At 38.3% G+C, this 1,153,433-nt stretch overlaps 8 protein-coding genes, 1 long non-coding RNA gene and 2 other non-coding genes across 12 annotated transcripts; 4 read left to right on the top strand and 7 right to left on the bottom strand.

Moving 5' to 3' along the window:
• Positions 1–57,085: 57,085 nt before the first annotated feature.
• On the bottom strand, positions 57,086–57,741 carry LOC131681843 (probable NADH dehydrogenase [ubiquinone] 1 beta subcomplex subunit 2, mitochondrial). The gene is made up of 3 exons (XM_058962897.1): positions 57,549–57,741; positions 57,344–57,467; positions 57,086–57,277 (listed from the first exon to the last, which is right to left on the bottom strand). The coding sequence occupies exons 1-3, from the start codon at positions 57,650–57,652 to the stop codon at positions 57,200–57,202; spliced, it is 306 nt and encodes a 101-aa protein (XP_058818880.1). The 5' UTR covers positions 57,653–57,741; the 3' UTR covers positions 57,086–57,199.
• A 25,226-nt stretch (positions 57,742–82,967) lies between these two features.
• Positions 82,968–83,516, bottom strand: LOC131685095 (uncharacterized). Its single transcript, XM_058968534.1, has 2 exons — positions 83,371–83,516; positions 82,968–83,302 (listed from the first exon to the last, which is right to left on the bottom strand). The coding sequence occupies exon 2, from the start codon at positions 83,300–83,302 to the stop codon at positions 83,123–83,125; it is 180 nt and encodes a 59-aa protein (XP_058824517.1). The 5' UTR covers positions 83,371–83,516; the 3' UTR covers positions 82,968–83,122.
• Positions 83,517–89,597: 6,081 nt separating this feature from the next.
• Positions 89,598–90,082, top strand: LOC131685096 (uncharacterized). Its single transcript, XM_058968535.1, has 2 exons — positions 89,598–89,731; positions 89,820–90,082. The coding sequence occupies exon 2, from the start codon at positions 89,820–89,822 to the stop codon at positions 89,997–89,999; it is 180 nt and encodes a 59-aa protein (XP_058824518.1). The 5' UTR covers positions 89,598–89,731; the 3' UTR covers positions 90,000–90,082.
• Positions 90,083–142,247: 52,165 nt separating this feature from the next.
• LOC131681842 (uncharacterized) lies at positions 142,248–143,296 on the bottom strand. The gene is made up of 3 exons (XM_058962896.1): positions 143,258–143,296; positions 142,749–142,822; positions 142,248–142,656 (listed from the first exon to the last, which is right to left on the bottom strand). Exons 2-3 carry the CDS (start codon positions 142,758–142,760, stop codon positions 142,345–142,347), a joined length of 324 nt encoding a protein of 107 aa, XP_058818879.1. The 5' UTR covers positions 142,761–142,822; positions 143,258–143,296; the 3' UTR covers positions 142,248–142,344.
• A 92,100-nt stretch (positions 143,297–235,396) lies between these two features.
• Positions 235,397–235,469, bottom strand: Trnas-gga (transfer RNA serine (anticodon GGA)). Its single transcript has one exon. It is a non-coding gene; the product is annotated as a tRNA-Ser (tRNA).
• A 220-nt stretch (positions 235,470–235,689) lies between these two features.
• Positions 235,690–235,762, top strand: Trnas-cga (transfer RNA serine (anticodon CGA)). Its single transcript has one exon. It is a non-coding gene; the product is annotated as a tRNA-Ser (tRNA).
• A 58,727-nt stretch (positions 235,763–294,489) lies between these two features.
• Positions 294,490–1,083,946, top strand: LOC131685092 (dipeptidase 1). Of its 2 annotated transcripts, XM_058968531.1 has the most exons (13): positions 294,490–295,593; positions 397,897–398,014; positions 552,202–552,750; positions 552,869–552,981; positions 839,754–839,935; positions 989,146–989,536; positions 989,606–989,762; positions 1,028,258–1,028,390; positions 1,028,466–1,028,863; positions 1,047,915–1,047,999; positions 1,065,245–1,065,320; positions 1,065,615–1,065,753; positions 1,083,110–1,083,946. In XM_058968531.1, the coding sequence occupies exons 6-13, from the start codon at positions 989,382–989,384 to the stop codon at positions 1,083,215–1,083,217; spliced, it is 1,251 nt and encodes a 416-aa protein (XP_058824514.1). In that variant the 5' UTR covers positions 294,490–295,593; positions 397,897–398,014; positions 552,202–552,750; positions 552,869–552,981; positions 839,754–839,935; positions 989,146–989,381; the 3' UTR covers positions 1,083,218–1,083,946. The 2 variants fall into 2 exon arrangements, with proteins under 2 accessions (XP_058824514.1, XP_058824513.1); XM_058968530.1 differs by having other exon boundaries at positions 552,202–552,981.
• LOC131685093 (uncharacterized) lies at positions 410,614–411,565 on the bottom strand. Its single transcript, XM_058968532.1, has one exon. It carries the CDS (start codon positions 411,503–411,505, stop codon positions 410,891–410,893), a length of 615 nt encoding a protein of 204 aa, XP_058824515.1. The 5' UTR covers positions 411,506–411,565; the 3' UTR covers positions 410,614–410,890.
• On the bottom strand, positions 463,075–476,032 carry LOC131685094 (putative gustatory receptor 2a). Its single transcript, XM_058968533.1, has 7 exons — positions 475,808–476,032; positions 474,902–475,082; positions 465,018–465,124; positions 464,226–464,311; positions 463,649–464,138; positions 463,498–463,587; positions 463,075–463,440 (listed from the first exon to the last, which is right to left on the bottom strand). The coding sequence occupies exons 1-7, from the start codon at positions 476,030–476,032 to the stop codon at positions 463,282–463,284; spliced, it is 1,338 nt and encodes a 445-aa protein (XP_058824516.1). The 3' UTR covers positions 463,075–463,281.
• On the bottom strand, positions 907,713–911,993 carry LOC131680900 (uncharacterized). Its single transcript, XM_058961616.1, has one exon. It carries the CDS (start codon positions 911,991–911,993, stop codon positions 907,713–907,715), a length of 4,281 nt encoding a protein of 1,426 aa, XP_058817599.1.
• Positions 1,083,947–1,111,455: 27,509 nt separating the features above from the next.
• Positions 1,111,456–1,112,196, top strand: LOC131682530 (uncharacterized). The gene is made up of 4 exons (XR_009304097.1): positions 1,111,456–1,111,586; positions 1,111,662–1,111,694; positions 1,111,771–1,111,929; positions 1,112,158–1,112,196. It is a non-coding gene; the product is annotated as an uncharacterized LOC131682530 (long non-coding RNA).
• The last annotated feature ends 41,237 nt before the right edge of the window (positions 1,112,197–1,153,433 follow it).

Below are 1,153,433 nucleotides of genomic sequence, written 5' to 3'. Positions count from 1 at the left end.
TTGGATCTATGTACTGCTTCACGTTTTTGAAATTGAAAATGTCTGTGGCTAGATATCATTCTAAAATTTAAAATATCATCTATGTAACGAAACTTTGTAAGGTTTGCATGCTTATAACTCCGCTATTTCCGGACGGATTTTAATCATTTATAACCCATCCGATTCTGAAACGCCAAGCTTAAATATTGGCAAAAATTAAATGTTTGTGCATTAAAAGTAGTCTATTGAAAATCGGTGAAATTGGAAAACTAGGTAGCTGTTTCAGACAGAGCCCTCAATAGGAAGCACCTAACTGGCTCAATCAAACCCAAAAAGTAAATAGAGGTACCGCGTGCCTTTTTCAATCAGTTTTTGCTCTTCTGCCAAACGAGTAACAAAGACTTTTCTGCGGCTCGTGTACGTACACGTCACATGAGACAAATACTTGTTTGTTGGTAAAAGTCGATTAGGGGGAAGGGTGGGTCAAAAAATCTCAAATTTCGGTCTACGTGGTTTATGAATGGTCCTTACAAAGGTGACAGAACGCCACCCTAAAGACAACCGCAAATACTCAACTTCCGTATCTCAACCTGTCGCAGTGACGAGAAAAGAATGCGGTTACTAAGCATTGCGTTTATCCAACCCGAGATACATGCAGGTTAGCCTGGCCCAAAATACCTTAAATCTCGAAATCAAAACCTTGCACCTGAATATGATAGTTTGGGTGGCTAAAAAGCTTCCCTGAAAATTTCAGCTCATTTGGTACACTGGAAGTGGTTCCGCAAATGGCTCAAAGTTTGTATGGGAAAAATTGACCAAATGTATGGAGAAACACATCAGTTTCACATTTTCAGATCAGGGTGGCGCAGTAATCGATTAATGTTTTTCGTGAGAAAAATTAAGAATCTTCTTGTAACAACAAATCGGCTCGTGAAGATTGCAAGGCAATCCAACAAAAACTGACAAAGTTATAAGCGCGCAAAGTTGAGGGTGTCATGTGCTGTAGTTGGGTGGCTCTGTCGAAAGTGAAAAAAGCGGCTTATGGTGAACGCACGATTTGCATAAGGGGGATAACTACATGAATTTCAACTTTTAATAACACGAAATGCTGACCATTTGGAAGGGTAATATCTTCGGCAAACTAGATCACAATGTCAAGGGCTTTCCGATGAAGAACAGGCTTATGCAGAATTATCCCACCAGGTGGCGCTAGGGAGCAGGGAAATGACCTATAGTTAACTTATATATTGGGTCATATCTAATGATCGGTAATACTTGGCGCGGTTGACATTTCGACAAAGTAAATCATAAGATCCAGGGCTTTTCGACGGAGCATATTTTAATTTAGCATTCTTCCACTGGGTGGCGCTAGAGTGCCTGAGAATTTGATTTTGTGTCATATCTCGTGAGTGAAAACACTTGACGGATTAAAGTCTTCGGCAAAGTAGACTATATAATCAACTTGCTTGCCAACGAAGAACAGGTTTATTCGAAATTCTTCCCCTGTGGCGCTGAATCATATAAAAATGTCCTATTCTATTTTCATTAGATTATGCTATGTAATGTTAGCGCATAGCTAAACATATCAGGTTTAAATGGGACACGAGCATTCGATTTGCGAAGAAAATAATGGTCCACTGTGTCAGAGATTCGCATAACATAGTAAGGACAAAACCCAAAATGCTTCGTGTGCAACTGGCTTATATTAGACCCTCCAGTCATCAAGTCTTCGGCACGGAACTGCACCTTGACTTAGGGACTCCTACTTTCGGTCGCCTCCTACGACATGGGAGCAGGAACCCAGTGGCTCAATTCTTGGCCGGATACTACACGGCCTCTGAGCAGGTTCGTTTGTACAAATCGAAATTTGATAGTCGAAACCCAGCAAAACTTCACCGAACTATTATCAGCTTAGAGTCTCAGCAAACCCACAACGAACCAAAAACTCGGCAAAATTAAGCGGATCATCGGCGAAAAAACTTCGGTGCGTAGAGTGAACGTTCTGCTATGTAATGCAGCATACTGGGGAGTTCGCCCAGCTCTTCCCAGTCTTCGTTCGCCATTGAGAATGTTTTAAACCCCCTCAACAATTTCACGCATAGCACGGGCCGCATGACACTATGGAATAGGGGTTCCCTATTTGGTGGATTTTTACCACCGGAAGAGATAGTCCGTACTGTAATTCTTAGCCGGTTCAAACAACTACTACCGACACTAGATGGCTTATCTAGGCTGTTCGGAGAAAGAAGCTGACATTGAACGACAGCTTCCATAGATGGCCGAACAGCTTACAACTGAACGTAAAAAATGTTATTCAATAATATTTAGCCGAAAATGACAAACACCGAATGTTGAGATTACCTTAGAAAATCAGACTGTAGTAAAATGTGAAAGAATTAGGGATTTGGGAGTTATATTAGATTCTAGATTAAATTTTATTGATCAGTACAGCACAATTATTTACAAAGCTAACAAGATGCACAGTTTTATAAGACACTTAAGCTATCATTTTCAAGATCCTTATACAAGAAAAATATTATATATTCACACATGAAGAACGAATAGAATCGGTACAAAAACAGTTTTTTTTATTAGCCCTTCGTAAACTAGGATGGATAGCATTTCCTCTGCCATCTTATGAAGCACGCTGCATGCTTATCAATATACACACATTAAAGGAGCGTCGCAAATTTGCAATGCTTTCGTTCATTAATAATATAGTTTCGCATGAAATTTTATGCACCCTCACGACAACTACGAAGTCGAAGTATATTTTCAATAACTCCTTTTCGCACAAACTATGCAAAATATAGCCCCATAAATCGAATGATGTCTATTTATAATCACTATTGCGACTCAATTGATTTTACAACGTTTAAACTGAAACTAAAACACTATACACAAAAGAAATTCTAACGCGTAAGAGGATGATTCCTTTAAAGCCGAAATTGCTTCATTTATATTAATGTGATGCTAACTGTGCTGACATTGTTTAAGACTGAGTAGATCAATTTTTATGTTTATTTGGTGCTTGTTTAATAAACTAGGGAATTAATCCACGGGACATTAGGTAAACGTGGGGATGGCGTCATGTATGAGGAATGAAAATTGACCATTCACGAGAGGGATCGAAGGCCAGTTGTCGATTATCCTCAGTCATATCAGCACGAAAAAATTGTTTCATATCCCTGTTGTTAAAACGGTAGATATTGCTTAGTTGTGGCTGCAGCTCGTTCACACTCTTGTTTTTTCAATTCGATTTTCTTGTTGCTTTCCTTTAACTGGTTTGTCTTCTGTATGAATAATGTCTAAACAAACTGTTTTCTGTATCTTTACAAAGAACTGTAATACTCTCAACGATCTCATCTTTCTATGTTTCATTAGTACTTACTTAGCATAACCACTAGTGATCATAACAATAAATAAATAATATTTAGCCAATCGTACTAATACAGCAATTGATAAATTTCCCAAATTCTTGGTAGCCGGCTGCTCAGAGCAATTATTACATGACTGACACACTAACTAACAACTTTTTCCTTTCCACGATGCATGTGGAGATGCAGAGAATCCTCCGTCTCTAGAAGCGACATATATCGAACTAACATTACTTCCTTTCCCAGAAGATCTGTCGCCCAGCCAGCCATTTTGATGGTATATCCAAGTTACATCTGAATAATACATGGTAATAATACATGTTAATAATACACTAAGAAAGTCGCACAAAATGCACCAAACTGGAGGCGTTATACGTACATAACTATTGAAATTGACGATTTCTGACAACAATATACACGTCAGGAGCGATAATGTTTAGCATGAAAGCGATTTCAAAGAATGTATTTACGATTATATGTATATGCGAAACAATCTTAGATTATATGCGATATCCATAACTTGTAAACGTTTCCGACACTATATACGATTAACTCTGATTCGTCAGTAAAGAAGATCAAATTATAAAAGCAGTATTGGACAAATCAATCATCTCCAGCGTAACAAAATACATAAAAAACCGTTGCCAAACACGCCAACCCAACCAGAGACATATCTTCATACTAAGGCTCAAGTTACCTTGAGCATGTGTTAGAATTGAGCGCTTGGTAGTATGCGTAAGAAAAAATGTGTTCAGCTTTGCCACCGGATTATCCACATAAAACCTTTTCAAAACTCTAAAAGAAGAAAATCAGTCGATTTATTAGATCATCACGATTCAAATCATGCTAAATAGCTGCTGGAAAAACTATCGGCTTTGCTGAATGGTGCTTTTGAAAAAGTGGCTGTGGTTTTTTCATTGCGCAGTTGTGTTGCTTACCCAAGCACGTTGTGGTAGTGTGGCAAAAAATCACAGCCACTTTCTCAACAGCACCATTCAACTAAACCGATAGTTTTTCCAGCAGCTATTTAACATGATTTGAATCGTGATGATCTAATAAATCGACTGATTTTCTTCTTTTAGGGTTTTGAAAAGGTTTTGCATGGATAATCCGGTGGCAAAGCTGAACACATTTTTTTCCAACAAGCGTTCAATTCTCATAGACACTCACTGAAAGTTCTTTGAACCTTAAGATGGGATTTTAATTATTATACGTGTAACAATATTTCGTAATCATATCTTATCTTGAAGTAGAGAAACATTACTCCGATAAATATTCGTCAGATATGCAGCAATCTCATTTTAAAGATATGAGATAAGTCGTAAGTAAATTCTCTAAATTAGTTATCTTATATTTTGTGATATATTAACTTTTTTGAAGTCATTGTGATGTATATCGAAGTCGTTCATATGTTTATGTTGCTTACTGACTATCCCCACACATGGGAGTGACCGTAATGACTTTATTATTCCGACATTGATCGAGGTAAAATTCGATGAAATGGGAACAAAAATTCGATTTTTAATAATTTAACTATTAATAGCTACATGAATATAGGTTGTCAGTACTCTACGGCCAGCTCCAATCAAACACGATTTAATTAATACATCAATGCGATTCTGTATCACATATCGTATTAAAATCGTGTTTCTAGTGATATATGATTACAAATCAATTTCTGGAGACTAAATTCGACTGTCCAAACGATTTTGACTCTTTGTAGACATCATTACGAGTCATTTTATATATTGTGATACGATGGACGGTTTGCTGGGAGGTATTGATCAGCATGCAAGGATCAATATAGATTGCACAATGTGCCTCATCATGTTAGTCCCAAGCTGTTCCAATGACCATTTTGCAATCTCGATTGGTTCTGGTCCATAACGGAGTAGCAACCACAGGCAATCTCTTATGCTTTTGCTCATTTGAAGTACGTTTGGAACTGTTTTGAATATATAAAGAGTAATCAGTACATAATTTCAGGCTCGACAGACTGGGGAAAATAATTTCGAATCAAGTAACGACCTAAGGGCACGTCCGGGAGTGGTACAGTTCTAGATTCATAATTTTGACAGTTCTATAATATGAAGTTGAAAATTTCAAAAATCGAACTTACTCTCTCAGTAGCAGTTTGAGCAGGTTTAGTTTAAAATTAATGCCAAACTGGAACCGGTTTGATAACACTGTATACATTATTAAATAATTTAATTTTTTCAGCCATTAATCGATTAAGAAATACTTAACCTAAAGATTTTTTACCTACAAGTATATCAAAGAGCATATTGTTGTACTTGGTTTTAGAATTTTGTTACTAACCTTCAATATTTTATGGTTCAATGGAAAGGCTATACAACAAATTTTAACATGTGAGAGCAGGAGAGTAAGTTAGAACTTGTGTAGTAATGGATTGAAATTCATTCACGAATTATACAGCACGCTCTTGAAAAAAACTTCATTTTTATTTCTCGTTTATTTTTTTTCGATATTTTCACCCAGCACCACATATAAACGTTTTCAAGGATAGTCAGTTTTTCCCCAAGTAATGCATTGATTGATAAACCTAGATATTTTATTTACAAAGTATTACTATCTAATAATTCGATTGCCAATCTTTCGAATCTAGAGTTTTCGAAACATCCTCTAAATTTTTTTTATTAATTACATTTTTACATTTCTTATAAAAGAAATGTATAGAATTCGCTCAAACTTTCAAGATTTTTTCCGAGGCCCGGAGGGCCGAGTCTTATATACCAATCGACTCAGCTCGACGATTTGGGACAATGTCTGTGTGTGTGTGTCTGTGTGTGTGTATGTAACGGACAAATTCTCATTCGTGTTTCTCAGCAATGGCTGAACCGATCTTATCCAAACCAATTTTAAATGAAAGAACTAAAAAACAGTATGAACGCTATTAATTTGTTTTTGATTCTGATGTTTAGTTTTCAAGATATGAATGTTTGAATGCGTAAAAATGGCGTTTTTTGCAGTTTTTTTGAATTATCTGCCGAAATTGACAATACAGATTAACAATTCATATGTTTTTAGACAGATTTAACGAATACCTTTCAAGCTATAGATTGTTGAAATCGGACTATTATCAAAAGAGACATTTATAATTAAATGCGGACGAAAGATTTTTATCATTTCCCATTGCCAGAAATATGACCAAAAACATGTAATCTATTATTAACGCCAAAACGGCTTATTTTAGGTCAATAGTATCTTCGGAGAATTTAATGGAGGTAATATGCCCTTTTTTTGGTATTGTGCTTTTGCTGATTAATCCCCCTATGAGTGAGATATTTTCACAAATTTTCTTGGAAGTGATTATATCGAAATGACGTCTTCATCAAATTTGTAGCTCTTACTTTTGCGAATAACTTTGCTGAAGACTTCAAATATCTATTTTGAATACTTTAAAAGTTATGGATTGTTGTTTGTGGATTACTCTTTGTCGCCTATTTATTGTTCAATATAGTAATAATCCGTTGAATTAAGCCAAACATTATTACGATAAAACGAATTTTGTATTTCATTTTTCTATCTACAACCGCTAGAAATAATCACCGAACACTTCCAAGTTGTCTGGAAGGAACTTGATAACTTATCAGTGCAAAAATGTTCATTTGTGCGAACCTTCTGACTGCAATTTTTCTAACTTATGACCATCGAATCGATCTGAAACATATCGGAAAATGAAAAGCGAAATAAATAACTACAAGCAACGGCGTAGCCAAGAGAAGGTTTTGGAGTTTAACACCATACAATCCCCCCCCCCCCCCACCACACCCAAAAAAAATATTGGATTGAAGTTGAAAATTTATTGATGCAGACTGATTTAATTCAATTTTACAATAACAATTATCTGATCCGTGGATTGATAACCTGTTGTTGTAAACATCATGAGGACTTTTGATAAATTGTCGGAATGTGATCCTGATATGTAACTGATCTATTGGTCTTGATTTCACAGTTGTCTAATTGCATCAATATCAAATTCCTGCCTGAAAACATTCCAATAGAAAATTCCAGAGTTCTGTAATCAATCATAATCCTCAGATTTATTTTCAAATTGAGCTCGTTTTTGTAGAGATGTACTGTAATAAAGGTCTTTATTTAATAGGAAGCGAAGTTAAAATTGATTTAACGTCTATGAAACATAGAACAGCTCACCAAAAAGATGCATAACTTTCAACATTTGCTAAAAATGTTTTTGCCTTTCTCATTCACTCTAAAATTCGTCAATCTAATCCCGACCCGGAGAGCCGAGTGTCATATGCCAATCGACTGAGTTCGTCGAGATCGGAAAATGTCTGTGTGTGTATGTATGTGTGTATGTGGAAAAAATGTGACCTCTGTTTCTCAGAGATGGCTGGACCGATTTGCACAAAGTTAGTCTCAAATGAAAGCTACAACCTTCCCATCGGCAGCTATTGATTTTTTAATTGATGGGACTTCCGGTTCCGGAGTTACGAGTTGAAGAGTGCAATCACAAAGCAAATTCCCATATAAACTGAAATGAAAAATTTTCAAAATCAAATTTGTATTTTTGATGCCAAATGACTTTAAAATGCATGAAACATTGAGCTGTTTGACAAAAATTGATTTTTTGGACTTTGGTACATTTTTGCCTTTCTCATATAGAAAGGTGATGCAATCACTCTAAAAATCGTCAATCATACCGGCCCGGAAGGAGTATGCAGTGAGGGGTTGCTACTTTAAAATTAAAACTAGTTTAAAATTTCTTAACAAGTTGAAAATTTTCGGCAGGACCTGGATCTCCCGGATCCTTCTCCTTGATCCGCCGCTGGTTTCAAGCGATGTTTCAGTATCACATAGTATCTCAAGATCGTGGCTGTCGATCCGTTGTATGTATGTGCAAATCGTACTGAACATGTAATATTCATTTCCACCATTGTATTGAACATAACCAGCCATGGAATCGTAGTCTGGACAAATGAGACAAGCACAATTGCACCATTAGGTGGATTAAAACAGGTTTTTATTTTGGGAATGCGTCGAGTTGAGACGAAAACGTAATATGATTAATAACGAGCATAACAATTTCCGAATGTAGAGAGAAATTTATGAAAAATGACGCTTTCCATTCGACTCTAGCAGGTTCTGATCGATTTTGATGAGCATTTGATTTTTGTTGTATGACCAATTATATGTATAGGAAAAATATTCAAAAACAGTAATTTAAGGTCAAGATAGCATCATTTTGAAACCGCCAATTTCGGAGGTTTAGTATCTTCGATGAGTTTTACAAACATTAAACAGCGCATCATTTGATAAAATAGTTTTGACGGTATATCGTCCAAGAAGTATTTATGGTGAATTTTCTCAGGTTAATATTCATGACTACAATAAAGTCTCAAAAAATTCGCTAAAGACACGAACTCTGTTACTATTGTCTGAAAAATTAATTCTGCATAATTTTAAAACTTCAAATATTACGGTTTCGGAATTATGCCGTTTGGACAGTAAGATCGATTTTTACCAAACCCCCACCAATTGTAAAATTGGTATTGTAAAAAAACGTAAGGGCGATACTTTAATGCTAATAGGTGGGACCGAAAAAGTAAACAATCGTCAAAGGGGCGATACTATCATTTTGTCAATTTCAATAGCAAACACAAATTTTAATTTAATAATTTTAAATACTTCATGAAGTTTTGGATTTCGATCACTGAATCATGCAATCTAGGATGTAAAAAACACAATAGTTCTTAAAAAGGAAATGAAACCAAGTCTGGAAATATTCACTGTTAATTTTCTTTGAATGGTGTCAATGCTAGTATCGCTTTTCTCAAGAAAAAGTGTTGATTTCTTAGTTCTCAGTCACGTTGGAAATTTGAGTAAAGTATAAACTTCAAGTCGATTAAAAAAAATCGATTTTTTTGGCTCAGTACAATATATAACCCCTCTAGGAAAATTCAGTTTTCCCACTACAATGCATTGATTGAAGAATTTATATATTTTATTAACAGAGCATTAGCAATAATTCGTTTGTATGTCTAGTTTATGGGTCATTTTTTCGCTTTCCCATTGATTTGGTTTGAGATCTATCCCATGTAGTATGTGTTATCAAAAACATCGCGAAGCATCAAGTTCTAAATGTTCTCAAACGATGTAATATTCGAAGAGAGTGATAGAGAGTTATAAGAAATGTCTCATCACACTGTTAGGTGGATTAGAAGCGTTTTTTTTAATTTCATAAGTTCGACTAATTCTACTTCCAAATTTCTAAAAAATAAATAATATTCCTGAATATGGAAAATTGTTACATATCTCTTACAATCATAGTATCCGGTTGTATCCATGCTCTACCTGGTAGATTTATTTCATACGTGGATTTATTTTAATTTAATTCGGCCAACAAAAGAGAGTTACATGAAATGTCTCATAAATCCGTGAGTAGAATTTAAAATATATTAATGTAATTTAGCCTTTCAACTATGTAACTTTGTATTAGCACTTAAAGCTGCCCGCAGACAAGACAACATTACACATTCCAAAAAAATATTCACTACGGATTTTGTTCTAACTATTCAAACGTGGGACAGCAGCAATAGCGTGTGAATGGCTAGAACAAAATCCAAACTGAATATTTATGTGCCGTTGCTTCGTTTGCGGATAGCTTAAGTGCATTTTTAATTTTTTCCAAAAATCACATCAAAATTCTGCACTCAAAAAACTCTAATAATCCTTAAATATACCATGTGGTCAAAAAAGCAAAGATGCTTTTTATGCGAGCTCCCGAAATTATAGTTGGCATACCACACTTCAAAAGTTACGATTGGCACCTCTTTTCAAGCGTTTATTTTTCACCATCCCTGACACGTTTTTACCGACTCTTTCTATGCATCGGTCATATAACACGAAATGTGCTCCGAAAGTACCGGATATTGCTGCTGAACTTGATTACTCAATCTTACTCCTCCCATCTGCCCTGTTTGTCCGTTGGCGAGTCGAGTAGCATACCAACTCCGTGTGGAATTTCATTTTTGACTTTTGTGAAATTTACCCTTTTCTGTCTGTAGCCGATGCTTTTTGTTGGTTTCAGTTACGAACATTTGCTTTTCAACTGTTGACCCTGGTAGCATCACTGTGTGGCGAACATGGTGAGAAGTCGATCGCCAACCATGTGGGCGTGTTCAACCTGTGAACGAAAAGGTAATAAGCAGACAAATTTTAAGTTAATAAAACTGCATAATTGAAATTTATAGGGCTGGGTCTATCAACAGAACCGTGATCACTTGTGTTTGCGCTTATTAAACGAAATCTAATTTTTAATCATAATCCTTTTTAATATTAGTCTTTGAAGGAATTTATTTAACTACTAAACCAACCTGTTAGAAGTCCACATCTATTTTTCTTCTCTTTAAAACACCCTTGCATCCTCCAGTAATTATACAATAAGAAACGTGAGTAATCTGTTTGAGTGATAACATGAAAAAAACCTCTTCAGTAACTTGAACTGGAAAATACAATTCAGATGCCTGTTGCCTATAATGTCCCCAGAGAGTGTTCAATCAAATTTAAAAGATACAGACGGCAGAAAGATAAGAATCACAACACAAAGTCACCCTAGTTAATAGCCATGGTGTTCTGACGGGGGAAGAAAAATCCACTTGACATGCAATCGAGTTAGCTCACCCCCTTCTGCCCAACCACTCAATCTGGCCTGGAACGGCTCCGGCGGCGGGCGCGCGTGCACATCCAGAGTCCGGAAAGGGAGTAGAAAAAAGGAGCGATTCTTAAAAGCTTCAGATTAATCTGATTTCTCTGATTCCTCCGTCCCTCGTCGTCAGTCGATTGAAGCGTAAAATGCTATCATGGGAAAATAAGTCGATACACACGTTTCGCAGCTTTTCGTTTCGATTGGGAAAAGGCGCTCGAAAGCAATTCATCTTCGTTTTCCCCTTGCCGCTGGCGCACGGAACTGCTAGGAGGTTTTGAACCCTCGCTGGCGGAGGTAGCGCGTGTGTAAAGCAGGAATTCAAATCCATGTTCAATCCATGTACCGCGTTTGGGCTGCTGAGGAGAAGTGGATACGAAAGGTGTACGAAAAGATTTATCACGCATCATGAATGAATGCATTTTCCGCCCTTTTCCAATATTAGCCTTATTATTCAAGCATACGGGAATACAATTATCACGATACGCCGGAGGCTTTGATGTTGAGATTCGATGTGGAACGGAGGCAGGCTGCATGGGGTGATAGGGAAAATGGATCAAAGTTTCCATTCCGAATGGTATAGCCATGCTTAGGAGTAATATTCCACTTCAAAGAAAACGAAATAGGTACTTGTAGTTATGAAATTTAATATGTTGTGGATCAGCTAACTTTGATGTTTGTGTTTAGATAGATTTCAGTTCGCTTCAGAAGATTAACACTACTTTTAGAATGTACTAGCTGTAACCCAGTGCGCTTTGCTACACCCATCGCAACGAACTAAAAGAAATAGTTTGTATTGTATTGTACTGCCCGTTGATAAACTATTGTTCAATACATAAGCTACTGATAATTATTTGTGCATCCCAAAATCATGGTCACACGTAGCGATCTCTTTGCGCGTAGCTTGTCAATGTAAGGGATGGAACCGAAAGAATTTAATAAACTAATTTTAAACTTTCGTCGGAAAGAGCCGTTATTTCTTTTCCTGCAGTGGGAAACGTGTGGATTAAAAATGCATGAATTTCAGGTGGTTTCGCCCTCTTAAAATCAGTAAAGTAGCAATTAATTTGAAAGATTGTAAGATTCAGCCATCTGTAAGCGAAGTTTTTGTTGTTTTTTGAAAAGAGAAAATGTTGATTTTGCCGAAGTGGGAGCCAGCCGTGCCCAGTCTCAATACATCAGGATCGTTGTACTGCTTGTACCCAAAAAGTAACAAATCAAATGTTTATCATTATTATAACGAGATGCTGTAGCTCACAGAAGTCGGCTTTTTTCCTTATAGGAGTGATGATGAGGTATGGTATGGTGCACAGTTGAGTCATCGCAACCAGCATACCACCGGCTTGGCCCGGTGTACTGGAGTAGTGAATGGGTCTTCTAAGCTACCACAAGTAGCAAGTATAATTCAACTATACATAATTCAAACGTGGACCGCTTTCAGTTATTCAACAAGTGGTCTAGCTACTTAGCCGCTACCAGAAAGTATGAGCACATTCTACAACTACTTATTAGCATGTTCAGATGAATACTACGACGTTGTTGCTCTCTCTCTCTCTCTCTCTCTCTCTCTCTCTCTCTCTCTCTCTCTCTCTCTCTCTCTCTCTCTCTCTGATAAGTGCCTTTGCGAAAATCTTGAGCGTTTTTTCAAAAAGACATATCTGCAATGAGTTACTCTCTTTGTTTACTTTCTCTTTCGATTTTTACGGCGTCACTATAATATTTTTCACTTGTTTTACAGTACAGATCGAAAGACGGTGGTTTTAACTAGCATATTATGCAAAGAGTTGAGGGATAAATGTTAAGGTGACATTATTAACATTAGAGTTGAGGGATAAATGTTAAGGTGATCATTATTAACAGAAGAGAAAGTAAACAAAGAGAGTAACTCATTGCAGATATGTCTTTTTGAAAAAAAAAAACTCTCAAGAAATACTCTATCTCTGTAAGCTTTCAAGGCCAAGTCTTCTAAATGGATTCAATTCACGTAAAAGTCAGAAGAAAACCGGCGGTGGAGCGCTCGTTGCAGTGTTCCACCATTTCACGGCGCATCCAATTGTGAGTGCTTTGGGGACCAGTATCATCGAACTGTTATAGTCCCAATCTATTACGCCAAATTAATCACGTCGCCAACAAGAACTGACGACTTCCCGATCTTTGCTTTTCAAGTAACTCCAACTATGCACCTAGCATTACTACAGAAGAGGAATTCCACGAAGGGTCGTCCGAATTATTAAAATTGTGACTGCATTTCAAGGTGGTAGCGATGTTATAGGTCAGATGAAGTTACAGATCAGCACTGCCACTGCCAACGGTAGAATGCACCACCCTGTGAAGTTTCGTTTCCAGTGTCTGAGAGAATAAGTAGAGTTCGAATAAAGCCACCAGTTGAGTTGGAAGCCATCATTCGGCAGTCCCCTTTGTAACCCGTCAGGGTAACAATTTAGCACTGAGGGCAAATATACCTATTTTTGACAATACACTCCGTAGAGTGTTTTTGTTTATATAAAATTATGCTGACCGCTGTTTTGTACCGTTCACGTTAAAGTTGTAAATTTTTATTCATTTTCGCGTTTGTGAACGGTTCTGTGCGTACAGATAGTGACGGACCACGGCATCGAACAGACGCCCAAATTAGTTTATCCTTTTTCGGGGCAGTATACCGCCACCATAACAGGTACAGTTTAGTGTGCGCGTGAGACAGTGAAAAGTCCTGTCGAAAAGTGCCGGCCCGTGGTCCGGGTGCTCTGTGATTTGTGATGTTAGGTCGCTGGATAACAGAAGCTAATTGCCAAGGAGCCGCTCGCTTCTCCGGTTAAATAAAAAGGACCCAAGTGACAACAGTAGCGTTCTCACCGTCAAGGAGAACGAAGCAGGGCGGACAAAGGTTTCCTCTGGGAAGTTGACTGCGGTGACTTCCGGGATCGTTTACGGCGAGTAGACAATCCGGCGATTCGTCGCCAACGTCGCTAGGAAGGTTCCAACAAATGAGCCTCGCTCACCTCCCTGGCTAAAGTTACGGCCCGTTTCCGGAGCAGCCAACGCAGATACGGAGCCGCGTTGTTGACCCGGCTGGTCGGAAGAAAACTTCCGCCTTCCCGCCATCGTCAGCACCAGCGGACCATAAAAAGCGCAGTGAAGAGGAGGTGAATAAAAGTCGGTAAATTTAGTAATTATTTTGTTTGTTTACCCTTTTTTGTTGTTGTATTACGAAAATCCGAAATTCAGGGCACCTAGGCCACCATCCGGAATTCAAGGGTCCGCCGGGCAAACAAGAACCTGAGTAGTTTAAGTGAAATAATTCATACAGGTGCAGAAACGGTTTTTTTTATTTCTGCAAGGCTGCGGTTAAGGGTTTGGTCACAACATATTTTTGAACCATCTATGATTCCGATGAATCTTTAAACGCTTCACCAGCATGGAAGACTAAAATTTTTCCCCGATCAATGAGATCATTTTTATTCGAGACCTTTTCTACAAGCGTGTAGAAATTTGTGCATGCAGCATTTTCCAAAAAAAAAATGTCCGAATACCGTATTTTATACAGTAAAATAATCTGAGAAAGAGTTATAGGAAGTAAAAAATTCTGGACTAAAAAATAGGCAATGCAATAAATGTGGCTTTATTTCACAAAAGCAAACATTTATGTTAAACAAATTAATTACAAAAAAAAACTTTTTTTAATTTCTTATCTTTTATCAATGAAAACCTAAGGAAAAGGGAAATTTCTTAAGTGCAATTGTGGAATGGAGAAACTATCAGTAAAAACCGATTTAATCTACATAGCAGTGTGATTAGACATTTATCACACATATCACAGTTAAATCATTCATTAATTTGCAGAACTCATGCTTAGTAGGCACCCAACTAGAGGTGAGATAAAAACAGTTTCTAACAAGTTCTTGCATGAATAAAACCATGAATAAATTATAGAAAATCAATAAAACGAACGAAAAAAAATAGAGTAAAAAATGAAATCAATGGTTTTTAAATTCATGAAATGAGTAGAATAATTAAACGAGGGAATAAGGGCTTCAGTGTAAAAAAACACACATTTTTGCGATTTTTTTTAGAAAATTGGGTCAAGCGAATCGAACAAAACTTTTGTACATTATAATGTATAATTTCAACAACGGTCTGTAATTTTTCCATGCAAAAAATCAAATAAACAAAACTAATAGTATTAATTCTGAATAAAAAGAAGAAAATGAACAGAGTGAAATAAATTGATTAAAATGAAAAACTTAACGATGTTAAAATGTTATAAATTAATAGAAAAAATACATTGCGTCAAATAAATAATTTGAATGAAATGAATAAAACTGAAAAAAATCAAATTATAAAAATGGAGAAACTGAATAACATGTATGAACCAGAAAAATGAATAGAATGCATAGAATGAAAACAGTGAATAAAATAAGTTAAATGAATAATAACGGTTAATGCATGAAAAGAGTAATCTGATCAGAGTGGATCCAAAGAATGAAATAGATAAAATGAACCCAAATGAACAAAATGAATTCTGAATGAAATAAATATTTAAAAAGCTATGATCATGTATTTAAAATTAGTCAAATATTCAAAATGAATAAAATAAACAGGACGAATATAATCCATTAAATGAAGAAACTGAAAAAATTGACTGTTTAGAATGAAATTAAAATAATACTTTAGAAAAAAGTAAATGAATAAACCGGATTGTACGAAATTGAGAACCATTGTATCAGAAAGCTATAAAATGTTTTTGAAAATCCCCTCATCTGAAAAAAGCCTAATTTATATACAATTGTCTTTTTAAGGATTCCATTCTTTTTTTGTTTTCAGCTTTTCTTTTTTTAGTTCTTCTTTACGACGCCGTTTAAGATTATCTGGTGTTTCTACTGTATTGATAGACCTCAATTAGTTTTCAGAAACATAGAATGTTCATTTGGTTTTGGAATTCAAAGTTATCTTTTCGTCGCATGTTCCCGAAAAAAAGATGTTTGTACAGAATATGTAAATACGCGCAATTCGAAATAGTGAAGTGAGACAAGGTGACATGTGCTTTTAAGCCCCTTAAACAGAGAGCGACAGAGAGTGAATGCGATTCGTAAATGAGAGAGGTAAATATTTCAATGTTTTCATTTGCATGGAAGTAAATAGTGTGAAGTGTCTAGGCTATGTCGATAGTACGAAAGCCGTGCATTCAGTTGATTATAATGCAGTCTCTTTCCAGTCATACTTAAGCTTTCATATTGTTTCGTTAGGAATTCTCGTTCAGGAAATATGATTCCTATACAAACCAATTCTATGAAAAAGAAATGATTCAAACTATCACGTTAAGTATTAAAATTGTTGGAAACTCAAGTGGCCATTGAAAGTGTCACTGGACATAAAAACTTCTTTTGATGGATGGACATGCTTGACATTAAAAGTCTTAATTTTCTGCGAATAAATATGTGTCTAGTTACATTAGTCATGAAAAGGGTGCTACACAGTAATGTGTACGGCAAAAATGTAGGCAGATCAACTATCTGTCCAATTCATAAATTCTGATTGTAATCCTCGCTAAATTACTTATACAACGCGGAGAACTCAAACGAAACGTGCACTGAATTACCCAACGCCTCTCTACTAATTGTGACTGCCATTGAAACATCAATTGAATTATACTCTGTATAGAGCAAAAATGGACAACGATAAGTTTCAAGAAACATTGTACTTGCATCCCCCATCGAGAGTGGGGTCTTTAGGAGACTTCTTTTCCCGTATCTAATTCGTGGATATTTTTGGACTTTGATCCGTTATTCTTCATAATAGTTCATACCAATACAATGAATATATATTTTCAATAATATCGTCACAAAAAAGATGTTCTTATTTTTAACATGACATATTTGAGCATGTTTCATTGAAAATTCAATAGAGATACGAAGAGTTTAAATAACGCACGTGGAATGTCTCTTTTTAAAAAAAATCATCTTCAAACATCCATATTACCCAGTTAAGTTAAATATTTTTCTGGGATAGCCGTAAATTTCCTTAATTATAATGTATATAAAAGCTTTGTATAGAACTGAATTAAATGGGAGTTGATGTAGTTTTCGATTTTTGGTCACCTGCCTACCCATAGTGCAACGTTTCGAAGGGATACTCCTTTTATCTTGAGGGTGTGAACATTTGAAAGTAGAAACAGAGAAACAGCAGGAATGTTAGCCGTGACAATTTCCACGAACACGATAGAAGAAAGAGACAAAGAGAGAGTGAGTGAGAGTGAGAGGGGGGGGGGGGTCGTGTGAAACTTCGTGTTCTACGCGACGTGATCAAAAAAGATGCAAACTTGAAATCGACACGGATTTGAACCAAATTTGGAGGAATTGTTCATCTAGGGCCAAGATATAAAAACCCAAATTTTTGTGTGTCAGTTGAACCACCGGATCATGGGAGCACCCTCCGTTTTGACAAATTTCCAAAACCCTTGATTTTCTTTTGATCATATCTCCGGTTCTATTTACTCTAGAATTAAACCGCTAGATGTCTTTTGAAGAAAATTATTCAAGGAGTCTAGAAAAAATATTATTTTTTGGCGGCAGTGCTGCCAACCATGCGTTTCCAGTTAAATATTAAAAGTGATTTTTTCTCTCAATACATATATTTTAATTTTGAAAATTCTAATGCCATCGTGTTCCTCAGACATTTTTACATAAGAAACACTTATAATCTCAATATAATTTGAGCGCATCCTGAGATACACCGTTTTGAAGGGAAAAACTCGCATTTTCTCATATAAAAATCCATTTTTATAGGCCAAAATTGAGAAAATCTTCAAACGGTCATAAAAATCGACCCTGTACTGCTAGAAGTAAACCAAAAACGTAGTTTTTCATCATTCCTCGTCTACTTCACGAAAAACCATGTTTGAAATCAGAATACTCAAATTGGTTTTTTAGTGTCGTGCGATTTCGATTGTATATGGGAAATTGCGATTTTTCCCTTATATTATATTATATTAAGATTATAAGTGTTTCTTATGTAAAAATGCCTGGAAAACTTTTTTTATGTTTTTAGCGACATTCAATTAGCAAGGGACTGGAAAATAAAGTATATTTTTAAATATTACCCAAGTAATCAAAAGTTCGTATAAGGGAGCTGAATAAGCTTCCCGTTTTAAGTAATTTTGCAATGTTTTATGTTCTAATAGAGGCTTAAGCAGCTTTGAAGTTCCATTAAAGCTTAAGCAGCTTGAAAGTTCGCTAAGAACTTTATGTGAACTTTAAAGTGTGCTTTTTAAGTATTATCCGAGCTTCTGGTTGCTTGGGTAATATTTAAAAATATACTTTATTTTCCAGTCCCTTGCTAATTGAATGTCGCTAAAAACATAAAAAAAGTTTTCCAGGCCATAGTACTCAAGGGAGAGCAAGGGCTTGAAGGAAGAAAGTTTTGGAGAACCGTGGAAAGGATCATATGGGCAAGCTTAGAGTTTGCCGGCGACTTAACCCTTTATCATCTACCGTAGGAGACAGGATCTTTTGGCATTAGAAATGTGAATCACCTGAGTCTACGGCATGCCCGGACGAGCGTAAAGTAACTTGTTACTTCATCCTGTCGGAACCACAACGATGGCATTATATTTTTCAAAATTAAAATATATGTATTGAGAGAAATTAAGTTTTAATATTAAACACTGCCGCCAAAAATTTATATTTTTTCTAGACTATTTTCTTCAAAGTTCATCTTGCGGTTTGATTATAAAGTAAATAGAACCAGAGATATGATCGAAAGAAAATCAAGGGTTTTGGCAATTTGTCAAAACGGGGTGTGCTCCCATGACCCGAGGGGTGGTTCAATTGACACAAAAATTGGGGTTTTATATATAGGCCCTGGATGAACAATTCCTCCAAATTTGGTTCAAATCTGTGAAGGTGGATTATTTGTGCCTTGATAACTTCGCGTGGAATGACCCATATAATGGTTAGGGCCGTGATTTTATATTTCGAGGTATATTATGCGATATATTTATTTCCTTACCACCCTTATTACACATTACATATAACTCTTGCAAAAGAAACCAAGTTTTCCCAATAATTTTGGAATTCAAAAATACAGTTACTCTCGGTGATGCTGCGAGTATAATAATATGAGAAATTTGTTATCTCACTACTAGAAGATCTATGAATTAATATATCCTCCTATATCTACCTCACGGTTGAATGCAACGCCTAATCTAAGAACTCTAAAAAAAATTCACTATGAAGTCAATTCACGTATTATTTTTTTTTAAGAAGAAAACCTTCATTTTAACTTTTGAGGAATAGTTTATTTATTATTGAGGTAATTCACAAGTTGTTTTCAGAATCGAATTCCTTGAATCACGTTGATGTGGTTCCATACCCCGATATTCAAAATTGTTCGAGGAATAAAAATACAAAATAATTAATATCTCCGCCGCTCATGAATGGATTTTGACAATCTATAGCTTGTTAGAAAGGAATTTTATAAGATTTCTATGGAGTTTGCGCAACATGATTGCGTTGTTCGAAAATTATTTACATAAAAAATGTTGTGTTTTGACAAAATCGCCCATGTCTCAGAAAGTAAACAACATATCGAAAAACAAAAATAATTGTCATGTTGGGCTTTTCATCTGAAAACAGTTTCATTGAGATCGGTTCATCCATTGTTAAGATAATTGTATGACATTATGGTACATACTTACATACCCAGTGGGTATGTATTACCCACAGACACAGACATACATACAGACATTGTTCCAATTTGTCGAGCTGAGTCGATTGGTATATGAGACTCGGCCCTCCGGGGCTAGGAAAAAGTTTTCAAAGTTTGAACGAATCTTATACACTTCTTTTGTAAGAAATGTAAAAAGCTTTACTAACGATAACTTTAAACATATTATTTAATTTCATACAAATTAACAGACAAAACTATAATTTTATTACGAAATGTGATTCTAAATGTCATTTTAAATCGAAATTTATTTAACGAAAATCTTCAGAAACACGATTGATTTCGAGATATTTGAATTTCTGTTTCAACCAAAACAATTAATTTGTGAAATTGTGCCATTTTTGTACGTTATTCGCATTTTTCCATCATGACCTATCAACAATCAAACGTTTATCACAGTGGTTTTCAACTGGGGGTGAATTCACCGCCAGGGGGGAATTAGACTGACGTAGGGCGTGAATTATGCGGGGTAAATTTCAACTTGTTATAACATTCCTGTAGGAAACCTGCACATATTGATTCAGTGAGTCAAGAATAAAATGCTGACTGAGAGAGTTCAGGAACAGAGCTCAAATTGAAATACTATGGCGTTCATTCAATTGAAAATTATTTTTTCTGACAGTATAGTTAGCAGTTTTCACCAAAGGGGTACATGATAAGGATCAATATTCGGAAAGGGGTACATAGAACGAAAAAGGTTGAAAACCACTGGTTTATCATGATATACACGAAAAAAAATCTGTTGTATCATGGAGAAGCTATTAGTAACAAAATTTTCTTAACAACAACTTTTAACATTGAAGTAGTTGTTAAGATATTGTAAACATTGTTCCAACAAGCACAATTCTTTCTGTTGATTACGACCCTTTCATAAACTATACGCGTTTCTCCATCAACAACTGCAAAGTTTTGTTCGAATCAGAGATGGTCCACCCATTCCCTAAAAAAAGTTCTATTGACTGCAATGATCGAATTAGCACTATAATTAGCTCTTCTAGTTGAAATTTGATTTTTTTTTTTTTTGAAACACCTGGATAATCGAATCATTTTTCCCGGATAATCGCGACTGACCTCTAGTGATTTCTATAATAAATTTGTAAACAGATTGTTTTTGATTTGATTTGATTTGATTGACGCATATATTTAAACATCCTGAGTATAATTCGTGCTATCTTTGTGAAACAGATTATGGAACATCATATTATCTGATACGTAGCGACACTGCAGTAATGCAATTGTGAATTTTAGACCTTAATTATTCCTAATCCAATATTGTAAAGAGCTAGTGGCTTCATTGGTGGAATAGGAATCCAGACTGTTAACTCTTTCGTTTTGTGCTGTGATTGTATGGTGTTGTCATTTCCCTATTATTTTCCAGTTCCTTTCTCCTTTCCCTCCGAGAAAATTATGAGACGATAAGATGGCAAGCTTGGCAAATCCTAATGAAAAGTGATCATATGAATCAAGATCTGGCAATTGTTGACCGAACAATGAGATTTTAGTCAGACCGACGAGACTCTATTCAATCCCAATAGCTCTTACTACCGATACTCCAGAACAGCCGCTTACAATACATTCGTCTATAGCCATTCTCGGTCCTGTAATGAGGCCGATATCTCCAATCTTCTAATTAAAAATAGACAGCCAGCCAACACAGCCTTTCAACCAGTTGTAACGAGCACCATCATCACCAGCATCCTCGGCACGTTACGAAACATTCATCCTGGGCTGTCCCCGAAAAAACCGATGAAAATGGAAAATAAATATAGCCTCAAGTGTCCCCGCCCGGAATCGAGTTCGAGCTGCAGTTGGCAAACATAACGAGATAATACCTTCTACCGCCCGCCCGCCTTCCCGCAGCTCCATTCCACGGTGCCATCCGAAAAAGCAAAACCATCAGAAGCACCGAATCAGGAAAGGGGAAAATAAAATAATGGATTTTATAGTTGACCAGCAGTTCCCCGAAAGCAGTGTCAGTTTTTCAATTTCACGTTTCGATTTCCCGTACCTGACCTGCTGGATAGTGGATGTGTAATAATAACGTTCTTTTCGGCAGTCCTACTCGATCTCGGATCTAGCGTAGAAAGGAAGTTCGGATACTTTGCTCCACAAGTGCGATATAAACTTGGCTGTGATATTGCAGTGTGTGGCAGGTGGTGACGGGGAGGCACAAAGCAGGTCAATTCCCTATTGGTAGAGAGAAAGAAAAACGTCATTCATTGGATGTGGACTATTCGGAAAAGCATTTTATTGTGCTGTCTGCCGTGTTCACAGACTCGCTTGCCAGCCTTGTCGGCTACTACAGGCCACGGATCCAGGCTGGATTTTCGGTTCACGTGGAAGATTATAGGATCATGCACGAACAAAAGATTAAATCAAGGATACGGATCAGGGACGAGCGTTGCGGTTTTGCAGAAAATTTTTCGCTCTTTCGCAGTGGCGATGCAACACAAAAGGGGTCATTTGGGATTCAATGAATTTATGGTTATGGGCGTCATTAGTGAAATTAGCTACGGTACACTTGGGGAAGCAATGGGTACGTGTGATTTTGATTTGGTTTTCGAAGTTGACTCTGTTATCACATTCAGTGTGATGAGCATGGAAATAAAATTAACTGGTTCGTGAACCTGTTGCTGATGTTTTTTTCATGGTAGGTTGCCATCTTATTGCTGGGTATGAGCCGCGGTAAAGTGTATGAGCAATTACAATCTCACTTGAATTTCCTCTTCTTCACACAGTCTATGAGTGCCCCGATGTTGATGCCTTCTGAACATCTTTTTAACTGGTATCCAAACGACATATCCATTCAATGTAAATTACCAAGTTTTTGATTATTTAATTATTTAAGGATCTTCGAAATTATAACAGAATCCTTATAAAGCCCAACATTCTATTTGCATTTGTGTTACAGTTGTAGAAAGAAGACGATAAACAGAAATTTTATCCCACAAATGTCACGCTGCAAACCCGACGTAGTTACTGCAGATTCTCAGACAAACGATTTTTCTGGCCACAGCATGAGGTGATGTCTTCATTAAATCCAAGTTTGTTTTCGCCGATAAATTCACCCAGAAACTGATGATCTGACAAGAAATTAGTAGCTGTGAACGTAAAACCAAGTTTTACGGAACTAACAACATGTTGAACTCGAATGTTTTCATTCTTTCGGCTCACAAAGGTCTAGATGACTGCACGACTAGGTACTGTTACTGGCCTCGATCGCATCTCGATTATCGTCAAGTTGCTGCTTGCATTCCCAAAGCTCAATCGAATTCATTTTCGAACATATCTCTGGCTTTCCTCAAGGTAGTACACTCGGATCACCGCCATTTTTACTGTTTGTTAACGATATTGCCGATATTTTAACCCTTAAATGCATACTGTTGCCATTTGGCAACATACCGAATTTTGTGATATAAAGCCTGAATGAGAGTTGTATATCGAAGACCCGTGTTAATCAGCCCCCGATTTTAACAGTTTTTTTTATCGCCATCATCCGCTGTGGGGATCAGGTAGAAATTACAAACGGGACAACCAAATACCCAAGGTCACGGAAGAATGCAACGTTATTTTACTTAACAACGGAAGCTCCTTTATCCGAGGCAATACACCTCAGTCCTGGATATATCTTTCTGCTCCGCGGACCTCACAGGAGCCTATGGTTGGTCCGTTCTCAGAGACCCCGGAAATAGCGACCAACTCAAATAACGTCATACACCACCAGCCACGACTCGCCGTCGGCACTGGCTATACAACCGGGTGAACTGGGTTTCGGATTCCCTTGCACCAGACCGTGAACACACCCGATCAACTAATGACTAAACTCGTCCAGGCCGCTAAGCGTAGCAGTCCTCATACAAGTGGCAAACCTCCACCTCAAACCACGCGATGAACTCGGAGGTCAGTTAAGCCATAAAAGTCCGCCGAAAGCACTCCGGATACTTAAGAAGACCATCCCATGAACAATCAAACGCCTAACGACATTCGCTGGTCACGAAACCTGGTCAGAAAGGCCATTGAATCTTCGAAGATCAAGAGCTGGAACGTGTTTCTTCAAAGGATGTTTCCTCCGCCAAGCTTAGGAGGAGAGTGAACGCTTTCAACAGGAAAAAGGCGGTACTCGCTACCGTCCACGACAAATCCACCGGATTGAATGACGTCGGCTACCCTATGCTACAGCACGTTCCACCAGAGGCTAGAAGCATGCTGTTGAACTGTTTGAACCGCACCTGGAATGGCCAACCCATTCCACTCTCTTTGAAAACAGCCCTTGTAATTCCCATACCAAAGAATGGTGACACTCTCCGTACAGCGAAAGGCTTTCGGCCGATTGGCCTGATAACCTTCAGCATAGGGAAAACTATGGAGCGTATGGCCAACAAACGGCTTATAAACTACCTCGAAGAAAACTACCATATTGACCAGCGCCAGTTCGCCTTTCGCTATGGGAGAGGGACCGGACCCCATTTTGGAACTTTTGGAGAAATTTTCCGGCAAGCTCTGGCAACGAGCTAGCTGGGGAGCCACCGGAAATCTTGGGAACTACATGCAGTTTGCAGTCTAAAACGAATGTAGAAGAAAACAGTATTCCACAGATATCCGTCTTCGCCGTCACACTATTTTTAGTCAGCATCAACTCCCTCTTTGCATCCTTGCCGGATGAGTTTATATTTCCGTCAATGTCGACGACGTCATAAACGTTGTGGTGGGCGGATCGATCGCTCGATCGTAAGGGTAAAGCTCCAAGCCGCAGTAAACACCATCGAAGGATGGGCTGAAGCAGTGAACTCAACAAAGCCGCAGCCAAATGCTAAGTATCTCACTGTTGCAAATCCCATCACCTAGCCACTAACAGACCGGTCAGACTCAAAGGGGCACTTATCCATTTCCACCGAGCACTAAAAATCCTCGGTATTCTTGTGCCCCTGTACAACGAAACGAATCAGCTAGCTTCTAACCTAAGGCCGAGCACTCCCATCGAAGTAGCCTGTGTCAATGTCGGTATCCTCTTCTTTCGGTGGGCGGCCGCTACCATCATACTTAGACGCGCCCTGGGATTCCTCGAAAGGATTTCTGGTAGCACTTGTGCCCTTCTCAAAACGGGTCAAGCTATACTCCTAGAATTCACCGGCACCCAGAAATAACTCACCTCCACAGGACCCGGGATCGACCTTGGTGCACGAGAAGCCCGAACACCAATTCCAACCTATTCAGGTCGCTACGACTAGATCCTCCCCCCAAGGTAGCCCAGGCAAAATTCCTAGAGCTGATGAATCAACCATTCCTGAGCTGCGTCCGGATCTACACTGACGCTTCCAAGGTGCAAGAAAGCTTCGGAGTGGGGGTCTGCGGAAAAACAACTGGTCTGGCTGGCCTACCGTCTCCCAACAAGCTGCTCCATATTCTCGGCAAACGTTGCCGTCCCAAGTCTCGCGATTGAAAGGAGATTAGATGGTATACCGACCGTCATCCTGTCTGCCTCCGTCTGTAATATCCGCCCTGGAAACGGGAACGTCACGTCACCCTTACATACAGGCTATAGAGAACACCTCCCAAGTGACAATTCAAGTTTTATAGCTCACTACAAGTGCAATCTAAGCTTTAAGAGAGACTTCCAGAGTACCATAAAACCTTAACCGTTGACCACAATATGCTTGGTGCCCAGTTACTGCGGGATCAGCGGGAATGAGGAAGCGGACTGATTGGCAGCTCACGGGAGACAGACCCAATGATTGCTGACCGAATTAGTCCCATCGATGGATATCATCTTCCATTTCAAATCAAAAACCTTGACTCACTTCATTAACCACTGGAGGGGTTAACTCGGTAACCTACAAAAAATCAAGGGAGAACCGGAACAATATACCGATTGGGGGTAACAAACAGCAGCCTACGCGTTGGACACACTAAAATAACCCACTCAGATGTGATCACTCGAACTGACCCCTCCTCACAACCAGGGTTACCATTATTTTTCAAAGAAAATCTGGCAGTTCAACTAAAAATGTCTGGTAAAAGCTCGCACTTGACAGTGACCCCAAAGTCATCGAAATTTGGCATACATTTTAGTTTTCATAGAATTTGCATCAATCGATTTTAGTAAAACTTGGGACCTCATAAATCTGGCATAATGGCATCCCTGCTCACAACCCATCTACCTGGTATGCCAAACTAGAATTAATACAAAATAGCATTCATGAAGGTAGTTTTAAGCCAAATGTAAAAAATAAAAATAAATAAATAAATATGTAAAATTCAGTACATAATGTTGTGGTGGTTATTTCTTTCTCTAATTCTTCCTCAGCACTAAACAAGAAAATAAAAAAGTAATAATAGAATATTTGTTTAACGACATAAACTCTTTTAAATGGGATTCTTGATTAAGGGGTTACACACCTTTTAGTGATAAAAATGTCAAGAAAGTTTGAATTCGAGTAAAGAAATAAAGGAATGATTTCATTACATCAAACTTATAATATTTTGGTAGTACATTTTTCAGTAAAATAAACAAGCATAAGTTTATAAAAATAAATTGATAATTGGCGGAGTTATGGCCTTTTCCCAGAAACCCTCTTTTATTTAAGAGGTTTGCGCTGATCACGATTGGAGACCAATAGATCATCTAAAAACCCAAAACTCAAAAAAAATTATTAGTGTATGAGTATTCCTCGTACCTTAATGATGAGTTGAATAAATAATATGTTCTTCCTGCATTCGAGAACGTTTTTAGTAAAAAATCTAAAAATTGTGTTGAAAAATTCTTATCTATGAAACAACAATTTTTGAATAAAAAAGGAATTAATTACGATCAATTGAAAAAATAAGAAAATTGATTGAGTAGTTTTTCGGTAATCGTGATCACGGAAAAACTATTTTTAGTAAAACAACAATTCGAGAAAATCGAGTTTAACATTTCAAATTACCACTGCTCTTGGTAAACGAAGCGCGCTTGGAAGCGCTGTAACTTTCGATCTATTTAATTTTTTGTAGGATTTGTCATTTTTGGACTATAGCCATTTGAAAAAAATTGGAAACAAAAGTTTGGCCCTTTTCAAAAGACAGTCTAGATCATTTTTGGAAAAACAAAATATGCAAAGTGGCTTTTTGTGACAAAGTCTTCGTGTACAGAAAGTTTCACTAGAATCTGAGAGGGTGTTGCCAACTCTGAATACGATTTGGCGCCTAATTCGTCTATAGAAGTATCGCAAACTAATCGTGAATTATCAAACAACCACTGAAAACGGTGAATAGTGAAAAAATTTGGTCAAAATTGTCAAAGTGACATTTTAGTTCGCCATATTGGCATCGCCATTTTTTATTTCGATACATATTAACTCAAATTCATGTTTATAAAACGAAAAACCTTTTTTTTCCTCGATTTTGGCTGAAATACCACTTTTTTTTTAGTTAGGGTTCGCCATATTGGATCGGCCATTTTAAATTTCGAAAAACTGATTTCAGATGCGATATTAGCGAATCCAAAATTCCATGTAATTGTTACAAAATATTGACATCCTACCACGAATAATTCATAGTGTTTTCAAAACTTGATTTATTAAAACTGCGTGCAATCTCATTTGAAAACGGTTCAATTTAAAGACTCCATCTTTTGACCTCTCAAAAGAACGCCATTTTATTGGAGGCAAGACGTATGAAATCTACAAATTCTTTGTATTCACTACTTTTAGTGAAGCCTTAAAGTGTAAAAAAGGGCTAAAAATCGATTTTTAAATACTAGATATACAAATTGTCCTTTTTAAAATTTTTATTTGAATAAAAATTGAAGTAAAGAGAAACACTAGTTGGGTGTTTATAAGAAAGACAAAAGACATACACATAAGAGGGATTAATTCCAACATCAGCCGCAAAGACCGTATCAGGGAAAGTGAAGAGAGAGTGCACAGGGAAAAAATAAATTAAATATTGTATTTCTCGTTAATCCGTCGACGAACCGGTGCCAATAACCGCGTTTTTCAGCTTCATCAAGTTTTTCATTTGCGTTTTTAACATCGCGTATATTCGTAAAAATTCGGGCGATCCGACATCCAGAAAGCTCCGTAAGGCTTTTTCGTTTACAATTCTACGCACTCTCTGTCCACCACGGAGTAGGAGACCGTCCACGGTTGTTCACGCCGAATATACTAGTTTCGTCTGACCTTGAATCGCATGTAGAGCATCAAGCCTGTCAAAACGTTGTGCGGTTCCACTGGAAGAATTTCTTGTTTTGATTCGATTGTTTCGGATGTAGTGGACACGTAGTATATCGTGAGAGTTGAAGACTAAGTTGAAAGTAACTTGAAAAGCGACAACTTTAGTGCCTGGTACCGAACAATGGCTAAACCGATTGAAATAATAGCACGTTTTGATCCACAGAACGCTCCTACATAGTGTATTCTCAACCCTGGCGAATCATGTTAAAACTGTGGAAGAACTACGTCGGAAGTTTACTAGGATTTACATAATGCAAACACATTGTGTAAAACCTAGGAAAATAATAGGACCGACGCACTTACGTCGGTTTTGCAACCGCACCCATCAAGGGACATTCTCAGGCCTTTACAAGGAAGCTTAGGAGAGGAAATGATTCTGCTCTTTCGAATATTAACAGACACATTAGAAGATATTCCCACAATGGGATTGTTAGAATCTTGCCGTGGCTGGTGGCGTAGCCTCTTTTGGCATTTCCTCTCGGAGCGTTCCTCAAATGAATGCTTCAGTTTTTCTCCGTATAATTTATATGTGGAATATGTCGACAGCTCATGAGGAGTCTCTTCACAGAAGAAATCCTTTTCAGAATTCTCTCCGCATTTTCCTTGTTTCTACAATGGGTAACTCTATGGCTCCATTGTTTGTAACGACGCGTGGTGCAAAAAAAGCGAACAGGTAGACCAGCTCCGTTAAAGAAAGGCTGAACGCAATTGCTTGCATACTGACTGACTAAAGCGACTGGAAGGAGCCAACCCCATATTTCGTAATTAAAGCCCCTTTCGGAGACTATCAATCTCTACATCCCGGGCAGGCACGTAGACAAAATACTTCTTCGGACACGCCCGAGTGTTTTTTAGTTAAATCATGCAATATATCTATGATGCTAAATGGCTTATTTTTGGTCCGGAAGTAGACCATCCAGGAGCCGGTTCGCATTGAAAAGGATTTTTTGCCATCAAAGCCGATTAAGCCTAGAAGGATATTGATCGACGGAGCTACCTTCCCATTAGTCCACGCCACGGCAGTGCATGTATCTAAGCCTTGCTACCGCTATTTCAAACCACGAAAAAACAAGTCTATCGTCCTTCTTTGTCGCTTTTCTTAGAAATGAAGTGTATATTTTGACACTTTTATTGATTTCCAAGAAAATAACATATTAAAACCTTCTCCGGTGAGAAGGAAAAAATTAGATAAATTTTATCGGGAAAATTATTCTTACGCAATTTGTGTAGACGGAGAATTTTGCGACTCATCTTCTCTCGGAAAAGTTGGACATCGGATAAGCTTCTTCTCGCGTAAGTGGGTGAGAATTTCAATGCCTGGTCCACACTATCATGCGGGCTTCAGTACCCATCAAAGAAGGTTCTATCGCAGGGAAGGGAAATTTAAAAGGAAGGAGTAATTGGGATTTAGCTGTACAAATGCTCCATGTAGTATCAGTAATCAACAAACATGTTTTCGCTGAGCCGTCGGTTATACAGACCGTTAACACAGGATGTTTTCGAATTGCCATCAGCTATTATCAGGAAATTTTCACTTACACACGCCATGCCTCAACTTTCGCCAGTACGGGTAGAAATGATTCCGAATCCTACTACCCACTCTGGAAAAAAGTGTTCCACCGGCCCTGGTCACTACGGGCGCCATCTTGTTTTTTCGTCTTGAAAAAAATTGTAAATGAAGACGAAAATATAAAATTTTTGTATCCTAAAATTCTTTCCTTCTATGTTTTTTCCTTGGACTACAAAAAATCCAAATTTTGCTAACTTACTGATCATTTTAATGATGACATCCTCTTAAGTTCATGAAATAACACACAAAGAAATTTGACTCGATTAACCGGGGTTTGAAAATCAATTAATTGTACGCTACCAAAGGCCCGAATACGTTGACTGATTTTCATAAAGATTATGTAAAGGGCAGTGATGAAAACTGTTTTTTTTGTTTTCAAACATTGCTCCTTTTCAAGGCATTCACAGTCGAACCTTAAGTTCACAAAAAAACAACAAATATTCAATGAAAAATAGGAACGGAAGAAAAATTGACCACGATTATAATGCGCATGATTTTAGTTCATAGTCCTGCTTTCGTTGCATAAAAAAATATCAAGAATATTTTTAGTTCTAAGCGAAATCCTTGGTAAGCAGATTATCAACAAAAGATCGCGGAAGTTTCACAATTCACCTTCAACAACATCGCTTTTTAATGCATCCACAAAATTTACCCTCTCATTCGCCATATTTAATTACACCGAAGCTGTAACATCTGTAACCCTAAACTTTCCATCCATCTTCTTCAAATTAGCACACCATTAAATACCTTTGCTGTGATCCACGCTGGCACGCACGCCAGCTAACAGCGCCCAGTGAGTGAAGTATTTTATCACACGGAATCAGTTCGTTTCAAACTTTTTTATTACTCCATCGGCGCCCCGGACTATGGTAGCATTAAAAGGACTAACTTTTTCATTCAAGCCCTACAGCATGGTCCACATCATATCGGGCGGCTGATTAAAGTTTATTTCCGGTGAGAAGGGAACCTCCGGCGTTCATGAGTTCTAATGAACATTTGCTGTGTTTATTTGTCACGGTGGAGTGTGCCTAACACGTGTTATCTTTGGTTTTATGGATAAATTTCTTTTGTGGTTGTTGTTTGTTTGACAATATGCTGATGGAAGTGATATTTTTATGTAAGAGGAGTTAGATTCACTATGCTATATTTTTCCTTAGTGGAGAAAATTTAGATAAAAAACTCTCCACTAAGGAGTGTTTTAAATCACATTTGCGCGTAAAGGGCACAAAACCCTTTAACTAAAGTATTTGTTGAAGAGGCGATTCGAGTTCCTCTCATCAGAATCCGACACTATTTGTGTTTTAATTTTTTTGGACCTGGGTTCAATCTGTTACTAAGTTAGTGTCGGATTCTGATGAGAGGAACTCGAAACACCTCTCCAATAACTAATTTGGAGTCAGATCGCTAATATATTTTTTTTCTATTTCTTTAAATCTCATAGTTTATTATCGAAAAACGAGATGCACCGATGCAACGAGACGGTAGAGCTAGAGCTTTAATTTTACTCAAACTAGACACTATACTTGCATGATAGACCATTTCTGCTTCAACACTTTTCCCTCCCACCACCGACGGTTCCACCATTAGTGCAACGAACCGTAACTCACGATTCAACCAAATTACCCATACCTGAGCTGTTGTGCCACGGAAAGAACACTATCATTTACCGACGGAACGTGCTTGTCAGCAGCATCTGATGGACCCGAGAGTGCACGCAAAAGGGCGTGGGGTTTTAGATGAGGGATGAAGATTGAATTTATACTACACACGAAATGTTGTCTTCACTTTTCCTTCAGACATTGAGAACATACTGTGCAAACATACTTAGGACTGCACCTTTCTGCTTTCATCTCTATTTTTGCTCGCTTATTCCCTTCTCACTAGATGGAAGGATGGAGCAGGTAGTGAGAAGGGGTTGTGTGCGAACGATCTCGCAAAAACCATCCTTTACACCCTCAATCTTGGAGTTATTTGGTACTGCTTCTCGTGGCGTGTGGGTTAAACTTGACTAAGGCTAGTAAACATCTTTATAGTGTCATACAAGTGTCACATCTTCCTCGTTTGTTCCGGATTTAAAAGATTGCCGGTTCTCTAACAGTTTCACTCACACCCCGTTTTCGCCTTCACTGTAGTAGGACGAGGGGGGAACGACTTGGGCAGTGACTCCAGACTTGCTGGTTTCATTCCATCCGGTTGAAGAACAGTTTGGAACTCGTACGATTGAAAAGCACGTACTTTTAAAGTTTCTTATGCTTGGAAAGTTGGAAAGTTTTTTCTTCTCTAAAAGTGCTACTTGAGAGATGAGCATCTTGACTCTGATAACCAAAACACATTTAACAGGCCAGCTGAGCACTTCAACAGGGAAATAACAATCACCCAACCGATGTCACGTGCGCTGTATTCAGCAGACAGCAAACTAGTCCAAGAGTGAACTATTATCGGTTGACCCGACTGATTGGGATACGTGATTGCAGTGCCATTGGTCTTCGGTCATTGATTTTCAGTTAACCTGTGGGCCGTTTGGTACATGAGTAATTCTAAGCCGAATGCATATTCGGTTGGCATTTCGGAAGTTGGCTGCTTTTTGTTGAGATTAGTTACACACGTGACGTCTTCTTTTCTTCTCATAGCTATTCTATTATTTTCACACACTGAAAGCATTATGAAATAGATCAATATTTATTAACATTCACACATTAAAATGATTCATTGATATCTTCGCTCGGAGTAAAATACTAATGTCAAAACATCGTTAATTTTATGTCAAATTCCTTAAGGGAATCAACAGCATGATTTTATGGATATGGCATATTTTGCGCCTTAGTCCTGCCTGGATATTTTATAAATAATTTACTCATAACCTTACGCTTACGTTAGCTCTTTACTCCTGGCGAAGATAATAATGAATTCTTTCAAAAAATTAAGGATGAGGGGAAGCCCTCTATTCTTGTTCAAACTTATCTGGTTCATCAAAACCTCCGACAGGAATGGAACATTCGGTTTGACTAAATGGTACATCCATACAGATCCAAAAATATTAAATGGGTAAAACCATGCCCATCGAATTAAAATTCATAAAATTGGTACGAATTGTTTACGCACCCGTATGCTGTTTACTATTTACTACATTGTTATTATGTTTTATTTCAACCTCATCGATTTTGTTGGATATGCTTCGCGAATATATGAATAAGAAGGATATGAATTAGTTATAAAGTTATAAATAATAAATGTTTAATAGAGAGGAGGAAAATGGAACCGAAGCTTATCCTGCACAGCTTACGGGAGTTCTCGGATTGAGCTAAATTTTTGCTTCTGGATTGAATGAACCTCTTATTGTTTTGATTGGCTATAATACAAATTTCTTTTGTTTTTCAATTTAAGTCCGAGCACACGATTTGAAGCGACGCACAGTGGGACGGAATCAAAAAAGCCGGCATTGATATTTGCCACTTTGACACTTTGATGTCTTCGGAAAGGTTTCTTTATTTTTTAAGTAGTTTAATATAATGTTGGAAAATTTTGATTTAAGGGGGTATATACGCGTTGCGTTGCGTTGCGTTGCGTTGTGACGATGATTTTGGCGGATTGCACACTGACTTCATCATGTTTGACTGCTGATTATCTAATAAGAGTTGCTTAGGAAGTGGTAAGTAGGAATTCATACCAATCCGACCCATATTAAAACCTCAACAGCATGATAGCCATCATTGCCGGCCGCCCCCATCTCCATCGTTCACGGGGAAGGATAAAGGATAAGGTAGACAGGAAGTGTTGATGCTCCACCTACTTAACGGAAGGACGACGATTCATCAGACTCTTCCATAGGTGTCGCGGAGTTGGTGGTTTGGAAGGGTATCAGGTCTAGGATTCGCTCCAAGCAAACGATGCGACCTGTAAAGCATATTTTATTAGGTAGTTGTTTAGTTAGTCTTCGAGTGCACGATCACTCGAAAAAGAGATGATCTTGTTTAGTTTTTGGTTATTTTTAAACTCTGGGCAGCCGGCTACCGAGAGTATACTATGTTCCCTAAACAAAAACAATTTGAACTCCACACAGCCGATCGTGGGAGTATTGCCTGGAAAAGCTAATCTTATCTGCGTAATGGGCCGGATCACTATTTATTGCAACAGTATTTGGACAGAACTCGCTACTTCTTCTCTACGATATATTTATTGGCTTGAAAACTACCAAGTGACAGCATATTATACTGGCAAAAATAGCGCGAGATGTTATAAATCAAGGAAAGTATTTCTTATTTTCCATATCGGATTGTTTGTGGAATACAAGTATACGAGCGATAATACCGAACACTGAAGGGAAATATAAAGGATTGTTAACCTGATGCACGGGCTTGTTAGCAATGACGGAGCTTTAAATTAGGTTCATAGAAACAGACGCGGCGAATTTTCAATACGTATTGAGCCGTGTTCATAGATACTAGTCAGATTAGTCGTATTGGGGCTAATTTCCGATCAACTATTCATTTTTACGGCAATGTTTTCTCGACTAGATCTGTTCGCACCCTCTCATTCTGTTCGCACCCTCTCATTCTGCGGTCTAAGGACCAAATGTCATCAATAGACTTAGAATCGCGTGGAGGCATGAGATAGGAAACTTGTAAGAATTTTGCTATCCCACCGTTTGACTACCAGAATGGATGGGAGAACAGTAATACTAGCAAATACCGACTACCATAAGAGCGGTGCAAATTTGAACGAGTGACGTAGAGTACTGCACTGAAAAAAGGACCAGGAGTGCGATTTTACGAAGTTTTAGCTTCCGATGGCCCTACATTTTCTGACAAAGTGAAGTTCTTGAATGTTGAGATTTTTATTACTGTTTAGAAAAGCAAAAGTATCATAAAGCTAGTGTCAGGCCTTCATGAGACCTCAAGAAGTCACTTTTGGAGGTATTCGTAAATGTAGATTTGTCGGTAGACGGTTCCAAATATAATAGAAAAATACCTAATTTAACACAACTACAGATCACTTGCAACATAAAAAGCTTTTTGTGAAATTCGACAGCTCCATCTTAGGTCAATTCAATAAATTTCCTGCATGAAAGTTTCCATTTTTTAAAAACGGTTTTTAAGCCAAAGCTTTGGAAGTTAAACCTTGGCGTGGAAGTGCCGGTATATTAATATATTCTGTTACTTAGTGTAGAATTAGATTTCGTCATTTACGGCTAATATACAACCGCCAGAAGAAACTTAAAACGTTGGTACACAATCAAGAAAGGCGAATCAGAAAAGGTATATGTCAGTGATTCACTAAATACAGACTGGAAAGAGGGTAATATGGAAAACCTTAAGGTCCGCCCAGATTAAGTCTTCGGTACGGAACAAAACCTCGGCCTAGGAACTCCTAGCATGTTGTTAGTCGCCTCTTACGACATGGGAGCAGTTCCCAGAGGTTCTATTCTTGGTTGAAATAGTGCAAAAAGATTTCAGCCCGCCGGACACCACACGGCTTTTGATTTAAGGGGGTATATACGCAGATAAAAAACAAATAACTTTGCAAGTTGTTGCCAAAATTGATAGTCATGTATGGAAGTTTGTAGACGAAATGATTTTATGAAACTTGCCGGAGTGTGGTTCACGATTACGCTTCGTTGCTGCATAGTGTGCGGATTTTTTCGTCAGAGTTGATCAGCTTATGCATGAATGATTAAATTGTAATAGAACAGATTATTTTGATTACAGACAGATTCTGTGTGCTTAATATCCTTCTGCCTAACGGCTTAATGGCCGGACATCGTAACCGACGCAATGTAAAAAATAAATTATTTTAACGCATAACGTGGCTACCACACGTCGCACTGTCGGGTCATATACTTCGCCAGAAACACACATATTTATTATTTACTTTCTGAATTTTATACTGCATGCAGCGAAGCCAGCATAACCGAGACCAAAGATCCGAAGCAGCGGAAAGCTGTTGAGGATACGCCGGACGAGGTAGCCGCTGACCCCCGCTTCGGAAGCGGCGGCCCCTCGCAAGTAAACTTGTTATCTTCTCATTTGCCTGGATTGTTCAAACATATGATCTATTAACTAGTTTAAGTCCGACGGAGCGGTAAAGATGTCGGATAGCACCCGGTTTGAAGCGATGTTACGTAGCCACATTAGGTGTCATTATTTTATTTCATGCAGTCAGTAAATATGCAACGAGAAATAAGGTGTAAATAAGCTAAACATTATTATTATAAGTTTTAAAAGTTCTAACAAAATCACCCGTCATTGAAAACTAGAATTGATAATTCTTTTCAGTTCCAACCACTTCATCTATCACTCTGTTTGATTTATTCGGCCTAATGGCCGAATAACTTATTGAACTAGTGTTCAGTTCATTGCTCTTCATTCACCGTCGCTTTTAAATGAGTCGCAGTTGATATTCATCCTCCTTCGTTTGATCCTGTCAAATGGAAAGATATTCTGCTTGCAGTTGAAAATCGAAATATTGAACTTGCGCCTTTCGCTTTTTTCCCTATTTGCAGAGTGGGCAACTAATGTGCATCTTGTGTACCGTGAACCGGGGTGACTTTGATCACTCGAAACTTTTTTCGTAGATTGCTTATTAAACCAAAATAGTCCACCGAATTATTTTAATTTGAAATGATTTTTACTCTAAACTCCAAAAATACTGATTTGTTATACTTTTTTAATATATTGTTCGGTTTTGGATACAAAAGCTTCAAAAACCGAAATTTGACTTTACCTTATTTTTACAAAGCTTCGTATAGTGTCTATTTTTTATAAAACAAGTAAATCTCACATTTGAGCAAGAGTAATAAATTACAAGCGAGTTTTTATTTTCCTTTAGAGTGGGATGTGCCAAATTTAGTTTTAAGAGCTTGATTATTTGAAATACATTTTTTGTGAAACTAGTTGGCAATTATTTCAAATTATTTTAAGCTAAAATTCGCAATATTTTTTTATTGTTCAATATTCCAACATGTTAAAATGGATGAAACTTTTTGTACATTGATAAAGCACTGAAATGAAACAATTTTAGCAGTTTAAAAGGTTTTCTTTTATCTTTTATTCTAGTTGGATACAAATTATATGAATTTTGGTTACTCGAATTTTGCAGTACATTTAAATACTTTGTATAATACCAATTAACATCTATTTAACAATGAGTATCTTTCCAGAATTAGTTTAAACAAACATTTGAATGAAAAACATTGACATCAATAATTTAATGTGGGTGAACATGCAGGTTATCAAAGTCACCCCGGAATACGAAAATGAACTTCAACTTGAAATCATTTTTGGAAAAATAGCTGTAAGCGGACAATTTTAGGTAAAACCATCCAATCTTGTTCTCCAAACGTCAGTACATGGTTTAAAAATATTAAATTTGAAAAAAAATGTGTTGCGTCTAAAAATATGTAATGATTACTTCGAAAAGTGATCAATGTCACCCCGGTTTACGGTACATGTTAGAGAATCAACTTGCGCATCATCTACACCAGTTGCGCTTTAGTTGCACAAGCTGAAAATAGGAGAAAAACCGAAAGGCTATTCACTATTTCGATTTTCAACTGCAACCAGAATACCACTTTCAATTGACTCGGTGAACACAAGTCAAATGAGATTCGTATAAACAGTTGAAATCGTCCAAGGTTCAAGGTGGTAGTTTCTGGTGCTACACGTCTAGAAAAAATCGCGTAAATTTGCATCTCCTGACTCTTACATATACGAGCATCCGAAAGGACATAGTTTTACGTTTGATTGTAATTTTACATTATGTTGAATCTCGTAAATCGCGTTATTTTACTCCACATATGGCGTTTGTCCTGAATGGTAGTAAGCGTACACAGTAAAAAAAATCTTGTAGCTTTACATCTTGGAAGATACACATAAAAGATCGTTCAAATTCACATAAACATACATTACATGTAAAATGAGAGTGGTTCGCATTTCCTTAGAACATTTTACATATCAAAACATGTAAAATCCTGCTATCGGATAGCAAAATACTTTTTTTTTCTAAGAGTATAATTTTATGCCACTGTACATGAAAAGTACAACTGTCATGTAAAATTAGACAGAACACGGCATATCTCGTCATTTTGTGAAGCACGGTTTGTTAAATTGTGTGAAATTTGGAATTACGTCAGCGATAAAATTCATAATTTTTTGGTGTGTACGTAACGGAAATTTAGGATTAAACCCATTTTGAAATCAAAGATGACGGCAATATGGAAATCATTTGAAAAGTCGTGTTGGTAAATGGTAGAAATTCTTGATCAAGGCCATTTTGAAATTCAAGATGGTGGTTTCCGGTAACCACAAAACTCGGACCAAATTCGGACCACTAAACCAGATGATGGCTGTGTATAACCTTACCATGCCCCGAACAAGTTTAAAACGGTTTTTCAACTCTTTGCGGCATCATAGTACATCGGAATAGTATACAGTATAGTATATACGTAATTAATATTTGTATAATGTAGTCTACAATTGATTGACGAATAAATAAATAAACCGCGAAGAACACCATCAACATGGGTATTCGCTTGAAAGGTTGTGGTCAGTAGATGACGAAAATTGACGATTAAGGCCATTTTGAAATCCAAGATTGCGGATTCTTGTTACCACAGAACAGCGAAAACTACCATCAATATGGGTATCAGTTGAAAGGGGCTGGTCAAGAGATGACGAAAATGAGGTTCTTTCGGAGATGATGAAAATGGGGAGAAGAAAGAGGATGAAAGAAATAGAAATAGAAATAGAAGACGGCTTCTGGGGTGGCATTAGGCATCTCGAAACGAAAGGTTTATTGTATGCAAACTTGTGAGAAAAAATTGATTCGAAATGGTTCCATAATGTCACCCCTGGTTATCATCCATGGTCGTATAGTTCTTGGCAATTAATTAGATGTAGGCGGCCCGATGAGAGAAAGGGGCAGTCGGGGCAATTGCCCTGGGCCTGGGTCTTATTTCAGGGCCCGCATTTTTACCTGAAAGTAGCGTTGCCAGATGGCTTCATATTATACCGGTATGATTCATTTTGCGTCGTCAACGTAAACTGTCCCTGACAACACTGCTCGATTGTAATCCAATCAGATTAACTGCAATAACTGATCCTTGTAACTCTTAGTACTTAAATGAAACGCAATAGTCACATTTATTAGCCTTACTTGTGTTTGTGAGCAAATCTTGCCTCAATCAAAAGTAATAGCTGTTTAAAAACGTTGTTGTCCACAAACAACATGGGCATGAATGGGTTAAAAAAGTTGTATACTTTTTGTACAAGGTAAAAAACCGAGTTTGCATTGCTTTAATCGACGGAATACCTTACAAAATATTGAGAAACCAATTCCAAGTATTTCGAAGAAGAGCAATAGAGCGTCAATGCGAGTGTATGGAATTATGGAATCCATTTCTCCGTATCTTGACCAACGTTGCCAGATGCACCGATTTAGCGGTATACGGATTTTTACACCCATTATCGTTATACCGATAACGTCTCGAAAAATATCGATTTTTTATTTCTTATACCAAAACATACCGATTTTGTATATAAGTAAACTTCTTAGTATGACATATAGTAAAAAAGTTGTTAGAATGTATCTTTTTGAAAAGTGTTCCATCATTTGCTTAGAATTCTGTTTATTTTCTGTCAAAATACTGGCTCAAGATATCTTGTGAGAATATTTCCTTGTATTGAATATTGGCGGTAGACCTCGACACTTACCGGTCGGCTCGTTGTGGAGGCTAGGTCTACCGCCGAGGACTACAACGAGAAGATCGCGGCGAAGCGGGGAGCTAAATGGCTCCTGGTATCGTGACAAAACTGGGAGCTAATTGTTTCACAAAACGGACATCGATACCGAGAGAAATTCCGCCACATTCTGTAGTCCTTCACTGACGGCCAACATGGACTGGAGTGTGCGAGAAGTATCCCCATAGAGCCCACTGGGCGATTCGCTACCGCATCGACCAACGGAGCCCTGCAAGGACGACCAGCAAGCGAAAGTGGAAGACGAAAACCTTCAACAAAGACCTCTTTGTTGCGTCACTTCGGCTGGACAGAATCAAGAACGTTGATGCGGCTGATCTAACAAGAAGAATTGTGACGGTTAGTGGCGTTACAATCCCGCGCAAACTAGAACCACGCAGTAGACGGCGTCCAGCTTACTGGTTAAATGAGCAACTCAGTACGTTACATGCTGCTTGTCTCAGAGCCAGAAGGCAGACCCAGAGAGCTTGATCGGCGAGTGAGAGAGGAGCGCAAGCGACGTTTCAGGAAGCTAAGACCGCTTTAAAACGGGATATCAAGCTTAGCAAGCCAGTTTTCTATAAGGAGCTGTGCTGACAAGTGTAGGGAATATGTATAGAAATAAAGTGAATATTCAAAAGTCTTCGATTCAAATAGTCTGTGAAATACCTGAAAAAAAATCAAAAATATAAATAGTAATAAAAATAATAATCATTACCATAATTTGAACAAATGGAGAATGATACTGAAAATTATATTGAAACTATCGACTAATATTAGCTGAACATTCGACAACAGAAAAAAAATGATCGAAGTGTGCTGCCATATGATGTTTATTTCGAACTTGAAGAAATTTTCATTCACTTGGCGACGTTTGCAATGGACAGTTGGAATTTTACAATCCGCAAAAGAACGACAGCAGCTCAAGAGGAAATCTAAAAAAATCGACTACTTACTGGTCACGACAATGCCGCAGGGAACACTCCAATGAGGTAAATTGAATAAAGTGAACATATTTTAATGCAATAAAAAGTGCTGTGCAAAAGGAAAGCAAATCTGAGGAATTTATTTAAAAAATACGGTTACCACGGTAACTAGAATTAAAAAGGACGATAAAAAAAATTCTGGATTACAAATTTAACGTGAATAATTTTAGGACTATTGTTAGAAGAAATTATTGCAAATCATCGACGGAAGGGCGATGAATGTATATTTTTAAAAATCCACGACGGAAGGGCGTTGGAAAAATAATGTCAAAAGAAATTGTTAAAATTTATCGTCGGAAGGGCGTTAAATGAACATTTAAAAAAAAGTTTACGAATAAATGGCATTACGCAAAAGTGATGTTTTGTGCATTAAAATTCCAAGGCGAAAGAAAAAAAATTATTTAAATTTCCGTGAAATTGCGGAATACAACCGATCAGATGTTTTCTGATGGAAGAGCGAATAAGTAATTCAGACCTTTGGGCATTGGCAATTATTTGAATATACTGGCTGTTAATTTTTTTTTTTTTTTTTTGAAAAATAAGTATATATAAATGGAGATCTCAAAAATAGGTTTGAGAGCAAATAATTTAGTTGGGAAAAACATGCTGACGATATGGAAATGTGTACCATTTTTCGTCAGAATACTCCCGAGAGATACAGTCGAACGCATCTAAGTCGAATAGATTCCAACACCTGTCTTTACACGTTAGGTTTCGGGTGTATGGAGATCTCATGGGATCAAATCGAGAAGACAACTGAGCAAGACAATGAGCATATGAATGTGAACGAAGAAATCGAAACGAACCATTGATTTATCACACTGTACATAAGAAAGAACTACACTATCTTGGATATCGTGTGTTTGGGGGTGAAAATGTGATCCTGTCCAAGGTACTACGTATCAAGGATTATGCGTAGTTTCTTCTGACCCGCGTTGTTATTAGATACAGATAAGTTTACGAAAAATTATGAAACGTATGAAGTCTTGGATCACAAAACTCTTCGTATTGAATGCAAAAGCTAGGAAATAGGATTGCAGCGCTATATAACCATAGTACATTTATCCTTCATTCGCGATTAAGCGTAACGCCTTCTAAGTCGTTAGTCGGTTCGAGCTATCGCGGAACATTCCCCAGTCTATGGAGTGAATCAGAATCCAGGATTTCGGATCGAACGGGCATAAAGTAGCAAGACTGTTAAGCCTAGCGCACGAGTAAGCATTACGCGGACGCGGCACTCGGAGCTAGAGAATGCGATATTGACATCAAATATACAGTAATTGTATGGAACGAACAATGAAGTGCAGTATGCCGGAAACGTTTATAACTTCAGGAGAGCTCCTTTCGATCATCAGAATCAGAATCCAATAGATGATATTCAGTATATAATTGAGGTAGAATCATATGTTTTACAAGAGAATAGTTAAAATACGGAACAAGGTTTTCCGAGTTCACAATCTGAGGAGAACTTTAAATTGAGAGTTTTACGAGAACGAGGCAACATTCAGAAAACATCTCGATACAACGATGATTTTGTATGTACCATTCACTGTTAAAGGTAGAGAAGGTAAGCAATGTAGGGAATATGTATAGAAATAAAGTTAATATTCAAAAGTCTTCGATTCAAATAGTCTGTGAAATACCTGAAAAAAAATCAAAAATATAAATAGTAATAAAAATAATAATCATTACCATAATTTTAACAAATGGAGAATGATACTGAAAATTATATTGAAACTATCGACTAATATTAGCTGAACATTCGACAACAGAAAAAAAAAATGATCGAAGTGTGCTGCCATATGATGTTTATTTCGAACTTGAAGAAATTTTCATTCACTTGGCGACGTTTGCAATGGACAGTTGGAATTTTACAATCCGCAAAAGAACGACAGCAGCTCAAGAGGAAATCTAAAAAAATCGACTACTTACTGGTCACGACAACAAGTAGACGCCAATCCGTACCGAGTCGTGATGGCGAAGTTGAGGGCCAGTCGATGCCAGCTGAAATGTGCCGGGGTAAGTTAAAAATAATCGTTGAGGATCTCTTTCCGACGCACGATCCATTTTCCTGGTCACCGACACCGTACGGCTAAGAAGAAGGAACAAACACAGACGAGTAGCAAGTGACTAACGACGAACTCAAAGAAGCTTCGATGCGAATAAAATCAAAGAAAACCCCCGGTTCGTATGGAATACCAAACGTGGCGCTGAAAACTGCGATCCTGGCATATCCGGACATGTTCAGAGTGATACTGCAGAAGTGTCTAGATGAAGGCAATTCTCCCGAAATGAGAAAGGTACAGAAGCTGCTGTTATTGTCAAAGCCAGGGAAGTCACCGAGCGATCCAGCCTCGCATTGGCCTATATGTTTGCTGGACACACTCGAAAAACTCCTGGAAACATCCTTAACAGGATGACGAAGCGCACTGAGGGTGAGTGCGGACTGTCCAAGATGCAGTTCGGATTCCACAAAGAAATATCGAGATTGGAACTAATTCGGACAATGGTCGAGAGTGCTGAGAAGTATACGTTCAAAAGCGCCAACTGGGAAGCTATCGCCGCAGCGCTGCACAGAATGACCATGCCAGATTCTGAAGAGCTACTTCCAGAGTAGAGTGCTGCTGTACGAGACGAACGAAGGGCAGTAGTCAATGCGAGTCACAGTGGACGTTCCTCGAGGTTCCCTTCTCGGTCCAACAGTATGGAGGAACAGGATGTACTGCGGCTGCCCAAGAAATCATGGACGACGTGTCACTGACGGTGATGGGACAGCCACTAGATGAAGAGAAGGTGTCGGAGACAGTAGACGCTATCGAGAAATGAATGAACGTGGTCAAGCTGCAGATAGCTCACCACAAGACGGATGTGGATGTGCTGACCAATAGCAACTGCAAAGCGGTTTAGCAGATGCAGATCACCGTCGGAGGGCACGTGACGGCATCGGAGTGTGCCCTGGACCAATGGGGAGTGGTAATCAACGACTGGTTGAGCTTCAACAACCACATCGACTATGGCTGCGAAAAGTCGGCGAAGGCAACGAACGCAATAGCGAGGATCGTGCCAAACCGTAGGCAACCCAATAAGCAGCAAGAGACGTCTGCTATCTAGTGTTGCGACATCGACACTGCAATATGGGGTTTCTGCCTGGGGTGCGGCGCTGAAAATCAAGCGGAACCGCGAAAAACTGAACAGGACGTTTCGTCTGGTGGCCGTACGAGTTACGCGCTCATTCAGAATAATACCGCCGAAGGTAGTATGCGTTATCGTCTGGATGATTTCTACAATCGAAGAAACACCAGAAATGTGACGAAGGCAGTGAGAATCAATTCGATGGCGACGTGGCAGCAGGAATAGGACAATACGGAGAAGGGAAGGTGGACTTACTGGAAAGGTGACCTTCCACAGGACACCAATCCTGTCGGGCCACAGCTGCTTCAGGAAGTATCTTCGTTGGTTCGAGCACGCAACGTCACCATTGTACCCGGAGTGTGCGAACGTCGAGAAGACACCGGAGCATGTGATCTTCGAATGTCCAAGGTTCGAACCGGCATGCAGGGAGCAAATTAAAAATAGGAGGACTGGGCATCAACCGGGATAATGTAGCCTACAGAATGACAAGCGACGTAAACACGTGGAACGTGGTCAACAGAGTGGTGATGCAAATCATGACCGCCTTACAGCGAAAATGGCGTAATAAACAGCGAGCAACGGTTTCGGAAGAGCAATCACCGCCAGGGAACTCTCCGCAGGAGTAGGCTAGATCCACCGCCGGGAACTGGTCGAGTAGACTGCGACAAAACACCGAGTATGAGTTGTCAGATCGAACCGATCGCCACGCTCCACCCGTAATCGCTGGATCAACCACGGCAGCCTACAAGTTGACCCAAGAGAAATATATCGAAAACCAAAGAAGAATCGTTATCGGGAGAACTTCTTTCGTCGGGGAACTCTCCGTCAGCGTAAGCTAAATTCATCGCCGGGACTAGACTGAGTCGACCAGGACGAGACACCACCAGTCGCGGATCGTCGGAGCACCAACGAACCGGATGCCCTACTCCACTAGAATCGCCGAACTGACCTCGGCACCTGGCTGGTTGGGTCGGTTTCGAGAGAACTTTTTTTACCGGGGAATTCTCCGTCGAAGTAGGCTAGGCCCATCGTCGGGGGCTAGAGCGAGTAGTTCGCGTTCAAGTTGTGTCCTCAACGAGGAAGTGGTGCTAAATGGTACAAGGCAGCCGAAGGGCTCAGTAAATTAGATAATCTGAAGTTTGCCGTCCAAATTGTTCTCGTAGGTGAAGAGCACTAATTCTCTGCCCAAAGCGAGCTTTCCTACTGCCATATAAAAATTGCAACGTTGTGTGGATAGTTGAAAACTGGTAGTGTGTCGAGGATGGGTGCTGTAACCCTACAGAATGAACTAGCTACTAAGTAGTTGGATTGGAGTCTGTGCTGTGTACATAAATAAACTGAAAAAGTGTTTGGTTGTGTGATGCACATACATATATAGTTACCGAAATTCGTCACTCCACCTTATACTACCTTTGCGGTAATATGGGTTTAATACCGCAATGCGCAATTGCGTGGTCTGTTACCAAAAAGACAATAGAATCTTTCCCTAAAGTAATAGAAACATACCCGTCGGAGTTTGGATGCCGTTATTTTCTATCCATTATTTGTTACATGAAATAAGTTTATATGTATAGTTTGACAGTTTGATATAACATTATCCAGTCAACTATATGTTTTGACAGAAGCTATGCAACTTTAAAACCTATACATTATACACTCAGGTTTTTTTTACGCGGGGGATAAGAGCCGCGTAAATGAAAACCGCGTAAATGAAAACCGCGTAAATTTCAAAATCCGCGTAAATGAAAACCGCGTAAATTTCAAAATCCGCGTAAATTTCAAAATCCGCGTAAATGAAAACCGCGTAAAAAAACTTGAGTGTACACTACTATTTAAAAAACATTGAAAAGCAATAATTCAAAATTTGTGCAGCGAAAATTCCAATCTAAACAACAATAAGCCATAATATATGTTCATTTCCAATTAAATCTGAACATCTGGTAATACATCAATGCCACGTTTTGTTCTCCCCCTGTATCTGGCATTACTGCAAAGGGGAAGCATTGAAAACGATCGGGTGTCGTCCTTGTTCAATCTCACCGAGCATACACCACACCCACAATCACCCCTTTTCCACCTTCCCAAAGCTGGTCCGAATTGAACTGTTGATGTCGGCAGAGGGAGACATAAAACTCATGAAATAAGGTTCATACCCCCTCTGTGTGGTGGTGGCGAATGTGATGATGGTTTCCAAAGCCGCACAAGACGGGGCCAGTCGACGGTCGCGTCGCACTGCAGCACGACAAAACACTTTTTGTAGGTACACTAAATGGGCAGGAAAATGAGTGGTTGGGGAGTAATCATATCTTTACCCATTCCTATAGGTATGCTGCCGGTGAACTTCTTTCTACTTAGTTACCGCCGTTCGTGAGGACGATGCGACGAGACGACGCACGGCGGGCCGCCACTGTTTACTTCTTTGCGTTCAGTCAAAGTGTCTGATTACCTTGGCTTGCAGACAGTGCAAACAAAGGAGATTTTTTCAATAGCCAGTATTGTCTGTTAGTAGCTAAATACTTTCTGTTCGTGGGAGTGTGGGTGTGGTTACGACACAGCAGACGGTATTGTGCAAACCTTGAAAACATAATTGTAATTGGAAATGTGCGACAGCATGTGCAGAAGCGTTGAAACAGGGTGTGGAGAGCAGGAGATTGCGTGGTTTCTAAGCGGGGTGTTTTTTTATTATGTCACAGAGATGAAGCAATTTTGACTGCTTTATCACCAGTTTTTCATTCACGTTTTGAGGATGGGATGTTTATTCGACAAACTGTAGACATGTGGGTAGATGCCATTATTAAAAAGTTTTCAATAAATCAATTTATTTATAGTAGGTAGCCGCGAAGAAAAACTGGTTAACAGAAATATGAATTGGTACACATCAGACAGACAAATGCTCAGGCAAAAGCGGTGAACTGTCTTTCTCATTTGTTAAAATCGGACGAAAACGATAAAATCACAATTCGATTTTTGCCAGCGGTGGAAAACGATAACATCATAGAGGACAAAGCATAAGTGTAAATTCAAATCAAAGTTTTGCTCCGCAGATTGAAAACGAAATTGGCATTTACGACATTGAAATGTTATGCTGTGGAATCTAAATTAAATTAGCAATAACATTTTTTATCTTGTCGCTATGTGGTTCAGTGAAATTACGATTTGGCTATGGTATTGGAAGGCTAAAGCCTAATAGGTGTGCCATATTTACTGCATTCTTATTGTATTTTATAATAACGTATGCGGAATGAAATTTGGACAACGCTTCCAGCATTAAAACAAAAATGCAATCGGTTGCAAGGCATCATACTAAACGTCATACTCTAGGCACACTTATTTTAAACATCCAGTGTTAATTTCGACCCGCTAGGAGATACCATGTGAACGAAATGGCAGCGAACGCCCAATCTGGCACCTAGCTATTATGCCAAAAAAAAGTTTTGGCGCATTGGAAGATTACGGCATACCTTTTGTACCAAAGGCTGATAAACCTCCAAATGTATCACAACTTCGCCCAAATGAGGATTTCTGGAATAATTTGAAGCAGAGAGTATATGCCAATAATTTTCGACCTAAAACAAACTAACGTGATAATCAAAATTAAGAAAGAAATTAAGAATATGCCAACATCAATGACTCCTTTGCAAAAAGTTCCTGTAAACTATCATAAAGCTTCTCGAATGGGCTCATTTTTTTCTACATTAAGTTAATAAGATGATAAATGTTTTCATACAGAGAGAACATTTAATAAACGGTTTTCTACAAATAAAATTGCCTTTTGAATTTTGTCCAAATTTTATTCCGCATACGTTACAAACTACCCTAATTTCATTTTATGAAAATTAAAATGAGTATCGAAAATGACTGGATGCTTACAAGAACAAGATTGAAGTTTCTGATTGACATCGAAAAACGCTTGTTATTATTTCTGCTACTCTTTTTCGTAGAAACGAACGAGAACGGAATCTTGACTTGTTTTGTTTTGTACGTCTTTAGTAGCGAAGGAAGCGGTGAAAAGACGGAAATAAATCCATTGAATTGTATCGTTGATTGAAAATATATGATAATTGCACGCCCCATTAGTTTGGAAAGCAGAGTTTCTCCGAACTAGTGCACTGAAACCTTCTTTTACGAACTCTTTTTTTGAGTAGTATTCGTAACTAATGTAACGTAACGTAACTCTTTTTTACGAACTAGATTCAAAATATCTCTTTGTTTACGAACCAAGTTCGTAAAAAGTTTGAATAAGTACAGTACAGTATGAACAGTACCACGTGGACAAAAACCTTCCTTTTTAACCCCTCCGTGGACAAACGTGGCCAATTCCTGTTCTCTACGATATTTACGCGGACTTTCCAAAACAAATTTCAGGTACCGTAAAACGGGGTATCGTTGATCACCGGGGTAAATTTGATCAAATGAGACATTTTTCAGTAAAATATGATAAGATCATTCCCTCTAACAAAATCATCGAAACAAAAAGCAATCCATATTCTAAACATATTTGGTATTTATCGGCAATCATTATTTCGTCGTTTAATGTATGCTTTATGAAAAAATTTAAATTGAAAATGATACAACTCTCCTGCATCGTTCTAATCTGCTCAAACAATCCCTCGTATACTAATGATTTCAATCAACTTCAACTGAACTAATCAGATTTTTGGAAATTGTAAATATTGTTGTCCAATAATCCATTTAAAAAATACGAGAGTTTTGTTGTTAATTATTTAATTTCGATTATTTTCCCAAAAAGTTCGATAAAATCGACCGTAATTTTGTTTTTCTTACAAGACTACACAATATCGGGTCATGAAATTGCCTACGGATATGCAATTTACACATAATTTCAAACGTTATTTCTCATTACGATACACATATTTTACTGATCAAAGATACCCCGAAAACAACGAATGAAAATTTACATCAATATTATTTATTTCTATAGTATCTTTGTGTGCCAGTACTTATTTTAAAAATGCAAATTGTTACATTTACTTGATTTTTGAAGAAAGTTATTCGAAAAACTTTAGAAAAAAGATCAATGTTCCCCCATTTTATGATAATTTAAAAAAGGTGGGTTTTCAAAAAAAATTCCTATGTGTTAGACTACTATGGCGAAGAAGGGCAATGAAAATCGTTCAGATTTCAACCACAGAATATCGTATACTTCTTGTCTTTTGTGCAATTTCCATGTAAATATCTCATTTCTGAACGACGTTATGATCTTTTATATTTACGTTTTAAATATTCATCTTAATAACACAAAATTGACGTAACCTATGGATTCTTGGATTGGCTCGTAATTTCAACCACAAACTTTCAAATAAAAAATAATGCTACTTGACCAAGTCACAGAAGATTGATACAAAAGATTCAGACAGAAATTTTTTCACTATGCTGTTATAGGCGCTTTGACTATTTCAAAATATTGAAAAAAATGGAAGGTAAGCGCTCTCACCAATGCCGATACAAATTTATTTCCTTTACTTAGAAAAGACAAAAATTTAATGAAAAGTTCACGTAAACATTTCCAATACCCCCACCCCCTCCTTTTGGACAAGCGTGGACTTTCTCGGGTCTTGAGCCATTTTGTAATCCAAGATGGCGACTTCCGACTTAGATAAATTCTCTATAATATTTTTTAATCCAAGATGGCGACTTCCAGTTTAGATAAATTTTCTATAATCTCAACAATATGGGTATGTTCTACTCGATGATGTCTCAAAGGCAGCAAATTGGGCTGCGAGATGCCGGATGGAAACGAACAGGCTGACGCGGTGTTCTACGAGGATTCATAGCGATAATGTTCCTAAAGAACGTGTCATTTGAAAAGCAGATTATAATTTTCCTTTGTGGAATACCGAGCTTGGTCGCCTACGCAACGTACTGTAGCAACAACGAGCGCGATACCCAGGTCACGGGACCGACGACAATACAACTTTTCTTTGTCCATACATCAGCCGAATTCCGAGCGTATAAGAAATCGTTCAAAAATGTCTTCAAGAAAAGAAATTCTTTAAGGTTGGACAGAGAAAGGGTAAAATTCGCAAACGAAAAGAGCAGTTTTTTTCCACACCGTATGTCAGATCTTCATAAAAATCAATCAGCAGTACTGTAACAACATTCTAAATACGCTGATTGATTTTTATGAAGATCTGACATACGGTGTGGAAAAACCAACCTTAAATGTCTTTCTCTTTAAAAGATTCTCTTCTCTTCCCACCGAATTCTGAAAATCAAAGAGAAAGAGAAAAGGAAAACTTCCAGCGAAGAGAAAAAGTAGCTCAACTATCCTCCGCCAGATGTCTTTTACAGTAATTTCAAACTGCCCCCATAAAAAATCCTCCCGATTTTCCCACCGATTCGGTTCGGCTTAAGTGAGTCGTAGCTTCCAACAAAAACTTAATTTTCTTCTCCAGTGCCAAAATATGAATGGAACGAGTAAGATATTTATTTTTTTTTTTTGCAATTATTCGGAAACTACAGCCATTTGAAACTATTTGGCTTATACATTTCTTCGAAATAATGTTAGAAACCACTATGTTTTGTTACTCATCATCTAATAAAATATTGGCTTTCCCTAATTTTCATGAACAATTATCAATAAATTGATTGGTGATTTAAAAGTTAAAAAAGTTTAAAAGTTATTTTTTTACCAATGTATACAGAAAATACTAAGACAAGACGAGACAACTGGCTTCTTATTTGTGGTTTTCTTGTTTTTTTGTGCCTGCTGAATAATTGATGACAGTTGACTGTATGCGGCTACCCGAATAGAAATGTACAGTAACAAAACCTTGATTTTCACTGTGACAGTACAGTATTTTTACAATAATTTACAGTAAGTTTTAGTGTTATGCTACAATACAAAAACAATAAACTTTCACGTTTTTATAGTAAATTTCAATGTAAAACAGACTTTTACAGTGAAAAAGGGGGGTGGTTATGTATCTTAACATTAAAAAAATCAGTTTTTCTCCATACATTTTTTTCTCGAAAACAGTAAAATTAAGTGTGAATGCACTGTATCATATTTTTGCTGAACAGTGAAATTTATTGTTGCATGAAATTTTATTGTAAATCTACTGTGAGAACTTGGCATCGAACAATGTTGAAACAGTAATAACTATAATATTTATTATTTTATGATTGTTTGTAGGGTAAATGCTATTGTAAAATTCTATCCGGGTAGCGATGTTGGCAGTACAGCCAATTTCTTTTTCATTTTTAGATATGTTGCTATAAAACACAATGTCCATTTCATTAACAAACATTTCGCCATATCAAACACTGCATATTTCTAGCAAATCTAGCCAGTATGTCATATCAGACCGCACGGACAAAACTAACATTCATAAATCTATTCGACTCACCCTTCCGCCATCTTGCCATGTGAACGACTCGTTACAGAATAGTCTGCAGACTACACACTTTTTATTTAAGAAGTTCAAAGGCAGAAGTTCGTATGTCTTCTAGTTTTTCCTCAAAATTTTTTCAAATGGTGCATTGCACTATTTCAGTCAAGAATAGAAGCTCTGGGAACTACTCCCATGTCGTAAGAGGCGACTAACAACATGCTAGGAGTTCCTAGGTCGAGGTATTGCTCCGTACCGAAGACTTAACCTGGACGGACCTTAAGGTTTTACATCATAACCTTTATCCATTCTGTATTTAGTGAATCACTGACATATAGTCATCTTTTCTGATTCGCTATTCTCGATTGTGTACCAACGTTTTAAGTTTCTTCTGGCGGTTGTATAATAGCCGTAAAGGACGAAATCTAATTCTACACTAAGTAACAGCATATATATACCGGCTTTTCCACGCCACGGTTTAACTATAAAAGCTTTTTTAAAAAAAAGTAAACTTTCATGTAGGAATTTTATTGAATTGGCCTAAGATGGAGCTGTCGAATTGCGCAAAAAGTTTTTTATGTTGCAAGCGATCTGTAGATGTGTTAAATTAGGTATTTTTATTGAATCTGGAACCGTCTACCAACAAATCAACATTTACGAATACCTCCAAAAGTGACTTCTTGAAGTCTCATGAAGGCCTGACTCTAGCTTTATGATACTTTTGCTTTCCTAAACAGTGATAAAAATCTTAACATTCCAGAACTTTGTGAGAAAATGTAGGGGCATCGAAAGCTAAAACTTCGTAGAATCGAACTCCTGGTCCTTTCTTCAAAATCATCCAGTGCAGTACTCTACGTCACTCGTTCGAATTTGCACCGCTCATATGGTAGTCGGTATTTGCTAGTATTGCTGTTCTCCCATCCATTCTTCTTCTGGATCACCGAGGGATCCCCTGTCGTAGTGTTTATTATATTAGTTACGCATAATAAACCTGTCGTTTGCAATTGGTATTTAACCCAATTATGGGAATGTGTCTGATAGGAAGAGTGGAAATGCCAACTTGTCATTAACATTTCGCAGGGAAATTTTTCACATTCATTTGGGATATCTTTTATACCGTTAACGGGGGTGACATTGATCACTTTTCGAAGTAATCATTGCATATTTTTAGACGCAACACATTTTTTTTCAAGTTTAATATTTTTAAACCATGTACTGATGTATGGAGAACAAGATTGGATAGTTTTACCTAAAATTGTCCGCCTACAGCTACTTTTCCAAAAACGATTTCAAGTTGAAGTCCGTTTTCGTATTCCGGGGTGACTTTGATAACCTGCATGTTCACCCACATTAAGTTTTTGATGTCAATGTTTTTCATTCAAATGTTTGTTTAAACTAATTCTGGAAAGATACTCATTATAAAATAGATGTTAATTGGTATTATACAAAGTATTTCAATGTACTGTAAAATTCGAGTAACCAAAATTTAAAATCGTATAATTTGCGTTCAATAAAATAAATAAAAGATTCTGAAATCCTTTAAAACTACTAAAATTGTTTTGTTTTTGAGTGCTTTATCAATGTACAAAAAGTTTCATCCATTTTAACACGTTGGAATATTGAACAATAAAAAAAAATGTTGCGAATTTTAGCTTAAAATAATTTGAAATAATTTCCAACTAGTTTCACAAAAAAAGTATTTAAAATAAACAAACTCTTAAAACTAAATTTGGCGCATCCCAATGTAAAGAAAAGTAAAAACTCACTTGTAATTTATTACTCTTGCTCAAATCTGAGATTTATTTGTTTTATGAAAAATGGACACTATACGAAGCTTTGTAAAAATAAGGTAAAGTCAAATTTCGGTTTTTTGTAGTTATTGTACCAAAAACCGAACAATATACTCAAAAAGTATAACAAATCAGTATTTTATAAGTTTAGAGTAAAAATCATTTCAAATTAAAATGATTCGGCAGACTATTCTGGTTTAATAAGCGATCTACGAAAAAAGTTTCGAGTTTACAGCACATTTGTACGCTTTCTTTGTACTGCAAACTTTGAAAATGATTATTGACGTGTTAATAAGAAGCATTACTCCCGATGGCCGGCTGTTCGGAGTTCAAATTGTTCGTTTCGAATTCTCGGAAATTGATCGCGAGCGACTTCGTACATATTTCTTAGACCATATTGTCTATAGATGAATAGACCTGTATCATATTCCACGCGGCTTTATCCTTTCATAACGCCCCACGGAAGAATAGTTTTTAAAATGCCTATTTGAATGGATTCATATTTCTACTGGAGGTCGCACACCTGAAAACTTTGATCTAAAATGAAAAGACAAAGCGCGTGAGTACTTAGCTAAATCACAATATCTACCAAGATATATCCTGATTCATCTCCCTACCTACTAACACCAATCCTATCCTGTGACACTTGTGGATGATGCAGAGAATTCCTCGGTCATAATAGTCACAAGTGTTGAACTAACATTCCTTCCCATCCCAAAATTGACCTGCATGGGCGTGGCCATCTACGTTATTGATCATACTATAATCTTAGTCTCACGTCTGCACGTTGAGTATGATGAACTACTCCCAAGTATCATACAATTGGTTCAATATGCAATTTCAACAGGCTTTGATCAATCACGGGAAACTCACGGGCGGTCAACTAAGCTAAGCTAAGCTAAGCTAAAAAATTTTCACATAGTGCTTGATTTTTCGCCGATTCCACGTGAAGGTCCCCGTAATAGATTTACATTAGAGATGGTAGGGTTTCAATTTTTTTGAACCCGAACCCGACCCGAACCCGAGAGCTTGAAAATTGAAAAACCCGAACCCGACCCGAGCCCGAAATTATAAAATTTGAAAAACCCGACCCGAGCCCAAAAATTTCAAAATTAGAAAACCCGGACCCGACCCGTACCCGAGAATGAAAATTTTGTAAAACCCGAACCCGAGAATTTTAAAATTTGAAAACCCGAACCCGAAAATTTTTAATTTGAGAAACCCGATCCGAACCCAACTTGCTAATATGGAGAATCCACCAAAGATCTCGAAGATTTTTAATTTTAGGCACCCTAGGGTCATCTTAGAATAGTAGAATCACTTGAATCTGAAGTAGCACCATACGTGTTGAGTTATATCTGCCTATTGCAAAACGAATCACTGGCGAGTAGAATCCCCAACTCACTAACTCATGGGGAAACAAAAAACTTAATGGTAACAGTTTCAAACAACCTTGCCCGCCGTACTTAACCAAAATTTCTAAGTTTGTATCAAAAACCATTCCTGAAAGGCAGTTTTGTATGATTTATCACATGTATTAAATTAGCTATGTTAATTGGCCACAGCAGTACCACCAAATTTGTGATTTCAGTATATGGGAATTGTGAAATCGTCCCCGGGCTACACCGCCCTTTTTAGTCAATGGTTACAGATTATTTTAACTGCAAGCAATCTTTATCATAAATCAATTTGATTATTATTAAACTTCCACTAAAGCAGGTACAACCTATTTGTTGCATTTGACCAACTTAACAGTATCCGCTTAAAGTTTCCTTGGGGCACAAATGTACCCCACAAAACCGTTTACGTTAATGTTTTGTCATAATTACATAATTCCGAAAACATTATTATATCTTTTTTTAAAGCAAAGCATCGATACAGAGTAAGCGAAAAACTTGTGTAAAATTGTATGTTTTAGAATAACACTGTCCAATTTAATTATAAAATATAATAAAAATTAGGCATATTAGAGCGATTTTAGTTCTGGGGTACGAATGTATCCCACAAAACTGTTTACTTACAGAAAAAGTCACGAAACCGTCGTAGGGTTAATGGCCAATTATTATTCAATATGTAGCAAAAAAGTACTACCATTAAGTGCACTCGCAATACCCACTGTTCGATTTCTCGCGACTGTCAGGAGCCGATCAATAGATTGGTGTTTATTGTTTCTACTTCCCGTAGATTACTACTCGTTTTGCTTTAGATACTATTTGCTGTACGCTTTAGCTGAGTTTTACGCGTTTACCCTGACCGCGGCCTACGTATCGGTTTTAAAGTACCTGTCGAAATTAATATTTTAAAACAGAAAGTTGAACCAATATTTTCCGATAAATTCCTGTTGACTTGATTTATTACTAATTATCATGAAAAATAAATCGCAAAGAGATTTTAGATGTGAAACACGTATTGTTGAATGCTCTCTCATGAATGTTCTTTTAAAACATAAAATAATTCAGTCAGTTTGCGAATCTGAAGAGGCAGAATTTTATACAAGAATGAAAAAATACTATATTTGAGCACCAGAAAATACGACGAATTCTAGCGATTTGAAGGTACTACCATTTGGTACGGTTATATGTGTCTTCCATTCGTATCACGAAGTATAAAAAGAGACTGGTTTTTGTTTATAGACAGCGTCAAGAAATGGTTGGGTTGTTTTGTTCAAAACCCGAACCCGACCCGACTCCGACAATTTCTAATTTGAAAAACCCGAACCCGACCCGAGCCCGAAAGTTCAAAATTTTAAAAACCCGGCTCCGACCCGAGCCCGAGAATTTCAAATTTGAAACCCCGGAACCCGACCCGAACCCGAGAAGCTTCAATTTATGGAACCCGAACCCAACCCGAAACCCGTCGGGTTCGGGTCGGGTCCGGGTTTCGGGTCTAAAAACCCGAACCCGACCATCTCTAATTTACATGTCGTTTTCGATTGAAAATTAGACACTAACGGCCAATTTCTGCAATGGATGAAAACCGGTTTTCGCTGAAAACCAGTTTTCAGGTTGCTGGTGACCAATTAGCCGAAAACCGGTTTTCAACGAAAACCAGTTTTCATCCAGATGAAGAAATTGGCCGTAACCCAGGTTAGTTGCTTCAAACAAACGTTTTTAATGGAACTGAGTTGGGTTCTTGCTAAACAGCGGTGGTGTGAGCGAAACCGAAATATATTTCAGGTTGGAACCCAACTCGGTTTTCAGTTCATTGGCACATAACCTAGGTTCGAAACTAGCTTCAAACGAACGGTTTGACAGCAGTTAGGTCCGAAACTGAGTTAAGTTTTCTGGATTGAAATTATAACAATTTAAGGAATAAGCAAAACAAAGGTTTGTTTACAAATCTTATTAGCCCTATTCAAAAGTTGATATGGAAATGATTGATATGTCGAGTCTTTATTCAAATATTCAGCGTTATTTAATATATTAAATATCTACGATACAGAATTGACGAATCCAAATTATTTTATTAGACAACTTGCATTGATCATGATGTCAACACTGCGAAATGGACCCTGTGGTAGCGAAAACGGTATCCCATTGGTCAAATTCGAAGACGTTATTTTGGGCTCCACGCTGGCTCCAGAAATCGCTTACTAGTTGTCTTGTTTTGTCTTACGGCCGATTTCTTCACTGGATGAAAACCGGTTTTCGATGAAAACCAGTTTTCGAGTTGCTGGTGACTAATTAGCCGAAAACCGGTTTTCAACAAAAATCGGTTTTCATCCAGGTGAAGAAATTGGCCGTTAGAGAAAATACATGCACTATGACAGAACAGAATGAAATCAGCAACACTTTGCTTCCAGTGCTATCTGTGAGCTGTTTCAACGTACAATCGCCAATCATTCCGTTATACCCGAAAAAGGGATTAGTAGAAATTAGCGTGTATCTTGGTGTTGCCACCTGGTGCACGATAACATCAAGTTGAATAGAACGTTCAATTTTCCATCTGGTGGTCGCTAGAAAAACAGCAACTTTCGCTTGTACGCTATTTATTATACTTGTATGTAAGAAAGGGGAAGATGGGTTATTTTTACTATATTTTTTCTTGTTTAAGATTTATTAAATTTTTTGATCTCAGCAAAAAATAATAAAATTTGAGTGGTCGAAAATAAAAGACGGAAGGTAGACCATGCTTCGCTAAACCCTTTAATTAAATTTTAATGTAAAACAGCCTATACATTTGCAGTGTAAATTTGGTCCTGGGTCTTAATTTAAGAGCCTAAACTTCGGTTCTAAACAAAACAGCCAAATTCTCAGTGATTTTAGCGAATGATTAGTCTTGAATATAATTTAATTATAGCTTTGGATATTTGGACATTCCTGTATACGAATTTTCTATTAACCAATCTTCAAGCATATGTGGCTGTCATTGCCTATTTTTTGAGAGAACTAGCGTTTATTTCGCTGAATTACCTCAGCCCGAATTTTACACATTTGATATTTTCATTCTTAGGATTTGCGCTGAACTTTTATTCCTGACCATTCATCCTGGTCTGACTTACGACTTAGAACTATACCCCACCCGCCTGTAAGTAAATTTAAACCGAACTATTTAAGCATCTTTCTTGCTGCTCCTTCACAGCTTTTATTTACAACCAACACTTGTTACAAGCAGATGAATTCATTAATTTGCTTTTGCCTAGAAAATAATAAAATTTAGACCACTTATTCCTCGTAATCATCAGGTGGGATTCCCAGCTCAGCATTGGTCCAAGCCGACGGGTCAGGATAATCAAACTCTCCCTGTAATCAAATAAAATCATAACTTCTCGGATCGACTGCATGACAAACTAAAACGGCGGAACAAACCGTAATGTGTTCGTATTCGTGGAACAGATGCCAAAGGACCCACCACCACATTAAACCTCCGGCAAATTGAGCTCCGGCGCGGGCCGCCAAAGACGGCGTTGGACCGTTCACCCGGTATGAAACACTGAAATTAGAAATTTAATTAATATAAAGGGAATGGAAACAACAAATTACATAATGTTCCGTGACAAAATGCGGCACTTACTCGTGACTTCGACGGATGATCTGTTTAGAAACGATTGCTGTACCGCGGGATGCAACGGCGCGCTGTAGCAAACGTCCCAGTAGCTGAGCGCGCGATGGAAGCATTCTTTTGCTTTATCCGGCAGAACCGACTCACTGCAAAATAGTTTTTTTACGCCGACGAACGCAGTAGCGAATGTGTTGTCTGAACTGGATTATTTACCTATTTCTGAAAATGTCAGACGTAAATGACAATTTGTCATTGACAAACGAAGCAGATAACGATTGCAGCGTCTCCTGTGGTGAGGGAGAAAATCATAGGAAAAGGTTTTGGTCTGTGCTACGACCAGAGTTGCCAAATAAGTTTTGACCTGTTATTCATTGTTCGGATATTTCTATACCATTTATTCAAAACGTAACATCTAACAAATGTAAACAAGCTGAGTTTATTATGCCAAATAAAAGCTAGGCATTGATCCTTTATCCTGCACAAATAATAGAGAAAGATAATAACTCTTTACATGTTAATTTAATCGTAAGTCAAAATGTCACATATAGTATACCAAAGTTTTGCTAATATTTTGTAGATGTGATGTTTTGCCTTGCGATGTTTTTCCAAGTCGACTGTAGTTAGCATCTTTTTCCAATGCCAAACCTCATATCTACACTCTCGGTTGCAATACAGCACATGAAATATATTGTTTGTGGCACTATAAACTGGATTCTAACCGCACTGCGCACTTGCTATTTTTCTATTAAATTCTTCTCATAGACTGTGTAGCTCGACTGGTCTGTCTATCAAAGTACCATCTCTATCACTTGAAATACATGTGTTTTGACAGCTCGCAGTTTTCAGTAGCAGTTTGATCACTCGCACTTTGAAAGTGCGGAGTCCAGGTTGGTGGGAAGTGCGCAATATCACAACTACAAGCCCGTCTCTCAAAACGTCACAGTAAAATCAAAGACGATGCTTTAAAAGACACGCGGAGAGAAAAACCGTAAATTTGGCTGAACGGTTTACCAAGTTATTTTATCTGCTAGTTTAGGCAATCAGGAATATTGTGTGAATTTAGTTTTAATAAATGCTTGACGAATTATTTTTTCGAAATATTTTGCAAAATACTCAATCATGCAATTCGAAAATGCATTGATTTACGTTGCGGAGTCTATCTACATGTTTTTCTTTGAACTAGAGAGGAAATATTCGAAAATGCAGTTGATGAGTAATAGCAATATTTTCGCACATTTGACTACTTTGGTGATGTAATTCAAAATTTATATTTATGACGAATGTCACGATATTAGGAGAAAACGAGTCGATAAGTTAATAATTTTCAGACTTTGCATCTATCAGCTATATGAAATGAGGGTCCAGACTGTCGATGAATGGATTTGTAGTTTTTAATGTGTTTTAATTTACTCGTATTTTATTTGCATCATAAATTTTTTTTAGTATGTATGAATATAAAGTTTACACACTCAATAGGGATCTTTAATTTGGAAAAATTGTGTCAGTTTTTCATATGTATTGATAGCGGGTGTCCTTACGAGTACACTCATATCATTCTTAAACCTTAATTATTCTTTTATGATTTTTAAATTTAAAAAAAACCAAATTAAATTCAACCAGCAAACTGACAGTTGTCCTACTAAATGACGTATCTGCAAATATCTCGTTCGCCTCATTGTTAACCGGGACAGCACCCCACACAGCATGATCTGGTACTTTTTCAATCCGCTAGCAGTCTGCCATCCCAAGTTTTATCTGCAAACTATGGTAGATCTGATAAGGCAACCTATAGTGTCGTGCAAGTCGCATGGGTTTGGATGTGTTATTGTCCTAAAACAAAACAAACTAAAAAATGTTTTTTTCAATAGCTTCGGGCCAAAAAATTTAAAAAGGACTGAGATATTAACTCACGGTACTAATCTGCATCAGAATATGCCTTAACCCGCACACTCCTAAAGATCTCTATTCGGCTCCGCAATTTCTCAACAGCTGTGTGGTCAGCAAATTTAAAAGCTGATGTCTCAGTAAAGTGAGATTTGTTTGCTGCTTTTCGGTCAAGAATTTTGCGAGACTCATCAATCAAACGTCACTTTTACTGAGATCTCAGCTAAAAAGTTATTTTCTGAGATTTCAGTTGTTGAGATTTCGGTAAAAGATGCGAAAAAAGCTGAGATTCGGCAGAAAAACATAAGTGTGTACACTCGTATATATGAACATATTTACAAGAATTTCTTTTTAGTTCAATCGCAATACTCCCCACGCTTTACTTCCTATAACCGCCATCTTTGTTAACATTGCTCGTTTGGAGCCGTTGGCTCGATTGGAACTTTTAGCTTCAGTCTTCACGCATCTCTATAAACATCCCAACAAACAATTTAGCTGGATAATGGCTTAAACAGTTCTTGTTCAGCCTATTCTCTCTGATAAAAGGCTTGTTCAGCTTTCGTTGTTTGTTGGGATCATCTCTGGTTTTAATTACAGACTATTTATCCAGTTTTTTACATGCCATACTAGCGGTCTAAATTGTTTAGTTCGTAATACGTTTAATTGTCCATTTTTGGCAATAATCGTTTAAGTCAGCCGCCCACCCGGATAGAATTTTACAATAGCATTTACCCTGCAAACAATCATAAAACAATAAATATTATAGTTATTACTGTTTCAACATTGTTGAACGCGGTGTTCTCGCAGTAGTTTTTCAATAAAATTTAATGTAACAATCAATTTTATTGTTCAGCAAAAAATTGATACAATAAATTCATATTAAATTTTACTGTTTTCGAGAAAAAAATCGATTTTTTTAGTGTTATTGAAATTAACTGTAGAAACGTTAAAGTTTATTGTTTTTGTATTATAGTCAAACACTAGAACTTACTGTAAATTATTGTAAAATTACTGTACTGTCACAGTGAAAATCATGGTTTTGTTACTGTACATTTCTATTCGGGCAGTAAGATTAAGTCATCCTACGTTAGTCCAGTACGTTTGATGTTTACTCAATGAATGCCCGACATCCTCAACTGGACAAGCCGGCGTAAACGATTATTGTCAAAAAGGGCACTTAAACGTATTACGAACTAAACAATTTAGACCGCCATTATGGCACATAAAAAGCTGGATACATGCAGAATTTTATTTATGCATCGATAGCATACTTTTCTATCTGCCTCTCGTTTCTTCTGCTGTAAATTTTACGCATTGCACATATTCGGTCTATCCACTCATTGAATGCTTACTAGAAGTAAATGCTAGAAAATGCATGAAAATCACAGCAGGAGAAACGAGAGGCAGATAGAAAGTATGCTAACTAAGCATGTTTTTTTGTGTACACAGACTATCGAATTGTAAAAAAGTGCAGCCAAACGAGCATGAGGGTTTTGAAAGGGGAAATGCAAGAGGAAGCCCATGCAAAGCTTATGGGAGCTAGAGCACTCTAGTTATAGTGTGGCCATGAGGAAGAAGAAGACACATGAAGTATCCAAACGGAGCACGAAATTTGACATAAACACAATATAAATACGTCAAATTTCATGTTCGTTTGGATACGCCGTGTGTCTTCTTCTTCTTCATGGCCACACTCTAAACAGATAGAATAGGGAGAGAGACGAAGAGTGAAAATCAGTCAAAACGGCAAAACTCCTTTTATGATGATTTCAACACTAGAATTTTGGCAACCGCTTCCACAGGCAGCACTTTAAATGACTTCTCTTATATTTTGAAAGCAAACCGTATATAGTACTTGACAATCTGTAACTGTATTAGTGTGTTCGACGATTTGTTTTCCTCCACCTGTCAGATGGAGAAAAACAAATCGAAAATAACTTATTAGATTATTTTCATGGTGGAACCTGTCCAACCGGCATTGAACCTCTTCGGAATGACTTTTACAGCGACAAAGAATGTTTCAGCACCATTATAAAGACTTTATGCGAGCTATTTCTAATGATTAAATTGGCTGACAGTTTTACATATGACAGCTGGAGGAAAACAAACCACTCAAGTGGTGTGTGTAGAATGATTTGCCTAGAACTCTATGGTGATCGTTGGATTTGTTTGTCAAATGATGTGCATTTCGAAACAAAGAAATGAAATAATTCTAAAGCTTGTTTTTACTAAAACACATACTCTAAATTGCACCTTACAATCACGATTGAACTAAATTCTGACATTTTTTTTTATTTTTTCGATGGATGTACAATACTTATCTTCTCCAACTCAGGCATGAGTAATATTTATTTACATTGCACAATTGGTCTGCTCAATAGGGTATTTTTGGCTTCACACTATTCATCTCTTTTCCTATTCTCTTTGACTCTAACTAGAGGGCTACACTAGAAAAACTCTAGAAAGAGAACTGCGGAGACTCCATTTTGGATCGATTGGATTCGCGTTTAGCTGTCAAAAAACGAATCCAAACGAACATAGGGCTCTTGCTACACACACAGTCAAAGCATCTGTTGGGCACACATTGCATGTTTACGTTCCATGCAGCAAGTTAAAAGTTCGAGAAAAATGATATTCTTCTCAACAATAAATCCACTCAGTTCCATAATAATAATCTGTGATTATATACCAGTAAACACAAAGGATTATTTGAAGATTTTTAATATAAACTCCCGTTTAGAACATGTGCAGTTGATGGTTGCAAAAAGGACAATCGTGATGAGGAAGTATGGTTTCGCTTTTCGCTGACGGATAATTGTCCAGAACTGCTCGGTTCAATCGTAGGGAAATGTACAATACTAAATGCACTGAAGTAGACCGACTTGGTATCAAACCAAATTTTCCAAACCCAAGTATGTAAACGTAAGAAACATTTGGTTTGCTCCTGTGGAATCTACTGACACTTCAGATATCATAATTGTTAACCTATAAAAATAAAACTTATATTTTTTACAAATTACATTTTACAAATATGCATTGAAATAGCATAAAATTTCACCCTACTATTTATGATAAGAAAGCCAAATTCAACATGTTTAAAGCTTGTATCAGGAGGTGAGAGTACGGGGAAAAGGTTTCAGTATGAAAAAACACCTTTTTGCGATTTTCCAGAAATTTAACTGAAGCGAATCGAGCAAAACTTTTCAAAAATTATCTCGAAAATTCAACGTAGGGGGTAGGTATTTTTTACATGGAATGTATATGCAAAAATTGAAATAAATCCGTCCAGTAGTCTTTGAAGAGACGTTCTACGAAAAGCTTCGCCTCCGATTCGCTTGTTAATATTTTTGCATAAAAAAATTACAGCATGTTAATGAAATGAAATATTGAAATGTACAAGTTTTGATTAATTCGCCTCACTCAAATTTCCAAAAAAAATCGCAAAAAGTGCCTTCTTTATACTGAAACCCTTACCCACTCCTTAATTCGTATAGGCCCTAAAACCTTTCAAGTCTAGAAGCTTTTTTGTATGCATAAACCCTCGATGCACAAGATACTTCACAAATTTGAAATAAAAAACATTTTTTTCTGCAAAAATCTTTTGGAATGCTCGTTGTTTCCAACGGTATGAAGCATAGCTTTGGCAATGCTTTTCTTATTTTGTCCGCGTATCCGGTTCAAACGATAGAAAACATTATGTTATGCAATGAATGTTTAATTGTGATTCCTAAAATACATTACATTTTCTCATATTTGCTCTTAATATTGTGAATTAATCATTTAAAATAAATTAATCTATCCGCTCCATATACATTATATGCAACTGTCATTTTTGCCTGCCCAACGGCTCACCAATACATACCCAGTAAAGTTCAGCCGGAAATGAACTGGAATTCTGACTGGCTCCAGTTCGTGCACCGGCTCCAGTGACACAACCGATTCTAGTTAGAATCGGTTGTGTCACTGGAGCCGGAATGCGAACTGGAACCAGCCAGAATTCCAGTTCATTTCCGGCTGAGCTTAACTGGGTATGCGCTCTGCAACCCAGTTAAGCTCAGTCGGAAATGAATTGGAAGTCTGGCTGGTTCCAGTTAGTATTCCGGCTCCAGTGACACAACCGATTCTAGTTAGAATCGGTTGTGTCACTGGAGCCGGAATACGAACTGGAACCAGCCAGAATTCTAGTTCATTTCCGGCTGAGCTTAACTGGGAAGCGCCCTATTGCCTATGCTTATAACATTGGACGTGTTGCCATACAATGCCGGGGCATACGTTGCCAAAAATGCTGTTTTTCTCTCCGCAGTTCTCTTACTAGAGTTTTTCTACTCTACACGCATATTTGAAGCCACCCCCCGGTTAAACTAGCCCAGTAAAGTTCAGCCGGAAATGAACTGAAATTCTGGCTGGTTCCAGTTCGCATTCCGGCTCTAGTGACACAACCGATTCTAACTAGAATCGGTTGTGTCACTGGAGCTGGAATACGAACTGGAACCAGTCAGAATTCCAGTTCGTTTCCGGCTGAGCTTAACTGGGAGCACTCTAGTTCGAGTCTGGCCAAGAGGCCATGACGTATCCAAACGAACATGAAATTTGACATATTTCTATTGTGTATACGTCAAATTCCATGTTCGTTTGGATACGTCATGGCCTCTTGGCCACACTCTAACCCGGTCAAACCATTCGGAATTTGATTCGGAATCCTGAATGGAGTCAGTATGGAATCCAAATCAAATGCAACAACCGATTCCCCGGTCAGCGTGGCAAGCAGAAAGTTAGCAAAAGTTGAGCAAAGCGAAATTGATGCTGGCAGAATTTCTGCGAGCATTTTGCGCGATTTGTGCGAGAAATCTGGCAACGAATTCTCTTAAATGCAACAACCGTTTCTGACAGAAGCGGTTAAACCAACCGATGCTGCTCACTTTTATCCAGAATCCAGCCGGAAATGTACTGCCAAGATCTCTGCACGCTTCCTGCCACATCTTTGTCAGATGTTTTGCTCGATTCGTGCTAAATTCTACCAGGTAGGAATTGCCAGGATCTTTGCATAGTTTATGTCCGAGTTATGCCAGGGTTTTGCTCGGTTCCTGTCAAAATTTGCCAGAAAACGCGAGCGAAACCGAGTTCGCCCTAGCTCAACTAACCCGACAGGATACGCGTAGAAATCTGACAGGGCTGCCAAACCAAGACTTACAGAAATCTAGCAGAGCGGTCTCTACCAGAAAATTTGCTCACTGGGTCTGAGTCGGAATCGGTTGTTGCATTTGATTTGGAATCCATAATGACTCCATTCAGGATTCCGAATCCAATTCCGAATGGTTTGACCGGGACGCTTACCAGCCGTTACCTAATTTTGGGTAGAAACCTACCCAAAATGGACTAAAGTGCATCTCCTCACTTTTGGGTAACACGCTTTGAACACAGAGAACAGACATCCATGATCGAACAATAATATTTAAAAAACGTGTGTAAACATTTGAATTAATATACGAAAAACACTAGCGCCGCCGCACCAACCTATCCCAACTATCCGTCAAATCGATTCCGGAACCGGTTCGAAATCCTGGATGGATTCAGCATGGAATCTAGCTCAAAGAAAACAACCGATTCCGACTCTATCGGTTGACGCATTTGAGCTGGAATTCATGCTGGAAGTCCGAATCGGTTCCGGACTAGTTTGACTGGGTAGAGGAATAACCGCTGTCAGTTCTGTCGCACTCAGCCACAAAAAAAACATGACAACAGTAGCGCACCTGGTTTAGATATCCAAACTACCTTCGAAACCGTTAGAGATTTTACACAAGTTGAATGCTGAAGATGGACGTCTGTTCTCTGTGCTTTGAACTTAAATTTTGGGTAGTGTGGGGCCTACCCAAAGTTTGGGTTACGGATAACCTAAGCGTTGGGTACCGAGCGGGTAACCCAAAATTTGAGTACCGAGCGGATAACCCAGAATTTGAGTAACGAGCGGATAACGCAACTTTTGAGTACTGAGCGGATAACCCAAAATTTATAAAGGGCAGATAACCCAATATTTGCGTAACGTTCGGATAATTCAAAATTTAGGTACCCAATATATATTATATTGATGACTGGCACTACCCACTGAGACGTCCAAAAAATTGTTTCAAAATCGTTCAACACGGGTCCACCCGCTTGGAAGAAAAACGGGCAGCCAGCAAAAATCCGTCAGGATTCTGGCAGCTGTTAAAATTATCAAAATGGCGCTGCCAGAATTTAGCTATACTCCTTCCAGTTATGGCAGGCAGATTCGCCTCACCGGTTCTGTTTTGTTTATCGTTGTTTCATTTTCGCCATATTGATATTTTTCCAAGAAGGATGGTTTTGACAGATGAAAAAATAGGAAGAAACAAAGATTTTGGTTTCAAATCAGGTAAGTAATATGGATTTCATGTCTCCAGACATGTTTTTATTATAAATTTACATAAAATTAAAAAAAAATTAAGAAAAAATACAAGCAAAACCTGAAGCGGTACAAAACCGGTCCTGCCGGTGCGAGCCTGGCAGAAATCCGGCAGAAAAAACCGTTAATAACCGTAAGGCGAAAAATTCTGCCAGAAACGGTTGTTGCATTTGAGCCGGCCGGCTGGGCAGCGCTCTGCCAGCCAGACCCCCAGAAATTCTGCCAGAGTTTTTATTTCGCTGCCTGCTATCTGGGGGGAATCCTGCCAGGCACGTCCGAGCGGGCAACGATGCCCGCTCGGACGTGCCTGGCAGAATTCTCCCAAGATAGCCGGCTGCGAAATAAAAAGTCTGGCAGCATTTCTGGGGTCTGGCTGGCAGAGCGCTGCCCAGCCGGCCGGCTCAAATGCAACAACCGTTTCTGGCAGAATTTTTCGCCTTACGGTTATTAACGGTTTTTTCTGCCAGGCACGCACCGGCAGGACCGGTTTTGTACCGCTTCAGGCTTTGCTTGTATTTTTTCTTAATTTTGTTAAATTTTATGTAAATTTATAATAAAAACATGTCTGGAAACATGAAATCCATATTACTTACCATGTTTGAAACCAAAATCTTTGCTTCTCCCTAATTTTTCATCTGCCAAAACTATCCTTCTTGGAAAAATGTAAATATGGCGAAAATGAAGCAACGATAAACAAAACAGAACCGGTGAGGCGAATCTGCCTGCCATAACTGGAAGGAGTATAGCTGAATTCTGGCAGCGCCATTTTGATAATTTTGACAGCTGCCGGAATCCTGACGGATTTTTGCTGGCTGACCGTTTTTCTTCCAAGCGGGTGGACGTTCGTTGAACGGTTATTTGGACGTTGTCCAAATTGGTCCAACGAACGTCCATCCTTGGACAATTTTGAAACCAACCGTTCTTAGTGGGTAAGAACCACCATCAATATGGGTGTCATATGAAAGGTAGCCATTAGTAGAAGCTGAAAATTGATGATTGGCGCCATTTTGAAATCCAAGATGGCGGCTTCTGGTTACCACAAAACACTGGAAACCACCATCAATATGGGTGTCATTTGAAAGGTAGTCATTAGTAGAAGCTAAAAATTAATGATTGGCGCCATTTTTAAATCCAAGATGGCGGCTTCCGGTTACCACAAAACACTGGAAACCACCATCAGTACGGGTGTCATATGAAAGGTAGCCGTTAGTAGAAGCTGAAAATAAATTATTGGTGCCATTTTGAAATCCAAGATGGCGCCTTCCGGTTATCACAAAACACTAAAAACCACCTTCAGTACGGGTGTCATATGAAAGGTAGCCGTTAGTAGAAGCTGAAAATTAATTATTGGTGCCATTTTGAAATCCAACATGGCGTTTTACGGTTACCACAAAACAGTGGAAACCACTATCAATATGGGTGACATTTGAAAGGTAGTAACACTAGTTTACAGCATTTCTGAACTAAGTAATCTGGTAGTCAATTTTAATGCAAAATCGTGTGCTGAATTCGAAAATGAAGTCCAAAAAATTCACAGTAGAACAGTTTTTGAGTTATATAAAAAAATAATTTCACCTTTGAAATAAAAAGTACGTATACGAAATATCATTATGTTAAATTAAAGGTGTATACTTTTAGATGTCTGAACTTTTTGTTTTAGTGTGACTAATGGTTCTGACGTTAGTTACGAGTTTGTAGGTCTTTTTTTCTTAATTTTTCCTCATTTTTAAAGAAATATAAATGTTTGGTCAAGATTTATGGCGAGATAAAGCAATTCTAAAAATCATATTTTAGTGGAACTTAAAGCCTGCTAATAGCCAATGGAAATAAGCCCTTATCAATTCAAATCTGATGAAAATTGTCAAAGTTATTCAATTTTTTGTGAAATGGAAATTTTTGAGTTTCTCGCGGTCAACTTATTAAACTGTCTCGATCTCAATTTTTTCTAGGGTTTGTTTCATAATGTATGAGGGATTCTCTGTTAGAATTCTTTAAAATAAATAAAATGAAGAATTTTGAGAGAATTTAATCTGGGGTAATATTCGACCTCGTTCATCCAAATGATACAAGTCTTCTGATAATAATAACACAGACTAACAGACATAACACTATGAGGGAATTCCCTCATAAAATATCGATCCGGCAATTTTCCCAGAACACTAGTTCCGGTTTTCATTCGCGTTCCCAAACACTCATTTGCTGGTAGGTTACCCCTCAGGTTTGGGAACAATTTTTCACTAGAGGTCTATCATCCATATGCTTGCTCATATGTCAGTAGCTCCATATTTGGTTGGTTTGGCAGCGCTAGTGTTTATCGTATATTAATTCATATGTTTACACACGTTTTTTAAATATTTTTGTTCGATCATGGATGTCTGTTCTCTGTGGTCTAGAAGTTTGTGTTTTGGAATTATATTGGATGCACATAGGCTTCTACAACGTACCAATTTTACTGTCCTGGCCCACAAAACTTCAATGTATTAGAATACATTGCGTAAGGCAATGTACTAGTGTACACAGTGTAATTGCAAAATATTCAACGTTCTTCAATTCACGTTTAGAGGACTTTGAGATTTTAAACGTAAAATAAGTGTAATTGGGTCATTAAATGAGAAAAAAAAATCTTTTTTTTATTACATACAACGATAAAGATGATTTTCGTGATTACAACAATGTTTTTTCCAACTCAGGAAACGTAAATATAAAATATAAATTTAATATAAAGAAATATGTTGACAGTCTTGATTTGATACTATCAGAAGCATTTGACATATCGAATTTCACGACAAATGATGCCCTGTCAGAAAAAAATGAATACATGTTTTCCCGGTTTTTCCCGCAGGGTTATTTTGATTTGACATAAACACCATGCAATGAATATAGTTTTTTTTTTCATTTTAGGTGTTGTCTTGATAGGCCAGACGTAAACAACCGCAGTTTTCCTATGTATAGTTGTCTATGTTTACATAAGATTTATTTTAAAAAACAAAAAAACGTTTTTACGTATTACAATGATTTTTTTTAAAGAATGTTATATTACACACAGAAAAAAATATTGGTAAAAGTAAGAGTGGTACCGCTCTTAGCAAAAAACAACCAACGCCAACTATTAGGTTGAAAGTAAAACTTTTAAATTAATCAAGAATAATAATCAAAGTAAAAGTTTACCTTTTAAGCAAATGAAGAATAGTAGTAATAGTTCGATATCCCGTGCGTGGCTGTTTCCTGGTGGTGCCGGGAGGGGCAAACTTATTCAGATTGCATATGTCAGAAGTCCACGGAATCAAGACAATTCCGCATGCGATCGGAACAGTTCCGATCGCATGCGGTGTGTGTAAAATTACATTCGCATATTTCAAAAATTTTTGGAGTCACATTAATCGAAGCCATAATGTATTGATTGAAAGTAATGAATCATCGCCATCGGTGTCTGTTTAATCACAGAGAACAGACATATAAGCTAGAACAAACTTTCTCTGAAAACATGTGTAAACATTTGAATGAAAATACGTTGAAAATCACCATCGCATACATGTTCGCATGCGTGAGTCACCATTGCATCCAAGTTTGCATGGAAGTCCCGTATAGTTATTGCTGGCCGATCGAAGCGCCGACCAGAGGCAAGTTGCTACTTGCTCTTGTCATTTCAAAGCGACAGTTTAATTGCTTACACAAGTTGAAAACTTGACTTGTATGTCAGTTCTCAGTGGTTTAATGTCCTCTCTCAGATCCGGATATGAATATGCAAGTAGATCAAAATGAATACGCAGAAAGTCCTCATAACCAATCCCAATTTCTATTCTGAGCCAATAAGTTTGAACGAGTTGAAGGCGCAAGTTGCGGATACTATAACATCGCTGCGGGTTGCTGGTTCTCTTCGGGAAAGCAGGATTCAATCGTTCCTCGAAGCTCGAAACTAGCTGTAAAGTTCTTAACAATTATCAGCGTTATGTTTTAGCTGAGCTACGACAATTTCTACGATGGATGACTGTATCGGAAGATAATAGATATGCGGTTGATTTCATCAACTCATTGGAGCTATCTGATCCCTTTTCGTATGTTAAAACATATCACGACAATATAACGAATCTGTCCATTAGAGCAAACGGTGACGTTCCAAAACCCAAAGAAATAGTCCTGTGGACGCCGCACAGTGACCTAAATTGTCCCTCATTCTTGCAATTCAGTAGCAAAAAATTCAGTACGCAAGGTGATAAAAGACGTTTTTCATTTCATTCCCATTCATGAAATGTTCGAACTCTTCATGCGAGAAGAATCTGCTCGCTTTAGTGTTCTTTCGGAGATGCCTGGAGGCGATGGTGTATTGCGTAGATTCAAAGACGGGTTAATTTATAAAAACGATTAGTATTTTCAAAAATATCCATTCGCTCTTCGGATAATTCTTCATGTGGTTGAGGTAGAGTATCTGAATCCTCTTCCTTCGCGAAAAGGTAAAAAGAAGCTTCAAAATACAAAATTTCGACCCGATTGTTAACTCTTCACTTAGTCTTGTGTATTTGTCTCTACGGTTACAAAAGAGTGGAAGATCTCCGTTTATTAGAAGCATGTTCCGAAATTAAAATAAGACTGAAATACAATTCAATGTACACATTACGTGCTGTTGTGGTAAACGTAGCAGAAGATACTGCAGTGCTTCATGAGCTTTTCGAGATCATTGGGCCACAGTCGAAACTATTTTGCCGAGTTTGTTATATCTCGCGGGATGACCTCAGGAACGGTTCATTTAGCAATGTCTTCCCGTACAGGACCCTATGATGGGAGCTTCCGTAATGCCAGTTTACGTTCATGGTTGCTAGTTTTACTGTTTTTCTCTCCGCAAGTCTGTGATATAAAGTGACTGTACTCTGTAGTTTAAATTTGTTCCTGCTACTGGGCAGTGCTGTTCTTCATTTTCGCATTGTCCAACTCTTTGATAATTTTACTTCTTTAACGACTAATTACTCGTAGCAAGCTGTGTTTGCGTTGCGATAAATCATTATTTGAAATTTGGACAAATCACTAGCATTTTTTTCCTTTGCGAGATTTTTAGATTCTCTTTTGTAACTTTTTTTCGACGTCTATTTGGGTTGATGTTTGATTTATTAAACAGTACATTAGGAGTTTTTGTAATAATCTTTGGATTAATGCAAAGAATACGCTTGTGCAACGAAATGGTTTTGGAATCCCATATCAACCTTTCAATAGGGCTAATAAGATTTGTAAACAAACTTTTGTTTTGCTGATTTCTCTTAATTTGTTATAATTTCAACATAGAAAACATATGACATTGATTCTACCAAGGGTAAAGATGTTGGTTCAAGTGTATCTTGCATGAAATTCAACTCGGCAGCGGAATAATGAGCGAAATAAGTTTGTTTACAAAAATCTCATTAGCCCTTTTGAAGAATTAATATTTCATTGTAGACATAACCAAGTAAATGAAACCACAGCCTAACAGACTAACACTATGAGCGAATTTCCTTAAAAAATATCGATTCGGCAATTTTCCCAGAACACTAGCTCCACCTTTTATTTATATTTAATATAACCGTTAAAGTGGGCAAAGCATTATTTTCGAGTGTTATGTTTATTAGTCTGTAACAAGTACTGGCTATATGCCGGTACATAAGACGCCGGTTGTACTGAGGAAAAAGTCTGTGATGAAAACCTCGAACTATAAATTTATTCATTACTTTGTAGCACTTATTCTAAATCAATACAACGATCTTCCTCACATGCCATATAGAAAAATGTTTCGGACAGCTTTTCACTGAAAACACTCACATCTCTAAGTATAGGGTTTGCGTAAAGACGCTATGGTTTCCTCTTAACCACGAAACCATTCTAGTTAAACTTTCTCGATCCAAACGGACGCACCGGAAGCACGAATCTACGCACATTTACTCCCCATCACCGTACAGATCCACCGTCAGTTGTTATAAACACAAACATTCCGTCCCTCGTGGAACTTAGACCGCGGAGGACACTCTCCGTTGGGCGGCCGTTTGACGATACATTTGTTGGCCTGCCGGGTGAATCCATGGGGACAGCTTAATCCCAGAGTACCACTAACGACGCCCAGCAGCAAGAAGGTCAGCAACCACAGGAACTTCATCTGCCGATAAGGGAGAGACATACATTCAGATTAACCGACACGGGTTGAACTTATATTGAACTCACGATAACGATTGTATTTTCAGAACCTCTGCTTTCCAACGCTCGAAACAAAAACAATACTGAGCCGAGATTTTCGACATGGCAAGACTTTTATAGATGTTTGGTAGGTTGAGCTTATTGATTGATGTATCTCTTTGCAGGCCATTGTCCAAAGTGTGCAATATCAGGCTTTTCCGTCAGGCATATTCACTAGGTTCAACATATTTTTATTTTGAGCACTGTAAACAGGAGCGGATCCAGAAAAAAATTTCGGGAGGGGTCCAAAATTTTGATTTTGGAATGAACATTGTACAATATGTTACGCGTCAAAAACTCATTTATAGAAAATCAGTTTTGGTGGTCTCGCTGTTTTTATAATATATTTTATGGATAAATTTATTTTTTGTTGATTTCCAATCATTTCATTTGGCAACCGTGAAAAAAGTGTGATAGCGAAGTGTATCAAAAATCCAACTTTCAAAGCAATAAACGATGAAACATTGCGATCGTGTAGGAACATTCTCAGAATGCATGTGGATTTCGAAAAAAAAGTAAACGAAAACAATAGTAAATGTTTATTGAGATTCATAATATTTTATAAAGGTGCTTCGAACTCAAGCAAACAACAATGGCTCTTCTTCAAAATGTTTTATTTGACTTTGAATTATTTTGTTCCTGTCCCTGAAAAGCCTGAGTAAAAAACCTACGCATCTCTTGGCAGTAACTGGTGAATTACTAACGAAATATCGCGAGTCGGCGATGAGATTCATTTGCCTAGACATTTATTCAAAAAATGTGAAATTCGTTCCCAACCGTTGCTTTTGTCATCTGATGCGTCCCTGGTATATACATATGTACCTAGCACTGAGCATTTGTTTGGACCCTAAAGGGTTATGTACTATGAAATTCGGTTTATTAAAAATCATTCGATGCCGATTTCGTCATTTTCTCATTCTGTTTTCGACTCTGTTGCTGATGGAAACAATCAGTAGACTTAAATAAGTCTTCTCGCAATACTATGAAAACCATTTTACGCACCGTTTGTTACGAATATACAGATAGACTTATATATTTCGTCCGCACGCAGTGGACACCAATTAGCAGAGTAATCAGTTGAAGTACCAGAATAACGATCACAATAGGTCAAGGTGACATGGAAGTTTTCGTTCGTTTGTCGTCGCGACGTGAACCATTTTTGTTTTCAGAAGGAGGGTATGAACAAGCCACCAACAATTAAATATCTCCGCAAACAATTATTCAACACAGTTGAGTTCACGTTGATAATAAGGCCTATGACTGATAGACAAATGTGTGTATTATAAGAGAAAGAACAACATTAAGATGTTTCCGGTGGAAATCAAAATCAGCAAACCTTACGATTGCTAATCCAACCTGTTTTTCGCCATTCTCTTATAGCAAAATATTGCAGCCACTTTAGCTTTCGACGGGCGATAAAGCAGAATCTTGTGGCCAGAACACGTGCTCAGTAGTTGCACGAGCGGGTTTTAACGAATGCCTTGACCCGAACGTAGAGCCTATACCTCGGGTTTGAGACAGGTTCCGTGAAGGAATGTTTTATCTGGTCACAACAGTATATTGAAGTTTGTGTTCGGCGATAAACTTACCCGGAAACTGATGATCTGGCAAGGAACTTGCAGCTGCGGACAGAAAAGCGAGCTTTGCATCACCAACAACACGATGAACTAGAAGCTGTACACTACCTTTTATTATGGCTCACAAAGGTCCAGTGAAATTATGGCCAGATTTGGCAAGCTGCCACTACAGCCAGGAGGTGCTACCGTGGAACCGCGATAATAAGGGAGATTTCGACTAATATGTCAATACACCCAATTCCGAATGATCGATATGTTTTGATAACATTTGATACTAAGTAATTTAACACTATCCGAGCATGCCGCAGACTCCAGTAAGTCACATATACATGATAAAAATTCCAAAACATCCTGCGGTAGAAGACAAAGGGTCTTCGAAAAACTCTGAACTTATTACCCTATTCCACGGTGCTTGACGGAATCAGCGTTGTTACCAGTCTAAAAAGGAAAATGTTGGTTAGTATGTGTTTGGGAAGGATCCCGATAAATTTGTCGATGGCGCGGTGATCATCTTTTGGCCGACCTTGGGACTTTGGCCACAGAGAACAGACGTCCATCTTCAGCATTCAACTTGTGTAAAATCTCTAACGGTTTCGATGGTAGTTTGGATATCCAAACCAGGTGCGCTACTACGCTAGAGGAATAACCGCTGTCAATTCTGTCGAACTCAGCCACAAAAAAACATGTCGACAGGAGCGCACCTGGTTTGGATATCCAAACTACCATCGAAGCCATTAGAGATTTTACACAAGTTGAATGCTGAAGATGGACGTCTGTTCTCTGTGCTATAAATGTAAACAAAAGTCGCACTCACACGTGTCATAGGTGTGTATAGATGACAAAATTTGTATGGCGTGTCATAATCGGGCATGGAAAATTTTCAATAGAAAAAACATCAAGTATTATCTTTTATTCATATTTTTGGCATTATTTGGTCTATACACAATCGGTGAGATGCAATTTAAAGGAAATTAGTCAGGGAATCTAGAAAAAATAGTTATTTTCGGTTACAGTGTTGCAAAATATGCTATATTTCCAGAGTAAAATTCCACTCCATTTTTCTCACGTATTTTTGTTTTGAAAATGATTATGCCATTGTGTTTCTCAGAAAGTTTTACACACAAAAACATCTTATGCATCACGATAATTTGAGCCAATCCTTAGACACAGTCATTCTGAAAACGCCGCTTTGTAGCTAAGACTAAAGACGCTGAATCCCTCTGGATAAAGACTCTACGGACATCTCTATCTTATTCTTATTATTTATCAGTAAGTGTCATTCCAATCGAGCACGAGACTTGTCAAAAACACTCACTCCGAAGAAAATCGCTTCGAATGCTTCTGGAACGAGGGCCGTTGACAGGTCTCGTGCTCGATTGGAATAACACTGACAGATAAATAGTAAACAAACGATTGACGTGTCGAGTCTTTATCCAGAGGGACAAGACAAGACAAGTCAACTAGTAAGCGATGTCTGGAGCCAGCGTGGAGCCCAAAGGACGTTTTCGAATTTGACTAATGGGATACTGTTTTCGTTACCACAGGGCTCATTTCGCAGTGTTAGCATCATGTTCAAAGCCAGTTGCCTAATAAAATAATTTGAATTTGTCAATTCGAATCTACGATACACGTAAATATTTAATATTTTATATAACGCTAAATATTTGAATAAAGACTCGACATATTAATCATTTGTTTACCATTCATATATTAGTATTCCGATCGAATACCCGTCAATAGAATTCATATGATTCTTTACGAATTGAGTAGTTTATGTCGTTTCTGCTTACGTTATATGATAGGGTGCGCTTTTCCATATTTTAAACATCTTGCGGCAATATACATGAAACTAGAGCTTCTTTATGACGACACATAGATGTCCGTACCATAAAATATTCTCATCCCAGTAAATTACATTCGGAATGAGATTTGGAATATGGGCTGATTTATGATGGAATTCCAACCGAAGGCAACAACCCATCCTAAATGAATCGGTTTTCGAATCGGTTGTTACATTTGCGCTAAAATTCTAAAAGAAAACATTCCGATTGCGATGAGCAGGGAATCTGCTGTCAAAACGAGTGAAACAGAGAGTTGTGAGAGAAAGAGTTTCAACTTTTCTTGGTGGAAACCAATGAGTAAAATGTATGGACGCAAACAGTTTTTTTAGATTTTATATGAAAATTTTCAAGTAAGTATCTAAATAAACTTCTACAAACTGTTCCCATATTTTTTCTGCATCAAATGTGTATTCATTTTACAACCACAATATTATAGTTTCTCCAAAATCCCAAGTTTTAATATCTTTCCCATACATTTAAATTCACCATAGCCACCACTGAAGCAGTGCCATCTCTTAAATATTTCCATGAAAGTATTACCTAATTCTTTATGAAGAACATTTGTATTTTTATGTGTATTTGTGACGTTAGCCTGTTATAGTATTTGCAATATTCAAATATGCTCGTGTATGATTAGAATATCACTGACCTATGCATAAAAAGAAAACAAAATATGTATAGAGATGTTGAGTCATTATCTAGTGATTCTGCGTTGTATTGTCGTTTTTGCTTGAGGCAGAAACTAACTCAGTTTCGGACCTAACTGCTGTCAAACCGTTTGTTTGAAGCCAGTTTCGAACCTAGGTTATGTACCACTGAACTGAAAATCGAGTTGGGTTCCAACCTGAAATATATTTTGGTTTCGCTCACACCACCGCTGTTTTGCATGAAGCCAACTCAGTTCCATTAAAATCGTTTGTTTGAAGCAACTAACCTGGGTTAGTGTCTAAGTTCTCAATCGAAAACGACAAATGTACATCTATTACGGGGACCTTCACCTGGAATCGGCGAAAAATTAAGCAATATTTGAAAAAAATTTGAGGAAAAACTAAAAGACATACGAACTTCTGCTTTCGAACTCCTTAAATTAAAAGTGTGTAGTCTGCAGACTGTTCTGTAACGAGTCGTTCACATGGCAAGATGGCGGAAGGGTTAGTTGAATAGATTTATGAATGTTAGTTTTGTTCTTGCGGTCTGATATGATATGCTGGCCAGATTTGCTAGAAATATGTAGTGTTTGATATGGCGAAATGTTTGTTAATGAAACGGATATTGTGTATTATAGCGACATATCTAAATATGAAAAAGAAATTGGCTGCACTACCAACATCGCTACCCGGTCAAACCATTTGGAATTTGATTCGGAATCCTGAATGGAGTCAGCATGGATTCCAAATCAAATGCAACAACCGATTCTGAGTCGGAATCGGTTGTTGCATTTGATTTGGAATCCATAATGACTCCATTCAGAAATTCGAACCAGTTCCGGAATGAGTTTAACTGGGTAGCTGCATACATTCAACTGTCATCAATTATTCAGCAGGGCACAAAAAAGCAAGAAAACCAAAAATAAGAAGCCAGTTGCAGAGGTACCAGATTTGAAGATTTGTCTTCATTTTGAAGACATTTCTAGAGCTTTTTTCATTACATCATATTTAACAGAAACGTCAAATGGAGAAAATCGCGTACCAAAATTTCCTTGCAACTTTTTAATTTATTTAACAATTAAAGCACACAGAAGGCTATTAATTCTACTATCACTTCTGCATTTACTCACTGCAGGATCGTATAAGCATATTACATGTTTTTCACGAAAATAGTCTAGGGAGATAATTGATAACTATTATTTTATTACATTTTTCCGATCACTTTTGCTATTATGCTCTTTTACATATGTGGTCTTGGCAACACCGTTTGTAGATTGCACATTTTACTGTGACGTTTTGAGCAGGAGGGTGTCACTCCTGTCATCCTCTATGGAGATATACAGACTTTGACAGTAGTCAACATATGTGGGCCTAGCCGCATCTAGGCCCATGTCGCCTGTGCAATAGCATTGGGTTGTTTTGATTTGAACAAAGGCAGATGTTGGCTAGGACAAAATGGCTGCCTAGCAGGAGGCTGGTTTTGAGAGACGGGCTTGTACCCAGTGAGCAAATTTTCTTGCAGAGATCGCTCTGCTAGATTTCTGTAAGTCTTGGTTTGGCAGCCCTGTCAGATTTCTGCGCGTATCCTGTCGGGTTAGTTAAGCTTGGGCGAACTCGGTTTCGCTCGCATTTTCTGGCAAATTTTGACAGGAACCGAGCAAAACCCTGGCATAACTCGGACATAAACTGTGCAAAGATCCTGGCAAATCCTACCTGGTAGAATTTAGCACGAATCGAGCAGAACATCTTACAAAGAGGAAGCGTGCAGAGATCTTGGCCGTACATTTCTGGCTGGATTCTGGATAAAAGTGATCAGCATCGGTTGGTTTAACCGCTTCTGTCAGAAACGGTTGTTGCATTTGAGCGAATTCGTTGCCAGAATTCTCGCACAAATCGCGCAAAATGCTCGCAGAAACTCTGCCAGCATCAATTTCGCTTTGCTCAATTTTTGATAACTTTTTGCTTGCCACGCTGACCGGGTAGTTGTGATATATTTCATGTGCTGTATTACAACCGAGAGTTTATGAGGTTTGGCATTGGAAAAACATGCTAACTACAGTCGACTTGGAGGAACATAACGCAAAACATCACATCTACAAAATATTAGCAAGTTTTGGTATACTATATGTGACATTTTGACTTAAGATTAAATTAACATATAAAGAGTTTCATTTTTCTTTATTATTTGTGGACGATAAAGAGTCAATGCTTAGCTTTTATTTGGCATAATAAACTCAGTTTGTTTACATTTGTTTAGGGTGACCATATAAGACGAGTAAAAAACCAGGACAGTCGAAAGGGTACTGCTTCCCCCCGTTACCTCTCAATCGACATTGCCTTTTCCGCATGTTTTCGGCAGTTAAAAGGTTCTGGGGTCTGGCAGGCAGAGCTTCGACAATAAAAAAGTTCTGAGATGGTCTGTGCAGGACCGGCGAGGATTTTTCAGTACTAAAACACCACATTGACATAAATCAGAAATATCAGTGATCCCAGGTAGCTTCCCTGCGCTATGCCTAGCAATCTCTAATGACAACCATTATCTCTCGATTTAAGAGCTGCAAAACCTACCGTTGTTACCAAAAATTTCTCCGTTTAATCGATTGTTATATGAAAGCTGGCGGATAACTCGGTGTAAATAATATCAGTTTGAGCCTGAACTTGAAAAAATTGACATCCCTGCGTGAACTTGAAAAAAATCAAAGCTCAATTAATGCCCGTCGCGATGAATGAAATGTTTGGTTCGTTTCCCTCGTCATTCGTTCTCCCGACACGGCGCATTCAGGTTCGGACATGTTCGGTTTCAGAAGCAAACTGAATTTTGTTTCCATTCTACCTATGAGAGAGATTATTGAGCAAAAGTGCGAACATGTAGAAGATGCCAGCTTCTGCCTTCAAACTGTTCACATAAAAACAAATGAATGCTTTGGTTGGTGAAGGAATTATATTTCCTCTGCACTCAAGCATTCCATTCTGCATGAAGTTTCAGTCAGTCTAGAAGTTAACGAATGAGGGAGGCGGTGAATCTGAATTTTGGTTTCGGTTAATACTAGCAGAAATAAGTAACTGATTTTGAAATTTCGCAGCACTGGTTTGAGCGCGACATTCCATACTCCCTGTTATGTAGGGTGCCAGACTCAGCGGTTAGTCGCTGTTCAGCGTCCAGGCGTGAAGGCATGCTAATCATCCATTAGCTATTTCATTCATATTGTATATCCATCGGATCTTGTGTATGCGATTTGTTACTTTGCGTAAAGATTTTATTTCTTGTTGAAGATTTATTTACTTTATTGCCTCTTGTTGCTTGTGGATCACTTTGTCCGTATGGGCTTGTATGGGCTTTCACGATTACCTGGTTTGAGGTTTGTTTGTGAGGCTTACTGGTTACGATCGCTTGTCCGTGTTCTTTGTTATTTGCTTTATTATCGGTGGTGCTGGCAGTTGATTGGGAAGTAGTAGGCGCATCACAATGATCGTTCACGTTGTGCGTAGGTTCTGTTGTTCCAGTATTCGTTGGTGCCTGAGCTGCTACTCCGGTGGTTTGTGATTTAGTTGATGTTGATGAAGGGCTGTGTGATGGGTATGCTTGCAGTTGATATTGATTCGTTAGAGGTTTGTGTACATGGTTTCTCGTAGCGTGTCTTCTTGTGTAACAACGTAGGGTACGTAGGGGTCTGTCCTTCATACGTGCACAACGTGATTTGAGATTTGGTCACACGTTTTGCTTTGAAAGTTCAGATAGGAAGGAATAGGTTCCGTCACTCGCATTCTCACGAAACAAACACCGTTGGAAATACCTAGAAAAATTTCCTCCAGGTTTCAAACTTAAAGGATGCCATCGTTACGTATTCCGACATGATGGTTGTAATAAACTTATTAATAGTACCCAGTTGTAGATTGTGCAGACGCATATCAATCTTATCATTGTCAATATAAACGGGTATCTTGGTCCTAACATTATCATGCTCAACGACGTATTGCATGTTGTCTTCCATAGCGTAGCCATGCAAGTTATGGCCAAAGTTTTCAGTAACGACGACTTCCATTAGTCTAAACTGAACTGCATTTGCAAATTTGCTGTTGAATTTTGCTGTTGAGTTTCAAACATCTTGTAATGAATGATCGATATCGCAACGATGAAAGTAACGATGCTTTATTGTTCTCACTGGCTTGGGGCGAATTTTATTATTCGACTGATTTGCTTGTTTATAGTACTGGCACGATACATATAGACAACAGACTTTAGGTAAAAACGTTCGTTTGATTCACTGCACTGTTAACAAGCAGTGGGACTGATTAGGTACTGGTATCGACCCTGTAGTAATTCCATGATCCGCAGCTCGAGAGAGCGCTCAATGAAATTATTCCACGATAGTTGCTAAATATTTTATGGAATGGATTTCCAGTAAGACGAAAAAAGCCACTAGCAAGCGAACTCAAGTAGAAGCAGAAGCACCAAAACGCCGATGTGTCTTTTCAGAGGTACCAAAGGGAATTTTTCGGGTCCCAGATTGAAAGACGATTTAAGCCGAGAAGAAGTGCTGGCAACCATTGTTTCATCAATATTGACGAGGCACTCTTGAGAGATTAAAAAAAACCATCGGAAGGTTTAATTGGGAGATTCAACTGCATTAAGTTTTGTTGCAGTTTTGATTGCGGTCGGTCGTAACTGTGATCTGGAGCATAGTGGAAAGCGAAGACTGAATAAATAGAAATATATTAGGCTTACAGGAGAAAAACCAGGACAAATCAAGCATTTTCCTCGATTTCCCAGGACACCAGGACAGTCAATGCAAAACCAGGACATGTCCTGGGAAACCAGGACGTATGGTCACCCTACATTTGTTAGATATTACGTTTTGAATAAACGGTATAGATTTGAAATGTTGTGAATACGTGTTTTTTTCATTTTGAAGACAAATTTGTTCGGATGTCTGACTGATTTCTGGCAGAATTCTGGCTCAAAATGAATAACCGATTCAGAATCTTTGCGTTGAAGAGATTTTTTATGAAACTTGAAGGCATTTGAAAAATATACCTGGTATCCCTGGCCAGTTATCTCGTCTTGTCTTAGCTTTGTAGATATTTTTTCGACAAGAAATGTGGCATATCTAACTCAGTTTTCCCAAAAATGGCGTTTGTCATAAGACAGCACAATAGCGACGGTATATTTAGCTCGTCGTGAGTGGACATGTCAAACTTTGCTCTTCCGAAGTAGGCCGTCAATGTAACGGAAAACGTAAGCTGATGCAATCTGGTTTATGATCTGAACCGAGAGACATTAGTGTATGCAGCGGAATGACTCGGATTGAAATGGATGGATCCAAGTTCTATGTAAGTTTCAGGAACTGATTGTTTTTAGCCCACTGGGTGCTAAGCTTTTGTAGAACATCTTGTACTCAAAGCCACGGATTGGTCATTAAATGCAGCCATGCAAGCTTTCATTTCGTTGCCCGATTTACCAGCTTCAGTTTCGACGAAACAATTTTTTTATTGACCCAAATTTTGTGCTTGGCACATTGTTTAGCTTTAAACTTGGAATTTTATATTACCGATTCTCCTCATCAGTAACCAGCGATGCCAACCTTCCAGTTTAAACTGGATTCTTCCAGTTTTTTTTACTCGATCCAGTCAAACAGACATATGTGTAAATCGTCCAGTTTTTTAAAATATTGTCCAGTTTTATCCAGTTTTTTCCCAAAGGTGTGTGCCAAAATTATTTCCTCACTATTTGCAATACAATAGTAGTTTACTATATAAACTAATAATAAATAATAAAGTAAAATAAATGAAATTGTTAAGAGTACAACCTCTCTAGGGAACAAGTTAATTGTTTTTCAGTAATCATATTTTGCTGCACTCTGTCATATTTCAATACACATTAGAAATTGATATGCTATGGAGTGCAAGATTAGCAGATATCGTTAATTAAAATGAAGATTGTTTTTTAGTCTGTTTATTACATATGGCACAGTGCGTTAGCTTGAAGGTACCAATTTTTTCGTTTATCATTTCAAATTTCTTAAAACTTGTAATGTGAAATTATCTAAAAGTTATATTTAAATAGTAGCGATCACTTTTATTCTATCTTAAACTAGAAATTCGCTGCTATATGAGAATTGCTTTCTTATTTTGTCTAATAGCTGAACGTTTTCATATTGAACGTTTGTCTTCATATTTGAGAATCCTGTTTTATTAAAAATAGATCCATTTTATTTTAAAATACTTTGCATCCCTAAACTACATTCCCTGTTGCAAGGATAAATTTGGTTATTCGGTCATCCAGTTTTTTCCAGTCTTTTTTAAAGAGAGGTTCCAGTTTTTTTGAAAATAAAGTTGGCAACGCTGTCAGTAACTGAGATCGTCTTGGTGTAAGTTGTACACTAGATCCAAAAACGCCCAAACAATTGGCTGGATCCGAGTGTGTCTCGAGTAGTAAGTACAGAAATTCTGTTTTGCTGATGAGAAACCGTGACTGACCAGGCATGACCTGCATAAACTCTTTTGCTGGACTACTTTCTTGTTGAACCGACGAAGTATTGGGTTTGTTCGTGATTAAGCTATTCAAGAAATCTTATCAGGAGCTTGAGGTGAATCAAAAAGCTTTTATAAGGCCAGGAAATTTCAATTGATTGAACAGATTGATGACTTAAGTTGTTTGAACTGCTGACCGATCTAGAAAGTACAACTACAACAACGACAATATCTGTTACGTTAAATTAGCGATAGTACCAGCGCCGTTTTCCGGAAACCTTTTCTTTCAGTTGGCTTGGATCGCGTGAAGTTTCGTTGAGATACGATAGTATAACCACATTTCGAGAGTTCGGGGAAATCTACCACAATCAGGTAACCAGTATCAAAATGAGATAATATTTAATAATCAGTTGATAAATCGATTTATTGGATTTGATCAATTTATTAGATCTACCACATTATTCTTCCATTATTTTCAACTCTTTCAATTTAACAACAGCTGAGGAATGCCACTAGACCTAATATTTTTTGCTCGCGATCAATCCAATGTCTTTCACTTAAGTACACATTTGTTCAGCGCCACACTGTAAGCAGTATTATCGGGGCAGTTACCGTGAACGGGACGGTCTACCGTGCACTTATTGTCCTTTCGATCGAATCCGGCTGGACAGTCTTGACCTAGAACAACGCCAACCAATGCGAGCAGGAAGGCGAGCAGCCACAGGAATTTCATCTGTCGATGATTATTTATTTTTTGATTAGGATGCCGATGCAGTCGTAGTGTAATTGATATGTACTTACGGTATCAAACTATATGTACTGCTTTTCGGATGAAAGATTGCACTACTGTAAAGCGATCGAGGCAAGACTGATTTGCGAATCGAGATCAAGCGTTGCATTTATAGAGCAATGAGGTGCTTTGATTAGTTCATTGCTTACATACATTGATCAGATTAAGCTGTTTTATTGATCTATTTATAATATGAAACAACACGAGATGTAATGGTTAACCTGGAAAATGTTGTGTACATATTGACATGCTCTACTTTGAAGTTCAAACTGATTAAACATTCTCATTCTACCTTTGCTTCGGGGGAAAGCATACTGCTCGACAACTCATGGAACAAGTTATCCCGCCGGATAACCCAAACAGAAAGAAACTATCTAAGGTTGTTTATACCATTCATCGACAGCAAAGTATAGGGTGTACGGAATCAAATTGAATCACAATAAAAGTCGTCAAAATTCACTTATTCAACCGATCGTTTCACAAACGTTCAGAGAATAAAATTAATATTATTGTTAAACTTTTGCATTGTTCATTTTTTTTTTTCAATTTCATAGTAGTATCCAAAAGCACGTACCTCTAAAAACTGCTCACTGGTCTTGTACGACGTTTGCACCAACTTGTTTTTGTGCGAAAATTCATTTTTTGTCTCATTTCTGCTTGTGATTTCACTTCCTTAGGATGTTTCCCGTGTGTACTGGTCCAGCATTTCTCAATCGACCGAAGTGCCCGTGCGCTCAGGGGAATAAGATACTTTGACATAAAACTGACTTCCTTAGCCTCGTACCATTCAAGAACATCTTTCTAGTAATGGCACGATGCTTAATCCGGCCAGAAAAGCGTAAGGCCATCGTGAGACTTAAAAAATGGCAGTAGATAATTTACGAGGCGTTCTTTCAAGTACACCTGCCCACTGACTGTTCTGGTTGAGTGCTCCACTTTCCACACGTGCGGATTGCCTGCCAAATCACGTATTTTATGGCAAACTTAGACATCTTTTACTCTTTAACACACTAAGGGACATCGAATTTATGACGAGCGGTGAGAAAAAGGAGTCCAGGATGCTGTCGGAAATCTACTTTCACATAAGTCTCGTCATCCATGAAGAGACAATATGAGTTCGTCAACAGCTAAGTGTACGACTTCCACACGTGTTTCTCCCACTGTATTCTGCATTAATTGCGAATCAGCGCCTTTTGGACTTTGTACGTGTAGTTTTTTTTCCCAAGTATCTCTTTGAAATATTGGGTTTTGTCTTGAAAGTTTAAACTATCAAATTGTGATCCTTCGCACTATACGGAGATTCGCTTTGACCATTTTTTGCCTTACTATCGACGATCAAATGGTCGTTGTACCGTTTCAAAACACGACTTGCCGTAGAATTTTATTAGTAACCTCTGTGCAATGTTTACCGTGATGTAGCGGCTGATCACAGAGTTGGTATGCAAGGATCTGCCCTGGGTGCGTAACCAATGTTCTGATTTCATGTAACCCTTTGGATTATTTGCATTTAATGGTCAAGTAGGTAGGTTTTGTCGAGCGCATTCTCAGCACACGAATACCGTTGCGAAGTTCATCTTTAACGGTATGCACTTTTGCGTACCTGTGTTGTCCGATAATACAAACATTAATACGCGTTGCCAGGCCAAGTTGCCTTGTTTGAATAGCATCATCATCTAAACACGCATGGATACCGCATTATAACATTTACCGACGTTTTTCGTATCCATGAGAAAGTCCAGTGAGTGACATTATCTGATTTGCTTGACCCCAGTACTGAGCCAGGTTCTATTCAAATTTATCATATAATAAAACGCTCCAGTGAACACTACGGCAAAAGAATCCGACCAGTGGCGTAGTTACGGGCTTTCAAACCTAATGTTTTAAATAGAATTCTCTAAATTCTTTTTGAAAAAGTTATCTTTTATGAATATTTTATAAATTGCTTGTAGTGAAAATTGGCGACAGACCTTGCCACCTACTGGTATGCCCGTTGAGTAGGCTTGGGGCTTACGAAACGAACATCGGTGCCGAGAGGAATCTCATCACCGCTCAGGGAATCGGGTTTCGGTATCGAGACAAATTCCTACGCCGGGGAACTCTCAGTCGGAGTAAGGTGAGTTCACCTCCAGGGATTATCCAAATGAATCACGAAAATCGGAATGGCTTATGGAATAAGAAGCTAAATGGTTAGCGATAATATACCGCTGTAGAATATCCGAGTGAAGTAGTTAATTGGCTCAAGTACGCAGAGGATTGAAACGATATAATAGATGGAGTGAATAGCGGAAAGCAAGAGAAAAGTCGGGAGATAAATATATTGATCAAGTTAGGCTCCGAAGTATCTGTGGAAAACTCGTGAGAAAAAAACAGAAATGATATGAAACACAACGAGCACCTCCCAAGTTACACTTCGATGTAGACGAGTAATGAGTGTTTTTAGTGATAGGGCACGTAAGTGAATCCCACACAGTGCTACGCCATTCCTCTACCCTAGTAAGGATGGGTGACACTTCCCCGAAACGGTGAGTGGGCTAATGGTAATGGCTGCCCCCCGTCCCAATAAAACTTTGGTAGATCTCGTACGTTCGAAACCCGGCACCTTAGCTGGTGAAAGTAGGCTCAGCTGAAGGCTTCTGACTAGCGCCGATCCGGCTCTGAACGCGGTACCCCAAGAAGGACCGCGTCAATTCTTGTATGCGACCTCACTGCTCGCAAAGGTAACCATGGGATCATGTGAGACGACTACTTATTACGGGTGTAGATAGCGGCTTGGAGTTGGGACCCAAAAAGGAATGCAAGAAGACTAATACAACAAAAATAGGAAAAAAGTTACTGTGGTGAACCCGTTCGCCAAAGATGGGCTAGCGAGATAGCCGACCCAGCATAACGAACAAGTGCAGCCGAAACAGCACCAGCTACGAGAGCAGCCTAAAGAGGCCATACCGAGCACGAGCGGCGACAAACCAACTGGACGCCAAGGAAAGCCAGGATTTCAGGTGCGCACGCCGAAACCAAGCATTACCCAAGAAGACCAGCAGTCTGGGTTACCTAAAGTGACGAAGTTGAGGCAAAAAATCGAAGAACTCTACGAATTCGTGAAAAGCAAGGGCAACGTGCACGGACAAATCCAGGATTTAGTGATTTGCATCAAGGAGAGGAGTAAAAAACAGAAAGAAAATGAGGAAAAGAAGAAAAGGAAGAAAGATGACCTTCGGCCACGCCATCAGAAGCATAGGGGAGACGTTCTAGTCGTCAAAGCAAACGGTGGTGTGACGTACGCTGTGATTGTCAAAAGGGTGAGAAAGGATCCCAAGTTGAAGGAGCTGGGGAAGAACGTTACAAGAACCAGGCGTACTCAAAAAGGCGAAATGCTGTTCGAGCTGAAGAAAGATTCATTGATTAAGAGCTCGGCCTATCGGGAACTCATGGCAGAAGTGGTGGAAGAAGAAGCGATTGTGAGAGCTTTAGTTCAGTCGCTGACGGATAACATGAATTGGCGAGATAGTGAGCAGTACACACATAGTGACCACCAAGCGATCCACTACGTCATTGGTAGGCGTATGGTAACACCGAGAGTGAGGACTGGCTTGGGGAAGTGAAAAATAAAGGACTTCGACACGGGCCTTCTTGTGTGAGTACTTCGTGCTGACAGCGTCACTCAAATTTTGAGTACCGATAAGCTGTCGGAAACAGTAACTAGGTTATCCGATGTAACAATACCTAGAAAAATGAAACCCAGGAACTATCAGCGTCTGGCGAGGTGAACTTTAATTTGACGTGGTTTTACCCAGGCACGGCTGCTTCCCGAAGTACCTGAATCGGTTTGGAACTGCTTCGTCACCTTTTTGCCTGGAGTGTGTGAACGTACAAGTGACACCGGAACACGCAGACTTCGAATGCCCTAGCTTCGGAGAAGTTCGAAGGAGTATGCCTGGTGTAACGGTTGACAATATCGTCTAAGAAATGTGCCACAACGAGCATATTTGGGACGCTGTCAACATTTCGAACTGCAAATAAAGTGGCGAAGGGACTAACAAAGTAGCGCCGTAATCCGGAAGTCAGGCTTCACTAGAATCGCCGTACCGACCTTAACCCTACCAGGTAGTACGTAAGAAGCTAGCAGTGGGTCGTCGGAGCACCAGTGAACTGGAAGCTGCGCTCCTCCCGGAATCGCTTATCAGACCCCAGTACGTATTGATTGGCCCGTTGAGTAGGCTATGTCGACCGCAGGAGTAGATCGGGATGAAGCGGGGATCTACCGCCAGGGAATTCACAGTAGGGTAGATTCACCGCCGTGGACTATCGTGACAAAAATGAGAGATGCTCAAGAAGCAGACATCGGTACCGAGGGAAATTCCGCTTCCAGAGAGCTCTCAGTCGGAGCTCACCGCCGGGAACTATCCGAGTAGATCGTGATAAGGCTGGGAGCTAAATGGCTCAAGGAAGCGGGTATCGTTGTTGGTAGCAATACCTTCGTCGGAGAACTATTGGAGTAGGGTGAGTTCAGCGTCAGGAACTATCCGCGTAGATCGTGATAAGGCTGTAAGCTGAATGACTCATGGAAACAGGGGCTAAATGGCTCATGCAAATCAACATCTATACAGCTCATGTGGACCAGCGTCACCATGTACGTAATAGATGGGAACAAGAAGCAAGAGAAGAGTCGAGAGTTGAACCAAAGCTCAAATGTCGAGCCATTTCATGCACCAACTGAGGCTCCGAAATAGAGCAGAAGAAAGAGGGGCGACAAAAGCGCAACGAGCCCCCCACGAAGTAATAACAGTGATGTAGTTCCGTGGGGAAGAAGGGCGAAAAAAGAGTAAGGAGTGTTTTTAGTGGTTAGGCACGAACGTGAGTCGTGAGTCCCACACAGTGCCAATTCACTACAGGCCATGCTTTCGAAGCTATTTAAACTTTACTGTACAAAAAACACACACATACATACACACAAATGCATTTTCCGATCTCGAAGAATTGATCGAATGTATATGACACTTGGGCCTCCGGGCCTCTGTTAAAAAGTTGGTTTTTGGAGTGATTGCATAGCCTGTCTTTATATGAGAAAGGTAAAACATACAGACATTGTCCCAAATTGTCGGGCTGAGTCGATTGTTATATAAGACTCGGCCCACCGGGCCACGGAAATAATATTAAAAGTTTGAGTAAATTCGATACAGTTCTTTTATAAGAAACTAGCTAATACCCATCGCGCGTTGCTGCGACTTTCAACGAAATAGGAGGAATACACAATTTGTTCCGAAGCGCCATCTGGCGGGCAGATAATCCTCGGCTAATAGCACACAAACACGCTCCATAACAAATGTCTACTACGTATAAATTTTTACGGCAATCGGTTTAGCCGTTTGGGAGTCCATAAATCATATACATACAAACATATAGCTATAGATATAGATAGATAGATAGATAGATGTAAACATGACTCAAATATTTGAAATTTCAACTTTCAATCACCATCATAGATTTTTATCTGTGCAGAAAATTCTTCTGAATACGAAAATATTTCAATTTTTTGTTTCAGATTAAAAATTACCAGCTTAATCTTGCACGGAGTTTCAGTTGTCCGCCACCATTTTTATAGCACACTGATGAGCAGACCCCCTGAAAAAGAACTGCCCTTTACATTAAATGACTATCGTCAACGGAACCATAACTCCGTCAATAAATGTTTTTATAAACCTTTAGCAAATCTAAACTTTTCTAAATGTTCCCGCATAAAAAGTATGGGGTAAAGTGCCTGTTTTCACCATATTAAGGAGTGTGCCTCACTAATTCATTAATTTCTCGGCCTACAATCAATGGAATGCATATAAATTGACATCAACAGCTTTGCTTCGTTGTTAAGAACCAAGGTAATAACACAAATGTGCAGAAAGCAATGAAATTCTCGTGTTTAAGCGCAACGAAAACTCGAATCGAGTGCCCTTATTCTTGCACTACCATTTGACTCTATGCGTTGAACAAAGATGGCAGACACTGCTCTAACCACCGGCTTCAAATGGATGGGGTGATAATAGAAACATGGCGAAATGAGCTCATCACCCTATAACTCTTCAGTAGCATTCTATCCGAATGATAGGCTTATCAATTGAGGTTGGCCTTCCGAATCTCAAAAATGTCAATCCTTTTCTTATATATGAAATGCAAAAATGTTTGAATTGTTTTAGGAACAGCGATTAGACTGGATTTCCAGGGGGTTAAAGATTATTTCACTGAACTGTCCCAAAGAAAGAATACCAAAGAAGACATTTATCAGCTTTATCACCATCCTATAAAAGCTGTGTATTGCAGCGAATTTCGGTTCAGTCCTGCATCTTTCGCGAGTCGTATAATTAAAGAAATTCAGCCGTAATCGTAAGTTAGCTATTAGTCCCACTTTTTCGCCTGTTTAAACTTTACATAATATTTTGTTTTTTTTTTCTTTTCAATCAACTACCCGCAGATGAAGTTACTGTGGCTGCTAGGCTTTCTGCTGGCCCTCGTGTCAGTTGCTTTCGGTCAGAGCTGTCCAACCGGATTCAACCGCCAGGATAACTTGTGTGTCGCTAAACGACCGGTGAAGGGAGAGTGCCCCAAAGGATCCACCTTCAACCTAGGCAAGAATTTGTGTGTGGTTAAATGAAGTTTTTGGAAGATATCGGCGGTTCAGGATGAGAAATAATTTGATTCTTGTAGAAATGGTAGTAAAAAAATTATGAAAATCTATAGCGTATAATTCATACTAAAAGAAAAATCCTATTCTTTGTTTTCGACTTTTCGGGAATCAACTATTTTGCTTCTTATTTGGCATTTAGCTTTTGGTATACTCGACAAACATATGATTACGGCCTAAAAGCCAACTGTCAAAATCCACTTTGAATGGAAATTTCAGACAAACCGTTACTAGTCTAACACAATTCACAACAGTTTAGGGAAGAGAAAACTTTTCTTTTTCGTTTACTACCAACATCTATGGTTGGCGTGTAACGGTTTGTCCGGAATTTCCATTCAAAGTGGATTTTGACAGTTGGCTTTTAGGCCGTAATCATATGTTTGTCGAGTAGTCTTGAATTATTTGGCACCATTCGTTTCGCATTACTGAATCTTGTGGGATAAACCGGCGGACACCCACCAAGTAGCGAAGTGGACAGGCCAACACCGATCGTAGACGGAATCAACTCGGGGAACTCACGGTATCTGTGAAAGAAGATACAACTCGTACCGACTGTTAGCAAACGTGTTTTATTATTCGGACTGTTTTACACGGAATGGATTTTGCTTTGTTTTGTTTGCACTCACTGCTGAACTGGTTGCAGCGTACTGGCGACGGGTAAATATATTGCCCCCACAAATCTTACATATTTTCGAAAAGCGCAATACGGCAGGTAGTTGGTTAGTTTTATTCCAACAGTTCTGAATCTATTAAACTATCGTTTTTCTTGAACAGTTCTGCTGTTTGCCATCATACAGTATAAATAATTTTGTTTCTTTAACCTTTCGAAAATATCCCGAATGAGGATATTGATGCGACTACAAGAATAATTGTTCTTGTTAAACCTTAAATGCGTACTATTGTTTTAAAAATTACATTGCAAAAATAGCCTGAAATTAACGGAGTAATGTAATAAAACTGGGAGATAATTTCCCCAAAATTCTAAAATAAATTATTCGAGTTTTTAAGCGTAAAATATTTGTTGAACAGCATAAAGGCAAACTATACATTATTCGCCATGATTAATGCATAGTTAATTGGCTAATTTTATTGAAATATCCAGCACCATCCATAAAGTACAAAGGTTTTCCGTTTATGATTGTTCGGGTACAAGAACAGATAACACGAAGAACAATGGCTGAAAAAGCACATCAACTTTATCTAACCATCACGGTGATCGTTATAAGAGAACGCTTTTAGTCATAAAGTTTAAACATTCACATCATCACTCGCGTGGGACCATGATTTTCGCACACTTGTAACCGAAAAAAGCGATGTTATGTGAGTTTTTAGAAATGGAGGGGGATACTCTTCCTAAGATACAAACAATAACATTTCAGCAAGACAACCGAAGCCCAAGCATCATACGTGCTTTTTTATGGAAATCTACAGTACGAAAGAAAGCAAACAAAAATCGCATTAAAAACTTCAATCTGCGCCAAAGTCGTTAGGACACGCGATGACGAACTTCTGAGCCTGAGGAACTGAGTGTTGCATCTTCTTGCATCATAAGCTCGTACATACATATACACGGAGCTTGTTGCTTCGAGGGCGGCGGGAGGTTTGCCAATTTCATCCACCCGTAGCAGAGAGAGTCCTCGTTTGTCACAGTCAGTCAATGGGGAAGGAGTAATTCTCCGCATTTTCGGGCTCTGTCACCCGCTGTTGAGTGGAAACAACTTTTATAATTCATGATCTGATTAAAATAAACGATAATGTTGTTAGAAAGTGCTGCTTATTGTGCATGTTTGTTTTCCTCCTTTCTCACAAAAGTTGGGTGTGCCCTTTAATGGCTACCAATTATTCGAGGGCTTATGAAGTTTCAAAAAAGCAATTTGTTCGAGTTATTATGAAAATTTAAGTGTATGTATCGACTGTTAAACTTTTCGTTTGCTTTGGGCTGATCAATTTATGAAATGCCTCAATCCGGAACGTCTTAATAGATGATCGAATTTTTTTAGCAAATACGTATTGTCGGGCCTTCGTTTGACTCCTTCCATCAAGTTTTGTACAGCCTCCTAGGTCACTCTCCTCGCCACGGAACGGTAGTTTATCTTGAACTGCATCACACTGATTCGCGTCTTCTTGAGGATCTGCTTGACGATAGTCGAATATTTTTCTCTATTGTGTGGAGCTCTGGTGTGTTGGAAGAGTTCATGTCCTTGGACACACCCTGTACGTTGTTCGCGGTGTTCCACACCATGGCCTTTTTCCGTAATGTTACAATATCAAATCTGGCCAAAACAAACGGAATAATTGTGTTACTTGAGGATAGGCAACAGACGCTGTTCCAGGCACTCTGATATATAAATTTCCTGGTTGATGATCCCGGTTGCGATGTAAATGTCGCTGTTTACGCCACAGAAACAGATTGCCTGCCACACGAGATATTTATTTGCAAACTTCGACAACTTGATGTACTTGAAAATCTGTCACATTTCCTCTTCCATTCGATGTATAATATTCTTGTCCAGGAAGCTGTTTCAAGTCTGCCTTGACGTAGCTTTCGTGATCCTGACAGAGCCGTAGCGTGGTCATCTGGCGCCCTTGGCGGAGTCTCAGTTTTACGCCTCTTTGATGTTTACCTTTGGCTTTCTTTTTCAGTACTTCGTCTCATCAGAATCCGACACTAACTTAGTGACAGGACTTAGCTAGCGCCGTATTGAAGCTAGGTCCAATTATTATGGACCAACAGGAAAACAATTTTGTGTGTAACCTGGGAGTTCAACCTTCAAAATATAATTTGTGTACAAGAACGTACTCCCCACATAATGTTTAACTGTCGTTCATGTCACGTAAATTCCAGCCACAAATGTTTTACTGTCAATTTATGAAATCCGTTGACGCAAGCTGTTTGAAGGCGACGGAGGGAGCATCTATTCAGAATACTGTATATCAGGGAGTCAATGGTATGTATGTGAAACAGATGACCATCAAATTTTAATAACTGGACGCAGCTCAATAGCATTAGCACAGCTCGAAAAAACTCTTTGCAACATTTTAGTTCAATCGGACACGATTGAAAGGTTGCGCAAAACAGCTAAAGCGCAAAAATTTGCACCCGCGAGAAAACACAAAAGGACCCTTAGAATATTTAGAAATAATTCGAATTTTTAATGCTAAATGGCTTAGGATGTAATGAGACGTCGAAATCTAAGGCCACCTTGAATTTTTTTTAAGAAAGCCTTTATGAAACTTGGAACATTCTGGATTTGAGTTGAAACTGGGGTTTGAAAAGGCTCGTTTTATCGGTCATAAGAATGCATGAAACAACTGATCTTGTATCTTCTCGCAAAAAATTGAGATTTTCAAATAAACATAAAAAAATGTTTTGTTTTCCAATTGACACCAGATTTCGACATTTCATGGATTTCTAAGATATTTGACAAACAAAAAAATGAAAGCGGCATTTTCAAACTCAAGTCCCATCTCAATTCAAAAAAATTCTTCATGACTTTTTTCAAGGTGCCAATACTTGAGGTGCATCTGGTTTAAAAATTCAGGATGGCCATACATATTGGCACTCTACTGTATAGCAAGTATGCTGAAGAGACAATTTTAGGAACTTTTATTGGTGGATTGTTGAATAAGGTGCATATCAATAGATTTGAATTACCAGTCCAAGGGCCGCCACGGTTTTCCGGTTTTGTTCCAGACAGCACCCACCCATTTTATTACATAAGCATGTGAAACAAAGATGCTTTTATTATCCCTTGCTGATTAAGTTTTTCACATATTCTTCTTTCTAATTCTAAGTTTCTAATAAAATAGGTTGCATCCGGCCCTGTATCGTGCGAAAACCACATTATTCCTTTACTATCAAATTCAGACTTTGCTTTCAGATTATACTCCCCACGGTTTCTGTCTCTTCCTTCATATTCTTCAGTTTCCACTTTGAGTCTGGCTCTAGACCCGTGCATAAATAAACTGTCCTGAAATAACCCAAATGATCCTAAAGTGGATGTTGAACAAAATTCGTCATGAACGACACCGAGTTTGCATTTAAAATTAAACACATTGAACTGGGTTCGACCATATCCTATGTTCCTTCGGATCAAAGGTAAGTATTCTAATATTCCACAAGACGAGGAAATATTCAGCTGTGTCAGATATCTCGAAAGTTCGCCTAGCTAAGCTCAGAATTGTGATATTTTGTCTAAAGCAAACAAATGGCGTTACTAGCGACAAGACTTTTCAGAAGAACTAACGCGTTCACATGTCTGCTCACAAAGTTGAGATTGATGGTGTAGTTATCAATTCGCACTTGGCGTGCGTGGATCTACTGAAGGACAGGATTGGCTGTTTCAAGGGCCCCTTGATCCAGTGAGCGAAGATTTTGAATGACAATCGCACCGGACGGGACAAAATGGTGTCAGTTTTGGTGAGACTGCATTGAGTATTCTTCGACAAGGATCGTTTGCATTAGTTATGGAATTTGCATTTCGACTTCGTCTCATCAGAATCCGACACTAACTTAGTAACAGGACTAAGCTAGCGCCGTATTGAAGTTAGGTCCAATTATTATGGACCAACAGGAAAACAATTTTGTGTGTACCTGTGAATGATACTCTTATCCTGGCTTATTTTATGACTTAACCTCACTTAATTTATAAAACAGATTTTAGCACCCCCCAAAGGTTGGCCAACCGCACGCTACGGCTCTGGATCCTGTGCCACGAAATCAAACTTCGTCAGTATCTTCATGCACAACACTTCTAACTCGATACACGGTGGTAGACGACATTCCCAACTTTCTTGAGACATCTCGGACGGAGATGTTGCGATTTTGTTTGAAATAGCTGACCATTGTTTTCGTCGTTTTTGCGGCATCTGGCTTTCGATATCGCTCCGATCCAGTCTTTCTGGCTGTCCACAAAGGATTACCGAGTCTGTTCTGATGGTGAACTTCAAAGCACATTGCAAGATGGTAGCAATGCATCAGAGCATCAGAGCCGTAGCGTGGTGTTCTGGTGCCCTTGGCGGAGACTCAGTTTTGCACGCTATATGTCATTTGTCTGCGCTAGCAGCATTTTCAGCAAATATGCCGCATTAAATATGAAGTTAAGTATCTCCAAGACAATCTAGCCGAGAAGTACCCTATATTTCAATGTACCTTAGAGACATAAGGTTTAAAGAATGAAATTTTTTCAGCACATTTCGGGCAAAGCCACCATTATGAAACACCAACAGAACACTATAGTTTTGTGAAATTTTAAATATAAGATCACTGAAAATTTGTCTCTAAAGGGCGAACACGAAATTATTGCGATACATTCAACAGGGCATAACTTTTTTACCATTGGGTAAAAATCAACCAAATTTTGCACACTTTCTCATTGATGTGTATTGTTTACATGCTGTCAAACTCGAAGTCGTGTTTTTCGATTCAACGAAAATAGAGGTGAACCAACGCGAGTCGAGAGAACAAATTCTTTCCAAACACCTGGAATTTCCTGACCTGTCGCACCGGCAGTTGGGAAAAATATTGAACATTCACCATTCAACCGTCTCCAGAGTGTTAAAGTGGTTCCAGGAGCGGTTGACGTTAGACCACGGCAAAGCGGATGATTAAAGCAAATCCCAACGTCTCAAGCCGTGATTTGGCTAAAAAGATCGGCATGTCGCCGAGCTACGTCCACAATGCAAAGAAAAGAGCTGGACTACATACATACAAGGTACATAACTTCCCAAACCGCGATGAGCGGCAACAATCGACGGCTAAAATTCGGGCACGAAAGCTCTACGAGAAGATGCTGACAAAATATGGCTGCTGTGTGATGGACGATGAAACGTATATAAAAGCCGATTTTAGGCAAATTCCGGGGTTGGAGTTTTTCACCGGCAAGAGCAAGTTCTATGTGGCGACAAATTTAAGAAGAAGAAAATGTCGAAGTTCGCCTCCAAATATCTCATTTGGTAGGCCATCTGCTCTTGCGGACTGAGCCTTTCGTGACAAAGGGCACAGTAAATGGCGAGATCTAGAAATCTGAGTGCTTCGAGAAGCGCCTTTTGCCGTTCTTGCAGCACGACGAAGCTCCGCTATTTTGGCCAGATTTGGCATCATGCCACTATTCTAAAAGTGTACTGGAGTGGTATGAGGCCAATTCTGTCCATTTTGTTCCAAAGGACATGAATCCGCCCAACTGTCCGGAACTGCGCCCGGTGGAACAGTACTGGGCAATGATGAAGCAGGAACTTCGGAAGAGCAAGAAGACAGTCAAAGACGAGAAGGACATGTTAAGAAAATGAAAAAAAACTGAGAAACTGGTACCGGATGACACTGTAGAGACATTGATGGAGGGCATCAAGCGAAAATGCGTTCAATTTTACACTCAAGGCTCCATCGATTAACTTTTCTTTTGATTTTTGAAGTAAATATATGTATAAAACTACCCTAAAATTTTGGTTTGATTTTAAATATTATAAGAAAATTGGCATGACATTTTCGGTGTCGCAATAATTTCGTGTTCGCCCTTTAATATCAATTGAAGCTGGATGTTTGAAGGCGACGGACGGATTATTTTTTTGAGTGAAATCAGTTGACCCTACGTATTTAAAGGTGACAGACGGAGGATTGCTACGGAAGACTGTAAGTGTATATCAGTTTACTAAGCTAACGATTTTTTTTTTGGGAATTCGACCCGCCTCTGCGGTTCAACCCATCAGCAACAGTTATATTCATTTCCGATGATTGGAAGCTTGTAAAAATACCGAAAGACTCGATTTCTAAAAAAATCGACCGAAGTTCCTTCGTGATGACTGCCGCGCATTTCATGAAAGCATCTATTCAGGAGACTCAGGCTGCCAATGGCGCCACGTACTGGAAAAAAGTAACCATTGAATTTTATAACCAGGCACCTCGAAAAAAGTTTCTATGCTAAAGTTCAGCTCAATCGGTCGAGGTTAGAGGTCAAAAGCGCGAAGATTTCCACCCGTGAAAAAACACCAAGAATTCTTTGGTTATTTAAAAATCGAATTCGTAGTTTTGATGCAAAATAGCTTAGATGGTCATAAAACGTCAAGAATTAGTGTCACCTCGAAAACTTTTTTTATGTATAGCCTTACGGGACTTGGAAAATATGAAAGTTTGGAAAGGCAGCTTTTAATATCTTTTTGATGCAAAAAGTCTTAGAAATGTATGAAACAACGGATCTTGTATCATCTCGCAAAATATTTTTTTTTTAATTATCACCAGATCTTGACGTTTCATGCATAACTAAGACATACAAAGCTGCATTTCCAAACTCAGGTCGCATCTCAATTAATTAAAATTTCATGTCCCAGAAATGCATTTTCGCCCTAGTGAGAAATTTTAGTGTTTACCCAATTTTTCTCCTTAGGGTGAAATATAGCATAGCATTTTTTCGAGATTACTCCAGATACTGATATTTCATGACATTATAAGACATTTTTTTCCGATTGGTAGAGACTTTTTTCGATAAGCCATATCTGTACATCAAGACCAATACATTGATGAGACTATTTTTAGGAGCTGGTTTGTGAATTGCTCATTACGGTGCATATCATTACATTCGAATCATCGGTCCAAGTACCATTAAGATATTCCGGTTATGTCCCAGACATTATTCACCCATCTTTTTGCACATGCAAGTAAAACAAAGCTACGACTTATTCAGCGGTGTCAGATATTTTGACCAGATAAGCACAGGGCTTTTATGAATGACGATCACGTCTACATGCCCGCTCACAAAGTTGAGAGCGACAGTGTAGTCACCGTGAATCTATTGAAGCACGGTGTTGGTTGTTTCAAGGACCCCTTGCTCCGGTGAGCAAATATTTTGAATGGCAATCGCACCCTGCGGGACAAAATGGTGTGTCCTCTCAAAATTCGTGTCAGGTGGACTTTGGCAGGAGAGTCAACATAACAGTAACATAATGCCCCGCGTACAAAAAGCATCCGACGAATGTGAAGCATTCCCTTAAAAAATGCTCTTAGCATTTTTTACAGAAATGTTAAAAAGAGCTACGCCACTCACGATCACAAAACATTATGCTCACTTGACTCTGGAGCGTGACTCTGATTATCTCCAGTGTGGGTACCTTTTACTACTACTACTACTACTACTACTACTTTATAACTTATAAAGATTTAACTTTTTCTCCTAAGAGGTCGTCAAATATACAAGCTCAAGGAAGCTCTGAAACAAAGTCTTAGTAATTAGCGATAAAACAAGGAACTTCAAACGCTTCTAGGAACTCCGAAAGTTTTGGGTCATTTTAACCAAAGATTCAACTTATTGCAAAACACGTTGTTCACTGGTAACTTTGTGATATTGTAGAACACTTACTGACATCGAGAAAACTGCAGCGTAGCGTAATCTTTTAGCGCCTTTGGTGGGGTATCAGCTACATTGGCTTTCTTTTTCAGTTCGATTTTTAAACAATAATTCAGTGTGTGCTTGGGAATGGCACTTCTGTCATGACTTATTTTATTATTTATCCTCACTTATTTTATAAAACGGATCACGATTTCAGCGCCCCCTAAGCTTGGCGCCTTTGGCGGTGGCCAACACGGCCAACCGCACGCTACGGCTCTGTACGGCATGTGCATTAAGACTTCGAGTCATGAGAGCGATTGGTGCCCAACTTCAGCGTGGGCAGCGGTCAACGCTATTGCAAATTGGCTCTGCAATTGTGACATCGAAGCTTCTGTTGTGCTTAAGGTGCGTTCGTTAATAGCCCCATACCGTCGATCATAGCCGAGCCGGGTATTCTACATGTCGAAATATTGGTGGCACAGTCTATCGCACGAGTGGCTATTCGAGTGTTAAACAACGATCGGAACCGTTCCCTGGTAACTAGCGCGTTTTCTCGTATCCAGGAACGAACTGATAACCATTAAGCATGGTAGCACAACTTGTTAGGCAAGCAAATCGAGGCACATATCAAGATCGTCGACTGGCTACACAAATCAAGTATTCTCATAAAATAATCAAGTCAATCCGTTGAATAGTTTTCAAGTTATCGTGTCGGCCAATTTGAAAAATGCAGTTTGCGTGAGCATAAGCATGAGCATTATGACCATACAATTCGTAGTTGCTACTCCGCGATCGACCAAACCAAACGAAATTCCACAGAGAATCATCGAATGGAGTAGCTATCCATCCTCAATGTGCACGTTTCGAGAGTTCTATACTTTGGAATGCCAATAACTGCGACGGTCACATCCTTACAGTCATCGGGGAAGGAAAGGAATATTAGTGTAACAAACGTTAGTGCGGAGATCGTGTATACCTCTGCATCTCCACGTTTGCCACGGAAAAGAGTTTTTGTTGGTAGAATGTGGTAAAGAGTTACACAAACCTGGATTCACCTTGATAAGTGATACAATCTATGTAACTTTCATAAGTGTTATCATGTGTTTATTGCTGCAGGCAGCCGGCTGCCGAGAATTTATGGTAGATTTGTTGAATTAATTTTGAAATGCTAACTTTGTAAAAAAATGCAACTTCAGCTCCGGATAGCCGACAGTCAAGAGTGTTGCTTATGTTTAATTGAATCAAGCGGCAGATGAACGATTTGATTATTACTTTCTTCAGAGCTTAAAAAAATTGACATCGTTGCCTGAACTTGAAAGAAAACAAAATTCAATTCACGCCCGCAGCGATGAATGAAATTTTTGGTTCGTTTCAATCGTCATTCGTTCGGTCGACGCAGCGCATTCAGGTACGGACATGTTCGGTTTCAGAAGCAAAGGGAATTTTATTTCTATTCTAGCTCTGAGAGGGATTATTGATCAAAAGTGCATTAAATATAGATTACGCAGTTCCCTTATGCTCGAAAATGTAGAAGATGCTAACTTTTGCCTTGAAACTGTCCACATAATAACAAATGAATGCTTTGATTGGTGAATGAATTTACATTTACTCTGCACTCAAGCATTCGATTCTGCATGAAATTTCAGTCAGCTGGAAAGTGAATGAATGAGGGAGGCGTTGAATCTGAATGTCGGTTTCGGTAAATGCAAGCAGAAATAGGTAACTGATTTTGAAATTTCGTAACACTGACTTTCTTCTTCATTCCGGCGAAACACGACATTCCCAAAGCTATTCAATGAAAAGTTATTACACACTTAAATTTTTCTGCCGAATTCCAGCTTTTTTTGTATCTTTTGCCGAAATCTCAACAGCTGGGACTCTGTTACTATTTTACTGTGGACTATTTTACTGAGATCTCAGTCAGAGTGACGTTTGAGTGCTGAGACTCGGAAAATATTTCATCGAAAATCAGCAAACTAAATTCACTTAACTGATCTATCAGTTTCTAAATTTGCTGACTACATGGCTGTTGAGAAATTATCGAGCCGAATTGAGTGTGCAGTGTTACGAAATATTTGTCGAAATACCTATGTAGTTGATGATTCCGTAATACAAACATTATTGTGTACAAACATTGGTATTATTATAAGAAATAAAATGACAATCATCTATTAGTTTCTTCTTTGCGGATGATTCATTCTTATGTTATGATTATTCGTGCGCGTTGCTGTACTATCTGAGGCACACGTTAAACGATATAAAGTAAGTAATACTGAAATTCCTGAAACTGTGTATTATGAATATTAGGGCATTGCAAAAAAAATTTTTTTTTGAATTCTCGAAGGCCCCCCCTCTCATATTGTGACAAATGTCAAAGTAAGCTCAGATGCCCAATTTCACATCATTTGGATAATTCTAGACCCCCGCCCACTTCGCTTGAAATTTTTGAAATTGGTGCTATCGGAAAATATGGAGGAAAAATATATTAAATGCTATATCTTTTGAAGTAGCAATCAGAAAATTACAATTTATACCTCTTTTTAAAGGAAATAACCATAGTGTTTGAATGGAGATACTCCTGTTTCTATTAAAATACGGGAAAGCGGGGTACTGGGTCATCTTGACCCCAAAATCCCCTATTTTTTGAATTTTTCTACTCCTTTGTGCAAACCATACATATTTTGCAGTTTTTCTAATATGAAAAAATCTCAGAAATCGAACGAAACCTTTTTGACCTTTGTCCAAATACGAGAAGTTATAGGGTTATAGGGCCTTTTGTTATTCATATTAAATTTTATCATTTTCTCGTGCATATATCTCTATTATTCTTCATTCAATTTTCATAAATTGTACCTTGTTGAACGTGGAAAATTAGGAAAAAAACAAAAATAGATTCGTTACCGGTAAAATTCAGAAACATCAAATTATCTGACATATAGTCTCGATTTCACATTTTTATCATAAAATCGCACATATTAACTCCATTTAACAACAAAATTCTTATTTAATTTACTATTTATAGTGAAAAATGCGCTTAGGAATCACTTAAGAAAAGTTTCATACCTGGAAAAATAGGTGAAGTTGAGGTATTAGGACATTTAATGGAAAAAATGTGGTTTATAGAGATAAAGTCAAAAAATTTGATGTTTTTGAATTTTGACGCAAACGAATCTATTTTTGTTGTATTTCTAAGAATTTTACACGTTCAACAAGGCACAATTTATGAAAATTGAATGAAAAATAATAAAGATATAAGCACGAGAAAATGATAAAATTTAATATAAATGACAAAAGGCCCTATAACCCCAACTTCTCGTATTCGAACAAAGGTCTAAAAGGTTCCGTTCGATTTCTGAGATTTTTTCACATTAGAAAAACTGCAAAATATGTATGACTTGCACCACGGAGCAGAAATTTTTTAAAAAATAGGGGATTTTGGGGCCAAAATGACCCAGTATCCCACTTTCCCGTATTTTTCTAGGAACAGGAATGTCTTCATTCCAATACTAAGGTTATTTCCTTTAAAAAGAGGTTTAAATTGTAATTTTCTGATTGCTACTTCAAAAGTTATAGCATTTAATATATTTTTCCTCCACATTTTCCCATAGCACCAATTTCAAAAATTTCAAGCGAAGTGGGCGGGGGTCTAGAATTGTCCAAATGATGTGAAATTTGGCATCTGAGCTTACTTTGACATTTGTCACAATATGAGAGGGGGGGCCTTTGAGAATTCAAAAAAAAATTTTTTTTGCAATGCCCTAATGAATATAAATTGTGATTGTTTGTGCGTGGTTTTACGTTAATTACTAGAATAAGGTTGGGGACAGTAGGAACATAAAAAAACTAACTTATCACCTTTTGTGTAAATAATCACACTATAATAGGGTTTATGCTCATGAATAAATATGGTACACAAGACAAAAATATAGTCCATGTACTACCTTAAAGCATATGAATGTACTCGATGCAATGAAAATAATTAATATAATTGATTGATGATTGAATTGACCAAAAGTAAACCAATGAATATGACAATAAAACATTTGTTTTTCGTGCTGCTATGACTGCAGCAAATTGGTAACTGGTTTAGGATCCTTTTCGTTTATTCGTTGATCTTGTTATTTCTCAACATTATTGAAAAGTCATTATTCCACTCAGAGAAGATCATACGTATTCCCTACACACAATAAATGCACAGTAGGTTAGTTCCCTAGCTGGTCAAGTTGACACTATAAACAAACAAAGAAATAAGTTTGCGTAGTACAAAGAAATTGTTAGCTCGATTGACTTCAACCGGCGGATACGAGTTCCCTTCCAATACCATCAAATCAGAGAATATTTAAAGTTACATACGACAAAATATGTGCAATTCTGTATATTATAAAATGAAGATACTTAATTAGTTGCATTAAAAATAGCACTGTTGATGAATCACCCAATAAAAATAAGTGATAAGGGACCCGGACTAAAATAGCTGACCGCCGCTATTTGAAAAATGCGGTTTCGAGAAAAAGTTGCCGATCGATTGAAATCTGCGTGTGTTGCAGCAAATTCGCATGAAGAACGCATGGCTGTTTAAAACCAAAAAAAATCAGGATGGCCACGGAGTTTGCGGGAGAGATTTAATTCTAACATTTAAGCGAATAAAAAAGTCGATTTTTTACCCAGTACAGCAGACGCCCCCTTTAAAAGACCTATTTTTATCACATTAAAATATCTTACTTCACTATCTGGGGTGGATGTCATTCTGAAATCTAAAATGCGTAACGAAACTATGTAAGGTACGCTTATAACTCCACTATTGCTAGATGGATTTTAATCATTTATACGCTAGCCGATTCACAAACGCCTTAGTTAAATCACAGAGAACAGACATTCATGATCGAAATATTTAAAAAACGTGTGTAAACATTTGAATTAATATACGATAAACACTAGCACCGCCATACCAACCGGGACCGGTTCAAAATCCTGAATGGATTCAGTATGGAATCTTGCTCAAAGAAAACAATCGATTCCGACTCTATCGGTTGATGCATTTGAGCTGGAATTCATGCTGGAAGTCCGAACCGGTTCCGGACTAGTTTGACTGGGTAGAGGAATAACCGCTGTCAATTCTGTCGAACTCAGCCACAAAAAATATGACGACTGTAGCGCACCTGGTTTGGATATCCCAACTACCTTCGAAACCGTTAGAGATTATACACAAGTGATTAATGAACTCGGGTGATTCGTAGTTATTCTGCCTAAGCTCGACCCTCATTAACAGAAGACAAAGATTAAGTCCGTACGATATTAAGCCTGTTCTAATGACCCTGCCACTTCTAGTTTTCCGATCTGTTTACTTCACATCATTGCTCTCACTTGAGTACTATGGCTCTAAGTTTCATAACTTTCCCTATCCAGTAATCTCTAGCTAATTGAATGTCGTTAAAATGTAAAAAAGAAAATGTGACTAACATAGTCGAAATAAAAAAGGAAAAAATTATACACAAGTTGAATTCTGAAGATGGACGTCTGTTCTCTGTGGTTAAATATTCATAATTCTTTAATATCTGTACAATAAATGTAGTCTATTTAAAATCAGTAAAATTTAGAAGTTCACGAAAACAAGAAAAAAATTCAATCAACGGGGTGCCTATTTCTAGCAGATCCGTCAACAGGAAGCACCTAAGTGACTCAATCACACACGAAAAATTATAAATAGAGTTGCCACGTGCCTGTTTGAATCAATTTTTGCTCTTATGCAAAACGAGTAACATCTATAACTTCTGGACGCTACAATAACCGGTAGACGCTATGAATTTTCGGCAGGGCAGGTGGGGTGGTTTTGGATTGAGTTCAATACTGCAGGGTTCGACGTTTGTGTGCTGCTTGAGAGTTTGCGTTTGAAAAAAGTATTATATTTTTATGCTTGTGTGTGCGTTGGATTGACGATGTTTTCGGCGGTTTTTAGGCACGTAGGGTAATCAGCCTATTGGCACACACGATTCATATTTTGGGTATATGTGATACGAGTTTTATCACTAAGGCATCTGACAACATGCTTCTGTAGTTTTTTTCTAATGCACGGGTGGACTCAACTGGCTTTGTGCCTACAGAATGGCAGGCGTTAATAGGAGATTTTACTGGGCGTTCAGACTGAGTTATGTTAGAGCAGTTTTACTTTTGATTTGTTTTCAAAAAGTTGCGACATAATTTATAGCGATTCTTAGTAGTCAACCCAAATATAATGCCATCTGACAAAGTGAAAGCACTGCTTGGTTTTTATCACAGGTTTTAACTATTAATTTATATCGATCAACCTTCATAGGGCATTTTATATGGGTGTTTCAAAATGGAATTGGAACGGAAACAATCACATTTCCAGCAGAGCTTTTGATTGACCGTTTCGAACAGTTTTTTTGAACTGTACAACTGGTATTCACTACCGTTCTCTTTATTGCTTCATTTGAAATACGTTTGGAACTGTTTTGAATATATAAAGAGTATTCAGCACATGCACTCAGATTAGATATATTGAGGAAAATAATTTCGGGTCAAGTAACGATCTAGAAACACGTTCGGGAGTGGTTCAGTCCTAGATTCGGGATTTTGACAGTACTATAATATAAAACTAAAACTTTTAAAATTGGAACTTATTCTCACTGCAGCAGTTTGAGCAGGTGTTCTTTTTTGTTTAAAATTCATGCATGTTTTAAATGTTCAGTGCACATTGATGATGCTGGAATCGACAATATCACAAATTTTAATTCACAATCGAGATGAAAAACAAATATTATTTCTTTGTATTGGTGTAAAAAAGGTATATAACAGTTTAAAGATTTAACATAAATAGATTTGGAACAGTGAATATAACGAAGAGTTGTGCAATTTTCTTAAATTTATTTCAATTGCGCGATTGGAATTGACTTGATTATAATAGAAACCACTTATAAGACAGAACTACCGAGAATCGCGAGATAAGAAAAACACACAGCACGACGATGATGATGTAATGGGTGATCTTTTGAGTTCCAGGTTGTGGTGTCATGGCGATAATAACAATATAAATAAATAATAATAATAATAAACACGAGACACCGTTTTTCGCGAGAAGTGATAGGACGTCCTATTTTGTTTATAAACAGAAGGCTACAGTTAATTAATCTGTTTGGATGTAGAATAAATCAATCCTTTCAATATGTACACGTATACGAAATTTCGGCTGAGAAGCGATGTTAATAATTTTTGTTATACATTTCCGTTCAATTTATTTTTATACAATTAAATTGGAAATGGCATTTAATTTTGCATTGTGTGCGATTAGCATAAATAGCTTTCGGTATATTTATTTCATTCAACTTCAATAATTTTTCGCCGAATCTCAGTTTTTTTCGGATCTTTTGCCGAAATCTCAACAGCTGAGATCTCAGTAAACAATTTTTTGGCTGAGATCTCAGTAAAAGTGATGTTTCGAAGCTGATACTCGAAAAATATTTCACCGAAAATCAGCTAACTAATCTCACTTTACTGAGATATCTGTTTCTAAATTTGCTGATTACACGGCTGTTGGGAAATTGCCGAGCCGAATTGAGTGTGCATAACCGTACGCTCGCACCTTACGCTTAACTCCACTGATTAGATTCTGTACAACATCTGGCTGCAGCTTTTTCTGTACGGAAACCCACTTTTTCTTCAAGTCTTCCTCAGATTTGACTTCCTTGAAATGCTTCCGTAGTGCCTGCTTCACAATTACCCAGTATTTTTCGATGGACCTTAGCTCCGGTGGGTTGGAGGCGGGAGGGGTCATGTGCTACGAAAGTGACCTCGTTGGCTTCGTACCACCCAAGGACAACATTTGAATAGTGGCACGAAGCTAGATCCGGTCAGGAGATCGTATGACTCTTGTGTTGCTTCAACAGAGGAAGCAGATGCTTCTGTAGACACTCCTTAATGTAGATCTCCCCGTTTACAGACTCGGTAGGCACGAGCGGCGCACTCCGTTTGCCACATGAGCAGATCGCTTTCTAAATCATGTATTATTGGCAAATTGGAGTTTCTGCACAAAGAACAGGTATCCATGATCGAACAAGCATAAACGTGTGCAAGCATGTGATTTAATATACGATAAAACACTAGCGTCACCACACCAACTTATCTCAACTATCCGACAAAACCATTCCGGAACCGGTTCGAAATCCTGAATGGATTCAGTATGGAATTTGGCTCAAAGAAAACAACCGATTCCGACTCAATCGGTTGATGCATTTGAGCTGGATTCCATACTGAATCCACTCAGAAGTCCGAACCGGTTCTGGAATGGTTTAACTGGGTAGAAGTCGAACTCAGCTACTAAAACACATGACGACAATAGCGCACCTGGTGCAGATATCCCAACTACTTTGGAAAACGTTAAGGATTTTTACACAAGTGGAATGCTGAAGATGAACGTCTGTTCTCTGTGGTTTCGGCTTCCTTACTTTACACTTGTGCTGGGCGATGGAGAACAGTAGCCCCGGAAGCTACCGGAAATCCGCCTTGACAGTAGTCTCATCATTCATGATTTGAGACAATGAGGCTTCGTCAGTGGTTTAGGGACAAAATGTCGAAAGACAAAAGGTCGAATTGACAAAAAGTCGAAAGATAAATGATCGAAAGACAAAAGGGCAAAAGGTCGAAAAGGACAATAGGTCGAAAAGACGAAAGGTCGAAAGAGACAAAAGGTCAAAATGGACAAATAGTCGAAAGGATACAATATTGAAAGGCATTAAATGTAAGGGACAATAAGACTTTTCACGCGGTTTCCTATTCCGTTTCATACGCAACTTATTCGAGTTATACTCTCCTCGGGTAGTGTTTCCTCAACTTTGAAACCTGCGCTGTTCTTGGAGTAGAACCAACTAAGGATCATCCATAAATGACGTAGCATTATCTGGGGGAGGGGGAGTTTTGTATTTTGCGATGATGTGTTACGACAGCGGGGTAGGTGGTCATGTCATGCTACGTAGCTTTTTTAAAGGGTAATAACTAACATAGTTTTTTATTATTTTTTTTTATTTTACCGAGACAAGGGGGGGGGGAGAATTACCGTCAAGCTACGTAATTACCAGGGGGGTATTTAGAAGTTTGTGACGAAATGCTACGATGGGGGAGGGGGGTGTTAAAAGTCACTAAAAAAATGCTACGTCATTTATGGGTCATCCCCTATGCGCAAAGGCAATATTTAAATTTAAAAATGATCTGAATAAAACTATGTTTTTGAAGTAACTGAAAAGCTGCGTCAAGAAAAATACAAAACAAACCGAAAGATAACAAACTGGTTCAAGTCACGAAAGCATTTGAAAGCGCTAGCCCCGAAGATTACATCATATCATTTGCTTAAATTCTTTACACTCCAGAAGTCACGCAAATGGCCCACTGAACGAGCTGGTGCGCTGAGACGATTTGGCTAGATTTTCAGAGCAGCATGCACTCAGTGCACTAGCGCAGCTTACGGAAGGTTAATTATTAAATATATTTATTTTATACTTCCACTTTGTTATACTAATTTTATCTTATATGTTCATGTGAAACAAACAATGCATTCTACCATGAATTGAATATCACAATAATTTTTGTAAAATTATAATATATATCAAATTAAATTTTTATTGGTGTTTTTTCTTCTTTATACCATGAGCTGTTCTTATATAATGATTGATCTGCTAATTATATTCCTTTCTCAGTGATGGTTTGCGTTTTGGAGTACAACACATCATATTGTTTTCAGCTTTGGTCACCGTTCGATTCTGCTTACTGGTTTCGGTTGATGTTGTTCGGTGAAAAATATAATAAAACTATTTCCGTTGTTTACGTTTCAGCCTACTCATTGTTCGGCCATCCTCAGAAATTTAAGCCCGTTCGCTTCTCGCTCGCGGGACTGTCCAAATAAAACTGAGTTTTATTTGGACAGTCCCGCGAGCGAGAAGCGAACGGGCTTAAATTTCTGAGGATGGCCGAAGAAACGTAAACAACGGAAATAGTTTTATTACATTTTTCACCGAACAACATCAACCGAAACCAGTAAGCAACACATCATATTTGGATCGCCAAGTAGAAAATAGTACTGAAATATCCAATTGTTTAATTTTTTTTCGAATGTGCCCGACACAAAAAATGTTCGAGAAAGCTAGGACGGAACTGCTTTAAAGCTTATTGCATATCCAGCGTAATGCGGTGTAACCGCATACCCGAGGCCAAGGATCCGCTGGACGAGGTAGCCGTCGACCCGCCGTCGGAAGCGGCGGCCCCTCGCAAGCAAACCAGTGATCCATTCGTTTGTCTGGCTTACTTAACCATAGGGGCCATAAATTAGTTTATGTCGGACTGAGCGAAGCTGTGTGGCGTAGCCACATTAGGCGGCAGTGATGATTTATTTATTTATTTTTATTTATTTATATATTCACTTATTTGTTTATTTCATTGTAACAAGTACTCTCCTGTTTGAAAATGATAAACTGTTTGAACATTGCCAATTCTTTAAAGTTTTATCTATGAATATATTGGCTACGATATTTGATTTCTCGTTCCTTGAAAGGTACTTTTATCAAAAAATAATGAAAGGTTTCAAATTTGGTTTCGACCCTAAATTTATCCGACCTTTCGACTTTTTCTCCTTTCGACCTTTTGTATTTTGAACCTTTTGTACTTTCGACCTTTTGTCCTTCGACCTTTTGTCTTTTCGACCATTCGTCTTTCAACTTTTCGTCTCTTCGACCTTTTGTCTTTCGACCTTCTGTCATACGATTTGGAGCCTTCTGCACTTTGTACGTATGTACACGCTCATCCATAACAACTCAAATTTGAGTAGCCAGTCACTCAATTTCATTAAAAGTGCACATAGTCAAAAATTGAGTTTTCCTCGTTTACTCAGTTTTGAGTTTGGGATAAAAATGTCAAATTTGAGTACATTTTACTCAAGAGGGAAATACAGAAAATAATCATTCCGCATTTTTAATAAAAGTACAAAGACATTCAGTGGCATTTCAAATATCATTTACCTGATCCTCCAGACCGTTGTCCAGGTGTTTGCGATGTTCGGGAACTTAATCCAAGGGTCGTTCTCTACATCTATTTCATGCCGATCGGCATCTTGTATAAATTGCCGAAACTACAAAAACACAACTGGAAGTAAGATTTGAAAGCAAGCAAAACTCAATGAAACTTACCTTCTAGTTTGATGAACGATCATCGGCTTTAACTTCAGGCTCTTTTTAAAATTTAAATCAACACCTAATTCCGCACACTTTTTTGAGAGTATTTTTTTCACTCAGAACTTTGAAGATTTTGTGATTACTCAAGAAATGAGTTAGTTCTACTCAAATTAAAAATCATTTTTGGACATATAGCTATTACTTTTGAAATTGAGTGCACCGAACTCAAATTTTGAGTAGTTATGAATGAGCGTGTAGTCTCTCCCAGTCTTTGGCGCTCTGAATGTAAGACTTTGCCGTTTTTGCTTGCAGCGAAACTGAGTCAGTTTTTAACCCCAACTGTTGTCAAAATGTATGAACTGTCAGCGGTTGGGGTTAGAACCTGACTCAGTTTCGAGTTCAAGCAAAAACGCTATTAGACATATTCAACCAAAAGCAAAAACGCTATTAGACAGAATCCCAAAGTTTTGGCCACATCCCTGACCAAAGCTTTGGGATTCCGTTTAAACGCTTTCACTACACGCTTGAGATCCTTCTCTAAGAGAACATTCATTCTGACCGCATTTCTTCTTCCGTTCGATGCTCAGAGTTTGTTAGTAACGTTTAATCACAGAGAACAGACGTCCATCTTCAGCATTCAATATGTGTAAAATCTCTAACGGTTTCGAAGGTAGTTGGGATTTCCAAACCAGGTGCGCTACTGTCGTCATGTTTTTTTGTGGCTGAGTTCGACAGAATTGACAGTCAAATTAGTCCGAAACCGGTTCGGACTGCCAGCATCAATTCCAGCTCAAATGCGTCAACCGATAGAGTCGGAGTCGGTTGTTTTCTTTGAGCAAGATTCCATACTGAATCCATTCAGGATTGCGAACCGGTTCCGGAATGGATTTGTCGGATAATTGAGATAGGTTGATGTGGCGGCGCCAGTGTTTATCGTATATTAATTCTAATGTTTACTCACGTTTTTTAAATATTTTTGTTCGATCATGGATGTCTGTTCTCTGTGGTTTAATCACACGACTTACAGTTGACTACACGATTCCGAGTTGTTTACCGATGTCCCGGTAAGAGAGTAACTTTGCTTTTCGGGTAACGCCATTTTTTGCAACTTTCAAAAACTGACAGTGATAAAAATACAGTGTAAACAATACATTCCAAACTACTTCTACCCAAATTTTCAAGAGAAAATACCCAATCCCGGTCAAAAAATGCGGACGTTTGACGTTTGACTCAACTCGCCTGTGCTAAATACCCCTAGGAACAAATTCAATTTGTGAATGCGATTTAAAGGCAATACTTTAAAGGCAATACTTAAACAAATTTTCTGACGGCTGCAATGGACTTGGTTTTTTTCGCGTTTTTTCCAACATGGCGGTTCATGTTTGGCTTAAGCTTAAAATTGTTTTTTAACAATTGGCATGTTCTCGCTTGAATTTTGTTTGTTTCGTGCACTTCATTAAGCCAACGTATGAGGGAAATTGTGTAATCGCGTATAAGTATAGTACAACAAGATCTCTGACCTAAAATCTTAATGAACGTCAGATTGTGGTAAGTTTTGGTGTGCAATATCAATTTCACCATTGATTCTTCGTATAGTTTGGTGGTGTTTATGTGAGTAGATAATGGATCCGAAAAGAAGTATTATTTGTAATTTTCATATTAGGCAACTAAGCACGATTAAATGGCACGTTCCGTGGGTGATTTAAAGGCGGGTAGGGCGGCAAAAAAATGACGGCGGCAAATCGCACAAATGTTGCATTTGAAATAGACCCCTAATTGCCAACAATTTGCTGGCAAATTGGATCGCAATTATCGCATCCGAGTTGGCAAATTGCCCCCCGTTAGCCAGCAACTTGCCCTTTTTGACTGGGATGGGTTAATTTTTACAGCGTTTTTTCCGTGATGCAATTTGATGTGCTCATGCACATCGTTGAAGAGTTTGAACCTTACCACAAAATGTTTGCAATAAAAAACATTTCCTTACCTTCAATACCGCCCATAACTTGCTCAAAACAAAATGATGGCTGTTTTTATGGTGCTGAACGATAGTTGAAGAGTTAGTCAAATTACATCAATTTTAGATAGTTTCACGGCAGCAAAAAAAATCAAATTATTAGAAATGAGAAACATTATCGCACTTAGATTATATCAAGCCTTACAACAAGGTTTTTGTGGTTCTCCAAAAACAAAGTGCCATCAGCATTCAGCAGAGTTCTGTAATGCAAATTGATTCCTAATCAGAATCAAATCTAACCAGCCCTTTCGTCCGTCCACAAATATACTTTGGTACTTAACGAGGTAGGTTTCCCCGGGGGTGTAGCATCCCGCAGATTCTTTGAATGACGATAATATCGACTGGAGCCACCGAAAAAAGGACTCGTGTGAAAAGAAATTCATTACAATGCAATCTGACAAAAAAGATCACCCTGGCGTTAAATGCTACCTCATACATTACCGAGGGGGTTATGGGTTCGAAACCAGTTCAAGCGACGAGCAGGCTATGATGTGAACAACACTACGTTACGATAAAAGTCAAGTTCTAGCTTGGATGGTAGTGGCAAGGTAAAGATGTAATAAAAAGGAGCTGTCTGACGATGAATTCAATAAAACCTTTGCTTCTGGCGGGCCACCTTCACCACCAATAAGGCGAAATATTTCGTTCTTCACCCGATCGCAGCTTGGTGATCCCACACAAACCCACCATCCAAACTCAAGCAAACGATTCGAAACGGGAAGAAGAAAAACGCCGGCTGTCGTAATCCGGGGCCGGAGAAAATTCTTCCCCGGGGGCAGCAGTTGACGAATTCAATCAAGTGTTTGCATAAGTTTTTTTGTTCGAACCGGAATTTTCTTTCACACCCGCCCAAAAGTATGCATTGTCGGTGCTGATTTGAGTCGATTCTGTTTTCATTGCCAAAAGCTGCGCTCCGAATGCCGGCACACGTGAGCCATCGCCATTATCGTTATCCGAGTGCGCGGCTGATGGAGAAAAGGTGCAACAAAAAAATCCGGTCCGGATAAATATTGGGTACTGGGAAATTATGAACAATGAACGGCGATATGATTTGAGTCCATTGGTATTTTAGTTGTAGAGAATAAAAACTTGTTTCAGGATTTTTACGCGAGCTAGTTGAAGTATATTTAGTGAAATCCGTTTGAGCCATGCAGGTGAGCTACAACTGTATGATTTTCACAGAAGTAGAAACAACGGAAAGTATAAGGAGCACTTATACAAGGCGTCGATAATGTCAATAATGCATTTATTACTGGTACGATTTATTCTCATGTAGGGACACTAGGAAATCGAGGGAAATCAGTTCTATAAAACTTTACTACTACCTCCACAGAAATCATATTTATACTGAAGTACCCAATCAACGAAGCGTGCTCCAACAGATCCAGAGGAAGAAGAAGGATGCAGCTAATCCGCTCTTCAGCTACAATGGCTCCTTAACGAATTGTCAACGTTTGGTTGATTTATGAGCTTACATAATTTGATTGCACACAGATTATCGAAATTGAACCGTTTTTCCACTCATTTGCCCAAGCTCAATATAGGCATTGAATCAAGTCGTCGTCGATAATCGTAGGTACAGCCAAAACGTCTACCTATAGTAAAAGCATTGCATCATGATGATGCTAAGGTAGAGTTCCATATCGAATTTCATTAAAAATTGTGAAACGAGCTATGGAAAATCTGGCAGAAGCAAAAGCCTGTGCATCTGTTGTAGCTCTGCTGATGCCATACGCTCCAACGCCGGTTGATGAAATTTTAATGGAAAGGAAACGATGCAATTTTTGTGTGTCGTTGTTGGAGAAGGGGCTGGCTGTAAATTCGGTTGGAAGGACCAAATTAAGCCCTTGGCAGTTCCAATAGTGGGTCATAATCTGCGTTATTCCTTTGCACTTGCTCTACGGGGCTCGGTTGGTAAGCGCCATACAAATGCATTAATATTGCAGGAAAATCAGAGCTCAGTAATACATTTCGGAACGAGTTGGGATCGATCGGTTTGTCTGAATGGACGACGATGTGATGTATTGGCAACCGAAACGAAAGATGCCAATGAAAAATTGAGCGAAATGCTATATATGTCGATGCGTTCAGTGTATAATTGGATGGAAAGATAATGAGTAGAAGCGGGTTTAAATTAGCCATTACATGCAATGTAACTCACTTACTAGTGAAATGTTAATCACTAAAATTATTCGGTGGTAGACGATGAAATCTGTGGGCTGTTTGTTACGTTTGGTGAACTTTGCAAACCGCGACCATTTCTCTGGTGATCCTCAGTTAGTTCTTTTCCGCCTTAAGGATGATTATAATTCAAATAACAAAGTTTTACACAAATCTTTATAGAAAAAAACTAACCAAATTATTATTCATGAAAAATGATCCAAAACGAATGGAAGGCTTCAATTCGATGGTATTCAATAAAGTACCTAGTCTTTTTGAGCACTGCTAATATATTTTTGTATTGACGTAGGGCTACGTCTTTGTTTTCTATATGAGGGTGCACTTTGAAAATTCAACAAAAATGGTATGTAAAGAAAACGCGCTAGACTTTAAATGCTTATAATTCAGCTATCTCTCGATAGATTTTCGAAATTTTTGTACATATCGCTCAGAATTATTTCTAAGAACAGATTTCAATAGATAAACCTATAGATTTTTTATATTATGGCAAGAAAAATTAAAATAATGTATTAAATAGTCAAAATATCACGAATATGGAAGGTAGCGCTTCCCAAGTCTAGCACGACAGATTTATGTACCTAGCGCGCATAACCGTATGAATGACATAATCGTCGACTATTTAACGAACAAAATCGGTCGGACAGGGGATGAAAGTCGTCGCTTATAATCATAACATTTCCGCTGTCCTGTAAATTAGCTTTATCCAATCAGAGAGTGCTGCGGAATGATTATATTAAATGCCTATTTTTCGATATTTCTGTAATAAATGACATTCAGATTTTTACTGTTGTCATCGATTACGGAAAATATTCAAACCTAATCTTTTCAGTACCATAAAACACTAAACGGTCCTTTTCAGGACCCCAAAGGTGTTGCAAAGAATTTATTTTGAATTTCCAGTAAATAATCATTCAAAAACAGTGAACAGTCATTCAAAAAGTACATAGTCTCAAACACTGGAGATTGGTTCAAATCTCGACAAACATACGATTACGGTCTAAAAGCCAACTGTCAAAATCCACATTGAATGGAAATTCCAGACAAACCGTTACTAGTCGAACACAGCTCACAACAGTTTATGAAAGAGAAAACTTTTTTCTTTCGTTTATTATCAACATCTGTGATTGGCGTGTAACGGTTTGTCCGGAATTTCCATTCAAAGTGGATTTTGACAGTTGGCTTTTAGGCCGTAATCATATGCTTGTCGAGAAATTATCCATGAATGTCATATGATATGCCAAAATTTCGTCCTACGTCATTACAACGGTTATGTCCTGGACATTACCCATTCCTAGTTTTTCTCATATAGAAAGGTTACGCAATCACTCTAAAAATCGACTACCTTATTCCGGCTCGAAGCTCGTCGAGATCCAAATAAGTCTGTATGGGTGTTTGTAGGTATATCTGCATGTGTCAAAAATATCACTCATTATTTGCTCACTCTCAGACTGGTCTATTTGCACAAACTTTAAATGTACAACCTGCTCACTGGTGTTGATGTTTTTCAGATCCGACTTGCAGCTCCGGAGTTACGGGTTTTAGTGCGCGGATACACAACAAATTTCCTTATAATCTAATACCATCACGATATCAAAATGACAGTCTCTACGCATCGCTCGATCGAGATAGAAGTGTTTTGTTTTCGGTCTGTTGGAAAAAGAACAGTGCAGTAATCCGCGTTCAAGGTTATTTTGCCATTCTCTGCCTCTTCGAGGTTTGGACTTTTATTTTCTTTTGTGCGTGTGTTAACCGTTAGGCCACATTCCTCAACCTTTTGTTCGTAAAGCGAGGATTGAACAATAACCAGCTATTTAAGCTGGACTGGTGTGTCGTGGGAAACGAGTATACAGATAAGTGAAATCTACCTTTTTGATACATTTACGGCTTTTTCCCGTCTGCGCGGGTGCTGACCCCGTGCGTTGACGGTGTCGATGGCTTCCTCCCCGGATGGCCAAATGGAGATCGAGTCGACTCCTAAGGCTCTCCCCCGACCCAAACAATATCCAGAGCTCTCGACCGGTCCCTTTGTGGTCTTCTTTCGGCCCAAAACAAAATCGCTGAATCTATTACAGATTTCAAAAGACCTGACGGAACGGTTCTCGGCTGTGATCGAAATAAAAAAGGTCCGCTCAGACAGGCTGAGGGTCGTGCTGACTAACTCAAAGCAGGCAAACGATATTGCTTGCTGCGAGCACTTTACGAAGGACTATCACGTGTATATTCCAGCTGTGAAAGTACAGTCTGAAGGCGTTGTCACCGATGATAGTTTGACATGCGAGGATCTGCTGCAGTACGGGGTTGGCCGTTTCAGAGACCGCTTACTTCAGCCAGTGAAAATACTCGAGTGCAAGCGTTTGCACTCAGTAGTAGTTGCGGGGGATGGTTCAAAAACGTACCCCCAATCAAACTCTTATCGGTTGACCTTCGCTGGTACCGCTTTGCCAAATTACGTCCTCTTGCACAAGGTTCGTCTGCCTGTGCGTCTGTTTGTGCCGCGGGTCATGAATTGCACAAAGTGTAAACAATTGGGTCACACAGCCACCCATTGTAGCAATAAGGCCCGCTGTGGAAAATGCGGGGAGAATCATCTAGATGATTCGTGCAGTAAGAATGCTGAGAAGTGTCCTTACTGTGCAGAGAATCTGCATGATATCTCGGCATGTCCCGCGTACAAACTACGCGGGGATAAACTAAAACGTTCCCTTGCTGGACGATCCGTACGTTCTTTTGCAGAAATGCTAAAGAAAGCTACACCACTAACCTCAACAAACATCTATGTTCACTTGCCTCCTAACGAGGGCGAGGCTGATGACCCACAAGAGGGAACATCTACTAGGGCGCCTAGAAGTTATAGGAAGAGGAGGAACATTTCCTCTCCTAAAGTTCGTTGTAAAGGCCAGAAGGTATCCCTTGACGGGACTCAGAAAGTCACATCTATTGGAAGTGTTGCAACCAAACCGAAGCAATTAGCTCCTGGTCTCGGAGGATTAAACTCAGAGAAGGAGTTCCCAGCACTTCCCGGAACATCAAAAATCCCAAGTGTTCCTCTGTTTCAGTTCGAGAATAATCGCGGCACTGGAATTATCAAACTCTCGGACATTGTGGACTGGATAATAAAAACTTTCAATATAACTGATCCTATTAAAAGTCTTATGTTAGCTTTTCTCCCTACAGTAAGAACATTTTTGAAGCAGTTGACTGCTAAATGGCCCCTCCTTTCAGCGATTGTATCCTTCGATGGCTAACTCATCGAACGAGGTCACGGATTTGATCACTGTTCTACAGTGGAATTGCAGAAGTATCATCCCGAAAATCGATTCCTTCAAAATTTTAATAAATAATTTGAGTTGCGATGCATTTGCATTATGTGAAACTTGGTTAACTTCCGACATAGATCTCAACTTCCACGACTTTAATATTATTCGCCTGGATCGAGACACCCCCTATGGAGGAGTGCTTTTGGGGATCAAAAAGCGCTATTCCTTCTACAGAATTAACCTTCCCTCGATAACAGGTATTGAAGTTGTCGCTTGTCAAGTAACAACCAAAGGCAAAGATCTTTGCATAGCTTCCATATATATTCCCCCCAATACCGCGATTGGGCATCGCCGGCTACATGACATCATAGAATCCCTGCCTGCACCGCGACTAGTTTTAGGCGACTTTAACTCTCACGGTACGGAATGGGGTTGCCTTTATGATGATAACCGTTCCTCTTTAATTCACAATATTTGCGACAACTTCAACATGACAATTCTAAACACGGGTGAAATGACACGGATTCCTCCCCCACCAGCGCGCCCAAGCGCATTAGATTTATCCCTTTGCTCGACCTCGCTAAAGTTAGAATGCGCGTGGAAGGTAATCCCTGATCCCCACAGTAGCGACCATCTGCCGATCGTAGTCTCAATCAATAACGGCTCAAGGCCATTGGAAACAATCAATATTTCGTATGACCTCACACGAAATATCGATTGGAAGAGCTATGCTGCCGCGATATCCGACAACATCGAATCTACTCAAGAACTTCCTCCGGAGGAAGAGTACAGCTTTTTGGCTGGCTTGATTCTCGACAGCGCGAATCAAGCTCAGACTAAGCCAGTACCCGGCGCGAACATACAAAAACGTTCTCCCAATCCCTGGTGGGATAAAGAGTGCTCAGACGTGTACGCAGAGAAGGCCGCCGCGTTTAAGACCTTCCGGAACGACGGGTTACCCGCTAGTTTTCGACAGTACGCGACGTTAGACAAGCGAATGAAGAGTTTGATGAAAGCCAAAAAACGCGGTTATTGGCGCCGGTTCGTCGACGGATTAACGAGAGAAACATCGATGAGCACTCTTTGGGGAACAGCCCGACGTATGCGAAATCGAAACAGTACTAATGAGAGCGTGGAATATTCAAACCGTTGGATATTCGATTTCGCCAAGAAGGTTTGTCCGGATTCCGCCCCGGCACAGAAGATCTACCGCGCCGCGTCCCGTCACGATAACGCGAACGAAACACCTTTTTCGATGGTGGAGTTCTCACTTGCTCTCTTGTCGTGTAACAATAAAGCTCCAGGGCCAGACAGAATCAAATTCAACTTGTTGAAGAATCTGCCAGACTCTGCCAAGAGACGCTTGTTGAACTTATTTAATAAGTTTCTTGAGGCTAACATTGTCCCACACGATTGGAGGCAAGTGAAGGTCATCGCCATCCAAAAACCAGGAAAACCAGCCTCCGACCACAATTCGTATCGACCGATCGCAATGCTATCTTGTATCCGGAAGTTGTTCGAGAAAATGATCCTATCCCGCCTCGACAATTGGGTCGAAGCAAATGGCTTACTGTCAGATACACAATTTGGCTTTCGCAAAGGCAAAGGGACGAACGATTGTCTTGCGTTGCTCTCAACCGAAATTCAAATGGCCTATGCTAGTAAAGAGCAGATGGCATCAGTGTTCCTAGATATAAAGGGGGCTTTTGATTCAGTTTCTATCAACATTCTTTCAGAGAAGCTGCACCAGCATGGTCTTTCAGCGACTTTAAACAACTTTTTACTAAACTTGTTGTCGGAAAAGCACATGCATTTTTCGCATGGTGACTTATCGACATCACGATTTAGCTACATGGGCCTTCCCCAGGGCTCATGTCTAAGCCCCCTGTTATACAATTTCTACGTCAACGACACTGATGAATGTCTTGACAATTCCTGCACGTTAAGACAACTTGCAGACGATGGCGTGGTGTCTGTTACGGGACCCAAAGCTGTCGATCTACAAGGACCATTACAGAATACCTTGGACAATTTGTCTGCATGGGCTATTAAGCTGGGTATCGAATTCTCCACGGAGAAAACTGAGCTAGTTGTATTTTCTAGGAAGCGTGAACCAGCACAACTACAGCTTCTATTAATGGGTCAAACTATAGCTCAGGTCTTCACAGTAAAATATCTAGGGGTCTGGTTCGACTCGAAAGGTACTTGGGGATGCCATATTCGGTATCTGAAACAGAAATGCCAGCAAAGGATCAACTTTCTTCGTACAATAACCGGAACGTGGTGGGGTGCCCACCCAGGAGACCTAATTAGGTTGTATCAAACAACGATACTGTCGGTACTGGAATACGGATGCTTCTGCTTTCGATCCGCCGCGAACATACATTTCATCAAACTCGAAAGAATTCAGTATCGTTGTTTGCGTATCGCCTTAGGGTGCATGCAGTCGACCCATACGATGAGTCTCGAAGTCCTGTCGGGCGTTCTCCCGCTGAAAAATCGATTTTGGGAACTCTCATATCGATTGCTCATTCGATGCGATATCTTGAACCCGTTGGTGATTGAAAATTTCGAAAGGCTTGTTGAGCTCAATTCTCAGACCCGTTTTATGTCCCTGTACTTTGACTACATGGCGCAAAATATTAATCCTTCTTCTTACAATCCCAACCGTGTGCATTTCATAAATACTTCTGAATCTACTGTTTTCTTCGACACATCCATGAATGATGAGATTATTGGAATTCCGGACCATATACGCCCACAAGTGGTTCCAAATATTTTTTATAATAAATTCCGAGAAGTCGACTGTTCTAAGATGTTTTATACTGACGGATCAAACCTCGAAGGGTCCACTGGCTTCGGTATTTTCAATCAAAAGTTCACCGCCTCCTACAAACTCAGTGACCCTGCTTCAGTTTACGCCGCAGAACTAGCTGCTATTCAGTATACCCTTGGAGTCATTGACACATTACCCGCAGACCATTACTTCATCGTCTCGGATAGTCTGAGTTCTATTGACGCTATTCGCTCGATGAAACATGGAAAGCATTCCTCGTATTTTTTGGGGAAAATACGGGAGCTACTGAGTGCTTTATCTGACAAATCTTTCCAGATTACCTTGGTGTGGGTCCCTTCTCATTGCTCCATTCCGGGCAATGAGAAAGCGGACTCCTTAGCTAAGGTGGGTGCTATTGAAGGTGACGTTTTTGAAAGACCAATTTGCTTCAACGAATTTTTCAGTATTACTCATCAGAGAACCCTCGAAAGTTGGCAAACCTCGTGGAGCAATGGGGAGCTAGGAAGGTGGCTACATTCGATAATCCCTAAGGTATCGACGAAACCTTGGTTCAAGGGGATGGATGTGGGTCGTGACTTCATTCGTGTGATGTCCCGACTCATGGCGAACCATTACACGCTGGATGCACATCTCCGACGTATTGGGCTCGTGGAGAGTGGTATCTGCGCTTGTGGCGACGGTTATCACGATATAGAGCACATAGTCTGGGCGTGCACCGAGTACAGTTCCGCCAGGTCTCGGCTTATGGATACCCTCCGGGCCCGAGGAAGACCACCCAACGTCCCGGTTCGAGATGTGTTGGCAAGCCGCGATGTCCTCTATATGTCCCTTATATACACCTTCATAAAAACCATCAATATCCAACTTTAACTGCCCCTTTTCCTTATCATTCTCAGAAGCGCTCTCTTCCACCTGTACCATACACCCACGATGGTTTGATGCGACTCCAAGGCGACACAAAACATCCCTGTCGAATGAGCCAACAAACACGGGACCTAAAGCACGAACATCACACGCACAACTCGAAATGTAGCCGATCAACATCTGAGCCGCACTACGAAATCGTCTGGAGAAACCCCTGCCATCTCGAGAACGACCACCCGGCGTCCCAGTACATGATTCTTCCTGATGAAGACCACCCTGATTCTGTAATCCATCCGTTGATCTCCCGAAGTCTGAAACTGAAATAATGTTCTCCCCCTGCCATGTTTGTCCACCCTACTTCCCCTGACTCTTATACACAGAAGTAACACCCCTTCCTCCCCCCCCCCAAATATCTTCATGAAGCATTTAGCTCTTCTTGCCTTTTCTAGTTTTAACTATTATATTATATGATCTCGTTGAAAATGCCCAACTCTACTACCACATAAAATAACTCTAATTAATGTCTCCGAATCTTTACAAAATTTAATCACGCCCTCTAATTATTTCTACTTTTAAGATAGTCGTAAAAATTTTCCCCCTTAGTTAAACATTATTTGCTCCAATAATCTCATTGCTAAAAATGTCACACCATATTGCCATAAAAACTAAATGACCCCTCTAATCTTACGAAAATTATACTACCCCCTTGTGTATATGTATAGCTATAAATTAGCCTTAGTTTAATTTCAAAAATCAATATGTAAGCCCCTAGTTTTAAGTAATTTAAAATGTGAAACAAAACAAAATTGGCACCGTTAAGCTAACGCAAACCTGCCTTATCAAATAAACGAATTGAAAAAAAAAAAAAATATCAAAATGACGCGAAACTTTTTAAGATGGGTACAACATTTCTCGGATTTGCCAATCTGGATCACTAATGACTAACCAAAGTCGCTTTTGATCACATTGCACAGGGCTTATCCATATGATTCCCCAGATATCAACAGAAGCTTTATCTTTTTCGATTCAGTGGCGTAGCCAGAAATTTGGTTTGGAGGGGGTTTTGACGAAAATCAAAGATTTTTCAAAAATGCTAGCGCGTCTATTGATGACATTTAATTTGTAGGCCGGTATCGACTGGGTACTATCGCGTTCTGCAGTAATATCAATATGGGGTGGTGTGAGCGAGCATGGACGCTATAAACCTAGCGTAGGCAGAACTAAATACCTGTCGCAAGTGTCAGCTATGTGGGGTGGTGGACTACGAGACAGGTTAGGTCAAGCCCAAAAAGTGGCCCAGAAAACACCAGGTTACTAACAATCAAGAAGAAAAGTACGAGCTAAAAACTCGCAACTTCGAAACTGTAGCATTGGCGGAGCTTTGCTAGGCGGAAGGTATGGAAAAGTGGGCATCGAGCGACGGCACAACAAAGGAGCTGAGTAAGTGGCAGACGATCAGCGAAAGGATGTGTGTGGTGTAGATGAAAGGCCATTTCTTCAACTACAGCATTATCAATGTGCGCTAACCTCACGAAGCGAGACTCGAGGACGAGAAAGAACACCACCTAGATAGACCGGCAGGCATTGTATAAACCGGTTATCGGACAGGATAGTCTGTACACCTTTATAAAGGACAACGGCCAACAATGTGTGAATTTCGCAGCCCACCAAGGGATTGTAGTCCGAAGCACCTTCATCTCTCACAAAGTTATCCACAAGGCTACCTGGAGATCACCTGATCAACCACGTTTTAATCAACGGAAATTTCTTCTCCGGCCTCACAAATGTTCGCACCCACCGCAGTTGCAAATATAGATTCAGATCACTATCGGGTAGCGACCTCCATGCGTTCAACACAGTAGACGTATACAATACTCGTCGAGCAAGGAGGTCGAGGCTCACCAGTGAGCAGTTATGAGACTATCGTGATACTGAGGAATATGCGCAGCAGCGAGAAACAGAAGAGCAAATCGGCGCGACTACTCTTGAGCATAGCTGGAACAACATACGAAGCGCCATAGGTACCATTATCTAGGCCGTACTAGGTAAGAGAGCTTCCAATAGAGGAAATGACTAATTTGACTGTGAGTGCCAACAGTTAGTTGAGAAGAAGATTGAAGCAAGGACGTGGATGCACCATTCGAGCGCGAATGAGCAACAATACAGATAAGCGCGGAATAGACAAAACTCGGCATTTCGACAGAATCATCAAGAAAGAAGATTGGGATAACGAGGCGATGGAACATCTGTACTGAGTTATGAAAATTCTTCAAGAAGGTAAATCGTTAGAGCAAAAAATATGTGCTACAAGCTGACATGTGCAGAAATTCTCACGACTCGCGAGAAGACAGAACGGTTGAAGAATGATAATAACGCTGGCAATGGTCAACTGCCATATGAGCTGGTGCTTTTGACGATCTGGAAGGAGGGGTTTTTGCCGGAGTATTGGATGAAAGGTATGTATGTCCCATCTATAAAAAGGGTGTTAAGCGGGAGTTCGTAGGGCAATATGGCCTATAATGCACAAATACCGGTTCAATTCATGTCTTCAACCAAATTATTTGAAATAACATTCTCGAAAACTTTGCTGAAGACACCAAGTCTCGAACTAAATTCGATTGAAATTAGTAATGCATTCAACTGGTAGGATTGATCAACAAAATTATTTTTACAGACGCTGAGCCATTTCACGTTGTCAAATGTTTCGAAGATGCTAAACCTACAAAGCTGATGGTTTCTAAATTATGAAATCATTGCAATACCTAAATGTACATCGTAAATAGTGACACACTTGACAAATTTTTAAATTTTCTTTATTACCAATCCTACTTAGTGGCTATTTATATAATTGATAACGCAAAAAAATCTAATGTTCATAAAAACCGCTTCTGACCTACTAGAGACAAACGAAAAACTCCATTTTTCATCAGTTATTATGTTGGCGCCTTCATTGATGTACTTTGTTTGATATTTATATAATTAACTAATATAACTCAACCAGGTGGAATTAATATAACTCAACCAGGTGTTTTCAGTCGCTGTGCAAAATAATGCTTTTTCCTGGGACCATTTGCTTAACTTTATCAGTACACAGGAAGCTCGTTATTTGGGATGTTTTAATCGCCTGTGCCTTTTGCATCAGTTTCGTGTGTTTCAAATAGTAGAAAATGTGGAGATGCAATGCACATAGATTCACTTTGGCGCATCCACTTTCTATAACTGTTGTTATGCACACCAGGGTAGGAAATGTTCGAACGCTTTCAAAGCACGAATCTTTGCGTTGCTGGTTCGCATACAGAAGCTTCACATCAAAAACGATTACAGTCGTAATTGCGGACATTTGGGATAGCGATCTGTACATCTTGGGTCGAGGTCGACAGGCGGATAGGCTTGGTTGCAGCTTGTAGGTTGCTGCACATCGGTTTATGGTAGTATAGTTTTTTGTTCATTGCATTAATGAAAGAGGTTATCGTGAACCGAGATAATAGCCACATCTTGTAATACGCAGATATCTGTAGATTTGTTGGTTGATTGGCTAATTGGGATCGGCTTATCGTTTTGATCGGTATAGGCTTTTTTGGATTTTCGCTCGAATGGATCTCTGTAATCTTTAGTGTTGTTGTTTTTTCTAGGTAAGTTACTGTACTTTTTTTTAATAATTATTAAATTTATTTAGGCCCAAATGCAGTAGCTCGACAAGGCCGATTGTTCGTTTTTTTACAATAAATAAAAAAACAACTAAGTCAAGTTTTTTGTCTCGTTCAGACGCAGCTTTCTGCTGTGTTGAGATCCTTTTTCTAGGGGGCAAAATATTGCCAGTGTTGTCCACTGCAATTTGAACTTCGATCCGTTTGTCTTCTTTCGCGTTGTCGTTCATGTCCATGTCCTCATCCGTAGTACTTTCCTGCTGCTCGCGGTCAGATGTTCCAGTTTGTGTCTTACTCTTATCGGTCGTTATTGTATGTTCGTATTTTTCGGCATTCGTTTCGTTGTTGTTGTTGCTGGTTGTTGGTGCTTGATCCGGAGATGTTGGTTTTGCAGCTGTTAGTGGTTTAGCGTAGGATGGTTCTGGGCTGATTTCAGTTGGATTGGTTAAGTTTTCCTTAACAGTTTTTACGCAAGGTTTTCCGAGATGCAGCTTCTTCGTGCAGAACTGGCACGTAGGAATTTGCCCTGGGTACGTGACTAGTGATGTCTGTTGAATGAGAGCATCGTCCCTTCCTAACACTGTGAAGCTTAAGTATGAGGGAATTGGCTCGGTCACACGCATTCTCACCACACGAACACCGTTAGGAATGCCCGGGAAAAAAATCCTCCATGTGTAACGGAGTCTACTTATCCGTATTTTTGCAAGCATTTTTTAATCGCGCCGTCAGGGGTACGCGTAGCCAAATCATGGACCCGAACTTCTACAGCGCCGTTCTCGATGTATACGGGAATGCTATATTTAACATTGCCGCATTCGGCGGTGTGCTGCATGTTGTTTCGCGAGGCGAATGACTCAGCTTGGTTAATGTTGTTGAACGAAATCAGCACGCAATGTTTGATATGATGCATTTGTAGGGTTTTCACTTCAGCCAGATTAAGTTCCAATTGCACTTTTAATAACTGTTCCACTTTCCGAATGGCTGGTCTTACAGGGCATTTTGAAAAATCAACAGCAACACAGTTCGGCCGCATCTGGGTTGCTTTTTGCTGGGCACCGTCACTCATCACTATATCGCACAGCTATTGTTATATGGACTGCTTGTGTGATAGGCACCGATTGATTTTTAGGTAGAATTGACTGTTTCACTTGCGCGGGACGATTTTTTGCTTCTGCTCAGGGCGAGATGACAAACTGAAGTTACTGTACTTGGTTTCAGCTAGTTTCTTTCTCGGGGGTTCTGTTTCGAAGGACTCTCATCGGCCGATTGAATCGGCTTCGAATTGGTTTTGTAGGCTTTGAGCATTTTGAATGAGTTCTAAAATTCACTGGTTTACATTGGAGAATTCTTGCATTAGGATCGATTACTGTTTCGTTTAGCTTTTGCGGCGTGTGGGTTTTTGGTTCTGCGGCTTTTAGACGTGCTAACTCTTCTCGTAACAAACGAATTTCTCGGTCCTTGTTGGAGTTTGGGTGCATGCGACTGTTTAAGGTTCCGGCGTACGGATTTTTCCCGTTTTGTTTTTTGAATTCGGTACGAGCTTCCCCGAAAGAAATCCCTTTCGATATCTTGATTTGGATAATAGCATCTTCTTCCAAGTAAACTGCTCATAAAAGCATGAGAGTCCCATATGGATTTTTGTCGAAAATGAGCTATCTGTGAAACTTTATACAATGTGGTTTGTTATGATTTTGGGTTAAATCATATTTTGATAGTGATATGATGTGATAAAGTACAGGATTATTCCAGTGAATGCGGGTAGAAGTCAAGCAAAGACTCTTAATCACATCCCACGGACAAAAAAAAATCCCTTCCAACAATAATGTCCAGTCAAAGGATAAAAAAATTCGCAATGCGGGCGTACACCGCCTGATTGTTTGCTTTGAGAGGGGTGTGTTGAAACCAATTAGGACCTTCTAGAGAAAACAGTCTGCTGTGAGTGACTTGGACGTTCTCTCGTCCATTCCATTCCTCAATTCGTATAACCTGGTGCTCCCGTCCCCTCCCAATTTTCAATTGTTACATAGTATATTTAGCATTCTATCCATTGCATATAATATAATATGGTATAAAACGCCATCCTATAGATAAATATCCATTAACGTGCAAGGGTATGTAACCTAAAAAATGTTATGTAACCATATCAACGTAATGGGTATAAGCAATGTAATAACTATCACATGGATAACAAGTAACCATTCACGGTTTATACTTATTTGTTGTCAAAAATTGTTGAGTTAATAGCTGGGATACTTTTCAGGATCCTATGTCGAAAAAAACTGTTGATTAGGAAAGGATAAGTGTATTGGATTTAATCAAAATAATGAAAATCATGAGCAAAACAAATGTAATAGATACACGATAGCTAGACTAGGATTGTCACTACACGTACATCTTGTCCAGCCCGGGGACAACTTGACAGTTCCCATATATACAACTCATAAGCAAAATTTGTGGTGATTTGGTGATGTCATGGCGGCTTAGTAGAGCGACATTTGAAAAAGGTCTATTTTATATACGAAGAGAAATACATTCTAGACTGAAAAATTACTGATTTATTAAGTGTTTTCATTCATATGTACCTAACTGCTATTATTGATTATGGCCTATAGTGAATCGTATAGTGTATCCATAATAAAATGGTTGAAGTTTTTTAGAATAAATAAACCATTTGTTGGGTATACAACGTCGCGATGGTGCTATTTGCTTTATTTGATTTGTTATCATTTGCATTCTGTCATAAATTCATGTATTTTTAAAACTGAATCTTAATCTCCTTTGAAAAGAATGATTTTTGTTAGCTTTTTTCTAACTGAAAGTCTAGATGTTTTGAAATTCTTGACATATTCATCAATGCGATATTTAAAATAGAAATCTGCACACAACTTAATTAATAAATTTCCATGATTTGAGACTGCATTTTGGCTTAAGATGTGTTTTGAGATGGCATTGAATACTGTTGAATGATCGCTTATTATCTTAAAGATGGTTCGATTCATCATTATATCGAAATATTTCTCGAAATTAATAGAATCTAATTTGTTCGTTAGAATCGTGAATTCCATTTCTGCCACTTTGCAAATCAGCAATAAATCTTTGTTTACCTCACCGTTACTCGTACCACGTAGTAATTCGTCCAAGCATGCATCGCACTTAATTTGGCGAATTAACTTTGCTTGGACTACAACCGCTATTTTGACCATTGCAATATGAATAAAGTTATCGTCCACAGTTGTGCATGATACATAAGATTCGGTATCATAACTGTCGTGCAATGATTTTTCCACATACGAATCGTCGCACCCTGTTCTACCATTTATCGATTTCAAATAGAATCCTCCTTTTTCTTCAGCGTGCAGCATTTTAATTTCATCGAAGTCAAAGCAATTGGCATTAGCAGTCAACGTCACGTTGTTGTTTTTAATTAATCGTTTGTATGCGGCTTTAAACTGTATGGTAGGAGGATTATTGTTATTGCCTCCCTTTGATCTTATAGCTGAAAAAAATGTTTCAATATGATCTTGACTATAACGGTAGCATGCTATTTGATCCAATTCAAATTTTTCTTCCACGTATAGTTTGTATATATCGGAGAAACTTTGCATGGCAGTCAGAAATCCAACAAATCCAGTCTTATTTGGTGATTGAACAATCGGCACCCAAAACTTTTTCCCTTGTCTTTCCTGTTCGATGCTGATGTTATTGATATATCTAAGACCCTCGTGAAAGAGAGAACGACAATTATCGATATTGTCTTTGTTCAAAGGTTGTTTAAAACCTTTGGATGAGCAATGTTTACTGTTCAGCACGTCGAATAGATCATTGAACAACCTTATGAATCTGATTGTTTCCTCGCAACCGTGGAAGTCAGAATTTGTCGTTCTAAGACATTCGAGAGCATCCGCTACACTTTGGCTGAGGGTCTGGGCAGCTAGATCAACTCGCATCTTTTCATTTTGGAAGCAAACATGTCGATTAGTCAGCTTGCTAGCAATTTTGAGTCCACGAACATTTTTTAGCTTGTTCAACTTGTCAATATACATCCACACCACGAATCCACTCTTGGTTTTTAAAATTTGTTTTGCAAAAAGAGTGTTTCTCACGAGTTTGAGCATATGACAGACATCAAGTAATATGAAAATTGGCTCGTTTGTGCACGGATGCGGGAAGTTTGTTTGAAAACTGTCTCCAACCTTTAGTGATGCACCTAAGGCATTTGCTGTGCTGATATTCGTATTTAATCCATCGAATGTGTGTGCTACAACCGTTACACCAATTTGATGTAAAGCGATTATAATATTTTCAACCAAGCTTGATTTTTGTTCTGTATCCAGAGAGTTTATGAAGAAATACGCTATAGGTATCTTAAAATTTGTTTTTACTCCAGTCACGATAAACACTAAAGCGTCTTTGGCTAGTGGTACATCATCAGAAACTTCAGGTAAAAATCCCGAAAACTGCACAGTTCCTTCCATTTTCTTGGAATACTGATTCCATTGCAGGTGCTTCCGGATAGACATCTCGTCCATCATTAAACACACTAATAATCGCTCTTGTTTCACTTTTAACTCATTAGCCATTGCCTCCAATGCAGCCATGGCTTCGGCCGTTACACCTGGCTCGCCATCGACTGACTGATACCACCGGGTGATAGAACGTGTGTGCGGTAGACGATTCCCGAAGGACTGCCGGACGTACTTATAAGCTCGTGGAGAGTAATAATGAAGTGTTACTGCAAAACACTTAAGTTCATCGGAATACTCCGTACCTTTTCCAGCTGGTGAATATAACTCTTTCAAGAGTGTGTTACCTCCACAATATGCCTACAAATGGTTGTATCAATCATCATTCATAAATTATAAACACAAGACGCTACCATTAAATGATCAGCCGCGCAATTAGTAATCAGGTCTTTGTCTCTTGCCTCTGTCAAGGCTTTCTCGAGAGTATCAACTTGTTTTTGGAGAGTACGGCATTTTTGATACAAACGGTTCATCTTCTTTTTCGCTGTTTCCAGGGACTTTCGCAATTTCAAGGGTTCACCAGACCTTGTGAATTCAAGATATCGAAGCAAACAAATTTAATCAACACCGTCAAAATAAATATTGCTATTATTTACCGTTCCTGAGGATAAAAAGTTTCGAAGCTATATGTGTCATCGTCCGAGCAAAGAAAATCTAAGTCTTGACTACAAATGATTTATGAGAAATTATAAATGTGGTTGTACTGCCAGTTTCCTGTAATTAATACATACGTTTCATCTGAATCAGTTTTTTTAAACTGCAATGGTAGCGCATGTTTCAATAAAACCTTTTTGCAATCAATATCCTTGTAGTCAGTCAACGAGAAATGCAAACTACAAACTCGTTCATTGTTTGCTGATTCAATATTGATTTTTTGTCCACAAAATATCAATATAGCTTTCAGCCATTTATTCCGCATCAAATTATTCCGGGGGAAACTATAATGGATCTCAAAATTGAATATTATCTATGAACTGTGAAACAACAATCCTACCGATGACTGCTGATTGCTTGCTTGGCTGTCGATAGGCCCAGATGGTTCTTACACTCTTTTATAATGCACCGCATTTCGAAAAAATCTTATATAATCCAAAATCCAATTTTTTTTTCAATCTTTTTAATCACACTTTTTAATCCGTCGATTCAGAGAAGATGACAGCTCTCACATTTGATATTATATGCCATTACCAAATGTTGCGCTAGATTTATAGACGGCGTGCTTAACAAACGTAACGAAAAAAAAATTTCCTTTGCAAACTTTTTGTTTCGTTATTCATGGAACTCAAAACGAATAGGTATGCTAGCGCCACTTTCGATTCAGTGGTACATATAGGAAACAGCCGGCTATCTGTCATGTTGCCCCCGGGCTGATCTTGTCATATCACTTTTGCTCTCGTAAACCACTGCTTGGATTCATTGTGGTTTAACAAGGATTTCATCCCGCGAAGACAGCGCCCATTCTATTCCAGTATTCTGTGTCTAAAGCACTCTTATGAGCAATCCAAACATTTATACAAATGTAATCCACACAGAAAAAATACTGATTTAAGTATGTAGAGCGAATCGGTACCGGTAGTGGCAAGTGCAGCGAAATGCGTCCCAGCTATTTCTGTAGAATGTCATAATGAAAAACGGAGCGATGTATAAGCGAACGCTGCAAAACACCATGCAATGCATAGTGCTCAATCGTGCTTGCAGACATCTTGCTCTCTATTCTCCGCTCTAGCCCCTGCTTCAAACCAAAAACAACTTACGCACACCTTTAGCCTGAAAGTAGAGCCCTCAACCTTATCTAGACTAACGTTTATAGCGTACTTTCTGATATTTTCACTAGAGGATAGTCAAAACATTTACGAGCGCAGTGAACATAAGAATTATCAGTATCTAATATAATTGCAACGACCAATAATAAATATGATATAATATAGTCAGTGAAATACGTATAGGACACCATAAACGATCACATTCATCACTTTTTGAATATAGTACCCCCGATCACGTCCTTACGATTGCTAAAATATATAAGGTATTATTGACAATGCATACAGTTCATTTAGTAGACTCCGGTAGCACGAAAACCAACATTCATCCAACCCTATTAATTATATAAAACTACACTGCCGCTACCCACACAACTGTCCTGTTATGGTATTCCCCATATACATGGGACAATTATGCATTGAGCGGCCGTACATATATTTACAAACACAATAAATATAGGTCGAAATACCCAAAATGCCTTCGAATAATCGCATGTATTCTTAACATAATCCATCGAATACACAGAACTCCATGAATCCGCTACATACTTATATGAATATATAGCTATCTCTTATGCTCATCCACCCGTAACTTTCACTGAGAAATCATATTATTGTACTATTCCGACTAATGGTTTAGGCCGCGTGAGCTGTGTTTGTGCGTTAAACGAGGTTAGACGCGATGAAACTATGAAAAGTCATAAATCTGGTGGAATAATGTCACGCACACTCGCTCATTTCATATAAGTATGTGTGCGGATTCAAAATTTAATTTGATCCGAAACTCGCAAAACACAAACCACCGTGAATCGTCGCACCCATACTGCCACACGGGAACGGGATTATTATCACACCCATCCCCCAACAATTGTGCGCGTCGAATTATAATGCTCCCCTGAAAACACATTAGTTCGCGACCTATATTTCTCATTTACAATCCCGATTATCTTCGGATATTTCGAGATCCGGAGAGAAAAGATTCATGAATATGCAATAAGAACAAAAGCACCTGAATTTTCCTTCGCTATCATCTCGTATACCACTCAGTTGCTGGCATCGTTGCCATTGCGCTAGGGATATCATCACGCGTCATATCACTACCACACTTATGTGCATTAATATGCATGGACTCTTTGTGTTGTCAATATCACAAGCTATTTATACACTTTACACTACGGAACACACCACCACACGTACGCTGTATTACCACTTCTAACGCGAACAAGAATCGTGTCGACAAACACTATTATATTTTAACCAGTTCCTTGTTTATCACCACGTTTATAAATTCTCCTAAATTAAAACAACTGGTCCGTAGATCCAACAACAACGGGTCCCCTTCCCCTTGAGAAAATCTAATACACCTGTACAATGTACCTTGCCACCAGAATCGAACACAAAACACCTCACATAACCGTGAAATGTTCCGGATGGGGCCCAAACTTTGCCTCCAGACTATACACTTTTTCTCCCAATTTGCCACCACACTCAGACCAAGCTATCAATATAGGGCTGAAACCATGCCTCTGCGAACGACTTTGAACGAACGCGCCCAAAGCGAGAAAGAGCAATCCGTCTCCGTCGGCTTCTACCAGCGAACTGCGCTTTCTCTTGCATCGCTTCTTCTCCACAAAATCCGAACGCTTTTATCACCTGAGTACCAGTTAAGCACATCAAAATGAAGTTTGTTTGCATTCGATAAGTTTCAGGTCGAGTTAACAACATTGGCTCGTAGCGATGTGAACGTTGCTTAAAGCGCGGTCGCTGTCATTTTTGACAACTAGTCGAGCCAGAAAACCAGCTTATGTTGGCTTCACTCATTTTTCAAAGAAACGTCAAAACATTCACCCACCCGGCGTTCTAGGTCTCGGGGCGAAGCTAATGAAATGCGGTTTTGTCGCATAACCGGTGGTCCCACTGTCGGAAGCGGCGGCCCCTCGCAAGCAAATCTGGGATCCACTCGTTTGCCCGGATTCATAGAACATTGGGGCTAAGCATTAGTTTAGGTCCGATGGAGCGGTTTCAAAGTCGGAAAGCATGCATGATATTTCATTACGTTGGTAATACATTGCGTTAGTAACTGAAAATCGAAAGAATAATAAAATAGTTTTAATTTGCGACAAGACATTATAAAAATATATTTTTGATAAACAAATTCTTTGTTGTATTTAAATATGATGCGGAAAAGATCACGCAAATATGTCTAACTTGGAGTTCGCATTAATTCACGTTTCCATAAAAACTGCACATTATTTTATATCTTGTGTTCAACTTCATCTACTCTATTTTGTTGTCCCTTTGTTTTATTCGGCCTTGTGTTCTTCGACCTAATGGTCATTTGACCTAATGGCCATTCGACCTAATGACAAAACGGCTAGTGATGATTGAGTCTACTAACCATTCGGTCTACTTACCATTCGGTCTTATGGCCATTTGGCCTAATGACCATTCGATCATTCGCCCTCGAATTGTCTTCGTCACAATGACCCAGAATCGTACTGTACTGTATGCATTTAAACTTTTTTAACGAACTTGGTTCGTAAAAAAGAATTCGTTATTTCGAATGTACTTCGTAAAAAAAATTACGTGAATCTAATATTATACAAAAAAGAATTCGTTAATGGAGGTTTACTGTGTGGTTGATAAGATGTTGATAGAAAAGTGACTTCCTTTAGCCTAGGCTTCAATTTCACCTTCTGTTCCACATCTCAAACAGTTGATCTGATATGAAAAGACCTAAAGTCAATGGCCATCTTCTTTCAAAATTTATTGAATTTGGTCGGAGCACCACTTTCTGATTGTACGAATCACTCATCTTGACAAACGACGAAATAAATACGTCATGTTGCATTGTGATTCGGACATTGCACAGAAGGTTCCAGTAACAATTCTCAGTCGTTCACTTCTCACAGCTTCGTCGGAGGTAGAAAGTAGACTGAAACTGAGTATAGTAACTGTTGTCCTGGATATTTGGAAGTATATACCACCTACGGCAATGACTATCATCAATTGAGCGACCGAAAATAAAAGTCGCAAGGACAGAACATGCTTCGTAAAACCCATTTCAAATATATTAGAATATAAAAACCGGATATAAACTTCAAACATAAAAATCGGACTGGGACATTTCTTTTTAACAGTCGGATAAAAAAACCTTCAGTAAAAGAACCGGAAAGAAATATATCCGATTCTTACAACGTAGCTTTTTTTAGCCGACTTTTAATCTTGAACATCAAGATATGCGGATGCTCCTACGAGCGAGTTATTTATTTTAAAACGATTTTTATACTGACGGTTCATCCTTGCCGAATTTTATGGGTGAAAACTTTTTAAGCGATTCTTATGCTGAAGAATTTCTGTCCGATTTTTATGCTTGAAGTTTATTTCCGATTTTTATATTTTACTATGTTTGAAACGGGTTTTGCGAAGCATGTTCTATCCTTGCGACTTTTATTTTCGGTCGCTCAATTGTGTGTAAAAAATAGTAACATTTTGTTTGATAACTGCTAATTGATCTCTTATGTAGTTTATCAAGTTATTTTTAGAATTATCGACGAAAATTGCAAAAAAATGATTCAAATCCATAAATATAAAATGCTGACAAGATAGTTGGATTCCGAGAAAAGGTGAAACTAGATAGAAAAAATCGCTCCTTATTCACAACGCAATGGAAGGCTTAATGATTAACGTTACTCAATAAAATAATGTACAAACATTCATTAGGTGCCCATTGAGATGAGAAAATAGTCAAGTGCATGAATACATGTTAGTACAAGCGATTTGTTGAAATAAAAAAAACAAACCGAAGTCGAAAATTATTTGCTGATGGCTTATCTACTGGTTATTTAAGGACCAAGCTATTTTTGTTCTATAATTTATTGGACGAATAGTCAAGCACAAATCCGTATTTTCCCATCCTCTTTAGGGCGAACGAGGGTACTCGTGCCCCATTACAAGCCAGATGAAATATATTGCTGATGATATGTAATGCACCCGTTCATCTTCCCATATTATTGAATGCTCGTCTTCCGACTGCAGTTTAATGGTGTTGCAACATCCTAACCAGGTTCGCGATGTTAATATGATTCCCGCGTGCACGTACCGAAGCAAGCGGAGCAGTTCAAATCGATGAACCACGCATACACACACAAACGCTCAGCCTGGTCCGGAATCATGGAATTTCCCATTACACGTAGAAGTGCAATGCATTGCTCGCAGCATAACTTCATGTTTCAAAGTAGGTAGGTAAAGTAAACCGTCTTGGAACATGCTTCTGCGTGATGACGATGGAGACGACGAGGACGACAAAGACGTCGAAAATGCTCCAGTACAAATCCCAAAACGCATCCCATCCATCCAACCCAGAGCGCATCCAACGGGGCTTCGAGCAAACGAACTGCCGGTAATCACCCCGAGAAACAATGGATCAGAGAGGAATGAAGGATGGGAAAACATTGCATTCCCTATTTTGGTGCGGAAAACAACACGACATTTCCCGACACAGTCTGTGCGTTATAGAGTTACCTCGCACCAACCAGCCAGCCAGGGAACATCATCAGCTTATTGTGGTAACGAGATGGTTGCGAGGGGAAAATGGTAGACAATATAGACATGTTTCATAAATTTATTACTTGTAATGATGTTGAAAAATATGCACACACATGCGGCAGCTGCTCCTTTCGGATGACTCGCCTTCCGGAAAATGGTTCCATCGAAACGAACGGTACCGGGAGTGGTTGTGGTGGTGGTAGCAATGGTGGTGATTGTCGTCTCCGCGATTTTTGATCCGGTATGAAAGGAAGCAAGGGCGGTTCAGATTGATGATTACTCTCTGGTGCTCTTGTTCCGTTTCGAAGCAGTTTCTCTGATAGAAATGGTTGAATTCTGTGGTCATATAACGCAATGACTGTTAAGAAATTTGAAGTTTACGGCATGTGGAAGAATGTATTCAGCTTTGTATAATGTCTCAGGACATATATTTCAGGCACGGCAGTCAAATGAGCAACCCTAGTATACCGGATACAGCACTTCCGACGCCGTAGACCGCACTCGCTCAGCAAGAGCTTTTGGTGAAACACTCGAGAATAATGCAGCTTCAACAGAGGCACTTTCTCCTAGGTATGTACCGTAACCGTACACCCACATAGGATATCAAGGGTGCGAGATAAGGATTTCTGTTTCCGTTTCTGTGAGACATTTCTCTACGATCCGGTATTTGCGCCTGTTCGGTTTTGGAGATAAAATTGATGCAGATGTGGTTCTGCAGCGTAGCGAAGCGCTCTTCCTCCTCTATCATGATAAGGTTCTCCAATCTATATCAATATTGTTGCAACGTGACGTCGCTGAATAAAAATACGATTCTTCTATATTGTTATATTGCCACCATCCTCTGCTCCGTATGTACGCTGACGGTTGCCGCATACGGTGTCCTTGATATGAACCAACAAATGTGGTGCAGTGCATTTTTGCAACTGCTTGTGTCGGAAACACGACGTTATGGCTTATTGATTGAGGACAAACAATAATCGATGAGTGCTTCTTGTGATGGAAATGGAAGGGCAAGGAAGACATATTCAACAGTTTGCAGATTTTGGAGTGAAAAATGAGGTAGGGGTAGGTAATGCCAGTGGCGTTTCCATGAAGTGACGTGATAGCTTGCAGGCATATAACTTTTCCTACTTTTCATCACTTAGTGGAACAAGGTCGCCAGACGCACACCATATTTGGTATGGGGTTTTCCCAAGTGAAGTAATATTTGAACTTGTGGAACAGTTAAAAATAGAACGATTTTTGAATAATCGGCAATGCTATATTTCAGAACAACGAAACCGAACAAAGTTTCGAATTCGCTGGTTCTCATCAGCTTAAATAGAACAGATTTTTCTGACAGGAAACCACGCTTGCCTAGGTGTTTGCTGTTGCGTTAGTCATTGCATTAAGTTAGTGTCGGATTTGATGTTAATTCGGTCTAATGCCCCTTCGGCCTAATGTCCATTCGGTCTAATATGCATTCAACCTAATGTTTCATTCGCCCTAATGTCCATGCGTCCTATTGCTCATTCGGTCGAATAACCTTCGGCCTAGTGAGCTACGACCGAACGGCCTTCGGCCTGATGGTCGGAAATCGTAGAAAACTCTGCAACACTGTTCACGATTATTTTTCGTCGCAGCAAGACTCATAGCGATATTCGGGTTTGAGAATAATTTTGCACTAGTGGTCTATCCCCCATATGCTTGTTCATATGTCAGTGGCGCCATAATTGCAAATGTGGCCACAGTCCCAACTACAAATATATTTAAAATGACCGCTAAAGCAGGCGAAGAATTGTTTTTGAGTGTTATGTGTGTTAGTCTGTGATAGTAAATCATGTCACAGACTAACAGACATAACACCACAGACTAACAGACATAACACTATGAGGGAGTTTCCACAACAAACATCGATCCGGCAATTTTCCCAGAACACTAGCTCCACCTTTTATTCACAGTCCCAAACACTCATTTGCTGATGGCTTACCCCTCAGGTTTGGGAACAATTTTTCACTAGTGGTCTATCCCCCATGTGCTTGTTCATATGTCAGTGGCACCATAATTTCCAATGTGGTCACAGTCCCAACTACAAATATATTTAAAATGACCGTTAAAGCGGGCGAAGCTACGTTTTTGAGTGTTATGTCTGTTAGTCTGTGGTCATGTCTAATTTTATTTCTTGTCAAATTGCGGGGAATATTCATACGGACCTGGGACGGGACATGCGGATAGGAAAAACGAGTGACAAATTAATCCAGCTATGAAACGTCACTTTGAACCAGTGTGAGCCAGAATGAGAAAGCATGGGAGCAATATGTGAACCAGAATGAGAGCGTATGTGAGCATAGATGGAAACAAAGAATGAAAAAGGGAAAAGAAAAGATCTATCCGCATGTCCCGTCCCAGATACGGACGATCCTTCCAAAGACACCCTGTAAATACCAAAGACAATCCTTTAAATATAAAGACGAAGTGAAAATCGTAAATTTGGCTGCACGGTTTACCAAGTTATTTTGTCTGCTAGTTTTGGCAACCAGGAATATTGTGTAAACAGCGAGTGACTTCTAGTTTTAATGAATGCTTGATGAATTCTTATTTCGAAATATTTTGCAAAATACTCAATCTTGCAACAGGGGTCTTTAATTTGGAAAAATTGTGCCAGTTTTTCATATGTATTGGTAGCGGGTGTCCTTACGAGTACACTCATATCATTCTTAAACCTTAATTATTCTTTTATGATTTTTAAATTTAAAAAAAACCAAATTAAACTCAACCAGCAAACTGACAGTTGTCCTACTAAATGACGTATCTGCAAATATCTCGTTCGCCTCATTGTTAACCGGGACAGCACCCCTCACAGCATGATCTGGTACTTTGTCAATCCGCTAGCAACCTGCCATCCCAAGTTTCATCTGCAAACTATGGTAGATCTGATAAGGCAACCTATAGGGTCGTGCAAGTCGCATGGGTTTGGATGTGTTATTGTCCTAAAAGGAAACAAACTAAAAAATGTTTTTTTCAATAGTTTCGGGCCAAAAAATTGAAAAAGGACTGAGATATTAACTCACGGTACTAATCTGCATCAGAATATGCCTTAACCCGCACACCCCTAAAGATCCCTATTCGAAAACGCATTGATTTACGTTACGTAGCTTGTCTACATGTTTTTCTTTGAACTGGAGAGGACATATCTAGCCAAACATGTCAAATGGTCCATAGTGCAAATGACAGTTTCTCTTTCGCTAATAACTTGGCAGTTTATATATTTGTTACTCAACTCTTAGCAGAATAAGCTAGTCGAAATCAAATATTTCGGTATATCCTGAAACAATATTGAAAAGTTTTAAGATGACGCCGTAATAATCGAAAGAGAAAGTAAACAAAGAGAGACTCTCCTTTGCACTTAGGACCATTTGTCGAGATATTCCAGAATGCAGTTAATGAGTAATAGGAATATTGCGACACAGTTGGTTACTTTGCTGATGCAAATCAAAATTTATATATGGCAAATGTCACGATATTAGGAGAAAACGAGTCGATAAGTTTATAATTTTCAGACTTTGCATCTACCAGCTATATAAAATGAGGGGCCAGACTGCCGATCAATGAATTTGTGATTGTTAATGTTTTAAAATTTAGTCCTATCACAGAGAACAGGCATCCATGATCGAACAAAAATATTTAAAAAACGTGTGTAAACATTTGAATTAATATACTAAAAACATTAGCGCCGCCACACCAACCTATCCCAACTATCCGTCAAATCGATTCCGGAACCGGTTCGAAATCCTGGATGGATTCTGCATGGAAATTAGCTCAAAGAAAACAACCGATTCTGACTCTATCGGTTGACGCATTTGAGCTGGAATTCATGCTGGAAGTCCGAATCGGTTCCAGACTAGTTTGACTGGGTAGAGGAATAACCGCTGTCAATTCTGTCGCACTCAGCCACAAAAAAACATGACGACAGTAGCGCACCTGGTTTAGATATCCAAACTACCTTCGAAACCGTTAGAGATTTTACACAAGTTGAATGCTGCAGATGGACGTCTGTTCTCTGTGGTCCTATTTTATTTGCATCATCAAAATTATTTAGTATGTATGTATATAAAGTTTACACTCTTAATACGTGAACATATTTACAAGAATTTATTTTTAGTTCAATTACAATACTCCTCACGCTTTACTTCCTGTGTCCGCCATATTTGTTTACTTTGCTCGTTTGGAGCCGTTGTTTTGGGTTAGATTGGAACTTTTGGCTTCAGTCTTCGCGCATCTCTATAAACATCATCTCTGGTAAATACATTCGATGGTTTGGCCCTGGGACGGGACATGCGAAGACGGTCTTCTTTTTCCCTCCCGATATTCCCAGTTAAGCTCAGCCGAAAATGAACTGGAATTCCGGTTGGTTCCAGTTCGCATTCCGGCTCCAGTGACACAACCGATTCTAGTTAGAATCGGTTGTGTCACTGGAGCCGGAATACGAACTGGAACCAGCCAGAATTCCAGTTCAGTTCCGGTTGAACTTTACTGGGTTGATGTTATTTTGCAGGGAAAAATCCGCTTGCAAAATAATTTCAAGCAAATGCCGATGATAGTGTTGTGCCGATTCGGCATAGATTTCTGCCGATGAGGTATTGATTTGTACCGAAAATAAAAGAGCTCGAACATGACATGAATTATGTTATCATTTGTCTGAACTGTGTAAAACAACATTAACCATAAATGTTGAGTAGAATAATTAAGTTGCACGTGCCTTCGGCGCATTTTGCATTTTGTTTTGGTCCCTTTTGAAACATCGAACTGGTTTTGTGCCCTCTCCCATAATCCCTTTTCGGCGAGACGTTAGCTTATAGTGCGTGCGGGTGAGCCCTTTTGTTTACAGCAAATGATTATGTGACGTTTATTTTGATCCCTTTCTTGGTGTTGCGATGTTTTTGTTCCCTTTTCAAGTATAGTCTTTTTCAATAAGAAAAGGGCCCATAAACAAATTTTTCCGTTTTGTTGTTTGGTGTTTATGAGCCGTTAATTTTTGAGGGGAAGTGAAAGGGAACATAAGCAAAACAAGTTATTTTGCTTATGTGCCTTTTCGATAATCCGTTATTTCCCCAACAGCCAGGCTTCAGAATCGGCTTATTTAAGGTATGTATAAAGCTTTGTTAGTGTCCATTTGAAGTAAGTATTAACCGGAATTGTTTACGTTTTGTTTATCGGCCCTTTTGAAATGTTCTCGTCGATTTGTTTGTGTGCATCTACATGCATCTAAGCAACATGTAAAATATGTTTTCTAAATACACCTTGTATACAGCCAGGATATTACGATACTACCCAGGCATTGTCCATTCCAAGAAAATGAAAATCGTCACGAAAGGTCCGGTTCGCAATGACAGGCCATTGCCGGTTCGCGGTGACAGTTACTTTTTTTTCACTTTGCATGTCCCGTCCCAGGTTTGGCCACAGCCGAACAGACATAACAGTATGAGAAAATTCCTCCTAGAAATATCGATCCGCCAATTTTCCTAGAACACTAGCTCCTGCTTTAATACACGGTTCCAAACACTTATTTACTGGTTGATTACCCCTCAAGCTATTTTTCACTAGTCAGTGGCGCCAACATTACAAATACGACCACAGTTCCAACTGCAAATATATTTGAAGTGACCGTTGAAGTAGGCGAAGCATTATTTACTAGTGTTATGTCCGTTAGTCTGTGGTTTGACCTCTAGTGAAATAACTTGACGTTTTTGCCTTTCTCCTGGAGAAAGGCTATGCAATAATTCTGAAAATCGACTTTCTATCCGAGGCCAGGAGAGCTGAGTCTCTTGTACCATTCGACTCAGTTCGTTGAGTTCAGCAAATGTCTGTGTGTCTTTGCGTATGTGATAAGTATGTGACACATAGGAGATGGCCGAACCGATTTTATTAAACTTAGTCTCAAATGAAAGGTACAACCACAGACTAACAGACATAACACTCGAAAAAAATTCTTCGCCCGCTTTAACGGTCATTATAAATATATTTTTAGTTGGGACTGTGGCCGTATTTGAGATTATTGCGCCACTGATATATGAGCAAGGACACGGGGGTACACCACTAGTGAAAAATTGTTCCCCCTTTTGGTCAGAAATGATTCGATTTTTTAAAGTTTAATATCAAATGAAAAATACACCTATTGACTGCTATTAACTTCCCTTGGAATCGGGGTTCTGGTTCCTATATTACGTGTTGAAGAACCGGGTTCCATGAGAAATTCTCATAAACTGACATATCATATCTGAATGATACAAATCTAATTGAAATAAGTTCTAAATTACTTGAAACTGATGGCCCAGATTACTAATTGCAAATCAAAGTCTGACCGCATTGAGAACCGCCGAGGATACCGGAAGATCCGAGAAAATGGCCATGTTCTGTAATTAGATTCACACCTGTTGCTCATATATTGCTGGTCCAATGCGATTCTCACAATATTAGTTTTTAAACGAAGGGTGTAGTAGTCTTAGTCTTAAATAAGAGGTGTTCTAAGAATGTAATAGACATTTTGGTAATTGTATTGAACATAATCAGCCATGGAATTATAGTTTGGAGAAATGAGAAAGGCACAATTGCACCGCTAGGTGGATTAAAACAGGTTTTGGCATTTTCGTCCACTGTGGAGTGTAATAATGAGTGTTTATAGGCTGTACTGGGTTGAATCAAAATTTAACTAAGTCCAAATAAACAAGCTCTCTAAACTGTCAGCAGAATAAGGTTTAACATTTTCATGCAATGTTCCATCGGAAAATCTAGACACATCTCACCACATTTGACCAAGAAACAAAACGCAGCTTACTAGCTGGCAGCTCACGGTGCCCAACGATCCAATACAGCAACCCAACCATCAAATGAAATTTCACACCTGAACCTCCATAACGAGTGAAACATATTGATTCAAACCGCAGAAGATACCCAAGGTCTCACCAATGCAAAATAATTCAGAAATCAACGTGTGTACATCTGGCGAGAAAAAAATCGCACATCAACCAAATATATTAAAACTCTACAATGAAATTTCCCTCTAGTCGCTAGGGGAAGCGCCTGTGAGAATAAAGCCCAAAATCAAAAGGCATAGTTGCATTATTAGCAGTTTTTATTTTTTCTTTCTTTAGTTCAGTTTAAACATTTTGCTTCAACTACAGTAGTTGCTACCGTGCACGTTGTCGCTGCCACCGCAACGGCTACAGATGACGTGCCTCCGGCGCAATTGGTGGCTACGAAGCTGCTTCCGACGCAGATACTTTCGGCGGAGCTGCTACCGATGCAACTACTTTCGGCGGAGCTGCTTCCGACGCAGCTACTTTCGGTGAAGCTGCTACCGATGCAACTACATTCGGCGGTACAGCTGCTCTCAGTGGCACTTGATTCATCCACAGCATCATTCCCGGATGTTGGGCTGCATTTGCTTCGATGGCTTGCGGCACTCTTGCCTGTCCTGGTCTACACCCAACACGTAGACCCCCACGACCACGCGGCGGGCCGTGGTGGATATACGGCCGGAACCGATACCCGCAACGGGGGCAAAACTGAAAAAAATTGTTTTACGTTTTTGAAGGCTGATCTCTTCAGTAAAGTTCAAAAATCAAAAGCAGGTGCAGCGTCGTACAAAACTACTTACATTTAATCCCATAACTGGAAAATATGCGAAAAAATAGGCTGGTTGATGGCAAACACGCGCGATATTATATGAAACAAAGAGAATAGTGAAAGAGACGAAGAGTGAAAATCAGTCAAAACGGCAACACTCCCTTTATGATGATTTCAACACTAGAATTTTGGCAACCGCTTCTACAGGCAGCACTTTAAATGACTCCTATTATATTTTGAAAACAAACCGTATGTCGATCGATGGATTTGTTTATCAAACGATGTGCATTTCGAAACAAAGAGATGAAATAATTCTAAAGCTTATTTTTAATCATACATATACTCTAGAATGCACCTCACAATCACGATTGAACTAAATTCTGACGAAAATTCAAATTTCTTTTTTGATAGAAGTACAATACTTATCTCCTCCAACTCAGGCATGAGTAATGTTTATTTACATTGCACGATTGGTCTGCTCAATAAGGTATTTTTGGCTTCACACTATTCGTCTCTTTCCCTATTCTCTTTGATATGAAATGCTGGATAACTTTTGCCGCGCGAAAAGGTTAACATATGTCCTACACGGTAGATTGAAAATAAAAATTTTTGGGTAATATCCAGGCTAGCCGTGGCCACCCACTTTCTGCTGAGGCATGATGGCTAATGAAACTTTGATTTCGTCCGTCATGGCTAGTAAACGGCGGGCGAACATCGTAATAGCGCAGCCCGCTTTTGGGACTTGTATTTTTTTCATCGACGGCTGACACTTAGCCGTTTTCGCGATTTTTTCGGGACTTGTGTTTTTTCGGGACATAGTTTCTTTTCGATTTTTTTGTTATGGGATTTGTGATCTAGTACCCGGAGGGTGGACTGTTCCACCGCGCTGCTTCGTACATCAGCAACCCTCGCTGGAGGTGCTGCACGATGTATTGTGGAAATTTCTCGTTTCACGCCTTTTTGTCCGGTGAGTAATATTGCGTAGAAAGTGTTAGGTTTATTCCAATGCCAAGAGAAACTTGAAGTACTCCGGAGGAAACAATGAGAAAATAGTTCCTGTAGTCTCTTCTTTCTCTTGATAATTATCTAGTTTAGAAAGTGAAAGATGTCCAATTTTAATGAGAGTTTTTGCCAAAAGAATGCATTTCAATCTAAATAAACCGAATCCGAGAGCGTAAATGTGAAATTTTCAACCGTAGTTAAATAAACTGAAGAAATAAGTTGTGCTTAATAACAGTCTTAACAATAGCAGTTCTTTAACAAATGAGCTTACACAGCGGAGCTAGTGTGATGCGGCCTGGCCGCATACCCGAGGCGAAGGATCCGAAGCGGCGCAAAGCCGCTGAGGATCCGCCGAACGAGAAATTGATTAACCCGTTGCTGGAATTTGCAAGCAAACCTGTGATTATCTCGTTTGTCCGGTTTACTTAAACATAAGGGTTATAGGTAGTTTAAAGCCGACTGAGCGGCAGCGAAGTCTGACAATACACCAGAATACGATGTGGGGTAGCCACATTAGTCAACCGAATACTGACTAATGTGGCTATGCCACATCACTTTCTGGTGTACGAGCTTTCAACTAACTATAGCCCCTATGTTTGAGTAAACCTGTCAAACGAGAGGATCACAGGTTTGCTTGCAATTCCAGCAACGGATTAATCAATTCCTCGTCCGGCGGATTCTCAGTGGCTTTGCGCCTCTTCGGATCCTTCGCCTCGGGTATGCGACCAAGCCACATCACACTAGCTCCACTATATAAGCTCACTTGTTTAAGCACTGTTATTGTTATGAGTGTTATTAATAACAACTTATTTTTTCAGTTTATTGAACATTGGTTAAAAATTTCACATTTCCGCTCTCGGATTCGGTTTATTCAAGCTAAAATACACCCTATTGGCAAAAAAAAACCTCATTGAAAATGGACCTCTATCACTATAATCACTAAACTAGACAATTACTTTTCTCTTTTTTCTTCCTCTGCTAGAAAACCGGAGTAAAAAGGAGTAAGTATGTTTTGTTCCGGAGCAACTTTCGTGTACTGCAACAAACCTAATATTTTCTTTGTCCTAGTCAAGGTGAAGGGTTTCATGTACAATTGTGAAATAGTTTATCAGAATTGTCAGGAGGAAAAACTTCCTAATATCTCCGCTTCAAGGCAAATCAAACGATAAGAAGATTTGTCACACATGTGATGAAGTATTTGTAAGTGTTAAGTAGCATCACATAATTAAGGAGAATCCAAACCTAATACATACTCATTGCCAGGTACTTATGCAAATGACTATCAGAACCAATCCCAATTATAGCGACTTCCTTAAATTCCATACTCACGTATTCTACTCAAATGCGTACATAGAAACTCGGCAAAAAAATTTATGAATCTAAAAATTTGGAAATTTTAAAATCAATAAATTTAAAAATTTGGAAATATTAAGTTTCATAAATTTAAAAATATGTGAATCTAAAAATTTACCGATTCAAAAATTTTGAGATTTGAAAATTTATTAATTTGAAAACCTAAAAATTTAGAGATGCGAAAATTTGAGGATTGAAAAAATTTACAGGTTTAGAAATTTAAAAACTTAGGAATTCAAAAATTTTAAAATCTTGGAATGTAAAAATTCAACTATTCAAACTTTTGAAATTAATTTTTTTTATTTAAAAGTTTAGAAATTTAAAGATTTTAATGTTTAAAATTTCGAAACTTAAATTTTTTGAAATTTTTGAATTTAAAGGTAATTTCAAAAACAAAGATTTAAAAGTTAGGAAAAATCAAAATTGACAAGAATTTGAGGATCGAAAAATAAAAAAATTATGAATTTAAAAATTTTGAAGTTTAAATATTAAAAAATTGAAAAGTAAAAAAATCCAAGAATACAAAAATTTGAATTTAAAAAGTTTAAGGATACTAAAAATTTAAAAATTCAAGGATCTAAAAATTTATATATTCGAAAATTTAAAAATTTTAAGATTTAAAGATTGAGAAACCTAAAAATTTTAAAAATTTAATAGTTTAAGCATCTAAAAATTTAAATATTTAATAATTAAAAGATTTCAATATTAAGGAATGCAAAAATGTAGATTTGAAAACAAAAATTTAAGAAATTTGAATATCAAAATATTTTGAAATTTAAAGATTTCAATATTAAAAAAATTTCAAATTAGAATTTAAAAATTTAAGAATTAAAAGTTTAAAACATTAAAAAATCATAAATTTCAATATTTAAAAATTTAATAATTTATAATTTATAATAATTTTTAAAAGCTTCAATTTCTTGTATTTCGAGCTGTTGAATTTTGGAAATTTTCAATTTATTTGCGTATTTTTGAATATTTGTATTCAGAGTTTTTAAATTTTTAAGCTCTTTGATCATAAATTTTTGAATTTTTGTTTTTTTTTTTGAAAATTTTGCTTTTTCTAAATTTTTATCTCTTGAATTTTTGTACTTTTTATCAATTTGTATTTTTGTATTTCTAATTTTTTTGTTTTCTTGGACTTTTGCATTTTCGTATCCTTTATATTTTTGTAATAAATAACACATAATTGTGTTTTTGTATTTGTGTACTTTACCATTTTGTATTATGGTATTCTCGCATTTTTGTAATTTTGTATTTTTGTATTTCTACATTTTTGTATGTTTGTGTTTTCGTATTTTTGCATTTTGGTATTTTTATATTTTTGTATATTAGTATATTTGTATTTTTGTATTCTTGCATTTTTATATTTTTGCATTTTTGTATTTTCAAATTTTCGTATTGTTGTATTTTTGTATTTAGAATTTTTGTATTTTTGCGTTCAAGTATTTTTGGATTTCTGTATTTTTGTATTTATGTATTTTTGTGTTTTAGTTTTCTGCGTTGTTGTATTTTTGAATTTTTACATTTTTGCATTTTGCATTTTTATTTCGAAGGGGGACCCCATGAAATTTCAGAAATTTAATTCGTATTTCCTTTAATGTCTTTAAAATTCATGAAACGTCGAGATTTTATGTTACACCGAAAAAAAAGTTTTTGAGAAAAATAGACTTTTTGGAACTTTGCTGATTTCGTACCTTTTTGCTTTTCCTATATAGAAAGGTTATGCAATCGGTCGGAATTTAGACCGATTAAACGAGGCCAGCAGGGCCGAGTCTCTTATACCATTCGATAGTTCGAGATAGCAAAACGTCTGCGTATGTGTATATATGTGTGTCAAATAATTTAACTCAATTTTCTCAGAGATGGCTAAACCGATTTACATAAACTTAGTTTCAAATAAACGGTATAATGCTCCCATAAGCTGCTATATAAATTTGAGTTGATCCAACTTCCGGTTCCGGAGTTACGAATTGAAGAGTACGGTCACACAGTAAATTCCCTTATAAACTGGTAACACCATGATGCCCGAGTGATATAATACATATTCAAATAGGTTCAACATTACTTGGATTTGCGGTTCTAAATCAATAACCAATCAAAGTAGTTTTGACCACATTGGCCACCTATGACGGTTATTGATACCCCGCCAAGTTCCTAAGCTAATATCCCCCTATTTTCCAGCGAACTCTTAATCGATTTTTGCAAACTTGATTTCAAATTAAAGACATAATACTTCCATTGACTGCTATTGAATTTCATTCAGCCTTGATTTTTGGTTCCGGAGTTACAGTTTGGTTATTGCGGTTACAAAGGAATTTCTCATATAAACCGGTACAATCGTAACACCTCATAGTTTAAAAATCTATTGAAATGAACATCAAAATACTTCGATTCGCTGGCCTAGATTCTTGGAATATATTGTCCACTATCGATAATTCCGGAATTCCCGGGTTCCGGACATATTTCAGAACTAAAGCCACTTCGGTGATGACTGAACCAATTTTCACTAACCTAGTCTCAAATGGAAGGCATAGTATGAAGTTGCACCCCCCATCTACCCCTCCTTCCTCTCACACCCCTTTCCAACTCTCTTACCTTCACCCCCCTCCCCCTCTCTTTGACAAACTTCACACCCGCATTCCCTTCACCCCAAATATGTTAGGTTTTTCCTAACGCATCCTCCCCTCCCACTAATTATGCCCCTACCCTTTCCCATCACTGCGAATTTCAAAATATGTTAAAGTGAAGACAACGTTGAACTCGCGCTGTTAAGCTAATTAAATATTATATTTTTGTTTGTCTCAAGTGTGTCAAAGTCGACATGTTGCTCATCAGGTTCGTAGCAGTCGTGCACACATATATACTTACCAAGTGTAAAAAGAATGTAATAGTCATTTCCTCAATGTTATACTGAACGTAACCAGCTTTGATAAATGAGAAAGACACAATTACACCACTAGGTGGATTAAAACAGGTTTTATTGTATTTTTGTGTTTTCCTATTTTTGTATTATTATATTTTTGTGTTTTCGTACTTTTGTATTTTTAAATTTTGTATTTCTGTATTTCTACCTTTCCGAATTATTGCATTTTTGTTATTATATTTTTGTAGTTTTGGATTTTTTGTCTGTATTATAGCATTTTTGTGTTTTTGTATTATTGTTTCTTCATATTTTTGTAGTTTTAATTTTTGCATTTCTGCATTTCTGAATCATTTCAAATTTGAATTTTTATTTTCATTGTATTGTATTGTATTGTATTATGGTGAATTTCTGAAATTTTTATTTTTGAATTTTGAAAGTTTTCTATATTTAATTTTTTAAATGATTGAATGTTAGAACTTTCGAATTATTGAATTTTTGAAATTTCTAAAATTCTAAAATTCATGATTTTTTGAAATATTGAATTTTTGAATCTAACTTTTTTAATTCCTAAACAATTTAATTTATGGATTTTTGAATATTTGATATTTTCATCTATTGATTTTTTATTTATTGATCCTTTGAACTTTTGCATTTATGAATTTTTGTGTTTTTGTATTTTTGTTTATTTGAATTTTTGTGTTTTATAGTTTTATAGTTTTGTGATTTTGTGGTTTTATATTCTTGTGTTTTTGTATCTTTGTGTTCTTGTGTTTTTGGGTTTCAGTATGTTGAATTTTTCTATTCTTGTATTTTTGTATTTTTTAAGTTTTGTATTTTCGTATTCGTAGTTTTGTATTTTAGTATATTCGTATTTTGGTATTTTGCTATTTTTGTATTATTAAATTGATGTATTGTTGGATTGTTGTATTTCTGTATTTGAGTATTTTTGCATTATTTTATTCTTGGATTTTTAGCATTTTTGTGTTGTTGTAATCTTGTATTTTTGCATTATTGAATTTTTGTATTTTCATATTTTCGTATTTTTGCATTTCGTTTTTTTGTGTTTCAGTATTTTTGTATTCTGGTATTTTTGCATTTTTAGTAATATCGTATTTTTGTATTTTCGTATATTTGTATTTTCGTTTTTTTACTCTTGTTTTTTGTATTTTGGTATTTTTGTGATTTAGAGTTTGTATATTTTTGTGATTTTGTATCTTTGTGTTTTTGTATGTGTTCTATTATTGCATTCTAGTATTTTTGCAATTTCTTATTTTTGTATTTTAAAATTTTTGTATTTGCCTATTTTAGCACTTTCGTATTTTTACATATTTGTATTTTTGTATTGTTGGATTGTTGTATTTCTGTATTTGAGTATTTTTGTATTCTTGTATTTTTAGTATTTTAGTTTTTTGTAGCATTGAATTTTTTGTATTTTTATATTTTTATGCTCTTGTATTTTTGGATTTTGGTATTTTTGTGTTCTCGTATTTTTACATTATTGTGTTTTTGTATTGTTGTGTTTTTGCATTTTTTGTATTCTAGTAGTCCTGTATTTTTGAATCTTTGTATTGTGCGTTTAATCTCTTTCTGAACACGGACGGTTAAAGTATTCGTTCGGTCGAGTAGTCGCGAGAATAGTCGCTGACACTTCATTGTCAACCAGTTTGTCAAAAATTAATCGAGTCATTCACTGTCTGTGAATTGCACACAGATATAATGCATAAAGGCGTGGAATGAGTATGTTATCCTTCAGCTAACTTAACCTCAACCCCCAAGGTCCAACAACATTTAACCTCAACTGTCGCACTAACACAACCACGCATGAATTAGACTATACGAAATGAATGAAACAGCCTCACTGGCGATGATTGTTTTGGTTTGACTTCTACCGCACGGGGGTGACAATACCGGCAATTATGAGAAGCATTATCAATAAATGCATTATTCTAGGAAACAAATTATGTTCACATTAAATTTCATTGTAAGCATTTTGAAAGTATTGCTTTTTCTACTGACATATATGTGAATTGTAATGATTCAATACCTCATACAGCGCGAAACAGCAGACACCTTTCACACATCCCCTGTATTCGAACGCTTACTTTCAGCCAAATACATATTTGCTTTCAGCTTTCGAGTAAATACACAATATTTTCGTACTTCCGAATTTTTGATTTTTTTTATATTGTAGTATTTATCTATCTGTTGTATTTCTACATTTTCGTATTTTTGTGCTTTTGTATTTTTGTGTTTCAGTATTTTTGTATTATGGTATTTTTGAGTTTTTCTATTTTTTTATTTATATTTTTGTATGGGTTTTTGTATTTCTGTATTGTTTGATTTTTGAATTTTAGTAATTTTGTATTGTTGGATTGTTGTATATCTGTATTTCAATAATTTTGTATTTTTAACATTTTTGTACTTTTGTATCCCTGTATTTTTATATTTTTTGTGTTTATGGATTCTTGTATTTTTGAAATTTTTATGTTTTTAGAATTTTAGTATTTCTGTATTTTAGTATGTTTGCATTATTGTGTTTTTGAATTTCTGGATTTATATATTTTGTTTTTTTTTCTGAAATTTGAATTTTTGAACTTAAGAATTTTTCAATATCGGATTTTTATAAATTTTCGAGGTTTTCAATTTTAATTATTAGAATTTTTGAATGGTTGAATTTTCGAAATATTGAATTTTTGGTTATTGAAATTTCTAAAATTTTCATCTTCTTGAATTTTTGAATCTTTGACTTTTTGAACTTTTAAATACTCGAATTTATGATTTTTTCAATTTCTGAATATTTAGTATTCTGTTATCTTGAATTTTTAATTTATTGATCCTTTGTATTTTTGCATTTGTATATTTTTGTATTTTGTTTTTGTTGTATTTTTGTGTTTTTTACAATTTTACAATAAAATTTTTGTGTTGTTGCGTTGAATTGCAGAAGTTTTTAAGAGTTAAGTTGAATTGCAGAAGTTTAGAATACACGAATTTTTTAATTGCTGAATTCTTGATATTTTTTAATATTTGAATGTTTGAATTTGAATTTCTGAATTACAGAATTTTTTAATTCTTTGCTCTTCGAATTTTGGACTTTTTAATAATTGAATATTGGAGTTTGAAACAAGAATTTTCAAATTTTTGCATGTTTTAATCATTAATTTTTTCGAGTTTTTGAATTTCTGAACCTTTGAATTACCGGATCTTTGAATTTTTATTTCTTTTTCAATTTTTGGTTTTTAAAAATCTTCGAATTCTTGAATTTTCGTATTTCTGAATTTTTGATGTCTTCAATTTTTGATCTTTTGAATTTGAGAATTTTGTGCTACGAGGGGTTTTCATTTTTTTTGTATATTTAGTGCTTTTGAATTTTAGTAATTCTGTATTTTTAATTTTTGCTTTTTGTATTTGTATTTTTATTGTGGTTGTATTAATTTGATTTGGAATTTTTGCATCTTTGTATTTTAGAACTATTGAATTTGTAATACTTGAATTGCATTACATGAATTTTTGTATCATTGTGTTCCTGAATTTTTGGGTCTTACTTTTTGAACATTTCGATTTTTGAAGTTTATAATTTTTAACATTTGAATTCTTCAACTTTCCTGAATTTTTGAAGATTTGATTTTTTAATTTTAGACTTTTTTAATTATAACATTGTTTAATTTTGGAATATTCATGTTTTTTAATTTTTGTGGATGTTTGTTGTTGTTATTGCAATTCTCTAATCTCAAAATTTTTAAATTTTTGATTACAGATATCTTGAATTTTAGATATTTTTAGCAAGCAATTTATATATTTTTGTTACTTCTGTCATTTATTTTCAAAAAACTATAAATTTTTCGCTCTCAACGTCTTGTATTTCTGATTTTTATAATGTACATAATTTATCCTGTTTTAGAATTTCGTTGAGTTTTTGAATTTACAAATTATTGAATTTATCATTCCTCAGTTGTGCTTAATAACACTAGTAACAGTGACGTAGTGCTCTGCCAGTGATGTTATGCAGCAAAGCTAGCGTTGTGTGGCTGGACCACATAGTCGCAGCGAAGGATACCAAGCTGCACAAAGCCGCTGACGGTCCACCTGAAGAGGTGTTATCAAACCCGCCGGCGGATGTGCAAACCAACCTGTGATTCACTTATTTGTCCGATTTACTCCACAGTTTACAGAGAACAATTTCGCAAAGAGTGAGGTCAAAAAAGTCTACCTATCGTGCACAATTGGAATCCGTCTTTGTAGCAATTTTGCTCGATAAGTAGACTTTTTTGGTTTCACTCTCTGCACACCCTTTGCGCCCCTTTATACCCACTAAGACGTCCAAAAAATTGTTGCAAAACCGTTCAACACGGGTCCAACGATGGACGTTTGTTGAACGGTTATTTGGACGTTGTACAAATTGGTCCAACGAACGTCCTTTATTGGACGATTTTGAAACCAACCGTTCTTAGAGGGTACTAACGCTTTCGGTTTAGGGCATGTTCAGGAGTGTTTCATTTCTAGATTCATAATTTTGACAGTTCTATAATATAAAACTGAAAATTTCAAAACTAGAACTTGCTGTCCTCAGCAGCAGTTTTCGCGGGTGTTCCATTCAGTTTGAAATTTATGTCTCGCGATGCCTTTAGCGTTGCTGCATTCAAATTTATTTTTCCCCGGTCTATCGGGTCTAAGTGTCTGTGCTGAGTACTCTCCATGTATTTAAAACACAGCTCTAAACGTGTTTTAAAATCAGCAACAAATAGAACGCCGTCGTATAACAGTTTTAAATTTTAAAACAAAACTGTTCCAAATAATAAAACAAAACGCTCTGCTGGGGATGTGAATGTTTCAGTTCCAGTTCTATTTAGAAATTCCTATACAAAATAAAACGCTCCTGAACATGTCCTTACTCAAATATACTCAGTCAAACCGATTCCGAAACCGGTTCGGTATCTTGAATGAATTCAATAAGGATTTCGACTTAGCTCAAATGCAATAACCTATTCTGACTCAGTAGGTTTCGGAATCGGTTGTTGCCTTTCAACTGAATTCCATATTGAATTCATTCAGGATTCCGAATCAAATTGCGAATGGTTTGACCAGGTACCGGGTAAGCCGACTGAGTGGTATCGATTTGATCTGCAGCAACTTGGTATCCAGGTATCCACAAAAACGCACTGTGATTGTGCCTAAGCATATCATTTATACAAAATATCAAAGTACTACATCCGTAGCAACGATACATTGCATTTATGTGCGTTATCCATCTTCACTGCCGCTTAGTCGGCTTTAAACTAGCCATAACCCATGTTTGAGTAAACCAGACGAACGAGTGGATCACAGATTTGATTGCACTTCCGACGGATGATTTACAAACACGTTCTCCAGTGGAAACTTGGCCTCAGCTGTGTGGCCAAGCTGCATCACACTAACTTTGCTGCATAACATCACTTGGCAGAGCATTGTATAACTGTTACTAATGTTAATAAGTACAACTGAAATATCAAACAATTAAACAACTAGAAAATTCAAATACTGCAGTCCAAAATTCCGAAACAAATTATGCAGAAATTATCCACACAAATCCAGAAATACGAAACTTTAAGAACTTTTTTTTCAGATTAACTAATATTAAATGTACTTTGTAAAACATTTTCAATTTTCCCTGAATAATATTTCTAAATCGATGAAAGGAGTATGAGCTGTCATTAAACGTCAAATTTTGACGTTTACAGACAGCTTATACACGTTTCATCGATTTAGAACAACTTTGAATTATTTGTTACTCTATGGGAGGCGGGATGCCCCACTCGAAGGTACCATCCGCCGGCAGGCATGCTGGCGACCGGATGGCGTGCGAACGGCAGGCAAAAGGCATGCGAATGGCGGGGTTAATATTCATAGCAAAGAACGCAGCCATCCGCCTGGTTGTTGCATCTGAGCCTGCATTTCGTTCGCCCGTCACTTGTCGGCATGTATTGAGGCGATCGGTGTTGGCAGGTGGGGCATCTCGCCTCCGGTTAGGTATCCATCTGCCGTGGTAATGTGGGCAGATAGAGATTCTTTCCAGTAAAGTTCAGCCGGAAATGAACTGGAATTCTGGCTGGTTCCAGTTCGTATTCCGGCTTCAGTGACACAACCGATTCTAACCGGAATGCGAACTGGAGCCAGCCAGAATTCCGGTTCATTTCCGGCTGAGCTTAACTCTATAACTCATTCCGGAACCGGTTCGGATTTCTGAATGGAGTTAGTATTACAGACACTTTATACACAGACTAGCGCACCCTCTAAGAACGGTTGGTTTCAAAATCGTCCAATGAAGGACATTCGTTGGACCAATTTTGACATCGTCCAAATAACCGTTCAACGAACGTCCATCGTTGGACCCGTGTTGAACGATTTTGAAACAATTTTTTGGACGTCTCAGTGGGCAGTGTCAAAAATAGCAGCAGGATGGCCAGATAGAATTCCTCAATATCGGTAGGGTCACTAAAAGTTTATCGGTACCCACTGAGACGTCCAAAGAAATCTCGACAAACATATGATTACGGCCTAAAAGCCAACTGTCAAAATCCACTTTGAATGGGAATTCCGGACAAACCATTACACGCCAATCACAGATGTTGGTAGTAAACGAAAGAGAAAAGTTTTTCTTTCATATACTGTTGTGAACTGTGTTCGGCTAGTAACGGTTTGTCCGGAATTTTCATTCAAAGTGGATTTTGACAGTTGGCTTTTAGGCCGTAATCATATGTTTGTCGAGAAATGTTTCAAAATCATTCAACACGGGTCCAACGATGGACGTTGTTAAACGGTTATTTGGACGTTGTCATTGGACGATTTTGAAACCAACCGTTCTTAGAGGGTAGTTATCAGTAGGCCGGGTTGTTGTCCCAAAAACGTAGTATTGACATAGAATTGTAAAATACTGACAACACAGATCTTAGACCAAATCCAACCCAAAAACTGAATGTTGAGTAGGATGTGTCCAAAATCAATAAAAATCGGTAGTTTTCGGTAGGAATAACAAAATATCGGTAGTTTTGCTTTGGTCGTCTGTGAATCGGTAGGGAAGACCAAAATCGGTAGGACTACCGATAAATCAGTAGGTCTGGCCACCCTGACTGCAAGGCACAATATGAAAGCACACTAATCCTGTTTATGCTATTAACCTGTGTATGTCGCAGCAGGTAATTAACCTTTGCAGCAAAATGCCAATAAAAATGTCTTCATTTGTCTTCATCGACCAGGATTCTGAACCGGTTTTTGGTTTTGAGCCAGCATTCTGCCAGAAATCAAGTAAACATCCGAAAAATTGTCTGGAAGATGAAAAACCTGTCTTCACAGTCTTTCAAATGTCTTCAAAATGAAGACATATCTTCACATTTGACATCACTGGTCTGAACAATTTTACCCAGTGAAGCTCAGCCGGAAATGAGCCGGAAGTCCGGCTGGTTCCAGTTAGCACACCGGCTCCAGTGACACAACCGATTCTAGTTAGAATCGGTTGCGTCACTGGAGCCGGGATTCCAGCTGGAACCAGCCGGCTGAACTTTACTGGGTAGGTGTAATTTAGCAACTGTAGCGACCACCCGGTCAAACCATTCGGAATTTGATTCGGAATCCAGAATGGAGTCAGTATGGATTCCAAATCAAATGCAACAACCGATTCTGAGTCGGAATCGGTTGTTGCATTTGATTTGGAATCCATAATGACTCCATTCAGAAATCAGAACCGGTTCCTGAATGAGTTTAACTGGGCAGGAGCCGATCCAGAAAAAAATTTCGGAGAGGGTCCGAAATTTCTATTTTGACATTTTCATTATACAATAAATAATATGTAATCCACTCATTTAATTAAAATCCGTTTTGGTGGACGAATGTGGTTTGGAAGTATAAGTAATTTGATGTAATTATTCAATTTTTTCCGTAAATACGCATCAATTATAGTAAATAATGGACTCAGAGGGGAAGAAAAACAATTTGGAAGTTAATGATAATAGTTTTTAGTAGATACACTCAAGTTAAACATAAGAAATCTTCGAAAATGTGTATACTGTACTTCTAGGTTACGGTTCACAACACCCCAAGCTAAGAATATTTAAACAACCAATCAAAGCATAACCAGTATAAATTCACTTTTGGCAAGGATTAACCCTCATTTCGAACATACACAACCTTGTACGAAGTGGTTTTACCGGTTGAAAAAGAAAAATTAAAAAATATGCTATATTACCCCTGTTTTGCATAATAAATCTATTACCATCTTGAAGGAAATTAGTTTTCTTCCACTTTACCACAGAGAACAGACATCGAACAAAAATATTTAAAAAACGTGTGTAAACATTTGAATTAATATACTAAAAACACTAGCGCCGCCACACCAACCTATCCCAACTATCCGTCAAATCGATTCCGGAACCGGTTCGAAATCCTGGATGGATTCTGCATGGAAATTAGATCAAAGAAAACAACCGATTCCGACTCTATCGGTTGACGCATTTGAGCTGGAATTCATGCTGGAAGTCCGAATCGGTTCCGGACTAGTTTGACTGGGTAGAGGAATAACCGCTGTCAATTCTGTCGCACTCAGCCACAAAAAAACATGACGACAGTAGCGCACCTGGTTTAGATATCCAAACTACCTTCGAAACCGTTAGAGATTTTACACAAGTTGAATGCTGCAGATGGACGTCTGTTCTCTGTGACTTTACTTTCATTTTTTCATACAACAAAGGCCAATTTTATCAAAAATGTATAAATAACGTAAACTTTTAAAGATTTGCTACTGATCTGACAGTTTATTCGCAAAACATCCACCCCAAGCATGTTGCATTCAGATTACTTGTGACGTGTTTTGAAAAATCAGCGAAACTAAATGCATTTCTTTAGTAGATCTATCTACTACACTATCTGTTCTGTATCTACTATTACTTTCCATCAAAAAAGAAATTCATCATGCATTTTGCGTTGCCTGTAAAACGCCAAAAACCTACAAGTGCAAAGTTGATGCAAAAATGGAAATTAAAGGCATTTTTTTCTAATTTGATGCAAATTTGTTATACATTCCAAGAGTGATCTGGCCCTAGAGGTGGAGGCTTTGTATTTTCGAAAAAGTTTAACAAAAGTATGCAGTACATCTTGTAATACAATAATTTTGATGAATGAGCCTCCTAGAAGTAATTATGGAGAATTGACTTTTCATAACATCATTAGAAAATTGCAAAGTTATCATTATTCTTATAATTGATAGTACAAAAAGTCATCTAATGCTCATTAAACTTGATCCTGATGTACTAAAGACAAACTGAAAACGCCATTTTTCATAATTTTCATTCTATTTTCCAATAAACAATATGTGGTCTAAGCACATTTGTATTGTTTTATTTTTTGGAATAGTATTAATTTTGAGGAATAGTTGCTAAAAATGTTAAAGGTTATATAACAAAAACTTAAATAACTCATCCTCTATTATTCTTCAACAACATGCCTTTGTTTTCGGCACAGCTTTTTGAAGTGAACTTTTCCTATACTTTTAAAATTTTGAAGACACCCAGTTTTGAAGAAAAACTATTGAAAAAGACCAAAAATTGCACTTTTTACTAAGTTTGAATGGCTCTGCCGCTCTTATAATTCAAAATTTGTACAAACTAACACGCCAAATTTCTCAATTAGGATCTCCAGAAAAATAAAAAAACTGCTGAAACAAATCTAAGACAGTTCAGGAGCACTTCAACAGGCATGAATTTGAAATTTTACAAAATTCAAAAAAAAATCAAACGTCGCCACCAGTAGCGAAGAAGAAAGTGGTCCTCATACCCAAACCTTTCATTTGAGGGGGGCTTCTGGTGTAAAGTGCTCAAACCGAAAGTTATTTTGATTTACGACAACAATGGATTTTTCGTGTAATGTTAAGATTTATTTTTACATGCATTGTGTACGATTATTTTCAGTCACTCAGAGCCACATATACGAGCATTCCATGCCGGGGCATATGTTGCCAAAAATGCTGGTTTTCTCTCCGCAGTTCTCTTTCTAGAGTTTTTCTACTAAAAATAAAAAAAATCAGCGTGGCCACCGAGATTGCGGGAGACTCAGCGGAAAAAAGAAGTCTACACCAGACTTCCCCGTTAAGAAGTGAGCCCGAAGACTTTTTCAACATGATGTTATTTTGAGACATCCTAGTGCTTACACCACTGCAGCATCCAACAAAGATAGTAACATGCATCGCTAGGGTTGCCACGAGCACCAGATTAAAAATGTATAACTACACTACTAAATTTATATCACTTTCGGAGGTAATTGTCGCGTTTCCTTGCACATCATGTTGTGTGTCGTATGTTGAGAACGACCGGCACAACAATGATGGTGACAACACAACGCCTCTGAGCTGCGAGGATGGGTTCTTAAGGAACTCTTCGTCGTCTATCGTCATTGTGCATCAACAGAGCAGCTCCCGAAAATGGGGAGAAAGTCTATTACTCTATTAGAAAAGAATCGCCTCCAATGGTGTCATACTGGTTCGCATAGTGCTGCCGACTGGAACGTAATAGTAACGGAAGAAAATTATTACCTACTTAAAATAATTTGCCCTCAGTGTGACTGAATTTATGGCCGATTAACGTCACTTTGGAAACGGGGAAAACTTTTCATCGCCATGGCCTCATGCGGCCTAGGATATTTCCCAAAAAAGTGTTACGATGAATTGTAGTCATGTTTTTTCGACTCTGAATGCTTTTGTAATCGACAGCAATTATTACGAGCGTGTTTTTTTCGTATAACTTTGTTATGATAAAATGTGTGATAAATTGTTAATAACACATGCGTGATGGATGAAACTATCCACCCAACCAGATGAGCTCTATTTCTACAAGAATTGCATGAATATAAAATTTAGTCGTTTTATGGCTCAAATATAGTAATATTATTTTCATTAATTCAACCATTACTTCTCCATGGTGTAAATACAATTAAATAACTTATAATAATCTAATCAGAACTCAATTCAAATTCAACTCCAGCTGACAAAAATGACTTTTAATTCTACTGCCTATCCGGGAACCAACCCGTATAACGAAGACCGTCGTGTTTAGTGCAATCACGCCGAGTTTGCCCGGTTGGTCTTATACTTGCCATCGCATCGTTTATCATCGAAGTTCGTTAATTAATCGTACTATTACTACTATCACGGTGATGCGAAAGCGCAATAAAGTGGACAGGTTAATTTTTTAACGTTAAAAGTTACTCGTCATTTGCAGCGTAGTGATTGCTTATTTCGAAAATTGCTACCCATTACTGTGACCATAGTTCCGGGAAGCAGCAATGCGCCTGAAGGTGACACTTTTCACTACAGCAGGCAATTTTCCGGCTCAGTTAATAGTATCGAACTCGCTTTTCCGGTCAACCCAGGCGGTCTGCTTCGTGGAGAGGGGTTTGAAAGGTGTTAGGTGGAAAATAGAGTCAATTTTTACTAGATTGCCGTAGGGTATTATATTGCCGTTTTACTCAACGAGACAGCATTCGGTTGTTGTATGATACACATCGCACTTTGCTGTAAACAGGCCGTAAAAATGTGTTCGATGAAACTGATTGCGTTTGCTTTTGTTCGATGGTAATTCGAATTTGGGGCCTTGCGCGGCATGAGTATGAGAGTGTTTCTCAGATGAAGCGAATTGAACATTCAATCGATGAAGTAATAATAGTTACTTGATCCCCAGTAAAGTTCAGCCGGAACTGAACTGGAATTCTGGCTGGTTCCAGTTCGTAATCCGGCTCCAGTGACACAACCGATTCTAACTAGAATCGGTTGTGTCACTGGAGCCGGAATGCGATCTGGAACCAGCCGGAACTCCAGTTCATTTCCGGCTGAGCTTAACTGGGTCAGTTAAGTACGATTCACACGATACATCAGGTTTCCGTCACCGGTAAGGAACGTCAACGGAAAGTCAAAATTAGTTACATGCAGTTAAATGGAAGCACAACATCCACGGCACGGAACGTTTTGACGTGCGGCACATGTGAACGGGCACAAGAGAACTTATCCTGACGGAACGGTGACGTTCCGTTGACGTTGACGGAAGCTGATGTATGGTCTGCATCGTCCTTTACTACTAATTCATTTAGTGTTGGTCAAAAGAGACTTTAAACAATTCTTGACTTGAATGTATTTTTGAATGATATTATGCAATGTATAGATTGATTCCATACGGAATTTCACGTGAAATTTCACACGAAATTTTATGTGTAATTTCACGCAATATTTCACGCGAGTTTTCATACGATATCTCATGCGAAAGTTCGCGCAAAATTTAAAATAAAATTTCACGCGGAACAAACCGCAAAAGTTCACGAGAAACTTCACACGATTTTCACGCGGAATTTTACATGAAATTTTGTATGGACTTTTACGTGAATTTTCACGTGGAATTTCAATGCAAAATTGCAAGCGAGTTTTGACGTGAAATTTCACGCGGAATTTTTCCTGAAATTTCATTCGGAATTTCACGCGGATTTCAAGCGAAATTTCACGCGAGATTTTACGCGAATATTTTGTGCATGTAATCGAAATACAAGGACATAAAGCGGGTTTGAGAATTGAACTCGACAAAAAAAATCCATAGTAATTTGCAATTACTAATGGTTTTAAGATATCGCCGGATAGCATTTCTAGGCCCATCGTATGCGTCGAGCGCAGTAATACGCAAACAACAATATTGGATTCGTTCCAGTTTGATGAAATGCATGTTCGCAGCGGAGCAAAAGCATAAGCATTCGTACTCCATCACTGATAATATTGTTGCTTGGTAAAGCTCGATCAGGTGCCCCACCATATTCCGGTTATTGTATGAAGAAAGTTGATCATTGTTGGCACTTCAGTTTCAGATACCGAATGTAACATCCCCAGGTACCTTTAGAGTCGAACCAGACCCCGAGATATTTGAAAGTTGAAACCTGAACAAAAGTTTGACCCATTAACTGTTCTGTGTCCAACAAAAAAACACCTTTAACAGGCCAACGTGGGTACCCGGCTACCCACAAATTGAAATGCTCATAACTATGGCTTCCTTCAACCGATTTGGACACTTAGATGTTTTGGATGCAGGAACTTGTACACTTTTTGATTCTGTAAAAGTGAACCGGGTGAATGGATCTGGTTCTTGGTAATCCGGATTTTCCGGGGCAATGTTCCAGTACTAGGAATTGAATTGTAAATTTTAATAATGTCCTAGCAATATAAGTATCAAAACTCTTTAAATTGTCTCGGGAGTATGTTATTTATTGTTACGGGACCCTATGGCAATTTGAAAAATGGAATTGGAATGAAATGGTCACTCACGGCCCCACGGGAACCTGCTCCGGAATGTCCGTTCCGGGGTCAAATAACCAAATGGTTCCAAAACCACGAGATACAGCCTACTGATGCAATTCCAAGAATTTTGATACCCATATTGCTAGTATTCCATTGAAGTTCACAAATAGTATCCAGTCTGCTTCCTCATCTCGTACAGATCAGAAGCCAAAAAGCGACCTGCTTGCGAACAGCACACAAACAAAAAATACTACCCGCGCCGCGCTGCTCTAACGTGTACGTGTAGCATATAGACACAGGAAAATTCCGTTGCAGCTAACTGCGAGTGAAATGAGTGAACAACAAAATAAATTTCGCCCATTACGGGAGAACACAATCGCGATTGATTTTTCGCAAACCCGTCTTAGACCTTCAGTGCGCGAGGTGGAACAATTGGTCAAGGTGAAAATGGAACTTGATCTTACAGAGATATCACACGTCCAGCTTCACCACACCAGGAATGTAGTACTAATAACGTTCAACTCCTTAGCCGAGGCAGAAAGCTTCGTAGCAAAGAACAACATGCAACATGACGTGGAATATGAAAACGTCAAAACCAAGATCCCCGTGTATATGGACCTTGATCTAACGGAAATTCGCCTCCATGATCTGGCACCTCGTACTAGCACGGATTATATTAAAAGATTCATGTCGAAGTATGTAGAAGTGGAATCCGTCTCTAACGACACTTGGAGAAACTTTTTCCCTGGCATTCTCAACGGTGTTCGGGTTGTGCGAATGCGGCTGTACCAACCTATACCATCTTACTTGACTTTCGAGGGCAGATCATCTCAAGGTGTTAACTACATACAAAGAACCCTATGCACATACCCTGGGCAGGCGCCCACGTGTCAGTTCTGTAATCAGACTGCACACTACGGTAAGCCATGCGCCAAAACAACTAAAGAAAACTCATCTTCAACCACCACTACCAAACAACCTTCAACATTTGCTGATACACAACAAACAGCCGGCCAACAAATGAATGCCGGACAAACAATATTCCACGGCATCCCAAAGCCAATACTCACCGTACGCAGGGATGTAATAAACAAGAAAGAAGACGGCTATATCAAAGTCACTCGAAAACACAAAAAGCACCAAAAATCTAACAGCGACAACCATTCTAGTGATGACGATATGGACACAAACACAAGCGAGGGGGAAGGCAGACAGATTGATCAGCAAGCAGCAGAAGGTACACCCGACCATCGCTCACCACCGAGAAAGAAAGTCAACACAAGAAACGGAAAGCAGTGCACCCAGGATAGTCGACAAAAATAATGTTCGATGGTTTATATATATTTCGATATCTATTTTGAATGAAATTTTGAATTTGTAATTTTTGAAATGTACATTATTTTCAAAAAGGCGAATGACCCTCGAGGTTAAAGCCTTAATAAATAAACAACAAACAACAAACAAATAGTATCCCAGTACTGGGACTTCCGGAAATCCGGATTCCCCGGAACCGAATGAAGTAACCCGATTCACCCCCAAGTCTAATAGTGGATGAGTTCCTGAATCCAAAACACCCAAAAATGTCGAAATCGGTTAGAAATTGCCTTAGTTATTGACATTTCAGTTTTGTAGGTACCCGGGTACCCACGTCGGCCTGTTACGTAGTAAAAACATTCAGGAGCCCCTCCTCACCCCCCCCCCCCCACTTACTATATCAACAATATTATTAACCCAAAAGCTTGACTTAGTGAAGTTCTAATATGTCACAAAGTTTCAATTTCCAGCTATGTATACAACATGGGAATTTCATTAATTGAAACTTAAAAAGGTACCCGGGTACCGCGTCAGACAAACAGGGCCGTCGAGAGCCGCGCCGGGCCCCGGGGTTTGAAGTACTGACGGGCCCTGCCATATATGACTTCTTATTTCAATATCGATTAGAGAAACTATACGGATGCAACCGTTTCAATTAAACTATTTTTTATGAATATTGTTTATTTGACACGATTCAATGCGTTAGCTTAACTGAGTCCTCAGTATTTTAAATAAGTAATAGATGGAAAAAATAAAAATAATAAAGGAATATTTGTGGCTGGCCATTAGAATTACTTGCGTCCGATTTGCCATTGCGATTGGAAACCTTTTTTACGGCATTGCCATACAGTCCATATCGACATCGTTCATGCTCCCTTGATGCACGTTAATGCTACCATCGTTAACCCGAGCAAACGTAAAGTCCATAATACCCCCATACTCATGGGGTTGTACATGGGTGTTTGAAATGGGTTCAACCCACGAAAACACCATCGTCATGATCCGGTAGATCCCATGAAAAAACCATACGTTGGTATATTTATGGGTTATTGAGACCATTTAATGGTGTTTTAATGGTTGTGAAAGTGGGCATGGACCATGCTCATGGTCTTTTCAAGGGGTTGTGTGGTGTTTGAACCCATGAATATTTGCTCGGGAATGCTGCCCAGAATCCGAGCGTAGAAAAATTGACATCCCTTTGTGAGCTTGAAAGAGAAACAAAATTCAATTCATGTCCGCCGCGATGAATCGAAGGTTTGTTTGTTTCCCTCGTCCTTCGCTTTTTCGGTACAACGCATATATTCGGTTTCAGGAGCAAACTGAATTTTGTTTCTATACTAGCTCTGAGATCATCAAGCAAAAGTGCACCAGATATAGATTATGCAGTTCAGTTATGCTCGAAAATGTAAAAGAACTGTCTTCAAACTGTCCACATAATAACAAATGAATGCTTTGGTCAGTTTGGCAGTGAATTAATGAGGGAAGCATTGAAACTGAATGTTGAATTCAGCAAATTATTCAGAAATAGGCAACTGAATGTGAAATTTTGCACCACTGATGCTACCTTGCTTCTTGTTGATTTTGAGGAACTGGATGCAGCTATTGCAGTTGTCACTATGACCTGAACGAATTTTCTTTATTGGTTTCTGAACAAAGTAAAATCGGTTTTGGAATCATGTTACATTTGCGCTGACATTCAGAGAGAAAACATTCCGAATGCGATGACTGTGATCCAACAGCGAAGTCTGCTGTTAGAAAGACTGAGACAGAGAGTTGTGAGAGAAAGAGTTTCGACTTTTGGTGGAAACTAATGGGTAAAATAAGTATCTAGTTAAATTCCCACATTTTTCTGCATCAAATGTGTACACTAGAACCTCCATTTACGAACCAAGCCAAAGGTTCGTAAATTGAATTAGTTCGTTTTTGCCTTTCTCAATAGAAAGGTATTGCAATTGCTCTGAAAACCGACTTTTTAACGGAGGCCCGGAGGGCCGAGTGACTTATACCATTCGATTCAGTTCGTCGAGTTCGGCAAATGTCTGTGTGTGTATGTATGTGTGTATGTATGTATGTGTGTGTGTATGTGTGTGTGTATGTGACCAAAAATGTCACTCATTTTTCTCAGAGATGGCTGAACCGATTTTGACAAACTTAGTCTCAAATGAAAGGTGCAACGTTCCCATAGGCTGCTATTGAATTTCTAATGGATCCGACTTCCGGTTCCGGAATTACAGGGTGATAAGTACGAACACGCAGAAAATGTCGATTTTAATAAATTCTGTAATGAATGTATAAAGGTGAAAAAATTTCCAAAATATGACCACAACTGCTTCGATTTGTAGTATTAGGTCACTAACATCCATTCAAAGTCTATTTGGCCACATTGGCCACCATCCTCGGTTTCGGAAGCCCCGGCGGAAGTATCTAAATTCAGAATAACAGTCACATCGGTTTCTCGGAGATGGCTAGACCGATTCGACTAAACTTGGCCTCAAATGAAAGGTATTGCGTCCCCGTAAATGGATATTTAATTTCATCCCGATCCGACTTCCGGTTCCGGAGTTACAGGTTGTGGCGTGCGATCACATAGCAAATTGTGATTCAAACCGATACTCCGATGAAAGCAAAAAAGGTAAAAATTTCGCTAAAATGTCTCTCAAACAACTTAAATTTGCTGTTCTAGGTCACCGACGGCCAACCAAACTTTCGTTGACTACATTAACCACCATAGACGGTTCCGGAAGTGCCCGGGAAAAGCGGCCATCTTTCAAAATTTACGAACTCACATCAGTTTCCCGGAAATGGTTGGGCCAATTTTCACAAACTTAGTCCCAAATGATAGCTATAATATCCCCATAGATGTCTATAAAATTTCGTACGGATCGCTTGTATGGTTCTGGAAATATAGACTAAACCGTCCGGTCACATATGAAATTCCCATATAAGCCGGAAGTCAAATTTTTTTTCAAAGGGGGAACCTCATGAAATTTCAGAAATCGAATTCGTATTTTTGATGCCAAACATCTTTAAAATGCATGAAGCGTCGAGATTTTATGTTATCTCGAAATTTTTTTTTATAAAAATCGACTTTTTGGGACTTTGCCGATTTCGCACCTTTTTGCCTTTCTCAATAGAAAGGTATTGCAATTGCTCTGAAAACCGACTTTTTAACGGAGGCCCGGAGGGCCGAGTGACATATACCATTCGATTCAGTTCGTCGAGTTCGGCAAATGTCTGTGTGTGTGTATGTATGTATGTGTGTATGTATGTGTGTGTGTATGTGTGTGTATGTGACCAAAAATGTCACTCATTTTTCTCAGAGATGGCTGAACCGATTTTGACAAACTTAGTCTCAAATGAAAGGTGCAACGTTCCCATAGGCTGCTATTGAATTTCTAATGGATCCGACTTCCGGTTCCGGAATTACAGGGTGATAAGTACGAACACGCAGAAAATGTCGATTTTTATAAATTCTGCAATGACTGTATAAAGGTGAATTTTTTTCCAAAATATGACTACAACTGCTTCGATTTGTAGTATTAGGTCACTAACATCCATTCAAAGTCTATTTGGCCACATTGGCCACCATCCTCGGTTCCGGAAGCCCCGGCGGAAGTATCTAAATTCAGAATAACATCGGTTTCTCGGAGATGGCTAGACCGATTCGACTAAACTTATCCTCAAATGAAAGGTATTGCGTCCCCGTAAATGGCTATTTAATTTCATCTCGATCCGACTTCCGGTTCCGGAGTTACAGGTTGTGGCGTGCGATCGCATAGCAAATTGTGATTCAAACCGATACTCCGATGAAAGCAAAAAAGGTAAAAATTTCGCTAAAATGTCTCTCAACCAACTTAAATTTGCTGTTCTAGGTCACCGACGGCCAACCAAACTTTCGTTGACTACATTGACCACCATAGACGGTTCCGGAAGTACCCGGGAAAAGCGGCCATCTTTCAAAATTTACGAACTCACATCAGTTTCCTGGAAATGGTTGGGCCGATTTTCACAAACTTAGTCCCAAATGATAGCTATATTATCCCCACAGATGTCTGTAAAATTTCGCACGGATCGCTTGTATGGTTCTGGAAATATAGACTAAATCGTCCGGTCACATATGAAATTCCCATATAAGCCGGAACTCAATTTTTTTTTCAAAGGGGGGACCCCATGAAATTTCAGAAATCGAATTCGTATTTTTGATGCCAAACATCTTTAAAATGCATGAAACGTCGAGATTTTATGTTATCTCGAAAATTTTTTTTTATAAAAATCGACTTTTTGGGACTTTGCCGATTTCGCACCTTTTTTCAGTTCAATATTACCGTGGCTGTTTTTTCTTTTTCAAAATTTTAGAACTCGAATAATGATTTATTTTCCTGTATATAGTTGTCATGTGATGTATAATAATAAAATGTAATATATGCATTTAAAAGTTTTTAATGAATATAAACAACGCACACATTCTCGTGATTCATGATTGAGAAAGGCACAATTGCACCGCTAGGTGGATTAAAATAGGTTTTTGGGATTTAGATCGTAGAAAAAGTTCACTTCACATTCTTATTAAAATTCGTTGGTTGAGTAACATTATCGATTACCCTAACAATATGGGTATTTCCGGAACGGGCTTGACAAGTACATGATGAAAATGGAAATTTAATACCTTTTGAAATCCAGGATGGAGACTTCCGATTGAACAATAATCTCGATAACCCCAACAATTTGGGAATTTTTGAAATGGGCTTGACGAGTAGATGATAGAAATGGTACTTTGGAGTTATTTCGAACAATATCTGTATAAACTATGACTGGTTTGACGAATAGATGAGCGATGCCCTTTTGAAGCCCAATATAGCGTCTTCTGGTTGAGAAAAGTTTTCTATAATCATATCATCCGCATCACAAATCAATATACCTATAACTATACTATTGTTATCTTTTTTCGAAAATGTAAATATTTTAGGTTAGGGACGATCCATAAATGACGTAGCATTTTTTGAGTGACTTTTAACACCCCCTCCCCCATCGTAGCATTTCGTCACAAACCTCTAAGTACCACCGCCTGGTAATTACGTAGCTTGACGGTAATTAGCCACCCCCCCCCTTGTCAACGTAAAATTTAAAAAAAATAAGAAACGATGTTAGTTATTCCCCTTTAAAAAAGCTACGTCGCATGACATGACCCACTACCTCCCTGTCGTCACACATCATCACAAAATACAATACTCCCCCTCCCCCATATAATGCTACGTCATTTATGGATGATCCCTTATAGATATGTCTTAACTGGAATTCGCCATCTTGGTTTTCAAAATCGCTTCATTCATAGATTTTCGTCATTTACTCGTCAACCCCATTCCGAAAATATCCAACTTTTATTAGTAACAGTTAGCTAAGAATATGATAAATTGTATACAACTTCATACTGTACACTTTGATAAACACTTGCGATAAATGAAACCAGAATGGTTCAATTGCACTGTTAAATGAATCTAATTGGGTTACGTTCACGTACTTCAGAAAACCATTGGAACGATTGGAACGTAGTTATATAATATATTTGCAGTGTCGACAGAAACAATAAACTTCAACAATTAAATTAAAATAAATTTTATTCAATTAAAAATGCGGGCCCCCAAAACAGACCCGGGCCCCAGGGTAGTTGCCCCCCCTGACCCCCCCTCTCGTCGGGCCTGCGGACAAACAACGGTTAATTGAAGCTGTAGTAACGCTGGTTCACACTTCCTTGAAAATACGACTAGCTCAGTTTTCTCCGTGCAGAATTCGATACCCAGCTTGAGGGCCTAAGCAGACAAATTGTCCAAGGTTTTTTGCAATGCTCCTTTCAAATCGACAGCTTTGGGATTTGTAATCGAGATCACACCGTCATCTGCAAGCTATCGTAGCGTGCAGGAATTGACAAGACATTCGAAGGGGGTTAAGACATGAGCCTTGTGCCATGTATCTAATTCTTGATGTCGATAGATCACAATGCAAAAAATTGAAGGGGTTTTTCAGGCAACAAGTGTAGCAAAAAGTTGGTGAAAGCCATGCTGGAGCAGATTCTCAGAAAGAATTTCGATGGAAACTGATTCAAACTACTTTCGGATACAGGACAGCATTGCAATCGGTCGATACGATTTGTGGTTGGAGGCTGGTTTTCCTGTTTTTGGGATGACGATGAGCTTCACTTTCCTCCAATCATGAGGGACAATGGTACTCTCAAGAAACTTATTAAATAAATTCAGCAAGCCACTCTTGGAAGAGTCTGGCAGATTCTTTAAAGAGTAAAGTTTATTCTGTCTGGCCCTGGGGCTTTATTGCTACATGAAAAGAGAGCAAGTGAGAACTCCACCATCGAAATCGGTGTTTCGTTCGCGTTATCGTGAGGGGACACGGGTCGGTAGATCTTTTGTACCGGGACTGGATCCGGACAAGCCTTCTCGGCGAAATCGAATATCCAAATAAATATATTTCACGCTCTCGTGAATATTTCACGCTCTTGTTAGTAGGGGAGACCAGGACTGATCGCCCATATATCAACGTATTTTCAGGTGTTTTGAGTTGACGTTTGTACCGCAGTACGTTTGTGCTATTTCCTAGGGCTGGTGAGTAAATATCTGTTTCTGTAAAGTAATATGAGTGGCGCGAATCAATTTACATCCGATTTCCAATAACGCGACGCGGTACCGCTGGAAAGGGTACTCAAAACCCAACAAAATGATAAAACGGTTATCAATGTAACATTACTTTTGTTTTTGAAAATCTTGATTGTTCTCGAGAATATGCTTTGCAGTAGGTTGGCCGAATGTGATGCGGGGCTTATTGGCCGAGTTGTAAATTACCACTAAGGTAGTAAACGCCGATCGACTCAAATTTTGATCAATTACCCAATAAAAGCGGCAGGAGGAGGAGAAAATTGAAAGCAAACGTAAGTGTACACTGGCGGAGGAAAAGAAAGCAGCGAGAGTTGTAAAAAAGTTCAATAAAGCTGCCGGAACTACGTTAAAAAGGTCAAAAAGGACTAAAAAGTGAAGAGTAGATTTTTTTGTACTTACATGTTGAAAAATGATGTTTTTAAATTAATATGCATTTTCCACTGATGCATATGATGTTTTTCACTTATTTTACCAATCTCGGTTAACCTACATCAGCCCTGGGGTTGGTCTACCAATGTTTCACATGAATGAAAAAATTCACATATGGGCTCAAGGGTTGTATCTTCATGACATCACAAACCGTTAATCAAAAGGTCTAACCAGAATGAGTACATAAATTCCGAAAGCAAAACTCAACCAAGCAGGCCCGGACTCCCCTACTGTTTCGGTTTTGTAAGCGCCGGACCGTGCCCCAAAGAGTGCTCATCAATGTTTCTCTCGTTAAGCCGTCAACAAACCGGCGCTAGTAGCTGCGTTTATTAGCTTTCATCAAACTCTTCATTCGCGTTTCTAGCATCGCGTACTATCGATATCTAGCGGGTAACCCATCGTTCATGGGTTCGGACACGCCTGCGAGAGTTCGCGTCAGGTAAGTTTTTTAGTCTGAGGTTGAATCGCGAAATCGAGAATCAAGCCAGCCAGGAACCTGCGTTCTTCCCCCAGAGAAAGCTCTTGTGTGGACTGGATTTTGCCGGATATCGCAGACGCGTGGCACTTCCAATTAATACTTCGTTGCAGGTTACACGAAACATTGATTCTAACAGCAGCGAAAACATGTAATCTAACAGCAGCGATCTCCAGTAGAGGGTGCTCGGAAGCCGCTGGAAGAGTAGGGATCCGTGTCATTTCAACCGTGTTCAAAGTGGTCATCCTGAAGTTGTCACAAAGCTTATGGAGTGAGATAGATCAATTATCGTTATCAAGACAATCCCATGCCATATCGTTGGAGTTAATATCACCTAAAACTAGCCTCGGTACGGTGGGGGGGGGGGGCGAGGGGAGTTTCGCAATATCCGTCGGTGGCCAACTGAGGTTCTAGGGCGGATGTAGGTGGAAGCATTGCAAAGATGCCTTTGCCTTTAATTGTGGTTTGGCAAGTGACAACTTCAATGCCTGGTGCCGAGTACAGGACAATTCATTTGAAAGAATAGCACTTTTTGATCGCAAAAAGTACTCCTTCGTGAGAGTCTTCTTGATCCAAGCGAATAATATTAAGATCGTGGAAGTTGAAGTGTATGTCTGGAGTTAGCCATGTTTCGCATAGTGTAAATGTATCGCACTTCAAATTATTAATCAATTAATCAATTTATTAAAATTTTAAAAGAATCGATTTTCGGAATAATGCTTCTGCAATTCCACTGTAGAACAGTGATCAGATCCAAGACCTCGTTCGATTAGGCATCGCAGGACACAATCGCTGAAAGGTGGGCCTATTTTGCAGTGAACTACATCGAAAATATTTTTACTCTGGGGAGAAAGCTTAGTAAGATGCTTTTAAGAGGATCAGAAATATTTAATGCTGTAAGCATACGGTCCACAATATCAGAGAAATTTATTAAGCCAGCGCTGGTTTCTTTCTCTGGCTGAGATCTGGGAATATTTGGGATTTTTGATGTTCCTGGAAGTGCTGGGAACTCCTTTTCTGAGGTCAGATTTCTGAGACCGAGAGCGACTTGCTTTGGTTTTGCACCAGTACTTCCTCGAGTAGTTATTTTTGGAGGACCCTAAAGAGACAGAAACCTTCTGGCCTTTACAACGAAGCTTATGGGTGGAGAAGTTCCTCCTATTTCAATTGCTTTTAGGCACAGCAGAAAATGTTCGCTTCTGTGGTTCATCACAGTAGTCTTCGTCAGTAGACAAGTTAGTGTAGATATTCGTAGAAATCGGTGGCATAGCCAGAAGTTCCCCTCATGCTGCTTACACGTGGGACATGTCGGAAGATCTTGTGGGTTTCCTCCACATGAGACATCCCTTCCACATGAATCATCCACATGATTCCCACCGCATTTCCCACAACGAACCTTATTATTACATTGGAAGGCTGCGTGTCCCAATTGTTTGCCATTAGTTCAGTTCATGACCCGCGGACCATAAAGGCGAACAGGTAGACGAATCTTGTCAATGAGGAGGTAGTTAGGTAGGGCAGACCTGGCGAAAGTCATCCGATAGGAGTCTAAGTTGGCATAAGCCCTCTTTTCGTTCACAGACTGAAGCATGGGGTCTACCACGGCCTAATATCGTTCCATCAGAACTCGAGAAATCTGCAATAGATTCAAACACTCTTTGTCTTTAGCCCGTAGGAGGATAACATAAGGCCCGATGGAGGAGCATGGATAAACCTTATGCCGGGGAACCGATTTTGTTTCGACATCCATTTCACCTTGAGATGAACCAATGCCAGGGGAAATTATTTTTGCGCGAGTCTATTGCTCAGTGCAGACTGGTATTGGAGACAAGAATGAGAATGTAATATATAAAAATGGTGTATACAACGGTATCCAGACGGCTTAATAGGAAAAACTCTGCTTCACTGCTCACTGGCCGGATAACGGTAAAGTCAGAAACAGAAACACAAAAGTAGCAATCGCATTGCTGTAGGTGTTCTCCCAAATTCTTTGTCGCCGCCAGTCACCGTGAGCAGGGAAGTTCGTTGAGAAAATTGACAAATAATTGTCAAATACGGATTTCCGAGCAAACGACAATAGATAGAGTGATGTGTGATGAGTATTAGCGATACTTTCGAGTCCTTTTGAAACTCGGAAAGGGCTACGGGAAGGAGTGATAATAAGAGTGAGGTCTGTTCACTAACTTGACAATATTTTTAATGTTCATCATTTCCAATCCTACTTAGTGGCTATTCAAATAATTGATAGTACAAAAGATAAAAACTGATCCTGACCTACTAAAGGCCAACGGAAAACGTCATTTTTCATCAATTTCTATGTGGATGTTTTCATGCAGGTATTTTATTTGATATTGACATGGTATTTTATTTGATATTAATTGATTTTGGTTTGGTGAGGGGGGGGGGGGGTTAACCCCCAAAACCCCCCTAGCGACGCCGCTATAACGTACGTATGCCAAACGTCGTGCACCCTTTGTACAAAAATGTAAAAATCATGTATGTTTAAGTATTATTTGTCTTTGGTATAAGTAGGGTGACCATATGAGGTGAGTAAAAAACCAGGACAGTCGAAAGGGGACTGCCTCCTCCCGTTACCTATCAATCGACTGTGCTTTCTCCACGGGTTTTCGGCAGTTACAAAGATCTTGGGTCGGGCAGGCAGAGCTTCGGCAGTAAAAAAGTTCTGTGGGTCGATCACCGTGCTTTTTAGGATTTACACACACGCAAAGTTCTTGCACACCACCACTAGCGAAAGTTTCATGCTGTTGTTGGAGAAATCGGAAATCCTGAATTGAGCAAATGAGACGAATTATTATGAGATTAGGAGTTTTCAGCACTAAATACACGTCATTGAAGCAAAGCAGAAACACCAACGGTCCCAAGTAGCTTCCCTGCGCTATATCTGGCAATCTCGAATGACAACCATTGGTAAGCAATCTAAGTTTTATGAGTGACTATAAAACTATCATAAAACCAGAATTGTTACTAGGGTAGTGTATCAGATTCGAAGTGTCCGCATAAATACATCTAACTGAATCGATCAATATGTTGAACAGGATCTTCTTATATCCCCTCATATAATTCGTTCTGTTAAATTGAGTCAAATATGGAGTCACGTGACCAATACGATTCATTTTTTTAGCACCTGGTTTTTTAGAAGCATATATTTTTCAGAAACATGCAAAAATTGTCTAAAATATGTCGTGTTAACGTATTTTACTCTTATATGTTTAAGATCTAAATAAACTTGACCTTTTATCATCATTCTAATACTCATTCACCCTTTTACTTGCCAATAGATAATGAATCGTATATAACATTGCACCGCGAAAACTAGCCAATAGCCCTATTACTATTTTTAATTAGGCAAAAACGACTTTAGATTACAGGCAAAACATATTCGAATCTATTTTTCCTGAACCGCAAAATAGTCCATCATTGCCAACGATCGCCTCAAAGTACCTATGTAGCACGCGTTGCTACCGCGGTCTGCCGTTTGCAACGAAAAAGTCCCGCTCAAAGTATGCTAGCTAGGTACACAAAATTCATGTTTGTTGATAATTCCAACGGTGACGGAATAAATTTTATCAAACTGTTGCAGGTTGTTGTTTACCGACTGCAGAGTGAACGAACGAAATCGCCTGGAGTGAGTAGGTACTAACTAAGTAGTTGTAGATGAGGTTTTTATGGAGCCAAACTGCAGTGGAAAGTGTACACAGAGAAGGTGAAACAAAAAAACTGACTTGACTTTACGTTACGCGATGACGAAGAAACGGGGGGCTCAACTCAATTTATGGTTGGTGTTTTATGAAGGTGCAGAGAACACTTGCGAAACAATTTGGTCCGCGAGGGTGATAGATAAGCACGGGGTGGTCTTAAATTTGAGCTTTTTTGTAACGAGTTCTTTTACGGCTGCCGACAGGCGGTGTCGTTGATATCGATCCCGCCTTTTTGCGCCAACTTTGTCGCGTTGCTCGATTGCTAGCAGACGTTTTTGGCGCCATCATCGGAAGCAGATTAAAATAGCCAGTCGAATTGTATAACGCTTCGCAAAAAGGAATTCTCTGCATTTTGTAACTGTCGTTTCGAATGAAGTCGAGTTCATACACAGCCCACAACATCCGATCAAGGAGTGATAAACTGCCGTCTGATTGTGTCGTGGTTCGGAATTCGCTTGCTGTACAGCAAAAATTTGTCCGACATGTCACATGGCTATGACAATAACGATAAATTGGTTCGGATGAATGAAAGAAGGAAGGAAAAAAATACTACCAAACTACTGCAAATTGCTTTTCGCGTTTTGTCAACACACATTTCACCTCGGAATCGGAAAATAATTTCACGGTTTCACTTACCGGCAGTGTACACAGTGTGTTATTCCGGTTGGTAGTACATGGTCCATCATCGGAGAACTCGTAAAAATACGACTGGTAATGGTTCGGATGTGTTTACGTAAGGTTGCATACACCATCAATTTAAATTTATTTTTGTTTTTATTAGATCTTTATATTTATTGTCATTTGTTTGTTTGTCACTCGTATGGATGACAGTGTGTGGATATGGGAGGTTATTGAGTAGCAGGCAGGTGGCTGAAATTAATGGTCGTACTCCCAATTGGCTACAGTGTGGTAGTTTTGTTTATACAACCAGTTTAGTTTGGTGGAAAAACAATGATGGCAGTGCATTTGTTATCATTATCGTACTCATCAATAGGTGATTAGTTTATTTCTAATGTGTTTTATTTTGTTTTTGAAGACGTTTATGTTTATGTTTCGGTAGAGTCGCACTGGGAATAAGGATCTCTAGTATTATGAAGGATATTGAAATTGGAGAATATTGAGGTCAATCCTATTTTTTCTTATAATAGTGAGCTTATAGATATTTTTGTTTATTTCTGTCATTTTAGTACAAGATAATATTCAACACATATTCACAACAAACATACACAAATTGGCGTATGAGACACGGCCCTGTGGGCTTCGGAGAACGTTTTCGAAGTTGTAAGGAATCCATTTCTTTTAAAAGAAATATAAAATAGTAAGCTGTTTTACTTTAAATGTTACAGAATATTTTAAGACATAGTTTGTTTTCATGCCTAATTTGAAATTTTCAGTGCTGGTAAATGTTATCCATTCAATCACTCCCTTTCGAGAACCAACCAAATCTCAATACTAATCGATTATAACAGCTTACTCAACATAAGCAAGCATGTTCCACATCATGAACAGATTCGGAATCCTATTTGAGGCATACATACGCATAACCCATTACAATCGATGCTGAAATCCACTCAATATCTGTAACTAATACCATCTGGGAATTGGTAAAAGCTGTTAGCAGGAAAATAAGCTGTTCCCTTTAGTCGTACATACAGTATTTTCCTGAAGCAGCAGCATAGAATTACGTTCATATACGCAGTTCGGACGTAGTATGGAATAGGAGAAAGGATTGAATCCGATCAATTGACCTTGCCAGAAGTACTCAGTTTGGCTGCCAACTGACCGACCGATTGACTGCAGATGATTAGAGTAGGACGGTCGGCAGGGAAATTCAATTTCAATTTCTGAATATTGACTCTGCTCTTAGCCCATTATTGACAAATATTAGGGTCTGAAAATGAAAGTTCATCCAGAGCTAGAGCTGTAAAATGCATTCAAGGTTGACAGAGAGACCAAAAGTTGAATCGTAATATATCCCAACGACCAACTGCTTTAAAATTACAACCTTATACCAGACTCAAATCTACCTCGTTACACTAAAGTTTGGCTGTTTATTCTGTAGAACAAAGGCGGACAGCCTTACGAAGAGCGCGGCGCGCCGTACCAATGCCTGACGTAAGGGCTAGGTTATCTCTGCTAGCAACTTTTTGTGGGCCGTATTCATAACACACAATTTACTAGCCATCTCGCAGTTGAATAAAACAGTATAATGAGTGTAAGCGAAAGTTTGCGTCGTAAATTATTAAGTTAAAGTAGATGTGGAATGGAGGAAAATATTATGGTCGAGGGCCTGCGCTGGAAATCAGCCACATTCTTATCATTTTTTCAGTACCTCCGGTGGTATCGACGACAATCCGTGATTGCAGCTTGGGTGAGGTGACGTATTAAGGGGTTACGGGCAGAGATGAGGATGTAATTTTTTTTGTTTTTTTTTATTTATTTGATTAGATATATTCATTTTATTCAAATTCGGTATAGCGCACATTTCTAATAACAAATGTATGTTCGTATCAAATACGTAATGTCTAAGCTGGTTAACTCGGATGGAAAAAATCGTACACTATGAGAACCTTGTGCTTTTGCGTGGTGTACGATTAGCTACGTTATATTGAAGCGAGTTTGGTATTTAATTTTATTGAACGTACATACTCTTTTATTTCTCAAAAATTTGAATTTTTTATCTGAAAATACAACTCCTTGAGAATGTTTTCCCAATATTTCATAAAGATCTGCAGACTCAATTCAGTTCGGTAATTTCCGAACAGCTGAGCAGGTAGTAAAGTTTTTCTCGATGTTTTTTATAATCTGGGGGTACTATATTCGTGGTTAAATAAAACAATGTACACACGTAGCAAATCAACTTAAATTTGAAGAGTATGAAAATTGAAGATTATTTAAAAATTAACAACACAAATAATAGATGCAATCTATTGACGTCATTCAGGTGATGAGGAAATGGCAAATGATGTGAAAAATCAAAAACACCGCGGAATGAAATGCCGAAAACATGTTTTTTCAGCAGCTGCGTTCGGTTTTGTACTTACAAATGACTTCTTCGGTGTCCTTGTCATCGCCAGAGTGTGGAATTGAAGTTGTGCATTCCGGCTCACGTGGTTGCTTAGCTGTGCGACGATCACGTTTTTTGGATTCCTTTTCCTTCTCTTTTTCGATTATTTTTTTACGATTACCTATTTCAGCAACACCTTAAATTATTATATTGTTAACTCACGTAAAATATCTGACGCGCTTTTATTGATGACTAGCACTTTCCTTTCACGCGAACATGTAATGTTTCGAACGGAATTGTTTAGAGACTGATCGAATACTGGCGCCATCTTGAACAGATGCAATTGCGTTCTTTATGTCATCTTCACTTCGTGTTAGCATTTTCCGTACGAAATTACGCAAAATTTTCCTGTCAATATAATTTAAATTTATATTATAGTAGAGACCTATAGTGTCCCCAAACGGCTGACCTATCGTGCCCTCAAGCGTATATTTCATGTTGATGTCCGTATTTTTTTCAAAAACAAAAATATCGAAAAACCATGGCAACAATTGTGTTCAGCATTAATTTTTACATAAGAAAAAACTCACTTCACTTTTTTACATTGATTAAATGTACTGTACCGAGGACGAAGAACAATGTGTTTTCGCAAAGGAACACGCGAAAGCATAAACGACGCCGTAACTAATACAGCTGATCCACGGTAATAGCCGAAATGACAGTCGTCAACGATGTTCTCTACAGTGTATCTAATTCACGCAACATGGCCACACGACCTCTGCAGTAACATAACAACCTATACCTATTGTATCCTTATACCTGTTTGACCCCATTCTACTCTAGTGTAATATATCAAACAAAACTTTCTGAGTCTCAATCTTTTGCTTATTATTCTTTTTCGTACGCAATTTATTAACAAAATAATAAACTTTCAACATACTCACCCTATTGGTTGGCTTGAAGCAAACTTTTGGATACTTTTAGCACGCAGTGTTGTAAAACAGTTTCAAGTTGAAGGTATGGTTATGAGTAAACATACTAACAGTATGAACGTATATAAGATTTTATGGTCACCGCAACATATTTATTTCATGGACTTGTTGACTTTTCTCGGTGAAAATGAAAACTTCAAATTTTCCCATTACTACACGTAACGTTTCGGCTTACTGCTCTTCAGCCATCGTCGGACGCCTACAAACATTTATTTAGCATTAACGTTAACATCAATTTGTTCACAAAAAATTACAAAGCTAGCATTCACAAATTAAACACAATTTACAATTAACTCACATAAACTTATATCACGCATCTCCATTCACTCTCGTTCACTCTCCACCGCTAGGCGGGCGATCACTCTTCGACTGTCTGCGTTCCTCGCTATTCAAACACTGTCGAAGCTTGGTGACCAGACCGTCGTATGTTGTGCAGAACGTTCCACATTCTCTTTGTAGGTTCACCGTTTTTTCCTCGCCGAGAATTTTGATGTGAAACATCTCTGCAGTTAGTCTGCTCTCCTGGTTTTCGATTCGTTCCAGTATCCGGGTGTTGTCGAAATCGAAGATGTGTCCTTCTTGCAATGTGTGTTGGGCTAAACCAGTTCTCGCATCTTTTTTCTTCGCGTCGTTCTTGTGTTCCGCTACTCTCGTTTCCAGCCTTCTCCCCGTTTGTCCTACATACGTTTTGCCATCGCCTGTTCCACACGGAATCGAATACACCACGTTCTTCTGTTTCCCTGGTGGGATCGGGTCTTTCAGTTTGGAGAAAATTCTGTTTTTTATTTTATCTTTTGGCTTGAAAGCAAGTTTTGTATCGTGTTTTCTCAGAATTTTCTCTAGTTTTTCACTGAGTCCCGGGACGTATGGCACAGCTACATATGCTATTTCAGCAGTCGCATCTTTATTCTGCTGTAGGCCATTATAGTGTTTATGGACCCGATCTTTCAGAATTTTGCGAACAAACCAGTAGGGGTAATGGTTTATTCGCAATATCTTTTTGGCTGTTTCGATTGCCGCTGGTCGGTTTTTACAGTCGGAGAGCTTAACTGCTCGATCTACGAGTGCAATTGCCGTGTTGCATTTATGCGAATAGGGACTCTCTGAATTGAAATCCAGATATCTACCATCCGCTTGTTTGGGTAGCCAAACTCTTTCGATGCGATCATGGTTTCTGGTTAGCATCATGTCAAGAAATCTCAATTTCCCGTTGTCCTCCTCTTCAATGGTGAACTGGAGTTTACTGTGGAAATTATTGAACGAGTCTAAGATTTCTTGAATGTGCTCCCTTTTGCCCACACAGAAGCAATCGTCTACGTACCGACGGTACATCATTAGAGGTATTTGTTTTCTCTCTAATGATGCTATGCACTTCTGTTCCAATCGCTCCATCACCACATTCGCAATGACTGGTGAGAGTGGAGAGCCCATAGGGACGCCGAAAGTTTGTGCATATATTACACCCCGATGTACGAAAAACGTCGATTCCAACACAAGCTTGACCGCCTCCATGAAACTGTGTTGATCGATGCTTGTGTGTTTCTCCACCTCTTCCCATCTCTCGTTCAAGCAGTCCAGGGCAAAATCAACAGGCACGTTCGTGTACAACGACGTCACATCCAGAGAGAAAAGAACTACATCTTCGGTGATCTGTGTTCCTGTTATTTGATCAGCGAACTCAAAACTATTTTTAATGTGGTACTCAGTTTTCCCTACTATATTTCCAATCACTCCAGATAGGAATTGGGCCACATTGTACGTTGCTGATCCAATCGTCGAAACCACCGGGCGGAGAGGTCTGTCCTGTTTGTGTATTTTTGGCAAACCATAGACTCTTGGTGGATTACAACTGGATATTTTTATCTTCCGGTGTGTGCGCGCGTCGATGTACTTGCTATCGCGCCACCCATCCACCAATACACCGATTTTCTTCAGAACTTTCGATGTGGGGTCCGATTTCAGTTGTTTGTACGTGCTTTCATCACTCAGAAGGTCCTCCATTTTCTGTTCGTACTCCTCAGATGCAATGATGACGGTTTTGTTTCCCTTGTCCGCTTTGGTGATAACCAGATTGGGGTTTTCTGCCAAGAATTTCTTACTCCTGCATATGTCCTTGCTTATCCATTCATTTTCGCAGTGTCTAGGTTGTTTTTTGAAATTCATGTAATTTATCATGGCAGTGGAAACCTCTGTTCTGATTTCGTCTGCGTTTTCTTTACGTTTCACCGTTTTTTCCAATTCCGAAATCATTTCAACGTAGGGGATGTGGTTGTTATTCTGAACATTGAAATTCGGACCCAGTTTCAACGTTCTCTCCAGAAAATCCGGGATTTGTGTATTGGTGGTGTTTTCTATCCACTGTCCACCGCGAGTGAGAGACGCAATTCTCCTGTTTTTCAGTGTCTCGATCTTACGTGTCTCTCTCGTTTTACAGGAGTTATGTACCACCACAGTCTTGTTCTCCACCATTTTCTTCACCCGCTGGACGTCGGCTTGTTGATAGATTAGTTCCATTCGGTTGGAATAGAACATTTTGGTTCTCTTCAACTCAGCTAGCGTTCGTTTGGTGTCGGCCACCATTATGCTGATAATGCGAATTCTGTGCTTGAATAATACCTTTTCAAACTCACGACGGGATCGATCATTATTCAGGTTGATTCCAACCCTGTAGTTCAGACACGTAGGGATGACTTTGCACTTTCTACAATTCAGCAAAAACTTCATGCGATTGCTAGCTTTCGCAATTTTAATTGATGCCTTTTGGTACTGTTGCATCAACTTTCTGCCATCGTAGCCATATTTAATGGCAATTTCTTTGGCGATTAACATACTTCTTCGTACTTGATCAACTGATGAATATAAGATTTTATGGTCACCGCAACATATTTATTTCATGGACTTGTTGACTTTTCTCGGTGAAAATGAAAACTTCAAATTTTCCCATTACTACACGTAACGTTTCGGCTTACTGCTCTTCAGCCATCGTCGGACGCCTACAAACATTTATTTAGCATTAACGTTAACATCAATTTGTTCACAAAAAATTACAAAGCTAGCATTCACAAATTAAACACAATTTACAATTAACTCACATAAACTTATATCACGCATCTCCATTCACTCTCGTTCACTCTCCACCGCTAGGCGGGCGATCACTCTTCGACTGTCTGCGTTCCTCGCTATTCAAACACTGTCGAAGCTTGGTGACCAGACCGTCGTATGTTGTGCAGAACGTTCCACATTCTCTTTGTAGGTTCACCGTTTTTTCCTCGCCGAGAATTTTGATGTGAAACATCTCTGCAGTTAGTCTGCTCTCCTGGTTTTCGATTCGTTCCAGTATCCGGGTGTTGTCGAAATCGAAGATGTGTCCTTCTTGCAATGTGTGTTGGGCTAAACCAGTTCTCGCATCTTTTTTCTTCGCGTCGTTCTTGTGTTCCGCTACTCTCGTTTCCAGCCTTCTCCCCGTTTGTCCTACATACGTTTTGCCATCGCCTGTTCCACACGGAATCGAATACACCACGTTCTTCTGTTTCCCTGGTGGGATCGGGTCTTTCAGTTTGGAGAAAATTCTGTTTTTTATTTTATCTTTTGGCTTGAAAGCAAGTTTTGTATCGTGTTTTCTCAGAATTTTCTCTAGTTTTTCACTGAGTCCCGGGACGTATGGCACAGCTACATATGCTATTTCAGCAGTCGCATCTTTATTCTGCTGTAGGCCATTATAGTGTTTATGGACCCGATCTTTCAGAATTTTGCGAACAAACCAGTAGGGGTAATGGTTTATTCGCAATATCTTTTTGGCTGTTTCGATTGCCGCTGGTCGGTTTTTACAGTCGGAGAGCTTAACTGCTCGATCTACGAGTGCAATTGCCGTGTTGCATTTATGCGAATAGGGACTCTCTGAATTGAAATCCAGATATCTACCATCCGCTTGTTTGGGTAGCCAAACTCTTTCGATGCGATCATGGTTTCTGGTTAGCATCATGTCAAGAAATCTCAATTTCCCGTTGTCCTCCTCTTCAATGGTGAACTGGAGTTTACTGTGGAAATTATTGAACGAGTCTAAGATTTCTTGAATGTGCTCCCTTTTGCCCACACAGAAGCAATCGTCTACGTACCGACGGTACATCATTAGAGGTATTTGTTTTCTCTCTAATGATGCTATGCACTTCTGTTCCAATCGCTCCATCACCACATTCGCAATGACTGGTGAGAGTGGAGAGCCCATAGGGACGCCGAAAGTTTGTGCATATATTACACCCCGATGTACGAAAAACGTCGATTCCAACACAAGCTTGACCGCCTCCATGAAACTGTGTTGATCGATGCTTGTGTGTTTCTCCACCTCTTCCCATCTCTCGTTCAAGCAGTCCAGGGCAAAATCAACAGGCACGTTCGTGTACAACGACGTCACATCCAGAGAGAAAAGAACTACATCTTCGGTGATCTGTGTTCCTGTTATTTGATCAGCGAACTCAAAACTATTTTTAATGTGGTACTCAGTTTTCCCTACTATATTTCCAATCACTCCAGATAGGAATTGGGCCACATTGTACGTTGCTGATCCAATCGTCGAAACCACCGGGCGGAGAGGTCTGTCCTGTTTGTGTATTTTTGGCAAACCATAGACTCTTGGTGGATTACAACTGGATATTTTTATCTTCCGGTGTGTGCGCGCGTCGATGTACTTGCTATCGCGCCACCCATCCACCAATACACCGATTTTCTTCAGAACTTTCGATGTGGGGTCCGATTTCAGTTGTTTGTACGTGCTTTCATCACTCAGAAGGTCCTCCATTTTCTGTTCGTACTCCTCAGATGCAATGATGACGGTTTTGTTTCCCTTGTCCGCTTTGGTGATAACCAGATTGGGGTTTTCTGCCAAGAATTTCTTACTCCTGCATATGTCCTTGCTTATCCATTCATTTTCGCAGTGTCTAGGTTGTTTTTTGAAATTCATGTAATTTATCATGGCAGTTGAAACCTCTGTTCTGATTTCGTCTGCGTTTTCTTTACGTTTCACCGTTTTTTCCAATTCCGAAATCATTTCAACGTAGGGGATGTGGTTGTTATTCTGAACATTGAACATTTAATTCCGGAAAAGTCATGTTTTTTCGTCACGAAAATAACAAAAATCATGTGCTTTAAAATTTTGTTTAATTTCCCTTCAGTAACGCTTTTATTAGCGCAGATGTTTGTATTTGTTTTGTGAGCTTTAGTCACGGTTTCCGTCATGTCATTATCAAATCGATTTTCTGTACGTGAACCAAGTCCCAACTTTATGAACATTATTCATAAAACCAAATGTTGAATCGTGATTTTATTCTTAGCTTTGGAATCATTATTCAGAGACCGACTGTAGGACGTGAACTGGTTAATGATCTTTCACATCTTGATCATGATCTGGTTTTCGTAGTTGTAAATTAGTTCACAAAATCTTGCTCTCGTTAATTATTTCAGTATTATTCCAGAATACTTTCAATCTTCGTAATATTTTTCAGGCATCCTTTGAATTCTTGTGAAATTATTCATGTTTTCTAATACAATAATCACGATTCTTTATTCACGCTCGTGAAATAGTGCACATAATCATACAAGATTATTCACGGGCACTTGAATTAATTCATGATTCCTAGTCATTAGTCACAACTCACCATGCGTGCCCATGAAATAGCACACAAAATCATAAAATATTACTCATGTGGTCGCGAACTGGTTCGTGAATCCTTGTATAATCGTCACGAATTACCACTCCTGCTCGTGAATGATTACTCAATTTCGATGTGCCCAATTTGAAGCGCCAAATTTTGATAAGCCCAATTGTGAAGTGTTCAGTTTTGCCGTGCCCTTATTTTGAAATGCCCAATTTTCAAGTGTCAAATTTCGAAGTGTCCATTTTTGCATTGTCCAGTTTTGAAGGCCCACTTTTATAACCCCCAAATTTGAAGTGCCTGAGGTGAAGTCCCAATTTTATAGTGTACAATTCTAAAGTGTCCTGTATAGAAGCATACAATTTAGAATACCTAATTTTGAAGTACATAATTTAGAAGTTCAAATTGAAGCTCCTAATGTGAAGTTTCAATATTGAAGTGTTTAATTTTAAGGAGCCAATTTTGAAGTGCCCGATTTGAAGTGTTTAGCTTTCAATTGCTCAAGTTGTAAGTGTCAATTTTAAATTACCTAATTTTGAAGTTTCTATTTTCGAAATGCCCGATTTTGATGCGCCCAATTTTTAAATGCCCAATTCAGAGGTGCCCAAATTTGACGTGCCCAACTTCGAGGTGCGAAATTTAGTAGTGCCCAATTTAAAAGTGCCCAATATGAAGTGCATGTGCCCAATTTTGAAGTGTCCAATTTTAAGTGCCCAATTTGAAGTACCTAATTTAATTGCCGAACTTTGAAGAGCCCAATTTTTGAGGTGGCCAAATTGAGCTATCCAATTAGAAGTGCCTTATTTAAATAGCCCAATTGGGATTGCCTTTGAATTACCCAATTGGAATTGCCAAATTTGTACCCCAGTTCCCAATTTGAAGTGCCCAACTTGAAGTGCCCAATTTGAAGGGCCCAATTTGAAGTGTCCAATTTGAAATGCCCAATTTGATGTGCCCAATTTTCAAGTGCCAGTTCAGATGAGCCAATACTGAAGTGCCCAATTAAACGTGTCAAATCTTGAAGTATCCAATTTTAAAGAGTCAAATTTTGAAGAGCACTATTTTGAAGAGTTCCATTTGGAAGTGTTAAGTTTGAAGTTCTCAATTTGAAGCTTCAAATTTTGAAGTTCCTAATTTTAAAGCGCTTCATTTTGAGCTACCCATTTTAAAGTGCCCAGAATTGAAATCCCATAATAAAGTGTCCAATTTAGAAGTGTCCAATTTAGAAGTGTCTCATTTGGAAGAGCCGCATTTGGAAGTGTCCCATTTGGAAGTGTCCCGTTAATAAGTGTCCCATTTGGAAGAGTCCCATTTGAAAGTGTCCCATTTGGAAGCGTCTCATTTGGAAGTGTCCCATTTGACAGTGTCTCATTTGGATGTGTCCGATTTGGAAGTATCGCATTTGGAAGTGTCCCATTTGGAAGTGTAAAATTTAGAAGCGTGCAATTTAAAAGTGTTCAATTTGAAAGTGTTCAATTTAGAAATGTCCAATTTGGAAGTGTTCAATTTTGAAGCGCTTCAACCCAGTTTTAAGGGAAAAATCTGGGAGGGCCAAGTTTTGAAGTGCCTAATTTTGAAGCGGCAGTTTTGCAGCGCGAGTTTTAATGTGCCCAATTTTGTAGTGCCAAATTTTAAAGTGCCCAATTGTAAAATGAGCATTTTTGTGAAGTGTCCAATTCAATGGTGCCCAATTTTTTAATTGCTCAATTTTGAGGAGCCCAACCTTAGAAAACACAGCTTTCAAATACTCAATTTTGAAGTGCAAATTTGTGTGATGAACCAACTTTTGAAGCGCCCGATTTTGAACTATTTAGTTCTGAAGGGCAAATTTTTCAAATGCCAAAGATTGAAGTGCTCAATTTGAAGTTTTCAATTTAAAGAGCGCAATTTGAAGTGCCCATTTTGAAGTGCTAAATTTTTAAGGCCCCAATTTTGAAATGGAATCTTTGCAATGCCAATTCAGAAGTGCACAATTTTGAAGTTTCAAATTGAAGGTGTTCGCCCACTACTCGGGTTCTGATTACCCGGCGAACCCTTCTTTTCAGGGCGGCCTAGGCGCTTGTAATAGAATTTCGATTTTTCGTAACAACAAAAAAAAATAAACTAAATTTATCAACTTTTATTCACCTACTCTCCCTTGTGGCTGTTCGTGGTCATAACTGATCCGATACTGCTGGCACTGGCAGGAAGGCGACGGTTTTATCCGACCGGCCGAGACTAGAACGGCCGAGTTCTCCCGTTTTCCGTTGGCTGCTCCGGCAGCGGTCCTTGGCGTTTAGCTAGGGAGGTGTGGTTGGCTCCTTTGTTGAAACCTCCCTAGCGACGTTGGCGATAAATCGCCGGACCGTCTACTTACCGTAATCGATCCCGGAAGTCACCACAGTGCACTTCCCAGGGGAACCTTTGTCCGCCCTGCTTCGTTCTCCTTGACGATTAGCTGTAGAAGAGAGGTTGGCTCGTTCGACTTATCCTCTACAGCGAGAACGGTCGATGTCACGATTGCTTGTTATTTAGGCGGGGAAGCGAATACACTCCTTAGCTGTTAGCTTACCCCTGTTGGCGAGCCAACACCATAACACGCGCACACTGAAACGTTTTTCTAATGACGGAAAACTCCCGAAAAACTTATAGACGGACGTCTGTCTATTGACGTGTTTCGTCACTTTCTTCCATGGCCGCCTTCCGCACTCGACCAAAACAGCGTCAAATTTTGAAATTCCAATTTTTTGAAACTCTAAAGTCTGCAGAGCCCAACTTTAAAGTACTAACTTTTGAAATGTCCAGTTTCAAAGTGCACACTTTTATAGCGCCCACGTTGAAGTGCCTGATGTGAAGACCCAATTTTATTTTTTTTTGTCCAATTTTAAAGTGTTCAATATAGAAGCACCCCATTTATAATTACTTAATTTTGAAATGCCCAATATTAAAGTTCCATTTGAAGTCCCAATATTAAAGTATTAAACTTTGAAGTGCCCAATTTTAAGGCGATTAATTTCGAAGTGTCCGATTTTGAAGTGTCAATGTTTCAAGACGTATACTCGTGTCAATGTTTCAAGACGTATGTACTCAATTTTAAAGTGCCCAATTTGAAGTGCCTTATTTTGAAGTACCGGAATTGAAGTGCCCAATTTGAAGTGCCCAATTTTAAATAAACAATTTGAAGAGCACCATTTGAAGTGCCCACTTTGATATGCTCAATTTGAAGTGCCCAAGTTGAAGTGCCCAATTTTAAGTACCCAATTTGAAGTGCCCAACTGGAAGTGCCTTATTTAAAGTGCCCATTTTGAAGTGCTAAATTTTGAAGGAGCCAATTTTGAATTGCAAACATTGAAGTGCAAATTCAAAAGTGCCCAATGTTAAGGTGGTCTTCCTGTATAATTGTGGCAACAAGTACCTAATGTTTAATAATTTTTTAAAGCAGCAAAATGACTTAGACATGTGCGCTATTCTGCAAAATGTTTATTAAGGTTTCATCTATAAAATAAAAATTTTCGATGCAAGGCGTCAAAAATGGCGTCCAAAATGGCGGCTTTCTCTGAAAAAGATTTTTCGAATCTGCGGGAATTCTCGTTTTTGAACCATTCAACCAATCAATGTCGGGTGTTGCCAGCCAAAAAGAACACAACATTCTCTGGTACTGTAACCTACAAAATCGCAATATTTTGATCATTAACGATTTTTACAGCCGGCCAAAGCAGAAAAATCATGCGAAAAAACGATACTTTATTTTCAAGTGGCCGTAATTTAGTTTCTATATCAATTTTTTTCATGTTTTTTAGATTGGGACGCCTCTACGGAATGTAATCTTCAAGATCAAGATTTGGTTTGCTGCTTGTAGACGACGAATTGCGAACTGTATCGTGCCCGCAGATGAGGTCGGTTTTTAAAACACCTTTTGCTAGAGCCGCCATTTTCTGCACCTTACACTCGAAAATTTTTATTTCATAGATTGAAATGTTTATTAAATTTTGCAGAATAGCGCGCATGTCTAAGTCATTTTACTTCTTAAAAAAATTATCAAACATTAGGTACTTTTTGCGCAATTATATAAGAGGACCCCCTTAACGCGTCTAATTTCGAAGTATCGAATTTTGAAGCGCCTATGTTTGATGTGCAACATTTTGCAGTGACTAATTTTGAAGTGCCCCATTTTAAGTGTCCCGTTTTCAATTACCAAGCATTGAAGTGTCAACTTTGAATTTCATAATTTTTAAATGCCAACTGTCGAAGCTTCAAATTTTGAAACTACCAATTGCTAAGTGCCCTATTTCGAAGCACTTAATTTTAAATTGGCTAGTTTTGAAATGCCATGTTTTGAAGTGCTCAATTTAATTATTGCTCAAGTTTGAAGTGTCAAATTGTGAAATGCCCAATTTTGAAGTGCCAATATTTATTATATCAATTTAAAGTATTCTTTTTGTACTTGTTTGTGAAGGTTATTAAAAAAAAGTTCACTATTTTCTACATATATTTCCAACGTGTCATAGGTGTGTATTGATGATAAAATTTGTATGGCGTGTCAGAATCGTGCATGGAAAATTTTCCATAAAAATAAAGCATCAATTATTAACTTTTATTCATATCTTCGGTTTAATTTGGTCTATAAACAGCGGTTAAATGCATTTTAAAGGAAATGAATCAGGGAATCTAGAGAAAATAATAACTTTCGGTTACAGTGTTGCCAAATACGCTATATTTCCAGTTTAAAACGTAATCTGTGTTTTTCTCACAAATCGTGTTTTTTTGAAAAATTTTATGCCATTGTGTTCGTCAGACATTTTCACATATAAAAACATAAAACTTCAATGTGACTTGAGCAAATCTTAAGATACAGTGATTTGAAGCAAAAAACTCATAATTTCTCATCATGTTTCTCGCTATATCTTAGTAACCAAGTAGAATTTCAAAATTTTGAAAAACCGAACAGTCCGAATTAGACAAGCTCCAGCCTAAGTATATATATACGATCGGGCAATAGTTCGAATGTAGAGTTCCTAAGTTGTTGCCATAGTACTTTGCATTCAATGTGCGATGCACATCACTGATTAAATTATTTCCGACGAACTTATGTTCAAGACTCTACAACGGCGTTCCAACATCCGGTAGTTCATACTTTTTTCCGTGTGTGTAATACCGAACTGACGACTTGTTGCACCAACCCACTTCCGGCTAGTGAACCGTCCGGATGTTCTCGGGTAAAAAGTGGGTGTAGTTCCTTTCACTATCATTCGCCGCTTCTAGCCAATTTTCACATTTTTTTTTCCTTCTACGGACTGAGAACTGCCGTTCCAACCCGGTGATATCAGCGATAATCAACTGGTTGGCTTTTTTCACGCCTAATTTACCGACCACGCTTGCCGGGCTTGAAGACGAGCAATAACGACCAGTACACCATTGTTTGCTTGTTATTGTAAAACCCTTCCCACAGTGCTTCAACATGTTGATTTTTGCATAAATTATAATCTCATTAGCATAGTTTCCCTTGCAACGATAGTAGGGGTGGTTGCTTTCATTAGAAGTTGAAGGAAAAGTCTGGGAAAAGTTGATTCACTTTTCGTCCACCTTCTGAAATGATGGAAAGCTGAAACGGTGCGCAAATATTTTATTCTAGATGAGGTCTGATGCTTGATAAAGTAAATCATACCGCTCTGCTAACGACATCTCCGACAGTAATGATGGCGATGTGAACAATAGCAATTTCGGAGGGCAAAAGACGCGCTTGCAATGTAAATTAAACCAAAACATGCAGTTTCGGAAAGAAGCTTAAGTTGCAACCCCTAATAGGATTACTGTTTGATGCTAGAGTTGTTTTGTGGCCGTTCAGCAGCAGTGCGGGTGACCGACCAGATTCGGTCGCACAGGGGAATGGCTTGCCAGGGGCAGGTTGTAATGAAGATTTTAATTATCTGCCCGGAACTGCTGACTGTTCTGAGAAAATAAACAGATCGGAAATGATTAGCATTAGTTCGAGAGATGTGCATTTCGATACAGGGAAAGTTTAATACGGAAGACTTGATGAGAACGGGCATACATCAGGGTTGTACTGAGGGATACTTGAATCAGTGTCGGAATGGTACTGAACGGTGTTTGCTGTTTGCTAGGAGACGCCTGAAGACGGTTGACGTGGTATCAACGTAGTATATTTGTTCTAGGAATCCAATACCAATACGAGTGAAAGGCTGTCAGTAAAATATGGTAAAATGAAGGTTGACTGTCATAGAAAATGATATTAGTTTGACAACTCAAATAGTCAACATTACCCACCGGTTTATGAACGAAATATGCGGTCACCCTGAAAACTATACCTCAGACAAATAATATTTTAATAAACTTCGTCGGTTGTAGCAAGGAAATTAATGTGAAACTGCAATTTCATAAACATACCTACACGTGGTCAACCACCGAATATCAGATCTAGACAGCTCTCTGCTAGTCGAAAGTGAATCGTTTTATGAGTTACAGTTCGTATGAGTTTAATGAGCTTCGACATTACCCGCAACCAGAGCAGATACTAACCGAGAAGAGTCCCATTGCATACCGCGGTTGGTAGCTAGTGATGAGGTTTGTTTTTGTTAACGAGCAAAGGGAAATAATTTTCACAAATGGTAATTAAACCACATTTCCTCTGGTTTCAATAGCTTCTGAGTGATATGTTTTCTGGTGCTCTTCTGAAATGTGCTATAGATTTACTACAAACGAATTCCTTTCCTCTTGTTAGACACGTTGACGTAGCATTCCTGTTCCGGAATTTGAAATATATCGACCATGATGCAGATCTCATCGGTGTCACAGAATAGTTTTGTTAGCCATTTTCTGCCTTCGAACTCTGTATGTTACTGTAGTTTTATGCCTTCAGAATATTGTGTATGTGTATTTGAAAACGTTTAATTATTTTTGGTGAAAAAGTAATTAAAACCTTTGCCTTTTTGACACATAGTGGATCCAAATATTGGATTGACGCTTGAATTGACCTGACCTTCTTCAAACTTGCTGGGCAGCGTTTCCTGCCACTAATGCACTTGCGCTTGATTGTCTAATGCTCTCATTCAAGTCTTATGTTTTTTTCTTCTAATTTATTGCTCAATATATTCGCATAACAGAGCTGTAAATCTTTCATGCTTTAAGTATTCTGTGTCGGAGAGAAATCCGGACAAACCAAACGAAATCGAATATCCAACGCGTTGAACGTTGCAACGGTATGAATATTTCACGTTTTAGTTAGTACTGATTCGGTTTCGGTTACGTCAGGCCGTGCTCCAAAGTTTCCTCATTGGTGTTTTTGTCGTTAATCCTTAAACAAACCGGCGCCAGTAGCTATGTTTTTTGGCTTTCAGCAAACTGTTCATTCGCATTTCTACCGTCACAATCTTTCGATAGCTACTCGAGCAACACCAGCTTTTGCTTATGCAACTTTCTCGTTGCAAGTGCTACTTGGATAGCGGATAACCCACGTCATTCTGGAAGGTCTTATACGCGGCGGTTTTCTTCACGTATACGTCTGGGCACTGTTTATCCCATCGAGGGTTGGGAGACTGTCCGCGAGAATTCGTGTCTGGTACGCGTTTAATCTGAGTTTGAATCGCGATGTCGAGAACCGTATTCCGTGTCATTTCACCTGTGCAATGCACAATTTAATGCCGTGTGTCGAGGGGAGGTGGATTCGATTGAAAGAATACCACTTTTTGGTGCCTAAAAATACTCCCCCATGATATTAAAATCGTGAATGTTGAGGTGTATTTTTGAAGTGCGCCATATTTTACATAATGCAAGTGTAACGCATTTCAATTATTTCGTAAAATTTTAAAGAAATCAATTTTCGGGATAACGCTTGTGCAAGTTCTTTGCAAGTCAGTGGTCAAATCCGTAACCTCGTTCGATAAATTATCCATCGAAAGATACACTTGCTAAAAGAAGGAGCCATTTCGCAGTTAACTACTGCAAGAAGGTTCTCACTGTGGGAAGAAAGCATTTAAGGTGGTCAGAAATATTTAAAGCTATGAAAATACGATCCACAATAGCAGATAATTTTGTCAGGCCTGCGCTGGTTTCTTTACCCGGCTGAGATATGAAAACACTTAGGGCTTTTGATGTCTTATGAAGTGCTGGAAACTCCTTTTCTGAGCTCAGGTTTCCGAGACCGGGAGTTACTTGCTTCGGTTTTGCCCGAATACTTCCTCGACTAGTTATTTTTAGGTGACCATCTGTTGGCCTTTATAACGAAGCTTAGGAGAGTAGATGTTCCTCATTGTTCTATCGCTTCTGGCCACAGCACAAGATGTTCTTTGCTGGGTTTCATCAGAGTCACTCGCGCTGTTTATAGGCAGGACAAGCCAGGAGAACATGAGGACTTTCCCACATTAGAAACGCTTTTCGACATCTTTTCCACAGGAATTCTCCGCATGATTCCTACCGCATTTCTCACAACGAACCTTATTGTTACAATGGGAGGCTGTATGTTCCAATTGTTTGCAATTAGTGTAGTTCATGACCCGCGGCACAAAGAGGCGAACGGGAAGATGAAACTTGTCAAAGAGGAGGTGGTTACTAGTTAGATAGAGAAAACTCGGCGAAAGTCACCCCATAAGAGTCTGAATTGACATATGTCCTCTTCCCGTCAGCTGCGACTAATGCTGACTGCAAACGTTTGCAGTCCAGTATATTCAATGGCTAAGGTATGGGATCTAACCCCGTGCATCAGCAGATCCGAGCAGTTCAATCTTGAATTGGAAACGACCCTATCTATTTCAACCTGGTTAGATGGTACATATACTCTGTATATCATTTGTCATTTACAATGTCATTTCTCTGCTTCAAACTATTTACCACCATCCGGAGCTTATAAGTGCGAATTTTCGATGTTTCTGTTACGGCCAAATATCGTTTCATCAGAACTCAAGAGATCTACAATACATTCAAACACTTTTTGTCTTTGACCCAGAAAAAAGATTACGAAGGGCCCGGTTGAGGGGCATGGATATAGTTTGAGTCGAGGAGTCGATTTTATTTCGACATGCATCTCGCCTTGAGACGAGCCATTGCCAGGGTAAGTCATTTTTGCACGGGACTATTCAATGGATTTTATTTATTTATTTATTCGTCAATCAGTTGTAGACTACATTATACAAATATTAATTGCTTATATACTATACTGTATACTATTTCTATGTACTATGATGCCGCAAAGAGTTGAAAAACTGTTTTTAACTTGTTCGGGGCATTGTAAGGTCAATACTTTCACAATGCTCGTTATACACAGCCATCATTTGGTTCAGTGGTCCGAATTTTGCATAATCTGTACGCACGGTGTTCCTAAAACCGTTATTAAGAAAAAAAAATGACCATAAATTTGTCATACGGCATTCGAAAGATACAGTATCCAAGCATCTTCTCAGTGAATTTCAAAATGATCCATCGAGAGATTCGAGAGAAATTGCGATTTGAAGTTTTGACACGTTTCATAAGGCTACCAGCAAACACCCACGGGTTTGGTCCTATATAAACAAAAAAATATTTGTCTACTTATTTAGTATATGGCATTCGAAAGATATAGTAATCAAGTATATCCCCTGCAATTTTGAAAATATTTCATTGACGGAATGGAAATTTATAACGGTTTGGATGTGGTATGCGGTCATAGATGGGTTTTCTACTAGACTTCAAGCGTGAATCCATGTTTGTCCATTGACTATTTAGATCGTTTATACGTGTCGCGGTTTTTAAAGGAAAACCTTACCATTTAATTTCATAAATATAATGTACAAAAGGTGTTATTTATATGGTGCACTGAAAAAATATGAAAATAGGGTTGTCTACCAAACGTTAAATATAATGTGTAAATTAAAAAAAAAAAAAAAGTTGGAATGTTTACTTCAAAAGGCCATATCTCAATGGTTTGTTGACCAATTCTAATTATTTTTTCATTATTGAGCAGGTAGACGTTTCATCGTTAATTTTCATTAAGAAGAATATAAAGTAGAGTCATCTACATCAATAAATAGACAATATAATTGGTCTCAACTATATGTATTATCATTATTTAGTGAATATTTTTGTATTAAAAATAGCGGCCTATCCATTGAAAAAAAAGTTATTATTTTGATTCTTATGCTAACGACTACCATTTCGAAGCGGTGAAAATTATCCACGACGCCATTACTTATCATTGGATTTAACTGAAACCGTCATAAGATCATATTAAAACTAATTATTCTTGCTCGAGAGTAATAGGAGTTTTTGAAGATTGTGATAAATTCATTTTTATTTGTAATACACTTGAAGAAGAGCTGTTGGACTTAAATAAAACTAATAGGAATTTTTCAAGACAGAAAGGTTAGATGGAAGATCGCCATAAATCCAGTCTATTTAATACTGAAAATGTCAATGTTGAAATAAAAATGCCTATGATTAATTATTATGGTAATCACAATTCCATCTAAAAGTTGTTGATTTATTCCAACAATGCATGTTAAATAGAGCTATACGAACAACTAACGACATCTCGCTATATGTGCAGCACCTACAGATTTGCAAAGTTAAATGATTAATTCATAATCATCGAGTTTGCTGTTTATAAATGATTGAGATACATGTCTCGTCTTCTCCGTTGGGATACGTCACATATCCCGTCAGTCGGTACAGTTTGTTTGTTTATTATAGAACGCTCTTATGCAAGAGTATTTTCATTTCGTTTAAAGCTTTAAGGAGGTTTTATGGTAGCATTCTTAAGATACGTTATGCTTCAACAAGAATGTCATGAAGCTATCTTGTGGTTTTAAGGAGGTTGGAAAGCGATATCTTAAGTAGGGGCTCAAGATTCTCTTAAAACTACTCATAAGACTAATTACTCTTATGAAAAATGTAGTTTTATGGATATTTATTCAAGAGTTCTTGCAGCACTCTTAAACCCCGTCAAGCATATAAAACTAAAAGCCCGTGTCATAAGCAATGTTAAAACCAGATTCACTATGTAATGCCTTGATAAAGCTACCATAAAACCTAAATAAAACCAATTAGCATTTGGATTGTTACTTGGGTTCTGTATAACGTTACACTGCAAGGACTGGGAAGATCGTCTTGTTGCTCCGAGAGTCACCTTACGAATGTTTTGTTTTGTATGCGTTTATGCCAATTTTATTTGAAAAGGCGAAAGACAATTGAGCGACCGAAAACAAAAGTCGTAAGGACGGAACATGCTTCGTATAACCCGTTTCAAATATATTAGAATATAAAAATCGGAAATAATCTTCAAGCGTGACAGAGATACTGCAACATAAGAATCGTTTAAACAATGTTTACCCGTAAAACTCGGCAAGGATGTTTCTACAGTATAAAAACCGGTTGAAAATAAATAAATTGTTCATATGAGCATTCGTATATCGTGATGCTCAAGATTAAAAGTCGGCTAAAATATCTGTTTTGTGAAAATCGGATATAGCATGTTATAGGTTTTTATACTGATGGTTTTTTATCCAAGCTTTAAAGAAGGAAAATCTCAGTTCGATTTTTATACTTGAAGTTTATATCCCGTTTTATATTCTAATATATTGGAAGCGGGTTTTACGAAACATGTTCTGTCCTTGCGACTTTTATTTTCGGCACTCAATTGCTTGAGCGTACTATTGAAGAATAAAAACCTGTTTTAATCCACCTAGAGGTGCAATTGTGCCTTTCTCATTTCTCTAAACTATGGCACGGAGGCTTTTTATGTTCAACATAATTGTGGAAATGTCCATTACATTCTTAGTACACTTTGCACCTTTACACAATGGCATGCCAGCCACGAACTTGATGAGCTACGTGTCGACGGTGAAACACTTGAAACAAAAAATATCATACTTCATTAGCCTAATCAGCATTAGATCAATGTTATCTGCTTGCTAACTCATTTTGTCATGCGGGGGTGGGTATGTGAGGAGGGCGAAAGTCCCATGAACGAACGACTTCCCAGCTTAAATTGGTATGCTTTGTGATATAGTGGTGGTTTAAAGATGATGGGGTTGAAAGGGAGGGGTATGAGGGCTGGATGGGGTGGTGGTCTGAGGGGTGATTTAAGGAGATTTTTAAAGGAGGGGCGCGAACAGTAGAGGGGGGTGTAACCCCTCTCCGTAAACCATCAACTACGCTCCTGTTAAAATCCAGAAACCCTAAACGAGTTGAAAAAAAAATTTGGGCCGGGATTAGGTTGACGTTTTTCAGAGTGATTGCATAACCTTTCTATATGAGAAAGGCAAAAATGTGCCAAAATCCAAAAAAGTGAATCGTAGTCAAATTTTTTTTTCGAGTTTACATCAAATCTCGACGTTTCATGCACCTTGAACACATTTAGCATCAAAAATAAAAATTCAGTTTTTAATTTTTCCTATAGTTTATATGAGAAATTTCTGTGTGGCCGCACTCTGAAACCCGTAATTCCGGAACCAGAATTCCGATCGATCCAAAATTCAATAGCAGCCGATGGGAAGGTTGCACCTTTCATTTGAGACTAAGTTTGGGCAAATCGGTCCAGCCATCTCTGAGAAAAATGAGTGACATTATTTGACACATACGCACATACATACACACACACACACACATACACACACACACATACATACATACACACACACATACAGACTTTTTCCGATCTCGACGAACTGAGTCGAATGGGATATGACACTCGGCCCTCCGGGCCGGGATTAGGTTGACGTTTTTCAGAGTGATTGCATAACCTTTCTATATGAGAAAGGCAAAAAAAATAAATGTTATTAGAAATTGTCGCAGATAGGGTCCCCCGAAGTGCTTTTTTGAAGAGATTTGCGGTGATTTGCATTCTACATGGCAAAGCGTTGAACTGAAATAAAAAAAGTAAAAAATGAAGAAAAATGTATTATGGTGTACATTCAACGGCTCGGTTTCCAAACAATAACTTTTTTCTAATGAAACCAAAAAAATGTAGATAAAAAGTCTATTACCGCTCAAGTACACGAGCTTGTAAATACAAAAAGTTAAAAATATATAAAAATCGGCTGATAAGTTGTTCTTGTTCCTCGCAACGATACTTTTCAAAAAAAAAAATCATTCCGAGATAATCAATTTTAATGTTTTGTATTAACTACTAAAGCCGTGGAATCCGCGCTGTGAAAATCTAATTCTTCGATTTGAATGAAATTTATTTCAGTGTTCCTGACTTTAAAAGGTAAATAATTCGAAAACGCGACCTTTTATGCAAAATTTTACGACGACATACAATTTAAAACTCAAATGTACACTAGAAGCAGGCACTTAATTCACTTTTTTAGTTTGCTTAAGTTTCATTTCCACTGGGTAACTTTTTTTACAAATATAGTTTCCTCCAATACATTTGTTTGTCACGGCTCAGAATGGTAGCCTAATGGAGCCATGGATCCTTGATATATTTAGAATATGTAAAAAATATAAGCAAATGTTATTGATTATCCGTTGGAACTCGTACACGCAATTTTCTATTGCTCGCGGAAATCTTCTTCCGCGGCGGGAAAGCCTTTGCCTGTTTTCCTACTGCACCGTGGCGGTCATTTCATTCTCTCGTGTCTATAAAAAGGTAAGAACATCTGATGACGGGTACCAGGACAACTTGAACGATGATAACAAGACATGCTGTTATCATCGTTCAAGTTGTCCTGGTACCCGTCATCAGATGTTCTTACCTTTTTATTACACTTACAGGTGACCAATGTAAACCCGTCGTCATTGTTATTAATCTATTATTATCTGTTTTGATTTGTCGTAGATGAGTTGGCGATTGATGAAGATGCATTACTTGCACATAGAAGTTTGCCATTCAAGGATGCTTAACGTAGTTTGTTTATTAGTAGCTCCGTGAGTTTTGAGTTTTATTGTCAGGTAGGAGGGAATAGTACGTTGGTAGGCAAAGCTGTATTATCGTGCAACATGAGGCCAATCGTTGTCGCCATTCACCTCTGATACAGAACTCTTATCCCTTACCTCTCCGCGGTGCCAACCGGGGTACAAGCCACCTTTTGCCGTTTTTGCTTAAACTCGGGACTGGGTCGGGTTCTATCCCCAACCGCTGTCAGTTCGTTCACTTCGACAGGTTGGCGGATTGGAGTCTGTCTCAGTTTCGTTTCGAGCGGGAGCAGCATTAATGAAGATCGGCTAGGATCTGTGGTCGTATGCTGGCAGGGAAGGGAGACAAACGACGTGCGCGTAAAACTGCTAGTGCATCCGTCTTGCAGAGTGAATCCTTCGGTTCGGTTTGTATAGAAGCCTCGATTAAATTTTTTACACAATAAATAGTTGTTCGGAAATTAGCCCCAATAAAACATTAATCTGACTAGTATCGATGATTACGGGTCAATACGTACTGAAAATTCGCCGCGTCTGTTTTTTGTAATTTCAATTTACGTTTCTGCTAACAAGCCCGTGCATCAGGTTAACGATCCTTTGTATTTCCCTTCAATGTTCGATATTATCGTTCGTATACGTGTATTTCCCAAAAAATCCGGTATGGAAAATAGGAAATACTTTCCTTGATTTATAACGTCTTGAGTTATCATAACTCTTTGTCTGTACAACGTATTATCACTCGATAGTATATCGTAGAGAAGGAATAGAGAAATTTGTCTGAATACTGTCGCAATAAATAGTGATCCAGATAAGATTAGCTTTACTAGGCAATACTCCCACGGTCGGCTGTGTGGAGTTCAAATTGCTTTTGTTTAGAAAAAATAGGATACTCTTGGTAGCCGGCTACCCAGAGTTTTAAAAGAACCAAAAACTAAACAATATCTTATCTTTTTCGAGTGATCGTGTACTCGAAATCCAACTAAACTTCTACCTAATAAACCATGCTAGGTCGCATCGATTGCTGGGAGCGAATCCTAGACCTCATACCCTTCCAAACCACCAACTCCGCGACACCTATGGAAGAGTCTGATGAGTCGTCTACCTACCGTTAAGTAGATGAAGCATCAACACTTCCCGTCTACCTTATCCTTTATCCTTCCCCGTGAATGATGGAGATGGGAGCGGCCGGCAATGATAGCTATCATGCTGTTGAGGTTTTAGTACAGGTCGGATTGGTATGAATTTCTACTTACCATTCCCGAAGCATCTCTCATTAAATAATCAGCAGTCAAACATGATGAAGTCAGTGTGCAATCCGCCAAAATCATCGTCACAACGCAACGCAGGTAGGAGGGAATAGTACGTTCGACCTGCATCCTCACCATAAGAACACCATTAGGAATAGTTTCTCAAAGTATCACGTTCTACTTCTCCGTATTGCGACATGCATTCTGCAATTAGCTCAAGAGGAGTCCGCTGTGACAAGTCATGTAGCATTACCTCTATATTGTTACATTCTATACATACGGGAATCTTGATTCCAACTTTGTCACTTTCAATCACATGTTTGAAGGTGTTACACCACTGTAGAAAAAATGTGCCAGCATTCAAGCATGCTGGTGGAATACAACGATTGCCAATCAACTTGTGAATTGTCTCTAGTTCTGAAGAAGAAAATCAAAGAGGAGTAATGTAATTGATAAATTAAGTGCGCTGTACGCAGCTTGCCTGGGTTCGATTCCCAACCACGCACATAGAGTTAGAGATTTTCCCAATGAGATTTTTCTCACCCGAAAGAAGAGGCGAGTGACCCTAGGGTTAAAGCCTCAATAATGAAGAAGCTCAAATGGTCATAAACCCTGACCCTGAGCAAAACAAAAACGCAGTTTTTCTTCATTTTCCGTCTACAATACGATGATTTCTGGGAACTCGGTATACTCGAATTGGATTCTATTATATTAAGTTGAGGTTATAAGTATTTTATGCGAGAACACGGTGGGATTAAAATTTTCAAAATTTGAAATATATGCATTGCTGGCAACACTGTTGCTAAAAGCTAGTGTTTCCCTTGAACATTTTCTTTCAAAAATTCTTGCGAATTGCTTCTAGAGTAAATAGTAACGGCGATATAATCAAAAGAAAATCGAGGCTTTGAACATTTTATCAAAACGCGAGGTTCTAACATGGACCGAAAGGTTCATAAATCAACACAAAATTATGGATTTTTATATATTGGCTCCATAACAGATTCAAATCCGTGAAGGTCGTTTACACGTACCTTGATCACTTCGCTCTTATATTTCTTAGCGTTGCAACGAGACACAATATTCAAGCATTCAAGATCAAATTCCGTAAAGTTAAGGGTATCTCCAATAAACGAAATATCTCGAATCCAGCCAGTAGCACTACTGCGTTGAACAATGCTAGCAGGCACCACTCTTTACCAGTGACACATAAGGTAGATGTCATTCCACCATAGCACCATTCAAGGTAGTCTTTCGCTTTTTCATTTAACAGTGCGGTTGCAATCGGTAAGCATCCGATAACGAGACAGAACCGTGTTCGCATGTCCCATTTTCAGCTGACTGAACTCAACAATCTTCGCGTGCTGCTCTCCCCCCCCATCACCCTCCACAGCGTTGCTTCCGCTGGCTGGCGCTGAAAACCGACAAAGGGGTTCATTATTGTAAGCTGTAACATTTCCCGTCCCGGGATGGATGCTCGAATTTTTCCAGAACGTTTGTTTGATACACAGTTTCGTGCCGTACGTTCATGAAAACTTTGTGTGTGTGTGTGCGAGAGTAAGTGGTGGCGGGGGGCAATGTAACGAAAACTCTTGTCCCCGGTGGCAAACAAACCAGAAGGAAACGCACCATCAAATCACTGAGAAAGCTTCCGGGTGGCAGATGGGGAGGAAATTTCTTGCATATTTTAAACAGATCTTTCAGTATAGTAATTCAGCGACTGGCATGTTCTGGATTAAAAACTTTTTCTTAAGTTGTCTCGCTTTAAGCGAATTCGAAAATCTGACATTCGAAAAATAAATTTTGAAAGATTTATTCTAACACTTTTGTCACTGGTATGCAAGTGGAATGCAATCAATTCGCAACTATCGAGTATCTACTTGAATTATTTTATTTAATATTTTCAACCTTAAACAATTTTCAACCCTTAAAATATTTCACTTAAACTACACTGGACCCTACATATACGAACCAAATCAGGGGCTCGTAAATTGAATTGGTTCGTAAAAAAGTGATCGTTATTTGGGATTAGTTATTTAGTTATTTAGTTCGTAAAAAAAGTTAGCTTCACATTATTATTAAAATTCGTTGGTTGAGCAATATTCTCGATAACTCTAACAATATGGGTATTTTGGAAAGGCTTAACAATCAATGCAGGCCCGTGCGCAAGGGGGGAGGGGTTAGGGGTTCAAGTCCCCCACGAGGGTTTTGAATTACTTTTAAAAATTTATTAATAACCTGTTCAGGAAAAAAATGTACTGCAAACCGTTTTGACACATAAAATGTTATTTGAGTTCGGTCACTCTAGAAACAAGTCAATGAAGAAACCAAGGACGAAATTTTGCGAAGGTGGCTGGAAAGGGATGTATGTCAAGTTGGATGGCTTCTCTGAAGGATCGGTTCACGTTTCGACAAGCTTCGGTATTAGCAACAGTAGTGAGTAGACAGCAGATGTCGGTCAACGGGCTAGTAACGGCAACTATAGAGGAAAAACACGTGAGAGAAAATCGGGATATCGTTGTCTAGAGAAATTTTACCGCCGATGATTATTTCGTTGGAGTGGCAGCGAAATGGATCACGAAAATCGGTATCGGTATAGGGTGAAATACTGCCGCCGAGAAGCGCAAGCTAGTAGATAATTAGGAACGACTAGCACCAAGAATGATAAGAAGCCCGGCGAAGATGATTGAAGACAGATGTAAATACTTATGGTCGACACCTCCGGATCGGTTCGTGTCTCAATTGGTGACGATATTTGCAGCAAACCTGAGCAGGTCAGATATATTGCGAAGGTTAGACAGCAAGTAAGGGAAAGTAGCTATGGATAAAAACATGACGATTAACACAAAAAAAAATAAGCAAGAACACAATCCCTACTAAAGCAGTACTTAACGGCCCGGATGGATGAGGATTGCGAGCTACAAGAGGTTTAGGTTTAGTCAGTTGGCTTAACAACTAACTAACAGCGGTCGGAATGCCAAAAGCGTGAACTTAATTCACTAGAGGCCAAACCATCGAAAATATTCACAGGGTGTCTTCGGAGGAATTGTTCATATGAATATTCCCCACAATCTGATAAAAATTAAATTGAGGCATGGCTTACTATGATTGAACCAGAAAAAATAACTTTTTGTACTGACGAGGTAGAAAGTTGGTATCTTCGACAAAGTTTTAGAAATACTCATAATGAAGAATTTTGTTGAACGACTTGAACTTGTAGCAACCCCCTTATATTGAGTTTTTCATATAACTTTTTCCACTGTGACTTTTCGTGCAAACGATGTTCCAGACAAATGTTGAGGTATTAAAACCACATAATATTGTTGAAGACTGCATGTAAAAAATTTACCTGAAATCGGTGGCGTGGAGCACACCTCTTTTAAAAATACTCATTCGTTTTAAAGTTATTGAAGAATTTTAAATTTTTTTACATTAAGTTCAACTGCGTATAAGAGAGAAAGGTGCAAACCAAAATGAACTAGCAAGCACTATTTTCAATGTCCAGACTACGCATAATAAAGGTAAAAAGGTTTGATGCGTGGCATTCTAGAACCCTATGGATAGGGTAAACTCATTTTGTAATGTTTTTTTTTGCTTTTTCCATATAAAAATAAACGAAAAAAAAAATCGGTTTTTTTTCGTAAAAATTTGGAATTATTGGAAAAAATGTTAAAATCTTCAATAACTTTGAAACGAATGAATATTTTTACTTAAAGTCTTCGACCATTTTATGTGGTCTTAATACTTCCATATTTGTTTGGAACATGGTTTACACGAAAAGTCACAATGGAAAAAGTTATATTAAAAAAACTAAATTTAAGGTTGCCAAAGAAAACGCTTTATAAATTAATAAGTCCTGCTAGTTCAAGTTGTTCAACAAAATTCTTCATTGCGAGCATGTCTAAAACTTTGTCGAAGACAACAACTTTGAACCTCGTCACCATAAAAAGCTTTTTTAGTTTGATCGTAATAAGCCATGCCTAAGTTTAATTTTTTTCAGGTTGTGGGGAATATTCTTACGAACAATTCGTCCAAAGATACCCTGTGAATATATTCAATGGTTTGGCCTCTAGTGAATTAAGCTCACGTTTTTGGGGTTTACGACCACTATGCAGCGGTGTCTTTTGATCACTCCTTCTCGATAACTTACATTTACACAATTTGTTGAGCTGAGTCGTTTGGTTTACAAGACTAGGTGCAGGCCTTTGAAAAAATATTCAAAGTTTGAGGGTTTCTTTACGTTTCTTTTAAAATAAACGTTAAAAAATCAACCCCCGCTTCCCCCTAGAGAATTTTCTGCACACGGGCCTGAATCAATGTATTCAGACATTTATGGGAATACGACTAATTCATTTTCGCGAAAATATTTGGCTCTAGGTCGTGTAGGCACGCCTTAATTTTATCGTCACCCATATATTCAGGATCTTGGTTTCAACAATGTCAAATTCGATTAGTGCGGCATGTTGTTCTTTGCAATGAAATTTTCTGCCTGCGCTAAACTTTCAAACGTTATCTATACACAGTTTCTCACGAGGTGTAACTATATAAATGTCGATTCCTTGAGATTAAGATCCGTTTTCACTTTTAATTAAAATTCAACAGTACATGGCTGTAGGTCAAAGAGATTTTTGACGTAGGACTACGTCTTTGTTTTCGATATGCACTTTTCAAATTCTACCAAAATGGTATGTAACGAAAAGTGGTCCAATTTTAAACGCATATAATTCAGCCATCTCACGACAACTTTTAAATTTTTTTGCGCATATCGCCCCGAAATACTTCTAAGAATAAATTCCAATAGAATTGAAAATTTAAATAATGTACAACCTAGTTAAAATATCGCGCATTTATACACAAAAGGTAGCGCTTCCCAAGTTTGGCACGACAGATTTGTGTACCTAGCGTACTACGCTTCTATGAATGACGTCATCATCGACTATTTAAAGAACGGATTTGGCCGGACAAGTTCAGTTGCCTGTAGAACGGCAGGCGGAGCAGATCACTGCGCTGTTTGTTTTCACAGCCAGTGTAACTGAATTTGAAATCCGTTATACTGGTTGTGGAGGTGTGCTACCTAGTACCGTCCAACACGCGACTAAGCTTATCCGTTCAAATACTTCAGCACACTTTTGTGTACATTCTTGAACACAATTATTCGTACAAAAAATCGCCCGTACATTCGAGCTCCACTTGAAAACACGGTAAACATAGTGTCGTGGTACTAGTTGTCTCTTTCGCTCTACCCATCATCATCAGCATTGACTTATGTTGCTTTGTGAGCTCAGGTTAAATGTTTGAGGCGAATGTGTAGGTAGCTATAGAGGGATTCCATGAGAAACTGGCCGACCGCAAAATATGACCATCGTCGATTCGAACGAAACTCTGCAGGTGTGGTCGCTTTTTCAAAAGGGCGTAAACGTTTCTACGTGTACGAATTTCAAATTTTTTTTGTTAGATTACTGTATTTTATACAGCAAAACTATCTGTCTGAACAAAATATACACTGAAAAAAATGTTGTGTCATTTTTCAAAAAACAAAAATTTATGATAAAACCCATTTTTTTAAATTTTTTATATTTTGTTACCGAAAACCTAAAGAGAAAAGAAACATTTTGATTGTGATTGCATGATGGAGAAAAAATCGGTAAAAAAGTTTTTCTAACAATAACTTCGTACATGTTTTTAAATTTCATACTAATCGACATACAAAATTGTAATTTTATTACAGAATATAATTCTAAGCACCATTTAAAATCAAAATGCATTTAACAAAAATCTTCCAAAATGCGATTGTTTTCGAGATATTTGAAATTTAGCTACTTCAAAAACAATTAATTCGTGTAATTATGCTCTTTTTTAAAGTTATTCGCGTTACCCCATCAAAAATGTCAAAAATTTAATGTTTATCGTTTTAAAGACGTAAAAGCAACCTTTTTAGTGTATTTGGATTATGGAGAAGCTTTCAATAAAAAAGTTTTCCTAACAACAACTTTTGACATTTTTTTTTATAATTCTTACTATTTGCAGTCAAAAATACAATTTTCTTTTTGAATATGATTCTAAACGCCATTTTAAATCGAAATGCTCTTAACAAAAATTTTCTAAAATGTAGTAGTTCTCGAGATATTTTAACTTTTGTTTTGACAACACAATTATTTTGTTTTATTACGACCTTTTCATAAGTTAGTCGCGTTTCTCCATCAACAATAATAGGTTTTTCAAAAGGCCCTTAAGCTTTTGTGCAACTTTCTCTTTGACATCAAGGCGATATTGTAAACCATTTGAAAGTTGATTGATCAGGACCAAAAATGAACGTCCTCCTATACTAGGGATGGCATAAGGGTTTGTGCATTGAGCCGGAGTCCCAAGGGTTGCAGGTTCGAATCCTGCCTCTGGAGGGCTGTTTTTTACATAATTTCTTTCATTTGACTATTCGAGAATTTCATTCCAACTGACTATCTGATTTGCCTAAAATAATGTATATGGGAATTTAGTTCAAAAGGTAATGAATAAAGGCGGATTTGATCCTCGATCGGATCTATTTCTCTCACTAGCCGAGTGCTAGTGATAAGGAAGTAGATCACAATCCAAAAGGGGACAGCGAGACCTCAATCTTTAGTACACCTATGAGAAAACCTACATATTTAAATTTTATAAACTTGTGTTAGTAACTGTAGCAATGTTTTGTGTTTCGGATGCTCCTCGTCAGTACCTAACAGCTGACTGGGCCGCGAAGTAGACAGTAAATCCAAAAAAATGACACGCACCTTGTTTTTTTGCTTTAGTGTCTACTTAGCGACCCAGTCAGCTATTAGGTACTGACGAGGAGAATCCGAAACACACAACATCAATCTTAACTTTAAGTTGGTTTATGCACCAATTGCATAAATTAGGGGGTTTACCCCAATTTAGCACCTTTAGGGAGTATGTATAAGCAACTGTAACAGCTCATAAAATTCAAAGCTCAGCTCTACATAAAAACAAATACGGTTATGCTACAAAGAAGTCCAAAATCCACTCCTGATCCAATAGTCATGGTGTCAACCGAACTAATATTGTGGCTTCAGCTGTAAAATGATTTCTTCCACTTATTCTTGCAGATTCCAGCCCAATAAAGAAAAATGTAAATCTTTCAGTTTTGGAAACATTATTGAATTATGTACCATACAATAAAAAGCACTAGTAAATCGCGAAGTGCATTATGTAGTTTAGATTTTGCACCTGAAGGTAGCAAAGCGGCCAAGCAAACTGGGTTCCATCTCAACCACCATCTGGAAGCATTTTCCAATCTAAATGTATCTGATTGTCATCAGACAACAGTAAAACAGTTCAACTCGCTTTACGAGAATTTTATTCGTGTTCATATTTAATTATGAACTAAGTTATAAGGGGGCTCCGTTAAAACTTTCACCGCGTAGTTCGTTGGCAACGGGACGTTTTGCCATTACCTGTGCAGCAATAACCAGGGAAGTACAACATCCAGCACGAGTTCTGGTACACTAGCCACCATTTTTCGGTAACCCTTGACCACTCTCCAGTCCTTTTCGGTTGGTGAAATCCCTCTTGAACACCTTAAACTCTGAAACTTGTTTTTTTTTGTTAGGTGAAATGTGTTACTATTTTATGCATGGCCATTTTGTTCGAGAGGAATTAGCTAAAAGCTGCCCCAAAACATGATCGGTAGGTGCAAAAAAAACTCCATATAAAGGCTTTGTCGATTCAAGCCCCAGCGGAACACGCAGTGGGATGAATTGGGTTGTTTTTTGATGCAGGCGAATAAATTACTGATAGGAGATAGGATGCTATATTTCTTTTAGGTGTTCAATATATTTATTTTACTAATTCATGGGCTGATTCTAATCAGACTATGGAAGGAATTGTGCAACCTACCGAACCTACAGTGTACAAAACGGTTAATAAATTAACTTTTTAACAGCTGAATTCGGTGATTGTCTTTCCGAATGGTGCAACTCCCAAACTCGTGCAGAACACAAGAATGAATCACAAAAGCAAATAATAACTTCCCATAGATTACAATAGATTGAAGAAACATTACTCAAAATTTGACTTACACCCCATTTTCCCATGATTCGAACCCACCGCTGTGAAGCATTGGGGATTGCATGCACATTCGTCGGAAATTCCACTCATTGTTGTACAACTGTACTACCTCTTGCTGGTGGTCTTCTTTTACAGGATAGTAGGGTGGTGCATTGGAATCCTACACTCTCGGCTGACGAGGCCCTCGCTGCTCAGTTGCCGCCCAGAGTTGCAGTGGGAAACCGGATTAGCTGAATCGGTTGGCAAATATTTTATTTTTCATTAGACAAAAAAGGATTGGCAGAGAAGCGAAACGCTGAGCTGCCAGCTAGCAATGCAAGAATTTATACCATTTCCTGGGTGGCCCAGTGAATGCTACGTTGCAACGGAATAGGAACAGGCAGCCCCAATGGATTAATTCGTTTTCAGCTGGTTAGTCAAACAAAAGGAAAACCGGTTTCGCGGGAATGCATCCACGAGGGCGCGGATCGGGGCAGCGTAAAAATCAAGACGGTTTTTGTTCATCGTTTTGCCCCAAGTTCTGAAACGGTTGCATGCCGTTCTTCCGTCAGGAAAACCGCGAAGCAGCCAAGCAACCGTGCGCGCCTTGGAACAGTGGAAATATTCCGAGATGACCACAAGGATCCGCTGTCGGAGCTGTGCACTTATTCTTATACCTAGTATCGCGGGAGAAAATTGTGACGGAAATCCCCGCTGGGATATATTTTACCTTCTTTGTTATCCGAGGGAATGCAATTTGATAATCATGATATAAACGGATTTGTATTTTTTATGGCAGCTCTTTTGATTCTGTAAAGAGCTTCGATGTGAAAGCTCAGAGCGGTTGGGCGGGTGCTAAGTTTTTGTTTCGAATGAATGCTTACTTGAAAATGGTTCATCCGTAGATAATAATATTTTAGAATTAAAGCACAGCGATGCTCGGTGATCCCTTAAGCGGAGGGGAAGGAGTTTCGAATGCGTCGCTTGGAGTAAATAATCCGTTCTCTTTTTTAAGTTAACCTAACAGCAAGAACCATGATATCACATGTTAAATGTTTTGTTTACACAGCAGCACGTGTACGCAGACAATAGATTTTTAGTGTACCTTTGGTGGTTCCAGTAAATTCGTATAGGAGAGGCACTAATTCAAATAAATTTTACGCTTGAAAAAAATGGAAAGAGCGTAAAAAAACGTAAAAATGTAAAAAATGTAAAAAATGTGAAAAATGTAAAAAATGTAAAAAATGTAAAAATATAAAAAATGTAAAAAAGTAAAAAATGTAAAAAATGTAAAAAATGTAAAAAATGTAAAAAATGTAAAAAATGTAAAAAATGTAAAAAATGTAAAAAATGTAAAAAATGTAAAAAATGTAAAAAATGTAAAAATGTAAAAAATGTAAAAAATGTAAAAGATGTAAAAAATGTAAAAAATGTAAAAAATGTAAAAAGTGTAAAAAATGTAAAAAATGTAAAAATATAAAAATGTAAAAAATGTAAAAATGTAAAAAATGTATAAAATGTAAAAAATGTAAAAAATGTAAAAAATGTAAAAAATGTAAAAAATGTAAAAAATGTAAAAAATGTAGAAAATGTAGAAAATGTAAAAAATGTAAAAAATGTAAAAAATGTAAAAAATGTAAAAAATGTAAAAAATGTAAAAAATGTAAAAAATGTAAAAAATGTAAAAAATGTAAAAAATGTAAAAAATGTAAAAAATGTAAAAAATGTAAAAAATGTAAAAAATGTAAAAAATGTAAAAAATGTAAAAAATGTAAAAAATGTAAAAAATGTAAAAAATGTAAAAAATGTAAAAAATGTAAAAAATGTAAAAAATGTAAAAAATGTAAAAAATGTAAAAAATGTAAAAAATGTAAAAAATGTAAAAAATGTAAAAAATGTAAAAAATGTAAAAAATGTAAAAAATGTAAAAAATGTAAAAAATGTAAAAAATGTAAAAAATGTAAAAAATGTAAAAAATGTAAAAAATGTAAAAAATGTAAAAATATAAAAAATGTAAAAAATGTAAAAAATGTAAAAAATGTAAAAAATGTAAAAAATGTAAAAAATGTAAAAAATGTAAAAAATGTAAAAAATGTAAAAAATGTAAAAAATGTAAAAGATGTAAAAAATGTAAAAAATGTAAAAAATGTAAAAAATGTAAAAAATGTAAAAAATGTAAAAAATGTATAAAATGTAAAAAATGTAAAAATATAAAAATGTAAAAAATGTAAAAATGTAAAAAATGTATAAAATGTAAAAAATGTAAAAAATGTAAAAAATGTAAAAAATGTAAAAAATGTAAAAAATGTAAAAAATGTAAAAAATGTAAAAAATGTAAAAAATGTAAAAAATGTAAAAAATGTAAAAAATGTAAAAAATGTAAAAAATGTAAAAAATGTAAAAAATGTAAAAAATGTAAAAAATGTAAAAAATGTAAAAAATGTAAAAAATGTAAAAAATGTAAAAAATGTAAAAAATGTAAAAAATGTAAAAAATGTAAAAAATGTACAAAATGTAAAAAAATGTAAAAAATGTAAAAAGTCTAAAAAATGTAAAAAATGTAAAAAAATGTAAAAAATGTAAAAAATGTAAAAAATGTAAAAAATGTAAAAAAAAAGTAAAAAATGTAGAAAATGTAAAAAATGCAAAAAATGTAAAAAATGTAAAAAATGCAAAAAATGTAAAAAATGTTAAAAATGCAAAAAATGTAAAAAATGTAAAAAATGTTAAAAATGGAAAAAATGTAAAAAATGTAAAAAATGTAAAAATATAAAAAATGTAAAAAATGTAAAAAATGTAAAAAATGTAAAAAATGTAAAAAATGTAAAAAATGTAAAAAATGTAAAAAATGTAAAAAATGTAAAAAATGTAAAAGATGTAAAAAATGTAAAAAATGTAAAAAATGTAAAAAATGTAAAAAATGTAATAAATGTAAAAAATGTAAAAAATGTAAAAAATGTAAAAAATGTAAAAAATGTAAAAAATGTAAAAAATGTAAAAAATGTAAAAAATGTAAAAAATGTAAAAAATGTAAAAAATGTAAAAATATAAAAATGTAAAAAATGTAAAAATGTAAAAAATGTATAAAATGTAAAAAATGTAAAAAATGTAAAAAATGTAAAAAATGTAAAAAATGTAAAAAATGTAAAAAATGTAAAAAATGTACAAAATGTAAAAAAATGTAAAAAAATGTAAAAAATGTAAAAAGTCTAAAAAATGTAAAAAATGTAAAAAAATGTAAAAAATGTAAAAAATGTAAAAAATGTAAAAGATGTAAAAAATGTAAAAAATGTAAAAAATGTAAAAAATGTAAAAAAAAGTAAAAAAATGTAGAAAATGTAAAAAATGTAAAAAATGTAAAAAATGCAAAAAATGTAAAAAATGTTAAAAATGCAAAAAATGTAAAAAATGTAAAAAATGTAAAAAATGTAAAAATGTAAAAAATGTAAAAAATGTAAAAAATGTAAAAAATGTAAAAAATGTAAAAAATGTAAAAAATGTAAAAAATGTAAAAAATGTAAAAAATGTATAAAATGTATAAAATGTAAAAAATGTAAAAAATGTAAAAAATGTAAAAAATGTAAAAAATGTAAAAAATGTAAAAAATGTAAAAAATGTAAAAAATGTAAAAAATGTAAAAAATGTAAAAAATGTAAAAAATGTAAAAAATGTAAAAAATGTAAAAAATGTAAAAAATGTAAAAAATGTAAAAAATGTAAAAAATGTAAAAAATGTAAAAAATGTAAAAAATGCAAAAAAATGTAAAAAATGTAAAAAGTTTTTACATTTTTTACATTTTTACATTTCTTACATTTTTGACATTTTTGACATTTTTTGCATTTTTTACATTTTTTACATTTTTTACATTTTTTTACATTTTTTACATTTTTACCATTTGAAAATAAAAAAATGTAAAAAAATGTAAGAAATGTAACAAATTTATGTAAAAATGTTAAAAATGTAGAAGTAAAAATGTAGAAAAATGGAAAAGTTGCAAAAAAAGTAAAAAATGTAAAAAATTAAAAATGCAAACATTTTACAACGCACCGGTTATATTTCAGACATTGTTCACCCATCCTTTGACGTCCCCGGTAGTGTTGCGTATGCTTTCTTGTTTGTAAGATTTCCAGGCTCCTTGCTTCGGTTTTAACATAGCACTTTCTTAAGTTATTATTTTTGGTAACCTGTCAAGGAACACCTTTAGCATTTACTTTTTTATGGAGACGAACCACCACGACCCGTAGTTAAATCTATTGTGGTATTAGCATTTACTTGGAAGCAAAGGAATGACAGAACAGTATTCTAAAATTGGGTCATCATTGTCTCCTTCAATGTTGAGCTTGGAGTCATATAAATTGAACGTGGTCGCTAGCACAACTCTCTTTAGCATTTCTGTAAGAGAGTGCTTGGAGTGTTGCTTAAGGGACCGTTTCAGGTTTTTCTCGCACAATTTATAAGTGGGAAATGTAAAAAAAAATCAATCGGAGTCTCCCCACAGAATTGACATTTTTCAGCAACCCTACCTAAATTCTCATGGTTACCTTATCGAAATAACTGGGAGCCGTATGATTGAATGGTTTGCAACGAAGGTGGTTATTGACCTGCGGCTCAAAGAGTCCACCAGGTAGACTAAACGCGGTTCAAACGAACGTTGTTTGACTAAGCATGCCCCGGCTAAGCTTCTCCTAAACGAGGCTGGTGGAGACATTCTCTGAATTTTTAGCTGAACGCAGTTGTCAGATTCGCTTCGGTGATTACTCCATCGATTTCAACTACCTTGGCGGGTACGTAGATACGATACTGCTGCATAACAAGCTTATGTATATCCATATGTCTGCTCAAGGTCACTTACCGTCACTCTCAATTTGTTTGGCCGAACATTAGTTATATCGGATACGTCCGAGTATCGTGCTGTCAATTCTCGCGATATCGTGATGGTACGATTTGTTGTCGGTCCGTAAGAGCCGGTCGAGTTGTAAGGATATTTTCTATATCGAATGGCATTGGGTTTGTCTATTTTACTTCCGCTAAAAGGTTGATAATTTGAGGAAGTGTTCCATTTGATCTTCATTGTATCGGAGGATCATATTTGGTAGGAGGGGGGATAGCCCCCTCCCCTACCAAATATTATTGTGTGAGTCAGTCATCCCGTGAAAGAAAGGTCTTCAAACAGGTTGTGGTAAACTATAAAAAACCATGAATTTACAGTACATTCTATATTAAAACATTTAAATTAATAAACAATTTCAATATTTTAGGATGGGGGAATGTTCTGTTCCTCAGCATCCCTTTGCCTGGATCTACCCCTAAACAAGCCAAAAAAGAAGTGAAATTTTGCGTTTTTATCATTAGTAGTCAGTAAACACACAAAGGGACAATCGCCAACTAGTATCCGAAGGTTTTGACTTTTTATGCAGGCGTAGAATGTAGCTTTGGTACTACAAGTAGAATCTACACCAAGAACAACGCACGAATCTAACTTTGATAGCAAAACACCACACCTGAGCAAAAACAAACCTGGATCTTCTCGATTGAGAGTTAACACAGTTCTGATGAGTTCTAAATTTTTTAAATCTTCCAATTCTGTGAAAACTTCTACATCTTCCATATCGACAAGCTTCTCTAAATTTTTTAAGCTCCTAGAACTTTTCCAAGATGACCTCTAGGTCTTTAAAATACTCTAGATCTACTAAACTTTATGATTCTCCGAGGGCTTCAAAATCCACTAAATTTTTCTGAATTTTGCACATCTTCCAAATATTCTATATCTGCTAAGTCTTCTAAATCTTTCAAATCTTGTAAATCTTCTAAATCTGCTAAATTTTATAGATTTTACTAAATTTCCTAAATCATCCAAATATTCTAAATCTTCAAAATCTTTAAAATCTTCAAAATCTTCAAAATCTTCAAAATCTTCAAAATCTTCTAAATCTTCTAAATCTTCTAAATCTTCTAAATCTTCTAAATCTTCTAAATCTTCTAAATCTTCTAAATCTTCTAAATCTTCTAAATCTTCTAAATCTTCTAAATCTTCTAAATCTTCTAAATCTTCTAAATCTTCTAAATCTTCTAAATCTTCTAAATCTTCTAAATCTTCTAAATCTTCTAAATCTTCTAAATCTTCTAAATCTTCTAAATCTTCTAAATCTTCTAAATCTTCTAAATCTTCTAAATCTTCTAAATCTTCTAAATCTTCTAAATCTTCTAAATCTTCTAAATCTTCTAAATCTTCTAAATCTTCTAAATCTTCTAAATCTTCTAAATCTTCTAAATCTTCTAAATCTTCTAAATCTTCTAAATCTTCTAAATCTTCTAAATCTTCTAAATCTTCTAAATCTTCTAAATCTTCTAAATCTTCTAAATCTTCTAAATCTTCTAAATCTTCTAAATCTTCTAAATCTTCTAAATCTTCTAAATCTTCTAAATCTTCTAAATCTTCTAAATCTTCTAAATCTTCTAAATCTTCTAAATCTTCTAAATCTTCTAAATCTTCTAAATCTTCTAAATCTTCTAAATCTTCTAAATCTTCTAAATCTTCTAAATCTTCTAAATCTTCTAAATCTTCTAAATCTTCTAAATCTTCTAAATCTTCTAAATCTTCTAAATCTTCTAAATCTTCTAAATCTTCTAAATCTTCTAAATCTTCTAAATCTTCTAAATCTTCTAAATCTTCTAAATCTTCTAAATCTTCTAAATCTTCTAAATCTTCTAAATCTTCTAAATCTTCTAAATCTTCTAAATCTTCTAAATCTTCTAAATCTTCTAAATCTTCTAAATCTTCTAAATCTTCTAAATCTTCTAAATCTTCTAAATCTTCTAAATCTTCTAAATCTTCTAAATCTTCTAAATCTTCTAAATCTTCTAAATCTTCTAAATCTTCTAAATCTTCTAAATCTTCTAAATCTTCTAAATCTTCTAAATCTTCTAAATCTTCTAAATCTTCTAAATCTTCTAAATCTTCTAAATCTTCTAAATCTTCTAAATCTTCTAAATCTTCTAAATCTTCTAAATCTTCTAAATCTTCTAAATCTTCTAAATCTTCTAAATCTTCTAAATCTTCTAAATCTTCTAAATCTTCTAAATCTTCTAAATCTTCTAAATCTTCTAAATCTTCTAAATCTTCTAAATCTTCTAAATCTTCTAAATCTTCTAAATCTTCTAAATCTTCTAAATCTTCTAAATCTTCTAAATCTTCTAAATCTTCTAAATCTTCTAAATCTTCTAAATCTTCTAAATCTTCTAAATCTTCTAAATCTTCTAAATCTTCTAAATCTTCTAAATCTTCTAAATCTTCTAAATCTTCTAAATCTTCTAAATCTTCTAAATCTTCTAAATCTTCTAAATCTTCTAAATCTTCTAAATCTTCTAAATCTTCTAAATCTTCTAAATCTTCTAAATCTTCTAAATCTTCTAAATCTTCTAAATCTTCTAAATCTTCTAAATCTTCTAAATCTTCTAAATCTTCTAAATCTTCTAAATCTTCTAAATCTTCTAAATCTTCTAAATCTTCTAAATCTTCTAAATCTTCTAAATCTTCTAAATCTTCTAAATCTTCTAAATCTTCTAAATCTTCTAAATCTTCTAAATCTTCTAAATCTTCTAAATCTTCTAAATCTTCTAAATCTTCTAAATCTTCTAAATCTTCTAAATCTTCTAAATCTTCTAAATCTTCTAAATCTTCTAAATCTTCTAAATCTTCTAAATCTTCTAAATCTTCTAAATCTTCTAAATCTTCTAAATCTTCTAAATCTTCTAAATCTTCTAAATCTTCTAAATCTTCTAAATCTTCTAAATCTTCTAAATCTTCTAAATCTTCTAAATCTTCTAAATCTTCTAAATCTTCTAAATCTTCTAAATCTTCTAAATCTTCTAAATCTTCTAAATCTTCTAAATCTTCTAAATCTTCTAAATCTTCTAAATCTTCTAAATCTTCTAAATCTTCTAAATCTTCTAAATCTTCTAAATCTTCTAAATCTTCTAAATCTTCTAAATCTTCTAAATCTTCTAAATCTTCTAAATCTTCTAAATCTTCTAAATCTTCTAAATCTTCTAAATCTTCTAAATCTTCTAAATCTTCTAAATCTTCTAAATCTTCTAAATCTTCTAAATCTTCTAAATCTTCTAAATCTTCTAAATCTTCTAAATCTTCTAAATCTTCTAAATCTTCTAAATCTTCTAAATCTTCTAAATCTTCTAAATCTTCTAAATCTTCTAAATCTTCTAAATCTTCTAAATCTTCTAAATCTTCTAAATCTTCTAAATCTTCTAAATCTTCTAAATCTTCTAAATCTTCTAAATCTTCTAAATCTTCTAAATCTTCTAAATCTTCTAAATCTTCTAAATCTTCTAAATCTTCTAAATCTTCTAAATCTTCTAAATCTTCTAAATCTTCTAAATCTTCTAAATCTTCTAAATCTTCTAAATCTTCTAAATCTTCTAAATCTTCTAAATCTTCTAAATCTTCTAAATCTTCTAAATCTTCTAAATCTTCTAAATCTTCTAAATCTTCTAAATCTTCTAAATCTTCTAAATCTTCTAAATCTTCTAAATCTTCTAAATCTTCTAAATCTTCTAAATCTTCTAAATCTTCTAAATCTTCTAAATCTTCTAAATCTTCTAAATCTTCTAAATCTTCTAAATCTTCTAAATCTTCTAAATCTTCTAAATCTTCTAAATCTTCTAAATCTTCTAAATCTTCTAAATCTTCTAAATCTTCTAAATCTTCTAAATCTTCTAAATCTTCTAAATCTTCTAAATCTTCTAAATCTTCTAAATCTTCTAAATCTTCTAAATCTTCTAAATCTTCTAAATCTTCTAAATCTTCTAAATCTTCTAAATCTTCTAAATCTTCTAAATCTTCTAAATCTTCTAAATCTTCTAAATCTTCTAAATCTTCTAAATCTTCTAAATCTTCTAAATCTTCTAAATCTTCTAAATCTTCTAAATCTTCTAAATCTTCTAAATCTTCTAAATCTTCTAAATCTTCTAAATCTTCTAAATCTTCTAAATCTTCTAAATCTTCTAAATCTTCTAAATCTTCTGAATCTTCTAAATCTTCTAAATCTTCTAAATCTTCTAAATCTTCTAAATCTTCTAAATCTTCTAAATCTTCTAAATCTTCTAATTCTTCTAAATCTTCTAAATCTTCCAAATCTTCTAAATCTTCTAGATCTTCTAAATCTTCTAAATCTTTTAAATCTTTTAAATCTTTTAAATCTTCTAAATCTTTGAAACTTAACTGCTATCCTCAAGTATTGACTGCTTGGCACATTTTTCTCGATAATGTAGGACCCTTATACGAGTCATTATAAAAGAATATTTCTCACGGCCAATAATTTGCTGCCACCGGATACTAAAGGGACAATGGAAACCAAAGACCAAAATATCGACTTGTGCCTTCCATTTATTACCATCGTCTTCATTGTATCACAACTTTTAATTAGATCCCTGAACAAGTTAATAATCCAGCCGGCAAATACCTATTCGAATAGACAGCAGTTCCCACGAAAAAAAAATGAGAAAATCGCTCGGATGTGAAGCAGCAGCCAAGTACCACAAACAAGAAAAAATAACAATTCCCACGCCTTAAACTTCTGGAGTGAGGGTGAGCGGGAAAACCCAACACTGCAGAAGGGAAAAGCGTCGATTGCTCTGGCGGGGCGGGGTGGACAGGTGTGTGTGCAATAAAAAGGGAGAAAACTGCAAACATTTGAGAAAAACATTGCCGGAGCTGAAAAGGTACACTCATCTTGATAATAATCTGTTGTTGTTTCATATTCATTTTTCCCAGTTCAACTTTGCAGCGTGGCAACCATCTCGTCGGATCATCGTGTTGTGGTCTGAACCGGGCCTCAGCGCGTCAGGATACCGAGCGCTGGACCGAACGAGCAGAGATGGAAATGTTTGTGCTTATCTTGTCCTCTTGAGAACCGGGAGTGGAATAACTTTCCGGATGCAAAATATGTAAACCGGAGAGAACATAGGCTGATGTTGCACTGGTAAGCAGAAATAATTGTTGTGTTGAGCAGACATGTTATAAGCGGAGGAGGATAATAAAAGTGAATTGCGGTAGGGAGAATTAATAGAAACATTGTGCTACACGGCAACTATTTCACATAATTCAGGGTAATAATGGTTCGTAGGCAGCTTTAAATGATCATCACGGCAGGTATTATATCAATAAGCATTAGCAGGTTGAAGAACTTGCCATAAAATTGGATTTATGCTACCGCTAAAGAGCTCCGTTTGCGGTGACATTTGACGTACCAAATAATTAATCCGTTGAAATTTACTCTCTACCACGAGAAGGGATTTGACAGGGGTGAGACGTTGTTGATAAGCTCCCCTAAAATTTACGACATCGGCAATATGTTTTGCCCGGATCAGAACCTTCGTTATTTGTACATGAGTGAGCAACGGTTTTCAACACGCCACCGGAATCAAAAGTCCTGAAGATGCCTACAACAGTAGTGGTCGATAGTTTATAACCACACGCGGAAGCTTCCAGGGTTGCACAGCAGGACAGGAGAATTACGAAACAGCTTTTACGTTGGTTGAATATTTCAAAATTTCATTCCCAAATTCCTGTTCGCGACTGCAGGACACCGTCTTCGGAATGACAAACGTTAGAATACACGGCTCAAGTTACCGTTTTTAAGCATGTGTTAGAATTGAACGCATGGTAGTATGCGTAGGAAAAATTGTATTCAGCTTTGCCACCGGATTATCCATTTAAACCTTTTTAAAACTCTAAAAGAAGAATATCAGTCGATTTATTAGATCATCACGATTCAATTCATGTAAAATACCTGCTGAAAAAACCATCGGCTTAGCTAAACGGTGCTTTTGAAAAAGTGGCTGTGGTTTTTTTTATTGCGCAGTTGTGTTGCGTATCCCAGCACGGTGTGGTAGTGTGACAAAAAATCACAGCCACTTTTTCAAAAGCACCGTTTAGCTAAGCCGATGGTTTTTCCAGCAGGTATTTAGCATGATTTGAATCGTGATGATCTAATAAATCGATTGATGTTCTTATTTTAGAGATTTGAAAAGGTTTTGTATGGATAATCCGGTGGCAAAACTGAACAATTTTTTTCCAACACATACTATCAAGCGTTCAATTCTCATAGACACTCACCGAAAGTTATTTGAACCTTAACCCCGCACCGAAGGGGACGCTGATATACCCCCATACACCCATCACAGCCGTCTCTTTGTCTTTCTCTCGGAAATGTAAGTTTGTTTATCATCCCAAGCGCTCAGCACAGCGTCACCGCCTTCAACATGCCTCTGTTCGAGCCGAAAAGCGACAGGATTAATGGTTTACGTTCGGCTTTTAATTTATCGTGGATTCCATGTACGGTGTACGCCTTCGCGATTTAACACTGAGGAAGGTGTGTTGGGTTGAAGCTCTCTGTGCTTCGTAGCGCTACTCGAAAGCAGCTCTTTAAGCTTTAAAGTGAACCATTTCAGCGTCGCCATTTTAATGCTGGCACGAGACGGAATCGTTCCTTCTCTTACAATTTATAAATACTCGACATACATTCACGATTGAAACATGTCAATGGACGTTGTGAATACTTCGAAAGTTTGGAAATACTTAGGCTAGTAAGAAACCATTGCCCCTTTTTGTTTAGAATCCAAATTGTTGGCTCTTACGAAGTGTGGCGGAGTAAGATACAAATGGGAAAATGAGTTGCATAAAAATAAATGGTTGGAGATAGGCAACAGAAAAGGCCTTCGAAACGGGAAAAGAGGTTCAATTAAATGAATATTGCATTTTTTTACTAATTTGTACTACTTCTTGAAAGTTTCAAAAAAACTGACGAAAGCCGATATTTTGTTGAATAAATACAACCTTCAGTCATGCAATCGTACCCAACGTAATAAAAAGGTTTAAGAATCACAATTGACTAAAAGGTGGTCAAGAGATGTACGGTACCGTAGCGTTAGTAATGTTTCGTTGCAGATCTCTCAAAGTAGGTCTCGATTGATTTCATAATATAGTTAGTGATCAGAACTGAAATTTCGAACAGATGTTTCAAACTACCGTCAACGCAAAGCTCCAAAGATTGCACTCGCCAGGAACACACAAATCGCAATCCTGTATACAAATCAGAATTGCACCGAACTTATTCCACTTACCTGTTTCCATTTGAATTTTGACACCCTCCATGACATCGATGAACACAACCAGCGCGGGAAAACAATTGCACCGAATTAGGACACTTGACTGAACATCGATAATAATCACGCCCAGCAGGCAAAGTGCAATCGACCACTATCTCTCCCATTTAACTACGTGAAATGTGTCCGTTCGGGACATGGAAGCTGTGGTACATTAAAACCGATTTGTGTAGGTAATCTGCAACAATGGCTGTGGGAGCTAGTTATACCCTCACAATGCCGTAGAATCAAGGCATTTTTCAGTACAGCGGGTGAAAGTTAAAGGAGAATAAAGACTTTTTGATGTCTTTTTAATAATTTAATATCAAAAGAATGCGTTAAGAAAAGTGGTTATTTCACAGAAATATTTCTAAGTACATTTCTTATAAAATTCAATTTTGACCAAATTTTCAATAATAAAGCTATGAAATATTGATTGATGTAGATCGTAATTTGAAATACTACCCTCATTAATATGAATGAAGAATTCGCATCTCAAGCTCTGGACGATAGAATTTTTGCATCGCTTTGCCACGAAATTTACACGGAAAAAAATCCGTTCATAAATTTATGAACGGAAGATCACCATTTCGTGACCTGAACGATTTACGAAAATCGTGACCAAGTTCTGAAATTGTGAATAATAAACCTCGTTTTCATGAAACTATCTGTGTTTCTAAAAAACTAGTTCATCCTGAATATATACATGGCGTTACATTCGAATGTTTGGTTGGGTTATTGTTGTTGTTCCCAGGACATGTTTAGTTTTTGTTATGATTATTATTCATAATTTTGGAATACACAGCCGATAGTCAAACGATAGTTATGATTTCAGGAGATTATTCACGATGTTTGTAATTTAGTTGCCGTGCTATTTTATTGATGAGCATACTATCGGATTTTTCTGTCAGACTGGCGGGATTTATTTTCATGATTTCAGGAACTTTCTCATGATTTTTCTAATTTCTATTCACGTTGTCACGAGTTGCAATTCTTATTTATTTATGTTCTTGATTTCAATATCTTATTCACGATTTTAGACATTTTTATCACGTGTTGTGTGATTTATCACGATTTTCGTAATTTCCGTTCGCGTTATCGTGATGTTTTATTCTAGAACTCACTTTCGAATTTGACACGTGGAGTAATGTGACTCATGTTCATGATATCAGTAGTTTTATTCTGCGAACTATATCACGAACACGATTTTTGAGCTTGAGCTTGTGCGACCACCCCTGGCTGCTACTTCGTTATCGATCTGGACTAGTTGAAGTCGCACAGGAAATCAGTAGATAATTATGCTTGGGAGTAGCAGAAACATCTTTCAATGTGCTACTCCTGGTAATCCTAAAGTGTTTATTGATCAATACCGGCGCTGGCCAGGCTCGAACGTAGATCGCGGAAGGAATTGTTAGTCGGATACTTTCTTTTGCTAGAGGCCATATATACTACTGCGCACTCCACAAGTATCACGGGATATTTATTAGTAAGTACACCCAGGTTTTTTTTACGCGGGGGATACGTACCGCGTAAAAAACCGCGTAAAAAAAACCGCGTTAATTGGAAAATTCGCGTAAAAAACCGCGTTAATTGGAAAATCCGCGTAAGTATAGAAGTTGGATTTTACTTCTTCTTTACCGACGCCAGAGAGGTGACTCCACTATCTGGACGAGATATCGATCTATCAACTCATGGACCGGGGACCAGCGGCTTTACTTCCTTTCCGAAGGAAGACGTGACCACAGATTTTTTCACCTCAGAAAAATCTCAACGACCTCGGCTGGAATTGAACCCAGGCCAACCGGAATGAGAGGCGGTCAAGCTTATCACTCAACCACCGGCGCCGTCTATATCACGACCACGATTTTTGGTGCTCAAAGCAGTTTTCATTTTCTGTCAAGACATCACCCTGAACTTTATCAAATGAATAACGAGCCTTTGAACCGATTAACACAGTGGTGTTCGGTGTGCTAATTTCAGTGAGTGAAGGTTAGCCTTTGTGCGTTGTTTGCAGCCGTTTTGCTGGTGCCGGTAGCAAATCCAGTACATTGTTCTCGCTGGAGCAGAACAATCGACGTTACTACAGATAAGTTTTGTTCGCTTTTTCATTCCCTTCGTGTGGTTTTTTTTCTTTCCCTTCCTCCTCTCAACTCTAATCTAATCCAATAAAAAAAACATCTATACATTCCCGCTTATACAACGCTTAAATGGCAGAGGGCGAAATACCATCTGAAGATATCATGGAAGTCCCTGATCCCCATAACCTTCGCATTGCTCCCCGTATAAAGCAGTACCCACAAAGTTCCTCTGGACCATGGGTAGTATGTTTTCGGACCGGTTAATATATTAAAACTTTCTCGGGATCTGATTGCTAACTACCCGGCCGTAGCTCAGATAACACGTGTTCGGGCGAACAAGATACGTGTTATAGTGAATAATCTCGGCCAGGCGAACGAGATTGCTTGCTGTGATCGATTTATGCGTAAATTTAAGGCGTACGTGTCTGCTATGGCCGTAGAAATCGATGGGGTTGTGTCCGAACTGGGCCTGAAATGCGAAGAACTGATGGAGCACGGGGTTGGCTGATTTAAGGACCCCTCACTTCAACAGATTAAGATCTTGGAATGCAAACAATTGTATACCGCAAATACCAAGGGAGGTAAGACAACCTACTCTCTTTCAGGGTCGGTTGACATTCTCCTGGTCTTCTCTTCCCAACTACATCCTCCTAGACAAGGTTCGCCGACCTGTTCGCCTGTTTGTAACGCGAGTCATGAGCTGCAGCAATCGCAAGCAGTTGGGCCATACAGCCACCTATTGTGAAAATAAGAAACGGTGCGGTAAGTGCGAGGGAGAGCATGAGGATGACTTTTGTAGCAAAGGAACTGAAAAGTTTATTTGCTGTGGGGGCCCTTCGCATATAAATCGAACGAGGTCACCGATTCGATCACAGCAGAAGTATCCTCCCGAAAATCGATTCCTTTAAATTTTTACTAGATAGTTTAAAATGTGATGCTTGGTTAACTTCCGTTATAAATCTCAACTTCCACGACATTAATATAATTCGTCTGAATCGAAAAAAACCACTATAGAGGAGTACTTTTGGGAATTAAAAGTGCTATTATTTCAACCGAATTAACCTCCCTTCGACATCAGGCATTGAAATTGTCGCTCGTAAATTCTAATCAAAGGCAAAGAACTTTGCATTGTTTCCATCTGCATTCCTCCTAGAGCTTCGGTAGGGCACCGAACGCTTTGTAACATCACGAAATCTTTACCGGCACCGCGGCTAGTTCTAGGAGACTTTAACTTGCACGGTGCGGTATGGGGTTGTCTTCGCGATGATAATAGATCAACATTAAGCCAAGATCTTTGCGACAATTTCAACATGACCATCCTCAATAAGAAAATTCCGCGGATTCCTACACCACCAGCACACGTAAGCGCTTTGGATTTATCGCTATGCTCGACATAGCTACAGTTAGATTGCATATGGAAGGTGATCCCTGATCCCCACGGTAGCGATCATTTGCCTATCGTGATTTCAATTGCTAACGGTTGAAGACTCTAATGAAAGCCAGAAAACGTAGTTATTGGCGCCGGTTCGTCGACGGGTTAACAAGAGAAACAGCGATGCTCTTTAAGGTACGGCTCGACGTATGCGTAACCGAAACAATACCAACGAGAACGTGGAATATTCAATCCGCTGGATATTCGCTTTCGCCAAGAAGATCTGTACTGACTCTGTCCCGGTACAGAAAAAGTACCGCGCCGCCAAAAAATTGAAATTTTAAATTTTTTCTCACGATACCGCGAACGAATCATCGTTTTCGATGGTGGAATTCTCCCTTGCTCTCTTGTCATGCAACAATAACGCCCTAGGGTGAGATAGAATCAAATTCAACTTGCTGAAGAATCTGCATGACACTGCAAAAAGGCGCTTGTTGAACTTATTTAACAAGTTTCTTGCGGGTAACATTGTCCGTCATGACTGGAGGCAAGTTAAGGTCATCGCCATTCAAAAACCAGAAAAACCAGCCTTCGACAACAACTAGTATCGAACGATTGCAATGGTGTCCTGTATTCGGAAGTTGTTCGAGAAAATGATCTTGTTTCGCCTCGACAATTGGGTTGAAGCAAATGGCTTACTGTCAGATACACAATTTGGCTTCCGCAAAGGCAAAGGGACGAATGATTGCCTTGCGTTGCTTTCTACAGAAATTCAAATGGTCTATGCTGGCAAAGAGCAGATGGCATCAGTCTTCTTGGATATTAAGGGGGCTTTTGACTCAGTTTCTATCAACATTCTGTCAGAGAGGTTACACCAGCATGGTCTTTCACCTATTTTAAATAACTTTTTGCTAAACCTTTTGTTTGAAAAGCACATGGGTCTTCCCCAGGGCTCATGTCTAAGTCCCCTACACTACAACTTTTATGTGAATGACATTGATGATTATCTTGTCAATTTGTGCACTCTAAGGCAACTTGCAGACGTCGGAGTGGTCTCTGTTACAAGGCCCAAAGCTACCGATTTGCAACGACCATTACAAGATACTTTGGACATTTTGTCTGCTTGGGATCTTCAGCTGGGTATCTGGAAAACTGAATTGGTTGTCTTTTCTAGGATGCGTGAGCCGGCGCAACTTCAGCTTCTATTAATGGGTATAACGATCAATCAGGTTTTCACATTTAAATATCTCGGGATCTGGTTCGACTCTAAAAGTACCTGGGGATGTCACATTAGGTATCTGAAACAGAAATGCCAACAAAGGATCAATTTTCTCCGGACAATAACTGGAACATTGTGAGGTGCCCACACAGGAGACCTGGCCAGATTATCCCAAACAACGATATTGTCGGTGATGGGAGTACGGGTGTTTCTGTTTCCGCTCCGCTGCGAACATACACTTCATCAAACTGGAGAGAATCCAGTATCGTTGCTTGCGCATTGCCTTGGGTTGCATGCATTCGACCCATACGATGAGTCTCGAAGTGCTGGCGGGCGTTCTTCCGCTAAAAAATCGATTTTGGGAACTCTCATATCGATTGCTCATCCGATGCGACATTCTGAACCCGTTGGTGATTGAAAACTTCGAGAGGCTCGTCGAGCTTAATCCTCAAACCCGATTTATGTCCTTGTACTTGGACTACATGGCACAGAGCATTAATCCTTCTTCGTATACTGTGTTCGTTTCCTAGATACTTCTGATTCTACTGTATTCTTCGACACATCCATGAAGGAAGAGATTCGTGGAATCCCGGACCATATACGCCCGCAAGTGATCCCCAATATATTTTATAATAAATTACGAGAATTCGACTGTGACAAAATGTTTTGCACTGACGGATCAAATCTCGATGGGTCCACTGGCTTCGGTATCTTCAACAATACTATCACCGCTTCATTGCAGCTCAATGATCCCGCTTCAGTTTACGTCGCAGAGTTAGCTGCAATTCAGTGCACCCTTGGGATCATCGACACTCTGCCCACAGATCACTACTTCATCATTTCGGACAGCCTCAGCTCTATCGAGGCTCTTCATGCGATGAAGCCCAAAAAGCAATTCCCAAATTTCCTGGGGAAGATACGGGAGTCTTTGTGTACGTTATCTGAAAAATCTAATCGGATTACTTTTGTTTGGGTCTCCTCTCATTGCTCTATCCCGGGCAATGAAAAGGCCGACTCATTAGCAAAGGTGGGCGCATTGGATGGTGACAAATACGAAAGATTGGTCTTGCTTCAACGAATTTTTTATTATTTGGCATCAGAGGACACTCAACAGTTGGCAAACCTCGTGAAGCAATGGTGAACTTGGACGATGGCTACATTCCATTATCCCAAAGGTATCAACGAAGCCTTGCTTCAGGGGGATGGATGTTGGTCGGGATTTTATTCGTGTAATGTCCCGACTTATGTCCAACCACCACACGCTGGATGCGCATTTGCAGCGTATTGGGCTTGCGAAAAGTATCTGTGCGCTTGTGACGAGGGCTATCACGACATCGAGCTCGTTGTCTGTGTCTCAGTTAAAGGACTCCCTTCGGGCCCGAGGTAGACCACCCAATGTCCCAGTTCGAGATATGCTGGCAAATCGCGATCTTACCTATATGTCCCTTATTGATACTTTCATAAAAACGATAAATATCCCAATTTAGCCCCTCTCCTTTATTTCTCGTTTTTAGAAATTTCCTCTTGCCTTGTGGAACCGATCAGCTCCAGAGTGCCACTATGTAACCGCCGTCGCCCTTACCACTACGCCTGCATGGAATGAAACTGAAGCGAGAGCGACTCGAGCTCCGATGAGATTTGAAGGATTTCCCGCGGGTGCGAAGGATACCGTCCGCCAATCCGGTACTCGACGACTTACTAGACTGAGGCGCTAATTTGTTTCGCTGAACTCCCTTTCTTTCCCTATCCTTAATACAACTGCTGTTACACTGATGTGGAAATAAGCCCCCCTCTGAATATCTTAACCAAGCATAAGTCTCCGATAAAAAATCAAGCTGTAATTTTTACTCTATTGAAACTATTGTTCTCCATCTTGTATCTAGAATTGTAACCCTAGTTTTGAGATATCTGTGAAATTTCTTATGAATATTTGTTCCCCCTTTTGTGTACCAAACTATATTGTTAGTTCTAAGATAACTGTAAAATATTTCGTAAAAAAACTATTACTCCCCCCTCAAACTGAATCCCTTGTTTTAAAATGTTTCATAAAAAAAATCTTTTGCCCCTCTCTTGTATATAGAATCTTATTTCTAGTCTTAAGATAGCTGTAAAATTTTTCTCTTTTATAAAACAAAATATTTCAACATTGTAACCTTCTAGTTTAAGATATCCAAAATGAAAAACAAAAGAATTTGGCACCGCCAAGCTAACGCATTTGTGCCTAGTAAATAAACGAAATGAACAAAAAAAAATATTGTAGCAGCGTATTAACAATCTAAAGTGTATTCTACTTCACTTCGGTTAGGTTTCTGACAATTTCCACACATTCTTTTATCACTTTTTCACTATAGACGTACGCAATAAGTAATGTTAGGATGGGAGGCAATGATTTAAAGTAGGTACATATGCTTGGAATACGATAGGAGCCGTCTTTTCATAAGTAAACAAACCAAAAGAATATCCGAATATATATTTCACCTCAAGTGCACTACATACTATATCAAACTTGTTTTTCCTACCAGATGATTGGGAGCTTAAAACAAACAAAACAACGCAATCATTCAACTTAGAGCATGGTATCGCCTATCCCCGAAACCCACATCAGAGACATCAAACATTTCCAACATCGAACACCAGAACGACTTGTTAGTATCTTTCCCAAAAGGAAACCTCACCCAGTTATCTTAGACCGATCCTTGTCTGATGTTCACTCTGAGCTAGCATCTCATTTGAAATTATAATTCAAACTACACATTCACATACGTACCTATTCACAAATAAATAAATTCAACAGCAATCAACAGCGGCGGCAGCCCAACTACGACAACAATAATAACAACAACAACAAAAACAATACCTACCGTCATTACCACCGTCATATAAAAGAGTACCCTTGTCAACGGTATTTTGCTTGTTTGCGGAAATGAGTTCTAGGGCTTCCACACTTGCCGACAGGACGAAACTTTACCCGCTGGCGGTGCGGTAAAAAGTGGTCCACCACAGCACAAATGCGCGGCACTGTGCTGTTAGCGGATCATACGAAAAGGACATTCGGAGATGGCGGCAACTCTGTGAGCGAGAGTCACATACGCACATACACACACACACATACGGCAAGTTCAGTTACACGATAGTAAATTAACTCCATCTACCGCACAGCGAAAACAACACCAATAGTGCTGGAACCAGTGGTATGGTTGTCGCTAACTGGCACATCAAAAAGTGACCACTCGGAGAGGTCACGTGGTCATATCCGCATCAAAAACATCAACTATTTTTCACCCGGTTATAGCAGCAGGGTCTGGGATACAACCATTCGGTGCCCATGGAGGAACACTATCAGCATCATCATCATCAGCACTTGGGCAAAGCCAGTCCGAAAACGACTGGGAATTAGTTCGTGGTCCGGGACGATCCAACGTCGACCGCAGGTCGTCGGTGGGTGGAGTGGTTTTGTGACCTACTGACTGTGGGGCCCTGTGCGGCTATAGCTGATTGTATGGGTTTTGTTTGTGGTTCTGGTATGATAGCAGAAATAGGTACTGTTGTAGGACCTAGCTTACCGTGAATGTGTTATTTGTTGGATGTAAAAAAAAGACATCCCCTGACAGAATATATGGAAAATTTCGATTACCAGAACTTGTTGGGATATTCGAAACGGCTTCAAAAAGCGCGGGCATGTTGCGTACGAAATTGCCAATAATACTGTAAGGGATGATGGATGAATATCCGATGAAACGGAGCGGCTGCAGCACTTTGATTCGCGTTGGAACTAATTCCAGGTAAATTTATCGGGAGCGCTGATTTTCACATTTTTTTCCTGGAAATTCACTTGCATGAATCGTGAAAATAGAATTAGAGGCTTCTCGTTAACCGGAGCAATTCACATTTTCACAAACAAGTACTTATTTCTAGATAATGACTGATAACTGGAAGCACTGATTGAATTTCGGAATTTACAATTTACCTACCCTTTCAATATTCTCAGGAAGTGCCTATTATCGTTTCCGTGGGAAGTACTGTACTAGGATGTCTCTATATAGAGGCATTGCTATTAAAAGTTCGATATATTGAAATGGATGACAACCATTTTTTCTGAGGAGGATGACAAACAGGGAAGTTATTTCGGTTTGAGATTTTAAGGTATTTAATATTTTCTCCGGCAACATCGTTGAGCACTTCTTGGACTATGTATCCATATAATTGATTGCAGGGCTGGGGGAGTGACTAATGGCTCTAGAAATAAAAATGCAAAATTTCGGTTGAGGGTCTTTTAGCTACTGTCAACAAATTCTGCACACCCACCTCGTCCACTTGATTGCCACAGTCAGTTTACTTAAACAATTTTGGGTTTTGGTCCAATATTCTCCAATTGAGCCGAGCTCTAGTGTGTTGGGAACGTTGTTGGCGTCATATCACTACATGTTCTTTTTCGGTAATTGCGGGATTCACAGTCCCGCCAAAATAGCATGGATCAATCGTGTTGTTTCATTAAAGGTAGCAGATGTTTTTTGTTCATTCTTTCGCGTAAATTTCCTGGTTGACGATCTCGGTTGCAATAAAAATGTCGCTTTTCAAACCACAGGTACAGAAAGCTTCCCAAGTCAGATATTTCTGTTTGAACTTCGACAGATTCATTTGCTTGAAAATATCGGCCACTTTCCTCTACAGTTGACATTACGTTGGAGCAAGTAGTTCGGATTCAAGCGATACACTAGCAAAATTTCATTGTGTTGCTCCTCTTGCTTGGACGACACTTTTATAACTGAGCAGCAAATGTCAAAATCAAAAAGAGGCATCTTCCTGCACGCAGGCCAATGAGGGTTTTTCAGATTTTTTTAAATAGAAAAGCAAAGAAATGAGTAAAATTTAAGTCGACCAAATTTTGGTCGAAAAACCGTTTAAATATTTCTACGCAACATTTAGTGGCTTTGGAAAGAGCCGATTTATCAATAATTCATATTCATCCTGGTGTCGGTACTGCATGGATTTATTCGAATCTTTGTCTGGTATCACCTGGAATTTGTTAAAGAAAGAACAGTTTCGGCCAAATCAGTGCAGTACAACATTGCCAGCCTCTGAAAATGCAGCATCTCATTTGTTCGATAGTGCCGCTGACTTTCTTCGGTTTCGAAGAGAACAGATTCAGGTGATTTTTGGGAGCCTAATACTATATTATTAATAAACTTACAATTAAAACTGTGTGCAAATTGCAAAAATAGTAGCAAAATGGTAATATAATAAGTAAAAAAAACAAAAGGAACATACAATGGAGGTAGAATTTAAAGAGAAAAAATAAGGTACAAAAGAGGAAAAAATAATAAATAGATAAAATGGAACAAAACTAGAAAGCTGAGGAATTGGCATTTAAAATAATGGAACAAGATTATTAATGTGCCAAATAGTCCTACAAATATCAAAAACAGGAAAAATCTAAAGCGGAGAAACAACAGAAAATTGACAAAATTAAGGTAATGGAAAAGTTAAAATTTGAAAGTATGTAAAAAATTAACGAAAGAGCCAAATAAAACAAGTGGAATAATTGAAATAATCAAATTAACGGAAACAAATTGTTGTACCGTACTGAAATGTTGGCAACCGTAATACGCAGCATTGTGTTTCACATGCTAATGGTGCTAACGGCCCTAGAGTTATGCCAGTTTCTATAGCCCTTCTGGCAACCCGGTTTGCGATCATCGCCTTCTTGCATCGATCGGTCGGGATCATCAGACAGTCCAGATCGTACCTGCATGCGTACAGGAATAAATAATTTATCTCTCCAAAAGTGATTGTGATCAATAAAATAATTACTTAAGTCAAAGTGATTGTGCTAAATAAATTTCTGTCCAAAGTGGATATTTGTGCAACTTAATTGTAATTTAAAAAGTGTGTATTCCACTGATCGGAAACAAGTACCTTGCCCGCTGTACTGCACTTTGGCTGCTGGTTTCACTGCGATCGCCTTTGTTCGGTGTGCCGGGTGAGTGCAGTTGGACTGATGCAACTAGGGTGACGATCCCAATAGCTGCCATCATCACGCCGGAACGATTCTGGTGAGGATTGAAAGTAACACAACGTAGGGTCCCGGTAAGCGCCATCACAAATGTTAAAGGATAGGCAAATACTGGAGAAATAGAAAAATATTGCAAAAAGGTTGAAATAATGATAAACGAAAAATAAAATATCATAAGCATGGAAAATAGGAAAATGGAAGAAAAATGAATGCCACAAAAAATATAAAAACAAAGCAACAAAAATAAAAAAAATAAACAAATATAGAAACGAACAAAATGAATCCATTGAGTTAAACGTAGAAATAACAATTATACAAAAATTTTGAAATATAAAAATTGGTAACAAAATAAACAAATTGAAAGATTGAATACAGAAAAATGGGAAAAAATGCTAAAAAGGTGTCATAATCGAAGAAATGGTAAAGTACAAGAATGGAATAAATAGATAAAAATAAAATAACTATGAAAAATGTTGAAATAGACGCATTATTTTTTTTAAATGAACTATTTTAAAACTCTTGCTCTTATTTAAGTACAATAGAATAAAAGAAATAGCAATAAATGGGAACGATAGGATGGAAAAGATTGCAGAAAAAGATAGAAAACAGGAATAAGTGGGAATAGCTTAGCTTAGCTTAAGTAGACTGCCCGTAATTGCGCTTTGTGATTGACCGAATGAGCGGAAATGCACAATGAACCAACAAAAAAAATGATGCTTGGGAGGAGCAAATCATTCTCACTGTGCATGAATCGCTGATCCCAAAAATTTCCATAAAATGGTCAATAACGATGCCGGCCACGTCCAATGCTGCTCTACCAGGGAAGGAAAGGAAAGCTAGTTCGACACTCGCTGTTGGTAGAGACCGAGACTGCCTCTGCAGTCGCTCGCGATCAATTTCCGAGAATTTTAAACGAGCAACTTGAACTCCGAAAACTCGGCTTTTTATTTTTTTTAGAATTCGTTAAGCTCGAGATTGAATTTCACGTTAAATAGCGAGCTAATGACTCATACTCAATGGATATTTTTTCATATATTTTCTACAGACCCAAAACTAGTAATAGAGAAAAAATGCAATAAACCCAAAAAAACCCCCAAATTGCGGGTAGTAAATAATAAAAGAAATAATTTTGAGTGGCCCAAAATGAGCATTAACTGTACTCAAAAGCTTTACTTTGTATGACTCATACATTAACAGTTCCACGCGCACGAGCCGTTTGTTCCCCTTCCCTGTCAGCATACGACCGGCAGATCTTTACTAATGCAGCTCCCGCCCGAAACGAAACTGAGTCAGGCTCGAAACCCAACCGCTGACAAAATGTATATGAAGTAACAACGGTTGGGGCCAGAACCCAACTCCGCTCCGGGTCTTAGTAAAAACGGCATAAATTGGCTCGTACTCCGGATGACGCCACGGGAAGGTAAGGGATAAAAGTTCTGTATCAGAGGTGAATGGCGACATAGTTTGGTCTCATGTTGCCCAATAATACAGCTTTGCCAACCGAAAACAGGAACAAGTGGAAATAGTCCAAAACAGACAAAAGTGATATGAAAGAAAGCTTGATTAATCGATTAAATGGGTGAAAATGAAAATGATAGAAGGTATGGAAAAAATTGGAATACTACAACAAAAAATATTAGGAGAAAATAAAAAATTAATGAAATAATAAATAAATCTATATAAATTCAAAGTGGAATTTCAAAGAAAATTGAAATTTGATGAAATGGAAATCAGAAAATATGCACAAAACGAAAACGAAAACAAAATAAGGTAAAGGGAAATGATAAAATGAGGAAAATAGGAAACAGGAATTTTAAAATTGTTTCAAATTAATGGAATTTCAAAGTTGTTTCAACGAAAAAAGAAAATACTTAAGGTAATGGAACTTAACAATAAAGAAAACTGGGCGAATATTGAAAAAAATACATACAAAATAAAAGTATAAGATTCAAAACTGATAAAGGGGTACAGAAAAATCCACAATGCGAATAAAATTAAAATGAAAAAAGATTGATTTTTATTTTAAGAAAATGAGAGGAACTTGAAAATTAAAAGTATGAAAAATGGGCTGAAAGAGAAAATACTAAAATAAGTTTAATGGAAAATATGGAAAACTACATCCAAATAATTTAAATTAAAAGTTGAGTGAATTAAATTAAATAGATTGAAGGAAATTAATCGAACCAAAGGATGATAAAGAAACAAATAAAACAATAGACAAAATGAAAAAAATAACCTGACAAGAAGAAAATAATTACAAAAATATATATATAATATAAAATATATAAGAAAAATGTAAAATAAGAAAAAAAGAAATTAGAAAGAATAAATTCATGGATGAAATAAAAAAAGAAACAATCATAAATGCAATAAATTGAAATATTAATCAATAGAAAAGATAGATAAATTGAAAACAATAGACACTCTAGATTATATGAAGAATACAGAAAAATATAAACATTTATTTAAATTAAGTTAGTTAATACTGAAAAAACTTTCGGGTTCTCGTATTTAACTTAAATATTTCAAAAAGACACTAAAAGTGGATCGTTTTTGCCTTTCTCATATAGAAAGGTTATGCAATCACTCTGAAAAACGTCAACCTAATCCCGGCCAAATTTTTTTTTCGACTCTCATAAGGTTTCTGGATTTTAACAGGGGCGTAGTTGATGGTTTACGGAGAGGGGTTACACCCCCCCCCCCCTCTACTGTTCACTCCCCTCCTTTAAAAATCTCCTTAAATCACCCCTCAGACCACCACCCCATCCAGCCCTCATACCCCTCCCTTTCAACCCCATCATCTTTAAACCAACACTATATCACAAAGCATACCAATTTAAGCTCGGGAGTCGTTCGTTCATGGGACTTTCGCCCTCCTCACATACCCACCCCCGCATGACAAAATGAGTTAGCAAGCAGATAACATTGATCTAATGCTGATTAGGCTAATGGAGTATGATATTTTTTTGTTTCAAGTGTTTCACCGTCGACACGTAGCTCATCAAGTTCGTGGCTGGCATGCCATTGTGTATAAGTGCAAAGTGTACTAAGAATGTAATGGACATTTCCACAATTATGTTGAACATAAAAAGCCTCCGTGCCATAGAGAAATGAGAAAGGCACAATTGCACCGCTAGGTGGATTAAAACAGGTTTTTTCTTTTTAGATCTGATGAATTTTTCTAATTAGTTTCTCGAGTCCTAAACCAATTGAGAACTTTGAAAGAAGGTTACTGAGTTTTCTTCTTCTTTCTAGTAGATACTGTTGTGATTGAATTAGCATTTATGAAGGATTAAATTAAATAGAAATGGAAGTTACATATCGTCCTAAAAAGATAAAAAAATCGCAATTGAACGAACTAATGATTCTATTTTAACCGTGTACCTCGATAAAAAAAACCTGTTTAAATCCACCTAGCGGTGTAATTGTGCCTTTCTCAATCAAGATTTCAGCTTTGTTTATACCTATTAATTGTAAACTTTTTAATGCATCAATTATATTTTTAATATACATGACAAGACAACTATACAAGAAAAGAAATCAATCGAATATTGATTCTAAAAGTTTGTATCTGGAAAAGGGCTGAATCGAAAACCTGAATCATCAGAACCAGTAATCGGCGGTTTTATACTTAGTTTGGTCGTCTTGTTCAGCTGCTGGGAGAGGAATGTTTGCACCATGTGTGGGAAAGATACTTTAGGCCCAAATGGTCTGATGCGAGTTTGTTAATTTTGACAGGTTGTCACTTTTCCAGGGCACTTCCGGAGCCGTGTATGGTGGAAATTTTTACCTTTTTTGCATCAATCGCCTTATTGGCTTGAATTGGAATTTGCTATGGGACCGCACGCCGCAACTCGTAACTACGGAACCGGAAGTCGAATCGAGATGAAATTTCGAATATAGTCGTATTTATGAAACTATTTGTGTCTCCAGAAAATTACTTCATTCCAAAAATATATATGGCGTTTAAACCTTTCTAGGGGTTGTGAGTGTAACCACCAAAACTTCAGGCCTACCTCTACTACACAATTTGTGTCAGTTTATACTTCTTATAGTAAAAGTGTTTCCATAAAAAAGCATACATATTATTGCCCATAAGCATTTGGCTTTGTTCTGCTTTCAGAATGTGGCTGTGACAGGAATGAATTTTCTCAATTAAACTGAATATTTCATACAAACTCATTAACGAGATTGAATATACCGACTGACACTCTACCAACCGTCATATCGTTGATTGATGTATGACGATTGTTGTTTAGGTGTTTTTGTAGCAATCTTGATTTACCCAAAGCAATCCAAACAGTGCTCCCGAATCTTGATCCACAGCAACGAATACCGCGAACATGCGAACCTACATACACTGATTTCCATCAGTAATTGTACAGTCTGCCTAGCAGTTGCATGGGAACCTGCTCGAGTAGAAACCTAAGAACAGCGTTACTAGATGGTTTGATCCTTGCTGTACTTGTACAGCTGTACAAATATTATATTCATTCACGGAATGGCGGTTTGATTGAATGAAATTGTCTGCTTTTTATGGCTTTCCGTCTGTGTATTTATTTCTTCTTTTCCTTGTACCTACCATTTCCAATGGTCCAATCAGACGAAACACTTTCTGCTTGCTCTATGTAAGTAGGAGTACAGAAAACTTGCTCGAGGCGAAGCTATGAATAGGAATCCTACAGACACGACTTTCTGTGGTACATTATATTACACTGTGAATTTGGGGTTTTCTGTTTGAGATACGCGGAGGTCGTTTATTTGATCGATAAGAGAACTGAAACTTCCAGCTCGCGTATCTAACGGCAAGGTCAATGCAAATAAGCATTAACATACATAAATATCTTTATCTGCATCTCTCGGTTTTTTCGACAGTCGATTCTGTTTCACATTCCCTGCAAAGCTTCCGATCCTTACTTGAATCATAAACGAGTTGAAATGATAATTTCCTAGATAAGTTACCTGGATAGACTATAATTCTTTCTCGCTCATATCACGTAGAATGGAAAACCAACATTGCTGTAAGTACTAACAAAGCAAACATTTCTCGGTCGCCTCTATCGCTCCACCTGTTTCGTACATATCAACGCGGTGCAATACCCCACCACGTGAATTCCATTTGCTTCATGATTCACGCTGTCCAATAATATCACCTGGATGCCAGCAGGCGGCCGCGTCGTGTTCACATTCCAATCTCGGTCTGGAAGGGGTAGGTGGTAAGTAAAATGGCATCATCAGCAATTCTTATGCGTCCTTTTATGTTATTTTCGTTGGGTATGCACTGAACAGGCTCGTAGCTAGGATTGTACTAACGATGGGACTTAGCTTTAGGTATAATTCAACTAGTTGATGACTTGAGATAATCGACCCGATTGTCATTGGGCAATGGATTGAGTTTTGAAAGGGACCTAATAGCAATAAATTCCAAACAACGACAATGAACACTTAAAATGCTTAAAATATGTCCCCATGTACATAAAGGCCATCTCATATCGTTAAAATAACGATTTAGAAGTTTGCTTTATTTACAGCGAGTATTACCACAAAAGGTATTCCAGAGTTCAAAGATATCAAGACACCATTCATAAATAACATAACGCAAAAATTGCCCAAGGTTTCCCTTACTACCATGTCACAAATTGTAACAAATTTCTTTATCCTCTTCTACCCTAGTACGCAAAGTATTAGTTAAAAAAATCTTCAGTAAAAACGTTACGCTACATTTTACATTTTTTTCCTTCGTATGTCACAAAATGTAACATGTACAAATAGGCCATCAAGTATTTGGATCGGCAATTCAATGTCACTTTTCCACAGCCCACCAAACTACGAGATGGTATAGGAACATACTCTTGAGCAACTTTCAGGTACTATACGAATACATTCATTGGCCAATACGAGTTGTGGTCGGAGGTGAGAATGAAGAATTGGTGTAAATTCACCTTTTTATTGGAAACACCGAGAAAAGATATGTCCTCAAGCAGGAATCGAACCTGCGATCTCCCAGTCTCCAGTGGGGTGCGTTAACCACTCCGCCATCGAGGAACTGTGATGATGTCATCACAAATTCCCAATAGTATCGTGATTACCGCGGCAGCCTCCAATTCCTCCCAATTGACCTATCGACCCCCAATGTCTCCTATAGGCAGATCGTACCCTTTCCCTCTCATCGATCGGGCCAAATCGCTCTCGTTATCTATTTTTTGGATCAGTGGACTGCGCTCATCACGATACTATTGGGACTTTGTGATGACATCATCACAATTCCTCGATGGCGGAGTGGTTAACGCACCCAATTCGAGACTGGGAGATCACAGGTTCGATTCCTGCTTGAGGACATATCTTTTCTCGGTGTTTCGAATAAAAAGGTGAATTTTCACCGTTTCTTCATTCTCGCCGTTCCGATCATTCTTTCTCTGTCTGTTTTCCAGTGGACAATTTCATAAAAATCATTAAGAAATGAAAAAAAAAACAAAGACTCACATCAAAACAAAGAAATGTAGATATTTTTATTTTTGCCCAGTTTGTATTTTGAGATAAGTATGAATATGCTCAAGAAAGGAATCGAATTTGACTTGGTTTGTCTGCTAGAGGTCATCAAACGGAACTTGACATAAAGCTGACAAAATCGGGAATAGACAAATTCGGAGGTAGATAAAATCGAGGGCTGATAAGTCGGGGTCTTCACTGTATATACTACATAATTATTCCATTCCGAAAATACCCGTGTTGTTGAGATTATAGAAAATTTATCTTAATAAGAAGTCGCCATCTTGAATTTCAAAATGGCTCCACAATTTCAGTTCAGGAAATTCCTACACTGTTGAGATTATAGGAAATTTATCTAAACCAGAAGCCGCTATCTTGGATTTAAAAATGACTTCAAACGCTAATTTCCGTCATTCCGAAAATATCCATATTACTGGGGTTATAGTGAATTTTTCTAAACCGGAAGTCGCCATCATGGATTTCAAAATGGCAAACAACGATTTCAGTCATATACTCGTTAACCTCTTTCCGAAAATTCTCAACTTTTATTACTAAAAATATATAAAATTGTACAACTTCATACTGCACTGTATGAACTCAAACTTTTATTCTATTAACGATACTCAAGTAACAATTAAAGTTTTATAATGGGCTACAAGTGAAATTTTAGTTTTATGAGTCCCTATAAAACTACCATATAACCTCAATTATTACTAGGGATATGCAGATGGTCGCTTCTGTGAAAATTAGGGATTATCTGCCACAAGCAATCTAGCCGCGGCAATGTTGAACAGATACGTGTAACGCACTAATTTCACCCGAATTAAAAAGGGCCGTATTAAAGCTGTCACAAAACTGTCGAGAGGAGGCCCAATTCTATAGGAGTCGTAAAACTTTTTTTTCGATCCAAAAAGTACACCTTCATAGTGGTCTGTGCGATGCAAGCGGGTCATATTAAGCTAGTGAAAGTTGTGGTTTGTTCCTGAAGTAAACCTTATTTTTAATGGTGCAATAGTATCACTATTAGAATTATTTATTAAAAATTTAAAGGAATCGATTTTTGGTATATCTGCGATTTTATCTTTAAACAGTGATCAAATCCCTCGAATAAGACGATCGCTACTAGGGTATTTGTAACAGCTGGGTATTTGTAAAAACTCGTGCTTCAGTGATTGCTCATAAACTACGCCATTGATCTCAACTTTGTGTGCGGGCACGTAGATACTTTTTAGCACGAATCTTATCTCTTGCAACGTCATTGGCTTATTTTAGACTGGAAACTTGGCCTTTTAGGCGATCCTTTGAAGTTTGAATACATGCTTTTTCTTATGGCCGGTAAAAGATCACCAGTCGTCTCACCGAGTTCAATGGTTTGGATTTCAAACGAAGAATCTTCAATATTGTTGGACTATCATTTAGCACTATCAGGTGAGTCTTTTTTAAAGGAGGCAAAACATGCATTTACCCATGGTCAGGGACAGAGTAAGAACGAAATAATACACGGGAGATATAAGACATTAAAATACGTATCAGAGGAAAATAAAGTAAAAAATGCGGTCACTTATCTGTACACTTTGTATTGATATCAATCGACTTGCCGGCGGAGCTTGTATTTGGATTCCTACTGGTCCAGTGACAAAGGTACGGTCGAATATGTAGCTTTCTCATAATACAAACACAGTTGAGAACTTCTGAAAAGAGGATGCCTCCTTCAATTAGAACGAAACGAATCTCTCCTCTCTTTACAGTGAGATTTTTGTCATTGTCCCGGGATTCGCTACCATACCCGATGATGTGACCGGGATGCACAAAATAAAGCTTTGTTTTTTGGACAAACTACTGAGTGATATCAGTGCTGCATTCCTTATACAGTGCGTTTCAAACATATAACGCCACTGCGTAAACAAAGAAGTCACCTATCTTGATAATTAGAATAGACATTCTGTAACACTTTGCGATACTTCGATATCCGAAGGTTTTTACCGTGTTTTCAATTAAAGTGTATGTTTGCTAGTATATGTGAGCAATGATGTTCAGAAAAATGTCATTGCATAATTATAACGCCACTTTCACACCACTACACTCAACAATCCTATTCAACTGCGCAAGCAGCTTTTCTGCTTACTATACGTTCGGTCATTTCAATTCACACCATAGCAAAGCTATGCCTCGTGGAAAAAAGCTTACAGACATTGAAAAAGGTCGAATTCTTGCTTTTCGTCAGGAAAATGTTGGAATTCGGGAGATTTCACGCAGACTCGGAAGAAGTCATCGAGTTATTCAAATTTTTTGAAAGATCCATCGAAATACGGTACAAAGCAACGATCTGGTAGGAAACGAATCATCAGCAAACGTGACCAATCAAGAATTTTGCGAGAAGAGAGTAATTCTACAAAGAGCTTGAATGATATAAAGAGCACTACCGGTGTAAAAGCATCAAAATCAACAATTTGGAGGGTCCTAAATCGTAGTGATAATATCAAATTTGCAAAAAAGAGGATGGCACCAAGACTACTTAAGCATCATATAGATGCACGAGTTGAGTTCGCTCGTGTGAATATGGACCGCAATTGGAAAATGGTAATACCAATTCCCAATACCACATAATAATCGTGTATTCACTGCAAAATTCTTCTAGGTAATATTTTCAGATGAGAAGAAGTGGAAGATAACAAGATAACGCCAGAATCCATGTTAGTCGTGAGACGATGGCTTGGTTTTCAAGTAATAAAATTGAGGTTATGGATTGGTAGGCATGCTCCCCCGACCTCAATCCAATTGAAAACCTCTGGGGAATCATGGTCCGACGTGTCTACAAAGATAATCGGCACTTCGAGACTGTTGACGAGCTTAAATCAGCAATTCTAGAGACTTGGAACTCTATTGACAAAAAAATGTTGCAAACGTTGGTAGAAAGTATGAAAAATCGCATCTTTGAAGTAATCCAAAAGGGAGGCAAGCAGCTGGACAAATGAAATTTTTGTTTGATGTGATAATCTCTTCACTTTGTTAGTGGCGTTATGTTTATGAAACAACTAAATAAATATGTTTTCTCGAAATTTCTTCTAAAAGGGATCGTATATTAATTTTTTACCCGCTGTACAATTAGACTCTTTGAATGTTAATAAACTACTTTAAGTAAATTAGCTTTCGCACTTTTTTAATGGATATACCATGAGATAGGTTTATGGCGTTATAAATATGAAACGCACTGTATGATTGAAATGGATGAAGCTCAATTTCGACCTTCAATGAACGAATGAGTCAAAAACCTTCAGAAATTACCAGGCATGATGCTTTGAGAAAGATCGTTGATGAATGGTGTAAAAAGTGCTGAGTGGATTCCATACATAAAAATAACGTATAGTTTCGGTAAGATTAAGGGTACACTTAAACCTCCATTTACGAACTCTTCTTTTACATAATATTCGATTTAGGTAACTATTTTTGCGAACTAAATTCGAAATAACGAACTCTATTTTCGAGAACCAAGTTCGTAAACAAAAGTTTGAGTACGAGCAATACCGTGTGAAGTTATGCACAATTTAAAATATTCTTGGCTAAATATTACTAATAAAAGTTGGGTATTTTCGAATTGGGATCGACGAATAGATATCGAAAATCAATATTTTGGGCCAATTTGATATCCAAGATGGCTACTTACGGCTCAGAAAGCTCTCTATAAACTCAACAATATGGGTATTTTCGGGGTGAGATTGTTGAGTAGATGACGGAAAACGATGTTTTAGACCATTTTAAAATCCAAGATGACGACATCCGTTTCAGAAAACTTTTTATAAACACTAAGAACTGACATGCAAGTAAAGTTTTCAATATGCGTAATAAATAAAACTGTCGTTTTGAATTGCCACCAATAAGTAGCAATTTTCCACGAGCACGGCGCTATGATCAATCAGCAAACGCTATGCGGACCTTGCGATCAAACTTGGATACAAAGGTGATTCACGCATGCGATCCTGTATACGATGGTAATTTTCAACGTATTTTCATTTAAATGTTTACACAGGTTTTTCGGGAAAGTTTGTTCTAGATTAAATGTTTGCTCTCTGTGTCAAAACCTGGACAATAAATCGAAATCGATTGTTGAGGTTATAAAGAGTTCCAAATTTGAAGTCGCCATCTTGGATGTCAAATTGGCCTAAAACAACGTTTCCGTGTTTGTTTTACTCAACATCTTATTCCGAAAATATCCATGCCGTTGAGTTTTTAAAGAGTTTTCTTAACCGGAAGTCGCCATCTTGGATTTCAAAATGGCCTAAAACATTTTAAAATCCAATATAGTGACTTCCGGTTTAGAAAACTATAAACTCAACAATATGTGTAATTTTGGAGTGCAATTAACGAGTAGTTGACGGTAATCAATGTTTAAGGTCAATTTGAAATCAAAGATGGCGAATTCCGGTTTAGAAGACTCTTTATAACCTCAACAATAAGATATTTTCGGGATGAGAGTGATGAGTAGATGACGGAAATTAGGCTATTTATAAATTCAAGATGGCGACTTCCGGTTTAAAAAAAACTCTTTATAAACTCAACAATATGAATATTTTCGGGATAAGATTGTTGAGTAGATGACGGAATTCGTTGTTTTTGGCCAATTTGAAATCCAAGGGGGTGAATTCCGGTTTGGAAAACTTTTTATAACCTCAATAATATAGGTATCCTCGGGATGGAATTGTTGAGTAGATGACGGAAATCGATGTTTTAGGCCATTTTGAAATCCAAGATGATGACTTCCGGTTTAAAAGATTCTCTGTAAACTCAAGAATATGAGTATTATCGGAATGTAATTGACGAGTAGATGACGGAAATCAATGTTTCAGGCCATTTTGAAATCCAGGATGGCGGCTTCCGGTTGAGAAAATTCTGTAAACACAACAATATGTTTATTTTCGGGATGGGATTGACGAGTAGATGACGGAAATCGATGTCTTAGACCATTTTGAAATCGAAGATGGCGATTTCCGGTTTAGAAAATATTCCATAATCTCAACAATATGAGTATTTTCGTAATAGAATTGGCGATTTGATGCCGGAAATCGATGTTTTTCGCCATTTAGAAATCAAAAATGGCGTCTTCCGTCTCGAATAGTCCCTAGACACAGCCTCATAACCCTTTTGATGATTAGTCATAAATTTCCAGTGCAAAATTGGAAAAAGCTGAGATTTTTATTTTTCAATCTTTAATGTAAGAAAAATATACCCAAGAGAGCCTTTATGTACTGGAATTTTACTTGGTTCGTTTGCCAGAGCTCGTCAGGGTAGACAAAATCTGGAGCTGATAAAATCGGGTATTTACTGCATGGCAACAATTTCTATGTTTTGTTTTATAGAAAACAATGAGATTTTCGAAAGAAAGTTAATGACAAAAATCAATGCATTCAATACATTTTCATATATGATGGCGCCTTCGATTGAGAAAAATAATTATGTGCCCAACATTTTAGTATGTTCGGAACAGGAGGCAAAAATTAATATCGGAAAGCAATTTTCGATGCCATCTTACAAGCTTAAATGGCGCCATCTTGCAGATCAAAATTCTGTATGGCCCTAACAAAATGGGAATTTTTAAACAAGCGCAGTAGATTCCGGAATCCGCAAGTCAATGAGCGATATAATCTAAAAATTTGAAATGGCGGCTTTCAATCGTTAGCTACTCGACGAACCCGTTCTAAAAATACCCATATTGATGGGATTTCAAGATTTACACAGCCGGAAGCTGCCATCTTGAGTTTCAAAATGACGTCACACATCAACTTCCGTCATCTACTTGCCATGCCCGTTCCAAAAATATCCAATATTCGTCATATACTCGTCAAGCCAGTTGGCTGTGGACAGCGAATGTAACAAGAGTGGAGAAAGACTCTAAACAGCTTTCGTTAGTTGTTCAAGCAGCTGGGGGAAGGAAGTATTCATTAGAGGAAGTGCAAACTGTGAAGGAGCTGTCCCTACCCATACAAACACTGTCATTCGGGCATCTAACTGAGCGGTATGCTTATCTGAAGGGACTTCCAGTTACGAGTTATACATATACAAATGCGGTCCCGAAGATACTGATAGGAGTCAACAATTTGAGTTTGATAGTTTCACTGAAGATAAAGGAAGGACTCAAACGTGAACCAGTAGCTGTGAAAACCAGACTGGGCTGGTGCATCTACGGAGGAGAGGGAGCCAATGGTCAGCAATCTTCAGTCAACTGCCATGCTTGCGGCTGCGCATCAGATCAAGCTCTTCATGAATTGGTCAAGGATTTTTTCACCAAGGAGGACGTCGGAATGCAGCTAATCACTCCGCTACTTTCGGACCAAGAAAAGTGCGCTTCTCGGATACTGGAAGAAACGACCGTTCGTGTCGGGGCCCGGTATGAAACTGGTCTTTTGTGGAAGCATGACCACATAGAGCTTCCCGATAGCTACAACATGGCTCTTCGACGACTTGAATGTTTGGAACGAAGAATGAACCGTAATCCAGAGTTGAAGCAAGCTTTACATAAACAAATAGAAGATTACCAACAGAAGGGTTATGCACATCGAGCAACCGTAGACGAGCTAGGCGGTGCAGATTTGCGACGTGTCTGGTATTTACCACTCGGAGTGGTAGTGAACCCACGGAAGCCAGGCAAGGTTCGGCTGATTTGGGACGCCAAAACTACTGTAAACGGAATATCTCTCAATTCAGCCTTACTGACAGGTCCAGATCAACTCACGTCTCTTCCAGGCGTTCTAGTCCGTTTTAGACAATTTAATGTGGCCGTTTCAGCCGACCTAAAGGAGATGTTTCACCAGATCTTCATACGTAAGGCAGATCGCCACTCACAGCGGTTCCTTTTCCGGGAGAATCCGAGAGATGCCCCGGATATTTATCTAATGAACGTTGCGATATTCGGCTCAACTTGCTCTCCAGCATCGGCTCAATATGTCAAAAACAAGAACGCTAACAAATTTAAGGAGCTGTACCCTCGAGCAGTGAACGGAATAGTTCAGAATTATTACGTATATGATTCTATAGAGAGTTACGAAAGTGTAGAAGAGGCGATAAAGGTGTCCGCTGAAATGCGTTCAATTCATAAGCATGGTGGATTTGAGTTACGGAATTGGCTGTCGAATAGTAACCAAGTCTTGATCGGTTTGGGAGAACCATTGCCCCAACGTAATAAGAAATTTACACCAGATAAGACGAGTGACTATGATCGTGTCCTTGGAATGCTGTGGTCAACTCATGAGGACGTCTTCAGTTTCTCAATTGAGATGAAGCCAGAAATTGAAGCGCTGATCCGTAGCAATGAGCGACCCACGAAAAGACAGATGTTAAGGTGCTTGATGTCTCTTTTCGATCCGTTAGGTCTATTAGGCCTTTTCTTAGTACATGGCAAGATCCTATTGCATGAAGTGTGGAGAGCAGGAATTCAATGGGATGAAAAAGTGAACGACGATCTACATAGAAGGTGGATAAATTGGACGAATCAGTTCGAAGACGTTCGCAATCTTAAAATCTCTCGCTGTTATTTCCCAAACGCAAGCAGTATGCGTTATAAGGATCTTCAACTCCATATTTTCGTCGACGCAAGTGAGTCTGCGTATTGTGCCACGGCATACTTTCGTACACTGAACTCTGCAGGTATGCCTGAAATTGTGTTGGTCGTGGCGAAGACTAAGGTAGCCCCCCTGAAGACGCAGTCTACGTCAGTCCACGCTTAGAGTTACAGGCCGCAGTTCTAGGGGCACGGCTGATGCAGTTTGTCGAAGAAAACCACACTGTGCCTATCACGAAAAGGGTGCTGTGGACTGATTCGGCTACGGTGCTTTCCTGGCTCCGAGCCGACCATCGTAGATATAAACAGTTCGTTGCTTGCAAAATAGGAGAATTGCTGACATTAACGGATGTGGAAAACTGGCGTTGGGTTCCCTCAAAGCAGAATCCGGCTGATATTGCGACCAAGTGGGGAAAAGGTCCCAACGTGGTTACAAATAGCGTTTGGTTCACGGGTCCTGTATTTCTACTGCTTACGGAAACGGAATGGCCGAAGCAAGTGACTCTCTCGTCACCCACAGAAGAAGAGCTGCGTCCTTGCTATTCTCACAAGTCAGTACAATTTCCAACACGAATCGTGGAGCTCTAACGCTTTTCGTAATTAAATAGAGCTATCCGAGCCGTCGCTAACGTTTATCGTTTCGTCGAAATCCTGAAGCAGCGTACCAGCGGTCAGAAACCATCGGCAGGCCCGCTGACGTCTGAGGAACTACAGAAGGCTGAGCGCCACCTTATTCGAGAGACACAGTGGCAAAGCTTTCCGGACGAGATAGTGGTGTTGTCCCGCTACAAGCTAAAGCCGGTGGATGAGCAGATTTCTATTGGAAAAAGCAGCAATATTTATCAGTTATGTCCAACCTTGGACGAAAACGGCATTCTTCGCGTTTATGGTAGGATCGGAGAAGCTCCAAACTTGAAGAATGAGGTGAAGTTCCCAGTCATCCTCCCGAACAAGCATCCGTTTACCGTTCTGTTAGTTGATAGCTACCACCGAAGGTACAGACACTGTAACCCGGAGACCATCGTGAACGAGATACGTCAACGGTATTACATTCCGAAACTTAGGATAGCGGTGAGAAGAGCAGCCAAAGCTTGTCAATGGTTTTGAATTTACAAGGCTTCGCCAAAGGTTCCCCGAATGGCGCCGCTACCACTTGCTAGGATGGTGTCGTTCGTGCGACCGTTCACATACGTCGGAATAGATTTATTTGAACCGTTGGCTGTGAAAGTGCGAAGAAGTAATGCAAAACGATGGGTAGCCGTGTTTACGTGCCTGACCGTGCGCGCAGTTCACGTTGAAGTTGCTCACAACCTTACTACGGAATCCTGCATCAAATGTATTCGCCGGCTCATCTGTCGTCGAGGTTCTCCGGCCGAAATATATTCCGACAACGGAACAAACTTCCAAGGGGCCGCAAGACTGCTGAAAGAACAGATCGAACAGCTAGCTGTTACGTTCACTGGTATCGATACGAAGTGGATATTCAACCCACCGGGAACTCCTCATATGGGCGGCGCATGGAAACGGATGGTCAAAACGGCTGTGGAGCTGGCATACAATAATAACCGTAGGCTGGATGACGAAGCGCTCGAAACATTCATGGTGGAGGCTGAAGCAATCGTGAATAGTCGTCCACTAACGTATCTACCGCTTGCATCTGAAGAACACGAAGCTCTCACACCAAACCATTTCCTTTTGGGGAATTCAAGTGGCGTTCGCCAGCCGGCGATGGAGACTACCGGTTCTTCGCTTGTAGATTTTTAGACCTTCACTTCAGAAAATTTGTGGAATACCTGGAACATGAGTAAATATAATCATTCACCTACTTACCTATTTGATTCATAATGGTTTTTAAGTTTAATAATCATGTAATTTTGTAAACTGCTTTTGCGAAAGGAAAATCTGTAAGAATCTGGAAAGAATTTTTTTACGAACTAAATCCCAACTAACGAACACTTTTTTTTAACCTATTTGATTTACGAACTCCCGGTTTGGTTCGTAAATGGAGGTTCCAGTGTATAGTAAAAATTCTGTTTTCAGCCTTATAAATTGGCATTGCAATAATTTCGCATCAACTCTTAGATACGGCAGTTTAGATTTCGTCTGTGGCAGGTTTAGGCTGACCTGAATCCCTAAATATTTTTGGATCGTTAAGAACTCGTTAACTACTTGCTATTTTCATGTAAATATTTTAACCAATATTTCGACGAAGTTGAATTAATATTAACTTGATCCATCATAGGATATCTCGATATAGATTGTCGAAAATCCCATACAAACTTCAAAGATGTCGAACCGTCAGCTAGACTTGATCGATTTGGGTCAAAATTAGACTCATGGTGAAGAGGAAGGATTCATTTTTTTAGGTCACTAGTACATAGTGCAGTAACCATCCCATTAAACAGAAAAATTCAGTCGAATTACCTTAACCGAATCAGCACCATAGCGATTGGCGGGTTTTTTATGTTGAATCCACCTCATGATTCAATAAACGGAAGTTACTAGTCTCGCTTTTCATTCGGACGTGAGAAAATAAACCAGAGAGAGCGGAAAATCGCCAAGCAAACAAACAGCTGCAGCATTTCTTCCCGGTCTGTACTTTATGCAAAAGCAGAATTCGCTACGGCGGCGAGGATGCTTCGCACTGGCAATTGTTTGAGTGTGGCTGTAGAAGTGGGTGCCGGCCTGAAGTGGCCATTCAAATCCCAGCCAGCTAGCCAGCCAGCCAGCCAACCAGTCAGAGAGGAGGAAGAGCTATCTACATTGCCTTCACCTTGTGCGGAACGGTGCTAGTCGGTGGAAGAAGCAGCACAAGCACCTTGCAAGAGTGCATATAAATCAGCAGCTCTTGTGTTTGCGAAACCAGGGCAGGATATTTGAGGGCGGCGGGTGATGGAGCGGCGCGGTGCAGAGGCTATAATCAAAATGCTACCGTCATCATTGGTTCTGTTTCATCTGGTATCCGATTACAGTTTTACGGCTGCCGGAGAAAATCAAACCATCAATTCAAAACATTGGCCAGTGAGTGTTCGGATGCCGGAAGCGTCAAGATGTCGGTTTAAGTTATATGGTTACAGTTTGGGGACTGGCTGAGTCCTTGATTGAGATTAACCTATTTTACTATAGGATTAGTGTATCAGAACACATACGTATTAGCAAAGGTTTACAACATACAAACTCATAAAAGTACTTCACATAGGTTTTTCTACCATTTTATTCCACTATGTTTGTTTATAGTTAAATGCACTTGCACTTCACTATTTAACAGATACCTGGTATTTCGATTACTACTTGTAATCTTTTTGAGAGTCTATCGGCTCATGAAAGTGTTATTACATTGAATCATATTTCATCCCATAAAACTAACACAGCTGGGAATAATTCACAAAACTAGTTTACAATATTCTCAATTAGCTAAACTCATCATTTTTATGACCTGTTTCGAACTAACCAAAACAATAATTTAAAAATTACTTCATCGGAAGCCCCGACGGCCTATTACGGGCACGTTCAATATTTTGTATTGATTTCCTACCCAATAAATATTTGTCAAACGCCAGCGGAGCTTATGTTTTCCCAATTCCCGTGCGTAATAAGGAAAGTAACATTATTAAATTGACAACGTGCACCGAAGCATGGCGAACGATCGGTCGAATACATTGGGGAGCAAGTGGCAGGGGAAGTGGGTAGGCAGAGCAAATTTCGCAATGAACGTTAAAAATAATATTTTTTACCATCTCCCTCTCTCCTCGTCGGGCTGGGGCCAGAGTGCATTTTTCATCTGGTTGTGTATGAACATAACTTGCTATCGGAGGGTTAAATTGTTTGATTCATGGGAAGCAGTTTTTTTGGTAATTTGCTTCACTTTTAAATAAATATTGCTTCGAGCATGCATGGGAAATCATGTTAAATAAATATGAACTGCAGGGTGATTAAGGCAAGCTGTGGCCGCCAAGCAGGACCGTTCGACGCAATGTTCCAACCGCGAAGATGAGATTGACAGGTTTTGAATTTATGCGGATTCGAAAAAAAATTGTCACACATGTAGAATCACTAAAAAATCTTTACTAAAATTCTCTTTAAACTTGGTTATGTTCTCAAATATTTCTGTTCACCATTTGCCGTTCTTATTAAAATCGTAGCTAGTTTTGTTTTGTTCACTCTACTTTTTTCATGTAGAGGATACGGCAAATGTCTTAGCTTTGATGTGTTTGTGTTTCAATTTCTTTGAAGCTATATATTTTGGATATCTTTATATTCTAATCCTACCCTTTTGAAACCGTTGGTTAGGGCAGCATCTGTCAATGCATTGGCTCGAATGGCACAATACGAAAATTTCTTTAAATTAGGGATATAATTTGATAATATTCATTTTACAAATCTTAATGGGTTATATCATTTCAAAATAAGGAGACAATAGATTTTATCAACAGGCACAACTACAGGAATATTTCAGCATCGGCATAGCATAATAGCTGGTACAAATATTAAAACAGAGTACGCTATCAAGGTACTAAAAGAGTCAAACTTATATGTTTTCAAAAAATGGTAGCTTGACAACATGTTTAGAAAGGTTTCGGTTTGCCAAAATGGCACATACTGGAACGTTTGGTGTTGTAATGAGCGGGTACGGGTATTTTTTACCCGACACCCGACCCGAACCCGTAGGAATCGAGGCGGGTTCGGGTTTTGTTATCAACGGGTACGGGTTGAGTCGGGTACATATCTCAACATTCGAACATAGGCAGCCAATTTGAACTGGACCCCTTCCCCCCTCCCATCGTACCCATCACGTCGCAATCAACGAATGGCGACGGTCGCTTCTTAAAGGCCAGATTTCGCGAACTAAAAATAATGAATATTGTACGCCTATACCTGGCATATATGAGGGACCAACAACCATCTATTTGCGTGGAAGGAATGACGCCAACCAGCATCAAAATGACGCTCGCATCCGAAGGACTACCGACCGTACACGACCATCTCCTGCGCATTTTTATCGAACTCTATCAGGAATATGGGCTGAACCCAGACGAAGCATCAGCAGACCTTGACTCTTATGGAAAATTTTTGTCAAGCGAAAGAACTCGCCGCCTTCAACAACTCCGCGAAGCTACCAATAAATTTGGGACGTCGAATTTTCAGAAGTAACGACGCCCTTTATAGAGGAAGAACATATAAATGTAAGTAATTTTAATATTTCAAAAACTTCTTTGCATCTCCAACAGAATTCGATTGAAATTCTAGTCTATTGCCAACATTTTAATCGAATGAAAAGCCCAGCAAAAATTAAAGAAATCCATCAAAAAATAATTTCATCTTCTTTCAATGTAATTCTTGGAACAGAAACTAGTTGGGAGGAAAGCGTAAGAAGCGAAGAAATTTTTGGAAATCAATTTGATGTATTCCGGCATGACCTAATTTGTCCCTTTGTCAGAAAAAGTCTGGAGGAGGTGTCCTCATAGCCATAAATGCAGACTTTCCTTCAGAAGCAATAGAAACCACGAAACACATAGAATTTGAACATATATGGGCAAAAGCAGTAATATCAGGAGAAGTACACATATTCTCCTCTGTGTATTTTCCACCTGAAAATGCTCACCAAAAATCATTTCAGCTATTTTTTCAAACTGTAGAATCTATTATGTCAAACATGGAACCTGAAGTAAAACTGCATATTTATGGCGACTTCAATCAACGTAACACCAACTTCATCGTAGACATTGAAAACGATTCTATCTTACTCCCAGTCGTAGGCGAAAATGAAACACTTTAATACTTATTTGACAAAATATCAGAATTTGGCCAGTACCAAATCAACCATGTAAAAAATAAACAAAATTCATATTTAGTCCTCTAATTCACGAGCTCCACTGAAGACTTCTGTGTTAAAGCATCTTTACCTGAAGTATATCACACAGCAATCGAATATTCAATTTTCATCAAAACTCTTCCCCGAACGACTTTGAGTATGAGGAAGTGCCGGTAAACCATAAAACCGAGTTCAAAGAAGTCAAACGTAGACTATGTATAATAAATTGGCGAACTGTATTGAGTATAGAAGGAAATGTAAAAGAAGCAGTGACTAAATTCTATTCAATTGTAACGAATTTAATCTCTGGAACAGTACCTGTAAAAAGAAGATGAAGAATTAATGGCGGTCAACAGCCTGTGTGGTTCAACCAACATCTGATAAACCTAAAAAATAGAAAACAAAAGGCACATAAAATTTACAAGAAAGAACATAGCATTACAAATCGGCAAAACTATCTGGATATTTGCTCCCAACTCGACATAGCCATTAACACTGAACATGAAGAATATAATCATAAAATCGAGAATGAAACCAAGACTTGTCCAAAAAAAATCTTCAATTACGTACTGTGTTGCGTTTCGGCTTCGCCTCATCAGAAACCAACACTAACTTATTGTCGGAATAGATTAGCGCCGGCTTGACGCAAATCCCTTAAAACTAAAACACACTTTGTGTTTCAATCGAACGACTGATCAAACGTGATGTCCCGTTCGAGGTTTTTACCAACAAATTTTCACCCTAGCGAGAAATTTTGGTTTTTACCAAATTTTCTTCCTTAGGGTGAAATATAGCATAGTTCAATTACGTGAAAACGAAATTGAAAAGTAGCAACTTTCCATCCCAAATGCATTTTGACGGACATGTAGGAAATAACAGTACTGAAATTTGCAATTTATTTGGAAAATTCTTACAAGAAGTGTATACTTCACATTGCGAAACAGACCGCGACCGCGACTACTTTTCATTTATACCTGAATTTTCAAATGACATTTCCGTCCACGAACTATCTGAACACGAAATTACCTCTGCAATAAAAAACCTAGACGCATCAAAAGGACCTGACGGAATTGCCCCGATATTTTAAAAAAATCTAGCAGAAGAACTTACTCTACCATTACACCGTATTTTCAATATGTTACTGAAAAATGGAACATTCCCAGAAATATGAAAATCATCCTTTTTAGTGCACATTTTCAAATCAGGCACTAAATCAGACATTCGAAACCATAGAGGTATGGGTATGTATGTGTGCATGTGTCAAACATTCTCACCGATTTTTCTCAGAGGTGGCTGGATCGATTTGCACAAACTTAGGCCCAAATGAAAGGTACAACTTTCCCATCGATCGATTTTGAATTGTTAATTGATCCGACTTCCGGTTCCGGAGTTGCAGGTTGAAGAGTACGATCACACAGCAAATTTCCATATAAACTGGTATCACCATGATGACCAAATGATGCAATAAGTATTAAAATGTGTGCAACATTACTTGGATTCGCGTATCTGGATCATTAATGACCCATCGAAGTCGCTTTGACCACATTGGCCACTTATGATGGCTCTTGATGCCCCCGGGGAACTCAATCAGTGATGTCTGGACCGATTTGACCAAACTTAGCTTAAAATTAACGGTGTTGCGTCCGGTGTCTTCCGGTAGCGGAGTTACGGGTTGTGGAGTGTGGTCACAGAGAAAACTCCTATTTAAACCGATACCACGATGAAAGCAATTTTTTTGCTTAAATAGGAGCATCTTGCATTTGCAGTTCTATGTTTTTGGCGGCCCATCTAAATCTTGTTGGCCACATTGACCACCGTAACCCGTTCTAAAAGTAACCGGAAAAATGTAAAATTCAAAATTAAAAAAAAACCCACATCAGTTTTTAGGAGATGGTTGGGCCGATTTTCAAAAACTTTCAGTCGTAAGGAATATTATTTCTATAGACTGCTATGAAATTTCGTACGGATCGATTGAATGATTCCGAAAATATAGAATGAATCGTTCGGCCACATAAGAAATTGTTGATGCCAAATGTCCCTAAAATGCATGAAACGTCGAGATTTTGTTATCCCAAAAAAGTGAGAAAAACAGATATCGTGCATTTTTGCTATTCTCATAGAGAAAGGTTAAGCAATCGGGCGAGAATTTCGACCGTTTAATCGAGTCCCGGAGGGTCGATTCAGTTCGTTGCTGTGTTTCAATGGCTGTAGCGTTCTTATATCCACATAATTAAACAAACTTACTTATCAAATTTCTCCATATGGATCTCCAGAAAAATAAAAAAAATGTTGAAAAAATTCTAAGGTAGTTTAGTGGTACTTCAAAAGCCGTAAATTTGAAATTAAGCATAAGCATAAGCATAAGAGATCGCCCGTAGTTGCTACTCCGTTATTGACCAGAACCAAATTAGGTTGCAAAATGTTCATTGGAAGAACATGCTTGGGAATAACATGATGAGCCACATTGTACAATCTATTCTGATCCCTGCATGCTGATCAATACCGACGCCGGCCACGTCCGAATGCAGATCTTCTGGGAAAGGAAGGAATGTTAGTCCGATACATGTTGCTACTAGAGACCGAGGAATCCTCTGCATCTCCACATGTATCACGGGATGGGGAGAGTTGTTAGTAAGTGTGCCAATAGCGTTATCATGTAATAATTGCTCTGGGCAGCCGGCTGCCGAGAATTTGGGAAATTTATCATTTGTTGTATTAATATGATTAGCAAAATAAGCATCTTGAACTCCGGATAGCCGGCTATAAGGAGCACTGCTTATATTTTTTAATAATATTCAATCACACAACGAATTTTTTCGTGGTTTCTATCGTGTCGGTGCTGATTTTACCCGGCGATCGTTTGAATAAAATGAGGAATCTTATACAGAAGGTTCATCAGAATCTTCCACAGGTATCGCGGAGTTGGTGGTTTGGAAGGGAATAGGGTCTAGGATTCGCTCCAAGCAAGCGATGCGACCTGTATAGCATAGTTTATTAGGTAGTAGTTCAGTTAGTTTTCGAGAACACGATCGCTCGAAAAATAAGATCTACCGAGAGTATCCTATGTTTTCTAAACAAAAGCAATTTCACATTCACACAGCCGATCGTGGGAGTATTGCCTAGAAAAGCTAATCTTGTCTGTGTAATGGGGCGGATCACTATTTATTGCGACATTATTTAGACTAATTTCGCTATTCCTTCTCTACGATATATTTTTTGGGTTACAAACTACCGAGTGATAAAACGTTATACAGACAGAGTTATGATAGCTCTAGATGTTATAAATCAACGAAAGGATTTCCTATTTCTAATATCGGATTGTTTGTGAAATACACGTATACGAACTATTATATCGAACATTGAAGGGAAATACAGAGGATCGTTAACCTGATACACGGGCTTGTTACCAATAACGGAACTTGAAATTAGATTCATTAAAACAGACGCGGCGAATTTTCAGTACGTATTGACCCGCGATCATCGACACTAGTCAAATTAAAGTCTTATTGGCGCTGATTTCCGAACAACTTTTACGGTATTGTTTTCTCGGCTATATCGCATACTCTCATTCTGCTACTATCGGCAGAAGGCTGATAGCTCCCAGTCGTCGCCGGTCTAAGGACCAAATGTCATCAATAGACTTAGACTCGCGTGGAGGCATGCGATAGAATAGAAAACTAAGCAATGAAAATGACAGCAAAACACTTATTCTTCGTGCTGACATTACTGAAGGTAATTGCCAACCGGTCCCCGATCCCTCTCGCGAATTGTCAATGCTCAAACCTTATACATGATTGAAGTCATCATTCCACTCAAATAAGGCCATGTGTTTTCCCAAAGCACATGGAATGCTCTGTGAATCAGTTCCTCCGTTGGTAAAACAAACCCTAAAGAAACATAAAAATTAGTTTGCTCAGTCCAAAGAAAAGTTTGCCGACCGGCAGATACGTGTTCCCTTACAGCGCCATCACATCAACGAACACCCAAAATGTACATGCGACAAAATATCTGCAATCCCGAATATAAAAGACTCAAAACCTCTACTCATTTGCAATAAAATAATACAGTAAAAAAACACAGTTGAATATCCAAGGCGGCTCATTTTTAAAGATAGCACCGCCGATGAAGCACTCAATAAAAAAGGTGACAAGGGACACGGACGAAATTAGCTGAGCACCGACCGGTTGGTTTGCCACCTATTTTTCGGGCGAAGAATTTTGGGCGACACCTGGTAGTCGCTAGTCGCTGGTGAAACGCAAATTATTTGAATGTCAATTTTTCTTATTGCCATATGTTTTCACTTTTCGGATCGAATTTTTTTCTCCGAAAAACCATTTTTCACCATTCCCACAATGTACACTGTGTTTCTAGATGTTTTCTGTACACTTTCATTGTCCTTGCATCGGGAATCGACGGCCCGTAATGCGAGGAAAAGATATTTTTTCATTTGCCGGAATTCAATTTTCACAAACTGTCACCACTCGCGTCTGTCGAAAATATGCCGAAAAATGCTTTTATAAACCACTTCACTCTGTATAATTGTTAAATTGCACCGTTATTAACACTTTTGACAACCGGGAGACAGTAAACTGTGCCAAAAATGATGAAAATTAACCGACTCGAAGGGAGCTCTACGAGAGTCAACCGCTCGCGACGAAGATACACACTCGAATCTCTCAAAAGCCGTAAATTTGAAATTTTACACTAAATCAGCTCTTTTTTCTCCGTAGAAGAAAGGGCTCCTGATACTTTAACTATTCATTTAAGAAGTGAGCCCGATGACTTTTTTGACATGATGTCATTTTGGGACACCCTAATATATACTTACCAAGCGTAATGAGTAAAGCCATGTCAAGTGATGCTTGAATTTTTCGCAAAATCACCGATCTTCATGAGGTATATTTTATTGTATAGGGATTATGGTGAATAGCTTTTGGTATAAATATTTCGTTAAAATTCCTTTTTTTGCCTTTCTCATATAGAAAGGTTATGCAATCACGCTGAAAAACGTCAACCTAATCCCGGCCCGGAGGGCCGAGTGTCATATCCCATTCGACTCAGTTCGTCGAGATCGGAAAAAGTCTGTATGTGTGTATGTATGTATGTGTATGTGTATGTGTGTGTGTATGTATGTGCGTATGTGTCAAATAATGTCACTCATTTTTCTCAGAGATGGCTGGACCGATTTGCCCAAACTTAGTTTCAAATGAAAGGTGCAACCAAGGTTGTAAAATTTTCATTCGATAGAGTGTGATATGCTCCCATCGGCCGAATGGCATGCAATGCGAGATACACAGCAAAGTAATAGATGAACAAACATTCACACAGAGAGAAAAGGAGAGCCGAAAATCACCTCATTGGAGCAGCAGTCTCTCAGAGAATGGATAAGTATGGTCACATCATAGGTTCATTCATATATCATTCTTTTTCACACCATTCCGAAAATGCTGTGAGTCCACACTCGCACGAATCTTTCGTTTGTAGAATCATGAAAATGATTTTCAGGAGAATGAAACCAATTCTTTTCATGCGAATGCCGTTCGTATGCTGTCGTTCGAGGGTACGCGTTAATGTGTGTTTGCTCAGAAGAGTTTGTCTAACAAGGAAGGTTGTCAGTCTATTCTCAACCATCAAAGGCATCAGTCACAATACCAGTGTGCTCTCTGCTGCTACCCAAGCCAGCGCAAGCAGTTGCTTTTTTCTTGTGTGCTTTGTCTGAAGAACAAAGGGAACCGTTACTATTATTCTATCAAGATGACTGAGTCTCGACAACAAAATGTGATTCTTCGGGCCAACACGGTGGCCATTGACTTCCGGTCTTTCCGCATAAGACCGAGTATTGGTGATGTGGAACATTTGCTGAAGGAGAAAATGCAGCTTCGGTTTTCAGACGTCAGTTTCATTCAGTTGGAGCACGTCAGACACGCGGTGCTGATAACGTTCAACAAATTCGCCCAGGCAAAAAGATTCATTTCGCAAAACAACTTGAAACACGTTCTGGATTGTGACACCGCAAAAATCAAGATCCCTGTGTATATGGATAACGGAAACGTGGAAGTTAAATTACATGATTTGGCACCACGTACTTGCAAAGTGGCCATTAAAAGATTCATGTCGTATTTCGGAGAAGTGGAATCAATCACGGAGGATACGTGGAGGAACTACTTTCCAGGTATTTCAAATGGTGTTTTTGTGGTGAGAATGCGGGTAGACCAACCCATTCCCTCCTACCTTACCCTGCAGTACACAACAGAAGGGGGTGATACCATTATACAGCGAACTCTATGTACTTATCAAGGACAAACTAACACGTGCCAGTTCTGTGAACAAACGGCACATTACGGACAACCCTGCCCAGAAACCGCTAAGAAAAGCTCATCTACAGAAACAAATACCAACACTCAGTCTTCAATATCATTCCCTGAGCCACAAACGGTTGCCAAATTTGTGGCTGCTGTTCAAGCAATAATGACAACTGCGAAAGCCGCGTCAAGTACCACAAACTCAACAGCTAATTCTAGCAACGAGGGAGCTACTAGCAATGACGGAGGATTCACGGTCGTGACCCGAAAGGGAAAGAAGTTAGGAACAACACCTGATCGCGAACATCAAGGCAGTAACCCCGATGATGACCCGGACATGTGCGAAGACGACAGAGATACAAATGACCCCCATGATATAGTTGACGTTAATGCAAGGATTTCCCCGACACGAAAACGGATCTCCGCGCGCAATGGCAAGTCGCGCGCACGGGATTTATCTTAGCATTGTTTATTATTTTTATTGTTTACATCATGTAAATATATAAAAGACCCACGGCTCCGTGAAGCTAACGCCTTGAGCCGTGCCAAATAAACGAATTAAAAAAAAGGAAGGTTGTATATTGACATTGCGTTCATTTTCGGATAATCTTATAATAAAACTGAAAAAGATTAAAAGTGATTTTGCTAGTTAGCAATTGGATAATTGGAACAATGGCCAAGCGGGTGTACCAAAAGGACTTGATTAAAGACGTAGTTGCTGAAGAACAGTTTGCTAGCGGTCCAAAGTTTGTGTGCAAAGCTGGGATAGGTGATGGAAAAAAGTGTGAATATGCACAAGTGAAGTACAATGTAGGCAATTTTAAAAGGCATATTTTGAATTTTCATCCGGATGTCGCTCAGCAATTGAGGTTGTGTATCGAAGTTGAAAATAAAAAACTAAATTTTTTAAGCTGTCCATAAACACATCTCGAAGCAAGATTATCCTCGGCACTCTGCAGATGGCTACTAGCCACAATATTCCGCTTCGTTTCCCGGAATGGGAAGGAACAGTCACTTTGATCGGACCGCTGTGGGATGCGGTGGGGATTAAAATGTCACGTGTAAAGTTAACCAATTTAGTGAATGAAGCTGCGAACATCGGTCGCGAAATATTACGCGAGAAGCTTAAATATTAAATTGTGTCGTTGAAGATAGATTCTGCGACGCGTAAGGGTCGCGTAGTGTTAGGGTAATAATAAAAATCAGCGAAAATGATAAAAACAGCTGTGGCTTGAGACGACCGCCGTAATATATGCTACGGTGCTAATGAAACATACTTTTCTGTTGTGCAGGCAGGTGCTGAATTATATATTGTTTGTATATCTCAAAAAACCTTATTCTGATTTCCAAAACCAAGCACTAGATTCATTTATTAAAAGCAATTCATCGAAAGTTTCCATTTATAAAAAAAATAGATGCGCACAAAAATGCGTGAACGTGAAACTTTCTAGTGTTTTGAAAGAAAACCCAGTTGGGTTAGTTGAAGTCCAAAAAGAAATTTAGGTTAACACGTTCACCGCTTAAATGGTTTAAGTGTGAAAATAATTTGCATCGACATTGTAGGCCCAAATGCTCGAATTGAATTAAGAAATAAACCTTCTATAGTGTTTAATATATTTGAAAAGCATAGCCCCTACATTACGTTATCTTCGAAGACGTCACAGTTTAAGGAGGAACAGAGAATGGTATGAAAATGAAAAACGCAAACTGCTTTTTCCCACATGTTTGATCTTTATGAAAATCATTCATCGTATGTAGAATATTTTAAAAGTGCAGCTTATTGATTCTCATAAAGGTTTAATTTGCGGTGTAGAAAAAACTGCTCTTTTCGTTTTTGATTTTAGAACCATTCTCAGTTCAACGCTTTAAATTAATTGCGCGACGTCATCTCTGTGCGCCTGCCCATATTCGTTCGCTTTGAATCTGCACAGCCAGCCTTTCTCCCTAGAATAACTTTATTATCTTCAATTTACCATCATACTGCCACACGCAGCACGGCAGCACATATACCACCACGCATAATATGACTCACCCGAATGGCGAAAATCTCATTCGTGTGAAAATGCTGTATACAGATTCAGTGAGAGCGGCATTCGGAGCAGTTTACTTCATCCATCGAAGAGAATGCTGTGCGAACCATTCTACGCTAGATAGTGCCAGCCTTTGCTCACCAATGCCAATCATCAAGCATTGTATTCATTGCATGAACGCATAGAGTCGGATGAACAAATCATTATGGGAATAGGCGTGTGCGTCATCACAGCAAAAAGCGAATGGCGAAAATATCAACGTTCACTCAGTAATCAGCAAGCTTGGGTGCAACCTTCCCATCGGCTGCTATTGAATTTTGGATCGATCGGAATTCTGGTTCCGAAATTACGGGTTTCAGAGTGCGGCCACACAGAAACTTCTCATATAAACTATAGGAAAAATTAAAAATAGAATTATTATTTTTGATGCTAAATGTCTTCAAGGTGCATGAAACGTCGAGATTTGATGCAAACTCGAAAAAAAAATTGACGACGATTCACTTTTTTGGATTTTGGCACATTTTTGCCTTTCTCATATTGAAAGGTTATGCAATCACTCTGAAAAACGTCATCCTAATCCCGGCCAAATTTTTTTTTCGACTCGCGTAAGGTTTCTGGATTTTAACAGGGGCGTAGTTGATGGTTTACGGAGAGGGGTCACACCCCCCCCCCTCTACTGTTCTCTCCCCTCCTTTAAAAATCTCCTTAAATCATCCCTCAGACCACCACCCCATCCAGCCCTCATACCCCTCCCTTTCAACCCCATCATCTTTAAACCACCACTATATCACAAAGCATACCAATTTAAGCTGGAGAGTCGTTCGTTCATGGGACTTTCGTCCTCCTCACATACCCACCCCCGCATGACAAAATGAGTTAGCAAGCAGATAACATTGATCTAATGCTGATTAGGCTAATGAAGTATGATATTTTTTTGTTTCAAGTGTTTCACCGTCGACACGTAGCTCATCAAGTTCGTGGCTGGCATGTCATTGTGTATAAGTGCAAAGTGTACTAAGAATGTAATCGACATTTCCACAAGTATGTTGAACATAATGAGCCTCCGTGCTATAGTTTAGAGAAATGAGAAAGGCACAATTGCACCGCTAGGTGGATTAAAACAGGTTTTCATTAAGATATTAACCCTTAAACTTTATTGCATGATAAAATTGAAAATTTTATATCTCAAAAACTACTGAAGATAATTCAATGAATTTTTGCACACTTATGGTATGATATTTGCACTATCTTATAAAAATATTTTTACTTTATAATTGCGTTAATAACGGTACATTGTATCTATTTAAAATTTTCAATTGTATTTTTTCTTGTGTTCTTCACGCTAAAAATTTTCAAAACGTATGTTAAGTTATGCGGCAATCTTTCACCTTCAATAATCTGTATTTATAATTTTTCATTTTTGTTCCTATCGAGAGTTATGGAGGATTTTGTAACAGTGCGCTGTTTCAACGCACGGCCCACTTTGATGCACCCCGCGAGAACGTTCACATTGGCAACGTCGCACGTCACTACGTCAGAAAGCGCATCGTGTGGGAAGTGCGCATCGCATGACTAAAAGAAACCATATCTCGCGATTAGCGCAAAAGAGCAAACTTTTCAATACGAATTATCGAAGGTGATTTTTTTCCGGATATTTTGAGATGCGTTAAATTTATTTGACTGAAGTACACAACAAAAATTATAGTTGTTTAATATATTTTTTATTATTATAATTTAACGCTACTAACAATTAACATCTTTAAAAACACTTTTGTTAGTCAAAATACATCTACGTTATATCCAAATTCTTTTTTAGTCTACAACATTACTATATGAAAGTGGAAAATCTTATGCCAACAGCATTTCATTTCACGTTTTTATTTTAACCGAGTGAACAACGATGTGTCTTTTGAAAAAAAGTTTACATAAAATCTGTTGTTCAATCGCATCGAAGTTGGGGTTTTTTATCACTATTGCTTCTGGTAATTCTGTTGATTGTTGGTTCTCCAAGTTCTGGTAAGATATTATTTATTTTTGTCGACTTTCAATTAATCATCAACGATCTTTATTTCAAAATCATCGTTACAGTTTTCCGAATGTACCTGTTGAGTCATCAAATATTCCAGTTCCATTACTTTGGCAAACACTATAAGAAGAAAAATTAAACGTGTAAATTTTCCTATATCTTAAACGCGTTATAGACTATAAACACGGGATGTAAAATTGAAAATTTAAGGAAAATTGTGTTTTGTTCATGTCCATATTTATTTTCGTTGTATTTTTTGCGCCCATTACGACATATGCTACACATGTGTTGACCAATATAGTTTATAAATTTATCACTCCACATGGATGCCTTAAAAACAAGATACGACGAACATATTTATGAATTTTTTTAACGGAATACATCATTCGTGTGATCGACCCATATTTATAACATAAATCAATCGAATGTTTTTTTGAGGAAATATTGTATATCTTGAGATAATATAGCATTTCGTCGAGTTCTCTCTATATGGGAAACACCCAAGTGCGATCGAAACAAAAACAAACGTCAAAACGTTTTCTCACTCGCACTGATGCAAATTAAATGAGCGCGTAATTTAACGCACGACCCGATGACGCATGGCTGCAAAGTTCACAATATACCGTGCTACCTCTTAGACAGAACCAACTGAAAATAAAACGTGGTACAGTATGTCAATTTGCGAAAAATATGCCAACGCAGATTAAAACATGCCCACTGCCCAACTTTGCTCATCGGCTGGCAACAACCGAGCGCACTTGTCCGAGGTATTGTGTGACAGAAAATTAAATAACTCTTGAACAATATAATAACGCTAAAGAGCATGCAAATTACTCACAAAACATCACTTTCAATTATCCATAAAGAAAAGCTTGTCTTTTTGCTTTAATCTCAGAGATGCCAATTTTGAACATGAGATACGCTCCTTCAAAGCGATGCGCATTAGGACGTTACGACGTGCGGCGTTGCCAATATGTATGTTCTCGCGGGTTGCATCAAAGTGGGCCGTGTGTTGAAACAGCGCACAGTTACAAAATCCTCTATAACTCTCGATAGGAACAAAAATGAAAAATTATCAATACAGATTATTGAAGGTGGAAGATTTTCGCGTAATTTGACATAAGTTTTGAAAATTTTTAGCGTGAAGAACACAAGAAAAAATTCAATTGAAAATTTTAAATAGATGCAAAGTACCGTTATTTACACAATTATAAAGCAAAAATATTTTTATAAGATAGTGCAAATATCATTACATAAATGTGCAAAAATTCATTGAATTATCTTCAGTAGTTTTTGACAAATAAAATTTTCAATTTTATCATGCAATAAAGTTCAAGGGTTAATATCCTAAAGAATGAAAGGAATTGTAACGAAATATTTATACCAAAAGCTACCCAAGTAGCACGCTTTGTTACTGTACAGTATCTGTAACTCTCTTGGTAACAAATATGTTATGGAAAAAGCGCACTTTGTTTGTATGTTGTGCAACATGTTCCTAATTGCAGCAAACTAATGAAAACAATAGCTGTGCCATTTGTCGAGCACTGGGTAGTTGGACAGTTCTGTTTTAGGGTGGAATGGCAAACAAAGAGGCATTTGCAACTTGTTAGACTGTTTGTGCAAGTTAGGGAAGTTTCTGATTAGTTTCACAACTGTAATTGATGTTTGCATACTTAACACTATTGGCCAGCTCTATAGTTACATAGTTGCACAATCAGTTTAAAAACCCGTGGAAATTCTTTCCAAATATATCCAACAATAAAAAATATTGTTTAGCAGTTGTGCAACATTTAAAACTTTCGACAAGTTGCAAGTGCTACTTGGGTAACCACCATAATCCCTATACAATAAATTATACCTCATGAAGATCGGTGATTTTGCGAAAAATTCGAGGATCACTTGACATGGCTTTACTCAATAAGAATGTAACAGATATTTCCACAATGTTATATTGAACGTAACCAACCAGCTATTAAACCATAGCTTTGATAAATGAGAAAGGCACAATTGCACCACTTAGATTAAAACAGGTTTTTTTTTTATCGGGATACTTTTCCGACCCTTTTTTATTCAAAATTATATCATTTTCGGATTTCTCAGACCATTTTACCTTTAAGGACCGTACACAAATGACGTAGTTTTTAGCATTGAAAATGCTTTACTCTACTATATGGGGCTGGGGCTAGGTGTAAAACTAAAATCTGATGTCGAACTGCGTTACAACAATGTGGCATAATTTTAAACAACTGTAGCGCTGTTAATTGTTAATGGATTTGCGTCATTTAAATACTAATAGATTCAGAGAAGTCCAACTTAAAAATTGGTTGCAACTATAAATTGGTCTTTCAACTGTACACTATTGAAAAATCCGCATTATTGCAAAAACATTATGAAAATGTAAGAAAACTGACAAAGTTTTCGTTTACGTTTTGTTAATTATTGATGGATTTTCATGATGCGAACACCAATCGATTCAGAAAATTGCAAGTAAAAAATTGTTATCAAATTTATCTGTGTACTTTATTAGCAAATATGTAATAAATAGGGAAAACATACACAATTTTCACAAATTTGCGCAAGACTTTCCCTAACACGGACCTCATCTCGACATACACAAGCGTCCTACACAATTCATCGCTTGATATAAAAGGAATGTTTTTGACTGAATTCCTTCGTTGCAATGCCTGCTCTGCTGGCAGAACCAGTTGGATTACTGCTATTGTTGCTAGTAGGATAGCTGTTAAATCTTTTATTTAATCACGAGCTACGGCAGGGGAACGTTAGTCTGTGCGCTGGAAGGATTTGGTTCGCAGCTTCAAATGACGATGGCGGAACAGAAGCGAGATGGCGAATTGCTGGTTTATACCGTGCGTATCAGCTGTGCAGGCAAGGCTCAAATCGTTCCATATGATTCTCGTCACGTATCCCAAAATATAGTTATTAGCAAACTGTCCTTATTAGGACGAATAGATAACGGAAAAAAATTATTTGCCCCTTTAAGGGTTAATTTCATTTCAATGGGATTGTGGTCGTGTCTTGTACACTACTCTTTAATTTTTTCTGCGATTTTCGACCCCTCCCTCCCCCTTGCAGCATTTGGTCACAACATTCCAACATCCCCCTTGTAAATAACGTAGCATTTACCAACAGTGGTCACATAGGAATCCAGAGCAAAAATATATTTCGAAGAAAAATAAATTGAAGGAAACGTTTTGTTTTTCTCATTTAAAAACACCCAATAACCAATGGCAAACTGGCTAAATGGTGTCTTTGAAGAATTTCATTAATGTTAAAAGTCCGTTGTATTGCTAGTGTGTGTGTGTGTGTGTGATTGAACCTCCTAAAAGGAAGATATCTGCTTTGAGCCATTCATTGAAAAATTACCTAAAAAATTGATCATCAAAATATGAAAAAAAAAACCCTAGACCCCCCGATAAAACATTTCAAAGTTATGCTCACATGAAAGAGGGGCATCTAAGCTTTCGATTGGTGGGTATTTTGGCGATACTGATTTTTTTGTCTAAATATTTTTTACCAGAGATACCGTGTGGAGATTTTGAATTTGGCTGTCTCAGTATTTAAAAAATCAAAACAAGAGATTCTTGATATGTGACGTTTCGGCCTTTGGTAGAGGCCTTATTCAACGAAAACTATTACTTGTATTAAAGAGGAAAACATTGACATAAAAACACAATCGTAAAAATGACACAGTATAGCATTGTGAATCTACTAAACTTGTTTTTCGACAAGAAATCGCTGTCCGTCCGCCCGGCGTATGATGTATGGATGGATGCATTAATCTATGTTAAGTACAAAAATAAGATCGAGTTTGCATTGGAATATTATTTCTGTAAATTACTGCAATGCTACTTAACGTCCGTGTTTTGAGATATATGGATTTGGTGTGTAAATCTCAAATTTGATTATAATCTAATATGATAATTATCTTGGCAAAAAACGCCTGAGAGGGAAGCTTTTCTGAGTGTAGTATTAGTATAACTGGAAGATCTTTTAGATTTATTCCTTCTAATACAAGCAATTCCCTCTCTTATAAAAACTATAGTTTCCCTTAAGAAAGGGTATCCCCAAAGGTCGAAACGTTAGATAGTACGAAACCCTTATTTTAATTTTTTAAAAACTGAGTCAGTCGATAAATTTTATCGTCAAAAATAGCTCACCAGTTTTCAGACTACGGAAGTTACCGTAGTACGTTTAAATTTGTTTAGAACTTCTTGATTGTGAGCAGTACATTATTCCTGATGTGATGAAACTGGACAGAGCCCACATGCAACGTCAGACATGTTCTCGTCCAATGAACATTATACTTCGCTGATATTGATTCTACGCGCGCAATGTTGATTTTAAGTGGCTCACATTTTGACTTCGCATTCATCTGATCATTTGAGGTTTTGAATTCTAATACACTACATTCTAAAATTAAATAACTTTTTTGCAGGATCACAAGATTGCTCCATGATAAAAAAATGTTCATAAAAATATTATTAGTGAGTGAAAAAATGGGGTCGTTACTTTTTTGCAGTTGTTACTGCCAACACTGCTCTTGGTGGTGTAACTGTTGCTGAACAGTACTGTCATTCGACTGACTGAAACTCATTTTTCAAAAAGTGCTGAGTAAGGCATCGTGCAGGAGGAGGAAAACTTAATTATATTAAATTCATTAAATCACAGTAAAATCATTGTTAGTACAGTTAAACCTTATATATACACAGTGAAACCTAAAATTATACCTAAGGAAATCACAGTCATCACAGTAAGGTACGGTTGAGCTTAAAACTAAATTTCTAAAATACTTAACCTAACCTAAAACTATATCACAGATAAAACGGGCAGAATCGCAGATTAACTGTACTAGCAAGCCATTGTATTCTGGTTCTAAACCGATAAATGTAAGTTTATCTAATTATATTACAAAACGGAAATGATGACCATAAAAATTTTTAGCTTTAAGCTGTCTCACACCAAAATACCGAGTTTGTGAACGGCTAAAAAGAATCGGCTAGGAGCCTCCTTTGTTCTCTGAACAGCAGTTTTCTGGTGTTCAAGTTTATTTTAAACAGTTTTGGGATTTTACGTAGGTTTGATTTCAAGACGGCTTAAATTTTGCCGATAGGGCAAAGTTCTGAACTATTGAACTTTTATTAGTTCAAAAACCATTATTGGTACCGTAACAGTCAAAGACGGTTCGGGCGCAGTGAAAGATGATAAATCGAGATATAACAGTTTCAGGCCTTCGCAAGTCCTTAAAAAAGAAGAATTTTTAGAGGTTCGTTTTTGTAGGTGTGTTTGAATGGGATGAAGAGCTGCATTAATTTGACACATTCGCAGATCGCTTGCCAGACACAGATTTGTTTGCCATCGTTTTCTGTTTGTCGCTACGGTTTGATCACTTCCGAACATTGTATACATGTAGTCTAAAATATATTTTTTTCTCGGACTACATTTGAATCGGTTGAAGCAACGCTTGAATCGGTTTAATGCTATTCTGGCCTTGCTGTGCGGTGTTTCCGTGGAAAAAAATATATCCGGTTATTACAAAGTAGTTTCCTGCACCGATTTTTGATCTTGTATGTAGAGACGATATACGGATTTTCACGCAAACGGATTATTTATTTTTAATCTGCTTTTACACTGGAATTTCATCCTAGACAACTTTTCGGGTGAAAACTTTTAAACGCTCCCTATGCTAAGGAATCTCAGTCCGATTTTCACGAGCTTTACGACGCTGGCCCTGTCCTTATGGCTTTTATTTTCGATCGCCCATATGATCGTAGATACTCCGTTTTACAGTACAAGAACAATGTTGCATTACGGATGCAAGTAAATATTACTGCTTGTTTGTTTGAACGTAAAACCCATACCCCCTTCACATACGATTGCACGGCACGTTGTGGCAGTACTATAAAACAGGCGGATATTAGCGTATAGTGTGCTCATCTCCGTATCAACAATATTGCTGCCATTTCGAGACCGTAAAAAATGTTACGTCAACGCATACAGCAGGACTATTGAAACGTTTTGATGTTAACAGGAAATCATTGGATACGTATTGATTTTTTCATCGTCGTTATTATGATGATAAATTTTTTATTTTGACCAATTTGCAACAGTTTCACTGTCATTCAGGAGGACGACACTATACTTACGCGTTCAACGCGACGTGCCATTTTGTGCCAATTTGATGGCACAACTTTTTCCATTTCGGAATGTAACGCACGTTCAGCATGAACCATAACAGCAGAAACAGATATATGAAGTAAATATATTGTGGCGTGATTGTTCGTTCAGTGATCTTTGAAATTTTTGTTGAATTGAAATCAGTAATCTGGTTTCGAAGAAATTTCTTTGCGAATGATAATTTTTAAGGCGTCAATTTACCCAGTACTTAATCATAAGCCAAGCTCCTCGTTTATTATTTTTATTATAGGTAACGAAGGAAAATTATCATTAAATATGCTCTTGACAGCTGTCGTTTAATTATTTTTCACATGTACAGCAAGTCACTATTTTAATCACATAATATATGTTCATTGCCATCAGGCAAATTTCCGTTCCACCGCAAAACTTGTCTTCCCACGTTCATTACGAATATCTTGGATGAGTTTTCTTTTTTCGTTCGCGCCATCACTACATCATTACGAAATAGTTGTACATACTTGATGATGCAGTGCTGGGCTAGTATACTGTATGTACGGTTGATGAATTTTTTATCGCCCATAACCACAACTTCCTTCTCTTATAGCTTATAACTGCGTCATTCGGTGTTTGTGGTGTCCTTTTTTTTTTAATATGACAAAGTGCAGTTTGAGGGGAAAAAACTTTTCTGCCCAATATATGTGTGCAATTTTATTCCACTCTTCCAGTGAGTAAGGGCAGCTTACTTACCAGAAGAAGAAGATGAAGTGATGTTCGATGCTAAATTACTATGGTTGCCGGAAGCAGGGAAAGTTTTCGAATAAACGTATTAAACAAATTATGACATGGCGGTCGTACAGTGGAGCGAGCATTGCACCATCGTAATGCATATATGCTGTTCTGAGGGAAAAAAAATCAAATCATCGAGGAAAAAGTTCACGTTTGCTTCATTGGCTGAGTTGCTCATGTTCCGGTACTGAAAGGGGTAGAGTTTTCTAGCTGTTCAAATGCATTCTAGAAAAAACCAATCTACATTGGAAAAATGTGGCAATTTGTATCTACTTTACTGAAGATTGGTGTAAATGTTTGAGACAGTGGACACGTTGAGAATATCAGATTTGAAAACCAGGCGAATGACCTAAAAAGGTTAAAGCCACAAATAAACAAAAAAAAAAAAAGATTTGAAAAAACGAAAAAAAAAAGACTTCCAATTGAATTGATCATCGGCTAAATCAGTGCAAGCCACCCAGAACCATGCATGACAGGAAATATTGCTTACCCAATTTTTTCCCTTATGGGGAAATATAGCATAGGAAAAATGTGATAAGCCGGTAAGTTATAAAACCTCAAACGCAATCATATTTCCCGAATTGAAACTAAAGAAGATTCCTCCGATAATTCCGAATTACACTTCTGCATCATTGTGCGCATCCTCGTCTCAGTGTACTTACCGGAAACACCACACTTTCCAGCACCTTTCGCTTCATTGCTTACTTTTCATTTATGCTCCACTCCGAAATGCTCGAAAAGCAAACATTGTTCGGGCGCCTCTAGCATTGTTCAAACATTTGCGATTTTCTTATCTTGACCCAGCCACAAACTTGCTTACACACTCACACCCTCGCTTGCCACCACAACGGGTGTCAAAATTTAATCCAAACAAATGCTGCCCGTTGGCTGTCGAAAGGACAACACCAGGACAGGAATCTTTTGTGGAAGCTGTTTCGACAAGTAGCGTGCTTAAAAATGGTTTACAGCTTAAGTTAATCTGTCGCTGTCTTACTCAAGAGGAAGCGACCCGTGTTGATGGTGAAAAAATATAGTACGCTAGGGAAAAGGTGACAAGTGCGGAGATCAGACCTTGTTCCCAAGTATTAAACACTCATTGCTTGTAGCTGATGTGACCTTCAAGATCTTATCTCAAATTGTCGTGCATTCTAAAACATTAAAGAATTTAATGTTTTGCAGACATTTTAATTCTCGTCATCAAACAGATTCGTTTTATCAAGATGAACAGGCTGTTTTCGTTGGATGTTATAACATTCGAGTTTTGATTAATTGCTGAGGTTTCACAGCTATGGCATTGTAATATCATATTACAGCTTCAGATATCGATTTTATCGGAATGTTTCCTAGTCGAGCGAATTATTGAACCCCGTTTCGCAATCACCACAATTCATCGCTAATTGCTCCCAACAATCTATTCAAATTACTCCGAACAATGCATCCAATCAATTTCAACGAACCGATCTGGAGGTGTTTCTTCCAACCGGGGTGTACAAAAATCGTGCTACCCCTTTGCACCGTAACAATCAAAACCGTCGTCGATGGGCATTGGGGGTTGCTCCAAATCCGGTTGGTGTTCCATTTCCCTTCGGAACAATTGGCTGTTTTCAGAATCGCAGATTGAGACCCTGCCTTAGTGATATCACATACATTTGCAGTCGACGATAGAACTAATTCCCCGATGGAGCAAGGCAACACAAGAACGACAGAAAGTAGCACCATCATTCTCCTAAACGGCAGTGTGCTAGACAGCGTCCGACACCTTCCAGGTCCTTGCCGTAATCAGTAGGCAGTCGGTGCTGCTGTTTATGTAATTCCCGTTGCCATCCACGGTTCTGGAAGAACAAAAGGTAGACTGATTAATGAAATATGATAAGATGATTAGTTTACACCTAGCATTGAGGACTGGCCGAGTACACAAAGGATACCGTTGAGTTGAGTCGCTAATTGCATACCTACTCGTGCTCTGGTGGAATAACTAGTGAGTGATGAATGGGTTGTTGCTTTTCCAATGATTTGGATCACCGATTGTGTGTCTGTTGGTAACATTAGTTCGATGGATAAGGATTAAAGCCGAAGCAATTGTTTGATCCAAACTTCACATCGGAAGCCTATCAAATATTAAAACAATATTCAATATTTTGTTATCGGCAGTTGCTTAGTCAGGAAGAGTTTTGAAGAGGAACATATTTTTAAATAGGTAATGAAAGTAACTCACTTTCAATGTTTTCAGTGAAATTCCTGGGCGTCACGCAGTTCCAAATTTCATGTATGGTAAAAGTGTAAATGGGTGGCTTCAGGAAATCTTCGCATTCTTTCTTTCAACCAAATCTCTCAATCTTTCAATATCTTTGCGCCTCTCTGTCGTTTTATGAGTAACGGTTCTTGCCCAAATAATCCAATCGACGGGTAGGAAAAAATGGTTTTGATCTGAGTTTCTCTGGTAGCTACAGGGAATTTTTTTCTTTTTTTCTTTTTTTTTCGAGAGTTGTCCTACTGGAGCTGTAGAGCTAGGTTCTTGGAAGAGCTCCCCATCAGAATAACATACCACAATTTGCAGACGAGGCAGGCGAATGGCGCATACTAAAACACTGCTTTGGGCCAATTATAGCGGGCCGTGATTCTGAATGTGATATTTATTGTACGGTTCAGGTATGTTCGGGCGTGGGGACTCGCGATCGCGTGTATCATCGCGAAGGTCTTGAACATTTGTACGTTAACGTGCTCGATCGCGTGTGCGTTTGTATGCCGCGTGTGCTAACGTGTATGTAACTTCGCGTGTACAAATTCTATTTTATAACCGTGTGCCTTTCGAATATTCGCGTGTGTTCTAGAATGATCGCGCGCGGACCGTGAATCTTATACTTAATTTTTCGTGTACGGTTCAGATTCCAGAAGAAAGTGGGTTCTTTCATATCACTAGAGTTCCCAGTCATGTCGCCGTAGAACGTGTGGTCTAGTGGTTATGAGCTTTATTTTTTTATTGGTCCAACTGAATGTATGGACCTAAGTTGCTAGAATGAATGCTAAAGATTTCCGGACGTGACCGATTCATGGCCACGCGCGTTTGCGGGTTTGCGTTTGAGACCGCGTTTGTAACTTCGGAAGTACTAAAACGTTCACATAATTACTGGGGTGTTATCAAGTTTGCGCGATCGCGGGCATAAGTGTGCGTAGATGATCGCGAAGGGCTTAAGCGTTCGTATGTTGACGTGTTTGTCGCGTATGCTTCGATTTTGAAATCCTGTTGCCGCTCATATATTCGCGGTCCGTCATTCTGATATTTAGTTTTCGGTGTACGGATCACATTCGGACAGGGAGTGAGTTGGTCCATATCACTAGAGTTCCAGGTCATGTCGCCATGGAACGTTTTGTCTAGTGGAGATGGGAGTTATTTTTTTCTTAATTTTTCAATTTTGTATTTTATTTTATTAATTAACATGGACCTAGACTGTTTGTACCGAGGATAGAGACTTCCGGACGATCCCGATTCATGATGGCGCGAGCGCGGAAGTTTGTAGGTTGACGCTTGAGATCGCATTGGTAAGTTTATGAGTGCTGAGACGTTCACCTTATCACCGGAGTGTAATCATGTTTGCGAGGTCGTAGGCGTAGGTTGCTTGGAAAATCGCGAGCGGCTCCAACGTTTGTACGTTGAAGTGATTTTGTAACATATTCGCGTATGTTTTTGAATGGTTGCGCGAACCGAACGAATTAAAATTAAACGAACCTGATATTAAATTTTCGGTGTGCGGTTTTAATTCTGGCAGAGAGTGGGATCCCTTATATCGATAGGGTTTCCGGTCATGTCGCCATGAGACGTGTTGTCTAATAGGTATGAGCGTATTTTCTTAATTGGTCCAGCTGAGGGCATGGACCCAGGCCCGTAGCCAGGAGTTTATTTCGGGAGGGGCTTAAAAATTATTGTATAAACCTTTTTTTATTTCGATTATAGAGGTTTTAACCTTATGGTTATTCGCCTCTATATGTGCGGGATTGATGAACGAACCGTGATGAGCTGCGTACAAGGCAATCGATTTACCAACTACGCTTTACCCGCCCCTGCATAAAGCTTTTAGTTCTAATTACTTCATATTGTCACTAGAAACTAAACGAAATTTTGAATAGTTCTTAATGAAAACAAAGCCAAATCTAAGACAATCCATGTTCTTTGTTACAAGAAAGGCTATAGTACATCAACGAATTACTGATGTTTAATTTGATTTTTATTATTTATTTTTATTTTCAAATTACAATTTACTCTCGTTGCAACAATGGATATTCTAGAGTTCTCAGTATTTATGCGCTAACCGAATATGACAATCCTTGACGGTGCTGGAAAACGCAAAGTGTTCTAAGCTACACGTTTAAAAGGTGTAGAAGACGCTAAATCGAAATGAGTAGAAAAATATCCATAAAATATTCGATCGAAGAGAATGTCGAAATTTGCACAAAATCTTCTGATTTAGCAAACGAATTGTAGATGGTTCAACTTCTATTTTCTTGATCTGGCGTCCTGTAAGTATTACCAGTTCTAATGCATCATGCTAACATAATTTTTTGGCATACCCCAGTTAGGAAGGAGGATCTTTGGTGATCAATAGGATCAAAATATATGGGTCATTCCACGTCTGATTTACAACCAAAAATTGAATTCCTTCCAATTTTTTTCTTGCATTCATTAGCTAAAAATAATTGACACGTATTTTTTATTTTGGCTGAATATGATTTTTTTTTCAAGTTATTAGTTTTTGAACTTTTGAAGTTTATAACATTGATCATTTTTCAATCACTTATAATTCGGAAGCGATTCGATATATGGAAAAAAAATTAAATAAATAAGTTGTGTACTCAATGAGCTTACTAAAAAAAATGCAATTTCTTTTTGTTATATAACTTATGAAATTTGTAATTGTTTGAAACAAATTGAATTTTTTAAAGTTGGACCAATTTTTATACTTATTATTTTCTTTAAATATTAGGAATCATATTAAAATAATTGTGTAAAAATTTGGGAGTGGATATCAAAATACTTGGCGAGATATAACAATTATAAACTTAAAACAAGGCAATTTTACACCGCCGCTTTTTCCAGAAATCTAATAGTTTCTCAGTTATCAGTGAATGAAAAATGTCCAATTCTATTAAATTTATAAAACTTTAAAAAATCACTATATTATTAAAAGTCGATATTTGTATGTACATGATTTATGGACTCCCAAACGGCTTAACCAATTGCCGTAAAAATTTATGCATAGTAGGAATTTGTTATGGAGCGTGTTTGTGTGCTATTGGTGGGGATTATCTGTCTACAAGATGGCGCTTCGGAACAAATTGTGTTTTCCTCCTATTTCGTTGAAAATCGCATCAACGCGCGATGGGTATTAGCTAGTATTTTATAATGTTCAAAAACTCATAACTTGAAAAAAAATATCAAATTCAGCCAAAGTAAAAAAATCGTGTCTATAATTTTCAGCTAAAGAATGCAAAAAAATTGGAGGGAACTAAAATCATAGTTTTTAATCGTGGAATGACTCGCATTCTGCAAATTTATTTTTTGGGGTATTCTAATGTTAAAAGAATATTTTTTTTAAAGTCCCCCGAAATCAAATTTATTTTGATTACATAACTATATTAAGAAGATTATGAGAAAATTTCAGAATGGAACTTGAAGTGTTTTACGAGATATTTCACTTATAACAGGCCTTTCACTGGGCGTTTAGTGTAAAATTGCCTTGCTTTATGTTTATAATTGTAAAATCTCGCAAAGAATTCCACTGCCAAATTTTTACATAATCTTTTTAACATGATTTTAATACTTAAAGAAAATAATAAATAAAAAATTTGGTCCAACCTTAAAAAAATTCAATTTGTTTCAAGTAATTGCAAATTTCATAAATTATATAACAAAAAAATTGTGATTTTTTTTTGATAAGCTTATTTGAAACGCAACTTTTTTATTTAATATTTTTTTCCATATATCGAGTCGATTCCGAGTTATCAGTGATTGAAAAATGTTCAATTTTATAGACTTGAAAAGTTCAAAAGCGAATAACTTGAAAAAAAAAATATAATATTTAGCCAAACCAAAAAAATACGTGTCAATTATTTTTAGCTAAAGAATGTAAGAAAACATTTTGGAAGGAATTGAAATTTTGGTTGTAAAACTGACGTGGAATGACTTATGTATTTCAATGATTTAATCAACTAAAGGTAACTTCCCGGAATTTAATCTATTCAAGAAAATTGTCCACAAATCGAATGAAAATCACTTAACACTGTTACTACTATCATCTAATTTACGTAAAATTTTGCTAAATGCTTCATTGCGGACAACATAACTAGAAACTATAAATGTGAACAAGCTCAATAATTTCAGCATCTCTTAATTTCGACACATATAAGGGAATACATCGCACTTACTTACCCTCGATTTCAATTTATTGATTCCTTTTTGCTTTTTTTCTCCGTGATGTCTTATCATCTTATTCCATAAAGACCAAAAATAAAATGAAAGACTGTAATATAATGAAAACATGAAATCGAAACAATAATCCCACCTTATTGACTTAAAGACTCAACTAGTTACAACATTTTAGTCGCTCTCCGTAATAACCTACTGATGTCTGATCAATCTATCGACACGTCGTTTTCAAACTTACATAGGCATTAATTAGAAACCATCGAAAGCGACTAAAATGCTGCTGGTGGTTGCAACATTTAGTTTATTATGGTTGATTGACTAATATGTGGTTTAGCATCAATTGATCAATTGACATCTGAAGGAAAGTAAGTGTAAAATCACGTCAGTTAGTCCTACCGCTACTGTGTACGTTTCTGTATATCAACAAAATTAGTAATATACGATTCGTGGGTTGATAAACACCTCAGGAAAACCGCTGGTTTACCACTTTTTGGCTTGTTTATTTTTTCACAGCATTCCCCACATAAAATGAAATTGAATGTCAATAGAAATACTATTGCATTAAAATGATACGAAAATAAAAAAAACCTGTCGTCTCGGCTACAACTATGTCATCAGCTAATTGAAATGTTTTTGTTTAGCACGCTTGAGTGAGATGCCTGACGTTTATATTAAGCGTACAGTGCTCTAATCTATTACAGAAATCCAATTTGCGTATGATTTAACTAACTTTCTTCATTCAGGCCAATATCAAGCATAAAATGAGTTTTGTTAGATGCCATCACTAGCGATAAATGTTAATTTTGGGACAGTTTTTGTACTCAGTTTTCTACGAAACTTCTAAATTTTTATTATATAATTCGTTTATTTGAGCTAAATGAAACCTTGAGTCTTTAATATATTTCCACAATGAAAACAATGAAAATGATAAAACGCTAATGGTTGTCCAACAGATCTCGTGCGATTGACCTGTTTACTGACTGAGAAATATTTTTCATAACCAACCGCGTCTTGGTGGTCGTTCATATCTATCTTGTACACTTTCGTATTATTATCGTGGTAACTGCCATGTCCATGTTCGCGAATATCTGATTTAATTTTTGTTTTGGCCCCTTACGGGCCACCAGTGTTGACTTCCTCAATGATGATGCTGACTGTTAATTTTGAGATACTAGACGCAGTTTTTGCCGTCAATATTATATGAACAGCAGCCACAAATTTGGCAATTGTTTGTTTTTCAGGTAATCGTATTGGAGACTATGGATGTGCAAAGATGTAACCCGTATAATGATACTATCGCATTGCGTTTTGTACGTACAGGGTCAGCTAGGACGAAATCCTAGCTAACCCTGCCCGTCTAATTCCTAGATGTGTCCTTTATAATAAATTCCATTTTTTCCAAATGTGACAGGAATCTTTTAATGGCCACGGTTCAAATAAGTTAAGTTTGTTTATTGGGGCTTTAACCTCCTGGTCGTTCGTCCGCGGTTCAAGTAAGTGGTATCAGATCTTGTAGCCGAACATTGATTTTCTCATCATCCATATATATGAGAATCAACCACGTGTTACAAGTTGCAAAATGACTGGTTTCGCCTGGGCTAATGTGTTGAATAAGATAAGTACTGAATACCTGACAAGGTAGAACTCGTTAAAGGCGAAGTTCGTAAGCATAACCTCTATTTTCACCTTCAGCAAATATTTCCCATCATGAAATTCGGTTATGCAAAAATTCCGGAAGTCAATAGCCTCCACGTTTGGCTGGAGCACCACTTCTTGCTTCTGCGATTCAATCATCCGACGGATCATCCCAGCAAGAATTAAAGTAACAGTTTCTTTTGTTCTTCCGACGAGTCACACAATATGAAAGGAAGTGTGTTATCAGACTCGGCATACTGACTAGATATCATGACCGATGTCTTCGGTGGCTCGAAATAGCAATCTTCCTCACCATTCTCCCATTAATTTGTTGAAACCAAACAAGATACAATTTTTTACAAGTTACCGAAAAACATGTTGCTTCTTGAATCTATTTTTGAAAAATTTCGGGGGGGGGGCTTTAGGTTCCCGCTTGAGACCGCGTTTGAGAATGTGTGAGTGTTAAGACGTTCACTATCACCATCCTTGCTGACCTAGCTGAAAACGGGTGTAGAATGGCAGTATAGGATTTGGAATGAAGAAATAAAAAACAATATATGAGAGACGTAATAGACAGGTACAAGATCCAGCTGAAGTTGTGATCATTACATGAAAGACATACATTAGTACTTCAAACTCTACTAATACTTGAATAACCAACCACCAGCACAGCAACAAATATCAAAGAAAACGGTTACACAGTACGGTGGTCGGAAATGTCTGAAACGTACACCTTATTCATTAGACGTCAAACCATCGTTTTTGTAGGAATTACTCACATGAATAATACCCTTATTCTGAAACGAAAAAACACCTCTTTCCCCTGAAATAATACAGAGTTGGTTTTTTTCAACAAAGTTTTAGAACAAGTCGAAATTTTTTTTTCCGATGAACTTGAACTCATAGGAGTAATCTTTAAAATTCATGATGCATTTTTCATGGTAACCCCCTTAAATTTAATTTATTTAATAATTATTTCATTGTGACCTTTCATGCAAACAAGGTTGTAAAATTACTAATTTTCATTGAATATAGTCTGAAAATATTATCATTCGGTTCAAAGTTATTGAATATTTTTATGTTTATTTTCTCCAGATTTAATTGCTTTAATTAAGGAAAGTTGCAAATCGACTTGTATGATTAGAAACATCGATTCATTTCATTTTGTTTACACATTATAATTAAAAAAGAACCCTTGCCCAATAAAGCCAACGCTGTGTCCAATAGACGAAATTTAAAACAAATACTGCAACGAGATACACCAAACGTTTTCTATTTTAAATGGTCCAGGTGTTTGCTCAAAATCAATGCTTAAGCTGATTGCACGAAATCAAAGCTTAAACTGTGTAATTTGGTAGATGCCAGCTCACATCTGCCACCTACCAGCAGTAACATAATTATCTCCGTTACATGTGTCAATATAAGTCCTGCCATGCGGTTAGTGCTGCTCTAGACACAGAGGGAGAACGATAATGATCAACCCACCAGCAGCTGGCGCCAAATGTAATCCTTTTCGCTGTTTCACCGATTGATATTCGAACTCTGCATTCAACCGAGTAAACCCGGGTATGTAGTATTTGTAGCACACAGAAAATTTCCCCGGACTTACTCAATAAATTTCAAAGGTCAACAACCTATTCTGAGAATTCCAATCGTGCGCTGGTTTATCAATTTGAATTCAATTTATGATATCGAATGGATTGTTCGTTCAGGATACTAGTAATTTAAATTAATTTTTCCTGTGTACAAACGTCCCTGTGATGACTGACTGGCGAATCCGCAAAAATCACTACAGCAGTCTAGCAGTCCGAATTTGCAGGACTATCAATTTCAGTCGTAAAATCAACTGCATTTCACAGCATTGAGCTTCGCCGCGAATCTGCTACACCACCGGTGCGTGATGGTACGGGATGGGACGGAACGGGTTGCGTCGTGTTGTGGTCGGTCCAACGATGATCACTGCCGGGTTATAATTTCGGATACTGCACCTCACAATAGGGCACCCGCGCGGCTGTCGAACGTGAACGAGCGACGGTGAAATGCTATCATCAGCTACAACTGGCTCGGTATAACCATATTGATTTCGAATTCGCCCGGCCCCGCACGCCGCCGGTATGGAGTTTTGTGCGGGAATGACAGTTATCTGTGTCTGGATGCTGGCGAACTGCAGATTGGTGGGAAATTACGCGCAATTGAAGCTTTCGCTTCGGTTCGGTTTTCGGCAATCGATTCCGAGATCCACGGATTCGGAGAATTGGAGCGTAAAATTGAGATGGGTTGTGGCAAGGCGTGGGCAGCATTGAAGACTGCGTAATAATTTTGGAGGCATTTATGGGGTGCTTTGTAATCGTAGTACTTAGCTGGTGCGTCTACCCGAAATGCGCTGATTGTGGAATCGAGTTTGATTTATGCTTCGCCGAGGACAGGAATAGTCCAATTTATACGCCGAAGCAATTTTGACCAGATATGTTTGTTGAAGATGTTCAGTTAAATTCACACGTACGGAGGTAAACGATCGCCATGTGTCTCCTTGGAAAACAAAAAAAAAATCAAATGGCTTACAGAGTGAATTGAGATCAGGAGGTTCAGAGGATTTGTGTGACTTTATTACATTCGAGAACAGAAAGTAGTATTTCTGTAAAATATTCATTATCTACTCGGCATTACCAAATAATCTGATAATTCAGTTCAATTTGAAGTTTTATGTTTATCTAGGAAAAATGCTAATATGCAATGCTTTGGTTCCCTGATGAAATTTGGTGATAATATCAATGTATTTCATCCACGATCACGAGCTATTGACTTGTACAGAAAAGTAGTGTTTCAGATAGATACTGATGAAACGAAGTCATAATGCAAATTAATCATTTATAAAAATATTCAATTTTAATTTGAGATTGTGTTTATTTTTAGTTGCGCGCTTGAGCGAGTAGATACAACAGAACTTCAGGCAAACACTTCTGTTACGTTTTATTAATAATATTAGAATTCCGCTGGAGAAATGTAGTGGTGTTTTTTCTAGGGTAAGATTCGGCGGCAATGCAGTCACAAACGAATTGCGTCGATTGTGTGCTATCTTCGCCAACGTTTCGACCCCCGGGTTGGGTCTTCTTCAGGGGTCGAAACGTTGGCGAAGATAACAAACAATTCTAGAGCGTTATTTTTTCAAAAAGGCATCTACAATGAGCGACTCATATTGTTTACTTTCTCTTCTGTTAATAATTTGGTCGCTTTAACATTTTCCCCTCAACTCTTTGCATAATATGCTAGTCAAAACCACCGTCGTTCGATCTGTACTGTAAAATAAGTGAAAATTGCTATAGTGACGCCGTAAAAATCGAAAAAAGAGAAAGTAAACAAAGAGAGTCACTCATTGTAGATATGTCGTTTTGAATAAAAGCTCTAGAATTGACGCAATTCGTTTGTGAGTGCATTGTCGAAACTTACCCTAGATTCCACAACGACCTGTCGAAGAATTCTCATCTACATGGTATTTATTTCAGCTTGTAGTTTGAAGACGATCTACCAGCTTTTTTGTTTCGCTGAACTGCTTGGAGATGCTAGTTCATTACCATTCCGAAGCCGTCCAAAAATTTGCACACTTTCAATAAGCAGGAACTGATTCGCGGTTTGCCCTGGTGCTGCGTTTCAGAGGGTGTGGCGCTGGCCTCATAAGGAAGTCGTCACAGTCGAGCCCCGACCAGCGAAGATTCTTAGTTTCAATATGCAAGTGTCTTATACACTAAGAATTGGCTGAGAAGTCTGTTGAAGCAGAAGGCGAAAATGCCGCATACGGAATCTAGCCCCATGGTCTTTGCTATGCTTAATTTGCCCATTCTTTATCCGGATACTAATTAGTCCACGGATTTCTGGAAGGCTTTGCAAAGAAAACAGTAAGGTCAAAGGGTATAATACGCTCCACCAGGGCAAAATGCCCCTCTTCAATTCCCAGGATTTATGAATTATCTAAAAAGTAAAAATGACTGATAACAGTATTGTTTCATGAAATCAACGTACTAAGTCAGTTTGTTACATTGTTTTTAATAAAAATGAAACGGGTACTAATTTTTAAGTAATATAACAATAAATTGGAGTAGTTGGTGCGGAGATCATTGCATCGAATGGTGAAATATAGCGATTTTTGCTTAAGGGGGGCGTATTAAACCTGTTTACCCTAATAAATCAAAAATCATGTCATCCTTAAACTCGTTTTTTGTGTGTTTTGTTTCGCGTGTAAACATATAATTTACTCGTGGTTCTTCAAGTCTAACATGAACATTTTACATAGCATCGAATAAAATCACCAGCGACCATTGGAGAACACCACCGCCGGTTGAATCCTGCCGAGGAATTAATCTCGTGACAGACCGCAGACTGGAACACAATTCGCGCGATCCATGCTCACAAGAGATAGTACGAGAATCGAGAGCATACGCAAGCTCGCACGCAGTTCGGCCATATGGTGAGCGCGGTATTTCGCTTTAAGAGAGAGTGAGTTCCATCGATGATTATTTACGGGGCGCATGTGCGGTTCTCGCCGTTAGTTTGGCACTCAATAGGTGGTCATCAGTATTCCATTAAAACAAAACAAGCTAAAGGGATTTTCGCATCAATGATGCAACTGAAAAGCTGAGTTACTGTGCAAATCGGTGTATTTCTTGCATTTTTGTCTGAAAAGGCGGGTGGGTAGAATGTCAGCGATATAATCGGAGTGAATGAGAATACATTTAGATGTGTTATTTTTTTTAATATTTTTGTATTCTTTCCCGTTGATATTCGGCAAACAGATTACATATTTTTTCAATATTAAACATAAATAATTAAATTCAATATAAAAGGCTCATACGGAAATAACTGACCTAAATTATCTTAATTAATTGAGGTGTGAACTGAGATATTGAGTGAAAGTTCGGCTGAGAGCATAATTTACCTCGCACATCGAAAAACGGTGACCAATCAAAGCGCCTCTTCTGAAAGATCATTTTGGGATCTCGGAGTGGGTAGAGCGCGATAAAAGAAAAACAAAACACTAACGATGCACAGTTGCACTGAAAGTTGTTCGATGATAAAAAATAACAAAATCAATTCTTGTTTTATCATTATGTAGTTAATTTGACAGAAAACTTTGAACCGATCTCAAGAACGTTTTGGAGCAATTTCTTATATAAATTCGCAAGCGCGCGACAAAAAACCAACTTGAGTACACTGAGTTTTTAATCGCGAAATAAACATGAAATGATAAAAAAACAGCATTTTTGGTTTATTTCTGGCCGGTCAGGGTAGTTTTTTATAATCATTTATGTATTTTTTTGGGCTAGATAAATGTAAATTTATTCGGGTACATGCAAACTTTTTCCCTCAAAGCATTGTATCTTGGGACACGATCTAATTATTTAGAGATTGTATGTTTTTTTACATTTCTTATAAAAGAAATGTATAGAATTCGCTCAAACTTTCAAGATTTTTTCCGAGGCCCGGAGGGCCGAGTCTTATATACCAATCGACTCAGCTCGACGATTTGGGACAATGTCTGTGTGTGTGTGTGTCTGTGTGTGTGTATGTAACGGACAAATTCTCATTCGTGTTTCTCAGCAATGGCTGAACCGATCTTATCCAAACCAATTTTAAATGAAAGAACTAAAAAACAGTATGAGCGCTATTAATTTGTTTTTGATTCTGATGTTTAGTTTCCAAGATATGAATGTTTGAATGCGTAAAAATGGCGTTTTTTGCAGTTTTTTTGAATTATCTGCCGAAATTGACAATATAGAATAGCAATTCATATGTTTTTAGATAGCTTTAACGAATACCTTTCGAACAAGCTACAGATTGTTGAAATCGGACTATTATCAAAAGAGATATTTAACATTAAATGCGGACGAAAGATTTTTATCATTTCCCATTGCCAGAAATATGACCAAAAACATGTAATCTATTTTTAACGCCAAAACGGCTTATTTTAGGTCAATAGTATCTTCGGTGAATTTAATGGAGGCAATATGCCCTTTCTTTTGGTATTGTGCTTTTGCTGATTAATCCCCCTATGAGTGAGATATTTTCACAAATTTTCTTGGAAGTGATTATATCGAAATGATGTCTTCAGCAAATTTGTAGCTCTTACTTTTGCGAATAACTTTACTAAAGACTTTAAATATCTATTTTGAATACTTTAAAAGTTATGGCTTGTTGTTTGTTGATTACTCTTTGTCGCCTATTTTTTGTTCAATATAGTAATAATCCATTGAAATAAGCTAAACATTATTTCGATAAAACGAATTTTGTATTTCATTTTACTATCTACAACCGCTAGAAATAATCACCGAACACTTCCAACTTGTCTGAAAGGAACTTGATAACTTATCAGTACAAAAATGTTCATTTGTGCGAACCTTCTGACTGCAATTTTTCTAACTTATAACCATCGGATCGATCTGAAACATACCGGAAAATGAAAAGCGAAATAAATAACTCCAAGCAACGGCGTAGCCAAGAGAAGGTTTTGGGGTTTAACACCATACAACCCCCCCCCCCCACACCACACCCAAAAAAATATTGGATTGAAGTTGAAAATTTATTGATGCAGACTGATTTAATTCAATATTACAATAACAATTATCTGATCCTTAGATTTATAACCTATTGTTGTAAACATCATGAGGACTTTTGATAAATTGTCGGAGGACTTTTGATAAATTGTCGGAATGAGGTCCTGATATGTAACTGATCTATTGGTCTTGATTTCACAGTTGTCTAATAGCATCAATATCAAATTTCTGCCTGAAAACATTCCTATAGAAAATTCCAGAGTTCTGTAATCAATCATAATCCTCAGATTTATTTTCAAATTGAGCTCGTTTTTGTAGAAATGTACTGTAATAAGGGTCTTTATTTAATAGGAAGCGAAGTTAAAATTGATTTAATGTCTATGAAACATACACACTTAGAAAAAATGAAAATTACATTTGACGTAAACAACATTGCGACGTATTTTGCTGTCTAATAATGAAATTTGACATGTTTCGAGATGTGAAATAAAATATTGTGTCTCTTTTGATGTAGAACTCGGCTGAATGGAGATGTAGACTTGTGAACAAAACGCATTTTTACATGTTCTTGAATGTAAATTGAAGTGAATTATGACGCTCCTTTTATGTGCATCTTGCGAGATGTAAATATTTTTAAGTGTGTAGAACTGCTCACCAAAAAAATGCATAACTTTCAACATTTGCTAAAAATGTTTTTGCCTTTCTCATTCACTCTAAAATTCGTCAATCTAATCCCGACCCGGAGGGCCGAGTGTCATATGCCAATCGACTGAGTTCGTCGAGATCGGAAAATGTCTGTGTGTGTATGTATGTGTGTGTATGTGTGTATGTGGAAAAAAATGTGACCTCTGTTTCTTAGAGATGGCTGAACCGATTTGCACAAAGTTAGTCTCAAATGAACGATACAACCTTCCCATCGGCTGCTATTGAATTTTTTATTGATTGGACTTCCGGTTCCGGTGTTACGAGTTGAAGAGTGCAATCACACAGCAAATTCCCATATAAACTGAAATGAAAAATTTTCAAAATCAAATTTGTATTTTTGATGCCAAATGACTTTAAAATGCATGAAACATTGAGATGTTTGACAAAAATTGGCTTCTTTGGACTTTGGTACATTTTTGCTTTTCTCATATAGAAAGGTAATGCAATCACTCCAAAAATCGTCAATCATACCGGCCTGGAGGAAGTATGCAGTGAGGGGTTGCTACTTTAAAATTAAAACTAGTTTAAAATTTCTTAACAAGTTGAAAATTTTTGGCAGGACCTGGACCTCCCGGATCCTTCTCCATGATCCGCCGCTGGTTTCAAGCGATGATTCAGTATCACATAGTATTTCAAGATCGTGGCTGTCGATCCATTGTATGTATGTGCAAATCGTACTGAACATTTAATATTCATTTCCACCATTGTATTGAACATAATCAGCCATGGAATCGTAGTCCTGACAAATGAGACAAGCACAATTGCACCACTAGGTGGATTAAAACAGGTTTTTATTTTAGGAATGCGTCGAGTTGAGACGAAAACGTAATATGATTATTAACTAGGATAACACTTTCCGAATGTAGAGAGAAATTTATGAAAAATGACGATTTCCATTCGATTCTAGCAGGTTCTGATCGATTTTGATGAGCATTTGATTTTTGTTGTATAGGTCAAATATTTAAAAACAGTAATTTAAGGTCAAGATAGCATCATTTTGAAACCGATAATTTCGGAGGTTTAGTATCTTCGATGAGTTTTACAAACGTTAAACAGCGCATCATTTGATAAAATAATTTTGACGGTATATCGTCCAAGAAGTATTTATGGTGAATTTTCTCAGGTTAATATTCATGACTACAATAAAGTCCCAACATATTCGCTAAAGACACGAGCTCTGATACTATTTTCTGAAAAATTAATTCTGCATAATTTTAAAACTTCAAAAATTACGGTTTCGGAATTATGCCGTTTGGACAGTAAGATCGATTTTCACCAAAACGAATTTCTGGCTACGCCGCTGATTTCAAGTAAGTAGAAACAAAGTCGTTCTACACTCGTTCAAAAGAAACTTCTTCGAATGCTGAGCTATTATAACACATTGAAACCCCGATTTTATCAGCCAAATATGAACATATGTTTGATAGGCTCTAGCAGACGAACAAGACTGAATTCGAGTAAATCCTTTCTTGAGCATGTTTTCCTTATCATGAAGATATGCGAAATATTCGAAAATAAAAAGTTCATCATAATCAGAAATAGTTATCAGACTACATCAAGGGACGAGAAGAATATTTTAACAGCTTCAGTTTATTATAAAGAAAAAAAATTGCCCGATTTAGTCAATGTCCCCATTTTGTCAGCCTAAAATACACCATGAGACTGATAAAAATGGGTCTTTATTGTATGTATTATTCGCTGTGTTTCACATTAATAGGTACATTTCTTTTTTGGAGATTTTTTTATTGCATCGAACTACAACAATTATTAGGTAATTTTCAAGGGTTTTTTTTTATAGACTTCTTCCAAAATTTGGCGAACCTATTCCAATTCGTATACCAATTAATTGGTATACTTAAGGGTTAATATGTTGCAGATAGAGAAAATACTGAAATTTTCAGCTTTTTTCCTAAACAATATTACGAAAACTTATTGAACATTTTTTCCTAATAAGTTTGCGAAAATTATAAACTATTTGAAAAAATTCGATTTTTTTGGCTCAGTACAATATATAACCCCTTTAGGAAAATTCAGTTTTCCCACCACAATATAGATAGTTTATAAACAGAGCATTAACAATAATTCGTTGGTATGTCTATGTTTTGGGCCATTTTTTCGCTTTCCCATTGATTTGGTTTGAGATTTCTAGCACTGATGTTGTCCTATGCTGATATGAGCGATTCTCTGAGTCCTGCCACTATCCCATGTAGTATGTGTTATCAAAAACATCGCGAAGCATCAAGTTCTAAATGTTCTTAAACGATATAATATCCGAAGAGTGATAAGAGTTATAAGAAATGTCTCATCACACTGTTAGGTGGATTAAACACGTTTTTCTATGTCAAAATGTGTGTTGTACAAGAACGCGCTACAATATAAAGGGATTTAAGGTCTTTCAAAATTTTCAATGGCTTGATTTTTTTTACATTTGTTGAAAGGTATAAGTGTCTACTACATTGTGTTAAACGGGTTTTTAGATCCGCGCACCAAACTTGTTCAATGATGGAAGCTCGTCATTGCTTAAGACTATGAACGCAGTGGGACCCCTGATAATCAACGTCTGCAAGCTGCGGAATGCAGGGCTACGCAAGGACGGCATCTCTGGCGAAGAAAACTCGAACCTTTTCTCTCCAGGAGCAATTCGAAGTAGAGGAAGTACTATTATACTGAGCTAGCATCACAGACTAATCGCGAGTTATCAAACAACTACAGCAAACGATGAAAAACGATTTTTTTTATTAAAATGGTTAAAATCACATTTTAGTCAACCATATTGCAATCGCCATTTTAATTTTCCTTTATTTTGATGCATATTATCTAATTATTTTTTTCTCGATATTTATTGTTTTTGTTGGAGACGAACCACTGCGACCAGTATTTAGATCTATTGTGGTTTCTCGATAATAGCTGAACTACCAATTATTATTTTGGCAGGGGTCCGCTATATTGGATCGACCGTTTTGAATTTCGAAAATGGGGGTGGGCGTAGCGTAGTTGGTAAATCAATTTCCTTGTATGCAGCGCACCTGGGTTCGTGTCCCGACCCCGCACATAGGGTTAGAGATTTTTCATAAGAGATTTTTCTAACCCGAAGAAGCGAATGACCTTAAGATTAAAACCTCAATAATCGAAACAAAAAAAAAATCGAAAAACCGGATTTTCAGTGACGGTTCCACGATAAATTTCAGAACCGACATAAATAATTTGAACGCAGCATACTCTGGTGTGTTGCATTCTCTCTCGCATTAAGCATAACCATTAATCGCTCTTTCTCTCATTGTTTCTCTCTCTCAGCGGATTCATCCCATCTGTCAAATTTTCGTTTCTACTACCATCTGTTCCGTACCAAGACGATAATTACACATACTTTTGCTCTATTGAAACATTTCATTGCTCAGTCTGCTAGTGATGTGCGCGGGGTTCCTTTATGTAAGCTTTCCGATAAATTAAATATTTCCGTTTAAAATTAATTTCAGCCAAACTTAATGATATTACAGTGTAGAGTAGCGTGTTGCGTTTTGAGGTTCCATGTTCAAAATCACTTGACTATGATATTATTGTAACCGTTGTAAGTAATTCTGTACTGATTGTAAATCTGTGATTGTTATAAGTCATCAAGTTGTTGATTGTAGTTTTGCCCTGAAGATGAAGGCGTAGTAGACCTTTGAAAATAAAATAATACTTGCTAAAACCGTGACCAAAAGCCATCTCCATCTGTTGAAAACAAAGTGGTCGTTCTTCCAGTTAGCGAAAAACCGATTTCGGATTTGTAATTAGCGGTGTCCAACAACCATAATTCCATGTAAGTGTTACAGGATATTGACATTCTACCCCGAATAATTCATCAAAACTGTTATCAAAACTTTAAGCACTTTTATCTCAAAACGTGATTTTTCAAAACTGCGTGCAATCTCATTTTAAAATGGTTCAATTTAAAAACTTCATCTTTAGACCTTTCGAAAGAAATCCGTTTTCATTGGAGGAATAACTTATAGAATCTATAAATTCTTTGTATTTACTATTTAAAGTCATGAAAAAAAGAACAAAAAGTCGATCTCAAAGCTTGAGATAGCACCATTACATCAAATTTTAAGTGTTTTACCCGTTCTTAGGTCATTCCTCCAATAAAATTACACACCAAAAAAGAATGAAATTTAAACGACATGCAAATCAATACGAATGTAAACATACAAAGCTTGGATCGGAAATATGATTGAAAATTCATTGATGATTGAATTCGATGCACTCAATGGGAGCATCAAAAAGCATACGATTTTACACTTTCGTTCGTGTAATATTACATTCCATTTATTTTACAGCAATATTGGGTTAAAAATACATCAAAGTGCTTTGGTACCCAGTTTAATGAAACTGTAATCTTCAATAAACGTGTAAAATTAAAACAAAATTCGATGAAGAAAGCACGACAAGTTATGTGTATTTGTGGTAGAACTTAATTTTACATTTATATTCATGCTCCAAATATGTCTATGAAAATAAATTTAAAATTACAAAATATTTTTTTCTGTGATAGTTTACTTCAGAGCTATATATAGTTTTGTGCTTTAGATCGAACCTGCAGCAGCAGGCTGTACACAGTTTTGGAATTCCACTCACATCTAACCTTAGACAGAACGCCACCACGGACGTCATTTTATTGTTTTCGACTTGAAAAAAATTGCAAATGAAGACGAAAATATAAGCTTTTTGAATTCTTATTTTCTTTGCAAGGAAGCAGTAGCTTTAATTTTTAACTGGGAACACTGCATTTTTAAATCGCTGCTGAAAACTAGTATTGTTTTGAATCCTTGATAAATTTCCTTTAAAACTGTTTCGCGGATTTATTATTGAGTAAACAGTACCGGAGATAAAATCAAAAGAAAATTATTGTTTTTGACAATTTGTCACAATAAACTACTGTGCGTCGAGATGAACAAAACCTCAAAATTTAGAATTTTTAAATAAATCGTACAAAAAATTAGAAATCATGAGCTGGAAAGTTGCACTTTCTTTTTGAAAGAGTTCGAAAAGATCGCCTCTTATGCTTGATACTTGAAATTGTGTGTATTTTCTTGAAATGAATGTCCTGTTCTGCCTCATTTTGGTTGCAGGTATGAGAAAGGTGGTTCATATTATGTCTGAAGAAGACGCATGGTAGGGTTTGATCACCCGTGATGGCTTAAACAGTTCTTGTTCAGCCTATTCTGTTGGATCAAAAGCTTGTTCAGCTTTCGTTGTTTGTTGGATATCTCAAAATTATTAGCACTTGAAAAATCGTGTGATCTGTTAAAATTTCACTTCACCTAATTTTGCGAAAATGATTTTTCAGATATTTTCGGAAACGTTGAATTTATGATTCACCATATATTGAACTGAAAAAATTTAAAGAAGCATCCCCGATCAGAATGAAATAATAAGTGTATAACAGAATGCAATTTTCGTAACAAATTGTGTTATAAATTCAGTCTCGTTAGTAGTCAAAATAACAGAAAATTGTAACAAGTAACAACGCGAGATGTGTTTTTGAAATATTTTTGTTATGTGTTTTTGATCGGGTCAAGTATGAATAAGGCGTCACAAAATTATCATAGACTGAAATTTAAATCATTTTCGAGCAACTTGTAAGGTTTTGTCCGACTTTTCCATGGATGGTAATCACAAGAATTTGGCCCTAGATAATTTCGTTTGAGTTATTTAGCTCCAGACTTTTGCTTTGTAATCCAGTGTTCTCTGCATATCTTACGATAATTAGCTCTTCTATATACTCAAGCTATCTAGTTCCCAACTCATACTCTGATAGTTACCGGCGGTGATGAGTCTACCGTACTCCGACTGGTGCTGGCCCATGAGCCGCTCTCATCTTATCTCGATTTCGCTTGGTCTTCAGTGCATCACCACAGACTAGGGCACCGTACCTTAGTGTCGAAAATACTACAGCAGCCAGAAGACGCCTCTTATTGCTTCGTAGGCCACCAGAGTTCGGAATAATGCGAGTCATTGCGTTGCATAATGGTGAGTCTACAAACAAAAGTCGGCCAAAACAGAAAATGTTGCTAAATCTGGCGTAAAATTTCGTGTTAAGCTTTTTGGAGTGCTGTGTTCATCGTTATCGAAGCTTTCTTTTTAGTGTAATGTCCTTCTATGATGGATCTTTTTTGTCGGATTATGTATATGAGCAGCAAACTACAAACTACTACTGATTTACATCTTATTTGGTGCTAAATACCACGTGCCTCCATATAAGCAAAAACAGACAAAAATCTGTTTGAATTTCTTTGGGAAAAATTGACAAAACGAAACCTAGAAATTCAAAAAGTAGAGATAATTTTTATAGGATGTATAATATGTGACCGTTCCAAACTATTTCACCTGATTGTTCAAAATACATTTGTGAATTAGTAATTTGTTATCAGGAAACTTAAAATATATAATATTTGTAAATATAAATCATAGTTCAAATCAAACTTGGTGAACATGTTAAATTGACAAACAAAGTTTATTAAATTTGCTTTAAAATGAAACTAGCTGTACTCAAATCGGATAGAAATTGAAAGAGTAACATGTGTTTGAACTGAACATAGATGCTATCATTTTAAAAATGGAAACTATTAGAATTTCCTGACACAGCTATTAAAAATCTAATCCTCATTCAATGTAGACAAAATTTAGAGAACATGTTATTAAAAATATGAGAAACCTAAAAACACAGAAAAATCTAAATATTTGAAATTTAAGTTTTTTAGTTTTTGTCCGACTTTTGCTGCCTTTTCCCTAATTTAGTAATAGGAATTTAACCGATCGTCTATCATTACTATTAGCTGCTTCAGTACACGTTTCGAGGTTATTGCTATTCCTCAGACGGTTTTCTGAGCTCGACGAACCGGTTTGCAGTTGGTGACTAGCACCACCTCTGTTGTGCGCGTTCCATGATCGCGTGGAAACGGGCGTTGATGTAATCACACTTGAAACCGCGTTTATGAATTTGTAATATTAACTTGATACCGGAGTGTTTTATGTATGCGAGATTGTGGGCGTAGATGTGCGCGGATGATCGCAATTGCATGTTCGAAGATGTTACCAGATTTGTTATATCGCGAAGGGCACAAGTGATTTTGGTTTTCCGTGTTTGATCTCGTGGGCGTTTTTATACCGCGGATGCTAGCCTGTGAGTTTCTTCGCGTATATGGTTTCGTTTATAAAACCGTACAGTCGTTTGTATATTCCTGTGGGGTTTCGAATGGACGCACGGGCCATCAATCTGACATTTAATGTTGAGTGTACGATTCATAGGAAGGGAGAAAGTGAGTTCCCCGTTCTCACTGGAGTCCCTAGCTGTGGCGCCCTGAAATTTGTTGTCTAGTGTATACATTCCATATTTTTGATTGGAAGCTCCCGGACGAATACGAAAGTTGTGAGAGCAGTTTGCATGTTGGCGCTTGAGACCGAGTTTATAAATTCGTAAGCACGTATGCGTGAATGATCGCGATTGCGAACGGATTTGTACTACCGTGAAATATTCGAACGATTGTATGTTATTGTGCGCATTCTTTTTATCGCATGGACATTTATGCAGGTTTATAATTTCGCGCCTACTAATGATATAACCATAGGGCTGCTTGCATATTCCCGTGTGCTTTTAAGTATCGCCAAAAAAGAAAGGAAGAACCACACCATAAATTAGCTTTTCATCCAGTAAAGGGTAGATAGACGTACAACTCGTTTACTACTATATATTGCGTATTGTAACCAACATTTTTATGCAACTTTCTGTTAGAGGTCAATATGAAAATCAACAACTTTGTCCAATGGTATCTGGATATCTATTTTCCTAGTTAATACTTTAAATGGAGATTTAGAAATAACTAGTATTAATTATTGATAATTGATGCAATTCGATAAATAAAATATTGTTTGAAGATGTCAGTCAAATCAGCCTATGGGAGAGGTGAAGTTTTAATCATTAATTGTAAATTAACAAAAATTTAAACAATAATTCAAAATTTTCTCAACGTCGTTTGTTGTTCCTTATCTAGATACGAGAGCCTCTTACTACTGTCATCAACAATGGATTGCGTTAGCAAAAGTACAGATAGCAGACGTTTAGGCTAGAACAAAGTTTCAAAAATTTGCTTCACTTGGGTGCATTCATTTCAACTTTATTGAAATTTAAGTTAAATTTCAAATTTTTCATTTTTCAATCTATATGTGTTTACATTCGTATTGATTCACAAGTTATGTAAATTTCATTACTTTTTTATGTATACGACGTGAATGTTAGCCACGAATGCTACAGTCAGTCTTCCCATGAACATCGTTAAGTTTGCACCTGCGTACAAAATTTCGTGCACGCGTTCAACCTCAAACTTACCTTGCCTTTGTGTACAGGTTCACCTCGAACATCAAACCCAAGCGAACGATGTGCAAACTTAGGTTTAAACGCCGTGTGCGTACACCGTGTGCGTACACAAGAACGGCACACACAAAACCAGAATGAGTCAACACTAGTGATGATGAGTGATAGAAAGAGAAAACTAGTGTCAAGAACCTGTGTGTACGAACACCGCGTACGTACATGGGGTTCGGTTGTGCAGACGAACATGTGTACGTGTTTTGGTACGCATTAGCGCGTTCGAGTTTACCCACGAAATGTGGGTTTAAGATGAGCACAGAACTAGAGCGAACATGGTGTTCGATGTTCATTTGGGAAGTCTTGTTACAGTATTATTAATCATTATTAAAAATACATATAAATATTCTAACACTCCACCCTACTTTTAACCCTAGAACGTTACACTTGCGTTATCCACTCTTGAACGTTGCACTGGGGTTCAAATGTACCCCACGCGATTGGTCGCAATTTTCGCAGATAAAAATGCAAACAAAAGAAATGTAAAATACATCATTTTCTTCGTTTTTTATTTGCGAAAACAGCTCTATAAGTGAAAGTACGGAATTCATTGAATGACGGGTACATTAATTGGTTTAAACAAAAAAAATGAAAAAATAGAGGCTTTGACTTTTTTTTACTATAACTTTCCGAATTTTCAACCGATTTGAAAAAAAACAAATGATTCTGAAAATTGAAAGATTGGTCTATGAAATGGAATTTTGATATTTTCGAAAAAAAGGAATTATTTGGCGGAGTGAAAGGTTAAAAATCCGGTTCTGAAAAATACCACGAAATGGGGTGAAAATTGAAATGAAAAAAATAATCTGAACAGTAATACATTAGTAACACGCAACGTTACTGCTACAGCTGTTACTGTGCGCAAATTATACTGGCTACTCAATGTTTTGAAAAACTATAAAAAATAAACAATATGTAGGGTAAGGTGGGGCAAACCCGACCGTTGGGTAAACCCGACCCCCCTCTGTTATCGAAAATCGGAAGCACTACGCGAACCAACATCAATGTTGTCGTGTAGAGCATCGAAAATAATCATAATGGTGGCATGACAGCATTTTATTAGTCTACATTGAGATGCTCAAACGATAATAAGTGTGTTTTTAGAACTTTTGAATTGATTTTTGTGCATGATTGACTTCAATATATTTCTGATTGTTAAAGTGATAGCATACAAAATGTAAGTGGATTTAAATTCTTTGATTTAAGTCCTACAAAGTGCACAGATGAATTTAGTTCAACTTTTTTCATATTTTTTTTTAATCGCGTCGTAATTAAAAATAACGCGGTGGGGCAAATCAGACCTGTAAATAGTGGGGTAAATCCGACCGCTTTTTTGCTAAGAAAATGTTTATTTATCAATTTGAAAAATATTTTTATTATCATTATTCATTATTCATCATTGGTTTTTTTCAAAGGGCGTTCTACAAGTACAAATCTACTCGAATTCATTAACTACACATTAACAGCAATGGATAACGGAAACCACGTTGAAGCTCTTTATACAGATTTTAGCAAAGCATTTGATCGCATCGACATACCCATGCTACTTTTTAAATTAGAAAAAATGGGGTTTGAGCCAGGACTTCTTACATGGGTACAATCATATCTTACAAATCGTGAACAAGCTGTTAGATTTAAAGGGATAAAATCAATCCCAATTCAAGTTACATCAGCAGTCCCTCAAGGGTCTCATTTGGGCCCGCTATTCTTTATTTTATTTGTTAACGACATTTCCTTCATTCTGAAAAATGTAAAAGTTCTTATATATGCTGATGATATGAAACTATTTCTAGAAATAAGAAATGGTGAAGACTTTCAGACATTTCAAAACGAAGTAAATATATTTTATACATGGTGTAATAAAAGCCTGCTGAAACTGAATGTAAAAAAATGTAATTCCATAACATTGAGTAGAAAGAATAATATACAGAACAATAGAATCTTATTGGGAAATCAACAAGTAGAAAAGTGTGACAGAATAAGAGATCTAGGAGTTATTATAGATTCCAAAATAACATTCATAGATCATTATAACACAATAATTAACAAAGCAAACAGCACACTAGGTTTTATTAAACGCTTCTGCTATAATTTCCAAGATCCCTACACAATAAAAACATTATATGTAGCCTATGTGCGTTCAACACTAGAATATTGTAGTATAGTTTGGTCGCCTTTTTCAGCAACACATGCAAACCGGATAGAATCAGTACAAAAGCAGTTTTTGATATTCGCTCTTCGTAAACTAGGTTGGACTGGACTACATTTGCCATCTTATGAAGCACGGTGCATGCTAATTGACATTCAAACCTTGAAAGATCGTCGTGAATTTTCTATGGTATCATTTGTAAACGACATTGTATCACATCGCATTGATTCAATCGAACTTTTATCGAAACTAAATTTTTATGCTCCTTCTCGACAACTACGTAACCGCAGCATCTTTTGTACAATTCGCCATCGCACCAATTATGCCAAGTTTGGCCCTTTAAACCAAATGATGAATATTTACAACAAACATTGCGAAAGCATTGACTTCACTATGTCGAAAACAAAACTTAAGCAGCAGTTTAAAGTAAACCAAAATTTTAACTAGTGTTAAGTTAGTTTAATAATTATTGTAAGAAACCGGTCTACATCTGATTGACGACTTGAAATAAATAAATAAATAAATAAATTTATTATTTTTTTGCACAATGGTTCATAATTACAAACGAAAAATATAAAAATGTAATGAATATAGAATTCATCGAGCAATTGCTCCGATGTGAATGGGAATATTTTTACGTGCTACTGCTCGTGATTTTGACAATTCAAGATTGACATTGAATTCCATTTTCTTCATGTTACAATTGAATAACGTAACATTCATCGATTTATCATTGAACAACCATAAAATTTGGGTAATATCTGTACTAAATCAACCAAAAACATAGGCGGTCGGCTTTACCCCACCATTTTTGAAAACAGCAAAAATGAACTTTTTCGTAAAACGCTTTTATCTCCAAATTTTCTAAAGGTACGAATACAATGTTATATATAGAAAGTTGCCCGAAAGTTTAACCTTTAATTTGGTATACAAAACGACTTGATCCGATGTAAAATGAGCATTTTACAGCCAAAACCATTTACTAGGTCGGATTTGCCCCACCTTACCCTACAACAATAAAAATCAGCTAAAACGAGCACGATTTTTTTTCTACTTCAAAATTAAATTTAATCAATTGAATAAATCTCGCGTGTTTTTTGTAAACGACCAATAAGCATACTGTCATAATTCACTTTGAGGGAAAAATCCAGACAAACCGTAATTCTCCGAGAATGGATGTTAACGTTTTATGAAAGAGAAAAGCTTTCTCATTAATGGTTTGTCTACAATTTCCTCTCAAAGTGGATTTTGGCAGCATGCTTATTGGCCCTTTTCAAAAAAAAACGTGAGAAATGATTAAAAACGATACTAATAATACTAATTGTTACTTACGTAGTAAAACAACCGGTATTTAAACTGGTATTGTCTCGTGTCACATTCCACTGAGAACACTAAACCTGACGAAACGCTAACGGCAACCGTACACTGGGGTACAAATGTACCCCACGCCAACTTTGACACCTGATTCCACGAAGGTTATAAGCAAACTGTCTATACCACCTTTTCCTACTCTTAATAGGAACTCTAAATTGAATTATGGTTAGGATCACAGGTAGATAAACGCCGAATTCTAGTCTTCACACGGCTCCAAAGAAGGTGTGGGGTACACTTGTACCCCAGTGCAACGTTCTAGGGTTAAGACTACTTTGCACGAATTTGGATGAAGATTATATTCTTACCACTAATCATCCAAGTAATTATTCCCAATGTCCTCAAACTTCCAAACCGCAATGTTGTCAGTGATCTCTAACGGAATAACAGCAACAGCACTCACAAACCAAAACAAACGGTAACTCTTCTCTCTCTCCGCACGCTCTCAACTTGAGAACCCACGATGCGAGTAAAGAGATTTTGCACAACCAATGCTCCCCTCGTGCTCCACGCGTTCCCGCAAGCGAAGCGAGAAAATCAACATTCGCAAATCCTTGTGTTTTTGTTATGTTCCCTCGGCCCAGTTCCTCCCACTGTTGGCATGTGTTGTGGCACCGCACGCTTTCGCTCGGCATCGTGTCCTTTGCTGCTGGCGGTACTCGGGATTCGCCTGGAAGTAGGCCAACTCAGTTACTCTCGAACGGTGTTCCTAGATAACCGTGTTTTTCGACCGCGGGACCGGCCACCGTACCAGCGAACAAACGTCGGGCTTGGTTGGACGGATTTTTTTTTGCTTCTTTCGATTGCTGACGGGGTCGGGATTTTTTTTTGCCTTCTCCAACTATAATAGTCATCTGAAGGGACACGAAATGTAAATCTTTTCACCGCCGAGTGTGGGTCAGTGGAGGAGTTTGAACGGTACGTTTTGCGGATTCGCGGTCATCGAAGTGGAAATCGATCCGGCCGCCTACGGGAGGGCAGGTTTTCGTATGTGCGAATTCGGGAGTGGTGGAAGAAATATTTTCGGTGCTTGCTCCAATTTTTTTTCGTGTGTGTGCTGGAAGTGTTTGAATACGGTTACGAGAGGAAGGGCAGTTCAGAGTTCATTTTCGTTTTAGGGCGAGTGAGCTTTAATTTGTGGTTTGGTCAACAAATACCAATTAGAAATAAGAAAATCCGTGAATAATACTGCGGCTGTTTAGCGGTGAAGTTATTTTTGTTGCAAGTCATGTCGTTTACGTAAATTACAGAGCTAACGAGTGAATCACATATATACATATATAGGTTTATGGCATTTCTCGTGAAAATATAACAACGAATGTATATAACTGCAAATGTGATTGGTTTGGTGGAAGCAAATAATCAAATACCGGGATAGTTCGAAATATCTATTCGCAAGTATAATTCAGTAGCCCGGAAGCCGTGGAAAATTTCCTGCTGATTTTGAAGTTCTTAGCTCTTGAATCGAAACTACACCTATATATGTGCTCGATGTTGATCTGAACCGGAAAGTAAATGGTGATTACTGCCGAAAGCAGTCCAATGTCTAGTGCAAAGCAACAGTGCTCATAGTGAAACTATTGTGCCCACTACAAAACATAATCGACAGACCGTCGTCGCCTTGACGGAAACAAATATTCTCGCTGACAGTTTGAATATCCTTCCCGACCGAGGGCGACGAAAGAGCGGGATTACCGCCGAGAGCCACCCGTGGCTTCCGGCAAGAGTCAACAACACTCCCGAGCAGGTTGGGTTGGGTCAACCAACTCCTCGACGACGCAAAGTGAGTCTCACTTCCGTTTTCATTCTGTGTTTTGTGCTCATTCAACAACCAAAACGACCTCCACTACCCAGCAGCCTTTCGCAAAACCGTTCCACCATTCGCCTGCTCGCTAGGCGAGTCCATTCCGTTGCGGAAATTACTGCCATCTCTGCTTTGCTGCTGTCGGCTGCTTCCGATATCATTTCTAGCCTGTAAAAACTGACCCCGCTTCCTGGCGGGTCAACAGCTTACAGCTGCTGTCTTCCAGGATCTATAAATACTAGCGTGAGGAGGATACGCATCCGATGTATATAATGTCTTCCTCTGTGTAGGCTGAAATAGGTTAAAATATGCGGGCGATGAATCCTATCGCTCATGATTGCCGGTTAGTTGAGGTGGTATTATTTACTTTATGTTGGGATTTAATCTCTAAACGAGCCGAGTCGGGTCATAATTCGACCAAATTTATCTTATGTCTTTCGGCTGTATGTCTTAATCGTCATCATCATCATCATCATCATCATCATCATCGTCGTCGTCCTAGTCGTATCTACGAAACGTCCGTGACACCTATTTATTCTTCTCCTACCCCCAACAATGAAGGATTTTGACATTAAGATGAATTGGTGGGAATGATAGGCATCTGTTGGAGTTCTGCAATGCTGGGAATGTCGTTTCTCAATGCTGTTTTGGGAATGGTCCATTAGACCTTTCATTTCGGACGAGTTGGTCATTATCGGGATCTTGTTTGTGTTGTGAAAACCAAAACAGAAAGTGTGAGCTAATGGAAAGAGGGACATGGGAAAAAGGTTTGGGTTTGGCTGGGATTATCAGTCGATGATTCCGCGTGTTAACAGTTTGGGAGGACAGTGTGGAAGTTTCGTAATAGGTTCGCTTGATGAAGGAATGTGCAGTACTCACGGATGTTTCGAGTAAGAATTCATGAACTTCGATATGAAAAAAAAATCAATGTGAGAAAACATATAGGCTTCTGGTTGAAAGTTTGAAACTAAGTAAGAAAAAATCACGTTATGTTGTAGAACAGTTTGCCATTTTGAAGTTGAAATAGGTTTACGTAATGTATTGTAGTGTAGTGTATCAATTAGACTATATTATCTCGATTAGTACATTCCCCTTGCTATCAGGAGATTTGTGCCTTACCATGTCGTCTGATCACTTTTCTGATGTGAAGGGAAAGGGAGGTGGAAGAAAAAGAAAAGAAAATGGAAAAAGACAACACAAAACACTAAACGGTCTGGATTATTCACTCCAAAAAGAATAATGAACCGTACTTATAGCTCCCTGAACCTAGGTACGGCTATGTATAGAGAACCAAAAAACCGGATATGCAATTGCATTTTTTTTTATTCATTTCGTTTATTTGATAGGCACAAATGCGTTAGCTTGGCGGTGCCGAATTCTTTTGTTTTTACATTTTGAATATCTTAAAACTAGGAGGTTACAATGTTGAAATATTTTTTTTTATAAAAGAGAAAAAATTTACAGCTATCTTAAGACTAGAGAAAAAAAATCTATATATAAGAGAGGGGGCAAAAGATTTTTTTTATGAAAAATTTTAAAACAAGGAATTCAATAGTAATAGTTTTTTAGGAAATATTTACAGTTATATTAAAACTAACAATATAGTTTGGTACACAAAAGGGGGAACAAATATTTATGAAAAATTTCACAGATGTTTTAAAACTAGGGATACAATTCTATTTACAAGGTGGGGGACACTAGTTTTAACAAAGAGTAGAAATTACAACTATCTTAAAACTAAGAATACGGAATACAAATTTGATTTTTTATCGGATACTTATGCTTGGTCATTTCCAAAATCTGTGTAGAAGTAGTTGTATCAAGGACAGGGGAGAGAAGGCGTAGATGGTGACCGGTAGAGAAGAGCAAAACTTGCAACTTTCGGGCAAACGGGAGATCAGCAAATCAAATTTGCGCCTCAGTCTAGTAGGTCGGATTGGCGGATGGTATTCTTCGGACCCGCGGAGAATCCTTCAAAGGGAATCCTTCGGACCTCGAGTCGCTCTCGCTCCAGATTCCGTAGTGATAAGGGCGACGGCGGTTACATAGTGGCAGTCTGGAGCTGATCGGTTCCACACAGCAAGAGGAAACTTCTAAAAACGAGAAATAAAAAGAGAGGGGCTAAATTGGGATATTTATCGTTTTTATGAAAGTATAAACAAGGGACATATAGGGGAAATCACGATTTGCCAGCATATCTCGGACTGGGACATTGGGTGGTCTACCTCGGGCCCGAAGGGAATCCTTTAACTGAGACCTGGCGTCCAAATACCCGGCGCATACCCAGACAACGTGCTCGATGTCATGATAGCCCTCGTCACAAGCGCACAGACTACTCTCCGCAAGCCCAATACGCCGCAAATGCGCATCCATGGTGTAGTGATTGGACATAAGTCGGGACATTACGCGAATAAAATCCCGACCCACATCCATCCCCCTGAACCAAGGTTTCGTTGATACCTTTGGGATAATCGAATGTAGCCATCGTCCAAGTTCACCATTGCTCCACGAGGTTTGCCAACTGTTGAGTGTCCTCTGACGACAAATACTAAAAAATTCGTTGAAGCAGATTGGTCTTTCGTATATGTCACCATTTAATGCGCCCACCTTTGCTAATGAGTCGGCCTTTTCATTACCCGGGATAGAACAATGAGAGGGGACCCAAACAAAGGTAATCTGATAAGATTTTTCAGATAACGTACACAAGGACTCCTGTATCTTCCCCAGAAAATACGGGAATTGCTTTTTAGGCTTCACCGCACGAAGAGCCTCGATAGAGCTGAGGCTGTCCGAAATGATGAAGTAGTGATCTGTGGGCAGAGTGTCGATGATCCCAAGGGTGTACTGAATTGCAGCTAACTCTGCGACGTAAACTGAAGCAGGATCATTGAGCTTGAATGAAGCGGTGATAGTATTGTTGAAGATACCGAAGCCAGTGGACCCATCGAGATTTGATCCGTCAGTGTAGAACATTTTGTCACAGTCGTCTTCTCGGAATTTATTATAAAATATATTGGGGATCACTTGAGGGCGTATATGGTCCGGGATTCCACGAATCTCTTCCTTCATGGATGTGTCGAAGAATACAGTAGAATCAGAAGTATCTAGGAAACGAACACGGTTGGGAGTATACGTAGAAGGATTAATGCTCTGTGCCATGTAGTCGAAGTACAAGGACATAAATCGGGTTTGAGAATTAAGCTCGACGAGCCTCTCGAAGTTTTCAATCACCAACGGGTTCAGAATGTCGCATCGGATGAGCAATCGATATGAGAGTTCCCAAAATCGATTTTTTAGCGGAAGAACGCCCGCCAGCACTTCGAGACTCATCGTATGGGTCGAATGCATGCAACCCAAGGCAATGCGCAAGCAACGATACTGGATTCTCTCCAGTTTGATGAAGTGTATGTTCGCAGCGGAGCGGAAACAGAAACACCCGTACTCCATCACTGACAATATCGTTGTTTTGTACAACCTGATCAGGTCTCCTGGGTGAGCACCCCACCATGTTCCACTTATTGTTCGGAGAAAATTGATCCTTTGTTGGCATTTCTGTTTCAGATACCTAATGTGACATCCCCAGGTACCTTTAGAGTCGAACCAGACCCCGAGATATTTAAATGTGAAAACCTGGTTGATCGTTGCACCCATTAATAGAAGCTGGAGTTGCGCCGGCTCACGCTTCCTAGGAAAAACAACCAACTCAGTTTTCTCCGTGGAGAACTCAATACCCAGCTGAAGAGCCCAAGCAGACAAATTGTCCAAGGTATTTTGTAATGGTCCTTGCAAGTCGGCAGCTTTGGGCCCTGTAACAGAGACCACCCCGTCGTCTGCAAGTTGCCTTAGCGTGCATGAATTGGCAAGACAATCGTCAATGTCATTCACGTAAAAATTGTAGAGCAGGGGACTTAGACATGAGCCCTGGGGAAGACCCATGTAGCTAAATCGCGATGTTGTTAAATCGCCATGCGAAAAGTGCATGTGCTTTTCAGACAACAGGTTTAGCAAAAAGTTATTTAAAATTGGTGAAAGACCATGCTGGTGCAGCTTCTCTGACAGAATGTTGATAGAAACTGAGTCAAAAGCCCCCTTAATATCCAAGAAGACTGATGCCATCTGCTCTTTGTTAGCATAGGCCATTTGGATTTCTGTAGAAACCAACGCAAGGCAATCGTTCGTCCCTTTGCCTTTGCGGAAGCCAAATTGTGTATCTGATAGTAAGCCATTTGCTTCAACCCAATTGTCGAGGCGAAACAAGATCATTTTCTCGAACAACTTCCGAATACAGGACAGCATTGCAATCGGCCGATACGAGTTGTGGTCGGAGGCTGGTTTTCCTGGTTTTTGAATGGCGATGACCTTCACTTGCCTCCATTCATAAGGGACAATGTTACCCTCAAGAAACTTGTTAAATAAATTCAACAGGCGCCTTTTTGCAGTGTCAGGCAGATTCTTCAGCAAGTTGAATTTGATTCTGTCTAACCCTGGGGCGTTATTGTTGCATGAGAGCAAGTGAAAACTCCACCATCGAAAACGGTGTTTCGTTCGCGGTATCGGGAGGAGACGCGGCGCAGCACGTTTTCTGTACCGGGACAGAGTCCGGACAGATCTTCTTGGAGAAAGCGAATATCCAACGGTTTGAATATTTCACGTTCTCGTTGGTACTATTACGGTTACGCATACGTCGAGCCGTACCCCAAAGAGTGCTCATCGCTGTTTCTCTCGTTAACCCGTCGACGAACCGGCGCCGATAACTGCCTTTTTTGGCTTTCATTAAACTCTTCATTCGCCTTTCTAGCGACGCGTACTGTTGGTAGCTAGCGGGTAACCCGTATTCCCGGAAGGCCTTATATGCAGTGGACTTCTCCGCGTACAGCTCTGAGCACTCTTTATCCCACCACAGTGTGGGAGACCGTCCATGGGTATTCGCGCTGGGTAATGGTTTAGTCTGAGCTTGATTCGCACTGTCGAGAATCAAGCCAGCCAAAAACCTGTACTCTTCCTCCGGAGGAAGTTCTTGAGTGGATTCGATTTTAACGGATATCGCGGTCGCGTAACTCTTCCAATCAATGTTCCGTGTGAGGTCATACGAGGCATTGATTGTTTTCGATGGTCTTGAACCGTTAGCAATTGAAATCATGATAGGCAAATGATCGCTACCGTGGGGATCAGGGATCACCTTCCACATGCAATCTAACTGTAGCGATTTCGAGCAAAGCGATAAATCCAACGCGCTTGCGCGTGCTGGTGGTGTAGGAATCCGCGTCATTTCTCCCGTGTTTAAGATGGTCATGTTGAAATTGTCGCAAAGATCTTGGATTAATGTTGATCTATTATCATCATGAAGACAACCCCATACCGTACCGTGCGAGTTAAAGTCTCCCAGAACTAGCCGCGGTGCCGGTAAGGATTCCGTGATATTACAAAGCGTTCGGTGCCCTACCGAGGCTCTAGGAGGAATGTAGATGGAAGCAATGCAAAGGTCTTTACCTTTGATTAGAACTTGACAAGCGACAATTTCAATGCCTGGTGTCGAAGGGAGGTTAATTCGGTTGAAAGAATAGCTCTTTTTGATCCCCAAAAGTACTCCTCCATAGGGGTTTTCTCGATCCAGACGAATTATATTAAAGTTGTGGAAGTTGAGATTTATATCGGAAGTTAACCAAGTTTCACATAATGCGAAAACATCACATTTTAAACTATTTAGTAAAAATTTAAAGGAATCGATTTTCGGGAGGATACTTCTGCTGTTCCACTGTAGAACAGTGATCGAATCGATGACCTCGTTCGATGACTTAGCCATCGAAGGATACGATCGCTGCAAGGAGGGGCCATTTAGTAGTCAACTGCTTCAAAAATGTTTGCACTATAGGGAGAAAACGTATCAGAAGGCTTTTAAGAGGATCAGTAACATTGAAAGCTGTGAAAATTAAGTCCACTATGTCAGAAAATTTCATTGGTCCGCTACTGGGCTGAGTATCTGTTTGAAAAAAGGGGACACTTGGGGTTTTTGGTGTCCCTGGAAGTGGTGGGTACTCCTTGTTAGAATTAATATTTCCAAGTCCTGGAGCAAATTGCTTCGGCTTTAGTGCATCACTTCCATTGGATTTATTGATTGTAGTTGGCGCACGCTGAGTGGACGACACCTTGGCACCCTTACGAGGCAATCTAGGGGAGGCTAGATTTTTCCTCTTCCTGGATTCCCCTGGGATAACCAATGATGTTCCCTCTTGTGGGTCGTCAGATTCTTGCTCAACGCCAGCCAAAAGAGCAAAGGAATTTTCGGAAGGGACAGATGGCGAAGCATTCTTTAGCATTTCTGCATAAGAGTGCCTCGAGCGATCCTTAAAGGAGCGCTTAATTTTATCCCCGCGCTGCTTGTACGCCGGGCATGACTTAAGAGCATGCGGAGGGCCCCCGCAGTAAATACACTTCTCAGTTTCTCCACCGCAAGCGTCATCCTCATGCTCTCCCTCGCATTTGCCGCACCGTTTTTTATTGCCACAATAAGTGGCTGTGTGGCCCAGCTGCTTGCAATTGCTGCAGTTCATTACCCGCGGTACAAACAGGCGAACGGGTAAGCGAACCCTATCCAGGAGGACATAGTTGGGAAGAGCAGACCCGGAGAAAGTCACCCGAATCGAGTCTGACGGAGAATAAGTTGTCTTATCATTTTCTGTTTTTGCGGAATACAATTGCTTGCATTCCAGAATCTTCACCTTTTGAAGTGAGGGGTCCTTAAAGCAGCCAACCCCGTACTTCAACAGGTCTTCGCACTTTAGACCCGGTTCGGCGACTATTCCATCGATCTCCACTGCCCTACAAGGCACATACACTCTGAATTGCTTTGTAAAACGTTCGCTGCGAGCAATCTGGTTTGCCTGGTCGAGGTCATTCACTAATATGCGTATCTTATTAGCTCGAACACGTGTTATCTGAGCTACGGCCGGGTAGTTAGCAGTCAGCTCCCGTGATATTTCTAGAATATTGGGCGATTTCGTGTTGGGCCGGAAATACACCACCCAGGGTCCATTTGAACTGGCTGGGTATGTTTTAATACGGGGAGGACTGGGGGAATCAGGGGAGGGAGTAATATCGGGTTTATCCGGTAGATCCATGGGAATATCATTCCCATCCAATGTTCCTTCGCCCTCGGCCATTTAGGCACGAGGATAGCACGTGGTGTAAACGAGAGATGAAACTTGTATTCAGGGGAAAGGGAAAAGTAGACCGATCGGGGAAACGAAAGAAAGGAAAATAATACTTAGCTTATATAGCGGCGTGTCCGGCAATTCTGGTATTCACTTCACCAGCCTGGGCACCGACGAACAAAGACTGCCTCAAACAATAGTTGACCTTCACTGACAATATATATTCTTGTTCACTTTATGCACAGCACCAGAAAACGAACTGCTTCGATCGAGAGCTCGGAGAGTTATGAGCAATTGCATTACTGTAGGACAGTTACATATAAAATGATTCAAAGCTCCGTAATCGGATTCACAAAGATCACACGAGTAATACTTAGTACGCTGAATAGTAGCCATGTGATAATTGAGTTTGCAATGTCCAGTCTGCGCTTGGACTAGAATAATGCAATTGTGGTTGGAAAACTGCAATAAATTCTTTGACGTTTTCGGACTCACATCCGATAGAAAAGTGTTTGAACGCAAGTTTGCAAATTACACCAATGGTTGTCATGTTCGGATGCAGCCCAAGGGCGAATCTTGTGCATTGTCCAACTAATCAATAGTAGTAAAACTGGTTCTTGACCAACTAAGTCAGTCGCAGCGCCCGCTCTAGCCAATTCGTCCACCCATCCAATTTCATTTTCTTTTTTATAAATTGTAACGACATATAATTAGCAAGGGACTGGAAGGTGAAGTATTTTTCAAATATTAAGAGCTATAGTACTCACGGAAGAGCAAGGATTTGAAGTAAGAAAGTTTAGAAAAGCGTGGAGTAGGGTCAATGAACAAGCTTAGAGTTTCCCGCCTACTTAACTCTTTGTCTTCTGTAACGCAGGAGTCAGGATCTTTTGGCATTAACATTGACAAGGAAAAAGATTGACTCACTATAACTCGTTAATACAAAAAAGCATCCAATTTCATCAATACCGGAATGACCGAATATTCATAAAAGGTAAATAGCATTCAAAAGACTAAGTTATTTGATTTGAATTCAACATGTGGTCTCTAATTTCGATCTGGAATCTGCCGAATTAATTTCTTTTAGGGCAACGTGATCGTAGGAGCAAAAATAAATTCTTTTACCACACATTCCCTGTTGAAGTACCGAATAGCGATTTCTGCTTAGAATATGATATAGTATCTACCTGGCGAATGGGATTGGTATAATCTCATTTCACGACAGTAGACAACAGCACCGGTTCGACTCTTCAACAACTTAGGGTAGCAAGCTACGTATTCTTCTAGTTGTCGCTGTAAACAGCCAGACAGCCATTCCTTGCGAGGAGGAATCCTCACATGGACAGTTTAAAAAGCAAAAGTAGTTTAGGGTCACTTGGTGTAAGTATAGACTCATTTCAAGTAATGATTTGGAGCCACAGTTTTGTGTGGCAAGTTGCACCATCTAGTGGGTTACAGTTCTAGATCATAGTAACCTTAAGAAGGCATGTACAAGAAAGATGTGGTAGTTTAATATTCCAGAGTGCCTGTAGCTGCCACGTAGCTGTAAAGGCACCAGTCATCACTCGTAGGACCATTATCTGCATATAGATTAACTTTGACTGGATTGTTGTAACTTTTTCTTTCTTACCACCACACAAGGCACTCGTATGCCAGTATTGGTCAGATGATTGTGTAGAACCACTGCATGTACTTGGGTTTGAGTCCCCATGGTTTGCCAAGAGCTCGTCTGCATTAGCCGAAAGCCAGACAAACTTAATTTTTTTAAGTCGATTTGAGTAGACCAATTGAGTTTTGAGTCAAGAATTGCTCCAACTTGATAACTTGATCTGCGACAATAATTTCAGCGCCAAAGAATGGCAACGGAGGAGCACCAGTTATAGTACTTCGTAGCATGCAAAGCACGGCTGGTGTTTTATTTGGATTATTCGCTAGCTCAACATGAAGACACAGAACAACATATAAGGCTTGCTCCATCATATCAAAATGGTGATCATTATATCATCGGCGAATCCACATATCGGAAATCCAAGCTCATAAATTTTCCTCACCAAGTTTTTTGCGACATTGTTCTTTAAAAGTGGTGACAGCACACCACCTTGAGAACACTGGCAGACATTTGTTTTTGACACTGGCAGACTTGTTTTAACGATAAGTACAAATCTCGGTTGCTCCAAGCGTGGTTTGAGAAGCCTCTGGCCTACTTCTATAGACTCCACCTGACTTCATTGTTAGTGGTGCTGAGCTGTAGCTACACAAAGGTGTGGCTGATTTGTTCCAATCCAACTGTCTAAGTCAACATCAAACGAATTCTTCAGGTGTTGTTACTATTCCTGCAGCGACTCTTAACTGTTAGCTAGGGAGGTGACTTTTGCCTTTTTGTTGGGACCTCTGGTGATAAATAACCGACACCGCATAGTGCTTCCCATGTGATGCCGCTGTCCTGCCTGCTTTGCTTTTCGTTTACTGTTAGTTGTGAGGAGACCAATCGTTCGACTCATTTTCCACAGCGAGAGTAGCTGGTGCTATGGTATTCTTGGCACTTAACCGAAGTGAAATTCTATACCTGATTAAACCGACAAAGCCGTTCTCAAACGTGAAAACTTTACAACTTTATTTTAACGCCATAAAAGAGTGGTACACACTAAGGTTGGAAAAAAATAACACTCTACGGTAATTGGGAGAAAATTTTGGTAATTTTCTAATAGACCAGTACTAAAATCCATGACGACTTACAGAAAGAATGTGTCTCTTTTCAGCTCAATAGGTAATAAAAAGCGATTAAAGTGCTCTAAAATGTCGAGCAATCGCTTTGATTTCAATTTCTGTCTAGTTTCACTCGAAGTCCACCACCTCCCAGGCCAGTGCAAATCTGCGGGTCAAAGCCTTTTCAGAGGTGGCAACCGTACTATTCTCTGCTATTCCAACCCTTATACATCCAGTATTTATAAATCATCCTGGAAAACACTGTCTTTAAGAAGATGTTATATTACTGCCTAAGGATATACCCAAAATTGAAAACATTACTTGAGAACACAGCAGCTTAACCAGGGGGGGGGGGGTTTGGGAGTGAAAATCCAAACCAAAATTAATTGGATCGAAAATAAAATAATTCATGTTGACTAATCCAATTAGATATGGTTCAAAATAATTTTGGAAGTATATTGTCTATATTGAGAATCTATTGTGAGGACTTTTGGAAAACTGTGGGCATGGGATCTTGTATCTGACCTCTTAGCCGAGATCCTCACATAGTTATGAATTTACATCAATATCAAATAAAATAACTGCTTAAATTATCATGATCTCTTTTTTGATGAGGTGTTCCGAAATATGAATTAGGGACAATTTTTCGAACGGGAAGCTATGTTTGAATATGTTTATTGTTTATAAAATTAACCTTGCTCACCAAAAAAATCCATGCGTTTCAAAATTTGCTGAAAATGTTTTTTTTGAGATTGCGTCGAGTTGAGATAAAAATTCAATACGATTAAAAACGAGAATAAAATTTCGGAAAGTGCACGGAAAATCATGAAAAAATAACATTTTCCATTCGTCTCTAGCAGGTCAGGATCGGTTTTTATGAGCATTTTATTTGTGTTGTGTTATCAATTATATGGATTGCCCCTAAGCAGGATTCAACAGAATAAAATTTCAAAACATTTCAAGTTGGCTTTTAGTGGTGTATGTTTGACTGCTGAATAGAATGCACTAAAAATTTCATATACTAGGTGTCGTTCTCAAGTTGTAGGCTCAAACAGTGAAGAAAAGTAAAATAAATTATCGAAAACGTGTTTACGGTCACGATCACATTCATTCGAAACAGTCAACTTTGAATGTTTAGTATCGTTGAATAATTTTCCAACGTAATACGGCCCATAGTCTGATAAAGTAATTTTGGTGGTTAATCTTCCTAGAAGTAATTGTAGAGAGTCCACTACTTCAAGCAAATTTAGTTCAAGACATAATGTCTTCAACAAAGTCTGAAAAAGTAATTTCAAACAACTTTGTAGAAACCGTCAATATTCCGTATGTTCATCGTATCGAAATATCGAAATATATTAGATCATATGTGAGAGAAAAACCTTTGAAACAAGTTATTCTGATATTACTGCTTTTTTTCTATCGTAGAAATTCACATCCTATTCAAAGCATGAGTCTCTCAAGTGTACAATAAAAATATGTCTTTTTGCCTTTCTCATATAGAAAGGTTATGCAATCACTCTGAAAAACGTCAACCTGATCGCGGCCCGGAGGGCCGAGTGCCATATCCCATTCGACTCAGTTCGTCGAGATCGGAAAAAGACTGTATGTGTGTGTATGTGTGTATGTGTGTGTGTATGTGTGTGTATGTGTGTGTATGTATGTGCTTCTGTGTCAAATAATGTCACTCGTTTTTCTCAGAAATAGCTGGACCGATTTGCCCAAACTTAGTCTCAAATGAAAGGTGCAACATTCCCATCGGCTGCTATTGAATTTTGGATCGATCGGAATTCTGGTTCAGGAATTACGGGTTTAAGAGTGTGGCCACACAGAAATTTCTCATATACACTATAGGAAAAATTAAAAATAGAATTTTTATTTTTGATGCTAAATGTCTTCAAGGAGCATGAAACGTCGAGATTTGATGCAAACTCGAAAAAAAATTTGACGACGATTCACTTTTTTGGATTTTGGCACTTTTTTGCCTTTCTCATATAGAAAGGTTATGCAATCACTCTGAAAAACGTCAACCTAATCACTCTGAAAAACGTCAAGCTAATTTTTTTTTGACTCGCATAAGGTTTCTGGATTTTAACAGGGGCGTAGTTGATGGTTTAAGCAGTGGGGTTACACTCCCCCTCTACTGTTCACTCCCCTCCCTTAAAAATCTTCTTAAATCACCCCTCAGACCACCACCCCATCCAGCCCTCATACCCCTCCCCTTCAACCCCATCATCTTAAAACCACCACTATATCACAAAGCATACCAATTTAAGCTGGGGAGTCGTTCGTTCATGGGACTTTCGCCCTCCTCACATACCCACCCCCGCATGACAAAATGAGTTAGCAAGCAGATAACATTGATCTAATGCTGATTAGGCTAATGAAGTGCGATATTTTTTTGTTTCAAGTGTTTCACCGTCGACGTGTAGCTCATCAAGTTCGTGGCTGGCAAGCCATTGTGTATAAGTGCAAAGTGTACTAAGAATGTAATGGACATTTCCACAATTATGTTGAACATAAAAAGCCTCCGTGCCATAGTTTAGAGAAATGAGAAAGGCACAATTGCACCGCTAGGTGGATTAAAACAGGTTTCATTAATGACTATAGGTAAATCAAACTTCTTTTTCTTTTTATGTTTTTAACTAATTTTTGGTTTTTATTTATCGGCTTTTCGGCCTTTTAATTCAAAACGGGTATTGTACATTGCCCATCGGTTCGGCCACTGCTTTTGGCCTTTTTCAAGGGAAATATGTTATCCTTTGAAAAAGGCCAAAGCCAGTTGCCGAAACGTCGGCCAGCTTATATTACCCGTTCTGATTTAAAGGACCGAAATGCTGAGAATTAAAAAAAAAACAAAAAATAATAAACATTTTTCAGTCCTATTTATATACTTTAAAAATATGTATGCAATTGACCAGGTACTGCATTTAATTGACAAAGTACTGGAAGACATGAAGTATTTTAATATTTAGAGCCATGCAAGCTTTTCTTTAAAACACACAAATAACACGATTTTTATATGTAAAATACCTATTTCGATTTACCAGTTTAACGATACGATCATCCCGTGAAAAAAACCATGCAAAAAATCTGTGTTATTCGAGAAACCGTGTAACAAAAATCGTGTTATTTCGATAAATCGTGTAAAAAAATCCGTGTTATTTCGAGAAATCATGTAAAATATTTGTTTTTAATAGGCGTTTAGTAACGACAGCTGAAAATAAACTGCATTGGATATTTTCAATGCAAATGGGGATGGTCTGCCGATGTGCAAAAAAAATCAATTTTAAGAAAAGAGTTCTTCATCAAAATTCAAGTTATGGTAGTTGAAAATCAATAATGTTGGGCAATATTTTTTATAGAACTTTGTGCTCATATAATATTCTGGTTCGGATATCAAATCGCATTGGCAATAGAACAACGGGTATATGGTCAAGTTCTCCCCGGGTAGCTCTACTGCACAAAGTATATTAATTTTGCTTGTTTAGTTTGATAAGCCAGAAACTAATAGCGGAGATTTTAATATGCAGGGTAAATACGTATTGTTTGGTTTGAGGTCGTCCCGAAATACTTCTAAGAATAGATTCCAATAAATAAACCCAAATATTTTTGATATCATAGCATTAAAAAATTAAATAATATACAACCTTGTCAAAATATCGCGCATTAACACACAGAAGATAGCGCTTCCCAAGCCCTGTACGACGGATTGGTGTACCTAGCGCGCAACGCTTCTAAGAATGACGTCATCATCGACTATTTAACGAACGGACTTGGCCAGACACGCTCAGTTCCCTGTTGAACGGCTGGTGAAGCAGATCACTGCGCTGTGTTTTTTACAGCCAGTGTAGCTGAGCTAGAAGTCCGTTACACTGGCTGTTGAGGGACGCTACCCTGTGCCGTCCAGCAGGCGACCGCCCCAACTGCTTCCTAAATGCCGCTGTAATGTTGCCAGTAAATTTTTGGTTTAACTAGCACATGTATTTGCTATTTGCGCTTGAAATTAAGTAATGTAGTGGTAGTAATAAGCTTCCCATTTTGGTTTAAACGCGAGGACAGTTTTTAAAACAGGATTTGATTAATTAGTTTAGCTCATCTAAGCAATTTTATCAATTCTGTAATTTAAAAGGAATTTCACGGAACTTGATGAATTTGGCCCCACTTGCAACTGGTATAATCAACCTGCACAAAGTCTTGCATAACGCAGGGCTGTTTTTGGAACAAAATGTGTTATCATTCAGCCCTTCGCTATGCAAAATCACGATATTATGACAGATGGGCTAAGCGCGGACGATCCTTTCAATCGGAAAAGGCCGCGTGGAATTTTCGTGAAATGCGCTAATAGTGTCGTGGTGGTACTAGTTGTCTCTTTCGCTCTACCCATCATCATCAGCGTTGACTCATTTTGCATTGTACGATTGGGTTCAATGTTTGGGGCGAATGTGTTGGTAGGTAGGGGAACTGTCGGTAAAATGAACACGTTAAGCAAAGTCATTATTTTCTAACTAATAAGTGAATGAGATATTACAATCACCTTATGTTTCTTGTTAGACATGTTTTGTACATATCTGGTAAAAATACTTCGTCATAAACACATTTTTTCAAACATGATTCTTGATTTCTAAACATGTCCAAAAATGAGACATGTTTATAGCGAGTGGGTAAAATGTACAGCTTCTGGTGGCCTGCAAAATGTCCTGTATGTATGCAATGCGCAGCGTTGGAAAGCATTTTCCGATCAATGCTAATATTCCAACAAATCATGAGCTTTGCATACACACAGGGCATTTTGCAGGCAAAAAAAATTGTCACGGAAGAATTGAGTTTTCATGACGTAATATTAACCATTTTACAATCCTGCGGCATCGAAACACATCTACAAACTTGGGGTTATCCATGGGTGTTTGAACTTTTAGAATCTGTTTGAGAGCAACTAGAAAGCTTGTTCTATACATGAGATGTGATTATATTGTCTAAAATTTGATTTTTCTTCACCGGTCCGAGTGTTTTTTCCCACACACTAAGTACTAAGAAAATAAATATTTTACATTAAGTAGTATAGTCCTACGTCTACAGTTCGTGCAACCCCATAGGGCTGCCCCTTGTAGTTTTTTACTGACATGGGACGAGTTGATGCTGGACCTGTGGCCTTCGTCTGGCAGGATCCATTCTCGTTGGTACGAATGTGTTCATGACTGGTTTGTGGATGAGTGGTACTACTAACAAGTGAATTGTTCACTTCGCTTGGGTGGAGATATATATCCTGCTAGTTGTTGAGTTTGGGTATGTTAGCTGGTTCCAGGAAGGAGTGCAGGACTGACAGAAAGTTGATTGTTTCACTCGACCAATTACTTTGGTTTTTAGGTTCGATTCCTTAAATCGGTGTGATATATTCGAGTTGAATGCTCAGTGGTTGAAATGCGCATTTGGTTCGAGCAGATTGAGTCCTTTGGAGGATTGGTGGTCTCCGAGAGCAGATGCAAATAATTCCGAAGTATTCAATAAAGGGAGATTGTTGCTGTGGAACTTAAAAATATTGTCAGTACTCTAGCATATTGTCCTAGTGTACTTCATAATAACTATCAATATCGACTAGAACAGAGATTTTCAAATTCTGTTATAAGATCGAGAAGAAATATAGCACAGTTATAGTGATTACAGTATTCGCGAGTAAGGGCCAATACTTCTGGCATCTTTTATCGTATTTATTAATAATCGATTGATCCGCTTCAGACCTAGGAGACGAATGAGAAGCATAGGAACAAAACGAAAGGCAGTTCCAATTCTAAATTTGTTTAGTATGGAGACAGACGACTCAAACGCGCTGGCAGGAGAACATTTTTTAGAAGTAGACAAATTAGAGGACATCGCACTTTTTGAAACACACATGCACAAAATGTTTTTTTTCCTCCTGAGGATCGGTATTTAATTCGGAGACAGTCGTCCCTTCGTCCGATTTATCAAAGTTTGTCTCGCGGGACGGACTGATATCCCTTAGGCTGAAATCGCTAAAAAAAAACAAGGTTCGCTAAGTGTAAAATAGCGAATTCTGTAACTTTTCAGGAAAGCACTTTTAATCAAAATGTACTTTTGATGAGAAGATAACCATGAAAAAATAGCAAAAAATTACGATTTTGGTAGTGTTGTCCCAGAATCGCACAATATCTCTTACAAAACTGTATGTGACAGCATACCGTTCGAAAGGTCTATTTTTCTTCATTCAAAAAATATTATAAAACCGAAAATCGGCCGAAAATGATAACGTAGCTAATTTCGTTGAGCCAAAGGTCCCTGTTAAAAATTTTTTTGCATAAAATTTTTGTGTGTGCAACATTATTTTGTATCGCATTTGCTATACTAGTTCATTTTAAAAGTTCAAAACCACTGTAGCACCGTGTAATTTACAAAAGGTCATAAAAATCAAAATAGTTTCAAAGATTTTACCATTTTGACTATTGCTTTTCAACGGACAATAATTTCTTTTAACGGACTGAATAAAAAAAAAACTTCTTTTCTAAAAAAACTCGAAAAATTAAAAAAAAACTTCTACTTGGCACATTGACAATCCCTTTGCTCATTGAAAATGTCCAACAGTATTCATTGTCAAATACCATAACCAAATATCTGTTAATGAAAACATCTTTTTCATATTTTTTTTGCACAGTTTCTCGAAATAGCACGGATTTTTTTACACGGTCTCTTAAAATAACATGGACTTTTTTTGCACGGTTGCTTGAAATAACACGGTTTGTTTTTGCACAGGGTGCATCCCCCGTGCAAAAAAAAGAATTTGGTATATACTCATAGAATAACAGTAGTAATTTGATCTCCTTGGTTACATTGCAATACTGTGTGTTGTTTGAGAATGGAAAGTTTCCAAGGCATAAAGGAGGAATAATGGAGTAGGGAAGATTTACCGTAAATTTACAAATAGTCCAGGCCAGTAAAGAATTCTTCGTACGTCATGATGCGTTTAAGGATGTTTTCGTACACAATGCCCTCGGCTATGTCTAGCTGCGTAAATATTACATCATCTATTATTTATATGCTATCATATTTCAAGGGATCTTCATCGATATTTGGCGGGCTCTTATGAGAAAAAAATAAGCCCTTACAAGGAATTGATATGATATTGGACGAGTCACGCTTCCTAGGCCAAGAGAGCTTAATGATTTGTCGTTGTGAGTGGCGAAGCTCTTTTTAGTATTTCTGCAAAAGAACTTTTTGAGCGTCGTTTAAAGAACCGATTCAGATTCGTCGAGCGCAGTTTGCATGCGTTGCATGGTAATAGATCACACGGACTCTCCCCATAATAGCCACACTTTTCAGCATTCTCAATGCAGGAGTCATCCTCATGATTCTCAGTGCGATTGTCTCACCGAACCTTATTACTAAAACTTCCTATTTGCTTGTATTTAGTGCATTGCTGCAATTAAAGACGCGCGGTACTAGCAGGCAGACGATTCTTGGCAAAGAAAGGCTAATAAAACACAAAGCAGTTCCGCCAAAGGTCACTCGACAGCAGCTTGTCCCGTCTAGTGCGATTGCCATTCAATATCTTCGCTTACTGGAGCATCAGGTTCTTGAGACAGCCAATCCCATGCTCCAGTATATTCATGCAGGACATTCTCAAATCGGTGACACACCGTCGATTTTTACTTTGGTAGCGGGTATGTAGATGCGGTAGGATTTCATAAAAGGCTTGTCGCTAGTAACATAATTCGATTGCTTTAGACGGTTTATCATGATTCTGAGCTTATCAGGGCCAATTTGCAAGATATCTGTCACGGCTGACTAGTTATTCCATGATCTTCAGAATGCTTTGCTAATATGCTTTAATCCTAAGATTTGATATGGCGCGTCCAAGTTTAATGTGTATGATATAAGGGGTTATATACAAAGTTGTGGCGAAAAAGTGAGCTAAGCTCGTGATTTTTGAAAGCGTTTTATGCAATTTTCTTTTGAAAAAGCAAAAGACAGCTCGAAGTTCGAAAAAACAAGTTGAATTTAAAAAAAATATTTAGGGTTGTCGGAGTTATTGCCCATCCCCGTAACGAGTTCTTAAGGTAAGATAAAACTTGAGTTTGTAAATTCAGCTTTTATTTTTATGTATGCCAAATGTCTTAGAAACGAGTGATACGTCGAGATCTGGTGTAAATTCGAAAAAAAATATTTCCTCCTGATTTTTTTTGAAAGACTCAGTTTATAAATTCCCAGTCCCAGAGGGGAACTTTCATGAAAAAATACGAAATATACAAGAACTCAACTCCAAAGTTTTCCAAGTCCTATAACAGCAATCTTCAAAAAAAATATTGACCTCTGGATATCGATCTTTCATGTCAAGACAAGACATTTGAATACAAAGATACAAATTCGATATTCGAAATTCCATAGAGTTTCTCCTTTGGTGTTGTTTAAACTTTGACTAAATTGTACCTAGGTTTGATCCTCCTATCCTGACTAATTTCATCAGTTAAACTCACTTATTGTAAAAAGCAGATCAAGATTTTAGTGCCACTCTAAGGTTAGCGTCCTTAGCCATCATAACCAATAATAGAATCTTGCGCTTGGTCAAGTCTCCCCGTGTTCCCCTATATATAAGTGCACGACTGCCGCGAGCCTGATAAGCACCATGTCGACGCTGACACACTTGAAACAAACAAAAATATAATATTCAATTGGCTTAATCAGCGTGAGCTCAATGTTCCTCATGTTAACATACAGTCGGAGACACGATTCTTACTACGTAAGATCGTACTGCGCGGTACCTGCGTTGTAAGGATCCCATTGCATATGGGATTTGCGCTAATTGGGACTGTGACTGTCATTGAATGGGTTTATCATGTAATATCTCGAAACACTGATTATTATGAAAAGATATGTCTCAGGAAGATTTGTCCAGAAAATAAAGAGCTTCTGAATGGTGAAAATAATAACTCGAAATTGTTTCACCACGCGACGCTAGTGGGATTGCCAATGCTCAACTAATGTTAAAATCATTCTTTATCTTAATAACGAGATTATTTAGAGGAGTACTGTTTTCAGTAAAGTTGTAGAAGACATCGAAGACTACCACATGGTTACAGATTAGTTTGGGATACTCACACTATGTGGTTCTAGTGAGCGTACTAGCTTGCAGCACATTATAGAATATGTTACATCTCAGAACTCTAATGGTGTTTTCAATAAAGTTCTAGAGGAGGTCAAGGGCTACGCGATTATGAGTAAATCAAATTGAAACAGATCCGCCAGAGGGCGCTAGTGAGCATGAACTATTTTTTTCAATTTCTATATCTATCTCGAGATCACGATAATTTAGAAGTGTGGTGTCTTCGTCAATATTCATCAGAGATGCTGCCCGACGGCGAATAGATAATGTGAAAATTAAGCCACCAGGCGGCGCTAGGGAGAAGTTATTAAATTTTAGGAAGATGATGCTTTCTGTAAAGGTTCTGACAAGGGCTGTTTAAAAATGTAATGATTAAATTGGATATCACACGCTAGGTTGCACCAGGCTGCGCTAGTCGGCATAAATTTGTATTAATTTTAGTAGGGGAACATGGGGAGAGTTGACCAAGCACAGAATTCCATTATTGGCTATAGCGTGTTCTAAAAGGTTCTTAAAAAAATTCCAAAAATATTTTTATACTTGTTTTGGTCCCTTAATGTAATTTTAAAAGTTTGGAATGAAAAATAATTTCCTTATAGAAAATATTCCGTAATTTGCGTTAAATGATGCAGTTTTTTATCAAACTTTGTATGGACATATCTACTCGACCAATAATTACTTTTAAAGCAATCATACAATATTTTATTCTTTATGAATTAGTGAAATGATTTCACATAAATCGGAACATTGCAATAGTCATTACTAAAATTTGCACGACATTGAATGCAATAGCTAATGTTCGGGACACTAGACCAAGTGGCAATAAGCTGAAGAAAGATAAAAAATTTCTGATATTTACTACGCTATGATACCTACTGTTAATGTTAATCATGCAATGTATATATTATATTTCCTGATTTTACATCATATTATCATAATTTAATCTGTTCCACAATATTCCGCCACGTCACTCGGTCAGTTACTGCTTGTTTACAACCTCTCAGGTGCTCGATACTCGCCAGGTTCTGCTCCACTTGGTCCAGCTACCGGGAACGCTGCGCTCCTCTCCGTCTTGTACCTGCCGGGTTGGAGGTGAAAACCAACTTGGTGGGGTTGTTGTCCGGCATCCTCACAACATGCTCCGCCCACCGTACCCTTCCAGCTTGAGCTACTTTCCGGATACTTGGCTCACCATAGTGTCGCGCAAGTTCATGGTTCATCCTTCTCCTCCACACGCCATCCTCCTGCACACCACCGAAGATTGTTCTCAGCACCCTTCTTTCGAAGACTTCGAGTGCTTGCAGATCCTCCTCGAGCATTGTCCGCGTTTTGTGCCCGTAGTGAACCACCGGTCTAATCAGTGTGTTGTACATGGCGCATTTCGTTCGGTGGTGAAGCATTCTGGATCTCAAAGATTTGTGGAGCCCATAGTAAGCACGACTTCCAGAGATAATACGCATTCTGATCTCCCGGCTGGTGTTATTGTCCGCAGTCACCAATGAGTCTACCAATGAGATAGATGAACTCGTCAACCACCTCGAACTCGTCGCCGTCGATCGTAATACTATTGCCCAAGCATTCAATATCGCGATCGGTTCAGCCAGCCATCATGTACTTCGTCTTAGACACATTTATTTTCAGTCCTACTCGTGCTGCTTCGCGCTTCAGTCGGGTATACAGATCTGCTACCGTCTCCTTGTTTCTGCCGATTATGTCCACGTCGTCAGCGAAGCACACGAACTGTCCGGGCCTCGTGGAAATCTTTCCCCGCATGTTGAACCCCGCTCTTCGCATTACACCTTCCAGCGCTATATTGAACAGCAGGCAGGACAACCCGTCGCCTTGTCTTAGTCCCCTGCGTGTTTCAAACGGATCCGAGAGGCCCGCAGGGTTTCAAACGGACCCGAAATTTTGACACAACACCAATCCATCGTAGCCTTAATCAGTCTTGTCAGCTTCCCAGGGAAGCCGTTCTCGTCCATCATTTTCCATAGCTCCACATGGTCCACCGTGTCATATGCGGCTTTAAAGTCGATGATCAGGTGATGTGTCGGGACCTGGTATTCACGGCATTTTTGGAGGATTTGCCGTATAGTAAAGATTTGGTCGTTTGTTGATCTGCCGTTGATGAAACCGGCCTGATAACTCCCGACAAATCCATTTACCAGCGGTGATAGGCGCCGGAACAGAATCTGGGATAGCACTTTGAAAGCGGCATTTGTCACTGTGTTCGCTCTGTAGTTTTCATAGTCCAATTTGACGCCTTTCTTGTATATCGGGGTGAAGACCTCTTTCTTCCACTCCTCCGGTAGCTGTTCACTGTCCCAGATTCTTTCGATTATTCGGTGCACGCTTTCCGTCAGTTTCTCCGGACCCAGCTTCAAGAGTTCCGCTTCTAGACCATCCTTACCAGCTGCCTTGTTGTTCTTGAGCTGTTGAATAGCCTCGTTAACCTCATTCATAGTGAGCGCCGGTACATCCCCGTCGGTTGCAACACTGACATACTCGTCCTCCTCGAACGCCCGATTGTCCGCCTGCGCACCATTCCACAGTGGGGCCGGGCCGGTCGAAACCTCCAAAATTTATTGTAGATTTTCACACCTTTTATATTTTATTCTAAATTTACATTACCCAAAGCTGTACTCGCCAAATTTTTGAGTTAATCGATTGAAAAATATAAGTGTTACATTTTTTTGAACCGTACAAGGTCTTCAAAATCTGCAAGAATTTGAGTGACAAAAAGTTTTTGTTCATTCTAATTCATCTCGCTTTAATAAGTACTACAATGATAATTTAACAACACATGTAGGCGTTTCTAATAGAAAATCATCTCAGGAATTCAATGGTGTATTTCGATTTGAGAAATAATGAGTATTTAAAAAGTTACCAATAAAATCAATATAACTATGTTGTTTAACACGGACTTATTTACATTCAGAGTGTCATCTCTTTATCGGTAAAAGCGCGTTGAAGGATCTCATCTAGTACAACTGACGTAGAATTTTATCTAGTTTTCAAAAATCATAGTGCCATCTTGCGCCGTTTTGCGCCGAAGGTTGATATTTGGACATTTGTAAAATTAGTTTTTTCGTGGAGACGCATGGTATTTTTTGATTTCATGAAGTTTTGCATTATTATTCACCGGTGGATTTCTTTTTCTGAACGCTGCTTGTAAATTCAGGGTTTTGGGCGATTTCCTTGATACAAATATAAGTACGCCTTAACCTTCTTGCAACTATGACTCGTGTTTATACATTTTCGCAGTTATCTGCAGTATAGAAAAATTCAAATAAATACAAGCCAACGAGGCAAACTAACTGCAACTATTATCATATCTTTCCATGAATACTATTTCTATAGTAGGTATTGGTTGGTAGTTTTAATGGTGACCGATGGAAGGTAAAGACATGAGTGTGGAATTGTTCTTTTTTACCAGATTTTTAGTTGTTGGCCAGTAATGCAACATTTATTTTCAAGTGCAAACTCCCTATTGAATCTATCATAATCAACAATCAAATTCAAAATCTCCCTCAATAATTCACTTCCAAATTGATGAGAGTTTCATGCAAAAACGCTCACGCCTCTATTTCAAAGCATACACATACAGTGCAAAGTATGCTCTGGATGTTTTCGTACAAAAAATCCAAGTCAGTACCCACAAGGATTCATATCATCATTGGAATTGAAAATCAATAGAAAAGTATTGAGCGGCTTAGCTGCAGTATGCATCGTATGAGAAACTGTGACTAGAGCATAGTAGGGTATGATTTGAGAACTTCATTAAAATCAAATAAACCTGTCATCTTTTAATAGCTTTGGTGATAATTATAAATAAATAAACCAATAAAACAAAAATTTAAGGCATTCTTTCAAACACCTTAAGATATGCTTTTATAACCATTCTAAATGCATACGTTCATAAATTAGTACATGAGGATTATCGCTTAAAGAGCTATGAAGGGATGATTTCTTCTACGATGGTATTCAGATTGGACTGAAGATCTACAAAGAAATGTATAAAATTACATCATTTTTTTTCACCAGATTTCGATAAATTGGAACCACCCTAACTAACTCGTTACTAAGGACTACCCTAGGAAATCAAAATGTGTCTGTTCACTTACGAAGTAATTGTTTTGAGAAGTTAATAAAATTCACTTTTGCGAAATTAAAAAAAAATTAGAACCACTCTAGGCTGTCGAGTATTCATTTTAGTGTCCTAATTTAATCAAAATCGAGTTCAGCGCACCAAAATTACCCTTAGATGATATTTTCAGACATTTTAAACTACTTTTGAGGTTTTGTCCAGCTTTTGTATGGAGTGGATCCACTGTGCATTCAGATGTTCATTGTAGTACTGCCTCCACCTTTCGACCACCTCACGTTCGTCCGTCAAGATGCCACCTTCGTTGTCTCTACACATTTCGGACCGCGGCACAAAACCGTTGCGAGAGTCATTCAGCTTCTTGAAGAACGCCCGCGTTTCCTGAGAGCAATACAGCAGCTCCATCTCCTCTCTATCAGACTCTTCCAGGCGGCGCTTTTTGTCCTGAAAAAGGCGAGTCTGCTGTTTTCGCTTCCGTCGATATGACTCCACGTTCTGACGAGTGGCTTGAAGCAACATCGCTGCGCGTACTGCATTCTTCTCGTTCAATATCTCTTGGCACTCGCCATCGAACCAATCGTTCCGTCGACTCCTCTGTACGTATCCCAGGACGCTCTCCGCAGTGCTGCTTATGGCTGCTTTAGTCCTGGTCCTGCAGTTCTCAAGGGGAGCTTCGATGAGCTCCTCCTCCGGTGGCAGCGCTGCTTCAAGATGCTGCGCGTACGTTGTCGCGACGTTGGTTTCCCTCAGTCGGTCCAGGTTATACCGCGGCGGCCGCCGGTATCTTACACTGTTCACCACGGATAGTTTTGGACGCAGTTTAACCATCACCAGATAGTGGTCCGAGTCGATGTTAGCGCCTCGATAGGCCCTTACGTCGGTAATGTCCATCAATCAGAACATGATCAATTTGCGTCTTTGTTTGTTGCGGTGATCTCCAGGTGTATCGGTGCATGAGTGTTCTTGGAGGTGGCGAAATCGATTAGTCTTAGGTCGTTCTCGTTCGTTTGCTGGTGGGCGCTGAACCTTCCAAATACCGGTCTGTATTCCACCTCCTGAGCATAAAGGTCGCCGATGACGATCTTGACATCATGTCTTGGGCAGCGATCGTATTGACGCTCCAGCTGAGCGTCGAATTCGTCCTTGTCGTCATCGCTACTTCCGAGGTGGGGACTATGCACGTTAATTATGCTGATGTTGAAGAACCGGCCCTTGATCCTCAACCTGCACATTCTGTCACTGACCGGCCACCATCCGATCGCACGCTTTTGCATCTCCTCCACCACCATAAAAACTGTTCCCAGCTCGTGTGTATTGCCTCAGCTCTGGTAGATGGTGTGGTTCCCGCGAAAGACCCGCACCGTAGACCCCTTCCAGCACACCTCCTGCAGCGCCACAATGTCGAACTTGCGGTCTTTCACTCTATCGGCAAGTATGCGAGGGTTCCCGATGAAGTAAAGCGACCTGCAGTTCCATGTCCCAAGTTTCCAGTCTATTGTCCGTTTCCGTTGCGTACGTCTGTGCCAATTTTGTCCATCCGAAATTTCTTGTTGAATTTCCTGAGCATGCTATTTTTATGGGCGGCTAGCTAGGCCTGCGCCAAACTTGCAGTAACGCTGAAGGGTCACGGGATGAGAGAGATTTGGGCTAAGCGCTTATTTAAAGGCGGCGCTGGCTCGCCTTGTAAGGGTTGCTTTAGGGCATGTGGTGTTTAGGGCTAGAACGTGTAGAGCCCACTACCTCGTCATACCACACCCGCAGTCAGCCTCCGCTACTGGTTCAGGTCGCGAATCACAACTAGTTGCTATCGCGACTAAGCATTATCCGCCACCTATGACCCGCCCGGTTGCTTGCAGCTCAGCTTCCCACATAGTGTTCCTCCATGGGGCCCGAGAACATGTAATGTAAACAGTACAAAGAATCCTTAAAAGGAAATGCATTAAACCAGTTAAAATTTATGAAAAGCAACCCTTTTATATTTTTTACTGCTACCTAAAGATCTCCACGACATGGGAAAAAGGATTACTATATTTTATGTTATTATTTTTTGTTCTAATTTTTCATAATTTTCTTGGTCTTGGGGAGACTTGACCAAAAAAGATCACAGAAAAACTTTTATAACTTTTGAAAATGTTAATTAAAAATTCTGAAAAAAAAATCAAAATCACACACAATACCTTTGCGCAATATATCTTAATGACATCGGAAGGATAGATAACTTTTTGAGAGATTTATGCAGGTTTAGCTGAAAACCTGGTCAAGTCCCCTATGTTCCCCTATCTCCAAATTATGGGAATTTAGAAGGGTGTTGTCTTCTGCAAAGCTGCTCGAGATATCGTGGACTACCCGATAGTGACAGATTAATTTAGTAGACTTATGAAGCGCTAGTGAGCATACAAGCTTTCGATATGTGATGGCTTGTAATACATCCCAAAACTTTCATAAATTAGGAAGATGTGAATAGCAAAATTCTTGAAGAAGTATAGGGCTACCAGGCGCTAGTGAGCTAGTAAAAATTTTGATATTAGAAATGAACAAAATTTCATCTTTCTGGAAATGAGTTTTATATTGAACGGTAAGTTGTTGGCAATTGAAAATCGATAGTTATGAACATTTTCAATGCACAAGGGGGTACGATGATGAATCAAAATGAAAGTTTTTCAATTAGATTTTTTCTTTAAATTGACAAGCAAGTTGTTGGCAGTTCAAGGTACGTCGTCATTTTGTAAAGACTAAATATGCCACCGTGCACTGCCCACACGAAGGGAGACCCGACGACGAGAAAGAAGCATTCTACATGCAGCTGGAGCAGACATACGACGGTTGCCCTCTGCGAGACGTGAAAATTGTCATCGGCGACATGGTAGGAAGGGAGGTAATGTACAGATCGGTGATCGGGCCTAACAGCCTGCATTCCGTATCAAATGACAACGGCCAACGATGTGTGAACTTCGCAGCCTCCCGTGGAATGGTAATCCGAAGCACCTTCTTCCCTCGCAAAGATATCCACAAAGTCACCTGGAGATCACCGGACCAAGTAACAAAAAATCAAATCGACCACGTTCTAATCGACGGTAGATTCTTCTCGGACATCACAAACGTCCGCATTTATCGCAGTGCGAATATAGATTCGGACCACCACCTGGTTGCAGTATGCTTGCGCTCAAAACTTTCGACAGTGCATAGCTCTCGTCGAAGCCGAACGCCGCGGCTAAACATCGAGCGGCTACAAGATGGCAGAGTGGCTCAAGAATACGCGCAGCAGTTGGAAGTGGCACTACCAACGGAAGAGCAGCTAGGCGCAGTTGCCCTTGAAGATGGCTGGAGGGATATCCGATCCGCCATAGGTAGCACCGCAGCCACTGCACTAGGTACGGTGGGCCCGGACCGAAGAAGCGACTGGTACGATGGCGAATGCGAGCAGTTAGTCGAAGAGAAGAATGCAGCATGGGCGAGAATGCTGCAACACCGCACGAGGGCGAACGAGGCGCGATATAAACAGGCACGGAACAGGCAGAACTCGGTTTTCCGGACCAAAAAGCGCCAGCAGGAAGACCGAGATCGCGAAGCGATGGAGCAGCTGTACAGCGCTAAAGACACACGGAAATTCTACGAGAAGTTGAACCGCTCGCGCAGGGGCCACGTACCACAGTCCGACATGTGCAGAGATACAAACGGGAATCTTCTCACGGATCAGTGTGAGGTGATCCAGAGGTGGCGGCAGCACAACGAAGAACACCTGAACGGCGATGCAGCAGATGACGAGGATGGCACGGTAACGCACCTGGGAGCACGCGCGGAAGACATTACACTACCGGCTCCGGATCTCCAAGAAATCCAGGAGGAGATTAGCCGGCTCAAAAATAATAAAGCCGCTGGGGTTGACCAAATACCAAGCGAGCTACTAAAACACGGTGGCGAGCCACTGGCTAAAGCGCTGCACTGGGTGATTACCAAGATTTGGGAGGAGGAGATTTTACCGGAGGAGTGGATGGAAGGTGTCGTGTGTCCTATCTACAAAAAGGGCGACAAGCTGGATTGCTGTAATTACCGAGCAATCACCCTGCTGAACGCCGCCTACAAGGTACTCTCCCAAATACTATGCCGTCGACTATCACCAATTGCAAGAGAGTTCGTGGGGCAGTACCAGGCGGGTTTCATGAGCGAACGATCTACCACGGACCAGGTGTTCGCTCTTCGTCAAGTACTGCAGAAATGCCGCGAGTACAATGTGCCCACACATCATTTGTTCATCGACTTCAAAGCCGCATACGACACTATCGATCGAGATCAGCTATGGCAGATTATGCACGAGTACGGATTCCCGGACAAACTGACGCGATTAGTGAAGGCGACGATGGATCGGGTGATGTGCGTAGTACGTGTCTCAGGGACGCTCTCGAGTCCCTTCGAATCACGCAGAGGGTTACGGCAAGGTGATGGTCTCTCGTGTCTGTTATTCAACATCGCGCTGGAAGGTGTAATAAGAAGAGCAGGGATCGACACGAGTGGTACGATTTTCACAAAGTCCGCTCAGCTACTTGGCTTCGCCGATGACGTTGATATTATTGCACGAAACTTTGAGAAGATGGAGGAAGCCTACATCAGACTGAAAAGAGAAGCCAAGCGCGTCGGACTTGCCATCAACACGTCGAAGACAAAGTACATGATAGGAAGAGGTTCACGAGAAGAGAATGAGAACCGCCCGCTTCGAGTTTGCATCGGTGGCGACGAAATCGAGGTGGTTGAAGAGTTCGTGTACTTGGGCTCACTGGTGACCGCCGACAATGATACCAGCAGAGAGATTCGTAGACGCATCGTGGCAGGAAATCGTGCTTACTTTGGCCTCCGCAAGACACTTCGGTCGAACAGAGTTCGCCGTCGTACGAAGTTGACCATCTACAAGACGCTGATTAGACCGGTAGTTCTCTACGGGCACGAGACCTGGACCATGCTCGTGGAGGTGTCTTCGAACGGAAAGTGCTGCGTACCATCTACGGTGGAGTGCAGATGGAAGACGGCACATGGAGACGGCTAATGAACCATGAGTTGCATCAGCTGTTGGGGGAGCCGCCCATCTGTCATACCGCGAAAATCGGACGACTACGGTGGGCCGGGCACGTAGCCAGAATGTCGGACAATAGCCCGGTGAAAACGGTTCTCAATTCCAATCCGACCGGTACAAGAAGACGTGGCGCGCAGCGAGCACGATGGATCGACCAGGTGGAAGACGATTTGCGGACCCTTCGCAGACTGCGTGGCTGGAGACGCGCGGCCATGGACCGAGTGGAATGGAGGAATATTTTGTATACGGCACAGGCCACTTCGGCCTTAATCTGTTAATAAATAAATAAATAAAATATGTCACCTGTTCGAGTTATTTAAATTAACACATTTTCAGAAACCAAACTATTTATAGGGAAACCCGGGGCTATTAAGACAGCAGGGGTAAATCGGACCTCCTCGATTTCTCAGAAAATCGTAAGACTTTCTGACTGTCGTACATATTCGTGGAACCGCTATTCTAAAACATTAATTTTGACAGCCGAATCTAATTATTTGTTTTTTTTTTACGATACAACGTGTTTCATTTTTTTGCCATCCTCAAAACAAAAATCACTGTAATGCAAAAACCGTAATTAAAGCAACAAATAACAATGAAAAAATGAAAGGTATGTATTTTAGAAAGCTTGAGGCTCTTATACTATGGAATGATTTTTGTTTGAGTGAAAACATAGATATTTTCAAGACGCTAACCACTTTTGTGCGAAATGAGCGTACGGGGCTATTCGGACCCCCTATTCTATCAAACACCGTTTAGCGGCTTGCGGTTTCGCAGGCGATTGCACATGGCAGAGCAAAGAAAATAAAATGACGCGCCAATCGACAGCTGTGACTAACCAAATTAAGTTTTTGCATCGGATGTTTTTGTTTCTTAAGGAGTTTCTCTAATAAATATTTCATAGGTAAATATAGTTGCATTCTAAAAAAACTAAAAAAAATGAAGGTCTGAATTGCCACGTAGGGAGGTCCGAATTACCCTTACATTGTAAAAGGATGGAAAAACGTAGAGTTTTGCAAATCGCCACCTAGCACTGCCATGGAGTGGTGCAAATGAACTTTTATGGCACCATGTAAATGTAGCTAAGATTCCAAACTAACAATTAGGACCTTTGACCGATTAATTTTTTCACATCTATCTACCTAAAAGGGCGATTTGCTTAGGTAGATCCGAATAGCCCCGGGTTCCTCTATAATCTTCCAACACGTTAGTTATAACAGCTGCCTTGTTATTAAAATTTCCATTCAATTCCGTAAAATCCAGGCTTCCTGAAACAAGTTGAGAAATGGCTTGTTTGGAACATTTTTTCCAGCACAAAATTTTTAATTTATCCTGGTAAGATTCATTTTCCAGTAAAATTGAATGAACCCCTTCAAAATTGGAATACACGTGATCTATCAATATTCTAATGTGCCTGAAAATTCTTGTAAACTCACTAACCTTTTACTTGAAATTGAAAAACTCAACCAACGGTGGGTGTACCCCATTAGACATAAATACGTTAGGCATACGGACGTTTGGCATACGTACGTTAGGAATAATGGCCGTTAGGCATAAAGACGATTGGCATAATGGACGTTAGGCATAAATTATCATATTGAAGCATCCTTTAAGCAAATGAATTTTTGGTGGTGACCCTCGGGTGGTAAGAGTGCAAATGTTTGAAATTTTTTTAATTAAACTGGAGGATGATAAAACTCGATCACCCTTTTATTCTATTGTATATACTTCAAGAAATATTTACTCAAATAAATGATGCAGAACGAATGAACATCAAATGAACAAATTGCACATCTCTAAAATAGGCTAAATACTCTTGTTTAAAATTAGTCTATTTTGTATTAAGGTATGAATAAAGGACATCAACCCCGTCATGCCCATGTTGTATTAAAGAACAACGTTTTTAAGCTGCTAAAACTTTTGATTTAGGCTGAATTTATTCACAAAAATAAGGAAGACCAGTAACTGGGACTATTAGAACATAGAACTTAAGTTATTGCTATTATTCTAATATAACTTTACTGGAGCAGTACCACCAGAGATATTGACAGTTGGCGTTGATAAATGACATTTTGATATATCTTCATTATTTTCCATTATTATTGAAAACTGCTAAAGCGTATCTTCGACTATCTTTTCCTAGCATATAGAATATTCACAATTTCTAGGAGAATTGTGTTGAGCACCGGAAGGTAAATATTGAGCAGCTTCCAGCACTACGAAAGAAGCATCGTTTAAAGCGAGTTTTTCGTGTTTCTTGAACCGTATGAACGCTAGAAATAGTTGGGCATGTAAGGATTAACTAAGATTAGTTCTTCGTGCATGCAAGGTGTAATTGTCCAAGAAAAAAATTTATAACCTAGAAGAACAGCACATGAAAGAAAGAATGATGCATTTTATTATTCATTTAACGAATATACGAATATTGCTGGTTCTATACTGATTATCTCCCATATTCTTAAACACAGTGACTGTATTCTCGAAGCCATCACAAATAGAACTAGGGAAATCCTTTGATGTGAGAGAGTTTATTCCTGTACTGTGATGAGTTACCGAAACGAAAAAGGTATCGTCATTGTTCATTTTTTGGCATTTTTTTGTTAACAACCTATTGAGTCAATTTGTTAAATGTTGTAATGGCATTTAATTAGCAAAGGACCAAAAGGTGGAGTATATTTTTCAATATTAAGAGCCATAGTACTCAAGAGAGAGCAAGGAGTTGAAGGAAGAAAGTTTAGAAAAGAGTGCAAAGGGTCATATGAGCAAGCCTAGAGTTTCCCGGCGACTTAACCCTTTGTCTACTACCGCAGGAGTCAGGATCTTTTGGCATTAGAAATGCGAATCACCTGAGTCTGCTGCATGTCTGGACGAGCGTACAGTAACTTTGTATTTCATGCTGTCGGAACCGATCTTCAACTCCTTGCTCTCACTTGAGTACTAGGGCACTTAATATTGACAAATATACTTCACCTTCCAGTCCCTTGCCAATTAAATGCCGTTACAACAGTCTGTTTATTATTTAGCTTTTTTTAAATATTTAGAAGCAACTGTATTGGTAATACATCTAAAAGACTAAAAATTTGCTTGTATCAAAACTGAAGGGATATTTTCTTCATCTCGTCTGCAGAAAAATAGCTCTACACTTGTAAGAGTTAATTACCTCGAATGGTATTTTTCATTTTGCAGTCTCTCGCTAGAGTTATGCGAAGGTATGGTATAGTAAAGCGTAATTTTTCCAAACTGAAAAAACAAGCGAAATCTCTAACGAAAGCCTTGCGATTATTTTTATATTTTTGTAAATTATGCCTATCGTCCATTATGACTAACGTACATTATGCCAATCGTCCATTATGCCTAACGTATATTACGCCAATCGTCCATTATGCCTAACGTATTTATGCCAAACGTCGCGCACTCGCCATCGGTCAATCGCTTGAACTAGGAGAATGGTATACTACCGCAAAATTCTCCATCTGCATGCCTGTTTTTACTGATATACCCATGAACCAATTTACATTAACCGCTTCGTTTAACCAAACGTTGAATTAAATCGATTCTTTGGTGTAAATAGCAACTCCACAAGTAAGTCTAAAATGGGATAGACTCAAAGCAACTCTATAACCTGATATACAATATTGCTTTAGAGGTCATGTGTATCGTGTGACTGTTTGGATATAGTGCCTAACTTGTGCTAATTTGGATACTAGTTTAGATATATCGTCTAAGTTGGCCCCTTAATGCACCCTTAGTTTAATCCAATTTTGCTTTTTGGAAAAAAAAAACTTCACACTTAAATGAACAAAAAATACAAGGGGCGTGAGAATCTGTGAGGTAGAATGATACAAATTAAAATAAAGCTATACAATTTTTAATCTTTCTTGGTTCATTTGAATTGAATAATTATTCCTAATACATTGTAATCCAATTACCAAATCGTGGGGTTTTGCATAATAATATGCTTTCAATTCGTAAGCAAAATACAGCTTGCTATTTCTGAACAACTGTACAATGAATAAACACTACGGGCATGCAATCTACTAAATGTATCTTCACTTGCACTAGGAGTATATACTTCAAAAGTCTCCGAATAGCCGACCCAGCGAAGGCACGTCAAAATGGCATAAATATATAATGAATGCATAGGTAGATTGCACGCAAGTCGTCAGTCCACTTTCACCACAGCGAACGCAGCGCAGAAATTCCCTTTGTTCGTCGAAGGGGAAATTTCCTGCCGAGAAGTTCGCGCGTGAAGCCGCACTGTTGCATGTGGCACGACCTAGTGCCCTATACTGCCACCGAACCAACCATGTCTGTCGAGTCGAGTCGGCGGAAAACCCCAACAGCAGCTTTCGGTTGGTAGTGTAGTGTGGAAGCGGTTTGCATCAAAAAATTCCTTCCCAACTATAACGCACACGGGAACGGTGATGGATTCTTACAAACGAGAATAGCGAACAGGCGGCTTTCGGGGTGATATTTTTTGTAGCGTTATAAGGTCTGGGACTGAGTTTCGCACGCCATTCACATGTACATACACGTGTTACATCTTTATTCAGTGTTGCGTAATGATAGAAGTAATGATAGATTCCAAAAAAAAAAATGGTTGAAGGTAGAATAATTTGTATACGTCACCGAGTGACACGGGTACTTTGACTTCGTTGGGTGCCGAAATCAATAACTTTATGGACACGAATTCCGTCGTGTCACTCATGTCAAAGAGTTTGTTGGTTGAGATAGAATGAATGTGGATGTTGAAATCAAGCGGGATTTAGCCGGGCAGGTCCTAGTACCGGGAGTATTGCTTACGTGAGGTGCATGATAGAGTGGTACCCATCGTCTGCGGAAACCGATGTCGTCGATCGGAATGTGAAACGGTGAGCCATGTGTCAATTTGCTATGCTTTAATTCAATTACTGTTCAGTATTCAGTGAGTGCTCAGAGCTGGTCTATGGATTCGAAACCATGTTGGCAGACTGATGGTTGAGTCTTGAACTCCAGTCTACAGTCTGATTGGGCTCACATTCGCATCGACCCTTACAACCGTTAGTGTCCCAAAAGTGGCAATATTTTTGCTACCACTGACAACGGCTGTCACGATGAAGATGAAATGATGAGTTCAGAATCTCTCCCTAGACCTTTCTCAAATTACACCCAAAAATGTCAACAGTATGATTGATGCCTTCAACGTATTTTAGCTGATTTATTTCTCCATTGCCTGATAATTTATTGATGATGGAACATAGCTCATTAAACGTTTACTAAATCAAAATAATATTCAACTCCCTACCATCGGCAAGCGAAAAACCTCTCCTGCAAGAAAAACTAGTTCTTAAAAAGAGTTATTTAGTGGATACAATAAACATCGGTCTGGTCCTTCTACAAACATAATCAGCATATGAAAGGTTGTCTGCCCCCTACCCACAACACGTTTTACACGTGTATTTGCAATTCTCAACCACATCGTACTTGATTGTGTTTCAAGTCAAGATAAAAGGCCCTGCGCCCGGGGTAGCCGAAAAAAGGTCAAAATAAATAAAATCTGACAAACAAGCCGCACGGGGGTAATTTAAAGTGAGGTTATGATGCGTGCTGTGGATCGTCCGGTGGTTTATGTGTGTTTGTGTGTGAGAGTGCGAGTGAGTGTGGTTCTCTTTTACAACCTTCTCGAGAAAGATTTTCCTTCTCGCATCCGACCCGGCACTTTTCCAATTTCCTCTTCTAGGCTATTATCCTAGCCGAAAAGCGACTTTGCTTTTATCGTTCTTTTCCCCCGTCCAAATGGTCGAATTTTATGATGCTCGTGAACATGTGAGAACTTCATAAAAACAGCTTGGTTTGATTTGTGTGTGGGTATTTGTTTGCTCCATCCAGAATCCCACAAAAGGTCAAGGTTGTCAATCAAACGGGGAGTGGATTTTTTTCTGACTTTCAGCTGATCGATCAAAATTATGGTCTCCAATTTGGAATATAACGAGCTTTCAACATTCTGTTTGTTAATGAACCAATAACCAAGCGTCAGCTCGGGTTTCATTTCGACGGAAACGCTTTGTACTTCGTCCTTAAAACGGAATCTCCGAACACAGCAGCTGATCATTTTAATTTGAACCGGAAGGTGCTGCTCGAGGACCATTTCTATTGCCCTTTTATTGTGCGACCTCACTCAAAACACGATAAGTCCGATAATTTCCTTTCCTTTATACTGCCCACATCGCCGCATGGCTGAGCTCTGGGATATGCCTCTGTTGCGACACGGAAACCCGCGCCACACCCATTTTTGAAGTCCAACTGCCAGTTATCCTATCTTGATGTTTCCATTCAGTAGTGGATCAGAGCGAAATCCATTTTTCTGCACGACTGACTTCTGCTGCTGCTTTTTTACTGAATCGCAAAAAAAGTGGACACAATCTTAAGTGGGTGAACAAGGAGAGGACCTGTTTATGTGGCGTAGATCCTACTTCCTTTTAGTGCCTTTTCTTTTGTCGTTTTAAAAACGCACTGGTTTGGTTTGCTGACAAAAGAAACAGCGGACGACGGCACGGCAGTGATTAGATTTGGTCGTTGATTTCAGTTGGGTCAAAAAATGGTCAAAACCAGGTACGGAATATTCCAACTAGTGGTGGGGATCGTCCTTCTTATACGCGCAATTTATTGCAATAATTGCAATTAATATCCTGTACCCTTGCTTTGGAATCGTGGTGCCTTTTAAATTTCGTTAAAAACACGGTGATGCAATGATTTTGTACTTTTGTAGATCTCATCAAATGCAACACAAAACAATGTATGAAAAATGTTGTATTCCCTCAAAATCTTGGTAAAAAAAACGATTTTTTTAAAACTTTCGGCACCAAAAATTTTTTCACGCTGTCATTTTTCAACCGATTTTAATTTTTTGAATGTTCTGGAAAGAAGAAGAACTTACCTTTCCAACGGTACGCTATGTTATGTTCTTTTGATAAAAGTACTATGCTGTTTTGAGACAATAATATAGAAGTTACCTTTTTTTGCTATTCTCTCATTGAAAATATAAAAATTGCTCAACATTTTTATTAGGAAACGTCTTTGTTTCAATAAAAATTAAGGGAGAACATTTAGTCCCGCATCCAATGACCTATTTCTGATCAAAATCGGTTGAAAAATGGCTGAGTTTTTAATTTTTTCCAAATTAGAAGCCTGATTTTTTTCCAAATTAGAAACCTGCTCGTATGTACTCTTAAGGGGTTGTAGAGCAGCACATTTTAGATAAATTTGCTGACGACATGCAAGCACTATAAGATGCTATAATTATATCTTCCGTTATTTTATTCAATTTCATGTTCAAAAATCACACACATACTTTTGAATGTACACGTAATCGAGCGAAAAATCGTTTTTTTTGAAAATTTTAAATGAGACCGTCCCCTTAAAAGTTCATGCGAGCAAGTTTCTAACTTGTAAAAAAAAATAACTCCATTTTGCCATTTTTCAACCGATCTTGATCATAAATAGATTGTTGGATTAAATATTCTTCTTACATTTTTATTAAAACAAAGACACTTTCTAATAAAAATGTTGAGCAATTTTCATATTTTTAATGAAAAAATAACAAAATAATGGTAATTTTATATTGTTGTCACATAACCGCATAGTACTTTTAACAAAAGAATACAACATGGCATATCGTTAGAAAGGTAATTTCTTCTTCTTTCCAAAACACTAAAAAAATTAACATCGACCGAAAATGACTGCGAAAACAACCTTCACTATATCACTTTAAATGTACATTCAATTATTTTTATTTTGTAGCGCCGTGAAATTATTAACATGTCACATTTTAACATGAAAATGTACATTCTTGGCTGACCGTTTGATTCTACGCTTTTGGACATCTTTTCTCTTGGTGTAAGTTCGTTTGTAACAACGCCTGTTAATGCTTGGGGGTCCGCTTTCGTCCATTCTGTTATCGCTGCACGGTGGTGCAGAATGTGAATCTAGCAGGAATTTTAAGTTTTTACTAAAATTAAATGACTTAGTCTTACAATATGTTTGGTAAAGTTGTACTTTGCAAGGGCCTTCTTTTTGTTTAAACAGATGTTAGGGTGGTTCTAATTTTACCAATATTTCAAATTGAACTTCTTAACGGTTTAAGATAGTGCTTTACTGTCTTCGATGAAGTTGTAGAGCAGCACATTTTAGATAAATTTGTTGACGATATGCAAGCTCTAGCTGGTATAATTTTCATTGCACGAGAAATCCAATTGTAAGCTTTAGAGTGTTTCTTAAAAAACGATTTTAGTTCTATAACTTTTGTAGTTTTTATTCTACACTAAAGTACTCTTTGGACAAATCGAAGATTATTTTAAGGCACATAATTTGCTTTGAAACACCAACTACTAAACTTTTTTCGTTTAAAGGTTATGAGAACTTTTATATAAAAAATAAAACTTTTTCAATTAGCATTATCTTCGATTTGGGCACTTAACATTAAATACAGTTGCTGTCAACTGAAATAGCATGCTATGTAGTATGGATCACCAATAAATGGCAAATTTCAATTTTTTTATTTCTTGTAATATTTATTCAAAAAATAGTTTATTTTTAGTAAAAAGTTTATATCACTTTTTAACGAAAGAAGCTAGAGGTTCGGTATATTGAGACAAATTGTTCTCCATCAAAATATCTGATAAAAGGCGAACACGAAATTATTGCGACACCGAAAATGTCATGCCAATTTTCTTATAATGTTTAAAATCAAACCAAAATTTTAGGGTAGTTTTATACATATATTTACTTCAAAAATCAAAAGAAAAGTTAATCGATGGAGCCTTGAGTGTAAAATTGAACGCATTTTCGCTTGATGCCCTCCATCAAAGTCTTTACAGTGTCATCCGGTACCAGTTTCTCAGTTTTTTTTTTTCATTTTCTTAACATGTCTTTCTCGTCTTTGACTGTCTTCTTGCTCTTCCGAAGTTCCCGCTTCATCATTGCCCAGTACTGCTCCACCGGGCGCAGCTCCGAACAGTTTGGCGGATTCATGTCCTTTGGAACAAAATGGACAGAATTGGACACATACCACTCCAGGACACTTTTAGAATAGTGGCATGATGCCAAATCTGGCCAAAATAGTGGAGCTTCGTCGTGCTGCTGCAAGAACGGCAAAAGGCGCTTCTCGAGGCACTCAGATTTGTAGATCTCGCCATTTACTGTGCCCTTTGTCACGAAAGGCTCACTCCTCAGTCCGCAAGCGCAGATGGCCTGCCAAATGAGATGTTTGGAGGCGAACTTCGACATTTTCTTCTTCTTAAATTTGTCGTCCACATAGAACATGCTCTTGCCGGTGAAAAACTCCAACTCCGGAATTTGCTTAAAATCGTCTTTTATATACGTTTCGTCATCCATCACACAGCAGCCATATTTTGTCAGCATCTTCTTGTAGAGCTTCCGTGCCCGAGTTTTAGCCGTCGATTGTTGCCGCTCATCGCGGTTTGGGAAGTTCTGTACCTTGTATGTATGTAGTCCAGCTCTCTTCTTTGCATTCTGGACGTAGCTCTGCGACATGCCGATCTTTTTAGCCAAATCACGGCTTGAGACGTTGGGATTTGCTTTAATCATCCGCTTCACCTTTCCCTCCGTCTTTTTGTTCTCCGGTCCCGGTTTTCTTCCAGCTCCTTTGCCGTGGTCCAACGTCAGCCAATCCTGGAACCGCTTCAACACTCTGGAGACGGTTGAATGGTGAATGTTTCCCAACTGCCGGTGCGACAGGTCAGGAAATTCCAGGTGTTTGGAAAGAATTTGTTCTCTCGACTGGCGTTGGTTCACCTCCATTTTCGTTGAATAGCAAAACACGACTTCGAGTTTGACAGCATGTTAACAATACACATCAATGAGAATTGAACATCAATGAGTGTGCAAAATTTGGTTGATTTTTACCTAATGGTAAAAACTTATGCCCTGTTGAATGTGTCGCAATAATTTCGTGTTCGCCCTTTACAAAGAAAACCATTTTTTATGAAACACCCTAATTTTTTGGGTAAATATCTTGTAAAATGAAAAGTACACGACATGGAGTTTCGCTGTCTTCGACAAAGTTTTTTGAAATATTATTTTCATCGATTTTTTGGAAGACAGCGAAACTCTATCTCGATCCATTAAAAAGTTAATTAAAGGTTTCAATGTGAAAAAAACACTTTTTTTGCGAATTTTTTTAAGAACTTTGCGTGAAGCAAATTTATCAAAACTTTTGTACATTCTAGTGTATTATTTCAATAACATGCTGTAATTTTTCTATGCAAAAATATCGACAAACGACTCAGTGACGAAGCTTTTTGAACAATGTCTTGGGAAAAAACATGATTTGCGGTGTTACCTGCCATTCAAAAACTACTTAACCGATTTCTTTTAAACTTTGCATACACATTCTATGTTAAAAATACTACGTTGAGTTTTTGAGATAATTTTTCATTTAACGGGGTGTTTACTTACAAAAAGGCACATTTTTTCGTGAAAAATAGTAATTCTTATTTAAAATGAGTAAAAACCCCGTTTAATTGAAAATTTATTTCAAAAGCTCAAAGTAGGGGTTAGGTATTTTTTACATAGAACGTGTATGCAAAGTTTAAAAGAAATCGGTTGAGTAGTTTTGGAATGGCAGGTAACACCGCAAATCATGTTTTTCCAGAGACATTGTACAAAAAGCTTCGTCACCGAGTCATTTGTCGATATTTTTGCATAGAAAAATTACAGAATGTTATTGAAATGATGCACTATAATGTACAAAAGCTCACTTCACGCAAAGGTCTAAAAAAATTCGCAAAAGAAAATTGTTTTTTCATGCTGAAACCCTTACCCCCTTTAAAATAATAGAGAACTATTCTAAATTGCAATCATGAAACGAAACTATATGTTTAACATTTTCTACCGTGAAAGTAATTTAAACATATTACAAACTGTCAATTCATGAAAAACCAAATTATCATATCATATCATATCATATAACTTCTTCGGAGTTTTTGAAGACGAACATTTTCTTCTAACGCACCAAAACTCTAGCTTCTATTATTTAAAAGATACAATCACTTAATATATCAAGAATAGATTTTTTGAGATCAATTTTATGAAATTTAAAAAAAATATCGTATTCGCCCTTTTTTGCTCAATTATAAATCTAATCGTGACATTTTTATGTTTGAAAAATAATTGTCTTTTACTTGTCCCAATGAGTGATATTGTGATACCAAAAACCTCATTTTTGGCGAAAAAGTGCTCATAAGTTTTCAACAAAAATAGTTTGATGTGTGGTGCCATGAAACAAATTACTAGTCTTGAAACAATCTTAAAGTTGACCGAAAACTCCTGTATTAAATCAATACCGCAAAACTTATTTAAATAAAACAGTTTTTCTAAGAAACACTAAGATACACCCTAAAATTCGATTTTAAATTATCTGTTAATTAAAAATATGACAGATAGAGCTTACATGTCTTCAGCAAACTTTTCCAAAATTTGTCGTTCTACAACTTCGCTGAAGGTCGTTTGGCTCTAGCTAGAATGATTAAAAAGTTAATTTTTTGATGTTGGTAAAACTAGAACCACACTAACTGTTGTTTTAACAAAAAGAAGGTACTCGCAAACTACGAAAACTTCTCCAAAGACATAATAAGGCCAAGTTATTTAGTTTTAGTTAAGTCTCAAAATTCCTGCTAAGTTTTCATTCTGGACCACTGTGCGCCCGTTGAATTGATATCACTTTCTCACAGTTGGTTGTCCTTTTTTGTTTAAATGACTTACGGGTAACGACAGTAGTTTGGGATCGTACAATCTTTAAAACCTACGGTTAAAAGGTTTTTGTGTGGTGCAAGATTTGAATTTTTAAAATGGAGCAGGTGGATTCTTCAAATATGCTTTTTTTTTCAAGTACCAGTACCTAGTTACGTAAGCACGGTATTCGTCGTAAATTGCAGACTGATGACTCGCAATCCTACACAAACTACTCGAGAAACAATTTTTGGGAATAGCAACTCCCAGTCCAACCGAGAACTTGGCCTGAGAGCCACCATTACGGGCCCCAACCATTTTTACCGTAAGTGGGTATTTAATCAGGATTCACTTCAATCAAGTGATGCGACTGAGAATAAAATTTGTGTTTTTTCATTTTTTTTATTTTGACTTATGGCATTAGTAACAGGTTTAAAATCTTGCGAACTAATCTTTCATTTTCTGCCGGTAGGAGTCGAGCTTAGGCAGTGGAACTACGAAGCACTCAAGTTTACCAGACTTGACAGACTTGTGCTTCCTTACCATGAGAACCGACATTTGTCCGACAAGTCTGTCTTTGCCGTAAGACATGTTGGTAGACTTGAGTGAATCGTAGTAACACTGCCTATGCTCGACTCCTGCCAGCTGAAGACAAAAGATTAGTCCGCAAAATTTTAACCCTTTCATGCCCAACTTTTTTCTAGTGCATTTAGGGTTTCAAAACTATTTTTCCTTGAAAACGGTGAGATCAAGAAACACGAAAAGTCTTTTTTCATAAAGATAGGCGCTTCCCTTGCAGTGCTAGAATCTGTTCAATTTTTACATTCCCATGCTAAATAGAATTCTCCTAGAATATTTACAATAGTCGAATTGCATGGAAAACGTAGCCAAAGACATACTAAATTAATGAATTTTATCAGTTTTCAAAAATATTGCACCATAACGAAGATATATGAAAAATTCATTAGCGATCGTCAACGTAAACTGTCCCTGGCAGAACTGCTCCAGCGGAATACAATCAGACTAATTACAATAACTTCAGTTCTAAAGCTGATCCTTGTAACTGTTAATGCTCAAATGAAAGGCAATAGTCACAATTATTAGACTTACTTGTTTTTGCGAGCAAATCTTGCCTCTCTCAAAAGTTATAGCTGTTTACAAGCGTTGTTGTCCACAAACAACATGGGCATGAATGGGTTAAACCTGTTTCAAATGACTCTGCCCCTTCTCGTTTTTCGATCTGTATCTTTTACATTCTTGCTCTCACATGAGTACCATGGCTCTAAAATTTTCATAACTTTCCTTACTCAGTAATCTCTAGCTAATTGAATACCGTTAAAAAGTATAAAATTTTGTGTTGTAGAGGTTTTGTATCTACTTGAGATTGATTAGAATAAATATATCCAGTTCTATGTAAACTATTCGAACTCTGGATGACCGATCATCAAGAGTAAATTCCGTTAGATTCAATTTGAGCTCTGGACAGCCGGTCATCGGAAGTGTTGTTACAAATTTAAATTTTATTGATTTAAGAAAGCGGTTAGAATTTAGATAGGATTTTTCATTGCTCGCGATGATAACATGTAATATAGACAAATAGTTATGGTAGCATCAAGCAGTCTTCCCATATGCACATCGCACACAATGTTCGCTCTGGTTCTGTGCTCATATTAAACCCACACTTCGTGTACGAACTCAAACACGCTATTTCGTACCTAAACAGGTGCACATGTTCGCCTGCACAACTGAACCCCAGGTGGTACGTACACGGTGTGCGTACACATCGGTTCGTGGCACCAGTTTTCTCTTTCTCATTCTCATCGTCCCTAGCGCTGACTCTTTTTGCCATGTGCGAATCGTTCTCGTGTACGCACCCGGTGTACGTACACGGATGTTTGAACTAGAGTTTGCACATCGTTCGCTTGAGTTCGATGTTCGAGGCGAACTTGTACATCGAGAAGAAGCATGTTGGAAGTTGAACGCGTGCACGAAATTTTGTACACAGGTACAAAATTGTCCATGTTCATGGGAAGTCTGGCATCAAGTATTGTATAAAAATATTGTTTATTGGTGATGTAGGATTGTTTGTAGAATACGCGAATACGAGTGATAGTATTTTCACGCCTAAATCCGTTCGCACCCTCTCATTCTGCAATTATCGGCAGAAGGCATCTTCCTCAATAATTTCCTCCAGATTTCCTGTTGGGCCCAACTTTAGCTGGTCTCTGGTTTCTCTTTCGACATTCGCGTAACATATCCAGATCACTGTTGTCTACCGCCTTTACATAGCATTTCGATGTCAGCATTTTGTAGATTTGGCACAGCTCGTGGTCGACGACATTCCATTACTCCGCCGAGTATTAAAAACACATCGAGCACTCGAATGTTTGCTTCCTTCAACCGCCATGCCTGATGTCCGTAAAGAGGAACAGGGAGTATCAGCGTTTTGTATAGAACAAGTGTTGTACGCTCCTGTAGAGCAGTTTTTTTGGTTATGATCACGCAAACCATAGATACTGCTATTTGCAGCCGAAACACGTCGTTTTACTACGCGGCTTACATCGTTATCACAAGTTCGAACAGCCTAGCTATCAACCGGCTACCATGTACATTGTCTTGTCAGAGTTTAGTCAGTTCGATAACCGTAGTCTCCCGATTGAAAGGTACGATTGCCACTTTTACTTCTCAGCGATTAATGCCAATGATGTCGATGTCGTCCGTGAAACACATCAAAACTTCATATCGTAGCTTCGAATGCTATGTTTGATTTTTATCTGGAGTAAATATTTTAACTCCATGTATACAAATGTATGTGTGTTTACCACAGTGTGTGCATCGCGCTTATTTATTTTTATGTGATACATGTCCACAGCTAATTCATTCCATTTGCTAGCATCTTTTTAGGATCATCGTACCTCATTAGTTTGGTGTAGCGCATTCATTCAGTTATTTTCGGTTTAAATTCAATTCCAGTTTCAAACTGTATTTTATTTCTGTGCTGGCTTTGAGTTCGATTATCGAGCAAAAATGCCTCAGACAAGGATCACACAGTTCACTTATCCCCCTAAAATTTAAAAGATGTCACATTCTGCCTTCACGTATAACTAAAAATACTTTTGTTTGTGAAATTTATATTTCCTCTGAGCTGAAGGCATTCTATTCCGCGTGAAACTTTAGTAAGCGTGGAAGTTGATAAATGAAGGAGGCTTTGAAACTGAATGCTGGCTTCGGTAAATGCAAACAGAAATGGGTTACTTTTACAAAAATTATTCAGTTCTAAATGTTGAAATTATATATTCCTCTAAGTCGCTTAACTTGTTTTCTAGAATCGATTCTTTTGATGGATTCGAGATTGACTCGCTCACTGAAAATCTTTTCTGAGTTTGTATCGCTAACGACTCATTTTTTCGTCAGATTGGACATGACCAGCTGGAACAACACACCACGCGGTGTTTTTTTTTTTGTAAAAAAGAATCAATGGTGAAAATGGACTCCCGGAAGATTAGCAGAGGAAAAACAATAGTGATTGATTGCAGTCAAGAATGGTGTAATTTGTTCAACTATTCGCAAATCTCTAAATACAAGTCGTGTAGAGGAATGAGTTTCCAAAATTTGACACTATTTTGTCAGGAAGGTGTGCTCCCCCTTTTCTAACCGGCTAGAGCCGCCTATGTGTGTAGATAGGATAAACTAATGTTACTAGTGGATGTTATGTAGAAAGTTGAGAATTACGATAATATTGCTATCATGTGATCAGCCAGTTTCAATTTAGAAATTCACCATCGAAGAAAAAAAACCATCCTTCAATTCAATTACTTTAATAATATTTTCACATAGTCCACAGCCTAAATCAGAGTTTTTCAACCGGAGTGAATGCAGGGCTAAATTACACAATTATAGGGGGTGAATTATGCGGGCTAAGTTTAAACTTTGATTCCAACATTCCCGTCGTATATTGGTCTTTATATCTTGTTGTTTATTGGGAGAGTTCAAGAACATTTTCTAAATTGGCAAACTATGGTTCTCACCCAATTGAAAATCAGTTTTCTTTGACAGGGTAATAATGGTGAGCAATTTTCAGAAAGTGGTGCATCATGGAGATCAATATTCAGAAAGGGGTACGTGGAACGAAGAAGGTTGAAAACCACTGTCCTAAATCGACATAAAACATCTACCCGGTTTTCTATTATACCCTGCATCTTTCTAGTTCCTTTTTTTTCTCAAGACAATTCTGAAATTAGTATGCCAAGGATGTTCGACCCACGACCACACACCCGGCCGCCCTCTCACAGACAAAGATGACTATTTTGGGGCACATATTTCACGATCCGAGTAAATTTCAATGTTCAGCCTGATGGCGCAGGCTTCTGGAGGCAATCCAAATCTTCGATGTGCCAATGTTTCCTGTGCCTGTCTGCCTGCCTATACATAGCCCAGTCTGCTGAACGAAGGAACAAACTGTCGGGTACGTGTCCTTTTTCAAGGTTGTTAAGAGTGATAAATGGGGGGTCATGTTCCGTAGCACTTTAAGTACACGGATCAACGACGGGAGCTGCAAAAGACTGAACAACGAACTGGTCCTACTATTTCGGATCATTAGAGCTTCGCTGCGGATTTTGGTGTTATTTATTGTTACTGTAGGCAGAAATAATGAACAGGGAAATTAATTGCCACGTTCCAGCAACGCTCTAATCCATTAGCCATTATTGCATCGGCAAATCACTGCAAACTCGTCGAATGAATTTTCCATCTATTTATGTAGTTTGAATAGCATTCGACCGCTAATTAGATTGAAAATCAGATCAAAAGCTATCCGGGATGCGTCGAACGCAGGTGCGTTCAGTTTCGACGTTTTCAGCGCGTGGCACACCATAACAATTGGATCGGATACGAGACTAGAACAGAGGGGGGCGGGGGGTGGAATTAATTTCTGACGTTGAAAATATTGAAATGGCGTGTAATACATTTTGTCATTATTAGTGCCAATCAATCAATTTGCTGCGCACCGGCTCCGACCGAGGACTAGCAAGCGCTCTTGACTGAGAGCTGGCTAGGTACCCCTATTCGCCAACATGCCGTACTGATCGAAGGGCGTTTCCCGGAGTACGACAGCAATGATGGTGTTCAGTATAAGTGGTGCTATCGAGGTGGATGCGTCAAAACCATTCAGTCTGGGTGGGAAGGGAAAGAGTTAAGTGTTTGAGTTGGTATTCTATATAAAACTGTTGTAGGTATACACTTAATTTAGTATTGGGATTTTTTCTTTTGTCGCTATCGACCTGTGACTTTTTAATTCTGAAAATATGTTTGATGAGTTTTAACGTGTTTGCGAGCGGGATGTTGGAGCCAATTGAAAAAAAACCGGCACCAAAACAGGAATGAATAGTTTATAGTACCGGACCATATTTTTTACTCCAGGAAGAGTCATTTTGATCTAAATTACAATATTCGTAAAACAATTTCTTAGATGGTGTTGTCAGATCTGGAAAAACATACAGTCACTAACATTTCACACTTTCAATATTCAGTATTCAATTTTAATGCCAAATCAGAAAAAATATTTTTTATTTTTTATGAGCCCTTCTCGTTTTAAAGGTGGCATGGTAGTGCGTTCAATTATTTTATGAAGATTTCATTCCAAAACGATCATCCAAATTTTTCATTATTCATTTTAAAATTTTAAGTAAATTCAGACACATCACAAATGTAGTAAAATGAAAACGATCTTGCTTTTTTTTATTTTCGTGATAATCAAGTTCTCAAAATATTTCCTCAATTAATAGAAAAACGAAATTAATCAATACTAGATATGTTCTTCGATGTGCATTATAAGTTTTACTAGTTGTCAACTCTAAATAAATACAATTGGTTTTAAATCGTTTTATTATTTTTACACTATTACCTAACATTACCCAAGTAACAATTGAATTTTTATAGCACGCTACAAGTGCAATCTAAGTTTTATCAGTGGTTATAAAACTACCATGAAACCTAAATTGTTACTAGGGTTACGCTTCAATTTCTGCGCAGGACACCTATATCATTTAAACAAATGGAAAAGTCCCAAATAACACGATCAATTACTAGAATACCCGAAAATATTTCTTGAAAAGCTTATGAGCATAGGAAAAAGTATTACCTCCACAATCCGAAAGAACATGGCGTGGTTTCTTCGATGAAACCTAAATGGTCGGCTACTCTATTTACATCGTCCACTGTCAACCAATTGACATTAGCTCCGTTTCTGAAACGAAAATTATACAGTGCGATTGGTGACCACTTGGCAGACATTTCAATTTCCGCAATTTCAAGTAGCCAGTCCATCTGACTAGCAGTGTTTGAACATGGACTTACTCTACCCAAAGCCTAATCCATGGTTCAGCACTTTAACAGGATATTTTCCCATCAGCCCAAGAAGCAGACAATTCATAATTTAATGCACAAATTATAGACCAATAAGTCACTGAACACTGAATGAAATTTTGAAAGGTTCTCAGTGTAAATAATTCCGAAACAAAGACAGTTTCTAAGAAAACATTCTAAAAATATTTTACTAAAGATTGTAAAAGCTATATATCATCTCAATAATCATTTTTAATGTTGTTTTATCATTTATGACCAACGATAATTACAACGATAAATATTAACACTCGGAATACCAAGGGGGTAAAAAGTTACGCGGACTACCAAGGGGGTCTAAAAAAATGGGAACGCTTACTTTGACCGGTCATATCTCAGCCGTTACATAATCGATTTCAAATCTGTCTTCACCAATAGAAAGATATGTCTTTTGTGAATACGTTAAATAAAAAAATAGAAGAATAGAGTTGTCTACCGTAAGTTACAGTAAAAAGAGTATAACAAAGTCAGTGAGAAAAAAAAGGGGAACGCTTCTTTGACTTGCCATATCTTAGCTGTTTGCTCACCAATTTTAATTCTTTCTTCACCATTGGATAGGTAATTTTTTTATAAAAACAGTGAACAAAGAATGATGGAAAACAAATTTGTATATCTGAAGTAATTGTAAAAACAGTAATTGAGATTCAGTACAGACGAAATGAGTTTTTCTGTTCAAACAATCGTATCACGACCATTTGTCAACCAATTTCAATTTTCCTTACACCAATGCAATCCTTAGAGCTTCTAGACTTGTAATATATGCAATAAATAGTATATTTTCAAAAATTACTATACTTTTTCGAGTTTTTAGGAGATAGGATTTTTACAATGTAGGTGGCATACGGCATTGAAATTCTTTGCGACTTATTAGTTTTACGGTTTGAAAATTACCTGGTTACTCAATAGTTCTACATAATATACATGGATATTATTATATCAAAATGTTTGCACAAATGTGGAGAAACACAATATTGTATGTAAGCTACTAAATAATAGAGTGTGTTAGGACGATTCAGTAAATACGAAGAAGTTCAGAATTTTAAAATATTCGTCATATAACTTTAAATTTGAAGCGATGACCTATACATTTTAATACACCAGTCGATTGTAATTGATGGCGGCTACAATTTCTGAAAAAACACATTTTTATATTTTCTCAAAAAATAGCCAAAAGTACGTAGAAGTACAGAAATTTCATTTAGTTCGCAAATAACGTCGAATTCAAAGTGATGGCCTATACCTTTTTATATACCAATCGATTATAATTGATTTTGGTTACAATTTCTGGAAGAACGATTTTTATATTTTCTCATAAATAGACAAAAGTACGTAGAACTACAGTAATTTCATTTAGTTGACAAATAACTTTAAGTATTCAAAGCTATTACCTATGCAATTTATACACCAATCGATTGTAATTGATTTTGGCTACAATTTCTGAAAGAACATATTTTTATATTTTCTAAAAAAAAAGCCAAAAATACGTATAAGCACAGAAATTTCATTTAGTGGGTAAATAACGTCGAATTCTAAGGGATGATTTATGCTTTTTTATACACCAATCGATTGTAATTGATTTCGGCTACAATTGTTGCAAGATAAACTTTTTATATTTTCTTTAAAAAGAACGACAAAAATACGTAGAAGTACAGAAATTTCGTTTGATTGGCAAATAACTGCAAATTAAAAGGGATGACCTACACTATTTATACACCAATCTATTGTAATTGATGGCGGCTACAATTTCTGAAAGAACAATTGTTTATATTTTCTCAAAAATTAGCCAAAAATACGTAGAAGTACGGAAATTCGCAGTTATGTGCCAATCAGACGAAATTTCTGTACTTCTACGTATTTTTGTCGTTTTTTGGGAAAATATGAAAAGTTTATCTTGCAACAATTGTAGCTGAAATCAATTACAATCGATTGGTATATATAAAAGTGTAGGCCATCATTTTGAATTTAACCTTATTTGCCAACTACATCAAATTTCCGTACTTCTACGTATTTTGTCTATTTTTTGAGAAAATATAAAAATGTGTTCTTTCAAAAATTGTAGCCGCCATCAATTACAATCGATTGGTATATAAAAAAGTATAAATCATCCCTTAGAATTCGACGTTATTTACCCACTAAATGAAATTTCTGTACTTGTAAGTATTTTTGGCTATTTTTTTGAGAAAATATAAAAATTTGTTCTTTCAGAAATTGTAGCCAAAATCAATTACAAACGATTGGTGTATAAATTGCAAAGGTGATAGATTGGAATACTTGAAGTTATTTGTCAACTAAATGAAATTACTGTAATTCTACGTACTTTTGTCTATTTTTGAGAAAATATAAAAATTATTCTTCCAGAAATTGTAACCAAAATCAATTATAATCGATTGGTATATAAAAAGGTATAGGCCATCGCTTTGAATTCGACGTTATTTGCGAACTAAATGAAATTTCTGTACTTCTACGTACTTTTGGCTATTTTTTGAGAAAAAATAAAAATGTCTTTTTTTCAGAAATTGTAGCCGCCATCAATTACAATCGATTGGTGTATTAAAATGTATAGGTCATCTCTTCAAATTTGAAGTTATATGACGAATATTTTAAAATTCTGAACTTCTTCGTATTTACTGAATCGTCCTAACACACTCTATTATTAAGTAACTTACATACAATATTGTGTTTCTCCACGTTTGTGCAAACATTTTGATATAATAATATCCATGTATAATATGTAGAACTATTGAGTAAACAGGTAATTTTCAAACCGTAAAACTAACAAGTCGCAAAGAATTTCAATGCCGTATGCCACCTACATTGTAAAAATCTTATCTCCTAAAAACTCGAAAAAGTATAGTAATTTTTGAAAATCTGCTATTTATTGCATATATTACAAGTCTAGAAGCTCTAAGGATTGCATTGGTGTAAGGAAAATTGAAATTGGCTGACAAATGGTCGTGATACGATTGTTTGAACAGAAAAACTCATTTCGTCTGCACTGACTCTCAATTACTTTTTTTACAATTACTTCAGATATACAAATTTGCTTTCCATCATTCTTTGTTCACTGTTTTTATAAAAGATTTACCTATCCAATGGTAAAGAAAGAATTAAAATTGGTGAGCAAACAGCTAAGATATGGCAAGTCAAAGAAGCGTTCCCATTTTTTTCTTACTGACTTTGTTATTCTCTTTTTACTGTAACTTACGGTAGACAACTCTATTCTTCTATTTTTTTAATTCAACGTGTTCACAAAAGATATACCTTTCTATTGGTGAAGACAGATTTAAAATCGATTATGTAACGGCTGAGATATAACCGGTCAAAGTAAGCGTTCCCATTTTTTTTACCCCCTTGGTATTCCGAGTGTCCAGTAATGCAAGCACCAACCAAACATGTAAATCCAAGATGTCGCCAGAAAATTTAGCGTAGAAAAAAACCAGCTTTCATGATTACATGCTTACAAAATGCAGTGGGCATCAAATGGGAGTGAGAAGTTTAAATGTTATATAGCGCCATCTACATACATAGGTTATGGAGTATGAGTGTCTTTGGTACACACGGGAAAAAGTCCGTTCATTAATTCATGAACAAAAGATTACGGTTTCGCGAACTGATCGATTTACGAAAGCCGTGGCCAAGTTCTTGAAATTATGAATAATAAACCTCGCATACATGAAGTTATTTGTGTTCTAGTTCACCCCGAATGTATATTAAAACCTGCGTTACATTCGAATGTTTGGTTGCGTTACTGTTGTTGTTCCTTGGACATGTTTAGTTTTTGTTATGATTCTTCTTCATGATTGGAGAATACACAACCGACAGTAAAACAATGTTCATGACTATTCGCGATTTTTGTGATTTTTCATCGCGTTACCGTGCTATTTTATTCATGAGTTTACTCAGCCTAGCGTGATTGATGTTGATGATTTCAGGATCTTAGTCGCGATTTTCATAACTTCCTTTCACGTTTTTGTGATATTTTAGTAATAAGTAGAGTAATTCATGTTCATGACTTCAGGATATTAGTCACGATTTGTGACATTTAAATCATGACTAATGTGTTTTATGTTTATGATTTTAGGAACTTTTTCATGATTTTCATAATTTTTATTCAAATTGTCGTGATATTTTAGTTTTGATTTATGTTTATTTGTGTTCATGATTTCGGGATATTAGTTTCTTAGTTCGATCTGAGTTCGTAATTCTTGTTCTTCTTATCGTGATATTTTATTCTTAAGCTTACTTTCGAATATGACTTTTGAAATAATGTGGCTCGAGTAATGATATCAGCAATTTTATCATGGTATTCGTAAATTCTCTTCGCATTATCGCGATCTGTTTTTTTTGCTTACTATCGTTTTTTTACTCGGGCTAACGTGACAATATGAGCTAGATCATAAAACTGTAACTGATTCGCGGTATCTTGCTCTGTGAACTATATCACGAACACAAATTGTGGTTCTCAAAGCAGTTTTCGTTTTCTGTCGTACCTATTACTAGCAGCTGGACATTTCATGAAGAAGTGCATGAACAAAAATGATTCAATGAATAATACTCAAAATTTTGAGAAATAGTTCACGTGAAAATTTCAATATTATGTTGCATGACATTGAAAATCGTTAGGGATATCTTCTAAACATCAGCAGCACGCAAAATAGATAGCAAATTATGTACTAGGAATCGAACCAGTTCACGAATACATGAATTATATGTCATGGTTTCGTGAATTATTTCACGAGCACGTATGGTAAGTAGTTAATAATATGCTAGGTATCATGAACCAGCTCACGAATTCATGATAATATTAGATGATTTTGTGATTTATTTAACGGTCACAAATTGTACGTCGTGAGTTTTCACTAAGAATCATGAACCAATTCACGAATACATGAATAATATTTAATGATTTTTTGAACTATTTCACGAGCACGGATATTGGATCGTGAATAATATATTAGGAATCATGAATTAGTTCACGAGGATTGAATGGATTCGTGAACCAAATTCCGAGTTTCGTGAAATAGTTCACGAGAAAGTATCCAGAATGTTTTGATTTTGTGAACTAATGTTCTTAAATCTATGAAAAACATCATAAGTAATATTTGGATTTATGATTAATGTTCTTAAAGTTGTGAATTACTTTATGTACACAAAATCGAAGGGGAAAGGGAAATTGAACATAATTATAAAACACATGATTTTTGTCCATGGTCCTGTTTTTAGTATCGTAAAAACGTGATTGTTCCAAAATTCATGACACTTTATTCACGATTTTGGGAACGATTTTTGCCGTGCACGGGTCAAAAATGTCAAAACAATTAACTTTAAAGAAGAAAGTGTTTTGATCGAACGTCTCTGTCAAAAGGTAGAACTGATCTAAATCAGTTGCTTTCACTAAATCAAACCCAAAGTTGTAAAATTAATGCCCGGTACATGTGGCTGGCCAGGTGTGCCATTTTCAAGTGAACTGAATACTGTAAAAAAGGAGAATGTAAACGCCAAAGGGTTGCAAAAGTTATGCCGTTTCTGCTCGAAGAGAAACTGAGTTAAGCTCTAACCCAAACGGCTGTTTTAACTGACTGATCCCCACAGCATATTGATTTGTCGTGGTATGTGGCGTAGCTCTTTTTAGTTTTTCTGCACGAGTGCTTAGATCGTCTTGAAAGGGAACGCTTTAGATTTCTAGGGCCCTAGATCACATGGACTCTCTCATAATAAGCATACCTATTTTTCAGCAATCTCAATGTAAGAGTCACCCTCACGATTGTCGCGGTACAAACAGCCGAACAGTCAGACGATTCTTGCCGCCGAATATATAATTAAACAGCAAAGTTCACCCGATACGAGTTTGAAGGGACACTTAATTTTCTTCCATACAGTGCGATTTCCATTCAAAAACTTTCGCTCAATAAAGCAAAGGGATCTTGAAACAGTCTACCCCGTGCTCTAGTAGATCCACGCACAATTTTTAATCGGTGATCCCACCGTCGATCTCAACTTTGTAAGTGGACATATAGACGCGGCAGTACTTCATACAAGCCTTGTCGCCACTAGCGTCATTTGCTTGACAGAATATCACAATTCTGAACTTATCTGGTCGAACTTTCGGGATATCTGTTACTGTTGAATATGTCTGCGTTAGTTCTTTCGAAAACTTTACAATACTTATTTGATCCGAAAGAAGCTCAAATATGGTCCAACCGAGTTCAATCAATGTTTCAAACGGGAAATCGGAATTTGGGTCTTTTCAGGGGAGCTTATTTATGCCCGGGTCTATAGCCCGGTGCAAAGTGAAAACGTAAAGAATACGAAGGCAGAGACAGTAATTACGGGAGATATAATAAATTGATAGACAAGCCAAATGATAGTAATAACACTTTTTTCACTTTGGAAACGGGAATAGCGTAGTTGGTAAAACGAGTGCCTTGTACACATCGCACATCGTTTCGATTCCTAACCCGGCACATAGTGTTAGAGATTTTTCCAAAAGAGATTTATTTAATCTGAAAAGAGCCAAATGACCCTAAGGTTAAAACTTCTATAATAAAAATAAAAAAATGTTTTTGCTTTGAGCCGGGATTTTGGGTCATGCGATCATGAGTTATCCTGAAAAGGACTCAGCTGATGGTGGAATGGAATAAGATTCGTCATCGAAGACTCCGTTCGAAATCATACACATAGAACTCGGTCAGACTATATCTAATCTTCTTTCGGATCAAAGGTAATCCGCTAAATATTCGAAAGAGCTCTAAACAGTTCTTGAAAGTTCGCCTTTGAAAGTTGTAATATCCTGTCTAGTGTAAGTAAATGATATTATTGGCGACAAGTATTTTATGAAGGATTACCGCGTCTACATGTCCGTTCGCATAGTTAAGATCGACGGAGTGGTCATCAACTCGAGTTGATCATGTGTAGGGTGAACGCGTTGGCTGTTTTAAGAATCCCTGCTCCAGTGAATGAAAATTTTGAATGACAATCACACAGTACCGGACAAAATTGTATATCTATTCAAAACCATAATGGGTGATACATAAAGTCATTCTAATATTTACGAGCATCTTTCGTAATATGAACGATTTTTTCCATAAATTCCTCATAATAATTATGCATAAAGAACTCATATAATTGCATGAATTTATTCTTAAATTTGCTACAAATAGATTCATCTACGAATACGAATATTTTTGTGCATAGTAAATAGTTGGGTTCGTGAGATGAATCACGACCTAAAACTTGATGAACGAAAAGTTTCGTAACTTTAAATATTTATTGTACATTGCACGACATTTATAGTCGAAGACGGAACTATTTTTCGTGATCGGAACGAAATGTTTGCTTATTTTACTAAATTTGTATCTATAGCACGAATATTTCGTCAGCCGCAGGTTTTAATTTCGTTCATCGAACAAAATGGTTGTGTACCTATAACGAATATTTCGTCAATCGCATGAATTCATTACGTTCATCGAACAAAATTTTCATATATCTGATCTTTTGGGATCGATGTTTGACAAAATCGATTTTTTACATTAAAGAGATCGATCTGATAAAATTTATGTTTTTTTTTTCAAAATGCTCATCACTACGAAAAATGTCGGCCCCTGAATGGTCTTCTTCCGGACTAAATATATTGCATTTATTATCATAGATATTCAACTAAACAAAACTCGGCCCTGTATGCAGAAGTATCTTGTCTACGTACCCGCCTGGGAAGTAAAGATTGATGGCGCAGTTTCCGATAGGGGACTTAATTGGGAAGTATGGGGTTGGCTCCTTGTTACGAACTCGTGCTAATACGCAAAGACGATTCGTAAGGGGGACTACGCAACCGTGCTATATAGGGTTCTTATTTCTGTTGCTACAAGGAGATCTTGAATATGTTTCGACGAGTGAACGAAGAAAGCGAGACTGAACTTATGTGTGCGGGACTCGCGAAGGCAAAGCGATAATGACTACTTAAACATACACTAATCGATCATGGTTTATACTTATATCTATTTCTCATACCACAATTGTTCTTCCTTATAAACATCTGTTTAGCGCTCTAATTATCTCGTTACCGGTGGGGGCCCCGCTGCAACAACTGCACTGCCTCCGCTGCCGTCGTTCCGATGCACCAGTTATGTTGCGCGATCTGCCTGCATGCCGTGTGTCGCACCGTTGCTCTCTCGCACCTTCGTAGTGTCACGTGTACTGCTCGCATGCACCGCCGTTGCACCTCGCCGTGCTCTATATCACACTCGTTGTGTGTCGCGCGACTTCTCACACACACTCGTAACTTTCTTTGAAGAACCAAATTTGCTTGCTGTGACGAAGTGGTTCTTTCCAAGATGGTGGCACCAGTACGATACCACTGATCCGCACATGTGCGCGATCGCCTTCACACGATCGGAGGATAATATCACAGCTGCAAATAAAAAGCCCTCTGGCGAGGCGATTTTCCTTTACCCACTGGCTCGTGAAACTGTCTGAAGAAGGCAAACATACCTGATCGAAGGCCTTTTGTGATTCCTTGCTCGATTGCCGTTTAGCACCGTGCGTATTGCTGACCAGGTTCCTTTTGGCCTCGGTAACTCGTACTGAGCAAAATAGGTATGATTAAAAGCCATTGCGTGATGATGTGCTGCATTTTTTACCTTATAGGCGGCTGTTGTATTCTCCGGAGTATGAACTGCGATTCAGCAAGCCACTTTTGTTTGTTCTAACATGCACGGTATCACGATCGACGCATGCAGTAGAACCACACACTTCAACTGTTCTCATCACTTTTTCTGGTCATCGCGGCTTGATCGATGATGATCCTCGTTGCAGTGCGAGAGCGAGACGAATATTGCTACTGGAGATTTCACATTAGAGGAAGATCGCTAGTGTTATTTTAGACTGGTTGCGTTCTGATGTGCCGTGTAGGGAGTACACTCTCAGAAATGTTGCGGAATTTTTGTTGGTCGAATCTCGAAGTGTAACATCCTTCAAGAATCCTTTGCTCTATTCAGTAAAAATACTGGTTTTCAATCAATTGCGTTCGGTAAACTTCGAAGAGTGTAACAAAACAACTAAATTGCAATAAGCCTCATTTTGAGTTTTTGGCAGGATCTGCTTTTCTAAATTTTGTTCTTTTCAGTGAGACTCGTCTATCTGTGCGTTTTTTTGTGCAGCAGGGTATGAACTGCTCTCGTTGCAAACAATTGGGCCTACAGCTACCTGTAGTAAAACCGCATGGTGTGGAAAATGTGGAGAGAACTATGAAAGGTTTTTCTACTGTGGATAGACTCCACATGTTCTCTCGACATATCCCGGGCATAATTTATTTGGAGAAATTGATACACTCTTTTAGGGAACGCTAAAGAGGGCTACCTTAGGCTCTCCGTTTGAAGGAGCATGGGCAGCACTCCTTTTATTTCCAGTGGAAAACATGGGGTTCCTGAGCGTTTTATCGGAAAAATCATACCAGATTGCCGTAGTTTGAGTTCTTTCGCGATTCGCCAATCCTGGTAATGATAAGGCGGACACTTAGATCAGAATAGCAATGAATCGACGGACACTTAGGCATTAGAAGGTGATATTTATGAAAGTTCGCTTAGCTTTAACGATTATTTCAGTATTTTTTGCAAGAGGACGCTCGAAAATTGGCATATTTCGTGGAACAATAGAAGTATCAACAAAGCTTGGTCCAAGTGTATGGATGAGGGTCGAAATTTCATTCGGGTGATATTTCGGGTCATGTCCAATCATTATACGTCGAAGGCGCATTGGGGTCGTGTAGAGCGGTCTCTGAACTTGTGGTGACGGGTATCGTGACATTAAACATGTTGTCTGGTCGTGCACTTAGTATTCTAGCGCCAAATCCGTTAAACGAGCCCCTCTAACCTCGTTGCAGTTCGAGATATGCTGGCTATCCTGGTATGTCTCTTATATGCATATTTTTAAACACGATAATTATGCAAATTTAGTTATCTCATCTCTTTTGGTTGGTATGCTAACACCTACATGAGAGTCTGGTCTCAAAGCAGTTTCCAGCGGATCCAAAGAGGCCAGTCGGCAATTCGGTTCATGATGTCCTGGCAGTGATTTTCCGTTTGCCAAAAAGCTGCAAGTTTAGTTTCTTTTTTTCTTTATCAGTGTTGCCCCTTCCCCCCTCTGTGCACTTTCCCTGATGCGGTCACTGCTACTTCGATGTTGAAATTAATCGCTCTTGTGTCTTTTTCCTTTCTTATTCAAAAGTCTAAAGGTGTTCGACCTTATCTTAACTGTTAATCAAATAATAGTTCTTGTTCAATTATAAATAGTATATCTAGTCTTTAAAATATTTTTAACTGCATCTTTTAATCTGAATGAAATGTCATTAATATTAATTTGTATATCAATCTGAATTCCTTGTAGATGTCGGTATGACAAAATGTGTTCCCCTTAGTATTAATATAAAAATTTTAAATTTCAAACTATTCCAAATTATTATCCCATATTTTCAAGAAATTTAAATTGTAAAGCTAAGAAATTTTCATCTGAATTGAAAAAATGGAATTATTATGCATCAAGCATTTCAGACGCAAACATTTTGTGCGCGAGAAACGTACGTGGTTAACTTCAGGTTTTGTTTCAACTACCCACACTACCCACGTGATCCGTCGGACCTGTTCGATGAACAAAATGAAATCGTGCGACTGACGAAATATTCATTTCTTTAAAAGTTTCGATTATAGAGGTTTTAACCTAAAGGTCATTCGCCTCTTCGGGTTAGAAAAATTTCTAACCCTATGTGCGAGGTCGGGACTCGAACCCAGGTGCGCTGCGTACAAGGCAATCAATTTACCAACTACGCTGTGCCCACCCCGAAAAATATTCATGATATACAGAAACATTTAGCCAAACAACAAATTATTTCGTTTCTTTCATGAAAAATAGTTTTTTCTTCGACAATAAATTTCGTTCACCAAGTCGATGGCGTTTTTGGGGCGTGAAATGAACGAAACCAACTATTTACAATGCACGAAAATGCTTCGTTTCAGAAAACGAGCACGAATTCGGGCATTGCATAATAATTTTCGTTCTATTTACGAATTGATTTCATCAGTGGACTCACCGTAATTTGCCGTTTACTGTAAAAATACCCTCGCGCGTTTGGTGGAATCTCAGTTTTGTGCCTCATCGATCTTAACATGTCCTTTCTTTTCCAGTTCGGTTTCCGAACAAAAATTTAGTGTGTAAAACTTATAAATTCACCCTTATTCCATTAAGCATATCAGGATATCTGGCGAGGGCCAACCTGGGGTGACATTGCGCATCTTGAAATGAAAGGATTATTGTATACAAGCTTGTATGAAAAAGTCGATTCGAAATGGTTGCATAATGTGGCACCTGGCCAATCGCACTCTACGGGCCTGACTATATTATTAAATCTGCTCTGTTTACCATTGTAACAGAAAACGCGCTGTCTCATTACTGATTTAAGCTTGAGCAGCTCTATCTTTCAATATAAAACAATAAATGCAGGACGACACTCAAACCACAGTCTAATCGTACCGTTAATACGCTGACATCGGGAATTAATTTTTTTCAGGCGAAATCTTTCTCGGCTTGTTCATCATTGCTCGTGCGGAAGGACAGTGACAAAAAGTGTGTTAGCAACCAACTTGAAAACACGCCCACCATCAGCAGCAGCATCGCCTCGACCCGGCTTAAAACGCCAAAAGTGTCATCTTCATCGCTTACCCCCAGTACAGCACAGCACAGCACAGCACCATCCGTCCGCATCAGATCCGCGAAAATACAAAAGAAGGACACGGTGATATATATTGTCGGTCGACTTGAGTGAAAGCTTGATCTTTCTTTTTTGACAGCTTTCACCCTCAAGTTCTAGCAAGCGTGCCAGTAACTTCGGGACGATGTGAGTGGGCGAAGTGGGAGAGAAAAATAAGCAATCGGGTACAGAGAGCAATCTTGTCTCGATTGGAAATTTTATCAAAGAAGATTATGGGTTGCTATTTTTGGATCGACGAAAAATTTGTTTGATTTTTTGTTGACGAAATATCAATAAAACGATTGGGTTTGCTAGTTTTTTTTTCCTGTGCTCGATAACGATTGGATACATCTCGGTAAGTGGAAAAGAGCCACAGCAATGTGGAATTTTTGTCTCAAAGTATATTATATTCGATCCAAATTCAAGCATTATGCTCGTTTAATAATGTATAAAATTGGTATCAAAAGTCGCACTGTTTCTCTATTGAGCACAACCTCGTACCAAATTTTTAAGCTCAATCTACCTACACCAAAACGGAGTCCTGTTTACCACAATACACCGCCGCGCGACATGCACTCCAGGAATAAGTTCCTCGCAGCGTTCCTCAAAATAAAATCCCGCAGCAGTTTTTCTGCGTCTGCCATTGCCACGGAACACGATGTCGTACCCAGGTTAAACCCGACATTGCATTGTTACGCGAAACTTGGAGCCCATCCGAAGCATCGACGGAAGGTGGGAAAAATGTTATGGTTTTGAAACGCCTTCCTCCGGCGGATTCTCAAACTAGCTCACTGCTTTGAGGCTCTATTTTCCATCGAGCAGAAACTGTCGAAAGAGTACCACTGTGGTTTTTACCGAACAAGAACAGGCGGCACAGCTCGCACCGGAAGCGAGTCTTTCAATTTCAGTTAACCCTAGATTGGCTGTTTACGGATTCTATTTCGTGGCAGGTCCAGACCAGATCACCTCCAGGAGTGGCTCAATTCCATGCGTTCAAATTGCTTCTGCCCCCCAAAAACGACACCAGCAGTGACGGTGCGATGGGCTCGTGGTCTCAGCAGAATTAATAACGGTGCCGGAAATTGGTTTCTTTGTACTTTAGGCAAAGCAAATCATTTTCGGTACTACTTCCCACTCCCGAACATGACCTTCTATTCTAGCGTACTGTGATCGTATGATTGGCGGATGGCGTACAGGACACTGGCAGGGTCCGCTCGATGATGCTAATAGCAGTGAAATACGTCCGGTTTTGGCTTCAGCTATAGAAGAAAGACTTGGCTTGATTCTATTGTAGACCGGATTATTTGTACGAGCTGTTCTTTTTTTCGTTCTAAAAGACGCCCCAAACTGTGTTTATTTTGCTGGCGAACTGCGTTCAAGGGGAAGGGCGTACAAGTGAATCTAATTAGCCCGTCATCGTCAGACGTTGGCACATCAATTTTGCCAGATTTTTAAGAATTTTCCCAATTACGTTGAATACAAAGTGGGAGGTTGTTGATTTTGGAAGGAGATTACACGAATGGAAAAGCGCGTTTCAAAATGTACACTTCCTGTGGCAGATCGACTCGGTATTAAATAAGCAAAGTTCAATCATAGTTGCAACAAATTAAAACAGCTTAAGATTTAGCAAATAACAATATTCTTGAATTATATGCGGAATCAACTCGGAGGGGGGCTTGCTTTGCTCTGAACTATTATCAGAATAAAGATCTTTCTACAGATGGTACAGTAATGGTTTTATTGTAGTATGTCAATTTTTCTTAAAAATTTCAGCACAGAGTTTTCTGAATTGTGTCATCTTTTTGCACAGCTGACAAATATTGACCGAAAAATTGCCTGATTATACATAATATTATCCAGTATGCTGGTCAGAAGTACTCCGTTGGAAATACCTACACAGATTAATTCTCCAATGATTTTTTGTAATGGATTCTATCCAACCGAATGATGATTTGGAGTTGCCAGATCATGCAGTCGAACTTCGACATATTCGAATAAAATGCTGCAAAACCTAAACATTCTGTCTCAGTGAGCGTATTGAAAATTATCAGAACTGCACTGCAAACATGGTAGCAACGCACAAATTTTAAGAATGAAATAACAATTATCGACTTCCGTGGGCTTTCAGTAATCGTACACCTCGAGAATTGTAGTTTACGCATTTCCATTTCAAAATCTGGGGCAACTGTGTTTGAGAAACAAGCCAGAAAATAGAATTGTTTTTTTATTGATAACTAATAATAGCGCAGTGATTTTTAGCTTTTGCTTAGGGTGAGATTAGAAGGTAGACTGACTGACTGTAGACGGACTCTAACGATGATAGCCGTTAAGTAAAAATAGCGCACTGAAAAGTGAACTTTCTAAGCTTTGCCACTACCTGGAGAAGGTAGAGTCCCATTGCATACTGATCCTTGTTCAGAATAATAAAATCTCTAGCGTTGACCTATCAACTATCAAACCTAATGTAAAATAAATTTTATAAAAAAATCTTGTTCATTAATCGTGGCTTCGGCAAAGTTTTAGAAAATAGCAAAAAGCTTTGGTAAAGACACTGGGTGTCTCTTTCGTATATGGAACGTTTTTCGTGGAAACTACTTGGAAGAAAAATTTTCTCCGTAACTATTTTCTAGATTGACGCATACTACAAAATCATTCGAAACAATATTTAACATGTATTTCAAGAGTATTCTAGCACAGAAGATTGAGAGGAAGCCCAGATAGAAATTAAAAATAGCATTTGTCCTACATAGAATCCTAGAATAACAGACATTATAGTTATTCCTGCCTCCTATTGGTGGACTCATAGCTCTCATAGTAGATAAACAATTAAACTTCAGCTAACAAACAATGTTACTGTCTAGTGAAAAAATGATACGGTATATTCACATTAAATGTTATTGTTTCTTAGCCAAAAATATATTTCGTTCTTACATTGAGTTTTACTGTAGAAATGTTAAAATTTACTGGTTTTGTATTGAAGCGGAAGATTAGAAGGTGTTTTAAATTATAGTAAAATATCTCTACTATCATAGTGAACATTGTGGTTTATTTTACTGTAAACTTCTATTCACGCAAGTACTTATTAAATTTGTCGGAAAATTATAATGTTTGGTCACTTAATTAGGATTAACTACAAAACCCTGCCTTATCCCACGGCAACGTGAATTACTATATATTTATTATACATAACTATTTCGTGACTTTTTCTTTATCTAAACGGTTTGGATACTCCAGTACTAAATAAGCCAAACGCGTCATTTTCTTTAAAACATTATGCCTATAAACCCGAAATGAATACATCCCAGCCAGCCTCTTTGATGGTATATCCAAGCTGCAACTGAATAATACGCGTTTATATACCACCAAAAAGTCACACTAAATGCACAAAATCGGCATATGCGTACCAAACTGGATGCGATATACGTACATAGCTATCGGAATTGACGATTTCTGACAACAATATACATGTTAAGCGCGATAATTTCTACTATGAAAGAGATTTTAGAGGATGTATTTGTGATTAGGTACGCGAGACGACCTCAGATTATATACGATATCCATAACTAGTATACGATTCCGCGAAACTATACACGATTAACTCTGATTCGTCGGTAAAGAAGATCAAATGTAAAAAAACAGTAAAATTTGGCACATCATTCATCTTCAGCATAACAAAAATACGTAAAAAAGCGGACTCTGGGAAGAAAAACCGAACCGATGCAAAAAAAAAACGACCACAGATACCTTGATATTAAGATCGGATTCGAACTTGCGACGTTTGTATTGTGGAGCAGGACTGACTACTCGGAGCTATTTTAATTATTATAAGTGTGACAATATTTCGTAATCATATGGCGTCTTTAAGTAGAGATACTCTATTCTAATAAACATTCGTCATATATGCAGTAATCTCATTTCAAAGATATGAGATAAGTCGTAAATAAATTCGCGAAATCGTTTGTCTTATATGTGGTGTTATATTAAGTCGTACCTAACTTTTTGAAGTCATTGTGATGTATATGTTTATGCTGCTTACTGACTGCTCCCACACATAGGAACGACAGCAACGACTTTATTAAGTTGTTAATTCGATATTGATCGTAGTAAAATACGATCAAATGTGAGCAATAATACGTTTTTAAAGGATTTAAATATTTGTAGCCATATGAACATAAGTTGTTAGTGCTCTAAAGCCAACTCCGATCGAACACGATTTAACTACAACATCAATTCGGTTTTGAATGAAAGGTCGTAGTCAAATCATGTTTTTAGTAATATGCGATTACAAATCAATTTCTGCAGACTAAATTCGACTGGAATAACGATTTTGACTCTTTGTAGATATCTTTACGAGTCTTTTTCTACATTGTTATACGATTGATGGTTTACTAGGATGTTGCCTATCAACACTTCTCTCTGTTTCTCTTTCTGAAAACTGAAGATCTCAACAAATATGAAAGAAAAGTTTAGAAAGAATAACTCATAACAAAAAGAAGGAAAATATTCACAAAATATCTGGACCAATAATAACAATTACTGTAAATAAAAGAATAAATAAACAGAAAAACAAATCACAGCCGTTACTAATTAGGTCTTACCTTTTTCGTTTATTCAGCCAAATAGCATGGGTATTTCTGTTGGCACTTTTCGGCAAAAAAACTCTAGAACCAGAACCAGTCAACCCAATGACAAAACTGCTTTCGACCAAATGGCACTCAGTTTAACTGTATTTGGCCAAATGGCATTCAGTCAAACGGCATTCAGTCAAACGGTATTCAACCAAACGTTATTCGATCAAACGGCATTCGATCAAACAGCATTCGGTCAATCGGCATTCGGTCAAATGGCATTCGGTCATACGGCATTCGGTCAAAGGGCATTCGGTCAAATGACGTTCTGTCAAACGACATTCGGTCAAACGGCATTCGGTCAAAAGGTGTTCAGTCAAACGGTATTCGGTCAAACGGCATTCGGCCAAACGGTTTTTGGTCAAACGGCATTCGGTCAAACGGCATTCGGCCAAACGGCTTTCGGCCAAACGGCATTCGGCCAAACGGCATTCGGCCAAACGAAATTCGGCCAAACGATATTCGGCCAAACGGCATTCGGCCAAACGGCGGCATTCGGCCAAACGGCGTTCGACCAAACTACCCAATCGGCCAAATGGTATTCAGCCTAACGGTATTCTGCTAAATGACCCATTCGGCCAAACGGCATTCAGCCAGATGGCTTTCGGCCAATTGAGTTAGGGCCCTTTAAAATTCGTCAATATTCCCTTTTTCCTGAATTTAACAATGAATCCGGTCATTTCAAACCGATTCTGACAATTATTAAAACAAAAATCTATTCCATTACTATGAAGGTCCTACTAATAATATAAATAAAAAAAGAAAATATTTTGAAATCAGTTTGTGAAATTTAAATAGATATCTATTGATATTTTTTGTTTAATTATACCTCGAATTATGACCCTATATATAGTTGAAAAAAAAAAAAATCTTTCGTTTGCCCTAATCAATGATATTGGTCCAAAAAAATCCATTTTCGGCGAAATTTTGCTCATAACTTTTGAACGGTAATAGTTCGATATTTGGGGCCATGGCGAACGTAAATACATGGGTATTACAAATTGAAATAAAAGAGAGACGAAATATAGAAAAAAATGGATATAATGTATTAAACAAAAGTATAATAAAAGAATCAAAGAGAAGATTGGATTGTATGAAATAGTGAAGAAAATTCGATATAGTATAGTTCGGAAAAATGAAAAGAATGAAATGGAAAAAAGGAAATAAGATTTTTTGGTGGTATTCAACGGAGATCACAAATCGAAATGGTGCGTTAAACGAAAGCAATTTCGCGAAAAAAAATTACTTCAGAGTCAGGATTCGAATTTACAATCCTTGGGACTCCGACCCAATGCACAAACATTTATGATATCCCTACTTCTAAACCGAGATTACACACAGAAAGTAAATGGAAAAAAATGGGAAAAAACTAAATAATTGAAAGAATATTGAAGTGGTTAGTAAAATAAGTTCATAGACGAAAAAATTAACAATACTAAAGAAAAAACAAGATTGAACAAAAAAATTGGAAAAATTTACTTAACCGAATATTTTTAAAGAATACGTCAAGAAATGAAAAAAAAACAAAAGTAGGATGGGCATAGCGTAGGTGATATATCGATCGCCTTGTACGCAGCTCAACTGGGCTCGATTCCCAGTCCCGCACAAAGGGTTAGAGATTTTTCCAAAGAAATTTTCCTATCCCGAAAAAGAGACGAATTTCTCTAAGGTTGAAACCTGCATAATCGAAATAAAATACAGAAATATATTGAAAAAGGCTAACAGAAAAATGAATGCCAAAGTGGGTTCAATGGAAGAAAGATAAAATAGAAATATGGAACATTTAAGATAATTTAAAGGAATGATTGCGATAATAAATAAATCGAATTGAAAATAAACAAACTAAATGAGGGAAAAACTAACAAGAACTAAAATTCAGAGGGAAATGATGGGACGAAAAATGAAACGAATTAAAGAAAATAAGAAAACTTGTATGCATGCTGAAATGAAAAATTTGAGAAAAATATAAAATATTAGCAGGTACAATTGTGGGGGGGGGGGGGTGCAGAGATAGCGTAGATGGTAATTCGATTGCTATATATGCAGCTCACCTGGGTTCAATTCCCACTCCCGCACATAGGGTTAGCGATTTTTCTAAACAGATTTTTCTAATCCGACAAAGAGGCGAATGACCCTAAGGTTAAAACCTCTATAATCAAAATAAAAACCCGTTTTAATCCACCTAGTGGTGCAATTGTGCCTTTCCATTTATCCAAATTACGATTCCATGGGTGGTTATGTTTAATATAATGGTGGAACTGTCTATTGGATATTCAGTGCGATTTAAACATACGTACAATGAATCGACAGCTACGAACTATACGAGAAAGGCAAAAATTGCTCCGGCTTATTTGGGAATTTCATACGAGACCGAACGTCAGTCTATATTTCTAGAACCATAAATCCGATTCTTACGAAATTTCATGGAAATCTATGGGGATAATATCCCTTTCATTTGAGACTAATTTCGTAAAAATCGGCCCGACCTTTTCCGAGAAACTAATGTGAGTTTGGTAATTTTGAACGATGGACATTTTTTCCGATACTGTCGGAACATTTTATGGTGGGAAATGTGGCCAACAAGACTAGAGTTTTCTAAAGAATGGTGGGGGAAGGGTTTATCGGAGGCGTAATCAACCGCATTGTATACCTTCCATTTGATTCTTGGTTTGTGAAAATCGGTTCAGTCATCACCGAATAGACGATATGATTTTAATTCTGGAATATACCCGAGACCCGGGACTTCCGGAACTGTCGATATTGGACAATAACTTCAAAGAATCTTTAATTGGCCATCAGTGTCTAGATCTACAAATCAGAGTTATTTTTTGTCCATTTCAGTAGATTTTGAACCTCTGAGATATTCCAATCGTAACGGTTTATATTCCTATGTGACGGCATTAATCAACCTATAACTCCGGAACCTATAATCAGATCGGAATAAAATTCAATAGCAGATAATGGCAGTGTTATTTCTTTCATTTGAAATCAAGTTTGTTCAAATCGATCAAGAATTCGTTGAGAAATAGACGGGATATTAACTTAGGAATTTGGCAAGTTCCCCGAGGGCATCAAGAACCGTCATAGGTGGCCAAAACTACTTCAATTGGCCATTATTAATCTAGACCCGCAAATACAAGTAATGTTGCATACATTTTAATATGTATTGCATCATTTGGATATCATGGTGGTACCAGTTTATATGGGAATTTGCTGTGTGACCGCAACCCGAAACTCAGGAACCGGAATTCCAATCAAAAAAATTCAAAAAAATCAATAGCAGCCGATGGGAAGTTTGTACCTTTCATTTGAGACTAATTTTGTGCAAATCGGTTCAGCCATCTCTGAGAAACAGAGGTGACATTTTTTTTTCCACATACACACATACATACACACACAGACATTTTCCGATCTCGACGAACTGAGTCGAATGGTATATGTAAATCGGCCCTCAGGGCCTCGGTTAAAAAGTCGATGTTTGGAGCGATTGCATAACCTTTCTATATGAGAAAGGCAAAATAGGACGATTTAAATAAATGGAACAAATAGGCATATGAAAAAAGTGCTAAATGAAAAATACTATATAATAGGATAGTGTGTTGAGACAACCAAAAGAAAATCCTAAAAAGGAAAGGAAATTTTAGTTAATAGCGAATAGCAGAATAAAATAAAAAATATTGTAACAAAAAAAAAGTGAAATAGAAAAATGGAAGATGCATTAAAATGTGAAAAAATGTAGAAAACAGACTAAAAGTTGGGTGATTTGAAAATAAAATAAAAAGAAGGAAGTAAAATAAATAAAAACTAGAGCCATTTCAAAAAGGTTTGTTTGGGTCATGCGAAATGCTTGTTTCCAAAATTGAAATTTTGTGTTGCTCGCGTTTTTTCTAAATATTACAAGAAGGTTAAATCTTTGGAAAAAGAAATCGTTACGTTCAGGAAGCAAAAATTATAATTAATTATGATTAATGACATAAATATTAAGGCTCAAAATGTAAAGCTCCTGCAGGCTTTGGAACAGGAAATCCACCTTGGATTTGAAAAGCCAGAGATTTTAACAAAATGAAAGAAGCTCGACGTTTATGGAACTCGAAGGTAAAAGAAGGGCGCACGTTTTATGAATGATGTGAGCATATTTTTTTATTCAGACTTCTATTCTGTTTATTGTTTATTTGATCGATACACTAATCGGACAATCGTTGTCTTAATGAAAAATAATCAATCTAACTGTTAACAGTACGAGGAAAATTGAGAACTTATAGACACAATCTGTACATAGGAACGTGTCTCTCTGCCTCAAAATTTAAATAACATTCTACTTGCTGCCAAACAGACTAATATTGAGGCCTGAATCTCCGTAATCTAATTTAAAACAGAAAAACGCTTTTAATCCACCTAACAGTGTGATGAGACATTTCTTATAACTCTTATCACTCTCTTCGGATATTATATCGTTTGAGAACATTTAGAACTTGATGCTTCGCGATGTTTTTGATAACACATACTACATGGGAAAGTGGCAGGACTCAGAGAATCGCTCAAATCAGCATAGGACAACATCAGTGCTAGAAATCTCAAATCAAATCAATGGGAAGCGAAAAAATGGCCCATAAAATAGACATTGCTACGAATTATTGTTAATGCTCTGTTAATAAAATATCTAAATTGTGGTGGGTAAACTGAATTTTCCTAAAGGGGTTATATATTGTACTGAGCCAAAAAAATCGCATTTTTTTAATCGATTTGAAGTTTATACTTTACTCAAATCACCAACGCGACTGAGAACTAAGAAATCAACGCTTTTTCTTGAAAAGGGCGAAACTAGCAGTGACACCATTCAAAGAAAATCAACAGTGAATATTTCCAGACTTTTAATTCCTATTTAAGAACTATTGTGTTTTTTACATCCTAGATTGCATGATTCAGTGATCGAAACCCAAAACTTCATAAAGTATTTGAAATTATTAAATTAAAATTTGTTTTTGCTATTGAAATTTACAAAATGATGGTATCGCCCCTTTGGCGATTGTTTACTTTTTCGGTCCCACCTATCAGCATTGAAGTATCGTTCTTACGTTTTTTTACAATAACTACCGTTCTACACCACCGATTTCGTCCGGGTTTTTTTCAATAGCGATCATTGTTACTATTTACAGCTGGTATCAGCTTGATAATCCTAAAAAAATACGAAAATGACAGTTTCGCTTATAAACTGCTAGCAAAAAAAGTATCGCCCTGTTTGTTTGCATGGAGCGTGGAGGGCGAAACTTTAAATTACAAAAATACAGTTTCGCCCGTTGTATTTTTTGCTGTAGTTTAAGAAAGCAATATCGTAGAATCAAAATTTTAGGTTAATTGGTTGCGTTTCAAAGCCCTCATTCGCATGTATGAAAAAAGCCTTATGTTTACATTTGTAATATCGCCCTTTTCACAAAAAAGCGTAAAATGAAATCGCAGCTCCTGATATCACACTATCTCTGAAGTGCATGCGTGCATAGTTTCAAATTTTACTTCGACATCGACTTTTTCTAAAGGTGACTTGACTAAAGGTGACTTGACTTATTATCGCTAACCCTAATGCCAAAGACCAAATAAAAACCTCACGAAAACGAACAGTTTGGTAAAATCATCATCATTACTGGAATTTTCATTTTCACGAATCTTTTCGATAACCTTCCGTCACTTGCGTTAATGCACTGTGTGCACAGTGCTCTGAAAATCTAGCGAAATCGTCTTAGGGCACCAGCGGGTCTAATTCAGAGCTATCTGCGCGGCGAGTAAAGTAAAGAATACCAAAAATTAATTTCTATTCCATAATTTTCAGTTCAGCAATTCGAGAGATCGTGCTCACCGCAAGCCATGAAAAATAGACTACGTTGTGAAGCGATGGTCACTATTTATTAAAAAATCACGGTTAAATAAAAAATAAAATTATTAAAAAAATTTCAAATAGTTTATAATTTTCACAAACTTATTAAGAAAAATTGTTTCATAATCTTTCGTAATATTGTGTAAGAAAAAAAGCTGAAAATTTCAGTATTTTCTCTATCTGCAACATATTAACCCTTAAGTATACCAATTAATTGGTATACGAATTGGAATAGGTTCGCCAAATTTTGGAAGAAGTTTTAAAAAAAACCCCTTGAAAATTACCTAAAAATTGTTGTAGTTCGATACAATAAAAAATCCCCAAAAATGAAATGTACCTATTAATGTGAAACACAGTGAATAATACATACAATAAAGACCCATTTTTATCAGTCTCATGGTGTATTTTAGGCTGACAAAATGGGGACATTGACTAAAGCGGGTATTTTTTTTTCTTTATAATAAACTAAAGCTGTTAAAATATTCTTCCCGTCCCTTGATGTAGTCTGATAACTATTCCTGATTATGATGAACTTTTTATTTTTGCATATTTCCATCTTCATGATAAGGAAAACATGCTCAAGAAAGGATTTACTCGAATTCAGTCTTGTTCGTCTGCTAGAGCCCATCAAACATATGTTCATATTTGGCTGATAAAATCAGGGTTTCAATGTATTATAATAGATATTCAGCATTCGAAGAAGTTTCTTGTGAACGAGTGTAGAACGACTTTGTTTCTACTTACTTGAAGTCAGCGGCGTAGCCAGAAATTCGGTTTGGTGGGGGTTTGGTGAAAATCGATCATACTGCCCAAACGGCATAATTCCGAAACCGTAATTTTTGAAGTTTTAAAATTATGCAGAAATAATTTTTCAGAAAATAGTAACAGAGTTCGTGTCTAGCGAATTTTTTGAGACTTTATTGTAGTCATGAATATTAACCTGAGAAAACCATAAATACTTCTTGGACGATATACCGTCAAAATTATTTTATCAAATGATGCGCTGTTTAACGTTTGTAAAACTCATCGAAGATACTAAACCTCCGAAGTTGGCGGTTTCAAAATGATGCTATCTTGACCTTAAATTACTGATTTTAAACATTTGACCTATACATATAATTGGTCATACAACAAAAATCAAATGCTCATCAAAATCGATCAGAACCTGCTAGAATCGAATGGACATCGTTATTTTTCATAAATTTCTCTCTACATTCGGAAAGTGTTATCTTCGTTATTAATCATATTACGTTTTCGTCTCAACTCGACGCATTCCCAAAAAAAACCTGTCTTAATCCACCTAGTGGTGCAATTGTGCTTGTCTCATTTGTCCAGACTACGATTCCATGGCTGGTTATGTTCAATACAATGGTGGAAATGAATATTACATGTTCAGTACGATTTGCACATACATACAATGGATCGACAGCCACGATCTTGAGATACTATGTGATACTGAAACATCGCTTGAAACCAGCGGCGGATCATGGAGAAAGGTCCGGGAGGTCCAGATCCGGCCGAAAATTTTCAACTTGTTAAGAAATTTTAAACTAGTTTTGATTTTAAAGTAGCAACCCCTCACTGCATACTCCCTCCGGGCCGGTATGATTGACGATTTTTAGAGTGATTGCATAACCTTTCTATATGAGAAAGACAAAAATGTACCAAAGTCCAAAAAAAGTCAATTTTTGTCAAACATCTCAATGTTTCATGCATTTAAAGTCATTTGGCATCAAAAATACAAATTTGATTTTGAAAATTTTTCATTTCAGTTTATATGGAAATTTGCTGTGTGATTGCACTCTTCAACTCGTAACTCCGGAACCGGAAGTCCAATCAATAAAAAATTCAATAGCAGCCGATGGGAAGGTTGTTCATTTGAGACTAACTTTGTGCAAATCGGTCCAGCCATCTCTGAGAAACAGAGGTCACATTTTTTCCACATACACACATACATACACACACAGACATTTTCCGATCTCGATTCTTGTTATTGTAATATTGAATTAAATCAGTCTGCATCAATAAATTTTCAACTTCAATCCAATATTTTTTTTGGGTGTGGTGGGGGGGAGGGGGGTGGTGAGCGTTGTATGGTGTTAAACCCCAAAACCTTCTCTGGGCTACGCCATTGCTTGGAGTTATTTATTTCGCTTTTCATTTTCCGATATGTTTCAGATCGATCCGATGGTCATTAGTTAGAAAAATTGCTGTCAGAAGGTTCGCACAAATGAACATTTTTGCACTGATAAGTTATCAAGTTCCTTCCAGACAACTTGGAAGTGTTCGGTGATTATTTCTAGCGGTTGTAGATAGAAAAATGAAATACAAAATTCGATTTGTCGAAATAATGTTTGGCCTATTTCAATGGATTATTTCTATATTGAACAATAAATAGGCGACAAAGCGTAATCCACAAACAACAAGCCATAACTTTTAAAGTATTCAAAATAGATATTTGAAGTCTTCAGTAAAGTTATTCGCAAAAGTAAGAGCTACAAATTTGTAGAAGGCATCATTTCGATATAATCACTTCCAAGAAAATTTGTGAAAATATCTCACTCATAGGGGGATCAATCAGCAAAAGCACAATACCAAAAGAAAGGGCATATTTCCTCCATTAAATTCTCCGAAGATACTATTGATCTAAAATAAGCCGTTTTGGCGTTAATAATAGATTACATGTTTTTGGTCATATTTCTGGCAATGGGAAATGATAAAAATCTTTCGTCCGCATTTAATGTTAAATATCTCTTTTGATAATAGTCCGATTTCAACAATCTATAGCTTGTTCGAAAGGTATTCGTTAAAGCTGTCTAGAAACATATAAATTGTTAATCTATATTATCAATTTCGGCAGATAATTCAAAAAAACTGCAAAAAACGCCATTTTTACGCATTCAAACATTCATATCTTGGAAACTAAACATCAGAATCAAAAACAAATTAATAGCGTTCATACTGTTTTTTAGTTCTTTCATTTAAAATTGGTTTGGATAAGATCGGTTCAGCCATTGCTGAGAAACACGAATGAGAATTTGTCCGTTACATACACACACACACAGACACACACACACACACACACACACACACACACACACACACACACACAGACATTGTCCCAAATCGTCGAGCTGAGTCGATTGGTATATAAGACTCGGCCCTCCGGGCCTCGGAAAAAATCTTGAAAGTTTGAGCGAATTCTATACATTTCTTTTATAAGAAATGTAACATGTTAATTATCATCTTGAGGTTAACCCCATTTCAGATAATCAATTAATTCGACAGTGCTGAGCTCTCTCATAAATATAACTTTTCCGTCTTCACCGCAACCACCAAGGCGTGCTAAATTTAACCGAGCAGCAACATTAAATTAACTCAGGTAATCCGATATCTACTGATTGACGCAGGCAGAGCGAATCGACTGTGAAACAGCAAAATTCCGCAAAGGAACGTCCAAGATATCTACTTAAATGGAGCTTGATTAGTGATTAATTATGAAAAGCTTTCAATCGTGAGTCAACAGGGGTCGGCTTCTTTATCTCAGGTTCAAGATTAAACGTGAACTAAAAAGCTCATCAGAGTGAAGCATTTTCTTTCTTTTTGTTCGACCCCGAGGTGCCAGAGGGTATCACCCTGGTTTGGATGATTGCAAAATTTTCCACTAATCATCGCAGTCTGGCAATGTGAAGATACAGAGCAGCTCTTGGTGATGGAACGGTCCATTCTACGGGGGGAAATAAGGATACTCCGAACAAAACGAATCGTTTCAATTAAGCTTGATAGATTTGACCACCCGCTTCCCCCTCAAGCAATATCATGTTTCAAAAAGTGCGGCTAATCTTGCCTATAGTGAGTGGAAAGCTTTCGCTGGCTTGTGAATTATTAAAGTGAGAAGTTTCTGATGTATATTTTATTCAATCCATCACCATGAATAAATTGGGTTTCCGGGAAATTCATTAAACGAAAGAAACCAGCTCAGATTAGACGACTAAACGAAACAGTTTTATTTCATACTTTTAATCCGATCACGAACAAGGCGTCAAAAGCTCCGATTTTAAATCTAAAATGATTAGAGTACTGGCGTAGTGTGGTTGACAATGCACTAGACGATCTGGGTTCGATTTCAAATTAGCGTCTATATTATTCTTTTTCAAAGAAACAATCCAGCCCACCGCAAAATAAGCTAATCGAACGACCAAAAGTTTGTTTCATTTCCCCTCCAGCATGTACATTTTAAATTATTCTGGTAATATTTGATTGGATTACTGCCAGACAACAACCGGTCCGATAACAATCCCTTGAGCTTATCATCTTGAAACAAACTTATCTGAACTTTTGACCACCCTTTTCTTTGCACCTTTTTGTGCTTTCGGATTTGTTCCTGAATGAAGCAAATATTGGCACCCTTCCTTTTCGGTGAAACTACTTTGGAAAGTTACATAGTTACCATACATCCATAGTCAGCCAAAAAAAAAAACAAAAACCAACTACGTTAGAGTCTCGGTGACCTTCCATGTGCAACCACCTTTCTTTTCGTTTGTTTCGCCTGTTGTGCAAAACTTTGAACTTTACGACGACCTTATTATTTTTTCATAGCAAGTGATTGCATAGAGATAGCAGACTGCTACTTTTTGTTGGAAACAAGTTGTTCAATTGAATTTTGTTGTTGCACTTATTATTAAAATTATCGAAATCATCATCATCATCATCATCAATCATTATCATCACTAGCGGCATCAAACACAATAACACCAACGCGTATCCGCTAATTAACTTGCGTGCAAGCCAGATTCTGCCTTCCTTGGTTGGGCATAGAAGAAACGGAAATGAAATGGGTTTAGTTGTCAGAAAGTCACTTTTGACGGGTCATCATATCCGGTAATTGAATGTATGACAGTATCGTCGTTCCAGTCGTCGAAAAAGGTATCAATAGAAAGTTGCATGTCGTTATCATGTTAGAGGTTAAATACTTTCCCAAAACTTATGGAAGTCCGACACTAATATTACATTCCGTGAAACTGATTGATATCATACTCTACGAAATACCTGTTTCGCCAACCATGTTTTGAATACAGCAACTTATTTATTGGGAAAATTATTCTACAGCATCAAATGACTCTACCTGTTGGTACACAACTTCAATAATCTTGCCAACGTTCTGTTCCCTACTCCCGCTAGGAGTCTCACGGTATTCCTCCGTAATTTGGCACATGTTGAAATGGCAGAGGAAAAACTTTGGCTTTTCACACAGAGAGAAGCGGCATTGGCACCGGCACAGACGGGTATTTGAGTTTGCTTGCTGTGTTATTTTCTTCCAAACGGAAGAAATACAATCAAAGTTTGTATTAAGTTCAAGCTAAATGAGATAGTTCAAACAATGTACTACAGTCTGTTGGCGCCGTTTGCTAGGAAAATTTACTAGACGATCGCACTGGAAACTAAAATATTCACGAAAATGAGTTTTCAACCTGTAACTTTTCAAATCTGTAAAGCAGTTCAGTTTGAGAATGTTTGGTGGTGCAGTATTGTTCTCTTTTTCCGTCTTCTGCTCTTTTGTTCTTCTGTTTTTCTGTTCTTCTGTTTTTCTGTTTTTCTGTTTTTCTTTTTTTCTGTTCTTCTGTTTTTCTGTTTTTCTGTTTTTCTGTTCTTCTGTTCTTCTGTTCTTCTATTCTTCTGTTCTTCTGTTCTTCTGTTCTTCTGTTCTTCTGTTCTTCTGTTCTTCTGTTCTTCTGTTCTTCTGTTCTTCTGTTCTTCTGTTCTTCTGTTCTTCTGTTCTTCTGTTCTTCTGTTCTTCTGTTCTTCTGTTCTTCTGTTCTTCTGTTCTTCTGTTCTTCTGTTCTTCTGTTCTTCTGTTCTTCTGTTCTTCTGTTCTTCTGTTCTTCTGTTCTTCTGTTCTTCTGTTCTTCTGTTCTTCTGTTCTTCTGTTCTTCTGTTCTTCTGTACTTCTGTTCTTCTGTTCTTCTGTTCTTCTGTTCTTCTGTTCTTCTGTTCTTCTGTTCTTCTGTTCTTCTGTTCTTCTGTTCTTCTGTTCTTCTGTTCTTCTGTTCTTCTGTTCTTCTGTTCTTCTGTTCTTCTGTTCTTCTGTTCTTCTGTTCTTCTGTTCTTCTGTACTTCTGTTCTTCTGTTCTTCTGTTCTTCTGTTCTTCTGTTCTTCTGTTCTTCTGTTCTTCTGTTCTTCTGTTCTTCTGTTCTTCTGTTCTTCTGTTCTTCTGTTCTTCTGTTCTTCTGTTCTTCTGTTCTTCTGTTCTTCTGTTCTTCTGTTCTTCTGTTCTTCTGTTCTTCTGTTCTTCTGTTCTTCTGTTCTTCTGTTCTTCTGTTCTTCTGTTCTTCTGTTCTTCTGTTCTTCTGTTCTTCTGTTCTTCTGTTCTTCTGTTCTTCTGTTCTTCTGTTCTTCTGTTCTTCTGTTCTTCTGTTCTTCTGTTCTTCTGTTCTTCTGTTCTTCTGTTCTTCTGTTCTTCTGTTCTTCTGTTCTTCTGTTCTTCTGTTCTTCTGTTCTTCTGTTCTTCTGTTCTTCTGTTCTTCTGTTCTTCTGTTCTTCTGTTCTTCTGTTCTTCTGTTCTTCTGTTCTTCTGTTCTTCTGTTCTTCTGTTCTTCTGTTCTTCTGTTCTTCTGTTCTTCTGTTCTTCTGTTCTTCTGTTCTTCTGTTCTTCTGTTCTTCTGTTCTTCTGTTCTTCTGTTCTTCTGTTCTTCTGTTCTTCTGTTCTTCTGTTCTTCTGTTCTTCTGTTCTTCTATTCTTCTATTCTTCTGTTCTTCTGTTCTTCTGTTCTTCTGTTCTTCTGTTCTTCTGTTCTTCTGTTCTTCTGTTCTTCTGTTCTTCTGTTCTTCTGTTCTTCTGTTCTTCTGTTCTTCTCTTCTTCTGTTCTTCCTTGCTGGCTTTTTGGATCCTTCAGTTCGCCTTTTTCAACGAATCGTTTCTACTTACATTCCTGATGCCATAGTGATTTCGATTGGTTGAATCTTGTTATGTCACTAACAATTTGACCAATTTACTTCATATTTGGTAATGTTGACTATTTATAAGTATAGGGTGCAGATTTTTTGTGGGATCCAACAGATCGCAATGGTAAACTAAACGAAAGCAATTATGTTAAAAAAAATTACTCCTGAGGCAGGATTCGAACCTGCAACCCTTGGGACTCCAGCTCAATGCACAAACCCGCATGCTATCCCTGGGCTATGATGACGTCCTAGGAAGAAGCTATTGAAGTCTGTCGATTTCTGGTCCCTTGACCAGTTCACAGAGGTTTGAAGGGAGCGAACCCACCATTCGAATAACCACCAAAAAAGTCTTTAAAAAACCCAAAAAATGAAACACTTGATCATAGTATTTTATTTTTTTATAGCTGTTTACATACAAATACGAATTGCACTCGCCAGTAATCAATTTTGTCATTGGCATTTGTGGTGCTACTTAAGGTTCCTGTGATTCTATCGTTTTAATGAGTTTAGCGTTTACCTCTGGTGCTTCCAATTTGCTTCCTCATCTCGTACAAATCAGAAGTCAAAAAACGCACCGCTTGTGAACAGAACGCATACGAAAAATATTAACCGTGTAAATTATAGATCAGCAAATTCTCACTGTTTCGAACTGCGAGTGAAATAAGTGAATCACAAAATAAATTTTGCCCACTACGAGAGAACACAATGGCGACTGACTTTTCGCAAAACCGTCTTCGACCTACAGTGCGCGAGGTGGATCATTGGAACTCGTGCTTACAGAAGTGTCCCACATACAATTACATCATACGAGACAAGTAGTTCTAATAAACTTCGACTCTTTAGCCGTGACAGCGAACTTCATAGTGAAGAACAACACGAAACACGACGTCGAATATGAAAACACCAAAACCAAGATCGCCGTATACATGGACCTTGATCGAACAGAAAATCGCCTATAGGAAGAAGTGGAATCCTTCACAAACGACACTTGGAGAAATTTTTTCCTTGGCCTTCGAGGACAGATCCTCTCAAGGTTTTAACTAAATGATCCCACGTAGACGCCGACGTGCTAGTTTTGTAACCAAAGGGCACATTGCGGTAAGCCATGTGCTTAAGCAACTAAAAAATCATATACTACAACCAACACTACCAAGCAGCCTGACACACCACAGACAACCGGCCAAAAATATTCCACAGTATCCCCAAGCAAATACCTAGGGAAGAAATAAATAAGAAAGTAGACGGCTATACCAGAGTCACTCGAAAACACAAAAACACAAAACATCTAATGGCGAAAATTAAAGCTCTAGCAACGACGACATGGACGCAACGACGGGCGAGGGAGAAGGTAGAAAGAATGATCAGCAAGCGGCAGAGGATAAACCTGGCCATTGCTCGCCACCAAGAAAGAAAATTAACACAAGAAGCGTAAAACATTTCGCCCAGGATTGACGACGGAAGTAATATTCGATTATTTATTTTTTGTATCTATTTTGAATTCTAAATTGTATTGTATTTTTGAAATGCATAATTTTATTTCAAAAAGGCGAATGACCCTCGAGGTTGAAGCTTTAAGGAAAAGAAAAAACTCTGGTGCTTAAAATTCAATGGGATTATTTGTTGGCTCTTCATATCAACACCTAAACGCTCGGGTTAGGATCACCGCATTTTTTTTTGGTAGAGTTGACCAATTAATAATATGTCAAAGGGACCCGATGGCCTTTTTTTGAATACCTTCAAACAACTTGTGAAGCTCAACAGATGTTTTTGATATGTTGTATGATGAAGATTTGCGATTTTATAAAAGTGACCCTCTGGGACAATATTCCGGGTTCACCGGTGAACCGTGTAACCCGTCAGGGTAACAATTAAGCACTGGGTGGAAATATACCTATTCTTGCGTACTCTCTCCGTAGAGTGTATTGTTTACGTAAAATTATGCTCACCGCTGTTTTGTAACGTTCGCGTTAAATTTGTAAATTTTTATATAGTTTCGCGTTTTTGAACGGTTTTGGGAGACTCTCCCATAGGTGTCACGGAGTTGGAGGTTTAGAAAGGTATAAGGTCTAGGATTCGCTGCAACCTGTAAAGCATAGTTTATAAGTAGTACACGATCACTCCAAAAAGATAAGATCTTGTTTAGTTTTTGGTTCTTTCTAAAGTTTCCTAAACAAAAGAATGTCTATGGAATAAAGAGCAGTATAGCTGGTTGGACCCCTCGTCGCGGATGGTGCAGATATGTGCTTTCAATTGAAAACAAAAATCAAGTTATGATGGTGTTTTTGTAGTTAAAAATAGTTGAAAAGTGAAAAAAAGTTGAGTTTGCATCGAGCACAAGAGAGGAATACGAGGTCGCGGATATCGACTGCATTTGGATAGAAAATAGTTCCTATTGTCTGATTTAATAACATAACCTCTATCCAGAGACTGTCCCACCGAAGGATCCATCAAACGGGGGAGTATAATTAAACACACTATAAATCACGTACAATTTCAGTCACTATATAAAACATCCAGGTTAAGTGGATTTATAATGCCCGAAAAAGCACTTCCACCAATATTCGTTTGAAGTCGGAAAACGGGTGGAATATTCCAGTGGGGCTCGGAAATGAGCCGGAGTTCTGGCTGGTTCTAGATCGTATTCCGGCTCCAGTGACGTAACTGATTCTAACTAGAATTGGTTGTCACTGGAGCTGGTGTGCGTGTTGGAGCCGGCCGGCATTCCGGTTGATTTTCCAGCTGATCCCCGGTCAAACCATTCGGAATTTGATTCGGAATCCTGAATGGAGTCAGTATGGATTCCAAATCAAATGCAACAACCGATTCTGAGTCGGAATCGGTTGTTGCATTTGATTTGGAATCCATAATGACTCCATTAATAAATCCGAACCGGTTCCGAAATGAGTTTAACTGGGTCTTAGCTGGGATAGTGCATTTCATGACAAAGTTTTTTGCATGGAAGATTGCATGCAAAAATTACGATTTGGTTTTATACTGTGGTCTCCGATTATTACCGATAGGCAAAAAAGCCGTTTGCACACCCCTCATTATGACAACTGAGGTCCACAGTAGCAACAGGGAGAAGTACGGACTGCTACCGATTATCAGAAAATCGAGCGGGACTGCCGAAGTTTTTTTTTGCTCCTGTCTGTGGTAAGTTGCAGATTATTGTTGCCATTGGGCGCCGCCGACACTACAACTAGTTTTCTTCTTCTGCTAGGCATAAAATCCTACAGGCCCAACAATATTAAAAACCTACCAAAACATTTAGTGAATCTAGTGAAATTAAAAAGGTAAATCTGGTCACTCTGTGCATATGTTTTGTTTATCTTTTGGCACAGTTATGGATTGGATTCTTGAATGAAGAACTTTTTACTTTAGTTTTCAGTCCGTTTCCGGAGTAGCTCAACATAAATGAAATATTTTTCTTGAAAGTGTAAGTGTGTGGTGATCGCTGACCGATAAATCCGTGTAAAAATGGCAAGAAAAAGTGCAAGTGGATTTGTTTGTCTAGGTTTAGTGGATTTGAGTTGTGTGGACTTGCTTTGTGTGAATGTGCACTAGCTCATCTTTTATAGTAATTATTGATGTTTATCGTAAATGTTCCGAAAAGTTATATGAAACCGTTCTCGGTCTTTAGATAGCGCTTTCCGTTCATCATAGGTGAGATCACCAGCGTTTGAGTTTTGAGTGATTGACATCTTGGAAATTAATTGCGAATATGTTAGGGCGTACTGCCCAGATCGTATTGTCTACCAAGATATATCCTGATCTTTTTCCTTGCCTACTAACACAATTCTTGTCCTATGATTCTCGAAGAGATGCAGAGGTAGTCTCCATCTCTGGCCAAAGCAAGTGTCGAACTAACATTCCTTCCCTTCCTCGGTGGAACAGTCTTGATCGTAGCCGGCGTCGTTATTGACCAGTTTATTAAAATATAAGTCAGTAAAAATGCACAGTGAGAGTGCTTTATTTCTCCCATGTAACATTCTGTTGGTTCATTGTGCATTTTTACTCATTCGGTCAATCACGAACTGCAACTACGGGTTAAGCTAAGTTCAGTTTAGCGTTTATGAACGGTTTGGGTTGTATAAATAGGCGTAGTAATTTTTGTTGAAGATTTGTGTATAAATAACATAGGGCTTAGATAGGCCACCGCTCTCCTCTTGCTACAATAAGTGTGTTGACTATGCTGCAGATTGGAATGACAGTTATGAGACGATTCCATTGAACGTTTTGTTGTGGTCGTGGAGGAAGGCGGTCATCGATTTTTGATGAGATAGTGACGAACCACGGCAATCGACAGACGTTCGTTACAAGTTTTTTTTTCCGGGACAGTTTTCCGCCACTCAAAAAGGTTTCAGCGCGCGCGTATGACGGCAAACGAAAAGTGCCGGCGTGTGATTCGGGCACCAGTGACAATAACGGTGTCGGTTCGTCAACAGGGGTTAGCTAAGTATGGAGGAGTGTACCCACTTCCTCGGATAAACGAAAATGAACCGTGACATCGACCGTTCTCGCTATAGATGATAAGTCAAACGAGCCAAGCTCTCCTCTATTGCTAATTGACAAGGAGAACGAAGCAGGTTGGATAAAGGTTCCCCCTGGGAAGCGCACTGCATTGACTTCCGGGATCGTTTACGGCGAGTAGACGATCGGGTGATTAGTCGCCAACGTCGCTAGGGAGGTTCCACCAAAGGAGCCAAGCTCACCTGCCTAGCTAAACGACAAGAACCGCTGCTGGAGCAGCCAACAGAGACAGACCAGGCCGTTGTTGTCTCGGCCGTACGGAGAAACTCGCCCGCCAGTCCGTCATCTGTAATCAACGACGCAGTGTATTGTGCTGTGAAGAGGGATCGGTGGAAAAAAAAACGGTAAAGTTAAATTTTTATTTGTTTATTTACCTTTTCTGTTGTGTTACGAAAATCCAAAATTCCGGTAGACACCTAAGTCGCCCTGAAAAGAAGGGTCCGCCGGACAAAGACGAACCCGAGTAGTGGCCAAACCACTATTTACAACCAGTCAAGTGTTTTCGTAGTTTGAAAATGGTTGGGGTTCTTGGTGTCAGTTTTTCAATGGATCCAATGAGCATTCATTACTGGCCTTTTATGATCAGGGGAAGATTAGTCAAATCTCAAATTACTTTATTATGATGTCATGTAATAAATACTACAAGTTTTAAAACAATTCACGGTTGGTCTCATAGAAATTTTCTATTTTATTATTAAGGAACCCCAAATGGCAAAACCGACTTACCCCAACGCAATCCGAATTAACTGCTATGTTTTTGGATCATGCTGGTCCAGTCTCCATTAGTAGAAACTAGAAGAATATCCGATTCTTTTGACGTATAAAGCATTCAAGATGGTCAACTCTATCAAGAGTTATAAAAAAAACAATTTCGGGTTCGGATCGGGTTTCTCCTCTTTTCTAACATTTTCAAATTCTGGTCGGGTTTTTAAATTAAAAATTCTCGGGCTAGCGTCGGTTGCGGCTTTCTCAATTTTTATAATCTCGAGTACGGTTCGGGTTCGGATTATTCAATTTTCAAGCTCTCGAGATCGAGTCAGGTTCGTGTTCGATAAAAAATGAAACCCGACCATCTTTAGTGTATAGATTGTTTACAGAGCTGACATGTACAGGAAGTCTAAAATGATATTTGGTATTTTGAGAAAAAGCGCGATAAGAGATTAACCATCTGATCATGATGATGGTTGCAAAAATTGTATGGCTGGATAGCTTCATGACTTATCGACTGTGATAATTACCGAGACATAACGCCCCTCCGTATTACTATTACGCTACTCTTCCGTGTTTTGTTTAGAAGACAACGCCTATTGACAGAATATGCTGTCAGTGCCAGCAGGATACGAGAAGACGAACAACTGGTCATTACTCTATGACAATACTATCTGTCGTCACGTTATCGACGTTCGCTGGTTGTTGCTTTGGAGGTACTGGGTGCAACCGTTTTTCCGCTCAGTTGGAACTGGCAATAGGTTTTGAAATACAAAATGCATCAATTATTGGGTGGCCTTTTGATTGTGTCTTGCAGCATATGTCAAGCATAGCATTTGTTGGTGTTGATTCTAGTAGGTTGATTTTTCTTCTCGGCTTCGGCGCTTGGTTTTCCATCTGGCTACAGAACTGGCAAGTAGGAATCTTACCAGAGTAGTGGCCCAGCATTATTTGCTTAAAGATAGGTTTGGTCAGCTACATACCAATCACACAAACGCCGTTGAGAATGCTAAGTTATTATCGCTCGTAACGGGTGTCACTTCTCCATTTTCCAATATGAATTTTTAATGAGGTCTGATTTGTTGCGCGGTATTAGATTGTGCGAACGTACTTCGATTCAACGGTATCGATGTAAACAGGGAGCTGGATTTTGACGCTGTCTTATCCGACTTGGTGTTACACGTTGTTCTTTGCAATGAAGTTTTCTGCCTGGTCTAATCTGCTCAACATGACCAGTATCAGATTACGGACGTGGTGTAGCTGTATGTGTGTTTGAGAATAAGCTCCAATTAATGCATCACCTCACTTTTAGTAACGGTTCCACCTCGTCAACTAGTCTAACATGAATAAAGCTAAGTAATTTATTTCTGTATGCCTAAAAATAATAGCTAGTCGAATTTCGCTAAAAGGATGGGCCAAAGACTTGTTAATATAACAAGCTTTTAAACAATGAATTAAAGGGAACTTGAACGGTTCTTGAAATAATAATAATTAGGTACCGAAGACGTGATTTCGAGAAAAACACATGTAGTTTTGTATACGATTGTAACGGCGTCGGTGGTTGAGTGGTGAGCGTGACCGCTACTCATTCCAGTTGGCCTGGGTTCAATTCCAGTCGAGGTCGTTGAGATTTTTCTGAGGTCACGCCTTCCTTACTAACGAATTCCTCCTCCCGTGATACTTGTGGATTGTGCAGCAGTATAAATGGCCTCTAACAAAAGCAAGTATCGGACTAACATCCCTCCCCTTTCCTTCCGCGATCTACGTTCGGGCCTGGCCGGCGCCGGTATTGATCAATACACACTTTAGGATTACCAGGAGTTGCACATTCAAAGGTGTTTCGCTACTCCCAGGCATAATTATCTACTGATTCCCTGTGCAACTTCAGCTAGTCCAGATCGATAACAGAGTAGCAGCCAGGGGTGGTCGCACAAGCTTAAGCTCATGCTGTAAAGTTTTGTATTCGATTGCTTGCAGGTATATTTTGATCTCCATGAATAATGATTTTCGACTGTGATCTTCGATACAGCAGTAGCGACGATAGTATGTACGAAAGCGACAACCAAGGAAGCACTTCGAATAATCTTCAGGCGTTGTTAGATACCGCTGGAAATGCTTCACCGCTACGTTAAAAATCTTTACACGCAATGGTAAATAACGTACGGAGGACTCAATGGTAACACATTGTATGTTTTTGACATTTATAAATGTTATAAATATATCAAAGGGCACACTTATCGAGCAGCCGCTGATGCTCTAAGACGATTTCGCTAGTTTTGATTTCATAATAATAATTAACTTTCCAAGTGGTTATTTGGGTTAAACTCGATTTTCTAAACACGAAGAAAATACTCCACATAACTATTATCGTAAAGAATAAAATAGGAGGCTCATAGTCCTCCTCTAGATTATATCGTGAAATTAGAAACGCTTCTCTCTTTCGGAAAACGGATACATTTCCTAATGTCGCCCAATTGGTATCAGCACCGTGCCATCTGTTTCATTGATTTCGATCCCGAAACGTGCATGGTTGAATAAATACCGAAAATCCCCACATTCAACCAACTCCCGATAGTATCGTTTTCCTAGCAAAGGAAAAAAACCTATCTCCGCTGAAATGGCATGCCGGCATGCTGGTTGAACCCAGCTGAACATAAAAGCGAAAGCACTTGTACGCCAAATAAACAAGGACAACATTCTTGCCGGCCTGCACCCTGCCTTGCCCGCCGCTATGGTTGCAGCAATAATACTCTTACCCACCATCATCAATTCACCACCATCTACGGAGCGAAACCGAGAACTAGTTGGTAGTCAGCACACTTGGTCTGAGCCGCAACCAAGACGCCGGCGATGCCGGCTATCACGACAGCAGCGGGCAACGACGACGGCGGCAGCCACGCAAATCGATAAAACAAATCTGATGGTGCTGGGTGAGCATAAATACCGGCTCAGTCTCGGTCCCTTCGGCCGCCTGCCTCCGTTGGAATGTGTTCGTTGGTATGGTTTCTGCGGGCTACAAGTACAAGTGTGCCTTTAAGCTTCCAATCACAAACCGCTCGATGTAGTGATGGGAGGATGCGACCTAGAAGTAGACGAGGAGGTGGCAGTGAAATTTTGGCATACCTACCTACATTTTTCTCTCCGATTGCTCCGTCCTACATTGGCCTGCCTTGGGCAGGGTCACGTTACCGTCATCGACGTCGGTCGTTGTCGGTGGAAAACCTGCGGGAGTTGAATCAATCAGCTTCTAAATGTGATACCATACTGTTTATGGCTTAACAACCACTGATGGGAATGAAAATGGCAGCCGAAGCAGTCGATCTGGTGTGGTTTTTTAAAAGGTTTCAGGATTTGCGGTGTGGATTCGGTTACTGAAGCTGCTTTTCTTTTTCGGTAAACGCAGTCTGAGCGAGGAACATTCATTCGAGGGCGTGTAACCCTAAAGCAATTTGTTCGCTTCTATTGAAAATTGAATACGCATCAGGAAATAAGCATGGGAATTGGAGTAATACTGATTCAGCAGGATAATCGTGCGATCAAACCGTCGGAGCACGAAACGGGCCTCGTAAAGAAAGAAAATTATTGACTAGTTGATTAATTTGTAATCCGTACAGTAGCATTATTTTTCCGTTATTGTCGTTCTATGGAAAAGTTTTATGGCACTTCCGTGTGCTTGTACTAATAGTGTAAATATAAGAGTAAAACACCTTGCGTCTCCACATTTTCTTACAATTGAAGAAAAGTTGGTAGATTGTAATGGAATGTGAAGTACCGGACATGCACAACGTGTGTGGATTGATCGGGTCTTAAGCAACCACGTAAAAAAAATCAATATGTCAACTTTTCGTAAGATACCGCAAACATCTTTAGACTATGCTACATTTCTCCTTAGTGGAGAAAAATTTAGACAAAAACTTTTTTTTCTCTCCACAAAGGAGAAAATAATTTTAAATTACATTTGCGCGTTATGGTCATAAAACCTATAAGTAATTTAGTTACGGAATTTGCGTTTTGTCTTTGTCTTATCAGAATCCGACACTAACTTAGAGATAGAACAAAACTAGCGCCGAATTGACGTTAGCTCCAAAAACGAAAACACTTTTTGTGTTTCTGAATAATACCCTAGTCTTGCGTGATGTCCAGCAAGAAAATAAAGAGGGCTGCTGAGCAGGGATGCCAACGGTACCGATAAACTACATTTTTTTCGGTATATTTACATTTGCACAAGCCGTATAGCCCGCTACAGCGACGCATCACTACAGCTCTTGCCAGAACGGTAACCTAACCGAGTACATTTTCCCGTACAGCAGTAGAATACATTTTTGTTTTGCTGCTGTACTCCGACTGCTCGGTGAGAGTGTGGCGTAGTAAAGTTTGTTCTCTCGCTTTGTACATTTTTCTCTGCATAGTCAAAGGGAGAGGCCCGCACACGAAAGCGTTAATGCCAGCCGTGGCGTAAGTGAGCCGCATTCATTGTAGTCATTTTTGAATAAAAATATTAAAAAGATTGAAAATATTAAAAAATGTAAAATAAGGAAAGAGAAGCTGTACCGCTCGCGTCTGATGGCTGTACTGGGGACAGTAGTTTCTTGTCATGTTACTGCTTTGCACACAGGCAGCCGTACAGCGCTGGACGTCCTGCACTAGCGGACGACAGCAGCATAAAGAGAGAAATGAGAATGTAGGCAGAAAAATTACAGCCGCAGAAAAGGTAGGCATTTTGCATCCTTGCTGCTGAGAAACAGATAGAGTTTTTCGATGTTGGAGCTAGTGGCAGTCAGGCGCTAGCTTAGTCCTGCCACTACGTGTCGAATTCTGATGAGACAAAGTCGAAATGCAAATTTATGTTTGGAAGATTCTACATCCAACATGGTTTGAAAATACCACTATTATGTTTGGAAGGTTGAAGGATAAAAAAAGACACTCTGGAAATTATCAGTCAATATTTAATGGTCCAATAAAGTGAATAATTCAATTTTTGGTATTTTGACTTAAGTGCCAATACCTTATTTAGGACTGGTGGTATCCTGGGTTCGCTCCCGTCATACCTCTGTTCACTGGACAAGGGACCAGAAATCGACAGTCTTCATTAGCTCTGTCACCCACCGAAGTACGATGTGTAATGAACTAAAAACTAGACATCAGACGATAATAAAAACCCGGGCCTTGGTATCTAGCGTGGAAATTAAATAGATAAAATGTGTTGGGGTGATCAGCGGCCGTTGTGTGTTGATTCTCGCTTTGCAGGCAGGGTACGATCACCGTCGCCAGTGGGATAACCATATGTTTTTGTGGGATGTCACCATACCCAGGGATAGCATAAGGGTTAATGCATTGGACCGGAGTCTCAAAGGTTGCGAGTTCGAATCTCGCCTTTGGGGGGAATTTTTTTCACATGATTGCTTAGCTTCACTCACCATTTCCGATCGGTTTTCCCCGTTGGATGCTTCTATCAATTCGTTACAGAAGGAGGGGAAAGAGAGCAACACACTTCTGGATCTTGTATCTGTGTACAATTAAACCTTGAAGTTTAAAAAAAAGAAACATATTGCGACAAGAATCTACTTTCTGGTACATTTTTGCATTGTTATATAGAAAGTATATACAACCATTCTTTAAATCAATAAACTAAACTCTAGACCCTAATTTTTTTCGACGGCAATCGGTTTTCTGGAACTTGAAATCGAACACAGTCGGGGATGGGAATCGGGAATGTCCATCTATTTATTAAGGTTTTAATCACAAGAGTCATTCGCCTTTTTTGGAACTAATATAAAATAAATTGAAAAGAAAATCAAAAATTATTGCTGCCGTCTATTCTGGGCGCACTGCTTTCCGCTTCTTGTACTAATTTTCTTTCTAGGTGGTAAGCAATGGTCAGTTTTACCCTCTGCCACTTTCTCATTATTCCGTCTAGCATCTTCTTCGCTCGTGTTTGCGTCCATGTCGTCGTTGTCGCTAGAGCTTTGATTTTCGCTGTTAGATATTTGGTACTTCTTGTGTTTTCGAGCAACTCTGGAATTGGCGTCTACTTTCTTATTTATTTATTCCCTAGGTGTGTTAACTATTGGCCTGGGGATCCCGTGGAATATTCTTTTTCCGGTATTTATTTTTTGACCGGCTGTCTGTGGTTTATCAGTAGATGTCGAAGGTGGTGTTGGTGCAGTCGATGAATTTTCTTTGGTAGGTGTGTATGCAGCAATTTCAGTTTTTTCGAACAATCAACTTATGAGAAATAAGTATATATATATATATATATATATATATATATATATATATATATATATATATATATATATATATATATATATATATATATATATATATATATATATATATATATATATATATATATATATATATATATATATATATATATATATATATATATATATATATATATATATATATATATATGAGAAATTGTGTAATTTCTTGCATCGCTGTTTCTCCATCATATCCTAACTAGTTTACCACTTAAGTATCAATTAAGCACATCAAAATTAACTTTGTTTGCATTCGACGAGTTTCAAGTCGATCCAACAACATTGACTGATAGCAATGTGAACGTTACTTAAAGCGCGCTTGCTGTCAATTTAGGCAACTAGTCGAGCCAGGTTATGTTGGCTTCACTTATTTTGCAAAGAAATGTCAAAACATTGCCTCTCTTGCAGAGAAGTAGTAGTATTGTAGTAGTATTTGATCTGTACAGCGAAATTAAGTAACAGATTGACGGTTCGCGTGATCATTTAAGAGTACACGCGAATATGCAAATGACCACACGGTTATACAATCGAATTTATAACGCCCACACGATCGAACATGTTAACATACAAATGCTCGAGTCCTTCGCGATGTTACACAAAGACGAACATGCAATTGCGATCATTCACGCACATCTACGTTCAAGTTTTCATAAATAGAAAAACGCCCCGATGATTTAGTGAACGCTATAGAACTTATAATCTGATTAACGCGGTCTTAAGAGCGAATAAATAAACGCGCCTTTCCATGCGATCATGACGGCTTTATGCCCGCACATCTGAACCGTATACTCAATATCACAATCAGAATCAGTGCCCACTGCAGTTGGCCTTAAATAGTGTTTTAGTGGGTGAAATTTTTCGTTTCGTCTGCAATTTTAGAAGGTGATTCTGATGGGGAGCTCTTCCGAGAACCAAGCGCTACAGCTCCAGTAGGTCAACGCTAAAAAAGGAACTTCTTTCGGGTATTTTCATTTTTCAAAGATATTGTTGTTATTATGTGATAATACGTAAAATACGACTTCGATTTCTGAAATTTCATGTGGTACCCCTTTGAAAAAGAATTTTTTGTTTTGGCTTATATGGGAATTTCATATGTGACCGGACGATCCAATCTGTAACTCTGGAACCATATAGCCGATACGTACTAGATTTTATAGCAGCCTTTAGGGATAATATCCGCTTAATTTGAGACTGAAAATCGGTCCAACCATCTTCGAGAAACTGGTGTGAGTTTGTTAATTTTGAAAAATGCGGGGCTGCCTGAACCTTTAATGGAGGTCAATGTGACCAATGCGACTTCGGAAGAGAAAGGGAAGGATGGATTGATGGAGAGTGCAACCAACCGCATGCTACGCCTTCCATTTGTTACTTGGTGTGCCAAAAATCGATTCAGTCAATACCGAATAATCGATGTGATTTTAATTCTGAAATATGCTCGAGTTCCGGAACTTCTGGAATTGTCGATACTGGATAATAACTTCAAACAATTTTTAATTGGCTATCAGTAACTTAGATCTTCGAAGCGAAGTAATTTGATGTCCATTTGAGTGGATTTTTAATTTCTGGGGTATCACGATTGTAACGGTTTATATGAGAAAATCCTATGTGACCGTACTAACCAACCTATAATTCTGGAACAAAACATCAGATCTGAATGAAATTCAATATGGAGTGTCATATACTTCATTTTAAATAAAGTTTGTAAAAATCGGAAAACAATTCGCTGAGAAATGGATAGAACATTAACTTAGGAGTTCGGCAAGTTATCCGGGGGCATCAAGAACTATCATAGACGGCACTAATTCGATTGGTCATTATTGATCTGCACCCTCAAACTCAAGTAATGTTGCATTCATTTTAAAAAGACTTGATTAGCCTTGATGATTTGGCTATTTATTTATTATTTTTTTTTTCAATTTGTTTATTTGATAAGGCACGTATGCGTTAGCTTAATATTATTTTGTTTTATATAATGAAACTAAAAAAAAAACTTTACAGCTAACTTATACATATAAAAGAGGGTATAATATAATATTCGTAAGATTTGGGGGACGGGTCATTTTGTGTGTTCTTTGTATAGTAATTCACTTTATGATTTTTAGAAGGGAGATTGTAGGAGAAATTAATTATTAACTAAGCGGAACATTTTACAAGCTTATTAACTAGAAATAACTAGAAAGAGTGGTTCAAGATTAAGGGGAATTAATTAGGGCTATTTTAAAGTAGTGGTACTGTTGGGCATTTCTTAACGAGATTAAATATTGATCAACTAAAACTAAGCACATAAGTTTTGGGAATATATTCAAGGGAAGAAGGGGGTAAAGTCATACATCTGTATATCAGAGACATGGGAGGGAGAGCGGACAAGGCTGAAGGGGGGGGGGGGGGGGTGAGATATAAACTTTCAGTTTCCGGCATCAGGAATTAACGGCCAGGATTACAGATTCGAACGGATTGATCAACTAACACTAGAAGATAGGGGGGCACATAAGTTTTGGGAAGATATTCAAGGGGAGAAGGGGTGAAGTCATACATCTGTGTATCAGAGACATGGGAGAGAGGGTGGACAAGGCTGAACGGGGGGGGATATAAATTTTCAGTTTCCGGCATCAGGAATCAACGACCAGGATTACAGATTCGAACGGATGTATCAAGTATTGGGACGCCGGGCGGTTTTCCTCGAGCCGGCAGGGGTTCCTCCAGACGATTTCGTAGTACGGCTCAGATACGGATCGGGAACACACCGCGCTGCGTGTGTGATGTTGTACTGTAGATCTCGTGTTGTTGGTTCATTCGACAGATGTTTTGTCTCGTCTTGGAGTCGTATCAAACCATCGTTGGGGTACGGTAGGCGGAAGAGGGCACTTCTGGGAATAATAAGAGAAAAGATAGGGGCATTTAAATTTGGATATTGATGGTTTTGAGGAACGTGTATATAAGGGACATGTAGAGAATATCGCGGCTTGCTAGTACATCTCGAACCGGGACATTGGGTGATCTTCCTCGGGCCCGAAGGGAATCGAATAGTTGAGATCTGGCAGAACAGTACTCGGCGCATGCCCAGACAACATGTTCGATTTCGTGATAACCGTTGCCACAAGCGCAGATACTGCTATCCACGAGCCCAATACGCCGGAGATGTGCGTCCAGCGTGTAGTGATTGGACATGAGCCGAGACATCACGCGAATGAAATCCCGACCCACATCCATCCCTCTGAACCAAGGTTTCGTCGATACCTTAGGGATTATCGAATGTAGCCACCTTCCCAGTTCACCATTGCTCCATGAAGTTTGCCAACTTTCGAGGGTTCTCTGATGAGTGATACTGAAAAATTCGCTGAAGCTAATTGGTCTTTCATATATGTCACCTTGTAAAGCGCCCGCCTTAGCTAAAGAGTCCGCTTCTTCATTACCTGAAATGGAGCAATGCGAGGGAACCCAAACTAAGGTAATCTTGTACGATCTTACAGACAAAGCACGCAGGCGCTCCCAGATTTTCCCCAGAAAATATGGAATGTGCTTTCTAGGTTTCATTGAACGGAGAGCCTCGATTGAGCTGAGGCTCTCCGAGACAATAAAGTAATGATCGGTGGGCAAAGTATCAATGATCCCAAGGGTATACTGGATAGCAGCAAGTTCTGCGACGTAAACTGAAGCAGGATCATTGAGTTTGAATGAGGCGGTGAGGTTTTGATTGAATATACCGAAGCCAGTGGAGCCGTCGAGGCTTGACCCGTCGGTGTAAAACATCTTGTTGCAGTCGACTTCTCGAAATTTACTATGAAAGATGCTTGGGATCACTTGCGGACGTATGTGATCCGGGATTCCACGAATCTCGTCTTTCATGGATGTGTCGAAGAATACAGTTGAATCAGAAGCATGAAAGAGATTGACACGGTTGGGATAGTATGAAGAAGGATTGATATTTTGTGCCATGTAATCGAAGTACAAGGACATAAATCGGGTTTGAGAATTGAGCTCGACAAGCCTTTCGAAATTTGCAATTACTAACGGGTTCAAGATATCGCATCGGATGAGCAATCGATATGAGAGTTCCCAAAATCGATTTTTCAGCGGAAGGACGCCCGCCAGCACTTCTAAACTCATCGTATGTGTCGAGCGCATGCAACCCAAAGCAATACGCAAACAACAATATTGGATTCGCTCTAGTTTGATGAAATGTATGTTCGCAGCGGAGCGGAAACAGAAACTCCCGTACTCCATCACCGACAATATTGTTGTTTGGTACAGCCTGATCAGGTCTCCTGGGTGGGCACCCCACCATGTTCCGGTTATTGTACGGAGAAAGTTGATCCTTTGCTGGCACTTCTGTTTCAGATACCTAATGTGACATCCCCAGGTTCCTTTAGAGTCGAACCAGACCCCGAGATATTTGAAAGTTGAAACCTGAGCAATAGTTTGACCCATTAATTGAAGCTGTAGTTGCGCTGGTTCACGCTTCCTTGAAAATACGACTAGCTCAGTTTTCTCCGTGGAGAACTCGATACCTAGCTGGAGGGCCCAAGCAGACAAATTGTCCAAGGTATCTTGCAATGGTCCTTGCAGATCGACGGCTTTGGGACCTGTAATAGAGACCACACCGTCATCTGCAAGCTGCCTTAGCGTGCAGGAATTGACAAGACATTCGTCAATGTCATTCACGTAAAAGTTATAGAGAAGGGGGCTTAGACATGAGCCCTGGAGAAGACCCATGTAGCTAATTCGTGATGTCGATAAATCACCATGCGAAAAACGCATATGTTTTTCTGACAGCAAGTTTAGCAAAAAGTTGTTTAGAGTCGGTGAAAGACCATGCTGGTGCAGCTTCTCAGAAAGAATTTTGATAGAAACTGAATCAAAAGCCCCCTTTATATCTAGGAAAACTGATGCCATCTGCTCTTTGCTAGCATAAGCTATTTGAATTTCTGTTGAGAGCAACGCAAGACAATCGTTCGTCCCTTTGCCTTTGCGGAAACCAAATTGTGTATCTGACAGTAAGCCATTTGCTTCAACCCAATTATCGAGGCGAAACAAGATCATTTTCTCGAACAACTTTCGGATACAGGACAGCATCGCAATCGGTCGATACGAGTTGTGGTCGGAGGCTGGTTTTCCTGGTTTTTGAATGGCGATGACCTTCACTTGCCTCCAGTCATGAGGGACAATATTATCCTCAAGAAACTTGTTAAATAAATTCAACAAGCGTCTCTTGGCAGAGTCTGGCAGATTCTTTAACAAGTTAAATTTGATTCTGTCTGGCCCTGGGGCTTTATTGTTACATGATAAGAGAGCAAGTGAGAACTCCACCATCGAAAACGGTGTTTCGTTCGCGTTATTGTGAGGGGACGCGGCATGGTAGATCTTCTGTGCCGGGGCGGAATCCGGACAAACCTTCTTGGCAAAATCGAATATCCAACGGTTTGAATATTCCACGCTCTCATTGGTACTGTTTCGGTTTCGTAAGCGCCGGGCCGTACTCCAAAGAGTGCTCATCGATGTTTCTCTCGTTAGTCCGTCGACGAACCGGCGCCAGTAGCTACATTTTTTGCCTTTTATCAAACTCTTCATGCGCGTTTCCGCCATCGCGTACTGTCGGTAGCTAGCTGGCAGCCCGTCGTCCCGGAAGGTCTTATACGCAGCGGCCTTCTCCGCGTACACGTCTGAGCACTCTTTGTCCCACCATGGATTGGGAGGACGCCCGCGTGAATTCGCGTCTGGTACGCGTTTAGTCTGAGCTTGAATCGCGGTATCGAGAATCAAGCCAGCCAGGAACCCGTACTCTTCCTCCGGAGGAAGCTCTTGTGTCGATTCTACTTTTTCGGATATCGCGGACGCGTAGCTCTTCCAATCAATATTTCGTGTGAGGTCATACGAAACATTGATTGTATTCGGTGGCCCTGAACCGTTAGCAATATTAATTACGATTGGCAGATGGTCGCTGCCGTGGGGATCAGAGACTACCTTCCACATGCAATCTAACCGCAGCGATGTCGAGCAGAGGGACAGATCTAAGGCGCTCGGTCGCGCTGGAGGGACAGGAATCCGTGTCATTTCACCCGTATTCAAAATAGTCATATTGAAGTTGTCGCAAAGCTCATGGAGTAGGGTAGATCGATTATCGTCATGAAGGCAACCCCATGCCGTGCCGTGGGAGTTGAAGTCACCTAAAACTAGCCTCGGTGCGGGGAGGAGTTCCGCAATATCGCAAAGCCGTCGGTGGCTAACTGAGGCTCTAGGGGGGATGTATGTGGAAGCAATGCAAAGGTCTTTGCCTTTTATTCTGGTTTGGCAAGCGACAACTTCAATGCCTGGTGTCGAGGGGAGGTCGATCCTATTGAAAGAATAGCACTTTTTGATCCCCAAAAGTACTCCTCCGTAAGAGTCTTCTCGATCCAAGCGAATAATATTAAAATCGTGGAAGTGTAGGGTTATTTCTGAAGTGAGCCATGTCTCGCATAGGGCAAATGCATCGCATTTCAAATTATTTAGTAAGATTTTAAACGAATCGATTTTCGGGATAATACTTCTGCAATTCCACTGTAGAACAGTGATTAAATCCTTGACCTCGTTCGATGAATTAGCCATCGAAGGATACAATCGCTGAAAGGAGGGGCCATTTCGCAGTGAACTGCATCAAAAATGTTTTTACTGCGGGGAGAAAGCTTATCAAGATACTTTTAAGGGGGTCAGAAATGTTCAACGCTGTAAGAATACGGTCCACAATGTCAGAGAAATTTATTAAGCCAGCACTGTTTTCTTTCTCTGGCTGAGATATGGGAACACTTGGGGTTTTTGATGTTCCTGGAAGTGCTGGGAACTCCTTTTCTGAGCTCAGGTTACTGAGACCGGGAGCGACTTGCTTCGGTTTTACAACAGTACTTCCTTGAGTAGTTATTTTAGGGGGACCATGAAGAGACACCTTCTGGCCTTTACGACGAAGCTTGGAAGAGGAAATGTTCTTCCTTTTTCTACTACTTCTAGGCACAGCAGAAGATGTTCCCTCCTGGGGTTCATCACAGTCGCCTTCGTCAGTAGACAAGTTGGTAAAGATGTTCGTAGAGACAGGTGGCGTAGCTATCTTAAGCATTTCTGCAAAAGATCGCTTAGAGCGTCCCTGAAGGGAACGCTTAAGATTTTCCTCGCGCTGTTTGTACGCGGGACATGAAGGGAGATCATGTGGGTTTCCCCACAGTAGAGACACTTTTCGACATCTCTACCACAGGAATCATCCGCATGATTCCCACCGCATTTCCCACAGCGGGCTTTATTGCTACAATGGGAGGCTGTGTGTCCCAATTGTTTGCAATTAGTACAGTTCATGACCCGCGGCACAAAGAGGCGAACAGGTAGACGAACCTTGTCAAAGAGGAGGTAATTGGGCAGGGCAGAGCCGGCGAAGGTCACCCGATAAGAGTCTGAGTTGACGTATGTTTTCTTGCCGTCAGCTGCGACTGATGCTGAATGCAAACGTTTGCATTCCAGTATCTTCACTGGCTTAAGCATGGGGTCTTTGAAACAGCCTGTCCCATATTTTAGCAGGTCCTCGCAATTCAGACTCGAATCGGAAACGACCCCACTGACTTCAACCCTGTTAGCTGGAATATACACCCTGTACTCCCTCGTAAAGGGCTCGTAGCCAGCAATATCATTTGCCTGAGTTGAACTGTTAACAACCACCCGAAGCTTATCAGGGCGAATTTTCGATATTTCTGTCACGGCCGAATACCGGTCTGTCAGAACGCGAGAAATCTGCAATAGATTCAAACACTTTTTTTCTTTGGTCCGAAAGAAGATCACAAATGGCCCGGTGGCCGAGCTCGGATATACTTTGAGCCGGGGAGCCGATTTTGTTTCGACGTCCATCTCACCTTGAGACGAACCGCCGTCAGGGGAAGTCATTTTTGCACGGGCCTATTGCCCAGTGCACGTTATTAAGACAACCAAGAAGGGGAAACCAAAACTAATACTTAGCTTGTGTAGGTATCGGTATCCAGACGGCTTACTAGAAGAACACTGCTTCACTTCACTGACCGGCTAACGGTACAGAAACAGAAACACAAAAGAAGGGAAAAAATACTGAAACCTCAACTAGGCGTAGAGTGTGCAAATAACCTTGAACGCGGATTAACACTATTTGTCGCTATAGAGTGTACGGACCGATGACAAAAGACTTCTATCTCGACTGAGTGCTCGATAACGAATGTATTTATTTATTTATTTATTTATCGCACACATCAACAGGCTGCACTCGGCCCCAATGATGGAAACTTAAATTACATCTAAAAAAACTGCAGGAATCGCTTTCTTAAAGATATCCGAGACAAATGAAAGTCGAACAGGTGCGACTCACGATTGAAGAGTCGTTGTAGGGGAACGCGGGGCAAGTCCGACACCTTAAGCGCAATAATTTTTCTAAAATTCCACAAAATTCCTAAAATTGTATATTTTGTGCATAATCCTTGTTTAGGTGGTTCTTAACAAAATATAATTTTTTCAGCGTTTCAAAAAATTTAATTCATTAAAAATTATTGGTTGCAAAAAAATGGAGAAAAATGTCATTTTAAAAACGCTGCGGGTAAGACCGACACCCCAAAGGGGCAAGAGCGACCCCCTTTTGAACTTTCTTTTTGTCCAATTTTTTCCATTAAAAATGTATTGTGTTATCACACATACACATTGCACAATACGTGCAATTATGTGTATATGAGTATGTGTGATGCAAACGCATACTTTCTGTAGTTTCATCGCGTAGCAAGAGGAAGAGCATTCGAATGCGTGGTGTTATGAATAAATAATGTTTAACGCATGGTTTATATTATGGTACAGGTTTTCTCAAGTAATTCTTTAGAGCTTTATTGCCACTTGTATAGCCATTCTAACGAGGAAGAGCTATTCTGCAAGCAGATTATATACGCTGTTACTAGGACTCATTCACTTAGAAGTGACGCACGCTTCGTATTAAGCTATCCGGTTCGTGTTGTGATTTTTCGGAACATTGTTGATCAACAATCCGACGGTCAATGAAATTTTTTCATCAATATCATTTCAAAATCTCATATTAGATTATACTTTTTGTTTCTTTTTGTAATATTATTATGAATCACGTTCAATTAATTTTTAATTTTTTTGGTCGGCTTGAGACAATACTGATAAATAAATGCAAAAAAACATAGTTTCCGTGTATTTCAATTATTAACATGACGTAATTATAGTATAATTGAACACAACAAATATACCCAGTCGTTTGTATCGAATCAAAAACGAACCCAATCATCTAAACACCGTGTCGGTCTTACCCCACCCAAAAACTGTCGGTCTTACTCCAACAGCGCCCATTTTTGTTAAATGCTCAATTAACAGTATTGAAATACTTAAACTTATCTTCAATACATACAAATAACGATATGGAGAGTACAATAGAATGTGTGACAAAAAAACTGTTCATTTTCAAAGCTTTTGTGTTATTAAAACCTTAAAATGTATCAACTAAAAATAACATCCAAAAGCGCATCAACTTTGCTTTCGCTTGTTTTGTTTATTTTGTTGACGTTTATGAACCCATATGGCATCGATATGTATCGAAATGCCAAAAATAATGGTACTAATAATATCCTGTCATTATTGTATGATTTAAAATTTGATATCTGGGAAAAGTCGTGGGGTGTCGGGCTAACCCAGGGTGTCGGGCTTCCCCCCAGTTCCCCTAGTCCCGTGATAGCGCCATTAGCTGTTAGAATAGTTCGTCAAAACGGCACTCTCAGAAGAACGTTTCCGCGTAACGTTCTGGACCTTGCTTGGTTGTTGAATCGCTCTAGTAAATCTGGGGAATCGATGCGTCCTGACAGAAGATCAGAGATGAATAAGGCACTGGCAGTTTCTCTACGACGCTGAAGGGTATCGAGCTGGATGAGTTGACACCGACTCTCGTAGCTTGGTAGACGAACAGGATCGCGCCAAGGCAGGCGTCGAAAAGCATACCTACAAATTTTTGTTGAACGCCTTCAATTCGATCGCTGCTGTTCATGTAATTCGGATTCCAGACTGCCGAACAATACTCCAGCGTGGAGCGCACTAAAGAGCAGTAGAGGCTTTTGAGACAATAAATGTCTGTGAAGGATTTAACCGTACGGAAAATGAAGCCCAGGCTTCGCGATGCTTTACCAACAACATACGAAATGTGATTCTTAAATGTAAGTTCGAATCTAACAGCACTCCAAGTTCCTTAACGCAGCTCACCCGGGAAACAAGAGCTCCAGACTAGAGATGGGCCATTCGTTCGCGAACGGTTCAAACGAACTAGTTCTTCGAAGAGAATGAGTGAACAGAAGTTCTTTTTAAAAGAACGGTAGTTCTCAATTCTCTTTAAAACGAATGAGCTGAACATCACCTAAAGCCGTTTGACATATTATACGGGCCGATTTTTAGGCGAACGTAGTCGCTTAGAACAATGTGCCATACATACTGTATCACCTATGATAACACGGTATAAAGATACGATTCACAGTAATACACGATCGTTTCACTCGTTACCACAATATGTGTCACAATGAGGCACACTTTTGACAACACAAAAACTGTCCAAAAACAACCATTGCTTATGTTTTACTGAACACTATGGCACATCGTGGCACATTGCGGCACAAGCTACCACGCTGTTTGTATGTAGGCACAATTCGATTTGTGCTAAGCGACTCGCCCCTTGAAATGAACTGACTTGTTGTCCCACAAACCGCTCTCGGTACTCTCTTATGGCGATTTCGCTTGAACCCGAAACTGAGTAATGTTCTAACCCCAACCGCTGTCAGTTCATACACTGAGAACCATTCACTAGATACCGGTAAAACATCAGCTGAACGAAAGAACGGTTCATGCGAACTAGTTCTTTTTACAGAACTGTTCGATCGGGAATGGTTCTTCGAAGTGAACTGTTTTGCCCATCTCTAGTGCCAACCATGGGGTGACGCCTACAGATTTTACAAAAACTAAACAGCTTTGCCTTACAAAATGTTTAGGAAAGTTGTACTTTATAAGGCCCTTCTTTAGCTTAGCCTAGCTTAGTTGACCGCCCATGAGTTTCCCGTGATTGATCAAAGCCTGTTGAAATTGCATTTTGAGCCAATTGTATGATACTTGGGAGTAGTTCATCATACTCAACGTGCAACCTAAAAAAACTGAGTTTATAGTATGATCAATAACGTAGAATTCCACGCCCATGCCGGTCAATTTTGGGATGGGAAGGAATGTTAGTTCAACACTTGTGACTATTATGACCGAGGAATTCTCTGCATCATCTACACGTATCACAGGATTGGTGTTAGTAGGTAAGGAGATGAATCAGGATATATCTTGGTAGATATTTGTGATTTAGCTAAGTACTCACGCGCTTTGTCTTTTCATTTTAGATTAAAATTTTCAGGTGTGCGACCTTCAGTAGAAATATGAATCCATTCAAATAGGCATTTTAAAAATTATTCTTCCGTGGGGCGTAATGAAAAGATAAAGCCGCGTGGAATATGATAGAGGTCTATTCATCTATAGACAATATGATCTTAGCCAAATGTACGAAGTCGCTCGCGATCAATTTCTGAGAATTCGAAACGAACAATTTAAACTTCGAACAGCCGGCCATCGGGAGTAATGCTTCTTATTAACACATCAATAATCATTTTCAAAGTTTGCAGTACAAAGAAAGCGTACAAATGTATAAAAGATATCCCAAATTACTGTGAAAAAATTCACTGCGAAATGTTAATGGCATCTCCACTCTCCCTATCAGACACGCTCCCATAATTGGGTTAAATACCAATTGCAAACGACAGGTTTATTATGCGTAACTAATATAATAAACACTACGACAGGGGATCCCTCGGTGATCCAAAAGAAGAATGGATGGGAGAACAGCAATACTAGCAAATACCGACTACCATATGAGCGGTGCAAATTCGAACGAGTGACGTAGAGTACTGCACTGGATGATTTTGAAGAAAGGACCAGGAGTGCGATTTGACGAAGTTTTAGCTTCCGATGCCCCTACATTTTCTGACAAAGTGAAGTTCTGGAATGTTGAGATTTTCATCACTGTTTTGGAAAGCAAAAGTGTCATAAAGCTAGTGTCAGCCATTCATGAGACTTCAAGAAGTCACTTTTGGAGGTATTCGTAAATGTAGATTTGTCGGTAGATGGTTCCAGATTTAATAAAAAATACCTTATTTAACACATCTACAGATCGCTTGCAACATAAAAAACTTTTTGTGCAATTCGACAGATCCAGCTTTTTTTTAAACGGTTTTAAACCAAAGCTTTGGAAGTTAAACCTTGGCGTGGAAGAGCCGGTATATTAATATATGCTGTTACTTAGTGTAGAATTAGATTTTGTCCTTTACGGCTATTATACAACCGCCAGAAGAAACCTAAAACGTTGGTACACAATCGAGAATAGCGAATCAGAAAAGGTGACTATATGTCAGTTATTCACAGAATGGATAAAGGTTATGATGCAAAACCTTAAGGTCCGTCCAGGTTAAGTCTTCGGTAGGGTCCAATACCTCGACCTAGGAACTCCTAGCATGTTGTTAGTCGCCTCTTACGACATGGGAGCAGTTCCCAGAGGTTCTATTCTTGGCTGAAATAGTGCCAAAAGATTTCATCCCGCCGGACACCACACGGCTTCTGGACACCACACGGCTTTGTACTTTATAAGGCCCTTCTTTTCGTATGAACAGAAGCTAGGGTGGTTCTTATTTTAGCAAGATTTATCGATGAACTCGTTAACGGTTCGTGATAGGGCTAGGCTGTCTTCAATGAAGTAGTAGAGCAACACATTTTAGACAAATTTACTGACGACACGCAAGCTTTATAGTGCCATTTAAGCCAATATATAATGATTCCTGAAGCTCTAGAGTGTTCCTTAAAAAACGGTTTTATTTCTATAACTTTGGTTGATTTTATTTTACACTAAAGTAACCTTAAAACAACTTTACATTTTAGGGCGCTTAATTTTTTTTCATACACCAACTACTAAACTTTTCCCGTTGCAAAGTTATGAGAACTTTTATATAAAAGTATAAGCCTTTTTTCAAATAACATTATCTTCGATTAGGGCACATGTAAAACCTTCGCTGTCATATGAAATATTATACTTTGTTGTATAGATCACTAAAAAATGGCAAATGCGCTGTTTTTCGATATCTTGCAATATTTACTCAAAAAATAAAAAAAGTACATATAACGTTCTAACGAAAGATGGCAGAAGTTCAATATATTGGGACAAACTGTTCTCCTTCAAAATATCTGAAATTATTTCTAAAGTCATTTGAATGAAAAATCAAAACTGTAAAAGTTATATAAACAAAACCATTTTTCAAAACAGACCCTAATTTTGTTTGTTTAAATTTTGTAAAATGAAAAATGCAAGAAATAGAATTCCAGTGTCCTCGGCAAAGCTTCTTAAAATTTGATTTTCTAAAATTTTCTGAGAGATTGTGAAACTCTATCTCGAACCATTGGAAAGTTAATTTTCAGAATTTTATAAATTTACAATAGAAAGTCTTGTAAAATGCAAAATTTTGTCATGAAAACTATAGTTTCGCATTTTATATTGTTAACTGTAGTTTCTATTATTCAAAAGAAATAAGAACTATTATAGGTACTTAATTCTTTTGAATAATAGAAGTTTTAATGGTTTAGAAGGAAATATTTGTCTTCAAGAACTCGGACAAACATCTAAAGAATTTGTTATCAAAAAATTAAAGTGCAAAAGTTATATTAAAAATTTGGGTTTCCATGAATTGACTGTTGGATTTTTTGAAATCAATTTGATTAAATATTAAAAAATATCGCATTCGCCTTTTTTGCTCAATTATACCTCAAATAATGACCTCATATGTGTTGAATAATAATTATCTTTTGTTTGCCCCCATGAGTGATATTGTTATACCGAAGAACCCTTTTACCGCAAGTTATTTGAATAAAACAGTTTTTTTGAGAAATACTAAGAAACACCCAAACCTTCGATTTTAAATTTGTTGTAAAATGAAAAGTGTGACAGATAGAACTTATATGTCTTCAGTAAACTTTTCTAAAACTTACCGTTCTATAACTTCATTGAAGATCGTATGGCTCTATCTAGAATGATTAAAAAGTAAATTTTTTGATCCTGATAAAATTAAAACCACCCTAACTGTTGTGTTAACAAAAAGAAGGGGCTCGCAAACTACGAAAGCGTTTTTAAAGACAATAAGGCTAAGTTGTTTAGTTCAAGTAAACCTCAAAATTTCTGCTAAATTTTCATTCTGGACATTTTTTTGACAACATCCACTGTCGCGATCCTTACTGCGGTAAAGAGTGTCTTGTCAGTCGTTAAAATCTTCAAAAAGCCCACGTTTAATGCAAAATTTAATTCTATTAACAGAATGAGTACAACAAGTGTTCCCGTCGTTGAACGTCGTGAGTTGTCTCGTAAGTTTCGCGCAATTAACGATCCAAGTAGCTTGATTAGCGTCAAACTTCTCCGCGGGGGAAAATGTCCAACTCTACGTTTCAAGTGTATTGCTCAACAGGAAATTTAATCACCGATGCATAACTCAAAAACAGACAGCTTCCATTAGATACTGAAAAATAGAGGGCGGGGGTGAAAAGTTTTCCCCGACGTTATTCCGCTTGTTCGGCCGTATGCCAGTGCTGACGGCGTTTGGGAAATGTTAAACGATATCACCTGTCAGTGGTTCGCCTGGTTGTTGTTGCTATTGTTCACACTTTCTGCAGGCGCCGATGGGAGAAAAGCAAAAAAAAAGTTTCAACTATTATCACCTCGACGAACTCGGGAAACGCTCCGAGAAGCGTCACCGGCTGTGACACACGTTACGCTCGATTAAATTTTACCTTCCCCGTAAGGTGAAAGTTGTTTTGACTTTTTTCACAGTCGTTGGCCTTCGTTGAAAATTTTGTTTATTTTTCGTTTGTACAGCCAGTTACTTACACCTGAAGTGTGCGAAATGTTTCCATTTTATAACCCCAGAGAATAATCTTGACGTTCGGGAAATTTACATAATTTTCCTTTGACATTCGATTATTACAAAACAAAACTTTACTGATGGTTTCTCTCCGGAGTCCTACTTCCTTCGAGGATGAACGAAAATTGTTGTTTGCAAATTTGTTAAAGACCGAGCACATTTACCGTAGTCCATCGTGCCATAAATCATCCATCAATGTTCACCTTCGCCCCAAACCGTTCCGCAGGAACCTCTTTCGAAACAAGAACCCAGAACATAAGCTTACCCCACCGATCACAGACGATTCATCATAATTTCATTCATTTTCTTCATTTCTTCTATTTCCTTCTTCCAGCCTCCAGCTTCTTCGCCGGCGGCAACGGTGACAGGTACCTGGGGGAAATCCACGGTTCAGCGCCAATCTCCGGTCAATGGCAGACGGTTGCTCAACAAAACAGTGGAAAATAGGCCCGGTAAGTGACGCCGACGCCCCACCACCGGGGACAATCGCCGGAAATGTGAGAAAATCGAAATAATACCATACATCACGTCAGTTTTCCCACGGCCTTCTACAAGTAGAATAAGAAAAAAATAAACTGAACTAATAAAGTCTTCATGGGATTAAAGTGGCTGTCGGAGGAAAATTGATTATTTCCCCGAGCTCCACGTGTTCTTGGTTGTTTTTGTCGAAAATATCCGTCGTCGGTTCGGGGCGCCGCCGACTAGCTCAACCAGGACGGGGAAAATCAAGTGTATGCGGTATAGAAACGACTCCCAGTTTAGCATATCGTGTCTGGTCGTTAAAATGATGGCAGTAAACAGAGTCAAGTCGTAAAAAAGAAGGTGAGCTTCGTTTGGCATGCTCCGATGGTCGGTTTCCGAAATGAACTGTGACTAACTAAAGAAACAACAAAAAGTGGGTGGCATCGTTCTTTCCGTGTTTCCTTCCTGCCGCCGGCTGGCCAACAAAAAAAAGAAGTCTGCCTAACACAATTTGTGGCCCGGTACGGCGGTAGGGCACGTGCGGGGTGAATATCCTGCTTACTCGGTTAATGGCGGGAACTTATGCCGTAGCGCAATGGTCTGGGGCGGAGAAATTATGTGGAATGATATTTTCGACGATAAATTTTGCTTTAGGTGGTGATTAGAGGAACCGAACCTGGCGAGCGGGACACGAGTTTTTCGTTGATTGTCGACCATTCCACGGCTGCTGGGTTTCTCTTATCGCGCGGAAAATGGGAACTTGATGCCGGTTTATTTATTGTAAAATTTGTCAAAGTGTGTGATTCACGGCGCGAATAAAATGGTAATTGCGGAAGTTGATTGTGGAAATTTTCAATGGCCAACTTCTTAAACAACTTGTTACCTAACATGGTTTTGCTGAATATACTTTCAGCGCATTTCTTTTACAATAACAAAAGCGTCAACTTCTTTAGCAAATTGTGGCATAAGCGCTAAACCAAAATGATTTAGGTTGGGGAAAATATTGAACTTGTGTTGGTTAAGCAATACTAATATTTTAAAAATTGTTTTTCAAAGCATACATCTTTAAAAACCTATTGTTTTGAGCATCATTAGGGTTTCTGAAACAATGCGGGAATATCGTCTATTTCCAACCACCAACGATACTGTTCACGTTCAAAGCAGCTCCCCTTCGCGTTCGGTTCGGTTCGGTGCACGCTAAGCTATTGAAACCCTATATAAATAAAGCACTGTTATTGTTGTAGTGAGTATTGTATGCATTTTGTCGGTCGAGATGTCTCAGCCTGAGCATGATGAGTTCACATTGAAGCGTTGTTTCACAGCGGTCATTGACTTCAAGACATGTGGTTTCTACGCGTAAGAATGCGACTAAAACGCCCCATACCTCTATGCCCAGTCCACCCTGTGCACATATGACCATCAAACTGCCACGTGTCAGTTTTGTGAACAATCTGCACATTATGGAAAACCGTGCGTGGAAACCCATAAGAAGAAAACATCACCTACAACCAATAAAATCATCCAGACTTCAACAGCCACAGCTTAAACACTATCAATTGTCCAACCAGTAGTGACGTTTAAACAACCAACAAATATTCAATACAAAACGACTACATCTAGTACTCCAGTAGCAACAAACATCACAGCCAGTCAAAATGCAGTCAACAAGGATGAAATCTTCACGACCGCAGCCAGCAAAACGAAGAAGCGTAACAATACTGTCGACCGAAACCTTCAAGACAGCAGCAAAAATGGTCATAGAATGCACGAATTTGCTGCTTGTTTACTGCAACGAAGAATTTTCGTACATTGTAAATAATTGGTTTTGTTCATTTCAAAAACTGAAAAAATGGCGAATAGATGAAGGAAATAAAATTAGTGTACATTTCACGAAAGTTATCGTCGACAACGAAAGTATTTTTCGTGAATGAAACGAAATGTTTGGTTCTTTTACTAAATGTTTGCATATAGTGCGGACAATTTGTGAAACATGATTCACAATGATTTTATTTTCGTTCATTGAACAACAGTCTTATTTTTTACATATTCTTTTTTCATTCGATCGTTTAAGGATCTTGATGTGTGACAAAACCGATATTTTTTATTAAAAAAATCGATCTGGCAAAATCGATTTTATTTAAATCTGCTCACCACTATTGGATACTAGAACGATTGTGGTATTTATGTTCGTTACATGTACGAAAAATGTTTACAAACTTTAGATGAACTCCCGTAGCAACTATTTTTTTGTGAATCAATTCGGGATTCTTCGGTAAAAACCTCGAATAGCTCAAAACAAATTTCTTCGGTTGATGACGAATATTTTTCATTATTATCAATAATTATTTGACAAAATACACGATAAACTTCGTAATAATTACAAACGTCTTTCGTAATGATAGGCATTTGGAAAAAAATCACTTTAGCCAGATCGATATTCAAATCAGCGGATAAAAAAATCGATTTTTCGATGCAAAAAGATCGGCACATAAAATGAATTCTGTGAGTTGAATACAAATCTCTTTCGTTAATGATGAACATTCGAACAAACTATTTGATATAATAAACGTATAATATTTTTGCGAATATTATTCGTATGTACTTATTATGAACCATTTTGGTGTATTTCATCAAACAACAACAAATTCGATAGTCGGGGAAAGGAAAGGGAAAAAGCGAAGACTACATATTAAGAAGACTGATATCTCTTTCCCTCCCCCATACAAACAAGAGGCGACAGAGGTTGCAGCACCTCTATCGTATGAAGGTAGGAAGCTTAATGTAAAAGTGTATATGTGTGTGTGCATTACTATGGGTAGTACCACCTTTACCCGCAAGTGGCGTTGCTGTTACTGTCTCCAGATTCTGGACAGAGTTGCCAGTCTTATTGATATGAAGTCTTCGGAAAAAGGCAAGCGTTTCTTGAACTACTATCCTTTCTTAAATTTCTTGTTTTTTAGTTTCTAAATCCCTTTTATTTTAACTATGTCATTTAAACTCATTCTCTGCTTCTCTTACTATCCAAATTTTCCTCTCTTACTCTTTTAATGTTTTCTTCACTTAATTTGTCACACTTACTCTCTTACTCTCTTACTCTTTTACTTTCTTACTCTCTTGCTCTCTTGCTCTCTTGCTCTCTTGCTCTCTTGCTCTCTTACTCCCTTACTCCCTTACTCTCTTACTCTCTTACTCTCTTACTCTCTTACTCTCTTACTCTCTTACTCTCTTACTCTCTTACTCTCTTACTCTCTTACTCTCTTACTCTCTTACTCTCTTACTCTCTTACTCTCTTACTCTCTTACTCTCTTACTCTCTTACTCTCTTACTCTCTTACTCTCTTACTCTCTTACTCTCTTACTCTCTTACTCTCTTACTCTCTTAAGAGCTCTTATTCTCATATCCTCTTAAGCGCTCTTACTCACTTCTCCTTTTAAGAGCTCTTACTCTCTTATTCTATTAAGAGCTCTTACCAGTGCAAAGTGGTTTAATATGCTACTCTGCCAGGAATTTTCTCTTTCAACTAAAACTAATCAACTCAGCCTTACTATGTCTTTGGAGTGTTCACATAGCCTATAAGCCCTTGTTTAGTTCAAACGACAGTTAGGGTAGTTCTAATTATATAAAAATCAAACAATTAACTTTCTAATCATTCTGAATGGAGCCATAAAACCTTCAGCTGAGTGGTGGAACGACTTATTTCAGAAAAGTTTGCTGAAATCATGTATACTTTTCATTTCAGAAGTAATTTATAATAAATGTTCAGTGTGTTTGATAGAATATCGGTTTTATTCATATAACATTTCAACGTATTTATGTAAAACTGAACCAATCTTCGGACTACTTCAACATCTTGCTTCAAGCTACCTCATATCTATCTATTATTGTTGGAAATGTTTTGAGCACTTCTTAAGTTAGAGCTTGTGCGATCACACTTGGCTGCTACTCCGTATCGATCTGGACTAGCTAAAGTTGCACAGGGAATCTTGGTAATCCTAAAATGTTTATTGATCAATACCGGCGCCGGTCAAGCCCGAACGTAGAGCGCGGAAGGAAAGGGAAGGAATGTTAGTCTGATACTTGCTTTTGCTAGAGGCCGTATATACGCACTCCACGTGTATCACGGGAGGAGGATATTTGTTAGTAAGTATAGGGGTGCGATTCTTCTTTATGTTCTTGTTATTTTCCATCAGCTTATTTCCGCTAGGACCGACTCCAGATAGGTGACTCCACTATCTGGACTAGAAATCGATCCATCAACTCATGGACCGAGGAACAACGGTTTCACTTCTCTTCCGAGGAAAGATGTGACCACAGATGTTTTCACCCAGACCAATTGGGATGGGTGGCAGTCACGCTTACCACTCAACAACCGGCGCCTTCCGTTGGAAAAGTTTTGAGCACATCTACGTCAAAACTGTTTTTTTAATTCTAACGTTACAGATTGGAAGAAATGGGAGATCACTCTGATTTAATTACATACAAGGTCATATTTAGAGGTATGGGGAAGTCCGACTCCAAGTTCTTTAAGTTTCTCAACATTGATTTAAAAAACTATGAAATTTAAAGTAGGGGAGACCGGGGCTAGCTGGGGTGTTTTTAGTTTTAATTTTTTACCGCTTTGATGTAGGTAGATCTTACAAAATAGAACACGTGGCATGAAAGGGCAGAGTGTTGGCAACATCCCTGAACTTTATTAAAATGTTTGATGCATTGTCTCCATTTATAGAAAAAAATATGTGACGCGGAAAATGCGCCAACTTGTGAAGTAGAATGAAAAGTTTTGTGAGAAGATAGGATTCCTGAAATCAGTTTGAAATTTTGAATCTCGTTTACATAGTATACCCAAGAGGAACTTTTGCTAAATGCCAGGTCTGTTTCATTTGTGTCATTATGACCCTTCTCATTATTATACCTAAGTGTCTCCAAAATGATGGAGTGGACCCGGAATCGAATAATCCGTTTCGAAAGCAGAAAATATGAATTTACGCAGCCTTTTCTCGGACAATTATCCGCAAATGATGATTCCAACTTGCACCTCACACTGTACGAGACTCTCATGAATAATTTGAAACACATGCTGATCTGAGATTGCTAATTCCATTAGCAGACATTTGCGAACCAGCATTCTAATTTGTTCGCCAATAAGAGCAAAGCCTACCGCTGCTGCTGCTGCCACCGTGTCGTTGAAATATTGTTCCGCCAAATGGCGTTCGCGTTTGGTTTTTCTTGCTCTCTGCCTCCGTCCGTCCATACTGGCAGTCACCGTAGGACTAATCGCACGCACTGATGGATCCCATGATTAACGTCAAACTTTTGTTGATCGGATAATTTATTCGAAGCCATTAGCCTCACACTCTTAGGTTCTGGGTCCTTCTGGCTTGGAATATGATTTTTATTGGGTACCCCCTTGTGTTGAGATATTTTCCAAGTCGAAGGGAAAAAGTGGAAGCTTATTTTTGCATGAATATTACCCTCGCGCGTATGCTAATGAGAGTGCTCCATTGTTGAACACTGTGCGGATGTTGTGTCCCCTTCTCCCACTCTGCCCATCCTAGGGACGGTAAAAAGGGTACACAGGGCCGACCGCGAAGGCCGAAGCGGAAGGGAGCCAGTTTTCACGCGAAACATCGATATTGCTTGCCGAACACACATTAAAATGGCGCTTTGTCGAGAAGAATAATGAAGATTAATAACGAAATAATGGATAAGCACAAAATAGAAGCAATTGGGTGGCACCGTTTTTTGCCTGGCACTATTCAATTCGCCTGCGGCGGCAGAATGGGAGCGCTGGAGCGTGGAACACCATTAATCTGTGTGGTTTTATCCTTCGAAGGATTCGAACGATGGCTGCCATCACGCCGCCGGTAGTTGGCCTTTGTTTGCCGCTTTGTACTGCTGTCGTTCAATGTTTGTGAAAATACGTCCAAAGATGTACGATAATTGTTGATGAATAGAATGAAATCAGTCTCCTCGCTTGCTGGCAAAAGTCATCGTCTGGAAAGCACTTGACGCCTGATCCGCCCTAGCTTTTTCCAGGCGAGAAGAATGAGAGGTTCGATTCGGTCGTTATGTTTAGAATTTTTGGTTTGCTGTTGTGCTGGAGGGGATGTTGTGCTGCAGACGACGGCGATGAATGAAAAGGATGCCATTTTTCTTCCTTGCTCAACGCGTGGCACTAATGACGGTAGCAGGCTGCACTATGGTGGCTTCGACCGAGAAAGGTTATAGTAACTGGGAGTTAATGATTCCAAACATATTATATTAATAGCAGAGTAATTTATCGCATTTTTTGTTGTACCAAAGCTGATCAAGCTGTCGCTGATTGTTTTCGTCGACAGTTTTCTGTGGGAAACAAATGTCGTAATTAAATATTGTGTGTACATTACAGACACTTTTACCGATAAATTACGAACTCTGCAGAAGATCAATATGATGTTGTTCTATTCAGACAAACAGAGCCGAGTACTTAAGCTAAATTGCCAGTGTTTTCCCTCTTTCCATAAACAATTTCATTATATTCAATAAATTCTAAATTCACGCTTTGCAATTCCTAATAATATAACTCTTGTTTATCGAATCTGTTGTCAGTTCTTGCAAAAACAGCAGTCGTTTGAAATCACTGAAGCCTAGCAACAAAAACGGGTCGTGACTAGAAAAAGGGACCATCCGCATAAATATTAATCATAAACAAGAAATAAACTATGGTAATTTCACTCAACTGAGCAGCAGCATCAGCCATGTGGGGTGGCAGCAATGGCTGGAGGCCTTAAAGCCGAAGCCCAAGCAGCTCCAGCGAAGCCGGCGAACTGAGCAACAGCGATGATAGCGGATGATAAAACAATAAAACATTGCCCGCCTGCTTTGCCAGATTTTCATCTTGTGCTGCCGGGTTTGCTGAGATACAACAAAGGCTTTGTGATACAATCCGTACCTACAACGATGATGACGATGATGAGGACGACGTCGACGACGACGACGACGATAGTGTGCAAGCTTGAGAGCGGAGATTTCTCCGTGGAGGCTTGATCCTTATTGTCGGTTGTGTTGAAATGGAAATCCTACGATTTTTCTCGGTTCTTAGGCACATTTCATGTTGCTTCTGCTTTGTTTTGGACTTTTGACGAATGCTTGGCGTTTTTGTTTCATTTTCTTTTTAGAGAAGAAAAAATAGATTGGATTTCCGGGTAGGAAATCTATGGAGGCTCGGAAAGTTGAATTGATATTCAGTCTTCAATGCGTTGGGGTGGAAAATTGTCAGCCAAACACATAAGAACTTCAACAGTGTTTGGAAAAATGTGTTATTATCCATATTAGAAAATAATTTTCTCGAGTAGCCCAAAAAAGAAATGTTTTGTGCAATATTCCCCCATCGCACAGTAGCGGATCTTCGAACAAAAGTAGGACAACACTTAAAATGTTGCCTAATTTGGCTGAAAACCACAAATTAAGCTAGTTTTGAGGTTCTGAGTTCAAAAGTAATAAAATAAAAGATTTATTTTTCCATACAGTGTCATCGAACCTTTCTTATGACCATGACACCACTTTTATAAAAAAAATTCCTTTACTGATCACCTATAGAGAAAATTAACATGAAAAATGCAGAACACTACTTAATATCCATTGTATAACGTGTTTGTTTACTTTTGATTTTCTAATTATCTTTCTCAAAACACCATGCGCCTCCATATCAGTCAGTAACACGAATTTAAATTCTTCCTAACCCGGTTAGCGCACCGAGGCGCAGGACGAGACCATGATATTCGAAAAATAAAGGTAATTTCCCATAGCACGTATAATATTGGACCATTCCGAACGGTTTCGCCTGATTGTACAGAAGACATTAGTGAAAAAAGTATTTTTGATCAGACCACCTCAGACATAAATAACCGAAAAAGTCATTGTTTCAAACAAACTTAGCGATTGTATTAAAATTGCTAAACAAGTTCTTATCTTTCCCTACAAAATGAAACTAATTGTGCTAAAATCTGACTGAAAACAAAAGAGCAACATGCATTTGAAGTAAACATAGAAATTGCGTTTTCGGAAATGAAAATCATTAAAAACTTCGAGCATAGCGGACGTTTCAAATGCTGTTAAGAATCATGTTCTTATCCAATGATCATAAAATTTTGAATATGTTTCATTCAATATATGAGAAGTCTTAGAAAAATATAAAATATCAATAATTAAAACAAAGATTTTGTCCAGCCACTGTGCGTTGGGATCAAAATTGAACCATCTGCAAAAAAGGCGCTCATGGCGTTGTCAGGTGCTTTTACCACAACTCCGACGCTGTCCTTAAGGCCCTTCTAAATATCAAACCATTACACATACACCTTCAACAAGAAACACTATCATATGCATACACATTACAGGTTACTGGGCTTTGGAACAGTAACCATGTTGATCTTTCTACCAGCGATATCGCAGTATCTCGAGAGGAGTGGTTGTCTGGCTAGATGGAAAGACAACAACAAACACAAATTGTTCTGTTACACTGACGGTTCTCTGATGGAGGGATGGGCTAATGCTGGTGTTTATTGTCCTGAAATTGGAACCGTCTCACTCGCTATATAGATACTGTATTGTATTCCAAACGGAAATCTTCGCGATTATGTGCGGGGTACAATCGGCCCTTCAACAGAGTGTGCCCGGAAAAGTTAAAAAAATCTACTCCGATGGTGAGGCTGCACTCAAGGAGCTTAGCTCAGATAAATCATGGTCCAATCTGGTGATCGTGTGCCGAATCCAAATCGAAGAACTAAGAATTGTCAACACCTTGTCTGGGTGTCCGGACATTACTGGAAATGAATGGGCTGACGAATTGGCCAGGGCAGGTGCAGCGACTGATTTCGTTGGTCCTGAATCCGCGCCGTCAATTTCAACAAGTTGGATAAGAGAAAAAATAAGATCCTAGGTTTCGTCCGAGCACCGCAGTTATTGGAGAAATCTACAAAAGGCGTTTCTAGAACTACCGTGCCCAGTGATTTCGAAAAATCTCCTACTTTTTTCGAAGCTCCACTACGGCATGCTGACCTCAATTATCACATGGCAACTATTCAGTACGCTGGTTCATTTTCATGTGATCTTTGTGAATCTGACTATGGAACCTCATATCATCTGTTATGCAATTACCCAGCAGTAGCGCAATTGCGGTTTCGAGTTTTCGGTTGTCCTTACATAAACGTGCACAGTGTCGTTTATGTAAGGACAACCGAAAACTCGAAACCGCAAGGACTCTGCCACACAAGTAAGAACTTAGCCAGTCAATACACTACCGTAATACATAAGCTGACCAACTGTGGGCTAGGAAATATTCGTACACATTTCATATCAAAATTTAAAACACAAAAATTGGTTTTTCTTGTGTACTATATTTTACTACAGGCAATGGGATTTATAACAATGATTTTAGGGGTTGGCATAGCGTAGTTGGTAAATCGATTGGTTCGATTCCCAACCCCGCACACAGAGTTAGTTTTTTTTCAAAAGAGATTTTTCTACCCCGAAAAAAGAGGCAAATGACCCTAATGACCTCTATAATCGAAATATTCTCTGGATTCAATGTGGTGTACAGAAATTATATGTCAGAGTTGCTGTATTAGTGTACTGATCGGTTTCCTTAATGTACATTTGTTACTTTATTAGTAGTGCGTATTTATGCGTTGCGTTGTGACGATGATTTTGGCGGATTGCACACTGACTTCATCATGTTTGACTGCTGATTATCTAATAAGAGTTGCTTAGGAAATGGTAAGTAGAAATTCATACCAATCCAACCCATATGAAAATCTCAACAGCATGATAGCCATCATTGCCGGCCGCCCCCATCCCCATCGTTCACGGGGAAGGATAAAGGATAAGGTAGACAGGAAGTGTTGATGCTCCACCTACTTAACGGAAGGACGACGATTCATCACACTCTTCCATAGGTGTCGCGGAGTTGGTAGTTTGGAAGGGTATCAGGTCTAGGATTCGCTCCAAGCAAGCGATGCGACCTGTAAAGCATATTTTATTAGGTAGTTGTTTAGTTAGTCTTCGAGTGCACGATCACTCGAAAAAGAGAAGATCTTGTTTAATTTTTGGTTCTTTTTAAACTCTGGGCAACCGGCTACCGAGAGTATACTATGTTCCCTAAACAAAAGCAATTTGAACTCCACACAGTCGACCGTGGGAGTATTGCCTAGAAAAGCTAATCTTATCTGCGTAATGGGCCGGATCACTATTCATTGCAACAGTATTTGGACAGAAATCGCTACTTCTTCTCTACGATATATTTATTGGCTTGAAAACTACCGTGTGATAATACATTATACAGGCAAAAATAGCGCGAGATGTTATAAATCAAGGAAAGTATTTCTTATTTTCCATATCGGATTGTTTGCGGAATACAAGTATACGAGCGATAATAACGAACACTGAAGGGAAATATAAAGGACTGTTAACATATTGCACGGGCTTGTTAGCAATAACGGAGCTTGAAATTGGGTTCATAAAAACAGACGCGGCGAATTTTCAATACGTATTGACCCGTGATCATAGATACTAGTCAGATTAATCGCATTGGGGCTAATTTCCGATCAACTATTCATTTTTACGGCAATGTTTTCTCGGCTAGATCTGTTCGCATCCTCTCATTCTGCTACTATCGGCAGAAGGCTGATAGAACCCAGTCGTCGCCGGTCTAAGGACCAACGCCGAAAGTCTGCATCCCTGTCACAAAAACGTGTATCTGTCTGTATTCAACGAAAAAAAAACTTTGACAATTGATGAGCATTCAAAAGTTTGATGCATTGTCCCTAACAAACCCAAGCACTAAAAGGAATCTAAAACTAATGCTCCAAAGTAATCGGTACATCTTCCGACTGTAAATGTAAATATGAAAAATTCCATGGCTCATTTTACAATAATCTACTGAAGAAAGGACCAACGAAAACAGCCGCAAAAAGAGTCCACCAAATGGCCGCCAATTTAAATTTTTATAAATCTGTACTGTGTACTGAAAATCTTCACTCTGCATCAGATAAACACAAATAAACTTCCTCGCAGTTATAGTATTTTTTTTTAAAAAAAAAGGCCAAACCACGATTTTCTCGCTTTTTTTGTTCAATCCAATTTATGTATCATTGATTCAATAAATTCCGTACTTTGACCTACACAGCTGTTTTCGCAATTAAAAAAAACGAAGAAAATAATGTATTATACATTTTTTTTGTTTGATTTTTACCTGCGAAAATCGCGATCAAACGCGTGGGTTACGTTTGTACCCCAGTGCAACGTTCTAACACACTAGTTAGCAAGATTAACTAACTAATGTAACAAGTTAAATTCGCATACAAAATCTTTTCGTTTCGTTGCGAGTTTGCAATTCCGTGAATCAAAAAACTCACCACGTGAAAAGTAGCTTGTGTGAATTTAAATTTATTTCTCTTAGGAATGGAGAAACATTAAATTTTCTCTAATCAATGGGTTTTGATGCTAGTCAAAAAATTAGCGCTAAACGAGGGTGAAGAAATCGGCCCTTAGGGTCTTATACCCTACCACAATCTCATAAAAGTATTTTTAAACTTTTTTGGGCTTTTACGAACGTTTGTCTTCATGACGGCCTTCAATTTTTTATGTGGAGTGTAATACAAAAATAGCATTATTGGTTATGTAGTGAATAGTGAGACATGCCAAATTCGACCGAAAAAGTATGGACCCTTCGTACGACCTCAAGACGTACAGAAGTCAGTTTTGGAGGTTTTCATGTAGATTTGTCCGTTGACGTTCTTAGATTTGATGAACAAACGAAAATTGTCACATAAGTCGCTTGCCAAATAATGATTTTGTAGCGAATTTTGAAATCTTCTTCCACTTTATGTACAGCTTTATTCTGCAAGTTTTGCCATCGTGTTCTGGTTGCCGCTCCTGTTTGATGCGTTTCGAATGTTGCATGCGTGTTGTACAAAAACTTTTCATTGTATTTGCTCGAAATAAATCGAAACTTGAATTGACTTTGACTTCAATATTATTCTTGTCATGCAGTGCCTTATTACCTATCGCTACCATAACTCCACTTGGTTGCCTGATGATCTTTGAACGTCTTGATCACTTGAGATATGATACAGTGTGCGATTCCAAACTGCTACTGATCCATTGTTACAGACATACTAATGAGTTATAAACAATTGGGAGCGACTATTTTATGGAAATTTTTAGACTGTTCTTTATTCATTCTATGTCCCTAAAATCCAAGGTCCCTGACCCAGTGTGCCTATACGTAAAGAAGGTACTGACGTTCAACACTTTCTGTTCGATTTGTTAAAAAAGATTGACTATTAGTTGAATAGGGAGAATTTTATTAAGGTTCAAAGTGTACATAAAGCATCCGTTTTGAAAGTATTGAAATGACACGCAGTATATGCAGTGAAGAAAGACGTAAGTCATACGTCAGAATAATCCCCTTTGCTAAACATCGTAAGGCAAGTTCAATTATCAAGCCTTTATACGAAAACGTTTTCAAAATTTGTATCAGACATAATACTCTGTCTTGTTTTGTCTTGAATTGTAAAAGAGAATTTCGCGGCTACGCAATAAAAGAGTACAGTAAGCAACAAGTTAAAAGAATTCTATTTGGTACATGTAATAAATATGTTTTATGCTAAGTAGTGATCTTATCAGATTTGAACTAATTTTGAGCGCCATATGGTCGCTCGATGCTATCTCCCCCTAATCGCTTTAGAACACATTTAATGTGGATCAGAAACACTCACTGGGCTATAGAATACACTACAGTATCTATTGTATCAGTATTTCGCTTTTCTTTGGTCATGATTATCTAGAACTTGTGTGGAATCATTGTTATCACTATAAATTTCGGTTTTCTACAAATCTTGCTTTAGGATATTACCAAAGCTATCAATAACAAATAATGTCAGTCCGTCCAATTGAATATCTTCTACGATTTGGAATCGATCTAAATCGGTATCTAGAAATGACCAGAAAGTTTTGAGCATCCCATCCTCTTTATCACGCAACTCTATGAGTTTTAAGAACGAATTCACGCTCGTTACAAATCGAGTAACAAAATTAAAGCTTGGCCTAGTATCACAATTATTATCGCTTGTGCTGGGGTTGAAGTTGAACCATTTGTGAAGATGTAAGGTAGTGGCACAATTGTCTGTGAAATATGTAGAATCACTCTCCTTCTGCTGTTGGTATTTCAGAAGAAATTCTCCGGGTCGCTTGATAGCGGTTAGTTTACTATTCATTGGCTTTCTCTTCGCAACCGTTCGACTAACGATCCGATCCGGCAGGTCCTCCGTGTTTGTGACCAGCGTAAATACAAGATTAATGTGATCTATTCCGGAACCCATAAGGCCAACCGTCGTATGGCCGAGATGAAATATATGACCCATCTCGTGGCATACCGAGCCGATGGTTGTAGCATAACATCCACCGTATCTGCAAATTTTACATATCATCAACGCGAATTTCATAAAAAATTGTCATATACACATAACTCAAAATTTCAATACAGAACTAGATTAGGAGATTGTGACTCGAAAATTAAGATTACTTTTAGCAATGTCATCACAATTGAATTATTCATAAAAACAAAAATTTAAACATTGAGTCGTGGGCACTTGTTTCGAGGTGTTTGTAAAAAAAACTGGGAATACCTATTATTTAAACGAAGTCATTGCCGAAGAATGTTTTTAGACGGAAGGTAAATTTTATTGTAGTGCGTATTTATGGTACTAAACTATATTTAGTTTACTATCAATGTAAAAAAGTGCACGGAACTTGCTATGGTGCATGGAAATCCTTTTTCGTAGCGGGACTGCATCTTGGGGGTGAAGACTATGCATTGGTATTGATTGTCGGAGATGAGTTATTCCTAACGACAGCTGTCTACGGTTTATAATAGTGAGCCGATTCATCATAGAATGGGGGAGGTAGGAATCGGCCATTGATTGTATTGTCGGAACAGGTAGGAAAAACGGATTCTTACCACGTAATCACCATCGAAATATCTCGAAATAATTACTTATTTTTCGTGTATCTTTTGTAACGATTCTATTTTTCTGTTCAGCGACACTTTTAAAGTCCGTTTCGCCAGTTCAAGGTGCCATATCGTGTAGTCCAATCTCGATTTTACCATTATCTATAAACACGAGGAAATTGAATTTGATTCTAATGCGTCACGATCAGCGACACGTTGTAGATTGTTCTGAAAAATGATTTTATTTGCCTGGCCCAATCCACTGAAAATTATCATCATTGAATGCCTGATATGATAGCATTGGATAGAGGTGCCTTTCGCAAGCCTAAGCTATGAAACCAGTATGTAAATATTACAAAAACTTACGGCTAATACGAAAAGACTCGAAGTCACGTTCTTTGACCAGAGTTCCACTTTTGTCCTTATATTCACACATCTCGACACAAAACGATCACTTCGGTAAGAATTGAAGTTTGCTATGTTCTTCACACAATGCAAGCCGGATGTAAGATAACTTTTTTCGTTCATTTCGTTGATTCGAACTGAAGTAGAAAATATACTGGACACAGAGACTGTTATTCAAATCGGTACTTTCCGACAGATAGTACAATACAGTAATTCCTTCAAGATTCACCCAAAAATCTTTAAAATCGCGAACGACATACATACAGATGAAACATTAGACGTTATTCCAGCATAGCAACGTGAAGCATTTTGATTCAAAAGCAATGCTTTAAAATGGTCTAAGTGTTAATCAAATTGGAAGTGCTATAGAGTTCACTAAACCATTGGGGCGTTATTGTGTTTGCGAAATATTGGGCGTAGTTGTGCGTGGATGATCGCGATTGTATGTTTATTTTTGTGTACCATCGCGAAGGACTCGGGAGTTCGTATGTTATCGTGTTCGATCGCGTGGGCGTTTGTTTGTCGCGTGGGCATTTGTATGTAGCGTGTGCTAGCGTGTCACTTCGTATGTATAAATTCGATTTTAAAACCGGGTATCCATTCGCATATTCACGTGTGTTCTTAGATGATCGCGCCGGACCGTGAATCTAATACTTAATTTTCAGTGTATGGCTCAGATGCTAGAAAAGAGTGAGTTCTCTATCACTATCAACTCTATCCTTAGAGTTCCCGGTATGTCGCCATGGAACGTGTTGTCTAATGGATATGAGCGTCATTTTTTTCTGATTGGTCCAACTGAAGGCATGGTCCTAAGCTGCTAGGGCCGAAAGAAAGAACTTCCGGACGTAACCAGTTCATGATCGCGCGAACACGAGCGCTTGTAGGGTCATTCTTGAGACCGCGTTTGTAAATTTATACGTGCTAAAACGTTCACTTAGTTACCTGTCTGTTATTCTGTTTGCAAGATCTTCAGCGTAGGTATGCGTGGATGATCGCGAAGGGCTCAAGCGTTTGTACGTTAACGTGTTTGTCGCGTGCGCTAGCGTGTGTATAACTTCGCGTGTATAAATTCGATTTTATAATCGTATGGCTATTCGCATATTTGCGTGTATTCTGGAATGATCGCGCGCGGACCGTGAATTTGATACTTAATTTGCAATGTACGGTTCAGATCCTAGCAGAGAGTGAGTTCTCCCAAACCACGAGAGTTCGCGGTTATGTCGCTATGGAACGTGTTGTACAGCTTACAGCAGTAAAAATCGACGGTTTCCTGATCAGAAGATTATCAAACCTATGTCTCCCGTTGATACAAACGAGCCTGATATGTAATACAATTTCTGAAAGCACAACATTATATTCAAAAAAGCTACTACTTCGCACAAAAAGAAATTGATTACTGAATATTAAAAATCGTGTCCACGCATTTTGCATTTATGCTTATCATGTTTCTTGTGTGTATCAAACTACCCGATCAGTTAATCTGGTTGAAAATATAACGTAAAATTAAATAGTCTATTGTACTTTACAGACTCCTTTCTGTATCTATTGATCTTCAAGTACGTTGAAATTTTCGGTTTAACCTTTCGAATGAAATTAAACGAAAAACCTATTAATCTACGTAAATAGAAAATTTTAAAGAGTTTGAGAATCCACTAAAGATTTTAATTGTATTATGTCTCAGAACTACAGAATACAGTCGAACTGCAGCGGTAATAATTTGGTTCCGAAAATTATTAAAAATAGTAAATATTTAATCCGGATCATTTTAAGATACTTTCATAGGAGAGGAATTCCACGAAGATCCGTCCAAAAATCTTTAAAATCGTGACCGACCATCTTAGATTCCAATGAAACTTAACACGTTTCACCGTCATGCAAGACTAAATATTTTCCACAGGTAATAAGATTATTTTGACTCAAGAGCAACTTTTCAAAATGGTGTAAACGTTTCTACGTGTACGAATTTCAAATTTTTTTTGTTCGATTACTGTATTTTATACAGCAAAACTATCTGAGAACGAGTTACAGGGAATGAATACACTAAAAAGGTTGCTTTTACGTCTTTAAAACGATAAACATTAAATTTTTGACATTTTTTGATGGGGTAACGCGAATAACTTTTAAAAAGAGCATAATTACACGAATTAATTGTTTTTGAAGTAGCGAAATTTCAAATATCTCGAAAACTATCGCATTTTGGAAGATTTTTGTTAAATGCATTTTGATTTTAAATGGTGCTTAGAATTATATTCTGTAATAAAATTACAATTTTGTATGTCAATTAGTATGAAATTTAAAAACATGTACGAAGTTATTGTTAGGAAAACTTTTTTACCGCTTTTTCTTTATCATGCAACCACAATCAAAATGTTTCTTTTCTCTTTAGGTTTTTGGTAACAAAATATAAAAAATTTAAAAAATGGGTTTTTTCGCAATTTAAATTTTTATCATAATTTTTTGTTTTTTTTTTAAAAATGACACAACATTTTTTTCAGCGTATATTTTTTTTCGGACAGAAGTATTCATTCCCTGTAACTTGTTCTCAGATAGTTTTGCTGTATAAAATACAGTAATCGAACAAAAAAAAATTGAAATTCATAGGCGTAGAAACTTTTACGCCCTTTTGAAAAATTACTCTTGTATCAAAATATTCCATCGTCCATTCGAACGAAACTTTGCAGGTGTGTTCGCTGTATGAATCTCCATGATATCATGGAGATTCATACAGCGAACACACCTGCAAAGTTTCGTTCGAATCGACGATGGTCATATTTTGCGGTTGGCCGGTTTTTCATGGAATCCTGAGGAAAATTGAGTTGAACCCAATGTGTACATCGAGCACTATATTTTTCATAACGGAAATTAATCGGGTAAACTGAGTTTCGACTTAGATAGAACGATTTGGCGGCTGCTAGATACTGAATTTAAAAATGCCACCCAACTTGGACGAACGGTTTAAACAACTGGTCGAGACTGATAGCTGGATGTTTAAAATTTTTCATTTATAATGGAAAATTTTTTTTTTCCCAAAGCTCATGAAAATTTACAAAAATCGACTTTTGGCACTTCCGTTCACTGGTTTCCTTCTGCTAACAAAAATGCAATTTTGGAATCTGCGAAAGTAGTTTGCCACGTTGTTTAGTCAGATTCCATTTGTGGGATATTTTTTGTTGTTTCGGGAGTATTTCACTGAGGTTGAAAATTCCGTACAAATTTCGGACAAATCCGTACAAGTAATTTTCCCGGACGCACGACCAAAAATCCGTACTGTCCTCCCAAATTCCATACGGTTGGTCAGCTTAGTAATACACCAAGCTGTGGAATTTTTCGGTGATCAAACCGGTCATAAGCAGCCTTCGAATCCATGCATCAATTTGTCCCTTTTCTGCCATCCGCGAAATGTAGGTTGACGTAAAATCGAGAAGATTTGTGTTTACAGATCGTCCGGATATAAATCCATGTTGATTGGTGGAAATGTAGTTTCTTGTGCGGAAAAGTGCGACAGTGCTAACAACTATTTCAAATAGTTTTGGATGCGGCGGGTGAACTAGTGATGCCATGGTAGTTTCTTGCGTTTCGACAATTACCACTTTTAAAAACTGGAAACATGTTAGAGTGTTTCCAAATCACCGGAAACATGCCCTGCTCCAACGACGATATTGCACAAACGCTCGGCTAAGACAGTAGCGCAACAACTGTAACCAGTAGTTGGTGTATACCAACGTGATGTAGTCCACGGAGGAAAAAAGACCGTTTCTTAAAGGCAAATTTGAGCTGATCTATTGTAATAAAATTTCACGAAACTGCACAGTAGAGTGCCCAGAAAAATAATAAATTTTTGAAAATTCAATCGGCCCACTCCTAAGTCGATTCCTAGTCCCACCAGGAGTACTTGCTCCAAATTTGAAGAAAATCGGACAAGTCTAGCTACCGAACCAACGTGCCTGAAGTTTGTATGGGATTTTTCGACAATTTGCATGGAGAAAACCCACTAATTCGCATTTTCGCTGCTTGGCGGCACTGTATGCATAGTATTATCACTGTAAGTAAAAATAAGAAAGACCATTTAATTGCCTACAACTTTATCGAAGACTGCTAGTGAATCCGACTTTGTTGAAAGAAGTTATTAAACTTTTAGCGAAGTGATGTCTGAGTCAGTTTTGCATGGGGCCTAGCAGTGCATGGTTGTGTATCGGTACTCGATTCCCACTAACTATACATTTTTGTGAGATAATCGTTTGATTTAGCTGAATAGTATGTTCAGAAGAATTGTAGTACATAATACGATTCCTAGTCCCACCAGGAGTACTTGCTCCAAATTTGAAGAAAATCGGACAAGTCTAGCTTCCGGACCAACGTGCCTGAAGTTCGTATGGGATTTTTTGACAATTTACATGGAGAAAAGTACATAGTAGTACATCCACTAGGAATCAGGCATGGGCCGATAGGGGTCATTTTTTCCTGTCATTCTACTGCACAGCCATATCAGCCAAATTCTGACAGAATCTTCCAATTAACGTTCAGCAAATAAAGCAGCGAAATAAATTCTCCGATAATTCAGCAGCCTAGTTCCATCCGGAATAATCATTCGGTGTGAAGTATTATTAGGTACTTTCAGAGGGTATATAGAAATAATCGACGGGCAACAGTAGAGCAGTACAACAATGAAATGCCGATTGGAGATCAAATGAACGAATTTCTAAGTCTAACACGGGTTTGAGATGGTTCGTGTGCTGGTTTGTTTGGCGAAAGCTCAAAAAGTCCATACCTGCTAAATACAAAAGCACATTCGTTATCGAGCACTCAGTCGAGATAGAAGTCTTTTGTCATCGGTCCGTACACTCTATAGCGACAAATAGTGTTAATCCGCGTTCAAGGTTATTGGCACACTTTACGCCTAGTTGAGGTTTCATTATTTTTCCCTTCTTTTGTGTTTCTGTTTCTGAGTACCGTTAGCCGGTCAGTGAAGTGAAGCAGTGTTCTTTTAGTAAGCCGTCTGGATACCGTTACATACACAAGCTAAGTATTAGTTTTCGTTTCCCCTTCTTGGTTGTCTTAATAACGTGCACTGGGCAATAGGCCCGTGCAAAAATGACTTCCCCTGACGGCGGTTCATCTCAAGGTGAGATGGACGTCGAAATAAAATCGGCTCCCCGGCTCAAGGTATATCCGAGCTCGGCCACCGGGCCATTTGTGATCTTCTTTCGGACCAAAGAAAAAAAGTGTTTGAATCTGTTGCAGATTTCTCGAGTTCTGACGGATCGGTATTCGGCCGTGACAGAAATATCGAAAATTCGCCCTGATAAGCTTCGGGTGGTGGTTAACAGTTCTGCTCAGGCAAACGATATTGCTGGCTACGAGCCCTTTACGAAGGAGTACCGGGTTTATATTCCAGCTAGCAGGGTTGAAGTCAGTGGGGTCGTTTCCGATTCGAGTCTGAATTGCGAGGACCTGCTAAAATATGGGACTGGCTGTTTCAAAGACCCCATGCTTAAGCCAGTGAAGATACTGGAATGCAAACGTTTGCATTCAGCATCAGTCGCAGCTGACGGCAAGAAAATATACGTCAACTCAGACTCTTATCGGGTGACCTTCGCCGGCTCTGCCCTGCCCAATTACCTCCTCTTTGATAAGGTTCGTCTACCTGTTCGCCTCTTTGTGCCGCGGGTCATGAACTGTACTAATTGCAAACAATTGGGACACACAGCCTCCCATTGTAGCAATAAAGCCCGCTGTGGGAAATGCGGTGGGAATCATGCGGATGATTCCTGTGGTAGAGATGTCGAAAAGTGTCTCTACTGTGGGGGAAACCCACATGATCTCCCTTCATGTCCCGCGTACAAACAGCGCGAGGAAAATCTTAAGCGTTCCCTTCAGGGACGCTCTAAGCGATCTTTTGCAGAAATGCTTAAGATAGCTACGCCACCTGTCTCTACGAACATCTTTACCAACTTGTCTACTGACGAAGGCGACTGTGATGAACCCCAGGAGGGAACATCTTCTGCTGTGCCTAGAAGTAGTAGAAAAAGGAAGAACATTTCTTCTTCCAAGCTTCGTCGTAAAGGCCAGAAGGTGTCTCTTCATGGTCCCCCTAAAATAACTACTCAAGGAAGTACTGGTGCAAAACCGAAGCAAGTCGCTCCCGGTCTCAGTAACCTGAGCTCAGAAAAGGAGTTCCCAGCACTTCCAGGAACATCAAAAACCCCAAGTGTTCCCATATCTCAGCCAGAGAAAGAAAACAGTGCTGGCTTAATAAATTTCTCTGACATTGTGGACCGTATTCTTACAGCGTTAAACATTTCTGACCCCCTTAAAAGTATCTTGATAAGCTTTCTCCCCGCAGTAAAAACATTTTTGATGCAGTTCACTGCGAAATGGCCCCTTCTTTCAGCGATTGTATCCTTCGATGGCTAATTCATCGAACGAGGTCAAGGATTTAATCACTGTTCTACAGTGGAATTGCAGAAGCATTATCCCGAAAATCGATTCGTTTAAAATCTTACTAAATAATTTGAAATGCGATGCACTTGCCCTATGCGAGACATGGCTCACTTCAGAAATAACCCTACACTTCCACGATTTTAATATTATTCGCTTGGATCGAGAAGACTCTTACGGAGGAGTACTTTTGGGGATCAAAAAGTGCTATTCTTTCAATCGGATCGACCTCCCCTCGACACCAGGCATTGAAGTTGTCGCTTGCCAAACCAGAATAAAAGGCAAAGACCTTTGCATTGCTTCCACCTACATCCCCCCTAGAGCCTCAGTTAGCCACCGACGGCTTTGCGATATTGCGGAACTCCTCCCCGCACCGAGGCTAGTTTTAGGTGACTTCAACTCCCACGGCACGGCATGGGGTTGCCTTCATGACGATAATCGATCTACCCTACTCCATGAGCTTTGCGACAACTTCAATATGACTATTTTGAATACGGGTGAAATGACACGGATTCCTGCCCCTCCAGCGCGTCCGAGCGCCTTAGACCTGTCCCTCTGCTCGACATCGCTGCGGTTAGATTGCATGTGGAAGGTAGTCTCTGATCCCCACGGCAGCGACCATCTGCCAATCGTAATTAATATTGCTAACGGTTCAGGGCCACCGAATACAATCAATGTTTCGTATGACCTCACACGAAATATTGATTGGAAGAGCTACGCGTCCGCGATATCCGAAAAAGTAGAATCGACACAAGAGCTTCCTCCGGAGGAAGAGTACGGGTTCCTGGCTGGCTTGATTCTCGATACCGCGATTCAAGCTCAGACTAAACGCGTACCAGACGCGAATTCACGCGGGCGTCCTCCCAATCCATGGTGGGACAAAGAGTGCTCAGACGTGTACGCGGAGAAGGCCGCTGCGTATAAGACCTTCCGGGACGACGGGCTGCCAGCTAGCTACCGACAGTACGCGATGGCGGAAACGCGCATGAAGAGTTTGATAAAAGCCAAAAAACGTAGCTACTGGCGCCGGTTCGTCGACGGACTAACGAGAGAAACATCGATGAGCACTCTTTGGAGTACGGCCCGACGCTTACGAAACCGAAACAGTACTAATGAGAGCGTGGAATATTCAAACCGTTGGATATTCGATTTTGCCAAGAAGGTTTGTCCGGATTCCGCCCCGGCACAGAAGATCTACCGCGCCGCGTCCCCTCACAATAACGCGAACGAAACACCGTTTTCGATGGTGGAGTTCTCACTTGCTCTCTTATCATGTAACAATAAAGCCCCAGGGCCAGACAGAATCAAATTTAACTTGTTAAAGAATCTGCCAGACTCTGCCAAGAGACGCTTGTTGAATTTATTTAATAAGTTTCTTGAGGGTAATATTGTCCCTCATGACTGGAGGCAAGTGAAGGTCATCGCCATCCAAAAACCAGGAAAACCAGCCTCCGACCACAACTCGTATCAACCGATTGCGATGCTGTCCTGTATCCGAAAGTTGTTCGAGAAAATGATCTTGTTTCGCCTCGATAATTGGGTTGAAGCAAATGGCTTACTGTCAGATACACAATTTGGTTTCCGCAAAGGCAAAGGGACGAACGATTGTCTTGCGTTGCTCTCAACAGAAATTCAAATGGCTTATGCTAGCAAAGAGCAGATGGCATCAGTTTTCCTAGATATAAAGGGGGCTTTTGATTCAGTTTCTATCAAAATTCTTTCTGAGAAGCTGCACCAGCATGGTCTTTCACCGACTCTAAACAACTTTTTGCTAAACTTGCTGTCTGAAAAACATATGCATTTTTCGCATGGTGATTTATCGACATCACGAATTAGCTACATGGGTCTTCCCCAGGGCTCATGTCTAAGCCCCCTTCTCTATAACTTTTACGTGAATGACATTGACAAATGTCTTGTCAATTCCTGCACGCTAAGGCAGCTTGCAGATGACGGTGTGGTCTCTATTACAGGTCCCAAAGCCGTCGATCTGCAAGGACCATTGCAAGATACCTTGGACAATTTGTCTGCTTGGGCCCTCCAGCTAGGTATCGAGTTCTCCACGGAGAAAACTGAGCTAGTCGTATTTTCAAGGAAGCGTGAACCAGCGCAACTACAGCTTCAATTAATGGGTCAAACTATTGCTCAGGTTTCAACTTTCAAATATCTCGGGGTCTGGTTCGACTCTAAAGGAACCTGGGGATGTCACATTAGGTATCTGAAACAGAAGTGCCAGCAAAGGATCAACTTTCTCCGTACAATAACCGGAACATGGTGGGGTGCCCACCCAGGAGACCTGATCAGGCTGTACCAAACAACAATATTGTCGGTGATGGAGTACGGGAGTTTCTGTTTCCGCTCCGCTGCGAACATACATTTCATCAAACTAGAGCGAATCCAATATTGTTGTTTGCGTATTGCTTTGGGTTGCATGCACTCGACCCATACGATGAGTCTCGAAGTGCTGGCGGGCGTCCTTCCGCTGAAAAATCGATTTTGGGAACTCTCATATCGATTGCTCATCCGATGCGATATCTTGAACCCGTTAGTAATTGCAAATTTCGAAAGGCTTGTCGAGCTCAATTCTCAAACCCGATTTATGTCCTTGTACTTCGATTACATGGCACAAAATATCAATCCTTCTTCATACTATCCCAACCGTGTCAATCTCTTTCATGCTTCTGATTCAACTGTATTCTTCGACACATCCTTGAAAGACGAGATTCGTGGAATCCCGGATCACATACGTCCGCAAGTGATCCCAAGCATCTTTCATAGTAAATTTCGAGAAGTCGACTGCAACAAGATGTTTTACACCGACGGGTCAAGCCTCGACGGCTCCACTGGCTTCGGTATATTCAATCAAAACCTCACCGCCTCATTCAAACTCAATGATCCTGCTTCAGTTTACGTCGCAGAACTTGCTGCTATTCAGTATACCCTTGGGATCATTGATACTTTGCCTACCGATCATTACTTTATTGTCTCGGATAGCCTCAGCTCAATCGAGGCTCTCCGTTCAATGAAACCTAGAAAGCACATTCCATATTTTCTGGGGAAAATCTGGGAGCGCCTGCGTGCTTTGTCTGTAAGATCGTACAAGATTACCTTAGTTTGGGTTCCCTCGCATTGCTCCATTCCAGGTAATGAAGAAGCGGACTCTTTAGCTAAGGCGGGCGCTTTACAAGGTGACATATATGAAAGACCAATTAGCTTCAGCGAATTTTTCAGTATCACTCATCAGAGAACCCTCGAAAGTTGGCAAACTTCATGGAGCAATGGTGAACTGGGAAGGTGGCTACATTCGATAATCCCTAAGGTATCGACGAAACCTTGGTTCAGAGGGATGGATGTGGGTCGGGATTTCATTCGCGTGATGTCTCGGCTCATGTCCAATCACTACACGCTGGACGCACATCTCCGGCGTATTGGGCTCGTGGATAGCGGTATCTGCGCTTGTGGCAACGGTTATCACGAAATCGAACATGTTGTCTGGGCATGCGCCGAGTACTGTTCTGCCAGATCTCAACTATTCGATTCCCTTCGGGCCTGAGGAAGATCACCCAATGTCCCGGTTCGAGATGTACTAGCAAGCCGCGATATTCTCTACATGTCCCTTATATACACGTTCCTCAAAACCATCAATATCCAAATTTAAATGCCCCTATCTTTTCTCTTATCATTCCCAGAAGTGCCCTCTTCCGCCTACCGTACCCCAACGATGGTTTGATACGACTCCAAGACGAGACAAAACATCTGTCGAATGAACCAACAACACGAGATCTACAGTACAACATCACACACGCAGCGCGGTGTGTTCCCGATCCGTATCTGAGCCGTACTACGAAATCGTCTGGAGGAACCCCTGCCGGCTCGAGGAAAACCGCCCGGCGTCCCAATACTTGATACATCCGTTCGAATCTGTAATCCTGGTCGTTGATTCCTGATGCCGGAAACTGAAAGTTTATATCCCCCCCCCCCCCCCCCCCTGTCCAGCCTTGTCCACCCTCTCTCCCATGTCTCTGATACACAGATGTATGACTTCACCCCTTCTCCCCTTGAATATCTTCCCAAAACTTATGTGCCCCCCTATCTTCTAGTGTTAGTTGATCAATCCGTTCGAATCTGTAATCCTGGCCGTTAATTCCTGATGCCGGAAACTGGAAGTTTATATCTCACCCCCCCCCCCCCTTCAGCCTTGTCCGCTCTCCCTCCCATGTCTCTGATACACAGATGTATGACTTCATCCCCTTCTCCCCTTGAATATATTCCCAAAACTTAAGTGCTTAGTTTTAGTTGATCAATATTTAATCTCGTTAAGAAATGCCCAACAGTACCACTACTTTAAAATAGCCCTAATTAATTCCCCTTAATCTTGAACCACTCTTTCTAGTTATTTCTAGTTAATAAGCTTGTAAAATGTTCCGCTTAGTTAATAATTAATTTCTCCTACAATCTCCCTTCTAAAAATCATAAAGTGAATTACTATACAAAGAACACACAAAATGACCCGTCCCCCAAATCTTACGAATATTATATTATACCCTCTTTTATATGTATAAGTTAGCTGTAAAGTTTTTTTTTAGTTTCATTATATAAAACAAAATAATATTGAAATGTGTAACCCCCTAGTTTTAAGAAATTCAAAATGTAAAACAATGAAAAAATGGCACCTTTAAGCTAACGCATACGTGCCTTATCAAATAAACAAATTGAAAAAAAAAAATACAAAAGCTACATGTAAATCCTAAAACTTTGTTATTTTTGATGCTCGTAAATTTACACGATATTTTCCTACTGTGTTTGTGTTAGTGATGCAATTTTCTTCGGAACTTTCAAGTCATTATAGAAACAAAACATTATTTTAATTCATACTTTAAACTGTTTTCAACTGGATTTTTTAATTGCACCTTTACCTCTTGGTAAACAATGCACTAAACTTTGTTTAGTAAGCTTTTTATTTTCTTTTGTTTTTCAACTGATTATTTTCGCGAGAATCAAAAACTTTTAACTACCCATGCCGACATTCAACTACTACTTGAAAAACCACAATTATAGTCAATATAATATGTTTTCGTGTTAACTGTACCGCCAGTAACTTCCCCTCAAGCTCGTAACGAACATTACGAAACTCAACCATAATCTCTTTCTTCTTCTGCAGATCATCGCCCCCACACAAGCTACCCATTACTTTGCTCCACTTCCTGCGGTAACAATTAGCGGGAACAGTTCCGGAACACTCGTAAATGTTGCTGATGAAACCGACTGGCGGCGGCGCCCAAAAGGCAAACTGTTTAGCACCCATTTGCTGTCGGCGAATGGTTCCGCGTGTGTGCGGGTGTGGGTTTTCTTTGCATTACTTTTCCGCTGAGTTAAGCGTTCTTGTCAAGTCACGGCTTGGATGGGAGCGAATATTCTGTTTCGTAATGGCGATAAGCGTCAAATTGGTTCACCTGAGTATTTGGGGGGTTGGCTCATGTAGGGTTTTACCATTGGAGCTTATTGCCGTGGATGTTGTTCCGGGAAAATTTTATTTGCGCAACTTTTTGTGTCGAATCTTCGCTCTTTGTGCAGCCAGGAAGAGAGCATTACTAAGCGAAAAAGATTCTTCAGAGTTTCACATGATGAAAACTTTGCTCAACGGCAGCCTTGGAAAACTTTCAGCCGACTGCATAAGTAGATGAAATTATTTCATCTCGTTTATTTAAATGCATACACTTGAATTGCAGGCCGTGAAGGGTGCGCTGCAGTTTGTATCTACACTCAGCAGAAAGGCAGGGTCCTCGTACCAACTTGACTACAAGTACTTGTTTGCATTGGTACTCTGATTCATGTTTTGGAGCACATCCCTGTAGAGCGGCGACGTTTTGAATGCTTCAAATGTTTACTGAATAACAACATGTATGGTACGTTTTTCGTGATTATAAACATTATACTCGATGGATAGGTATGGTGCACTTTGGAAACTGGGTTTAAGTTTATGCAATAATAATCCGATATATCATACAGACTTACTCCAGCTGAAACTGTGCCAGTCTTTAAGTCAGCACTTATTATAATCGGTATTAATTCCACGTAATAATAAACCCTGCTTTACTACCAGTTCCGTACTAATAACCACAAATTGTATAATTTATGCCTTCTGCCGATGGCTTACCAACCTGGTCGTTATTGCATGCAAAAGGTCTCGGTTGTATTCATAAATAATCCGGTCCAAGCTGCCATTCCATACAATGTTACGCGCAGCTTCGACGTAATTGAAGGAGGAACCCAACACGAAACAAACCAAGACGACTTACTGCGAAACGGGACGGGGGCCTTCAATTGCAGCAGACAGCGATTTGCCGACGAGAACTTCCGGAGAAGAGAAACGGAAAAGCAACTCTAACGGAAGTTGTCTGTACTGCCTTTCCGCACATTGTCACCCAAAGCATCCATCAGACTGTCACACCAACGAGCGCACGGTTGTGCGCCCGGTAAAGCTATATTGGACAGTGCTGGCGAGAGGAGCTTTTCTCGAAGTCAGTATGCCTGCCCCATTTCAGCCGGGCCATCTGCAAATGTATATGCAAATATGTAATGTGTATGCAAGTGTAGATACGTTACGCACCAGCCGTAGTCGTATCCGATGAAACGAAAGCTTTCCGGTTTCCGTTCGGCACCTTCGGGTTCCGGCCATACCGAGATACCGACGACAATTCAAAGCGTATTGAAACTCTGGTCGACGACGCAGTTCTGTTGGGTGGGTATTGAAGGATCGGTGGGCGATGATAGTGCTTAGTCAAGTTGCCCGTTGTCTTTCCGTGGAACAGAGGTGCTTAACCTGTATGAGAGAGTATATTTTCAGGACAATTTTAAACTATCGTCTGAATATAATCGCTCGCTATCTCGATTCGATCCTGATTGTTTATTATTTCATATTCACTGGAAACCAAACCTGACATTATCAAACCAAAAGGACATTAAATGACGAACAATATCTAGGCTGCATGTGATAGTTCGAGAGCGATATGGTGAGAGTGGTAGTTGCAATTGGAGAAATTATTCAGCGCGAACCATGAGATAAGCCCAATTGTTTCTACAGCCGCAAAGAGAACCACTGTATCTTTGGTAATTAATCGGTCAAAGGAATAACAAGACAGATTTTTTTTTTACTTTTGTATTATATACATGTTAAATGCGATTTAAACCCCCTAGCAGTACTCAAACCCTCATTATTTAGTTTGTAAAATACATACCAAACAAAACAACCAACTAGACATGGGGAAAACGCAGGTTCGAGTCTTGCTCGAAAAAAAACCTCGAATAAAAAGTAGAAAATAAAAAAAAATGAAATCAGAAAGAGAATTAAATCGAATTATTTAAATGAACGTCACATTAACAAACCAAATTTAGTATTTTCTTTGAATTGTCCTTTTTGAATTCTTTAGCGAAAAATAATCGACACATATTTTTTTTGAGCTTTAGAAATTTTTGAAATTGAACATTTTTCAATGTCGGATAACTCGAAAACTAGTTTTATTATGATTAGAAAAATGAATAATATATTACCGGTTTACAAAATTAGTGAATTTTACAGTTAAACCTTAAAACTGGTAAATCACTAAAATATGGCTAAAATATGGGGGATATTTCTTTGCTAATTTGTACTTGATGTTTTTCCCTCACAATGGTGGTCGTGAGAACAGGTCAAAGGTTGTCCTCAGATGAACTCAGTATCCGATACGCATTCATTACCAGGTCAATCTCATTGGAACGAGCAGATCCTAAGTTCATCTTATCTGGAATCTGAGAAAGGCAGATATGCTCGCATCAAAATGAAACGGTATCCAGCTAATTTTGTTGCCGGGAATACTCATCATCAACGATGGTCCGAAGTCATAATCTAAGGATAAGGGGAAGAAGCGATGCAGCACTCAACTGCATATTATGCCTTCCATTTAGGACTTGGTTTGTGATAATCGGCTCAGTCATCACCGAAGAACCGATGTGACTTTAATTGTGAAATATACTCGGAATCCGGGGCTTCCGGAAATGTCGATAGTGAACAATATATTTAAAGAATGTTTGATTGGCAATCAGTGAACAAGACCTGCAAATCGAAGTCATTTAGTGATTATTTCACTAGATTTTTAGCCCCTGAGGTATTTTTTTTCTTTTTTATTACCGACTAAGAGTGAGTCAATTTTCCTTTTTTATGTTTTTAACGATTTTTAATCAATTAGCAAGGGACTGGAAAGTGAATTATATTTTTCAATATTAAGAGCCATATTACGCAAGAAGTTGAAGGAAGAAAGTTTAGAAAAGCGTGGAAAGGGATTATATGAGCAAGCTTAGAGTTTACCGGCAACTTAACCCTTTGTCTGCTACCGCAGGAGTCAGGATATTTTGGTATTGGAAATGCGAATCACCTAAGTCTACGGCATGTCTGGACGAGCTATTACGATTGAAATGATTTGTATGAGAAATTCCAGTGAGACCTTACTAACCAACTTGTAACTCCGGAACCGAAAGTCAGAACCGAATGAAATTTAATAGCAACCAATACCAATACCTTTCATTTGAAATTAAGTTTCCGAAAATCGGTAAAAAATTCTCTGGGTTTAGATATTATATTAGTTTAGGAACTTGACGAGTTCCGCTGGGAATCAAGAATCGTCATAGGTGGTCAAAGCTACTTTGATTGATCATTAGTGATCTAGACCAGCAAATCAAAGTAATGTTGGACCCTTTTTGATATGTATTACGTCATTCGGACATGATAATGTTACCAGTTTATAAGGGAATTTGCTGTGTGACCGCACTCTTCAACTTGTAACTTCGGAACCGACTAAACTAAAAATTCAATAATAGCTTATGGGAGCGTTATACCTTTCAGTTGAAACTAAGTTTGTATAAATCAGTTCAGTCATCTCTGCGAAGATTGTGTGAGTTTTAATGACACACACACATGCATGTTTTGATATGATAATTTAAGTGATTAATTATCCTAGAAGTAATTATAGATAATTATTTCTTCAAAAATAGCAAGAGACTTGGTGTCTTCAGAAAAGTTATTGAAAATGTCACTTTAAAAAAATTTGCTGAAAATATGAAGGCTTCATAAATGCAGCATATTGAGATATTAGCAATATTCAGAAAATTTTCCTAATGTCAGTTCTCTTCAATATAACGTTTTATTGTAGCTTCAGATACGAGGCGACAGGACGTATGCCACAAAAATCTTCGCCATGAATTTTGTTCCAGCTATTCAAATGCGGCAAAAGCAACAGAGTTGAACTAGATAGAACAAAATCCATAGCGAATATTTTTGCGGCGTGTATCCTGTCACTTCGTGTGCAAATAGCTTTAGAAATTCATGCCTTCAACAAAGTTGTTTGAAATAACATTTTCGAAAACTTTACTAAAGTCGTTCAATCTCGAATTGAATTTGCTTGAAGAGTAAATTCGCTATAATTACTCCTAGGTGGATTAACCGCCAAAATGAAGATGTGCTGTTTTACGCTGTGAAATTCTTCAATGTGATCGCGAAGACAAATTTTTCAAAGATTTTTGTTTTACTACTCTTTACTATTAAAGTTCATAACTTGAGAACAAATTCTCGTATATGAAATTTTATTGTGCCATTCAATTCAGCATTCAAATACATACCACTAACTTGAAATATTTTGAATTTTTCTGAATTCAAATCCTGCCTAGAAGTTATTCATCTGATTGATAATACAACAATAATCAAATGCTCAATCCTGACCAGCAGACGCTGGCCTAACGGAGTGAAAATCAGGCTGCACTCGTTAAAACGCGGGTTTCGAAATTCTGTGACGGTCTACTGTGTGGGAAATCGGTGTGTACTGTCACGGACGATGAAACATATCAAATTTGACTATGTGACACTACCGGGATATCAATATTACTCCGTGCGTGAGGGCCAGAATTCAGTGAAAAGGCTATACATAGTTTGGCAAGCTATTTGCGAATGCGGAATATGGTCTGAGCCGTGAGTGACATCACAGATAATGAAGACTGTTACGTACGTCCGGGAATTCTCGAATCGGTGTTTGCTACCAATGATCAGGGAGCATGAGGGGCCAGTATTGTTTTATCCGGATTTGGCCTCAGTGCATTATACGAACTACTTAATAGCTAACCGTATGGTATCCGGCGGGCTGAAGTATTTCACCAAAAGAATGGACCCATTGGATTTTTGTTCCCATTTCGTCCACTAGGATGTTGGTAATATTCTATTATATTGATCCGGACAATCGGCAGCGATGCAAATGCCCACCAGATAATTTAAGGCAGTTCGATATCAATTTGAGAGGCACCGAATTGATAGAATACTTGATTAGTACATTTTTTACATTTTAACGACATTCAATTAGCTAGAGATTACTGGGTAGGGCAAGTTATGAAAATTAGAGCCATAGTACTCGAGTGAGGGCAAGAATGTGAATTAAATAGATCAGAAAACTAGAAGGTCATTAGAATTGGCTTAATATCGTACGGGCTTAATTTTTGTCTTTTGCTAATGAGAGTCGAGCTTAGGCAGCATAACTACGAATCACCCGAGTTCACTAGCATGTGTCCTGGTATCGACAGACAAGTCCATCTTTACTGTGACAACCGACCTGATTAGTATAAATCTACATATACTTAACGTAGTAAATCGTCCAACGTTTGCACGATCTGGCAGGGAAGAGATGTTAGATGTAACTCTCTGCTCTGACACTATTATGCATCTGAAGATATCCTAAGCAGAACTGATTACCTGATTTGACTACGTTTCGTCGTTGAGTCATGTCTCGGTGCGTGCGATTATGTCGTAGCAGTAGCGAGAGCAGGGTACACGGTAAGCATTAGTGCAGGAATTCTAACCACCAATATTCTGGTAGTAGATCTGCACCTGCAACGGTACCAGTGAATTGCGTTGTCTGGAAGATATGAGGAAATATGACTGACACTTCAATTGTTGAATGATTGCCAGGGTGTACAGGGTGGAAGATGTACTAATGCGTTCCCTTCGGGCCCGAAGAAGACAGCGTAACGTTCCGGTCCAGATTGTAATGACAAGCCGCGATCTACCCTATATGTTCCACAATATCTCTTGCCGAAAACAAACAATATCCATATCTAGCTCTCCTTTTTTCGCGATCTCAGAAGTCCCCAATACTAATTTTGTGCCTCTACTAACTTTGTGATCGTTTCCACACTGTGCTTGCATCAACCAAATTTGGATCTAAATATTTGTTTTTTTTAGTGTTTCGGATTCTCCTCGTCAGTAACTAACACCAACTTAATGCTAGTTACATAAGTCTAAACCAGCACCAGATTGGTGCCAGTTATCTAGTCTAGTCTAGTCTACACATACACAGCCAATACATGTAGGGATCCTGGAAAATTGCAGACGTTCGCCTTCAATTTTTCTTGCCAATATTAATGTTTGTGGTACATATGATATGTGACACAAACATTAAAGCGGCCAGGCCAACTGTGCAGCGTACAAAATGAAGATGATTTAAAATTATACGGCAATCAAACTGTTCATTTAATGAAGAATTTAATCAGTGAATTATTTTCAACCTTGAATAAGGTAGAAATGTGGACAACCGTACCGACCGTTTCAATTTAATGGGGTTTTGATAAATCGTTGGGCTAAAAGGGTTATTGTCATTCCTTCGGTCCTTTCCTGGGATGGGACAGAGGTATTTAACCCTGTCCTGGCTAATAAGCCTAGGTTATAGCGCCTTTACTCGCTCTCAGCACCAAATTGGCACCAGTTAGAAACTAAAATTCAAAAAGTCACACGTCTTGCACGAATGCTCAAACCAGTGGCTGGTACCGAGCGATGTCTCGATAGCAAGCGCAGAAGTTCATGTTTTATGGAATATTGAACCGAAAAAAAACTTTCCAAACGGGAATTTTTAATGTAGAATACATTTAAGGTTTCAATATAGGGGTCCCGTTTCAAAATATCGGCTGCGGCGCCGCGTCAGATTTTGAACGTTAATAACTTTTATCATACTTAACAGAATGATTTGATTTTTAGGCCAATTTGTTGCAAATATGTTCCTCTATGCTGTATTAAAATTTGAAGTATGTATAACATGTACTAATAACAAAAAAAATGTGTTTTGAAAAATCTTTCGAAAACGACTCGGAAAAGTAAAAATTTTCAGCCCATCCCGCACAGAGCCGTCGTTATGGTAGACCAACCGAACAATAAAATAATGAAAAGTTTATATATAGGTCCACTACATGTTTGTTCGTATGGTTATTCGCATTGGGTTGCTTGACGAGAGCACTTGGTGGGGGAAAGACGGCATATTCCTTTGGTTAGGCCATTAGAAGCCGGACGGAAAGGAAAGGCTCATGCACGGCACGAGAACGAGGGAGAAAGCGATAGTAGTGCATATTAGCGCGATTATATAAATATCTGTCGGTCGGTTTTTCTCATCATTCGTATTCGTTCAAGCACTAGCAAGCAGCCAGTCCACCGAAGAAAAGCAGTCGGCGATGACGACGGCGGAAAAAGTGCCCCAGCTACTGGTGACTCATCGCAACCCGATCAGGAACTGTCGCCCTGCAAGAATTTCGCCCCAACTAAAGGGCAACAGAGTAGGCTATCGTTCCAGCGTCTGGGTCGTGAGATTGTGCAGGACTGCAAAGTCGAGCTACGCTTACAAAGCTCAGTCGTAATGATGCCCCGAGAAGCCAACGATGCCTACTTGGTCGGTTTGTTCGAGAATGCAAAATAGTGCTTTCTAGCTCACCGTGTCCGCGGGGAGTGCGTCTGAATTATGCTCCCGCAATAAAACAATAAACGGTTCTTTACAGGACCAATAAATTGTGTTCTAATAAGAGTTAAACTGAAATTTACATTTTATGGTGTATAACAAATAATTTTCAGAAAGCAATATAAGAAATACGATGTGTGGAAAGAAAGAAAGAGAATTTAAATTATCTTCTCTCGCTCGTTTTCGTGCACTGCTTTTCCATTCCTTTCTGCTGCTACTACCATCATAACTAAAACGAATGTGAGTGTTCCCCCACCATCTCATGGCCAGTGTTGCCACAATTGCATGTCGCTATAACAATTTGAATTATTTTATTGATCCTCTCTAGTATTGATAAAATATAGAACATGCAAAGTACACTAGTCGCATGCTTTTATTCGAACTTTTTGGCAGCCTCCGTTGATTAACTGCATAAATCGATTTGTTTGTGCAGCTCCTTGCTAGTAGCAAACTAAATAGCCTTTATCAGCGCTAACAAATAAAACAAAAGAATTTAAATTTGTGAAAATCTTCTCCTTCCTTCTTTTCAAATCTGCAACATTCTTTGAAAATATTGTTGGAATGTTGTTATTGAAAAACTGAACATGCAAGTTTGCTAGGACTGGCCACTAGATTGAAGGCGATGGAAAGACAGAATATTCGTTTTGGTTATGCTAGTATTGGTAGCCGAACGGAAAGGAAAGGCACAGGAATGGCACGAAAACGAGCGGGAGAGCGATAGTAGTGCTTTCTCGTGTTTTCATATATGAATATTGGTCGGTCGGTTTTTCTCATCATTCGTATTCGTTCAAGCACTAGCAAGCAGCCAGTCCACCGGAGGAAAGCAGTTGGCGATGATGACGGTCCGCAAAAGTGCCCCAGCTACTGGTGGCCCATCGCAACCAACTACCGATCAGGAACTGTCGCCATGCTAGTATTTCGCCCCAACTAAAGGGCAACGGAGCAACTAATCCGCTGGCTAACATTCCAGCGTCTGGTTCGTAAGGTTGTGTATTACTTCAAAGTCGAGCTACGCTTACAAAACTCAGCCGTAATGAAGCCACTGATGCCTACTTGGTCGGTTTGTGGGAGTGGGCGTAAATTACAATAAAAGCAACGGTTCTTTTCAGGACCAATCAATTGTGTTCTAGTGAGAGTTAAACTGAAACTTTTATTTTAAGGTGTGTAGCAAATTTTCAACAAGCAACATAATACGTTGGGTGGAAAGAAGTAGCTTGCACACGGAACAAAAATTTAAATTATCCTCTCGCTCGTTTCGTGCACTGCTTTTCCATTCCTTTCTACTGTTATTATCAGTATTACCAAAACGAATGTGTTGTTGCATGTGTTTAAGAGAAACGTTGAAGTCGCATGCTTCTATTCAAGCTTTTTGGCAGCCCCCGTGAACTAACTGCATTAAATGATTTTTTGTGCAGCTCCGTGCTAGTAGCAAACAAAATGGCCCTACCAGTGTCTGATTCGTGAGATTGTGCAGGATTTCAACGTCGAGCTAAGCTTATAAAGTTCAGCCGTAATGGTACCCGAAGAAGCCAGTCTTGTCGTTTTGTTCGAGGCTACAAAACAGTTCGCCAGGCACGTAACTATCATGCCAAAAATATCCAACGATCCAGCGCATCACCATCAACACCAACGCCGATACCAAAGGTTCTTTTCAGAACCACCATTATTACCATAGAGAATTATTTGAAAATTTCCCATTCAAACGTGATTCTGTTGAATATTATTACCCAAGTAACCACTAAGCCGTAAAAATGTCATCAATTCGGTTCTATAGTCGCGTATAGAACAAGGGTAACTGAGCTTATAGGCATCATATTGTACATGAGTGCTGTTCAAAAGCCACTTTTGGCGAAATATTCGGCTGATATGCAGCCTACTCCCACTTTTCAACCGCGCCTATGGAGGAATGTCAAAACAATTTGTGTAATGGGTAGAACCCACTGGTTGGAAAAAAAAACAAAACGAAAATGGAGGAAAGACTGTTTTTCTCTCTTTCTATCTTTCATGGTCTATCTGCCACATGTGTTTGACTTTTTTCTATACAGCGTTTGATCCAGGCTCGAACTTCTGCTTCTGGAAGATATGGGGGATAAGTTGTTCCAGTGCGCTTGCTGTTTGATCCATTTGAGCATTTGGTCATGTAAATGATATTTGCCGTTCTTTAATCGAACGGTTTTTGGTTCGATTGGAAGTTGATTTCACTCACAGACGAACAGAAGCATGGTTTTGGGAATATTTTATTTTTGAAATTACTTCCCTTCCTACACTAAACTTAAAAGTAATTCATCGCAGTTTCGTATCATTTTATGGCTCAAAGATTTAGTTAACTTTAATTTGTTTGTGCCAAATCTCCGAAGCCGACAAGCTTTTTCTTGAGCTTACAAAGTGCACCATATCATATTTGTTTTGATTTGGACTTCATTGCTTTAGTTTAATAGAAATGTCAAGCATAAACGGCATTATAAAGGCATCACTGACTACCGCTTACGGCTTACAACTACAGGGTTTTTAGGCTCTAAAGTATAGCTTCATATACCCATATACGGTCTATTTTAATGCTTAATGCTTGTAATGCTTATAAACATTCGAAAAGCTTGTATAAAACTTATAAACATGTGTAAAGCTACTATGCAGCTTATAAACATTTGTAAAGCCCATATAAAGCTTATAAACATCGGACAGCTCTTATATAGTCAATATGCTGCTTACTTTAGTGCTTACTGGTTTGCTGGGTAGATTTAAATTAACGTCTCGAATTGAAATCACGACGCTCCGGATATGTGACAGACATTACCCACCCATCTTTTTTTATTGTGACCACGACACCCCATTTCAATATTTCTGAATGAACAGGTCGAAAGTTTGGAAAGTTTGTAACTTTCATTGTACTTAACCAAATTACACAATGTTCGCACTAATGATTCAGAAATATGATCAGGAATCTTCTGTTAGATTTGTAAGTATGTATAATTTACATGAATAAAGAAAAATTGATTTTCAGGAATCAATTATTATCTGTTCTTCCATTGGCCAGTACTACGCGACTTCCTCATGCTAACAATTAATTTCATCGTTAGCCATCTCCCTCACCAAGGCCAACAACGCCAACAAAACCGGTCCTTTTCAGGACCACCATCATTTTTGTAAAGAATAATTTGAAATATTCCTCGCCCAAATCAGCTTTTGTCCGAAAATCCTAATGAGTATCAACATATTTGAAGAACGTGTTCCTTATGTATTCTACATCTCTCCGGTTATGTCGCAGACATTACCCACCCATCTTTTTTTGGGCGAGACCAAACTCGTCATCAGCACACATGAACTTCTACGCTAGCTATCGAGACATCACTCGGTACAAGCCAGATGTTTAAGCGTTCACCCAAGACGTAACTTTTTGGATTTTAGTGTCTAACTGGCGCCACTTTGGTGCTGATTTAGACTTATCTAACTAGCATCAAGCTGGTGTTAGTTACTGACGAGGAGAATCCGAAACACTAAAAACCAAACTTTTATATTAGGTATTGTGTCCTTATGTACAAAAAAAGTTGGTTACCCCCAAAAAAAATTTCTCGGTTAGGAAATTTTGCCATAATTTGAATCTGTTGCACTTTTTTCTATCCATTATATTACATTCTCTTAAAACAAGAAAAAACTAAAGTCAAAGTTTATTTATAGAATTTATATAAAACGTGTCCCTCACCCTTAATCAAAATTGTTGAGGAATATAAAATTACGTTGCTTCGTGTTGCATGCAAGGATTTTTCTGTGGCATACAATGCCATCTAGTAATGAAAAGCAAGCTAGTAGACTTCACCATAAAAATATCGGAAAATTCCATAGCAGCGTCGAACACGCTGTTCGATTAATTATTTAATTTGAAGCAGACACACCTGGTAGGACCAAGAATCGACTCAGTGTTGGGCGAATTTGGGTCATTTTTTTCTCGCCACTTTAGTGGACGTACTATCGAGACTTACTAGCACTCCAAAATTCGTTCACTCGGGTACACTGGAACTTCCAATCACGAATCACATTGGGGAGAAAGAGTTCGTTATTTGGGATTTAGTTTGTAAAAAAGTTCGCTCTACATTCTTTTAAAAAATTTGTTTCGTCAAAGGAGTTTACATAATTCAATAATTATTATGTATGTATGAGTATTGTTGGAATGAGTTTGACGAGGAGATGGTGGAAATTGATGTTTGGTGCCATTTTGAAGTCCGATATAACGACTTCCGGTTGAGCGAAATTCTCTACAAGTCTAACCATAGGGGTACTTTTGACACAGGCCTGATGAATAGATGACGGAAATCGATGAGTGGCGACGTTTTGAGGGCCAAGATTGCAACTTCCGGTTGAGCAAAACTTTCTGCCAACTAAGTCATCACTATAACTATCCCTACACTCAGGCAAAAAATACAGCGAATTTCCTAGAAATATCGTATAATTTTTAGCCACAAGTAGCACGTATGTAAATCATAAGATTATCTTATGAAACAGCATTTATTTGGTCAAATCGGTTTTGCTATGATTTCATGTTCCATAAGGCATCTTAGAATTATCATAAGACAATATTATAGATTTATTTTATGTTTATGAGAATCATAAGATGCTCGCATGAAACTCGAATGACTGGCATATGCAATAACTAAGATGTTAAGGTAATAATACAAGTTGTATGTTTTTCATATTAATCTTATGAAAACATAGTTTTGTTACTTTTCTAGTCATCATAAGATGAATCTTATGAAATTCGCTATGCTTTTTGCCCTAGTATATATATAGTGAAGACACAGTTTTATAGGATATTTCGAAAATCTGGTCATATTTTTTCTACCTTTTTAATAAAACGAAGTTGTTAAGATATTTCTCTTTAGTTCCCTGATATGGTTTCAAAAGCGTTTTCTGAGTTTTTAGTATAGATTTCCCTTACGGAAGTCTTCTCGTGCAAAATTAAAAAAATAGATATTTTTATTTTTGAATATTTTGCATTTTTTAGATAAGTAAAAAAGGCTCAAGAAATGATTTACTCGCTACAGCCCATCGAACAGAATTTCATACAAGGCTGATAAAATCGGAGGTAGACAAAAGCGAAGGCAGATAAAATCGGCGGCTGATAATATCGGGTCTTCAAAATATCTACTCTATAAAAATTCCATTCCAGAAATACCCATAAAGGGTGTCCCACATCAAATTGCATCACAGAAAAAACGCTGTAGAAACGTACCTGAACCATGGACCGATCCTTTTCAAACTTTCAGACAATAAAATATAAACCATTAATAAGCTTTTGGCATATTCATTTCATTCAACTTTTAAAACCATAACCGTACTCTCGCACCTTACGCTTAACTCCACTCATTAGGTTCTGTAAAACATCTAGCTGCAGCTTCTTCTGTACGAAAACTGAAGTTTTCAACATGTCTTCCTCAGATTTGACCTCCGTTGGCTTCGTACCACTCCAGGACAACATTTGAATAGTGACACGAAGCTAGATCCGGCCAGTAGATCGTAGGGCCTTCGTGTTGCTTAAACAGACGAAGCAGACGATTCTGTAGACACTCCTATATATATTCCTGTTTACAGTCCCGGTAGTCACTAACGGCGCACTCCATTTGCAACATGAGCAGATTACCTACCAAATCATTTATTTATTGGGAAACCTTAAAAGTTTCTGCTTCCTTATTTATTCTGGAACATCAAACTTGTGCTGAAGAACAATAGTCTCGGAAGATGCTGGAAGTACGCCTTGGCGTAAGTCTCATGTATGGGGCAATAATGAGGCTTCATCAGCATCTGAGCCCGTGACTTTCCTTCCGTATTTTTCCATTCGTCACGATTTGGAACCTTCTGCACTTTGCACGTCTGTAGTTCCTCACATTCATTGGTTTTCTGAACGAAAGACTTGGACAGATTCAACTTTTTGTCCACATGCCTGACCGAGGCATTGGGATTGTGCTTAAACGAATTTACTGCACGCTTGTGATGCAGATCACTAATAGAGTATTCATTCTGACCGCATTTCTCCTTCCGTTCGGTGCTGAGCGTTTGGTAATAATGTTCAATCACACGACTCACTGTTGGCTACACGATTTCGAGTTGTTTTTCGATGTCCCGATGAGAGAGTTGAGGATTTTCCAGGTGCTTGCGCAAAATCAATTCGCTTTCCGGGTAGCGCAATGTTTTCCAATTTTCGAAAAACTAACAGCGATAAAAATACTGTGTAAACAGTACACTCTAAAATACTTCTACCCAAATTGTCAAGACAATATACCCAATGGGTTATTTTCTACAGCGTTTTTTTCGTGATACAATTCGATGGGGGACACACTTTATTCTTGAACTTATAGAGAATTTATCTACTCGTCAATTTCATGTTCAAAATACCCATATTGTGGAGGTTATAGAAAGATTATCCAAACCGGTTGTCACTATCTTAGATTTCCAAAACGCTTCAGACATGGTTTTCGTCATCTACTTGTCAATTTCATTTTGGAGATACACACATTCTTGAGTTTATTGAGAACTTTTATCAACCGGAAGTCGTCATCTTAGATTTCAAAATGGTTTCCGACACTGATTTTTGTCATGTACTCGCCAATTCTATTCCGAATATACTCACAAGATTGAGGTTATATCATTGGGGTTATACTAAATCTAACTAAACCGTAAGCCGTCATGTTGGATTTGCAAATGGTTTCAAGCATCGATTTTCGACATATACTATATAGGGTTCTATTCTGAAAATACCTTACTTTGATTAGTAATAATTAGCTAGGAATATCTTAAATTTTATACAACTTCTTACTGCACTGTGCGAACTCATCCTTTTTCTACGAACTTGATTCGTAAAAAAAGAGTTCATTTATTCGAATTTAGTTCTCAGAAAAGGTTACGTAAATCGAATATTACGTAAAAAGGGGTTCTAATAGCAGGTGTACATGATAAATTGTAAACTGACAATCTACAGCTACAATCTGTTTTCAAGTTTCACCTTTACACAAGTCAAAAGAGAGACGATCTGACGTCATCATAATTTTTCAGGGTCGTACATATGTGAAATACCCATTACATTCTTTTTGCAAGTAGCAGTGGTTCAAGCCAAGCTTCCCTTTGTAACGAACTCCATTCAAGTGGGTACAAAACGTAAAGCAAAGTTGAGCAAACTCTTCAAAACGCCAGTCCCATTCGGTCGCTAGTTCGGTGGAGGCGGCGCATTTTTTGTTCCAAGGGCAAATAAGACTTTGAAGTGTGCGTATGTCAATGGAAAAACGCTTACGACACAACTGATTTTTCTCAACTGACAGCGGAATGGGCCACGCACGACGGGCACGGAAATTCTAAATTGCCGAGGATTATTCGCGGTGATATCCGCTTTGTTTCATCGCAAAACACCGTGGGAACTGGAGCCGAAAAGATTTCCCACTCACGCATGGAACTCCCCGGCTCAGTTAATCGTATGGCTTTTGTTTCGACTGACAGCGGTAGTGAGAGAGAGAGAGAATGAATTGTAAATTTATTTACCTCTGTACGCATTATTATTCATGAGTTTGGTGACACAGCGGGAGCACATGGGCGGGAGTGGTTAATAATGAAGTGGAATTTCGAATCCAGATTATCCGATGAGAGTCTGTTGGTTGGTTGGTTGGCACATCTGCCGCGGTGGGAACAGAATTGCTGACGAGCGTGTTTAAACCGTGAAAGCTGCTGGATGATGCAAATGGAATCAGGTAACCGTAGGTTGATATCATTGTCATGCTGTTAAGGTAAGAACACGAAAGTAATTTTAAAAGTTCGTTTCATGATTTGTGTCTCTGTGAGGAACCGTGGGAAACTCATGGTGTTTTTTTCTTTGCAGAAATTCGAGACAATGCTACATGTCACGAAAAGTGTGAAATATGTAAAATTGGGTTTTCTTTTTAGAATTCAGTAATGTATCATGCGTCTCCACACGATAAAAAACATTCATAGATTCCTTTTTGTTATAGAAGAGTCGAATTCGAAGGGAAGTTTTACTTATTCCCAATTGTGGTTAGTTCGGTAAATTCATCTATTGTTGCTGAGGTCACGTTCTCAACTGCAGCGCTTCAACCATGGTACAATAGCTTGGAGGAATGGGTATCGCCACCGGTACCGACCGCACTGGATTTACTTGAGTGGAATTTAATTTAAATAAAGTAAGCTAAATTCGATTTTCGGGCGACCCGATGCGGGCGAAAGAGCACTCCTGGAAAGCGACGGTAAAAAAGGTCACTTGAGAGGGGGAAAAAAAGGAGAAACTGGAAAACGAACGGAAAGAACAAGTCATATGGTACGTGGCTTTTCCCAGTCACAGTCCACGATTTGGCGAAGTTTGGGGTATTTCAAATGTATGCGAATAACTGCCACTCACGTCCCGGAACCGGTCCGTTTCTTCTGGCAATGGCGTACAAAAAAAACGCAAGGCTACTCTTTCAGTAACCGCTTTGAACCACTTGATTGAATTTTCCGGTAAACGATTTCGAAACCTTGATAACAAAATTGCAAAAAAATGTCGGTTTTACAGCGTCGCACTAATTTGAATATTCAGCGGCTTAGGCCAATTAGAGGAACGTGGCACGGCCCTCGGCACAACTTTCGTGAGCGAAGAATCTGTTGCTTTGCGTTTGCTGACACGAGATAGAAATTGCCAAGCTGATTTGAATTCGTAATTTGTTCACGAATGGCTTGTGCTTGTTCGTGGAAACAGAATAGTCATTAATTATTGCCTCAAAGCGTATAAAATATTTAAAACTTTTGCAGTTAATATATATGTCGACTGAAATAGTACAAAACTTATTAATTATCGTACACTTAAGTTAATTACATACCGTTTATCACAACAATTATTTTGTGTGGGTGTTGTAAATTTTCCACAACAAGCTTCATATCACAAAGCAAGCATTTAATGTGCCCTTTCGTAATAATTATTTCCAATAACGATCAAATTTCAACCTACAACCAATTAAACTCCATAACTCTTGCTTTCAAAATATTGATTTCCCAAACAGCCTCCTCCACTTTTGAGCAGTAAATATTCCGAGGTTTCCACTCAATTTGCTATTGCGGGAGCATTTTTTTTCTGGTCTAACCACCCAGCTAGCGACCTACCCAGACGAAGTATACATTGTCAAATCACGATCCTTTTTGTGTCAATTTGAGTTTTCTCTTATCAACTGACAAACCGTCGGATTCGTTCCACTCGGTGGTGTTTCTTTGTTGCGGAAGGAGAGGGAGCTGTGTTGGCATAAAATCAAATAGCACAGTGGTTTTTATCTTTTATTTTTCGGTGCCGGCAAGGACGCCCACAATAAGCGGAGGGAACCATTATCAGATCGAATAGGACAGTGTGGGAGTAGAAGAAACTTTAAGATTATTTTCATGTTGATCTTGCTGTGGTTGTGGCTTGTCGGAGACATTCACGCTCGATGGAAGCGCATGATATATTTTCCCGATTTGGGTTTGTTATTCTGTTTACCTGTGCAGTTAAAAGAAAAATGAGGGGAAGAGTAAATTGGTATTTGTAGCGATTCTGAATGGAAAATAGAATCCCTGGTGGAATTCGGCATGATGGGTAATGCAAATCGAGAATGAACGTGTCGACGACGAGTGAGAATTTTTATCAAACAGGTCAAGTAGAAGTTCTATTGGTACAGATTGGAATGTGGTGGAAATGGAAATACGAAAGTTGCTGAGAATCGCAGATTTTTATTTGTTTATTTGTTGTATCTTCACCAACAGACCCCTTGTCTTCAAGTCCTCAATGGTGATTGCTTAAACTAATTACAATGCAGGGTAGAAAATATTTACGCTTTTATAAAATTCCTCGTCAGGTTGATGGCAAAAGCGGTCGCCACATTGTTAAAAATAAGCTGAAGCCCGGTAAGAGCGTAAGGGTTTCAGCATGAAAAAATATAACCCTGTTGGTGCGACCTCATTATTTCGTAAGCGATGACGAGGCTAATGTGAAAGTAGATTCCTAGCAGCTCTCTGGGCTCCTTATCTACACTGTCCGCCATCCCTGAGGAGGTTAGAAAGCAGAAGATGTCTAAGTGTGCGAAAAAATATAGTTACAAGTTGCTCCTGCGGAAAGCGGAGCACCTTGTTCGTGACAACCGGAACGGTCAATCGGTCAAAAACATCTGACATCTGAGGCCTTACGATGACCCTATGCTTTACTGGCCCCATGTTATTACTCGAAAGATGTTTTGGAGTGGTACAAGGCTAAGGAAGCTGATTTTGTGCCAAAGGATATCAATTCCTCGAACACAATCGTCTGAGCTCTCGATCGAAGCAGATCGTTTTCTTGTGCTGTGCATAGAGTAAATCAATATAAATACTTTGCGAAGGTCAACCATTGTTTGAGGCTGGCTTTGTTCGCCGGTGCCTAGGTTGGTGAAGTGAATAGTGGAATAACCGGACAAGCCGCTAAATAAGCTAAGTATCTTTTTTTTCATTTCTCTTTCCCCCGATCGATCGCTACTTCTTAGATCCCTTTCCCCTGAATATAAGTTTCATCTCTCGTTTACACCACGTGCTATCCTCGTGCCCAGGCATGGGAAAAATCATTTCACGAAACGATCAATTTGAAATCATCCATCAACATGCTCCTACTGTGAAATGCAATCTCTGCAACCCTTCTTGTGTAGAGTAACGCGTTCATGAGAAAGCGAGAAACAAAACACAAAACGGAAAAAAGTGACAGCGCACGGCAATGTTAGTGTTCACCAAATGATTAATTCTCCATCACATATATAGTGTTGTGAATGAAAGCATAGAGGATCGCAAATGAATGCATTCTTTCATTCACAAAGATTCGTTTCAAAATATTCACCAAGTCGTTGTAATAAAAAATAAGCTTGTTGTTCTTGCTTAAAGATCTGTGAAATTTTCATTTGGTTGGTGATCTCTAATTGTCAAGTAAGTAGTTTACAATGTGCTTCGATATAACCGGTGAAAAAAATATTTTTTAGAATGAAAGTAACGATGTAATCAGTAACGATGTGAGATACCTATTCTTAGAAATATTAATTTTAAAATTGTCGCATTGCCTTTAATCAGGTAAGCAAACACCTCCCGTAATTAAACATTACTGTTGTGATCGGTTAGTATGTTGAACTTATAGCTATTATTTTTGTATCTTAGAATAAATCCGCTTCATTGTATGGTTATACTTTTATTGATGATTTTAGCGATCAAAGAAACACTGTAAAGGCAAACGAAAGAGCACTTGAAATCGCTTATTGAAGATGTTCTGAGCGATTTTGGCGTTACTTTGAGTCAAGTGTACTCAGTTACGCACGATAACGGTGCAAACATGGTAGCCTCCGTCTCCGAAATGAAGAAGTCACTTGAAAGCTCTAACATCGAACTAAGCTCTCTTGTGGATGGATATATGGAGGGTGCCAACGACGAGCAAAACGATGTTGTAGATATTGATGTTGAACAAACTGATGAGCAAATCGAGACTGAAGATGTAGAGGAGACCGAAGATGAAAACGACGACTTCATTAATGGCAAAGACGGAGGCAACGACACTGTGGAAGCTTCGCAGGTAGTAGATCCGTTTGACATTTCAATGCAGCAAATTATCGACAGCGTGAGATGTTCTGCACATACCGCCCAATTGGCAGTTTTGGATGTGATCAAGCCTTACGAAAAGCGCATCGTAAAAATTCAAAAACTCGTTATAAAGTTGCGACAACGAGAATATTTGAAATTTGTCAAGCAACATGATGCAAACCTACCTCCTATCAGCAATAAAACCCGATGGAACAGCACTTATCTCATGTTGAAATGTTTGCAAAAGCAAAAAACATTCTTTAATATAGTCAGAAAGTCTTATCCTGAAATCGGTAATTATAAGATGATTTATAATAAGACATCTATAACTGAATTAATAAATATCAATATAGAGAAATATTGCTATGTAGCAACTTGATTAAAATATTTTATAATTTACAGACTTCACATCACATTGGAAATTTATCGACAAGTTTTGCGAGGCATTTGAAGCGCCATTTATTCTTACAATGCAACTCCAGAAGCGACATGTTATTTTGAGCAACTTCTACGCATACTGGCTAGTATGTCAGGCTAAACTAATGCGATGTGCAGACAATTGTTTAGCAAAAAGGCTATTGAAAGCATTTCAACGACGTTTGCAGAAGCTCACTGAATCTTTGCCTTTCAAGGCTTGTGTTTACCTGGATCCTCGGTTCAATTTTCTAGGATCGAAAAGAATTTCACCGAAAGATAAAGAGCTGGCACAGGTAAATTTGAATCATTCACTTTGAATAATTTTCTTTAAAAAATTCTGCTTTGTTGTGTTCAGGAATTTCTTCTTTTGCTCCATAATCGGGTAAGTGGAAAAAAAATTGGAAACGATGAAAATCCAGGTAGAAGCATGGAGGAGGAAGATGAGCTGGAGACTCTTTTGGCAGAATTTTTCGACGAGGATTCTGAAGGCAACACATCGTTGGCGAGCCAGAGTAATTCTTCTGTTGCGCAAAAACTTAAAGCACTCGAGATTAGGGAGAAGGTACCGACAGTTGGATACGCGCGCCCAGGCTCATCGAACAGTCTTGACAATCCGGATAATTTTGATCTTCTATCGTACTGGGAAGGTCAAAAATATACAAATCCGGACGTATACAAAGTGGCAATGATTGCCTTTTCTGCATCAGCTACGCAGGTTTCTGTCGAACGTAGTTTCAGTGCGCTGAAGCTGTTATTGAATGATCATAGAATGAATTTAACGGCTAGTGCAGTCGAAAACGCTCTATTGCTTAAACTGAACTCTGACCTTCTTCCTCAGATCGCAAAAATGGCATGCGAAGAAGATCACTAAAATTTGATCTAACTTTGAAGAGATAATAAATATTTTATAACGGATTTTCTCGTCTATCGTATTTTCCTCAGCATATCACATATCTACATACAAACGGACATTACACGTAAAGACAGAAATCAGTTTATTTGCTAATTCCTGTTTCTGAATTTAGATTAGTTGAAATTAACAAGAATTTCGGAAAAATAACTAAAAATTTAGTTAAAATTCAGCTCGCAGATTTCTAAATATATTCCTTGTTTTCAGGGAAAGCATTTAGTTGAATGATATCCTGGACACAATCCAGCAAACCAAAAACTAAAAACCTAATTTGGTTTTTTAACTACGTATGTGGTTGAAATCAGAATGTCAAAAATTGATTGTAACTACATGGGTTTTAGATTCAGCCTTGCTTTTTGCTGTGTTGAAAATATTTGCTGTCAGAATACAGCCCATCAAAAACAGCCGGTTTTTCAACCATAAAAGTGATTGGAAGGAACAGTAAGGTTATTCACTAATGTGAAATAGGCATGTTTTATTAGAACACTCAAGAGTGAACGTGTATTAATTTCAGAAGTTAAAAACAATGTATTTTATCGTATCGTCGAGTTGAAAAATATTGGTAATGCAATAAGTGTTGTGGAATACAATTGTAGTGCTGTGAGCAAACACAAGATTTGAAAATAATTGTTGTTCTGAGAAATATACATCAATTCCATATTAAATTTGCAAAAGGGCGAATAAGATTTGCAAACAAACTTTTATTTTGATGGTTTCTCTTAATTTACTATAATTTCAAAGTAGAAAACATTTGAAATTACTTCTACGAAAGGTAAAAATTTACATTACCGCATATTTTCCATGAAATTCCACTCTGCAGCGGACTAATGAGCGAAACAAGTTTGTTTACAAAAAACTTTCGCCCTTTTGACGAATTAATATTGAATTATAGAATTGAGTGTTGAATTAAGTGTAAGTAGCATGGACATAATTTATTTAAAAGTGACAGGTAGATGAAAAGATCGAAACTTAGTGTTAATAGAACAGTAGCGCTTGTCCTCAAATGTCTTACGCACTAATGAATCAGCAGCAATATTTGTTGAAGGAGCAGGTCAAGTTCCGCAATGAAAAATGATACCAAGGCTTAAAGTGGTACATTGCTTTGTTTACAGCTGGATTCAGCAGTAACGAGGCAAGTCTTTGGTTAGCTGCCTTGAGCAGTACACAGAACACTAATTCCTTTGCATTGTTAGAGTACTACATATTTCAAGGAGCACTGATCAGCAGAGCTTCTCATTGACAACGGAACTTAATGACATTTTAAAATCAATCATCAATCCGTACTTCACAGCAAAGCTGGTCTCCATACGACATCTGCGCACACCCAGAACAAAATTCATACGAATCTAGTTATAAAAATGTACTTTAGTGCTACACAGCCTATAATCGCAAGTCAGTCCCATGTTCTATGGGATTCCCTATCTACAAGAGACTAACTTGCGATTATAGGCATTCGTATAGCAAACCGATATCGGTTGCATTAATAGTTACAGTTATCAAAACGCATAATGTGAGGTTATTTTCAACTTTGTTAAAGCAGAGCACAGGAGCAACACACTACTCACTATATCGTGTATCTGCGAATATTCAACATGAATTTTGCTTTGTAATGTTGCCGCTTATGATTAGCTCGTAATCCATAGTGAATATTCAAGGACACACGATGAGGAGTATGTTCTGTTACCTTGTCTGTAGCTTATTCAAAATCGGAGCAATTTTGATCACATTTATGATCACGTACGCTACCCATTATCGCATATTTGTCCCATTTTCTATGGGAATTCCTATCTTTATGGGACTGATTTGCAATCATGGGCAGTACACCAATTGATAATTGGGCAACTTGTCCGCGATATGACATAGCCATGCCTATGCAGTTTTTTTTCATTCCGACCATCCAAAGCCAGTATCAGTGTTTGAGGGAATTTTCTTGTGTGGTCATATTATTTAACGGTAATATCGATTCATGCACTTATGAATACACAAGTAACACATACTAGATTGGTGTAACGATGTCCTAGTTCGAGAAAAAAAATCCAATAATATTCAAATCTTCATAAGTACAAGAAATCAGGTGAAATGTTAAATTCCTCTGAATTGTAATTTATTAATCAAACGGTAACCCACCTTAATAAATATCCCAACGATCCATAAGTTAGAAAACCGCCCGCCTTGTTTTAATCCAAGAGAATACATAGTTTTGTAGCCTGTAGGTATGACTGATCTATATCGAGTTCGAACTCAGGATACTTGCGTCTACCTTCACACTCACAGAAGTCGGAGATGGCCAATCTAACCCTCGATCGGCTAAACTGATTGCATGGTGAATTGCACCACGGTTTTAGCCGTATATTAACGTGCATCGCCAACAAAAAAGAAACCCGATTGGATATGTGCACAAAAACTAAACGTCCTGTAGTTTTGTGAAACGTTTCTGTTTTCACTAATTATCCACCGTTTCTTTCCTACAAAATTTAAAAAACCAACCTTTGAAATAATAAGTCCAGAGTAAAGGCTAACGACCTAAATGACTATTATGAACGAACGAATGAAAAACAAGAAAGAAAAAATGACAATACCAGCGAGAGCGCAAGGATATTGCGATATACAGGTTTTGACAGTAGTATATAACATATGGTGGGCCTAACTCATGCTTTTACATTGAGTTGTTTCAATTTTTACAAAGGTTTAACGTGTAGAAAATTCGCCTGGCAGAGACCTGGACGAAATCGACGAAACGAACAAGCATGATGCAATACGAAGAATAATGGAGTGTTCCTGTTGGTTCGACGTGAAACTCGTCGAAAGGCTGAATTTCCAAACACGAGTCCTACCATGGACGTCTGCCAAACAGTTATTTGGATGTCGTACAACGTTGGTCTTACATTGAACGATTTTGAAACAAACCGTTTATGTTTAGAGGTGCGCCCAGAGTGAAGCCAATCCAACATGTCAGATGTCTACCTATCGTGCAAAGTAAACAAATAGCTTGAAAAATCGATTTTTTGCATCCGATCTTTTAGGTTCCACCCGGTCAGCGTGGCAAGCAGAATGTTAGCAAAAGTTGAGCAAAGCGAAATTGATGCTGGCAGAGTTTCTGCGAGCATTTTGCGCGATTTGTGCGAAAATTCTGGCAACGCTCAAATGCAACAACCGTTTCTGACAGAAGCGGTTAAACCAACAGATGCTGCTCACTTTTATCCAAAATCGAGCTAGAAATGTACGGCCAAGATCTCTGCACGGAATTGCCAGGATCTTTGCACAGTGTATGTCCAAATTATGTCAGGGTTTTGCTCGATTCTTGTAAAAATTTGCCAGAAAACGCGAGCGAAACCGAGTTCGCCCTAGCTCAACTAACCCGACAGGATACGCGCAGAAATCGGACAGCGCTGCCAAACCAAGACTTACAGAAATCTAGCAGAGTGGTCTCTGCCAGAAAATTTGCCGGACAGATCTTCGTGGAATTCCTCTCTTGTGACCGTCTTTTTAGTAATTTTGGACCACTGTGTGATGTCCATCGTTGGACCCGTGTTGAACGATTTTGAAACAATTTTTTGGACGTCTCAGTGGGTACAAATAGTATTAAGAATGTACTTTGAACAAAACATCGCCCACCCTTTATCTATCAACCTACTGAGAAGCCTAAAAATTGTTTCAAAATCGTCCAACACAGATCCCACGATGGACATCACACAGTGGTCCAAAATTACTAAAAAAGACGGTCACAAGTGAGGAATTCCACGAAGATCCGTCCGAAAGTCTTCAAAATCGTGACCGACTATCTTAGAATCCGATGAAACTTCACAGGTTATACCGGCATGTAAGACTAAACATTTTCCACAGTTAATAAGATTATTTTGACTCAAGAGCAATTTTTAGAAGGGCGTGGACATTTCTACGTGCAATAATTTCAAAATTTTCTTGTTCGATTACTCTATTTTATACAGCAATGTTATTGGCATTTGTTGTTGATGGAGAAACGCGAATAACTTGTGAAAAGGTCGTAATAAAACTAAATAATTGTGTCGTTAAAACAAAATTTAAAATATCTCGAGAACTACTACATTTAAGATAATTTTTATTATGAGTATTTTGATTTAAAATGGCGTTTAAATCATATTTAAAAATAAAATTGTATTTTTGACTGCAAATAGTACGAATTATAAAAAATATGTCAAAAGTTTTTGATAAGAAAACTTTTTTATTGAAAGTTTCTCCATGATCCAAATACGCTGAAAAGGTTTCATTTACGTCTTTAAATTGATAAACGTTAGATTGTTGACACTTTATGATGAGGTAACGCGAATAACTTTTAAAAAGGGCATAATTACACGAATTTATTGTTTTTGTTGGAGCGAAATTCCAAATATTTCGAAAACTATCGCATTTTCGAAGATTTTTGTTACATGAATTTTTATTTAAAATGATACTTAGAATTATATTCTGTAATAAAATTACAGTTTTGTGTGTCAATTAGTATGAAATTTAAAAACATATATAAAGTTATTGTTTTTAGTTAAACTTTTTTACCGGTAAGTTCATGCAATCATATTCAAAATGTTTTTTTTCTCTTTAGGTTTTCGTTGACAAAATATAAAAAATTTAAAAAAAATGGATTTCCTTGCAATTTAAATTTTTGACATAAATTTTAGTTTTTGTGAAAATTTCATTTTTTTCAGTGCATATATTTTTCGTGAAGAAATATTCATCCCCTGTAACTCGTTCTCAGATAGTTTTGCTGTATAAAATAAAGGAATCGAATAAAAAATTTAGAAATTAATGCGCGTAGAAGTGTATACGCCCTTTTAAAGAATTGCTCTTGTATCTAAGTATTTATTTATTTATTTATTTGTTTATTTTTTTATTTATTTGCTTATTTATTTACTTATTTATTTATTTATTTATATATTTATTTATTTATTTATTTTATTTATTTATTTATTTATTTATTTATTTATTTATTTATTTATTTATTTATTTATTTATTTATTTATTTATTTATTTATTTATTTATTTATTTATTTATTTATTCATAACTTTTTTCGTCTGACCTTCGTGGTCAACATAAAACACTATTGCAATTGCCAGAGAAAATCATGGAGATTCATAAACCGAACACAACTGAAAATTTTGGTTCGAATCGACGATGGTCATATTTTGCGGTCAGCCAGTTTCTCATGGAATCCCTCAAGTGTTTCGTGGCTTCCAGTTACGATTTTTGCTTTGGTGTCTTCAGAAAAGTTTTGTAGAATGTGTTTACGTATCTTTTGATATATACACCTTAATCTCATTAAGGTGTTATTACCAGTTTTTAATCACTTTTTTATTACATAATCAAAAACAATTTCTTCTTTATAACCATAAATTTGTTGTAAGTTTCCCGTAGAGATCATGTATCTATATATTTTTATAGGCAAGATATAGTTGTGCGATTATAGCTAGCAGCACAGTGTAAATCCGACAGATGCCAGATTTTATATTAGCCAAGTTAGCAGAACAGGTTCAACAAAATATCTTGTAATAGACACACCTACGTGGTCCCACTTGCTTAACGCTATCTCGTCTACGAATGTAAATCATTATCTTAGATTACTTAGATGTAAAGATATGTTTTCTGTATCACGTAAAACCAAAATTAATATTTTAGCCATCGACAACTACCCCCTACAATAAAGATAATTTTCATCATCATCTTTCAGGAGAAATTTTAATGAAATCTGTATAAATCTGATTGGTGTGTTAAAAAGTTGTATAAAAGCTGTATTTTGTATCAGATCTGTATCTTGCCAGAACCTTTTCTAACTGCTAGAAGAGATAGAAGTGAATGTATCTTTCATGCGTATTGATTGAGCACAAACACAAATCAAACACAAAATTCTATAGAAAACCCGTTTTTTTACTGAAACATACTTTTATATCCAATATTTCACAACAAGCAGCATTAGTGTATTTATGAATGATATGCGTTTTACTGCTATCTAAAACTTTCTAGAACAGACCAAAATGATTAAATCTGATCTTGCAATGAAAACTTCAAACATTTGATTTTCGAACACAATCATAATCGCACAACTATATCCTGCCTAGAGATAAATCTCGACAAACATATGTTTACGGCGTAAAAACCTACTGCCAACATTCTCTTTGAAGGAAAATTCCAGACAAACCGTTACTGGTCGAACATAGTTCACAGCAGTTTATGAAAGAGAAAACGTTTTTTCTATTATTTATTGTAAACCTCTGTGATTGGCGAGTAATGGTTTGCCCGGAATTTCCCTTCAAAGTGAATTTTGACATTTGGCTTATACGGCCTAATCATATGTTTGTCGAGAAATGATCTCTTTAGCAAAGCTTCGCCAAATTAATGGTTATAAAACTGAACAGAAGAAACAATTTTTTTATTGTTTAATAAAAAACTGACAGAAAACTGGCTATAACAACTTAATGGGAATTAAGGTGTATATCTCAAAAGATACGTCAACAAATTAGACACAACTTTTATGAAGACACCAAAGCACAAAAACGTAACTGGAAGCCAGGAAATACTTACGACCGTCTTTTTCCATTTTGGACCACCGTGCGTCGTCCAACGACATCTTTCATTGGATGATTTTGAAACCAATCTGTCTTAGAGGATCAACTATGGTTTCTACCCTTTCTACCAGTTTTCAGTCGATCCGATGGGAAGATTCCCATTTTGTTCAAAACCAAGGCAGTAAAACAATACGTCAGATTACATGTTATGCAAGGTAAGATCGACACAGATCTTTCATTAGGGCCTAAGTCGCAATGTACTCAAATGGAGAAAAATCAGTTTCAATATTCGGCGAAGGTTTTCTAAATGTAGTTTTTATTGTAGGTATAAATTACTTTATGACCGTGTTTTTCCGGAAGCATTTTTCGTTAAACCTTATGACAATATAACAAAGAATTTAATTCCTATGTGCTTTTAGTGGGTAGAAACTAAAAAAATGCTTACGCCCAATTTGCATCCCAGTCGTGATTTCGCCCTTCAGCAACCACCATTTGCGGAAGGGCTAAACCATGTACATAATTTTCAGAAGGGCGCGGTAAATGGGCTAAACTGACTCTGTCTTGCTGGTTAGGGCTGGGTAAATGGGCGAGCTTGACAGTATACTTTTTAATAGGGCTCAGCAAATGGGCGCATAGAAACCCAATGTAATAGAAAGGGCGCGTGAATCTTTTCTTCAAATTTCATGAAAATATCTAAATATTCGAATGTTTATGTGCAACAACTATCGAGTAGACATGATCATAGTAGATATTACTTATCATTTATATAACAGAATCGCCGTTTATTCTTTTATTTGTGAATAATAACCGTACGCCCGCTTCTGTCTAAAAATGTAAGTTTGGCCTTTATATTCCATATGAGAAGAAGGGCCTAAGTCGAAATCTCGAAGAAAATGCATGTTTCGCCGTTTTGTTTTCTTTAATTATACATCGAACTAAAAACCATTTTAACTAATTTTCACCTCAATCTTGTAGTATTTTTGTTGCATAATGTCGTAATAGCGAAAACGCAGTTTGTGTACATTTGCGATTTAAGCCCTAATGAAAAATCTATGTCGAGATAACGAAAAATATATATTTTAGCAATCATTTAATCAATAATTTTAAATTCCAGGAGAGTTATTTCGAGATCAATTGTCAGATAAGTATATACATGCCTTTACAAAACGATTGATTTCTTTGTGCATTTTTTTTTATAGAAATGGTGTTTGCACTGGCCAAATTTTATTGGAATTTCTGCATCTATACTGCCCATATTCGCTAGTCAGTCCCATGTTCTATGGGATTCCCTGACTACGTGGGATTGATTTGCGGTTATATACACAGTGCGATATAGGCATAGTTGGCACATACTACTGCATCATCTGAATTACGGTGATTTCTGGCGGATCTAATACATTTTGAAGCTGTTTGCATGGTTTACACTTATAGCGTTTTCATTTTTACCTGATACTACACCGGTGTAAATAAAGAAATAATCTGATTACACCAAGGTTTGAATGAGTGTAGCACCGACTACACGGGTGTAGTACATTGTCAAAAACGAAAATGACATTACACGCAGAAAAAAGATTTGTAGGTTCAATAAAATTATGCATTAAATTCAATAAATTAAATTATTGGTCGGGAGACAATAAAATTATTTATTGAATTCAATAAAATTTATTTGCTTCAATAAAAAAAATTATCGTTCCGTTTTTCAATAATTATTTTATTGAAATCAAAAGAAAATTATTGATACTAAAAATGTATTTATTGAAAGCAAAAATTTGTTGTTGTTCTAATAAAAAAATATTTTCAAACCAATAAGTTTTTTTGTTAAAGTGATAAACAATAAACGATTGGATTCAATAACACATATTTTTGGTTTAAATATGCTAAATTTTTCTGCGTGTATACACATTGACTGGCGTATTTTAGCGTTATCTGTGGTAAGACGAATCAAAAGGGAAAAGTTACCGGTAAAGTCATCCATGTATTTTTAAAACAAGTGCTTGTATTTGTTATTATTCTCTTTCGTGTACAAATAAAAAGATGATGGTTTTGATTTACATATTATGCAGCGATAAGGAGATAATGTTGAAAAGGTAAAGAATCGCATTCATTCTCAATTTCATCATGGTTATTTGTAGCGCTGACATCAACAGTTTTCTATATAGTAATGAAATTGCAAATTATTGAATCATGCAAAATTAAGATTCAAAGGATAAGGAACCAACAATTAAACATTAAATTTTACGGAGAATTTATCATAGTATAGCATTTTGAAAATATTGGGAAATGTAATTGTCCTGTTTGTTATTTTTAGTAGTTAATTAGGATATTTTTAAATCTTTTCCCTCCTGCTTTAGAAATTTCATTACCAGTCAAGGAAAGTAGCGAATTTTCTTCCTCTAGAAATGACAGGACGCCACTCAAATAATAAGAAACGTAGTCATCAGCGATTCAAATAAGCAGTAAGTACTTCTGTAATAATTTAATATAGCCTGAATTTTTTCAATTGGTTGTATTTTTAGGATATACTCGACATGCCTTTTTAAATGCGTTTTTAATTTTGAAATATGTATTTGCTGGCAATAGTTTAGTACTATTGGTATTTAGCACCACAAAGCCATTTGAGAAATTTCAGCAACACTACAGGATTATCCAGAATCTTCCACGAATTCATCATCAAAAAAAGTGCACTATGAATTCCGTTTTGTGCTACAGAAAGCCTTTTTATATACTAAGTATTACTATCAGTAGAAATTTAAGTTGTTAGTTGTGTTTCTATCTAATGAATAGATAGGAAATATGAGGCAAAATCACAGAATATTTTTACTGAATTATCATATATTGAGATTTGTTTTTGAGTACAAGCAACGAATGGTCTAGATAGGAAATTTTAGTTATTGAAAATTTTTAATACAAGATGGTTTAAGCATCAAGAATTTTGACAAAATTCAACATAATAGTATAAGACAATAGACACAAACACTGTGATCATAGAGTATTTCAAAATATTCACCAAGCTGCTATATGTATTACAATGTTCAAACTTGAATCAGAACAGGATTTTGGAAAGAATGAAATTGAACATGTATTTTTTTTTTAATGAATTCAAAAAATAAAATATCTGATATCAAGAAAACAGTGTTTAATAATATCGAAAAACAAAGCTACATGCTCTTAAATTCAAACAGTACATAAGTTGAAACCAACGCGAAAAATATTATTTTTAACAGAAATTTTTCTTAAAATCAACTAAAATACAGCTGAATGCAAGATGCAACACTGTTGAAATTAAAACCCTACAATGGTTGAAAACAACAGAGATAAAACTGAATTCAACCAGAACTATGGTTGAAAAGATGGGGTGTGTGTCTACACTAAAGTGACAGCATATTTTTAGCAAAATGAACTAGAAAAAACAGTAATTTTAACCAATGTTTTAGACGTATTTAGGGGGAGCGAAAACAGGAAATTGAAATTAGCAAATTGAGAATTTTGTTAGTTGTCCTAAATTTTAACTAATATAATTCAGAAATTCAACTAAGGTTTTCGATTCTGAGCTGAATTTTGGTTCTCCGTGTAAGAGAAAATTCACCATTCCATAAGAAAACTCGACTTATCCTTCGGTGCAGTTTGTCAAGTTCGACTAATATGCTTGTGTGTGTAGTAGAGTTGCGAGAGCATGTGTAGATCTGAGAGCGTGTATGTGTAAGTGAGTGGGTGTGCTTGCGATGATTATTCAAGTTCTATGGAGATGAAATACGGAAGACTCGGAAATTTCGTAAGTGGCCAAAATATGTCTTTGACAACATATCACATCTCTGTTGGATATAGAAGCCTAGAGCGAAATAGCCAAACTGAAGGCAGTCATTGATATTTTTTGTTTATTACACATGATTTCAATATGTGAGCCAATTGGTAGTTCAAATATGCGTACGGATGTACGATTTGCTTTAATCAATCCCCAGGATTATATATTGGAAATTGCTTTTCGACGTATCAAATTTTTGATTAATATGATTGCGTATGCAATAAATAATCTCAAGAGCAGATGTTTCTCTAGATTATTGATTATGTTGTATCAAATATTGTGTATGTTATTCTAGTCTCTTATCCCTCTTTTATCCTTTATTACCGCGGAGTCGTAACATCGATTGTTTGAAAAATACGAAATTTTTAATTCAACACTTTTCATGTATGCCATGTACAAACATGCTATTGCGCAGAAATAATTTCATAAAACGATTCTGCGCAAATTTCAAGTGGATTCTAGTGTAATATACTTCCCAATATTGATTATAGTGTACATTTGCAGTATAAAGTTGACCTAACCCAACTGGAGAATACAATCTCACATTCATCTGTGAGCTAAAAGTTGATTTACTTGTGAATGTTTACAGTACAATCTTCCGATTCAATCAACACAAACAGAATGACAATCTTCTTCATTCATCATAGTATGTGTCATTCTTTTACCTGTCTCACTTGTTAGGAAGTTCATCTGTACCTACGCTCAGTTGCGTTCATTTGGAGAGTTTCAGTCGGACCGTGAATGAACGACTGGCTGCTGTCAATGCAATGAACAAATTCGCCAAGAGTTATGCGAATGAATGATAATTCCCATCCCTGCTCGTGCCTAAATGGCCGAGGGCGAAGTAACATTGGATGGGAATAATGTTCCCATGGATTTACCGGATAAACCCGAAATCACTCCCTCCTCTGATTCCCCCAGTTCTCCTCGTATTAAAACATACCCACCCAGTTCAATTGGGCCCTGGGTGGTCTATTTCCGGCCCATCACGAAATCGCTTAATATTTTAGAAATCTCACGGGAGCTGACTGCTAACTACCCGGCCGTAACTCAGATAACACGTGTTAGGCCGATGATAAGCTGAAGCGGAAAGCGAAGCGTTTGCGGACGCGTCATAGTGTTTTGCCGCGTTCGCCTCGCTTTTACTATGACAGTATTACGCGTTCTACATGCACACACCAAAGAGATAGGTCAAACGCATTCGCTTCGCTTACCGCTACCGCATCGCAAATCGCGTGAGCATGTCATCGGCCTTAGAGCTAATAAGATACGCATATTAGTGAATGACCTCGACCAGGCAAACCAGATTGCTCGCAGCGAGCGTTTTACAAAGCAATTTAAAGCGTATATACTTTGTTTAGCAGTGGAGATCGACGGGGTCGTCGCCGAGCCGGGTTTGAAGTGCGAAGACGTGTTGAAGTACGGAGTTGGTTGCTTTAAGGACCCCTCACTTGAACAATTGAAGATTCTGGAATGCAAGCAATTGTATTCCGCAAAAACTGAGAATAATAAGACAACTTATTCATTGTCAGACTCGCTTCGGGTGACTTTCTCCGGGTCTTCCCTCCCCAACTATCTCATCCTGGATAAGGTTCGTCTACCTGTTCTCCTGTTTGTACCGCGGGTAATGAACTGCAGCAATTGCAAGCAGCTGGGCCACACAGCCACCTATTGTGGCAATAAGAAAAGGTGCGGCAAATGCGAGGGAGAACATGAGGATGACTCTTGCAGTGGAGAAACGGAGAAGTGTATTTACTGCGGGGGCCTTCCGCATGATCTTAAATCATGCCCCGCGTACAAACAGCGCGGGGATAAAATTAAGCGCTCCCTTAAGGAACGCTCAAAGCGCTCTTATGCAGAAATTCTTAAGAATGCTTCGCCATCTGTCCCTTCCGAAAATTCCTTTGCTCTTTTCGCTGGCGTTGAGCAAGAATCTGACGACCCACAAGAGGGAACATCTTTGGTTAACTCAGGGGAGTCCAGGAAGAGGAAAAATCTAGCCTCCCCTAGATTGCCTCGTAAGGGTGCCAAGGTGTCGTCCACTCAGCGTGCGCCAACTACAATCAATAAATCCAATGGAAGTGATGGACTAAAGCCGAAGCAAGTTGCTCCAGGACTTGGAAATTTTAATTCTAACAAGGAGTATCCACCACTTCCAGGGACACCAAAAACCCCAAGTGTTCCCTTTTTTCAAACAGATACTCAGTCCAGTAGCGGACCAATGAAATTTTCTGACATAGTGGACTTAATTTTCACAGCTTTCAATGTTACTGATCCTCTTAAAAGCATTCTGATACATTTTCTCCCTATAGTGCAAACATTTTTGAAACAGTTGACTACACCCAAAACTCGGCCGTAATACCTTTACGGTAATAAGAAAAAAATGCTCTAATAGCAAGACATTTCATGCTAAAATGGTCCCAACAAAAAAATCCCCAAACAGCAATACCAACACATTCAAATCTTCTCTGCGTCGCACTCATGTTTCATCTATTCTTATTCAATAAATATTAACGCGTCGGATTGTCTGGAAGTGTGTAGCACTTCCCTTGTCATTGTATTGCGCCCTCAAGCGGAGTAAACACAATGGGGATAAAGACGAGGTTTGATATTTCTACACGACACATTCCGTATTTGAAGATCGGCTCACACTCGGCTAGTTTCAAAGCACAGTAAAAAAAACGACTCAGAATAGTGGTGGGGTACTTCGGCCGGTGTTAAATTGAAATTCTTTTCTATCACGGACGTTAACAGCAAGATAGCAACTGCACAAAACATGAACAGTCCTTCCCGTCATTTACGCGAAGCAAGACCTATGGTTTGGATCCATGTATCCGAACCCAGGGTCCGGATCCAGACACTTGTCTGGGTCTAAGCACCAAGTCTGGGCCTGGTTCAGGTCCGGACTTGGAAAGGGGATGGGTTAGATCCAGGTCCGGATCCGGTTACTGGTCCGGATCCGGGAGGTTCGGATTTGGAAACTGGTCTGGATCCGAGAACTGGTCCGGATCGGAAACTGTGTCGGATCTGGCAACTAGGCCGGTTCCGGAAACTGACTAAAATTTTTTTTTCGCTATCCAACCTACCCAGTAAAAAAATCCGTAATTCGGGCTGGTTTCTGCCAATATTGGGGTAGATTCCAGCCCGAATTTGGTTGGATACCCGCTAGGATTCCGGTTGGTTTGACTCGGTACTAATACTATCTTAGAAATCGATCGAATTATTCTACATGCGAACAGAGCCGAGGTTGACACATACTGAAAAAGTGTTTGATTGTGTGGTGCACATACATGAACAGCAACCGAAATTCTTCATTCCACCGTTCACTACCTTTGCGGGAATATGAGTTTAATACCTCAATGCGCAATTGCATGGTCTGTTACCGAAAAGACAATAGAATCTTACCCAAAAGTAATAGAAACATACTCGTCGGATTTTGGGTGTACTAAATGGCCCCTCCTTGCAGCGATCGTATCTTTCGATGGCTAAGTCATCAAACGAGGTCACTGATTCGATCACTGTCCTACAGTGGAATTGCAGAAGTATCCTCCCGAAAATCGATTCCTTCAAATTCTTACTAAACAGTTTAAAATGTGATGCTTTCGCATAATGTGAAACCTGGTTAACTTCCGATATAAATCTCAACTTCCATGACTTTAATATAATCCGTCTGAATCGAGAAAATCCTTATGGAGAAGTACTTTTGGGGATCAAAAAGTGCTATTCTTTCAACCGAATTAACCTCCCTTCGACACCAGGCATTGAAATTGTCGCTTGTCAAGTTTTAATCAAAGGTAAAGACCTTTGCATTGCTTCCATCTACATTCCTCCTAGAGCCTCGGTAGGGCACCGAACGCTTTGTAATATCACGGAATCCTTACCGGCACCGCGGCTAGTTCTGGGAGACTTTAACTCGCACGGTACGGTATGGGGTTGTCTTCATGATGATAATAGATCAACATTAATCCAAGATCTTTGCGACAATTTCAACATGACCATCTTAAACACGGGAGAAATGACGCGGATTCCTACACCACCAGCACGCGCAAGCGCGTTGGATTTATGGCTTTGCTCGACATCGCTACAGTTAGATTGCATGTGGAAGGTGATCCCTGATTCCCACGGTAGCAATCATTTGCCTATCGTGATTTCAATTGCTAACGGTTCAAGACCATCGGAAACAATCAATGTCTCATATGACCTCACACGGAACATTGATTGGAAGAGTTACGCGACCGCGATATCCGTTAAAATCGAATCCACTCAAGAACTTTCTCCGGAGGAAGAGTACCGGTTTTTGGCTGGATTGATTCTCGACAGTGCGAATCAAGCTCAGACTAAACCAGTACCCAGCGCGAATACCCATGGACGGTCTCCCACCCTGTGGTGGGATAAAGAGTGCTCAGAGCTGTACGCGGAAAAGTCCACTGCATATAAGGCCTTCCGGGAAGACGGGTTACCCGCTAGCTATCTACAGTACGCGTCGTTAGAAAGGCGAATGAAGAGTCTAATGAAAGCCAAAAAACGCAGTTATTGGCGCCGGTTCGTCGACGGGTTAACGAGAGAAACAGCGATGAGCATTCTTTGGGGTACGGCTCGACGTATGCATAACCGTAATAGTACCAACGAGAACATGGAATATTCAAACCGTTGGATATTTGCTTTCGCCAAGAAGATCTGTCCGGACTCTGTCCCGGTACAGAAAACGTGCCGCGCCGCGTCTCCTCACGATACCGCGAATGAAACACCGTTTTCGATGGTGGAGTTCTCACTTGCTCTCTTATCATGCAACAATAACGCCCCAGGGTTAGACAGAATCAAATTCAACTTGCTGAAGAATCTGCCCGACACTGCAAAAAGGCGCTTGCTGAATTTATTTAACAAGTTTCTTGAGGGTAACATTGTCCCTCATGACTGGAGGCAAGTGAAGGTCATCGCCATCCAAAAACCAGGAAAACCAGCCTCCGACCACAACTCGTATCGGCCGATTGCAATGCTGTCCTGTATTCGGAAGTTGTTCGAGAAAATGATTTTGTTTTGCCTCGACAATTGGGTTGAAGCAAATGGTTTACTGTCAGATACACAATTTGGCTTCCGCAAAGGCAAAGGGACGAACGATTGCCTTGCGTTGCTTTCTACAGAAATACAAATGGCCTATGCTAACAAAGAGCAGATGGCATCAGTCTTCTTGGATATTAAGGGGGCTTTTGACTCAGTTTCTATCAACATTCTGTCAGAGAAGCTGCACCAGCATGGTCTTTCGCCAATTTTAAATAACTTTTTGCTAAACCTGTTGTCTGAAAAGCACATGCACTTTTCGCATGGCGATTTAACAACATCGCGATTTAGCTACATGGGTCTTCCCCAGGGCTCATGTCTAAGTCCCCTGCTCTACAATTTCTACGTGAATGACATTGACGATTGTCTTGCCAATTCATGCACGCTAAGGCAACTTGCAGACGACGGCGTGGTTTCTGTTACAGGGCCCAAAGCTGCCGACTTGCAAGGACCATTACAAAATACCTTGGACAATTTGTCTGCTTGGGCTCTTCAGCTGGGTATTGAGTTCTCCACGGAGAAAACTGTGTTGGTTGTTTTTTATAGGAAGCGTGAGCCGGCGTAACTCCAGCTTCTATTAATGGGTGCAACGATCAACCAGGTTTTCACATTTAAATATCTCGGGGTCTGGTTCGACTCTAAAGGTACCTGGGGATGTCACATTAGGTATCTGAAACAGAAATGCCAACAAAGGATCAATTTTCTCCGAACAATAACTGGAACATGGTGGGGTGCTCACCCAGGAGACCTGATCAGGTTATACCAAACAACGATATTGTCGGTGATCTCAGGTGTTTCTGTTTCCACTCCGTTGCGAACATACACTTCATCAAACTGGAGAGAATCCAGTATCGTTGCTTGCGCATTGCTTTGGGTTGCATGCACTCGACCCATACGATGAGTCTCGAAGTGCTGGCGGGCGTTCTTCCGCTAAAAATCGATTTTGGAAACTCTCATATCGATTGCTCATCCGATGCGACATTCTGAACCCGTTGGTGATTGAAAACTTCGAGAGGCTCGTCGAGCTTAATTATCAAACCCAATTTATGGCCTTGTACTTCGACTACATGGCACAGAGCATTAATCCTTCTTCATATACTCCCAACCGTGTTCGTTTCCTAGATACTTCTGATTCTACTGTATTCTTCAATACATCCATGAAGGAAGAGATTCGTGGAATCCCGGACCATATACGCCCGCAAGTGATCCCCAATATATTTTATAATAAATTCCGAGAAGTCGACTGTGACAAAATGTTCTACACTGACGGATCAAATCTCGATGGGTCCACTGGCTTCGGTATCTTCAACAATACTATCACCGCTTCATTCAAGCTCAATGATCCCGCTTTAGTTTACGTCGCAGAGTTAGCTGCAATTCAGTACACCCTTGGGATCATCGACACTCTGCCCACAGATCACTACTTCATAATTTCGGACAGCCTCAGCTCTATCGAGGCTCTTCGTTCGATGAAGCCCAAAAAGCAATTCCCATATTTCCTGGGGAAGATACGGGAGTCCTTGTGTACGTTATCTGAAAAATCTTATCAAATTACCTTTGTTTGGGTCCCCTCTCATTGCTCTATCCCGGGCAATGAAAAGGCCGACTCATTAGCAAAGGTGGGCGCATTAAATGGTGACATATACGAAAGACCAATCTGCTTCAACGATTTTTTTAGTATTTGTCGTCAGAGGACACTCAACAGTTGGCAAACCTCGTGGAGCAATGGTGAACTTGGACGATGGCTACATTCCATTATCCCAAAGGTATCAACGAAGCCTTGGTTCAGGGGGATGGATGTGGGTCGGGATTTTATTCGTGTAATGTCCCGACTTATGTCCAACCACTACACCTTGGATGCACATTTGCGGCATATTGGGCTTGCGGAGAGTAGTCTGTGCGCTTGTGACGAGGGCTATCACGACATCGAGCACGTTGTCTGGTTATGCGCCGGGTACTTGGGCGCCAGGTCTCAGTTAAAGGATTCCCTTCGGGCCCGAGGTAGACCACCCAATGTCCCAGTCCGAGATATACTGGCAAATCGTGATTTCCCCTATATGTCCCTTATTTATACTTTCATAAAAACGACAAATATCCCAATTTAGCCCCTCTCTTTTTATTTCTCGTTTTAGAAGCTTTCTCCTGCCTTGTGGGACCGATCAGCCCCAGACTGCAACTATGTAACCGCCGTCGCACTTACCACTACGGAAACTGAAGCGAGAGCGACTCGAGGTCTGATGACTTTTGAAGGATTCCCCGCGTGTCCGAAAAATACCATCCGCCAATCCGACCTACTAGACTGAGGCGCTAATTTGTTTCGCTGATCTCCCGTTTGCCCGAAAGTTGCAAGTTTTGCTCTTCTCTCCCGGTCACCATCTACGCTTTCTCTCCCCTTGTCCTTGATACAACTGCTTCTACAGCCTGCCTCTGAATATCTTGACCAAGCATAAGTCTCCGCTAAAAAAGTTCAAATTTGTATTCTGTATTCCTAGTTTTAAGATAGTTGTAATTTTACCTCTTTGTTAAAACTCTTGTCCCCCATCTTGTAAATAGAATTGTATCCCTAGTTTTAAAACACCTGTGAATTTTCTCATAAATATTTGTTCTCCCTTTTGTGTACCAATCTATATTGTTAGTTGTTAAGATAATTGTAAATATTTCCTAAAAAACTATTACTATTGAATTCCTTGTTTTAAAATTTTTCATAAAAAAATCTTTTGCCCCCTCTCTTGTATATAGAATCTTATTTCTAGTCTAAAGATAGCTGTAACATTTTTCTTTTTTAAAAAAAAATATTTCAACATTGTATCCTCCTAGTTTTAAAATATCCAAAATGTAAAAACAAAAGGATGTGGCACCGCCAAGCTAACGCATTTGTGCCTATCAAATAAACGAAATGAATAAAAAAAATTCCTCGAACACACCAGAATTGCGGCAAAATGAGAAGTGCTGGGGCATGATGAAGCAGGCACTCCGGAAGCATCCTAAGGAAGTGAATTTGGTTTTCCACCTTAAAGGTGCGTGCATTTGGATATCTTTATGAAATGGAATGAAACAAACATGTAAAAAGTTAACAATATGTTTTATTGTATTCCCTAAAAGCTTGAATACGATTGCTTGAATGGGTGAATTTTGATAAACTTTTTCTTGAGCTGCAATTTGATTCAGTACACCCTTTACTAGCTTTCGTGTTATGAGAATCCAGTTTTCCAGTTTATTCGAAACAAACATGGTCAACTGTGCTTAGAACCATTTATTGACTTTAATAGTTTTTAAGAAACACAAAATGTCCATCTTTCCTACTTTGTCCATATTAGTAATCTCTTTCCCGTATATTTCTACTGTTTCTGACTAATTGGTTTTAAAAAGCCTTGATAGGGGGCAAACTGTGAGCTGCTACCTACCCGGTCGGTTTCCGTTCTCGGTTTGCCCGACTCTTCCTCAGCTATTTTGAACTGAATTAGAACAATCAGATATGTAGTAATAGCTGCGGTCATCTAGAAAAGAGAAGAACTCGATGACGATTTGAAGAGAATATTTCATTCCTAGCTTACCCCCGTTAGAATGGAAAAATCAATAGGAAAAAATCCATACGCATGAAACTCGGGCGGATTACAGGTCATGAACGAAACCAAATCGTCGATCTGCTTGATAAAAAGTGCTTTGAAAATTGACTCAATTATAATTATAATTCCGATAGATCACCTTGCCCCGAAAGCTGTCGTCGTTGGATGTGGCCTTGGTCAGAATCAGAAAATTAATCAACTTTCTCCACTTGTTCCGGGCCTGTTCGCCACTGGTTAGCAAAACCCAAAGCTCGACCCCGTGCAGCAGTAGCATACTACCGGCTGCCATTCCGTGAATCACTGCCCCCGGCTGGCTGAACCCGGCCCGGATTTGGTTCAGCAGGTAGTACAGCTGCACCGTGATGCAGATGAACGCCGACAGGAGCGAAAATATGGCCTGCTTCCCGAAGCAGTCGTTTATCTTGGTTGCCAGCTGCTGCAGGTACTCGGCCACTTGACGGAAGTTTTCGGTGGCATCCGAAGGAGGGTACAGCGGACGTACCTTGATGTTGCTGGCCCGGGTCGTAGCAGGGGTGGCCTTCCGATAGCTCACCGGGTCCTGGTTGCTGAAATTGATCAGAGCTAGCGAGTTCCACTGCCGTTGCTGGTCGATTTCATCTAGATAATTGCTGAAAAATGAAACCAAATGGAACAAAAAAAAAACAGCGTTCAGTTCTCGGTGCCAGCTAACAAGCAACAGAACTGCAGTTGCATACTTCATCCCTTTCAGCAGCAGCATCGTTCGGTTGGACAGAAGTATTATGCTGCCAGCGAACTGGAAGCTGAAAAGCAACTGAGCGACCTGGAAACAAGAACGGGGAAAACGGTCAGTCGGAAAATTTAGTGTTTTCATTCTGTTTTTTGTGTGTGTGTTTGTTCATTCGTTTCCGCTTGACATCATTGACAGGTTCGAACTAAATTCGCGTATCCGTACGGTTGCGTTCGCTGAGGGTGACATTGATTAAGTCATTCCCAATTATCGGATGCGAGTTAGCGAATCGTAGACTTTGGGCAATGACTCTACAAACTAGTCATTGCTTTGATTATTGCTATTGAGTGAGTTGGAATGCCAGGTGATTTCAACTGAATTAAAAGCTTTAGCAAATATTTAGTGGCATCCCGTATTTTCGATTCAATGTGAGCTCGTGACCTAAAAATATATATTGAAAAGATTTACTTTTGAAACCTGGCACTATTCCACTGAAAAACGTTATGAGTGCACTCTAAATTCTTTTACCTCCGAACCAACTGCGAACTAGTCCGTAACATACTGTTGCATCCAACTATGCCACCCGTTCTATGCTGGTAAAAATAAATGGACCACAAAATGCATTAATTTTGCAGCCCATTCACAGAAACTCCTAGCAAATACTCGACATCCGTTTCTGCACTGAATCCGCATACGAAAAATTGGCGACTAGCATCAAATGTTAGAACGCGCGTCATTTCGAAAAAAAATAAAATTCCCGATATCGCCGGCCAGAACGGAACATTCCGCACTCACTTACCTTCGGCATGCAGAATACGATCCAGTAGAAGAGCGTCCAAAATTCGAACCAATCAACGCCAATCATAAAATTCAAACCACTTAGTGCACCGCCACAGATGACAGTCGCTGGGATATGCAGCAGCCGATGTGCGATGAGTTCGAATCGTCGGCCGCCGGTCGGTCATTCAAAGCGAAATGAGTGTTCCGGATGCAGCGGAAATAAAAGAGAGGGAGAAAAATCGTTTTGAGAAAAAGCTACAATTGTCCCCCTGTCCGCATACAGGAATGTGGTATAGGGTGGATCTGAAAGTTCGAGGTTCGGTTAAATAAAAGTTTTAGCAAAATTGAAGACTGAATACAGGAAACATTCAAGCTTTGTAAATGTTATGTCTCAAACAACCCTTATACGAGCATTATGTACAGCCGGTGTTCTTGTTTGTTTGTTTTATCTTCGGGAGTACGCTTCGCCAACGGCTGCTTGATAAATAAAACCATAAATAGCTAACAAATCTCAGTCAGAACACAGCAGGCGGCATATCTGTGCGGGGAGGGGTGCACCAATAGGCTGCTAATTATATACATACTATTCAATAAATTTCTCGAAAATTATGATTTTTCGCCATTTTTCGCCTTCATTAACCCTAATTATATTTTTTTTATTATAATAGAATGGATTACCGACCTTTCGGGGAACGATTTTCCCCATTCGAATTCATTTTTTGCCCAGTAAATCACGACGCACCCAATAAGCTTTCTATACCGGTTGAAAACGGTACAACGGGAATCATTTTTATGTTAGAGTCGGCTCAATATTTTTTCGGTAGCTCAGATTTAATAATAAGGATGTTGTTAAATTCAGGTAACAAAGTCGTCACACTTCTACGCAACATGTTATTGAGTACTTAACTCTTAAAGGTGCAATCATTTTTTTTCAAACTTTGTGAAAATTGTCGCGTAGCTTCAATACGTTACTGTGATAATTTTCAGATGATTTTTGCAATCTTCAAGTGTCTCCAAATCCCGATAATTGTTCATTGCAAGAGCCAAGAGAGTAACAAGAGCCCTGAGAGTCCCGAGAGTGCAGCGAGTTTCAAGTATCATGAATCTCGAGTGTCTTGAGAGTATCAAGACCTATGAGACTCCTCAAGTCTTGACAGCGTCAAGAATCTTGGCAATAGCATCCCATGATACCCAAGAGTCCCGAGGTCACGAGAGGCCCGATAGTGCAAGGCGTTTTAAGTAACGAGAATCCAAATGCGTCCCAGATTCTCGAAAACCTTGACGGTCTAGAAAATATCCAGAGTTAAAGAAGAGTTCTGAGAAATTAACGAGTAAAGAGAATCCCGAGCATTCTCCACAGTTTTGATAGTTTCGGCACTCATAAATTTTCTTAAATTTCCGAGTATCGCAAGTGGTTTCGAGAGGCTTGAATGTCCCAAGAGTGTCGATAATTCGGAGAGTTTCGGAAGTATCGAGAGTACCAACATTCTTAAGAGCACCCAGAGTCACAAGAGACTCAAGAATCCTGCGAATTTCAAGATTCTAGAATGTCTCAAAAATACAGAGATTCTAGAATGTCTCAAAAATTCAGAAATTCAGAGAATACCCAGTGTTGGTGCCAAGCTCTAACATCTTCCGCTGTAGGAACGCAGTCACACGGTCATGCATATCAAAATAAACCAACCAGGTCACGCGGATCAGTACCGCGCTATCATTTCATAGATCAGTTCGTCAATTATGTTAGAATTAGCGTTTTGATTCGAGTTCGAAATTTTCCTCTTTTAGGCGAAAAGTTTTATTCCGTTCAAAAAGTTAGTTAAGCATGTAAATTGCTAACATTGCAAGGGATGGTTTCTGAGAATCTCGAGAGTATCAACATTCTTTTGAGCTGACTCTGGATGCTCAAAAGGGGCCTAAGAATACCATAAGTTTCAAGATTCCAGATGGTCACGAATGTACCGATATTCCAGAACGGCAGAAGCCATAGAGTTCCAAGCGTCTAACATCTAAGAATCCTACAAGTATCATGAGATGCGAGAGTTTTGCGATTCTCTCTACGCAGGTTTCAAAATTTCTGTTTCTTGTTTAGAGAGTACGATTCCACGTTCTTCAGTCAATCGAAAAACCCAGATTTTCTAAAATTCGAAATCAAGATTTTAACTCTCGGAGTTCCAAAAGCGCACTGTCCTTCGTTCAGAAATCTGGGGGTTTCAGGGTCCAGAGTCCAAAGTCCAGAGTCCAGAGTCCATAGTCCAGAGTCCAGAGTCCAGAGTCCAGAGTCCAGAGTCCAGAGTCCAGAGTCCATAGTCCAGAGTCCATAGCCCAGAGTCCAGAGTCCAGCAGAGTCCAGAGTCCAGCAGAGTCCAGAGTCCAGCAGAGTCCAGAGTCCAGGAGAGTCCAGAGTCCAGGAGAGTCCAGAGTCCAGCAGAGTCCAGAGTCCAGCAGAGTCCAGAGTCCAGCAGAGTCCAGAGTCCAGTGCCCACAGTCCAGAGTCCAGAGTTCAGAGTTCAGAGTCCAGAGTTCAGAGTTCAGAGTCCAGAGTGAGAGTGCAGAGTCCAGAGTCCAGAGTCCAGAGTCCAGAGTCCAGAGTCCAGAGTCCAGAGTCCAGAGTCCAGAGTTCAGAGTCCAGAGTTCAGAGTCCAGAGTCCAGAGTCCAGAGTCCAGAGTCCAGAGTCCAGAGTCCAGAGTCCAGAGTCCAGAGTCCAGAGTCCAGAGTCCAGAGTCCAGAGTCCAGAGTCCAGAGTCCAGAGTCCAGAGTCCAGAGTCCAGAGTCCAGAGTCCAGAGTCCAGAGTCCAGAGTCCAGAGTCCAGAGTCCAGAGTCCAGAGTCCAGAGTCCAGAGTCCAGAGTCCAGAGTCCAGAGTCCAGAGTCCAGAGTCCAGAGTCCAGAGTCCAGAGTCCAGAGTCCAGAGTCCAGAGTCCAGAGTCCAGAGTCCAGAGTCCAGAGTCCAGAGTCCAGAGTCCAGAGTCCAGAGTCCAGAGTCCAGAGTCCAGAGTCCAGAGTCCAGAGTCCAGAGTCCAGAGTCCAGAGTCCAGAGTCCAGAGTCCAGAGTCCAGAGTCCAGAGTCCAGAGTCCAGAGTCCAGAGTCCAGAGTCCAGAGTCCAGAGTCCAGAGTCCAGAGTCCAGAGTCCAGAGTCCAGAGTCCAGAGTCCAGAGTCCAGAGTCCAGAGTCCAGAGTCCAGAGTCCAGAGTCCAGAGTCCAGAGTCCAGAGTCCAGAGTCCAGAGTCCAGAGTCCAGAGTCCAGAGTCCAGAGTCCAGAGTCCAGAGTCCAGAGTCCAGAGTCCAGAGTCCAGAGTCCAGAGTCCAGAGTCCAGAGTCCAGAGTCCAGAGTCCAGAGTCCAGAGTCCAGAGTCCAGAGTCCAGAGTCCAGAGTCCAGAGTCCAGAGTCCAGAGTCCAGAGTCCAGAGTCCAGAGTCCAGAGTCCAGAGTCCAGAGTCCAGAGTCCAGAGTCCAGAGTCCAGAGTCCAGAGTCCAGAGTCCAGAGTCCAGAGTCCAGAGTCCAGAGTCCAGAGTCCAGAGTCCAGAGTCCAGAGTCCAGAGTCCAGAGTCCAGAGTCCAGAGTCCAGAGTCCAGAGTCCAGAGTCCAGAGTCCAGAGTCCAGAGTCCAGAGTCCAGAGTCCAGAGTCCAGAGTCCAGAGTCCAGAGTCCAGAGTCCAGAGTCCAGAGTCCAGAGTCCAGAGTCCAGAGTCCAGAGTCCAGAGTCCAGAGTCCAGAGTCCAGAGTCCAGAGTCCAGAGTCCAGAGTCCAGAGTCCAGAGTCCAGAGTCCAGAGTCCAGAGTCCAGAGTCCAGAGTCCAGAGTCCAGAGTCCAGAGTCCAGAGTCCAGAGTCCAGAGTCCAGAGTCCAGAGTCCAGAGTCCAGAGTCCAGAGTCCAGAGTCCAGAGTCCAGAGTCCAGAGTCCAGAGTCCAGAGTCCAGAGTCCAGAGTCCAGAGTCCAGAGTCCAGAGTCCAGAGTCCAGAGTCCAGAGTCCAGAGTCCAGAGTCCAGAGTCCAGAGTCCAGAGTCCAGAGTCCAGAGTCCAGAGTCCAGAGTCCAGAGTCCAGAGTCCAGAGTCCAGAGTCCAGAGTCCAGAGTCCAGAGTCCAGAGTCCAGAGTCCAGAGTCCAGAGTCCAGAGTCCAGAGTCCAGAGTCCAGAGTCCAGAGTCCAGAGTCCAGAGTCCAGAGTCCAGAGTCCAGAGTCCAGAGTCCAGAGTCCAGAGTCCAGAGTCCAGAGTCCAGAGTCCAGAGTCCAGAGTCCAGAGTCCAGAGTCCAGAGTCCAGAGTCCAGAGTCCAGAGTCCAGAGTCCAGAGTCCAGAGTCCAGAGTCCAGAGTCCAGAGTCCAGAGTCCAGAGTCCAGAGTCCAGAGTCCAGAGTCCAGAGTCCAGAGTCCAGAGTCCAGAGTCCAGAGTCCAGAGTCCAGAGTCCAGAGTCCAGAGTCCAGAGTCCAGAGTCCAGAGTCCAGAGTCCAGAGTCCAGAGTCCAGAGTCCAGAGTCCAGAGTCCAGAGTCCAGAGTCCAGAGTCCAGAGTCCAGAGTCCAGAGTCCAGAGTCCAGAGTCCAGAGTCCAGAGTCCAGAGTCCAGAGTCCAGAGTCCAGAGTCCAGAGTCCAGAGTCCAGAGTCCAGAGTCCAGAGTCCAGAGTCCAGAGTCCAGAGTCCAGAGTCCAGAGTCCAGAGTCCAGAGTCCAGAGTCCAGAGTCCAGAGTCCAGAGTCCAGAGTCCAGAGTCCAGAATCCAGAGTCTAGAGTTCAGAGTTTTAGGTCCCACAGTACTGAGAATGCGTACACTCAAAACGAATCGTTGGGAGCGTAAATATATCTATTTTTTGCACTCTCGATGTGAGCGAAAAGGTTCCAAATGATTCGTTAGTGTTCAACCAGCCTCATACTTGTGCAATACAATAACGAACGATTTGGTAATACGGCTCGGCAACACACCGTGTCACCTTGAAGTCGCATCAATTCATTGATGGTGTATGGTACAGGTGGAAGAGGGCACTTTGGAGAATGATAAGAAAAATTAAATCTGTATATTGATGGTTTGCAGGAGGGACAAATAAAGAAGATCGCTGCTGTGATCTTACTCGGGGCCGAAGGGAATCCAATAGTTGAGATCTGGATGAACAACGTCACAACGCTATTCGCGAGCCCAATACGTGGAAGATGATCGTCTAGTGTGTAGTGATTGCACATGAGCCGAGACTTCACATAAATGAAATCTCGACCCATATCCACTCCTCTAAACCAAGGCTTCGTTGATGAAGGAATGCATTCAGCGTCTGCAAGCTGCTTTAGGTTAACTGGTGCCCCGATGACCCGCGACTGGTGGTGTCCCCATCGGGGAATCTAGCTTACGCTGATGGAGAGTTCCTTGGTGAAAAAAGATCTCCTAATACCGATTCTTCTATGGTTTTCGCTATTTTTCTATCGGAACAACCAGTGGGGTGCCGTGGTCGGTCTGGCGATTTCGGATGGAGCGTAACGTCCAGCTCGCTGGCGTTTCGACGACTCATACTCGGTGCTCTGTTACAGTCTACTCGACTAGTACTCGGCGGTAGATCTAGCTTATTCCTGTAGAGAGTTCCCTGGCTCTCCCGAAACCGTTGCTCGATGTTCATCACGCCGTTTCCGCTATAAGATGGTCATGATCTACATCATAACTCTATTTAATGCTTCCACGTCTTTACGTCGTTTGTCGTTCTGTAGGCTACATTATCCGGGTCGATATCCGATCCTCCCGTTTTAAATTGCTCCCTGCACGTCACTTCAAACCTCGGACATTCAAAGACCACATGTTCCGATGTCTTCTCGACGTTCTTACACTCCGGGCACAGTAGTGACGTTGCGTACCCGAACCGATGAAGATACTTCTTGACGCAGCCGTCGCTCGGTAGGAGCTGTTTCAGGTGAGAGGTAATCTCTCCGTTCTTTCTATTGACCTACGTTTGGATGAGCCGGTAGGTCCACTTTCCTTTCTCCGTATTGTCCAATTCCTGCTGTCACGTCACCATCGAATCGATTCTCATAATCTTCCTCACGATTCTAACGTTTCATTGATTTTAGTATTTGATATCCTCCACCAGGGTGATGCAGATGGGGATCATCTCGGCGATATGCTGCCTCCGGTAAATGTTAAAGTTCAACCAGTCGTCGAACATCACTCCTAATTGCTTCAGTGCACGCTTCGATGCAATCACATGCCCTTCGACGGTGATTTGTATCCGTTGAACCGCTTTGCAGTTGCTGACCAACAGCACATTCGTCTTGTGCTGAGCTATTTGCAGCTTGACCCCGTTCATCCAGCTCTCGATCGCATCTATTGTCACCGACACCTCCATTTCTTCAAGCGTCTCACTCATCATTGTTAGTGACACGTCGTCCGCGAAACCCACGATTTTCACTGTACCGGGCAGCCGCAGTGTTAAGACCATCGTACATCCCGTTCCAAAGAGTTGGACAGAGAATGAAGCCCTGAAGAACGCCCGCTGCGACTCGAATTGCCTTCTGCCCTTTGTTCGTCTGGTACAGCAGTACTCAACTCTGGAAGCAGCTCTTCAGGATCTAGCTTATTCTTCTATGCAGTGCTGCGGCATTGGTCTATACGAGGCTGGATGACTCGGTGACTTCCTTGGCTTTGGCAGCAAAATCAGCTTCTGTACCTTCCTCATTTCGGGGAAATAGCCATCATCCATAGATTCCAGCAGCAGCAACCTGAACATGTCCGGATATGCCATGATCGCAGCTTTCAGCGCCACAGTTGGTATTCCATCAGGACCGGGGGTTTTCTTTGATTTTAGTCACTTCGACGCTTCTTTGAGCTCGTCGTTAGTTGCTTGCCACTCGGCTGTGTAACCTTCTTCTTCTTCGCCGTACGGTGTCGGTGACCAGGTAGTTGAATCGTGATTCGGGAAGAGACCCTCAGCGACTATCTTTAGCTTACCCGGACATATTTCAGCTGGTGTCGGAGGGGTCCTCATCTTCGTCCTAACGACTCAGTACGCGTCCCCCAGGGATTGACGTCACAGCTACTTATGGCAATTGGCTTGCTAAGCTTGATCTTCCGTTTTAAAGCCCTACCTTCTCGAAAAATCGCTTGCGCTCCTCTCTCACTCTTCGATCTTGCGCTCTGAGCCCGCCTTCTGGCTCTAAGACAAGTAGCCTGTAGCGTACTGAGCTACTCATTTAACCAGTAAGCTGCACGCCGCGCCGTCTACTGCATGGCTCCAGTTTTCGTGGTATTATAACGTCATAAGCCGTCACTATCCTTCTTTTGCAAATGAAACTTTGAGAATTCCATTAAAAATAATAGGCATATGTGTTCAACAAACATTCAATTTTTCCCCCCCTTACTACGCCACTGCTACAGTCAGTAAACTATTCAAATTTCTTATGTACAAAAATATATTCTAAGTGTCGCATCGCTTACTTCAGGCGAATCCTGACTAACAACCCACCTACTACCCAATCCGTGGTACTTATGGGAGCGTCACTGAGTCAGGGTCCTCTGTTAAGTAAGCACCACATCAACACTTCTTCTTCTTACGGTAAAGATGGTCGTGACCTGCAATGATGGTTCTCAGGCTAAATTCTTCCTTGGGCTGATCAATTGTTATTCCCAAACAATGCTCCTCAAGTACTCTGGAAATGAGAGTCATTAGTCTGCAATCTACGAAGCATACCGTGCTTACGCAACGCAATGCAACGCAACATATCAGTAGATCATTCCGATTTCTCCTACAATAGAGACACAACATTCCTTCCACAGGAGTCATCCAGATAGTTTCCACTGCATTCCCCACAACGAACCTTATTGCTACAATGAGTTGCTGTTTTTTTCAATTGTTTGTAATCAGTGCAGTTCATAAACCGTATCACAAAAAGGCGAGCAGGTATACAACAGAAACTTTGTCAAACAGGAGATAGTTAGGTAACGCCGACCCGCCGAAGGTCAGCCTATAAGAGTATGAGTTGATTTATATCCTCTATCCGTCAACTGCGATTGATGCTAAATGCAACCGTTTGCAATCCAGTATGTTCACTGGCTGAAGCATGGGGTATTTAAAACAGCCAACTCCATGTGGCAGCAGATCCGCCCAATTCAAACTCGAATCGGCGACGACTCCGATTATTTCAACCTCGTTTGCTGGTACATATATTCTGTACTTCTTCGTAAAAGACCTCTAGCTTATTGTGAAAAATATAAGACATTTCTGTCACGACCGAATGTCTTTCCGTCAGAACTCGACAAAGTTGTCATAAATTAAATCAATTTTTGTCTCTGGTCTAGAAAAAGATCACGAAAGCTCCGGTGGAGAAGGATGAATACAATTTAAGACGGGGAGGCGATTTTTTGACCTTGAGCCGAATCATTGTCAAGAAAAACTATTTTTGCACGGACCTTTTGTCCAGGGCAGGATGGTAAGTGATTCAATAATCGGGAATGTAATTTAATAGCTGTAGTTAACTTGTATAACGGTTACAGCTACTCTGCTGGTTGAATCATGATTAACGCGCACACACAAGACGCAAAATAAATGTCAAAGCATCGAAAAGGCAGAGAACGCAATAGATAACTTCGAAAGTGTATTAGCGGCCTTCGCACTATAACGTATATGAAATGAAATTTGGACGCTTCCAGCATTAAAACATTAAGGTTCAAGTTACCTTTTTTAAGCATGTGTTAGAATTGAACGCTTGGTAGTGTGCGTAGGAAAATTTGTGTTCAGCTTTCCCACCGGATTATCCATTTAAACCTTTTTAAAACTCTAAAAGAAGAATATCAGTCGATTTATTAGATCATCACGATTCAATTCATGCAAAATACCTGCTGGAAAAACCATCGGCTTAGCTAAATGGTGCTTTTGAAAAAGTGGCTGTGGTTTTTTCATTGCGCAGTTGTGTTGCGTACCCCAGCTCGGTGTGGTAGTGTGATAAAAAATCACAGCCACTTTTTCAAAAGCACCATCCAGCTAAGCCGATGGTTTTTCCAGCAAGTATTTTGCATGAATTGAATCGTGATGACCTAATAAATCGACTGATATTCTTCTTTTAGAGTTTTGAAAAGGTTTAAATGGATAATCTGGTGGCAAAGCTGAACACAATTTTTCTTACGCATACTACCAAGCCTTGAGGTAACTTGAGCCTTAAGGTAACCCTGCGCAAAGCACCATACTAAACGTCATATTCTAGGCACACTTATTTTAAACATCCAGTGTTAATTTCGACCTGCTAGGCGATACCATGTGAACAAAATGGCAGCGAACGCCCAATCTGGTACCTAACTATTATGCCAAAAAAAAGTTTTTGCGCATTGGTGGTTTATGGCATACCTTTTGTACAAAAGCCTAATAACCCTCCAAATGAACCACAACTGCGTCCAAATGAGGATTTCTGAGATAATTGTAAGCAAAGAGTATATGACAATAATGTTTGACCTAAAACTAACAAACATTTTTGACCTAAAATCAAAACTAAGAAAGAAATTAAGAATATGCAAACATCAATTTTTTCGATTTCTTTGCAAAAAAGTTCCTGAAAACTGTCACAAAGCTTTTCGAATGGGGTCAATTTTTGTGTGCATAAAGTTAATAAACTGACAAATGTTTTCATATAGATAATATAAATGTATTAAAGGGTTCCCTTTTGAATTTTGTCCAAATTTTATTCCACATACGTTACTTCTCAATGTCACACTGCACGTCTTATCGGTTTGAGAGTCACCGTATGAATGAATGTATCCGAATGTAGTCTACTATAAAATATTGCCCCGCAAATCTAAATAAAACATGATTTATTTGTACCCATTTCCATTGATTTTATGAATAATTACACTCTTTTTAATCGAAGCACTGAAGAATGACGCGAATTGAGCGCTATAAAATATAGTATTCTATGATTTTCTGCCCAAAATATAAAATCTTCACTTACCCAAACACGCTACGACGGAGGCGCGCCTTACTTTTTGGTTTGGTTCAACGAAGCAGATTCCAAATTTGTTGCATAGCTTCTCGTCGCACAGCGCGAAGGTGGCCAGAATATCCGAAGCAATCTTCCGATTACGAAAGGCGTAGATTAGGCCGGATAGGTACGCGAACGAGTTTGGGACAAGCTGGATGGAAAAAAATGGACGGGCCGAGAATTATAACCAGGATAGTAAATCATTTTTAACGACTACAAATAGTTTGATGATTTATGATTTGATTGATTAATTTAGAAAGTATGATTTTTGATTTTAAATGGATACAGAAAATCGTTTCTTATCATATTCGTAACTACTGGATTGAACGAAGAATCAAGGGAAACTAATAATAACACACTGAAGCAATCTCAAGTTAATGAATTCAATCTACGACATCAGGCTTCCTGAGCCTTACATTAATTAAGTTTTTGATAGGCACAACGATAAAAACTGATGTTTTAATATTAAAACTGTGTAGTCATTAAAGGTTATATATTTTCATCAACTAGTTTTAAATTCGGCAGCACCAATTCGTATAGTCCACATTAAATGACAGCTGTTAACAATATTTCGAGAGCACTCGAAGAAACGGAGCGCTTCGCTGAAACTAGCTAATTGCCTAACTAGAAATTTTCCGAACAGGTATAAAAATTCCGTTTAACTGTTGAAAACATATCTTACCAAGCACAGAGAATTACTGAACGACCAGTTAGCCTCGTAAAACTATCAGTATTAGAAGCCTTTCATGACTAAACCCACAACGGAAACGAATCATTCCTTGCACGCCTATTCCGCCCGGAAACCTCTAATTCTAGCCAGGAATATAACAAAAAAAAAACCAACCCAGTCTGACCCATCACGTCCCGCCCAATCACCTGAATCCAGTTGGCAGCGTTGGAGATATTCGATGCGTTTCCGCTCCGCCACATGATGCTCGCCATGGAAAAGTTGTAGAATAACAGCACCGTGAACGTGGGCAACAGATGCCCGATCTGGCTGAAGCGGGTTTTTCCCGGCTGGCTCTTCGTCACCCCATCCAGCGCATACGGGCAGAGGCCAAAAAGTTTCGAAAAGTAATAAAACGGTTTTATCGGCAGCATTGCGAATGTTCGTAGCGGCACTAGTTATGTGTCTCCAGGTGATTTCCAGCCAATTGCAATCAGTGGATGCAGCTTTCGGGTATTCTCGACGTAAAAAAAAATGAAACACGTTTCCCCGCGCGCTAAACTGTGGGCTGCAACGAAACAGGACCACTGCTTCCGTTGACTAGCAGAAAGAATTTTTTTCGCTGTTAAAAATGAATCGGTTGTTGCTCCGGGACACTCAACATGGGCCACTTGGTTTCGACACAAACGCGAACAGTATCACGGGGGCACTTGAATGGAAAACTGTGTTCGGAACACGGCTCGATAGTGTAGGTACGTTCCGGGCCAGCTGGACAGTTTCGATCGAAGGCTGCGATGAAATTGATTCCACAGTGTAACTTTTGTTATGCTTAAACCATCGCGCTGCAGCTACTGTTACTGTCCCTGACGTGGTCGGGAAATTTCCAAGCGAGGTCAATTACCAAAAAGTGGTAATAAACGACCATCAGTTGCATCAGCGGAGGTCGCGTTAAGTAACAGGCGTAGGTCAATTTTGTGTTATAGGAGTTTTTCACTAATCGTTTAGTTGCGTCAATTTTCGCTGTCACTGGATAGTGCTTTCAAAGGTTACTGACAATAACCGATAATTGGCTGGGGAAGGCAAGTTGGGAAATATCGAGCTCCGTGAATTGATCCATATTTCTGCTAAAAGCGCCACGGTTACATTAATGTTGTTTCTAACACTTCCAACGAGTATTACCATTATTCCATTTACGATTCGGCCCGACAAAATTCGAAATATATGATCGCTAAAACTTTTAGTTATGAGGTGATAAAAACTCATTGCATAAGCCTATCGATGCTCGCTGCACAAATCATCCCATTGAAAGCTGGTGGTTTAGTTGATAGTAATTTAATGGATCTGCTCAGCACTATGTATTTGCAGGAAAACATGCAAACATAACATAGCTCGGTTCTAGATTACAGCGAACCATTTGGATCATATGGTCAATCGCCCATTAGGCATTTATTTGCATTCTGCAGCACGGGAAAATACGATGCAAGGGAGGATTGGATTCAATTAACGTCAATCGAGCTATTCGATCGATTTGTAATGCTTCACCACATGCGATGGTAGGATCCGGGGCAAACCTGCGAAGGCAATTAATCTGGAGTATGATGAATTGAGATAGTCTGCTAGATAGGTATGTTAGTGGGTAGAACATAACATGGCCGTAATTTGGATGGATTATATGGAGAGTTCTGAATGCATGCTTCTTCGAAAAAACCAAAACTATAAAAACAAAAAAATCAAAACTATAAATAAATAGAAGGTCGTTTGGCCGAACACCATTAAGATGAATCATTCATTAGGCCGAACGTCATTGGGCTGAATGGGTCATTTGACCGAACAGGGTATTAGGCCGAATGGGTCATTAGGTCTAATGGGTCATTCGGCCGAATGAGGCTTTCAACCAAATGGGTCATCACGCTGAATGCGTATTAGACAAGGTACGCCACATGGCTTTAAGTCAAGTGTTGTCTGACATCGCTTCCACTCCGTCGGACTTAAACTAATTCGTAACCTTTATGTTTGAGTAACCCGGACAACGAGTGTAGCACAGGTTTGCTTGCGAGGGGCCGCCGTTTCCGACGGCGGGACAGCGGCTACCTCGTCTGGCGGATTCTCGACGGCTTTACGCCGCTTCGGATCCTTGGTCTAGGTTATGTGGTAATGCCGTATCACAATAGCTTCGTAGCATGTATAATACTAAAATCAGTGTAGAAGCCGATGTTTCATTACGTGGAAATACACCTAACAAATTGTAGTTTTTATTCCAGATCCAGATCCATATCGTCTAACTCGTGCTCGTGAAAGTTTTTCCGACATCATAAAACATTTATGTATTCGTGAACTGATTCATGATTACTAGTGCAATAGTCACAACGGACCATTCGCGCTCGTGAAATACTTCACAAAAGCATGATATGTTATTCATGTATTCGTGAACTGGTCACGAACCTAGTATAGTAGTCACGACTGACCATGCGTGCTCGTGAAATAAATTACAAAATTGTAAAATATTGTTCATGTGTTCGTGAACTGGTTAATGATACCTGGTATTATAGTCACGACTTACCATTCATGCTCGCGAAATAGTTCACGAAATTACAAAATATTATTCATGTATTCGTCAACTGGTTCATGATTGCTATTACACGATGTACGATCTACTTTGCGTGCTTGTGATATTTAGAAGAAATCCCTTATCCTTTTCAATTTCATGCAACATGGCAATAAAATTTGCACGTGAACTATTTAAAAAATTAGAGTATTATTCGTGGAATTATTTTTGTTCTATTCACTTTTTCATGATAGGATATGATAGGATAGTTTTATTTGTGGGTACTTTAACTTTGTGGCCATTCGTCCCTGATGCTTAGAGTAATTACATTAAATTTGAATAATCAAATTTTTTCATGAAATATTCAGCTAATAGTTAGCAGCAATAGGTACGAACAGTTGTATATAAGAAAACTATTAGGACCTCGAATATCGTTATTAATTTCATAAGGTTCAGTGTGATGTATGGACAGAAAACCGAAAACTTCGCTGAGAACTAAAAATGATGTTCGTGATATAAATCATAGAACAAGATACCGCGAATCAGTCACACTTTTATGATCAAATTTTTATTATCGCGTTACTCCCAGTAAAAAAAAGAGACAGAAACAAAAAAAAAATAACAGATCTCAACTAGGCGAAGAGAAATTACGAATACCATGATAAAACTGCTGATACCATGAATATGTTTTACATGTATCAAATTCGAAAGTAATCTCTAGAATAAAATATGACGATAACGTGAACAGCATTTACGAAAATTGTGACTGAGATCCTGAAACCATAAACATAAATCACACAACTCATGACAAAAATATCAAAAATCGTGAATAAGATCCTGACATCATGAACATAAATAAACAAATCTCTACTTGTGAATAAAACATCACAACAACGTGAATAAAAATTATAAAAATCATGACAAAGTTCCTGATATCATGAACATAAATCACATTACTCGTGGCTAAAATATCAAAAATCGTGACTAAGATCTTCAAGTTATGAATATGAGTCACTCTACTCATAACTAAAATATCACGAAACCGTGAATAGAAATGACGAAAATCGGGTTTAAGATCCTGATATCATGAACATAAATCCCGCTAGTCTGACAGAAAAATCCGATAGTAAACACATGAATAAAATAGCACGGTAACGAGATGAGAAATCAGAAAAATTACAAATAAGCTCCTGAAATCAAAAACATCGTTTGACTGTTGGCTGTGTATTCCCAAATTATGAACAAGAATCAAAACAACTACTAAACATGTCCAATGCGAACTGTAAAAAGGTGATTGACTCATATGCCGTATCGTGACATTTGATATATACAGCACCTTGGTGAATCTACAGCACCTTGGTGAAAGGGCTCAAGGAAACCGAATAAAAGCTTAAAGTCAACAAGTTTAAAAAAAGATTAAAGTCAATAAGTTTTCACCTCAAATACACATAACTTTGGCACTTCTACAAATAAGACTGTAGATAAAGGCAATTTGAAAATTTCCCATGTAGCGTAAATTCGAAAACAAATTTGAAAAAATTGAACTTTTCAGGAAATAAAACAATTCGAAATTTGTCCAATCGAGCAACGCAAATTTATCTCAAGCCGCAAAGCTCTGGAAGCTCTACAGGATAATTCTGAGCTTCTCTTTTCTTTTCTCTATTGAAAATTCTGGTCATTCGGTTTAATGTTCAGTCGATCTAACATCCATTAAAGCAAATGTCCATTCGGCCTAATATTCATTCGGTCGAATGACCATCGGCCTAATGGTTTTTGGCCTAATGTTCGAACACCTTCCCGATGTTTCTACCGCTTCTGAAAGCTCTAACTGTGAATAAGCCGGCCAAATGCAGTAAAATAGGCTTCGAAAAAAAAAATAAAGCAGCTCATGTTTTAAAGATGGAAAAATGCACCACCGATTTTTCAAACTCTCTTTAAACTCACGAACTATGCGTTACAGTACATCGTGGTACGAAATAGTTTCCATAATAGTTCACTGATGTTGCTGACTGCTGCGGGTCGCTATATCCGATTCCTTACGTTATGCCAAAAATGAAAGCTAAATATTACTACTCTCGGATTAAAACTAATGATGTTTTAAATCTCATAAAACTCAACGACTTATTCGGCTCATCACCCATTCGACTTAATGGCCCATTCGGCCTAATTATCCATTCCACCTAATGAACCATTCGGCCTTATGACCAATTCGGGCTAAATACCCATTCGGCCAAATGACCAATTCGGCCAAATGACCAATTCGGTCAAATGACCAATTAGTCCAAATGATCAATTCGTCCAAATGACCAATTCGTCTAAATGACCAATTCGGCCACATGACCAATTTGTCCACATGACCAATTCGTCCACATGACCAAATCGTCCAAATGACCAATTCGTCCAAAAGACCAATTCGTCCAAATGACCAATTCGTCCAAATGACCAATTTTGCCAAATGACCAAGTCGGCTAAATGACCAATTCGGCTAAATGACCAATTCGGCTAAATGACCAATTCGGCTAAATGACCAATTCGGCTAAATGACCAATTCGGCTAAATGACCAATTCGGCTAAATGACCAATTCGGCTAAATGACCAATTCGGCTAAATGACCAATTCGGCTAAATGACCAATTCGGCTAAATGACCAATTCGGCTAAATGACCAATTCGGCTAAATGACCAATTCGGCTAAATGACCAATTCGGCTAAATGACCAATTCGGCTAAATGACCAATTCGGCTAAATGACCAATTCGGCTAAATGACCAATTCGGCTAAATGACCAATTCGGCTAAATGACCAATTCGGCTAAATGACCAATTCGGCTAAATGACCAATTCGGCTAAATGACCAATTCGGCTAAATGACCAATTCGGCTAAATGACCTATTCGGCTAAATGACCAATTCGGCTAAATGACCAATTCGGCTAAATGACCAATTCGGCTAAATGACCAATTCGGCTAAATGACCAATTCGGCTAAATGACCAATTCGGCTAAATGACCAATTCGGCTAAATGACCAATTCGGCTAAATGACCAATTCGGCTAAATGACCAATTCGGCTAAATGACCAATTCGGCTAAATGACCAATTCGGCTAAATGACCAATTCGGCTAAATGACCAATTCGGCTAAATGACCAATTCGGCTAAATGACCAATTCGGCTAAATGACCAATTCGGCTAAATGACCAATTCGGCTAAATGACCAATTCGGCTAAATGACCAATTCGGCTAAACGACCAATTCGGCTAAATGACCAATTCGGCTAAATGACCAATTCGGCTAAATGACCAATTCGGCTAAATGACCAATTCGGCTAAATGACCAATTCGGCTAAATGACCAATTCGGCTAAATGACCAATTCGGCTAAATGACCAATTCGGCTAAATGACCAATTCGGCTAAATGACCAATTCGGCTAAATGACCAATTCGGCCAAATGACCAATTCGGCCAAATGACCAATTCGGCCAAATGACCAATTCGTCCAAATGACCAATTCGTCCAAATGACCAATTCGACCGAATGACCAATTCGTCCAAATGACCAATTCGTCCAAATGACCAATTCGTCCAAATGACCGATTCGTTCAAATGACCGATTCGTTCAAATGACCAATTCGGCCAAATGACCAATTCTGCCAAATGACCAATTCTGCCAAATGACCAATTCGACCAAATGACCAATTCGGCTAAATGACCAATTCGGCTAAACGACCAATTCGGCTAAATGACCAATTCGGCTAAACGACCAATTCGGCTAAACGACCAATTCGGCTAAATGACCAATTCGGCTAAATGATCAATTCGGCTAAATGACCAATTCGGCTAAATGACCAATTCGGCTAAATGACTAATTCGGCTAAATGACCAATTCTGCCAAATGACCAATTCGGCCAAAAGACCATTTCGGCCAAATGGCCAATTCGGTCAAATGGCCAATTCGGTCAAATGGCCAATTCGGCCAAATGACCAAATCGACCAAATGACCAAATCGGCTAAATGACCAATTCGGCCAAATGACCTATTCGGCTAAATGACCAATTCGGCTAAATGAGAAATTAGGCTAAATGAGAAATTCGGCTAAATGAGAAATTCGGCTAAATGACCAATTCGGTCAAATGACCAATTCGGCCAAATGACCAATTCGACCAAATGACCAAATCGGCTAAATGACTAATTCGGCCAAATGACCAATTACGTTAAATAACCAATCCGGCTAAATGACCAATTCGGCTAAATGACAAATTCGGCCAAATGACCAATTTGTCTAAATGACCAATTCGGCTAAATGACCAATTCGGCTCAATGACCAATTCGGCTAAATGACTAATTCGGCTAAATAACCAATTCTGCTAAATGACCAATTCGGCTAAATGACCAATTCGGCTAAATGACCAATTTGGCTAAATGACCAATTCGGCTAAATGACCAATTTGGCTAAATGAGCAATTCGGCTAAATGACCAATTCGGTTAAATGACCAATTCGTCCAAATGACCAATTCGTTCAAATGACCAATTCGCCTAAATGACCAATTCGCCTAAATGACCAATTCGTTCAAATGACCAATTCGTCCAAATGACCAATTCGTCCAAATGACCAATTCGTCCAAATGACCAATTCGTCCAAATGTCCAATTCGTCCAAATGACCAATTCGTCCAAATGACCAATTCGTCCAAATGACCAATTCGTCCAAATGACCAATTCGTCCAAATGACCAATTCGTCCAAATGACCAATTCGTCCAAATGACCAATTCGTCCAAATGACCAATTCGTCCAAATGACCAATTCGTCCAAATGACCAATTCGTCCAAATGACCAATTCGTCCAAATGACCAATTCGTCCAAATGACCAATTCGTTCAAATGACCAATTCGCCTAAATGACCAATTCGTCCAAATGACCAATTCGTCCAAATGACCAATTCGTCCAAATGACCAATTTGTCCAAATGACCAATTTGTCCAAATGACCAATTCGCCTAAATGACCAATTCGCCTAAATGACCAATTCGTTCAAATGACCAATTCGTCCAAATGACCAATTCGTCCAAATGACCAATTCGTCCAAATGACCAATTCGTCCAAATGACCAATTCGTCCAAATGACCAATTCGTCCAAATGACCAATTCGTCCAAATGACCAATTCGTCCAAATGACTAATTCGTCCAAATGACCAATTTGTCCAAATGACCAATTTGTCCAAATGACCAATTCGTCCAAATGACCAATTCGTCCAAATGACCAATTTGTCCAAATGACCAATTCGTCCAAATGACCAATTCGTCCAAATGACTAATTCGTCCAAATGACCAATTTGTCCAAATGACCAATTTGTCCAAATGACCAATTCGTCCAAATGACCAATTCGTCCAAATGACTAATTCGTCCAAATGACCAATTTGTCCAAATGACCAATTCGTCCAAATGACCAATTTGTCCAAATGACCAATTTGTCCAAATGACCAATTCGCCTAAATGACCAATTCGCCTAAATGACCAATTCGTTCAAATGACCAATTCGTCCAAATGACCAATTCGTCCAAATGACCAATTCGTCCAAATGACTAATTCGTCCAAATGACCAATTCGTCCAAATGACCAATTCGTCCAAATGACTAATTCGTCCAAATGACCAATTCGTCCAAATGACTAATTCGTCCAAATGACCAATTTGTCCAAATGACCAATTTGTCCAAATGACCAATTCGTCCAAATGACCAATTCGTCCAAATGACTAATTCGTCCAAATGACCAATTCGTCCAAATGACCAATTCGTCCAAATGACCAATTTGTCCAAATGACCAATTTGTCCAAATGACCAATTCGCCTAAATGACCAATTCGCCTAAATGACCAATTCGTTCAAATGACCAATTCGTCCAAATGACCAATTCGTCCAAATGACCAATTCGTCCAAATGACCAATTCGTCCAAATGACCAATTCGTCCAAATGACCAATTCGTCCAAATGACCAATTCGTCCAAATGACTAATTCGTCCAAATGACCAATTTGTCCAAATGACCAATTCGTCCAAATGACCAATTCGTCCAAATGACCAATTTGTCCAAATGACCAATTCGTCCAAATGACCAATTCGTCCAAATGACTAATTCGTCCAAATGACCAATTTGTCCAAATGACCAATTCGTCCAAATGACCAATTCGTCCAAATGGAGTCATTTGATGTACAATTCAATGGGTTTTTAACCTTTGAAGTATTACGAGTTTACCGGTTTAGATGAGAAATTCCTACGTGACCGCAGTAACCAACCTGTAACTCCGGAATTTAAAGAACCGTCATAGGTGGCCAATGTGGTCAAAGCTCAATTGAATGATCATGAGTGAACTAGACCCGCAATTTCAAGTAATGTTGCACCAATTTTAATATGTATTGTATTTTTTTTATCAGTTATTGTATGGGATTTTGTTGCGTGACTGCTCTCTTCAACCCGTGACTCCGGAACCGGAAGTTCGATCAACACCAAAATCAAAAGCAGCGGTTCACTTGAAATAACGTTTGTGCAACGTGGCTCAGCAACTTTTTAGAAAAGACATTTGTCGATCGCGACGAACAGAGTCGAATGGTATATGAGACTCGCCCTTCCGGGTCTTGGTTAAAGCGCTGATTTTAGGAGTGTTTGCATAAGCTTTTCATTGAGAAAGGCAAATAGGTCGCTTGGTGTTTTTGAGGCATAGAATTGTTTAGCGATTTTAATACTTTTCGCTCGAAACCCCATGATGGATTTGGTGATTGATTAACAAATATCAGTTAATCGGTTTACTAGATTTATCGGAAGTTTATAATCAATTATTGATTTTTCGATTATTTTAGGGGTTTATTTGATTATTTGTTTTAATAGTGTAAAAAACTACATTACCGTACCAGAGATCTAAACAAAATGAAGTTAAGGTTGAACAATTTTCCCAAAATTGGTTCGAAACCGTGAATGGTAATTGTAATTACCATTGCAATTGTAAGATTGCACATTTTCGTTTCGGTTTGATCGATTCTTTATTTAATATTCTTAAAAATGGAAACGCATCGTGAGCTACCATATATCTTATTAATCTAAATCGTATTCATATCAACTACTTAAACTGTCTCAACTCCGCTATGAGCTTTCATCCTTAAATCACATAAAAAAACTGAGTTTCTTCTCCAAATTAAGTAAAAAATCTTCCAGCAGAACGACTATTTGCAAGTAACAAAATAATAATCCGAGATTACAACATAAGCCAGCACTCGCCAATCCTTTTACATCGACTTTAACCTACATGAAGAAGCGAAAGGGTTTTATTTACTCACGTCCCTATTCTCGTTGCTTTACTCGACGAAGTTGAAAGTAGGGTAAAACAACGTCCATTTCATCACCGAAAAAAGTGCAAACATTATCCTAAGCTTCAAGTGTCCCAGTTTAGACGGTACACGAACAGCACACTTCAAAGCCGCCATGAATACCCGTTCTCGTGCATCCCCCCGCATACATACGTACATACCCATTCAATAGCTGCTCTAGAAGACGACAGTTCTCACTCACTTCCACTTATATCAGCTTGTGGAAAATTCACTGAACCCCCGAACCGAAGTAGAGCGTCCCAAAGCATCCGGCCAGCCGGCACTGGATGGGAACAGTCTAGCACTCTAGACTAGCGAGCGGGAAGTGCTCTCGAGGATAATGGAAAAACCTGAAGGCTCCGTATAGGCTCTCGTGTTTCTACCGACCGAACAAACCAATGATGAAGTATGTATATGGCAAGTACCGCTAGTTGAGTAAGAGATGATGCCTTACCGGAAACTAGCCGGGCTGCATGGTGACTAACTATTTTAGACGTACCTGGTATGCATTCCGCGAGCACTCCAGCTGCGATGGCGCTTCTCGGTATGTTATAATATAATAAAATGATGTCAATTTGAGCGGATGGACCTCGGTGCGGGTGTCAGTCGAGAACAAGGAAGAATATTGGATGGAAAATTATACTCGCGAACTTTCGGGTTTGTATCCCTGGGGCGGTTTTGAAGATGAGAGAAAAATATTAATCTTGTTTCTATGCTATTTTGACATCTGGGAAGTTTATGGGAATGTGGGCAATTATTGGATTTTCGTGCTTTTTAGCTTTCAGAGAAAAAAACATCCTACTTTTGTGTACATCTGTTGGATACTAGAGGGAAACGAAAAATAATTAGCGAACACAGCAGGAATACTATCGATTTCTCTAAAAGACCGAGAAGTGCTGAAATAGTTTTTTTTTTAATATAACTGATGATAATAATCAGAACCCACCATCAGTGCATGGAATACTCTAATGGCTTTTGATACTTTTAACGGCACAGGAAAATTACAATATCAAATGATGGTTGCATTAACACTGAGCAAAAGTCCGAAAGAAAGCGAAATTTACACGCATGAAGAAGAGGCAGAGAATCTAACAATTGGACCACTTTAAGCTCTTATCACTGCACTGCTCATGAACCATGATTTATGAATTATTTAAAATTTGGATCTTAAAATTTATCAACAATCCGATTACTGGATCTTTGAATCTGGGGATTTTGAAAATTTTCCATTAAATTATTATGTTTGGAATTTTGCAACACCGGATCACTAGATCTTCAAATTTTCAGGATTTTCAAATTTTTGAATCATAACATCGACTACGAAATCTATCAAAACAGAAAGTTAACATCCGCAGCGCAGTTGAACCGAGGTTATTATGGTTTGCAGATATTTTGATTTTTGTATTTTTGAACATCTAATTTGGGAGCTTTGAATCCTTGGACTCTTCGATCTTTGAATGTTTTGTTCTTTAAATCTTTTGGATTTTTGAACCTCTGTATTTTTGGATCTTTAGGTCTTAGGACATTAGAATCCTTCATTTAGTTTTCAAAATTCTGAAATTTCTAAATAAATTCCTTGAGTATTCGACTGGCTAATTTTATAATTAAGTTTGTTCGACATGTAGCATTAAAAATAATCTATACAGAGGAAATATAAATCTGTCCAGTTTACCCAAAGGATTAAATACAGAATAACTTTATACATCTCTAAACAAATTTTCAGGGTTTGGGATCTTTTCATATCTGGATCTTCAGTCAGTTTCGGTCGACTTTTAAATCTCTGTATTTTTCAATTTTTGAATCATGAATATTTGAGTATTTAAATCTTTAAGGTTTTGAATTTATCAGTGTACCAAAAATCACTCTATTCGGCATGATGTGTAGAAATGACTGATTGATCGATTCTTAATATAAACTAATTTTCCACTCATAATTTTTGGCACCAGATGAGAATGCCGAGGAATATTAATTATAATGTTACTAAGTTAAAACTTTGACAGGATTTCTGTCAAAATATTTGCACTATGACCACCCAACTATACAGGGTGTTTGGTTCATGGTTAAGAACCTCTCAGGGGATGATATACTGTCATATTGGGAGAAAAAAATTGTTCTACACATACCATCAAATCTCAACCGTTACAGAGTTATTGAACTTTTTGTGTAACAAACTTATTTGTCTTAAAATATCTCTAACTCAAAAAGCATACTTTGTATTTCAAATATTTTAGGTCCACTGAGAAGGTGAGAAAATTTCTTATTGAGTGTTGCCCTCACATGGTTCAGCTAATGAGTTTAAGTAGCCTTTTCAAAGTAATTTATTGAAAATTAAACTATTTTAATCGATTTTTTGTTCATTTCTTGAAAATCCTAATAGTTAACCTCATCATTTTAATAATCCAAATTGCTAGTCTTGAAGAGCTGCACAATTCGTTCTTTGACATGATTCACTTACCTTTTCTTATTTTCATGAGTTTGGGTTATTCAACTTGGATATTTTAATCTCATTTTCACTAATACCAGCTCTAATTGAAAAAGTATGGCACTTATTGTGATTTTTTTTTCTTTTTATTCGAAAGCCAGGAAAATTTTACAGAGAAAAATGCATTAAAACCTTTCAGTTAAGTGAATTTAGTATTCTTTTAGAAGTAAATTATTTCAAAGTTAGTGCTATTTTTAGCATTTTCGTTAATTTCCTTAAAATAGTAAATAATAAGTATCACCAGTATCATGGAAATAATGCATCTCAGCAAGTTCTACAGTTCTTTCTTTGACTCCATTCAATTATCTTTTTTGGTTTCGTTTTTATCACATCGTTTCATATGAAAAAATAACGATTTCGAACCCACTACATTTGTGGCGAGGTCATGCTGTGTTAACTATTAAATAGCAGCAAAATGAAAAGAGATATAGACAAAGTGTCAAATAAAAAGTTATAGAGAACATTAAGGGATATCAAACGAACAATAGTAACGATAAATTTTGTTGATTAATAATTAGAATAATTAAAAAACTCTCCAAAAACACAAATTTTGAGTTATTTCGTTAGTAAAAAGTCATTTAGTACACTTAACTAAAAGATATTTGTACATACACTGATAGGACATTTTCTCAGCTTTCCAATGAAATCTGGTAAATAACGATAGATAGCATATTTTTCAGATTAGAGTCTTTTAAGCACTTGCAATTCGGTTACAGGAAAAGTATAGTAATGAAATTACAAAGAAATGAGAAGAGATAGGAATATGACGTCCAAGAGCAAATTATGAATCGTCCTAAAACCCAGCTTTTGGATAATGGATATTGCTATAATCATACTTCATTATTTCAAGAAAATTAGCAAAAATCTCCTCAAAAAACTAACTTTTAATTACTTTACAGCTTAAAGGTAATTAAAACTAATTAAGTAAAAGATATGAGAACACCATTTATTAGCAAATTTTTTCACCTTTCGAATGGAATTAAATGATTTGAAATACAAAGTATAATTTTAAAGTTAGAGGTATTTTAAGACAAATAAGTTTTTACACAAAAAGTTCAATACTCTGTATCGGTTGAGATTTGATGGTATGTGGAGAACAATTTTTTTCTCCAAATATGACAATCTATCACCCCTCGAGAGGTTCTTAATTATGAACCAAACACCCTGTAGAATCGGATTAATGGACACTATCCGTCCTACCACAATGAAGCATATAATTTTTGAACTTTCCCACTTGGACACTCACTAGCTGATTTATTTATTTTTTTCAACGAAGATACCACAGAAATACAAGAAGTTATCTTTCCACAATAAACCAAATAATCAGAGATTTGAAAACTGCTGCACGATCGATTTTTAATGGGTATTTAAATTTGCAGGATTCCAGTTTCCAAGGCCTACTTATGTTACATACATTAAGGGCATTAGAAATGACAACGTATACCTACAACTCACTTGATTTTTTTTGGTGCTATGCCTTAAATGACTATGTGTCTGTTTTACTAACAGTTCCCCTACCTTGTTCCTTGAAATATCATTCGTAACCGATTTCATCTCTCCGTATCTCAACATAATAATTGCTATGGGCCTATTGGAAATACGCGGTACCAAACCGCGCAATCATACTTCGATATAGTCACTGTTCATATACTTGTTGATCTCTATCTGGTGGAACTGCATATAAAAAAATTTCCGTTTTGTTAAGTTCTATTTTCAAGTAACTGTTTCACTTGGCGACCTGTAGGTCTAATACAATTTTGTTCGTAGCAAATCATTATGGTATCTTCACAACAGAGGAGAAACGATACTGTACTGTTTGTACGGCGGGTAAGCAACAAAACGGTAGTTAGAATTGTCTGTTTGGTTTGCTTTTTATAACGGAACTAGTTTCAGCATTTTCTATTAGTAATATGAGAAAGTAGCCAGAAAATGTTTTGGATTAGCCTAGTCTAATCCACCATTATTCAAATATTAGACCTAAAACTGAAAGGAGTTCAAGACTTATAAACTGTTTTGGGACTACAATATATTATGGTTTTTAAAAATTTTATTTTGCCAAATTTAGTTTCACAATTAGAAAATCCAGAGGCAGCCGGAATTCTTCAATTTGTTTTCGTCCTCTACTCACATTAGTATTAAAAAGCACCTATCGCAGATTGTGAGACCAAAACAAAGTATAGCCGTTTCACTGAGCAACAAGCGCAACCAAAAAGAACCAACAACGGAGGATCGTTATTCTTGATTCTGCTGTGAGTAACAATTGGATTGAGAAGTGTGAAACTCACGGTTAGTATGTGTTTCGTCCGTTGTCATGAAATACAGTGGTACTTGATTTTTTGTGTAGCATCATTCGTCCCTCTGTCGGTAAAGAGGGGCATTAGGCTGCCCAGAAAAAAAACCAATTTTCAAAAACTCAATCAGCCTATCCTTGATTGGATTCGTTGTTACACCAGCAGTGTCTGTTTCAAATTTAAAGAAAATGGATAAGTCTAGATACCGGACCAACGTAGTTGAAGTTTTAGGGGTATTTGAGGTTTGTATGAGATTTTTCGACAACATCCCCACTAGTACGCATTTTCACCGCTAGGTGGTACTGCATACATCAGTTTATCAGTAGAAGTCAAAATAAGAAAGATAATTTTATAGTGTACAACTTTACCGAAGGCTGCTAATCAATCCAACTTCCTTTGGAAAAGTTTATTTCACAAAAAAGTAAAGTTTGTGAGAACCGATTACTGATTTACCACCATGTGCTGCTAATCCTCATACAACATTGACTCAGACATCACTTGATTAGAAGTTCAATAACATCTCTCAAAGAAGTTGGATTGATTTGCAGCCTTCAACAAAGTTGTATGCAATAAATTTTTCTTATTTCCACTTCTAGTGTTAGACTGACGTAGCAGTGCTGCTTAGCGGTCAAAATGTGAGCTAGTGGGGTGTCTCCGTGTAATTTGTCGAAAAATCCCATACAAACTTCAAACACTTTGGTCCGGTAGCTAGACTTGTCCGATTTGGTTTGGAGCAGACATTCCTGGTGGGATTAGGAATCGACACAGAGGTTATTTTTTGTCACACGATGGCGGAGGATGCGTAGCGTAAGAATGCCATTAAATGAACATTTGTGTCATATATAGGTTTTTAATAAGTCATACACACAAACTAAAACTCATTAGTCTATTTAACTATATATTTAAACGGGCTACATGTATCGAAGTATTGGTTACTTCTTTAAAGTTTCAGCACTAACTTTCGTGAATGCATGAATTTGTATTGATGTCAATTTTGTTATAAAATCGAAAATTTCAACGAATTAATGTTTTTCTTGTTTCAAAATGAAACTTTCATTAATAAACTATTTTAGATACTTGTCGTAATTTATGAAAATGATTTTATCAAATATTGTATAGTTGCTTTGATGCAGGATTGATGTTTAAAAATGTGCGGTATCTCTCCCCAAATTACCCTAACAGAAACTCCCGTTTGTCTATAGAGTGCCCCCAGCATGATAGAATATGCTCAACACTCTTGTATACAGATATGGATAACACACATCAATGTTACAATTGTTCAAGAAGAAAATATTAGCTTCGAAGAACAGCTCATGAAACAAAGAATGGAAAATTTACACTATTTCATTCAACGATTATGTAAATGTTTCTTCTAGAATGATATCTTCTTATATTAAGACTATGATTATATTCGAAATATCATAGATGAAACTACGCGAGCCTTTTCCATATACTGCAAGAAATTAGCGAAACAAACAATGGACGGTCGCAAGCAATACATCCGTTGTCCAATATGTTTACTGTTTAAAACACTTGTAAGTTGTCATATATTTCAAAAATAGCGCTCACTTAAATAAAAAGCAACCAGCCTTCCTTTTGCAATGACACTGAAAAATATGACATATTTCTATGCTTGTACGGGTTCAATAACTATTATTATATTTTTGATTTTACAGTCTCTCGTTAAAGCTATTCGACGGGATGGTATAACATGGCGTAGATTTTTCTTATCGGAAAAAACGACCCTACGGTTAAAATCTTTTTCTTCATTTACGTCAATCGTCCATTATACCTGACGTACTTATGCCTAACGTCGCGCTCCCGGTGAAGATATGTTGATGATATTTCAAATTGATGAATAAAATGCTATACAATATCTTACTATTCTACAGCCCCCCTCTGAATATCTTGACCAAGCATAAGTCTCCGCTAAAAAAGTTCAAATTTGTATTCTGTATTCCTAGTTTTAAGACAGTTGTAATTTTACCTCTTTGTTAAAACTATTGTCCCCCATCTTGTAAATAGAATTGTATCCCTAGTCTTAAAACACCTGCGAATTTTCTCATAAATATTTGTTCCCCCTTTTGTGTACCAAACTATATTGTTAGTTTTAAGATAACTGTAAATATTTCCTAAAAATTATTACTATTGAATTCCTTGTTTTAAAATTTTTTCATAAAAAAAATCTTTCGCCCCCTCTCTTGTATATAGAATCTTATTTCTAGTCTTAAGATAGCTGTAAAATTTTTCTTTTTAAAAAAAAATATTTCAACATTGTAACCTCCTAGTTTTAAAATATACAAAATGTAAAAACAAAAGAATTTGGCACCGCCAAGCTAACGCATTTGTGCCTATCAAATAAACGAAATGAATAAAAAAAAATATCTTACTATTGAATGTAAACACTTTGGAGTTGATCTTAGTAGCAAAAGCAACCAACTAAAATCTATACTACAATCCACAAAAGATCTAGGAACGTAGCCAGAGGAGGGGGCCAACGGAACTGAAGCCCCTCCGGAATTTTTGAAAATAAATTTTAAAAAACATGCAACTTTTGCAAATGTGTAGCTAGTTTGGTTTGAATTAATTATTGAAAAAACGTTGAAAAAGATTACTCTTTCCAAGCACCACGGTGACAGAACTTAGTGTGTTTTGTACTTTTACCCGTGTCGGTGGGAAGCGAATGGAGAAAATAACTACTTTTTTATTTCGATTATAGAGGTTTTAACCTTAAGGTCATTCGCCTCTTTGGGTTAGAAAAATCTCTTATGAAAAATTTTCAACCCTATGTACGTGGTCGGGACTCGAACCCAGGTGCGTTGCGTACAAGCCAATCGATTTACCAACTACGCTACGCCCACCCCCAATAATTACTTATATATTGTGTAACTTGCCTGACGAACAAAAAAAAACTGTTACTATAATTCTTGCCGTCGTTATATGTCCAGATGAGGGAGTCGCAGAAGCAAGAAATGATGCTCCGACCAAATGCGGTGATTATTGACGACGCGTATAAGAATAAGAACTCGTGATGTCGAACATTTCTGAAGGTTTCTGAAGGTGAAAATGAAGTTTAGACTTTCGAAGTCACCTTTATCGAGTTTTACAATGGCAGGCATTTAACGCTCATAGTGTTCAACAAATTGGCCTAGGCGAATTTATTTATTTTGAATAACCTCAAACACATGGCTGTGTATGAAAATTTTATAACGAAGATACATACGGACGATGAGAAAATCAATGTTCGACAATAAGATCGGACACCGCTTACTTGCAAGTTCCTGTCACATTTGGGAGAAATGGAATCCATTCCAAAGGACACATGTGAGAACTACTTTCCTATATTTCAAATAATGTTTTTGTGGGGACAATGTCGGTTGACCGATCTATTACCTCCTACCTGGCCCTGTGATGCAAAACATGATACGAGAGTTCCGTTACACAGCGAATTTTTTGCATATTGCAAGGACAAACTAACCGGCACATTACGATTTACCCTCCTCAGAAACCACTGAATACAAGCAATTTACAAATTTGTTTCAGCTGCTCAGATAATATGGACGGCTTAAGCTGCGTCAAGTACCTCTAAATCTCCAGCCAGCACCATCATTGAGGAAGCTCACACTCGTAAAGACAAAAAGTAAGGAAGACATCAGAATATATTCCAATCTTAATGATGCTTGTGGAACAAAATCAATAACTAATTACTTTTATTCAGAAAAAAACTTGATACTGAGCAGATTGATGTCAATCTAATTGTTTAACGAAATGTCGAATTAACTTAGAAAGTGTCAGCATCATATCAAAACCAACGGCTGGTTGGAACAATACAATAAGGACGTACATGCTGGCATTGGTGTTCTCTATCATGTGTCCAAAGTAATGGACGTTGAAATTATTCAGCTCACTTTTAATTACAGTTTCTAGATCATTTGACACCACATCAATGTTACATTTAACATATTTTACGTTAATTAGAAGATATCAGTAATCAGTACTAAGTGGTTTTCTTTAGACTAAAAATAAAAAATTGGACAGTTTCCGTTAGTAGATTAAACTCTGGGTAGTTTCCATTTGTAAACCCATGAATTCTGAAATAAAACCTATGTGCTTCATGTGCTCAAATATAATATTTGATTAATCTAGGTAATCTTATCAAGTTCCAAGTGTGTTGCAAGATTGTTGATGGTCAATAGAGCTGAAGTTCTTATTCTTGCTTTGTAGAGAAGTCAGTAGTTTTTTATACATTTTGACAATGGAAATTACTGGTCTGCCTTTTGCAATAGTTTTGGAGATCTAGGAATTCTTCAGAACTAGAAAAATCAGTCTGCGGAGTCTTTAACTCGTAAATCCAAAGATATAAAATGTAACAATTTCATAAAAAAGTTTGGATCTGTGAAAGAATATGAATACTTAAATAGATAAACAAATAGATGTTCTCACTTGGCTGATAATATTGCCGAAGACGGTCTTTGATGTAATATCAGTTTAATTGAAATTATCAGAAAATTAAGTTAACGGAAACTTCGGGTGAGATCACAGAGCTAGTAATAGTGGCAAGACGATTGATCAAAAAAATTTCTCCGTTTCTCCGCACCTCAAATTTCATCAAAATCGAAGATGGTTTTTTTTTGTAAATCGACTTTGAATTTTTAAAATAGATTTTTTTCAGTGTAGGAGTCGATGAAGAATTTTTGCAGTATTCCTATTTGAAAATTTTAACTAATTTTGTAATAATCACTCCATTTTTTGTAGGCTTTGTCATTTTTAGACCATATCCATTTGAAAAAAAAATGCAAACAAAAGTTTGACCCTTTTCAAAAGACAGTCTAGATTATTTTTGGAAAAATTAAGTATGCAAAGTGGCTTTTTGTGGCAAAGTCTTAATGTACAGAAAGTTTCATTAAAACTGAGAGAGTGCTGCCAACTCTAATAACGATTTGGCGCGACACTTGTCTATAGTTAGTTTTAAAATTGAACGTAAGAACTAATGTTGGAGAGACTTCACCAAGGTTTTATGGGGTGACTTGACCAAGTGGACCAAGAGGGATGCTTACAACGTAAAAATAATTCGTGCAAAAAACCGCGTTAATTGGAGAATCCACGTGAAATAAACCCTCAGCAAAAAACTTTTTTTGTTTCTTTTTTTTGCGCGGATTTCGCCATCTTGGATGGCGTCAAAAATCAATTTTCTGGCCAAAATCGTCAAGACCACTCCGAAAATATGCATATTGTTGAGGTTCGGGCCGTAAGCAGTTTTCCAGACCGGTCTCTACAAACTTTCCGAAAATCTTCTAAATCATTTGCATTCATATTTTGCGAAATCCGCACAAAAAAAACTTCCACAAATATTTTTTTTCTGAGGGTGTTTTTATGCGGATTTTCTAATTAACGCGGTTTTTGCGCGTCAAATAACCTCGCAAAAAACCGCGAAAAAAACCGCGTGAAAAAATCTGAGTGTAGTGTATAGTTTAGGTAGGGGAAACCGAGGAGAGTTGAAACAATGCTAACGAAATCATGCCGTTAGAAGTCTGGCCAAAGTACTTTTGTTTCACATCTACGTTTAACAAAAGCATTTTTATAAAATCCCTATCGGTATGGTTTTGCTAGAAATGGGCGTTGTTTGAACTCTCCTCTGTTTCAACTGTCCTCGGTTTCCCCTGTTAGTAATTTTTTAAGTTATATTATATTTAATCGTTGTAACGAAACGATTTATTCTTAATTGACGACAATAATTAAACAAATAAGCAATTCTTCCTACCGCTTTGATACTTATCCACTGCACAAACAGTATCAAATCGTTGTCTTCGGCTTTTCTGAGAAACATGATCCAAATTCCAACGATATTAAAATACAACGACAGATCTCCAAGCTATAGAAACATAGATTCATAAACCACATTCAAAATAACTACTGAAGCGGGATCAGAGGAACGGATACTCGTGGCTTTTCTAATTCAGGAATTCCAAGAATATTCGTCGAAAAAGCTTTAAAAATCGTGCTTTGAAAAAAAAAATGTTTGTGGAGACTTAGTATAAGCATTAAATTTTCGTATAATATTGGCACAATTGAAAATTGAATGAGTGATAGTGAACCTCCGGAACTGCCTCATCGTAAACGGTTAACACCATAGCTCAAAATCGACTGAACCGATTGTTTTGAAATTTGCTTGCTTAAATTTAGAATTTTTCGTAGCACTTTGGAACCAAACATTAGATTTTTGCTAAAAAATCGGTTGACATGTTATTGTGAAAATAATATTACCTATTTTTTTGCAAAAAGCACCCTCTGTTACCTGAGCAACGATGTGAAGAAAAACTGTGCAAAATTGGTTTAGGTAATTTTGAAGTATGGTGTGCACCGCAGCACTTTCTATACCCCAAAAAAATTTTGCGGCCAAGATTTTTTTGCCACCAAAAATATAACCGCCCTTAAAGAAATTGTTTAGTTCCATACTTAATATCAAATGGTTCTCAATTCAGTTAGTTTAATTATTTTTGATTTTAGCCCGTATTAGAATTATGTCAATGAGTTGTAACCACTATCTCAAGAATGCAAATTCGTCAAAAATGCATCGCGTTAACAATTATTTGGTAGAAAAATCCTTTTAAAGCCACATAAACTTCGACTTATACGCCTTAGATTTCGGTGTAAACTGTCGCTCAGACAGAAAATTGTCTTTGCTTTAAATGTTTTTAATTCAATCCAATCCAAATATTTTACATTTAGTAGTGTATCCTACGTCAACAGATCGTACCACCTCATAGGCGTGTCACGATCTGTTCACGTAGGATACACCAATAATAATTATTGTAGTTATTAGATTAGAAGTAGGGTTCGTCGCGGTGCGGATGTGGGCGGTAAATGGATAGTCCGCACCGCAACTGCAAAAAAAAAATAAAACCGTACCGCTTACCGCAACCGCAAAGCATTTACCGCACCACACCGCGCGGTAATGCGGTAAAACTCTTGTATTTTTAAAAAATTGTGTCGAAAAATTATTAATTTATTTTGTATAACCATATATAATAAAATGTTATTCTTATTTACACGAAAATTAACTTTCACGGACTCCTCTGAATGTAACATTTACGAAAAAATTCAACTTTGCAAGTTTTATTAATAAAAGCCGTACGTCTCAAGACAAATACTTTCGAAACAAGGTAAAACATTATCATTCCTCTAAATATTAGCAAGGCACTGAAGTCCTATGAAATGTAGCTGTATTGCATCATTATATATACACAGATAAAAATATTTTGTAATTTTAAGTTTATTTTCATGCACATATTTGGAGCAAATGTAAAATTAAGTTCCACCACAAATACACACGACTTGTCGTGCTTTCTTCAACGAATTTTATTATAATTTTACACGTGGATTGAAAATTACAGTTTCTTTAAACGGAAAACCAATGCACTTCAATGTATTTTTACTCGAACATTGTTGTAAAATGAATGACATGTAATATTACACGAATGAAAGTGTAAAATTGTATGCTGTTTGATGCTCCATTCGTATTGATTTACATGTCGTTTAAATTTCATTATTTTTTGGTGTGTACAAAAACGTTCTTCCGCAGCAATTAATATGGAAACTTTTCATTTATTTATCCTTCAGTTAATTGAAAAAATGGAATAATAAAGTTGTATATTTTTTCTTTCAATTTTCATATTTACAATGACTTTGACACATGAAAATGAAATGAACGTTTTTCGCATTTACGTAGCAAACATCACCTTTAATTCTTAAAGGAAGTTCACCAAAAAAAAAATAAAGGAAAAACATCAGTACTCCTATATATTATCCCAATACAGTGATATAAAACATGTTGAATTTTATTAATAAAAACGACATGTTGAATTTTATTAATAAAAACGACGTAATATTTGACGAAAAAATCGTTCTGAACATAATATCCAATCAGGAATCCATCCCATCTCAACCGGTACAGAGTTGTTGAACATTTGAAAAACTGCAAATGATGTATGATTTACAGCATACAGCAGAAATGTTATTACACATAGGAGATTTTAGAAATATAATACCCCAAAACCCTAAATCGGTATTTTTCAAAAAGCGGATGTATTCTTATTCAAATACTAAGATTACTCCCTTAAAAATGTACGAGCTGTAATTTTCTAAAAGCTAGTTCGAAGTTGTAGCATTTTATGTATTTTTGTCTAATATTTTTCTATTGCCAATGACAAAAACTTCAGCTGAAAAAATTGTTCAAACTATGCAAAATTTGGCATCTGGGCTAACTTTGATACTTATCAGAATATGAGTGGTCACCCATAAAACTAAGATTGCACTTATAGCGTGCTATAAAACTTCAAATGTTACTTTGGAATGGACGAAAGCGAAAAAAAAATTATGTAAAATACCTTTTAAGAAGGAGTCTTATAAAACGGACTGCAGAAAAATTCATTGCAAATTTACACAGAAATCAAAAGAGATAGAAATACGATGTTGAAAAACGAGTAATAAGGTAATCAGCCTAATTTGGACCCCTCCTTATTTTGAACGCTTTTAATACATTTGTCTCCTTTACTGCCAATTCCTCCAAATTCGTTTGTTTTGATGGTTATAATCAGAGTTAAAAATATTCAAATTCATTGAATGAAAATTGATCATTTTCAGCCGCATTCATTTTCAATATTCAGTGACGCAGCTGAAAACGTCAAACGAACAAACCGCCCATTCATCAACGCAAATTTTCATTCGTCTCCGATTATTACACGAAGCGACCGTGCAGCAACGAATCAAACGCATCAAAGTAGGCCCTGGCACTATGTAAGAGATGATGATTGTTATTTCATATGCTTTACCGGCATTTGAAAATATTTTCCTAGATAATTAGTGAAATGAATATATTGTACGATATTCAACTGAATGAATAAGAAGGGATATTTGAATGAATATTTATTCTATTCACCGCGAGTCGCGTCAGGTTCATTTTCAGCCGTCAAAAAAGAGCTTCGACTATTTTTAACTCTGGTTATGATTCCATTCTTTGAGATATTTGTAAGTCTCAGTATTATTAGTTCGTTTTTAAATCCTCCAAATTAATCAAAATTCACAGTTGAGAAAATGTCATCGAAAACGATTCATAATTCCACGATTGCCAAGAGGAATCGGAATAAATGATGATTTTTTAAATAGGATTTAACAGTACAATTCACTTGTTTTTCAATGGTTGGATTGTGCGTTTTACGTATTTGAAAAGGTTCGTTTGTAAATTTTTAATTTTGTGTATAAAATAAATAGTGTTCAAAATATTTCGTAAAAAATGGTGCAAAATTATATTGAAGACGTCTTTCAAAATGTAAAAAATCAAGTAGCAATAGGTCGAATTCAGATTATGTTCGGATTACTTTTCAAATCATTGTCAAGTCTATGGAAATTAGAGCAATTAAATGTTTGTTATATTTCTCTATTGCAGGGTAATAAAAAAAACTCGAACGTTCTGACAGAGGGATTTTACTAATAATTTCAATGCTAAGCATACGTTAAGTAAATAAATCTAGTTGCGTCCTTCTCAAATGGTAAAAGTCATAGTTTTAATTCACTTTTTCATGCAGACTGCAGACTTTATCAATTATTTTTTGAAATGCGGTTGCGGTAATACCGCGCGGTAAAAGCTTATTTCCCGCACCGCAACCGCGGGAAAAAGTGTCTCACGGCACCGCAGTTTTTGCGGTGCGGGTGCGGTAAATACAGCGACGAACCCTAATTAGAAGATTAGTGAAATTTTGAGAAACGCGATAGTAAACGAAAGCTTAGGATTAAAATTTTTTCATTAAGTGAAACATTATCCCCGAAATGCATTCATAGAAATCGTTCAAACAACATTCTGAAAATTGATCACACCTTCTAACAAAATTTTACCAAATGACTTCCAATGCGGATCGCACTTCCATTATAAACAGCTGCAGAGTGCCGTGTTTCAATGCTTTTAAAACTGCTTTAGACATGTCGAGGATTAATCAATGGAAAAAATCTCATTTGCGGAACAAACAGATTTCCAAATTTCCATTCATTTAGCTCAGAATCACTATCCTTCACGAGACCGGATATGGATGGACAACCATCGTGTTCCAGACTCTCAGCCCATTATCCGCTTGTTGAATCATCAACATCGCATTGTTGTGGCTGATGATGAATAATGTGCACGATGAGCGAGGATGCAGACACTGCTGCATGATGCGGAACCGAATTTGATGATTATTGTGGACGTGGAGAGAGGTGTTTTCATTACATCCAACTAGAGCCTTGCTGCAGTCGTGCACCAAAGGGATTATGCATTAACTAATGGGCTCTAATGGTCACATGAAACTATCCCGGTGGATTCCAGTTACCGTTGTATGCGAAGGGCTATAATTGAAGGTAGTATGTGCTTTGAGTTTCGGTATAGGGGTGACTTCCAGATAATCTAATTTCTGAATTTCTACCTAATTTGTGTTGTTAGACTGGTGATCGTTTTCTAAACTTCATTGCATCTAGTTTCATATAACAGTGGATGCCAGAATCAACAACCACAGACGCTATCGTCACAAAAACTCATCACAAGAACCAAAATTCCAACGAATTCCAGTCTGCCATGGGAGTGGGAAAATACAGAAGCCATTTACAAAATTCCGCAACGGAAACGGTAGATAAACATCTAAATTAAAACTCAAAGAAATAATTCTTTTGTCAGACGAAACCCCCGCCCATTTTCACAGCAACGCGTATCGTCCCAAGTCGGAGATGAAATCCTCCATCATTCACGCTCCTCGGCAAACAGCCGGTTCGTATTCAGTGTCACCGTGAGTGAACTACGACGGCGACGGCATTTGGTCGGAAAGCATTTTAATCGGGTCGGCTTTGATAAATGAGAAGAACATCTCCTTTTGAGGTACCATCTTCACCTTGGATTAAGGACGGGTCAGGATGGCTGTACGGAGGGACCGGACACCTTTTCGGTTCCATTCAATTTCAACTTGTCGCTCCCGGTTGACCGTACCCAGATGGATGGATTTCATCCAAGATCTGACAACTTTTGCGTGATTTTTCTTGTACGTTTGTTATAGGAACGGAGACAAGATTTGTGGCCGCCACGGCAGCTAACGTGCTAAAGCTGGAATTGGAAATGTGTCTCTTTTCAGATAAGCTTCGGATGTGGTGAGTTCTGGTTTGCTAAGCGGAAGCGATAGAAATACCGAATCCATACGGAGCTTTAAATTGCTTAAATAGCCTGTAAACTGTACAAGTAAAAACTGGTTTACTGGTTCGACACTCGAAAAAAATCAAAATATTAAATCTACGAAAACCCCATCAAGCCAAACTGAAGAAACAAGCCACGGGTGACTGAACATTTGGCTAAGTAAGCAAGAAGGGGAAAAATCCGTCGGCAAATGGGAAAACTTTCCCATTTTGTTGATTCTCAATCTCATCGTCGTCACGTAGATCCGAATAAAGTTATCCTTTTTAGGGCCAAATTGATGACAACCTTCTCAGCTCAGCCCAGCTACTTCTGATGGGTTATCGACGCTGTTGTCGCGTCACTACCCCGCTTCATTCCCCAGCAGAGCTTCATTCGACGAGCCACGAACCGAGAATGAAGTAATTTTGAATATGCTGTGTCGCGGGTTGGAGCAAATCGTGGGAGTAATGGAATAAATAAAAACTTGCGGAATGCGTTAAGAGAACAAGTTATCCTATAAATAAGAGAGATTCCGCATGATTTTAACAGAAAGGATGTCAAAAAGAGATTTATTGAATTTCGGGATCGGAGTTTTATACTTTCCATTAAGATTCCTCCACTTCAAAACCAAGACGAAAGGATCCTCCCGTTGGGGTTGATTGCCTCTGAAATTAGTTCTAGTACTCTTCCGAACAATGGCAACCGAGTGGTAGTCAGTGTGGTTGACAGCAGCACATATCTTAAATGCTCAGCTTCGCCCTCTCCCCATTTGGGGGAAAGCCGAAAAGTTTCATTCGAAAGATCAAAGTGCGGCCAGAACCAATCGAGAACGAGTTTGCTATGCCGATGGAAAGAATGTAAACTACTATAAACATGTCGCCCTCGCCGATTGTCCGGGGTTGGTTGGGGAAGCTTCCAAACTGGTTGGTAAATAAAGTTGTGCTTTATGTGCGTATTGAACGAAATAAAAAAATCAGACGGAAATGGAATATTTTTTTTAGGATTTTGCTTCAACTGGGTGATTTTTGTGCGCCGCTGAAAGCCTGTAAAAATATGCTCGCAGTTTCGGCACCGTCAATCTGAAATATTTACTGTAAGCGGATTCTCGTGCATAACTTACCCGGGAGGGAAACCAACATGCGTGCGAGTTTCGCTGTAGCTATGCTAATAGAAAAGCTTGTTGGGTGAAAATGTAGTAAATGTAAAGCGAAACCAAACACGGGCCCAGCGAAAAAATGTTATGCAGTGTTGAGTGGAGTACTGTTTTCAGTTCAGTTGCACCGGTACCGGTGCAGTTCATGATTTATCCAAATTTTCACATGTTTGTTTAACAGATATAGTTGCCATGTTTTCATTTGTCAAGTATCGAGCTGGTGCTTGAATAAAGCGTACGCAAGGGTGGGGGGCAAAGAGGTGTTCCTACCAAATTAATTTACTCATCGGAGCAACAAATTTATGAAATTTATGCTTACGAAAATATGGTGGAATAAAAATATATTTAGGAAAGAATAATATTGATCGGACGTTAGAAATGGATGAATGTCACCAAAAGCACTGTAATAATATTTGTCATTATGCAAAATTAACCTTTGATTGTTATTAAAGGATGTTACGATAAAAAATTAGTCAATTTCAACTTGACGCATTTTTTTCATCGTGTGTTTAGAAAACCTGCACACTAGACAAGCATAAAAATCGGAACACTGCTCAATCAAAAGGTGATTGGCTCCAAATGTTTTATGGCTAATATGAACTTGATCGATTGCTTCTGCTTTCCGGCTGTTCGGCTATTTATGGAAGCTGTCCTGCAATATTAGGTGCTTTTTTCTAGCAGCCTAAATAATCCGTGTAGTGGTTGTTTCAACCGGCTAACAATTTCACTGCGGACCACTTATTACGGTGGTAAAAACCCATCAAACAGGGAATCCAAATTCCATAGTTTCATGCGACCCGTGCTATGGTTAAGATACGCAGCGTCAATCTCCAGCATAATAGTACATCAACTATGAATCTATGGCGACTTATACAGAATGGTAAAACTTCCATAGCATTAGCATCAACACTCGTACTTCAATGAAGGAAGTTTCTATATTGGAAAGCTAGTTAACACTGCTTTCATTGCTTGTTGTAAGCACTACTGTTGACAAGCACTACTAGCCCATGTGAAATGCCTCGTGCATGCATTTTTGCAAATAAAGCTATTGACGCGTTACTCCTATTGGAGATCACAATTCGCAATATCTGTGCTGTCAAGGTTACTCTGACTGTCGGTAACATATATAAACATAAAGTATATATTATGGGCAGCGATGCAAATCCTTATCACAGCATTTAGGGAAGCTCCGAGATCTGACTGAGAGGCTCCAAACTGATGGAGTATATAATTAGTACAAATCTACATATTCTGTAGGTAAGAGACAGAAAAACTTTTGCGAGGTCTGGAAGAGAGGTGGTGTTAGACATAACGCTTTGCTTTGAAAAAGTTTTGCGTTGTGATTTACAAACTAGGACCTGTTTTTGGAAAACTTTGCGGCTATTTTAATGGATTTTTTTTATTTCGATTATAGAGGTTTTAACCTTAAGGTCATTCGCCTCTTCGGGTTTGAAAAATCTCTTATGAAAATTTTCTAACCCTATATGCGGGGTCGGGACTCGAACCCAGGTGTGCTGCGTACAAGGCAATCGATTCACCAACTACGTTACGCCCACCCCTGATGAAACGCATTCATAGTAGCATCCTACGAAGCAGCTTGTCCACTTCGTACTGTTAAATCAACTAGGAAAACCCCTTGAAGAAGGATGTGAGAAGAGCTTGGAACCGGCATCAGCGTGAGGACTCCAGGGCTTTTAGATCAGCTTGTAGTGCATATAAGAAATGTCTTAGATCTTCAGAGCGGGCTGGTTGGAAAAACCTATGTACTAATGTCTCTAGTCTGAACAAGGCTAGCAGGTTAAACAAATTTCTTTCAAAATCGAAAGATAAAATCCTTTAAAACCAGAGATGGTGTTTTTGTGACGGACAAAAAAGATTACAATCTCTTTAACGCACCTTTTTCGGGTTGTATCGATCCGGAGTTGAGCAATGTGCACAGATCTCATTCTGGCGCCAGGCTCGTAGCCAGGAATTTGTTTCGGGAGCGGCTTAAAAATTGTTGCATAAATGTATTAATTCTGATGACTTGAGATATGTTGTCTGATACAAGAAAGGCTATAGTGCATCGACGAATCAAATTTGATTATTATTAATTTACAGGTTAGAAATTTCTCTAGTTACAAAAATGAATATTCAAGAGTTCAAAGTATTTACGGCTGCTTGAAAATGCTACGAATTATAGACTACAGGTTTACAATTTGTAGAAGACGCTAAATTGGAATGAGTAGAAAAATATGCAAAAACCCGTCTCACAAAACTTTACACGCATTTGCTAGTCAGGAGAACGAAACCATCGTCAAGGTTGTCCCCATGGATAGGAATATATCAGTATGAAATACAAGTTTACCGTTGCAAAGAATGTCCAAACATGATCATGTCGTAATAATAACAATCCTGAGAAAAACATATGTTTTTTTATTTGACTCTCGCGGGGAATGGCATAAAGCCTATTTTCGACAATATTATCAGGCAACTGAGAATAACTATTTATCTATTTAAGTAGATTCTTTTTAGAAATTTTTTAAATCATTGAACTTTCGAATTAAAAATATCGTAGACTGATTTTCCTAGATCCTTGAAACTATAGTAAAAGTCAAAATGTAAAGTGAGTGCAAAAAACTAATGATTTCACTAAAAAGCAAGAATAAGAACCTTAGCTCTATTGACTTTCAGCAATCTTGCAATACCGTTGGAATTTGAGAAGATTACCTAGCTTAACCCTAGAAAGTTGCACTGGGGTAAAAATGTACCCCTCGCCTTCTTTGGAGCCGTGTGAATACGAGAATTCGGCATTTACCGACCTGGGACCCTAACCATAATTCAATTTAGAGTTCCTAGTAAGAGTAGGAAAAGGTGGTATAGCCAGTTCGCTTATAGCCTTTGTAGAAGCAGGTGTCCAAGTTGGCGTGGGGTACATTTGTACCCCAGTGTACGGTTGCCGTTAGTGTTTCGTTGGGTTTCGTGCTGTCAGTGGAAATGTGATGCGTGACAATACCAATTTAAATACTGGTTGTTTTACTACGTATGTAACAATTAGTATTATATAATCGTTTTAAATCATTTATTTAATTTATTTAATTTAATATTGAAGCGGAATAAAAAATCGTTCTCATTTTTGCTGATTTTTATTGTTTTATTGTTTATTTTTTATAGTTTTTCAAAGCAATGGCTCGCAAGTATAATTTGAGCACAACTGATGTAACAGTACCGTTGCGTGTTACCAATGTATTATTGGTCAAAAAAAAATCTTTCATTTCAATTTCCACCACATTGTGTGGTATTCTCCAAAACACGATTTTTAAACTTTCACTCCTCAAAATAATTGCACTTTTTCAAAAATATCGAAATTCTATTTTATACCATTTCATTCACGGAAACAAATCTTTTATCGTTTTCATGAATAAAAAATCATGAAACCAAAAATTTTGTCATCCTTAGAAGTCATGATTATGGTTCATCATATCATAATGAAAAAGACGAAGATCATGAACTATAACAAGCACTCCCATGTTTACTGATCATGGCCGCTACTTGTGTAACACATACCGGCAATGTTTGACATGTGAGAGCCTGGTTGCCGCTATTTAGGGGTATTCATTCAACTGTTTTCCTTCAGGACATCATATTGAGTCAAATTGAACAAATGCAGTCCGAGTCTTTGCGCGACGAATAAAAAAAAATTTGAAGTCACGTTAATGGAAAAAAACTCTGAGTCTTTCGCAATGAACACTACTTTAAAATCACTTAAATAAAGCAAGTTTGAGTCCATTAACTATAATTGGTTTCTAGGCCCAAACCAAAGTGTATAATAGGAACTAGCCATTGGCGAGGCTAAGTGCAGCTTACAAGCTAATATGTTTTGAATATAGGCAAATTATCGCGAATTTTTAGCACTAATTTACGGAAAAAATTACAGTATACTTTATTTAAAAATTACGAAAGTTCTCCTCATGGTGTTTTGTGTTATTTAGAAGTGAAAATTTTCTCGCATGTCAAATAAGAAATAGATAAGCCATAAGTTCCCGAACCAGTCAACGGAGTAAAAATAGCAACAGTATTTAGGTTATCTCTATCCTATGCTGGTGGTGCAGAGGCTTAATCACTGATCTCAAAAGGCCCTTCATTTAGGGAATATTACTAGTACGATCAGCACTACACCGCAGTTGTCCAATTGCGCGTTTGAAATAGGTTGCGAAAGCTCACAATGACGATTGTTTATAATGGCCAATTTCCCAATTAACTTGAAAATCAAGCGAGTATTGTTTTTTTTGCGCAGACTATTTAATAAGCACATTAGGATCTCAATAGTGACAGGTTTGTTTAAACACGAAGAACTATTCTAATATGTTCAAACAGCAATTATTCGGTGCATCATGCATCATTTATCATGCGACACATCGATACTGCAGCTCAATCATTTTCAACATGGCGATTTTAAAATCTATTCACTAGGATTCTAACACGGTTTTTGAGCAAAAACCCTCGTGAATGAATAAGCGTCGATTTGAAATTAAGGCTTTTGCATGAAAACTCTGCCAATTTAATAATAGTAATTGTGAGAGGTTAATTAATTTTAGTAAATAAATTATAATTGGATTGATAAATCCATAATTTATTTTCAATTTCATAAAATAAATTGACAATTTTCAGAAAATTAGTTCATGATATCTAGAATGAGAATCGTCATTAAAACGCCTGAAATTATACTCGTCGACGAAAAAAGAGTAACGCATATACTGCGTTACGGACAAATAATTCATGATATGATGCACAGAAATCATGGTGTATTTTCATAACAAGAAAAAACACTATATTCCGAAACTCATGAGTCAGTTTTCTCATATCGAGGAACGGATTTGTTCCCGTGTTCTTTCAACTTTTAGAATCATTGAATTTTTTCAAATCGGTTGAAAATTCGCAAAGTTATAGTAATTTGTGTGAAAATTAATAATCGAGAGTTGTATACAAACCGAACCTACCAAAAAAATAATTTTTAGCTGTTACCGGTTGGATACTTTGCCCTATGCAGCTATGGGAAGTGAGTAGTAAGAGCGTGAGAGAGGCGCAGGTCATACTGCTTCACTACAAATGAGTGCAGATCGATGAGTGCTTATCTGCCATAAAAACACTAGTAACCGGTTATAATCAGTTACATATATACACATATGATGTTGAGAATAAATAATTAAATAATTTTTTGTTTTAGTGTTTCGGATTCTCCTCGTCAGTAACTAGCACCAACTGGGTGTCTAGTTAGACAATGTATCTAAGCTAGTACCCAAATTAGCACTAGTTAGACACTAAAATCCAAAAAGTCACACGTCTTGCGTGAACACTAAACAACTGGCTTATACCGAGTGATGTCTCGATAGTAAGCACAGAAGTTCTGTTTGCCGACGAAGAATATGAACCGAAACTGTCTTATGGTTTGAAGACCCAAACGCCTGAATTTATGAAAATTCCCAAATGGGAGAATTTTTGGACGATTCCAATTTTTTTGTGCATAAGGACACATACCTTACATGAAGTACGGTTTTTGTTTTAGTGTTTCGGATTCTCCTCGTCAGTAACTAGCACCAACTGGGTGTCTAGTTAGACAATGTATCTAAGCTAGTACCCAAATTAGCACTAGTTAACTAGTGCTAATTTGGGTACTAGCTTAGATACATTGTCTAACTAGACACCCAGTTGGTGCTAGTTACTGACGAGGAGAATCCGAAACACTAAAACAAAAACCGTACTTCATGTAAGGTATGTGTCCTTATGCACAAAAAAAAAATTTGGAATCGTCCAAAAATTCTCCCATTTGGGAATTTTCACAATTAAATAATTGTATTTCGAAAATTGTTACTTTTGTAACTTTTTTGAACGACTGGGGGTGATTTATGTTTGGTTATTGGCTTTCTCAGTCTAGTGTATATGTATCAAACGACTTAATTTTTGATTATCCGACGTTTCGGTCGTTTTTGGCGACCTTTTTCAAGGAAAATTATCTGTCTGTCGCTATTGTCATGTATATTTCCCAACGCGGGAAAAAAATATACATGACAATAGCGACAGACAGATAATTTTCCTTGAAAAAGGTCGCCAAAAACGACCGAAACGTCGGATAATCAAAAATTAAGTCGTTTGCTACTTTTGTAGTTAGGTTAATGTTAATTGTTGTAAATTATAAGAAAAAGATAAAATACTCCACTATAATATATGCGACTAACGGTCAATTTAAAAATCCTAGAACAAAATTTGTTAAACAGTACACTTAAGATTACAACACAAAACACGTACATTCACTGACTGGTCTGCCGGAAAAGGAGGAAAATGCGAGAAGTTTTGGAAAAAAGAGAAGAAAAGAGAGGGAATTGGTTAAGGATAGGTGGCTACTGGATTAAGAATTTCATTAGGTTCACTTTACGACCGAACAGCCTAGTGATCAGACAGGAAAGTTTAAAAGAAAAAGTTAGTGAGTAAAATAGTAAGGCAATATTCGGAAATCAAAAGTTATTTATAAGAAAAGCGTGAAAGCATTTAAAATTATACAAGAATCAGGTATGTCAAAAACAAACTACACTCATGTACCCAGTAGCATAACCTCATTAAAGTAGTAGCCTAACTTTACACCATCCGCCAATTTCCCTCTAACCAGAACCCATTCGGTTTCTTTTATGAAACCTTCGAGAAGTGCCGCACGAGTGGAAATCCCGTGCCTTAAAAGCCCAGGAAACAATACGAGGTCAGAACCTTTCATAACGACCACGCGGGTCCAGACAACCGCTACCCTTGTGGGAAAGGTAATCGCCGCACGTGGAAAACCAAACCCACCCATCCAAACGACCAGCTCAAGGAACGCTTCATGCGGTCGCTACCGAGTTCATCCGTCGAGTATCCAGCAGCATCGAGCGCGTGTTCATTCGCCGAAGCGCCCCGTATGCTCAAATAGTCGACCACCCATCCACCCAACAGGTCGTACATCGACAATACCGACGTGATCTTCATTCGCCAAACCCCCGAAGGTCGGGAAATCGTCACCAGCAGCAGATCCAGTCATCGTCGGCCGGCCACAAATACACACACACATTGTAGGTAATAAAATTTAAGTTGAATTGATTCGAGTCGCATTCTTGTCGTTCTGATTGGTATCTCTATAGCCTACCTTGAGAGTTCCGTCTCTCACGCTCGAGCTTGCCTGTGCAAAAGAGGCCGTTGAGAGCCCACCCCAGACGGTCCCCGTGGCTTGACCAGGGACTAGGGGCATTGTCGAAGTCCGTCTGACCAAGAAGTAACAGAGCTGCCCAAAATAAAGATTGACTCTTCCGAAAGAGTCACTCTGCAAGACGGATACACTAGCAGTCTCACGCGTGCGTCGTTTGCCACCCTTCCCTGTCAGCATAAGACCAAAGATCCTAGTCGATCTTCACTAATGCCACTCCCACTCGAAACGAAACTGAGACAGGCTCCAATCCGTCAACCTGTCTAAGTGAACGAACTGACAGCGGTTGGGGATAAAACCCGACCCAGTACCGAGTTTAAGCAAAAACGGCAATAGGTGGCCTGTACCCCGGTTGGTACCGTGAGCAGGTAAGGGATAGGAGTTCTGTATCAGAGACATCGATTGGCCTCATGTTGCACGGTAATACAGCTTTGCCAACCTTTGTGTTGGTGTCAAGCTCTGCGTTCGTAAACCGTTCGGTTTGCATTTACACATCGAGTCTTTTCCGCGCGCTTTCTCGCGTCCCGAACAAGCTGCCAGCTTGTGTTGTGTCGGCGGTATTTCACGAGGAGGGAAAGTAGTATTTTTGCATTGTTTTGCCTTTCTCATATAGAAAGGTTATGCAATCACTCTAAAAATCGTCAACTTAATCCCGGCCTGGAGGGCCGCATGTCATATGCCATTCGATTCAGTTCGTCGAGATCGGAAAATGTCTTTGTGTGTATGTATGTGTATATGTGGGAAAAAATGTCACCTCTGTTTCTCAAAGATGGCTGGACCGATTTGCACAAACTTAGTCTCAAATGAAAGGTACAACCTTCCCATCGGTTGCTATTAAATTTTTTTTATTGAATGGATTTCCGGTTCCGGAGTTACGGGTTTAAGAGTGCGACCACACAGCAAATTCCCATATAAATGGAAATTTATAAATTCTCAAAGAGGGGGGGGGGGGGTACGGTAAAATTTCAACATAATTTTTTTTGACCTATAAAGGCTTAGGTAGAAGTATGCAATAAGAGACAATTTTAAAACTAAAACTAGTTTAAAATTTCTTAACAAGTTGTAAACTTTCGGTAGGGTCCAAACCCCCGGAACTTCCTTCTTGATCCGCCGCTTATTTTATCATGCGGGTGTGTGTGTGTGAAGGGGATGAATAACCACACCCCCCAGTATGCATACAAGATGAAGGTTATTGGGATGAAAGAGAGGTGGGTCTGAAGAGGGTGCACGAGGTTGTCGTTTGAGGAGGATCTGATGAGAGGCTTTGAAGGGAGGTGGATTGATGAGGGGAGTGGCTTGATAGGTGGGGGTGACTTGACGGGAAGGAGGGGGTTTCGCGAAGAGTAGTGTGTAATGTTGGGGGGAGGCAACCCCTCACCGCATACCCGTAGTTACGCCCCTGTTAAAATACATAACACCTATATAAGTTAACAAAAAATAGGTTGACGATTTTCAGAGTGATTGCATAACGTTTCTATATGAGAAAAGCAAAAATAAAGCCAATATAATGCTATCATGATGCTGCGGGTTTATTCGTTATGCAACTCCTCTTCAAAATTATATTCGGCTTATTTCATTTAATACGAACATATACAATATAGCCTAGGCAGCAAAAACAGCGCACACTCGCCGTAAGGGACGAGGCAATGTACCTCTGTTCGAGACTTACTAAAAGTAATTTAATTAAACATTATGCATATCGTGTGCGATATACCGTTAAGGATATTCATTAAATTAATTAAAAGGGAGCCATTTAGGGTTCAAAACAATACTTTAATATTTTCCCTTTTTCCATCATACTGAAATGGAAAAATTAGAAATCGGTACAAAACTATAGCGGAAAATGACAAACAATTGATGCTTCTTAATGGCTTTAGTAGTGCCGATGGAAGGCTATTAAATTTTACATTTGTACACTATATAAAAGCATTAGCATCGTAAAAGTGGGCTGTCAATCTCTACACAGTAATAGCACAATATATCGCCTTTTCTGACATAATACCAGCATTATATTAGAATATATGGCTTATCGGCTCTTATGCAGGTCCAAAGTAGATTGGTTACTTGAGTGGTCGCCACCGGACATTTCCTACGACGTGACACAGCCATAACCGATGATTTGATCCATGGCACTCTAAAACCCTGTGAATAGAGTACGCTCACTTTTTCATGTTTTTCGACTCTTTCATACAAAAATAAGCAAATTTTTTTTTCATTTTTTCGCAAATTTTAGCAATTCATGGTTAGATATTCAATTGCAAAGCAATTGGAGCGAAAATGTGGAGTTTTTAATATCATTGGGGATCCCACACTGATATATAATTAAATACACATGCAGTAATGTGTTTAATTGTTTGAATGTTATATTATTAAGTACTACAATTTTGCGATAAAATTTAAAAAAAAATTCTTTTGAATTTTGTATGGAAAAAGCAAAAAACATGATAAAGTAAGCTTACCCTATTCAGAGGGTTCTAGAGTGCTGTGGATCAAATATTATTACACCCAAAACTCGGCTGCAATACCTTTACGGTATTAAGAAAAAAATGCTCTAATAGCAAGACGTTTAATACTGAAACGGTCCCAACAAAAAAATCCCCAAACGAGAATACCAACACATTCAAACTTTCTCTGCGTCGCACTCATGTTTCATCAAGTCTTATACAATAAATATTAACGCGTTGGATTGTCTGGAATTGTGTAGCACTTCGCTTGTCATTGTATTGCGCATCAAGCGAAGTGAGCACGACGACGGGTTTCGATTTTCTCTACACGAAGCATATCATATTTGAAGATCGGCTCACACTCGGCTAACTTCAAAGCACAGTCAGAAAAAAAACACTCGGAATAGTGGTGGGACCCTTCGGACGGTGTTAAATTAAATCCGAGAACTGGTTCGGATCCGGGAACTGTGCCGGATCCGGGAACTGCCTATAATTTTTATTTCGCTATGCAACCTACCCAGTAAAAAATCCGTGATTCTGGCTGGTTTCTGCAAATATTGGGGCAGATTCCAGTCTGAATTTGGCAGAAATCCCTCAGAATTCCGGTTGATTTGAACAGAGCCGAGGTTGACGCATACTGAAAAAGTGTTTGGTTGTGTGATGCACATACATGAACAGCAACCGAAATTGTCTACGGGATATAAATCGCTCTATTGATCCGTAATAATAGAATCCTATCAGTACGAAGTTTCGTGTGTGGTGGAACTGAATAGTATACACGTCAGAGTTAAAAATATTCAAATTCATTGAATGAAAATTGATCATATTCAGCCGCATTCATTTTCAATATTCAATGACGCAGCTGAAAACGTCAAACGAACAAACCGCCCATTCATCCATGTACATTTTCATTCGTCTCCGATTATTACACGAAGCGACCGTGCAGCAACGAATCAAACGTATCAAAGTAGGCCCTGGCACAATGTAAGCGATGATGATTGTTGTTTCATATGCTTTACCGGCATTTGAAAACATTTTTCTAGATAATTAGTGAAATGAATACATTGTACGATATTCAACTGAATGAATAACATGGATATTTGAATCAATCTATTCACCGCGTTTCGCATCAGGCTCATATTCAGCCGTCAAAAAAGAGCTTCGATTATTTTTAACTCTGATACACGTGTTATCTTTCAGCAAGCTATTTAATTTTGCATATGCGGAAATCCATAACGGTCATACATCAACGCCGCGAAGAAATCGCCTCACTGTCACTGAAGGTCATCTCGATCGATTCATTTCTCACTGACTGAACAAGAATAGCAGTCCATTATTTCTATAGCATAGAAATGAGAATAAAGTTATTTGTATTTGTACAGCACTATTTACTTGTTTCCAACTCTTAACTGTTTATGTTTGGTGCTTTGCAAACTTTTCGTGACCGTTGACTTCGGGGAATAAAAGCAGACTTAATTCGTTATGTTTACATTTTGTAACTATAAAACATTATATTTTCGGCTTCGTCTAATTAAGGCATAAAATCCAACATATCAAATGAGCAAACTTGGTTCAATTCTTCTTACTGAGCCCAAAAGGTTGAGTTTGGAATTGATTATTGTGATTTTCGAATTCCCTGATGTTTCTAGTATAATAAAAAAATTCACTCGAGGAGAACTTGATACAACTAATTTTGCGCTTAGACTTAGACTTTTGTGTCCTCACGCATAAAGACACAACCGCACAGCAATAACCTCCAAACGGGTTATGATGATGATTGTTCCATAATTTCGCTAACAATTAAATTCAAGTTTTTTACCGTAATTATCACATGCTTCTACTAAACACAAGCGGTCCTTCTGATTCGCTCGCGACATTGTCCCGAACACTGCCTTTATCAACCAGTTGAATTCTCCCCAAACACGGAAACGGCAATCTAAAATCTAGCTCCGGGAAAGCCACCCTGACTCGTTGGGACCGTGTCGCGTCGACAACGTCGTCCATTTTCCTCCCGGTACGCGGGTGTCGCATTTCCTATTCCAAGCTTCCTAAACACTTTTATTAATGTCTGTAATTTTCTCCTCAATCGTACCCGGGGCGGCGGGTGTTTAGCGCAGCGCATTCATTAAAATTATGATGATACTTTTAATTTTCCCAGGCCATTAAACGGTACGAGAGGTCGACGGACGAACACTAGCAACAGCAGCAGCAGCAGCCAGCAGCGGTTCGTGTCCCTCTCACGGCTCGGCAATGGCAACACATATTGTGATTGTGACTCTGGAAATTGTACGGCTCCCGGCGCGGAATGAAATGACAGCCAGGTCAGGCAGGGCCAGTAGAATGGGAACGATAACGGTCCGAATAGGGTGAATGAATGCCGGTCGCGCACCAGGGGAGAAAACCACTGGCCATCCGAGCGCAGTCAGTGTGCCAGATTCGAGTAGGATATTTTCCCGGATGGTACCTGCCGAGTGAAACTTTAATCGTTACTATAGAAAGTAGAACTGAACAACGCAGAACTAGTTTCTGGCAGTGGTTTTCTGGTTGAGGTTTAACGTTTCATTTGAAAATGTTGATGAAATTATACAACAAAAACAAATCAGAATTTAATGATAATATTACCAGAAACTTAGCAAAGTACCCATTAATTTTGACTGTGCAGGAAAATGTGCTGACCCGTCTCGTCGGAGAAGGTGGCGTGACCTCATACCGTCACTGGTTTAGTTCGTGTCTGATATGGCACAATCTAGTTTTCAGGTTCTGGGACAGCTGAGGGATATGGAATTGGAGCTGAAACTGGAACTGGAATAGTTCCAGTGTCACCATTAAGCTTTGTAATGCTACACGTATCGTCAAACAAGGGCCACCGTTATGGTTAGTGTTACTCGCGGGGATGGCGCTACTAAATGGATAGGTAAGTGGAGGCTCTAATGGGTCCAGGGTGATAAGCGAAGAATATCATTCAACCGACTAGTGGGTAGAAGAGGTACAACGCAACGGTACAACATGGTACACGGGGTCATCAGGTCAGGTAAGAAACATATCAGATAATGGCGGTGCGGTGGGGACGTACGCTTTAATCCAACATCCCAATGATGACCGCACCCATTATGCACGTTTGCGTTGTGCGAAGTAAATGTCCTGATGCCAGATAACCCGCCCGAGGGGTCATCGTGGTCAACCAAGCTAGTATAGTGTCGGTTACATTGTAATGGGATAATGATGTGGTGGGAAATGTTTGTTGGCAGCAGTGCCCATCATGAATGGATTGACGGTGGAAATTGTTTGTTGCTTGCTAGCCGGGCCGCTCCCTCTAGCGTGTGACGTGGTCCGACCGAAAGCACGGCACGGCGCGGTTTAATGACTACGCTGAAGGGCAGTTGAAATACTTTTTTTTCCTCGTTGTATAAATCATAACAATTATTCAGCGAGTAGGTGTTAAAGGTACACAATTTTTGTTGAAACAGAACGATAATGTTTTTTTTATCTGAAAACAGCTTTTGCGTCAAATATACGATGATGTTCGTGGGAAATATAATTATAGTAAACATTAGCTTGACAATGTTTATTAAAGGGTGTTAGTTTGTCACTATGCTGGAAAGAAAAAAAACGTTAGGACTATTTTGTTTGTGATCAGCTCCAGTATATATCTAAAAAAATACATACTAGGGAACCTGATAGTTCGCTCACGTGCGCTTTGTTTAGCATATGTCCATATCGAACATTTAATGAATTTCGTTAAATATATTCATATGCTGATACAATGATACTATTTAAAAGAAAAGAATAACTCCCACCATGCAAAATGGTTGAAAATGACAGCAATAAAACAATAGCGTTAATTCGAACAATTATAGAACTTTTTAGGTTTTATAGAATGTCGATTCCCATACATTCCTAAAAAGATTACGGAAGCGGTAAATTTTTTTTCGAATTTCACAGGGCTTTTGAAAAAATATGATTTCAATGCGATTTTCTTGAATTTCTAACGGTTTTCTTCAATTTCATAGCATCTGAAGTACTGCGATACTGTGTTTTAAATCCCAGAAAGATCGTGGCAATTTTTGAATTTCGAAATAAGAAAATAAGAAAAATGGCGGGAATATTCTATACTAAAGGGACAAAATACGACTTGAATAGAATAGATCTTAGCAAATGTTTGAAGCTCACATAGAATTTATAAAATCTCGTCAATACGTTGAATAGTTTTAAAACAATGGTTTAGAGAAAAAGTCATATTTCCTCCGATTTCAATGGATATAGTGACTGGTATACCAGGTAGTATAATAGAACGTTTCTAAGCCAGACAAGATATTGCACCCGTTGGTCGTCGATCCTCTTTGCAGTCCAATGACGTTCCTGAAATGAAATTGCTCAGCAACACCCATTTGCCAGAGGTACAGCAGCTGAATCAGTTAGAAATTTACAACCAGAACGTGCAAAGTCTACATACAAAAATTGACGAACTTCTTGTAATGGTTTACGACGTCATCGTTTTGACCGAGGCTTAGTTGAACGGTTTCTTTAACGTTTGAAAACTACACAGCTTATCGCAACGATAGAAGTTCAGCTAGAATCTGTAAAAGATGGGGTGGTGGCGTGCTCATTGCTGTATACAAACAGTTTTGATAATTATCTTGAACGACTATTGGTTACCGTCATCAGTGAAACCGTAGAACTGAACAAAATAAAACAGATGAGCAGTGTAACCAATAAAAAGAACCGAGCAATGCATCTACCGATACCTCATCAAACTGCTGTGTTTGCAAAGCAAACAGACCTTTTGTTGAGACCGATTTGCAGTCAGAGAGTTTCCACAGCTGACGCAATTAATTAAAATTCCTATATAAAAAGAATTGAATTTTACCAGATCTGGTTTTAACGCAGTTACCAATTCTCTTCAAAACATTGATTAGTCGACGGTACTCAAAGACGCAATAGATGTTAATACTGCAGTGGATACGTTCAAGAGAATCCTTAATAATTTGTTAAGGTTACACATTCCTGCTTTATGACCACTTCCTAAGTCGTTGTTTAAAACCTTCTGAAACTATCGAAATCCCAACTCGAAGCATCCGCTACGAATCGGTTACAACTCGCAGCGTTCAACCAGCAAATGAATAGGGCAGACAAGGAAGAACCCGTAACAAACAAGAGCGATCCCGAAAAATCCCGAAGATCACTAAGAAAATCAGAAACTAAACATAAGGCATCTCGGACTAAGCAAAAACCCAACCACAATACATAAATCACAACTACAACAAAGCCTACCCGCACCGACCCTGCCCCCACCGATGAGACCCCCGGCGGCTCTTGGTTTGGAACCATCGGAACATCCCCAGAAAAAAATCCCTTGCAATTATAACACAACTACCGCTTACCACCTCCCCCTCCCCAAACAGTCAACACTAACGCCATCATGGCGGACACATCTGTCATCTCGGGTGGCCCACTTCTCAGTGGGCCACGACGCAGCCAGACCGCCCGTCCCACACAGCTACTCAAACTGCGCAGCCAGAAGCAAATTACACAATGGATTCCAACCGATTCACCATCAAACACCCAACCCACACCGCCCTATGCCCAAAACGGCAAACCTGGCTCTCCCGGTCGGCATAAACCCTAACCCGGAAGCCCCAGCGACAGACGAGCCACCAGGAATGACCTACATCTCCAATGAGCACAAAAAACTTGAAAATGGGACAACAAAATCACGAGCTCCAGTACAACGGACACTTCGTCCAATCCCCGTGTGCTCCTAGCAAATCGAACAACAACCCCAACAAACTGTTCTTCAGAAACAGTCTCCTGTTCCTCCAGCATCAAACTACAAGCCCCAACAGCGCACACTAAACACAGCAGCGTTAGGGAAAAGACCCCGCCCCTGCACTAGCCGTGGCCGCAGATGTACCAGAGTCCACCAACAAACCTTCGGCGGTTGCTGGTATAGGGGACCCGGCTACCCCCGGGTAAGTTCACTCAACCAAGCCACCCCAGAAGAACAGATTAGTGCTTCGATCACCTTTCCAGGGAAAGAACGAAGCGCCGACGCCTTTCTAACCACACACTCTTGCAAACGATACCAAACCCTACTCACTACGCAACACATAAGAACCACCGAAACAACCCCTGCAGACCCCTTGCCATACTCCTCAGGGTCACTAGAAAAACAGCACGCTAGTCCATCTAACAACGACAACACCAACACCGGCAGCTGCCGAAGAGTCTCCAGTGGTTGCTGCTATAGGGAGCCTGGCTCCCCTCTGGGTAACTCCAGCCAAACCAACTAACACCCCGACCAGTCGCACGGCTCTAAATCCATTTCAGGCATCCCACCACACTGTCGCTCTAGCACTTCGATGAACAACTACCCGGGACCAGTACGTTCCACGCTCGCCCCTGCAGCGGAATATCAACGGGTTGAGAAACAACTTTGGCGACCTACAGAAAATCATAGCCACTCTGGTTCGCCATCCAGGAACCGCACCTACACTACGGTACCGACCCGTCCTCTTGGTTCGGGAACCGATACCAGTTGGAACTTGCAAGAGGAGATAACTACCATCAAACCATTGGCCTGGCCATGAAAGTTGAACTCCTATCGACCCACCTCCCGCTTATCACTGAACTGATCGCGATCGCCAGGAGAAACTCGACGTTCATCAGCTGCTCCATCTTACGCATCTACCTCCCATAGGGGACCATCACCATAAATAATAAACTAATCAGCATGATCAACCAGGTCCCAGCCCCATTCGTCGTATTTTGGAACTTCAACGCTCACCACACAGCCTGGGGCCAGGACAAGTGCTGCCACCGAGGTTACGAGATCGTCTTACTCATCGAAGAAGTCCATGCCGAGATACTTAATGACGGTAACACCGCCTCCGTCATCGACGTCACCTTCGCTTCCGGCTCCACCGCTAGGATATGCGGCTGGTCCACGACAAACGAAACGGCTGAGAGCGAACACTTCCCCAGCGAAACACCAAACGACTGGGAAGTCTACGACGCATCTATACAGTATCAACATGATCGAGACCACACGTACTCGCCGACGGAATTCTTGGAAATAATTGTCAACGCGGATTAAGTATCCCCTGGACCAGTGAGGCACCACCACGTCGAGCCGTAAACTGATGGAATGCGAAGGTTGCCAGCGGAAAACTTTAAGGCGCTCAGGAACACCGCAAGGAAATCAACCCTAGCGGCAAAGGAAACCAGCTGGACCATCTTCGTAGGCGGCACTCATCCGAACAAACCCAACTACGGTGTTGCGAAGACGGGTCAATGGATAGGATGTCATTTCAAATCGTTATTCGCCGACGAAGCCCTACCAGGCGCATTCACCCAACGAATAGAAAGACTCGAAGCCGTACCTACACCTTTACACCAGACTTCACAGTCATCCACAAAAAACCCTTCACCGGATCTGAACTCGCCCTCAGTACTGCACGAGGCAAGTCCGACTGCCCCGACAGGGTGGACTACCCGATGCTTTAGCACCCTTCCGGAGGCGAAACGGTCCTCTTAGAATCAATGAACACCATTTGGGGACGACAGACAGAGAAATTGAAATTGGCCTTTGTGGTTCCAAAAAGTGCCAGCGCACTCACACCCCGTGCAACTTCAGACCAATCAACCTACTGTCATGTACATCGAAGACCCTGGAGAGGATGGTCAATCAGTGACTGACTACGTGGTTGGAAGACCACAAACTTCTCGATCCATGTCAATTTTCCTTCCGGAAGGACTCGGAACTAGAGCCCTCCTAGGATCTTTCGGTGAAATACTGGACAAAGCTAGATCTGAAAACCTCCATGCATCGACGTGGCAAAAGTTTACCATCTAGCACAAAGCCAAACTACCTAACCAATCGCTGCTTCCGAGTCTGCATAGGCGGCACACTACCTGACGAGTTCCGCGAAACCGACGGAATGTCGCAAAGATCAGTACTAGTCATGACTCTATTCCTTGGGGGCCCTAGGGAGAACCATCGCTCCAGGCGTCCGTCAACGCGGTCGGCCGATGGGCGCTCGCAGCCGGCTTCAACATCGCTGAAGAAATGAGCGCTATAGCACACTGCTGAAGCACATATGGCCCAGCCAACGCCCGACTAATACGCCTCAACAACATCGTAGTTCCGTTCCGAATGGAATCAGTTGTTTTCGGGATCGCCTTCGAACACATGAAAATTAATCATGATGCCACATTTCCGAGGACTAAAAAATGACTGCGAGAGCAGAAATTACACAGTAGAATATTTTTCTTAATACACAGTAGAATATTTTACGGGATCGATATGACATACCGACATACCTGGACGGAATATCCACCATTCGCCGGCCCCTATACCACGGAGCGGTGTGGTTAGCCTTCGAAATGTTACCAAATACCACTGCCGCAGCAGCCTGTGTGGAGGCTGAAGTGCTACCCCTCTGCTGGCAAGCAGCCAGAATAGCTCTCGGACGGGCACTTAGTTTCCTAGAGAATACATCGGGCGACGAATGCTTCCTGCACACCATCACAAGCAACAAACAACAGGAGTTCACGGGAAAACCCCTTCCACCCATCGCCCGGCTGCACCGGGTAAGACCGCGGGTCTCGCATGACTCCGGATCAAACGTTGACGACGACCTTATTCGTATAATACAGGTTGGTGACCACCCGAGTAGTACCACAAGGATAAAGTAACGACAACTAATATACAGCTCCAAGGATGACAACGGGGTAGACGCGGGAAACAGGGGATTGGGGAGCGGTCGCCAAAAGAACAGTGCAGTGGCAATGACCAAAAGAACCTCCGGTACACCGACTGTTGTATTCACCGTCTCGCTCTCGGTGGTGAGCGACGTCAAGAGCGGAACTTTCAAGCACTCGTTCGTTTAGGCTATCGAGACACATCGATACCCACTGGTCACAATCTGCTGGGTCCCATGCCACAGCGGTAGCAGGGGTAATACAGCGACCGACCGTTTAGCTCTCTCTCTCTGGTAGACGAACCCGAACCCGGCTCTCATCCGAGACTCCAACAGTGGATATGTTAAGGGAACGATCGAGAGTCTAAAGCACGGATTCACCAACCACTGGTGGAGATCCCGAGACCATACGTAAATAGTCACTCACTTTTCGATTGCGCTCAAGGATGATTTGTTAAAATGGTTTGGTTTAACGTATGGTATTGCTTGGTTCTCTCCGAATAACGAACAAAGCTGTACCTGGCTAAAATTGGAGGAGATAAGTGTCAGGGTTAAGGATTTCCGTTCCATATAGCCTTCACCAGAATGAGGTATTCCTTTACATTCCGTGGAATCCCACAGAATGTTTGACAAATTCTTATGTGTTCATGAGGCAAGAATAGCCATGATCTCTTCTGAGAACCAAGTTGATTACAGAGAAAATACAGTAGTATTTTTGCAGTAATAACGACCGGTGTCTGGAATTTCTGGCAAAACAGGGCTATGAACTATGGCTTCCAAAAATTAACGGCGAAAGTTTATAAACCTAAATTGGCTTAAGCCGAATGAGAATGACAATATCTTTAATCGTTCTGTTGTCGAAATATCCCCTCGGGGCTGATGATATAACCGCTTATCGAGAAGTGTCTTTTATTCCCTTCGAAGTGAAGAATACTTCCGTATCGTCTATGTTCTCTATGTCGTTATTTTTCTTATTTTCCTTACCACTTTTCCAATCCTTCTCCTTAGGAAAACGATGAAAAGACACTAATAACGGGATGGCACAAATCTCCAATCAATATGGAGAATGGGCCATTAGAGCCAGTCACCAACGATTCCTCATTCCACCTGACATAGCTCCTGTTGGGCCACGACTGCTTCCGGAAGTATCTTCGTCGGTGCGGGCACGCAACGTCACCGTTGTACCTGGAGTATGAGATCGTCGAGGAGACACCGCGGCATGCGGTCTTTGAATGTCCGAGATTCGAGGCTACCCGTAGGAAGACGCTTGAAACAGGAGGATCGGATATCAACCCGGATAATGTCTTCAACGGGATAACAAGTGACGTAAACACGTGAAACGCGGGCATCAGAATGTCGAGGCGTCTGCTGCTGTATTGTTTAGTTCACTATCTTAAGCTGAAAAGTAGTCCATAGTACTCATCTGGTCTTGGTTAGGGATTATTGTGTTGAGACTTACGCAGCCAGAAGCCGATTGTCCTGCCCTGATAGCCGCCGAAAGCTCATCGAATAAGTACGGAACATCCGCTGGTGGTACCAGTTCAGGTAGAAGACTTTGTTCCTGCTGGCTGTGCTGTGTGTTTTGTTCTTCGGGTTTCTGTGAGGTGGCGTTGGACTAATGGATCGTTCTCTCAAGGACATCAAGGGGTTTGGCGAGAAATCCGCAGCGATTGGAGCCTCAGGGGTTATTTGATGAATTCTGTAGCTATCGGTACGACACGAGGAGCCCGCTACCGAACCTAGGGATGGTAGTGTTATTGTCAGCGTGTTGCAAACAAGGCTATAGTTCATGGCCTTTCCGCTTGGTGGTGTGTAGTCGGCTGTTCTGTATCGAAGTTAGTCTAGTTGGTGGTGGATTGTACTTTTTTATTGTTGTTTGTTTATTGGGGCTTAAACATCCTGGTCATTCGCCTGGTTTGCCGGAGCGATTGAAAGAGCATGTAGCGACAAGTCTTGTACATGACTCGTCTGTATAGTTTGCTTTGCTTCTCTTCTTGTCGTTCCTGTGATCAGGGCGGCTAAGCAACCTTTCTCTGGGGCTTCCAACCGGATGCCGGCCGGGAGCTTCCGGTTCGATAGAAAGTGGGTTGATGAGTGTTTCTGTCAGCGTATATGTTGTATGGCCGATTGGCTGCCACTGCATTGTCCATGATTGGTTCTAGAAGTATAGGTCGTGTCGGACGGGCGGGAGGTCGGCCTGCACGATTGTCTGCGGTAGCCTGGACGAACGGAGGCTACCGGTTTGTCCACTTCGTGTGTGTAGCTTGAAGCTGTGGGAGGGAGACATAGGGCAATTTTTTCGGTCGAATTTGGTTGAGTGTTCGTACTTACCCGGAAAAATACCGACAGCCGATAGTTGCCGGGGACTCGTCGGTAAAGGCCGATACTTCTACGGGGTCGGTGTGGGAAGGCTTTTCAGTGTTGCTAAGGTTTTGTTTAAATCTTGCCATTGAGCTACTTAGTCCGACATGTCGGTGGCTGGTCATCGCTTTGGACGATTAGCCTCACAACGCACAGTGTCGCCTAGCCGGACAAAACCTCAAAATTTTATTTTAGATTTTTCGTGATTTAACATTTTTTTCTGTTTTTTAACAGGTTGAGTAGAGTTTTCTCAAAATATTAAGTCCCGAAGACGAGAGTTCAATTTTTTACAGAACTTCAAAGGTGAAATAGATGATAAATTCTGAGGAAAACTCTTTTCAAACCTAAGTTATTCAAATGAATATATCATTTTAGTTAAGATTCCGATTGGGGTCAAACTGATATCATTTGAAAGGTTATTCGCTGGACTTATAGCTGCCATTCAATTTAGTCGATACAAGCCTTTCTTCTCGCTCAGACAGGAAAAACAAATAATAAATCGAGCAATAGTTTAAAGTTATAATGTTCAAAGTGGCTGTGCTTTTTTTGAAACGGTTCGGAAAGGTCGCTTGTTGTTCATTATACTTGAAAATTAGTGTACTTTCCGAAAATGAATATATTGTTTTGCCCCTTTCTGCCCCGAGGTATGAAAAAAGGTGATTTTTCATGATACGTCTGAAGGAGACGCATGGTAGCCTTTGACTACCCAGGGTTCGCAATATAATTTATAAATGTGTCTTATCATTATCAACATTTGAAAAAATGTGTATTCTGTTAAAAAGTTTACCGAACCTAATAGTGCACTTTATATTCGTAAATGTTGAATTTTCGAACCACCCTAAGTGCCAAAATTTTGAGGATTTAAAAAACAAAAAATAAACATCAAATATGAATTCAGCGTCACAAAATTACCCTAATGTGAAGTTTTCATTAAATTCGGGCCACTTTTGAGGTTTTGTCCGACTTTTGTATGGAAGGTGATCACTGTGCAACGTTGTGCCGGTGGAGGTTGTACAGTTGTTATGTCGGGTTTCCGTTCGCTGGGGCGAAGTCGGGTGGTTTTGCTGAGTCTGTTTCAGAATCTTGATGTGGTTGCAACCATGTTCTCGTCCCTTTTTCATTTTGTTTCGACTTGATCGATTTATTTTGCCTTCTGATTGTGATAATGTTGTTGGAGTGTTCTATTTCCCAGCCGTATCCGGTTCCGGTTGCGATTTAGTTGCCATCGTTTAGGATGTACTAGAGCCGGGGCCGGTCGAGGGGTCGTTGACACCAGGTGCCTTATCAATACCGTGAAAGGCTGGCTCAGGGCCGCCATTTCATTGCACAAACCTTTATTCTATCTTTGCTCGGCCAGTTGCTGATCCTTTAGCTTGACAATCATTGAATCTTTGATATTATTCTCCGCTTATTTGGGTGCCAGTCCTCTGAGTAGTGCAATTTCCTCCCTGGGTATCGGTATGGTGCGTTCTTTTTTGGCGATTCCAGGGAATAACCTAACTTTCAGTGTTACTGCATATGACTGGTGTCTTGACTCCTGACTGACAAGGGCTCCTTCCGGGAATGAGAGTCCGTTGCCCGTTCTGATGCCCTATCAGGATCAGGATTTGTGTCTGGTGGAGCGGCTACTTTGGCAGTTAGTGTATTTACTGGCTTCGGTGCATGGGTGCATCGAAAGCCCTGCATAGGAGCAGGGTAGTATTACTCCAACACAGCCTAGAAAGATCGATTCCGGCAGGTGAGACCTTGCAAATGAGAGTACTAGCAGTGGTATGTTAGTCGACATGCCGTTGGTCACCTTAGTTATTCTCCTAATCTCCATCGAAAGCTGTGGTCAAAGCGCGGAGAGAATTTCTTTAGTGGGAATATTGATTGTGTTCAGGTCATAAATGATTCCTTGGGTTTTATTTAGGTGAAGATGAAGGATCACTTCAACCTGTTGACCGTTGGAAAACTCTTGAACGCCTTTTTGGACCACTGAGCGCCGGTGTTTGAGTGATAAACGTGACTGCTTCTCACCCCAGTGAGTCCGGGTTCTATCCCAGCTCGTTACAATTTTCTGAGGTGAAAAATCTCTTGGCCCTTGCTGTTGATGAGCCGTTTTTTTGGTTATAAATGGTGGAGCCTGAGATTCAGTGGCACTCAGTGCGAAGAGATACTGCACAACTAATTACAGATAAAATATCGGGATTAATTTACTTTGTACAAAATATATTACAGGTCGGACTCGATTATCCGGGGATTTGAAAAAAATCTCACCCCGGATAATCGAATAAAACTTTTTTCTGCGTTATTTCATGAATTTAAGCTTCATTCGTGGAGAAATTGGAAATAAAATGACCAGGGCAAATTTTCCTATTATGGCCCCTTTTTCAGACTTTCAGGGTGTGATTTATATTTTCAGTTGGTTTTCATTTATTATTCATATTGGTAACGAGTTAACGATATGTATCAGTTATTTATAGCTATTTGTACAAGAATTCTAAGATAAACTTTTTAATAAGGTGTGTCTTCTGCAATACAAGTTAAACTCGATTACCCAGGGCTTAGATTTTCCGAGGTAACTGATTTGATTACTCGAATACCAGAAAAAAAGTTAGTAAGTAAACTGGGGGTCGTCTGTTTCTTGGCTCCAGTTTAATTTACGTGGAGTGTCACATATCACAGCTAACATGTATAGTCATTCTAATTAGAAGAGTGCGTGTTGCGCACCCACAAAGAGATCCTTGTCCTTGTCCTTGTAGCATCATTTAGTTGACCAATACTGGATTGTCAGGTAATAACTACGCGTGTAGTCTTCGCAAACTGTCCCACTCATACTTGTCACTAGCAAAGGACTACCAGGTTCCCGGGCGCCTCAGCGAGAAGTACTGCTGGCGCCCTCTTTACATAGCCTATCATCCATCTTTGCTTGAGCTACCCAAGAATTGAAATCACCTCCAGTGACGGCCGGGTCTCTTTTCAGAATCTCGTTACCCATTTCTTGACCAACTTTTTTCTACCGCGTATAGGGTCCCAAAACTATTTTTCCTTAAAACTGTTGGCGTCAAGAAACACGAAAAACCTGGTTTAAGAAAGATAGGTGCTTCTTTTGCAGCTGCTCAATATTTACCTTCCGATCTAGTCCAATTGCATGAAAAAGGTAATTGAGGGCAATCTAAATTAGACAGTTTTCACTAATATACCCAGGCTAAAAAAAATCCAAACTTTTATTTTCGCCATTAACAGAAACTATCCCTGGCAGCACTGCTGGAACCCAATCAGATTAATTGTAATAACTTCTGTTCTAATGCTAATATTTATAACTTTTAGTGCTCAAATGAAAGATCTTAGTCGCAGTTATTAGTCTTACTTGACGTTGTGTAAACCAAAAGTTATAGTCATATAGAAACATGATTGTTCATCAACCAGAAGGGCACGAACGGGTTAAAGATGCTATTGGAATTCTGAGCAGGAATCACTTATTGAAGGGGATAATGGGAGAAGAGCAATACTGTTTGTGTCAAAGTCCACTGGAACTCAAAGCAGGATATTCATCAGAACATTACACCGGATTCCAATGATAATAGGACCATGATTCTGTCAGTATCTGGAATAAAGCATCATCTTCAGCAGAATTCTATCTTGAGAAATATTCCACTAGACATTTAAGAAGCTTTTCTCTAGAATCCTGCATCAAAATTCAGAGAAAAAACCGTAGAAATACGGATAAATATTGAATCGAAGTTCTGAAATAGATTCCATTGGGATGCTAAGAAAACTTCGATCAGAAGCTTGAAAAGTATCCAAGCAGAATCCTGAGAAGCATGTCATCATTATCCCAAGAGATAGCCAGCAACCGACCGAGCAATGTAGGTACATTGTACAACGACGTTTATGTGGCCTACAGTAACCGATGTATTACGAGAAAAATGTACTTTTAGTGAAAAATTAAAAAGTTGCATATTTGGCAATATTGGCATTAAAAACTTTTCATTTTGTTGGAATCCCTAAACAAATCTTTAAAAAAATATCTCGCTGATTGATTCTAGTGCAAACAGTACCAGAGATATAATCCGAAGAAAAACATTTTTTTTAAAAATTTGTTAAAATTAACCGTTATGTGTCCAACAAAAAACACCTATAACAGGTCAACGAGGATTTCCTGAGGTCAACGAGGATACCCGGGTACCCACAAATTAAAATGCTCATAACTATGGCTTCCTTTAACCGATTTTGACACTTTTAGATGTTTTAGATTCAGAAACTTGTCCACTTTTTGATTCTGTAAGATTGAACCGGATGAATGGATGTGGTTCTTGGTGATCCGGATTATCCTGAGTAATGTTCCAGTATTAGGGTATGACTTGTAAATTTAAATAATGCCCTAGCAAAATGAGTATCAAAACTCTTCAAATTGTCTTGGAAGTCTATTTTTTATTGTTACGGGACCCTATGGTAATTTGAAAAATGGAATTGGAATGGAATGGCCATTCACGGCCCTACGGGAACCTGCTCCGGAATGTCCGTTCCGTGGTGAAATCACCAAATGGTTCCAATACCACGAGATACAGCCTATTGATGCTATGCCAAGAATTTTGATACCCATATTGTTAGTATTCCATTGAAATTCACAAATAGTATCCAAGCACTGGAACATGCTTCCGGAAATCCGGATTCCCGGGAACCGGTTGAAATAACCTGATTCATTTTTACCAAGTCTAAAAGTGGATGAGTTCTTGAATCCAAAACACCCAAAAGCATCAAAATTAGTTGCAAATTACCTTAGTTATTGGCATTTCAGTTTTGGGGGTACCCGGGTCTACATCGGCCTATGACGTAGTAAAAAATTCAGGAGCCCCTCCTCACTCCATTCTTACTACATCAAAAATATTATTACCCCAAAAGCTTGACTTAGTAAAGTTCTAAGATGTCACAAAGTTTCAATTTCCAGCTACGGAATTTCATTATTTGTAACCTACAAAGGTACCCGGGTACCGCATCGGACACATAACGGTTAAGAGTGTTCCCATGAACTGAGGGGCTGTTTAAAGGACACAACAATTTAGGTTATTATATATTGGCTCTAAATGAACAATTTCTTCAAAACTGGTTCCAATCAATGAAGGTCGATTCCAAGTTTTGTTTTTTAGGTCACTTTGCGCGGAATAACCCATATATAAGCTATTTTTGAGGTAGGTTAAAATTTGAGAGGAGGTTAACCCTAGACCCCCAAATTGCCCGAAAAAATGTTCTATTGACTGCAATGATCGAATTAGCACTATAATAAGACATTATAGTTGAAATTTGATTTGTTTCAAAACACCCGGATAATCGAATCACGGATAATCGAGTCCGACCTGTAAAACGGATCGCTTACGACACAGGAAATTTGAAAAGCATATCCCAATACACGGGAGTTCAAGCAAAGCCTTGATACTAGCTTCTGTTTCAACTGATTTCGCAACCGATTGTTAGTGAACCGGGTGAGGTACTACGATCCTTTCCGACCACTGATAATCTTTCCGGACGAGTGACTTGCGAGACCAGCGCGCCTTACCGTCTGATACATATGCACTGACGTAGGGCATTACAAACAAAACTCAATATTTTTCTGAAACCACTTGCAACAGTAGAAGGTCTCACTGGCTTCTTATCCAATCCGGCTCACTCGCTTCGAATGCCGCCCGCTTTCATTTCTATTTCCGATTCCTTCATTTCTGGTTCTGTTACCTAGACCAGTTCAAAAATGACTTTCCATAGCTAAGATTCATCTCACACTCAAACGTATGTTGAAATTAAACCGATTCTTCGGTTTGAAATTATATCTATGGTTCTCATTCCGGACCTTTGTGATTTTCTTCCGCGTCAAAGAAAATAAAAGCTTTTTTTTTTATTAACGGCTGAGAGTGAGTTAATTTTCCTTTTTTATGTTTTTAAAGACATTCAATTAGCAAGGGACTAGAAAATGAAGTATATTTTTCAATATTAAAAGCCATAGTACTCAAGGGAGAGCAAGGAGTTGAAGGAAAAAAGTTTAGAAAAGCGTGGAAAGGGTCATATGAGCAAGCTTTGAGTTTACCGGCGACTTAACCCTTTGTCTGCTACCGCAGGAGTCAGGATCTTTTGGCATTAGAAATGCAAATCACCTGAGTCTACGACATGTCCGGCCGAGCGTAAAATAACTTGTTACTTCATGCTGTCGGAACCGACAAAAAGTTAAGTCACGGTAAACTTCCACGCTAAGCTTTTTAAGACGTTGAAACTCATTGAATGAGCTTGTTTTTGCCCTCACTAATTGCCTGTCGAGGTGTTTGTTTAATAGGTATTTTGTGTTTGCATCAACAGTTGTGGCGTATAGTCACTGCGTGCATTTCTAATGCCAAAAGATCCTGACTCCTGCGGTAGCAGACAAAGGGTTAAGTCGCCGGTAAACTCTAAGCTTGCTCATATGACCCATTCCACACTTTTCTAAACTTTCTTCCTTCAACTTCTTGCTCTCCCTTGAGTACTATGGCTCTTAATATTGAAAAATATACTTCATTTTCCAGTCCCTTGCTAATTGAATGTCGTTAAAAAAATCGTACTTCCAGCTTTTCGTAAAGACGGTATTTCCTTGGGTGGAGGAATCTTCTCCGATAGCGACTAAGGAAGCAGCAGAGGACGGCTCAACGCTCTCAGAGTTCAACATTCAACTAATTTCACCCAAACTTTAAACAGAAAATACACTTATAGCAATTTGAAAGTGATGAAATTTGATTCCGTACACTTTTAGTGTACTTCCGTACTTTAAGTGCGCGTAATGCATGCGTGACAATTTTAAAACTATAAGTTTGTTCAAACTTTCGAGTGGGTAATTACCCAATCGGATATTTTCAAGTGGGTATGCCTATACTACCCACGTCATCCACCGGCCCTGAACAGTAGAGTTTGCTGGCTGATTAAAGCAATAGAGTGACTAAGCGGTGGGCCCTCCCCGGGGGGAAGCGGTTCACCGTTCATAGCGCACTCTATTCCGGTTTGCGATCCGCGGTAAAGGGGTGCAGTACAGGTGTGTAAGGAAAAATTAAATGTTCATTGAATCTATCAAACCTGTTTGAGGTTCGTCACAGCACTCTCGTATATTGCCCATGATCGCATACGTGTCCCATTTTCTGTGGGATTCCCTATCTTTATGGGACTGATTTGCGATCATGGGCAGTATAGATCACCGTTGATCGACACTGTCGTCTAATTTGGATCTGCCTCGTTAGAGGTTCGACGCTTTAAACGCATACGAGTCGCTCACGATTCTCACATTGATGGGAGCGCATATTTTTTTACCAGAATAAAATCACTTTATCACTTTTCCACAGAAATGTTGTTGTTGTTGGCGGCTTGGTCGTCTCTCCGGCTGGCGGTGACCCGCCAAGAAGTGATATTCGGATCATTTGTTTTTTGCACTACTGACAGAATTTTGCACTTGCGTAAAACTGTCACTTGAGATAGATGCCGGATGGCGGGGACCGAGCTTATAAAGTCCGGGTGGCGGAGCTCCAACGAATAAAAGGGTCCCGACTGTTAGTGGTAGTGAACAGAGACAGCCTATAAAACATTGCATTGATGACGTAGACGCTATCATTCGCCCTTAGAAACCGTCACACATACAATTTTCGTTTTGACGCATGCTAGGACCTTCATATAAAAGGACTTTGGGTTCCGATAGCGTGACCGATTCATTACTTTATCGGGCAATCGCTGAACCACAGCAATAAGAAAAACACAACCGATCACTCCGAATGAGTGAAACGATCTGTAATTACTAATTAATTAATTTAATTGTTTATTTTGATATTTAATTTATTAGAAGTATATTGTAATATTGACAAATTTATGACATTTACTAGATGCTGAGGGTGCATCAGGACATCACTGAAGTTACAACTGGACAAAGAACCCAACAAACAATTTAGCTGGATAATGGTTAGAACAGCTATTGTTCAGCTTACTCGTTCGTAATAAAGGCTTGTTCAGCTCTCGTTGTTTATTGAGAAGTTCTCTCCAATAGTTGTAACAATTTAATGCGCTCTTCTTCAAACAAATCACCCCGTGAAAATCTTGTAGTTTACGCATGAAATATTTGATATGAAACCGATAAAATATAACGACTCCAACTCTTATACTTGATACTTGGGCTTTTTACAATCTTCAAAACAATTTAGTGTCGGTGCTATTTTTAGCCATTTTACTACCACGAAGGAGCTGAAAATAATAGGCGCCGATCGAGGGTTTCCCAAAATGCACGGCCTATAAACAAAGCCCACAAAAAATAACCGCAATAAAATAAAGAAAGCACGAAGCTTAAACCATACCTTTTTATAGCAGACTAAAACCTTCCCAGAAAACCTTCACGGCACCTGTGACATCAGAACAGAGAAAAAAAATCAATTCCATATTTTGCCACCTTTTACCGAGAGCCCCAATTTCACCGGTCCTGCCCTGATTGGCTCAACGAAATCGACAAAAGGGTGCTCGCGAGCGCTTTAACTATACCCATTTAGATTCCTTTTTTATCGCCCGTCTGCCCCCTCCCCACCACTTTTATGCTATAGGTACACTTTTTTTGGCTTTGGAAAATTCAAATTGAACCAATTACTATAGCGTTACCATATCGCGGTGAATGAGGTGTGTCTGTATTTGCGAAGTATGAAGCTTGTTACTGGTTGCCGTTTTTTTTCTGCGTCGTACATTTTGAATGCGCCATCCATAGAGAATAAAAGGATTCTGGGGATCCATTCAAAAACATGAATAGGTGGCTTACGGGTTTATACGCGGAGAGATTTCGCCGATAAATGTGCGCTAAATTTGGCAACAAACATTGGCGGAATCGATCGATTTTATTGGTTATATGGGATCCCCCCCCCATCGCAGCTCGTCGTCGCGTGGTATGGGTTTCGGTCGGTTCAATTTGTAATTTTGTGTGCCGGCGAATTTAAGTTAATGGTAGGTACATTGCGAAGGATTGACTCGAATTGTTTTTGTGTCATTTCGAGTGGAATTTGCTCATTCGTTGCTGCTTCCTAGCCGTAGGGTAATGTTTTTTTTTAATTAATCCATTTATTCAAATAGCATAACTTTTTAGTATCAAGTATTTGAAAGAGTTGTAAATAGGGTGATTATTCCTTTATTCTCCTGAACCCTTATATGCTAAAAAAACTGCAAACTAGAATGTTTTCTTCTCCACATTTCATCATGCTCTTCCAAGTAAATTCCTGGATGGATCGGATGCTAGTCTAAGCTGATAAGAAGCACGAACAAAACAACCCAATCACCATCCTTCCCAACCATGAATCAAAAAAGATTATAATTTGAAGATGGAGTAAATTTTTCATTACTTCACCGAAATAGAACACGAACAGTACAAGTACTACTAACCATCCGTAACATTCAGCTTGACACCTGTTCTGCACGTTGTAAATGCAACTACTTAGGATTTTACGGGTCGACAGTTCTGATGAGCGTGAATGTGAATCTCTGCTACCTTTTCAATGTCGTTAGTCCTGTACATGTTTCTGTGTCCCTAGGGTGAATCCATTTTTACTTCAACTACTCTGTATTGCAAAGCTGATGTTGGTGGCATAAACAAATACGAAGTCTTTTTCCTCGTTGGAGACACCGTGATTGGAGAGCTACATTTTTATTTGTCAATGTGGTGTGGTATCTAAAACTGAACGATCCATAGGGCGGTGCTGCTTTGGTCAAAATGGTCATGATTGATAATGGAGCTGTCAAGTTACAATCAATTTTTTTTTCATTCGATTATACGTATTCTTGTTGAAAAGCATAACTCTTGGTGAAAGTGAATCGTTTGTTTCTGAATCGTAAATTACATGTCAGACTTATTATCGTTATCTTGAAATATAGATGGCGCGGTGCAATTTAGAGTAATGTTTGTTTATAAGTTCATTTATATGTTTCAAAAAACCTGTATAGTGATCGTTTCTTATCGAAAGGGTAATAATTCCGTTTTGTATCTTCCATTTATGTTATTTTGCTCAATTAAGATCAACACTCTTTTATGAATTTTTGTAAAATAACAGTTCTAGTTTTGAATATATCACTTTAAAATCACAATGTACAATCCAATTTAAACTTATTGTTTAAAAAATATCAATCGTTAGTATCCTTCACTTTGCGAAAGGCAAATTGAGATTTGATAACAAATCATTTGCCTTAACCAAATTGTCTAGAGGTGGTAGAATTGTGTTGCAATCGGCCAATACGAATTGTGGTCGAAAGCTGATTATTCCAGTTTATGAATAACAATCACTGCTACTTGTCTCCAGTCACATTGATCAATGCTCTGCTACTTGTGTAATCTCAATTATCGACTCTTTGCTGTCGTATTTAGCTAGATTCTTAAAAAAACGAGCTTAATTCAGTCTGACCCAACACCATTGCTTTTGCATGACAATAGTGCACCGGAAAAATGTACTTTTGCATATAAAATATTTAAAATAAACCATAAAGAATTGTAAAACGATCCATAAAAAAGTTGTCAATGTTCCATAAAACAAAACTGAAAATTCATAAAACTGTGTGAATGATCCATAAAAAAGGTTGATTTGATCCATAGATTATGTAAAATTGAACCATAAAATAGTCTCAAAAGAGCACTAAAATAGTGATAAAAGAGCAATTAAAATCAACCAATGCCCCATAAAAATATTGGAAATGTTCCATAAAATGATACATTTTGCGCCATAAATTAACTGACATTGATCCATAGAATATTAACAATGTACATTAAAACACGTCGATATGTTCCATAAAATCGACAAAAATGTTCCACGGTATTACAAAATGGAGCAATAAAATGTCAGAAAAAGTTCCATAAATTTGATGAAAATGTTTGCTAAATAATTTTTCTTGGTCCATAGAAGATGTAAAAATGAACATTAGAAATGATTCATGTATCGAACGAAATATTTACAAAACGATCCATAAGAAAAGAAAATGTAAAATGACCCATTAATATGTGCTTATGCACCAGAAAAATTAAATTAAATGAATTCATGCGAAATTTTTGCTATTCGAACTAATAATAAAGTTTGTTACATTTGGTTGTAATGTCAAACTACAACAAACAATGCATATATTATAGTTAAACTTCAGCTTCCGTATATTTTGTTCCAATGGTTAACGAAAAAGATTCGCACGGTGTAGATTAGATTAGACTAGACTAGACAATTGTTAACGAAAAAGATTCGCACGCGCTTATTCCCCGAGTGCGGGAGCTGTACCACCGTCATCAGTTACATCCAGATTCATAACTGAGCATAGCTTTAGTTTTTCTCTCTTCCGGCATTCTAGTTACATGTCCAGCCAAATATAGTCTACCGTGCTTCATAAGCATTGTGATGGCAGCATGTTTGTAAACCTAATCTGCCTATTTTTTACACACCAACCAGTCGACAATATGTATCCTTCCATCCTTTAGGAAAAAGTTTTGTGAGCGTCCTTAAGCTAAGGGATTGCAGTTGAATACGCAAACTGCAGATGATCCCATGTACAACCGCCAACCGCTTTTTCTCTCGCGATTATCTGCGTTATCACAAACTTCTTCGAACATGTTCAAAGATTTCGGAGTCGCATTCAGTAACACACTACAATATACTCTTCATTGACATTTTTTAACTTGCGATCGGAAAATTTCAATTCGCACAAATTGGAAAATTTTCTAGTTGCGCGAAGTATGACAATATTTGTTTTACATTCTTCGTCCTCTAATACTGTTTCAGAGTTTTCTGCACTACATACTTTTTAGGACGCAATGGAGTCTCTACATCCAAAACAAAAATCGCTTGCAACAATTGCAAGCTACAATCAATTGCAAGTAATGTTAGCTTCTCTTGCAATTTTGGAGTTAAAGCTCCTTGCAATTTTGCGGTTATATAAAATAACTTTATCAATCTATCTTCTGACATCGCACGAAGAAGAAGCAAAAAATCGCCACGCGGTGAAACAAGCCATCGCTTTGTTCTATATCCAATGCACAAACAGTATCGTATCTTTGTCCCAGGATGCGCAGTGCTATGAGTTTGTCAAAGGATACAAAAGTGCCCGTGCTACGGGATAACACAATTTCGATCTATTTTAATAAAACTCGTGTTAGACCCACAGTTCAGGAGGTGGAACAACTAGTAAAAGTTAAAATGGAGTTTGACCTCACGGAAGTTACGTATATTCAGCTACACCAAACACGTTAAAAACTGTGTTTTGATAACGTTTAGAAGTTTAGCACAGGCAGAAAACTTCATTGAAAAGAACAACCTGCAGCACGAGGTCGAATTTAATAACACCAGAATTAAGATCCCCGTGTATATGGAAAATGAAATGGTGTACGTACCGTCGCGCGGGGCTACTTTGGATATGTGGAGCTATTTTGCATACTTTAGTTTTTCAATATTTACCAGCAAACGCGCTTTTATTAGTTTTATTATACCTTTGACATTTGTAGAGCCATGTCTTTTAACCATGTTGCATATGCCTTTTGTCATTTTTCTTAACACTGTTTACCAAAACAAACAAAACACTTCAAGGATCGACAAAAGTGATTGGGGGCTCGTAAAATAAGACTGCTCAACAAAACAGAAAATCCTGAGAGTACCGAGACCACAAACTGTTTTTAGCAATGAAGAAGAAAAAAGATGAAAAATGGCGTTTTCCGTTTGTTTCTAGCATTTAAAGATCGGTTTTTATGAGCATTTGAAGATTTTCGTGTCTTTAAAAAAGTTGTTTTCAATATCATTATCAACACCTTTACCGAAGATATCGAACCTCTAAATAATGTTTTGAGTTTATTCTCCGGATTTATGTCCAAGAGAATTAATTACCAAAATTGTTTTTTTTTTCAAGAGATGCTCTGTATTATGTTGTATAATTTCCTTGATCAATGTCTTCAAAGAAATTCAAAGTTGGTGAAATAATGTGATCTTGGCCGCGAAAAAACTGGTTTCGAACCTTTATTTCAGAATTCATAAACTAGAGAACGCGGCCTTGTGTACTAATTATGCCATCAATTTAGCACTCAAATATATGTCATAAATAGCCCCTTATTTCACTTTTTTGTTTTGCGATATTTTCAATCCCACCGTATGGCTATTTTTATAATTGATAATACAAAAAATCTTTAAATGCTCTTAAAAACCTATTCTGACATATTAGAAATAAACTGATATTGCCATTTTTTTTTCTTTCTGCGAAAAACAATGTGAAGTCTCAACCCACTAAAGTTTTTTTGACAAGTAACGTTGTAAATGTTAAATTAAAATGAATCCCTCATTTTAGAAAATGCGATAAATGGGCGATGCTTTATTGTTGAAAAGCCTCTGATATAAGTATAAATTAATGATATTTCAATAAAAGTAAATAAAACTGGTTAACTTTAAATTTATATCGATTCAAGGTAGTATGCAAAGTAGCCCCCAGCAAGTACACAAAAAATTTTTTGAACGCTATATGAACAACTTTTTTATGTGTGAACCAAATCTGCTCATATTTGGCATAAATAGTACATACACGATGACGACGTAAACCGGGTGACATTGATCACTTTTCGAAGTAATCATTACATATTTTTAGACGTAACGTTTTCTTTTCAAGTTTAATATTTTTAAACCATGTACTGATGTATGGAGAACAAGATTGGATGGTTTTACCTAAAATTGTCCGCCTACAGATATTTTTCCAAAAATGATTTCAAGTTGAAGTCCGTTTTCTTATTCCGGGGTGACTTTGATAATCTGCATGTTCACTCACATTAAATTATTGATGTCAGTGTTTTTCATTCAAATGTTTGTTTAAACTAATTCTTGAAAGATACTCATAGTTAAATAGATGTTAATTGGTATTATACAAAGTATTTCAATGTACTGCAAAATTAGAGTAACAAAAATTGTATAATTGGTGTCCAGCTAGAATAAAAGATTCTAAAAACCTTTAAATCTGCTTAAATTGTTTTATTTAATTGCTTTATCCAAATATTTCATCCATTTTAACACGTTGGAATATTGAACAATAAAAAAAAGTTGCGAATTTTAGCTTAAAATAATTTGAAATAATTGCCAACTAGTTTCACAAAAAATGTATTTAAATTTAACAAACTCTTAAAAGTAAATTCGGCACATCCCACTCTAAAGGAAAATAAAAACTCGCCTGTAATTTATTACTCGAAAAAAGTTTCGAGCGATCAAAGTTACCCCAATGATCACAGTCACCCCGGTTTACGGTATTTATTGTGAGGATGCGAGTGACTACCTTCTTTCTAGAGATGGTCGGGTTCGGGTTTTTGGACCCGAAACCCGGACCCGACCCGAACCCGACGGGTTTCGGGTCGGGTTCGGGTTCTATAAATTTAAGCTTCTCGGGTTCGGGTCGGGTTCCGGGCTTTCAAATTTGGAAATCTCGGGTTCAGGTCGGGTCCGGGTTTTTGCAATTTTGAACTTTCGGGCTCGGGTCGGGTTCGGGTTTTTCAAATTAGAAATGATCGGGGTCGGGTCGGGTTCGGGTTTTGAACAAAACAACCCAACCATTTCTCGATGCAGTTGGCGTCTGTACACAAAACCCAGTTTCTTTTTGTAGTAGTGTATTCTACTTCTTGATACGAATGGATGACACATATAACCGTACTAAATGTTAGCACATTTGAATCGCTAGAATTCGTCGTTGTTTTCTGGTGCTCAAATATTGTATTTTTTCATTCTTGTATAAAATTCCCCCTCTTCAGATTCGCAAGATACTCGAATTATTTTATATTTTAAACGAACATTCATTTTAGAGTATTCAACAATACGTTTCAAATCTAAAATGTTTTTGCAATTTATTTTCATGATAATTAGTATCAAACCAAGTCCACAGAAATTTCTCGGAAAATATTGGTTCAACTTTCTATTATAAATTTCGATAGGTACTTTAAAACTGATACTTAGGCCGCGGTTAGAGTAAACGCGTGAAACTCGGCTAAAGCCTACAGCAAATCGTATCTACAGCAAAGCGAGTGAAAATCTAAGGGAAGTAGAGGCAATAAAAAACTATCTATTGATCCGCTCCTGATTGGTCGTTTTGACAGTCGCGAGAAATCGAAAAGTGGGTGTCTCGAGTATACTGAATAGTAATACTTTTTGCTACATATTGAATTATAATTGTTTTAACTATGTATATTATAAATAGAAAGATGAATTAAAACGATAATTAAATTTCAAGGCAGCACGATTTGTATATTCTTGACATAGTTGCGAACCACGAGATGCTTTTCAACCATTGATTACAAAGACAAATTCCCATATATTGAACTCACAGATTGTCAGATTGTCTCCGGGCTGGGCCGTTGCATGATCCGGATTTCTTCATGAAAATATATGAATTTCCACGCTCTTGAGTATTTAATCGCAAATTGTGTGTTCTGTTGAAGCCATTGACGGATTTTTTAAAGTTTGGAGTCTTTCCGAAAGCTCCGTCGGAGATGTCGAAGCATCTCTACTGGCGCGCTTACCGTATAATCTGAAGCATAATATAATTTAGATACCCCATCATAGATAGTCCTAACGCTAATGATGTGACAGAGAATCTTGATTGACACCCTTCGACACAAGTTTGACCGTACCAACCTGTAATAAATTATACAAATCTGCCTTTTCAAGAATGGTTTTTGATAAAGAATTAGAAATTTTGGTTAAGTGCGATGGGCAAGGTTGTTTGAAACTGTCACCATTAAGCTTTTTGTTTCCCCTTGAGTTAGCCACCGATTTATCCTGATTTCCGATTAAGATATCGACGATTTATAATTTTCTCAGAACATTACAAATTCGATGTTCAATAATAGTCAATATAAATGCGAATTCTACTCGCCAGTGATTCGTTTTGCCATAGACAGATATAACTCAATGCGTATGGTGATTCGAATGATTCTACTACTCTTAGATGAGCCTTGGGTCCAGCTCGGGTGCCTAAAATTAGAAATCTTCGAGATCTTTGGTTGATTCTCCGTACTAGCAAGTTGGGTTCGGATCGGATTTCTCAAATTTTAAATTTTCGGGTCGGGTTCGGGTTTTCAAATTTAAAAATTCTCCGGGTCGGGTCGGGTTCGGGTTTTACATAATTTTCATTCTCGGGTACGGGTCGGGTCCTGGTTTTTTCAATTTTAAAATTTTCGGGCTCGGGTCGGGTTCGGGGTTTTCAATTTTCAAGCTCTCGGGTTCGGGTCGGGTTCGGGTTCGAAAAAATTGAAACCCGACCATCTCTACTTCTTTCATGACTATCGAATGCAAATCACCGAGAGATGGCGTAATTTATAAGCAAATAACGCTGATTACATATCCCGGGCAAACCCCAACATGCCAATTCTGTATTTAGATAGCCACTACGGAAAAAACAGCCAATTCTAACAAGCTTAGAGACACTTAGAGATAAACCAAAAACGACATCCCCATTAAACAATAATGAAGGGACAACGACCACGATAACCGCTCCCAAAACAACAACTAGCACCACCAATAAAGAAGCAAATGCAGCTGATTCACCCGTAAAAATAAGAAACAAATAAGAACCTCTGACCGTGAACAGCATGAAAACAAAACCGATGATGACATGCGCGTGAATAATAATGTGAGAGAAGGCAGACTGAAAGACCTCCAAGCTACAATGGATAAGACAACTAATGCTTCACCGTCAAGGAAACGAATCTCAACACGCAGAAGTAAACTTCGCTAACAAGATCAGGTAGACAAGCATTTTTATTTTTTTTTATTTTCACTTATTGCAAAAATTTAACAAATCCACGGTTCAGTTGTGATAACGCATTGTGCCGTGTAAAATAAACCATTAGAAAAAAATGGTTCATCGCTGAAGTGTTCTCTCCCTGTTGAGAATAGTACACATTGAATTCAGTCGGTTCACATCTGATCGTTCTCCGCCAAATATTCAAAAGAACTGACAGAGAAATATTCAGCCGTGACATATATCTTGGAAACTCGCCCGGATAAGCTGAGCATTGTAATATTGTATCTAAGTCGAGCGAATGACTTTACTGGCGACCAGTACTTTGTAAAGAACATCCGCGTCCATATGCCCACCCACAGGGTTGAGATCGACAGCGTAATCACCGATTCGAGTTTGTCAGTCGTTGATTTACTGAAGTACGGGGTTTGTTGTTTCAAGGACCCATTGCTCTGGTAAGCGAAGATTTTGCATGACAAAGACCCGGCGTGCAGAGAGTCTTCAGGATGGCTTCTGCATTAGGAATGCTGAAAAGCGTGCCTATTGTGGGGAGAGTCCCCATAATCTATTGCCATGTACCGCGTTCCGACAGTGCCCGGAGAATCTGAAGTGTTCCCTGTAAAGACACCCAAAGTGCTTTTTCCCGAAAAACTAAATAGAGCTACACCATTCATTACAATAAAACATTATGCTCTCTTAACTCAGGAAAAGTGCGATCCTGACATTCCATTGTCGGGACATCTGTTACTGCACCCAAAAACTATATGTAGATAAAATTGCTTGAAAAGGCGAAAAACATTTCTCTGGAGAGCCGTCAAATATAACAGCTCAAAAAAGCGCTAATACAAACCCTAAGCAGTTCTGCAATAACACAAAGTAGCCTAAGTCCACTTAATCGGATTTGAGCTACTTTGTGTTGTTGCGGAACTCCTCGAGGACACTTCAATTCTCACAGCTTGAAGTTATCTTCAGGTTTTTTTAATTTCTATTACAGAAGTTTAACTTTTGAGTCGTTCATCTCATTGTTCGTGTTTGAAAATCTCTAACCCTAGGCGCTGTGTTTGTAATCGAACCCAGGTGAGCTGTGCAGTAGGCAATTGATCTACTAACTACAGTATTCTAGCCTCCTAGTTTCTAGATGATAATCAACTTGGCTCATTCTACGATCTTTGTTATAATTTTAAGGAGGTGACCTGTTCTCTAGCCAATTTATATAGAATTCTTGTGTTGACGTAAGTTTTGTTTTTTTGTTTTTTAAGGTTTTTTTAGGAACGTGTCCAATTGAAAATAGACAGAAAAATGAACCGAAACGGTGACAAATCACCTTTTATTGGACAAAAGATATGTCCTCAAGCAGGAATCGAACCTGAGATCTCCCAGTCCTTAGTTGGGTGCGTAAACCACTCCGCCATCGAGAAACTGTGATGATGTCACACAGATTCCCAACAGTATCGTGATCTCCGCCACAGTCCCAATACCTACCAATGGACCATTCTACCAGTTTTTAACCCGTTCCGTCGTATATTACATTACGAAATATTACTTTTTACTGCATTATACCAATTATGTTGTCGAATTGTATGATTTTTTGTCGAGACTACGTGCAACGTTTCCATATAAGAGTATTTTACATTTGAGTGTTGAGATCCTCTTTCTTGGTAGTGAAACACCAAGGTGTGTTGTTTGTCGCACCTTGGAGGTCATTCGGTCTGTCTTCTCTTGCGTTTTTGTTTACGTTTATGTCGTCATCGGTACTGCATTCATGATGCTCAGGTTGGATGGTCTTGTTTTTTTAACTTACTGTTGTAAATTCTTCTTTATCGATATTTGATTCTTTATTTGTTGTTGGTTTGGAGACATGTGGTGTAATCGTTGTTATTTCGATGTTGGTAATGGCAAATGGTTTAGTGGTATCGAGCCCGATTTTCACCACACGAACGCTGTTCCGAGGTCCTGGAAAGAAGTTCCTCCAAGTATCTTATTTAACACTATTCACCTCTCCGTAGCGGCAAAACTAGTACGTGGTGACAGGTAAGTTTACTTCAATACTGTCAACATCTATATGCGTTGGGATAGTGTATAAAATGTCATTACATTCGACGACGTGTTACAAGTTGTTCTGCGAAGCAAATATTTCTGCTTGACTAATGCTTTTGAACATAATCAGTACTGCATGACGTAAATGGTAGAATTGCACCGCATTTACTTCTGCTACGTTGAGCTTCACCTTCAACGTCGCGAATCGATGGTCTTACCCGAAATTTCTAATAGTCAACAGCAACATAGTTTGCCCGCAACGGGATATAAACTTACTTTGCATCGTGACTCATTGTTTGTTCACGCTTCGCGTACTATTTTGCTGCTAATAGACCAAGCGGCGCGAGTAAATTTGATTACTTACTCTGCTAAGCAGCGGAACGATTTCTAGCTTCTGAACTGAGCAAGATGAGAAACCGGAATAAGGGATCTAGGTTTTGAAATTTTCATATTCTAGGTCGTGTTGGAAGGAAGGAATGTACAAGTTGTTCTTCTCTACGAAGCTTACTACCTGGGCGAAGCAGTTGGACATTATTAGTACTATATGTCTCGTATGATGTAGCTGTGTGTGAAGTTTCTTTAAGAACAAGTTCCATTTTCACCTTGATCGACTGTTCCACCTCACGTACTGCAGGTCTGTGACGGGCGAAAAGTCAATCGCGATTGTGTTCTCTCGTAATGGGCGAAACTGGTTTTGTGATTCATTTATTTCACTCGCAGCTGGAGACGAAAAAACTTTAGTGCGTCTATATATTATACATACACGTTAGAGTGGCGCGGCGCATGCAGTATTCTTTGTTTGTGTGCTGTTCGCAAGTTTTTTTTTATTATTATTAACAGATTAAGGTCGAAGTGGCCTGTGCCGTATACAAAAGATTCCGCCATTCCAATCGGTCCATGGCCGCGCGTCGCCAGCCACGCAGTCTGTGAAGGGTCCGCAAATCGTCTTCCACCTGGTCGATCCATCGTGCTCGCTGCGCGCCACGTCTTCTTGTACCGGTCGGATTGCAATTGAGAACCGTTTTCACCGGGCTATTGTCCGACATTCTGGCTACGTGCCCGGCCCACCGTAGTCGTCCGATTTTCGCGGTATGACAGATGGGCGGCTCCCCCAACAGCTGATGCAACTCATGGTTCATTCGCCGTCTCCATGTGCCGTCTTCCATCTGCACTCCACCGTAGATGGTACGCAGCACTTTCCGTTCGAAGACACCAAGTGCGCGTTGGTCCTCCACGAGCATGGTCCAGGTCTCGTGCCCGTAGAGAACTACCGGTCTAATCAGCGTCTTGTAGATGGTCAACTTCGTACGACGGCGAACTCTGTTCGACCGAAGTGTCTTGCGGAGGCCAAAGTAAGCACGATTTCCTGCCACGATGTGTCTACGAATCTCTCTGCTGGTATCATTGTCGGCGGTCACCAGTGAGCCCAAGTACACGAACTCTTCAACCACCTCGATTTCGTCGCCACCGATGCAAACTCGAAGCGGGCGGTGCTCATTCTCTTCTCATGAACCTCTTCCTATCATGTACTTTGTCTTCGACGTGTTGATGGCAAGTCCGACGCGCTTGGCTTCTCTTTTCAGTCTTATGTAGGCTTCCTCCATCTTCTCAAAGTTTCGTGCAATAATATCAACGTCATCGGCGAAGCCAAGTAGCTGGACTTTGTGAAAATCGTACCACTCGTGTCGGTCCCTGCTCTTCTTATTACACCTTCCAGCGCGATGTTGAATAACAGACACGAGAGACCATCACCTTACCGTAACCCTCTGCGTGATTCGAAGGGACTCGAGAGCGTCCCTGAGACACGTACTACGCACATCACCCGATCCATCGTCGCCTTCACTAATCGCGTCAGTTTGTCCAGGAATCCGTACTCGTGCATAATCTGCCATAGCTGATCTCGATCGATAGTGTCGTATGCGGCTTTGAAGTCGATGAACAAATGATGTGTGGGCACATTGTACTCGCGGCATTTCTGCAGTACTTGACGAAGAGCGAACACCTGGTCCGTGGTAGATCGTTCGCTCATGAAACCCGCCTGGTACTGCCCCACGAACTCTCTTGCAATTGGTGATAGTCGACGGCATAGTATTTGGGAGAGTACCTTGTAGGCGGCGTTCAGCAGGGTGATTGCTCGGTAATTACAGCAATCCAGCTTGTCGCCCTTTTTGTAGATAGGACACACGACACCTTCCATCCACTCCTCCGGTAAAATCTCCTCCTCCCAAATCTTGGTAATCACCCAGTGCAGCGCTTTAGCCAGTGGCTCGCCACCGTGTTTTAGTAGCTCGCTTGGTATTTGGTCAACCCCAGCGGCTTTATTATTTTTGAGCCGGCTAATCTCCTCCTGGATTTCTTGGAGATCCGGAGCCGGTAGTGTAATGTCTTCCGCGCGTGCTCCCAGGTGCGTTACCGTGCCATCCTCGTCGTCTGCTGCATCGCCGTTCAGGTGTTCTTCGTAGTGCTGCCGCCACCTCTGGATCACCTCACACTGGTCCGTGAGAAGATTCCCGTTTGTATCTCTGCACATGTCGGCCTGTGGTACGTGGCCCCTGCGCGAGCGGTTCAACTTCTCGTAGAATTTCCGTGTGTCTTTAGCGCGGTATAGCTGCTCCATCGCTTCGCGATCTCGGTCTTCCTGCTGGCGCTTTTTGGTCCGGAAAACCGAGTTCTGCCTGTTCCGTGCCTGTTTATATCGCGCCTCGTTCGCCCTCGTGCGGTGTTGCAGCATTCTCGCCCATGCTGCATTCTTCTCTTCGACTAACTGCTCGCATTCGCCGTCGTACCAGTCGCTTCTTCGGTCCGGGCCCACCGTACCTAGTGCAGTGGCTGCGGTGCTACCTATGGCGGATCGGATATCTCTCCAGCCATCTTCAAGGGCAACTGCGCCTAGCTGCTCTTCCGTTAGTAGTGCCACTTCCAGCTGCTGCGCGTATTCTTGAGCCACTCTGCCATCTTGTAGCCGCTCGATGTTTAGCCGCGGCGTTCGGCTTCGACGAGAGCTATGCAATGTCGAAAGTTTTGAGCGTAAGCATACTGCAACCAGGTGGTGGTTCGAATCTATATTCGCACTGCGATAAGTGCGGACGTTTGTGATGTCCGAGAAGAATCTACCGTCGATTAGAACGTGGTCGATTTGATTTTTTGTTACTTGGTCCGGTGATCTCCAGGTGACTTTGTGGATATCTTTGCGAGGGAAGAAGGTGCTTCGGATTACCATTCCACGGGAGGCTGCGAAGTTCACACATCGTTGGCCGTTGTCATTTGATACGGGATGCAGGCTGTTAGGCCCGATCACCGGTCTGTACATTGCCTCCCTTCCTACCTGTGCGTTCATGTCACCGATGACAATTTTCACGTCTCGCAGAGGGCAACCGTCGTATGTCTGCTCCAGCTGCATGTAGAACGCTTCTTTCTCGTCGTCGGGTCTCCCTTCGTGTGGGCAGTGCACGTTGATGATGCTGTAGTTGAAGAAACCGCCTTTGATCCTCAACTTGCACATTCTTGCGTTGATCGGCTGCCACCCGATCACACGTTGGCGCATCTTGCCCAGCACTATGAAGCCGGTTCCCAGCTCGTTGGTTGTACCACAGCTCTGGTAGAAGGTAGCCGCTCGATGCCCGCTTTTCCACACCTTCTGTCCCGTACAGCAAAGTTCCTGCAGCGCCACGATATCGAAGTTGCGGGGCTGTAGCTCGTCGTAGATTATCCTGTCACATCCAGCGAAGCCGAGCGATCTGCAGTTCCATGTTCCGAGTTTCCAATCGTGATCCTTTATTCGTCGCCTGGGTCGCTGCAGATTGTTCTCGGTCGTATTCTCTTCTGTATTGTTCGTTATGTGGGTTTTTTAAGGGGCGGCTTATAGGGCCTACGCCAACCACCTGTCTCGCCGGTGGGCCGTCGTGCCAGGACTGCTTAAGGTCCCACCTGGACACCAGGACAGGTTTACACCTTCCGAAGAAGGGTAACACCCCCTTCCCTGCCAGCATACGACCAAAGTTCCCACCGGGGTTGGTTACCCGATCTTCACTAAGGTTACTCGTATCCCAGTCGACGCCACGAGGAGGCCAGGGCTAGGAGTTACTGGGCAGGAAGCTAAGGACCGCAAGTGGGGTCCATTTTATGCCTTCAGGTACAAGAGGCTTACGCATTGCCCAGTCATTGTCGACCCCTGTAACTCCGGAAGCAACGCTGTTCGCAAGTGGTGTGCTTTATAACTGCAGATCTGTATGAAATAAGGAAGCAGACAGGACATGGCAAAATTATAACTGGTAAAATTATATGCTGACAGAAATCCACAGTATCCAACGATCTTTGAATACAGCACAAACATCAAAGGTTCTTTTCCGAACCACCATCGTAAAGCATAATTTGAAGATTTACAATTCGTTGAATATATTTAAATTTGATAACACATGTCTGAAGTCATGACACTCCGGTTATGTCACAGGTATTACCGAATCATTTTTTTTTTCAAACTCATTAGGATTTAGGAATGAAGTAAATTAATAATTAAATTAATTCAGTTTTTTGGACTTTGATGTAAGTGCCAATTCCTTATTTATGGCTTTTTTGGTGGTATTCAACAGTGAAAACAGATCGAAATGGTGAGTTAAACGAAACCCCCAGAGGCAGGATTCGAACCTGTAACCCTTGAGACCCCGGTCTAAAGCACAAACCCTTGTGCTATCCCTGGGCTATGACAACATCCCAGGAAGAACACTTGATTTTCGCATTGGCGACAGTTACCGTACCACTGGATTTCACCAAAAAAGTCTTAAATAATTTTTTATTAACACCAAAAAACAAAAAAAAATTAATTATTTGTTTAATTCGAACGGCGGGCTCACTTTTGTCATACTTCTGCCCACAGGGCACGGGCCCAGAAATCGACCGTCTTCATTAGCCCTGTCACCCAGTGAAATACGATGGGTAATAAACTAAAATCAGACATCAGACGATAATAAAAACCAGAGTGGCAGCGGTGGTTGTGTATGATCTCGCTCTAGAGGCAGTGGTGCGATCACTGTCTCCAATGCGATAATCATGTGATCTTCCTGGAACGTCATCACAGCCCAGGAATAGCGTGTGAATTGGGTCGAAATCCCCAGGGTTGCTGGATCGTATCGTGCCTTTGGGGGGAATATTTTCACATAATTGCTTTCATGTAACTGACCATTTCGATCCGTTGGTTTTCACCAAAAAAGTCAGGAATTAGAATATTTGGGTTCTATTGGCACACTCCCCATGTTATTTGGACTTTTTTGCCTTGCCTTGTCGTCTCATCACTTTCCTCGTGGGAAGGAAAACGGATATAAATGAAATAAGTAGGAAAGTAGAAAATGACAACACAGTATAAAACAGTAAACTACAGTCTACATTCCACACTTCCGAAAGGAATAATGTACTCTACTGATAGATAGCCTATAGCTCTTTACATCACAGGATTAAGAACAATATGAATGGAGAACCAAAAATCCGGATTCGCAATTGCATTACTGCAGGGTAGTAACCTATCAAATGATATGAAGTTCCGTAATCGGATTAACAAAGATCACACGAATTATACTCAGCACGCTGAATAGCAGCCATCCCGTATAAATAGAGAACATTCCAGGAACGTATTTAACTATTTTCAAACCATGCATATAATACTATATCAGTTTGTCTTCACATCTCGCCCTGAGCAGAAGCTAAAAATCGTCCAGCACAAGTGAAACAGTCAATTCTACCTACAAGCCGATCGGTGCCTTTTGCACAAGCAGTCCATATGGTCGGTGTTAAGTCAGACCGGACTAAGTCGCAAAACATAAAAAAATGAAATAATTATAGCAATGGATACAGAATTTCGTCAGCTACATTCGACTCTTGCCAGATTTGAAATATGTAACAATAAACAAGAATTACGGCAAAAATTAATTTCCAATCATAATGTAAAGGATGCTGCGATTCAAACTTTAAACTCGTTTTTCTCGAAATCAATATTTTGTCACTTAGTCCGGTCTGACTTAACACCGACCATATCATATCAGTGCACACACAATATTGTATTGTTTCCCCCGGCTGCGGAGTGAAATGAGTTTGCCAAATGAAACAAAAATGCCCGTGCTACGGGATAACACGATTTCGATCAACTTTAATAAAACTCGTGTTAGATCCACAGTTCAGGAAGTGGAGCAATTAGTTAAAGTTAAAATGGAGCTTAATATCGTTGAAGTTACGTACATTCAGCTACATCACGTTAAAAACTGTGTTTTGATCACGTTTAGAAGTTGAGCACAAGCAGAAAACTTCATTGAAAAGAACAACATGCAACACGAGCTCGAGTTTAATAACACCAGAATCAAAATCCCGGTGCATATGGAAAACGACATGGTGGACGTACGTATCCATGATCTGGCCCCGCGCACTAAGAAAGATTACATCAAACAAATTATGTCGAAATATGGAAAAGTAGAATCTATTACAAATGACACCTGGAGAATTTTTTTCACCGGCATTCCCAACCGCATTCGTATTGTGAGGATGCGCGTGACTAAACCAATACCTTCTTACATGACTATCGAATGCAAACCTCCGAAGGATGGAGTGACCTATAAGCAAACAACGTTAATCACATATCGCGGGCAGACACCAACATGTCAATTCTGTAACCATACACCCACTATGGAAAAACATGCGCCGAAGAAACTAGTCAAAAGTCGTCTACTACAGCCAACTCTAACAAGCAGCCACCGACACCTTCAGATAAACCAAAAACAACGATCCAAGTAACCAATAATGCAGGTACAACGACCACGACAACCGCTCCCAAACCAACAAATAGCATAAAGAAGAAAATACCGATGAAGACGGATTTACAACAGCGACCCGTAAGAACAAGAAAAAATTAGGACCTCTGATCATGAACAGCAAGACAGCAGTACCGATGATGACATGGACGGGAACGATAACGTGAGAGAAGGCAGACTAAATGACCCCCAAGAGGCTTCACCGCCAAGGAAAAGGATCTCAACACGCAGCAGCAAGCTGCGTCAACAAGATCTGGCCGAAAGACATTCTTAATTGCTTTTTATTTTTACTTATTGTAAACAAAAATAAAAGACCCACGGCTCAGTTGTGCTAACGCATTGAGCCGCTTCAAAAAAAACCGCGGTTGTGCGCTTCACGTACAAAGACTGGTTTCACCAAAAATTTTCGCCGAGTTCTCTAACTTTTTGTGTACCTCGGACCCCTTAGAAATCACCCTGGGTTGCTGCGGACCCCCACGGATAAACATCGATTTTGTATGCTATCAATATGTTGTTTTCAGTTTGTTAGGGAACAAGACTTGAAATTTCAATACCCACTCGGAACATATGTTTTGTTTTGACGAACCCTCAGCAATGACTTCATGCCCCCCTAGGGGTCCGCGGTTGAGAATCACTGGCATAGAGCATTTTTCCGCCTGTGAGTTATTTTGGAAAGGGTACGCGGCTGGGAATTTTATTGTTCATTAGGGATTTAACCTTATTTAGCTCCCGTATTTTTTGACCTAGAGACATCGATTCCTTAGAACGATTGCAAGTGACCTACGTAGTAATCTTTTTTCGATATTTAAAAATTGTGACACAAAGTTGATCATTTAAAAATATAAATATAAAATCCTACATGCGTCACCGGAGAAAGTAATTTTGAATATACTTTGAGAATTTCAGAATAATTCAAAATCATTACCCAAGTAACCATAAGCATTAAGCCATTGCACTATATTGGCTATACATTTGCACTAATGTTGCATTGAAACTCCATTACAGCATTAACAACGTAATAAAGCTCTTTATTAGCATCAATAATGCATAACTGCACAGCCGACATATAGCATTATAGCTTGCTCTATATGCGTATATAAAGCTGATATAACGCGTACATGCTTCAAGGATCTTTAAAGCATGTAAGCTTTACAAGTGCATTTAATGCCATTATAGAGCATATAAAAAGCTGATATAATGCTATTATAATGCTGTGGGTTTATTTGTTATGCAACTCTTCTTGAAGATTGTATTCGGCATATTTCATTTCAATATAACATATGCAATATGGTCCAGGAAGCAAACGCAGCGCACTTACGTGAAGGACGAGGCAAGGTACCTCAGTTCGAGACTTACTAAAGGTAATTTTCGTAAACATTCATATCATGTGAGAACGAAAACTCATTAAGGATATTCATTACAATGCATTAGAACAGAGTGAATTACGGTTTTAAACAGAATATTTTATTTTAAAATTTTCCCTTTTTGCTCATCATACCGAAACATAAGAAATGGTTTTAAAACCATGGCGGACAATGACAACCAACTGAAGCTTTTTAATAGCATTAGTAGTGCCAATATAAGGCTTTCAAATTTGACATTTGTACGCTTTTGCTATATAATAGCATTAGTACTGCAGAAACGAGCTGTCAATTTCCGCACAGTAACAGCACTATATTTCGCCTTTTCTGGCATAATATCAGCATTAAATAAGTATTTAGGGCTTCACGGCTTTTAAAGACAGCTTTATATGTGGATCTAAAGCAGATATTAGGCTACGTTATAATGCTTATTGGTTACTTGGGTAGCTCGAGTTACTTTTCCGGGCAGCTTGTGAAAGTTGTTTCGAGTAAACCGCGGTTAAAGTTTTCAGTACGCTCATGGTATACATAAGAAGCGTTACGGCTGAATTGAAAATTTGAACATTTATTTATCGTTGTCGCCTTCCATATTTCAACATATCGTTTCAGAGCTGCTAAAGCATACTTGAGATAAATCGATTTTTGAAAAATTCAGCAGTTGTAATTCCTTAGGTGAAAATATGTAAATATTTTGTATTAGTAACTTTGCTATCGGTTCGTAGTTTTCACCCAAATAGTACCCGGAATTGAACTGAACTATGTTTTTATTTGCAAGGTTCTAAATAATTAGATTTGAAAAGGAAAAATTAACCCAAACATTTTCTGTTCACTATATTTTAAATATTATTCCTTCGAAAACACTTTTTCCGATGCGATCTTTTCAGAACCTGTTACTAGAATTAGGACCTCCATCGGTTCCATACCAGCAGTGCATTTAGCAGTGTTTACACCACCACTTGCGGTCGGTGACGCGTCTCTCCCAACGAGGAGTGTCTCCACTCGAAACAGGCGTCAACACAACACACGGGAAATGACTTTCCATTGAGGGAAAGCCTGTACCTAGCTAAGCCTCTATATGTACATGTTGCAGGTTGCGGCGCACAAAAGGGTGCATGAATAACGAAGCTCCGGCGTGAATGCAGTCTTTTTTTTGTTGTTGTCGCACATGTTCACTTGTCGACTTCTTATTTCAATGGCAGATGGTGGTTAGATACTGCAATGCACTTCCGCAGGTGCGGGAGTATGAGCACTATTTTGAGCCCGCTCCGAGTGGTGTACTAAATGTCGGCTTTTATGTGCGGAGTGCAAATGTAGGTGATTAAAAAAAACGGTTGCTGTTTTTTTTGCTTTATCCTTTACAAAAGCATCTGACATTTGGATTTTTTTTTGTTGGAAGCAACACACACAAAAGAACTGCTTACCTCGTGAAGTAATTGCCTAGTGCGGCATACATTTGAAAGTTGGGTCATTCCGGTTTAAAAATATTAACTTGAGCACGTTGCCGTGATTGTTACTTACTAGCAAGAAGGATCCGGATTTGAATTGTGTTGGCACATGGTCTTGGAAGAAACTTTCGATTTCAAAGTCAAAAGACATTTGTCTTAAGAGAGTTAAATGTTTAAACATCATTCACAAGTGTTGAAAACGATTGCACCAAGTACAGTTTTCTTATTGAACAACAAATCAAACGTTCATTGAACCAATTCAACGAATTCTGACAAACAGATACATATGCAGTACTAAACTAGAAATCCGAACAACCGTACCTCCAAGAACGAAAAAAATCAGCTGCCTTAGCCAAAAATAGAAAAGTTCCAATTTTTTCCTCGAAAGTGAAATACTATTCCTGAACTTCGAACTTCCCAATCAGTTTACTTTTTTGCCGACTTTTCCTATGAACACAGACACACACACACTTCCCAATACTACAACGTGATTTTTTCTCCATTATCCCGAATCGTTCCAGGTAGCGCAGCACACCAGCAACAGCCGAAATAGGAAGCTTCCGAAGGAAACATAAATTAGAAAACCGATAAATTTTCCGATTTCGCCCCCACCAGTCAACGCCGGGGAGTGGACCGGGTGTGCAGTGCAGGACTTCGCATGTACCGCCGGTTTTTGCCACCCTTTTCGAAGCCAAGAAAAACTGATCTCAGCAACCGGCGAGAGTAGAGTAGCGGGAATGTTCAGTGCGCTAGTGCCTAGGAAATAGGCGAAAAAATACCATTATAAAGTTGATAGTGGAGTGAAATAGCAGTAGGAAAGTGCAAGAAGAAAAAAAAACACGCCGGGTTCGTCCGAAGCTGCTTACCTAAATAAATATTTGCCAACCGATCGACGGGAAATTCTTTGTTTGATTCAGCCTAGGAAGTGGAAGGCAAAAAGGTGTTTATCTCGATTCACCAAACAGTGAAAAGTGGGAAAAAGTTTCCCGGGTTGGGTGTTTTTGTGTAGTTCTGTGCTGAAGGCGCTTCAGGACGAAGAGAAATTGCCTTGCCCGTTGCGGTGGGTGCAGGTAAAAAAAATCAAGTGAAAAGTGTTTTTATCGCATTCAGTGAAAAAAACGGGGGCTGGCTCGGCACTGCTAGTGCTAGCGGCCTTACGACAATGGCCGTCTGTGTGACCCATTTCAGGCATCAATTTGTTCGATTTGAATAAGTGCAGGACGAAAATTAGGGTCAAGTAAATTGGTCAACTGGAAGAGTGATGGATGGTGCCAGGCGAAGCTATTAGGACGAAATAAAAGGTAAGTTTAGAAGGCAATCAATGCAATATAGGGTTGAAAGGGAGGGTTGCTGTCGGGAGCGACCTAATTGTGTGGGAACTGATTGAATTGGAAATCGTGTGATACCGGGGATGGAAACGTCGGAGGAGGACTATTAATTCTTGAGCAACAAAGCGATTGTGGAAATCAATTTATTTAGAAATTGAATATTCATGTATGTGTATGTGTATGAGGAAACTAATTGATAATGCGATCAATAGCTTATTGAAATGAATAATTGATTGGATTCAATATGACGTATTTGTAAGTAACTCAAAAATTGAATGCTTGAAAAAGGTTTCAAACGGATCGAAACGTCAGCTATAAACTTAATAGGACCGGGAACGGGCACTGCGTAGTTTGTAAATCGATTCCCAACCCCGCTCATAGGGTTAGAAATTTTTCCAAAAGAAATTCCTCTAATCCTAAAAGAGGCGAATGAACTTAAAGTTAAAAACTCTATAATGGAAATTAAAAAAAACGGAACCGAACTTTTCGTAGTTCAAAGACTGCACTGCCTATATACATAGTCCTAAAGTTTATACCACGTATCCTTATCTCATTTGTATTGAACTGACAAAAGTTAAAATTAATTCTTTCAGCATATTTACAAGACTTGACAGGCATTTTTAAACAAAAGCTGTTACAAATTCTCACGTTGATATGAGCATTTTATTACGTAGTAATTTTCCCAGCAACAAAAACCCAAGTTCCCTTTGTGTGCTCTTAGCAACTTGAAACTTGAACAAGTTCTGTGTGTACACCCTTAGATAATTAAAAGATCAAACGACGTTCCACGTGGAACACTTAAACAGTTTGAGGCAAAAATAGTACACAAATTTCATTTATGTACACTTAGAAACCTAAATACACACGTTTCGTTTGTATCGCTTTCGTTGCTTGAAAGTTGACACACTTGTTTACACTTATTTATGAATCAAGACTCCCTTTGCAACAAGTCGCACAAGTCACCTGAAAAAATTGAAATTTCAAAAATGTTCGTTCAAATAGAGCGAAAAACAATGGCCTGTTGATCCATGTTGGAATGGCTCCAGCCAATAAACGGATGTTTATATTTAAGGATCTACGAAATGGCGACCCTCTTTGGTGAGCCGGTGTCCAGTCATTTGGCCGAATGCCATTTTGCCGAACTTTTATTTGGTAGAATTTTTATTTGGTACCGTCAAGCTACGTAATTAGCAGGGGGTATTTAGAGCTTTGTGACGAAAGGCTACGATGAAGGTGAGGGTGTTAAAAATCACTCAAAAATGCTACGTCATTTATGGATGATCCCTTAGCTAAATTTTCATTAACCCTCCGGAAGTCGCACTTATGGCCCACTGAACGAGCAGTCGCTGGTGCCCTAAGACGATTTCGCTAGATTTTCAGAGCAGCGTGCACTCAGTGCACTAGCGCGATTGCCAGAAGGTTAAGTGAACTACAACTTTTTATTTGGTCAACTTTCTACACGGCCGACTTTTTTGTCTGAGTTTTTATTTGGCCAACTTTTCATTTAACTGACTATTTTTTGTTTATTTTTAGCCGACTTCTTGTTTTGCAAACTTTTTATTTGGCCGACATTTTTTTGGGCTACTTTCTTTAGCGGAATTTTTATTTGGACGACTTTTGTGTTTTATCCACTTTTTACTTGACAAATTTTTATTTGGTCAACTTTTTTGGCGAATTAATTTGGCCGCATTTGTGTTTGGCCGAATTTTCCTTTGGCCGAATTTTCCTTTGGCCGAATTTTCATGCGGTCGAATTTGTATTTGGCTGAATTGTTATTTAGCCGAATTTTTATTTGGCCGCTTTTTCATTTGGTCAACTATTTAATCGGCTGACATTTAATTTGGTCGAATTATCATTTGGCAAACTTTTTATTTCACCGACTTTTTATTTGGGTTATTTTATATTTGACCAACTTTTTTAGGCGACCTAATTTGGCCGAATTTGTATTTGGCCGAATTTTCATTTAACCGTACTTATATTTGGCTGAATTGTTATTTAGCCGAATTTTTATTTGGCTGAATTTTAATTTAGCAAGATTTTTTAAGGCAAACTTTTTATTTGTCCGCTTTTTTATTTGGCCAACTTTTTATTTGACCGACTTTTAATTTGTTCAATTTCTTTTTGGCAGACATTTCATTTAGCTGACTGTCTATTTGGATAAGTTTTTATTTGACCGAACTTTTGGTGGCCTACTTTTTTGGCGGGATTTTCACTTGGCAAACTTCTTATTTGGCCGAATTTTTATTTGACCGACCTTTTTTGGGCTACTTTTTAGCGGAATTTTTATTTTGCCGATTTTTGTTTTTAGCCGTCTTTTTCTTTAGCCGACCTTTTATTTGGCAGATCTTTTATTTGGCCGACTTTTTATTTGGCCGATTTTTTGTTTGGCCGATTTTATATTCGATCATTTTTTTTTGGCGACCTAATTTGGCCGATTTTGTATTTGGTCGATGTTTCATTTTTCCAAATTTGTATTTGGCTGAATTGCTATTTAACCGAATTTTGATTTGGCTGAATTGTCATTTGGCAAAATTTTACAACGTCAACTATTTTTTTGGCTGCTTTTTTATTTGACCAACATTTTATTTGGCCGACTTTTTATTTGTCCAAATTTTTATTAGGTCGACTTTTGATTTGGCTGACTTTTATTAGGCTGACTTTTATTAGGCTGACTTTTATTAGGCTGACATTTTACTTGCCGGAATTTCAAATTTTAAAAACGTTCGTTCAAATAGAGCGAAAAACAATGGCTTGTTGATCCATGTTGGACCGGCGCCTGCCAATAAACGGATGTATTGATTTGTTTATATTTAGGAATCTACGAAATGGGGAGTCACTTCCGGTAATTTGGCCGCAAGCCATTTTGCCAAACTTTTATTTGGTTGAATTTTTATTTGGCCAAATTTTTATTCGGTTTAATTTTTTTTTGCCGAATTTTCATTTCGTCGAATTTTTATTTGGCTGAATTTTTATTAGGTCGAATTTCCACTTGGTCTAATTTTTATTTGACTGAATTTTAAATTTGTCCGAAATTTTATTTGGCTATTATCATTCAGCTATTTTTACTTGGTCGACTCTTTACTTGGACAACTTCTTACCGACTTTTTATTTGACCGAATTTTTATTTGGCTAACATTTCACTTGGTCGACTTTTTATTTGACCGTTTTTATATTTAGCTGAACGCAAATTTGGCCGAATGTAAGTTTGGCAGATTTTTTTCTGGCCGAAGTTTTATTTGGCCGAATTCCTAGCTTGTCGAATTTTTGTTTGGGCGAATTCTTATTTCACCGAATTTTGATTAGGCCAAATTTTATTTGGCCGTATTTTTACTTTGACGAATTTTTATTTGGCTGGAATTTTCATTTGGTCTAATATTTTTCGGTCGAATTTTTATGTGGATGAATTTCTATTTGACCCAATTTTTATTTGGTCGAATTTTTAATTGGCTGAATTTTCATTTGGCCGAATTTTGATTTAACCGAATTTTAAATGGTCGACTTTTTGTTTGGCCGCTATTTTATTATGCCGGTTTTTTATGCCGAATTTTTATGAGGCTGAATTTTTTTTGCCGAATTTTTAATTGGTCAAATTTTTATTTCACTAAATTTTTAATTGGTCGAATTTTTGTTTGGCCGAATTTTTATTTAGCCGACGTTTTATTTGGTCGAGCTTCTATTATTCGATTTTTTATTTGGCCTACTTATCACTTGGCCGACTTTTTGTTTGGCCGAATCTTTATTTAGCCGATATTTTAGTTGGTCGAATTTCTATTTGCCCAAATTATTATTTTGCTCAATTTTGATTTAGGCGAATTTTTATTTTGTTAAATTTTTATTTGGCCGAATTTTTTTTAGCCGAGTTTTCATTTGCCCGAATATTTACTTGGCTCAATATTTATTCGGCCCAATTTTCATTCGTCCAAACTTTTATTTGGAAGAATTTTCATTTCGCCAAACTTTCATTTGGCCGAATTTATATTTGGCCGAATCTTTATTTGGCCGAATTTTCATGAGGCCAAATTTTTATTTGGCAGAATTTTAGTTGGGTCGAGTTTTCATTTGGCCGAATTTTTGTTTAATCAAATTTTTATTTGGTCAAAGTTTTATTTGGCCGAGTTTCTGTTCGTCGAATTTTGATTCGACTGAATTTTAACGAATTTTCATTTGGTTGGATTTTTATTTGACCGAATTTTTATCAGGCTGAATTTTGATTTAACTGAATTTTTTTGGTCGGATTTTTATTTGACCGAGATTTGTTTTTCCGAATTTACATTTAGCCGAATTTTTATACCGCCGACTTATTGTTTAGCAAACTTTTTGTTTGGCTAATCTTAATTTGCGCGAATTTTGATTTGGTCGAATTTTTATTTAACCTTATTTTAATTGGGTAGATTTTTTGTTTGGCCGAGTTCTTATTACTCGGAAATTTTATTTGGGCCGAATTTTAGATTTGGTCGAATTTTAATTGGTTAGGATTTTTGTTTGGCCGAATTCTTATTTGGCGGAATTTTTGTATGGCCGAATTTTTTATTTGGAAGAATTTTTATTTGGCCAAATTTTTTTTCGTCCGACTTTTTATTGAATCGACTTTTCATTTGGCCGATTTTTTCCCCATTTTGATTGACGACCGTTTGAGTTAATTTTTTTTACTATTGTAGCGGAATTTAATCAGCAAAGGACTTGAAGGTTAAGTATATTTTTCAATAATAAAAGCTATTGTACTCAAGGTAGGGCAAGGATTTGAAGAAAGAAGGTTTTGTAAAGTGTGGAAAGGGTCATATGAGTAAGCTTAGAGTTTCCCGTCGACTTAACCTTTTGTTTGCTACAGCAGGGGTCAGGATCTTTTGGCATTAGAAATGCGAATCACCTGAGTATGCGGCATGTCCGGACGAGCGTAATGTAACTTTGTATTTCATGCTGTTGGAGCCGATCGAATTTTCATTAGGCCGAATTTTTATTTAGTCGAATTTTTATGTAGCCGAATCATCATTGGGCCGAGTTTTAGTTTTGCCGAGGTTTTATTTGGCCGAATTTTAATTTGGCCGTATTTTTAAATTTTTCATTTGGCCGACTCTTTATTTCACCGACTTTTTATTCGGCCGAATTTTTATTTGGTCGAATGTTAATTTGGTCGAATTTTCATTTGACCGAATTTTAATTGGGACGTATTTTAATTATATGTATTTGTATTTAACCGAATTTTAATTCATTCGGTCAAATTTTCATTTGGTCGAATTTTTATTTGATACAATTGATTGGGTGATTTTTAGTTGGTTGTTAATTTATTTGGCAAACTTTTTAATTTGCCGTTTTTTTTATTTTACCGTCATTTCTTCGGCCGACTTTTTATTTTGCCGACTTTTTATGTCTGCCGACTTATTATTTTTCTGACTTTTTATTCGACCGAATATCTATTTGGTCGAATTGTAATTTGATTAAATTTTAATTTTTCCGAATTTTGATAGACGAATTTTAATTAGGAAAATTTTTTAATTGTTGGAATTCTTATTTGGCTAAGTTTTTATTTGTCCAAACTTTAATTTGGACGAATTTTCAAATGGTCGATTTGTTAATTGGTCGAATTTTTATTTGGCTGAATTTTCATTTGGCCGAACTTTTATTTGGTCGAATTTCATTTTGGTCGAATTTTAATTTTTCGCAATTTTATTTGTCCGGTCTTTTTATTTGGCTGATTTTTTATTTGATCTACTTTCTATTTGGGCGACTTTTTATTTGGTCGATTTGAAACTTGGTCGATATTTTGAATTTTAATTTGGCCGAATATTTATTTGGCGGAATATTTATTACGCCGAATCGTTATTTGGTCGACATTTTATTTGGTCGACATTTTATTTGGTCGAATGTTTGTTAGGCCGACTTTTTGTTTGACCCGCCTTTTATTTTTTTATTCGGCCCAAATTTTTTTTGACCAAATTGTTACACGGCCGAATTTTTACTTGGCCGACATTTTATTTGACCGAAATTTTATCTTGCCAAATTATTTTACCGTCTGGCCGAATTTTTATTTGACCGAGTGCCATTTGGCCGAATGCCGTCTGGCCGAATGCCGTCTGCCCGAATGCCGTCTGCCCGAATGCCGTCTGGCCGAATGCCGTCTGGCCGAATGCCGTCTGGCCGAATGCCGTCTGGCCGAATGCCGTCTGGCCGAATGCCGTCTGGCCGAATGCCGTCTGGCCGAATGCCGTCTGGCCGAATGCCGTCTGGCCGACTGCCGTCTGGCCGAATGCCGTCTGGCCGAATGCCGTCTGGCCGAATGCCGTCTGGCCGAATGCCGTCTGGCCGAATGCCGTCTGGCCGAATGCCGTCTGGCCGAATGCCGTCTGGCCGAATGCCGTCTGGCCGAAGGCCGTCTGGCCGAATGCCGTCTGGCCGAATGCCGTCTGGCCGAATGCCGTCTGGCCGAATGCCGTCCGGACTTTTTGCTGCGTGGTTAACGAATTTTGTTCCTTACTAGAAAAAAAAACTAACGGATAGCATCAGGACCAGAACAAACATGCTGGGTTTAATATTGCATTATGCAAGCATGAGGCAAACAACAACGAATCATTTGGTAGTTTTTCGATCATAGTTTGATTGTAGAAAAAATAGATGCATCAACGCTCCAGAGGGCTTGTCTAGGGTGTAGGTTATAATTCTATTCTATTCTCATAGCAGCACAGGAAAGTGGTAATGGCGGTACGTAGCTGTCGGCATACCTATTTTACGCTATATTTGGTTTTACAATCCTCCTCTGCGAAAGGCCACGTAATCAAAATTCTATATCAAGCAAATTTTTCTTAATTTACTGCAAGGAATGCTAATTAGAAAATTTCTTTATTTGATTGGTGAACGGATTAATTTGCTGCAATAACAATATTTTCTCCATTTAGACAACCGCTTGAAACTGTAAGCCGATATCGCCTGAATTTCACAACTTTGTACACTCGGTGCGCTACGCGACTTCCGGAGAGCTATGATAAGAAGAATTCTATCCCACTTCCGAGTTGTTTGAAAAGGTTCATCGGTTTCATTATTCCGCTACATTTCTGTTCCACGAAATCCGCAAACGATACGGTTATAGCTTAGTTTCACACATAGAAATGTGATATTATTACACATGAAGATATCGTGGGCGGTGATGTGTTCTACCTTGTGGAAGCAAATATTAAATTTCCCGACGGTAACCCCTTCTGTGGAAGCAACGGGAATGGAATTGTTACTACCCGAACTACCGAAAAGGCAGGTGTGCTGCTGCTTGAAACCAGACAGCTTAGGTGCCGGCATGTGTAAGGAAATGGTTCCCAGACATGCCACCGCTTTAGTGCAGGATCACCGTTCACTGCTAAACTGTGAAATGTTTTATAGAATTAGCGTCGCACTATGAGACTCCTTTGTCAAAAAACAAACAGTCACACCTGCGATACGATCATTACAGGGAAATTCAATTCAAATCTACTTTGGCTATCGCAGACCAATCGGGTCACGCAACTTGTAAAAGCAAGCCCCCCCCCCCCCCCCGGGCATTCGAAGCAAGCAGATATCAAGAATTGTGTTATTGAAATTGTTTCATATATCGCTCCGATCCGGAAACGAGACAGCAGGAAATGGTCCTCCTCCGGACGTTGGATCCGAAGGCGGCCCCATTTTTACCCATTTTACATCGTTCTACCACCCGTGACGCATGGCCTCGAGCTGGCAAAGGTCAGACACCGTGTTTTACCGGTTGTCTACCTGGTAGATGACGCGTAAGGAAAGGCCGCTAGGTTCAACTTTATTTTGTTTGGGTGCGTGGGAGTTCTGGTTTTAAGAATCGACATTGTGTAGGTGTAAGTCAGGCCTAAACTTTTTCCATCGCTGGATCGGGAGATTTCGTCTATGTTTAGTGTATCTGTGCCGAGCGGAATAAATATCAATGAACATAACAATAGTATGCTGCAGAACACATAATTCCATGTCATAAGAAAACGGGAATCATTTGAACAGTAATGAACAGAACATATATTTCCCTGTAATTTAAACGATAATTTATGCTACAAACGGTGCTCTAAACATTTCCTCAATCATAATTCCATTTCTACCCTGTCACATTTCCGATGCTGAACAACACCCCGAAACAACCTGAACGACAGCAGCAGCAGTGATTCAATTTGATTGCGGAGGTCCCATTCCTTCGTTCCCCATGCGCCACTGGCGCTCGCTTCGTGTCCCCCTTTTTCGCTTGTGTAGGTTTGTATACCCGTTCAGGTCTTTGAACAAGATTATTATTAGGTGGCATATTGCGATCGTGCTTCTGTTCAGGAACTCTACTCCGACCAGTAGGTCAATATAATCCAAGTTTTTTTTTTCTATCCCTCTGTTTCTTGATTTCACTTCAGTCACTTCAACTCTGACTGCGGGTGTCCCCGTTGCTGACTAATGCGTCCAACTTCCTAGCCTAGAACGCTGGAAACCTTTGGCGCATACTGAAATTGCTACCATAAATTGGCTGCTTGGAGACCCAGAAATAATGGCATGTTTATATCTTTATTATACACACAATTCTCACACCTCGAATACAGCTGGGTGGTCGGCCGCGGTAGTGGGACTGTTCCGATATGTTTTCTCGGCTCAACCGATGTCACCAATTCTGGTTTCATGGGCCGTGTAGAATTACTAGGGTCAAATCAAAAACCGTCTCGAGCTTTGATGAATTCAACGATCTATACACTGATTTGATTTGTTTGCGACACCGCAGCGTCCCTTCCGGTGCCTTGTGTGGTGGAAAATTCTGATTTCTATTTCATTATGGTACCCACTTTTCGCATTGTAAAAGCTTTTCCACCGAAAACCGGTTCGACTGGCATCGAGTTATTAGTTTCTGTCATGATGGGTTGAATTTTACCAATGGCGGCAGCGGCCCTGCCTGAAGGCTATAAATGCCTAGCGTGGAAGCAAACTCATAAAATCAGGGGGGGGGGGCATTATTTCGCTTGCTGTCGTACAGTTACCATTGTGCTGGCGACGCAGAGAATCGTTACGCCGCTTTTGATGGAGAGAGCCATTGAATCGGAATAATAATGAGCAACGAAAAGCATGTCTCATCAGTAGCGGGGTTTGGTTGTAATAATATGGGATGAAATCGATCGTAATTGGAATTCTTCCAAAAAAAAGTTCTTCGAAGCTGGAGGGAAAATTGAAGAGTAAAAAATCCCTATTTAGCATTAACATTTTAAGTGTCGAAGGATAATCGAATCGATAACTTTTTTCTCGGGCCGGATATGATGGATTTGGATGTAGGTCATTCCCAAGCTGGCAAACTTGGATTTATAGGTTTTCTTTATGATCCATTTACCCGATACAATGGATAAAATCGAGCAGCGATTCTGTAAAGCCGAAACAAAATGAGCACATATGGGTGTGGAAAATTCGCAATAAAATCATTACGCATGAACATAGTGGTTCCAACCCATATTTTTCGATGCGTTACGTAATGCTACACTTTGGGAAGAATTCTGGGTGCCTTATAATACATGTTTTGTGATAGCCAAAGCAAAACTAGTAATGGCATACAATATGTTAATTTTTTTTAGTTATATAACAATTTTATACTGAGTAAAGGTCGCTGCGAAAAAAAGTTTTCCAATAACTCATATTTCTGTTTACCACCCAAGTTGTTGATGTATTATAATTCTAGCTGTTTGTGCAACTTTTCAAGTAAGTTGATGTTACTCTGTTGAAAAAAAAACCCGACTCCCACTGTTTGCAGTTTTTTTTTATTGAAATGTGTGCCTTATCTAAAGATGCAAACATTTTCAGCAGGGCCGGCGGAATGCGTGGGTAGTATGGGTAGTACTACCCACTCGAAAATTACCGAGGGGGGAATGACCCACTCGAAAGTTTGGAACAAACCAAAGCCTAAGATTAATCACGTATGTGTCTTGCACACAAAATTCTTGCGTTGGAAATCCTCGATGTATAAAAATTGCATATTTTTATTCAGATACAAATTTCTTTGCGTAACAATTTATTATTTTTTTGAGAATAAGGGATAATAATCAGGATTTGTTTGAAATTTGGAATTATTTTTTTTATATTTATACTCATGGGAATACATTTTGACACATCTACATCCTAAACCAAGGAGTTCAGATCGATAGACAAATAATATTAATGCAATTTTATTCAGATTATGGGATGCAGTTAGAAATATTTTTAAGGACAATATATACAATTTGTAATGTTTTAATATGAACAATCATTTGATTAAAAATTATAACAAGGAGAAACAATGACTAGACAATTAGTAGACTTTTTATACGCAAAGCTTTGTTGATTCCAACATCAGTAGCAGAGAAAGCGAGGAGAGGGTGGACAAAAATAACAGGGATAAAGGGAAATTAAACTTGTAGCTTAGTAGCAAATGGAAGATCACTATCAGGACCTCATGAACCGGATCGCCGGCTGGACTCCTTGGATCCGCTGGGAACTCTTGGGATCACATTTTCAAGTAGCTGTTTAGCAAGTCAACCAAAAGAGAAGATTTAAATAAATTTGGAGGATAGCCAGCACATCTCGGACTAGAACCAGGTCGAACCTGAGATCTGGCGGTACACACATAGAAAAAATCGTGTGAATTCACGTCTCCTGACTACTTTACGTTTGATTTTAATTTTACATGTCGTTGAATTTTGCGAGTCATGTAATTTTACTCCATATATGACGTTTGTTTAAAATGTGGAGCAATGTAATTTTATGGCACTGCGCATGAAAAGTACATCTTTCATGTAAAATTAAACAGAACACGGTTATATTTCGTCAATTACGGTTTGTTAGATTGTGGCAAGTTTGGAATTATCTCAACGGTGAAATTCAGATTTTTTTGGTGTGTAGAACACTACGCGCACGACCCGGCAACATGCTTAATGTCGCGATGGCTGTCATCGCAAGCGCAGATAACACTCTACACCACTCCAATACGCCGGAGCTGCGCATTCAACGTATAATGATTTCCACCCGAAGGAAGTCACGACCTCCATCCTTCCTTTTTAACCAAGGTTGGTTGATGCCTTTAAGATTCCTTAACTTCCATTATCCCACAAAATTTGCCAATTTTCGAGCGTCCTCTGACAAGAAATATCAAAAAAATTCGTTAAAGCTATGCAATCTTTCGCAAATATTACCTTCTAATGCCTTCTCATTACCATTCTAATTTAAGTGCCACTTTTCTCATTACCCGAAATAGAACAATGCGAAAGAACTCAAACTAATATTTGTATCAGGCAATCAGGACCGATTTTAACATAAAGAATCTAGGACCGTCCATATTTTCTCCAGGAAAATAAGAAGAGCTCCATCGATCGAAGCGCCTACTTAGAACTGTAACGATGTGGACATGGTCGTATAAAACCAAAAGTTTTGTGGAGAGAATGCTTAGCGCGAGTATCTTTGCTGTCAGATAAATTTGCGTATTTGAAGAACAAATATTACGTTTATTTACATTATTATGTTTTGATCGCGAAACGTCTATCATTTGAATGTGAATCTACGTGGAATGCTGTTGTTACCGATAAAGGATTTTTAGTTCCATGTATTCCGATCAAAGGCCGAATCGAGTCCACAGCGTAGGGCCCAGCTGCCAGACGAAATATTGTTTCTCTCGTTAATCCGTTAACGAACCGGTGCCAATAACCACGTTTTTCAGTTTTCATCAAGTTTTTTATTTGCGTTTCGAACGTCGCGAGTATTCGAAAAAATTTGGGCGATCCGACGTTCAAAAAGTCCTCATAGGACCTTTTCGCATACAATTCTGAGTACTCTCTGACAACAATGGAGTAGGAAACCGTCCACGGTTGTTAGCGCCGGATATTCGTTTCGTCTGACCTTTAATTGCACTGTAGAGAAACAAGACAGTTAAAACGTTGTACACTTCCACCGGAGGAATTTCTTATTTTGATTCGATTGTTTCGGATATAGTGGACGCGTTGCTCTTTCGATCAATGAGCACACTAATGAGGTAGAGTACAACGATAAATCTAACGTGCTTGGCCGCGCTTGTAGGCATTCGTTTCATTTCCACTGTATTCAAGATGGTCATATTTAAATTGTCGCGGATACCACGAGTTGAAAGCTTCTAGAACCAGCTGAGGTGCGATGTATATGGAAACAATATCAATAAATATTTGTCTATGATTCGGATTTAACAAGCGACATTTTCCATACCGCATTTTCCACACCGTGCCTTATTTCTACAATGGGCCCGTTGTTTGCAATGACGGCAGTCCATGCCCCGCAATACAAAAAGGCGAACAAATAGACGAGCCTCGTTAAAAAGAACAAATTTTGGAAGAACAAATCCGGCGAAAGATTCGAAATGAGGCTGATAAAAAATAAGTTTTCTTTTACTTCTCGATTTTCGCTGAACGCAATTGCTTGCATACCAGAATTTTCACTGACTGAAGCACAGGGATCTGGAAGTAGCATTCCCTATTTCGCAATTAAGGCCCTTCTCGGAGATTACACCATCAATCTCTACTTCCCGGGCGGGTACGTAGACAAAATACTTTTTCGTACACGGTCGAGTGTTGCTTAGTTAGATTACGCGATATATCGATGATGTTAAATGGCTCGTCTTTCGTCCGGAAGTAGACCATCCAGGGGCCGGCTGTATTAGATGTAATTAACATTGAAAATGAGACTTATCGGCATTATTTTTGCCGTCGGAGAAATATTCAAAACGACCTCCACTACTTTCCTAATAGTCGACACTATCATGCGGGCTTCAGTACCCGCGAAGGGAAGGTTTTATTGCAGGGAACGAAAATTAATGCAACGAAATTTAAAATAATTGAGTAATTGGTACTTAGCTGTGGAACATTTGCAGTAGCTGAGCCGTCAGATATACAGCCTTGTTAACATAGGGTGTTTCCAAATTGCCACCAGATATTATCAGGGAATTTTAATTTTCACTTACACACGCCATAGCTGAACTTTCGTCAGTACGGGGAGAAATCACTCCGAATCTTACTACCCACTCGGGAAAAAGGTGTTCCGCCGGCCCTGATTTTCAGCCCTGGTGATGAAAGGTGATAACTTTATTATATATTCCACGACCCATTGGAAAAATTACCAGATCTTACACGTACATTCTGAGATCGTCTTCGTGTATAATAAACCCAAACTAATATATTCAAGTAACAATTCGATACGTACAAGATATTCACTCTTCAAGAATCAAGAAAAACATTGTTAATTCGGATATGCGTTTAGTTCAAGCAAAATATTCGAGTAAATTAGGTATATGTAGACATTAATACATTACATATCGATCTCGCGAACTTTCTGATCTTAGGGGCGATTTCTTCGCCCTCGCTTAACTTTTAAACCAGGTTCACCAGTACCTGGCTTATGGGCTAAGCGAGGGTGAAGAAATCGGCCCTTAGTCAGTTAATTGACGTCTTTTTTGGCGGAGTATCTCCTGTGCAGCGTTGCCATTATTTATTTTGGGATACCCGCAAATGTGATATCCCCGGCTGACGTAAAAATTCGCAAAAATCCGCAAGCAATAAAAGTCCCATTTTTTATTTTTTTTTCCACCATTAAGGGCTTTTCGAGCTTTTTTACAATCTATTATTATGTATGAATAACTTTTATTTTTCAATTTTCAAATGTTTGACTGAAAACTCTTTCCACACTTTCCGCTGAATTTGGGTGAAAATTCACTTTCTCAATGAACTAAAGAAGATGCGGAAATTTGACCGGACGCATATTTAGTTCTGCGTACCTTGCTCCAGAAATTTTCAAAAAGGAACATTTAAAAAAAAACAAGAATTGGAAATATAAAAATTGCAAATTAAATGATAGAAAAATTACAATTAAAACCTAATAAATTCCAAAAATAAAAAAGTGAAGCAATTAAAATTCAAAAATAAAAGCATCGAAAATTTAAAAAAAACGAACTGAAAAAATTACCAAAAAGCACAAAAATTTAAGGATGTGTCAATAAATTCAAAGGGCGGACATATCGTAGATGACAAATCGTTTGCTTCGTTTGCAGCTCACTTGGGTTCAATTATCAATCTCGCACATAGAGTTAGAGAGTTTTCTAAAGAGATTTTTCTATCCTGAAAATGGAGGCAAATTACCCGAAGGCTAAAATGTCTACAATCGAAGTAAAAAAATCTAACTGAGGAACTTACAACCATAGTTACAAGTCATGATGATTTTTATGTGCATTATTGTATTTTTTTAAACTGTTGTGTTCCTTAATGTTAATGTTAGTAAGGTTAGTATTAGTTAGTAAATAAATAAATAAATATGAATTTTAAATAGTTGGGACAAATACACATCACAGCAATTGCAAATAACAACATCGGGCTGTAATGGGTTGAAAAGTGAGCTAATAGTAGCTCACTGAGAGATAATACACCCCTGAATGAGGTGATGATAGGTTACACCTGGGATGGAAATGGTAATGGTGGGTGGCAGTAGTCAGGAAAGGGGACCATGATAAACCCGCCATTGGTCATTAGTACCGCGGCGTTCGTGTGCATCGGATGTGAGTCAAAAGAATTATAAGTAGTGAGATAATATTTAGCGAACATCTTGGAGATCCCAACCGTGCTGTTCATTCAGGACCTTTTTTATACCCGAATAAAACACTCACTGCACACGTTTCAGCCTAAGCAGAGGAATCTGCTGACGTTTAACTGCCAAGGAGTTAGCGTACAGGTGCCGCAGAGCCCTGTGAACCCTCGGGTATTGTGCCCTAAACGTAAAGGAGGGCCCTTCTCGGTGAAGCCAATACGTTATCGTCCGTGGCCCATCGATCGAGCCAAAGAAGGAAGACGCCGTAAAGTTCCATTCCCGCCACGCCACCCATCCGCCTTAACAATCCACTGGAGCCTTTGCGACCCACGCAAATCGTGACGCCATAGCTGTACCACCAGCACCAACAGCGAACCCAACGAACTGCGAGCATCGCCCAGAATCATCAGCGAGCGCTCGCCATCAGCGAACACCACGAGCAGCCCAGCATCGGTACGTACCGCAGAAGAAAGCGAACTTGATACCTACAATAGCCCAATAAACCACACCACACACCCACACCTAGTTTGCTCATTTTTATTTAAATAAATTTCACTTTTCCACATCCTAGAAATACAATAGTTTTGAACAACCTTCTTTCGCGAAGCCCCTCCAATTACCCAGTAGCAAGCCGATCTGGAGATCACAGTATCAAAGTTCTCTTGCTCTGTGAGCTTGTTCGGGAGTATCTGTCGCAGAAAAGATATTAAACTCACGAATTTAAAAATCAAAATGCTTCAAAATTTCAAACTTAATGATTTAAAATTTTAGAAATTAAATAGGGTGATGAGCCTATTTGCGCCATGTTTCTATTATTACCCTACCCATTTGAAGCCGTTGGTTAGAGCAGTGTCTGCCATCTTTGTTCAACGCATTGAGTCAAATGGTAGCGCAACAATAGGGGCACTCGATTCGAGTTTTCATTGAGCTCAAACACGAGAATTTTACTGTTTTCAACGCATTTGTGTTTTTATATTGGTTCTTAACAACGAAGCAAAGCGGTTGATGTCAATTTTTACGCATTCCATTGATTGTAAGGCAAGAAATTACCGAATTAGTGAAGCACCTTGCTTAGTATGATGAAAATAGGCTCATCACCCTACTTTATAAATCTAGAAACTTTGACATTAAAAAATAAATTATTTAAAACTTCAAAAAGAAAATCAATCTACGTCAACGACATTGATGAATGTCTTGACAATTCCTGCACGTTAAGACAACTTGCAGATGATGGCGTGGTGTCTGTTAAGGGACCCAAAGCTGTCGATCTACAAGGACCATTACAGAATACCTTGGACAATTTGTCTGCATGGGCTATTAAGCTGGGTATCGAATTCTCCACGGAGAAAACTGAGCTAGTTGTATTTTCTAGGAAGCGTGAACCAGCACAACTACAGCTTCTATTAATGGGTCAAACTATAGCTCAGGTCTTCACAGTAAAATATCTAGGGGTCTGGTTCGACTCGAAAGGTACTTGGGGATGCCATATTCGGTATCTGAAACAGAAATGCCAACAAAGGATCAACTTTCTTCGTACAATAACCGGAACATGGTGGGGTGCCCACCCAGGAGACCTAATTAGGTTGTATCAAACAACGATACTGTCGGTACTGGAATACGGATGCTTCTGCTTTCGATCCGCCGCGAACATACATTTCATCAAACTCGAAAGAATTCAGTATCGTTGTTTGCGTATCGCCTTAGGGTGCATGCAGTCGACCCATACGATGAGTCTCGAAGTCCTGTCGGGCGTTCTCCCGCTGAAAAATCGATTTTGGGAACTCTCATATCGATTGCTCATTCGATGCGATATCTTGAACCCGTTGGTGATGGAAAATTTCGAAAGGCTTGTTGAGCTCAATTCTCAGACCCGTTTTATGTCCCTGTACTTTGACTACATGGCGCAAAATATTAATCCTTCTTCTTACAATCCCAACCGTGTGCATTTCATAAATACTTCTGAATCTACTGTTTTCTTCGACACATCCATGAAAGATGAGATTATTGGAATTCCGGACCATATACGCCCACAAGTGGTTCCAAATATTTTTTATAATAAATTCCGAGAAGTCGACTGTTCTAAGATGTTTTATACTGACGGATCAAACCTCGAAGGGTCCACTGGCTTCGGTATTTTCAATCAAAAGTTCACCGCCTCCTACAAACTCAGTGACCCTGCTTCAGTTTACGCCGCAGAACTAGCTGTTATTCAGTATACCCTTGGAGTCATTGACACATTACCCGCAGACCATTACTTCATCGTCTCGGATAGTCTGAGTTCTATTGACGCTATTCGCTCGATGAAACATGGAAAGCATTCCTCGTATTTTTTGGGGAAAATACGGGAGCTACTGAGTGCTTTATCTGACAAATCTTTCCAGATTACCTTGGTGTGGGTCCCTTCTCATTGCTCCATTCCGGGCAATGAGAAGGCGGACTCCTTAGCTAAGGTGGGTGCCATAGAAGGTGACGTTTTTGAAAGACCAATTTGCTTCCACGAATTTTTCAGTATTACTCATCAGAGAACTCTCGAAAGTTGGCAAACCTCGTGGAGCAATGGGGAGCTAGGAAGGTGGCTACATTCGATAGTCCCTAAGGTATCGACGAAACCTTGGTTCAAGGGGATGGATGTGGGTCGTGACTTCATTCGTGTGATGTCCCGACTCATGGCGAACCATTACACGCTGGATGCACATCTCCGACGTATTGGGCTCGTGGAGAGTGGTATCTGCGCTTGTGGCGACGGTTATCACGATATAGAGCACATAGTCTGGGCGTGCACCGAGTACAGTTCCGCCAGGTCTCGGCTTATGGACACCCTCCGGGCCCGAGGAAGACCACCCAACGTCCCGGTTCGAGATGTGTTGGCAAGCCGCGATGTCCTCTATATGTCCCTTATATACACCTTCATAAAAACCATCAATATCCAACTTTAACTGCCCCTTTTTCCTTATCAATCTCAGAAACGCTCTCTTCCACCTGTACCATACACCCACGATGGTTTGATGCGACTCCAAGGCGACACAAAACATCCCTGTCGAATGAGCCAACAAACACGGGACCTAAAGCACGAACATCACACGCACAATTCGAAATGTAGCCGATCAACATCTGAGCCGCACTACGAAATCGTCTGGAGAAACCCCTGCCATCTCGAGAACGACCACCCGGCGTCCCAGTACATGATTCTTCCTGATGAAGACCACCCTGATTCTGTAATCCATCCGTTGATCTCCCGAAGTCTGAAACTGAAACAATGTTCTCCCCCTGCCATGTTTGTCCACCCTACTTCCCCTGACTCTTATACACAGAAGTAACACCCCTTCCCCCCCCCCCCCCAAATATCTTCATGAAGCATTTAGCTCTTCTTGCCTTTTCTAGTTTTAACTATTATATTATATCATCTCGTTTAAAATGCCCAATTCTACTACCACATAAAATAACTCTAATTAATGTCTCCGAATCTTTACAAAATTTAATCACGCCCTCTAATTATTTCTACTTTTAAGATAGTCGTAAAAATTTTCCCCCTTAGTTAAACATTATTTGCTCCAATAATCTCATTGCTAAAAATGTCAAACCATATTGCCATAAAAACTAAATGACCCCTCTAATCTTACGAAAATTATACTACCCCCTTGTGTATATGTATAGCTATAAATTAGCCTTAGTTTAATTTCAAAAATCAATATGTAAGCCCCTAGTTTTAAGTAATTTAAAATGTGAAACAAAACAAAATTGGCACCTTTAAGCTAACGCAAACCTGCCTTATCAAATAAACGAATTAAAAAAAAAAAGCGAAATTGATGCTGGCAGAGTTTCTGCGAGCATTTTGCGCGGTTTGTGCGAGAAGTCTGGCAAGAATTCGCTCAAATGCAACAACCATTTCTGACAGAAGCGGTTAAACCAACCGATGCTGCTCACGTTTGAATTGTGCGGCCAAGATCTCTGCACGCTTCCTGCCACATCTTTGTCAGATGTTTTGCTCGATTCGTGCTAAATTCTACCAGGTAGGAATTGCCAGGATGTTTTCACAGTTTATGTCCGAGTTATGCCAGGGGTTTGCTCGGTTCCTGTCAAAATTTGCCAGAAAACGCGAGCGAAACCGAGTTCGCCCTAGCTCAACTAACCCGACAAGATACGCGCAGGAATCTGACAGGGCTGCCAAACCGAGACTTACAGAAATCTAGCAGAGCGGTCTCTGCCAGAAAATTTGCTCACTGGGTATAAGCTTCTACAGTTGAATTGAAATTCCAAACGGAACATGGCGTCTCTTTGTAATTCTAGTCTCATTATTGGTGACTGAACAACTTCTATGGAAATTGCACTATTCGAACAACTGAATCAAAGAATATTAATCAAAGAAAAGACCTGGTGAATAATTAGCCTCTACTTCATATTAATTACGATCTGAACTCACTGAAAAACCTAACAAAGAAACTTGAACGAACAAACACTGGTCTGAGGAATTCGGCAGAGCTGCCACTTTCACTTAATCTGTTGAAAAAAAAAACATTTGTGTTGCGCTATTCACATAGTGTTAATTCAATCATTTTCGGAATTCGTGAAACGGAACACGATGGCATAAGAATTTTCAAAATAAAAATATTTGTATTGAGACAAAAATTAACGTTTATTAATTAACTGAAAACATCGCATAGTTGGCAGCACTGCCCTTCAAAAATTAATATTTTTCCTAGACTCCTTGAACAATTTTCTTCAAAAACCATCTGTCGGTTTTTTTATTCAATTCGTTTATTTGATAAGGCACGTTGCGTAAGCTTAAAGGTGCATTTTGTTTTATTTTACATTTTAAATTACTTAAAACTAGGGGATTACGTATTGATTTTTTTTTAAATGAAACTAATGCGATTTTATAGCTATCTTATATATCCACATAAGGGGATAATATGATTTTCGTAAGATTAGGGGGGTCATTTAGTTTTTATGGCAATATGGTTTGACATTTTTATCAGTGAGATTATTGGACCAAATAATATTTAACTAAGGGGGGGCAATTTTTTACGATTATCTTAAAAGTAGGAATAACTAGAGGGCATGATTGAATTTTGTAAAGATTCGTAATTAGAGTTATTTTTTGTGGGTAGTAGAGTTGGGCATTTTCAACGAGATTATATAATATAATAGTTAAAACTAGAAGAGACAGGAAGAGCTAAATACTTCGTGAATATAGTTGGGGGGGGGGGGGGGGGTAGGGGTGTTGCTTCTGGGTATGAGAGTCAGGGAAGGGAGGGTAGACAAAAATGGCAGGGAGAGAAAATTATTTCAGTATCAGGCATCGGGAGATCAACGGATGGATTACAAACCCGGGTGGCCTTCATCAGGAGGAATCATGTACTGGGACGCCGGGTGGTCCTCCTCAAGATGGCAGGGGTTCTTCCAGTCGATTTCGTAGTACGGCTCATATGTGGATCGGCTACATTTCGAGTTAAGCGTGTTATGTTCGTGCTGTAGGTCCGGTGTTTGTTGGCTCATTCGATACAGATGCTTTGATACAGGTGGAAGAGGGTTCTGAGAATGATAAGGAAAATAAGAAGGGGCGGTTAGACTTGTATATTGATGGTTTTCACAAAGGTGTATATAAGGGACATATAGAGGACATCGCGGCTTGCCAGCACATCTCGAACCGGGACGTTGGTTGGTCTTCCTCGGGCCCGCAGGGTATCCATTAGCCGAGACCTGGCGGAACTGTACTCGGTGCATGTCCAGACAATGTGCTCGATGTCGTGATAGCCGTCGCCACAAGCGCAGATACTACTATCCACGAGCCCAATACGCCGGAGATGTGCATCCTGCGTGTAATGGTTTGCCATGAGTCGGGACATCACACGAATGAAGTCACGACCCACATCCATCCCCTTGAACCAAGGTTTCGTCGATACCTTAGGGATTATCGAATGTAACCACCTTCCTAGCTCCCCACTGCTCCACGAAGTTTGCGAACTTTCGAGGGTTCTCTGAAGAGTAATCCTGAAAAATTCGCTGAAGCAAATTGGTCTTTCGTAAACGTCGCCTTCTATGGCACCGACCTTAGTTAAGGAGTCCGCTTTCCCATTGCCCGGAATGGAGCAATGCGAAGGGACCCATACCAAGGTAATCTGGAAAGAGTTATCAGATAAAGCACGTCAATGGAACTGAGGCTATCCGAAACGATGAAGTAATGGCCTGCGGGTAATGTTTCAATGACTCCAAGGGTACACTAAATGGCAGCTAGTTCTGCGGCGTAAACTGAGTTTGTAGGAGGCGGTGAACTTTTGATTGAAAATACCGACATCTGTCGGTTTGATTTTAGAGTAAATAGAAGCGGAGATATGATCAAAAGAAAATCAAGGTTTTTGCCAATTTGTCAAAACGGAGGGTGCTCCCATGGCCCGGGTGGTTCGATTGACACAAAAATTTGGGTTTTTATATGTTGGCCCTAGGTGAACAATTCCTCCAAATTTGCTTCAAATCCGTTAAGGTCACGTGCCTTGATCACTTCGCGTGGGACCCATATTCATGGTCTTTTTAAGGGGCTATATGATGTTTGAGCCTATGAGAATTAGGTCGGGTTATGTGTTCACTTCTTGTGAGTCATCTGGCGACTCATTTCCTCGAGTAAGGGCCGGGATGCTGTGCAGCGGTTCTGTTCCCTGAGCAAGGACCTGCAGTTGGAGTTGTTGGCTACTAGTCGATGCTACGCTTGATGAGATAACTTCAACCGATAGTAAGCAGAGGTCACGGTTGGTGCGTCGAACAGCGCCGGTCGGCTTCACGGTGGTGACTCAAACGAGGCCATCAGCACCTGGATGAATGCTGAGCACGCGTCCTAGTTGACATTTCAATAGCGGTGTTCAGTTCACTCAGCTTCGAGAGTGACGATGGAACCAACGGCTAGATTGTTAACAGTTTCTGTCTAGCGGTAGCGATTTTGCTGCATGGCGAGATACTCCTTGTTCCAACAATCCTAAAAATGCTGAGTTAGCCATTGTTCTCTTCAACTTCGAGACGATCTGGATTTAGGATCTACGCGACAATATCGATCGGGTATCGCATTCAGTGGACGACCAATCAGAAAATGTAGCAGGGTCAGAACAAGCTAATCGGAAGGGTTGTCCGGTAACGGCGTGATTGGGGGCGAGTTTAGCAATGACTCCAGCTGAACCAATGCGGTTTCCAGCTGAGATTTGGTTGGGTGGATTTGCGAAACAGGGTCTTCACAGAATTTACGCAGGCTTCCTAGATTCAACTGAATGTGGGAGAACGAGATCGGATGAAGTGGAACTTTCTCCGTTATTTGCGCATTCGTTTGCTGCTGCACCTTAGAGATAACTTCCGTAGTTTTTACAGTTCTCGCTGTGCTCCAACGAAGTTCGTGGCATTCCACAGTGGACAAAAAGTGATCCCCAGAGGAACTTATTTAGTCACCGCCGGATTACTAATAATTTATATTTCAAAAGATGCAGAACTTCATTAGAAATGAGAGGCAACTGGTTTTGTCAACTGCACGCATCTGTGGTCGGAGTTACGGAGGTTTGAGTACCCGGAGTATTCTCTATTTAATTAAGTACTTCTTAGGATCACCTTTTACCAAATACTGGGAATACTCCGGCTAGTCAAACCCCCACAACTTCGACCACCGATGCGTGCAGTTGACCAAACCAGTTGCATTTGATTTCAAATCGAACGCAGATGCTTTTATAAAAAGATTATGAAAAAAATCCGGCGGCGACGAAGTAAGTGTGCTCGCGATGAACTGACTGACCATCATCGGTTCAAATTTGACACGAGGTCCAAAGACACGGCTTTTGTAACCATACGTAAATAAACAGTTATGTAGATTAAAAAGAATGGCGGCCGGTTATTTCTGAGTGACATTCTCACGTACATTGGACCAGCCAACATTCTGGATCGTGCACACTGAACATAGTTCCCTCCGCCAAGAGGCCAGAAACACGGGATATCGTAGTTTACTGTATACCTTTCCGGCGGTATCAAGTTAACGTATCTCTCTGACAAAGTGCTGCATTTGTATGCGACGGACAAAATTGAGCAGAGTTCGGTCAATATTAAGAGCCGTCAACGGGCCGAAAGAATTAATTGGTGATTCTTGTAGTGGAGATGGTTGTCGGCGAAGCGTTGAAGAAGTGTGCCACTACGCAGTAGCTGACGGAGATTGAAATACCGACCGACCGAGTATGGCTACGCTACGACGATACACTTTGCTGGTCCGTTCCACCACACTACACTGATGAGAAGTTCATCGAGGTCCATTACTTAAGAAACAAGATCGGCGGTTTTGTTTTCGGGTGGGCCATGATTTCATACGGCGTGAGAAATCAGCTCTCGGATTTCAGCTCCTCGATTGGCTACGAATGTGTTCCACGATGGGGTTGCCGATATGTGGTTCAAGATAATGAAAGAATCTGTCCACAGAATATGGTGGCGGGGATGGCTAACTGTCATGAACCGATCGCAAAAATCTGAACAGTAGTTGAGCTGCGCATATGTAGCTCGAAGCATGGAATGGTTTGAGTCCTCATAGGCGCGACCGTGGACTTGGAAATCAACAAGCGATCTGTACAGGGGCAATCAGCAGGTATTGACCGGTGATAGATGCATGCGCCATGTGCAGACTTGGAAGCTTCAATGAACCACTGAATTTTCAAGCGATCGTAACCCAGACGTAACACATGGCACACTGGTTGCTAACACAGTTTGTGCCTTACGTAGCGGCGCGGAGCTAGTAACTATTAAATTGGTACTGTAAGATCGTCGCGCCAGGGAATGCGGTGCAGCGAACTGATGAATTCGAACACGGAAGCCAATTATGACAAGAGTTCCCTGGATTATGAGATCAGAAAGTAGGACGAGATACCGGACTTCGAGTGACACGATGCATGAAGTGGAAGGATGTATTGCGGTGGCACGTCGGATTCAACGAAACCTATCTGGCGCATGTGTCCCAATGTGACGAACGAGCTGCTGGCACATCACCGTATTATCTGTGCTCGCACTGAGCTCGTCGGAAATTTTTCACGCAGTGTTGTTTCGATGAAGACCACCCTTTTGTATTGTGGACTGCTTCGAGCTTCCAGAATCGGTTCATCTATCATGCAGGAATTACTAAACTGGCAGTCGCGTGGATCGCTGCGATCGTGCTTCTCCAACAAACACTCCCCGAAGACAACCCAACCGAATTATGTATTCCGCTGTAGTGGTATCTGTTCTCCAAGCGATATCGTGCCGTGTGGAACAATTTGCAAGAAAAATCATGTCGATATCGCTAGTAACTGCGGGATGGGACCTCTTTTTTTTTTTTTTTACAATGGAGAAGACCTTTATGTCCTAGCCCAGTACACGTGCTATTGGTAGGGTCCAATCTACCGCACGGGGTGCACTGAGGGCGTGTCGGACTCGAATGGTGACCAGCCATTAATACCGACTAAACTCCATTGGGCTCCGCCATCATTCCTCCCAGGAACTACCTCTCGGTATTACTTCTGGGGGGATGGCTGTACTAAATGTACTCATTCACTCTCACTCACGCGTTCATACATCCTGTATGAGGCTTACTTGGGTGCTCTCTCAATCGCACTTTGATTCACTCTCAAACACTCCCACATGAGGCTGACTTTTGTGCTCACCTTTTACGTTCCATGCGAGGCTGACTTGTGTGCTCACCTTACTCATTCCTTGCTAGGCTTACTTTTGTGCTCGCCCTACCCATCCATGTGAGGCTGACTTGGGTGCTCACCTTTTTCATTCCTTGCTAGGCTGACTTTTGTGCTAGCCTCTACCAACCTGTGAGGCTGACTTTTATGCTCACCCTTAACATGCAGTGTGAGACTGACTTGGATGCTCACCCTTTCACTCCTCTGCCACGCCATGAGGCATCGATAGCTTAGTTCCAACATACTACGCTACGACCCTCCCGTCTTGGCATGAGGCAGTCCACTTATACGCCTATACACTCACTCTTCTGTCTTGCTTCGGGGTGGCTGGGTTTACCCCTTACGCGGTTGCCATTCGCTGCGCCAACCTACCTCGGCATGAACAGACCATTCACTCTCTTATTTTGCGCTTGGCCTTTTTCGCTCCAGCTAACCAATCACTAGTTAGCCGTGCCCGTCGTCTGTTGCTCGGTTCGCCAGATTACCTGTAGCCTACTGGCAATCTGGATGGTAGCAGCCGAGACTGCGTTCCACTTCTCCACCGATTGACACATCCTCTGAATAAGGGTATCAGGGGTTGTGTCCCAGCCACAGACGTCAAGCATTGCTCTTCTTTCGACGTCGAACCGATGACATACGAACAGTATGTGTTCGGCAGTTTCATCTACACCTGGGCAGTCCGGGCAGACTGGGACCTCCGCGTGCCCGAACCTGTGGAGGTACTGACGGAAACAGCCATGGCCTGACAGGAATTGTGTCAGGTGGAAGTGAACTTCCCCATGGGGTCTTCCCACCCAGCTCGATATGCTAGGTATCAGCCGGTGAGTCCACCTACCTTTCGAGGAGTTGTCCCACTCACGCTGCCATCTGGCGACCGAGGTCGCCCTGGTGCGCTCGCGGGCTCCCCTATTTCCACGTAGCTCAAAGCACTCCTCATCTTCCCGAATGACCAGCCCGACTGGCATCATGCTCGCTATCACGCAGGATGCATCGTGTGATACCGTGCGGTAGGCAGATATCACTCTGAGGCACATCACGCGGTAGGTGCTCTCCAGTTTCTGTAGGTAACTGGTTACCCTCAGTGCTCTTGACCATGACGGGCCGCCGTACCTGAGAATAGATACGGCAACGCCTGCCAGTAACCTACGTCTACTGGCGCACACCTTTGAGCTGTTGGACATCATTCTTGATAGTGCCGCAACAGCAGTCGACGCTCTCTTGCACGTATAGTCGACATGGCTGCCGAAGGTCAGCTTGTCGTCTATAATGACTCCGAGAGACTTCAGACTTCGCTGTGAAGTGATCGCGACTTCTCCCACATGGATAACTGCATGTTGTGCCGACTTGCGGTTGTTGACGATAACTACCTCCGTCTTATGATGAGCGAGCTCCAGGCCTCTCGCGCTCATCCATTCCTCCACCGTGCTAATCGCGTGTTCTGCGGTTAGTTCTACCTCAGGAATTGACTCCCCGTAGACCTCCAAGGTTACGTCGTCGGCAAAGCCGATCGCAAAAGACGATCTTGACCCCGGGAGGGAACTTCAGTCTCAGAACCCCGTCATACATGAGGTTCCATAGCACCGGGCCTAGGATCGAGCCCTGCGGGACTCCGGCGGTAATCGGAACCCTTTTCTGACCGGCATCGGTCTCGTATAGCAGTACGCGGTTTTGGAAGTAACTTTCCAGGATCCGGTACAGACCCACCGGTAGGCTAAGCCGGTGTAACGAGAGCGCGATGGCATCCCAGCTTGCGCTGTTGAATGCATTCTTCACGTCAAGTGTCACTAACGCACAGTATCGAATACCTCGCCTTTTTCGTTGGATCGCTATCTCGGCAGTATTTATCACTGAGTTGAGAGCGTCCACTGTGGACTTACCCTTCCGAAAGCCAAACTGGTTGCTTGACAGACCGTCCATACCTTCCGCGTACGGGGTGAGCCTGTTGAGGATGATCCTCTCAAGCAGTTTGCCAGTCGTGTCTATCAGACAGATTGGTCTGTACGCCGATGGGTCGCCTGGCGGCTTCCCGGGCTTCGGCAACAGCACCAGTTTCTGCCTTTTCCATCTATCGGGGAAACGACACTCGTCAAGGCATCTCTGCATAGCTAGCCTGAACATGTTCGGGTTCACTATGATCGCTGCCTTGAGAGCGTTATTTGGAACTCCATCCGGCCCTGGAGCTTTGTTCATTGCTAGGGATTTAGCCACTGCGAGTAGTTCTTCATTCGTCACTGGAGCCACCATTTCGACCGTGCCCGCACTGTCTCGTAGTGCAGGTGGCCAGGGGCTTGTGGCTCGAGACGGGAAGAGTACTTCGATAATCATTGCCAACCGGTCCGGAGACCGTTCTGAGGGTGAGGAGCCCCCTTTGGTCTTGGCCATCACAATCCGGTAGGCGTCACCCCACGGATTCGCATTGGCACTCTCACACAGGTTGTCGAAACACGCTCTCTTGCTTCTTTTAATAGCCTTGTTAAGGGCTAATTTCGCAGCTCGAAACACTTCACGGCGGTTCTCTCTTGCATCCTCGGTGCGAGCTCTTTGCATCCTACGTCTAGCTCTGAGGCAGGCTGACCGTAGAGCTGCAATCTCGGCGGGATGGGACCTCTACCACAACGGATGTGCTCACTAGCGAAGTTGGAAGAAAAATGGTTCCAGAAATCACTACACCAGAGCGTGATACAAGCGCAGTCTGAAAATTGATGGAAGGCGAATGAGGAAGAGGTAGGGGGTTGCTGGTTGAGAGTTTTCGTAAGAGACTGGGATGACAGTGAGTTTGGTGCATACAGCACAGTTGCTGAGGCAAGGTATGGCTGGAAGGCAACACAGCAAGTTGATCCGGTGGCTTGGACGACAGTAGCGCACCTTGTGGAGATATCCCAACTATCTTCGAAAACGTTATGGATTTTTACACAAGTTGAACACTGAAGATGGACGTCTGTTCTCTGTGAAAAAGGGTTGCAAAATTGTGGCTGGTGCTCAGGCATTGCTATTACAAAATCAGTCAGCACCTTCAACTTGGCGTAATAGCGGTTAGGGGTTTAGGGGACAACCCACCCTCCTCGAAATATTAAAAAAAAAATGGAAAATGTTCAACAAAAATATACCTAATATTTTAAATGGAATTTTCAAAGTTTCATTAGCAACAGTTATCTTGTGAGGATATTTGATTGTAGTGAAAATTGTCGGCAGACCTCGACACCTACCTGTCGGCTCGCTGTGGAGACTAGGTCTACCGCCGAGGACTACAACGAATAGATCGCAGCGAAGCGAGGAGCTAAATGGCTCCTGGTATCGTGACAACACTAGGAGCTTATTGGTTCACGAAAAGGATATCGGTACCGAGAGAAATTCCGCCACATTCTGTAGTCCTTGACTGACGGCAAACATGGACTGAAGAGTGTGCGAGAATTATTCCCATAGAGACCACCAGATGATTCGCTACCGCATCGGCCGATGGAACCCTGCTGCAGCACGGAGAAGGACGACCGGCAAGCTAAAGTGGAATACGAAAGTCTTTAACAAAAACCTCTTTGTTGAGTCACTTCGGCGAACAGCGAAATCATCAACGTACTTGATCCGGCTGATCTAACAGGTGGACCCGGCTTGTGACGTTACAATGCTACGAAAACTGGAGCCATGAAGTAGTCGGCCTGTAGCTTACAGGTTAAATTAGTAGCTCAGTACGCTACACGCTGTTTGTTTTAGAGCCAGAAGGCGGGCTCATAGAGCAAGATCGGAGAGTGAGAGTGGAGCGCAAGCGACGTTTCGAGAAGGTAGGGACGCATTAAAACGGGAGATCAAGTAGACGTCAATCCCTGGGGGACGCGTACTGAGCCGTTATGACGAAGACACGTCGACACCGGCTGAAATATGACCGGGTAAGCTAAAGATAATCGTAGAGTCTCTTCCCGAAGCACGATTAAACTACCTGGTCACCGACACTGTACGGCCAAGAAGAAGTAGCTAACACAGCCGAGTGGCAAGCGCCTAACGACGACCTCAAAGAAGCGTCGATGTGACTAAAACCAAAGAAAACCCCCGGTCCGGATGGAGTACGAACCGTGGCGCTGAAAGCTGCGATCCTGGCATATCCGGACATTTTCAGGATTCTACTGTTGAAGTCTTTAGATGATGACAATTTCCCCGAAATGTGGAAGGTACAGAAACTGATGTTCCTGTCAAAGTCAGGGAAGTCACCGGGCCATCCATCCTTGTATAGGCCAATGCCGCAGCGCTGCATAGAAGAATGTACCAGATCCTGAAGAGCTACATCCAGAGCAGAGTGCTGCTGTACGAGACGAGCGAAGAGCAGAAGTCAATACGAGTCACAGCGGGCGTTCCTCATGGCTCCATTCCCGAGCAAATACTCATGGGTTCAAACACCACATAGCCCCTTGAAAAGACCTTAAACATGGTCCGTGCCAAAATTCACAACCATCAAGACACCATAAAATGGTCTCAATAACCCATAAATACTCCAACATATGGTATTTTATATGGGATCTACCGGACCATGGTGATGGTGTTTTCGTGGGTTGAACCCATTTCAAACACCCATGTCAAGCCCCATGAGCATGGGGTTATTATGGACTTTCCGTTTGCACGGGTTCTCGGTCCAACTCTTTGGAACGGGATGTACGATACGGTCTTAACGCTGCAGCTGCCCAGGAAAGTGAAAATCGGTCAGTAACTGCAAAGCGGTTCAGCGAATGCAGATCGACGTCGGAGGGCACGTGATTGCGTCGAAGAGTGTACTGAAGCAATTGGGAGTGATAATCGACGACCGGTTGAGCTTCAACAACCACGTCAACTACGCCTGCGAAGAGTCGGCGAAGGCAACGAACACGATAGAGAGAATCGTGCCAAACGTCGGTGGCCGGAGAAGCAGCACGAAACGTCGGCTATCTACTGTTTCGTCATCGATACTCTGATATGGGGTTCCTGCATGGGGTGCTGCGCTGAAAACCAAGCGAAACCGTGAAAAGCTGAACAGAACATTCCAGCTGATGGCCGTACGAGTCGCGAGTGCCTACAGAACAATATCGTCGGAGGCAGTATGCGTTATCGCCGGGATGATCCCCGTCTACATCACCCTGACGGAGGACGTGGAATGCTACCAGCGGAGAAATGCACGTAACGCTAGAAGACTGGTCCGAGCGGACTCGTTGGCTAAATGGCGACAGGAGTGGGACAACGCGGAGAAAGGAAGGTGAACCCACCGACTTATGCCAAATGTGTCGGCTTGCGTGCATAGGAAGCACGGAGAGGGGAACTTCCATTTGACGCAGTTTTTGTCCGGGCACGAATGCTTCCGGAAGTGCTTGCATCGGTTTGGACATGCTTCGTCACACCTTTGCCCGGAGTGTGCGACTCTGCAGGAGATACCGGAACACGTGGTCTTCGAATGCCCTAGGTTCGAAGAAGCGCGTAGGGGTATACCTGGTGTGACAGTGGACAATATCGTCGAAGAGATGTGCCACGACGAACATACCTGGGATGCTGTCAACAGTGGTTAGGGACCATTCATAAATTACGTAACCCAAAAATTGGCCAAAATTGACTCCCCTTTCCCGCCATGTAACAAATTGTCACAAATTTCTTTATGCCCCCGTTCCCAGTTACGTAACAAATCCGCTCAAAAAATTCGTTTTCTTCAGTAAAAACATGTTACGTAACGTTCTAACTTACTCCCCCTCCCCCATATGTCACAACATGTCACATTTTAATAATACCCCCTCACCCCCTAAAAGCGTTACGTAATTTATGAATCGTCCCTTACGAGCATACTCTCCGAGCTGCAGAGGAAGTGGCGAAGGGACCAACAAGAAGCCACAAATCGGGATTCGAGAGAAATTCCGCCGCCGGGGAACTCTCCGACTGTGTAGACAGGGTCCACCGTCGAGGACCAGTTGAGTAGTACGTGTCGTAGCACCGAGTTTGAGTCGTCGGGGCGCTTGTGAACTCTGTGGACGTCAAGCACCACCGGAATCGCCGGACCGACCTCGACACCTCACCGGGTAGCTCGTGAGTAGGCTAGATCCACCGCCGGGGATTAGACCGAGTAGACCGCGTCGCACAGCTAGCAGTGGGTCGTTGGGGCGCTGGTGAACCGGAAGCTACGCTCTACCGGGCAGGCAGTGTTCCGTACAGTTGGCCTATTCTTAGTAGTTTGTACCACATTCGCTGGTTCTTTTCCAAAGAAGAACCAAATTTTTGTCTTCGTAATTCACTAGCTTTCGTAGTTTTTTGATCTGAGGAAAACGCATTTACCACCTCTAGCTGTTATTTTCACCTGCTTTATCAGTTTTGTCTACACTACACTACACTAGAATATGGTGCGCGACTTGAACGGGGTCATCTGTACTAGCTGTTGATCTCGCACCAAAACCACAGGCAATCAGTCATAACACTATGAAGAAATTTCTCAAAAATACGTCGATGTGCTAATTCGGCTCAACCTTTTAGACACTGTCCCAAGCACTCAGTTGCTAGTCGGTTATCCATCAGACTCTGGAACAATTGTTCACCATTGGTCTATTCCACGTATATTTGTACATATATCAGTGGTGCCATCATCGTATGTGTGACCACAGTCCCAACGAAAAATATACTTAAACTGGCCGCTAAAGAGGGCGACGAATTGATTTTAAGTGTTATGTCCGTTAGTCTGTGCTACATACAACTGGTCAAACATTGCAATGGATGTGCCAATTCATTGGAAGAGATCATATCGAAGCGCAATGAAATCAACTGTGACTGTAAATAATATCAATTTAGATTACATTGCTGCTGATGTGCCATCATGCATTGAACTCTGAATGTTTACCACGCTGATATTAACGATCTATCACATTAAGTTAAAATTATTTATTCTGTGCTCTCATATCGATTGTGGAAACGGGTTTAATTAAATAAATATATTCCAGTCCAGAATCCAGGACCTGAACGCAATTAGTAGCACAATAATTTTGATCACAGTGTAATTTTATAACATTCACGCTCTAGAATACAAGCATTATCAGATGATGGTTGGATCACTACTGTCTTGGTTGATAATAATTGATTGGCCATCTTTGCGACACAAAGCCCTTTGTATACATTTCATGCTTGTATGCAAGAAGGGGGAAACTAAAAATTCCAATCGAACTGAAAACGGTTATGGTTGCAATCGAGCAGTACAAACAAACATGGTTGATTCAGGAAGTAACCAGACATAGCCGACTAGGAATAATGTAAAGAAGATGGAATGTTTCCGAATCAGCAGGAATTGGAAATATTAAAGTGAGCTTAAAGTTATGAAACTGCGAGACAAGTATTGTGACTTGCATTAATTACTTTTTTAATTTTTGCCTCTTTTTCAATAATCACGGATGAGTACAGGGAAAACACCAGTTTTTATTCACAATCAGGTGAATTAAAACAGGTGTTTTATATGCACTCATTCGTTTCACATTTGATAAGAAATACAGATCAAAGCAAAAACCTACAGATTTATTATATTTTTTTCTTCTCCAAACACCTCCAAATTTTGATTTCAAATTTTTGCTATCTAAACACAATTTTACTTTTCGGTCGCTTGGCATGAGAATGTTTGCAATGGGTGTGTTTCCTACTGGATAAACACAGCACAATGAGATTAGTAGCTGTTTAATTAATAATTTATTTATCTCACCTTCCCTGCGCGGATCAAATTACTCCCACGGGACCGACCGGTTAAATTAGCAATATTTGTACTAATAAATGTGATAAACAGCTACGTTGATTTCGGTTGAATCATCTCCGGTCACCATCTAGCTGGCTGACAGTATAAGTATATTCCTCTGTAGCGCCCACGGGTTCAGCAGCCCGCACCGAAGCGACCCGGAACGACCGACGAGGAAAAGTTGTAAACAGTGTGCTTCAGCCAGACGATGATTGTTTCCCGACGACCCGACACAATGTCGAGAACAACAACAACGGTACGATGCTGATGATGTTGTACTCGTGTTGATGGTAATGTTTATGAAGGACCATTTCAAGGCAGACCCGTGGGTGGCTTGAAAGTGAGGTGTCCACCGAGAGGATTTCCGAAAGCGAAACACGCGTAGTCCGTCCCTTCCGCAGAAGATGCTTTCTTTCGCACACCCACCCGGAGACGGTGACGATATTTCACAGTGAAAGCTCTCATAAAATTTCATATTATTTTAATGTTACATAATTTGCCGAAAACATTATCTAAAATTTGTTTACACCGAGGAGCTTGTCGGCGCACGCGAGCTCTTGTAAGGGAAGCCATCCATTTCGGCTGCGAAGTAGGGAACGACTCGCCGTGCTAGGATGATGGCAATGATATTGGCTTCCTCGAAACGAACAAAGTGTCCCCCGGTTTGATGCGAAGGGAACCAGCCGTAGCGGCAATTTTGCATACGACCCACACTGCCTGATATATGCAGCGCTATGAACCCGATAATGGCGTGTAGCTTTTCCTCTTCCTACTTAAATTTTTATCGCCATTTGATTGGTATTCGCTGGTCGGGCGTGTTGCTTACCGAATGCCCGCGAAAATAAATATTCGTATAATTTTATTTACGAATGTGGCTCGCTGCTACCTTATCGAGCGGTGATCTCGTTTGAACTTGCGTGGGTGGATGCGTTGTTGTTACAACCGTTTTGTGTATTTACATATTATTATTTTTTGTAGTCCCTATAAACGATAAAACGTTTTTCATTCGGAAAGCTTAATGTCTTGCAAATGGGAGAAGGTAATTTAATTGGCAATCAATATTTATGTTCACGTCAGTTTTATTGGCTTGTTTTCTCATAAATCACGAAGAGTATTCAATCCCGAACTGCATCATACTTTGGACATGACACTCGACAGGACAGATGGCGGACACGTGGTGAATCGTGAAAGGTCGTTATTAAATATTTTGTTCATTTTCATGATCAGTATTTTTATGACAGATTTTATACTCTCTCATTGTCAGGCAACCGGCCATCAACTTCTAACGGTTTTAATGAATTTAATGAAACCTTCATGTTAACTCTTGCGATTTTATATATTGTATTCGTATGAGTCAGCAAGAGCAGTATTCGAATTTCAAAATTAGTTGATAGCGATATTTAATGAAAGTTTACGCCCAGCCAGCCTTTTTGATGGTATATCCAAGTTGCAACTGAATAATTCGTTTTTATATTTTACTAAAAAAGTCAAAAAATGCAGAAAATCGGCATATGCGTACCAAACTGGAGACGATATACGTACATAGCTATTGAAATTGATGATTTCTGACCACAATATACACTAGAGTGACAGGAAAAAATGACCCCTATCGGCCCACCTCTGAGTCGATTCCTAGTCCCACCAGGAGTACTTGCACTAAAATTGAAGCAAATCCGACAAGTCTAACTACCGGACCAACGTGTCTGAAGTTTGTATGGGATTTTTCAACAATTTACATGGAGAAAACCCAGCAGCTCGCATTTTCGTTGCTAGGTGGCGCTGTATGCATCGTATTGTCACTGTAAGTGAAAATAAGAAAGATCATTTAATTGTCTACAACTTTGTCGAAGACTGCTAGTAAATCCGGCTTTGTTAAAAGAAGTTATTAAACTTTTAACGAAGTGATGTCTGAGTCAGTTTTGTGTGGGGCCGAACAGTGCATGATTGTGTATCAGTACTCGATTCACACGAACTAAACATTTTTGTGAAATAATCACTAGGTTTAGCTCAATGGTATGTTCAGAAGAATGATAGTAAATAATACGAGTCGTGCTTTGATTAGAAAATTTTAGTTCCACATGTTACCGCATAGAGGGCGCCAACACTAACTTTTCAACGGAGAGAGATAGAAATTTGGTGCCTTCTACAAAGTTATAGAACAGGCATTTTTCAGTATTTCTTCCGAACATTTTGATACTGTATCTCTCGTCTATGAAAAGTTAGTGGTGGCGCCCTCTATGCGGTAACAGGTGGAACTAAAATTTTCCAACCAAGACATAACTCGTATTATTTACTTTAATTCTTCTAAACATACTATTCAGGTAAATCTAACCATTATTTCGCAAAAATGTATAGTTCGCGGGACTCGAGTACTGATACACAACCATAGGCCCCATGCAAAACTGACTCAGACATCACTTCGTTAAAAGTTTAATAACTTCTTTTAACAAAGCCGGATTTACTAGCAGTCTGGGACAAAGTTGTAGACAATTAAATTATCTTTCTTATTTTCACTTACAGTGATAATTCGATGCATACAGTGCCACCTAGCGGCGAAAATACGAACTAGTGAGTTTTCTCCATGTAAATTGTTGAAAAATCCCATACAAACTTCAGGCGCGTTGGTCCGGTAGTTATACTTGTCCGATTTGCTTCAAATTTGGTACAAGTACTCCTGGTGGAACTAGGAATCGACTCAGGTGTGGGCCGATTGAGTTTTCAAAAATTCATCATTTTTATGGGTAGTCTAATATACACCTTAAGCGCGGTAATTTCTAGTATGAAAGCGATTCTAAAGAATGTATTTACGATCTGATATGCGAAACAACATAAAATTATATACGATATTCATAACTAGTATATGATTCCGAAACACGATATACGATTAACTCTGATTCGTCGGTATGTTGTGTGATATATTAAGTCGTATCTAACTTTTTGAAGTCATTGTGATGTATATCGAAGTCGTCTTTATGTTTATGTTGCTTACTGACTATTCTCACACATAAGAAGTACCACAATGACTTTAGCATGTTGTTAATCAAATATTGATTGAAGTAAAATGCGATCAAATATGAGCAAATATACGACGATTTTTAATGATTTAAATATTTGTAGCTATATGAATATAAGTTATCAAGTTGTTCTAATGAACACCCACTTTCCTGGGTCGGTTGCGAAAGACGAGAATTCGACAGGTCAGGATTGTGATGGACTCCGTCCTAACAGGACTTGTGAGGCATCACAAAAACTGGCCTGTCAGATTTTCACGCCATCTCTAATTAAATGGGCTATCGACACCTTCGAACCCTACAAATCCCCCGGCCCTGATAACATTCTTCCAATATTTCTACAAAAATCGGCAGATATAATTCTTCCGGATCTACTAAACATCCTGAGATCCAGTCTTATGCTTGGGCACTAAAACTGATGGAAAAACTGCTGGACCACTATATTCGCTTTTCCTGACATCGAGGGTGCTTTTGATAATACGTCCTACATATCAATTCACAAGGACCTGGCGAAAAGAGGAGTGGAAAAACCGATAGAGGGCTGGATTCTTGCAATACTCAAGAGTCGAGAGATCACAGCAACGTTGGGAGAGACGAAAGCAACTATAACAGCCAATAGAGGTTGTCCCCAGGGAGGTGTGCTATCACCCCTGCTCTGGTCACTAGTGGTGGACGATTTTCTCAATGATCTGACTGAAATGGGATTGGATATGCAGATGACATTGTCCTAATTGTGAGGGGATAACATGAATCTGTACTAAGCGATCAGATTCAACTAGCCCTACACTTCATCATGACATGGTGTTTCAAAGAGGGACTCAACCATTGTACCATTTACCAATAGGAAAAAACTGAAGTTGGTTCCCCCAACTCTCAGTGGAACTACAATCAACTACGCAGAAGAAGCGAAACACCTAGGTGTTATCCTAGACAAAAAACTGAATTGGAACTCGCACCTGACATACGCCGTTAATAAAGCAACAACAGCACTGTGGGCGTGCAGTAAACTCTTCGGGAAAACTTGGGGTCTCAAACTGAGGTAGGCTTACTGGTCCTACACGACTTTCGCCAGATCACGATTAACTTATTCCTCCATTGTACGGTGGCCCAAAGTTAAGCAAAAGACCGCCCAAGCTAAACTAACTAAAGTTTAGAGGCTAGCCTGCCTCTCTATCACAGGCGCTATGAAATCAACACCCACTACAGCTATGGAAGCTATGCTTCATCTACCTTCATTGCACACAATAATCGAGAGGAAACGCAAAGCGTACACCTTGCAGAATCATGTGAAGTTCAAGATAGACGCGACGAAAAACACAATGCTGTACATTTGCAGCTTTCGTTTATAGTGGTGGTCAATACAGTCGCAGAAGTGTTGGTGAAGACAATCACCAAGTACAGCTCCGGTGCGGGTCGGTTCCACATCACGTTGGTATGACGATGTTGCTGTTGTGGGGCCCGTTCTTGTGGGTTTTACGACGAAGGCGCATTAAGCCTGCTGGAGCTTGCTCCGAATCTTCGATGACATTTCTCACAGTGGATTCCTGTCCTTATCAATGGGACCCACATTCGTATCGCTGTTAGAGTAGATATTGCAGCGGCTGTATACTAGAGTGGTCAAGAGAAAGTTTTTCGTACGATAATGCCTCAACCGGATTTTGGAAATATTGGCAAAAACAAGGAATTCAAGCCTTTCCTTTCATTAAAATTCCAACCGGAATCATTCGCATAAGTCACTTGAAAATATTGATTTTTTCACAGTCTCAATGAATATACAATGTTTTGTTTCAATAAAATATACCGAAAAAAGTTTTAATTATTTAATACTGCATTTAGTTTTTTTTACACTTCTCCATGTTCAGTTAAGTTTATAATAATCAGCACAATGGCCAAAAAGCACCAAACTTTAGCTTTCTACCTATTTTTGGGCTATCTAAAAATTAAAATAGGAACACCCAGCGGTTGTATGTGATATCACTTTAGAGGCGGGGTACGATAACTGTCGCCAATGCGATAGGGATTGCCTAAGGGATTGTGTATTGGGCCGAAGTCCCAAGGGTTGTAGGTTCAAATTCTGCCTCTGGGGGGATTTTTTCACATAATTGCAATCGTTTTACTTACTACTTCGATCTATTCTCCCCGGTGGGTAACACCAAAAAGTCTTAAATAAGGTAGTAGCACTTGTGTGAGAGTTGACATTCACTGACCGGCAGTGGTATTATGACAAAAAGTTTTTTGCGTGTGGTCCAATTATCACATGCAAATAACTTAATCTTGGGATATACCTTAGCTCTAGATATAGTACTTGCTCTACTAGATCCCTAGCTTTGCGATGGACGAGAAAAGTTTTCCGAATTTGAAGCTGTCAGTTTCCGCCAAGCTCATCCAAGATTTTGTACCTGTAGTAGTAGTTGCACCAGTAGTTTTCCTTTTACACTCGCAGTTGCACGCTTACTTTCTGTCCGATTTCGTACTACCTATGAAATTCTGCGTCGATTAAAGCGGATAACGAACATTTGAGAGACCATTCATACATTACGTAACGCTTTTAGGGGGAGGGGCGGGGGGTCATGGTACGGTAGTTTGAGACATGTTGTGACACGATCGAATGACCATCTGGTTAAAGCCCTCAATAAACAAATTACAATTTCAATTCTGTGACATATAGGGGAGGGGGAATACGCAACGTAACATGGTTTACTGAAGAATTTTTTTTCAGAGGATTAGTTACGTAATAGGGGAGGGGGATAGAGAAATTTGTGCCAATTTGCTACTTGGGGAGGGGGACTAAAATTCAGGCAACTGTTACGTTACGTAATTTAATAAACATAACTTTATAAAATATGTTGAATCAACAGTTGAAAGACGAGAAAATTAAAAATCTTGACGGAAGCAATTTTTTTTAAATGGGATGTTGGCACTTACGTCAAAAACCAAATAAAATTAATTATTTGTTTGATGAAATTACTTTAATTTTTGGTTGCTTAATATGGTCGCCTTATAAAATCAACGCATTTGGCACGAAAAAAATCCTTAGTTTGTTTCTATTCTATTTGGCTTGAAATTGGGTAATTTCAAGTTTTTCACCAGAATTCGCTTATTCGTGATTATAACTAATACATACCTTTAACTCGTTACCAATATAAATAATGAATGAAAATCAACTGAAAATACAAATAACACCTTGAAATACAGAAAAATCGACTAGGGCCAAAATAGGTAGATTTACACTTACCATAATAAGAAAAATTTATGCTGATTATTTTATTTCAAATTTCTTCGCGAATTAAGCTTAAATTCATTAAATAACACAAACAAGTTTGATTCGATTATCCGGGTGATTCGGTTATCCGGGGCGAGATTTTTTTTAAAATCCCTGGATAATCGAGTCCGACCTGTAAATTAGCAACAGTGAAAAAAAAATTTATGAAAAAAATTGTTGGAAAATTCTATTTTTTGGGAGTATTATGGAGCCTTCATTGAGGAAATCTGATAACTATTACGAATATTTTTAGTTAATATTAATAATTTTATGCAAAATAATGAGTGTTTTTTCTCACATTTTTTTTGTTGGGACCCAAAATAGCTAAAATTGTCATTTTTAGGACAGTATGACAACTAAGAATTCGTTTTATTAAATACATCAAGATTATCAATTTTTTAACCCTTTCATGCCCAACTTTTTTCTAGTGCATGTAGCGTTCCAAAACTATTTTTCCGTTAAAACGGTGGAAACCTTTGGAAACTCAAAAAACCTTTTTTGATAAAGGTGGGTGCTTTCCTTGCAGTGCTAGAAGCTGTTCAATTTTTACCTTCCAATGCTCACTATATTTTTCCTAGAATATTTACAATAGTCCAACGGCGTGGAAAACGTAGCCAAAAATAGTCTAAATTGATAAGTTGTATCAGTTTTCACTAATATTGCAACATAACGAAGTTATATGAAAAATTTATTTTCCGTCGTCAACGTAAACGGTCCCTGGCAGCACTGCTCCATCGGAGTTCAATCAGATCAATTGCAATAACTTCAGTTCTAGAGCTAAACCTTGTAACTGTTAATATTCAAATGAAAGCAAATAGTCACATTTATTAGCCTTACTTGTTTTTGTGAGCAAATCTTGCCTCAATCAAAAGTTATAGCTGTTTAAAAACGTTGTTGTCCACAAACCACATGGGCATGAATGGGTTAATTGTCATTTATCTTATTTTATTTCATCTTCATTATTTTTATTTATTTTTATTTATATCATTTATTCGTTTCAATTCATTTATGTTGTCCAGGGTATTCGGTTGATTATTTTTGTTTATTATATTTGTTTCATTTATTTCATTTGTTCTAACTGCTTTATAGTTTTTATTTATTTTAATAAATACAATTATTTTATCCATAGAATTCATTACATTAATTTCCACTGGGCTTGGCGATGAGCCCTGGTTTGGGACTCTAGGACTCCGGAAGCTTTAAAACTTTAGGACTCCCAAATCATTAATTCTGTAGAACTCCTGAAAGTGACAAAATACCAGAAGGGCGCGAGCTCCGGGTGGCGGATTGCAGCTAAGGAAGATGATCAGTCTTGTTGATCCAACCGATAGTGGACTAGTGATGCGATGGCATGCAGTGGGAAGAACAAAAAGCTCTCTACCTGTAAGAAAAACAATCAAAATCATAAGGCCTATCATATCGTTTCTTTTGTTCATTGCTTGCACAGATGTTCTATGGTCGGAACTTTTTCCACCAACCCTCACTTAAACTATTAGTTGGAACTATGAAACCACGATAGTAATGCCCAAAAATGAACAAAGTTGTGAAGAATTTCTCAATTGCGGACCAGATCGTCGAAAAAACTGGCCTTAACAAGTTTTAAAAAAAAGTTGAATACGCGACATGCAAACGCTTGAGTCCTTCGCGTTATTTCGCGCACAGCTATGCCCGCGCTCTCGCAAACGTAATGAAAGCAGGTGAGAAAGCGCACATTTTTTCACTTAGAAATTTACAAATTCTGTCTCAAAAATTAACCTACAAACGCTCGTGTTCGTTCGATTATGAATCGGTCACATCCGTGACGCTCTATCCTCGATTCTAGCATACTGCAACGCTAATTTCCACTAAACTTCACGTTCCATAGTGATACGACCGGGAACTCTAGTGATACGAATGACCACATGGTTATGAAATCGAATTTATGTACGTGAATATACGTATACACTAGCACATGCGACTTACAAAAGCCCACACGATCGAACACTTTAACATACAAACGCTCGCGTCCCTCGCCATGATAAACAAAGGCGAACATGCAATGGCTATCATCCACGCACATCTACGCCCAAAATTTCCAGAACACGAAAATGCCCCGATGATTTAGTGTACGCTACTGCACTTATAATCTACGGCATAACGCGGTTTCAAGCGCGAACAAACAAACCCTAATGCCCACGCGATCGTGAAGTCCCTATGCCCACACAGCTAAACCGTAGACTCAATATTACAACCAGAATCGCGGCACGCTGCAATTTGGCTTAAGCAGTATTTTAGTGTATTTCCTGTCTCGTCTACAATTGTAATGAGTGATTTCTGGTGCCCTTCCACGAATCCAGCTGTACAGCTCCAGTAGGACAGCCCCAAAAAATCATTTTATTTATTTTATACATGTTTATAAATTTAAGGACTACCTAAATTTTTTATTTCATTTTATTGAATACTATCACAGTATACAATTGTGAAAATAGTTATTCGTTCATTTCTTTTTATTTAATTTTTTTTATTTCCCAATTTTTCTGATATTCTGTTAGCTTTATTATTTTATTTTTTTTCCTTTCTTGTATGTATTTTATTTATTTTATCCAGTTTTTCTTCATGTTTTTTTGTATAATGGGGTATCCCAATTGCTGTTTTAGGTGGATAGATGCGAAAGAATTTATCAGTCCAAATTGTTAGTTTGAAACCACAGTTTTATTTTCGAACCATAAAAATTGATTTAAACCACTCCATGACAGCGCTAGGCAACGATTTACAAACGTTTTTCCATCCTTTTACAATTTCTAATCACGTTACCTTGCTATTTTATTCATGAGTTTACTATCGGATTTTTTTGTCAAACTGGTGGGATTTATGATAACGGTGTCGGGATCTTATTCGCGAATCTCCATTCACGTTATCGTAATTTTAGTCATGAGTGATTTCAGGATCTTAGTCGCAATTTTGGCAATTTAAACACGCGTAATGTGATTTTTGTTCATGATTTCAGCAACTTTGTCATGATTTTCGTAATTTCTATTTACGTTATCGTCATATTTTAGTCATGAGTAGAGTTCCAGTTCATGATTTCAGGATTTTAGTCACGATTTTTGACATTTTTGTCACGAGTTGTGTGATTCATGCTCATGATTTCAGGATAATTGTCATGATTTTCGTAATGTTTGTTTACGTTATCGTGATTTTTTTATTCAAAGTTTGCTTTCTTATTTGTGACGTGAAGTAATGTGACTCATGTTCATGATATCAGCAGTTTTATTCTGTGAAATGTATCACGACGCGATTTGTGGTGCTCAACGCAGTTTTTGTATTTTGCCCAGACATCACACTGAATCTTATAAAATGAATAACGATGTGCGAGGTCCTAATAGTTTTCTCATATCTACTACTTCTACTTATTACTGGTCACTAGCAGTTGGACATTTCATGCAAAAATGCATAAATCGAAAGTTATTCCACGAACAATACTGCCAATTTTGTGAAATAGTTTGCGTGAAAATTTCATTACCATGTTGCATGAAATTGAAAATAATAAGAAATATATTCTAAATATTACAAGCACACATTACAATCACAATACAAGCACACACAAATCAGGAATTAGTTCACGTATCCATAAATAATAGTTCATGATTTTATGAACTATTTGACGAGCACGAATGTTTAAACGTGACTGCTGTACTAGGAATCATAAATCATAACGAATACATGAATAATATTTGATGCTTTTATGAACTGTTTCACTAGCACGTCGTGGCTATTATACTAGGATTTATTAACTAGTTCACGTATATATGAATAATATAATTTTGTGATTTATTTCACGGGCAACCATGGTCGTGACTATTGTACTAGGAATCATGAACCAGTTTACGAGTTCATGAATAATATTTCATGATTTTGTAAACTACTACACGAGCATGGATATCTGTTCGTGACTAATTCATGAATCAAATTCTAAGTTTTGTGAATTAGTTCACGAGAAAATATTTTTTTGATTTTGTGTACTAATGTTTTTAAATATATGAATAACATCATGAGTCAACCTTTGATTTTATGAATAATGTTCATAAAGTTGTGAACTAGTTGAAGTACAGAAAATCGATTTGGTAGTGATAGGGCAGAAACCGCGACTGAAGTTCACAAAACATTTCACCAATAAAAGCATTACGCGGGCGTTACTGAAGAAAAACTGAACATAATTATGAAATACAAGATTTTTGTTGATGGTCCTGTTTCCGTAACGTAAAAACGTGATTGTTCCAGAATTCATGGCACTTTATTCACGATTTTTGAAACATTTTTTTTGTACGTGATATGTAAATGCCATATGTAAAATCATGGACGAAAGCAGCTTTTCCGGAAGGCTGACTCAACTGATATAGGCAACGATGGACGGTGTACAAAACAGCGTAAGGATTTCGGGTGAACTTTCCAGTCCATTCGAATTTTGACAGGGACTGAGACAAGGTGATGAACTCTCGTGTCTACTATTCAACATCGCTCTGGAAGGTGTGATGCGACGAGCCGGGCTCAACAGCAGGGGCACGATTTTCACGAAATCCGGCCAATTTGTATGCTCTGTTGACGATATGGACATTTTCGCCCGAACATTTGGAACGGTGGCAGACCTGTACACCCGCCTGAAACGCAAAGCAGCGAAGGTCGTACTGGAGGTAAATGCGTCCAAAACAAAATATATGCTGGTAGGCGGAACCGAAAACGACAGGATCCGGCTAGGTAACAGCGTTACGATCGATGGGGATACCATCGAGGTAGTGGAGGATTTTGTCTACCTAGGATCCTTATTAATGACTGACAATAACGTGAGCCGTGAAATCCGAAGACGCATCATCAGTGGAAGTCGGGCCTACTATGGGCTCCAGAAGATTCACCCCCGCACCAAATGCACCATGTACAAAACGCTTATAAGACCGGTGATTCTCAACGGACACGAGACTTGGACCATGCTCGAGGAGGACCTGCAAGCGCTAGGAGTTTTCGAGGGACGGGTGCTAAGGATGATCTTCGGCGGTGTGCAGGAGAACGGTGTTTGGCGGAGAAGGATGAACCACGAGCTCGCTGCACTCTATGGCGAACCTAGTATCCAAAAGGTGGCCAAAGTTGGAAGGATACGGCGGGCAGGGCATGTTGCAAGAATGCCGGACAACAATCCTGCAAATATGGTGTTCACTAATGATCCGGTTGGTACAAGAAGGCGAGGAGCGCAGAGAGCATGATGGGCGGACCAGGTGGAACGTGATTTGGCGAGTGTTGGGCGTAACCGACGTTGGAGAGCTGCAACTACAAATCGAGTATTGTGGAGGCAAATTGTTGATTCAGTGTTATCATGAAATTTATGTTGAACTAAATAAATGAAAATGAAAGTAAACTCCAATGCGGTGAAAAGAGCGCACACAACAATATGCAAATGCTCGAGCTTTTCGCGGTAACACAAACTCGCTCGCAAACGCGATCTCGCAATGACATAAACGTCCCGGCGATTAAGTCAATGTGGTAGCACTTATAAATATATTGGCGTTACAGTTGGAACCTGGAAAATCCAACCAGCGACAATCGTATTTCTTCTTCAACTACAAACAGAATATAAATGCGGTATCACGCGCGATTATGGTACTACCCGTTCCCACGCCATTATGTCACGTGCAGAATTCCCTACCCTTGGTTCTAGCAGCCCTCAATCTTCGTCTCAAAAAAAAAAACAAAAAACAACAAACTCATACATTATAAGTTCCCCTGGCGCCATGATCGGATGCTCTAGTTATACGGCGATACTCACTCCAGATTCAAATCATACCATACGAATAAGCAAGAAGTCACATGCTTATACACGCGAAACACACACCCTTGTGATCAAAACACGTTACTATACAATCGCTCGAGCTCTTGGCGACAATACATCCCTGATCACAAACGCGAGTATGAAATTGCAATCATTCACGCAAACTGACGCCTGTGATTTCGCAAACATACAAACGCACCTGTGATTAAGTGAATTTTTTAACACCCACAAATTTATAAACGCGGTCTGTTGCAAGTGAGATTATTGAAACACGCGTTCCCACGCGAACTTGAATCGGCCATTTCCGGAAGGTCTTCATTTGGACCAATCTTAAAAAATAGCTCCTCAACACTAGACAACATGTTTCAGGCTAACATATATCTGGAACACTGGCGACATGAACAGAGGCGCATCCAGTGAAAAATTTGGGGGAGGAGGCTCCGAAATTTCGACTTTGAAATGTTCATTGCACAATACTGAATATGTAGTAACCCCAATTAATTAAAATCAGTTTTGGTGGTCGCATCTGGTTTGGTGTGATTTAGAGTTTAGAACAAGTTTAAATAAGAAACTAATTTAAAAATTTTGGGAAGGGGTCCAGACCCGATGTCTCCCCCTGGGTCCGCCACTGAACCTGGGGGAACTCACTTTCTTCTATCGTCTGAACCATAGATTCAAAATTAAAAAGCAGACGCACGTTTCGCGTGAACCTTCGAGAACCCACTCGAAAATGCAAATAGCCACACAGTTAGCCAATCGCACTCATACACCGGATGTATGTCGATTCCTAGTCTCACCAAGAGTGTTTGCTACAAATTTGAAGAAAAACGGACAAGTCTAGCTACCGTACCAAAATTCCTGAAGCTTGTATGGGATTATTCGACAATCAACATGAAGAAAACCCACTAGCTCGCATTTTCACCACTAGGCGGCATTGTAGGCATCAGAATACAACTGCAAGTGAAAATATGGAAGATAATTTAATTGTCTATAATTTTTTTGAAGACTCCAAGTTAACCCGGCTTTGGTAGCAAAAGTTAATAAACTTTCAACGAAGTGATGTCTGAGTCAGCAATGCATGGTTGGAGCAAACACTTCTGGTAGGACCAGGAGTGGTTACAGGGCTGAGCTAACTGGGGTTATTTTTAATGTAGAATACATTTAAGCTTTCAATATAGGGGCCCCGTTTCAAAATATCGGCTGCGGCGCCGCGTCAGATTTTGAACGTTAATAACTTTTATCATACTTAACAGAATGATTTGATTTTTAGGCCAATTTGTTGAAAATATGTTCCTCTATGCTGTATTAAAATTTGAAGTATGTATAACATGCACTAATAACAAAAAATTGTGTTTTGAAAAATCTTTCGAAAACGACTTGGAAAAGTGAAAATTGAACAATAAAATAATGAAAAGTTTATATGTTGGTCCACTACATGTTTGTTTTATGATTATTCGCATTGGGTTGCTTGACGAGAGCAGTTGGTAGGGGAAATACGGCATATTCCTTTGGTTAGGCCATTATAAGCCAAACGGAAAGGAAAGGCTCATGCACGGCACGAGAACGAGCGAGAAAGCGATAGTAGTGCATATTAGCGCGATTATATAAATATCTGTCGGTCGGTTTTTCTCATCATTCGTATTCGTTCAAGTACTAGCAAGCAGCCAGTCCACCGGAGGAAAGCAGTTGGCAATGACGAAGGCCGAAAAAGTGCCCCAGCTACAGGAACTGTCGCCATGCCAGTATTTCGCCCTAACTAAAGAGCAACGTTCAAGTACTAGCAAGCAGCCAGGCCACCGAAGTAAAGCAGTTGGCAATGACGACGGTCCGAAAAAGTGCCCCAGCTACTGGTGACTCATCGGAACTGTCGCCCTGCAAGAATTTCGCCCCAACTAAAGGGCAACTAATCTGTAGGCTATCGTTCCAGCGTCTATATAAGAAATACGATGTGTGGAACGAAAGAAAGAGAATTTAAATTTTCCATTCCTTCCTGCTGCTAATACCATCATAACTTAAACGAATGTGCGTGTTCCCCCACCATCTCATGGCCAGTGTTGCCACAATTGCATGTTGCTATTACACTTTGAATTATTTTATCGATCCTCTCTAGTATTGATAAAATATAGAACGTGCAAAGTACACTAGTCGCATGCTTTTATTCGAACTTTTTGGCAGCCTCCGTTGATTAACTGCATAAATCGATTTGTTTGTGCAGCTCCTTGCTAGTAGCAAACTAAATAGCCTTTATCAGCGCTAACAAATAACACAAAAGAATTTAAATTTGTGAAAATCTTTTCCTTCCTTCTTTTCAAATCTGTAACATTCTTTGAAAATATTGTTTGAATGTTGTTATTGAAAAACTGAACATGCAAGTTTGCTAGCACTGGCCATTAGATTGAAGGCGATGGAAAGACAGAATATTCGTTTTGGTTATGCTAGTATTGGTAGCCGAACGGAAAGGAAAGGCGCAGGAATGGAACGAAAACGAGCGAGAGAGCGATAGTAGTGCTTTCTCGTGTGTTCATATATGAATATTGGTCAGTCGGTTTTTCTCATCATTCGTATTCGTTCAAGCACTAGCAAGCAGCCAGTCCACCGAAGGAAAGCAGTTGGCAATGGCGATGGACGGAAACAGTGCCCCAGCTACTGGTGACTCATCGGAACTGTCGCCCTGCAAGAATTTCGCCCCAACTAAAGGGCAACTAATCTGTAGGCTATCGTTCCAGCGTCTGGTTCGTGAGATTGTACAGGACTGCAAAGTCGAGCTACGCTTACAAAGCTCAGTCGTAATGATGCCCCGAGAAGCCAACGATGCCTACTGGTTCGAGAATGCAAAATAGTGCGCCTGGTTTGTTCGAGAATGCAAAATACTGCACCAAACGCATAACTTTCAGGCCAAATATATTAAACTGGCTCACCGTGTCGCGGGGAGTGCGTCTGAATTATGCTCCCGCAATAAAACAATAAACGGTTCTTTTCAGGACCAATTAATTGTGTTCTAATAAGAGTTAAACTGAAATATCCATTTGAGGTGTTTAACAATTTTCAGCAAGTAGGTTAGAAATACGATATGTGGATAGAAAGAGAATTTAAATTATCCTCTCGCTCGTTTTCGCGCACTGCTTTTCCATTTCTTTCTGCTGCTAATACATCATAACTAAAACGAATGTGCGTGTTCCCCACCATCCCATGGCCAGTGTTGCCACAATTGCATGTTGCTATTACACTTTGAATTATTTTTTCGATTCTCTCTAGTGTTGATGAAATATAGAACATGCAAAGTACACTAGTCGCGTGCTTTTATTCGAACTTTTTGGCAGCCTCCTTTGATTAACTACATAAATCATTAGATTTAAATTAACGTCTCGAAGTGAAGTCACGATGCTCCGGTTATGTCACAGACATTACCCACCCATCTTTTTTTAGTTTAGTAGAGCGAATACGAACTACTATCGCTCTCTCGCTTGCTCGTTTTCGGGCCATGTTCCTTTTCATTCTTTTCTGCTACTAGTACTAGCATAATCAAAACGAATGTGCGTCTTCCCACCATCCATTTAGTGAGCAGTGTTGCCAAACGCATTTTCAGTTTTTCATCAATAACATTTCAACAATATTTTCAAAGAATGCTGTAGATTCGAAAAAAAGAAAAATAGTTGGTGATGGAAAAGTATTCCCAATTAGAATTTTTAACCATAATTATAACGAATCATTTGAAAATTTCACATGCAAACGTAATTTCGTTGCATATCATTAGATTTGGATTAACGTCACAAGTGTAGTTACGACACTCCAGTTATGTCGCAGACATTACCCACCCATCTTTTAATGTATAATATTTAATCTAGAAATCAGAATGTTCCAATGGTCGTTTCAGGCGACTTCAACATAGATGTTTCAAAACAAGAGAATTTGAAATTTGTTTATTGATCTTGTATTTGTCAAAAACGTCAATGCAGAAACCCGAAGATATATTTCGTACTTTTCATATCACAGACCAATACTTTTTTTAATTGATCCAGTGGTTTAATTTCAAATGTAAACAACGCTTGAAAAATTATAACCGGTTGACGACCTACACCTACACCAATCATGTCAGAATCACCTCCTGGACAACAGCTAAGCCCGGAAATAGTAAGAAGTCAGAAGCATCCAACGAAAATCGAAGCCAGCGCATCTCCCCCACCAAGGCCAACAACGCCAACAAAAACGGTCCTTGTCAGGACCACCATCATTTTTGTAAAGAATAATTTGAAATATTCCTCGCCCAAATCACCTTTTGTCCGAAAATTCCAATGAAAATCAACATATTTGAAGAACGTGTTCCTTATGTATTCTACATCTCTCCGGTTATGTCGCAGACATTACCCACCCATCTTTTTCTTGTGATTAAGTGAACGTTTTAGCACTTAAAAATGTATAAATGCTGTTTCAAACACTAACATACAAACGCTCGGTTCCACGCGATCATGAAATATTCACGCCCTCACATCCGAACCGTACACTCAATATCAGAATCAGCATCACGGCTCGCTTCAACTTGCCTAAAGCAGTGTTTTAGTGGGTGACATTTCCCCTTTCACCCGCAATCGTAGTGAGTGATTATGAGAGGAAGCCCTTCCGAGAACCAAGCTCTGGTTGGACAATTATAAAGTCAATAACACAATACGAAATCCCGTGTAAATATTAAACCGCAGGTGCAAAAATATAGTTTCATTGATCGAACTTAGATTTTGCATATTTCTTCTTGGACTGAAATGGAAACCAAAAGAGTTACTCGAAGCTGAAATCTGATTTTCGTCCAACTCTAATGTACAGTAATGTTGAGGAGATGCTCCGATCCCTTCGAACAGCTCAATACGAATGATATTAGCAACAATTCTGCAGCGGACCAATATTCATAATTTCCCATCATTTCAATGTTCGGTTGGTGCACCCACTATATTAAAGACTGAGGAATATCTTTCGCTATTAATTCAAGTTATACGCACTTTAAAAACTAATACAAAATTGATGAAATTGAGAAATTGGCATTTTTTATCCCAACATTGATTAAAATGCATAAATTGACAGTGACAGGTTGTAACGAGACTCAGTTTCGGGGTCAATCAAGAGCGGCATAAGTTTTATCCAGCCACGTATAAAAATATTGAAACTTTTTTCCACACTGTCGGTGGTTCAATTCTTGGCCGGATGGCACACGGCACAGTTTTAAAGACTAGTATCAATTTCCTAATGAACCGCATGTATTCTTTTTTTCTAACTCGCTAAACCATAATGTGTATGTTGTTTACAATACGGGAGAGTTTTATGATACCATGTTTTACTGTTATAGCAGCATACAGTTTTCTGTTAAAACCAGTGACCAAACCCCAGCGGTGGCAGCAAACGCAAATTGAAGCGGTACCTTGCTTAAGTTGGTTGAAATATTTCTCCTATCGCACCGATCACACAATTCGAAAGGTCCAACTTTCTGTTAAAACCCAACCGCAATTCCCCCGTGCCCTCATGATTGTGACCATTCAGTTCAACGGATGTCCCTGCACTCATTCTGAAGCACCGCTACATCAGTGTTTCCTCCATTTAGTTTGTTATCCTTATGATCACATTCAGCTGCAGAAAACTTGCTCCGAAGCGGGTCCGTGCAATTTTGTCGGTTCTTGTTGACCTCGTCACCGTCGTCGGATACGCCGGAAGGGACGCGTATTCTGCACACTCCATACTACCACTCCGAGTTCCATCCTGTCCGGATGCCACCGCTTTGTTACCAGACCATCACGCTTGACAGCGCTTGATGGCGGCCGGCGGCTGCGACGACGAAACAAAACTTGCTCCTCGGAGAGATAGAATTCAAATGTACACGCTTATCTCCGCTGGCATCTCACAGATGTCACGTTAAAAAGTGATCCCTTCTGTAGTAGTCCCATGTCCCCCTACTTCTGCTCGAGCAAACCAGCTCGAGCTGCCGGGCTGGTCCGCTGAGTGCAAACTCCGGTTTCGCATTTGCCAGCCTATGGTTGAAGTACATATCTAAGTGACATGGAAAGCTTTCTCTCTTCAGATAGGGTGAGTTTTAAATTCAAACAAAACAGATTCGGTGGACGGCAGTCAGTGGCCAGAGGAGTGATTCAAGTCCAGATAAAAGCACCAGATTGGAACTATGGGAATACAGCGCAGCATGGGTGAGGATGACATTTTGATTTCCGCGTTTGTATCTAACTGTAATTGATGGCATTTTTGTCCCAAGGCGAACAAGGCAGAATAGATTTAGATCGTTAGATATGCATATAGCGAGAGAGAGATAGAATAATGGATGTTGTTTAACCGGTGGACCAGCTTAGTGGTATTGGAAGATTGTTATTCACTTTTCGAGATAATGGTTGGTTTTCATCATGTCTAATGAACTGTACGTATATATGCATACAAATTACTTAAACCATTTTGAATGTTCCGAAATATTTACTTTTAATTTCGAATGTACAGTTTCTTTAATGCTCATTAAAATTTAAAAAAACGATAAACAAACGTTGAACCCATTCGCGTGCCTTCGTACCAACAACTTTTAATCGTCACGTGAAAAGTTCAACTCGCTCATCACTCAGTGCGCTCGAAAAAAAAAAATACTCAAACGATACATTTTTAACAGCTCGCTACGAGCACGTTTCCCATCTCAACACGCCCTTGCATCGAGCATTACTGAACAAACATTTAATTTTCAACGCAAACACATTTCCACACGGGGCGCGTAGATATCTAGGTAGGATAGCAATCATGTTCCTTGTTTTTTTTTCTCCCGCGCGCACCATCGAAACCGATTGGGACCTCGGTTCTCGAAAGTAATTCGGCCTTCGCAAAAATAACCGACAAACGCAGGCGACGGAAAGGTGTTTATCCCTTGCCGGTAGGTACGTGATGAAACAAAAAATTAATTAATTTAAACATCACGGCGCTACCGCGGGAGAATCATTTTGCTCGTCCGGAGTTTGGCCATTTGGCGGAGTGTAGATAGTGATCAATCAGTCGTCGGCATGGAGAAAGAGCAACGAATGTTCAGGTGAAGCACGGTTCTTGGAATAAACAACGCGCGAAAAGGGCTGCTGGCTGCTATCGCGGCAATCGTGCGTTCCGACTCGAGCTTCCTTTTTTTTCCACCACTAGAATAGTAGAACGTTGCGAATGTATGATCGATGTGCTACACAAAAGCGTCAGAACAAACACACATCGGGAATGAATGGTTTATGTTTGTTTTGAGTTTCAGCTGCCGAAGCGGTTTTTCTGTAGCCATTCCGCTCGTTGTGAAACGTGGGGTATTTGCCAAGTTCTCAGCTTGATTGAATGGCTTGGAATACATGATGGAGGACGTTCGAATTTGTCACGGTTTGTTGCGTCCAAGGACCAACTGCCGGAAATTGGCGGTGGGTGTAGTAGATTAACTTAACGGTCGGTCATGCATGTTGTGAGTTGCCACGAGTGCCATTGCAACTTGTTGGTTGGTGCTATTGTCTTTGACGGGATCGCTATGGCATCGATTTGTATAAACATTCAATATAAGTGTGGATATACTGTTTTTGTTTGTTACGTGTTTAAACTTATCACTCAGTCAACCAGTTTCTTAAAGTACTGTTGAAGTATTGTTGACTGAGAACGTCAACATTTTTGCAACGTAGACGCCTGTGTTCTTTTTGAATATGTAAATACTTATGTTTGAGATCGTTTCAAATAGTAAAAATTGAATTTCAAGTCATTTTAATCTAATGAAAAAAATATGTACTAATCTAATTCAATACGAAGAAATGTAGCGTCACTTGAATATATTTTCATATTCTACTTATTCAATGCTTTCAAAAAATCAAATCATCACAGAAAAGTGACTTTTTACAGCCTGTAGGTAGATTTGGAAGATCAGAGGTAAAAATATTGTATAGGATTGGTGCGGCGCTTGATCCTTGAGGGACGCCTGCTTTAACGGGTAGCTTATTAGATTTACAATTCTGATAAGAAACCTGTAGGGTACGGTTAGTAAGATAATTTTTAATTATCTTTATTATGTAAATTGGAAAATTGAAATCCCACATTTTGACAATTAAACCTTTGTGCCAAACACTGTCGAAAGCTTTTTCGATGTCTAGAAGAGCAACTCCAGTGGAATAGCTCTCTGAGATATTTGTGTTTATCATGTTAGTTACTCTCACAAGTTGATGAGTAGTTGAATGTCCAATACGAAATCCAAACTGCTTAGGAAGAAAAATAGAATTCTCATTGATATGTGACATCATTCTAGTTAGGATGATTTTTTCAAATAATTTACTAATAGAAGAGAGTACGCTAATTGGTCGATAGCTAGATGCTTCTGCTGGGTTTTTATCTGGCTTCAAAATAGGAATAATCTTGGAATTTTTCCATCCTTCAGGGAAGTATGCTAATTCAAAACATTTGTTGAATATTTTGACCAAGTAGCTCATGGTGATTTCTGGAAGGTTTTTAAGAAGAATGTTGAAAATTCCATCATAACCTGGAGCTTTCATATTTTTTAACTTTTTACATTTCTTATAAAAGAAATGTATAGAATTCGCTCAAACTTTCAAGATATTTTCCGAGGCCCGGAGGGCCGAGTCTTATGTACCAATCGACTCAGCTCGACGATTTGGGACAATGTCTGTGTGTGTGTGTGTGTCTGTGTGTGTGTGTGTGTGTATGTAACGGACAAATTCTCATTCGCGTTTCTCAGCAATGGCTGAACCGATCTTATCCAAACCAATTTTAAATGAAAGAACTAAAAAATAGTATGAACGCTATTAATTTGTTTTTGATTCTGATGTTTAGTTTCCAAGATATGAATATTTGAATGCGTAAAAATGGCGTTTTTTGCAGTTTTTTTAAATTATCTGCCGAATTTGACAATATAGATTAACATTTCATATGTTTTTAGACAGCTTTAACGAAAACCTTTCGAACAAGCTATAGATTGTTGAAATTACTATTATCTATTTACTATACTATATTTACTATACTATATTTACTATATTTACTATACGGACTATTATCAAAAGAGATATTTAACATTAAATGCGGACGAAAGATTTTTATCATTTCCCATTGCCAGAAATATGACCAAAAACATGTAATCTATTATTAACGCCAAAATGGCTTATTTTAGGTCAATAGTATCTTCGGAGAATTTAATGGAGGCAATATGCCCTTTCTTTTGGTATTACGTTTTTGCTGATTAATCCCCCTATGAGTGAGATATTTTCACAAATTTTCTTGGAAGTGATTATATCGAAATGTTGTCTTCAGCAAATTTGTAGCTCTTACTTTTGCGAATAACTTTACTGAAGACTTCAAATATCTATTTTGAATACTTTAAAAGTTATGGCTTGTTGTTTGTGGATTACTTTGTCGCTACTTTGTCGCCTATTTATTTTATAATCCATTGAAATAAGCCAAACATTATTTCGATAAATCGAATTTTGTATTTCATGTTACTATCTACAACCGCTAGAAATAATCACCGAACACTTCCAAGTTGTCTGGAAGGAACTTGATAACTTATCAGTGCAAAAATGTTCATTTGTACGAACCTTCTCACTGCAATTTTTCTAACTTATAACCATCGGATCGATCTGAAACATATCGGAAAATGAAAAGCGAAATAAATAACTCCAAGCAACGGCGTAGCCAAGAGAAGGTTTTCGGGTATAAAACCATACAACCCCCCCCCACCACACCCAAAAAAAAATTGGATTGAAGTTGAAAATTTATTGATGCAGACTGATTTAATTCAATATTACAATAACAATTATCTGATCCGTAGATTGATAACCTGTTGTTGTAAACATCATGAGGACTTTTGATAAATTGTCGGAATGGGGTCCTGATATGTAACTGATCTATTGGTCTTGATTTCACAGTTGTCGTATTGCATCAATATCAAATTCCTGCCTGAAAACATTCCAATAGAAAATTCCAGAGTTCTATAATCAATCATAATCCTCAGATTTCTTTTCAAATTGAGCTCGCTTTTGTAGAGATGTACTGTCATAAGGGTCTTTATTTAATAGGAAGTGAAGTTAAAATTGATTTAATGTCTATGAAACATAGAACTGCTCACCAAAAAAATGCATAACTTTCAACATTTGCTAAAAATGTTTTTGCCTTTCTCATTCACTCTAAAATTCGTCAATCTAATCCCGACCCGGAGGGCCGAGTGTCATATGCCAATCGACTGAGTTCGTCGAGATTGGAAAATGTCTGTGTGTGTATGTGTATGTGGAAAAAAATGTGACCTCTGTTAATCAGAGATGGCTGGATCGATTTGCACAAAGTTAGTCTCAAATGAAAGGTACAACCTTCCTATCGGCTGCTATTGAATTTTTATTGATTGGACATCCGGTTCCGGAGTTACGAGTTGAAGAGTGCAATCACACAGCAAATTCCCATATAAACTGAAATGAAAAATTTTCAAAATCAAATTTGTATTTTTGATGCCAAATGACTTTAAAATGCATGAAACATTGAGATGTTTGACAAAAATTGACTTCTTTAGACTTTGGTACATTTTTACTTTTCTCATATAGAAAGGTTATGCAATCACTCCAAAAATCGTCAATCATACCGGCCAGGAGGGAGTATGCAGTGAGGGGTTGCTACTTTAAAATTAAAACTAGTTTAAAATTTCTTAACAAGTTGAAAATTTTCGGCAAGACCTGGACCTCCCGGATCTTTCTCCATGATCCGCCGCTGGTTTCAAGTGATGTTTCAGTATCACATAGTATCTCAAGATCGTGGCTGTCGGTCCGTTGTATGTATGTGCAAATCGTACTGAACATGTAATATTCATTTCCACCATTGTATTGAACATGGAATCGTAGTCTGGACAAATGAGAAAAGCACAATTGCACCACTAGGTGGATTAAAACAGGTTTTTATTTTAGGAATGCGTCGAGTTGAGACGAAGACGTAATATGATTAATAACGAGGATAACACTTTCCGAATGTAGAGAGAAATTTATGAAAAATGACGATTTCCATTTGATTCTAGCAGCTCCTGATTGATTTTGATGAGCATTTGATTATTATTGCATGGCCAATTATATGTATAGGTCAAATGTTCAAAAACAGTAATTTAAGGTCAAGATAGCATCATTTTGAAACCGCCAATTTCGGAGGGTTAGTATCTTCGATGAGTTTTACAAACGTTAAACAACGTTGACGGTATATCGTCCAAGAAGTATTTATGGTGATTTTTCTCAGGTTAATATTCATGACTACAATAAAGTCTCAACAAATTCGCTAAAGACACGAACTCTGTTACTATTTTCTGAAATATAAATTCTGCATAATTTTAAAACTTCAAAAATTAAGATCGATTTTCACCAAACCGAATTTCTGGCTACGCCGCTGATTTGAAGTAAGCAGAGACAAAGTTGTTCTACACTCGTTCAAAAGAAATGCTGAATATATATTATAACACATTGAAACCCCGATTTTATCAGCCAAATATGAACATCTGTTTGATGGGCTCTAGCAGACGAACAAGACTGAATTGGAGTAAATCCTTTCTTGAGCATGTTTTCCTTATCATGAAGATATGCGAAATATGCGAAAATAAAAAGCTCATCATAATCAGAAATAGTTATCAGACTACATCAAGGGACGAGAAGAATATTTTAACAGCTTCAGTTTATTATAAAGAAAAAAAGTTGCCCGATTTAGTCAATGTCCCGATTTTGTCAGCCTAAAATACACCATGAGACTGATAAAAATGGGTCTTTATTGTATGTATTATTCGCTGTGTTTCACATTAATAGGTACATTTCTTTTTTGGAGATTTTTTTATTGCATCGAACTACAATTTTTAAGTAGTTTTCAAGGGATTATTTTATATACTTCTTCTAAAATTTGGCGAACCTATTCCAATTCGTATACCAATTAATTGGTATACTTAAGGGTTTATATGTTGCAGATAGAGAAAATACTGAAATTTTCAGCTTTTTTCCTACATAATATTACGAAAGCTTATTAAACAATTTTTCCTAATAAGTTTGTGAAAATTATAAACTATTTGAAATTTTTTAATAGTTTAATTGTTTATTTAACCGTGATTTTTTAATAAATAGTGACCATCGCTTCACAACGTAGTCTATTTTTCATGGCTTGCGGTGAACACGATCTCGAAATGCTGAACTGAAAATTATGGAATAGAAATTAATTTTTAGTATTCTTTACAGACTCGCTGGTGCCCTAAGACGATTTCGCTAGATTTTCAGAGCACTGTGCACCCAGTGCATTAACGCAAGTGACGGAAGGTTATCGAAACGTTTCGTGAAAATGAAAATTCCAGTAATGATGATGATTTTTCCGAACGGTTCGTTTTCTTGAGGTTTTTATTTGTTCTTTGGCATTAGGATTAGCGATAATAATTCAAATCAAGGATACTACTGGGAAGTCACCTTTAGAAAAAGTCGATGTCGAAGTAAAATTTGAAACTATGCACGCATGCACTACAGAGATAGCGTGATATCAGGAGCTGCGATTTCATTAAAATTTTCTCAGTTCTCAGTCGCGATGGAAATTTGAGTAAAGTATAAACTGCGAAACGATTCAAAAAACAAATTTCGATTTTTTTGGCTCAGTACAATATATAACCCCTTTAGGAAAATTCAGTTTTCCCACCACAATATAGATATTTTATTAACAGAGCATTAACAATAATTCGTTGGTATGTCTATTTTATGGGCCATTTTTCGTTTTCCCATTGATTTGGTTTGAGATTTCTAGCACTGATTTGAGCGATTCTCTGAGTCCTGCCACTATCCCATGTAGTATGTGTTATCAAAAACATCGCGAAGCATCAAGTTCTAAATGTTCTCAAACGATATAATATCCGAAGAGTGATAAGAGTTATAAGAAATGTCTCATCACACTGTTAGGTGGATTAAACACGTTTTTATGATGGATTTGATCTCATCATAGTTTGTTTCTACAATATCGTCTAGAGACAATACTTGATTTGAAACGTTTTCATATTTTTGTAAGACTTCGGTTTCAATAGGACTCACAACATTGAGATTAAAATTATGGACGCTTTCAAACTGCTGAGCAAGTTTTTGAGCTTTTTCTTCGTTTGTAAGAAGTATGTGGTCACCTTCCTTCAAAGCTGGAATTGGTTTCTGAGGTTTCTTAAGAACCTTAGAAAGTTTCCAGAAAGGTTTAGAATTTGGCTTGATTTGTTCAACCTCTTTCGCGCAATTTTCATTTCTTAAGAGTGTGAATCTATGCTTAATTTCTTTTTGTAGATAGATCCTGATGGATACATTTCATAGCAGGATCACGAGAACGTTGATATTGACGTCTTCGAACATTCTTCAAGCGAATCAGAAGTTGAAGATCGTCGTCAATAATAAGAGTATTAAATTTTTTCTGTGTTGTTGGTACAGATAAATTTCTAGCATCAACTATAGAATTACTTAAATTTTGTAATGCCGTATCAATGTCAGCTTTATTTTGTAAATCAAGGTCATGATTAAAATTATTCTCAATATAAGTTTTGTACCTTTCCCAATTCGCTTTGTGATAATTGAACACTGAGCTAATGGGATTGGAAACAGTTTCTTGAGAAAGTGGAAAGTTACTAGAAGATGGTCAGAATCAAAGTCAGCATGTGTAATCAATTCGCTACAAAGGTGACTTTGATCTGTCAAAACCAAATCAATTGTTGATGGATTCCTTACAAACGAATAGCACGTAGGATCATTCGGGAACAAAATTGAATAATAACCAGTAGAGCAATTATTAAAAAGTAGTTTACCGTTTGAATTGCTTTGAGCATTATTTCAGGCTCGGTGTTTGGCATTAAAATCACCGATTATGAAGAATTTCGACTGTTTTTGTACGTCTCCTTTCAAGAAATTCATTTTCTCGCCAGTGCACTGAAAAGGCATATAGGCTGCAGCAATAAAAATGATACCAAGATTAGTTTCAACTTCGATACCCAAACTTTCAATCACCTTGGTGTCAAGAGACGGCGTAACGGAATGTTTGATCCTGCAATTAACCGCTATTGCGATTCCTCCGCCGAATCCAACAATTCGATCAAATCAATGAATAACAAAAATAGAGTCACTCTTCAATTTAATATTTGGTTTTAAAAAAGTTTCGGTCACAACGGCTATATGAACATTATGTATCCTCAAGAAGTTGAAAAAATCGTCTTCGTACGTTTTTAATGAACGAGCATTCCAATTTAATAAATTTAAATGATTATTTAAAGTCATTGTTAAACTTTAATTTCATTACAATTTTGTTAGCAAATTCCCACCCCGCTTGAAAAGCTTCAAACATGGAGGTGGAATTTAACATAGCAACCATCATAGATAACATAGAGTCTTGTAGGTATTTTATTTTTTTCCCGTTACGCTACCTAGATCCATTGGACTAAAGGAAGCGTTAGGTGCAAACGAATTTGTAGGCGTGGTAACTGAAGCCGTTATTTTGGCCTTGTTACCTGCCACTGAAGCATAAGATGACACACCATTGTAGGATGGTGTGACGGAGGTAGAAGAAGTTGTTAATCTATTTTGAATCGGATTAACACGTATGGACCTGTTTTCTTGAAGTGTACATAAAGAAGTAGGTACATTTTTTATTTCAAGCTTGTTGATTGCTGAGTGAACGTCGATTTTTTCTCATAATGGTTTGTTCATCCCCAGCTATCTGTTCATGCGATGAATACAATGCCTGATGAGTGGCGTTGTTTAGTAAAGGCTGGCACAATCTAGCTTAGAATTGCTCACACAGCATTTCGTTCGATGGATTCAGTAAATTCTCCCGAATGCCACGCTCACTGAATCTGAAGGCAGCATTTTCAGGCGAATGCGATTTTCGCCACCCGTGAGTATCTTTTTTTGTAAGAATGTGTGTTGCGTTTGGCTGCAGGATGAAGAGTCAGTGGATTAAAAGGCTACCAGATGCATAGCGTGTGCAGATGCATAGTGATTTGGAATGAAATTATCGCGCATCCAATTATGTGTATGTAGTACTACCACCCATTGTAGCAGGTCTACCGCCCATAGTACTGGGCATAGCGGATTGCATTTATCCCCTCATTAAAATTTGATCAAGCATTACCCACTAAACATAATCACGAGCCATTGCTTGAAGAGTCAAAAAGGGATATGGGTGGAAATGAAATTATCGTAATCTTTCACTCTATAACAATATTGTAAGGAAATATATTTTGTTCTCTGCAAACTTATGACTACACGATGCTATAGTGATTTTAAACTGCTAATGTTCATCAAAACTTTTTTTTTTCAAATATTTGGCACAGCTTAAGATAGGGTCGGAAATCGAGTCTACAGGTTTAATGCAAACTATCCTTGCAAGTGCAGAGTCGGAAACAGAAATTGAATGTGTTAATATATAATTTACTATACAGTTACATAACGCATTAATCTGTTTGAAATGAGTGAGTACAAATTCTATGTTGCAATACGGGTCATACAATGTAGAAGAACATATTTTAGAATATGTTGACTTTGATGAACCTGATAATTTGAAATATTTTAAATTGTATTTAAACTGGAATTTTATCTGATCAAATAGGTCATATCAAGAGTACTTATTCAAAAGGTCCTAAGTGACATTGAGCTCGAACTGAGAAAAACGAGACTGAAGTTTCATGGACCTAAAACAAATTCCTATTAGAGAACAAATATGTGTTTTGATGAAACAATTATGCCAATATAGTCTATGGACTATGCTCTTTAGGTAAATAAAACTAAAAACATAAAATGTTTAGTGCTAATGTAGTTTTTAAGCGCTTTAAAATGATGCGTCCTTTTGAAAATTATAGGACCTTTCACATAGGTCTTTTTCGGGCCTAAGAATCATACGACGCAGCACATAAGGCTTTTTTCAGCAAAGGTAGCTCTTACGACGAATATTGAATATCTTCAAAGTTTTCGACAAAATGAGCACCGGAATACGAATGTTCTTCATTACTATGATAAATAGTTGCACTGGATTTAACAGAAGTCTTGAAGAAAAAAATTGCGGGAAACTTTAGTTAATATTAACAAACCATTGGCTGGAAGTGGTTAAAACAAACGAATGGCATGTTACTTCAGAATAACTAAGCTTTCCAATTATCATTTAATTTATTATACTTTCTAAATTCAACTTCGAAAATAAATCGCATGAACAGAAGAAAATAATTTCTTTTATTTTGATTCTTAGGACGTTTTTACTAGGTACCTATGTGCAGTGGGAAAAACATAGAATGAAATGAATCATGCGTCGTTTTTGCATGGCACCTATGAACAGTTGCAGAGGTTTTGAAATGTTTCACGCATAGGTCCTTTCAATTTAAAAGGTCTCAAGTGCAAAATTTCAAAAAGTGATCATGAAAACTTTGCGACTTTTTATATAATGCTTGTTATTTTGATAAACGCTGGGTATAATGAATCCTGGTTTTCGGTATTCGTTAGCTATGTTGTCAATTCTACGGCAAGGTACTGCTGTAAAGTAACTTATCAATAATTTTTGCCTTTCTCATATAGAAAGGTTATGCAATCACTCTGAAAAACATCAACCTAATCCCGGCCCGGAGGGTCGAGTGTCATATCCCATTCGACTCAGTTCGTCGAGATCGGAAAAAGTCTGTATGTGTGTGTGTGTATGTGTGTGTATGTGTGTGTATGTGTGTGTGTATGTAGTCTGAATGAAAGGTGCAACCTTCCCATCGGCTGCTATTGAATTTTGGATCGATCGGAATTCTGGTTCCGGAATTACGGGTTTCAGAGTGCAGCCACACAGAAATTTCTCATATAAACTATAGGAAAAATTAAAATAGAATTTTTATTTTTGATGCTAAATGTGTTCAAGGTGCATGAAACGTCGAGATTTGATGCAAACTCGAAAAAAAATTTGACGACGATTCACTTTTTTGGATTTTGGCACATTTTTGCCTTTCTCATATAGAAAGGATATGCAATCACTCTGAAAAACGTCAACCTAATCCCGGCCAAATTTTTTTCGACTCGCATAAGGTTTCTGAATTTTAACAGGGGCGTAGTTGATGGTTTACGGAGAGGGGTTACATCCCCCCTCTACGGTTCACTCCCCTCCTTTAAAAATCTCCTTAAATCACCCCTCAGACCACCACCCCATCCAGCCCTCATACCCCTCCCTTTCAACCCCATCATCTTTAAACCATCACTATATCACAAAGCATACCAATTTAAGCTGGGGAGTCGTTCGTTCATGGGACTTTCGCCCTCCTCACATACCCACCCCCGCATGACAAAATCAGTTAGCAAGCAGATAACATTGATCTAATGCTGGTTAGGCTAATGGAGTATGATATTTTTTTGTTTCAAGTGTTTCACCGTCGACACGTAGCTCATCAAGTTCGTGGCTGGCATGCCATTGTGTATAAGTGCAAAGTGTAGTAAGAATGTAATGGACATTTCCACAATTATGTTGAACATAAAAAGCCTCCGCGCCATAGTTTAGAGAAATGAGAAAGGCACAATTGCACCGTGGATGGTGGATTAAAACAGGTTTTATTTTTGTGAAAACTCCAAAATGTGTGATAATTTTTCAATTGAATTGTACTACCGCAAGCCTAATAGACACATTCCACGCACTTGTATCGCTTACCTCATGAAAATAAATCTGCTAATATAAGTAAAAGTTGTTCTGAAATATGTTGGTATAGGTTTAAGGCTCCCAAACCATAGATATATAGAAATTTATTAAAAGAATTTTATGACGCTCGTCAATAAAAACCAGTAATACATTTAAGACTCGTTTTTAATAATTGAATATATTTTCCCGTACCACACCGGTATGTTCATAATAAAATTAATATGGAGTAATCTTAAATGCCATTTTATTGTATACTTATTGTACAAAGATTTCATCTTTGGACGCAGATTTTTGGAGTGAATTGATTGCCGGATAAAAGGGGGGTGCAAAAATTGACCATTTTTGCGTTGTCCCCTAACGCAGAAATCATGTTTTTGCAATTTTTCACGAAAACAATGCACGATATCTATGAAATATTTTCAGAAACTATTAGTACTCATCAATACCTTTCTAAAAATGTGCTATTTGTATATAACAAACTTTGAAATCGTTCTTTCATAGGGGTGCACTGAAGCGTTGTCCCCTAACGCTTTCCGTTACAGTACGGTAAATCCTTCTGCAGAGATACTTTGGGAGCCTACAGAACAGGATATAGACATAAAAGATATAAGCAACCTATTTCAGAAATAGCGCAGCCATGCAGTGGTATGAGTGGCCTAAGGGGTGGAAAGATAGAGAGGGGAGGGGGGTTAAGCCATCGAGGGGAAGGCCTACCTTATAATATCGCAAAATAATCGAGTTTTTATTACATCTGTCAATGGATAAACTATCTAAGGATAAATCAACAATTTAAGAACGGGGTTCAAAGATATGGAATGGAACTCAATATGTCAAACAAGTATGAGCGCACGGAAGAATTTGGTCATAGGGAATAACACTCACTTGTCCTCCTTAAATATTCTTTCAAATTGACGGGATAACACTGTTCAATACACGATCGGGGAGTAGAACGAAAAAAATGGCGAAAGTTTTCGGTCCCAGGAAACCCCTGGTGACGAAATTTTTGAAAAAATTGGAACCGGGCTTCACAGTTTAAAACCAAAGTTTGTATGGAGAAGTAGGGGTGTTCAAGAGGCAAGATATCAATAAAAATTGTCATCTTAAACTTTCGCGTAAAGTCTTACATAAAATGCTTATTACATCAAAAAAGTAATCATGCAAGTTTTTAGCGCAATCGGACATCATTAAGGGGGTGCGGCGTTTGAATATTGTTTTCATAATATAAGAAAAAATCCAAAAGGAGTACACTAAGGTTTTTTTTTTACACGGGGGATACGTACCGTGCAAAAAAACCGTGCAAAAAAATCGCGTTAATTGCGAAATCCGTGTAAAAAAAACCGTGTTAATTCAGAAAACCGTGCAAAAAAAAAACCGCGTTAATTCCGAAAATCGTGCAAAAAACCGCGTTACATTCAATGCAAAATACTTAGACGATTTTAGGAAAAGGGATGATTTCGGAGTTTTATCAAAAATGTTCTAAGTCCTTTTGAAGGCAAAAGATTTAGACGATTTTTGAACAGGTTTTTTTTGCACGGATTATGCAAGTAGCACGGTTTTTGCTTTTTCCAATTCCTTAGGTTTTTGGAAAAGTGGAAACGTCGGATCTTGAGGTTTCCTTTTGTCCCGCACTTTAACAATATGGTTGTTTTTGGTACAGTGTTAACGAGTAGGCACCAAATATCGATGCCTGAGGCCATTTGAAATACCAAGATGACGACTTCCGGTCTAACAGAATTTTCAATAACCCAATCAGTATGCATATTTTCCGAGCGGGCCTAATGAACGCATGATAGAGATCAATGGCTGAGGCCATTTTGAAATACAACATTGAGACTATCGGCTTAGCGATATTCTGTATAACTCACAACATGGAGTGTTTTGGAACTGGATTGACAAATATGCAGTTGTCAGAGGTCTGACGTCATTGTAACACCCAAGATGGTTCTGATTATTTAGTATAAATATCCAGCGTAAAACAAAAAGATACATTTATTTTTGTATATTTTGCATTTATAAGATAAGAAAAATGTGCTCATGAATGGATTTACTCGAATTTGAGTTGGTTCGTCTGCTAGAGCTCATCGAGCGAATCTTCATGCGAGACTCAAAGTCGAATCAAAAAGCTGACATAATCAGGGGGAAATAATAAAATCAGGTCTTCGCTGTATTATTAAGGGGGGCGTCTGGTGTAAAGTGCTCAAACCGAAAGTTATTTTGTTTTACGATTTTGAAGGCAAGGAAACAATGCATCTTTTATGTAATGTTAAGCTTTAAAATTTTACGTTTATTCTCTACGAAAAAAATATTTGCACGGCCTTATTCTGCGCGGCGTGTGACGTGAGACGACGAAACTCACCTCACTTTACGTGACTTTTCTCACCCGATTCTGAGAGTCGACTCGGGTGAGGTGAGATTCCTCATTGCGGTTAAATGGGAGTCTCACGTCACCCGAAGTGACTCTTCAGAATTGGGTGAAGTCACGTAGAGTGAGGTGAGATTAGTCGTCTCACGTCACACGCCGCGCAGAATAGGGTCGGCAGCCACGCAGAGCCACACATACGAGCGTTCCAAGAGTAGACGTCCAACCATTTCCACGTCGAGGAGCGCCGCGGCTAACACGATGACTCTTGATAAAATTGCTTGACACAGGAAATTAAGTAAAATTTGTAAAGCTTAGACTTGTAGTTACTCGATGAACCCAAAAAAAAAGTTCGAGTTTAGGAAAATGGCTTCATGTAAACCGAAAAATCTCATATTTTTCTGTAAAATTCGTGCACTTTTCTTCAAAATAATAGAGAGAACAATTTTTTCATTCTGTTTTCTGTGGTTCACCGACAGGCTACACATATTGTGCATTTTCATAAAAAAAATCAAGTCAATTCTTTGATTAGTTTTTGAGTTATCGTGTTCACCAATTTGAAAAACGCGGTTTCGAAAAAACGCTATTAAAGGATACTCCATATCAAATTGCATCACGGAAAAAATGACGTGGAAAACAATCCATTTGGTATTTTCTCTTAAAAATTTGGGTGGAAGTAGTTTAAAGTGTATTGTTCACACTGTATTTTTATCGCTGTCAGTCTTAAGAAAATTGTTGCCGTTAGATTGAAATCTGCGTGTGTCACAGCAAATACGCGCGAGGAATGCATGGCTGTTTAAAACAAAAGAAGTTCAGCGTGGTCACCGAGATTGCGGGAGACTATTCTAGAGGCTCAATACTAACAATTAAGCGGATAAAAAAGAAGTCGATTTTTTTGCCCACTACACCAGACGCCCCCTTAAGATGAATGAGATGTACACTAAAGCAGAGATGATGCTTATAGAGATGCGCGAAGACTGAAGCCAAAAGTTCCAATCGAACCCAAAACAACGGTTCCAAACTAGCAATGTAAACAAATATGGCGGATTTAAGAAGTAATGCGTGGGGAGTATCGAGATTGAAATGAAAAGAAATGCATGTCTGCATCCTGCATCCTCGATACATTTTTTCTAGTGCAACGAAAAACATGTAGACAGGCTCAGTAACGTAAATCAATGCGTTTCCAAGTTACATGATTGAGTATTGTGGGAAATATTTCAAAAAAGGAATTCGGCAAGCATTCATTAAAACTACAAGTCACTCTCTGTTTACACAATATTCCTGGTTGCCAAAACTAGCAGACAAATAATTTGTAAAACCGTGCAGCCAAATTTACTGTTTTTCTCGCCGCGTGTCTTTATATTAAAAACATCGTCTTGGCACTAAAATAGAAGTCACCATCTTAGATGAAAACATGACTTCCGGAATTGACATCCGGTATCTATTCATTAACGCTATTACAAAAATTCTCACATTGTTGTGGTAATTGAAAATTTTACCAAACCGAAGTAGCCATCTTGATTTTCGAAATGGTCTCAGACATTGATATTTGGCACCTACTCGTCAATCCCGTTCCAAAAATACTCATGGGCTTTGGAGAATTCCACAGAACCGGAAGTCGCCATCTTGAATTTCAATATGGCACCAGACATCGATATCTAGCGTCTATTCGTCAATTCCGTTCCAAAAATACCCATATTGATTCGATTTTAGAGAATTCCAATGAACCTGAAGTCGCCATCTTGGTTTTCCAAATGGCCTCTGACACTGATCTCTATCATGCGCTCTATTAGGCCCGCTCTGAAAATATGCATGCTGATTGGGTTATAGAGAATTCCACTGAACCGGAAGTCGCCTTCTTGGTTTTTAAAATGGCCTTAAACATCGATATCTGACGGCCACTTATCAATCCCGTTCCAAAAATTCCCATATTTATGGGGTTTCAGCGAATTCCACTGAACCGGAAGTCGCCATCTTGGTTTTCTAAATGGCCTCAGACATGAACATTTGGCATCTACTCGTTAATGCTGTTCCAAAAGCAATCACTTCCACTTTTCCAAAAATCTTCGAAATTCTTTGCATTAAAATGGAAAAGCAGAAACCGTGTAAATTTCAAAATCCGTGCAAAAAACCTTGGTCAAAAACCGTCTAAGTCTTTTGCCTTCATAAGGACTTTTGCTAAAACCGTGTTAATTGCGAAATCCGCGCAAAAAAAAAAAATTGATCAAAAATCGTCTAAGTTTTTTGCCTCCAAAAGGACTTAGAACATTTTTGCGAAACCCGTGCAAAAAAAATTGTTGAGAAATCGCCTTTAAAAGGACTTAGAATATTTTTGCGAAAAACCGTGTTAATTGCGAAGACCGTGCAAAAAAAACCGTGCTAATTGCGAAAACCGTGTAAAAAAGCCGTGTAAAAAAAACCGTGCAAAAACCGTGTAAAAAAAACCTTAGTGTACACTGCTGGCCAATAAAATAGGTGTGTTATAGATTATTTTGTTTTTCTCTCAATTACACATACCAAGTTACAGCAGTCTCAATCACACCTACCGCACACACAAGCCTTGGTATCTGTCAAGTTACTAGTGGGTTGTTGGCGCTGATTATATTTGTAATCTTTGTCAAGATGCAAAACAAGACTGCCACAGGCTTTTTTGTGTGGTCAATATAATAGGTGTGTGAAATATATTAACTGGTTATTATTTTACTCAATACCATTTTATGTTTAATTTGGTAAAGTTTGTATTCTGCGTGCTAATAAATGTATTTAAATGTTGAATAAGTCAAAGATTTGTTATAGAATGGGTCGAGCATCTCACTGTACTCAAGTGGAACGAGTTTTGCTAAGAAATTTTGTTAAAGAAGATAAGACGTAAAAATAAATCGCGAATGCACTTTGGCATTCCGAAAACTTCTTTATAAATGCCTTAAAACCTTTGAAAAAAGAAACACGCAAAAAAAACCCAAGAAAACATCTACAGCAGCTGACCATTGTATTGCATTATTAGCGAAATCTGATCCATTCGCGTCATCCAGGACTATTACAGCACAAATTGGAAATGTGGTAAGTCCGAGAATAGTTCGCTGTAGGCTGTAAAACTCCAATCTTCCAGAAAGAATTGCTAAAAAGGTTCCAATATTGCGAAGCAAAAGACTTCGCAGAAATATGCAATTTACTTTTCAACACCGTTAATGAGCCTGGTTCAGAAGGAATCGAAAAATGGCGACATATCCTTCGGAGGGACAAATGAAAGATAAACCTGTTTTCCTCCGATGCATAACGAAACGTTAGACGTCCAAAGTGCAAAAAGTTTGATCTGCGACACATGCAAAATATGGTAAAGCACGGAGGCGAGAACAATGAGGTTTGGGGCTACTTTTCGTGGAATGGCGCAGGTCCTATTTTTCGCAACACCACTATAATGGCAAGATTCGAATGCAAGGCTAAAGGATGGACATCCTAAAGGATGTCATGCAGTCCTATGCCAAAGATAACGTGCCTTTATATGGCAGTTTCAGCAAGATATTGATCGAAAACACACATCGAAGTATGTAAAGGAATGATTTCGGGATAATAAAGTGACTATAATTTCGGACCCTACCAATCTCCTGTCATTAATCCCGTAGAAAATCTACGGAATGTACATAAAAAGAAGTTATCCGGTCAAAATTTCAGAAATAAGGGTCGTTTGTGGGAAGCAGCTTAAAAGGAATGGTACACTATGCCAACGGAAACATATCAGCGTTTGAATGACTCAATGACAAGGCGAATGGATAAAATTTGGTTGAATAAGGGAGGTTACACAGGCTACTAGTTGTTAAAAATATTAAAGTCTTAAAATCATTGGATTTGAAAAATTTTAATGCAATGGATTACAATACACCTATTTCATTGACCAGGTGCTTTTCTGGATTTCACGGGGAAGAGAGAGTTCTGGTAAAGCACAACAATTAATTTACAAATAAAAGTGTTCTTTTTCATATTTACGACTGTGCATAACTATAAAATATTGGAATAAAAAAATATTTTCAGAGAAAACTCAAAATTTCATGTATTTTTATCTCACACCTATTTTATTGGCCAGCAGTGTATATGAAATGCTGAAAATCGAAAAAAAAATTGTCGAAATATGTCTAAAAATAGCACGAAACATCAGCATCTAGTCTCAAAACAAACGAAAACCGCTGAAAACAAATTATAAAAATTTTTCACTTGGAAATTTTTGGAAAAATGATTCTAAAATCGAAAATTTTACTTTAATGCCCTACGATTGAAAAAATATCCCATCGAACTAGGCTTGGTAGCAACACAAATAAAAAGATGGAAGGGATTTGGGGTTCCAACTAAATCACCTTCCTTCACGGTGATTTTTGAAACAAAATGGAACGGGACTTCACAGTTTAAAACCAAATTTTTGGGAAACTTTTGAAAAATTTTCATCTTTTAAGTGAAAATGGACATTTTTGATCGAATTTTTCCAACGTATTGGGCTTGGAAGCAGAACATATAAAAAGATATTTACGGATATTTACGGTTCCAACTAAATCATCGTGGAGAAATTCTTGAAAAAAATTGGAACGGGACTTCACAGTTTATAATTATTGACCACTTGGAACAAACCACGGTTTGTCTTTTCGAAATTTCTTCTACATGAACCAACTTTTCTTCTACATGAACCAAACATCGTAGTTTAACACACCTTTTTATGTTTTTATAGCACGTTACAGTCAAAATTTTATCAAGGATTCGCATTTCTCAGAATTCGCAAATAAAAGATACAATTTCACGAAATTCTCCAGTTTTCTATCATTTAGATTATTCCGTGACAAGCCGGCCAGCTGACCCATAAGACCGCAATTGTGTGCAGATTTTTAACAATTTTTTTATACTGAAATATATCTAAATTTTTCAAAAGCTGCGTCTTTCCCTTCTTTTCCAAAAATCGCGTAAAACGGCTGCATTTTGATTAATTTCGGCAATCATAACTATTAAGTGTCTTCTTGCAGATCTATGAGTACAAACGGTTGAACAAACGCCAGAGGTTGAACTGGAAGGGCGATATTCTATTTCGAAATCTTTACTTCAACCGTATTACTAGTTTTTCGCGACATTATATACAATATGTAAATATCATAACTGCTTGACTGAGTATAATCGTTTGACATTCTTACCTTTGCTGAGTTGCTGCAGTGTCATATTTGTTTATTTTTAACGCAACAAAAAATAAATATCGAATCATCCTTATGACGTTTTTTGATCTGCCCTAATCAAGTCAATTTTATTTTCAAGATTTTATAATGTCAAAAAACAAAGTCAGCGCATTAAAATTGCTTGCAAAAACTTATTTGGTCAACAAAATAAAAAATTGTTGAGTCACCCTAATAAACAGTTAATTTCATTTAATATATTTCCCGATGTCAATAATGTATTCAACTTACCAAAACTACTTGAAACCACCTTTTTCGAACCATTAGAAAGTGGCGATTGTGGTCTACAATCTCTTCTATACCGGGCCACGCTGTGGTATGCGGTGTGGCCTGTTCTCAATCCATATTAATTTGATTTCTAAATATCATTTGTCAAATACACATGAAGGTGAAACTAGAAATACATCTAGTTTGGCATTTCAAATCTTTGTTTTGAGTTATTTACATGTCTAGAGGTAATATACATCGCTTTGTTTGAGCTTCAACAAAAACTTCGGTCGCGTTAGGGGACAACACTTCATATGCGACCGTTTGTGTTCATTTTGGTGTTGTCCCCTAACGCAGCGTTTGCAACGGTCGTGAAAAAAATTTCATGAAAGCGCAAAAATCTAAGTATACAGTATTGTTCTGTGACTATCGATGATCAAATTCCTAGAACAAATGGATGCTCTAAAGTTTGAGATAGAGCAGGTTTTTTTATAAATACAAGTGTAGGTTGGAAAATCAATATTTTGCTCTGATGTCCCCTAAGGCGACATTTTCACCTCTCAGAATGAAATGACAACCTGAAAAATATCGAACCCATAACATTAACGTTGTGTTAGGACTTTTAAAGTATTCAATTAAGTGTTTTGAGCGTACATCGTAGGATTTTTCAAACGACAAGCTGTTAACAGTTGCATAATGCGTGCAAACGTTGTCCCCTAACGCTGGAATGTGTCAATAGTTTTTGGGGACGGAACAATCGAGCGGAAATGAAAACGCGTCCAATCGGATTCAATCATTTACTAGTACTGTACTTTTTATTTCTCTGATACGCAATTATATTTATCGTTTTCACTTCGCTGCCTTTTTATCGTTTTAGTCGCAATGTAGTTCATCATACAGGTGTGACACCACAGGGCCCCCCTTAGTTACACCAAGAAGCGGACACGATGTCCCGAAGGTGTAATTTTTGTCTTGACATCATCACTGGGCTGTTGATTTTCTTCTTTCAGTATGTATGCCGGCTTAATCCTATCAACAGATATTGTTTGTTTCTTACCGTTGATGATGACATTGAAGAATTTTTCTGTTCGATGCACGACTTTGAAGGGACCTTCGTATGGATGTTGAAGCGAGCGCTTGACACCATCTATTCGAACAAAACATAACCGCATGTTGTCAGGTCTTTGGGAACAAAGATCTTTTGTTTAGTGTGGTTCGATGCATCGGCTGGATTAATTTCTTGTATCGTACGACGGAGGAAACGCACGAAATCCGTACGATCATCATTTCCTTTTGTATGTGTTTCGAAAAATTCGCCAGGAAGCTTCAATTGTTGGCCGTACACCATCTCGGCGGAAGAACTATGCATTTCGTCTCTATACACTGTTCGTAATCCCAATAGAATAAAAGGCAGTTTATCACTCCAGTGTAATGGATCGACGCACATGATGGAAGCCTTCATTGTTCGGTGAAACCTCTCAATCATTCCGTTTGCTTGAGGGTGGTAAGCTGTTGTGCGAATTCTATTTATCCCGAGAAGCACTGTTAATTCACTGAAAAGTTCAGACTCGAATTGTCGTCCCTGATCGGTTGTCACATTTTCCGGAACCCCGAAACGAGAAATCCATCCTGAGCAAAGCGCGCGGGCTACTGTCTCTGCTGTTATGTTGGACAATGGTACAGCTTCAGGCCAACGTGTGAAGCGGTCGATCATCGTGAGAAGGTATCGATTTCCATTCGATACTGGTAATGGCCCCACTATGTCTATATGCACATGTTGAAATCGAGAGCCTGGAAGGTTGAATTTCTGTAGCGGCGCCCATGTATGCCGATGGATTTTTGAACGTTGGCAACTTTCACAACCTTTAACGAAGTTCTTTATATCTGTGTTAATTGACGGCCATACAAACCGATCAGTAATAAGTTTCCGGGTGCCTCGAATACCGGGATGCGAAAGTTCGTGTAGTTTCTTCATTACTAGCTGGCGATGTCCTTTCGGTATGAATGGACGGATACGATTTCCTATCGAAACATCACAATATACTGGTATCGATGTGCCTTGAAGTGTTCGTTGTTCGAGACGAAGTGAACACGGCTCTTGCAAGAGTTTTAGTAGCTCTTCGTCGTTTGCCTGGTCGGTGGCAATCGTGCGACAGTCGAGAAGACCAGGAACATCGATAGAATCCACACGAGAGACAGCGTCAGCAACTTCGTTGTTCGTCCCACAAATGTGCCGAATATCGGACGTAAATTGGGATATGTACTGCAAGTAACGTTCTTCGTGCGGTAGATAATTGTTGCTGGTAGAAGCAAGTGCGTGAGTTAAAGGGCGGTGGTCGGTAAATATGGTAAACTTTCGACCCTCGATGAAATAGCGAAAGTATTTCACGGACATTTTTATCGCGGTTAGCTTTCTCCCAAGCGTGGAGTATTTCATTTGTGCTGGAGAGAACTTTGCCGAGAAAAAACCTAACGGCTGCCAAAATCCGTTTGCATACTGCTGTAGCACTGCTCCGGCCGATGTATTTGAGGCATCTACCATCATTCCTAATCGCTTGGTAGGATTTGGGTAGTGCAGCAGCGTTGCGTTTGCTATGCTTCTTTTACAGTTCTCGAATGCCGACAAAGCTAGCTCATTCCATTTCAGTTTTCTTGTGTCATTTTTTCGATTCCCAGGTATCAAATCTCGCAGGGCAGATTGCTGGTCCGTGGCATGCGGAAGAAAACGCTTATATCCGTTGATCAACGCTAGGAAACGACGTAACTCCTTGACTGTCGTTGGTAGCTTGAAATTTTGCAATGCTGCAACTCGCTCCGGCAGGGGTCGAATACCATCTCTATTTACGGTATAGCCCAGAAACTCGGCTTCTTCCTGTGCAAAACAACTTTTTGCGAGATTGATAACCAGTCCGTTTTTCTGAAGCCTCTCCAGAACTGCTCGTACGTGACTTCGATGTTCATCTGGGGACGTCGAGGCGATGCAGATGTCATCCACAAAAACTACAACAAAATCCAAATCGCTGAATATTTTGTGCATAAAACGTTGAAATGTTTGCGAAGCGTTGCACAAACCAAATTGCATCCTCGTAAATTCGAATAACCCGAAAGGGGTGATTACCGCCGTTTTTGGTATATCACATTCCTCTACTGGGATTTGGTGGTATGCGCGCTCGAGATCTAGAGTAGTGAAGATCGACTTACCATGTAGGGCGTTCAACAAGTCGTGAATATGCGGTACCGGATACCGATCAGGAATGGTTACGGCATTAAGTTTCCTGTAGTCGCCCACGAACCTCCATTGACCGTTTTTTTAGGGACGCAATGCAAAGGGCTTGCCCAACAGCTACTAGAGCGGCGGCAGATTCCAAGTTCACACATCAATTCGAACTCCTTCTTAGCGGCTTGCAACTTGTCCGGAGCTAATCGTCGACTTTTACATGATTGTGGAGGTCCTTTTGTTTGAATGTGGTGAGTAACATCATGATGCAATCCGGAGTGCATAGTGTTGGGTAGAGTAATTTCTCGGAAATCCGCTAGCATTTCGCGAAAAGGATGATCGATATTAATTGTCGTCACACTATGCACAGCAGTAGTTGTTAGTCCCCCAAGCGAATGCAGATTAGTCTTCGAGTCGATCAACCGATGATGCTTAAGGTCGACAATAACTCCGAAGGCGGCCAGGAAGTCGGCCCCGATGATGGGCGTAGTAACATCAGCAATAATAAAATTCCAGGTGAACTTTCGACGAAGTCCTAGATCGGTAGTTATAAAACGGTTGCCATATGTTTTGATAGTACTTCCGTTTGCAGCATGAAGTGTCCAGGGTGCAGTCGACTGATTTTTTTCCTTTGATGTAGCAGGAATAATCGAAAGATCTGAGCCGGTGTCGATCAGGAAACGCCTATTTGCTAACCTATCGAAAACTATTAGACGGCTGCTTGATGCAAGGGCTCCCACCTCCGCCGTCTGAGGTGAGAGTGTGTCTAGTTTTTTGTATTTGAAAAACAACACGGCGAGCGGCATTGCTGAGCATTAGCACCGAACTTTCGGTGGTACCAGCAGATGACATCTTGCTGGCGAGAAGATGAACGGCTTCGGTTTCGGCTACCGGCCGGGTTGGTTTTCAACCGGCGAACTTCTGCTGAGAGTGCGGCGATCTGAGCTTCGAGATCCTGGAGACTTCCTGGAGTCGCTGGGTACGATGCGGCAGCTACCTGATGTGGACTAGAGGAATCACCCATTTTATCCGCCATCTCCGCAAGTTTAGCTAGACTACCGTCGCTGATGGATAGCACAGCTTTGAAACTCGGTGGCATTCGTTGCAAAAACAGCATTTTAAGGAGTTCCTCGTTTACATTTAAGCCAGCAGAAAGCTCTTGCATTTTAGCAAGGAGATGGGTAGGACGCATGTCGCCCAAATCACAAGAACTCAAAAGTTTTTCCAATTTTTCCTGCGCTGATAGCTCAAAACGGGAGATTAGTCGGTCCTTAATTGCTTTGTATTTGTTTTCCTCTGGAGGTTGTGCGACAAGATCGGAAATATGGCGGAGCACCGATTGGTCCACTTTGGCCAGTATGTGGAAGAACTTTGTCTGATCGTTCTGAATCCCAGCGAGGGCGAATTGGGCCTCGGCTTGGGCGAACCACATCAGAGGATCCGATTTCCAAAATTCTGGAAGTTTCACCGCAACAGCAGCAGCACCTGCGGCTGGCAGATTTGCGTTACCGTGCTCCATTTTATGATAACGTTGAGAAGAACTTTTTTTTTTTCGTTGGTTTCCGTTTGAAAAATATCGAATTTTCCGGTATCACGTCGGGGTCACCAATTTGGGGACGGAACAATCGAGCGGAAATGAAAACGCGTCCAATCGGATTCAATCATTTACTAGTACTGTACTTTTTATTTCTCTGATACGCAATTATATTTATCGTTTTCACTTCGCTGCCTTTTTATCGTTTTAGTCGCAATGTAGTTCATCATACAGGTGTGACACCACAAGTTTTTATTCTCGTTTCCCTAAAATTTCCAACATTCAACTCAAATATCATTTTACATCATGATTTCAACAAGCAGACAATGTATTTGCAGGATAGGTGGGAATGTTTTGAAAAGGTTTTAGTGGTGTTGACAACACAAAATAGTGTATTGTAGATTTTACAGCAATTCTGCTGAACCCCGCCAAAAGACGGTGTTGGGCGGCAGAGGTTAAATATGTTTCATGAAGAGCTAGTCAATATTGAGCGCGAGGAAGTGCAACCATTATAGAGTGTACATAATAGAAGTTCGCTTGAAAATTCAAAAAAAAAAATTCTTTCTGAATATCCGTAGACTTCTGAAGAAATTACCAAATTTGCGTTGATTTCATGATCCACGAAAACGATAAAAAACTGTAGATCTACGGGAAAATCCGCAGGGTTGACCACCCTATGTAGCCCCCAGGCTTAAACGAATGCTGCAACCAGCTTGTAAAGTAAGTCATAGATTTCGTTTCTCGATGGAGATAAAACTATGTTGATGGACTACCATGCGTCTCCACCGTTCCATGCACGTGTGGTTTATATATTCCGGTGCAACGATTATTTTCAAAACAATTGTATCTCCGAAACTAATTTTTATTATAATATTATTATTTTTGTAATTATACGTTATGTAGAAATAAATATTTTTCAACTAAAAATATAAAAGTATGAAATCGTCGAAACCCCTCGCAGTGAATATCACGAAAAACGAGTTAGTGCGTATTTTTTTAGACAAAATCAAATATTTTTCGAGCTTCTCATTTTTATTGATACTAAATATCTTAAATTTGAGCTATTAACAATAAAAATCAATTCATCGGTTCAGGAGAGTTTTTTTTTAATTTTTACTATTGAAAATTCACGTCTAATGCGAAAAGTGACACAATACTGACGAAATAAAAATAAGTCCACATAAGACTCTAGAAGTGCTACACTGTCAGTTTTACAATTTGATGGCCAGAGATGATCACCTTTAATGCATGTTGACGCTCTTTTAATGTTAGCTGCGAAATAAGAAGGTCACTATCCCCAAATGTAGGATCCAATTTGTTTTCCTAACAAAAATGAAAAAAACAAATTGTAGACGTGACAAATCAAGACAAGCGCCATCTCCGCGAAAATGTTCACTGAACTGCATTCCCGCTAATGTCACTGCCAATCTTACACAAACTCGCAACAAACCGTAATTTCATTTTCACATTCCTCCGTCCCATTGAAGGAAAAAGCACGAACCAAAAGTTTCTGGTAAAAACGAACGTTTTGGTGACGCTTCTACCCGGGTCCTACAATACCTACCTACGTTGCAATGCCGGGGCAACGCGATGGCAAGATTGCAATTCCGTGGAAAAATGTGACATTCTTCCAGCTTCATAGTGCCGTTACAGACCGAAGAAGAAAACATATTCTACTACAAGTCATTTCTAGGACCGAAGACGAACGAAACCGGGAAGACAGCCGGCTCGGCAAAGAAGACAGTTTGTTGCACCAGGCCCCGGGGGACCACACTGGAGTGGAGAGCACTTTGTTGTCGTTCATTAAAGTTGATGGTGCTGTTTGTAATGATGATGATGATGATGAAGATGATGGAGATACTTCTGCTGATGAGGAGCGAAACAAACAGAGGTCGTCGTCTGTCGAAATCTGTTGTGTGCACTTCAATTCGGAAATACGTTGCGAAATGCGTTCCTGAGCTTGAAAAGCTTGTTCGTTACTGTCGATGGCAATTAACTTTCTCTATAGTCTATGGTAGAGATAGGTAAACTGATTCAGTTTCGAGAGTGAATCATATCCCATTTACTCACTAAAAAGAAACGATTTTTTAATCAATTTATTAACTTATTTGGGAAGATGAAAAAATGTTTGGTTGATGTTGATTGTGAGAAGATTTCTGATTCCATATATACGAATAAGTGGCCATGTACGATACCACACTAATTCACTTCATTTTCTTGTGTCTTGTTAAGATCATGATCACCGTCATTGAAGTGCAACTACAAATTTTTAAAAAAAGTTTTCCGTTCTAGAAGTTGTTATTATGCATTCCCCTAAGTCGCTCAAAGGAAGCTTTTTTTTGAAGAACCGCATGTCTTTGAACAAAAATTGTGGCGCATTTACTCATTTTCAAGAGTCGATTCTTTCGATCGCTTCAGAAATCATTCACCCATCTCTAGTCTGTGGTGCAACGGCCAAACGAACCGGAGTCTTGTTTTGCTTTGGTAACATATAGTCAAAGATCCGTGTGCATTTAAATGACGATGTTCAATTTAAAGTTAATTTTCCCAAAATAAACCACAAAATTAAATTGTTCATTATTTTCCACAGATGTTAAGCACCAACGAAATATTGCCTAACAATCTGACGACATAATTATTCATCCTAATCGACACACTTCACTTCATCATTGTTTATGTTCGAGGGTCGCACATTGGACCAACACGTACGAAAACCGTAAGCCGGCTTACCGGCAGCTTTCGCTCGGCTGGCTACCTGGGCTAGGCGAAAGCGAGATTTATATGGAACTCAGAACGCAGAACCGTCGACAGTCCGGCAGCAACCGGGCGCGAATTGAATTATTAGCTTCTACTCGTGGAGTGGGAATAATCCTGCTTATGTGCGGATTTTCAGACAGGGCGGAGATAAACACAAGGCGTGCGACATGACGACTGACACCAAAATGATGAGCTTCAATCAAAAGGAGGAGTATAATGAAGCCAGTTTTGTCGTTATCGACAGCATAGTGGAGAAGGTGGTATGGTTGCAGCATGGTCCCAACTGCAGCGTATGTCACGTAAATCTGTGTTCATTCACTCTTTTTCTTCCGAGCCTACCGCTTTAACCAATGCAACGGTACGCTGAACATAAACATAACCCCGTAATCCTTCTAGTTGAGCTGTAATAATTCATGATTTTGTTGCTTTGCCTTCCCGCCTGGGTGGTCGGTGTGAGAGAGCACCGTTAGTGCCATGTTGCTACGGGACTTCATCTCTTTCTCGCTGTCGCTGTTTACCGACAAACCGTCGGAATGTGGTGTTCTAACATGTTACTCTGGAAACAGGATGTTGCAGCGACTACCAAGCTATGGATGGAGGAGATGGACAATATTTTTTTCATCGAACTCCACAGACCTTTTGCTGAGGCCGTACACGCAACCAGCTGTTTGTTGATATGTTTGTTGTTATGTTGTGGCTGTAGTTTACCATACTCAGCATGTGTGGTCAGCTACTTTGAAGTTTTCATGCCAAAGCGGTATGGCAAATGATTCCAACCTCAATCTCTGGTGGTGCGTCATTTTAGAAGCAATTCTATTGCATCTGGATTTGATTTTGTATAGTGATTCGATGGCAATGCACGCACATTAAAATGAGTTTTTTTGAATCTTATTAAGGGGCCTTCTCATCAGTGGCTCACATAAAATGTGGTTTTGTGATTTTTTGAACATGAAATCACAAGAGAAACAAAGTATTTTTTGCGAAGTTTTGAACATATATTTACTCAACAAAAAAAGTTAAATTAGTTATGGAATTTGCGTTTCCACTTCGTCTCAACAAATTCAGACTTAGTTAACGAAATAAGCGAGCGCCATATTGACGCAGGCCCCAAAAAACGGAGATACAATTTGTGTTCCTGAGCAAACCTCTAGTCAAGCGTGATGTGCAAGAAAAGAAGCTCATTTAAAGCTGATGGGAACTAATGAAATAGAAATATTTGGTTTGGCTTAGCAATCCTTTGTGGACAACAATTTTGGTAAAAACTATATTTTCTCCATTAAACCTTTGCGATGCAGTCCCATCTACTTCTCCTCGAGATCTAGAATTCTATTTTTGCAAGTATCTCAAACATTGAACTAAATAATAGATTTTTTGCATAATTTTTCGTAGGTCAGTTTTTTCAAAAAAAATTATCAAAATATGCATGGAATTTATTATTATGTTGGTCTATTAACCATTATGATATACAGGGATACCTTCTCAACTAGCGTAAAACTATTTTTGTAATCTATATTATGTGGTTTTTGAAGTTACTGTTTACAATTCTGATAACAGAATCTTAAAATTCAAAATGACTGCTACACAATGGCAGCCATTTTTTACGAAATTTGCTAATTTTGTTACAATAAGCATAAAACTCGATTTCTGAAAGTTTTTGGGGTCACTGATTACGAATCTGATGTTAGAATTCGAAAATTCCTCCTTGTAAGACGTTATAAACCAATATAGAAAAAACATGAAATTTAGCAGAGCACAGTGAATGGATTCGCCATTTAGAATTTTACATTTTTGACGTTGGAGTCAAAATCAGCGATTCCGAAAACCCCGTCGTAAGACGTTTTAGGCCAATATAAAAAACATGAAAGCCAAACACAGTCGCCATATTGGATCCGCCATTTTGAATTTTGTATTTGCGACGTCAGAATCAGAATCAGCGATCCCGAAAACTTATATAAATCTAAAAATAACAGTAATAATGAAAAAAAATCGCATCGCAAAGGGTCGCAAATTAGTTATGGAATTTTCGAATTTCTAAGCATAAGCATTAGAGATCGCCCGTAGTTGCTACTCCGTTATTGACCAGAACCAAACTAAGTTGCAAAATGTTCATTGGAACAACATGCTTGGGAATAACATGATAAGCCACATTGTACAATTAATACCGACGCCGGCGAATGCAGATTTTCTGGGAAAGGAAGGAATGATAGTCCGATACATGTTGCTACTAGAGACTGCATCTTCACATGTATCACGGGAAGGGGAGAGTTGTTAGTTAATGTGCCAATAGCGTTATCATGTAATATTTGCTCTGGGCAGCCGGCTGCCGAGAATTTGGGAAATATATCATTTGTTGTATTAATACGATTAGCAAAATAAGCAACTTGAACTCCGGATAGCCGCCTATAAGGAGCACTGCTTACATTTTTAATAATATTCAATCACGCGACAAATTTGTTCGTGGTTTCTATCGTGTCGGTGCTGATTTTACCCGGTGATCGTTTGAATAAAATGCAGAATCTAATACAGAAGGTTCATCAGACTCTTCCATAGGTATCGCGGAGTTAATGGTTTGGAAGGGAATAGGGTCTAGGATTCGCTCCAAGCAAGCGATGCGACCTGCAAAGCATAGCCCTTTAGGTAGTGTTTTAGTTAGTCTTCGAGAACACGATCGCTCGAAAAAGACGATCTTGTTTAGTTAGATACGGACTTCACTGTAGCTCGAGCGATTAAAAAGTACAAATAAACTTTCACTACTGTCATCCAAACTGTGGTTGAAGGTAACTCGGAAAATCAAACCTGAGCTCAATACCTTGGATTATGGTTTTTGCGAAAAAACCTGTACGACGAGGTACTGACTTGACGATGAAGTCTATGGGAATTTCAAGCAAATCGGGGTTCAAACTCTATAAGGCTTCTGCTCACAGCAAGGTTCCTAGAAGATGCAAGTTTGTTTTCGTTGGTAAGTTCACGAACAAAAATGATTTGGCGATGGATCTGTTGCTTCAGCAAGAAAACCGGTTTTTTGTGACGGATTAGACTATGAATTTGGTAGTATTTGAAAGGGAGTGCTTCAAAAAACGGATTTGTCGCTTCATTAATTTTCATGATGATCCAGTTACATGTTGGCCAAATCTAGTCATAACAGCAACGACGTGCTACCAGACCAGTGCGCTGAAAATTCTCAAGGGAAGGCAGAGTTTTGATTTTTTTTTCGTGTTTAATAAAAGATAGACACAGAAATTCTTAAACTCTGAAGATCATATCCGATCCGTGGAGGGCCGAGTCTTGCGTATCAATCGATTCAGTTCAACAAATTGAGCTGAACAAAGTCTGTTATCGAGAAGAATTCTTCAACAAACATCGCTGCCTGCTGGTTGGGGGCAGTATCGGATACTTACTGCAGTGGTTTATAGTAGTTAAGCCTACCTACTAAAGCTAAACCTTTATTTATCTCAATCCTCATCCCCCGGGTCCACCGTTAGGTATTACTTTAGGATGGATGTTTTCTCCATTGCTACTTTTTCTAATCCTTCTTGGTGCGTCTCGTTCCTATTTATATGCTAGCTGGTGCTGAGAATTCCTCGGTGGCGGTATTTCTCTCGATGTCGATGCCCGTTTTCGTGAGCCATATACTACCCATGATCGCATAGTTGTCCCGTTTTCTATGGGATTTCCTATCTTTATGGGACTGATATGCGATCATGGGTAGTATACCTCTCAACCACTCCGACGGAGATATCATCGGCAGTGAAATTTCTCCTGACACCGATATACCGATTTTCTTCGACTTCATGTGGTTCGTTCGTGTTTTTCCTTATCTTCCGTTGATAGTTCGCTGATCGAGCTTTGCTGTGTCAACTCACGACTATTGCTAATGTCGCAAATTGTCGAAACAAGAACCGATCCGGAGATGCCAATCAGTTTGACTTACAACCCTTTCCAGCCACTCTCGCAATATTTTTTGCATTGTTTCCTGTTAAGATATATTTAAAAGTAATTATTTTAAATCCTCGTGGGATGGGTATGAGCCCCCAGAACCTTCCACGTGCGCACCGACTCCGTGCTACAATTGGTCGGTGCTAAGTCAGACCGAACTAAGTGACAAAATATTTATTTCGAGAAAAACGAGTTTAAAGTTTGAATCGCAGCATTCTTTACATTATGATTGAAAATCAATTTTTGGCATAATTCTTGTTTATTGTTACATATTTCAAATCTGGCAAAAGTCGAATGTAGCTGACGATATTCTTTATCCAATGCTATCATTATCTCATTTTTTGATATTTTGCGACTTAGTCCGGTCTGACTTAAGTACCGACCAATTGTACAGAAACATCGGAGTCATTTCATCTCAAGCTAGCTGAATCCGCAAAACTGTTACCAGTAGCGTCCAATATAAAAATCTTGGGCGATAATAAAACTCAAACTGAAGATGAAAGAAGCGGTCACCAGCGACGTCAGACAGATGGAGAATTGGTAGAGTTTGTTAGCCGAGGCGAATTAATTGTTTCAGTTATTCCCATGAAATACGTTCCAATCTTAGATAGTTTCTTGATTGAAAGAATAGTAAAAAATACACGAATTTGAAAGTGTCCCATATCAAAATGATCTAGCCTTTAATGCGTAGCATCTTGATAATGATAACATGGTATCACAAAATAAAAAAAAGTACTTTTCAAGTGATCCGGTATTGGTAGTTCTACTGTGCCATTTAACTCCTGTTATTACCGGATTTTGGCTCCCGTCAAGTTTTAGCTCCATGGTAGATATATAAAATAGAAATAAATTTATCAAAAGTTTTACATGGTACCGAATATACCGGTACCTACTTATTTTTATTACTTACCAATATTTCGGTACCAAAAGCGGATCGGTATTCCCCGGATTTTCGATGCCAGTTTTACTGGTACCACATTACTAACAGAAACAATACTTTGCTTATTGCTTGCACAAATTCGAAATTGCTTTTGTTTCCAAATTTAATTATTTAGCTTTTACTTGGTTAAATAAGTGTCGTGTCCGGACGAACGGCTGCCAAACTATCACGTTCAAAGTCAATCACACAACTCAATTAGTTATGGAATTTGCGAATTTCTAATGAGACGAAATCGAAACGCAAATTCCGCAAATAGGTATAGGTTTTGTGCTCTTCACGCGCAGAGATGGTTATAAACAATTTTCTCCTTAAAAAAATGGTTTTTAACATAATTGTTCTCCATTAAGGAGAAATATAGCATACTGAATAAAAAAGTGTTTCGAATGTCAAAGAAAATAAAAATGGCGGATTTATAAACAATCTCGCGCAGCAGCTCGCCGCAGACAACTTGTACTCTCTGCACGAATCATCCCGTAATTTTTACTTGAAGCAAAAAAGTAAAATACTTCCTTATTCGGAAGGCTTTTCTGCACAGGATAGACTATTATGGCGAGTGTATGTTAAAATTTTAGGTTTTTAATTATTATTTCAATAAAGAATTACATTTTTCGACCATTTTTGCAGTAAATGCGTTAATTAAATTGCAAAATAATTTTTTTTAATGCACTGTTGTAGTTATCACAAAAAAAAATTAGGCTGTGTAAAATGAAATTCTCTAAAAACAGTATTTTACTTGTAAACATAGTTTTTTGGTATTCGCGTAAGATGTTTTGAAAAACATACTTGTCATAAAATGGGCTCTCAGGTTTTTAGGAGAAAAATAATCAAATTAAAGAAAACTTGCCATAATTATCTATTTTGATTTTTGTTGGTTTATACTACCACCAACATATTCTTTAGGTATCTCGCTTTTTATACCATCCACGAAAAAATCCCACTACAAATCCTTCTACGAACGACGCAGAATGATGAAATACAGTTTAACGCGTATTATTCGTATTCAGTAAATTTGGTAAAACTTCTTTGAGTAGTTTGGTGAATTTGGTGAGTATTCTTTCTTTAAAATAACATTATAAGAAAATATTATCTAAGCAAACGTAATAAAACGTAAGAAACGACTCGGGGTAGTGAACGCCACGGTTCCGAGAGAGCCTGATATTTACCGCCAGAGATAAATTTAATATCGCCGAAAAATAAACACAAACAATAATACGAAATGTGTCAAGGTTTCTTTAGTCTGACAAGCAATCTGCAGATACCACAAATAAAGTAGGATTCATTTCACAATCGGGATTATGGACCAGGGTAATGAACTTATCACAAAAAGTGCCCTCAATACGTCGACTACCTTTTTAGACAAGACTGATGTTTTTCGATGTTTTGGCTTAAGCTGACTTCGTGTCGCTATGCACAATCAGTTATAGTGTTGTATAGAGTCCTCAAGACAAATTCCATATTCAATGAAAAGTAAATCGAAAGGTACTGTGCAATTACGAACCAGCAACTAAAAAAATCAAATCTAACGAAAAATGAATACAAAATGTAACAAGGTAGAAGAAACCTGGGAAAAAAGTCCTGACGTGATGAAACTGGACAAAATGTGGCTTCAAAAATGTCACATTTTTCTGGAATTCCAGTATCAGTGGTTGGGGCAAATAAACAAGAACTTTGTTACATCTACATAAAATTCCATAAGATTCGAGCTATAATTGAGGAAAATATTTCAATAACGATTTTTTGGAAATTCCACTAAATTGTCACAAAAATTGATTTTCGAAGTTGAAGGTGTTTATATCTTCTCAATAAAAGAAACTAGAGTTTTAAGGTGATTGAGAAAATGTTCGCTTTCAAAAACTCCGAAAGCCATCTAAAGATCATATTAACAAAAATTGTAAACTGCAAAAGTTAAATAAAGAATTTGGTTTTTCATAAATTGCTTCAAAGTACTATGTTTAAACCACTTTTATGATGGACAAAATAAAAGATATGGGTAATTGCGCAGGAAGTGATCACGACATGTGTAATCGACCATCACGGTTTTGAACCAATTTTGGAGAATTGTCAATCTATGGCCAATATATAAAAATAAATTTTTTTGTCCCAATTGAACCTCCCCATGAGCCATGGGAGCACCACCTGTTTTAACAAATTGCCAAAACCCTTTTGATTAAATCATATATTCATTTTGCTCTAGTATCGAGCCGTAAGATGTCTTTTGAAGAATATTGTTAAAGAAATCTTGAAAAATATTAGTTTTTAGCGGCAGTGCTGCTAATTATGCAATTTTCACAGTTAAAAAAACTACATTTTTCTCACAATACGTATACTTTAATTTTGAAAATTACATTGCCATCATGTCCCTCAGACATTATATACGTACACGTACATATAACCTCAATATAATTTTAGCCTATCCTGAGATACACCGTTCTGAAGCAAAAAAAAAACAATTTCTCGTATAACATCGCAAAAAAACCAACTTGGGAATACTGATATCACATATAATTTATCGTGCCGTAGACGAAAAATATATATTTGAATATTAGTCAAAGAAAGAGTAATTTTAATTGCGAGAATACGATTTTTAGCTTTCGAAACGGTGTATCTTAACCCATTCATGCCCATGTTGTTTGTGGACAACAACGTTTTTAAACAGCTATAACTTTTAATTGAGGCAAAATTTGTTCACAAAAACAAGTAAGGCTAATAACTGTGACTATTGGCTTTCATTTGAGTATTAAAAGTTACAAGGATCAGCTCTTGAAGTGAAGTTATTGCAATCAGTCTGATTGAAAACCGATAGAGCAGTGCTGCCAGGGACCGTTTAGGTTGACGACGGAAAATGAATTTTTCATATAACTTCGTTATGTTGCAATATTAGTAAAAACTGATAAAACTTATCAATTTATTTAGACTATTTTTGGTTACGTTTTCCACGCAGCTGGACTATTGTAAATATTCTAGGAGAATTGTAGTGAGCATTGGAAGGTAAAAATTGAGCAGCTTCTAGCACTGCAAGGAAAGCACCTACCTTTATGAAAAAAGGTTTTTCGAGTTTCTTGACCCCACCGTTTTTAAGGAAAAATAGTTTGGAAACACTACATGCACTAGAAAAAAGTTGGGCATGAAAGGGTTAAAATTGGCTCAAATTATATTGAGATTATAAGTATGTTTTATGTAGAAATGTCTGTAGAAAACGATGGCATTAAGAGAGAGAGAGAGAGAGAGAGAGAGAGAGAGAGAGAGAGAGAGAGGAAGAGAAAGAGGGAGACAGATAGAAAAGTGTGTGATACTAAGATAGAGATAAATAGACAAAGAGATTGAGCGAGAGAGAAATAGATAGGAAAAAAGATGTCATTATAAAGTGAGAGAGACAGATAGAAAGAGAGAGGTAGAAAGACAGTGGTAGAGAAATAGGTAGAGAGAGAGAAAGAGAGCGACAGAGATAGAAAGAGAGATAAAAAGAATGAGAGATTGACAAATAAAAAAGAGAGACATAGCGAGATAAAGAGAGATAGAAAGAGGGATAGAGATAGAGAAAAAAGAGAGATTTTAACCGAAAGATTTGAGCGATATTAATTGTGCGAGGAATGATATTGTGCCAGTTGATTCCCATGGTTTTAATGATACGATTTTAATCGTACAATTCAAAACGCATGATTTTAATCTTGCGATTTAAAACGTACAATTTAAATCGTGCGATTTGAATCTGTACGATTTCAATCGTACGATTAAAATCGCACGATTTTGTCGCGTGTTTTTGAGCGAACGATTTTTTTCGCAAAATTTCAGTTTGTGATCAAATTATGTGATTATGAATTTCACGCGGCACGATTTTAATCGAGCGATGTGAATCGCACTATTTAAATCGTCCACTTTAAATAGTGCCATGGTAACCATACGATTTAAATCGCGCGATTTTCATCGTGATATTTAAATAATGCGATTTAAATAGTGCGATTACAATCGTATGATTCAAATCGTGTTCTAATTGCACGATTTTAATCCAGCGATTGAAATCGCATAATTTTAATCGCATGGTTATTTTTCTGCGGGATTTCAGCGAGTCATTAACTTGTGCGATTTAATTCACATGATTACGGTGGTATTATTTTAATACTGCGGTTTAAATCGTACTATCATTCGATTTAATCATGCGATTTTAATAGTACGATTTTAATTGCACGATTTTATTCGCGCGATTTTAATCATGCGATGTTAATCGTGCGATGTCAACAGGAGATTAAATTGTGCGATTTAAATCGTGAGCTTTAAGTCGTGCGATTTAAAACGCATGATTTAAATAGCCAAATTCAAATCACACGATTTGAATCGTTCGATTTAAATCGCACCGACTTATTGGTTAAAAAAATTTCTAACAAAAATTTCATACATTTTTTTTAAATTCCTTACTAATTGGTATACAAAACTGTACTTTTAGTACAGAATATAATTCTAAGCATAATTTAAAATCAAAATGGATTTAACAAAAATCCTTTAAAATGCGATAGTTGTCTATATATTTGGAATTTTGCTCCAACAAGAACAATTAATTCCTGTAATTATATCCTTTTTAAAAGTTATTCGCGTTATCCCTTGGATATTTCAACGAGAAAAACAAGATTTTGTGATTTATATACACGGATTTTAGTTAATATTCATAAAAAATTGCGATTCTAATATGGCGAGTTAAAATGTGACATTAACAAATTTGACCAAAATTTTTCGTTTTTCACCGTTTTCTGTGGTTGTTTGATAACTCTCGATTAGTTTGCGATGCATCTACAGATCAAACTGTGAAAAACGTTCTCGAGACATGTACACATGTACAGTGTAACGCGAATCATTCTAAGAACGTGCATAAAAAGGATTCTACCTGAGGTGCGCATCTCGAGCCGAGAGCCTCCCATGGCGGCCAGGACGCCGCTTCGAACTATGGCCAGTAGAAACTTTTTGAAGCGCGGATCGGAAAATCCGTTTAACACAATGTAATAGACACTTATACCTTTCGACAAATTCAAAGAAACAAAATAAAATTTCTAAAAATTTTTGATGAGAACCCCCTCTTAAGCCAAAGCTTCCGGCTGATATCTGTTGAGTGGCAATAGAAGCTTAATTGAAAAAGGTTCTCACTCCTTGTTACAGATCAACCTCATTCGTATCTTGGTATGGATTACACACATGCAGTTGTCCAGAAAGAAAATTTTTGATTTGAAGAACAGCTCATGAAATAAAGAATGGATAATTTTTCTAATTTTTCATTGAACGTATATGTATATGTTGTTGCTTGTAGAATGGTTTCTTCCCATATTGATCAGAATAAATGCCTGTATTTTTAGGCGAATAAATCTCAATACCTGCCCTCCATGTAGGTCCAGGACGAATTAGAACCTCATATAAAATAAATTCTTTATTAAACTAAATTCGGTATGTACCGGTTACATAAGCTATGGAAACATCAATGGTTACGTTTTGTGTAGACTATGTCTCATACAGCAGGGGGTTCTTAGAAGATCCAAAATATTGAAACCCTTTATTGGTAAAAGTTAGTCGAGAATATGTTTGATTGTGTGCAATTTCATACCGCATTGAATGCACACAAATGTTTTTTCCTGAGTGGTAGTAAAAAGTAACTTAACCCTCCGGTAGCGTAGTGTACTGAGTGTACAACGATCTAAAATTCCGGGCAAAATAGTCATATGTGTGTAGTACGTCATACTCAAAGTGCAACTTGAAGAGACTAAGATTATAGTATGATCAATAACGTAGATGTCCACGCCCATGCAGGTCAATTTTTGGATGGGGAGGAATGTTAGTTCAACACTTGCGACTATTATGACCGAGGAATTCTATGCATCATCCACAAGTGTCACAGGATAGGATTGATGTTAGTAGGTAGGGAGATGAATAAAGATATATCTTGGTAAATATTGTGATTTACCTAAGTACTCATGCGCTTTGTCTTTTTATTTTAGATCAAAGTATACAGGTGTACGACCTCCAGTAGAAATATGAATGCCGTTCGAATAGGCATTTTAAAAATTATTCTTCCGCGGGCGTTACATAAAATGATAAAGCCGCGTGGAATATAATAGAGGTATCTACTGATCTATAGACAATATGATCTTAACAATATATACGAAAGTCGCTTGCGATCAATTTCCGAGAATTAGAAACGAGCAATTTGAACTCCGAACAGCCAGCCATCGGGAGTATTGCTCCTTATTAACACTTTAATGCTCATTCCCAAAGTTTGCAGTACAAAGCAGGCGTACAAAAAGTATAAAAGATATCCCAAATGAATGTGAAGAGATTCACTGTGAAATTTTAATGACAAGTTGGCATCTCCACTCTCCCTATCAGACACGTTTCCATAGCTGGGTTAAATGTCAAATTGCAAACGACATGACTATTATTCATCAGCTTCAGAGTGTTCGCCTAATTTTGAGCAGAGAATTGTTTTTTTCATGGGTACTAAAAGCATATGTTTACTTACAGCACTTATATATCGGCAATTACTTCAGAGCACTTGAGAAATTACTTTTATCTTCTTCGAAACGTTGTCAAATCAGATTTTTATTAGATTTATTAACATCTAGCCCACTAAACAAGATCCTAAAGAACGACACTTGTATCTTCGCCCTCACTCTACCATATCAGGAAAGGCACTTAATAACAAACTGAAACACCAAAAAACGTCCATGTATTCGTAACAGGACACATTTTAAGCTCATGACTTATGCCTATGGACTATGTTGGACAAGCACGTCCTGAGCCTATACTAATCTCATTTTTCATTTCGCCACTTTCGCCCACAGAAAGATTGCCCGAGAAGCTTTCCAGCATAGATTCTCAAATTCTCGCAAAGCCCCAACCCGAGGCGCCAACTACGAGTGGAATCATGAATGTACAAACTGGCGCGAAAATAGATTTCATTTCGGCTTTCGGTCGCGTCGCATACCGCGGAATTTGTGTTCTTTTTCACTCTGAAAAAGTAGATATAAATTAGATGCAAATAGATTGCCGCTGTTGGGTGTTTTTTCTTCGTCATCGTCATTTCTTTTCGCGCGCCGGCTAGCTCGCTTATTGGTGTCGGGGTAATGCTTCTTCCCAGTCTGATAAAGTGGCGCCGGAGAGTACATTACTGAGCCGTTCGAAAGCTGAATTACAGTACGAGATTCGGTCCGACGAGCATGTTAAATTGCTTTACTTCAGATTGACCCGGAATTGGCTCGAGTCCAAGAACTGGAGTACATTTCCTTTTTAAAGATTCATCCGGTTAACGGCTTTTTGGCATTCCAGAAAAAAGTCAAGACTTATTCAATTGTGGAACAGACATTTGTCTCGAATGGAATTCAAGCTGTTGAAAAATGTTTCAAGAGACGTTCGCATCTGGTGAATGATTTACTGCTTTCGGGGCTCCAACCAAGCAATATGCGGTTGCTTGCTTCAGCCACTGGAATGTCGAATAATTTCAAATCCTCCCAAGCGTGACTATCTATTCGATGTTCGTTACCAAAATTTCAGAATGCTTTCAATTTTTTAATTCAACCAAGCTAGCCATCGTATTACTGTTTCAACTTGATAAAAAAAAATCATTCCCAGTGAGACGAACACGCCCGGCAGAGCATTACTTTCGGTGTCGTTGGGTACGAATGTGTACTTGCACAAAAAGAGCACAACGCTGAAGGTGAAACTGGAGATTACCCTCGTGGGTACTCAGCTTTTTTCTGTTGGAGACCATCAACATCACTGTCGGGACGATGCCAATTTTCAACACATTTTCTGAGTTAATTTGACCTCTAGGGAAATTCGAAAGGTGAACATTTTGCTTCATTTGATTTGGAAGAAAAATCCACAGAAAGTATAAAGTAAGTGAGTGGCTCTTTCGTGAATCATTCTCAGCTTCTCATTAGAATTGACATTCGCGTCGTTCACCTCCGGGGCTAGGTGTAAATTTTTTTCTCTCAAATCAGCGAATCGAAACTGTTTTCTAATTTGCGCTGCCAATTGTGACAGTCTGAAAATTTCATTACCAGTAATGGAACGATAGGAGCACCTTAACTAACGAAGTGGAAATGGCTGCGAGTAAAAAATGCTGAGCTGAGCAGTGCCAGCCAAAAGCGATAACGGTTCAGTATGACTTCGTGCAAAAACGCGAAATGTGGTAGGTTCTCTTATCCCATCAGTTAACGGCAATGTAGCGCAACAACATTCTGTACTAGCACAAAGCTTAAGGTTAAAGGGAGAAAGTGAGAATTTGTTAGATTTCTAAAAAACGTTATCGGCATGCTATTATGCATTATTCCTGCAAACGACTTCCGAAAATTATAACTATTTTCAAATTTTATAGTTGATCGAATTGGTAGAACAAACAAAAAATAATTCAGCTTCACGACAGCGAATCATTCTTCATTCACCACACAGTACCCGAGCAATAATCCACACCATCGCCATCGTTTGATGCGGGGAATCAGCTCACACAGCCGGTGTTAATCCATCACGGTTTTCCGCTGGGTGATTGAAAAAGCATCCCCACACCAATGGCAATGGTTGTTTGTCGTTTTTTTCTATCGAACTTTTCCCACCCTCAAAGTTCAAACGATACCACACAGCAGCTGCGTGCCTAGGAAAAGCGGAAATTCGATGAGTACGAAGCCTCCGAATTATCCCCGCAATTACTAACCTAATTTTCCAGCTCATTAAAAGTAAGCCGAGAGGAATCGTTCGTTTTTTTTTTCATTTCATCCGGCTAAACATCGCTACACTCTCTCTTTTGCTACCCGATTATGGTTGCTGCTGTCGGTTGCAACCCAGCCGGGACTCGGGAAGCTGCCTGTGTACATACTTCATCACGATCTTGTGGGCAATCCATTTTGATTACATCAAGATGTCAGAGCTTCTGGTTCTTTGTTCTTTTCTTCGGAAGTTTTCTTTTTGTATTGTACCTACCCACAAAATAATTACGTCTAGTCCCGGAAGCTAGGTCGAGCGCGCCTCTCTCTGTACTGTACAAGGTGAATGAATTTCCAGTCTAGTCGAGTAAGATAGAGAGAGAGCGAATAGAATTTATTGCCAATTTATCAATCTACTTGTTGATTGGCAGCCGTCCAATTTGGGATGCAACATTCTGGCTATGACTGTAGGCTTACGATTCCCACCGCGGCGGCTACTTATTATTCACTTGATTGTTGAAATAGGACTCAGGATTAATTGACTGTTTGATTCTTTATGTTAACTTTGTGTACCGGGTTTCAATGAGGAAAGGCGATCAATTAAGAATTTTAAAATTCTTCGGGTTCACAAATGACTACATTTCGGAGTTATTCTCAATTAGCAAGTGGACCTATGAATATTAAAAATTAAACCATTTTTTAACCCCTAAAGGCGCAAAGCATATTTTTTCAAATTTTCTGAAAATTGTCTCAGTTTTAATACGTTACTACGATAATTTTAAGATGGTTTTCGCAATGTTGTTTTTAAAACCACATTGTGCATTTAAGGGTTAATAAACCTTGTGGTGCAATTGTGCCTTTCTCAATCATCCAATAGCAATATTCAATATAATTGTGGGAATGTCTATTACAATCATATTACACTTGGCAGAAGTTTACAAGGGCAAGACTGCCACAAACCTGATGAGCGACATGTCGACGATGACGCACTGGGAACAAAAAATATAATATTTAAGTGAATAAATCAGCATGAGTAATGAAGTCTTCGTGTTAACATGTTTTGGAATACAGTGGGAGGGTGGGGGGTATTGTAAGTGTAAAAAGGAATGTAAGGGCCTAGATGGTGAAAAAGTTCAGTCATCACCGAGTAACCGATGTGACTTTAATTCTGGAATATGCCCGGGAATTCTGGAAATTTCGATAGTGGACAATATATTTAAAGAATCTTTAATTGACCATCAGTGATCCTCCAGACTTCCAAAAAAAAAGTAATTTGATGTCCATTTCAATGGATTTTTAACCTTTGAAATATTACGATTGTATCGGGTTATAGAAGAAACTATGTAACTCCGGAATCAAATGTCAGATATTAATGAAATTGAATGGCAGTCCATTGGAGCATCGAAACCAAGATTGTAAAAATCAATCAAGAATTCGCTGAGAAAAAAGTGTGAAATTATCTTGGGAACTTGGCAAGTTCTTCGGGGGCATTAAGAACCGTCGTTGGTGACCAATGTAGTCAAAGCTGCTTTGAATGATCATTAGTGATCTAGACCCGCAAATCCCCCCTTTTAAATATGTATCACACCATTTGGGCATCATGGTGTTATCAGTTTATATGGGAATTTGCTGTGTGACCGCACTCTTCAACCCGTAACTCTGAAACCGGAAGTCCGTTCGACACAAAATTCAATAGCAGCTTATGAGATCAATTTCGTGCAGCCATCTCTGAGAAAAATGAGTGAGTTTAGAAAATTCATACACACACATACACACATGCATACAGACATTTGCTTATCTCGACAAACTGAGTCAAATGGTATATGCGACTCGGTTCTCCGGGCCTCGGTTAAAAGGCCGAACTTCAGAGTGATTGCATATCCTTTCTTTTGAGAAAGGCAAAAATGTAGTGTTTAACCTTCAAAAAGGCATACTAAAATTGCGACTTCAAGAAGAATCCCTGCTAAGACCCAATGAACTCAAAAGCCTCTTTTTGTAGTTTTATCAGTGAGAGAATTGAAAGCCCGAAAACGCTCGTTCCTTTTTATTTCAAATTACAAGTTCATTGAAATTATAGAACTGTAACTAGCAGGGCATCTGAGACCCATTGCCTTTTTAAGGGTTAAAAACTATAGCTTTGATGTAGTAAAATCAAATCAAACTTTTGTCAATTTTTTCTAGCAAAAAGGTCCCAAAAGCCCTTCAAACGTGTGAATAATGTGTTCTCAATAAAAGAAAGTTTTCATAAATAGAATTAAAACTTTCAATACTTATTCATTAAACTTATTGACTGTGAGTAAAAGTATGGAAGCAAAGCTCCAATATTATCTGTGGAAAACTATCAGGTTGGAAATGTATTTAATTGCCTGTTTTAATACTATAATATAATAATCAACTTAAATATTTTTCCAAGATTTTTTTCAATGCAATAAAAATAAATAAATAATAACAGTTTGTATTTCTTCTCTATTTCAGGTAATTTATCGCGCGTTTTTTCAGTACTAAATGTGCAAATTTATTAGCACTTGTATCAATGAACGGAAGTCCCTGGCGCAAAACAATATCGCGCATCCAGCAATATACCTGTCGATCATTTCAAGGTATGAGAGACTATCCTTTCCTTCAATATATAGAGGAAACTGATGTTGAAAATATGAAGTTTTCGGATTACATTCGTATCTGCTCGTTCTAAAACTAATGAAGAATATTGAACGCAGGAAAATAAATTTATTATGCAATGATTTCAACCCACAATTTAGTACAAATTAATAATTCAATTCGATTCAATTATTTTGTTTTGATTATAGAGGTTTTAACCTTAGAGCCATTCGCTTTTTTCAGGTTAGAAAAATCTTTTTAGAAAAGAGTGGGAACAATAACGAATGAAGTTGTTGACCTGTTCGTGTATGCACGCTAATTGTATATTCACGGAGTTACCCTGCCCGTTTACACATTTTTGGGAACGCTTCGTATGGCAAATATATATACTGGGGATTCGTCGGAGTATCCGCTGAACTGAATGTCATCATAGAGCAACATAATTCTGCTATCAATCCCTGGGAACTATAAAAGGCCGTTTGGAATGTCATCGCGCTCTTCTTTTACACCAAGTGATAAGCATCGGAGAAACGACAAGATTATGTAAGAAAGCAGTGAAATGAAATATTTAAGTTTAGTTGAAAGATAGAAGAAGTTATTATAGAATGACATATAGATAAAGTTAAAAGTGAAAAATTAAATGCAGAAGAGAGGTTAAATTGAAGAGAAATACTTGCCTGGCCACTCGTGAACCAGTTACCATAAGAGATTCTATTTACATGCGCCAACCGGTAAAACACCTGAATCATCCATCTAACCTTCCTACTTACCGTGAATGCTGCGCTATCCGGATGAGTCGGATGAACGACGGACTCCGTTTATCCTCCAAATGCTATCTTGCATCGGGAAGGTTCCGGAACGGTTAGCTGCAAAGAATCCGGCCATTTTTATCGCAATCGAGACATGGCGCCGCCATTGTTGCAATTTTAAAATACAAGGCAGGGAATTGCCTGTAGAAGGTAATTAGTATTCACCCGCCTCGTTTGAGCTACGCGGTCTTTCGTTTTGCTGTTCCAGCTCATCATGTCAAACGAACGTCGCATCAAATCCGTGAAGCTGCGACTGCGCTGTATCATGAAGTCGTTCAAGCTCATCAAAACCTTCGTCGATGACTACGACGAAGAGTGCTTCTCTCGCTCCCGAGGTGCTCGTTTGCCTAGAAAACCTCATTGCGTTGTGGACCAATTTCAATAAAATGCAGTGTTAGCTTGAGTCGCTAGATGAAGCTTCCATCGAACAGCAGCTGAAGCAACGAACGGACATCGAATCACTCACTCGAGTGAATGGATTCTTGCAATCCGTGAATAAAATGCCATCCATACCGTGCGCACCGTCATCAAGTTTATCAAACGCTCTGATCCTTTCGTCGACATCGAACGTACGATTGCCGGACGTTAAACTTCCCGTGTTCAGTGGAAACCTAGAAAGTTGGCTCTCTCTTTCACTATACCTTTTGCTAGTCCACTCGTCTCAAGATCTGTTGAAATTCCAGAAAGTCTATTACCACCGATCGTCTCTTTCTGGGGATGCTCTTAAGTTGATCCAGACCATACTACTTAGTGCCAATAACTATCCCGTTGCCTGGAAGCTGCTGGTGGAGCATTTTCAGAACCCTACTAGACTGAAGCTATCTTATGTAGATGCTATGTTCGAGTTCTCGTCAATTAAGCGTGAATCGGTGGTCGAGCTGCACTCGTTGGTACAAAAGTTCGAGGCAAACGTGAAGATTCTACAACAACTAGGGGTGAAGACGGAGTTTTGGGACATTCTATTGGTTCGCATGGTCAGCACACGCCTCGACCACACAACCAGGAGAGATTGGTAAGAGCACTCGTCCACTCTTGATGCGGTTTCTTTTCGCGATTTGACTGCTTTTATTCAGAGGAGAGTAACAGTGCTTCAAAATATGAATGGTAAATTGTTTGAGGTCCCACCAACCGCGGTAATCAAGAAGCAACGTCCACTCGATAGCCATGGGCTAGTCAATTCACTGCCAGGAAGTGCATCATTTGTTCCGATCAGCATCCCCTATATCTATGTACAGCATTTCCAAAATTGAGCGCCGAAGAAAAGGAGAAAGCAGTTCGTCGACATCAGCTATGCCGGAATTGCCTGCGGAAGGGGCACATGTGCAGGGATTGTCCATCTACCAGTACCTGCCGTAAGTGTAGATGCCGGCATCATACACAACTATGTACCAACGATACACCGATTCCCAATTGCCCGAAGATATCTGATCCTCCCAGTTCAAAATCGTCAATTAAGCCACCTATCCAATCTGCATCAGCCAGCGAGATGAAACCCAAAAGATACGCTTCTGCTGGACGAGCGAGTGTTCTACTAGCCACTGCAGCAGTTATTGCGATTGTCGACGCCGGAACACATCACGAGGCCAGAGCTCTGCTTGACTCAGGCAGTGAGTGCTGCTTTGCTAACTGAATCTTTTGCTCAACTTATCAAAGCGCTGCGCAAGAAAATTTCCGTTTCGATTGCTGGCATCGGCCATTCTGCAACGCAAGCACTACACATGCTCTCGACAGTGCGATCCAGACTCAAAGATTACTCCACCACTGCCGATTTTGTTGTGCTACCCAAGGTCACCGTTGATCTACCTTCAACGTCAGTAGATATTTCGCATTGGAAAATTCCATCTGGCGTGCACCTACCCTTTTTTCTGTACAACAAATCCGATCGATCTTATTTTCGGTGCAGAATTATTCTTCGACTTATTCAGAGTTTCCGGTTGAATTACGCTCAGAGACAACCTATCTGTGCTAGTAAATTCGATTTTTGGTTGGGTAGTGTCGAGGAGGGCCAACTACTGCTCGGCATTAAGTCCAATAACCGCTAACGTTGCTTCAGTGACCGATTTGCACCAGCTTATGGAAAATTGCTGGGCTATCGAAGAAAGAGATTCCTCCCCCTGCTATTTGGTGGAAGAATCCGCCTGTGAAGACTACTTCCAACGGACAGTTACTCGTTCACCAGAAGTACGATACATCGTTCGCTTACCATTCAAGAAGGCTGCACTCGCTAATCTAGGCGACAACCTTCGCACCGCTGTACGTCGTTTTCGACTGTTCGAAACTCGTCTGCATCGAGATCACGACCTAGCTTCATGAGAACAATATTGTAGCATCATGAGAGAATATCATGACCAAGGACACATACAACGCTTAGCAGACTTTCACCACCCCACTGTATCATCTTCCTCGCCACGCAGTCGTTCGTGAAGAAAGTACGACGACCAAAGTGCGAGTCGTTTGTCGATGCATCATCCAACACCAGCTGTGGAAAATCCTTAACACCGGCGCCGCATCAGCGCCCTATCTTGCAACTAGACTACTACAACAACTTGTCCTGATGCACACAGAAAAAATATTTTGCGATTTTAAATTTATTTTCATGCACATATTTGGAGCATGATTCAATCATGAGTATAAATGTAAAACTAAGTTCCACCACAAATACACACAACTTGTTATGCTTTCTTCAACGAATTTTTTATAATTTGACGCGTTGATTGAAGGTTACAGTTTCATTAGGGGAGGGGGGGGGGGTAAGGCTGTAGCGAATAAAAATCAGTTTTTTTGTAATTTTTTTTTAGAAAGGTGGGTGAAGCGAAACTTTTGTACATTATACTATATCATTTCAATAACATTCTGTAATTTTGTCGTGCAAAAAGTATCAACTAGCGACTCGGTGACGAAGCTTGTTGTAGAACGTCTCTGGAAAAAACATGATTTGCGGTGTTACCTGCCATTCAAAAACTACTTAACCGATTTCTTTCAAACTTTGCATACACATTCTATGTAAAAAATACCTAACCCCTACGTTGGGTTTTTGGGATAATTTTTCAATTACTCAATTACTTTTTACTCATAAAATGGCGAAATTTTTCTTGAAAAACAGCGATTCCGTAATTTTATTAGTAATAAATGAAAAAGTATCTCAAAAACTCAACATATGTGTTAGGCATTTTTTACATAGAATGTGTTTGCAAAGTTTGAAATAAATCGGTCAAGTAGTATTTGAATGGCAGTTAACACCGCAAATCGTGTTTTTCCAGAGACGTTCCACAAAAAGCTTTATCACCAAGTCGCTTGTGGATATTTTAGCATGAAAAAATTACAGAATGTTATTGAAATGATGTAGTATGATGTACAAAAGTTTCGATCAATTCGCTTCACCCATCTTTCTAAAAAAATTACAAAAAAACTGATTTATTTTACGGTGAAACTCTTCCCTCCGCCCTTAAACGGGAAACAAATGCACTTTAATGAATTTTTAATCCAATATTGCTGTAAAATAAATGACATGTAATATTACACGAAAGAAAGTGTAAAATTATATGCTTTTTAATGCTCTCATTGAGTGCATCGAATTCAACATAATTTTCAATCAAATTTTTGATTCAATCTTTATATGTTTACAATCGTATTGATTTACATATCGTTTAAATTTCGTTATTTTTGGTGTGCAGCAGATGTCTTGCACAAGGATTTCTACGTAGACGACCTCATTTCTGGCAGAAGAACCGTAGCTGAAACCATCAAATTGCGCAATCAGTTGGACTCACTGTTCAGGAATCAGAATATATTGGCTTAAATGGCACGTTCCCCATATGTAGTCGGGGATTTGTGCCTTGCCGTGTGTTTTCATCATTTCCTGAGCGGAAGGAAAGGATAAGGAGGTGTGGGAAGTAGAATTGGAAGGGTGGGAAAAATAACAGCACAAAACAAAAATAAACAACAGGTAAGTTAAACTCACAAGTAGTTCAACTTGCCTACGAATAAGCCTAAAGTTCTTTACCACATTGGATAAGAAACTTTAGTATGTCTCTGAGTTTCAGTAGTCCAAACATGGTTTCGTCTATATAACGACGGCTGAAGACTCGAAATCGCAATTGCGCTACCACTGGACAGTTGCATATCAGATGATATGAGGTTCGGATTCACAAAGATCACATGAAAAAGACTCAGCGTGCTGAATAGTTTCCATGTGATAAATGAGTTTACAGTGGCCGGTTAAAGCGCTGGTCAGCATGCCGCAGTGGAGCTTCGAAAAATGTAGGAGATTTTTCGAAACCACTGGGCATGGTTGTTCTAGAAACGCCTTTGTTTGGCGACACGTTTGTAGATTTCTCCAATAATTGCGGTGCTCGGACGAAGCCCAGGACCGTATTTTTTCCCTTATCCAACTTGTCGAAATTGGCAGCGCGGGCTCAGGACCAACGAAGTCAATCGCTAAACCTGTCCTGGCCAATTCGTCAGCCCATTCATTACCAGTAATAGCGCAATGTCCGGGCACCCAGACAAGGTAGATAGTGTTGACAATGCTTAGTTCTTTGATTTGGGTTCGGCACGCGATCACTAGCTTGGACCGGGATTAGTCTGAGCTAAGGGCCTTGATTGCAGCCTGACTATCGGAGCAGAAGTTTATAACTCTGCCGGACAAACTCAGTTGATGGGCCGATTGCACCCCGCACATAATCGCAAAGATTTCTGCTTGGAATACAGTACAGTATCTATCTAGTGAGTGAGATTGTTCCAATATCATTTCACGACAGTAGACATCAGCACCAGCACGTCCCTCCATCAGGGAACCGTCAGTGTAACAGACCACTTGCGTTTGTTGTTGTCTTTCCATAAAGCCAGACAACCACTCCTCTCGAGAGGGAATCTTCACATGGAATGTCCTGTAAGGAAAACTACAAGTGAGTGTAATATCGCTGGGAGCAAGAATATCTTCACCCCATGTAACCATTTGTGACCACAATAGTGTATGACTGGTAGCAAGATCAACATGATTACTGTTCCAAAGCCCAGTAACCTGCAGTCTGTATGCACATGATAGTGCTTCTTGTTTTAAGAGTATGTGTAATGGTTTGATATTCAGAAATGCCTCAAGAGCAGCAGTCGGAGTCGTGGTGAAAGCACCTGTCAACGCCATGAGCGCCATTCTTTGCAGATGGTTTAGCTTTGACTGGACTGTCACCACCTCTCCCCTCTGCCACCACACAAGGCAGCCGTATGACAGTATTGGACGTACAATTGTCGTGTAAATCCAATAGATGTATTTAGGTTTGAGACCCAAGGTCTTTCCAAAAGTTCGTCTGCACTGCCCGAAGGCCATGCACGCTTTCTTGACTCTGTACTCAATGTGAGCAGACCAATGCAGTTTGAAATCCAATATGACTCTAACGTATTTAACTTGATCTGCACACAGTAGCTCTGAATCAAAGAACTGCAAGGGACGAACTCCGGTTGTTATTCGCTTCTTCGTGAAAAGAACCATTGAAGTTTTGCTTGGGTGAACTGATAGTTTAACCTGTCGACACCACTGTTCGACGGATCTTAATGCCTGTTGCATTAAGTCAAAGATTGTTCCGATGCAAAATCCAGTAATTAGTATTTGGTATTTCAATGAGCTTGGATTTCCAACCTACGGGTTTGCTGACAAACCCGTAGGTTGGAAATCCAAGCTCATTGAGTTTCTTCAACAAGCCGTCAGCTACTAAGTTCCATAACAAAGGTGACAGACAGCCGCCCTGAGGACAACCGCAAATACTCAACTTCCGTATCTCAGCCTGTCGCAGTGACGAGCAAAGTATGCGGTTACTAAGCATTGCGTTTATCCAACCCGAGATACATGCATGTATCCCATGACCGCGCGTCGCTTCCAGAATAGATTGGAAGTACACATTGTCAAAAGCACCCTCAATATCTAGGAATACACCCATGCTAGATTGCTTGAGCGAGAAGGCTTTCTCAATGTTGTAAACAACATCGTGAAGCAGAGTGATCGTGGATTTCCCACACTGATATGCATGTTGCATTTTGTGCAGTGGATATTCAACTAAACTAACGTTCCTGATGTGATGATCGATTATCCGTTCCAAAGCTTTCAGAAGAAAAGAACTTAAGCTGATAGGCCTAAAACTCTTGGCTTCTTCATAGCTTGAGCGCCCCCCTTTTGGAATAAATCTAACAGTTATTTCTCGTCATGCTTTCGGGATATACCCGGTAGCAAGACTAGAAAGCAAAATCTTTTTCAAGACATGTTTAAGAATATCAAATCGGCAGTGTCACCTTTTGCAGTAGCACGGGAAGTATTCCATCTTTTCCGGGTGATTTGTATGGAGCAAAGCTGTCAACTGCCCACTTGACCGATTCAGTGGAGACCAATGTGCGTGCTAACGCCCACGAGTCCGAATCACCAGAATGAGATCTGTGAACATTGTTCAACTCCGGATCGATACAACCTGGAAAGTGTGTGTCGAAGAGACAATTAAGAACATCTTTTTCGTCCGTCACATAAACACCATCTCTGGTTTTTAAGGAGTTCATCTGAAAATCATTCCATTTGGAGAGAATTTTATTTAACCTGCTAGCCTCGTTCAGACTAGAGACATTAGTGCATAGGCTTTGCCAGCCAGCCCGTTCTGCAGATCTAAGACATTTCTTATATGCACTACGAGCTGACCTGAAAGCCCTGGAGTCATCACGCTGACGCCGGTTCCAAGCTCTTCTCATAACTTTCTTCATTCTTTCAAGCTCAGCCCTCCACCAAGGGGTTCCCCTAGTCGATTTAACAGTACGAAGTGGACAAGCTTCTTCGTAGGATGCTAATATGAATGAGTTTGTCGTATCCACGACGTCATCTAAGTCGTCTAGTTGACTAATTGTTGGAAAATATCCATGAAATTTAGTCGCTAAGTTTTCCAAAAAGAGGTCCCAGTTTGTAGACTTAGGATTACGATATGTCACCACATTGAAGGTGACATCAAAATGATCGAAAAATATATATTTATGATCGGATAGAGACGGTTCAGTTTCATTTGGAACCTACCAATTTCTCAGTTCATGCAAAATTCTATCAGAGCAAAGTGTTATGTCTAACACCTCCTCCCTCCCAGACCTCGCAAAAATTGGTCGGTTTCCCACATTCAGAATATGGAGATTTGTACTACTTATGTACTCCATCAGTTCAGAGCCTCTCAGATTGATGTCTGAGCTGCCCCAAATGATGTGATGAGCATTCGCATCACTGCCGATAATGAGCGGAAGCCCATTTCTGCTACAATATGATACAACGCTTTTGAAATCATCAGAAGGAGATGATTCGTTATGCGGTAGGTATGCTGAACAATATATATATATATATATATATATATATATATATATATATATATATATATATATATATATATATATATATATATATATATATATATATATATATATATATATATATATATATATATATATATATATATATATATATATATATATATATATATATATATATATATATATATATATATATATATATATATATATATATATATATATATATATATATATATATATATATATATATATATATATATATATATATATATATATATATATATATATATATATATATATTGTCTACGTTTCCGACAGTCAGTGTAACTGTGACAACACAGATATCGCGAGTTGTGAGCTCCGATATGAGACACGCGTCAATAGCCTTATTTGCAAGAATGCAAGCACGAGGCATTTCACGTGGGTTAGTCATGCCTGTCTTGTTGTAAGCAATGAAGGCAGTGTTAAGTAACTTTCCAAAATAGAAGTTTCCTTTATGGAAATACGGTTCTTGAACCAATGCTATGGAAGCTTTACCTTCCTGCATGAGTCGAGATAAATTCATAGTTGCTGTACGTTTATGCTGGAGATTGATTTGTGCTATTCTAACCATTGTTGATTAGAGAACTGTACATTTCATCTCCAACACAAATTGCACAACAACTAGAGGACACCAAGCGAGTTGGGATGTTAACGCATATAGCGAGCCATATCAGGTTTAAATGGGACATGATCATTTAATTCCCACGATTTGCGAAGAAAATAATGGTCCACTGTGTCAGAGATTCGCATAACACAGTAAGGGCAAAACCCAAAATGCTCCGTGCGCGACTGGCATATTTTAGACCCTCCAGTCATTAAGTCCTCGGCACGGAACTACACCTTGACTTAGGGTCTCCTACTTTCAGTCGCCTCCTACGACATGGGAGCAGGACTCCAGTGGCTCAATTCTAGGCCGGATACCACACGGCCTCTGGGCAGGTTCATCTGTACACATCGAAATTTGATAATCGAAACTCAACAAAACTTCACCGAACTACCATCAGCTGAGAGTCTCAGCAAACCCCCAGCCAACAAAAATTCGGCAAAATTAAGTGGATCATCGGTGAAAAAAAAAATGCTGAATTTTTTTACTACGTAACAGGCCGATGTGGGTACCCGGGTACCTACAAAACTAAAATGCCCATAACTAAGGTAATATTCAACCGATTTCGATACTTTTGGGAGTTTTGGATTGAAGAACTCATCTACTTTTGGACTTGGTAAAAATGAATCGGGTTACTTCATTCGGTTCCCGGGAATCCGGGTTTCCGGAAGCAGGTTCCGGTGCTGGGGTACTATTTGCGAACTTCAATGGAATACTAGCAATATGGGTATTCTTGGGAAATCTTGGAATTACATCAGTAGGCTGTATCTCGTGGTTTTGGAACCATTTGGTGATTTGACCCCGGAACGGACATTCCGTGGGGCCGTGAGTGACCATTCCATTCCAAGTCCATTTTTCAAATTGCCATAGGGTCCCGTAACAATAAAAAACAGACAATTTGAAGAGTTTTGATCTCATATTGCTAGGACATTATTAAAATTTACAAGTCATACCTTAGTATTGGAACGTTACTCCAGAAAATCCGGATTACCAAAAACCAGATCCGTTCTTCCGGTTCTATTTTACAGATTCAAAAAGTGGACGAGTTTCTAAATCCAAAACATCTAAAAGTGTCCAAATCGGTTAAATGAAGCCATAGTTATGGGCATTTCAATTTGTGGGTACCCGGGTACCCTCGTTGGCCTGTTAAAGGTGTTTTTTTTATGTAAATACCCGCTACTGAAATTCCAAATAAATCAGATGTCTGAAACAGGTTCGACAAGCGTTTGAAGCTGGCGCCGTGATCGATGCAATTCAGTTGGAGTGCAGCTGTCAAACACGTGTAGCAAATAGTTGCGTAGATGGCAATAGTGAAATACTGATTTGCAACGTTCATCAATTTGAAAGTTTACTCGGGTTTTTATGGAATGGGCCTAGCCACGAGACAAAACATTGTTTCTCTCGTTAATCCGTCGACGAACCGGTGCCAATAACTGCGTTTTTCAGCTTTTACCGAATTTTTCCTTTGCATTTCTATCATCGCGTATATTCGGAAAAATTCGGACGATCCGATGTTCAAAAAGTCCTTACAGGACCTCTTCGTGTACAATTCTGAGTAATCTCTGCCCACTACAGCGTGGTAGACCGTCAATTGTTATTCGCACCGGGCACTCGTTTCAACTGACCTTTTATCGCCGTGTCGAGAATCAAGCCAGCCAAAACCTTGTATGCTTCTACCGGAGGAATGTCTTGTTTGGATTCGATTGTTTCGGATATAGTGAACGTGTAGCTCTTTCAATTAATGAGTACACTAATTGTAGCCAGGTCGAGTATAATGATAAATCTAACGCATTTGACCGCTCTGGTGGAGTAAGAATTCGTATTCGTATTAAAGATGGACGTATTGAAATTGTCGCAAATATCATGCAGCAAGATAGATCGGTTATCATCCTTTTGGCATACCGTGAGAGTTGATGTTTTCTAGAACCAGCTGAGATGCGATGTATATGGAAACGATGCCAATAAGTCTTGGCCTTTAATTCGGATTTGACAATCGATAAGTTCAATACCCGGTACCGAGCAAAGGTTAATCTGATTGAAAGAATAACACATTATAATCCCAAATATGAGAAATGTAAAAACGCTCCTCCATAGTGTTTGTTCGGCTCTGGCAAGTAATGTTAAAATTGTGGAAGATCTACATGGAAAGTTAACCAGATTTTACACAATGCAAATAAATTGTGTTAAACCTGGAAAAAATATATGGACTGAAAAATAGGGACCCTTGGAGGGTTAGATGTCCCGTATGAAAATTACTGCTAGTTTCTAAGATTCCTGAGACCGGGAGCCACTTCCAGGGTGCTTCGCAATTAAGATCCCTGTCAGAGACTACACCATCAATTTCTACTTCCGGGCGGGTACGTAGACAAGATACTTCTCCGCACACGACCGAGTGTTGTTTAATTAGATCACGCATATATCGATGATGTTAAATGGCGTATCTTTGATCTGGAAGCAGCCCATTCAGCGGCTGGTTGTATTAGGTGGATATAATTTGTATCAAAAAAGAGACTTTCGGCATTATTTTTGCCACCGGTATATTATAAAATATTCAAATCAACCTCCATTGAGCCTGGGGGGATGTCGGTCCCATTAACCAACTCTATCACGTTGGCTTCAATACCCACGAAAAGAAGCTTTTATTGAGAGAAACGGAAGATTAATGCAACGAAATTTAAGAATGGAGTTAGTGGTATTCAGTTGTGGAATATTTGTAGTATCAGTAATCAACAAACACATTTTCGTTGAGCCATCCGTCATACAACTCTCCAATAAAATGAATTTCCGAATATCCGCCAGTTATTAACCGGAAATTTTCATTCTGCCATATCTGAATTTTCGTCACTGCGGGTAGAAATTACTCCGAATCTCACTATCCACTCGGGAAAATGTGATCAGCCGGCCCTGCTTCCTGGTTTTTCAAATCTTTCAAGTCTTTTAAGGGTATCTAAAACCCATAATAAGAAACATTCTAATCAACCCCATATCAAACCCCTTGTGGCGAACTCTCCAAAGTTCTCAGGTCCTAAGCTTTCTAAATTCCGATAACGACACATCCTGAATATTTCAACCAAACTTCAAATCACCATCTTCGACTTAAAAGTATCTCCCCTGAACCAACTCAGACCGATTCGACCATCAGCGAGATGCATGATATTTATTGCGTTTCTATGACTGCAATCCAATAAATCCTGTCGATACGGTCAGAATAGCAAACCTAGCAGAGCCAGACAACAACCCCAGAAATTTGGTCCACGTTCCATCGGATCGAAAAATAAATAACATTTCCAATTGTTTCCGATGAAAATCTGTTCAACTAATCGACAAGTATTTGAATTATTGAGGTTTTAAATATATGTGTTGCGCTGGCCGAAGCAGTGTTGCATGTCGTTGCCAGAACCGAAACCAACGAACAAGACCATACCTGAACTAATATACACGGACCGTGGTCACCGCCACAAACTCACAGGCAGAGCAGCAGCAGCCCCGGAGTGCCAGGATAACACGTACCATAGCTTTAGCCCACCTGGATTCCTGTGGAGCATGTGAAAAGTGTACTTTTCCCTGCCAAAACTGCATCCGAGCGACGGGTGAGGACGAGGACGAGGGGTTGCTCGATGTCATTTGCCGGCCGGTTAGGAGAGTAAAGTGCTCGCGTCAGTCATTCGATTGTTTGATCTTGTACAAATTTTAGCCGCTCAACTCGATTCCAAAAACGGAAACTTCAGCAGGTTCTGATGGACGATGACAGTGCACAATTTATGGTCCAAAAATGTGGTTACTCGGCTCGGTGCTATAGTAGTTTGTTTGGAAATGGTTCGGTGGGATAGCAAATTGAGGTAGGAGAGCCAATCAAGATAGACAACGCGTCAGCAGGTGTGGAAACCGCAAAAATCTCATATTTTATGACCTGTTTGGTAAATAGTGCTGAGCACTGGCTGTACTTTTCGCCAACCGTTGGATGGGGATAATGTTGGGAATGAGTTTTTAGATATTGGGAACGGTTATTCGAAAGTGGAACTTCTCAAGTGAATAGCAATGCGGGTGCCAAATGTGTCTAATTAGGATTAATGTGACTGGACGGATATGTTAAGTCAAACGACAATTGCAAAGTTGAGAAGTAATTGCGAATCACGCCACAATTGCGGTTGATTATGTCTGACCATCACACCCGAACCTTCAAGGGGTTTTATCTCTGCAGTGCGTTGCCACGTGCCGCACCGATGACGGCTGAGGGAAGATTTAGGTCATCGCAAAAAGATTATAATTTCGAAAGCATTATAAATTCTGCACCTCACCACATCGCAATTCATACGGGGTTTGGCAAGGGAGATTATCGTTATCCGCATCTCCGGTGGGCAGCAACCAGGTCGCTGCAGTATCCGTGTTACGAAATCAGCCACCAAAGCTTGAGCTCGACTAACACGAGTGACGTATATTATTATAATTCGGGGATCGGCGTCGGATGAGGTTTTGCCATTATTTAGGAAATTATTCAAATCACTCTCTCTCACACACACGCTTTCACGTATGAAATTTTCCCTGTTCATTGAGCTAAGCGATGCACGAAGAATGTAGCCCCCAGCTCGGTAAAATGACTCTTTTATGTCTGCATGGGTCTGCATCGGGGACACGCCACGCAATCAGCGTCATAATTTTTAATAATAAAAAATTTAAATTTCAGATTTTTATTAAACGTTTGCACGACTGGAACCGTCAGTCGGCGGCACAGTGTAGGTAAAGATATTTGTGCGCTGTATGATTGCTTCCTGAGATTGCTCGTTTTCTTTTTTGCGATTTTCCAGTTATGAATTCACACAGCTTACGCAAGACACGCAATCCAAGCACGGCTCGGAGGAAGAATAGACGGAAACCGGTCGGAAAGATATCATAAATAATTCCAGTCGCTCTACGTGAACACTTGCCGTGCTCTGTCAGTTGAGACGAGATTTTTGTCCCCGGCGGGTACCGACCGGTGTGAAAGAGAGGGATGAAATGGCAGTATGTGTGTGATGTTATCGCAAAACCACAAGTAGATGAAGCAGGTTTCTGGTTTCATCTCTGCGGCAGGGGAAAAAATCCGGGAATATCTCAAATTAAATTGGTTTATTGTTCCCCGCTAGTCGAACACCACGCTGCCGAGCGGGGTATCCCACCCCGTGGAAGGTACGTGCGAAAACTGTGCCAACTGTGTCGACAGCTCATTGCGGAAGAAATAAATGCCTGTGATTTTATAATATATTTTTCAAGTCGACTTGAAAAGCGGGTAAAAAAAAGGCAATCTAACCTCAATTTATCTGAACATGTTTTTTTCCTGCCCATATGGGTTGTGCCAGTGTTGCACAACAAAGCCGCAATAAATTATTTCTTACACAACTGTTAAGCCGTTGAACAAAGCGTCTCCATCCAACAATAAATTGAAAGGAGACGCATGGTAGATGGTGATTATTCAACATGACATTTAGATTTTTTTTTCGATCGTCCATAGCATCAATGGAAGTAAAGCATTCAAACAAATTACACAAAAAGCTCACACTAATTGAAACCGTTGAGTCTCTCGGTCTCTCTGCCAATCCGTTCATCAACAAACATCGTGAAGTGTCTGAATCAAGCTCAGCTGACAATACGATGATTGGCTCTCATCCGTTGCGGTGGTGATAAGCGAACAATATAATTGCCCCACAACAAACGGCAACGGTTGGCACAGTCGAGCCGTTGTTTAGCGCTGTGGAACGGTTGTGGAACAAAGCACACAAATGGGATTTGTTTAGTAGAGCACTGCCCTACTGGCATGGCGGTTTTTTTGATTGGATTAGGCTTTGGTGATTAGTGAGGGGCGTTACAGTGAACTGGTGTGTAAAAATTGGTACTCAGCTAATGTCGGTTGCCATAGTAGACTTTCAGGTAGCAATTGTTGAATATTAGAGTGGTTGTAGAATTAGAACACTACTGATATGTTAGAATATGTTAGATATGTTTGAACTGTATTTCTATATGTCTGTTCAGTTGCGCAACAATTTCAACTTCCTAGTATTTAACAAGAGCAATTTGTTTCACCATTGTAAAACTGGTTAGAAGTTTCGATACTTGGATCTTTATTTTGGTTTTCTTCTTTGGCCCTCCGGCACTCGCGCCGTTACTCCTTCAGAAACTCTAGCGAAATCTTCTTTCAGCACCTCATTACGGTAGGACAAAAATTATATTCCTGCTCCGAGCAACTTTTTAGGTACCAATTGGGTCCTAGAAAAACTATACAAATTCTTAGCTCGATAACTGAAACTATATTTTTGCGCCCACTCAGTGGCGTAGCCAGACATTTGGTTTGGAGGGGGTTTTGATGAAAATCGCAATTTTTTTGAAAAAATCTTAAAATTTAATATGAGTTTGATAAATTATTGAAATCTCAAAATCATAAGTAATCTAACAGACGTCATTCCAATCTACAAACAAGAAGGATCAACATGGAACAGTTTTCAAACCTCTATAGATTATTTTCTTGTATAATATGTCAATGAAGTCAAAAATTGCGATCTTTTAAAGTGGGATAAATGATCTAAAAAATTTTCAACGTTCAAGATCACCTAATATAATAATCCTTGACTTTGAAGGTTTGACAACTTCGGGAAGTCATCAACATAAAACAGCACCTGCTTTGATATAGAAATTTTAGTGTTTAATTCTCATAGAGGTAATTATGGTGAATTAATTTTTCAAAAATATTAAGAGACATGGTACCTTCAGCAAAGTTTTTGATAATGTCATTTCAAACAATTTTGTTGAAAATATGAAGGCTACATGAATTCAACATATAGGGATTTAAATGGACTGGGCATGCTATATTTCTCCTTAGTGAAGAAAAATTTAGGTGAAAACTATTTTTTTCTGCGCTACGGATAAAATTGTTTGAAACAATCATTGCGAGTTGAGAACAACTAAATTATGGATGGATGGAACTGAAACTTGCGTTTCGACTTCATCTCATCAGAATCCGACACTAACTTGGTGGGCGGAGTAAGCTAGCGCCGAATTGATGCTAGCTCCTGAAAATGGAATCACTCTTTGTGTTTTTGAGTCCTTTTAATATCTGGGAATTATTTGTTTTAAATCCAGTTCCCTTATTTTTTTTGTAAGCTTCAAAGGCACCTTGAACGCAATGTGAATTTATTATTTAATTACCGCAGAAGAGATTTATCAAATACCGTAATTTCAGAATAGCTTGTTGTAAAGGTTTTCTACTACTATATTTCGATACTCTGAATATGTGGGATATTTATGTCTTTGACAAAGTTGTTTGAAATAGCACTTTCGAAAACTTTGCTGAAGACATTAAATCTCGACCTAAATTTGCTTGAAGAGTAATTCTTCTCTATAATTACTTCTAGGAGGATTAACCGTCAAAATTATTCTATCAGCAGATGAACAGTTTTACGTTTTGAAATTCTTCAATGTCACTTAACATCGAAATTTGGCAGTTTCGAATGAATGTGATCGTGACCGTTAAAAATTTATCGAGCATTAATTTTACTTTTCTTCATTAGTCAACCTCACAACTTGCTTTAACCCCCAACCCCCCCCCCCCCTGGCTACGCCACTGCGCCCACTGTTTAAAGGTTACTTGCGAAAATTAACATTCACAAAATAATTCCTCCAGGAGTCGCCCATTACTTCCTAAAAATAAATCTTTATGTGGCTTTTATAGGAAATTTAACAAAGAAACAAAGTTTTGAAAACCACGAAACGATCTGATTGAGAAAAAAGATTATTAAGCAGAAACCGATTGATGGTTTGACGATTGATAAAATATTAATTTTTTCTAGCATTAGTGCTGTTGGTTGTCCAATTATACTGAAATCAAGACCTATCCCAAGAATTTCTTCAATTACGTGAAAACGAAATTGAAAAGTAGCAACTTTCCATCCCAAATGCATTTTGACGGACATGTAGGAAATAACAATACTGAAATTTGCAATTTATTTGGAAAAATCTTTCAAGAAGTCTATACTTCATATTCCGAAACAGACCGCGACCGCGACTACTTTTCATTTATACCTGAATTTTCAAATGACATTGCCGTCCACGAACTATCTGAACACGAAATTACCACGGCACTAAAAAACTTGGACGCATCAAAAGGACCTGGACCGGACGGAATAGCACCAATATTTTTAAAAAATCTAGCAGAAGAATTCACTCTACCACTACTACAGATTTTCAACATGTCACTGAAAAATGGAACATTCCCAGAAATATGGAAATCATCCTTTTTAGTGCCAATTTTTAAATCAGGCGCTAAATCGGACATTCGAAACCATCGTGGGATTGCCATTATATCATGCATTCCAAAATTATTCGAAAAACTAGTAAATGACAAAATATTTCAGCAAATCAAAAATCAAATAACAAGCAAGCAGCATGGCTTTTATAAAGGCCGCTCAACAACATCAAACCTTTTAGAATTTGTAACATTTACTGTAAATGCAATGGACAATGGCAACCATGTGGAAATACTCTACACAGACTTTAGTAAAGCATTCGACCGTATTGACATACCTTTAGTACTCTTCAAACTGCAAAAAATATGGCATAGAAAATAAACTATTGAAATGGCTCGAATCATATTTAACGAAACGGCAACAAACAGTTCGCTTTCAGAATATACTCTCGGAACCAATTTCTGTCACCTCTGGCGTACCCCAAGGTTCCCACTTAGGCCCTCTTCTTTTTATTTTGTACGTTAATGACATTACCTTTATACTCAAACATATTAAAGTGCTTATATATGCAGATGACATGAAACTTTTCATGGAAATAAGAAATGTCAAAGACACTGAAATATTCCAAAACGAGATAAATATATTCCACACGTGGTGTAGCAAAAGTCTACTCCAACTTAATGTAAAGAAATGCAACTCAATAACCTTCAGCAGAGAAATTTCAAATGTTCCCATAGACATACACTTAGGCAACCAACTTGTAGAAAAATGCAAAATTGTACGAGATTTAGGCGTAATCTTAGACTCCAAGCTCACATTTGTTGAACATTATAATACAATAATAAATAAAGCAAATAGTATGCTGGGCTTTATTATACGTTTCACCTACAATTTTGAAGACCCTTACACAATAAAATCATTATACAATACATATGTCAGGCCAATTTTGGAATATTGCAGCATAGTATGGAACCCATACACTGTCCTGTACGAAGAACGCATCGAATCAGTCCAAAAACAATTTATTTTGTACGCGCTTCATAAACTAAACTGGACGACATTTCCTCTTCCATCGTATAAAGCACGTTGCATGCTCACTAATATACAAACACTCAAAGAACGCCGCGATTAAACCGTAGAAATAATGTATAGTATATAAGTAAATCTGGTAAAACCATTCTATGTAGTCTACATATGCTTGACGAAAATAAAATTTAAAAAAATGCAATTTTATTTTAATCTTCTCTCAATGTGTCTAAATCTTTTCTCTATACTTCGCAAAAGTTTTGAGGGATAAATTGAGGCTTCTTTTGTACATAATAAGAGAAAGTTAAAAATGTTGTATATAATTCGACCGCCAGAAGCAGTGATGCTATGAAAAGTGAAATTTTCATCAATCTTCAACACATCAATCGGTTTTTGTTTAATAACTTTTTGCACAACCATCAGATCGTTTCGCGGTCTTCTATACTTTGTTTCTTTGACAAATTTGTAATAAAAAACAGGTGATTCTAAGAAGAATTATTTTGTAAAATACAATTTCCCCATGCGAAATCCCATGTAAACTTTAAATCGTGGGCGCAAAAATATAGTTTCACCGACCGAGCTAAAAATTTGCAGAGCTGTTCAGGGCGCTAAATGGGATCCAAAAAATTACTCGGAGAAAAATTTTATTTTTTTTTCATGTAACCATGTCTCACTCTACTGCTCATTCGGGATGCCGGAGGGTTAGTTTGACTTTTGAGTGCGCATGGTAATCAGGCTTGTTATTTGCTCACACAATGTGCCACAAAGAGCGAAGTACACCGATTAGAAAAAGAGCAGCACAAAAACACTGCGATGTGCAGAACGACCGCACAAAGAGAAACTTGAAAACGAAAAAGAGTAAGATCTGTGCACCAAGAGCTGCACAATTTCATTCAAAGAGTCACCTTGAAGAGCCACTTTTTTGTGCCTCCCCTCACTGGAAAGTAGATAGGAAGGCGAATCAAACTACAATTCAGATAAAGTTTGATCGGAAGAACGTTTTTAAAATGTTTTTGTTGCCTTCTCTGGATCCGTGCGCGTGGGACAAAGATGCACACTAAAGTGCCTCTTTATTTCTACTCTTTGTTGTGTGCAGAAATGGAAGAGAATGCACGTATGGGAGCAACACATATCGGAGTGAAGAGGTTTATTGTGAAAGAGAAGAGCGGTGGTTCGCATGAAAAGTGCAAAGAGCGTTTTTTATTCTTCTCTTTATTTATTCTGAGGTGCATTACATCCCTGATGGAAATTGTCCGAATATGTCGCGGTGAATATAATAAATTCCATCAACGGCCGGATTTGTCGTTAGCATCTGCTGATAGGCTTTGGCCCCTCCATAGCTATATCCACTGCCGAAGTCTGGCGGCGACAGAGCTAGCTAAGGGGGCAAACAGTGATAATAATATCTCAAGCCTGAGCGCAGTCTACTGGACCTAAAAATAGATAACGAGAGAGATTTGGCCCGATCGATAAGAGCGAGGGGTGACAATCTGCTTATAGGAGACATAGGAGGTCGATAGGTCAATTAGTAGATATTGTAGGCTGTGGCGGTGTTCACGGTACTGTCGGGAATATGTGATGGTATCATCACAGTTCCTCGATGGCGGAGTGGCTAACGCACCCAAGTAGAGACTGGAAGATTGCAGGTTCGATTCCTGCTTGAGGGCATATCTAGTGTTTCCGATAAAGAGGTGAATTTTCATCGTTTCTTCATTCTCACCGTTCCGGTTATTCTTTCTCTGTCTGTTTTCCAGTAGACACGTTCCTGAAAATATGGATATTTTTGTAACGGGCATGACAAGTAGATGACGAAAATCGATGATTGACGTCATTTTGAAATCTATGATGGCAACTTTCGGGTGAGCAAAATTTTCTAAAATCTTTGCGGGTATTTTTGAACGGTTTTAAATATACCCGTATTGTTAGGGCCATAGAAAATTTTTCTTCACCAGATGGCACCATTTAAGATTGTAAGATAACATCAAATTGAAAGATGGATAGGTATTCTAGAGCGAATCAGTTATAAACTTAGAACGGAAAACTAGGACTAGGCAGGCTCATATGGACATGATCGAAAGGAAATGTGAAGAATTCTTTGCCTTCTGCTAAGTAGGAGTTGGGCGTTGCACCCAAGTCTACCGCATGGTATATAACATAACATAACTCATCATCATGTTTTACCGCAGAAGCCGGTAAAAACATAGTAACATATAAACTAGTTGGTAAAAAAGTAGATAAAAATTCGATTTCTGCTAGCTGAGCTGTGTCATTAATTGATAGGCTTAAACAATTAAACAATAGACTTGATGCTAGCAGAAAGGGAGAAGAATGATCGCATGGTCGTTCTAGGCGAGGATTTGTGAACAATTTTTTGCCGGCGTCGGCGATAAAACATAATGATGAGTTATGTTATGTTATATACCATGCGGTAGACTTGGGTGCAACGCCCAACTCCTACTTAGCAGAAGGTAAAGAATTCTTCATATTTCTTTTCGATCATGTCCATATGAGCCTGCCTAGTTCTAGTTTTCCATTCTAAGTTGATAACTGATTCGCTCTGAATACCTATCCGTCTTTCAATTTCATTGCTTTCGTTTCTCTTAGTCTCAAATTTGACTAAAATAGCTAACAAAATCGATACAGTAGAACCTTGCGGAAATTAAAACATAGTAACAAGTTATAATATTACATTTTTCAACATTTAATTTCAGTAAACATTTACAACACCATGTATAAAAGATTTGTGTTTCATTGTGAAAAACATTATAGTCATTATTATTTCTAATTTCTAAAAATAGCTTCATATCATCCGTATAATGTTTTTTACATTTCTTACAAAAGAAATGTACAGGATTCGCTCAAACTTTGACAACTTTTTCCGAGGCCCGGAGGGCCGAGTCTCATATACCAATCGACTCAGCTCGACAAATTGAGACAATGTCTGTATGTGTGTGTGTGTGTGTGTGTATGTGTGTATGTATGTATGTACAAAATGTCATGTAATTATCTCAGCAATGGCTGAACCGATCTTAATGAAATTAGTTTCAAATGAAAGGCCTAACGTTGCCATTTGACACTATTATTTTTGATTTTCGATATGTTGTTTACTTTCTGAGATATGGGCGATTTTGTCAAAACACAGCAGGTTTTTTGCAAATAACTTTCGAACAATACAATATTGTCCCACAAACTGCACAAAAACAGAAAGCTTGTAAAAATACCTTTATAACAAGCTATAGATTGTCTAAATCCGTGTACGAGCGGTGGAGATATTAGACATTTTGTATTTTTAGTCCTCGCTTACCAATTTCCACTAATTAAAAATAAGCTTGTTTCATACAGAGCATTGCTTTACTGGTGTTTTAGGGGCAAAACTAAACCGATTTTGAATATCGGGGTATGAAAACACATCTACGCGATTCAAGGAATTCGATGTTGAGAAGATTTTGTGAATTACCTTTATAATAAATGAACTATTTCTCAAAAATCAATATATAAGTTCACTTCAAAGACAAAATAATGTGTTAATAAAGAAACAGTGAGTTCTAGTATTTATTCCTTGGATTAGGCATTGCGTTCAATCATGAGGTAAATGTTGGATGGTATATCAATACACAGATCAACAAGTAATTCACCTAGTAGTGATATAAAAGATTTCTAATATAATTATACTTGTGGCGTCACCGAAAGCAACTGTATGTTTGAAGCCCAAAAATCTAGCGAAAATTTAGCTCTTTTGCAAGATTTAGGTTATACTGGTTATGGCGCAAAAATTACTACTTACATTATTTATAATAAGAATGTAAGAATCAATATATCATAATAATATACTATAAAAATAATGTCACTGCATTAACCATCATTTGCCATTCCTCACACGCCCCCCCCCCCCCATCTCTCTTTCTCTCTCTCTCTCTCTCTCTCTCTCTCTCTCTCTCTCTCTTTCTCTCTCTCTGTCTCTCTTCTATCGCATCTATCTAGCTGTTTCTGTATCCATTTCTAAGTTGTGTGATAAGATCTTCTGCCAATCTGGAATATTTATTAATTGTAATAGCGAAGGTTTGAGAAAACAAAACTATTATTTGTCTGCTGCTACATCAACTCAACTTTAATTCAATTGTATTCAAAGCCTGTATCTACACTATAATTAAGGAAATTCATGGCTATATCAGACAAATATTTGGCTTAACAGGGTAATATGAAAGTTTGACGATGGAAATTTTCAAAAGAGACATTCCACGTGCGATATTTAAACTATTCGTATCTCTATTGAATTTTGAATGAAATATATGCTCAAAGACTGAAAGCTGAAGCCAGCAGGATTGGACTTGCCATCAACGTTTCGAAGACAAAATACATGAAAGGAAGAGGTTCTAGAGACGACAATGTGAACCTCCCACCCGAGTTCGGATTGACGGTCAACGAATTCATGTATTTGGGTTCACTGGCAACCGACGACAATGATAACAGCAGAGAAATTCAGAGACGGATCTTAGTGGGAAATCGTGCCTACTTTGGACTCTAGAGGACACTCCGGTCGAACAAAATTCGCCGCCGCACGAAGTTGATTATCTTCAAGACGCTGATTAGATCGGTGGTCCTCTACGGCCATGAGACCTGGACTATGCTCGTGGAGGACCAACGCGCCCTTGGAGTTTTCGAACGAAGGGTGTTGCGTTCCATCTATGGTGGCGTGCAGATGGAAGACGGAACGTTGCGCAGGCGAATGAACCATGAGTTGTATCAGCTGCACATTCGTTGTATTGGTACGAACTTTCATGAAAAATAACGGATCAAAGACCAAAAATATCCACAAATTAGATCCAGGAGAAGAAGTCTCCCAAAGTACCCACTCTCGATGGGGGATGCAACTACAATGTGTCTTCTAACTTATCGTCGTCCATATTTGGATATACTGAGTAGTTTGAACCATTTCTTTTTCACAATATTGGTCTGTATAGGACTTATTTATCCATATTTCCTACACGAGAATTCCGAACGAAACAATACAAACACGGCTTTTATGCAATCGACATAGCCATTTCACACTATTTACTTCAATGCAAATAAAAACATTGAAATATCTACCTGACTCATTCACGAATCGCATTCTCCCTCTGTCGTTCTCTGTTCAAGGGGCTTGAAAGCACATGTGACCTTGTCTCACTTTACTATATTCAATTGCGCGTAAAATACTGGACCAGTAAATTATGTTCTGCACATAAATCTTTTTTCGGGAATATGTGACCAAAAAGTAAACTTCGAATTCGTCAAGTAAAGAAGCATGAAAACAAAAAGAATAAAACCAAAAAAAGATGGAAGCCCTAGAAAGTCCATTGCATATTTATTAGCCTTTTCTCAGAAGATGGGATTTTCAAAAACATTTCAAAACTTTCTGATGCAATGGTTTTCAAATTCGTACAATCCGGTTTATTCATTTTCTTTATTCAAAAATATTTTTGGCTTCAAATATATGACCATTTCATTTTAATTAATTATTTCATTCCGCATTTATTCGTTTTGTTCATCTGCGTTCATTTTACTTATTTTATTCGTTTCATTCTTTGGAATCACTCTGATCAGTTTATTCTTTTTGTGCATTTTACTCATATCATTCATTGTTTTCATTGTATGCATTTTATTATTTTTTTCCAGTTTATTCATTTTGTTCAGTTTCTCCATTTTATTAATTTGACTACTTTTTCAGTTTTAATCATTTCATCCAAATAATTTATTTGATTCAATTTATATCTTTATATTAATTTATAACACTGTTGTTCAATTTTTCATTTTAATCAATGCATTTAATTCTGCTCATTTTCTTCTTTTTATTCATTTTATCACTTCAGCTCATTTTGTTTATTTGATTCGTTTGTTTTATTTATGCATTTCATTTATTTTTTACTTTATTCATTTTGTTCATCCATTCTTTTTATTCATTTGATCAATTTCATTAATTTGATTCATTGTATTCACTGGATGAATTAAATCAATTTGATTCATTTAATTCATTTGATTCATGTGATCCATGTGATTCATGTGATTCATTTGATTCATATGATTCATTTGATTTATTTGATTCATTTGATTGATTTGATTCATTTCATTCATTTGATTCATTTGATTGATTTGATTCATTTGATTTATTTGATTCATTTGATTTGATTTGTTTCATTTGATTCATTTGATTCATTTGATTCATTTGATTCATTTGATTCATTTGATTTATCTGATTCATTTTATTCATATCTTTAATTTTATGCATTTCATGTTCAGTTATTCGTTTTATTTCATTCAATTTGTTAGTATGAGTCAATTTATTCTATTAATCTTATAGCTATTTCTAAATATAATCTTAATTTTTATGTAATAACCTAATCTAATTTGATTCGTGTATATTATAATTTTGATTTCCATTAATTTTTCTACTCATTTTATGAATTTAAAAACCTATTGTTTCATTTTTTTCTTTACTTTTTTATTTCGGTCGTTTTGTTGATTTCTATAATTTATTCAGTTTATTCGAGATTTTATTCGTGCAAGACTAGAAACTGTTTTCATCCCACCTCTAGTTGGGTGCCTACTTCTCGTGAGTTCTAATCCAATAGTGAAATGTGTAAGAAATGTCTCATCTCACTGCTAGGTGGATTAAATCGGTTTTTAATAAGAAAGATATCGTTGACATATAAAATGAAAATGTTTTTATTTATGATGGATTCGAAAAGTTTAGGAAAGCAAGATAGAATGGCAATCCAACGATAATTGCGAATATCGGATTTTTTACCCGATTTATAAATAGGTATTAAAAAGATTTTTTCCAGTCGTTTGAGAAATTACCAGATTCTAGTGACTTATTGAACAGCCAGAATTAAGGTATTGCACTTGCTGTCTACGTTGTTGTTATTATTGTTGATATTGCTGTATCGTCTACCCTGTTTTCTTTTTGTTTTTTTACTCTTTGTTCTTTCTCTTTTTGTTGTTGAACACGACGCTGTTTAAGTAAGTCATATTCTGACTAGTCAGAACGCCACACTCTTTTCGAACCAAGTGTGTGCCATCCATCTTTTGTCATTTGATTATGCTGCGAAGCTGTGATCAGAACCGCGGTTGTCCGGGTTGGCCCCTGCTAAGGGCGCCAACCTTCGGGGGCGCTGAAATCTTGATCTGCTTTTTAAAATAATTGAGTTTAAGTCATGAAATTAGTCAGGATAAGAGTGTCATTCCCAGGTACACTCAACATTATTGTTTGAAAGTCGAACTGAAACAGAAAGCGAAAGCAGACAGCAAACAGTTGTATAACTGAGGCGGAAGGCGTCAGAAGACTACGCTACGGTCCTGTTAGTCCAGACTAAACAATAAACAAGACAAAGACTTCAAATTTCAACAAAACTAGCGAAAAACATTGCAAACTTTTTCCGCTCGTTTTCTCAGTTTCATAGGTACAAGGGGAACGGAAATCTGGTCATAGTCAGTAAAACAGGCCGCGTTTTTAAAGCAGTAGCAAAGTTCCTACAGTAAACTAGATCAATTATCATCGAGAAGATAACGCTATGCAGTACTATGAAAATTATAGTCTTCTCGATGCCGGGAGTAGTTCCGTAATATCACAAAGTTGCCGGTTCCCAACCTAAGTTTAACCAATCCTGCACTAAGTTGAATTTCTAGTTGAAATGCCACATGGTTGTTGATATTCTTAGAAGCGTTGGAAACTCTTTGTTTTCTCTGAATTAACCAGGTGCTGTTTGCTTCGGATTGGTGGCAGAGCTTTTCTTGCTGGTGTATTTAGCGGACTTTCAACAGAGAAAAAATATTGTTACGAAAACTCATTCGCAATACTGCAATACTGCATGCATGACGCGCGGTACAAACAATCGATCATGCAGACGATGCTTGTTGTTGGGACCTTGATGGGGTCTTCGATAGCGGTGAGTGGCGGATGTCCCAGAACCAACATCGAATGGATAGGCACAGACGTACGGAGAAGGGGCATGCAACCAACATGCAAATCCTCGCAGCCGTACTTGGATGAAGTGGGAATCTTCCCAACCGGTGCCGAAACGTGAACCAGGGCACAAAAGTTCTCTCCAGGAACACAACGCACTTGTTGCACTGACACAATTTTATTACCGAACAAACTAATTTATTTTAAGCGGACTAACAAACTGCATGCTGACATTTATTCTTAACTACAAATTAATCTTAATTTCTATATCACAAAATATATAATTTTACGTGCGGGACTCGCGCCCATTTGAGTGTGACCTAGGTGAGGTAGATTTCCAGACTGGCGCAATCCTCCAGAGCAAGTCATCGGTCGACCACAGCAGCACGATCAAGATCACTTACTCTCCTGCGATGTTTTTGATACCGAGTGATACCAAGAGAGCCTCGCCTATCCGCCTTCCTTATCGCACCCGCTATCAGGTAGATGGTGATGAGGATGATGATACCGATCTCGCTCAGCCTGCTGCGTACTGTGATGTATCCTTCCTTCATTCCCCGTTCTATTTCGGATTAATTTGTTGATCGGTGTACGCATGATGATGGTATTGACGAGATGACGATCAAGTTTTTAGAGAGGATGGTTATGCAGGGTTGTAGTACTCGGGGTGCTCTTGTTTGCGAACACTTTTCGAAAAAGACGCAAAGTAGTCTCGTCAAAAGGTCACTCGACGCTAGTTTTAAGGTCCGGTTCGATTGTCACTCCAAATCTTCGCTTACTGGAGCAAGGCATCATGGAAACAGATAATTTCGTCCTTCAGTAGATCCACGCATGCCAAGTTAGAATCGACAACCGCACCATCGATCTCAACTTTGTGAGCGGGCATGTAGACGCGTTAGTTCTTTATGAAAGTTTTGTCGTCAGTAATGTCATTTGTTTGCTTTAGACAAAATATCGCAATCCTGAGATTATCTAGGCGAACTTTCGAGATATCTGGCACAGCTAAATATTTCTGTGTCTTGCGGAATATTAGAATACTTCGCGGACTATCTTTGATCCGAAAAAAGATTGGAAACTGTCGAACCAGCTCAATATGTTTGATTTTAAATGGAAACACGGTGTCTTTGATGACGAATCTTGTTCGACGTCAATTTTAGAACCATTTGGGTCATTTCAGGAGATTATATTTGAGCACGGACCTAGAGCCAGACGCAAAGTGAAAACTGTAGAATATAAAGGAAGATGCAGAAATCATGGAGGATATGATTTGAAAGACAAGTCTGAATAAAGGAATAATGTGCGAATAATCTGTCTTCACTCGATATAAGGCTGGATGCAACTTGTTTTCTTAGAAACTGGAACGAAGAATATATGAAAAACAATCTACAATAGATCATAAAAGCATCTTTGGTACACTTGCTTGTGCAAAAAGATAACCGGAATGCCGTGACGGCTTTTGGCCTGGTAATTCAAGTCAAACGATATGCACCCTAATCAACAATCCATCAACCAGATCAAAAGTTCCTAAAATTGTCTCTTCAGTATATTTAATATACGGTAGAGTGATCATATTTATGATCATCGTCAATGTTCACCTCAAAACTCGAAAAAAAATTCCCCATGCAAAATTTGTGCCAATTGAAAAACAATCTCATGAAGCGTCGAGATCTGGTGTAATGATGAAAAAAATGTTTTTAGGATACAAGGAAAACTTTTGAATTGAGATGGGACTTGAGTTTGGAAATGCAGATTAAATTTTTTTTTTGCATGCCAAATATTTCAGAAATCAATTCGATTTTTTTTTATTTTTATTCAAAAATCTCAGCTTAAAAATTTAAAGTACCAGAGAGGCGACTTTTGTAAAAACAATTTTTACGATAAGTTACAAGATCCGTTTTTTCATGCATTTCTAAGATATTTGACATAGAAAATAAGTTAAAACAGCCTTTTCAAACCCCAGTATCAACTCAAATTCACAATTTTCCAAGTTCCATCAAATAAAAAAATTAGGGGGGTTCAGCATCAAAAATATGAATTCAATTTTTAAATATTCTATGTGTCCTTTTGTGAAAATGTTGGTACTTTGGTCGTTTTGCGCATCTCCTTAATCATGTCGGACTGGGCTAAAATTTTGTAAAGAGACTGTTTTCAGGGTACTAAGGCTGTTGCGGTGCGTCCGGTTTTTAAATTCGATGGTCAACTTTTTCTCATAAATGCCATTGACAGATGCTCCCTCGATCGCCTTCAAACACCTAGCTTCAACTGATTTTATAAATATACAGTAAAACATTTGTGACTCGTATTTGCATGAAATGAACGACAGTCAAACATGAATGAAGTAGGCATAGGGGAAAAATCTTTGTTTGAAGATCGAACTGAAAAAGAAACTCAAAGTAAACACGAAAGGGGCGTAAAACTGGGACTCCGCCAAGGGCTGCAGGGTACCACGCTACGACTCTGGTTACGAGAAGATGAACGATGGGCTATTATCCAATGACAATACTATTTCTCGTTATGTTATCGACGTTAACTTCTTTATTGGTGTTGCTGGTTGTTGCTTTGGAGGTACTGAATGCAATCGTTGTTTCTGCTCAGTTGGTACTGGTGGTAGGTTTCGAGATGCAAAATGCATGAGTTATTGGGTGGCTTTTTGGTTCTGTTTTAGCAGCGTATGTCGAAGGCTGTTTGTTGGTGTTGATTGTAGTAGGTTGTTATTTCTTCACACATTTGCTTCAGGTGATCGTACAGCATCGAAAAGAGCATGATATCAAATCATTAAGCGTATTAAACCGAGATTTAATCAATGTTTTGATACCCAGACCGATGGATTGATAATTGTTGATTCCTTTGGCCGTCTCCCACTCGTACCGGTACCCGAACCAGGGGGACGGGTCGACGCCGGCATGAAGGTGGGTCTCATGGATGACAAGGCAGAGTAGTTCAAGGCGAGAGATAAAGCTTTGCAGGTTCCCGAGGTTGTGTCTCATCCCGTTGATGTTCCAATGAACGGCGATGGTGGACAAATCGTGAATTCCGTGGGGTTCGAGTCGGCTGGTAGGCTGGCTGGTGGAGCAGGTATATCCATCGTTGGTGTTGGACAAACTGTTACCGAGGCTGGGCGTGCTGTCTGAAATGAATGGAGCACTATTCTGGTCTTGGCGAGATTTTGGGGTGTGGTAACTTACCCGGGGGAGCTGGGTCCCCTGCACTTGCAGCCGCCGGAGGTTCTTCGGTCGGAACCGGGACATCCACGGTCAGGGGAGGTGGCTTTTTCTCTGGCCATGTTGATGATGTCTAAATCGTGGACTGTGTTCAGGAATGGGTGCGGAATTATTTCAATTTTCTGTTCATCTGATAGTTGATCAATTTATAACAGTCTGTCATGGGTTCTCTGGGAAGAACATCGAAGGGCATATTGGGTCCCTTTTGCCTCTTTAACCGCCGAAACCCATTTTGTTGGTTCCATTCCCAGGGCGTTTTTGAGGGTTAAATGAATCAGGAATGGGTTAGTAGGGAGTTTCCCGCACATCCCATTTTCATCTCTTGCCGCGCGCAGTAGTAACGTTTGTTGGTCGATGTCATCGCCAGAGTTCAGGTAGGATGGAATTATATGACTGGGTGATGGTCCCCTCCCATGAAGTCGAGTTCAATACATCGTTTTCTTTCGTCATTCGTTATCGAGCACTCAGTCGAGATAGAAGTCTTTTGTCATCGGTCCGTACACTCTATAGCGACAAATAGTGTTAATCCGCGTTCAAGGTTATTGGCACACTCTACGCCTAGTTGAGGTTTCATTATTTTTCCCTTCTTTTGTGTTTCTGTTTCTGAGTACCGTTAGCCGGTCAGTGAAGTGAAGCAGTGTTCTTTTAGTAAGCCGTCTGGATACCGTTACATACACAAGCTAAGTATTAGTTTTCGTTTCCCCTTCTTGGTTGTCTTAATAACGTGCACTGGGCAATAGGCCCGTGCAAAAATGACTTCTCCTGACGGCGGTTCATCTCAAGGTGAGATGGACGTCGAAATAAAATCGGCTCCCCGGCTCAAGGTATATCCGAGCTCGGCCACCGGGCCATTTGTGATCTTCTTCCGGACCAAAGAAAAAAAGTGTTTGAATCTGTTGCAGATTTCTCGAGTTCTGACGGATCGGTATTCGGCCGTGACAGAAATATCGAAAATTCGCCCTGATAAGCTTCGGGTGGTGGTTAACAGTTCTACTCAGGCAAACGATATTGCTGGCTACGAGCCCTTTACGAAGGAGTACCGGGTTTATATTCCAGCTAGCAGGGTTGAAGTCAGTGGGGTCGTTTCCGATTCGAGTCTGAATTGCGAGGACCTGCTAAAATATGGGACTGGCTGTTTCAAAGACCCCATGCTTAAGCCAGTGAAGATACTGGAATGCAAACGTTTGCATTCAGCATCAGTCGCAGCTGACGGCAAGAAAATATACGTCAACTCAGACTCTTATCGGGTGACCTTCGCCGGCTCTGCCCTGCCCAATTACCTCCTCTTTGACAAGGTTCGTCTACCTGTTCGCCTCTTTGTGCCGCGGGTCATGAACTGTACTAATTGCAAACAATTGGGACACACAGCCTCCCATTGTAGCAATAAAGTCCGCTGTGGGAAATGCGGTGGGAATCATGCGGATGATTCCTGTGGTAGAGATGTCGAAAAGTGTCTCTACTGTGGGGGAAACCCACATGATCTCCCTTCATGTCCCGCGTACAAACAGCGCGAGGAGAATCTTAAGCGTTCCCTTCAGGGACGCTCTAAGCGATCTTTTGCAGAAATGCTTAAGATAGCTACGCCACCTGTCTCTACGAACATCTATACCAACTTGTCTACTGACGAAGGCGACTGTGATGAACCCCAGGAGGGAACATCTTCTGCTGTGCCTAGAAGTAGTAGAAAAAGGAAGAACATTTCCTCTTCCAAGCTTCGTCGTAAAGGCCAGAAGGTGTCTCTTCATGGTCCCCCTAAAATAACTACTCAAGGAAGTACTGGTGCAAAACCGAAGCAAGTCGCTCCCGGTCTCAGTAACCTGAGCTCAGAAAAGGAGTTCCCAGCACTTCCAGGAACATCAAAAACCCCAAGTGTTCCCATATCTCAGCCAGAGAAAGAAAACAGTGCTGGCTTAATAAATTTCTCTGACATTGTGGACCGTATTCTTACAGCGTTAAACATTTCTGACCCCCTTAAAAGTATCTTGATAAGCTTTCTCCCCGCAGTAAAAACATTTTTGATGCAGTTCACTGCGAAATGGCCCCTTCTTTCAGCGATTGTATCCTTCGATGGCTAATTCATCGAACGAGGTCAAGGATTTAATCACTGTTCTACAGTGGAATTGCAGAAGCATTATCCCGAAAATCGATTCGTTTAAAATCTTACTAAATAATTTGAAATGCGATGCATTTGCCCTATGCGAGACATGGCTCACTTCAGAAATAACCCTACACTTCCACGATTTTAATATTATTCGCTTGGATCGAGAAGACTCTTACGGAGGAGTACTTTTGGGGATCAAAAAGTGCTATTCTTTCAATCGGATCGACCTCCCCTCGACACCAGGCATTGAAGTTGTCGCTTGCCAAACCAGAATTAAAGGCAAAGACCTTTGCATTGCTTCCACCTACATCCCCCCTAGAGCCTCAGTTAGCCACCGACGGCTTTGCGATATTGCGGAACTCCTCCCCGCACCGAGGCTAGTTTTAGGTGACTTCAACTCCCACGGCACGGCATGGGGTTGCCTTCATGACGATAATCGATCTACCCTACTCCATGAGCTTTGCGACAACTTCAATATGACCATTTTGAATACGGGTGAAATGACACGGATTCCTGCCCCTCCAGCGCGTCCGAGCGCCTTAGACCTGTCCCTCTGCTCGACATCGCTGCGGTTAGATTGCATGTGGAAGGTAGTCTCTGATCCCCACGGCAGCGACCATCTGCCAATCGTAATTAATATTGCTAACGGTTCAGGGCCACCGAATACAATCAATGTTTCGTATGACCTCACACGAAATATTGATTGGAAGAGCTACGCGTCCGCGATATCCGAAAAAGTAGAATCGACACAAGAGCTTCCTCCGGAGGAAGAGTACGGGTTCCTGGCTGGCTTGATTCTCGATACCGCGATTCAAGCTCAGACTAAACGCGTACCAGACGCGAATTCACGCGGGCGTCCTCCCAATCCATGGTGGGACAAAGAGTGCTCAGACGTGTACGCGGAGAAGGCCGCTGCGTATAAGACCTTCCGGGACGACGGGCTGCCAGCTAGCTACCGACAGTACGCGATGGCGGAAACGCGCATGAAGAGTTTGATAAAAGCCAAAAAACGTAGCTACTGGCGCCGGTTCGTCGACGGACTAACGAGAGAAACATCGATGAGCACTCTTTGGAGTACGGCCCGACGCTTACGAAACCGAAACAGTACTAATGAGAGCGTGGAATATTCAAACCGTTGGATATTCGATTTTGCCAAGAAGGTTTGTCCGGATTCCGCCCCGGCACAGAAGATCTACCGCGCCGCGTCCCCTCACAATAACGCGAACGAAACACCGTTTTCGATGGTGGAGTTCTCACTTGCTCTCTTATCATGTAACAATAAAGCCCCAGGGCCAGACAGAATCAAATTCAACTTGTTAAAGAATCTGCCAGACTCTGCCAAGAGACGCTTGTTGAATTTATTTAATAAGTTTCTTGAGGGTAATATTGTCCCTCATGACTGGAGGCAAGTGAAGGTCATCGCCATTCAAAAACCAGGAAAACCGGCCTCCGACCACAACTCGTATCGACCGATTGCGATGCTGTCTTGTATCCGAAAGTTGTTCGAGAAAATGATCTTGTTTCGCCTCGATAATTGGGTTGAAGCAAATGGCTTACTGTCAGATACACAATTTGGTTTCCGCAAAGGCAAAGGGACGAACGATTGTCTTGCGTTGCTCTCAACAGAAATTCAAATGGCTTATGCTAGCAAAGAGCAGATGGCATCAGTTTTCCTAGATATAAAGGGGGCTTTTGATTCAGTTTCTATCAAAATTCTTTCTGAGAAGCTGCACCAGCATGGTCTTTCACCGACTCTAAACAACTTTTTGCTAAACTTGCTGTCTGAAAAACATATGCATTTTTCGCATGGTGATTTATCGACATCACGAATTAGCTACATGGGTCTTCCCCAGGGCTCATGTCTAAGCCCCCTTCTCTATAACTTTTACGTGAATGACATTGACGAATGTCTTGTCAATTCCTGCACGCTAAGGCAGCTTGCAGATGACGGTGTGGTCTCTATTACAGGTCCCAAAGCCGTCGATCTGCAAGGACCATTGCAAGATACCTTGGACAATTTGTCTGCTTGGGCCCTCCAGCTAGGTATCGAGTTCTCCACGGAGAAAACTGAGCTAGTCGTATTTTCAAGGAAGCGTGAACCAGCGCAACTACAGCTTCAATTAATGGGTCAAACTATTGCTCAGGTTTCAACTTTCAAATATCTCGGGGTCTGGTTCGACTCTAAAGGAACCTGGGGATGTCACATTAGGTATCTGAAACAGAAGTGCCAGCAAAGGATCAACTTTCTCCGTACAATAACCGGAACATGGTGGGGTGCCCACCCAGGAGACCTGATCAGGCTGTACCAAACAACAATATTGTCGGTGATGGAGTACGGGAGTTTCTGTTTCCGCTCCGCTGCGAACATACATTTCATCAAACTAGAGCGAATCCAATATTGTTGTTTGCGTATTGCTTTGGGTTGCATGCACTCGACCCATACGATGAGTCTCGAAGTGCTGGCGGGCGTCCTTCCGCTGAAAAATCGATTTTGGGAACTCTCATATCGATTGCTCATCCGATGCGATATCTTGAACCCGTTAGTAATTGCAAATTTCGAAAGGCTTGTCGAGCTCAATTCTCAAACCCGATTTATGTCCATGTACTTCGATTACATGGCACAAAATATCAATCCTTCTTCATACTATCCCAACCGTGTCAATCTCTTTCATGCTTCTGATTCAACTGTATTCTTCGACACATCCATGAAAGACGAGATTCGTGGAATCCCGGATCACATACGTCCGCAAGTGATCCCAAGCATCTTTCATAGTAAATTTCGAGAAGTCGACTGCAACAAGATGTTTTACACCGACGGGTCAAGCCTCGACGGCTCCACTGGCTTCGGTATATTCAATCAAAACCTCACCGCCTCATTCAAACTCAATGATCCTGCTTCAGTTTACGTCGCAGAACTTGCTGCTATTCAGTATACCCTTGGGATCATTGATACTTTGCCCACCGATCATTACTTTATTGTCTCGGATAGCCTCAGCTCAATCGAGGCTCTCCGTTCAATGAAACCTAGAAAGCACATTCCATATTTTCTGGGGAAAATCTGGGAGCGCCTGCGTGCTTTGTCTGTAAGATCGTACAAGATTACCTTAGTTTGGGTTCCCTCGCATTGCTCCATTCCAGGTAATGAAGAAGCGGACTCTTTAGCTAAGGCGGGCGCTTTACAAGGTGACATATATGAAAGACCAATTAGCTTCAGCGAATTTTTCAGTATCACTCATCAGAGAACCCTCGAAAGTTGGCAAACTTCATGGAGCAATGGTGAACTGGGAAGGTGGCTACATTCGATAATCCCTAAGGTATCGACGAAACCTTGGTTCAGAGGGATGGATGTGGGTCGGGATTTCATTCGCGTGATGTCTCGGCTCATGTCCAATCACTACACGCTGGACGCACATCTCCGGCGTATTGGGCTCGTGGATAGCGGTATCTGCGCTTGTGGCAACGGTTATCACGAAATCGAACATGTTGTCTGGGCATGCGCCGAGTACTGTTCTGCCAGATCTCAACTATTCGATTCCCTTCGGGCCCGAGGAAGATCACCCAATGTCCCGGTTCGAGATGTACTAGCAAGCCGCGATATTCTCTACATGTCCCTTATATACACGTTCCTCAAAACCATCAATATCCAAATTTAAATGCCCCTATCTTTTCTCTTATTATTCCCAGAAGTGCCCTCTTCCGCCTACCGTACCCCAACGATGGTTTGATACGACTCCAAGACGAGACAAAACATCTGTCGAATGAACCAACAACACGAGATCTACAGTACAACATCACACACGCAGCGCGGTGTGTTCCCCATCCGTATCTGAGCCGTACTACGAAATCGTCTGGAGGAACCCCTGCCGGCTCGAGGAAAACCGCCCGGCGTCCCAATACTTGATACATCCGTTCGAATCTGTAATCCTGGTCGTTGATTCCTGATACCGGAAACTGAAAGTTTATATCCCCCCCCCCCCCCCCCTGTTCAGCCTTGTCCACCCTCTCTCCCATGTCTCTGATACACAGATGTATGACTTCACCCCTTCTCCCCTTGAATATCTTCCCAAAACTTATGTGCCCTCCTATCTTCTAGTGTTAGTTGATCAATCCGTTCGAATCTGTAATCCTGGCCGTTAATTCCTGATGCCGGAAACTGAAAGTTTATATCTCACCCCCCCCCCCCCTCCCTTCAGCCTTGTCCGCTCTCCCTCCCATGTCTCTGATACACAGATGTATGACTTCATCCCCTTCTCCCCTTGAATATATTCCCAAAACTTAAGTGCTTAGTTTTAGTTGATCAATATTTAATCTCGTTAGGAAATGCCCAACAGTACCACTACTTTAAAATAGCCCTAATTAATTCCCCTTAATCTTGAACCACTCTTTCTAGTTATTTCTAGTTAATAAACTTGTAAAATGTTCCGCTTAGTTAATAATTAATTTCTCCTACAATCTCCCTTCTAAAAATCATAAAGTGAATTACTATACAAAGAACACACAAAATGACCCGTCCCCCAAATCTTACGAATATTATATTATACCCTCTTTTATATGTATAAGTTAGCTGTAAAGTTTTTTTTTTTTAGTTTCATTATATAAAACAAAATAATATTGAAATGTGTAACCCCCTAGTTTTAAGAAATTCAAAATGTAAAACAATGCAAAAATGGCACCTTTAAGCTAACGCATACGTGCCTTATCAAATAAACAAATTGAAAAAAAAAAAATCGTTTTCTTTGGACAGAAATTACCTGATAGTTGTGTGATCTTGCGTTGGACGGGGTCGCCTATGTGTGCATACCTAAAAAGGTATTGTACCACCAGACTGGATCGTCGAGTCTCAAACCCTTCTGAGGTTCGTCACTTCGTTCTCGTACGGTTACCGGTTGACCGACACTGTTGTCCGATTTGGATCTTCCTCGTTTAGGGTTCAACACTTATCACGCATTTAAGTCGCTCAAGGTTCGCACTGATGGGGACGCAAGGTTTTTTACCGGGTTTGAATTTTCGCGCAATGGAGGCGCAATTTGCTCGCCGATTTAATGTTTCAAATTCGATGGAGGCGCGAGTAGTTCACGTACTTAAAAATCTGCGCTCCTGGTACTTGCCACTGTTATCACTGCGCAATTTTTTAACAAAAATGGCTCTAGTAGCCCTGGGTTTTTATCGGTTTCGGTGCGGGAGGTCTTTGGCGGCGTAGCCGTCCCTCCGGCTGGCGGAGACCTGCCGAGACCTGCCCCTATCACTTTGTTTTTTTTCGCACTACTGACCGGGTTATGGGACACTACACTCGCGTAAAGGTATCACCAGGAAAGCACGACGATAAGTGCCGGATGGCTGAGGCCGGACTGGTAAGGTCTGGTAGGCTGAGCTCGAGCAAAAAAGGTCCCGAGCCACAGCGATAAAAACTCAACCGATCACTCCGTGTGATTGATACGATCTAATCTCTTTAATAAATTAAAAACACCTTGCGATTAATTTTATATTTTTGTGAATTCGGGATTTCGTCCATTATGCCTAACGTACATTATGCAAATCGTCCGTTATTCCTAACGCATATTATATCCAATGTCCATTATGCCTAACCTCACGCACCCGACTAAATCTGACCTACATTGAATTAAATAGACAAAATTTCATATAAAGTCCTTTCCGAATCTCGTGGTTCCTAGCAACACATTAAAGTATCTAATCAGCGCTGCAACAAATCGCTGATTTCTCCCACTAAGCTTATCAAGGCCATACGCCCCATCGACCCCATTTGTTGAGTTTATCTATGCTTCTAGTTTCGATACTAATGAGCAGTAACCATAGAAGTGTTCCCATTAACGCCGAAGCCAGCTTCAAGGCTAAACGACAAACCTACCTACCTGACACATCTAGATGACAAGAGCTCTCTGGTCGCGTGGTGTGTTTCGAAAATAACTTGTCTTGTTCCGGCCCGACCAGGAATGCATTGCGTGCGCTCGCTCGCACACTCGCCTCGGCTCGGCCATTCACGGCTAAAGTGATGGAAATAATAATCAATGTTTATTGGCACCAATTTATTTTTATGTGATTGGTTCGATGTTAGATACGGGGATGAGCTAGAATAAAAGGGGGTATGGGGTGTTGTTGTCGTCGTTGTCGGTTCGACGAGCATAATGGAGAATAGGGTTTCGGTTCAGCTCGCCAGGGCAGAACAATGTCTTTCGCGGGGGCGAATCTAACGAGCCAATCGAAGGGAAATTGTAACGATCGCCAGAGCGGGCGATTGAGCTGAGCACATTTCGAATATTGTTCAATTATTTCCGAAAAAATAATTAATGATTTTAATGTTGGTAGCAGTGTGTTTCAATCTAATTAATATATAAGAAAAAAGAAGAGTCTGACAAAAAATAACAAATACGCAGGGCTATGGAAAGTTTCCAAACCGGGCGCAGACCGAATTTATGACACCATTAAGTCGACCAGTTACCAGTTCGATTTCGTTTTCTCAACACTTCTCAATTACCGATATTACATATCGGTCAATCGTTCAAGCAAAGATGAAAGTATCCGAAACCAATGTTCAGCCTTCAATCAAGACAAATCTTTAAATCTAAAAAAACTTCAATCAGATTAAGCTAACGAATTTCACAAAAAAAAAGTAAACTCATTTAACTTCTCAATCAATTCTGCGGTCCAGCCGTAATTCAGTCTGCAACCGAACTCGTTGTTGAAACATATTTCGTTTAGATGTAGCAAACAAGCATTTGAATAGTGCAAAAAAGCACAATCGAAACGCGCAACTGAGCGAACATATGTCAGATGATAAAATGTTTCATTTGCCAGAATGACACATATCCAAAATCCGTTCCATGCGTCTATCTGGTGGCAAAGAAGCCATAGCTGGACAAACATGTCCGCATTCTATCAAACTCATCCATCAGTCCGAAGTTCGGACTACCAATTTAAACCAAGTGTGAGGTACCGCGAAATAGTCCAATTCAGCCGGGATCATTTCCCGTGCCAAGCACTTGACAGATGCCGCTTTTGTGCAACGAACAAACAAAAATGATTCAAAAATTTAACCTCTCGTTTTCCGAACAACACACCATATCCTATCCTAACACAAATGAACAAATATACGGGAAATTGCTGATGGAGGATCTGATGCGGAACGGAGAGCGCACGCAGCCAAAGCCTTCCGGTTCCCACAGCACCACCACTGCAGCGGGGCCCGGCAATGGCGGAGGTGGGTGCGAAAAGCTAGAAAGCCACCCGCTGTGAATTTATTTTATATATATATTTTTTTCCAACAGAACAATCAAAGTCAGCTAGGATGCTATGGCAGGTGCAAATTGTTCAGTGAGGTGGAAATAAAAACACACTCGTTATCGCTGACAGTGAGTGGTTTAATTGATGGTTCAGCTAGAGATGACAGTAGAGTGCAGAATAGGAGCCACTTTCATTTGAGTAGCCTGCTGGAGGAAATACGGTTAGTTTATGGTGCGAGAAAGAAATTTCTAAATTTAGCATCGCAAATAAAAGTATGGTTGCAGTACGCTGTAAACGATGGGAAGGAAGCAGGGCTGTAGAGAGAAATTACGGGTTCGGGGGGGTCCAATATAAGGTCTCCTCTATCATTGTAGATTTTTCGAGCACAGAATCGGTTAAGCTCGAAAACTATTGGAATAGATAGTTATCTGCTATTGATATACTGCCCATGATCACATATCAGTCCCATAAAGATAAGAAAATCCCATAGAAAATGGGACAACTATGCGATCATGGGTAGTATAGTGCATAGAAACTTTTGTGGAGGACTACAGGGTGCGCCAGCTGGATGTATCTGTTTTCAACATTTAACAATTCCGCCATTTTTCATCCGATTTTCACAAGTTTTTTATGATATTTTATGCCATTTGTTATAAACCAGGTTTAGAAACTAACGTCGATTAAATGACCACCCCCATTTGATACACAAAAAGCAGTTCTTTTGTCAGCTTTGGGTTCGTCAAAGTTCTTAGGCTTGCCAGAAAAAAAAATTTTCACGTAACCCTACAGAAAATGTCTGTTACCGTTAAATCCGGAGAGCGAGGAGGCCATTCCAAATCACCATTTTTTAGGACAATGCGTCCTGGGAATTCGCTCTGCAAGAACTTTCAGCCTTTTTTCTGCATTTGTGGGCAGACAAAGTGCGCCAAAATCTAACGGTAGCGTGCGCCGTCGATGGTCTCTTTGAAAAAATAAGGACCGATGATTGTTTTGGAGCACACTCCGGCAGTTACTTTCTGGTCGTTGATGTATAGAGCGTGGGTTTTCTGTCCCCCAAATGCTACAATTTTGTTTAGTTACGTCTTATTTGTAAGCGCCGAATGCCTGCCATATTTTTTACGATATGCACGCACTTTTGAACGATCGTTTTCAATGTAAAGCGCTACGATTACAGCGCGTTCTTTTGGTGTGAATCGACTCATAGCTAAAATGGCACTAAATGACGTTTTAGAATTGTGTTTAAACAGTTTTAGATCTTCTTCCGGTTTCGTTTGACGATGAATATTCCTCGATTCTTGTCCTTGGGCGCCACCTGAACGTTGTTGGTAAGATTTAAAATCCGATCAAAATAGCACGGAACAATCGGGTCGCTTTTCAAACCACAGTTACGGAAAGCCTGCCAAACCGGATATTTCTGTGTGAGTTTCAACGTCGTCATGTGCTCGAAACTGTCGACCAGTTTTCCTTTTCGGTTCATTACGCTGGTGACACTGGTTGATTTGGCCACTTTTACGATTTCGTTAACTCCACGTGCAAGTAGTTCAGATTCAGGCGATACGGGAGCAAACTTTCGCTGTGTTGCTCCTCTTGCTTGGATGACACTTTTATAACTGGATGTTTGTCTGCTGGTTACGGAATATTCACATGTATTTACGGCTTTCTCAGTCTGAATAATCTTTTTAGAGGAAAAATCTAGTCTTGTCGTTTTTATCGCAGTCGTTTATTGCCAACGGTGGGACCACCGAACCTCCCACCATTGGCAATAAACGACTCCGACAAAAACGAAAAGACTAGATTTTCCCTTGAAAAAGGCCACCAAAAACGGCCGAAATGTCAGGCAATCCACAGTTAAATCATTTGCCTAGATTATTCAGACTGAGAAAGCCGAAATACCTGTGAACACTTTTATAAAAATCCAAAAAAGGCATCTCTCTTCACGCAGGCAAATGAGGGTTTTTCAGATTCTTTGAGCAAAAAAATACGGCAAGTACAGGTCAACCAAATTTTGATCGTAAATAGCTACGAATTTTTTAGTGGCTTTGGAAGGAGCCGATTTATCGAAAACTCATATTTATCCAGATGTCGGTATTGCATGGATTTGATCGGATCTTTGTCTGGTTTCATCCACAATTCGTCAACCGTCCGGAAGTCGCGCAAATGGCTCACTGAACGAGCACCCGCGGGTGCCCTAAGACGATTTCGCTAGATGTTCAAAGCAGCCTGCACTCAGTTCACTAGCACGACTGCCGGAGGGTTAAAGAAAAACCTAGTCATTGCCAACCTCTGAAAATACAACATCTCGTTTGTTTAATAGTGTAGCTGACTTTTTTCGGGCTCGGGGAAAACTGATTCAGGTGATTTTTGCTAGTCCTTCATTTATATATTTGACACAATATTATTAAATACTCATAATTATGACATTGTACATATTGCGAAAATAGTAGCAAAATAGAAATGTAATCAATTTAAAAAAACAAAGAACATTCAATGGAGGTTGAATTCAAATAAATAATGAAAAAACTACTAAATGGATTAAAGGGAACAAAACGAGAAAGCTGATTTGGATGACATTTAAAATACTGAAAAAAGATCAATAATATATAAATAAGCAAAAACCTATCAATATAAGCAAAGCTAAAGGGGAGAAACAAAAGAAAATTAAGACAATGGAAATGTTTAAATTTGAAAGCATGTACAAGAATTCAAAAAATAGCGTCAAGGGAAAACTAGACAAAAATTGAAAAAATAGAAAAATATCACAAAATGGTTAAAATGAGGAAAGACAGGTAAAGGCAAAATGAAATATAAAACATCATAAGCATGGAAAATAGAAAAAGGCAAATAGAAAAAAAAATGAAAACAACAAAAAAGTAAAAAAATATAGATATTATCAAAATGGATCCACTGATTTAGACGTAAAAATATATGAAATATAAAAATTGGAATAAAAATAATAAGTGGAAGGAATGAAAATAAAATAATGGGTAAAATGTTAAATAGCTAAAATTCAGGGTTAGGGTGGATCTAATTTCACCAAAGTCAAAAAATTTACTTTTTAATCATTCTAGATAGAGTCTTATAATCTTCATCAAACTTTTCGAATGAAATTTTTTTGAAAAGTTTGCTGAAAACATGTAAACTCTATTTGTCATTCTTTTCATTTTACAACAAATTTAAAATCGAAGCTAAGGGTGTTTCTTAGAAAAACTGTTCTAATCAATTAACTTCTGCCGCATTGATTTAAAATGAAAGTAGTCTTCAGACAACTCTATTGATTGTTTTAAGGCGAGTAATTTGTTTCATGGCACCATATATCTATTTACTATCGTTAAGAGGTTAAGAGCACTTTTTCGCCAAAAACGTGGTTCTTTGGAAAATGAAATTTCATTAACTTGATTTCAAAAAATCTATTTTTGGTATTACAAGTACTACAAGTATCTTTTGAATAACAGAAGCTAGCGTTTTGATGTATTAGAAGAAAATGTTCGTCTGATTTCTAAGAAATATGCTCAAGAAAGGATTTACTCGAATTCAAGTTGGCTCGTCTGCTAGAGCCCATCAAACTACCAACTATCAATTTTCATATGAAGCTGACAAAATCGGGTTAATAAACTGATGAAATTGGGGGTAGATAAATAGAGACTGGTAAAATCGAAGTTTTGCTGTAGTGGGTAGCGCGGTTTTATATTTTTTTTAATCAAAAAATTAACTTTAATGGTTCAAGATAGTTTCGCTGTCTTCCAAAAAATTGTAGAAATTAAAACTTTAAAAAACTTTGTTGAAGATACTGGAACTCTATGTCTTGTTTTTTTCATTTTACAAGAAATTTACTAAAAAATTAGGGAGTTTCTTAAAAAATGGTTTTCTTTATATAACTTTTGCAGTTTTGATTTTTCAGTTAGATCACTTTTGAAACACTTTCAGATATGTTGAAGGAGAACAATGTAACAATGTATCGATCCTCTGGCTTCTCTCGTTTGAAAGTTATATATACTTTTTACTAAAAATAAACTATTTTAAGTAAATATTGCAAGAAATAAGAATATGTCGCACTTGCCATTTTTGGTGATCTATATTACAAAGCATGCTATTCGTGTGACAGCAACGGTATTTAATGTTAAGTGCCCTAATCAAAGACGCTATTTGAAAAAGTTATATTTTTTATAAAATAACTTTCTCATAACTTTGAAACGAAAAAAGTTTAGTGATTGGTGTTTTAAAGGAAATCATACACCCTAAAATAATGTTCAAGTTGTCCAAAAAGTACTTCAGTGTAAAATAAAAACTAAAAAGGTAAAGAAATAAAATCGTCAAGCATTTTTTTAAACCAAAAGATGCGGACCCCAAGTTAATAATCGCTAGGTTTAATAATAAATAACTCCGTATAAAGTAAACATGAACAGAATGCAAGAAGATCAAAATAAAATAATAGAAAAAATATTCAAAAGAAAAAAATTGCAAAATTGGACACATAAAACGTAAAATTATTTAGATGGGAAGAAAAGGAAAATGCTTAAGGTAATAGAACATAACAATAAAACTACATTGGGGGATATTGACCACACAAAAAAGAGCACAAATTTCAAAACTGATAAAAGAAGAACAGAAAATTCAAACTCGAGAAAATTTAAAGGAAAAATAAAAAACAAAAAAACATTTTAAAAATGAGAGTGACTTAAAAATGAAAAATATAGAAAAAGGGCGTTTAGAGAAAATACTAAACTAGACTTATTGGCAAACACGAAAAAGTACAAGAAAATAAAAGTTTATTAAAATAATTTTAATCAATTGAACAACCGGGCGAAAAGGAAACATATAGAACGATTGATAAAATGAAAAAATGAAGAAAAAACACGAAAAGGTGAAACGAATTAAGGCGTTATATACAAAGTTGTGGCGAAAAAGTCAGCGAAATTCGTGATTTTTTAAAAGCGTTTTATGCAAATTTTATTTTAAAAAGCGAAAGACTGTTCGTTAGTAGCACTAGCGAAGATAGAAAAAAACAAGTTGAATTAAAAAAAGTATTCAAGGTTGTCGGAGTTATGGCCCATACCTCAAAGCATGTTTTTTTGCAGAGGTTTGCGGTGAACGCTCTCCCAGCCGAACCGAAATTTGGCTCGATTACTGTATTTTATACAGTAAAACTATTTGAGAATGAATTACAGAAAATGAATACTTCTTTACGAAAAATACACACTGAAACAAATGTTATCGTTTTTCACAAAAACAAAAATTTATGTTAACAATTTAAATTGCAAAAAACCAGAACTTTTCATTGAAAACTTCTTTATGATCAAAATGCACTAAAACGTCTCTAAAACGATAAACATTAGATTTTTGACATTTTATGGTAGAATAACGCGAATAACTTTTAAAACGGGCATCATTACACGTTTTTGGTGGAGAAAAATTCTAAATTTCTCGACAATTGTCGCATTTGGAAGATGTTTCTTAAATGCATTTTGATTTAAAATGATGCTTAAAATTATATTCTGTGAAAAAATTACAGTTTTGTAAGTCAATTAGAATGAAATTTAAAAACAAAATTCTTTTTCTTTCTTTAGGTTTTATTGACAAAATATAAAAAATTAAAAAAAATGGTTTTTTTGCAATTTAAATTTTTAACATAAATTTTCGTTTTTGTCAAAAATGACATTTTATTCAGGGTACAATTTTTCTTACCTTTTTCATTCCCTGTAACTCGATATAAGATAGTTTTGTTGTATGAAATACGGTAATCGAACAATTTTTATTCGAAAATGCTACATGAAGAAATTATTACGCCCTTTAAAAAAAATGCTTTTGAGTCATAATAATGTTATTGACTATGGAAAATGTTTAGTCTTTCATGCCGGTGAAACGTGTAAAGTTTCATCGGAATCTAAGATGGTTGGTCACGATATTAAAATGTTTCAAACGGATCAGCGTGGAATTACTCTAATATAAAAAATGGGACGAATTTTAAAAAAGAAGCATAAATGATAAAAGTAAAAAACCTATTTTAGTCCACCTAGCGGTGCAATTGTGCCTTTCTCAATCATGAATCGCGAGAATGTGTGCGTTGTTTATATTCATTAAAAGCTTTTAAATGCATATATTACATTTTATTATTATACATCACATGACAACTATATACAGGAAAATAAATCATTATTCGAGTTCTAAAATTTTGAAAACAGAAAAAAGGTGCAAAATCGGCAAAGTCCCAAAAAGTCGATTTTTATAAAAAAAAATTTCGAGATAACATAAAATCTCGACGTTTTATGCATTTTAAAGATGTTTGGCACCAAAAATACGAATTCAATTTCTAAAATTTCATAGGGTCCCCCCTTTGAAAAAAAAAATTTGAGTTCCGGCTCATATGGGAATTTCATATGTGACCGGACGATTTAGTCTATATTTCCGGACCCATATAAGCGATCCGTACGAAATTTTATAGACATCTATGGGGATATTAAAGCTATCATTTGGGACTAAGTTTGTGAAAATCGGCCCAACCATTTCCGGGAAACTGATGTGAGTTCGTCAATTTTTGAAAGATGGCCGCTTTTCCCGGGCACTTCCGAAACCGTCTATGGTGGTCAATATAGTCAACGAACGTTTGGTTGGCCGTCGGTGACCTAGAACAGCAAATTGAAGTTGTTTGAGAGACATTTTAGCAAAATTTTTCCTTTTTTTGCTTTAATCGGAGTATCGGTTTGAATCGCAATTTGCTATGTGATCGCACGCCACAATCTGTAATTCCGGAACCGGAAGTTGGATCGGGATGAAATTCAATAGCTATTTACGGGGACGCAATACCTTTCATTTGAGACCAAGTTTAGTCGAATCGGTCTAGCCGTCTCCGAGAAACCGATGTGACTGTTATTCTGAATTTAGATACTTCCGCCGGGGCTTCTGGAACCGATGATGGTGGCCAATGTGGCCAAATAGACTTTGAATGGATGTTAGTGACCTAATGCTACAAATCGAAGCAGTTGTGGTCATATTTTGGAAAAAATTTCACCTTTATACATTCATTGCAGAATTTATTAAAATCGACATTTTCTGCGTATTCGTACTCATCACCCTGTAATTCCGGAACCGGAAGTCGGATCCATTAGAAATTCAATAGCAGCCTATGGGAACGTTGCACCTTTCATTTGAGACTATAAATCGGTTCAGCCATCTCTGAGAAAAATAAGTGACATTTTTGGTCACATACACACACAGACGCACACACACATACATACATTCACACATACATACACAGGCACAGACATTTGCCGAACTCGACGAACTGAATCGAATAGTATATGTCACTCGGCCCTCCGGGCCTCCGTTAAAAAGTCGGTTTTCAGAGTAATTGCAATACCTTTCTATTGAGAAAGGCAAAAAAGAAAATATAGAGCAAAATATATGAAAATAAATTTCAAATAAGAATAAATGGAAACAATGGAATGAATAAAAAACCTGGACGAAATGGAAGAAGAGACGGAAACAATCAAATATGAAACAATTGGGGAAAAAATAGAAATGGAACTATAAAACTCAAGATGATATGAAGAAGAAATCATTTTTAGCATTTAAATGGAAATATTTTCGTTTCTCAAAAAACATGGGAAGTTGAAGTTTAGGTATATTTGGTTCCAAAACTCTCCTATTCTTAATAACCATTCTGCTGAATGCTGCAAATCATACATATTTTGCTGTTCTTCTAATGTAAAAAAATCTCAGGAATCGAAGGTTCCGTGACTTTTGTCAGAATACGAAGAAAATAGAATTCAATTAAAACCCAAAACATGGAAAATTTATTTAAATTGAGTATGAAACTTTCGGGCTCTCGTATTCAAATTATATTTTCCACAAAAAACTACTATGGATCGTTTTCTTCGCGGATTTTCATGGTTTTTGTGGAGTAACTGAGCACTCTAAATAAAGGTTGGAGAGTTTTCTTCTGTTTTCTAATAGATTCATTTGGGATCCATCTAGCAGTTACGACGAATTAAAATAGGTAGAAATAGAAGTCATAAATCGTCCTGAAAACATAAGTAATGGTTCTGTTTCAATAGTAGCTTGAGCAAAAAAATAAATTACTGTTTTTGGAAACCCATTCCCAGTTTGCAAAGTTTCAAATTATTTAGCAAAATACGATTCGAAATCAATTTTTCGAGAGCTCAAAAACACTTAAGAATTTTTGAAATAATCGATCAAAATCCATGAGACGATTATAGTAAAGTATAAAAATGGAAATAAATTTTAGTCTTTTAATAAACAATTAAAAAAAAGATCTTATGTGTTTTTGCCTACCGCACGTTAAAACTTTTTTTGAGTTCTGAAATTTTTTCTTCTGATTAGTCTTTCATGCAGTAAAAATTTAATGATTTAATTTACGATTTACGAAATGATAGGAATTGAACCATGTTGGGTAATTTCTGTTTTTGCCAGAACAAATCTTTGACCACAGTTCAGCTTGGCCTTATCAGTTGTAACACCTTAATTTTGTCCATAAAACCACTTACGACATGTTCATTATTTCTACAATCGAAAGCATGCTTGTGAAGTAAAACGTTTTTATCAACTTCACAAAGCTCTTACGAAATCAAAGAAAATCTCATGCCATTTCACCAAATCGCCAATATTCTTTATGCAATGAAATTTTTGATCTTCTAATTGAGAAAATTATATATTCGTTTTCCAATATGCTGCAATCTAGAATTTAGGCAAGCTATCCTAATTAAATCATACCAATATTGAAACTACAATTGAATTTAAAAAAAAATGTTAGTGAAATAATATATGTCAGAATCATTTCTTCTGGTCAAAGTTTAGGCCCCTCTACAACTCCGGGCCCGTGGGAAACAGCCGGACAGAGACAGAGTGTTCCTTAGCAAACCCCTACTCAAGCGTGATGTCCCGCAAGAGTCAATCCGGCGCTAGCTTAGACCGTTAACTAAGTTAGCGTCGGATTCTGACGAGACGAAGTCGAAACGCAAATTTCATAACTAATTTAGTTATAGGTTTTGTGCTCTTCACGCGCAAAGATGGGTTTAAACAATTTTCTCCTTAATGGAGAAAAAATAGTTTTTACCAAAATTATTCTCATCTGAGGAGAAATAAAGTATTCGAGAATTTTGTGCCCAGCCGTTATGAAAACTTCAATAGCTTTTCCCCCAGCTCTCATTATTGAACCTAGACAAAACTTTCCCTTTTGAAATCCTATTACGACATTTAACACAATCACAGGAGCACCGAAGATTAAAGCCTTTGGTACTCTCCTTACCGGGCATTACCAACAATAGCTTCGTCTAGTTGATCCGAATCAGGAAGCAGTAGTGTCTGGCTCAAATGGCATGTTCCCCATGTTGATCGGAGATTTGTGCCTTGCCAAGAATCGTCTTTTCATCATTTTCCTGATGGGAAGGATTGGGGAAGTGGTAAGGTTAGGATGCCCGGAGTGATGCTGAACGATCTGCAGGTGTTACAACAGCAGGAATAAAACTTCCAACCCCCGGAGGGATTTAGAACCTCTACTCAAACAGTGAGCGGATATATCAACACCCCCGAGGGGATATTGAGATAATAGAACGACAACACCCCCGAAGAGATATTGTCATTCAAATACGGCTAAAAAACTATAGCTCTTTACCACACTGGGTTAGGAACAAAAGCATATCCTTAAATTTCAGTTCTCTGTACATAGGTTCATCTATATATGGAGAACCAAAAATCCGGATGCGCAATTGCATTAATACAGGGCAATTGCATATCAAATGATATGATGTTCCGTAATCGGATTCACAAAGATCACATGAATAATACTCAGCACGATGAATAGTAGCCATGTGATAATTGAGTTTGCAATGTCCAGTCAGTGCCCTGACCAGAATACTGCAGTTGTGCTTGGAAAAATGCAACAAATTTCTTGACATTTTCGGACTCACATCCGACAGAAAAGCCTTTGTTTGAACGCAAGTTTGCAAGCTACGCCAATGGTTGGCATGTTCGAATGCAGCCCAAGAGCGAATCTTGTGCTTTATCCAACTTATTGACAGTGGTAGAACTGGTTCTGGACCAACGAAGTCAGTCGCAGCGCCAGCTCTAGCCAATTCGTCCGCCCATTTATTTCCAGTAATACCGGAATGACCGGGTACCCATAGAAGGTAGATAGCATTTGAAATGCTAAGTTCTTCGATTTGAGTTTGACATGCGATTACTAATTTCGATCTCGAATCTGCCGAACTAAGTGCTTTCAAGGTAGCCTGACTGTCAGAGCAAAAATAGATTCTTTTACCGCAAATTCCCTGTTGAAGTGCGGATTGTACGCCACACAGAATCGCAAAGATTTCTGCTTGGAATACGGTACAGTATCTACCAAGCGAATGAGATTGGTTCTCATGACAATAGACACCAGCACCGGCTCGGCCCTCCAACAAAGAACCGTCCGTATAACAAACTACGTATTCTTCAAGTTGTCGCTCCATCCAGCCAGACAGCCATTCCTCACAAAGAGGAATTCTCACATTGAAAGTTTTAGAAGGAAAACTACATGTGAGTGTAAGGTCACTGGGAGCAAGTGTATATTCATCCCAAGTAACCATTTGGGGCCACAGTCTTGTGTGGCTAGTTACACGATCTATTGGGTTACTGTTCCAGAGCCCAGTAACCTTAAGACGGTATGCACAAGAAAGTGCTTCTTGTTTCAGAAACACATGTAGTGGTTTTATGTTCAAGAGTGCCTCGAGAGCAGCAGTAGGTGTTGTCGAGAACGCACCAGTCATTGCCATCAAGACCATCCTCTGAAGATGGTTTAACTTTGATTGGATTGTCATGACTTCTCCCTTCTGCCACCAAACAAGGCACCGGTATGCCAGTATTGGCCTAACAATTGTTGTGTAGATCCACTGAATGTACTTGGGTTTGAGTTCCCAAGATTTGCCGAAAGCCCGTCTACATTGGCCAAAGGCCATGCAAGCTTTCTTGATCCTGAAATCGATGTGAGCTGTCCAATTAAGTTTTGAGTCGAGAATTACCCCAACGTACTTAACTTGATCTTCGACAATAATTTCAGAGTCAAAAAACTCCAATGGACGAGCTCCGGTTGTAATCCTTCGTTGCGTGAAAAGCACCATTGAGGTTTTATTTGGATTAACTGATAGTCCAACATGAGACACCACCGCTCAACAACACATAAGGCTTGTTGCATCAAATCAAAAAGTGTGTTAATGCAAATACCGGTGATCATTATATGATAATCATCGGCGAAACCATACGTCGGAAACCCAAGCTCATTTACTTTTCTCAACAGGCTATCGGCGACAAGGTTCCATAGAAGTGGTGACAGCACACCACCTTGAGGACATCCGCAGACACTCAGTTTCCTCATCTCTACTTGTTTTAACGATGAGCACAGATGTCGGTTGCTAAGCATTGCGTGTATCCAGTTCGTGATATATGAAGGTACTCCATGATCTCGTGCTGCTTCCAAAATGGATTCGAAAGACACGTTGTCAAAAGCCCCTTCAATATCGAGAAAAACTCCTAAACTTGATTGCTTTTGTGAAAAAGCTTTTTCAATGTTGTAGACAACATTGTGTAACAGGGTGGTAGTAGACTTCCCCCACTGATATCCATGTTGCATTGCATGCAGCGGGTGCTCGCCCAAGCTACCATCCCGAATGTAGTGGTCGATTAAACGTTCCACTGATTTGAGAAGGAAGGAGGTCAGACTGATCGGTCTAAAGCTCTCTGCCTCCTCATAAGTGACGCGGCCACCCTTGGGAATGAATTTGACAGTTATTTCCATAACTGACATACTTCAACCCGCCGGATGCCACGCGGACTCTAGGCTGGTTTTGTCCGGAGAAAGATAATAGAGTTATCAATTCTCATATTCTCATCTGAGGAGAAATAAAGTATTCGAGAATTTTGTGCTCAGCCGGTATGAAAACTTCAATAGCTTTCCCCCAGCTCTCATTATTGAACCTAGACAAAACTTTCCCTTTTAAAATCCTATTACGACATTTAACACAATCACAGGAGCACCGAAGATTAAAGCCTTTGGTACTCTCCTTACCGGGCATTACCGACAATAGCTTCGTCTAGTTGATCCGAAAAGCCGCTGCCTAATCTTTTCGCATCTTACCTGTCGAAAGAAGGAAAGTGAAGTCGTAGTCTTCCTGGTTCCGCTTGAACAAGCGCAGAACAGATTGAACTTTACCTCGGTCCAAGCAACGAATTTGAACGGTTTATTGTCTGTCGCAGTTTTTGGTGGAATGGGGTATAATTTGAAATTCACTAGCGCTAATTTTGACATCTTATTTCGATGGGTCTCACAAGACTCATTTACAACTGGGTATATTGTATAATAAAAAGTTACAGTGAAATTTAAAGTTGCTATTACACATTATTACAATATTTTTAATTAGAACTGTGGTAATTTAATTTACGTACACAAAGCTATTCGGCCGAAATAAACCAACTTGGATAAACAATTTTGAATTTTGGAAGGAGAAAGAAACATCCCAAACAATGGAATATTTTTTCGTTTCATGTCATACTATATTAATTTAGGGATTCCTTTTTCATTTTCTTATTTCCTAATTCACTTCATTAAACTAATTTAATATTCCCTCAGTTTCTTGCCAAACTGATGCCAACATTCGTCCGTCCCGCAGGCTTGTAAATATGGAGCATGATGCCCAAAATGATAATGAAATAAGTAGCAGGAAGTGTATTTCGACTCCGGCGTCGGCATCACCATCCCAACGGGGGCAGGCAAGTCGAGCCTTCTACCGTTGGTGGGCCCCAGTCAGTTCCCGTGTCCGTGGTGGTGGTGGTTTTCTATTAGCCCGCGCAGATGCTCCACCCGCGCGGAGTCCGGAAGCTGAGATGGATGGATTAATGCGGTTATTCAGTTTGCAGCTTGATGCGGTAACAGCGGAAGCGTTATATTAATTGAATTTATTATCTGGTCTCCGGGGGCATGAAAACAAACAACAAAAACAGCAACAGCGTGAAACTCTGAAGGCTCCTCCTTCACGTCTACCATACCGGGTAAAAAATGGAAATAATCCCGCGCTGGGTCGTATTGAGCGAACAGAGCGTTGCCCGCTGACGACGATGGACGAAACCGGGCGCAGCCATTGTGCTTATGCGGTGATACATTGAATCAAAGTTATTATTATCCGTTCCGTACACAAAAGAGTGACGATGAAAAGCTACGAACGATGCGTGATGAAAGCAAAGAGGATGGTGATGCTGTCGGAGAAGTTTGATAAGTCGGGTGGGGGTCAGCTGCTATTATGCATGTTCGTCTGCACAAATGGTACCTTTCACGGTGACGATGTTATCCGTGTTCGCAGGATGGTTAGGAGAATGAAGCCCTAAAACCGGAGAATCTATTTTCGCAGAGTTTGTAGAATGGTACGCTACGGGGCTGTGCTGGTGACGCGATATGGTCATAATTCACTCGACACGTAGATAGGTCCTGTTCTACTGTACGGGAGAATGGAAAGTGTGTGTTTGTTTACAACTTCCGTAATAATTATGACAGAATTTACGATCTGATTTTCGTTGTGATTTGGTTTTGTGAAGTCTGTCATTTTAATTGGCTTTTTGTTTAACCTCAATATTTACTATTTAGTAGTCACCGAATTTTTTACATATGAGATGGGCAGAGCATGTATGGATAAGCTGATGTAACTCTCCAGCCAGATGACAGAGGGCATATGACGAAGCATATATTGTTCTCGCCTTAGAGAGCTTAATTTCGTATTTTTGAAACTTCTTTTCCTGGCAAGGGCCATTAGTAGAATGTGGCAATAATTTAACAAATCAAACCGTTCTTGCAAAAACTAACGATTGCTCTTTTGATCTTCAAAGAGGATATCGGTTTTGATTCATTTTACATCTATTACTGCATGGTGAAAGGTTTTTTTTTTCTAGTCAGTCAGTTTAGTAATTGCAAAGTATTGAACTTACACAGCGAATGCAAGTTGTAACTTGACTTCATTCAAATCCTGAGTGTGAAACAATTAATACCAAGCATCATGAAGAAATTCAACACTTTGAAGAACAATGTAAACAGCAATGTTCCCATAGTACTTCCTTGCGGGACAGCTGAGTTTTTCCAAATAATGCGTGAAACACTCCATTGTGACAATAATCGGTCAAAATCATGATTTTTGATTGGCCAACTTTAAAATGTTTGACAAGTAATCTGTTTAACAGAACGTGTTGCTTGAGTCACTTATTTGGAACAGTATCTTACATTCTTTAATACCGGTTTTGGCACGCTACTACTTTCTTCGGATTTAATAACTGTCTATCTTACACGGGGTATCCGTCTTCGACGCACTACCACTACGAATAGGTTGACCGCACACATAACTGAACAAACAATTTTCTCACTCTCTCTCTCTGCTTAAATTATTAGTTTCCCATACAAACTGCATGTTGCTTTAGAGCGCCCTGTTTAAAAATTTTTGAGTGTCCAGAGTGGATGGGAGAATCGGAGACAAATAATAGCAACTTGACTGTAATATTTTTCATTTACTTCTACTGCGCCATTTTACTCTGAGTTTGCCATTTGACTCGCATTTGACATTTTTATGCTCCTGAATTCTCAGCTCTAGGTTAGATAGATTCTTTATCAAAAAATTATTAGTGGGTAATGTCAGGGAAATAACCGATGTTTTGACGTAAGACTATTCGTTGGTGTATCATATTAAGGGATTGTCTTATAGGTTGGGACAGCTCGATATTTTCGTTCCTATGCTGTGTTTTTTCGATTATAGAGGTTTTAACCTTAAGGTCATTCGCCTCTTCGGGTTAGAAAAATCTCTTATGAAAAATTTCAAACCATATGTGCTCGAACCCAGGTGTGCTGCGTACAAGGCAATCGATTTACCAACTACGCTATACCCACTGTGCAGTGATGCCATCTGTTATTTTTAGCACATAATAGACTCGGTCGTAGCTCACTTTTTATGCCAAATTGAAGTTATAGTTAATTCTTGTCACAGCTGCACTGAGCAGTGTCAAAAAACGAACGAAAAATATTTTGTTGTGCTGATTTTTGAGTCATCCTAAATTGAATCTTTTTCATCGAAATTGCAACGTAAATAATTTTAAAGTATTAAGAAGTAACTGAAATATTATTACCGATCAGGGTTTTGCGTTTGCTTCATTGGATTTTTTTTTCTTCAAAATATAGGTTGGGACACCATGCACTTGGGGTGGGCATAGCGTAGTTGGTAGACCGATTGCCTTGTACGCAGCTCACCTGGGTTCGAGTCTCGACCCCAAACATAGGGTTAGAAATTTTTCATAAGAGATTTTTCTAACCCAAAGAGGCGAATGACCTTAAGGTTAAAACCTCTATAATAGAAAAATAAAAAAACTATTCACTTACGCATGCATAAAAAACTGTGATTCAGATTTACTTTGTTAACCCATTCATGCCCATGTTGTTTGTGGACAACAACGTTTTTAAACAGCTATAACTTTTGAATGAGGCAAGATTTGCTTACAAAAACAAGTAAGTCCAATAAATGTGACTATTGCCTTTCATTTGAGTATTAACAGGTCCAAGGATCAGCTCTAGAACTGAAGTTATTGCAATTATTCTGATTGGATTCCGATGGAGCAGTGCTGCCAGAGACAGTTTGCGTTAACGTCAGAAAATGAATTTTTCATATATCTTCGTTATGTTGCAATATTATTGAAAACTGATAAAACTTATCAATTTTGACTGTCTTTGGCTACGTTTTCCAGCTAATTGGACTATTGTAAATATTCTAGGAGATTAAGCATTGGAAGGTAAAAATTGAGCAGCTTCTAGCACTGCGAGGGAAGCACCTTTCTTTACGAAAAAAGGCTTTTCATGTTTCTTGATACCACCGTTTTCAAGGAAAAATAGTTTTGAAACCCTAGGTGTACTAGAAAAAAGTTGGGCATGAAAGGGTTAAATGAAAGTAAATACGTCTTTTATTTACTTATTCTTATTCTAAAATACCAATTAACAAATAAATCTTAACCAAAAAATAAATATAATGCATTAAAAAATAAATTGTCTTCAATCATTTAAATTGTTTGAAGTGTTCTAACTTATACGACGCAATTTTTTGGCCATTTTGCCATCGTGCATAAAATAGATCCTGAGTTTTATTTAAAATTGCAAATAAATTCCATTCACAGATATATCTGCAAAATGTTGTACTACAAGCTAAAAAATATTACCATGGAAACAAGATATCAGCTTTTACACAAATCCGTCCCAATCTAGACTACATTCCTTATTAAAATTCTGCTTGTAATGCTTTCGAATGGTTAAATTTACACCTTAAGTTTGATTCACCGGAGTCAGCAAAATTTTTTCTGGAGATTTTAATAGTATTCCGTTCGGTAGTCAAATCAGTCAAACAATTTTCTGATCGAGTTCGCCTCATAATATATTGAAATGACACCCAGTATAGTAAAGAAAGACATAAGCCCTACGTCAACACTTTTCAGTGTTTAAAATTTTTCAGCGCTCAAAATTTTTCAGTGTTCCAAATATACCGGTACTTATTTAGAAACGGTATTTGTTTTCGAGAGTACTGCGGTGCTCCTACCGGAGCTGTAGCTGAGCCTGCTTCTCGGAAGGGCTCCCCGTCAGAATCACTCGCTACAATTGCAGACGAAGCAGAAAATGTCACCCACTAAAACACTGCGTAAGGCCAATTGTAGCGGGCCGTGATTCTGAATGTGATGTTCATTGTACGCTTAAGATATGTGCCGACGTAGGGACTTCATGATCGCGTGTATCATCGCGAATCGCTCGAGCGTTCGTACATTAACATATTTATAAATTTGTACATTAACATATTTATAGGCGTGTCTCCATTCACATATTCGCGTGTTTTCTTGGATTGTCACACGTACCGTCATTCTGCTATTTAGTTTTCGGTGCACGATTCACATTCTGACAGAGAGTGAGCTACCCCATTTCACTAGAGTTCCCGGTCATGTTGCCATGTTGTTGCCTAGTGGTCATGAGAGCTTTCTTTTTAAACTAGTTCAATTGCAGGCATGGACCTAGACTTTGGGTACCGAGTATAAAGATTTCCGGAAGTGATCGGATCATGAACGCGCGTGTGCTCGAGTTTAAAGGTTCACGCTTGAGATAGTGTTTGAAAATGTATAAGTGTTGAGGCGTTCACCTTATCACCGGGATTTTATCATGTTTGCGAGAAGTCGGGTGTATGTTTGCGTGGATGATCGCGAAGGGCTCAAACATTTTTATGTTAACCTGTTTGTCGCGTGCATTTAAATTTTCGTGTATAAATGCGGTTTTTTATCGCCATGGGACGTGTTATTTTTTGTTTGGTCCACCTAAAGGCATTTGACCTATGTTACTAGGGCCGAGGAAAGGGACTTCCGGACGTAACCGATCCATGATCGCGCGAACATGGACGTTTGTAGGTTCATTCTTGAGACCGCATTTTTGAGTTTATGAGTGCTAAAATGTTCACTTTTGTCACCGAGGTGTTATCCTTTTCTCGAGATCGCTGGCCTAGGTGTGCGTGAATGATCGCGAAAGACTCGAGCGTTTGTATGTTAATGTATTTGTCGCATGTGCTAGTGTGTATGTAACATCGTGCGCATACATTATTTTTTATAACCGTGTGTCCAAGCATATTCGCGTGTTCTGGAATGATCGCGCACGAACTGTGAATTTGATACATAGTTTTGCCTTTCTCCTATAGAAAGGTTATGCAATCACTCTGAACAGCGTCTAATTAATCCCGGCCCGGAGGGCCTTTTGTCATATACCATTCGACTCAGTTCGTTGAATTGGGCAAATGTCTGTGCGTATGTGTGTGCGTGTGTATGTATGTATGTCACTAAAAATAAGCACATCGGTTACTCAGGAATGGCTGAACCGATTTTTTCAAACTTAGTCTCAAATGAAAGGTACAACGTTCCCTTAGGCTGCTATTTAATTTCATCAAATTCTGACTTCCGGTTCCGGAGTTACGGGTTGAAGAGTGCGGACACACAGCAAATTCACATTTTTGCTTTTATTCTATAGAAAGGTTATACAATCACTCTGAACATCATCAACTTAATCCCTGCCCGGAGGGCTGTCTGTCATATACCATTCGACTCAGTTCGTCGAATTCGGCAAATGTCTGTGCGTGTGTGCGTTGAGAAACTAATTTAAAATTTCTTAACAAATTAAACATTTTTGGTGGGGTCCAAATTCCCGAGCCCTCCTCCTGGATCCGCCCCTGATTTCAAGTGTTTCAGCGTCGACACATAGCAACTCAAGTTCGAAGCTGTCGATTCATTGTACGAGTTCGGCAAATGTCTGTGTCTGTCTGTATGTATGTATGTGACCAAAAATATGCACATCGGTTACTCGGAGATGGCCGAACTTATTTTCTCAAACTAAATGAAGGGTACAACGTTCCCATGGGCTGCTATTGAATTTCATTCAATTCCGACTTCCGGTTCCGGAGCTACGGGTTGAAGAGGGCGATCACGCATGAAATTCCCATATAAATTGGTATCAGCATGTTATCTAAAACAGTGATTCTCAACCTGGGGTCCGCGGAACCCTAGGGGGCTGCGAAGTTATTGGTGGGGGTCCGCGAAGAAAAATATATTTTCAGAGCGCAGATTGGAATTTCAAGTCTTGTTTTGTAGCAAACTGAAAAAAAAAACATATTGATAGCATACAAAATCTATGTTTATACGTGGGGGTCCGCAGCAACCCAGGACAATTTTTAAGGGGTCCGTGGTATGAAAAAGGTTGAGATCCGCTGATATAAAAGATGCAAAAACTCATAAAGTACGTTCACAATTGCTTGATTTTGTGGTTTAAGCTCACTGGTTCCCAATCAAACCCACATTGACAATTTTGGACACCTTAGTTCCTTAAGTGAATTCACATCTTAGTTCTTAGAAATGTCCAACTCTATTTTCTCAAATTTAGTCTCAAATGAAAGCTACAGAATCCTTATTGGTTGTTATTAAATCTCATTGGAATCGGAGTTCTGGTTCCCGGGTTACACGATGAAGTATGTGGTAACATGCAAAATTCTCATGCAAACCGATATAATCATTATATCTAAATGACGCAAAACTAATTAAAAGTTTTAAATTGCTTGCAATTGTTGGCAGAGAGTAAGTCCGAGACGAACAAGGCTCGAGAGCAGTCCCTCCGAATGCTGAGTGTATTCGAGGTGTATTAGCTGGCAACGGTTTTTAGAGCTCGGCAGCTGAAATCTCTTTCGCCATGGGAGATACCGAAGGGCAAAGCGTATGAACCGGCGTTGGACAGCCTCGATTCTGTCAATCCCGTTCTGGTAATACGAATTCCAAACAGCAGAACAATATTCTAACTTTGAGCGGACCAACGCGCAGTAAAGCGATTTAAGACAGCATACGTCCCTGAAGTTTTTCGCTATTCGGAAGATGAACCCAAGCTATCGTGATGCCTTATCCACGATGTATGAAGTATGTGGTTTGTACGTTAGTGCCGAATCCATGATGACTCCGAGATCCTTCGTGTGGGAGTGTCTTGTAATGCTCGAGCCGAAGAAAAGGTAGCTAAACTGAGTCGGATGGCGTTTCCGCGTGAACGAAACGATGGAGCATTTGCTTGGGTTTAAAACCATTCTGGTTAAATCACACCACGTACTAAAGCTGCTCAGTTCCCTCTGAAGAAGCTCGGCATCGGTTTTATCCCGTATTTGTCGAAAAAATTTCATGTCGTCGGCGAAAGAAAGGCGGGGTTTTTGTAATGTGATATTGGCGTCATTAAAGTAAAGGAAGAATATTACTGGACCGAGATGGCTTCCTTGTGGTATGCCAGATGTAGCGAATAATGGTGCAGATAGACAGTCCCTAATGCTGATTTGGAGTTGACTTCCATCGAGGTAGGAACGAAACCGACGCAGAATTTGTCCATGAATGCCGAGTTTGTCCAGCTTCGCTATTGCGATATCATGGTTGATTTTGTAGGCCGCAGATAGATCCATGTAAATAGCGTCGGTGGATAAATAAATGAAATAAATATAAACAATAAAATGAAGCAAATGCATAAAGCACAATAAAAACAAAGCAATGAACAAAATTTAATAAATGAATTAGCTGAATAAAAGCATAAGATGAATAATCTGAAAAAAAAAAATGATGTTAATAAAAGAACTGAAATGAAATGAATGAACTTGATAAAATGAACGAAATTAATGTAGTGAACGAACTGCGAACTTGAATAAATTGAATGAATAAAATGAATAGAACGGACAAAATGCATAAAGTGAATGAACCAAAAAAGAATATTTTTACAATAATATTTAATAAATATATAAAATAAAGGTAATATACTAACCAATTAAAGGGGTTTTATACTCTCGAAGCCTTAAAATGACCTATTTGTGTGGAGTTAATTAGAAAACAACTACTGAATAGATTTCAAATGTTTTTGTTTCATTTCGAAGCTATATTTGACTTTGAAATTTTAAGGTTGAAGACTAGAAAAAAAAGCTGTTTTGATACACCTAGCGGATTAATTGTGCTTTTCTCATTTCTCCAAACTATGAATACCATGGCTAGTTATGTTTAATATAATTGTCGAAATGTCCATTACATTCTTAGAACAACTATGTACAATGGCTCGCCATCCACGAACTTGTTGAGCTACGTGTCGACGCCGAAACACTCGAAACAAAAATATATCAATTAGTTTAATCAGCATTAGTTCAATGGTGTCTTCTTGCTAACTTATTTTGGCATGCGGGTATGGGTGCGTGAGGGGGATGAAAAATCTGCAACCCAGAGCACAACTCCCTAACTTATTTTGGTATTTTTTTAGGAACGTGTCCAATGGAAAATAGACAGAGAAAGAAGGACCAAAACGGTGATAATTAACCTTTTATTGGACACACTGAGAAAAAATATGTTCTCAAGCAGGAATCGAACATGCGATCTCCCAGTCTCTAGTTGGGTGCGTTATCCACTCCGCCATCGAGGAACTGTGATGATGTCATCACAGATTCCCAACAGTATCGTGATCACTGCCACAGCCACAACACCTAGCAATGGACCCATCTAGCCCCAAATGCCTCTTATAAGCAAATCGTCTTCGCCACTTCTCATACAGAATTCACTCGTTATCTATTTTTAGCTCCAGTGGATCGCATTCAAGCCTAAGATATTATTATCACTGTTTGCTTCCCATTAGCTAGCTCAGACACCGCCACACTGTGGTAGTGAAAAAATCTATGACTTCAATATGCTTCTCCATAACTGTTTCGGTCATTCTATTTCTGTATCTTATCCATTGAACACGTTTCTAAAAACCTTGAAAAAAATGAAAAAAAAAACATGACTCACGTCAAAACAAGAAATATATGTTATTTTGGTTGCCTGGTGGGTAAAGGTGATGGGAATGAGAGAGTTATGGGATGGTATGGGACTGACGACGCCGGTGGTTGAGTGGTAAGCGTGACCGCCCCTCATTCCAGTTGGCCTGGATTCTATTCAGCCGAGGTCGTTGAGATTTTTCTGAGGTGAAAAAATCTGTGCTCACGTCTCCCTTCGGAAGGGAAGTAAAGCCGTTGGTCCCCCGGTCCATGAAATTGGTGGATCGATATCTAGTTCAGGTAGTGGAATCACCTCTCTGGCGTCGGTAAAGAAGAAGTATATCCAAATTCTATACTCTTACTAACAAAAATATCCTCCTCTCGTGATACTTGTGGAGTGCGCAGTAGTATATACGGCCTCTAGCAAAAGCAAAAGCAAGTATCGGACTAACCATTCCTTCCCTTTCCTTTCGCGCCGGTATTGATCAAAAACACTTTAGGATTACCAGGAGTTGCACATTGAAAGAAGTTTCGCTACTCCCAAGCATAATTATCTACTGATTCCCTGTGCAACTTCAGCTAGTTCAGATCGATAACGGAGTAGCAGCCTGGGGTGGTTGCACAAGCTCAAACTCAAGCTCAAGCTGTAGGAGATGGGATGGGATGGTGGTCTGAAGGGGATGAGAGGATGGTGGTTGAGGGGAGTAACCCTCAGGTACCCAACCCTGTAAAAATCCAGAATATTTATTTTAGTAAAAAAAAACTTTCTATACTGCCTTTAATTGCATACTTACCTAACCGTTCAGGCTAGAGCTTTGTTGTCTCTTGCTGTATGCAGAAGCCGTCTCCACTACACTCGGTCCATTGCTGCTTGTCGCTAGCCTCGCAGTCTTCGAAGGGTCCGCAGGTCACCCTCTATCGGGTCGATCCACCGTGCTCGCTGTGCGCCCCGTTTTGTTATTCCTGTAGGGTCGCTCTCATGAACCATATTCACCGGGTCGTCATCCAACATTCTTACGACGTGTTCAGCCCACCGCAAACGTCTCAATATTTTTTGCATTTCATAAGTGAACGAATGCTTTAGTCTATACTTTTGAACCATAAATCCGATCCATACGGATCCCGATCAGAAACACATAACAAAAAGATTTCAAAACTATATCTCGCGTTGTTACTTGCTATAATTTTCTGTTATTTTAACTACTAACGAGACCAAATTTATAACACAATCTGTTACGAAAATTGTATTGTGTTATAATCTTGTTATTTCATTTTGATCGGGATAATATCACTTTCATTTGAGAGCAATTTTGTGAATATCGGAATAACCATCTCCGATGTGAGTTTGGTAATGTTGAAAGATGTTCATTTTTTCCCGGAACTGCTTGTACCTTTTATGATGTTCTTGGTGTCAAACGAGACTTCGAAAGGCAGGGGTTGATGGGTATGCAATTAACCGCATTTTATACCTTTCTTTTGATACTTTATTTGTGAAAAACGAATCAGTTATTACCAAAAAATCAATGTGACTTTAATCAAGGAACTTCCAGAATTCTCTACAGTGAACAACAACTTCAAAGAATCTTTGATTGGCCATCACTGGTGTAGATCTGCAAATCGAAGTAATTTGATGTTCATTTCAGTGGCTTTTCAACCTCAGAGGTTATTACGATTTTTACGGTTTACATGGAAAATTCCTGTGAGACCTTGCTAACCAACCTATAACTCCGAAACCAAAACTCAAATCTGAATAAAATTCAGCAGATGTTAGTGGGTGTATCATACCTTCGTTTTAGAATCAAGTTTGTAAAAAACGATAAAGAAATCGCTGAGAAATAGATGGGACGAAAAAGATGTGACATTATTTGCCACATACACACATACACCCACATATATTTACACATACATTTTCCGATCTCGTCGAAATGGGTCGAATGGGCCTCGGTTAAAAAGTTGTTGTTATTGTATAACATTTCTATTTGAGAAAGGCAAAACATACCAGTTCCCACAATATTATACTACCGTCGTAGGAAAAGATGTAAGCGATGTGGACAGGTCAATTCGATTGGAGAAATTTATTCGAAATCTGGTGGTATGGCAAGCAATATGTTCCTGTAGTTTGAAGTCTACCAATTTTCACTCTACCGGAACTATAAAAATATCGATCCTAGTGCCTGCAGAAGAGACCTTTATATGAGAAGCATAAGACCCCCCTTTTTTTTGGCCGGATTTTTTAGCGTCTGCGCCAATACAACTCTGAATTGGACCGTGGAAAATGGTATAGATTTAGTTGAGAAATTCATCAATCCACGAAATTGTTATCAGGCTCAACCCATCGAACATTACTGAGCGATTCTGAAAAGGGCTATTCAAAAAGACTGGTAAAGCTGGGAATAGGCTGGGAAATTGAGCGTAAGCGTCCGAAAAATTGTGAAAACATTAGTCTGGAAGTTTCCGATCAAAAATTCGAAAATTCGCAATGGAATAATAGTAGTTTTTTATAGTCTTCTCAACAGTCAAATTCAATCTCAATCAATAAAGGATCACACGTTCTTTTGAAAATAAACTTAATTTTTCATTTCATTTGCGTTGCATTGCATTGTGAAGATGATTTTGATACCTCAGTTCTCAATTTGTCACATGATATTTCTAGTTATTTCTCGTTGTTACAAAGTAGTCAAAATTTCTCAAGCGGTCCATCCAAATAAGGTGAAATTTCGATAGTTGATCCATTTTCTGGCAGTATGTGGCATCCCAAAATCCAATTCAATTGGATTTCGCGAAAAAATATTTGTACTCAGTTTCTTCTGTCTGACAAGCTGTGAAGACCATGTAACTCGCATAAATATACGTCAGAGTGAAATTTGGTTTTAGACAAATGTGTCAAGTTGCATTCTAGTATAGAAAACTGTTAAAAAAATGAAAAATTAAAAGATTTGAGTCAAAGATTCCTGCTTAGCATTTTTGATCATCTTTTGCACTCCAATGGTGATTAAGAAGACTCAACTAATCAGAATTGGCCGTTCCCGCTGTCAATTGCAGTCGTTCAATTCAAATTCATCAACCAAAAACTCTCCTTCACCGGAATGGGAATCCACTTTACCTACAAGCGTTAAAACGTGCAAATAAACACCGAATCGAAAATAGCGAGATCCAGTAGTGAAGACAAAATGTAAGCTTCCCACAAATGTGTAACTAAACATCCTGTATTAGGATGAAAATAACCCCTCCAGCTATCAGCTGTAATAAAATGCAGACAATATATATTTTTACGACACAGCAGTTCCAGTGGAATAAACCGGCAGACAGACAAACAAACAAACCAACCAAAGGGGACGGGCATAGCGTAGTTGGTAAATCGATTACCTTGTACGCAACTCACCTGGGTTCGATTCCCAACCCCGCACATAGGGTTAGAGATTTTTCCAAAGAGATTTTTCTAACCCGAAAAGAGGCGAATGACTCTAAGGTTAAAACCTCTATAATCAAAACAAAAAAAAAAAAAAAAAAAAAAAAAAACAAACCAACAACTCACGGAGATAGCACGAGAAGAACATCGCAACGTTCCTGTGCCGCCCCCGGTGCGCAATAGTTTTGCTCGGGATACGAGCTGAGAAGAACGAATAAATTTTTAAAGGAATTTATGACCGTATTTACCGCGACATTGATAGCCAACGACCGTTTCATTTTGCAACGTGAGGCGAAACTCGTGAATAATTAGAACTATGTGTGCGCGGGGAGGGCGATCGTGCCATCTGTAGGTAGGGCTGATTCTGTTAAAAGTTTTTGGGGAGATTTATGTGCTTTTATTTTAGGAGGCAGACATACCTAGGATGTCCTAAAACAACATTTATTTAGGATTTTTGTTACTCCTTAAAAAATTAATAGCAAATGATTTTCGACATGTTACACATTTATTTCAAAAAGTAATTTCCGCTGCCAAATGTTGACAAAAATTGTGAAATGCAGCTATTTTGCGAGATGTCTAAAAATTAAAGGGTTTGTTACAAACCGCGATGCCACTAGATATCCAACAATATCAACCAATCAAAGCTTCATACTCTTCAGTTCCTAAATGCGTCGCTGATTTGATAGATTCACACCTAAGTATCGCGGAGGTAATTCACTGTCGTTTTCGTACACTATCTTGGGGTTGAACATCTGATCTTGTTTCTTTCTCATATAAAATGCAGTCGCTGATGGCGCTGAATTTCAATTTTGAGGTACTGGATGCAGCTTTTGCAGTTACAGTTGTGGTATTACTCGGAATTAATTGGCAAGCACAATTCAATCTTGTTCATATGAATAAATAACAGTCGATAAATGCTGGACACGATTTTTAATTATATTAATATCGGCATGGAACTAATGATCGATCTAACCACCAATAACTACCGGGCTCATATGAGTGTATTGCAACACTGTAAAGAAAAAGCCTACCAACATGAACCAATCAGCAAATTATTATCGGTACATTCCCATAATTTATTACTCCCAGATTTCCGCATCATACAAGACGCATAAAACACCAATATTGGCAACGTCTTTTACAGTACAACATTGCTCCGAGTTAAAATATTATTGGACCCCATTCTAGCGACCGGTTCGCTCCCTGCTCGCCAACCAGCAAGGGACTCCATAAACGTACAAAAGTTGTGAACACGCGGTCATTAGCGTCTCTGGTGCGGAATTAATGGTTTGCCATTGCGGAAAGACCAAATCCATGGATGAAATATGTTTCGCCTGCTAACAGTTCGAACGTATGCCGTTTTGTTTCCGCCTGAATGGTCCTAGTGTGTATAAATATAAAATAATTAGTTGTTGTTGTTATTGCTCTGTCCTCGTCAAAAACAGTTCGGCATTGCCGATTTCCGTCCGTTTCCACCCCATTTGATATTAATCGAATAATGTTTTCTATCGTTTCAGGTAATTATCGAGCTTTTCGACCCGGGGTTTTTGGGATGTGGATGACAGCTGCGCGACGTTAGAAGCGGAATGTGAGTTTTTTCTATTGATATGATATAATTAATATCTATAGCATAATCCAGTCACTAAATGAATTGGGTCTACTATTGTTGAGCTTGAATTGAAAGAGCTTATCTAACCTAAAGAGATTTGGTCAGGTTATTAGTTAAACGACACGTAAACTACAATCACACAGCATTGTAGACTTGTAGGGAAACCGGGGTCAATTTTGACCGAGGAAAGGGTTATGAGTTTAATAAAACTAATACGTGTTAACCGATTTACAAGTACTTTTTTATGAAAGCCTGTTCGATTGCGTACATTTTTTCTGAAACGACATTTTTCGATCTCTTACCATATTGTAGATAAACACTTCCGCACAAAAGTATAAAGCGATTAACCCAATCCTGGTCCTATTTAGACCACTCGTGTCCTATCTTTTTTTGTAACGGAAATGAATACAAAGTCAAGCGTATTTGTTTTTACTGAATTTTCATTTAGAAATTTTAAAGTGTTCTTTGGTATGTAATGCTTCATAGTAGATTAATTATATAAAGTAGGAGCTGGTTCAAATCTAACCTACAAAGGAGTTTTGAGCTATAATATTGAGATGTGTCTATTCGCAATTCTTTATTACGACAGTTTGATCGACTGCATATACTTTCCACCTAGACAGCTTTCGCAATATCGCACCAAATTATACCTATGACAAGGGGTCCGAATTGGACCAACGCGTATTTTACGATTCTCACACCGGTTGTGCAAGAATAGCTAATAATCTAACCCAAAGCAAGATATTAGCTGAAATATATTATCCAACAGATCCACAAACATGATAATAGGGGAATGTGTTCAGCTGTCGGCACACTTTTGTTTTTGGCTCACAACATTACTCTAATTGAACAATATATGGGAATAAGCATACCAATGGAAAGCTAGAGGCCTTAGTTAATAACTTATGAAAGAATTTAAGTTAAAGTCAACAATTCAGTAAAATGATAATTTTTTACCATTTTGAAAAATGTGGTCGGTTGTTGGCACCCTAAGACAAAAATGGAACAATATTAACCAAAATTATCAAGATTCAAAGGGAAAAGAAAATTTATTCATTTCAACAACCATCAAAGGCATTATGAACATCATTCCTCATCAGAACCATAATATGTGTATGTGAAAAACTGGTGCGAATATTACGCACTGCTAATGCACTGATGGATCGCATTCACTGCAATTGAGTGAGTTTCAGGCAGTCCATTTTTTACCAAAGATAGAAGTCCATGCTGGCACGTAGCTAAAAGGGGAGGGTGCTACAGGGTAATCTCGCTACCCCACCAAATTTTCTGGTGGTGACAATCTGGTATATACAGTGCTATCTAGTGGTTAAAACACGACCAGGTAGGCTTTCTTCATGTAAATGTAAAACGCTAATCCGGAAGTCGCCTTCTTGGTTTTCAGAATGGTGCCAAAGATCGATCTCTGGTATCTATTTATTCGTAAAGCCCGTTGCAAATATACCCATATTTATTAGGTTATTGAGAACTCAGCATTTGCCACAAAAATGGGATGCCGACAACCGATTTTAGAACCATTTTTGAAAAATGAACTAAAAAAATTTGTGTCGAACATTTCGGTGCCATTCAATGTTGAATCACAAAATAGAATAAATTAACATCGTTAATATTCAATGCGCATATTTTTTAGATCGATTTTCTTCTTTCTATAGCACTAAACAAAACATCAAAATAAATTTTAAGTAAAGTTTCACTTGTTCAAAAAATATATTGGTTATAGAACAGAACATGTCTGGTTTCTGTCAAAAGCTACATAGGAGCGCCGACAACCAACCAGTGCCGGCAACCGACCACTTGCCCCTATGTATGTGCAAATCGTACCGAGTATGTAATATACATTTCCACCATTGTATTGAACATAACCAGCAATGGAATCGTAGTTAGGACAAATGATAAAGGCATAATTGCACCACTAGATAGATTAAAACAGTTTTTTCTTAAATATGGTTATTTAGGTTCAAATATGGTAGCAAACATCATGCTGTAAATGTTCTCATTCGATATATTATCCGAAAAAAGTGATAAGAGTATTAAGAAATGGCTCATTACACTGTTAGGTGGATTAAACTCGTTTTGCCTTTCTCATATAGAAAGGTTGTGCAATCGGTCGGAATTTCGATTTTTTAACCAAGGCCTGCAGGGCCGAATCTCTTAAGCCATTCGACTCAGTTCGTCGAAATCGGAAAAAGTCTGTATATGTGTGCCTGTGTCTGTATGTGTGTGTACGTATGTATGTATGTATGTGTCAAACATTCTCATCGATTTTTCTCAGAGAGGGCAGGACTGATTTGCATAAACTTAGTCTCAAATGAAAGGTACAATGTTCCCATTGGCTACTATTGAATTTCTAATTGATTCCGTTCCGGAATTACAGGGTGATGAGTACAAACACACAGCAAATCCCGATTTCAACGTATACGGCGATGAATGTAAAATTTGTTCAAAAGGCGATTTTTTTTGGCCACAACTGCTTGGATTTCTAGGGTCATTAACAGTCATTCAAAGTCTCTTTGGCTACATTGACCACCATCGACGGTTCCGGAAGCCGCGGTGGAAATATTCAAATTCAAAATAACAGTTACATCAATTTCTCAGTGATAACTGGATCCATTTGACCAAACCCAATCCCCAATGAACCGTGTTCCGTCCCCAGAAACTGTTATTAAAAATTATTTTGACCCGACTTCCGGTTGTTGAATGTTCTTCCAAAACCTCCTAATTGACCCACCGTTTGGAGGCTACGGCGGTGATCACGAAACTGTTGGGAACATGTGATGGCATCATCACAGTTCTTCAATGGCGGAGTGGTTAACGCACCCAACTAGAGACTGGGAGATCGCATATTCTATTCCTGCTTGAGGACATATCTTTTCTCGGTGTTTCCAATAAAAAGGTGAATTTTCACCGTTTCTTCATTCTCACCGTTCCGGTCATTCTTTCTTTGTCTGTTTTCCAGTGAACACGTTCATAAAAATCCTTAAGAAAGGAAAAAACAAAGACTCACGTCCAAACAAGGAATATATTTGGATATATGGTTTCGGAAATATAGAATGAATCGTCCGGTCTCCGGTCACTTAAAAAATTCCCATATAAGCCGGAACTATAATTTTTATTTCAAAGGACCCATGAAATTTCAGAAATCGAATTCGTATTTTTGTCGACAAATATCCATAAAATACATGAAATGTCGAGATTTTATGTCGTCCCGAAAATCTTTAAAAAAATAGACTTTTTGGGACTTTGCTGATTTCATATAGAAAGGCAATTCAATCGGTCGGAATTTCGACCTTTTAGCCGAGGCCGGTACGACAGTTTCTTATACCGTTCGATTCAGTTCGTCAAGAAAAATCACTGAACTGATTTGCATAAACTTCGGAATAACGCTTCCATAAGTGATTACACTAGTTTACAAGAAAAATGAAGTTTCAAGAAAAAGTATTTTTTAGACTAATTTTGGGTCGCTGAACACGAAAACAATATTTATTTTTTTGTTCAAAGAAGCGATTTTGTGATTTTCTCAAAAAACTCATTTTTGAGCACTTTTTGTAGTTTTTAGTCAATATTTCGTGTCAAAATCATTCAATTAATTTACTTAATATGCAGGTTGAAAGGTGTCGAGATACTCTTTCCAAAAACATATAATATGTGTCGAACATATGTAAATTTTTTAGAGCTGCAAGCGACCAAAGTTTAAAAAAAGTACATTTTTGACCATTTTTAAAAGTTACTCATTTTTAAATGATTTTTTTACCGAAAAACAATTTTTTTTTCGGACCTTTTAGAATCTAAGATAACAAATAATATGATTACGTTAATTTTAAGCCTAATATTAATAACATCGGATGAAAAATGTTGATGCTATGGCACATTGAGCGAAATAGAAATTTTATGATTTTAGCGGACCTGTCCTGGTGCGGCGGTTTAGAGGGTGTAGCACTGGTCTTATAAGCCAGTCGTCAAATATTCGAGTCCCTATCGGGAAGGAGTCTCACTGGGATCGTAGCACTAGCCACGTTATTTTCTGTGAACTGAGAATCTGCTGTGAAGTCTGTTGAAGCAGAAGGCTAAAATTCCTTTAATTTGTAAAATATGTACTCACCACAGACAAAACAAAACTTTTCCAACGATATTTCCACATTTTAAAAAGAGCACTTAGTTGTACAATGAAATATCCACAACCATTCAAATGCCGCAGGATGGATGGATGCAAGCTCGAGAAGACAGTACCAAACACAAACAATAACTATCAAGTATAGAAGATTATTTCAGCTGAAAGTATGATTGTGTGAAAAATAAAAAGTTACAATTTTCACTCAGTGCTTCATACCTACATACCTTCATATCTACATTTTTCATCCGACTTTTGTGACCATTGGATTAAAATTTATGCAAAAAGATTATTTATCTTATTAGATTCTAAAAGAATTTTCTTCTGTCCTTGATTTATTATTAAAAATTTACTAGAAATGTGCATTTTTTTTAAAAAAGGTCGAACATTAGATTTTTTTACTTTGGTTGATTGTAATCATAATAAATGTACATTTCTCGACAAACATACGATTACGGCTTAAAAGCCAACTGTCAAAATTCTCTTTGAAAGGAAATTCCGGACAAACCGTTACTCGCTAAACGCAGTTCATAGCAGTTAATGCAAATGAAAACGTTTTTCTTTTGTTTATTATAAAGAGAATTTTGACAGTTGGCTTTTAAGCCGTAATCATATGTTTGTCGAGATTTAATCTACGCATATTATACATGTTCGGAAAGGTCACATCAATACCTTTCGAATTGTTTCGATCGGATCCTATTTGAAAAAGATATTGACAAATAACTAAAATAGTGCCCAAAAACACCTTTTTCAAAGAAATCTTGAAAATGCTTCTTTGAAAAAAAAATGGACTTGGTTTTCGTATTCTGCGATCCAAAATTAACTGAGAAAACAACTTTCTTCTTAGCTTATCGCGATTACCTTAAAATTGTTAAAATCTGTCACATTAGATTCTGAAAATATGAAAAATTATTTTACTGTAATAAAAAATAGAGCAAAAACAAAAAAGCGGAAGCAAAAGAAATTTTTTTTAAACTCGAACTTCTTTGAAAGAGAAATAGAGTATTATTTTCTTATTCAGCGACCCAAAATTAATCTAGAAAGCACTTTTTCTCGTAACGTCTTTTTTCTTGTAAACTAGTCTAATCTTATATAAGACCAAAAGAGATATGTGAAAAACAAAACAATTTTCACTCGGTGCCTAATAACATCACCAGTTTTTGTCGGATTTTCGTGACCTTAGGCTTAAAATTCACGTAAGAAATTTGCCTGTCACATAAGATTTAAAAGGATTTTTCTCGCTGATTTATTTTTTTATGAAAAATCAACTAAAAATTAGTAATTTTACCAAACACTACTTTTTTTGACTTTGGTTGCTCTTAACCCTAAATTATTGATATTTTATCCTAGCATGTTATTTTTGGAATGGGCACATCAATACCTTTCGAATGGTGAGTCGTTTGTGGTAATCGGATTTTTCCCTGAGATATTGACCAAAAACTGCAAAAAGTGCTCAAAAACACCTTTTTTTAAAAAATCACAAAAACGGTTCTTTGAAAAAGAAAATGAATATAATTTTCGTCCCCATGCGACCCAAAATTGACTTAGAAAACACCTTTTTTCTTAACTTCATGCAATTAACCCAAAATTTGTAAACTAGTGTTATTGAAGTTTTAGTTGATCCGATTTCCGACTACGGGTTGAAAAGTACGGTAACTTAGCAAATTCCCTTATAAACTGGTAACACCATGGTGTCCGAATTAACATTACTTGGATTTACGGGTTCAGATCACTAATGACCAATTAAAATAGCTTTAACCACATTGGCTACCTATGACGATTCTTGATGCCACGGGGAACTGTCAAGTTTCTAAATAAATATAACACCAATTTTCCAGCGAACTCTTAACCGATTTTAACAAATTTGATTTCAAATGAACGATATAATACTTCCATTGACTGCTATTGAATTTCATTCAGTACTGACTTTTGGTTCCGAAGTTACCCCTTGGTTATTGCGGTCACATAGGAATATCTCATAACCGGTGTAATCGTAATACCTCATTGGTTGAAAATCTATTGAAATGAAAATCAAATTACTTCGATTCGCAGGCCTAGATCACTGATGGTGAATCAAAAATTCTTGGAATGTGTTGTACACTATCGATAATTCGTGAAGTCCCGGGTTTCGGGCATATTCTAGAACAAAAGCTACTTCGGTGATGGCTGAACCAATTTTAACTAACTTATTATCTGTAATATGTAGTTGGATGTTGCACCACCCATCCACCCCTCCTTATCTCCCAACTCCTCCCCCTCTCCCAACTCTCTCACTTCCCTTACTCTCAGACCAACCTCACATCTCACAACCTCTTAACCTCCCCACCACCCGGATTTAAAGGTATGTTTATATGAATATTTTCACAATGTTATTTGGAACGTAACCAGCTATTAAATCATACATGAGAAAGGCACAATTGCACCGCTAGGTGGATTAAAACAGGTTTTTTATAACATAATTGCATTCACTAATCTCATGTTTCCTCCGTTGCACAGTGGTCTGAATCCATAATTTGGGATGACAAAAACAAAAACAAACTACTGTTTCTAGATCTTTAATATCTTTGGAGCAAATAATTTGTGTTAATTGAGGCATCTTTTGAGATGAGTAGTATTAGGGTGGTCCTAATTGTTTCTATGATCTAGAAATTATTTTCGAAATAGGAAGAGATACAACAATCATGCTCCACAAAATTGTAGTACATCCTTTTTCAAGTACCTTTCCTGAAGACGTCCTATTTGTAACTTTAATGGTTTTAATTTTACAGCTATTAAAATGTTGTGTGATAGGGTATCTCTAAAAAATCAGTTTTTTCATTATAACTTTTTAAATAATTGTTTTCCTTCAATAGCGTCTTCACAAAACTTTTAGAGCTTATTGAGACGAATAATATTTATCTAGGCAGATTTGAAATAGCTTATTTAGTTCAAAAGTTATGAGCATATTTAGCAAAAAAACACAACGTTTTCAAATGTTCATATCTCAAAATGGAGTAAGTGAAATTGATTTCTTCTTTTTGCTTTCAAAAGACCACAATTGATAGTAAATTCTAAAAAAAAAATCTCAGAGGTCATTTTTGTTTCGCTCATTTTATTTTAGTTTGAATTTTGTGAATATTAATACTGTTTGTAGCATTAAAAATGAAACGGTCAGTGTAACCTAGCACCTATCTTTGAAATAAGATCAGATAGATAAACAAAATGTCGAATACAGCTGCCTGAGTGTGGCGAAGGGCCCGCTGAGTTGTTGTTTTTAATGTATTTCGTTCCGTCAGGTAGGCGTATGACAAAGGTGTGACTAGTCCATCATTTGATCTAAACCGAAAAGTTTGAGATGCAGAAACGGAAATCAAAATCAAATTGAAACTATTTTTATAGAATTCGAAGAGCAACTGTTAATGCTTTCTACAACCTGGCGAATTCTGGAGCTAAATCCCTTATACCTGAATACTTCTATTCTACACAAGATTAAACCAATCTCGTCTGATTTCAGTCTTTTTTTATTTAGAAAAAAAAATAACTTAATTAGGACCAGTTTTTTTCCAACGAGCATTGAAGTTATTAAACTTGTGCAAAGGATTCTCAACAAGTGCATTTTATTCGTGAAATACCTAGTATCTCCAAACCAATAGCCAATACCACCAGAGGAACATCATTCGACTAAGAAAATTAATAAACAGTCATAATCCGTAAGCGCTAGACTAACGCAATGCTGTGCTAAAGTGGTGTGGACATGGAGACGTATATGATAAAGAAGGAAATGGAAGACCAAATTGTGAACGAAATCAAATTGAATCACTTTCAAATTGCTGTAATTTTTTTGATTCAGTATTTTCTATTGAAATTTTGGGTGAAACAATGTGTATTGTTTACATTGTGCAAGTTTCACCAGTAAATGTGAGAAACAATACGAAAATGTCGAAAAACATCAACGGCATAAACAAATTTTGCACACGTAGCTAGAAAATCCGGATCTCTCTCACCGTGTCATTAGTAGAAATGATCTAATTAACGGTGAATCGTATTTTGCATCGTCGAGGGAAAAAGGGGCCAAACTCGATATCCGTATAGTGTGAAGTAGGTATTCGAATCTTTCGAGAAGAATCCTATTAGTTCAGTGAGAGATGTAGCGAAAGAACTGGATTTATGCAAACTTTAGTTCAAGATACAAAAAGTTCACCCGTACAAAGTCCATAAGACGCCAAATCACGACGAACAGCAGAATTCAGTGGGGAGATCACACGCGGAAATTCTACATTTAGCTGTTAACGAAACCGCATGGTCTCATCGTGGATGACAAGACTTATGTGAACGCAGATTTCCAGTAGCTTCCTAGGCTCCTTTTCTTCACTGCTCGTCATAAGTTCGACGATCCTGACGAAGTTCGAACACAGAACAAGTCCAAGTTTTCCAAAAAAAATGCTAGGTGTGACAAGCAATTTGTTCGCGTGGAAAACGGTGCATCCCGTTCGTGACAACTGGAACGGTAAATGGATAGAATGTCTCTAAATGTGTAACTACTTCCACTTCTGAGGTCTTTCGATGACCCTGCGCTTTTCTGGCCAGATTTGGTCTCGTCCAATTACTCGAATGATGTCGATTTTCTTGCTAAAGGATCTGTACATTAGGCTGCGCGAAAAAAAATGAAAACTCTATCGCCCCTCCCCTGAGTTGAGTTATAGCCCAACCAGGATTCTCTGTTTCAAATTTGAATAAAATTGGACAAGTCCAGATACCGAACCAATGTGTTCGAAGTTTGCATGGGATTTTTCGATAATTTAGATGGAGAAAGCGCACTAACTTGCATTTTCCTCAGTGTTGCACTGTATGAATCAGTTTATTACTTTCAACTTTGTCGAAGATTGGAAGTCCATCCAACTTCTTTGGAAGAAGTTATTAAACTTTTAATAAAGTAGTGTCTGAGTCTGTTTTGCATGGGGCCTAACAGCTCATGGTGGTGAATCAATAGCCCTACAAACCTTATTTTTCTAAATGTGTTCAACTGAATGGTATGTTTTGAAGAATTTAAGTACATGATAAGTTAAATTTTAAGTTAAAAATTTTAGTTTTATAGTTCACCGCACAGAGGACGCTAACTTTAACTTCTCAACGGTGAGAAATAGGAATTAGGTGTCTTCTACTAAGTAGAATTAGTCGTTTCCAGTAATTCTTGTGAACCTGGCCATAGTCTATCTCTTTTCTCGTAAAAGGTTGTATTAGCGCCCTCTATGTGGTGAAATATTGAACTAAATGTTAGCAGTCAAAAGATGACTCATATCATGCACTAAAATACTTCCAAAAATACTACTCAGTTAAACCCCATAATTACCTCGCAAAAAGAAAGTTCGTTGGACTCGACTACTGATTCGTTACAATGAACATGCAAAACTGCACTAAGACATCGCTTCTTTACAAGTCTCCTAGAGAAGATAGATTGATTTTCAGTCCTCGAGAAAGTTTTAGGCAATATATTCTTATTTATTTTTGTTTACAGTGATAAACTTGTGCATACAGTGCCACCTAGAAGTGAAAATGCAAGTTAGTAGTTTTCTCCATATAAAATGTCCAAAAATCCAATACAAATTTCGAACACTGTGGTCCGATAGCTAGACTTTTCCGAACGGGATTTGACACAGGGGTGACCCGATTGTAAACATTTTTTGTCACTCTCTTGTACATAGAGGTAACTAGCCGTAATAGTTTCTCTCTTTGCTGACAGAAAGCAAATATAAGGGTAGTTTTTATGGCTTAATGGTAGCACAGCGAAGTCACAGGAAAAAGTTGCTAACACATTATATTTTAAAAATATCAAAGTACGTTGAAATTTGTTAGTGTTTAATATGCGAATGCCAGTATTATTGCGATAATAATTAATACAAGTAATTTAATATTACTATTAACAATAACTATAATTGTTAGTTGAATGTTTCTGTAATTTTTCAATTGTTTTAAATCGATGTTGCTTTACCTTCTTTTCGACGTGTCTTTTTACCTGTTGTTCTGTTTTTTTTTTCTTTTTGTCCATTTCTGATTTTTTGGGTTCCACTTGAATGTTTCGATATTTCGCCTTATAGTGATGCTAAAGATTCAAACTAGCTCAAAGCAATCAGTTCAAAATAAAATTTTAGTTCTGCATCTCCGTTTTTTAAAATTTTTGACTACAATCAAGTAATAAAATTATTTTTGATAAGAATCATTAAAGGAAATTCCAACGTGGAAGGGATAATCTGCCATAGATAATTTTACAAATTTTATAAGTTAAACATGTCTCGTTACAGAGTTGACATGTACCGTTTTTACTCCATCCGATAGGAATCTTCTGCAAATTCCTGTATGGCCATTATGGAATATGGATAAGAAAACTCTGCTTACAGCATAACTAAAAGATACTGATATGAACAATTTGTTACGTTGACTTATGTAACTGCAGTTTCAGTTACAGCAAATCTAATCAGCATTTACTACCAGCTCCTTCCTTCGACTTGCTACCCTAGATGCGGGCTGTAAACTAGATACTGTTACAACATACGGTTCGGAATGGTTAAGAACCGGGAAAATCTTGTCGCACACTCCAACAAAAGCATACTTGCTAGAGGATTTAAAAACAGCTGATGAGTAATATCGGCAATAATTCATTTTTATTGCTCCGCGAGGATCGTATAAATATTTTCGCTTCTCGACTGTGTGCAGCCCCATCTCCTACTCGGAAACTTTCCGGCTTATTGTTGTTAAACTGGGATATTTTCAGGCTGACATAAATATATTACGAACTAATAAATTACTCGACCCCAAATAGTGATTTTTGGTTGTTCTCCCCAGCCAGCCAGCCAGCCGATTCTCGCCCTTTTGTGAACTACATACATAGCTGGAGCAATTTGCTACTTTTATGAGAGATTCCAGTGGCACAGACATACACACACGCATACCCATATGCACGCATGCAACCGAGTCCTAAATATCGGTTGTAGAAACTGTTTACGAGTTTGGACCCATCGGAAGATTAAGTATTGCCACACACACGCACAACAGGTCGGTTTCTCTGACCCGATTGGTGGCTATGGGAATGTTTTGCCGGTGGGGTGCCAGGAGGTGGTGGGCATAAAGCTAGCTGGCTACTACTCACTTACGTTGGGCATGCTTTTGACTTTGAGATTTATGGGCCTAAATTGTTGACCCCGATATTGACGGGGAATAAACAGAAACGTTTATCGTATTTTGATAGACTGTTAGTAGTGGGAGAGCTGATGGATTGTGAGATTGATTAGGGTATATTCCCAGCGAGCTTAATTCCACGTTTAAATTTTGGAATTTAATTTACTCCGTTAATTGAAATTCTAAAATTAAAATTGTCGAATATCGTAAATATTTTCTATTGCCATCTATAATAAGAAAATAGTCTGTGTAGTCTATTGGATTCGATTATGTGTTTCGTGCAATTATTTCGAGAGAAGTGCTGATTCACTGTATTAAAATGCAATCCGACTACAGTGTTTAAGATTCTTAGTTCCCAACCTTTTTATTGACCATTTGTCAATTAAGCATTTTTTATGGCAATTTTCAACTCTACGAATGGAGAAGAAAAATTTCATGAAATAAAAAAAAAAGCAGGAAATCTGTTATTTTGTTGATCATAAAATATCATTTCCTTCCACTTGTTTCAATATTTTGTCTGAAACATCGTGCATCCTTTGTATATTCAAGCAAGAATATGCATTATAATACAGTGGATGGTAAAATAAATTCATCTGGCACTAGCCACGCTAATAAGATCCACTTTAAACTATTTTTAGAATATCAAAAAAAAAACGCAAAAAAAGAACCAATCCCTAACAAACTAGCTTCCCATTAATCTGTTTCTATTCACTACAACCAGCGGCACTTATCACCCCCCCCCCCCCCCTGAACTTTAGAAGTTAACTACAGTCCCAACTTGAGTGTACCGAGCTCACCACGGTGAGTGGATCTCGTTCGGTTTACCGCCGCCCGCCGCCGCCACCGACCGCGACCGGTTCGTGCCATTTCTAGGACTACTTAATTCAAAGAGATCCGAGATAAAAGGCGCTCTTCCGTGAATAGTAAAGAAGAAAAACACTCCCCGCACAGACACACGTACAGGATCTCCGCTTCATCTCAAGGACGAGGACGATTGCCACCGGGCTCCTTCGCTACTGATGGTCCATGTTTATTTTATGGTGAATTTCAATTATTTTTAATGACGATGCTCGACAGTAAATGATAAAGTGGTGCACCGACGACGCTATCCTCATTGCGCCTCCGAGTGTGCGGGTCCGGGTGATGAAGAGAAATACGTCGGCACGGGTCATTGAGTAAGCGGAGGGGAAACTCATCAAGCTGCACATTAGACAGCTACAGTGGGAATCAATGGTAGGCTAAAGAGGACATTTTCTCGCCTGGGGCCATGAGAGCTTGCACTGTGACGTATCATAACGTGTCTCAGTTTTTTTTTCATATTGCTAAATATGCGTTAGATTAGGTCAGTTTTGATACGCCGCAGTAGGATGATTTTCAGTGTCAATAGAGCCGCAGCTAGTAAGGCGCCATTACTCTCTATACTGAGAATAAATTGTAAACACGGTGACCAAAACCAACGCAAGACAGCTGTGCAGAAAGTGGAACAAGTTTTTAAAATTGGTTAAAAACTCATTGTCTGGCAAGCGATCTGCAGAAGTGGCTAAATGATTCATCTCTTCATCACATTTGGGACTGTCGATGGACAATTCCCCAAAGAATCTTTTGCTTTTTTGAGCTTTTATGGCCAGTGTAGCAACTTCTGGGATCGTTTCAATCGTAAAATTTTGCAAAAAATCCTGCTTTGTGGATTTAAGGTTAGTATATATCATTTAGGGTGACATCAAGATGATTTAAAAGTATATATTTATGATCGGATAGAGACGGCTTAGATTCATTTGAATCCAGTCTATTTCCCAGCTCAAGCGAAACACTTTCAGAATAATGCGTTATGTCTAACACCTCCTCTCTTCCAAACTTCGCCAAAGTTGGTCGGTTTCTTACACTCAGAATGTGTAGATTTGTACTACTTGTGTACTATCTTTTGATCAGAGCCTATGCTAACCCAAAGGATGTCATGGGCATTTGCATTACTGCCCATAATAAGTGGAAGCCCATTTCTATTACAATATGATACAACGCTTTTGAAACCATCAGAAGGTGATAACTCGTTATGCGGCAGATATTCCGAACAATATATGGGTCATTCCACATCCGATTTACAACCAAAATTCTAATTCCTTCAAAAAAAATTTCTTGCATTTACTAGCTAATAATAACCGATACGTATTTTTAATTTAGGCTGTAAATGATATATTTTAAGATTTAAGATTTTTGAATCTTTTAAAGTTAAAAAAATGTAATATGTTTCTATCATCACTTAATGTTCGATTCATAAGAAAAGTATAAAATAAAAAAAAGTTGCGTTTTCACTTGAGCTACATAAAAAAACTCTCGTAATTTTTTTGTTATATAGCTTATGTATTCTGCAATTATCACAAACAAGTTATTTTCTAAAAGTTGGACCAAGTGTTTTGCTTATTTTTTTTTTTCTTTAGATATTAAGAGTCATGTTAAAAAGATTGTGGAAAACTTTTTTGAATGAATCTCTAAATACTTTGAATAATATTAAAAGTATTACATTAAAACAGGGCAATTATACACTAAAGGCCAAGAGATAGGCCAATTGTATTTGAGATATATCGTAAAGTAGTTTGAGATCCTTTCTGAAATTTTTACACAATCTTCTCAGAATGTATTAAAAAATATAAAAAGAAATTGCCCCAGCTTTAAAAAAATTAATTTGCTTTTAACGATTGCAGAAAAAGTTCAGTGTTAAAAAATTCGACAGTTCAAAAACTCTTGATTTGAAAAAAACCCCAAATATGAGAAGCAAATTATTTTTACTTTAAAGATGAACCACACATTTTTTTGAAATCATTCATAATTATATTGAGAAGATTCTGCATGAATTTAGATGAATTACACGAGATTTTTCAATTATAACAAGCCAATCACTGGACATTTATTGTAAAATTACATTGTTTTATTATTATAATTGTAATATCTCATCAAATATTCTGCTATTCACACCAAAATTTTAACACACTTTTTTAACATGATTATTAATATTTAGAGAAAAAATAAGCAAAACAAATTTGGTCCAACTTTTGAAAATTCAATTTATTTATAATAACTGCAGAATACACAAGATATGCAACAGAAAATTTATTTTTCGAAAAAAAATTCTCTAAGATCATGCGAACATGCAACTTCTTTATTTCATATTTTTTCCACACATCGAATAATTTTTGAGTTATCACTGATTGAAAAATGTTCAATTTTAAAAAATTCAATGGTGCAAAAACTCATAACTTGAAAAATATATAATCTTTAGCCAAAACAGCAAATACATGTCAAAATTATTTTTAGCCAAAGAATGCAAGAAAAAAATTGGAGGTAATTAAAATTTTGGTTGTGAACCTGACGTAAATATAGACTTCCTGTCAATGTTACGTGAATAAGTATTTCCTATCTATGTTACCAACACTCAGAGTCGCTGTGGCAGAATTAGAGTTAGAGTTAGATTTAAAGTTAACATTAGAGTTAGAGTTAGAGTTAGAGTTAGAGTTAGAGTTAGAGTTAGAGTTAGAGTTAGAGTTAGAGTTAGAGTTAGAGTTAGAGTTAGAGTTAGAGTTAGAGTTAGAGTTAGAGTTAGAGTTAGAGTTAGAGTTAGAGTTAGAGTTAGAGTTAGAGTTAGAGTTAGAGTTAGAGTTAGAGTTAGAGTTAGAGTTAGAGTTAGAGTTAGAGTTAGAGTTAGAGTTAGAGTTAGAGTTAGAGTTAGAGTTAGAGTTAGAGTTAGAGTTAGAGTTAGAGTTAGAGTTAGAGTTAGAGTTAGAGTTAGAGTTAGAGTTAGAGTTAGAGTTAGAGTTAGAGTTAGAGTTAGAGTTAGAGTTAGAGTTAGAGTTAGAGTTAGAGTTAGAGTTAGAGTTAGAGTTAGAGTTAGAGTTAGAGTTAGAGTTAGAGTTAGAGTTAGAGTTAGAGTTAGAGTTAGAGTTAGAGTTAGAGTTAGAGTTAGAGTTAGAGTTAGAGTTAGAGTTAGAGTTAGAGTTAGAGTTAGAGTTAGAGTTAGAGTTAGAGTTAGAGTTAGAGTTAGAGTTAGAGTTAGAGTTAGAGTTAGAGTTAGAGTTAGAGTTAGAGTTAGAGTTAGAGTTAGAGTTAGAGTTAGAGTTAGAGTTAGAGTTAGAGTTAGAGTTAGAGTTAGAGTTAGAGTTAGAGTTAGAGTTAGAGTTAGAGCCGAAGACGAAGATGTATTCTGCCGCCTTATGGTCGAATTAAATAATCTATGGTATTCGGTACGGGTGAAAGGGTGTATTTCTGAGAATACGATAAAAGAGACGTGAAAGTTAAAGCTGTACATATATGATTTTTAAGATGTTGTAAAGGGCGTCCCACATCAAATTACATCACGGAAAAAACGCTGCAAAATTACCTAGTGAACCGCTCCTTTGCAAACTTTCAGATAATGAAATACAACCCATTAGTAAGCTTTTGGCATATTTATTTCATTCAACTTCAACACCATAACCGTAAGCTCGCACCATATTCCTAACACCACTCATTACGTTCTGTTCAACGTTTGGCTGCAGTTTCTTCTGTACGGCAACCCATGTTTTCCTTAGATGTGATCTCCTTGGGATGCTTCCGTAGTGCCTGCTTCCTAATTGCCCAGTATCTTTCGATAAGCCCTAGTTCCGGTGCGTTGGAGGGGAAAGGGTTCATAGTTTTTCGGTACGAAAGTGACCCCGTGGGCTTCGTACCACTCGTGGACAACATATGAATAGTCGCACGAAGCTAGATCCGGTCAGAAGGTCGTAGGACCCTTGTGTTGTTTCAACAGAGGAAGCAGACACTTATGTAGACACTACTTGAAGTAGATCGCCCCGTTTACAGTTTCTAGTAGTCACGAACGGCGCACTCCGTTTGCCACATGAGCAGATTGCTTGCCAAATCATGTATTTATTCGCAAACTTTGAAAGTTCTGCTTCCTTACTTCCTCCGGAAATCATACATGTGCTGGGCGGTAAAAATCAATAGCCCCGAAAGCTGCCGAAAGTCCGCCTTGACGTAAGTCTCATCATCCATGATGAGACAATGAGGTTGCGTTGGCATCTGGGTGTAAAGTTTCCGGGCAAGCGACTTTCCCACCGTATTTTACCGTTCGTCAAGATTTGGAGCATTCTGCACTTTGTACATATGCAGTCTTTCCCGGTCCTTGGTTCTTTCAACGAAAGACTTGGACAGATTCAATTTATTGGGTATATTCCGGGTTGGGATTCCGCTTAAACGCTCTCACTACACGCTTGTGATCCTAATCACTAATAGAACTTCCATTCTGATCGCGTTTATCTTCCGTTCGATGCTCAAAGTTTGGTAGTAACGCTTAATCACACGACTCACCGTTGACTGTACGATTCCGAGTTGTTTTCCGATGTCCCGATTAGTGAGTTCACGATTTTCCAGGTTCCAGTGCAGAATCTATCCGCGACGCAATTTTGATGCAATTTTTTACAATTTTCGAAAAAATCGATAAAAATACAGTGTAAACAATACACTCAAAATTAATTCTATCCATATTTTCAAGAAAAAATGCCCAATGGATTATTTTCTATACTGTTTTTTTCCGTGTTGGAATTTGATGTGGGACACCCTTTATACAAGGAACGTATAAGAGAGATCGCGGTAAGCCAAGATATCGCAACTGGTACGTTGGATTATTTTCCTCTGGCCCGACGGGGAAGGATTTCTTTGGCGTCACGATACCTGGCACATGACCAAACAACGTGTTCGATGTATAGTGGTTGGACATGAGCCGCGAAGTCACACGATTGAAATCCTGACCCACTTGCTAGGGACGACTTTAGTGCCTGGTACCGAATCACCGGGAAATATTAAAATACGTTCTCTTTTTTATTAAAAGAACAACAAAATTAAAAACGAAACAAAAGTTACAGTAAACCGGTACAATCAAAATATTGAAGAAAACTTTTCAGGGTCAGGATCAGTAACGTGGAGTGGAATTTGCAACAAAATATGCCCATAATGGCAGAAAATTTCATTACCCCAGTACTGGATTGCGTATTTCTTCTTTTATTTCGATTATAGCGGTTTTAACCTTAAGGTCCTTCACCTCCTTGGGTTAGAAAAATCTCTTAGGAAAAATTTCTAACCCTATGCGCGGGATCGGGACTCGAACCCAGGTACAAGGCAATCGATTTACCAATGCGCTACGCCCACCCCCAAATGCGTATTTGACACTTGTTTTGACTTTATGACAGCGCCTGGATTTATTAGGTGCAGTTGGTGCATTCACAGAGGGGACATCTTGGCGCCCGGAAGAGGCAATCAAGGGAAGGAAAAATTTCTCCTCTTCCAGGGTGCCCCCGGATTAGCAAGCGATGGTCCCTTTTCTAGATCAGCAGGTTCATATTCAACGCGAGCGTAATGGGCAAAGAATTATTCGTGAAGGACAGGTGACGAGGCGTTCTTTAACATTTAACATCATATCGAGATCATCGACAGCAAATGCACTTTTAAGTATTTTTGCTGTAAAAATATTTCTCATGCCTGCCGTTGCTACACGGTTTCTAGCAAAGCAAAGCCGGATACTTCATCTCGTAACGGAAGTTGGCCTTCATTTTCGACATAATTCACAGTCAATTCTTATTGTACAAGACAGTACACAGCTAGTGTTACAATGCCACTGACGAATTCTTCCTGATTAGGACTCAAATGTACGACGACTGACTTATCAAACCAGTACCGTACCCTCTGATCCATTACTTATTGCCACAATAGGTGGCTGCTTGGCCTAACTGCCTTATTCTATTCGGTTTTTGCTGAACACAATTGTTTAAAATAAAAAATCTCCACTTGTTGAAGTGGTGGAGTCCTTAAAGTAACCAATCTCGTATTTTATGAAGGCCTTTAACGTTAGACCAGGTTTGGAGACCACACCATCTATTTTTACTGTCCTTGCAGATACGTAGACGTTGAACTGCTACTTATTAATATTATTCATTTATTTTACATTTTATTCGTTTTATTCAGTTTATTCAGTTTATTCAGTTTATTCAGTTTACTCAGTTTACTCAGTTTATTAAGTTTACTCAGTTTATTCAGTTTTTTCAGCTTATTCAGTTTATTCAGTTTGTTCAGTTTAAAGTTGTTGTGATAAATTATATTCATATTATTCATTTTATTTATTTATTCAATTATGTATTACATTCATTTGATTCATTCTATTCACTTCATTAAATTATTTTGCTTTATTTTAATTATTTCATTCAAATTTATTCTATTCATTATTAATTTTCATAAATTTTATTAATTTTATTGATTTTATATTATTACTTATTTATTTTTTGAAGCTATATTCGTGCAGGATTCGAAAAGCGTTCGACCATCATCTCATGAGTTCTGGAAACTAATGAGTAAGTGAACAGTGATATGTATAAATAGCGTATCATATCGCCGCTGATTAAATAGGGTTTTTTTTATATTACTTGAGTATATAATCGAAATTTGAAACAAGCTTCAAATGTGTTTTATAACACGATGAAGTCAAAATTTTAGCACAGGAAAAAACGACTTCTACAATTAAAGTTAAAAATTAACGAATTTCTCCAGTTTTTTTAGGATTAATCGAAAATAAGCTTATTTAAATTGAAAGTCTTTCATTGACCTATAAGACGACTGTTTTGTGATATTTTTTATCGAAAAGAATTTATTGAGCGAAGGACAGTTGGTCAGTGTTAAGTCAGACCGGATCAAGTGACAAAATATTGATTTAAAGAAAAACGAGTTTAAAGTTTGAATCACAGCACCCTTTACATTATAATTAGAAAGTAATTTTCGCCACATTTCTTGTTTATTGTTACATATTTCAATTCTGCCAAAAGTCCCCTCTGTATGATACTGTACCATGATGCGGTTCGGGAACTTTTCCAACAAAGCAGTATTACAGTGATTATATCACAGCAGCTTGGGATACGATAATTTTCCTTTTAGTGATCAATTTTAGTACTTAACTTGGCGATCTTTATTATCAACTGCCATGGTCAAATAATATACAATGTGGGTTTAGGGCCCAATTCTCTCTTCCACCTTCTTTTATTGCTATATTTTAAATTAGATCCATGCTAACACTCACTAACACAAATCGCTTATTCTCTCAAATACACTCAACTTCTCTCATCCCAAACGTACAAACGTAGCCTGTGCAATCACAAATACGAACGCCCACGATCTCGTCAACATTCAAACACTGTCCCGACTTATGTCCAATCACTACACCTTGGATGCGCATTTGCGGCGTATTGGGCTTGCGGAGAGTAGTCTGTGCGCTTGTGCGAGGGCTATCACGACATCGAGCACGTTGTCTGGGTATGCGCCGGGTATTGTGACGCCAGGTCTCAGTTAAAGGATTCCCTTCGGGCCCAAAGTAGGCCACCCAATGTACCAGTCCGAGATATGCTGGCAACTCGTGATTTCCCTTATATGTCCCATATTTATACTTTCATAAAAACGATAAATATCCCAATTCAGCCCCTCTCTTTTTTCTCGTTTTTAGAAGTTTCCTCCTGCCTTGTGGAACCGATCAGCTCCAGAGTGTCACTATGTAACCGCCGTCGCCCTTACCACTACGCCTGCATAGAAGGAAACTGAAGCGAGAGCGACTCGAGGTCCGATGACTTTTTGAAGGGTTCCCGCGGGTCCGAAGAATACCATCCGCTAATCCGGTACTCGACGACTTACTAGACTGAGGCGCAAATTTGTTTCGCTGATCTCCCGTTTGAGCGAAAGTTGCAAGTTTTGCTCTTCTTTTCCTGTTACCATACGCCTTCTCTCTTCTGTCCTTGATACAACTGCTGCTACACTGATGTGGAAATAAGCCACCCTCTGAATATCTTGACCAAGCATAAGTCTTCGTTAAAAAAATCAAATTTGTATTCTGTATTCCTAGTTTTAAGATAGCTGTAATTTTTACTCTTTATTGAAAGTCTTGTCCTCCATCTTGTAAATAGAATTGTATCCCTAGTTTTAAGATATCTGTGAAATTTCTCATAAATATTTGTTCCCCCTTTTGTGTTCTAAACTATATTGTTAGTTTTAAGATAACTGTAAAATATTTCGTAAAATACTATTACTCCCCCTCTTGTATATCAAACTGAATCCCTTGTTTTAAAAATTTTCATGAAAAAATCTTTTGGCCCTCTCTTGTATATTGGTATATTGAATCTTATTTCTAGTCTTAAGATAGCTGTAAACTTTTTTTTCTTTTGTAAAAAAAATATTTCGACCTTGTAACCTCCTAGTTTTAAGATATCGAAAATGTAAAAATAAAAGAATTTGGCACCGCCAAGCTAACGCATTTGTGCCTAGCAAATAAACTAAATGAATAAAAAAAACATTCAAACGCTCCGATAATTAAGTGAACCTTTGCACCTAAAAATTTACTAACGCGGTCTCAAGCATCAATCCACCTCTCCCGCAATCATGAATCGGTCACGCCCGGAAGTCTCTGTCATTGATCCTAGCAGCCCAAATTTATGCCTTCAGTTGAACCAATAGAAATAAAAACAAGACAAGATGGCCACGTGCGATCATTGAAGAATACGCGGACATGTGAATGACCACACGCTTATAAAAATAATGTGCCCACGCGAAGTTACATACATACTAGCACACGCGATAAAAACGTCAACATACAAACGCTCGAGGCCTTCGCAATCATTCACGCATAACCACACCCACGATCTCGAAAACAGGATAACACCCCGGTGACTAAGTGAACGGTTTAGCACTTATAAATTAACAAACACGGTCTCAAGAGTGAACCTCCAAATGCCCGTGTTCGCGCGATCATGAATCGGTTTCGTCCGGAAACTCCTATTCTCGGCCCTAGTAGCATAAGTCCAATGCCTTCAGCTGGACCAACCAAAAAGATGATGCTCATATCCACTAAACTACACGTTACATGACCATATAAAAATCTAATTTATACACACGAAGTCACATACACGCTACAAACAAACATACAAATGCTTGAGCCATTCGCGATCATCTACGCAACCAACCCAGGAACAACTTGACAGATAGTGCTTGTTTCATGTATGTACCACCGATTTGATGGTGGCGCTAGTATGCCTTCTCTGTGCGAGCACCACGAATAACGAAACGAAAAAGTTTCAAAGAGAAAAGCGTTTTTCATTACGTGTGTTATGAACGTCGTCAATGCGGTTAGAACAACATTTAGAAAAAGCGTATTCCAAAATATGGATAAAGAAAACTATTATCAGAGAATTAACTGGAAACCGCCCGAAAAGTTACATAAATCTTATTATAAATTTAGCTGGAAGTCATTGTTTTTAGCAGCCGGCTTGCTTCCTTCCTAACAATGTTTTGGTTTTAGGGTTGTGTGAAGTTTGTATTCGGTAAATCATTGGTGCTTTTTTCTCGAGAAATAAAAATGAAAAATATTTTAGTCAATGAAAGTAAATCACCAAGCTTAACATTTCGTGAACCTATGACATTTTGTTGGAAGTTCATTAAGAACGTCAAGTATTCTAGTACTTTGATCGGCAAAATAAACAGTATATGTAAGATTTTGTACCTATTTAGCAAAATTGGTTTTGAATATAATTTGTGTGCTTTTATCAGAATTCTGGCATCAAACCGGTAGTGCTCGGTTTCAGCAAGAATGCTGCCCGGAATGTACAATTTTGTTCGACTCCTTTCAGAGTTTTGTTCGACTTTTGCAATTATTTTGTCCGGCAGATATTGCGGTGGTATTGGTACGGATCCCTTCAGAATTATTCTGGCATTTTACTCCGGTTTGATAGAAACCTAACGGAACGGTATCTACTGGAGGATTTCATGCCTGGGGAAAAGTTGATTCGATCCGGAAGATTTTCGGAAATTCCAATACAGTCGTGATTCGCTGGTTGGGCCACACCTCTTTCCAACTAACGAATTTGGTTCGTTAGTTGGACCGAATGACAGATGTCAAAAACTCTCCAAAAGAGACGTTAGTAGTGTAATTGCATCTATTCACATCTCTATTAACTATCAGATTGATTGTCAAAGTTAATTTGACATAAGATTTTGACATTCAGATGCTTTTTAGTTGGACAATGGACACATGCTTTTTAGTTGGACAATGGACAATGGAGCTTAAAGTTTGTATGGGATTTTTGGCCAAAATGTATGGGGAAACACTCGCACTTCTCAAAATCGCCTTTAGAGGTCGCTGTAAACTTCCGATCACTGACCTAGGAAGGAGTTAAGCTTTTGAAGGTATGCTGAACAAGTTTGTCGAAGACTGCAAGACAATCCAATCAACCGTTAAAGAGTTATTAACGTGTAAAGTTGGATACTGCTGCTTAACATTCGCAAAGGGCGTACTCCGCTTATCTCATGTATGTGAACCACGAGTGAAGGTGGGACAAAGTTAGGAAAAACTCATATATCTCTGAAATGATGAGAGATAGAAAGCTATGATGTTCCACAAAGTTGTAGAGGAATAAAAGGACTTTTTGGTTTCACTGGAATGTTTCAGGATTTCTCCGCAAGGTGGCGGTAGCGAGCCAAGCAATTTAAAGGGAATACTCCTATCTGCACAACGGAAAGAGATGGAGCATTTGGATGTTCTACAAAGTTGTAGAGCAGCAAAAAATATTTTCTTTTCTCATTTGAAAAATGCAGAATTATACCACATGGTGGCGCCAGTGATCAAAATTAATTCAAGGTAATACTCCTATCCATACAATGGCAAGAGATAGTGCAATCTGATGTTCTGCGAAGCTATATAGTATTTCAAAGGCTTTCGTGTCTCGTTATTAAAATTGGAATAAGGACTCATATATACTGTGTGTATGAAGCTTAAGGGGTTACATACCTTTTTTTTATTTTTCAAAAAATCGAATTTTTTTATTACTTTATCTGGAAGTACAACTTCTTGAGAATATTTTTCCAAATTTTATAGAGATACAAGAAATAGATCGAAAGTTACAGCGCTTCCAAACGTGCTTCGTCTACAAAGCGCAGTGGTAATTTTAAACTCGATTATCTCGAAATACCGATTTAAAAAAAATGGTTTTCCCGTGATCACGATTCCTGAAATACTACTCAACCGATTGTCTTTATTTTTTTTAAATTGATCGTAATTAATTTTTCTCATACCTTAACAATTCCTTTTTTATGTTTGTTTTATAGATGAGAATTTTTTAATAAACGGACTAAAATTACAATTATTTTGTTCAAGATGTGTGGGGAGTTTTTCGGCTAATCAGTCATAAATTAGACAGCGAAAACAACAATATTGCTTTTACTTCCAACGTTTCAATGGATTTATTCCACCTTTATCAAGGATTAAAAACTTTGTGTTTTCTTGTAAAGTGTAATGTAACACTTTACAAGAAAGCACAAAGTTTTTAATCCTTGATAAAGGTGGAATAAATCCATTGAAACGTTGGAAGTAAAAGCAATATTGTTGTTTTCGCTGTCTAATTTATGACTGATCAGCCGAAAAACTCCTCATAATAAAAGCTCGACAGTCAAGAAGACATTCACAAGATGTGTGGTTCAGTGCACGAAATTAGCGGTAACCAATCACGAACTGGTTTTAGTTGGGTGTTGTAAAACCCGTTTTTTTCGGCTCGGTGCATGAAGTTAGCAGTAACGAATCACGAACTGGTTACGGGCGGGTGTTTAAAATCCGGTTTTTCGTCGTGCATGCTACTCTCTAACTATCAGAAATGAAAATAATTTCCTCTGCTAGTAGTAGGTAACGACACAAATTGATTCATCCACCAGCCGTGTACAGTTCACAAATATTTTTTTCCCGGTGTTGTACAGCCCTTGGAGAACCCTGTACGCTCTAAACAGCTCTACACAAAAAATGAAATAAAACTGCAGCGGACATACATTTAAAATTTCTCATCATTTCAGTGTCCGGTTGGTGCATCATATTGAAGGCTCTGACCGAGATGAGCTGAAACTTTTCCCCATTTCCAAGTAGTTTTTTCGAAAGATTTTTCAAAACAGGTTTTCGTTATTAATGCATGTCATACATACCTCAAAATTTTATACAACATTGTTGAACTTATTTTCGACAAATTCCGAAAATTGATTAATTCCATGCAGTATGATATGAAAAGATATGAGCGTTCCAAATGAATAAGTCGTTAGCCACGACAAAAACGGAACAGCACTTCATAGTATAATGGGTTCAGCCGCGGTACAATTTTCGAAAAAGTACACTTTTATTGGCTTACTTTGGGGTCCTTGAAATAATGTCACTGTTGAGATACTTAGTACTTTGGAATGGACAGGGCTCCAGAATGTAAATTTAGCAGGAATTTTATCTTTTTGCTAAAATTAAATGATTTAGCCTTACAATATGTTTGGCAAAGTTGTTGTACTTTACAAGCCCTTTATTTTGCTTTAAACAGAAGCTAGGGTGGTTCTAACTTTATCAATATTGAAAATGAAACTTTTGAACGGTTCGAGATAGAGCTTGACTATTATCGATGAAGTTGTAGAACAACACATTTTAGCCAAATTTGCTGAAGACACGCAAGCTCTAGCTTTTATACTTTCCGTTGCCCGACAAATCCAAATGTAAGCTGTAAGGTGTTCCTTAAAACGGTTTTATTTCTATAAAAAGTTTTCATTTTACACTAAAGTACCCTATGGACAGGGGTACAAGATTATTTTAAGGTGCATAATTTTCTTTAAAACTCCAACTACCAAAAATTTTTCGTTTGAAAGATATGAGAACTTTTTTATAAAAAAATATAACTTTTTCATATAGCATTATCTTTGATTAGGACACTTAACATTAAATACCGTTATTGTCATATGATATAGCATGCTTTGTAGTATAGATTGCAAAAAATGGCAAATACAATATTTTTTACGTCTTGCAATATTTACTCATAAAAGAGTTTATTTTTAGTAAAAAGTATATATAACTTTCTAACGAGAGACGCTAGAGGTTCGGTACATTGAGACAAAATGCTCTCCTGCAAAATATCTGAAAGTTTTTCTTACGTGATCCTTATGAAAAATTAAAACTGCAAAAGTTATATAAAGAAAACCAATTGTTTCATCCTATTTTTTTGGTAAATTTCTTGTAATATGGAAAATACACGACATAGAGTTCCAGTGTCTTCGACCAAGTTTTTTAAAATTTTATTTTCTACGAAGCTCTATTTTGAACCATTTAAAAGTTAATTTTAAGGTTCTAAAAAATCAGAACCACCCACATTAAAACGCTAGGTTCTATTATTCAAAAGATATAAGAAATTATAATATCAAAAATAGAATTTTTGTAATATACTTTATGAACTTTTAGAAAATAACGTATTCGTTATTTTTTGCTCAATTATAACTTTAGTAACGACCTAAGTTATACTTGAAAAAGAATTATTATTTGTTTGCCCCAATGAGTGATATTGTTATTGTTGGCGAAAAAGTACTCATAACACATCAGCAAAAATAGTTAGATATAATAGTTGCCATGAAACAGATATAAATAGTTGCCATGAAACAAGTTATTTTCCTTAAAACAATCTTAAAGTTGTCTGTAGACTGCTTCACTTTTAAATCAATACCGCAAAAGTTATTTGACTAAAACAGTTTTTCTGATAAACACTAAGAAACACCCTAACCTTCAATTTTAAAATAAAAGTATAAGTTGTAAAATGAAAAGTATGATAGGTAGAGCTCACTCACACTCTTCAGCAAACTTTTCCAAGATTTGTCGTTCTACAACTTCGTTGAAGGTTATTTGGCTCTAGCTGGAATAATTAAAAAGTTATTTTTTTGATCTTGGTACAATTACCCTATCTGTTTTTTTAACAAAAAGAAGAAACCCACAAACTACGAAAACTTCTCCAAAGACTTATTAAGGCTAAGTTGTTTAGATTTAGAAAAATCTCAAAATTCCTGCTAATTTACATTTAGGACCACTGTGGAATGGTAATCCTTATTTCTATGACCTCACATGGACCACAATTCCAAAGTATTGATTTGAATTGTTCAGTTTGGAAGTATTGTGTGGTATCAAATACGACGAAAAATTGACCATCGGGTCTTCAAATGGGCGTAGTATCCTTTGCCTACTACCAAAATATCAGTCCTGTACTCGTATAACCAATATCATTTGAATTGGTACGTCTTGAGGCGACCAACGAGCACCGACGACAACAACATACACTATATTCCTCCGGCGATAGCGAGCAACATGCGCGATGAACCGCATAAAATACCCAGCTATCGAGACGATCCACACATTCTAGAAGATCTGCAAAAGCAAAATTCAAATATCTGGTGATGTGGTGATCTGGTGGGCAGGTAGCGCAATTGGCATGCACGCTTTGCTTATTTGCAAAAAAGAGGGATGCTGAATATAATAGAAGCACAGCGCGAATTGGATTGTAACCTACTTAGGTATTTATCCCAGGCTGGCAATATTCTAGCACAATATAGTACTTAAGCCCTGTAGTCCGCGTAAGAAAACAGAATATATTTAGAGCAGCCTATTTCTAAGTTACAAGTGAGGCCAGATTTGATGAATAAGTCACTAATTGGCATTCGAATGACCCTAGTAGTTCTCACCTATCACAAAATTATCAGCCATGTAATCGTGCAACCAATGCCAGTCTAACTGGACTCACAGCGCATTGTGTACGCTTCTTCTGCGAGAGGTAATAAACGAGCACTGACGCGCGGCACTATACACGACATCTCTGAGACAAGAGCGCTCTTAAAGTTAGTCAACAGTTAGTAAAAAAATTTAAAAATGCTATATAAATGAATGCAACAGGAGAAATATAAATGGGGTTACGAAGAAATTTAAGAATATAGGTTTTATCATAGCATGACAGTCTTAAGAAAACTTTGTAACATGTTATGTATAATAAAAGAATCTCTGCACAAGAAATAGGAGTAAAAATTCGAAAAAATTAGAAAACATTCAAAAGGTGCATTAAAATATATTCATACTCTATGCTGTTTGCACCACTAAGCGGCCTAAACTCAATTTTTACAACGAGACACGAAAGCCTTTGAAATACTATATAGCTTCGCAGAACATCAGATTGCACTATCTCTTGCCATTGTATGGATAGGAGTATTACCTTGAATTAATTTTGATCACTGGCGCCACCATGTGGTATAATTCTGCATTTTTCAAATGAGAAAAGAAAATATTTTTTGCTGCTCTACAACTTTGTAGAACATCCAAATGCTCCATCTCTTTCCGTTGTACAGATAGGAGTATTCCCTTTAAATTGCTTGGCTCGCTACCGCCACCATGCGGAGAAATCCTGAAACATTCCAGTGAAACCAAAAAGTCCTTTTATTCCTCTACAACTTTGTGGAACATCATAGCTTTCTATCTCTCATCGTTTCAGAGATATATGAGTTTTTCCTAACTTTGTCCCACCTTCACTCGAGGTTCACATACATGAGATAAGTGGAGTACGCCCTTTGCGAATGTTAAGCAGCAGTATCCAACTTTAAACGTTAATAATTCTTTAACGGTTGATTGGATTGTCTTGCAGTCTTCGACAAACTTGTTCAGCATACCTTCAAAAGCTTAACTCCTTCCTAGGTCAGTGATCGGAAGTTTACAGCGACCTCTAAAGGCGATTTTGAGAAGTGCGAGTGTTTCCCCATACATTTTGGCCAAAAATCCCATACAAACTTTAAGCTCTTTGGGGGAGGGGTTAGGGTTAACCGATTTCGCTCAAATTTGGACAGTGTCATTTTTTCATGATTTGGAACGACGCTAGGGGGTGTAGGTTGCGAAAAAATTTTTCATATAAATCATTGTCACCCTAATGCACACGCTATAGAACACGTTAACGTACAAATGCTCGAGCCCTTCCGCTGATACACGCGATCGCGAAGTCCCCACGCCCGCACATACGTGAACCGTACAATAAATATCACATTCAGAATCACGGCCCGCTACAATTGGCCTAAAGCAGTGTTTTAATGGGTGCCATTGCCTGTCTCGTCGAGCATAATTTCACGAAAAAACTGGATCCCAATTGCGATAACAGGCCTCTGAAATATAAAAATAAGTGGACCTATTCTGGCCGCTATTATTGATTAATTCGTAGGTTAAATACTCAAAGATTTGAATGGGACATACAGTTCGTAAGATTTTGAATTATAGAAACCCCTAATGAATTCTGCGAAGCTGTTTAATTCCAAATCCGAATTCTATATTCGAAGTCAATCCTACCGGTATGTGAGGCTTACCTATCAGCATCAAATGTAATATGTGCATAACTTTATTAATGATTGTAAGATATCAAAAGGTTGCAATCAAAAACCATCTTCATTCTCAGCACACCAGGAAGCTAATCCAATATATCAAATCAACCGGTAAACGGAAACAATGCGTAAACAAGCAGTAAAAATAGAGCTTGTTAGTTATTCGAGCAGACACCTACCTACCATACACCTACCGTCCGTCCGTCCGTCCGTCCGTCCGTCCGCCCAGCCACAGCATCCCCGATGGGCATCCGATGGGGGTGAACGATCGAAAGCTCTAAGGAATGAAACATATTGGAAATCGATTGAAACGACAAATCCAACTGCATCATAAATATTCGATTCACCATCTGCTGGGCGGTCGTCGGACCGGTAGTAGGTCTTCGTTGTCGAAGCTCCGTGAATTGCGGGCAAAGTGTTAAAAGACTCCTCTCTCCTTGTGGTTTGCTTGCGGTGAAATAGGAAGCGCTTTCTGTTTCGAATTGTACAGCAATTCCCATTGAGGAACAGATGAAGATGCAGTCGGGCGTCTTATCTCATAAAAATAACTGTTTCTCTGTGATGCTTGTTTTCCTGCATGGAGAATTGTGACGAAGGATCTGCTGTGGAGTGTGAGTGGAATTTGATGTATGTTGCAAAGGGATTTGTTAGCAAGCTGCTGTACTGTAACAAAAGGCACATCCTCGGTATATGAAAGGATAAACACTAGGAGCGTGCTGTGGGTGCGGTTGGCATTACGAGGACGGGGACATGGCATTCCGAGAATTAATCAAGATAAATTATTTACTGGCAAACAATACGGCTTGTTAGTGGAATGAACCACGTAAACGATACATTCCATCCATGGCTAGGTGCCTCCGTCGGGAAACAATGTTACAAATTTGTGTGTGTGTGTGTCTCGAAGTGTACAATTTCTGCCGCCTGACACACGACGAATAGTAATCCATTCAAGAATGTCATCGACATGAATGTGATTGATTTACTGGCATCTGAGCTCGGTTCTTGGCCAACTGTTTCGTGCGCTAGTGCCACTGGTAATCTGACGATCCTATTTGTGACCTGCAGATCGTAAATCATGGTTAGGTCATTGTTTATTGAATCATTAAAAAATGCTTTCGAAGCACTAATCCCAGCTTCGTTGTTAATCACACTTGACCCGATCGGGGCACGGCAGTAGTGGCGACAACGGTGCCATTTATCGTCTCGCTAGAATCAGCCGACCTGTGATGAGTTTGTAGTTTGATGCCGCGTGCTATTGCTTTATTTGACCAATGAAGAGATTAATCCCCGGGTCGTATGGGGTGAAATGTTTTTCCCAAGGCAGTGATCAAAATTTGCAAATACTTTTCAACATCATTTTCTGTTTATAAAATTCCTTTACAAGAACTGATCAGTTATGTCTGTTGTACAATAATGATATTTCACTCCAACGAATAACTTTGCACCATTTCCCCTTTATTCCATCGAATATACCCACTAAAAGTCACCGGACTGCGAAAAAAAAGGTTAATTAATTCTCTCCGTGCAATCAATATCCGCTTCACCAGATTGAGGGTAGGATTTTTCTCCTTCCATGGCCAAGCACAGGAACCTTTTCTTGATGATTTTATTATAGCTTCAATCAAGACCATAAATTTTAGATTATACCCAACCCACGCTAAATCGAGTACTGGTAGTACCTCTCGTTCCAGCTAGCTAGCGTCCAGTCATAAGGGGATAGGATTTATTTTTTTCTACGTCAAACATCAGACTTTCATTTTGCTCCAATGTACAATGTCAAGAAACAACTGGGGAGAAGCTTGTGTTTCACGCAATGGGTCAGAAAGTGAGAATCCTTGGAACAGAAATAGCTCATACTAAGTTGCAAAATTTATGTGAGCCTTTTTCTTCTCTGTCTCTCTCTCACACCAAACAAAGAAGGCTTAAGAGCCGCAAGATGATCTCGGTTCTTTTCTTTCATTCATTCAGTCTTCTTGTAAGGAGCTTGCCTTGAATCGTTCGTGGTCCAGTGGCTGAAGGTTAAAGTAGTAGGCAATCAGTGCAAGGCAGAGTCGAGCGGAAACGTGAGACTTTGGGTTGCTCGTCAACGATGGACCGTCTTAGCTTTTATCTCCGAGCCCCGGAGAAGGTCGTCTTCATCATACTCTAATGAAGGTGCAATGAGTATGAAAGTTTAATTATTCGATTTTTTTTAAATTCTGAACATCATTGGCTACACATTTCATCCCTTTTGAACAGTTGGAGTATTTGGTCTATGTGTGGGTTTATCACCAATCGATTGATGAGCGTGGGGAAAAGTCTTTTCCTTTGATCAAGATTGGAACGTACTTAGAATATAAAAATGAATTGCTTTAGTTAAAATATGCATGGGAACATTGATGCCCAGATTTAAGAGCAATTTTCATTTAATCCTCTTTCATTTTTTTCTGCAAGCTTTTGAATTTTTTGCTTGCGGCAATGAAAATTTTATTTTTTTACAATCTTCGTCATTTTAAAATCAATTTCCAATGTGGTAGCCGTGGATTGTTGTGTTAAGAATGCATGGTTTTGTAGTGTTTTGGATTCTTCTCGTCAGTAACTAACATCCACTTAATGCTAATTAGCTAAGTCCAATCCAGCACCAAACTGGCGTAGTACTACAAGGCGTTTGGTTCTTATACCAATAGTGGGTTTCGTTCACATTCCTTGTCGGCAAACAGAACCTCTGTTGTTTTGGATTTTAGTGTCTCAGTAGCGCAAATTTGGTGCTGGATTTGACTTATCTAACTAGCATTAAGTTGGTGTTAGTTACTGACGAGGAGAATCCGAAACATTAAAAACCATACATATGGTTGACCCTTGTGTGCTTACGCGCAAAAATATGGCCATATCCAAATTTTTTCCAGTTTGGAAATTTTTACTGAGCACGAAAAAAAATAATTCATTCATAAATTATTTTTTATTTAATAAAGAAATGAATCGAGATACTTTAATATGAGGATTTTAAGGCTATTTGGTCGGTGCACCGCGGTGTTAAGTCAGACCGGACTAAGTCACAAAACCCCAAAAAATGAGATAAACATAGTGCTGGATAAAGAATTTCTTCTTCAACTACATTCGCTTTTTACCAGATTTAAAATAAGTTACAACAGGCAAGAATTGCTGCAAAAACTCATTTACAATTATACCGTAAAGAATGCTGCGATAAAAAGTTTAAACTCGTTTTTCTCGAAATCAATACAATGTCACTTAGTCCAATCTGACTTAACACCGACCATTTGTGAGGAACCAAACATATTTGTTTCATGTAATTATATCACAAGATGGCGGCTGAGCATCATTTCCTAGCGAGAAGTTTGTTGGAAGGGTTTCTCGGCTGGAAATCTATCTCTCGTAGTTTTTGATCGCCAAGGGAGCTTGCTTAGGGGGGAGGAAGCGCTGAAATCTTGATCGATAAGTAGAATAAGTCATCAAATAAGTTAGAATAGGTATGATAGTTCCAAGTGCATTCTAAATTATTGTTTCACAGTTGAGGTGAACAAGAAAACAATTTTAAACTGTAAAAGAAAGCCAATACAATCGCCAGAAGACCATATCTTAGCCCCGTCAGTCCCATTAAAATTTATTCACAATTAATGCTGTAGCCCTCTTTAGTGTTTCTACAAAAAAGTACCTGGACCGCCTTTTAAGAGATCGCTTCACATTTTTCGGGTGCGGTTTTTACGCAAGACGTGGTAATAGATCACGTGGACTCTCCCCACAATAGATATACATTTCAGCATTCCCCGTGCAAGGGTCATCGTAATGGTTCCGTGGGTACTTGCTACACCGTAGCTTATTGCCTACATTGGCAAATTTGCACATATCTAGTGCAAAGTATGACGCGTAGCACAAATACCCATATAGACGGAGGAACCTTGTCAAACCAAACGTAATTAGGCAACCCAGTCCTCCCAAAAGCCACTCAATACGAGCTCAAAAGAATACTGTCTCGGTTCCGACAGCATGAAGTAACAAGTTACTTTACGCTTGTCCGGACATGCCGTAGACTCAGGTGATTCGCATTACTAATGCCAAAAGACCCTGACTCTTACGGTAGCAGACAAAAAGTTAAGTCGCCGGTAAGCTCTAAGCTTGCATATATAATCCTTCCACGCTTTTCTAAACTTTCTCCTTTCAACACCTTGCTCTCCCTTGAGTACTATGGCTCTAAATATTGAAAAAGATACTTCACCTTCCAGTCCCTTGCTAAGTAAATGCCGTAAAAACTATTGACAAACTGTGCGATTTCCATTCAAAATCTTCACTCAACCGAGCAAGGGTTACACGTAATACCCAACCCCGTGCATCTATAGATCCACACAAGATAATCTCGAATCGGTAACAGCACCGTCGATTTCAACTGTGTGGTTGGGCATGTAAACGCGATAGTCTTCATAAAATACTGATCGCCAATAATGTTATTTGCTTGTTTCAGACAGGATATAACAATTCTAAGTTTATTTGGGTGAACTTTCCAGATTTCTGTTACGGCTAAAAATGCTTGCGTCAGTGTCTTTGAAATCTTCAGAATACTTTTAGGATTATTTTAGATCTGAAAGAAGATCAGATATGGTCCGAGTGAGCTCAATATTTATTTTTAAAGAAAAACTGGGTGTCTTCGGTGACGGATCTTGTTCGACATTCATTTTACCTTCACCTGGTTTTTTTAGGAGAGTTTATTTATGCATGGGCCTAGATTCTGACGTAAAGTATAAACTCTAAGAATGCGAGGGAAATAAGAGGCAGAAATCACGATAAATTTAAGAAATGGTAAGACGTGACGGTAATCATGGGAACGTTAAACTTGCAGAAAAAAATTGATCACTTATCTTTGTTCGATGTATGGCTTGATGCTACACACACCAAAAACTTAATGAAATTTAAACGACATGTAAATCAACAGGACTGTAAACATACAACGATTGAATTCAAAATTTGATTGAAAATTACATTAAAATTAATTGGAGCATCAAACAGTATACAATTTTACACTCTCATTCGTATAATATTACATGTATTCGAGTAAACATACATTGAAGTACATTGGTTTTCCGTTTAAAGAAACTGTAATTTTCAATCCACGTGTAAAATTATAATAAAATTCGTTGAAGAAAGCACGACAAGTCGTGTGTATTTGTGGTGGAACTTATTTTTACATTTATATTCATTCTCCAAATATGTGCATGAAAATTAACTTAAAATTTTCAAAATATTTTTTTCTGTGCAGATTTTCTTAGCAAATAGCCAAGAGAATGTGTTAAAAACAGCAACAGGTCATGAAAGCATCTTTGTTTCACTCGCTTCTGCAAACAATGCACAGTGGGAAAAAATGGACCCAAAACGCGACATTTTCTAAAAAGGTTGGATGTCGTTTACTAGGTAAGGTTTTTCTTATGTAAAAAGGGGTGAAAAAATGATTGCTAATATTTACAATGACTGCACGGTACGCTATCATGCCCGTTTTGCCCCAATTCTCCTTTTCGTTTGAGTTTATTTTCAAAACTGAATATATAACTCGGAAGAAAGTTGGAAACGACTGACAAAAATTGATAGTTCTTATGTAAAAAAGTCCAGAAAATCGGTTGAAGACATTTAGAATCATCTCACGAAACGTATATACCCATTTTACCCCAATTCTCCGTAAAACTAAAGTTTGAAGTTAATCCTGACTTTATATTTCGGTAAAAGGCTATATGCGGCTGATCAAAAGTGATGATTCTTATGTATAAAAATCCAGGTTATCGTTTGAATATAGTTAGACTGGTCGCCCGAAACGTATGTACCCATTTTACCCCAATTCTTCCCATAACTCAAGTATAAAGTCAAACCAGGCTCTACATTTCAGAAATCAAAAGTAGAATTTCTTATGCAAAAAATTCTGGGAAATCGATTGAAGATAGTTAGAATGGCCGCACGAAACATGTGTACCCGTTTTACCCCAAATCATCCCATATCTCAAGTGGAAAGTTAAACCTGATTGTGCTTCTCGAAAAGAGGCTAAAGGTGACTGATGAAAAGCAGTAATCATATAGAAAAATCCGGGGAATCGGTTGAAGATAGTTGGAATGGCCGCACGAAACGTTTGTATCCGTTTTACCCCAATTATTTACATAATACAAGCGTGGTGATTATTCAATATTTCAGAAAGAAGCAGAAAGCGGTTGATTAAAACTAATTTTTTTATGCCAAATAATCCAGGAAATCGATTGAAGGTAGTTCGAATGACCGGACAAAACACGTGTATCCGTTTTACCCCAAATTCTTCCCAAATGTGAGGTTAAACCTTGCTGTACTTCTCGGAAAGAGGTTGATTTCGGCTAATTAAAAATAGTAATCCTTATGTACAAAATTCCGGGCAATCGATTCGAGATAGTTAAAATAACCGCACGAAACGTGTATATCCATTTTACTCCAATTCTTACCATAGCTCAAGTGTGAGGTTAAACCTAGCTCTGCTTCTCCGAATGAAGCTGAATGCGGCTGATGAAACGTAGCAATTCCTATGTTAAAACTTCCGGGAAATCGAATGAAAATAGTTAGAATGACCGTACGAAACGTGTATACCCGTTTTACCCCAATTCTTCACATAATGTATATGTGAAGTTAAACCATACTCATTATTTCAGCAAGAGGCTGTAAGCGGCTCACCAAAGTAGTTTCTCTTGTGTAAATCAGTTCAGGGTATCGATTGAAAATACTTGGAATGACCGCACGAAACGTGTTGACCCGTTTTATCCCAATTCTGTCCCTTACACTTGTGTGAAATTATACTTACCCAACATTTCAGAAAGAGGCTGAAAGCGGCTGATAAAAAGTTTTTTTTATGTTAAATACTTCAGGAAATCAATTGAAGGTAGCTAGAATATCCGCACGAAACACGTGTACCCGTTTTACCCTAAGTTCCTCTGATAACTCAAATACAAAATTAAGCCTGGCTGTACTTCTCCGAAAGAGGCTGACGGCAACTGATGAAAAATACTAATTCTATGTACTAAAAATTTGTGTTGAGCCTGTTTTTAAAAGGATGAGTAAGGTATAATTTCACACATACATTACGTGAAGAATTGGGGCAAAACGGGTATACACGTTTCGTGCGGTCATACTAGCTATCTCCAATCGATTCCCCGGAATGTTGTACCTAAGTATAACTACTTTTCATCAACCGCATTCAGCCTCTTCCCGAGAGGTACAGCCAGGTTTAACTTGACATGTGAGCTATGGGAGAAATTTGGGGTAAAACGGGTACACATATTTTGTCCAGTCATTCGAACTATCTTCAATCAATTCCCTGGACTATTTAACATAAAAAAGTTACTTTTAATCAGCCGGTTTCAGCCTGTTTCGGAAATAACGAGTAAGACATTACTTCAGACATACATTATGTGAATAATTGGGGTAATGTTTTGTGCGGTCATTACAACTATCTTCAACTGATTCTCCGGATTTTTCTACATAAGAAATACTACTTTTCATCAGCCGAATTCAACCTCTTTCCGAGAAGTACAGCCAGGTTTAACCTCACACTTGAGCTATGGGAAAAAGTTGGGGTAAAACGGATACACGTGTTTTGTCCGGTCATTCGAACTACCTTCAATCGATTTCCTGGATTATTTGGCATAAAAAATTAGTTTTGATCAACCGCTTTCTGCTTCTTTCCGAAATATTGAGTAAGGTGTATCACCACGCTTGTATTATGTAAATAATTGGGGTAAAACGGATACAAACGTTTCGTGCGGCCATTCCAACTATCTTCAACCGATTCCCCGGATTTTTCTATATAAGACTTACTTCTTTTCATCAGTCACCTTCAGCCTCTTTTCGAGAAGCACAGTCAGGTTTAACTTTTCACTTGAGATATGGGAAGATTTGGGGTAAAACGGGTACATACGTTTCGGGCGACCAGTCTAACTATATTCAAACGATAACCTGGATTTTTATACATAAGAATCATCACTTTTGATCAGTCGCATATAGCCTTTTACCGAAATATAAAGCCAGGATTAACTTCAAACTTTAGTTTTGCGGAGAATTGGGGTAAAATGGGTATATACGTTTCGTGAGATGATTCCAAATATCTTCAATCAATTTTCTGGACTTTTTCACAAAAGAAATATCAATTTTTGTCAGCCGTTTCCAATTTTCTTTCGAATTATATATTCAGTTTTGAAAATAAACTCAAACGAAAAGGAGAATTGGGGCAAAACGGACATGATAGCGTACTTTACGGTCATTTTAAATACCTGCAATCGACTCCCCAGACATTTTTACATAAGAAGTATTCATCTTTGGTTACAACACTTAGCCTTCTATCAAGCTATTGAGTAAAGTCGCGTTTTTGATACTTTTTTCCCACTGTGCAATGCGTCGGTTGTATTTGGATCATAAGTGGAATGTCGTGACGACACTGGAACTGTTAATTCAAATCTAATGATATGCACCGTAATTAGCAATACACGAACCAGATCACAGATCCTAATAATTGTCTCCTCAGTATACCGGTCGTGACATACACCCTCCTGAATAGATGCTCCGTCCGTTGCCTTAAAACACCAAACATCAACCAATTTCGCGAATCTAGGGTAACAGGGGTATTTTGGACCGCTTTAGGAAGTCATGAGAAAAAAAAATCTGAAAAATACGGTTTAGCTACGTAATTTGGATCATTTAACAGGGTTAATATGTACGGCCTTATCATTTTTTGGATAAGTAGTGTTCTAAATAGTCAAATAAACGTAAATACTTGGGAAAAATGAAAAATCGGTAACGCGCATATTTCTTATTTTGGACCACTCAACTTTATTTTGAACCGTAAACAAAGCATACTTTGGACCATCGATAAACCTTTGTGCCATTGCTGCAAACATATTTTAGACAAATCTCGAAACAAATTTTGAACCATCTAAATAGTATAGCATAGCATAACAAAAACGACCGCAATCATCATGGGTGGATGATACAGTGACATCTTTGTATACAATAGTTCACTCCACACCAGGCCATGTCCTTACGATCGCCAAAGGGAAGGATATGTTAGTTGAATACCTGCTTAAGAAGATGCGGGAAACCCACACAATCTGCATAGGCATTACGGATGTTAGAATTGGTTAGTAGGGAAGGGAATTGGGATGTGGATGTTTGGAGTGATTTATATAATATTCAACTATATGGATAATAAAAATTAAATTAGATTAATCTCACCAAATTCACTTGGCAGGTCTGTAACAGGTGAAGGCTACCGAAACCACCGTTATGGCACTTTTTTCCGAGCATTCCACTTAGATGGGATAAAACAATAAAAAATGACACTAAATCTAAAAAATGACAACAGCAGATTTTGGACCATCTAAATATTCACATATCTTACTTTGTATGATGAATTTGTACATGATTGACTAAAAAGTGCTTTTCTAGAAACAAAAAGAGAACTGTTTTGTTAATGCAGAGTAGATATGCAAAGAGCTGTCAGAGTTGATTGGGAGTATGGCGATAATATGTTATCATTTGGAAATAGCTAACATATTTTGGACATACCCAAAATAACAATTTCCGTACATCTAATTGCTTTTTTCAACCTAAAATCAATTTCTTATGTATCTTAGAAGCATAATAGCGATATTTGCATAAGTGAAATGTTTACACTTTTGAAATAACAACTCTTCGATGTTGGTTACAACAATGCCACTTCCTCCTGATTTCGGACCAGTTAAGCTGAAATGTGACAGCGCGATTAAAATTTTTCAGTTAATTGCTTCCAATTAAACCATTTCACTCAGAATATAACGGGAGTTGCTTTCTAACATGATAATTTCAGTGTTACATTAGCAATATTTCAATTTGTTATTAGCTTTAAATGGAAAAATGTACAAATCATCGTCAGGTGGTCCAAAATATGGTACTGGTCCAAAATAACCTCGTTACCCTATGGTTCAAAATTTTCAAACACAAACTATCTTCGATTGCATCGTTTGGAAACCGGATATTTCGGTGATTTTTGCACATTTCCCACCATCGGAAATTAATATAACGATTGATGAAGAAACAAATATTTCAACATACAAACTTCTTCAGATTTTTGTACACTTACAGTCTTTCTGGAAAATGCTCCGTCCGTCGCCTTCAAACACCTAGCGTTAAGTGATTTCACAAAATCTCTTGAGAAAATCATCTGCAGTGAACGTATATTTAAAATTTTATAAAACTTTCGTGTTTTGTTAGTTGGCAAATTCAGGTTTAGATATATTCTCTATAACCTCAAAAACATGAGTACCGTAAACCGGGGTGGCTTTGATCATCGGGGTGACTTTGATCACTCGAAACTTTTTTCGTAGATCGCTTATTAAACCATAATAGTCTACCGAATCATTTTAATTTTAAATTACTTTTACTCTAAACTTATAAAATACTGATTTGTTATACTTTTTGAGTACCGTAAACCGGGGTGACATTGATCACTTTTCGGAGTAATCATTACGTATTTTTAGACACAACACATTTTTTTTCAAGTTTAATATTTTTAAACCATGTACTGATGTATGGAGAACAAGATTGGAATGTTTTATCTAAAATTGTCCTCTTACAGCTATTTTCCCAAAAATGATTCGAAGTTGAAGTTCGTTTTCGTATTCCGGGGTGACTTTGATAACCTGCATGTTCACCCACATTAAGTTATTGAGGTCAATGTTTTTCATTCAAATGTTTGTTTAAACTAATTCTGGAAAGATACTCATTGTTAAATAGATGTTAATTGGCATTATACAAAGTATTTCAATGTACTGTAAAATTCGAGTAACCAAAATTCGTATAATTTGTTACTAACTAGAATAAAAGATTCTGGAACCTTTTAAAACTGCTAAAATTGCTTTATTTCAGTGCTTTATCCATGTACCAAAAGTTTCATTCATTTTAACACGTTGTAATATTGAACAATAAAAAAAATGTTGCGAGTTTTAGCTTAAATAATTTGAAATAATTGCCAACTAGCTTCACAAAAAAATGTATTTAAAATAAACAAACTCTTAAAGCTAACTTTGGCACATCCCAATCTAAAGGAAAATAATTAAAAAATAATAATTGTGATTTATTACCCGTGCTCAAATCTGAGATTTAATTGTTTTACACAAAATAGACACTTCACGAAGCTTCGTAAAAATAAGGTAAAGTTAAATTTCGGGTTTTCGTAGTTTATGTACCCAAAAATCGAACAATATACTCAAAAAGTATAACAAATTAGTATTTTATAAGTTTAGAGTAAAAATCATTTCAAATTAAAATTATTTGGTAGACTATTCTGGTTTAATAAGCGATCTACGAATTTTTTTTTCGAGTGATCAAAGTCACCCCGATGATCAAAGTCACCCCGGTTTACGGTATATTGTTCGGTTTTTGGGTACAAAAACTACAAAAAACCGAAATTTGACTATACCTTATTTTTACGAAGCTTCGTAAAGTGTCTATTTTTTATAAAACAAATAAATTTTAGATTTGAGCAAGAGTAATAAATTACAAGCGGGTTTCCATTTTCCTTGAGAGTGGGATGTGCCAAATTTACTTTTAGAAGTTTGTTTATTTTAAATACAATTTTTTGTGAAACCAGGTGGCAATTATTTCAAATTATTTTAAGCTAAAATTCGCAACATTTTTAATTGTTCAATATTCCAACGTGTTAAAATGGATGAAACATTTTGTACATTGGTAAAGCAATGAAATGAAACAACTTTAGCAGTTTTAACGGTTTTTAGAATCTTATATTCTAGTTGGACACAAATTATACGAATTTTGGTTACTCGATTTTTACAGTACATTGAAATACTTTGTATAATACCAATTAACATCTATTTAACCATGAATATCATATAACATAATGTGGGTGAACATGCAGGTTATCAAAGTCACCCCGAAATACGAAAACGGACTTCAACTTGAAATCATTTTTGAGAAAATAGCTGTAAGCGGACAATTTTAGGTAAAACAATCCAATATTGTCCTCCATACATCAGCAACAAAAATAATAAATATTTTTTTTTTTTAATTTTTGCATTGTAAGACGCCTTTAAAGGAAATGTACTCTAAATAATCAAAAAGAGTTATGAGGCTATATATAGGAACTATGGAAGAGTATTTTAACAGATTCGTTTTATTAAAAAAAAGAAACAAATCTAGGGGTAGGTAATGTCCGCGACATAACCGCGGTGTTGACGTAGGACTATTTGGTGGCCTATCATAGTATTCAAATTCCAACAGTAGCGGAAAACCACTGGTGAGTTGGATCGTTCTTAATATTGAAAAGAAAGGTGGTGTCCAAAAAAGACGCTACCGCGAATTCAAGCTAAATTTGACCGAACGACGCTCGAGAAGTCGTCCACGGACGGCCATAGTTAGGGACGCATCCATGTGTAGGTTTGTGTGTCGGCCATAGTATGAATGTACGTTACGAAGTTTTTGAACAGTCATGCAAAGCCCATTTTATTAGTCACTCGGATGCAAGGCGATAACCGTCGATATGCTAGAGTCATGAGATGACGTCATTGAAAGTTTAGGAGGACTGTTGATGGAGAAAGCACATGGTCATTGAGCACAGTAGGGAGAGAGTTTCACGCATGCATTGAGAGAGATAGGCCTAGAAAACTAAAGTTATGAAAAATACGAATATGAATTAAGCAATTAACTAAACTTTTCTGAGTGTCGTAAATAAAGAGTGTATATTAAATGTAGGAAAATATTTGTAATACATGAAGTACTTCCTCCAGATTTAGTCCCGCTTGGCGGAATTTGATGTGTGGTGGAAGTTTCACTTTTAGAATGTTTACGCTAGCTGTTGGCGAGTGGCTACATTGTCAGTGATGAGAACTATCGGTATGGAGTGCTTCTTACCGCAATTTTCCTGAGAGTATGTAGGTTTTCCGGTGACTGTTACTGACTTATAATAGGGTCATCTGCCCGTTTTTTGGAGGCAATCTTTAAGAAGCCTGTCTGGTCCGATCCTGATTTTTTAAGGTGAATCTTCTTCAGGGACTCGTCCTAAGTAGATTCTCATTCGGACAAACAAATTTTGGCGTGCAGTTTTCGTTAGGGAAGTAGCGCTTAAAATGTACGCTTGTTAGGGATCGGCCGAGGCTGCCCGATCAGAAGAGCATAACAAAACAATAACACAATTATAACTATGGTTGATATTTATAACAACTGAGGTTATATTCAGATAACGGAATTGAAAGTGCATTGCGGACATTTTTCTGTACTATCAATATTATAACATAATCTGTTATGAAACGATCAATTAATGAATTGATCGTTTGTTACTAGATCACTGTCATTAGATGATTATATCTAATACAGTTTTTATCTAATCTCTCACAGAGGTTGCAATAAAGATCTGGAAAAAAATATATCTCATTTTGTTTTAACATTGATAAAATTATATCAAATTTTGAAACAATTTGGATATCATTAGCCAGTTTTTTGTTTTATTTTTTGTTATTTTAACAACTAACCAGTTGGATTGCGACATCCGGTTTAGACAATTTTTCTATAATCTCGACAATACGGAAATTTTCGGAATGGGGTAAACGAGTAGATCACGGTAATCGATGTCTCAATGTTTCAAAAATACTCTGATAGTTAAGGTTATAGAGGGTTTTGTTCGACCCGAAGTTGCCATCTTGGATTTCAAATGACGCCATTTCGTCATCTACTCGTCAAGCCAGTTTTAAAAATACAGTAAAGACCCAATGTTATCCGACCCCGGTTTTGTTACCTTTAGCACGATTTTATTAGCCTCATACGAAAATCTGTTTGATGGGCTGTAGCAGATGAACCAAGTCTAGTTTGTCTAAATTCATTATTGAGCTTATGTTTTTAGTCTTAACCCATTGATGCCTTATAAACAACAACGTTTCTGATTAAATAAAATTTGAAGACATAGGCTGATAACTGTGACTATTACCATTCATTTTAGCACTAACAGTTTTCGAATTATCTGTAGAACTGAAGTTATTGCGATTGATCTGATTGGATCGCATTGAAGCCGTGCTACCAGGGAATTAACAGAAACGTCGAAAAATAAAATCTTTATATATTATATATCATGAGCAGCTTCTAGTTCTACTCGAGAAGCACGAATCTTGATTAACACGGGTTTTTCGTATTTCTAGACTCCTACAGTTTGAAGAAAAAATGTGATTTTAGCCCTTTAAACACTAGAAAAAAGTTAGGCATGAAAGGGTTAAAGATGTGAAAACTAAAAATATAATTTTTTTTATATTTTGCCCTGGAAGATCCCCCGATCGGAAATTTACACTAAATATTCAGAAAGGGTTATGAGGGTATGTCTAAGGACTGGAGAAAAATATTTTAGCAAATTCGGTTTATCAAAAAGAATTAAACACATATTTTGTCAGCCTAATATACACCAAGGGGCTGATAAATCAGGTATCGACTGTACCCATATTACAGTTTCGACTCGTTTTATAAACTACTAAAATTATGAACTTTTAGTACCCGATTTTATCAACCTACCGTAAATTAATTCTTTTACAGTTAACCATACCTACAATCGTCCAGTTGTGTTGAATCATGGTAATGAGTCCTTTACTGTAAGGTAGTAGTCAAAATGTAGAGTAGTTTACTCAATTTGGAGTTCTATTTGATAATTAATTAACCACAATCATACTTGATTTGAAAAAAAAAATCAACGCTGTGTGTTTTCGCAATAAACTAACACACTTTTAAATATTATCCGTGGAAAACAACAGTTGGAAGAGGAATAACTATTATAGGTACATTCCTCTTAGGTTACCCTGCAGTAATTGAAAATTTGTTTGAAATGGTTTTTGGAAGACTGTATATTTAGGGCTATATAGAGAGATCAAATTAATAATAAGATGTTATCCATAAAATTTTATTTTAAATATAGTGTTCATACTTTTCGTGTTTGAAACCGAGCCGATGACGATATAAAACGATCTCCTGCCTGCGCTTTTATCTATTCCTATAAACGATCTTCTCCTAGCAGATTATTCACTTGAAACTAGGAACACACACCCACCAATCAGTCCATACCAACGTGAATGGACCATGACAGTCGAAAGCCACAGACACAGGCCAAAACCGCCCATCTCCACAAAAATACTTGTGCCTGTTCTAAATGCTTTGGAAGCCGATACGGAATATTTTTTATGACAAAAAAACCCTAAAAATATTAAATCTGTTTGTCCCATTGTTAGAGCATAGCTGTTCCACTAGCAAAATATCCAAAAGAGTAAAAATTAAGTTTGTAGAAAGAGAAAGTTTTATTAACAAAGAGTTGCATCGCGCTTTTAGGAAGATTAACCGATAAATTTCGTTGACAGAATACATTGTCATTCATAACGAGTCCATCTGCAAAATTTCAGATCGATCCTATGCTTGGAAGTTATAGAATCAGTCGTCGGATGATTTGGTTACATAAATTTTGTTGCACAGATAGGGCAGTAGGGTTGATTTTTCTGTAACCAGACAACTTGAGATAGTTCTCGGGTTGCTTTTAATTATGTTAGATGTAAAAATGAAGATAAAAAAATTGACGATTTTATCAACTCTCCCGTTTTATCAATGATTTTTTGTTCGGTTAGTCGATAAAAACGGGTCATAATTAGTACTAGAATAAGTATTTGAAGAATTTTGTTCAACTAGAAGTCGCCATCTTGGATTTGAAAATGGCCCCAATCAAAAATTACCATCAGCTACTCATCAAACCAGTTTGAAGAATAATCACATTTTTTGGGTTATTGGAAATTTGGCTCAACTGGAAATCGCCATATTGAATTTACACATGGCGCCAAACATCTATTTCGGTACTTAACTCACGAAGTCCGTTCCAGTAACACTCAATTTGTTCGGATTGTAGAGAACTTTGTTCAAACGGAGGCCGCCATATTGGATTGTAAAAGGGCGCTAATCATCGGTTTCCGTCATCTTTTCGTCAAGTTTGTTCCAAAAATACCTATAATGATAGGGTTATAAAAAATTTGTTCGACCGAAAGCTGCCATCTTGGCTTTCAAAATGACGCCACTTGTCAAATCCCGGCATCTATATGTCAACCCGGTTCTAAAAGTAACCATATTATAGGGGTTTTAGCGAATTTTGATTAACTTGATAACGCCATCTTGAATTTCATAATGGCGCAAACATCAATTTGCATCATCTACTCTGTGGTGATATCCAACGTGGAAAATAAATCGAAATGGCGAGTTAAGCGAAAGCAGGTTAGTGAAAAAAAAATCACCCCAGATGCAAGATTTGAAGGTACGATCACTATCACCATCATATTCTAGGGATAGCATAAGGGTTTGTGCTTTGGGCTGGAGTCCCACGGGTTGCAAGTTCGAATCTTGCCTCCAGGGAGAATTTTTTTCTTATGATTGCTTTCTGTTAACTCACGATTTCGATCTGTTTTCCTCGTTCGGTACCACCAAAAATTCCTAAATTAGGTATTGGCACTTACGCCAAAAACCAAAAAAAAAATTTATTATCTACTCGTGAAGTCGTGTTTCAAAACGTCGTTTTCGTGCTCAAAATTAATAGCGTCTAAACCGTTAACTTTAGAAGTTCAGTTTGTTCGGAGATGCCCTTATGATTGCGCATCCACAGAAATATATCGCTTAATGATTAATTCACCTACACGTGATATACGAAATTTATTTTCTGAACTAATTAAGATAGAGGCTTTGTGTCTTCGGTAAAGCTGTAGCAAATATTACTACAAAAGGATTTGCTGAATACATTATATATCAAGTTTTAATAGCTTGCAAGTTGTGGAACATGTTATATGAGAGACCCCTTAAAATTAATTTCTTTCATAATAACTTTATTAGACATTCTCCTACCTTCTTGGAATCTTCCACAAAGTTGTTTGTGGTATCGACACACTTGTTTCAATACCACAAATAACTTTGTGGAAGATTCCAAGAAGATAAGTGAATGTTATCATAAAAAAACTAATTTTAAGGAGTCTTCAATGTAATATGTTCCTTAACTTGTAAACCATTAAAGCTAGATATATAGTGTCTTCAGTAATTTCTTAAGTAGTAACGTTTGATAAAACTCTGTCGAAGATTCAGAGCCTCTATCTTAATTAGTTCGGAAAATAAATTTCGTATATCACTTATAGGTTTATTTATCGGTATACTCCTATGGATGCGCAATCATAAGGGCAACAACTTCTCCTAACAAACTATACTTCACAAATTTAAGGGTTTAGACGCAATTAATTTTGAGCACGTAAACAACATTTTAAAACACTGTGCATTGCTTAGGTTATTTAGAACATTTTAGCAAATTTCGACTGGAAATATCAACTGGAGAAGGACATGTTTTAGCTGTGCTGTCAATACTATATCGTCGATGCTTTTTAACCTACACCAACGTTTCGATCCGAGGTTTGGATCTACTTCAGGGCTGGATTAACATCGACAGAGTTAAGCTGCGTATTGCATACGGAGAAAGTCGGGAGTGAATGGGTGCGATTTTGTCTGTCGTCGGGAATCTATTCATAGAGCTCACCACGGTTATTTTTTTGGCAGGGTCATAGGTTTTTTAGACTCGATGAATTCTTCTCGCTATACACATGGTGGCCATAGATACGTGGACGTACCGACTTTCTCCGTGTGAAATACGCAACTTAACTTTGTTGATGTTAATCTAGCCCTGAAGAAGATCCAAACCTCGAATCGAAACGTTGGAGTAGGTTAAAAAGTATCGACGCTACTGACGCTATTGACTGCACAGCCGAAACACTTCCTTCTTCAGTTATCTACAACATTTCTCAATCGCAAGTCGCCATCTTGGGTTTCAGAATGGCTTCAAACATTCATTTTCATCATCTACTCGTCAAACCCGGTTTCTAAAATGCCCACACTATTAGGGTTATTGAGAAGATTGGTAAAACGGAAGTCGCCATCTTCCACTTTAAAATAGCGCCAATCGTCAGTATTCATCATTCACTTTTCAAATCCGTTATAAACAAACGACTCGTTATATCTGCCATTCTTTGCAGTGGTAACGCTTGTTTGACCTGTGCTCAAAGACATTCTTGTCTGACCTGTGACTTCTGTTGAACTTTATACTATATTGAACTTGATGTCGTGAACCTCGAGGAGTATGCAGAAAAAATAATCATCAACCTGTTACTTATTACACTCGTAGATCCTAAGTTCTGTATTTCAGAAAGTTCTTGGATAATCATAAGCATCAATTGAACTCAATACCTCGTTCAACTTTGCATTATGACTCTCTATGGGTATGTACTGCGTCAAAAACGTTCGAAGGATAACTGGTTATATTCTTGTAGATCTGTTGAGAGCTTCACTCCAAGAAATTCTTGTAATACCAGGAGCATAAGTGAATAAAACCATACCTACCTTACGAATCAATAAAGAATAGTTTTAAGTTAAATAATCACTCAATTTTGGGGACTGCTTTGACGAACTAAATGCCAAATAAGGTACACTTTTTCAACAAGCTAATTCAATTCGCGAAACCCCTTGGAACCTCCTAGTGTAAAACTGACACCGTTTGAAATATGGTACGATCGAATGTGAACAATAATACGTTTTTTGCAAATTTTAATGTTAATGTGGCTAAATACATGAACATAAGTTGTTTGCTTTCTTCGACCTACTCTGATCGAACACGATGCAATTTATACCCTATTGCGATTCTCTTATATTAAAATCACGTTTGTTCTTTTTTACGATAACATTTCAACTTCTACAGACTTAAATGGATAACCTAAACAATGTTGACCTTTTTTTCGGGGCCCGGAATGTTAATTTTTTAATGAAAATTGTGCAATTCATAATACCTAATAACCTTCTTTAATGAATATCAGTTTTGTTGGTCAAATTTGGTTTGGAATAATTTTCAGTTTGAAACTAATATAAAGTTGAAACTAATTAAAAATTTCTCAACTGTTAAAAAAATTCCGAAGGGGTTCGGACCCCCAGGACCCCCAATGGATCCGCCACTGCACAGTGGTCCTAATTCACAATTTAGGAAAACAAAAATGTCTGTGGCTAAACCTTATGTTTTAGAGCTATGATGTCTTTAGGACAAATAATCAGTATTGATTAGGCCATCTCCAGATGTAGATGGTATTAGGGTGGCTATTATTGTTAAGGTGCTTGCCGAAGACGTCATAGTTGTATCTTCAAAGGTTTTTATTTTATAGCTATTTTAATTGAGCAACTTAGGGTGTTCCTAACAACAAATTTTTTTTGCTCTAACTTTTTTATTTTTTATTTCTCATAAACGGTGTCTTCAGACAACTTGTAGAGCTTATCGAGATAATTTTTTTCATAATAGAAGAATTCAGATATCACTTTTAGAACCGAAGTTATGAGTAATATTGAATAAAAAATAGGTCCTTTTAAAATATTTATATCTAAAATTGGGGCAAATAAAAATAATTTCTTCTTCTTGCATTTCAAAGAGAATACTTTCAGGCATGTATAGAAAAAAAAATGCGAAAGCGATATTTCTGAAAAAAAATTTAAATGGAGTTTGAAAATTGTGACTTTACTACCGAAAATTTCTCATATAGAGTCAAAATTTGTCGAATGGGCCACCCAAATTGTCACATTTTCGATGGAAGAGCCATTTCTTTGGTAGTATGTGGCATTGCAAAACCAAATCAAGATGGGATCCTAAAAAAAATTGTTTTTACCATAATATCATAGGTTAACAGACATAACACTTTGAGGAAATTCGTTCAAAAAATATCGATCCACGAATTTTACTAGAATACTAGCTCCATCTTTTATACACGGTCCCAACCATTAATTTACAAAAGGGTTATCCCTCAGGCTCAGGCACCATTTTTCACTAGTGGTCTATCCCCCGTATACTTGCGCATATCGTTGCTGTTGTCCTGTCTTATGACAAGAGCCATTTAGCACATTTCGAGAAAAATGATTTTTAATATTTGAGATTGAATATATTGAAACTTATAAATGGTAAAAACAATTCAAAAAAGACAATTGATGCATCTATCTACTCTGCATTAACATCTCAAATATTACGAAGACCGGTTGACTATGTTGCGAGTTTTTACTATAAATGTAAACAAAAGTCGCACTCACACGTGTCATAGGTGTGTATTGATGACAAAATTTGTATGGCGTGTCATAATCGCGCATGGAAAATTTTCCATAGAAAAAAAATCATTAATTTATTAACTTTTATTCATATCTTTGACTATATTTGGTCTATAAACAATCAATGAGGTACATTTTGAAGGAAATGGGCCAGGGAATCTAGAACAAATACTTATTTTTAGTTACAGTGCTACATTTTCGGTTTAAAACTGCATTTTTATCAGAAATTTTGTATTTTTGTTTCAAAAATGATTATGCCATTGTGTTTCTCAGATAGCTTTACACATAAAAACATCTTATACATCAAGATAACTTGAGCTAATGCGCAGAAACAGTCATTTGAAGTAAAAATTAAAAATTTCTCAGCACGTTTCTCACTATATCTCAGTAACCAAGCAGAATGTTAACATTCTGAAAACGCGACTTTGAAGAGATTTTTTAGACAAGTTATATGACATGTCTAACTAAGTTTACCCCAAAATGGCGTTTGTTATAAGATAGCACAACATCGACGATATATCAGTGGCTCCATAATCTCAAATGCGACCACAGTCCCAACTAAAAATGACCGTTGAAGAATTCTTTTCGAGTTCTATGTAATATTGACATTTGAAGTTTTCAGCCCGCTTATTTCTAAAATGTTACTACGGGCGACTTATTAAATTTTAACGAACTAATCAGCAAAAAAATTGTCACAGATTGTTCGTGATTTTTTCCAATCCGAAAAATTTCTATTTTGTAGATTTTTTAAACAATTGTCTATAAAAAATGGAATAAATCTTTTTCGTTCGAAAAAAATATCACATATACTACTTTTTGTATCTAACAACATGCTGTTGAGAAAAAGATGGTCCGCTATTTACATTATTGTAAATTAAATGTGGGGACGAGCATAGCGTATTTCGAAATCGATTACCTTGTACGCAGCTTAAAAAAAATATAAAAAAAAACATTTTTTTCGCGGAACCCATCTGGATTTGGTTTTGCAATGCCATATACTACCAAAAAATGGATCTTCCATCGAAATTGCGATATCACCTAATTTGGGTGACCCATTCGAGAAATTTTGACTCTATATGAGGCATTTTTCAGTAGTAAAATCACAATTTTTAAACTACATTTAAATTTTTATCAGAAATATCACCTTTGTTTTTTTTCTAAACATGCCTGAAAGTATTCTATTTGAAGTGCAAGAAGAAGTTTACCCCAATTTTAGATAATAATATTTTAAAAGGACCTTTTTACATTTCTTATAAAAGAAATGTATAGAATTCGCTCAAACTTTCAAGATTTTTTCCGAGGCCCGGAGGGCCGAGTCTTATATACCAATCGACTCAGCTCGACGATTTGGGACAATGTCTGTGTGTGTGTGTGTGTCTGTGTGTGTGTGTGTATGGTACGGACAAATTCTCATTCGTGTTTCTCAGCAATGGCTGAACCGATCTTATCCAAACCAATTTTAAATGAAAGAACTAAAAAACAGTATGAACGCTATTAATTTGATTTTGATTCTGATGTTTAGTTTTTAAGATATGAATGTTTGAATGCGTAAAAATGGCGTTTTTTGCAGTTTTTTTAAATTATCTGCCGGAATTGACAATATAGATTAACAATTTATATATTTTTAGGCAGCTTTAACGAATACCTTTCGAACAAGCTATAGATTGTTGAAATCGGACTATTATCAAAAGAGATATTTAACATTAAATGCGGACGAAAGATTTTTATCATTTCCCATTGCCAGAAATATGACCAAAAACATGTAATCTATTATCAACGCCAAAACGGCTTATTTTAGGTCAATAGTATCTTCGGAGAATTTAATGGAGGTAGTATGCTCTTTCTTTTGGTATTGTGCTTTTGTTGATTAATCCCCCTATGAGTGAGATATTTTCACAAATTTTCTTGGAAGTGATTATAACGAAATGATGCCTTCAGCAAATTTGTAGCTCTTACTTTTGCGAATAACTTTACTGAAGACTTCAAATATCTATTTTAAATACTTTAAAAGTTATGGCTTGTTGTTTGTGAATTACTCTAATCCATTGAAATAAGCCAAACATTATTTCGATAAATCGAATTTTGTATTTCATTTTTCTATCTACAACCGCTAGAAATAATCACCGAACACTTCCAAGTTGTCTGGAAGGAACTTGATAACTTATCAGTGCAAAAATGTTCATCTGTGCGAACCTTCTGACTGCAATTCTTCTAACTTATGACCATCGGATCGAAAAAAAAAAAAATATTGGATTGGAGTTGAAAATTTATTGATTCAAACTGATTTAATTCAATATTACAATAACATTATCTGATCCGTAGATTGATAACCTGTTGTTGTAAACATCATCAGGACTTTTGATAAATTGTCGGAATGGGGTCCTGATATGTAACTGATCTATTGGTCTTGATTTCACAGTTGTCTAATAGCATCAATATCAAATTCCTGCCTGAAAACATTCCAATAGAAAATTCCAGAGTTCTGTAATCAATCATAATCCTCAGATTTATTTTCAAATTTTCAGCTTTTTTCCTACACAATATTACGAAAGCTTACTAAACAAGTTTTCCTAATAAGTTTGTGAAAATTATAAACTATTTGAAATTTTTTAATAGTTTTATTTTTTATTTAACTGTGATTTTTTAATAAATAGTGACCATCGCTTCACAACGTAGTCTATTTTTCATGGCTTGCGGTGAACACGATCTCTCGAATTGCTGAACTGAAAATTATGGAATAGAAATTAATTTTTAGTATTCTTTACAGACCCGCTGGTGCCCTAAGACGATTTCGCTAGATTTTTAGAGCACTGTGCACTAGACTGCCCAGAAAAATGATGAATTTTTGAAAACTCAATCGGCCCACCCCTGAGTCGATTCATAATCCCACCAGGAGTACTTGTACCAAATTTGAAGCAAATCGGACAAGTCTAACTACCGGACCAACGTGCCTGAAGTTTATATTGGATTTTTCAACAATTTACACGGAGAAAACTCACTAGCTCGTATTTTCGCCGCTAGGTGGCACTGTATACATCGTATTATCACTGTAAGTGAAAATAAGAAAGATATTTTAATTATCTACAACTTTGTCGAAGACTGCTAGTAAATCCGGCTATGTTAAAAGAAGTTATTAAACTTTTAACGAAGTGATGTCTGAGTCAGTTTTGCATGGGGCCTAGCAGTGCATGGTTGTGTATCAGTACTCGAGTCCCGCGAACTATATATTTTTGTGAAATAATGGTTAGATTTAGCCGAATAGTATGTTTACAAAAATTATAGTAAATAATACGAGTTATGTTTTGGTTAGAAAATTTTAGTTCCACCTGTGACCGCATAGAGGGCGCCACTACTAACTTTTCATAGAAGAGAGATAGAGTATCAAGATGTTCAGAAGAAATACTGAAAAATGCCTGTTCTATAACTTTGTAGAAGACACCAAATTTCTATCTCTCTCCGTTGAAAAGTTAGTGTTAGCGACCTCTATGCGGTAACAGGTGGAACTAAAATTTTCTAATCAAAGCATGACTCGTATTATTTACTATAGTTCTTCTGAACATACCATTGAGCTAAACCTAACGATTATTTCACAAAAATGTTTAGTTCGTGTGAATTGAGTACTGATACACAACCATGCACTATTAGGCCCATGCAAAACTGACTCAGACATCACTTCGTTAAAAGTTCTTTTAACAAAGTCGGATTTACTTGCAGTCTTCGACTAAGTTGTAGACAATTCAATTATCCTTCTTATTTTCACTTACAGTGATAATACGATGTATACAGTGCCACCTAGCGGCGAAAATGCGTGCTGGTGGGTTTTCTCCATGTAAATTGTTGAAAATTCCCATACAAACTTCAGGCCCGTTGGTCCGGTAGTTAGACTTGTCCGATTTGCTTCAAATTTGGTGCAAGTACTCCTGGTGGGACTAGGAATCGACGCAGAGGTGGGCGGATAGGGGTCATTTTTTTCCTGTCACCCTACTGTGCACCCAGTGCATTAACGCAAGTGACGGAAGGTTATCGAAAAGTTTCGTGAAAATGAAAGTTCCAGTAATGATGATGATTTTCCCAAACGGTTCGTTTTCGTGAGGTTTTTATTTGTTCTTTTGCATTAGGATTAGCGTCAATAATTCAAATCAAGAATACTACTGGGAAGTCACCTTTAGAAAAAGTCGATGTCGAAGTAAAATTTGAAACTATGTACGCCTGTACTTCAGAGATAGCGTGATATCAGGAGCTGCGATTTCATTTCAACGATTTTTTTGTGAAAAGGGCGATACTTACAAATGTAAACATAGGGCTTTTTTCTTACATGCGAATGAGGGCTTTGAAACGCAACAAATTAACCTAAAAATTTGGATTCTACGATATTGCTTTCTTAAACTACAGCAAAAATACAACGGGCGAAACTGTATTTTTGTTTGTGTATTTAAAGTTTCGCCCTTCGCACTCCATGCAAACAAACAGGGCGATACTTTGCTAGCAGTTTAGAGGCGAAACTGTTTTTTCGTATTTTTTAGGATTATCAAGCTGATTCCAGCTGTAAATAGTAACAATGATCTCTATTAAAAAAAACACGGACGAAATCGGTGGTGTAGAACGGTAGTTATTGTAAAAAAACTGTAAATTTAATAATTTCAAATACTTTTTGAAGTTTTGGGTTTCGATCACTGAATCATGCAATCTAGGATGTCAAAAAACACAATAATTCTTAAATAGGAAATAAAACCAAGTCTGGAAATATTCACTGTTGATTTTCATGGAATGGTATCACTGCTAGTATCGCCCTTTTCAAGAAAAAGCGTTGATTTCTTAGTTCTCAGTCGCGTTGGAAATTTGAGTAAAGTATAAACTTCAAATCGATTAAAAAAAATCGATTTTTTTTTTGGGTCAGTACAATATATAACCCCTTTACGAAAATTAGGTTTTCCCACCACAATATAGATATTTTATTAATAATTCGTAATTCGTTGGCATGTCTATTTTTTATTTTTTTTATTTTTTCGCTTTCCCATTGATTTGGTTTGAGATTTCTAGCACTGATGTTGTCCTATGCTGATTTGAGCGATTCTCTGAGTCCTGCCACTATCCCATGTAGTATGTGTTATCAAAAACATCGCGAAGCATCAAGTTCTAAATGCTCTCAAACGATATAATATCCGAAGAGTGATAAGAGTTATAAGAAATGTCTCATCACACTGTTAGGTGGATTAAACACGTTTTTTATTCAATATTACTCATAGCTTCGGTTCTAAAAGTGATATCTGAATTCTCCTATTATGAAAAAAATGTCTCGATAAGCTTTACAAGTTGTCTGAAGACACCGTTTATGAGAAATAAAATATAAAAAAGTTAGAGCAAAAAAAATTTGTTGTTAGGAACACCCTAAGTTGCTCAACTATAATAGCTATAAAATAAAAACCTTTGGAGATACAACTATGACGTCTTCGGCAAAGTTGCTTGGTGTAAGTTTCTGTACAATGTTGCTGAAGACTGCAATATTCTATCTCCGCACAATCAGAAAATAATGTTTGAGGCACCCTAACAATAAGAGCCACGCTAATACCGTCGTCATCTGGAGATGGCCTAATCAATACTGATTATTTGTCCTGAAGACATCATAGCTCTAAAACATACGGTTTAGCCACAAACATGTTTGTCTTCTTAATTGTAAATTCGGACCACTGTACGCTGTTTGCAGACAATTTTTACAAGTCTTTTACTACATTGATATACGATTGGTGGTTTTCTGGGTCTTTATAAAATCTCACAGAAAATACAGCGTTCCGTTTAGGAAGTAATTTGTAAAAATGTCGCCCAAAAATAGGGTTCGAACCTGCAACCAAAGATTAAGTTTTCGTTTCGCATAATCACGTCCAAACGACTATTTATCGTGTTTTAATAAGTTTTTCATACGTGCATTGACTCTACTATTCTTGATTGAGCTAAAAAACGGTTTTAGAAGGATTAGGACAACTCTCAAAATGCTGCTGGCTGGTATTTCTTCACCTACGTTCTATTTAATTTAATACGTTGTCTAAGTTCAACAAAAGTACTTTTGCCAACTGTACAAAACAATGGTCAGTAAATCTTTGCCCCAGACGCCAAACCAACACAAGTTCACAGCACTCCAGACCCTTCAGGTGAAAGTTCTGAGTATTCTTTTCCCCTGACATCAAGTGTCACTTACGTTTGCCAACCGGTAAATTGACGAAACCAGATCCTTAACGGCACTTAACATTCAATCAACTCGTAATTGTTCTGTAGGTTTAGGGGAACCCGTGGCACTTTAGGAATAAAAAGTAGATGACTCATGTTTTTTGACCAAAATTTAATAATTTTTGTTATTTAAATACCTTTTAAAAGTATTTCTTATTCTTTTTCTTATTCTTTTTCTGAAATTTTTGACAAACTTAATTTGAATTTAACACCTCAAAGAAAATTAAAAGGCATCTATCGAAATTAGGCCGTTTTGAATCAAAGAACTTTTTTTAGGAAATAAGGTCACGAGTAAATGCAAGTCCTGAAGATTTTTTTTTGCTTTAGCAGAAAAAAAAAATTCGAAGAGGCATTCACCAAACTGAATGTATGACAATCGAATAAATTGGATTGGAACTCTATCAACGCTCTCCTAAAAAAAATCGTATTTACGAATCTTTTCGATAAAAAAACTGCCAAAATCAGCATCTTTGTACCGCAATCTCCCCTTCACTCTCACCCCGTCGCTTCTAAATCGTCTTGTTTGTCTTACTCATCTCCCCAAACAACAAGCACGAAAGTTTTTGGCCTGCTGCCAATCGACATGGATCCACCCCCATCAAACCATGAGAGAAGAGAAACTCTTCCTCCCACCGTTGCCTACAGAGCAGTACCGTAGTAACTTAATACGAAAAGCCAACCACTATCTGCTCCGCTAAATGTAGTATATCCTTCCTTCACGCAGCAACCGAAGCGCGCGGTCAACACACTCCGTTCCGGTTCAAGTGGAAATCAAACATTTCACAATCTCGTCTCGTCACAACATTACTGCACCCCCCCCCCCCTCCCACCAACCACAGAATGCTAGTATTTCTGTGCACATGGTGACCTCCGTTCTGTAGTGGTTGTTACGAGCAAGAGCTTACAGATATTTGACATCAATCAACCTTCGTTCCCGTCCGGTTTGCTTCCATTCGGTTCGGTTTGATCTGGTAGACCATTGAAGTTCGAAGCAAGCATCGGAGTTGGATCCGGTGCCGGATAGAACAGCATTCGTAAGTGCATACTTGCACCTTCATAGCCACTTAATCCCACACTCTCTCACTCTCTCTCTCTGTCTAGGAGTGGGCACCACAACAAGATACGGGAACATGACTGAAGCCGTTTGTAGTGTATCATGTTTCATCACTTACGACGGATCTATTACCGCCGACCTCACCATTGCATCGCAACCGAGTCCTCTTCCGACAACTAGCAGTTTGATGGGCATTTAATATACGACGTCGATCGAGAGATAGACAGAATATTTCCCAGCGTCGTTTGCCGTTGGTACGGTTTTCTCAAATAAATATTGATAGCATCAGCTACTGGAATTTTGAAATCTTGCTGATGTAAAGGAGGTACCCGAAGGCAATGTTTGAAAACCGATGTATGGACTGGAGCTTAGTGGCAAGTTATTGGGTTTCCTTTGATTGGCAACTGCACCTAGGGCGCAGTTATTCGATTTGTCGGTAATGCCAACAGCGATAGTGAAACGCATTTATTTGATTAGTGTATACCTTTCTAATGGTGCATGATGGTTTGATGTCCATGAACGCAAAATTGGTTTAGCTATGCTTTGGGGTTTTCAATTGATATGATTGAACGGGAAATTGGTTATAAATGCAACGTGATACAAAGGGGTTACTTAAAATACTATATTTGAATCCAGCTTTAGCACAATAACACTATTGGAATGAGCCCCTACTATATATCGTTTTCTTTTATGTAGATTTATTAATTTCAAAGCTGTTTTTAAACAGACACATATAATAATCTTTCAGAACGATGTCCGCCCGTTTTCAGACTGCCACCTGGCCGAACGTTGGCGGACTAACGCTGTTTCACTCAAAGGTTGATTGGCCGAATTGTCCTTTAGCAGAATGTTCTTTGATCGAATTGGTCAAATGCAAGTACCGGTTTGGAAAATGGTTTTTGGCCAACACCGCCAACTAGCCTCGGTTTTGTTTCTCCCCTCCTTTTGGTAGTACTCTTAGATTCAACATTAATATTGGTTGTCGATGCTGTATCCTGTGTAAGAACTTCTATCTCTACCACAACGCTGTGGCACTATCAACCTTAGTGAAGATCGGTTAACCAACCCCGTGGGAAGGAGCTTTTGAGAACGTGTCTTTTGAAACCATTTTGGAAGCAGCACATAATCATGGCGTACCTTCATATATCACGAACTGGATACACGCAATGCTTAATAACCGACATGTGTGCTTATCGTTAAGACAAAAAGAGATAAGGTAACTGAGTGTCTGCGGGTGTCCTCAAGGTGGTGTGTTGTCGCCGCTTTTAAGGAATCTTGTCGCCGATAGCCTGTTGCGGAAACTTAATAAGCTTGTGTTCCGACATATGGTTTCTCCGATGATTATTTTATAATTATAATCGAAATTTGCATCGGTACACTTTATAATTTGATGTAGCAAGCCTTTTGTGTTGTTGGGCAATAATGCCTTTATGTTCGACTATCAGTTAATCCAAATAAAACATCAATGGTGCTTTTCACGCAATGAAAGATTATACCGGGAGCTAGTCGGTTGCAGTTTTTTAACTCTGAAATTGTTGTTGCAGATCAAGTTAAATATGTTGCGTTAATACTTGACTCAAAACGAAATTGGTCAGCTAACATCGATTTCAGAATCGAATGAGCTTGCACGGTCTTCGGCCAATGTAGACGAGCTTTTGGATTGGATTCGCACATTTGTAAGACCAATACTGGTATACGGGTTCCTTGTGTGGTGGCAGAAGGGAGAAGTCATGACAATCCAATCAAAGTTAAACCATCTTCAGAGAATGGTCTTGTAGGCGATGACTGGTGCGTTTTCGACAACACCTACTGCTGCTCTAGAGGCACTTTTGAACATAAATGCACAATATGTGTTTCTGAAATAAGAAGCACTTTCTTGTGCGTACCGTATTTGGGCTTCCGGGAGTAGTAAACCGATAGATCAATGTCAAAAATGTCAAAAATGTCAATAATGTCAAAAGTTTCAAAACTGTCAAAACTATTAAAACTGTCAAAACTATTAAAACTGTCAAATCTGTCAAAACTGTGAAAACTCAAAACTCAAAATTGTCAAAAATGTCAAAAATGTCAAAAATGTCAAAAATGTCAAAAATGTCAAAAATGTCAAAAATGTCAAAAATGTCAAAAATGTCAAAAATGTCAAAAATGTCAAAAATGTCAAAAATGTCAAAAATGTCAAAAATGTCAAAAATGTCAAAAATGTCAAAAATGTCAAAAATGTCAAAAATGTCAAAAATGTCAAAAATGTCAAAAATGTCAAAAATGTCAAAAATGTCAAAAATGTCAAAAATGTCAAAAATGTCAAAAATGTCAAAAATGTCAAAAATGTCAAAAATGTCAAAAATGTCAAAAATGTCAAAAATGTCAAAAATGTCAAAAATGTCAAAAATGTCAAAAAAGTCAAGAATGTCAAAAATTTCAAAAATGTCAAAAATGTCAAAAATGTCAAAAATGTCAAAAATGTCAAAAATGTCAAAAATGTCAAAAATGTCAAAAATGTCAAAAATGTCAAAAATGTCAAAAATGTCAAAAATGTCAAAAATGTCAAAAATGTCAAAAATGTCAAAAATGTCAAAAATGTCAAAAATGTCAAAAATGTCAAAAATGTCAAAAATGTCAAAAATGTCAAAAATGTCAAAAATGTCAAAAATGTCAAAAATGTCAAAAATGTCAAAAATGTCAAAAATGTCAAAAATGTCAAAAATGTCAAAAATGTCAAAAATGTCAAAAATGTCAAAAATGTCAAAAATGTCAAAAATGTCAAAAATGTCAAAAATGTCAAAAATGTCAAAAATGTCAAAAATGTCAAAAATGTCAAAAATGTCAAAAATGTCAAAAATGTCAAAAATGTCAAAAATGTCAAAAATGTCAAAAATGTCAAAAATGTCAAAAATGTCAAAAATGTCAAAAATGTCAAAAATGTCAAAAATGTCAAAAATGTCAAAAATGTCAAAAATGTCAAAAATGTCAAAAATGTCAAAAATGTCAAAAATGTCAAAAATGTCAAAAATGTCAAAAATGTCAAAAATGTCAAAAATGTCAAAAATGTCAAAAATGTCAAAAATGTCAAAAATGTCAAAAATGTCAAAAATGTCAAAAATGTCAAAAATGTCAAAAATGTCAAAAATGTCAAAAATGTCAAAAATGTCAAAAATGTCAAAAATGTCAAAAATGTCAAAAATGTCAAAAATGTCAAAAATGTCAAAAATGTCAAAAATGTCAAAAATGTCAAAAATGTCAAAAATGTCAAAAATGTCAAAAATGTCAAAAATGTCAAAAATGTCAAAAATGTCAAAAATGTCAAAAATGTCAAAAATGTCAAAAATGTCAAAAATGTCAAAAATGTCAAAAATGTCAAAAATGTCAAAAATGTCAAAAATGTCAAAAATGTCAAAAATGTCAAAAATGTCAAAAATGTCAAAAATGTCAAAAATGTCAAAAATGTCAAAAATGTCAAAAATGTCAAAAATGTCAAAAATGTCAAAAATGTCAAAAATGTCAAAAATGTCAAAAATGTCAAAAATGTCAAAAATGTCAAAAATGTCAAAAATGTCAAAAATGTCAAAAATGTCAAAAATGTCAAAAATGTCAAAAATGTCAAAAATGTCAAAAATGTCAAAAATGTCAAAAATGTCAAAAATGTCAAAAATGTCAAAAATGTCAAAAATGTCAAAAATGTCAAAAATGTCAAAAATGTCAAAAATGTCAAAAATGTCAAAAATGTCAAAAATGTCAAAAATGTCAAAAATGTCAAAAATGTCAAAAATGTCAAAAATGTCAAAAATGTCAAAAATGTCAAAAATGTCAAAAATGTCAAAAATGTCAAAAATGTCAAAAATGTCAAAAATGTCAAAAATGTCAAAAATGTCAAAAATGTCAAAAATGTCAAAAATGTCAAAAATGTCAAAAATGTCAAAAATGTCAAAAATGTCAAAAATGTCAAAAATGTCAAAAATGTCAAAAATGTCAAAAATGTCAAAAATGTCAAAAATGTCAAAAATGTCAAAAATGTCAAAAATGTCAAAAATGTCAAAAATGTCAAAAATGTCAAAAATGTCAAAAATGTCAAAAATGTCAAAAATGTCAAAAATGTCAAAAATGGCAAAAATGGCAAAAATGGCAAAAATGGCAAAAATGGCAAAAATGGCAAAAATGGCAAAAATGGCAAAAATGACAAAAATGTCAAAAATGTCAAAAATGTCAAAAATGTCAAAAATGTCAAAAATATCAAAAATATCAAAAATATCAAAAATATCAAAAATATCAAAAATATCAAAAATATCAAAAATATCAAAAATATCAAAAATGTTCAAAATGTCAGAAATGTCAGAAATGTCGAAAATGGCAAAAAAGGTTTTCTAAATATTTTTGAGAGGATTTTTAATTTGCAAATCCTCTCAAAAACCGCAATATTTTTTTTTGTTTTCGACATTTTTTACCTTTTTGTCATTTTTTGTCATTTTTTGTCATTTTTGTCATTTTTGTCATTTTTGTCATTTTTGTCATTTTTGTCATTTTTGTCATTTTTGTCATTTTTGTCATTTTTGTCATTTTTGTCATTTTTGTCATTTTTGTCATTTTTGTCATTTTTGTCATTTTTGTCATTTTTGTCATTTTTGTCATTTTTGTCATTTTTGTCATTTTTGTCATTTTTGTCATTTTTGTCATTTTTGTCATTTTTGTCATTTTTGTCATTTTTGTCATTTTTGTCATTTTTGTCATTTTTGTCATTTTTGTCATTTTTGTCATTTTTGTCATTTTTGTCATTTTTGTCATTTTTGTCATTTTTGTCATTTTTGTCATTTTTGTCATTTTTGTCATTTTTGTCATTTTTGTCATTTTTGTCATTTTTGTCATTTTTGTCATTTTTGTCATTTTTGTCATTTTTGTCATTTTTGTCATTTTTGTCATTTTTGTCATTTTTGTCATTTTTGTCATTTTTGTCATTTTTGTCATTTTTGTCATTTTTGTCATTTTTGTCATTTTTGTCATTTTTGTCATTTTTGTCATTTTTGTCATTTTTGTCATTTTTGTCATTTTTGTCATTTTTGTCATTTTTGTCATTTTTGTCATTTTTGTCATTTTTGTCATTTTTGTCATTTTTGTCATTTTTGTCATTTTTGTCATTTTTGTCATTTTTGTCATTTTTGTCATTTTTGTCATTTTTGTCATTTTTGTCATTTTTGTCATTTTTGTCATTTTTGTCATTTTTGTCATTTTTGTCATTTTTGTCATTTTTGTCATTTTTGTCATTTTTGTCATTTTTGTCATTTTTGTCATTTTTGTCATTTTTGTCATTTTTGTCATTTTTGTCATTTTTGTCATTTTTGTCATTTTTGTCATTTTTGTCATTTTTGTCATTTTTGTCATTTTTGTCATTTTTGTCATTTTTGTCATTTTTGTCATTTTTGTCATTTTTGTCATTTTTGTCATTTTTGTCATTTTTGACATTTGACATTACATTTTTGACATTTTTGACATTTTTGACATTTTTGACATTTTTGACATTTTTGACATTTTTGACATTTTTGGCATTTTTGGCATTTTTGACATTTTTGACATTTTTGACATTTTTGACATTTTTGACATTTTTGATCTTTTTGATCTTTTTGACATTTTTTGTAGACTGTTTGGATGTTTTGGACATTTTGAACATTTGAACTTTTTGGACCTTTTGCACCTGTCTTTTATCTTATTGTGTAAATTTTGGACTTTTGTAATTTTTTTTTTTGTGTTTTTTGGGCTAGACTGTGTCTGCCAAAGCGTATTAAACATATTCTCGTACGAGACTGACAAAATCGGATCAAAAAGCTGACAAAATCGGCAGCTGATATAATCCGGCCTTCACTGTATTTTGACTCTTTGACATCGACTTTCGACATTTGGACATTTTGGACGCTTTAAATTCTTTCAATTGCTAATTTAATACTCGTTGGACTTTTTTTACTTTTTGGACTTGTGGGTTTTTGAAACATTTTGAGCTACGGAATTTTTATACTATTTTGTACCTCTGAGGATTTGTTGATTTTAGGGACTTTTTTGAGATTTTAGACTTTCTCGGTTTTTGATGGATATTTTGGATGTTTGGACATTTTGCACTTTATGGACAATTAGGACTCGGAAGGCTTTGGACTTTTTGGTTTTTGTGGAAAGTTTCAAAATTTTGGACATTTTGGATTTTATAGGGCTTCAGATATTTTACAGCATAACATTTTTGTATTTTGCACTTTTTACTTCTTTTTTATTTTGTAAAACTTTTCTGTCTACCTTATCCTTTATCTTTCCTCGTGAACGATGGAGATGGGAGCAGCCAGCAGTGATGGTTACCATGCTGTTGAGGTTTTAATATGGGTTGGATTGGTATCAGGCATTGTAATTCTCTCTCACTCACGCGAGAAGAAGCTTATCAGATGTCCAACTTTTCCGAGATAAGATGAGTCGCAAAATTCTCCGTCTCCACAAATAGAGTGAGAATGATTTTCTGGATAAAATTTGACTTTTTCCTTCTCACCGGAGAAGGTAACAAAATTTTAATTTCGTGGAAATCAATAAAAACTTCAAAAAATACACTTAATTACAAAGAAAAGCGGCAAAGAAATATGATAGACTTGTTTTTTCGTGTTGTGGAATAACGGCAGGAAAGCAGCGAGCGAAAAAGGATACCGTGATAAACTCATTCACTCATTCTTCTGCTGTTTTATTTATCCAGAGAAATAACACGTTGTATTTATCCGGAGAAGTTGTGTGACTTCCAATAACTTTTCGTGTGAAAATGTGAGTTTTTATTGTCGCAGTAGCAAACTATCCGGGTGCATTTACTCATATGAGCGATAAATGCAATGCCTGATTGGTATGAATTCCTACTTACCATTCCCTAAGCAACTCTTATTAGATAATCAGCAGTCAACAACGCCAATGCGCCCAAATCATCGTCGCAACACATCGCAATGCAACATTTCGGACTTTTGGTGCTTTTTCTTGGACTTCTTGAACTTTTTGAACTGTTTTCCTATTTGGGCATTTTGGACCTTCTCATTAATTTTTGATTTTCGACTTTTAGAACTTCTTGCAATTTTCAACCCTAGAACGTTACACTGGGGTACAAATGTACCCCACGCCTTCTTTGGAGCCGTGTGAAGACGAGAATTCGGTATTTATCGACCTAGGACTCTAACCACAATACAATTTAGAGTTCCTAGTAAAAGTAGGAAAATGTGGTGTATCCGGTTTTCCTATAGCCTTCGCGGAAGCAGGTGTCAAAGTTGGTGTGGGGTACATTTGTACCCCAGTGTACGGTTGCCGTTAGCGTTTCGTACTGTCAGTGGAAATGTGACCAGTTTACCAGTTTAAATACTGGTTGTTTTACTACGTAAGTAACAATTAGTATTATATAATCGTTTTTAATCATTTATTCAATTAACTTAATTTAATTTTGAAGTAGAAGAAAAATCGTTCTCATTTTCGCTGATATTTATTGTTTTATTGTTCATTTTTTATATTTGTTTATTTATTTAAATTTTTAATGGCTCGCAAGTATAATTTGCGCACAGTAACTGCTGTAACAGTAACGTTGCGTGTTACCAATGTGTTACTGGTCATTTCAATTTCCACCCCATTTCGTGGTATTTTCCAAATCCCGATTTTTAAACTTTCATTCTTCCAAATAATTGCACTTTTTCAAAATATCGAAATTCCATTTTATACCGTTTCTAGACCATTCTTTCAACTTTTGGAATCATTTGATTTTTTCAAATCGGTTGAAAATTCGCAAAGTTATAGTAATTTTTGGGAATAAAGTCAAAATCGCGATTTTTTAACTTTTTTGGTTCAAAACCAATTTTTCAATAATTGATTCAATAAATTCCATACTTTCACTTACACAGCTGTTTTAGCAAATAAAAAACGAAGAAAATTATGTATTATTCATTTCTTGTGTTTGCATTTTTACCTGCGAAAATTGCGATCAAGCGCGTGGGGTACATTTGTACCCCATTGCAACGTTCTAGGGTGGAAAACGCAAGTGCTACGTTGTAGGGTTAAGCATTGTGACTTTTTGAGTGCTTACTCTTTTTCAACAGTTTGTATTTTTTGAACGTTTGGTTTTTTGTTATTTTTCACTTGTTATACTCTTTCTACAATTTTTTAACCTTTTCGATTTAACTTTGCGGATTTTTTAGACTTTTTGATGTTTTGGTCTTTCTGAACATTTTGCGGGCGTTTTGAACATAGTGGACTTTTTGGTAATATTTGACATTTTGTATATTTTGGAAATTCTGCCCATTTTGGATTTTTTTTAGACGACTAGGACTCTATAGAATTTTTGGACTTCTTGGTCTATTTGGATCATTTGAACTTATCTAATTTTAAAATTGTTCGGATATTTTGACTTTTTGTTATACTTTCAATTTTTTTGTTTTGTCAAACTTGTGTGCCATTTTGGAATTTCAGGAATTTCCGTACTTTTTGTTGACTGTTAAGATTTTTGAGGACCGTTGCGTTGCGTCTTTATGGTCTTTCGGGACTTTTTGTGAAAATTTTGGACTTTTAGATCTTTCAAGACTTTTTCTTATAACTTTTTGAATATTGTAATCAATTTGTACAACTTTGACATATGAGACTTTTTAGATACTTTGAACTGTTTGCAATTTTTGACCTTTGGACTTCTTATACCTTCTGTAAAACCTCATAAAAACAGCTGAGTGTATTGTTATATTTAATGAAACGTTCAATTGATCAATGAGATTTGCGCTCAGATAACGATTTGAACTCGTTGTTTGTAAACGAATTGGCCAACCGATGCGTAATATTGTCAGAGCAGAGAGTCAAATCTAAAACATCTTTTTACTTAGATCCTGCATATACTCGTGTACGAGTATATTTCCTGCAGTACGTACATGCAAATTCGTGCTATTTAGACTTAATATCAATTCAAAATCTGCCAAATATTATTTAAGCTTCCTCAAATTATGTTATGGATTTCTTATTACAAGTTTCCAGAGAACTCGATAAAAGGCGAAATTTTTATGAGCAAATATGTGTGTGCTATTTTCAAACAATGCAATGCTACAGTATCATCCCATCTGTTTATTTACACACTGCGTTCAACGCTGGACAGTGAAACTTTACTATTCAGCGATTCAGCTGCGTTAACAAACGGACAAGCGAGCTACATCCAAATACATAAAACATGGTCGTTCTAGTTGAGAAATGACCACTCTTATGGATTACATAAAATTCACTACTATAAACTGTCATCCCAATTTCTATCGTCATTTTATTCTTTCAAGCTATCACCACTCGTCTCTCGTATACTTCCGCAGATCAGACTCCGAGTGTCTAGCCAGATTGACATTAGTACTTTTAGTTTGGCAATCACTTGAATAAGTTGTCAAGTAGCAAAGTGTTTCCGAACACAAAAAATGCTGGCCTTCTGTAACGAAGATTTGATATATTTTCATTATCATTTTTATTGTTCGAATACCTCCTTTCAAACACATAACAGCGGAAAAAACCCTCCAGTCTCACCAGTTTCTTCATCCCATTTTTCAGAAGTTGCACGGTGTTCCTTGGCAGGCGCGCCATATGAGTCTACACGGGTGACAATATCTCAATGGAACTGTCTCTCTCTGTATCGAGCAGACCGAACATGTGCAACGTGTGCTTGATAGGTTTATTATTTTTGTCGTCGATTCGCGTGAAACAGAACATCATCTCGAAAGCACGACAGTTGCCCGTTTCCTCGAATATCCGGTGTACTAGCGTACGAAGTCGTTTTTGTTACCGTCGTCGTTGTCGGCGTCTCAAACGTATCTTTGGTTTGGTTGGTCGCGCATAATCGAACCGGAGCTAAAAGTTTGTCACTTCGTTTTGATGTTAGTTGCATGTTATGTGTCACTTGTATGGTTGTTGATCTGAGTTCATTCAGTTCCCACATAACACTAGTTTTTCGTGTTCGATTTAGTAGCTGTATGTATGCTGGCTGTCTGGTAGCTGTCATACAAAGTGACTGATAGAGCCCAATCACGGCAGCGAAGGTGGTGTTGCTGATTCCGATGCAATTACTATAATGAAGTTTTGCCTGTTGGCTTCACCCGTAAATTGAATACACCGACAAATTCGTGTGAACTTCTAGCCCTAAAGCTAGTGCTAACAGGATTATTTAAATGCAATGGCTATTGTGTGGTTTGAATGAGCGGAAAAAGAATGGGCAATATTCTGATTTGCAGTCTAGCTTGTGGTGGCTAGTAGTTTTTCTATGTGGTGTGTGTAAATAGGCCAAACACCTTAAAAAAATAGTTAAAAAATCATCCACATCTCTCTCTTGCTCTGATCAATTTTTTTATTCGAATTAAATCAAAGCGAATATTTTCAATTCAAGCGCACAGACGTACGTGCCCAATAATTGATTCGCTAAAAAAAGCAACCAATACTTCCGTTCCTGATCCCGGGTTTAAATTTAACAGCCACAGAGCCAGCTTCCGTCATTTCAATTTGCAAAAATTGACTCTATCGCTAGCTGGTGATGCTATCTTGACATCATCGGAACCGTTAGCAGGGAGCCGGTTTTCCGCCAGCTCAACGGAACAATTGCCACCAGTTGATGGAATATATATTTTCCAATTTGGCCAACTTCCGACTCGCTTGGCGGAGGATTTCCCCGGAAAGCGGTACCGCATCGGCAGGAAACTCATTAAACGCTTTTGATGGGAAATTGAATATTGATTTTCAAACACTCGTCTGGTGGGTGGAAATTAGTTTACTCTTTCCGCACGGTTCATTTATTCCGACGCTAAGCCGAAGGCAATTTGCCAAATAACGCCTCATCGAAAAATAACAATATCCTGTTAGCAAAAAGTCACGTCTAAGTGAAATAAAAGCAATCACGTATTTCATCGCCCTCGTTTTTTTTTGTCTTGCTTCTTGCTGCCGTCGCTGTTAACTGGTCATGCCTTTCGTCCAGCGTTTAGTGGAAAAGTCTTGAGCAATAGCAAGGCAGTAACAGTAAAAGGGAGATTCCCTCCCTCATTTTCCACACCATTCAGGAACATAACTATTACGTGTACCGTGCAGTGTCGGTTGGCAGTGAACTGTTTTTATAGAGCCCAGTTTTATGTCCTTCCTCCTTACGTGTGTTTATTTCTAAACCCTGCACAGTAAACCGGACAGGAAGGAGTGCTCGAATATCCGCAACGTAAGCTCGCGCGCACCCTTTCCCGGCCGGGGGAAATTTTTTTATGAGGGCCCTACCCCAGCTGCTTCCGATGCTGATGTGGCTTCTCCTCGAAGCTTGCCGTTTCCGTTTGCGCATATATGAGGCCAATTAAAAGCACATAAATTCATTAAACGTTAGCTCGTCTCTAGTAACGAGTATATTTCTTACTTGGTTTGCTCCTATACGGCAGAGCGAGCGTCGTCGACGAGAATACCAATAACGTATATAGAGAGCCATGTTTTGCAGAAGCATACCTACTGCTGCAGCTTCAAGCTGATCAAATAATGGTGAAGCTATTCTCGGCACCGGTTAATGCCGCTGGAAAGTACTGGGAACGCACGTAAAATCGTGCATTACCTCGTACAGGTGCGGTACTATTGAATTAGGTAAGCTATTCACACCGGTTAGTCGTTTGAGCGATGCAAAGTCTTTGAACTGAGTAGATGTGCTGAAGTTTGAAGAAAGTAGATTTGTGGAACTTTACTATTGAGTTTTGATGGTGGATTGTGAAAATACTCAATAAATGCTTATGTTGTAGCAATCTATCGTGATTTGATGTGTTAGACGGAATCGTACGCGTTGTTGGAATACACATGTAGATGATCAGAGCCCTTGTTGATAAATAACGGATCGTTGCTTAAATATCTGGTCTAACCTCGATCACTCTTGTCAGAATCAAACGAGCGCGGTTTGCTAAACTAGTCATACTCCGGCGACCGGTATTAAGAAATGGCGCACCACAAATCTGCAATCAAATATGTGACGTTTTTTGAACCCATTTGACTAGTCTCGATTTTTGTTTTCGGTTCATTACGATCTCCTGGTATATTGAAGCAATACAATTTAGTCAGGCACTTTCGACTTTCAGAATGGCAAAACAACCCACATCGTCAACATTATTTACCCTCTCGTTATCTCCAACGTGTCTTTCTTCGTTTGATGAATTCTTGCATGGTTCAGTTACCTGTGTGTCTAACGTTTGGAACCAGTGACACTGTACAATCTTGCACTAATTCTTCCATCACAATTCGGTCCTTCGAAGGTCATTGTTGAGAATGTATGCGTCTACGAAAATGTGAATATTCAAGTTTTTCTAAGCCTCCGTTAGAATATTGCGGCGAGTAAGATATTATACTCTATTCCTCAAGCTAAGGCCTTTGGTCCTTGCCGTTGGTAGTTGAGTGAAATCCTAAGATTCGAAATTCATCTTCGTCGTACAGATCTAGTCCCTAATCGACCACAAGTATTACCAACTTAATACACACATTTTGCAGGTCTATTGGAAATAAAACGATTTGTTTTGGCTCTATCAATGTGTAACCTGCCCAAATACAGTAACTATTCGCTTCGGATTAGGGTGGTGGTCAGTTTTTTTCGTCTGCGTTCCTTTATCAACAATGCAGTGAGTCCCTTTGGTTGTGTAACTATTTTCTCATGCAAGGGGAAAACGCATGGTCTCGTCTGAGTGGAATGATGACTTTAATCATGTGTGCGTGTTGAGAATTGACCGTTCGCGAGAAGGATCGAGCGAGGACCAGTTCACAATTTCCTTTAGTCATATCAGCACGAAGATTTTTTTTTCTTATCATTGTTGCGAAAATAATGGTTCCGACTGCAATGCCGAAGACTCAGGTGCCAACATATCCTGACTCCTGCGGTGTAAGGCAAAATGTTAAGTCGCCGGAAAATATGCTCATATGACCCTTTTCCATGCTTTTCTAAATTTTCATCCTTCAACTCCTTGCTCTTCATTGAGTACTATGGCTCTTAATATTGAAAAATACCTCACACCTTCCAGCCCCTTGCTAACTAAATTTCGTTACAACATAAAAAAGAAGATAATGGCTTTTAATTGTAGCCTTAATTCGTTTCCAATATTATTTTGTATAAGAGACATTTTGTTGCTTTTCTTTTTGCTAGTTTATCTTCTGTAAAAATGTTTGAATCAGCTATATTCCATATCTTCACTCAGAACTGTAGTAATGTCAACTATCTCATGTTTTTATATTTATTTTAATTCCAGTTTTCATATTATTTTTAAAGTTCAATATAAATAAAAGCCCCTCCTACTACGAAACGAATGTACATGTGCAATTGCAACTATCTACAATTTAGTACCTGGCACAACAAAAAAATAATACTCACACAAATACCTCTTGTATAAGATTCCACTTTTTTTTTTCAAACGATCGCCGGGTAAAATCAGCACCGACACGATAGAAATTACGAAAAATTCTTTCCTTAGAGAAAAGTGAGCGTTACCGATTTATTAAAATATGAGATGAGACATTTCTTGCGTATACAGTGAAAACCCGTTTTATTAGCTTCTTGGTGAATTTTAGGCTGATAAACATTGACAAAATCGGGACATATATTTTCCTTTGTTTTTAGCAAATCGAAGCTCTTAAAATATTCTCCTTTAGTCCCTAGATATAGCCTCATAACCCTTTCTGATTATTTAGTTTAAATTTCTCTTAAGGGGCAAAATTTCAAAAAGCAAATTAAAATTTTTATTTCTCCGTATTTCGGATCTGTAAGATAAGAAAAATATGCTCAAGAAAAAAGTTCTTTGAGTTCAACTTCGGTTCGTCTGCAAGCGCCGATCAAACTTCCAACTATCAATTTTCATATGAGCCTGACAAATTCGGGCCAAAATGCTAATAAAATCGGGGGCTGAGGAAATCGGGTCTTCACTGTATCATTGTTGTATTATTCATTAGTTTGCAGGACTCATGCAAAGTACGCACACAACTAAAGGTAGCATAAACACAATTTCTAGTCCTGCACGAGTAAACCTCTTGTAAACTGAATAAATTATGCAAAATCAATAAAACGAATGAATTTAAAAAAAATTAAAGCGAAAAAGAGAAAAAAGTTACCAAAACAATGGTATGAGTAGAATGATTGATATAAATCGAATTAACAAAATAAATAAATTAAATTAGTTAGGCTCATTAAATGAAAAATTGGCAAAATTCAAAAATAAGTTGCAAAATTAATAAAAAAATTAAATTGTGGCAAATTAACAAATTGGATTAAATGAACAACGCAAATGACTGAATAAAATGCACGAACTGAAAAAATATCAAATGATTTAAATTGGTTAAATGAAATAAATGATCTAAACGAATGTGATGAAATTAATTAATTAATTTAATTAAACGAATTAAATTAATCAAACTAATATAATTAATTAAATTAATGTAATGAATTAAATTAATATAATTATTTAAATTAATATAATAAATAGAAAAAATATAATTACTTAAATTAATGTTATTAATTAAATTAACTGAAATAATTTAATGAATTTAATGAATTTAATGAATTTAATTAATTTAATTAATTTAATTAATTTAATGAATTTAATGAATTTAATGAATTTAATGAATTTAATGAATTTAATGAATTTAATTATTTAATGAATTCAATTAATTTAATGAATTTAATGAATTTAATGAATTTAATGAATTTAATGAATTTAATGAATTTAATGAATTTAATGAATTTAATGAATTTAATGAATTTAATGAATTTAATGAATTTAATGAATTTAATGGATTTAATGAATTTAATGGATTTAATGAATTTAATGAATTTAATGAATTTAATGAATTTAATAAATTTAATGAATTTAATGAATTTAATGAATTTAATGAATTTAATGAATTCAATGAATTTAATGAATTTAATGAATTTAATGAATTTAATGAATTTAATGAATTTAATGAATTTAATGAATTTAATGAATTTAATGAATTTAATGAATTTAATGAATTTAATGAATTTAATGAATTTAATGAATTTAATGAATTTAATGAATTTAATGAATTTAATAAATTAAAGAATTTAATGAATTTAATGAATTTAATGAATTTAATGAATTTAATGAATTTAATGAATTTAATGAATTTAATGAATTTAATGAATTTAATGAATTTAATGAATTTAATGAATTTAATGAATTTAATGAATTTAATGAATTTAATGAATTTAATGAATTTAATGAATTTAATGAATTTAATGAATTTAATGAATTTAATGAATTTAATGAATTTAATGAATTTAATGAATTTAATCAATTTAATCAATTTAATCAATTTAATCAATTTAATCAATTTAATCAATTTAATCAATTTAATCAATTTAATCAATTTAATCAATTTAATCAATTTAATCAATTTAATCAATTTAATCAATTTAATCAATTTAATGAATTTAATGAATTTAATGAATTTAATGAATTTAATGAATTTAATGAATTTAATGAATTTAATGAAGTTAATGAATTTAATGAATTTAATGAATTTAATGAATTTAATGAATTTAATGAATTTAATGAATTTAATGAATTTAATGAATTTAATGAATTTAATGAATTTAATGAATTTAATGAATTTAATGAATTTAATGAATTTAATGAATTTAATGAATTTAATGAATTTAATGAATTTAATGAATTTAATGAATTTAATGAATTTAATGAATTTAATGAATTTAATGAATTTAATGAATTTAATGAATTTAATGAATTTAATGAATTTAATGAATTTAATGAATTTAATGAATTTAATGAATTTAATGAATTTAATGAATTTAATGAATTTAATGAATTTAATGAATTTAATGAATTTAATGAATTTAATGAATTTAATGAATTTAATGAATTTAATGAATTTAATGAATTTAATGAATTTAATGAATTTAATGAATTTAATGAATTTAATGAATTTAATGAATTTAATGAATTTAATGAATTTAATGAATTTAATGAATTTAATGAATTTAATGAATTTAATGAATTTAATGAATTTAATGAATTTAATGAATTTAATGAATTTAATGAATTTAATGAATTTAATGAATTTAATGAATTTAATGAATTTAATGAATTTAATGAATTTAATGAATTTAATGAATTTAATGAATTTAATGAATTTAATGAATTTAATGAATTTAATGAATTTAATGAATTTAATGAATTTAATGAATTTAATGAATTTAATGAATTTAATGAATTTAATGAATTTAATGAATTTAATGAATTTAATGAATTTAATGAATTTAATGAATTTAATGAATTTAATGAATTTAATGAATTTAATGAATTTAATGAATTTAATGAATTTAATGAATTTAATGAATTTAATGAATTTAATGAATTTAATGAATTTAATGAATTTAATGAATTTAATGAATTCAATGAATTCAATGAATTTAATGAATTTAATGAATTTAATGAATTTAATGAATTTAATGAATTTAATGAATTTAATGAATTTAATGAATTTAATGAATTTAATGAATTTAATGAATTTAATGAATTTAATGAATTTAATGAATGTAATGAATTTAATGAATTTAATGAATTTAATGAATTTAATGAATTTAATGAATTTAATGAATTTAATGAATTTAATGAATTCAATGAATTTAATGAATTTAATTAATTTAATTAATTTAATGGATCAAATGAATAAATGAATAAAATAAATCAAATTAATTAAATAAATTTTATGATTTAAATTTTAGAAATAGATTGAAGATTTCTAATTTATTGAAAACTTATATGATCAGAAAGACAAAATGAAATAAACGAATGAAAATAATTAATTAATTGAACGACCTTAATTAATAAAATTTATGACATAAATAATATTCATCGTGAAAATTAATAAAATCATAAAATAAATAAAATTTAAAATTAATAATGCTAATGAAATAAAAAAAACATGAATAAAATGAATAAAATAATTGAAAAGAATGAAATGGATGCAATGAATGGAATAAACGAAATGTGTAAAAAAGAAATCAAAAGAATTAAATGTATAAAATGTATAAAATAAATAAATTGAATAATATGGTTAAAATCCTAAAATCGATAATCTGAAAAGAATGACTAAAATAAACAAAATGAAAAAAAAAAAATTTGAAAAAAAGAAGAAGAAAAATCGAAAATAAATTATTTAAATGTTAAAAATAAAAAAATAATCATTATTAAATAAATAAATAAATAAATAAATTAGCAGATAAAGAAAACTTGTGTACAATGAATAATTTAGATGAAATGATTAAAATGAATATTTAGAAATAATTAGCAAGATTATTAAAATGAAAAAACAGGATAAAAAGTTACGAATTGAAAAAAATTTATAAAATGCACAAAAAGAGTACAGTGAAGACCCGATTTTATCAGTGCTAACTCCCCCCTCCTCCCCCTTTTGTCAGCCCTTGATTTTGTCTACCCCCGATTTTATCAGACCCCCTTAAGGAAAATTTAAACTAAATAACACTGCGAAACAAAATTAAAAAAAAATTGGGGCGCAGAACGAAAAAAAATGGCGAAAGTTTACGGTCCCAGAAAACCCCTTGGTGAAGAAATTTTTGAAAGAATTGGAACGGGGCTTTAAACCAAAGTTTGTATGGAGGACTAGGGGTGTTCAAAAGGGAAGATATCAATGAAAATGGTCATCTTAAATGTTCGCATAAAATCTTACATAAAAGGCTTATTACATCGAAAAAAGAATCTATGCAATTTTTTAGCCCAATCGGACATCATTAAGAGGGTGTAGTGTTTGAATATTGATTTCATAATATTCGAAAAAATCCAAAGGTGGAGGGGATTACATGAGATGTTGAAAATCGAAATTTTTTTTGTCGAAATATGTCTAAAAATAGCATGAAACATTAGCATTTAGTGTCTTAGCAAACCAAAACCGCTAAAAACAAATTCATTTTTTTTTAGTCACAAGGACTTGAAAAAAAATCGAATATCAAAAATTTGTTTGTAATGCCTTATGATTTAAAAAAAAAAAATCCCAACGAACGGGCCTTGGGAGCAGAACAAAGAAAAAGATGGCAGGGCTTAAGGGTTTCAACTAAATCATCGTGAAGAATTTTTTGAAAAAAAAGTGGAACTGGGCTTCACAGTTCACAACCGAGGTGAAAATGAACATGTTTGACCCAAAATACTAAAATTGATCACATTGTAGTTAACTCAAAAGAAAATAGAAGTGGCCAAAGTTTCTATGTGATATAACCACTGTAATATTGCTTTAGTAGGGAAGCCCCCGGACTACTTCAAGGTGTAGTATCATAGCGGGGAGTGTGGCGCAGGATAACTTCTAGATAACTTTAGATCAATATTCAAACGCTACACCCCCTTAATGATGTCCGTTGAGCTAAAAAATTGCGTAGATTCCTTTTTCGATGTAATAAGCATTTTATGTAAGACATTATGCGAAAATTTAAGATGACCATTTTCATTGATATCTTCTCTCTTGAACACCCCTAGTTCTCCATACAAACTTTGGTTTGAATTTGTGAAACCCCGTTCCAATTTTTTTTTCAAAAATTTCTTCACCAGGACTTTCCTGGGACCGCAAACTTTTGCCATTTTTTTTTGTTCTGCTCCCCGATCGTGTGTTGAACAGTGTAATCAGAAAGGGTTTTAAGGCAATATCTAGAGACTAAAGGTGAATAGTTTAAGAGTTTCTGTTTATTTAAAAGAAAGGAAAACATATGTCTCGATTTTGTCAACGTCCCCGTTTTATTGACCTAAAATTCACCAAGTGGCTGATAAAAACGGGTTTTCACTGTAGAAGTAGTTGAAAGTGTAAAATGAACAAACTGATCAGAATTAATCCAAAGCATGAAACGAATAAAATAGATGAAATTAATAAAATGAGCTCAAATTAAGAAAATGAATACTGAATGAAATAAATGATTAAAATTTGTTGATCATATATTTAAAAAAAGTAGAGTATATGGAATGAAATTTGAAACAAAAACGATTTAAATGAAGTAAATAAATAAAACAAATCAGTAAACTTGAGAACGATTGTTTCAGAAAGTTATGAAATGTTTGTGAAAATCCTAGCGAATGGCTAGATAACACATAATGCACTTTCTAGTGTTTCCATTCGTTTCTGTATTCACTTTTTTGTTTTCGTTCTTCTTTTCTTGGCGGCGTCGTTCAAGAATACCTGGTATTTCTACTATAATGGACTATAATTAGTTATCAGAAATGCATCATTCTTTCTAGCATGAGCAGTTCTTCAAGACATTTATTTTCTTCTTGGACAATTGCACTGTACATGAATGTGAGAACTAATCGAAGTTAATGTGTGATATTCATACCTTAATACAAATGAGATTTAATTAATTGTTTTCTTTTAGTTATTTGTTTTACTTTGAGCAAGGAAAAGCCTTGTGGAGCTAGGTTTCATTCAAACTCTCTCGCCAGCATATAAAACCACCTCATCTTTTTTACCAACAGATTAAACAAGAGTTTTGAAACTATTTTAGCGATTCGTCGATTGTACGTCGTGAAATTAATGCAAGCTGAGTTTCCGCATGACAAAGGTTGGGTCTGCTTCTTTTATTTAAACAAAGATTTCTTCATCAGCAAACAGTAGAATAAAATGTTGATCGAGTTTGATCAGCTTCCAGAGTAATTCTAGAGAAAAATTTTAGTAGGACGTAAGTAACATTGAGAGCGTCTCTTTGTTTACTTTCTCTTTCGTTTATTACGACGTCATTACAACACTTTGCACTAATTTTCCGGTACATATCGAAAGCCAACGGTTTTTACTACAATATTATGCAAAGAGTAGAGTAGTAAATGTTGAAATGACCGAGTAATGAACAGAAGAGAAAGACCCCAAAGAGAATCTCTCATTGTTACTTACGTCCTATTGAAAATTTTCTCTAGAACTGAAAAATACAATATAAAAAAATGCAACCATTCACGCTTTTACCACCCATCACCGCAAACAAATAAGTTCCGTTACGTGATACTGCAATATAATAATTTATGTCTAACGTCCTGACATATGATAATTTATGCTTAAGGGCCTAGTTTTTCAGGTGCGCTAATGGCGGGGGGACCTCGAATCTGTTAACGACTAGGGGGCCTTCAGTCACTGATGCATTGGAATATTCCTCCGCGGATTTAAGTTGACACCCATCTCACCTTGAGGCGAACCATTGTCATTTTTGGTCTCCTACTAACGGGTCTATTGCCCAGTGCACGTTAGTAGGAGAACCAAGAAAGGGGAACGTAATATAATAGTGGTACTTATCTTTTCTTGATAACGGTAACCAAACGGTTCACAAGAGGCACGACGAGGCGAAGAAGGCACAGGATTACCTTGAAAGCGGACTATCTAGCTTTGCTTTACTGCGGTACACTGCACGGATTACAAAACACGTCCACACGCGCTAATAGTCACTGTGCGAATGAATATTGGTTTGATTTTGAATTTATGTTCCCTGGCGATGATAACATTTACAAACGGCGACCAAAAACAGAAAATATATAATTCTATATTCCTTAGAGCGATTTTATATATTTCAAACTTTCCAAGAAATTAGAGTATTTTTTAAAACTTAGATTTCTATACAAACTTTTCATTAATGGATTTCTTGATTTTTTAACACTTAACGACTTCAGCAAATCACTTAACAGTTATCGCTCGACAACGGGATGCAAACCCGCTTAAGTAGCATTTTTGGCTTTATAGCACACTTCAAGTGCATTCAAAGTTTTAAAAAGGCCTTCAAGAGTGCCAATTGTTACTAGAGCGGCCAAACACTGAAGCTGTTTAAATAAATGCACAATGTTGTCCTTTGTAGAAGTCACCATAATAACTCACAAATAATTTTCTTCAACCAAAATGTGTGTTCCTTTCCACTTCGGATGTTGCACAAATTTCACCCACAAGCTTATGTGTCAATCCAATTAGCTTGAATTAGCAGCTTCCACAAACAAAAAAAAAACTACGATCTCTTAAAGCGAATACTACAAGTTTTGTTAGTTTTGTTTCTGGCTCCAATTCCTCCTCGCAAATTGCTTCTTGTCTAATTACCATCACCGACACTTCAATTGCACAAGCATATTCATGTTTCCGCGAAGTAAAACCAGAGAATTAGCCGAAGCAATTAAGCTTTCTACCATCATTACCACCGGATTACGTTCGGGAAAAGTTTTTCTCGCTGTTAACGAGTTCCGAGAAAGAAATGAATCTTTTAGCCTGAGTCGTCCCTTTCAACCGCAACGCCTCCACCGGAGAGCCCGAAGAGGGAGGGAGGCTAGAGGTAAACTACAGTGCACCATTTTACTACTACGCCAAGGACAGAGCAGCGTCGGTCGTAGTTTGGTGAAAGAAGAAAAAAACTTGTTAGTTTCGTGCAATAAGTCTCACTCGCGCGGTTTCACCACCGCCGAGGACGGGCTGCTAACTAAGCCATTTTTACTGCCTTCGGTAGAGAGCGACGAAAAATGAGAAAACACTTTAATGCATAATGCATGACGCTGAAAATGAATGTCAAAAACTCTAGTTGAAATAAATTTACGATTTACGGTTGCAAGCGCGCCGAGCTGAAAGCATACCAGGCCGGGAAAGTGTATTCCGACCATTTTGAGCGCTTTCGATCTGTTTTCAGAGCTAAAACGTTTTGATGCTCTTGGAACTGATCCGTTGCTTTTGGATGATACAAAATGGCTGTATTTTGCTGGGATTCAGAATTGGTAGGTATTTTCCCCTGGGTCCATTTTTTAATTTCAATATGCTCGATCCAAAAATATTTTCCAACCCATCAATTTGCTTCCCGTTTTCTACAGAGGTAGTATCCTGACATAAACCAATTAGTATTCTTCTTTCCCATTCTAATTAGCTGATTGAATAGATCAAGCAGGTTCACTTGCCTGCAGTGAGATGCTCAACTTTCCACCAAAATTAGCACAAAATGTCTGTTTCCTCGTAATTCTCTAATGAAATCACCATATCGTAGCGATTCTCATAGCACTTCATCCCATTTTTTATTCTCTCACCCAAACTACATAACCATTCTACCCTGACGGAACTATCCGGCCAATAAATTTAATTAGTTCCTAACTACGAATTCTCTCTTTCGCCGCGCCAACTTTTCGCGGGGACGAATCACTCGGACTCGGTTTCCTGTCCCATCGTTTCGGCACTGTCCGGTGACAGCAACGGCTACTGGACCGAGTCCGACCTTAATCCAGTCCACTCCACACCGAACGACGACGACGGTGTCAACCTAAACACTCACCCGGCGGTTTCCGTTACCAGTCTTGAATTTGTGCCTGCCAAGGCGACATTTAATTTGCCGTGAAACGAAACTGGCTCTGCAAAAAGATGTGAAAATGAATTGGATTGGTTCATGCAATTAAAACAATAGCTCAGTTTAGGACGTTAATGTCGTTTGCATTTTTTGATGGTTTTCACTTCGCATGATAGTTCTGTCGGGGGTATTTTCACCGAACTACCGATAGTTTTTTAACTTTTAGGGTGCTCGTGAATCACCCGGAATTGCAACAAAAGTTATTCTAAGTTGAACCTTGACCATGCAATTATTCACAGATAAACTTCCCTAACACGAGCGGTGCAAATGCTATAGGAAACATTTTACCGAGAATGTCGCCACGATGCAGAGAAAAACATGGTTTCATCCTTCCACTTTCAAGAGTCATCCAACTGAATCTATTGCTGCTGAATCTAGCAAACTGCAGCAAAAGGTATTACCATGTAATTTGAACTTAAACTACTCTCGGCTCAATTCATAAAGTCCATCAAGTCTGGCCGTCTCCCTCTCTCTCTGTCTCGCCCTGCTTTGATTCGTGCATTTTGCAAACCCTGCTTTGCAATTCTATCGTCTCGAAAACTTGTGATTCAATCCTTTTCGGAAGAAAATTGTCCAAGAATAGTTTTATGGTTCGATGCTGTGTGCTTTAGCTCAGGATTTCTACATTTTTTTTGCTGCTGCTGCTGCTGCTGTTATACAGATGTAATTCCAGACCTGGCCTTTCGTCTCTCGACCTTACGTCCGAGTGCACTGTCAGTTGCTTGTGCCAGTGCAGGATACATCTGCTGGCGAAAGGGAACGATTGCATAATTTATTCGTTGCTCGATTTGAATTCGAAACTGGCTTGGGTCACGGCGAGCAATTTCGCAAGTCAGTTAGTTTTTTTTTCTTTTTTGGTGTAAAGTTCTCGGCTTGCAGCATAGTACAATCTGAGCTATACTGAGCTTGAAGATAAGGATTTTCTCGTAGTCTGCGAGTCTTTTGTAGAGGATAAGGTCTTGCAATTTTATCTCATTCGTGTTGATACAGTCTGTCAAGAAAGAGCGTGATCCACGATTCTTTTTAACGTTAGTATTTTTTTGAAGGTTAGTATGTCTATTCAAAGTTATAGTTTACACACGTCTGTAAAACATTAGAATGAGTTTAAGTCAAATGCTGCGCATTTTAAATTGCCGCCCGCCATCAAAGCCTGTACAGTCGTTTCTGGAACGATTTTCTCAGTTTCTTCCACTTCCCCATAATTTTATTTTTGTCCTTCATATTCCTTTGGTCTTCCAAAGCTTGCGCTTCATCGTGGCCCCAAAAAGCCGTTTTAGAAAACTCTCAGTCTTGTGAATCACACCGTTCATGGTGTCTTTGATAATGAATAGTTCGCTCAGTTTACCACAGCTGCATATGGCTTGCCAAATCAGCAACTTCGAAACGATTTTGTTGCCTAATACGCTGTCTAAATGTTTGGACTCTGCTTGAAATGAGCAATCGCTCTGTCGGTTTTCATATGCGTTGTCTCCGGTTTTCATTCCGTTCCGGTTCGCTGATTTTCTTCGATCTCGACCGGAGTCTCACTGACAACTGCAAAACTTAGCTGATGGAGACAATTCACTCTAAATAAAAGCTAGGCAACATTTTTTTTCCAATCAGCTTTTGTTACCAACAGTTGCCATTTCATCAATAAATGATTGTCAAACGAACCATAACATTATTTAAATACATTATATAAGAAAACGGTTGGGTCATGAAATGTACAGGTTGATTTAGAGTACTCATGGTGTACTTATTGGACCGAAGGCCGTTTAGCTGAAGCTCACTAAGGCCGAATTGATACAAAGCCGAATTGATAATAGACCGAATTGATGGAAGGCCGAATTGATGCAAGGCCGAATTGCTGCAAGGCCGAATTGCTGCAAGGCCGAATTGCTGCAAGGCCGAATTGCTGCAAGGCCGAATTGCTGCAAGGCCGAATTGCTGCAAGGCCGAATTGCTGCAAGGCCGAATTGCTGCAAGGCCGAATTGCTGCAAGGCCGAATTGCTGCTAGGCCGAATTGCTGCAAGGCCGAATTGCTGCAAGGCCGAATTGATGGAAGGCCGAATCGAAGGAAGGCCGAATTGATGCAAGGCCCAATTGATGCAAGGCCGAATTGCTGCAAGGCCGAATTGCTGCAAGGCCGAATTGCTGCTAGGCCGAATTGCTGCAAGGCCGAATTGCTGCAAGGCCGAATTGATGGAAGGCCGAATCGAAGGAAGGCCGAATTGCTGCAAGGCCGAATTGATGCAAGGCCAAATTGATGGAAGGCCGAATTGATGGAAGGCCGAATTGATGCAACGCCGAATTGATGCAACGCCGAATTGATGCAAGGCCGAATTGATGGAAGGCCGAATCGAAGGAAGGCCGAATCGAAGGAAGGCCGAATTGATGGAAGGCCGAATTGATGCAACGCCGAATTGATGCAACGCCGAATTGATGCAAGGCCGAATTGATGCAAGGCCGAATTGATGCAAGGTCGAATTGATGCAAGGCCGAATTGATGGAAGGCCGAATCGAAGGAAGGCCGAATTGATGGAAGGCCAATTGGTGCAAGACCGAATTGATGCAAGGCCGAATTGATGCAAGGCCGAATTGATGGAAGGCCGAATTGATGGAAGGCCGAATTGGTGCAAGGCCGAAATGATGGAAGGCCGAATTGATGGAAGGCCGATTGATAGAAGGCTGAATTGATGGAAGGCCGAACTGGTGCAAGGCCGAATTGATGCAAGGCCGAATTGGTGCAAGGCCTAATTGATGGAAGGCCGAATCAATGGAAGGCCGAATTGATGGAAGGCCGAATTGATGTAAGGCCGAAATGATGGGAGGCCGAATTGATGGAAGGCCGAATTGATAGAAGGCCGAATTGATAGAAGGCCGAGTTGATAGAAGGCCGAATTGATAGATGGCCGAATTGATAGATGGTCGAATTGATAGACGGCCGAATTGATAGAAGGCCGAAGTGATGGAAGGCCGAATTGATAGAAGACCGAATTGATAGAAGGCCGAATTGATAGATGGCTTAATTGAAAGAAGGCCGAATTGATAGAAGGTCGAATTGATGGTTGGCCAAGTTGATAGAAGGCTGAATTGATAGAAGGCCGAATTGATTGAAGGTCGAATTTATGGAACCCCGAATTTATAGAAGGCCGAACCGATAGAAGGCCGAATTGATGCAAGACCGAATTGATACAAGGCCTAATGGACACAAGGCCGAATGGATTCAAGGCTGAATGGACCTTTGGCCAAATGAACGTTAGGTCAAATGGAGGTCAGGTTAAATAGACATTTGGCAAAATGTCCCTATTTGACAGGGCAGCCTAGGTGCTTCTACCAAGATTTTCGGATATCCGCACACAAACAAACAAAAGTTAGTTTAAGTTCGACGGATGTGGCAGTGATGACGAATAGCACATGACTTGAGACGATGTTGGATATGCATTTTTTATGTTGATTATAGAGGTTCTAACCTTAGAGTCATTCGCCTCTTTTCGGATTAGAGAAAACTCTTTGGAAACATCTCTAACCCTATGTGCGGGGTTGGGAATCGAACCCAGGTGAGCTGCGTACAAGGCAATCGATTTACCAACTACGCTATTCCCGTCCCGTTGGATATGCAGCGAAAAGGTGTACGTTAATATGCAAAACATTTAGTTTTAAAGTTAAAAATACTACTAAAAATCACCCTTCATTGAAAATTGATCATTGTTTTAAATCTTGTTTTTAGTTCTATTTGGTCTTCTCTTTGGAATGAACCTGCCTTGTGTTTTTCAGCGTAATGGCCGTTCGGCCTAATGACTATGCTTGATACTTGAGGCTAATACTTTATTATTCAATGGGTAAAGAAGACTTCTGATAATGAGAAAAAGAAAGTCTATATTTTTATATTGATTGTTTCCAGGAAGAGATAGATGAGAGATGTATGGGGAGAGTCGCGGCTTGCCATTTCATTCCAAACCGGAACGTTGGGCGTTCTTCCATGGGCACAAAGGCAATTAACATGATACGGGACATAACACGAATGAAAATGAGACAAAAATTAAGATTTGGTCGACAACTTCTGGATAATAGAATGATGTCAGCATCCAAGCTCCTCGTTGCTCCAACTTTCGAACACTCGAAATATTCGGCACTGGCGGAACATACGGAAAAAAAGTTGATTGGTCTACCGTAGCGGTCACCTTCCTTAGTTAAGTAATCTACCTTCTCATCTTGGAATAGGGCAATACGAGGGGACAAATACAGCACGTCATTATAGCATCAGTATTTCTAGCCTTTCCCTCGGTCAAGTCCAAGTTCAAAGAGTCAAAAAAGTCTAACAATCCTAAAGGTCGAAATATCTGAAAAGTCCGAATTGTCCAAAAATGACCGCGATACCTAAATAGACCAAATAGTACAAAAACGACTAGATGGGAGTTCAAAAATCCAAAAAATTAAATTTAGAAAATATTCAAAATTTTCAAAATGTCCGAAATATCTAAAAGCTCCAAAAAATCTAAAAAATTACCAAAAATTAAAAAATAAACCAAAAAATCCAAAAACTTTCAAAAAGTTCGTAACGTCAAAAAGCTTAAAATGCCAACAAAAGTTTTCCAGGTGGTTGAGCTTAAATCCGCTGTTTGCTCATATATGGTGTTACTGAGCATATTTAGCTACCATAGAAACGTCATACTTTTTTTGTGTGAGTTCGGCCCCTGTTTACATTAATCATTGCACATCATAAGTGATTTTATATGAAAACTTACATTTTCCTTTGCGTAATCAGGTCTAAGTTTGTGTCACAAAAAGAGCATATGCGGGAAGTTCTAATTTTTGGTTTATATTGAAGAAATCGTCTGCCTAATCGCATCAAACGCTTGTAGAGGCCTATAGTGACAGTGCGTTACCGGAAAATTAATAGAAATAAAAAAAAAATTAAAAAAAATAAAAAAAAATAATTTTTTTTTTAAATTAAGAAAAGTTTAAAAAAAACTGAAACTGTCAATGTTTGCTGCTACCACCAATAACTAATCAAATTGCGCCGTGCTTTGCGTGAAAAAGGCCAGGTTCTAAACAAAGACATGAGCAGCCACCATCGCACAAGTCAAAAATGGTCTAAAGCTACTTGCAGACACTCAACTGGAAGGTGCCACCTCCCCCGCTAATCCACCAGGCCCTGACCTCTTCCGATTGTCATCTGTATTCATCGATGAGTCACGCGCCCGGAGAACAGCACTTCGATTCGTACAAAGACACCCAAAAATGGCAAAGCCAAAAAAGCAGAGGTCAAAAAAAATAAAAAAGCAAAAAAAAAAATATCGAGAGTTGGGAAAAATATATAGCTAGCGAGGGCAAATATTTCTAACAAATTAGTTTTTTTGCGTTCTTTATAAAAAACCCTTTTTATGGCAAAAAGAACAGCGGATTTAAGCTTATGCACTTGGTAAAATGCCCAAAAACGCAAAATGTATATACACAAAAAATTAAAGGGTTGTGTACAAGACACGACGGCAGCTACATTGAAAATGCAGCATTATTAACCCATAAAGGCGCAAATAAATTTTTTCCATTATACATTCGTCCTAATAAGGACAGTTTGTAATAACTATGTTTTAGGATACGGGACGAGAATCCTTTGTAACAATTCGAACCATGTCGCGCCGGCGATTCGTTTCTGCTGCATACACACAGACGAACATTCCTCTTTCGCAGCTCATGTCAAATGAGCACTATGTAACACAAGGTGATCTCTTTTATTAACTTTTTAGTGCAGACGGATTCTTTTGTGCGACATATGATGATGACTATGATTTCCTTAAAGGTTTAGAAAAACTATCGCGCTGGTAGATTATTTTGAAGAATATTTGCATATATTATGATTCACTGGTAAAGGTACAGAATTACCAAGCACAAACTTAATACAAGTTGATAAAAGGAATTTTCTAATTGAATTCTTTTTCCGTTATGTATTTGTCCTAATAAGAATGGTTTGCTAATAATTATGTTTTGGGATACGTTACGAGAATCCTATGGAACCTGCACCGATGATACGTACGGCATAAACCAGCAATTCGCCATCTCGCTTATGTTCCGCCATCGTCGTTTGAAGCTGCGAACAAAATCCTTTCAGCGCACACAGACAAACGTTCCCCTTTCGTAGCTCGTGATCTTATGAAAGATATAACAGCTATCCCACAAGCAACAATAGCGATAATCCAACTGGTTTTGCCAGCAGAGCAGGCATGACAATGAAGGAATTCGGTCAAAAACGTTCCTCTTATATTAAACGATGAATTGTGTAGGACGCTTGTGAATGTCGAGATGAGGTCCGTGTTAGGGAAAGTCTTGCGCAAATTTGTGAAAATTGTATATGTTTTCCCTATATATTGGCTATTTACGGATATTTCAATAGTGTGCTAATGAAATACACAGATAAATTTGATAACAATGTTTTACTGACAATTTTCTGAATCGATTGGTGTTCGAATCATGAAAATCCATCAAAAGTTCACAAAATGTAAGCGAAAACATTGTCTGTTTTCTTGCATTTTCCCAATGTTTTTACAATAATACAATTTTTTCAATAGTGTAAGTTGAAATACCAATTTATAGTTGCAACCAATTTTTAAGTTGGACTTCTCTGAATCTATTAGTATTTAAATGACGCAAATCCATTAACAATTGACAGCGATACAGTTGATTAAAATTATGCCACATTTTCGTGACGCAGTTCGAAATCAGATTGTAGTTTTACACCGAGCCCCAGCCCCATATAGTAGAGTAAAGCATTTTCAATGCTAAAAGTATAAGTAGAAACGAAATCCAAAAAAAAAAATAAATTTCTTGAAATTTTAAAACAGTCTAAAAATCTAAACATCCACAAAATTCAATGAGTCTATTTAAGTGTGCTCGAAAACTTTTCCTAAAAGTCCAGAAATTCTAAATTGTCGCCAAAGGTCAAATATTCTTAAAAATTCAAACTGTTCAAAATCCCTAAAATCTCAAAAATTTCAGAAATATCACAAATGTCCAAAATGTTTAAAGTGACTCAAATATTCAAAAAGTCGAAAAAATCCAGTGTTCAAAAAGTTCCAAAAGTTCAAAATTCACAACACGCACAAAAGTCGAAAAGGTCCCAAAAGCCTAGAATGCTCGCAAAGATTTTTGAAAATACAAGAAGTCAACCAGTCAAACGAACAAAATATAAAAGTTAAAAAAATGTGAACTTTTATACCGTTAAGACCAAAACACTCAAAAGTCCCACAAAATGAAACCCCAAAATCTCAGAATGTCCAAAATGCACAAATAATCCAAAAAATTCAAAATGTACTCAAAAAGTTCTGAAACTTTGCATATCAAAAAATCTAAAGGATAAAAAAAATTAAAAAATTGCTATGTCCAAAAATTTTAAAAATCGGAAAAGTTCAAAGCGTTCTAAGAGTCTAAAGAGCCGGAAATTGAAAAAATCAAAGAAGTTCAAAAAGACAAAATATTTAAAAGTCAAAACAGTCCAAGAGGTTCCAGTATTCTAAAATTTTTACAAGTTCAAAATATCCGGAACGTCCAAAATGTTCAAAAAAGACTAAATTATTCAGAAGAAATGCAATTTATTAAAAAAAATCAAAATTTCCTAGAACTCCAGAATGTCCGAAACGTTAAAGAAGTCGAAATAGTTCAGAAGGTCCAAAACACCACAATGTCAACAAAAAATCCAGAAACTCCAAAAGATCGAAAAGATCAATAAGTTAAAATCACCTTGAAGAGGGACAATGTTCACATAAAAAACAAAATGTAAAAAAAAGTCCAAAACATCTAAAAATTTTAAGAGGTAAAATACATCCAAAATATCCCAATAGACCAAAAGTTCCAAGAGTCCAAAAAACTGAAATGTCCAAATAATCAGCAAAGTTCAAATAGTCCAAAATTTTCAAAAAGGAGTCCAAACAGTCTAAAAATCCGAAAAGTTCTTAAAATTCTAAACATATAAAATGTTCTAAGCGCTCAAAATATTCCATATATCCAAAAAGTCATAAATTTCCGAAATGTCTAAAATATCGGCTAAGTTAAAAACACCTGAAAAGTTCGCTACATCCTAAATTCGAAAATGTTTACAACAAGCGCAATAAATTTCAAAAACTCAAGAAGAACAATTAGCGCAAAAAATTCAACAGGCCAGAAAGAGCGAAAAGTCTGCAAAAATTCCAGAATGTCTAAGAAGTAAAAAATCCGCAAACTTAAAATATAAATGGTTTTTAAAAATCCAACAAGTTTCAAAAGTACAAAATTTCTGAAAAATCCAAATAGTTCGAAATGGTCATTCTCTCCGCATTTACCACACCGGGCTAGTGTTTCTACACCGGGTGGTTGTGTGGCCCAATTGCTTGCATTTAGTGCAATTCATGACCCGTGGTACAAGAAGGTAAATAGGGAGCCGTACTTTAGCGAAGAATACGGAATTTGGCAAAGTGGACCCAGTGAAAGTCAACCGCTACGAGTTTGTATAGACATAGGTTCTTTCGCCGTCCTGTGCGCCTGATCCTGAATGCAATCGTTTGCGGTTCAAAATCTTTACTGGTTGGGGCTGAAGCACGAGGTACTTGATACAGCCAATCCCGTGGCTGAAGTAGATTATGGTAACTCAGGTCAAACTCAAAACGGGTACGACGCCATTTATCTCTATTTTGCGAGCGGGTATATAGACACGGAGTTCCGTCGCGTAAGAGTTGTATCTCCAGCAGTGTCATATGCTTGATTTAGACCAGATACTACAAACGTGAGCTTATCTGGGTGGGCTTTCGAAATTTTGGTGAAGGGTGAATGTCGGTTGCGTCAGATTTTTCGAAATCCTCAATAATTTTAGTGCCTCATCCTTGGCCTGGAAACAGATCACCAACCAAGTTCAACAGGTAGGACTTCAAACGGAGAATCGAAGCCTTTGATGACGAATCTTATTCGACATTCATTCCACCATCAGGTGGATCCATTTGCACCATCTCATTCAGCTACTAGTGCAGCAAATGCAAATGCCTTTTACATTATTCGGGAAAGCTTTGATATCAATTAGGAATTTTTTTCATTTGATGAAATACCTGAGTAAGACGTATCTGTACACGATATTTTAGATTTTCCTCCAAAAAACGAACAACTTTCTTACAAGGGTTGGCCTCTAGAAACACACGCAAGCTAAAACCGGGTAAGCCGTATGAGTAACTTTATCATATTCACAACTTTATCCAAGTCAATAAAGTAATAAATTATTGGAAAATATCCATAAAACTTAGACGCCAATTATAATACTGTCAGAGCAGAAAGTTAGATCTAACACCGATCGTGAAAATGTGGAGCGATTTTCTGCATTGAGTATATGGTTACGGCATTAGTCTCTCACGTTACATTGGTAGGCAAATTTCATAAGCTAAGTTTTCAAGAAATATACCTAGAATATTTGTACATTTTCGAGGTACATAAGTCATACATTTATTCTACAGAGTTTTTTTTTCTATCATTAACGGTTTTCGAATTATAACCACTTTATTGCGTCTATCGTGTTATTCGATGTTCGCAGTGAGTTTAAAGGTTATCTGTCGAATTAGAAAAAACTTGTTCCATTTCCTGCTAAGAGACCATGCATTTTTTGCAACTTCTGTCGAGATTTGAACAACCGTGCACTCAGAAAATTCATTTTTCGCTGAAATCTCAGTAAAAGCTACAATTGTTTGCTGAGAGTCTGGAAATGATTTGCTAAAAATCAGCAAACAAATGACACTTTTCAAAGATATCAGTATAAACAGTTACTACGCGGCTGTGAAATTACCGAACTCAACTAGGTGTGCAAAAAATATTATCCATGTCTTCGTGAACTTCTTCGTCGTTGGTGATTTCTAGTGTATTGGTCATTAGTTTATCATTCGAGCTCGTGAAATAGTTCACAAAATAATTAAATACTATTCATGTATCCGTAGACTGGTTCATGATTCCCAGCACCAGATTCAGATTCAAATCCCTGATAATTTTCAATTTTATACAACTCTACACATGGTCGTGAAATTTTGACGGATACTTTTGCACAAAATTTGGTATATTATTCATGGAATCATTTTTATTCCATGCACTTTTTCATGAAATATCATCTAGTTATGTCCAGCTGCGAATGACCAGTAATAGATACGAGCAGCAGATATAAGAAAACCAAAAAGACCTCGAATATCGTTATTTGATAAAGTTTAGTGTGATATTTGTAAACAAAACGAAAGCTGCGTTAAGCACCAAAATCATCATACATCATAGATCATCATCATTCGTGATATAGTTCACGGAAGAAGATATAGCCAATTAGTAACACTTTAATTATCCAGTACGTATAGTCACGTTACTCAGAGTAAAGAATCCGATAGTAACCAACAATAACTTAACGCGATAAGGCGGAGAGAAATTACGAACATCAAGATAAAACTGTTGAAATCATGAATTCAAGTTACATTATTACACGTTTAAAATTCGAAAGGAAGCTCAAGAATAAAATATCACAATACCGTATATAAAAATTCAGAAAATCGTGATTAGGTATTGAAATCATGAAGATAATCGACTCTTTACGTGACTTAAATATCACAATAACATGAATAGAAATTATGAAAATCGTAACTATGCTCATGAACATAAACCAGGCTACTATGACAGAAAACCCCGCCGTTTCATATCAGTAGCGCTCTCTGAATGCGACTGACTGATTAATCGCTTTGGTTGATCGATTACGCTGGAGATACTTTGCCGGAATGTCATCAATCAATTTAGAGCAGGAAGTTGGTGAACCTGTAAGACCAGGTATTCTTGAAATGGGTCTTAGGATGGAGCTATCATCTCTCACCTCCTGGGCTAAAAATGTTTGCATCTTCAGATAAAGCAAATAGGTCAATGAAAAGCTGCAAGCAATTTTCTTCTATGAAAGCACTCTGGTCAGCATGAGTTGGATTGTATGCACACACACACGCTGGGCATTCGTCAAATCCTCATCTTGCTTCCGATTCATAAACAGGGTACTTCTTCGTACAACCTTCCTTCCCCTAAATTGATCAAATTATACAAGATAGCTAGTTTAGATCACAAATCCATAAAAACCTTTCGCTTTTCGCTACACAAACGAACATCAGTAAAAAAGACTCAATCAACAGTCACTACAATCAAGCTGAAAAATTCAGGCAGTTGTATTGGATTCGTTTGAAAATATGCTCTTGAAACGAATTCCTCCATTTTTTCAGATTTCCACTTCGTAAAGGGGGCCTGTCAAAGCTGGGAGGACTTGCCCCGATAAACGACAATATTCCCTAATGGCTTCAGAGATAAGTCCCCTACCATTGAACCTTTTCTTCACCAATACATACTAGTGACTTTGTCGTCTCGTCTTTGTCGCATCAAATCGCTTCCACTATGGCTGGCAAATGATTTAGATCTCAATTTAGGTCTTTAGAGATTTTCCGGAAATTGCCTGAAAGTTGTGTACGCTGGTGCTGGTCTACGCATAATCCAAAGATAATTTGCCGAATCTCGAAACCGATGAGGTTGTTGGATGGCGACTTGTGTGGTATGAACAAAACCGGATTTGGCCAGCGCCAGAGCCAGAGCGCAAAAATCGAAACAAATCCGAAATTTTGCAGATCCGATGATTGCATTCGTTTTCGTTCGAGGTGGATCTACAGTGTGGGGAAAGATAATGTGGAGTCCAGATCTGTCATATCCATATTTTCAATTACATTTGATTATATTTTTCATTAGGCATTATATGGTAACAAATTCAACACAATTTACTTAAATCATCAATTCGTGCAACTAAAACAGGGATTAATTAAAGCAAATCAGGGTGGAAAATGTTTGAGGAACGGGTCGCAATGGTGGAACAGTAGAGAGGGTACTCATTCAATCTTCGTATATTTAAATCACAATCAAAAACGATATTCAGTGTCCAATATAATATTAATTGGCTACGAGATATATTGAAACAGGCGTAGTAAATTCCGCAGTGCTGATACACTAAAACAAAAAACAATACCATTACCATATTTTTTCTACCGACTGTATGCAGGTAGCCACAGAAGAACACATTTTCCATTTTACCAAACGAGTGGCCTTCGCAAAGACGCAAAACTCCAGGCTACATTTCAGTTAGATCATATCTTTTCGGTAGAATATTTGCTTTCGCATAGTCCTTTTTTCCTGCCAATCGGACGACCATATATCTTGTCTGCAGTAGTCGGACGATAATAGTAAGCTTCACCCACCCCAGAAATAGTTGGACCCAAATCGAATGATTATTTAGGCAAATGTATATCCTTTCATTTAGTAGCTGGCTGCTGCTTGTGGCTGTTGACAATCTATCTTGTTCCCGGAGGTATCTCTCTACCTGGTGTCCTCCCTCTCTTCGGATGACTTTTTTTGCTTCTGCCGAAGAAATCCGGTTTCCGGTTTTGATAACGAATAAACTTTGCTGCAATCTACGTAGATTGCCTTCGTATCTGGTTAGGTGTGTTTGTGCGTGTGTGTGATTGCCATTCACTCAGCCCATGTCTTCACTATTTCATTCGAGCTGGTTATCTGTGATTTAGCTCCGGGTGGTTTTTTGAAACCAGCCTACATAACATGTTTTCGAATTCGGATTCTTTGATGAAGCGATGATAGGAGAATTGAATTGATGAGAGGCCGACCAGTAGGTGATTTATTTTTCCTCTTTTGGAAATTGCAATTCATCCTATAATGAGTGAAGTGTTTTGATTGGTATTGATCTGCGACGAGTTGGAATAATTGCTACTTTAAGAGACGTACATTTCGTGAGAATATTGCACATTTTTTAATTGAGACCCAATTAGATCGGAATGCATAATATGTTAAAAAATTGCATTGGGTTTTAGCACAATATGAATTTATACACCTATTGCATGAGCTAAAGAGTACACACGGATGTGGTATGATTGCAATTGCACTTCAACAAACATAACTTCACTGTCATTCTATCTTAAGGTAAAATAGGTTCGATATACCATGTTGCTCGATTTGGAATCATTACAAGAAGGCGATTTTATAATTTCGAAATTAAGCTTAGTTACTGAGAGGTAGTGAATAACAGTTAATCGTTCGGTCGTGTATGGAAGCTGATCTTCAATGTCAGCTCCTTTCTCCGAGCAGCCTAGATAAACCGTGTACTATTGGTAGTGGTTGTTTCAACCAGCTAAGAATTACACTGCGGGTCGCCTGTTCCGATAGACAATAAGTAATTCACATTACAGACATACATCAGTAGGTTCAAATATTTGCTGCATTTTAAACAATCAGAATTTTTCAAGATTTGAAAAACTACTTGGTTCATCTCTTTTGTTCACTAGTGATCATTCTTTCAATGTTATTTGAAAGTTGTACGCAGGGCCGGCGAAATACTTTTTTCCCGAATGGGTAGTAAGATTTGAAATGATTTCTACTAGTGGTGGCGAAAGTTCAGTACACTATGTCTGAACTGTAAGTGTAAGTGAAAGTGAAAATTTCCGGATAATACCTGGTGGCTATTTGGAAATACCCTTTGTTAACGGGCTGTGTGATCGACGGCTCAGCAAAAATGTGTTTGTTGATTACTGATACTACAAATGTTTCACAGCTAAGTACCAATTACTCTATTCTTTTAAATTTTGTAGCATTAATTTTCTGTTCCCTCCGATAAAACCTTCTTTGCGTGGGTACTGAAGCCCGCATGATAGTGTTAACTAATGGGAAGGTATCTTCGACAACAGACATCCCCTCTAGTTAAATGAAGGTCGATTTGAATATTTACCTGATGACAAATAATGCCGATAACTCTTCTTTTCCATATAAATTATATTCATCAAGTGCAACAGGCCCCTGGAAGGTCTACTTCCGAGCCGAATATAACCCATTTAACATCATCGATATATCGCGTAAACTAACTAAACAACACTCGGTCTTGTATAAAGAAATATCTTGTCTACGTACCCGCATGGGAAGTAGAGATTGATGGTTTGCAAGCAATGAACTATGGTCCCAAAGCAGTATTAAGGAAGACAAAACTGTTTGCGCCTAAACCGTTGGTTTTAGATATATAGTATCTTCGGCAAACTTTCTTAGAACTTTCTTGCCGATTTTTTTTTATATTAGCTAAATTAGGATGGTCCTTGTGGTTAGGGTGTTCAAAGTATGAACTTCTTAGATATGTAAAATTCAGCTACATAGTGTTCTACAAAGTTATAAACCAATCAAATTGAAGCAACTTTTCTGAAGAAACTATGTGGCTATCTCTAATGGTTCATGTGCTATGATTTTTGCAATATTTAAGGTAGGGTGGCTCTTTAAAAATTGGTTTTCTATTAATATCTTTTTATGTATTAATTTCTCGCTAATGCTTTGTTCTAGAGGTTCTTAGAACTTTTGTAAATACACATTTTTTCCGAAGCAATGAAGTTTCTATCTCTTTTGTTTGCATAGTTACAGGCGATTTTCAAAACAAAAATAGTTTTTTTCATTATTATTTTCAATGTTTTAATTTCATTTGAAAGATCGGAACTTTTCAAGTTTTTAGTGAAAAAACTGTGGGAGCGTTATTTCTGTAAAATAAAAAAATAATTTTTGAAAGTGGTGTATTTTTCAACAAAATTCGTTCATAACTTTTCAAATAGACGAGATAATAACTTTGTTACTTCAGCAAAAATATTCACCATACAAAGTTCCAAAAGTGATGCAAACAAACTATTTACGATAAATCAATGTATGAAGTGACAAATGAGAAATAGTGATTTTAAGGGGTCACGTTTTCATCGCTCAATCTCTTATGGTAAAATCAAAAAATATACACTGAAAAAAATGTTCACGAAAACAAATATTTGTGTTAAAAATTTAAATTATAAGAAAACCCATTTTTTAATTTTTTTTGATATTTCAGAAACAAAAACCTAAAGAGAAAAGAAATTTTTTGAAGGTGATCGTATGATGGAGAACTTATCGGTAAAAAGTTTTTCTAACAATAACTTTACACATATTTGTCAATGTCATACTCATTGACATACAAAACTGTAATTTTATTACAGAATATATTTCTTAATCGTATTTTAAATCAAAATATATTTAACAAAAAACTTTCAAAATTGCGATAGTTTTCTGGATATTTGGAGTTGTAGCTAGGAAAAAACCTGTTTTAATCCATCTAGCGGTGCAATTGTGCCTTTCTCATTTCTCTAAACTATGGTACGGAGGTTTTTTATGTTCAACATAATTGTGGAAATGTCCATTAGATTCTTAGTACACTTTGCACTTATACACAATGGCTTGCCAGCCACGAACTATGAGCTACGAGTCGACGGTGAAACACTTGAAACAAAAAAATATCGTACTTCATTAGCCTAATCAGCATTAGATCAATGTTATCTGCTTGCTAAATCATTTTGTCATGCGGGGGTGGGTATGTGAGGAGGGCGAAAGTCCCATGAACGAACGACTCCCCCAGCTTAAATTGGTATTCTTTGTGATATAGTGGTGGTTTAAAGATGATGGGGTTGAAAGGTAGGGGTATGAGGGCTGGATGGAGTGGTGGTCTGAGGGGTGATTTAAGAAGATTTTTAAAGGAGGGGAGTGAACAGTAGAGGGGGGGTGTAACCCCTCTCCGTAAACCATCAACTACGCCCCTATTAAAATCCAGAAACCTTATGCGAGTCGAAAAAAAAAATTGACCGGGATTAAGTTGACGTTTTTCAGAGTGATTGCATAACCTTTCTATATGAGAAAGGCAAAAATGTGTCAAAATCCAAAAAAGTGAATCGTCGTCAAATTTTTTTCGAGTTTGCATCAAATCTCGACGTTTCATGCACCTTGAAAACATTTAGCATCAAAAATAAAAATTCTATTTTTAATTTTTCCTATAGTTTATATGAGAAATTTCTGTGTGGCCGCACTCTGAAACCCGTAATTCCGGAACCAGAATTCCGATCGATCCAAAATTCTATAGCAGCCGATGGGAAGGTTGACCTTTCATTTGAGACTAAATTTGGGCAAATCGGTCCAGCCATCTCTGAGAAAAATGAGTGACATTATTTGACACATACGCACATACACACACACACACATACACACACATACACGCACATACACACATCTCGCCAGGAGACGAAAGACCAGGCGCGTCAAAGAGGCAGACGCTCGAGGACGCTGTTGCTGCCGAAGGAAAGGACTCCACCCCACAGGGTGAAAGCTGGAATACCGTTGTAGGTCGGAAGGAGAAACGCGGGAAACAGCAAAAAAAAGAAGAAGGAGCGAAAAGGGGAGCAGAAGAGGAAATCAGAACCATCGGCTCGTCAGAAGGCGCCTAAGGGAGAAGCCGTGCTCGTCAAAGCAGATGACGAGACTACGTACGCAGCACTGCTCAAAAAGGTCAGAGAGGACCCGTAGCTGAAAGATTTGGGGGAAAACGTGTTAAGAGTCAGGCGTACCCAAAAAAATGAGATGCTCCTCGAGCTTAAGAAGAATACTACGACTAGTAGCTCTGCCTTGCAGGAGACTATAACTAAATCAATGGGTGGAAAGGCAGAAGTTAAAGCCTTAAGCCCGGAGATGGTAATTGTGTGCAAGGACCTCGACGAAATAACGACGGAAGACGAGCTGAGAGGTGCTATGAAGCAGCAGTGCAAACATGACGATCCGGTTAAGGAAGGGATACGGAGGACAGCGATGATTCGTTTACCGGTAACCGCTGCAGACATGGCGCTGGAGGTAGGTAAAGTTACAGTTGGATGGTCGAGATGCCTACTGAGAGCCGCCCTACCAGTAAATAAACAAGCGGAGAAATGCTTCAAATGTTTAGGCTTTGGACATTTAGCAGGGGCTTGCAAAGGCCCGGACAGATCCGGGATGTGCTGGAAATGCGGAGCGACGGGCCATCTTGCGAGAGACTGCACGCAGAGGCCGAAATGCTTGCTTTGCACCCCAGCGGAATGGAACGACCATCAGACGGGTGGCTTTAAATGCCCTGCCTACAAGAAGGCGACTGCAGGCCAACGGTGATGGAGGTGACCCAGATAAACCTGAATCACTGTGATACCGCACAGCAACTGTTGTGGCAGTCTACGACAGAAACTATGTGCGATGTCGCTTTGATCGCAGAGCCTTATCAAGTTCCCCCTAATAACGGTAACTGGGTGGTGGATAGATCAGGAACCGCTGTGTTACAAGTAATGGGAAGATTCCCCATCCAAGAAGTGGTAGAACGTTCATACGAGGGTTTCGTGATAGCCAAAATCAACGGCATCTTCGTATGTAGCTGCTACGCTCCCCCAAGGTGGACAGTAGAACAGTTCAGCCTAATGCTGGAGCAGTTAACCGGGCAGTTGATCGATCGGAAGCCAGTAGTCATTGGTGGTGACTTCAACGCCTGGGCTGTGGAATTGGCAGGAGAGTAACCAACACAAGAGGGTGTATCCTGTAGGAAGCTCTAGCGAAGTTAGACGTACGATTGTGCAATGAAGGGTCTGTTGGCACATTTCGGAGAGACGGGAGGGAGTCTTTCATCGACGTCACATTCTGTAGTCCCTCATTGACGGCGAACATGAATTGGAGAGTATGCGAAACATATACGCATAGTGACCACCAGGAGATTCGCTACCGTATCGGTCAGCGGAACCCCGCGGCAGTACAGAGAAGGGTGACCGACGAACGAAAGTGGAAGACGAAAGCCACAAAGACCTCTTTGTTGAGGCACTTCGGCCGAACGTGGATGCGGCTGACCTAACAAGAAGGATTGTGGCGGCTTGTGATGCCACAATGCCGCGAAAACTGGAACCACGCAACAAACGACGTCCAGCTTACTGGTGGAACGAGACGCAGAGTACGTTACGCGCTGCTTGTCTCAGAGCCAGAAGGCGGGCCCAAAGAGCAAGGTCGGAACCAGATAGAGAAGAGCGTAAGGCAGCGTTTCGGGAAGCTAGGGCCGCTTTAAAACGGGAGATCAGACTTAGCAAGTCAGAGTGCCACAAGGAGCTATGCCGAGAAGTAGACGCCAATCCCTGGGGTGACGCATACCGAGTCGTGATGGCGAAAATGAAGGGTCCGACGACGCCAGCCGAAATGTGTCCGAGCAAGCTGAAGATAATCGTCGAGGGTCTTTTCCCGAAGCACGATCCAACTATATGCCCACCGACAACGTACGGCGAAGAAGAAGGAACAAGCACGGATCGGCAAGTGACTAACGAGGAGCTAGCAGAAGCATCGAAGCGCCTAAAATCAAAGAAAGCCACTGGTCCAGATGGAATACCAAACGTGGTACTGAAAGCTGCGATCCTGGCATATCCGGACATGTTCAGGATAGTGATGCAGAAGTGCCTAAATGAAGGCAACTTCCCCGAAATGTGGAAGGTCCAGAAGCTGGTGTTGCTGCCGAAGCCAGGGAAGCCACCTGGCGACCCGACCTCGTACAGGTCCATATGCCTGCTGGATACACTCGGAAAACTCCTGGAAAGGATCATTCTTAACAGGTTGACGAAATTCACGGAAGGTGAGCGCGGACTGTCCAAGATGCAGTTCGGTTTCCGCAAAGGAGCATCGACAGTGGATGCAATTCGGATAGTGCTCGAGAGTGCTGAGAAGTCATCTAAACAGAAGCGAAGAGGAGATCGATACTGCGCTGTGGTCACGATAGATGTGAAGAACGCGTTCAGCAGTGGCAGCTGGGAAGCCATCGCTGCAGCGCTGCATAGAATGAGGGTTCCCGACTATCTATGCCAGATCCTGAAGAGCTACTTTCAGAGCAGAGTGCTGTTGTATGAGACGAGCGAAGGACAGAAGTCATTGCGTGTCACAGCGGGCGTTCCTCAGGGCTCCATTCTCGGTCCAACCCTTTGGAACGGGATGTACGATGGGGTCTTAACGCTGCAGCTGCCTAGGAAAGTTAAAATCGTAGGTTTCGCGGACGACGTGTCACTAACGGTGATGGGTGAGACACTTGAAGAAGTGGAGGTGTCGGTGATGGAGACAATAGACGTGATCGAGAGCTGGATGAACGGGGTCAAGCTGCAAATAGCTCCCCACAAGACGGAGGTGTTGTTGGTCAGTAACTGCAGATCGGTTCAACGGATGCAGATCGACGTCGGAGGGCACGTGATTGCATCGAAACGTGTATTGAAGCAATTGGGAGTTATAATTGACGACCGGTTGAGCTTCAACAACCACGTTGATTACGCCTGTGAAAAGTCGGCGAAGGCAACGAACGCAATAGCGAGAATCATGCCAAACGTCGGCGAGACGTCTGCTATCTACTGTTTCGTCATCGATACTCCGATATCGGGTTCCTGCCTGGAGTGCTGCGCTGAAAACCAAGCGGAGCCGCGAAAAGCTAAACAGGACATTCCAACTGATGGCCGTACGAGTCGCGAGTGCCTACAGAACAATATCGTCGGAGGCAGTATGCGTTATCGCCGGGATGATCCCCATCTGCATTACCCTGGCGGAGGACGTGGAATGCTATCAGCGGAAAAATGCACGTAACGCTAGGAGACTGGTTCGAGCGGACTCGTTGGCTAAATGGCAACAGGAGTGGGACAACGCGGAGAAAGGAAGGTGGACCCACCGACTCATCCCAAATGTATCGGCCTGGGTATATAGAAAGCATGGAGAGGTAAACTTCCATTTGACGCAGTTTTTGTCCGGGCATGGATGCTTCCGGAAGTACTTGCATCGGTTTGGACATGCTTCGTCACCCCTTTGCCCGGGTTGTGCGACTGTGCAGGAGACACCGGAATACGTGGTCTTCGAATGCCCTAGATTCGAAGAAGTTCGTAGGGGTATACCTGGTATGACAGTGGACAATATCGTCGAAGAGATGGGCCGTGGCGAACATACCTGGGACGCTGTCAACAGAGTGGTCTCGTGCATACTCTCCGAGCTGCAGAGGAAGTGGCGAAGAGACCAACAAGAAGTCGCAAATCGGGATTCGAGAGAAATTCCGCCGCCGGGGAACTTTCCAACTGTGTAGACTAGGTCCACTGCCGGGGACCAGTTGAGTAGTGCGTGACGTAGCATCGAGTTGGGTCGTCGGAGCGCCTGGGAACCGGACGTCAAGCTTCACCGGAATCGCTGAACCGACCTCGACATCCTACCGGGTAGCTCGTGAGTAGGCTAGATCCACCGCCGGGGATTAGACCGAATAGACCGCGTCGCAGAGCTAGCAGTGGGTCGTTGGGGCGCTGGTGAACCGCTACGATCCAACCGGAATCGCCGGATAGACCTCAGCACCTACTGTATGGCCCGTTGAGTAGGCTAGATCCACCGCCGCCGGGGACTAGATCGAGTAGACGACGCGGAGAGCTAAAAGGCTCACAAAAACGAACAGCGGAATCAGGAGAAATCTACCGCTTGGTTGCAGGAGAATAGGCTAGATCCATTGTTGGGGACTAGACTGAGTAGTTCGCGAACAAGTGAGGGCGGGAGCTGAATGGCTCATCGGGAAAGTAGAGCGAAACGAAACGAGAGGAAGCCAAAGGGCTCAAGAAATAGTGGTGCTAAAACAAAAGATGAATCGGTATCGGGAGAGCCTCCTTCGCCGGGGAACTCTCCGTCGGCGTAAGCTAGATCCACCGCCGTGGACTAGACTGAGTAGACCGCGACAAAATACCACCAGTCGCAGGTCGTCGGGGCATCAGCGAACCGGACGCCCTGCTCCACCGGAATCGCCGAACTGACCTCGACATCTGGTTGGTTGGCTCGGTTTCGGGAGAACTTCTCTCGCCGAGGAATTCTCCGTCGGAGTAGGCTAGGTCCATCGTCGGGGACTAGACCGAGTAGTTCGCGAACAAGTCTGATGCTCAATGAGTAAACGGCGCTGAATTATGCGATAAGGGAGTTGTGGTGCTAACTGGCACAAGGGAGCCGAAGGGCTCGGTGAATTAGACAGTCTGAAGTTTGCCGCCCAGACTGTACTCGTAGGGGAGGAGTACTAAGCCTCGACTCACAGCCAGCTTTCCGACTGGCATGCAGAAGCCAGTCTGTGTGGATGGTAGAGAATTGGCGGTGTGTAGAGGAGTGGGGCTGTAATCCTGCGGAAGAAACGAACTAGTAAGTAGTTGAATTAGAGTGTGTGCTATGCACATAAAAACCCCACCCCGAAGTAATGCCGTAAGGTAGTGCCGGGGAGGGATCAGGTTCTGAGCAAGAGCAGTGGTTTTTAGCGGGTCGGGTGATGGCAGCCCAAACCCGTTCCCTGAGACATTGGGGTTTTTGTACATTTTTCCTCACTCAGGGTTTTCCTGAATTTTTTTTTACTGCTCTCTAAAAAAACACACACACATACAGACTTTTTCCGATCTCGACGAACTGAGTCGAACGGGATATGACACTCGGCCCTCCGGGCCGGGATTAGGTTGACGTTTTTCAGAGTGATTACATAACCTTTCTATATGAGAAATGCAAAAAAGTGCCAAAACCCAAAAAAGTGAATCGTTGTCAATTTTTTTTTTTCGAGTTCGCATCAAATCTCGACGTTTCATGCTCCTTGAACACATTTAGCATCGAAAATAAAAATTCTATTTTTAAATTTTCCTATAGTTTATATGAGAAATTTCTGTATGGCCGCACTCTTAAACCCGTAATTCCGGAACCAGAATTCCGATCGATCCAAAATTCAATAGCAGGTTGCAAGGTTGCACCTTTCATTTGAGACTAAGTTTGGGCAAATCGGTCCAGCCATCTCTGAGAAAAATGAGTGACATTATTTGACACATACGCACATACATACACACACATACAGACTTTTTCCGATCTCGACGAACTGAGTCGAATGGGATATGACACTCGGGATTAGGTTGTCGTTTTTCAGAGTGATTGCATAATCTTTCTATATGAGAAAGGCAAAAAAATTATTTAAAGCTTCTGCATGATCCAAATACACTGAAAAAGTTTTTTTTACGTCTTTAAAACGATAATCATTAGATTTTTGACATTTTATGATGGGGTAACAGGAGTTTCTAAAAAGGGCATAAGCACACGAATTAACTGTTTTTGTTGGAACAAAATTCCAAATATCTCGAAAACTATCCCATTTTGGAAGATTTTTGTTAAATGCATTGTTAATTCGAAATGAGACTAAGAATTATATTCTGTAATAAAATTACAGTTTTGTACGACAATTAGTATGAAATTTAAAAACTTGTATAAAGTTATTGTTGGAAAAACTTTTTACCGATAAGTTCTCCATCATTCAATCACGTTCGTAATGTTTCCTTTCTTTTGAGGTTTTTATTGACAAAATATAAAAAAAATTGAAAAAATGTTTTTTTTGTAATTTAAATTTTTAACACAAATTTTTGTTTTTGAGAAAAGTGACACAACGTTTTTTTCAGCGTATTTTTTTCGTACATAAATATTCATTCTCTGAAACTCGTTCTCAGAAAGTTTTGCTGTATAAATACAGCAATCGAACAAAAAATTATTTGAAATTAATGCGCGCAGAAATGTTTGAGCCCTTTCAAAAAATTGCTCTTGACTCAAAATAATCTTATTGATTGTGAAAAATGTTTAGTCTTCCATGCCGATGAAATTTTAAAGTTTCATGAAGAGGCGAATGACCTTAAGGTTATAACCTCTATAATCGAAATAAAAAAAAAAGTTTCATAGGAATCTAAGATGGTCGGTCAGGATTTTAATTATTTTCGGACGGATCTTCGTGGAATTCCTCATTTGAAAAGTCTTTCAGTTTTAATATGGCTACAGAATAGCTGTTGGAATATTGTATTAGTAGTTTTAATATTGTTTTCCAAATTTTACTGAACTTCGAATTTTGTGTTAACCGTTATGTATTTAATAGGGTACCCGAGTACCTTTTCAGATTTCATTCCATGAAATTACAGTTTACTTCCCCAAGCAGGAAATTTTCATTTAGTGGCACCTTATGTTCAGGAGGAAAAATGGAATAGGATTAGGCACTTTTCTAAAATTCGAAGCGCCATGCCAAAAACGAACGGATGGATGCCTCGTAGCTGCTGCGTACTGTTACCGACCATCTGGCAAACCAGCATTCGATGCCGATGAAGTCAGCCACCACAAAACGCTTGGACCAATTTCAACAATCCGTCGTATTGTTAGGTAATCCTAATTTAAAAACTGTCTAGACATCGGTTTCCCATTATAAGGTCAAATTTTCCCTTTTCTATGCCCTTCGAGCGCGTATGGCATAAATTCCAGCCCCCGGGTCCGGTTAGCTTAATTCCGATTCAGCAAACACCGAGACAAGCGCTCCGCACCGTTGGCGGAATTTGCATAATTTTCGAATCGAGCTGTTCCAGCTAAAACCAGCTGCCATCACGGACACGGACTCGAACACGACTTATTCCCAGAAAGGTTAGCCACAGACAGCATGCTCCGGAACTTGCGATGGACGCAGCAATTTTGACCGAATATCGTTTTTTAATAAATATTAACGTGGTTTGTGGTATAGCTTCTTCCGGTGTCTCTCGGCAGCTCCGGGACGTCAGATTCGAGCGCACTCCGGCAAAGAAACACAAACCGTCACAAACTGGACCGATGCCAGGGTTTCAATCATTGGTGCTGGCTCCTCGCCGCCTATTGCATCCCTAAATTCGGTTGGCCAAGCCAAGTTAATTCGTATAGCTTTGAACCCCCTTGTGTATGCGGCTGGCACTACCGCTAGCGCTGCTGGTGTCAAGCGTTGAGTGCTCTTTGTGGACAACAACTTTTTGTTGTCATTCTTTAAAACGGTTTTACGAATTTTGCTTTTATGCAAATTCACCGCTTTTCCTCACCACAGGCAGCAGCGCGCAGAACTGCACGCGGACAATAACGAGTTTGGAAACAAAACTGGAAAAGTCCATTTATGCATACATTTTGTTTCCTGAAACGAAATAGGTACGTTCCGCTCTGCAACAACATGACAACATCACGAAGCAGCGCAGCGCCTTCTTTAGGCAAACATTTGCTGGCAGTGCAGGAAACCATAGCGTACGTACTAAAACCGTACCAGAAACAACGACGGTGCAATGAATTTCTCAATTCGGTCTGCAGAAGCGGAAAATTTAATTTTCGTTCTAATGACTAGCTCTGCATTGCATTTTCTTCGCCGACTTCTGCAACCGAGCAGTTTCGCTTAATTTTTCCATTATTCAAAACGTGGTGGGGCTCCGCCAATGAGCCGGGCTAGAGTACGGGGCTAGCGTGCTCTTTGCTGCCAGCCGTCGGTCGGTTCGGTAGCTAGCGCTATTCAAATATGAAGAAAGCAACAGGGTTGAATTCAAACCATCTATTTTCGACTACCGCACATTACTCATTCTGCATATCGGGTTGATAACGACGACGCCGGAACCTATTGCCAAGCTTCCACACCGGTTAGGGAGCACGATGATTGCGACAGTGCGTTTGGTGTGGAGTGCGACACGACACGGCCAACAGTTGTTCGCCGGCTAATAAATGAGATTCAATTTATCAATTAGATTTAGCGGATATACGGCGGCACGGTATAAAATTGAATCAAGATGATTTAAGGAGGGGAATTGAGTAGTCTTATACTAATCACGTTTGCCTTCAATTAGTGAGGCTGTGGTGTATGCTTGAGGAGTTCTCGAAGCCGGCTAGCACGCCACGTAGTTAGCGAATTGTTCAAGCTGTTCACGTGCGCCTGTCTGGATAAAATTTAATCTTTTCCAGGTCGGCTGTTTTCATTCATGAAAGCCTTAGATGGATTATTAGTGCTATTCTGATAAATTTGGTTAAAATGCCCAGAAATTTATTGAATCTAAGCGAGTTGTTGAAGCTATTGAAAATGGGATAGGATACTACGACTGATAAAACATTTTTTGTTCGCTTGCTAATTTTCCCAATCTTCTATTGTTTTCTATAATGTCTTGCTACGGCTGATTAGCTTCGTTTTGTTGCAATCATTGACACTTGCTGGGGCTATCATGCTGTATAAGCAAAAGTACAGGGATAAATGAATACTATTTGGCTAGCTACCACTACAGCCGTGAGGTACTATAGCGACACAGTTAAAATACGGTGGGTTCCGGTAACGAGAATATCAACTCAGCCAACAGTCCACCATTCACCCTTTCGAAAAGGTTTAGGTTTTGGTGAAAGAATCTGGACAGACGGCCCATGACGCTATACATATATTGAAAATTAACCGCTGATGTTGGCCCTTCCACAGTGTGCGGCAGATGATGGCTAAAATCCCAAAATAAGTCCGCTAGTTCAATCGAACGTCGTCGTAGAATTTTGGAGTTTTTCATGAAACTATAATGAAGGAACTTTCATTTTGACTAAATTACATATTTTTAACGTTTACGTTATCCCAAGAAACACCTGCTTTATGTGACCGGAACCAAAGGCAGGATCGTAGCATGATCTTCTGGCGCCCTTTGCGGAATTTCAATTTTGCGGTTTTTTGCAGGTGACGGACGAAGCATTTTTTTCGGAGACTGTGAAGGTGACGGACGGAGGATTGTTCCGAGAAATTATACGTTAGGGTTACTGATACCAACCCAACGAGAACCGGTTAAGCGGTACTGAAACCGAAACTATATTTTTCTAAAAAAAAACTGGAAAACACTTCAAAGTGAAATAATAGGTTCAAAAATATGCTTTCACTGGGTAGAGCTTTTATATGCTTTAATCTACCTTCTCATCTCAACATTTGCAGTAGCAAGAAATTACTCTCCTAACTATCAAACAGCAATTAATCAATTTTGACTGCTTTGTTACTTATACACTGTACAAATGGTCATCGTTCTCTCAGCTACGCAATTAAATAAGAGACTCACAGAAGTGAAAGCTTGTACTACCACTAGAATTACCATTTCCATTTATAGAAACTCGTATTAGACCAACATTTTGCTAGACGGAACAGTTACTGAACATTAAAACGAAGCTTATCCTCACGGAGGTTGATATGAGCGGCAACGCTCAGAAGTTTAACAGAGGCAGGAAGTATCATTGTGAAGAAAACCATGTAGCACAACTTTGAATACAACACCATTTGAACCACCTAAGTAACAATTGAAGTTTTATTGCACACTACAAGTGTAATCTAGGTTTAAAGAAGTCTTCGAAAGTTTCATAAAACTACAATTCTTACTGGGACCTAGACTCCAGTATATATGATGATGAGGAAATCGAGGTGCATCTACACAATTTGGCACTGCACACCAACTCAGAGTTTCTTAAAGGATACTTGGTACTTAATGAACTACGGCTGCTCCTCGATGCACCTACGCCGAATGGAGTATCTTCCTCCACCGGATTAGATCCAGGGCCAATCGCTTCCAGTCGCCCTGAACGTTGAGCGCTCTCAGGTCCTCCTCAACCGCACAATGCTATCTTGTATGCAGCCTGCCAGGAAGCCGACGGGCATTTTCCCTGTTGAATATTGTCTTCGCTTGATGCTCATCTGGCATTCGGACACGTGTCCAGCCCACCGCAGTCTGCCGTGTTGAATCAGCTTCACCATATCCGTCCCTTTTATGCACTGGGTAAAACTCATGGTTCATGCAACACCGCCAGTTTCCATTCTCCTGGCTTACCGCCGAGTATTGTTCGCAGCACCTTACGCTCGAATACTCCGAACGCTCTACGGTCGACTTCCTTTAACGCCCACGCTTCATGACCGTATAAAGCCACCGTGAGAATCAGGGTCGTACACAGAGCGAATTTAGTTTTCGATCGTAGGCTGCGGGACTTAAGCTGGTTACGAAGTCCGTAATAAGCCCTATTTACAGCTGTAATACGCCTTTTCACCTCGTGGGTATCATCGTTATCGCACGACACTAGAATCCCAAGGTACATAAATTCTTCTGCAATTTCAAATATTTCACCATCTAGCACCACTACACTACTACTACCACTACTGGACCCACGTTGTTTACCAGCGACCATGTACTTTGTTTTCCCGGTATTAATCATGAGTCCAATTCTCCCTCTTAAAAGATGCAAATGCCTCTTCCACGGCACGTCGATCGATCCTGATAATATCGATATCGTCCGCAAAGCCAAGAAGCATGTGCGTTCGTGTGATGATGGTAGCGCTTCTCTGATCACCAGCTCTCCTAATCGCTCCCTCGAGCGCTACGTTGAACAGTAGATTCGAGAGTGCATCACCCTGCTTCAATCCATCCAAGGTTACGAAGGATGTCGAAATTTCATCCGCAACCCTTACACTTGATTTCGATCCGTCCAGTGTTACACAAATCAGCCGTATTAATTTCGTCGGAAAACCATGTTCTAATTCATTTCGTTTCACTGAATCGTAGACCGCCTTGAAATCTATGAACAGATTATGTGTCCGCAAGTTGTACTCTCGGAACTTAACGAGGTTTTGTCTCAGGGTAAACATTTGATCCGTCGTTGATCGACACTCACGAAAACCGGCTTGGTATTCACCGACGAATGACGAATGTCATCGGATTTCTCGTTTGTCGGTGCATATATGTTGATCAGGCTGTAATTGAAGAATTTGTCCCGCATCCTCAACACACAGATCCGGTCGCTAATGGGTTTCCATCTCATCACTCTCTTCATCTGCTTGCCCATCAGTATGAAGCCAACTCCATGCTCTGCTTTTTCGCCGTCACTGTAATAGATGTTAAATTTGAATGCAGTGTCTGTCATGGGATCCACGACTCGGCTCTAAACTCACGTTCTCCGGTTGTGGGCCACCGGAGGACTTCCAGAATTCCAGCCGCGTTCACTCCAACCTTCTGCAGTTCTCGAGCCAGAAGGCTCACTCGTCCAGGTTCATTTAAGGTTCTGACGTTCCAGGTACCGAGTTTCCAGTCATAGTCCTTATTTCGTTGCCGGGTCGGTTCCCAAAAATAACGTTCTCTTTTTATTTCTTCTCCATTTATCGTGGTAGTTCAAGGCTTCAGAAAGCTACCTTACTGGGGTTGCGTTACCTACGTCGCGCTGGTGGGGCTGCCACCTTAGGTTTAGCTAGCGCGATACAGCGTTTCGGGTTTCAGCCGCTGGATGCCAGGCAGACGCTGTTGGAACCGCACCTCCTGGTGGTCAAACGCTCGGGGTTTACACCTCCTCACTCTTACTATTGTCAGAAAGAAATCATTGCCCTGGCTGCACCATCAACTAAGTACACAACTCATAGCTGGCGGTCGTTTGTCATCGATAGACCCATGCAAGCCTGAGGTCGGGACTTGTGAGGACCAGAGCTAAGTTGGTCGTTCCTTCCCTGTAGTTAACTGACCATTGCGACCACCTTAAAAGAAACATTACGTTCGTGTTGTGAGAATGACGATGACCGAACATATTCCTTCTCATCTGACTTTGAATGCAAATCACATATAATCAAACAGCCCTGTCACAAACTCCGATCAGATTCCTACATGTCATTATCAGACCAAGGCATTAGGCATTAAGTCGGTGCTAGTACTTTTGTTCATAAATATTCAACAGAAAAATGAACACAGTCGTAACTTAGGCCACAAACTTATTATGTCGGCGCACAGTAAATAATGGAAATTGATCCGAAAGTCACTAATGGGAGATTCCAGAATCAAATAAATTTTCGAATAAATAGTTGAAATATCCTATAACATACAACGCATAATGTTTTCAAATTTCGTGTTCGTGCTCAAAATTAATAGCGTTAGTCGTCAACTATAAAAGTACAGTTTATTCGGAGCAGTTCTTGCTTTTATGATTGTGCACTAGACTGTCCAAAAAAATAATTAATTTTTGAAGACTCAATCAGGCCACCCCTGAGTCGATTCCTAGTTCCACTAGGAGTACTTGCTCCAAAATTGAAGCAAATCGAACAAGTCTAGCTACCGGACCAACGTGCCTGAAGTTTAAATAGGTTTTTTCGTCAATTTACATGGAGAAAACCGACTAGCGCGCATTTTCGCCGCTATGTGGCACTGTATGCATCGTTTTATCACTGTAAGTGAAAATAAGAATGATGATTTAACTGTCTACAGCTTTGTCGAAGACTGCTAGTCAATCCTGCTTAGTTAAAAGAAGTTATTAAACTTTTAACGAAGTAATGTTTGAGTCAGTTTTGCATGAGGCCTAGCAGTGCATGGTTGTGTATCGGAACTCGATTCCCACCAACTTTGTGAGCTAGTGGTTAAATTTAGCTGAATAGTAGGTTGAGAAGAATTGTAGTACATGATACGAGTTATGTTTTAGTTAGAAAAATTTATTTCCACCTGTGACCGTATAGAGGGCGCTAACACTAACGTTTAATAAAAGAGAGATAGAATATCGAGATGTTCGGAAGAATTCATGAAATATGCCTGAATTGTAACTCTATGATGTATTTTTGATGCTCAGCGCAATATTCGTTTTGGTTCTAGGTCATTCAGCCGAAATCTGTTTGGCCGAACGCTGTTTGGTCTAAATACACTCGGCCGAAAGGGCCATCCGGCCGAGTGCAGTTTGACCGATTGCTATTTGACCGAAAGTGTCGTTCGGCCAAATGATATTTGGTCTAAAGGGTCATTTGGCCGAAATGGCCATTTGGCTGAATGAGTCATTTGCCCGGGACTGCCGTTTGGCCGAATGCTCTCTGGACGAATGTCATTTAGCGCAATATTATTCGGCCCTATACAGTTTGACTATCCGATTATTGGTTGTGTGGAGTTAAGATAAGTAACTAAAGTTGTAAGGAAATTTCAGTGATATTTACGATATTGAGTCGTAGAGAAAAAGTTTGAGATACTTAATGGAATCGTTTTTTTTCGAAATTCAAAGATTAATTTAAAATTCAATAAAAATTCATTTATATTAACCTATATTTAATACAATATTTAATCAATCATTAGGCAGATTTGAGGCGATGGCTTTTACATAGTCTTCGATAGTATAATTTTCATAACTTTTTACTATCATTAAGTCTGACATCCCTGCGCTGATATTTCTGCTTTTCACTAGTTCTCCCTCCTTCCAAATATACAGCTACGAGCGGCAGAATATCTTTTCTCTAGTTGTATTTCTGCCATCATTCTGATAGGATGTATATGTATTTTTCCTACTATTTTTGACCATCGGTTCTGCCAGCCTTCGATTTGGTTGATTGTCCTGGGCAATCCGACGTTTACATTTTCGAAGACCGATGAAAAATATAGAGAATACAGCGGTTTGCAGCGTTCGGATTTATTGCTCACTTTTACTCGACCAAGAACGTAAACTTCTCGAAAATAATCGATTACCGGACACATCGCCTCCGGAGTGCGACAAAATACTATCACCAAACTTCGGAGTATATCACGGGCAGGAAGGAAAGATAGTGCTTGTATGGATTTTTATGCTCGACAGAACTCGCTGTCAGATGACTCAAACAGTGAGACCAATTTTTGTTTTTGTATCCATTTCCAAAAGTTTTGAGATAAGTGAAAGAGTGCTTGTTTGGCATCTGGGAATACGTGATGAAACGCATTAATGATCGCCTTTTCGAAATCGGTTAGAATGACAATAGGAGCTATATCCGTTTCAAAAGTGTTCTCTGTGTTCAACAGTTCTTCGAGCACCCGTCAATACAAAATTTCCGTTTTTGTGATCATTAAAGCGTAAAACGCTTTTAATCCACCTAACAGTGTGATGAGACATTTCTTATAACTCTTATCACTCTCTTCGGATATTATATCGTTTGAGAACATTTTGAACTTGATGCTTCACGATGTTTTTGACAACACATACTACATGGGATAGTGGCAGGACTCAGAGAATCGCTCAAATCAGCATAGGACAACATCAGTGCTAGAAATCTCAAACCAAATCAATAAGAAAGCGAAAAAAATGGCCCATAAAATAGACATACCATCGAATTATTGTTAATGCTCTGTTAATAAAATATCTGAATTGTGGTGGGAAAACTGAATTTTCCTAAAGGGGTTATTTATTAATCATTCGCATGTATGAAAAAAGCCTTATGTTTACATTTGTAAGTATCGCCCTTTTAACAAAAAAGCGTTGAAATGAAATCGCAGCTCCTGATATCACGCTATCTCTGAAGTGCATGCCTGCATAGTTCCAAATTTTACTTCGACATCGACTTTTTCTAAAGGTGGCTTCCCAGTAGTATCCTTGATTTGAATTATTATCGCTAATCCTAATGCCAAAGAACAAATAAAAACCTCTCAAAAACGAACCGTTTGGGGAAATCTGGAATTACTGGAATTTTCATTTTCACGAAACTTTTCGATAGCCTTCCGTCACTTGCATTAATGCACTGTGTTCACAGTGCTCCGAAAATCTAGCGAAATCGTCTTAGGGCACCAGCGGGTCTAATTCAGAGCTATTTGCGCGGCGAGTTAAATCTGTAAAGAACACTAAAAATTAATTTCTATTCCATAATTTTCAGTTCAGCAATTCGAGAGATCGTGCTCACCGCAAGCCATGAAAAATAGACTACGTTGTGAAGCGATGGTCACTATTTATTAAAAAATCACGGTTAAATAAAAAATTAAACTATTAAAAAATTTCAAATAGTTTATAATTTTCACAAACTTATTAGGAAAAATTGTTTAATAAGTTTTCGTAATATTGTGTAGGAAAAAAGCTGAAAATTTTAGTATTTTCTCTATCTGCAACATATAAACCCTTAAGTATACCAATTAATTGGTATACGAATTGGAATAGGTTCGCCAAATTTTGGAAGACGTCTATAAAATAACCCCTTGAAAGCTACCTAAAAATTGTTGTAGTTCGATGCAATAAAAAAAATCATATTTGGCAATTCATATTTGGCTGATAAAATTGGGGTGGTAATGTATTATAATAGATATTCAGCATTCGAAGAAGTTTCTTGTGAACGAGTGAAGAACGACTTTGTTTCTACGGTCAGCGGTGTAGCCAGAAATTCGGTTTGGTGGGGGTTTGGTGAAAATCGATCATACTGTCCAAACGGAATAATTCCGAAACCATAATTTTTGAAGTTTTAAAATTATGCAGAATTATTTTCCAGAAAATAGTAACAAGGTTCGTGTCTTTAGCGAATTTGTTGATACTTTATTGTAGTCATGAATAAAACCTGAGAAAATTCACCATAAATACTTCTTGGACGATACACCGTCAAAATTATTTTATCAAATGATGCGCTGTTTATCGTTTGTAAAACTCATTGAAGATACTAAACCTCCGAAATTGGCGGTTTCATAATGATGCTATCTTGACCTTAAATTACTGTTTTTAAACATTTGACCTATACATATAATTGGTCATACAACAAAAATCAAATGCTCATCAAAATCGATCAGAACCTGCTAGAGTCGAATGGAAATCGTCATTTTTCATAAATTTCTCTCTACATTCGGAAAGTGTTATCCTCGTTATTAATCATATTACGTTTTCGTCTCAACTCGACGCATTCCCAAAAAAAAACCTGTCTTAATCCACCTAGTGGTGCAATTGTGCTTGTCTCATTTGTCCAGACTACGATTCTATGGCTGGTTATGTTCAATACAATGGTGGAAATGAATATTACATGTTCAGTACGATTTGCACATACATACAATGGATCGACAGCCACGATCTTGAGAAACTATGTGATACTGAAACATCGCTTGAAACCAGCAGTGGATCATGGAGAATGATCCGGGAGGTCCACGTCCTGCCGAAATTTTTCAACTTAAGAAATTTTAAACTAGTTTTAATTTTAAAGTAGCAACCCCTCACTGCATACCCCCCTCGGGCCGGTATGATTGACGATTTTTAGAGTGATTGCATAAACTTTCTATATGAGAAAGGCAAAAATGTACCAAAGTCCAAAAAAGTCAATTTTTGCCAAACATCTCAATGTTTCATGCATTTTAAAGGCATTTGGCATCAAAACTACAAATTTGATTTTGAAAATTTTTCATTTCAGTTTATATGGGAATTTGCTGTGTGATTGCACTCTTCAACTCGTAACTTCGAAACTGGGGGTCCAATCAATAAAAAATTCAATAGCAGCCGATGGGAAGGTTGTACCTTTCATTTGAGACTAACTTTGTGCAAATCGATCCAGCCATCTCTGAGAAACAGAGGTCACCTTTTTTTATACATACACACAGACATTTTCCAATCTCGACGAACTCAGTCGATTTGCATATGACACTCGGCCCTCCGGGTCGGGATTAGATTGACGAATTTTAGAGTGAATGAGAAAGGCAAAAACATTTTTAGCAAATGTTGAAAGTTATGCATTTTTTTGGTGAACAATTCTATGTTTCATAGACATTAAATCAATTTTAACTTCGCTTCCTATTGAATAAAGACCCTTATTACAGTACATCTCTACAAAAACGAGATTAATTTGAAAATAAATCTGAGGATTATGATTGATTAAAGAACTCTGGAATTTTCTATTGGAATGTTTTCAGGCAGGAATTTGATATTGATGCTATTAGACAACTGTGAATTCAAGACCTTTAGATCAGTTACATATCAGGACCCCATTCCGACAATTTATCAAAAGTCCTCATGATGTTTACAACAACAGGTTATCAATCTACGGATCAGATAATTGTTATTGTAAAATTGAATTAAATCAGTCTGCATCAATAAATTTTCAACTTCAATCCAATATTTTTTTTGGGTGTGGTGGAGGGGGGAGGGGGGTTGTATGGTGTTAAACCCCAAAACCTTCTCTTGGTTACGCCGTTGCTTGTAGTTATTTATTTCGCTTTTCATTTTCCGATATGTTTCAGATCGATCCGATGGTCATAAGTTAGAAAAATTGCAGTCAGAAGGTTCGCACAAATGAACATTTTTGCACTGATAAGTTATCAAGTTCCTTCCAGACAACTTGGAAGTGTTCGGTGATTATTTCTAGCGGTTGTAGATAGAAAAATGAAATACAAAATTCGTTTTATCGTAATAATGTTTGGCTTATTTCAATGGATTATTACTATATTGAACAATAAATAGGCGACAAAATGTAATCCACAAACGACAATCCATAACTTTTAAAGTATTCAAAATAGATATTTAAAGTCTTCAGTAAAGTTATTCGCAAAAGTAAGAGCTACAAATTTGCTGAAGACGTCACTTCGATATAATCACTTTCAAGAAAATTTGTGAAAATATCTCACTCATAGGGGGATTAATCAGCAAAAGCACAATACCAAAAGAAAGGGCATATTATCTTCATTAAATTCTCCGAAGATACTATTTACCTAAAATAAGCCGTTTTGGCGGTAATAATAGATTACATGTTTTTGGTCATATTTCTGGCAATGGGAAATGATAAAAATCTTTCGTCCGCATTTAATGTTAAATATCTCTTTTGATAATAGTCCGATTTCAACAATCTATAGCTTGTTCGAAAGGTATTCGTTAAAGCTGTCTAAAAACATATAAATTGTTAATCTGTATTGTCAATTTCGGCAGATAATTCAAAAAAACTGCAAAAAACGCCATTTTTACGCATTCAAACATTCATATCTTGAAAACTAAACATCATAATCAAAAACAAATTAATAGCGTTCATACTGTTTTTTAGTTCTTTCATTTAAAATTGGTTTGGATAAGATCGGTTCAGCCATTGCTGAGAAACACGAATGAGAATTTGTCCGTTACATACACACACACACACAGACACACACACACACACACAGACATTTTCCCAAATCGTCGAGCTGAGTCGATTGGTATATAAGACTCGGCCCTCCGGGCCTCGGAAAAAATCTTGAAAGTTTGAGCGAATTCTATACATTTCTTTTATAAGAAATGTAAAACATTGGAACCCTGTTTATATGATTCGGACCAACACTGGCGGTAACAGTGAATAGCTGCCTTTCGATTTTGCCTCTGTAGAATGGTGGTACCGCCTGAGTAAGCTTGTACTTCTCTGGAACAGTTAAATTGGTCAACGTGTCAGGCGCAAGCTCGCTAGCTACCAGTCGAGATCGCTTTATAGTTTTCCTTTGCGCGTTTTGTGAGAGTCGCCGTAAAAATAGTTCAAATGTCCCTTGCAATCCTGGCAGGAGACCCACTATCTTCCGCTGACACTCATTTTATCATACTTCGCATCCTAAGCTCTTCGATTAAAATTGGGTCAGGCTCATGGAGATGTCTAATTTGGCCTTGTGTTACAGCAATGTGACCTTCACGGGCGTACTTGGTTATTATTCTTGCTGAGCTGTTTTAGGTGGGATTCGAAGTGTGATTTTTGGCTTACTTTCCCAATAGTGCAGATCATCAACCTGGAGTTTTATATTTTTTAGTATTCGAAATTACATGAGAAATCAAACAATTCATACTTACAAGATTGTTGCTAACATCCATGAACTAACAGAACGTCTCCCCCCGGAAGCTCTTCAATAGTTCGCAAGCACGATTTTCGTCCTCCATCGTCTAGAAATGATCTTCCGTTCGTTAGGCCGATGACATGCTTACGCGATTTGCGATGCGGTAGCGGTAAGCGAAGCGAATGCGTTTGACCTATCTCTTTGGCGTGTGCATGTAGAACGCGTAATACTGTCATAGTAAAAGCGGGGCGAACGCGGCAAAACACTATGGACGCGTCCGCAAACGCTTCGCTTTCCGCTTCAGCTTGTCATCGGCCTTAGTCAGATTGAACAAATAATTCTTACCTCATTGCAAACATTGTTTCGTTATTCCATGGTAACCCTAATTGGTTGCTAATGAAAACGGTTGCATAGACGAAACATACGTTGCGTAATGACATTAGGTGACGTGGTATTTTTCACAAAAAACAATAATTGAAGATTTGGATTCGTTATCGAGCACTCAGTCGAGATAGAAGTCTTTTGTCATCGGTCCGTACACTCTATAGCGACAAATAGTGTTAATCCGCGTTCAAGGTTATTGGCACACTCTACGCCTAGTTGAGGTTTCATTATTTTTCCCTTCTTTTGTGTTTCTGTTTCTGAGGACCGTTAGCCGGTCAGTGAAGTGAAGCAGTGTTCTTTTAGTAAGCCGTCTGGATACCGTTACATACACAAGCTAAGTATTAGTTTTCGTTTCCCCTTCTTGGTTGTCTTAATAACGTGCACTGGGCAATAGGCCCGTGCAAAAATGACTTCCCCTGACGGCGGTTCATCTCAAGGTGAGATGGACGTCGAAATAAAATCGGCTCCCCGGCTCAAGGTATATCCGAGCTCGGCCACCGGGCCATTTGTGATCTTCTTCCGGACCAAAGAAAAAAAGTGTTTGAATCTGTTGCAGATTTCTCGAGTTCTGACGGATCGGTATTCGGCCGTGACAGAAATATCGAAAATTCGCCCTGATAAGCTTCGGGTGGTGGTTAACAGTTCTACTCAGGCAAACGATATTGCTGGCTACGAGCCCTTTACGAAGGAGTACCGGGTTTATATTCCAGCTAGCAGGGTTGAAGTCAGTGGGGTCGTTTCCGATTCGAGTCTGAATTGCGAGGACCTGCTAAAATATGGGACTGGCTGTTTCAAAGACCCCATGCTTAAGCCAGTGAAGATACTGGAATGCAAACGTTTGCATTCAGCATCAGTCGCAGCTGACGGCAAGAAAATATACGTCAACTCAGACTCTTATCGGGTGACCTTCGCCGGCTCTGCCCTGCCCAATTACCTCCTCTTTGACAAGGTTCGTCTACCTGTTCGCCTCTTTGTGCCGCGGGTCATGAACTGTACTAATTGCAAACAATTGGGACACACAGCCTCCCATTGTAGCAATAAAGCCCGCTGTGGGAAATGCGGTGGGAATCATGCGGATGATTCCTGTGGTAGAGATGTCGAAAAGTGTCTCTACTGTGGGGGAAACCCACATGATCTCCCTTCATGTCCCGCGTACAAACAGCGCGAGGAAAATCTTAAGCGTTCCCTTCAGGGACGCTCTAAGCGATCTTTTGCAGAAATGCTTAAGATAGCTACGCCACCTGTCTCTACGAACATCTTTACCAACTTGTCTACTGACGAAGGCGACTGTGATGAACCCCAGGAGGGAACATCTTCTGCTGTGCCTAGAAGTAGTAGAAAAAGGAAGAACATTTCTTCTTCCAAGCTTCGTCGTAAAGGCCAGAAGGTGTCTCTTCATGGTCCCCCTAAAATAACTACTCAAGGAAGTACTGGTGCAAAACCGAAGCAAGTCGCTCCCGGTCTCAGTAACCTGAGCTCAGAAAAGGAGTTCCCAGCACTTCCAGGAACATCAAAAACCCCAAGTGTTCCCATATCTCAGCCAGAGAAAGAAAACAGTGCTGGCTTAATAAATTTCTCTGACATTGTGGACCGTATTCTTACAGCGTTAAACATTTCCGACCCCCTTAAAAGTATCTTGATAAGCTTTCTCCCCGCAGTAAAAACATTTTTGATGCAGTTCACTGCGAAATGGCCCCTTCTTTCAGCGATTGTATCCTTCGATGGCTAATTCATCGAACGAGGTCAAGGATTTAATCACTGTTCTACAGTGGAATTGCAGAAGCATTATCCCGAAAATCGATTCGTTTAAAATCTTACTAAATAATTTGAAATGCGATGCATTTGCCCTATGCGAGACATGGCTCACTTCAGAAATAACCCTACACTTCCACGATTTTAATATTATTCGCTTGGATCGAGAAGACTCTTACGGAGGAGTACTTTTGGGGATCAAAAAGTGCTATTCTTTCAATCGGATCGACCTCCCCTCGACACCAGGCATTGAAGTTGTCGCTTGCCAAACCAGAATTAAAGGCAAAGACCTTTGCATTGCTTCCACCTACATCCCCCCTAGAGCCTCAGTTAGCCACCGACGGCTTTGCGATATTGCGGAACTCCTCCCCGCACCGAGGCTAGTTTTAGGTGACTTCAACTCCCACGGCACGGCATGGGGTTGCCTTCATGACGATAATCGATCTACCCTACTCCATGAGCTTTGCGACAACTTCAATATGACTATTTTGAATACGGGTGAAATGACACGGATTCCTGCCCCTCCAGCGCGTCCGAGCGCCTTAGACCTGTCCCTCTGCTCGACATCGCTGCGGTTAGATTGCATGTGGAAGGTAGTCTCTGATCCCCACGGCAGCGACCATCTGCCAATCGTAATTAATATTGCTAACGGTTCAGGGCCACCGAATACAATCAATGTTTCGTATGACCTCACACGAAATATTGATTGGAAGAGCTACGCGTCCGCGATATCCGAAAAAGTAGAATCGACACAAGAGCTTCCTCCGGAGGAAGAGTACGGGTTCCTGGCTGGCTTGATTCTCGATACCGCGATTCAAGCTCAGACTAAATGCGTACCAGACGCGAATTCACGCGGGCGTCCTCCCAATCCATGGTGGGACAAAGAGTGCTCAGACGTGTACGCGGAGAAGGCCGCTGCGTATAAGACCTTCCGGGACGACGGGCTGCCAGCTAGCTACCGACAGTACGCGATGGCGGAAACGCGCATGAAGAGTTTGATAAAAGCCAAAAAACGTAGCTACTGGCGCCGGTTCGTCGACGGACTAACGAGAGAAACATCGATGAGCACTCTTTGGAGTACGGCCCGACGCTTACGAAACCGAAACAGTACTAATGAGAGCGTGGAATATTCAAACCGTTGGATATTCGATTTTGCCAAGAAGGTTTGTCCGGATTCCGCCCCGGCACAGAAGATCTACCGCGCCGCGTCCCCTCACAATAACGCGAACGAAACACCGTTTTCGATGGTGGAGTTCTCACTTGCTCTCTTATCATGTAACAATAAAGCCCCAGGGCCAGACAGAATCAAATTTAACTTGTTAAAGAATCTGCCAGACTCTGCCAAGAGACGCTTGTTGAATTTATTTAATAAGTTTCTTGAGGGTAATATTGTCCCTCATGACTGGAGGCAAGTGAAGGTCATCGCCATTCAAAAACCAGGAAAACCAGCCTCCGACCACAACTCGTATCGACCGATTGCGATGCTGTCCTGTATCCGAAAGTTGTTCGAGAAAATGATCTTGTTTCGCCTCGATAATTGGGTTGAAGCAAATGGCTTACTGTCAGATACACAATTTGGTTTCCGCAAAGGCAAAGGGACGAACGATTGTCTTGCGTTGCTCTCAACAGAAATTCAAATAGCTTATGCTAGCAAAGAGCAGATGGCATCAGTTTTCCTAGATATAAAGGGGGCTTTTGATTCAGTTTCTATCAAAATTCTTTCTGAGAAGCTGCACCAGCATGGTCTTTCACCGACTCTAAACAACTTTTTGCTAAACTTGCTGTCTGAAAAACATATGCATTTTTCGCATGGTGATTTATCGACATCACGAATTAGCTACATGGGTCTTCCCCAGGGCTCATGTCTAAGCCCCCTTCTCTATAACTTTTACGTGAATGACATTGACGAATGTCTTGTCAATTCCTGCACGCTAAGGCAGCTTGCAGATGACGGTGTGGTCTCTATTACAGGTCCCAAAGCCGTCGATCTGCAAGGACCATTGCAAGATACCTTGGACAATTTGTCTGCTTGGGCCCTCCAGCTAGGTATCGAGTTCTCCACGGAGAAAACTGAGCTAGTCGTATTTTCAAGGAAGCGTGAACCAGCGCAACTACAGCTTCAATTAATGGGTCAAACTATTGCTCAGGTTTCAACTTTCAAATATCTCGGGGTCTGGTTCGACTCTAAAGGAACCTGGGGATGTCACATTAGGTATCTGAAACAGAAGTGCCAGCAAAGGATCAACTTTCTCCGTACAATAACCGGAACATGGTGGGGTGCCCACCCAGGAGACCTGATCAGGCTGTACCAAACAACAATATTGTCGGTGATGGAGTACGGGAGTTTCTGTTTCCGCTCCGCTGCGAACATACATTTCATCAAACTAGAGCGAATCCAATATTGTTGTTTGCGTATTGCTTTGGGTTGCATGCACTCGACCCATACGATGAGTCTCGAAGTGCTGGCGGGCGTCCTTCCGCTGAAAAATCGATTTTGGGAACTCTCATATCGATTGCTCATCCGATGCGATATCTTGAACCCGTTAGTAATTGCAAATTTCGAAAGGCTTGTCGAGCTCAATTCTCAAACCCGATTTATGTCCTTGTACTTCGATTACATGGCACAAAATATCAATCCTTCTTCATACTATCCCAACCGTGTCAATCTCTTTCATGCTTCTGATTCAACTGTATTCTTCGACACATCCATGAAAGACGAGATTCGTGGAATCCCGGATCACATACGTCCGCAAGTGATCCCAAGCATCTTTCATAGTAAATTTCGAGAAGTCGACTGCAACAAGATGTTTTACACCGACGGGTCAAGCCTCGACGGCTCCACTGGCTTCGGTATATTCAATCAAAACCTCACCGCCTCATTCAAACTCAATGATCCTGCTTCAGTTTACGTCGCAGAACTTGCTGCTATTCAGTATACCCTTGGGATCATTGATACTTTGCCCACCGATCATTACTTTATTGTCTCGGATAGCCTCAGCTCAATCGAGGCTCTCCGTTCAATGAAACCTAGAAAGCACATTCCATATTTTCTGGGGAAAATCTGGGAGCGCCTGCATGCTTTGTCTGTAAGATCGTACAAGATTACCTTAGTTTGGGTTCCCTCGCATTGCTCCATTCCAGGTAATGAAGAAGCGGACTCTTTAGCTAAGGCGGGCGCTTTACAAGGTGACATATATGAAAGACCAATTAGCTTCAGCGAATTTTTCAGTATCACTCATCAGAGAACCCTCGAAAGTTGGCAAACTTCATGGAGCAATGGTGAACTGGGAAGGTGGCTACATTCGATAATCCCTAAGGTATCGACGAAACCTTGGTTCAGAGGGATGGATGTGGGTCGGGATTTCATTCGCGTGATGTCTCGGCTCATGTCCAATCACTACACGCTGGACGCACATCTCCGGCGTATTGGGCTCGTGGATAGCGGTATCTGCGCTTGTGGCAACGGTTATCACGAAATCGAACATGTTGTCTGGGCATGCGCCGAGTACTGTTCTGCCAGATCTCAACTATTCGATTCCCTTCGGGCCCGAGGAAGATCACCCAATGTCCCGGTTCGAGATGTACTAGCAAGCCGCGATATTCTCTACATGTCCCTTATATACACGTTCCTCAAAACCATCAATATCCAAATTTAAATGCCCCTATCTTTTCTCTTATTATTCCCAGAAGTGCCGTCTTCCGCCTACCGTACCCCAACGATGGTTTGATACGACTCCAAGACGAGACAAAACATCTGTCGAATGAACCAACAACACGAGATCTACAGTACAACATCACACACGCAGCGCGGTGTGTTCCCGATCCGTATCTGAGCCGTACTACGAAATCGTCTGGAGGAACCCCTGCCGGCTCGAGGAAAACCGCCCGGCGTCCCAATACTTGATACATCCGTTCGAATCTGTAATCCTGGTCGTTGATTCCTGATGCCGGAAACTGAAAGTTTATATCCCCCCCCTGTTCAGCCTTGTCCACCCTCTCTCCCATGTCTCTGATACACAGATGTATGACTTCACCCCTTCTCCCCTTGAATATCTTCCCAAAACTTATGTGCCCCCCTATCTTCTAGTGTTAGTTGATCAATCCGTTCGAATCTGTAATCCTGGCCGTTAATTCCTGATGCCGGAAACTGAAAGTTTATATCTCACCCCCCCCCCCCCCCTTCAGCCTTGTCCGCTCTCCCTCCCATGTCTCTGATACACAGATGTATGACTTCATCCCCTTCTCCCCTTGAATATATTCCCAAAACTTAAGTGCTTAGTTTTAGTTGATCAATATTTAATCTCGTTAAGAAATGCCCAACAGTACCACTACTTTAAAATAGCCCTAATTAATTCCCCTTAATCTTGAACCACTCTTTCTAGTTATTTCTAGTTAATAAGCTTGTAAAATGTTCCGCTTAGTTAATAATTAATTTCTCCTACAATCTCCCTTCTAAAAATCATAAAGTGAATTACTATACAAAGAACACATAAAATGACCCGTCCCCCAAATCTTACGAATATTATATTATACCCTCTTTTATATGTATAAGTTAGCTGTAAAGTTTTTTTTTAGTTTCATTATATAAAACAAAATAATATTGAAATGTGTAACCCCCTAGTGTTAAGAAATTCAAAATGTAAAACAATGAAAAAATGGCACCTTTAAGCTAACGCATACGTGCCTTATCAAATAAACAAATTGAAAAAAAAAAAAAAATAATTGAAGATTTAATTATAGCAATCATTGAGAATAAATTTCAAGCTCTTAAAACACGTTTGTTAATTAATAGTACAGTAATGAAATTGTCTGCTGTTGTCCTACGAAAACTGTGCTGACATTCAATAACAAATCATGGAAAACCAATTAGAAAACATGTCACGTATTTACAGAAACGCTAAAAAATATACATACGGAAAATTATCAGATCGTTGAACTACAGTGAGTTAAAAATTGAGACATTTTTTCGGATAATGGATTCAGGAATAGTAAAAGCTGGATTGCTTTCTTAAAAGCTAAGGGTACCTTTTCTATGAAGCATTCACGGGAGATACATGAATTGGTAATGTTCTCTACAAATGAGGATGTCAAAAAAAACATTTCTCGTACTGCGTGTTGCTGAAAAAATGTATATTTAACCGGTGAGTTACACTTTGTACGACAATTAAATATATGTTCGTATCTACCTGGTATGTTTATTATCGACTAGAAAAAGAAAACATTGTAGTAGGTTCATGTGGATGAGCATTTTTAAAAAGCGTTTGAAAGAACAGCTCATGTTAAAAAGAAGCAAGGTAACAATAATTATATTCGAATTCGAAAATAAATGCTTTTCTTAACACGATTTTTTAGATGAATTTTCACAAATAATACAAGACAAATAAATCGAGTACGATCAATTATTGTGATTTTGCCCCACTAGCATTATGATGCAATTCAACTACACACACGTATTGGTTAAATGGCGTTCGGCCGAATTGTGTTTGGATAAATCGTATTCAGACAAAAGGTATTCGGCCGATCGACATTCGGTCAATTGGAATTCGGCCAATTGGCATTTGGCCAATTGGCATTCGGCCAATTGGCATTCGGCCAATTGGCATTCGGCCAACTGGCATTCGGCCAATTGGCATTCGGCCAATTGGCATTCGGCCAATTGGCATTCGGCCAATTGGCATTCGGCCAATTGGCATTCGGCCAATTGGCATTCGGCCAATTGGCATTCGACCAATTGGCATTCGGCCAATTGGCATTCGGCCAATTGGCATTCGGCCAATTGGCATTCGGCCAATTGGCATTCGGCCAATTGGCATTCGGCCAATTGGCATTCGGCCAATTGGCATTCGGCCAATTGGCATTCGGCCAATTGGCATTCGGCCAATTGGCATTCGGCCAATTGGCATTCGGCCAATTGGCATTCGGCCAATTGGCATTCGGCCAATTGGCATTCGGCCAATTGGCATTCGGCCAATTGGCATTCGGCCAATTGGCATTCGGCCAATTGGCATTCGGCCAATTGGCATTCGGCCAATTGGCATTCGGCCAATTGGCATTCGGCCAATTGGCATTCGGCCAATTGGCATTCGGCCAATTGGCATTCGGCCAATTGGCATTCGGCCAATTGGCATTCGGCCAATTGGCATTCGGCCAATTGGCATTCGGCCAATTGGCATTCGGCCAATTGGCATTCGGCCAATTGGCATTCGGCCAATTGGCATTCGGCCAATTGGCATTCGGCCAATTGGCATTCGGCCAATTGGCATTCGGCCAATTGGCATTCGGCCAATTGGCATTCGGCCAATTGGCATTCGGCCAATTGGCATTCGGCCAATTGGCATTCGGCCAATTGGCATTCGGCCAATTGGCATTCGGCCAATTGGCATTCGGCCAATTAGCATTCGGCCAATTGGCATTCGGCCAATTGGCATTCGGCCAATTGGCATTCGGCCAATTGGCATTCGGCCAATTGGCATTCGGCCAATTGGCATTCGGCCAATTGGCATTCGGCCAATTGGCATTCGGCCAATTGGCATTCGGCCAATTGGCATTCGGCCAATTGGCATTCGGCCAATTGGCATTCGGCCAATTGGCATTCGGCCAATTAGCATTCGGCCAATTGGCATTCGGCCAATTGGCATTCGGCCAATTGGCATTCGGCCAATTGGCATTCGGCCAATTGGCATTCGGCCAATTGGCATTCGGCCAATTGGCATTCGGTGAATCGGTTCCGAAACCAAAAAGTGTGAAGTGATCTTTTTCTTCATTGGTGTTAAGGTTGGACAGAGAATGGGCAAAAATCGAAAACGAAAAAAGCAGTTTTTTCTACACCGTGTGTTAGATTTTCATAAAAATCAATCAGCTTATGTAGAATGTTGTTACTGTACTGCTGATTGATTTTTATGAAGTTCTAACACACGGTATGGGAAAAACTGTTTTTTCGTTTTCGATTTTAGCGCTTTCTCTGTTCAACCTTAAAGGAATTGCCTTTTTAGGCATTGTGGTCGGTATGTGTTGTGGATAGTATTTTGCTGTTCACCATCATCATTCTGGTAGCTGCTGATTGCCGTCATTGTCAAGTTTGGCGGAACAATCCCGCTGTCATGAAATATGGAACAATCAGGATTTTAAGTTGCGAAAACCGCACCATAAACAAAAATTATGTGTTTTGTAATTATGTTCAATCTCTCTTCAGTAACGCCCGCCTAAGACTTTTATTAGTGGAAATATTTGTTTTTGATTTGTAAACATCAGTCACGGATTCCGCTACGATATTACACTAAAAGTTGACTCACTCGTAGATTTAGAAACATTATATCACAAAATCCAATATTTTGAATATTTCCTCGTGAACTATTTATCGAAACTCGGAATTTTATTCATAAATCCATTAAATCCTCGTGAACTAATTCATGATTCCTAGTATTTAAATTACGATTCATTATCCTTGCTCGTGGAATAGTTCGCAAAATCACCAAATATTATTCACGTATTCCTGATCTGGTTCATGATTCCTAGTATAATAGTCACAACTGATCGTGAGTGTCCGTGAAATTCACAAAATCTTAAGACAACATTCATGTATTCGTGAAGTGCTTTATAATTCCTGCTAAAGAAATCACGATTCACGTGAACTTTTTCACAAAAATTGGAGTTTTTTCATAGAATAATTTTTATTACATTCACTATTTCATGAATTCGGGAGGGATTCCAAATTTCGTTTTTAAAATGCACATTGTACAATACCTTATACGTAAAAACCTCATTCAATGAAAAAAACAGTAGTGGTTACATTTAATTTGAAAAGGTTTTGAGTTTGAAACTAATATAAAATACAAATTAATTCAAAATTCAAAAACAAGTTAAATATTTTTGGGAGAGGTTCGGACTCCCGGGACACTCCCCCTGGATCCGCCACTAGTACGAGTAGTATATATATAAGAACACTATTTGGACCTCGAACATTTCGGTATTACGATTTTCATTGGATTCATTTGATGGGGTTTGGTATGATGTTTTGACATAAAACGAATGGTGTCCGGTCATTTGGCCGAATGCTGGATGGCCGATCGTCGTTTGGCCGAATGCGACGAATGGCCGATTGGCCGAATGCCAATTGGCCGAATGCCAATTGGCCGAATGCCAATTGGCCGAATGCCAATTGGCCGAATGCCAATTGGCCGAATGCCAATTGGCCGAATGCCAATTGGCCGAATGCCAATTGGCCGAATGCCAATTGGCCGAATGCCAATTGGCCGAATGCCAATTGGCCGAATGCCAATTGGCCGAATGCCAATTGGCCGAATGCCAATTGGCCGAATGCCAATTGGCCGAATGCCAATTGGCCGAATGCCAATTGGCCGAATGCCAATTGGCCGAATGCCAATTGGCCGAATGCCAATTGGCCGAATGCCAATTGGCCGAATGCCAATTGGCCGAATGCCAATTGGACGAATGCCAATTGGCCGAATGCCAATTGACCGAATGCCAATTGACCGAATGCCAATTGACCGAATGCCAATTGGCCGAATGCCAATTGGCCGAATGCCAATTGGCCGAATGCCAATTGGCCGAATGCCAATTGGCCGAATGCCAATTGGCCGAATGCCAATTGGCCGAATGCCAATTGGCCGAATGCCAATTGGCCGAATGCCAATTGGCCGAGTGCCAATTGGCCGAGTGCCAATTGGCCGAATGCCAATTGGCCGAGTGCCAATTGGCCGAGTGCCAATTGGCCGAATGCCAATTGACCGAATGCCAATTGGCCGAATGCCAATTGACCGAATGCCAATTGACCGAATGCCAATTGGCCGAATGCCAATTGGCCGAATGCCAATTGGCCGAATGCCAATTGGCCGAAAGCCAATTGGCCGAATGCCAATTGGCCGAATGCCAATTGGCCGAATGCCAATTGGCCGAATGCCAATTGGCCGAATGCCAATTGGCCGAATGCCAATTGGCCGAATGCCAATTGGCCGAATGCCAATTGGCCGAATGCCAATTGGCCGAATGCCAATTGGCCGAATGCCAATTGGCCGAATGCCAATTGGCCGAATGCCAATTGGCCGAATGCCAATTGGCCGAATGCCAATTGGCCGAATACCAATTGGCCGAATGAATGTTTATTCTTACGATATGCAATCGAGAATGATTCGATCTTGCCAATCCTAACTGCCCTTACTCCTAGCATCAACGATCACATAAAAGCGCGATCGGTAACTGATCGATCGAAAAAGAGATGTTTATTTTTGGTATTGTCTTGTGAGTAGTCGCATATCGTAAGGTTCGATATTAATATATTTCAGAGAGTTCGGGTTTTAATTCGTGCGATTAAACGAGATTCCCAATAACAATTACTATTCTACATATTTCATGCGGTGAATAGGGCAGACCGGGGCTAGTTGGTGGTGTTTTCAGTTTCCAATTTTTATCGTTTTTATGTTGGTAGTTCTTGCAAAATAGAACACGCGGCATGAAAGAACAGACTGTTGGCAACATCTCTGATTTTTTAAAAGTGTTTGATGCATTGTCTCCATTTTTAGAGACAAAAATATGTGACGCGGAATACTCGCCAACTTACCCCGGCCCCGGGGTAAGTTGGCGGTATGTGAGTATACGCCAAAAACTAAGCTTGATTGCTTAGTTTTTGGCGTATACGCACATACCGCCAACTGGAGATTCAGTTTCTTAAAGGGTCTTTTTGGAACGTGCTGAATGTCTTTTCGAGAAAACTGTATATTAACCGACATTTGCTATTATATTTCAGTTTCAATCAGTGGTGAAAATTTTCATTTTCAAATGCCAACTTTCAGCTCAATCAAACCCAACCGTGATTCAAATTCAAAGCCTCCCTTAATCATTCACTTTCAAGTTGGCGGGATTTTCATAACCAAACCGTACGCCTTCATTTCAAATTGATGCTTTTTCATTCACCAACCAAAGTTGTCATCTGCTCTGTAGAAGCCAGTTTAGGTTAAATGTTGACATATTTTACGTTTTCAAGCATACATGAACAGTAAGAAGTATGTTCAGAGTAGTTTTGCTTGAAAAATCTAGTCAATATCCCAGTACAGAGATATTCACTGGGTAAATGAAATCGAAAATGAAAGGAAAATGATTGAGCAGCTCGACTGTTTGAATGAATGATGTAAACGAATAACTGCGAATTGAACATAGTAGGGCATGATTTGAGATTTGTTCTTCCATCAAGTTCAAAACAACCTGGTGAAAATTTGCAGCTCTGGTTTCAATACCCTGGCATTTTGCTTTGGCGCGTACTCCCTATTCAAAAGCAAATTTTCGAAATTCTCAATTCAATTGGCCGGAATAAATGTCTCCTACATTGGCGAGATACACAAGAAAAAGATTTTTTTACTTTGGAGTGAATTCCAGAAATAAATTTTTTTGATGACTTTTTCTGCACTGTAAATAGTACCGCCAACTTTCCCCGCGTGCAGCACCGCCAACTTACCCCAACCGCATATTTTATTAAAAACTATTTAAAAAATAACCTTTGTATGTGGATAGATGTAATATCTATAAGCATACTGAAAGCTCTTTTCACGCGCTATCGAAAAATATAATCATTCGGGAAATAGATTGAAAATCACCCTAAATAACGCAAAGTATTTAAAATTTAGAAAATTTCCTTGGTATACTCGAAAACACAATATCACCCACAACTTCCAGCAAATAAATCGTTCTGCAACAAAAACACATTGGGTAACGGGTTTCACATAAACACAAGAAGAAGCACAACACAAAGAACAAGGCATTCTGCCAACTTACCCCAACCGCAAACTAGTCCCGGGCTCCCCTACTATCGCCGTCAACAGAGATACTGGTCCTTGTAGGCTTTGTTTTGTTTGGCAATGTTGTCTAACTATTTGATAAAACGTGATCTAAAAATGCAATTGTTTCAAATTGTTTTCCTTGCTCATGAAGTGTAACCGACACCATTTGGTAATAAGCTTCGTTTCGTTTGACGGTGTGTATATTTGCGCATATAGGTTTGTCTGGCCTGGCGGTTCAGAGGGTAAGATGTTCGCCTCATAATCCATTCGTAGTTTGTTCGAACCCCAGCCAAGAAAGATTCATAGTGGTCAGTAATTATAACGTCGTAATTATACGGTAGTAATATTAACCCTACAATTCTTTTATACATTATGAAGCGGCTGCGAATTAGAAGGTCAAGTTCATCTATGGAATGTAATACAAAAGCTTCGCTTTGCTTTCACAGGTTCGTCTTCCTGTTCCTTTGATGTTGATGCCTTGAGCGCAACTAGGGCTGGTGTATCTGATTCTTTTATAGCTTTTAAGCCGCGTTTTACGTAAAATTTTTCGCGCTACCTGCAGATTCCTTCGTTGTTTGTTTTGTTTCCTGCTTTCGAGAAGCTGGATTACCATCGCTTGTTTTTGAGAGGGAGTGGTGATGAAACGTGTAATGCTGTCCAAAACATGCTTCGCATGAGCTTCCATTTTACAGTCTCGGAAGTAGCGTCCTTGACACAAAGAGTTAAAGCGTATGAGTTTTACGAGCACCAATTCGTGATAATGCAGCAAAAGTCCATTTAAGTTTTACCTTTTGGGCACAAATGGTGTTAGCCCCGTGCTGCTGAGCCAGGTTCGACGAAAAGTACCGCCTAACCTAGCAGACGAACAGATATCTTTCGAACACTGATATATCATAATCTATGATATGATCACAACAATTCATTTAATGTGTGCTTTTGAGGTTTGTGTATCTGACCACTATGATTGTTATTAAATATTCAATAATAGTCATTAAGAAAACATCCGCACGAATAACTCGAAGAACGACATTAATGCATTTATTAATGAATTGATAAATAGTTAGTGTCTTTCTGGATTAAAAAAAATTCCACGCCTTTTTTATCTAATTTATTAAAACAGATTTCTATTTTGAGTATTTTTTATACTATGCCAGTGTACATCTAATATGCATATAGTCGCACATAAAGATATATTTAGATGAAATTCTCCGGATTCTCTCCATCTGAAACACAGGCGGAACCCCTTCATCTATTAACTTTAGTTGAGTGCTGCTTCGTCCTCCTTCTTCCTTAATGGACATATAATAGAATTGGGTGTGCTATCATGCTGAGCTAATTACATACTGCTACGGAATCGATATCCCTTTGATGACGAAACATTTCTAAATCGATTGGATCTTGTATCAATTCAAGTACAGAAAAAGGCAAGGGTTCAAACATCTCAATCGATTATATATTAGTAAAAAATCGGTACATGAACGGAGCTCATACAAGGCATCCCAATTCAATATTAATTCTTCATAAGGGCTTAAGAGAGTTTTGTAGGGGGCGGACATAGCGTAGATAAAAAATCGATTACCTTGTACGCAGCTCATCTGGGTTCGATTCCCAACCCCGCATATAAAAAATATTTATAAAGAGATTTTTCAAGCCCGAAAACAGGTAAATGACTATAAGGTTATACCTCTATAATTAAAAAAAAGTTTTTTAAACACAGCTATTTCTCTCATTATTCCACTACAAAGTGTAATTTCATGAATTGTACACATTAGTACGGGGGCGAACATAGCGTAGTTGATAAGTCGATTGCCTTGTAAGCAGCTCACACGGGATATATTTTCAGCCCCGCACAAAGGTTTTCAATTTTTTTTTCTAAACCGAAAAATAGGCGGTATGGTTAAAGCATCAATAATTGAAAAAAAAACACATTTAAAATACGCTTCGTAGGATTAATCGCAAAAGTTCTCTGCATTGAAAATATAGAAAATTAAGAGAAATCGACAAAATAAAGATTTGTTTACAAAAAGTATTAGCGCTTTTGAAAGGTTAATATGAAATTATAATATCTAAAATTCCGAACAGAAGAATTTTTACGGAGGCGCCCCGTACATTATCACCCGCTAAACTCGTCAACGCCATGGAGACGCATGGTTGCCTACAAAGCTTTCCTCTAAATTACAATCTTTCCCGTACGTAATCCCGAAGAACGTGCTTCCCAAATCACCACGACAAACAGTGGGATCGCTGCCATTACTCGTCCTTCCGGTTACTGCCACATTCTACTACCGCATTCCACATTCCGAACATATAATTGAACCCCGAGGGAAAAATTCCTTAACTGAGCTGAATATACATATTTTCATTCTTTCTTTCTTTCTACCTACTTTCAGACATTCGTGTATGTGCAGCTGTCGCTCCGGTGTGGGTTGTACGCGCGCCACCGTGCCCACAATTTATGGCGAAGTAAAACCGGAGCATTAGCTTGAATTCAATTCCCCTCAGATAATCGCAATTCACAGTAACCAACGGTGCGAGATGTGAAGCGAAACGGAAGAATTATGCGACCGAATCGGTGAGTATAAGGTATATGTAAATTATTAATCTTGTTAAAATCCTGTGAAAAAATGTGTTTAGCTGGTTGGCTTAGGGAGGGGGTTTGTTTGTTTTTTATCAGTTAGCGTCGAAACGAAGGCAAATTTTTTTAATGGTTTGTTGTTTTACAAAACGATGCGTTGTTCGAATTCGTCTGTCGGATGAGTGATATTTATTTACTAGCATTAAGATATTGCGAACCAACTCACCGTCATTCCACTTCCGAATTTTTAACTCGCAGCAAACCAAATGACAAATGTTCCTGCCACCTAGCTTTACACTAGCCGCGAAACCCCAGTCGGCTACGCAAATGGAACTTGGCCCGGCGATAACCTCGGATGCCATAATGCTACCAAAAGTACACACACCGACACATAATGAAAGTCTGCCGCCGACGAATTAATTTGCTCTCTTGAGAGATGTTGGCAGTAGTGTAGTGTCTGCCTGCACACAGTGGCGGCAGCCGCAGTAGTAGCTCTAATTTGTTACTTCCTGTCGTGGAGCAAAAACGCCTCCTCCCCCCCAAAAAAAAAGAAAAATACTGCTACGGAAAAGAAACTGGTACCAACTACAGCAGACATAACCGGATATTTCGGCTGTGGGCCACAGACGTAAGCATATGTTTTCTCTTCCGTTCGGGGAGTTCCCCGCCCGGTTCTTCTCAATCCGTGCGGATATTATCATTTTAGCTGAGGGGGTGGATAACTGAAAGTAAGATAATCGGAAGGTTGTCTGAACGAGAGGAAAAAAATAACCGTTTGGTCGGAGTGGATGGGGCGATTCACGCATCAGCTTGTGCGGGTGGGTTTGTTTGCTCAGTTGTAAATAAGGGAGAGTGGGGATGCTTGGAATGTTGATGCACAGTCAGACCTCTAAATGAGGGGTAGACAGACTGTACTAGGGATGGAAGATAATCTTTTATTTACGGATAAGAGCACTTGTGCTACTCCCAGTGGAGACTCATTCAAATTTATTTACATTTGTTTGCTTGAAAGGCGCAATTGTTTTGCGTAAGCCCCTGTCGGTGGTGTTTGAACAGATTTGTAAAAAGGAACTTTTTGATGAAGCAGATGATTACGGGATATTCAGAGTGGGGTCCTTGAGTTGGGAAAACAGTTCACCCTGGGATAATGATATTCATAAGTTTTTGTTGTCGAGTGCGGACCGTGCGATTGTGTTATTGATTTTAATTTCCAAAGGAATATGGTCTGGATTACTTTAATTCAGAAACGAAATTGGTCAAAAAAGCTATAAATTGTGAATGTCCATTTGGATGTATTCGAAGTCACAATTCTCGAAAATCTGGACCGCTAAAACCATAATAAATCATTAGTAGGCACTAAGGAACCAGTGTATTCAATCCATCTGAGGAGCAAAAACAATATTGAATCGCAACCCAGTACCGGTCGGGAATTCGAATCGTCCAAGTTATGCAGTTTTTTTTACCTTGCGAGTGGCCGCTTTTCGCTCCCAAAGCATTAGTAAAAGTGCAAAAGGAATGATCCCGCCACAGTAGATTTTCATGTCGGTAGTTTTTTAAATTTAAATGTAGGGATTAGGTTGACGTTTTTCAGAGTGATTGCATAACCTTTCTATATGAGAAAGGCAAAAAAGTGCCAAAATCCAAAAAAGTGAATCGTCGTCAAATTTTTTTTCGAGTTTGCATCAAATCTCGACGTTTCATGCTCCTTGAAGACATTTAGCATCAAAAATAAAAATTCTATTTTTAATTTTTCCTATAGTTTATATGAGAAATTTCTGTGTGGTCGCACTCTGAAACTCGTAATTCCGGAACCAAAATTCCGATCGATCCAAAATTCAATAGCAACCGATGGGAAGGTTGCACCTTTCATTTGAGACTAAATTTGGGCAAATCGGTCCAGCCATCTTTGAGAAAAATGAGTGACATTATTTGACACATACGCACATACATTCACACACACACACACATACAGACTTTTTCCGATCTCGACGAACTGAGTCGAATGGGATATGACACTCGACCCTCCGGGCCGGGATTAGGTTGACGTTTTTCAGAGTGATTGGATAACCTTTCTATATGAGAAAGGCAAAAAATAGATTTCCGTGTTTTTGCATATTTTGCATCTTTAAGATAAGCAAAATATGCTTAGGAAAAGATATACTCTGAGCCTGATTCCTGGAATTTTAGTACTTGGCTGTGAATGGCAAGGAAAGCGATTTTACAACTCTATTGCGATCATAACCAGATATAATTGTTTTTATGCATCTAAGCGTCTGTATGGTTTGTCGGTGAGGATTCTGTATCTGTCTATTGAAATTCTGGGAGTTTCTGGTTTGCACTTCTACTGTTTATTGTGGCGGATTATATCAGACTGGTAGACGGAACGAGCACGGAGGACGGTTTGCGACCGAACTTCGACTGTATTGCAACGCGTATAAACGGACTAATGGAAACGTAATAACTAACGAACTAAACTGTATTCAGCCGTGTGGTATCCGATGGTGGCTGGAATCTCTCGCAGTATCCGTAAAATTTATGCACCAATCCAAGGTGTGACGCGACCCGTGCCGAGAAATGAATGGCGGGGCATCAACACTTCGAACCGTAACCCTACGTAAAACTAGTGTTGCGGGTTCCCTGCTGCGGGTAGAGCAGAACTACCAAAAGCGAATCCAAACGCAAACATTAAGGACAAAATACACCAATTCAAATCAAAAGAACGTGTGTGTCTTAAATCTTAAAATTTTAGCCGAATTTACTATGATATCCACAGTTTATATCGCCCCCCTTCGCATGACATTGGAAACTTTCTAAACAAACTTGAAAATGTCTTGTCCACAACTTCAAATACACATCCATGTTTTATTGTAGGAGATGTTAACATACCAGTAAATCTCCCGAACAATAATGTTGTTACTAGATATTTAACTCTCCTTAAGTCATATGGATTCGCGTGTACGAACACATTTACGACGCGCCCAGCCAGTTCTAACATTTTAGATCATGTTGCTTGTAGACTTGAGGATGTTCCACGTTTGCGGAATGACACTGTTTTTACGACAGGTCACTAACTGTCGTAAAAACAGTGTCATTCCGCATCTTCAAATATTTTCTTCCTACAAACTAGCAGTAGAAAAAGAACCTGTAAAATTGACAAAAACCATTGTCAACCATGAAAAGCTTAATAACGATTTCACAAATTTTATAAATGGCTTTCAGGTAACTGATGATGTGGACGCGTGTTTTGATAGTATTATTTCTATGTACAATTCTCTACTAACACAGTGCTCGAAGACAGTCTCCAAAACTATTAAGTGTAAAGGTGCCTACTGCCCATGGATGAATTTTGACCTGTGGACAATGATTAAAATTAAGAGTAATTATCTAAGAAGGGTAAAAAACAATCCTAATGACGAACACCTCAAAGCTCTACTGCGTCATGTCACAAAAAAAGTTGATGTTTTGAAGAAACGCTGTAAAAAAACGTATTTTGAAAATATTCTCACTAACACACCTCATTCGAAGCTCTGGAAAAACATAAACAATATTATCGGTCGCTCTAAAGTTGAGAACTCCATCAGCTTGATATGCAATGGTGTTAGAATAGACGAACCTAGCGCGGTATGCGAAGTCATGAACGATTACTTCTCCACCGTAGGAAAAAAACTGGCTGATAGTATACCCTCCACTCCTAGAGCCGATCCGCTTGCCCATATGCTACGCATACGTGAAACGATCTACATGCGTCCTGCAACCGTCAATGAAGTAATTTTATTAATCAACGGTCTCAAGAAAATCCATAGCTGTGGTCCCGATAATGTTCCCCCCAGTATTCTGAAAACTAATTGTACCGCGTTTGCCAACATCCTCACCCAAATTTTCAATATAATACTTGAAACCGGCTGTTATCCAAACTGTTTAAAATTAGCTAAAGTAATCCCCATTTTCAAATCTGGAGACCCTTGCGACTCGTGCAACTATCGTCCGATATCAACAGTCTCAGTTTTCAACAAAGTTCTTGAAAAACTGTTGATCTCTCGATTACTAGAATTTTTAAACAAACACAAGATAATATATAACTTCCAGTACAGCTTTAGACAGGGTTGTAGTACTTTGATTGCATTAACTGAATTAATCGATTCTATTGCAAAAGAAATTGACGAAAAAAAGTTGTTGGCGCCCTTTTCCTGGATTTAAAAAAAGCGTTTGATACACTAGATCACTCTATTTTGTTAGGAAAGTTAGAATGTTATGGTATAAGGGGTTTAGCCAATGATCTAATTCGCAGCTATTTGACGAATAGGATTCAATGCGTGTCTATTGGAAATGTATCTAGCTCGTATAGAAGCATCGAAATAGGAGTTCCACAGGGCAGCAATATTGGTCCATTGCTATTCTTGCTTTACATAAACGATTTAGGAAGGCTTAAATTAAAAGGTACACCTCGTCTTTTTGCAGATGATACCGCCTTGTTTTATCCAAACACCAGCTGTAGTGGTATTGTGCGAGATATGGAAGATGATTTAAAATTGCTTATAAAATATTTCAACGCTAACCTTCTCTCCTTAAATTTATCCAAAACCAAATATATGATTTTCCATTCATTTAGAAGATCTATAGCCCATCACCCTGACCCGTGTACTGAAAACTACATGATCGAGGAGACGAAAGTCTTCAAATACCTGGGTCTTTGTCTTGATTCCACACTTTCTTGGAACGACCATATAAAATCACTTGAAAAAAAAGATCGCTTCATTATGTGGGGCTATGCGCCGGGTTTGTTCTTTTATCCCACAGCACGTACCATTGAAGTTCTACTATGCGCATATCCATTCCCTTTTCAATTACCTTGTATCACTGTGGGGGCATGCCAGCATATCCAATTTAAAAAAGCTTCAAACACTTCAGAATAGATGCCTTAAAATTATATTCAAGAAGCCAATCATGTATCCAACTATCCTGCTTTATACTAATAATTCTCATAACATATTGCCCTTGCTTGGATTGACTGAATTACAAACAATATTGTATGTTTTTAATGCACATAATAACATACGGTTTACTACAGGCATTCGTATGTATACCACTAGGCAAGCCAATAATTTACAACGCACCAGGGCTTTCAGCAACCTTGGTCAGAAACGCATTTCCTTTGCCGGGCCAACGATTTTCAATCAGCTTCCTACTGAGTTAAGACAGATAACAAATCGCATCCATTTTGAAACAAGCTTAAAACGTTATTTGAAAAATAAAATTAGTGTGTTTTTAATATGAACTTAACATGAACTGCATAAACTTGATGTTCCCCCAAAAAGCTTTCTTTCTTTTCCTTTTCCATATTCTTGGAATGTTAATATTAAATTTAAATTTAGTTTAAATAGTTTAGTTTAAAATCCGAATCTATTTAATATTAATACTACAGCGGGCCCCTTAAAAGGAATTATCGTTCCACTGGGTGCTCTTTGTAGCTATTATTTGTACATTATACTGTAATGTTTGTGCCGGTTACTTTCACGTGTTAATTTTGTCTATTTTTTCGTTCTCAGCGTCTTCGCGAATACCTTTTTTTCATTTTTGTGCTGACCTTTTTTTGTACGCTGAGAACTGATGTGTCCACTACCAGGGGGCTCTCTTTGCGAGCCTTTTGGTGTGGGGGTGAGAGGCGGGCAATTAAAAAAAAAAAAAAAAAACAATAAACATGTATTATTCCCATATTAACTCTTCCTCTTCTTATTCCATTATCTTTGCTTCCTCCTTTCTACTATGCCTCCACCATAGCTTCTCTCTTTTTACTTCCTCTCCTCTACTATGCTTCCACCCTAACCTCTTCTCATACCTTTACTCTTCTTCCTACTGTATTCTTCTTACATTTTACTACTCACTATTCCGCCATTTTCCATTATCGCCCACGCTCCTAAACGTCGTTCGCGTTACTGCTCGTCGTTTGCGTTCCTACACGACGTTCATGCCGACTGGCGGCCGTTTAAAGTCATCACTCTCATCCGATCGGTTCTTGCTCGAATCTTGCTTCTGTAATCCTGACAGGCTGGTAGAAGTTTATTCTAGAGGAATTTTTATTTGCGTGGAGGGGTACTTGATGAGGGAAGGGCTGTTTAGGGAAGGGTGGTGAGTGATGTGGGGGGGGGTGCCCCTCACCGTATCCCCCTAACTACGACCCTGTTGAAATACAGAAAACCTATGCAAGTGAAAAAAAATTAGGATTAGGTTGACGATTCTCAGAGTGATTGCATAACCTTTCTATAGGAGAAAGGCAAAAATGTGAATTTGCTATGAACCCGTAACTGCGAAACCGGAACTCGGAATTTAATGAAATTCAATAGCAGCCTATGGGAATGTTGTACCTTTCATTTGAGACTAAGTTTGATGAAATCGGTTCAGCCATCTCCGAGTAACCGATGTGCTTATTTTTAGTCACATACATACATACATACACACATACAGGGGGCAGCAGGGACAGGAGGATAGAAGCTCGGGGGCTTAACGAACCCCCCCCCCCCACCGGACCTACTGCGAGTTGGGGAGTCTTGCTAGGATATGGTGGGGCAAAAAAAAAAGAAAAAGCCATATAAATCCGAATGCAATCCGAAATTTATCTACGGACCGACAGCCACGCCATTCCACTACCCTAGTAAGGATGGGTGACACTTCCCCGAAACGACGAGTGGGCTAATGGTACTGGCTGCCCCCCGCCCCAGTAAAACTTTGGTAGGTCTTCATGTACGTTCGAAACAAGCCACCTTAGCTGGTGCAAGTAGGCTCAGTTGAAGGCTCCTGACTAGCGCCGATCCGGCTCTGAACGCGGTACCCCATGAAGGACCGCGTCAACCCTTGCACGCGACCTCACTGCTCGCAAAGGTAACCATGGGATGATTTGAGGCGACTACTTATTACGGGCGTAGCTAGCGACTTAGAGTTGGGACCCAAAAAGCATGCAAGAAGACAAATTCAACAAAAACAAGAAAAATTCTAACGGAGCAACTATGGCAAACCCGATCGCCAAAGGTGGGCTAGCGAGGTCACCGACCCAGCATAACGAACAAGTGCAACAGCAAGTGCAACCGCAACAGCAACAGCATACAGAGCACGAGCGGCAACAAACCAACTGGACGCCAAGGAAAGTTAGCATTTCAGGTGCGCACACCGAAACCAAGCATTACCCAAGAAGACCAGCAGTCTGGGTTACCTAAAGTGACGAAATTGAGGCAAAAAATTGAAGAACTCTACGAATTCGTGAAAAGCAAAGGTAAAGTGCACGGACAGATGAAGGATCTAGTGATTACCATCAAATCCGCCGTATCAGCAGCCGAAAGCGAATAGATGGCGATACTAGAGCGAGCTGAAAACGCCGAAAAGGCGCTGAAGTCCACAGCGATAGAAGAAGCCTATGGGACACCGAAGGGTGACTGGTATTCTCGTGCTGTGAAAAGAATAAGGGAAACGCCAAGAGAGGAAGAGGAACCGAAGAAGCCAGGAAGGTCGGTGAAGGACAGCGAGAAAGCCGACAATCTCACAGAAAGAAAAGGAGGAAAAGAAAAAAAGAAGAAAGAAGACCTTCGGCCACGCGAGCAGAAGCAGACGGGAGACGCTCTAGTCGTCAAAGTAAACAAAGGCGTGACGTACGCTGCGATCCTCAAAAGGGTGAGAGAGGATCCCAAGTTGAAGGAGCTGGGGGAGAACGTTATAAGAACCAGGCGTACTCAGAAAGGCGAAATGCTGTTCGAGCTGAAGAAAGATCCATTGATCAAGAGCTCGGCCTACCGGGAACTCGTGGCAGAAGCGGTGCGGTGGGAGGAGAAGCGAATGTGAGAGCATTAGTTCAGGAAGCATTGGTCGAGTGCAGGAATCTGGACGAGATCACAACGGAAGACGAAGTGAGAAGCGCGCTAATAGAGCAAGGAATCCTGGAGAGGGAGCAGATATCAATAAGATTGAGGAAGGCGTACAGTGGCACACAGACAGCAGTGATACGCTTATCGCCATCCGCAGCCAATATGCTTATGTCGACCGGTAAGATCAAAATCGGGGGGTCGGTGCGCTCGTTGCGATTGATCCCTAGAGTCACTAAACAAATGGAGAGGTGTTTCAGGTGCCTGGGTTTCGGCCATCAGGCAAGAAACTGTAGAGGCCCGGACAGATCTGATCTGTGCAGAAAATGTGGGGAGAAGCGACACATTGCTAGAGACTGCACAAACCAACCGATGTGCTTTCTCTGCACAAATGAGGGCGGAAAAGACAACATGACTGGAGGCTTCTTATGTCCAGAGTACAAAAAGTCGAAGGCAGGCCAATAATGATGGAGATTACCCAGCTTAATCTCAACCATTGCGACATTGCACAGCAACTGTTGTGGCAGTCAACAACAAAAATGAAGTGCGACGTTGCAATTATTGCAGAGCCGTATCGTGTCCCTCCCGATAACGGTAACTGGGTGGTGGATAGTGCATGGATGGCGGCAATCCAAGTGATGGGCGGTTTCCCTGTTCAAGAAGTGGTGGATAGCACACACGAAGGTTTCGTGATCGCCAGGATCAACACCAAAGCTGTACAACCGGATGCTGGACGCATTAACCGACTCGTTAGTCGGGCGAACGCCGGTTGTTATAGGAGGAGATTTCAACGCTTGGGCCGTGGAGTGGGGTAGCAGGCTGACCAACGCAAGAGGTTACAGCCTATTGGAAGCACTGGCGAAGCTAGACTTAAAGCTGTGCAACGAAGGTTCCGTTAGCCCATTCCGTAAAGACGATCGGGAATCTATCATCGACGTAACATTCTGCAGCGCGTCGCTGATGGATGACATGAATTGGCGAGTTACACACACATAGTGATCACCAAGCCATCCACTACACCATTGGTCGGCGAAATTGTACGGTAACGCCGAGAGTGAGGACTGGCGAGCGGACATGGAAAATAAAGGAATTCGAATAAGAACACTTCGTGCTGACATCGTCACTCACTCAATTCCGAGTGTCGATGAGCTGTCGGAAACAATAGCTAGGGCATGCGATATAACAATGCCGAGGAAATGGAGCCGAAGAACTACCGGCGTTCGGCGACCTGGTGGAACGAAAGGCTAAGCATCCTCCGTGCTACTTGCCTAAAAGCCACAAGACGCGTTCAGAGAGGCTGAGAGAGCAAGATCTGAGGCAGTCAGAGAAGTGTGTAAGGTAAGATTCCGGGTGGCCAGGGCCGCTGTAAAACGCGAGATAGTGCTAAGCAAGTCCACCTGCTACAAGGAGCTGTGCAGAGAAGTAGACGCTAACCCCTGGGGCAATGCTTACCGTGTCGTTATGGCCAGGATCAAGGGCCCAATGACGCCAGTCGAAATGTGCGGCGACAAGCTGAAAATTATTGTGGAGGGCCTTTTCCCGAAGCACGACCCAACCGCATGGCCGCCTACACCGTACGCTGATGCAGATGGTGGAAATGCAGGTGACAATCGGGTTTCCAACGACGAGCTCCTTATAGTGGCAAAATAGCTGAAAGCGAAGAAAACTCCCGGACCGGATGGTATCCCCAACGTGGCACTGAAGACTGCGATCCTGGCGTTTCCGGACATGTTCAGGATAGTCCTACAGAAATGTCTGGACGATGGTTACTTCCCGGATAGATGGAAGATCCAGAAGCTGGTGTTACTGCCAAAACCAGGGAAACCACCAGGAGATCCAACATCGTGTCGGCCTATATACCTGCTGGATACTCTTGGTAACCTTCTGGAAAGGGTCATCCTCAACAGGCTGACGACCTACGCTGAAAGTGAGAACGGACTATCGCAGAGGCAGTTGGGGTTCCGAAAAGGGATATCGACGGTGGACGCCATCCGCACAGTCATCGAGAGCGCGGAGAAAGCGTCGAAGCAAAAGAGAAGAGGAAACCGCTACTGCGTAGTGGTCACGATCGACGTGAAGAATGCGTTCAACAGTGCTAGCTGGGGGGCCATCGCCGCAGCGCTGCACATAATGCGGGTTCCGGACAATCTGTGCAAGATTCTGGTAAGTTACTTCCAGAACCGAGTACTGGTCTACGAAACGAACATCGGGAAGAGATCGATTAGGGTCACGGCGGGAGTACCTCAGGGCTCCATACTCGGCCCAACGCTCTGGAATATAATGTACAAGGGAGTCTTAACACTAGAACTGCCCAGAGGAGTTGAGATCGTCGGTTTTGCAGATGATGTTGTCCTGATGACAATTGGAGATACCCTTGAGGAGGTGGAGATGTTGACGGCAGAGACAATAGACATCGTGGAAACCTGGATGGCTGAAGTCTAGTTGCAGCTGGCTCATCACAAGACTGAGGTAGTGCTGATCAGCAACTGTAAAAAAATCCAGCATGTCGAGATCAGCGTCGGGGGACAGTCCATCCCATCGATGCGGGTGCTGAAGCACCTGGGTGTTATGGTCGACGATCGGTTAAATTACAACAGCCATGTCGACTACGTATGTGAGAAGGCTGCGAGGACAACTAACGCATTGGCAAGGATCATGCCGAATCACGGAGGAGCAAGAGGCAGCACGAGACGTCTCCTGGCGGGTGTCTCATCCTCAATACTGAGGTATGGAGTACCGGCCTGGGCTGCTGCGCTGAACTCAAAGCGGAACCGGACGAAGCACGTTTCGCCTAATGGCTGTTCTTGTCGCGAGTGCGTACAGAACGATATCGTTGGAGGCTGTATGCGTAATTGCCGGGATGATTCCCATCTGCATCACTCTGGCTGAGGACGTAGAATGCTACCAGCGGAGAAATGAACGTAATGCAAGGAGACTGGTTCGAGTGGACTCGTTGGTTAAGTGGCAGCAAGAGTGGGACAACGCGGAGAAAGGAAGGTGGACCCATCGACTAATCCCAAATATGTCTGCTTGGGTAAATAGAAAACATGGAGAGGTGAACTTCCATTTGACGCAGTTTTTGTCAGGGCACGGATGCTTGCGGAAGTACCTGCATCGGTTTGGACACGCTTCGTCACCCCTTTGCCCGGAGTGTGTGAACGTGCAAGAGACACCGGAACACGTGGTATTCGAATGCCTAAGATTCGAAGAAGTTCGAAGGGGTATGCTTGATATAAGAGTGGACAATATTGTCGAAGGGATGTGCCGCGACGAGCATATCTGGGACGCTGTCAACAGAGTTATTACGAGTATACTCTCCGAGCTGCAAAGAAAGTGGCGAAGGGACGTACAAAGTAACGACATTGGTTAGAACGCCGCAGTGGAACCGCAAATAGGGTTTCGGGACTGGGTCCGCCGCCGGGGACCAGTTGAGTAGTACGCGATGTAGCACCGGGCTCGAGTCGTCGGGGCGCCAGCGAACCGGACGTCAGGCTTCACCGGAATCGCCGGACCGACCTCGACACTCTACCGGGTAGCTCGTGAGTAGGCTAGATCCACCGTCGGGGATTAGACCGAGTAGACCGCGTCGAATAGCCAGAAGTGGGTCGTTGGGGCGCCAGTGAAGCGGAAGCTACGCTCCACCCGGAATCGCTGGATGGACCTCAGCATCTGCTGGCGGACCGTTGAGTAGGTCCACCGCCGGGGACTAGACTGAGTAGACGAGACGGGAAGCTTAATGGCTCACAGAAACGTACATCGGTATCGGGAGCGGTCTGCCGCCGGGGAATTCACGATAGGGTAGATTCGGCGCCGTGGACGACCCGATAGAATCGTGACGAAAAAGGAAGCTAAGTGGCTCACGAAACAAACACCGGTAACGAAAGAAATTCCGTTGTCAGGGAACTCTCAATCGGAGTAGGATAACCGGTAAAGCTGGGAGCTGAATGGTTCAAGAAAGCGGGTATCGGTGTCGGGGGAAATTCCTCCGTCGGGGAACTATCAGTCGGAGTAGAGTGAGTTCACCGTTGGGCACTATCCAAGTAGATCGTGATAAGGCCGGGAGCTGAATGACTCACGGAAACATGGCTCAGGGAATCAGCACCTATACGGCTCACCATAGGGACGAGAACTAAACGGCGACGTAATGGATGAAGACAAGAAGCAGGAGAGGAATCGAGAGTTAAATCAAAGCTCATAGGTCGTGCCACTCCATGAACCAAGCGAGGCTCCGAGATAGAGCAGCAGAAATAGGTGCGACTAAAGCGCAATGAACCCCCCCCCCCCCCCCCCACCACGAAGTAATACGATGACGTAGTTCCGTGGGGAAGAAGGGCGTAAAAAGTAAGGAATGTTTTTAGTGGTTAGGCACGAACCTGAGTCGTGAGTCCCACACAGTGCCAATACACTACAGGCCAGGCTTTTGAAGCTTTTTTAACCTTACTATAAAAAAACACACACACACATACATACGCACACACACAGACATTTGCAGAATTTTACGAGCTGAGTCGAGTGGTATATGACAGACGGTCCTCCGGGTCGAGATTAGGGTGACGATGTTCAGAGTGATTGCATAACCTTTCTATAGGAGAAAGGTAAAAATGTGAATTTGCGATGTGTCTGCACTCTTAAACCCTTAACTCTGTAACCAGAACTCGGAATTTAATGAAATTCAATAGCAGGGGAACATTGTACCTTTCATTTGAGACTAAGTTTGATGAAATCGGTTCAGCCATCTCCGAGTAACCGATGTGCTTATTTTTGGTCACATACATACATACATACATACATACATACATACATACATACATACAAACATACATACATACATACATACATACATACATACATACATACATACATACATACATACATACATACATACATACATACATACATACATACATACATACATACATACATACATACATACATACATACATACATACATACATACATACATACATACATACATACATACATACATACATACATACATACATACATACATACATACATACATACATACATACATACATACATACATACATACATACATACATACATACATACATACATACATACATACATACATACATACATACATACATACATACATACATACATACATACATACATACATACATACATACATACATACATACATACATACATACATACATACATACATACATACATACATACATACATACATACATACATACATACATACATACATACATACATACATACATACATACATACATACATACATACATACATACATACATACATACATACATACATACATACATACATACATACATACATACATACATACATACATACATACATACATACATACATACATACATACATACATACATACATACACACATACATACGCATACACACAGACATTTGCCGAATTCGACGAACTGAGTCGAATGGTATCCTCAGCCACAATCAGAACAACAATTTCTGCACAGAATGCTGCTGAACTACGTGTTCGGAAAGGCCAGAATGCGCTAGTTGAAGGGGGTCCCGGTCTTCGCCGAACGTGCAAGTTCTAGGCAAGCATGAACTTTAAAAGCTCCTGTGCTCAAAATTAATAGCGTCTAAACCGTTAACTTTTCAAGTATAGTTTGTTCGGAGAAGTTGTTATTCTAATGATTGCGTATGCACGGGAGTATACCGTTCAGTGATTAATTCATCTATAAGTGACATACGAAATTTATTTTCCGAACTAATAAGGATACAGACATTGTGTCTTCGGCAAAGTTGTAGCAAATATTACTACAAAAGAAATTGCTGAAGACACCATATATGTATCTTTTATAGTTTACAAGTTATGGAACATATTACATTATTCCATGTAATATGTTCCATAACTTGTAAACTATAAAAGAATTAGTTTTTTCATGATAACTTTTTTAGACATTCTCCTATCTTCTTAGAAACTTGCACAAAGTTGTTTGCGGTATCAAAACACATAGTTTTGCCGAACATAGTTACTTCCTATCTGTTGAATTTAAAAAGCTATTCCAAAATTTACGATATTTTTGGGGTAACTTCCACCTTAAATAATTCGTTAAGGAGCAAAAAGAAGCAAACAACATCATAACATACTGAAAGTACTAGCTTTTTACTTTCATATAGTGGCCCGATTGTTAGTCGACGCGATTCTCCCCGAGTGTTAAGTTTTAAACTTCATGAAAAGGTTCGTATAAATCAAATTAACACAAAAAAAATGATTAAGAGTAAAATAAATAATATTATTAAAATGAGTAAAATCAATGAAATGTTGAAATAGTATTAAATTAACCAAGCGAATAAAATAAATAAAATAAATAAAATAAATAAAATAAATAAAATAAATAAAATAAATAAAATAAATAAAATAAATAAAATAAACAAAATAAATAAAATACATAAAATAAATAAAATTAAATACTTAAAGTGTACTTTTTTTATGGTAACCATCGGGGTTAACAGATTTAAGTAGTGAGTCAAACGAAACCAATTATGAAAAAGATGGGTGGGTAATGTCTGCGACATAACCGGAGAGATGTAGAATACATAAAGAACACGTTCTTCAAATATGTTGATACTCATTGGAATTTTCGGACAAAAGGTGATTTGGGCGAGGAATATTTCAAATTATTCTTTACAAAAATGATGGTGGTCCTGAAAAGGACCGGTTTTGTTGGCGTTGTTGGCCTTGGTGAGGGAGATGGCTAACGATGAAATTAATTGTTAGCATGAGGAAGTCGCGTAGTACTGGCCAATGGAAGAACAGATAATAATTGATTCCTGAAAATCAATTTTTCTTTATTCATGTAAATTATACATACTTACAAATCTAATAGAAGATTCCTGGTCATATTTCTGAATCATTAGTGCGAACATTGTGTAATTTGGTTAAGTACAATGAAAGTTACAAACTTTCCAAACTCGACCTTCTGTTCCTTCAGAAATATTGAAATGGGGTGTCTATATTAAACCGTTAGTCGTGGTCACAATAAAAAAGATGGGTGGGTAATGTCTGCGACATAACCGGAGTGTCGTAACTACACTTGTGACGTTAATCCAAATCTAATGATATGCAACGAAATTACGTTTGCATGTGAAATTTTCAAATGATTCGTTATAATTATGGTTAAAAATTCTAATTGGAAATTCTTTTCCATCACCAACTATTTTTCTTTTTTCGAATCTACAGCATTCTTTGAAAATATTGTTGAAATGTTATTGATGAAAAACTGAAAATGCGTTTGGCAACACTGCTCACTAAATGGATGGTGGGAAGACGCACATTCGTTTTGATTATGCTAGTATTAGTAGCAGAAAAGAAAGAAAAGGCGCATGGCCCGAAAACGAGCAAGCGAGAGAGCGATAGTAGTTCGTATTCGCTCTACTAAACTAAAAAAAAAGATGGGTGGGTAATGTCTGTAACATAACCGGAGCATCGTGACTTCACTTCGAGACGTTAATTTAAATCTAATGATTTATGCAGTTAATCAAAGGAGGCTGCCAAAAAGTTCGAATAAAAGCAAGCGACTAGTGTACTTTGCACGTTCTATATTTTATCAATACTAGAGAGGATCAATAAAATAATTCAAATTGTAATAGCGACATGCAATTGTGGCAACACTGGCCATGAGATGGTGGGGGAACACGCACATTCGTTTTAGTTATGATGGTAGTAGCAGCAGAAAGGAATGGAAAAGCAGTGCACGAAAACGAGCGAGAGAGGATAATTTAAATTCTCTTTCTTTCTTTCCACACATCGTATTTCTTATATTGCTTTCTGAAAATTATTTGTTATACACCATAAAATGTAAATTTCAGTTTAACTCTTATCAGAACACAATTAATTGGTTCTGTAAAGAACCGTTTATTGTTTTATTGCGGGAGCATAATTCAGACGCACTCCCCGCGGACACGGTGAGCTAGAAAGCACTATTTTGCATTCTCGAACAAACCGACCAAGAAGGCATCGTTGGCTTCTCGGGGCATCATTACGACTGAGCTTTGTAAGCGTAGCTCGACTTTGCAGTCCTGCACAATCTCACGACCCAGACGCTGGAACGATAGCCTACTCTGTTGCCCTTTAGTTGGGGCGAAATTCTTGCAGGGCGACAGTTCCTGATCGGGTTGCGATGAGTCACCAGTAGCTGGGGCACTTTTTCCGCCGTCGTCATCGCCCACTGCTTTTCTTCGATGGACTGGCTGCTTGCTAGTGCTTGAACGAATACGAATTCGATGAGAAACGAACCGACCGACAGATATTTATATAATCGCGCTAATATGCACTACTATCGCTTTCTCGCTCGTTCTCGTGCCGTGCATGAGCCTTTCCTTTCCGTCCGGCTTCTAATGGCCTAACCAAAGGAATATGCAGTCTTTCCCCCACCAAGTGCTCTCGTCAAGCAACCCAATGCGAATAACCATACGAACAAACATGTAGTGGACCTATATATAAACTTTTCATTATTTTATTGTTCGGTTGGTCTACCATAACGACGGCTCTGTGCGGGATGGGCTGAAAATTTTCACTTTTCCGAGTCGTTTTCGAAAGATTTTTCAAAACACATTTTTTTTGTTATTAGTACATGTTATACATACTTCAAATTTTAATACAGCATAGAGGAACATATTTGCAACAAATTGGCCTAAAAATCAAATCATTCTGTTAAGTATGATAAAAGTTATTAACGTTCAAAATCTGACGCGGCACCGCAGCCGATATTTTGAAACGGGACCCCTATATTGAAACCTTAAATGTATTCTACATTAAAAATCCCCTCAGAGACAGGATTTAAACCTGCAACCTTTGGGACTCTAGCGCAATGCACAAGCCGTTATGCTATCTCTGAGCTATTATTACATTCCAGGAAGAACACATGATTATCGCATTGGCGACAGTGCTCGTACCCTGCTCCTAGAGAGAGATAAGACACACAACCGCCGCTGCCACCCAACACATTTGATAATAATAGGTAATAGGTTGAAATTAATGCGATAAAAGTTGACGCAATTTTAGACTCTTCTCACAAAAGAAAACTCAACCATATGGCTTGGCGCACTACCACTGTGAACCCGAACGAGCTCAATTCATCCACTCCGAGTTCGCCCAGCAATGGTCATGCTGTTTGCTTAACACGAAACTGTCAACCTCGGAATACCGGAGTTAATCGATTGCACCTGGAATCCCTCTGACACATTCATTCACGTGGTGTCTGACCGACATAACCAGTCCCGTTTCTGTGTTACCCACCACTATTATTGGACAGACGTGAGTGAATAACAAACATGCAGTCACACCCACTCACACGGACATACCAGCAGAACCAAACCCCACGATCCAATCCAGCGGGAGTGGGTGTGAAAAGGGTTATAACACGATTTAAATTTGACATCAATTTCTCTCGGCTAACCAGCTTCGGGTGGTCAGGCTTCGGTGAAGGTCCATCTGATTTTCACAAGGTTGGCGGTGGTCATCAACGCACGGTGGGCCACAGCGAATCAGAAATCCACCTAACGTGGTGAGATTTATGCCAATCGTGACGGATCGGGACGAGTCCTCAGAATTCAATTTGAAAACTTAGCACTTTTGGTGTGACATTTGGTGTAAGTAGGGCTCAAAAACATGGGAAGCGGGGGGCAGTACGTGCCGCAGCCGGTTAATTCTAGTACGTGTGTGGGCGGCGGACGGGTTGGATAGCGAGTCGATGGATGTGTAGCGACGTCGATCAGCGATACCACATTGCAAATGTACCGCCGGCGTTGTTCGTGAAGGGTGAAAAACAAGCGTTGAATCACGCGTTAGCGTGTCATCATCATTTACATATAAATTATATGTTTTCAAATGGAGCATTTTTTCTCCATTCAGCACAGAATGTTGTCTGTCGGGCTTTTAGGCACTGACGTTATCGTTCGTGTGAACCGAAATAAGCCAACAGTTCGGGGCAGTGAGAGAAAAGAACGGCACGGGATTTGTGAGGCGATAACGACCCGAAGGGTGGGCGTGCGTACGTTCGACGCGGCCGGCGGTGAAAATCAGAAGGGAAATGCGAACACCCGACTGAGTGAGAGTGTCAAAAAGAGCGATAGCTTACGTTCGCAGATTTATAGCATATTGAATTCATGGGAAAAAATAAGTGAATTTGTTATTTCGCAAAGTGGCCAGGGAGAATAGATGCTGGAAAGTGTTGGCGATTTGTGCTGTTAACTGGATTTTAGTGTCGCGTTAAGTGGCCGTTATTGGATTTTACGACTCTATTAGGTAAACAAATTGTGTGTTGACGAAGGGCCACCATATAAAATCTCTTATTTGAACTTGAAGAATAGTGGTATTGAAGATTTAGTAGCACTCGCGTATATTTATTATCTAAAATTTTAATCCTGAAATTCAACAAAATATGTACACAAACACAAGCTTGTTTTTTCCTTATTTAAAAAGCACTACCGATTTACTACTCTATCGTTAGCTGTGTTGAAATTCCACGACCCATTTACGAATGATCGTTAATTCGTCGAATGCAAAAAAAGAAACATACGCCAATAGTCGAAGAAAAAAAAAACAAAGCTACTCAGCGAGACATTAAACATAAACTTTTTACTGCTAACTATATCCCAACTTTTAACTGCCCAAAAAGTGGTACTAATCAAACAACACACGTAGACACCCTTAGTCTCACTGGAAACTAACTCGAAAACAAATCGCATTTCCGACAGTTTATTACGGCCATATTGGATGGGGCTGGTCATTAAGCGACAACTCTTCCGGTTTTTCCATCCTAGACTAGGCTCCCTCTAGGAGCACTCAGCAGGAGCGATAGCCGAACCGAGCCGAGCCGAGCAGGTGCTAGAAGTGGCTCATTTTCATGGCTCATAAGTTCTTGATGTTCTGACCTGACCTGAGCGAGGGTTCGGTGTGTTTTGCTTGAGTTCGGAACACTTGCTCTCGGAGGGCCGTCATAAAGCCGACTAGCGTGATGGCTCTATTCTAGTAAAACAGCCGAGGTCGGTAATAAAATAATGGCTCGAAAACTATTTCCTGAGAAAGGCGTAATGCTGGGTAATAAATATGTGGTACGATGAAGTGAAGTGATTATATGTACATGTGGAACTTGGGACCAGCGATGTTTTTGTTAAATATTTTTCTGCGATTTTCAAAACATTTCAAGGAATATATAGCTTGGTAGCGGTTGATCAGGAATTATTTCCACTTATCCTGATTATGCAATGAAGATGATGTGACTAGGTCTGCCAAAACGCCGGTTAAATGTTTTTCTGCCTAAAGCCTATGCCATTTGGTTGATTGATCGAATGCCATTCGGCCAAATGCCATTTTTACGGAATACCATGTTTAGCGAATGCCATTTTTATCGAATGCCATTTTACCGAATACGATTTTTACCATGAGCACCTTTTGGGCGAAAGGCATTTTTTATCAAAGGCAGTTTTTAGCAAATGCCATTTTTACTGAAAGCCTTTTCTACCGAATGACATTTTTACCGAAGACCATTTTAGCCGTAGACTCCAATTGAGCGAAGGTCTTTTTTACCGAAGGCCTTTATTTACCACAGACCCTTTTTACCGATTGCCATTTTTACCGATTGCCATTTTTACCGAATGCCATTTTTATCGAATGTCATTTTTACCGAATGCCATTTTTTCCGAGAGAATTTTTTACCGAATGCCTTACCGGCTTCAGTAAAAACGGCATATGGTTTCCGGTAAAAAATGTATTCAGTGAAAATTGCTCTCGGTAAAAATGGCATTCGGTAAAAATTGCATTCGGTAAAAATTGCATTCGGTGAAAACGAAATTCGGTAAAAATGGCATTCGGTTAAAATTTACTGACCATTTTTACAGAATTTAATTTTTACCGACAGCAATTTTTACCGAATGCCATTTTTACCGAACGCAATTTTTACCAATTTTACCAAGAGTCATTTCTTTTACCGAATGCCATTTTAAATCGAAATCCATTTTTACGGCAGGCCATTTTATCCGAATGCCATTTTTACCGAAGTCCATTTTTACCAAAGCCCCTTATTACCAAAGGCCCATTTAAGCGAATTTCATTTTTACCGAATGCCATTTCTTCCGAATGCCATTTTTACCATATACCATTTTTACTGACAGCATTTTTTACCGAATGCCATTTTTACTATTTTTATCGAAGACCATTCTTTTCGAATGCCATTTTTTCCAGTTGCCCTTTTTTATTGAAGACATTTTTTATCGAAGGCCATTTTACCGTATGCCATTTTTACCGGATGCCAGTTTCACCGAATGCCATGTTTACCGAAATCCATTTTTACCGACAGTCATTTTAACCGAATTCCATTTTCACCGAAGACAATTTTTACCAAAGATCATTTTTACCGAAGCTATTTTTACCAAAGGCCCTTTTCAGCAAATGCTTTTTTTATCGAATGCCATTTCTACCGAATTCCATTTTAAACGATTGCCATTTTTACTGACAACAATATTTACCGAATGCCATTTTTCTATTTTTACCGAAGGCCGTTTTTACCGAATGCAATTTTTAACGAATACCGACACTTATTGTCGAAGGCCATTTTTATTCTGTGCCATTTTTTACGAAGGCCCTTTTTACCGAATGCTTTTTAATGGATGCTAGTTTTATCGTTTGCCATTTTCACCAAATGTTATTTTCACCGAATGTCATTTTTATCGAATGTTATTTTTACCGAATGCCATTTATACGGAATGCAGTTTTAACTGAATACCCTTTTTACCGAATACCATTTCTAATGAATACCATTCTCATCGAATATCAATTTACCGAATACCATTTTTACTGACAGAAATTTTTAACGAATGGCACTTCTACCACATGTCATTTTTACCGAGTGCCATTTTAAGCGAATTACATTTTAATGAATCCCATTTTTACCGAAGGCCTTTTCTACCGAATATCATTTTTTTCGCATGTCATTTTTACCCTAATGATTTTTATCGGATACTATTTTTACCGAATGCCATTATTAACCAAGGTCATTTTCACCATGCCATTCTTACTAAGGTCCGTTTTTATCGAATGCCATTTTTACCGAATCCGATTTCTAACAAATACCATTTTTACCAAATTTCATTGTTACCGAATGCCATTTTACCGACAGAAATTTTTATTAAATGCTATTTTTACCAATCCCCATTTTCACCGAATGCCGTTTTTTACCGAAGACCATTTTTACCGGCATTGATAGAACATAAATCATCACCAACGACCATGCGGTAGACTTGGGTGCAACGACCACCATGTCCCTATGAGCCTGCCTAGTCCTAGTTTTTCGTTCTAAGTTTATAACTGATTCGTTCTAGAATACCTATCCGTCTATAAATTTTATTGTTTCGTTTCTCTTAGCCTTAAGTTTGCCGAAAATATAGCCAACAAGATCGATACAGTATAAATGGTATATGAATAATTTTCGGTAAAAATGGCATCCGTAAAATGGCGTACAGTAAAAATGGATTTCAATAAAAATAGCCTTCAGTCTAAATGGCATGAAGTAAAAGTGGCATTTGTTAAAAATGGCTTTCGGTAAAAATGATTAATCATTTTTATCGAAAGCCATGTTTTGCTGAATGCCATTTTTTACTGAATGCCATTTTTACTGAATACCATTTTTACCGAATGCTATTTCTAAAGAATGCAATCTACACCGAATGCCATTTTTACTAAATGCCATTTTTACCGAATGCCATTTTTACTGACGGCCCTTTTTACCGAAGGCTCTTTTTACTGAATGCCATTTTGAACGACTGCCATTTTAACCGAATGCCATTTTAAAAGAATGCAATCTTTACCGAGCGCCATTTTGACCAAATGCCATTTTTAACGAATTCCAATTTAAATTAATGTGATTTTTACCGAATGCTATGTGTTTCGAAAGCTATTTTTACCGAATGACATTTTTACAGCAAGCCATTTTTACCAAATGCCTCTGTGCGAAGGCCATTTTTTACCGAATTCCATTTTTACTAAAGAATATTTTTACCGAAGGTCTTTTTCACCAAATGCCATTTTAATTGAATGTGATTTTTACAGAATGCCATTTGTTTCAAATGCCATTTTCATCGAATGTCATTTTTACCGACTTCTACTTTTACTGCATGCTATTTTTACCAGATGCCTCTTTGTGCGAAGGCCATTTTTTACAGAAATCCGTTTTTACCGAATGCCATTTCTAGCGAAAGCCATTTTTACCGAATGTAATTCTTACCGAATGCCATTTTTACCGACAGAAATTTTTACCACTTTATCCGTATGACATTTTTACCAAATGTTATTTTTACCGAATGGCATTTTTCCAAACGCATTTTTACCGAATACCATCTTTGAAGAATGCAATCTTTACCGAATACCATTTTTACCAACTGCCATTATTACCGAACGCCCATTTAAATTAATGTCATTTTTAATTAATACCATTTTTACCTCATGCCATTTTTACCGAAGAATATTGTTATCGTCAGCCACTATTATCGTATGCCATTTTTAACGAATGGCATTTTTACCGAATGTCGTTTTGACAGAAATATTTACCGAATGACATTTTTAACAAATGGCATTTTACTGAATACCATTTTTATGAAATGCCATTTTTAATGAATGTCATTTTTACCGAATGCCATTATTATCGAATACCGTTTTCACCGAAGGCCATTTTTACCGAATGCTATATATACTCAATGATATATTTACGGAATAACATTTTTACTAAATGGCATTTTTTCTGACTGCCATTTTTACTGAATACCATTTTCACAGAATGCCATTGTTACCAAATTTAGTTTTTACCTCATGCCATTTTTACCAATTTAATGGATGTTATTTTGACCGAATGACCGAATTTGTTTTTACCGACAGAAATGTTCACCGAATGTCATTTTTACCGAATATTTTTCCGACAGAAATGATTATTGAATGCCATTTTTTCAAATACCATTTTTATCGAATGCCATTTCCAGCGAATCTCATTTCACGGAATGCCATTTTTACCGAATGCTATTTAGATTGAAGGTCATTTTTATTGAATGTCATTTTATAATCATGTAGTACCAATCATTTTTTCGAATTTCTTAGCGCGACAGGGTAATCTTCTGTATTTGAAGATTTTTCAATAGAAAAGATGCTGGGATGTCGTGTTTTGCTCCACTTCAATGGTATGCCATTTTTACCGACAGCAATTTTTACCGAATGCCATTTTTACTAAAGACCCTTTTTATCGAAGGCCATCTTTACCGGTCATTTTGACTGAATGCCATTTTTACCTACAGAAATTTTTACCGAATGCCATTTTAACAAGTGCCACTTTAATCGAATTTCATTTTTACCGAAGGTGCTTTTTACCGATTATTATTTTCATCGAATGCTATTTTTACCGAAGACCATTTTTTTCGATTGCCCTTTTTATTGAAGGCCCTATTTTACCGAAGGCCATTTTCACCAAATACAATTTTAATTGAAAGACGTTTTAATCGAATGCCGAATGGTACTATAAACACCATTTTACAAGATCTAGATCACGATTCACCTATCTATCGCACCAAGCAAAAAATTCCTAAATTTGCCGATTTTTCGTGAAGATATATTTTTCTTCGCGGGCCCTTAGCAACGACTTCGCGGCCCTCTAAGGGTCCGTGGATCCCAGGTTGAGAATCACTGCAATAGAAAATGGGACAAATAGGTAATCATTCATGGACAGTATAGTTGTGTTAGTGACACACGAGAAAGCTTATCCAAATTCATTGAACACGGTACAATAGAGTTCTATATACGACGAACATTAAACAAAAAGTGTAACCGATTATTAGGTCAAAATTTATATTAGGGTGTTTCGAAATCCAACAAATAGTGCAAGTGGTTGTGTGTGTACGATATAAAATATGACCAAGAAAAATCTACGAAGCACCATGCGCTTCCGTCATATATAGCTTCAACGGAAACGCATGGTTGTTCAACAAACTTGATTTGCATAAACGCAATATGAATATTTTAATCATGCACACGTTTTGAATATCGTAAAAAATCACTAACACGTTCAAATATATTATTTATAATGCACGATTATTTGAGAGTAGTAATGTAATGTGTAATGTCGGGATTATTGGAATGGATGGCGTCCCATTTCAATAATTACTCGGCCTGTAACACGGTGCAACAGTGTTTTTGTATTTTTCAAGTGACCTAGTATAGGTTATAGATTCAACACAAAACAATGTTTGAAAAATGTTGTATACCCTCAAAATCTTGTTTTATGATAATAAAACTTTTTTTCGGAACATTCGGCACTAAAAAAATCCCTGCGATAAAAATGACATTCATTTAAATTGGCGTTCGGTAGAAACGTTATTCGGTAAAAATGGCATTCGGTAAAAATGGCACATGGAAAAAAATGGCATTCGATAAAATTTTACAGACCAATTTTAACGAATGCCATTTTTACCGAATACCATTTCTACCGAAAGCCGTTTTTACCGAGTGCCTTTTTTGCCGAATGATATTTATACCGAATGACATTTTACCGATAGCAATTTTTACTGATAGCAATTTTAACAGATAGAAATTTTTACCGAAAGCCATTTTCAACGAAGGCCATTTTTACTGAATGCCATTTTCACCGAAGAACATTTTTACCGAATGCTTTTTTACCGAAGACCTTTTCTACCGAATGCCATTTTCACCGAATATTCTCTTTACCAAATACCCTTTCTACCGAATGCCATTTTTACCAAATGCCATTTTCACCGAAAGCCTTTTTTATCGTATGCCATTTTCACCGAATGCCATTTTCACCGAGTGTCATTATTACCGAATTTCATTTTTACTGAATGTCATTTTTACCGCATACTATTTTCACCGAAAGCCATTTTAACGAATACCATATTTACTGAGGACCGTTTTTACCGAAGGCCTTTTTATTTAAGGCAATTTTACCGTATATTATTTAAACCGATGGCCCTTTTTACCGAATGCCATTTTACCGCATGGAATTCGGTAAAAATGGTATTCTGAAAAAATGGCATTCGATGAAAATTTACCGACCAAATTTACCGAATGCCGTTTTCACCGAAGGCTATTTTTGCCGAATGTCATTTCTGACGAATGCCATTTAACCGACGGCAATTTTTATCGATAGCAATTTTTACCGAAAGCCGTTTTTACCTAAGGCTATTTTTGCTGAATGCTATTTTCACCGAAGACCATTTTTACCGAATGCAATTTTTACTGAAGGCCCTTTTTACCGAATGCTTTTTTACCGAATACACGTTTTACCGAATACCCTTTTTACCGTATTCCGTTTTTACCAAATGCCATTTTTATCGAGTGCCATTATTATCGAATTACATTTTAACGGAATGTCATTTTTATCGAATGCCATTTTTACGAATACCATCTATACTGAAGACCATTTTTACCGAAGGCCTTTTTACTGAAGGCAATTTTGACCGTATATTATTTAAACCGAAGGCCTTTTACCGAATGCCATTTTTACCGCATGGTATTCGGTAAAAATGGTATTCGGAAAAAATGGCATGCGATAAAAACTTACCGATTAATTTTACCGAATGCCATTCATACCGAATTCCATTTTCACCGAATGCTATTTTTTCGAATGTCATTTCTGCCTATTGCCATTTTACCGGCAATAATTTTTATCGATAGTAATTTTTACCGATAACATTTTTTCCGAAAGCCATATTTACCGCAGGTTATTTTTATTGAATGCCATTTTCACCGAAGATCATTTCTACCGAATGCCATTTTTATCGATGGCCATTTTTAACGAATACACTTTTTACCGAATACCCCTTTACCGAATGCCGTTTTTACTAAATGCCATTTTGACCGAAAGCCTATTTTCATCCAATGCCATTTTTACGGAATGCCATTTTTACCGTACGTCATATTTACCTAATTCCATTTTTACCGAAATCCATTTTTACCAAATTCCATTTAAACTGAGTGCCTTTTTTACCGAATGCCATTCCATATGCCATGTCTACCGAATGCCATTTTTACCGAATGCCATTTTTACCGGAAGCCATTTTACCAAGTGCCTTTTTTGCCGAATATCATTTTTACCGAATGACATTTTACCGACAGTAATTTTCACTGAAAGCAATTTTAACAGAGATCAATTTTTACCGAAAGCCATTTTCAACGAAGGCCATTTTTACTGAATGCCATTTTCATCGAAGAAAATTTTTACCAAATGCCATTTTTACTAAAGACCCTTTTCACCGAATGCCATTTTCACCGAATATTCTCTTTACCGAATACCCTTTCTACCGAATGCCATTTTTACCAAATGCCATTTTCACCGAAAGCCTTTTTTATCGTATGCCATTTTTACGGTGTGCCATTTTTTCCGAATGCCATTTTTTCCGAGTGTCATTATTACTGAATTCCATTTTTACCTCAATGTCTTTTCCCCGATTACTATTTTCACCGAATACTATTTTCACCGAAAACCATTTTTACGAATACCATCTTTACTGAGAACCGTTTTTACCGAAGGCCTTTTTACTTAAGGTAATTTCAACCGTATATTATTTAAACCGAAGGCCCTTTTTACCGAATGCCATTTTTAACCGCATGGCATTCGGTAAAAATGGTATTCTGAAAAAATGGCATTCGATAAGAATTTACCGACCAATTTTACAGAATGCCGTTTTCACCGAATGCTATTTTTGCCGAATGTCATTTCTGACGAATGCCATTTTACCGACAGCAATTTTTATCGATCACAATTTTTACCGATAGCAATTTTTACCGAATTCCGTTTTCACCGAATGCCGTTTTCACCGAATGCCGTTTTCACCGAAGGCTATTTTTACTGACTGCCATTTTCACCGAAGACCATTTTTACCGAATGCAATTTTTACCGAAGGCCCTTTTTACCGAATGCTATTTTTACCGAATACACCTTTCACCGAATACCCTTTTTACCGTATTCCTTTTTCATCCAATGCCATTTTTACTGTATATCATTCTTACCGTGACATATTTACCTAATGCCATTTTTACCGCATTCTATTTACACTGAATGCCTTTTTTACCGAATGCCATTTTTTCTTTATGCTATTTTTACCGAGTGCCATTTTTATTGAATGCCATGTTTACCGAATGTCATTTTGACCGAATGCTATTTATACCGAAAGCCATTTTTACCGAATGCTATTTTTACTGATGACCATTTTTACCGACGGCAATTTTTACGGAATGGCGATCGGTAAAAATGGCATTAATTTAAATTGGCATTCGGTAAAAACGCTAAAACGGGTAAAAATGGCATTCGGTAAAAATGTTATTCAATTTACATTTGATACATTCATTATTTTATTTACATTTTCATTTTCTTACGGCTTTTTTGGTATTTTCAGGTCGTGCAAGAATCATGAACAAGTTCTAATAAATGTTGAACATGGAAAAGTTTTTCGTTCATTTATTTTAATATTAGAGGATACATACAGCTTGGTGCAAAAATTTATAAAAAACAATTTTCGTCTATGGTTTCCACTTTCGGAGACTTGACTATATAACCAATCATAAATCTTCCTTTTCCAACCTCAAAATGTTGTTTTTTTTTTGAAATTCTATTATTTTACGACATTGTTGAAGGATGTTGTGAAAAGTCAACATTTAGTTAAAGTCTAACAGATTAAGAAATTTATCGATCCAAACTTTAAACTCGTTTATCTCAAAATCAATAAGTTTTCGCTTAGCTCGGTCTGACTTTACGCTGATCACGTTACAGTTGGCCAAGCGCCATTTGAACGAATTACTTTCACTCAATATGCTTGCTATTGTTATAAGGAATCCACAAATATTCAGTTCTAGGTCAATTAGGGATATCGACCGGCCACGAACTCTTTCCAAACAGATGTGCCTACGGGAAATCGCTGCACTGGTACAATTTTGTGATAAAATAACGTGAAAAATAATTTTTTGTGCTTCGCAGCTGGTACTATAAATGAAGATCATTAACAAGATCTTGATTCGCAAATTCCCGAAATGTGCCTAATTTTTATGTTCTAGATTATTAGAGATTTATTGAAATGCATTGAACTCCATACAGGATGAACATTAAACAAAAAGTATCACCGACTATTAGGTGTCTCGATATCTGACAAATAGAGCTAGCGTATGTGTGTGTGATATGGAAAATGACCAAGAAAAAGCTAGGAAGCACCATGCACCTCCGTAAAACATAGTGTCAGCGGAGACGCATGGTTGTTTGACTAATTTGAATTGGATAAAAGCAATATAAAACCTATAGTACAAATTTTATGAAGGCAAATACAAACCTTTGTACCTACGCTGGTACTACGAGAAAGGATGACGCACAATTTCGTTTGATACTCGGCCTATAACCGATCTACTACCTTTCTACAGACAAAATCAGCCTAGAAGCCTGTGGAATCCAGCAAATTAAGATGTATCAGCCAGTAATTGATCCAATAGATTCCTGCTGTCACGTGGTAAGAGGCGACTAAAATCAGTCGGCCTTAAGCCAAGGTGTATTTTCGTAACAAGGAATGAACGGCTGAAAAGCGCTATGGTATGCCGCAACTGGCAGACTATCATGTACCTTGCTCTTGCGGTGTTAAACGAGTATCTGATACAGTGAACATTTGTTTCTTTGCATCTTGGTGGGGCGATTCAAAAGGGGTGGCGCTGGTCTCATAAGTCAGTCGTCATATGGCCGAATCGCGAGCAGGAAGAATTCTTAGTGTTGGTATGATAGTACCACTGCACAAGATTTTTTAAACGACTCTTCCATCGATGAACTCCTGTCCGATCTTTGCGCTTGAAGTTTATATCCGAATTTTACATTGAAAATTATTGGAAACGGATTCCAAAATACATTTTTGGTAGCTCACTTGATAATCCGAATGTTGGGTTCCCCTACAAACTAGCTGGGACTGCTTTTCATTAAAATGGTTTTAAAAGTTACTCATGAGATCTAGGAGATTTTCGAATAGCGCCATGCCTTTCTGATTACTTATACTGAATAACGTTTGATAATTTCGTTATTAATATGAGAGCAAGCCATTGCATCAAAAACGATTGCCTTCCTACAATAGATGTTACTTCCACTTCATCCATCATTACATTACCCTTCATTATAAGAATACCAAAAATTAAAAAAATTATCATTACGACAAACTCGCAAAAACTACCCTGTTGGAATGTAACAAAAATTATAAAACGAAAAAGTTTCTTTCCGTAAACGCCAACCCGGGGAAAAACTAGTGATGATCATCTAGCATACAAAGGACCAGGTCTAGTAATCGTTTCCGATTTTCAGTCCCGGTGCCACGTGGTGACGAACCACCCGCACGGTTCACACGCTAGTGCTCGGTCAAGTCCGTCGCCATAAATTACCCGGACCTATATTTGGTGTTATTTATGATTTTAAACTATGTTATGCGCGCTAAGCCTACGCGAGAGTGGCTGATGAAATGTGCTGGTAGTGAATGTGAAAGTAGTAAGCGGGGTGTTGTCGGCATGTTCACAAGTTCGGAACAGTCAGCCAGTCGGTAGGAGCCTACTATGTAGTAAGCTGTGCACGTGTAGCGAGAATTGAAGAAAGTCGGGAGTGCTGGGCTGGGTGATGCATTCGGGTAAGAACGTGATTTATCACACGATTATTGTAATTACAAATTAGCAGCAAAGGGTTCTCGGGGGTGATGAAAGCGGTCTCGTTGCTTGAAAGAGGTAGTTTTTCTGGACATGCACTAATGGACGCAGATGTTCCGTTGCTGCAGAGGGCGGCGGTTTTGTCTGCAAATGGGAACATACAAAGGATGACTTTCGTAAAAGGAATACAAGGATGTTGTACATACTTGGTTGGATCGGCACAACGCCAATTAGTCTAAGTAGGCCCGGCCCGGTGGGAATAAATTAGCATACCACTATGTGTATGGGTACGTAACCGTTTAATAATGTCCGTTCTAGTTCACAGGCTGGAAAATGTAAATAAAATCAGTGGAAAAAGTTGTGGTAATTTATGCATTGCATATGAATATAGTGGAATAATTAATTTGGTTTCCTACAGCGAGTTCATTTTTAATTGGTTTATCTTTCAATTAGAGAACAAATAATTCAGTCATTTGCACTTTGGTTTTCGATTCTGTATATGATGGCCATTGAACTTTGGAAACAGGAAAGTTATTATTTTCATTTGCAATAATTTTACAACCAACAATCGTTTACGCAAATGTGCTAACCAGCTGACACAAACTCAATTAAAAATGTCATAAATAAAGTGAGTACTTTACGAGATTTCATCGGATACCGAAATGGCTCGATAATAACGTTAAATGGACAACCTTTCAAGTTTTAATCCTCAAAACTTTCTATCCTAACTCCTTTCCCCATAAAACACGCAATAAAATTCACCTTCGAGTTGAAACTGTAATCTGCGGAAGGGTAAAACTCTGCCTCGTAACATCCTAAATGAGTTTCACCAACGATTACGGAAGGGGCATTAGCCGAAACGAACAATATAGACTAATTGTAATTAATAATGTCAAAACCAACCTCCGGGCCTGTTCGGGCCGTAACGCGATGGCGAAGATTTCCAACATCTCATTCGTTCGATTGTCACGATCAGGACTCGTTGTTCGTCGCGGCTCCGGTTTTCCCCTGAGCACGATTTTATGATGTCAACTAACCTACCAAAATTAGCCCACGGCATCAAAGCGCCATTCTGCCAACCAACTGCGGTTGATGAATTGGCAGTCTGCCACCGAGCGAGCCGAGTCTATCGGCGTCATTTCCAGCTGGCTGCCTTAAAGCCTCCAATCCAACCAATAAGCGATGCAATAAGCTTTAACGATTACGGTAGCTATTTCCGCTCGGCTGAAATTTCGCTCGCGCACCATCATCCGGTTTCAAGGAAGAGGCGAAAGTTTTGCCTGTGCCGCGGGAAGTCTGCCTACATATACATCGGAAATCCAATTGGGTTGGGTGGGAAGTTTAACCCAAGTTAAAAGCATCCGTCGATCGAAATTAAGATATTAATCACGACGGATCCGTGCATAATCTTTTACGGCAGTTGCGCGAAATAATTGAAGTTTTAAAAGTGATTCGGGCCGTAAAAAGTTGTTCTGTCGAAGCGAAGCGAATGGTGATTTGAAACATGGGAGGTTTTTGTTTCTATTACAAGGCAGTAAAAGTATCAATTAGATTTGAATCGGTAGTTACGTCATATTGCCAAGAATTTGACATAATATTTCAACAAATTCGTCGTTATCTGTTTCTAATGTGTCTTTCTATTAAATTTAATATGATATATTTTTATACAATTTTTACAGCTCAGTTTATCGATTTAAAAAAAAATCTTTCCGCACGCAGAAAAAAAAATTGTTTATTTAAATCTCGACAAACATATGATTACGGCCTAAAAGCCAACTGTCAAAATCCACTTTGAATAAAAATTCCGGACAAACCGTTATACGCCAATCACAGATGTTGGTAGTAAACGAAAGTGAAAAGTTTTCTCTTTCATAAACTGTTGTGAACTGTGTTCGACTAATAACGGTTTGTCTGGAATTTCCATTCAAAGTGGATTTTGACAGTTGGCTTTTAGGCCGTAATCATATGTTTGTCGAGAAATATTCGTTAAGGTACGATGAATATTCCTATTAATTATTTTTTATAGTTTTGGTCTATTAGTTGATCTGCTGGGCTTCCATCGTGGTCATGCGCGTCTTTTAAATAAAGGAAAGTTTCGGGGAATAAAAACTCCACCAATTATCAAGATTTTTTATAAACTAATGCTTGTTTTTTAACTGAAAAATGTACTATAGAATAACTAGTAATTTGAAGTAATAAAGTTGGTACATATCATTAAAATTTTCACATTTCCTGAACTTTTTCTCGCAAAAATGTATATAATACCTTAAAACCTGTTTATGCCCCTTCTCATTTACAAATGTTATGCAATTGCTTGGATTTTCGATTTTTCAACTGAGACCAGTAGCGTCGATAATTCGACTCAGTTCGTCAAGATAGGAAATTTTCCGTATATAACTAAATTATTCTAAACTATTGGGATCTGTGATTCTGGCTCACTGACGCCCTTTCTCTCTCTCTCTCTCTCTCTCTCTCTCTCTCTTTCCCTCTCTCTCTCTCTCTCTCTCTCTCTCTCTCTCTCTCTCTCTTAAGGGATTCCATGAGAAACCAGTCGACCACAAAATGTGACCATCGTCGATTCGAACGAAATTTTTTTTGTCCTTTTTCACAAAAACAAAAATTTGTGTTAAAAATTTATATTGTAAAAAAAAGATTTTTTTCTAATTTTTTATATATTGTCAATAATAACCTTAAGAGAAAAGAATTATTTTGAATGTGAACATATCGGTAAATTTTTTTTTCAACAATAACTATAGACATGTTTTTAAATTTCATGCTAATTGACATACAAAACTGTAATTTTATTACAGAATATAATTCTGAATCTCATTTTAAATCTTCCACTTTGGCCACCTACGATGAAACGGGTGGCTTCGAGAAAGCGAGAAACTCCCTGATTTAAATACGTATATCTTTCTCCAGGATGACTGACCCGATTTTTCACAAGCTGCGTCTCAAAGAAAAGGTACATTTGGATTGAAGTTCTAGTTACGGAGTTATGAATATTTCTCTTATAGAAAGGTTATGAGTAGGGTTGTGGTACCGGTAATACCGGTACCGAAAGTCCCGGGAATACCGACTCATTTTTGGCACCGTAATACCGGTACTGAACAAAAGCCAGTACCGGTATTTTCGGTACTATACAATTTTTCGTGACAAATATGTTATCTCTGCAGGGGGATCTGTTTCAAAATATCGGTCTGCAAGATAACGTTTAATTATATTAATTTGCCTTCTAGATAAATCGTTGAGATAACACCTTTATGTGGGAATGAGGTGGGGCCATCATCATAATAATTCTAGAAGTTAAAGTTTTATTAACGACATTCCGATTGGTTTCCATTATGCACTAAGTGGCGCGTAATAAGACTATGGTCTAAGTCATGTCTGTATTTGGTTTGCTCTTAAACCTTTATCTATAAAAGAACGAACAGTGTTTAGACTTGGTGAACTGCTTCAAATGGGGCGATTTGTAATTATTGGTGATCGGAAAATTCAGCAAAACTCCATAATTTACAGGAACGCAAGGAGCCTTGATATGCATTAGAGAATAGTGGGCAAACGACATACCGATCGGAACCAATTTTCAGGAAAGCAAGAGAGGAAATGCGATTAATCTGCTCGGATTTACTGCCATTCTCGCTTCGATTTACTGTTGTTAGTAGGGTTTCATACATTTACCATCTGTTCAAATCGAAGAAAGTCGCACCACTTAGCAGCTATTGATTTCGAAGTGGCCTAGATTTCGAAATAAAAGAAGGTGCCCTATATGAAAAATATCTTCTGTGAAATAAGTCTTGCCATTCCGAAGCAATTAAAAACAATAAACATGTATTTTGATCAGCACATCATCAATCATCTGAGAATAATATCATCAGTTTGAGTATTCAATTTCAGTTTGAAGCTTTTTTCGAATTTTTTAAAAAAATATTCGAGTACCGGTACTTTACCGGTACTACCGGTACTGAGGGCTTCAGTACCGTAGTACCGGTTCTCGCCAAAAAAGGTCGGTACTTCGAATCCTAGTTATGAGACCGCTCGAAATTTTGATTTTTTAACCGAAGCCCGTAGTAAAAAAATGCTTGAATGTCCCATTACAGAGAAAATACCCATACAAATCTTGTTATCTAAATGACGTAAAAATTATTAAAATATTTTCTAAATTGCTTCGATTTGTGATTCAGGCTCACTGGCGCCCAACGAAGCACTTATCTATTGTTAAATAATAGAACTGAATTATCAGTTTAAAACTTCGATGTTATGGATGTTTATGAATTCTGGTACAAGAGGTTGTAGAATCGGGATGATATAACAACCTGCTGCATATAAATATAAGTCAAGTCGATTGCCTTGTACACAGCTCACCTGGGTTCGATGTCCAGCCTCGCACATAAGCTTGGACATTTTCTAACCCGAATTTTGGTCGACACTGTACTTGTGTGAAGCATTACAATACATAGAGTAGAATGGGGTCAAATAGGTATAGGTACGAGGCTTTATCTTCGCTATGTTAATGCAGAGGTCGATCAGATAAAATACATGGTAGAAAACATCGTTGACGACTGCTTTTTTCCTTTTTTATTTCGACTATATTAGTCACATTTTCTTTTTTACATTTTAACGACATTCAATTAGCTAGAGATTACTGGGTAGGGAAAGTTATGAAAATTAGAGGCATAGTACTCAAATGAGAGCAAGGATGTGAAGTAAACAGATCGGAAAACTAGAAGTGGCAGGGTCATTAGAACAGGTTTAATATCGTACGGGCTTAATTTTTGTCTTCTGTTAATGAGGGTCGAGCTTAGGCAGCATAACTACGAATCACCCGAGTTCACTAGCATGTGTCCTGGTATAGACAGACAAGTCCATCTTTACCGTGACAACCGACTGCCATTTCGGCTGTTACTGTGGATCAGCTGTATTAGTTACGGCTTAGTTAGTTTATGTTTTGGTGTGTTGCTTTGCGAAAACGCATTATCTTTTGTCCTCAGTTTTTTACATTTAATCACTTCCGAGATGCATTTACCAGTCCTGTCTGCCCATCGCAAGACTATTTTGAAACCTTTTATATCAGCCTCTCCTCCCTAACATAAACAATGCTGATGTTTTGAGAGCTTTGTCCAGGGTTAACCCGTTGAAAGGGCCAGGTCCGGATTGTTTGCCCCTTTTGTTCATAAAATATTGCGCTTTTTGTTCCAGTAAGCGTTATTTTCAAGCGCTCGATCACGGAAAATGTTTTCCCAAGTGTGTGGAAAGAAGCTGCTATAGTTCCTATTCACAAGGCAGAAAATACTCATAATATTGAAAACTATAGAGAGATCTCGCTTCTGAATTGCCTGGCCAAAGTTCTGGATAAGATTGTTTACACATAATTGATGAACGTCAGCACGGCTGTGTAAAGAAACGGTCGACCACCTCGAACTTGATGATGGCTCCAGCTGTCGAGAAGCGCCAGCAAGTTAATGCAATATATTTTGACTTCGCTAAAGCATTCAACAAGGTGCCGCACAACGTTTTTATGAAATTGCAGCGACTAGGATTTGCTCCGTATGTTACCAGATGGCTACATTCTTACCTTTCTGAACGATCCGCATTTGTTAGAATCAGCACCGCATGCTCAAGCGTATTTAATACGCCAACTGGTGTCCCTCAAGGAAGTCACCTAGGGCCACTTATCTTCATATTATTCATCAACGATCTCTGCACCCGCATCAAGTCTGGAAAACTGCTCTACGCTGATGATCTGAAAATCGTTCGCTCAATTGCTTCGGGACTCGATTCAGCTCCAAGAGGATATAGTCAATATTGAAGAGTGGTACTCGCTGAATGGAATGCAGGTCAACGTCGATAAATGTAAGGTAATAAGTTTCGGGCGCTCGACAACTCCAAGGCGCTACGAATATGCCCTGGAATTTATCCATGACCTGGGAGTGTTATTTCACAGAAAATTTCGCTTCGCCGACTCCATCACAGTGACAACGGTTAAAGCCTTTGCAACATTGGGTTTTCTGAAACGAAACACTGTGATTTTGAGGATTTCTACACTCTGAAGTCTATATACTGCGTACTGGTCCGGAACATTTGAGCAGTAAAACTATCAATTAGATTTGAATCGGTAGTTACCCCATATTACGAAGGGTTTGACAAAATATTTCAACAAATAGGACCGAGGAGGGTTGAAACATTTTTTTGTTTTTATTAGATAAATCGACAAAAACTATCATTCATTGATTGCTTATTTTTATATTTCTTACTTCTGTTTATGCTTTATTAAATTACATCAGGATAACTGATACAAATCAATAACAAAGCATCAATATATTGATTTTTGTAACAGATGTCTCTTTGTTTCAACTCTTCTCATACCGAGGTAAGTTGAAACGGCAATGAATGTGAGTTAAAACAAGTAACCAATTACTTTAAATATTATCAAAACATTTTCTAAAGCATCAAATGTTACAATTGTGTAATTTTTATTCGTTCCCACTGATATAACTCCTAAAAATGACATGAATTCTTCTCATTATTTTCCACAGTGTATATCTATGTAAAAACTGACACTTCTTTTGAAAATTAATGTTTGATTTTGGTTACAAATGCAGGAATATCTGCACTTATCCCAACAGTAATAACAGTAAGATACTTTACCTAACCACCAATTAACTATAACTGTAAAATCAAGAAATTTTGTGCACATTTTTCATATATTTAGTTATGTATTATTTTCCAACCACTTCCCTTCGAACATTCTACATTTATTAAAATGGTTGATATGACCAGTGATACTATTTATGACTACAAGTGATACGGATTTATGAAAACGGCTAATTTAGTATCCGAGTCGGTAGTATTTAGTTCATTTTGGATTATAGTCACTTCGCTCCAAGCTTCAGAAGCGGACAGGAGTAAGCAATTCGAACAAATACATATTCCGTGGCTATAAGTTACCTAGAGCTAATAAACTGAGAATGTTGATCATTGCTGTCAATTCTGGAAAGAAGAATCTTAATTACATGGTGCTGCAGTGATTTTGTATTTTTCAAGTGACCTAGTTTAGGTTGTAGATCTCGCCAAATATAACAAAAGACAATGTTTGCAAAATGTTCTATACCCTCAAAATCTTAATTTATGGCTAAAAAATATTTTTGGGGGCCTTCGGCCTCAAAAAAATTTCTACGCGGTTATTTTTCAACCGATTTTGAATTTTTTGAGTGTTCTGGAAAAATGAAGAAATGATCTCTTCAACCATATGTTATGCTATGTTTTTCTGTTAAAGATACTTTTTTTCCAAATTAAAAACTTGTTTGCATGAACTCTTAAGGGGTTAGTGAGGTATTGTCTATCACTATAAGATGCTATAATTGTATCTTCCGTTATTTTTCTCCAATTTCAACCTCAAAGTTCACACGCATACTTTTGAATATATTATTATAGAAACTTCGAGGCTCTCGTGAAAGATCTGGAGCTATAGTAAGAAACTATTATTTGGCATAAGATTTGTGGACCAATTATCATTTGATTTAGCAGTTTCTCGAAAAAAGTTCAAAAAAAGATGCCGGTCTAATAAAAATTCTACTTAACGGCCAATTAAGCATGTTCCACTGCGCATTTAGAACATTTTTAATAGTTCTATTTACATAAGGACGAAGTCGTGTTCTTAACAGTAATAGTACCACCTTGAACTCTTCCTGTAAGTATCTTTTCTGGCATTCGCGCTACATGTTTAGCCCACTATAATCGGCCGTGCTTAATTGGCCTTCCGATGTTAGTATTTTTATTTATAAAATTTACCCTCAAACACTCCGAGTACACATGGGATATAAGCGAATTATATAGAGCAAGTGTTGTGAGCATTCGTAGGCTTCGAGACTCACATGTTACTAGTATTCCAAGGTGCACGATTACGATAGTTCCGTTCTTTTGCACACCAGATCCATGTCGTAACTTCAAGCGGTGTGATGAACAACAAATTCGAAAGTGCTTCAGTTCATCATCATATCTCAACCTATTCGGCTATTTTTAAACTTATTTACACGAATCATATGAATTAGCTCAATCAGTGTTGTCGAAAAAGTCATGCTGGAGCATTTTTTGAAATTGTTTGTTTTGTTTACAACAGATGGAGTTGGCTTTTGGTCACGGTTTTAGCAAATATTATTTTATTTTGTCTATCGCCTACGTTTCAAAAGTCTACGCCTTCATCTTCAGGGCAAAAAACGGTTACAATAATATCATAGTCAAGTGATTTTGAACATGGAATCTCAAAACGCAACACGCTACTCTACAATAAAGGAACCCCTCGCACATCACTAGCTCAGTTTAGTTTACTTAGTCACCAAGTTGTATATCCGAAATGAATCCAGGATTTCTGCTGAGCTTTCATCTCATCAACTAATTTATTGATGTACTCTGTCTTTACATGTAACGCTACATCTCCATTTTGTAAAGCGGAAGTCCGAAAGTTGACTAACGTTAATACTTTTATCCGAGCACTTCTTTCAATTCAATGGAAGCGAGTAGTAGAAGTAGCGACTTTCCTTTTCCTATGACGATACGAATATTCAATCTCGTTTTAGTTTAAAATCAGTAATTTTCGATACTCATTTCAATTTTTGTAATATGAATTTATGACAATGTGCATCACAAAATTCAACTAGAATTCAGCAAACGCGGGAGATATGCACGCATGCTTTGTCGTAAGCCATTGTATAATTTTCTTTTTTGCAAAGTCCTGGCGATTTAGAAAGTAGCGTTGTTCTCTCATCATCTACGGCCGAATGTAAGAAGACTAACCCACGTGAAATGCCTCGTGCTTGCATTTTTGCAAATAAGGCTTTTGCGTGTCTCATATCGTGATGCGTGTCTCATATCGGAGCTCACAACTCGCGATATCTGTTTTGTCACAGTTACACTGACTGTCGGAAACGTAGACAAAATATATATATATTGTTCAGCATACCTATCGCATAACGAATCATCTCCTTCTGATGATTTCAAAAGCGTTGTATCATATTGTAGCAGAAATGGGCTTCCGCTCATTATCGGCAGTGATGCGAATGCTCATCACATCATTTGGGGCAGCTCAGACATCAATCTGAGAGGCTCTGAACTGATGGAGTACATAAGTAGTACAAATCTCCATATTCTGAATGTGGGAAACCGACCAACTTTTGCGAGGTCTGGGAGGGAGGAGGTGTTAGACATAACACTTTGCTCTGATAGAATTTTGCATGAACTGGGAAATTGGTAGGTTCCAAATGAAACTGAACCGTCTCTATCCGATCATAAATATATATTTTTCGATCATTTTGATGTCACCTTCAATGTGGTGGCATATCGTAATCCTAAATCTACAAACTGGGACCTCTTTTTGGAAAACTTGGCGACTAAATTTCATGAATATTTTCCAACAATTAGTCAACTAGACGACTTAGATGACGTCGTGGATACGACAAACTCATTCATATTAGCATCCTACGAAGAAGCTTGTCCACTTCGTATTGTTAAATCGACTAGGGGAACCCCTTGGTGGAGGGCTGAGCTTGAAAGAATGAAGAAAGTTATGAGAAGAGCTTGGAACCGGCGTCAGCGTGATGACTCCAGGGCTTTCAGGTCAGCTCGTAGTGCATATAAGAAATGTCTTAGATCTGCAGAACGGGCTGGCTGGCAAAGCCTATGCACTAATGTCTCTAGTCTGAACGAGGCTAGCAGATTAAATAAAATTCTCTCCAAATGGAATGATTTTCAGATGAACTCCTTAAAAACCAGAGATGGTGTTTATGTGACGGACGAAAAAGATGTTCTTAATTGTCTCTTCGACACACACTTTCCAGGTTGTATCGATCCGGAGTTGAACAATGTTCACAGATCTCATTCTGGTGATTCGGACTCGTGGGCGTTAGCACGCACATTGGTCTCCACTGAATCGGTCAAGTGGGCAGTTGACAGCTTTGCTCCATACAAATCACCCGGAAAAGATGGAATACTTCCCGTGCTACTGCAAAAGGTGACACTGCCGATTTGATATTCTTAAACATGTCTTGAAAAAAATTTTGCTTTCTAGTCTTGCTACCGGGTATATCCCGAAAGCATGACGAGAAATAACTGTTAGATTTATTCCAAAAGGGGGGCGCTCAAGCTATGAAGAAGCCAAGAGTTTTAGGCCTATCAGCTTAAGTTCTTTTCTTCTGAAAGCTTTGGAACGGATAATCGATCATCACATCAGGAACGTTAGTTTAGTTGAATATCCACTGCACAAAATGCAACATGCATATCAGTGTGGGAAATCCACGATCACTCTGCTTCACGATGTTGTTTACAACATTGAGAAAGCCTTCTCGCTCAAGCAATCTAGCATGGGTGTATTCCTAGATATTGAGGGTGCTTTTGACAATGTGTACTTCCAATCTATTCTGGAAGCGACGCGCGGTCATGGGATACATGCATGTATCTCGGGTTGGATAAACGCAATGCTTAGTAACCGCATACTTTGCTCGTCACTGCGACAGGCTGAGATACGGAAGTTGAGTATTTGCGGTTGTCTTCAGGGCGGCGTTCTGTCACCTTTGTTATGTAACTTAGTAGCTGACGGCTTGTTGAAGAAACTCAATGAGCTTGGATTTCCAACCTACGGGTTTGCTGACGATTATCAAATACTAATTACTGGATTTTGCATCGGAACAATCTTTGACTTATTGCAACAGGCATTAAGAGCTGTCGAACAGTGGTGTCGACAAGTTAAACTATCAGTTAACCCAAGCAAAACTTCAATGGTTCTTTTCACGAAGAAGCGAACAACAACCGGGGTTCGTCCCTTGCAGTTCTTTGATTCTGAGCTACTGTGTGCAGATCAAGTCAAATACGTTGGAGTCATATTGGATTCCAAACTGGATTGGTCTTCTCACATTGAGTTCAGAGTCAAGAAAGCGTGCATGGCCTTCGGGCAGTGCAGACAGTGGCGGCGCTAGAGGGGGGCGAAGGGGGCATCCGCCCCGGGCGGCAAAATTTGGGGGCGGCAGACGCTGCTCAACATATTTCAATTATTTTTGAGTGATTATCAAGTGTCATGGCGTGTGAAACGTTTGAATTCATATTGCTTTGGCGCCTGTAGAAGATTAAGAGTGTTAATGATAAGAACGACTAATGTGACCCCAAACAAAAATTGAACCCCAACCAGAAATTGTGTTAAAAAAAATCATGGGATGTATCTTCGTTTATTGATAACTTAATTATTTTTCAAGGAAAATTATATAATGGCCTCTTTACTGCCCATGATCGCATATTTGTCCCGTTTTCTATGGGATTTCCTATCTTTATGGGACTGATATGCGATCATGGGAAGTTTACTGAAGTTAACATAAGCAAGAAAAAATGTAAAAGAGCAGTTTATGTGTCACAAATAAGAAACCTAAAAAAAATAAAAAAAAATTAAAAAAATAAAAATATGAAAAATTCACTATATTCATATTCACACTGTCTAATTGTTTCAAATATATCCCACACGTTATATGGCAATTTTAATTATTTTCAATAACCTTTTCTAAATTTTCGGGAATTTCCAACGCTTAACATGATACAAACTAAAATATTATTTTCAGCAGCGCTTTTTATACCACTGTTTACTCTCTATCGTTGTTTTTATTGAAAAAAAAATCTTTGCAGGTCTAACTATATTGAGGTAGAACCACAGCTTAGGTAGGCCCTGAAGTAAATATTACATTGTTTTTGTTTGCAATGGGTTTTTGACAACGCCGAGAACTTTTCACTAACCCCTTTTATTCATTTGTTACCTACCATACCAATCAATCTATCCGCGATCCCTTTGCTGTATCAATAAGATTCCTCAGGTTTCCTTCATTTTTGTATCAGCTTAAAATCCCACCGTGACCAGCTGTCATAGAAACGCTCCAGCTCCGCATAAAATGCATCTTTCTCGTTCGTTGGCCTAGCTTTGAGTTGGCAGTGAACGTTTCTGACACAGTAGTTGAAGATAAATGGGCTTTTGCTTCTCAGTACACACTCTCTCGCTGTTACTAGATCAAGCGTGGGCGAATCTTGCCCAGCACTATAAAGTTCAGCTTCATTGTGCCGCGGTTCTGGAAGAAAAGGGTGCTCGATGCCCGCTTTTCACACCTTCTATTCCGCCAAGCAAAATTCTTGTAATGCAACAAACCCCGAAGTTGCGAGTTTGCAGCTCGTCCTGCAGAATTCGGTCGATCCCCTGGAAGCCAAACGACTTACAGACTTACATGATTAATACGCCACTTGGTCAAGTTTAAATGCGTTTTATTCTGTTGATTCCAAATTGATATAAAAAGATAAAGAAAATTCCGTCTTTCTAATTTGGCTTTTGTCCTATATACATGTTTTATTGAGAAAACGGCTGAAAGAGGTTTCATTCCATAAGATTATAAATTGTTTATGAAAAACATTCCAAAAAATGAAAATTCCATTAATGAGATAGCTTGGTTGACCAAAAATATGTAAAAGGGCGGCAAATTCAACTTTTTGCCCCGGGCGGAAAAAAGTCTAGCGCCGCCACTGAGTGCAGACGAACTTTTGGAAAGACCTGGGGTCTCAAACCTAAATACATCTATTGGATTTACACGACAATTGTCCGTCCAATACTGTCATACGGATGCCTTGTGTGGTGGCAGAGGGAGAGGTGGTGACAGTCCAGTCAAAGCTAAATCATCTGCAAAGAATGGCGCTCATGGCGTTGACTGGTGCTTTCACCACGACTCCGACTGCTGCTCTTGAGGCACTTCTAAATATCAAACCATTACACATACACCTCAAACAAGAAGCACTATCATGTGCATACAGACTGCAGGTTACTGGGCTGTGGAACAGAGACCATGTTGATCTTGCTACCAGTCATACACGATTGTGGTCACAAATGGTTACATGGGGTGAAGATATTCTTGCTCCCAGCGATATTACACTCACTTGTAGTTTTCCTTACAGGACATTCCATGTGAAGATTCCCTCTCGAGAGGAGTGGTTGTTTGGCTTTATGGAAAGACAACAACAAACGCAAGTGGTCTGTTACACTGACGGTTCTCTGATGGAGGGACGTGCGGGTGCTGGTGTCTACTGGCGTGAAATGAGATTGGCACAATCTCACTCACTAGGTAGATACTGTACTGTATTCCAAGCAGACATCTTTGCGATTATGTGCGGGGTGCAATCGGCCCTTCAACTGAGTTTGTCCGGCAGAGTTATAAACTTCTGCTCCGATAGTCAGGCTGCAATCAAGGCCCTTAGCTCAGACAAATCCCGGTCCAAGCTAGTGATCGCGTGCCGAACCCAAATCGAAGAACTAAGCATTGTCAACACTATCTACCTTGTCTGGGTGCCCGGACATTGCGGTGTTACTGGAAATGAATGGGCTGACGAATTGGCCAGGGCAGGTTCAGCGATTGACTTCGTTTGTCCTGAGCCCGCGCTGCTAATTTCGACAAGTTGGATAAGGGAAAAAATACGGTCCTGGGCTTCGTCCAAGCACCGCAATTATTGGAGAAACCTACGAACGTGTCGCCAAACAAAGGCGTTTCTAGAACAACCATGCCCAATGGTTTCGAAAAATCTCTTACATTTTTCGAAGCTCCACTGCGGCATGCTGACCAGTGCTTTAACCGGCCACTGCAAACTCAATTATCACATGGCAACTATTCAGCGCGCTGAGTCTTTTTCATGTGATCTTTGTGAATCCGACTACGGAACCTCACATCATCTGATATGCAACTGTCCAGCGGTAGCGCAATTGCGATTTCGAGTCTTCAGCCGTCCTTATATAGACGAAACCATGTTTGGACGACTGAAACTCAGAGACATACTAAAGTTTCTTATCCAATGTGGTAAAGAGCTTTAGGCTCATTCGTAGGCAAGTTAAACTACTTGTGAGTTTAACTTACCTGTTGTTTATTTTTGTTTTGCGCTGTTATTTTTCCCACCCTTCCAATTCTACTTCCCCACACCTCCTTGTCCTTTCCTTTCGCTCAGGAAATGATGAAAACACACGGCAAGGCCCAAATCCCCGACTACATACGGGGAACGTGCCATTTGAGCCAATATATTCTGATTCCTGATTCCTCATCATGTACGGCTGATTTTAGTAAGGGAATTAAAAAGGCTTTGTTCGACTCTAGACCTGATCGTTGATTTGCAGGGTTGTGTAGCCCATTTTACATACCAAATTAAGCTTGCTGTTGTGTAACTTTTATAACTTATCTATGGCGTGATGGCGTCGAGTAGAAAAAGCTGTGCAGCTTTTAGGGAAGCCCGGGATAGCTTACAATACTTAAAAATTTTGTTTTTTTTTATTTTTGATGTATGTAGAACGCGCAAAATCCTACACAAATTTGCATACTTTTTTAGATGTCTTTCCAAAAATTCTATATAGGGTAAACGAGCCCTTATTCATCTCATTAGTCAGGATGTCACACTATTTCGTTGATAACTCGACCTACTGTAACTGGATTGCATTTAAATATGTTTCAACATCTTTGCTTCGTTCCTAAGAAGTAATACATTGAAGAATCGGACCTGGAAAATGTAAAATACTCACGTTTGAGTGAAGTGAAAAGTCGAGTACAACGCACCCTTATTCATCCTACCATTTAAGCTAATGCGTTGAACGGAGATAGCAGACACTGCTCTAACTAATGTGTTCAAATGGGTGGGATGAATAGAGGTGCTAAGATGAATTAGGGAGCTGTTACCCTACCAGTTGAGTAAAGCCATGTCAAGTGATCCTCGAATTTTTCGCAAAATCACCGATTTTCATGAGGTATATTTTATTGTATAGGGATTATGGTGAATAGCTTTTGGTATAAATATTACGTTAAAACTCCCTTTTTTCTTTGAGATATTAACCCTTAAACTTTCTTGTATAATAAAATTGTAAATTTTGTATCTCAAAAACTACTAAAGATAATTGAATGTATTTTTGTACACTTATAGAATGATATTAACACTATCTCACAAAAATATATCTATTGTATAATTGAGTAAATAACGTTACTTTGCATCTATTTAAAAATTTCAATTGCATTTTTTCTTGTGTTCTTCATGCTAAAAATTTTCAGGAAGTACATCGAATTACGCAGCAATTCTTCACCTTCAAAAATCTGTATTGATAATTTTTTCATTTTTGTTCCTATCGAAAGTTATGGATGATTTTGTAACGGTGTGTTCCTTCAACGCATGGTCCACTTTGATGCAGCCCGCGAACACTTATATATTCGCAACGCCGCACGTCGCCACGTCCTGATGCGCATCGCTTTGGAAAAGTGTATCTCATGTCCAAAATTGCCATCTCTGATATTAGAGTAAAAAGACAAGCTTTTCTTTACGGATTATTGAGAGTAAATGCTTTTCGAGTGATTTGCATACTTTTTAGCGTTATTATATTTTTTGCGAGTTATTGAGCAGTGGACATGTTTGAACCTGCATGGATACGATTTTTTGAAAAGTGACATATTTCACCACTTTTTTGTTAGTTGGTTCTGTCTGAGTGGTAGCACGGTATGTTTGCTCGCATTGTTGTTTATAATGTCGTTTTCGATTGAGAACCTAGACACTAACCCGGGTTAGTTGCTTCAAACAAACCTTTTTAATGGAACTGAGTTGGGTTCTCGCAAAACAGCGGTGGTGTGAGCGAACCCGAAATATTTTTCAGGTTGGAACCCAACTCGGTTTTCAGTTCAGTGACCATTCATAAATTACGTAACTCAAAAATTGCCCAAAATTGACTCTGCCTCCCCCCATGTTGTTACAAATTTCTCCACTCCCCCTCTCCTATTACGCAACAAATTCCTAGAATTTTTTTCTTCTTCGGTGAAAACATGTTACGTAACGATCTAGCTAACTCCCCCCTATGTCACAACTTGTTGTACCCCCTCCCCCTAAAAGCGTTACGTAATTCATGAATGGTTCCTCAGTGGCGCATAACCTAGGTTCGAAAATGGCATCAAACAAACGCTTTAACGGCAGTTAGGTCTGAAACTGAGTTAGTTTCTGCCTCAAGCAAAAACGACATAAGTAAGATCATTCAGTAAACAAAAACATGTGAAGTAAAGTACTGTTGTCATAAGTTGTTCCACTTTCCTGTATAATATTGTAGACAAATAATGAATTTGAATAAAACATAGACGTACTTTGACTTACAAAAGTGTCTTTGAAGATAGCAATAACATAAACTCATTACATAAGTTAATTTTCGGTTATTTGCGATACAGTTTAATTGTAACGATAAATTATAATAAGAAAGTATTTATTAAACTACTAGGATTTTTGTTGTGCACTTCGGTCAAAAAAATATAAAATGATCTCAAAATATCCGGAAAACATTCATCTTCGTTAATCCCTATAGAAAAGTTTGTTCTTTTGCAGCAATCGAGAGATGTAGCTTCTGTTAGTCATGCGATGCACACTTCCAACGCGATGCGCATTAGAACGTCGCGACGTACGGCGTTGCCAATATGTAAGTGTTCGCGGGTTGCATTAAAGTGGGCCATGCGTTGAAGGAACACACCGTTACTAAATCATCCATAACTTTGGATAGGAACAAAAATGAAAAATTATCAATACAGATTTTTGAAGGTGAAGGATTGCTGCGTAATTCGATGTACTTTCTGAAAATTTTTAGCGTGAAGAACACAAGAAAAAATGCAATTGAAATTTTTAAATAGATGCAAAGTACCGTTATTTACTCAATTATACAATAGATATATTTTTGTGAGATAGTGTTAATATCATTCTATAAGTATACAAAAATTCATTCAATTATCTTCAGTAGTTTTTGAGATATAAAATTTACAATTTTATTATACAAGAAAGTTTAAGGGTTAATATCTCAAAGAAAAAAGGGAGTTTTAACGAAATATTTATACCAAAAGCTACTCACCATAATCCCTATACAATAAAATATACCTCATGAAAATCGGTGATTTTGCGAAAAATTCGAGGATCACTTGACATGGCTTTACTCAGTTTGCAACTCGATGCGTATTCTATGCTGCATTATAAACTTAAATGTTCGAATGTAAGAAAAACATCCTGTGTGTAACTGTAACTTAGCTCGATCTGCAATCGATTACTTGCGTATAAATTGATTAAAAATTTTTATAACTATATACCGATTACGACCAGAAATACAATAACAAACCGGAATTGGAAATGAAAACTCTCATATAAAAATTGAACAAAAGTAAAACTTCCAATCGAAAGCTCCACTCTTCGCCCTACTATTTTATTCTATGCGCCGAATAAAGTTAGTGGACTAAAATGGATAGTGTGACAATAAAAGCATAGCTAAAACAGCTACAACGTCCTGGTCGCAAAACATATGAGCAGCATTTCGAGACATCGCACATTTGTTTTTATTCGTTCTTCGAATCATGTTGCTGTTTGCCATAAAGAACAGCTCATGATTTAAAGAATGACAAAAAACATTACATCAAAGTGAAAACTAGCGATACTACTGATGCGAGAAGAGAGCTTTTTCCATGCAATGTTACTAGTTTCTAAAACAAATAATGTCCTACGCGCAGCGCAAGTTTCCATAGGTTGAAAATGTCAAAATTTATTAATAATTACCCTTGTTTCACGGATAGTTGGTCTCAACTGTAATCGAGTTAAGATGTATTTGCATCATAGCAAGCGTTGATAAGGCAACAAATACACAGTTATTACAATTACTGTTATTTGGTGCAGTGTGTAATGGTATATGTAATGGATGTAATATGAAATATGTCATTTTACATTCAACTTACATCGATCCATTTTATTACTTTATTATTTATCAACCCGGTTGATTAGCTTTCTTGGTCTAATATTTTTGAACGAAAAAAACTCCTTCATTTTCTTGTTTGTATTATCAGACTTTTAATGTCGACATATTGCCTTCTCTTCAACAAAACCCCTCATCTTCTTTAATATGCACATTTACACACGTGTACCGTATAAGAATTACATCAGTACCTACTCAACATCCCTGCCGGATGATTTGTCTGTCTTTGAAAATAAATCTTGTACTTTTATTTATAGATCTGTATCGCTGTTTAATCCGTTCTTTGTGACTGCCTCAGAATCCTGGATGTATCTTGTTATTTATTTATTTATTTATTTATTTATTCATGATCTAACCTCTTGGCTCGGTTCACCTGACTGTTATCAAAGCAAAATATCTGATTTAAAAAAAACTGGAAATTTCTGTCCCTTCACATCCTTCGAGTGCAGTTGAATAGTCGGAAAAAGTAAAACCAAAGCATACGAACCAGCGCTTCATTCAGCTCAGGTGGTTGTGGTTCTCGAGGCTGATATCTTTGATGCTTATCATTAAAATAGCAAAATACAATCGGTGCATGAAACGACTGATACCACCCGTAATCCTTATGCTTGTGGTTGGACCCTGCACTGCAGCAGCAAACAAATAAAATTGTTTGTGCCCGGTGTTGTTGTTATTGTGTTGTGGATCCCAGACCCACAGACAGCAACAGGACGGGCGAAATTCAATTCTCTCCATCTCCGCAATCACAACCATTAGTTGCGAACTCACATGCATGCCGCTTGGTATGCTCGTGGACCCAAAATTTTCAACCACATGAAACAGCATTTCACTCAGTCGGGTCACACAGTGCTGGAGGAGATGCTTTAAATTTTTCAGAGGTTGCAGCAAGTCGGTCGATCTTTCTTGAACTGTGCTGCAAGAAACGACATTCCCTGGCTGTGTGATAGTAGGTATGCCCGCAAACAAACGAAAAAGAACTTTGACCGATATGCACCGGAATCGGAATGGGTCGCACGTATACGTATTACGTAGATATGGAGGTGAATGGGAAGGTGGTAGGGCGAACACTAAAGTGCACTGAGATGTGCAAGAAATGTACAATGATCCGTATCGGTGCAGGATCAAAGCCTGCTGCTTGGTGGTGTACGTGATAGGGTGGTGTGAAGATTATCTCGAAAATCGTTGAATTTTGGATGAGGACGATACTTGAGTTTGCAAAATGAATTCCTAATCCGGTCAAACGATTTTTTGTTGGATAAGCCAACTTGTGATGTCATTGGGTTCCTTTAGAGGTAAACTATATATTCAACCACCCTATTTCGTTACGAATATGTATGTCGGGTTTCCTTTGGAGTGGAAATGAATGTATCGTAGCAGTGGCATAAGGTTTCATTTTGCTATAGAAATAGAAAAAGAAAAAAAAGTGCGGTTTTGTATTACGTGGATCTTCCTTGTTCGGGGTTGGTGGCCATAAAAACATGCATCATCTGTGCAGTTTCTGCTGGGAATGCGGTAACAGGACGACTGAAGATCTACACACACACATCCACACGTTGAAACGGGGGCATTCCGAATGAATGTCTTCCAGGGTATTTGAGCAGTAGGTAGTCAGCCTACAATAATATCGACGATTGCCGTCTAGCATCATGGCAGAGTGCGGTCGGTCGGTTTCGAATCGAAAGACTTGCTGAACGATGATACGGAAAAGTGTTTTGTGTTCCATTTCGATGCCCCAAGAGTATGTGTTGAAGTGTGCACTGACTTGAAGTTGTTGGTTTTCTGATTTCAGCTAGCATTTTGTTTCACTGAGCCCTTTTGGAGGGGGTATTATTTCAACGACGATGGTGATTGATTCGATTGTAGTGAATCTGTAGTCTAATTCGCTTGATACATCGCTTATTCAGAAACTATACGTGAGAAGCAAGTCAAATTTGTTACTTATATTTACAAGTCCTTACTACATCGAAAAATAAATAAGAGTTTAGATGCTTTGGAAATAGTGTAGTCTATGTGTTCTTTAAAATTCCGTTTGGAGTCTAGCAGACACCAAGTTCTTGATGGATAATTTCCGTTTAAGGATATCCTGCAAAATATTATAGTCGAACTTGATAGCAGAATGTTCAGGCCCATCTTAAGACTACGCGGGGTCCCTGGGCACTCTTGAGATAGGTGCCCCTATAATTGAGTAAGTATAAATAGCGGTAGTCGTAGTACGATAGAAAAAAAGAGTCCCAGCATTACGCCAGCATTTTCACTTCATGCCACCCTAAGATACTTTTCCAAATTTCCAATTCCAAGTCAGTCAACCATGTTAAAATTATTTTAAAAAATAAAGTGGTATTCAAAATATACGGAGAACAAAGACGATTTCAGATTTCCACAACCAGGTGTCGTTTCCGATGTCCAAATATCTTTTTAGGTGGCCCAACGAGGAAAGCAGATCGAAATGGTGAGTGAAGCGAAAGCAATTATTTGAAATAAAAATTTCACATACGTGTTGGGCGGCATCAGAGGTTGTGTATGGTCTCGCTTTGGAGGCAGAACACGATCGCTGTCGCCAATGCGATAATCATATGTTCATTCTGGGACGTAATCATATCCCAGGGATAGCATAAGGGTTGGTACACTGGGCCAGAGTCTCAAAGGTTGCAGGTTCGAATTCTGCTTCTGGGGGAGATTTTTTTCACGTAATTGCTTTCGCTTCACTCACCATTTCGTTATTTTTACCCCGTTGGATACCACCAAAAAAGTCTTAAATGAGGTGTTGGAACTTACGTCAAAAACCAAATAGAGGAATTTGTCCAAATATCGTCAAACGCAAGATGAACTGACACTCCTGAAAGATGACCGCTCTGACCGATGTTGGCAAGCGGCCTTACACACTATATGCGGTGGTAGGAACTCAGGTGATCTGCGTACAGTGAAATGGACTTTGTTACTACGCTGTAGTATTCCCAGTCGGAATATAAGACACCGAGTGCACATTGCCGCGACTCGTAATATGTCTTAACATTCGTCATTTTCCCAAAAGCTGAGGTTTTGAATTTAGCAAGGAAAACTGCTTGCTTGAGGCACTATACAAGAATGTTTAAAAAAATATTTACGCTACCAAATGTCAAACGTTCTTCAAATATCCTCAAACGCACGCACATTTTCCGTGACTAATTAAATCAAATCTATGGTACAGCCAGGATTGATATGTGTAAACACTTTAAATAGGGCATCATATTTTTTTGGGAATTCATGACGATTTATTTTTTTTTTTTTGACTAAAAAACAACATTTCATGGTTTTGTTCCAGTCTGAAACATACCGGGTAAAGTGAAACATACCAAATTCGTCCAAAAAGAGTCGAGTCCTCATAAGACCTTAATAAGTCATTATTGGGCACTTCCATGTGGGTTTGTTCATTTACAGACTCAGCTGTGACGTAGAAATGAATATTGTTTCACATCCGCAGATCGCTTGCCAAACAAGGTTTTCTTGTTGGTTAGCTAAGGATCGGTGCCTTTTAAACGTTGTATACGTGATGTAACAAACATTTCATTGTTGTTTTTAAAAATGAATCGAAATGCTTGACGTTTGAATTGGTACAATAGCCATGCAGTGCCTGGTTTCCTGCCGCTCTGATGCCCTTTACATATCTTGATCACATGGCATACGGTGCAATGTGCGATTCCGAGCTGCTCCAAATCTATTGTAATTCACTTGCTAAAAAGTTATGAACAATTTTTTTTTGAAATTAAGTCTATTGTCCCCGGGCCTCTGGCCCTGGTCTAGTGTGCCCATGCGTAAAGACGGTACTGAGAATGGAGAAGAAGATAACGGAGCATTTAGAGGGATTTAATTCCATCCTTTTTGCCTTGTATCATTTTGTGATGGGGGACGGGCATAGCGTAGTTTGTAAATCGATTGCCTTGTACGCAGCCCACCTCTGTTCAATTCCCAAACCCGGACATAGGGTTAGAGATGTTTCCAAAAGAGATTTCTCTAACCCGATAAGAGGCGAATGACCCTAAGGTTGAAACCTCTATAATCAAAAATAAAATAAAATCATTTTGTGATGATATCCAACTTATATTGTAACAATTCGGTCTTGGCGTGTGTTTCGATGGTATGGAATAGTATGAAGTCATCGGCAAAATATCGTTTAATGCACTTAATCGAAAAGTTTAAGTCAGCCTAAATAGAGTAAAAATCAGAATGGGCCGAGATGGCTGCCCTGTGAAACTCCGGAAGAGTAAGTAAGGTGTAAAACCCACTTTCTATGATGATATCGGTTACACTTTCTAAGTGAATTCGTAACCTTATTAACCGAAAATATTGACACTAATCTGCTCAGTAATTGGATTGTTTTTTGAATAAAAGTAGTTCACTCTAATTTTTTTCCACAACTACCACAAAGATTGCAAAATGTGCGACTACTTGAACAACTGTAATGGCGTTTTACCACAATTTAAGAAACAGTTTCAATTAAAGCTGTGGCACCTAACGCCTCAAAGTTCTGCGGATAACGAAGACGAAAGGGTCTTTCGAAAATGAGAGGATCAGAGCACAATTCCGGAAACACGGAGTTGAGCGTATAAAAAGAGAGAAGAAGTACTCTTGAGTCGATTTCAATTTGATTAATTTTTTTTTCTCTTTTCTCCGTGATTTTTTATCATTTCTCTCGTTTTATTCCATAGCCAACAACAATAGATCCAAAGACTACCAAAATCATGAAATCGAAACAATAATCTGAACTTATAGATTCGACCAGTTACAGCATTTAAGTCGCTCTCCATGATAGCCTACTGATGTTTGTTCACTGTATTGTCACGTCGTTTTCAAACTTACATAGATATAGGTAGTAATTGGAAACAACCGAAAGCGACTAAAATGCTGCTGCTGGTTGCAGCAGTTCATTATGGTTGATTGACTAATATGTGGTTTAGCATCAAATGACTTCCGAAGGAAAGTGAAGATACAATCACGGCAGTTAGTCCTACGCTTATTGTGTAAGTTTCTGCATATCAGCGAGGTTAGCAGTATACAAGTGTATATTATTCGTGAGTATGTGATCCTCTCAGTAAAAGCGATCAAATTGATAATTGTTAACAATATTTACGGTTTTCCGGATTAACAGCGTCTTTAGTGAGGAACGCACTCCCTGTTTATTCTATTATATTCTATTCTATTCTAACCCTTACACAGCCAGTATTGAAAAGAATTCTGGGAAACACCGTAGGTATCCTTTAGTGTTTTTCTTGTTAATATTTGAAGCATATTTTAATGTGTCGCAAATATTAAAACCGCCAGGCCTACTGTGCAGAGTTGGGTTTGAAGATGTTTCAATATTATACGGCAATTGAACTATTCATTTCATGAACAATTCAACCAACGAATCGTTTTGAAGCTTGAATGAGGAAGAAACGAGGACAACCGTACCGACCGTTTCAGTTTATAGGGGATTATGATAAAACGTTGGGAGGGACTTTGCTAAGAAGGTTAATGTAACTCCTTTGGTCCTTTGAGATGGGACAGAGGTATTTACACCTTGCCCTGGCTCATTAAGCGCCTTTACTCGCTCTCCACCAAACTTATGCTGTCTTCGGTTCTAGATCCGAGTCGCTCTTGGTTCGCTCCAATATTTACAATAGCCATAATAAAAGAGTTAAGTTTATTAAAAGTTCAGAGCGGATCTAGAGCGACCACGATCCAAACATAAAATCAGCATTAGCATGCTGTAAACTTTCATTGTTCTTAGGAGATTATTTCGAGAAAAAAATATATGCACTCCCTGTTGAAACATGAAATTGAGTTTCAATAGAAATACTATTGCATTAAAATGGAACGAAAAAAAAACTGTCTTTTTGACTATATTATTATCAGTACACTAAGCTTTTTTGCACGGCTTTTTGCACGGGTTTTTTACATGGCTTTTCGCCAAAATATTCCAAGTCCTTTTGAAGGCAAAAGACTTAGACGATTTTTGATCAAGTTTTTTTGCACTGATTTTGCAATTGACACGGTTTCTAATTTTATTCCAAGACCTTTTGATTGCAAAGAATTTAGAAGATATTTGGAAAAGTGGGAATTCAACAATCTGGTTGCTTCCTGAACAGTATTAACGAGTAGACGCCAAATGTCCATGTCTGAGGCTACGTTGGATCTTCTTTTCATAAATGAAGAATCATACATGAACTGCCATGAGTACGAAGCAGATGAGTCGCTCGTTGAAGTAGACTCACATCACCCCCCTCTCTTAGTTGAGCAGACCTGTCCTTAACAGGTTATCTTTTACGAGATACTTGAAGATTTGAAGTTTAACTTCTCAAAAACCGATTTCCCTAGACTTAACAACGCACTGCAAACTGTGGATTGGGAGACATCGCTCAATAATGCTACCGATGTAAATTACGCTGTAGAAAAGTTTTCGTCGATCCTCACACAACTGTTCAAAATATACATCCCGGCACCGGGTCCTAGACCAAAACCACTCTGGTCCAATAGACGAGTTCGAGAATTTAAGCGGCTGAGAGCAGCTATACTATACAAATCGACGGAATCCCAATACAAAGCGAGAGTTCATTCACGCCAGCAACAATTACAAAGCTTATAACCGCTTTCTCTACTCCCCGTACGTGCTACAAACTCAATATGATCTTGAGCGAAATCCTAAACGCTTCTGGTCTTCTGTAAATGGCAAACGGAGCGGGCTTCCTTCTAGCATGACATTAGCAAACGAAAGTGCTAGCACGACCAGCGGCATTTACAATCTGTTCTGTTCTACATTTTTCGAGTGCCTTCGAAACAGTTCCAACGACTTCAGCACAGGTTGGAACCGGACCCAGCAACGTGATAAGCCTTGGTAACATCAGTTTTTCTGATGAAGATATTATTTCTGGCATTAAAAAAATGAAACCTTGGACATCAGCTGGACCCGATGGAATTCCTGCCACTATCTTAAAAAATGCGCTCATGCACTCTCTACTCCTCTAAAGCTAATTTTAAATCAATCGGTATCGCAACCGACGTTTCCTCTGTGTTGGAAAAAGTCGGTAATGTTTCCCGTCTTTAAGAAGGCGACAAGCAGGACGTGGAAAATTATCGAGGTATAACCTCCCTCTGTGCTTGTTCCAAGCTGTTCGAAATACTAGTAAGCAACGTGTTATTCCGGGAAGCCAAAACGTATATATCGAAAGATCAACATGATTTTTTCCAGGTAGATCAACATCCACAAATTTAGCGCAGTTCACTTCACAATGCATTTAAAGTGTGGAAAACTGAGCACAGGTAGATACTGTCTACACTGACCTTAAAGCGGCGTTTGATCGTGTCGATCACTCGCTCCTACTGGCTAAGATAGAGAAACTGGGAGCTTCACCTAACTTCACTAAGTGGCTTAGGTCATAACTCGTTGGCCGCATCCTATCTGTCAAACTGGGAAATAGCGAATCACATAACTTCATAAATCTATCGGGTGTACCCCAAGGCAGCAATCTCGGACCCTTACTGTTGTCCTTGTTCTTCAATGACGTTTGTAATATCCCTCCACCAGGATGCAAACTCATTTATGCAGATGATCTTAAATTGTTTCTTATTGTGCGGTCTGAATTGGACTACGTTGAATTACAGCGGCAACTAGATGAGTTCTGTAATTGGTGTACTCGAAATCGGTTGACTCTTGGTGTATCCAAATGCTCAGTAATTTCCTTCACGCGCAAAAAAAATCCAATTTTATGGAGTTACACTATCTCTGGAAAATCACTTGAAAAAGTAACATTTCTCTATTGTTTGCTCCATCCTCGAAGCTTCGGCTATCATCTGGTGGCCTTATACGGGTATCTGGACTAGCAGGATTGAATCCATACAAGCTAGGTTTATTCGTTATGCTCTTAAATCCCTGCCATGGCGCAACCCGATGGAGTTGCCGCCCTATATTGATCGTTGTCTTTTTCTCGACATGGATACCCTTGCAAAAAGGTTAGATATATCCCGAGCCGTCTTCATAGGAAAAGTGCTAACTGGCAAAGTAGATGCTCCATATATACTGTCGCAGATTAATATACATGTGCCCTCTGGAAGTTTAATATTTTGGGACTTTTTAAGACTCGACTATCAAAGTACTGATTATGGACAGAACGAACTTAAAAGAGTGAAGTGTAGTGTTTTTAATAGAGTTTATGAATATTTTGGCTTCTCATTATCATGTGATGATTTTATAAATAGGCTTAAACGACTAACTTAATTCATTTAGATGTAACTTAGATAATTATTTTGATTTGTTAGATGTATAACTAAATCCAATGCAATGTAGTGTAATGTATTATAATCAAATGTAATGTTAAGTAATGTGATGTGATGTGCAATATTGTATGCGTTTATATCAAAAGATAATGAGGTTTTCACGCGCATTTGATATGTCTAATCCTCAAATGGGCTTTTCCACATTCAGTGTTTCATGTAGACCATGAAGGTCAGATGAAAAATGGAATAAATAAATAAATAAATAAATAAATAAATAAATAAATAAATAAATAAATAAATAAATAAATAAATAAATAAATAAATAAATAAATAAATAAATAAATAAATAAATAAATAAATAAATAAATAAATAAATAAATAAGCATAAGAGATCGCCCGTACACACAGAAAAAAAATGTTGGTAAAAATAAAAGTTTTTCACTCTTAGCAAAAAAGAACCAACGCATACTCTTAGTTTGAAAATAAAACTTTTATTTTGAATACTATTCTTCATTAGCTTAAAAGAAAAACTTTTATTTTGATTATTATTCTTGATTAATTTAAAAGTTTTACTTTCAACCTGATAGTAGGCGTTAGTTGTTTTTTGCTAAGAGCGGAACACTCTTACTTTTACCAATATTTTTTTTCTGTGTGTAGTTGCTACTCCGTTATTGACCAGAACCAAACTAGGTTGCAAAATGTTCATTGGAACAACATGCTTGGGAATAACATGATGAGCCACATTGTACAATCTATTCTGATCCCTGCATGCTGATCAATACCGACGCCGGCCACGTCCGAATGCAGATATTCTGGGAAAGGAAGGAATGTTAGTCCGATACATGTTGCTACTAGAGACCGAGGAATCCTCTGCATCTCCACATGTATCACGGGAAGGGGAGAGTTGTTAGTAAGTGTGCCAATAGCGTTATCATGTAATAATTGCTCTGGGCAGCCGGCTGCCGAGAATTTGGGAAATTTATCATTTGTTTTATTAATACGATTAGTAAAATAAGCAACTTGAACTCCGGATAGCGGCTATAAGCTTATATTTTTTAATAATATTCAATCACGCGACGAATTTTTTCGTGGTTTCTATCGTGTCAGTGCTGATTTTACCCGGCGATCGTTTGAATAAAATGAGGAATCTTATACAGAATGTTCATCAGACTCTTCTATAGGTATCGCGGAGTTGGTGGTTTGGAAGGGAATAGGGTCTAGGATTCGCTCCAAGCAAGCGATGCGACCTGTAAAGCATAGTTTATTAGTAGTAGTTCAATTGGTTTTCGAGAAGTTCGCTCGAAAAATAAGATCTTGTTTAGTTTTTGGTTCTTTTAAAATCTGGGTAGCCGGCTACCGAGAGTATCCTATGTTTTCTAAACAAAAACAATTTCACATCCACACAGCCGATCGTGGGAATATTGCCTAGAAAAGCTAATCTTATCTGCGTAATGGGCCGGATAACTATTTATTGCGACATTATTTAGACTAATTTCGCTATTCCTTCTCTACGATATATTTTTTGGGTTGCAAACTACCGAGTGATAACACGTTATACAGACAAAGAGTTATGATAGCTCTAGATGTTATAAATCAACGAAAGTATTTCCTATTTCTAATATCGGATTGTTTGTGAAATACACATAACGTACGATTATATCGAACATTGAAGAGAAATACAGAGGATCGTTAACCTGATGCACGGGCTTGTTACCAATAACGGAATTTGAAATTAGATTCATTAAAACAGACGCGGCGAATTTTCAGTACGTATTGATCCGCGATCATCGGTACTAGTCAAATTAAAGTCGTAATGGAGCTGATTTCCGAACAACTTTTACGGTATTGTTTTCTCGGATAGATCTGTTCGCACGCTCTCATTCGGCTACTATCGGTAGAAGGCTGATAGCTCCCAGTCGTCGCCGGTCTAAGGACCAAATGTCATCAATAGACAGACTCGCGTGGAGGCATGAGATAGAATTGAAAGCTAACCTATGAAAATGACAGCAAAACGATTATTTTTCGTGCTGACATAACTGAAGGTCATTGCCAACCGGTCCCCGATCCCTCTCGCGAATTGTCAATTCTCAAACCTTATACATGATTGAAGTCATCATTCCACTCAAATAAGGCCATGTGTTTTCCCTAAGCACATTGAATGCTATGTGGATCAGTTACCCCGTTGGTAAAGCAAACCCTAAACAAACATAGAAATTAGTTTGCTCAGTCCAAAGAAATGTTGGCCGACCGGCAGATACGTGTTCACTTACAGCGCCATCACATCAACGAACACCCAAAATTTACATGCGACAAAATATCTGCAATCCCGAATATAAAAGAATCAAAACCTCTACTCATTTGCAATAAAATAAGAAAGTGAAAAAAAAACAGTTGAATATCCAAGGCGGCTCATTTTCATAGACAGCACCGCCGATGAAACACCCAATAAAAAAATAGGACGCGGACGAAATTAGCTGAGCACCGTCCGGCTGGTTTGCCGCCTATTTTTCGGGCGAAGAATTTTGGGGCGACACCTGGTAGTCGCTAGTCGCTGGTGAAACGCCAATTATTTGAATATGTCAATTTTTCTTATTGCCATATTTTTTCACTTTTCGGATCGAATTTTTTTCTCTGAAAAACCATTTTGCACTATTTTTACAATGTACACTGTGTTTCTAAATGTTTTCTGTTCACTTTTATTGTCCTTGCATCGGGAATCGACGGCCCGTAATGCGAGGAAAAGATATTTTTTCATTTGCCGGAATTCGATTTTCACAAACTGTCACCATTCGCGTCTGTCGAAAATATGCCGAAAATGCTTTTATAAGCCACTTCACTTTGTATAATCGTTAAATTGCACCGTTATTCACACTTTTGATAACCGGGAGGCAGTAAGCTGTGCCGAAAATGATGAAAATTAACCGACTCGAGAGGAGCTCTACGAGAGTCAACCGCTCGCGACGAAGATACACACGCGAATCTAAATAAATAAATAATTAAATAAATAAGTAAATGAACAAATAAATAAATGAATAAATATATAAATAAATAAATAAATAAATGAATAAATAAATCTATATATATATATAAAAATCAATGTATGTTTGTATGTATGTCCGCTAACTACTTCTAAACTACAAGTCCGATCTTGATGAAATTTGGCATACGTATTCTTTCCCTCAAGAAGATGTTCATGGTATGTTTTTGGGGGGGGGGGGTACACTGAACTTTAGGGGGGGGGGGGTTGTTTTTTAGGCAAAGAATTATTTATATCTCCATATTTATTAGTATTTGACATATGTATTTCTCCGACTGAGCCGATGGATGATGGGAGTGAACCAGGGGGAGGGTTCTGAAGTAATCCTAATCTATTCATTCAATGTTATTATTAGAGATGAATTCAATTTTGACATAAGTATTCCTTCCACTAAGGAGATGGTCATGGGGTGGTTTTTGTGCACGATGGGAAGGGTGAGAAGTACCTAATCCGAGGAAAGGAAGAGGGGGGGGGGGGGGGTGTACTGAAGAACTTTTTTTAGCTATATATATTATATATGATTTGGCACCAAAACGGTGGGCATGATTGTTGGTTTCGGAATCTGAAGGAGAGGGAGGGTTTCTGATGCAATATCTATCATTTACTTCAAAAATCTAAAATTTTGTTGCATGTATGTTTACCAGCACATAAATGAAATGGCAAGAATTTATTTGATAGAGATCTATTACGCGAATGACAATATAATACTGATGAGTTGCATGAATTTGTCGAAAATTAAATTGAAAATTGCACATGCGATCGCTTCATCTGAAGTTTAATCAACATTGCTGGATTATGGACGAACAGCTCTGCCCTAAAACAGCCACTAAATCTTGCGCTTGCGGAAAACGTTACTTACAATATCAATCAAAATTCGTATGTAAGCAAAATGCTGAAAGAATGCAACACTGTTATATAGGACGAATTCACGATGACCCATAAAAGGAACTAATCGAATATTTGGTAGCGTGGTCCGCGATCTTCGTCAAATTTTATCCATTAGTCGACACTTACTGATGAAATCAGTTCTTGCTTAAGGGAGTAGAATTATTGTTGAAAAAATATCGTGCTTAAAAAAAATTGGCGATACCGAGAGTGTTAGTCTATTCAGACAATAATGCAATATTTAAGCAATATTTTCCTTAATGTTCACCGCAAAATATTGAAAATCTTCAGGAGACAACACGAATAAATGCGATGTACAGAATAACTCTAAATCTACTGAACCAAATTGTTTAAAATTTTGCACAGTTCTCCTTCATATCATAACATCATTAAACATCATAATTTTGTTCACAAAAATAAGTTTCAGGATTTTTTTTAGCGAAAATTGCATTTTTAGCTATGAAAAATTCAAATATCATGAAAAAAATAAAAGTTTCGATCAATACAAATACAAATGTGCAAACCTTGAAAACGATTGGTCCAATATATCTTGATTTATGATTTACACCACAAAGCAAGTTTTAAACGAGATACCCGCAGAGATTTTCTGCCACTGGCTCAATTTTTAGTATTCTATGATATTTGAAGAAATACTGTTCAATTGTGCAGTAATTATATGGAAAGTGAATGAATATACTAACACTCTCTGTATCGCCAAAATATTTTTTTAAATGCGCCATTTTTTATAAATTAACTTTACCCACGTCTACCAACACTCCGTAATGTCTTCGTATCATTGGAAATATGTTTCGAAAACAGAACTTTTCACTACATGTGCATACTTTTATTGAATGATACTTATAGTCACCTTCGCAGGTTAATTCGCCAAAAAAAGTTAGATATATGGGTTGGGAAAATGTCAATCGATGCAACAATAACTTGCACCACATTTCCACATGAATTTGTAACATAATACAATCTGTTGAAGAATTAATCGATTGCGTAAATTGACTTCAATTTCATACACTACTCCATCCAAAATAATATCGATGGTAATTCTGTTACGCATATAAATCTATGGATTATCGCATTGAATTATTTAATTCAGTCGATCCACCATGCTTTCAGGAATATTGGTTTTATACGTTACCAACCCAGCAGTCTCCGTCAGACGAAGGTTTTTATATTTAATCGAAAAAATAAAGTTCTTTCTACGAATTTTTGCGATTAAGGAAGTTGCTTAAGGTGTAAATTGATAAAAAAATATTCTAAAATTGACAATAACTTTGTTGTTTCGAGAGCTACAGATTCATCGTTGTTATAAAAATGTGTATTTTATCGCTTTTAACAACTTTGTAGAAGACACTTTTAATAATAAAAAGTAATCGTAAAAAGTTATATTCGAAAACTGCTTTGAAGGGGTCTATTCCAAGCAAACCTACATATCTCGCTACTGTTACTATATAGAGCTTTAGTATCTTCAGTAAAGATTTTCACAATAATATTTTCTAGAACTTTACTGAAGACAGTGAGCTTCTAGCTAAATTATTTGGGGAAATAAATTTTCTATCTCACTTTTAGGGGAATAATCACTCAATTTATTATATCAAAACATGCATCAATTTATATTTAGAAAATTCTTCGAAAATATCCATTCTCCAAAACCAATGGATCAGAAGTTATTAAATTTTGATCGCGAAAACGTCGTTTTGCAACACTGTGCATCGCATGTGTTGCAATTGAAACTTTGTGTGCCTATTATATTAGTTACTGCGCAACATCGACCCTCCACAACTGTGCTTTGGTTGAAAAATTTCATTTAAGCGACCATTGTAGCTAGAAGATATAAAGGAGCAGATGTACCTCGAATTCGAATGATATCAAGGGATTTCAAACGATTGTGTATAGGAAAACAGAGCAATTAATTTAATTGTGCTCCAGGTAGTCAAACTAAGAACATTGTTTATCAGCGAGCAAAAATATTTGGTATTTTTAGTATTTTTAAAATATTTCGTTTAGTCCTGATGGGTGTAGCGAAGCGCACCGGGTTACAGCTAGTAAATAAATAAATAAATAAATAAATAAATAAATAAATAAATAAATAAATAAATAAATAAATAAATAAATAAATAAATAAATAAATAAATAAATAAATAAATAAATAAATAAACAAATAAATAAATAAATAAATAAATTATCACTTTCAACAAATGTTTAACATTACGAATGCCTTATGTGCCTTATGCGAAAAGGCCGGACATTAGTAACCTTCGCATTTGGCTAGAGCAACACTTCTTGCTTCTACACCTCACTCATCTCGTCAGATCACCACAGCAAAAATCAAAGTAACAGTTTTTTTGTCCTTCCGACGAGTCACACGATATGAATGTAACTGTTTTTGTCTTACTCAGCATACTGAGTAGATATCTCGACCAGGTAGTTCGAAATAGCAATCTCCCTGAACACGCTCTTATTAATTTGTTCAAATCAAACAAGATACAAATTTGTTAAATTCACCGAAAAACATGTTTTTTTTTCTTAAATTTATTTTTGAAAAAAATCGAGAAGGCCTGAACTCCCCCCCCCCCACCCTCTGGCTACGTGCCATTTTGTATTTGAAATGATGGCGTCAAACGTTGGCATCTGGCAGAACATACAGTTTTTTTTCTACCGTGATGATTATGATGGTGATAAAAAAATTGATGAGTATTTTTATGTGTCAATGCTCTAGTTAAAGTTTTATTGCGAATTTTTATAAAAAAATGCTACCAATAAATTTTTGTGCGTCATTTTTCGAAATCGAGATCAAAATGTATTTTTTCCAAAACTATATCCCATAGCGTTAACCAAGGTCGACATCTAAATGATACCTTTAACTAAACATGTTATTTTGGAATCGTTCGGCATATTATTTTTTAAACTGACACTTTTTTGGATTAAATTTTAAAATTGGTTGAGTTTTACATTCACAAACTATATAAAGTTCAATCAATTATCTCGTACATCGTACGTCATCATTTGAAATGATATCTAAATAGGTTGGAGAATGTGACCTTATCACGAGATCCCAGCTAGAATCAATCCGCCTAGCCAACCATTCAAAAACCCATATATCCAAAATGCTATCTCAAAACTAACTCCGAAGTAAAACGTCGAACATGAACGTTATCTTGGCCACTGTTTCAACAAGCATGCCTACCACTAGGATGTCAAAGAAGTCTACAAAACTTTGTCCGTACACAGGAACAGTCAAAAAGTTTCCAGCAGATCCACCCATGGCTTCTATCTATCAGCCACCTACTTCTCCACCCCCAAACCACACCACACCTCGTCAATTGTCTTTGTTCATGTCAGTAGCATCATTACTCACTCACGAGCGGCACCAACATCGGTCCTAGCATCATAATTTAATACAAGCAAAATGACGCCAATTTTCTGGGCCCGGAATTTACATGTACGATATGGGAGTAGGTGTGGGTACGATGTAAGCCAACTTGGTCCTGAACGCTTCTAGGGGATGCCTGACTTAGAATGTGGTACAAACTCGTCACACGAAAGTATAAAATTAAATGACGCTTGACTGATGATAAGAATCGTTTCCGTCTCTCGCTCTCTCAGAAACAGTGCTCTTACGTTGCTCCAATTAAGCTTGCTGCTCGAATAAGACATAAACACAGCAATGTCGATAGTTTGCACCACGTGATACGACTTTAAAAAACGAGATTAAACGAAAATGAAATTCCCACTGAGCATTTCTTGCACAGGAAAATTAGTACGACTTCGGAGGTAGAACACAGACTAACAAACATAACACTATGTGGCATAATTTTCAAAAAAAATGTCGATCCGTCGGTTTTGCTAGCACACTAGCTCCACCTTTTATACGCGGTCCCAAACATTCATGCGCAAGTGGACATTCATCCCTCGCACTAGAGAACAATTTTCACTAAAGGTATATTCCCGTATTCTACCTCATTTATCAGGGGTGCCATATTGGATAATGCGACCCAGTCCCAAATAAAACTATATTCAAAATGCACGTTAAAGCGGACGAAAAATCGTTTTCGAGTGTTATGTCTGTTAGCCGGCGGTGGCTAGAATGCAGGATTTCTTTGTTTCCATATCATGGCAAACAGGCAGGCTGGCAAGCCGTTTTTGCCGCTCGACTGAACTTTTCGAGAAAGCTGTCTCACTCACTGAGCGAAACTTTTTGCGTCTTGCGTGAGCTCAGCCGATCGCTTGGTGGTGTTGGTTTGCACGTGTGCAATGATAGTTGTTGTTGTTGTTGTTTTTATGAAATCTAATCATACGTGTAGCAGAAACGGAAACTTTGTCTTTGAAGCCGTCGGAGACTCGATGCTTCGAGATTGGGGAAGCGGCAGTCATTTTTTCTTCCGTACATAGAAAGCAACCGGAGCGGCAGAGCAGGCAACATTTCATTAATCATAGCAAAACGTGGCCGCATATGGGGTGCACGTGCGTGAGTTTAGGGGTGTCGCAGGGGAGGCTGAGTGCGGCATAAGAAAAACGAGGATGTGATTATGCGACAACATATTTCAGCAGCATCGTGATGCTGCGTAACATATTTGATGGAGAAAGCAAAGTCAGTGGTGAGCTGAGTGGTTCACAGATGATTGCTTTTGTTAGGCGGACTTTTTCCTCCCATTTCTTGTGCTTGCCTGCTGCCGGCGGCGGTGTCTGAGTTGCCGTATGTTTGGAACTAGGTACAAAAGTGGCCAGCGGGTGTACGACAGACAAGCAAAGTTTTAATTAATTTGCTATCCATGTGAGTGCACACGAACTGTCCCATCATGAAGGCGGCGAAAGTTGGTTCGTCGACGATGGTGTTGTCACGGGCTGCGCCACTTTAATCATCTATTGGTGATTATCGAATCAGTGGTTTATTAGTTTAGCGACTGTCATGTGTTGAGTTTGAAGATGTACTAATGGGATATTAATAGGGTTTTGATTTTACTTTCGGATTGCTGGTTTTCCTAGAGTTTTGAACTCTAGAAGAGTTCGACTGCTCATTAGATTAGAATTAATTTTAAGAAGTTGCTGAAGGGATGCCATGGAGAATGTGAGGAACTGATGTTTCCTTATGATTCGCTTTGGATACAATTTTATAACCAGCTTTTGAAGGCCAACATGATAGAAACCTCCGTTACTTTAGTTTCCTCAACAACCAACATTTTCCATCTGACGCAAGTTTCACTGTTGAAAACAGGAAAAGCGAAACGATTAAAACTAATTAAACTTAAACAAAACGACTCAAATAATAGCGAACTCAGTCTACTACTGTCCAAGCGAAACCACCCCAGCAACCTATACGCTACATCGTGGTCGTCGTTATTCTGATCCCTCCCGGCAGCGACGATCGGTTGACTACTTTGCTTGAATGCCGTGAGCAACTCCAGACCACGCACCATCCGCCGTCTATCTCTCTCTAAGTGCCTGCTGATCAGCATCGTCTCCACCGGGACGGATGGTCCGGACGCCCGGATGACACGGGGAAGAGACTTGTGTAGTCTATACATTCAACGTCACAGAATAACTAATTACCGTCAATGAAGCTCCGAGCCGATATTCGCCTACGTTTAGATTCGAATCCGTAGGGACGCGCGACATGGCGTTGTGGAGGGTGGTAGATGACTGCGTATGGTTCGTTACGATTTAGACGGAGACAATGTCGCCCGATGAGCCACGTTTGTGCTGGCCTGAAAGGGCGGTACGGTGTTCATTTGGCGTGTCATCGTCGGTCTCAGTTCGTATCGGACAATGTTTCGACCATGACCGATTGGGTCATGTTTGCTCGAAGGGAATGAGGGTAGAATGGCTCAGGGCACCGGAATACTGGTGGATGGTTAGCGATAAGGAATCCGTGCAATCGACGACGACTGTCTGTATGTATGTCCGTCTGTTGGGACGGAACGATGGTAGCTGACAGGACGTTGATTAGCTTGCAACGATGCTCTAATAGTCGGACTTCGATACGGGTTATTGATTAATATAAATGACGTTTCAATTGACTTGCGGGCTATTAATTTTCTTCTGGCGGAGATGGGGGATTGAAAGTATTCTTGTAGAATGGAAATAAACTCATTTTCCAGATAAACGCACCGAACGATCGCTTTGAGTATTATGGTGGGTGTTAATAAGCTCATTGTCGTCATTATCCAATTGGCTTAAGCTTATTATTTGGAGAAGTAGATAACAACAATGTCGCAACTCTATGGTTCTTGGATTGCTATGATTCCCTTTGATTCTCTTGCATTTTTTTTGCTGAAGCTCATTTAGTATGCTGAAGATTTCTTTGGATGCATTTGCTAATGCAAGTCATTTGTGGGGGGGGATAAGTATCTAGCCGCATTATTTAGGGTTCCTGGCAGTAGGGTTTGATTCCACTTTTGTTCCGTTTCTTCCTTAGCATTTGAAATGCTAAGTTCTCCGATTTTAGTTCGACATGCGATTACTAATTTCGATCTCGAATCGGTCGAATTAAATACTTTTGGGGAAGCCTGATATGTCATAGCAAAACTGGATGCTTTTACCGCAAATTCCCTGTTAAGTGCTGATTGTACGCCACACAGAATCGCAAATATTTCCGCTTGGTATACGGTACAGTATCAACCATGCGAATAGGATTGTTCTAATCACAATTGACGCTTATAGACACCAGGACCGGTTCGGCCTCTAAAAGAGAGAAGGGTTATTATTACAGAGTTCAGTAATCTAAAGAAAATGTGCTTCTTGTTTCAGAAACACATATAGTAGTTTTATGTTCAAGGGTAGATCAGCAACAGGTAGAACTGCATCTCACTGATAACTGTCTTTCGTGTTTTCTAGAGGTTCCGCATGACAATTGCCCAATATTTTTGTATTAGGCGGAGCTCTGGCGTGTTGAAGTTCATTTTCTCGGACACCACCTGGACGTTGTTCGCGGTATAGTACTCTTTGGCCTTTTCCCGTAATAGCAAGATATCAGCCGAAACGTTTTACAGGAACACTTACACATAAATTTCTTGGTTGATGGTTCCGGCTGCGATGTAAACGTCGCTCTTAATGCACAGGAGCAGATGGCCTGCCAAACGAGATATTTCTTTGTAAACTTCTACAGCTTAATGTGTTCGATAATTTCTGCCGCCTCTCCTCTTCCAGTTGACGTATGATACACCCAGGTTTTTTACGCGGTTTTAGTGCACGTTTTTTTACGATGTTTTTTACGCGGATTTTCCAATTAACGCATTTTTACGCGGATTCTCCAATTAACGCGGTTTTTACAAAAATATTCTAAGTCCTTTTGAATGCAAAAGACTTAGACTTTTTTTCTGAAAAAAATTTCTAAGTCCTTTTAAATGCAAAGATCTTAGAAGAATTTTGACAGTTTTTATTTTGCGCGGATTTCGCCATTAACACGGTTTTTGCAAAAAATATTCTAAGTCTTTTTGAATGCAAAAGACTTAGAATATTTTCGGAAAGATGGATGTTTAGATGTTGCACTGGTTCTTTAGTCCGAGCGGTAAAACACTGGTCCGGGTAAATGTTCAAACCCCGTTAGAATATTGAATGGACTTTACCAAGTACTTTCACCGTGAAATAGTAACTTGGATGTGACTAGGTGCGAAATAACACAATGCACGTGGTATCCGAAACACCACGTACTAAATATAAATGTATTGCTCGCAATCTTAATAACTAGTCACATGTATAAAATAATATAAAATTTCGCTTTCGTTGCACACACTGTAGGCAAATGTAACTGACTGGTGCCTGTAGCTTCGACGCTGTCCCTTTTTTAACTGTAGCAATTGAAGACGCTCACCGAGCGCGGGAAAGAAAAAGCTCACAGCTGTGAATATAGTGTGTGTTATCAGTTGCCGATAACGAGGGTTATCTCGATGGTGGGTTACACACGAACATCCCGACCCCCGCTGAAATTGCACGATTTCTGACGCACTCACAGTTAAGCCAATGACGATCCATCCTCTGCTCTATTTTCGCTGTCATTAGCAGGAGACAGATCTTCTCAACAGGTCGCTGGATAACACCCTTTGAAGTTTTCAGCGTCACAACTCTGACCACTCCATCTGTGCCTGGGTGAATCTCCTGAATACGCCCCATGCGCCAATGAATAGGTGGCGAATTATCCTCATGAACAACGACGAGTTTACCTGGTTCTATAGCAACTGGTGGCAACCAACGCTTGGATCGTCCTTGAAGCTGTGAGAGATACTCGAGCCGCCAGCGCTTCCAAAAATCCTGCACCTTCCTCTGCACAGCTTGCCAATGGGTTAGCCGGTTAATTGGTGTCTTCCCGAAGTCCGCGTCGGGTAGCGCCTGTAGTGCTCCACCCACCAAAAATGACCCGGTGTTAAAGGCTCCATATCATTGGGGTCGTCCGTTAGTTGGGTCAAAGGACGAGAATTTAAGCAACATTCCACTTGAGTCAAAACAGTGAGAGTGTCTTCGTACGATGCTGCTGTATCTCCCATAACCCGTAGCAGATGGTATTTTGCTGATCGAACCGCTGCCTCCCACAACCCACCAAAATGGGGTGCTCCCGGTGGGTTGAAGTGCCAGTTGATGTTGTCCTTGGCACATTCTTTCGCGATCTCCTCGTGGTGCTGCTTGTTCTTCAGTTTACTGATGAGCTCCGCTAGTTGGTTCCTGGCTCCAACAAAATTGGTGCCATTGTCCGAAAAAATGGTTGCACACCTACGTCGCCGTGACACAAACCTTCGCAGTGCTTGAATGAAACAAGAAGTAGTTAAGTCGCCCGCCAACTCCAGGTGTACCGCCTTCTTTGCGAAACACACGAACACGGACACGTATGCTTTCACCGCTGCTCGACGATATCCTGGACGAATGTAGATCGGACCAAAATAATCTACCCCTGTTGTCGTGAAAGGTCGACCCGCTGTGACACGTGGAGTGGGTAACTCTGCCATAAATTGTCGGATGGTAGTTGGTTTGGCTCGATAGCACCGCATACACTTGTGGGCGATCTGTTTAGCGACACTGCGACCACCTAAAGGCCAAAACCGTTGCCTAATTGCACTTAGCAATAGTTGTACTCCTGCATGCAGCATCTTTTCATGGTAGTGCTTCAGCAAAAGCCTGGTAATGTGGTGTCGTGCTGGAAGCACCATTGGATGCTTAGCTTCCTCGGTTTCGTAAGATTTTCCAAGTCTCCCACCAATACGGATAACTTCATTGGAAGACAAGCGAGGATGGAACCAACGTAGTGGTGATAGCCTCGATACTGGTTTTCCCTTAAGCAGTGCCTCATACTCCTTCGCGAACGCTTCCTTTTGAACCCGATAGACAATTGTCTGCTCTGCTTTCCGTAGTTCTTCAGTTGTTAACGCTCCTACGGTTGGCCTCAGAGACAAGCCTGTCTGATACTTTATGCGAAAATTTCTGATGAAACGTTGACAATATGCTGTTGTTCTAATCAAAACCGTGTAGTTGGAATATCGCGCAAAATACCAATTGTTGAACTCCGTAGAACATGATACTACCGCTCCAATAACTGCTCGCTTACGTTCCTCTTCAGCTTCCGCGGCCTCTGGGTCAGCAACTTGAGAAGGCCAACTCATAGATCCGATAGAAAGCCACGCCGGGCCTTCCCACCAAAATGTATTCAGGATTATTTCCTCCGGCAAGATACCGCGAGATATTAGGTCTGCCGGATTTTGACTACCTGGTACATGCCTCCATGTGCAGTTTTCTATGATGCTTTGAATCTTCGCCACCCTGTTGGCGACATAAGTTGTCCAAACTGTGGGTACAGCACGCAACCATTGCAGGACTGTCGTCGAGTCTGTCCAAAAATAGGCATCACCCGTGAACCTTACTGCTTCCTTTACCTTCGCGTATAATTCCGCTGCCATCAAAGCACCACAGAGCTCGAGGCGTGGAACAGATTGACTTTTCAACGGAGCCACTCTGGACTTAGAAGCAAACAACGCTGTTTTAACTCGTCCTTCTGAGTCCCAAGACCGAATGTATAGATTGAACCCGGCGTCGGAAAAACAATGAATTTCCATTCCTGCCATTTCTGAAATCGTCACCCTTCGATCGACTCGAATCTGCTTCAAAAGTGGAATTTGTTCATGAAATGCGCGCCAATTTATTTCCACCCTTGCAGGTAAACTGGAATCCCAATCAAGCCTTTCCTGCTTTTCATTTTCAAGCCTCCACAACATCTGCATGAACACCTTCGCTGTGGTTATTACTGCGCCTATGAGACCCAGAGGATCGAACAACATGGCTATGAAAGACAGCACCATTCGTTTGGTGAGCTTTAGGTCGATTGTAATTTGTGGAACCTGAATCTGAAGAGCAAAGACATCGGTGGTGGGATACCAAACTAAACCAAGTGTTTTGACTGATGGATCTGGTTCCAGCTCTATCCCGTCTGCTATCGATATCGCTAAGTCATCTGCGTTGACTCCTTCTAGCACCTCAGGGTAATTCGATGCCCATTTCCGAAGTCGAAGATCGCCACTTCTCAGCAGCCCGTCCAACTGAATCCTTAATGCGGTTGCCTGTGCTGGATCGTTGGTACCTGTGATGGCATCATCGATGTAAAAATCTTCTATTACTGCCCTTGCAGCCAATGGGAACCTATTCGCCTCGTCCAAAGCAAGCTGCTTCAATGTCCGAGTCGCCAAAAACGGCGCTGGTTTTGTACCGTATGTGATGGTGGTCAACTCATACGTTGAAGGTGGCACTTCTGGTTTCGAGCGCCATAGTATACACTGAAGCGGGGCATCACTACCATTGATGTTTATCTGGCGGAACATCTTTTCCACGTCCGCGACAAGCATCACCAACCGTGTTCGACATCGCAAGATTATGCTTCGCAGGTCGTCTTGTATGACCGGTCCCGCGAGCAGTGCATCATTTAAGGACACGCCGGATGCTGTTTTGCATGAAGCATCAAATACTACCCTCACACGAGTTGTCGCACTGGACTCCTTCACAACTGGATGATGAGGCAGGTAGCAACGTTGCACTTTATTTACATCAGCTTCCGGAACCAGCCGCATGTGTCCAAGTTGCTCGTACTCATTCATAAATTCGTGGTACTGACGTTTTAAATCCGGATTTCTCTGGAGTCGTGTTTCCATCTGTATAAATCTACGCTGTGCAATGGTCCTGGAATCGCCGAGCCTCAGAATCGTGTCCTTGTGCTTCGGGAGTGATACAACATATCGGCCGTCACGTTTTCGTTGAAATGTTTGCTTGAAATGTTCCTCACATTGTATCTCCTCCGGCGAGTAAGTGTAATCTTGACTAATCTCCTCACATCGCCAGAAACGGGTCAAAAGCTCCTCCAAACTATCCGAAATTACAACATTACAGGCCGCCGTACGATTATTGTGCATAACCGGATACCTTCCACAGACTACCCATCCGAAAACAGACTCTACCAAGAGTGGCAGTGTATCCCCAAGAGATATGCATTGTCCAGTACGAAAGAAGTCGAAAAATGATCCCCCTCCGAGTATTAAATCCACCTGATGCGACTTGAAGAATGAAGGATCCGCAAGCTTAAGTCCTTGTGGTATTTTCCATCCACTCGTGCTCGTTGGGATACCCGGTATAATCGTGGACAAACGAGGGTGTATGTTGAGCTCCACTGGTATTTGGAAATCAGAAACTCGAGACTTGATGACAACTCTGACGTAGTTGGTAACCTTTTCTACCTTCCCATTGACTCCGATAACGTCCAAATCCGTTGTTCGCCTTTTTGATTTGAGGATTGTACTGAACCTTTTAGAGACCAGATCGCAATGACACGCACAATCCAACAATGCCCTTGCCGGGTACTCACATCCGGACTCGTCCTGAACCATCACCATAGCCATCACCATTACACCCGTAATAGGAACATGAACAGAGTTACAGCTTACTACCTGGACAGCTGCTACATTTACGTTGCTACTACTGCTACAAGATCCCTCCTCTGTCGCCTTATCAGTAGAATCCTTGGAACTTGTATTGGAATTGTTCGGTTTACCGTCATTCTTGAAACAAACTAACGTGTGGTGCCTGCCCTTGCACCTTCGGCACGTGTATTTGGAGGAACATTCCTTTGCCTGGTGTCCACGTCTAAAACAGTTGCGACATAGAGAATTTGTTCGCAAAAGATTCTCCTTGTCGTGTACAGGCATACCCTTGAAAACCGAACACTGATACAACGGATGGGTTTCTGGACAGGCCGGACAACCTTTGGACGAAGATGCTTGAAATGCAGCGTTGCACATTTTAGTCGACAATGGGAATTTCTTTTTGCTGAGTTGAGTTGAATCATTCTTGATTGTTTCCTGCTTAGTCGATATAGCTTCTAACATTTGAATTCTCCTGCGCATGAAATCTGTCAAATCCTTAAGTGTCTCATCTTCCCTTGATGAAGACAGATCTTCCCAACTCCTTCTTGAGGAACTGTCAAGCCGCGAGCTTAACATGTGGAGCAACAGTAAGTCCTTATAATCTGCTGGCTGGGAGACGATGTGATCAGGAGACTTCACAATTGCTTCAAACGACTCAAGCAGCGAATGCATTTCTTCGGCGGATTCCCTTTTTATTGAAGATAGCTCGAACAGGGCCTGAATTTTCCTCTTCTTTAATAACTTCGTGTTTGAGTACCGCTGAACTAGCATATCCCAAGCCACCATATAGTTTGCCTTGGTGAGTGGTAGAGTGTTTACGAGATTTAACGCTTCTCCTTCCAGTTGGCTTCTTAAATAATGAAATTTTTCCACCTCTGGAAGATCCGTTTGCCAGTGAATAAGCGACATATAGAGGTCGCGGAAATTGAGCCAATCGTCGATTTTTCCCCCAAATTTTGGCAAACTTATCTGCGGCAATTTTGTATGTGGCGCGCGTATCTGAGCTGTGTCCTTCATTCTGGTCGACTAATTTAGAGCCGAGGCCTCCGGGTCATCTTTCAGTCTATCGAGCAAAAACGACTTCAATTCAAAAAATCGGTTTTCGAACTCCAATCTATCCTGAACGGTCGATTCCGTATCCACATTATCCTCATGTGCCGCTACGTCATCGACGGCGTCATTCATTTTATCCCACAGCGGTTCTAGACGTTCCAGCCGTACCAAAAACTCACTGGCCTTGGCGTTTACCGTACACTGCTCGATGAATTGGTACATATTATTGAATGAGGTCTGCAATCCTTTCAGCTTCGTTTGTAGAGCCTTCAGTGTGAGAGATTTCCCCTTCGATGATGTTGATGGCGCCATATTTGTAGACAATGAACCGAAAAAATAAGACCACAGTAGCACAACCTCAACGGATTAGAGATATTGGAGAGCCAATTACCTGATGGCTCTTTGAATAGAGCCTTGTATGTTTATTTAGCAGCTTCAACGGCAACAGATCCGTCCAGTACCGCCGAAGTCTCGTGCCGTTAAGTCGATGAAGAAACGGTGCCGAATCCAATATTTGATGACAATCATACAGACCGTATGTAAAGTATATGAAAGCGAAAGCCGAGAATAGCACAAACCGATTTGCTAGGTATGATTGGACAGCCACTAACCTGCTTTATAATATAATAATGCCTTGTATTCAATTCGGTGCCAAGCCAAGCCACCTTAATGACGCTGATTAGAATGGCGGACAAAGCTCCTTTGCTTTGTCGAGACCAAGAACAATGGCGATCAAACCCCAACAGCCAAAGGTGGGCAGCAGCCACTGATACCGTGAAAACTCGTTTAGTCCACAGGTCGAATCCTTCCAGGATTCGGTTCGAAGGACCAGCTGTTTAGATGTTGCACTGGTTCTTTAGTCCGAGCGGTAAAACACTGGTCCGGGTAAATGTTCAAACCCCGTTAGAATATTGAACGGACTTTACCAAGTACTTTCACCGTGAAATAGTAACTTGGATGTGACTAGGTGCGAAATAACACAATGCACGTGGTATCCGAAACACCACGTACTAAATATAAATTTATTGCTCGCAATCTTAATAACTAGTCACATGTATAAAATAATATAAAATTTCGCTTTCGTTGCACACACTGTAGGCAAATGTAACTGACTGGTGCCTGTAGCTTCGACGCTGTCCCTTTTTTAACTGTAGCAATTGAAGACGCTCACCGAGCGCGGGAAAGAAAAAGCTCGCAGCTGTGAATATAGTGTGTGTTATCAGTTGCCGATAACGAGGGTTATCTCGATGGTGGGTTACACACGAACAGACGGGTCTGGAAGATTCCTTATGGCCCGCACCCCAACAATATGGGTATTTTCGGAATGGTCTTGAAGAGTAGGTACTAGAAATTGATTTTTGACGCCATTTTGAAATCAAAAATGGCGACTTCCGGTTTAGCGAAATTCGTTATAACCCAATTAATATGGTTTCGACCCGTTTTTATAAACTCACGGTTTTATGCACCCCCGATTTTATGAACTTTTTGTACCCGATTTTATCAACCTGCCGTTAATTCATTGTTTTATCCCAGCAATTCAGGCTCACAGTCTTACAATTATATTCAATTCCTGCACTGTTAGGTAGTAGTCAAAATGTCGGGTGGTTTACCCAATTTTGATGCTATTTAAGGTAATTGATGAACTAGAATAGGATTTTCCTCAAATTTTCAAGAAAAGCAAAATTTTTATAATAAACTACTAAATTGTCACTTCGAATTGAATCAGCTAACAAGATTCCTGTTCTCGTTTGTTATCTTCTATTTCATCGAAGCGTATCAAACTATTCACTTGTAAGTAGAAACACACCAACCTGTCCGAACCAATGAGAACGGGCGAAGCCGGTCGAAAGCCGCAGAACCAGGCTCAAACCGCCTATCTCTATAAAAATACGTGTGCCTGTTTCAAACTCTTTGAAATCTGATACGGAATATTGTTTGATGACGAAAAACCCTAAAAAATAGGGGACCCTTTTTATCCCATTGTTGAAATTCCTCGCATAACTTTCCCACTAATAAAATAACCAAAAAATTAAATAGTAAGTTTGTGGAATGAGAAAGTTTCATTGACTTAGACATGGATACGATATTAATAACTAGAAGAGTGAGATCGATCCTGCAAATACATCCATTTCCGATTTTAGTAAAACTAAAAGTCGCCCGCACAACAAGAAAGCTATCAGCGTACACGTTCGTAAACAAAATGAATAGACAGCATCATGGATCTTGGCTAGACCAAGGGCTCAGAATTTTCTGTTTTCTATCAGATTTTGCCAATGAAAATTTTTCGTCAAATATTTTGTAAATTAAATTTTTCCTAATGAAGAACTGGACTAATTACATTAGAAACGTTGGATATGAACGTAATTTTAGAATGTAAAGCTTTAATTGATGTAGCGTTTCTCTCCAAATCGCTAATTTAATTTTCAACTTCAATCGCGTTTTTCTTAATTGTCATTTTAGGAACATGGGCGTAGAATATTTGTGAACTACCAACGCCCTGTGTCTAATTAATTAAAGAATAAATTCTGCATCGCACTTTTAAGGAGATTAACTATTAAATTTCGTTGGCAGATTACATTGTCATTCATAATGAGTCTATCTTCAAAATTTCAGATCGATCCTATGTTTGGAAGTTGAATTAGACAACTGTCGGACGGTTCGGTTAAATACAATTTTTGCACTGATAGGGCATCAGTTTTGATTTTTCTGCCAACTAACAACTTGAGATAGTTCTCTGGTTGCCTTTAATTATGTAGAATGATAAAATGAAGATAAAACAAAATTCCCGATTTTATCAACTTCCCCGTTTTATCAACCAAAATTTTTCGGCTGGTTGATAAAAACGGGTCATTACTGTAAGGGTATTTTCGGAATGGTATTGACAAGTAGGTGCTAGAAATTTATGTTTGACGCCATTTTGAAATCCAAGATGGCGACATCCGGTTTAGCGGAAATTCCTTACAATCCATGCAATATGGGTATTGTCGGAATGGTCTTCAAGAGTAGGTACCAGAAATTTATGTTTGGCGCTAGTTTGAAATCCAAGGTGGCGACTTCCGGTTTAGCGAAATTCGCTATAACCCAATCAATATGGGTATTTTCGGAATGGTCTTGACGAGTAGTAGACAACGATCGATGTTTGACGCCATTTTGAATTCCAAGATGGCGACTTCCGGGTTAGCCACATTCATTATAACCCAGTCAATATGAATGTTTTTGGAATGATCTTAACGAGTAGGTTCCAAAAATTGATATTTGACACCATTTTTAAATCTAAGATGGCGATTTCCGACTTCGCGAAATTCGATATAACCCAATCAATATTGGTATTTTTGGAAGTTGAATTTGTAGTACAAATAGTTTTAATTAAACAGTTGAATTTACTTAAATTTAAGCAATATGTTTAATTTGAATAAATTCAAACCCCCAACTCACACCACATACGTCTCTTTCTTCTCTCTCTTCCATTCTCACCGCAATTTCCTGGATGAACACATAAAAATATTTTGCATTTGGCTGGTTTTTAGATCTTATATTTGAGGGTGATTTAGATGATTGCACAAATTTTTCATGCGAGAATTTCGGTAAACCGGAAGTCGCCATCTAGAATTTTAAAATGACGGCAAACATCGACATTTGTCTGCTACTCGTGAAAACCATTCCGAAAATATTCATGTTGATTGAGTTGTAGAGAATCTCGCGAAACCGGAAGCCGCCATTTGAGATTTGAAAATGGCGCCAAATACCAATTTTCATGGAAAACCTTGCGGGGAAGGTGCAGATTTATTTATTTCTGGCACCTACTCGTCAAGACCACTCCAAAAATATCAATATTGATTGGGTTAGAGCGAATTTCGCTAAACCGGAAGTCGCCATCTTTGATTTCAAAATGGCGTCAAAAATCAAATCCTGGCACCTACTCTTCAAGACCATTCCAAAAATACCCATATTGATTGGGTTATAGCGAATTTCGCTAAACCGGAAGTCGCCATCTTTGATTTCAAAATAACGTCAAAAATCGATTTCTGGCACTTACTCTTCAAGACCATTCCGAAAACACCCATATTGATTGGGTTAGAGCGAATTTCGCTAAACCGGAAGTCGCCATCTTTGATTTCAAAATGGCGTCAAAAATCAATTTCTGGCACCTACTCTTCAAGACCATTCCGAAAATACCCATTTTGTTGGGGTGCGGGCCATAAGGATTCTTCCAGACCCGTCTCTTCCATCTTTTGCATTCAAAAGGACTATTTTTTGCAAAAACCGTATTAATTGCGAAATCCGCGCAAAAAAAACTTCCAAAAATATTCTTTTTTTTGCTGAGAGTTTTTTTTGCGCGGATTTTCGAATTAACGCGGTTTTTTCCAATTAACGCGGTTTTTTTACGCGGATTTTCCAATTAACGCGGTACGTATCCCCCGCGTAAAAAAACCAGGGTGTATTCCTGTTCAGGACGCTGCTTAAAGTCTGCATTGACGATTGTACTGAAATAGTTAATATCCACCGCACCACCGGGAACATCACGGGTCGCATTTTCGAGCTCGATGGCAGATGGCACATCGGTCGTGAAGACACTTGAGAAGCAGCTGGCAAATAGGAAGCATTTTTCCGCCGTTGTAGTCGCTACTTCGCCATTGTAGACCATCCTGGACGGAAGATCAGTTTCCTTTCTCTTCGTATTAACAAAAGTCCAGAATCCCTTTGGATTTCGTCGTTAGTTAGTTCACATATCCTTTGTACAGCAAAATAAGTTAATAAGCTCAAGTGGTTCGGTTTTAGTAAAATCTCAAAATTCCTGCAAAATTTTTATTCTGAACCACTGTGCATAGATATTTATCTATTCGATGTCCTTTGATTATTATTTTTTGGAAACGCTCGGATAAGGTTATTTTTTTATTTTGATTAAAAATCCGCTGAGTGCCTTTGAATGTCATGGTAAAACAGTTTTTACGATGTTTGCTCCCTTACTGCTTGATTGGCATTTGTTTATCTCAAGAATAAAGAATATTTTTTGGAAGTGACAATATAAACGTTTTAATTCCGCAATCGAAAAAGAACTGTAAAATTTCCATTGTAAACCCCCACAAGATCCCTTCAAAATGCCTCCGGGAAACATCAGTCACAGATGATATTTCTCAAGTTCATCAAATATTCACCTCACCCTCAAAGAGAATGGGCCATGTTCGCAGGTGTCTTAGCGAGCAGTCTGCCCTTGGAATAGCACAAGAAGTTAATAGCGTGTTCCAAAGTGACACCCTCCCTAGCTGTGGAGTCTTTTATGAGTATTTTCCGTACTGACTCCTTAAGCTTTCACAAAAGGGACGTCTTTTCATAGCAACATAAGACATGATTTTCCCTCCCTGCCAGTATAAGCCGTCGCCGTCGAGCCGTTGTTGTCTATCTGGGGGAGTGGAACACCTGCACACCATGTGGCTGCTTCCCCAACCCAACGATTGAATGTGAGGAGACTTTCGCTTCGTCACTGCTCGTAATGAATGTGTGTCTCTCCGTGTTTTATTACTGTGCACAAAAAGCAGCTGGGTGCAAAAATAAAGCTATGTATAATCAAGCTTTGATGTGCTGAGCGGTGGAATGAAATTGGAATTCCATGTAGCATAACGGATGCCGCACAGATACAGAATTAGCAGCCAGAAGGTAAAAATCATTTGAATAGCAAATGAAAATGCCATCAAAGTTAGGCATAAATGGTACTTATCCTGTCACGCCAGCAGACACACGCAGTCGTTTTTTTTTTTCAACAGTTACTGACATCCCCTCCGTTCACTTTAAGCACATTTCTGGATTGCATTCCTCGCGGAAAAATCGCCGACCTCCTTCCACGCCTTGGTATTTGTACTAAAGCCCTGATAGGTTTCTCACCACAAACCCGCAACGCCAGCAGGCGCTAAGGCAACATTGAAGCTCGCTGCATCTTCGACGCCTTTAGCCCTCCCCCCGCCGAGCCAAGCACAGCATGGGGTGCTCCTTCCCGCAGGGAACATAAAGGCAACAAATGGCTTGGTATTGCAAACAAACAAATAAATTTCCGTTCTCACGACAATGATAACAAATGGTAATTTATCACGAATTGTTTTCCAATGTCTATTTATATGGTCGCGTTTTTTTTGTTTTGCTTCAACTACTGGCTGCTGTGTCCGCTCTTTCATCCCGGCGGGTGTCGGTTGTTTTTATTTTATTTTTATGGTTATAGAGCACTCTGGCTGACTGCGATTTTTCCAGCGTCCGTCATTTCGAGGAAAAACTTGTCCAGTATATGCAATGGTTGTGCATACCTACGTACGCTACAACACTGACAAGCGGAATTGCCTGGACCGAATCCTGGCCGGCCAATCTCGTGTTATGGTATACTCTTCCTCGGGCCATTGGGTTGTAAAATTTACACTAGATTGCTTCATATATATTGCCGACAGAAAGCAGCGCCAGGCTGCACACAGTTCCAGCAGAGTGACAGAGAAAGAGCACAGTCAGTGCAGTGAACGGGAATGTTACAAATCTGTTTCCATCTAACCCCGTTTTTCTGCTGCTGCTGAAGTAGGTAGGTACTCTTGACTTGACTTCCGCGTTGGATGTTTGGTTGCTTTTGAAGCGGTTTGAAGATTTCGATGTCGACATGCTTTCAAATTTGACTTGCGCTCGAGTACTACGAGTACAGGAGACCTTCCAGAAAGACTGTGGCTCGGCTTTCGTTGGGAAACATGACTTAATTAGCGGGTACGTACGACAATGTGTGGGTGGGTGTATGTCAGCACATCAAAGGAGTAATAAGCGTTGTGACTAGCGCGAGTAGTAGTCTGGTTTTGTTTGCAGTAAAAAACATAAGAAATGCTTCTATTAACTCTGTTACGGAAACTACGTAGAGTCGGTTTTGAAGACCTTGTTTGAGGCATATTTTCCAAGATGACATGTTATCGCTTTTAAATAAGAAGACTGGAACTGCTGTAATCAAGGAATGTTCTGGTGAAGCCATGATTTGTGAATAGTTGTTTACTTTTATTTAACATTATTATGATTTATTAGGTGGTCTCGTAACATGGGTAAAAACAGGAATTGAAAAAATGGAAAGCTGAAGAGATTTTTACAAGATACAGCCACGGTTACATTAAAAATGCAGATGGTTTAATCTATATAACTTTAAATAAAAATAGATGTGAAGCCTACATGAACATTATGCAATGGTGGTAAATTATAGTGATGTTGACTGAGTTGGCTCTCAATTTTCGCAACTTTCCTTACTCAGTAATTTCTAGCTAATTGAATGTTGTTAAAAAGCAAAAAAAGAAAATATGACTACATATTAGTCGATATAAAAAGGAAAAAATAGTAATGTTTTAATATGTACAATATGCGCCTAGATTCAGCCCAAGAATCGATAAAAACTCCTCCAGTCATTAGATTCCTGTAGGTCCAAAGATGGAAAGCTTGTCTGGAGCATCATTACCATACATGGATGGATTCGCTGGCGGATTTCAAACCGATGCTATTTACATGGATCTATCTGCGGCCTTCGACAAAATCAACCATGATATCGCAATAGCGAAGCTGGACAAACTCGGCATTCATGGACAACTTCTGCGCTGGTTTCGTTCCTACCTCGATGGAAGGCAACTCCAAATCAGCATGAAGGATTGTCTATCTGCACCATTCTTCGCTACATCCGGCATACCACAAGGAAGCCATCTCGGTCCAATAATATTCCTCCTCTGCTTTAATGACGTCAATATCACATTACAAGGACCCCGCCTTTCTTTCGCCGACGACATGAAAATTTTTCAACAAATACGGGATGAAACCGATGCCGAGCTTCTTCAGAGGGAACTGGACAGCTTTAGTACGTGGTGTATGGTTTTGAATCCGAGCAAATGCTCAATCGTTACGTTCACGCGGAAACGCCATCAGACTCAGTTTAACTATCATCGGCTCGAGCTTTCCATGACACGCTCACATCAAAGATCTCGGAGTCATCATGGATTCAGCACTAACATTCAAACCACATATTTCATACATCGTGGATAAGGCATCACGACAGCTTGGGTTCATCTTTCGAATAGCGAAAAACTTCAGGGACGTATATTGTCTTAAATCGCTTTACTGCGCGTTGGTCCGCTCAACGTTAGAATATTTTTTTTTCATAAAATGTGTATTTGACACGGCATTCGCAAAAGCTTTTTTACGCCGGGGTTTTTTCACATAACATGTTACAAAAGTTCTTAAGACTATCACGTTATAATAAAAATTCACTTTCTAATGCTAACACTGAGGATAATCACCATTTTTAATATTTTTATTTATACTCTATTTTCTTGAATTTCATTGTAAACCTATTGATAGTTTTTCTGTAATCTTTGTTTATTTTTTTTTATTTATATCGTTTTATCTAACTTTACTAACTGCGAAGAAATCTAAATTGGTTGTAGGTAGCAAGGGAAAAAACTAGAAACATTGTGGGGATAATTATATTTGAATATTTATTGTTTTCAGGAAATGATAAATAGGGCTCATGTATGTAAGATCTCGTAAAGCGAGAATATCACGAACAGGTACATAGGGTGGTTTTCTTCTGGATCGTAAGGAGTATATTAATTGGGATCTGGCTTCACGATATTCAGTGCAAGACCAAACATGTTCAATGTCTTCGTAACCCTCTCCGAAAGCACATTGATTATCTTCTGCGATCCCAATACGGCGGAGATGCGCATTCAACGTATAATGGTTGGGCATGAGCCTAGACATTACACGAATGAAGTTTCGACTTACCTCCAACCTTTTGAACCATGCCTTCGTTCATACTTTAGGGATAATTGAGTGCAACCACCGCCCCAGATCTCCATTGTCCCATGATGTTTGCCAACTAGTAAGCGTCCTCTGACGAGAAGCGCTATAAAATTCATTGAAGGCAATAGGTCTTTCATAGATGTCACCGTCCAGCGCCCCTATTTTGGCTAAATTATCCGCTCTCTCATTACCCGGTATGGAGCAATGAGCGGGAATCCACACTAAGGTAATTTGATAAGATTTATTTGTTAATTTAGTTAAGTATTCTCGTATCTTCTTCAAAAAGAACGGAGCGTGATTATCAAGCTTTAATGAGCGTAGTGCCTTAATTGTGCTGAGGCAATCTGTGATGATGAAATAATGACTCGGAAGTAAAGTATCAATGATTTCCAGACTATAGTGAACTGCTGCTAGTTCGGCTGTGTAAACAGAGGCAGGAGGAATATACCGAAGCCAGTGGCCTCCTTGATTCGTGACCCATCAGTGTAGAACATTTTATGGCAGTCAATGTGTTGGTATTTACTTATGAATATTTTAGGGATCTCCAGAGAGCGCAGGTGATCCGCGATTCCACGAATTTCCTCTTGCATGGACGTGTCGAAAAATAAAGTGGAATCGGGAGTATCTAGTATATTAACACATGTCATAACGTAACTAGAAGGCCTTTTAGACCTCTCCACATTTTGAAAAAGTTTTGAAATATACATCGGTCAGCTCAAATTTTTGTTCTAGGTGTGAATTTAAGAACTTTCACCAAAAATGACTTAATTTGGACATGATTTAGAGGTGTCTCCAATCAACAATCGTGTTTTTGCTATGTTTCCGTAGAAAAATCATTTACACTCTGATTCAATAGGCCCTACATGCCCACATATCGTTAAAGATTGTTCCTTAGACATATCTTAACATGTTTTAACAGGTGAACATAGCTCTAATCGGAATAGAAAATTTGTTAACTGGATTTTCATATAGAAAAGTATATCAAAACCAAGGAAAATTAGTAGTATTTTTTCTTGGTTTTGGTATTCTTTTCTATATAAAAATCCAGTTAACAAATTTTCTATTGCGATTAGAGCTACGTTCACTTGTTAAAACATGTTAAGATATGTCTAAGGAACAACTTTTGACGATATGTGGGCATGTATGGCATATTGAATCAGAGTGTAAGTGATCTTCCTATGGAAACATAGCAAAAACACGATTTTTGATTGGAGACACCTCTAAATCATGTCCAAATTAAGCCATTTTTGGCGAAAGTTCTTAAATTCACACCTAGAACAAAAATTTGAGCTGACCGATGTACATTTCAAAACTTTTTCAAAATGTGGAGAGATCTAGGCCTTATTTCTTGTGACATGTGATTAAAGTACACTGTCATGAATCTGGTTTGGGATGGAAACTCGACAAGTCTTTCAAAATTTTCAATTACCAGTGGATTCATAACCTCACATCGTATAAGTAAACGAGAGGAGAGATACCAGAATCGATCTTTTAAGGGAAGAACTCCCGTTAGTACTTCAAGACTCATCGTATGTGTCGATTGCATGGAACCTAAGGCGATTCGTAAACAACGATACTGTATTCGTTCCAATTTAATAATGTGAGTGTTTGCAGTTGAACGGAAACAGAAGCACCCATATTCCATTACTGAAAGTATCGTTGTTTGATACAATCTTATCACGTCACTTTGATGAGCACCCCACCAAGATCCGGTTATTGTTCGGAGAAAATTTATCTTTTGTTTGCATTTCTTTATCAGATACCTAATGTGGCCTCCCCATGTGCCTTTAGAATCGAACCAAATTCCGAGATATTTAAAGATCATGACTTGGGCTATCGTTCTACCAACCAACTGAAGCTGAAGCTGAGCTGGATCCCGCTTCCTTGAAAAAACAACCAACTCTGTTTTCGCCGTAGAGAAATCGATGCCTAGCTTCAAAGCCCAACTTGATAAATTATCCAAACTATCTTGCAGTGGTTGTTGTAAATTTATGGCTTTTGGTCCTGTAACAGAAACCACGCCATCATCTGCAAGTTGCCTTAGAGTGCATGGGCTGACAATACAATTATCAATGCCATTCACGTAAAAATTGTAGAGAAGGGAGCTTAAACAAGAACCTTGTGGGATGCCCATGTAACTTATTCTGAATGTTGCCAAATCGCCATATGCCATATGCGCCAATGCATGTGCTTTTCTGACTATAAGTTGTATAAATAAATATTTAATACCGGTGAAAGACCACATTGATGTAGTTTCTCTGAGAGAACATCAATGGAAACAGAGTCGAATGCTCCTTTTATGTCTAAGGAAACAGACGCCATTTGTTCTTTTTTACGTAAGCTAGTTGGATTTCTGACGAAAGTAGCGCCAGACAATCATTCGTTCCCTTTCCCCTCCGAAAACCAAACTGGGTATCTGATAGCAAGCCATTCGCTTCAACCCAACTGTCGAGACGTCGTAGGATAATTTTTTCCAACAATTTCCTGATGCAGGATAGCATTGCAATCGGTCGGTACGAGTTATGGTCGGAGGCTGGTTTTCCCGGTTTTGGAATGGCGATAACTCCTACTTGTCTCCAGTCGCGCGGGAAAATGTTCTGCTCAAGAAGCTTATTTAATAAATTCAACAAGCGTCTTTTTGCTAGGCCAGGCAGATTCTTCACCAAGTTGAATTTAATTATGTCTGGACCCGGAGCATTATTGTTGCATGAGAGGAGTGCAAATGAAAATTCCATCATTGTCAAAGGCGAATCCATGGAATCGTTACTTGTGGGAGCATCGCGAATGATTTTCTGCGCAGGAGCAGAATCTGGACAAAATTTCTTGGCAATTGGGGCAATTTCATTAGTCACGTTTCGATTCCTCATTCTTCTGGCTGTATTCCAAAGAGTACTCATTGATGTTTCTCTTGACAAGCCATCAACGAAGCGTCTCCTAGACTTTTTGGCACAACGGTGACTGTCAAATTTGTTTTGCAAAATCGAATAATTTTCAAAGCTCGCACGTGTACACCCTTTCCGTTTCATAATTTCTTTGTAAGCAACTTGTTTAGCTTCATATGCATTAGGGTGGCACAAATTTTAGAATTCAGTAGAACCGATTTAAAACTACTCGCTATACGACCTCATTCAACCATGCAAAATGTTGATTTGATAGGTTGCACTATATTTTAGCACAAGTGGTTTAAAGTTTGTATGTGATTTAACATGGATAAACGATCCGCATCATTTAATATTTCGTAGACACGTTCCTATGCATTCTAAAAATATATGCTATGCTAATTTCGGTAGATACGAGTACCGTGTACAACTTCCCCGAAGAGTGTAATAGGCTGTGACTTCTGGTTCAAAAGTTATTCTTTATACTGTGCTTAATTGTCTACATCGTTGGTGAAAATTGAATTTATCTGGATACTCTGGCTGATACTTCAATCAAGTTAACCGTGATATGCTAGTCATAAACCGAATTAGGCAGCTATCAACATAAGCGGTTTTATAGTTCAGCGGCGAGCGTCATAAATAGACAGTCTGAAGGACATGAGTTCGGTTCTTAATTTTAATATTTAATTTTTTTTGCTGCCTGTAAAGCGGGAACGTTATTATGTAGAATTGTTAGTTTCAAATGAAGTAATAAGGGAGATCGTAACCGTTATTTCTGAGTGTTGCTTTATTTTAGTAAATTTATGTTCTAACGTTATATTCACGAAGCTACTCCAATCTTAATCACTGGATGATTCGTTAAGTTTTGATTAAAATCAAATCGTGCTTCATGGCCGGAGACACTCTTGCTGGCGTATAGTGGCAGATATTGCCCGGCTTACTCAATTAACCTTAAGTTTACGGGGCACTCTATAACAGTTCCAGTTCCAGCTCCACAGGGATGTGGTGAACATCGGTTGAGCTTCAAAATAACGAGAATCTTGCCCGCTTCTGGCTCGTTTCAATTTTAATTTGCTCAATGTATATTATTGTACAAAAAAAAAATACATAAAAATAATTCTATTACACAATTCGATCCCGAGTCCTTTAGATCACATGTTTCGGACGATACCATCTGGACTATATTTCCGCTTTGCACCAACGGTAAAACTGGTGGTCACAACAAATACGTCAAGGTTCACTTGATTGAAGGATCAGATCGCCGGGTAGCCAGAGACAGTTCAATTTTCATAACCTTCAGGACAACGAAAGTTTAATTTTGCAATAACTTATGAACCAGTTGTCATAGCTATGAACTGTCTTTAGAAGAAGTTCTACTTGACTGAATCTATAGAATGTAGCATACAATATATTTTTCAGGTGCACCTGGCGGCATATTTATGAATTTAATGAAAATGTATTATTTTCTCATAGTAAACTCCATACAAACTTAGAATCATTCGTGCTAAAACATGCTCCAACAGATTTTATTTAGATTTGGCGTAGGAGTTCGTTGAAGAATTACGAATTTTTCTAACTTGGTTCTGCGGTATTCAAATTTTTTCATACATCCTCGTGCCACCCTAATATGCATCCGAGCACTCTTTGTCCCACCAGGTATTAGGAGGCCGGCTATTCATTGTAATGCCAGTATTGCATTTCATTTGGGGTTGTTCTGCTGCTTCAATAATCAAAGCTCTTCCGTCGAAACAAGAAAAGTGGAAATTAAAGATTGGTATTTTTTCCAATCAATATTTCGTGTCAAGTCATAAGGGACAATGATTGAATTCGTGAGACCAAATTCACTGTTAATTGAAATAACGACTGGCAAATGATCGCTACCGTGAGGATCAGGTACAATCTTCCACGTGCAATTTAACCGAAGTGATGTCGAGCATAGAGATAGATCTAAACATGCCAACCATTGGCGTAGCTTGCAAACTTGCGCTCAAAGACTTTTCTGCCGGATGTCAGTCCGAAAGTCTACATCTAAAGAACACTATGCACATACCCTGGGCAGACGGCACACTACAGTAAGCCATGCGTCGAAACAACGAAAGAATATTCATCTACTACAACCAACACAAACGAACAACCTTCGACATTTGCTGACAGACAGCCATCCCAAAAAAAAAAAATAAAGGCCGGAGTAATAAACAAAAAAGAAGACGGTCCCACCAAGATAGGAAATCTCATAGAAAACGAAACAAATAGCTGATTACTCGAATTACTCGATAACACAAAAGGCACCAAATATCTAACAGCGAAAATCAAAGCTGCTCCAGTGACGACGACATAGGCGCAAACACGAGCGCGAGAGAAGGCAAACGGAACGATCAGCAGCAGCAGAGGATTAACCTGTTTGGCATCAAGAAAGAAAATGAACACAAGGAGCAGAAAGCAGTGCACCCAGAATAGACGACAACAATAATATTTTTCTTTTATTCTGAATTGTATTTTGAATTAAATCTTTGAAACGTATATCATTTTCAAAAATTGACGAATGTTCCTCGAGGTTAATTACAACAATAGCGCTAACATACAAATCGTGAGCCGTTTTTGATTGAAGCGAAGCTGAGTCAGGTTCTGACCGCCAAAATCAGGAATCGGAGTATGTTTGCTCAAATTTCACGTTGGGGATTTGTGTCCTGCCTCTTGTTTGACGACAGATTTACAGATTGTGCCAATAGCTGACGTGCTGGGTTGAAACCCAAAACCGGATCTTTTCCTTTATACAACTTGTTGAAATTGGCAAAGCAGATTCAGGAGCAATAATGGCAATCTATGTGCCTGCTATGGGCAAGTTGTCGGTCCATTCATTTACAGTTATATCGGTATTGCAATTCTAAAATAGGGTTACATTTCGTTTAACTTACGACTAATTCTACCTGTTGCCAGGGTTGCCTCCAACACCATGGCGGTGTGGCAGAGTGCCTAAGGATGGTTGGGTGGTACCGGTAGATTGATTTGGCCGCGGGAAATCTCCCCACAGCTTCCAGGGAGTGTGGTGAAGGGCCGGCATTCGTCTTTTGTCTCGGGGGTTTGTGCGAGTCTCGTTGGGCCATGTGCAGAGAACCCATCAGGGGTTATGGATTCTGCTGAGTAGGATCCATTAAGAATTTTCAGGTCATCGTTCTCCTGGCTCCTCTGTCTGGGATCCAACATTGGGTGGAGACGGGGTCATCTTGACTGTACCGGCATCTGCGAGCTTTCTGGATGAAGTTAGTGCAATGGCGGAATCGTCGGTGTACATGAGGGTGTGGTTCAAGAAGCGATGTTCGACGAGCTGATGGTATGCGGATGGTGCGGCTTCTGATGGTTCTCCTGCTCTGATCGTAAGGGACAGAGACGTGTCGATCTGTGATGCCCTGGCGTTTCAGGGATGTGGTCATTCCCGGAGGAAACGGCTGAGAAGTGGCAGAGGGGATACTGCAAATTCCAAATGGATTTCTTTGGCAGTTTTCATTGTTTCCAAAAAGTGATTTTGTTGTTTTTTAGACAACGTGATAATAAACCGTTGTTTTGGCACGATTTTGCTTCTAGGCCATTTGATTATGATAAGCAAAGTTGTGAATAGTATGCATAGATACAAAGACTGGATAAATTGGGGAAAAATGCATGACGTGACATGAATTTTAAACTTCAAAGAACACCCGTTCAAGCTGCAGTTGGAGAGAGTAAATACAAGTTTCAAAATTTTCAGTTTCATGTTATACAGCTGTCAAAATTATGAATCTAAAACTAAACCACTCCAGAACGTGGCATCAAGTCGTTATTCCATCGAAGTTAATATATTAAGTTAGGTCGTTACTTCACTCGAACTTAAGTGTATGTGATGAATACTCTTTATATATTCAAAACATAGTTCTAAACGTGTTTCGATAAAGAGAATAGCAGCGTACACCAGTTGTAAATTTCGAGACAACTCTGTTCGTAATAATAAATCAAAACCCTCTGCTGAGGTTATCTTTCAGTGGTGAACCGTGCTATCGAAATATGAAAACTCTGTTGTGTCAATACGCTAATTGCAATACGTACCTAAACACTGAAAACATTTTGCCATGAGAATTTCACCCATGTCAACACAATGCAGACACACAAGCAGAAAAATATATTAATTTATCCCAACGCAACTTACACATGTCGCACCCTGCAGTGTAGAACTCAATTCAAAACCCACCATACCTACAAACTTTGCAAATGATGTGTACACAGCTCGAACCTATCGCAGTTCCATACGTGCAAAATGACACACGGTTAATACCATTACTACCGAAAATCCATAGCGTCTACTAAGGATTTTCGACAGTGGCGGCATTAACTAGTACGCAGTCTAACCGTGTAGCATCGGTTTCCTTACTGTGTGCAAAATTAATTGTGTGCTCTTCACCCTGCTCGATTTGAAAATTTGCATGAACACGAACGAATATACCGTCCGGAGGATATAGTCATCATGTTGCTCGTTTGGGAAGCGAGCGACGAATGATTGAGCAGACACGCAGCACCTCTATTTATAACCTACCCGTATTTGATTTAGTTACTTAGGTGCGAGTGTGCGCAAATGCTAACGTTGCCGAAAATCAATAGCGTCTACCGCTTATTGCGCTGTCCGGAAATTATAGTCATTGGAATAAGAGCAACAACTAATTTAAACGGGCACGCGGAACCTCTATTTATAACTTTTCGTGTTTGATTGAGCCACCTAGGTGCTTACTATTGACGGATCTGGTTGAAAAGTCTGCTTCATGAATAGCAATTTATCTTTTTTCGTGAACTTCAATTTACCGATTTTCAATAGACTACCCTTATTGCACAGATAGGAAATTATTACCAATATTTAAATTAGAAGTTTCCGATTGGGCTAGTGTAAATGATTAAAATTCATGTAGTAATAGCGGAGTGATTAGCGTGCAACCTATACATAGTTGCGCTACATAGGAGATATTTTCGATTTAAGAATGACACCTAGCCCCAGAGAGTGGAGTAAGACATATGTAATGTCAAAACCAATGCTGCAAAATTTCAAAATCAGTGACCTATTTCTGCTTGTATTTACCGAAACCAACGTTCATATTCACCGCCTCCCTCATTCATTAACTTTCCAACTGACTGAAATTTCATGCAGAATCGAATGCTTGAGTACAGAGGAAATATAAATTCTTTCACCAACCAAAGCATTCATTTGTTATAATGTGGACGGTTTGAATGGCAGAAGTTGGCATCTTCTACAATTTCGAGCATAAGTGAATTGCGTAATCTATATATGGCGCACTTTTGCTCAATAATCTCTCTCGGAGCTAGCACTGGAACAAAATGAAACAACCGAACATGTTCGAACCTGAATGTCGGCAGAACGAATGACGAGGGAAACGAACCAAAAATTTCATTCATCGCAGCAGGCATGAATTGAATTTCGTTTCCTTTCAAGTTCACGCAGGGATGTCAATTTTTTTAAGCTCTGGACTCAAAAATGAGAAAACGTACCAGAAACGACTGTATAAGGTCTAATTGAGGGCGTCAATCGTAAATGTCGAGCATTTTACGCAAATTCGTCCTAAAATTCAACCGACATATGTAAGCTGAAAAGAACAGCTATAAAACATTGGTTTCATTGCAATAACTATAACCGATTTACCAATCAGTCTAAAGTGTCACCATAATTATCGACTGGAGAGCGTATGGTAATGGATCGGTCAGTTTTTACGAACTTGTTTGTTTGCGAAAAAATGCTTCTTGGGCATAGATTACAATTTGTATCGACCGATTGAAATGTTCTCCAGAACTCCGAAATGTTGGATTTGAATGTTTTGTATTCCACTCGTCAGTAACTGACACCAATTTACTATCAGTTAGACTAGTTAGGTTTTGTGCCCTCATGCGCAAATTGGTTCATCCAATTTTTTTCCTATGAGGGTGGAATATATGTTGCATACCTAGAGGCATTTGACTCTCATACCAAATGACAGAGTTCGTTTCCCTGTACTCGTCAGTAACCCAGACCTTCTGGGCATGGCTAACCGACACATCACTCGGCACAAGTCAGTTGCTTTAGGCGTTCACGTATGTTGTGTGAACTGAAGATATAATGTCCAACTGGCGCCAAGATGGTGTTAGTTTGGATACATAGTCTAACTGATAGCAAGTCGGTGTCAGTTACTGACAAGTGGAACACGAAACATTAAAATCCAACTTTTTTAAGTTAGGTTTTGTACCCTCAGGCGTAAATTGCTTCATTTCGAAGAGAAACAATATCCGCACGGATATTTGGGGGAATAACAAGAATTTTGCGTACACAATTTCCGTAACTTTTGGAATTAGAAACATATGAAATTTAGAACATTTAAAAATATAAATTGTCTTGAAGCGGAAAATCTGGAACTATCAATTCAAGACACCTTGTACGATTTGTCCACTCTATTTGTTCAATTCAGGATTGATATAGCCACAGAAAAAATATGAAACTATGTTATTGGGTCAGAGCCCTACATATTGTGGTGAAATAAAGAAAATTTCCTAGTTCGTACCATTTCTACCAACCGAGGAATCCTTCACATGTTTTAGATCTATTGTTTTACATAAAACTTTGTACGCTCTTACCGGGCGCTAACGTAAATTAAAAATCTTAGTATTCCAGCAGTTTCTGCCTTAATTTTTAAAAATATTCATGGTCTTCTGGATTCATGAAATATTAACAAAAATATCTCCATTGCTTCTTCTTCACGTTAAAATGCCTATACCAATATTTATTGATATTTTAACTGCTGTTTCCTTATTTCACTGTTGGTTGAGTTTAACCTATTAGATATTCTATGCATTGAAGCATGATATAATATTTTATATTCTCTAGATTCGGTCACAGTACCATCCCAACCTTCCCACATAATAAAAAGCCATTATGCGATAACCCCGAAAATGTGCTGCATCACTTAAGCCTACATCTCAACGCTCTGTAATCCCGAACGTGCAACAAAAAACCTTCGATCGAGTCCTCTAATGTTAAAATAGCACCACATACAGCACCCGACCGCTGCAAAAGCACCGTCTGCAGCAGCGTCCGTCCACGAACACTGCAGATTTCGAAGCACAACTTTTTTTTCATTTTGCCGCTTTGTTGGGAAAAGCGATTTTCTTCACCTCGCAGACAGATCGCTGCAAACGGAAGAAAAGGCACCTTCCGTCGAATGTGCATCGAAGACGGTCGTGCCTAAAAAATAGTCCATTCCGGGAATGTTCACACAGGCAGCTAGCAGCCGGGAATCGGAAATGGAATCACTTCAACAAATGGAGTTTTGATAGAGATGGGCGATAAAAATATCAATTTTCGGTGCCATGAATATGCAATCTGCTTTTCGTTGTGCCAGGCCGGGAGTGAAAACAGATTTTTAGCGATGGCTCGATGCTTGCAACTGGTTCGAACCGTAATGGCATTTGGCTCTCAGTTCAGTAGTGACTTGGCTGAACTAGTACACGCGACAAAATGTGCTGCAAATGATAGTTGCTAATATAAATAAGTTTGAGACTGTTGGCATCATAAATTAATTACATACTATCTAAATTTGGAACGTGCTTCCGTTCTCTTGTTTTGAAGTAGGAAAAGGCTAAAATAAACCAATTAATAGTAAATTAATATTCTGACAGCTATTCTGGAATGCTAAAAAGGATTGCACCCCTCCCTTCGTTCAATGAAACCACACACTTTAGGGGCGCATGTCGCTCCATGTAAATTTCCGATCCCTATACTTTCGACCGGAATGGACCCTTTTCTCTCCGCCAGACAACCCATTTAAAAATTGTTTACTACTTGGGGGATGAAGAGTATAGCAATCTTTTTTTTGTGTCAGCTTTTTCAATCCCAACAACAGCAGCAGCAGCGTCTGGGATGCTTCAATTTCCAATTTCATAAACAATTTACTGCTTTGTAAAGAAGAATTTTCACTTATTGTGCTCCAGCGCTGCTGCTGCTGCTGCTGGCTGCTTAGGAAAGCTACCGCTGGAAAGTCCCTTCCGAACTTCTTGCCGCTGTGGTATCGCAAAGTCAACCAACCGTAGTCAAAGTGCAATAAAACCGAAAGAAATGTGTAATGGAACACGGATCCTGCTCCAACCATATCGGAAAGGGTCAAGCCAACGAGCGGTAACATATTTTTCCAGTAAAAAATTACTCTGCCCGGATTGTAGTCCCACGGCAGAGGCGAATCGTTTCGCATGGAGAACATATCTTCGATAGAAGTTATTCGTTTTCAGGTCGTTTTTTTTTCTTTCTCGTTGGGTGACTTCTGCCAACCCGAAAGGGGTAGAAGGTGGTGTTCTGACAAATGGCGGATCGATTGCAGCGGGAAAGTGAGACAAACAATGTGACCATTATGAAAAGTGGCTGGGAGCTGGGTTTTAGGAACAAAAAAGTTGGTCCGTTTCTATTAGAAGACAGGTTTCTTTACAAGACAGCCATGAAGAGGGATGGGGAATTATTGCGATATTAACCCATTTATGCCCATGTTGTTTGTGGACAACAACGTTTTTAAACAGCCATTACTTCTTTTTTGAGGCAAGATTTGGTCACAAAAACAAGTAAGGCTAATGAATGTGACTATTACTTTTCATTTGAGTAATAACAGTTACAAGGATCAGCCCTAGAAGCGAAGTTATTGCAATTAGTCTGATTGGATTCCGATGGAGCAGTGCTGCCAGGAACAGTTTACTTTGACAACGGAAAATGATGTTTTCATATATCTTCGTTATGGTGCAATATTATTGGAAACTGATAAAACTTATCAATTTAGGCTGTCTTTGGCTATGTTTTCCATTCAATTGGACTATTGTAAATATTCTTGGAGAATTGCATTGAGCATTGGAAGGTAAACAATGAGCAGCTTCTAACACAGCAAGGGAAGCACCTATCTTTATGAAAATAGACTTTTCGTGTTTCTTGATCTCACCATTTTCAAGGAAAAATCGTTTTGAAACCTTACATACACTAGAAAAAAGTTGGGCATGAAAGGGTTAAGTACCCTAATGTCACAAGCATCCGGGATTGAAAACAAATTTATTACTGTAAAACTCGCTTTGTATACCTACATAGAAAAATTAATTATGGGCGGGCCTATCAATTCTGATGAATTTCTTGAAGAAATATTTAAACAATCACTCAAATCAATCTTAACGAATTTTTCGAAACCGTAAAAAATGTTTTTTTTCTTATGAGACTTTTTTTCGTATGTGATTCCATCAGGTATATATTTTTTTAATATTGTTCTATTTTTATATATTAAGCTAAGTCCGCTTGTTTCACAATTTAACTGACGGAGTCAGAGCTATTCCTAAAATTCCTAATTTAAAACTATTTTTAGACAAGCTACAATCAAAAACACTGCGCAGTGGTTCAGAATGCAATTTATCAGAAATTTTAGTTTTTTTGCGAAAATCGATTGACTTAGCCTCACAATATGTTTAGGAAAGTTGTTGTGCTTTGCAAATGGAGGATTTGTTGAAACAGAAGCTAGGGTGGTTCTAATTTAAGCTACACTCAAAATTGAACTTTAGAACGGTTAGCGATAGAGCTTGACTGTCTTTGATGAAGTTTCACAACCACACATTTCAGAAAAAAATGCTGAAGACACACAAGCTCTGCCTTTTATACTTTCCATTGCAGAATAAATCTTAATCTAAGCTTTAGGGTGTTCCTTAAAAATCGGTTTTATTTCTATAACTTTTGTAGTTTTTATTTTACACTAAAGTACCTTTGGACAATTTGAAGATTTGTTTAAGGTGTATAATTTATTTTTATACACCAACCACTAAACTTGTTTGTTTCAAAGTTATGAAAACTTTTTCCTAAAAAATATAACTATTTCAAGTAGCATTATCTTCGATTCGGGCACATTAAGGGGAGTGTCTGGTGTTGTGGGAAAAATCGACTTCTTTTTCATCTGCTTAATTTTAGTATTGAACTTCTAGAATAGTCTCCCTCAATCTCTGTGGCCACGTCGAACTTCATTTGTTTTAAACAGCCCTATTACTATAACACACACACACCGATTTCAATCTATCGAAAAACTGACGGCGATAAAAATACAGTGTAAACAATACACTCTAAATGGTTCATTTTCTGTAGCATTTTTTTCCGTGATGCAATTTGATGTGGGACACCCTTTAATAGCGTTTTTCTCGAAACAGCGTTTTTCAAATTGGCGAACACGATAACTCAAAAACTAATCAACAAATTGACTTGATTTTTTTTGTGAGAATGCACAATATGTGTAGCCTGTCGATGGACCACAGAGAACTGAATATGAATTCTCCCTATTATTCCAAATTTTACAGCAAAATATGAGATTTTTCGGTTTTCATGAAGCCATTTTCCCGAACTCGAACTTTTCTTAATTGATTGGTCAATCGAGTAAACACAAGTCTAAGCTTTACAAATCTCATTGAATTTCGACGTGGAACTGGTTGGACGTTTTATCGTATGTGTGGCTCTGCGTGACCGAAAATGTTTTTTTTTTCGTACACAATGAATGTATAAATAGATTTTAATATTACGCAAAAGTTCCATTGTTGCCTTGCCTTCCTAATCGTAAAACAAAAATATTGCACCCCTTAATACGCTGTTTTTCGAAATATCGATAAAAATTTCGTTTTTATGATAATACCAAAAAGGCACAATTGACTATGAAGTTATTTGTTAATAACTTTTTCCGCAAGGGACCAATTGTTACGTGATTTTCTGTATATTAAATCTATGTTACATTTACTATCGAAAACAAATACCGCTTTTTCCTTGAGGAGACTATAGATAACTCCTAGAGGTATTATTTTGTAAAAATCGATGCGTGCATAATAAATTTTAGCTGCAGCTTAGATTTTACACGCTTGTTCTTGGACACAAATGGAATCTCAAGGAGAAAGATTCTATCTTTTCATAAAACCGTTCCCCCGCGCTACTACCCACTCAGAAGACCTTATCATCAGTGAACACGCCATCGGTTTCGACTTCCTGATCGGGTATGTAGATACGACAGTCTTTCTTGAAGAGCTCGCAATAAATTGGTTCTTCGAAAACCCTAAAAAACCAAAGATTCCATAGTCCCTTGTATTATTTTCCAGGTGATTGTGTTTTCTTTCGGGATAATAACGTTTCGAAGGTTTGTTAATTGCAAATTACAGGCAATTTTAGAGCCAAACTCTCTAGTTGTGCTCTGAGATCACAAAAATAATATATCTATATAGGGTGTTTGGTTCATGGTTAAGAACCTCCCGAGGGATGATTGAATGTCATATTTGGAGAAAAAAAATCGTTCTACAGATACCATCAAATCTCAACCGTTTCTACGTTATTGAACTTTTTGTGTTGAAAACTTAGTTGTCTTAAAATAGCTCTAGCTTAAAAAGTATACTTTGTATTTGAAATCTTCTAGATCCATTAGATTGGCGGGAAAATTTCCCATTAAATGATGTCCTCACATGTTTCAGCTAATGAGGTTAAGTAACCTTTTAACAGTAAATTATTTAAAAATTTATCAATTTTGATCGATTTTTCGTTCATTTCGCGAAAATTTTAATAGTTAACATCACCATTTTATTAATTCAGATTGTTAGGCTTGAAGAGCTGCATAATTTATTCTTTGACATGATATACTTAACTTTTCTTGTTTTCATGTGTTTGGGTTATTGAACTTGGATCTTTTAATCTCATTATCACTAATACTAGCTCTAATTGAAAAAGTAAGGCACTTAGTACCTTTTCTTATTTTTATTCGAGAATCAAAATAATTTTGCAGAGAAAAATGTATTAATACATTTCAGTTAAGTGAATTTAGTATTCTTTAAGAAGTTAATTAGTTTAAAGTTAATGTTATTATTAGCATTTTCGTTATTTTCTTAAAATAGTAAATAATAACATCTCCATTACTATCATGGAATAAATGCATCTCAGCAAGTTTTATAACTTTTTCTTTGACGCCATTCAATTATCTTTTCTAGTTTTAAAGCAAAATCATTTTTATTACCTCGTTTCATATGCAAAAACAATGATTTCGAACCCACTAAGTTTGTGGTGAGGTCATGTTGTGTTAACTATTAAATTGCAGCGAAATGAAAAGTGATAGGGATATAGTGTCAAAAAACAAGTTGTATAGAATGTTAAGGGGCACCAAATAAACAATAGTAATGACAAATTTATTTGATTAATAATAAGAATAATTACAAAACTCTCAAAAAACACTAATTTTGAGTTATTTTACTAATAAAAAGTTATTCAGCGCACTTAACTAAAAGATATTTGTACATACATTGAAAGGAAATTTTCTCAGATTTCCAATGAAACCTTGTAAATAACGATATAAAGCATATTTTTGAGATTAGAGTCTTTTAAGCACTCGCAAGTCGATTACAGGAAAAGTTTAGTAATGAAATTACAAAGAAATTAGAAGAGATAGGAATATGATGTTGAAGAGCAAATTGTAAATCGTTCTAAAATTCAACTTTTGGAGAATAGATATTGCTATATTCATAATTCATTATTTTGAGAAAATTAACAAAAACCTGATCAAAAACACCAACTTTTACCTACTTTACAGTTAAAAGGTAATTAAAGCTAATTAACTGACAGATATGAGAACATTATTCAATAGGAAATTTTCTCACCTCTCCAATGGCACTGAAAGATTTAAAATACAAAGTATACTTTTTGAGTTAGTGGTATTTTAAGATAAATAAGTTTTTTACACAAAAATTTCAATAACGGTTGAGATTTGATGGTATGTGTAGAACGATTTTTTTCTCCAAATATGACAGTCAAACACCCCTCGAGAGGTTCTTAATCATGAACCAAACACCCTGTATATTGAAATTGAATGCATTTTTGTATACAAATGTTTTATGCTAGCTAAATTTTTATTCTAGACAAGCTTTGTTCACAAACAAACCAAGTAAGATGTACCTGGGACTACTACCTTTCATTTGAGTACCACCAATTATAGGTATTACCCGTAGAACTGTAGTTATTGTAATTTTACTGATTGGGCTCTGCTGGAGCCGTGCTGCCAGGAACTGTTTCAGTTAACGGTGAAAAATGAAATTTTTATGTTTTTTCATTATCTTGAAATATTCTTGGAGACTAGTAAAACCTATAAATTTAGACTGCTTTTTGGTGTAATTGCACGACTGTGAATATTCTATGAGGATTGAATTGTCCATCGGAAGCTAAAAAATGAGCAGCTGCGAAAAAATTACCTATCTTGGTCAAAACAGGTTTTATGCATTTGTTGACTCCAACATTTTCACGGAAAATAAGTTTTTTAACATCAAATGGGTAAGAAAAAAGTTGGGCATGAAAATGTTGAAGAGTTGTAATCAGATAAGTTGTGCGTAGTCGTGACTGACTTAAGCAATAGGTCCTAATTCTAAAATTTTTTGATTTCCAGATACTTTCACGAAATATTTCAAAAATTATCTGTATTCAAACATCTCAAAAATTTTGGCAGTTTTCTTGTGTAGAATGATTCAATAAAATATAAAAATATATTTTACATGGCCTAGGAGTTAAGCTTCTTCTTGTCAAATATGTTGGGAAACCAAGAAGGTTATTTTTACAGGAAAATTTGAATTAACTTATCTATGCAATCTTATCAAGTTTAAACGAATTTGCAGGATTATCAGAGCCAAAAAATAAAATTTGTAGAAAAAAAATATTGGTAGATGGAGGGGTGGAGATAGCGTTGTTGGTAAATCGATTGCCTTGTTGGCAACTCACTTGAGTTCAATTCCCAATCCCGCACATAGGGTTAGAGATTTTTCTAAAGAGATTTCTCTAACTCGACAAAGAGACGAATGACCCCAAGGTTAAAACCTCTATAATCAAAATAAAAGAAAAAATAATTGCTAGATCACCACGAACTCAATTGAAGCAGATAATGAAAGCTTCTTTGCTATTTTTTTGGGATCTAGGATCTAGTTTGAATTTGGAGATACTCAAAGGAATTAATTTCACAAATTATGGGAATGTGCGACCTTAACATTTGTATTTCGCGATTTTAGTTTTCTGCCTATTACATTTAGAAATGGTAATATACGCTAAACCATTCATTTGACTAAGTTTGTGAAAATCGCTTCAGTCATCTCTGTGAGTTTAAATGACACACACACCTACACACATACATACACACAAACAGACATTTTCCTATCTCAACGAACTGAATCGAATGGTATAAGACACCCGGCCTCCCGGGCCTCGGTTGAAAATTCTATTTGATTAGCTTTTGTTCTTATGAAAAAAGAAAAACGTCGTGTTAGTAAATAGCGCGTTGAATGCACCACACCAGCCTAAAGAATTTTAATGGTAGTGCAGTAAGATAGTCCTATATTTTGGCTAAAGCAACTTTTTAACAGCATTTAAAACTAGTTGGTGATCGCCGTCACCGCCGATCTCTACTTTGTATGCGGGAATGTAGATACAGCATCCCTTTATTAAATACTTTTTGTTAGTAATATCATTTGAGCAATAAAAGTTGGACTAAACCGTTTTGCGCGTTAAGGGCACAAGACCTAATATGAATTAAGTTTTGCTTTTTTGTGTTTCGAATTCATCTCGTTAGTAGCTAGCACCATCTGGGTGTCTAGTTAGACGACTAGGTCTTGTGCCCTCAACGCGCAAAACGGTTTAATCCAATTTTTATTGCACAATACCAGGCGTTTGGTTTCTTGAACCAAAACACAAGAGTCCGTCTTCGCTTTCTTGTCAGCAAACCAGAGCCATATTTGCTTCTCGGGACATCACTCAGGACATGTGGCTTTAGGCGTTCACATATGTCGTGTGAACTGTTTGGAATTTTTGTGTCTAACTAGTGCTAATTTGGGTACTAGTTTAGATATATCGTCTAACTAGACACCCAGATGGTGCTAGTTTCATAATGCTCAGCTTATTTGGGCGCATTTTATTGATATCCGTCAAGACTGAATATTTCTGTGTTGACTCTTTAGAATAGGTTCTTTTTAGGTTAGTTCATTTTTTACGATTCTATTTAGAGCCAGGCGCAAAGTGACAGCAATTACGGATGATATAAGATATTGAAAGTCGAGTCAGGCAATACTACAGCAAAAATGTGGTCCTATATCATTTATTGATATATAGCTTGATCCTCTCTGTACCAAATGGTTAAACCGAGAGCTAATTGCAATAGGAATGTGTAAAGGGGCGGAGATAGCGTAGTTGGTAAATCGATTGCCTTGTTCGCAGCTCACCTGGGTTCGATGCTGCACATTGGGTTAGATATTTTTCCAAAAGATATTTCTCTAACTCGAAATGAGGCGAATGACCGCTATAATCAAAATAAAAAAAAACCTATTTTAATCCACCTAGCGGTGCAATTGTGCCTTTCTCAATCATGAATCACGAGAATGTGTGCGTTGTTTATACTCATTAAAAACTTTTAAATGCATATATTACATTTTATTATCATACATCACATGACAACTATATACAGGAAAATAAATCAAGAAAAAACAGCCACGGTAATATTGAACTGAAAAAAGGTGCGAAATCGGCAGTCCCAAAAAGTCGATTTTTATAAAAAAAATTTTTTTCGAGATAGCATTAAATCTCGACGTTTCATGCATTTTAAAGATGTTTGGCATCAAAAATACGAATTCGATTTCTGAAATTTCATGGGGTCCCCCCTTTGAAAAAAAATTTCGAGTTCCGGCTTATATGGGAATTTCATGTGTGACCGGACCGTTCAGTCTATATTTCCGGAACCATACAAGCGATCCGTGCGAAATTTTACAGACATCTGTGGGGATAATATAGCTATCATTTGAGACTAAGTTTGTGAAAATCGGCCCAACCATTTTCGAGAAACTGATATGAGTTTGCTAGTTATGAAAGATGGCCGCTTTTCCCGGGCACTTCTGGAACCGTCTATGGTGGTCAATGTAGTCAACGAAAGTTTGTTTGGCCGTCGGTGACCTAGAACTGCAAAGTTAAGTTATTTGAGAGACATTTTAGCGAAATTTTTACCTTTTTTGCTTCCATCGGGGTATCGGTTTGAATCACAATTTGCTATGTGATCGCACGCCACAACCCGTAACTCCGAAACCGGAAGTCGGTTGGGGATAAAATTTAATAGCCATTTACGGGGACGCAACATCTTTCATTTGAGACTAAGTTTGGTTGATTCGGTCTAGCCACCTCCGAGAAACCGATGTGACTGTTAGTCTAAATTTGGATACTTCCGCCGGGGCTTCCGGAACCGATGATGGTGGCCAATGTGACCAAAGAGACTTTGAATGGCTGTTAATGACCTAGTACTACAAATCGAAACAGTTGTGGTCACATTTTGGAAAAATTTTCACCATTATACATTCATTGCCGAATTTCTTAAAATCGACATTTTCTGCGTGATCGTACTCATCACCCTGTAATTCCGAAACCGGAAGTCGGATCCATTAGAAATTCAATAGCAGCCTATGGGAACGTTGCACCTTTCATTTGAGACTAAGTTTGTCAAAATCGGTTCAGCCATCTCTGAGAAAAATGAGTGACATTTTTGTTCACATACACACACACATACGCACATACACACACATACATACATACACACATACATACACACACAGACATTTGCCGAACTCGACGAACTGAATCGAATGGTATATGTCACTCGGCCCTCCGGGCCTCCGTTAAAAAGTCGGTTTTCAGAGCAATTGCAATACCTTTCTATTGAGAAAGGCAAAAACATTGTGTATAAACTTTTAGCAGCAGTAGATCATAACTTTTTTTTGCTCGCTTCTCGTGGCGGCATTTTGATAATTTTACACTAAACAAAAATCCACCAACCAGGTCACAACTTCTAAAAATTGTCTCCTTAGTATACTGTCTTGATATGAAGTCTACTGAATATATGATCCGTCTATAGGCTTCAAACATCTAGCTTCAACTGATTTCACAGTCTTTTGAAAATCGTATTTTTCGGTATTTTTCAAGTTTCTAAGCCTTGGAAATATTTATTTTTTGGCGAAAGAAAAGATTCAAAACAAATTGCTCCGTCCGTCGACTTCAAACTCCGTTAAATTAAAGACGCAGAATTACTGAATAAAGACTCGCCATCTTATCCCAACTAAATAAAATGGTTTGTCAACATTAGTTTCTGCAAACTATCACCACTGTCACAGCATTAACTTTAGTTGACTCGTATACTACAGTTACCGCAGAGTTGCAACGTCTAAAATTTTCTCATCATTAAGTGCTGTGTGAACTTTTGTACCAATAAAACTACCGCCGGTTTTAAAAATGGCGGTGGCCACCTATTTTCGTCCGCGTCCCTTCCCGAGCAGAAGAAAATAACTGCGGAATACTAAATATAGGTATCAATACCAACGACTGATTACCATAATATGGTATTAATGAGCTCTACATAAGAGGTAAAATACCAAAAAAAATAACACAGACATGTTCTACAAATAACTTTTTGATAATAAAACGAGTTATTGTAATACCTGAATAATAATAAAACATTTTTCAACCTTCCAGTAACGAAATTCACTCCATGGAGGTATTCAAGAAGGTATTGATTTGGTATTTGTAAAAATCACAGTAACACATAAATAATACTAAAATAAAGTATTATACCTAATTGAGGTATTAATCAGGTACTGAAAAATGTTTTTTTCAATACCTGCCTAATACCTCAATGAGGTATAATAATCAATTAATACCAAGTTTTGGTATGAATACCAAAAAATAGTATGCTCGGGTTATTATCCAGTTATTTTCTCCTGGTCGGGTTATCACCAATTTTTATACAGTGATTCATCAGCAGTGCTATCTTTGAAAATGAACCATCTTGGTTATGCAACATTTTTTTCCGATATTTTTTTAAATTCAAATAATTAAGCAATCTTCATTTCGTTATATTCTGAATTGCACATATTTTGTCGTATGTAATTTTAAATGTACTTTCATTTGATGGCACTGTAAGGGAACACGTATCCGCCGGTTGATGCCAATCGAGCTGACATTTCTTTCGACTGAACAAACTAATTTTTTTGTTTGTTTAGTGTTTATTTGACCAACTAGGAAACGAATCCACTGGGTGTTTAATGCGGGTGAGAAATACGCATGGTCTTGTCTGAGTGAATGACTTTTATGAATTATGTATGAGGGTGGAGAATTGACAATTCGCTAGATCAATTCAAATCCAATTACTAATTTGTGGCAATCATTACAGCACAAGGAACAAATGTTTTATGGTCATATTTAATGTTTTACTTTTAGTCCATTAACTCATCAGTCAATTATACTGAGCTAAGAATAAGTACGTACAATTTGAAAACGGGGGGTGTTTGATTCGTGCATGCTGTTAATATCGTTTAGGAACGCAGCATTTGTATTTTTTCTGTTTCGCGTCTTCATTGTAATATCGGAACGTTTAACTCGAACGAGGTGGAAAATTTCAAGTTACAGGATCTCAATATGTTTGTAATTATACCAATTAGGACCATTTATAAATTCTGCTACGCTATTAGGTGGAAGAGATATAAATAATTGTGACATACATGGAAAGGGAGCACGTCATGTGCTTTGACGCAATTTGCATGACATAATTTTTGAATGTTCCACCATACCACTTTTAAACTCATTGTTTACGGTCCATTTTACATTGTCGACAACACTCCCGACAGCCGGCTGTCCGGAGTTCAAGTTGTTTTCCATGAAACAATCTCAATAAACGATTAGCCAGAGTTTAAACGCCTAGAAGATTTACGTATCCTACAGTCAATAAACTATTCAAACATGCACGAAAATATAGTCTCAGTCGCATCGCTTGCTTGAAGCGAATCCTGACTAACAACCCACCCACTACCCAATCCGTGGTACTTATGAGAGTGTCACTGAGTCGGGGTCTTCCGTTAAGTAAGTACCACATCAACACTTCCCTTCTCATCCCAAATTACGGTAAAGATGGTCTTGGCCCGTAATGGTGGCTCTCAGGTGAAATTCTCGCTTGGGCTGTATCAATTGTTATTCCCAAACAATGCTCTACAAGTAGTCTGGCTGGAAATGAGAGTCATCAGTCTGCAATCTACGAAGTATATCGTGCTTACCCAACGCAACGCAATAAAACTACCGCCGGGTTTAAAAATATTGATTTTTTTCGCTTCCCGGTAAACTATGACCTTCGTGCAGAATGGGTCTGGTTCTGTGATTTACCAGAAAATTACAACATTACGGATAGCTGCAATGGTTGAAGCAACTTTTAGTAGGCACCGTAATGATCAAAGTTATATGTTTTACCTTGCCTTAGAGGTTCGATGCAGAAATTTATTTATTCAAAATATTATAACTCGCTATCACAATACTTTCCAAAATCCATTCATCAAATTGCAACATTTGCCAAGTCTTCTGCTCGATTGGAATGATATTGACAGGTCTCGTGCTCGATTGGAATGACACTAACAGATAAATGGTAAACAAACGATTGACGTGTCGAGTCTTTATCTAGATTTATCTTTATCTTCCGAGAAAATGCTTCAACAGCCGCAATGATGATATTACAGACAAAGCTGCAGTGAACTTTTATTTAAATTTCTGTCTTTTTGGTGCTTCATTGTGATGGCTTTTGTCGAAATAAGGTGGGAAATTTTGGTTTTCTGTGGAGCTTTCGAAAGGTCGTCTGAGAATTAGTTTTTCGCAGATTATTTATAAATGTTAAACATACTTCGCAATTGAAATGGAAATTAAAACCTTTTCGACTGATGAGTTTATTCTGCTTATTTTTCCATCGGTGTATTTCGCCTTTGTGTCTATTTCCTGAAGAAATAATGATAAGTAACACTGAGACCTCGCCAAGGGCACCAAAAGACCACGCTACGGCCCTATATGAAACACACGGTAGTTGTGATGGGGTTGCCAAATTATTTGTAAACGTTCCTCCTAATCTTCAGTTTCGCTTGAATTCACGTTTGGTTTGCTAGCCAAAGTTTTCACTAAACTAAAAGCAGGATGCACAAAATGGTCGTTGAATAAACACTTAGAACATTCTTCTAAAAAACAACCAAATCCACCTAGCAGTGAGATGAGACATTTCTTACGCATGCAGAACTCCTTTATTAGTTTGCAGTTTCTGGTCCTGCACAAATAAAACCTCAAATAAACTAAATAGAATATAGAAAATCAATAAAACGAACCAAATAAAAAATAAAGCAAAAAATGCAAAACAAAATGTTTTCAAATTCATAAAATGAGTACAATGATTTGTATAAATCAAATTATTAAAATACATAAATCAAATCGGATTAGCTCATTGAATGAAAAATTAGTCATTATTTAAAAATAGTTATCAAATTAATTAAATAAATTAAATTGACTCAAACTAACAAATTGAATAAAATAAATAAGTGGAATGACTGATTATGAAATATTAAAATTTAAGAAATGAACAAAATGAATCAAACGAATCAATTAATTCAAATGAATCCTATGAAACAAATCAAATGGATAGAACGAATTTAATGAATCCAGTGAAAACAATGAATCAAATGAATGAGATGTATAAAATGAATAATATAATTGGAATGAATGAAAGGAATAAAACTAATAAAAGAGTAAATACATTGAAAAAAAAACAAGCGAATCAAATAACCGAAACGAATAGAATTGATTAAATTTAAATGAATAAAAAGAAGAAGAAAATGAATTGATTAAAATGAAAAAATAAGGCGATGTTAAAAAGTTATAAATAAATTGAAAAAAATAAATTGTGTCAAATAAATTAATTTGGATGAAATGAATAAATCTGAAAAATAGTCAAATTATTAAAATGGAGAAACCAAAAACATGTATGAACTGAAAAAAGCAAAGAGAATGCATAGAAGGAAAACAATGAATAAAATAAGTTAAATGAATGATATGAATAAAATGTACAAAAAACTGATCAGAGTGAATCCAAAGAATGTAATGAATAAAATAGACTAAATGAACCCAAATAAACAAAATGAATAAAAAGAATGCTGAATGAGATAAATAATTAAAATGCAAAAATCATATACTTAAAACTAGTCAAATATTAAAAATGAATAAAGTAAACAATACGAATAAAATCCATGAAATGAAGAAACTGAAAAATTTACTATTTAAAATGAAATTAAAATCCATTTTTGAATAAATTGTTTTTAATTTCATTGAATAAACCGGATTGTACGAATTGAGAACTATTGTATCAGAAAGTTATACATTGTTTTTGATAATCCCATTATCTGAAAAATGGCAAATTAATATGCAATCAACTTTCTAAAGTTTTCATTCTTTTTTGTTTTAACCTTTTTGTTTTCGTTGTTCTTTTCTTGGCTACGTCGTTAACGATTATCTGGTATTTCTACTTTATTGATGAACCTTAATTAGTTATCAGGAACCCGGAACGTTCAATTTGTTTTGGAATTCAAAGTTGTCATTTTGGTTACATATTCCCAAAAAAAAGATTTTTCTACAGAATACGTAAATATCCGCAATTGGAAATAGTAAAGTAAGACAAGGTCACATATGCTTTCAAACCTCTTAAACTGAGAGCGACAGGGAAAGAATGCAATTCGTGAACGAGACAGGTAGAATTTTCAAAATTTTCATTTATATTGATGTAAATAGTGTGAAGTTTCTAGGCTATGTCGATAGCACAAAAGCCGTGCATTCAGTAGATAATAATGTACACTCTTTGAAGTCATCCTTATAGCGTGTATATTGTTTCGTTCGGAATTCTCGTTCAGGAAATATGGATAAATGAGTCCTATACAAACCAATACTACGAAAAAGAAATAGTTCTAATTTTCAAGGTTCATTTGTTGTTACAGAGTAATGTGTATGACAAAAATGTAAATCAAACGTTTCAGTACACAGTATATCCAACGCCTCTCTAATAATTGTGACTGAAACATAAATTGATTTACTTAGTATAGAGCAAAAATGGACAACGATAAGTTATAAGAAACATTGTACTTGTATTCCCCATCGAGAATGGGGTCTTTAGGAGACTTATTTTCCCGGATCTAATTCGTAGATATTTTTGGGCTTTGGTCCGTTATTCTTCATGATAGTTCATTCCAATGCAATGAATATATATTTTCAATAAAAGAATTACAAAAAAGATATTCTTACTTTTCAAATGACATATTTGAGCATATGATTCATTTAATATTCAATTCAGATACGAAAAGATTACATAACGCATGTGGAATGTCTCTTATTAAAATTTTCATCTTCAAACATCCATATTACCCAGTTAAATTAAATATTTTTCTAGAGAATAATGAATTTCCTTAATTATAGTCTATATAAAAGCTCTGAATAGAACTGAATTAAATTGGAGTTGATGTAGTTTACGAATTTTGGTCGCCTACCAACTCATAGTTCAACGTTTCGGAGGGATACACCTTTCATCTTGAGGTTGTGAACATTTGTAAATAGTTATAGTTTTCTCATAATACAATCATTTTGCAAATTTTCTCAGGACTATAGGGTAATTTACTTACCAAGTAGGATGTAATATTAAGCTATTTTTCATACACTAAAATGCACAAATCTATTTACAGAGTAACGGCAGACAAAAATAGTATTGTCTTCTCAAACCTCCACAATTACATCGCACACATGATTGGGCATTAATAAATGTTTCAGGTTATCAGAAGATCTTATCACACAACTTAAAAATGGATTGAGAAACAACAAGAAATATGTGAGTCGTGACAGTTACTAGGATCACGAATGAAGGGAGAGAGAGTGAGAGAATGAGTGAGAGTGAGAAAGGGAGAGGGGGCGCGTGAGAAATGGAAAATGATTTTTAGTGCCGTGACCTTATATTTAAAGGTATATTATGCGATATATTGATTCCTTACATCCTTTTTATAAAAAATGTAAGTAGTAATTTTTACGCCAGGACCAGTATAAACAACCTAAATCTTGCAAAAGAGCTAAAATTTCGCTAGAGCTTTGGGATTCAAAAATACAATTGTTTTCGGTGATGCCGCGAGTATAATTATATGAGAAATCTTTTATCTCACTACTAGGTGAATTACTTGATGTTTTATATATTAATATACCATCAACATTTACCTCACGATTAAATGAAACGCCTAATCCAAGGGATAATTACATGAACTCTAGAAAAATTTCACTATGAACGCATTATTTTGTTTTTGAAATGAACTTACATATTAATTTTTTAAAAAGTAGTTCATTTATTATAGAGGTAATTCACAATTTTTTTTCAATATCGAATTCCTTGAATCAAGTAGATGTGTATTCATATCCCGATATTCAAAATCGGTTTAGTTTTGCCCCTAAAATACCAGTAAAGCAATACTCTGTATGAAAAGGTCACCTTTTTAATTAGTGAAAATTAGTAAGGGAGGAATAAAAATACAAAACGTTTAATATCTCCGCCGCTCGTGAATGGATTTTAACAATCTATAGCTTGTTAGAAAGGTATTTTCATAAGCTTTTTACTTCTATCTAGTTTGTGCGATGTGATCGCTTTGTTCGAAAGTTATTCGCTTAAAACCTGTCTTGTTTTGACAAGGTCACTCATATCTCAGAAAGTAAACAAAATATCGAAAAACAAAAATAATAGTATCAAATGGTAACGTTAGGCCTTTCATTTGAAACTAGTTTTGTTAAAATCGGTGCAGCCATTGCTGAGATAATTACATGACATTTTGTACATACATACATACACACATACACACATACAGACATTGTCTCAATTTGTCGAGCTGAATCGATTGGTATATGAGACACGGCCCTCCGGGCCTCAGAAAAAGTTTTTAAAGTTTGAGCGAATCCTATACATTTCTTTAGTAAGAAATGTAAAAAAGAAAATAAACACGAATTACACCACAGTTTAAAATTTAAGATAAACGCAAAACATTCCAGATTAGTGCATGAAAGCATCAAATCAACCATTTCCTGAATGAAAATACTCTAGAGGTGATTGAAGTTTCATCCAGTTGTAGTAAATACACTACAAACAGCGCACTGAAAAAGACTTGTCATCACTTTTATCGTAGTCAAAGTCAAGTACCCATAATGATGAATAACACCGAGAAGCTATTCTATAGCCTGCAAAAAACGTATGGACGGATTAGACGCTGCCCGTTCAGCACGGACCACTAGAGCAGCACGTGAGTAAAATACACCATTGCACACACACACACACACACTGCACAGCAATTTGAAGGCGATGAATAGTGAGCTTTCAGCTTACTGTTTTGCACCTCAATTGCCATCATCACCGCAATCCCGAGCCTAGTTAGAATGCTTCGACCGACAAGCGTTTGACCCTGTTTGATCCTCGCACTCGAATCAAAAGTTGTGAAGAGCAGCTGAATAAAATACAGACTCAACCGCCGCCGTCACTCGTGCTCGTCGTCGTGTCGGGACGCTTTATATTGTATACTCTCCAGCAGTTCGTTCCGCATCCTTCGATAATTTGCTGCTGCTGCTGGAAACGAAATAAAACCCTGTTCGGATGTGGGATGTTCTCACGTACCTATGCCCGCTTGTTTTGACCCCAATAATGCGACCCACTCCGTTCACTCCCCACTCCCTACAGGGACGGTCGGGTGCTAAGATTTAACACGAAGCAGTCGGAAAGCAGCAACCGTCCGTCAGCCAGCCGATAACAATGATGAATGGGAAAGTCAAATAGTTTATTACGTTTTCGGGGCGGTGTGGAGGGTCGGATTTATCCACGCTCGCATTGCAAAAAGCAAGCTACCTAAAAGCAAGTCGTGATCTGGAAAGCCAATTTTCTTCCTCTTCTTCTCATCGGCGCCATCAGATGAGTGTGTTTGTGTGTACTGAACGGATCCTGTTTTTAGCTGTGAACGGGATTGGTTGACGATTTCCTCGCTTCGGTAATTCCTGGCAATATGATGAATGTGTAACAGTCCTTCCGGTGCAAATATTATCGAAGAGGAGGTGATGTAATTTTCACAGTTTCCTGTTTTTGGAAAAATATTGAACCGTTTGCGGTGAACCAAATTAGAAAAGGACCAGTTAGTTTCGGTCAAGTGAAACTCTAGCGACTCTATCTCGTCACGCACGGTTTGATTGAATATTTTCCGCAGCTTTGAGGACGCACGCTTCAGGCAGAAGGCCAATACTTCGATGATGGTGATGGATTTAGCGTTGATCGGCAGTGCAAAGCAGAGCACTCTATCAAAGCGGCAATTTTTCCGCCTTTCATCGGATTGAAGCTTTCGGTTGGCTGAGCTTGAGCGATGATTCGCCAAAGGATAGCAGGAAAAATGACGGTAATTTTTCACAATCCGCTCTCTGCCGATGCAAAATAGGCGAGGTTAACCTCGCGATAGGATCGGAGGGGAAAACAAGTTATTTTTTTCTCAAGTTTTGCTTTCGATGCACAATTTGTCTTTAAATTGGGCGCAATCAGTGGCAAGCTCGTGATTTATTCGGGTGCGACACTTGTTGTGAACACGTTTATTGGAAAAGTTTCGAATGAATCGCAACACAACGAATAAGTAGGATTAGTCGAAAATAATTCGAACGATTTCGTTTTGCAAAGAAGTTGTTTTAAGATTGGACTAGAGAAGGGGTAAAAATCGAAAACGAAAAATACAGTTTTTTCCACACCGTGTATTCGATCTTCATAAAAATCAATCAGCTTATGTAGAATGTTGTTACAGTATTGCTGATTGATTTTTATGAAGAACTAATACACGGCGTGGAAAAATCTGCTTTTTTCGTTTTCTATTTTGCCCATTCTCTATTCAAACTTAAACTGTACAATACTTGAAGGCTTTACTAGTTTTCATATATAAATTTTCTTTCAACGGTTTAGTTAAACGTTTTCAAACTAATTGTGGTGCTGTAGAAGGTTAAAAAGACACATGATATACATTTAAATTAAATAAATTATCAAAACAGCATTGGCTAAATTTGTGGCATTCTTAGAAGTGGTGATTATTCTGCACTAAAATACAATCCTCTTGATTTTTGAATGCCAAAAATGGCTGTGGCATTTTTATTAAACTTCTTTAGGTTTTGAAGTCAATACAACCCCAAATGAACTTTCAAAATGCGATAACTTTTTAAGTTTTGCACCTAGAAAATTAGAATTTCTCGACTTTTTCTCTTTTATGGAGAGCAACAATTTTGAATAGAGTTCAAAATTTTCGCTCATTCCTGAAGGGCTGTATAAAAAAAGTTACGAATAAGGTGATAGCGGGTCATATTAAACCTCGATTTAGAACTCAGTTTAAAGACACATTTTCAACCAAATCTATATCAACCAAATTGTTTGTTAGAGTTTCAATTTTCAGTTTCTGATAAATATTACCGTTTTGGCCATTCATAGATGTATGCAGAAACGTCATCACAAATCACAGGTTTATTGCCAGAATACTATTAATAACCACAAACAAAACAAAAATGAGAATGTCATACGTCTCCCAACCTTTAAACGGAACGGATCGTTATATTTCACAGTGGTGTTAGGTGTGTAAATTTCAGTGAGTGAAGGTCATCCTTTGTTCGTTCGTTAGCTGCCGTTCTGCTGGTGCCGGTAGTAAATCCAGTACATTGTTTTCGCTGGTGCGGAACAATCGACGTTGTTTGCAGATAAGTTTTGCTTTATTTTTTTTCCTCGTTTGCTTTCTTTCCTTTTCCCTACTTTTACTCTACCTTGTAATCAAATAATAAGACACATTCCCGTTTATATAACGCTCTGTCCTCGTGCTTAAATGGCCGAGGCGAAATACCATCTGATGTAATCATGGAAGTCCCTGATCCCCCTAATACTCGCATTGCTCCCCGTATAAAGCAGTACCCAGAAGGTTCCTCTAGGCCATGGGTGGTATATTTTCGGACCGGAGAGAAACCGGTTAATATATTAAAACTTTTTCTAGATCTGACTGCTAACTACCCGGCCATAACTCAGATAACACGTGTTCGGGCAAACAAGATTCGTGTTCTAGTGAATGATCTCGGCCAGGCAAACGCGATTGCTTGCTGTGAGCGCTTTACGCAGGAATTTAAAGCGTACGTGGCTGCTATGGCCGTAGCAATCGATGGGGTAGTGTCCGAACCGGGCCTGAAATACGAAAAACTGTTGGATCACGGGGTTGGCTGCTTTAAGGACCCCTCACTTCAATAAATTAAGATCTTGGAATGCAAACAATTGTATACCGCAAACACCGAGGGAGGTAAGACTACCTACTCTCTATCAGACTCGATTCGGGTGACATTCGCCGGGTCCTCTCTTCCCAACTACATCCTCCTTGACAAGGTTCGCCTACCTGTTTGCCTATTTGTATCGCGGGTCATGAGCTGCAGCAATTGCAAGCAGTTGGGCCACACAGCCACATATTGTGGAAATAAGAAACGATGCGACAAATGCGAAGGAGAGCATGAGGATGACTCTTGCGACAAAGAAACTGAAAAGTGTATTTGCTGCGGTGGCCCTTCACATGCTCTTAAATCATGCCCTACGTACAAGCAGGGCGGGGATAAAATTAAGCCTTAAGGAACGCTCAAGGCGTTCTTATGCAGAAATGCTAAAGAATGCTTCGCCATCTGTCCTGTGCGAAAATCCCTATGCTGATTTGGCTAACGTTGAGCAAGAATCTGACGACCCACGAGAGGGAACATTTTTGCTTAACCCAGGGGAATCCAGGAAGAGGAGAAATCTAGCCTCCCCTAGATTGCCTCGTAAGGGTGCCAAGGTGTCGTCCCCTCAGAGTGCGCCAACTACAATCAATAAATTCAACGGAAGTGATGCACTAAAGCCGAAGCAATTTGCTCCATAACTTAAAAAAAATTAATTCTAACAAGGAGTATCAAGGAGTATCTAACAAGGGGTATCCACCACTTCCAGGGACACCAAAAACCCCAAGTGTCCCCTTTTTTCCAACAGACACTCAGTCCAGTAAAGGACTAATGAAATTTTCTGACATAGTGGACTTAATTTTCACAACTTTCAATGTTACTGATCCTCTTAAAAGCATTCAGATACATTTGCTCCTTATAGTGTAAACATTTTTGAAGCAGTTGACTACTAAATGGCCCCTCCTTGCAGCGATCGTATCCTTCGATGGCTAAGTCATCGAACGAGGTCACTGATTCGTTCACTGTCTTACAGTGGAATTGCAGAAGTATCCTCCCGAAAATCGATTCCTTCAAATTTTTACTAAACGGTTTAAAATGTGATGTTTTCGCATTATGTGAAACTTGGTTAACTTCCGATATAAATATCAACTTCCACGACTTTAATATAATTCGTCTGGATCGAGAAAACCCCTATGGAGGAGTACTTTTGGGGATTAAAAAGTGCTATTCTTTCAACCGAATTAATTAGTTATTGCTTCCATCTACATTCCTCCTAGAGCCTCGGTAGGGCACCGAACGCTTTGTAATATCACGGAATCCTTACCGGCACCGCGGCTAGTTCTGGGAGACTTTAACTCGCACGGTACGGTATGGGGTTGTCTTCATGATGATAATAGATCAACATTAATCCAAGATCTTTGCGACAATTTCAACATGACCATCTTAAACACGGGAGAAATGACGCGGATTCCTACACCACCAGCACGCGCAAGCGTGTTGGATTTATCGCTTTGCTCGACATCGCTACAGTTAGATTGCATGTGGAAGGTGATCCCTGATCCCCACGGTAGCGATCATTTGCCTATCGTGATTTCAATTGCTAACGGTTCAAGACCATCGGAAACAATAAATGTCTCGTATGACCTAACACGGAACATTGATTGGAAGAGTTACGCGACCGCGATATCCGTTAAAATCGAATCCACTCAAGAGCTTCCTCCGGAGGAAGAGTACAGGTTTTTGGCTGGCTTGATTCTCGACAGTGCGAATCAAGCTCAGACTAAACCAGTACCCAGCGCGAATACCCATGGACGGTCTCCCACCCTGTGGTGGGATAAAGAATGCTCAGAGCTGTACGCGGAGAAGTCCACTGCATATAAGGCCTTCCGGGAAGACGGGTTACCCGCTAGCAATCAGCAGTACGCGTCGCTAGCAAGGCGAATGAAGAGTTTAATGAAAGACAAAAAACGCAGTTATTGGCGCCGGTTCGTCGACGGGTTAACGAGAGAAACAGCGATGAGCACTCTTTGGCATACGGCTCGACGAATGCGTAACCGAAACAGTACCAACAAGAACGTGGAATATTTAATCCGCTGGATATTCGCTTTCGCCAAGAAGATCTGTCCGGACTCTGTCCCGGTACAGAAAACGTGCCGCGCCGCGTCTCCTCCCGATACCGCGAACGAAACACCGTTTTCGATGGTGGAGTTTTCACTTGCTCTCTTATCAAGCAACAATAACGCCCCAGGGTTAGACAGAATCAAATTCAACTTGCTGAAGAATCTGCCTGACACTGCAAAAAGGCGCTTGCTGAACTTATTTGACAAGTTTCTTGAGGGTAACATTGTCCCTCATGACTGGAGGCAAGTGAAGGTCATCGCCATCCAAAAACCAAGAAAACCAGCCTCCGACCACAACTCGTATCGGCCGATTGCAATGCTGTCCTGTATTCGAAAGTTGTTCGAGAAAATGATCTTGTTTCGCCTCGACAATTGGGTTGAAGCAAATGGCTTACTGTCAGATACACAATTTGGCTTCCGCAAAGGCAAAGGGACGAACGATTGCCTTGCGTTGCTTTCTACAGAAATCCAAATGGCCTATGCTAACAAAGAGCAGATGGCATCAGTCTTCTTGGATATTAAGGGGGCTTTTGACTCAGTTTCTATCAACATTCTGTCAGAGAAGCTGCACCAGCATGGTCTTTCACCAATTTTAAATAACTTTTTGCTAAACCTGTTGTCTGAAAAGCACATGCACTTTTCGCATGGCGATTTAACAACATCGCGATTTAGCTACATGGGTCTTCCCCAGGGCTCATGTCTAAATCCCCTGCTCTACATTTTTGACGTGAATGACATTGACGATTGTCTTGCCAATTCATGCACGCTAAGACAACTTGCAGACGACGGGGTGGTCTCTGTTACAGGGCTCAAAGCTGCCGACTTGCCAGGACCATTACAAAATACCTTGGACAATTTGTCTGCTTGGGCTCTTCAGCTGGGTATCGAGTTCTCCACGGAGAAAACTGAGTTGGTTGTTTTTTCCAGGAAGCGTGAGCCGGCGCAACTCCAGCTTTTATTAATGGGTGAAACGATCAATCAGGTCTTCACATTTAAATATCTCGGGGTCTGGTTCGACTCTAAAGGTACCTGGGGATGTCACATTAGGTATCTGAAACAGAAATGCCAACAAAGGATCAATTTTCTCCGAACAATAACTGGAACATGGTGGGGTGCACACCCAGGAGACCTGATCAGATTATTTCAAACAATGATATTGTCGGTGATTGGGTACGTGTGTTTCTGTTTCCGCTCCGCTGCGAACATACACTTCATCAAACTGGATGAAGCCAGTATCGTTGCTTGCGCATTGCCTTGGGTTGCATGCACTCGACCCATACGATGAGTCTCGAAGTGCTGGCGGGCGTTCTTCCGCTAAAAAATCGATTTTGGGAACTCTCATATCGATTGCTCATCCGATGCGACATTCTGAACCCGTTGGTGATTCAAAATTTCGAGAGGCTCGTCGAGCTTAATTCTCAAACCCGATTTACGTCCCTGTACTTCGACTACATGGCACAGAGCATTAATCCTTCTTCATATACTCCCAACCGTGTTCGTTTCCTAGATACTTCTGATTCTACTGTATTCTTCGACACATCCATGAAGGAAGAGATTCATGGTATCCCGGACCATATACGCCAGCAAGTGATCCCCAATATATTTTATAATAAATTCCGAGAAGTCGACTGTGACAAAATGTTCTACACTGACGGATCAAATCTCGATGGTTCCACTGGCTTCGGTATTTTCAACAATACTATCACCGCTTCATTCAAGCTCAATGATCCCGCTTCAGTTTACGTCGCAGAGTTAGCTGCAATTCAGTACACCCTTGGGATCATCGACACTCTGCCCACAGATCACTATTTCATCATTTCAGACAACCTCAGCTCTATCGAGGCTCTTCGTGCGCAAAAAAGCAATTCGCAGTCTAAAAAGCAATTCCCGTATTGTCTGGGGAAGATACGGGAGTCCTTGTGTACGTTATCTGAAAAATCTTACCAGATTACCTTTGTTTGGGTCCCCTCTCATTGCTCTATCCCGGGCAATGAAAAGGCCGACTCATTAGCAAAGGTGGGCGCATTAAATAGTAACATATACGAAAGACCAATCTGCTTTAACGAATTTTTTAGCATTTGTCGTCAGAGGACACTCAACAGTTGGCAAACCTCGTGGAGCAATGGTGAACTTGGACGATGGCTACATTCCATTATCCCAAAGGTATCAACGAAGCCTTGTTTCTGGGGGATGGATGTGGGACGGGATTTTATTCGTGTAATGTCCCGACTTATGTCCAATCACTACACCATGGATGCGTATTAGGGTGTCCCAAAATGACATCATGTTAAAAAAGTCATCGGGCTCACTTCTTAAATGAAAGATTAGGGTATTGGGACCACTTTCTTCTTCGGAGTGAATTTGCTAAAACGCTTCCTACTGGTGGCGACTTTTGATTTTTTGAAAAATGGGCCGATTTTGGATAAAATTTCAAATTTATGCCTGTTGAAGTGGTCCTGAACTGTCTTAGATTTTTTTTCAGCATTTTTTATTTTTCTGGAGATCCAAACGGAGAAGTTTGGTTAGTTAGTTTGTACAAATTTGGAATTATAAGAGCGGCAGGGCCATTAAAACTTAGTAAAAAGTGAAATTTTTGGTGTTTTTCAGTATTTTTTCTTCAAAACTGGGTATCTACAAAATTTTAAAAGTACAGAAAACACTTTATATAGTTGAGCCGAATTCAGGGGCGTAATCTTGCTGAAGAAAGTGTATAGCTATGGCTAATGGGGTATGAGTTATTTAAGTTTTTGTTAGATAACCTTTGACATTTTTAGCAATTTTTCAAAAATAATCCTGTTCCAAAAAGTAAATCAGTTCAAATGTGCTTTGACCACACATTGTTTTTCCAAAAGTAGAATGAAAATCATGAAAAATGACGTTTTCTGTACGTTTTTAATATGTCAGGACGAGGTTTAATGAGCATCTGATAATTTTTTTTGTAACTTAAATTATACAAATAATAACTTTGCTAATGACGCCAAGTCTCTAATAATTTTTTGAAGAGTTAATTCTCCATAATAACTTCTAGGAGGCATCTTCAACAAAACGATTGTGTCAGAAGATGCGCTGTATTCTGTTGTAAAACTTTTTCGAAGATATTTGCCCCAAATTTGACTATTTCGGAATTATGTGATCTAAACAGTAAATATCAGTTTTTCAACACTCACCTCACTCTTCTGCATTTTTCTCCACTTTAAAGTTCCTAACATGAAAATAAGACTTTATATACAAAATGTAAGTACGTTAATCAATTCAGCCTTCAAATATATGCCATAACTTGCCATTAACTCGACATATTTGTTTAATTTTAGTGATTTTCAAACCCGCTAGGTGGCTATTAGTATAGAAAATATTTTTTAAAAAAATCGTCAAATGCTCATAAAAACCGATTCTGATGTACTAGAGACAAGCGAAAAACGCCATTTTTCATCATTTTTCTTCTATTTTCCGAAAAAAAATATGCGGACTAAGCCCACTTAAGTTGTTTTATTTTGTAGAACAGTGTTATTTTTGATGAATATCATAAAATGTCAAAAGGTTATTTAACAAAAACGTAAATAACTTATACCCCATTGCCCGTAGCTATACACTTTCTTCAGCAAAATTACGCCCCTGAATTCGGCTCAACTATGTGAAGTGTTTTCTGTGCTTTTAAAATTTTGTAGATACCCAGTTTTGAAGAAAAAATACTGAAAAACACCAAAAATTTCACTTTTTACTAAGTTTTAATGGCCCTGCCGCTCTTATAATTAAAATTTGTACAAACTAACTAACCAAACTTCTCCGTTTGGATCTCCAGAAAAATAAAAAATGCTGAAAAAAATCTAAGACAGTTCAGGACCACTTCAACAGGCATAAATTTGAAATTTTATCCAAAATCGGCCCATTTTTCAAAAAATCAAAAGTCGCCACCAGTAGGAAGCGTTTTAGCAAACTCACTCCGAAGAAGGAAGTGGTCTTAATACCCTAATCTTTCATTTAAGAAGTGAGCCCGAAGACTTTTTTAACATGATGTCATTTTGGGACACCCTAATGCGTATTTGCGGCGTATTGGGCTTGCGGAGAGTAGTCTGTGCGCTTGTGACGAGGGCTATCACGACATCGAGCACGTTGTCTGGGTATGCGCCGGGTATTTGGACGCCAGGTCTCAGTTAAAGCATTCCCTTCGGGCCAGAGGTAGACCACCCAATGTACCAGTCCGAGATATGCTTGCAACTCGTGATTTCCCTTATATGTCCCTTATTTATACTTTCATAAAAACGATAAATATCCCAATTTAGCCCCTCTCTTTTATTTCTCGTTTTTAGAAGTTTCCTCTTGTCTTGTGGAACCGATCAGCTCCAGAGTGCCACTATGTAACCGCCGTTGCCCTTACCATTACGCCTGCATAGAAGGAAACTGAAGCGAGAGCGACTCGAGGTCCGATGACTTTTGAAGGATTCCCCGCGGGTCCGAAGAATACCATCCGCCAATCCGGTACTCGACGACTTACTAGACTGAGGCGCAAATTTGTTTCGCTGATATCAACCCCCCCCGTTCTAACGAAAGTTGCAAGTTTTGCTCTTCTTTCCCTGTCACCATACGCCTTCTCTCCCCTGTCCTTGATACAATTGCTGCTACACTGATGTGGAAATAAGCCACCCTCTGAATATCTTGACCAAGCATAAGTCTTCGTTAAAAACGTCAAATTTGTACTCTGTATTCCTAGTTTTAAGATAGCTGTAATTTTTACTCTTTATTGAAACTCTTGTCCCCTATCTTGTTTTAAGATATCTGTAAAATTTTTCATAAATATTTGTTCCCCCTTTTGTGTACTAAACTATATTGTTAGTTTTAAGATAACTGTAAAATATTTCGTAGAATACTATTACTCCCCCTCTTGTATATCAAACTTAATCGCTTGTTTTACAATTTTTCATAAAAAAATCTTTTGGCCCTCTCTTGTATATTGAATCTTATTTCTAGTCTTAAGATAGCTGTCAACTTTCTTTTCTTTTGTAAAAAAAACTATTTCAACATTGTAACCTCTTAGTTTTAAGATATCCAAAATGTAAAAACAAAAGAATTTGGCACCACCAGTCTAACGCATTTGTGACTATCAAATAAACGAAATGAATAAAAAAATGAGAATGTATATATTAAACTTGTACATGATACGACCGATATTTGATGTCCCGGATTACGATTCCGATGGCGATTCCGGCGGTACAATAGTATTTCTCATAATATTGATCTAGCGACAATGTGGTCAATCAATGAAACTGATCCCAAGAATTTGTAATACGCTTGAAAGTAAATTCGCAGTTCCGAATGAAAAATTGGTCATCATAAAGACCATTCGAAAATTCCGAACATTCGCTGAACTGATCAAACTGAGTCACTACGAAGCCTGCCGGGTATATGTTCCAAGAGCAAAAATGAATTAATCCCACAAAGACTTAAAAAATACTTTGCGAATTGGTCAATTCTACGCCGGATCACCCGAAGGGTCCATGGGCCCTTGTCCCAGTCACAGATACGCATTTAGGTGAATAATATAACCTTATATGTTTTCGAAAATATCTCAGAGTTCTAGGACAAGGTTCGTGAGTTGACCAGCTGCACGGATGTTCCAGATCTTCCGGAAAGTCATTATGTGCAGGGTTACCATATTCACAGATTTTTCTGTAATGTCACAGATTTTATTCACAATTTTTGATTACAGATTCTTTTTCACAGATGACAGATTTTTGGCATTTTGATAATAATTTCACCGATTTTTGAAAATATTGTGATTTTTCATAGATTTTTTGAAAATTTATCACAGATTTTCACAGATTTTTTCCTGTTTAGTCATCACAGATGATAAAAAGATTTTTTTGGCCGAAACACAGATTTCAATGTTGCATCCCTGATTATGTGGTCAGTAGATTTGGTTGAAAATGTATCTTAAAACTGAGCTCGAAATCGGGATCAATATGACCCGCTAACACCTTATTCGTTACAAAAAGTCAACACTTAAAGAAGGTTAAACATGTGTTTTACCGTTTGCACGTGTACGCAAATAAATTTTATTTGTTTTATGAAACCAGCAGCAACGAAACGTGATTTTTTTTATATGAGATTGGGGCACTGTATTTTTGTTAATTTAACATTGCTTCGAAAGATTAACACCGAATTGTCTACCAGTTTAATACACACTTGAAGATGTCAAACAAAGTTCTAGTAAAATTTAAGTGCCTACCAAATATCTCAACCTGGGATGTGACTATCCAGGTTTCTATATTGTTTGCCATGAAAATAATTACCCGTTCTGGAGTACATGTTCACGAAATGCTAAAGGCATCAAACCGGAATAAGGAGCAAAAGTCATCGCAAAAATTTGCATTCCAACGCAAACAAATTGCTCGCAATATCACATTGCAACGTAACAGATGATGAAACTTACGTCAAAGCCGACTCCGTCAACCCTTGCACGGAAATATTTCCACACCATGTTTAAGCTTGTCTTTGAACAATATGTTCGAAAGAAGATAAAAATGAGACGTTAACAAAAATTTCTGATTTGGCTGACAATTTACGCATGTAGTGATTGTCATTATTTCATTTGTGGAAAGTGTATATAATACAAGTCACTTTTAACAGTAAACTTTTTCCCTTTTTTCTCTCTCTATCTCTTTCTGTTTTTTTTTGTGGTTTTTGCCTCACAAGTGAGGCATGAGGTGTGCCTTTTCTTTATCTGGTTTTTACTATCGTACTAGTATGCGGAAATCTTTACCGTAGCATTGCGAAAACTCGGGTATGGAATAAACGCTGGACCAGTGTACCATGCATATAAATTAGAAGAGTTGTGAAGAGTGGATCCCTATTGCAACGGCCAACGTCTATTTTATTCGGATGACGTCTTGGCTCGTGTTCAATAACTACAAGTTGAATACGCATTTTTGCAAGTGAAATGCGTATTCACTTATAGCGCCGCTTATCATGATATCGAGCGTTTTGTTTGGTTATATGCCTTGTATTCCCGAGTAGCAATTATTGTTTCGGCTACCACTTCATAACCAGTTTGCAACAAAAAATGCATGGAATTTTTGTTGTAAACTGGTTATGGAGTAGTTACGGTAACACAAATTGCTACTCGGGTTGTGATAGTAGTTCACAGCTAAAAAATTCCCTTCGGGCCTGAGAAGAATCACTTTATGTTTTGGTACAGGATGTTCTGGCTTATCAAGATCCCCCGATTCCATGCGTCAGTTTAGATGCATCGTGAAACTCCAATAATAGGGGAGCTCGGGGCTATTGAGACCGTGGGGGTGATTCGAATCCCTTCGATTTCTCAGAGAACCGTTAAACTTTCTGATTGTCATACATTTTCGTGTAACCGCTTTCTAAAACAATAATTTTGACAGTTGAACTTAATTCTTTGTTTTTTAGAAAGGAGATATAACGTGTTTCATTTTTTTACCATCCTCAAAACAAGACTCATGATGGTAAAACCGTGATTAAAGCAACAAATAGAAGTAAAAAAAAAGTGTAAGTGTTTTGGAAGGCTTGAGGCTCCTATTTTATGAAATGATTTTTGATTGCGTTAAAACACAGATATTTTCAAGACGCTCACCACTTTTCTGATGAGCGTACGGGGCTATTCGGACCCCCTATTCAATCAACCACCGTTCAGCGGCTTGCGACTACGCGCTCGATTGCACACGTCACAGAAAAGAAAATACATAATGCACCAATAGACACCTGTTGCTAGCCAGATTAAGTTTTAGCAGCGCATTTTATTTTTGTTTGGCTTCTTAAAGCGTTTCTCCAATAAATATTTCATAGGTAAATATAATTCCATTGTAAAAACAAAAAAGAATTGACGGTCCAAATTACCCCTATATTGTAAAAGGATGGAAAAAACGCAGAGTTTTATAAATCGTCGCCTATCGCTGCCATGGAGTGGTGCAAATGATCTTTTATGGTACCAAAATGCAGCTGAGGTTTCAAACTAACAATTAGCACCTTTAACTGATACATTCTTCCACATCTATCTATCTAAAAGGACGATGAAAACTCGAAATTGCAATTGCGCTACTGCTGCGCAGTTGTATATCAGACCATGATTAGATTGCGTAGTCGGATTCATAAAGATCAGACGAAAAAGACTCTGCGCGCAGAATAGTTGACATGTGATAATTGAGTTTGCAGTGGCCGGTTAAAGACCTAGTCAGCATGCCGCAGCGGTATTTCGAAAAATGTCGGAGATTGTTCGAAATCGCTGGGCACGGTTGTTCTAGAAACGCTTTGGTTTAGCGACACTTTTGTAGATTTCGCACGGGGCCGTCGTTTTTCTCTTATCCAACTAGCTCAGAATCAAAGAACTGCAAGGGACGAACCCCGGTGCACTTCTTCGTGAAAAGAACCATTGAAGTTTTGTTTGGGTTAGCTTATAATTTAACTTGTAGACACCACTGTTTTACAGCTCTTAATGCTTGTTGCATTCGTCAGACGTGTATTCACATAACTTTTTGAGAGTAGCATTTTCGGCAAAAAATTTGCACCAGAGGCAGAATTCGAGCCTGCCACCCTTGGGACTCCGACCCAATGCTAAGAAAAACTCATTTCGGTCACAATATAATTTAACCACCACATAATTTAACATGAACGCTAAAAATTATATGATTGAATTTCTTATTTTAAGAAAAGTATGAGATACTTTGCAAGAAGAGATTACGTGAACGCAATGTGGCAGAAGGTTCATGAGGATTAACACACGAGGAAATCAGTGAACACACTGGTTCGATGTGGAGTTCCAATTTGCAACAGAAGATCAAAATCAAGATGCAATAATTTGGATGAAATAATCAACTTTGTCATCAAAGTGCCAGTAAATAAATAGTAAGCAAACACTCCCGATGGCCGGCTATCCGGAGTTCAAGTAGCTCGATTAAAATTTTCGGAAATCGATCGCAAACGACTTTCGCGCATATAGCTAAGACCATCTTGCGGTCCTACTAACAATTTTCAAACGATTGTAGATATGAGACTAACTCATAGTTTTAGCAATACTCCCATAGACGACAGTTTGGAGATAAAATTCCTGTTGTTTAGGGCAAAAATATATTTTTGCTCTGAGTATACGTATACTCGTAGACTAACCGTCTCACTGCATACAACATATTCATTTCGTGGTCACATTGCCGGCTTGTCCTAGACCTATGCCTGTCCTTTAATCCAACTCCGTAATACATATGGAAGCGTCGCTGAGTCGGTGACCTTACTTAAGTAGGTATTACATCAACTTTTCCTACCCTATCCTTAATATCGGTGAAAATGGCCGTGGCCGTCAGTGACGACTCTCATGCTATTGGTTTACTGATTTCAAAAGATATAAAGTTCATTCCCGATCATTTATCTCACAAACAAGAACGCAACGCAACAACACAATCAAGCCGCGGACGTTTCAGTAATACACCGTGCGTGGCACCTAGTTCAGTGTTTACGTTGTCGGTCTTCCGATTGGAATCAAAGCTCTAGTGTTTGCAGTTGGCGAGATACATGCCAAGAGCGTGGTAGTCCTAGATACTGTTGTGATTTCAATTTTGGTGCTGTGATGGAAGCTGAAACGTAGATCGCGTGTGGAAATCAAACTCACGGAAGATTATTCGCTTCTAGCGTTACCACCCCTCCGGGTTTGACCCGGAGACTCCGGTTATTGAAGGCCGGGTCTCCGGGTTTCACATGAATTTCTCCGGGTCTGGTGCGACGACAGATAATTTTTACTTTTATAGTACTGCATTTCAAATTAGCTTTTACGGTGTTCATGCTGGCTGTTTGACAAAGAGGAGAGTTATGCATCTTTGTTGGAACTTGGAATAAAAGGATTCATTGAGCTCCGCAAAAAATTTCTGAAGACACCGCAGCGTGCTTCTCACACTATACCACTCTCCTATTCCTATTCATGTTAGCTCGTTCGGCTTATCCTCCACAGCGAGAGTTACTGGTGCTTTTGAATACTTAGGAGAAGTGAAATTCTATACAATGTGAACTACACAGACAAGTGGTGCTTATGGTTTACCAAAACAACGATGAATATGAGTAAATTAGATATGTTTCCAAGCAGTGCTTATTTAATAACCTGATTAGCTACAAAGGGATTTAAACTTGTTTCTTTTCAACTCAGTAGGTATCAAAAATCGATTAATGTGCTCTAAAATAGCTAGCGATGGATTTCGTTAAAATTTCTGTCTGGTTTCAGCGTTTTCTCGTGCTTCTCTTGAAGCCTATCGCAGGCCAGTAAAAATCTCCGGGGAAAAGATTCACCAGAGGTGGCAACCCTATTCACTTCTGCCATGAGGATGTTGACAAGGAGACGGCTTTCAGCTGTACGTTAACTCCAGCGTTGCCATAGTGGCGGATTTTTCCGCAATCCTGCGGATTTTCCACAATTTAAAATAGAGTGGTGGATTCTTCTGCGGATTTTCTGAATTTGCGGATTTTTCGCGGATTTTTCATGAATGAATCAAATGGTTGGCCTTAATTTTTGAATTTTAAATTGTATGTTTAATCACAATACCTACATTATATTAATTTAATAAATTAAATTATGCAATAATTGGCGTACAGGGATGTAACCGACTTTCACATATAGGGGAACATGGGGAGACTTGACCAAGTTTTTTTTTCAATCCTTCAAAACTCATTGAGATATGATGTACAAAAGTATTATGCGCGTTCATGATTTTTTTTTTGCAGGATTTTTAAATTACTTTTGCAAAAGTTTTACAAGTTTTTCTGTGAACGTTTGCTCTGGTCAACAGCGGGGAGACTTGACCAAGAAAATATTGAAAAATAAGGACAAAAAATAAAGTCATAAAACATACTGTAATCCTTTTTTTCCATATTGTCCAGATCCTTAGGTAGCAGTAAAAAATAGAAAAGGGTTGCGTTTCATAAACTTCGATGTTTAAATGTATTTCCTTTTAAAGATTATCTGTACTGGTTACATTGCATGTTCACACGTTACGAAATTATCCATATTACTGTTCACTTTTATTACTAATACTAAAAGATATAGACTGATATTTTACGTGGGATTTTTGTGTGACGTGATTAACATTAACAGTAGGTACCACAGCGTAGTAAATATCAGAAATTTGGTATATTTCTTCAGCTTATTGCCACTTGGTCAAGTCTCCCCATAAAATCTTGACCAAGTCTCCCCAAATATTGGTTCTTACGTTCAATGTCGTGCAAATTTTAGTAATAATAATTCCAATGTTCCGATTAATGTGAAACAGTTTTGCTATTTCATAGGGAATAAGATGTGATATAGTACTGTGAAAGTAATTGTTAGTCTAGTAGATATGTCCATACAAAGTTTGATAAAAAATTACATCATTTAACTTAAATTCATTAATTTCGGAATATTTTCTATAAGGAAAGGATTTTTCATTCCAAACTTTTAAAATTACCTCTGAAAATTACCAAGCATGAAAATATTTTTGAAATTTTTTTAAGAACCTAATAGAATTCGCCATAGCCAATAATAGAATTCTGCGCATGGTCAAGTCTTCCCATGTTCCCCTAATCACTTAACTCAGTTATGAAATTTCCGGAACGAGTAAACAATTGATTTCGAAACGGCTAAGTAAATTTCGGTTGCTGAATTTCAGCGAAATGGTTTCTGAGTTTCAGCAACCATTGAGAACTCAATAAAAATACATTAAGTGTTGAAGTTCGACAAAAATATTATAAACTGAGATTGTTTCTTCGTTCCCGCTTTTCTCGCTTTTTCAAATTTTTAAGCATTCAAATTTAAAAACGCTGAAGTTTAAAAACTTTAGAGATTTCAAAGTCTAAATTTAGGAATGTTTAATTTTTTTGTTTTGAATTTCTGAATATTTTCTTTTTGATTTTCAATTTATTAAATTTAAAAATTCTTGGATTCTAAAATTTGTATATTTCCGATTTTTAAATTTTGAGAAGAAATTGAACTTTAAAATCTTTGAATTTTAATTTTTTTCCTTTTTTTTATTTTATATTTCGACTATGTTAGTCACATTTTCTTTTTTTTACATTTTAACGACATTCAATTAGCTAGAGATTACTGGGTAGGGAAAGTTAGGAAAATTAGAGCCATAGTACTCAAGTGAGAGCAAACAGATCGGAAAACTAGAAGTGACAGGGTCATTAGAACAGGCTTAATATCGTACGAGCTTAATCTTTGTCTTCTGTTAATGAGGGTCGAGCTTAGGCAGCATAACTACGAATCACCCGAGTTCACTAACATGTGTCCTGATAAAGGTAGACGTGTCTATCTTTACCGTGACAACCGACAAATTTCAATTTTTTTATGTTTAATCCTTTAAACTTTATGTTTTTAAGCTTTATAATTCCCTAATTCTTATATAATTTTGACATCATAAAATTTTAAATTAACAAATCTTCCAATTTTAGAATCTATGCATTTTTAAATGTTTAACTTCTTGAATTATCAAATATATTTATTTTTGAATTTTCAAATTTTTTAATAATAATTTTTTTTTAAATTTCATGCATTTAAATTTTTAAAGCAAAAAAAATCTGAATTTCAAATTAAACCTGCAATTAAACCTACAAAAAAGTTTAATATCTTAATTGTTTGTTAGGTTTTTATATCTTCACTTTTTTAAATTTTTGAGTTCCAAATTTTTAACCTTTAAAATTTTTGAATCCTCAGATTTTAATACTTTTAATAATGATTTTCTTTTTTTTAATAACTTATTTTTTAATTTCATAGTTTTTAGATTTTTAAAGCATTTAATTTTCAAAATTTTAAATCATTAAGCTTGAAATTTTGAAGCATTTTGATTTTTAAATTCGTGAGTTTAATATCTCTTCTGCGACAGATACTCCCGAACAAGCTCACAGAGCAAGAGACCGTGGAAACTGTGATCTTCAGGTCGGTTTGCTACTGGGTAATCGGAGGGGCTTCGCGAAACAAGGTTGTGCACAAAACTATTGTATTTCTAGGATATGGAAAAGTAAAATTTATTTAAATAAAAATGAGCAAACTAGGTGTGGGTGTGTGGTGTGGTTTATTGGGCTATTGTAGGTCTCAAGTTCGCTTTCTGCTGCGGTACGTACCGATGCTGGGCTGCTCGTGGTGTTCACTGATGGCGAGCGCTCGCTGATGATTCTGGGCGATGCTCGCAGTTCGTTGGTGCTGGTGGTACAGCTATGGCGTCCCGATTTGCGTGGGTCGCAAAGGCTCCAGTCGATTGTTACGGCGGATGGGTGGCGTGGCGGGAATGGAACTTTAAGGCGTCTTCCTTCTTTGGCTCGATCGATGGGCCACGGACGATATCGTATTGGCTTCACCGAGAAGGGCCCTCCTTTACGTTTAGGGCACAATACCCGAGGGTTCACAGGGCTCTGCGGCACCTGTACGCTAACTCCTTGGCAGTTGAACGTCAGCAGATTCCTCTGCCTAGGCCGAAACGTGTGCAGTGAGTGTTTTATTCGGGTATAAAAAAGGTCCTGAATGAACAGCACGGTTGGGATCTCCAAGATGTCCGCTAAATATTATCTCACTACTAATAATTCTTTTCACTCACATCCGATGCACACGAACGCCGCGGTACTAATGACCAATGGCGGGTTTTTCATGGTCCCCTTTCGTTACTACTGCCACCCACCATTACCATTTCCATCTTAGGTGTAACCTATCATCACCTCATTCAGGGGTGTATTATCTCTCAGTGAGCAACTGTTGGCACACTTTTCAACCCATTACAACATGTTGTTATTTACAATTGCTGTGATGTGTATTTGTCCCTACTATTTAAAATTCATATTTATTTATTTATTTACTAACTAATACTAACCTTACTAACATTAACATTAAGAAACACAACAGTTTAAAAAATACAATAATGCACATAAAAATCATCGTGACTTGTAACGACGGTTATAAGTTCCTGAGTTAGATTGTTTTTACTTCGATTATTTATAGACGTTTTAACCTTCGGGTAATTTGCCTCCATTTTCAGGATAGAAAAATCTCTTTAGAAAACTCTCTAACTCTATGCGCGAGATTGATAATTGAACCCAAGTGAGCTGCGAACGAGGCAAACGATTTGTCATGTACGCTATGTCCGCCCTTTGAATTTGATAGACACATCCTTAAATTTTTGTGGTTTTTGGTAATTTTTTCAGCTCAATTTTTTTTTAATTTTCGATGCTTTTATTTTTGAATTTTAATTGCTGTATTTTTTTATTTTTGGAATTTATTAGGTTTTAATTGTGATTTTTCGTGATTTTAATTTGCAATTTTTATATTTCCAATTCTTGTTTTTTTAAATGTTCCTTTTTGAAAATTTCTAGAACAAGGTGCGCAGAACTAAATATGCGTCCGGTCAAATTTCCGCATCTTCTTTAGTTCACTGAGAAAGTGGATTTTCACCTAAATTCAGCGGCGAGTGTGGTAAGAGTTTTCAGTCAAACATTTGAAAATTGAAGAATAAAAGTTATTCATACATATTAGATGGTAAAAAAGCTCGAAAAGCCCTTAATGGTAAAAAATGGGGCTTTTGTTACAAAACATTTTGTTTTGTAGAAGTTCTGAGAGATAATGTGTTTTCGAGCATACTAAGTAAGTTTACTTAGATAGAGGACGACCTGCGGACCCTTCGAAGACTGCGGAATTGACAGCATAAGTCATTAAATTGACTTTACGCTTGTCGGGACATGTCGCAGACTCAGGTGATTCGCATTTAATGCCAAAAGATCCTGACTCCTGTGCTGCAGAAGACAAAAAGCCAAGTAACCGGGAAACTCTAAGCTTGTTCATTGACCCTACTCCACGCTTTTCTAAACTTTCTTACTTCAAATCCTTGCTCTCCCTTGAGTACTATGGCTCTTAATATTTTAAATATATGATCGTTTCATTTTAAATAATTATTCCATTCAGCATATTTTTATTCGTTTTGTTCCTCTGCGTTCATTTTACTTATTTTATTCGTTTCATTCTTTGGATTCACTTTGATCAGTTTATTCTTTTTGTGCAATTTACTCATATCATTCATTTAACTTATTTTATTCAATTTTTTCCAGTTTATTCATTTTGTTCAGTTTCTTCATTTTAACCATTTATTTCTTTATATTAATTTATAACCTTTTTCCATCGTTTAATTTTTCATTTTAATCAATGCATTATCTTATGCTCATTTTCTTCTTTTTATTCATTTTATCACTACAGCTCATTTTGTTTATTTGATTCGTTTGTTTTATTTATGCATTTCATTTATTTTTTACTTTATTCATTTTATTCATTTGATCCATTTCATTCATTTGATTCATCCGATTAATTTGATTCATTTGATTCATTTTATTCATATCTTTAATTTTATGCATTTCATGTGCAGTCATTCCTTTTATTTCATTCAATTTGTTAGTATGTGTCCATTTATTCTATTAATATTATAACTATTTCAAAATATAATCTAATTTTTTAATTAATAACCTTATTTAATTTGATTTGTGTATTTTATAATTTTTATTTACATTAATTTTTCTACTCATTTTATAAATTTAAAAACCTATTATTTCATTTTTTGCTTTACTCTTTTATTTCGTTCGTTTTGTTGAATTTCTATAATTTATTCAGTTTATTTATTCGTGCAAGACTAGAAACTGTTTTTATCCCACCTTTTATCCTAGTTGGTTGCCTACTTCTCATGAGTTCTGCAAACTAATCCAATAGTGATATGTGTAAGAAATGTCTCATCTCACTGCTAGGTGGATTAAATCGTTTTTTTTTCATAAAACATGCAGTTGGGGTAAGTTGTCGGTACCAGCACCTTCCATAAAAACCCAAGAAGTAATTGAATCTCCATTTGACACATTCCGCGGGCTTGTACACCAGAAGGAGGTTTTTGTTTTGCCTTATTTTGGTATCACAATATTTTTTTTACGATTCGGTAGTGTTTAAACTATTGAAAAGCTATGTAATCCAACTATTGACATTTCGACAAATAGTATAAAAATATACAGCAAAGTAAGTTGAATTTCACGGAAAATGGCTCCTAAATTATTGACTTCTAAGAAAAGTTCTATTTCATGAAACTATGATTGAAATTATTATCTGTTCAAAGTAATTTGTTCGTTATTGAGTGTAGAACAATAAAGCTAGAAGGATTTTTTTCTTGATTTGACCACTAATACTTTTTGAACTAATAGAAGTTTTGGTTGTTTCTGCGTTGTAACGTCACGGAAAATGCCCATTTTTTAATTTTATTAAAAAACTGAAATTTTGTTCAAATTTATATTCCGGATTCTCTTTGTGTTAAAGAATACTTTTCTAAAAAGCCTACAATTTCTTTTATTGGATGTGGGGAACTAAAGTTAGAACAGCATACACTTTGCGTTGTAACGTCACGTAGTTTAACTTTTATCAGACGCTTGAATGATTTATCAGATATAGTGTCAAATTTTACTTCGAATGGTTTATTGAAACGCTTTCAAGTTGTTTCGTGAACAGGAAATTATACTAGCGTGATATTCATAAATTCAGAATGTATATCCTTAAGTGCTTAAGGTGTTATATACCATCGACACATTCTTTCGTGACGTTACAACGATTTGACCAACCTTCATTCTCTGTTACAACTTTTTCAAATGAACTATCCGAACTTTGTTTTCAGGTTAGTATTTAGCCATTAATAATAAGTGCGTTCCCTGAATATTTCTTCGCTTCCAGCAATCAACAATTCCACACTTCGCCATCATCGACGAGACACCCGATATAAGGTTATCCGCAACCTCCCGATCAGAATGAAATAAGATTATAACAAAACACAATTTTTGTAACATATTGTGTTATAAATTAGTTAGTAGTTAAAATAACATAAAATAACAAGTAACAATGCGAGATATAGTTTTGAAAGATTTCTGTTATGTGTTTCTGATCGGGCTCCGTTGTAGTCGCACGTGCCGTCATTTAGTAACTAACATATACATCGTCAAAGCAGCTACATTATCGAAATGCCTGAGGTATTAAATCCAATATAGACGGATATCTATTCAAATTTACGGGAGGTTGTAAAGACATAATTGGGTCTACAGATACATATCTGGGTGACCGCACTAAATCCTCTCAATTGCTTAGAGTGGGATAAAAAGGCTTTGGCACATCTCAAATGAGCTCAAAAAAGATAGATGAGGGAGTGTTTATTGGTGTTTGCAGACATTTAAAATCCCGTCGAATTGACGATTGGATGTAACACATTGTTTCGTAACATCACGGCGATGTGACGTGTTCCTTATCTTTGAATCTTTGCAAGTATAATATATACAATATTTCAGTATACTTAGGGACGATTCATAAATTACGTAACGCTTTTAGGGGAGTGGGGGGAGGGGGTACGACAAGTCTTGACATAGGGGGAGAGATCGTTACGTAACATGTATTCAGCGAAGAAAAAAAATTTCAATGAATTTGTTACGTAATAGAGGAGGGGGATGGAGACATTTGTGACAATTTGTTGCATGGGGGAGTCAATTTTGGGCAATTTTTGCGTTACGTAATTAATGAATGGTCCCTTAGCACTGTCGATTATCTGGCGCTTAAATTGTGCTCGCTTTATCATATAAATCCACTTGATTAAGCCCAACAATACAAATATCATACTATAAACTCGGATCGGGAAACTGATTCCTTACCAAATTAAATAAAGCAATACTGCCAGTTTACTTTTGTTTGTGAAATATGTGTTAAAAGCTGCTATTCTGGCTCCGTTAAACTACCAGATTGAGCCCTGTCAAATAATTTAATGTGTCAAATGGCTCAAATCTATCAACAACATATATGAAAACACATTTCTTGGCTTGATCAATTATTTTTGCGACAATTAAAAAAAATAAACTGTAGCGTGATTTTTCGACTACCCCATATTGTAATTCGAATAAATTATCATTAAACGGTTAAATGTGATAAATGTTTAAAATTTTACTCAAAACAATAGCACCTGCGCAACTTACAGAGTTGAAGATTTTCGTGACGTTACAACGCAATGAGATATCGCTTTTCTGAAAAAGGAGCGTTGTAACGTCACGAAAGTTAAAAGATGCTTAATAAGAAACAAAACAATAAAAAATATATTTAATGACACCTAGTTATTTGTATGCTATTAAGAAATACATCATAGAAGATTTGTTCTTGATAAAAAATCTTATAGAGCAGATATTTTGACTTTTATAGAAATACGTTGAAAGTTCTAATTTGTGACGCGTTGTAACGTCACGTTACATTATCGGTCATAAAACAATTCTCTTCCAGTATATTCAGTTTATGTTTATTGAATCCTTAGTGAAATTTTGTCTACTTTCCGAATCTGTAATAAGTTTTGATGTAGGCGTTCATTTGATAAAGTTATAACGTATTAATGGAATGAAGAATCGTCAAATCGTTGTAACGTCACGAAAGAATGTGTCATTTATTTTCTTCAATAAAACAATTATCAATAAAACAAATTCAGAAAAGTTGCCAACAGTCTACCCCTTTCTGCAACATATTCTTTTTTACAAGATCAGCCCAAAATCAACGCGGTAAAAAATGAATACTGAAAACACCGCCAACTAGCCTCGGTCTCCCCTACTCCAGATTGAAGCGCATGAATGAAACGTTGATCGTAATAAAACTGGTTTAAAACACGGAAAAATACTGGTTAGAACACGAATATGTTACATAATCAACAATTTTATTTACCTTAAACCAGTGATTCTCAATATGGGGTCCGCGAACCCCTAGAGGGCCGTGAAGGGGTTGCTGGGGCTCCGCGAAGAAAAATATATTTTTCGAGCACATATTGAAATTTCAAGTCTTGTTTCCTATCAAATTTAAAATAACATTGATACTAAATCGATGTTTATCCGTGGGTGTCCGCGGCAACCCAGGGTGATTTCTAGGGGGCCGTGGAACCAAAAAGGTTGAGAACCGCTGCCTTAAACGATAGGAATATATTGTCGATATTTGTTTATATCAGGATTTTATGTGATCGCACGTATCGATCCGTAACTCCGGAACGGGGATTCGGATCAAATTGAAATTCAATAGCCTTCAATGGAACATTTTACCTTAATTGCAGTCTATGAGAACATTGTGTCTAAGTTTGAGAAAATCGATTCAGTAAACTCCGAGTCAAAAATATCCATCAAATCTAAATATTCTATACGATTGTACTTTCCAACTCGTAACACTGAAACCGGAGGTCTGATCAAAATAAGATTAAATAGCATTTGATGGCAATACTTTACCTTTCGCTTAGTGCTTAGTTGGTAAAAATCGATTCGAGAAACCTTTATGGGAATTTTACATACATACACACAGACATTTTCCGATCATGACGAGACTGACTGACTGACTGAATCGAATGGTATATGAGACTTGGCCTTACGCGTCTCGGATATAAAGTCGGTCTTTGGAGTAACTGCATTACCTTTCCATATATGAGAAACGCAAAACAAATATGTGTGGTGATAAAGCTACCATAAAGCAAAACAAAACAAATAAAAATTTCGATTGTTACTTGGCAAAGTTCGCCGCTACCGGTTTGCTGTAACCAAGGGTGCAGGTTATAAATTAAACATGAGAAATATACCTGAAGAATAAAGAATGGCAAATTGTGTTAATCAACCAACATTTCGAAGGTGCTCATTTGGAAAAAGAAAAAAGTTGCACTGCATACTTAATGTGATCATTCACCCACATTTCAAATCAACGTCTGCAAAAACAACCCACTGAAATGTCAATGAGAATGAGATTAACCTTTTTGCCTTTCTGACCATTAGATACATCCATCGCCTTGAAATAGATTTATGCAAAACCATTCGTCCCCACACGCATACACACACAATCGATAATCGTATTTTTCAAAGCGCACTGATTGATGGGGTTGTTTTGCTGAATGCATCGCTTCGTCCGGTTGCAGTTTTGTGCGCTTTTTCGAAGCGGATGAAATCGGTCCATTTGAATGATTGTTTTGCACGGTACTCAACCCACCGGTGTCTCATTTATCATGATTAGTGTTGCATTTAGGTACCAACAATCAAATAGTGATTTGTGTCACTAAGAATTTTGCTTCTATGCGTTTCCGGTAGGAACTTCCGAAGCAGGGATGTTGAGTTTGCGCTTAAAATATGCGTTCAATTCAAAATCCTTGAACACAATAAACGAGCAAAAAATTATATAAACTCAACAACAATGCATCCTTGTAGCGAAACATTATCTCGAACAGATCGAACGAAACTGGTAACTTTTAATCAGATTCGAACCTTATCCCGGCAGCCTTTCAGCCAGGCAAACTTCCAGCAGCGACAAAGCAGCTCGGCGAGAATCTCATTTCCCGTGGTTTACTTTGGGCACAACTGCTTCCGCCGCCATGCCTTCCTTCCTTCCTTCCTGCCATCGTTTGCGCACGCTGGATGCTGCTAACAATGCAGCCCAGTTGCACCTGATTCGATTAAGAAAGTACACCGTCCCATTTTAGAAATATGCTTTTTTAGTCGTTATTGAATGTCGTCGGTGCCGTACCGAGCAGAGCACCCATTCTCCGGCTCCCGTTGTCGAGATGCGGGAAGGCAAACTTTATACCCGGCGCATTCCGGTGGATGATGGAAAACTAGCTTCGTTGGGAACGTGGAAAAACTTTCGCCGAACTTTTCCGGCAAGTGTTTCCCGGTAATTGCATCTCGCGAGTGCGCTTTCGGTAACTAAATCAATAAAATACTGTTTCTGCAAGACTTGTTCGCCGTGGGGGAGGTGGTGACCGGTTTCGGTTCCCCGCGTTACCCACTGTTGCGAAATTGTTGGATGCATGGGGAGGGGGGAGGGGGGGGGGGGTGGTAGAGGCTCAAGATACCGAAACGAACTCGAAATAAGAAACTTTCTTCGCTCCACTGACTACATTGCATTGTATCCAATTTGATGAGCATCGACAAATGGCGCCGGAAGTGTGTCTCTTTCGATTCGTTGAAGTAGCGCACCATCAACTCCCCCGGAGGGACGGAACTTGTTGGATCCTGCCTTGCCTTGCCACTGTCACTGCCATTGCGTGAATCGAAAAGGTGTGAGGTGAGAAAGGGAAGCTTGTTTAAGTGACGATCGACCGAATGGAACAAGAAATTGGTGCCATTGTTCAAACTAAAGATGATGTTATTTTTTTCGCTCTTAAGGGTGCCACGAACTTGTTTCAATTTGTGCCGTTGCTGGAAAGGCTGCTTTTACTCCACTCGCCTCGAGAGCAAAAAATACTAAGTGGTACCGATCGATTCGAGTGTTTTAATTCTCATTTCGAAAATTGGATAATGACAAAAATTTTAAACGATACTATAATGAGTAAATAAATAAAAAAATAAATGCAGAAATAAATGCATAAATAAATGAATAAATAAATAAAAAGATAAATAATAAATAAAAAAACAAATTAATTAATAAATAAACAAATAACTAAAACCACTAATTAAAAAGTAAATAAATGAATAGGTGAATGAATGAATAACTGAATAAATAACAAAATACAAATAAAGTTAGAAAATTTTGCACAAACCTAAAACAAAAAGTCACATTTAAAATATTAGAATTTTGAAGAAAAAAACCTGAATACAAGCATAAACCGAATTCACATTGTAAATTGTAATTGCATCTTGGTTTAGTAGATCCACGCACGACAAACTCGAATCGTTGACTGCACCGTCGATCTTAACGTTGTGAGCGGGCATATAAACAAAGGGCTTGTCACTAGAAGCGTAATCGGTCCAATCTGTCTGAGTCCAATGTGTATGATTCAAACGGGAATTCAGCGTCTGATACTAGGGGCAGATCACTCTAAAGTGCCTCAAAAAATCTAAAAGTCTTAATGGTAGAGGGGGAGCAGTTATTCAGACGAAAAAAAATTGTTTTAAGGAAACTGGCGATGCAGGGAGTGTTAGTCTATTAAGTCAATTCCCATATAATAATGCAACTGTTAAACAATATTTTCCTAAATTTGTATTTGGTGAGTGATATTGAATCTCCAGAGACACCTCAAGAAAACGCGGTGTACGTCATAACTAGAAACTACTAGAAATCTACTGGACCCATCGTTTTGAAATTTGGCATTTCTTCCACTGCACAGTGGTCCAGAATGTAAAATTAGCAGGAATTTGATTTTTTTGGTAAAATTAAAAAACATAGCCCTATAATAAGTTTCGCAAAGTTGTACTTTGCAAGGCCTTCTTTTTTGTTAAAATCTAACTTTGGCGATTTTGAAAATTGAACTTTTTAACGGTTTGAGGTGGAGATTGACTATCAGAGGGAGTCAAGTCAAGAAGTTGTAGAACAACAAATTTTAGACAAATTTGCCGATAACACGGAAGCTTTAGCTTTCATACATTCCTCTGCATGAAAAATCCAAATTTAAGCTTTAGGATGTTCCTTAAAAAAACGGTTTTATTTTTAAAACTTCTGTATTTTTATTTTTTACTTTTTTATTTCGACTATGTTAGTCACATTTTTCTTTTTTACATTTTAACGCCATTCAATTAGCTAGAGATTACTGGGTAGGGAAAGTTATGAAAATTAGAGCCATAGTACTTAAGTGAGAGCAAGGATGTGAAGTAAACAGATCGGAAAACTAGAAGTGGCAGGGTCATTAGAACAGGCTTAATATCGTGCGGGCTTAATTTTTGTCTTCTGCTAATGAGGGTCGAGCTTAGACAGCATAACTACGAATCAACCGAGCTCACTAGCATGTGTCCTGGTATAGGCAGACAAGTCCATTTTTACCGTTACAACCGACGTCGTTTGTCACGGTAAAGATGAACTTGTCTGCCTATACCAGGACACATGCTAGTGAACTCGGGTGAATCGTAGTTTGTATTTTTATTTTACAGTAAAGTACCCTTTGGACATCGTGAAGATTATTTCAGAGCGCATAATTTGCTTCAAAACACCAACTACTAAACCTTTTTCTTTTTGAAAGTTATGAAAAAATTTATATAAAAATCGACTTAATGCACCTAACAGTGATATGAGCCATTTATTACACATATCACTGTGGGGTCATACAGTAGTTTGCAGAATTCATGCTAAGTAGACATCCATCTAGTGATGGGATGAACACAGTTTCGAATTCAGCACGAATAATACCTTGAATAAAATTAATAAATTATAGAAAATCAATAGAACAAATTAAATTAATTTTTTTTTAAATTGGGTAAAATGTTATCAAATTCATAAAATGAGAAGAATGATTGATGAAAATTAAAATAATAGAATAAATGAAGCGAATTGATTCAGCTCATTGAATAAAACGTTGGGCAATTCAAAAAAGTATGAAAATTAATAAAATAAAATAAATTGAATCGAACTATCAAATTGGATGAAATGAATACAGTAATGTTTCGATTATATCACTATGCGTTTGTATCAATACTCGTTTATATCACCCTCGATTATATCACGGTTTTATCTCGATTATATCACGCTTTTTGAAAATCAGACAAGGCACACTACGTTTTGATCTAATTAAGCCACATGTTGTGTCCTGGCACTTTTAAGATATTTTTACAATTGATTTGCTTATCTACATGTAGGGTAATGAGCCTATTATTGGGTTTTGGACTATTGCGATAAGGGTTTATATATGATGAGGTCGGTCAAAAAGTCGAACTTTTTATTCTTTTATCTTAAAGTATAGATTCTTAAGAATATATCTGAAATTTCTAGAGGTCTAAGCAGTAGAAGCAAAGTTACGACGCTGTTCACCGTGGGCGGAGGACGTGGCGCGAAGCTTTAAACGTGAATCTCTTAATCTTCTTAAAATCTTGTTTTTCCAAAAACATTGTTGCAATGACTAGGATTTCCGAAATATCTTTCGGCTGATTCCAATTTTTGTTTCAATTTCTTTGTAGCTTATTTGCCGCGTTCTAAAGGGGGCATCTGGTGCAGCGGGTAAAAAATACTTCTTTTTTATTCGCTTAATTGTTAGTTATCCGCAGGAAAATATAACAAAATAATGAGAAAAACAAGATACGCAAGATATGATAGGTATGCATTTTCTCTTGAATTGATGTGAATACTTTTCTTTTGGAAGGACAACATCAACGATTGGATATGGGACTATTTCTATGGATGCTGACACAACGAGAACTGAATTGTAGGCCCTTCGAATAAACTGATTTTAATAGATATTTGCCCAAAACCTTAACGTGCCAGATCCCTTTTAGTTTAGTTTTGTGTGGTTCAACAATTTTAAGAAACAGTACGGGATACGTAAAGTGAAACTGTGTGGGGAAAATTATCCGCTGATACAATACCATTTGACCCAATGCGTTGAACAAAGATGTCGGACGCTGCTCTAACCAACGGCTTCAAATTGGTAGTATGATAATAGAAACATGGTAAAAATAGTCACATTACCCTATTATGATTTATTCTTTTTGACTAACTTTAACTTTTTAATAATTTTTGTTAATAGAAATACATGGATTAATGCTTGAATTTAATTTTTTGTTTTGTTTTGAATATATCACGCTTCAAATATATCACGCTAAAATACAGACCGACCGTGATATAATCGAAACATTACTGTAATAGGAAGGACTGAAAAGCGAAACGAAGAGAGCAAGCGAAGAAACTGAATAAAATGAATGAACTGAAAAAAAATTAATAAAGTTAATACAATTAATAAAATTAAAAAAGTTTATAAAATATGAAATTAATAAAATTAATAAAATGTTTAAACTGAATAAGATGCATAAAATGTATAGGATAAATGAAATGAACGAAATTAATGAAATGAGTAAAATTAACAAAATGAATAAAATTGATAAAATAAATAAAATAAATAAAATAAATAAAATAAATAGAATAAATAAAATAAATAAAATCAATAAAATAAATAAAATAAATAAAATAAATAAAATAAATAAAATAAATAAAATAAATAAAATAAATAAAATAAATAAAATAAATAAAATAAATAAAATAAATAAAATAAATAAAATAAATAAAATAAATAAAATAAATAAAATAAATAAAATAAATAAAATAAATAAAATAAATAAAATAAATAAAATAAATAAAATAAATAAAATAAATAAAATAAATTGAATAAATTAAATTATTTAAGCAAAATAAAATAAATAAAATGGATGAAATAAATAAAACGATTAAAATAATTGAAATAAAAAAAAATGAATAGAACAAATAAGCTAAATAAAATAAATAAAGCATGAAAAATAATATGGGTTAAATTATTAAAATCGATAAAATGAAAGAAATAAACAAAATAGAAAGAATTAGTGAAATGAAAAAAGAAGAAAAACTAAACAGAATCCATTGCATTCAATTGTTAAAATGAAAAACTAAGCGACAATAAACCATTACCAAGTAACAATTGAAGTTTTATAGCATGCTAGAAGTGCAATCTAAGTTTTATTAGTGGCTATAAAACTACCAGAAAACCTTAATTGTTACTACGGTTAGAATCCAGGTGCGCTGCGTATAAGGCAGTCGATTTACCAACTACGCTACGCCCACCCCCATAAACAATAAAATGATTAAAATAAAAAATTAAACGATATGAATAAGTCAGAAAATCAACAGAATAAATTAATTTATGTCAAATCAATTATTACGATAAAACGAATAAACTGAACGACCAAAAATAGTAAGATTATAATAATTAAAAAACTGAATAAAATGTATGAACTGGAAAAAATGAGTAAAATGCCCGAAATGAATAAACTGATCAGAATGAATCCAAAGGGTGACAGAAATGAAATGGATGAAATGAACTCAATTGAAGAAAAAGAATAAAAAGAATGCTGAATGAAATAAATCCATTAAATGAATATACTAAAAAAGTGTATAAAGTACGAAATCAAAAAAAAACTTAAAGTAAATTAATAAAACGAGTTGTACGAGTTTGAGAACCATTGTTTCCGAATATTCTGAAATGTTTGGTACAATGCGCTTTCTAGTGTTTCCATTATTATCTGTTTTCACAAATCGGTGACATATAGATACCCATTTTATAAGAGACACTCTTATTTTTGAAAAAAAAAAATTGTAAAATGAAAAGTACACGATATAGAGTTTCAATATTTTCGACAAAGTTTTTTAAAATTTTATTTTCTTCAATTTTCAGGAAGACAGCGAAACTTTATCTCAAACAATTAAAAAGTGAATTTTCTGATTTTGATAAATTTAGAACAACCCTATCCACTATTTAAAATAATAGAAAAGTATTGCAAAATGTAAAATTTTATCATGAAAACGAAACTATATTTTTATGTTGTCCACCGAGAAAGTAATTTAAACATATTACAAAGTCAATCCATCAAAAAACAAAAGTTTAATATAACTTTTTCAGTGATCATTTTTTTTTCGACCAAGCCTTCAGATATTTTTTAAAATTTTTGAAGGCGAACATTTTCTTCTAACACATCAAAACTCTTGCTTCTATTACTCAAAAGATATAAATACTTATAATATCAAAAACAGATTTCTTGAAATAAATTTTCTGAAATTTAAAAAAATATTGTGTTCTTCATTTTTTGCTCAATTTTAAATCTAATCAAGACCTTATTTATAGTTCAAAAGTAATTATTTTTTATTTGCCCCAATGAGTAATATTGTTATTCCAAAGAACTCCATTTTTTGGCGAAAAAGGGCTCATAACTTTTCAACGAAAATAGTTAGATATGTTGTGCTATGAAACAAATTTTTCGCCTTAAAACGATCTTTAAGTGGTCTGAAGCAGGGCCGTCGAAACACCTTTTTTCCCGAGTGGGTAGTAAGATTCGAAGTGATATCTCCTCGTACGGACGAAAGTTCATATATGGCGTGTGTAAGTGAAAATGAAAATTCCCTGATATCATCTGGTGGCTATTTGGAAACACTCTTTGTTAACAGGGCTGTTTGTCCGACGGCTCAGCGAAAATGTGTTTGTTGAATACTACACCCAAAATCCAACGGACATGTTTCTATTGCTTTTGGGTAAGATTCTATTGCCTTTTTGGTAACAGACCACGCAATTGCGCATTGCGGTATTAAATTCATACCGCAAAGGTAGTAAACGGTGGAATGACGATGCAGGATAATTCGGTAGATTAGTATTAGTATCGCGTCAAACAAGCCGAAGTTCTGGCGGATTGCTACCAAAATTCAGGCCGGAATCCGCACCAATTTTGGCAGATGTTGGCGGAATTACGGATTTTTTATAGCGTAACTTGGACAGTGAAAGAAAAATTTTAGGCAGTTATTGGATCCGGCCTAGTTTCCGGATCCGACACAGCTCCCGATCTGGACCAGTTCTTAAATTTGGACCTCCTGGATCTGAATCAGTTTCCGGATCTGGACTAGTTCCCGATCCGAACCAGTTTCCGGATCCGGACAAGTTCCTGAATCTGGACCAATACCAGGGTAATGGACCAGTCCCTGGATCTAGCCCATCCCCTTTTCCCCTTACCAGGTCAGGACTTGAACCAGGCCCAGATTTGGTGCTTAGATCCAGACAAGAGTCTGGATCCGGACTCTCGGATCGGATACGTGGATCCAAACTATATGTCTTGCTTTCCGTACATGACCGGAAGGACTGTTAATGTTTTGTTCAGTCGCTACCTTGCTGTTGACGTTCGTGATAGAAAAAAAATCAGTTTAACTACGACCGAAATACCACACCACTATTCCGAGTCGGCTTTTTTCTAACTGTATTTTGAAGCTAGCTGAGTGTGAGCCGATGGGTATCTCCGGCGACCGACATCCTTTCAGGCTTAGTGGAGGTCGATTTGAATATTTCTCCGATGGCAAAAATAATACCAATAAATCTCCTTTTTTGATACAATTTATATCTAATACAACCGGCCCCCCGGATGGTCTACTTCCGGACCAAAGGCAAGCCATTTAACGTCATCGATAAATCGCGTGATCTAACTAAGCAACACCTGACCGTGACCGCGAAAAAGTATTTTGTATGCGTACCCGCCCGGGAAGTAGAGATTGATGGTGTAGTCTCCGAGAAGGACCTTGATTGCGAAATAGGGGGTGGCTCCTTCCAGATCCCTGTGCTTCAGTCAGTGTAAATTCTGGTATGCAAGCAATTGTGTTCAATAAAAATCGAGGGAGTATTAGAAAACTTATTTCCATCAGCCTCATTTCCGGCGAAGGGGGATTTGTTCTTCCTAAATTTGTTCTTTTGAACGGGGTTCGTCTACTTGTTCGCCTTTTTGTAACCCGGGGCATGAACTGAAGAACCCATTGCAGAAATAAGGCACGGTGTGGAAAATGCGGAGAGGATCAAGACATTGGCTTCTGGTCTCGAAAAGTCCACATGGGACATCCAAAACTTCAAGTGTCTCTATATTTCAGTCATATTATTTTTCTAGGTTTACTTCCGACGTAGATCTTCCTCAATTTTAGCATTATTCGCCATGGCCGGAAACAATATTGAGGAGCGTTTTGGGGATCAAAACGTGCTATTATTTGAATCGGATTAGCCTTTGCTCGGTACCAGGTATTGATATTGTCGCTTGATAAATCCGAATCATAGGCAAAGATTTATTGATATTCTTTCCATATACATCGCACCTCAACTGGTTCGAGAAGATTTCAACTCCCATGGCATGTTATGGGGTTGTCTTCATGCTGATAACCGATCTATCTTACTGCATGATATTCGCGACAATTTCAGTATGACCATCTTGAATACAGTGGAAATGACACGAATGCCTACCAGCGCGGCAAGTGCGTAAGATTTATCATTGTACTCTACCTCATTAGTGTGCCCGTTGTTTGAATGAGCTACGCGTCCACTATATCCGAAACAATCGAATCAAAATGAGACATTCCTCCGGTGGCAGTGTGCAACGTTTTGACTGTCTTGTTTTTCTACACTGAGATTAAAGGTCAGGCGAAACGAATACCTGGCGCGAACAATCGGGGACGGTTTCCCACTCCGTTGTGGGCAGAGAGTGAGAGGTCCTATGAGGACTTTTTGATCGTCAGATCGCCCAAATTTTTCCGAATATACGCGACGTTAGAAACGAAAATAAAAAACTTGATGCAAACTAAAAAACGCGGTTATTGGCACCGGTTCGTCAACGGATTAACGAGAGAGACAATATTTTGTCTAGCAGCTGGGCCCTACATCGTGTACTCGATTCGACCTTTGATCGGAATACACGGAACTAAGAATTCTTTATCGGCAACAACAGCATTCCAGGTAAATTCACATTCAAATGATAGACGTTTCGCGATGAAATTATAATAATGTATATAAACGTAATAATTGTTCTTTAAACACACAAATTTATCTGACACAAAAGATACTCGCGCTAAGCATTTTCCCCACAAAACTTATGGTTTTATATTTACATACGACCATGTCTACATAGTTACAGTTCCAAGTAGACGCTTCGATCGATGGAGCATAGAAAGCACTCCTAATTTTCCCGGAGAGAATATGGGAGCATAGATTCATTATATTGAAATCGTTCCGGATTGCCTGATACAAATATTAGTTTGAGATCATTCGCATTGATCTATTCCGGGTAATAAGAAAAGTGACACTTAGATTAGAATGGTAATGAGAAAGCGGATACTTAGGCATTAGAAAGTGATATTTGTGAAACATCGCCCAGCTTTAACGAATTTTTCAGTTAGATTTAGAGTTAGAGTACGCTCGAAAATTGACAAATTTTGTGGGATAATGGAAGTTTAGGAATCCCAAAGGCATCAACCAACCTTGGTTAGAATGGATGGATGTGCATCATGACTTCCTTCAGGTGGCATCTCGGGTCATGTCCAATCATTATACGTGGAATGCGCATCTCCGGCGTATTGGGGTCGTAAAAAGCATTCTCTGCGCTTGCGGTGACGGCCATCGCGACATTAAACATGTTGCCTGGCATTGCGCCTAGTGTTCTACACACCAAAAAAATAAATTTTACCGTTGAGGTATTTCGAAACTTACCACAATCTAACAAACCGTAATTGACGAAAAATAACCGTGTTCTGTTTAATTTTACATGAAATATGTACTTTCCAAGCGCAGTGTCATAAAATTACACATTTTAAACAAACTGTTAAATGTTAAATTAAAATCAAATGTAAAACTATTTCATTTTTGATGCTCGTATAGTTATGTATGGTCAAGAGACGTAAATTTACACGATTTTTTCTAGTTGTGTAGATCACGATTTTTTCTAGTTGTGTAGATCTTAAATTGTAAAGCAAAGAAATTTGCATCAAAATAAAAATATGCAATTGTTTTACATCGAGGATTTCCAACGCAAGAATTTTGCGCAAAAAAAAACACATACGTGGTTAATCTCAGGTTTTGTTCCAAACTTTCGAGTGGGTAATTCCCCCCTCGGTAATTTTCGAGAGGGTAGTACTAACCATACTACCCACGCTTTCCGCCGGCCCTGGTCTGAAGACTACTTCAATCTTAAATCAGTACCGCAAAAGTTAATTGGATAAAACAGTTTTTCTAAGATACACTAAGAAACACCCTAAACTTTGATGTTAAGTTTGTGGTAAAATTAAAAGTAGGAAAGATAGAGCTTACATATATTCAGCAAACTTTTCTAAAATTTGTCGTTCTACAACGCTTGGCATGAATGATTAAAAAGTTAATTTTTTGAACTTGGTAAAATTAGAATCACCCTATCTGTTGTTTTAACAAAAAGAAGGAACTCACAAACTACGAAAACTTCTCCAGCTACTTAATAAGGTTAAGTTGTTTAGTTTTAGCAAAATCTCCAAATTCCAGCTAAATTTATATTCTGAACCACTATGCACTGGTAGCTATGATTTTTTTTTATTAAATTGATATTAGTACTATTTTTTACAATAAGATATTAGAAGATTTTTAGCGAAAATGGGATTTTTGGGAAAAGCTTAGATCACAAGTGCTTTCTAACCGCTGAGTGTGAAGTGCATAGGTCATTTAGGTGATTTTGTATTTCAAAGTCGATTTGACCGATGGACTAATGTCGCTTTTGCAGTTTATTGCTATGCCAATGTATCTTCTTCATGTTTAAAGCTTGCGATTAATTTTGTTTCGTTCGAGATTCTCGTTCCGGAGATAAAGAGTAATGAATCCTATATAAATCAGTACCATAAAAATAAAATAGTTAAAACTATCATAATAATTTTTAAGATGCATTTTTCGTAATACGCTGGCCGTAATACTTGGCCGTTGAAAATATTCTTAGCACCAACTTTTGACGATTTCGGAGCTCGTTTATACGAGCATAAAAATTGTTGAAAAAATACCCTTCTCTTTAAATTGCTTAGCTCACTACCGCCACCATGCGGAGGAATCCTGAAACTTTCAAGTGAAAACAAACAGTTCTTTTATTCTTCTAAAACTTTGTGGAACACCATAACTTTCTATCTCTTATCGTTTCAAAGATAGGGTGATGAGCCTATTTGCGCCATGTTTCTATTATCACACTACCCATTTGAATCCGTTGGTTAGAGCAGTGTCTGCCATCTTTGTTCAACGCATTGAGTCAAATGGGGCACTCGATTCAAGTTTTCATTGCGCTCAAACACGAGAATTTTACTGTTTTCAACGAATTTGTGTTACACTGAAACCTCCATTTACGAACCAAGCCGGGGGTTCGTAAATTGAATTAGTTCGTAAAAAAAGTGTTCGTTATTTGGGATTTAGTTCGTAAAAAAAGTTTGCTTCGCATTCTTATTAATATTCGTTGGTTGAGCAATATTCTGACAATACGGGTATTTTTGGAACGGGCTTGACAAGTAGATGCTGATAATGGACAATTGGAACCGTTTTGAAATCCAAGATGGCGACTTCCGGTTGAGCAATATTCTCGATAACCCTAACAATATGGGTATTTTTGGAACGGGCTTGACAAGTAGATGCTGAAAATGGACAATTGGAACCGTTTTGAAATCCAAGATGGCGACTTCCGGTTGAGCAATATTCTCGATAACCCTAACAATATGGGTATTTTTGGAACGGGCTTGACAAGTAGATGCTGAAAATGTACAATTGGGACCGTTTTGAAATCCAAGATGGCGACTTCCGGTTGAGCAATATTCTCGATAAAGATAACAATATGGGTATTTTTGGAACGGGCTTGACAAGTAGATGCTGAAAATGGACAATTGGAACCGTTTTGAAATCCAAGATGGCGACTTCCGGTTGAGCAATATTCTTGATAACCCTAACAATATGGGTATTTTTGGAACGGGCTTGACACGTAGATGCTGAAAATAGACAAATGGAACCGTTTTGAAATCCAAGATGGCGACTTCCGGTTGAGCAATATTCTTGATAACCCTAACAATATGGGTATTTTTGGAACGGGCTTGACAAGTAGATGCTGAAAATAGACAAATGGAACCGTTTTGAAATCCAAGATGGCGACTTCCGGTTGAGCAATATTCTCGATAACCCTAACAATATGGGTATTTTTGGAACGGGCTTGACAAGTAGATGCTGAAAATGGACAATTGGAACCGTTTTGAAATCCAAGATGGCGACTTCCGGTTGAGCAATATTCTTGATAACCCTAACAATATGGATATTTTTGGAACGGGCTTGACAAGTAGATGATGAAAAATGACAATTGGAAACTTTTCCAGGTTCAATATGACGATTGCCGGTTAAGCATTATTCTTGATAACGAACAATATGGGTTATATTTCCGTCATGTACTCGTCAACCCTATCCCGAAAATACCCATAATGTTGAGGTTATAGAGAATTGGATTCCAAAATAGTTTAAGACATCGATTTCCGTCATGCACTCGTCAACCCCATTCCGAAAATACCTATATTGTTGAGGTTATAGAGAATTTATCTAAACCGGAAGTCGACATCTTGGATTCGAAAATGGCTCAAGACATCGATTTCCGTCATGCACTCGTCAACCCCATTCCCAAAATGCCCATATTGTTGTGGTTATAGAGAATTTATATACACCGGAAGTCGCCATCTTGGATTCCAAAATGGCTCAAGACATCGATTTCCGCCATGCACTCGTCAACCCCATTCCGAAACTACCCATATTGTTGAGGTTATAGAGAATTTATCTAAACCGGAAGTCGCCATCTTGGATTCGAAAATGACTCAAGACATCGATTTCCGTCATGCATTCGTCAACCCCATTCCGAAAATACCCATATTGTTGAGGTTATAGAGAATTTATCTAAACCGGAAGTCGCCATCTTGGATTCCAAAATGGCTCAAGACATCGATTTCCGCCATGCACTCGTCAACCCCATTCCGAAACTACCCATATTGTTGAGGTTATAGAGAATTTATCTAAACCGGAAGTCGCCATCTTGGATTCGAAAATGACTCAAGACATCGATTTCCGTCATGCATTCGTCAACCCCATTCCGAAAATACCCATATTGTTGAGGTTATAGAGAATTTATCTAAACCGGAAGTCGCCATCTTGGATTCCAAAATGGCTCAAGACATCGATTTCCGTCATTCACTCGTGAACCCCATTCCGAAAATACCCATATTGTTGAGGTTATAGAGAATTTATCTAAACCGGAAGTCGCCATCTTGGATTCCAAAATAGCTCAAGACATCGATTTCCGTCATGCACTCGTCAACCCTATTTCGGAAATACCCAACTTATATTAGTAACAATTAACTAAGAATACATAAGTATATAACTTCATGCTGTAATGTACGAACTCAAACTTTCCAAAAAGTATTCGTTATTTCGAATTTAGTTCGTAAAAAAAGAGTTCGTTATTTCGAATTTAGTTCGTAAAAAAAGTTACGTAAATCGAATATTACGTAAAAAAAGAGTTCGTAAATGGAGGTTTCAGTGTATTATATTGGTTCTTAACAACGAAGCAAAGTGGTTGATGGCAATTTTTACGCATTCCATTGATTGTAAGGCAAGAAATTACCGAATTAGTGAGGCACCTTGCTTAGTATGGTGAAAATAGGCTCATCACCCTATATAAGTTTTTCCTAACTTTGTCCCACCTTTACACGTGGTTCACATACATGAGATAAGCGGAGTACGCCCTTTGCGAATGTTAAGCAGCAGTATCCAAACTTAAACGTTAATAACTCTTTAACGGTTGGCTGGATTGACTGCAAGTTTTCGACAAACTTGTTCGGCATATCTTCAAAAGGTTAACTCCTTCCTAGGTCCGTGTTCGGATATTTACAGTGATTTTCAGCGGCGATTTTGTGAACTGCGAGTGTTTCCTCATACATTTTGACCAAAAATCCCATACAAACTTTAGGCTCTTTGGGGGGGGGGGGTTAGGGTTAACCGATTTCGCCAAAATTTGGACAGTGTCATTTTTTCATGATTTTGAACGATGCTAGAGGGTTTAGGTCGCGAGATTTTTTTTCTTCATATAAATCATTGTTACCCTACTCCAAATAGTGCAGTGTCGGCTAGCTCTATTCAACGCATAAGCTTAAATGGTAGGATGAATAAGGGTGCGTTGAACTCGGCTTTTCATTTCGCTCAAACGCAAGTATATTATATTTTCCAGACCAGATTTTTCATTTCATTGCTTCTTAGGAACGAAGCAAAGTTGTTAAAACCTATTTGAGCGCAATCCAGTGACAGTTAACCGAAATAGTGTGACCTCCAGACTAATCCAGATAAATTAGGGTGCGTCTACCCTATATAGAGCATTATGTCATGAACCTCAAAGATCACACAGAGATAAAAAAAATCACCAACATATTACTTATTACGCTTATAGATCTTAAGTTCTGTATTTCAAAAAGTTTTCGGATGACCATGAACATCAATTAAACGCAATACCTCATTTATACGACCGAAAGATACCTGGATACGCTTGTAGATCGTTAAACATTCACTCCAGGAAATTCTTGGAATACCTGGAACATGAGTGAATATAAGCAGACATACCTACTTATTTAATACAGAATAGTTTTTAAGTTCTATAATCATTCAATTTTGTGAACTGCTTTTACAAAAAAAAATTCTATAAGAATGCGAAGGGAATTTTTTACGAATTAAATCCCAAATAACAAACACTCTTTTGCGTACCAATTCAATTTACGAACCCCCGATTTGGTTCGTAAATGGAGGTTCCCGTGTTCCTTCGTCACAATCTTCCAATTCTCTTTTGCGTGAAATCTTTTGATGCATTTTCTTTCGGTCGTACCTACCACAGCTCATCAAAATTTAACAAAGATATCATCAAACATAAAGAAATCACAACGCCAATAATCGCCTTACGTGACATGTTGCAACCAGTAACTGTTGGCCGTAACTCATGTCTGATTTTACCCGTAGCATTTGTCTCATGTTTCTGTTAATCAACAAAGGATTATTTTCACTATTTTAAACCCGATAATGGTGAAAGATAATCCAATCCTCTTATCATTATCAGTCCTCATATCATCAGTGAGCATTGCACGAAAACGAAATCAACATCCAACCTACATAGCCTAGCTCGGAAAAGTTGCCATCGGATTTTAATCAGAAAACTTCTCCCATCTTGCTTCTACCACCTTACGGTGTCACGATTGGTCCTGATTTAATTGCAGAGAACGTAGAGACCATACGGTCGATCCTTCCGGTTTTATGCCTCGCTTCTCTAGCCTCTCCGACGGCAGAACCGAAGGCGAAGAAAGCTGATTATATTCCCAGTGTCAACAGCGAGCGAACCGGCGGCGATTGTATGTGAATGTGATGCATAATGAAGTTCAAACAGGATTGTCCCGGCTTGGAATCGGTCCAACTGACATGAGATTAAACCTAACAGCTTCATCGCTGCATCGACGACCCCAACGGATTGGATGGTTCTAATTTTTCAAATTTTCTTCTCTTTTTGCTTCCTTCCAGATCCAATTAAAACAGTCACAGTCATTTCGATAGTTACCGTTTCATCAGCGACTTGACGCTTGGCAATTATCATCATCATTCCGGCTGTCGGCGTGCCAACTCCGGATCGTCGTCCGATTAGGGCACACTGTTGGCAAAGATCACGACGACCGGCTGCGAAGCTTCCACCGCCAACTCCTCCACCAGCGCAGCCAAAGGCCACCACCGGAAGACGGGGTGGGCGCTGGGTGGGGGCCATGCGTCGCCGGAAGCCTATCGAAGGCTTCCTTCTGTGTGGTCTCTTCTTCTGGACGCTCCTGGTGCATCTGATCTCGACATGTTTGGCCATCCAGCTGGAGGAACGGATGGAGATCGTGCGAAAAGTGCTGAAGGAAGTGCCTTTGATCGATGGGTATGTTTAAATATTCTGAAAAAAAACAATAAATCCTACAATTTTTTCCCATCTATTGCTCTACCGCAGTCACAACGACCTACCGTGGAACATAAGGAAATTTCTGAAAAACCAACTGCGGGAGTTCCGCTTCGGCGAGGATCTTCGCGATATTACACCGTGGTCAACCAGCGCCTGGAGCCACACCGATTTACGCCGGCTGAAGGAGGGCATGGTCTCAGCACAGGTAAGCGCATGAAAGAAAACCCATGAATTCCCCTAATGACCATTACGAAACGGGGACAGGCTCCTTTACGGCACGTCGTTGTTTGTTCAAAACTTTTCCTCGTCGTTTCACACTTGGAGTGACAAGTAAACGAACCGGAAAAACAAGCCTACGCACGGTGAAAAGGCGACGGCGAGGGGGAGAGTGGCTGCCTCCAGAGAGTCTTGATTTGCGGTTTTCGAGATGATGACAGAGATGCGTGTTTGTCGGGGATGAACGACAAAAACAAGTTTCACACACACAGTAGTAGCAGCAGCAGCATTAGCAGAGTGATGTAAAGTTTTCAAATGGGATTTAGGGAGAGAATTATTTTTAAATATTGTTTACTAATTTCTTGTTTTGTGTATTGAAACTGACTTAAACAATTTTCTATGTGAGAAAGAAGACACGAGAACATAATCCTAGATATTAAAAGATTTCAACTTTGAACTTTTTTCGAGGGCTGGGAGCCGAATATTGTGTACTAATCTACTGAGCTACACAAATTGGATAAATGTCTGTTATCGAGAAAGTCGGATTGGTTTGTAGTAGTTAAGCCTACCGACTCTTGTTTCTCGCAATCCTCATCCATCCGGGGCAGCCGTTAGGTATTACTTCAGTAGGAATTGTCCTCTTGCTCTTTTTATTTTGTGTTAAACGTTCATGTTTTTATCGATTGCTGCTTTTTTGCTTGCATCACAGTATAACTGACCTGCTCAGGTTGCTGCAAACAGAGAGATACGAACCGTTCCTTAGGTGCTGACCATAATGATTTACATTTCTTCATAATCACTTTCGCAGGATTTTTTATCCTTCTTGGCACTACTAGTTTCTTTTATCTGCTGGCTGTTGCTGAGAATTCCTCGATGGCGGTATTTCTCCAGATACCGACACCTATTTTCCTAAGCCATTTAGCTGTCAGCCACTCCGGCGAAGAGGTCATCGCGGTGAAATTTCCCCCAACAACAATATCCCGATTTTCTCCGACTTCGTGTTTTCCATCTTTAACCGCTTTCCTAGCCTGCAGACCAACCTATGCTGAGAAATGGTTACTAATATGGAAACTTGCCAAGGCGTGAACTGATCTGGCGATGTAGACCAACTTGACTTATATCCCATCCCAGCCACCCTCACAATGTTTCTTCCTTGGTTTCTTCAACGATTTGTTTTTAGAGTGACAGAACTCAAAGTAATGAGTATAGGAGAAAGCTCCAGCATCATTAGTTCCCGAGCTTTCGATCGAAGCAGATCGTTTTCTTGCGCTGTGAATAGTGTCTATAGCACATAAAGTAAAATGAAGATCAGCCTTTGTCTGAGGCAGAATCATTGTTTGTAGGTGCCTCGGCTAGGGCAGTAAATCGATCCGGTGGAGACGAACAGACACCGCTGAAGAAGATGATTACTAGTTTTCTTTTTTACATATATACCTTTTGTACTGTTTCTTTAACTGTTAAATTCCCTATATGGCCTCATGCCTACATGGCCAAGGGTAAGAAAAATTTGAATCTCATCGCTAGCCCCCCTGATTCCTTAAATGGATATAGCTGATGTTCCCAAAATACTCCGTCCTCTGACTCTTCGCATACTTCTAGCATGAAAATATCCAAACAGTTCAAATAGACCATGGGCTCAACTCGAATTCGTTCAATATTTTGGAGATCTGAAGGGAGCTGACTGCTCAGTACCCGGCTGTGACATGTTATAATGATTGACCTTGACCAGGCAAACCAGATTGCTTGCTGCAAGGTATACGTATCTGTCAAGGAAGTGGAGATCGATGGGGTCATTGCAGAACCGTGTCTGAAGGGCGAAGCCCTGTTGAAGTACGGGGTTGGCCATCACTTCAATATACAGGTCGGACTCGATTATCCGGGGATTTGAAAAAAATCTCACTCCGGATAATCGAATCAAACTTTTTTTGCGTTATTTCATGAATTTAAGCTTCATTCGTGGAGGAATTGGAAATAAAATGGTCAGGGTAAATTTTCCTATTATGGTAAATGCAAATGTATCTATTCTATTTTTCATACTTTCAGGGTGTGATTTGTATTTTCAGTTGGTTCTCATTTATTATTCACATTGGCAACGAGTTAACGATATGTATCAGTAGGAGACCCTAAGTCAAGGTGTAGTTCCGTGCCGAGGACTTAATGATTGGAGGGTCTAAAATATGCCAGTCGCGCACGGAGCATTTTGGGTTTTGCCCTTGCTGTGTTATGCGAATCTCTGACACAGTGGACCATTATTTTCTTCGCAAATCGTGGGAATCAAATGATCATGTCCCATTTAAACCTGATATGGCTCGCTAAATGCGTTAACATCCCAACTCGCTTGGTGTCCTCTAGTTGTTGTGCAATTTGTGTTGGAGATGAAATGTACAGTTCTCTAATCAAAAATGGTTAGAATAGCACAAGTCAATCTCCAACATAAACGTACAGCAACTATGAATTTATCTCGACTCATGCAGGAAGGTAAAGCTTCCATAGCATTGGTTCAAGAACCGTATTTCCATAAAGGAAACTTCTATTTTGGAAAGTTACTTAACACTGCCTTCATTGCTTACAACAAGACAGGCATGACTAACCCACGTGAAATGCCTCGTGCTTGCATTCTTGCAAATAAGGCTATTGACGCGTGTCTCATATCGGAGCTCACAACTCGCGATATCTGTGTTGTCACAGTTACATTGACTGTCGAAAACGTAGACAAAAAATATATATATTGTTCAGCATACCTACCGCATAACGAATCATCTCCTTCTGATGATTTCAAAAGCGTTGTATCATATTGTAGCAGAAATGGGCTTCCGCTCATTATCGGCAGTGATGCGAATGCTCATCACATCATTTGGGGCAGCTCAGACATCAATCTGAGAGGCTCTGAACTGATGGAGTACATAAGTAGTACAAATCTCCATATTCTGAATGTGGGAAACCGACCAACTTTTGCGAGGTCTGGGAGGGAGGAGGTGTTAGACATAACACTTTGCTCTGATAGAATTTTGCATGAACTGGGAAATTGGCAGGTTCCAAATGAAACTGAACCGTCTCTATCCGATCATAAATATATATTTTTCGAGCATTTTGATGTCACCTTCAATGTGGTGACCTATCGTAATCCTAAATCTACAAACTGGGACCTCTTTTTGGAAAACTTGGCGACTAAATTTCATGGATATTTTCCAACAATTAGTCAACTAGACGACTTAGATGACGTCGTGGATACGACAAACTCATTCATATTAGCATCCTACGAAGAAGCTTGTCCACTTCGTACTGTTAAATCGACTAGGGGAACCCCTTGGTGGAGGGCTGAGCTTGAAAGAATGAAGAAAGTTATGAGAAGAGCTTGGAATCGGCGTCAGCGTGATGACTCCAGGGCTTTCAGGTCAGCTCGTAGTGCATATAAGAAATGTCTTAGATCTGCAGAACGGGCTGGCTGGCAAAGCCTATGCACTAATGTCTCTAGTCTGAACGAGGCTAGCAGATTAAATAAAATTCTCTCCAAATCGAATGATTTTCAGATGAACTCCTTGAAAACCAGAGATGGTGTTTATGTGACGGACGAAAAAGATGTTCTTAATTGTCTCTTCGACACACACTTTCCAGGCTGTATCGATCCGGAGTTGATCAACGTTCACAGATCTCATTCTGGTGATTCGGACTCGTGGGCGTTAGCACGCACATTGGTTTCCACTGAATCGGTCAAGTGGGCAGTTGACAGCTTTGCTCCATACAAATCACCCGGAAAAGATGGGATACTTCCCGTGCTACTGCAAAAGGGATTTGATATTCTTAAACATGTCTTGAAAAAGATTTTGCTTTCCAGTCTTGCTACCGGGTATATCCCGAAAGCATGGCGAGAAATAACTGTTAGATTTATTCCCAAAGGGGGGCGCTCAAGCTATGAAGAAGCCAAGAGTTTTAGGCCAATCAGCTTAAGTTCTTTTCTTCTGAAAGCTTTGGAACGGATAATCGATCATCACATCAGGAACGTTAGTTTAGTTGAATATCCACTGCACAAAATGCAACATGCATATCAGTGTGGGAAATCCACGATCACTCTGCTTCACGATGTTGTTTACAACATTGAGAAAGCCTTCTCGCTCAAGCAATCTAGCTTGGGTGTATTCCTAGATATTGAGGGTGCTTTTGACAATGTGTCCTTCCAGTCTATTCTGGAAGCGACGCGCGGTCATGGGATACCTGCATGTATCTCAGGTTGGATAAACGCAATGCTTAGTAACCGCATGCTTTGCTCGTCACTGCGACAGGCTGAGATACGGAAGTTGAGTATTTGCGGTTGTCCTCAGGGCGGCGTTCTGTCACCTTTGTTATGGAACTTAGTAGCTGACGGCTTGTTGAGGAAACTCAATGAGCTTGGATTTCCAACCTACGGGTTTGCTGACGATTACCAAATACTAATTACTGGATTTTGCATCGGAACAATCTTTGACTTGATGCAACAGGCATTAAGAGCTGTCGAACAGTGGTGTCGACAAGTTAAACTATCAGTTAACCCAAGCAAAACTTCAATGGTTCTTTTCACGAAGAAGCGAATAACAACCGGGGTTCGTCCCTTGCAGTTCTTTGATTCTGAGCTACTGTGTGCGGATCAAGTCAAATACGTTGGAGTCATATTGGATTCCAAACTGAATTGGTCTGCTCACATTGAGTTCAGAGTCAAGAAAGCGTGCATGGCCTTCGGGCAGTGCAGACGAACTTTTGGAAAGACCTGGGGTCTCAAACCTAAATACATCTATTGGATTTACACGACAATTGTACGTCCAATACTGTCATACGGATGCCTTGTGTGGTGGCAGAGGGGAGAGGTGGTGACAGTCCAGTCAAAGCTAAACCATCTGCAAAGAATGGCGCTCATGGCGTTGACTGGTGCTTTCACCACGACTCCGACTGCTGCTCTTGAGGCACTTCTAAATATCAAACCATTACACATACACTTAAAACAAGAAGCACTATCATGTGCATACAGACTGCAGGTTACTGGGCTTTGGAACAGTAATCATGTTGATCTTGCTACCAGTCATATACGATTGTGGTCACAAATGGTTACATGGGGTGAAGATATTCTTGCTCCCAGCGATATTACACTCACTTGTAGTTTTCCTTACAGGACATTCCATGTGAAGATTCCCTCTCGAGAGGAGTGGTTGTCTGGCTTTATGGAAAGACAACAACAAACGCAAGTAGTCTGTTACACTGACGGTTCTCTGATGGAGGGACGTGCTGGTGCTGGTGTCTACTGTCGTGAAATGAGATTGGAACAATCTCACTCACTAGGTAGATATTGTACTGTATTCCAAGCAGAAATCTTTGCGATTATGTGCGGGGTGCAATCGGCCCTTCAACTGAGTTTGTCCGGCAGAGTTATAAACTTCTGCTCCGATAGTCAGGCTGCAATCAAGGCCCTTAGCTCAGACAAATCCCGGTCCAAGCTAGTGATCGCGTGCCGAACCCAAATCGAAGAACTAAGCATTGTCAACACTATCTACCTTGTCTGGGTGCGCGGACATTGCGGTATAACTGGAAATGAATGGGCTGACGAATTGGCCAGGGCAGGTTCAGCGATTGACTTCGTTGGTCCTGAGCCCGCCCTGCCAATTTCGACAAGTTGGATAAGGGAAAAAATACGGTCCTGGGCTTTGTCCGAGCACCGCAATTATTGGAGAAATCTACAAACGTGTCGCCAAACAAAGGCGTTTCTAGAACAACCATGCCCAGTGGTTTCGAAAAATCTCTTACATTTTTCGAAGCTCCACTGCGGCATGCTGACCAGGGCTTTAACCGGCCACTGCAAACTCAATTATCACATGGCAACTATTCAGCGCGCTGAGTCTTTTTCATGTGATCTTTGTGAATCCGACTACGGAACCTCATATCATCTGATATGCAACTGTCCAGCGCTAGCGCAATTGCGATTTCGAGTCTTCAGCCGTCCTTATATAGACGAAACCATGTTTGGTCGACTGAAACTCAGAGACATACTAAAGTTTCTTATCCAATGTGGTAAAGAGCTTTAGGATTATTCGCAGGCAAGTTGAACTACTTGTGAGTTTAACTTACCTGTTGTTTATTTTTGTTTTGTGCTGTTATTTTTCCCACCCTTCCAATTCTACTTCCCCACTCCTCCTTGTCCTTTCCTTCCACTCAGGAAATGATGAAAACACACGGCAAGGCACAAATCCCCGACTATGTACGGGGAACGTGCCATTTGAGCCAATATATTCTGATTCCTGATTATAGCTATTTATACAATAATTTTAAGATAAACTTTTTAATAAGGTGTGTCTTTTGCAATACAAGTCAAACTTGACTACCCGGGGCCTAAATTTTCCGAGGTAACTGATTCGATTACTCGAATACAAGAAAAAATAAAGTTAGTAAGTAAACTGGGGGTCGTCTGTTTCTTGGCTCCAGTTTAATTTACGTGGAGTGTCACATATCACAGCCAACATGTCTAGTCATTCTTATTAGAAGAGTGCGTGTTGCGCACCCACAAAGAGATCCTTATCCTTGTCCTTGTAGCATCATTTAGTTGACCAATACCGGATTGTCAGGTAATAACTACGCTTGTAGTCTTCGCAAACTGTCCCACTCATACTTGTCACTAGCGAAGGACTACCAGATTTCCGGGCGCCTCAGCGAGAAGTATTGCTGGCGCCCTATTTACATAGCCTATCATCCATCTTTGCTTGAGCTACCCAAGAATTGAAATCACCTCCAGTGACGGCCGGGTCTCTTTTCAGTATCTCGTTAATCATTTCTTGACCAACTTTTTTCTACCGCGTATAGGATCCCAAAACTATTTTTCCTTAGAACTGTTGGCGTCAAGAAACACGAAAAACCTGGTTAAATAAAGATAGGTGCTTCTTTTGCAGTGCTATAAGCTGCTCAATATTTACCTTCCGATCTAGTCCAATTGCATGAAAAAGGTAATTTAGGGCAATCTAAATTAGAAAGTTTTAGCAGTTTTCAATAATATTCCCAGGCTAAGAAAATATTCCAAAATTTTATTTTCACCATTAACAGAAACTATCCCTGGCACCTGTTCCGGAATGTCCGTTCCGGAGTGAAATCACCAAATGGTTCCAAAACCACGAGATAGAGCCTATTGATGCAATGCCAAGAATTTTGATACCCATATTGCAGGTATTCCATTGAAATTAACAAATAGTATCCAAGCACTGGAACATGCTTCCGGAAATCCGGATTCCCGGGAACTGCTTGAAGTAACCCAATTCATGTTTACCAAGTCTAAAGGTGGACGAGTTCTTGAATCCAAAACACCCAAAAGTATCAAAATCGGTTGGAAATTACCTTAGTTATTGGCATTTCAGTTTTGTGGGTACCCGGGTATCCACGTCGGCCTGTGACGTAGTAAAAAAATCAGAAGCCCCTCCTCACTCCCTTCTTACTATATCAAAAACATTATTAACCCAAAGGCTTGACTTAGTGAAGTTCTAAGATGTCACAAAGTTTCAATTTCCAGCTACGGATAAAACATGGGAATTTCATTATTTGTAACCTAAAAAGGTATCCGGGTACCGCGTCGGACACATAACGGTTAAGAGTGTTCCCATGGACTGAGGGGCTGTTTAAACGACACAACAATTTAGGTTATTATATATTGACTCTAAATGAACAATTTCTTCACAACTGGTTCCAATCCATGATGGTCGATTCCAAGTTTTGTTTTTTTAGGTCACTGCGCGGAATAACCCATATATAAGCTATTTTTGAGGTAGGTTAAAATTTGAGAGGAGGTTAACCCTAGACCACCCAATTGCCCGAAAAAATGTTCTATTGGCTGCAATGATCGAATTAGCACTATAATAAGACATTATAGTTGAAATTTGATTTGTTCAAAACACCCGGATAATCGAATCACGGATAATAGAATCCCCGGATAATCGAGTCCGACCTGTATGAAGATCCTGGATTGCTAGCAGTTGTATTTAGCAAAAACTGCGGATAATAAGACATTTTATTATCTGCCAGACTCGCTTCGGGTGATTTTCTCCTGGTCTTCTCTTCTTAACTATGAGCTCCTGGATAATATTCGTCTACCTATTCGTATGTTTGTACCGCTAATGAACTGCAACAATTGCAAGCAGTTGGGCAATAAGAAATGGTGCGGCAAATGCGTAGAAGAGTATGAGGATGACTTTTTCGGAAGAGAAACTGAAAAGTGTATTGTCTGCGGAGGCCCTCCGCATGGTCTTGAATCAAGCCCTTCATCGATAAAATTATGAGTTTTCTTTGGAATTTTTTATTGAGAAATGCTAAACAATTCTTCACCATCGGTCCTTTCCGAAAATTCCTTTGCTCTTTTGGCTCGCGTTGAGCAAGTATCTGACGATCTATAAGCAGGAGCATTTTTTGTTAACGAGATGGAATTTAGGAAAAGAAAGTTTAGGGCGCTCCATAAGTACACTGAACCGTGTATAGTGGACGTTATCTAGTATTCGGGCAACGTTCTAGTTCATTTGTTCCGCTGGGGACGTACGCTACCCGTGTTTATATATTTTCTGTGCTTCCGCTATAAAGCGCTTTTGTGATTTGTTTTTCCTGCTAAAGCTATTTGCAAATAGTGCAGAATGCTGATTGGCGGCCTAGCCCTGAATACAGTAGGTCAACACGACTAGGGAAATACTCGGAGGAGGTGCTTGAGCGGTGGTACCGGAAGCCAATGCCTTTGCAGTCCAGCCAAGTAAATTTGGTGAGATCAATCCATTGTCATTTTTATTATCCATTATTTTTTTTTTTTTATTCAAATCGTTTATTTGAAAAGGCACGTTACGTTAGCTTAAAGGTGCCAATTTTTTTTTGTTTTTTACATTTTAAATTGCTTAAAACTAGGGGATTACATATTGATTTTTTTTAAATGAAACTAATGCGATTTTATAGCTATCTTATATATCGACACAAGGGGATAATATTATTTTCGTAAGATTAGGGGGGTCATTTAGTTTTTGTGGCAATATGGTTTGACATTTTTATCAGTGAGATTATTGGAGAAAATAATGTTCAACTAAGGGGGACAATTTGTTACGACTATCTTAAAAGTAGGAATAACTAGAGGGCATGGTTGAATTTTGTAAAGATTCGTAATTATAGTTATTTTTATGGGTAGTAGAGTTGGGCATTTTCAACGAGATTATATAATATTATAGTTAAAACTAGAAGAGACAAGAAGAGCTAAATGCTTCGTGATGATATTGGGGGGGGGGGGGGGGGTTAGGGGTATTACTTCTGGCTATAAGAGTCAGGGGAGGGAGGGTAGACAAAGATGACAGGGAGAGAAAATTATTTCAGTTTCAGGCATCGTGAGATCAACGGATGGATTACAAACTCGGGTGGCCTTCATCAGGGGAATCATGTACTGGGACGCCGGGTGGTCCTCCTCAAGATGGCAGGGGTTTTTCCAGACGATTTCGTAGTACGGCTCAGATGTGGATCGGCTACATTTCGAGTTAAGCGTGTTATGTTCGTGCCGTAGGTCCCGTGTTTGTTGGCTCATTCGATACAGATAGTTTGATACAGGTGGAAGAGCGTTCTGAGAATGATAAGGAGATAACAAGGGGCAGTTAGACTTGTATATTGATGGTTTTCACAAAGGTGTATATAAGGGACATATAGAGAACATCGTGGCTTGCCAGCACATCTCGAACCGGGACGTTGGTTGGTCTTCCTCGGGCCCGCAGGGTATCCATTAGCCGAGACCTAGCGGAACTGTACTCGGTGCACGCCCAGACAATGTGCTCGATGTCGTGATAGCCGTCGCCACAAGCGCAGATACCACTATCCACGAGCCCAATACGCCGGAGATGTGCATCCAGCGTGTAATGGTTTGCCATGAGTCGGGACATCACACGAATGAAGTCACGACCCACATCCATCCCCTTGAACCAAGGTTTCGTCGATACCTTAGGGATTATCGAATGTAGCCACCTTCCCAGCTCTCCACTGCTCCACGAAGTTTGCCAACTTTCGAGGGTTCTCTGATGAGTAATACTGAAAAATTCGCTGAAGCAAATTGGTCTTTCGTAAACGTCTCCTTCTAAGGCACCCACCTTAGCTAAGGAGTCTGCCTTCTCATTGCCCGGAATGGAGCAATGAGAAGGGACCCATACCAAGGTAATCTGGAAAGAGTTGTCAGATAAAGCACTCAGTAGCTCCCGTATTTTCCCCAAAAAATACGAGGAGTGCTTGCCGTGTTTCATCGAGCGAATAGCGTCAATGGAACTGAGGCTATCCGAAACGATGAAGTAATGGTCTGCGGGTAATGTTTCAATGACTCCAAGGGTATACTGAATGGCAGCTAGTTCTGCGGCGTAAACTGAAGCAGGGTCACTGAGTTTGTAGGAGGCGGTGAACTTTTGATTGAAAATACCGAAGCCAGTGGATCCTTCGAGGTTTGATCCGTCAGTATAAAACATCTTAGAACAGTCGACTTCTCGGAATTTATTATAAAAAATGTTTGGAACCACTTGTGGGCGTATGTGGTCCGGAATTCCACTAATCTCGTCTTTCATGGATGTGTCGAAGAAAACAGTAGATTCAGAAGTATTTATGAAATGCACACGGTTGGGATTGTAAGAAGAAGGGTTAATATTCTGCGCCATGTAGTCAAAGTACAGGGACATGAAACGGGTCTGAGAATTGAGCTCAACAAGCCTTTCGAAATTTTCAATCTCGACCGGGTTCAAGATATCGCATCGAATGAGCAATCGATATGAGAGTTCCCAAAATCGATTTTTCAACGGGAGAACGCCCGACAGCACTTCGAGACTCATCGTATGGGTCGACTGCATGCACCCTAAGGCGATACGCAAACAACGATACTGAATTCTTTCGAGTTTGATGAAATGTATGTTCGCGGCGGAGCGAAAGCAGAAGCATCCGTATTCCATTACCGACAGTATCGTTGTTTGATACAACCTAATTAGGTCTCCTGGGTGGGCACCCCACCATGTTCCGGTTATTGTACGAAGTAAGTTGATCCTTTGCTGGCATTTCTGTTTCAGATACCGAATATGGCATCCCCAAGTACCTTTCGAGTCGAACCAGACCCCTAGATATTTTACTGTGAAGACCTGAGCGATAGTTTGACCCATTAATAGAAGCTGTAGTTGTGCTGGTTCACGCTTCCTTGAAAATACAACTAGCTCAGTTTTCTCCGTGGAGAATTCGATACCCAGCTTAATAGCCCAAGCAGACAAATTGTCCAAGGTATTCTGTAATGGTCCTTGTAGATCGACAGCTTTGGGTCCCGTAATAGACACCACGCCATCGTCTGCAAGTTGCCTTAACGTGCAGGAATTGTCAAGACATTCATCAATGTCGTTGACGTAGAAATTGTATAACAGGGGGCTTAGACATGAGCCCTGGGGAAGGCCCATGTAGCTAAATCGTGATGTCGATAAGTCACCATGCGAAAAATGCATGTGCTTTTCCGACAACAAGTTTAGTAAAAAGTTGTTTAAAGTCGCCGAAAGACCATGCTGGTGCAGCTTCTCTGAAAGAATGTTGATCGAAACTGAATCAAAAGCCCCCTTAATATCTAGGAACACTGATGCCATCTGCTCTTTGCTAGCATAGGCCATTTGAATTTCAGTTGAGAGCAACGCAAGACAATCGTTCGTCCCTTTGCCTTTGCGAAAGCCAAATTGTGTATCTGACAGTAAGCCATTTGCTTCGACCCAATTGTCGAGGCGGGATAGGATCATTTTCTCGAACAACTTACGGATACAGGATAGCATTGCGATCGGACGGTACGAATTGTGGTCGGAGGCTGGTTTTCCTGGTTTTTGGATGGCGATGACCTTCACTTGTCTCCAATCGAGTGGGACAATGTTAGCCTCGAGAAACTTATTAAATAAGTTCAACAAGCGTCTCTTGGCAGAGTCAGGCAGATTCTTCAACAAGTTGAATTTGATTCTGTCTGGCCCCGGAGCTTTATTGTTACACGACAAGAGAGCAAGTGAGAACTCCACCATCGAAAACGGTGTTTCGTTCGCGTTATCGTGAGGAGACGCGGCGCGGTAAATCTTCTGTTCCGGGGCGGAATCCGGACAAACCTTCTTGGCGAAATCGAATATCCAACGGTTTGAATATTCTGCACTCTCGTTAATACTGTTTCGGTTTCGCAAACGCCGGGCCGTGCTCCAAAGAGTGCTCATCGATGTTTCTCTCGTTAGTCCGTCAACGAACCGGCGCCAGTAACTACGTTTCTTGGCTTTCATCAAACTCTTCATTCGCTTGTCTAACGTCGCATATTGTCGATAGCTAGCGGGTAACCCGTCGTTCCGGAAGGTCTTATACGCGGCGGCCTTCTCCGCGTACACGTCTGAGCACTCTTTGTCCCACCACGGATTAGGAGAGCGTTTTTGTATGTTCGCGCCGGGTACTGGCTTAGTCTGAGCTTGATTCGCGCTGTCGAGAATCAAGCCAGCCAAAAAGCTGTACTCTTCCTCCGGAGGAAGTTCTTGGGTAGATTCGATGTTGTCGGATATCGCGGCAGCATAGCTCTTCCAATCGATATTTCGTGTGAGGTCATACGAAATATTGATTGATTTCAATGGCCTTGAACCGTTATTGATTGAGACTACAATCGGCAGATGGTCGCTGCCGTGGGGATCAGGGATTACCTTCCACGTGCAATTTAACCGCAGCGATGTTGAGCAAAGGGACAAGTCTAAGGCGCTCGGGCGCGCTGGAGGAGCAGGCATCCGTGTCATTTCACCCGTGTTTAAAATTGTCAAATTGAAGTTATCGCAAAGATCTTGAATTAAGGAAGACCGGTTATCATCATAGAGGCAACCCCATGCTGTACCGTGAGAGTTAAAGTCTCCTAAAACTAGTCGCGGTGCTGGCAGGGATTCTAAGATGTCTTGTAGCCGTCGGTGCCCAACCGCGGTGTTGGGGGGAATATATATGGAAGCTATGCAAAGGCTTTTGCCTTTGGTTGTTACTTGACAAGCGACAACTTCAATACCTGTTATCGAGGGAAGGTTAATTCTGTAGAAGGAATAGCACTTTTTGATCCCCAAAAGCACTCCTCCATAGGGGGTGTCTCGATCCAGGCGAATAATATTAAAGTCGTGGAAGTTGAGTTCTATGTCGGAAGTTAACCAAGTTTCACATAATGCAAATGCATCGCAACTCAAATTATTTATTAAAATTTTGAAGGAATCGATTTTCGGGATGATACTTCTGCAATTCCACTGTAGAACAGTGATCAAATCCGTGACCTCGTTCGATGAGTTAGCCATCGAAGGATACAATCGCTGAGAGGAGGGGCCATTTAGCAGTCAACTGCTTCAAAAATGTTCTCACTGTAGGGAGAAAAGCAAACATAAGACTTTTAATAGGATCAGTAATATTGAAAGTTTTTATTATCCAGTCCACTATGTCCGAGAGTTTTACAATTCCAGTGCTGTGATTACTCTCGAACTGAAACAAAGGAACACTTGGGATTTTTGATGTTCCTGGAAGTGCTGGGAACTCCTTCTCTGAGCTTAATCCTCCGAGACCAGGAGCTAATTGCTTCGGTTTGGTTGCAACACTTCCAATAGATGTCACTTTCGGAGCCCCGTCAAGGGACACCTTCTGGCCTTTACAAGGAACTTTACGAGAGGAAATGTTCCTCCTCTTCCTATAAATTCTAGGCACCCTAGTAGATGTTCCCTCTTGTGGGTTACCAGCCTCGCCCTCGTCAGGAGGCAAGTGAGTATAGATGTTTGCTGAGGATGGTGGCGTAGCATTCTTTAACATTTCTGCGAAAGAATGTTTGGATCGTCCCGCAAGGGAACGTTTCAGTTTATCCCCGCGTAGTTTGTACGCGGGACATGCCGAGATATCATGCAGACTCTCCGCACAGTAAGGACACTTTTCGGCTTGCTTACTGCACGAATCATCTAGATGATTCTCCCCGCATTTTCCACAGCGGGCCTTATTGATACAATGGGTGGCTGTGTGACCCAGTTGTTTACACTTTGTGCAATTCATGACCCGCGGCACAAACAGACGCACAGGAAGACGAACCTTGTGCAAGAGGACGAAATTTGGCAAAGCGGTACCAGCGAAGGTCACCCGATAAGAGTTTGATTGGGGGTACGTTTTTGAACCATCCCCCGCAACTACTACTGAGTGCAAACGTTTGCACTCAAGTATTTTAACTGGTTGAAGTAAGCGGTCTCTGAATCGGCCAACCCCGTACTTCAGCAGATCCTCGCACGTCAAACTCTCATCGGTTACGACGCCTTCGGATTGTACTCTTACAGCCGGAATATACACGTTATAATCCCGCGTAAAGTGCTCACAGCAAGCAATATCGTTTGCCTGCTTTGATTTGGCTAGCAACACCCTTATCTTGTCCGAGCGGACCTTTGAAATTTCGGTCACAGCCGAGAACCGTTCCGTCAGGTCTCTAGAAATCTGAAGAAGATTCAGTGATTTAGTCTTGGGCCGAAAGAAGACCACAAATGGACCAGTTGAGAGTTCTGGATAGCATTTGGGCCGGGGGGGAGCCTTAGAAGTTGAACCCGATTCAACTTCCATTTGACCATCCGGAGAGGGAACCATAGAAAACGTCAACGCACGGGGTCAGCGCCCGCGCAGACGGAAGAAAGCAATAAAAGTGTTACAAAAGTCAAAAACCACTTAGCTTTAAACTGGTGTCCAACGACGAACCGATCCAGCTTATACAGCTGGCTATTGTTTAATCCTCACACGCGAACAAAAGACTGAGGACCGAACCGAACTGGCAAAATAACCTTGAATGCGGATTAACACTATTCTTTATCGTCTCACACAGCACTACGGACTAGAAAAAACAACCTCTGTCTCGATGGAGAGCTCGAAAACGAATGATTTATTATCCATTATGTTGCATATTATATAAACCACACCAATTCCACAACCCAAATTCCTTCCCTACTAACAATATCTAATACACTGAAACCTTCATTTACGAACCAAACCGGGGATTCGTAAACTGAATTAGTTCGTAAAAAAAGTGTTCGTTATTTGGGATTTAGTTCGTAAAAAAAGTTTGCTTCACATGCTTATTAATATTCGTTAATTGAGCAATATTCTGGATAACCCTAACAATATGGGTATTTTTGGCATGGGCTTGCCAAGTAGATGCTAAAAATGGACAATTGGAACCTTTTCCAAATTCAATATGACGATTGCCGGTTGAGCAATTTTCTTGATAACAAACAATATTCTATTTCCGTCATGCACTCGTCAAACCTATCCCGAAAATACCTATATTGTTGAGGTTATATAGAATTTATCTAAAACGAAAGTCGCCATTTTGGATTTCAAAACTGCTCAAGACATCGATTTTCGTCATGCGCTCGTCAACTCCATTCCGAAAATACCCATATTGTTGAGGTTACAGAAAATTTATCTAAACCGGAAGTCGCCATCTTCGATTCCAAAACGGCTCAAGACATCGATTTCCGTTATGCACTGGTCAACCCCATTCCGAATATACCCAACTTATATTAGTAACAATTAACTAAGAATACATATGTATATAACTTCATGCTGTAATGTATGAACTCAAACTTTCCAAAAAGAGTTCTTTATTTCGAATTTAGTTCGTAAAAAAAGTTACGTAAATTGAATATTACGTAAAAAAAGAGTTCGTAAATGGAGGTTTCAGTGTATCCGTAATACTTATGGAGATTGCGTGGGTTCCCCGTGTCTCCTTAAGTAGGTACCCTAATAAAAAAAAATTATTCACAAACTTTAACCCATATAATCCAACGATTTTCCACATATTGTTTGGATTATACCCTGAACAGGTCGTTAGGCTCTTGGATCATAAGACGTTTATTAGTTTATTCAACTAACATTCCCTTCCCTTTTGCGATCGTAAGGACATGGCCAGGTGTGCAGTGAACTATACTATTGTATAAAAAGATTTCACTGTATCAGGCACCCATGATGAGTGCCATCGTTTTTGCTATGCTATGCTATGCTACGAGATGGAATTTAGGAAACGGAAAAATCCAGCCTCCCCTAGACCGTCTCGTAAGGGTGCCAAGATGCTCTCCCCTGAGAGTGCGTCATCTAACTAATGCAACGAATGTGAAGTACTAAACCCTAAGCAAGTGGCTCCAGGACTTGGAAATTTTAATTCTAATAAGGAGTATCCGCCACTTCCAGGAACACCAAAAACTTCAAGTGTTCACTCTTTTCGAACAGACACTCAGTCCTTGAATCGTGAAATTTTCTGATTTCATGTACGTAATTTTATTTTTTTTAAATGCTAATGATCCTCTTAAAAGCATACTGATCCGATTTCTCCCTATAATGCATACATTTTTGAAGCAGTTGACTGCTAAATGACATCTCCTTGCAGCGATCGTATCCTTCGGTGGCTAAGTCATCAAACGAGACCACTGATTCTATCTTTGTTCTACAGTGAAATTACAGAAATATCCTCTAGAAAATCTATTTTTTCATATTTTTACTAAACTGTTTAAAATGTGATGCTTTCACATTATCTGAAACTTGGTTAACTTCCGATAAAATCTCAACTTCCGCGACGTTAACATAATTCGTCTGGATCGAGAAAACTCCTATAAAAAGTGCTATTCTTTCAACCAGCCATGGAAGTTATTGCTTATCAAGTTTTAATCAAACGCAAAGACCTTTGCATAGTTTCCATACTCCTGGATCCAGCTTCATTATACGTCGTACTTTGCCCACAGATCACTAGTTCATCATTTCGGACAGCCTCAGATATGTGGATCTTCGTGCGATGTAGCCCAAAAAGTAATTCCCGATTTTTTGGAATATACGGGATTCCTTGTGTACGGTGTCCGAAAAATCTTACCAGATTACCCTTGTTTCCCTTTCATTGCTCTATCCCGGGCAATGGAAAGCCCGACTCTTTAGCAAAGGTGGGCGCATTAGAAAGGTGACATCTACGAAAGACCAATTTACTTCAACGATTTTGTCAGTACCTGTCGTCAGGGGACACTCAACAGTTGACAAAGCATGTGGTGCAACGGGCAACTTGAACGATGGCTAGATTCTTTTATCCCGAAAGGTTGTATTTAAGTCCCAGCATAATTAGTTCATCTCTAATTCCTTTAAATTAGTCAAAATTCACAGTTGAAAAATTGCTATCGAAAACGATTCATAATTCCACTATTTCTATCAGAAATCGGGTGAAGTGATACACTTTTAAATTGGATTTAAGAGTACAAATTTATTATTTTTAAATGATCTAATAATTTTGTCTCTTTTTGGATCTTGCATTTTATGTATTTGAAATGGTTAGTTTGTGAAGTTTTCTTAGAAGTCTAAAATATTTTCTTTCGTAATAGCAGTCTGTTAATCAAAATTATCACTTTATCAATTATTTTTTGCGGTGCGGTTGCGGTAAAACCGCGCGGTAAAAGCTCTTTCCCGCACCGCATCTGCGGGAAAAAGTGTCTCATCGCACCGCAGATTTTGCGGTGCGGGTGCGGTAAATACCGCGCGGTTGCGGTAATTACAGCAACCGCGACGAACCCTAGTTATATTATAATGCGCTAGCGTAACTTAGCCGTAGATCAAATGAGCAACAGCTGCAGCTGATGTCCTAAGACGATTTCGCTAGACGTTGGCACAGGAAGTTATTTTCGATATACAAAGCGCATCAGTTATTGAAGGCCCAAATGATTGAATTTTATCAACATCTGTTGAAAACTGTTTTTTGATATTAGCTATACTGCCCATGATCGCATATTTGTCCCGTTTTCTATGGGATTTCCTATCTTTATGGGACTGATATGCGATCATGGGCAGTATAGTAGGTTAATTTATCCTACCGACTTCGTAGCATTGTTTTCCGTCTGGTTACAAAACTGGCACGTAAGAATCTGACCAGGGTAGTTGTACAGCGTTATTTGTCACACAAACACCGTTGCGAATGCCACTGAAAAAAAATTCCTCTGGTATCATTTGTAACGGATTTCACTTCTCAGTATTTTGACATAAATCTTTTTTTTGTCTTCCATATATTCAGGATCTTGGCTTTTACCTTGTCATATTCAACGCCGTGTTGCATTTTGTTCTATGCGATGAAATTTTCTACCTTACGTAACTGTATGTATATCGCTTCCTTAAGTGTTAGATCCGTTTTCACTTCTTGTAACAGTTCAACAGTACATGACTGTTCAAAGAGGATTTTGTTTAAAGTCAATCGAAATTATATTTTCTCACTGTCTGCGCAACCGGAGGCGACAGTGTAACACTGTTTGTGCAGATCTATTTTCCTTTTTAGCAACATATTATTCTCTGTTTGTTTGGAAAAAGCTTTAAATTTCAATATCAAACCGAAAAATACTTCGTAGAGTCCCAAAAACATTTGCACGGCCCCCGAGGGGTCCGCGGACCCGAGGTTAAAAATCACAGCAACAGATAATTCATTTTTCACAAATATTCATATGGGACTCCTACAATTTAATGGTCAAAACAGGTCTGATGAAAAATTAAACTATATGGTGAATCCTCGATGAAGAAAAGAGCAGTTTACAAGTGAATATCCGATTTCGAAATGATTCCCGTGCATCGATGTCGACGAGTAGATGGCGTTATGTACCATGACCGTGAATTTCGCCTTCTACGTTAAAGTTCTAAAGCGTAGCAATATCGGCTGGAACTTCGGGACGCAAAACATTGGATCCTCCATGATGACAACGCGCCAACCCGTACAGCATTAATCGTATGCAGTTCTAGGCGAAAAATAACAAAATCACAATGAACCATCTTTCCCATTTCTCCAATTTGACTCCCTGTGACTTCTATTTGTTCCCCAAAGTGAAAGTGAACTTTCGGGGAAGTAATTTTTAGAATGTTGTCCAATTGAAGTAGCTCCCCCCATTTTTTGATGAACGATAAAAAATATTTTCACAAAACTCGCGGAAACCGAAAGGAAAGTGTTCCTCCACTCACGATCGATTTTTGACTGATTACCGGGTACTTTCGTCGCAATTAATGTCTACAGTGCTGCCATATTTCGATCACTGCACGAAATTTTTGAACTACCATTGTGAAATGTATAATCTGGTTATTCATAATTATCGTAATTATAGAAATTATTTGAACGGTTGCGTATTTTTAAAAACTCAACCGGCTCCAAATAAATAGAAAAAATGGCAGTTTTTTTTTATCTTATCCCACATTCTCTATAATCCAAATAGCGCCAACGTGCCGTTGCGTTTTTGCTAGAATCATTTTTCGTGTTTTCATGAATTGGTCCACATTTGGGGTGAAAATTCAATGTCCTAGCAATATAATTACTTTCCTGAATTTCGCCTTCTGTTCTAACAGATTGTGCAGCCGATTGCCGCACAGGATAATTGCAGATCTATTGCTACGTTTCGTACAATTTCTAGTTGAGGCTCATACATGGGCTGGGAAGGATTTTGGACTTACTATTATGTAGCCTGTCGATTGTTTTGGTATATCAGTGTGAGTTTATGTTATCTCTGAACTGAATATGATCTATAGTTTTGCTGGAAAATAATTCTATGGTTGCATCTCTGCATGCGCATGTAGTAGCCCAGCAATTATAGTAAACATTTAAATCGCCTAGAAAAATAATGTGAGTGGATTCGAATAAGGTTTATACGGGTATCCGAGGAAAACATGCTCAGAAACAAGCCGAAATACTTTCCCAATGCGTGAGGAATTGCAAGTGACCACCATTGTCGTTCTTATCACATTCATGACGCTTTGTAATTCCATTCCCTAGCGCGTACAGGAGACAACAATTTCTCAAATATTTTTTTTTACAAATTCACCCGAAAAAAATAACGAGGATTCAATTCTCTTGCCTCTTCCAGAAGTAAATTTTTTTACAATCCTCTCTGCTTCCAGCATAAATCTTTTATCTCTATTTTATCTTCTTTTTATACACCACCGCTCCCACCTAAGCTCTCGAGAGGAAACTGGCAGAAAAAAAGCAACCAACCCTCGGAACAATGCAAACCAGAGAATGCCCACAATTCGAACCGTAGCCGTCGACTTTCCGCAAAGGTACTTGAGCGGTACATACTTTCTTTTGATTTCAAGTAAAACCTACTCGTACCGTCATCGTCGTCGTCGTCGTCGTCGTCGTTGTCGTGGTGAAACTGCCGCTATTCGTGACCGGCCTGAAGCCATTTCCGGCCCAACTCTGCAGCAGCACTGAAAGATTGTCCAAATGGAGAAGGCGAGAAGCAACGACGAGCGAAAAAAAAAGTATAAAAGTGAAAATTGTTGTCGAGCTCAAAATCACAAACCAGTCCTCCTTGCTGTGGAAAAAAATCCCAAGGCGGTCCTTCAGCAGTCATTCCGTTTCCATCAGTCGGCGTTAAATCATATCTCTTTATTTGTCTTCGCGACACTCGGAGATGTGCCCCCGGGTGCAATGGTTCTGAGACTGGGCAAGGATATCACCGATGATGTGCTATATAGACACGGGTTCGTAGCTCAACGGCAGCGGACGCATTTTCGTCAGTATCCAAGACCGAAAAATAATAATGCTAATAACGAGAGTGTACTGTACACTGTACTTTACTGAAAAAAAAATCCTTTGGTTAAATGTGTCTAAAAATGTAATGATGGTTTCGCGATATTTTTTCCTTTATGGCAGTGCTCAGTAATTTAACTGGAATACGTAACAGATTGGTTTTACTAAGCAATTTGCGACTGCGAAACCGATTTCAAATTTCTTCTGAAACTTTTCCACAGAAGATTTCGAAGTAGAAGAAATCTTCCGCTCAAGGATTTTAAAGCATTCCTGGAAAAGACTATCTGAATATTGAAACATTTTTGGGAAATCTCAAATATATTCAAACTCTGAGAATATCAGTCTAAATATCTTGCAGTGATGTTAACTTCAGGAAAATATTTTGGTGAACCACGGTGCTACAAAATAGTACTGGCTTTACAAAATTTTGGTTGAAACTTTTAGGTGCCTTATGTTGGCGGCTATGATTGAGAAATGTTGATTCATGTGTGAGAATTTTCAACGTTTAACATAAAAGAGGAAATGCAACAGCACAATTTCTCCCGAAGAAAAAATCTAACGGTGGTTCCGGGAGGGTAAGGAGAAACAAGAGATAAGATTTAGTCAGTATGCTTAAGGCAGGGTACAGCAGTGAGAATCTCACACTACAACGAGTCATCAAGAAGTGACGTCTTTATAAGATTCCCTTTTAATGAAAAATACAAGCATTGTACTACTTGATCATACTGAGCCGATTGATATACTCCCCTTTCCAGAAAAAATCATCAAAATATCTTTCTCTTACCAATGAAACAATAAGTTGTGCATTTATAGATTCGAGTAATTTTGATGTTTCATTTTAAAATCAATTTTTGGACTACGTGTCATATAGTCACGCATAGAAAACCATTTTCGTTGCTATTCTCTGACAAATTATGTGAGATCGGAAAAACGGAAAAGTTCACGTAGATATCGTGGAAAGGAAGGTAGAGGCACCGGCTGTGTCCGCGATGAGTAGAGAAAGTTAATGCATGCAAAAACCTATAAACACTTTTTGAATAATTGGTCTGGGTCAAAACGCAACTGTAAAGTTTGGCTCGAATAGAGTTTTGTTACCTGCTGCTTTGTCATGGAGATGAAATCCCTCAATTGATATTTTAAGAAATCTTTGATTGGTTATGAAAACCTATGAAAGATAAACGGAAAACCCACTTTTTTAAATTATTTTTTCTAATAAAATCATGAGTTGCGTTTCGACGTCATCTCATCAGAAACCGACACTAACTTGGCACCGATATCGCATCGGGATATTAGAACATCTGCTCTAACGGAACATCATGGTTGACCAGTAGAGGGTGTCCCAAAATCAGGGTTACCATATTGACAGATTTTTCTGTAATGTTACAGATTTTTTCCCCAATTATTTATCACAGATTCTTTTTCACAGATGACAGATTGTTGGTATTTTGACGAAAATTTCACAGATTTTTGGAAATATTGTAATTTTTCACAGATTTTCACAGATTTTTTTTCCAGCTTTAATTATCACAGATGGCAAAGAGATATTTTTGACCGAAACACAGATTTTAATATGGCATCCCTGCCCAAAATAACGTTACACACCTAGAAAAAATAGTGTAAACTTACGTCTCCTGACCATGACATATACGAGCATCAAAAATGACTTAGTTTTACGTTTGATTTTAATTTTTCATGACGTTTAATTTCGTAAATCATGTAATTTTACTCCACATACAGCGTTTGTTCTGAATGGTAGGAAGTGTAATTTTATGTTATTGCGCATGTAAAGTATATTTTTCGTGTAGAATTAAATGGAACACGGTAATGTTATGTCATTTCGCAAATTACGGTTTGTTTAATTGTGTCATGTTTGCAATTACGTCAACGATAAAATTCAGATTTTTTTGGGTGTGTGTGTTAAAAAAGTCATCAGGCTTACTTCTTAAATGAAAGGCTGGGCATTAGGACCATTTTCTTCTTCGGAGTGAATTTGCTAAAATGCTCACTACTGGTGGCGAATTTTGATTTTTTTTAAATAGGGCCGGTTTTGGGTAAAATTTCAAATTCATGCCTGTTGAAGGACTCCTGAGCTGCTTTAGATTTTTTCAGCATTTTTTTATTTTTCTATAGATTTCAATGAAGAAGTTTGGCTAGTTAGTTTGTACAAATTTTGCTTTATAACAGCGGCAGAGCCATTAAAACTTAGTAAAAAGTGAAATTTTTGGTGTTTTTCTTAAAAACTGGGTATCTACAAAATTTTGAAAGTATAGAAAACACTTTAAATAGTTGAGCCGAATACAGGGGCGTAATTTTGTTAAAAAAGTATATAGCTACAGCTAATGGGGTATGAGTTATCAAGTTTTGTTAAATAATCTTTTGACATTTTATGCTATTCATCAAAAATAACACTGCTCTACAAAATAAAACAATTTAAGTGGGCTTCGTCCACATATTATGAAATATGAAAAATAACGTTTTCCGTTTGTCTCTAGTACATCAGAATAGGTTTTTATGAGCATTTGATATTTTTTTTTAAATTTTTTAGTGTAACAATAGCACCCTAGCGGGGTTGAAAATTACTAAAATTAAATAAATATGTCGAGGTCGTGTATGTTATGGCATATATTTGAAGGCTGAATTGATCGGCGTATTCACATTTTGTATATAAGGTCTTCCATGTTAGGAACTTTAAAGTGAAGAAAAATGCAGAAGAGTGAGGTGTGTGTTGAAAAACTGATCTTCACAGTTTAGTTCACATAATTCCGAAATAGTCAAATTTGGGGCCTTTGTATCTTCGAAAAAGTTTTACAACAGAATACAGCGCATCTTATAATACAATAATTTTGGTGAAGATGCCTCCTAGAAGTAATTATGAAGAATTAACTAATCAAAAAATAATTAGAGACTTGGCGTCATTTGCAAAGTTATCATTATTTTTATAATTTGTTACAAAAAAATCATCAAATGCTAATTACACCCCGTCCTGACATACTAAAAACATACAGAAAACGCCATTTTCGATAATTTTTCTACAATTTTCCGAAAAACATTCGAATTGATTTACTTTTTGGAACAGTATTATTTTTGAATTGCTAAAAAAAATGTCAGAGGTTATCTAACAAAAACTTCCATAACTTATACCCCATTAGCCGTAGCTATACACTTTCTTCAGCAAAATTACGCCACTGTACTCGGCTCAACTATTTGAAGTGCTTTATACACTTTTAAAATTTTGTAGAAACTCAGTTTTGAAGAAAAGCAACTGAAAACCCCAAAAATTTCACTTGTTCTAAGTTTTAATGGCTCTGCAGCTCTTATAATTCAAAATTACAAACCTCTCTATTTGGATCTCTAGAAAAATAAAAATCCAGTCAAAAGCATTTCATGCATTTTTTTTTTGAAAAAGCAAAAGACAGCTCGTTGGTAGTGCTATCGAAGTTCGAAAAAACAAGTTGGATTGAAAAATATATTGAAGGTTGGCGGAGTTATGCCCCATCCCATGTAGCGAGTTTTTTGGCAGAGGTTTGCGGTGAACGCTCTCCAAGCCGAACCGCTCAACTGAAATCAAAAAAGTAAAAAGATTATCGAAGAAAAATTTATAGTAGTGTACTTGAATGGATCAGTTTCCCAATAAAAAAAAAATTTCCTGCAAAAAAACATATTAACCAAAAAATTGAGTTTTGTGGTGCCGAAAAATTTTAAACAATAATTCATGGCAAAGAATCAAATTTTTTTGGATGAAAAAAACCGTTCAAGTACATGAGAATCTAAATACAAACAATTAAAACAAAATTTGAAAATCGGCTGAATAGATTTTGCGATATCACGTTCACCGCAACGGTACCTCTCCAATCGAATAAAAAAACTGGTATGCACTGTTATAGTAAATTAACTAAAATAAGATGTTAACGATAGTGAATTCAAGTGAGATTCCTCAAATTTTAATGACACATAACATGGGTCTTTCATATATTTACAATACGTTAAAAAATGAAAAAAGCGAATATTGATGGGACAATCACGCACACGCAACTTGCAATTGCCCGTGGAGACCTTCTTCCATCTCGGAAAAATATGTGCTTCCTCCTCCTCCTACTGAATTTTGGGGGTCACTCACTTTCCACTCGTAGCCGTCATTGTCAAGGCCGATATGGTGATCGTGATCAGATGATCTTTTTTGTTTCTTCAACTTACGGGTCACAAGTGTGAGCTTGTCTTCTTTATTTTGTTATTGGCTTCTTCAGTAATTGTGATGGTTGTTGATTTGGAGGTACCGAGTGCAGCTTTTGCTGTTGTCATTATTGCCTGAATCGCGCACACTAATTACTGTGTTTTTTTTTGATTGAGATGACTGTGTGTCGTATTGGATGGCAGCAGATAAACTGTTTTAGCCCTCTTTAGGTTTTAATTTTTTGTAACGAATAAGGTGTTGACGGGTCAAATTGACCCGGATCTTGAGCTCAGTTTTAAGGCACATTTTTCAGCCTAATCTGTATGTACTCGCATCAAAATTGTTTGTTAATGATCCCATTCGGCACCCATTCCCAACTTGATCAAAATTAGTAATGTTTACCAGAAGCTAACAAACAATTTGGGTACAAGAGCATCAAGATTTGGCTGAAATAGATGTCTTAAAACTGTGTTTGAAGTCCGGGTTAATTAGACCTTACTCATATTTTTGTGTGTAGCCTTTCAGAAATGTACGAAAATTATAAATTCTATTGAAAATCGTTGCATTACATGAAAGAGGCAAACTGCTAGACACAAAACTCCAACTCCTAAAGAAGATTAACTATTCCTGTGCATGATTTCTCGTAATGTGCAGTTTGATCACAGAACGGGCATGCATTAATATGTCCTGGAAACAAACTTATAAGCGTTGGATGTCTCTCTACTGTTTCATCGAATACCACAAATTGCATAATGAATCAGGTAAAGCGACTAAAATATTGCTACTGGTTGCAACATTAAGTTTCTCGCAACAATATTGTTTGAAGTCCAAAAATGGAAGTAAATTTTGATACATACTTACAAGGTTCGTTGACCTATGTGTGATCGACATCCAGCCTAACGTAAAGACAAAGTCAATGAACTGGACTCCACACTTTCAAAAAGCGAGTGATCAAATTGCTACTGAAAACTGCGAGCTGTCAAACCACATGTTTTTCAAATTGTAAAGATGGTACTTTCATAGACAGATCCGTCGAACTAAGCAGTCTATGAGGAAAATTAAATAGAAGAATAGTAAGTGCCAGTTCGTTTAGAATCCAGTTTTTAGTGCCTCAAGCAATATTACTACTATACTCAATTCTTGCTAAAATGAAAATATCTTATACTCTCATCTCTAGAATAGCAAACTGTTTAACTTTTATTGAGCACATGAACAAGTATTTTAAATGTTGTACAGTTTTCGGAGAACAATAGCTTCTGCATCATATCTTTTACAACATGTTTACATCAAGTTATTCGGACATTTTATTGAGTATCCACCAGACGAAAGTTTGTCACAAATTTTTCACTATAAGGCGAAATTATTCCGTCAACTTTCATACTTGTTTACTAATTAAAGTTTTTTTTTTAAATTTTTTAGTGTAACAATAGCACCCTAGCGGGGTTGAAAATTACTAAAATTAAATAAATATGTCGAGGTCGTGTATGTTATGGCATATATTTGAAGGCTGAATTGATCGGCGTATTCACATTTTGTATATAAGGTCTTCCATGTTAGGAACTTTAAAGTGAAGAAAAATGCAGAAGAGTGAGGTGTGTGTTGAAAAACTGATCTTCACAGTTTAGTTCACATAATTCCGAAATAGTCAAATTTGGGGCCTTTGTATCTTCGAAAAAGTTTTACAACAGAATACAGCGCATCTTATAATACAATAATTTTGGTGAAGATGCCTCCTAGAAGTAATTATGAAGAATTAACTAATCAAAAAATAATTAGAGACTTGGCGTCATTTGCAAAGTTATCATTATTTTTATAATTTGTTACAAAAAAATCATCAAATGCTAATTACACCCCGTCCTGACATACTAAAAACATACAGAAAACGCCATTTTCGATAATTTTTCTACAATTTTCCGAAAAACATTCGAATTGATTTACTTTTTGGAACAGTATTATTTTTGAATTGCTAAAAAAAATGTCAGAGGTTATCTAACAAAAACTTCCATAACTTATACCCCATTAGCCGTAGCTATACACTTTCTTCAGCAAAATTACGCCACTGTACTCGGCTCAACTATTTGAAGTGCTTTATACACTTTTAAAATTTTGTAGAAACTCAGTTTTGAAGAAAAGCAACTGAAAACCCCAAAAATTTCACTTGTTCTAAGTTTTAATGGCTCTGCAGCTCTTATAATTCAAAATTACAAACCTCTCTATTTGGATCTCTAGAAAAATAAAAATCCAGTCAAAAGCATTTCATGCATTTTTTTTTTGAAAAAGCAAAAGACAGCTCGTTGGTAGTGCTATCGAAGTTCGAAAAAACAAGTTGGATTGAAAAATATATTGAAGGTTGGCGGAGTTATGCCCCATCCCATGTAGCGAGTTTTTTGGCAGAGGTTTGCGGTGAACGCTCTCCAAGCCGAACCGCTCAACTGAAATCAAAAAAGTAAAAAGATTATCGAAGAAAAATTTATAGTAGTGTACTTGAATGGATCAGTTTCCCAATAAAAAAAAAATTTCCTGCAAAAAAACATATTAACCAAAAAATTGAGTTTTGTGGTGCCGAAAAATTTTAAACAATAATTCATGGCAAAGAATCAAATTTTTTTGGATGAAAAAAACCGTTCAAGTACATGAGAATCTAAATACAAACAATTAAAACAAAATTTGAAAATCGGCTGAATAGATTTTGCGATATCACGTTCACCGCAACGGTACCTCTCCAATCGAATAAAAAAACTGGTATGCACTGTTATAGTAAATTAACTAAAATAAGATGTTAACGATAGTGAATTCAAGTGAGATTCCTCAAATTTTAATGACACATAACATGGGTCTTTCATATATTTACAATACGTTAAAAAATGAAAAAAGCGAATATTGATGGGACAATCACGCACACGCAACTTGCAATTGCCCGTGGAGACCTTCTTCCATCTCGGAAAAATATGTGCTTCCTCCTCCTCCTACTGAATTTTGGGGGTCACTCACTTTCCACTCGTAGCCGTCATTGTCAAGGCCGATATGGTGATCGTGATCAGATGATCTTTTTTGTTTCTTCAACTTACGGGTCACAAGTGTGAGCTTGTCTTCTTTATTTTGTTATTGGCTTCTTCAGTAATTGTGATGGTTGTTGATTTGGAGGTACCGAGTGCAGCTTTTGCTGTTGTCATTATTGCCTGAATCGCGCACACTAATTACTGTGTTTTTTTTTGATTGAGATGACTGTGTGTCGTATTGGATGGCAGCAGATAAACTGTTTTAGCCCTCTTTAGGTTTTAATTTTTTGTAACGAATAAGGTGTTGACGGGTCAAATTGACCCGGATCTTGAGCTCAGTTTTAAGGCACATTTTTCAGCCTAATCTGTATGTACTCGCATCAAAATTGTTTGTTAATGATCCCATTCGGCACCCATTCCCAACTTGATCAAAATTAGTAATGTTTACCAGAAGCTAACAAACAATTTGGGTACAAGAGCATCAAGATTTGGCTGAAATAGATGTCTTAAAACTGTGTTTGAAGTCCGGGTTAATTAGACCTTACTCATATTTTTGTGTGTAGCCTTTCAGAAATGTACGAAAATTATAAATTCTATTGAAAATCGTTGCATTACATGAAAGAGGCAAACTGCTAGACACAAAACTCCAACTCCTAAAGAAGATTAACTATTCCTGTGCATGATTTCTCGTAATGTGCAGTTTGATCACAGAACGGGCATGCATTAATATGTCCTGGAAACAAACTTATAAGCGTTGGATGTCTCTCTACTGTTTCATCGAATACCACAAATTGCATAATGAATCAGGTAAAGCGACTAAAATATTGCTACTGGTTGCAACATTAAGTTTCTCGCAACAATATTGTTTGAAGTCCAAAAATGGAAGTAAATTTTGATACATACTTACAAGGTTCGTTGACCTATGTGTGATCGACATCCAGCCTAACGTAAAGACAAAGTCAATGAACTGGACTCCACACTTTCAAAAAGCGAGTGATCAAATTGCTACTGAAAACTGCGAGCTGTCAAACCACATGTTTTTCAAATTGTAAAGATGGTACTTTCATAGACAGATCCGTCGAACTAAGCAGTCTATGAGGAAAATTAAATAGAAGAATAGTAAGTGCCAGTTCGTTTAGAATCCAGTTTTTAGTGCCTCAAGCAATATTACTACTATACTCAATTCTTGCTAAAATGAAAATATCTTATACTCTCATCTCTAGAATAGCAAACTGTTTAACTTTTATTGAGCACATGAACAAGTATTTTAAATGTTGTACAGTTTTCGGAGAACAATAGCTTCTGCATCATATCTTTTACAACATGTTTACATCAAGTTATTCGGACATTTTATTGAGTATCCACCAGACGAAAGTTTGTCACAAATTTTTCACTATAAGGCGAAATTATTCCGTCAACTTTCATACTTGTTTACTAATTAAAGTTTTTTGTTCGATCGGGTCCGATGGTTAAAAAAGAAAGGCACTGGTCTTAAAAGTCAGTCGTCGTATATTCGAGTCCCAATTAGGAAGGATTCTTATTGTCAATAGGATCATAACACCAGCCATGTAATTCCTATAGACCAAAAATCGCCCGCCAAGTCTATGAAAACAGATGGTCGAGTTCCGCTACTCAACGTAGTTACACGAGTTGGCTTTATAATTTGCGAAAATTAATTCATAATAAAGAAAATTGCAATTTATTTCTGGTAATTTTTGGGAGGCTTTAGCACCTCCCCCCCTCCGCCACTTTCTTTAGCTACTTTCCTGCTGTTCTTATAGCAGAGCCGAACTGGATGCAAAGAGCATTTTCTTTTGTTCCGACGATCGGGAGTTGTTGAGACTGTCGGTGGCGATCTTCTTGCCAATGACAACAACCAAGACAGTTGCCAAACGGTGTTTGATTGGCTCGGACGCAACAAGTTCTCCCAATTGAATCCCGGAGAAAAAAAATTGTTGATGGCAACAAATGAAGGACAGTTATATTCTACTAAGCGACAGGAACTGAAGGACCAGGGGACTCCGAAGCGAGATCCTATACCGTTGGCTAATCCACGAAATTTTAACAATATTCCGCGCTCATCGCTAGTCGACAATGATGAATTTCCAAACGGCAGCGCGACATACAGCTTCGTCCAAGGATCCAAGGAAGAATGCGCTTCTGTGTCGAGTATAAAGAGTGTGCGTCGATGTACTTGTCGCTGCAGGTATCAGAATCTAATGGACGAAATCGAATGGAATTGAATGAAGCTCGGACGGTGAAGAAACTGTATTTTCCAAAACAGAAGATTAACTTCGAAGAGATCGTCAGTCACTATCCCCACTTAAATGGTTTGTATGCAGCTGAATATGTCGGTGACGAACCTAAACTTCTCATAGGTCTCAACAACATTCACTTGTTGGCTCCTATCGACTCTCGCTTAGGAAAGATCAACGAACCGATCGCAGTTAGGTTGCAGCTCGGTTGGACGATTTATGGACCGCGAGGAAGTACACCTATAAGGGAGTTTCTTGGCTGTCATTATGGACACACGAACCAACAGTTACACGACTTGATGCGAGAGTATTTCTCAGTGGAAGAAGCTGCAATTACCGTGAACCAGTTACCGGAGTCCGAAGCTGATCGTCGAGCTAGAGAACTTCTGCATAGTACGACCGTGCGCGTTGATGGTCAATTCGAGACAGGCCTTCTTTGGAAACAGGACGATTTTAAACTACCAGATAGCTACAACATCCCGCTCTGAGCCGACTCATCGGCCTCGAGCGGCGCCTCAAGAAGGATCCTTCACTCGACAGAATTTTAAGACAACATATAGAGGATTATCAGGCAAAACGCTATGCCCACAAGGCTACGGCAGATGAGTTGTTGTTGGCAGACTCTAAAAGAATCTGGTATCTGCCCCTGAGTGTGGTTCTTCACCCGAAGAAGCCTGGTAAAGTGCGCATCGTTTGGGATGCGTCGGCTCAAGTGAAAGGTACATCGCTAAATTCAATGCTTTTACCTGGACCTGATCTGCTAACATCATTGCCGGCTATAATTCAACAATTTCGAGAACGATCAGTAGCGTTTGGAGCGGATATACGTGAAATGTATCACCAAATTCGAATAAGGGAGGGCGCGCAGCGCTTTTTATTTCGGGCAAACCCTTTGGTTCCGCCGGACGTGTATATAATGGACGTGGCTACTTTCGGCGCAGCTTGCTCTCCCGCATCTGCCCAATACATAAAGAATCTGAATGCATCTCAACACGCTGATCGGTTTCCCATTGCAGCCAAGGCTATAGTTCGTCGACACTACGTCGACGATTACCTTGACAGTACCGATACAGTCGAAGAGGCGATAGAACGAGCAAAGCAGGTTCGATACGTGCACGCTCAGGCCGGGTTTACTATTCGCAATTGGGTCTCGAACTCAGCAACTTTATTGCAAGCATTGGGGGAAACAGAGAGTGAAGAGAAGATTCCGCTGTACGTTGGTAAAGTCGGTTTGAACGAGCAAGTGTTGGGGATAGTATGGCGACCGATATAGGATGTTTTTGTTTTTTCAATCAGTTTCCGTGATGAATTACTCCCGTATGTCACAGACGCCCAACAAAACGCATTGCTCTTCGTTGCGTAATGAGCTTGTTTGATCCGCTTGGGCTATTAGCACCGTTCACGGTAAGATTTTACTACAAAACCTGTGGCGTAGTGGTTGCAACTGGGATCAAGAAATGGACGACGAATGTTTTGCAGGCTGGTCCCGATGGAAGACCGTGCTCCCAGTCATCGAGAATGTAAGGATTCCTCGCTGCTACTTACGTGGAGCCCCTCCTGAAGCTTATGACACACTCCAACTACACGTGTTCGTTGATGCCAGCGAACAAGCATATGGTGGTGCTGCCTACTTTCGAGTTATGGCATCGGAAGGTCCACGTTGCTCGTTGGTCATGGCGAAAACGAAAGTCGCTCCTTTGAAACAGTTGTCCATTCCTCGTATGGAATTGCAAGGGGCCGTCCTAGGAGCACGCTTGCTCAATATCGTCGAATCGAATCATGAGTTGAAGGTGAAGAAACGTGTGCTGTGGACCGACTCCATGAACGTTTTATCGTGGATCCGGTCGGATCAGAGAAAATACAAACCTTTTGTTGCCTTTAGAATTGGAGAAATTTTACAGGAGACTAAAATCGACGAATGGCGAACATCGCTGATATCCTGACCAAATGGGGTAAGGGGCCTTGTCTGGAATCAGATGGATTCTGGTTTAATGGAGTACAACTAATGTATCTTTCGGAAGACAAATGGCCAAAGCAAAATCTACCACCACCAAATACGATGGAAGAATTGCGTATATGTCACATGTTTCACACGGAGTTAGTCGATGAACCACTTGTAGATGCCACTCGTATATCTCGCTGGAATGTGCTGCTACGCACTATATGCTGTGTTTATCGCTTTATCTCCAATTGCCGCCGCAAGGCTTGTCAGCTGCCCATCGAAGCTATTCCGGATGTGCGAAGACTAGTTTTGCAGCCGGTGTTTTCTGATACCGTTCCATTAAAGCAGGAAGAGTTCGCGTTAGCTGAAATTGTACTCTGGAAGATTGCCCAACGTGAAGGCTTTGCTTGTGAGATGGGAATACTCTTAAAAAACCGTGAGCTGCCGAAGGAGAAATGGATGCCGATCGAGAAATCAAGCGAAATTTATCATTGCCTTTTTTAGACGAATTTGGAGTACTGCGAATGGAAGGGCGAACGAAAAGTGCAGATTTCATACCATATGACGCAAGGTATCCTATCATTCTTCCAAAGACGCATGAAGTAACTTATCGTCTGCTGGAATACTACCATCGTCTATATAGCCATGCCAACAAAGAGACGGTGTTTAATAAAATTCGGCAAAGATTTTACATTCCGAACTTACGGGCGTGCGTGGCAAAAGCTATGACGAGATGTCAATGGTGTAAAATTAACAAATATCGGCCTCAATTTCCTAGAATGGCACCACTTTCAGTAGAGCGTCTCACACCATTCCTAAAGCCATTTAGCTACGTTGGGATCGATTACTTCGGTCCGGTAGAAGTCACCGTTGGGCGACGCGTTGAGAAGAGGTGGATAGTGTTCTTAACGTGTCTTACTGTACGCGCCATTCACTTAGAGGTGTCATACAGGCTGAACACTGACTCGTGCATTATGGCCATCCGGAGATTTGTGATGCGTAGAGGGCCACCAATTGCGATCTTTTCGGATAACGGGACAAATCTGAAGGCTGCAAACAAAGAATTGCAAGAGCAAATTCGACGTATTGGTACGTCCTGTGCAAACGTATTCACAAATGCCAGAACACGATGGAGTTTCAATCCCCCATCTGCCCCTCATATGGGAGCCATTTAGGAACGTATGGTGCGTACTGTCAAGTCAACTATAGCAACATTAAGTGCGGGGCATAGGATGAACGACGAAGTGCTACTAACCGTGATTGCTGAGGCCGAAGAAATAGTAAACTGTAGGCCACTAGTATATGTATAGCAGGAATCCTCGGATGCCGAAGCCATTACACCAAACCATTTTGTACGAGGTGTTGCTACGGAACTAATGGACATTAACATTTCGGATGAGCTGTGGAGACGATGGCTTAAGGAATACGTTCCCTCACTGAATCGAGCCACAAAATGGCTTGAAGACAGCAAACCGCTAAAGATAGGCGATCTCGTGTTCATCACTGACGACCACAATCGGAACAAATGGGTACGTGGGCAGGTCGATCGGGTCATCACTGGCAAAGATGGACGTGTGCGGCAGGCGATGGTTCGTACAGTTGGTAGAGTGTACAGAAAACCAGTGACTAAGCTTGCGACGATCGAGATAATGTGTAAAGGTAAATCTTCACCAGGTACTGAGGCTGGAGAAGTTTTACGGGCCGGGGAAGTGTTAAAACCACTGGGCAGCAGCAATTCTGGCTTACCTGGGCGCGATAAACCTTGAATTAGGTGACAGATAAGAGAAGAAGAGGAAGATTAAAAGGTAGGAGTAAAGCATTTTTCACAGCGAGTGTTCTTTATATTACATACAAAAGTTATATATTTAATTAAATATTCATTGAATTTAAATCTCTAACGTTGAATTACATGAAGGAATTATTAAATAAGTGAGACCCCTTTCATACTTAATGCCAGATACTTACAAACCTTACTTATTGAATAGAAAGCGTAGGCAGAAGTTTTGAGGGCTCTAACACGTTGTTCGTCATAAAAAGGAACTAAACTTTGTAAGTTTAGGGTATCCGCGAATAATGTTCTAAATACTTATATAAAAAAACATTAAATATTTTTTCAGTTTGAGCTGATTCAAAAGAACTGCTGCAAGAATATAGTTCCATTTGCCTACCGAAACAGGAGTTGATGCTGTAGTACTGGGTTTGCTGCTTGCTTTTTGTTGCATCAATGAATGTGAGCAGTCTTGCGAAACACCCATTCCAGTAATGGCCAAGGGAGGAACCGGTCAAACAGGGATTATCCCTGGTTGGGGCCGCCGTTTGGTATCTTAAGAATTCTAGGCTGGCCGGAAGCTGATGGTTGTGAGTTGTTGGGTTGGCGTATCGGCAATCGGGATAGTGTTAGTGACTGTGTTTTTATTCTGTATGTGGATGATTTACGGCTAGCTGCTGTTCATGAATTGCGGCTAGCTGCTGTTGACTGGAATGTCATTTTTAATATGTTTTAATATAAAAAACAAGCTCACCGTAACAAAACTACAAACAACAATTTACATTTAAACCGAAGCGACGAAGTTTTGCCTAGAACCTCTGTTCACTGCATTAAACACCCAACAACTCCTGAAAATTTCTCGTCAAAGAACTATTTATAACACGGTGCTGTTATTTTGTACTTTTCGAGTGACCTAGCATAGGTTGCACGTCTTATCAAATGTCACATAAAGCAATATTTGAAAAATATTGTACACCCTTAAATTCAATTTTGTGATACTTTCAACACTAACAAATTGTTGGTTGGATCAAGAAAAATCCGATACTAATTTTGTGGCTAAAACAACATTGTGAATAGAAAACGAAAATTGTAACTAAGGTTCTAAAATCGTAAACATAAATCACGTTTCTCTACCATAAAAATGCGATAGTAAGTTAATGAAAAAATATCACCGTTACGTGATGAGAAATTACGTACATCACAACTAAGCTCCTAAAATCATGACCACTGGTTAACTATCGGCTCTTTAGTGGAAATAGTTCTTACTTATTATGAACAATATTCATAGCAAAACCTAAACATGTCCAGGAAACAATACTAGTAACCCGATCAGAAACACATAACAAAAATATTTCAAAAACATATCTTGCGTTGTCACTTGTTATAATTTTCTGTTATTTTAACTACTAACGAGACCTAATTTATAACACAATTTGTTACGAAAATTGCATTTTGTTATAGACTTGTTATTTCATTCTGATCGGGAACCCAACCAAACTTTCGAATGTTACGATATGTGTATTGCTGGTGTAAACTAGTTTTTTTGGAAACAGAAAAAATTTTGTGAATACGTGGTTTATTATGCATTCTTCAAAGAAATTAGTAGCTTCAGTTGATAAATCGTTCAGTTCGCGAAATCGTGATTTTTTCCATGAATTTATGACCGGTTTTTTTGGTCATCTAACCGAGAAACTTAGGGTGTTTTGCAAAAAATTACTTTCAAATTAAGATTGAAAACACTTGGGACTAAAAAGGTTCATTATCCACTAAGATGCTGGGGTTGTACTGTTCTAACATGCTGCTCCACTAAATATATCTTTAAGCTTGGATACAAAAACTCCGAAACAAGGAATCACTACTATATGAGTCACCCTAAAACAGACTACATCAACTGGTCAATGTTAGGTCAGAACAGCCCAAGTGACAATGTATTGATTTCGAGAAAAACGTGTTTAAAGTTTGAATTGCAGCATCCTTTAGATTTATAATTGGAAAATAATGTTTGCCATATATTCCTGTTTATTGCTTCATATTTAAAATCTGGTAAAAGTCGAATGTAGTTGAAGAAATTCTTTATCCAGTATTATAATTAACTCATTTTTTGATGTTTTGCGATTTAGTCCAGTCTGACTTAGTGCCGACCAACTATGTGCACTAATGCGTTTCTCAACAGGAAGTTTTTCGATCATACTATACCTCCGTTTTTTCAATGAAATATAGAACTGAAATGTGCAATATGGCCTGAATTTCAAGACTTCAAAAGTTAATATCACGAGACTGCTCTAGATTTACCGCAAAAGTTATCCAAACAAATCTATTCCCAATTGGTTTGTTGCATAAAGCTATAACGTATCTAAAATTGTCATTTTTTCAAGGTAAAACAGAAATATCTTTAAATGTCCCGATTATACATTTCCAACACATCACTAAACCCTTCCAGACAAATCAAAATAAACTGAATTTCGTTAAGTTAGCGAGATTTTGAAATTCGACGTATTTCTTCGGACTAATTTCCAAGACCCGTTTTACCCCACTTTCCATATATGAATCATTTTTTGTTTCAACTTACCTTCTTTTTTACTTTTTAACGATATCGAATTAGGTATTGATTACTTATTCCTATTTTTAATTCGTTTATTTGGCACGTGTTAAATAAACGAATTAAAAATAAGAAACAGATTTCATACTATGTTGCGTTTCGGCTTCGCCTCTTCAGAAACCGACACTAACGTATTGTCGGAATAGATTAGCGCCGGCTTGACGCAAATCCCTTAAAACTAAAACACACTATGTGTTTCAATCAAACGACTGATCAAACGTGATGTCCCGTTCGAGCAGAAGTTCTGTTTATGCCGATGAGACACAAGTGAAGCCGAAACTTGTCTTGGCTTAGCAGGCCTATGCGAAAGCACTATGCTATATTTCACCCTAAGGAGGAAAATTTGGTAAAAACCAAAATTTCTCACTAGGGTGAAAATTTGTTGGTAAGAACCAGTCTTTGTACAGGAGGGCACAAATCCTTATTTCATACTATGTTGCGTTTCGGCTTCGCCTCTTCAGAAACCGACACTAACGTATTGTCGGAATAGATTAGCGCCGGCTTGACGGTTCTTACCAACAAATTTTCACCCTAGTGAGAAATTTTGGTTTTTACCAAATTTTCCTCCTTAGGGTGAAATATAGCATAGTGCTTTCGCATAGGCCTGCTAAGCCAAGACAAGTTTCGGCTTCACTTGTGTCTCATCGGCATAAACAGAACTTTTGCTCGAACGGGACATCACGTTTGATCAGTCGTTTGATTGAAACACATAGTGTGTTTTAGTTTTAAGGGATTTGCGTCAAGCCGGCGCTAATCTATTCCGACAATACGTTAGTGTCGGTTTCTGAAGAGGCGAAGCCGAAACGCAACATAGTATGAAATAAGGATTTGTGCCCTCCTGTACAAAGACTGGTTCTTACCAACAAATTTTCACCCTAGTGAGAAATTTTGGTTTTTACCAAATTTTCCTCCTTAGGGTGAAATATAGCATAATAAGAAACAGGCTTAAAATTTTGCGGACTAATCTTTTGTCTTCTACTAGCAGGAGTCGAACTTAAGTAACGTTACTACGAATAACTCCAGTTTACCAACATGTACGCTGATAGTTGCATCAATATCGTAGCACATCAACACGAGTAGTGACACATTTTTTTGAAAACTAGCTTCTAGTGACTTATGACCAAATCAAATTGTAGAAAAAATATTCAACTCCTGAAATTTTTAAAATTGAAAGTTTAGAAATATGTCAAAACAGTTATCGGAAAACGAAGCAGCCATTATGTATGTCAGTAGTATTTTCGAATCATACTCTCTTTTCTGTACCATCGTTTCATCTTATTATCAAGATAAGTCCCAAATCCTCTGGTTATGAAAATATTGCAGACGAAAAAAGCAAAAAACCCAATAAATATTTCACCAGCATGGCTCTAATCCACACACATTCTTATTTCGTGTTCCCTTTTTCCCCTTTGACCTCGAGGTATAGTTTCTTTTTTCGTGAAAAGATGATTCCATGCGCAGAAAATCTCTCCAGTAGCGTTTCATCTTCATTAGTGGAGTGGTTCGATCGACCTTCAAATCCTAGGCTACGGTCATGTCAGTAGATAATGAAATCCATTTGCTACAGACCGACGCGACCGAGCTTCTTTTATTAAATGCTATGCCATTGTTGTTATGATAAACGGTGTGTTTGGGTTGCGGTCAATTTCACTGAGTTGAATCAAAAGAACTTTTTTTTCTGAGCAGTGATAGATCTGTTAACTCGTGAAAAGGTCACTTATAATTTCTCGACGTGTCGATTGCCGCTCTATGTTGTTCGCAAATACTAGAAGAGGTATTGCCATAAAATCTCCCTACTTCGAAACCGTATCCAGCAGAGATTCGTCTATCCTCGTAAGTTGAAGTGACCAAGAAAAACAGCTTCGCAATGAGCTACTTTGTTATTGCCGACATTATTTATTTTATGAACCTCTCAGAGCGGCTTTTCCCACCCAGAGGAGACAGCCGTTATTCGCCGGTTTACCTCCTGGGGACATTCGCCAGCAGTTATCTACTCACAGTCTCAGTAAACACAGGCGCGTTGCGTAAATCACTCCATCATCATCTCGGCTATTTTCTACGGAGCAAAAAGTCAGCAACAAATGGTTTGCTGGTGTTTGCTGCAAGATTTACGACCTGTTCGTGATTTCCAAGGAGCCACCCATTGTGCGATTGCTTAAAATTATCATTTGACCATCGGATATGCTTCTATCGTTTCAGTTCTGGTCAGCATATGCGCCCTGCTCCTCGCAGCACCTGGACGCCGTGCAGCTAACGTTAGAACAGATAGACTTAATACGCAGATTAGTGAATCTTTACCCGCAGCACATGGCTCTGGTGACGACAGCCGACGGTAAGTAATCAAAAATTTAATTAAATTTTCCAAATCTCAACAACTTATCCTTATCGTGCCGCCATTCTCCGGCAGGCATCGCGGAGAGCCACCGGTCCGGCAAGCTGGCCAGTCTAATCGGAATCGAGGGTGGCCACTCGATCGGAACCAGTTTGGGTGTGCTGCGGACATTCTACCAGCTCGGTGCCCGGTATCTCACCCTGACGCACACCTGCAACACACCGTGGGCCGATTGCTGCAAAGTTGATGAACCGGGACGGGTTCCCCACATCGGGGGCCTGTCGCACTTCGGCACGCTGGTGGTCACTGAGATGAACCGGCTCGGGATGATCGTGGATCTGTCCCACGTATCGGTCCCAACGATGCTGGACGCGTTGGCCACCTCCAAGGCGCCCGTCATCTTCTCCCACTCGTCGGCCCACGCCATCTGCAATAGCTCGCGGAACGTGCCGGATCACGTGCTGAAGCGATTGGTGAGTGGGGATTTTCACCGGGTTAATTGTGTGGTGTATGTGAGTGTCTGTGCGTTAACCGTATTAGGTTATCATCGATTCGTTCTTCACTCGTATAGTTTGCATTTATGTCTTGTCAGATTTTTTTTATTTAGTGGCTACAAATAATGAAAATAATCAAGATAATTGTGGAACACGAAACTTTTGAAATATAGTTTGTTCATATTTACCAACATTGCTTTTTAAACGAAATATTTAGTATTTTTTCCGAAAAAGTAACTACCAGCCATGGGTCCTTTTTAAATTTTATTTGCATATAGTAACATTGTTCTAAGCCTCGACTTTAGCTTGCTCATGAAATTTTCGCTGCAGAGGTTCGATTAGGTACCTGTTTCAAAATAGGCTACTTCAGAGATTACCTTTTTCCAGAAAGAGCCGGGTGCAAAGCAGTGAAGAAGTTATCTGCACTATTTTGTTTTCAAACTAATTACCATAATTTGTTTTCCTTTTGGAAGTTTACTAGTTCACTTGGGATGAATATTAGAGGCGATAACATAAGGATTGGACTACGTCCACGTCCACCATTGTATATGAATAACTTTAGGTGATGTGTTCAATGCATTTATTTTCGAATGTTTATGTATTATAAATTGACCGTTGGTCATATTATTTAGCCCAAAAATTTTTTTTATTGGTTATTCAACGGGTTATTCAATTAAGTATCAATCAAACTATTCATAATATGCTAAAAAGCGATGAATTCTCTATAGTTGACGGACGTTCCATTTAAATTAGCAGAATTTCTCAATTTCTTCAGAATTTTTGAAATCCGTTGAAACCCTTCACTTAAATATTTTTAGTTTAGTCACACTGAAAATACGGTAAATTTTTTACAACTGGAGGAAAGCTATTTTAACTTTCGGGTTTCAGTTTTCTTGTTGACAGGAGGATGCTAGTGCAGATCGCTTGCCAAATCAAATATTTCATCTACAAAATTTCAACTAATAACCCTACACGAATAAGAAAACATTGGGCTGACTTTGTTGAACCGATGTGTCATTTTTATGCTTGTAGCTTGCTTTCCATGCTCTCGAACGCATGGTACTGGTTTGGTTCGAAATATTGGTTTGTTCGTTGTATTGATGAAAACTCTGTAAGGATTTACTAGCCCACTCATGGTTGAAATTAAATTTAAATTAAATTAAAAGTAAGTAAAAATTAACTTTGATAGAAAGGGAAAATGAGAACAGTTGCGTAGAGTGAAGATTCTAATAAGAAGAGAAGGGAGTGTTGCGTGGGGTGTGAAGCTAGAAAAGCTGAAAATGAAGAGTGAACAGTGAAGAATAAAAGAATGATAAGAGTAGAGTAGAGAATGAAGAGATAAGATTGAGAGAGTACAGTACGGAAGGAAAAATACACAGTGAAACATGAGTAATAGATTTCAAGATGAAGAATGAAGAGTAAGTGGTGAAAAAGGAAGAATACAAAATGAAAAATCGAACATAAAGTGTAACATATTAGTGAACAATAACATAATAAAGAGTAAAGAGTAAAGAGTAAAGAGTAAAGAGTAAAGAGTAAAGAGTAAAGAGTAAAGAGTAAAGAGTAAAGAGTAAAGAGTAAAGAGTAAAGAGTAAAGAGTAAAGAGTAAAGAGTAAAGAGTAAAGAGTAAAGAGTAAAGAGTAAAGAGTAAAGAGTAAAGAGTAAAGACTAAAGAGTAAAGAGTAAAGAGTAAAGAGTAAAGAGTAAAGAGTAAAGAGTAAAGACTAAAGAGTAAAGAGTAAAGAGTAAAGAGTAAAGAGTAAAGAGTAAAGAGTAAAGAGTAAAGAGTAAAGAGTAAAGAGTAAAGAGTAAAGAGTAAAGAGTAAAGAGTAAAGAGTAAAGAGTAAAGAGTAAAGAGTAAAGAGTAAAGAGTAAAGAGTAAAGAGTAAAGAGTAAAGAGTAAAGAGTAAAGAGTAAAGAGTAAAGAGTAAAGAGTAAAGAGTAAAGAGTAAAGAGTAAAGAGTAAAGAGTAAAGAGTAAAGAGTAAAGAGTAAAGAGTAAAGAGTAAAGAGTAAAGAGTAAAGAGTAAAGAGTAAAGAGTAAAGAGTAAAGAGTAAAGAGTAAAGAGTAAAGAGTAAAGAGTAAAGAGTAAAGAGTAAAGAGTAAAGAGTAAAGAGTAAAGAGTAAAGAGTAAAGAGTAAAGAGTAAAGAGTAAAGAGTAAAGAGTAAAGAGTAAAGAGTAAAGAGTAAAGAGTAAAGAGTAAAGAGTAAAGAGTAAAGAGTAAAGAGTAAAGAGTAAAGAGTAAAGAGTAAAGAGTAAAGAGTAAAGAGTAAAGAGTAAAGAGTAAAGAGTAAAGAGTAAAGAGTAAAGAGTAAAGAGTAAAGAGTAAAGAGTAAAGAGTAAAGAGTAAAGAGTAAAGAGTAAAGAGTAAAGAGTAAAGAGTAAAGAGTAAAGAGTAAAGAGTAAAGAGTAAAGAGTAAAGAGTAAAGAGTAAAGAGTAAAGAGTAAAGAGTAAAGAGTAAAGAGTAAAGAGTAAAGAGTAAAGAGTAAAGAGTAAAGAGTAAAGAGTAAAGAGTAAAGAGTAAAGAGTAAAGAGTAAAGAGTAAAGAGTAAAGAGTAAAGAGTAAAGAGTAAAGAGTAAAGAGTAAAGAGTAAAGAGTAAAGAGTAAAGAGTAAAGAGTAAAGAGTAAAGAGTAAAGAGTAAAGAGTAAAGAGTAAAGAGTAATAAAGAGTAAAGAGTAAAGAGTAAAGAGTAAAGAGTAAAGAGTAAAGAGTAAAGAGTAAAGAGTAAAGAGTAAAGAGTAAAGAGTAAAGAGTAAAGAGTAAAGAGTAAAGAGTAAAGAGTAAAGAGTAAAGAGTAAAGAGTAAAGAGTAAAGAGTAAAGAGTAAAGAGTAAAGAGTAAAGAGTAAAGAGTAAAGAGTAAAGAGTAAAGAGTAAAGAGTAAAGAGTAAAGAGTAAAGAGTAAAGAGTAAAGAGTAAAGAGTAAAGAGTAAAGAGTAAAGAGTAAAGAGTAAAGAGTAAAGAGTAAAGAGTAAAGAGTAAAGAGTAAAGAGTAAAGAGTAAAGAGTAAAGAGTAAAGAGTAAAGAGTAAAGAGTAAAGAGTAAAGAGTAAAGAGTAAAGAGTAAAGAGTAAAGAGTAAAGAGTAAAGAGTAAAGAGTAAAGAGTAAAGAGTAAAGAGTAAAGAGTAAAGAGTAAAGAGTAAAGAGTAAAGAGTAAAGAGTAAAGAGTAAAGAGTAAAGAGTAAAGAGTAAAGAGTAAAGAGTAAAGAGTAAAGAGTAAAGAGTAAAGAGTAAAGAGTAAAGAGTAAAGAGTAAAGAGTAAAGAGTAAAGAGTAAAGAGTAAAGAGTAAAGAGTAAAGAGTAAAGAGTAAAGAGTAAAGAGTAAAGAGTAAAGAGTAAAGAGTAAAGAGTAAAGAGTAAAGAGTAAAGAGTAAAGAGTAAAGAGTAAAGAGTAAAGAGTAAAGAGTAAAGAGTAAAGAGTAAAGAGTAAAGAGTAAAGAGTAAAGAGTAAAGAGTAAAGAGTAAAGAGTAAAGAGTAAAGAGTAAAGAGTAAAGAGTAAAGAGTAAAGAGTAAAGAGTAAAGAGTAAAGAGTAAAGAGTAAAGAGTAAAGAGTAAAGAGTAAAGAGTAAAGAGTAAAGAGTAAAGAGTAAAGAGTAAAGAGTAAAGAGTAAAGAGTAAAGAGTAAAGAGTAAAGAGTAAAGAGTAAAGAGTAAAGAGTAAAGAGTAAAGAGTAAAGAGTAAAGAGTAAAGAGTAAAGAGTAAAGAGTAAAGAGTAAAGAGTAAAGAGTAAAGAGTAAAGAGTAAAGAGTAAAGAGTAAAGAGTAAAGAGTAAAGAGTAAAGAGTAAAGAGTAAAGAGTAAAGAGTAAAGAGTAAAGAGTAAAGAGTAAAGAGTAAAGAGTAAAGAGTAAAGAGTAAAGAGTAAAGAGTAAAGAGTAAAGAGTAAAGAGTAAAGAGTAAAGAGTAAAGAGTAAAGAGTAAAGAGTAAAGAGTAAAGAGTAAAGAGTAAAGAGTAAAGAGTAAAGAGTAAGAGTAAAGAGTAAAGAGTAAAGAGTAAAGAGTAAAGAGTAAAGAGTAAAGAGTAAAGAGTAAAGAGTAAAGAGTAAAGAGTAAAGAGTAAAGAGTAAAGAGTAAAGAGTAAAGAGTAAAGAGTAAAGAGTAAAGAGTAAAGAGTAAAGAGTAAAGAGTAAAGAGTAAAGAGTAAAGAGTAAAGAGTAAAGAGTAAAGAGTAAAGAGTAAAGAGTAAAGAGTAAAGAGTAAAGAGTAAAGAGTAAAGAGTAAAGAGTAAAGAGTAAAGAGTAAAGAGTAAAGAGTAAAGAGTAAAGAGTAAAGAGTAAAGAGTAAAGAGTAAAGAGTAAAGAGTAAAGAGTAAAGAGTAAAGAGTAAAGAGTAAAGAGTAAAGAGTAAAGAGTAAAGAGTAAAGAGTAAAGAGTAAAGAGTAAAGAGTAAAGAGTAAAGAGTAAAGAGTAAAGAGTAAAGAGTAAAGAGTAAAGAGTAAAGAGTAAAGAGTAAAGAGTAAAGAGTAAAGAGTAAAGAGTAAAGAGTAAAGAGTAAAGAGTAAAGAGTAAAGAGTAAAGAGTAAAGAGTAAAGAGTAAAGAGTAAAGAGTAAAGAGTAAAGAGTAAAGAGTAAAGAGTAAAGAGTAAAGAGTAAAGAGTAAAGAGTAAAGAGTAAAGAGTAAAGAGTAAAGAGTAAAGAGTAAAGAGTAAAGAGTAAAGAGTAAAGAGTAAAGAGTAAAGAGTAAAGAGTAAAGAGTAAAGAGTAAAGAGTAAAGAGTAAAGAGTAAAGAGTAAAGAGTAAAGAGTAAAGAGTAAAGAGTAAAGAGTAAAGAGTAAAGAGTAAAGAGTAAAGAGTAAAGAGTAAAGAGTAAAGAGTAAAGAGTAAAGAGTAAAGAGTAAAGAGTAAAGAGTAAAGAGTAAAGAGTAAAGAGTAAAGAGTAAAGAGTAAAGAGTAAAGAGTAAAGAGTAAAGAGTAAAGAGTAAAGAGTAAAGAGTAAAGAGTAAAGAGTAAAGAGTAAAGAGTAAAGAGTAAAGAGTAAAGAGTAAAGAGTAAAGAGTAAAGAGTAAAGAGTAAAGAGTAAAGAGTAAAGAGTAAAGAGTAAAGAGTAAAGAGTAAAGAGTAAAGAGTAAAGAGTAAAGAGTAAAGAGTAAAGAGTAAAGAGTAAAGAGTAAAGAGTAAAGAGTAAAGAGTAAAGAGTAAAGAGTAAAGAGTAAAGAGTAAAGAGTAAAGAGTAAAGAGTAAAGAGTAAAGAGTAAAGAGTAAAGAGTAAAGAGTAAAGAGTAAAGAGTAAAGAGTAAAGAGTAAAGAGTAAAGAGTAAAGAGTAAAGAGTAAAGAGTAAAGAGTAAAGAGTAAAGAGTAAAGAGTAAAGAGTAAAGAGTAAAGAGTAAAGAGTAAAGAGTAAAGAGTAAAGAGTAAAGAGTAAAGAGTAAAGAGTAAAGAGTAAAGAGTAAAGAGTAAAGAGTAAAGAGTAAAGAGTAAAGAGTAAAGAGTAAAGAGTAAAGAGTAAAGAGTAAAGAGTAAAGAGTAAAGAGTAAAGAGTAAAGAGTAAAGAGTAAAGAGTAAAGAGTAAAGAGTAAAGAGTAAAGAGTAAAGAGTAAAGAGTAAAGAGTAAAGAGTAAAGAGTAAAGAGTAAAGAGTAAAGAGTAAAGAGTAAAGAGTAAAGAGTAAAGAGTAAAGAGTAAAGAGTAAAGAGTAAAGAGTAAAGAGTAAAGAGTAAAGAGTAAAGAGTAAAGAGTAAAGAGTAAAGAGTAAAGAGTAAAGAGTAAAGAGTAAAGAGTAAAGAGTAAAGAGTAAAGAGTAAAGAGTAAAGAGTAAAGAGTAAAGAGTAAAGAGTAAAGAGTAAAGAGTAAAGAGTAAAGAGTAAAGAGTAAAGAGTAAAGAGTAAAGAGTAAAGAGTAAAGAGTAAAGAGTAAAGAGTAAAGAGTAAAGAGTAAAGAGTAAAGAGTAAAGAGTAAAGAGTAAAGAGTAAAGAGTAAAGAGTAAAGAGTAAAGAGTAAAGAGTAAAGAGTAAAGAGTAAAGAGTAAAGAGTAAAGAGTAAAGAGTAAAGAGTAAAGAGTAAAGAGTAAAGAGTAAAGAGTAAAGAGTAAAGAGTAAAGAGTAAAGAGTAAAGAGTAAAGAGTAAAGAGTAAAGAGTAAAGAGTAAAGAGTAAAGAGTAAAGAGTAAAGAGTAAAGAGTAAAGAGTAAAGAGTAAAGAGTAAAGAGTAAAGAGTAAAGAGTAAAGAGTAAAGAGTAAAGAGTAAAGAGTAAAGAGTAAAGAGTAAAGAGTAAAGAGTAAAGAGTAAAGAGTAAAGAGTAAAGAGTAAAGAGTAAAGAGTAAAGAGTAAAGAGTAAAGAGTAAAGAGTAAAGAGTAAAGAGTAAAGAGTAAAGAGTAAAGAGTAAAGAGTAAAGAGTAAAGAGTAAAGAGTAAAGAGTAAAGAGTAAAGAGTAAAGAGTAAAGAGTAAAGAGTAAAGAGTAAAGAGTAAAGAGTAAAGAGTAAAGAGTAAAGAGTAAAGAGTAAAGAGTAAAGAGTAAAGAGTAAAGAGTAAAGAGTAAAGAGTAAAGAGTAAAGAGTAAAGAGTAAAGAGTAAAGAGTAAAGAGTAAAGAGTAAAGAGTAAAGAGTAAAGAGTAAAGAGTAAAGAGTAAAGAGTAAAGAGTAAAGAGTAAAGAGTAAAGAGTAAAGAGTAAAGAGTAAAGAGTAAAGAGTAAAGAGTAAAGAGTAAAGAGTAAAGAGTAAAGAGTAAAGAGTAAAGAGTAAAGAGTAAAGAGTAAAGAGTAAAGAGTAAAGAGTAAAGAGTAAAGAGTAAAGAGTAAAGAGTAAAGAGTAAAGAGTAAAGAGTAAAGAGTAAAGAGTAAAGAGTAAAGAGTAAAGAGTAAAGAGTAAAGAGTAAAGAGTAAAGAGTAAAGAGTAAAGAGTAAAGAGTAAAGAGTAAAGAGTAAAGAGTAAAGAGTAAAGAGTAAAGAGTAAAGAGTAAAGAGTAAAGAGTAAAGAGTAAAGAGTAAAGAGTAAAGAGTAAAGAGTAAAGAGTAAAGAGTAAAGAGTAAAGAGTAAAGAGTAAAGAGTAAAGAGTAAAGAGTAAAGAGTAAAGAGTAAAGAGTAAAGAGTAAAGAGTAAAGAGTAAAGAGTAAAGAGTAAAGAGTAAAGAGTAAAGAGTAAAGAGTAAAGAGTAAAGAGTAAAGAGTAAAGAGTAAAGAGTAAAGAGTAAAGAGTAAAGAGTAAAGAGTAAAGAGTAAAGAGTAAAGAGTAAAGAGTAAAGAGTAAAGAGTAAAGAGTAAAGAGTAAAGAGTAAAGAGTAAAGAGTAAAGAGTAAAGAGTAAAGAGTAAAGAGTAAAGAGTAAAGAGTAAAGAGTAAAGAGTAAAGAGTAAAGAGTAAAGAGTAAAGAGTAAAGAGTAAAGAGTAAAGAGTAAAGAGTAAAGAGTAAAGAGTAAAGAGTAAAGAGTAAAGAGTAAAGAGTAAAGAGTAAAGAGTAAAGAGTAAAGAGTAAAGAGTAAAGAGTAAAGAGTAAAGAGTAAAGAGTAAAGAGTAAAGAGTAAAGAGTAAAGAGTAAAGAGTAAAGAGTAAAGAGTAAAGAGTAAAGAGTAAAGAGTAAAGAGTAAAGAGTAAAGAGTAAAGAGTAAAGAGTAAAGAGTAAAGAGTAAAGAGTAAAGAGTAAAGAGTAAAGAGTAAAGAGTAAAGAGTAAAGAGTAAAGAGTAAAGAGTAAAGAGTAAAGAGTAAAGAGTAAAGAGTAAAGAGTAAAGAGTAAAGAGTAAAGAGTAAAGAGTAAAGAGTAAAGAGTAAAGAGTAAAGAGTAAAGAGTAAAGAGTAAAGAGTAAAGAGTAAAGAGTAAAGAGTAAAGAGTAAAGAGTAAAGAGTAAAGAGTAAAGAGTAAAGAGTAAAGAGTAAAGAGTAAAGAGTAAAGAGTAAAGAGTAAAGAGTAAAGAGTAAAGAGTAAAGAGTAAAGAGTAAAGAGTAAAGAGTAAAGAGTAAAGAGTAAAGAGTAAAGAGTAAAGAGTAAAGAGTAAAGAGTAAAGAGTAAAGAGTAAAGAGTAAAGAGTAAAGAGTAAAGAGTAAAGAGTAAAGAGTAAAGAGTAAAGAGTAAAGAGTAAAGAGTAAAGAGTAAAGAGTAAAGAGTAAAGAGTAAAGAGTAAAGAGTAAAGAGTAAAGAGTAAAGAGTAAAGAGTAAAGAGTAAAGAGTAAAGAGTAAAGAGTAAAGAGTAAAGAGTAAAGAGTAAAGAGTAAAGAGTAAAGAGTAAAGAGTAAAGAGTAAAGAGTAAAGAGTAAAGAGTAAAGAGTAAAGAGTAAAGAGTAAAGAGTAAAGAGTAAAGAGTAAAGAGTAAAGAGTAAAGAGTAAAGAGTAAAGAGTAAAGAGTAAAGAGTAAAGAGTAAAGAGTAAAGAGTAAAGAGTAAAGAGTAAAGAGTAAAGAGTAAAGAGTAAAGAGTAAAGAGTAAAGAGTAAAGAGTAAAGAGTAAAGAGTAAAGAGTAAAGAGTAAAGAGTAAAGAGTAAAGAGTAAAGAGTAAAGAGTAAAGAGTAAAGAGTAAAGAGTAAAGAGTAAAGAGTAAAGAGTAAAGAGTAAAGAGTAAAGAGTAAAGAGTAAAGAGTAAAGAGTAAAGAGTAAAGAGTAAAGAGTAAAGAGTAAAGAGTAAAGAGTAAAGAGTAAAGAGTAAAGAGTAAAGAGTAAAGAGTAAAGAGTAAAGAGTAAAGAGTAAAGAGTAAAGAGTAAAGAGTAAAGAGTAAAGAGTAAAGAGTAAAGAGTAAAGAGTAAAGAGTAAAGAGTAAAGAGTAAAGAGTAAAGAGTAAAGAGTAAAGAGTAAAGAGTAAAGAGTAAAGAGTAAAGAGTAAAGAGTAAAGAGTAAAGAGTAAAGAGTAAAGAGTAAAGAGTAAAGAGTAAAGAGTAAAGAGTAAAGAGTAAAGAGTAAAGAGTAAAGAGTAAAGAGTAAAGAGTAAAGAGTAAAGAGTAAAGAGTAAAGAGTAAAGAGTAAAGAGTAAAGAGTAAAGAGTAAAGAGTAAAGAGTAAAGAGTAAAGAGTAAAGAGTAAAGAGTAAAGAGTAAAGAGTAAAGAGTAAAGAGTAAAGAGTAAAGAGTAAAGAGTAAAGAGTAAAGAGTAAAGAGTAAAGAGTAAAGAGTAAAGAGTAAAGAGTAAAGAGTAAAGAGTAAAGAGTAAAGAGTAAAGAGTAAAGAGTAAAGAGTAAAGAGTAAAGAGTAAAGAGTAAAGAGTAAAGAGTAAAGAGTAAAGAGTAAAGAGTAAAGAGTAAAGAGTAAAGAGTAAAGAGTAAAGAGTAAAGAGTAAAGAGTAAAGAGTAAAGAGTAAAGAGTAAAGAGTAAAGAGTAAAGAGTAAAGAGTAAAGAGTAAAGAGTAAAGAGTAAAGAGTAAAGAGTAAAGAGTAAAGAGTAAAGAGTAAAGAGTAAAGAGTAAAGAGTAAAGAGTAAAGAGTAAAGAGTAAAGAGTAAAGAGTAAAGAGTAAAGAGTAAAGAGTAAAGAGTAAAGAGTAAAGAGTAAAGAGTAAAGAGTAAAGAGTAAAGAGTAAAGAGTAAAGAGTAAAGAGTAAAGAGTAAAGAGTAAAGAGTAAAGAGTAAAGAGTAAAGAGTAAAGAGTAAAGAGTAAAGAGTAAAGAGTAAAGAGTAAAGAGTAAAGAGTAAAGAGTAAAGAGTAAAGAGTAAAGAGTAAAGAGTAAAGAGTAAAGAGTAAAGAGTAAAGAGTAAAGAGTAAAGAGTAAAGAGTAAAGAGTAAAGAGTAAAGAGTAAAGAGTAAAGAGTAAAGAGTAAAGAGTAAAGAGTAAAGAGTAAAGAGTAAAGAGTAAAGAGTAAAGAGTAAAGAGTAAAGAGTAAAGAGTAAAGAGTAAAGAGTAAAGAGTAAAGAGTAAAGAGTAAAGAGTAAAGAGTAAAGAGTAAAGAGTAAAGAGTAAAGAGTAAAGAGTAAAGAGTAAAGAGTAAAGAGTAAAGAGTAAAGAGTAAAGAGTAAAGAGTAAAGAGTAAAGAGTAAAGAGTAAAGAGTAAAGAGTAAAGAGTAAAGAGTAAAGAGTAAAGAGTAAAGAGTAAAGAGTAAAGAGTAAAGAGTAAAGAGTAAAGAGTAAAGAGTAAAGAGTAAAGAGTAAAGAGTAAAGAGTAAAGAGTAAAGAGTAAAGAGTAAAGAGTAAAGAGTAAAGAGTAAAGAGTAAAGAGTAAAGAGTAAAGAGTAAAGAGTAAAGAGTAAAGAGTAAAGAGTAAAGAGTAAAGAGTAAAGAGTAAAGAGTAAAGAGTAAAGAGTAAAGAGTAAAGAGTAAAGAGTAAAGAGTAAAGAGTAAAGAGTAAAGAGTAAAGAGTAAAGAGTAAAGAGTAAAGAGTAAAGAGTAAAGAGTAAAGAGTAAAGAGTAAAGAGTAAAGAGTAAAGAGTAAAGAGTAAAGAGTAAAGAGTAAAGAGTAAAGAGTAAAGAGTAAAGAGTAAAGAGTAAAGAGTAAAGAGTAAAGAGTAAAGAGTAAAGAGTAAAGAGTAAAGAGTAAAGAGTAAAGAGTAAAGAGTAAAGAGTAAAGAGTAAAGAGTAAAGAGTAAAGAGTAAAGAGTAAAGAGTAAAGAGTAAAGAGTAAAGAGTAAAGAGTAAAGAGTAAAGAGTAAAGAGTAAAGAGTAAAGAGTAAAGAGTAAAGAGTAAAGAGTAAAGAGTAAGGAGTAAAGAGTAAAGAGTAAAGAGTAAAGAGTAAAGAGTAAAGAGTAAAGAGTAAAGAGTAAAGAGTAAAGAGTAAAGAGTAAAGAGTAAAGAGTAAAGAGTAAAGAGTAAAGAGTAAAGAGTAAATAGTAAAGAGTAAAGAGTAAAGAGTAAAGAGTAAAGAGTAAAGAGTAAAGAGTAAAGAGTAAAGAGTAAAGAGTAAAGAGTAAAGAGTAAAGAGTAAAGAGTAAAGAGTAAAGAGTAAAGAGTAAAGAGTAAATAGTAAATAGTAAAGAGTAAAGAGTAAAGAGTAAAGAGTAAAGAGTAAAGAGTAAATAGTAAAGAGTAAAGAGTAAAGAGTAAAGAGTAAAGAGTAAAGAGTAAAGAGTAAAGAGTAAAGAGTAAAGAGTAAAGAGTAAAGAGTAAAGAGTAAAGAGTAAAGAGTAAAGAGTAAAGAGTAAAGAGTAAAGAGTAAAGAGTAAAGAGTAAAGAGTAAAGAGTAAAGAGTAAAGAGTAAAGAGTAAAGAGTAAAGAGTAAAGAGTAAAGAGTAAAGAGTAAAGAGTAAAGAGTAAAGAGTAAAGAGTCAAAAATCTAAAAACAGGAAACCAGTCTGAAAATTGGAAAATTTTTTTTAGAAATGTAACAAAACAGGCGAAGTATAAAGGAATCAAAAAAGACTACAATAAAATGAGTGAAAAGTGTTAAAAAAACGCGATATTGTCCAAAAATTCCCAAAATTCCTAATAATGCAAAAAAGTTCCAAAAGTTCAAAATTTACAATAAATCAGAAATTCAAAAAGTTCAAAAATCCATCCATAAAATTCTAAACAGTTAAAAAATTCCAAATGTCCAGAAAATCCAAAAGTTCTTAAAGCTTCCAAAAGACCAACTGGTCAAAAATATCTAAAATGACACGAAAAGTCCAATAAATCTAAAATGTTCGAAATAATTAAACTTTCCAAAATATTGTCTGTGTCCAATGTTCAAAAAGTCCAGTCAAATAACTCAAAAAAGCTTGGACTTTTCCAAAAATATTCTAAAAAGTCGAGGAAATGTAAAAAGTTTTGAAATGTCCAATATGCCAATGCTGAACAAGTACAAAAATCTAAATAAAGAGAATAGATCAGAATGTCTAAAAGATCCGATCATCCAAAAAATTCAAAACACCTACGTGAATTAAAAGTCTAACGAGTCAAAAAAGACTAAGAATTCAAAGTGTGGAAATAGCTGAAATGTCCAACTTATCCAAAATATCCGTTGTGCCCAAATAGACGGAATGGTACTAAAAGCCTAGATTGGAGTCTGAAAATCAAAAAAATAATTAAAATGCCTTGAATGATGGCTTTTTGAACATTTTACAAAATTCCGTGAATGCCCAAAAGGTAGAGAAACTCCAAGAATTCAAAAAAAGTTCAAATGTCAAAAATCCGATAACGTTTAAAACAGTTTAAAACGTTCAATCAAATTCAAAAATTCCACCAAAGTTTGAAAAGAGCCGATAAGTATAAAAAGTCCACTCCAAGCAGATCAAAAATCTAGAATATCCACAAATTCAATAGGTATAATTGCTCGAAAACTTCTAAAATGGTCCCAAAAGACCAAAAAATTATAAATTCTAAATAATCCTAAATTCTTAAAGATTCAAGGTGATCAAAATTTTCAAAATGTTCAAAATGTCCGTATGTCTAAAATGTTTAAAATGTCAAAAATTTCCAATATGTCCAAAATATCCAAAATGTTAAAAATGTCCAAATGTTTAATGTGATTAAATGTCCAAAACGTCAAAAAATGCAGAGTACAAAAAGTTCCAAAAGTTCAATATTTCCAGAACGCCAAAAAATCCAAAAGGTCCCAAAAGTCTAAAATTGTAAGCAAAGATTTAGGATAGTCCAAAAAGTCAAACAATTCTAAAGTTCTAAAAGTGCAAAAAGTGTGGACTTTTATTCTTTTATAGGCCAAAAACTTCAAAAATTCCACAAAAGTAAAACGCCGAAAAATTCAAAAAATCCCAGAATGTTTAAAATGCCCAAAAAGTCCGAAAAGTTCACAATGCAAAAAGACCAGAAAATTCAAAGGGTCGAAATAATCAATAAACCCTGAAGGTACGCAAAAAATTAGAAAAAGTGCAAAAACTTCTAAAAATCCAAAAAAATTAGAAGGCTTACAAAATCCAAAAAAAATTAGATATCCAAATGGTCCAAGATGTCCTAAGAATTCAATGAGCTAGCAAGTCAAAAAAGTTCTAAATGACCTAAATTTAGTCAAAAAGTCGAAAAGGCCAAGTAGTTCAATCAATCTAAAATGTTTAAACTGTTCAAAATATCAAAAAAGTCTAAAACGTTCCATAAAAGACCAAAAGGTTAGAAAAAATCAAAATTTTAAAAATGTCCAGAAAGCTAAAAAATCGAAATAGGTCAGAAGGTCCAAAAGTGCCAAAACGTCTGAAAACGGCAAAATGTCCATAATCTTTAAAATAGACCAAAAATTCCAAGAGTTCAAAGAGCCAAAAAGGGCCAAGTAATCAAAAATAGTAAAAAAATCCAAAATGTTCAAAAAGGTCGAAACAAGCCCGGAAAGTCCCAAAAATTGAAAATGTTTAAAATATTCGAAAAGTTCAAAACGTTCAAAATATCCAAAATATCCAAAATACTGGCAAAGTTCAAAAAAAATTAAAAGTGCGCTTCAAAACTTTCACAAGAAACCAAAAAAACAAGATCAAGACGATCAAGTATATCAAAAACTTTTCAAGTGCTCAAATTTTAAAATATCCACGAAAAATCCATGAAAGTAAAAAAATCCTCGATGAGTAAAAAATAGAAAGGGTTCTTAAAATCCAAAAAGTTTCAAAAGTCCAAGTAGTTCAAAATATTCAAAAATTTTAAAATAAGTCAAAAATGTCAAAAAAACCAAAAATTCTAAAAGTTTCAAAAATCCAACAAGTTCAAAAAGTCCAAAATGTCCAAATAATCAATATATCCAAAAAAAGTCCAATAAGTCAAAGAATGTTTAATTAGTTCACAATGTTCAAAAGTCACAAAGGTTAAAAATGTCCATAAAATGATAAAGAAAAGTCCAGAATGGCAAAAAGATTAAAAATCCAAAATTCCCGAAACTGCAAAATGTTCAGGAAAAAGTTCAGGTCTAATAAGTCAAAACAATTCGCATACCCAAAAAATTACAAGGATTTAAAAAGTTCAAAAATCAAAAATTTCATGAGTCCAAATAGTCCAAAACTTCTAAAAATTTAAATAGTTTCAAATGGCCATAAAAATTCCAAAAAACCACAAAAAAATAAAAGTTCCAACAAAAAAGCCTAAAATGTTCAAAATATTCAAAAAAAGTCAAAAAGGCAGAAAATTTCAAAATGTTCGAAATGTCCAAAATGTTCAAAAAAATATTTTACGGATGCAGAATTATGGATTGTCCTAAAAGCTTAAAATTGCCACAAAAATAAAAAAAACTCAAAACGGTCAAATAGTAGCAAAATTCCTAAAAGTGTAAAATGTTTACAAAACGCCCTAAAATTTTAAAAATTCGAAAAAGACTAAAACTCCAAAGAACTTACATTGTTCAAAATAGACTACAATAGAGTTCAAAGCGCCAAAAAATAACAAAAATGTCCAGCATGTCCAAAAATGCCAAGACCACAAAGTCTCCAAGGTCCAAAAGTCCAATAAATCCACAAAAAAAACAAAAAGTCGAAAATATCAAATCTTCAAAAAAATCCAAGCGATCCAAAATTATACGAAAAGTACAAACCTTGATTGGAAAAAAATCTAAGAAACCTAAATAGTCGAAAAAGTCTGAGGAGTCCAAAATGTCAAGAGAGTCCAAAAAGTCCACGTAGCTCCAAATAAAGGCAACCTGTTCGAAATGTTCAAATAATCAAAATGTTCAAAAGGTTAAATTTAAAAAAAATCCAAAAGTCCAAATGTTCAAAGAGTTTAAGAAGTTCAAACAATCCGCAAAATTCAAACAGTATAAGCAAGTTCAAAAAGTCCATTATCAGAAAAGTTCAGAAATACAAAATAAGCAAAAAATATCTAAATAGACCCAAAAGTGCCAAGAGCTCAAATATCCAAAATGTAAAAAATGTCGGTATGTCGAAAATTCGCAATAACTCAAAGAATTCCAAAGAGCCTTAAAGTCAAAAAATCCAAATGTCTTAAGTGATTAAAATATCCAAAATTTCAAAAACTTCCAGATTTCCCAAAATCTTGAAATAGTCAAAAGAGGCAAAAATATCAAAGGTCCGAAAAGTTTATAAAGCCAAAAAAGTCCAAAAAGTTAAAACAGTAACTCTACAGAGTAAAAACAGTCGTCACAGCAATCAAAACAAATAGAACAATAAAAACAATCAAAATAAAAACAGTGAAAACAATAAAAACAGTAAAAAAAGTCAAAACTAAAAACAGTAAAAACAGCAAAAGCAGTAAAAACAGTAAAAAAGTAAAACCAGTAAAACAGTAAAACCAGTAAAACAGTAAAAACAGTAAAAACAGTAAAAACAGTAAAAACAGTAAAAACAGTAAAAACAGTAAAAACAATAAAAACAGTAAAAACAGTAAAAACAGTAAAAACAGTAAAAACAGTAAAAACAGTAAAAACAGTAAAAACAGTAAAAACAGTAAAAACAGTAAAAACAGTAAAAACAGTAAAAACAGTAAAAACAGTAAAAACAGTAAAAACAGTAAAAACAGTAAAAACAGTAAAAACAGTAAAAATAGTAAAAACAGTAAAAACAGTAAAAACAGTAAAAACAGTACAAACAGTACGAACAGTAAAAACAGTAAAAACAGTAAAAACAGTAAAAACAGTAAAACAGTAAAACAGTAAAAACAGTAAAAACAGTAAAAACAGTAAAAACAGTAAAAACAATAAAAACAGTAAAAACGGTAAAAACAGTGAAAACAGTAGAAACAGTAAAAACAATAAAAGCAGTAAAAACTGTAAAAACCAAGGGGTGAGTCGCTTAGAACAATGTGCCATACGCGCTGTATCACCCACGATAACACGATATAAAATTACGATTCACAGTAATACACGATCATTTCACTCGTTACCACAAAGTGTGGCACAATGAGGCACACTTCTGACAACTCGAAAACTGTCAACAAAGTGTAGTTAAATAATCATAGCAACCATTGCTTTTGTTTTACTGAACACCGTAGCACATCGCGGCACATTGCGGCACAAGCTACCACGATTTTTGTTTGCGAGCACAATTCGATTTGTGCTAAGCGACTCACCCCTTGGTAAAAACAGTAGAAACAGTAGAAACAGTAAAAACAATAAAAGCAGTAAAAACTGTAAAAACTGTAAAAACTGTAAAAACAGTAAAAACAGTAAAAAAGTAAAACCAGTAAAACAGTAAAAACAGTAAAAACAGTAAAAACAGTAAAAACAATAAAAACAGTAAAAATAGTAAAAACAGTAAAAACAGTAAAAACAGTAAAAACAGTAAAAACAGTAAAAACAGTAAAAACAGTAAAAACAGTAAAAACAGTAAAAACAGTAAAAACAGTAAAAACAGTAAAAACGGTAAAAACGGTGAAATCAGTAGAAACAGTAAAAACAATAAAAGCAGTAAAAACTGTGAAAACTGTAAAAACAGTAAAAACAATTAAAACAGTAAAAACAGCAAAAACAGTAAAAAAGTAAAACCAGTAAAACAGTAAAAACAATAAAAACAGTAAAAATAGTAAAAACAGTAAAAACAGTAAAAACAGAAAAAACAGTAAAAACAGTAAAAACAGTAAAAACAGTAAAAACAGTAAAAACAGTAAAAACAGTAAAAACAGTAAAAACAATAAAAACAGTAAAAACAGTAAAAACGGTGAAATCAGTAGAAACAATAAAAACAATAAAAGCAGTAAAAACTGTGAAAACTGTAAAAACTGTAAAAATAGTAGAAACAGTAGAAACAGTAGAAACAGTAGAAACAGTAGAAACAGTAGAAACAGTAGAAACAGTAGAAACAGTAGAAACAGTAGAAACAGTAGAAACAGTAGAAACAGTAGAAACAGTAGAAACAGTAAAAACAGTAAAAACAATAAAAGCAGTAAAAACTGTAAAAACTGTGAAAACTGTGAAAACTGTAAAAACTGTAAAAACAGTAAAAACAGTAAAAACAGTAAAAACAGTAAAAACAGTAAAAACAGTAAAAACAGTACAAACAGTACGAACAGTAAAAACAGTAAAAACAGTAAAAACAGTAAAAACAGTAAAAACAGTAAAAACAGTAAAAACAGTAAAAACAGTAAAAACAGTAAAAACAGTAAAAACGGTAAAAACGGTGAAATCAGTAGAAACAGTAAAAACAATAAAAGCAGTAAAAACTGTGAAAACTGTAAAAACTGTAAAAACAGTCAAAACAATTAAAACAGTAAAAACAGCAAAAACAGTAAAAAAGTAAAACCAGTAAAACAGTAAAAACAGTAAAAACAGTAAAAACAGTAAAAATAGTAAAAACAGTAAAAACAGAAAAAACAGTACAAACAGTACGAACAGTAAAAACAGTGAAAACAGTTAAAACAGTAAGAACAGTAAAAACAGTAAAAACAGTAAAAACAGTAAAAACAGTAAAAACAGTAAAAACAGTAAAAACAGTAAAAACAGTAAAAACAGTAAAAACAGTAAAAACAATAAAAACAGTAAAAACAGTAAAAACAGTAAAAACGGTAAAAACGGTGAAATCAGTAGAAACAGTAAAAACAATAAAAGCAGTAAAAACTGTGAAAACTGTAAAAATAGTAGAAACAGTAGAAACAGTAGAAACAGTAAAAACAATAAAAGCAGTAAAAACTGTAAAAACTGTGAAAACTGTGAAAACTGTGAAAACTGTAAAAACTGTAAAAACAGTAAAAACAGTAAAAACAGTAAAAACAGTAAAAACAGTAAAAACAGTAAAAACAGTAAAAACAGTAAAAAGTTTTTACTGTTTTACTGTTTTTACTGTTTTTACTGTTTTTACTGTTTTTACTGTTTTTACTGTTTTTACTGTTTTTACTGTTTTTACTGTTTTTACTGTTTTTACTAAAAACAGTAAAAACAGTAAAAACAGTAAAAACAGCAAAAATAGGTAAACAGTAAGAACAGTAAAAACAGTTAAAACAGTAGAATTGTAAAAACAGTAAAAACAGTAAAACTGTAAAAACAGTAGAAATACTAGAAACAGTGGAAATAGTAAAAACAGCAAAACAGTGAAACGGAAAACAGTAAAATCAATAAAAACAACAAAAACAGTAAAAAGAGAACAATAAAAACCATAAAACGGATAAAACAGTCAAAACATTCCAAAAAGTTTAGTCAAAAACAAATAGATATAAATTCCAAAATTATCAAAAAGGTTTAAACTGTAAAGATGTCACAAATGTTAAAAATGACATAAATGTCAGGAATTTACAAAAACGTCCAAAATATCGCAAAGGCCAAAAATGTTAATAATACAGAAAACTGTTTAGAAAATTACGAAAGGTATCAAAAGAGTAACTGTAATGTGATTATTTAATATTATTTATTTTTATAAGTCACAAATAAAGACAATAGTCGTTTATATGACTAATTAAATCTATTGTAACACTCAATCACACATAGAACTAAACTAAAAAAAATCCACCCAACTTCATACACATTCACAATCAATATAAATAGCTTTAATAAAAATTCTGTCCGCACACTCTACCGATAGTATGATGCAAAACTCCAGTGGTTTCCTGATTAGTTTCCTAATGAGTACGATTGAAAGGAAATTACAGTATCTATCATCACATTCAAGTCTATGTCCGCTGCAGGATGGCCAACAGGATCCTGACAGGGTTGATTAAAGAATAACAAGACACAAATTAATATCGGTTAGATCTTTTTTTTTTTTTCTCATTTCGTCACCCCTTCATTAGCATAATGGCACAGTTTTCCGGTATCTACATCGGCCCGCATGGTTTCCAATGGCTGCTCTAGTGTAGACTAATATCTTTTTTACGCGGTCTATTTATAATTGTTTTTTCAACGTTTTTAAATAGGAAGATTTGTTATTTTTGCAACTATTTTTCGCTCGATTTTGAAAGGACCGCTGTACGTATAGTCCTCGTAATAAAGACTTGAGTGTACTGGCATATTGGAACCAAATTGCTTTTATCATTCATACATACACCACACAGGTCGGGCCCCCCTAACTGATGTTGTGTGATGCGGTAGGAATTAATGCGAAACTTTCTCTTTCTCGTTTTCTGTCCTCTGCCAACAATGATAACAACAACAACTACAACACAATGCACCGTGAACATGCTGGTCAACATCACCGGACTATCGGGTCCTGGTTCAACATCATCTTCTCCGCCGCGTGGACAATGACTTGGAAACATGTATGTGTGTGCCTGTGTTTGTCTGTTTGTGTTCCCGTTCGTTGCCTCAATAACTGGACTTGACTGGTCTAACCGGTAACCACATCTGCATCAACCGAACCTCGGCTCTGCTGCCACCATCCACGGCTGTTTGGCACACGCAGTCAGCCAACGGTGGCCTGGTGATGGTCGCTTTCTACCCACATTTCGTTAGTTGTGGCGAGAAGGCAACCCTCAAGGATGTTGTCGGTAAGTTTAATTTATATTAAATTTTCTTCTTCGACGAACCCATTCCCGATATCGTACCTCCTTGCCCGGCAAACTGAACCCCTAGCAGAAGGGGACTTACTCTGATAGAGTTTCGATTCGAAGAGGTGCGGTCGCTTGACCTGAAGCCGTCGGTTCTTGATTGGAGCAGAACACTCCACCGCATACAGGAAAGCCACCGCTTCTTGATAGGGGTTTTAGTTTAGCTAGCCTCGGTGCCAGTTATCTTAGCTCTCTGGTTGGAACAGGCCACTGCAAACACTGGAAGTAATATCGTTTACCGGACGGTTAGAGATGCGAATGGTGCCTCCTCTGTATACTCGATGATGACGGTGGGCTCGAATGGGTAGCTTTAGAGAATGATACTCATATTACGTACTGGCAGTAAACTGATCGCGTTCTTGAAGTCTCGTATATGTAATACTTTCATGGAATTTTATGTTTTCACATTGTTTTTGCACTCGCTGAAATATTGAAGGGAACATCGCAATGGGAACCAACGTCACCGGGCCCACGTAGTCGAGGCGATTGGCGCGTAATATTGGCTTACGATGGCATGAACCGACCTCAGCAAGCAAGCAGCTGGTTGTTTATTTTCATTAAAGTCGATCCAGCCAGAAGGAATTTAATATTGTGTTGCAATTTCGCTGATGTGGAATGCTTGAGTTGCTTCGGAACTGGCTGGCTGGAAGATTCCTCCGATGCAAGCGCTCCGACAGTGTCTCAAAAATGCAATTTAATACTGCTATTGATGATGCTTTCGACGAGCAAAAAAAATACAGCGGAAGAAGGGAAAATGTAAAACATAAATGGTATGCTCTTTATTATACTCATCATAAAGTGATTCTAAGTAATCAATTATTTCAGAATTCATAATACGCTGCGGAAATTGTTTTCTTCCATGTTCCATCTGGTGCATAGTTCGTTGGAATTATGTTTGACTCAAGCCCAGGAGTAGTCAGGAGAATCCTCCTTTGAACCTACCATTTTTCTCAGTTTACCGAGTGAAATTTTCTTTTGCATACTGATAGGCACTATAGATCATGAGTACTACTATCCTTTGACGTAGACGGTCCTGTAATTATTTTCCATTCAATCAATCTCTCTCCGCACTTTAGGCCCTTTACCTTAGCCGCCCGTTTGTCTGCCTTCGTACGACGAATGGCAATGAAAAGGTCCTGCATTACACTCAAATAAATTATCATGATTGGCACTTTTTCGGGTACCGTTTCTTGCTTCAGCTGCACGAGAAAAAAAAAGGTTTCATTCGCAAGTTTCTTTTTTCCCTTGGCGTTTAGTTCGTCCAGGTCACAAAACCTGCCGAACGAACTACATCCCACACTCGCAATGGAAATGTAAATCGAACGATTGAAAGTCTTTTCTAGACGATGACGATGCCGATGACGACGACGACGCCAACGACGTTTGATCTGCAGGATAGCGAATCGTTTCCCATACCGACAACGAACCGAAATTTGCTTGTCGGTCGATCAAATAATGAACGAAACGTATTGAATGGGATGGGGAGACAGATAGAGAAACACGCTGGCTTCCGCCAGTCAACTCAACGGAAGCCTGATGAAAAACGGAAAGTCATCATTTTACGTGAAACGATTCGATTGGCTTCTTCTTCTTCATCATCATCGAGACTGGAGGCGGACCACCCTATGCAGACGACTGGGCTGGGCATGGAAATTAGTTGGAAAGTGTGAGCGGAAGATTAATTGCAATCCTTTCCGCTCCACGGTGCAGCAACGAACGGGAAGTGGTTAAAGGTAGGCAATCGGTAATAAATTAGGCGCATTTTTAGTCGCAGACAGGGAGGAATTCTCAAAGGCTGACCAAGATGATATGAAATGACAGATTGTCGAAATAGGTTTTGCTTCTAGTCACATCAAAATCCGGACACAATTTTAGGATTGTTACTCAGCCAAACTACGACTATGCCATTGCCATTATTTTTCTGGTCTTTATCAAATACACCAACAAACGTAAATCGTACACACTGCACAGTGGATCCACTCCATACAAAAGCTGAACAAAACCTCAAAAGTAGTTTGAAATGACTGAAAATAACATCTAAGGATAATTTTCGTGCGCTGAACTCTATTTTGATTCAATTAGGCCGCTAAAATGAAAATTAGACAGCCTAGGGTGGTTCTAAAAGTTTTTTTTTTTTAATTTCGCAAAAGTGAATTTTATGAACTTTTTAAAACAGATACTTCGTAAGTCAACAGAAACATTTTCATTTCCTAGGGTAGTCCTTAGTAACGATTTAGCTAGGGTGGTTCCAATTTATCGAAATCTGGTGAATAAAAATGATGTATTTTTATACATTTGTTTGTAGACTTTCAATCCAATCTGAATACCATCATAGAAAAAATCATCCCTTCAAAGCTCCTAAGCTCCTTAAGAAATAATCCTGATATACTAATTTATGAACGTATGCATTTAGAATAGTTATAAAAGATAGTATATCTTAAGGTGTTTGATAGAATGCCTTAATTTTTTGTTTATTTATTTATAGTTTTCGACAAAGCTATTAAAAGATGACAGGTTTATTTGATTTTGATGAAGATCTCAAATCATGCCCTACTTTACTCTATTCTCTTTTCTTTTCTCTCCTTACCCTTCACTCTTTATATACGATGCATACTGCAGCTAAGCCGCTTAATACTTTTCCATTGATTTTCAATTCCAATTATGATATGAATATCTCTCTTTATGGGTACTTACTTGGTTTTTCGTGCAAAAATATTTTGTGCATACTTTGCACTGTTAGTGTATACTTTAAAATAGAGGCGTGAGCGTTTTTGCATGAAACTCTCGTCAATTTGGAAGTGAATTATTGAGGGAGTTTTTGAATTTGATTGTTGATTGTGATAGATTCAATAGGGAGTTTGCATTTGAAAATAAATGTTGCATCACTGGCCAATTACTAAAAATCGGGTAGAAAAGAACACTTCACACACTCACGCGTTTACCTTACATCGGTCACCAATAACAACCAATACCTACCAAAGAAACAGGATTCATGAAAAGATATAATAATAGTTACAATTAGTTTGCATTGTTGGTTTCTATTTATTTGAATTTTTCTATACTGCAAATAATTGTGAAAATGTAGAAACACGAGTCATAGTTGCAAGACGGATAAGGCATACTTATATTTGTATCAAGGAAATTGCCCCAAACCCTGAATTCACAAGCAGCGTTCAGAAAAAGAAATCCACCGGTGAATAGCAATGCAAAACTTCATGAAATCAAAAAATACCATGCGTCTCCATGAAAAAACTAATTTTACAAATAATCAAATATCAACCTTCGGCGCAAAACGGCGCAATCATGATTTTTGAAAACTCGATAAAATTCTACGTCAGTTGTACAAGATGAGATCCTGCAACACGCTTTTACCGATAAAAAGATGACACGCTCAATGTAAATAAGTCCGCGTTAAACAACATATTGACTTCATCGGTAACTTTTTCAATACTCATTATTTCTCAAATAAAAATACACCATTGTATTTCTGAGATGATTTTCTATTAGAAACGCCTATATGTGCTGTTAAATTGTCATTGTAGTACCTATTAAAGCGAGATGAATTAGAATGAACAAAAACTTTTTGTCACTACAATTCTTGCAGATTTCCAAGACCTTGTACGGTTCAAAAAAAAATGTAGCACTTATATTTTTCAAACGATTGACTCAAAAATTTGGCGAATGCATCTTTAGATGTGGTACATTCGGGAGAAAATATGAAAGGCGTGAAAATCGACAGTAAATTTTGGGGGTTTTGTCCAGTCGGCCCCACTGTGCATTGTTTTGACAAGATCTTTTAGTTTTCAAGGTGACGTCGACTGATTTTGCAAGCAGAAAAGGTACCGTGTGTAAATATTTAGAAACTCGCAATTTTACCATGGAAGCTTGCTTGGAGCTTCAAAGAGTTCAAGTAACTTTCTGGACCGGAATTTGCCATTTGAGCCAATATATTCTGATTCTTGATTCCTGAACTAATAAACGCAAAAAGAAAAAAAATCATAAGAAGTATCTTGTATGGCAAGCTATTTGTTCTTGGGGGTTGAAATTTTTGGATATTAGCAACCATAAACGGCGAAATTTACACACGGAAAAAATCCGTTCATAAATTCATGAAAACAAGATCACGATTTCGTGAGCTGAAGGATTTATGAAAACCGTTACCAAGTTCCTGAGAGTATAAATGGTATGGTTGCAGTGGTTGTTCCCTAAACATGTTTAGTTTTTGTTGTCATCGTTGTTCACAAACAACAGCTAAACGATGTTTATGATTGAAGGATCTTATTCGCGATTTTTGTTATTTCTCATTAAGCTACTGTGAGATTTCGTTCATGAGTTTGCTATCGGATTTTAATTTAAAAGTAGCGTGATTTATGTTCATGATTGCAGAATCTTAGTCATAATTTTCGTGATTTCTACTTCGTCGCATTTTAGCCATGAGTTGAGTGATTTATGCTCATGATTTCAGAATAATAGTTACGATTTTTGTGTGAGTAATGTGCGTTATATTCATGATTTTAGGATCTTTGTCACGATTTTCATAATTTCTATTCACGTTTTCGTGATACTTAAGTCACGAGTAGAGTGATTTATGTTCATTAATTCAGGATTTTAGTCACGATTTTAGATATTTTAATAACGAGTAATGTGATTTATATTCATGATCTCAGGAACCTAGTCACGATTTTCGTAATTTTTATTCACGTTATCTTGATGCTTTAGTCACGAGTAGAGTGATTTATGTTTATGATTTCAGGATCTTCATCACATTTTTTATATTTTTGTCACAAATAGTATGATTTATGTTCTTGATTTTAGCAGCTTAGTCACAATTTTCGTAATTTATTGGCACGTTATCATGATATTTTATTCTAGAGCTTACTTTCGAATTTGACACGTGTAGTGATGCGACTGATGTTCATGATATCAGCAGTTTTATTATGATATTCGTAATTTCTCTTCGCATTATCGCGATCTTATATTTTTTGGTTATTATCGGTTTTTGTACTCGAAGTATCGCGATAGTATAAACAGGAACATACATGGGTGGCTGAAAATCCGCATAAAAAACCGAGTTAATTCGAAAATCCGCATAAAAAAATTCTCAGCAAAAGACTTAGTATATCTTTGGAAGTATTTTTTGCACGGATTTCACAATTAACACGGTTTTTGCAAAAATATTCTAAGTACTTTTGAATGCAAAAAAATTCAGACTTTTTTCTGAAAAAAAAAATCCTTTTAAATTCGTAGAACTTAGAAGAATTTTGGCAGTTTTTTTGCGAGGATTTCGCAATTAACACGGTCCTTTTGAATGCAAAAGACTTAGTAGATTTTCGGAAAGATGTAAGAGACGAGTCTGGACTCCTTATGGCCTGCACCTCAACAATATGGGTATTTTCGGAATGATTTTGACGAGTAAGTACCAGAAATTGATTTTTGACGCAATTTTCAAATCCAATATGGCGACTTCCGGCTTAGAGAGATTCTCTACAACTCAATATGAGTATTTTCGGAATGGTTTTGAGGAGCAGGGAGCAAACGTCGATGTTTGGCGTCATTGTAAAATTCTAGATGGTGACTTCCGGTTTACCGAAATTCCCGCATGAAAAATCATAAACCAGCAAAATGCAAAATATTTTTATGTGTTCATCCAGAGGAGTGTGGTAAGAATGAGAGAGAGAGAGAGAGAGAGAGAGAGAGAGAGAGAGAAGAAAGAGACAAATGTGGTGTGAGTTGGGGGTTTGAATTGATTCAAATTAAACACATTGCTTAAATTCAAGCAAATTCAACTGTTTAATTATAACTGTTTGTACTACAACTTTCACTTCCAAAAATACTCTTATTGATTGGGTTATAGCGAATTTCTCTAAACCGGAGATCGCCACCTTGGATTTCAAAATGGCGTCAAAAATCAATTTTTGGCACCTAGAATTCAAGACCATTTCGAAAATACCCATATTGTTGGGGTGCGGGCCATAAGGAGTCTTCCAGACCCGTCTCTTCCATCTTTCCGAAGATCTTCTAAGTCTTTTGCATTCAAAAGGACTTATTTTTGCTAAAACCGCGTTAATTGGAAACCGCGCAAAAAACGCGTAAAACCTGAGTGTAATGAATTTCTTGTGCTCAGTGCAATTTTCTTTCTGTGCCGAGACATCACAATGCACCTTATCAAATGAATAACGATCTTCTAGGTCCTAACTGTTTTCTTGTATCTACGGTTCGTGCCTCTCCCTGGTCGCTAGAAGCTGAACTTGTATGACATTTCATGGAATAGTGCATGGAACAAAAATTATTCTACGAATAATATTCTAGATTTTGTGAAATATTTCCCGTGAAAATTTCCTAACCATGTTGCATGAAATTGAAAATTATTAGGGATATCTTCTAAATATCACAGGCACGCAAGATAGATCGTATATCAAGTACTAGGAATCATGAACTAGTTCACGAACCCATGAATAATATTTCATGCTTTTGTAAAATATTGTAGGTGCACGAATGATCCATCGAGACTATTGCACTAGAAGTCGTGATTATTGCACTAGGAATCATGATATTTGATGATTTCGTGAACTATTTCACGAGCATGAACGGTATGTCATGACTAAGAATACATTAGTAATATTGAATGATTTTGTGAAATATTTCACGAAAACGAATGGAAAAAAGTGACTACACAAGGGATCACGAATACATGAATATTCCATGATTTCGGTAACTATTTCACGACCACGAATGGTGAGTCGGGACTGTTATACTACGAATCATGAGCCATGATTTTGTGAACCAATGTTTCTAAATCTATGAATATCATCATAAGTCAACCATTGGTTTTATGAATAATGTTCCTAAAGTTTACTAGTTCACGTACAAAAAATCGATGTTGTAATGACATGGACAAAACCAAAACAAACATTTTCGCTTATAAAAGCGTTACGTTAATTATAAAAGCCATGATTTTTGTTCATGGTCCTGTTTTAGTAGCGTGAAAACGTGATTGTTCCAGAATTCGTGGCACTTTATTTACGAATTTGGGAATAGTTTTTTTTCGTGTAGGCAGGTATCTTTCAATACCTTTTTTCTGAATATTATACTATGAAAACGTTCTGGCCAGATTAAGCCAGCTACCATTACGCTAAGGACGCGATTGCAAAGTATCGAAACATACTGGTCGATTGTAAACTTTCGAATGAGTCAGTTTTTCAAAGAATGTTAGAAAGGACACAGCGTAAAGACTGAAGGAAACTATCCGAAGAAATGTACAGTGAACAGATTAAGGAACCCAATCCGTATAAAGTAATAAAACATGTTTAAACACAACTTTGTCCTATTTGAAAAACAAAATTAAATGAAGAACTTTGACTTACTATTTTGACATTGAAAATGTCTTATTGCACTATCTGGGACGACATGTCACTCAAAAACCTAGGGTTCGTCGGATGATGATGACCGCAGTTACGTTACAAGAAATTGGCATTTACCGGGCGGTAATTTAGATGCAAAGCGTCTTTCTAAGGTTTTTTTTTTTCTAAATTGATATAAATCACACCGAAGTTCGATGGAAATAATTGTGTGCTTGTTTTTAGTAGCATATGGCATGTTACTGTTTAAAAATAATTTCACCTGGTCAGATAGCCACTATCTTCCACCCAGTCTATTGCGTGAGTGTTAGTTAAGTGTACCGTTGTGTAAATCCTACTCGAAATTTTAACCAAAAACTCGAAAGTGACATTCCTCCGCCGATACCAGGAGTGCAGACTCCAAAGAACGTGAGCGACAACGCGCCTCCACCGAACACAAAAATACGAGCTGTGGATAACCGTCTGTCCCCGCCACGCACATCGGTTTGAACAACTTCACTCGCGCGTGAATTCAAACCGAACGAGTGCAATCGGTTCCATAGGTAGTAACGGGTGTTCGTTAAAAATGAGAATGATTTCAATACCTTTCAGTAATTAAAGTGAAGAGCGTAATTTATTTTCTCTCCAAGAGAAGTGCTCTCTAGACTCTCTAGAAATGGGTGGCATGTTTCTTTTCGCTCGGGTGCTGTCAGTTCAATCGAAGCTGGCGTTGAAACGGCAAGCACTCCACGAGCCTGCTGTACGGTTTTACGAAACGAACAAAGATCACTTTCGAGACAAAAGCGTACCCGTGAGATCGCGGCTTGTCATTACATCTCGAACCGGAACATTCAATGGTCTTCTTTGGCCCCGAAGGAAATCTATTAGCCGAGAGCTAGCGGAACTATACTCGGTGCACGCCCAGACAATGTGTTCGATGTCGTGATAGCCACGGTCGTAAGCACAAACATCTGCGAGTCAGAGTGTGCGTCCAATGTGTATTGGCTTGACGTAAGAAGGGATATCACACGAATGAAGTTGCGACACATATCCATACTTTTGAACCATTCCCTTGGGACTTACGAATGTAGTAACCTTCCGAATGCTCCTTTTGTTAGTTACATCCCGTGATCAACCAGACCTAAAACACTCGATTTACTCGAATAGCACCGTACGTTCATTTCGCACAAAACTGGTGAGCATCTTTAAAATATCTGTGTCTTGACCCAAATAAAAATCATGCCATAAAATAGGAGCCTTAAGCTTTCCAAAACATTTACTTGTTATTTTTTCTACCTTTAATGATTGCTTTAATCACGGTTTTACCATTATAATGATTTTTGTTTTGATGATTGCAGAAAAATGAAACACGTATCTCCTTTCAAAATAAGCCAAAAAAGTAGATTCAGCTGTCAAAATTAATGTTTTAGAATATCGGTTTCACGAATATGTATGAAAGTCAGAAAGTCCTACAATTTTCTGAGAAATCCAGGGGGTCCGAATTATCCCCACTATCTTAATAGCCCCGTATTCCCCTACTGTTGTTACGAAATCTTCAATTACATAGGTAATAGCATATATATTTTGCCAAATGATTCGAGACACTAAGGATAATCACTTTTAAAGATATTGTATTCAGTTTTGCCACCTTCAAATCTGTACCGGGAGTTTTTTTTAATCATTTCGTTTATTTGATAGGCACAAATGCGTTAGCTTGGCGGTGCCAAATGCTTATGTTTTTACATTTTGGATATCTTAAAACTAGGAGGTTACAATGTTGAAATATTTTTTTTACAAAAGAAAAAAAAAGTTTACAGCTATCTTAAGACTAGAAATTAGATTCAATATACAAGAGAGGGCCAAAAGATTTTTTTATGAAAAAAATTAAAACAAGGGATTCACTTTGATATACAAGAGGGGGAGTAATAGTATTTTACGAAGTATTTTACGGTTATCTTAAAACTAACAATATAGTTTAGTACACAAAAGGGGGAACAAATATTTATGAGAAACTTCACAGAAATCTTAAAACTAGGGATTCAATTCTATTTACAAGATGGAGGACAAGAGTTTCAATAAAGAGTAAAAATTATAGCTATCTTAAAACTAGGAATACAGAATACTAATTTGAATTTTTTAACTAAAACTTATGCTTGGTCAAGATATTCAGAGGGTGGCTTATTTCCGCATCATTGTAGCAGCAGTTGTATCAAGGACAGGGGAGAGACAGGGAAAGAAGAGCAAAACTTGCAGCTTTCGCTCGAACGGGGGGGGGGGGGGGGAAGAGGGATCAGCGAAACAAATTTGCGCCTCAGTCTAGTAAGTCGTCGAGTACCGGATTGGCGGAGTGTATTCTTCGGACCCGCGGGGAATCCTTCAAAAGTCATCGGACCTCGAGTCGCTCTCGCTTCAGTTTCCTTCTATGCAGGCGTAGTGGTAAGGGCGACGGCGGTTACATAGTGGCACTCTGGAGCTGATCGGTTCCACAAGGCAGGAGGAAACTCTAAAAACGAGAAATAAAAGAGAGGGGCTAAATTGGGATATTTATCGTTTTTATGAAGGTATAAATAAGGGACATATAAGGGAAATCACGAGTTGCCAGCATATCTCGGACTGGTACATTGGGTGGTCTACCTCGGGCCCGAAGGGATTCCTTTAACTGAGACCTGGCGTCACAATACCCGGCGCATACCCAGACAACGTGTTCGATGTCGTGATAGCCCTCGTCACAAGCGCACAGACCACTCTCCGCAAGCTCAATACGCCGCATGGTGTAGTGATTGGACATAAGTCGGGACATTACGCGAATAAAATCCCGACCCACATCCATCCCCCCGAACCAAGGCTTCGTTGATACCTTTGGGATAATCGAATGTAGCCATCGTCCAAGTTCCCCATTGCTCCACGAGGTTTGCCAACTGTTGAGCGTCCTCTGACGACAAATACTAAAAAATTCGTTGAAGCAGATTGGTCTTTCGTATATGTCACCATTTAATGCGCCCACCTTTGCTAATGAGTCGGCCTTTTCATTGCCCGGGATAGAACAATGAGAGGGGACCCAAACAAAGGTAATCTGATAAGATTTTTCAGATAACGTACACAAGGACTCCTGTATCATCCCCAGAAAATACGGGAGTTGCTTTTTAGGTTTCACCGCACGAAGAGCCTCGATAGAGCTGAGGCTGTCCGAAACGATGAAGTAGTGATCTGTGGGCAGAGTGTCGATGATCCCAAGGGTGTACTGAATTGCAGCTAACTCTGCGACGTAAACTGAAGCGGGATCATTGAGCTTGAATGAAGCGGTAATAGTATTGTTGAAGATACCGAAGCCAGTGGACCCATCGAGATTTGATCCGCCAGTGTAAAACATTTTGTCGCAGTCGACTTCTCGGAATTTATTATATAATATATTGGGGATCACTTGCGGGCGTATATGGTCCGGGATTCCACGAATCTCTTCCTTCGTGGATGTGTCGAAGAATACAGTAGAATCAGAAGTATCTAGGAAACGGACACGGTTGGGATTGTACGAAGAAGGATTGATGCTCTGTGCCATGTAGTCGAAGTACAAGGACATAAAACGGGTTTGAGAATTAAGCTCGACGAGCCTCTCGAAATTTTGAATTACCAACGGGTTCAGAATGTCGCATCGGATGAGCAATCGATATGAGAGTTCCCAAAATCGATTTTTTAGCGGAAGAACGCCCGCCAGCACTTCGAGACTCATCGTATGGGTCGAGTGCATGCAACCCAAGGCAATGCGCAAGCAACGATACTGGATTCTCTCCAGTTTGATGAAGTGTATGTTCGCAGCGGAGCGGAAACAGAAGCACCCGTACTCCATCACCGACAATATCGTTGTTTGGTACAACCTGATCAGGTCTCCTGGGTGAGCACCCCACCATGTTCCAGTTATTGTTCGGAGAAAATTGATCCTTTGTTGGCATTTCTGTTTCAGATACCTAATGTGACATCCCCAGGTACCTTTAGAGTCGAACCAGACCCCGAGATATTTAAATGTGAAAACCTGGTTGATCGTTGCACCCATTAATAAAAGCTGGAGTTGCGCCGGCTCACGCTTCCTAGAAAAAACAACAAACTCAGTTTTCTCCGTGGAGAACTCAATACCCAGCTGAAGAGCCCAAGCAGACAAATTGTCCAAGGTATTTTGTAATGGTCCTTGCAAGTCGGCAGCTTTGGGCCCTGTAACAGAGACCACCCCGTCGTCTGCAAGTTGCCTTAGCGTGCATGAATTGGCAAGACAATCGTCAATGTCATTCACGTAAAAATTGTAGAGCAGGGGACTTAGACATGAGCCCTGGGGAAGACCCATGTAGCTAAATCGCGATGTTGTTAAATCGCCATGCGAAAAGTGCATGTGCTTTTCAGACAACAGGTTTAGCAAAAAGTTATTTAAAATTGGTGAAAGACCATGCTGGTGCAGCTTCTCTGACAGAATGTTGATAGAAACTGAGTCAAAAGCCCCCTTAATATCCAAGAAGACTGATGCCATCTGCTCTTTGTTAGCATAGGCCATTTGGATTTCTGTAGAAAGCAACGCAAGGCAATCGTTCGTCCCTTTGCCTTTGCGAAAGCCAAATTGTGTATCTGACAGTAAGCCATTTGCTTCGACCCAATTGTCGAGGCGGGATAGGATCATTTTCTCGAACAACTTCCGGATACAGGATAGCATTGCGATCGGACGGTACGAATTGTGGTCGGAGGCTGGTTTTCCTGGTTTTTGGATGGCGATGACCTTCACTTGCCTCCATTCATAAGGGACAATGTTATCCTCAAGAAACTTGTTAAATAAATTCAACAAGCGCCTTTTTGCAGTGTCAGGCAGATTCTTCAGCAAGTTGAATTTGATTCTGTCTAACCCTGGGGCGTTATTGTTGCATGATAAGAGAGCAAGTGAGAACTCCACCATCGAAAACGGTGTTTCGTTCGCGGTATCGTGAGGGGACGAGGCGCGGCACGTTTTATGTACCGGGACAGAGTCCGGACAGATCTTCTTGGCGAAAGCGAATATCCAACGGTTTGAATATTCCACGTTCTCGTTGGTACTATTACGGTTACGCATACGTCGAGCCGTACCCCAAAGAGTGCTCATCGCTGTTTCTCTCGTTAACCCGTCGACGAACCGGCGCCAATAACTGCGTTTTTTGGCTTTCATTAGACTCTTCATTCGCCTTTCTAACGACGCGTACTGTAGATAGCTAGCGGGTAACCCGTCTTCCCGGAAGGCCTTATATGGAGTGGACTTTTCCGCGTACAGCTCTGAGCACTCTTTATCCCACCACAGGGTGGGAGACCGTCCATGGGTATTCGCGCTGGGTACTGGTTTAGTCTGAGCTTGATTCGCACTGTCGAGAATCAAGCCAGCCAAAAACCTGTACTCTTCCTCCGGAGGAAGTTCTTGGGTGGATTCGATTTTAACGGATATCGCGGTCGCGTAACTCTTCCAATCAATGTTCCGTGTGAGGTCATACGAGACATTGATTGTATCCGATGGTCTTGAACCGTTAGCAATTGAAATAACGATAGGCAAATGATCGCTACCGTGGGGATCACCTTCCACCTGCAATCTAACTGTAGCGATGTCGAGCATAGCGATAAATCCAACGCGCTTGCGCGTGCTGGTGGTGTAGGAATCCGCGTCATTTCTCCCGTGTTTAAGATGGTCATGTTGAAATTGTCGCAAAGATCTTGGATTAATGTTGATCTATTATCATCATGAAGACAGCCCCATACCGTACCGTGCGAGTTAAAGTCTCCCAGAACTAGCCGCGGTGCCGGTAAGGATTCCGTGATATTACAAAGCGTTCGGTGCCCTACCGAGGCTCTAGGAGGAATGTAGATGGAAGCAATGCAAAGGTCTTTACCTTTGATTAAAACTTGACAAGCGACAATTTCAATGCCTGGTGTCGAAGGGAGGTTAATTCGGTTGAAAGAATAGCACTTTTTGATCCCCAAAAGTACTCCTCCGTAGGGGTTTTCTCGATCCAGACGAATTATATTAAAGTCGTGGAAGTTGAGATTTATATCGGAAGTTAACCAAGTTTCACATAATGCGAAAGCATCACATTTTAAACTATTTAGTAAAAATTTAAAGGAATCGATTTTCGGGAGGATACTTCTGCTGTTCCACTGTAGAACAGTGATCGAATCGGTGACCTCGTTCGATGACTTAGCCATCGAAGGATACGATCGCTGCAAGGAGGGGCCATTTAGTAGTCAACTGCTTCAAAAATGTTTGCACTATAGGGAGAAAACGTATCAGAAGGCTTTTAAGAGGATCAGTAACATTGAAAGCTGTGAAAATTAAGTCCACTATGTCAGAAAATTTCATTAGTCCGCTACTGGACTGAGTATCTGTTTGAAAAAAGGGGACACTTGGGGTTTTTGATGTCCCTGGAAGTGGTGGGTACTCCTTGTTAGAATTAATATTTCCAAGTCCTGGAGCAAATTGCTTCTGCTTTTGTGCATCACTTCCGTTGGATTTATTGATTGTAGTTGGCGCACTCTGAGTGGACGACACCTTGGCTCCCTTACGAGGCAATGTAGGGGAGGCTGGATTTCTCCTCTTCCTGGATTCCCCTGGGTTAAGCAAAAATGTTCCCTCTCGTGGGTCGTCAGATTCTTGCTCAACGTTAGCCAAATCAGCATAGGAATTTTCGGACAGGACAGATGGCGAAGCATTCTTTAGCATTTCTGCATAAGAACGCCTTGAGCGTTCCTTAAGGGAGCGCTTAATTTTATCCCCGCGCTGCTTGTACGCAGGACATGATTTAAGAGCATGTGAAGGGCCCCCGCAGCAAATACACTTTTCAGTTTCTTTGTCGCAAGAGTCATCCTCATGCTCTCCTTCGCATTTGCCGCATCGTTTCTTATTTCCACAATATGTGGCTGTGTGGCCCAACTGCTTGCAATTGCTGCAGCTCATGACCCGCGGTACAAACAGGCGAACTGGTAGGCGAACCCTGTCAAGGAGGATGTAGTTGGGAAGAGAGGACCCGACGAATGTCACCCGAATCGAGCCTGATAGAGAGTAGGTAGTCTTACCTCCCTCGGTGTTTGCGGTATACAATTGTTTGCATTCTAAGATCTTAATCTGTTCAAGAGAGGGGTCCTTAAAGCAGCCAACCCCGTGCTCCAACAGTTCTTCGCATTTCAGGCCCGGTTCGGACACTACCCCATCGATTTCACAGGCCACACAAGGCACGTACGCTTTAAATTCCCGCGTAAAGCGCTCACAGCAAGCAATCGCGTTTGCCTGGCCGAGATCACTCACTAGAACACGTATCTTGTTTGCCCGAACACGTGTTATCTGAGTTACGGCCGGGTAATTAGCAGTCAGATCTCGAGAAAGTTTTAATATATTAACCGGTTTCTCTCCGGTCCGAAAATATACCACCCATGGCCCAGAGGAACCTTGTGGGTACTGCTTTATACGGGGAGCAATGCGAGTGTTAGGGGGATCAGGGACTTCCATGATAACATCAGATGGTATTTCGCCCTCGGCCATTTAAGCACGAGGACAGAGCGTTATATAAACGGGGATGTGTCTTATTATTTGATTACAAGGTAGAGTAAAAGTAGGGAAAAGGAAAGAAAGCAAACGAGGAAAAAAATAAAGCAAAACTTATCTGCAAACAACGTCGATTGTTCCGCACCAGCGAAAACAATGTACTGGATTTACTGCCGGCACCAGCAGAATGGCAGCTAACGAACGAACAAAGGATGACTTTCACTCTCTAAAATTTACACACCGAACACCACTGTGAAATATAACGATCCGTTCCGTTCAAAGGTTGGGAGACGTATGATATACCGGGAGTTGAAAAATCTTTTCTATCTGTACTCTAAAGAAAAAAAAACTGTACCGTATACTGAACCCAAACAATAACAAGGTTGTTTAAAAGAAAAAAAAGCCTTATACTTATTGTTCGTTCAGGGAAATCAAGCCAGAAATTCTAACACGGAATCGGTTGTTTTAATTGAGCTGGGATTCCGCAAGAGACCAGTCAAAATTCCGGATAGGTTTGACTGGGTAACGCCAATATCAGCTCCAGCTCAAATTCTCGTTGGCTCTTTGTTTGCAACCATGCCGGTGATAGAGAGGCGGCGAGCGGTTGAGCTAGGGCTGGTAATGAGCAATGGGTCAAGTCAGAGTAAACGTAGGCACTCAGATTCTCGCCATCACTCTGCCAGCGACCTAACTCAACGTTCGACCGCCGTTTGATTCAATTAAACATAAGCAACATTCCCGACCGTCGGCAGTTCGGAGGTGAAGTTACTTTTTTTTACAAGCCGAGCATTGTCAAATTAATTCAACAAAGGATAAATCCATCATAAATTCTCGGCAGCCGGCTGCCTAGAGCAGTTAACACATGATAACACTTCTGAGAGTTGCATAGTTCGTATCACTTATCAAAGTGAATGCAGATTTATGTAACTCTTTACCTCATCCTACTTTGTTACGAACTTAGTTAGTAAAAACGAGTTCGTTATTTCGAATGTAGTTCGTAGAAAAGTTGCGTAAATCGAATATTACGTAAAAAATAAAGTTCGTAAATAGAGGCGTGGAGTGTATTACCAAATTCCTAAAACCCGATAACCGCTTTGCTATTGAGAGTGGGACTCCAAATTCCCAGGACCTTTAGTCTGGTTCTAGTTCAGTGTATTTTTATCCATTAAACTTTCAAATATCATCCACATCTGCATGATTGATTATAGTTTTCAATGAGTTCAAATTATTTTGGAAACGTGCGCCCAGAATAGAGCCAGGTCAGTCAAGCGGATTGTCTAGAAGTAGTTCAAATAATCATTATAATTCACACCATCAACTTCAACCCTTCTCCCCAGTGAGCTTATTGGCTATGGTAGCAATTTTCCAGGAAGAGTCGCTGGTAGAAATGGCGCTCAAAGGAAACCTCTCGTTTTGGCCACCCTGAACGCCAGTGTAGAAGGCAACAAAATTGATTGCCATCGTGACTTTGCAATTATCTTCAATGCTTCAGTAATCCACGTAGCTCCGAATACTGATGACGGTGAGTGAATGCAGCTCGGTGTTTCCTCTCTACCGTCAGGATAATCTTTTGAATTGAACGGTCGTTCTCACCTCTTCGATGGCTGATGATTCAGCCTTAATTTCTTTGTTGTGTAAAAAATGAATACTGCACCATTAAAGTTAGAACTTTTTACCTCCTATATTTTCTGGGTAGAATTTGATTGCCATTGCATCCGAAGACCGAAACGAAGCAGATACAGCTATTCAGCATTCATCCACAAAACCAAATTCCGAAACTCTCTTTTGGCTTTGTTGTATGATTCTCATACAAGCTGTATAATGAGATGGACGTACAAGCAACCGTTAGTGGGAAACGAGCTTCGGTCGACCTCGTCGTGAAATATGACAAAACTTTTAATTAGCACTTCCTTTTCTTGTTTACCAACCGATGACTCATTTTGGGCATCCTGACTGGCTGTGTCGTACAGCTTATTTCCTTCAAATTTGCTTCCAGCGTATCGCAACACCAGAACAAGCAACTACATCAACTCCCTCAACCACAAAACAGTTACCCCTCCCCCCCCTCGCCTTTCCTCCTTCGATATCCACAAATTGTTTTAATTAAGGACCCAATTTTTAATTAAATTACTTGTTCTATCTTTTCGATTCACTCAACCGCAACCGACGACCGACCGGGTTGTTCATTACACGCACACGGAACGTCTGCTAACGGATCACATCATCGTCATCATCATCATCACCACATCGACCTTCCGGGCACCACGCGCTTTACGACGGATTTCCGGACGACTGACGAAAACAACTCACCACCCAGCGCACATTAATCACATCCGGGACGTGGCCGGAGTGGACCACGTCGGCATCGGTGCCGGATACGATGGCGTGAATCTGTAAGTTAATTATGTAGTGTCTAAAAAAATTTATCTTTCTTCGAATGAAAAATTGGGAAACCGTGCTGGCGGTGGTTTCCCCCGCGAACTTCGCTGATAAGCAAATCGCGCAACTTCTCGCAGGGTGAAATAAAAAAATACACAAATTAACAGCTAGCTAGTTAAGAAACTAACCAGCGTCAGCGCAAACCAGCACCGGAAAAGTTTTAATCCTTCTGGTCGTGATTTCTGTTCTGTTCTGTTTCGTTTCATGCCGCAAATAACGTTAAAAAACACCACCATCCACCACCACAGAGTGCCCCAAGGATTGGAGGACGTCTCGCGGTATCCGTACCTGTTCGCCGAGCTGCTCGTGTCGGAAAAGTGGACCGAGGAGGATATCGCCAAGCTGGCGGGGAAGAATTTAATTAGAGTTTTCAAACAAGTCGAACAGGTGAGTGCCGCTCAAGGGAAAACAAAACTCGTGTTTCCTAGCTGCGGGAGTGGGCGTTTTGTACTTTTTTTTCCCTCAAACGTTCTGTTTGTCATCAAGCGAATCATTATAAACTTCCAATCGACGGTTGTTTAATGATGCGGAAATAATCGTAATTAATTGAAATCAAATACTGCGATGCCGTATCTTGTAGCTGTTGACATCAAAGCAGGTACCGTTGTTAGCCAGGCTTAATTTACATGGTTTTCGCGGGAAATGTCGGTTGAATTCCACTGAAACCGACGTTGCCGGCTCATTATTAATCAATCAGGCAGACGGTGTAGGGTTACCTTTACGATTCGTTGTAACACACTGCATCAACTCGGGTGTGCTCGTCGATAAATGAGCACTGACTCTATAGAAATCGTTTAATTGGTACCATGTAATAAATAACGAGTATAACTTTCCCTTTGTCCTAGGAAAAATAATTTAAACTCGTTTTGAAACACCTATACGATTGGACAAATTCTACGAAGATCGCTTTTGCAGGCGTACCTTGTGCTACTTTTTCCATTAATTTTTTATCGTTCAAATGCTTGAAATGTTGCAACGCCATTGCGCTGTTCTCGGAGAGTAGCTAGTGTGAACCAATTAACGTGTTAAAAACAATGCTTGAATTCGAAGGCCAACAGTAGCAATATAATTTAATCGACTCCGTGTTGATATGGAAATTAATAAATATATCATGTGGAAAGTGCTGGGGTAATAATATTCAAGAAACGGTACAATGCACAACAGAACTACCCCGTAATCATTATGTCTGTTTCCAACTAATGAAGGTAACGATTTTTGTCCTGCCACTGCGACCAGTATTCAGGTTATTTTGAAGTAGAATGCTTCTAACGTTTCAATTTAGGGGTCCCTTTTCAAAAATTTCTGCTGAGATATTTTCCCAGTTTTCAAATGCGAATAACTTCCGTTGTATATATTTTTGCACTATCTGATCGGAAATATGTGCACGTATATTGTATTTAATCCCGTAAAATATACGTCTATTATAGATAACGAAAATAATGTATTTTGTAAAAGTGGTAATTATCTGCGCTGATTGGTCCGTACAATTCAACCAAGTAGCAAGCGTTGCTAGGACTGCCTCTTTTTTATCCAACGAACTTCGCAAGGTATAAAAATGGCACATAAGAGAAAATTCATCAGTTTGCTTCCTGAGCTGCTACGTTTTGTGTCAGCTCAAACTCTTCGGTTGGAATATACGCAATGACTGCCGCCAGGCATCATTCCATCCAATGATGCACAGGCGTGGCGTGCATACAATGATCAGCACACATCGCAGAAAAGGTAGAACGCTCTTTTTTCGGAGTTAAATACGCGGATTGCAAGTGTGCGCGTGCGAGGGGGTGGTTGAATCCGAAAGACCCCGCTCTCTTGCTCTTTAAATTATGCGTGGCGGGCTCAGATAAATTCATCATTTTTTGGTTCATAATTATTATCTTTTGGAAAGCGGTAGTACGATTGACGATGACGATTTTAATAGCATTGGTTGTGTTGTGCAGGCCTTAAAAAAGGAGCTTCATTTGAAATAATGCGCTGATCGGCGAACGCGCGCCATATCATCAGTCGCATCTTGACGAATTCATTCGTTCGTGCTTCAATATACCGTTCGTCATAAAAGAACGATTGCTTCTTTTTCGGACGAGTGTTCATTTGACCGAAGCTGGCAGCTGGGTAGCTTTCACTCCTCGTGTTGCCGACACGGTCACAGTCGTTGCAAACAACCAAGAAATTTCAATCATCTTGTGCTACCGTTCGTATTCCCTTGACCACAAAGAGGTGTGATGAATTGCTATAGCATTCGAACGAAAATTTCGTTTGACATTTTGCTGCCATAGGTTTCGACTGTTTCGCCGATGGTGAAAAATAGCCGTGGTATATTTTGCTATTCAATATTCATGTACATATGAGAGAGATAGTATCAAGGAGTTCAACTTATTTGTGTTGCAATGCCGAATTTATGATTTTAATAATCTTCCCAACCGACTTTTATCATACTATTGCAAGGTGAATCTGCTGACTTACCATTTTAATTGGCATGCTTTATGTTTGGTGCAATGCACTAATGCTGCACTATCGAGTACGGTAGGTACTGCTTCTTGAATATATAAATCCTCTGCATCTCACTGCACGAATGGCGAATTTGGTATTAAGACTCTTCTAATCATAGCTTTTTGTGGTTGTTTATATAATCACATGTTTGAAAGGGGCGGGTGGCCGAGTGTGCAATAACCAAAAATAAATATAATGAAGGGGCGTCAGCGAATATTATTATTGAAAATATTTGCTGGGTTATTTCCAAAATCCACCGATAAAAGTTGCATGAATGATGACGTATTTGGTCTAACCACAAACGTTACTGAACTTTGCCTGTAACTGAATATTTGTCTTAAAATGCTCCTAACTCGATCAGTAAAAATTTTATTATCATACCACTCGTCCCATTCGACACATAAGTTAATTTTAGACTGAATAATGTTCTCATATCTTTCAGTAGAAGGCTTCAAGTGAACATTTAGAACTAAAGTTGTGGAGATGTAACATACCTTACGATTAAGAGTTTTAAGCACATGCGAATAGACTACAAGAACAGTTTAATAAATTACAGTAAAAGTATTGTTTAAATATGGCCAGTTACATAATTCCCTTAACTGGAAGCTACGAGTATATTATTTAACGGAAAATTTCACACTTTCTAATGTGTGCTGGGATATACTGAGAGTTTCTATTTTTGATTTTTAATCGGGTTTTCCCAATTCATTTTTATCAGGAGAAAAGACGGTTTAATTTATCATGCCCCGCTAAGCGAAGATGGACATACTTTCGAGGTATAAAGATTTCACTTTCTTTACACTTTTCATTGTTATCATAATACGGTGCACGACTTGATTAAATGACGACTTCTAAAGGACCATTCATAAATAACGTAGACTCACAATTTGACCTCTATAATGAAAAAAAAAAAAGATATCTATTAAGAGGATAAAGCTATCCAAATCTAAAAATATTTATTTTTCGTATGTAATTAATAGTCATAACTCATATCACAGTATTGTAAACGCCGAATATTTTCGGAGACAAATATATTAGAACCGGTTTGCACGGAGTTGTGCCGAGTCAACACGTAGAATTTAACAGCGTTTAAAGATTATGAGATCCGTGTAAATGATTACAAAGGTTCACTACTGTTTTAGCCATCGAAATTTTAAAAAAAATCAATCCACCTAACGTTTACCATCGGGCTTTTTAATAGGGACCCGGGGCTATTAAGACAGTGGAGGTAATTCGAACCCCTTCGATTTCTCAGAAAATAGCAAGACTTTCTGACTATCGTAACTATTCGTGGAGCCGCTATTCTGAAACATGACAAAGAGCTGAATTTGATTCTTTGTTCTTTGTAGAAAGGAGATACAATATGATTCGTTTTTTACCATTCTCAAAACAAAAATCATTATAATGGATAAACCGTGATTAAATCAGCAAATATATGTAAAAAAATGGTAAATGTTTTGGAAAGCTCCTATTTTATGGAATGATTTTTTTGTTTTGGGTGAAAACACAGGTGTTTACGAGACGCTCACCACTTTTGTGCGAAATGAGCGTACGGGGCTATTCGGACCCCCTACCTGAGCAAACGAAAAGTCCATAATACCCCCATGGTCATGGGGTTTGACATGGGTGTTTGAAATGGGTTCAAACCATGAAAATACCATCACCATGGTCCGGTAGATCCCATATAAAATACCGTATGTTGGTATATTTATGCGTTATTGAGACCATTTTATGGTATCTTGATGGTTGTGAATTTTGTCACGGACCATATTTAAGGTCTTTTCAAGGGGCTATGTGGTGTTTGAACCCATGAATATTTGCTCGGGTATTCAGTCAATCACCGTTCAGCGGCTTGCGGCTGCGCACACCCTTGCACACGCCACAGCAAAGAAAATACATGGGCCGCCAATCGACAGCTGTGACATACCAGATTAGTAAAGCAATTTTTTTGCTTCTTAAGGAGTGTCTCTTGTAACTAATTAATAGGTAAACATAATTCCATTCCAAAAAAATTAAAGAAAAATGACGGTCTGAATTGCCCCGTAGGGAGGTCCGAATTACCCCTACATTGTAAAAGGATGGAAAACCGTAGAGGTTTGCAAATCGTCGCCTAGCGCTGCCATTGAGTGGTGCAAATGAACCTTTTATGGCACTAAAATGTAGCAGAGGTTTCAAACTAACAATTAGGTCCTTTGACCGGTATTTTTTTTTTACATCTATCCTAAAAGGGCGATTTGCTTAAGTAAGTCCGAATACCCTCGTGTTCCCCTATATTAAGTTAATACATTGGTTTTAATGCTTAACTTTTACAATTTTTTATGTCCCAGATGATGATTTAGGACTGCAGGATTTGCACAGTCAAAATCTTCTCCGGAGAGGAATTTCTTGCGATTATCTTTGCAACTGTTATTTTGTATTTTTGTAGGCCGCATAAATGAAAACCATGTAAATGAAAACCACGTAAATGAAAACCGCGTAAATTTCAAAATCCGAGTAGATTTAAGAATCCGCGTTAATGGGAACCTCGTTAATGGATACCGCGTAAATTTCAAAAGCCGCGTAAATGAAAACCGCGTAAATTTCAAAATCCGGGTAAATGAAAACCGCGTGAAAAATTCCGCGCAAAAAACCGCGCAAAAAACCGCGTAAAAAACCTGAGTGTAATTACCTTAATAGCGTACTAGCTTCGTCGTGTCTGCATAAATACATCTAGATGAGTCGACTAGAATGTTGAGCACAATTCTCTTTAAAACCCATTTATAATTAGTAATACAAGAATAGCAAAAATTCAACCTCCCTCCCCTCTCGTAAACAAACGTAGAATTTTGCTAGACCCCCCCTCCACAATGAGTCTACGTGGTTCATATTCCTAACCAATGTTGAATCATTATTTGGGACATTGGACAAAGAGCAATGCTATTTTTATTCTGCGTGCTGTTCATTTTTTATTTAAATTGAGCATGTACTAACTCAAAATAAAGTCAGAAAAACAAATACTAATGTATTCTTATCTTGGACTAGTGCAATAGTAGGGGAGCCCGGGGCTAGTTGGTGGTTGGGGTAAGTTGGCGGAATCCCTTTTTCTCTGTTTCTATTAGACATATAGCGCTGTCTCTTCTTGTGTACCTCAAGTTATGTGAAACCCGTTATCCAATGTGGTTTTGTTGCAAAACGATTTGTTTGGTGGAAGTTGTGGGTGATATTGTGTTTTCGAGCATACCAAGTAAATTTTCTAAATTTTAAATACTTTGCGTTATTTAGGGTGATTTTCAATCTATTTCCCGAATGATTATATTTTTCGATAGCGCGTGAAAAGAGCTTTCAGTATCCGTATAGATATTATTTCTATCCACAAACAAAAGTTTTTTTTAAATAGTTTTTAATAAAATATGCGGTTGGGGTAAGTTGGCGGTACTTGCTGCATGCGGGGCAAGTTGGCGGTACTATTTACAATGCAAAAAAGTCATCAAAATTTTTATTTCTGGAATTCACTCCAAAGTAAAAAAATCTTTTTCTTGTGTATCTCGCCAATGTAGGAGACATTTATTCTGGCCAATTGCATGAAGAATTTCGAAAATTTGCTTTTGAATAGGCAGTACGCGTCAAAGTCAAAATGCCGGGGTATTGAAACTGAAATATAATAGCAAATGTCGGTTAATACACAGTTTTCTCGAAAAGACATTCAGCACATTCCAAAAGGACCCATGAAGTAATTGAATCTCCATTTGAATGCTTAGTTTTTGGCGTATACTCACATACCGCCAACTTACCCCGGGGCCGGGGTAAGTTGGCGGGTTTTCCGAGTCACGTATTTTTGTCTCTAAAAAAGGAGACAATGCATCAAACACTTTCAAAAAAGTCAGAGATGTTGCCAACAGTCTGTTCTTTCATGCCGCGTGTTCTATTTTGCAAGATCTACCAACATCAAAGCGATAAAAATTGAAAACTATAAACACCGCCAACTAGCCCCGGTCTCCCCTATGTATTTGTAGCATACATTCAACAATAAAACAGCATTTACATGCTCGCCATGTTCAAGGACATATTTAACATAATATGAACTGGCAATGGTACAATGAATCCACAACTTATTTCATTTTGTCTGTAGAACGTCCTAAATAGTTATCTGAACGTTTTTGATACTCGATCTACTGTATCCAATCTATTTGTAGACTCGTTGTAATATGTATGAAATAATGATCAGAGGTTTTTGAAATTTTTAATATTTTCGACCCATTTATTTATTTCATTGTTGCTTAAAACTCCAGTTCCACAACGTAAAAAATGGATGAAACAAAAGGCAACACTAACTTACTAACTGTTGAAACAAGTTATTGTTGAATAAAGCGAATGCTAGTACTGTTGTTCGCAATAGTTTAAAATACACTCAACTATATCATTTGCCGTCCTTATTAAATACAAACAACACGCTTATGTCAATCCCCATATGATCATTAATTTTCCGGCAGTCGCGCTAGTGCACTGAGTGCATGCTGCTCTGAACACCTAGCGAAATCGTCTTAGGACACCAGCGGCTGCTCGTTCAGTGGGCCATAAGCGCGACTTCCGGAGGGTAAATCTTTTTGCCGAATAAAAAGCATAAGTTATTCACTGCTATGAATAACTTTATCACACTGATATGTGTTTCAAAATTCTTAAACCTTTTAGGAATATTACTATAAGTAAAAACTTGGTGAGTGTATCCATACCACCATGCGTAACAAGTAAGAAACAAGCAGTCCAAATAGGCTGTACAAATATCAAACGAATGCTTTCGTCTGAATTTTAAACCAACGTGTCAAGCCCCCTTGTATTCATTGGACAACGAACGAACGGGAGCGATGATCGATACATCAACGCAGTTCATGCTATTGTGAGAACGTAATCCAATGATAGCTTTGAACTGCAATAGATTTTTTTGTATCTCGCCCGAATATGGTGTTCATTCAAATGAACGCACTGCCCCCGTTGGTTCGATCGAATATGTTACGAAGGATAGCGCAAAAAGCAATGTGTAAAATGAAATCAGTCGCCGTTCGTGCGTTCGCAAAAACGGTCGACTGTCGAGAGCACTGAGTGTTGTGTGAAGGAGATGATGTTGGCTTATTGGATACTGATATAATATGTTTCTGCCGTTGATTTGATACTCAGGGCAAACTGGGACAACTTTTTACATATCTTCTATGTACATGCTGCTATAAACACAGTTTAATTATATAACTGCTGCATGTATGACGGGATTTGTACATCCACATTAAGACCAGTTTATTGTATGTTCAGCTACATGATTTTACTTATTTCGCAGTTCAACTAGTGAAATGCTCCATTAAAAGTAATGTGCTGGCACCAGTGATACCAGATTTACAGACATGTCGAAATTTTACAGACTTTTGATAGCCTCCTACAGACGTAGTTAGCATTCTACAGACTTTTAAAAGAGTAATAGTGTTTAGCAAAATTGACTAGAATAACTCTACTACGAGTGATTCCTTCATTAATAGTATTCTAATTTCAATCTATTTTTAAATTAATATTCTAGTATAACTAGGATTTACACAGCCATCTGGAGAAATTTACAGACGTTTTAATTATTTTTGTATAGACATTTCATAAAAACATGTGACATCGCTGCCTGACACTACATTCATTGTTGGTTATAATCATACGTGGCAAATGCAGGGTTATTGCGAAAACTCCACGCTTGGTGAAGGTTTGAACATATTATGTATAGGGCATTCGCCTTAACTCTCTAATTCTGACATTCCACGCGTGGAAATGCCCTACAGTTTGAAAATAATCGAGTTGGTAACTACTCACTCGAAACTATGGAACAAACCTAACATTTTAATTTTGCCACGCATGTGTCTCTGGTGCACGTTTGAAATTTTCGAGGTATAACCAAGATTCGCGTCGCAAGTGATTTATGTGAATGTAATACAAGCGTATGTAGAGGTAGATGGGGTAAAATACACCCCTAAGCAAATATAATCATAACTTAGCTATAGACCATCAATTGGGAGAATTTAATTAATGATGTCATTTAGCCAACATTTTACTCTGAAATCACAATCGCTTTGCAAAATATTCAGGAGCATAAAAAATATTCATTTTTTCAAAATCATTATAAATTGCTCTTTGAAAAACGGGCAGGGCAAAACGCACCTGTACAGGGGTAAAATGCACCACAACAGCGGGACACAATACATCATAACAAATATCGAAATAGCTGCTTTTTAATGCAGAAGATAGCAAATATTGCAGCATTCGAATTAACAGCCTAAGTGTATTTTACTTCACTTCGGTTATGTCTCTGACATTACCTACCCATTTTTTAGATTAGCATTAGATTTTTCGGACTGAGTTGAACCCTGCACGTGAAGTGTGTGTTGCATTGGGATAAATTAATTTATTTTTCTGCTTGTGTGTGAGTTTGGTTGATAGGGGTTAAGATGAGCATATTGACACACACGTTTCATATTTCGAATCCAACGGAGAGAAGGTTGCTCGCCAGCAGTGGTATTTCATTTCAGTTTCATATACTACTCAGAGGACAGCTATAATGGCTGTACATCTCACAAAAACATACTCAGTGTCGCCAATGCGTGCGAAGGGGCGACTTTAAGCGAAAGAACCGTGCTCTCTTGTTCTTAAAATCTCTGTAGTGTGTTCCGATAAAATTAATATTAGATATTTGGAACCATTCATAAATAACGTAACGTGAAATATTTATGTCCTTGTACTTTGATTACATGGCATAAAATATCAATCCTTCTTCATACTATCCCAACCGTGTCAATCTCTTTCATGCTTCTGATTCAACTGTATTCTTCGACACATCCATGAAAGACGAGATTCGTGGAATTCCGGATCACGTACGTCCACAAGTGATCCCAAGCATCTTTCATACTAAATTCCGAGAAGTCGACTGCAACAAGATGTTTTACACCGACGGGTCAAGCCTCGACGGCTCCACTGGCTTCGGTATATTCAATCAAAACCTCACCGCCTCATTCAAACTCAATGATCCTGCTTCAGTTTACGTCGCAGAACTTGCTGTTATTCAGTATACCCTTGAGGTCATTGATACTTTACCCACCGATCATTACTTTATTGCTTCGGATAGCCTCAGCTCAATCGAGGCTCTCCGTTCAATGAAACCTAGAAAGCACATTCCATATTTTCTGGGGAAAATCTGGGAGCGCCTGTACTTTGTCTGTAAGATCGTACAGGATTACCTTAGTTTGGGTTCCCTCGCATTGTTCCATTCCAGGTAATGAAGAAGCGAACACTTTATCTAAGGCGGGCGCTTTACATGGTGACATATATGAAAGACCAATTAGCTTCAGCGAATTTTTTAGTATCACTCATCAGAGAACCCTCAAAAGTTGGCAAACTGCATGGAGCAATGGTGAACTGGGAAGGTGGCTACATTCGATAATCCCTAAGGTATCGACGAAACCTTGGTTCAGGGGGATGGATGTGGGTCGGGATTTAATTCGCGTGATGTCTCGGCTCATGTCCAATCACTACACGCTGGACGCACATCTCCGGCGTATTGGGCTCGTGGATAGCGGTATCTGCACTTGTGGCAACGGTTATCACGAGATCGAACATGTTGTCTGGACATGCGCCGAGTACTGTTCTGCCAGATCTCAACTATTCGATTCCCTTCGGGCCCGAGGAAGATCACCCAATGTCCCGGTTCGAGATGTACTAGCAAGCCGCTATATTCTCTATATGTCCCTTATATACACGTTCCTCAAAACCATCAATATCCAAATTTAAATGCCCCTATCTTTTCTCTTATCATTCCCAGAAGTGCCCTTTTTCGCCTACCGTACCCCAACGATGGTCTGATACGACTCCAAGATGAGACAAAACATCTGTCGAATGAACCAACAACACGAGACGTACAGTACAACATCACACGCGCAACGCGGTGTGTTTCCGATCCCTATCCGAGCCGTACTACGAAATCGTCTGGAGGAACCCCTGCCGGCTCGAGGATAACCGCCCTGCGTCCCAATACTTGATGCATCCGTTCGAATCTGTAATCCTGGCCGTTGATTCCTGATGCCGGAAACTGAAAGTTTATATCCCCCCCCCCCGTTCAGCCTTGTCCACCCTCTCTCCCATGTCTCTGATGCACCGATGTATGACTTCACCCCCTTCTCCCCTTGAATATCTTCCCAAAACTTATGCGCCCCCTATCTTCTAGTTTTAGTTGATCAATATTTAATCTTGTTAAGAAATGCCCAACAGTATCACTACTTTAAAATAGCCCGTCCCCCTAATCTTACGAATATTATATTATCCCCTCTTTTATATGTATAAGTTAGCTGTAAAGTTTTTTTTAGTTTCATTATATAAAGCAAAATAATATTGAAGAGTGTAACCCCCTAGTTTTAAGGAAATCAAAATGTAAAACAATGAAAAAATGGCACCTTTAAGCTAACGCATACGTGCCTTATCAAATAAACAAATTGAAAAAAAAACGTAACGTGAAAACTACCCAAAAATCATTCGTTGCAATATAGTACGTTGCACAATATTAGCAAAAGAAATCTTAGCTTAGCTTAGATGCACTGCCCGTAGTTGTACTTCATGATTGACCGAATGAGTGAAAATGCACAATGAACCAAAAAAATGATGCTTGGAAGGGGCAAAACATTCTCACTGTGCATATTCCACTGACCCAACATTTTCATAAAGTTGTCAATAACAAAACCGGTTACGTTCAATGCTGTTCCACCCGGGAAGGAAAGGAATGTTATTCGACACTCGCTATTGATGGGGACCGAGACTACCTCTGCATCTCCACAAGCAGGGAAAGGAACTGTGATAGTATGAAAAGGAAAAGATCAGCAGGTATGTCTTGGTAGACAATATGATCTTGGCAATATGTACGAAAGTAAATTTGCGAGCATTTTCAACGAACAACTTGAACTCCAGACAGCCGGCCTTTAGGAGTGTTGCTTCATATTTGCAATTCAATGTTCTTTTCCAGATTTTTTTAATTTTGTTTAAATTAGACGCAATAAAATGTCTTGAACAGTCTTCCCATGAACATCGATAAGTTTGCACCTGTGTACAAAATTTCGTACACGCGTTAAACCTAAAACTTACTTTGCCTTTGTGTACAGGTTTGCATCAAACACCGAACCCAAGCGAACGATGTGCAAACTTAGGTTTAAACACCGTGTACGTACACCGTGTGCGTACACAAGAACGGCACACACAAAACAGAATGATTCAACACTAGTGATGATGAGTGATGGAAAGAGAAAACTAGTGTCAAGAGCCTGTGTGTACGAACACCGTATACGTACATGGGGTTCGGATGTGCAGACGAACATGTGTACGTGTTTTGGTACGCATTAGCGCTTTCGAGTTTGCACACGAAATGTGGGTTTAAGATGAGCACAGAACTAGAGCGAACATGGTGTTCGATGTTCATTTGGGAAGTCTGGTCTTGAAACATACATAATCGATATATTTTCCAAATATTTTTACAAAAGGAAATCTAGTAAAGGAAAGAATGAATTAGTCTGGAAAAAAATTATCGCTTGTAGTAAACAAACCGAAGCTACAAGGGAAAACTCAATTTGATTTGTGAAGAGAATATGAAATAATTCTGAGCTGCCAAAACGAGCAAAAACTGTACCGAGAGCTTTACTTTGTATGACGGATACATGAACGGTTCCACGCGCGCGTAGCGTGTCCCCCTTCCCTGTCAGCATACGACCCACAGATCTTCACTAATGCAGCTCCCGCCCGGAGTCATGCTCCAACAGGGATAGGAGTACTGTATTAGAGGAGAATGGCGACATAGTTTGGCCTCATTTTGCACAATAATACAGCATTGCCAACCATATGCCACAACATGTCACATTTCATCATGCACCCCCTCCTCCGCATTAAAGTGCTATGTAATTTATGAATGGTCCCTTATTCAGCTCTAGGTTTCACTAGCATTACTATACGGAGTATATCAAGCCTCTGAACGAAGTTTAAGATTAGGTATTGAATTTGTAAGTTAAAATTGAATCTTACAAATTCAATGCAAAATCGTAGATTTTGTCTACTAGCTAAATGTATAACGTATAATTTATAGCCCACACCAAAATTGAGCGTAAACCCGATATATTTAATAAATGATTAAATTTTGTCTAATTTTGGGTGGAGTTCGTTAAAAAACAGTGTTAGTTTTGAGCCGAGATATTTGTGTTTGAATTTCTTCACAACTATGGGAGTTAGAATTGGTGTTTTCTTAAAACTATGCTGAAGAATATGAGAATTTACAATTTAAAATTTTTAATTTTTCTGATGTAAATGAATTAAATTAATTTAAAATTAGGTAGACCAATTCATTATTTTACCGAATACAGTGACTTGTAACTAGTAACAGTAGAATCCTTGAACAGTACAGATTATTAAGAGCTTTCGCACTGTTATTTTTACTTAGTTTTAGACTCTACATTATTGTTGTATTAGTATATACTGCCGGTTTACACATAATTGTCCCATGTGCATCCCCATAGAACATGGGAAAACTATATGTATGGCGGCAATACACTGCCCAATAAAACAGAAGATTCCCATATTAAAAAACAGTAAGCCGAGAAATACGTTGTTCAAAATTTACATTTTCATTGAGCTTTATGGATGAGGCAACCATGTTCTGGTATTTTTCTAAATATTTTCCAAACAAACCTGGTATGTGCATTGTGAATCTATGGTGTTTCAGAATACACTCAAGTTTTTTTTTACGCGGTTTTTTTTGCGCGGTATTTTTTACGTGGTTTTTTTTTACGCGGATTTTGAAATTTACGCGGTTTTCATTTACGCGGATTTTGAAATTTACGCGGTTTTCATTTACGCGGCCTGTATCCCCCGCGTAAAAAAACCTGAGTGTACAATCCAACAGAAAACAAACATACGAGACTCTTATGCTTTTAGGGATTTCAGTGTGAAAGAACACTTTTTTAACGATTTTTTTTAGAAATTTGCGTGAAGCGAATTGTTTAAAAATTTTATGCATTATAATGTATCATTTCAAAAACATTCTGTAATCTTCTATGCTAAAATATCGACAAATGACTCGGTGACGAAACATTTTGTAGAACATCTCTGGAAAAAAACACGATTTGCGGTATTAACTGCCATTCAAAAACTACTTAACCGATTTATTTCAAACTTTGCATACACATTCTATATAAAAAATACCTAACCCCTACCTTGAGTTTTTAAGATAATTTTTCAATTAAGGGGGTACTTTACTCAAAAAAATTACGAAAGGCAAACATTGTCACACTTAACAAAGTGCTCCATGTTGTTACGGGTAGGGTTCGTCGCGGTGCGGATGTGGGCGGTAAATGGATAGTCCGCACCGCAACCGCATAAAAATAATAAAACCGCACCGCTTACCGCAACCGCACTGCATTTACCGCACCGCACCGCGCGGTAATGCGGTAAATGCGGTAAAATTCCGTATTTTTGAAAAGTGTGTTGAAAAATTATTAATTTATTTGTATAACTACATATAATAAAAAAATATTTCCTATTTACACGAACATTAACTTTGACGGACTCCTTAGAATGTAACATTTATTAAAAAATGTCAACTTTGCTAGTTTTATTAATAAAATGCCGTACATCTTGAGATAAATACGTTAGAAACAAGCTAAATATTAGCATAGCTCTGAAGTCCTATGAAATGTAGCTGTATTTCATCAATATACATACAAAAACGTTCTTCCGCAGCAATTAATACTAAAACTTTTAATTTAATTATCAGAAGTCGTTCTACACATCCCATCTCAAAACACTTACTTTGTATTTTTCAAGAAATGGATGTATTCTTATTGAAATACTAAGATTGCTCCCTTACAATTGTAGGAGTTGTAACGAATGATAAGGTTATCAGCCTAATTTGGACCCCTCCTTATTTTGGACGCTTTTCAAACATTTGTCTCCCTTACTGCTGATTCCTCCGAATTCGTTTGTTTTGATGATGATAATTTCATTCTTTGGGTTGTTTTTAAGTCTTAAGACTTTTTAAAGTTCATCTTTAAGTTCTCCAAATTAATCAAAATTCACAATTGAGAAAATGTCATCGTAAACGATTCATAATTTCACGATTGCCAAGAGGAATCGGGAGAAATGATGCATTTTTAAATTGGATTTGACAGCACAATTCAATTGTTTTTCAATGATTGGATTGTGCATTTTATATATTTGAAAGGGTTCGCTTGTAAATTTTTCAGTGTTCAAAATATGTCGTAAAAATAATAATGCCAAATTATATTGGACACAGCTTATAGATTTTATTTCTTATTAACAGATTGTTTTACCATATTAAAATAAACAAATTGTAAAAAGTCAAGTAACGATAGGTCGAATACAGATTATATTCGGATTTCTTTTCAAATCATTGTCAAGTCCATGGAAATTAGAGCAATTAAATGTTTATTATGTTTCCCTATTGTAAGGTAACAATTTTCGTCGTTCTTAAATATTAAAAGTCAAAGTTTTAATTCACTTTTTAATGCAGACTTTATCAATTATTTTTTTAAGTGCGGTTGCGGTAATACCGCGCGGTAAAAGCTCATTTCCCGCACCGCATCCGCGAGAAAAAGTGTCTCACCGCACCGCAGTTTTTGCGGTGCGGGTGCGGTAAATACCGCGCGGTTGCGGTAATTACCGCAACCGCGACGAACCCTAGTTACGGGCAACAAAAAGTTCCGGTTCCTCCTTGAAGCATATCAGTTCAATATTTCTGCAGGGTTCAGCACTCGAAGTGTATCCAATTGAAAGGGCCATAAATTCAGCTTGGAAAATTATTTTTATTTGCTTTAAAGTGCAGAATGTGTGAACATAATCAAAAATTCAGAAATAAATCACTTTTGCTCGATATGACACCCTTTTATCTTGGCGATGACCTTGAGACGGTAAAACAACTTACAAACAATAGTTTTCTTCAGCGTTTTGAGGCTGGTCCATAGAGAATAATCCATTGAAGTCGCATCTGGTGAATTCCATAACCATTGTGTGGTCGAAATGAAGTTCGAAATGTTGGTTTTAAGCCATTCCTAGTTCACTCATGCTTTGTGAGACGGTGCCGAGTCTTATTGAAACGTCCATGGTTTACATTCAAATTGATTGTGTGCACACGCCTTCGGAACACTTTTTCGATAATATTTCGCATTTACTTTAGCGCCAGGTTCTATGAAAATGATTGGAGAGAGCCCATCTGCGGTCGTCAGCGGCCCAGACCATTATAGACTCCAATTCTCATATGACAGCTGGAGACAGTGCGACAGCTGCGTGAGCGATCTGAAAATGGTAATACTTTGAGTGCCGGACTCCCGTTTTATGGTGAAACTGAACTATACAAACCATTTATTCCTCATACCGCATTTTATCCTTTAACAAAGCCTCCACTTCACAAGTAGAGGGTTTAGTATTGAAGCCCCTGAAGTCCACAACGGTCGTACAGATACTCCGCAGAAAAAACTTATCACAATCACTCCAAGTTATCTCGATCGATATAATCCTCACTGCTTGAACAAATCTAACGGTTTAGATTGACCTATCTGAAGGCGAAACTAACAGTGCTTTGTTTTGATATGTACTGTGCAGTCCTACTTTCCTGACCGACGTCTTTGCTGGTTAGAAACAAACTGCAGATAATGTATTGATCACTCTGGAGCGGGCATAACATAGTTTTTTTAATCTAAAGATTTATTTGAAACGGTTCAATGCGTTAGCACAACTGAGCCGTGGGTCTTTTAATTATTTTTACAATAAATGCAAATTAAAAAAAAATGCTAAGAATGTCGGTTTTCCAGATCTTGTTGATGCAGTTTGCTGCTGCGTGTTGAGATCCTTTTCCTTGGCGGTGAAGCCGCTTGGGGGTCATTCTGTCCATGTCATCATCGGTACTGCTGTCTTGGTGTTCACGATCAGAAGTTCTTATTTGTTTCTTGTTCTTATGGGTCGCTGTTGTAAATCCGTCTTCATCGGTATTTGTTTCTATATTGGCCATGCTAGTTGTTGGTTTGGGAGCGGTTGTTGTGGTCGTTGTACCTGCATTATTGGTTAATTGGATCGTTGTTTTTGGTTTATCTGTAGGTGTCGGTGGCTGCTTGTTAGGCTTGTTGGTTGTAGTAGATGAGTTTTGACTAGTTGCTTCGGCGCATGTTTTTCCGTAGTGGGCTGTATGGTTACAGAATTGGCATGTTAGGGTCTGCCCGGGAATGCGATTAGCGTTGTTTGCTTATAGATCACGTCTTCCTTATTGGTTTAGGCACTCGCATACGAACGCCTTTGGGAATGCCGGTGAAAAAATTTCTCCATGTGTCATTCGTAATATACTTCTCCATATTGCGACATAATTCGTTTGATGTAATCTTCCCTAGTGCACGGGGCCAAATCCATATGCAGGGGGATCTTGATTCTGGTGCTATTAAATTCGACCTCGTGTTGCATGTTGTTCTTTGCAATGAAGTTCTCTGCCTGTGCTAAACTTCTAAACGTGATCAAAACACAGTTTTTAATGCGGTGCAGCTGAATGTACGTAGCTTCAGTGAGATTAAGCTCCATTTAACCATAACTAACTTTTCCACTTCCTGAACTGTGGGTCTAAAACGAGTTTTATTGAAGTCGATCGAAATCATGTTATCCCGTAGCACGGGCACTTTTGATTCATTTGACAAACTCATTTCACTCCGCAGCCGGTACAACGATACAATTTGTTTGTGCACTGGTATAGAACAAAAGCTGGCTTGATTCACTGGTGCCTACAGCCTGCTATAACACAGCGTTTTTCTGCTTCTGCTTTGTACGAAGTCAGAAGAGAAACTGGCATAACACAGTTGGCCTTGTACGCTCACCTCGGTTCGATGCTCAGCCCTGCAAATAGGGTTAGAGTTTTTTTCCTAAAAGGATTTTTCTAGCTTTACAAAAGAGGCGAATGACTTTAAGTTTGAATCCACTACATATAATCGAAACGAAAAACCACAATTTTCTACATCAAAACATCATATGTACTGTTTTATAATAGCATTTTCGTTTTTGTCTGGTACTACATCGGTGTCGTGCAAAAAAGATGGAGACTTTTAATACCCAAACTTGAATGAGTGTTGCACCGAATACACTGGTGTAAAGTACTGCCAAAAACGAAAACGCAATAAGTATAGTCCATTCTCCGTTGACTGCAAGCTAGTAATTATTAATTTATCTTCTCGCCTGCCAGGTACGGGACCAGCTCGAAGCGCAAGGTATGCTACCAATTGATCAATCGATCCCACCGGAGGACATTCTCGGGAGATCCTACTGTCGCTATTCGGGCCCGCGGACGTGACGCAAACGGAACCTTCCCGTCAGCTAGCAGCTCTCGCAAAACCAATCAAGGGCCCACCACGCCAACGGTGTAAGATAAACGAAAAACAAACAAACAACCAAACAAACTAGCACACTTTGTACACAGATTTACTAGTAGGATAAACATTCACCAAAAAAGAAAAAACTACATTCCAATTCGAACTATCTCACAGCACGGAGAAACCAGCCGTAAGAAGTGAAGAATCAAGCCAACAATCAAACCAACTAAGTTGTTTTACTGAAAAACCAGCGAGAAAAAGTAAAAAAAGGCAAAAAGAGTTTGCATATCATAAGCTAACTTCATTGGATACAGGCCCAACTAGGCTAATTTGAACTTTAAACAAAACGAGAAGGGTTATTCTCACGGTACTTAACCGAATTTCCCGAAATTAACAAAAAGCAACCAACACACATTTTTTGTATATTTTTCTAAGCAGAGCATAGCCAGTTTATCACCATCGACAAACTCACTAGAGCAAACCTCCCCCCAAAAATCGGATAACAAAGTTATCTTCCCTATGTTTCGATGAAAGAGCAGATCAAACCAACCATTGCGGAACGAAAAAAAATTCTAAATGAGAAATTTTAGGCTAAAATAATGTATAAAACCAAACCAATGAAATCTAATCAAACAATAACTGTGTAGAAATTAATGACATGTTGAATCTAATAAAACAGAAACAATTCCGACGAAAGAAAGGTTTTTTTTTATTTATTAGTGCAGAGTGAACAACAATCCTATTTCGAAACGCAACCTGTGAACACTGCACTGTGCCGAGAAAACATGAACCGAAAACAGCCTTCGGGACTAAACAGCAGAAAATTCGGTCCAATAAATCGTAATTAGCCGGCACCACAATAAATCACAAATTCACGATCGCACAGTGAAAAACGGAACGAAAACTAGCGATGCCAAAAGCATCCAGCTAAATGGAGGCTAATTAAAACACAACCTTTGGCAAGCGAACCCGTCGTGGATGTGACCTAGACCTATGGACGAGTGTGGGAAAATGGTGGTGGATGGCGCCAGCCAGCAGCACAGTGGTAAGTATTGGTGAACCTAACGAGCCTAATACAGTACTCTATTTGTTCGTCGTTGAAAATGGAAAGAATGATTTTATTTGACTAGATATAGAGAGCGGATAGTTTGACGAATGATTGAGAATCGAACGTTCCACGTTAAATTAGAAAATCGACTTTCAAGCTAACAGAAAGAGATGCAGATTGGAGTAGCTATGAGTGATGAAAGAGAAAATTTTAAGCATGATTTTTTTTTTTGAAAATCGGAAAAGTTTTCCTAGATTTGCGTTTTTTTTAATTGTGTATTAGTATTGCGTGGGAATCCATGAATAATTATGTGTCGTCGTGTGCTCCAAGACAAGAAATTATTATTACCGGGAATGCATGATTCTGCAAAAGTTCGTAAATAATTGTGATTTTCGCTAAAACTTAAATCGTGCTGTTCAAAAATGGATTGGTGACCGAATTTAAATAGAGACTCCATCGGTTTGTTAAGAAGAGGGAGCCTTGGTTCAAATTCATAATTAATCTGGAGGAAAGATGGACGAATGATAGTTGAAAATGTTTCTTCATTGTCGCGCTTATTTTGTAAAGGGTATTTTTCGGTTTATCACTCGTGAATTAGACAGCGAAAACAACAATATTATTTTTATTTCCAACGTTTCGATGAAAGTAGGATATCCTAAAGATGACAACCAGATAGCAGAGTTAAAACAAAAACCTGCTCTAATGCAGCACAGAACATGGAACCAAAACCACTTCGATGTAAATGTGCATATAATTAACCACTGTATCGATTTTGTTGGCTATTTTTGGCAAATTTGAGACTAAGAGAAACGAAAGCAATGAAATTGAAAGACGGATAGGTATTCTAGAGCGAATCAGTTATAAACTTAGAACGAAAAACTAGAACTAGGCAGGCTCATATGGGCATGATCGAAGGGAAATGTGAAGAATTCTTTGCCTTCTGCAGAGTATGAGTTGGGTCCATCTTCAATACGGCATCCGCATATTTTCAATCATTATCATTAATTTATCACAGTAATGGTGTACAGCAGACACTTTTTTCTTCATCGGTTCTGGCCCCTAGAACTGTGATAGGATGCTTCATTCGGGGTAACTTCCGAAAAAAAAAAACTACCGGTGCTGGCAGATTTTCTAGAGCTGCCTAGAGTTCATGTAGCTCAATTTCGGTTGCGGATGGATATTTCGTCCCTGGCGCCGATGATGAGGACGGTATGACGTTTTCAAAATGCTTCTACTGCTGCTGTGGGCGAGTTTTCCGGTGAAATGCCACCCGCACCACCTGGTTTATCAGTGGTCTAGGGTTAGTCCAAGAATTTCAGAGACGGAAGCATCTTGATGAATAGAACATCCAGAGTGTATTCACTTGCCCCGCTGCTACAATTATTAAATTTTACAAATCCAAAAGAGGACGAGTTTCTGAATCCAAAAAATCTAAAAGTGTCCAAATCGGATAAAGAAAGCCATAGTTATGAGCATTTCAATTTGTGGGTACCCACGTTGGCCTGTTAAATGTGTTTTTTTTGTTGGACACATAACAGCTAATCACGCCATAAAAGAATCACACCTCGTTTATAAGTCTTTATATTTTAGTATTAGTAAACAAAGTTACACACTTAATCTTGTTCTACCGAATCCTAGCTTTTTTCGCTACTTTTACCGAGTTTTACACAGCCGAGCACTCAGCTAACAAAACTTTTATCGGGATCTCAGTAGAAGTGACGTTTGTTTTGAGTAAACTCGGTAAATATATCGCTGAAAATCAGTAAATTAACGCCACTTTGCTGAGCTATCAGTTGAAAAATTTTACTGAATGTTCAGCTGTGCGGAAATTACCGAATTGAATTGAGTGTGTAGCAATAGTACGACTGATTTCGTGATGTATGAACATGCAATGCAAGCAGTACAGTTGATCCTTAAAAAGAAATGCATTTAAAAAATCGAAATTTATCAAATGCAACCCTTTTATATTTTTGCTGGTACCCAAACATCTCGAAAAAAAATAATTTCAGTATGTTTTATGTCATTATTTTTTGTTATGATTTTTCAAAATTCTCTTGGTCAAGTCTCCCCACGCCTTGGTCAAGTCTCCTCGCAGTGGGAGACTTGACTAAAAAACGATCTCAGAAAAACTTTTGTAACTTTTCGAAAATTAAATTAAAAATTCTACAAAAAAAATCATGAAGATGCACAATAACTTTGCACATTATATCTCAATGACTCTTGAGGGATTGAAGGCCTTTTAGAGATTTATGCCGTTTTAGCTGAAAAGCTGGTCAAGTCTCCCCATGTTAGTCCTAAAAATCTTGGAGAAGCGAGTTAAGAAAAATGTCAAGTTTAAAAACCTATACACAAGAATTTTACATGCATTAAAAATCAGCAACTATAAAACTGACACCGCCACACATACAATTATAGCAAACATTCATGTAGGGTTCGTCGCGGTGCGGATGTGGGCGATAAATAGATAGTCCGCACCGCAACCGCAAAAAAATAATAAAACCGCACCGCTTACCGCATTGCATTTACCGCACCGCACCGCGCGGTAATGTGGTAAATACGGCAAAAATCGTGCTGAAAAATTATTGATTTGTTTTGTATAGCCATATATAGTAAAATGTTATTCTTATTTACACGAAAATTATCTTTGACGGATTCCTCAGAATGTAACATTTATGAAAATATTCAACTTCAACAAAATTTTATTAAGAGGGGTAAGGGTTTTGGCGTGAAAAAATAACTTTTACTCGATTTTTTTTAACTTTGCATGAAGCGAACTGATCAAAACTTTTGTACATTATAGTGTATTATTTCAATAACATGCTGTAATTTTTCCATGCAAAAATATCGACAAATGACTCGGTGACGAAGCTTTTTATAGAACGTCTCTGAAAAAACATGATTTGCGGTGTTACCTTCCATTCAAAAACTACTTAACCGATTTCTTTCAAACTTTGTATACAGATTTTATGTAAAAATATCTAACCCCTACGTTAAAGTTTCGAGATAAATATTCAATTAAGGCAAAAACTGTCCAAACTATGCAAAATTTGGCATCTGGGCTAACTTTGACACTTGTCACAATATGAAGGAAGACCTTAAGGGAGACTTTGAGAAACGCAATAAAAATCGAAATGCCCTACACTAACTTCGAAAGCTTTACTTTCAAAAAGTTACAAAATACTCCTAACTGAAAAATATTATTTGTCAATTTGGTAGAAAATTCCCAGTTGGACGAACAATAGACGCACGCGAAAAAAATTCTTCCAAATTCGTTTGGTTTGATGATGATAATTACATTCTATGGATTGTTTTTAAGTCATAGTATCATTAGTTCATCTCTAAGTTCTCCAAATTAATCAAAATTCACAGTACAGAAACTGTCATCGAAAACGATTCATAATTCCACAACTGCCAAGAGGAATCAGGAGAAATGAAGCATTTTGTAATTGGATTTGACACTAAAATTCAATTGTTTTTCAATGATTGGATTTTGCGTTTTATGTATTTGAAAAGGTTCGTTTATAATTTTTTTCTTTGAAGTATAAAATGAATAGTTTTCAAAATAAGTCGTAAAAATATAGGTGCCAAATTATATTGGACACAGCTTATAGATTTTATTTCTAGTAAAAGTATGTTTTATCATATTTGAATGACCAAAAGGTAAAAAAATCAAGTAGCGATGGGTCAAATACAGATTATATTCTGATTTCTTTTCAAATCATTGTCAAGTCTATGGAAGTTAGAGCAATTAAATGTTTATCATGTTTCTCTATATCTCTATCTGGCCCAATATTTTTTACTGGGTAGGTTGGATAGTGGAATAAAAAGTTTAGTCGGTTTCCGGATCCGGCCAAGCTGCCAGATCCGGACCAGTGCCCAAATCCGGACCTTCCGGATCCAGACCAGTGCCCAGATCCGAACCAGTGCCCGGATCTGGACCAGTACCCGGAATCGGACCAGTACCCGGATCTAGCCCATCCCCTTTTCCCCTTACCGAGTCCGGACCTGAAACAGACCCAGACCTGGTGCTTAGATCCAGACAAGTGTCTGGATCTGGACCCTCGGTTCGGATACGTGGATCCAAACCATAGGTCTTGCTTCCCATACATGACGGGAAGGACTATTCATGTTTTGTGCAGTCACCACCTTGCTGTTAACGTCTGTGATAGAAAAGAAATTTCAATTTAATACCGGCCGAAGTACCCCACCACTATTCCGAGTCGTTTTTTTTCTGACTGTGCTTTGAAGCTAGCCGAGTGTGAGCCGATCTTCAAATACACCGAGGAAAAAGAACTTAAGAATTTCATAAGTTTCCACTTATGATCATGTACAATTTTGATTCCATTAGATGCTTATGCATTACATAAGCATGTATATGAATTTCATAAGTTCGCCTTATAAAATTCATACATGTGTCCTAAGATTATTATAAAAATATTATTGTGAAAATGCCATAAGTCAAGAAAACATTGTTAGATTTAGTTTTGATATGGTGCTCTGCTTTAAAAAATGTAAGTATTTTTTGTTAAATGATTATTGCCTCATTGTTTTGTTAGTATTTTACAGTATCTCTTCAATGTTGTGCAATAACAGAAGTTTCTACCGTAGGTTATTGGCCAATTCTGAGCCCACCTGGAAACATATAGCTTCCTAATATGTAATCTTTTTCCAATTGGAGACTTTTGAATATAAGGGTAATTATAGTTATTTTTAAAAATTAAAAAAAGACATGAAAAAATGAATAAAAAATGTTTTACTATTTATTATATCAGGCGCATAATATTCATGAACTTCACAAGAAATCTCTTTTATAATTTATATTTGAACACGATGATTAATATAAGCATACTTGTATGAAGATCATAAGAACGTCCTAGGAATTTCATAAGCATATCTTATGAAATCCGTAAGTGTCTAGATGGCCATTTTCTTCGTCAATTCATAAGACAAACTTATGATTTTCATATGAGATACTTGTGGCGCAAAGTCATAAGCGATTCTTATGGATTTCAATAGTTATTTTACGCCGGTGTACGGAATGTGTCGTGTAGAAAAAATCGAAACTCGTCTCTATCATCATTATGTTCGCTTTGCTCGTTGCGCAATACAATGACAAGCGAAGTGCTACACACTTCCAGACAATTCGACGCGTTAATATTTATTGAATAAGAATTGATGAAACATGAGTGCGATGCAGTAGAGATTTGAATGTGTTGGTATTGCCGTTTGGGGAATTTTTTGTTGGGACCGTTTTAGCATGAAACGTCTTGCTATTAGAGCATTTTTTTATTATTACCGTAAAGGTATTACGGCCGAGTTTTGGGTGTATTAATGACATTGCTAAGCAGTCGTTCAGAAATAAATCTAGTAGCGCCCTTCTCAAATGGTAAAAGTTATAATTTTAATTCACTTTTTAATGCAGACTGCAGAGTTTATCAATTATTTTTTGAAGTGCTATTGCGGTAATACCGCGCGGTAAAAGCTCATTTCCCGCACCGCACCGCGGGAAAAAGTATCTCACCGCACCGCAGTTTTTTGCGGTGCGGGTGCGGTAAATACCGCGACGAACCCTACATTCATGAGTTGACAAGCTCAACAGCAGAGTAGGCGCAGGAAAATTTCATTAGATACAGTGAAGTGCAAAAATATGCGAACGACGGCAATGAGTGTAACATTGTGCAATAATTTTAACATAATTGTAGTAACTTCAATATACGACTTCCATAGCCACTATCTGACGTTTACAAAATATTAGGACTGTTCGATTTTTCCACGAATCTTACCATAATAAGAAAAAAAAAAAAACAAAAAAATGTGGGTTTAAAAACAATATTTTCTTACAAATCAATCATTTATGTTTGTACACTCCAGTAACTACTAACTCCTTTTAGAATCCTTCATAAAGGTGGAATAAATCCATCGAAATGTTGGAAGTAAAGACAATATTCATGTTTTCGCTGCCTAATTCACGTCTGATAAGCCGAAAAATACCCCTTACAAAACTACTAATGATATTATATGGTGCTGTTCAATTCTGTGGATTTATGGGCTAGCCAGGCTTGTTATTTGCTCACACAATGCGTCACAAAGAGCGAAATACACCGATTAGAAGTAGAGCAGCACAAAAACACTGCGATGTGCAGAACGACCGCACAAAGAGAAACTTGAAAACGAAAAAGAGTAAGATCTGTGCACCAAGAGCTGCACAGTTTCGCTCAAAGAGTCACCTTGAAGAGCCACTTTTTTGTGCCTCCCCTCACTGGAAAGCAGGTAGGAAGGTGAATCAAACTACAATTCAGATAAAGTTTGATCGGAAGAACGTTTTTAAAAGGTTTTTTTGTTGCCTTCTCTGCTTTCGTGTGCGTGGGACCAAGATGTACACTAAAGTTCTTCTTTATTGCTACTCTTTGTTGTGTGCAGCCATGGAGGAGCATGCACGTATGGGAGCAACATATATCGGAGTGAAGATGTTTATTGTAAAAGAGAAGAGCGGTGGTTCGCATGAAAAGAGCAAAGAGCGTTTTTTATTCTTCTCTTTATTTGCTCTGAGGTGCATTACATCCCTGAGGCTAGCAATAGTCTGTACCGTCTTTACGCATGGGCACACTGGGCCAGGGCCCCTGCCTTTTAGAAGCCCCCAACTTAGGAGGAATATAGAATCATTCTGAAGGCATACGTTACAAAAAATAGTAGCACTCTATTGTTTATAACTCTTTAGCGTCTGGATAACAATGGATCAGTTGCTCGAATTCGCACATTGCACCTTATCCCATGTGACTTTTGAAAACTCCCCGATGCTGGGGATCAAGTTTTGATCATCCTACTCTACAGCATTTTAACTTGTTCAATTGTAGGGGCCCCTCAGCTCAGTTGTGCCCAGGGGGCCCGAGTGGTCTTAAGACGGCCCTGCAGGCCAACGGTGGTAGAGGCGATCGAGAGTATTTTTCGTAATTTCCAGTCCAGTCCAGTCATCGCTATTCGAGGCGAGGAGGAAAGCAATAGCCCGCTTCGATTTAACTACAACCACCTCCCAGCGACTTCTAAGCAAACGCTCTTCACGACTTAGAACTAAGGCAAGGCAACAGTGGTCCTTTAGTTGCATTGCGGTAGTCTGTAGCATATCGTCCGTAGGCGACTTTTCGGCTTTCGAAATCTCTTTTGAACTGTCGGAAATTTTGGGTGAAAATCAGTTTTCTATCCAGAATTATACCAAGGATCCGGATTTCTTTTCGGAAAGGTATGATAACGTCTTCCAGCCGAACCGGCCTATCGAGGGCTCAGTGATTGGATGTACAGCAGTGAACACACATTTGTTGCCCGATAACTGGAAATCAACTGAAATGGCTTCATGTCGTTGACAGCTAGCGGGAGTTTAATTTTGTTCTTGGCGATCGACTTTCCCGTCACTGCTAGCACAATATCGTCTTCGTATATAAAAACAAAAATGCTCATTGGTAAAGTTGCAAAGAGGGGTTTCATATCAACTAGGTACAGTTCTTGTTCACCGATTCTTGTGGAGCCCTGCTTTCTTCCGTGAACAAATCAAAGCAGCTGCCGCCTACTTCGACTCGCAAACTTAGATTTGCCAAGTACCTGGCAATGAATAAAATAACCAAGGTTCCTCTGAATTCACCATTGATGTAATTGATGGAGCACTCCTTCCCTCCATACAGTGTTTTAAGTTTTTGTTTGATATCCAGTACTGCAATGCCAGCATACACTCCATCCATCTTCGCTTGGTCTAACATTTCTCCGAGGGAGCCGAGGTACATACCGGTACCCATGCTCGTTGACGACTTCTACGGGATGTTAGTACCGTACATTTCCAATAGAAATCCATGTTATCTTCTCTACCCTGTTAATGCGCCAGAGTACGCTTGTTGAGGAGTCCGAATGGATCACATCTAAAATCTTAGTCCAACTGGCGGCCTTGGCCTACTTGGTGGGTTTCCAGCCTAGATTTCAATGTCATTCACAGCACTCACTGTGCCTCCTTCCCAGAGTATGGGATTGGTAACTATCCTTCGATGCGCCCGGGGTACTTCCATCAATGGATCGGCTGAGTCCCAATAAATGCAATATCCGAACCAAGAAGAAGGTATGTTACCTGTGGAGTCAGGACGACCAGATCCATCCGGTCCTGTCGCGTCGGAAGGACGTTTCTCCTGAAACGGAGTTTGAGCAGCTAAGCCGTTCGTGATGATCGAAAGGGTGTGGTTTACTTACTCAGGAATAGCCGGGTCCCCTGCATCCGCGGCCACCGGAAGCTGTTCAGTGAAGGCCGGGACGTTCCCAGACGGAGCATGGGAGACAGCTTTTTACCTAAACAGTGTGCGATTAGGTCTGAAGCTGTTGGTGTTAGGCAGGAGCGGATCCAGAAAAAAATTTCGGAGGGGGTCCGAAATTTCGATTTTGAAATGTTCATTGTACAATTCGTAATACGTAATGACCGTATTTAATAAAAATCAGTTTTGATGGTCGAATCTGGTCTGGAATGATTTTGAGTTTAGAACGAATTAAAATGAAAGCTATTTTAAAATTTTTGGACAAGTTGAAAAATTTTGGAGGGGGTCCGGACCCCCAAGACCCTCCTCCTGGATCCACCACTGGTGTTAGGACGAGTATGTTCCAGGTTGTAGTGGTAATCAGGTGTACTGACAGATTGCCCTTCCAGTAACTGCTGGGAGTATGACATAGAGTTTGTTAAGATTGAGTTGGGCATCTCTCTTGGGAGTACCTTCCATTGGATACCAAGTGCATGCAAATATTAGGGGTCGTGAAGCTGTCCTTTGGCAATGGGTTTTAATATACTTCAGCTGCGATACTTCATGGGTAAATGCACAGAGTGTAGTTGGGGAGTGTCATCTTTCTTGTTGGTTGGGAGCCGCCGGGAGTGCGTCGTCTATGGCCGAGAATTTCCCGGACAAGACCGGCACGAGGATGAAAGCGTGTTTCATAATCAAGTTGCTATCAATTTCGGACTGCTTGTTGTGATTGTTCCGCGCAATTAGGGTGGGCCATATATGGTTTGTGGACGGTTGGACCACCCTTCCAGTGATCGAAGAGTGTGTGGCAAGGGCTCGAAGTAGTTAGATGCCGTCTCTCCTGGGTTGGGTTCGGACGAAAGGTTTTTCGTTGGCTGAGAGCTTCCAACTTGCTGGAACAGTAGCTGTATTGGGGTGGGAGGTATTCGATGATCGGAGTGACCAGACGGTTTTCTCTGGGGTTCTGTTAGACTGTCGGCCAAGTGGCTGCCGGTACGCCTGCCGAGTGGCAGTGCCGAAAGTGAGTAGCTGGACGCTATACGTGTTGGTAAGTGCTTTTGTCAGCTGTTGTGTGGTTTGAGATATTGTTGGAATGTGGTCCGGCTTGAGAAACTTGAGGGAGAGTGGCCATCACGCATCCACCGGTGCGGCGCCGTCATATTGTGGTCGTTTTTCGATCATCGGTGGAATGGACTTGGCAGCAGGACCAGTTGAGGTGCTTCGTCATTTGAGTTCAACGAAGACTTATGGTAGAGCAGCCATGTCGTTCAGCAGGTCATTGATAGGGATCTTCTCTTCAAGAATCTTCTCCTTCAGCTTTGTGATAACGCGATCTTAGCTATCACTGGATGAGTTGGTTGGCGTTTTTTCCCTTCAGTTGGGCAATTTCATCATGCAGAAAATGGATGGTTTGGACCCTTTCATCGAGAGCAGGAGTTAACCATTCTTTTAGTAAGGAGGCTTTTGCTGTGCCTCCTGTTCCTTGGTTTGCCGGAGCACTGGCCTCGTGGGAGATGAGATTGTTATCGGTCTTGATCTTCAAAACTAGATGTTCTTTTAGGAATGTTGGACAGCTACTGTCCCTAGCTGAATGGGTCCCGTGGCTATTGACTCAATTGATGATTTCCGTGCATGGACTGTCTCTATCTGTCACGTGGGTTTACCTTGCATCCGTATGATAATAATTGTTTTATGTTCAGGACTGTTCTAAGAAAGGCAAAGCTATGATCCATTTGATGGGATTAGTACCGAGGGTGTTTTTAGGGAGTGATGAATAATGAAAGTATTGGTTGATAGATTTTGGATACTTCATTCATTGTTTGCTGCTTGTTTGTTGGTCAGTCTGGTCTCGATAATTCAGAAAACGCGGTATAGAATGATATACGATTCGCCCCCTCTGGGGGTTGGTGGATCGACTTCCAACACTCGCGTCGAATTTTTGAACAGAAGTGTTTCACTGTGTACAAAAGTATATGGACACACTCCTGCATACGAAACTACGGAGTCAAAAAAGTGAATTTGGAAACTGTCCAGAACAATCCAGTACGGGGTTGCACGTAACGGAAGAAAGAAGAAAAACTCGCACGGAAGACCAAATGTTGTTTGAAATTGTTGAATTCAACCAAAAGTTGCACGGCAGCTGGTGCTTATTTTTCTACTGACGCACTCTACGTGTGGTTTTAGGAAACCGAGTGGCCGCATTGCTGTGTCCAAGCCGATTATAGCAAAGGGGCAATAGACTCATTTAAGAAGTGGGAGAATGTAACAAACATATGTTATTGTTTACAACGCTACACTTGTAGTTTTAATAACAGCAGCTGAAGGGCTGGGGCAAAGCCTACACACCATCCCTTAAAAAAATGCACGGAGCTAATTACTAAACAGATCACGACGAGTGTGAATACCAAACTGACATAAAAACGGGTGACAAATATGATATTTTAAAAATAAAGTATAGAATATTTGGAAAAAAAAACCATCAAAGGTTATACGTAGTTCACGGTGTATGATTACTGCATTCAACCGAAATCCGAAAACACGTACACAACGCACACAAAATGATCCAATTTGAAATGAGTCCGGTGAGCATGATTTTGGCTGAAATGGTTTAATAGTACTAATAACTAATTCATAGCATCATCTCTCGCTATCAGAAAAGGCTTCTGGAATCATGTGTGTGGATTAATACACTCGAGTCGATTATTGATGTCTTCAACAAGCCATTCAATAAAGCTCATCAAGAACAAATTGATGGGTGGGCATTGCTTTCTATCGAAGATTGTGAGTTATTTAATTACCCGTATTATACTTCATAATTAGGGTCGCTGATTCATTCGATGGAAGCACGTTTCGACAAAGATCAAAGGAAAACAGTAAATGTTGCCAAAATTACATCTGTTCAAAATGGCAAATCAAAGGCCTTATAAAATAAATTTTCTATATCGTTGATTGAAACATTTCCACTGTCTAGAAGTAGATTCGAGATACTATCACAAGCTCAACAGTAATCGTTCCGTAAATGTTAAATTCATCTCTTGTTCCGATAAAACCCGTAAAACAATTTTATCTGAAATCTCCGGATACATTTTCCACCTTGAATCGTGGAATTTAAAAGACATAGTTCTTTCTGAACCATTATCTGCAAATACAGACCTTTTCTTCCATCCCGCACTGGGAGCGATCCTAAAAACACAAACCACGATTCACTTTGCCACCACTGCGCCATGGGTCCACTCTCCAGACACTTTTTTCCGAACCCCTCGCAGCTGTTCCTGTGCTGTAAGAGAGTGGAAATTTTTAATGAGCAAACGTTTCAGACGAATTGTTTCCTTTCTCCTACACCAAATTTCCCGGTCCCGGTTTATGCCACAGAAACAGTGATTGTGAAATCGTAACTTTTTCCTCATCCCCGCAGTGTTTGGATCCGAACCGTACCTCTTCAAGACCACCACCCAATTATTGTGCTACCCCCCGTTTCGGATCTACAAAGCAGAGAAGTTTGATTCGGTGGAACACACCACCAAGACCCACTACACAACTCATCATAAAACATAACGCGCTTCGGAAACGGGCACCGAAAAAATGTTTCATTTTTGCTGGCGCCTTTCTGCCATTTTCGTTGATGGGTTTTCCACCCTCTCGCGGAGCCGGTGTAAATAAACCGTCATAATCATTCTCATCATTAGTGGCCGACGCGTTCGGCCATCGTCGGTTCGAAGGGAGGGAGGGAGGCGGTGTTGATAGGGAAAAATTGAATTTAGCCTTGTTTAACCTCGATTATAGAATGTTTTTTTGGTCGGGCCTCAATGAAAATGGGGAGAGGAAATGACTAATGACAAGCGGATGTTTGTTCTCAGTTGGAAAAAAAATGTTTGTAATGTTCATGAGCCGTGGCTAATTTTTAACCTTTTTGGTGTCCCTACTCGCAGTAGTATAAATCCTTTCTAGCACTTTGTGTGATTTGGAAATCACTATTACTGTATGAAATCAAGTTCATGAGTTGCATCTGACAGCGGAATATTTTATGGTTTGTACAATCAGATTTCGAATTTATAATTCAATTTTATAAGAAGAGGACTTCTGGGTTTGCACTAAAAAATTAAAAAATGGAAGAACCTCCGCTTCTTCCATTTTTTAAATTTTCTTTATAAGTAAATTTTTAGGTAATATTTCAGAATGATTCCTACTCAAGAGTATTTTCTGCGCAAAATTGTAATTACTTCAGGTGATTGGGTCTTCGTTAGGCTTTGACGGGTTTCTACTATCACAAGACTCCATTCATTTAAAATCAAGCTTTTCAGTAAAATTATAAATTAGATAAATCGAATCCAAAGAGGAAAACCCCAATCGACGTAGCATTTGTAAAGTGGTTTCAACATCTCATTCCACTATCGAAGCATTTCGTCATACTCCCTTAATCTCAATACGTGGTTTTTGGAAATTAATAAAGAAACGCATAACAAACTCGAATCGGTGATCACACCATCAAACTCAACTTTTTGGCCGGGCATGTAGACGTGGTAGCTCTTCGCGAAATACTTGTAGCCAGTAATGTCGTTGACTGCTCTAGGCAGAATATAACAATTTTGAGCTTATTTGGGCAAGCTTTCGAAATAATTGTCACGGTGGAATATTTCTGCGTTAGTTCTTTCGAAATCTTTAGAAAACATAGCGGATTATCTGTGATCAGATATGGTCCGATTGAGTTCAATGTGTTTGATTTTAAACGGGAAGTCGCTGTCTGCGATTAAAAAGCTTGTTCTACATCAATTCTACCATCAGTGACCATAGCAAAGTGAATTTTTTTAGACTACAAAGGAAGTGACAAAAATTACTAGGAATATAAGAAATTGATATTCGGGTCAGGCTATCGTAAAGCAAAAGTATGGTCGCTTATCTTTACTAGATATATGAATGAATGCTACCGATTTTCTTGACTAATGATAAAAAGAATGTTTAAAAAACCATTACCAGCAACAGATCATAGAAGTCCCGTGACCACCCCTATATTTTTCTTATCTATATCTTTTTGAAAACCATTGATGTCCAAGTTTAATACATTTTACCCTCTCTCATTCACAGTAGAATCTCACCAACCTATCCCTGTATCTACAATATGGCATTGCTTCACGAGTCTTCGGTGCACACTCTTCTTGATAACCGTCTATCCAGAACATCATGACATACCGCACATGCAGACGATATAGAGTGCCAATAATTATCCGAAATATCGACCCTCACCTCGCCCCTGCGATTACAGGCTGGAAACTACAACACTACAACAAAGTGTGCATATCCGCCACAATGATCAATCAGCAAACGACGATGTCAATTACACAATATGTATCCCACTTCCTACCTTTTTCCTTTACTTACATAAGAGGGGAGCAAGCCGCCCCTAAATACGGCTTTCCCTTCCCCCACTAACATGTGACATGTAATATAAAAAAAATGAATTATCGGCCTCGTTAAGCTACAGCATTTGGGCCTAAATAAACGTATTTTTTAAGAGATCATAGAAGTTACATGTTACACTCACTTGTGCAAGAATATGGTGCAAAGAATGTGGTGACGATACGTGGAACGGTTAAGCAAATCTAATGATTTTCACCGCAATCAAGAATCCATTTACCAAATCACAGTTTTAAAAAATTCAAAGCTCTTTACCACATTGGATAAGAAACTTTAGTTTTAGTCGTCCAAACATGGTTTCGTCTATATAAGGACGGCCGAAGACTCGAAATCGCAATAGCGCTACCGCTGGACAGTTGCATATCAGATGATATGAGGTTCCGTAGTCGGGTTCACAAAGATCACATGAAAAAGACTCAGCGCGCTGAATAGTTGCCATGTGATAATTGAGTTTTCAGTGGCCGGTTAAAGCCCTGGTAAGCATGCCGCAGGGGAGCTTCGAAAAATGTAGGAGACTTTTTGAAATCACTGGGCACGGTTATTCTAGAAACGCCTTTGTTTGGCGACACGTTTGTAGATTTCTCCAATAATTGCGGTGCTCGGACGATGCCCAGGACCGTATTTTTTGCCTTATCCAACTTGTCGAAATTGGCAGCGTGAGCTCAGGACCAACGAAGTCAATCGCTGTACCTGCCCTGGCCAATTCGTCAGCCCATTCATTTCCAGATCACTAGCTTGGACCGGGATTTGTCTGAGCTAAGGGCCTTGATTGCAGCCTGACTATCGGAGCAGAATTTTATAACTCTGCCGGACAAACTCAGTGGAAGGGCCGATTGCACCCCGCACATAATCGCAAAGATTTCTGCTTGGAATATAGTACAGTATCTACCTAGTGAGTGAGATTGTTCCAATCTTATTTCATGACAGTAGACACCAGCACCAGCACGTGCCTCCATCAGAGAACCGTCAGTGTAACAGACTACTTGCGTTTGTTGTTGTCTTTCCATAAAGCCAGACAACCACTCCCTTCGAAAGGGAATCTTCACATGGAATGTCCTGTAAGGAAAACTACAAGTGAGTGTAATATCGCTGGGAGCAAGAATATCTTCACCCCATGTAACCATTTGTGACCACAATCGTGTATGACTGGTAGCAAGATCAACATGATTACTGTTCCAAAGCCCAGTAACCTGCAGTCTGTATGCACATGATAGTACTTCTTGTTTGAGGTGTATGTGTAATGGTTTGATATTTAGAAGTGCCTCAAGAGCAGCAGTCGGAGTCGTGGTGAAAGCACCAGTCAACGCCATGAGCACCATTCTTTGCAGATGGTTTAGCTTTGACTGGACTGTTACCACCTCTCGCCTCTGCCACCACACAAGGCATCCGAATGACAGTATTTGACGTACAATTGTCGTGTAAATCCAATAGATGTATTTAGGTTTGAGACCCCAGGTCTTTCCAACAGTTCGTCTACACTGCCCGAAGGCCATGCACGCTTTCTTGACTCTGAACTCAATGTGAGCAGACCAATTCAGTTTGGAATCCAATATGACTCCAACGTATTTGACTTGATCTGCACACAGTAGCTCAGAATCAAAGAACTGCAAGGGACGAACCCCGGTTGTTATTCGCTTCTTCGTGAAAAGAACCATTGAAGTTTTACTTGGGTTAACTGATAGTTTAACGTGTCGACACCACTGTTCGACAGCTCTTAATGCCTGTTGCATTAAGTCAAAGATTGTTCCGATGCAAAATCCAGTAATTAGTCCATACTATGTTGCGTTTCGGCTTCGCCTCATCAGAAACCGACACTAACACAATGTCGGAATAGATTAGCGCCGGCTTGACGCAAATCCCTTAAAACTAAAACACACTATGTGTTTCAATCAAACGACTGATCAAACGTGATGTCCCGTTCGAGCAGAAGTTCTGTTTATGCCGATGAGACACAAGTGAAGCCGAAACTTGTCTTGGCTTAGCAGGCCTATGCGAAAGCACTATGCTATATTTCACCCTATGGAGGAAAATTTGGTAAAAACCAAAATTTCTCACTAGGGTGAAAATTTGTTGGTGAAAACCAGTCTTTGTACAGGAGGGCACAATTCCTTATTTCATACTATGTTGCGTTTCGGCTTCGCCTCATCAAATATAGCATAGTGCTTTCGCATAGGCCTGCTAAGCCAAGACAAGTTTCGGCTTCACTTGTGTCTCATCGGCATAAACAGAACTTCTGCTCGAACGGGACATCACGTTTGATCAGTCGTTTGATTGAAACACATAGTGTGTTTTAGTTTTAAGGGATTTGCGTCAAGCCGGCGCTAATCTATTCCGACATTGTGTTAGTGTCGGTTTCTGATGAGGCGAAGCCGAAACGCAACATAGTATGAAATAAAGAATTGTGCCCTCCTGTACAAAGACTGGTTTTTACCAACAAATTTTCACCCTAGTGAGAAATTTTGGTTTTTACCAAATTTTCCTCCATAGGGTGAAATATAGCATAGTGCAGTAATTAGTATTTGGTAATCGTCAGCAAACCCGTCGGTTGGTAATCCAAGCTCATTGAGTTTCATCAACAAGCCGTCAGCTACTAAGTTCCATAACAAAGGTGACAGAACGCCGCCCTGAGGACAACCGCAAATACTCAACTTCCGTATCTCAGCCTGTCGCAGTGACGAGCAAAATATGCGGTTGCTAAGCATTGCGTTTATTCAACCCGAGATACATGCAGGTATCCCATGACCGCGCGTCGCGTCCAGAATAGACTGGAAGGACACATTGTCAAAAGCACCCTCAATATCTAGGAATACACCCAAGCTAGATTGCTTGAGCGACAAGGCTTTCTCAATGTTGTAAACAACATCCTGAAGCAGAATGATCGTGGATTTCCCACACTGATATGCATGTTGCATTTTGTGCAGTGGATATTCAACTAAACTAACGTTCCTGATGTGATGATCGATTATCCGTTCAAAAGCTTTCAGAAGAAAAGAACTTAAGCTGATAGGCCTAAAACTCTTGGCTTCTTCATAGCTTGGGCGCCCCCCTTTGGGAATAAATCTAACAGTTATTTCTCGCCATGCTTTCGGGATATACCCGGTAGCAAGACTGGAAAGCAAAATCTTTTTCAAGACATGTTTAAGAATATCAAATCCCTTTTGCAGTAGCACGGAAAGTATTCCATCTTTTCCGGGTGATTTGTATGGAGCAAAGCTGTCAACTGCCCACTTAACCGACTCAGTGGAAACCAATGTACGTGCTAACGCCCACGAGTCTGAATCACCAGAATGAGATCTGTGAACATTGTTCAACTCCGGATCGATACAACCTGGAAAGTGTGTGTCGAAAAGACAATTAAGAACATCTTTTTCGTCCGTCACATAAACACCATCTCTGGTTTTTAAGGAGTTCATCTGAAAATCATTCGATTTGGAGAGAATTTTATTTAACCTGCTAGCCTCGTTCAGACTAGAGACATTAGTGCATAGGTTTTGCCAGCCAGCCCGTTCTGCAGATCTAAGACATTTCTTATATGCACTACGAGCTGACCTGAAAGCCCTGGAGTCATCACGCTGACGCCGGTTCCAAGCTCTTCTCATAACTTTCTTCATTCTTTCAAGCTCAGCCCTCCACCAAGGGGTTCCCCTAGTCGATTTAACAGTACGAAGTGGACAAGCTTCTTCGTAGGATGCTAATATGAATGAGTTTGTCGTATCCACGACGTCATCTAAGTCGTCTAGTTGACTAATTGTTGGAAAATATCCAAGAAATTTAGTCGCCAAGTTTTCTAAAAAGAGGTCCCAGTTTGTAGATTTAGGATTACATTTTTAATACAATTTTTAGAGCTTAAAAGAGCGGTTTTTTAAGAAAATCGTTCCCGAATCCGGGATTTTTTTTAAATTATTCAACTAACCGTTACGGTACGAGGAGTACTCATATGCTAATGGAATTTTAGAATTTTGGGATTGTGGTAGAGAGTCATTGGTCATCAATCGTGATCACCGCAAACCTCCTAAATAAAAAGGGTTTCGGGGAAAAGCCATAACTCCGCCAATTAGCAATATATTTTTATAAACTCATACTTGTTTATTTTACTGGAAAATGTACTACTAAAATACTATAAGTTTGATGTAATGAAATTATTGCTTTATTCCTTTACGTAAGTTCAAACTTTCTTGATATTTTTCGCACAAAAAGGTGTGTAACCCCTTAACAGAGACAGTGCTGGTGCTAGAACACTAGGTGCACGACCCAACAACATGTTTAATGTCGCGATAACCGCCACGACAAGCGCAGAGATCGCTATCCATGACCCGAATATGTCGGAGATGCGCATTAAACATGTATAATGATTGGACATGACTCAAGATATCACCCGAAGGAAGTCACAACCTTTTTCCATCCCCTTGAACCAAGGTTTGTTGATACCTATGGGACTTCCATTGTCCCACGAAATTTGCCAATTTAGAGCGCCCTCTGACAAGAAATACTGAAATATCACCTTCCAATGCCTAAGTATCCGCCTCCTCATTACCAATTTAATCTAAGTGTCCGCATTCTCATTACCCGGAATGGTGCAATTCGAAAGAACTCAAGCTAATTTATGTAGCACTCAGGAACTCCCATATTTTCCTCAGAAAAAAAACAAGGAGTGTTATCGATGCTCCATCGAACGGAGAACCTTCTTGGAACTGTAACTATGTGGGCACGGTTGTTGGTAGGTAAATCTAAAACCATTAGATTTGTGGGGAGAATGTGTGCAGCACAGTCTCTTTAATAACTGAACGCATCTGAACAGCATTCGCACCTCGAAAAAATCTTCTTGCAAAATTTTAGCTCAATCGGAAACTATTAAGGGCTTTCGCAAAACAGCCAAATTTTTGATGCTAAATGGTTAAAGATATAATGAAACATCGAGATCTAATGTCATCCTGAATTATTTTTTTAAGATAGCCTTTAGGGGAGTTGAAAAATTCTGGATTTGAGTTGATACAGGGGTTTGAAAAGACTGTTTTTGCATAATTTTTTATGCAAAATGTCTTAGAAATACATGAAACAACAGATTTTGTATCTTCTCGTAAAAATTGTTTTGACAGAAGTTGCCTCTATGGCATTATGGAATTTTCAAACTGCGATTTTAATATAAAAATTAAAAATATTGTATTTTGCCTTTCTCCCATAGAAAGGTTATGCCATCACTCTGAACATCGTCTACTAAATTCCGGCCCGGAGGGCCGTCTGTCATATGCCATTCGAGTAAGTTCATCGAATTCAGCAAATGTCTGTGCGTATGTGTGTGTGTGTGTGTGCGTGTGTATGTATGTATGTGATCAAAAATAAGCACATCGGTTACTCAGGAATGGTGGAACCGTTTTTTTTTCAAACTTAGTCTCAAATCAAAGGTACAACGTTCCCATGCTATTGAATTTCATTAAATTCCGACTCCCGGTTCCGGAGTTACGGGTTCAAGAGTTCGGACACACAGCAAATTCACATTTTTGCCTTTCTCGTATAGAAAGGTTACGCAATCAATATGAACATCGTCAACTTAATTCCGGCTTTTTTTTACTTGTATAGGTTTTCTGTACTTTAACAGGGGCGTAATTAGGGGAATACGGCGAGGGGTACCCCCACATCACTCACCACTTTTTCCTAAACCGTCCTTCGCTCATCATGTACCTCCCTACCCGAATAAAATTTTCTAGTTCCTCCAGAATAAATTTTCCTAGTGGGTCTAAAAAACCAGTGAAAAATTTGGTTTGAAATGATTTTGAGTTGAGAAACTAATTTAAAATTTCTTAACAAGCTATAGCTATTTAAAATCGTTGTTGTCCACAAACAACATGGGCATGAATGGGTTAAGATATCGAACAAAGTTCGTATTCGAAGACTCCGTGTTTCCATTTAAAATCAAACACATTGAACTAAGTTTGACCATATCGTACCTTCTTTCGGATCAAAGGTAGTCCGCTAAATATTCTATTATTACGCAAGACGCAGAAATATTTTGCTATGCCAGAGATCTCGAAACTTCGCCTAGATAAACTCAGAATTTTGATATGTTGTCTAAGGTAAACAAATGACGTTATTGGCGACAAAAAATTAAGGATGAGGTAACGCGATTACATGCCCGCTCACAAAGTTGAGATCGATGGAGTAGTTATCGATTCGAACTTGGTGTGAGTGGATCTACTGAAGGACTGGATTCACTGTTTCAAGCACCCCTTGCTCCAGTGAGCTAATCGGAATGAAAATAGCATCGGACGGGACAAAATGGCGTGTTCCTTCAAACTAATGTCGGCTTTGGTGAGACTACTTTGCGTCTTCTTCGACAAGGATAGTCTACATTATCGGTTATTAGTGCCGCACGTCATGCATGTAGTATTGCACTAATTACATGCAAATTTGTCTTTGTTACCATATTTTTCTTTCTCTTGAAAGATCGCCAAATATACCAGAAAGAGGGATCTCTGCCACAAATCCGAGCAATCAGCACCTGATCTTAGACATTTGAGAAGAAATAACGCTTCCAGGAACACCAAAAATTTCATGTGACATTTCAACCAGAGATTCAACTTTGTGCCGGCTTGGTTGGACCTATGTTGGGCCGGCAACTTTGTGATATTTCGGGACTCCTGGCGTCGAGAAGGCTTCAATGTTCATGGTGCGGCATGCGATTACCTTCTGGATGATAATTGATACAGCTTTAAAAAGGTGGTCTGCTTGAATGCCCATGACCACATGACCGTTCTCCTTGCTTCTATGAAACTGAGAAAAATGGTGGAAAAAGCTTGCAAAAATTTTCACTATTTTTGGTGAAATTTAAGGTCTTTGTGTTGTTCGTTGTTTATTCTGGACTAACATAACCGTAGCGTAGTTTTCTGGTACCTTTGGTAGAGTCCCAGCTATGCGCTTCTTGGCTGTCTTCGTTGGCTTTCTTTTTCAGTTCGACTTTCAAACAATAATTTTGTGTGTATCTGGAAATAATATTCTTATCATCACTTATTTTTGATGACTTAACCTCACTTATTTTGTACAGCAGCTCAAGATTTTAGCGCCCCCATAATGTTGGCGCCCTTGGCAGGGACCAAACTGTTCAACCGCACGCTACGGCTCTGATTGTACGATAATCAACTGCATGAATAACATGGATATTTGAATGAATATTTTTTTCAATTCACCGCGAGTCGCATCAGGTTCATTTTCAGCCGTAAAAAAAATTTTTGATTATTTTTAACTCTTGAAACTTTGTGAAGGTGAATACTGTCACATAGTAGCACTCTGAAGCAGGTCAAGGAACTTCTGAGAACGAAAAATAATTTCGGAAAACAAATTCAGCAAAAAGATATTTAAAATCGCTGAAAGACCATGATGGTGCAGCCTCTCTGAAAGAACACTGATAGAAACTGAAGCAAAAGTTCCTTAATATCTAAGAACACTAATGCCATCTGCGCTTTGGTAGTATAGGTTATTTGAATTTCTGTTGAGCAGAACGCAAGATAATCGTTCGGTCCTTTGCCTTTGTGGAAGCCAAATTGTGTATCTGACTGTAAGTCGAACAACGGCCGATACTAGTTATGGTCGGAGGCTGGTTTTCCTAGTTTTCAAATGGCGATGACCTTCCATTGCCTCTAATCAGGAGGGACAGTGTTATTCGCAAAGAACTTGTTAAATAATGGGCGATGATACGACTGTCGTTGGCATAGAGGGGTATATTCGGCTTTTCAGTCAACAAATAATATCGAACACTATTTTTTTATAATGTCCAGACGTTTCGACCGTTGGTTTCGGCCTTCTTCAGTGGAAATTATAGGTAGCGTTTTTGTTCTTCGCTTGTAGAAAGCGTAGAAAGCTAACAACAAAAACGCTTCCCATAATTTTCGCTGAATAAGGCCGAAACCAACGGTTGAAACGTCTGGACATTATAAGAAAGTAGTGTTCGATATTATTTATTGACTCAAAAGTCAAATATACCCCTCTGAACTTATTAAATACAAAGAGTGTGATTGATTTTTGCAGTAAGTTAAAGTAGTAATCTCGCATGATTCAGACATATTTGGAAGCACATTCTGTCAGTTATAAGATGTAAATAAAAAGTGCTGAACAAACGTTAAGATGTCGAAAGAAGAGAGCAATCAGTCAGCCGTTCTAAAAAGTAAAACTGATAGTTCGGTCGGTGAATGTATCGGAAAGCAGTTTTTAGTATAAAAATAGGTTGGGTAAGTAATAAACTGGCTTACACACCTACCCGGAAGAAATACAAGCGTCACCCCAATACGGTTGACCGCAGCTGGGCCAAAATCTAGAATAAATGATTAAAAAAATTCAGCTGGGTCAATGATGTCATTGGAATGGAAAACCAAGTGGTGAGGTTTCTCAATCCGACGAATAATTGCCATAAATTTAGAATATAAATCCAATACGATACACAGAGGCAGATACATAAATACTAAGACCAAAGCACGGCGATTGGAGAAAGCTTACCATGTTCTAAGTTGCTTGGAGCACCGATTTTATACACGGAAAGCTAAAAATCAGCTCATTTTCTAATTTCAATTTCTGTTTTTAGATTAGTTAATTTTAACAACAAATCCGAAAAAATAACTAACAGTTTAGTTGAAATTCAACTCGGATTTTTCTGATTTGCTTTGTTGATTTTAAGAAACACTTTTAGCTGACCAAAACCATGGACACAATCCAGCAAAACGAAAATTAAAAATAAAATTTGCTTCTTCAACTATGTATATGGTTGAAATCAAGTATCATTTTTACTGAGTTAGTAATATTTGCTGTAAGAATCCAGCACATAAACAATCAGCAACGTCAGTTACTTTTGTAACTAGAAAAATTACTGTTTTAGCAAAAAGTTATTCGTAATGTCAAATGGAAAAAAATATTTTATCATTCAAGAGTCCGTCGTCTGTAGTAAGCTGTGTATTAACAAGTTGTTTTCGATCAAAAAATATTTGTAAAGTATCATTATCATGAAATACCATTTTAGTGCTGAGAGAAAGTGTAAGATATCGAAGCTATATAGCCCAGTGCTTATAAACTAACAGCGGCGTCAATGGTGAGTAGTAAAAAAACTAGGAATAAAAATGAATTAAACATTTGTCGCTAAATCTTGAGCTTCCTGCTAGTCTTGTTTGCAGTGTTCAGTAGTTTTATTTGCCATGTACAGAGAATCGAGCTCGTTGAAGACACAAGTGGGAAGAATTCTTACCGTCATTAGAATTGTGTAACTAGCAATACTATTGTCTAGCAAAGTGTCTACAAAGCGGTTCGAAATAGAAAGTAAGTACCTGTTTTGCTTCTTTAATTGTTTGAACTGTCAGTCTGCTAATTTATTCAAAGATATGGATTGCACGTTTAGAATATTGAAAACCAGAATCCAAGAAAATCCATCAGTAGTGACCAATGTATCTCACCTAGCATATATATTGTATATACGAGTTTATATAAAAAAGCGAGACATATTAGCATATAAAAAGAAGCAAACTTTCCTTAGTGAGCATTGCGCAATAAAGAAATTCGACTGTCCTTGCAGTAACGCAACTGTCCTGTCATAGTTGACCATAATCAACTCAAGAGTCTTCACCAAACGACGATGATGTAATAAGTATCGGATGTAGCAAAACCATAGCGCAAATGCACAACACGGTCGGTGACATATTTGAAGTCGTAGCTGACTAACGACGCATAGTGCGTTGGTGGAAGCCGAACATCCGTTCAACATTTTGTTTACGTCTCTCATGCGATATAGCTAAATGAATGAAAACAAAATGTTTCTTACCTCTGTTATGTGAATGTTGAATATTCTCAAACAGAAAATCAAAATTGCTTTCAGGATATCATAAATTACCAGGGACTTCTTAGAACAGTTTTTCAAGACTGTTATTAGGCACAGTTGATCTGATTCTTAATCATTTGTCTAGATGATTTTCACCAATCAGGACTGAAGCATTAAGCCATTCCAAGAATGCAAGGCTATTGACAAATGCATAATCCTTCTCTTTTCAAAAAAAAACAGAAACTTGCTATCTCCATATCTAATAATAGTGCATCTAAAACTGCACGTTTGAATTTTGTGCCTCTATTCAAAAGGTTGTAGCATGCCGCAATGTGATGGTATTTTTTTCAAGTCCCTCAGATTATTCTTCACAATACTTATTACGGATTTGTACACCTGGGGATAAATAGTTGCGTGTATAATGATGACATGTTGAATTTTTATCGGCTGATGCATATTTTAGTTTCATGTCCATCGAAATCGGTGTTATACATCGAGGATCAACTGAAGTTATTCCGTGAGATAGAACACGGATGTCTTCGACATCTTGTGTAGTGCGTAAATGGTTAAAAATGACCGTATTATGAAGATGCCGCTCATTGCATACGCAGCGATCACTGGATTTAGGCTGAAAGTGAATATCTTTATGACAATTCAATCTGCATTTATTATGTCAATTTTGAATAGTTTGCCATTAAACTGTACCTACCTAGGGGAATGCATAAATATACACTCATAAATTTAGGTAGAGTTGTTGATTTATAATTTCTTTCACACTCATAGTATTTTTTTTAATGAGAACTCTTGATTAGATATTTTAACTACTGTTTATGTTATTGTATATGTTCAGCGTAATAGAAAACAACCAGGAAACAACATGTTAGAGCGAGAGCACATGATTGGAACAGTGAAATTGAACAAACATTATTCTTTCGGGAAACATATAAGAAAAGTATTAGGATTGATAAAAATAATATCTTGGCGAAATATCTCAATCGACTAAACATGACACTATATTAAGTTTATTATACTTTTTTGTAACAATGTCCAATAAATTACATGGAAGAGTATTATGAATAAAGTGTAACAGTAGGTTTTCAGTTCACTATAATTATTTATAGTGTTACTCGGTAGAAGTCACTCAAAGTTACAGCAAAAACAGTGGGTGCCAGAAACAAAGAAGAGGGGCAGGCTGTGTTGCGCATTTCTCTGTACGGGACTCTATAATACCACAGACTCTAGTCTGCACTAGAGATGGGCGGGTATGGGTTTTTTCGTACCCGGACCCGACCCGAACCCGAATATTATTTATGTAAGATTACCAGTACCCGGATTTAAAAAAATGCAAAACTCGAACCCAACCCGTACACGAACACGAAAAAAAAAATCCTATAGCGAACCCGGGTAGTACCCGCATATTAGGAAAATTAAAATCCGTTCCCGACTCGAATCCGAATTCTAATAGCGTATATCCACCTATTTGCTTTTTCGTTTACTGGGGAGTCACAAGTCACCTTACACTCGAAAAAATATTCTCTTAAAAGTTATGTGAATATTTTCCACCCTACTTTTCACGTAGATGTTACATGGAAATCGACTGATTTGTATTTATTATCCTATCCCGTAAATGTAAAAAGGGTTTTTCATGTACTTTTCAGTGGATTTTCACGTACTAATCATCTTTAAGAAACATCATAACGAGTAGATGCTACATTCTGTGGAAATAATTTGTATGTGGTATCTCAATACTATTCAATTCCAATTTTATTTAAAGTAATGTAAAATTAATACATTTTTAAATGGAATTTCCGGTATGCATAATAATTTATACAGAATTCTTAACTTTCAAAAATGTTTCCAGGGACAATGTGATATTTTTGAACCAAAAAAAATGTAATAGAACACTTCGGTTAAAACGTAATGTTTCCATGTATTTTTCACATATTTACCTTTAACAATTTGTATTACAGCTTTATTATCTGGAGCAACATAAATTATCAATTTTGGAGTTTTTTTTAAATATCCCTTCCAAGAAATAGAATTAATAATTTCACTTTCGCTGTTCTACTCGTAAAACATTCTCTAGCGATTCAAGCAGACCTGCGGAATAATAGCATGGTGAACTATACCGGAAAAAGTTTAGCTTCCGTTCTTGTCGAACATTCCATTTCTACAAAAGCGCAGTTTGGGATCCTCCATAAATGACGTAGCAATATATGGGGAGGGGGGAGTTTTGTATTTTGTGATATGTGACGACAGGTGGGTCATGTCATGCTACGTAGTTTTTTAAAGGGGAATAACTAACATCGTTTTTCATTTTTTTAAATTTTACGGGGTCAAGGGGGGGGGGGGAGAATTACCGTCAAGCTACGTAATTACCAGGGGGTGGTATTTAGAGGTTTGTGACGAAATGGTACGATAGGGGGGGGGGGTGTTAAAAATCACTCAAAAAATGCTACGTCATTTATGGATCGTCCCTTTCCAGACTGCTATCGTGTAATTACTGGAGTAGATCAATTTCGGCCTGTTAGTAACCTTGAAGAACTGTAAAGGTTTAGATGTTAATAAATAAACAATTTTTAGAGATTTTCAAATAGACTTACGCTCCTACACACAGAAAAAAATATTGGTAAAAGTAAGAGTGTCCCGCTCTTAGCAAAAAACAACCAACGCCAACTATTAGGTCGAAAGTAAAACTTTTAAATTAATCAAGATTCAAAAATAATAATCAAAATAAAAGTTTTCCTTTTAAGTAAATGAAGAATAGTACTCAAAACAAAAGTTTTATTTTTAAACTAAGAGTATGCGTTGGTTGTTTTTTGCTAAGAGTGAAAAACTCTTATTTTTACTAATATTTTTTTTCTGTGTGCGACTGGAATTATCCGCCATATTGAAATTAAAAAAAAAATCATACCTGAAATTCACGTAACTTATTTGACGTTTGCTTGAATCATGTAGATGGTACTCATCGTAGCCACAAAAACCCATTAAAGATGCCCGTATAGAATTTTACAATAGCATTTACCCTACAAACAATCATAAAACAATAAATATTATAGTTACTACTGTTTCAACATTATTCAATGCCAAGTTCTCACAGTAGATTTACAATAAAATGTCATGTAACACTAAATTTCACTGTTAAGCAAAAAACTGATACAGTGCATTCACATTAAATTTTACTGTTTTCGAGAAAAAAATGTATGGAGAAAAATTGATTTTTTTAATGTTAAGATACTAACCTCTCCCCTTTTTCACTGTAAAAGTCTATTTTACATTGAAATTTACTATAAAAACGTTAAAGTTTATTGTTTTTGTATTGTAGCATAACACTAAAACTTACTGTAAACTATTGTAAAATTACTGTACTGTAACAGTGCAAATCATGGCTTTGTTACTGTACATTTCTATTCGGGTGGTCAAAGAAATCATTCTAGGGGATTTTTCACGTAACTTGAAAGTGAAGATTTATTTGAGTGCATTAGTAGTTACCAAAGACGATGTTTTTAATATAAAGACACGCGCAGATAAATCCAGTAAAATTGGTTGCACGGTTTACTAAGGGTTTATTCCAGTACCAGGAGAAACTGGAAGCATTCTGTAGCAAGCAGGGAGAAAATCGTTCCTGTATTGTCTACTTTTTACTTCCTCTGATAACAAACCAGAGTAAAAAGGAGTATTTCATTTCTGTTAGCTCCGGAGCAACTTCCGTGTACTGGAACAAACCTATAGGTTTGCTACAGTACCAGGAGAAACTAAAAGTACTATGGAGCAAACAAGAAGAAATAGTTCTGTTCCTGTATTCTCTTCCTCATTGTTTTTTGTTCCTATTTGCAGTAAGTATTGAAATTGAATATATGAACGAACGTTAATATTCATTAACCTGTTTATAAATCCAATCGACTTTTCAGAATGATCAACTGTACTTTCGACGAGCTCTCTTGGTAGACTTCATTCATCAGATATTTATTATTATTTAGAAAGTAGCAAATTTCTTTGTTTTGTGTTTTTGAATTACAGATTTGAACATATTGTCGCTGTGAATTTATCACCATGATACATATACAAGGTCAAATGCGGAGCAGAACTACAGATGAACTTCTAATTTCAGTATATGCATTTGCAATGGAAATTAACTTACGATTGGCGCATTGAAATTTTTGGTGGACAAAATTGAAGGTGGGTTTTCTGTAAATTTTTCGTAAGTAGATACAGAACATAATCGTTACAATTATAATCGTAGCTAATGGTACTGTTAGCTCTACCTTTTCCGCTCTCCACAGCGCCTATTTTTTGACACTTAAATACCGAATGTTTCGGAAATCGACAATCCTAGTATAGTGTTTTGAGTCTACTATTTCATATGATGAAATCAAGATGTTCGTATCTAATGTTTTTAATTTTCAGATTCACCATATATAAGTACTTACATTTCATTTTGACCCGTTCTTGTTACTACAATTGAACATAGGACATTCATGGTTGTGCAAGTACCCAGAGGTGTCGTTATTTGTTGATGGAAGCTACACTCAAAGGGAAAACGCCGCGACGTGCATCAAGATTCCTTTATCTATTCTCGTATTGGATCACTAAGGTATAAGTTAATGCAGTCAGGTGTAGTGTGATAATGGGAATGCAATGAAAAAATATCGACTAAGATAATTAGATTTTGCTATGGGAACGCAATGAAAAAATATTGACTAAGATAATTAGATTTTGCTATTACCGTGCACTGGGAATGATGCTAAATATATAAATTTTGAAATACGGTAACTAGCTTATGACAGCACGCACGTAAAAGGTGGTGTGTGACTATTTTATAAGTGGTATACTGCCGTGATACGCATAACAGTCCCACCTGCATAGGAAACCCATAGCAAATGGGACTGTTATGCGGATCACGGCAGTATAATATAGATGATAAAATATGCAAGAACAAACATTGTCCAAACAGGAACCTAGTGTTGAGTGTGGCAGTTCTATGTAACATAGGGCGAGAATAATATTTTATGTCGTAATTCGTTGAGATGATCAGTAGAATTCACTATTCCGACTAGTTTCCAATTATACTGGGTAATATCCCCTATCAGAAATGATATTTGATAATTAAGAGTCTTAAGCTAACATTGATAAAAAATTTACACCGTTCAAAACTTAAAAAACAAAGTAAGCTTAAGTAAATTAAACATTGTAACAAAATAATTTAGCCAGTAAGCGTTAAATTGCTCATAATCATTTCCAATCTAATTAAATAGTTATAAGAGAATGCATTGGTCACACAATTTAAATATTTTTTTTATATTTTTAAGCAGTCTTATTTCAAATCGTTGAATACAACTAAAAAAAATTAAATTAAAAATTAAGAAAGGTTGAAATCAACAATTCCTGCCACTGGATTTAAAAAGAACTTTTAAAACTAACCACCTCACCATTAACCATTGCGGGTTATAACAAAGACTTGCGTTGAAATTAACAGAAAATCAACTAATGTTTTCGTTTCTGAGCTGAATTTATGTTCTCTGTGAGAATTTTGTTCTTTTTAAATCAATAGAAAAAACGCTTCATTCAACCAAAGCTATCTTAAATTTAAAATATGAACATACTACACCCAAAACGTACCCGGTAAGATTCGCTTACATTAATGCAATAAATACGAGCGAAAATTGCAAGCGTTCTGGTAATGTGCGAAAATTGCAAGAAGCTTCCTTGCATGCAATGCAAGAAACAGAAAAACCGAATTTTGCCTATGTATTAGCGATGTATGTGTATTGGTGACCAATATGCGTTAGAAAAAAAGACTGTTGGCATTGAAAAATGAATCCTGCACAAACAGATCACTAATCAATGCTTTATCCACCCAACCATACTACCAGATAGTAATAAGTGGATAAAAGCCATATATAAACACTTAGATGATTTCACGATTAATGAAAAAAGTAAAACAAGCAGCCAGATTTGAACTCAGGCCTTTCCGCATCATAGCGCTAACTACAAGCACTGATCTGTCCTTACACATAAGAACAGGACGTTTAAACTCTTACACAATTTGATGCCGTCTCGTGTGTAATGAATAAACCACAAAACTGCGTTTGATGATGTTGGTGAGGAATGAATAAATAGTAGACGGAAAATAAAAACTCGCCGTGCGTTGCTATACCAACCAGCATAGGCATGTGAATGTGGTGGTAATCCTTTGACAGTGTGTTGAAGAAACGTATGTACGTATAGCGAGAGATGAAGTGATTTTATATGCTTGCAACAATTGCAAGCGGCTTTAACTGCAAAATTGCAAGCGATGCTAACATTATTTGCAAGTGATTGTCGCTTGCAATAATTGCAAGAGATTTTTGTTTTGGGTGTAAATTTAACTACAAAAGATTTAAAATTAAAAAAAAAACAGTATGGCTTAAATTCAAAACTGACATTTTTTTAAATCAACTGAAGAAATATTTAGATTTAACAAAATAACCTCCCTAAAATTAGCATATTTGTATCAGAAATTCAACTAAAACATATCTGATTTTAATGCAAAAAAGTTTTGAATTTAGAGAATATATTAGTTGAAACCAACAGAAAATAGTACTAAATTCAGCAAAAACTTTAGTTGAGAAGATGGAGAATGTGTCTTCGCTAAAAGTGACAGCATCATTTTCCCTTGTCAAATCAACAGGAAAAACAGAAAATTCAACTAGCGTTTTAGCTCTATTCAGGAGGATCGAGAACAACTAATCGAAATCAGCAAATTGAGAATTTGATTAGTTGTCCTAAATAATAACTAATCCAATTCAGTAAATCAACTAATGTTTTCGCATCTGTGCCGAATTTTGGTTCTCCGTGTAAGAATCCTTTAATCTTTCTCTCTAATGAAAAAAAAACTTTAACAGAGATCGAAAGATTAATCGAAAGCATGACCGATGGCTTACACCAGACGATAGTCACGTTCCTATCCTCATGTTAACCAAATTTCCAATTTACGTCTCCATCAATGAATTTCCTTGATCAAGCAAAGCCCACAGCGAAGCAAACCAATTAATTTGTATCGATAGTCATGATCCAGAGGGAAAGTTATTTGAAATCCTTTAATACCAACACAATTCCACCGAAACGTGTTATTAAATCGATTTCTGGGAAATCCTGATTGCCCTACATAACCTATTCGCAAATAAATAGCGAATGATTGAAAAATAAAAATTAAACTCCACCAACAATCACCCGAACTCCATTAACTGAATAAAAAAGCGGATAAAAAGTACACATTTTAACAAAGCCCTCATCTCATCTCATCGCATCGGTGCCAACGCTCACGCCTGCGGTAAAAAATCACCCACAAATGGGACGATTTTCCATGGCATCACATATATCAGGCGCTGATTTATTAATACCATTCAATAAAAAATAGATGAGCCCATTAAGTGACATCAATTATACTGCCCGAGTGGATAGAGCCCTTCGCTTCTCCGGCCGGGGATGGAAAAGAATGTAGGTCACTTCGCCTAGCTCCGGCAGCCTGCCACCCAAACTCAAGGGGGAAAACTTTAAACAATTCTGTTTCCCCGGTGTCGGTTCAGTTCTCGTATCAACAACAGCCAGCGGAAACACATTAGTCAAAACGATGCAATGGGTACCGAGATAATATTCGGTTTGCAAATGTAATTTGCATTTATGTCTTTGCTGCTTCTCTGTGTGTGTGTTTGTGTGGCGAAGCTCTCAGCCTCGAAAAAGATGGAATTGCCTTTCCTTTCGGTAGTCCCCTAGCGAGCCCAGGATTATTCAATTTGTTGTCTCACTGAAGAACAAAGAAATATCCGCCAGGCGTCACCCCACTGGGTCATTATTTAACTGCACTGACACACCCAAAATGGCGAACATTCGTTGCATCAGGGTACACCAGGCATAAACATCGGTGTACTATTATTGTGTGTGGATGTTTCGTTGCCGACCTGGCGAATGTTCAGTTCGGTGCGGAAGGTGGCCTGAGAACCAACTGAAAAATACAAATAAATAATTAAAATGCACTTAAATCATTTGTATAACATGAATGAATAAATACGACGATGGAGCGAGAAGGAAATTGTTTTTTCACACACTCCTCGTGCTGGGGCTGATTCATGCTCTCGATGTTCGGTCGTACCTAGCACTATGCTGGACAGACGCCCGATGTAAGAATGGGCCGAAATTGAGAAGTCCAATTACACCGCCAGCCAGCCAACCGACCAACCACCCAACCGACCAGTTATATGTGTAGAATTCTCTTGTCTTGCCGAGAAAGTTTCTCGTACCTACAAATATATAGTATACTCAAGCTGCAGTGAAATGCGAAGTGCAGTAGAATCGCAAGGGAGTTTGGTTTCATTGAGGGGTGTTACTTTCCTAGCTGGTCACAGCTGAAAAGTTTTGAGGGGAAAGTTGGTCGTGTTTACTGGTGTACCCCGTTCGACACTTTGCCGACAGTGGGCTGAAAAGGTGTCGACAGACTCAAGACTGTAAGAATTTAAAGTCCATAAGAATGTTGTCGGGTATTTTCTGATCAGATTGTCCTAAAATTATGACATAATTAATTAATAATTGTAATACTTAATATTTAATAATATTGTCGCATGGAAGCGACATTCGAATATGCTTTGCCATTCTGGAAACTACACACCAAAAAAATATGAATTTTATCGTTGACGTAATTGGAAGCATGACAGAATTTAACAAACCGTAATGTAAAATGTAAATTTACGTCTCCTGACATATACGAGCATCAAAAATGACTTAGTTTTACGTCTGATTTAATTTTTACGTTGAATTTCGTAAATCACGTAATTTTACTTCCCATATAGCCTTTGTTCTGCATGGTAGTAAGTGTATTTTTTGTCATTGCGCATGCAAAGCATATGTCGTCGCTGTTGTGCTATCTTATGACAAACGCCATTTTGGGGTAAACTGAGTTAGATATGCTACATTACTTTTCAAAAAAATCTCTACAAAGTGGCGTTTTCAGAATTTTGACATTCTGCTTGGTTACTGAGATATAGCGAGAAACGCGCTAAGAAATTTTTAATTTTTTGCTTCAAATGACTGTGTCTGGGGATTGGCTCAAGTTATCTTGATGTATAAGGTGTTTTTATGTGGAAAACTATCTGCGAAACACAATGGCATAATCATTTTCAAAAGAAAAATACGCAAATTGTGAGAAAAATACAGTTTAAGTTTTCAACTGGAAATATAGCATATTTGGCAACACTGTAACCAAAAATAACTATTTTTTCTAGATTCCCTGACTCATTTCCTTCAAAATGCATTGCACCGGTTGTTTATAGACCAAATGAAGCCAAAGATATGAATAAAAGTTAATAATTGATGATTTTTTTCTATGAAAAATTTTCCATGCACGATTAAGACACGCCATACAAATTTTGTCATCAATACACGCTTATGACACGTGTGAGTGCGACTTTTGTTTACATTTATAGTAAAAACTCGCAACATAGTCAACCGATCTTCATAATATTTGAGAGATTAATACAGAATAGATAGAAGCATTAATTGTCTTCTTTGAATTGTTTGTACTATTTATAGGTTCCAAGATATTCAATCTCAAACTTTAAAAATAGTTTTTCTCGAAATGTGCAAAATGTCGCTTGTCATAAGATAGCACAACAGCGACGATGTGTCATGAAAAATTAAACGGAAGACGGTTATGTTTTATCATTTCGAAAATTACGGTTTGTTAAATTGTGTCATGTTTGCAATTACGTCAACTATAAAATTCATAATATTTTGGTGTGAAATTTAGAAATAAATAATAAATTCAATTCGTTCTCAAATTTAATTCAAAAATTCCTAAATTAACGAGAAACATGTATGGATTATTTCATGTCATATTTATAAGCGATTGATTTTTGACAATTTTTATTCTCCCTTTTAATTTTTTTAAACTTTTTTCAACTCACGAAGTTGAACATTTTTGAATCACTGATAATTCGTAAGCTATTTGATGTAGGGAAAAATGAATGATTCACAGTCGTCGATAAAATTGCAGACAATAACATTATTATTTTTTTCACTTGTAACGATTATTTGATACACGCTGGGCCACCTCGCGGTGAAAATGCGACGCAACCCAAATGTGTACCAACAGTATCCAAATGATACATTTTATTAATTATAATTTATAACTAAGCAACATACACTGCAATCTGCATTTACGAACCAAACCGGGGCTTTTTCGCTAAAAAGTGTTCACATTCTTATTAGAATTCGTTTCTTTAAAGCATTTCACAAAATTTTATTCTTATTAAAAATAAATATTTTTGGGACGGGTTTGATGGCTAAAAAAAAAATAAAATGGATGTTCGAAACCTCTTTGAAATCCAAGATGGCGACATTCGATCAAAAAATACTATCGATAACCATAACGGTATGGATATTTTTGGAACGGGTTTCCAAAAGCAGATGATTTCAAAATGACTTCATCGATTTCCGTTACGTACACACCAAAAAAATATGAATTTTGTCGTTGTCGAAATTCCAAAATTGACACATTTTAACAAACCGTAATGAATGAGGAGATATAATCGTGTTCCGTTTAATTTTACATGAAAGATGTACTTTACATGCGCAATGCCATAAAATTACACCTACACAGCAAAAAAAATCTTGTTACTTTACGTCTTGCCAGATGCACATACAAGCAAGGATGCAAAATGCCTACCTTTTCTACGGCTGTAATATTTTTGCCTTCATTCTCCTTTCTTTTTCGACGCTGCTGCCGTTCGCTGCTGCAGGACGCTCAGCGCTGTATGGAAACCTGTGTGTAAAGCAGTAACATGAGAAAAAAATACCGCCCCTAGTACAGCCACCAGACGCGAGCGGTACAGTTTCTCTTTCCTTATATTACAGTTTTTAATATTTAATATATCTATTTAATATTTTTAACCACAAACAACGACAATGAATGCGGTTCATTTACGCCACAACCGGCATCAACGCTTTCGTGTGCGGTCCTCTCTCTCTCTCTCTTTGAATTGGCAGAGAGCTGAGAAGAGTGTACAAAGCGAGAGGCCAAACTATACTGCGCCACACTTTCACCGAGCAGTCGGAGTACGGCAGCAAAACCAAAATGTAGTTTTCTGCTGTACGGAAAAGTGTACTCGGTCTGGCTACCGTTCTGGCAGCAGCAGCAGTGATGCGTCGCTGTAGCGGGCTGTCCGGCTTGTACAAATGTAAATATACCGGAAAATATGTAGTTTATCGGTACCGTTCACATCCCTGCATATAAGGAGCGTCCCAATTCACATAAATTCACATTTAATGACATATAAAAATGTGAGTTGTTCGGCTTTTCCTGGGCCAGTCAGTCTGAGTTTTACATCAAAAGAGTCACATTATTTAATTTTACATATCGCAACATTTAATAGTCTATTATCAGACAGAAAAAATACGTCGCTACGTTGTTTACGTCAGATGTAATTTTCATTTTTTCTAAGAGTGTATGAATATTTAAAGCAAACGTAAAATTACGCGATTTACGGAAATAAACGTCTTGTAAAATTACAATCGTAGGTGAAACTATGTAATTTTTGATGATTTGGATAAAAAAATTTAAATGATTTAAATAAGAATTCGAGAACCATTGTTTCAAAAAGCTCTGAAATCTTTGGTAAAATCCCATTATTTAAAGAGGTCGGTTCCGACAGTATAAAGTGCTAAGTTACTTTCCATTTGTCCGGGCATGCCGCAGACTCCGGCCGTGTTCAGAGTGATTGCATAACTTTTCTATATGAGAAAGGCAAAAATGTGCCAAAGTTAAAAAAATCAATCTCCGTCAACATTTTTTTTATAGTGTATATCAAATTTCGACGTTTCATGTATTTTAAAAACATTTGGCTTCAAAAATACAAATTCGATTTCGAAATTTTCCCCCTTTTGAGCATTTTTCATTTAAAACCAAGAATCGCACACCAAACAATTATGAATTTTATAGTTGTCGTAATTGCAAACATGAAACAATTTAACAAATCGTAATTCTCGAAATGATAAAACATAACCGTGTTCCGTTTAATTTTTCAATACACATATACTTTACATGCGCAATGACAAAAAATTACACTTACTACCCTGCAGAACAAAGACTATATGGGAAATAAAATTACGTGATTTACGGAATTCAACGTCATGTAAAATTTAAATCAGGCTTAAAATTAAGTCATTTTTGATACTCATATATGTCAGGGTAAGGAGACGTAAATTTACACGATTTTTTCTAGGTGTGCGTCGTAGGTCGCCAATGTGGTCAAAGCGACTTTGATTAGGCATTATTGATCTAGACTGGTAAATCCAAGTAATTTTGCATACATTTTATTAGGTTTTGCATCATTTTGATATCATGGTGGTACCAGTTTATATGGGAATTTACTGTGTGGCCGTACTCTTCAACCCGTAGTTCCGGAACCGTAAGTCCAATCAATAAAAAATTCAACAGCAGTCGATGGGAATATTGAACCTTTCATTTGACACTAAGTTTGTGCAAATCGGTCCAGCCATCTCTCAGAAACAGAGGTGAAATTTTTTTTTCCACATGCACACAACGCACATACATACACACAGACATTTTCCAATCTCAACGAACTGAGTCGAATGGTGTATGAGACTCGGCCCTGCGGGTCACGTTCAGGGTGATTGCATAACCTTTCTATATGAGAAAGACAAAAATCGGTTAGGAGTTCGCTGGAAAATAGGTGTAACATGAGCTTAGGAACTTGGCGAGTTCTTCGGGGGTATCAAGAACCGTCATAGGTGGCCAATGTGGTCAAACCTACTTTGATTGACCATTAGTGATCTAAACCCGTAAATCCAAGTAATGTTGAATCTATTTGAAAGTGTATTACATCATTCGGACACCATGGTGTTAGAGATGGTCGGGTTTAAATTTTTTCGAATCCGAATCCGACCCGAACCATATTTTTTTTAAATTTGAAAAACTCGAATCCGAGCCCGAACATCTTAAAATTGAAAATCCCGAACCCGACTCGAACCCAACCCGATTAGAACGTCATAACAGAAAGCTATCAAATTTATAGCTCATGATAATATTTATTCCTCACTGTATTTTCTTTATGATATCCCAATTAGTAAGGCAAGAAAACTTATATCAAGAATATATCTTCTGGTGATATCATTGGATAATTAATAAGAAATTAATGCACGCATATAACGATGATGTTATAGTAAGTCATATACTCTTTCGCAATTATCTTTGAACGCTGACGATAAATTTTAAATGATTGTTACATTATACAAATGACCGTCTATTTGCTAATACACTGAAGTCTCTTTTTATGTGAATTTTCATTTTTTTTAAATTTCTAATATTTGCGTTTTCCACATGGATATTTAAAGTTCCATGGTTTTGAGTATAAACAAGGTTTAGATGCCACTAGTCGAAAAACTTGTGTAACCCGGCGGAAGTGTCTAAATTCAGAATAACAGTCACATTGGTTTCTCGGAGATGGCTAGACCGATTCATCCAAACTTAGTCTCAAATGAAAGGTGTTGCGCCCCCGTAAATGGCTATTTAATTTCATCCCGATCCGACTTCCGGTTCCGGAGTTACAGGTTGTGACGTGCGATCACATAGCAAATTGTTATTCAAACCGATACTCCGATGAAAGCAAAACAGGTAAAAATTTCGCTAAAATGTCTCTCAAACAACTTAAATTTGCTGTTCTAGGTCACCGACGGCCAAACAAACTTTCGTTGACTACATTGACCACCATAGATGGTTCCGGAAGTGCCCGGGAAAAGCGGCCATCTTTCAAAACTAGCAAACTCATATCAGTTTCTCGGAAATGGTTGGGCCGATTTTCACACACTTAGTCCTAAATGATAGCTATAATACCTCCACAGATGTCTAGAAAATTTCGTACGGATCGCTTATATGGTTCCGGAAATGTACACTGAACCGTTCGGTCATATATGAAATTTCCAAAACATCTTTAAAATGCATGAAACGTCGAGATTTTATGTTATCTCGAAAAAAAAAATTTGTCCTGTATACAACCCTTTAATTTTTTTCTTCGGTGAAAACATGTTACGTAACGATCTAGGTTACTCCTCCTCCTCCCTATGTCACAACATGTTAGAACTTGTCGTACTCCCCCCCACCTTAAAAGCGATACGTAATTTCTGAATGGTCCCTTGTAGTAGGTGATCGAATTCGATTAATCTTATTTGAGAAGATCTGAAGAAAGAAGACAGAAAACCGTGATCGAACTAATATCTGGTATTAAATCTTTATAGCACAAGATTAGCTTTCAAAAATTGTGAAAACTTTTCGATTGTGTGCGGTAAAACACCCGGACCAGTAAAGTACGCATACAAATGTACCGAATGCAGTGGTCTTAATCATATATCGAATCGATAAATATACAAGAATCGAAAACAATTTTAAATATGGACAAGATGCGTTTTTGCAACGGATTTTCGAGTGACAGTGTATTCATTCATAAATTGGCTTTGTAGAATGTAGCTATTGACAGAATCAAAATCTGATAGGCTGAGTGGGCATGAATCAATGAATTGATCGAACGTAAATAACACTAGTTTACAAGAAAAATGAAGCTTCAAGAAAAAGTATTTTTTAGACTTATTTTGGCTCGCTGAATACGAAAACAATATTCATTTTTTGTTCAAAGAAGCGATTTTGTGCTTTTCTCAAAAATCTCGTTTTTGAGCACTTTCTGTAGTTTCGTGTCAAAATCATTCAATTAATTTAGTCAATATGCAGGTTGAAAGGTGCCGAAACGCCCTTTCCAAAAACATATAATATGTGTCGATCATATGTAAAATTTTTAGTGCTGCAAGCGACCAAAGTTTAAAAAAGTGCATTTTTGACCATTTTTAAAAGTTACTCATTTTTAAATGATTTTATAACCAAAAAACAATTTTTTTTCGGATTTTTTAGAATCTAAGATGACAAATAATATTTTATGTTAATTTTAAGCCTAATATCACTAACATCGGATGGAAAATGTTGATGCTATGGTACATTGAGCGAAATGGAAATTTTATGATTTTAGCGAACCCTGCCCTGGTGCGGCGGTTTAGAGGGTGTAGCACTGGTCTCATAAGCCAGTCGTCAAATATTCGAGTCCCTATCGGGAAGGAGTCTCAGTGGGATCGTAGCACTAGTCACGTATTATTCTGTGAACTGAGAATCTGCTGTGAAGCCTGTTGAAGCAGAAGGCTAAAATTCCTTTAATTCGTAAAATATGTACTCACCACAGACAAAACAAAACTTTTCCAACGATATTTCCACATTTTAAAAAGAGCACTTAGTTGTACAATGAAATATCCAAAATCATTCAAATGCCGCAGGATGGATAATTGCAAGCTCGAGAAGACAGTACCCATCACAAACAATAACTATCAAGTATAGAAGATTATTTCAGCCGAAAGTATGATTCGAAAAATAAAAATAAAAAATAAAAAGTTACAATCATCACTCAGTGCTTCATAGCATCTACATTTTTTCATCCGACTTTTGTGACCATTGGATTAAAATTTATGCAAAAAGATTATCTATCTCATTAGATTCTAAAAGAATTTTCTTCTGTCCTTGATTTATTATAAAAAATTTACTAGAAATATGCATTTTTTTAAAAAAGGTCGAACATTTTTTTTACCTTGGTCGATTGTAATCATAATAAATGTACATTTCTCGACAAACATACGATTACGGCTTAAAAACCAGCTGTTAAAATTCTCTTTGAAAGAAAATTCCGGACAAACCGTTACTGGCTAAACGCAGTTCATAGCAGTTAATGCAAGATAAAACTTTTTTCTTTTGTTTACTATAAACATCTGTGATTAGCGGGTAACAGTTTGTCTGAAATTTCATTTCAAACAAAATTTTGACAGTTGGCTTTTAAGCCGTAATCATATGTTTGTCGAGATTTGATCTACGCATATTATACATTTTCGGAAACGGCACATCAATACCTTTCGAACTGTTTCGATCGGAAGCTATTTGAACAAGATATTGACAAATAACAATGCCCAAAAACACCTTTTTCAAAGAAATCTTGAAAATGCTTCTTTGAAAAAAAATGGACTTGGTTTTCGTATTCAGCGATCCAAAATTAACTGAGGAAACACCTTTTATCTTAGCTTATCGCGATTACCTTCAAATTGTTAAAATCTGTCACATTAGATTCTGAAAATAAAAAAAAAATATTTTTCTGTAATAAAAAATAGAGTGAAAACAAAAAAGCGGAATCAAAAGAAAAACTTTTTTTTCAAACTCGAACCTCTCAGAAAGAGAAATAGAGTACCGTAAACCGGGGTGACATTGATCACTTTTCGAAGTAATCATTACATATTTTTAGACGCAACGCATTTTTTTCGAGTTTAATATTTTTAAACCATGTACTGATGTATGGAGAACAAGATCGGATGGTTTTACCTAAAATTGTCCGTTTACAGCTATTTTTTCAAAAATAATGTCAAGTTGAAGTCCGTTTTCGTGTTCCGGGGTGACTTTGATAACCTGCATGTTTACCCACATTAAATTATTAATGTCAATGCTTTTCATTCAAATGTTTGTTTAAACTAATTCTGGAAAGATACTCATTGTTAAATAGATATTAATTAGTATTATACAAAGTATTTAATGTACTGTAAAATTCGAGTAACCAAAATTCGTATAATTTGTGTCCAACTAGAATAAAAGATTCTGAAAACTTTTAAAACTGCTAAAATTGTTTTGTTTCAGTGTTTTATCAATGTGCAAAAAGTTTCATCCATTTTAACGCGTTGGAATATTGAACAATAACAAAATGTTGGGAATTTTAGCTTAAAATCATTTGAAATTATTGCCAACTAGTTTCACAAAAATGTATTAAAAATAAACAAACTCTTAAAACTAAATTTAGCATATCCCAATCTAAAGGAAAATAAAAACTCCCTTGTAATTTATTACTCTTGCTCAAATCTGAGATTTATTTGTTTTATAAAAAATAAACACTTTACGAAGCTTCGTAAAAATCAGGTGAAGTCAAATTTCGGTTTTGTAGTTTGTGTACCCAAAAACCGAACAATAAACTCAAAAAGTATAACAAATCAGTATTTTATAAGTTTATAGTAAAAATCAATTAAAATCAAATTAAAATGATTCGGTAGACTATTCTGGTTAAATAAGCGATCTACGAAAAAAGTTTCGAGTGATCAAAGTCACCCCGGTTTACGGTATTATTTTCGTATTCTGCGACCCAAAATTAATCTAGAAAACACTTTTTCTCGTAACTTCATTTTTCTTGTAAACTAATGTAATCTTATTTAAGACCAAAAGCGATATGTGACAAACAGAGCAATTTTCACTCGGTGCCCAATAACATCACCAGTTTTTGTCGGATTTCCGTGATCTTAGGCTTAAAATTCACGTGAGAAGTTTGCCTCTCACATAAAGTTTTAAAAGATTTTTTTGCTGATATATTTTTTTTATTAAAGATCAACCAAAAATTAGTAATTTTACCAAACTTTACTTTTTTGTCTTTGATTGCTCTTAACACTAAATTGTTGGAATGGGCACATCAATACCTTTCGAATGATGATTTGTTTGTGTTAATCGGAAGATTTTTTCCTGAGATATTGACCAAAAACTCCAAAATGTGCTCAAAAACACCTTTTTTTTAAAATCACAAAAATGGTTCTTTGAAAAAGAAAATGGATATGATTTTCGTGCTCAGTGACCCAAAATTGAGTTAGAAAACACCTTTTTTTCTTAACTTCATGCAATTAACCCAAAATTTGTAAACTAGTGTAATACACTTTCGTTTTGCTTTCCATCGATCCGCGTAAAGTTGTAAAAAGTTTTCGCCTTTGCGCAACGAAAGCACAGATTGCTATCACGCAGGTTACGCATGCAACCGCTAACAAACAGGGATGCCACGTTGAAATCTGTGTTTCGGTCAAAAATATACTTTTACCATCTGTAATAACTGAAACAGGAAAAAATTATGTGATAAATTTGGGTGGGTAATGTCAGAGACATAACCGGAGTGAAGTAGATTACACTTCAGGCTGTTAATAGGTTCAATTTTAAACGCATATAATTCAGCCATCTCACGATAAATTTTCAATTTTTTTGCGCGAATCGCCCCGAAATACTTCTAAGAAAAGATTCCAATAGATAAACCCAAAGATTTTTGATATCGTGGAATTAAAATTTTAAATAATATACAACCTTGTCAAAATATCGCGCATTTACACACAGAAGATAGCGCTTCCCAAGCCCGGTACGACAGATTTGTGTACCTAGCGCGCTACGCTTCTATGAATGACGTCATCATCGACTATTTAAAGAACGGATTTGGTCGGGCAAGCTCAGTTGCCTGTTAAACGGAAGGCGGAGCAGATTTCAATGTGGCATCCCTGTTTATTAACGGATGCATGCGTAACCGGCATGATAGCAATCTGTGCTTTCATTACGCAAAGACGAAAACTTTCTTAGCAACAAATTTACGCGGATCGATGGAAAGCACAGATATATGATTAAGACAACTGCATTCGCCTCATTTGTATAGGTACTTTAGGAAAGTTAAAATGATGGCAAAATAAAACTAGAAAGCTTGGTCAATACATGAAATGTGATTATAATGTCTAAAATTTGAATTTTTTCACTGGTCCGCGTTTTTTACCACACACAATCGAAAAGTTTTTACAATTTTTGTAAGCTTATCTTGTGCTATAAAGATGTAGTTTCAGATATTAGTTCGGTCACGGTTTTCTGTCTCCTTTCTTCAATTCTTCTCCAATTTAATTGGATTCGATCGCCTACTACAGATTAAATAACTTGATAACCAAGAAGGTTTGGTTCAATATGTAATATTCGATGTTGATTGGTTGTGCTTAAACTTTTCATAAGAAATATATTTGAATTATTATTACTCTAAATGTACAAAGAAAATAAATATTTTACATTAAGTATTGATACGTCTACAGTTCGTGCAACCCCACAGGGCCTTGTAGTTTTTTTTTGTTTTTTTACATTGAAAATATCTTACTGCACTTATTGGTGTCATTCTAAAAACTAAAATCAAACGATGTCACGTTTTTGAGTCACCATTTTGAACGCTAATAACTTTGTTATTTATGAACGGATTTCCGTCTAGTTATCACCAAACAATTCGGAAATATGTAAAAATATGTTTCATTGCTATAGTGTTTTTGTATTTCAATAGCACACAATTGAAAAACAAGCAAAAATGAATAGATTTCGGAAAACGTGAAAACTTCCATACATCAGTCAATCTATCCCCGGCAGAGCCGTCAATAGGGAGTACCTCAGTGACTCAAACGAACACGAAAAGTTATGAATAAATGTGCCGCGTGCCTGTTTGAATCAGTTGTTGCTCTTTTGCCAGACAAGTAACATCGTGCCTATAACGTCTCATCCGACAGATTTGAGCACCCAGCGCACTACACTTCTATGAATGACGTCATCCTGGATTATTCAACAAATATCATTCCTCGAGCGAGCTCATTCTCCCGTCGAACGTCGTGCCGTAAAGAACAGCAGTAGCAATCAGGCATGTTGACAATACGCTGCGATGAGTGCTGCATTTGATCACTGCTACCGCTGGGGGTGGGGACGACGACAGGTCTAGGCATCCAGCGCACAGTGGCGTAACTAGACCAAATTCCTGGCCAAAATTATTTTGCACGTTTTTAAGCCGTATTATATCTCAAAGAGCAGTAAAAAGTGATTTCTTACAGTTTTGGACAATATACGAATAAATAATTACCGCATTAATCCTCCTAACAGTGTAGTGAAAAACAAAAATTAAAAAAAAAGTAAATCACACTTCAATGTTGATTTCTTCAAATTTAACGATGTTATTGGGGATGCCGGGTGTCAATTAGAAGGTTTCGCACTTAAAGGTTTTGATTTTATGAACGTAACCCCACAAATTAAAATATTTTTGTGCTCATAACATTTCATAATTTGCGATAAAATTGAGCTAGTGCAATAAAGTTCTTCCGCCAGCTGATCTTATAAATTACCAAACATATCTTAGATAAATATAGCAGGAAATTGTTTTAGTATTTGAGAACGATATTTTCTTATGAGCCTTTTGATGCTTCTATCGGTATCTATAAATTAACCTCGTGGATGGGTCAAAAATAGGATACTTATATAAATCAACATTTTTTAATATGCCGTTAATGAACAATGAAATAAAAAGATTCAAATTTTAAACAAAATTCCTAATACCATTAGTCAGATGCTTGTCAGTAATCTACATGAAAATCAGAATAAACTTTCTAATTAATAGACTATGTACGAAAGAAGCATTAATATACAGTATTAAAATTCATAACAGATACAACCTGAACAAATGACGATTTACCAACGTTTAGAAAGCAACTTGTGTGCGTGACTATTCATATAGTAAGATTCGGGTTAGTTATTTTTCACATTCTACAATAAGCAGAACGTGCATGCGATTGTAAATATAATTGTCATAATGGATTGCATAGATTAATGAACAAAAGGTCTTAATTTTTAATTATCTTGATTTAAAAAAAATATCCACATCACAATAGAATTGAAGAAACTTACGGAGACACTGAATAAATCATTGTAGTTACGCTACTGTGCAGCGGCCAAGCGCTTGTGATATCTCCTTTCCATGGCACAGTGGTGCCACTCAGAACAAAAGTTGGCCAAAATCTCGAAATCTATCGAAATCACTAAACTAGGTTATTTTAGTACCCTGGATTCCATTTCGGCAAAAACGGTTTCATAAAAAAATGGTTTTGGATTGATTAGGATAGTTCCAACATAACAATTTACGAAACGACACGGTTTACACCATAGTTAATGATCACGTTCAAATTATATCTTCATATATACTTGCAGTAAAAAGAGAACCCGTTAATTTGACTAAATCAATAATCAATCATGAAAAACTCAATAACGACTTCCAAAATGTCATAGAAAACATCGAGTTGATTGATGATGTAGATGTATGTCTTACAAATATCATCACAACCTACAATTCATTACTTGCGGAAAACACTAGAACGGTCTCCAAAACTTTTAAATGTAAAGGCGTTTTTGCCCCTGGATCAATTTCGATTTGTGGACACTGATTAAAATCAAAAGTAATTATCTGAAACGAGTAAAAAATAACCCCAATGATGAAAACCTCAAAGCTCTTCTACAACACATAACTAAAAAAGTTAATGTAATGAAAAAGCGGTGCAAAAAGGCCTACTTTGAAAACCTTCTATCCAACACAACTCATTTAAAACTTTGGAAAAATATTAATACCATTTTTGGTCGTTCAAAGTCGGATGTTCCCATCAGCCTAATTTGCAATGATATCAGAGTCACTGAGACTAAAGAAGTATGTAATGTTTTCAACGAATATTTCTCTAGTATTGGCAAAAATTTGGCTGACAATATTCCCACGAGTCCCAACTTAAATCCTTTTACAAATATACAACACGTCCAAGAAACAATCTTCTTGCGTCCTGCAACCTTAAAAGAAGTGATTTTTTTGATTAAAGGCCTCGAAAAAAATAACAGCTGTGGTCCTGATAAGATCCCCGCGAGTGTTCTTAAGAGTAACTGTACCACTTTTGCGAAATCCTAACCAAAGCCTTTAATTTAATAATTCAAACCGGTAGGTACCCAGACTGTTTAAAAATAGCCCGAGTAATTCCAATTTTCAAAGTTGGTGATCCAAACCAACCCTGCAACTATAGACCAATTTGAACATTGTGCGTTTTCAATAAAATTCTTGAGAAATTGCTCATCACTCGACTACTCGAGTTTTTAAACAAACACAACGTAATTTACAACTACCAGTATGGGTTCAGACAGGGCTGCAGCACTTTAATTGCAATGACCGAACTAATTGACTCCATCATTAGTCAAATTGATAGCAAAAGAATTGTTGGTGCCCTTTTTCTGGACCTAAAAAAAGCATTCGATACTTTGGATCACTCAATCCTGCTTAAGAAGTTAGAATGCTATGGTATCAGGGGATTAGCAAATCATATTATTCGTAGCTATCTGTCGTATAGGAACCAATTCGTATCTATTGGAGACTCGTGTAGCTCTTATAGACCAATAGAAATAGGAGTGCCCCAAGGCAGTAATATTGGACCACTGTTATTTTTATTGTACATCAATGACCTAGGTAGACTCGGGTTAAAAGGGACTCCTCGTCTTTTCGCGGATGACACAGCGTTGTTCTACCCGAACAATCACTGCCTGGATATTGTACGCGACATTGAATCGGATTTAAAAACACTAACGACGTAGTTCAACGAAAACCTTCTTTCCTTGAACCTATCAAAAACTAAATATATGCTGTTTCGTTCATCTAGAAGAGCTATAGGCGTGCATCCAGACCCAAGAATGGGACATTCTGTAATTCAGGAATCTAACTGCTTCAAATATTTAGGACTTCACTTAGACCCCACACTCTCCTGGATTGAGCATATAACATCTTTAGAGAGAAAAGTTGCATCGTTATGTGGGGCTATGCGTAAAGTATGCTCTTTTGTTCCCCAGCATGTACTTCTAAAATTTTATTATGCGCACATCCACTCATTGCTGAACTACCTTGTATCTGTGTGGGGCCGTGCCAGTATTTCGAATCTGAAAAAGCTACAAAACGCTTCAAAACAGATGTCTTAAAATTATTTATAAAAAACCAATAATGTACCCTACTATTTTGTTATACATTAATAATGCCCATAACATTTTACCTTTGCTTGGGTTGACTAACTACCAAACAATAATATACATCCACAATGCTTTGCATAATACTATTGCTCATAATAATCTAGAATTTACAACAGGCATTCGAGCTCACAGCACTAGACAAGCCAATCATTTATTATACTCCAGAGTATCCACGAACCTTGGTCAAAGACGCATTTCTTTCATCGGACCTAAGTTATTCAGCCAGCTTCCTACTGATTTAAAGCAAATAGCATGTCCCACTCGTTTCCAAGCAAAATTGAAACTAATTTTAAAAAATAAAATAGGAGAATTTTTTATTTAAACTTCGTTCACCACCAATCGAGCTTATTCCTTTAGTTATAATTGGTTAACATTTTTTTTAATAAAAACAATTGATAAATGCATTTTTTCTAGCAACAAGTAATAAATAAATTTAAATTATTATTAGCTTCCTGCAAAGCTATGATGGGACCCTTAAAAGGATTCTTTTCCGCTGGGTACTCGCCGTAGCTTCTTGTCAAATTTTCTGTTTTGTCGGTTTCGTATTGTTTTTTTTGTTCTCAGCGTTTCCGCGATTCGTAACTTTGTTTTGTTGTGCTGACCTTTTTTTTGTACGCTGAGAACTGATGTGTTCACTACCAGGGGGCTTCGTTTGTGAGCTTTTTGGTGTGGGGGTAAGAGGCGGGCTATTTAAAAAAAAGAAAAAAAAAATAAGAAATTTCCTACCAGCATAGAAAAGGTTAGTTTTGGCTTTAGTGTTACAATCCGGTTGGACGGTATATTATTCAAAACCAATACATTTCAGACATTTTCCTGATCTTTGCAAATATCGTTTGTGCTTTCTATCCGCTTAAAAATATATCGTTTAGCTACTTCCATTTTTTCGTCTGTGTTATAATACGTGTCTGTGTATATAATACGTCTAGTAAAACATCAAGATGATGAAATTTCCTATAATATGCAATTAATGGCGTGCTTTTCCGATTTTTCTTAAGACGGTATTCCGAATTTTTAATTTTCCGATCTTTTTTAAGGCGGTATTCTTTATCCTAAATTGCTAAAATTCACGTTCGATGCATATTGAGGTAGCATGCATAAATTTTAAAGATAATTGGAATTAACTTGCGATAAATATGTTCTAAATTGAATTATGAGTCATCATAACTATTTTGGACCGTAACAAAAATATTTTTGATGATGAAAATTGAATTTAATATTTTTAATTTTGGCCAGCTTTGCATCACTGTGCATGGCTCTGATTGGCTGTATTGATTTTGTCGATGATGTATAACGGATATATATATATATATATATATATATATATATATATATATATATATATATATATATATATATATATATATATATATATATATATATATATATATATATATATATATATATATATATATATATATATATATATATATATATATATATATATATATATATATATATATATATATATATATATATAACTTTCAGCATTGCTCGGGCAAGCTCATTCTCTAGTCGAACGTCGGAGCGGAGACGATAGCAGTAGCCGACAGATATATTATGGGCTGTTTTCGGTAAACTTAAGGTTGGACAGAAAAAGGGTAAAATTTGCAAACGAAAAAAACAGTTTTTTTCCACACCGTATGTCAGATCTTCATAAAAATCAATCAGCAGTACAGTAACAACATTCTACATACGCTGATTGATTTTTATGAAGATCTGACATACGGTGTGGGAAAAAACTGTTTTTTTCGTTTGCGAATTTTACGCATTCTCTGTGCAACCTTAAGACTAAGAGAAACGAAAGCAGTGAAATTGAAGGATAGGTATTCGAATCAGTTATAAACATAACACAGAAAACCGGCACTGAGAGACACAGTATCGGGGAAACAGTTCCCACCGAAAACAATCGATACTAGCAACACTTGTATTCATTAGCAATTGACTATGACAACAAAAATATCACAAGTGGTGAGGTCGGGTATAAGACATGCGTTAATTGCATTATTTGCATGCGTGAAGTATTTCGCGGGAATTTATCATGCCATTTCTGTTGAAAGCTACGAAGACAGAGCTGAGTTTGTACACAGATAGCAGACACCGCTTTAACGGTTGGCTCCCAATAGGCAGGTTGGCAATTAAAATACAGTGTAATTAGGTTAGAGAAACCCATCCGATAATTTATCGATTAACTTTCAGTCAGAGAAATTTAATGTCGCAATCACTAAATATTGCTTGCAGTAATCAGAACTAAATATCGAACCGCACGGTCCCACTGTAACCACTCTAGTACCGATTTACCCACGAACAAGCGTTCAACCGAAAGCAAACCAACTCCGGATAGGGGCAGGCTCGTGGTAGGAAACAACTTCATCACACGTTTCGTATATCGGTTGTTAGTTGTGCCCTATCTACGTATTAGAGAGAACAGTGCTATAGCTGTTGCCGGTCTCATGTGTATTCTATTGAACTTTTTTTTTGTTACCAGGGAAAGCGGAAAGGGTGTTCTTAAAAACTTTTCCCACCACAAGCGGCTGCCCGCCCGTCACAACAGCCGGCTGTACGCTGCTGCAGAAGTGTAGCAAAACAAGCCACATTTCCTTGGTGTATGATCACGTGCTACCACAGGACACTTGAGGAAAGTCGTAGGACATCAATATGGTGAGAATAGATCTGTTACGAGGAAACCGTGCAGATTGCTGTAGCAAAAAGCGCATTTATGTAGACCACCACACGGAAGCGACTCCCGTGAGCTGAAAACTTCCACTGGAAACCCATTTGTTCATACGCCATTACGCTTTCCTAATAGTGCAAATGAGCCACCCACAAAAGAAGCAATTAAAAGAGCTGCATATGCTTAAATTAGTTTTTGCTATAGTCAGTGAGCGCAAACCTGAAGTGGGTAAGGAAATCTTCACATCAGAAAACGCAAAGTAATTAAACAACTGATGCAAGTCCCTTGCAACGAGCGGGGAATTGAACGAGAACCGTTTCTACGTACCGTACGTGTGCTACAAAGTTTCTTCGCCTTTGCGGTAGCTTTCGGGCCAACGTACGATGAGAGCACTTTGGAACAGGTACCTATGTCATTGTAACACATTCTTTGCGCTCAATTATGTGTCACTTGGTTTTCGTTCCGACACTGTATTTGATACGTGCGGTATTAGTACTAGTTAGAATCTTGGAAAGTCACATTTGTAATATACCAAGAAATATTACAAACAATCTTGAAAAATTCATACAACCATTAATTTACTGATTCTGTGGACAGACAAAATAATTACTGATTAATGTTTAATATTGTGCTGCTTATGAGAGTTCCCATTATAATTTAACATCTCACGTGGAATGATAAATTACTGCCGGCATTCATATTGGTCTAGCCCACATAAGGGGGATGATCCATTCTTACACATCTTGAGAAAAATATTACAACAAAAAGCAATTTCGTTTGACAAGCGGAAACCATTAAATCCTTAAAAATTAATTCGTGAACAACCATGCGTCTCCGCACAGCTATCCTGCCGATGAGATGTCTGAAACAACGGCACAGTTTCGGGTTCACCTCGAATAGCCAAACTCGTCGAAATAATTCATCCTTTCAAAGCCCCACTCGAAGTCCAGTTTAAACAATCAATTATTGTCCAGATCGTGGCCGCCGATACCGCCGGTCCCCGGTCCCGGTTCGCTGGGGTGTCGTTAATTATTCGCCCCCATCATCACCGGCGAGTCGTGAAATTCGATACGTGGGTAAATAGTTCTGACCCAAATGCTGCTCTCGCTCGGTTCCGCCGACTAGTGGAAGGTAAATATTTGATTAGCGGTACCGCGTAGTTGTGTATTTGAGTTCATCAACAATGCAAAGGCGCGCTCGCTGCGAACAGGAAGCCGGGGTGCGCTTAACGGATGAGAGGACGCAACAGGATTAAAATTTGCGGAAATTTGCTACACGAATGTAGGGATGGGTTCGGTTGGCTACTACACTAGTAGTTCCTTGCTGTTGGATGCAGTTGTAGCGTAGCCACACCACCCAAGAGGACACTTGTGGGTATGTGATCTATGTTTATGCTTTGAATACCCGTCCAGGGATACAATGGATGCTGGGAAAACTTTGTATCGATTCGTACGGTTGCTGATCAGCAGGGTACCATTTTAACTCACAATGAGATAGTTTGGTGGTCACGAAAAACTGTAATTGGATAACTTGTATAACGTTTGTTTCAAAATTGGTTAGAATATAATTGCAGTGGAATCACCGATTTATGGTTAAACTATTTTGTAAACATAAATAACGAAATGAATGATTATGACCGGGGCCAATTTGGAACGGGGGTTGTTAGTTTTATTAATGGCTTATGGTAGCTTTATCAACGCGAGATTGAGAAAATCTGATTTAATAAATGGTTTTCTCAGCTAAATGTAGCCAAGCAACTATTTTAGTTTTTTATTTAGTGCGTTTTATTGCTTTGAAATTTTGTTAAAAGCTATGGGGAACAATTCCGAGTTTTTTTTTTTCAAACTAAGAATACAAGTACAGGGTTTTTTCCACGCGGAGATACGTATCATGTAAAAATACCGCTGATTCGAAAATCCGGGCGAGTCGATTCCCAACACTGCGCGGTGAAATAATTTTATTTGGTTCGACTTAATCGACTTTGCAATAAACACTGCAAAAGTAAATACCAAACACCACATATTAACGTAAAGCCTTATAAAATATCGTAAACAGTAATGTTCTCATTTTGATTCTTTGTGGGATTGACACTTTGTTGTGAAATTAGAAGAAACGTGGAAGCCATGCTGCCGTCGCAGAACGTCTTTTTGCCTTTCTCATATAGAAAGGTTATGCAATCACTCTGAAAAACGTCAACCTAATCCCGGCCCGGAGGGCCGAGTGTCATATCCCATTCGACTCAGTTCGTCGAGATCGGAAAAAGTCTGTATGTGTGTGTGTATGTATGTATGTGTGTGTGTATGTGTGTGTGTATGTGTGTGTGTGTATGTGTGTGTGTATGTATGTGCGTATGTGTCAAATAATGTCACTCATTTTTCTCAGAGATGGCTGGACCGATTTGCCCAAACTTAGTCTCAAATGAAAGGTGCAACCTTCCCATCGGCTGCTATTGAATTTTGGATCGATCGGAATTCTGGTTCCGGAATTACGGGTTTCAGAGTGCGGCCACACAGAAATTTCTCATATAAACTATAGGAAAAATTAAAAATAGAATTTTTATTTTTGATGCTAAATGTGTTCAAGGTGCATGAAACGTCGAGATTTGATGCAAACTCGAAAAAAAAATTTGACTACGATTCACTTTTTTGGATTTTGGCACATTTTTGCCTTTCTCATATAGAAAGGTTATGCAATCACTCTGAAAAACGTCAACCTAATCCCGGCCCGGAGGGCCGAGTGTCATATCCCATTCGACTCAGTTCGTCGAGATCGGAAAAAGTCTGTATGTGTGTGTGTATGTATGTATGTGTGTGTGTATGTGTGTGTGTATGTGTGTGTATGTGTGTGTGTGTATGTATGTGCGTATGTGTCAAATAATGTCACTCATTTTTCTCAGAGATGGCTGGACCGATTTGCCCAAACTTAGTCTCAAATGAAAGGTGCAACCTTCCCATCGGCTGCTATTGAATTTTGGATCGATCGGAATTCTGGTTCCGGAATTACGGGTTTCAGAGTGCGGCCACACAGAAATTTCTCATATAAACTATAGGAAAAATTAAAAATAGAATTTTTATTTTTGATGCTAAATGTGTTCAAGGTGCATGAAACGTCGAGATTTGATGCAAACTCGAAAAAAAATTGACGACGATTCACTTTTTTGGATTTTGGCATATTTTTGCCTCTCTCATATAGAAAGGTTATGCAATCACTCTGAAAAACCTAATCCCGGCCAAGTTTTTTTTTCGACTCGCATAAGGTTTCTGGATTTTAACAGGGGTGTAGTTGATGGTTTATGGAGAGGGGTTACACCCCCGCTCTACTGTTCACTCCCCTTCTTTAAAAATCTCCTTAAATCACCCCTCCAGCCCTCATACCCCTCCCTTTCAACCCCATCATCTTTAAACCACCACTGTATCACAAAGCATACCAATTTAAGCTGGGGAGTCGTTCGTTCATGGGACTTTCGCCCTCTTCACATACCCAGCCCCGCATGACAAAATGAGTTAGCAAGCAGATAACATTGATCTGATGCTGATTAGGCTAATGGAGTATGATATTTTTTTGTTTCAAGTGTTTCACCGTCGACACGTAGCTCATCAAGTTCGTGGCTGGCATGCCATTGTGTATAAGTGCAAAGTGTACTAAGAATGTAATGGACATTTCCACAATTATGTTGAACATGAAAAGCCTCCGTGCCATAGTTTAGAGAAATGAGAAAGGCACAATTGCACCGCTAGGTGGATTAAAACAGGTTTTTTTAGAGTTGTCCTACTGAAACTGTAGAGCTAGGTTCTCGGAAGGACTCCCCGTCAGAAGCACTCACTACAATTGAAAACAAGACAAGGAAATATCACCCACTAAAACACTGCTTAAGGCCAATTACAGCGGATCGTGATTCTGAATGTGATATTCATTCTACGGTTTAGATCCCTATTTCAAAACAATATCTCGAATTGATACTTGTTATAAATTTCTGTTATTTTAACTACTAACGAGACCTAATTTATAACACAATATGTTACAAAAATTGAGTTCTGCTATAATCTTGTTATTTCATTCTGCTCGAGATATGTGCAAGCGTAGGGACTTCGCGATCGCGTGTATCATCGCGTTAACGTGTTCGATCGCGCGTGCGTTTGTACGCCGCGTGTGCCAACGTGTATTTAAATTTTAATTTTTTGATTAGTCCAACTGACTTGGACTTAAGTTGCTACGATGGAGAGTAAAGATTTCCGGACGTGACCGATCCATGATCGCGTGAACACTGGTATTCGTGTGTTCGCGTTTGTAACTTCGTAAGTACTAAAACGTTCCTCTTATTACTGGGGTGCTATCATGTTTGCGCCATTGCGGGTGCTGGTGAGCGTGGATGATCGCGAAAGGCTTAAGCGTTCGTATGTTAAGGTGTTTGTCGTCGTTTCTTTTTTTAATTAATCCAATTGAAGGCATGGTACCGCTGGATAAAGATTTCCAGAAGTGACTGATTCATAATCACGCGAGCTCGGGACTTTGTAGGTTCACGCTTAAGACCGCGTTTGAAAACTTATAAGTTCAGCTTATCACCGGGGTGCGAGGTCGCGGGTGTAGATTACGTGGATGATCGCTAAGAGTTCAAGCATTTATATGTTAACATGTTTGTCGCGTGTATATGACTTCGCATGTATGAATTCGATTTTATAACCGTGTGTCCATTCGTAGATTCGCGTGTGTTTTTTGATGATTGTGCGAACCGTGTATCTGATGCTTAATTTCAATGTACGGTTCAGATGCTAGAAGAAATTGAGATCTCCCATATCACTAGAATTCCCGATCATGTCTCCATGGAACGTGTTGTACAGTGGATATAAGTGCCATTTTTTGTTTGATCCACCTAAAGGCATTGGACCTATGCTAATAGGACCGAGGGTAGTGACATCCGGACATAACCGATTCATAATCGCGCGAACACGGGCGTTTGTGGCACTCCTGGGACCGCGTTTGTGAATTTGTAACTGCTAAAATGTTCACTTAGTCACCGAGGTGTTATCCTGTTTGCGAGATCACGGCCGTAAGTATGCGTGAATGATCGCGAAGGACTCGAGCGTTTGTATGGTAACGGTTTTGTCGCGTGCAATAGCATTTATGTAACTTCACGTAGAAAAATTCGATTTTATAACCGTGTTGCCATTCGCATATTCGCATGTGTTCTTGAATGATCGTGAGTCTGATGCTTAGTTTTCGGTGTACGGTTCAGGTAGTAGAAGAGCTCCCACATATAACTTGATTTTCCGGTCCTGTCGTCATGGAACGTGTCTAGTGAATATGAGTTTAATTTTTTTATTGGTTCAACTGAAGATATGGATCTAGAATTTTTCAGAAGTGACTGATTTATGATCGCGTGAGTTGTGAGTTAATGATTAAGGCAACGTTTGTAAATTTATAGGTTCTAAAACGTTAATTTAATTACTGGGGTTTCGTGGCGTTTGTGAGATCGCGGGCGTTTGCATGTATGGGTGATTGCAATTGCATGATGGCGTTTTTGAGCAGGTTTGCGTTATCGCAAAAGCCATGAGCGTTTGTACGATTGGAATGAGAAAGATTGTAAGTGTATATGAAAGAATTTACTTTTAATTGTGTTAATGAGTGTTAGTATGAATCTAATTTAAGATATGGTAATAAAAGGAAAAATAACATGCCGAATAAAGAAAAAAGGAAGGAAATTAAGCAAAAGTGTATAAATTGACCGATATTAAACAAACAAACTACTAGAAGTACAACAGTTCTCGTCCCACGACATTGATATGCATGCTCTGAGTGTTGAGTCGAGATTTTCAGAACAATCGCTAATATTAATTTTAGATGGCAATCAGCACAAGGGGCTGATAAACACGGTTTTTACTGTACTCGACAACCCTAACAATATGGCTATTTTTGGAACGCGCATAACGAATAAATGATGAAAATAGATGTTTGAAACGATTTGTAAATCCAAGATGGCAACTTTTGGACAAGTATTATTCTAGTAAACCCTAATAATGGATATTGTTAAAACGGGCTTGACGAATAGATGATGGAAATGGTAGTTTGGGGCTATTTTGGAATCCAAGATGGTGACTTTCAGCCTAGAGAAATTTTGAATAACTGTAACCATAAGAGTATTTTTGAAATGAACTTGAAGAGTGGATGACGGAAATCGATGAACGTCACTTTGAAGGCTAAGATAGAAACTTCTAGTTGAGCAAATTACTAAAGCTCTTCTTGTTCAGGTTATAGAGAATTTAACAAAATCGAAATTCACCATTTTGAATTTTAAATTAGCCTGAGGCATCGATTTCCGTTACAAACTCATCAACGCCATTCCGAAAATACCCATATTGTTAAGATTATGGAAACACCATCAAAACCGGAAACCGCGTTCTTGAATTTCTAAATGGCTTCGGACATCGATTTCCGTCATATACTCGTTAACCTAATTCCGAAAATACCTATGGGTCATTCCACGCGAAGTGATCAAGGCACGTGTAATCGACCTTCACGGATTTGAACTAAATTTGGAGGTATTGTTCATCTAGGGCCAATATATAAAAACCCAAATTTTTGTGTCAATTGAACCACCCCTCGGGTCATGGGAGCACGCCCCTGTTTTGGCAAATTGCCAAAACCCTTGATTTTCTTTTGATCATATCTCCGGTTCTATTTACTCTAGAATCAAACCGCAAGATGGCTTTTGAAGAAAATTGTTCAAGGAGTCTAGAAAAAATATTAATTTTTGGCGGCAGTGCTGCGATGCTTTCAGTTAAATATTAAAAGCTAATTTTTCTCTCAATACGCATATTTTAATTTTCAAAATTCTAATGCCATCACGTTCCTCAGACATTTTTACATAAAAAACACTTCTCATCTCAATATAATATGAGCGCATCCTGAGATATACCGTTTTGAAGGGAAAAGTGCATTGTCTCATATAAAAATTCATTTTTGTTGGCCAAAATTGAGAAAATCTGCAAACGGTCATAAAAATCGACCCTGATTTGCTAGAAGCAAACCAAAAACGTAGTTTTTTATCATTTCTCGTCTACTTCACGTAAAATTATATTTGAACTCAGAATACTTAAGTTGGTTTTTTAATGTTGTGCGCTTGCGATTTTATATGGGAAATTGCGGTTTTTTTCCTTTCTCATATAGAAAGATTATGTAATCACTCTGAAAAACGCCAACCTAATCCCGGCCCGGAGGGCCTAGTGTCATATCCCATTCGACTCAGTTCGTCGAGATCGGAAAAAATTTGTATGTGTGTGTATGTATGTGCGTATGTGTCAAATAATGTCACTCATTTTTCTCAGAGATGGCTGGACCGATTTGATTAAACTTAGTCTCAAATGAAATGCGCAACCTTCCCATCGGCTGCTGTTGAATTTTAGATCGATCGGAATTCTGGTTCCGGAATTACGGATTTAAGTGTGCGGCCACACAGAAATTTCCCATATAAACTATAGGAAAAATTAAAAACATAATTTTTATTTTTGATGCTAAATGTCTTTAAGGTGCATGAAACGTCGAGATTTGATGCAAACTCGAAAAAAAAATTGACGAAAATTCACTTTTTTGGATTATTGCACATTTTTGCCTTCCTCATATAAAAAGGTTATGCAATCACCCTGAAAAACGTCTACCTAATCCCGGCTAATAATTTTTTTTTGACTAGCATAAGGTTCCTGGATTTTAACAGGGGCGTAGGTAATGGTATAAGGAGAGGGGTTACCCCCCCCCCCCTCCCTCCCCTCTACTGTTTGCTCCACTCCCTTTAAAATCCCCGTACATGACCTATCCAGCCCTCATACCCCTCCCTTTCAACCCCATCATCTTTAAACCACCACTATATCACAAAGCATACCAAATTAAGCTGGGGAGTCGTTTGTTCGTGGGACTTTCACCCTCCTCCAACACCCACCCCCGCATGACAAAATGAGTTAGAAAGCAGATAACTTTGATCTAATGCTGATTAGGCTAATGAAGTATAATATTTTTTTTTCAAGTGTTTCACCGTCGACACGTAGCTCATCAAGTTCGTGCCTGGCAAGCCATTGTGCATAGGTACAAAGTGTACTATGAATGTAATGGACATTTCCACAATTATGTTGAACATAACCAGCCACCGAGCCATAGTTCAGAGAAATGAGAAAGGCACAATTGCACCGCTAGGTAGATTAAAACAGGTTTTTTCTCTTCAAAACGATGTATCTCAGGATCCGCTCAAATTATATTGGGATTGTAAGTGTTTTTTATGTAAAAATGTCTGAGGAACACGATGGCATTAGAATTTTCAAAATTAAAATATATGTATTGAGAGAAATATAACCTTTTAATATTTAACTAAAAAAATTGTATAGTTGGCAGCACTGCCGCCAAGCATTAATATTTTTTCTAGATTCCTTGAACAATTTTCTTCAAAAGCCATCTTGCGGTTTGATTCTCGAAAATAGAACCGGAGATATGATCAAAAGAAAATCAAAGGTTTTAGCAATTAGCCAAAACGAGGGGTGCTCCCATGACCCGAGGGGTGGTTCAATTGACACAAAATTTGGGTTTTTATATATTGGCCCTAGATGAACAATTTCTCCAAATCCGTGAAGGTCGATTTCAAGTTTGCATCTTTTTTGAACAATTCGCGTGGAATGACCCCGTGGAATATTGTTGAGGCTACAGAGACTTCATTTAAACCAGAAGTCGCCATCTTGAATTTCAATATGTCTTCATACATCCCTTCCCGTCAAGTACTCGTCAACCCTATTCCGAAAATACTCATATTATTCGGGTTATGGAGAATTTATCCAAACAGGAAGTCGCCATATTCGATTGTAAAATGGTTTCATACATAGATTTCCGTCATTTACTCGTCATCCTTATTCCGGAAGTACCCATACTGTTGAGGTTACAGAGAATTTATCTCAACCAAAAATCGCCATTATGGATTTCAAGTTAGCTACATATATCGAAGTCCATTATCTACTCGTAAACCCCGTTCCGAAAACCCCCATATTGTTGATATTATAGATACTTTATCTAAACCGCACAATTCCATCATGGACTTTAACATGGCTTAAGACATCGATTTCCGTCATCTACTTGTCAGCGTAGTTCTGAAAAAAACCAAACTGTTGAGGTTGCACAGAATTTATTTAAATCGGAAATCGCCATCTTGTATTCCAAAATTGCTTCAGACATCGATTTCCGTCCGGTACTAGTCAACCTAATTCCTAAAATACTCCACTTCTATTAGTAATAGTTTGTTAAGAATATGTTTAATTGTATACAACAATTGTATACAACGTATACTACAATGCTGTACATACTAAAACTTTTTTACATTGTTGGTTCGTGCAAAAAGAGTTCGTTATTTCGAATCTAGTTCGTAAAAAAGTTACGTAAATCGTCTATTACGAATATTTTCAAGTTCGTAAATGGAGATTTCAGCGAAGTTGAAAAATCTAGAAAAGGGAATCAGTACAAAACCGGTAAGGAGCTATACTGCCCATAAAATCATAAGAGTCCTATATGGATTTTTGTCGAAAACGAGTTTTATGTTGGATTATATTCTGTATCATCACTGATTCACAATGCACAAATAATATTACCAGGTTTGTTTAGAAAATATAGAAAAAAATACCAAAAAATGGTTGTCCCATCCATAAGGCTCAATGAAAATGGAAATCTTCAACAGCGTTTTTCTCGGCTTGCTGTTTTTCAATATGGGACTCTTATGCTTTTATAGGTAGTATATGTAATACAAAACTCTGAGATTTTACAACTAAAATACCTCAACCTCCATTCTTCTCAAAATAGCGCCTAGTACCTCCAAACGAACAGTCAGCACCTCTAGCAGAAAATAAATCTGAATGCACAATCATAGATGGCAACGCTAGAAGAAAACAAGAACATTAGGCAGAAAAGGCATTACGACTAATTTTACAGCATTGCATTAGCATTATATTAGCTCTATATTTGCCCTAAAATAGAACTAAATCGATACGTAAAGCATGCATGCTTTTCATATTCTTAAACCTTGTTTGCCTTATATCAGTTTATATAGATCTATCGAGCTGCTTCTAAAGCTACAATTCACCCGTGCTTTTATGCATTTATTATGCTAAGGTAGAGCTCAGCTGCGTTGCAAATATCGAGTGATAGTTTTTATGAAACAAACTCTTTTTATTTAATAAAAAAATATTAACTTGCAACAACTATTGGTCAATGGTAAGCGGAGGTTCTCATTCAAATGACCAAAAAGTAAGAAATTTTTTTGTGGGATAATGAAAGAAACATAGAAGAAAACCGTTTTAGGATTCAATAAGCTAATATTTTCGTCTTCATTATAATTTAAAAAAAAACATTGACATTCTGTCTAAGGTTAGGTTTGCGTGGAATTCCAAAACGACTTTCAGTATTATGCCTCAGGATCGATCTGAAACTCAAAACTAATAATAAGGCTCTAAAGTAAACTAAATTTATTGGAGGAATGATCTTTGAGATCGATTTTTAAGCCTTTTTCTCCTAATCTAAGGCTTCACTAAATATATTAAATAAAAATAATTTGTAGATTTCATAGGTATTTCCTCCAATGAAAAAGGTTTTCTTTCGAGTGGTCCAAAGATGTAGTCTTCAAATTTAACTGTTTTCAAATGAAATTGTATGCGATTTTGAAAAACCATGTTTTGAGTTAAACACGTTTAAAATTTTGAGAACACTCTCGATGAATTATTCGTAGTAGAATGTCAATATTTTGTAACAATTATGTGGAATAATGGGTTTTGGACATCGCTGATTACGAATCTGAAATCTGTTTTTCGAATCTCAAAATCCAATGTGGCGGATCCCCACTAAAAAAATAAATGGTATTTCAGCCAAATGGCTTTGAGATTTATAAACACTAATTTGGTTTAATATGTATCAACATACAGAAATAAAAATGGCGGTTCCAATATGGCGTATAAACCGTGACTTTAACAATTTTAAACAAAAATTTTCGTTTTTCACCATTTTTAGTGGTTGTCTGACGACTCCGGCAGCAGTGGCGCCCTCCACAGATCAAGCCGTGAAATACATTCTCCAGACTTGTACACATGTACAGTAAAGGTTTCTACCTGAGCCGCGCGCGCCCAGAGGGTCCCATGGCGGCCAGAAAACCGCTTCGAATAATGACCTGTAGAATCTTTTATATAGTTTCCGTATTTGGCACGAAAAAATCGCGGAAAATGGTTATTTTCATATTAAACCGCCAAATATTACATAAACATATTTTTTTTACCATAAATCAAGATTATGAGGGTGTGCAGCATTTTACAAGCATAGTTTTGTGCTGCATTTGATGAGATGGTCCTTTGGTCATTTTTCGTTACATAAAACAAAAAAATTACCAAAGCACTGTGTTATAAGTAAATATAAAGAAGACCCCGGCTCACGTCTCAAATGGAACAAAACTAATAAATTTGCTCTAAATTACCAACTTATTAAACACACGGTTTAAAAGATATAAGGCAGTATGATTACTATCAAATACGCCCATCACAATCAATTCTTCCAGCCTTATGTTAATATTCAATGCACAATGCATTTGACCAGCGGAAATATTATAGCATCCTAGCGTATGACACAAACTAAATGATGTTGACTTAAACGAATCAAACATGTCATGCATCATGTTACACTCCAGTAGGTCTAGATTAACCCCCAGAGCAGCTTCCTCTAGCCGCGAAAATAATATCAATCGGATGGACATCCGACGAGGGACACATTTACGGTCGCAAACCTCGAGTGCAATTTGAATATTGAATAGCGGCCACTGACAAGCTGCTAATCACCGCCGGTTGCCCACTCGAAGAAGGGACATTATCAAACATGACAAGTAATTTGTCAATAAGCTCATTACGGTCGATGCAATACACGCACATAGACTCACACCCCACCCCCACCTCCTCACGCAGGCAGGCAGCATGACCGCATCGATGCATTGTTGTATCCATCGAAGTAACATTACTACCACCTAACTCCTATGTACGTACCGGTTTAGCTCGGGTCATGCAAATCGCGATTTCTACACCCGGGTACGGGCACTACTGTCTGCTGGATCAGCTTCATTTGCTTTGCCATTCGCTGGCTCGAAAGTTCATAAAACTGTTGTAAATTGTAAGGCATGAATACAAAAGGGAGATTAGAAAAGTTTGAGGCCGAATCACGTTCCTAGCATATTGATGGCAGGAATTGAAAGGGGGAATGGAAGGTATTCGATAGCAGCCAGCAGATGTCGTTGATTATCTTACTCGGAAAAGTTGGTGGGTGCTTGTTTCCATTGGAATGCTGTCTACATAGTTCTAGGATATTAACAATATTTACAATCCATTTGGGAAACGTGACACGATTCTTCATTAATTTGGTGTCTAAGGCCAAAGTTACTGATACCATCATAGTAATAAAGCTGTAGTCGTAAACTGAAATAAATGTCACTACATATAACGGAAGAAATATTTTATGACCTTTTCGACATCGATTAGTTAGTTTGACAATCGAATATAGTTGCCGAAATTTTATTGGATCTTGTCAAAATCCTTGCTTTGTTCATCCACTTCTACTTTAACGATTCATTGATGATTTTCCAATCGATCAATTTTCCCATGGGACTGAGAAATCTTTTTACCCGTTTTCTATGTAAAAACTTTCATGTCTTTCCAACCAGCTCCCAGCCTTTCGCGAATTTCCGAGGTTGTTTCCCTATGGTTGACCGCTCACCACCCACACACACACACTTTGGGGCGCACCACAACCCAAATTCCAACCCGATCCATCGTCGATAACTTTTCGCCGGACTGACGAACGGATGTGCTCTGTCTCCGCACTGAATGAGAAACTTTCCTTTTGAAAATTATGTGTAAAGAAGATTGTCAAATTTAATATTTATGTGCTCCTCCGGAACACTCCTACGAGTCGGGGACCCAGCGCCAATGGCTTCGCCACGACGCCAAGCGCTCGTGTTCAACTGCCATCAGAGTGCTGCGCTTCACTGATTTCCCCCGTTCGCTCCGCAAACCATTTCGCCCGATCCGACGACAGTCGCCTTCCCACTGGAGAAAACTCATGCCCAACTTCCGGGGATTCGATCGAACCAAGAACACAAGTTCGTAAGCCATTCTGGTAGGATAATCATTTCCACGCCGTAAAATCAGTCTGTCCCATAATTCAAGTAGTATGCCGCACATACATACTTGCTCTCTCTCTCTCTGCTCTCACACATGGACCCATATAAATCTTAGCCCCCGAAATTGTAGCGAGCTTTTGTATCTTAAATTTTAACTTTCCCAAGGATTTTTGCTATACTGAAGAAGTCGCAAAACATCGTCTTACTTCAATTTGATGATTTTTTACCGAATATGCTACAGAGTAGTGGAAGCAGCTTTTCGGCTTTAAAAACGTTGGTCTAGTTTCACGTTTTTGTTCGTGCTGATGTATGCTCTATGATAGTTTTTCTTCTCGGCGTGCTCCATATACCGAACGCTACACGAGCAGAAACTTAGACAATAAACCAATTTTTTATTAATATGCTGGCGGTTTAACGGCATCTCAGAGATATATAATTCAAATGAGATTGACATAGCAATGTGACAGCTTATCTCAGTTTAATATTTCCAATCATGCGTTAAAATACTGGACCTGATAAATCTATTTTTTTTTACAGAAATCTTTTTCTCACAAATCTTTGACCAAAAAGACATATTTGGTTTCCAAAATAAATTTAACATTCCAGATTCCTGATGAGTAATTAGGTCCCATCTATAAAGTAGAAACACCAAATAATTTTAAATGACGCTGTCAAAAAAAACGAAAGTGTGAAACCAAAAATAAATGGAAAGACTAGAACGTTCATTGTATATTAATTGGTCATTTTCCAACTAATGGGATTATCACAAACATTTCAGAACTTTCTGAAACAATGGTTCGCAAATTCGTACAATTCGTTTTGTTGTTTTACTTTATTTAATTTTTATTTCAAAATTTCATTCCAAATACTTGTTGTTTACAGTTCATCCATTTAATGGATTTTGTTTATTTTAATAATTTTAAATAATTGACTAATTTGAAATCACTTCATTTTAATAATTTTTCTCATTCAATATACTTTTCATTCGTTTTGTTCGTTTGGGCTTCATCTTTTTATCTGTTCTATCCTTTGGATTTATTCTGATCAATTTATTCATTTCATAAATTTTATTCGTCTCATCCATTTGATTTATTTTATTCACATTTTCATGTTATGCATCCCATTTTTTCCAGTTCATGTATTTTTTTTAACTTTCTTCATTTTAATGACTACTTTTGTTTTCTTTCTCATACAGAACATTAATTAGAAAAAATTTAATTTATTCTATTATTCTTATAACTTTTTTAACAATTTTATTTTTAAAATGTTTAATAATATTTTATTCTTCACTTTAACCATTTAATGTTTTTTTTCTTCTTTTTATTAATTTGATATTTTTCATTTTGTTTATTTTATTCATATAATTTTTGAAAACTGCCAATTCTTATCAGTTTAGACTGGCTTCGACTATACCTTTTCCGTACAAATAAACTATTGGAAACTTTGCACGAGATGTGTATTGAGGATCGGAAGGTACGAATTGTGTAACTTCTAGCTCTGCTAGAGGAGCACCTATCTTGATGAAAACAGGTTTTTCGTATTTCTTCACTCCAACAGTTTTAAGGAAATACGTTTTCGGAACCCTATTTCCGCTAGATAAAAGCTGGACATGAAGGGATTAATTTTGTATATGTTATTAAGTTTTATTTTCTTCCATTATTTTATATTTTTTGTATGTTTTATTCATATTTTTTCAATCCGTTCGTTTCATTTATTTCATTCATTTTATTTTTGTATTCATTTCGTTGTTTAATTAGTTTTTTTTCCCGTTCGTATGTTTTATCAGATTCTTCATTTCATTAATTTTGTTCAGATCTTCTTTTTAATCATTTCATCCAATTTGTTAGTTTGACGCAATTTAATTTATTCTATTAATTGATAACCTTATTTATAATTGCCCAATTTTCACATTAGCTGAACTAGTTCTGTTTTATTTTAGTCATTCCACCAATTTAGAAGTTTTTTTTAATTTTTTTTTGTTTTATAATTCAATCAATTCTATTGAACTTAATTAATTTTCTATTAGTTATTCAGTTCATTGGCGGTTTTATTCGTGCAGGACTCGATACTATGTTCATCTTGCCTCTAGTTGTGTTCCAACTTTGGCTCATCTCACTGTTAGGTGGATTAAATCGGGTTTTACATTTTTAATCTTTTAAGTTTTTCACCGTTTTTACTTTTTTACCTTTTCTATATTCTTTACCATTTTACATTTTTACCTTTTTTACCATATTTACATTTTTTATCTTCTTAGCGTTTTATGCATTTTTATGTTTCAATTTAATGAAGTTTTTCAATGTTTATATGATACATTTTTTCTTTTTTTTTGCATTTGTTACCTTTTTCACCATATTTACATTTTTGCCTTTTTTTTACATTTTTAACACTTTTACTTCGTTCACCTTTTTTTCCTTTTTACCTCATTTACATTTTTTATCTTTTCACCTTTTTTACCTTTTCTACACTTTTAATCTATTGTACATTTTTTCGCTTTATTACATTTTTTCGATCTTTACTTTTTTTTAAATTTTTTACCCTTTTTACATTTTTTTACTTGTTTACCGTTTTTACTTTCATACATTTTTTAATTGTTTTACCTCTTTTTCTTTTATTATTTTTACATTTTTTATCCCTCTTACATATTTTACTTATATAACATTTTTTACCTTTTTACATTTATGAACTTTTTTACCTTTTCCTTTTTTCAATTTTTTCACGTTTTGTACGTCTCTTACATTTTTACCTCTTTTATCCTTCTTACCTTTTTTAATTTTTTTACATTTCTTACATTACACTTAATTATTACATTTTCTTACCTTTTACCCATCTTTTACCTTTTAACCATTTTTATCTTTTTTACAATTTAGAGCTTTTTCACCTTTTCACATTTTAGACATTTTTAACATTTCAAACATGTTTTACCATTTCAAAATCTTATACTTTTTAACATTTTTATCTTTTTACATTTTTCACGTTTTTACGTATTTTATAATTTTACTTTAAGGCACCTTTTTTACTCTTTTTGCCTTTTTAACCTTTTTTACTTTTATGATCTGCGCAATTTTTAACCTTTTTTGCATGTTTTCCTGTTTTACGTTTTTTTCTTTTGCGCGTTTGTAACATTTTTGTACGCCTTTTCATTTTTTACCTCTAAACCTTTTTGTGTGTTTTACATTTTTGTACCTCTTTCACCTTTTTACATTTTTTACCTTTTCACATGATTTACGTTTTTTACAAATTTCACCATTCTTTTGCCTTTTTTTATATTTTTACGTTTTTACATTTTTATCTTTCTACATTTTCACGGCTTTTACATTTTTTTCCTTTTCATCCGTTTTACCTTTTTAACTTTGTCTACCATTGTTATTTTTGTGATCTTTTATATTTTTACCTTTCTTTTACATTTTCTTACTGCTGACCTTTTTACGTCATTATTTCTTACCTTTTTTAAATTTTTAACTTCTGCTTTTTTACATTTTTGTTTTTAGTAAATTTTATACCTTCTTTAATTTTTTACATTTTTTTACCTTGTACGTTTTTTACTTTCTGACCTTTTCTACCGCTTTTTTACCTTTTCACCTCTTTTACATTTTTATCACTTTAGGGTTCATCCATCAATGACGTAGCATTATATGGGGAAGGGCGAGTTTTGTATTTTGTGATGATGTGTGACGACAGGGGGGTAGTGTCATGCTACGTAGCTTTTTTAAAGGGGAATAGAATAGAATTTTTAAAGGGGAATAGAATAGAATTTAAAAAAAAAAAATGCGGAGACAAGGGGGAGGACAGGGCTACCGTCAAGCTACGTAATTACCAGGGAGGATTTAGAGGTTTATGACGAAATGCTACGATGGGGGAGGGGGATGTTAAAAATCATTCAAAAAATGCTACGTCATTTATGGATGATCCCTTACCTTTTCTATCTTTCTTGCATTTTTACATTTTTTAGCTTTTTTACCTTGTTTATATTTTTTATCTTTTTACGTTTTTTTACATTTTCTTACCTTTTTACCTTCGTTTCTTACATTTTTATCTGTTTACAATTTTTTACATTTTATACTTTTTTTTACATTTTTACCTTTTTAACATTTTTCACTTTTCTTATATTTTTTTAATTTTTTTTTTTAAATATTTTTTTAACCATTTTAACATTTTTTACCTTTTACAATTCCTACTTTTTGACATTTTTACGTTTTTTACCTTTTTTAACCTTTTTCACATTTATGCACTTTTTTACCTTTTTACACAATTTTTACCTTTTTATCCTTCTTTACATTTTTTTCCTGTTTTACATTTTTTTTCGTGCGCTCTTTATATTTTTTTACGCTTCTTATATTTTTTACTTTTAAAGTTTTTGATAGGTTTAACATTTTTTTACCTCGTTCACCTTTTTACATTTTTCACCTTTTCACATAGTTTACATTTTTTACATATTTCACCATTTTAACATCTTTTACCTTTTTTACATATTTACGTTTTAACATTTTTAGTATTTTACATTTTTCACGTTTTTTACGTCATTAACATTTTGTTATTTTTGTGATCTTTTACCTTTTTACATTTTCTAACTTAAGACCTTTTCACCATTTTTTAAATTTTTAACTTTTACATTTTTTTTACTTTTTGAGCTGTTTTACATTTTTTATCTTTTAACTTTCTCCCTTCTTTGCCTTTTTTACATTTTTCATCTGTTGGGGCTTTTACATTTCTACCTTTTCTTACCTCTCTTACATTTTTTATTTTTAGTATATTTTGTAGCTTTTTTTATTTTTTTACCTTTTTTACCTTTGTACGTTTTTTTACCTTTTGGCCTTTTCTACATCACAATACGCGAACGGAGGTCTTAGTGGAATGAACGTACTTTATATATGTATTCTGCCATTTAATTCCACTATGTCTGTTTATAGTTATATGCACTTGCACTTCACTATTTAACAGATACCTTTTCGATATTTCGATTACTACTTGTAATCTTCTTCAGTGTTTGTATCAGTCTATATGAAATTACGGGATTGCTAAGTCTTTTATCTAGGGTAGGCTGTGGTCAGTAGGTACTTAAGCGCGCAGTAGTAATCGAAATACCAGGTATCTGTTAAATAGTGAAGTGCAAGTTAATTTAACTCTAAACAGACATAATGGAATTAAATGGTAGAAAACATATATAATGTACTTTTCTACATCTTTTTCACTTTTATACGTTTTTCACATTTTTTATCTTGTTACCTTTTCTCTCTTTCTGACATTTTTGACCTTCTATACATATTTTGCATTTTTTACCTTGTTTACATTTTTACCTTTTTACATATTTTACCATTTTGCTTTTCTTTCTAACATTTTTACCTGTCTACAATATTAACCCTCCGGTACTCACGCGAATGGCTCCCGGAATGAGCAGCCGCTGGTGCTGAAAGAAAATTTCGCTAGAGTTTCTGAAGGTGTTGCATTAAATACAACGGCACTAGTGCCGAGGGGTTAATCTTTTTACAATTTTACCTTTTATACTGGTTTAAAATTTTAACCTTTTAAACATTTTTCGCTTTTTTAACTTAATTACATTTTCGTTTTTTTTTTGTATTTTTTAACCATGCAACCTAATTTTAGTTTTTCACATTTTAAACATATTTAACATTTTCCACCATTTTAACATCTTTTACCTTTTTACAATTCTTACTTTTTTACATTTTTTGCGTTTTTTACCTTTTACCCTTTTTTACATTTTTTACTTTTTTTGATCGTTTTTGCCATTTTTACCATTTTCACATTCGTCACCTTTTTCCCACTTTTTAATTTTTTACCTTTTTAACATTTTTAACTTTTTCATATTTTCACCTTTTTTTATTCTTTAGCATTTCTAAATTTGTTACCATGTTTACATTTTTTACATTTGTAGCTTTTTTACTTCTTTTAACCTTCTATACCTTTCTTACATTTTTACCTTTTTTAGGTTATTTATATTTTTCACCGTTTTACATTTTATACCTTTTTTGCAATTACACCTTTTTATATTTTTTGCCTGTCTACCTCTGACTTTTTTACCTTTTTTTCGTTTTTAACATAATTTTACCTTTCTACATTTTTTGCCTTTGTACATTTTCTACATCTTTTACGTTTTTTCTCCGTTTTTCTCCTTCTCTAGATTTTTTATCTTTTCGACATTTTTTGCATTTTTACCATTTTTACCTTTTCACCACATTTCCCTTTTTTAAGTTTTTACCTTTTTACATTTCTTTATTTTTGTACCTTTTTACATTTTTACTTTTTCTACGTTTTTAGATTTTCATTTTTTACTATTCTATGTGTTTTATCTTCTTACCCTTTTTCATTTTCTTTTGCCTTTGTACATTTATTACATTTTCATCATTTTTCACAATTTTAATATCTGTGACATTTTTACATTTTTTACATTTTTAGATTTTTGACGTTTTCATCTTTTTTACATTTTTCACCGTTAAGGTTTTTTTTACTTCTGTTACATTTTTTACTCTTTTCATCTTTTTTGCCTCACCATTTGTACAGCAAAATTGTATGATAATGAGTTGTAGTGAATTATTATTTTTTTATTTCTTGTTTATTTCACACGGCTCCTTGCGTTAGTATAACTGAACCGTGGGTCTTTTAAGATTCATACATCGTGTAAAAATTAAAATGAAGTTTCAACTATCCATCGGGTCATGTTGACGCCAGAGCTGCAAATTTTCAACAGTTTGTTTTGAACTTGAAGGAGGAAAAATTCTCAAATCATGCCCTACTATGTTCAATTCGTAGTTGTTCGTTTCCATTATTCATTCAAACAGCCGACCTGCTCAATCATTTTCCATTAATTTTCAATTTAATTGACCCTGTGAATATCTCTTTACTGGGGTATTGACTAGGTTTTTCAAGCAAAACTACTCTGAACATAGTTCTTACTGTCCATGTAAGCTTGAAAACGCAAAACATGACGACATTTAACCTAAACTGGTCTCTACAGAGCAGATGACAGCTTTGGTTGGTGAATGAAAAAGCATCAATTTGAAATGAAGACGTACGATCCCGCCAACTTGAAAGTGAATGATTGAGGGAGGCTTTGAATTTGAATGATGGTTGGGTTTGATTGA

Source organism: Topomyia yanbarensis, chromosome 2, assembly GCF_030247195.1.
Source record: "Topomyia yanbarensis strain Yona2022 chromosome 2, ASM3024719v1, whole genome shotgun sequence".
Taxonomy (NCBI): Eukaryota; Metazoa; Arthropoda; class Insecta; order Diptera; family Culicidae; genus Topomyia; species Topomyia yanbarensis.
Note: the sequence above shows the minus strand (reverse complement) of the source record. Positions and strands in the feature narration are given on the sequence as shown.

Coding starts and splice junctions, on each gene's coding strand:
- LOC131680900 (XM_058961616.1), bottom strand. CDS start 911,993: ATGCATTCGCTGCTTGAGTCGTTTGAAGCAATTGTGAAGTCTCCTGAT.
- LOC131685095 (XM_058968534.1), bottom strand. CDS start 83,302: ATGAAATTCCTGTGGCTGCTCGCCTTCCTGCTCGCATTGGTTGGCGTT.
- LOC131685096 (XM_058968535.1), top strand. CDS start 89,820: ATGAAGTTACTGTGGCTGCTAGGCTTTCTGCTGGCCCTCGTGTCAGTT.
- LOC131685092 (XM_058968531.1), top strand. CDS start 989,382: ATGCGTCGCCGGAAGCCTATCGAAGGCTTCCTTCTGTGTGGTCTCTTC. Junction 989,763..1,028,257: donor AGGGCATGGTCTCAGCACAG/GTAAGCGCATGA, acceptor CTATCGTTTCAG/TTCTGGTCAGCATATGCGCC. Junction 1,048,000..1,065,244: donor AACCCTCAAGGATGTTGTCG/GTAAGTTTAATT, acceptor CTCACCACCCAG/CGCACATTAATCACATCCGG.
- LOC131681843 (XM_058962897.1), bottom strand. CDS start 57,652: ATGCTTCCATCGCGCGCTCAGCTACTGGGACGTTTGCTACAGCGCGCC. Junction 57,468..57,548: donor ATCATCCGTCGAAGTCACGA/GTAAGTGCCGCA, acceptor TTCTAATTTCAG/TGTTTCATACCGGGTGAACG. Junction 57,278..57,343: donor ACGAATACGAACACATTACG/GTTTGTTCCGCC, acceptor ATTTGATTACAG/GGAGAGTTTGATTATCCTGA.
- LOC131685093 (XM_058968532.1), bottom strand. CDS start 411,505: ATGAAATTCGCGTTGATGATATGTAAAATTTGCAGATACGGTGGATGT.
- LOC131685094 (XM_058968533.1), bottom strand. CDS start 476,032: ATGCTGCCGATAAAACCGTTTTATTACTTTTCGAAACTTTTTGGCCTC. Junction 465,125..474,901: donor CTCCGTCGTAGCGTGTTTGG/GTAAGTGAAGAT, acceptor TGCATATCCCAG/CGACTGTCATCTGTGGCGGT. Junction 463,441..463,497: donor ATTTTTCCATTCTAACGGGG/GTAAGCTAGGAA, acceptor TCTCTTTTCTAG/ATGACCGCAGCTATTACTAC.